Source organism: Triturus cristatus, chromosome 4_2 (assembly GCF_964204655.1).
Source record: "Triturus cristatus chromosome 4_2, aTriCri1.1, whole genome shotgun sequence".
In the NCBI taxonomy this organism is placed as follows: Eukaryota; Metazoa; Chordata; class Amphibia; order Caudata; family Salamandridae; genus Triturus; species Triturus cristatus.
The window spans coordinates 601,877,656-602,831,921 of record NC_140586.1 but is presented as its reverse complement, the minus strand read 5'-3'; the positions used below and the strand labels follow the sequence as shown (position 1 = coordinate 602,831,921).

General features: G+C 45.8%; 3 protein-coding genes across 6 annotated transcripts; 2 read left to right on the top strand and 1 right to left on the bottom strand.

Moving 5' to 3' along the window:
- Positions 1–27,559: 27,559 nt before the first annotated feature.
- On the bottom strand, positions 27,560–459,664 carry LRRIQ3 (leucine rich repeats and IQ motif containing 3). 2 transcript variants are annotated; one of them, XM_085602282.1, is made up of 9 exons: positions 459,558–459,664; positions 342,510–342,804; positions 323,885–324,208; positions 270,250–270,383; positions 192,049–192,193; positions 148,513–148,596; positions 125,383–125,527; positions 74,867–75,584; positions 27,560–29,076 (listed from the first exon to the last, which is right to left on the bottom strand). In XM_085602282.1, exons 2-9 carry the CDS (start codon positions 342,774–342,776, stop codon positions 28,860–28,862), a joined length of 2,034 nt encoding a protein of 677 aa, XP_085458408.1. In that variant the 5' UTR covers positions 342,777–342,804; positions 459,558–459,664; the 3' UTR covers positions 27,560–28,859. The 2 variants fall into 2 exon arrangements, with proteins under 2 accessions (XP_085458408.1, XP_085458407.1); XM_085602281.1 differs by having other exon boundaries at positions 27,561–29,076; positions 192,049–192,196.
- Positions 158,674–165,542, top strand: LOC146834745 (uncharacterized). Its single transcript, XM_085602280.1, has 2 exons — positions 158,674–158,922; positions 160,359–165,542. Exon 2 carries the CDS (start codon positions 161,477–161,479, stop codon positions 164,063–164,065), a length of 2,589 nt encoding a protein of 862 aa, XP_085458406.1. The 5' UTR covers positions 158,674–158,922; positions 160,359–161,476; the 3' UTR covers positions 164,066–165,542.
- A 543-nt stretch (positions 459,665–460,207) lies between the features above and the next one.
- FPGT (fucose-1-phosphate guanylyltransferase) lies at positions 460,208–558,368 on the top strand. Of its 3 annotated transcripts, XM_085602277.1 has the most exons (5): positions 460,213–460,308; positions 478,026–478,193; positions 485,458–485,529; positions 501,646–501,738; positions 556,535–558,368. In XM_085602277.1, the coding sequence occupies exons 1-5, from the start codon at positions 460,233–460,235 to the stop codon at positions 557,968–557,970; spliced, it is 1,845 nt and encodes a 614-aa protein (XP_085458403.1). In that variant the 5' UTR covers positions 460,213–460,232; the 3' UTR covers positions 557,971–558,368. The 3 variants fall into 3 exon arrangements, with proteins under 3 accessions (XP_085458404.1, XP_085458403.1, XP_085458405.1); XM_085602278.1 differs by lacking the exon at positions 485,458–485,529 and having other exon boundaries at positions 460,208–460,308; XM_085602279.1 differs by lacking the exons at positions 478,026–478,193; positions 485,458–485,529 and having other exon boundaries at positions 460,219–460,308.
- Positions 558,369–954,266: the final 395,898 nt, after the last annotated feature.

Below are 954,266 nucleotides of genomic sequence, written 5' to 3'. Positions count from 1 at the left end.
AACCCGTCGGGCCCGATTGATGGGCCCAGTGCTGAAAAGATTCTGCTCTCCTTGGTCCGCATTTTTGATCTGATCCCAGGCCACCCCATTCTCTCTTCCTCTTTCATTTGGACTATGACTTTGACCTACTACCGAGGAACAAAAGGCCGGCACCCTGTCTCAAAAGTACCTGTGGTGAACTGTGTTAAGGAACAGGACTGTGATCAAAGAACAGTGAGTGGTCACACCCTGCCACGTGAAGAAATCGGATTTGAGCTGGACCTTAGTTCCACCGCCGGTGCTCAACAGTGCCAACGAAAGAAGAACAACAATGAGAGCTTACCAGTGATAGCTCTTTATAAACAAGGACACTGGAAAGAAGAACCCATGTCAAAGTTGAAAATCCTCTCCCAACCACCTTATTATATTAACTATCTTCTTATCAAGTTTTCATGATGTTGCATCAATCACTTCCGACTGTACACTGAGAAGTTAAGAAAATGTAACTTTGTATAGTAACATTCATACAACACCAGCCATGTACACAACTATACTGCAACTTTGAATGTACTTCCTCCTCGCCTGCTTCATCAAACTGTATGAGACAATGTACAAATGTGTCAGATTACTCCTGCCTACCCTAAAGACTCTGTATCTTTAAATGTGTGACGAACATTGACGATACTGTAACTGAAAGGCTAACAAAGGCGAATATTGGCCGGACAAGCTGGCGAGATATGTTAAAAGGGAGGACTGTGGAAATTTAGCTCGCAAACTGAACATTATCTGCGCCATCTTGCCCCTCCCCAGCACCACGCGCAGCGAATGCACAGCCGCCATTTTAGGCACCCCACTCTCTCCCCGCTCACTCTCGACCGCCAGCGCTTTCCCCTGGCGCTGCAAGCATCCCCCCCCGCGCGCCGGCCACCCCCGCTCTCTCATACAGGCCATAAACCCTCTCCTTCTGCGCGACCCTGCTACGGAACCACTTCCAACCGACAACCCATACATGGTCATGCCTCTCCTTTGATAACCCCCTTCCTCTGCGCCCCATTGTCTGAACTGGTCCCAGGCCATCACCTAGCCCTGCGGATGCAGTTTACTGCCCCTACTGTAAGGGAAACACCCCACTTCAAAGGGATTACAGTAGATCAAAGCCCCTACCCCCTGAGACCCGGCCAGTTGCACACACCCCCGGGAATTAGCGGAATTCCCTGCTGCGCGATAGCCATCTCCCACTGCGGGTAGGGTGGGAACTTCTACTGTATCTATGTGTGGGATCGGATCTGAGCCGGGGCTTCAGGGGATGTTCTTTCAGGCATCAAGGGAATCTCAAGAATGTACTATGTGTAATAAAGCAATAAACCAGTGTATAAGAGACCAGGTCTCAGAGATGCAGTTAGAGCACCTCGTGACGATACCTTGCTGTCTGATCTGATGTGTTCTGCTCCGACGGAATAAAACTTTGTTTCCTGCCTTCCAGTCTCCGGCGCCTGCCTCTTTTATTGGTAAATCATCGAGTGGTATGAGAGGCGATTACCGCCGGGCAAATACTTGAAAGATTATCGACTGAAACTGCCGCTACCATTTAACAGAAAGAATGTGGTTTCTTTACCGAAAAGTGCATTCCCAGCTGTTGTATTGTGAAAGTGTCCGCGTGGCCTGGTTTCACTTCCGGTGAGAAAGTGGAAGAGTCTGTTTGGATCTAAAGGAGTTCTGTTGTTGGACGGGGCCGGCGCGACATGTCATCAGAAAACGTAGCTAATGGAAAGCGTCCTCCCTGAAGTGTGGAGCAGTGCCATGAGAGGTCAACGAGTGTGCGTTCCACCGCAGTATGACCGTACCGCGTGACCCATGTGCCGCCTCCATGGTACGGGAGGCAGTAGCGGCATCGCAGGTCCTCTTGAAGACCGTTGTAGCACTAATTCTACATTTTGGTACTAGGGCATTTTAACTTTGTTGTTCCTGCCAGATACAAAGAGAAGATCCTGTGTTATTTAATGCCCTCGTTACCTTATTTGTGGGTTGTGGTGCTTGTCACTTTGCAGCCCCACCAGTGCACACGACTGGGAACCCCACCTCGTATGCCATCTGAAGGGCCTCTACCCTTGGATCACTGGTTTCAGTTTCTGGAGTGGCAACATAAACAGTTGCTCCCAAAGGACTAGCCTGAACACTTAGGTGAATAGCCCCTGCACCAGCATTCCACGGAAATTCTTTCCTAGCTCTCCCACATCAACGAGGACGTCATAATAGCACGGCTACACTTGCGACACCGTATGACGTCATCGGAGCCATAAAAGGACCTCGTCGGCGTGCTGATGTCACTTCCACCCATTTTTTCTGTGCCACCGAGGCAAACAGGTCGACCGAGACATTTTCACATGTATAAATAGAATAATAAATATATATATATTCACTGAAAAAACCATAGGTTCCAGGCACGTTATAGTTAGAAATTAGCATTTAAAAAACCTTAGAAATTCACTGAAAAAAACATAGGTTTCAGGGGCGTTATTGTTAGTTGGACATTTCACTTGTACAAAACCATAGAAATTCCCACGTTATAGTTAGTTCAGCTACCTATAACTCGCGTGCCCGCAATGCACTGCTGATGACGTCACATATTACATCACTCATGACATAGTCAGTGACATCACTCATGACATCACTGATGACATCTCAAATGACATCACTGATGACATCATCCAGTGAATGTGTGTTTTTCTGAAAATTAAATATGTTTTATATATGTATATCTCAAGGTCGATGGAAGAATAAATGGGTACATAAGTGTCTAAATGGATGATTTTCTTTTGTAAAATTGATTGTATAACTGACTGATTTGGGCGGTCATAAAGTCACCTTTTCTGTCAGATTCTAGCGACAAGCCCAAAATTGATGTCGCGATAGATGAACAACTATGGGTTGAGCACTTTGTGCAGATTTTTGGCACCGCCCATAATGGGCATGAAACACATAATGTACAGGTTCCAACCATTACTTAGTCCAAAATAACTCCATTCCCGATTGCTTTAGATATAACGCTCGAAGAAGTGGAGTTCGCAGTGATGGCTAGCAAAAATGGAAAGGCTCCAGGCCCCGATGGGTTCCCAATAGATCTTTTTAAATTCAACATGGACTTGTGGATCCCAATTTTGACCAGAGTCCTACGAGCATCCTGTGTTGTAGGGCTTGTGGACTCGTGGTCAAAATCCATTCTTGTTCCCATTTTTTAAAAAGGGGTCCACCAATCCCCTTTCTGTTACCGTCCCATCACTTTGCTGGACTCTCTGGGGAAAGTGGCGGGGCGAGTTATCCTAGAGCGACTCCAGCAGTGGGCGGACGATAACAAGATCATATCAGATATTCAATTTGGGTTTCGAGAAGGACTTGGTACTACTGAACAAGCCCTTAACTTGTCTCTTTTGATGGGCAAGTACGTAAATGCCAAGGGGGGGCTTTATATATGGCATACGTTGATCTGTCGGCAGCTTTCGACTGTGTTAGCCATACTAAGTTATGGTCCACTTTACTGGATATGGGGGTAGACCAATCTCTCGTGAATTTTTTGCGCAAATTATACTCTGATGCCACAGCCAGAGTTAGGTATGGTGTTGGGGGGAACTAACGGCGTCATTTAGGGTAGAGAGAGGGGTTAGGCAGGGCTGTGTCCTGGCCCCCTTTTTGTTTACCCTTTATACAAATGGCCTGGAACTGGATATGGTAAAAGGTTGCCAGGACCTGCCTACAATCGCCCAATACCGGCCTTACTCTACGCCGATGACGCCGTGATTTTAGCTCGCACCACCTTGGAATTACAACGTACTCTGCTGAGATACAGCACTTTTTTGGCCAACCTGGATCTAAAAATTAACATTAAAAAAACTTTTATTATGTCCTAAGGTTCCCGAATTAAGAAAACTAAGCCTATCTTTATTGATAATGTAAATCTTGAGAGCACTAACACATACCCGTACCTGGGAATTCTAATAGATCATAAAGGTTCCTGGAGGCAGGCTATTGAGTCGAGGAAATTGCTTTTTATGAGGGCAACAACCGCGTTAGGTAATTTATCGAGGAGATTGGGAACGAGGCCTCCCATTGAAGTCATCAAGATATATAAAGCTAAATGCGTAGCTATTGCTATATATGGGGCCGGCGTGTGGGGGTATGGAAAGGTCGAAGCCCTACAAAAGGTTGAAAATAGTTTTTAAGGTTTCTTCTCGCTGTTCCTCTGGGCACTGCGACTTATTCGAGCCATTTGGAACTGGGCATGTCTTATTTGACAGACTTAGTTAAAATCCAACCTCTCCTTTTATGGCACCATATTTGGACATCAGAAAAAACTATCTTCTGCCAAGGGTTTATTCAGGACTGTACTTCTCTAGAGAACGTTCATAAGATTGGATGGATAGCTTACATTAAAAACTTTATGTATGACTTGGATATGGCGCAATATTATCATACTCCTATCCTAATCTCGGATCTCTCTAGAAAAGCGTTTAAAAAACATTGCTTGACGCATATAGAATACCTGCGGCTGACCAACGAGGCCAGCAAAATAACAGTCCAACATATGTTATTAATTCAAACAACTTTGTCCACCCAACCCTACTTAACTTTTAATCTTTCTAGCTATGAAAGATTTTTGTTAACTCGGTTTAGATTGGATATTTTACACCGTCTGGTCACTTTTCCAATAACTAACGACTGGGGAAAGATTTTACAATCATGTCCTTGTGATGACGTCTCTGCCCAATCTACAATCCACACAATCCTATTTTGTAAATTTTATTGTGAACCAAGGAAACGTTGGCTTGTACCGATTTTAAAAACTCTGGGTTTTCGAAGGTGTCGCATCGCATTTCTCTCCCTCCAATATTTGGATGAAGAATGCTCTGCTAAAGCTATAGCTAAATTTTTGAAGTTTGTTATCAGACAAAGGCCAAATTTAGACTAAGCTGAGATATGTATTCGTTAGGATTATACTTACTTTAAAAAAAAAAACTTTTTATTGTTCTTAATTGTTTTTATCTCTGTATCTTATCAATTGTGAAAATCGTGATAGTTCTAGATGAATTTTCGTATTCTCTTTACCGGAAGAACATAACTTACATTTTAATGTATTTCATCTGTGTAAATCTTCTTTTAACATGCACTTTTATGGTTTTTTATTTTCCAAATATGTAAAAACCGAATAAAGGACTAATTGAATTTAAAAGTGACTGATTAAGTGTATCTTAGTGAATACATGGGTTAGTGAGTAATGTTTAAATATGTAAATATCTGTATCAGTCTCTCACTTTGTGTATAAGTGGCTGCATGGGTTGATGAGTAGCTACATAAGTGTCTATATGGGTTATTAGTTGGTTTTTGAGTATCAGTATGAGTGTCTGAGTGTCCATATGGTTCGGTGGGGGTATGACTTAGTGCATAGATGCATGAATGAGTGACTCACTGTTTGTATGTGTTGAAGACAGCATGTGTGCAGGACTGTATAGGTGGATGAGTGTGTGTATGGGTGTGTTAGTGAGTGAATGACTGTCTCAATCGTGTCTTTATGAGTAACTACATATGTTGTAAACTAGTATATGTGAGTATTGGTGTATATAAGTGAGTATATGTGAGAGTGAGAGATTGGAAGTGTTCCTGTACAAATAAGTAGGTGTTTCCACAAGTGATTGTTTAAGAGAGTAAGTTTCTGTAGAAGTAAATGTGGTAGTGTGTGTATAACTGTATATGCAAGTAAATGGATGTTTGATACTTTGTTTGCATGTGTGACTATGTGTGTGAGTAACTCTATGGATGAGTGGCAGTGTGTAACAGGATGTATAGGTGTATGAGTACATATGATGATTGAGTACATGTATGAGTGACTGTATAGGGACTCTTGGTGAATGAGTGGTTGTGTGTGTAGATCTTTGAATTACTGAATAGGTGTGTTGTAACTGGAATTGGTATGTCCATTGTTTTGAAAATGTTAGTTTGTATTTTTGAGTGTGTGTATCAAAGGTTATATTAGGGTGTGAGGAGGTCTGCCACTCTATCACAAGGATGATTTCATCAGTGATGTCATTTGAGATGTCATCAGTGATGTCATGAGTGATGTCACTGACCATGTCATAAGTGATGTAACCATGTCATGAGTGAGCATCACTCATGACATCACTGATGACATCATCCTTGTGATAGAGTGGCGGGCGCGCGAGTTATAGTTAGCTGAACTAACTATAACGGGGGAATTTCTATGGTTTTGTACGAGTGAAATGTCCAACTAACTATAATGCCCCTGAAACCTATGTTTTTTTCAGTGAAAATATATATATGGATATATATATATATATATATATATATATATATACTATATACAGTATACAGTATAATTATAATCGAGTGCAAAGGAAAGAATTGGTGACCTCAACTTATACTCTCTCACTTTACCTATATCCTCCTTTATGAAAAATGACTCACGTACTTCCTTGACTGCAGCCCACTGGATGGCATTTTTGATGGGCCCGGGCAGATGCAGGGGATCAACACTCCTGTATCTTTCCTTTCCACCTGGGTTTTGCTTCCTCATTGCCAGTGGTGTGGTATATTCAGTTCATCTATTGTCTTTCCCAGACATTGATGTCTTCTGGCTTCATTCTGGCCACAACAGCCTACTTTCCTTGAACCTCCCACTAGCTAGTTGTCAATTCTACCGGGGTGGCAATTTCATCGTCGACTTAATTGTCTGTTTTACTATTCATGGGGGCATATTCTCAAGGATTTAGCGCCGAGTTATCGGCACTTTATCGCACCCAAAGTGGTGATAAATTTAGCGCCCCATTCACAAGCCGGTGCTAACAGCCGATACCACCAGTTTACCTGAGATAGCAGCCACAAAAAACATCGCGACAGATGACCTCGGCAACTAATGCTAATAAGATGCTGAGTAGGCGTTCCCGTGCAAAAAGCCGCAAAAACACCACTCCGCAGCATTCTCAATAACCAGCCAGATCAGTGATAAGGTCACAAAACAGGCAATAAGGCACGTTAGCAGCAGGAATTTAACACCTGCTCTTACCTGGTGTAAAGTCAGACGACAACCTGCACCATAAAAGGGAGCCCAGCCAGAGCCACACCTGAAGAACAACAGATGCCATGGAGCTACTGATCATGCAGCTCGGACACCCAAGAGGGCCATAACACCCACCGCCACCACACCCAGGACCACCCCCCCGGACCACCACAGAGGCAGCGCAGACAAAGACAGCGGACCTTCAGAAAATGCACCAGCCTCACAGACTTCACACCAGAGAATGTCATTGCCTACTACAGGCTCAAAAGGACAACCATCCCCCGCATCCTGACCATCATTGTCCACAGGCTGACGGTACCAACACAGCGGACAACCAACATCCCACCTCAGACAAAGCTACTGGCTGTGCTTCACTTGTTGGCCTCTGGGACATTTCAACCAACAACTGCCAGAGTCGGAGGAGTCTCACAGCCAGCCCTATCAAAGTTCCTCACACCTGTCCTGGATGCCATCAACAGCTTGGTACCACAGAACCTATACTTCCCCCACACTGCGCAGGAACAGCTGGAGACTAAGCAAGACTTCTATGCCATAGTAGGCTTCCCACACATGTTGAGGGAAATTGACTGCACACATGTCCTACTTGTGCCCCCTGCTGACACTGCACACAATTAACTCAACAGAAAGTACAGAGATTCCATCAATGTGCAGGCAATAGTGGACCACCAGGGACTCTTCACCAATGTCATCGCCAACTACCCAGGCAGTGTACATGATTCCTACATCTTCCGACAGTCCATCACCAACCAGCGCTTTCAGGATGGTACCTACGGAAATGCACTGCTCATTGGTATGTACCAAATGAACACACCACACAACTCAAATCCACAATTATGCAACTCACTACTCTGGGAATGCACGCGTCACAAACTCACATACAACATGCCAAACAACATGACCACCTACCAGACACAATAGCACAACTTACTATGGTAACCTTGGTTAGCCATGTACTCAAGCCATCAACGGCACGGCACCTCAGCCACACAACAGCAAAATGTGTGGAGAGGTGGGAACCAGGCATGTGCGAAGGAGGCAAATGACACACAAATGAGAATGTACACAATGACAAGTGTGGCGTGGATGTGCTGGACAGACTGCAGTATGCAGACCACAGACATGCCCATGTCGACATTCACTGCTAGTGCCAGGAGTGTAGTGACCAGGGGACGCAACCATGTCACCGCAGGCAGCAGGTGAGACCTTGGACATGTAGCTTTGTTGTCCCCCACTCAATACATAAGAGGAGTGGACTGGGCCGGTGTACACAAGTCCAGATTGAGGGTGTGAAAGATTGTCCCGGGGCTCTGGCCGTGGTTCAGTGCTGGAAATGTGCAAAGGAATGTGTCTCTGTTGCAGTGTAAAAGGAACTGTTGATGGACAGAATGCAGAACAATGTCATACATTCACCCCAGTACAGAGATCTGGGCCTAAATCCATCGTTTTTTTGCTCACCATGCCATTCCAGTTTGGACTCTGCCATATGCAAAACAGTCTTGACCCTGTGCCCCATGGGAACAGTCCAGCCCGAACTGCCACGCCAGGTCCTCCCTGGACAGGAAACAAGCATCCTAGGACCGGTTTCGGGGTTTCAACCCTCTTCAGCCAGGATAGCTTGATTCCAGTGACATGGAGAGCACGGGACTCACGTCTGAGCATACCTGTCCCACTCTGGGTGACAAATGCAAAAGGAACTATTGATGAACAGAATGCAGAACAATGTCATACATTCACCCCAGTACAGAGATCTGGGCCTAAATCTATCGATTTTTTTGCTCACCATGCCATTCCAGTTTGGACTCAGCCATATGAAAATCAGTCTTGACCCTGTGCCCCATGGGAACAGTCCAACCCGAACTGCCAGGCCAGGTCCTCCCTGGACTGGAAACAAGCATCCTAGGACCGGTTTCGGGGTTTCACCTCTCTTCAGCCAGGATAGCTTGCTTCCAGTGGCATGGAGAGCATGGGACCCATGTCTGGGCATACCCTTCCCACTTGGGGTGACTAATGCAAAAGGAACTGTTGATGGACAGAATGCAGAACAATGTCATACATTCACCCGAGTACAGAGATCTGGGCCTAAATCCATTGCTTTTTTGCTCACCATGCCATTCCAGTTTGGACTCAGCCATATGCAAATCAGTCTTGACCCTGTGCCCCATGGGAACAGTCCAGCCCGAACTGCCAGGCCAGGTCCTCCCTGGACTGGAAACAAGCACCCTAGGACCGGTTTCGGGGTTTCACTCTTTTCAGCCAGGATAACTTGATTCCAGTGGCATGGAGAGCACGAGACGTACGTCTGAGCATACCCAGACGTGGATCCCTTGCTCACTCTGCCACTGGATTCAAGATAGCCAGGCTGATGAGGGTTATGAACCCGAAACCGGTCCCAGGATGCTTGTTTCCGGTCCAGGGAAGACATGGCTTGGCAGTTCGGGCTGGACTGTTCCCATGAGGCAGAGGGTCAGACTTATTTGCATATGGCCATGTCTGAACTGGGGTGGTGGAGTGAGCTAAAGAATGATGATGGATTAAACCCAGATCAGTTGACTGGGGGTGAGTGTTTGATTTGCTCAAACACTCCTCCATCATCCCCTTTGGTATCGCTTTGTTCAGCCCTAAATTGGCAGGGTATGCCCAGACGTGGGTCCCTTACTCACTCTGCCACTGGATTCAAGATAGCCTGGCTGATGAGGGTTATGAACCTGAAACCGGTCCCAGGATGCTTGTTTCCGGTCCAGGGAAGTCATGGCTTGGCAGTATGGGCTGGACTGTTCCCATGAGGCACAGGGTCAGACTCATTTGCATATGGCCATGTCTGAACTGGGTGGTGGAGTGAGCTAAAGAATGATGATGTATTAAACCCAGATCAGTTGACTGGGGGTGAGTGTTTGATTTGCTCAAATACTCCGTCCATCATCCCCTTTGGTATCGCTTTGTTTGCCCTAAGTTGGCAGGGTATGCCCAGACGTAGGTCCCTTGCTCACTCTGCCACTGGATTCAAGATAACCTGCTTGATGAGGGTTATGAACCCGAAACTGGTCCCAGGATGCTTGTTTCCGGTCAAGGGAAGACATGGCTTGGCAGTTCGGGCTGGACTGTTCCTATGAGGCACAGGGTCAGACTGATTTGCATATGGCCATGTCTGAACTGGGGTGGTGGAATGAGCTAAAGAATGAGGATGGATTCAACCCAGATCAGTTGACTGGAGGTGAGTGTTTGATTTGCTCAAACACTTCATCCATCATCCCCTTTGGTAACGCTTTGTTCGCCCTAAGTTGGCAGGGTATGCCCAGACGTGGGTCCCTTGCTCACTCTGCCACTGGATTCAAGATAGCCTGGCTGATGAGGGTTATGAACCCGAAACCGGTCCCAGGATGCTTGTTTCCGGTCCAGGGAAGACATGGCTTGGCAGTTCGGGCAGGACTGTTCCCATGAGGCACAGGGTCAGACTGATTTGCATATTGCCATGTCTGAACTGGGGTGGTGGAGTGAGCTAAAGAATTATGATGGATTAAACCCAGATTAGTTGACTGGGGGTGAGTGTTTGATTTGCTCAAACACTCCGTCCATCATCCCCTTTGGTATCGCTTTGTTCGCCCTAAGTTGGCAGGGTATGACCAGACGTGGGTCCCTTGCTCACTCTGCCACTGGATTCAAGATAGCCTGGCTGATGAGGGTTATGAACCCGAAACCGGTCCCAGGATGCTTGTTTCCGGTCCAGGGAAGACATGGCTTGGCAGTTCGGGCTGGACTGTTCCCATGAGGCACAGGGTCAAACTGATTTGCATATGGCCATGTCTGAACTGGGGTGGTGGAGTGAGCTAAAGAATGATGATGGATTAAACCCAGATCAGTTGACTGGGGGTGAGTGTTTGATTTGCTCAAACACTCCGTCCATCATCCCCTTTGGTATCGCTCTGTTGCAGTGTGGCTCTCCATTTAGGAGTGTAAGTGGTCCCTGGTAGGACTTAGACACCCACGTATGTGATCTAGTTCAGCTTCCAAGAGGTCGAACTATACCCACACCTGTGCGGGCACCTCTCTCTGGCAGTCTAACACCTGGCCTTGGAATGCAATGTGTGCTTCGGTGAGTTGCTGGGGGTCAGTCGTGGTGGTGAGTGCTTCCTGTTGTGTGGTCTGTGTAGGGGGTGGGGTCTCCTCGATGCAGATCGGCTGCCCTGCTCCTGGAGGTGGGTTGCCTAAGAAGTCCATGAGCTGTTGTAGGGCGTCGGTGTCGAAGGTGTGGAGGTCCTCTTCAGTATCACTGATGGGTTGTCTAGTCTGCTCTGCTGGAGGTGTTATTTGTCCCTCTGCAATGTGAAGGGGAGATGCATTTTGACATTGTGTTGACATGTATGTTGGCGCATTGTTCATGTTTACATACAGACTGTATGACTATGTACATTGGGACTGTTTGGGAGGAGCTGACTATTTGATGCAGGACAGTGGACATATGGACTACATGACGGATTTGTGGTTGTACACGTACATTTTCATCTCACAGTTTCCTGCTACCTCAGATGTGATTGGCCAGTTTCTACTCACAAGCGGACCCAGTTGTGTCCTCTGTTATGCAGTGTAAGTGTGGCACTTTGTACCACATCGTCGTCATTGTGGAGGTGTTGTTATTGCTATGTGTGTGTGCTGCATTGTGGGAAAGTTGCCCCTGCAGCTGTGATTTTGCTGCCCCTTATCCCTTTGAGGCAGTGTGCCTGTGAGTTTTGTGCTTTTACGGTGCTGAGATGTTGGCAACTTGGGCCATTTGTGCTCTTGGACGGTTATTGTACTCTTGTGCATTGTTCGTCTGCAGATGTATTGTTTATGTCAAGGGTTGGTTGTTCATGTGGATGTGTCAGAGTGTGACCACCTCCTTTCCGGGTGTGGTCCACACTCAGCCACCCTCAGTGTCGTGGCGTGCATAAGGTCATGATGATTGTACTGTAGCCATGCTGATCGTCATGTAGTGTCAGTTGCATTGTCAGTGTGGCTCACAAATATGCATCTTTGCTGGGTTTCGCATGTGTGCATGTGTTGGTTGTGAGATTGGTGATGTTTGGGGGGACCTCTTTGGGCACATGGTGGATGGGGGAATACTTGGTGTTTGTGTGTGTGCTGCAGTGTGCCACGGGGATCAGGCACATGATCCAGGGTCATTGTGGGTGTGCAGTGTGCTACACATCGTTATGCATGTGTGCCATTGTGCCCTTCTTCCCCCTGTGCCCCCAGTCCCTGGTCGTTACTCACCCTGTTGATGTTGTGTCAGGTTATATCGAGCTGTGTTCAGACTCCCAACTCCTTGCACCGTCTCCACACTGATGACTGTGGCCACCATTTCCTCCAGCTCCTCCTGTGGCGCAGGACTCCCACCTCCAGTCGCCGTTGCTGCCTTCCTGTTGGCAGCGGGTTTCTGCTTGGTTTGGCTTTTCACATCATGCCAGCTCCTCTTGACCTCCTCGACACTCCGACTGCATTCACGTTGTTCACGATGGAATGCCATATTTCCGTTTGTGTTGCCAATGACACAGTGGAGGTGACGAACCGTTGTTGGCAGTGTTCTGTCACCTCTGTGATGATGATCCGGTTTTCATGCGGACTGTACCCCATCCTCCTCTTCCTCTTCTCCTTGGCCTTCCCCAACCCCGAGGTTCCTTGCTGGAGGTCTGTGGAGCTTGTGGGGTGCGCGTTGACCTCTGCACTCGGTCCGGGTGCATCCATGGTGTTAAACAGTTGAATTTTTTTTCCTTTTTTTTTGTTCTGCTTTGATGGTGCATTTTCCCACATGAGGCGTGGGAATTGCAGGCCTGTCTTTGATTATCGCTGTTTTTTGTATCGCGATTGGCCTCATTGCTGCTTTTTTCACATTCGTGTTTCGCATTTTGCGATGTCACGTTAATTTTAACACAGTCATTTGGCGCGCTATCGTGAGACTATCGCATGATGCGCCGGGTTGCGAATACTACGTTAACACGGCATTGTATTCCAGCGATAGACTGCGATATGCAAAGTTACTTTAAGCTAATTTTGCAATAATTATCACAAGTTCTTGAGAATATCCCCCATGATGTATTCTCGTTTCCACCTCCTGAACAATGACATCCACTGGTCCCACCTCTTTGCTCCACCATGATTCCACAAAGACCATTTGGCATCTGAGTCCTCCCCTTTTTACACATGTTCTTCTGACATCAAATCCTTCTTTTTAAAATACTTGGCTGTCTCTACCCCCTTCTTATCTCTACTCACTACAGATATCCCCACTTTCCATTATAAGATGGGACATATGACTGAGACAGCCCTTCAAAGACCTCCGGAGGGAAGAAGGGCCAGAAAGAAGATTCAAAGTTTGCTTCTAGTGTTAATGGAACCCCAACAGAATTGCACGTCTCCGGCATAGCAGACCACCTCGCAATATGAAAAGAAAATCATACTAATGAAAATTGCCGGCAAGTAATGCAGATGTTTCTCATTTTGGGATGAGCACATATTATTTTTGTTGTGTAGAAATTCAGATTCATTTTTCCAGAGGTTTCTATCAGAGTTTGGTCATAACGCTATGCTGTTAAGTTCTTGCTGTGTTCATGATGGATTTTTTTTTTTGTGCATAAAATAGTCTTCTTCTTTATTGCAGGGTGATCCATGTAATTTGTTCAGCTCAATATCACAAGTTCCCCAAAGCTGACAGCATCATCATAACTTCATCTGCAAACATAACATTCTTATCTGTCTATCTCTAATTTTTGCTGCTTTCATTGTTATTGCAGCTTCAGGCCCAACAGAAAGGCATGAAAGTGGCACTATTCGTCTTTGCTTTAATTGGGGCAGCAGCGGATTTCCCAGAGTGAAAATATTAATTCAATATGGAGACGTTTGCAGGTAGCTTTGATGTCATCTCGGTAAATCTAATAGTAACTCTTGGGTGTTCACATCAAGAGAGAGCACACGTGCTTCTCATACGAAAGCAGGGGCTTCTATACTTTCTGCCGGAAGTTCAGAAAATCAATTAGATCAATTTGCTTTCATTTTGTGAAATCGCAATTTGTGCATACACAGCTTTCCTAAAAATCAGAGCTTCACTCAGAAGTGTTGGGTTTGTCAAAAGACACTCTGGATCAGAAGAAGCAGGCAGTAGCGGCTGCATTTCTAATCTCTGTTTCCTTTGCCTTTCTATCACACAGTTCCTTTACTTCTGTGGGAGCTTGGTTCATCCCTACTGTCTCTGCGTTGTCCTACCCGGATGTGCTTTTCCTCCACTCACTTTCTATCCATTTAATTTCATAAGGCTTTATTCGGAGCTTAGACATAAGTCCATAAAAGCAACAAAGAAAAAAAAGAACAAATACAGTAAACATAACCATAAAAAAATTACAAAACAGATTACATGATTAAAACATTTAAACAGTTAAAAAAGCATACTAGGCCTTGCTTTGATTGCTAGTAGGAGGAAGGTGGCAGTAAAAAAAGCAGACATCAGGATAAGGTTTAAAAAGCAACTTCATAGCATCTTGTATCTTGTGTATTCCTGACTCCATATTTTAACAAGATAGGCTTAAGGTAGGCTTGACGAAAGTTGGTATATAGTTTACACAGTAAAAGAAAGTGCATGGTGCTTTGAACTGATACATTGTCACATGGACGTGGGCCAACCGGGTGTTTTTTAATACACGGGTAGGCCACCAAATGGTGCACTATCCCGAATCTTAGTCTGGTAATTACGTACCGATGGGAGGGTCGGGTGACTAGACTTAGATACGGCTGAAATCCCTCAGTTTCACAGAATCTGCCGTAGAACATACATGTACTTAAGTTACTACTAGTCCTTTCCCGCTTCTGTAACTTAAAATTCATAAAAAACCGACTTCATCACTTCTTTGGGCAAACTGGAAGGGGCGTGACAGTCATCTTTAAGATTGATACCAAAAATCTCAGAATAACAATTTAAGACAAATTTAATCCAGGGAATCTTTAGGTGGCCGTCAATGGAGAGACAATCTCCAATGATTGCTCTATTTAAGGAGGTCTCTTCCTTTGCCCAAATAGAGCGCCACAACATTAAAGGCCTTCTAGTCAATAGGTCTGAAAGATGAAAAATACCTAGTTCTCTGTGAGCCAAATCGTTGGTAGCTGATTTCGGCAAGCACAGGAGCCTTTTAAGGAAGAGGTTTTCCTCCACTTGCAAGTTCCCTGCCTTGATGTGCCCCCACACCCCTGCTCCATAAAGGGCTACCGAGAGACATCTCAATTGAAAGATTTTTAACATATCTTTAATTCTTTTGTCTCCAATTTTGAAACCTGTCCATCAAGCGCTGTAGACCAATAGGGGTCCTAGACAAGATTACAGCGTCGTCCGCATAAAGAAGTACGGGGATGCTGAAATCGCTGATTTTTGGTGCATCAGCCGCAACCTCCTTTAAGACTAAATCTACTTCATTAATAAAAAGAATAAAAAGTAGGGGGGCAAGCACACACCCTTGTCTAATTCCCCGCCTGACCCTAAATTTGGGGGTGCACTCCCCTGCCTGGCCATAACGGACACTAGAGTTTAATTTAACATAGAGTCTCGCTAAAAAATAAACAATAGACTCCGGTGCTCCCATTTCCAGTAATTTGGCCCATAAAATATTGTGGTCTACCATATCAAAGGCACTGCTCAAGTCGGCAAAGCAGAGGTAGAGGGATCCTTTTTTTGCCTATGTGTACTTCCCGATTATTAGGTCAAGGTTGAGGCATTGCTCTAATGTTCCTCTGCCCTTCCTGAAACCATATTGGGAATCGGCCAGGATATTGTGAGACTCCGCCCATTCTTCCAGCCTGACCATAAGTACCCTACTCATAATTTTCACCGAAGAGTCCAAGAGGGAAATTGGGCGGTAATTCTTCGCAACCCCCTTGTCTCCTTTCTTGTAAATTGGTACAATTATGGATTCCTCCCATGTATGGGGGACCCCGTTGCATACGGCAGCATTAAATACCTTTGTAAGCAACGGGCCCCAGATCTCGGGGACTGTTTTGTATACATCAGGTCCCTGGGCCTTCCCACCCCTACTAGATTTAATACTGTCCCATACTTCGGCAGTCGTAATGTCCAAGGGGATGACAGGCCATCTATCATCATAAACTCCCCTGGTTCTAGCCGAGTCAAAAATCAGAGAGAAGTGGGTGACCCAACTCTCCACACTGACATTAGCCGATAGTTCAGGCATCTTGACATCTTTTAAAAAAGGGCTATTAACAGTTGCCCAAAAACGGGAAGAATCAGCGGTATAGGCTGCCTGGTCTAAATTATCCCACGCCTCTTGTCTTAATTCTGCTTTCCTGGACTTAATTGCGGTCTGATAGATACCTCGCAATTCCCTGATCATTCCAATATCTCTCCTCTCTGCTGCCAATGCTATTTTAAGCCTCTTAAGAGCAGCAGAACATGCATGGTCAAACCATCCCCTACAATGAAATTTCCTACCTTTAGGGAGTATAGTGAAGTTGCTGTCTATAATTAGGTTAATATTAATAAAATTATGCACAATATCATTAGTTCCTTCCTCACTTTCTAAAATTGTAACAATTTCCGTAAGGCATTTTGAGACAATGGTATTAGATGAAATATCCGCATTATTACCTTTCCATCTAATGCGGATACCATTAGAACGATGTGGCTCAATATTGGTAATAGTGCATGGAGTGTAAATCTGTCGGTCCTTCCATAATAAAACCTCGGTGGTAATACAATTATGGTCACTAATTAGGTTGTCCACAACCACAGGGGCTGAGCACCGTGAGCTAATACCAGATGATACACAGATGAAATCGATTACTGTATTAGCATTCCTTCCCGTATGAATGGGAATGATTTCGCCTAGGGAATTAACCTGGTTAACCAGTATATCCATGTCATAAGTAGTTAAAATTTTGTTCAAGGAATTACCAGAAGAATTATGAGGGAAGTGACGAACACCATCCCCCCAATGGTCAACAAAGCCACATACCCTTTGATCAACAAAGGGACATACCATTGTATTGAAATCCCCTACCCAAATGATGTCAAAAACAATATCAGATTTGGTTATAATATCTTCTATAGCAGACTCCAAAGCAAGCACAACCTGGTACCTTGAACAATCAAAAATATTATTATAAAAATTAATTAAAAGGATATTTCTACCCAGCTCCTGTTGAAGCCATAGAATCTGGGAGTGTGCACCAACCAAAACAGGTTTCTTAACTTTGATGGGTACTTCTACAGAAATCAGAACCAATAACCCACCCTTTGCCCTGCCCGACGGTGAAGCCACAGCGGGTAAATTGAAAGAAACAAAACCATTGTAATTGATTGGGTCAACACACCAAGTTTCCTGAAGACATACAATATTAAAAGTGTTAATAAACTCTATCCATCCTAGGCAGGTATCCTTTGATAAGAGTCCCACAATATTCCAGCTAGCAATCAAACAGGCACTCTGTTCACAGGGTCTGGATAAAGGTATGGGGCTCATAGGAACAGAGGGGGCAAGATTACAAGATTGATCCACAGCCGGATAGACCCGGTTCTCTCTATCACAGCAACAGGGCTTCCCGCTGGTAGTATCCGAGGGATTAACATTCTCACTGACAACTACTATGTCTAGCACCCTCGGAATAACGTCCCCTCCCGTGCCTCCAACAGCGTCCGCTGGTTTAGACTGAACTGGCACCAGTCAATCATTACAATCCAGCCCGCTCAATGCTTCAAATCGGTTTGACATAGTAATAGTAGATCCAGGAAAGATATTTATGTCTCCTTCTCTTGTCCCAAAATGTGCACTATTAGAACGGGAATTAAGGTGCCTATAAAAATACCCTAAAGGCCGAAGAGATATCCCTTGGTCCCGTGAAGGGGATGATTGTGCTCTTAACAAAGCTGTAGATACAAGATGAGGGCTTCGAAAGTTAACTACAATACAAACACCCCCACAGGTCTTGCGCGAACTCCCAATCCAATCAACTCTTCTTGTACTTAATATATCCTTTGCTAAAACAACTGGGAAGCCGCATTCCCGATGCAGCCAATCCACAGTTTTGTTTTTCAAGGAAGAATGGGTTTCACTATAGTTACGGCCTGTCTCAATAACTGGTGGTACGTTGGTAAGGACTGCCACAAATGGGGCACAAGCTGGGGGCAAATCAGGCCTGGAGGTACCAAACATTTTTACACTAGGTGCTTGCTGATTCTCTACGGCAGATTTACCTGGCAATTTATCTTGTCCTGGAGTCTGCAAGGAGTCTAAAGCATTACTTCTCTCCTCACAGTGTTCTCCATATGAAGTGTTAGGAAGGTTAATCTTAACCGTTGGGTTAGCAACCTTAGAGACCTGTTGGAGAACATGGCTATTTTCTAAGGCCTCATCGTTTACTTTGGTGCCGGTACTGGCATCAAAGTGTGATTCTAACAGGCCTCCAAGTCTGGCCACTTCGTTGGTTACCATATCAAGTTTGTTCAGTAATGGTCTGATTAATAGGTCAAACTTGGCATCAATCATGCTAATTAAATGGTCCAACTGTCTACTATCTATGGTAACTGGAGTACTATCCTGCACTGCAGTGGGGTCACGAACGGAGTTGGTATGTATGAGATCAGCTCTCTTAGATGATCGCATCCCCCCCTTTTTAGGATATACATTCTTATTATGGGTCCGGCTAGAACGTAATACTCTCTGTGATGTTGTAACCGTCGGAGTGACAGTCAATGGATCCGGTATACATAATAAATCCTCAGGAGAGGAGTCAACGGGGGAGTCAACGGGGCTATTTCCTTCTAAAGAGGCAACCACAGTAGTGTCACCAATATCATGGTTAGACTCATTAAGCTCATTGCTTACATCCTGATTAAGAACGGCTGAAGGAGCGGGGGAGTTGATATTTAACGGGGCAAGGTCAACAATATCTGGCCGTCCCAGTGACTTTCTCCGCTCCTGATTTATCTTGTCAACCATTTTCACAAGATAATTATCCATGGTTGATTTTACCGAGATAGGTTTGGCTTTGGACATGTGTAAAACTAACACAGCCCTACTATAGTTTAGACACAAATCATAAACAATTGCCAACCCTTACGTATTAGCAGCTTTCGTGCTGCAATCCTACAACACAACAGTATGTACACAGCCCAGCTAGTACCTCTAGGTGAATCAAAGAGACCACGGCCCCCTCCAGCCCCTTCCTCTCCCGGACTGTCACAGACTGTCCGCCCTTTGTTTGGGCTTCGTCCTGGGCGTCCCGCTCGCGTCCCGCGCAGCGGCGAAGGAAGGGGAATAAATAGGCGTGGTTCGATAGGTCGGTGGGCGGTCAGCAGTGCACCTGAGGCCACGCACGGACTCCTGGTCAATGGAGTCCCGTGCAGCAGCCTAACTTCACCAGCGGCAACACCCGGTTCCTCCCGCGGCTCCTCCAAATGCCACAGCGTCAATCAGCAATCCAAAGCCTCTCACGGCGAAGCGGGACCCGCGCCAGCGGGTTCCGCGAGCTTTTTTCAAGGAGTGTGGGCGGGTGGGCAGGCAGCAGCGCACCTGAGGCCACGCACGGACTCCTGGTCAATGGAGTCCCGTGCAGCAGCCTAACTTCACCAGCGGCCACACGCGGTTCCTCCCGCGGCTCCTCCAAATGCCACAGCGTCAATCAGCAATCCAAAGCCTCTCACGGCGAAGCGGGACCCGCGCCAGCGGGTTCCGCGAGCTTTTTTCAAGGAGTGTGGGCGGGTGGGCGGGCAGCAGCGCACCTGAGGCCACGCACGGACTCCTGGTCAATGGAGTCCCGTGCAGCAGCCTAACTTCACCAGCAGCAACACCCGGTTCCTCCCGCGGCTCCTCCAAATGCCACAGCGTCAATCAGCAATCCAAAGCCTCTCACGGTGAAGCGGGACCCGCGCCAGCGGGTTCCGCGAGCTTTTTTTAAGGAGTGTGGGCCGGTGGGCGGGCAGCAGCGCACCTGAGGCCACGCACGGACTCCTGGTCAATGGAGTCCCGTGCAGCAGCCTAACTTCACCAGCGGCAACACCCGGTTCCTCCCGCGGCTCCTCCAAATGCCACAGCGTCAATCAGCAATCCAAAGCCTCTCACGGCGAAGCGGGACCCCTATCCATTGTCTTGGACAGTAAGTGGTGTACAATTTCCCAGGAGTGAATTTGGAATAACTTGCACCTTTCTAATGGTAGAACAAGAAGGAGTCAGGATCGTTTGGCTATATTCTACTGTGGTGCACTACAGATGATGACGTATGTGCAGGCTTCAATCCTTTACAGAAGGATGGAAATATGGGCATTACAGTTATTAAAGGCTTGATCCAGCATTTCTTGGTCAGTGGAATGTCTCATCTTTCTTTCCATAATCCTGGCCTCACATTGTCATTGGGAAGAACGACTAAAAGATGGTGGCTTGGAGGACTAAGGGCCTTTGAGAATATGGAGGACAGCACACTCTGTCAGAAACGTGGCAGATATCCAAGCCACCAAACTTGCTGTTCCACCACTCTGGAGTTGGAGGAATAGGTGTGTTTCTGTAGGCAGAGGGTAGGTGGCCTCTATTGGTGATAGCCTTTGACCAGCGACCTATTAGATATTGAGTAATCGGTCAAAGGACCGTTCTAGTTAGGGTTGAAGTACCACCATCCTTTTTTTATTCCTGTTCAGAACCACTAAACACAGCCTGGCCTTCCTGATCAGGAAGGCCGCACATGCTGGAGGAGAACTCCATGCATGATAGAAACATTTATTTTTTGTTTTTCAATGACAAAACTCCTTCTCCTGGAGTTTGTTTTTGAAAAGCAGAACGCATTGCTGAGCAGCCACATTAAACATGGCAGCAGCTCAACAAACAGTCAGTGCCTTCAGTAGAGCGGTCACAAGGGCGGCTCTGCTTAATACATAAGGATGCCTGCCTGCCTATCAGAGCTCTCTCAATATATGCACTTCACCAGGGCTGTGGAGTACATCCCTCCACTAATGTGGTGGATTGGAGTACAGCTCGCCTAAATGCCTGAATAGGCCCCTAAATCTCATTAGATGACATACACTGGATAGACCATATGGATTAAGAAGAGAAGCACCTTATCTTAACCTTAGACGTGGCCATTACTGGGGCATTTCGATGCCAAGGCTGTAATGACTAAACACTACAGCTCTAGAACTAGCTAGTTCAGCATTGATGGCTCTGCCAGTGCTTTCATCTGCTTTTGTAGGAATATCGGTTTTGCCAGGCAGACCTCACCACCGCCAATTATCAAAAGAAGAGTATCAGTGATTTCTTCTCTAAGTCACTCCTCAATTGTGACACGAAGAGACAGGGTTTAAGGGCATCCATTTCTCCTGGATGTACACTGTGCACCCAAAGGAAGGACAGTAGGAAGATTTGTTGATACTTGTATTGCAACCAACCTTTGGAGGAAGCTACAGTAGACAATCTCTGCAGACTAGATAATGCAGCTGCTACCAGATAATATTAACAGCCAAGAGGGTCATTTTAGGATTCAGCAGACTGTCCTCCAATTAACCAGGGTAGCATAGGCATGTACTCTGCTGCCCACGCAGACTACAGACTGCCATGTTTAGCTCTCTCTGCCCGCCTTTCAGAGATCGCTGTTCTTTTACAGCTGCCGCCATCATAGCTGCTCCTCTGAAGGTACTGTAAGTTTCTGGAGAAGCTGCCATGCTTCATGCAGCCCCTCAGCAAACTTTTTGTTTATCAAAAACTAACTCCCAAGTGTAAGAGTTTGTTTTTTAAAGGAAAAAAGCAATAACCTTAACACCATGGGAGTTTTCTCTCAGGATACAAGGGTCCTTTTCTTTGCTGTTTGGGATTACCAGCCTTTTACTGGCACTCCGGAGAGGAAAAGGGACATCAGAGCATTCCTCTTCCTAGAGCGGATGTTCTGTGACAATTAGATCGGTGGGCCAAGGTTCAGGGAGTTGTCTGGCTAAGGTTTTTGCGAGAGGAGCCAACGAGGGCTCGGCCAGCAGAACATGGTGGTTCATCCGACACACAGTAAAGCAGCGAACCTGCAGTTGGGTGGACAAGGTACTCCACCACGTTTTTGGCACATTATCCTGCAAGCTAAACACTAAATAACCTCTTAGGTTATTCAGCAACTACAGCAACAAAGCAGGAGGAATACCTGCCTAAAGAGCTAGATCCCTTCTCTTCCCATTTGAAAAGAGTTCTGTTATCCTGTGCTCAGTAGCAGAAACAGGGTGAGTGCAGCATAATATAATGTTATCGCAAACCTCTCACTAAAACAGTCCAAAGCATAGTTAATCAAATTGATAGTCAAGTAATTATCATTTACTTCTATGCCCCACATTTGTAAACAGATCCCTGAGGCAGGATAATTACCCTCAGGCCATTACAAAGGAATATGTGGCCGAGGACTAATGGGTGAAACCCAGGCCTTTATAGTGTAAAAATCATTATATAATTTGTTTATTTTAGGAAGCCACTGCATAGGAAAGACTAACTCCATCCTACAGACTCCATCCCTCTCTGAAGGACCGCTCGAGACTAAAGTGTCTGTTTTAGCCACATAAAATAATAATGATATGACCTCTAGCTGCATTTTCACAAAACAACCAGAACCAATGTCCTTCTTATTTAATCCAGAAACACACTTTTAAGCTGCTTGACTTTAGGACAGACTATACCTAAATGTAGGAAGACTTGTTACATCGTGTTATCCCCCACTGCCTTCCACTTGAGTAAAAAGACAAATTTAAAACTATGTGCTATCGTCAAACCTTTCAAATGTGAATTACCATAATGCTTGAAAAACTCACCTCACTATACATTACGGGGCTATATTTCAGAGCAGGCAGCGCCAGATATATCACACAAATCAAATGCAGGAGGAAAATATATTGAAGCATACAACCTGTGAATACCTAAGACTCCCACCATACCTCCCATGAATAGGAGACGTTACAACGCACGCATTTACAACGCATGCCATTACAACACAGTCATTACAATGACTGCGTAACTAAGCATACCATTACAACGCAAGTCATTAAAACAACTTGCTGTAGGGCAGGCACTGGAGTTTGGCATAGTATAATTTACTATTCCAACTCCAGTCTGTGCAACAGTAGGGAAGGTGTTGGATTTAAAATCCAACACCTTCTACCCCGTACAGCAAGTCGTTATAACGACTTGCATGGAATGGCATGCGATGTAACAACGCGGTCGTTGTAATGACCACGTTGTAATGGCATGCGTTGTATCAATTTTGTTGTAAACAATGTTTAACACAGCCCACTAGCCTCCCTGAGTCAAAAAGAGATTTGAAGAAGATCTTGTGACAAGACGTCTTCAGCACTCAATTAGACAGTGCCACTCCACCCCCAACATGACAGAATTGGGTCCCACTTACTGATTGTAAATACATACATGAGTATTGGCATTCGGTAGGGTCTGGCATTCCATGTAGAGGTTAAAACAGACATGACTATCCAGGGACAGCAGCTGGAGGTTTGACATACATGCATTGCAAAGGAGGAAGAAGGCCTGGTTGTACTCGTTGCATCAGAAAAGTGACTGGGAGTGAGTTTGATCAATGTACAACTTCATTGCTTGGTCTCAAACACAAAGCTTATTTCTGCTTGTGAGCAGAGACATGGGGTTAAAGTCATTCTGCTCCACATAAAAAACAAAGAGCTGACTAAGGGACTGATTATGATCTTGGTGGATGGCATACTCAGTCACAAATGCGATGGATGTCCCGTCCACCGGTTTACAAGTTCCACTGGATTTAATGGACTTGTAATATGGCAGACTGGAAATCTGTCACATTTGTGATGGAGTAACTCTGTCCGCCGTGATCATAATCAGGCCCTAAGACCCAAAGTCTCCCAAACACCGCTCTTCTTAACTGGCTGAACAATCCACACACACAACGTGAGCTTCATTTTGCATGAATCGGCATCCTGGGCGTTTGGGTCAGACTGTTAATGCCAGGGTCAAAACAAGAATTGCTAGGCGTACCTAATAAACTACATATAATTTTTCATCATGGAAGCCTTCCATGGCTGACAGTCATGAAAAAAAACATGCTTAAACTACTCAGCCTGAACCAAAACATACTCCTACAAAAAAGATTTGTGTCATCAACCCCCCACAAAACAGGCTAAAACTCTTTAACACATTGCATTCCGGAAGAGAATGTGTTTCTGCCCTAGGCTCTTTAGGATGGAAGGATTTTTCTCAGCATGATGAATTAAAAAAAAACACACATGACGTGTAAAGTTCCTGCCATGGCGTAGCAAGTGTGATATGGGCCCTACTCCAAGCAAGAGAACAGATCCCTTATCGGGTTTCAAACAACCATAACTAGGATGGGGTGAGCTCCTCGCACCCATGGGCATGGGTGCCGCTCCACTTACTGCACTAGTATTAACTCCTACTTGTCTCTGATTTCCCCTTTCCACCTGCCTTTCCATTTCCTTCCTATATCTATCCTGCTCTTTCACCTCTTCCCCATTCACTCGCTTCCCTTCCTATCCCCTTCCAGTCTCTATCTACACTCCTATCAATCCTTATCTTCGTCCTTCTTTTCTCACATATTCTTTTCTTGTTCTAGCTTTTTATCCCCTTTCCTCTCTCTTTCTCCCAATCCGCTCTCATTCCCTTATTTCTCTATGTTATACCTTTAAATCTGCTCAACCTACATCTAATATTCCTGTAGCTCTGACCCTTTCACCTCTGTATCTTGTGTTCATTTTCTCTCATTATCTGCTTCCTCATGTTCTTTCTAGCACTCTTATTTTTATCCAATTTTTTCTTCTTCCTATCCACTTTTGCACGTTTTGTCGTGTAGTTCCTATAAACCTATATGGGAGCTGTGCATTTAGATAATACATAGACTGTGGTATTGGTGTCCAGACTGATTCCAGACACCCCTACTGGGTATGTTTGCCTATTTACCAGCTAGCTCACAGTGCCACTAGAAACCCCTCTTACAAAGGAGAGAATAGTTCTTGGCAACTATTGAACATGACAACTCTGCCCCATCAGGAATCGTGGAAACAGTTCACCACTTTTCGCTCAGTCACTCGTGCTCACTTTGTCTCAGATAAATGCCCAGAATAAACGGTGGGGACGTTTTCAATAAGCATTTATTGAACCAGCGTCATTCAAGTGTAAAATTAGTGTGCTGAAACAACCTTAAGACAGAAACAGCATAAATGATTATAAGCACCAACAAAGTAAAAGGATGGTAGATTTCTACCATAGTGCTAAAACAATGAATACAGGCAGGTATATAAAATACATGACAGTAATAATGCGTACTCCTACGATGCGACCCTCACTAGATGTACCTAAGTGTACCTAGTATGTCTGTAGGTGTAGAGCCAATAATCCCTCTAGGATAAAGTCAACCCCATTACCTGAAGTGAGAGACTGGAGACCCCGTCTTGATCTCGAGAATGGACACCCCGTGACGGTTGTCGGACCACTACGAACTGGAGTGTCTGCATGCAGGAACACCCGCATCTTGCATCAGTGTGTCAGCATGGAAGTCCTTTTGTCCTTTTTCTTCTCTCTCTGCCTCAGCAAAGATATGGTGTTTATATACCCAAAGCTGTACCGTCAAGGGCTCTACCTTGCTGTGTCATGTCGGACTAGGATGACGGAAGGAATTACCCTTATACATAGCTATTATACAGGAGATGGTTGTCCTGCTGAGATTCCAGGAATTCTCATGCATAATGAATGAGGCTAGTTTTCGGAGAACACCCCATGTAATTTTTGCAGTACCGTAACTAGGTAAAAGGTCAGTCCCAAGAACCGTTATGTAGTGTAATGGCAGGGGAAATATAGGTGAAAGGTTTGGTAACTAGCTGAGCCTATATCACGGTACCTGTAAGAAACATAACAGTACATCTCTCCTTTCTCGATCTCATCCTTACCTCCTTCTCTTTCCTCGCTCTTTCCTTTCAGAATCTTTCACACTTTCCTTTCCCTCCATTTTCCCCTGTGTTCTCAATTGTTTCCAAGTTTTCTTTTCCCGCTTTTCTTCTTCCTTTTCTCCCCCTTTGTTATTGCAGTAGCTTGTCTACTTTTGTCCTTCACTCAATCTGTCTACTCCATTTCTCCCTTCCATCCTCTCTTTAGACTAAATCAACCCTATCCTCTGCTCTCCCTCCTCTATATCTCTTTTCTGCCTCTGCTCACCAACTCTTTTAATTATTTGTTTTTTTCTATCTTATTTAATTTACTCTCCCATCCCTTTTGTTGAATTCCATTTCTTCTCTTCCACACTCACCCTTTTCCAAGTTATGCTGGCACCCTACAGAGCCTCCCCTTCACTAACCCTGAAAAAGTAAGCACAGCCCACATGCAGCAGGCAGTAAAACACTGAATAGGTCTGCTAAATATAATGCATAGAGTGAAAGGCAAAATAGGGGCCCTCAAACCCTGAGTCCCAGGTGCCACTGTACTGGCTGCACTACTGGGGGCCATGGCTCTGCTCTATACATGCCCCAAATAAACAGTAATGTGAGTTGTAAACTTCTGAGGCTGTATCATACATTGTGCCCCGGGGTTGAAACGGGTATGTGCACCTACTTTGTGCTCCCCTTGGCACAATGGTATTACAGAAGGGGCTACAGACGCTTGAGCATTCCCTTCTGCAATGCAAATACTGACACATATAGTGCCAGCACTATCTCAAGAGGGCATTCCCTCATTTGCATGGAGATGTGGCCCCATGCAAATGAAGGAACCACTTTTCCTCTAAGACAGCGGCGTATTAGGAACACAGGCACAGAGGCAAACAAGCCCCTAGGAGTGTGCCACAAAAAGTTGGTGCACTTTTAGTATGCCTCAAAACGGCAGCCCTTTGGGGGTGGGGGGGGGGGGAAGGGGGTCCTATGGAGCCTCAGGAGATCTACCTGCAGGCGGGTGAAGTCCCTCACTGCACCAGCCTGCAGAGGGATCTCTCTCTCCTCTTGAAAGTGCTGGCGGGTTGCTGCCTTCTCTATGAACCACAGAGCGGCTTGAAAGCAGCCACTCCATATTTCACTTGAAGTCACTGCCCAAGGCAGCGCAAGTTCACGGCTGGCCAGGAGGCAGAGCATTCTTTGTAATACAGCGCACTATCCCTGTTTGTGCCCAGTACAGCTTTTGAATGATGCGACGAGGTGCAAACATAGAAAGTGTGCCACATGCATAACACGGCCTCTAGTGCTGTGAAAAGCCCTCTGTTATCCTTCGGGGTAGGGTCTGCCCTACAGAACTGCCCAGCATAAATTACATGGGCAAAATTAATCTGAATCAATGCACATCATTTGAGAAAACATGTCTGAGCCAAGAGCCACTATATTAAGTATAACAGCTTCTACACTCTCGGCTCAGACATGCTCGGCTTTTTTTTATACAAATGATTATGTTATATATAAAATTAATTTAAATATATTTACATATTGAAGCATATTTGTGTAATTATGCTAATTTTGCAATTCGACATTTTGACGCTCATAGAATGATTAGTCCTCCCTGTTAAAATTCGTTTTTAATAGACTACAGTGTTTAGGTAAGCACTAAAATGATTGTTTACCATTAGCCTATACAGTGTACGTAGATGTAAAAAAAAAACGAGTGTAATAAACGAGACAAGGAGATAGTTAATTCAAAGTATACAAGCTGCTAATAAAACTAATTGGAGCCTGGGATGTGTTAATGAAAGTTAGCAGCTGGGCTACAATTACTGCGGTACAGTAGCAGAGAGAAAAGGGGAATACATTATGCACGTTGCCTGTACGCATGGAGCTACCGAGGCAGTACGGAGACTGCATGCTTCGCGCCCCCTGCCCAAATTAAAAGGGGTCAGTTCTTTAATCTCTCCAATGAAGTTTAATACTACACCAAACACTGGACATTGTTACACTTTACATGTGTTTCTTGAATGTATCCTTTTAGTAAAATATACATTGGCGTGATCCACAAGTGAGAGCTCGCAGGGCGTGTACAGGATGATGGCGAGGAGCTAGGTTTCACAAGTGCTGTGACAATAAGAACACGTCTTACACCCTTCCTTTTATATGGGGGCTTCTCCTTGAGTTAAACCATCAACCTCGGCTTCTTTTACTGCTCTTCCAGCAAAGTGAAGTCCAGGTCAAAAGAGAGATATAACACAACAGCAGCCAGGCTTGAAAACCCATGTGTTAGTCTCTTCAAACCTGTTCCAAGGTTGGAGCTAGTCTTCCAACAAAGGGAAAATGGTACAAGATGCTTCTTTCACACAAAGTGGGCAGGACACAGCCCCTGCTTTGATGTTACGTTTTTCATTATGCTAACAGTTTCTTTTTTTAAACGTAATATTTCCTGTTTTACTGGCGATTAAAGGCACATTGTGGTAGGTTTGAGACGGTAATTAAACCTCGGGTACCGATGGAATGATACCTGCCTGTCAACATTCATTACAAAGCACTGGTCGAGGTGGGCCCTCCATTTGAGCATCATATTCATGGCCTTTGCAGGAGTCCTAAGAGGGAACAGAAGAGATCCGACATGAACCATTACACCACAGTGGAGTAGCAGTCTGCCTTTAAAGCACAAACAGTGAGACTGATGTTAAATTAAAGAGCAAAGAGGGGTCACGGTGCTGGTTGTCCTGTGTAATGCCATTTCAGAAGTAATCAGTTACAAAAACATCCCCTTCCACTTTGTTTTTTGTGTAAAAACAGCGAGTTTCCATCAAAGTAAAATCAATCTATGCAGCTTGGACTTCTGCAAATGAACATTTTATAATCCCCAAGCAGATGTTCTTGACTAAAAATTCAGTCACTGAAATATTTGGTATAGGCCTCCTTGTAAACAGTTTGGTCCACTGGAATCTTCTGCATGGCCTCCATGGTGGCTTGGCTGCTGTTCTGGTTTGCCTTCGCAGCCGCCACGTGTGCTCTTGCTTGGAGCAGTCTGTCCTTGGCTTTTCGTGAAACCGCAGCGTCAAGTTCAGCTCTGTCGTCAGCATTGCCTCGCTGGAGCAGTGAGAGCCTGCAAAATCCAAGGAAAACGATTTTCATAATAGTTCTCAACCCTTTTGAATGTTACTTTTGCTGGCAATAGGTTTCATCAGCATCTTTCTATAGTTCTTGATAACTTGGGTCTCCAGTAAATACTAAAAGAACGTGTGCTGGCTCACCTCACAATGTCAGACAGCTCCCCATCCTGCTTCGATTTGAAATCTTAGGTATTCTCTGTCCACCCAGTAAATGATTAATGCGTTTTCATACAGCGTGTGTGTACTTTACCCAAAGGTGTCAGAGCGCTTTACAATAAAACCAAGTACATTGCATAAGGACTTCAGAGTACATGGATTACATATAAAATACAAAACAGATACATGAGTCTAAACACAAAATGAAAATGTTACAGTGGTGTGTATGAAAGATGTGCAATTTACACTAACAGTGTAGATATAAACTGCCAGTATTGGCGGGAAGTGAACACAGATTATTGGCAGGAAGTGAGCGCAAAGAACATAGACATAAAGTAATAATATTATATAGCATAGCAGCATGATCTCGACTGGTTGGCTAGTTCGAAAATACATCCAAACAGCATCCAAGGGCCCCAGCCGCTAGCCCCGTCCCCTCGACCATGCTACACAGGGAGGACCACGCCAGGCTGTAGTCAACATGCCCCAGGCGGGACAACCTTGCTGCTTGTCCCTGCGCGCCAGGCATCAGGGATCCACAGCAGTCCGACCTCTTCACCAAGGGTCAGTTAAGTGCTGCAGGCTGGGGGTGGCAAAGCCACAGAGACGCCTAGCAACTATCTCCTCACCTCCAATCTTGCCGCCCTAGTCTCACCATTCCCCACACCGGACTGGTGGAACAGAGGTGCCATGGGCCGTAATACAGGCAAGGATAATTGGTCCACCAACCTCTGGCAGGATGGTGAAAATACAGATATAATCATGGAGCAGCCACTCCTTGCACCTCAGCTCCATGGGCCCTGATGTTACTGCATCCGCCGCACTAACAATGCCAGGTGCCTCTACTCAAGTCTTATATGCTTTTAACTCCACAGCCTACATGCCCCGGTGTTTTCAATGGTTTTCTTGTTCACCCTTTTATCATCCACTGCTCTCTTGTCCAACTATATGCAGGGGCATAGGAAGGGGGGTGCGGAGGGTGCGGGCCGCCCAGGTGTCTTCACTGAGGGGGGGAGGGACAAAATGGCAAAAATATGTGTTTTTAAAATAAATTAAAAAACGACACTGAAAATAAATATATATTATTATTTAAAACGAGTTTAATAACTTCGCCTGACAAATAATTAACCTCAAGGGGTGGGGGATAACAAGAAACTCTCCGCACCGGGTACCACCTGACCTTGCTACGCCACTGACTGTACAGCATAATCCCATCTCTAAACTCTCTTACCGACGTTTTAGGTAACAAGGTATTCTTCCGGTCTCACTGCCATTCCTCAACTATTCAACTAATCTCACTTCTGGCCCTCTTGCCCGCCACCAAGTCTACATCTTCGTTACAAAAGGGGTAGACCCAAAACAATCACTGGAACCTGGGTTTAGAACTGTACAATAGTGAGTGGTCCCAATGAAATTACATTCAACAGTAGCAATAAAATGGAAATCCACAAACTTAAGGAGAACGTTGTGTAATTAGACAGTGTTATTTAATCACACTGCGCATCAGAAAGTATAATTACAAAACACTTTTTCATACAATAATAACGGTGGTGCCCAGAAGAGGTGGGGAGAAAGAGTTAAAAGGAAAAGTCAGTGATGGTAACGGGGATGTGTGAAGCAAGAATACTGTGCAAATCACTTTTCATAATATACATAGAATAATGGTGCATCATTTTGCCATCAACTTCACAGTTCAATTGTCCATATATTATACAGCCATGTAGACAAGAAGGTAGAGAATCACAGTGACATAGTAACTGTCGACTATACTGGCAAGCTATAGAATGTCGACGTTTCGACTCCAAGGGTTCTTGCGATCCTTACAAAGGGGGGTCTCCCTCAGGACTGTGGTGAGAGGGGAAGAGGGCACCATAAATAACCCCACTCAAGGGGCTGGTTGAGAAGTGTAGGCCTCGTGGGCTCCAGCCACATATGAAGGCGCAAAAGGGGCACTTGGACATTGGACATTGGGATAGTGTCTCTTACAAAATGTACTCTCAAGGGGAAAACCAAAGTCCTCAATTCATGAATTGAACGCATCAATCTGTCACATAATGGGAATGCCTGTTCTTACAAAAATGCTTGCTTCACGATGTCGTATCGCCGGCAGTGCAGAATCACTACTCGAGGGAGACGCTCCGTGCATTCGAATGCGTGGAGCGTCTCCCGCGTGTAGCGATAAGCGATTCTGCACCGCTGGCATTCCCATTATGTGACAAATTTCAGAAGGACTAGGGTGACAAAGAACTGGTGTCAAGATCTTTTGAGTGTGCTGGAGGCAGCCCCTTTGAAATGTAAGTGGGGCAGGGAATAGCCCTGCCTCTCCCCTTCACTACAGGATTGCCCACCCTGTGAACAGTTAGAACCCCTTTTGTTTTACTGTCTGGGAAGAGTACACAAAGGCAACTGTGATGTCAACCATTCACAGTCATGTGACCCAGGACACAGGCTGCAGGCACCAAATTGTTAGGAGAACAAAATGTCAACTTTTTCAAAGTAGCATTTTCAAAATTGTAATTTAAAAATCAACTTTACCATTAAAGAGGATTCTTAATTACAATTTCATAGATACCAAACATGAAATGCCATCTATCCCCAATAAAAACTTAGATCTTATTAAATATAATATGGCAACCTAACGTTATCCTATGGGACAAATAGGCTTCACAGTAGTGGAAAATACTTTTAGGAGTTGTACACTACCAGGATATGTAAAACTTAAAAGTACATGTCCCTCCTTTTAACCCTTTCGCTGCTAGGGCTTTCCCCCCCTTTGCTAAACCTTTGCTTTGGCTATTTGGGGTAGTTTGCGCTTAGGCCCCTGTAACTTTTTGTCCACATAAGGTATCCACGCCAAATTTGCGTCCTTTTCTTCAAACATTCTGAGGATTTTAAAGGTACCCAGTGTTTGTGGATTCCCCTAGAGGGGACCCAGAAATTAGCCAGAATACAGCAATAGTTTGTTTTTTGGGGGGAAAAATTGGGGAAAAGTGCTGCAGAAGAAAGCGTCTGTTTTTTCCACTGCAAATGGTATCAACAAAGGGTTTGTGATGCTGAAATCACCATATTCCCAAGATTCAGGGGCAGGCAGACTTTTGTCAGAAAACCAACATTTCTACATAGTTTGGCCATTTTACTGGGACAACCTCTTTCCAGTTAGCGGTAGAAATGGGTGTGAAAGCAATAATGGATCCCGGAAAGTTATACATTTCAGAAAAGTAGACAAAATGATGACATTAACAAGGGGTCATTTGTGTAGATCCTTCAAGGTTTTCTTATAGAAACTAGCAGTAGCACTAAAAAAATATTGAAATTGAGTTCGAAAAAACAGACGTTTGTGCCAATGTTTTCACCTGTAACTTCTTTTAACTATGGCATATTTTCATAAACCATACTGTTATGTCTGCTAGACCCTTCGGGTTGTGGTGATATATAGGACTTGTAGGTTCACCAAGAACCCAAGGTACCCAGAGCCAATAACTGAGCTGTGCCTTGCAATGGGTTTTCATTGTGTACAGGGTATATAGCAATTCATTTGGTAAAATATAAAGAGTGGAAAATAGGTATCAAGGACATAGGAACAAAATATAGAGTTTAGAAGCAGTAGTTATCTGCACAGCTCCAAAATGTTGGGTACCCATACTAGCATGTGAATTAGAGGACATTTTTCAAAATAACTTCTTTTTTACACATTGTTTTACATTTGAAAGGCAGAAATGCATAAAAAGTCAATGCGTAATAACAGTTGTTCTACACTTCTGTGTTTCCCTAAGTCTCCCGATAAAAATGGTACCTCACTTGTGTGGGTAGGCCTACTCCTGCGACAGGAAACGGCTGAACTCCAACAAGGACATATCACATTTTTCTAGTGAAAACTGACCCTATTTTGGCAATGTGCCTAGTTGTGGATTTTGGACCCTAGCTCAGCCGGCACATGGGGAAACTGAGCAAAGCTGTACATTTTGTAAAACTAGACATCCTGGGAAATCCAGGATGGGGTGACGTATGTGGCTCGCACCAGGTTGTGTTACCCAGAATCCCTTGCAAACCTCAAACTTTGTAAAAAGATTTTTAAAAATCCTCACATTTCTGTAATGGAAAGTTCTGGAATCCACAGGGAGCCACAAACCTCCATCCACCCAACATTCCCCCATGTCTCTGGATAAAAATGGTACCTCACTTGTGTGAGTAGGCCTAGTGCCCATGACAGGAAACTGCCAAAACCTCAACATGGACACATCACATTTTTTCAGTGGAAACTGACCCTTTTTTGCAATGTGCCTAGCTGTGGATTTTAGACCCTACCTCAGCCAGCACCGAGGGAAATGTTAGACCTGGCATCATTGGTGTGGGTTTCCCCTGTATTTTTGATTTTGCCTCCTGTGTTTTTGCTCTGTGTTGGACTTCGTTTTGCTGGTCTAGATGCTTTGGGCACTTCAGTGCCAAAGTGTGAGTGCTCTCTTTGTCAACTGTTGTTATGGGTTGGTGTTTCCATGATTCGTCCAGTTGATTTACTGCTAAGTCCCGAGTACAGTGCACTGTGTGTGCCCAGGGCCTGTAAACTAAATGCTGCTAGTAGGCTTGCAGCACTGATTGTGCCACCTACACAAGCAACCTTGCAACAAGGTCTCAGGCCTGCCTCTGTGTGCAGTCTAGTACTCCCATGTCAACCTGTCAAGTGCACCAACTTGCCAGGCCCTAACCTTCCTATTTCTTAAATGTGAGTCACCCCTAAGGTAGGCTCAAGGTACCCCTGTGGACAGGGTGCAGTGTCTGTGAAAGGTAGGACATGTCCTGATGTGTGTGGCATGTCCTGATAGTGAAATACTGCAAATTTTGTTTTTCACTATTGTACGGCTATCTGTCCAATAGGATAGAAAGAGGAGTTTGCTAACATCTTATGAGCAATACCCCTTGGAACAAGATAGGAAAATAAAGTTCCATATGCCTGAACTCAGAATGTTAAGATGCATCTTTTAGTGAGGGTGATTTTTATATTCTGGGTTTGAAAATACCACTTTTAGAAAGTAGGTATTTTGTTGCCTAACCATCCAGTGTGCCTTGCTAGGTTGTGTATTGACTACCTGGCTTTGGAGTGACAGGGGCTGGGGATGTGCATTCTGTTCAGACAGCCACTTGGGGGGCTGAGGTGTGTCCATGTGATTTTTTCCAGCTAAATATAAGGTTTGCAGGGGATTCTGGGTAGGAAAACATTGGTGAACCCATGCAAGCCACCCATCCCTGTACTCTGCAGAGTGTCTATTTTCAGAAATGTGTGGGTATGGTAGGTTTTCCTAGATGGTCGCGGAGCCCGGGGACAAAAACCCAGGTGATCCCCCTTGCAAAACCAGGTCTTTTTGTGATAGGTAATTTTGATGTCTCCACAATACGTTTTGGGCCCTTGCCTGTCGCGGGTACTTGGCCAACCCACACAAGTAAGGTACTATTTTTATTGGGAGACTTAGGGAAACGCTGGGTGGTAGGAAATTTGTGCCAGCCCAGTGATCCCACAACTTTCCTACAGAGAAATGTGAGAAAATGTGATTTTCTTCAGCAAAATTTGAGGTTTACAGGGGATTCTGGGTGAGAAAACGTTGTGGGGTCCACCCAAGTGATACCTCCCTGGAATCTCCGGGGTGTCTTGTTTTCAGAAATGTCTGGGTTTGGTAGGTTTTCGTAGATGGCCGCTGAGCCCACAACCAGAAACGCTGGTGACTCCCTCGCAAAACCAGGTAATTTTGTGATCGATAATTCTGAAGCCTCTACAGTACATTTTGGGCCATTTCCTGTTGCGGGCAATAAGCCTACCCACACAAGTGAGGTACCATTTTTATTGGGAGAAAGCTAGGTGGTAAGTAATTTGGGACGGCCCAGTGATCGCACAACTTTCCTACACAGAAAAGTGAGGAAAATGTGATTATTTTTTAAAGCTAAATTTGAGGTTTGCAGGGGATTCTGGGTAGGAACATTTTGGAAGATCCAAGCAAGCCACACCTCCCTGGACTCCCTTGGGTGTCTTGTTTTCTGCAATATCTGGGTTTGGTAGGTTTCCCTGGATGGCCGCTGAGCCCGGGACCAAAAACGCAGGTGACCCCCTTGAAAAACCAGTTTGTTTTGCGATAGATAGGTGGGCACCTGTGTTTTTGGTTCCGGGCTTGCAGACATCTAGGGGAACCCAAAAAGCACAGACATTTCTGAAAACTAGCCACTTGTGGAAGTCCAGAGAGGTGTGGCTTGCATTGATACCCCAACATTTTCCTTCCCAGAATCCTCTGCAAACCTCAAATGTAGCAAAAAAGTCACATCTTCCTCTAAACTTTGAGTGGGAAAATTGGGGGATCACTGCAAGGCATACATTTCCTACCACTCAGCATTCCCCTCAATCTCCCGATAAAAATTATACCTTACTTGTGTGGATGGGCCAAGGGCCTATGACATTGAAGGCTCAAAAACTTGTAGAGATTGAGGGTGGCCCAAACTGGGTCCAAAAGGGCAGTTTGTTTATATGCTTTTAGGCTGACGCTACTTTGGGCACCCACACAATTGAGGTATCATTTTTCTCTGGAGATCAAGGGGAATGCTGGATGGTAGGAAATTTGTGGTAGGAAATTTGTGCCTGCGCGGTAATACTATAACTTACCCACACAGAAATGTAAGGAAAATGAAACTTTGTAAGTACATTTGAGGTTTGCAGGGGATTTCTGGGAAAGAAAACATTGGGGGAACCATGCAAGCCACACCGCCAGTCAAGAGTCAGTACGTGCACAACACCATCCACAGACACCACAAGCCAAATGCCAACCACGCACACCATTAGCCAAGCGCCATCCATGCACGTCAGCCATGTGCCATCCACGTACACCGCCAGCCAAATGCCATCAATGCACACCGTCTGTCAAGCACTATCCACGCACACTGCCAGCCAAGCACCACCCACGCACTCTGCCAGCCAAGAGCCATCCCCCCACACCACCAGCCAAGCAGGGCCAGACTGGTAACAGCAAGCAGCCCTGGCAGACTGCTGCTAGAGCGGCCGGGGGGGACATGCTAGTAAACAGCACCGGTCCCGCTTTTGTTACTGGGGGCTGATATTGCAGCACAACTGCAATACTGCCCCCACGGCCAGAAAACTGGCCTCCATCCCTCCATCCCACCGGGGAAACAACCGGTGCCCGTTACGGCCGGCCCGGCCCTGCAGCCAAGCACCATCCATGCACACAGTGAGCCAAGCGCCAGTCCACGTGCACCACCAGCCAAGTTCCACTCCACGCACACCACCAGGCAAGCACCAATCTACACACATATTCCTCAAGTGCAAGTCCACACACACCATTAGCCAAGTGCAGGTCCACACACACTGCCAGCAAAATGCCAGCTAAAGGTCAGTACACGTAGACCGTCAGCCAAACTCCAGTTCACAAGCCCACACAAACTCTCCCTGGTTTCTAGTGGTTTTCTGCCCCCGCTTGGGGGCAGATGAGACAAAAGATGTCACTGAAACAGCCAAAATGTGTGCCTAAAAAAAAGAGGAGCGACCCTTGCCTATGGGGCCTTCTGCCTATTGCCCTAATCTGCCTTCCGGGAGGAAGGAAATACTTTTTTAGGGGTGGGGGCATTAGCATTCCCATCCTCAGCGGCCCCCACCCATACATATACAAAAACAACATATTCCCCGGTGCCCAGTGGGCTTTCTGCCCCCCGGGGGCATATCGGGGGCTACTGGCCCCATTTGCCTTCCAGAGGAGGCAGAAAGACTTTGGACTTTTTTGGGGGGACCCCTGCTACAATAACCAATGTTGGTTTGAAGGAAACTGGGCCTTAAATGAGATCACATGCTTTGGCTGTCAGCAGGCTAGCTCCTACCAGCCACAGGTGTGTGGAATTCCTCCACCCATCCTTGGCCTGCATCGGTGGAGAGGAAGCATTTAGCAGGGGATTCTAGGTACTAGAGTTTTTAGCAAAGGCAGACTGGATTGCACCACACCAAACATGGATATGGAATGAATAAGAATTTCATAGTAGTGTACAAGAGGCTGGATGTCTGTGTATAGGTACAACAGAAGGTCCAGAAGCTTATGTAAAGTCTCTTGGGTAGGTCTCCCTGTGTATGGCACGAGAGTGAGGGGAGCAAATCATGACATCTGCTTATTTTGTGTCCTGTTATGCTTCAGCTATTCCATGTATGTTAGAATCCATTTCTGCCTTCCTGAGCCTTGTTTCAAGTATTCGGTTTCCCCAGTACCATTTCCTTCATCCTCTTTTGTGTGTCTGTTAAAGATACAAAGTTATTGTAACCAGAACGTGCCAGTGATTTCTGACGGTCAGTGCCTCATGGGCATTGACTCACTTAAAGAGCCCCTAAGACATGGGTGGCTCTGAAGACTCTTTGAGAAGAACTGTTCCTTGCCTGATTGTACATTATTGGTGGTTATAGATGGATCATCTTCCACAGAGCATAGCCACTGTCATTTAAGAGAACGAGCCAATTGTTCACCTGCTTTGTGGATTGCTTTTGTATGTGCTAATGCCGTTTCAGTCATGATTATACGGTATAGGTGCTATGTTACTGGCTTGGTCTTCTGAGGGCATTACTAAGCTCCTTTATAGTCTTCGGAACCCACTCCAAACTGCTCCAGTCTACAGCTTCTATTGTATCCTTCTTCTTTTAGGCTTGATGTACTCACTGGTATATGGCAAACCACTCCTCCCAAATTCCAACGTCCTTGCAGAAAGCAAGCGCTCCTTGTTAGTTATTCAAGTCCCATCTCAGCAGGGATCGTGTCAGAACCACAAGTTATAATACACAGTCTTGCTATGTCAAATCCTTTTCATTTATATAAAACCTGCTGGGATCATCCGGGTAGGTGTGGGCTAAAACAACACATTTGTTTCCAAAGTAAATTGTTTTAAGGTATAAAATCAGCAGCAAACAATGTTATAGTCTGAAAACCAAACCTTGCATTCCTAAAACAGTTTAGTAAAAGTAAGAAGAATTTAATAAAAATAATGAAACAAAAATGGTCAAAATTGGATCGAGAGAAATGAAGATATAATTTATATGAATTTTACGTAAACAAAATGATTATGGTGTTATACAAGTCAATGTTCGTCTATTTTTATTACTAAAAGCGGTCTCTGGAGATCACACTTGCACCAAAAATGAAACATCAAAAAGTTATCTGCAAACTGAGGGAAGGGATAGGGTCGGCTATTTTTCAGGCTGGTATTCTCAAATGCTTCCAATATTCTTGGTACTCCTCTGGAGTGACCTTTAGCCACAACTTCAGGGTGAGGCAGACCTCTCTATCCTCTTTCTTGCAACAACCAAGCGCTGCAATTTCCTCGAATATGTTGGATAACTTCTTCCTGGCCGCTCCTAAAACTCAAAAGCATCTTTGGAGGATTCTAGGGTTCAGCAGCAGTACAGAGACTCGCCCACTCTTTTCCAGCAAAGGTTCCAGTAAAGTCTAGGCCGTATGGCCATCTGATGCTTCCATGGATGAGCCACTCTCCTCTGCCATTTCTGTCTCTGGGGATACAGGAGACCAGCCAATCTAACCCATTAGAGCACTACAAGTACAAGCAGGTATCCATCGTCCCTCTCCAGGCAGACAGCAGAATGCAACAAGAGTCCACCACTGCTTCTTTTCCTTATGGTCTCTCCCGAGTAGGTTTTTTCCATCGCCACCTTTGTAATTATTTAGAAATATTCACCCTTCACCACTGAACTTGTTTTTGGATAACTATTAAAGTACATTTGAAGCACCTTTTAGCACTTCTCTAGAACAAACTGCGAAAAAGTGACTTTTAGTCATAAGTGCACCCTCTTTGTGTGAAAAAACCTTCAGCACCTATACAATGTAACCATCACCATGCACCTGCTGTAGGGACATGATAGTGTTGACATTTCATATTTCCAACCTTTATACATTAAACATGCACCCTTGTTGGCTACAAGGAAGACTTAGGGGCAATGTAACTAATGTTTAAAACTAGGCTTTAGCACATTTTTATGGAGTTTTATATAGCGCGAACTTGACCCAAAGGTATCGGGTATCAGAGCGCTTTACATGAGCACCAGTTGCATTACATGAGGACAAATTCATTTTTGTTAGAAACGGGGAGATTAAGTGATTTGCCCAGAATCACAGGATGTTGCGCATTATTGCCGAGACTCGAACCGGTTCCCCAGATTTGAGGTTGACCGCCCTAGCCGTTAGGCCAACTGCTCTCCCCTCATGTCAACATGGTTTCCTTTGACAACTGATATTGCAGTGGTTTGGACTACAGCCAGGCAAGCTGAAATGGTAGGCACAAAGCCAAACTTTTACATACATGTAGGTAATGTAAATATACACTGCTGTCCACATATGACATTTGAACAAGGTGTCACATATGTATTTTCAGCTGCAATATATCGTGGACTTACTTAACAGATAAATCAGCCTATTGGGTTAGCCAATTATACCATGTTTCAGGGTCACAGCATATGTACTGAAAGCCAGCATTCTGGTCTTCTGGAAAATGTAAAAAATCTGGGGGTACCAATGGAAAGAAACATTTTCGACAATATGTATTTAAGTTAATTCATTGGAAATAATATAGATATTGGACAGGTAAGCTTGGGTGTAGTATAAGGGTCAGGGTAATGAGTTCCATTCTGGATCCGGCTAGTTGCAGAGATTCAGAGGACTGTCCCTATACCTTTTGCACACACTCCGCAGTACTGTCTACTGGTAATGTGAAACGTGCGAGGGGCAGGAAAATGTCTAAAAATGTCTGCACTTGACACTAGTCCTTGCCAGGGGTTGCATAGCTACAACCTGGATGGGTCAGAGGGCCCCTAAATTTACTCTGTGTGTAACAATGTGTTAGAATGGTCCTTAGCAGAGGAAGCTTACTTGAGACATGCCAGGTGTGATGAAAAAAGCTCTTTGGAAGAACCAGTATGGTGTGTTTTTAGATCCAGATGTGGTCATAATGTCAATCAATCAATCAATCAATGCATTTATATAGCGCACTACTCACCCGGAGGGTCTCAAGGCGCTAGGGGAGGGGGGTCCGCTACTGCTCGAACAGCCAGGTCTTGAGCTGCTTCCTGAAGGCAAGGTGGTCCTGGGTCAGGCGGAGGTGGGTCGGGAGGGAGTTCCAGGTCTTGGCGGCCAGGTAGGAGAAGGACCTTCCTCCTGTGGTGGCTCTTCGGATGCGGGGGACGGCGGCGAGGGCGTGGCTGGTCGATCGAAGCTGGCGTGTGGGAGCGTAGAAGTTGAGGCGGCTGTTGAGGTATCCTAGGCCTTTGTTGTGTAGGGCTTTGTGTGCGTGGGCGAGGAGACGGAAGGTGATTCTCTTGTTGACCGGGAGCCAGTGCAGATCTCTCAGGTGTCCGGAGATGTGGCTGCGACGGGGGATGTCCAGGATGAGTCGTGCTGAGGCGTTCTGAATCCGCTGGAGTCTCTTCTGGAGTTTGGCGGTGGTTCCGGCGTAGAGGGAGTTGCCGTAGTCCAGACGGCTGGTGACGAGGGCCTGGGTGACCGTCTTCCTGGTCTCGGTGGGGATCCACCGGAAGATCTTACGTAGCATGCGCAGGATGTTGAAGCATGACGAGGAGACGGCGTTGACTTGTCTGGTCATGGAGAGGGAGGAGTCCAGGATGAAGCCCAGGTTGCGTGCGTGGTCTGTTGGTTTGGGTGCGCTGCCCAGGGCGGGGGGCCACCAGGAGTCGTCCCAGGCGGAGGGTGAAGATCCCAGGATGAGGACTTCCATCTTGTCCAAGTTCAGTTTCAGGCAGCTGTTCGTCATCCACTTGGCTACGTCTGTCATCCCTTCGAGTAGGTTGGCTCTGGCGGTGGCGGGGTCGTTGGTGAGGGAGAGGGTCAGCTGGGTGTCGTCGGCGTAGGAGATGATGTTGAGGTTGTGTTGGCGTGCGATGGCTGCGAGGGGGCTCATGTAGGCGTTGAAGAGGGTTGGGCTGAGCGAGGAGCCTTGAGGAACGCCACAGATGACTTTGGTGGCTTCTGATCTGAACGGGGGGAGGCGGACTCTCTGTGTCCATCCGGTGAGGAACGAGAAGATCCATTCCAGTGCCTTCTCCTGGATTCCGACGTTGCTGAGGCGCCGCACTAGGGTACGGTGGCAGACAGTGTCGAAGGCCGCGGAGAGGTCTAGGAGGATGAGGGCCGCTGTTTCTCCGTTGTCGAGCAGGGCTCGGATATCATCGGTGGCTGCGATCAGGGCGGTCTCGGTGCTGTGGTTGGCCCGGAATCCAGACTGCGAGAGGTCGAGGGATCCGTTCGTCTCAAGGAAGGCGGCCAGCTGCTTGTTGACGGTCTTCTCGATGACTTTTGCAGGAAACGGGATCAGCGAGATGGGGCGGTAGTTCTTGAGGTCGGTGGGGTCGGCTGATGGCTTCTTTAGTAGAGCGCTGAGTTCGGCGTGCTTCCAGCTCTCCGGGAAGGTAGCGGTGTCGAAGGAGGTGTTGATGATGTCCCGCAGGTGGGGTGCGATGACAGCGTTGGCCTTGTTGAAGACGTGGTGAGGGCAGGGGTCGGTAGGAGATCCGGAGTGGATGGAGTTCATCGTGCGGATGGTGTCTTCGGTGCTGATCGGGGTCCAGGCGAGGAGGGTGGTGGTGGGGGGCGGTGGTTCAGTCATGGCGTGCATCGGTTGAGTGTTGAAGCTGTTGTGTATGTCCGCGAACTTGTTGTGGAAGTAGGAGGCGAGGGAGTTGCAGAGGTCTTGCGAAGGGGTGATGTCGTTGTTTCCGGCGTTGGGGTTGGAGAGCTCTTTAACGATGTTGAAGAGTTCCTTGCTTTTGTGTGCGTTGTTGTCCAGTCGGTCCTTGAATGCAGTTTTCTTGGTGGCGTGGATCAGTTGGTGGTGTTTTCGGGTGGCGAGCTTGAGGGCAGTCATGTTGTTCGGTGTTGGGTCTCTGCGCCAGGTTTTCTCGAGTGCTCGGCAGTTCTTCTTGGAGCTCTTGAGTACGTCGGTGAACCATGGGGCTTTCTTGCTGCCGGGTCTGCTGGGCGGGGTCTTCAGAGGGGCGAGGTCGTCTGCGCAGTTGCTGATCCACTTCGCGAGGTTGGTGGCCGCCTGGCTTGGGTTCTTTGCGCTGGTGGGAGGGTTCATGCTCAGGGAAGTCGCGAGCTTGTCGGCTGTGATCTTGTTCCAGTTTCTGCGTGCAACCTGTTGCTGGTGGTGGTGGATCGTGGTCCTACTGAAGCTGAAGTGGACGCAGCTGTGGTCCGTCCAGTGGAGTCCGGTGGCGTGGCTGACGGCGATGTCCTTGCTGGATGAGAAGACAGGGTCGAGTGTCTGTCCGGCGTAGTGGGTGGGGGTGGTCACCAGCTGCTTGAGACCGAGGTTGGCGAGGTTGTCCAGCAGGGTGGTGGTGTTGCGGTCGTTGTAGTTCTGCAAGTGGAAGTTGAGGTCCCCGAGGAGGATGTAGTCCGCGGAGAGGAGGGCATGCGGGCTGATGAAGTCGGCGATGTCTTCGCTGAATTGTGTGCGTGGGCCCGGGGGTCTGTAGATGAGGGTGCCTCTGAGGGTGGTCTTGGGGTTGATGTGGATCTGGAAGTGCAGGTGTTCGGCGGGTGCGAGGGTGTCGTCGGTGTTGGTCGTGATGCGATGGTGTTCCTGTGGATGATGGCGATGCCTCCTCCTGTCTGGTTGACGCGGTCCCTCCGGATGATCTTGTAGCCATCCGGGATGGCGATGTCGGGCGCTGAGGAGGCGTTCATCCAGGTTTCTGTGAGGAAGGAGACATCTGGGGCTGTGGTGTCGAGCAGGTTCCGGAGTTCGACGGCGTGCCTGTGGATGGAGCAGGTGTTGAGCAGGATGCACTGGAGGTGGTTGCTGCTAGTGCTCGGGTTGGTCGGTGATGGTGTAGTGCAGGTCCGGGTGCAGGTGAACTTGCAGGAGTGGCAGCAGAAGGGTCCGTGGGTGCGTCTCCGGGTGGCTCGATAGCATCCCGGGATTCGACCAGCGTTGAGTGCGTAGAGTTCGGTGGCGTCATAGGTCCGGCGGGGGCCAGGGGTCCTGGCACTGGGCGCGGTCCAGGCGCGGACGGGCTTACCTTTGGCGCACCTTCGGCGCCCAGTCGGCGCTCCCGCTGCGCGCGTCCGCTGCGCGGTCGCTCTGGGGGCGTCATAAGTAGGGGGACGGGAGGGCGGGTCAGCTGGGTAGGCGGGAGCGGGGCGTCCAATGGGCTGGAGGTGGGTGGGGCCGCAGGGAGTCAGCGGCGGGAAAAAACTGGCGGCCGGGCGGCTCAGCTGTGGCTGGGTCGCTCGGGTGCAGGGTGGGCAGCGGCGACAGGAGCAGGTGGGCGGGAGTCCTCAGCAGTCCTCAGCGGATCGTCAGGTAGTGGCTGGAGAAAGGGGGTGACCTGGCCTACTGAAAGGCGCAGTGGTTACTGTCTTCTGATGGGGAGGAAATAGTTGAGCTGGGTGTCTCATAACCGGGGTATCCTGGCATGTAACATCTATTTGGATTCGTATAGGCGTTTAAGGGGCTGGAAACTCAGTAAAAGTTATGTGGGACCTAATGGAAGCTCTTTATCTATGCCTGAACCATTAACGTCTAAATGCACCATTATTTTGTCTTTTAGTGCTGCTGTATTGTTTAAGTTAAAACTGAAAATTGAGGTTTTTATAACAAAACCTCCAGTTACAGTAGCGGCTTCTACCGGACCTAGGTGGGAGGGACCCATTGGGTTGCTGAAGGACGGAACGAAAAAAGAAAAAAAAAACACATACCTGGAATGGCTGGCCGGCTGCCGCCTCTTCTGCGTCCTCTGTCATCTTCCTGCAGACTCCCGGCCGACAGCAGGAAGCAGATCGGCGCTCAGACTGGAACAGGGAGCCTGTGCATGTTTCTGACCAGGCTGTGTAATATAGCCTGGTAGGAACATGCAAAGTGCGCATGAACTGTTTGGTCGGCCCAAGAGTGCTGGCCAAACAGCTCATGTACACTTTGAGAGTGACAGCAGTCCTCTCCTGCTCTAGCCAGCTCCCGCCCACCCAAGAGCCACTGACAGCTATAGGAAAAATAACATGATAATACCGATAGTAATTATCATGTCATTTTTCCTTTTGTTCAGTGGGGCGACGCTCCTCCGCCTTAGCGGAGGAGCCGCCACTGCGCAGTTATTAGCTAAATATGACATAGACATTGTGGTTGTGAGTGGAGGTAAGAGCGGTAGAACTCACATTAAACAGCAAATCTTAGCGTTTTAAGGCTAGGGTAATAACCTTAACCCTGCTATACCTGAAGTGTTTTTTTGCGATTTCATTTCTAATTTTAATTAAACTAGGCAACTTTCCCATAACATCAAAGCCCTCCTGGTACAGATAACCAATCAAAGTGCCACTGTGAAAAGTAAATTAAGAACCTGGAATTAGAAACTGTCATCAGCTCATAAATCAGTCTCATTCGCCTCCAAGGAGTGCACAATGTACTACTCCGGGAATACACTGCACCACAGGGATAAGAGGAGACAGATAATCAAGTGCTCGGATGTGAAAAGGTGCAGGTGATTTTATTTATATTGTATGGTCCTGCACCCCCATATATGCACCCCCATATAGGGGTATCCTGTGAGTTATTAGACCCTGATCGAAATGTGTTTCCTCTGACAAAGGGAGAGTAGTTATAGCATTAGAGGTACCCACATATGCCAAAGACTGTAGAGGGGGAGAAGGGGTGTAGAAGGAAATGGAATAACAGTCTTCCAGAGAAAACATTGGGTCTAGTTATTTGGAAAACTATAAACCATTTCTGGGACTGGAAATCTGCCCTTGTCAGCGGTTCAATAATCTGTCTAATCGATTTGGAACTTCTTCTTCTTTAATTACCACTGCCCATGTGAATAATGATATTGAATATATTAATAGCCGATTGATTAGAAATAGACTAATATTACAAAATATGCTGGTAAATTATCTAAGAAAAAAGCGATACAGTGGTTTTGAAGAATAAACTGCTGAAGGCAAGACTGAAATTCATACCTACCAGACCTATGTCAGGTGCCAGGAAGGAAGTAAGTCATAATAAAGGTCACAGTGATTGTCATCATCGTCTACAGTTCAAATGTTATTATTTTGACCTACGTAATTAGTACGAGATTTTACTTGCAATCATTTCTGAAGCATGAAGGGCAGAAATGCAGCTGCTGAAATGGTGATATTAAACTAAATTATGTTTAGCTTTCTGGATGCAAGAAATTATTTTCTTTTAACTATTTTTTCTGCACTCTTGACTGTATGATAGTAGGAAAGGTGAAATCCAGGCACATTAAATATTTAAACAAGTTTTTCTTCATATGCCTTTTCAAAACAATCTTGGGAAATTTAGATCGCTCCTTCCCGTTCATGAAGTGCTTTATTACAGCATTACAGCCGGCTGCCGAGGGCTTTACAGGTTGTTAAAGGCCCTTAACCTTAAGTTATAGGCCCGGGTCGCATGTGCTGATGCAGAGAGGACTGCTTTTCGTGTTTAGACCAACTGTTGCCTAGGAATGTTTTTCTCCATTGTTGCATTTTCCCTGCCCTAGGAATCATTGTGTTGAAGGCCCTTAACCTTCGGTTATAGGCCCGAGTCGCATGTGCTGATGCAAAGTGGGCTACTTTTTTTTGGTTCCCTTGGAATTTGTTTATCTTTCTTTTTAGAAACAAACTAACAATTCCTATAACAAAAACGTGATGGCATTGATACACAGAGAAGACTTCCCCTGCACGGTGGGACCACAGATTGACACACATTGTGGACCCTATAAGGGAAAATCAATGGAAAAAACAGGCAAAACTAGAGGCGCAGACGTCATGTGGCATTTTTACAACATGCCATTTCTCCAGTACTGTACAAACGTTATAATTATACACAATTGAAAAGCAACCCAAAGTGTAAATGCACATTAGTTTCTTTCATTCTACATTGGGAAATCCCTTTTCTTTCACCCCCGTCATGCTGAGGGGTGATCTGTTTCACTATAGGTGGAATTACTCTAGCCCTTTGCAGCATTAAACTCTGATTATATTCAGGGTGGGAAAAGGTCGGTTAAGCGTTTGTGAATTCTAACAAACATACACATGGGAGCGTGTTCACAAATTTACAAAGCAAATCATGCCTTGTTTCTGCCACTCCCTCGCCCCTTCCGTTAAGTTTTCTAAAGCTTGTTGTATGCACTAATGATGGAGAATTACACAGTAGTAAAGCCATTGAGGCTTGTCAGGTATCCATTTGTAGCTAACTGCCAGACATAAATTGAGCAATTTAAAGTCATAAATGTAGGCTCATGTCCACAACAGGGTTTGTGAATCAGGCCCCAAGACCACTGTTAGTTGAGTCAAATATGGCTTCTCTCTGAACTGGTTCTAGTGGGAATACTATTTTGTCACCTGTTTTCGACTGAGATGTAATTCTATGTGATATGAATGTATGTTGATATGCCCATTTCCAATAAAACACTGTATTTTTATATGCAATTGTAGGAAATTGGGTTGTTGGTTGACTGGGGTGTGAGCTCTGTTCAAGCAGCAACCACAGTCCTTGTCAGGGTAAGGCACAAGCCAACCCTACATTAACCTGTGCTCAAGCCTCTGGTAGCTTGGCACAGAGCAGACAGGCTTATGTGTAAAGTATTTGTGCAACACTTCAAACAGTAATAAAGTGAAAAACACAACACAAAATGGATCCCATACCAAGTTTGAAAAAAAAGAGTTCTTTTTAATAAATAAAACAAGACTAAAACGACAAATATCCAATTAGGAGAACTGGAGATATTTCATTTGAAAGATTTTCATAAAAATAGCACCAAAAAGTACAAAGTGGCAAATATGTATAACTGGTTGCGCTGGACCGGGACAAAGTCACAAGTTCAGGCTGATCGCGATGAACAGCGGGCCGACTACAGGGACCCAGTTAGGTCCACTGACCAAAGAACCCTAAATCCTGGTTTGTTATATGTTGCGCGGGTCTGAGTCCAAGGCGCATTGAGTGTGAGGTCCTAAATAGACATCGAGGATCCCATTGACCAGGGCTTAACACCATGAGTCAAAGGCGCTTTGAGTATGAGGTCCTAAATAGACATCGAGGATCCCATTGACCAGGGCTTAATATATGAAGTCCGGCACCGAGGATGCATCACACAGTCATGGCGATGCATCAGTTCTAAGAAGCTGCGTGGCTGCGATGTGGAATCCAGTGTCATCGTCAAGGCCGCGGTCCACGAGGGATGTGGGAGCCTGCTCTCTGGATGCATTGTGCATCTGCGGTTCCGATGACGTGACATGCTGCGATGCAGGTCTTTGCGACGATTCTGAACCACACAGCAGTGGCGATGCGTCAGTTCTGCTCGGGGATACACCGCGCATCAGAGGAGATGTGTCAGTTCTGCTGGATCCACAGAGGCTTGCAGAGCAACTTAGGCCTCGACCAAGAGTTATTCAGGAACAGGGTGGCACCACTTGGCAGGATAGACTCACAGATGGCAGAGTCCAGGTGCTGGGGTCGGGGTTGTTGGAGCCTTCAACCACTGAGGCTCAAGACTGGAGGCCAGCCAACTAACCTTTGAAGTTCCTTTGGTGGTCCTGGGTTCAACAGATGCAGGTCCAGTCCATCTCACCCAGCCAAGAGGGCAGAAGGTAGCAGGTCATCACAGTAGGGCAGCAGTCCTTCAGAGCAGCAGTCCAGCAGAGTGGTAGTCCATTCAGCAGCACAGCACTACTTCTTCCTGGCAGAGTACCTACAGGTCCAGAAGTGTGCTAAAGAGTTGGTGTCTGAGGCCCAGTATTGATACCCAGTTATGCCTTTGAAGTGTACAGGTGTCGTGCCCTCCCTGCCTTGGCTCCAGACTAACTACAGTTGGTATGCAGCCCTTTGTGTAGAGGCAGGACACACCCTATTCAGGTGTAAGTGGGGCTGTACCCAACTCCTTCCTCCCATTCTGCCAGTGCTGGCCCATCCAGGCACACCTATGCTCCCTATTGTTTGTGGCTGTCTAGGTGAATACATAAAGCCCGACTTTCAACTACACCCAGTCATGTGATCCAAACACAGACTGCAGTGGTGTTTTCAAATTTGTAATTCAAAATTCGACTCCACCATAACTTAGGATTTTTCATCACAATTCCAAAGACACCAAACATGAACTGGTTACCAGCTCCCATTTGGAAATGTAAACTTTTAAAAAGAAATAAGGTAACTCCAATGCTAGCTTATGGGAGAGCCAGACCTTATAGCAGTGAAAAACACATATTAAAAAAGTAGTTTTGAATCTTGCAAAAAGATGTATTTTGCCAGGTCAAAATGGCAGTTTAAAACTGCACACACAGGCAGAAATGGCAGGCCTTAGACATGTGTAAAGAGCTAAATAGGTGGGTGGCACAATTAGTGCTACTGGCCCACTAGTGCGAACAAAGCAAACACAAGGAAATGATGGACGGAGCGCTGAAACTTTTCTGACACTCACCCCACAGTCACAGATCTAGGTTGAATCCATCATCGTTCTTTAGCTCACTTTGCCACCCCCTGTTCAGACCCAGCCATATGTAAATCAGTCTTGACCATAATCCTCATGGGAATAGTCCAGCCTGAACTTCCAATCCAGGTCTTCCCTGGACCTGAAACAAGCTTCCTGGGACCAGTTTGGGGGTAACATCCCTCATCAGCCAGGCTAGCTTTAATCCAGTGGCAAAGTGAGCAAAGGACACACGTCGGGGTATACCCTGCCAACGTATGGCAAACATGTGTTGCATTTTCACCCTAAGTGGGAAGGTTATGCCCAGACATGGGTCCCTTGCTCGCTACACCACTGGTTTCAAGCTAGCCTGGCTGATGAGGGGTGATGGCACTGGAAGTGCCCTTTAGGGTTACAGAGCAGAGGCCTCTCTTTGTACCCCTTGTTCAAGGCAATCTGCCAGTACCCAGACGTTAAGTCAGACGTGTTGAGGAACTTGGCAGCCCCCAACCGATCTATGAGCTCATCAGCTCTGGGGATGGGGTGCATGTCAGTCTTGGTGACTGCATTGAGCCTCCGGTAATCCACACAGAACCTAAGTTCTGGGGTGGCACCTGGAGGAGCAACCTTGGGAACCAGTACCACTGGGCTGGGGAACGTGTTGACCGCTAAAAGGGTAACATTTACTATTCTCACACCAATCTATACCAATTTGAAGAAGGTGTTGGACTCTAAAGAGGTGACAAATACTATTCCCATATCAATCTAACCCAACTTCAGCATTTCTGAGACTTCCTCCGTAATGCTGGGTCTCACCTTGTCAGACAGCCTGTATATTTTACTCTTCACAAGCATGCTGTCCTCAATATCAATAGCATGAGTGCACAATGGAGTGACTCTTGGGGTAAGGGAGAAGAGTGAGGCAAACTGCCCCAACAACTGGTGGCAGTCTCTCTGCTGTTCCAGGGACAGGGTAAGGGAGAGGTTGACACGCTCCACTGACCCATCCTGCTCTTTGGAATAAAGGAGATCAGGGAGAGGTTCACTCTCCTCCTCCACTCTCTCATTCGTGAGCAGAAGCATGGCTATTTTGGACCTCTCAAAGTGGGGTTGAAGCCATTGACTTTTGAACACCCTTAAAGGGTTTCTGAGAGTCTTGAGGTCCACCAGGTAGGTGACCTAATTCTTGCGTTCCTTCACCTCACAGGGTCCAGACCAGTGGTCTTGCCGGGCCCTGGGCTCCAAAGGCTCCATCACCCACACTTTTTGGTTAGGCTGAAACTCTACCAGAGGGGCGGTGTGGTCATACCACCATTTCATGACCTACTGGCTTGCTTATAGATTCTCCATGGCTTTCTTCCAGAAGCGCTTAATCTGGGTACGGAGTACCAGCATGTAACTGACCACATGCTGGGGGCTATCCTAAGAGCTTGCTCCCAGTCCTCCTTCACCTGACTAAGAGATCCTCTCACAGGATGCCAGTATGGAAGTTCAAAGGGGCTGAAACAAACCCCCTTCTGTGCTACCTCCCTGTAGGCAAACAAATGGCATAGCAAGAGGACGTCCCACTTCCACCTCAAGGGTTCCTATAGATCCATGTTCTTTCCCTCTAGAGTCTGTTGAACCGCTCAAAAAGCCCATTAGCTTGGGGGGTGTTAAGCAGTAGAGAACTTGTAGTTATCTCACACTCATTCCAAATGGACTTCATGTACACCGACATGAAGTTATTACCAAGACCAGACTCCACCTCCTTGGGGAACCCCACATGGGTAAAAATCTCCATCAGTGCCCTGGTCAATACGGGTGTAGTCACCACCCTCAGAGGTATAGTTTCTGTGTACCTGGTGGCATGGTCCACCAAGACCAGGATAAACCTGTTGCCAAGGGCTGTCTTGGGGTCCAGAGGACCAACAATGTCGATGCATACCCATTCAAAGGGAGTGCCAATGACAGGGAATGTCTACAGGGAAGTATTGCGCTTCCCTACTGACTTGGCACTGGCCTGACAGGTAGGCCATGACCAGCAGAACACATCTAAGGCGATCCTCATCCAGAGCCACTAAAAGTGGATGACAAGACTTTCAAAGGTCTTGTCTTGCCCTAGATGACCTGCCAGGGGTACGCAGTGAGCCAGCTTCAGTAGGAAGGCCCTGTAGCGCTCGGGAACCACCAATACAAGGGTTGCAGAAGGCTCAGGAAGCTTAGGCTCACTATACAAGAGACCATTTTCCCAGTAAATTAGGTGATCACCAGAGGTAACGCCAGCCTCCGGGGCTTCAGACTGCCACCAAAGTCCTTCTTGAGCAGGGCACTTCTTCTGCACCTTGCAGAACTCCTCCCTAGTAGAAACCCCTCCTTCTGCCAATTGGTCTGTTCAGGTATGTTTCACAGGGTGGCAATGTCCTCCCCTGTAGGTACTGGGACCACACCCTCGGGCTCAGCGTCCTCCAGGACCATGGGAGTTTCAGGAGAGGGTTTACCACACCCCTTGCCCTTCCTCTTTTTTGGCTGGCACCTGGGCCATTCTTCCAGTCTCAAGGTTCACCTGATTACCCTATTGGGTAGCCATGGACTGTGCGGTCAGGCATTCCGACTCATGGAATCCTAACATCGCCAAGTGTAATCTGATCTCCACCTCCTTCCAGATGGTGTGCTCTAAGTCATTGCGAAGCAGACAGTCCACAGGCATGGATGGACTCACAGCAACGCTCAAGGAACCCAAACCTCCCCCTCTGTCAAAGGGACCTAAAGCCACTGGGTAGTGACTCTCATGGTTGTCGGCTGCAACAACTTGGTGGAATGCACTTAGGTCACTGGATAACATCTGACAGTTGTCATGCTGGCTCCAGTGTCTCTCAGAGCATTTGCCCTTTGCACATTGATAGTGACCCTCTTGCCTGTATTTCCTAGTGTTACTAGGCATGTAAGTTATCTGTGCCATCTTTCCATCACCCAGGGATACTACAGTGACCACCATAATATCTGGGGAAAACTACCCCCAAGCACTACACTAACCAACCCCGGGGTCTGCCCACCAGTGGGGGGCTATGCTGGCTTGGGATATTTGGTATCCCCCTTCTAGTGCCCAATCTGTTGACATTCATTGCACTTAGGGGGTGTCTGCCTTGAAGACTTACTATCAGGGACCCATTTCTTCTTTTGTTCAGGTAGGGATTGGGAGTCCTGACCCTTGGATCTAGTTTAGGGACCTTTAAAGAACTCCTTGTTTTTGTATGTGTCTCCCCCTTTTTCTTCTGGTGGGGACTCCACCCCCTGCTTTGGTGATTACCCCCCAGATGCCTTCTTATAGACCATAGTGCTGAGCCAGTGGTCTGCCTCCTTGGCATGCTCCCTGGGATCAGGAAGCTTGCTAACAATAAGGTGTTGGCGCAGATCTGAAAACCAAAGACTGAACATATGCTCTCTAGTACACACAATCCTCCCAGGACTGCTGGGGCAGCTTCTGGCTGTCCCTAAACTTCTACCTGTACTTATCAGGGTTAAGGTAATGTTTTATCATTAGGGTCGCCTTCATGGGGGACCCAAGAAGGCTTTGCGCCTTAACTGTAAACTAACCCTGGGCGTAGTTCGTGAAGTAGCACTGCGCGTAGCTACGCAAAGTGTACTTCGCACTACGCGAGCTACGCGTAGCACTTCGCGAACTGCGTAGTACCCTGTTCGCACTGTGCAAGATGCCGTTTTCAATGATTGCACAGTGCGGACAAGCATCCGGCACTGTGTAATCATTGAAAACGGCATCTTGCACAGTGCGAGCTGTAGTTTTCTGCTGCTCGAGAAGATTTTTACTCAAGCGGCAGCTTTCTCAACGCAGTCTGGTAGTTTCTCATCGCGAGCAGTCGCGAGCATACGCGACCACTCGCAATGAGAAACCTGACCTCCTTGCGTTGAGAATCTCGCCGGGAGGTTTATTTTCCACGCTCACGATCGCCAACTTGATGTTGCTGATCGCGAACGAGGAAAAAGTCTCGCCGGGATGTCATTTTGCTTGCTCGCGGTTGCCAACTTGACGTTGAGGACCGCGAGCAAGCAAAAAATGAGCGCTGCACTACGCAACGCTACGCTACGCGTGTTTGCACTGTGCTACGTGCAATTCGTGTAGTGCGAAGTAGCGCAAACTTCGCAAACTACGCGAGCGTAGCGTAGTGCTTTGCCCAGGCTTACTGTAAACAGACAGGTCACCTAGCCAAGGACCCTTTCTGCCCTAAAATCAAACCTGCTAGTGTACCTTCTGTGGATGCTAGTGTAGCTTTTGATGGTGATTCCTCAGATGAAGAGGTCCACCTAGCCTTTAACTGGAAGTTGGGGGGGGGGTGGCAAAAATTGAGTTGGAGGTTCCAGAGGGAAGCAAACACTTTCATCACCTACTGGTGAATGAAATCCCAGCCACGGCCCTGGGAGATACCTGTGCCAGTCACACTCCTGTGCATGACAGGTTGGTACTCTCAAACTAGTATATCCCAGGTGGGACTAGGAGAGTAAGTGCTATCCCAGGGGAGATTACTGTTGGACCTGTTGCTTCAGTACCCCTAGAAATAGCTGGGTCCCTTAGTTAGAGAAGGGTGGTAGTCGTTACAGACCTTCCTCTTGACTGTCTCCCTGGAAATGACCACACAATTTAGTCTGTGACCAAACGAGGTTCTGATCCAGTGCCAGAACTCTCCCAAAGATTCTGGAGGTGCTGAACCTGCACCTAGTGCAAGTCAGCCCAAAAAGAAGAGGAAAAGGAGACAGTGTAGGAAAGGTGGGCTACCTTTAGCCAAAGTTCCACTGAGCCAAGGAACTTCTACACCAGTAGGAGACAACTCCAAGGGTGGTACTGGTGCAGCCCCACCTGACCCACAAGAAGTCCTGACTAGTCAGGCAGCTGTTAAGCCTGAGATGGTGGCTCATCAGCTAATAGAAGAAAGAGTGGAAGGAGGGTGTTTACTACAGGATGTAGTAACCCCCCACTCCAAAAGCGTAGAAAGCCAAACTGAACCCAAAGAAGCCTGTGAGTTAGCACCTTCACCTGTCAGTAAAGAGCTCAAGGTCTGGTTCTGGGCACTGACAGCTGTCACTTGCTTCTGCTGAGTGTTAACCTTTATGGCTGCACTGTTCCTGGCATGGTGGTCTGACCCCATGTCAAATAGCAAGTTAGGTTGCCTGACCCTGTTGGTCATGGTGGGGTTACTCAAGCTGTGGGTAACCTCTTTAGGTAAGTTGGGGGTTGTCCTGGATGAGAAAGGGTTAGCAGAGGTAGACACCTCTGACCCCCAGGTAAAGAGCATGGATGAGAAAACTAAAGAAGAAGATGGAGGGCATTTTAAATTGGGTCCTAACACAGTTGAGATTGGTCAGCTTCCCAGAGGGAATGACCTGGACAGGAGGATGTAAGGCAGAGTAGGCCCTGCAACAATCAGCCTGCTCTGTTAATCTTCCTTGTCTGACAAACTAGGAAGACTATCCCAGATTGCGGCTGAGCTTCCTGGCCTGTTGGCTGGTGGGAGGCTTGTGTAGGGGGCTAGGTTCATGTTGCAGTACCCCCCAATTTTTGCATGGTATTTGATGCAACTTTGACTGAAGTGCACCTGGTTCCTGCTAACCAGGTCCCCAGTACCAGTGTCCTTTCCATAAAAATGTTCAATTGCTTCCCAAAATTGGCAATACCGTTAGCCTGAGGTACTAAAGAGGGTCCCTAAGGGCAGCAGCACGAATTTTGCCCCCCTAAGGGGTCCCTCACCAAGCACATGCAGAACTGCCATTGCAGGGTTTGCAGACAAAAGTGAAAACATAACATGTCACACATCCCTGTGTGCCATGCCCCTAACACTGAATGCAATATGTGTAAGTCACCCCTACAGCAAGCCTTATAGCCCTGAGGCAGAGTACTGAATATTACATGAGAGGGCATACCTGCTTGAGCAAGGGAGGGGGGAGGGGCAGAATGTGAGTGTGAGATGTTGGTCTGGCATATGCTGGTCACTAGTTATAGTGGCCACCTTGCACCAGTCCAATTCGACTCTTATGGTAGATAGGTTTAAGACAACCTTTTAAAGAAAGCTATCCTAGTGGTAGCTGTGGAGAGCAGCCTTCAGGCTAAGTCTCTGAGGAATGTAAAACAGCTTGTTTTACCTTATAATCTCTTGAATTACCAAATGAAAGGACACCACACAGGTATATATATCAAATATATATGTATTTATTACTAGACACACTCTACTAATCTCTTTATGAGATTAGAAGCCAGGAACACATTCAAATATCAACGTTTCACAATAAGTTAAGCACAAATATGGCTGGGGCCCTAGGGGCGTACCAGACCATATACTAAAAAAGAGGGTTAGGAAAGTTGACTTGCAAAATGACAAGGCCTAGTGCCTGTAGAATCGCTGGGGCTTCACTACTGCAGTGAAAGCAGGTAAGTAACAGACCTACGGGAGACGCATGCATTGTGTGAACACAGCAGCGGGTTCCCCATTGATTACAATGGAGCAAGTCGCGGTTTGATTTTTAAAGTTTTAGGGTACTTCTAGGAAGTCTACAAGCAAGCCACTTACAAGGTAAGTAATTCGAGGGCCAACACACACTAGGGCACTGGAGTGCACGAGTTACCTCACCCAGGGAAGCCGGGTGCATAGGTGTCTTTTGGTGTCGGGTCGCGTCGCTGTTTTCTATGGAGACCAAAGAAGACTTGCTGCGTGCGGCGACTGAAGAAGTGTCTGGTGGAATCCAAGGGTGGATTTAAGACGCAGATGACCTGAAAATTGAAGGGACAGTGTTCACAGTCACTTGCCAGTGACCGGGGGCCAGGAAGCTGGTTGCCCACGGAAGTCGGGTGATTGCAGGTGATCAAGGGTGTTTTGACTCTTCACTCACGAGGTCCAGGAAGGTTCGACGATGACCAGCAGCTGGAGTCGGAGTGTCCCATGATGTCTGCAGCTGACTGCGGTGTCGGCAACCGGATTGGAGCTAACAAGTCTTGGCAACAGCAAGTCTCATGGAAATTGAAGAAGGTCAGCGTTGCAGACCAGCAAGGTCTGAGGGACTCACCCAGCAAGGGTAAGTGAGGGCAAGCCTGGAGCAATCAGAAGAGCCCTTTGAGTTGATAAGAAAGTCTTCGGGGGACCCACAAGCCAACGGGCAAGGGATCACAATGACACCTCTTGAGGAAATGCTTCACAGGAGCCCACAGTCACTCGGGATGAGGTAGGCCTCTGATTTTCACTGCAAAACCTGCTGGAGGCTTGGGCCACAAACGGTCTAATGCACAAGCTCGTAGAACATTGTGAAGGGGTTGCACTTGACAATAGTGCACGGTACTCGGGTATTGCTGTTCGTCGTCACTCGTGGGGTCCACTCGCCTCAGCTTTGCTGAGGACTCACAATGGCCGTCGAGAAGTCAGAAAATCTACTTCCGGGGCTGCAGGGACTTCGAACTCCAGCAGGAGCAGGAAAGTTTGCGACCGTTGATTAGAGTTTCTGGTGCCTGCCAAGCAGGGGAGTCACTCCTTCACTCCAAGGGCGATTCTTCTGTCTTCCAAAGGTAGTGGAATGTCGAAGGGCCAGGATTCTTCTTTGTAGAGCGTCGTCCAGGGTTATCTGTTTTGCAATGGCAAGGTTTGCTATCTTATACTGAAGATAGGGGAGGGACTAGCTCTATGACCACTCCTCTGGGAGGGTAAGGGTAGGGGGTGGTTCCACCCACTTCCCTTTGTCCAGTTTCAAGCCAGAGCAGGGACAGGTAGCCCCTGAACTGGTTTGAGCTGGCATATACACAGAGGAGCCTACTGCTCCCCCAGTGCAGGACTTCAAAGCACTCTAGAAGTGCACCCACCCAGCCCCAATACACTAAATCATGTCTGGAAGGTGGTGACACCTCCCTGTGACAGGTTGCCAATTGTTGGGCCTCCTCCACTGAGAGTTTCAGTCAGCAGCAGGAGGGCAGCCCAGTGTCTGTGCTGGTGGCATCCATTTTGTGATGCCAGGGCTCTTTCAGATTTCTACCGTGTTACCACATTAGGCACATGTCGTCCCCTCTAGAAGGGTGGGATCATGCTCCCACATCAAGGACTGATGTGGGGGTATGATTCCAAGATGTTTGACACCAAACACGACATGTTTTGATGCAGTGATTCCAAAGTTAGCATTATAATGCACTTAAGAGTATATGGTTTAACCGCATCCACAAACAGCCACAGAGAATAGACTCTGCCAGCTGCAGAGGGGCCCTGCTCATGCAGCGGCACCCCCTCACAGTGTAAACCAAGCACCCTGCCCTCAGGATTGATAGGGCCTGCCATGGGGTGGCTGATAGGTTTATATGTGTGTGTATGGTGAGATATAGAAACCTATACCTCAGTGAGGAGTGCTAACACTACCTCACACAGGCTGCAGTAGCAGGCCTGTGGTGTCAGATTGAGTCTGTTTCCCAGGGGTGGCATAATACATGCTTCAGCCCCTGGTAGGCCCGTGAAGTACCTATGCCCTAGGTCCCTAAGGTACCATATACTAGGGGCTCATAAGGTATCACAGTATCCAATCACTAGTGCATCTAATATGCACACCAAGTCGTTTAGAGAGAACAGAGAGACTGGGGCCCTGATTAGCAGGGACCCAGCTAGACTATAGCCAGAAACCAGTGTATACATCAGAAAAAAAGTGGGGGCAACATAAGTGCAGATTCTACTCTCCTACAGTGAGGTTAGATAGAGTATCCACCAGAAGTAGAATTACCAAAGGTAAGTAACTTTTTCTTCTAATGGCTACTTAAAATCACAGATTCCTCTCACCTTGTGGAAAAATACCAAACTGCCTCCCAAGGTGGTGAGCCTGTGGAATGGTTAAGATAAAAAACATCCTGAAGGACTGAATGGGTGGAATGCCCATCCCATTGACCCTGACTATCGAGGCAGTAGTGCATTATGAATGTTTTAGCTGATACCAACGTAGAGTTCTGACAAGTCGATAACAGGCCCTCCACTGCTTCCTAACCAATGCCGTGCAGCCCTCCACTGCTTCCTAACCAATGCCGTGCAAATCTTAGTACATACGTCTATCCATCTCAATAAGGTCCTTTTTTCTATACTCCGTGCCTTTTTATGCCCCAGAGAGCTCCACAAATAACAGATCATACACCTAATGGCCTTTGGTGCAAGCACTGTAAAAATCAAACTCTCTGTTGGGTCCAAACAATGGAGTCTTTTCTCCGCTGTTGAGGGGTGTGGTGGAGCAAGGAATGTCAGAAGATTGATGGACTGTCCAGCACAAAAAGGAAGCAAAACCTTCTGCAAAATGGCCACTCTAGTCCTCAGCACCAGTTTTCCAGAATAAAGGTGGTGTATGGTGGCAGGACTGAAAGAGGCGAAAGTTCTCACAGGCGACGAGCAGACATTATTGCAATGAAAGAAAGACTTCAAATGTCAGGAGACATAATGAACAGCTGTGTATCAGCTCGAAAGGAGTGCATATGAGAAAAGTGATGACCAAATTAAGATCCCACTGTGGCATCACAAAATGTTTTGGAGGAAACGGAGGAGTTAAGCCTTTAAATAACCTCATTACAACAGATGATTTAAACCAGGTTGAGTGGTCCAACAAATGCAAAAAATGCCAAAGGGGAAGGAAAAAAACCTTTAACAGGGCCCACTGCAGGTTCCTGCTGGGCAAAAGACAAAACAACAATGCATTGGACAGTTTTGCCAGCAAGGGATCTGTATTATGGGTGCTCACACACATGTCCTGGAGCCTGGAGTAAACAGACTCTGTAGATGGACAACTTCAGAAGGGAGATTGAATGCTGTCAGCCATCAATCCTCAATTTCCACATATGAAGGTGAAAATTGTGCAGGCCTGGGTGAAAGACCCTGCCCTGCTTCTATGACAGAAGATTCTCCCGAAGAGGCCTAGTCATCAGAGCCCAGAAGTTCTAAGTACCAGATTGTCCTTGCCCAATCTGGAGCCACTAAGATGACTTGGCAATGGCCGTTTCTAACTATTTTCAGAGCTCAAGGCAGAGGAGGAAAGGCATACAGAATTCCAATTCCCTGCTCTAGCCAGAATGTGTTTCCGAGAGTCAGCCTTCTTGAAAACTCTAGTACCCAAAAGTGATGACACTGCAAGTTCTCAGCAGTGATGAAGAGATCAAGTCAGGGTTCTCCTCATCGCTGGAAAAAAAACATTGTTACCTTTGGTTGTTAATGTCATTTGTGATCCGCTAGGAGTCTCAGACTGAATTTGCCCTGGCATTTAAAGTCACAGTTAGGTGGTGCACGACTACGGAAATTCCCTGATGATTCAGCCAGCTCCAGAAGTGTAGGGCCTCCTGGTACAGGACCGAAAACCCCACACTGCACTGTTTGTTGCAATACAACATGGCGGTGGTGTTATCTGTGAGAAGCTAACTCAGCCTTCCTTTAGTGGATGGTAGGAAGGCATTTAACAGCAAGTGAATGGACCGCAACTCCAACATGTTAATGTGGAGTCAGGTATCTGTGAGAGACCAGAGCTACTTGATTGCTATCTTTTATGTTATTGAATTTATAGAACACTGCAATTAATCCTAGGGTGTCCTAGCACAAAAAATAAAGAACCATACAGCATAATAGACGTAACATATAAGATGGAAGTGCCTCACTGCCATAATATTGTCTTTAACGCCAAAATATTGTCTTTAAGGCATTTCTAAACTAGATGAGAGTGAAAGACAGTCGAAGAATGGTCAGAAGCTTATTCCACAGCAAGGCCACTCTCGCGCAAAAGGCTTGGCTCCAGACTGCACCTTTTTGTATCTCGGCACTACCAATAGTTTAGCCTCTGAGGAACACAGAAGGCGAGATGGAATATAGTAGTAGAACGTCTGCCTTAGGTACAATGAACTGTATTGGTGTGCTGCTTTTTACACTAAACTGAGAGCTTTGAAGGCAGTTCTCATACCAACTGGCAACAAGTGCAGAGTTTTTAATGCCTTTGAGGTACAGGAGAAGCGGGGAACTTCCATGGCCAGAGGAGCTGCCGTGTTTGTACTGTCTGTAGCTTCCTCACAAGACCATTTTCCAGTCCAAGATATAAGGACTTGAAATATTACAGGTGACTCAATATGGTCTTCTGGATCACTACATGGACTCGTTTACACAGAAATGGGAGAATCTTCCTTAGAACCTTAAACAGAAAGAAACAGGTAGCTGTTACATGCTTAAATGTGCAACAAAGGAGAGTTCAGGCTCCAGGTAGGGTCCCAGATTTTGAACTACCTCAGCCATTGCAGGAGAGGCCTGCCATGTATCAGGCCAAAAGTCAGATGGTAGAGGCTCAGGAGAGTGGGAGTGCTTTATCCACAATACCTCCGTCTTATCGAAATTGAATTTCAGCAAGTTGTTCTGCAGCCATTGAGCAACTGCAGACATAACATGATAGAATTGTACCAAGAGGTTGGCACCTTTTCTCCCAAAAGAGAGAAGTATCACCTGCGTAAATCATACATCGCAGTCCAAAAGATTTTATAGGGTGACCAGTAGGCAGATGTAAATATTGAAGAAGGTTGGACTAAGCACCCGCCCCTGAGGAGCACCTTGATTCGGTACCTTATATTCCAATTTATATGGAGGTAGGAATACCACTGGGCTCTGTCCTTTAGATATGACCTGCACCAGCTCAAGGCATTACCGGCACTGCCAATATCCTGCAGCCGCATGAGGACAATGTTGTGTGATACCATATCAAATGCAACGGATAGATATAATAAAACGAAGGCAGCACATTCTGCCTTGTCTGCATGCTTTTGAAGATCATCCACCATGTCTAGCAGGGCCATCTCAGTGCTATGTAGTGGACAAAATCCTGATTGAACATGAACAAGAAACTGTCCTTGAACCAGCCAATCAGAAAGAAGGTAATTAACATGTTTCTCATCTATCTTTCTGTCAAACGGTAGCTGAGATATAGGCGTAATTTTATGACTGGATTTGATTTTTTCAGAATAGCACAACAAAGGCTTATTTCCACTTATCCAGTACAGGCCTAATTTTCAGTGAGTTGTTCGGATCTCAAACAGTGGAGGACCCAGTACCTCTGCAGCAGCTTTCCAATTTACTGGTATTTACAGGGGATCAAGAGGTGACCCCGATTTAAGAGCTAATGTAATTTACGTAAACTAATCTGGGGATATCAGTTCCCACTCTTCTAAGCCTACACTCTCATTCTTGGACATGTTGCTTAGTTATGGCATGCCATCTTCTTGAATATCACCAGCTGTTGAGAAAGTTGTTTCAGCCACCCTAGGGAGTCCTAGGGCCTCAATCAAGGACAGAAAATTCAGAATCACCAATATCTTTTCTTCAAAGAAGTTGGAGATGCTGTCAGCCAAGGAATAAGGGGGAACAAACTCATTTGCAGCACATTGTAGGGTGGAGAGATTGCCAGCAATGCTGAACATTTCCTTCGATGAGTTCTCTGCTTTCATAATTTTATCAAAGTGATAGGCCATTTTAGTAAGAAATTCTTTTTTCTACACTCTTTCAAGTCTAATCTCACATTTTCATACAAATAGAGAGGCAAACTCAACCAATTAATGACTGTAGTGAATTCAAGAAGCCAGTAACTAGATAGCTTCAGGTCCTGGTTGTTATGTTAATTTATTTGCTTTATTATTTTTCTTTATTCTCTTTCTCTCAGAAGTAACGCATCCAAGGCGTTTCACCTTAAAAAAGGCTTCATCAGGGCATAAAATATAAGCCACTCCGGAAAAAACTAAATTTCTCTTCTGTGTATAATCAGGCTTACTGATCTCTTTCACTAGTGCTACAGGTTTTAACACCACAATCTTCCAAGACTTTTAATAGTCAGAGAATATAGGCAGCGTAACGCCCATACATGTGTCATCACATCATCATAGAAGTCAAACCAGTGCAAGTCGCTTTCGTGTTCGAAGGCGCTGTAGTCAGGATATTCTTCCGCGTGTTAGCGGTTTAAAAAATCTTGACTATCACCAGCTATTGAGAAAGTTGTTTCAGCTACCCTAGGGAGTCTTAGGGCCTCAGTCAAGGACAGGAAATACAGACTCACAAATATCTTTTCTTCAAAGATTTTGGAGATGCTGTCAGCCAAGGACTGAGGGTGAACAAACTCATTTGCAGCACATTCTAGGATGGAGAGGTTGCCAACAATGCTGAACATTTCCTTCAATGAGTTCTCTGCATTCATAATTTTATCAAAGTGATAGGCCATTTTAGCAACAATTCTTTTTTCTACACTCTTTCAATTCCAATTTCTATACAAATAGAGAGGCAAACACAACCAATTAATGACTGTAGTGAATTCAAGAAGCCAGTAAATAGATAGTTGCAGGTCCCGGTTGTTATGTCAATTTGTTTTGCTTTATTATTTTTCTTTTTTCTCTTTCTCTCAGAAATAATGCAGCGAGAGCATTTCATCTTTAAAAAAGCCTTCATCAGGGCATGAAATATAAGCCACTCCGGTAGCAACAAAATGTTTCTTCTGTGTATGATCAGGCTTACTGAACTCTTTCACTAGTGCTACAGGATTAAACACCTCAATCTTCCAAGACTTCCAATAGTCCGAGAATATAGGCAGCGTAACGCCCATACACGTGTCATCACATCATCACAGAAGTCAAACCAATGCAAGTTGCTTTCGTGTTCGAAGGCGCTGTAGTCAGAAAATTCTTCCACGCGTTACCGATTTATAATCTCTTGACTATCGCCAGCTATTGAGAAAGTTGTTTCAGCTACACTAGGGAGTCTTAGGGCCTCAGTCAAGGACAGGAAATTCAGAATCACCAATATCTTTTCTTCAAAGAGGTTGGAGATGCTGTCAGCCAAGGACTGAGGGTGAACAAACTCATTTGCAGCACATTCTAGGATGGAGAGGTTGCCAGCAATGCTGAACATTTCCTTCGATGAGTTCTCTTCTTTCATAATTATATCAATGTGATAGGCCATTTTAGCAACAAATTCTTTTTTCTACACTCTTTTCCAATTTCATTTTCGTCTTCGCAGTACAGAAGTAATTAATGCAGCAAATCTGTTCCAACTTCTGAACACCAGTTTAGCCTCTCAGTGTAAAAGTACCATGGTGCAGGACGAGCTTCCTTTAACCAACCTTTTTTGTGGATTGCAAAATAGAGTTCCATCCAGAGAAGACTGTACCCAAGCTGTGTACCTTCCACAGTCGTTGGTGATTAAGTCTGATCTCACCGGTGGACCTGATTTTTTCAATTGCTGAGCCAGGTTAAGGACTGAGTGCATAGTCCATGGGTGTTTTAACTGTGGCTTGCCAGTCAGTTTTGTTTTATTCTTAAGAACGAAAGAAAGCAACAAATGATCAGATCATACCAATGGAAATGCTTCTTTGCAAAATGCGTCCCCTGGATCCAAAAATAAGCTCCAGCATGTGCCCTTTATTGTGAGTGTGGCCATTGCATTTCAAAGTTAGGCCAAGGACAGCATTCCATTAATTAGTTTGTGGGTAAGGGGGATTAAGAAGAGCCTCTGCTCAGATAGTGAAGTCTTCCACTACCGAAAGTTAGTGTACTCTAGTGAAAAGGAGGGCAATGTCTAGAAAGGTATCGGTGACAGCCTCCCCAGGACCCGGGGGGCAGTAACAAAGAATTCCACTTAAAAGTTTGAAAATGGGAGAAGGTACTGTGAACAGCAGGGTTGCTGCCATCTGTAAATCAGGAGCTACCAGCTACTTTATTGTGAATGTATCCCTTACTATAATTGTTACGCCCTGGTGATTGGGCCACTTACCGTGAAGGATATTGAACTCCAATGGGCACAAACAATCTTGTTCAGGCGCACTGACCTCAATAAGCCAGGTTTCTGTTAGGCAGAAACATAATAATCACCTTTTCGGAGCAGGTCATGAATGACCATAGCATGTTTAACTGCAGAGCAAATGTTAATTAAACCATAGCGAATGTCGCTTTTACGAAAATTATTACCTGCTGCTTCCGGGTCACAATTATGATCTACTTGTTTCCTTCCCCAGATATCTACCCTGTGAACATTTATAACCTGCACAAAGCGACCAGGGTTTCCCATGTGTATCTCACCTGGATCTTGTGACTACCTACGAGGACCGAACAGGAAGCCGTCACTATGCACTGTCGGTGGGGAGACAGGCTGGCTTTTGGGGTGCTTCAGCATGTCACAGGCATGACTGCATAGCCGGCTTGCTTAAATAAGGCTTCAGCAGCCCATTCATTATTCCCCTCCAGCTACAACTGGCGAGCTAACCTTTAAAACATTACGCCCAACTCGGATCTTTTAATATTGTGGAAAATAGCAACTGATAGTGCAATGCAATACAAATTACAGGTGTTTAAAATGTTTGGGACACCTTCTACCTTGGCACAGCTCATGAAAACTCACAACAACAGAATTGTAATATTCGGTTTGGATCTTGGTGTGGAGGTGAAACTGAAATGGTTCAGGAGGCACAGATTTGACAGAGGCCTAGAGGCCTCTGAAGATCTGTAGGGCCCGAAGGCGCACCAGACGGAACCTGAAGGGTGGCTAAGATTTGCAACATGGCTTATCTTCAAGTCTGAATCTGTTGTGACGTTGCCAACAGCCCCAGAAATTCAGAGTGCATCAGGATAAACTGTGGAATGGCTCCTTGGCGGGGCACAGGGAATGAGAAAGGGGGCACCTTGATGTCCTTGCCACTTCGTTTTACCCAAACACTTGGACCACAATGATGACCTGTTGCAGGAATGGCCTCGAGGGCGGGAATAGATCTGCACCCTGGATTTGGAGTGGGACTGAGACTTACATGACTTCTTTCAAGAATCTAAAGAAAAAAACTCATTAAGTTAGTCTGGATTCGATGTACCAAGGTGTGGAAAGAGAGGAACTGATGTTAACGTGCCGGAGTTGTGCTTATATATGGCTCCGACCATCATTTCTGGTGCAGGACGAGGTCCAAAAACTGCCACAAGACACCACTTACTGGTGTGAAGAAGGCTGCAATTTAAAAATCTTCAAGATCCAGTGTGGTTCCTGGGGATATTCACAATGTGAGGAATCTGTGGTTAGAAGTATCCATCAGAAAGCCTTACACTGATCTGTACCAACCAAATGGAGAATTTACCAGGAAAGGCAAAATGCCCATAAGAGAGTGAGGGCACTAACCGGGCACTGACTGACTTCAAAAAGGCAAAATAGTGAGAGCCTGTTGCTTTTAATACAATTGAGATAAACCATATGTATTAGTGCTCAGTGTGTTTGCTAATGAAGTTAAATTACTTTTATGGCTTCCCCTCTCCTCAAGTCAAATGCCTGGGTAGTTATATTTAGATTTCTATAGCGAGGTTACCAAATTTCCATTTATATTATTACCATTTACCGCAACCAAATATCACTGATATTGATTTTGGCAGATTCACTACAAGTGTGTTCCTTTTCTTATATTTAGCGAAACCATCCAAAGGGCACCTCAAAACAACTGCTGTTTGGTCAATACCTATGACATCATCTGCATATTGTAACATAGGTAGAGGGTAGCCAAACACTTTAGTTGGAACTATCCTGGTCTCAGAAATGGAAGTACCTATATCTGCTGCATATAGGTTATAAACCAGCAGTGTCAAGGTGCACCCCTGTTTAAGCCCCCTATTGGTTTAAAATTTGCAGGGATATTGTGAAACCTGACTCAAAAAATATTTTGTACTTAAGCACTATCATAAAGTGGATGAATTGCCTCTAACAGAGTGGCAGGGATGCCCGAGGCCTGAAGCTTTTCCCAGAGATGGCCTCATTCCAATCTGTCAAAAGTCACATAGCATTTGCTGAAATATTGCTGCTCTACATAACTACATAACACTCTCAGATGCTGCTCGGCATCATACAACATACACAAAACTTTGCAACTAAGTAGTAGCCAACAGCAGTGGTCCACCTGAAAAATGCTTCTTTGGAAAAGTATAGTCAGTTCAGTTGTACCTACTGCAAAAATGAGAGGTAACCTTAAGGAGTAGCTCGCAGCAGCTACTGGACTGAAAACCTCCGCTCTTGACAACTTCTAAGGAAGATCCCTTGGAAAGACCTTCTCCCAACTATAATTAAGGTAACATATGATGCTATATCCATCTACCCTTCCTCAGGGAACACCTTCATGGAAGAGACACAATCCATCCTAAACTCTCTTAATCACAAACAGATGATGGTTCAGGCATGTACAAGCAGCTCTATACCTTCCTATAACCAGAAGTTCCTTATCTGACTCATGAATCAAACAAACAACTGACAGGACAGCAGCTAAAAATGGATCTCATTTTTTTTACTTGCGCAGCTTCTAAGCAGTATTGGTATACTAGAGGGATTTACAATCTACTATTCTTATACATTGACATTCATCGCACAATTAATGTAAAATTGATTGAGCCCTACCCTTTATTGCGGACCTACTTTCCCTACACTCTTTTCTATTTTCCACCATTTACCTGTTTCAATAGACCTTTCTATAAACCATTCAAACAACTAATCAAGGGGGCATTCCATACATACTAAGTTTTCTCCATTACCTAAAATGACATCCCCATACCAGGGCAACCTCTCTTCAGCTCTCATTATGTGATGGTGAAATAGTTTATCAGCCCATGCCAATTGTGTGAGTCGTGAATCTTATAAAATCTATGATAAGGTTGATAATGACAAATGCAAAAAGAACAGCTGATGGAGTGAATGCTGAACAAATCAAACATTCACCTCAGTCACAGATGTGGTTTAAATCCATTGTTTTTTTGTTCGCCATGCCATTCCAGGTCGAAACCAGCCATATGCAAATCGGTCTTGATCCTCTTCTCCATGGGAACAGTCCAGCCTGAACTGCCAGGCCAGGTCCTCCCTGGATCAGAAACCTGCATCCTGGAACCGGTTTCATGGTATCACCACTCATCAGTCAGACTAGCTTGAATCTGGTGGCATAGCGAGCATGGGACCCACATCTAGGTATACCCTTCCCACTTACAGCAACAAATGCAAAAAGAAAAGATGATGGTTTGAATGCTGAACAAATCAACCATTCACCCCCAATCACAGATGTGGGTTAAATTCATTGTTCTTTTGCTCACCACCCCATTCCAGTTTGGAACCAGCCATATGCAAATCAGTCTTGACCCTGCTCCCCATTGGAACAGTTAAGCCCAAACTGCCAGGCCAGGTCCTCCCTGGAACAGAAACCAGCATCCTGGAACCGGTTTCGGGGTATCAACCCTCATCAGCCAGGCTATCATGAATCTGGTTGCACAGCGAGCACAGGACCCAGGTCTGGGCATGCCCTGCCCACTTAGGGTGACAATGCAAACAGAACAGATGATGGCCGGAAAGCTAATCAAATCAATCATTCATCTCCAGTCACAGATCTGGGTTAAATCCATAATATTTTTGCTCATCACGCCATTCCAGTTTGGAATAAGTCATATGCAAATCAGTCTTGACCCTGCCTTGCATGGGAACTGTCCTGCCCAACCTGGAGACCAGGTCCTCTCTGGAACAGAAACCAGCATCCTGGGAAGGCTGACAATGACGTCACTGTGAAATCTAATACAAACCTTGAAGTCAGCACTACATCGGACATTTAAAAAAATACAAATAAAATAATTGAAAAGACAATCAAAATAAACCACACCTGAGAATATACTCCAATCCAGCATGACAAGGTTGCCCAATACATTTCTTTGATGCTAATATAGTTTGACAAAAGTAAACTTCAGGCCTCCCTAGTGAACACTTTAATCAATATGTGTCTGTTCAGGTAACCTCTTGGGAAGTGAAGACCTTTGTATTCACTACAAAGAATCTCTCTTTGCTCTTCACTAGGGTGGGCAGTGGGCAGAATTGGGGGAATTTGGCAACTTCGAGTTACTCTCATAGCGTGAAGTTCTTGCCAAATTCCACCAATTGCATTGTGGCATATTTTGTTCCAGCCAAGCTCCAAGAATGAGAGCAAGAATTGCTGTCCCCTAGTGACATTTTCCAACGCAGGCGGTCACAGGTGGTTGGGTGCAGTTGCAGTGAGAGGGCTGCTTCTCAAGAAGATTTGTTGCTGCTTGAGTAGATTTTCTACTTGAGCGGCAGCAAAATCAACTCCAACGGCTGCACACTCTCCCACTCCACATGGTGCCATTTGCACTGGTTTTTATGATTTAGGAGCTGGTATGCTACTGGCCCTAAATTGCTTTGCAAGATACATATTTCTGCCTATTGGTGGAACTCCTTGGAATCTCATGGAATTTTATGTAACTCCATGGAATTCCATAGATGAAAACTCCACGAGTTCCACCCACACTGACTCTTCACAAACAACATTGGTTAAGTTTTCAAACCCTTTATTTGATATACTCACTCCTACACAGCCTCAATGACATGTACCCAAACAAAACAGTTGTCTGGTGAATAGTTCCAAAAGGATGAGAGGGTTATGTGGAACTCTGTTATGGTATTTTTAGGACTAACTGGAAATAAAAATCTTAATTGCTGAAGTTCTCAATTTTAGTTGAGACAGATGCGGCCCGTGCAGGTGAGAGGGTTGGGGCCAGGTGGGAGGACATTTCGACAGACGACAAGGGAAAATTATTTATTTAATTTTCCCTCGGGTCGTCCATCGAATCTTCTCCCAACCCGGCCCCACCGCCCCACCACTCTTACCTGCACAGGCGGCTCCTGAGTGAAGATGTTTTTAAAGGGTAAAGGAGCTTAAATGAACAGGTTACTTACCTTCAGTAAGGCTTTTTGATGAATACACTATCTAACAACATATTTCTCACCGTAGAATAGTTCCCAGGCACCAATCTGTTCCCGGAAACGTTTTCATATCAGTCCTTCGAGTACCACTGGGTGGCATCAAGCGGCTCCACGCTTGACTCCACAGTGCCCCGAAAGTGACAGAGCAGATCCACATGTAAGTGCCAATCCTGTCGGCTAATGTCAGTTTCTTCTCATTTTCCCTTTCAGCACCATCAGACAGTGAGCATAAACAATCATTGGTACCAATGTGCTGAATAATAACTTAGGACCTGTGTAAATGTTAAAAAAGGCCACTCCACAGAATGGGGAAGTAGGAGGGTGGTAGAAATCTGCAGTTAGAGTATCCACCAGAAAGAGCATTACTGAAGGTAAGTAACCTTTTCTTCTGATGGATATTTCTAACCACAGATTCCACACCTAAGAATAGATGCCAAAGAAGTACCGCAGATTCCTCACCTTAGAATAGATACCAACGCAGTACCTCCCTAAGTTTGAGGTGCTTTAGAATGGGCTCAGGTCAAAACGTCTTGCAGGACCGAGTGGATAAAATAGCGTTCCTATCAAGTCAGTAGTGTGTCATGAATGTGTGCACTGACAACCATGTCCCAGGCTAGCAGAAGGCAATTGCAGCCACTCTTTGTGCCAAGTAATGGTAGCCGTCTTACCCCTGGTAGAATTAACTCTCATACCTTCCAGAGGCTGCTTCTTGTCCAGTGTGTAGCAGATCTTAATGCTATCTACCTTGACAGGTCCTTTTCTGAATATCATTCCCTTTCTTCACACCGGAGAACTCCACAAAAAGTGAACAGTCTACTCTATGGTCTTTGGTACAATTTATGTAAAAACTTAAAGCCCTTTTGGAGTGCAGTCAATGAAGCATTTATTCCCCTTTTTGAGTGGAGAGTTGCTCAATGTGAAAGGAATTTTTGACTTTTGGCAAGAATGTTGCTTGAGTCCTTAGCACCAACAGTAGTACTGAAAGTGTCTGACGTTCACTCACACAATGATCTGACGTGATAGCAATGAGGGAAACATTCTTTAAAGTCAGGAGACACAGCAAGCAGCTATGCAATGGCTCAAAAGGAGTACACATGAGAAACATCAAGACTAAGTAAAGGTCCCACTGTGGTATCACAAACGGTTAGGGAGGGAACATGTGTGTCAACACTTTAATAAATCTCAACACAACATGTGATTTAAACATGCATGGTTGGTTTGATAAATGTAGAAAGGCTGAAAGGGCTGACAATCTACCTTTAACAGTGCCCACTGGAAGATCTTGTTGGGACAGAGATAAAACTAAGAAGAGAATGTACAAAAGCTTTGCTTATAAGGGGTTAGTCTTGTGGAAACCATACCAGGCCACAAATTTGTCCCAGCGCATGGCATAAATGGATGTGTATGGATACCTGGCAGCAAGGTTGACATCCACCACTTCAGATGCAAGATTAATTGTAGTTAGTTGCTGCCACTCAGTATCCACACATGTAGGTGTGGATTGCCCAAATTTGGGTAGAGGACCTTGACCTGTTGCTGAAACTGGAAGTCCTTTCAAAGGAATATGGCTCTTTACAATGAATGCGTAGTTCACTCATTTCCTTACATTGCAAGTCGTTTCAATGACTTGCTGTAGGGGGCACGCTGGATTTAGGAATAGTATTATTCACTATTCCTAATCCAGTTTGTGCAACAGCAGGGAAGGTGTTGTATTCTAAATCCGACACCAGTGCACCCCCTATAGCAAGTTGTTGAAACGACTTGCGATGTAATGGTACCTGCGGTAACAACGCGGACATTGTAACAACCGCGTTGTAAAGGAACCACGTTGTGGAGGCAGCGTTGTAAACGCTGTTTCCCTTGCAAAGTGATCGGAGGACAGATGCTCATCTACAGATGGTCTGAGTACTACACTCTCCTGGTCCAATTTGGAACCTCTAGGATGATTTGAGCCTGTTTTTTTTTTACACAATATGGGCAAATTTGGGGTAGGGACAGGTAGGTGTTCAGGAGTCCTATGTCCCATTTCAGCTGGAATGCATCTCCTAACAAGTGTTCTTGTGGAAACTCAAGTGTACCAAACGTTTGACAATCAGTGTTCTCGATGGTGGCAAAAAGATCTAGCCAGAGTTCTCACTACGGGTGGAAATAATGTGTACTTGTTTGGGGTGTAGACGTCACTCATGGGCCCCTGGATTCTACCTGCTCAGTTGGTCCGATGAAAAATGGACTGGGAATCAGCCTGAGTAATTACCTGTGTCTGAGATTAAGTCAAATATTCACTCCATCACTTTTTTGTAATTTTCATTGTGGTCCCCTAAGTGTGGTGGGCATGCCCAGACCTGGCTTCCGTGTCAACAGTGCCACTGGGACCAAGCTGCAGCCAACCGAAGAGGGCCAGATAGTCCAAAACCAGTCTTGGGTGGCTTGTGTTCTGTTTCAGAAAGGACCTTTCTTGGCAGTTCAGGCAGACTGTTCCTACAGGACCACAACCAAGGCTATTGTGCATATGACTGTGTGTAATCTGAGGTGGCACAGAGGACAAAAATACAATGGACTGAATGTGATCCTGAAAAATTACTAGTGGCTGAGATTAATTCAAGTATTCCATACATCACTTTTTGTATTTTTAATTGTGATGCCATGAGTGCGATGGGTATGCCTAGTCATGGTTCCCTTGTTACTGCGCCTCAGGGACCAAGCTGTACCTGACTGAAGAGGCCTAACTAGACTGAAAGTGGTCTTGGATTGCTTGTGCTCCAATTCAGAGAGGACCTAGATGGCAATTCAGGCTGGACTCTTCATATTAGAGCAGGACCAAGGCTGGCTTGTATATGGCTGTGTCTAATGTCAGGTGGCATAGTGAGCAAAAACATGAGGGGCTAGAATGCGGTCCCAAGTAATTATCAGTGGCTGAAATTAATTCAAGCAATCCATCCATAATGTTCTTGTATTTTTCATTTTGATGCCCAAAGTGTGACATGTATGCCAATTTGTGGGTCCTGTGCTCACTGTGTCACTGGAAACAAGCTGCACCTGACTGAAAATGCCCAACTAGAATGAAACTGGTCTTGTGTTGCTTGTGGTCCAGTTCAGAGAGGACCTAGTTTGGGAGCTCGGGCTGGACTGTTGGAACAGCTCCAACGCCGATTTGGAAATGGCTGTGTTTAATCTGAGGATGGACTGGAATGTGACCCTGAGTGATTATCAGTTGCTGAGATTAATTCAAGCATTCCATCTATCACTTTTTTGTACCTTTCACAGTTTGTTGGCTCTGGAATACAGGAACCCTGCCAGGTAGTTCACGATCAGGAAAATGCACTGATGCTCCACCCACCTTAAGAGTAGCAGATCCTCATGACACTGACCCCATTCCTCAGTGCTTATTGCAGGACCACATGGTGGTGCTGTTGTCCATCAGAACCTGCACCAGCCTACCTTTGATGGATGACAAGAAGACATTCAGAGATAGATGAATCACCCTCAACTAGAGCAGATTGATGTGGAGCCAGCCCTTCAATGGAGACCAGAGTCCCAGATGTCCACCTCCCCAGATGACCTCTCCAGTACAGCAGGGATGTCCTGGAACAATTGTGTTCAAGCAGCTCAACTGTTTATCTTGAGCCATCTCCTCAGAGACATGGATGGCATTGGCCATACTGCCTTGCTGTTGGGTCCCTTGAACTTCAAATTACATGGCAGATGCTGTATGTGCCACCTGGATAAGCTGATAAGGAGAATGCTAAGAACGCTACAAGCCTCAGAGCCGCTCACACTGTGACCCAGGATTGAGCCCCTAATATCTAGATTATGGTTTGAATGTCCTGGATTCGCTGTGATAAAAGGGAAATCACGGAACTCCACTGTGTCCAGGACTGCTCTAGAGAACGGAAGCCACTGTGAAGCAGTCAGGTGGAACTTTGGCTCGATGGTCTTGATCTCCAAAGATGTTAAGAGGTTTGCCATTCTCCGGAGAGGGTCCACGACGGACAGCGGCGAGCACGCCTTAAACAGCCAGTTGTCGAGGTATGGTAGTATACCTGACCTCCAATGATGGGTATTTCTGACCTCCAAAGATGGGCAATAGCAACCACCATCACATTTGTAAAACCAGAGGGGAGCTGATAAGGCCATAAGGGTGCAGAACAAACTAAAAATACTCATGGCCTACCTTGAACCTTAGAAAACATCTGTGTAACTGCAAGATGGGTATATGAAAAGACGTGTCCTGCAAGCCCAAGGACACCATCCAGTTGTGTTGAATCCATCCATCTACAAGAAGGCATTCAGAGGATGAATTTCCATAGCAGGCTTAATGCCCTTCCTTTTTCAGAATGAGGAAATAGCCAGAATACAATCCGCTAATCTTTTGGAGCCCAGAACCCTTTCAAGGGCACCAACTGAGAGCAGTTCTGAAATCTGCTGTGGTGTGGGAGTAATAGTATGAAGGGCAGAAAGAAACAGCAGAACATAGCCATTTTTAACGTTCTGTAAGACCCATCTGTCAGACATCATGGCGCGCCAACCTGAGAGGAAATGTTGAATCCTGCCCTTCACCAGTTGGGTATGCTCCACTAAAGGCAAACTAAAGTGGTTTGGTGGCTGTTGTAGTAGTGGAAGAGGAATTGGAAGACGGATGCCCTTGCTGGCAGCATGCTGCTTGCAGGACTCATGTCCATGTCCTCGAAAAGACTACGGTGCCAACTGCACATGTTGGAAAGGCTGTCTCTGTCTATATGCTAGCCCTCTGGAAGAGTATCTTAATACTTTGTACTGATGCAGAAACTGTTTGGCAGGGGTGAACAGTGCCAATGAGTGTGCCATGGATCTGCCATCCTTAAAGAACTCCAAGGCAAAGTCTGCTTTTTCATCAGACAGGCATGACCCCTCAAAGGGCTAATACAGGAAGGAGGCCTGCACATCATCAGAGAAACCTGCGGAATGCATCCATGTGTGTTGATGAAGTACAACACTAGTTCTAACTGCCATCCCCAGGCAATCCATAGTATCCAGACCTGTGAAGACAACATACCTGGCAGTGTCCGGTGTATCATTAATTGTTTGCGCCAGGGGCCCTAAGGTCTTTTGGGGCTGCCAGCAACATATTGCTGGCCATGTCCCACAGTGTGGGTGTAAAAGAACCCAGCAAACAAACAGCATTAACTGATCATAATGCTAGAATGGCGTTAGAAAACGTACTTGCCAAAAGCCTAAATCCTCTTGGAATCTCTGTCCAGAGGAGTGGTCGGAAATGAGTAGGGGTTCACCTTGATGGTCAAGGCCTTTTCGAAAAGGTTCTCTGGGGTGGGGTGCTTGGGGAGAAAATCTGGGTCACCAGGCACTAGACTGTGATGTCTGGCCACCTGTCTATTCACAGGTGGGCAAAAACAAGGTTTTGACTAAATCAAAGTCTCAATGAGGGCATTGCTAAAGGGAAGCAAGGGCTTCAAAGTAGATGGTCCGGATTGTAAAATCTCTGTTAGAACATTTGTTTTGGTCTTAATAAAGTGCCTCCGCTGTCCTTCGGGCCGCCACCGCAAATGAGACACTGTCTTCTGTTGGTGGCCCAAGCAGTGAGTCAACCTCTGCTTCAGGCAAGTTGTCAATCCCACTGGCATTATGTAAACCCAGACAGCATGATGACCAGCTGCACTTTTGTGATTTCCTAACATGACACTTGAGCCAAATTCAGTTCGGAGTGCATGATAGTGCAGTTATCACACAATTACGAGACGTGGTCCGAGCCCAGACACCAAAGACAAACCTTGCGTTGGTCTATGGCCAACATCTGATTCCAGCAGTCTCAGCATGGCTTGAAATCTGTTGTTTTGGGAGGGGACGTTGTTACTCAGATCACTGGTAAAATCATTTGAAATGTAATCTGGAAACTGACAAATTTGGGAGAGGAGCTCTGGATCCAGCTCAGAGGGTGCTGAAAGAAAGGAACTAAAATCAGCATATGGGGTGGTGCTTATATGCAGCTCTGCTCCCTCACTTCTGGGGCTTCACAACCCCTCTGATTGAAAGCACTACAGTCTGGCACCTGGGGAGTGTTCTAAAGTGAGTAATTATCCATCAGAAAGTAAAAAACTGTGATGAGCATGGGGTGGCAGGTATTGATCATGGTGGTTTACTTCAACGGGAAGATCACAAGAAATTACATGAATAAGCTAATTTTGATGCTCTGGATGCTTATTTAAGGACCTTTTTTAGAATATGGTTGGAAGACTGGAAGCTATTACTTGTAACATGGGCTGATTCGGGCATGTTGCTGTATGAAAGTGGTGTTGCGTTGGGAATAAAATTCAGTGTGCTCCTACAACTTCCATTCGTTTGTCGACATATGTATCTAACAAAAGGTACATTTTACAACTCAACAGTGCAATTCACTGTGTCTACATCAATGTGTCATACCTGTATTCTTTTAGATCTTTGATCAATAATCTCCGTTCTATTTGCTGTTGTCGTAGTCCCTCCAAATGTCTCTTTTTTTCCAGCGCAGTATCTTCTCTGAATACGGCTCTATCGTGGTTAAGCAGAGTTTTTGTCATTGAAGTATGTTTAGTTCTAAAGACTTGAACAAATTTATTATCCACTTGTTTATGTTTCTTCTGCTCTAAAGACTGGAGGTACCTCTCTTTCATATTTTCAATATGTTGTGAATTACTGAGCTGCAGTTGTAGAAAAGCGTTTTGTAGTTTCAAACCATCTACTTCACGTTGTCTTAAAGCTTCACTCCTTTTCTCCAGTAAAAATCCGTTCACATTGACTTGTGCTTCTTTCTTGGCTGATTGTATAAGGAAAACCTTGTGCATCTTTTCCTCCTGTATTTCATGCCTCTGCCTCGCTGTGTAGGCCTTATCAATTGCATAAAAACCAGAGAATTTTGCGTAGCTGTAGGTTTTCCTAGACAGTTTCTTCTCCGAGCTGTTCTGCCTGCTGTGCAACACACGAGGTTTTTGTTGTGCCATTGAATGAAACAGACTGTCAGCATGGCGTATATCATCAGCTGCCTCCTTATGCGATATTTGCATTGTAGTCGTTGAGTCTGCTTTGTGAAGTATTGACTTGAATCCAGAAAGTCTAAATTTAGTTTTTCCCTTGTCCTCTAAATCAGGTTCATTTGAAGGCTCTAGATCACATAAAAAATACGTCATTAAGTTCAAAACATATACAGTAACTGGAACAGCGTTTTTGATGATGTAATACATTTACGAGTATCTAATAATTTGTGAATATTGTCCAATGTGAAATCATAAAAGCAGGCACAAATAGGAAAAATTCTAAGCCCATCACAGAAAATATTGCTCGAAAATAGGGAAACTAGTAACAGGTAAACAAGAGCTATCAATAGTCCTAGATTTCCTGTGAATTACACTAATGACATCAATCAGACTGTGGTGCAAATTGCACAATGGTACCCAAACTTTATTTTTACCGTTTTTACATTTAGCACGCATTACCGGTTTCGGTCAAAATATTTTTGCACTCACACTTTTCTCTATGTACCATTTGGAAGGAATTAAAGGGACCAAAGTCCTGCCAAGCATCACGCATCAGGAGTTAGACTAACGCATTTCAGTGTGGTGCTCCGAATCACCACCCTGAAATGCGTTGTCACGCATTTGCATAGTGTCTAAGCCTCATGAAGCACTGCCCAAAACTGTCATGTGTGGTAGCTGGCAGCGCACCGCCCATGCCTTGCGCGAGCTGCTTCTGCCGGTTTGGTGTGTGCAGCTGAGCTAAAGCTGCTGCTGGCAGGCAGCTCACTATTTCCCGAGGCGCCGCTCGCAGACAGTCTGACTTCATTGTCAGGCCCAATGGATACTACTGTCACAACGGGGGCGGGGCCGGTCAGATTAAGTTGATTTACCATCAAACATCTTGCGGGGGAGAAGGGAGACGTCACATCCTGCTGCTGAAGGAGGGGAGTTTGTTATTTAATCATGGCGCCATAGCTGCCAAGGTGTCTGATTGCTTACATGTGACATTTTCATAATTTCATTGTAATTATGAGTGACATTTCAACAACTACGAGTGACTTTCACGCAAGTAAAATCAAATAATGAAGATGAGGGAAATATATCAATATCTGAAGTTACACCCATTTGAGCAACGAGAAACTCTAATTAATATCTTAAAACTGCTGCAAAGGACTTGAAATAGAAGGGCAGTAACCAGACACCAGACTGTAGTGCTCAGTAACAGAGGACAGACAGGCACTACTGCAGCTGCTCAGAAATGCCAAGCCTTTTTGTGTGATAAACGAAAAGGATCCCACTTTGGTTTGCAGATGCAGAGAAAAGATGGGAAATACGATGCGGAAAATTGATCACACATTCTCCATTGATCGATGCAAAAGCTGGAATCAGGTGGTACAACCAACCTGATAACTCGTAGAAATGGCGTTTTTTGCACCACAATCGAACACAGACCTCGGACAATGGCAATGTGGGGGCAATGAAGGTAGAGCACACTGGTCAAAGAAGTCCATCCCCATAACCACTTAAGGAAATCAAAGAAGAAAGCTCGCCTGAGACAATATTTGCGTTCCCGAGAAGAAGAAACATTAAAATACAACAATAAATAAAGTGAATTAAACGTGATGTGTGACTTGTACATTAACAGTCACTATGTTTCAGTTCCTCCTCCCTATATATATGCAAATACCCAGCGGGCTGATTCACATAAATATTTAAGAGCCAGGGAAGCAGTATTACAGGACTCAATTTGAGAAAAAGTGGAAAGAGGGCTCATCCCTTCCAACTGTACTAATTGCATACACATTTCTTTTTGAGATGTTTTGCTGGTAATTCACAAATGTCTGTAAGAATACGTACGGGCTACTACTTAAGTACTACTTTGCAACTCCAAAATGTTTTTGTGAAGAGCCCTCCTCCTCCCCCCAATTGCTTGCCAGGTCCTACACAAAAAGAAGGAGTTCCTACTTCGTACTAGGTAAGCGTGAGAGCTCATCCTGGACACTAGCAATTTGTATCCCCACACTGTAACAAATTTGCATTTATTAAATTTTGTGAGGGATAGTCTTCGTCTTCCTCACCTTCAGGATCATGTCCTCTTCTTTTTAGTCTTTTAATACAAAGACATGGACACTTGACATAGGACTTTGGGCATCAGTAGGGATAGGAGCTGAACTCTAGTCAGGAACACATGGACTCAGAAAAATGAAGATTATCTATAAATAATCATAGAATGACCACATTGTCTGTTTTTGTCATCACGCTCTGTGCTACAAGAGGGTACACAGGTACTGCTGTTCTGAAGCCCTCATCCAAGAACAGGACCAGAGATCAGTACACCAAAAATGACAAATCAGTTACAGTGAGAGCTTTCTAAGATATCCAAGGTGATAGAGGTGACAATCTTTTTTGCAGTGCCTGGTTTACTTGTTACTGAAATGTAATTGAGGCTGGGAAGGACTTACAGAGCAATTGAAAAACAATGAATGTATGCCCTTAGTCACACGCCCTCTGACGAAAGGATTTAATTTCTCCCATACACTACAATTGTGGCCAGACAACAGCTTCATTAGATGCATATTGTAGCTCCCTTTAGTCACCTTTCCTTTGCAAATGTAGCTGCTCATTTATTTAGGAAGTCAGGCAAAAACCGCGCAGAGATGCCTGGTAGATGGAATTGGAGCATCTGTAAAATTCTCCAATTAGGGGAGACCAGGGGGTGTGGGATCAGTACCATGCCCCATAAATCGTCTTCACTTTGGCCATCTTCTCTAGCAGAAGTAGCAGAAGTTGGAAGAAAGACACACAAAGCTCCAGCTGACTACCAAAAAGACAGGGTCCTGATGACTGGGAATGAAAACTGTAAGCGCAAGGAACACCAGTCTCGGAGGGAAATATACACACTTATGCTTCCCTTCGTCTGGGTGTCATTAGTTGGAAGACTGGGATAGATATGGTGCCAGTCTAACGAAGTGAAGTGTTAATTGAACTGGCTCTTCTGTGCAGCCTTCCCACCTGCAAAGTATGATGTGGTAAGCAACACCACATTCACTGCTGCCCGAATAAAGACATTTCATTGTCCCATGTTAGATGACATAGGTTTTTGCCACTTGGTCGTCAATCTTGACCAGGACAGTCTGGCCAAGGATGAATGAAGTACAATTTGCAGTGCTGAGAATTATCATAGACAACGCAATACAGCTGAAAGAACAGGGTGATTAGTCCCAAGACTGACCTGCATTATAGGAAAGCAGCTTAATAAACGTTGGGGTAGTGGCTTCCATCTTGATACGAGCTGTGGTTGAGCTCTCACACAGGTAAAGCAAAGTAGCGCTAAGATGGAAATACTGGTTTCTCTTAGGAATCCAGAGCTAATAGTTGGCGGTTCAGCACAAGCATCAAGGCCTTTCTCAGGAAATTGTCTATGAGTACATGATCATCAGCAGAAAAAAACAAAACTAAAGAGACGAAATAAGGTAAAATTCACATAGCAATTCACTTACAAAGAGTGCAATTAAACATTCTAAAAAAAGAAATAGCACACACTCGTTGAGGGGATCGGGTAAAGGAGATGCCACATATCAGTTTCTTTCATGTTCTTGAATATATATGTGTAGGTCTCTAAAGAGTTGTGGTGCTAAAGGGGCTATCATTCGGAGCTATCGGGCATGTATAACATGTATATGCCTGCTTTCAGAAGGCAGTTTAGAAGAAATGCTGGTTTCGGGTGCCTGTACTTCAGTGACAGATAACCCTGGACCAAAGGGTAATATTTAAAAGCCATACATTTTTGATTTGTCAAAAATCTTTGAAATCTACTGTTGGGTAACTGGCTTTCTTTATCTTAAATATGTCACCACTGGGTCAATCAGGTGATGGATATTTTCAGAATGGTTGCACGTTTTATCCTGTCCTGGGTATAGCGGGATAGAAGGACTGCATATTATAGATTGCTGAGGAATGTTTGGTGCCTGCATTTTAATGTATAAGTGTGTTGGGTGTAGAATCTGGCAAAGCTTTGCATAAGTTCTTTGTTAACTTGTGCTGAAACTAGACTCTCCTGTTTACAATCACAAGAAAGGAGCCTTTGACATAGGTCCCGGATTTTGCATCGATTCAGTGACATCCATGGGTGCCACAGCCATGAAGGCCTGAATCCAAGAGAAAGTCAGATTCTGCCATTTGTGGCTCTATTCATAGGTGAAATGTCAAGGCAGGATTCTAAAAAGTCTTCTAACAGAGGACCTCCGAGCATTAGTAGTCAACTTTTTTGAGACGGACCTTCCAGTACAAAGTGTTTACGAGCAGTCAGCACCTTTATGGCCAGTCAGCACCTCCATCATCACACAGGTATAACGCTCCAGGCTTTTGATGAGCAGTTCTTTTCAGGAACAGCTGGTGATCTAGATTCCTTGTCATCTCTTGAATGAGAGGAAGTTTTCCTTATTAAAACCTCTTATGGGGAGCGTAGGCCAGTCTTGGGACAGGCAGGCATATGTGTATGTATTTAGTGGGACATACATAACACAAAACTAGAAGGGAAGCACTAAAAGGTGGGTGGGAGCACTGCGAGGCAATTCAAAATTGTTTACAATTAGAGAGGTGTATGTGGTTTGTGTCAAGCGGTGTGCTTGTTTTATTAGAAGTGATTTGTGTTTAGTTTCTTTATGATATGCGGGAGAGTAAACAGTAGAATATCTTGCTTGTAGTCTTTCTTCCATTTCTACTTTCCCAGTATGGCATGGTCCTTGCCTTTCTGTGGCACTGTCCATCTGCGGTAGTTAATTTGTTAGCCACACACGGGTGGTGTTGCTGAATGTTTTGCAGATGATGGAGCTGGTCTTGAAGATGATGCATGCTTGGTGGTAGAGCCAGCGTAATTCCTTCAGGCTTAAGGTGCAAGGTCAAACGTCTTCAGGGCCTTGATTAAGTTCTTGTCAAGTATGTAAGATGCCTATCATGGTTGTTTCATGTGTACCAATGTGGAGTTAAGGTGGTGATTGAATAGTATGTTGTCTCTGTTCACATGGACTAATGCTTGCACTGCAGTTGTGAAGTTCATTTGCAGTATGAAAGACAGCCCTATTTTCAGGAGAGAAAGCTGGCACCATGATGTCTTGGCCTACATGGCAATGTGTTCAATGAGGAAGAGGTCTGTGTTGTGGGGCAAACAAGGGAATTCTCTTTAGCTATAAGATGGGGAGTGAAGTCAACTAGGTTGTTATCAGATAACAAAGTGTTTATCATCTATTGCGTTGTTCTTCTGGCGAGTAGGAGGAATTGCTTTTTGTCAAATAAAGCTTAAAGCATGTGCTTGAGGCAGGATTTAAGTCACTGAACATCAGGGACTGTGGATATTTTGAGATAAAGTTGTGTGTCATTTGCGGATTGGTGGATCTTAAAGATTTCATCGATTGGTATCAATTTGAAGTGTTCCATAGAGATGGCATTTTCTGCAGGAGTGAGGCAGTTTCTGGGACCTTAGGAGCCATCTGGATAAGGTGTTCAAAGTTTGTGAGGTAGTTACAGAAGCACTGTAGGCCTGCATCAGAGAAGTCCAAGCGTGTTTTGTTGGTGTGGAGAAGTGCTTTGTCGTTAAATGTATCAAAAACTGTAAAGAAGTCAAACAAAATTAGGAAACAGCTCAATTTTGTCATTGATTAGGAGGGTGTTGTTGATGCTGGAAAGGGTAATTGTGTACATGCTGGAGGGATGTTTAAATATTAGTAGTCTTACAGAAGTTTATTCTCGTTGCTCTGCCCTTTAGTTAAATAGAGACAGCTTTCTTGATAATTTTTCAAGTGAAAGCCAGGATGGAATTGGGAAGTTGTTGGTGAGATTATGAGGTTCCAGAGTAGGTTTTTCAGCAGGAAGAAGGTGCCTTGAGAGAGGGAGGAGTTGACAATGTGTGTAAGGGGAATATCCCTGGAAAGGTTTCAAAATAGAAATGGTAGCATTCTATAGATAATAGACTTCACCTCTCTACTTGGACTTAAACTGCTCAGTCAACATGTATCATATTCTGGCCATGGTCCATGAAATTTAGTACCCTCCCTGCCTTTTACAAGTTTCCAGAGGCAGACTTCTATTTGTCCCAATATAAGCAGGCCTCTCTCTTTGGAAGCCACCCTTGACATACTCTGTACATTCTTTCACAAAGAAACAGGAAGTGATCCAAAACCAATTATGGTCATGTCTGCAGTCTGTAAGGTTGTCATTTTCAAACGTTTGCGGCTGTACTACTTCCTATATGTCACTTACTTCTTCCACTTTCTCCGATTTTCAGTTTCACATTAAAACAAGCATTGGCATAGCCAATAGGTCTCGCCTTTGGGACCTTATAAGTGTTGAGCCATGTAACAGTTGATGTTGTTGCACAAAGGATATTGTGCTGCATAACTAAATACTTATAAGGCCCCAAAGACGAGACCTATTGGCTATGCCAATGCTTGTTTTCTCTGTGTTCGTCCAGTTCAACGGGAATAGCTCCCAGAATGCACTGCTTTGTTAAATGACAGTGCATGATTTGAAACAGACTGCCACAGGGCATGGAATCATTCAACAAGTGCTGGCACTCCCACCAGAGCATTGTAAACCATTAAAGGAATGACTGCTAACGGAGCCTTCCATTCTCCACCACATTATCCGTCGATGCACTCACTCCTTCATTTATCCATTCACTCACTCGTCCCTTTACCAGCCATCCATCCGTACACCCATCGGGTCATCTATTAATGCACTGAGTCACTCAGTGCACTTGTGTGCCCATTCATCCATCTATACACGCATTCATTAGTTCATCCATCAGTGCACTCAATCATTCATCCAAACATCGACTTTTTCACGCATTCACCACTCACGTGCTAATAGTGTTGTCAGGGAAAGAGAAAGACTTGTTTCCCAAAGATATTCTCATGACGTCACTGCTCGTTTTTCTATCACATTCACTGAAATCATAAATAGTGAAATGACTGGAATAACACCAATCTCCTCAAGTGCAGTGAGGATTTCCGCACAGAACTTACCACTGCTGCTATATAGGTACCAGGGGTCTGGGGCTGCATTCCTAGGAGGTGAGGTGAGTTTGTATTCATGAGTGAAGTTCGAGGGCTTCCGGGACTGATGATGATGTCACACCTCGAGTTCGGGACCGGGAGATGTCAGAGCGAGGGGGGATCAGTGAGAAGGGCTTGGAGGGAAGTCAAGCCTGGAGGCTGTGGACTGATGGGTATTTCGGAAGGTCCATCGCTGGGGAGGTGCAGGAATCAATGTATTAATGTGCCGGGACGGGCAGTGGGATGGGAAGTGCTTCTACTTGTCAAGAGTGGAATGGCTTTTTTAATCCCGTTACATTCCTGTACAACGGATTTGAAACGGTAGAAAGTGTAAATTGTAAGTATTCTTCGAGCAATTCATACAATTTATATAGGTAATTTCTCCGCAGTGTATAACAGCTGTCGTAACACAGGAAGGAGTGGATTACTGGACAGTATTCGAGAGGAGGAGCAGGGCAGACAGGGAGATTTTGTTGTTGCAGTTTTTATAGCGCTAAATCAACACGGAGGTACCAGAGCGCTTTACTTGAGCACCAGTTACATGACAGAGGAACACATTCATTATTAAGGCACGGGGAGATTTGCCCAAAATCACAGGACGTTTGAGCCTCCTGCCAGACCCGAACCTCTTCCCCGAGCTTCAAGGTCGGGCGCTCTAGCCGTTAAACCACATCCTCTCCCGTATTGGAGATGGTGATGTGGCCCAGTAAAAATCATTTAATTTGTACAACGAAGGAGCGCTGTTTGAGCAAGTTATGAGAATACTGCCTATGATAAAAAGTTTCAGCTATTTTAAATGAAGACTGAGTAAAACCTACATTTTATATTGACTTGAAAGGCATGTGCCTTCCCAGCAGCACCAGAAGCAGAATCCTGTGAATGGAACGCTTATGATGTAACATCACTGTGATGTCACGAGGCGCAGGGCAAAAGCAGGGGGGAAGCCGTCCCCGCAGTAGAGAGGAAAGGAGAGACCACTGTTGAGGAAGGGTGTCGGGTAGGAGGGGATCTTATTTCAGGTTCATTACAGGAGCTTTTGTCATGAAAAAGTTGGATTTACTTAACGAATTCCGCAATACCTTCCGAAGGCTGAAGTTAGAGGCAGAGGGTAGAGGCAGAGGGACAATAATATGGTATTTACTTCAGGAGAATGGGGGCAGTGTGTGAAAGAGTGGGGGCCTCTGATAATCCCACGCCAGGCATCCTGTGAGCCCCCGCCGGGTACATGAAGCTATTTTTGGCTGTAAGTGAAGGTTCGCGTTTTCACATATTTAAGAGGGGGTCCACAATCACCAGCCTCCCGGAGCCTACCCTCGCCCCCTGAGGGCAGCGCCCACTCACTCCTCGCCTTGGCACTGGTTGGCACAAGCATGATGACATCACCTCACCCCCACATTGCTGAGGCTGTATGGGACAGGCACACTTCACGGGTGGTAGGGTTTTCCCTGCGGGGAAAGAAGTGCAACAAAAACAAACAAGCGCGGTCCTAAAAAGCTATCCCCACGCCACGCGAAGACAACAAGCTTGCAAATCACCTCTCCGCAAGCAATGAACACAAAACAAAACAAGTGGACAAACTTCGTGGCAAGCCCTTTGAAAACTGCGAACACAGCAGAACATTTTGCTTTGAACACCAGGCACCTAACCAGATACCAGAAGAACACACGCTGCCTCTCTTTCCTTCTTTCATTTAGTTGCTTCCCTGTGAAAAGGATCCAAAAAAGACAAACGCGCCTCGCCCTGACGAGGAGAGGAGGAGGCAGCAGGGGGAGGGTAAGAGAGGAGGGGGCCTGCGCCGGATTCCCTTGCGGGAGTGAGCAGGAACCATATGTCAAAGCTCGCTCCCGCAAGGGAATCGCCAAACGTGCACGCGTTGCCTTTGAAGGCAATGCAATGCGTGCACATTTTTGGCAGCCAAACTGAATCGATGGCTAAAGGTCTTTTTCCTAAACAGCGCATGCGTGCTGCGTAGGCGAGACCTAAAAAGGACCTGGAACTCTCAGAACCATACATGCAAACAGTCTAGTAACTGTGCTGGTGGGAATCCCTCCTGGTTACTTGCCCTTGGTTTCCTGTGTTTTCCTACTTGATATCTTGTAAACCTTGCCACATCTCCTGAACCACTGAACCATCTCCTGGAAGCCTGCTTCTGCTGGATCCGATCCTCATCTACTCCAGGCTGGGTTTTGTGAATGCCAGGTTTCTTAACAAATCTCTGCTTTGGATACCCTGCCTGCATGTAGGTTTTTACGTTGCATGGGTTTATCGCCAATCAGTGACAGTTCGAGGAGACACCTGTTGCTTTCACGTGATAGTCTAATTGTAAAGCAACACAGTGGCTATATGAAGGAGTCACGCTCACTTCTGGCAACTTCAGCATGATAAAAAAGCTTGACAGTTGCATACAGCTATTGACAGTTGGCCTCATTTAGAGAAAGTGTTTGACCTGACTAAATGGCAGTCTTCCATTCAGAGGTTGAGAAGAATTTGACTGGGGTAAAATATTCTGATGGTTTCGGGAAACCAGTTTTAAGCCCAAAGATATCATCTCAGGGAGTCCTCGGCCTTTGGCTATTAATGGGTAATTGCCTTTTCAAGAGTTTAACCCATCTTTGGGACATGTTTACCTGCAGGGTTTGACACACTTGTTCACGACCCTAATGAGCTTCCATGGGATAGGTGACTTGCTCAAAGAGCTTTTCGCTGAATTAGTACTTGCAACTCCAGTATACTATTTGCTAGACTTTTAACTTCTCTAGATTGCAAGAATCACTTTCACTTCAGTAGAATAAGTCTGCAACCTGGTGGTTATAACACTAGAAATACAAAAAGATGATGGATGGAATTCTGAACAATGTCAAACACTGACCCCCCAGTCACATCTCTGGGTTAAATTCATCGTTTTTTTTGCTCACCATGCCACCACAGTTTGGACTCAGCCATATTCAAATCAGTCTTGACCCTGCTCCCCAGTGGAACAGTCCAGCCCGAACTGTCAGGGTAGGTCCTCCCTGGACTGGAATACAAGCACTCAGGTACTGGTTTCGGAGTATCAGCCCTCATCAGCCAGGCTAGGTTGAATCCAGTGGCACAGAAAGCAGGGTATGTCGACGTCTGGACATACCCTTCCCACTTGGGGCTGCTATAGCAACACAAAAAGATGATGGATGGAATGCTGAACACTGACCTATTCTAGGGAAATGCCCCAAACCTTCTCCAAGTCATCTAGGAAATTAGCACAGGAGTGGACACTCAGTTTAACAGGGAATGCACAATAACATTTTAGGCTCAATAGGCTGGTGTTCATCATGTTATCACTCTTGAATATCCTAAAACATCACACTCATACAGCTGTTTTCTATCAAGACTTTGGATTTTACCTTGCACCAAATAGATTGGGAGACCGGAGTATGTACAAGAATATACAAGTTACCCAGCAAGAATGGTACATTAGGTAATTCAACACCTCCATTCCGTAAAAGGCCCAATCAGTGTTCCTGCTAAGCCATAAAGAAACATACTGTGTGCAGCGGATTCTAGGAGTGTGAATGTCAAATAAATGGCCAACAGTTGCATCACAGTTAGAGGTTCTACTTTTCCTTCACACTGCACGTTTTGTGAAAGAGGTGCACTCCTCATATGCATCCTTTTTGGTATATGTTGTTGGAAATATATGGTCTTTCCTGGGGGTCCAGTGTTCATATTACTGAAGCAGCATTCTCTGTTCTGATTAGAATGTACTTGATAAATATATTGACAGTTTTGGCCCATACATATATTATGTACATTATATCCTAATAACATTTTATATGCTGGATAGATGGCTCAATAATGATGCACACAAGAAGTATGATAGTGGACAAGCACCAAATCTTTTCGAAACATTCCCGATTCTAGTGAGGGCATTATGAAAATGGAAGGGAAAGCACACTATTGTGGTAGGGGATTTTTTTTCTGGATAAGTAAGGGATGCAGATTAAGTAATAAAACTACCTCAGTGTTAGACCAAAAGATATCTCTTGATTAAAAGGGAACACCAGGCAGGATTCAAAGAATATAAGTGAGTGAGCAGTGGGATTAGTCTCCCTCACCCTTAAAACACCCTTAAAACAACGTTCCCTACTATCGCTTAGATTGGAGTGAGAATAGTAAATCTAAGCCCTTAAAAGTGCAACACTTTCCCTGCTTTTGCGTATTTTGCAGTGGGGATGGTAAATATTACCCCAACAAAGTCCTAAAGTTTCTTTACATTTGCCTAAATTTGAGTTAGAATAGTAAATCTGACTTCTTTAAAGCCAAACACTCTTGCTAGTGCTGTTTATTTTGGACTGTTATTTTCTACCATTAGTTTTTCTTTTTTCTTTAATGTTTATTGTATTTCTAAAATAGGAATTGTAATTTTTAATTTAAATGTTATTTTCTATCTTCTTTGATTTTTTAATTAATAAGTGTCATATGGTTTTGTAAATATATGTTTGTTAATTTTAGTTTGTAAGTAATAGTTAATACCTTTAATGTAATTTACTGTAAAATTGTTTAAATAATGTTTTTATATTTTAAAGTATATCAGCACACTTCCCCTGTCAAGTCCATAGGAACATCGATTTTGCAGCCATGTGAAATGTTATTTTACAAGTGGCTGAAACCACTTGTAAAATAAAATTTAACATTGCTGCGGAATATTATATGTATACAGCAGTCCTTCAGTGCATGTCATGCACAAAGCAGGCACAGACACCATCCATTTACGGTGCAAAGTTTTTATTTTTGTTACAGTGTGCAGCCCATGACGCATTTTGGCCACATCCAGTGACCTTGGTCACATGATCGCGCTTCTTCCTCTGTGCATATTTAGAGTGAAAACAACACCATGTGACTGATATCTTTTGAAGGACATGGAGAAAAGACTAACAATTTCAGTTTGTTAACCGCACAAACGCTTGACATGCTAAACTAAATAAGCCAAAATTCATCATGGCCATGCAACATGCATTCAAATTAATATCGAAAAGGAATGAAATAGATGGATGAAAACACATATGGTCTTCAGGTGTAAAAGGTGGATGTGCAAGTCCTTAGGTAATGACTTGGATATTGATATAAATAATCGACAGTGCTTAAAACCTTACAATAATAATTAAAAAGTATTCTCTCATCTTTTAACATATGCATTTTAAATAAGACATTGTTATAATTATTGTTCCCAAATAGTCTCAATTTACAAAGTTATCATTACTTGATATAAACAGTACCAATACTTGATAAAAAATGCTAAATATTGGCAGTTAAAAGATCATACTTAATCATCATAATAACTGTCCTAGAAGGTTAACCATAACATGAATATTATAAAGTGCATAGTGCAATATGATTATAAACATGTACAGACACTTCAAGAGTTTAAGTAGGTTTCAAACTTTATCCTGAACAATACAAATGTATGTAAACATTGTTAATAAAGACACGTCTTCCATTCTTCAGGCCGCCATATGATTCATATTCGAACAACCATGTTGCTATAAGCTAATATCACACTGATTGCCACGACTATTATTGCACTTCGCCCCTTGTTAAAGTGCAGTAGTGATGTCCTAAATAAAGTGCTATCATAGTCTGTCACACAACCCAAACCTTGGGTCCAAGAGACCCTGCTGTTACTGGATGATGTTGAGCGTTTTTAAATGTTGTCACTCACTTTTAAGCACTTCCCTGACTCCCCGTTTTCATTAGGATTTTTTACGAAGTTTCATTTGTTCTTGTCTTTGACCATGAGTCTTTTTAATTGATTTTCTTATCAATTTTATTTTTCACTGTTTATTATGGGTTAAGGAATGGCTCAACTGAGACAAATGTGTATCTCTAAGAGCCTACTCCTACACTTTTATCTGTTGTCCGGTTGAGAGCAGGAGATCCATCAGGTTACCTCTGTTACTCCTTGCTTGGCTTGGAGTTTGAGGTGTTAAAACCCGATTGCTTAGCTTCCTTTAGTACTTCCTGCTGAACAGGGAAACTGCAATGTAAGGCTACAGCAATTTCTTTCCATTGCTACTCCCTCTTTCATAGTATAGAGCGCGGAGTTATAGTTATTGTGTTTGATAGAAAGCAGGTCTGTCTCCCCTTGCGATTATGGTTATTTGCAAAATGAGAACTGGGCACTTCCAGTTCTTCTTTTTGTAATGGGAATGGACATATAAGATCAATCCATAACCGTGCCGGTTACTGTGCATGCTTCCTGATGAATTGAGAGCTTGTGTATTAGGATTTCCTGTGGTTTCCTTGTATGTCTCATGCTGGTATTGGGAATCTATGGTTGACATCTTTTCAGTCTTAAACACCCTGGTTCCCTGTAAGCTAAATGAAGGTCCTGGGGTTTGAGCTATGGGTTCCTGTTTTGATGAGGTTGATGTTGTTCTGCCTATCTTTTTTACTCTCTGATGAGTGCTGAGTCATGGGATGATACCTCAGGGACAACCTATGGGAGTTTGAAAATATTCCTTAATGTATCTTGGGTAATCAGCTTTTTACGGTTTGAATACCAATCAGATGTGATGCTATAGTTTATGGACTGATCTATTTTCTTATAATACATGCCATGTTGGGTCTGAGGTCTAGGATCATATTCTTATATTTGACTTTCAGTTTTTCATTTTGTGGTACTTATCTATTTAGGTGAATTAGCTTTTGATCCATTTTGATTAATTGTCTCCAGCACTGTATTTACCAGAACTTGTCCATTAGCTTCTTATGTTCAACATGATTCATGAATTGATTAGTTTCAATCATATTTTTCTCTCGTTTGGTATAATGTTTTCCCTTATTTTCGTGAAAGCCTGATTGTGCTAATTTTAAATTGGATGTGTGGAGACTTGGTGCTACTTAGATCACCTTGACTTCCTCTTAATTTTATATTGTATTTAGAGGAAGGGTTTTAGGTCAGAGCTGCTCTCGTGGCTATGAGTATTCGTTTCAGATTAAGGAAACCTGTGTTTTAATTTTTGGTTAATCTGTCTCCTTTTTTGCTTCCTACTGGTTTGGAGCTTGACATTCTCTAATTGCCTGCTGGACACAGCTTGTGGTGTATCTGTCAACAGACTTTCTGGTCTCTATAAGTACTCTTTGTTGAGTTTATACTCATGGATTAGCTTTGATAGATCATATTACCCCTTTTACTTTTGCTGGGCCTAGAGGTTGACTTAAATGTGGAATCCGGGTGATGTATTTTCTTCCTTAGTCCTTTTGCTAGGCATGGAAGAGGGGTAAATACGTCATAGTCATTTATATTACTGAGTATTCCCTATCGTTCTGGAAACTGATGGGTTAGTTATTGGTTCCCCTTTTTTTTGGCACGTGTTGGGTTTGGGCTTGAAGTAAAATAAAAACAAATAACTTTCAACACCTAAATATTGTGGTTTTGAATGATGGAGCTCTCTGACTTCTGTGAGTGTCCAAGGTGAGTATGGAATGTGTGGATTCATTTTAGCCCATCAGATTTCTCTTTTGCACTTTGCTGAAATTGTTTTTTAAGGTGTTAGAGGTCTGGTTACCTTAGTCTCATAGATAGACACATTTTATTGTTTCAAGTCATTTAAAACCATGATAATATAAAAGATGCCAAATGATAAAACAATGAAAACACACGAAGACAGAAGATATCGTATTTAGCCCATCATGCCTACTTCTATCCATTTAATACAACATGTAGGCACCTGTTCCTTGAGTCTTTTAAAATGAAGCACAGGAATCTAAATCTAAAACAGAGGAAGAAAAAGTCCTACTTCTTAAAGAATCGAGCCAGTAACATGAGAATCGTTCGAGAGCAGGTGCCGATGGAAAACCCCCTCCAGACATATAATGACTTAGGCCATGAAATATGATGACAGCTGCATTTGAAATGTGTTTAAGGTGCATGCTGCAATGTCTTGTGAACGGTGGATTTGACTCACTCAGATCTCTGCTGTCCCCGAGCGCCCCTTTCTTAAGCCGTTAACTACCACGCACGAAGCGTTTCCTGTGGTTTCACTACCCCAACAACTGGGCAAAGAATAGAGTTCACAGTGAAATCTAGTTGACTATACTAGTGTGCTTCTTGCCATCTTGAATGACCTGTTACTTTTAGGTTGCTTCTATCCTGCCTGCCCAGGGCCAAGGGAATCATAAAAGACAAGTTGGAGTCATGTGCAAGAGAATTTTATTTAAGTTCGCAATCCCAGCCTATTCCTTTCTGGTCAACAAGGCTCTCTTATACTAAAAGTACCAGTGAATAAGGTGCAGATAGCAGTCAGCGTGTGCACAATGAGTTTACCTTTACAAACCCCAGTGATGGCTACTTGGTCAGCAAGGTTCTTTTGTGCTGAAAGAACCAGTTAGTCAGTTGGAGGGAGCAGTCAGTATGAGTTTGATGAAGTGCATAGTACAAATGACATCTGGCATGATGATTTAAACAAGTTCTACTAAGGCGCGGCTACTAGCTAAAGTGTACACCGCACTCAGTTATGAGGAAGGTAAAGTGCAAATGCGACGACACAGGGCAAATTGGTTTTGGCTAGTTCTAGCGGTACAATACTTTGGTAATGTAAGAGGGTCAGCCATGAATTGTGTCGAATAGACTGGGCAAGCCCTCACTCTGCCACTACAGCAGGAGTTTCCACTTTTAGCAGCCTGCAGTGAACAAATTCAGTAGCTTCAGTGCTTCTCTAAAGAATTTCACACATCTGACTGATAGCTTTACGTCAGCTCTACTCAGACATGCATAAATGGCCGTGTTGAATTGTGCTTTTTCCAGGTGGTGGAACAATGGTTTCAGCCAGTTGCACAGGAAGCTTTTTAATGCGAGTAAACACATACTACATGCGGCAAAGATACTTTCTTGTGGTTACACAAACAGCAGTTGTGTTCTAAGCATCCAGTTAAATGCCCAATGTTAGACTTGACATCTTTGGCATGGTTTCCCCTCACATTTTGCCTCTACTGCCTGTATTCTTGATGCTGCGCTGAATTTAGTTTTTTCTGGCTTAGAGGCTTTGGGCAGTTTGCCACTGCTGATCAGTGTCAAAGTGCCAATGCTCTCTGTGTAAATTGTGATTACAATTGGTTCTCTCTGATTGGCATACTTGATTTACTGGTAAGTCCCTAGTAAAGTGCATTGAGTGTGCCAGGGCCTGTAAATTAAATGCTATTAGTGGGTCTGCAGTACTGATTGTGCCACCCACATGAGTTGCCCTGAAAAGGTATCTCAGACCTGCCACTGCAGTGTCTGTGCGCAGTTTTAAACTGCCACGTTGACTTGGCATGTGCACCCACTTGCCAGGCACGTGCACCCACTTGCCAGGCACTAACCTTCTCTTCTCTTACATGTAAGTCACCCCTATGGTAGGCCCAAGGTACCCCCATGGGCAGGGTGCAGTGTATGTGGAAGGTAGGACACGTACTGGTGTGTGCAACATGCCCTGATAGTGAAATACTGCCAATTTCGTTTTTCACTATTGAAAGGCTATCTGCCCCACAGGATAGAATGGGAGATACTTTGTGACATCTAAAAGTATAACTTCTCAGTGGGACAAAATAGAAAAATAAAGTTTAGGCTCTCTGAACTCAGAATTTAATAACACATGTTTTTTAAATTGTGGGTTTGAAAATGCCACTTTTAGAAAGTAGACATTTTCTTGTTTAACCATTCTGTGTGCCTCTGCCTGTTTATGTATTGACTGTCTGGTTTTGGGGTGACAGGGGCTGGGAATGTGCAGTCACTGTAGACAGCTACTGGGAGGGGGGGTTTGAGCTGTGCCTGGGCCATCCTGGATGACTCAGAGCTGAGCTGAATGGGGCATGGCTGCATTTACATTATTGGGAGGAGATTTTCTCGCACCTGAATAGGGCGTGTCTCTCTTGCCCAATGGTGTCTCCACCTCCTTTGCACCAGAGAGGACAGAACTGGTACGGACTCGGATCAGAGACCCTTGCACAAAGAGAACAAAGGCAAAAAAGACAAAATGGGGTATACTTAGTAGACCTTAAAGCCCAAAACTTTAGATCACTACTGGGCTCTAGAGGAACCTTTGACAAGGAGAAGAGCTGAAGAGCTGTGAGGAGGAGTACTGCCCTTTGCTGTGTGCAATGTGGGGTTGGCCTGCAGATGCTGTTTCTGCCAAGGATTGGACAAAAACTGGAAATTTGCTGTGAACATCCTTGAAGAAGATCTCCAAGGCCTGTGTGTGCTGGCCTCCTCAGGGACACAAAGACTTCACCCCAGCTCCCCTGAACCCTCTTGCTGAGAGTTCTGACCTGACAGGAGGTGCCTATTCCAGTTTGGGCCTCTGGAGGTTGTTCCTGCTGTTGGGAGCTGTAAAAACCAGTCTCTGATTCTGTCAGCAATGCCGCTGTGACGCCGCGACCAGCACCGAGGCCCGGAGCACCGCTTGTGAAGTGAATGATGCACTGCTCGGCCTGCGCCACAGCTACAACGCTCTTCGATGCCTGCCAATGCCTGCAGTTATCGGCCATGCCTAACACCAGCGCCCGCACCAACCCTGTCATCGTCAGAGCCTACATCCTGTTATTGAGGTGCCGATAACCGCTGAGCGTGACTTCACAAACTAAGCGACCTCGCATCATTGCCGAAACTGACACCACACCGCCGATGCAACCGTCTTCCCCTGTCCTGTACTCGACATGCAGTTTCCTGATGGACAGGATGCCTCCCCACCCTTATGGCAGCCAGGGAGCCAGCCTCGACCTCGGCACTGACGCCTCACCTCCACAATGCCATGCATAGTCTTAGACTTAGTTTCCAAGGTACTGTTTGTTTGGGTTTCCATGTGAGTCGATGCCCGATGCCGTGCTCCTCACGGTCGGTGCCGTACATTGGATTTATTGCTGTCATGACGTCGCAATAGCCCCAGGTGGGGCGATTTGTTTTCTACAAGCTTTATTTTTGCAATAACTGTTCTAAAGACATATTTTATCATCTGTATGTTGGATGTTTGTCATTTTGGTCTTGTTGAGTTTAGATAAAGATACTTTATTTTTCTAAACTGGTGTGGTGTCCATTTGTGGTGTTATCACGGTATTACTGTGTGTTTTGAGTACAAAAACTTTACATATTGCCTTTGGGGTAAGTCTGTCTGCTTATGTCAATCTACCAAGGGTCTCTATTTAGACAAAGGTACCTACCTCTGCCAACTAGAGCCCCCCATTTCTAACACCCAAATGTATGACCTTTTCAGGGGATTACACCGCATCTCAGCCTCATGAGTTCGTTTTTGAAGTGCAATATTTTCATGAGGCTGGATATTTATAATACTCTACCCTGTTCTTGGTAGAAAGTTCCACATAGGTAGGCATGGGCCTTTCGTGAAAACTCTGGCCTGTCTTCGTCTCCATATTTTATTGTAGCAGTTTTGGCAGTTGACTGCATTCCTAACATAGGGCTCCAACTTTAGTTTTTCTGATCATGCATGCCTTGTCTTATCATTTCATTTGAGGGATCCTGATGGGGCATCCTTAAGCTTCCAATAGTATCCCAGGAACCAGGCTTTCAGCATGTACGATTGTTTACAAATGCTGAATTCCAACTGTTTTTGGGACAACAGAGCAGCATCAGGGAGTTTAAATAGACTTCTATAGCATCTTGTTTGGGCAGGAGCCAGCCATGAGGAAGTATGATCTTTAAATATCATTGAGCCGTACATAAGAGTTGGCATAAATTTGGCATCAATTACTTTGTGAATACTAGTAAGGTCTGAACCGCACATCTTTGGTGTCATGTCTTTTTTAAGTCATTGTCATGGAAAGGGCGAATTCCTTTAGGCTGGAGAGCTGTGTTACAGGAGATCCACGTTGATTGAAATAAATGCCCAGGCATTTAAGGCTCGCCACTTGTCCCAAAGTCATGCTGTTCATAGAAAATTTAGATTTGGTGGCATGGTTGTTTCCAGCTCCTTGTGTCATGATTTTGGTTTTAGCGTGTTGAGTTTGTTAATGGAGCAAGGGTCTCCAAGGATCGCTGAAGCCATACTGCTGTAAGGTTGAATAGCGGTGTATCATCTGGGTACTTGAGGCAGTATATGTGTGAGGCAGCGAATTTAGGAAGAAAAGTGCAGATGGAGGCCAGTGCTTTGTTTATGTCCACCAGATGAAGATTAAGCAGAAGTGGTGCTAAAATGCAGCCATGTTTTACACCTGAGGTGGTCCAAAGTTTATGCATTGTGATTCTGTTGGCCGTGATTTTCATCTTCACCCAATTTCTGGTGTGTAGGCTTCTGATGACTCTCAGTAAATTTTCTTGTGATGCCCCAGTAGGACAACTTCTGCAAAAGTCTTCATCTATCCACCTTATCAAATGCGGTAGCAAAGTCGATGGATGCGACATAAAGCGGGTTTGCCTTTTTGATGGTCGCAGCTTTTATCAAATGCCATAACCTTGCCTAAAACTAGCTTGAGTGATGGGTATTAGGGCATTGGGGTTGGATCATTCCTCTAACACCTTGTTCAGGATTTTTGCGACGCATTTTCCCTCAACATCGACAAGGGCGATGAGCCTAAAGTTGGCTGGATTGTTGCTTGTGTCTTTTTTGTGAAACAGAGTTAGTATGGCTCCTCTCCTATCTGGTACTTCATTACCTCAAATGCAATTCTCGAAAATTAATCGCCTGGAGCAGACTGACAAGTTGCTTACCATCGGTAATGCCTTGTCTGGTAGAGACATGATCTAGCCACAGATTTCTTACCTTTGAACTTCCAGGCATCAGGTTGGATCCAGAAGATCTTTCTTAGCAGTATCCCTGCGCGCCGGTAGGTGGCGCTGGTCAACTCAGTGTGACATTGTTAGCATTGTGTTCATCGTCGTTGTGACGTCCACTCACGCACGCTGATGTCAGTTCTTTTCTTTCCGCGCTAGCCAGCGCAGATCTGTCGAAAAGGGTTTACTCCTTGTCATTTTTGACAGCCTTTTTTCTTACTTTTTGTTGACTTCTTTTGGTTTGCTAGGGATGTCTAGCAAGAAGACCTCAAGGTTCAAGCCGTGCGGCTCCTCTCACTACACCATGTCGGTCACAGACTCCCACTCAGTGTGTCTCTGGTTCCTGGAGCGCGACCAAGACATAAAAATGTGCCCCGATTTCCGGGCCAATGAGCCGAAAGCTTTGAGGGAGCAGTTCCTAAAGCTAATTGCGGCCGGGCAACCAGAACCTCGGAGGTCCCCCCGTCGATCTTGGTCTTGATCCTAGTCTTGGTCGAGAGGAAGGTCAGAGGACAGCTCCGGAGGATCGAAGTACTATTCTTCCAAGTCGTCAGGTAAGAGGCATCACAAAAAACACAAGAAGTCGAAGCGTGCTTTGACTTCACCATGTCCATCGCATGACAAGACGGAAAAACCTCGGCATTTGAGGCCTCGCTCCACTGAGCGGGTGCCTGGGTCAGCTCCACGCATCCCTCCCTTTCCGGGGCCGGGAGCAGCCCCGCCAACTTAAGGAGTTCTATGACACCATGTGAACCATATTTGGGAGGCCTGACCCTGCCAGCGCGCCAACGGGCACCGCAAGCTCAGATGAAGGAGTCCCTGTGGGTTCCACACCACAGACTTCTAGTGGGACAGTTCCTGGATCCAGCCTGATGCCTGGAAGTTTAAAGATAAGGAATCTGCAGATCTATCTATCAGATTTGAATATTCTTGTGGGCAGGCTATTTGGTCCCAGGGCACCTACTGCTCAGAAATAGGCCAGTACGCGTGTGATTGAATGCTTTAGGTCAATAATTCACCCCATTGCACCAGGTTTTCATTGAAGCAGTCCACTTTTTCATCCGACAGTATTGTACAGTTTGGAAATATGGTCCGTCCACAGAGCTGTTGAGGTGTTTTCGCTCGATCTTTTCTGGTCTAGTTTCCAAAATTTTGCACAGTTTTTTTTAATTTCAAGGCCTCAAGGAATTTCATCCATGGTGTATTTTTGTTGTGCCAGGTAATTTCCCATGCTTTTGTTTTGTAGGCCTTCCTTGTCTTCCAGATTTCCTCCACTCTTAGGGAGGTGGCAGGTGGCGCTGTGACTATACTCTTTTTGGGCTGTTTGGGGTGTATGTAAATATTTCCAGTGATGAATAAGAGTGCCTCCTTCCCATGCTCTACAGTTGTAGCTGCTGCTTTCACAACCCTTGCTTAATGCTCCAGAACTTTGTGCATCAGTATGGAGAATCCTCCAGAGAGGTGTCCTTGTTTAGCCGATGGTTTGGCCGCTGACGAAAATTCATTGTGGTCTTGCCAGGCTGTGGTGACCGACTGACAAGTTTCTTGTAGACAGATTTTATTCTTTAAATGCACATGAAAAGAGGGTAGAGGCTATGGAGAACCGCACCTGACAATTGAAAAAAGTGTCCTGAGGTATCATATAGTGCAAGGAACCAAGGAGCACTCCCCTCTATGCTCCTTAACTAGGAACAAGTCCTATTACAACATTAGACACAAAAGGGTTCAGCACTATTTAAAAAATTATAACAATTCAACATTAAGCATTCAAAAACCAGTGAGCACACAAGAAGATGTCCAGATAATCGATGTGAGTTTCTTAAAAGACTTTTCACTTTATTTCACATTTTCATAAGAACTGAAGATCATAGCCGACGCGTTTCATCTCTAAAAAGAGACTCCTTCAGTGCTCCACAAAGTAATAAAGAGGGTATTCACATTGGCATATGTATAATTCATTCCAGATAACTGAGAATCCGGAAGACTTCTCAAACGGTAGACATTGTCAGGGATGGCATGGTAGCCCGTAGCTCATGTTCTCCACGTTTTCAGATTTTATTCTTATATGGATTTTTTCAATCACATGAATGTCATTCAAGCAGGTGTTTAAGCCACGGATGTTTCAAGAACCAATTTGTAAGTTGCTATTGTACATTTGAGTCTTTGTAATCTCGGAATTAATGTTCCTTTGAGTCACTCTGTGATTTTTCAATCTTCAAAAAAAGCTCCTGGACAACCAGCACTCTCTTTTGTTGACTGCATTGTAATTGTGATCAGCTCTACTATAGATTGTGTATTTTGTGGGCCCATGTAACCGAAAAGCACTGATTTACACTAGCGAAACCGCTGGGTATTTTTTGCCAGACGCCAAGGATATTCTGGTTTCAACACTTTACTTATAGTAATTTCCCCATTCTCCCAAAATCTTAGAATTTCTCTCCACTCGCCTAGCTATTTCCACGTTTTGGAAACATATTCTTGTGACCTCCTTGGAACTGTCCTTTTTACCAGAGATAAATGCAATATAGATCAGGACTTTGGACTCCAGTGATACCAGCCCAGGGAGAGCTGGGAGGAGTTTAAGTAGATTAGACCTATTCAGGATATCTTTCTGGCCACAGGAGGTATTTTCGGGATGGAAAATGAGAGTCTCCTCCTGGTTCTCTGCTTCCTGTTGTTCAACTCGTAGCTCGCTGGGGGTTTGTGGGAAGTTAAGAATCGGATTCTGGACCGGAGTCCTGGCCACATAGTATTTAAGGAAAGCACAGTGATTCTGGCATACTGAGGTACGTGCTTGTGCGCCGTAGTGATCCAAAGGTTTGGGTCCAAGCTATCAGTCCAACCCAGGGTACCGGTTTCTGCACTGTTGAAATTGGTCATAGGCTTTATGATCACTAATAGAAACTGGATGGGAGTTACTGGTGGGGTATTTACCAAGAGGCCTACCTGAAGTATGTTCCACTCCCCACTGCCCAAAAAGGGAGGAGGGATAGTTGTGTTGGGCTGACAAAATCATGCTGTCTTTCTCCAGAATGTTTTTGGGGATGAAATTGCCTTCATCATTCATTCGATTGGCTGGGAGGTTGTTATTAATGTTAGCATCCTCTTCTGTGGCTGGTGCTCTTGATCGGGTATGATCTCCTCGGTCTGGGCCCCAATAGTTATTGTTTCTTTTGGGGAACTTAGCAGATAGCTGCTTACCGCCATGCCCCTATCCGTATTTTCCATTGCTCTTGTTGATTCTATACTTGGGGAGAGGGGGGGTTGAGTTACTTCGCGAGAGGGTTGTAAGTCGTTTGCCAGGATACTGTCCGGATCTAGCGAGTTCACCTTCGGGGTGGTTTTGGGTTTTTTCCTTGTGCCCCCGCAAGAATTTCCCGAATATGGGGTAGAGTTGTAATTTTGACTGATATTTTCTTGTTTTCTTGTTTATCTTTTTCAAAATGTTTCTATTCTTCTTTGAGAGCTTGATTGAGAGTGGATCGTCTCCTACAAGATTAGAAGATTTTGTGCTTGAGGTTTCTGCTCAGCTCATTTTGGGCAGACGGGTCACAGCGTTTTCTTCAGCCATCAAGTCCGCAGCCTATCATCATCGAAGGGCATGTCTGGGACAGAGGCTGAAGATATGCAGGCAAGTACCCTGTTGGTAATGGCCATTTTTTCTGAAATGGATCTTGGCCTGCAATTGTTGTTACTTCCTTTGTACTCTGTCAGTAAAGTCGGACATGATTCCGGGCAAGGCCGAGATATTTTCTAGTAGTGAGCAGGGTCAAGAGGTTGTCCACCGACTGCTGTACTTTCATTAGTAGAGTTTAGATTATCTAGCCGGGTCTCAATTTTTTTTAACATAATTTGTCAGGGATCGTAGTGTATCCAGTTTGTCCGCATGCATAATGGCCACCTGACTCATGGTTGTCAGTGTGCTGTTGATGATAGCCCACTAATTCAGATCATTTGCATCAGTGATTTTCTCATTGTTGGTTAGATTTGAAATATTTGAATCCTGGTTGTACTTTTCTGAGTGGAATTTCTCAGTTGGTTAGCCATTTTTAAGTTCCAATGCACCATTATGGGTAGGGGAGCTGGAGTCTGGAAATCTTCTTATGCCCAATTGCTCGTGTGGGCTTCCTATAGAATCCAACTTAGATTGGTTGTTAGGAGGAACATCAAACAGGTCTGTTGCCTTGAAGAGCTCCACATCCTTCATGTAGAGGACCTCCAACTTCGCATGGTGGACTCTGTGTGTAATGAGTGGAGATAAGGGCTTAGGTAATACTAATTTGTAGCTGCGGCTTATCCTCTGTTGAGCGTAGTGGGTGCACTGGCCTCTGTGTCCCAATCAATATGGTCTTGTTCACAGTTAATACTGCAGGTTGTTTTTAATTCCGAGATTACTCGATAAAAGTTGTCCCCGGTGGGATCAGTCCCCTGTGGAGGATGACATGTAAAAACTGGCATTATTGTGATGTCTGGAGACAGGGGCCAGGGAGGTTTTGTAGACTGCCCCTCTGCTGCCCTATTTGTGACTTGGAGGGCGAGTACATGGCTGTGCCCGATGGGATGGAAAGTCGAAGGCTTCCCCTCTTAAGGCCACTGCTAATGGAAACCTCCCTGTTGAAGTGTTGAATCCTTTTGTTTCCTTCCTGAGATATGGGTAGAGGACACAAGTCTTCCTTTGGTTGAGGCACACAATTTCCATCAGCCACTTGGTGGTCATATTCCTCTTGAAAGTGGAGTCCCCCACTAGCCCCCCAGGTTATGTGTGACAGGAGCTACATGCTGATTATGATCTACATCAAGAGATCCAGGGTAAGGAGAGCCACTTTTTAGGGTCAGAAAATGTAGGCCTTTTGGTTTTACAGTATTTTCTTATCCCTACCAGGGGGCTTGCCAGGGTCTCCATGATTTGCTTTTTTTAAAAGGATGTCTCTGTGACCTGATTGTTAGTAGCCGTTTTCTTTTTTCCTCGCAGGTACTGCATGTGGAGCAAGAAAGGTGGAAGTTTTACCAATATTTGTTTGGCAATTTGTTTGTCCTGCTCCCTTTTTTATGCTCCTTGATGGGTTTGAGGCTTAAGGGGGGGTAGGACCTGAGCATTGGAGTTCCACTTGTTTTGCTACTTGGGCTTTTACAGCGGAGTGCCTGATTTTATTTGTGTTGCTTCTTTCTCATGGTTCCTTTTTTTTGTTCCTCATTGGGCCTGGATTTTACTGTGCTACAACCTGGTCTCTTTGGCTTCCACTAGTATTTCAAGCTGAGCCTGGAAGCTTGGACTTTATTTGTTTTGTGGGTTTACTATGGTTTCCATCGTATACTCCTTGCTGGGTATGTGGCTTTAGGTGTTAGAACCTGGCCAGTTTGGTTTCCACCAGGACTTTCAGCTGGCCACAGAGAATGGAGGGGCCGCTAATCTTAGTTTGGGTGGATTTGGATTATGTTGCTTACTGGTCTTGAAGCTTGAGTTGTTCGAACTTGTTCACTTTGGCTTCCACTATTATCTCCAGTTAGACTTAGAAGGTAAGGGTTGTCCAGCATTTGTTTGGTGGGATAACCTGGTTCCCTCTTATGCTTCTGGGCTGAGATAGGGTCTTGAGGTATTAAAAGTGGTTGCTTTGGCTTCCACTTGTAATTCCATTTGGGCATGGAACCTGAATAGTTGAACAGTACCCTGGTTCCCTCTTATGCCTTGTGCTGGTCTTGGGGCCTTAGGTACTAGAATAAGTTGATTTGACTTCCACCAGTACTTCCCGGTGGGTGTGGGAGGTGCAGGACTGGCCATCATTTGTTTTAATGGTTTTATCTTATTTCTCTCTTATGCACCTTGCTGAGTTTTGTGCAGGAGGTTAAAAATGCCCCCCTTCAAGCATTTCTTAGGCATTCTGTTGGAATGTTGAGTTTTTGTTTGTAGAGGTTTTACTGAGCAGAGGGAAAATGACCAAGGTTGCCTTTAGGTTGACTGCCTCTTTGACAGGCAATGGGATAGTTGCTTCATATATCTCTAGTTCACCTTGAAGGAGATAATTCACTGCTGCCGTATGGCATAATTCCCTTGGGGGTGCTTTGGCTGCTTGACCAAGGTTTTCTGATTACTTGCCTCTTTTGGCTTCAAGTCATGAGCTGATCATTTAGAGTTCTTGCCTCTATATTATGTAAGACTGATGGATTTCACTAATCTTTCCTCATGCAAGTGAAAGTTTCTGTCCAAGTATCCCTGTTGGTTTCTTTTTATGGCTTTAAGTATGTAGTGATTTATTGGTCTTTTCGTGGGCTGCAACTCAAATGCCTCCATTGACAGTCCCCTTGGTGATCTATTTTCTGAATGGGTATGAGATAGTGATCTGGTCATGAGATAACTGCTTGAGTATATCCTTAATAAGTAAGTACTAGGAAGAGCAAGGACAGAAAAAGAAATGTACTGATTACGTCCCAAAATACTTCAGTACTATGATTATCCTTCTAATTAACTTTCCTCATCCATGGACTTTGGCTCACCCCCTCACTTCCATCCAATGACCATTACACTTAGTGATAATTACTGTTAAGTAATTGGTGCATTTTGGCACGTTGTGACAGCAACACTCATTACCCATCCGCCTGGTGTGTGGTGACATCAGTGCCCACACCCAAGTTGTCTTAGACCTTCCATAATAAGCTGTATTGGTGGAACCACCATTTAAAAAATGTGCCACTTCATCCACCTTCCCAAATTCGTAAGCATTTCAAGCCACTGTTATAACAATACCTCTACCTCAAATGTTTTTTACCACATGTTCGAAATACAATTTATTCAACCCAATTAATGAAGATTTTCCTAGTAATTTATGAAGGAGAGTCTCAATTTTAGTAAAAAATAGAGAGGTGAGTATTATGCTTCCCATCTTGCTTCAACCCAATAGCAGCAGACAAGATTAAACTAAGAAAACTACAAATCCTATGAGGCTACGAAGAATGTAGCCAATGAGGAGAAGAAATGTAGTGTAAGTACTGGCCAACAGTATAGCAGACCCATGTATAATATCTAACTTGACTGCAAACAGTCCTCTTTTCTTGTGCAAGAGGTCAAAGATAAACATTGAACAAAGGTCAAATTGAAAACACAATAGAAATGGCTAGAGAAAAGGAGAAACACATCTTTGCAAAATTCTATAAAGGTACACCGAAACAGCAGGAAAGGAGATGTACAATTCAGACATCCAGGTGAAACCTGAGCTTAAGAACACATTGTAGATATATGACAGGAAGATGGAGTCTTAGCTAGAAGGTGTATGAGTTGGCATGGCTGTAAGGGTGGGAAATAGAGAAAAACTTACGAGCATTTTGAGGTGGGATAATGCTTGCTTCTGTGTCTTTAATAAAAATTAAGACTTTCCTTCATAAATTACCAGGAAAATCTACATTTTATGGCAAGACCGGAAGCTCCTATTATGCTTCTTTTAAGGCATATTAATCACTTTAGAAGAAGCAGGTTGAAAAGGTGTACAATAGAAAGTGAAAAAACTGAATAATTAGACCAATCAGCCTGTATCAGAATATCCTCCAGACAGGAGCCAGCACAAAAGGCTTTGAAAGCCATGGCTCCTCCGGACAAGTGAGAACCGAAAGAGGAAGTATCAATAAATGCAAGAGACATAACCCAGCGAGAAAGAGTAGGGTGAAGAAACAGGTTTTGAGGGTTTCATGAAAGAAATGAGAAGCTGAGTATCATAGGAGGTTCTGAGATCAACCGAATGATTACACAAGAAGAGGAACAAGGAGCAGTTTTAAGGTCCAGCACCCTTGCTCCTTCCTGAGGATATACATCAAGAGAAAGGGGTGGCTGTTGCTCTAAAGAGAAAAGGGTAGTCAAAGGTTGGAGTACACTACTTTGAGGGGGTCTTCCTTATTAGGCAGTGTTGCCCTCACACATCCATATGGATGTCATTCTTCATCATCGAGCATTTGCTCCTCGTGGGGCTGGCGCTGCAATGAAAACATTTCTCATCCTCCTGGTGTGATCATTACATGTAAAGTCTTAGGGCTGATCCAATGCATATTATTCCTATCTGCCATATCATTTTATTCCAAGTAAATAGGATAGTATACAAAATGATTGACACATTTATGCCCAGTTAATGACAGTACCAATAGGGCTGCAACGGAATACATCATCTTCCTATGGCTATTACTGTATGCAATGCCTATGTCTAAGTCTAAGGAATGACATAATGCATATTACTCCATACTGCAATATCATCCTACTTTAAATAAATACAATTGTGCACAATATGATCAACACATTTATGCCCAGTCTTTGACAGTACCATCATGGCTGCCCAAAAACACATCCACACTCTGGAAGGCGCTTGCACATAATCTCTGACCGGTACCACGTGACCCGCTGCTTAGTCCCGGCCCTGAGACAATGCACTGCACCTGTGACAACCATCCATATAAAATCCCGACCCACCTTCCATACAGGTGACTTTCAGGAAGACAGAGAGAGGGGTAGGTCCACTGTGATCCTTTGCGTACAGGAAAGTGAATACAATCCACAAGCCAGGACCCAACAGGTACGTTGGGATGCTGGTCGTACCATTTCCCTTCTCACAATAACAAACTGAGGACCATTATTTGTATTTTTCAGTTGAAAAAAATACAGTATCTACGCGGTTCCCTGCCTTGACCTAAGGCACTTGCTGTCCTGGTGGATGGAGTAAGAGATATCCCAACCCTTGACAGGGCTGTTCCATTGGGTGCACAAGTGTCTGATATCACAAACGTCTGTCATATATATGTATGTCTCTTTGTTTGTTCATTAACTTTTTTACACATGGTTATGTCACTGTTAAATACTGCCATTGGTGGCGTTCACCACAAATGGAGCAGTCTGTGGCGCTCCAAACACAGCATGATACTGAGCAATGCGATTACCTGCTAAACATTGTCTTTGGGTATTTAAGGTCCTTTCAACTGCATAACCTTGGTTTTTGCCGAATCAACCGCTCTGTTTTTCCCTTTTCTCTTTCTCAACACTCTAGGCTGGATTATGGAAACATGATAGGGTGAGCAATACTTAGATACTATTGACCTTGTGCTTCACCGCTATATATTGTTACATACAACCCAATTCTCACTATATGCAGCTCACCTTGAGTAAGAGTAGGGTATCTATTTATTCTTGGTCTTGAAGAAACTCCACAGACCCATCCTGGACCAACAAGACATGAACATGTTGACCTGAAGTTTTATATATCACATATCAGATGGTCACGCTTCATAACCTTGCGTCGACCAGCTACACTTCATAGTTTTTAACCCTACCAACGGTATCCTTGAATAAACATATCCCGAGTTTTAAACCACTTTCACATTTCACCACAATTTTCCACTACCTCTACACACCCACACGCATCATCACGCCTGAAATAAAAAGATCTCTGTTGAAGAGCCCTCTCGCTGGGCCCATGGGGCATTGCAACAACAGCCACACGAGGAGCAAATGCCCAGTGATGAGGCATGATATCCATATGGCTGTGTGAGGGCAACACTTCCAAATAAGGAGTATACTCCAACCTTTAACTATCCTTTTCTCTTTATAGGAACAGCCACCCCTTTCTGTTCAGAAACTTTGAGACATTGTGCAACACAAAGTTTGGGATAATCATGAAAATATGGATAAAACACAGAAATTAAGTTAGTCTTTGTACATTTGCGAATATTAATAAGTATACCAGTAGGAGTAAATTGATGAGAGGTAAAGGTCTAACATCTGACAGACATTTAATGGAAATAAGGCACAATAACATTGCAAGTTTAGCTGATAATATTTTTAGACCAGTATTATCAGACCATGACAGAACCAAATTTAAAACAACATTCATATTCCACAATGTACTGTATTTTGGAATATGAGGATTACAAAATGTTACTCTCTTCAATAGACGGCAAACAAGCAGATGTTCTCCTACGGCTTTCCCGTTGACATAAGGATGGTTGATAGAAATGGCAGACCTGTAAAGATTTATGGTACGATACGTTTTTACATTACTGGCCTCAACTGCGAGAAAATTAACAATACATACTATATCTGCTAAAAGGGGATTGATGTATTTTCCCATACAACAGTTTGATCAAAGAGTCCAGGCTGATCTATAAGCTTTGGTTCTTCCTGGAGCCCAGGATTTGTCAATATATTCTGAAGTCTCGGGCAAAATGAAATGTGGAGGTTGGGGCAACCTGTTATTTTCCATACTGACAATTCCAGAGAATTGTCTGAAACTAGATTCTGTGGATTGCCTGAAGGGTCAAGAAGAAGGGAGGGGAAGGATGGAAGAAGGAAAGGGAGCTATATTGTCAGTTTCAGGAGAGAAGGTAACCACACTTGAGACTGCAATAAGTGAGCCACTAGAACAAGAGTTGATTTCTGGTGCCTGACCTCATCCAAAACTATGTTTATCATGATAAAAGGCGTATTTCAACAGCTGGGATCCCTCCTGTGAAAAGGCATATCAGGCCAATGCTAAGGGATCTGGGCGCCAACTGAAGAATAGATGGTTGAGTCCGGAGTCAAAAAGTCCATGGGGAACGGGACCCACATGCGAAGGAAAGACTTGAACACTGAGGGATAAAGTTTCCAGTCGCATGAATCTCGAAGGTAACGAGAGTGACAGTCTGCCACCTAATTTTGGACTCCTGGTAAGTGTAGCATCGCGCTACATAAGAACCACAGACACGTCGTGTACTTATCATTAACGATGGGAGCTTTATTATTACAGCTACTACCCACGCTGTCCCTATCCTAACTGCCGTATCCCCTCGTGACTTCTCCTCTTCCCCTCGACCCTCTGGCTCCGCCCTCCCCAGCTACTAGACTGCTGTCTCTATTACATCTCCCCTTTTCTTCATAAAATAACAAAGCAAACAGTGCTCTAGTCCATCTCCTCGATGAGTCTCTTGGGTGGCCGGATCTCACGCCGTGGCCGCAATGGCATGTTTCCGGTGGGCGGACTCGCCACTGGCTCACTTTGCTGACCTCGGTCCCCAGCGTCGGTAGGGTCATGTTCTTCACTTGCTGGTAGGAGAGTCATGTCTATCCCTGGTCCGTTCGTGTCTCGCGGACACCTCTTGAAGTGAGAGACATTTCTAGTTATTCTGCGCTGCTCAGATTCTGCAGTCAGCATGGTGCCCTTCTGGTGGGTGACTACTAATGCTCATCACGGAAACGAGAATCAGACTTTTCCCGCTGCTCCTGTTTGACGAGAACGTGATCACCTTCATACAAGGACGGAGACCTCGCTCTTCTCTTTGCGTCAGCATACGATTTCATTTTGTCCTTGTGATGCTTGTCCATCACTACCATCTCTTGATGGAGGAGGCTTGGTGATACAGCTTGCAAGGCGCCCTCCCAGGTTGGGATGCGATTCCTCATTGGTCGCCCTAGCATGAGGGTGGCAGGGCATTGTCCGGTAGTAGAGTGTGGTGTTGTTCGGAACGCTCTGAGGACTTCCGTCAGAGCTGCCTGTAGTTCCTTCTTCTCGGCGGATGCCTGCTGAAATGTCTTTTTAATCGTGGCCATAAACCTCTCAATGGTGCCATTTGCTTGGGGCCAGAGTGGCGTGATTTTCCGGTGTTTGAAGTCCATGTGCTTCGCAAAGGCACGGAATTCCTGTCCATTGAACGGGGGCCCATTATCTGTTTTGACTTCTCTGGGGACACCCCATGTCGCAAATACCTCGTCCAGCACTTTGAGAGTACAAGAGGCGCTAGTAGATGATATGATTTGAGCTATGGGAAATCGCGAGTATTCATCGATTATGGCAACTACATATTTGCCAGACTGCAGTGGTCCATAAAAGTCCATGGCAATTTCTTGCCATACTCCACTGGGTAAGGTGGTCATCTGTAGCGGTGCTGGTGGATTGCTTTGGCTGGTCAGTTGACAGAGGTGACAGTCCCTCAGCGTGGATTCCACCATCTGATCCAGGAAAGGGAACCAGACACGTTCCCGTAGGGCTCTCTTTGTGGACACCATTCCTCTATGGCCTTCATGAGCCAAGTCGATGACTCCCTGCCGTAGTTGACTGGGGATGACGAGTCGTTGGCCTCTTAAGATGACCCCATCCGTGGTGACCGATAGTTCCTCACAGACGTGCCGGAATGCCTGAATCTCTTTCCGAGTTATCGCATCTGTGTCTTCTTCTTGTGTGGTATGTCTCCATTTATTCGTGCGGATCCGGTGTACCACTATTTGCAGGATGGTGTCCTGAGCGGTGACTTCCCGAATGACATCCATGGGAATGGCCGGTGGCAGTGCTCGGGTAGTCCCGAAGTGAATGTATTCCTCAGCAATCGAGGGGCTCGATTCTGAAGACGGTTGAGGATGACGGGACATGTAGTCAGTCGGGTTCTCCGCCTTCCCCGGTTTATGAATAATTGTGAACGTGTACTCCTGAAGTCGAAGACCCCATCTCTCTATTCTCGGAGGCATTTTGGATTTGGGATTACCGTAGATGGTGAGTAGCGCCTGATGATCCGTGATCAAGGTGAAGTGCTTGCCATATATGAACACGTGCAAGTGTTCGCACGCCCACACTACAGCAAGACTTTCCTTCTCTGGCTGTGAGTACTTCTTCTCAGGATCCGACAGGCTGCGACTGGCATATGCAACGATCCACCTCTGGTCAGAGTCATTATCATATTGGGCCAGGATGGCCCCTAGTCCAACATGGCTGGCATCAACAGTGATCTCTGTCTTCCGTCGTGGATTGAAATAGGAGAGGCTGTCGGCCGACTCCACTGCACGCTTTATCTCCGTGAACGCTCTCTCACACTCAGGTGTCCAGTCAGACGGCTGACCAAGCTTGGTCAGGATCCGAAGAGGGTGACTGATAGTCGCGTAGTCCCGGATGTAGCGGGCACAATAACTGGCCATCCCTAGGAAAGATCTCAAATCATTAACGTCCTGTGGGCTGTTGGTGTTGTTCAATGTCGCAATCTTATCCGGGTCAGGCTTCTTGCCCTCGTCGGAGAAGATATGACCGAAGAACTTCAGAGTGGCCTTGTGAAACTCACATTTTTCTTTGTTCCGCGTCAGATTGGCCTCCAGCAGGGCATGGCAAACGCGATCAAGAGCGATGTCATGCTCAGTCACGTCAGATCCATAGACCAAGATGTCGTCGCTGTAATTCAGCGTGTTCGGAATGTGTTGGATGATCTGGCGGATAGCTTCCTGGAAAATCTCCGCGGCGGACGAGACACCAAAGCTCAGCCGTTTGTACCGGAACAGTCCTAGGTGTGTAGCGAACGTGGTGATGTAGCGAGACTTGACATTCAATTCTAACTGGTGATAACCTTTATTCAGGTCCAACTTTGAAAACACCCTTGCGCCATTCAGAGCAGCGATCATATCGGTCAGGTGCGGCCCAGGGTGTCGCTCTCTTTCAATTGCGGTATTAGGCAAACGCATGTCGACGCACAATCTCACTTTGTTGGGAGTCCCCTTTTTCGGTACGATGACCACCGGCGATACCCACGGCGTCGGGCCATCCGTGCGCTCGATGATGTCCGCTGACAGCAGTTCTTGAAGTTCCTCTTCAACCGCACTCTGAAGATGATAGGGAACCCGTCGTGGGTGCTGCGCAACAGGCTTGACCTGTTCATTGATGTGCAGCCGAACTTGGCAACCTTTCAGCTTGCCTAGACCATGAAAAAGTTCGGGAAACTTAGTGACGTAATCCTGTGTGTTGTTGATTTTGAAAAGAATCTCCACCAGACGAAGCCGTTCCGCCATGGGGAGGCTGAGAAGGCAGTCGGCTTCAGGCCCTTTGATGACGTGAATGACCGCCTGTATGGTGATGGTGCCATGCGTGAGCGTTGTGTGAAACTTGCCCAGACAGGTGAGTGGTTTGTTGGACATCCACGTAAAAACGCGGACCGGTGCAAACGTCAGTGGAGGCTTTGGGACCATTTTGTCATGCTCCGTAACTGGAATGTAGTTCAGCGAGGCACCGCTATCCATGACAAATTTAGTGTTGTGATTCCCCACTTTAATGTCTAGTCGCGGATATTTTTTTAGCTGATCGGGATCTGCAATCATGTTGAGGTATTCCACTGTGTATGTGGAGTCTCGGGAGGATGATGAGCTCGAGTCTCGGGATGGGGATCGGCGTTCCCAACAGGACCTGCGTGATTCCCTGCTAGAATGTGATGAGCCTGGGGACCGCACAAGTTCTCCTTGAACAGCTCGTATGTGATGTTTCCGAGTGTCCGAGCGGGACGACCTCTTCGGTTCACTCCGCTTGTTTCGGTGGTAGTCCCCACACATTGCTTCGAAGTGATTGGACCGCCCACATTTCCTGCACCGTTGGCCCATGGCCGGACAGGTGTCCACATGGGGATAGTCACGTCCACACCGGTAACATCGCTTAGCCCTTTCTGTCTTCCGATCTCTTCGCTTGAGCTCCCTTCTCCCATATTCCGGACGCCGTTGGTGAGACGACGTGCTATGCCTCCAATTGTTCTCCGGTGAATATTTCCTTCTGCCACTCGAGCGTTCTTGAACTCGATGCGCTTGCTCATGGCTGACGTTGTGACCTGTTTCAATGGTGGCAGCGTGTTCCTCCGCTTGATCATAAATGCGGGTCATTTCTTCAATCTCTTCTAATTCATGGGGTTTCCTCAATAACCGTGGCCTAAGTGTCTCTGAGTGACAACCTGTTATAATTTGCGATTTGATGGCAGCGTCCGGCGAGAACGTTTCGAACTCGCAGTATCTCGACAGCCGTCGCAGCCTGGTGATGAATGCACCCATCGCCTCCTCCTTTCCTTGGCGTGCTTGATGGAATGTATGGCGCTCATAATCTACATTTCTTTTGTGAAGGAATTTTTTGTTCAGTGCGTCACGTACTTTGTCATATGTCCCTGTTTCAGCAGGCGGAAGATCCTTTATTATTTTGCTTATTTCTCGGCCTGCGAGGTTGCGGAGAGCAATTAACTTTTCTTTGTCTTCCGTCACCTTGGATCCCTCAACATAGTCTTCAAAGTCCTCTAACCATTCCTGCCACTTGGGGCCCATGCTCCCTCCAGTGGTCACGGTCAGACATTCTGGACCTCGCAGGTGTGATCCTCCCGCAACCAGGGGCGTCCGTTGTGGTGAGGTTGCCATTGCGTCGTCCTCTTTCCGCTCTCTCTATGGGTCTTGTTTCTTGATGGGCTCTCGCCAATGTCTTCTTATCGATGCTTATTTGTTTGTGCTTGCCAATGCTTGCTTGCTCTTGTCAATGCTTGTTTATTTTCCTCTTGCCAATGCTTTGCTTGTTTATTCTTGCCAATGCTTGTTTATTTCTTCATATCAATGCTTGTTTGTTGCACTTGCCAATGCTTGCTTGCTCTCGTCAATGCTTGTTTATTTTCCACTTGCCAATGCTTGTTTATTTCTTCATATCACTGCTTGTTTGTTTGCACTTGCCAATGCTTGCTTGCTCTCATCAATGCTTGATTATTTTCCACTTGACAATGCTTGTTTATGTCCTCTTGCCAATGCTTGTTTGTTGCATTAGCCAATGCTTGCTTACTTGCTCTCGCCAATGCTTGTTTGGGTCTTTCTGCCAATGCTTGTTTAGGCTCCTGGTGCTTGACTTCAAGATGGCTGCTCTCTGAAAATCAAGGGGTCTGTCTCGAAGGCCTGCCTGATTCCAAGATGGCCGCCGTCACTGCAGACACACGAGGCTTCCTCTCGTAACTCATTCAGCCCTCATCATTCTGGACTCACCAGCGGGCATCTTTGGCAGGTGGCACACTTCAAATCCTGCTCCTCCCTCGCAGCGACTGCTCAGGTGAGGTCGGGGTGGGCTCCCGCCTTCGTCTGCAGCCTCCCGCGATCTTCCTCGCGACGGCGTGCCGAAGCTCACGCATCAAGCGTGAGGTTTGCCTGCATCCAGAGAGCTTTCCAGCTCACACTTCAGCGCGCTCAACGACGCTCGCCAGCAGACCCTCAGGGACAGCGTCTCCAGCGCCGGAACACTCCTCGTTCCACTCGTGGGCACAAGACAGGGTCGGGGTGGGCTCCCTGTGGAAATTTAGCTTGCAAACTGAACATTATCTGTGCCATCTTGTCTCTCCCCAGCGCGACACACAGGAAAGCGCACGGCAGCCATTTTAGGCACCCTGGTCTCTCCCTGCTCATTGCCGATCGCCAGCGCGTCCCCCTGGCGCTGCAAGCATCCCCCGCGCGCCGGCCACCCCCGCTCTCTCATACACGGGCCATAAACCCTCTCCTTCTGCGCGACCCTGCCATAGAACCACATCTCACGCCTGACCGACATCCCATACATGGTCATGCATCTCTTTGATAACCCCCTTCCTCTGCGCCCCATTGTCCGAACCGATCCCAGGCCATCACCTAGCCCTGCGGATGCAGTTTATTACCCCTACTGTAAGGGAAACACCCCACATCAAAGGGATTACAGTAGATCAAAGCCCCTACCCCCTGAGACCCGGCCGGTCGCACCGACCCCCGGGAATTGGCGGAATGTCCAGCTGTGTGATAGCCATCTCCTATTGTGGATGGGGTGGGGACTTCCACTGTAGATATGTGTGGGAACGAGCTCGAAGTGGGGATTCCGAGGATGTTCTTTCATGTTCCAAAACAATCTCAAGAATGTGCCATGTATGATAACTCTGCAATAAAGTCATAAACCTGTGTATAAGAGGCGAGGCCTCAGAGATGCAGTTAGAGCACCTCGTGACGATACCTTGCTGTCTGATCTGATGTGTTCTGCTCCGACGGAATAAAAACTTTGTTTCCTGCCTTCCAGTCTCCGGCGCCTGCCTCTTTCATTGGTAAATTATCGAATGGTATGAGAGGCGATTACCGCCGGGCAATACTTGAAGGGTTATCGACTGAAACTGCCGCTACCATTTAACAATTGGCGTCCCAAACGTGGGGCCCATCAGCGACACGTGGATCCAGTGGGAGAGGTCCTGACGACAGAGTGAACGACTGCAACGATCGGGAGAGCTCCTGCCCGATAGACCCTCGTCTGGCAGCCGATCATCCGAACTTCACTGGTTCCGAGCAGACCTCTCTCGAGTGATCTACGGTCCTGACTGGGAACCATCAGGAGTGCCGCGGCAAATACGGAAAGTAGAGGACGATCGGGCGCTGGAGGCGGAAGACGAGAAACTGTCCACGCGGTCCGGGTAAGGTCGTGAAACACGACAAATTGCGAAATAATTGATTGATTATCTGAAATACTAGTATTGCTCATTGATTGTTCTCTTTGAGATATTCGCTGTCTACAAACGGGGAGGAGTAGAAATTCTCTCTCTCTCTCCCTTTGCAGATAGTGAAGGGTAGGTAACGCAGACTTTTGTCCCCGTTGTAACCCGTCGTGCCTATCTTTATCTCCCCACTGATTGATTGTCCGAACATTGATTGTTTTGAAGAATAGTGCTCTTTGAGATATTCTCTGTTTGCAAATAACGTAGAATAGAAATATTCTGTCTAGTCTTTGCAAATAGTGAAGGGTAGGTAACGCAGACTTTTGTCCACGTTGAAACCCGTCGTGCCTATCTCTATCTCCCCATTGATTGATTGATTGATTGATTGTCCGAACACTAGTTGTTCGATATTGGTTCTTTGGAGGTATTCTCTGCTTACAAATAACGAGGAATAGAGATATTCTGTCTAGTCTTTGCAAGCAGTGAAAAGATAGGTAGTGCTGACTTTTGTCCCCGTTGAAACCCGTCATGCCTATCTTCTCCCCACTGATTGGTAGTTGGTTCTGCCCGGACCGCTTATTAGAGTTGGACCATCCGGCTCCACTGGAAGGCACCCCTAATAAGGACATGTTCACTAAATATTGACTAGTCGCCGTAGCTTATAGCAAGCTATGGCATAAATATACAAGGAAGGACCCCGAGAGTCAGTGGCCACTGATGGGATCCTTCGACGACCATAAGATAGAAATGCTAGAAATAGCTGTGCGTAGCAATAAAACGACGCCTACTATGCTTGACAGTATCGGCATGTGGCGCAAAGAAGCAACGCAACGGAAAAAGAGGGAAGAGGTAAAAGCAGAAAAGGAATTACGAAAGGCAGCTCACCTTGCCGCTAGAAAGTTAGAGGAAGAGATAAAGGAGAGAAGGGAAACTAAACTAAGACAGGAGCCCGAAACATCAGGCCAGTACGCTGTTAGGACCCCCTCTATGCTCTACCCTGAGTTGTCCTCTAAGCAACGGACGAATGATGAATTACTATTAGGTCCCCCGATCATTTACATGCCCCCTCCATACGCACCCTCCCAATCGGTAGTGCAACACCCACAACCCCTAAACACAAGCGAAAGCAGTACAGGTGCCTCGGTCCTCACGGCCTCCGCGCCGGCCGAGCCTCTTGTACTGAACACAACGTCGGCAATAACGTTGGATGACCATGAGATGAGAAAGAAAGATTCCACCAGAATGAATCGACTAACAAGGGAGGAACGAGCAGGAATCGACAAGATAGTAGGGACACTGGTGGAGCGAAAGGAAAGTGAGGAGTATATAACAGACGTGTATAACTCATATGCCGACAGCCGCAGACGACACTTTGTTGTGCGACTCTGTTATCACGCCCTGAATACATATGAGGATAGGTACCACGATAAAGGTCCCGAAGGCTTAGCGGCCCTATATAGGAAGGTAGACATTGGGGAAGAAGGAGAGGGCGATGTGACGAACCTCTTCACTCGTACACTCGAGGTCTATCGACACCTTAAAGAACACAGACAGGCCACTAAGGCAGAAACCCCCATAGCAACTAAGCCCCAGGAAGGAAGGACTGATACCATGATGCCCATCAAAGAGGCCGCCCCCTACTGGGTCCCCCCACGAGGTCTGGGAACTCATGACGACATCAACCACCAAGATGCAAAGGGAAGGGTTGTATATAATTGGGTCTACCAGCCATGGGACCGACAAGATATTTTGACCTTTCGAAAAACTCTACCCGACTTAAGAAAGAACCCGACTGCCTTCTACACCGAACTAGGTACAGCCTTAGGCTCAACAATAATGACTTTAGCAGATATCGACTTGTTCTTCGGATTATGTCTGCCGGCTGATGTGTGGAAGCAAATCCGGAAAGTTGACCACGCTGAACCGTTCGGATATACCTGGGTACAACTCGATACCATAGATAAACAGCGAGAACCGGGACAGAAACCCCCGAAAGCCATATTGGAACTCCCAGACAAGATTGTACAGAAATTGAAGACTCTAATCCCAGAAAGAAAGGTAGACTGGTCGATAGTGACGGCTTGTCGCCAGAAACCCCAGGAGGATGTGTCTGAATACTTCTCTCGATTCGAGACTGTGTTTTCCGATTATAGTGGCCAGGACATGACCACTGCAACCGGACATCACCTCTTTGTCCAGAATTATGTGAAGGGTCTGTCACAAGAAGTCTCCCAGAAGCTACAGACCAGCGAGAGTAGTTGGGCAGCCTCTAAACCCGCAGCAATCCTCCAGATGGCCCAATACTACGAAAACCAAAAGAATGAGAACGATAGGGCGTCCGAGAGAAAGAAAAAGGAACTGAAGGAGAGGGTAATGATAGCACAGTTGCAAGGGGTGACCATAGGAAGGGAACCCCCGAAAGGGAATTACCAACCAACCGCCCCTAGAAAGCTACCCCCTAGAGACCATACACCTGCACCCTACAACGGACGGAGAGACTTAGATGGGAACCAATGTGCGTTCTGTAGAGGGTTCGGACACTGGAAATCCCAGTGCCCGGTCCTTCTGGAATTGAACCAAAATAGGGACCCCAGAGACACAGCATATGACCCCAGAAATAGAGGACAGGGACGAGGGTACACGAACGACGCCATCAACGACAGGCCAGGCAGACCAAACACTTTTGATCGCCCCCGACAAAACCAGTGTCAGCAGTCCGACTACGAAAGCACCCATGACTTCGCATAGGACCGCCAGGGACAAGGGAGGGATCCAGTCGAACTCCGTGTTGACCAGCAAGGTCCTTACGTCACTGCTAAGGTCTTGGGCACCAAGTCTCCATTCCTGGTAGATACTGGGGCGACACGTAGTGCGTTATCTAAACGACTGATTCCTAGGGCACCCTTGTCTGGCTCACATGTAACCTCAATAGGCTTCGATGGAACGCCCTCCACTAACCCCTTATCAGCACCAATCTCCTTTGACTTAGAAGATAACGCCACTGACACGACCTTTCTACTCTCCTCCAACACCCCCGATGCTATTATGGGACTTGATTTGCTAAAACATTTTCGGGCTACCATCAGATGCTCCCCAGACGGAGTTCGAGTCATCCTGCACGATAACCCAGATCCATTCAGACCTTGTCACACACGGTGTATGCTCTCTATAACCGATGCTAACCTGTCCCTACTCGACACGTTACCTTCACATCTATGGGCTAAAACCGACTCAGATGTAGGGCGCAATGGGATCGACCCAGTACACATAACCGTCCGACCGGACGCAGTGCTCCCAAAGCTCCCACAGTATCAGATATCGCCCGAAGGCGAGAAGGCATTGGTGGAAATCATTGAGTCCCTAGTCGATGCAGGAGTGGTAGAAGAAGTAGTCAGTAATGTTTGCAACAGCCCTATCCTACCCATTGTAAAAAAGCAAGGCGAGGGGGATGAGAAAGCATACCGCTTTATTGTTGACTTACGAGAAGTTAACAAAGTAGTCATACCTCAGTACCCCGTGGTCTCAGACATCACTACCATCCTCACCCTGATTCCGTCCACTGCCACCACTTTTACCGTTATTGATCTCAAGAACGCATTCTTTTCCATCCCCATCCACCCAGACAGCCGCTACCTGTTCGGCTTCACCTTAAAAGCCCGTTCGTACAGATTCTGTAGGGCACCCCAAGGCTACACTGAGAGTCCCAGCATTTATAGCCAAGCCCTCAAGAGGCAACTAGATGCAGTCCAACTACCCGATGGAGTGGTGTTAATACAGTACGTCGATGACATTCTTTTGGCGGCCGACACCACTCCACTTGCCATCACAGCCACCATTCACCTCCTCCACTTCCTTGCGGAGAACGGTCACAAGGTCTCCAGGAAGAAATTGCAATTCTGCCAACCCCAAGTAACATATCTAGGCCACCTACTATCCAAAGACGGGAGAAAACTTACCCCTGACCGAATTCAGACCATCCTAGAAACCCCTGTTCCCAAAACTCAGAAGCAAGTGAGGTCCCTAGTAGGCCTCACCTCCTTTCGTCGACAATGGTTGCCAAACTTCAGTCTTATCATAAAACCTCTGCTTTCCCTGCTGGCTAAAGATGTCCCCTTCCCCCTCCCCTGGACATCCGAATGCCAATCCTCCTTCAAAGAATTACGAGACGCCCTCTGCTCGGCCCCAGTCCTAGGAACCCCAGACTACACTAAACCTTTCTCCCTCTACACCCACGAAAGGGAGGGATGTGCGTTGTCTGTTCTAACCCAGTCCATAGGCCCTAAACAACGCCCTTGTGCCTACTTCTCTGCCACTCTTGACCCTGTAGCCAGAGCTTTGCCCGCCTGCCTTCGAGCAGTAGCCGCCGCTGCTGTCTCTATCCGGCAAAGTGAGGGGATCGTGCTCTCGAACCCTCTCACAGTATTGGTACCCCATGCGGTTGACACCCTCCTAAACCAAACCAAGACCCAACACCTGACTAGCGCACGACTGACTGGTTACGAACTAACTCTGCTTGCACCCCACATCACATTGAAGCGATGCACCACTCTGAATCCAGCAACTCTACTACCGCTCCCTGACGCTGACCCCAATGCATCCCCTATACATGACTGCGTGACCCTCACCGACGAACAGACCAAGAGTAGGGTTGACCTCCGGGATACTGCCTTCCCGGACCCTGACGGAGAACTGTGGGTGGATGGCTCATGTATCAAGCTCCCCCATGGCACCACCTCAGCTGCCTATGCAGTCACCACAGCCCGAACAGTTGTTGAGACAGCCCGCATCACACAGCGATCCGCACAGGCGGCGGAACTAATTGCCCTCACACGAGCATGCATCCTGGCAGCAGGGACAACCGCAAACATTTACACAGACAGTCAGTACGCCTTCGGGGTAGTTCACCACTTTGGGCTCTTATGGAAAGAGAGGGGATTCTTGACTTCCCACGGCACACCCATCCTGCATGGAGATCTAGTCTCTGCCCTGACCGAAGCAGTCCTCCTCCCCACACGGCTGGCCGTGATCAAATGCCAGGCGCACAAGAAGGTGACAGACATTATAGGACAGGGAAATGCACTAGCTGACATTACTGCCCGAACCACAGCCGAGAATAGGTCCACGACCCGTATGTACGTGACCAGGTCACAAACTGAGAAATGGAAGGATGCTAGGGAAACGATTAGGGATATCCAACTAGCCAGCACACCACACAAATTAACTGAATGGGCCCAGGTGGGATTGAAGGACGATGACGGTTGCTGGCGAACTAAAGACTCGAACAAATGGTTGCTACCCGACTCATACTTGATCCCCATGCTGACCATGGCACACTCCCCCGCACACATAGGGTCTGCCCCCATGATCGAACTCATCTCCAAAGTCTGGCACAACGACAAAATCCCAGACTCAGCCAAACGTCTGGTCCAACAATGCCTAGTATGCCTCCAACACAACCCTGGGAAAGGAACTGCTGTACCCCGGGGAGGGTTTGGGGTTCCCAATCACCCCTTTGAAGTCCTACAAATGGACTATGTCCAGTTAGAAAGGTGCCAAGGTTTTAAGTACGTACTTGTCATTGTGTGTGCCTTCAGCAAGTGGGTGGAGGCCTACCCAACCCACGACAACACCGCTATGACAACTGCAAAAGTACTACTGAAAGAATTCTTCCCCCGATACGGCCTTTGTCGAATTTTGTGGAGCGATAATGGCCCCCACTTTGTAGACGAGGTTATCCAACTCATCCTAAAGGGGCTGGGTGTGAAACAGAAATTCCACGCGGTCTTCCATCCCCAATCTGCAGGCCTGGTTGAGCGACATAATGCCACATTGAAGCTTAAGATAGCAAAAATAGTTGCCACCACAGGACTGAAATGGCCAGACGCTCTCCCGCTAGCATTGCTATCAATGCGTTCCACCCCCACTAAACACCACTTAACCCCCTACGAGGTCGTTTTTGGGCGGCCCATGAACCTTTGGACTGCACCAAAACCAACATCCATCCACGACGTCCCGGACGTCCTCATGTCTGACTATTTGTATAACCTAACTAAAACGTTGTCTGTTATCCATCAGCAGGTGCTGCAAGCCATTCCCGATGTTTCCAGGGGCCCCGGGCACGACATCCAACCCGGCGACTTTGTCTTAGTGCGTAACTTCCAGCGCACCAAGAGTCTGGAGCCCCGGTGGACGGGCCCCCTGCAAGTCCTAATCACCACCCGAACAGCTCTTCGAGTGGAGGGGAAACGCAATTGGCTGCATGCACACCACTGCAAGAAGGTATCACCAACCCTGACGACCACGGACAACATCACCGCCCAAGAAGAACTTCTGGACAGAGACCGACCATCCCTGAGCCGCCGCCCAGATACGGAGACACTTGAGCTAGTGAAATATCCCGATCCCACCGTGCCATCCACGGAAGGGTATAACTTGCGACGAAAGGAGAGAACTTCGGCTAAGCAGACCACAAACTAAGTGGAAAATCTCAGAGCGGTAGCCTAGTCACCTCAAAGGCCACCAGGAGAGAAACTAAACAAAGTCTGTGGTTCTGCCCGCTACCGAGTCTCTTGAAGGTGATGGAAGCACCCGACATGAAGATGATGGAAGCAACCGGACGTCCGAAGATCCACTACAAAAACCCAAAGACTGACAGAATGCACAGCTCAAAGACTATTACACTTTTCATTACCCTTCTCTTTTGCCTTCTCCTCATGGTCACCTTCTGGATCATGGAGGAGAGCACACCCGCTCATAAGACATTGCTGACCACCGTTCAACCTACCACCATGAAAGAACACCATCTGATCTCACTTTCACCCCAACTCCGAGAAAGGCGTAAGGAGTTCTGGAATAACTCTTTTGTGCAGCTGCTCCACCAACACAATCTTGCCGCCAACGCCACTAATTGCTGGATCTGTGGATTGCTACCACATGCTACTGGACACTCTATCCCTTTCATCCCTTCACCTTTTTCTGTCCATGGTTCCTGCCTCGCCTGGCTAATCCTCCTGCAAGAAAGCTACAAGGACAATGCCACTTCCGGCAGAACGATGTCACACTTCTACCATGGGTTCTGGCTGAACAAAACTGGAAGAACTTCTGCCCTCTTCTGCCCTCTGAGATCGAACACTTCCTTTCACATGGACATCCCTGCCAAAGAACGAGTTGAAATGCAAGTGTTCAACAACCCAGCCAGACCCACCTTCTCTTACCTCCGGAAACGGACGGCCGCCACCCTAACAGTGGCCCTGTCCGTCATCAACATCACTGGATTTGTGTGCCTCGAAGGCCTGGGGGCGCAGCTGGTGGGCCACAGCTCCTGCCTCATCACCCGAACATTGGACTCAGTTGATCCACCCTCCTTTGTTGCCTCCCCGAATATGTACTTCGTCTGTGGTACTAAGGCCTACACCTGGCTTCCGAAAGGTTGGGGAGGCACCTGCTACATCGCCTTTGTCCTTCCTCCGACATATGTGGCTCCAGCAAACCATCACCGACAGAAACGTGCCAAAGACATTGTGCAAGCCGACTCCACCGGAGCACAGTTCATGGACGCAGTAAAGGGTCTTGTTCCACTTTGGGGTCCAATGGCAAACAGCCGTGCCATCCGCCACTTAACCCAGGCAGTCGAAACGGCGATTAACATTACGGCTGGCGCCCTCGCCAACAACACCGCCGAGCTCCAGGCCGTCCGCCTAGTGGCCCTTCAGAACCGCCTCGTTCTAGATGTGGTTCTGGCTGATCGTGGAGGAGCATGCCGCATCATTGGGTCCAGCTGTTGTACCTACGTACCGGATAACTCACCCTCAGTCTACAAAGCAATTGAACACCTCCACAGACTTTCCGCAGAGGTTCGTCAGGAGCAAGAAGAATGGTCACTGGGGAGTTGGTTTTGGGACACTATTAGAAATTGGGGATGGAGGCTGTTCTCATTTATCCTAATACCAATTGTGATACTATGTGGATGCTGCTTGGGGATTCAGGGTCTGCCACCTTTATGCTCGCTTTTTATGAACTGCATCTGCCCTAAGACTTTGAACTTTGAAGCGGAACGAATGAAAGCTCTGTATGAGATGGAAGTTCGTAGTATTATGGGGATAGATCCAAACTAGACAAGCTGGCGAGACATGTTAAAAGGGAGGACTGTGGAAATTTAGCTTGCAAACTGAACATTATCTGCGCCATCTTGTCTCTCCCCAGCGCGACACACAGGAAAGCGCACGGCAGCCATTTTAGGCACCCTGGTCTCTCCCTGCTCATTGCCGATCGCCAGCGCGTCCCCCTGGCGCTGCAAGCATCCCCCGCGCGCCGGCCACCCCCGCTCTCTCATACACGGGCCATAAACCCTCTCCTTCTGCGCGACCCTGCCATAGAACCACATCCCACGCCTGACCGACATCCCATACATGGTCATGCATCTCTTTGATAACCCCCTTCCTCTGCGCCCCATTGTCCGAACCGATCCCAGGCCATCACCTAGCCCTGCGGATGCAGTTTATTACCCCTACTGTAAGGGAAACACCCCACATCAAAGGGATTACAGTAGATCAAAGCCCCTACCCCCTGAGACCCGGCCGGTCGCACCCACCCCCGGGAATTGGCGGAATGTCCAGCTGTGTGATAGCCATCTCCTACTGTGGATGGGGTGGGGACTTTCACTGTAGATATGTGTGGGAACGAGCTCGAAGTGGGGATTCCGAGGATGTTCTTTCATGTTCCAAAACAATCTCAAGAATGTGCCATGTATGATAACTCTGCAATAAAGTCATAAACCTGTGTATAAGAGGCGAGGCCTCAGAGATGCAGTTAGAGCACCTCGTGACGATACCTTGCTGTCTGATCTGATGTGTTCTGCTCCGACGGAATAAAAACTTTGTTTCCTGCCTTCCAGTCTCCGGCGCCTGCCTCTTTCATTGGTAAATTATCGAATGGTATGAGAGGCGATTACCGCCGGGCAATACTTGAAGGCTTATCGACTGAAACTGCCGCTACCATTTAACATCCCGACTTCTGCAATCATCAGCGTCCTCCCAGCCACACGTGAATCTCGCTTCGACGTGATCGGCTCTGCACGACCTCTACAGTTCTGTGGTCGGTGGGGCTTGGCTTATCCCACCCTCGTCGCCAGTTGTAGCATCGCGCTACATAAGAACCACAGACACGTCGTGTACTTATCATTAACGATGGGAGCTTTATTATTACAGCTACTACCCACGCTGTCCCTATCCTAACTGCCGTATCCCCTCGTGACTCCTCCTCTTCCCCTCGACCCTCTGGCTCCGCCCTCCCCAGCTACTAGACTGCTGTCTCTATTACAGTAAGTATCCATAAATACGTTTTGTTGAGGAGACAAAATTCCACAAAACTTTTTGTCAGTTCTTCCAAAGGTTTGCCTACTAATTGATTGCTGTACTTGACTGCGGCTATGTTGTCCATGCGAAGAAGGATGGAGCAACAAATCCTGTTTTTTTCCCAAGCTTTTGATTGCAAAAGGGCCTGCAAGCATCTCTAAACAATTGCTGTGCAATCTGGACTCCTCTGGAGACTATGTACCTCCAGTCAAGATTTGTCCACAATGGGCGCCCCAACCTGTCAGCCTTGCATCTGATTGTAATATATGATCTGGAGCTGATGCAAAGATTGCCCTGCCGTTCCAGGCATCTAAATGGTCTATCCACCATTGATGTTCTAGCTGAGAATCCACATCTAAGTTTACGGAGTCTGAATATGCTAGGCCTCTGCGCAAGTGACCCATCTTTAATCTTTGAAGGGTGAGATAATGCAGAGGGCCTGGAACTATTGTTTGAATGGAAGAGGAGAGAAGCCCACTATTCTTGCCAGAGTTCTGAGAGAGATGGCAGACTATCGAAGAGTTTGAATAATTCCTGGTTTTGCATTCTTTATTTTGGCAGAAGGAAGATGAAGAGTTTTGGAAGAAGAATTCATTAATAAACTCAAAATTTTATTTGTTTTGATGGGATTAGCATGGACCTTTCTGTGTTGATAAGTAAACCTAGATCTGAAAGAAGGGAACAGATAGTTTGAATCAGTGACTGTAGAGAAAGAATGCATTGACCTATTAGGAGAATGTTGTTTATGTATATTTTCAGTCTGATGCCTGGAGCTCTGAGGAATGCTAGAACCGGTTTAATAAATTTTGTAAAACACAACGGGGCTGATGAGAGACCAAAGGGAGAGAGGAAAAATGTTAGGTCTGTCCCTGCAATTGGAATTGAAGGAACTTTCTGTGATCTGAGCGAATGGGTATGGATAGATAAGAACCCTGAAGATCTAGCCGGACCATCCAGTCGTGCTGCAGTATGGAATCTCTGAGATGGACAATGGTTTCCATCTTGAAGTGATTGTAAACTACAAATTGATTAAAATATTTGAGGTTGATCACAGGTTTCATTTTTTGTTCTTCTTTTGAACTAATAAGAGGTAACTGAAAAACCCAGATGGGTCAGGAGAAGTGATCTGAATTGCCCGTTTGATTAAAAGAGATTCTATTTCTAAAGAAATTAAGTTGTACATTTCCGTGGAAAATTTGGGAGGAGGAAGAAACACTGTTTCAAAATGAGCTGAGTAAAGTTCTATAGTGTAAACTTTTACTGTATTCAAAACCCAGGGGTCCAAAGTTATCGACTGCCATTTTGGAAAGGAATAAGCAAAGACGGCCTCCTACAGAACGATAGCCAGGAGAAAGACTTACTTGTTTGAGAACTGTATCTGGAACTTTTCTTGCCTCTGCCATGGAAACCTTGGTCTCTTTGTGGGTAGAATTGAGGCATGTATTACTGTGGATTGGCGTCATAGAAACCTGTGGATCCTTGATGTTGGTTGTTACAGCCTGTAAAGCGGCTCCTGCCTCTACTGGTCCTGGCAAAAACAGGTTGAGGGCAAGCCTTTCTGAGAGACTGCTAGGCCTTATCTAGGGAAGTAAACGTAGATATGTATTTACTCAGTTCCTTGATAAAGGAAGAACTGAAAAGGAGGCCTTCTTCTCTAATACCGGAGCCTGTGGCTGCTAGGTTAACAAGTTTTGGATCCAGCTTTACACCTTTTCTTCGCTCATGAGTTATGGCCGAATTGGCGTTACTTAGGCTCTTTGAACCCAAAGGGAGAGGATTTCTGGGTATGTAGGAGAATTGTCCAATCTGTCCGACTCCGCCAAATCAAAAATCCAAGCTAGAGGACCCACAATGTCTAAGAATCTGTCCTGACAGGTAGACAATGCTTTTTCCACGCCTTGGCTGAATTTAGTGAAAAAGGTGAGCATAGACGGGTCTATGGTAGAAATAAAGGATATTTTGGAGGGAATAGAAGAGTCTTCATTTGTTTATCCACAGGCGAATGAAGCCTAGAAGCGATGTATTCGCTCACATGATCTACCGGGAGCCATTCTGTGGACTTAGGGTGGTGAATTAAACTTGGGTCAAACATAGGGGAACCTTCAGTGTCCAAAACCGTAGTGGCAGCAATCCTTAGAAGAAAAGAAAAGCTTGGCTTTTTTTGGAGGAGGACCCCAATATAATTTTTGTCATTCTCAGAATCCATGTCACTCATATCCTCATCTGTGTCAGAAATGTCGGAAATTAGGATAGGAGATGACACCAACTTGATATTCTTGGTTTTTGCCTTACATTTAGAAGTGGTAAAATAACCTTATTGTTAGAATTATTATTACTCCCCTCCTTGGACGGAGGCCTTGGAGGAACAGCATTATCTGCCAAGTGAGGCAGCCTCCCTGTCCACCAGTGGAATATTAACTTTTGGTGTGGGTTTATTGAAAGATGGCATAGTATAAACCCATTGCTCTGCGCTTTCTGCTTTCTCCTGCAGAATGGGCCAAAATTGTCTTTGGCATAAGGTTAATCACTACATGCTCAATACGTTTGGTCACTTTATCCATTGAGGCTGCAACAGCCTGTTCTAAAGAAGACTGTATCAATTCACTCACATTCTCATTAAAAACGGCTTGTTCACCATCATCATAAGGACAGAGAGGAGAGACATTTATTTCCATGACCAAACCAAATGTAGCTGCAAACCAGCAATAGAGGGGTTAATGCAGTGAGCAACCAAGTTCTCTGCAATGGGCAGGCAAAAGAGTGTTTAAAAGAAAAGGCAAACCCTTCTGGGTGAAGAAAAGGGGCATGTTAAGGAGGAAAACGAGTCCAGAGTGAGGCCCCGCCTCGGAGAGGAGAAATACTGTCTCTAAAGCTGCCATAAGGGAAAAGGAACAGCAGACCTCCCCGTAGTGCTAACAAACAAACCACAAAGGCAGCAGGTGAGAGCAGCGCTTCAAACAGAATTCAAGGCTGACAGGAAAAACCATCAACAAAACTCCCACTGCACCACCAAAATTGTGATTGCAGTCCGAGTCGCATAGAGCATGAGGAGAACGGCGCACGCGGCCAATGCGGCAACGTGTCTACAGGGGGTAAAAAGCTGAAAGCAAAACAGTAGCAAGCACAACCGTACTCATTAACTGCAAGGAAATATTATAAGTAATTACTATTTGAAAACAGCATTTAAAAAAGAAAATACAAAGTATAATATTTAACTTGACTGTGAGCAGGAGGAAAAGAGAACTGTTCGCAGTCAACTTTGGTATAATACATGGGTCTGCTATACCGTTGGTCAGTAATTAAACTACGTTTCTTTTCCGAATTGGCTACTTTCTGCATAGCCTCATGGGATTTATAGTTTTCTTAGTTTTATATCGACAACTGCTATTGGATTAAAGTAAGAGTGTAAAGCATAATAGAAGCCTCCGGTCTTGCCATAAAATTGAGTGTTTAAAAACAAATGACATTGATACAACAAATTAAACTGATGTAAAGTCGTATTATGCATGACACAGTGTAACGAGAGAATCCTTGCAGCAGGTGGTATGGTTTCATCTCGGCTACAACAGTTGTGAAAAAGACAGGCTCCGTCTAGAACAATACAAACCTTTTTGCCAAGATTTACTTAATCTCATTGACTGGTTTTTTTCTTCTCTTAGGGGCTTTGACAGAAGCGAGCACACAGGTTGCTGCTGATCCCGAAAGATGGTGTTAGGAATGTCAGTCACAGCTTTCTCACTTTGCTCAACCTGCTAAAAAATACAACTTGCCGTCACTTTACACATCGTTAACAATCACAGAATTACCAACACCCCTTCCTGTTCCTTTTATGATAGTTCCGACACTAATAACTAACAGGAGCTGGCAGCAACTCGGCGTGAAATGGGAGAAATAAATACATACGCAGTCTTAAAGAAAAGGGTTACACGTTTCTAATTGCCACTCTACATCACTTTATGAAACACTGTAGAATACCGAATTATAAACAGAGCCACTGGAATTATGTCATGTATTCTACATAATCCACCATCTGCTGCATCAGTTTCTGATTTCTACAAAAAGCAATTCAAGCTCAAGCAAGTTACTGAAATACAGAAGAACACTTGGTGCCACACTCTGGTGGACCCTTTGCAACTATTAATTGATCATCATTAAGTTGCTGGATGATGTATTCACTTGCTAAACTGGCAATATGTAGGTGTTGCATTATGCTGCTGAATTTGCTTTTCCTTTTCGCATAATTTTGTGAATCTTGCCACATAATCGGGTCTTCCACGCAGAGGCGGTTGACAAGGATAAAGAGAGGGAGGGCGGGTGGAGGGGTTGCCGATGGGGGTCACGTGATGTAGTGCGGGCTGAGGGGTGTTTAATGATAAAAATTATTTTTAAAAAGACTTACCTGGTGCTGCTGACCGCCTCAAGCTTCTCTGTATCTTGTTCCGGGTCCCAGCTCACCCTGGGACAGCATCACGGACTCCCTATTCAATCACAGTTCTGCTCTCAAGCATGACAGCAGCGTGAGTATTGGCCAGAGGGGCTAGTTTAACTCTCCCTCAGAAACAGGGAGTCTGTGCTGTTTTTCTAACCCAGCAGGTGGGGGTGGAGAAAACGAAGTGCCCATGTCAGTTTGGCCACCCTTAGCCCCTGCAGTTCATAAGATTACTGTTTCTTGGTCCAGTCATAGGGATAATAATCCTTTAATGCTTGAATTGGCCCATTGCACTGAAGTACATGGAGGGGAGGAGGTTCTCAAATTATGTCATTAAAAGATCAAGCATGCAGGCTAAAATGGTCAAAGTTGATACCAGAGACGTTTTTAGACAGCTTGTATGCACAGTGTGCAGATGAGACCCCACTCTGTTTGAATATGGGATCACAGGATAAAGCGGTTTTAGATGCCTTTGATAAGCTAACAAAGCATATACTGAATGGCTTAACTATTAATAGCAGGCCCAAGGACATGTAGGAGATAAGGTGGTTTGATGGCATATGCTCTAGGCTCATAGGAATTTAATTATTCCCTTAAGCAATGCACGAGGGATGAGGCAGCGGTTAGGTCTCCTAGGAGGGCATACAAACTCGTAATCCAACAGACGAAGGATACTATTAGGGCCCAGGCATGGGAGGACCTTGATCAGGCAATTGTGTTGACAGACAGCAGAAAGTTTTGAGAGGTGGTGAATAGCCCCCTTTTTTTAAGACATAGCAAATGCCAGAACAGATTATACTATAGCTGCTGACAGATAGGTTCTCCACTTTGAAGGGATGTATAGCGACGATGATGTAGGGGGCTTGACTCACAGTGGGACACTGGTACAGATAGTGTCCCATTGCATTTTAATATTGGAGAGGTACTCAAAGCTATCCTGGCCACATCCAGGGGAAAGCACCGGGCCTGAATAGGGTCCCAGACGATTTGTGTAGATCAGACCCTCTAGCCTGGGCCAGGATACTGACACGAGTATTTAATGCTGCCTGTTCGTGTGATTTCCCCCCTCTTCTTGGTAAATGACCATTATAACACCTATTTTGAAAAAGGGCTCAAAGGATGACCCAGCGTGTTACCGACCAATTTCTTGGATTCAGCTTTAAAAATCATGGGGAAAGTGGTCCTGGACCGTCTATACTCCTGGTTAGATAAGTATGAGTTTATCTCAGACCTCCAATACTGCTTTAGACAAGGTAAAGAGAGACGCTAGATCAGGGCATTAGCCTACATCTATTGGTGCGGAAATACACTATGGCTAAGAAGGGATCCCTGCATATGGCATTTATGGATCTAACATTGGCATTTGACTGTGTCCATTGATTCAAACTATGGTCGATTCTCCTGGAGCTGGGTGTGGAGGTAGATCTAGTGGCTTTTTTACATTTTGCTCATAATAATACAAAGTCTAGGGTGAGATTCCTGGGATGTCAAGAGAGGGGTCAGGCAGAGGTGTATTCTGGCTCCTCGGCTGTTCATTCTGTATATTAACAAGCTGTGGGTTATTCTCTCAGCAACTAGTAAAGACATCCCGACAGTTGGCTCTAAACTTATACCCGCACTTCTATATGCAGATGTCGCGGTGTTGTTTGCCAAGGCAGGTGTAGGCCTCCAAACACTCCTCAATGCTTTTATAGATTTTATGGATTCGCTTGATCTCGCAACCAATTTTTCTAAATTACATACTATGACAAACTGGCACCAAGAAGGCTGTTAGCTGTAAGTTTTTTCTGCAGGGGGCAGAATTAACTAAACCTTTCCTTATCTAGGTGTGTTGTTTGTCAAGAATGGGTCCTGGGTTGCGCAGAAAGCACACAAAAAGAATGTTCTGGCAAGGGCAGTAGGGGCTACTATGGACTTTGCTAAAAGACTTGGGACAAAGTTCGCTCCTACACTGTTAAAGATGTACAGAGAAAAATGTATTCCTATGGCCACCTATGGTTGCAATGTGTGTGGGTATAAGGATGTGAAAGACTTGTAGATGGTGGAAAACATTTTTTCAAGCTCCTCGCTGTCCCCCGTGGCACCATTGCCTTTACGCTGTATGAGGATCTTGGCATTGAATTTTGTTAGACCTGGCACCTTGGCGTGGGTCTCCCTTCCATTTTTGCCTCATATGTTTTTGCTGAAGTTAGATGCTTTGGGCACTGTGCCACTACTATCCAGTGCCACAGTGCAAGTGCTCCCTATCGTAAATTGATGTATGGATTAGTGATTCCATGATTGGCAGGTTTGGTTTACCTGTCAAACCCTAGTACAGTGCACCAGGAGGGCCGAGGGCTGGTAATCCAAATGCTGCTGGTGGGCTTGCAGCACTGGTTGTGCCACCCACAGAAGCAGCCGGTAAAAGTGTGTCTAAGGCTTGCCATTGCGGAGCCTATGTGCAGTATGGTACTGCCATGCTGACTGGGCAAGTGCACCCACTTGCCAGTCCCTAAACCTTCCCTTTTCTTCATATCAGACACCCCTATGGTAGGCCCAAGGACAGGGTGCATTGTAAGTATAAGGTAGGACATGCACTGGTGTGTGTGTGCCATGTCCTAATAGTGAATTACAGCCATTTTCGTTTTTCACTATTTCAAGCCTACCTGTTCCCCATAAGCCAGAATGGGCAGTTTGATTATTACAGCTTATAATCTTAACTGACTCAGGGAACATGGTAGAAATTCGACTTTAGTATGCCTGAACTCAGAATGATGAAATACATCTTTTAGTGAAGTTGGTTTTAACATTCTGTGTTTGAAAATACCACTTTTAGAAAGTAGGTATTTTCTTGTCTAACCATCCAAGCCTGCCTCTGCTAGGTTGTCTATTCCTTGTCTGGAGTTTGAATGACAGGGGCTGGGGGATTCCAGGAGACAGGGTGAGTCAGCACAGGACTGAATAGAGAGATCTGCATGCAGATGGGTGGGAGGAGTTGTACCTGGGACCTGAATAGGGCTGTGCCTTCCTTCCACAATGCTGGCTCCACCTCCTGTGGTGCGTCTGATGTCTCTGCCCTGCACTGTGAAAGGAAAGAAGGAATCATGTAAACAGAGTGCTACAGGACTGACCAGAACTGGTTTGGACTAGACAAAGGCCTCTCTGCCTTCAGAGAACAAAGAGAAACTGTGCAAAAAAGGGAGACCCAGACTCCAGAACTTTAGATCACTTTGGGAAACAAGAAAAAACCTTTGCTGAGGAGAGGATCCAGAGTGACTGAGGAGAGACTATCCCTAAGCTTGAGGGATTGGCCTGCAGTGATTGCCTGACTGCCAAAGAGAGGAGAATGGAACTTTGTGTGTACTTTAATCAACTTGTGAAGGATCTCCAAGGGCTTGAAAAAAAAGCTTGTCTCCTGTTGAAGTCTCAGGGACAACAGACTTCACCAACCAGCTTCCCAAGAGTTCTTTGGAAGTGCCTGCAGTTGTGTTGGGATTTCTGAGGGACTGCGTGTCGCAAGGAGCTGGAAGCGCAACTCACGAGCAAGAACTGTGATGCCGAACTGCCGCTGTCGCTTCACAACATGAAAGCACCTCGCATCGCCGGAGAAGAGGATCGCCATCGCATCAGACGCAGTCGCATCACCAGGAAGCGTGTTGCAGGGCCTGTCGTGGCTTAGAAGAATCATTGAGTCATCGCAGGGCCGCTGATGCGCCTGGCATCGCCGAAGAAGAGGATCTACATCACTTCAGACGCCGCCGCATTGCCGGGAAGCGTGTCGCAGGGCCTGTCACGGCTCATAAGAATCGCTGAGTCACCGCAGGGCCGTCGCATCGTTACCGAAGCGTCTCGCATCGCCGGAGAAGAGGATCGACGTCGCATCAGATGCTGCAGCATCACCGGGAAGCGTGTCGCAGGGCCTGTCGCGGCACAGAAGTATCGTTGAGTCACCACATGGCCGTTGGGTGTGCACACATCGTGTCGCATCAAGAAGAAGATGCCATCTTTGTCGCATTGTACCGGATCTTCATCGCATCACGACGTTGCGGGCTGCATCGCCAAAGAAGCGCAGTAAGAAACCGACGCATCACCTCCCCTCGCAGAGAAGAGCCTACGCATCCCCTATGCAGCAGTAGGGACCTGACGCATCACCGTTCTTGCGTGTAAAGGAACCGACGCATCACCTTCCCTGCAACACTTTTGTTGTATAGCGTTACGCATCCTAAGGTACATTGAGCTCAAAGTGTCGCATTTTAACATCTAAAGAGAACTAAACTAATTCTACCATTTTAAGTACAGTGATGTGGATTTTTGTCGTTTATGGTCTTGTGTTAAATCTATATAAAGAATACTTATTTTAATATACAACTTGTGTGGTGTCCATCTGTAGTGATGTCACTGAGTGTTCACAAATGCTTTACACACTGCCTCTGAGATAAGCCTGTCTGCTCGTGCCAAGCTACCAAGGGGGTGAGCAAGGGTTATTTTAGGAGTGTACCTACCTCTGCCAACTAGAGACCCCCAAATCTAACAGATACATTTCTGATTACACTGCAGTTGTGCCTTTAATACACTGGTTGAGAAGTTGGTCTTTCCAAGTCCCCACCTTCAATCAACTTGTCATAATGGACTGTATGGCTCTTGAGGGGGCCTTGCGTATCCCATGTCTAAGGTATATATCGAAGCAGATGAGATGGCTAGGCTGCTTTGATTTGTACATTAAGCCCAAATCTTTACGGCCAACTGACATTAGGGACATTAGGTACCAGTTTCTGGCCAGGCAGCAGGAGGACAGGGAGGGTATAGAAATTGCTAAGCCCACGGTGAGAATTTACATCACACTTAGCCCAAGCCTACTGGTGCACCCCACCTGTCTCTTGTCAATAACATTCATCACCGCTTTTTGCTAACCAGATTCATACTGAATCCTATTCACTGGCTACTAGCTGTTCCAAAAGGCTTCGCGAAGCACGGGCATTTAAAGCCATGTGACAACTTTGCCAATCAAGACAGTTTGCACTTTACTCTTTTATGTGAATTTTCTGTCACTCTACTGGAAAAATAAATTTTTCTACTTTTAAGCTCATGGCATTTTGTTCAAGCAAGGCCAGCATTATTATATCTACAGATGGTTTCCTCACCCACGGTCTGCTTTGGGGTTGCTAGTTTCTTTTCAGGTGGTACAAGAACCAGGAGAAAGATGCTTTCTGTCTAGCTGAATTTGCACTTTATCTGATGAACTCAACACATACTTTATCCGATGAGTTTTTACAAGCTGAAGTGTCAAGGTATGTATTTTTAATAATATTTTACTCTTTTTGAAAATATGGTTTTAGGAAAACGTATGCGGGTAAATTGTATTTGTTATGTATTTTATCTCCCTTTTTATGTCTCGTTTAAATAACTGTTGATGGTACATTTATTTTATTTTATCTTTCTGCTTTTCTGGCTTTTATTAGCCGAATAAAGAATCTCTGACTGACTGACTGACATGCGCACTTAAAAGTGGAAAAAACACTCCTCCTCCCCCTTCCATAGCCCGGCCCTGCCCCTCCCTGCACACGCTCATCCAGCAGCTGAAAAATAAAACAATAATAAAATATCATTTTATTTTTGAGCTGCTGGCGCTGAGCCAGGGGGGTGATGCTCCTCCGCCATTTCGGAGGAGCCGCCGCTGCTTCCACTGCTGCATAATTCCGGTTGCCCTTGTTATAATCTTTAAATCCGTGGTCCCTATCATCTTGGCCATATTCCTCTTGTGAATGAAGCTCCACAGACACATAAGTATTGCTTTGTTTAATTGTCTGCTGGGAAAATTTTAACAGAAACGAAGCACTTACAGATGTTCAAGCTTTGAGTAATAACATTGTTAACAGTTAAACCCATAGTGATACAAACAATTCTTTATTTACAATAATGTGTTGGAAGGTATTAAAGTTTGCTTATACTGGGGCGCTCTATTCTGCCACAGTCATCCCAACAAGAGAGTGCATTTATCTGTAATCGAATCAGCAAACGAGCATTTAATTGTCATCTCTGGCGAAAAGACACAAAAAAATGTTGTGGAAGTTTTAAGGCAGCTCCTTGACGCATACATTACAGATATCCCTTTGTAGTGTTAAGCATGCATAAACTCTGCTGCCAGTAGGAATAGTCTTCAAAAGACAAACATATCGACTATTTGAAATAATAGCCTCTCAAAAGCTAACCTGATGACGCCTTAGGAAAACAAATGTTCAATATTAAAACATTGAATTCTTAGCAGAGTACACTTATAACTCAGCCTGTCCCCAAAGAAAGGCACATGAGCCTGATTGCGAAGGAAACATTTACAGATGAATTACATGTCAGTTGGTGTACGGCAGTGCTTGGTGAAATATCTTCAACTAAATATTATGACTGTAGATTTCTGGAGGTGACAATATTTAACAAGAATGCATGAGCATATTTAACCCAACAGATTACATGTGAATACATCCACATCACAAGTAATAACACTGCAACAAATATGTAAGACAACTACACAATACAATCCACCAATAAAGAGCACTATTCCCCAGCATCCATGTCTACAGGAAGTGAGATTTTAGGATTACCTCCACAACTATCTTTTAAAGAAAAGGCTACTTGACAAGGAAACGTTATTCTTCAGTATCCATCTCTACAGGAAATATCATTACTGCAAGTTCCAGCATCCATTTATAGAGGAAATGGCATGACTTCCTGCCTTCTGCCTACCTCAATCCACTAGTAGGTCCTTGGGGTGCTCTACTCCCTAGGCATCAGCAGAACAGGACAGATACTGAAAAATACATCTTCTCTTTGGACTACCTAGGACTATAGCCCTCGCTCATTGCATCTCAATAGATAAGAGCTCAATGTGGAACTCATTCAGCACACAACACTGCCAGTCCCAACAATCGCAGACGTAGACCACACAGTTACTCACACAGTATTCAAACAACATATAGACCCAGTGGCCTATGCATCCCACTTTCCACCACACACGCTCAAATTACCAAACACACACTTAAACTACCAAACAAACACTCCAACTCATGCTTATCAATGTACACTCTGCAGTACTCTATGCTCCAGCCGTTATTCCCAATCACAAACTCAAGGCCCTCTTTAGTACAGAAACGTTAATCAACCTCCTATCTTCACACATCCTAGATGCTCCTCTTGCCGCAGACTACAGCATCCAGCATACACTGTCCATAAGAAGGGAGGAGTCCTCACTGTTGTCTATAAGTCCTCCTGGTCCTGCACCATAATTAAGCAAGCAATACTCAACTCTATGGAGTTCATCACATGACACTTTCCACACCTTGCAAAACAATCCACATAATCTGCTAGCCTCTTAGGCGAAAAATTGACTTTATAGATGAATTCTCAGACCTCATCTCCACCTCATTCTAATATGCCGAGACCACTATTCTCAGTGACTTCAACCTATCAGACAACTAAAGCATGAAAAACACAAGAGACACCCTCCTCAACTTTACTAATAATTTGAACATGCTTACATGTTCACCAGTCAGCACACTTGAAGTCCATATAACGGACCGCAATCTCTTGATATAGCTACATGGCCAACCAAATCACCATGCTTAGCATCCAAAGAAAACAGTTAAGATCTGTCCAAAAAAGAACAAAAACCTTGAGATTCTTCAATGATTGATCCATAGACAATATACAGCTCAAATTCATCTCTCACACTTTGACATCTGATGCCCCCACCCTTCAAAACAATGTCAACACATTTCTACAAACCCATTTCTAGGCACTAACTAAAATACCATTCTGCATGCCAAAACATTCTGTCTCAGATAGGAAAGAAAAACACAGGCCCTGATAGATGCACACTAATGAAGTTACTTCACGTAACATGCAGACAACTTATCAACTAAAGTCAAGTTATATACCAAAACCATCAATGAAGTTGGCAACAGAAGCAAAATGTGTTCAAAACAATCAAGCACTGCATTACCCCCCTCCGCACAACAGAATAGCCTATGACTGAAACTCCTATCCCACACTCAATGGGTAAATGCAATGTCATCTACCCCTTCTTCAATGAAAAAATATAGAAGATCCAACTGTATATTGATAACAACAAACCAATGACACTCACTCCTCTGTGATGCATGCCACAATCCACAACGGCCATTGTTCTAATTCCAGTCTCACTAACATCCTCAACTCCCTCAAAGCTACCACCTATGAAGATGATGTATTACCCTCATCTTTCATCCAAGTCGTCTCTAGAGAGGCTCTATTACCCCTACTTATTATCATTAATGCCTCCCTTACTCAAGGCATTTTCCCTGAAGCTCTCACAACATGCCAGATCTTCCCACTCCTGAAGAAACCCACATTCGGCCCTGACAACTATGGCAGCTCCCAAGCCATCACTCATCTACCTTTTACTGGCAAGATCACTGAAAAAGCTGCACATGCTCAATTTCAAGATCATAGCAGCAACAACATTCTCCTGAAATACTAGGAGTACAGCTTTGGATCACACTGCAGCAAGAAGACAGCTACCTTACAAATAAGCCCTTGTGGCCAAACATCCCAATTGGCCCTGCCTCCTGATATTGCTGGACATCCCAAATGTCTTCAACAATGTCAAGCACCCCACCTCATACACACCCTGAAGTCTTGAATGGAATTATGAGAAAGTGTTTCACTGGTTATCTTCCTACCTATCCAACCAACACCAATTTGTTCAGATTAGCGGCAGTAGGTTGCAGAAGATCCTAATCAGCTGCAGAGTTCCCTAATGTTCCATTCTGTCCAATGTCATTTTCAGGAAGACTCTTGGTGCCGTACTCCCAGATAACATCAAAATTCACCAATACACTGACAACTATAATCAAAAGTCAACTCTGCACCAGATATCCAATGCCTCAAACACTGCTTGCACCTCATCCAGACCTGGATATGCAGCACTTATCAGAAGCATACCACACCACGACATAATTTCTGCTGTCTGCCAAGAACAAGAAGCAACAACTATGCCAAACCTGGTTCAACGACATGAAAGAGAATGGGTTTGAAAGTCAACTTTCACTAATGCCATATCGCTCCGATTCATCCTGAACACTATCTCACCCTCAACTAACATGTCACCAAGTAAAAACAGATGGCCTAGTACCAGCTCTGTTTGCTGAAGAATATGAAATCATTCCTCCCAGAAAGCAATACCAGAACTGATGTTCAAGCTCTTGTATTCTTGCATCTAGACCGTGACAATGCAGTGCTCTATGGCCTCCCTAACTCCACACTGGCCCCCCTTAAGGGCATCATACAAGCAGCAGTAAGCCTCATCAATTGCCTGAAGTTATTTGTTCATATCTTCAAAACCATCTACATCATCTATAATGACCTGCACCACTATATAACTGGCTTAGAGGTCACCATCTTTGGTGGCAATAGGCACATCAGCAGTCAGGGCACCATCAGGCTGGAGACGAGGAAGTGCTAAAATGAATACATTGGGCAACAAGGCAACAGCCCTTCTGCATCTATGCACCCAGAATCTAGAACAACATCCATATATCCATCAAGACTGCCCTAATCCTGCTACAAACAGCTGAAGATACAGTAGTATATCATGATGCAGTAACAATCCACTTTTGTTCTTAGACATCAGCTGCTCTTCCAATTACGCATTAACTGTGTTTTTGCCTTGAACCTTGTACAGTGTTCCCCTACCTATCAACTAGGTGTTTTCTATATAATTATCACATACATACAAAAAATGAATGGAAACTGCACATTTTTCAACACAATGAGAATACATGATACCATCTCAGTAACGCAACAGCACACCGATACAACACAGAACTCTAACACAAAAATGTGAAATCGTGTTGTGCTAAGTTGTGTGTTGTTTTCATGCTGTGTTGCTGTGATAGTGTGCTCCACTGAGGTTATATGTTTGCTTGGTTTGGTTGTGTTGTTCCCTGTAACAATTTTGAGTTATTTTCCTTTGTGGCATGTTGTTGCTTGGTGTTGTGCTATGTAGTTACTTTAGACAAATCAACAAAGACTCATTGATGTAATGAAATTTGAGGGGGCACCCTGCAAAATACAAGGAGGGGCTCACCATGCACTGGACCCAGCAAGGAGCTCTCAAATCTGAGGTTCTCAACCCAAGCACAGTGCTGCGGGGGGCCATGAAGCTCGGGCTGCTACGTACCACATGTGCTGCGGTGGGTATTGTTACGCCACTGCAAAGGCTGCCAGATTTCCAGCCAAAAATAGAACATTAATTTAAAGTTACAAAAACAAACAAGGATTGACTACTGTGGTAAAATGTCACTTTCAGCTTTTCAACTATTTAACTCTTAATGCAGCCCAACCCAAAAACATGCGTAGTATTATTAGCACTTTCAGGGCTCACTTTGGGCCACATTTATCAAATATCAATTTTCCATCAGTATTTAAGGAATGCAAAATGGTACGTAAGCGATTACCTAATAGCAATTCTTAAGCCCTTTGCTGCTAGGCATCCCCCCTCCCCCCCTGTGCTGCTAAGCCTTTTTTGAGCTATTTGGGCAAGTTCACACTTAGGTGCCTGTAAGTTTTTGACCACGTTAGGTATCTATGCCAATTTTGCGTCCTTTTTCCCCAACATTGTGGGGATTTTAAAGGTCCCCAGGGTTTTTTTTTTATTCCCCTGGAGGGGACCCGGAAATTAGCCAAAATACAGCTACATTTTGTTTTTTGGGGGAAAAATGGGATTAAAGTGCTCTAGAAGAAAGCATCTGTTTTTTCCCTGCAAATAGTATCAACAAAGGGTTTGTGGTGCTGAAATCACCATCTTCCCAGATTTCAGGGACTGGCAGACTTTTGTCAGAAAACCAAAATCTTTTACACAGTTCTAGCATTTTACTGGGACATAGCCTGTTTTTGTTATTTGTGTGCTTTCAACCTCCTTCCAGCTAGTGGTAAAAATGGGTATGAAAGCACTAATATATCCTGGCCAACGTTTTCACCTGTGACTTCTTTTAAGTGTGACAGATGTTTGAAAGCAATATACCGTTACATCCGCTGGACCCTTCTGGTTGTGGGGTTATATAGGACTTGTAGGTTCACCAGGAACCCGAGGAACCCAGAGCCAATAACGGAGCAGCGTCTTGCAATGGCTTTTTATTGTGTATATATAGCAATTCATTTGGTAAAATATAAAGAGTGAAATGGGAATAAAATATAGAGTTTAGAAACAGTAGCTATTTGCACATCTCTGAAATTGTGGGTTCCCATACAAGCATGTAATTTATAGGACATTTTTCAAAGTGACTTCTTTTTTACACATTGTCTTACATTTGGGAGGCAGAAATACATCACAAGTCCAGGTTGATCTACAATTCTGATTTTCCCTAAGTCTCCCGATAAAAATAGTACCTCACTTCTGTGGGTAGGCCTAGTGCCCATGACAGAAAACGGCCCAATACGCAACCTGGACACACCACATTTTTACAGTGAAGACAGACGCTTTTTTTGCAAATTGCCTAGCTGTGGATTTTGAACCCTAGCTCTGCCGGCACCCAGGGAAACCTAGCAAACCTATACATTTTTTAAAACTAGCCACCCAGAGGAATCCAGGATGGGGTGACTTGAGTGGCTCTCACCAGGTTTTGTTACCCAGAAACCCTTGCAAACCTCAAACTTTGTACAAAACAAACACATTTTCCTCCCATTTCTGTGATGGAAAGTTCTGGAATCTGCTTGGATCCACAAACTTCCACCCACCCCGCATTTCCCAAAGTCTTCAGATAAAAATGGTACCTCACTTGTGTCGGTGGACCAAGTGCCCGCAGCAGAAAAGGCACGAAAACACAACGTGGACACACCACATTTTATCAGTGAAAACGGACCCTTTTCTTACAAAGTGCCTAGCTGTAGATATCAAACCCTGGCTCTTCCAGCACCCAGGGAATCCCTCCAAACCTATAAATTTTTCAAAACTAGACACCCAGAGGAATCCAGGATGGGGTGACTTAAGTGACTCTCCCTAGGTTTTGTTGCCCAGAACACCTTGCAAACCTCAAACTTTGTAAAAAAAAAAAAAAAAAAAACATTTTCCTCACATTTCTGTGATGGAAAGTTCTGGAATCTGCCTTCATACACATAATGACACCCACCCCACATTACCCAAAGTCTTCCAATAAAAATGGTTCCTCACTTGTGTGGGTTGGCCAAGTGCTGTGATAGGAAACGGCCCAAAACGCAACGTGGACACACCACATTTTTATAGCGAAAACTGACCCTTTTTTTGCAAAGCGCCTAACTGTGGATTTTGAACCTTAGCTCTGCCAGCACCTAGGGAAACCTAGCAAATCAATACATTTTTTTAAAACTAGACACCCAGGGGAATCCAGGAGGGGGTGACTTGTCTGGCTCCCACCAGGTTCTGCTACCCAGAATTCCTTGCATACCTCAAACACATTTTCCTTACATTTCTGTGATAGAAAGTTCTGGAATCTGTGTGGATCCACAAAGTTCCACCCATCCCGCATTCCCCAAAGTTTTCGGATAAAAATGATACCTCACTTGTGTGGGTAGGGCTAGTGCCTGCGACAGGAAATGGCCCAAAATGTATTGTGGAGACTTCAAAATGACCTTTCATAAAACAACGTAGTTTTGAATGAGGGGCACCTGTTTTTTTGGCCCCTGGCTCGCGGCCATCTAGGGAAACCTTCCAAACCCACACATTTTTTACAACTAGCCACCCTGGGGAGTCCAGGGAGGTATGGCTTGTGTGGATCCCCAACATTTCCCTACCCAGAATCCACTGGAAACCTCAAATGTAGCTGAAAAAAAATCACTTTTTCCACACATTTCTGTGTGGAATCACCGTGCTGGCACAAATGTCCTACCATCCAGCATTCCCCTTGTTCTCCCGAGGTCCCGAGTCCCAGGTTTACAGACATCTAGGGGAACCTAAAAACCCAGACATTTCTGAAAACAAGACAACATGGGAGTCAAGGGAGGTGCGGCTTGCATTGATCTCCCAACATTTTCCTACCCAGAACCCCCTTCAAGCCTCTAATTTAGCTGAAAAAATAAAATTGTTCTCACATTTCTCTGTTGGAAAGTTGTGGGGTCACTGGCCTGATACAAATTTCCTACCACCCAGCATTCCCCAGGTCTCCCAATAAAAATGGTATCTCACTTGTGTGGGTGGGCCAAGTGCCTGTGGCAGGGGTGGACCCAAAACGTATTGTGGAGACATCAAAATTACCTATCACAAAATGACCTGGTTTTGGAAAGGGTCTCACCTGAGTTGTTGGCCCTGTGCTCGGCGGCCATCTAGGGAAACCTACCAAACCGAGACATCTTTAAAAACTAGAAACCCGGTGGAATCCAGGGAGGTATGGCTTGTGTGAATCCCCCAACGTTTTCCTACCCAGAATCCCCTGCAAACCTCAAATTTAGCTGAAGCAATCTAATTGTTCTCACATTTCTGTGTGGGATAGTTGTGGGATCAGTGGGTTGACATAAATGTCTTACTGCCCAGCATTTCTTCAGGTCTCCCGATAAAAATGGTACCTCGCTTGCGTGGGTGGGCCAAGTGTCCATCGCAGGGAAGTGCCCAAAACATATTGTGGAGATATCATAATTACCCATCACAAAACGACCTGGCTTTGCAAAGGGGCTCACCTGGGCTTTTGGCCCCGCGCTCAGCGGCCATCTAGGGAAACGTACCAAACCCAGACATCTTTAAAAACTAGACACCCAGGGGAGTACAGGGAGGTATGGCTTATGTGGCCCCGCAACGTTTTCCTTTCCAGAATCCCCTGCACACCTCAAATTTAGCTGAAAAAAAATCACATTTTACTCACATTTCTGTGTGAGAAAGTTGTAGGATCACCGGGCTGACACAAATTTCCTACCACCCAGCATTCTTCCAGGTCACCCGATAAAAATGGTACCTCACTCGTTTGGGTGGGTCAAGTACCCGTGACAGGCAAGGGCCCAAAACATATTGTGGAGACTTCAAAATTACCTATCATAAAACTACCTGTTTTTTTGGCTCGGGGCTCGCGGCCATCTAGGGAAACCTACCAAACCCACACATTTCTGAAAACTAGACACCCTAGGGAGTCCAGTGAGGTATGGCTTGCGTGGATCCCCCAACGTTTCCCTACCCAGAATCTACAGCAAACCTCAAATTTAGCTGGACAAATCACTTTTTCCACACATTTTTGCGTGGGATCACAGTGCCGGCACAAATATCATACCACCTAGTGTTCTCCTTGTTCTCCTGAGTAAAATGATACCTCCCCCAAGAGGCAGATGGAGGCAATAGCCCCTGATATGCCCCCAGTGGGGCAGAAAGCCCACTAGGCACCAGAGATTTTATTTTTATACGTAGGGGTGGGGGCTGCCCAGAATGGGCATGCCAATGCCCCCACCCCCCAAACAACGCTACAGTCTTTCCACCCCTCCCCCCCCCCCGGGAGGCAGATGGGGCAATAGCCTCTTATCTTCCCCAAAACTTTGCGCATCTACATGGCTACATGAATTTTTGTGCAGTTTTCAACATCTGCACATGGTTACCACTTACTTGGCGTGGATGGTGATAGCATTTCCTAAATGCACAGTTTGCATTTAGAAGATGCTTGCCAAATGGGCTAATGCAATACCAAATTGCAAATCAGTATTTGTAGTTGCAATTTTAGGCAATACCCAATTTTTGCGATTCAATCAATCAATCAGGGATTTGTTAAGCGCGCTACTCACCCGTGAGGGTCTCAAGGTGCTGGGGGGGGAAGGTGAGGAGAGGATAAGCAGCTCTGGTCAGTCACCTTTACACCATTTAAAATTGAGGCTACAAAGCCTTTTGTACATCTTGAAAGGCTACTTTGCATTCGCAAACAGGCTAAATTACCGATTCGCACTGTTTGCGAATGCAAATTTGTTTGATAAATGTGGCTCTTTAAGTGCTATGACCCACGAGTATAACATTCGGAGAGCAGTGAATTTTTAAATTTCTGAAAAAATAGAGGCGTGTATATGTACAGAGAAGAAATAAACATAGCATCAACAATAAATAGGTTAACAGTCAACTCTCATTCTATGCTAATATTATTCGGGAGGTATTCAAAGAGATGACACATACTAGCCCTTTGATGTCAGGCTAGAACTCTAGACTTGGTATTTGTATGTGTAAAATATAAATAACCCAGCAGAGCAAAGAGCCACCAGTAAACAGAATGTATTTGTGTACACCTTCACCAATCAATAAACCCACTTTTAATCTTTGTTTAGTACCCGGGGGAAATAAATCAACCACCTTCAACGGAGTGCCGAAAGCAGCTGCCTGACCCAGAAAAGGCCAGTGTGCCTGTCTGGCGGTAAGCAACTTTAAACTAATTTGCCAGTGGGGATGAGCTTCTCAAATTAAAGATAAAAATTTTACAGGTTGAAATGAGACTCATAAAACCCAAGCATAAGGTGGATATCACTTACAATAACATACCTCCAATATGGAACAATGAAATTCTTAATGGAGCAAAGCATCACTCTTCTTACAGAAAGATGTGATTAATGAACCTGATCACAAAGACACGTTAGTGTAAATGCAGATCTCTGCATGTGCGTAAGTTGTAAGAAAATAGGTTTATACAGAGAAACTATACATAACTTTTAATTATTGTAGTACTTAACATAGAAGGTCAAGACCCAAGGCACAGGATAGCAGCGTGATTTATAACAATAGTACAGTGATACAAAGTACATACAAGTGCGGGAAAATCAATTTACATTGATCAATGGTTAGAGCGGCAGACCCTGATGCAGAGGTCTGGCCCGGGACCAGGGTTTAATTCCCGCCTCGGCGGGTCTTGGGCTCAATTTCCTCAGACCTGTTAATTCTCGCCTTGGTGCCTATTCTAATCATGGGTCCCACTCTGCAACTCTGGGCAATAGCTTGCTTAATCTCCACAACGGCCCCAAAAGCGCTGGGATGCCTGGCTTCACCTTGGGGGTGCCCAGGAGTGGACATTTCACAGGGAAAAGCCAGGAAGGGTTCCACAGCGGTATGAGTACAGCGCCAGGACACCCTAGGGTAACAGTGCGCTATACAAGTACAACACATTTACATTGTCAGCAGGATTTATAGTAAAGTAATAGAGGTGGGAGAAATATTACCCATTAATGCAATTTATGAATTTTGATCTGTATAGAAATTATTAGCATTGTAAATAAAATAGATGTACACTAATTAATTCATAATATAAAAAAGATCCCTATTAGTTTATGATGATTTTGAATTGTTGGCATACAAATAAGTAAACCATACTTATTTATGCCATTGTATTGTGCATATTTAGCATTATTTCACAAAAGGCGGTTACAATCATTTGCATAGCCCATGTATCGATGTACTCGTTATCTCCTACAAGTATAACTTCCCACGCTGTGGCTTGACATCTAGGGAGATCCAACGGACAGTATTCTTATCTCCAGAGGGATATAGTTACAAAACCTTTGCTATTATTCCCTTATTAGGGACTTATTCAGTTACAGGGTCCATTTTTCCAGTCTCTTGAGATCCCTGCCTATGAGTACTGAACCCCAACTCCAGGAAAGATGAGCGCGCCATCCCTGAACTAAGCAGGCACATGAAAGCATTAAAAGGTTTACATTTCTAGCAGCTCAGCAGGCATTAGATGCAGGCTGCTGTTATCTCATAATAAAATGTGAGGTAATTACTACCTATTCGCATTTCTAAAATTCTGCCTGTTCCAATGTTTTACCTATTTTACCATAGCAGACTTGTTTCATTTATGGTTTAGGCTAGAGGAAAATGAAAACCTACGAAATATATTGCACTGTCATTTTCTTTTGACTTCTCAGAATAAAGCAGAGATGCCATATATTCCTAAATACACAACGGTCATCACCAGATCTGAGTCAGTCTCCAAACTGGTCGATCTTTAGTAACTGTGCCCACAGGAGGACTGGTAAGATCCGGGTCTATTCCCAGCACTGTGGTTCCACATTCTAACTATACAGCTCTCAGGACCAGGGGTAATTCAACCATAGGGCAGGCACTTTAGAACTGTGATTTGTAGACAATACATTCAGCTGATATAAGGGCTTTAAGAAACTGGTGCTTGAGGTCCCCATCGAAGGCTGGGATTAACGGGTCTCATTGGATGTGTACAGCCGGCATTTCGTGTCTTTGATGCATTTCATTTCCAAAGAGAATATTTCAGGACTGAGACTTTTTTAAATCCAGGAGTGTCCAGCCTTATTGTGTTTCTGTTGGAGAGATGGACGTTTTGTGACAGGAATTTCTCTGGGGATTTTGTGACAGGGATTTGCCTTTTTTCAAATTATTCAACTTGTAAAAACGTGTGCATTCTCATTAGCTGGCCTATGTTGCAGGGGAAGCTACCCACTAGGGATGTATGGATAGGCGTGAGACACTGAACCCGTTTTTTAAGCATAGCAGCCGCTTTGAGGGGAGTCAGGAGACATCTAAGCACTTCAGTCAACAGAACATTACCAAAGTTCATGCTTGACATTACTGAGGCCTGGATGGCCGCCATCAGGTCTTGTTTTTGAAGAAATGCCTTTACACCAGGTAAGGGACTTTACTTGAAATTGCATTGCTGCCTATCTCTGATATATGAAGATCACTGGAGATGAGTTCATCCAGATTAAAGACAAGTGCGTTTGGGTCTAAGAACAATATTCATACGTTTTGTCCATCTTCATATTAGCCATGCAGTGTTTAATTTCTTTAGGGGAGGAGGTTAAGATCCTGAGGCTGTTTGATCATTTGATAATGTAGGAGGATAGAGGCTTGAGGGGCTACATAAGGGACTGTTATGGGATTTATGAAAGGATGACCTATTTTATGCATTGTGATCTGTCAGAAAGAAATGTAAACCATTTGAGCACTGTTCTTTCGAAACCTATTCTGTCACTACGGAAATTAAGGGAGGAAATGTGATCAACAGCAGCAAAGGCCACTGAGAAGTTGAAAAGTACCAGGAGGCAGAAATGTACGTCATCACAGAGCTGGAGAGACTATGTATGATTTTGAGAACCAAGGTGTCAATTCAGAAACCAGATTGGAAGTCTTTGAAGGAGTGATTATCACTACTGTAAGCTTCTAGTTGGTTGCAACACACCTTTCCAGACGCATGAAGAGGAAAAGGTGGTGCGATTTTAACAAGAGCCTTCCTACTTTGGACTGGCCTATTGGGCAATCTGCAATTTTGGCACTGCCAGATAGGCCAGCGTTGAGGGAATAGTGTGCAGGCTGATCTTCTGGGCCTGTCACAGCCCACAGCGTTAAAAAAAGAAACAGCCTACAAACTGGCCATTTCAAGCAGACCTGGCTGGCAGTGCCATAGTGCCAGAAAACCCGACACACCAGTGCAACACTGTAGCCTTCTCCAACTATTAAGTAGTTAATGGGTGAAGGCATTCCAGCTGGAGGAGCGTTTTTTCTTTGTGAAATGTATATTTTCGAAGGCAGGTAGGGAGACATGTTTGGCCAAGTACTCCCAGATTGCCATGATTTGTTGGAAAAGTGAATGTCTAAGTTACCGCGCTTAGAACATATGCTGTCGGGTAGGTTGGGTGCTGTTGATTGTTTGGGAAATTTCTTTGGCACTTTCACAAGTGTAGAATCCAGCACAGTATCTAAGTTTGTACCATGTTCTCACTGTTTTGAGTTTGAGAAGGTTAGCAGGTGTGGGGGGTTTGAAATATGAAAATATTGTACTACCTTAATGAAAAATTGGAATGCAAAAGATGGAACAGTGAATGCAAGTAGGAAGAAAGAGAAATAGGCAACAACGTTTCAATCTATGTGTTTTTTCCCTGAAGCTTCACAAGTAATATACAGTTCCTTCTGCCGGTCACAGAGACTATGGTGTTTATAGGTTGTTTTGAAACCCTGTGATACCAAGAGTTGTCAATTGAGCCAAAGTTTGGTATTTGCCTTAAAATCGGAGTAAGCAAGTATAGTGGGGGAGACACAAACCACACCACCCTGATTAGCACCCTGGATAGCATAGGTGTTCATTTATAGGAAATGTCTGAGATTGAAAGTTTCCCCTTTGTGTCAGTTAACATCGAAAGCCTAAAATCAAATTAATATTAAATAAATGATCTTGAAGTTTCCACTGCTATAATTGTGGGCTTTTCCTGTTCCAGGCGACAGTCCCACCCAAACAAATGTGGTATTGTTTTATTTTTGGGAGACACATGGACATGCTAAGCGATGGTATGACTTTTATCACTCGCTACAAATTCCAGAACTTTTTGTCCCAGGAGTAAGAGGCAATTCTGTTTTCTGAAGCAAAGTTTGATGTCTGAAGGGATTCTCTGTAAAAAACGGTGCCTGAAACCGCAAACACTACAACAGACTGGACTCCACCGGATACCTAGCTTTTAGAAATGTAAAACGTTGGTATATCTCTTGAATGTTTCTCCCTAGGAGGCAAAAATAAAAGGCAACCATCAGTACAAAACTATCGTATCCTAATATATATTCCTCACTTTACGGTTCATGTTTTGGGGCCTTTTCGGTCCGGGGTGATAGGACGACCCACACAGTGCCTTTATGTGAAGAAGGGTGGGAACACAAGATGTTAGGACATTTGTTATGTACCATTGAATTACTTTATAACTTGGCTTCCAAATGTAAGTAAGTGTTCACAAAAAACACATTTTAAAAAAATGCTGTTATTTGTTTGTGTGGGTAATCGAAAATGCGAGTAATATAAATAACCCCTATCCCTAAAATTCGATCCTTGGGTACCTTACAAAAATACATAGGGTAAGGAAGCCTGTAGGACACCCCTGGGTCTCTAGATTTCAGAAAACCCATGGACAGTAGGGTTCCCTGGCTGCAGCAAACCCCAGGGCCCAATTACTGTAAACAATACAACATGCCGGCAGCTTAAACGTGAGGTGGTATAGGGTAAAAAGATCACTGAACATGCACACGACTGAGAAGTGCTGCTGAATTAGCACTGAAGTCAGACAGGGAAGATAGCATTGTATAGAAATTCAATAATTCATACCACAGAAACGGCTAATCTCTATCATGCGGCGAAAACCTGGGGTGAGCATTGATGTGTGTGTGTGAGTGGGTAGCACAAATGAAAGGCACGTATGCCAATCTCCACTTAGGCGAGCTTGATTTTTTTGTGCATTGCAATACAATGCTGTTCCAGAATGTCACAGCACGCCAAGAGAAATACTTTATTCATTGTCATTGATACACAATCATAAAATGTCACTGGTCAGCCCACCAAGCACTTATCCATGCCGACCAGCTGTTTGCTTTCCCTGACCAAAGCACAAGGTGTGAGCAGGCTCATGTGCATGACCTGTGAATACTGTACAACACACAGCATACTGATAAAATAATGCAAAAGCATCTTTGGAGCAAAGAGACCCTTCGTTGGTGTAATCTGGCTTTGAAGGGTGCTCTCTTATATTACCGATAACTAATGCAATTGCAACATGTGTGGGAAATCATGTTATGTTAGTTTGGTCGTGAAGTGATGCATGTCACGGTTGCTTACACGCAACATCACGTATATTTGTAAAGCGCATCTTGGTGCAGAATAACATGTTTATTCTTACCCAACTCAATAGTACTCATTTGCTCGACCTCATATGGATAAAAGGCTAAGTGGAACCGCCGGGATTTGAACCTGTGACTATGAGGTCGAACACAGGCCCCTGCAGTCGATGCATTAGCCCTCTGAGCCACCAGGCCTGGTTAAACAGCTATACAATTGCTGATCTCCAGAAGATGTATCCATTTTGCATCGGTATACACATGATACCTGCACTAGCATCCAATATTGACTGAAGACTGACACCATTGCAGCAGTGGTACAGTGCTGCAAATATTCAGTGGATGATAACGGTTGTAAAGAAATATGTGTCCAGTCATGAGCATCGTGCAGGAAAGGGTGCACAACATAAAGCTTCCGAATCAGAACCAGGCAGCCTGCACAGTACGCACTGTAGTGACATACTTCTGCCTATAGTTATTGTTAAACTACACACCTGGCAAAGATATAGGAACTGCCACGTTTGTAAAATGGCCACTGTGATGGATCTAGCCCTCAATAAATATCCAGGGGCCAGGAAAAGCAGTGCAACTATTGCCTTATCAGGGACAGGGGTGACATGGGAGCAGGAAGTTGGTGATGTGAGAGCCCACCTCTGAAATCTGACCCTGCCTAAAATCCACTGTGTGCAAACCAGATCTCTACAACACTTCTTTGGCTGCCAACCCGAAGAGGGTTATTCTTTGTCTGCATATGAACTCTCTATTTTACCTCTGAGCAGAGAGACATGCGTGGTACTGTCATAATTTTTTTTTATTGCGTTTCTCATTTAAACAGAGACAACCCAGATACATTAACACCGTATAAGACAGAGTATAAAAAGGTGTAACAATGTCCTTAAATATGGTTTTCGGGAAGAGAACTTTCAGCATGTAATTCCAGTGGTTCACTGTGTGGGGGAGATAATGCCATCTACATGAGGGTGTCAGGAGGATAGAAAACAATAAGGGAAAGAAAGTTCATGTTAACCCAAACCCTTGTAATTATCTAGTCTCAATTGTTCCAATTCAAGCTCAGCCCATTGTGGTATTAAATTCGGCTATATCTGAACGCGTGGGCCTTTGGGTGATTTCCAAGTAGTAGCTGTGCACCTTTTAGCCAGAGTCAAGGCTGGACCTAAGAATGTAGGAACCATTTTGCCCTTCTGTGTTCGACAATGCAGATCCAACACTCAACACTTCGATCAAACACTGCTATCCTGCCAGTCGTTCGCACAAGTTTATCTGTTACTGAGGTTGAAAAACTCTGTTCCGACAGGAGCAGCTCATGGGATAGAAGTCAGCAAGCCTTTCTCCGCATCTGGAGCCTTGGATGTTCGTGGTACTGACATTATGACAAAACTCCTCCATTTATTCATGTTGAGCCAGTACATTTCACTAGTGATGGATTTGTGTGAGGAGCATGCGTGGTAGCCTTTGACCTGTTCCGTGTTGTGAAGTACAAGATGTGGGCTCAGCTCTCAGCATCCTTGGATCTTCTACGGACTCATCTCTAGCTCTGACCTAGTCATAGACCAGACTGACTAGCCCCACATAAATGCGGACGTTTTCATGATAGCCACTCGGTGAGACGGCCGCCTGACTGCCAACTGTTGTAATTTACCCACATGTTACTCTTGCAAAAACTCTAAGCCTGCATTTCTAAGATGTCATTGTTGCATGCCAAGCAAGCATAATAATATTATGATACTTAACTGTGTTATTTCCTTGCACAGTTTGTTGAGGTCAACAGTAATATACATTATTTTGTTGACTGGTGAACGGTGCCTTGTTTTTGTGATCTGTACGAAAAACAAAGACATTCCATAGTTACATACAGACAGGTCGACTAAAACGTCGTTCTTTCTCACATGGTAAAATATTTGACAGATTATAAACAACTTTTATTAGTAGAAAACTAATCAATGCCACTGCGTTTAAAAGTTTGATATTTTACAATGCTCGTAAGAAGCAATTTTGAGATTTGCTGCTGCGTGGCCATAGTTACATGTCCTTGTGATCAAAACCATTTTTAGTGCTGTTAATATTCACAACACTATATGGGTTTATTTATCGGTGCTGACTGCTTACCGTTAAAACGCACAGACTCCTTTTTCAAGGCTATACACACTCAGTTCTTTTAAGCTGCTAAACGCCACAGTCATGCTCTAGTTCGATGTGCAATATTTACTGTAAAGCCATTATATGTGTTTATTGTATTTATCAAGTGCCTGGTCATACAATAGACAAGCAAATTGGCGCAAAATTGCAGGAAATAGAAAGTAATGAAAAAAGACAAGACATCTGGGACCAGGGTTGGATTGGGATTAAAAATCAGCCCAGGCACGCTAAAAAACGCAGCCCACATTTGCATATTGTCTTTCTGCAAACCTGCTTAGGCGAAATGTTATTTTTTAAAAAGGGGTGGGGTCAAAAAAATGCACAGATTAGTTTACACTGGTGAAACACATGAAAACAAGTGAGGCCACTTCTGCTCAGGCCCCCTGCCCCTGCTCATTATACATACATTAATGGGCCGGCTCAGCGAGAGAAAGGGAGTGACACCTCTGTCCCTTGATAAAAGGGAGGTAACCTGTCTCCAGAAAGGCCACTCGGGCACCCACTGGGCCGCTGGCGGTATCTGAAACCACCCAAATCGACCCTCCAGACAGCTCAAAAAAGCAGCCCACACCTGGAACTGGACACCGGCCCCTCGGGCATTGCCCGAGAGCCCGCGTTACCAACCAACCCTGCTGGGCGCCTCTTTGTCCAGCAGAACCTGGAATTGGATGTCATCAACAAACATCAGAGCAGTGCAACCAGGACTCCTGATGATCGCAAGAAGAAGGCCTACATGCAGGTTGAACAGTAGGGGTGATAAGGAAGAGCTTGAGGCACTACACAGCTGATTTTCTGCAGTTCAGATCTGGATGGTGGCATGCAGAACATTTGGGTGTGGTCCTACAGGACTGATACAAACAACTTTCTACAGCTCTTGAGATGTCAGCCTCTTTCAGCCCCTGACTAAGGATGGCATAATCCACCATCTCAAAAGCCACATACAGGCCAATGTCTAAAATAATATGTCAATTTACTTTGATGATATTTTTCTGATGATGAATAATCTTTCAGCAAATCCCACAACCTAACCCTTTCAGAGTACTCATGCTGGGTCTTGACATTTATTTTCGCTGGAGGTGCAGTTTACTGTTGGTGCTATGTGGCACTGTTGTGGCATGAGCCTTGGATCAATATGATGTCATCAAAGGAAATAATGAAGCAGGTGTATTAATGCACCAACCTGCATGGGTGAGATCAGTTCAGCCTAATTCACCAGTCTAATATACCTCTCAAATGTTTGCAGAAGCTTGGCGGATGAAATGTCAGCATGTGGTTTCATGCACGTCAACACTCAAATTAGCGGGAGACTCTCAATTCATTTTTTGAAAATTTTGTCTATTAAGGTATTGCTGGCTTACTTTGTATTTTTGCTAATTTGAAGTACCCCATAAACATGAATTCTAGCATGGTAATATTTTTTTTACGTAATATTGTGTTGACCTCCGCAAGTCACATTAACTGTAAAACGTCCAGTAGGTCAGTAGGTAGCATGAACAGATGGCTCTGTCAGTGACAGACCCTCGGAACTATAGCAGCAGACTGCAGACCAAGGCAGCAAGATGGCCTTGGTGGGGGATGGAGGCCGGGCGACTATGATGCCCCCACTTACCAAACTCAGGAGTGGTGAGGATTGTATCTCTCAAGAGGCCAGGACAAAATAATATGAAAAACAATTCTTATCAGAAAAAAGTCTTCTGAATAATTAATTTACCCTCAGCAACAGCTGTCGTGTAAGGAGTATCAGAAATCAATAGGAATAGGAATATTACATATCCATCAGAAAGAATATCACTAAGTGCAAGATGAACGCTCATCTGATTTATGTTTCGTCACACAGGTTCCTTAGCAAAAATCACTCCCAAAGAAAATTCATACAAGGAGGTAGGCCCGAGAAAACCTAGTTAATTATTGACCACCATAGTTTGATAGACTGTCCTAACAATTTAGCCAGCACCTTGTTTCTTTCACCTAAATCAAGGCACTTGTCTTCACCATTCCTATCTTAGGGTGACCCGGGAGACAATCGAGGATCTGTGTTCGCTCTTTCATTTACAGGGCAACCTAAATGAGATTTAACTGTTCAAGAATAGTCTTGACCAACTCAGAACCAGAAAATCAAATAAAAAGCAAAGGTGATTAACTGTGATGAATTGGCTTCATTCTAGACCTAGTAATACCCAAAGTATGGCCCTGGGGCTGAATGCGGCCCTCCTGGCCTTTCACGAGGCCCCCTGGTTAGCAGCAGCACTGATCTGCTGTTTTCTTGACTAACATTGAGAAAGAAGTTAAACAGGCAAGCCTTTATTTAAAGGTTAATTAAAGTTAGGAGAAAGGAAGTCACTAGGATTTTCCTGCACTGCTTAACTTTAGAAACACCTTTATTTTCAAAGACATCTTGCAGCAAAAGTGTAAAAATATGTCTCTTCAAAATTCAAAAAGTGTATTTCAATAACATGCAGAACCATTTCACCTTTGTACATATGAGTGCATTGAGAAGTATTTTATTTTAAAAGCAAGTTTTCAAACATGAAGTTACAAACATTCATTCTTCCCCCCACCCTGACAACAATGACAATAGTGAACTAAAATGCAAGTCAGTTGTTAAATGCACTCTTTGGCTGGGTTCCTTTTATATGTGAACAGCATTATAGTTTATTAAAGCAAATACAGAAGAAGGTTTTGTACAATGCACATCCATAAATTCTGTATTTCGAAGTTCTTTTATATATGATAATGAACAACAAGGAGGGAAAGTGAAATAAAACAATTGCCTAGGATCACACAATTGAAAAAACCTTTTGGCTCCTGGGATAATGTTTGTACCCATGTTCTAGAGAAACGTTCGCAGCTCTGGCAGGGTAAATTTGAGGAAGAGCGCCACTGTCTCAGAAAGGTGAGAAAGTAGAGATACTGTAGGAAAGGCATATCTTTTTGAAATATCGAACTCTGTAAAACCTTCCAGTGGTATCATTCAGTACTCTTTTTATTTAAAAAAAGTAGGCTTAAGGAAACTGAGGTCATGTGCAGGTAAGAAGATCTGATCGATTTAATCGAAATCCTATTATTAAATCAGGAAGGAATGCAATTGGCACCCAGAAAGCTGAATTAAAGATCTTGTGTGAATAAAGTTAATATCCATTAATATCAAGTATCCTCCAGTGACAAAGGGACTTTCAGGAAAAGTTGGCTTCCCTTTAAAACCAGACCACTTAACGCAATAATTTGTTGGAGCATCATATATGAAAATTCTGGAGAAAAAATAAAGAATTAAATTGGAAGATATCTTATGGACTGCATCTTTTGGACTACAATATTTAATTGTTTAACCAGTTATTATTATTCCGCTCCTTCCACTGTTTGTTTGATACACTTAACACTTCTGTCGTAACTCCCTTTTATTTTAAGAATCTACAACATTAGCCTGTGACACGAAAAGGAAAGCTCTCATGATAGGTCATCCTCCATTCATGGCCAAACCCAAGGTGATTGGTTAAGTCTCTTGTGGGTCTTTGCTCCCTATCGTGGACTGGGTGCTGCCTGGAGGAGGGCCAGCACTGGAGCGGTGGCTGGGAGAGGTTCCTGCTTGCCGCATTGTGATGTCTGTTGGTGGTAGCGGTGGCCCCCTTGCGGCTGGCCTGGATCTAGTGGAGTAACCATGGATCCAACAGCACCTGCGCCTGGTGCTGACTCGGGTATCGGACTGTGACCGGACAGTGTAGAGCCCTCTGATGGGGTACAACTGCATCACTGAGGTGTCAAGGTGGGAGGGGGCGCCCTGGAGGTCGTTATATAATTGATACACTTCCTCGCTGAGGCCTGTGTTCCTTTCCCCCAGTGCTTCAGACACTGCCCTGCTCATTTGGTGGAGGAGTGGGGAGGTGGAACCCAGGGGAGGCCTATTGCTCCTGGATCCCCTTCAGAACTTGTGTGCTGCTTGCCCTGAGGGTGGCTCTTTCTTGCTCTGCCGGCACTGATTTGATGACCTTACCTGTGGCCCCCCTGGATTCATGTCCTGATTGATAGAATCACTGGGCTGCTCCCTTGGAACTTTGTGTTCTGCTCATCTGGGAGTTTCAGGAGGTCTGTTTCTCGTAAACATTCTGGGGTGACTGAAGCGTCCCTTTCTGCCTCCTGCAGTGACTGCTATCAGCATCAGTGAACATTAGGCAGAAATCTTCACTTGAACTTCTGGCCGAACCTAGAGCTTGTATGTTGCACTCACATTCATGATGGGGTAGGACAGACCCCAGAGGCCTTTGCAGGGTACAACCATCATGCTGTACACTACGCTGAGCCAGAGCACCCAGAGAATTACCAGGCAGGGACAGCAGACACACCTGAGCGTTCACCGGAGTGCTGGGGGGAGCCATTGTCTGCTGCTGTCCTGGAGGCCATAAAGGGGTCAAGAGACGACCTAGAGGGGCAATTGTAGGATTATCCATCTAAGTGATTGTTCTCAATGCAGATTTGCAAAAAATAGCAGATAAAGTTGACAATGTGGAATCCAACATTATTTTGCTTCAGACAGAGGTGCTGCAACTCAAACGGCAGGTGGCATATCTAACTATGGTTACTGGCACCCTTGAGCACCGAGTTGAAGATGCTGAAAGCCGCATGAGGAGGAATAATCTACACCTGCTGGGCTTCCCTGAGAGGGAGGAAGGGCAGTCCACGGAACACTTTCTGGAGTAATGGGTGAAATCCGAACTGAGGCTACCCTCTACTTTAGCCATTGAGATGTTCTGGCAGAGGGCTCTGGCTCTGGTGCCTCCTGTGGGTGCTCCTCTGAGGGCACTCATTGCTCGCTTGTTAAATTACAGAGATATAGATGCGATTGTGCAGGCTCCGGTTCTTCAGTTCAAGAATAAAAACATTGCGATTTACCCCGATTACACTCAGAGAGTGCAGGAGTGCTGTAAAACATTCTTGGAGGACAAGAAATGGCAATGTGCTATGGACCTTAAGTGCATGTTGCTCTTTCCAGTTAAGCTATGTGTCATTGTGGTGTACAATTCACACTCCTTTGAGTGCCCTGAGGATGTCTGGTCATAGCTGGATATGTCGGATACACCAAAGGGGCGACCCCTGAGTAATCACTTGTATAATTACACAAATGTGCAATTTTCAATGTTCACCCCTATAGGGTGTTTACACAATATACAATCTCACATTAAACACCTTCAGGCCACAAGGACTGCAGCCATAGTCTTTGCCCCTAGAGGGTGCAGCACTCCCAGCTGTAGAGCAAATGCTCCAACCTGGGAAGTATTTGAAAACCCTTTAGGGCTTATCCTTTCAGAGTTCAACCCAACTTTGGCTTGGAGGGGATGCTGCCCTGCTCCTGTGGTGGCACTCCCCCCTTCTTTTCCGGTCACAAGGCCCAGGGATGGGGTCCTGGGGCCCCTTCCCACATTCACGGGGGAATGCAATGGCATTCCCTCACGCTAGTCCTCATTGGGGCCCAGTAATGAGGTCCTGGGTCCCTTCCTCCATCAGTGGGGGGAGATGCGACAGCTTCTCCTCGCAGTTCTGATGGGTTGTCAAGGCAAGATTAGTGTATTCTGATTCTTGGAGGAAAAAATTCCAATTCAAAGCAAGTTGATTTAAACGTGAGCTAGTCCTTTATTTGCACTCATACATAGGGGTGGGTATGAGAAAAAACCAAGGGGTGGCACAGCCAACACGTGTTTCGCCCCCTACATGGCCTATAGGCCTGGGGCTTCTTCAGGGCTGTTCATTTTAAGGGTAGGTAAAAAACATTTGGGATATGCGAATGCATATGACATGTTAAGCACAAGAGTTAAAGAGAAAACAGGCCAGTGAGTCAAAATGTAAGAACGTTAATGGGAGAAGAAAACAGAAAGAACAATAAGATACACATTTAGGAGTAATGTTTAACAGCGGAGAATTAGTAGGGAAAAGGATAGTGCGTTTTATAGAAGAAAGCCAAAGGAAAAAAGAAGGGGGGTTTGTTTTAATTATTTGGAGAGGTCACGTGAGGGTTAGTGTGGACGGTACAGTAGGTATCAAGAATAAGTAAGTTAAAGGTACAGTGTGTGACATATTATAGGATACAATACAATATTGTGCATGTCCATATTAGAGAAAGAAGAATCACAGGACGTAATGGAGGTCATCAAGACCAAAGAAGTCAAAGGTTCCATATGCCACAGATCATTCGAGTGTATAAACAGAAACATTGTCATATATCGAGAAAAATACGTTATTTGTATCAATTTACAGGGTAAATGTAATGTGATCCACATACGCGTAACGGTATGAAATTTTCGACAAGTCATAGAGTATGGAACACGAGAGTGAATAAATAACAGTGCCAAAAAAGTATACATTGGTGAAGAACGGCAATGACGAAACGTATATATGACACATTGTGGGCCAACAAAACATTAAAGTTTGGTGTGTAAATAAGTAAAAGTTATATATTTACAGGTTTGTACCGGGTCATGGGCATCAGGGTGATGAGTTGATATTGCGTCGGTAGGGTTTGTCACGAGAGAGAGGATTTAAATTAGTCTTTATAATGGAACTGGTCGTAGCGCATGCAAGGCGAGTATGGTGATATCTCAATTATAGACGAGAAAAGTGAGAAGGCTTAAAGCCAAGTGGTCGTGATTCAGTGATCAGGTAAAATCAGGTGGCGTGGTTGTTGTGTAATAAAATGCTCGAGGTGAGTATCTTGGTTGGTTGTACGCGAGATCGTGAATAGGGTAATCAAGGAGGGAATTTACAGGCGTCTGAATCATTCGAAAGAGTTCATTAACGTGCACTAGGTATTTCATGCGTGAACTTATAAATCGGCCGTCAAAAAGTCGAGGTCGGCAGCACGGCAAATTGTGGTCCCAAACGGGATAGACGTATTTATATTTACGTGGCGCGGTATTGTGAGGGCATATGTAAAAGGTTTAGCGTGCTCTTGAATGATGAAGTTAAGTAGAAACTGATAATACAGTGGTGACAAGACTTGACGTGATTACAGCAAGACGTGATCAGAGAGGCGTTTTCACTGTGCGTGTTTAATTTTAAATTTAAAAGTATAACAAAATACGAGTATTGTGGTCGTGCAGATTTATATTTTACAGTGATGGTATTCGTGACGAGTGAGGTATTTAAGCGTTAGAGGCAAGGAAGGGCAGAGTAGAGCTTACCGGGTATTACTGAAAATGGACGTTTCCACGATGTGCTAGAAAGATATAGTCGGATTCTAAGGGGAGGGGATCAAAAAGGAGAAAAGAAATCCTTAGTTCAAAGAAGGAGGTAAAGCCGACGGGAGTAACTGCTTCGTTGCAATGCTTACCTCAAATCTTGGCTAATGCCCGGTACGAGTGTTCTGTTTCATTCAGTTCTGTTTGTGCGCTTAGCGGAGGCAGCGTAAATAGCGGGGCTCATGGAAGGACATCCGGGTCGGGACCCGGAAGTGGCCTGGTTCGTGCGGGAGCGCCATTTTGGATAGGGAAGGGGACGGGGGAGGTAGATTGGCCGTTTAAATGTCATGTTAGTAGTCAAGGACAAATAAAGTTTCTAGTAAGAAAAATTATAAGGATTTAGTTGAGTTGAAAGGGGCCAATGGATCATTGGCCATTCAAGAAGGTGCGTAGAAATATAAAGCGAAATTCTAGGGGATACCAAGGGTCGGACTGTGGAATGGTTCTGGATATATAGTGTAGATTTTGTACAAAATACTATTCAGACACATTTCCAGGGGAATGAGAGGAAATTCTAGGTTTTAAGATAGGGATGTTAATCATAATGGTTTCACACCCTAGGGAGAAAAAACAATCAGAAAAGGTGGACATTCAGTTAATACAATTAGTCATCTCCCAGCCATACATGCATTTCTGCATCTTTGTTGAGTCCTAGTTCAGTTGTTTTGAAGTTCATGATCAGCTCGCTTTCGCGTCTGCGAAGTCTCAGTTCTCGGTTTCCTCCTCTTTTGGTCTGGTGTACAATTTCCAGTCCATAGAAGATGAAATCCTTTTTGTGTTGATGTTTGTCTGCAAAATGTTCCGTCAGGGGGTGACCGGATGTGTGTTTGTGGATATTACGGTAATGTTCTTGTATCCGGATACGTAGGGGTCGGATTGTACTCCCGATGTATGGTAGGTTGCATGGACAAAGGATCACATAAATGCAAAATTTGCTATTGCAATCAATCCATTCTTTTATTGTGAATTCTTTTCCTTGTGTCATTGGTATCTTTTTGGTTTTGTCGCGGCTCAGTTTACAGACACTACAGTTCTTGCAGGTATGGTATCCTGGCGGTCTGTCTAGAAAGGTGGTAACTTGTTTGCGTTTATCCTCAAATTCTGATTTGCACAGTATGTCTTTTAGGTTCGGGGCACGTCTGAAGGTTATCTCCGGATAGGTTTTGATTTCATCAGCTAGATTTGGAGTGTGTTGTAGCAGGTGCCAGTGTCTTTTCAGGCTTTGCCTGATTTGGTGATGACCAATGCTGTAGTCTGTAATAAATCTTATTGCTGAGTCATTCTTATTTTTTCTTTTACCATCAGTTGTAAACATCTGTTTGCGATCTAACTTTGATACTGTTGTCATGGTGTTTTTAAGTGTGGACTTCTCATATCCTCTTTCGGATAGTCTTGATATGATCTCATTCCCTTTGGTTTCGAAGACTTCATCCTCGCTACAGTTTCTGCGGGTCCTCAGAAGTTCTCCTTTAGGGATATTTTTGATGTTGTGACGTGGGTGGAAGCTGTCAGCTCGCAGGATGGAATTAGCTGCAGTGTCCTTTCTGTAAAGTTTGCTTTGTAACGTATTGTCTTTGACATAAAGAGTAACGTCCAGGAAATTGACCTCCTTTTTGGAGAAAGTGTGAGTCGTTTTGATTCCCCAGGGGTTTTGGTCGAGTTTTTCCAGAAATCTTTTTAGAAGTGTTTCATCTCCTTGCCAGATGCATAAAATGTCATCGATGTATCGTCGCCAGAGTATTATGTGTGAGGTAAAATCGGCGAAGTTATGGTCCCACAGCCAGAATTTTTCCACGTGGCTCATGAAGATACATGCGTACGGCGGCGCGAATTTGGCTCCCATAGCTGTCCCGCGTCTCTGTCTGTATATCTTCCCATTGAAGCTGAAGACATTGTTTTCCAAGCAGAAGTTCAGCATTTCAAGAGTCATTTTGTTGCATTCCAGTAAGTTGGCTGATTGTGTCCATAATGAGAGTTGTGCTGCAGTTAGTCCATCGCGGTGTTCGATGGATGTGTACAGGCTGACAATGTCAATAGAGACTAGTATGAAATCTGGTTCCCACGTTATATCTTGGAGTTTGTTCAGAATGTCTTTTGTGTCTTGGATGAAAGACGGTATTTCTTTCATTAGTCCCTGTAGTTTTCTGTCCACGTACTCTCCTATTCGTGAGCAGGGCGAATTAATTCCTGCTATGATGGGTCTTCCTGGTGGAGGGTAGGTGCCTTTATGTATTTTGGGAAGGAGGTAGAGGGTTGGCATGGTGGGGTACGGTATGTACAGGAATGATTTTTCTGATTGGGATATAAGTCCCAAGGTATACCATTTGTCAAGTCTGGTTTTAATGGATTTGAGGATGTCTGCGGTTGGATCATTCGTGAGAAGTTCGTAAAGTTATAATTTTTCTTACTAGAAACTTTATTTGTCCTTGACTACTAACATGACATTTAAACGGCCAATCTACCTCCCCCGTCCCCTTCCCTATCCAAAATGGCGCTCCCGCACGAACCAGGCCACTTCCGGGTCCCGACCCGGATGTCCTTCCATGAGCCCCGCTATTTACGCTGCCTCCGCTAAGCGCACAAACAGAACTGAATGAAACAGAACACTCGTACCGGGCATTAGCCAAGATTTGAGGTAAGCATTGCAACGAAGCAGTTACTCCCGTCGGCTTTACCTCCTTCTTTGAACTAAGGATTTCTTTTCTCCTTTTTGATCCCCTCCCCTTAGAATCCGACTATATCTTTCTAGCACATCGTGGAAACGTCCATTTTCAGTAATACCCGGTAAGCTCTACTCTGCCCTTCCTTGCCTCTAACGCTTAAATACCTCACTCGTCACGAATACCATCACTGTAAAATATAAATCTGCACGACCACAATACTCGTATTTTGTTATACTTTTAAATTTAAAATTAAACACGCACAGTGAAAACGCCTCTCTGATCACGTCTTGCTGTAATCACGTCAAGTCTTGTCACCACTGTATTATCAGTTTCTACTTAACTTCATCATTCAAGAGCACGCTAAACCTTTTACATATGCCCTCACAATACCGCGCCACGTAAATATAAATACGTCTATCCCGTTTGGGACCACAATTTGCCGTGCTGCCGACCTCGACTTTTTGACGGCCGATTTATAAGTTCACGCATGAAATACCTAGTGCACGTAAATGAACTCTTTCGAATGATTCAGACGCCTGTAAATTCCCTCCTTGATTACCCTATTCACGATCTCGCGTACAACCAACCAAGATACTCACCTCGAGCATTTTATTACACAACAACCACGCCACCTGATTTTACCTGATCACTGAATCACGACCACTTGGCTTTAAGCCTTCTCACTTTTCTCGTCTATAATTGAGATATCACCATACTCGCCTTGCATGCGCTACGACCAGTTCCATTATAAAGACTAATTTAAATCCTCTCTCTCGTGACAAACCCTACCGACGCAATATCAACTCATCACCCTGATGCCCATGACCCGGTACAAACCTGTAAATATATAACTTTTACTTATTTACACACCAAACTTTAATGTTTTGTTGGCCCACAATGTGTCATATATACGTTTCGTCATTGCCGTTCTTCACCAATGTATACTTTTTTGGCACTGTTATTTATTCACTCTCGTGTTCCATACTCTATGACTTGTCGAAAATTTCATACCGTTACGCGTATGTGGATCACATTACATTTACCCTGTAAATTGATACAAATAACGTATTTTTCTCGATATATGACAATGTTTCTGTTTATACACTCGAATGATCTGTGGCATATGGAACCTTTGACTTCTTTGGTCTTGATGACCTCCATTACGTCCTGTGATTCTTCTTTCTCTAATATGGACATGCACAATATTGTATTGTATCCTATAATATGTCACACACTGTACCTTTAACTTACTTATTCTTGATACCTACTGTACCGTCCACACTAACCCTCACGTGACCTCTCCAAATAATTAAAACAAACCCCCCTTCTTTTTTCCTTTGGCTTTCTTCTATAAAACGCACTATCCTTTTCCCTACTAATTCTCCGCTGTTAAACATTACTCCTAAATGTGTATCTTATTGTTCTTTCTGTTTTCTTCTCCCATTAACGTTCTTACATTTTGACTCACTGGCCTGTTTTCTCTTTAACTCTTGTGCTTAACATGTCATATGCATTCGCATATCCCAAATGTTTTTTACCTACCCTTAAAATGAACAGCCCTGAAGAAGCCCCAGGCCTATAGGCCATGTAGGGGGCGAAACACGTGTTGGCTGTGCCACCCCTTGGTTTTTTCTCATACCCACCCCTATGTATGAGTGCAAATAAAGGACTAGCTCACGTTTAAATCAACTTGCTTTGAATTGGAATTTTTTCCTCCAAGAATCAGAATACACTAATCTTGCCTTGACAACCCATCAGAACTTTTGCTAAAACTAGGGGGATAGGGGTTTCCCCCTGTCATTGGGCAAGAACCAGTACCTCTCGACTAACGCTTATTACCTGGCGAGTAAGGGATAGGGGCCTTTCTCCCCTCTTCCGAAGAAAAACTTTACCATAAGGCCATATCCTCGAAAACCGATAAGCTTGAAATTCTGTGAATAGATACTAACAAACACCACCTACCAGGTGACATCGGAAAACTTGTAAAATACATCAAATACAGAACCCATGGCATCGTGCCAAGACCGACGAGCACAACGTTCAACAAGGATTGAGGAAACTTTCTCAACTGAACCTCTAACCAATAGGAGCACAACGTCCAAACCAAACCCTACATCAGCAAGAAATACATTTCAAAACTTGGAACGCGCAGTAAAAAGAGAAACCAGCAAATGGTGGGAAGCAGAATCTTTAAAAAAATACCTTGAAGCAGACCGAATCCCACGGGGGTTAAGAATACTAATCTTTCCCCCTTCAGACTCCACCAACCCTCAATACATGAAGAAATGGGAGGAGAACCTTAAAGAATGTTCTAATAACATGATCAGACAACTCATAGATCATGCAGAAGAGGAATACAATATAGCAAAAACTGAAGTTGACTCATTAAGCAAACACATAGAGGATTCTAACTGGGGAGAACTCATAAAGAAGAACTACGAGATCCTTAATCAAATCATTGACGAATACGAAGAGGATATCATAAAAAGAAAGAATCGTAAATTCAGGAGAGACCAACTTGACTACCAATTCGGAAGAGTGTACACTTTTGCCAAAAAGTACGACACGAAACCACAAGATACTCCAAATACGAACAATTCTGAGCAATACCCAGGAACCACTACTAGCTCTGACATCGACTCACCTGCACCGGCATCGGAAAGTGAAAATCCAAGATGCAAGGTCAATTTTTTAGAGGAAGTACTACGTTACCGACTCGGTATGAAAGCCTCAAACACCACAAATACTACAACCATGGGAGGTTCCCAACAATTTGGACGCCAACAGACACCAACAATCGGCGTAACTACGAGATCCAGAAAAAAGGAGATGGAAAGAAGAACATAATGTCCAGCAACCTAATAAAAAATCTATCCCACATCCAACTGTCCGAAAACGAAACCAGCATACTCAACAAAGGACTCTCATTCTGCCCAACTGCCCAATGGTATTTGACCAAAACACAAATAGATCTCTTCAAATTCATTCGCAAACTAAAACTCAAGGTTTTCTTTGCAGACAGGGACATAAGACAGGAAGCGCCACTCATAGCTACCACTTCGGAACTATCAATCCAAGAACTAGAAAATGTGGATTTACTAACTCACCTGAGCGAGGAAGAAAATGACTCAGATACACTGACCACAACTGCGCTGGAACTAGGAATTGAAACCAACATTTCCATAGACAGCAAATTAACCAAGAAATCTACCTTCCTACCACAACTACCGGCAGGGAACAACATAGATGCCTTTCACTTAGCAGTTACACGTGATCTGGAAAAAGAATACACTAAACACCAACGAAAATTAAAATACCTCCCACATAACACCACTCCAGAAGAGAGGAGAGCGATAAAACAACTAAAAGACAGGAAAGACCTGATTGTGAAAGAGGCTGACAAAGGAGGAAACCCGGTCACAATACACATTGATGACTACATACTAGAAGCAAATCGACAACTTGGGGATAACACCTGTTACGAACTTCTCACGAATGATCCAACCGCAGACATCCTCAAATCCATTAAAACCAGACTTGACAAATGGTATACCTTGGGACTTATATCCCAATCAGAAAAATCATTCCTGTACATACCGTACCCCACCATGCCAACCCTCTACCTCCTTCCCAAAATACATAAAGGCACCTACCCTCCACCAGGAAGACCCATCATAGCAGGAATTAATTCGCCCTGCTCACGAATAGGAGAGTACGTGGACAGAAAACTACAGGGACTAATGAAAGAAATACCGTCTTTCATCCAAGACACAAAAGACATTCTGAACAAACTCCAAGATATAACGTGGGAACCAGATTTCATACTAGTCTCTATTGACATTGTCAGCCTGTACACATCCATCGAACACCGCGATGGACTAACTGCAGCACAACTCTCATTATGGACACAATCAGCCAACTTACTGGAATGCAACAAAATGACTCTTGAAATGCTGAACTTCTGCTTGGAAAACAATGTCTTCAGCTTCAATGGGAAGATATACAGACAGAGACGCGGGACAGCTATGGGAGCCAAATTCGCGCCGCCGTACGCATGTATCTTCATGAGCCACGTGGAAAAATTCTGGCTGTGGGACCATAACTTCGCCGATTTTACCTCACACATAATACTCTGGCGACGATACATCGATGACATTTTATGCATCTGGCAAGGAGATGAAACACTTCTAAAAAGATTTCTGGAAAAACTCGACCAAAACCCCTGGGGAATCAAAACGACTCACACTTTCTCCAAAAAGGAGGTCAATTTCCTGGACGTTACTCTTTATGTCAAAGACAATACGTTACAAAGCAAACTTTACAGAAAGGACACTGCAGCTAATTCCATCCTGCGAGCTGACAGCTTCCACCCACGTCACAACATCAAAAATATCCCTAAAGGAGAACTTCTGAGGACCCGCAGAAACTGTAGCGAGGATGAAGTCTTCGAAACCAAAGGGAATGAGATCATATCAAGACTATCCGAAAGAGGATATGAGAAGTCCACACTTAAAAACACCATGACAACAGTATCAAAGTTAGATCGCAAACAGATGTTTACAACTGATGGTAAAAGAAAAAATAAGAATGACTCAGCAATAAGATTTATTACAGACTACAGCATTGGTCATCACCAAATCAGGCAAAGCCTGAAAAGACACTGGCACCTGCTACAACACACTCCAAATCTAGCTGATGAAATCAAAACCTATCCGGAGATAACCTTCAGACGTGCCCCGAACCTAAAAGACATACTGTGCAAATCAGAATTTGAGGATAAACGCAAACAAGTTACCACCTTTCTAGACAGACCGCCAGGATACCATACCTGCAAGAACTGTAGTGTCTGTAAACTGAGCCGCGACAAAACCAAAAAGATACCAATGACACAAGGAAAAGAATTCACAATAAAAGAATGGATTGATTGCAATAGCAAATTTTGCATTTATGTGATCCTTTGTCCATGCAACCTACCATACATCGGGAGTACAATCCGACCCCTACGTATCCGGATACAAGAACATTACCGTAATATCCACAAACACACATCCGGTCACCCCCTGACGGAACATTTTGCAGACAAACATCAACACAAAAAGGATTTCATCTTCTATGGACTGGAAATTGTACACCAGACCAAAAGAGGAGGAAACCGAGAACTGAGACTTCGCAGACGCGAAAGCGAGCTGATCATGAACTTCAAAACAACTGAACTAGGACTCAACAAAGATGCAGAAATGCATGTATGGCTGGGAGATGACTAATTGTATTAACTGAATGTCCACCTTTTCTGATTGTTTTTTCTCCCTAGGGTGTGAAACCATTATGATTAACATCCCTATCTTAAAACCTAGAATTTCCTCTCATTCCCCTGGAAATGTGTCTGAATAGTATTTTGTACAAAATCTACACTATATATCCAGAACCATTCCACAGTCCGACCCTTGGTATCCCCTAGAATTTCGCTTTATATTTCTACGCACCTTCTTGAATGGCCAATGATCCATTGGCCCCTTTCAACTCAACTAAATCCTTATAATTTTTCTTACTAGAAACTTTATTTGTCCTTGACTACTAACATGACATTTAAACGGCCAATCTACCTCCCCCGTCCCCTTCCCTATCCAAAATGGCGCTCCCGCACGAACCAGGCCACTTCCGGGTCCCGACCCGGATGTCCTTCCATGAGCCCCGCTATTTACGCTGCCTCCGCTAAGCGCACAAACAGAACTGAATGAAACAGAACACTCGTACCGGGCATTAGCCAAGATTTGAGGTAAGCATTGCAACGAAGCAGTTACTCCCGTCGGCTTTACCTCCTTCTTTGAACTAAGGATTTCTTTTCTCCTTTTTGATCCCCTCCCCTTAGAATCCGACTATATCTTTCTAGCACATCGTGGAAACGTCCATTTTCAGTAATACCCGGTAAGCTCTACTCTGCCCTTCCTTGCCTCTAACGCTTAAATACCTCACTCGTCACGAATACCATCACTGTAAAATATAAATCTGCACGACCACAATACTCGTATTTTGTTATACTTTTAAATTTAAAATTAAACACGCACAGTGAAAACGCCTCTCTGATCACGTCTTGCTGTAATCACGTCAAGTCTTGTCACCACTGTATTATCAGTTTCTACTTAACTTCATCATTCAAGAGCACGCTAAACCTTTTACATATGCCCTCACAATACCGCGCCACGTAAATATAAATACGTCTATCCCGTTTGGGACCACAATTTGCCGTGCTGCCGACCTCGACTTTTTGACGGCCGATTTATAAGTTCACGCATGAAATACCTAGTGCACGTTAATGAACTCTTTCGAATGATTCAGACGCCTGTAAATTCCCTCCTTGATTACCCTATTCACGATCTCGCGTACAACCAACCAAGATACTCACCTCGAGCATTTTATTACACAACAACCACGCCACCTGATTTTACCTGATCACTGAATCACGACCACTTGGCTTTAAGCCTTCTCACTTTTCTCGTCTATAATTGAGATATCACCATACTCGCCTTGCATGCGCTACGACCAGTTCCATTATAAAGACTAATTTAAATCCTCTCTCTCGTGACAAACCCTACCGACGCAATATCAACTCATCACCCTGATGCCCATGACCCGGTACAAACCTGTAAATATATAACTTTTACTTATTTACACACCAAACTTTAATGTTTTGTTGGCCCACAATGTGTCATATATACGTTTCGTCATTGCCGTTCTTCACCAATGTATACTTTTTTGGCACTGTTATTTATTCACTCTCGTGTTCCATACTCTATGACTTGTCGAAAATTTCATACCGTTACGCGTATGTGGATCACATTACATTTACCCTGTAAATTGATACAAATAACGTATTTTTCTCGATATATGACAATGTTTCTGTTTATACACTCGAATGATCTGTGGCATATGGAACCTTTGACTTCTTTGGTCTTGATGACCTCCATTACGTCCTGTGATTCTTCTTTCTCTAATATGGACATGCACAATATTGTATTGTATCCTATAATATGTCACACACTGTACCTTTAACTTACTTATTCTTGATACCTACTGTACCGTCCACACTAACCCTCACGTGACCTCTCCAAATAATTAAAACAAACCCCCCTTCTTTTTTCCTTTGGCTTTCTTCTATAAAACGCACTATCCTTTTCCCTACTAATTCTCCGCTGTTAAACATTACTCCTAAATGTGTATCTTATTGTTCTTTCTGTTTTCTTCTCCCATTAACGTTCTTACATTTTGACTCACTGGCCTGTTTTCTCTTTAACTCTTGTGCTTAACATGTCATATGCATTCGCATATCCCAAATGTTTTTTACCTACCCTTAAAATGAACAGCCCTGAAGAAGCCCCAGGCCTATAGGCCATGTAGGGGGCGAAACACGTGTTGGCTGTGCCACCCCTTGGTTTTTTCTCATACCCACCCCTATGTATGAGTGCAAATAAAGGACTAGCTCACGTTTAAATCAACTTGCTTTGAATTGGAATTTTTTCCTCCAAGAATCAGAATACACTAATCTTGCCTTGACAACCCATCAGAACTTTTGCTAAAACTAGGGGGATAGGGGTTTCCCCCTGTCATTGGGCAAGAACCAGTACCTCTCGACTAACGCTTATTACCTGGCGAGTAAGGGATAGGGGCCTTTCTCCCCTCTTCCGAAGAAAAACTTCTCCTCGCAGTGTTTGCCACTTTGGGGTCCAGAGATGGGGTTCTGGGCCCCCGCCCGACATTGTGGAGGTGCGCTTCTTTTCGGTCCCAGGGATGGGGTCCTGGGCCCCTTCCACTCTCATGGGCAAAGTGCGAAAGTGCTTTCCGACCTGCGATCTTCTTGGGGGCAGACTCCGGGCCCTGACCCACTCCGAGGGTAGGGTTAATAATGGTGGTAGAGCCTAATCAACTGGAGCACTTTCTTCAGACCTCCTAGCCTCAAATGTGACACACTTTGCACGGAGCTGGTTTCACTGGCTACCTGCACTAGCCTTTCACTTTGTTTTCCTCTGGGCCACTCCTCCTTCTGAGGCAGAAGCTCAGCCTTTCCCCCAACTGGTCCTCAGGGAGTGTAGGGGGACCAGCTTCCCTGGTTGTGTGGGAGTGCTCCACTGGTCTTAGGGTCAATCAGAGGCATTGTCCTTAGTCCAGATGGCAGTCAGGGGGCTCTTCCTTCCATCTGTCCATGGCGTCCACCTCCAGTCCCAGTGTCCAGTAGAAAAGCACAACGAAGAAAGAGCTCTCCCCCTGCGCAAAACCTTTTACGGCGGTGTGGGAGATTCCACCTGGGATGCACCTCTAGCCTATCCTGAGGTACAACATCACCTCTCTGCCCTGTTCCAACCTTCCAACCTTCCTCCACAGCCTTCTGGGATACTTCAAGATTGCGCCACCCAGCAGTCACTTGCCACATGTGCTCTGGGTGTCTCAGCTCCGCCTCTCACTGACATCACTGCCAGGGCCTGCCCCAGCAAAACTTCAAAGACATTTCCCTCCTTGTTTGGCTCCACGGTCTGGGCTCCATCCCTTTGTTTAGTGATCATGTGACAGCCCTCTTCCTGGCACAGGATGACATCAGGCTAATTGATGCAGGGCAGTCCATCCCACCCCTTCCTCCTCAGGAGCTGCTCTTATAAGGGTTAATTGCTCCCTTTGTGGGGGAAGGCCTTTGTTCCTGCCGCTGGAAAGAAAAATAATTAACCCAGGCCAGCGGGGTGTCAAAAAGCCTGGGCTCTGATCCTGACCTGGGCCAGACAAATATGACATTCCTGGATGACCCACAAGCTGTACAGATATGTTTTTGGACCTTACAGAATTGTTCTCTTTACACAGGTTACACTGTACATCGGTAAAATCCAGGTGTCTTTAGACCAAGGTGAAGCAGAGCTGCACTCTAAGGCAGCATTCCCCATAAGTGTAATATGGAGTGTCACTGCAGACAGGACAGTAAAGCACATGGACATCATAAGGCATGGCCTAGGTCAATAGCCGATCCTGGAGAGTCCCTTCTGGGCCAGGCAACCTGTGTGCAGTTCCTGGGTTGCGCATAACAGGATTCTCCCACGTGCAGACCTCACACGTGTGTGCACACATATCGACATGTAAACAGCCCAATGACCCTTACCCTTGCTGGTCACAGCCCTGTCTTATAAGTCGGACAATTTATTTTACCATGTGCTTTCTGCGGTGAGTCACAGGTTTATAAGGCTCTCCCACAGTGAAAGGTCAAAATTTGAGGTGATCAAAAAGTAAAAAATCTTGGCAGTTTAGATGGTCAGAGCCACCTTCTCACAGTGATTGGTTGCGGGAGTTGGTCTGGAGGCTTCTCAGTAAAAGCTGTACAACTGCGAGCAAGAGCTTTGGCCCAAATGGGGGTTTGGGAGGGGAGGGGAGGATTGCATTGAGAGTATATGGTTAAATGTCATATCACAGTCACTGCAGGAGTGTTGACTTGATTGCAGTAACATGTTTGATCACTATTGATTATTATGTGTGGTGGGGAGGGGAGCTTCTCCTCCATGTTATGGGTTTCCTTTGTGAGGGTCTGGGTAGCAATGGTGCACATCCTGGCACTTTGATTTCTTTGAACATGTGTGTAGTTGTTGTTCAATGCTACTTGTCCGGGGTTGGGGGAGGGAGTCAACTGGGTTGTTTGTTTTACATTTGTATGCGTTCAGTGCCCTCTTGACATGGGGGTACATGGTCAGCTTGCTGGTGTTAGGACATGATGAGTGGCCCAGGAAATTTTAAGTTTCTCTCTTAGAATGTGTGGGGACAGGGATCCTATAATAAGCAGTATAGAGAGTTATCACTTCAGAAAAGGCACAGTGTTAACATAGCATGCCTGCAGGAGGGCCATCTTACAGACACAGAGGCTACAAAACTGGCAAAAAAATGTAGGGGGCAGGTATACTATGCTAACTACTCGTCTTTGTCACAGGGGTACTGGTCTGGTTTTCCCCAGGGGTACCCTTTGCACTAACCTATATGGAGGCCGATGTGAAGGGACGGTACTGATTGCTTCAGGGTAGGCTAGATAGGGTTGAAGTGGTCATTGTTAACTCATAGAGGCCTAACACAGATGAAGAGTCTTTTTATTTAACACTACAGTGACGCATCAGTCCTGCTACCTCTCGGATCACGCCCCAAACACATGTGTGCTTGAATGTGGGGACGGTCCCAGGTGCCCATTCAATTGGAGAGTTCCCCTAGAGGTTTTGCAGGATACTGTGGGCAGGGTAACAATGGTAGGAGCTCTTACAGAATACTTAAAACTTAATTGGTCTTCTACTCAAGTCGGACGACAGAGTGGGAAGCAATGAAAGCAGTGATACAGGGATGGTGTGTGCGCCTATTGTGCAGGGTGAGGCAGGTGTTACAGGCAGAACTTATTCAAATGGAGGGGTCATGGCAGGGATCCAGAAGCTCCCGCCAGATGAAGTGTGAGGGGTGTTGGGGTGGAAATATGGCCCAGCGAATGATTTTGTATGTATGGGATAGACTAGAGAACTATACCTTGAAATCTTATTGCCAGCTACTGTATAGGGAGGGGGACCGTTCTAGGCAACTTCTGGCCTAGATACTCAGCCGAGAAACACTCTACCCTCCTATTGATCATCTTAAAACTTTCCTGGGATGGGACGCTTACACACAGAGCAATCAGACAGCAAGGAAAACAGAACGTAGGACATTTTGGTAACAATACTTATTATGGGACCCAGTATGAGGCCGTATGATGCCGGCTGCAATTTATGATACCAAACATTTGGACATTCAATTCACTATGAATACACAATATGATTTTTAAATTCTAGAAGTACTTCACTATATACTGATCCGAGACCTGATGAAGTTTTAAAGAGTTATGGAATGAAACGCGTTGGCTGGATTTTAATGTTTATACTGAAGGATACTAATAAAGAAGAATTTTGAAAAACTACATTGGATGTGGACTTTTTGCCTTTTGCACCTTCCTATATTGTATAAGTATCTTGATCTGGACAACAGTGGCATTAAACAGCGAGAAGTGGTGGAGGAATTGTGTGCAGGACACTTTACTGGCTAAGATTGGAGTTTGAGTTGCAGCCTTAACAGTCCTCCGCTGGAGTGTTTTGTGTTAGTATGCAGAGTGGTATAGTTGATGCCCTTTGGGGTCACATGGAACAGGATCCGGAGCACAGAGCTGGCTTTCTGGCTGCCCTACTGATTCCGCGTTGGGGGGACGCCGCAGCCTAAGAACTAGATGCAGATTTCATCCACGAAGAGATGCGATCTCACCCTAGAGGAGGACCAAACGGCACTTATCTGTATGCTGGGGGGGAGGTGCCAGGAAGTGATGGCCTCCCAGCCGACTTTTGCCAGGTCATTACCCGAGTCCTCATTCAGCTGCCACTTGAGGAATACCAGGATACCCGTGACACCGGTATGCTGCCCCCGTCTATGCGAGAGGGTTCCATTTCTACTGAAGCCAGGCTCAGAACCGTCAGCTCACAATGATAAACATGGACATGAAGCAGGGTCTAGTTTTACAATATAATGCCCCATGCCCATTCTGTCCACACCTGAAGCCTAAAAGTCTATTAGACCCCTGCCCAGCCATAGATAGACAGGTTATGCTACATTGTTCACACTGCCCTAAGCATCTGCCCTTTTGTAACCTTATATGAATCTCTTCTGTGAAGACCAATAACCCCAGGTCACTGCCTTACTGATAAACAAGTCCCCAAGTCCCTGTCCTCTGCTCACATCTTACCGTACATTGAGGCCATGAAGAAATAAACAGGATGCATCTGCCATCTAGAAGAAGAAGATGGGCTAAGAGTAGAGGTGGGGGCTAAATGCAACTTTGCACCTGATGTTCTAAGACAGCTACATGGCTCGAAATAACTCGTAACCTTTGATACATTTTTTCTACTTTTTGAAACTTCAGCTTTTTTTATTTTCCAGAAAGTGACTTAAATTTTATCGATAAATCCCCCAGCTTTTGGAATTTTCTGAGGTCAAACACCTGCTAATGTTTTGATTCTGCGATCATCACTTCCTCATTTCAACTGTACAAAAGTACTGTCCACTGACCAACTTGTTGATCACCTTGTACATTGTCTTTCACAAAGAGGTGCTCCCAGCTAGCTGATTAATTTATAGATATTTCATTATTAGATAGGGATATACTGTCTTATTGCATTCTGCTATTCAATTTCTCTATCTCTGAATTACCGTGATTTAATTTTAGCTACATTGGTAGTTTTTTACTTTTGCTTAAGGATGTGTCTCTGACACTTGTTACTTACTTGTCTAAATAAAGTGCCACTCCTGACTTGGTTCCTGCTTCTCAGAGTGCATCTTGTTATTTCAGATAACACAGTAAATGTCAGTTCTTGCTTTGTAAAAAAAAAACACACTCTAACACAGGCCCGGCTTTAGGGGGTGAGACCGGTGCGGCCACACTGGGTGCTGACTTGGAGGGGGGGTCACTTACCTCAGGGAGTATGCTGGGTTTAGCAATAAGTTACAATTTAAAGGCACCTGTACCTTGTACCTCCAGATTTTCAGCAGCAATGAAAATCTCACGATAACTCTTGTGATTAATGTTCCTGCTGGAGGGAGAGAGATCAGAGTTTTGTCTAGTGGCAGTTTTGACTCACCATAAAGTAGCACAGAAGGTTTATATGGCTGACTGAAAAGAACAGATCAGTATTTTATGTGGATAGCTGAGTGGATTAGTAAAGCCAGCCTTTACCAGTGCTTGAAAACAAACAAAATGTATTTGAGAGAGGCGCTTTGGAGAAATGAGGGGTACTTTTGCCGGGTGGTAGTGAGGGAATCAGAGGAGGAGACCATATGTGGTGGGAGGGAGTTTGACAAACAACATAGTCACACCCGGTGCCACCAGGGATAAAGCCGGCCCTGCTCTGACATTTGGCGACCAACGAAGGGACGTGCATGAGGATCTTCCGTCACTCGCCAGCTCGTCCTGTCTGAGCAACCAGACACACACAGTTAAGTCAAAGACCTTTTTGTTTTACTCTCTGCTTTGCCTCAGTGTGGAGTCTGAGTCTCGGGTTCGATTGGCCTGTGGGTGTCACACTCCTGTCTGCCCAGTCCCCCATCCTCTCACTGACTGTCACATTGCCACATCGAAATTCCCTCTGTTTAAACACATACAAGCAGGAACCGAGCCAGGACTGGTTGTAGGACTTCTGCTACCTTGAGGTTTGGGGCTTGTGGTTTTTGGGTTTCACATGCAAGATTGAACTTAGTGTTTCAGTATTTTTGCATGTTTCTTCATATAGCATCTCTAAAAAGACAGAGATTGCCTGTCTAACTAGTTAAAGGCAGGAAAAGGAGGACACAGTACACTGTTTCACTCAGCTTTTGCAGGTGTACAATTACCCGCCCAATATAGGGTGACAGGGAAGGTAGGGCACATAGCACTGTACCACTCAGCTTTAGCAGGTGTACAATTACCTGTCCAATATAGGGTGACAGGGACGGGAGGGCACATAGCACTGTGCCACTCAACTTTTGCAGGTGTGCAATTACTTGTCCAATATAGGATGACAGGGAAGGGAAGGCACACAGTATGGTGCCACTCAGCTTTTGCAGATGTAATGGGCTAAAAAACTGGAGGTCCTCTCCTGTCCACGTGGCACAGGGAAAGGGGGGCGCCCAGTACCTTTTCACTAACCGTGGGCAATGAACTCCGCTCCGCTAGCGGAGGCTGCGGAGATTTGGTAACTACGCATTTCATTGAAAACACGGATTTCATGCCAACTACGTTACGTAGCGGAGTTAGCTACTGCACCCACAACCCTTTGACAAAATAACTTCACCTTTACATGCTAAAAAGCATGTAACCAATTCACAAAAGTGAGCTTTGAAAAATATCAGGCAATGAGAGAAGTGATGATTTTGAGGTCACCCCTAACCTAGGGGGAGGGCAAGCAGATGCCTTGAACACAAAGAGCATATCATGCTGAACGATTCGGTGGTGGTCCCATCCTCCTAGGACCACCCCAATCAAAGTTATAGGCAACAATACAATGCCAACCAAAGGCCCAGCAAAGCATTATGGGCGAGATTCTAGAGTTTAGTGAATCGTCCACTAAGCCTTTTGATAAACAGCCTAAATATCAAAATATCAGAACATTTTAGCCATTAAATTAAATATTAACTTTCTTTCAAAAATCCCTCTAGACAAACATTACACAGACTCAACAATTGGCACATTAGACTGTGAATAAAATAAAGCCCCTTTTGAATGGATAGGCTAAGATAAATACTGCGCCTTAAAATACCAGGCAGCCAAACTCACTTCTCTATAATACTTCACTGTAAATTAAGGCAAGCAGAACTGCCCTAAGGACAATTCCGTAGGAGTAGTGAGGGAGGTAGAGACAGGACGGAGATAATTCTGTGCATATTACACAACAGACCTGTTGCCTTCTTCAGCAGTCAAACAGACATACTAACACTAATTACCACACATCAAAGTGATATTCTGTCAATCGCCTGGGATATCTTAGGTATAGACATATTGACAACTCAAGCGGTGAGTGTGTCATTTCTCAGTCTGTCAAGGCTCCTGGTGTATAGTGCTGACCACACACACCTCAGTGCAAAGTCTGCAGCGCCAGATTCTACCTGCCTAGACCCAGTCTTGCCCACACTTCAACAGCCTAGCTCAGTGGGTCCCTCAACTGCTGGAGATTCCTCATACTCCCCTATTTTCCAAACGGAGTAAAAAAATTGGTGGGACGCTCCCACAGGATCTTACTACTTAGAGGGGTCAGTAGAGGAAGATCACCGCTTAGGCATCACATGCAACAACCCTGGGGACCCCTACCCATTTGCAAATGCATTACCACCTACTTGAAGTAGGTGGTAATTGTGAGTGTTCTGCGACCGCAATTGCGGTCCCAAAACATTTGAACGTGGTTTTGAGACTTGCTATTTGGAAGGGAATGCTCTTTTCAAATAGCGAGCATGCAAAAACGGGTCGTACATCTGGCCCTAAGTGTCTACCTACTCACAACAGGGAGGGGATTTGTATTGCATTCATTGTATTGTGCTACTGTTATTTTTGATGCGCTGTTCTCCAATTGTTACATGGTGTCTTCTGATTGACTGAGATTATTAGTGTTTTGGGGTCTTACCGGCATTTCGCGACTGACTTTTCATATGCTGCTATATATCAAATGACTGATCATCAACAGCCTTACTGCAAATGTATTATAAAATGGCACGATGCTATGTTAATAGTCTTCCCGAAGTTTACCCTGTATTTAACGTTACCATACGCCTGTGTGGTACTACTTACCACACTTGCCACCCCCATTGTCTGTCTACTGTTCCCACTATTGCTCTGCTGAGACTAGGATCCTTGGGTATAGTGTACTAGGAGTTTTTCTGTAGAAATGTACTATGACGGTACAAAGGTCAGGTGCCAGTGCTGGGAAACATTACACAGATTAAAGACATACCGATGGCCTCGTCAGGCACAGATCTTTGATGCTCTGCCTCCGCTACAGAACACACACAGTTAGCTAACAGAAGACAGATTTCAAAACTGTGGCTCACGCACAAGAAAGTGAGTGAAACTACACTGAGAGCAACAGAAATATTGGACCAGATGGTGAACAATAGACAGAAGGGAGGAATTAGCGAAAAAAAAGCCTGTTCTTTCCTCCCGATTTCAAGTGCACAGCACTTTGGAGACAAGAAGGAAGGCAAATAGGTGGAATGGAATAGACCTATTTTTCAAAGGGCACTAGATTTAAATACAGGAACAATTTTCTCTCAATTATCACGCTTGGAGCTGGCCACATCAGATTTCCAATTTTTAATGCATAAGGATACACTGGACAATGTGTTTCAGACCACTCAAGGTGACTTGATGGATGCTTATCAAGCTCTTCATGATTCTTATTGCCAGTGCTCACAGGAAGGGGTAGAGGTTCCATCTTGGATAGGACATAACACTTACTGACCCCAAAGATTCGATGACGCACATCCCCTGTCCACAACAACGGCCCTACACTCAATAGTATCATCTTGGAAATGGTTCCTAAAGTGCGACGATGGTGTACATACAAATATGGTTTAATGAAAATTCTGGATAAGAATAGGGAAAATAGGCAGGACCAGAATACGCCTAAAAATACAGGTCCAATACATTTGCCCACAGCAACAGATACAATTGCATCTACAATGTTGTTAGACAAGCTCATAGACCTGCAATTTAAAATCCCTGACTGGCTCCAATGGGTAGGTTCACAACATCAGTTAATAGAATTACTACGCCTTGCATGTGTTTGCGTGACAGAGGACTCATATCAATTTTATACCCTCCATGAGCAATACACTAGCAGATCAGGTGTATTGTTTGGGGTTAGCATGGGAGACCACAATATGCATGATCTATATAATACACCACAGGATAGGCTCTATTTTAATGCTAGCGAAATGTAAATTGGGATTCAGCACAAATAATGCGCAATCTTAGACAGGTCATAGCCCAAATATGAACATTTAGGAAGTTTATTCAAGAACTTAATGGCCACTTATTTTGGTTACAATTAACATCTACTGAGACACCTGGCACTCCTGATAATTCCGTACAATGGGAAAGTCAGACAATGGTTACTGAGTAATGTCCTGTCCAGCAAGGCTTTTGATATTCCGTGTTGAAGGGTTAAAGATTACTGTTTTGGGCTGCCTTTGTATTAACGCTCCTGCCTGGTCACAGAGTCTGGGCATTGAGCCCAGACGTCCAAGCCATGACAGCAGTCCTCACCCAGAAATACCCAATGGGCCGTACGTCCATTGTTTACCACAGTGGCATACTAGATTCTGTAATGAAAGCATACTACCCTTGAGAACAAGTCCTGGCCACTGCAGTATTCTCTGTGGCGAAAAGCACCCGCATAGTCATGGGTACCCCTTTGACACCACACACTAAGCATGCTGTGTTTGCAATAATTGTAAAGGCAAAAAACAAGTAATACTTTAATTAACATCACTGAAAGTTGTTAAGTGCCACATGGTGAACCCAGCAACATTCTTTGCCTGCCCCATTGCCACCACAGATGACGATCCCCATGCTTTTGCTACATATTCACCAGATGAGTCAGGGACAGCAACAGAGGACCCATTGTCAGAACAGTACAATATAATTTGCTGATGGTGCCTCTACAATTGATCAAGAAACAGGGATCAGGTACACAGGGCCGCAGTAGTTAAAGCATGACAAAATGATTCCTCTGATTCCCTAGATATTGTACAGTAGATTACAGTACACTCACACTACTCAGCGCAAGCAGTAGAGTTAGTGGCACTGATTGATGCCTTGAAAAGTGGGACCGGTGAATGCATCATTATTTACTCAGATTCTGCATATGTCACAACAACAACGCACTCCAGCATCCTACGCTGGAGAAGGCGAAGCTTCCTCAAATCAGATAGCACACCTGTCATGCACAGACACCTACTTGGGGAACTAGTTGATGCACTGACCCTACCAGCTTAGGTAGCTGTAGTAAAACGTGCAGCCCATACCAATGGTCAAGATTTTGTCTCCAGAGGCAATGTTCTGGCAGACTGGGAAGCAAAAGACACTGTCAGAGGGCCTCTGCCTGCAGTGCCACCAGAATGTTAGCACACCCCTATCCTGCTCGCCCAAAATGTACCTACAACTGAACAACAGAGTAAAGAATGTGTAAAAGAGGAGATGCCTGACTGTTCATTACCACATACCATTGACCACACAGAGCCATATAATAATGATAATACAGCACACTTACATCTTAGTGAAATACAGGAAAGTAAATTAGATCAAGAGAAAGAGTCATGGAAGAAGAGGGGAGTACAACTAGATTCCTCAGATTTTATCTATAGACAGACTATAACAGGAAAACCTGTCATGCCACAAGCCCTACTACAAGTAGCATTAGACCAGCTACATCTTCCCACACATGTTTCACGAGACAATATATCTACTACTAGAATAAAAAGAGACTGGTTCGTCCCAAATGCCCATTAAATGATCCGACTTTTTGTAAATAAGTGCCTCATTTGCCAACAATACTTGCCTAACCTCACTAAGAACACAGTTGCCGTTACTATTTCAAAGCCCTAAGGGCATTTTAAAGAACTTCATATCGCTTCTGTTGACATGATTGACAGATGCCAAAAAACTACTGCTACCTCATTTAATGTTGGGGCCTACCAGACACGATTCGGTCAGACAACTACAGCCATCTTTCTAATACCATTTTCTCCTACCTTGCCACCTTGCTAGGGATTAAACACAAATTAACATCAGCATACCAACGACAACGCAATGGCGTCTGTGAACACCTGAATGGTCCGCTTAAGAAATAAAATAAGCAAGATAAGTGCCACAATCAGCAAAAACATGGCTTTACTGCCTGCCGAATGCTCTATTTACACTACCAAATACTTAAGGTTCCGACCACCACCTAACCCCCCCATCAGCTTGTCACAGGACGATCAATAAATGTATTGGTCCCAGCAACTAGACCCAAAACTGATACTGAAAGTTCTTCTAAAATTGTTAAAGCTGAAATGTATGAGTGTGAATTTACATGTGCTGTGCAGTTTCTTTCTACTCAGATATCCAAGCGGAAGGAGAACGGCCCCATCAAGCCTTCTCCTTCTGCCTGATATCTGAGTAGACTAGGAACAAAGATCTTTGTCTAGAAATTTGTTTGCCGGTGGAAGGACCCAAAGTTTGAAGGACCCTAAAAAGTTACAGATTCCTCACCTACATCTGTCCGAATTGCTGAAAGGAAAACATGATACATCGGAGCGACATCAGGGTCAACCCTGCACCGCCTCAGACCTGAACAGCCAATAAGAGGAGGGTGTCTTGCTCCCCTTGACTATCCACGAAGAAGACAGTGATTATTTGGAGGTCTATGGGCTCAGCCGCAAAACAAGCTACACAAAAGATACTTACAAAAAGATGTCTATTTACTTTATGTTTCTATATTATTGTCGGAGTGGCACTCACAATGGTTTATTGGTTTGCTGTATTTTCTTACTGCCTGGCTCAAATGAACTGCATTCCTCAAAAGGGTGAAGGTGCCCAAACAACTGTACATCCGGCATCCTTTTCCCCTTCCTCTGCTGACACTCGAGCGATGGTAATGGCACATTTATTAACACAACATGTTCCAATGCCTCTATTGCCTGTAATTGTACCACTAATGTTATAATGTGTCCCCCTCTGTCATACCGTCATCGTAGGGATGCCCCATTGGCCTGGAAGCATAGTGTCCATGATTCTCTACAAGACAAAATATGGTACAATGATATGACAACAGCAGGGAGGCAGAAGACTAAGGAATCCTGTTATGTGTGCTCATACATTCCCTATGCAGCAGGCGCAGAAAGACTGATTTTCCCTAAGGAAGTACCACCACACATTGTAAAGTGTCTACTACACCTGTTCCTCTGCTGAATACCTTGGCAAGTTCAGATTAGTGAGGCCAACATATCTGAGGTGTTCGTAAACACCACAGTATTGGGCCACTCCCCAATAATGCACCAGGTTATCACTAACAATGCCCACTTTAAGGAGGAGATAAGAAAAATGTATGAGATAGAACTTCCTAATATGGATCGTAGGGCAGCCATCATCAGAAAGAATAGCTTACAATACCCCCACCTTCAACAGTATGTAATGCCGCCATACCCCACAGCCCACCATGCCCATGCCAAAATAGAACTGTTCTATGTCTATGGTCACAAATTTATGTCCATGGCAAATAGAGTGTTCCAGGCTACTTGGTATGTAGAGCAGCATCCTTAGGGCCACCTTCGATAGACTTGGATTATGAAAATGGGAATGATTGGGAAGTTGCGGATGAGTGTCAGAAAATAGGGCATCAGGAGGGTGGGAGGTACACTCGAGGTGAGGAGAGAATGTCCAAACCTACAAAGCAACCTTGGATGCAGCAGCACTATATTCAATGTGGACTTGCAATATGGCACCTCCAGCCTGATGGATTTCTACTGGGCATGCGGAGAATGTCTCTATCTCCAACTGCCTCCTCGATGGAATGGTCTATGTACCCTGGTGACCATGTACAAAGTCCCCCTGGTCATCCTTGCAGCCAACATCTCCCACATCCATGCATAGCCAATGACTGGCTCTGTTACCTTATTCACTGACATGGATGGTATGCTGGGTACTTTGGGTCGACAGGTTTGAATGACATACCCAAATCAAATGCTTGATGGACCCAGATCACCCACTGTGAGTTCATGCGGGCCATCAACAGTACTAAGGACGGACTGTATGCTGTACGGGAGGATGGTAATGCAGCACTGTTAATGTTTTAGGCATCTTACTGCAATGGAAGGAGGGGTAGCCATCGAATTGGAAGTTTTTGCTGCACATTCGTGCCTGCCAACAATTAACAGAATGGTTCCATCACCAGCCATTGATGACTTAAACAACATAGAAAATAAAATAATTGCTCAAGGAGGCAGTTCGGGCTGGACTCTTCCCATGGGGAACAGGGTCATGACTGATTTGCATATGGCTGGGTCTGAACTGGATCGGCATGGTGAGCAAACAAACGATGGATTTAGGCCCAGATCTCTGTACTGGGGTGAATGTTTGACATTGTGCAGCATTCTGTCCATTAATCGTTCTTTTTGCATTTGTCACCCCCAGTGGGACGGGCATGCTCAGACGTGGGTCCCGTGTTCTCCATGCCACTGGAGTCAAACAAGCCTGGCTGATGAGGGGTGATGCCGCGAAACCGGTCCTCGGATGCTTGTTTCCACTTCAGGGAGGACTTGGCCTGGCAGTTCGGGTTAGAAATGGGAGTCAAGACTAACTTGCATATGGCAGGGTCTGAACTGGAATGGCATGTGGAGCAAAAAAATTATGGATTTAGACCCTGATCTCTGTACTGGGGTAAATGTTTGACATTGTGCAGCATTCTGTTCATTAATTGTTCTTTTTGCATTTGTTACCCCAAGTGGGACAGGTATGCTCAGACGTGGGTCCTGTGTTCTCTATGCCACTGGAGTCAAGCTACCCTGGCTGATGAGGGGTGATGACCCGAAACCGGTCCCAGGATGCATGTTTCCAGTCCAGGAGGACCTGGCCTGGAAGTTCGGGTTGAACTGTTTCCAAGGGGAACAGGGTCAAGACTGATTTGCATATGGTTGGGTCTGAACTGGAATGGCATGGGGAGCAAGAAAATGATGGATTTAGGCTCAGATCTCCATACTGGGGTGAATGTTTGACATTGTGCAGCATTCTGTCCATCAATTGTTGTTTTTGCATTTGTCACCCCGAAAGGGACAGGTCTGCCCAGACGTTGGTCCCGTGCTCTCCATGATACTGGAGTTAAGCTAGCCTGGCTGATGAGGGGTGATGCCTCGAAACCGGTCCCAGGATGCTTGTTTCCAGTCCAGGGAGGACCTGGCTTTGCAGTTTGGGCAGGACTGTTCCAGGAACAGGGTACAGACTGATTTGCACATGGCTGGTTCTGAAATGGAATAGCATGGGATAAAAAAATAATGGATTTAGGCCCAGATCTCTGTACTACGGTGAATGTTTGACATTGTGCAGCATTCTGTCCATCAATTGTTTCTTTTGAGGAGGTACCATAGCAGACACAGCCACTGATTGGTTGAACTTTAGCTGGATGCCTTCGTGTCTGCCATTCTGAAAATTATGTTGCCGGTTTTCTGTGTGTTGTTGATCCTCTGTTGCGCCATACAGAAGATTTGTCATTGTGCTAAAACTACTGGTAGTAATTTAGTAAGTATGTACTATGCAGAAACTTTAAGCTTCAGAAAGCCTGTGTACAAGAAGAAGGGTACAACAAGGAATGGAGATGATTTAGAGCTCCTAGAAGTTGTAGAGCTCACAACACCTGGACCACACTCACTGCAGTCCACTACTATTACCCAATCCCAGGTTAGCAGCCTCCAACCCACCAACAGTAAATACCAACTAAGGGAAGATATTAATACAAATACACCATCACCTACACTCTACACATTCCTTGTTGACATACCTAAAGAAGAGTATATACAGTGTAGGAAGCAGCAAGAAGGCAATGCTCCTATGTGAATGACACCCCTTGGATGCCTCAACTGGGAGAAGGGCCTACAAAGTATTCTGTAAGAGTTTTGTTCAAGGATGAACAAGAAGAGGGACATGAGCAGGGTTTGTTTTTACCATATATTGCGCTAGGCCCATTCTATTCACACCTGAAATCCAACATTCTCTACGACCCCCACCCACCCATAGACAGGTTATGCTATATTGTTCAAACTGCCCAAAGCATCTGCCCTAATGCAACCTTATATGAATCTCTTCTGTGAAGGCCAATAACCCCAGGTAACTGCCTTACTGATAAACAAGTCCCTGAGTCCCTGTCCTCTGTGCTAACATCTTACTGTAAATTGAGGCCATGAGAGATAAACAGGATTCATCTGCCATCTAGAAGAACAAAATGGGCTAAGAGTAAATGTGGGAGCTAACTGCAACGTCACACCTGATGTTTTGCTAGCTTTTGAAACTAAGATAGCTACATGACTCACAATAACTCGTAACCTTTGATAAATGTTTGTACTTTTTGAAACTTCTGCTTTTATTTACCAGAAAGTGACTTAATTGTTTCGATAAATTGCCCAGCTTTAGTTATTGTCACGATTCGCTCCCTGCACTCTCGTGCCCTGCACCAAGGGTCCTACTTGTGGGACTTTCCACTGTTATAATAAGCTGCTGGACCCTCCCCTTCATGCACATACTGACTTCCAGCCATTTGGACTCTACCTGGAAATGGCCATCCATTCCGAATCCATGGCGGCTTTTGTGGAAGCCAGCCTGCTCATGCTTGAAGCCAGCCTGCTCATGCCTGAAACTCCACTACCTAGAATTCCCTGCTCACTGCTCTGTCTCCACCCCTGCAGGCCAAGGATGGGTGGAGGAATCCAGTTCACCTGTGGCTGGCTGCTGCTAGCCTGCTCACACCTGATGCATATGAGTACTGTGAGCTCTTTTAAACCCCAGCTCCCTTCAGTCCAGTGTTGGTCATTGTAGCTGGGTACCAGTGAGACCGACCCTTGTTTCCAGTGTTTGCTGAGCTTTTGATAGCCTAGTTTCCAGTGCTACCTTGACTCCTGAGCCTTAGCATTCCTTGTTCCTGAGCAGCAGCAGTTTCCCTTGATCCTGAACTAGCACTGCCTGCAGTGCTACCTTGGCTCTTGACCTTTTGCTCAATTCTTGTTCTTGTTCTAGCACAGCCTTCAGTGCTACTTTGTTTTCTTAACTCCTGATCCAGCACTATTCTAGTATACCCTTGTAGCCTTCCCTTCTGTATATCCTTTTCCAGTCCCTGCCTTTCTTCCCATTTGCTTGGTTACAGTTCCTCGTTTGCGGTCTTTCTATTCCTTCTGTCTTGCTTTTATTACCTTTTATGTTTGTTACTTGCTTTCTGACAAGTGTGCCCTGTGATTTCCTTGCTTTCCTGTTAAGCAATCCTCCTTGCTAGCTCCGTGTCTTTTGTGCTTGTGTTTAGTTCTACCCCCTTGCTGTTACTGCCTTGCATGTTCCTGTTTGATTGCCAGGATCTGTGGGCACAGCTGACATCCTAGGTGGTGTTTCTTGTTCACTGTGAGCATTGTCTTTGAGTTGCATTTATAACTGCACCATAGGTATCAGCTCCACAGACCCTGCCTTTGCATGCAAATCCTATATGTGGGTATTTGCAGTCAGTATCTGTAACAGCAATTGTGGATGAGGAACTTACTGAGCTTCAGTCTTACTATGTGGAGCTCCCGAGTACTTTACCCCACATTCCCTTTATTGTTAATGTTGTTTTATATATTTGTCTTGCACATTCGTCCTGTGTGTAGTTATTCTGAATACTAAACCCCTCATGAGTGTCTGTCCTTTCTGAGCCTTAGCCATCTTGTTCCTTTGTGCTGGCTTCCCTGATCACCTGGGCAATTTTTAACACACGCCAGAATAGCAGCCATAGTCAGGGAAATATACCACATACCCTGCTGCCCCGTCACCATCGCTCATGTTATGGGGGTTGTTAGAACTGGGAGGGAGGTGTCACTTGTTTTCATAACTCCATAAAGCCATGGCATCTGATTGAGTCCTATCCCTATTTCCTGCCAGGGCAGGCTGGGTGGAGAAGTTGGGGGTTCTCCTGGAAGATGCACAATGGTGCAGGTCGTCCAGGGGAATACATAACCCGGAGGTCTCGCCAAAGACCTGCTTGATCTGTAATAGGTGAGGGCCAAAAGTCCTTAGGTCCGTAATGAAGAGGAGAACATTGTCTGCATTTAAACCTATTCTGTCAGACAGTTCCGCTGACCTCTCAAAGCCCCATTCTTGGGCATCAACAGTAATCCAGGCAGCCAGCGGCTCCATGGCTAGAGCAAACAGCAAGGGGGACAATGGGCACCCCTGCCTGGTACCCCTGTGGATCCTAAAAGGATCATAAACTGCAGCGGCGACCCAAACAGAGGCTGTTAAATCAGAGTAGAGAAGATGGATGTAGGAAAGGGATGTATGATGTTACAACGCATGCTTTTACAACGCATGCTGTTACAACGAATTTTTTACAACGCAAATGCTGTGACAACGCAAGTCTTTACAACGCAAGTCTTTACATCGACTTGCAGTAGATGGCGTGCTAACATTAAAAAAGGGTAATTTACTATTCTAACTCCAGTCCACGTTGCAGTAGGGAAGGTGTTTGGATAGTAAACTACACTATTTTTAATGTTAGCACGCCATCTAGTGCAAGTCGATGTAAAGACTTGCGTTGTAATGGCATGCGTTGTCACAGCATTTGCGTTGTAACAGTTTCGTTGTAATGGCAGTGCGTTGTAAAAGTTGCGTTGTAATGGTTGTTCACCTAGGAAAGAAACCGCTGGCCTAAATTGATGTTCTGAAGAAGAGCAGACAGGTACTCCCAGCTAACCGAATCAAAGGCTTTATCTATATCAGCGAGCAGCACAGCAGCTGGTCTCTCCAAATGGTCCACCATAGTGAGTGCGTTATAAACTCGTGGAATATTGAGGTGTGTGGCCCTATGTGGCATAAAGCCTGCCTTGTCAAGGTTAATCCAATCTGCCATACATCTCATTAAGTTTCACCTCGATATTGAGTAGAGAAATTGGGCAATAAGATGATAGTCCTCAGGTGGGCGCCCAGGCTTACGAAAGACGACTATTTCTGCGTGCCACCATTCTGGTGGGAGCTGTGATCCCTCTAGTGCCGTATGAATCACCTCTAATAGGTGATTCCCAAGTTGCGGCAAATAGGCATAAAAAACTTGCTAGAAAAGCCATTAGGCCCGAGGCCTGTCCAGTCGGTAGCTCTGTCAGGGCCGTAGACAATTCCTCAATGGTATCCAGCTGCAAGCAGGTGTCATCCGACTGCGGAGTCAGAGCTTGAACAAATTCAAATATTTGGCCAATATCTACTGAAACTCTCTGAGCGTATAGATTCCCATAGTCCACCGCAATGCTCTGTGCAACCCACCCCCAGTGTCCGGCACCACCGGTATCCGAGAGATCGCATTGGCGGCCTGACACAGACTGTGTAGCCTTCAACTGTATTTAATTCCTCACTGATATATGCGGCTCTGCGCTGCCTACCATGCTTGTTTAGCTTCACCAAGGAGAAGCTGCTGATACAGCTGTTGAGTCAGGCATAGTTCACACTGCATCGCCTCGCCTCGCCTCCTCTCCCACAACTGTTCTCTTGCAGAGTAAGCATACGTGCCTCGAGATCTTCCAACTCAGGCGTTCTACGCTTAAGTTCACCCACACAAAAACTAATGTCAACCCCACAAAGTGTGGTTTTAAGGGCCTCCTACACTACTATCTTGGAGGACACTGCGTCTAAATTAATTGAAAAGTATTCCAGAATGGACCGAAAAAGGATCGCTTTATACAACGGGTTCTGCAGCTACCAAAGCGACATACATCAGCGGAATGAAGGGCACTCCGGGCTGACTTGAATCCTCTGGGCCACTGGGAAAGACGAGCCTCTCTGTAGTATGTCTAGGCCTGATACTCTGTGGATGTAGCCGGTAGGAACTAACAGATATTCCAATCTATAAAAGGAACCATGAACCATTGAATAGTATTGTTAGAACTGGGAGTCTCTAGTTGGCTGAGGCAGTCCCCTTAGTCCAAATAGGGACCCTTGCTTCTAGTCAGGGAAAGGAGGGACACCCTCTTTGAAAACCCCCGCTCACCCCCTGGTAGCTTGGCACGAGCAGCCAGGCTTATCTTCAAGGCAATGTGTAAAGTATTTGCAACCGCACTCCCAGTGACACAGTGATAACACCACAAATGGACACCACACTGATGTATAAAAAATAGCGGTATCGGACCAAACGATAAAAATCCATCATATTCGTATTCGTAATATTTCACTTTGCCGGTTATTAGGCCAACAAACACTTGTAGGTTCTTGTGGTATTAATGAGCAGTTCATGATATTCAAAATGCAGTCCTAATGCAATGTTATGCAGTTCATATTGAAGTTTGGATCGTCAGACTAATGCAGTCCGTAATGCAAAAATAATGCAATCCTCAATGCAAGTTATCAGGCAGTTCGTAATGCAGGAATAATGCAATCCTCAATGCACGTAATCAGGCTGTTTGTGATGCAAGTATCACGCAGTCCTTAATGCAAGTAATAAGGCAGTTCGTAATGTGAGAATAATTCAATCCTCAATGCACATAATCAGGCAATTTGCAATGCAGGAATAAAACACTCCTTAATGCATGTAATAAGGTAGGTGGTAATGCACAAATAATACCAGGCCAATCGATGCGATTAGCGTGGGCACCACTGGGCCCCAATCACAGACAACAGTCCTGAACTTCCGAGGGCAGCCCCGGTACTGCCGGGCAGGTCCGGGCCGCTCAAAGACTTAGCGTGTCTAACGCGATTCAGCGAGAGAGAGACGGGAGCACTCCTGTACTCCTCCTGCACCTCCCAGGACACACACGCTTGCGGCTTCCAACCGAAGTCCAAGCCTTACCTGGGGGATGCGTTGCCTCGCTCTCTCTCTCTCCCTCCCCGCTTGTCAGACGACCTGCTGGGTGCTTCCGATGATGACGCAGCTCCGATGCAAGGCGATGCTGTAGCCTGACTGGTTACGGCGCTGCCTTTCTCCGTTGCTGACAATCTTGGGCAGATTCCTCTTGCGAACAGCGATCACGATTACCACACAACTTCCTTAGCTTTACGAAATCCTTCAGCATGTTGCGACTCGGGCCGGCGGTGGCGATCTTGATCCGCAGCCTCAGTTACGATAACGGCTCGGGCCACAAACGGCTACACAGCAGCGTGGACGATGATTCACGCTGCGGTGGCACTGCAGTCATGGGGCACTTTCCATCCAGCACCACGGACCCCACAACAGTCTCAGACTGCACACCCACAAAGCGTCGCTGAGACTCGATTGGGTTTCGGGCTACACAGTCCTGGGGCAATGCTTACGAAGGTCTCAGGCTGCAAAAAGCACATGCACACAGCGCCGCTGAGACACACTTGGATACGTTTATGTTCCTGAGTTTCCACAACAGGGAGCCAGCTCTCCTCGGGCCCTTGGGGACAAGTTACTTCAGGACACAGCACACAGCAAAGTCCTTTCAAGCAGGGGGACACAGCACACTGCAAAGTCCCTTAGCCTCTCCTTGGTTAAATCAGCAAACTGCAGGCCAGCCCCAGAACACACAGCAAGGGTCAGTCCTTTTCTTCAGTCTCTTCAGCTGTTCTTCCTTGGTAGAGGTCCCTCTTGACTACAAAGTAGTTTCAATTGTTTTCAGTCTTGATCAGTCCAACGTTCAGGGGTTTCAGCTCTCATAGTTATACCCCTAAATGTCTTTGAAGTCTTTGTGTTCAGGGGGCACTGATCCCTGTCGAAACCAGTTCTGGGTGTCTCCCTGCCAGTGACACCTTCTTCCTTTGATAGTGGGGGTCGGATTCCTCAATCACTCAGCAGGATGGGGAGCCATTTTTTATGGCAGCAGCCCAGGTCTCTTCACCTCCATGGGCTACTCCTCCCCCTACACTCCAGATGCAGGTCAGCCTGTTGCTGTCTCACCTACTCCTCCCCTGGGTCATGACATTTCCAAGATCCTATCACTTTCAAATCTAGACAGTCAATCCACAACCAGGCAGAGACACACAGAATTGTTAGAACAAAAAAAACACAGCCACTTCTAAAAGCGTGGTTTCTAAACACACAATTCAAAAACCACCTTCATAAAAAGATGTGTTATTAAATTGTGAGTTCAGGCACACTAAACTTCACCTCTCCATCTTAAGCCTTTCGGAAGATAGGCTGACAACATATTAAACAGTCTTCCCTATTTTGTCCTATGGGCAAGATGGCCTTGCAACAGTGAATAACGAAATGGAGAGTATTTCACTGTTAGGACATGGTACACACCTCATGTCCTACCTTTCACAGACACTGCACCCTGCCCAGGGGGGTACCTTTGGCCTACCACAGTATGATGTGCATGGAAAGGGAAGGGTAAGGCCTGGCAAGTGGGTGTACTTGTCAGGACAACATGGCAGTTAGCAAACTGTGCGCAGGCACTGCAGTGGCAGGCCTCAGTTCTCTCTTTATGGCTACTTGTGTGGGTGGCACAATAAGTGCTGCAGGCCCACTAGTAGCATTTGCATTACCAACCCTGGCACACATAGTGCACTTTACTAGGGACTTTACTGATTAGGCAAACATACCAATTATGGACAACAAATTACCATAATACCTTATACAGAGAGCATATGCACTTTAGCACTGATCAGTAGTAGTAAAGTAGTAAAGTGCCCAGAGTCCTAAAACCAACACATACAGGTCAAAAACAATACAAGAGGAAGGCAACATGTTCAGTCCAAAAAGTGCCAAGTCCAACAAGTATGTATATCCCGCTTCAGTCAGATGATATGCCCTCCAGGCATCAAACCAACCAAGCGCGGACACCAGGGAAAGCAACCTGGACCCCAGTCTCCACTTCTCCTCGCCTAGCAGGCCGATAACATAGTCCACAAAATTCCGTCCCTGTGGAGGGGAATATATGGTACCCAGTTTGATTGGTTCCCCATACAATGTACCAATCACTATTGTGTATCTGATCTGCCATAAGCTTCAACTCACACTTGGACTTAAAGGGGAACCTACGATGAATTAGAATGCCCGTACCCCATGAACTTCTTGTGAATTCCCAATGAAATGTTTGTGTATACCCATATTGAGCCAAGCAGGGACTATGAATTCCAAAAGGTGTGTTTCCTGTAGAAGAAGAATGTCTGTCCCATGTCTTTTGGCCTGTTTCAGCACAACTTAAACTTATCAAGAACTCCTAGATACAGTCCATGTAAGAACACAGAAATGCCCTATATGGCCATCAGGGTCAGTGGCTGCCATTAGTATAAACAGTGGGCAAACCCAGGGGCTCCTGCATATGGACTTTGTAGGGTGTGTGTGACAGGATTGCACATAAACTTAACAATGAAAAACCATTCAAACACACCTTCTTCTCCCCTCCCCATACTTCAATGAACAAGAAGTATCGGTTTCAGAAGAAGCCATCTCTGAACCCCAACAGGGGCCTGGGAGGGGATGTTGCCAATGGATCCCAATGACCCTTCTCCAACTGAGTGTCCTTGCAAGAGAAATGGAAACCACATTACTCCAGGGGTGCAGTCTAATAACCATTGCCCATATTACATGAATATCTAACGGATCTGCACAGCAGAAAGTATTGGCGCAGTTGAGAGTCACCAAAGTACACATGGGGTCCATCATACTATCGATCATCTACAAATGTTCATCGGCTTAGTGCTTGCACCTCCAGGACGAGCGGGATAGATTGTGGACTTCTTGGGATGATTGCACCTATCACTCAGGGATGAGTCTAAATCTATGTGTGGTGGAGTGTGGGGCTTCAACAAAACAGACACAACTCAAACTCAGTCATCTTAGGTTTTTTAAATTCTATTTCCTAACTATAATGTCCCCTTAACCTTTGTTTTTTCAGTTACTTTCTAGCTTTTTTTTAACATAATGAAATATTTAATTATCATACGTTAATCCAACTGCTGCTGCACACTGCCATTGGCTATGCATGGCAGAAGATTGGCTCCTGTACTAGGCTAGGCTCTGGAGACAACCCCTTTCATGCAGCCCAACCCATGCTACTCATGGCCTTTAGCCATGTGCAGTGGGGGGAGGACCACAGGTCCCTATGGCCAACCCCTCGCATGCAACCAGCCAAGACCTGTGGCCGACCACCCCAAAGGCAGCCAACCTGTGGGTCTCTGGGTGTGCAAGTGGCTGTGTGGGTCTGTGAGTGGGTGTGTCACTAGCTGATTGAGTGCGTACATGGGTGTGTGAGTGTCTAGTGTGTGTGTGAGTGCCTGTGTGAGCCTGTGAGTGGATGTATGAGTGGTCCTCTGCATTTGTAATTGGGTGTGTGAGTGGCTGTATGAGTGTGTAAATGGGTGTGGTAGTGGTTTCTGGGTCTCTGACTGGGTGTATCAATGACTGGATGAGTGTGTGACAGGCAAGGTGAGTGATTGAATGGGTGTGCTATTGGGTGTATGGATGTGTGTGTGGGTGTGTGAGTGTGTGCATGTGTTTTCTTAATTGGGGTCTGGATCTACTGCGGGTTCACATGAGAGCAGTACTGAGCATTTCTTCCCCAAATGGTGTCCCTCACAGACCCCATATCAGTCCATGGGGTCTGTATATCTATATCCTGACCCGTTATATTCTATTTCTACTTTTCCCCCTCCACCCCCCCCCCCCCCCCCGGGAACCCTGTCCCGATTCACTAAATGACAGCCACAACATTTTTCTCAGATTGCAGACAGCGAATCACAGCATTGCTGTTGGCATGTGAATACGCATCTCTAGATATGTGTAAATCCTTTTTCTTTAATAACTCAAAAACTACTGAACAGATTTATACTAAATTACAAAATGGACTCTCTTCCTGGACCAAGATCCAGGTTTTTGCCGTTCAGAGGTTCAGGCTGTAGACGTGTCTGAAATTCCTTTTGGCAATTGCATGACGAAAACGGTTTTGGACCCCCACTTGACGAATCACTCTGACACTTTCCAGACAGCAGCTGAAGTGACTGGCACACTAGTTCCAAAATGTTCGCCAAAAGGGGGCCAAAGCTATTAGCAAGACAAAAAACACTGTTCCTATATAAACTGGCTACTAACTAAACCTACTGGCAACCGACAAACTATAAAAACCAAAAGGTTAAAGGGAAGTTATAGTTAGATGAAAATGTCAGTTAAAGCATACCATATGAAATGAAAAGAAAACTATCTTAAGTAAGTATAACTTATTAACTCACTCCCTCACCATGCGCACTGTTGTAATCAATGATGTTATTTCAGATGTTGCAGTGATGTTAATAATAATCTCATATAACATGTCGCGAGTGATGTAATATGTGAAGTAATTTGCAGTGAATGGTGAGGGCACTAGTTATAATTACTTTACGGCACAAGTTTTTGTTACTTAAGATAAGTATAAATGGTTAGTTTCACTGATTTTGTTTGTTTAAAACTTTACATTTTAACTGATATTTCACATAACTTTAATGTTCCTTTACCCTTTGCTTTTTTCAATGAACTTCTATGATTTTTTAAAATTTAAAGCAAGATGTCCATCTCCGTGTGTCACATGGTGTTAGACACAGGACCTGACAGGCGCCCACAGCTGACTATGTGATGTAACACAATAAATGGTGTCATTTTGAGTTAGGCAGACCTACTGATTTTGTCAAAGGGTCAGAACACCAAAATAGAAAAAGCAGGCCTACTGGCTTTATCAAGGGGTCAGCACATCAACGTATATAAATCAGAACTCTCGTCTTTGCTAAAAAGCCACCAATAACTATAATCAAATGTATATTTTATAAATTCACTCAAGAAATGTTTAAAAACGAATTGTCATAAATATTTACAATAAAGTAATTTAAAAATAAACATTAACATGTCATTAAGTCTTTTTTAAAAAAAAAAAAAATCAGCCCACAAAGTGCAGCCACAGGACCAAGCACAAGATGTCTAATAGGGCCTGATCACAAATGGTTTAGTGTTTCCACACCGGATTTTTCTGGGTACAGGTACACAGGATCTGAGTCTACCAGCCAGTAAATCCTGCCAGTAAAATCGCATAAGGCTTTGGCTGAACAGCATCCAAACCTCGTCTCCTGCTCACCCTGTCTTTTTTCTATGGCAAGATGGAGCATTCAGTGCTCCATCCCCGCTAGAACTAATCTTCCCCATCCTTCCACTAATCTCCCAACTCCACTCACTCCATCCTTGTCCTACACAAAAGTGTCCGCTCCCATTTACCTCCTGCTAAAAGCAGGTGGTAAATGGGAGAATTAAACTCCGTGGAATTGGTCATTGAGTATGGTTTTATATCTAGTAAATCTGGGTATGTATGAGTATTCCGCTCTCTGTGGATATTAGCACGTAACAGGAATAAACATGTGCAGAGATAATGGTCGAAAGTGGTTGTTCTAGTCATGCGGAAGTTCGCAAGTTTGCTAGTAACTCGAAATTGTGGCCTTATTGTTAAGCAATGTAGAGCTGATTCCAACTGTTTGCCACTGAGTTCACAATATAAAAACCTACCAATTGCATTTGTCAGAGGGGTTACGCTGTGAAACCATTTCCACCCATATTTCACACAAGAGAACAGCAATAAAAGCGTTAACAATGTTTCTATCACTTTGAGCAATGTAACTATTTCTTAGGGCGGCTAACACAACTGCTGCCCTTTCAAATGCCTCTAAAGAAGAACACAGGGTTTGAACCAAGGCTCTCCACTCTGTACTGCTTTTCCAGGGCAATGGTGAGCTCAGACAGAGAGGACTGGGTTAACTTCCCTTGCGCCATCAATCCAGACAAAGACTGTCGCATCTGTCCTTCAAGCTTCAGAAGAAGGGCTTAAAATGATGGGATGTTTACGACTCTTTAATTAAATGAATAAAGTTTGGGTGTTTCCGAAGCTTGGAGATGTAACATTGTAGCGATCACATCCTTTTTTCTACAGTATGATTAAGTGCAGTATCTTTTCAGCTTGCCACAGGGAGTCTAAAATGTCTAAGGCACAGTATTTAAATGTATTTCATATTTACAACTACTACTTTTCCAAGTACCTCATTTTCTTCCTGATTTTTCTCTTCCCGTTGAGCACTGTTGTGCGCACATCTGTTGATGGCGGTCCTTACGTCAGCACGTTTCTCGATCATTGACGTTACACCATCGAACACGCAGTATCTATTGTTTTGCTTTTTGTGACCTCTGCTGTGAAATGAAATAAATCGTATTCATTCTTACAAATTTTGAAACTGATTGATCACATGAATTGCAAAGCTGATTTAAAAGGCAAACAAAAACAAGAAACCCAATCTTTTAAATACAGTTGGCGTTTCCACTTTATAGCAATCCCAATATACAGCCCCAATCAGTGCCATTTAGAGCGTGACCAGGCCATGCTATTACTGACATGAGAATATCATATTTTATCTTTGAACTTAATATTTGGTGTTTAATACTATCCATGCTTCAGCAGAGCAAAGATTACTTGCAAGCCTCCAAGGATTCGTATTGGTGGGTCGCATGCAGCTATTTGCAGGTCATGCATTGATTACCCACTGAGTCACTTCACTAGAGTTGGAAATTCTGACCCCTTGTTATATATTGTTACAGTTCAAAGTTTCATAATATTTAAAAATACCTGAAAACCCAGTTCTTTTTCCACATTTCCTAAACTATCTGCATTTTATCTTGGGACTTGTAGTGTGTAAAGATGCTCTTCTGTCTTTCTAGAAAAGCTGTTAAGGCTTCAAACACTAAGGCCCTCATAACCAGAGGACCAATGATTGCAATGGGGCTGGCAACAGCACTTCCGGCCTCATTGGCATTATTAGTTTACCGGGAACACTACTGCTCAGTGGTAATCAAGTCTGAGACTGCACTTGCTGCAAGTAGTTACGTCTCTGGGTGGAATACTAGGGAAGAGCATGTGGATGTTGACACAGTAAGTCTGATTTATGCACATTATTCTCACAAAACCCATTATTTCTGTTACCTAAATCCTTTGTAAGTCACTGGGAATCCAAATAAAGGAAAATCTGAGAGGGAAATAAAGGGAATTTTTAAGGTCCACTCATTGTGAGGTCCTAAGTGGTACTATGTGAGGCGCTGCCCTATGAAAGGAACAGATCAATCATTCAAAATAAGAGCCCAGATGTATGACTCGCAAAATAGCGTTTGCGACTCTTGCTATCAGGAAGGTGCGTCCCTTCCTAGTAGCGAGACTCACGGCCACGTACTATTGTTTTATGACTGCATTTGTGGCTGCAAAACACTCGCAATTTACCACCTACTTCAAGTAGGTGGCAAACCACTCACAAGGGGAAAGGAGTCCCCTTCCTTTAAGGAAAAAGGGTTGCATTGTTTTTTAAAACTGCTTTATTTAAAAAGCAGTCCCAGACATGGTAGTCTGCTGACCCCAGCAGGCCACCATCCCTGGGAGTGCTAGCCATTCCGAATAGGGTCACAAATTACACTTACCTCATGAATATTGATGAGGCACGCAATTTGCAACCCCATTGGGAATCGCTAACAGTGTCTGTGACACTGTTGTACTTTGCATTTTGCAAATCACGAGGCCGCAAAGCGACGCAATTTGCAAGCCGCAAAATGTTAGGGTCATACATCTGGTCCAAGGTATCTCACTCACGGGTGCTCTGATGTCACTTATAGCCTGTCCTTCTCAGTTGTTTAAAGGGAGGAGAACCAGGGCTGACAGTACAAGAAGCTAGACACGAGGCATGCCTGGCTGAAAACTATTGGGGTTATATAGCCGTTGGCAGATGCAGAATATCAGCCAAAAAGTGGTGGATGTCCTGTGTTCACCTCTATGTACATTTGGGTATATACTCCAAACTGGGTTTTCAGAACATTGGCCTATAGCTTCCTTGATGAATATTTTATTAAACACCTTAATTTGGCATTATACTCAATTTTCAATACGATTTAAAAGTTGTATTAGAATTTAAAAGGTTTAACAAGGTTAACTCACATGCCAAACCGCCACTAGAAATGGGACTAAAGCAACTGTAGTTACTATCTGCTTTTAAGCCAATTGGACAGGCTCTCACTCAAATCAGTAGTTTGCTTTGACAGGACAATGGAACTTCCTCTCACTTGGGAAGATAATGATACATCTGAAACCTGTATTCAACCTGCAACCAGGCAGGGACATTATTTTTCATTACAGATGAAGAAAACTGTCAGGCTATCTTCTGAACAGAACACAGAGTGTTCCGGGTGTTTATGCAGCTCATAAACCCTAACTGAAATATAAAAAATGTTAATCAGAGAAAAAGGAATTCAATCGGGGTTTAGCCAACAGGATCCTTATACATTATCTTTATATACCTGTGGTTATTTCATGCATAAATACGCAGGGCACACTCAGAAAAGTGGATGTTTGTGCATACAGTTTTGTATCACACAACATTTCGAGGTAAGTAATAAGAAGGCAAATAGTTATACCTTATCGAAACTTAGAATTATAATACTTAAAATTTTTATGAAACAAGTAATCAAATCATTAATTGAAATGTAACTCTAAATGTGTTGGTTACATTTTATTTCTTAGTATTTACAACTTCATCATTTTGTTGATCACACATTTATTTAATTAGTCGCAAAAAGACCTTCTATAATTTTTACGTATTTTTCTTGAGTACCAAGACATTTGCTTATGAAAACAGCACAGTACTGAGTTCTCCAAAGGGGCAACAGATGCTAGCTCAAAGTAGGATGTGGTTGCAAGCCAGTGTCAATGAATTTGACACAGAAACCTTGAAGAGGTAGGACAGAGTTGATCACAAACAGGGTAAGTATTGCCTGTAAATAGAGTTGTTTGCCATGGCACCACGGCACCGGTCACATTATTTTTGGTCATACCACTAGTGTTTATATCTCTGTTTGCCATGGCTACGGGATATAATCTGATTACCAAAAAGTTTTTGTTCAATATTTTAGTCAATAAAATCCTTGGGGATCACTGCCAACTCTCAATGAAGTATTTCAAACCTTCTTTTTTAAAGCAAGTTAATTCAGGAAATTAGACTGCTTAAAAAAATTGTTTTCAGTTCTGAAGTCCAAAGACAGATATTATAGTCTGCTAGGCTTTGCATGCCACCAAGAATGTCACTGCGGACTATCAGATGTATTCACAATTTGTGACCTCCCTAATGCACATTTATAAGGCAAGTTGTTCTGTGACCTCTCTTCCGAATCATCTATTATAGATCGGTTGTCAAAATAATTTAGTGTTCACAAAAAGTTGGTAAATGAATTGTGACTACTCTCTTCGACCACATTTTAAGTACATATTGCCCTGAATAAGCAGATGGCAGCATTTTTGGTAAAGAAAGATCTGCAACATACCAGAGATTTCAAAATATAGCATCCAGTTATTCTTAGATTGCAAGAAGTGGATACGACCACAAAGTAGGGCTTGTATACCACCTCCCATGGTCTAAATAGGTAGCAATGTTTACTTATTCAACTTACATCATGGTACATTTCTGAGAGATACTTCCCTAAAATAGGGAGAGCAAATCAGGTGACTACTTTCCACTCTTAAACATATGTGGAAATCATTATACTTATTAAAAATCTTCGGCTACAAAAATTAACTCAAATCATGAATTAGACTTTCAACTAAACTACATGTCATGCAGTGGTTGGGGATCCCTCACATCTACCAATAACAATCTTCAGTTTCTAGACATGTAAGTGAGTCTACCACTCAATTTACACGTGACCCACAAGATCCTGAAACAGAGGGTCCATCAACATCTCACACCAACAGTGGACAGTCTTTTTTAGACGTAGGCCGAAGGCCACAAGACGAAGCAGGAGGAAAAACATTACCAACAAAACCTGTGGCGAAAGGAACACGCAGCCAGAAAGTCTCGTAATTAACATCTCCAAACACAAACTGGCGGAATTTCAAATGAACACTTTACAAAAGGGATCAACATTCGTACCCACATACCATTCTAATCCTCTCTACACTGAAATACGTTTTTTTAAATTCATGCGAACATTAAGATTGAAACATTTCTCCAATAACATTCTAGAACCAACTCAAAGATCACAAGAAAGCACCCTACTAGGATTGCGTAACAAAAGCACATTCATGGCTCCCATCAGCCACAAAGTATTGGATGCATTTGAAACGATTACTTTGAAAGAATTAAGAAAAATTTCCAGTCTAATTAAAATCAAGAACACCAACATTACCCAGAAAGAACAACAAGCATTAAGACAAATCGCAGCAAAAAGCGAAATTACTATTCGCCAGGCAGACAAAGGAGGGGCCATGGTAATTATGGATTCTAATTTTTATGAGAGAAATGTTCAAGAGCACATTCAAGACACCAACATATACATGATGCTACCGTTTTATCCGACCAATGAGTTCATGAAAAATTTACAAATTATCTTAAACAAAGCCACAGATGAAGGTACCATCACGGCAGAAGATAAAAAATACCTCAGCAAAACCAATCCAGCAACATCTTATATCTACATGATCCCTAAGATCCACAAACACGCTACAATTCCTCCATTCAGACCCATTGTTTCGACCATCAATTCCATACATGAACCCATCGGCAGATACCTGGATAAACACTTACAACCACTTGTCCAATCCATGAGTATATACATCAGAGATACCACGGATTTTCTCAATATACTGGAAACCACCCAAGGTAAAATCAACTCAGAAACTATACTATGTACCATAGATGTCAAAGCATTGTACCCATCAATACCACACAACAAAGGCATGGAGGCAGTTGAATCCTTCTTGTTAAATAGTGACAAACCTACCGATCTTAAAATCTTTCTACTGGAACTCATCCATTTCACATTATATCACAGTTACTTTCAATGGGGAAACAACTACTATTTGCAGTGCTCCGGAACATCTATGGGCAATTGTGCCGCACCAACGTATGCGAACCAATTCATGTACAGATTTGAACTGGATCACATTTTAAAGAAAGACGAATGGAAACAACATCTACTTTTGTACAGAAGATACATTGATGATATATTTATATTATGGCAAGGATCTTCTACAGTTCTCCAGAACTTAATTGATGACCTCAACCAAGCTGATGAACACATCGAATTTACATCAACCATTAGCAATAATTGCATTTCCTTTCTGGATGTTACCATAAATAACAACAAAGGAACCCTCATGACATAAGTTCATGTTAAAGCCACAGACCGCAATAATCTACTACATTTTCATAGCTTTCATCAACCCTCCCTCAAAGAACACCTACCATATTCCCAGTTATTGAGATTAAAAAGAATATCTAGCACTGAGCAGCAGTACACAGAAAGTAGAGATGTATGCATTGAGAAGTTTAGAAGATGCAAATATCCGGAGCAAACTTTAAGCAACGCATGCAAAAAAGCAGATAAAATCATACGATCCACGTTGTTAACCATCAAACCGAAAAAATCAACGGACAACAGAAGCGTGTTCATATCCAAATACTCATCCCAGAGTTACAGTATCAAAAAAACGATTTTAAGATATTGGCCTATGTTGGCAACTGAAACAGATTTCAAACACATTTTTGACGCACCTCCAATATTCGCATATCAAAGGTCAAGACACCTCAAACAAATACTCACCACCACTAAGAATCCCACTGAACTTCACTACAAAGGAACCTTCCCATGTCTGAATTGCGGCAACTGCAACTCAATCATACAGGGCAATACGATTCAACATCCCCATAAAGGAAACAACATTAAATTGAAAGTGACGACTACCTGCAACAGTCAAAACGTCATCTACATGTTAAAATGCCCTTGTGGACTAGTATATATTGGTAAAACTGAACGGAAAATGCGAATTAGATTAAACGAACACAAAAGTAACATTCGAACAAAAAATGTCAAATCTCCCATAGCCCACCACTTTCACGTCTTGAATCATAACATCAGTCAACTGCGGTTTTTAATTTTGGAACAAGTACCCATCCTGAAAGGTCAGAACAACACTCAAAATCTGTTGCAAAGAGAGGTGTACTGGATAGATAAAATGGACTCTATCAGCCCAAAAGGACTCAATGAATGGTGTGATCTAAGCTGTTTTTTGTAAAGTATACCCCCGTTGTTCTATTGCATTCTGTATTGCATTTTGCATTGAATTTACAAGCACGCATTAACTTCTGTCACTAAGTTATCAAGGTTCGTGTTATAAATGGTATGCAATGAGATATCACCACTAAACCCCCATTTACACTTACTTACATTGATTTGTAGTTACCCTACCTCACTTTTGCTAATTATTGAATAACATCGGATGCATATTTCCGCAGCATGCTATACTTTTACACACCGACAGGGAGATCGCCTGTACAACACACGGTTCGTTACAACGTGCGGTTTACACTTTCCAGCCCATTTGCACATTTCATTATCAGTCCATTTTTCACAGTTGGTAGTTACCTACCAGTCTGTCAAGCATCACGTCATTAACTTTGGTAAAAAACTCATACTCGAGTTCCCGTGATTGTAATTATGCACTTTATTTAGATGATACCCATAAAAATTATTTTTAAGACTCATTCACTTCATCTTTACTTCCAGTATTAAGCTTCTTCACTTGACTTCACCTTTATAGTACCTCCATACCCATGAACTACGAGTCTTTCTTCTCTGTAGTTCATCACGATCCAGGCGCGTATACTGATTTCACTTCCGTGTCATTCGATGATTTATCTCCAAGTACCGACAACGATAGTTTTCACACACTATTCGGAGAAGACCCGACAGAGGGAATCACGCACAACTTCAGTAAGTTCTTTTCAACCCCAGAATTTTCTTGGGATACACTTGTAACGACACCGGTCGATAGTTCATGATATGCAATCTCTTACAGATACTGGTTATCTTTGAATTCACCAATGCGAATTGATTCTTTGCGAAGCGTCTTGTAAGTACGCTCCCCCACAAGCGTTTTCTGTATTATACACCGGCGTGCACGTTGATAAACACTTACGATCCCTGTATTCGTAATGCATGCTTCTTCATTCACCAACCCTATCGCTAACAATTACGAACACTTACGACATCACTAACATCATTACGTTTGAGTGCTCACGTGATTACAGTGCATGGCTTTGAATTTTGGCACGAACCATCACCACAACTTCCTGCACCATTTAACCATAAAACACGTGATAATATTTTTTAGCTTTTCACATGAGACACGTGCTTAACATTATTTCGTGTACACATTATAAGTTTGTTACAGTGTGCTGATACCTTATCCCCTCATTTACAGCATGGCAGCCCCTGATGAAGGGCTTTCAGGCCCGAAATGCATTGGGCATTAAAAAATCTTGAATGAAGAGTAATTCAATGGATTTCTACGTGCGTTCTATTGAACCATATTGATTAATGATGAACTTTGTGACTAATAAAAAACATTGATACCCAAAAACATTTGAAGCTTTGTTCACAGTTACATAAACCTTTTGATCATCATACCCGAGTGCACATGGGAGACATTCTTTAAGGCTTAAAGAGTGCTATCACAGTCTACGATATCCTCATACTCAGGAGGACTTACCCAAGTGCACCACCTACTGATTTACCTTATCGACCATCTCATCATACCAAGGAGTGCGCTACCCTGTTCATTCAACATTGACTCTACCACTTATTTACCACCCTTGTCATTCTTTGGAGTAGAGTTTTTCTATTCACATATGGCCGATTTAGGATCCTGCTGCAGTGACAGATGACCCTTATGTTGATCTGTTGAAATTAGAGCTTAATAATCTCTTAAACATATCAACAAGTCATCAGGACAGTTTTTAAAAAACAGTTTTTATCCTACGTAATTCAGTTTTAACTGATATTTCAAACTACTTCACACTAGTTCAGCAGCACTAAATGTGCTTCTAGTGGGCTCTTATTTGTGGGTGATATAAAACGATTTTTCTACATCAATTACTGTTTGTAACAACCCAATGTGTCTACTACGCTTGGATATTATTGCATCCTTGTTAAAAATAGCGTGGCCTAGACAACTAAAGGCATTAATAGGCCATGTCTCCTGATTATTATAAAGTAACAAAAATAGTTTTGAAGATCTGTGTTTCCCAAATGTGATGGAAGCCAGACATATTCCATGATATAAATGTATAAAAGTGATGAATGTATGCTTCCTACCCATACAGACAGATAGGTCGTTATAGTTTCGTGACTGATCTCAGGCTCATTCTGTTTACCATGACAATCCAATCAGCCTTTATCTTTATGGACCACTATGAAGTTATTTTTTTGAAGATTCCCTATTGAAACCCCCTACATGTCTAAAAACCACTCATTTATAAGAAAAGAAATGTGCTGTATATCAGCCACAAATGATATGTCCTACATGCCTAACCTACTGCACCACACCTAACCTCCTACAATACACCTAACCTGCCATATCTAAACTATCATAAATAGTAACTGCATCTACAATGCTTAACCTACCTTACGTTACCTACCTAACCTACCTGCATATTGAATAACCTACTATACCTACCTCCCATACTTAACCTATCATATCATTTTCCCACCATAGAATATATTAAAAACCTACATATGATAACTAACTTCTGCACTTACCGAACTAAACATACCAAACATAACTTACTTTACGTCACCTACTGAATCTATCATAAATAACCTATCATGCCTACCATGCCTAACCAATCAAAAAAACATAGCTAACCAATCAAACTAACATCGATAACCAATCAAACTAACATTGCTAACCTATCAAACTAACATTGCTAACCTATCACATCTACTGCCCATTCGAACCAAACCTACCTACAGCCAACTTACCTATATTACCTACTTCCTTACCATACCTACCCTAGCATTTCTGCATACATCGCTAGCTACTATATTTAAGATACTTTACCTAAACTATCATGCCTACCATAACTTCCATATCTATGATACACACAAGACAAGATCCCAATAACCACAATAAAGAGGTGACTTTCACAACTTGGCACAGTGATGAGACAGTTTTTAAAATTTTGGAAAATAACTCACAATATGAGAAATGGGGCATCGATACACAGAAAAGCAATGAAAATCAATATCCAACTTTACTGATCCCGAAGTTAATAATTAATAGCCCTGCCTCAATAGATCCCTCTACAACCATAAGATCTGGAGCCATAGGGCCATTATTTAATCCAGATCTGTCATCCAGGATCAAAGTTACAAGCTGCAACTCAGGTTCTCGAGTTTGCGAGGAGTTAAAGAAAAATACAGCACTTAGTGATGACTGGAGCTGGCTTCTGAAAATACTTACAAAAGGGAAGACTGGAACGAGTGAATGACGCTTAAAAAGTTCGATTAAGGAAATAAAATGTTTTAATATTTGCTCGTGGAACACCAATGGCCCTAAAACCCTAATAGAGGACCAAGAGACAGTAACTTTCTTAAGGGATTTTGATGTTTTAATGTTTCAGGAAACATGGAATATGAAAAAGGAACCCCTTATTGGATATTTTGCCTACGTACATCTGTCTTTGGTCGTGCTTGTGGCGACTTATCAATTCACGTGTCATTGACCTTGAATGCCAAACACTATGAAATCGAATTTTAACTAGCGTGGCTTTTGTGCATTAAATTAGACCTCAAACAACCAATAATACTTAAAAATGTCTACTTAAGTAAAAAAAAATACTGTCAAGACATCACAATTTACTGCACTACGGGAAGTAGTCAACATTTTGTACCATGAATATCCAGCCACTATTCTAATTATCTCAGGAGATTTTAATATGCACTTGTTCATCAAAAACTGCGCTAACAAACCAAGTAGAGCGCTGACACAGATGTGCCGCTCTCAGCTCAATAAACATAATCTTATGATACTACAGGAAGACTCTCAAAATTCCAACAAGAGTGTACCCACATTAAAGAAAGCAGGAAAACTTTCCATTATTGATTACTCCATCATTTTAATGGAGCTGATATCCTCCTTCCGCGATTATCAAGTGATTCCTAGGATAGAAAGTGACCACAATCCACAATCAATCTCCCTGGTATTATCAGTCACCCGAATGCATGAAGCAAGATGTATGGTAACCAGGTCAACGGCCTTTAGCTTGAAAAGGCTTGTGTGGAACTTGAGAATACAGAAGGAAATATGGGAATTTTTAGAACTTGCAATTGCTAAGGCGCTAATTGAGAAAAGTCAAGGGAAGTCTATAGTTGATATTTGGTCCCGTCTGTGTGCTTCACTTTTGGATCGTTTTCCTTCTCCAACTATATCAAAAGAGTCCATCACGAGGCCTAAAAAATCAGGATGGTATACAATCAGACTACTTCACCAAAAAAGAGAACTTAACAAAGCAATAAGTCCCGCATTTAGAAAAATGAATGGAGCCCTAAGAACTTCAGAACTTTGCAAACTAAATATGGCTTAGAAGGTCCTATAAAAATGAAATATGAAAAGCCAAACATACATACTACAAAGGAATATGGACAACTCTGCATTTTTACAGCAAAACAAAAAATCTGAAAGTATTTGGGGGCATAATAAACAATCTTGAAAATCGTAGCAAAAGAGCAAATAGTGCTAATATAGCCGAATCCTGCCGGGGGTCTTTATTTTCCAACCTTTATGGGGCATCCCCAAATATATTGGTTAATAATAATGCGGTTAATCAAAAGTCAAACATGATGAGCAGCGAAGATGGTGGAACACCCAGGAATGATCAGTACTGCATTCAAGCCAAGCCACAAGTCAATGAGATATGGCAACTGGAACAAGTAAAAATGTCAATAAGCAGGATTATATCAATGGTGCACCAGGCCCCAAAGGAATCCCGAATTCAATTTCTAAAGCTAAGAATGATTTTTGGTCAGAGATCTTAACAACTTTGTTTAAAGATGTTATTAAAACTAAAATGGTCCCCGAGTCATGGCAGGGAAGTATAATACAGCCGATTTATAAAAGTGGCCCACAAGACATCCCAGCAAATTACAGATGTGGAGGCAAAAATCTTCTCAAACTGTTTGTTGAATGATCGGGAAGAATGCGCATCAAAAGAAAATCTAATTCCAACATTCCAAACTGGGTTTCGAAAGGGCGAGTCAACGACCACGAACTTGACCTTACTGACTTCATTGGCTGAAAGAGCAAAGTATAGAAAGCAAGAACTATTTATTTGTTTGGTCGCCCTTAATGCCGCTTTGATTCCGTCCCCAGTAATTTACTATGGGTTAAACTGTCTGAATGGAGTATTCCAAATCAATTGCTTGACATGATTAAGTTGCTATTTACCAATACGTGGGTCCAGGTTAAAGTCGGAGACCGTAAATTTACAACTCGCCGATTCAAAACTAAAAGTGGTCTTAAATAGGGTTGCGTTTTGGCACCATGTCTTTTTAATCTTTTTATGGCAGACCTACCGTTATATCTTAAAAATGGAAATGCCCACTCACCTACTCTCTTAGGACAAGATATCAAATATTTACAATATGCAGATGATACCACATTGTTAAGCCACACTGCTAGAGGTCTAAGAAGACTAGTTGATTCATTCAATAATTATATATCCGCTAATGGCCTACAAATGAATACCAAGAAGACAAAAATAATGACGATTGGTGGTACAAAATTAGACAAGAGAGTATGGATGATTAATGGGTTACATTTTGAAACAGTGCAATTTTATAAATACTGGCTATTACATTTGATGATAAATTGTCTTTTAAACAGCATTTTATTAACCAAAAAGCTAAAGTTACAGCCTTGTCTTTCGTTTTTAGAAAGTTGAAAGATACGTTGGCATGTCCAAACTATGAGCATTTACTTAAGGTCATGAAATCAAGGCTGATTCCCTCTTTGGCGTATGGTTCAATGATTTTTCGAGGTAAAGACGCAAAACTCCTTGATAAGCTACAAATAAATGTTATTTTAATCTGTTTTTAGGGTTCCAAGGTATATTGGGCATGCCAATGTCAGACTGGAATTTGGTCTGAAAAGACAAACTCTGATAAGACAATCTGCTTTTTTAAAAACGTTACATTCCTTTTTTGGTTCAGATCAGGGCATCCTTGCGACCATTGCTGGCAGGAGATAACGAGGTATGAGCATGCTAAGGGCTGGAGAATGTCTAACGGAGAATTAAAATAACTTTAAGTTGCCGCCCCTTGAAGATGTAACCAGGAGCAAAGTGTCGTTTAAACAGACACTAAATCGATCAGTTAACTTTCTATTGATTCTCTTAGACAAGGATGAGCTGGCCAAAAAGAGTCACTTCTGGTCAGTTATTAATTCATTCAAAAACCACAATCGTATCTCACAACCCATTTAAAATCATTTGTAAGGGACAGATTCATATTGTTACGGTTTGGGAGATATCCCACAAAGGATGCAATCCCTTCATGGGAACGAATTTGGCCCTCAAACAGCTGTAAGTTATGTGGTAGTTATGAAGAATCATTCATGCATATTGTAACCACTTGCCCTCAGCTGTTAGAAGAGAGGAAAGTCTTATTAAAATCCATCTTTAACAAATTAGGGGAGAGAACATGGCGACAAGCTGTAATAACTTGTCTCTCTGGGAATACGCCTCGCCTGACCTCACAGTTTGTAAAGCTCGTCCTCACTGCAGGAAAAAAGCTACTTTCTTAGTGTGACAACAGACATAAGTTGCATGCCTAGAATATTAATGACTGATTTTTCAGGACATTGTTGTCAATCTTAAAAATGTTAAAGTAAATTTGCAGTCCCATAAAATTGCTCCTGAAGTCATGTGAATGATCATCAAACCGAAGTTTTAAAAGATTTAAATTGTTCGCAGTATTCGGCTATAATCCCAATACTAAATCAATTATTCACTTGTGTGGGCCTGTTCTGATGAGGAAAAATGATCCATTCTAATTATTTGTTTAGAATGTTGTTGGATGTTAGATGCTGCACAATTGCGCCTTAACTACTGCTGCTAGTTGTAAGATTCTACGCAGTTTCACTTTATCTATTGCACCTTAATTTTTGTACGTTTATGTATGTATTTTAAATTTGGGGATAGGGACGTTAGCTCTTTCGAGAACATTTTTACTATCCATTTGGAGTAATGGTTTTTGTGATTGGTGCGAAATATAAATCCATTTTAAAATGTACCCTGATATTATTCACAACAAAATATATGAGATGGGATTTTGTTTTTTAAAGTTATAATATTAGCCTGATCGAATGGGTATATTTAGGTGCTCTTTCATTATTGCTGCTACATGTAAGACATTGCACTAGAGCACTTTACAAATTTACCTTGATATCATTTTAAAACAATGTAGTATATGTGCTTTTTCAGATAAAGATGTGATTCCAGTCAGATCAAATTGGTATATTCAAGTTCCTGTCATAACCCAAAGTGGTTTTAATCTTGCTTGTAATGATTTTAATCAATCAACAAATAAAGCATTTCTCTTTACTGTACACACCTACTAAACCTAAAACACCACACCTAATGTAGCTACCATAGTTATCTATCATAACTTTCATACCAATCTACCATTCCTACAGTACCATGCTTAAATTGACATACTTACCATAACATAGCTACTAAAACATACCTACCTGCCTAGCATACCCACATTTCCATACCCAGCTAGCCAACTGCCATAACTAACCTACCAACTGCACCCAACGTACCACAATAAACCTACCATATGTAATTTACCCTTCCTAACTTACATTCACCTTTATAGTGCATAGATCTTACTCCAGCCCCAAGGTGGCAGTTTTGTGAAAAAGGAACAAGGCATGATTATGGGATCTCTAGCAGCGGCCTATGGTACTGCAGCTTACATTGGGAAGATGTCAATCTTAGCTTCTGCAGGACATGAAAATGCAAATGCTATTGCTTCTTCAAAAAATAAAGGGAGGAGACCTTACCTGAGCTACAGCTTGCCCTGGAAAAAAGTATTCAGGACTAGCAAGTGGCAGGCAATCTCAATTTATGTCTTCTGATGCCGACCTGAATGCTGTGTCTTGGAAAAGAGCATTTTATCACAGCATCATTGGCATGTGGTAGAAAGTATATGCCCCATGTATTCAAATGACACTTTTTTCTGTGCAAATAGCTGGATATTTAACAAGCATTTGCAATGCAATAGGTCTCGCATTTATAGGAGTTTGAGCTATTGGCATTGTAAATGACAATGCTTTTTATTTAAGTTTTGTTTTTTAAAAACATAAATAAAAGGCACTATCATTTAGAATGCCAATAGCTCCAACTCGTATAACTGCGAGACCTATTGCATTGCAAATGCTTGTTAGTGTAGAGGTTCGTGAGACTTTTTGGGTCGCTGGTTTAAGTGAGTTCGCGACCCATCGCTCTGTGTAAGGTAGGCGTATCTCCATTCCTCTGCCCCCGGAGATGGATCAAGTCCTTCTCCCCTCCCTTGTGGGCAATTAACCCCTGGCCCTCCCTCTCTCGTGACCCAAGAGTACTCTTCTGGTTTAAGTGTTTGTGCGGCCATTGTTTAAAGTACTGCCAAGCAAACGCCTTCAAGCCTTTGGACCCGGCGTTGTCCTTGAGCAGTGGACTTTGCGTCCGTCCACCCGCAAGGAAAAATAGTGTAATGCGGCGGGTCATTACCTGTTGACAACTACTTGGGTGGGGAACTAGTTTGGAGGGGTCCTTTTATCTTCTCCTTGCCCCTATTTAGTGTTTTGGAATGGGGGCTGATTCGAGCTGGCTTTTTAATCGGAGGGGGGGGGTGTAGGAGAGGGGGCGGTTGGGTTTGATCTTTCAAAGTTGTTGGTTGGATTTAGTTTGCTCAATAGGGGAGGGAGACTTTGGAGTTAAGTAGGTGGAAGACGGGTAGTTTAATGAAAAGGTGGGGTTGGTCGAGGTTGCTCTGTGGGGCGCAATGGAGATTTAACGTGGTCGGTAAGCAGGTCGTTGGCCGAGGTTCGTTTTGATGGAGAAAGGGGTGGGCGGTTCGAGGTTATTTGTTTGTGGCAAGGGGACGTTGGCCTGAGTTGATTTTCTTAGACTCCTGTTTTGGGGCGAGGTTTTAATTTGGGGAGGGGGGAGGCCAAAGTTGTGTTTACGAAGAGGTGATTTGGATGTGTTTTTGTCGAGATTAGCCTGTGTGTTGGAGTTAGGGAGGGGTTGTTTTATTGGAACGGGTGAGACTTTACTGTGGTCGGAGCATGGAGGAATGGCATAGTTTGAGGTTGGTTTTGGTGGAGCAGGGGGTAGGTGGTTAGGTTCTGTCGAGAGGGGGTGTAGGCGAGGGTTACATTTGGCTGGAGGGCTCGTCGGTTCGCGGGCGCTTTGATGTTCGCAGTGGCCGCGCGGCTCACTGAGAACATCAAAGCGCCCGCGAAATGTAAGTGATCGCGATCGCGATCACACTTCAAAGCGGCCGTGTGGCCCACGAAAGTGAAAGCAAACGAGTGCTTTCAGGCCTCCAAATGGTGCGCGCGCCCGGACGGCGCACATGCACTGTATTTGGAGGCCTGAAAAGCCACTGTTTGCACTTCCAAAACTCGCTTACTATAAGTCTCGCCAGAGCAGCGCTAAAGCGCTGTCTCAAGCGAGACCTAAAAATGGGCAAAACGGTATTGATATTAAAGAGAATGTTCAGGAAAGGCCAGAGGTGACTGGTGAGGTAGTGATTCGTAATGATAAAAATTCTCAAATGAAAATGGTTTCTACCACAAAGCAGTTTTTAAAGTTCTGAATGAGTGTTGAGGTGTCACTAAAGATGTTAAGTCGTGCGTCAATCTATTGTGGCTTCTCAGAACCCAAAACCCTCTTCAAAAAGATGCGAATTCAAAGACACCAAGGTGTTTCACATGATCATGAAAACTGAAAGAAAAATGTTACGACCTGGAAACATGTTTAAAAGAAACGGAGTAATGTCGAGACTGGATTTATGAGACAGTAAAAGAATAGAGTTGTGGTTTTAAGAGAGCATCGGAAGCTGATGGTAAATTACAACAAGCCTTTGCAATGCAATAGGGCTCGCATTTACACGAGTTTAAGCTATTGGCATGGTAAATGATAATGTCTTTTATTTATGTTTTAAAAACAAAAACAAAAATAAAAGGCATTGCCATTTGCAATGTCAATAGCTCAAACTCGCATAAATGCGAGACCTATTGCATTGCAAATGCTTGTTCTTAAGGGTTTGTACAGTCATGTTCAGAAATGGATCAGCGTGCTGCCTGCAGAATAAAGACGTGAACATATGGCCCGTCAGGCACGCGTTTCAAAGTTAATGTTTAATTATTGCCGGATCTGTGCACAGGCAGAACTCAAACATAGATACTTGAAGCCCACCTTTGGGGAACTGCCTGGAATGTAAACCAGATTGCTTTGTGGAATCTAAAATGCTCTATAGCCAATCTTGCTCTTGAAATCGGACACCACCAAAGATTCCAGTATAGTGTTTCGTGGAGGTTGGACACGTGTGCACACACCATCACCTGAAATCACAAGGCTAGTATGCGGCAGCCAGAGACCGCCTCTTCTGTACGGTTTGTGTAAATTGGGAAACCCTGCATACATCAGGGCAGCATCAGTCTACATCCCGGAATAAGAACAGAGCAAGCCCCGGTGCGAAAGAACAGGTGACAAGCTCAGCAAGAGCTCTGTTTACAAGGGTAGGACTGACAGGGTGTTTTCATTTTCACCATCCTAGACTCTGCCACCACTGGACAGCACAATCTGGGCAGTTAGTTATTTAGCATATTTTAATGTTACACAAGAGAACAAACTTTTTATAATTCAGAGAACAGAAAATCATAACGTCTTGAAAAGAAAACAGGTAACACATAGCCAGGTGTACATTTGGGGTTGTTAACAATCACAACAAGCGGCATTGAACGCGAACGCTTTCGCGATCGCTAATTTAAAAAAAAAAAACACACTCGCTAGTGGTGCACGCGCGCGCGCCACAGCGATCCATATGTTTGTCTGGGCACGATAATGAAAACCACATGGGCTTTGGTGCGCGGAACAGACACCAATAGGCCATGGGCGTAGCAATGCGACCGCTTTTGACCTATTGCGTGCTCTGTTTTAAAAAAACACGCACTCAAAGCCCAATAGCGTAACCCAAAAGAAAAAGCACGCGCACGAGCGTGTGCGATTCCAGGGTCCGTTTTCAAACCCCGGACAAAAGGGCTCTCGCAGGGCGCAAGCCCGAAAAACGGCTAAGATTATAAGTGGACTTTATCGTCACAAGATTTTGAGTGAAAGAAACCGGATGAAATGTTGCATGCATGTATTTAAAAACGCAAGATTTTGAAAAATAAAGTAACGAAAGGCCTTAATTGGAATGTCGAATAAAGAGGTCAGTGTTATAAAATGAACGTTTGCAAAATCATGTCATATTAAACCTGTTTTTTGAACCGAAAGAACCACTACCATTTTAAAAATGAAAAACATTTATTATAAACCTGAATACTTTGGAAAAACTTGAAGAAATTCGAATAATTACTGCTTAAACTCAATCTGGGAATATGCCTTATAAAACCTGATACAGGAGAAGCCTCATTACCGTGTAACACTTGGCAGAAATGTGGATGACTTGTCAGTCAGGACAAAATCTATTTATCCTGCTCAGAACGACAACGCAAAGGTGCAGGTTTTTCGAGATGCAAATTTGCTGGTAATTGGAGCTAGAGCATATAATGAGACATTTAAGAGAAAGGTCAAGCAAGGCCAATGTTTTAGAAAGTGCTGCTGATTTAGGTCATTAGAAAACAATCGATCTGATTTTGTGTCTCAAATTAACAACGCACACGGTACAGTGTTGCACAACGGTGTGAAAAACGTGCACTGTGATTGACAACAAGAGACAGACTGTCTACGAGCTGGTTGGAATAGGAAGGTAAAATTGCTGTGTCCCTCATTTGGACATTCGCCGTGATAGATGGTAATTACACTGAGGAAGATACAACTATTGCACTGAACTCACATTCGAGTGACGTTTACCATAATGTTTCAAACGCTCACGCATTTAACACATAAAACACAGTCATCTTCTAAACAGCAATGCCTTACTAGAAAAGACTCTGCACTTGCCGAGCAATGGACCACCAATACTTCAGATCCAAGAAAAACAGTAAAGTTGTTCTTGCATACCCATTCACACACATAAGCCCCAAAGAACTTTATCTTTAGCAAACCCATTGTACATTGACATTAACCTACACAACCATTACGAACGAAGCATTTAGCAACAGACTTCTAAACACACATAACTATCAACAACCAGATCATATCTAATCTTTATTTGCAAGCTAAATTAAAACCAGATCAACATATTTGCTTGAGGTGAAAGAATTCATAAAACCACAAAGGTGTACCTCTGCAATAATACAATCATAATTGGAATTAATCACATTGAAAAACCTCTCATGAATGTAAAACACAATTTAGCATATTTAACCAATGCCCAATCAGTCACTTTATTTTCATTAATAATTCTTTATTGGGCCAAATAGGCCATAAAAGACACAGGGAAAATACAACATTGCGCAATAGACTAAAACAACATCATTAAGAGAGAAAAGGCCACAGTTCAGGCATGGGTATAATCAAAAATCGGTGGTGCAGCAAGATTATTCATCAATAAAGTTTGCAAACAGAGATAAATACATAGGGTACTCATGTAAATGCTTAAGCGTACAAATTATCAATGTTAAAACCAATAAAAACAGAACTAAAACCTATAATCAGATAAAAAAAACAATCACACAAATCAGGAGTACTAAACAAGATAAAAGAATTAATCACAACCTTGAATAATAAATGAGCCCTCCTGGCTCTGATAGCAGCTTTTTTTTAAAGCACGTTCTAAAACAGATGATCGAGGTGTTTAGCAATCACACGTGCTGTAACATTGCACCTGCAATAACCAAGATTTGTTAACAGAGGCTTGTGAAAATGTGTGATTGTGTGTTAATAATAGGCACCAAAACACATAATATGTAAAAAGGATTGTTCGCAGCATGGGCAAAATGTTGCAGAACTCCCCAAATTAAAACAAGCGCTAGCAAAACACAAAAGACGTCATATAGTGTTAGACCTGAACCAAAAAAGCAGAGATCACTCCTAATGAGTTAGTTCAAGCCTAAGATAAAAAAGATGGCTCAGGAAGAGTGAGAAACCTGTAGTAATGTAACACTGTGCTTTTCGTACTCTCCGAAGCAAATCTTCTTTCCTCACAAAACTGGAGATATGAATGCTTAACAAGTAATTTAGCCTCCTTCTTTATGGCTGTGGGTGACAAAAAGAGAGAAGACAACCTTAAGGCCTACAAAGTATTAGATACCTAACTTCACCAGGGAATGGAGTGGCCTTTTTCCAAGGTGAGACAGTCCAAGATAATGTCCCTGCTTAATTTGGCATGGGGATTTACCCAGATACCACTCCAAAGCAACAAAGTTACCAAATTGACTGTATCCTCGATATTTTGCTGATCAAGCTCTACATGGATAATATACCTAGAAGCTGACGGGGGAAGATGAAAAATCCTGCGACAAATGCGATTTCCTCAGTCTGAAGTACAATAGCTTTGTGGTAACCCCAGACCCCTTCCCTGTATACTGCTCCAGGGATAAATTGGGCAATGTACATTTTTAACAAGGGAGACATATTACTTTTGAGTGAGAGACTAGAGAGATTAAAAAAAGCTCCCACTGATTTGCCAAACTTGAACCAACAAGAAATCGCCTGAGAGTGCCAAGGGTCACCTGATTTAAAAGTGATAGCTAAAGTTCTTTACACCCAACAAAGACTGTCCGTTACAAATAAGTCTATTTAAGGTATTTTTACTAGGAACCACAGCCATGATCTGAGATTTGCCGTAATTTGTAGTCAGATCTAAATTCCTTAGAAAAGCCCAAAACGGTTCACAAGTTCACGCAGAGCATTTGCTGTATGGGCTAGCAGAACCGCGTCATCCACATATGATAATGGCGGTACCTGGACTCCAGCAATTCTTGGGGTGTCAATGGGACTTGAAGTCAAATGGTGGCAAAGATTGTTTATATATATTATAAACAGTAAAGGGGCCACTGGAGGGAAGCAAGATGGCAGCCGCATAGACGCATCGCGGCGGAGCTCTCCCAAGGGCTCTAACACCCCCCTTGCTCCCGCTGTCACAGCTGAGATTTACCTGGGGATTTTCGCTTGTGCAAACGGTTGGTGATGTTCTCCCCCATCTTGAGAAGCTGTGGCATGCTGGTTAGATCCCTGGCACAGAGAGAGCGCAGGATCAGGAGATGGTGCCCTGCTGTTCTCGAGCCTGCAGTGCGAAGGTGTTTCGGCGTCCTTGGTCGGTGGGCGGAGCTCATCAAGGGAGTCCCCCGATTGGTGGCTGGCCTCAGTTTTGGAACTGCCTGGGTGGCTGCATGCACAAAAATGCCTCCAAAATCAGTAAAGGTACAGAAAGAGAGGGGAGAAGCGCTGAGTTCATCCAACAGACCTGCTGCTCGCACCTTGGCCAGTAGACAGGACTCGTCCTTTGAGAAACCTGCTGCAGGGTCTGGTAAACCAGCAAATGTCCAAACAGGAAAATACAGGTCTGGAAGCACGTCTGCAGGAAAAAGAAGGAACCAAGCCGCTACCAAAGGTACTAGGGCAGGGGCTGGCAAGGAGGAGGGGACAGCGGGTCTTGCTAACAATGCATTACTTATACCACAATCACAGCCACAACCTGCAATAACTGAATACTTTGTCAGCAAGCTCTCTGGTAACAAGCCAAGTCAGCCCGACATTAGTGAGAAATCAGGTGAATCGGATGTCTGTGCAACTTTGGCTCATGTGGCATTTGAAGTGGAGACCTCGGCAGCGGACATTGATTCAGCCAGCCCAGGCGGGACTCTGCCACTTGAACAGGTACTGAGCTCAGCGGGGGCAGGAGACAGTAAGGAGGGGTGCATCAAGGAGCTTAGTATCGAGCAATGTGGAGCCACAGCAGTAGTGGTGACAGATATCACCCTGGATGAAGTGGATAAATTCTTTTCTTTGACAGATGATTCAGAGTCTGAGGTACCTGACTCATATAATAGTGAACGTAGCGGGACTGATTCCTCAGGATCAGAATCCAGTACGCTGGAAGCACCTGAAACTGCACTTAAGCGCCTGAAGAAACAAAGGGCCAATAAATGCAGTACTGAATCACAGAAAGGGAAAACAAAGAAAATAACTGGTAGTAGCTTGAAATGGGATGGTTGGAACCACTCCGTAAGCACTACCTATGAACGAAACAGGCACAGGTGCCTCTCAGCTAACTGGATCCATGCCCTTAAACTCTGAGCTAAGTTTAATACTGGAATCCATTAAAGAACATCGGGCTGAGACACGGGAAGATAGTAAAAGGGCTAGGCATGCTATAAAAAAACTAGAAGGCACTGTTCGGAAGGTGGGTAAAGCATGTTCAGAGATCGGGGAGTGCCTGAGCCATATCGAGGACAGGACCACGGCCAGGGAGGTAGTGACCACAGGAGTAAAAGAGCAATCAAAGATGCATGAGTCTCAATCAATCATTGTTCAGTGGAAACTGGAGGACATGGAAAACCGACAGCGCAGGAATAACCTTCGGTTTCTTGGGAGAGATGAAGGTGTAGCGGGGGGTGATATCCGCTCGTACATGCTGGATCCCTTGAAAGCATCATTCCCCAAACTTTCAGGATGGGATTTGGCTGTGAAAGTTCAAAGAGTACATAGTTTCTCGATAACCCGAAATTAGTCAGCCCAGGATGGTAGAAACCCAAGGCAGTCATGCGCTATCTTGTATTTTTTGGGAACTTTCTGCTTTGCCAGGCTATTTTTGAGACTGCCCGCCCTGATGCAAGACAGACATACCAGGGTTCATCATTTTTCATTCGCCCTGCTTTCTGCCATATCACGGTCGATCGGTTGTGGCGTCTTCGGCAGGTCATTAAGTCATTCCAGAATGCAGGCCTTGAAGCATATTTATTGGCTCCTGCCAGACTGAAAACTATTGTCAGTGACTCTGTTAAATTCTTCACATCAGAAATTAAGGCAAAGAATATCTGTGTCAGCTTACGACGGGTTGTGGCATTGTATAAATATGGGGATATTAGCTTAGATTTGGTTAGGAATTGATTGAGCCTCTGTAATGTATTGCTATCGTTTCTTAGGTCTTTCCTTATTTGTTTTTTTTTCTTTTTGCTTTGGAGGCACTGTCCCATTGCGGGAGCAAGGGGGTAAACATCTGAGAGGGGAGGGAGCCTGTGGTGCCGACCTCCGGTCTCCATCACACGGACCAGTTTGGTCTGGCTGCTTTCATTAGAAGAGGGGGGAGTGAGAGGGGGTTTGGGGTTTGCCAGGGCAGGGTTGGGGGTTGGGAAGGGGGTGAAGGCTGGTGGTGTGATGGTGTGATATTCAATATACAGCAAGTGGATGTAGATGTAATTGTAAGAGAGATTATGTATATTTTTGTGTCAAAGGAACAAAGGCACTGCAGACCTGGGCATGCCCTGGGAGAAGGGGGGGGGTAATAGTTAGCGGCATACCAGGCCCTGAACGACTAGAATGGGGGAGTGGGGTTTATCTCTTACTTGGGTGTTACTTTTTGGTGGTGTTGATAGCCTCAAAGAGCTATAGCTAGCTTGGGAATTACATCTATTAACATATGCGGGTTAAATGAGAAAGTAAAAAGAAGGCGGGTACAAGAAGAGTTAAGATTTTAGAGAGCACATGTGTATTGTTTACAAGAAACCCGTGTCGCCAGGACAGATAGGGCCTTGCTGAATACTCGGGCTAAAAGCTGTTTGCTGTACGTCACAAGAGACTAAGACAAGAGGGGTTGCGATCCTAGTGAAAGGGGACATTGTTATTCCTGGTCGGAATACTGCAGATAAGCTGGGAAGATGGGCGTTAATGGAATGCAAGGTAGGAAGTGGATCTCTCACACTTTGCACAATTTATGCCCCAGTAGTAGATGACGCCAGTGTGTTTAATTTCCTGGTGGCCGAACTTCCATCATGGCCTGGACCACTTGTTGTTTGTGGGGACTTCAATTTAAATGGCTCAAGGGGAGGGCTATGTAATAATGACTAAAGCTATGTGGGGCGTAAGCCTCAATCATTTAAGTCCCTGGGTTCCCTTTGGAAAGAACTAGGGCTAATAGATGTCTGGGCATCACTGAAAGCACCGGACCCAGGATATACTTACTACTCGGCTACCCATGGTAGCTTAGCCAGGTCGTATTATTTTTTATGTGTCACCCATATTGGTCAAAGGGACACTGCTGGAATTATTCCCTGGAACGGTGTCTGATCACAACCCGGTGATTTTTTTAGTTTCCCATTAAAGGGCTGGCACGTACACCTAGAAAGTGGACATTTGAGAGGGGGTTGTTGCTGGATCCTGATTATGTCAAACATATGAAGTCCTGGATTGTGTTTTTTTAGCTAAATAAAGGTAGTGTGGATGCAGGAATTGTCTGGGATCATTGAAGGCAGGGGTAAGGGGTGAAACTCTTAGTTTTAGTATTTCTAAACAGAAGAATGAGCGTGAACGCAGCAGAGAGCTTTATCAAACGCTAAGTGGTCTTGAAATAGACTTAATTAGTGCTGTTACAAGAGGGAAAGACTCTGCCCCGGTTTTAAACCTGATAGCTATCACTAAGGCACGCCTAAATGAATACTTTGCAGAGAAAACAGCGGGGAAGTATTTGTCTAAAGAGCAGGACCGCTACGAGTATGATGAGCACATTGGGTGGTTTTTGGCAGCAAGGGCACAGCAACAAAGCCTGGTTGGTTGTATTAGTAAAATTAAGAAGCTGTGTGGAAACCTAGCTACAGATACCTCTGAAATTACAGTGGCTTTTAGGGGTTTTTATGTCGATCTCTATAAAGCTCCCTCTGATCATGGATCTTTGCCTTTGGATAATGGCGTGGTAGATCAGGCCGGTAAAATTACAGATGAGGAGAGGCTGATGCTAGGGGGAATAATATTACCAGAGGAGTTACAGAAGACTGCATTTGCCTTACCATTGGGGAAGGCTGTTGGGGTAGATTGCATTCCTTTGGAATTTTATAAGGTATTCTTTACAGAGATACAGCAGGAAATGTTATATCTTATAAATGAAGCTAAAACCGGCAACCTTCCCCCTAGGTCATGGGGTATTGCTAATATAATTATCTTTTTAGGGAAAGGTAAAGGCCCCGTAGCTATGGGCTCATGTAGACCAATCACGCTGCTTAATAGTGATGTGAAGGTATATTCTAAAATCTTTGCCACCCGATTAGCCGGTGTTATACACCAACTGGTGTCTGAGCTGCAACATGGGTTCATCCCTGGCAGAGGTACCACTGATCACGTTCAGAGGGTCATATCCCTATTTGATGCAATGGAAGTTCCGGCCAAACCAATGGAGGTGGCTTTACGGGATGCAGAAAAGGCCTTCGACTGAGTGTTGTGGGCCTTTTTGTGGAAGATTCTGGAAGACAATGGTCTGGGAAGTAATCACATTGATGCAATTTGAGCAATGTATTACAAGCCTATAGCCTATGTGCAAATAATGGGACAAGCATCTGAGCCCTTTTCAATTGAGAGGGGTACGAGACAGAGGTGTCCCATCTCCCCTTTCCTATTTGCATTATTTATTGACCCCTTTCTTAGGAGGTTAGAGGCCTCACTGGATATTGAACCTGTTAGTTTACAGGGCTGGGACACGACAACCCTGGCATATGTGGACGATGTGGCTATAGTCACTAGCGAACCAGATAGAGGTCTGCTGGCGGTTGAGGAGATTGCAGAAAACTTTGGGAGTAGATCTGGGTTTCTGCTGAATAAGGCCAAAACCCAAGTCTTGATAAACAGTTGCATATTTGCCTTGGACAGCAGGATAACGAGTGAAGCAACTTGTCTAGGTATATGCATTACCCCTAAAGTGGGGGCATATAATTGATTTGAACTTGGTCCCCATTTTTGTGAAAGCTAAGGAGGATTTTAAACAGTGGGACGATTTGAGATTGTCTATAATGGGAAGATGTAATTTAGTCAAGATGGTGTTCCTCCCTAAATTGTTATATGTGTTTTGATCTGTCCCTCTGGAATTCAACAGTGAATGGTTAAAGAAAATTAATGGATTGCTAGCAAGCTTTATCTGGGCATATGGGAAAACTAGAAGAGCTAATAAATTCATATGTTTACCCAGAGAAAAAGGGGGGTGGGTGCTTCCTAACTTTAGACTATATTATCTTGCTGCCGCTATGCAGTGCTATAATATATTGTTGACTAGTCAGGCTACAGAGCGCAGCATAGGCAATCATGTACCTTCCATATATGAACTATTGATAGGCAATGCAGCCTATAGATGCTTAATTAAGTTTTTGAGCCAAGCTATTTTAAGCGAACCCGCTTTAAGACGCAGTACGCTGCATATAGAACCTGGGCGGTGGTTCGAAAGACAATTGGGGTAGGCAGATATAGCAGATATACTCACCTGATTCAGAACGACAGCTGTTTTATTCGATGGGGCAACAGTGGTCTAGTTTTAGAGGGGTGAGCAGTTCCTAGTGGAAACAAGGGAGGGGGCAGGCAGGTCTGTCTTCGTAATGCCCTCACACACCCTGAGGGATGTCATGCTTCATCATTTGGGTTATTTGTCCCTCGTCAGGCTGGCGCTGCAATGCCTGACGTGCTCCCGAGACCGGGGCTCTTTTTTGGGGATATTTTGAAAAAGCCGTAAGGTGCGTGCGGGTGTGGGGGCTAGGTAGTGCACGAGTGAAGTGGTTAAAAAGGTTCTGAGCAATCCTACTGAGTATTTCGTGGCATGCTTAGAACGATAGATGAGCAAGTCGCTTCTTAGCAAAATGAGAGCGTTAGGTGAGACTACTGCTTTTCCTACACCACCGGTAAGCAGCGTCCATGTGATCCAAATTGTTGTCTAACTATAGTTTCTGAGTATCCTCCTCGTTGTGTTTGTTTTGTTTGTTTTTTCACAGCAACCGGAGCAACGACGTGCTCTGGTTGATCCCCGTCAGCCTTGACCAGTAAGCCAGGGGTGAGTGTGTCATTATTGATTAATAACCTCTCGTGCTGCCAGTGTCGCTACCTTATTCCGTTGCGCCCGCCACGAACACCCCATCCGTGTTAACTTGCACCTTCCTTCGCTAAGAAATTTCCTCTCGGAGCTACTGCCCCGATGAGGTTCACTGGCTACATTCTTAGTGCCGGGTTTCCACCCTTACTTCGGCCACTCCTCTCTGAATAACTACCCTGACGTTCACTCACAGGCCGACTCCATAGATCTCACTCTATCATTGCTATGAGGTTGGCTTGTCTCCGAGCGCGTAGCTCGATGTTTCCACCGTTACCATGGAAACCCACTCGTTGCCGTTTATCGGGCCATAAGACCACACACAACGGTCCCAATATTGCCGGCACCGACTTTGGTACAACGTTCATTAACCTCGACCTCTATTTTGATACAACAATCAATCACCTCGTCCTCACGGCTATAGATGTCCCCGCACTTTCCCCAAAAACGGATACTCAAACAGGCCATGCTCTCATAAGCACCAGACGTACGCTACTATCCCTATGGAATTCTACCCGTTAGGCACGCACATCAGTCACCTGTTGCTGTGGAATCCCCCATTAGTGTCTCACCTAACGCTCTCATTTTGCTAAGAAGCGACTTGCTCATCTTTCATTCTAAGCATGTCACAAAATAATATTGTGTCACATGACATATGGAGAACACCAACACAATTTGAAGTGTTTATCATCAATGTATGTCTAAGGATCATGTTGCTATTGATAAATGAGCTTCCTATTTTAACTTTAATTATTAATTTTAATTTCCTGGTTGTCTTGTCACCATTTTATTTTTCCCTCCCCCTCTCCACAGGTCTACAAGTATACCCTAGCACTAGCTTACCAGTATACTCCCTACCGCCTCTGGCACTCTCAACCTCACTTGCCAGACGGTAGTGCACACACTACCTTAGTTTGATGGTCCTGACGAAGTGCCAATTGACCCTTTTCGGGCAGCCTGGGCACGAAACATGTTGACCTTTGACACCACATCAACCCTTTAGGAACATTGCTCCAACACAAGGGTACTCTCACTATTTTAACCAGGCTAGAGCTACCTTAAAAATAAACTTCACTCAGTAGGATTGCTCAGAACCTTTTTAACCACTTCACTCGTGCACTACCTAGCCCCCACACCCGCACGCACCTTACGGCTTCTTCAAAAGATCCCCGATAAAGAGCCCCGGTCTCGGGAGCCCGTCAGGCATTGCAGTACCAGCCTGACGAGGGGCAAATGCCCAAATGATGAAGCATGACATCCCTCGGGGTGTGTGAGGGCATTATGAAGACAGACCTGCCTGCTCCCTCCCTTGTTTCCACTAGGAACTGCTCACCCCTCTAAAACTGATCTCCTTTGGGAGCCAGTGAGCAGGACCTCATAATCCCGGCTCCTGTCCCTCCTTTGTTTATAAGCAACAGTGATCTAGTCCGGTTTGGAGATCTCCTTTATGGGAATTTGTTCGCACCCTTCGATGTGATCTGTAGGAAATGTAATGTTGGGCCGCAGGATTATTTTCAGTACTTACAGATCAGGGATTTTTTATTAAAAAGATTGAGGGAATAGCTTGCTTTGATCATATATCCTTGATGGAAGTGATTGTAAAAACAACTCTACCTCTTCCATTTCACAGCTATATGGTTGTTTGTTGGAACTGGTTCCCGATGATCTGGAGAAATACTGTGGGAAATGGTAGGATAAACTTGAGCTGGCTGATTCTGGCTTTCTGGAATCACTGGAGTTGGGTGGGACAATTATGTGTGCGTCAAATGTGCAGTCGAACCACTATAAGATGTTGTTTGAGCTTTATATAATCCCATCAAAATCGCAAAATGTGGGGGTGTGGCAGGGACTAGGTGCCCCAGACGCCAAGCGATGGAGGCGGATTTGGTACATATGTTTTATTCCTGCCCCAGCTTAAAACAGTTTGAATTAGAAATCGGTGGCTTTTTAGGAGAGGTATTAGAAGAATGTAAATTCATGCCGTCACCGCAGCTTATGTTATTGGGTGTGGATAAGACATTGTCGGGTCCTGGGATGGAAATGCTTTTTATTGCAATGACATTCTACAGACTGTGTATCTCCTCATCATGGTTAGATATCTTACCTCCAACATTTCAGCAATGGAAGGGGCGCTTTTTGCACATATATCAATTTTAAGTGGCTCTGTATGCTCGTAAGGGCATGCAGGTGAAAAGGAGGGGAAGGAAGATATGGGGAGTGTTAACGACTTGGCTGGATATGTTTCATTAATAATCTACTTTTAACCCTTTAGTATGCTTATAAAATGAACTGTGTAATGAATTATTGCTGCTACCGCACTTTTGTACATTGTTTATCCTGGTCAGCTTTTTTAGATCCTGCTAACAAACTGGACTGTATAATGAATTAGTGCTGCTACTGCATTTTTGTATAATATTTATTACGGCTAGTTGAATTCCACATGTTAGATATTTATGTAGACTTGCTGATATTGTCTCTGTATTAATGGATAAGAAAAATAATAAAGATCTTTTTTAAATAAAATAAACAGTAAAGGGGCCAATATGCAACCTTGGCGCATTCCTCGTTATAAACAAAACTTGGCCGACATGTTGCCATTCGAGCTAATGTGCACTTTAGTTTTAAGATCGACATGTAAGTAATACAAAAAGTTGACCAAAGGGGCCTCGATCCCTAGTTACAACAACAATTAGCCACAGCTTTGATTTATTCACCGAGTCAAATGCCGTGGACAGGTCCATGAACCCAAGATACAGGGGGCAGTGCTTAGCCACAGTGTATTTGTATATAATTAAACTCAGGTTCAAGCACTGCTCAATTGTTGCTAGTCCACGTCAAAATCCACACTGGAAAGGCAAAAGAATGTTACAGTCTTCAGCCTACTTAACCACGTGATTATATATCGCTCTTCCAATAAGTTTGACTGTGCTGTCACTGTGTAGAAAGTGGCGCCATACGATACCCTTTTTGAAAAATGGGCACTATGCTTGATAAGGGACACGATTCTGGGAGGTTCATATTCAGCAGACTGTTAAAGATGTTCGTGACCAACGGGTCCCATAACTCCACATTACATTTTAAGAGGTCGATTGGGATCCCATCCATCTTTCCCTCCAGTGCACTGATGTATAGCCAGCACCACCTTGGACAATGATAGGTTAAGCAGTAAGAAGCTTGAGAGTTTTGTAGGTAGGGGGATTTCCAATTTGACATTCTCTTCTAGATAGTAAATGGTGGAAAAATGAGAGACCCAGCCCACCCTCGAGATGTTACAACGCTTGCATTCCTTGACCTAATACTCTATACCAGGTGTCTCTAACCTTTTCAATAGTAAGTTCTACTTATGTTCATTGAAAATCATCCTGAGCTACTAATTTTATTAGTGTTGTGACCATCAGATAAGATAACATTAGTGGCCACCCTGTGCAAGTTTACCATCCGCAGTGCACTACACCTTAGTGCAGGAACGACAGCAATATTGTAAATAAGGATTTGTCATTTTGGAATGCTTCTTCCACATTAATACATAACAGCAACAGCTGCAATTTCCCTGGCACCAAATAATACCAAGGTAGTAATATTAGTAATAAGCCTCCCAATACTGTATGATATATCATTTAAATTATGGTTTCTGAAAATACACACTTTTCAATGTTGGTATACATATATTAATTCAACACAGCCTTTATTAGGCCAGGCCGCACACAGGAGAGCTACTCACATATAATTGGGGAGCTACCAGTAGCTCTCGAGCTACTCACTGGAGAAGCCTGCTCTATACTGTTTTCCAAAGAGTACTACTGTTCCCTCTTGTTCCTGCTACTTCTAATGGTTTCCAATCGTTTTTATGCAGGGCTTCCTTCAATGGACCACCAAAATTTCAGCTCAAAGATAAACAGAAAAGTTCTTCGGCATACCCATAGGCACACAGAAGCTCCAAAGACCTTTATCTTGAGTAAACTCATTTCATATTTAGATTAACCAATGCAACCATTACAAACTAAGCATTTAACAGACTTCTGAACACACATAACCATCAACAACCAGATCATATCTGTTAGATTTGGGGGTCTCTAGTTGGCATAGGTAGGTACCTGTGACAAATAGGGACCCTTGCGTCTAGTCAGGGTAGGGGGGTACATTCCTAAAATAACCCCTGCTCACCCCCTTGGTAGCTTGGCCCGAGCAGACAGGCTTATCTCAGAGGCAGTGTGTGAAGAATTTGTGAACACATACAGTAATCAAGTGAAAACACTACAGATGGACACCACACAAGTTTTATATCAAAACTAAGTATTCTTTCTATAGATTTACCACAAGACCATAAACGGCAAAAATCCACAATACTGTTACTTTAAAATGGTAGAATTTGGCTAAGTTCTCTTAAGATGGTAAATGCGACACTCAGAGTTCAATGTACCTTAAGATGCGACACGCAGGACAACAAAAGTGTTGCAAGGACGGTGATGCGTTGAAGATCCGGTGCAAATAAACAAAGATGGCGCTTTCTTCTTGATGCGACATGCTTCCTGGTGATGCGGAGGTGCCTGATGCGACGTTGATCCTCTTCTCCGGCGATGCGAGATGCTTAACATGATGTGAGCCGCGACAGGCCCCGCGACACGCTTCCCAGTGATGCGGCAGCATCTGATGCGACGTCGATCCTCTCCCCTGGCGATGCGAGTTGCTTCCACCACGATGCGAGTCGCGACAGGCCCTGCAACACTCTTACCGGTGATGCAACAGCGTCTGATGCGACGTCGATCCTCTTCTCCGGCGAAGAGCCGCGACAGGCCCTGAAACACGCTTCCCAGAGATGCGGCGGAGTCTGATGCGACGTCGATCCTTTTCTCCGGCAATGACCCGCGACAGGCCCTGCGACACGCTTCCCAGAGATGCGGCGGCGTCTGATGCGACGTTGATCCTCTTCTCCAGCGATGCGAGGCGCTTTGGTGGACCTGCGATGACTCAACGATTCTTCTGCAACACGCTTCCCGGTGATATGGCGGAGTCTGATGCTTCGTTGATCCTCTTCTCCAGCGATGCGAGACGCTTCGTGTTGTGAAGCGGCAGCGGCAGTTCCGCGACACGCTTCTTGTTCTGGAGTCGCCCTTCCAGCTCCTTGCAACAAGCAAGTCCTCAAAAAGTTCAGCACAACTGCAGGCACTTCAAAATAACTCTTGGGGAGCTGGTGGGTGAAGTCTGTTGGCCCTGAGACTTCAGCAGCAAGCTCTTTTCCAAGCCCTTGGGAGATCCTTCACAAGTTGAATGAAAATGCACACAAAGTCCTTTCTTTGGCAGTCAGGCAACCACTGCAGGCCAATCCCCCAAGCAGCACTTCAGCTTAGGGATAGTCTCTCCTCAGTTCCTTCTAGTTCCACTCCTCAGCAAAGGTTTCTTCTTGTTTCCCAAAGTGATCTAAAGTTCTTGAGTTTGGGTCCCAATATTTATACCCAGTTTCTCTTTGCTCTCTGAAGGCAGAGAGGCCTTTGCCTAGTCCAAACAAGTTCTGGTCAGTCCTGGAGCACTTTGTTTACATGACTCCTTCCTTCCTTTCAGAGTGCAGGGCAGAGACATCAGATACACCACAGGAGGTGGAGCCAGCATTGTGGAGGGAAGTCACAGCCCTATTCAGGTCCCAGGTGCAACTCCTCCCACCCATCTAGAAGCAGATCTCTCTATTCAGCCCTGTGCTGACTCACCCTGTCTCTTGGAATCCCCCTGCCCCTGTCACTCAAACTCCAGACAAGGAATACACAGCCTAGCAGAGGCAGGTTTGCTTGGTTAGACAAGAAAATACCTACTTTCTAAAAGTGGTATTTTCAAACACAGAATGTTAAAACCAACTTCACTAAAATATGTATTTTATTATTCTGAGTTAAGGCATACTAAATTCGAAATTCTACCATGTTCCCTGAGTCAGTTAGGATTATAAGATGTACATTCTGGCCAACGGAGAACAGGTAGCCTTGCAATAGTGAAAAACGAAAATGGCTGTAATTCACTATTAGAACATGCACACACACCAGGGCATGTCCTACCTTATACTTACAATGCACCCTGACCTTGGGCCTAACATAGGTGTGTATGATATGAAGAAAAGGGAAGGTTTAGGGACTGGCAAGTGGGTGCACTTGCCCAGGCAGCATGATAGTACTAGAATGCACGCAGGCTCTGCAATGGCAGGCCTTAGACACACTTGTACAGGCTGCTTCTGTGGGTGGCACAACCAGTGCTGCAAGCCCACCAGCAGCATTTGGATTACCAGCCCTGGGCACTCCTGGTGAACTGTACTAGGGTCGGACTGTGAGAAGGTGGCCTGATATATGCTGTCCACTAGTTCTAGTGGGCACCTTATATCAGTCCAAACAACCCCTTATGGTGATAGGTTAAAGACAACCTTATGTGAAAGCTATCCTAGTGGTAGCTATGGAGAGCAGCCTTCAGGCTAAGTCTTGAAGGAATGTAAAGCAGCTTGTTTTACCAGTCTATAATCTCTTGAATGATCAAATGAAAAGACAACCACACCAGGTTTATATTCAAAATATATGTATTTAAGATAAATCACAATCCTCTAGTCTCTTTATGAGACTGGAGTTCTAAGTACTTCAGTTACAAGTGTTTAAGCATCAGTAAAAGCACAAATTTACATTTGGGCCCTAGGGGCGTTCCAAACCATATACTAAAATAGTGGTATAAGAACCCCGACAGAAATAGGCAAGGTGCCTATCACCTCTAGAATCGCTGGGAACCCAAGGAACCACCCAAGGTAGGGACGTCGGGGACCCATGGGAGCCGTATGCAGTGTGGAAACACAACATTGCTTTCTATGGGGAATGTCGCGGTTGGAATTTTAAAGATTAGGGACACTTCAAATCGAACTAGGACCAAACCCTTTTGGACTTACACAGTTCTAGGGCTAGCACCCTCGAGAGTACCGGAGAACTTGAGTTACCTCACCCAGGGAAGCCGGGTGCATAGGTGTCTTTTGGTGTTGGGTCGCGTCGTCGATTCCAATGGAAGCCTGCAAAGAACTGCTGCTGGGAGAAGAGGAGAAGTGTCCGGAGAGATCCAAGCCTGGATCTAGGATGTAAGGAACCTGAAAGCAGAGGGGACAAAGTCTGGGTCACTGGCCAGTGACCTAGGGCAGGATGGACCAATGCCCACAGATGTCGGGTGCTTCAGGTGAGTTGACGGGTGTCTTGACTCTTCAGCGACGAGGTCCAGGAGGCGTCGACGAAGTCCACAAGCCGGATATGAGCTGTCACACGAAGTCTGTCGAGTACTGCGGTGTCGGCGACCAGAAAGGACTCAAGAAGCCTTGGCAACGGCGAGTCTCAAGAAATCAGAGAAAGGACTGCGGTGCAGACCAGCAAGGTCTGATGCACTCACCCAATGAGGGTAAGTAAGAGCAAGTCTGGAGCAACCAGAAAAGCACAAGTAGAAGTGGAGTTGCCTTCATGGGGACCTGCTAGTCAATGGGCTAGTGGTCGCAAAGGAGCCTCGAGCGGTCGCACTTGGAGCTGGCCCACGGGTCACTTGTGGAGTGGAGGCCAACAATCTTCAGTGCAGGAAGTGTTCAAAGCTGGGGCTACTCGGAGCCCAAAGCACAACTTCGAGGATGACCAGGAAGGTGTTGTTGCTGCAAAAGTTCACGGTGTCCAGGGGTCACGGTTCCACGTTACCCACGCTAGCCAAGGGCCTCAGCTTTGCTGTGGACTCAGGGTAGCCTCGGGGAAGTCTGGAAATCCACCTCTGGTGATGCAAAGACTTCGGCATCTGGCGGGAGCTTCAGCAATGCAGACCGGTCAGTTGCTTCTTTGGTGCCTGCCAAGCAGGGGAGTCACTCCTTGACCCCAAGGGAGATTTCTTCCGTCTTCTAGTCGTGATAGAAAGTCGAAGGTCCAGGATATATGGTTCAGAGGTTCGTCCAGGGTAATATAAAGTCCTAGGGACTGGGTTCGGACTAACTCTAAGGCTCCACCTATGGGTGGGCCTGGGGTGGGGTTGGTTATACCCCTTCCCCTTAGTCCAGTTTCGCGCCAGAGCACGGGCTGAGTGCCCCTGCAACCAGTTTGAACTGGGCTATGCACAGGGACATCTTGTGTGCCCCAGGCAGTGTCTCAAAAGCATTCTGTGAATGCACCCACCCTGCCCCAATACACATCAGCCTGTCTGGGGAGGTGGTTACACCTCCCTGTGACAGGAAACCTATTGTCCAGGCCTCCCCTGCCGGAGTTTCCCCCAGCTGCAGGAGGCCAGACCCATGTCTGTGGCAGTGGCATTCATTTTGTGATGCTAGGGCTTTGAAAGAATTTAACCGGGTTTAGCCAGTGTGAACATGTCTCTCCCTCTAGAAGGGTGGAATGCTACCCCCGCCACCAGAACTGGTGGGGGGTAGCATTCCAAAGCATTTGACACCAAACACGACATGTTTTGATGCAGCCATTCCAAAGATGGCATTTAACGTGAGGTTATAATGCGCTTAAGAGTATATGGTATGGCTGTATCACCGAACAGCCATAAGGAAGTATTTCCGAAGGCTGCAGAGAAGCTCAGCTCATGCTTGGGCACCCTCTCACATAAAACCAAGCACTCTGCGTGCAGGATTGTCAAGGCCTGCCATAGGAGTGGCTTATAGGTTTATATGTGTCTGTATAAGGTAGTGATATAGGTAGCCTATACCACAGCAAGGGGTGCAAGCACACCCTTTCCCAGGTTGCAGTAGCAGACCTGTGGTGTAATTTTGGAGTGCTTCCCAGGGGTGGCATAATACATGCTGCAGCCCCTGGTAGGCCTTTGATTTACCTATGCCCTAGGTACATAGTATACCATATACTAGGGGCTTATAAGGCACTCCAGAATCCAATTAGATATGTACCTAATGTACATGGAAACCATTTCAGAGAGGAAGCAGCTAGGCTGTGGTCCTGATTAGCAGGGCCACAGCCAGACTAAAGTCGAAAAACAGTGAAACACCAGCAAAAAGTGGGGGTACCCATGTGAAGCAGATCCAACTCTCCTACACAACCCCCACCCCCAAACGTAGGGACATTAAACTAACCTTGACCAGTTGAGTCTTCATGTTCTAAGTGGAAATACCGAGAGAGTCCACCTGCATTGGCATGGTTACTCCCAGGTCTATGTTCCACTGTAAAGTCCATCCCCTGTAGGGAAATGGACCACCTAAGCAGTTTGGGATTTTCACCCTTCATCTGTTTTAGCCATAAGAGGGGCTTATGGTCTGTCTGAACAAGGAAGTGAGTACCAAACAGGTATGGCCTCAACTTCTTCAGAGCCCAAACCACAGCAAAGGCCTCCCTCTCAATAGCTGACCAACGTTTCTCTCTAGGGGTCAGCCTTCTGCTTATGAAAGCTACTGGCTGATCCTGACCTTCTTCATTCAATTGTGACAGTACAGCCCCAACCCCCAATTCAGATGCATCAGTTTGAACAATGAACTTTTTGGAATTGTCAGGACTCTGCAGAATGGGAGCAGTACACATGGCCTGCTTCAGGTCATCAAATGCCTTTTGACAGCTAGCTGTCCACTGAACCTTTTTGGCCATTTTCTTAGAAGTTAAGTCATTCAAGGGTGTCACTATTGATCCATACCCTTTGACAAATCTCCTTTAGTATCCAATCAGGCCTAAGGAGGCTCTCACCTGAGTCTGGGTAGTTGGAGCAGTCCATTCCATTATGGTCTGGATCTTGCTCTGCAATGGTTCAACCTGGCATTCACCTACAAGGTGGCCCAGGTACACAACCTGACTCTGCCCTATCTGGCACTTAGTAGCCTTGATAGTTAGGCCTGCTTTTTGTAGGGCTTCCAAAACATTCCTTAGGTGGACCAGGTGATCCTCCCAGGTGGAGCTAAAGGCAGCAATATCATCTAGATATGCTGCACTAAAGCCTTCCAGGCCTGTGAGAACTGTATTCACCAACCTTTGGAAAGTGGCAGATGCATTCTTCAAACCAAAGGGCATTACCACAAATTGATAATGCCCACTAGGGGTAGAAAATGCTGTTTTTGGCTTTGCATCATCAGCTAGTCTGATCTGCCAGTAGCCAGCTGTCAAGTCAAATGTGATAAGGTACTTGGCTGAGACCAAAGTATCTATAAGCTCATCTGCCCTTGGTATTGGATGGGATTCGATTCCAATGAAAGCCTGCAAAGAACTGCAGCTGCCGTGAAGAGGAGAAGTGTCCGGAGAGATCCAAGCCTGGATCTAGGATGTAAGGAACCTGAACGCAGAGGGGACAGAGTCTGGGCCACTGGCCAGTGACCTAAGGCAGGATGGACCAATGCTCACAGATGTCGGGTGCTTCAGGTGAATTGACGGGTGTCTTAACTCTTCAGCCACAAAGTCCACGAGCCGGATTCGAGCTGTCCCACGAAGTCTGTCGAGTGCTGCGGTGTCGGCGACCAGAAAGGACCCAACAAGCCTTGGCAACGGCAAGTCTCAGGAAATCAGAGAAAGGACTGCGGTGCAGACCAGCAAGGACTGATGGACTCACCCAGCAAGGGTAAGTAAGAGCAAGTCTGAAGCAACCAGAAAAGCACAAGTAGAAGTGGAGTTGCCTTCGTGGGGACATGCTAGCCAACAGGCTAGTGGTCGCAAAGGAGCCTCGAGCGGTCGCACTTGGAGCTGGCCCACGGGTCACTCGTGGAGTGGAGGCCAACAATCTTCGGTGCAGGAGGTGCTCAAAGCTGGGGCTACTCGGAGCCCAAAGCACAACTTCGAGGATGACCAGGAAGGTGTTGTTGCTGCAAAAGTTCACGGTGTCCAGGGGTCACGGTGCCACGTTACCCACGGGCCTCAGCTTTGCTGTGGACTCAGGGTAGCCTCGGGGAAGTCTGGAAATCCACCTCTGGCAATGCAAAGACTTCGGTGTCCGGCGGGAGCTTCAGCAATGCAGACCGGTCAGTTGCTTCTTTGGTGCCTGCCAAGCAGGGGAGTCACTCCTGGACCCCAAGGGAGATTTCTTCCATCTTCTAGTCGTGATAGAAAGTCGAAGGTCCAGGATATATGGTTCAGAGGTTCATCCAGGGTAATCTAAAGTCCTAGGGACTGGGTTCCTATACTTATACTAAGTTTAAGGGATGGACTAACTCTAAGGTTCCACCTATAGGTGGGCCTGGGGTGGGGGTGGTTACACCCCTTCCCCTTTGTCCAGTTTCACGCCAGAGCAGGGGCTGGGTGCCCCTGCAACCGGTTTGAACTGGGCTATGCACAGGGACACCTTGTGTGCCCCAGGCAGTGTCTCAAAAGCATTCTGTGAATGAACCCACCCTGCCCCAATACACATCAGCCTGTCTGGAGAGGTGGTTACACCTCCTTGTGACAGGAAACCTATTGTCCAGGCCTCCCCTGCCGGAGTTTCCCCCAGCAGCAGGAGGCCAGACCCGTGTCTGTGGCAGTGGCATCCATTTTGTGATGCCAGGGCTTTGAAAGGATTTAACCGGGTTTAGCCAGTGTGAACATGTCTCTCCCTCTAGAAGAGTGGAATGCTACCCCCGCCGCCAGTACTGGCGGGGGGGGGGGGGGTAGTATTCCAAAGCGTTTGACACCAAACACGACATGTTTTGATGCAGCCATTCCAAAGATGGCATTTACCGCGAGGTTATAATGCACTTAAGAGTATATGGTATGGCTATAACACCGAACAGCCATAAGGAAGTATTTCTGAAGGCTGCAGAGGGGCTAAGCTCATGCTTGGGCACCCTCTCACATAAAACCAAGCACTCTGCCTTCAGGATTGTCAAGGCCTGCCATAGGAGTGGCTTATAGGTTTATATGTGTCTGTATAAGGTAGTGATATAGGTAGCCTATACCACAGTAAGGGGTGCAAGCACACCCTTACCCAGGTTGCAGTAGCATACCATATACTAGGGCCTAAAAGCCATTCCAGAATCCAATTAGATATTTACCTAATGTACATGGAAACCATTTCAGAGAGGAAGCAGCTAGGCTGTGGTCCTGATTAGCAGGGCCACAGCCAGACTAAAGTCGAAAAGCAGTGAAACACCAGCAAAAAGTGGGGGAACCCATGTGAAGCACATTCTACTCTCCTACACTGAGAAGGAAACCAAATCAGCCAGTCATGGAATCACTAATCCATACATCAATTTACAATAGGGAGCACTTGCACTGTGGCACTGGACAGCAGTGGCACAGTGCCCAAAGCATCTAACACCAGCAAAATCACATGAGGCAGCAGCAAAAATGGAAGGGAGACCCACGCCAAGGTGCCAGGTCTAACACGTGTCACCTCCAGCTGGAATGTGGGGAGAACTACCCTACCTCCTGGGAGTTCTCATCACTAAGGCAGAAAACTCTGGACAGACCATCAGCGTTGGCGTGTTCTGTACCAGGGCGGTGTTCCACCGTGAAATCCATCCCCTGTAGGGAAATGGACCACCTCAACAGCTTTGGATTCTCATCTGCATCAACCATCTGAGGGGCCTGTGGTCTGTCTGAACCCGGAAGTATGTCCCAAACAGGTAAGGTCTCAGCTTCTTCAGTGCCCAGACCACAGCAAATGCCTCATGCTCAATAGCACTCCACCTCTGTTCCCGTGGAAGTAACCTCCTACTGATGAAGGCTACGGGTTGATCTAGGCCCTCCTCATTCATCTGTCCCAAAACAGCCCCCACACCATGCTATGAAGTGACTGTTTGCACTATGAACTCTCTGGAGAAGTTGGGTGCCAGGAGCACGGGTGCCGTGCACATAGCAGTTTTTAGGGCCTCAAAAGCTTTCTGACAGGTGTCAGTCCAAATCACTCTCATAGGCGGCTTCCTGGAAGTCAGCGTGGTCAAGGGTGCAACAATGTTGCCGTACCCCTTGACAAACCTCCTGGAGTAACCCATGAGTCCTAAAAAGGCTCTCACCTCGGTCTGGGTTTTGGGCGGCTCCCAAGTCAGGATGATTTCAATCTTGGGCTGTAGGGGCACCACCTGGCCGCTCCCAACCTGGTGTCCCAAGTAAACCACGGAACCCTGCCCGATCTGGCACTTACTCACCTTGATCGTGAGGCCTGCCCTCCGCAGCGCCATCAACACTTCCCAGAGGTGGCGCAGATGTTCTTCCCAACTGGCGCTGAACACTGCGATGTCATCCAGGTAGGCAGCACTGAACTCGTCCAGTCCAGCCAACACTTGGTTGACCAACCTCTGAAAGGTGGCAGAGGCATTCTTCATCCCAAAGGGCATAACCCGGAACTGGTAGTGACCATCTGGTGTGTAGAATGCTGACCTTTCTCTTGCACCATCAGTCAAGGCGATCTGCCAGTACCCAGACGTTAAGCCAAACATGCAGAGGTACCGTGCAGCCCCTAGCTGATCTATGAGCTCATCAGCTCTGGGAATGTGGTGCGCGTCAGTCCTGGTGACTGAATTGAGCCCTCAGTAGTCCACACAGAACCGAAGTTCTGGTGTGGCACCCAGTGCGGCAGCCTTTGGGACCAAGACCACTGGGCTGGCCCAAGGACTTTAGAGGACTCAATCACCCCTAACACAGGCATCTTGGAGAGACCTCCTCCTTGATGCAAGCTCTCACCCTGTCAGTCACCCTGTAGGTTTTGTGCCTCACAGGTGTACTATCCCCAGAGTCCACATCATGGACGCACCAATCAGTGACACCGGGAACCAGGGAGAACTGATCAGGAAACTGTACCAGCAACTTGCGGCAGTCATTCTGTTGCTCAGGGGTCAGGGTGGAAGAGAGGTTGACACCATCCACTGACCCATCTTGCTCTGTCGCCGACAGGAGGTCCGGAAGAGGCTCGGTCTCCTCCTCCATTTCACCATCTGTCGCTAAGAGCATGCCCACTTGGGACCTCTCCAAATGGGGCTTCAGGCAGTTGACATGCAGGACCCTCAAGGGGTTCCTGGGAGACCGCAAGTCCACCAAGTAGGTAACCGGACTTTTGCGCTCTACAACCTCATTTGGTCCGGTCCACTTATCCTGGAGCGCGCAGGGCTCCACTGGGGCCATGACCTACACTTTCTGACCAGACTGAAGCTCTACCAGAGTGGCATTCTGGTCGTACTACCGCTTCATCTCCTCTAGGCTGGCTTCCAGATTTGCCTCAGCGAGTTGCCTGAAACGCCTATCCTGGTTTCTGAAGGCCAGCATGTAGCTATAGACATCCTGGGGATGTTTCCTGGGAGATTGCTCCCAGCCTTCCTTTACCAGACTCAGAGGTCCTCTGACTGGGTGTCCATAGAGAAGCTCAAAGAGGCTGAACCCTAGAGATTTCTGTGGCACCTCCCGGTACGCAAAGAGTAGGCACAGTAAGAGGACGTCCCACTTACACCTCATAGGTTCCTCAAGACCCATTACCATGCCTTTCAGGGTTCGGTTGAACATTTCAACTAACCCATTTCCTTGGGGTGGTAAGGAGTGGTAAACTTGTAGGTTACCCCACACTCCTGCCACAGGGACTTCATATACTTGGAAATGAAGTTAGTATCTCGGTCAGACACTACCTCGCGAGGGAATCCCACTCTGGAGAAATTTCCCATCAGTGCTCGTTCCACCGCGGGGCCGTCACTGTCCTCAGTGGTATGACTTCCGGGTACCGGTTGGCATGGTCCACCAAGAACAGGATGAACCTGTTGCCCATGGCTGTCTTGGGGTCCAGTGGACCCACAATGTCAATACCCACCCGTTCAAAGGGGGTGCTGACCACAGGGAATGGCTGGAGAGGAGCCTTGTGCTTCCTCCCACTCTTTCCACTTGCCTGGCAAGTCTGACTTGTCCTGCAGTGAGTGTCTGAACTCCTGCGCATTTGGGGCCAATAAAAGTGGGTGACAAGCCTCTCAAAGGTCTTGTCCTGCCCCAAATGTCCTGACAATGACACATCATGAGCCAGCCCCAGTGGGAAGGCTCTGAAGCGCTTGGGTACCACCAGCACACGGGCTGACCCAGGCTCAGCAACCTTAGGCTCAGAATACAGGAGACCATTCACCCAGTAAACCCAATGTGACCCAGACTGATCACCTGCTGCCTGGTCTGCAGCCTGCTGCCGCAGACCCACGAGAGAAGGACACTTGTTCTGCTCCTCACAGAACTACTCCCTGGAGGGTACTCCTTCTTGCTGCCAATGGGTCAGCTCAAGTAGGTCCCCCAGTTCAGCTACCTGTTCCCCTGAAGACTACAGGCCTTCAGAGTCTGCTCCTTCCTGGACCGTGGGAACTTCGGGGGCCGGTTTCCCGTGCCCCCTGCCTCCTCTCTCTAAGGCAGGTACCTGAGCCCCCCTCTCAGGCTCCAGGTCCTCTTGAGAAGCCCTACTGGCTGCCATGGACCGTGTGGTGACCCACGCCCAGTCAGGCAGACCCAACATTTCTAAATGAGCACTCCGCTCCACCTTCGCCCAAGGTGAGCTCTCCAGATCGTTCCCTAACAAAGAGTCAACAGGCATGGCGGGCCTCACAGCTACCTGAAGAGTACCAGAGACCCCCCCACTTAAAGGGAACCTGAGCCACCTTGCAGTGGCTCTCTTTGTTGCCAGCAGCAACAACTGCATAGAATGCATTGGGGACAACCTGCTCTTGAGATACGAGGTGACACTTGACAGCTGCCACACTGGCTCCTGTATCTCTAAGAGCCTCCACTCTATGGCCATTGATGGTCACCCAATGCCTGTATTTCTTAGTGTTATCAGGCAGCTGGGTCCTGGGGACCACCTCACAGTCTCCTAGAGAGACAAGGGACAACTCTGCTGGCCCCCACCCACCTTGGGCACCCATCTCCTCACCCAGGGCTACACTAGCCATCTGCCGGGTGGCTGCACCAGGGGGTGCTGTCTTCACAAACTGGCGGCACCTGGGATCATTCACTTTATGACCCAGGTCCCCACATTTGTAGCATCTCAGGGGTCCCACTTGAACAGGTCGACCTGTCGGGCCCCTGATGGATTCTGGGGGGGGGGAGGCTGGGAAGCCTTCCCTTAATTCCCTTGAGGACTACTTTGGGGCCTTCTTTGGAACTCTCTCTGCTTACCCTTGTCCCCCCCCACTCTTCTGCTGGGGACTCTGCCCACTCTTGGCTGAATCTTCAATGTGACTCTTGTGGACCCTGGTGCTGATCCAGCGGTCCGCCTCCTCAGCAAGCTTCCTAGGATTAGTCAGCCTACTATCAATCAGGTGCTGGCGTAGCTTTGGAAAACAATTACTGGACAAGTGCTCCCTTGTAATCAAATCAAGGAGCCACTGAAAATCATCAACTTTGCTACCCTTCACCCAACCATCCAATGCTCTGCAGAATAAAGTGACATATTCCACCCAGGTACTGTTCTCTATCGTCTTGCAACCGCTGAACCTCTGTCTATACAATTCAGGAGTTAAACCATACTTGGACATTAATGCGTCTTTCATGTGGGGATCTGAATTATAGACTTCAGAAGGCAAGTCTAACAGTGTATCCCGCCCTTCACTAAGGAACCGCCCCCAAAACCCCGCTCCCCAATCCATCTCAGGTACCCGGTGGGAAGACATGGCTACCTCATAGGCCCAATATCATCATTCTTGAAAAATTCTTTCACCACATCCTTGGGAATATACATTCTAGATTCAACAGGCAATGAAGGTGTGCTGCCACCAGAGGGAGTAATCTCTAAGCTTTTGGCCTTCAATTCTAACTCCCTCAAAACCTTTTCATGTTCAAACTGCATTTTCTTCTCTTCTAGGGTTAACTTCCTAGTTTGCAATTTCAAATTCCAACTGCCTGTTTAACTTGAGCTTGGTCAGCTCTATTTCATGCATCATACACTCTTTCCTGTCCTCCAACTCCTCTGGAGACAGACCTTTGGCAGAAACACTGCAACCTATTGGAGAAGTTACTCTCCTTCCCCCTGGACACACTGGCCCACCCAGATGCTCTTCTTCATTCTCAACCTCTTCCTCATCATCAGATGTATTCCTAGCTGCGACCCAGGCCCTCAGCGCCTTCTGGTACTCATCCTTCTTGGAGAGACCGGTCATTGCAACTTTGAATTTCCTGCAAAAGTGTTTCAGCTGTTTGGTAGTGTAGCATTCCAGTTTCTCCTCTTCCCAAACACAATCAACAGATGCTATGGATGCTGCTTTCTCCATGGTGGCTAAACTTGGCAGTTCTTTGCAAAAATAGAAAGTCCCATAATAAACAATCTACCAAAAGTATGTGGTTGCGTTTTGGTCTGCACTCACTAGTAGTGTTCACCAATCACTGTACATGAGTCACAAATGCAAGTCCAGGATCCTCACCGCTGACCACCAATGTTAGATTTGGGGGTCTCTAGTTGGCATAGGTAGGTACCTCTCACAAATAGGGACCCTTGCGTCTAGTCAGGGTAGGGGGGTACATTCCTAAAATAACCCCTGCTCACCCCCTTGGTAGCTTGACACGAGCAGACAGGCTTATCTCAGAGGCAGTGTGTGAAGCATTTGTGAACACATACAGGGCCCGATTCACAGAACTAATATAAGACAAAATCCTAAACTTACTACATTTGGTATTCACAGAAGGCATTTAGTAGTAGTAAAGTTAGAATTTTGTCTTAAGTCTGTCTTAAGTCTGTCTTAAGTCTGTCCTAAGTCTGTCCTAAGTCTGTCCTAAGTCTGTCCTAAGTCTGTCTTAAGTCTGTCTTTAGTCTGTCTTAAGTCTGTCTTAAGTCTGTCTTAAGTCTGTCCTACTACTTTTGGTATTCACAGAAGGCATTTAGTCGTAGTAAAGTTAGGCTTTTGTCTTAAGTTTGACTTAAGTTTGACTTAAGACAGACTTAAGACAGTCTTAAGACAAACTTATGACAAACTTAGGACAGACTTAAGACAGACTTAAGACAGACTTAAGACAGACTTAAGACAGACTTAAGACAGACTTAAGACAGACTTAAGACAGACTTAAGAGACCTAAGACAAAATCCTAACTTTACTACTACTAAATGCCTTCTGTGAATACCAAAAGTAGTAAGTTTAGGATTTTGTCCTAAGTTAGTTCTGTGAATCGGGCCCACAGTAATCAAGTGGCAACACTACAGATGGGCACCACACAAGTTTTAGATCAAAAATAAGTATTCTTTATATAGATTTAACACAAGACCATAAACAACAAAAATCCACAATACTGTTACTTTAAAATGGTAGAATTTGGCTAAGTTCTCTTAAGATGGTAAATGCGACACTCAGAGTTCAATGTACCTTAAGCTGCGACACGCAGGGCAACGAAAGTGTTGCAAGGACGGTGATGCGATGAAGATCTGGTGCAAATAAACAAGGATGGCGCTTTCTTTTTGATGCGACACGCTTCCTGGTGATGCGGCGGCGACTGACGCAACGTCGATCCTCTTCTCCGGCGATGAGAGATGCTTTACACGATGCGAGCCGTGACAGGCCATGCGACATGCTTCCCTGTGATGCAGCGGCGTCTGATGCAACGCCGATCCTCTTCTCCGGCGATGCGAGGTGCTTCGTGTTGTGAAGCGGCAGCGGCAGTTCCGCGACACGCTTCTTGTTCTTGAGTCGCCCTTCCAGCTCCTTGCGACACGCAAGTCCTCAAAAAGTCCAGCACAACTGCAGGCACTTCAAAAGAACTCTTTGGGAGCTGGTGGGTGAAGTCTGTTGGCCCTGATACTTCAGCAGGAGGCAAGCTCTTTTCCAAACCCTTGGAGATCCTTCACAGGTTGAACGAAAATTCACACATAGTCCTTTCTCCTTTCTTTGGCAGTCAGGCAACCACTGCAGGCCAATCCCCCAAGCTGCACTTCAGCTTAGGGATAGTCTCTCCTCAGTTTCTTCTGGTTCCACTCACTCCTCAGCAAAGGTTTCTTCTTGTTTCCCAAAGTGATCTAAAGTTCTTGGGTTTGGGTCCCAATCTTTATACCCAGTTTCTCTTTGTTCTCTGAAGGCAGAGAGGCCTTTGCCTAGTCCAAACCAGTTCTGGTCAGTCCTGGAGCACTTTGTTTACATGACTCCTTCTTTCCTTTCAGAGTGCAGGGCGGAGACATCAGACACACCACAGGAGGTGGAGCCAGCATTGTGGAGGGAAGGCACAGCCCTATTCATGTCCCAGATGCAACTCCTCCCACCCATCTAGATGCAGATCTCTCTATTCAGCCCTGTGCTCACTCACCCTGTCTCCTGGAATCCCCCAGCCCCTGTCACTCAAACTCCACACAAGGAATACACAGCCTAGCAGAGGTAGGTTTGGATGATTAGACGACAAAATACCTACTTTCTAAAAGTGGTATTTTCAAACACAGAATGTTAAAACCAACTTCACTAAAAGATGTATTTTATCATTCTGAGTTCAGGCATACTAAATTCGAAATTCTACCATGTTCCCTGAGTCAGTTAGGGTTATAAGATGTAATAATCAAACTGCCCATTCTGGCCTATGGAGAACAGGTAGCCTTGCAATAGTGAAAAACGATATGAAGAAAAGGGAAGGTTTAGGGACTGGCAAGTGGGTGCACTTGCCCAGGCAGCATGAGAGTACTAGAATGCACGCAGGCTCTGCAATGGCAGGCCTTAGACGCACTTTTACAGGCTGCTTCTGTGGGTGGCAGAACCAGTGCTGCAAGCCCACCAGCAACATTTGGATTTCCAGCCCTGGGCACTCCAGCTGTGCTGTACTAGGATCTGACAAGTAAACCAAATCAGCCAATCATGGAATCACTAATCCATGCATTCATTTACAATAGGCAGCACTTGCACTGTGGCACTGGACAGCAGTGGCAGAGTGCCTAAAGAATCTAACACCAGCAAAAACCCACGAGGCAACAGCAAAAATGGAAGGGAAACCCACGCCAAGGTGCCAGGTCTAACAATATCCAATCTTTATTTGCAAGCTAAATTACAACCAGAGCAACACATTTGCATGACGTTAAACATCGCATAAAACGACAAACGTGTGCCTTTGCAATAAAAAAAACGTAATTAGAATTAATTTCATTGAAAAACCTCTCATGAACGTGAAACACAACTTATCCTGTTTAAACTATGCCCAATCAATCACTTTAATATAGAGATGGTGCCTTTCTGCATAATCAGTCTTGAGGTCGCTTCTCTATTTCTTACACATCTGCACACCAGCTGTAGATAACTATAGTTCATGCAATATAAAACAGGCTCTTGGCACGCTCGAAGATTCAGATAGTTAAATATAGGTTTCAGCCAAAATCTACCCGACTCAGTTAAAAAAATAAGATGTGTATCTATGTTAATTTTGATAATCAGATAGCCGACTTCCACTTAATACATGCACAGACCTACAAATCAAGCTGAATTTTCACAAACCATTTAGACACCGTCATAATATTTTTATTAGGCATGGGGAAAATTTAAAATACACCGACATAATTGACGTAATTTCATGTTACATTTGCTATGCAAAATTCCATAAATTATACCATTACACCACTTCTTGTAATTATGCACCATTCGCGGTAAAAGTTCACTGCAAACCATACAACTTGCAATAAAAATGTAACACCAATCCACAGGAAAAACAGAACATGAGCGTCTCTGGTTCACAGTGCTCTTCTTTAAATGCAACCCCACGCCAAAAATTGACGAAAAGATGAATTCCGCTCTAAAATATAGCGCAAAATGTTGGATATGTATTTCACACAAATACATGTAATTTCGCATTTTTTTCACCAGTAAAGCACGTTATGAAAATTGCGCACACAAATTTTTAGGTAAAAGAACAAAGGCATTTTTGCAGTAAACTAAGCTTATGGGCACAAATTCCTGAACGCATGACAGAAATTCACAGTCTTAGACATGAATATTAGAACAAATGCCTCCAACAAAACTATAGAGACATGGATAGTATTAAGTTCCAGCAAGTGGTGAGAAGTAGGCAGAAGAAAGTGTGTTTAGCTTCACAAGTTTGTGTATGCCAACATACTTGTACATGTGTGGTCATCCGCTGTTGGAAGGCGGACCTCGGGGGAGCCAAAGAGACCACCCAGAGGGGCCCCCACACTGCACGAAGTAGCCGAGCGCTGCTGAGAAGCCTCCTAGGAGAGGTCCTTCTCCTATAACGTACTAGCACAGTAACACCACCACACAGGACTCGAGGATGTTTATCAAGACGAGCAGTTCTTTATCAGCATCTTAAGAAGTTACGGTTATCGATATGTACAAGGGGGATCGAGGGATCCACAAGAGTCTCAAAGTCTCGGGTAGGGACGGGGTAGCGGGACAGTCTTTAGTAGTAGCTTGGTACGAGAGTACCCTGGGCCCAGTTCTGGATCCTCAAGCTGGAGGGACTCCGGGTCTCGGAGTGGTCGAGCCGCGACGGCGTCAGCAGGGCTCTGGCGATCAGTTCGTGGAGTTCGAGCCGCGACCAGGTCAGCAGGGCTCTTAAGGTGTTTCAGTTCAGCTCGAGCCGCGACGACGTCAGCAGGGCTCCGAGGGAGGTTTCAGCGAGGTTGGGCCGCGACAGCGTCAGCAGGGCCCCGATGTTCCGTGACGTTCCTTGTCTCAACAAGGTGGAGCCGCGACGCAGTCAGCAGGGCTCGTAGTATAGTCTCAATCAAGAGTTCTTCTCCGTAGGGTCAGCCGCGATTCCATCAGCAGGGCTCTTGACTCCGGGATACAACTACTGACCCATTGCGGGGTTGCCCCAGATATAGGTCTGGAGCCCTTTGATGTCCGGACCCTTGCGCCTGGGGGGCGGAGAGGCCGGGCTGGGAGAGGCCAGACGCCCAGCGGGAGAGGCGCCAGGCCCGGGGAGGCCGGAGGACGATCACACCTAGGTGTTGAGGGACGGTGGGGGTCCCATCAAAACTCTCCTCCTCCGGGAGTGGTGAAGTGGCCATGCGCGGCCCCCTGGCCAGATCTTGGTGCCTCGATGTCGGGGCTTCGCTGGGGCCGAGGCCGGAGGGAGCTGGGCTGCGTGGCTGGTGCGTGGAGCAAGTATGGGGGGGACTCCGAAGGGATGAGGGGTCCCCGTGCGGACTGGAAAAGGGGGCCGCTGAGGCGGGTGTAGGAAACCGGGTACAATCCAAAGGGGGCCTCGAAGGGAGGAGGGGTCCCTGGCGGCCTGAAAGGGCGGCCCGTGTAGGCCGGTGCGGGGGGACGAGCGCAATCCAAGAGGGTTAAGACCACACCGCGAGGCCGGGTCCAACAGGCATCCCCCCCAGCTGAAGGCAGGGAGAGTCACCCATTTCCTTGGGGGTTCTCCTCGTCTCCTCGTAGAGGCGGAAGAAGCGGGACAGGCCGTCGGCGTTGGCGTGGTCATTGCCGGGCCGGTGTTCAACAGAGAAGTCCATCCCCTGCAGCGAGATGGACCATCGTAGCAGCTTGGGGTTCTCGCCCCTCATTTGCATTAACCACCGCAAGGGCCGGTGGTCGGTCTGGACCCGGAAGTGGGTGCCAAAGAGGTAGGGCCGGAGCGTTTTGAGGGCCCACACTACAGCGAAGGGCTCCCGCTCGATGGTGCTCCACCGCTGCTTCCGGGGCAGCAGCCGTCGGCTGATGAAGGCCACGGGCCTGTCGAGTCCCTCCGAATCTACCTGGGACAGGACGGCCCCAATTCCATATCAGGGGCCTGTAGCACGGGGGCAGTGCACATCACCGTTTTGAGAGTCTCGAAGGCCGCCTGGCAGCGGGGGGTCCAGTGTACCTTCTTGGGCTGCTTTTTTGACGTGAGCTCTGTGAGGGGGCCGGCAATGCTCCCATAGTCTCTGATGAATCGCCGGTAGTACCCGGTGAGGCCCAGGAAGGCCCGGTCAGCTGTCTGGGTGGTGGGGGGTTCCCACGCTTGGATGGCATCAACTTTCGGTTGGAGGGGAGCCACCTGACCGCTCCCTACTTGATGGCCCAGATAGGTCACCGATCCTTGGCCTATCTGGCATTTGCTGGCCTTGATCGTAAGCCCGGCCCTTTGGAGGGCGGCCAGGACTGCTTTGAGGTGCCCCAGGTGCTCAGCCCAGTGGCTGCTGTATACAGCAATGTCATCTAAATAAGCCGCGCTGAAGGCCTCTAGCCCGGCCAGGACCTTGTTCACTAGTCTCTGGAAGGTGGCCGGGGCGTTCTTCATGCCGAAGGGCATCACCCGAAAGTGGTAGTGCCCATCAGGGGTGGAGAAAGCGGATCTCTCTTGGGCACCGGGGGTGAGCTGGATCTGCCAGTACCCGGCGGTGAGGTCAAAAGTGCTCAGGTAGCGGGCTGCCCCTAAGCGGTCGATGAGCTCTTCGGCCCGGGGAAGAGGATGGGCATCGGTCTTGGTAACAGCGTTCAGGGCCCGGTAGTCCACAAAAAATCGTAGCGCCGGGGGGGTGCCTGGTGCGGCGGCCTTTGGCACCAGGACGACGGGACTGGCCCACGGGCTGTCGGAGGGCTCGATGACCCCGAGGGCCAGCATCTTCGCCACCTCAGCCTGGATGCAGGCCCGCACCCGGTCGGGTACTCTGTAGGCTCTGTGTCGCACGGGGGGACTGTTCCCAGTGTCGACGTCGTGGACACACCATGGAGTCACCCCCGGAGTGAGGGAGAAGAGGGCCGCAAAGGGCTGCAACAACTGCTGACAGTCGTGGTGCTGTTCCGGGGTCAGGGAGGAGGCGAGTTGGACGCCTTCGATGGTCCCGTCGTGGTCGCTGGTCCGCAGGAGGTCGGATAGGGGCTCGGAGTCGCCTTCGCCCCCGTCGTCGGTCGCTAGCAGTAGGCTTAGTTCGGTCCGGGCAAAGTGAGGTTTGAGCCGGTTAGCGTGTAGAACCCGGAGGGGGTTCCGGGGAGACTCCATGTCGATCAGGTAGGTGACAGGGCTCTTCTTTTCCACCACCTTGAAGGGCCCGGTCCATTTGTCCTGGAGGGCGCAGGGGTCAACCGGTGACATGACCCAGACTTGCTGGCCCGGCTCAAACTCGATGGTAGAGGCGTTTTGATCGTACCATCTTTTCATGTCCTCTTGGCTGGCCTCGAGGTTGGCTTCGGCCAGGGCTCGGAACCTTCGTGTCTGGTTTCGTAGGGTCAGGAGGTATCTGTAGACGTCGGGAGGGGCATCTCGGGGCGTCGTCTCCCAGTCCTCCTTGACCAGTCTGAGAGGTCCCCGGACTGGATGCCCGTACAACAATTCGAAAGGGCTGAATCCCAGGGACTTCTGTGGGACCTCCCGATAGGCAAACAGGAGGCACGGCAGCAGGACATCCCATCTCCGCCGTAGGGGTTCTTCCAGGCCCTTGATCATGCCTTTTAAGGTTCTGTTGAACCGCTCGACCAGTCTGTTCCCCTGAGGGTGGTATGGGGTGGTGAACTTGTACGTGACCCCGCACTGCTGCCACAGGGACCGCATGTATTTAGAGATGAAGTTCGTACCTCGGTCGCTCACCACTTCTCGGGGGAACCCCACTCTCGAGAAGATCCCCATTAAGGCCCGGCCCACTACGGGGGCTGTCACAGTTCGAAGCGGGATGGCCTCAGGGTACCTGGTTGCGTGGTCTACGAGGACCAGAATGAAGCGGTGACCCAGGGCGGTCCGGGGGTCCAGGGGCCCTACGATGTCTATTCCGACCCGTTCGAACGGGGTGTTGACTGCTGGAAAGGGCTGGAGAGGGGCTTTGACCCGTCCCCCCATCTTGCCGCTGGCTTGGCAGGTCTGGCAGGACCGGCAGTGGTTGTCCACATCCCTCCGCATCCGGGGCCAGTAGAAGTGGGTCACCAGGCAGCTGTAGGTTTTGTCCTGCCCCAGGTGCCCGGCGAGGGACACATCATGTGCCAGGTTAAGGAGGAACTCCCGGAATCGGAGGGGGACCACCAGCACTCGACTGGCCCCCAGTTCTGCAATCTTCTGCTCGCTGTACAGTAGTCCTTCGGCCCAATAGACCCAGTGGGTTCCGGTCTGGTCACCGTTGGCCTGCGAGGCCGCTTGCTGCCGGACTCCTTCAAGGGAGGGGCAGGTCTTCTGTTCCTGCAAGAACTGTTCTCTGGTGGGGCCCCAGGCGTGGCACCATTGGGCAAGCTCCGGGAGGGCGCCAAGAGAGGAGATTTTGCCCGGGGAGGGTTCCGTGGGCCTGGCATCGGTGCCCGCTTCTTCCTCGCTGGAGGCAGGTGGTGGACGAGCGGGGGGCCAGGGCGGCCATGGACCGGGTGGTGGCGCAGGCCCATTCGGGTAGTCCCAACATTCGGAGATGCTCTCGCCGCTCCACTTGAGCCCAGGGGGAACTCTCTAGGTCGTTCCCCAGGAGGCAGTCCACTGGAGCGTCATCGCGGACAGTCACCTTCAGCATGCCCGTCACCCCTCCCCATTCGAAGGGGATCTGGGCCATCTGGCACATGCTTTCGCTGTTGTCGGCCGTCCGGACGGGGCATAGCACATTTGGCAGGATCTGTTCGGGGGTCACCAGGTGGCAGCGGACAGCGGTGACACTGGCTCCGGTGTCACGGAGGGCTTCGGTCCGTCGTCCATTGATAGTGCCCCACTGTTGGTACTTCTGGGTGTTGCTCGGGATGGGTGTTCGGGGCACCATTTCTCGGCTGCCCAGGCAGACCAGGGACATGGCCGCCGGCTCCCACTCGGTGGATCCCCCGTCGAGGGGTTCTTCCTCTTCCTCCCCTTCTCCCAGGGCGGCAGCCGCCAGTTGTCGGGGTGGGGGCCCGCTGGTCCCACCTCGTCGGTTCATGGGGCAGGCAGGGTCGCTGGCATAGTGTCCTGTTTGTTGGCAGCCTTAGCAGGTTATCGGGGGCCGGGGGCCGGTTTTGGCTGGCGTCGTCCCTCTTCGGGCAAGGCTCGGGGAGGGGTGTTGCTGAGGCGGCCCCCGAGGCGGACTCCGGGGCGGCCCGGCTGGGAGGTCCCAACTCCGGTTCGACCCTCCTCCTCCGCCGCGCTGGCGGGGGGGTCCGGTGGGGTTTTGCTGGTACTCCCCATCGGGTTCCGGGGGACTCGGGTGTTGACCCATCGATCGGCCTCGGCGGCGAGCTTCCGCGGCTCGGTCAGCTTGCTGTCGAGGAGGTGTTGTCTTAGCTCCACGAAGCAGTTGTTGGAGAGGTGTTCCCAAATAATGAGGTCGACCAGCTGCCCATAGGTGGTGACCTTGCTACCCTTGATCCAACCTTCTAGGGCCCTGCTGAAGAAGTCAACATACTCTACCCACGTGGTACCGGGGATTTTCTTGCAGTCTCTGAAACGCTGGCGGTACATTTCCGCGTTTAGTCCGTAGCGGGTGAGCAGGGCCTCCTTCATATGATCGTACGAGGTCATCACCTCTTCCGGGAGCTGGAGCAGGGTGTCTCAGCCCTCGCTAAGGAACCGACCCCATAGGCCGGCACCCCAATCCTTCCGGGGTACCCGATGGGAGGTCATTGCCACCTCGTACGCCTTGAACCACTGCTGGATGTTGTCGTTTTTATAGTACTCCTTGACGACATCCTTGGGAATATGGACCTTGGCTTCGGTGGGCGGCAGAGCGTCTCTATTGCTGGGGGTGCCGGTCTCCCCCTTCTGGGCCTTGTGTTCGAGTTCTTTGAGGCCCCGCTCGTGTTCGAGGGTCAGCCTTTTCTCCTCCAGCTCTCGATGCCGCTTCTTCTCCTCTATCTCCTCTTGTAGCCGTAGCTGTTCCATGGCCAATTTCTTTTCGGCCAGCAGGATTTCGCCATCCAGCCGAAGTCGTGCGAGCTCTAGCTCATGGGTCCGGACATTCTCCCGCTCTCGTATTTCTTCCGCGGAGAGGCCGGTTTCCAGGCTGTTTCTCCCTCCGTTCGCTGTGGTCGGTGCTGGTGGCGTGGCTGCATTCAGGGGCAGGGGACCTTCACTCTGGGAGGGACCCGCCTCGGACTCTATCCAGGTTCTCAGGGCTTTCTGCATCTCTTCCTTGGTACCTAGGAAGGTGGTCGTAACGCCCTTGTCCTTGCAGAACTGTTTTAACTCTTTGTGTGTGTACTCTTCCAATCGTTCTGGTTGGAACTCCATGGTCTCTGTTCGTCTGGATGGATAGCGAGTGGGTTACTTGCTTGTACGATCTGCGTTCGGCTCGGATCCCGTCGCTGGCCACCAAATGTTGGAAGGCGGACCTCGGGGGAGCCAGAGAGACCACCCAGAGGGGCCCCCACACTGCACGAGGTAGCCGAGCGCTGCTGAGAAGCCTCCTAGGAGAGGTCCTTCTCCTATAACGTACTAGCACAGTAACACCACCACACAGGACTCGAGGATGTTTATCAAGACGAGCAGTTCTTTATCAGCATCTTAAGAAGTTACGGTTATCGATATGTACAAGGGGGATCGAGGGATCCACAAGAGTCTCAAAGTCTCGGGTAGGGACGGGGTAGCGGGACAGTCTTTAGTAGTAGCTTGGTACGAGAGTACCCTGGGCCCAGTTCTGGATCCTCAAGCTGGAGGGACTCCGGGTCTCGGAGTGGTCGAGCCGCGACGGCGTCAGCAGGGCTCTGGCGATCAGTTCGTGGAGTTCGAGCCGCGACCAGGTCAGCAGGGCTCTTAAGGTGTTTCAGTTCAGCTCGAGCCGCGACGACGTCAGCAGGGCTCCGAGGGAGGTTTCAGCGAGGTTGGGCCGCGACAGCATCAGCAGGGCCCCGATGTTCCGTGAGGTTCCTTGTCTCAATAAGGTGGAGCCGCGACGCAGTCAGCAGGGCTCGTAGTATAGTCTCAAGCAAGAGTTCTTCTCCGTAGGGTCAGCCGCGATTCCATCAGCAGGGCTCTTGACTCCGGGATACAACTACTGACCCATTGTGGGGTTGCCCCAGATATAGGTCTGGAGCCCTTTGATGTCCGGACCCTTGCGCCTGGGGGGTGGAGAGGCCAGGCTGGGAGAGGCTAGACGCCCAGCGGGAGAGGCGCCAGGCCCGGGGAGGCCGGAGGACGATCACACCTAGGTGTTGAGGGACGGTGGGGGTCCCATCGAAACTCTCCTCCGGGAGTGGTGAAGTGGCCATGCAGGGTCCCCTGGCCAGATCTTGGTGCCTCGATGTCGGGGCTTCGCTGGGGCCGAGGCCGGAGGGAGCTGGGCTGCGTGGCTGGTGCGTGGAGCAAGTATGGGGGGGACCCCGAAGGGATGAGGGGTCCCCGTGCGGCCTGGAAAAGGGGGCCGCTGAGGCGGGTGTAGGAAACCGGGTACAATCCAAAGGGGGCCTCGAAGGGAGGAGGGGTCCCTGGCGGCCTGAAAGGGCAGCCCGTGTAGGCTGGTGCGGGGGAACGAGCGCAATCCAAGAGGGTTAAGACCACACCGCGAGGCCGGGTCAAACATCCGCAAACTCCGATCCAACCCTTCCCTACTCTGGAAGTTGTCAAAGACATACTCCAGCAAATGGTTAGAATAATTCCCCTTTGAGGAAGGGGAGGGATGACCCATTTGGAGAAGATTTAGGGAAAGAGTTTTCTCGATAGAAAAAAGGGGTTCCCCAGGAACAAAAAATAAGAAAAGAAAAAAACAGACATGTACATATTGGGCACCATTTCCTCTGTGCATAAGTCTATGCTATGCAGATTTAAGCAAGCAGTGGGTAAAAAGGTAAGCTGATGAACATGTCAGAAGACATTCCCAGTTATATGCCCTGAATCCCGCCCCTGGCGCAGCTTTCTAGGCATTTTACTGGGATTGTTTGTGAATCCCAAAAAGCAGTGCATCTGGCTTCGTTCATAGAGATATATTAAAGAACGCTGCTTTACTTCATTTTTTATCAGGCTTACTTCAGTCAGGAAGGTTTCAAACGTGTTGTACAACCAACTAACTCACACAACCAAGAACCGCCGGAAAGGGATCACAGAATAAGAAAGTGCTAAAGATGCCATATTAATGGTAGTTGGCGCTATACAAATGCTGTTGACATACAATTCCTTTCACACTTCCCGGAAAAAATACTAAAATCTGTGAGCCCATGAAGCCAAAATACATGCACTTCAGGAAGCCAAGCATATGAACAGAAAATGCTGCACTCGGGTACATTAGCAGGCTAGAATCAGTGAGAAACACACATCTGGTGTGTGCAGATTGTGACACACCAAGACATTGCTAAAAAAAAAACAGTTGTATTTGAAATATTTTTCTTTGAGTTTTAACAAATATATATTTTAAACCGCTTCCTCAAATATACAAATATAGCAAGTATCAATGAATAAAACTATGTGAATCTTTTATTTCTACTTCTGCTTTCTGCTACTACGATTTCTGAAGATGAAATAAATTGTAGAACTAGAAACGAAGAACAAAAAGAACATTGTCCCAAACCCCCAAAGTAAGTGATGTTTCTAGATAAGATCCGAAGTTTGAGAGTGGCCATTTAAGGGGTAGTTTCAAAAGACAAATTATGTTAAGGAAACTGTACTTAAAGTGTAAAAACAGGGTCTGGCACTTGGCTATCTGAGTTCATCAGAACGGAGGCCAGAGAGTACATTCCATGTAAGTACCTTTTAGAAATGCAACATATTAGGAACAAACTTGTTAGTACAGAATAAGCATAAATTATAGGCCTCAACCAGAGACTTATGAAGCGGTAAAGGCGAAATACGCATGCTGCTTCAGTCTACATTTAATGTGACACTAGTTGCATTACTTTTAAAATATGCAAGAGTGCTGAATTAAAATGTGCTCAGAGCCAACACCTGTATATAATTATTGTCTGATCACAATGTCTAAACGAAACGTCCAGTGTCGGACGTCCATAAGATGCACCCAGGGCAATATTTATTTGCAGTTGCGGCTGGCACCGATCGGGGGCTGGTGTGGAGGTTGAGGGGGTGTAAACAATAAAGAGAGAAAAAAAAACTTAGCTACTTGCCTCATCTCTCCTCCGTGTCCCTCATCATCTCTCACGGCCAGAACACAAAGGAGGAAGCACCAGGTTCCCTAGAGCCAATCACAACTCTGCAATGCAGCATTATTATTGGTCTGAACGCCATAGTTTGGCGCTCAGACAGGCAGTGGAGTGGGAGCCTGGGCATGTCCTCCACCCAGGCTGTAATGCAGCCTGGGTGGGGAATATGCAAAGTGACATGAATGCTTAGATGGCCCAAGACAGCCGGACAAATATTCATGCACACTTGGAGTGGGCAAATCACTCCTCCCCATGCTCCTGTGTGAGCAGCCCGGCCCGCCCGCCTGCAAAGCTGCAGCAGCAGGAGAACAAAGAATTATAATAACATTGAGTTATTATTGTTAGAATCCGGGTTCTCTGGTTGGCACAGGTAGGTACTTGTGACAAGCAGGGAACCTTTCCTCTAGTCAGGATAAGGGGGTACACTCCTAAAATAACCCCTGCTCACCCTCTAGGTAGCTTGGCGCGAGCAGACAAGGCTTATCTCAGAGCGTTATAGGTTAAGCATTTGTGAACACATACAGTAACCAAGTGACAACACTACAAATGGACACCACACAGGTTTTATATTAAAAATAAGGATTCTTTATATAGAGTTACCACAAGACCATTAAACGACAAAAATACACAATACTGTTACTTTAGATGGTAGAATTTTGCTTAGTTCTCTTAGGTTCTTAAATGCGACACTTTAAGTCAATGTACCTTTTAGATGCGACACGCAGGGCAACGAAAGTGTTGCAACGATGACGTTTTTGGTGCAAAGAAATAAAGACGTGAAGATCTTCCAGATGCGTTACGCTTCTCCGATGTTGCGAGAAGACTCGACTCGATGCGTCAGCTACAGCGGCGTCACCCTTTATGCGATGCGACGACAGCGGCCTTGGCAGCGGCACTCTTCTCTGACATTTGCGAGACGCTTCCGCTCGATGCGATGTTGCAGCGGCGACACCCCTTTACGTGATGCGACGACAGCAGCTCCGACGTCGGCACGCTTCTCCATCGATGCGAGGCGCTTTTCTTGATGCGGTGCAATGCGACAGCTACGATGGCGACACACTTCTTCCTCGATGCGAGACTCTTCTCTTGATGCGGTGCGATGCGTCAGCTACGATGGCTGCAATGGCGACACGCTTCTTCGGCGTTGTGAGACACTTCTTGGATGATGCGAGACGCTTCCGCTCGATGCGATGCTGCAGCGGCGACACACTTTACGAGATGCGACGACAACAGCTCAGAAGGCGGCACGCTTCTCCTCCTTGCGTCGCGCTTCCAGCTCCTTGCGACACGCAGTCCCTCAGAAGGCCCAACAACAGCAGCAGGCACTTCCAAAGAACTCTGGGGAGCTGGGGGGTGAAGTCTGTTGTTCCTGAGACTTCAGCAGGAGGCAAGTTCTATTCCAAGCCCTTGGAGATCTTTTTAAGCACAAGTTGAAATAAAGTCTTTTGTAGTCTTTCTCCTCTCCTTCAGCAGAAAGGCAACCACTGCAGGCCAATCCCCCAGGTCAGGGACAGTACTCCTCCTTACAGCTTTCCCAGTTCCTTCTCCTCAGGCAGAGGTTCTTCTTGTCAAGCAGGATCTAATTTATTGGGAGCAGGGTCCCAATACTTATAACCCTAATTCCTTTGTTCCTTTGGGGTAGAGGGTCCTTTGCCCAGTCCAAACCAGTTCCTGAGCACTTTGTTGACATGACTCTGACTTTCTATTCAGGGTGCAGGGCAGAGACATCAGCCGCTCCACAGTAGGTGGAGCCAGCATTGTGGTGGCAGAGCACAGCCCTATTCAGAGTCCAGGTGCACTCCTCCCACCCATCTGGATGTCAATCTCTCTATTCACCACCAGGCTACCTAGCCTTGCCCCTCGGGGTTTCCCCAGCCCTGTCACTCACACAAACCAGACAGGCAGATACACATCATAGCAGAGGCTGGCTGAAATGGTTAGGCAAGCAATACCAACTTTCTAAAAGTGGTATTTGCAAACACAGAATCTTAAAATAAACTTTACTAAAAGATGTATTTTATTATTCTGAGTTCAGGCATACTAAACTCGAATTTCTACCATGTTCCCTGGGTCTGTTAGGATCATAGGATGTAACAATTCTAACAGCCCATTCTGGCCTATGGGAACAGGTAGCCTTGCAATAGTGAAAAACGAAAATGGCTGCAATTCACTATTAGGACATGCCACACACATCAGGGCTTGTCCTACCTTATGCTTACAATGCACCCTGCCCTTGGGCCTACCATAGGGGTGACTAATATGAAGTCAAGGGAAGGTTTAGGGACTGGGAAGTGGGTGCACTTGCCCATTCAGCATGACAGTACCAGACTGCACGCAGGTTCTGCAATGGCAGACCTTAGACACATTTTACTAGGCCGCTTCTGTGGGTGGCACAACCAGTGCTGCAAGCCCACCAGCAGCATTTGCATTTACAAGCCCTGGGCACTCCTGGTGCACTTTACTGGGGTCTGACAGTAAACCCAATAAGCCAATCATGAAATCCAACCAACATATACATTTTAAATAGGGAGCACTTGCACTGTGGCACTGGTTGGCAGTGGCACAGTGCTCTGAGCAGCTAACACCAGCAAAACACATGAGGCACAGCGACAAAAAGTGGAAGGGAGACTCACACCAAGGTGCCAGATCTAACAATTATCATTTTATGTTTCCATTATTTCACTGCTGCGCCAACTGTGGATAACTGTTCTCAGCAAACAAGGATAAAGTCACAAGCTCAGGCTGACCGCGATGGAGTGTGAGCCCACAACAGAGACTCACCTAGGCCTACTGACCAAAGTACCTTAAATCCTGGTTAGCAGAGCGATGTGAGGATCTGTGTCAAAGATGCCTCATGCAGCCGAAGTGATGCATCGGTTCTGAGATGCGGCGAGGATCAGTTCTCTCAAGTTGTAAATGCAACACTTTACTCTCCTGGGATGCGTATTCAAACAAAGGGGTTGCAGAGAAGGAGTTGCGTTGGTTCCTTACACTCAGGGGAGTGGATGCGTCGGTTCGTTACTGCTGCGCAGGGGAGTTGATGCTCGCTTCCTTACTGTGTGGGGAGGTGATGCGCCGGTTTCTTACTGCTCTCTGGAACGATGCGACAAGATGGCGCCTCGATGCGATACTCTTCTCCAGTGGCATCTTGCTCACGATGCGACAACATTGATGCAATGCGTGCACGCCCGACGGCCGTGCGGTGACTCGATGATCTTTGGTGCTGCAACAGGCCCTGCGACACGCTACTCCGGTGATGACCTCTGTGGCGGCACGCTTCCCCAGTGATGCGCCGCGCTTCGGCGATGCGATGGCAACGGCTGCGGCGGCGACACGCTTCTCGTCGTTGAGTCGCGCTTCTAGCTCCCAGTGACACGCAGTCTCTCAGAAGCGCCAGCACAACAGCAGGCACTTCAATTCCCGGCAGGGGAATTGAGGGGAAGCTGGTTGGTGAATTCTTGTATCCCTGAGACTTCAAGCTCAAGTTCAAGCCCTTGAAGATTCGTTTTCAAGTTGATTAAAAGCACACTCAGTCCTCTTCTCCTTTATTTGGCAATGAAGCAACCACTGCAGGCCAACTCCCGAACACACAGCACAGGGGTAGTCTCCTCCTTCAGCTTCCTGGTTCTTCTCCTCAGCAAAGGGTTGTGTTGATTCCCAGAAGTGGTCTAAAGTTCTGGGGTCTGAGTCCCCCCTTTTATACACCAAAAATCATTTGTCTCTGAAGGCAGAGAGTGTCTGTAGCTAGTCCAAACCAGTTCTGTGCATCCCTGGAGCACTTCGTTTACAGGACTCCTTCTTTCCTTTGACAGTGTGGGCCAGGGTTATCAGACGCACCACAGGAGGTGGAGGCAGCATTGTGGAAGGCAGGCACAGCCCTATTCAGGCCCAGGTGCTACTCCTCCCACCACTCCTCATGCAGATAGGTCCATTCAGCCTTGTGCTGACTCACCCTGTCTACTGGAGCCCCCCAGCCCCTGTCACTCAGAAACCAGGCATGTAATACACAACCTGGCAGAGGCAGGCTGGATGGTTAGGTAACAAAATACATTCTTTCTAAAAGTGGAATTTTCAAACACAGAATGTTAAAACCAACTTCACTAAAGATATATTTTATCATTCGGAGTTCAGGCATACTAAATTAGTTTTTCTACCATGTTCCCAGGGTCAGTTAGGATTATAAGATGTTATAATCAAACTGTCCATTCTGGCCTATGAGGACAGGTAGCCTTGCAATAGTGAAAAACGAAAATGGCTGTAATTCACTATCAGGCCATGCCACACACATCAGGGCATGTCCTACCTTTTACATACAATGCACCCTGCCGTTGGGCCTACCTTAAGGGTGGCTAACATGTAGAATAGGGAAGGTTTAGGGACTGGCAAGTGGGTGCACTTGCCAAGTCAACATGGCAGTACCAGACTACACACAGGCTCTGCAATGGCAGGCATGAGACACACTTTTCAAGCTGCTCCGGTGGGTGGCACAATCAGTGCTGCAAGCCCTCCAGCAGCATTTGATGTACACGCCCTGGGCACACGCAGTGCACTGTACTAGGGTCTGACAGGTAAATCAAATAGACCAGTCATGGAGTCACTAATCCACACATCAATTTAACGTAGGGAGCACTGAACAGCAGTGGCACAGTGCCCAAAGCATCTAAAACCAGCAAAAACATCAGAGGCAACAGCAAAGAAATGGAAGGGAGACCCACGCCAATGGTGCCAAGTCTAACACGTGTCCCCGCCAGCTGAAATATGGAGAGAACTACCCTACCTCTTGGGAGCTCTCATCACTAAGGCGGAAAAATCTGGACAGACCATCAGCATTGGCTTGTTCTGTACCAGGGCGATGTTCCACCGTGAAGTCCATCCCCTGTCGGGAAATGGACCACCTCAATAGCTTTGGATTCTCACCCCTCATCTGCATCAACCATTTGAGAGGGGCCTGTGGTCTGTCTGAACCCGGAAGTGAGTCCCAAACAAATATGGTCTCAACTTCTTCAGTGCCCAGACCACAGCAAATGCCTCACGCTCAATCGCACTCCACCTCTGTTCCCGTGGAAGTAACCTCCTACTGTTGAAGGCCACAGGTTTGTCTAGGCCCTCCTCAATAATCTGTGAAACAACAGCCCCCACACCATGCTCTGAAGCGTCTGAACAATGAATTCCTTTGAGAAGTAGGGCGCCTGAAGCACAGGTGCAGTGCACATGGCAGTCTTCTGGGCATCAAAACCTTCTGACAGGTGTCAGTCCAGTTCACTTTCTTGGGCTGCTTCCTGGAAGTCAGCTCAGTCAAGGGTGCAACAATGTTGCCATACCCCTTGACAAACCTCCTGTAGTACCCCATGAGTCCTAAAAAGGCTCTCACCTGTGTCTGAGTCTTTGGGGGTTCCCATGCCAGGATGGTATCAATCTTGGGTTGCAGGGGCGCCACCTGGCCGCTCCCTACCTGGTGCCCTAAGTACACCACGGAACCCTGCCCGATCTGGCACTTACTCAACTTGATCGTGAGGCCTGCCTTTCGTAGTGCCATCAACACTTTCCAGAGGTGGCGCAGATATTCTTCCCAACTGGCGCTGAACACTGCAGTGTCATCCAGGTAGGCGGAACTGAAATCCTCCAGTCCAGCCAACACCTGGTTGACCAACCTCTGAAAGGTGGCAGGGGCATTCTTCATCCCAAAGAGCATAACCCGGAATTGGTAGTGCCCATCTGGTGTGGAGAATGGTGACCTCTCTTTGGCCCCATCAGTCAAGGCGATCTGCCAGTACCCAGACGTCAAATCAAACTTGCTGAGCTACCAGGTAGCCCCTAACCGATCAATGAGCTCATCAGCTCTGGGGATGGGGTGCGCGTTAGTCCTGGTGACTGAATTGAGCCCTCTGTAGTCCACACAGAACAGCAGTTCTGGCGTGACACCTGGTGCGGCAGCCTTTGGGACCAAGACCACTGGGCTGGCCCAAGGACTGTTAGAGGACTAAATCACCCCCAACGCAAGTATCTTGGAAACCTCCTACTTGATGCAAGCTCTCACCCTGTCAGTTACTCTGTAAGTTTTGTGCTTAACAGGAGGACTGTCCCCAGTGTAAGGTTGGGCGTAGTGGGCGTAGTGGGGCTACGTGAAGCAGCACGTAGTGTGCCCAAATCTACGCACACTACGCGCTTCGCGTAGCCCCACTACGCACCACCCGCCTCCCGCACGCACTCCTTTTAAAAGATAACATTAATTTATAATAAAGAAAATTAAAAGGCACTTACCTGAAGCACGGCGTCTCCGGGGCTCCCTCTTCCTGGTTTCCAACTTTTCTGACAAATGCGCATGAGCGGACGCCCGCGCATGTGCATTTCTCGCAAGAAATGCGCATGCGCGGGTGTCCGCACATGCGCATTTGTCAGAAAAGTTGGAAACCAGGAAGAGGTAACCCGGAGACGCCGCGCTTCAGGTAAGTGCCTTTTAATTTTCTTTATTATAAATTAATGTTATCTTTTAAAAGGAGGGCGAGCGGGAGGCGGGTGGTGGGCGGCAGGCAGCTACGCTTCGCCCTGGCGTGTGCGTAGGCGCTGCCTGCTTCGCCTAGTTCGAAAACTGCGAAGCAGGCTGCGCTACGTACACTACGTGGGCGAAGCGTAGTTGTCAGCCCAGGGTTACCCCAGTGACCACATCATGGACGCACCAATCAGTGACACTTGGAATCAGGGAGAACAGATCAGAAAACTGTTCCAGTAACTGGTGACAGTCATTCTGTTGCACAGAGGTCAGGGTGGAAGAGAGGTTCACACCATCCTCTGACCCATCTTGCTCTGTTGCAGACAGGAGGTCAGGAAGAGGTATAGGGCACCATTAGGATGGCGGGCAGACTTTGTCTGCCTGCCATCCTGACGTGAAGAAGGACTGCCCGCCATAAGGGCGGGGGCCCCGTGTGGGCAATTAGGATGCGCCCGCCACAGTGGCGGGCGCATTCGCCATATTTAACATTGCGGTGGGAGGTGCTGGAAGCACCGCCCGCCGCAATGCTAAAAATGCATGTCGCACATTCCAATGCACAACGTGACAGGCACCGCACGGTGCCTGCCACGTTGTCTATTGAAATGTACCCCCTATGTGCACCCCCCAACCCCCCTGAGTCCCTGGGGGCAAGCAATTCCCGCATGCCTTTCATTGCCACCACGGAAAGGCATGTTTCCGCGCCTATAGTAATATGGCTGGTGGTGTCTCACAGACACCGCCACCATATTAAACTCTTAAACGCCCAGTCGACTTGTTGACCGGGCGGAAAAGCTGCGGACGGTCTTTCCGTCCGCCACGGTACCGCCCGCCATAGTAATATGGTGGGGGGGAAATGGGTGGCGGGCGGGGACGGATCTCGGGCAGATCACCACCACCATGTGGGCGGTGGCGATCCACCCGACATCCTAATGGGCCCCTCAGTCTCCTCCTCCATTCCAGCATCTGTTGCTAGGAGCATGCCCACTTCGGACCTCTCTAAGTGGGGCTTCAGGCAGTGACATGTAGGACCCGCAAAGGGTTCCTTGGAGAACGCAAGTCCACCAAGTAGGTGACAGGACTCTTGCGCTCCACCACCTCAAATGGTCCAGTCCACTTATCCTGGAGCGCACAGGGCTCCACCGGGGCCATGAACCACACTTTCTGACCAGGCTGAAGCTCAACCAGAGTGGCGTTCAGGTCATACCACTGCTTCATCTCCTCCTGGCTGGCTTCCAGATTCGCCTCAGCGAGTTGTCTGAATCGCCTAGTCTGGTTCCTGAAGGCCAGCACGTAGCTATATACATCCTGGGGAGGTTTCCTGGGAGATTGCTCCCAGCCTTCCTTGACCAAACTCAGAGGTCCTCTCACTGGGTGACCATAGAGAAGTTCAAAGGGGCTGAACCCTATGGACTTCTGTGGCACCTCATGGTAAGCAAAGAGGAGGTATGGTAAGAGGGCGTCCCACTTATGCCTCATAGGTTCCTCAAGAACCATATTCATGCCTTTGAGGGTCAGGTTGAACCTTTCAACCAGCCCATTGCCTTGGGGGTGGTAAGGAGTGGTAAACTTGTATGTTATACCGCACTCCTGCCACAGGGACTTCATATACTTGGAAATGAAGTTTGTACCTCCGTCAAACACCACTTCTCTGGGGAACCCCATGCGGGAGAAAATTCCCATCAGTGCACGTCCCACCACAAGTCTGTAGAGGGATGGCTTCCGGTGGCAAGGTCCACCAAGACCAAGATGAACCTGTTGCCCATGGTTGTCTTGGGAAGAGAGACCCCACAATGTCAATGCCCACCCTTTCACAGGGTGTGCTGACCACAGGGAAGGGCTGGAGAGGAGCCTTGTGCTTCCTCCCACTCTTTCCACTTGCCTGGCAAGTCTGACAGGTCCTGCAATGAGTGCCTGAACTCTTGCACATTTGAGGCCAATTAAAGTGGGTGACAAACCTTTCAAAGGTCATGCCCTGCCCAAAATGTCCTGCTAATGAGCCAGTCCCAGTAGGAAGGCTCTGAAGCACTGGGGTACCATCAGCACACGGGCTGACCCAGGATCAGCAACCTTAGGCTCACTAAACTGGAGACCATTCTCCCAGTAGATCCAATTTGATCCAGACTGATCACCTGCTGCCTGGTTTGCAGCCTGCTGCCGCAAACCCACAAGAGAAGGGCACTTCTGCTCCTTGCAGAACTCTTCCCTGGAGGGTCCTCCTTCCTGCTGCCAATGGGTCAGCTCAGGCAGGTCCCCCAGTTCAGCTACCTGTTCCCCTGTAGGATCCAGGGCATCCCCCTCAGGGTATGCATCCTCCTGGACCGCGCCCCCGCCTCTTCTTTTCAAGGCAGGCACCTGGGCCACTCTTTCAGGCTCCAGGTCCTCTTAAGCACCCTTACTGGCTGCCATAGATCGAGTGGCCACACAGACCCACTCAGGCAAACCCAACATCTCTAAATAAGCCCTTCGCTCCACCTTAGCCCAAGGGGAGCCCTCCAAATCGTTACTCAACAGACATTCAACAGGCATGGCTGGCCTCACAGCTACTTGAAGAGTCCCTGAGACCCCCCCACTCAAAGGGAACCTGAGCGACCTTGCATTGGCTCTCTGTATTGTCAGCAGCAACACTGGGTAAAATGCATTGGGGATTACCTGCTCTTCATAAACCAGCTGACAACTGACAGCTGTCACACTGGCTCCGGTGTCTCTAAGAGATGCCGTGATGGTGTGAGGAGGCTGCTAAGCTCACGGGCTTCGGGCTTGCGCCAGCATGTGGTGGGCCATCTTGGACACACGCTGGTGTCGGCAGGTGAGCAGTGAGGCCTGGCTGCGCAGGGGCGGGCATGACGGGTCGGGGACCAGCGGCCGGGGTGCAGCAGGCGGACAGGTTCGCAGGCAACACCGCTCATGGTGATGGTGTCGGCCTCGCAGCAGGCTGGGAGGTGCTGCCCTGGCAGAGACATTGGACATTCCAGAAGAGAACCACGCCCAGAGCTACGTGCTTTTTATTCACACCCCTATGCTGGCCTGGCTTACGTCGGGCCAGCCCACTACGCACACGCTTACAGAGGGGGATATCACAAGCTACATGTTCGGGATCTTCCCCACTGGCTGAGGTGACATGGTTGCGTCCACTGTCCACTACACTCCATACACCAGCAGTGTATGTGGACATGGATATGTCTGTGGTCTGCATACTGCAGTCTGTCCAGCATATCCCCGCCACACTTGACCTTCTCCTTCATGGGTCACTTGCCTCCGTCACACATGCCTGGTTCCCACCTCTCCCCACATTCTGCTATTGTGTGGCTGAGGTGCCATGCCGTTGATGGCTCATGTACATGGCTAGCCCAGGATGCCGCAGTAAGTTATGCTGTTGTGTCTGGTGGGTGGGCATGTTGTTTGGCATGTTGAATGTGAGTCTGTGACGTGTGCATTCCCAGAGTTGTGAGTTGCATGATTGATGAGTTGGGGATGTGGTGGGTATATTTATTACTTGCCAACATGCAGTATATTTCCATGGGTGCCATCCTGTTAGCGCTGGTTGATGATGGACGGTCGGTAGAAGTAGGAATCATGCACACTGCCTGGGTACTTGGCTATTACATTGGTGGTGATTCCCAGGTGGTCCACTGTTGCCTACACATTGATGGAATGTGTGTGCTTTTTGTTGAGGTAATTGTCTGCAGTGTCACCAGGGGGCACAAGTAGGACATATGTGCAGTCAATTGCCCCCTGACACATGCGGGAAGCCAGCTATGGCGTAGGCGTCTTGCTTAGTCTCCAGCTGTTCATGCACAGTGTGGGGGAGTATGGGTACTGGGGTACCAAGCTGATGATGGCATCCAAGACAGGTGTGATTAACCTTGATTGGGCTGGCTGTGAGACTCCTCTGGCTCTGGCGGTTATTGGTTGGGAGGTCCCAGAGGCCAACATGTGCAGCACAGCCAGCAGCTTTGTCTGAGGTGGGATGTTGGTTGTCAGGCTGACTGCCTGTGGGCAATGGTGGTCAGGATGTATTAGATGGTTGTCCTTTTGAGCCAGTAGTGGGCAATGACATTCCCTGGTGTTGGGTCTGTGAGGTTGGTGCGTTTTCTCGGGTTCCGCTGTCTTGGTCTGCGCTGCTTCTGTGGTGGTCAGGGGGAATACGGGGGGGCGGTCCTGGGTGTGGTGGCGGAGGGTTTTGTCGCCCTGTTGGGGCTCTGTGCTGCATGATCAGTGGCTCCATGGCATCTGTTGGTCTTCAGGTGTGGCTGTGGTCTGGGCTCCCTTGTGTGGTGCCGGTTGTCGTCCAACTTTGCACCAGGTCAGAGCAGGTGTTTATTTCCTGCTGCTAACGCGCCTTATCGCATGTTTTGTGTTCTCATCGCTGATCTGGCTGGTTGTTGAGAATGTTGAGGTGCGGTGTTGTCACGGCTTTTTGCTCGGGAACGCCTACTCTGCATCTCATTAGCGATGGTTGCCGGGGTCATCCGAGGGGGTGTTTTTTGAGGATGCTATCGCCGGAAAACTGGTGATATCGGCTGTTGGCACCAGCTTGTGAATGGTGCGATGACTTTATCACGACTTTGGCTGCGCTAAAGTGCCGCTAACTCGGCGCAAGCTCCTTGAGAATATGCCCCGTAATCCTTTAAAAACAAATATATTCCATAATGTGAGTTAGTTATTACAATTGAGCTGAGGAGTCATTTTCTTATTGCAGGTGACTAGTGAAGATACAACTAGATTGTAATAGGAACATTAGACACAGGCTTTTATAAAGGTATGGAAAGTTCCCAAGAATAACATAAATAAGATCATAATAAAATAACTATTTAACTAGTGAAAATAAAAAGGAATGTGCCAGCCAAACACTATATTTAGAAAGAGGATACACTGAAACTAGCCATTTCACATACAAATACAACCAGGTGAAGTACAACGCATTTCTTACAGCACTCCAGTGAGAGAAATGGATTGTGAAGTCCAGTGACCAATGACAGAATAAATACAGAAGTTATCATATAACAGCAGGAAAGAAATTTTTAACAGATGGAACGAGCTGATTAATTATGACAAATAAAAAATTATACTTTGTTTTTTTTAAAGAAATCTATCTGCGTGTTTGCCACATGGTTTTCTCAGTTATGGGACTGGACAGTGATAAATTATGTCAATTTGTTTTTAATAAATAGCAGACAACAATTATTAATAATCACTGAGCAATGATGTACAGGATGAATGGCATCCAAAGCTTTTTGTACATGGATACTTATGACATAAGAAACAAGAATACATTAGTGTAGCATGCACTGGCAATGTGCATAATACATCAATATATATGTGAATAACATTTGTCTCATTGAACCCGGATAACCAAGCCAGTGATGTAGCTGAATTAATAGCTGCACTTGACCAATGCAAATTAAAGGGGATTAGGGCCTCACACAATTACTGGTTTCAACTGAATCAGAATTGGTAAGGCTTGCCTATCAAAATGGAAGATAATTTAAGAAATGCGTTAATGCGGGTGGGAGTGGCCAAGCAACATGGCTGAAAAGATGCATCCTTGAGGAGCTCCCTCCAGCCCTTAGCCATCTTACACTATCCTGTGCCATAACTGGCTCTTCCAGCCCCTGAAAGATACAGCCTCCTTGTGGGGGCGACGCTGGTGCAATTGGAAGGGCTCGACCAGTGGCTGATCTATGGGGCACATGCATTATTCTAAATACCAGTCACAAAGGGACAGATTCACAGACTCTGCCTCTTTGAGACCAGTATTTTTCAGAATACCACAGTATTTTTGCATTTGGGATGAGTCAACCCAAATGCAAAATCACAATTTAAGTAATCGCAGAATTAGTGATTTCTTAAATTGCAAATGCATTTAGGGAATCGCAAATTGCGATTCCCTAAATGCAATGCATGATGAAAATAAAATGGTGATTCTGCAAATAGGAATCGCAAATAACCATCAATTCAAAGTTGATGGTAATTTGTGAAAACTTTAAAAAATGCACAAAAGTTACTTTTTTAAAGTTCCATGTTGCACACACACATGCCCTTGGGGCATGTGTGTGCGCAACATGTGGTCACATGCTAATTTTAGGTGTGCATCAGGGTGTCCTTTTGGCCCCCTTGCACCCTGGAAATTGCATGTCAATTCCTATGGGCCACTAGGCCCATATAAATGAATGTGAAGCTATTCCTGAATTGTGAATCACAATTTGTAATGAAGGAATACGTAGGAATCGCAAAGAATGTAGCAAAACCTACTTGCTTTGGCAATTGCAATTCCATATTTGTGATTCTTTAATAATCGCAATTATGGAATCGCAATTGCACACAATGATGCATTTGCCCCTTTCTCCCTGGAGGGTTCAAGAGATCGAGCCCCAAGATCACTGGGCTGACCTGTGGGGAGGAGCCCTGTGTGGGGCGGCCAGGCTCAGGGATTGGGAGAGGAGCAGCCTGATCGACATTGCCTGATCTCTGCGGATGCTGCCTCTCCTGATGGCGGGCCCTGGGGCACTGTGCAGGTGATGAGAGGAGTCGGCCTGCCCTGAGGGGAGACACACTTTGAGGCCTGAGCATCCCTTGAGTGGCGAGGGCCAGCGCAGGGTTCCTGCTGGTAGGTCTACCTTCCTAGGGACTTTGGAGGGGGCCCTGCGGCCTGTGAGCCTAAGCCGATGACAGGTGTGCATTGCCACGTGCTCTGGTGAGTTCTCCCCTTTTACGGGCCCCCAGGTGGCAGTTATGAGATGCTCTGTGGGTCTATCGTATCAGGTGCGCAGACTGAAGAACCTCCATGCTTGCAGGTCCTGGGATCCGCAGAAGCGATTGGAAGAGCACAGCTGGCCTGGTGGGGGGGATTCCTAGATGTGCTTTGCTTAGGGATGCCTGCCTGCTTCGACAGGGAAACTAGAGTCTGGCAATTAAGGATTGGAATCCTAGTGCAGACAGTGGTGTGTGATTAGAACAAGGCCTGTTGGTGAGGACATTGCTGATCCTGTGGAACTAGTAAATATATGAATGACTGCATGCAGATATAACCTACAGGATGTGAGTGAAGTGGTTGTCGCCTTGCTAGAGTGGGACTTTATTGTGTTTGTTATCCTGAGCGCCTGTTCTCTGTGTGCATCATGGGCAAAGGAAGACCGCCAACACCCCCTCAAGGAAATACGATGGAGCAATATGCCACTCACACACCCGCTGCATGGCATAGGGTGCGTCATAGGACTTCATGGAGTGACACGGAAGCATCCACGGAGGAGCCTTCCTGGGCTGACCTTATGGTGGCTATTCAGGGCTCTCGGATAGCCTTAGAGGGAAAGATAGAATCACTCTCCATCGAAGTGAACCTCTTGCGCGTTAATTTGCAGAAGATATCTGATAAGCTTAACACAGCAGAGAACACCATTGTGGATCTTCAATCCGAAGTAACGTCCCTTAAGAAGCAGGTGGCTACCCTCACATCAAAGACAGGAGAGTTGGAGACCAGAAATTATGACACGGAGGGAAGATCACGGCTTCCTTGAGCCTGCCATTCAGGGATTGTTTTCGTCAGGGGGCCCCAAGGCCCACAATTCTCTTGTATGAGAGTCATGGGATCTCCATCTTCCCAGATTATACACAAAAAGTACAGGCCACATATAAATCAATTATGGGAGCCAAGAAACTGTTAAGGAGCATGGACCTACGTTATATTCTTTTATGCCCTGCACGCTTAAGAGTATTTGCAGGGGGCAAGTCGCACTTTTTGTTATGGCAAAGGATGTCTGGCGATGGTTGGAGATGTGGGACAAAGTACCAAAAGAGAGACGTGGATCCTGGAGATCGGGGTCCCAAGGTGAGGAGACACTTCAAAATTCAGCTTGGAGGAATCGTTCGGATCCTGTGGTTGGGAGGGGGGCTGAGGTAAATCGAAATCCTGCTAGGTGAATGGCACCGTGGTGCTTGTAGCCCCTAGGTTGAGTATTTTGAGGACTATATTTCCCCTCAACAGTGAACATTGAGATCACAGATGCCACTGCTCAGCCTGAAGAGATCTAGATGTGTGGGCAGGGGGTGAACTGAGGATCTGAGCAAATTATTTTGTACTTTTTATAAATGTTATGGCGCAACACATTTGATACACATGGGTGAATGGGAAAGCTCTCAGATGGGAAGGGAGGGGTCTAGGCTGTAGGTCCTGGCTGTGAGATACAATGTGCGCTAAGACACAGTTTTGTTAGGCAGTGGTTTGTCCAGGGAGAGGGGTGTTACGTGGTTGTTTTTCTTTTCAAGGCCCCAAGTTTCTATGGGGATCTGTTGGTCAATTTCAGAGCGTGCGCAAAAGTCACCTGAAGTGATTCAGCCCTCGGCTGGGAGCTCCTTCTCCTGACTTTGGGAGTCCAGTGGACGAGATTGGGGAGGGGAGGATAATATACCCAAAGACTAATTGAAATAGGATTTCTCACCTGGAATGTCAGAGGTTTGAGAAGTTACACAAAACGATATAGGGTCCATTCATTTCTCCGGCGTCATCAGGTCCGGATAGCCTGTCTGCAGGAGACACACTTAATTGGAGACGAGGTGCATAAATTAGCCAAACAATGGAGGGGTCAACTTTTCAAGGCAACATATTCGTACTATGCAAGGGGGGTTGGCACTCCCGATGGATTCTGGAAATACCTCTAGCAGCTCCAGCAGACTTCTGCTCTAATAGATTTGGAATATTTGTTCCCGCAGTCTATTGGCCGAAATCTCTTTTTCTTGACATGTCTACAATATTGCAAAATTGCTGACAATAATAATAATACTGTTATACCTGGTATCTTTGGCGTGGTTTCCCCTGACTTATTGCCTTCTGATCTCCTGTTTGTTGACTTTTTCTGGCTTTAGTATTCTGGGCACTATACCACTGCTAACCAGTGCTAAAGTGCAAATGCACTGTACTCTAAACACAGTAACGTTGGCTTATCCACAATTGGCAGATTTAATTTACTTGTAAACCCCTAGTAAAGTTCACTATATGATACCAGCGCATATGACCTTTCGGAGGGCTATAAAAACTTTCTTGTTTTAGCTGTTTCTTAGTTTCTGTTTTTAGCCTGTGGTTGTGTTACGTGCTACCTTGTCTCTGCGCCAGGACGCTCCTTGGCTGGAGTATCTGTGCGCACAATAAATAGTCGTAACATAACATAACATAACATAACATAAATTAAATATTACTAGTGGGCCTGCAGCACTGATTGTGCCACCCACTAAGTAGGCTTTTAAACCTGGCTCAGGCCTGCCATTGCAGAGCCTGTGTGTGCAGTTCTAAATTGCCACTTCTACCTGGCAAGTTAACCTACTTGCCTGGCCCAAGCCTTCCTTTTTATTACATGTAGGTCACCACTAAGGTAGGCCCTAGATAGCCCAGTGGGCAGGTTGTAGTGCATGTAATAGGTAGAACATGTACCTTTGAGCTTTACATGTCTTGGTAGTGAATAACTGCTACATTTGTTTTTCACTATTGCAAGGCCTATCTCTCCCATAGGTTCACATGGCGATTGCCTTAAAACATCTTTTAAGTCTAATTTCCCATCGGGAGCAGATAGAAAATTGGAGTTTGGTGTCTGTGGACTCACAATTTAAAACACATTTTGTAGTGAAGTTGTTTTTTTAATTGCAAGTCTAAAAAGGCTACTTTTAGAAAGTTGTCATTTTCTTACTTTGACCATTCTGTGCCTCTGCCAGTCTCTGAATACACATCTGGATTAGGGTAACAGCTGGGTTTTTGTGCATTCTCTCTAGACAGTCAAACAAAGGGAGCTGTGGTGTGACATTTGCAACCTGATGGCCCATCATCTGGCTGATGGGTCTTCACGAGGTAGATTAGGAGGGAGGAGCTGACACTTGCATCAGAGTAGGACTGTGCCTGTCCCCAGAGAAAGAGCTGCATAACCCCTGTAGTGTGTCTGGAGCCAGGGCAGGAAAGGTAGTAGCCTTATGATCTTCAAATGCCTTCTTGATGTCTCCCTACTTCAAAGGAACATTTGGGTTGGACCCCTAACTTTACCATATTAAGACTCTACTGGAACATAGGACATTCTGCCTGAAAGAAGAGCTGCTGTGCTGTTGGAGGGACTGCCACTTTGCTACTTCCTCCGCTGTGTTGGCCTGCTGTCTGCTGATTGCTGTGCTAGAGGAGGGACTGCCACTTTGCAGCTTGCACTGGTGAGTTGGCCTGCTGCCTTCTGCTTCTTGCCTAACAGTGAAAGAGACTGGTCCTGCTCTCTACATCCTTGAACCCAAGATTCTCCAAGGGCTTGCTGAATTCCTTCTTTTTCACTGAAGTCCCAGGGTAACAAAAGGCTTCTTGCAACTCTGTTGGTGCTGCTGGACTCAGCCATCTTTGAGTCCTACCCTTGCCTGAGGTGCCCCCTCCAGTCCTGAGAATCAGAAGTGGATTTACTGCACTACATCCCCTCTAAATCAAGCTTTTGGGCTCTTGCCAATTGAGAAGGGCCCCGTTCACTCTGGAACTGTGTCACCCACTTGCTCGAAGGATCAACCACAAGGAGGCACAAGTTTGTCTCTTTGCACAGCAGGATTGGAGCTTGTGACCATGAGGCCCCCTACCTGTGACACCCAATGGCTCTTTACGCCCCATCACCAGCGACACTCACCGTGCACCTGCCAAACTCTTGCCCTGCAAACAGGACTCTCGGTTCAGCTTGCAAATGTAAAACTTCAGCGGGACCTGTTTGGAACTGTAGCCGACCCGCACTCCATCATGCCTGGCTTAACTTTTCAGATTTGTGTGCCCTCCAATAAGCCTTTAGAGCTATTGACTTCTAAGCACTCATTTTGGATTTCATCTTTAAAAATTCATATCTCGACTTCTACTAATTGGATTTTTGTCATTTTGGTCTTGTTTTGATCAGAATGTCTAACAAACACCATACCTGCCATTTACACTATGTTTTTGGGAAGCTGGGCCTAGATTTTATTTTTGTGGTCAAGAAGGCAAGTTGACCTATTGCAATAAAATGTATGATGGCCCAGATGCTACATCAAAAGGTGCTGTGCCCTGGATCCATTACATCACAGATGTGAAATAAATGTGCATAATAATTTGCTACCTTTCGTGCAAATTTTCTGTGTGTGTCTAATAAATATGTGATCTAATTCCGAAATTAATCAAACACTATTCCAAATTCACAGACTCCGGGACATGAAAAAAGTCAAGTCCCAAGGTGAATTGTCACTTCAGTTAATAATGGGCTGCTTTTGCACTAAAATGTGAAGTCCGAGAAAGGGGAGTGGCCCTTTGAAACGCCCACAGCGTATTGTGCAGGTTTTCCCAAATGCCATGAAATATATTTTCGGCCTGAGGACCCACCTCCATCACTGAACTTACCTGCAATGCCGATGGCGCAGCTGCTTTTCCCACCACTGATGCCACGTAGAGAGTTAACCTGTTGTTCCTAGAACTGTCTGTCTGTTATTTTTACACAATTGTTCATCTCTGGTGTTGATATCTCCTCTACTCCTCTACTCTGCAGCAGAGAGCACTTTCACTGCTGAGGTTTGTTGCTCGTGATGTTCTGGAGAGACATACGGAGGCCCGGCAGTGAACTCTTCATCTTTCCAAACAGCTGGAATACACACACCTGTTGCCTGTGAGATTCAGTTGTCCACATATAAAGGATCTTGACTGAACCTCCGTATTATATGACATTGAGCAAACCCACTGGCGTGGAAGGCTCAGACTATTACTAGTACAAGTTATATTCATGTGGCTGCCTTCTGTGCGGCCCATCAAAGTTCTACATCATGTAGGCAACGGTGAGAGACACAAATCACGCTCCCTTCTGAAACTTGTTCCTGTGGTATTCTGAATCACATAATGCCATTCAGGAGAAGTGTGATTCTATCCTTTGCCATAAAGGCTCTTGCTTTAACTCTTGTTATTTCAGCCTATTGCGGATACTGAACACCAACACCGTGTAAGCAGACTATACCACTATTGTGTTGTTTATTGCATTCCTGAGAACATGCAAATGGCGTTCAGTAGGGGAAGATCCCGTGCCACCTTATCAATAAACGCCCCGCTGTTGCCCTGCTGCAGGAGACACGCCTTTCTATATCAGAGTCGGAAAACTGAAGTGGCACTAGGTGGGCTGGGCTCTTAGTACTAGCTGGTTATATTTGGTAATGGGTTTTCTAGGCACGTCACACTGCTAAGAAGCGCAGGTTAAGGAGACTCTTAAGAGAGCACATTTCCCTGTAGGGTTTTTCATACTTGGATATGCTTTTGTATTTATTCTGTGATGCTAGGAGGAACAATCTATGCACCGAATAATTGAAAGGCTTTCCTATCTAAACTGTCCAGGTTGATTACTGTGTTTGGTTCCACTCCTGATAGTTGGGGATGACTGGCACCTAGTACTGGAATCTCACCTGGATAAGACAGGCCCTGAAGATCAAAGTAATATTAATGTCTTTGTTCTCCTCCACAACGTCATGAGTGACCACGGTTTGGCGATTGATGAACATACATGTTAAGGTTACTTCTTCCTGTACAGATTTTCTTCCAATGGAAGGTTCCCAAGTGCCCATGACCTCCTCCAGGGGCATTCTGGAAGGCGGAATTTCAGATCATTCTTCGAGGTGACTAGATCTGGACTTCGGACTTATGACCCTTCCGCTGTTAAACTGGAGACGGCCAGCAAGTAAATACAGATTTCCAGAAGAGAAAGAACCACTTAGATCCCATGTCTGGACGTATAATTTGGATAATACTAGTTCTAATTTCTCAGACAAGTCCTCTGGGACGCTGTGATAGCCAAGCAGAGAGTGAGAGCAGAACAAATGAGTTGCACACAGTTGGTCAGGTCACACACCATTAGCTATAACAGCAGACCGTCGACTGGCTAGGCCTACAAATGCAGGATGCCAAACTCTCACAGGTTTCCCTCTATATGGCTAAGACAGACACCACCTTTGTGAAAATCAGATGGAGACACTATGAGCAGGAAGAGAAGGTAGTTAGTCTATTGGAAGTGCAAACGCGACAAAGGAAAGGCAACTAGACAATTCCAGCAGTTCGCACCACATAAGGTCCAGTGCTTACTCATTTCATGGAAATTCCAGAAGCTTTCACTTCATTTTATGTGACATTATATAGGTCAAAAGAAGCAGCCTCTACAGTATCCAAAGAACTATTCTTAAGCAGCTTGACAAAACCATAGCTCTTGCAAGAAAGTCGAGCTATGCAGGGTGGCGAAATCTCTATCAATTAAATTTCTGAGGCAACTTCAGACCCTCCTACTCGTAAATCAACTAATGAAGACAGTTTTCCAGTTGAAATTTAAAAATCCAGCAAAGTACTGACAGTATGTATGCTTTATGCAATGTTAAAGGCAGCAGAAGATACTGGGCCACTGGGTCTTGCCTCCACCAAAACAATTATTTCTCTTATACCTAATGAGAGGAAAATCCCAGTTGACTGTGTTAGCTATCGCCCCCCATTTTGCTACTTAATGGGGGCCTTTAAATCCTTGCCAATAGATTGCATAGAATAATATTGCTGTGTTCCATGAATTGCAAGTGGGTTTAGTGCGGTGCCGCTCATCTCAGAACCATTTGAGGACACAGGCACACTTGCTGTGGTTCACTAGGTACATGCCCAAAGATGTCTTGGTCATCTCACTTGACACAAGGAAGGCATTTGAATGGGATGAATAGGGAGATCTCTTACAAGTCTTTGAGAGGTTTGGTCTTTGACAAGGATTTATTTTCATTAGTCTGTTGGTTCTGTAATATTCCATAAGCCCAAATGAATTGCAGAAGTTTCCTGTCAAGGGAAATTCAGACATGACAAGTGATGCAACAGATTTGCCTCTTCCCTCCCTTTTTTGTTTAGAACCCCAGCAAATAAGATATGTGATTGTGAGAGCATTAAGGCCGAGATCAATGAAAACATTTTTATATATACGCTGATGAGATCCTACTTACAGCCATGACACCTGACATTTCCCTGCCATCACCCTCAACCCTGATCTATTGCTTCTTAAATTCCTCTGAATACAAAATCAACGGGAGGAATGTGATGCCGTTAGCCTGAAATGCCTTCTTATCCCTGTTAAGAGCGGCTTAAGAATATGGTTATAGGTACTCTCCCACCCTACTGTTAAAAAACGCAGAATTACTTCACAAGAAAATTCCACTTCTCGCTCTAATGTGGGGAAGGATCCAAGTGGTGTAGATAGTTCTGACCCTTAGATACAACTATGCATCTGGTATGCTACCCTTAACTATCCCTAGAGCCATCGTAGCTAACATGAATATAGAGATCAAACAATGTGTATGGGGTATGGTTCCAGTAAATACAGCAGTGGGTGGTTTACAACAGCCACCCATGGACTATTAGTACATGGCACACCATCTATCACAATTGGTATACTTTCTCCTGGTCAAAGTGCCATATCAATCCTGAGACTGGCTAGAAAGGTTGCTTGAACAACTGGTATTAGTCACCTACTACATTGGACAGAGCAAGTCTTCTCCCTCACTCTAACTGCAGGTTTTGCTGCCAAATTCCCTGCTATCTGATCCACATAGCCATGGTCCTGACATGGTACTTATTGTAGATTACTGAGCTGTCATTTGGGACTGAATGTCTATCACCTATGATCTCCCATTTGCCCCCACTGCTCATCAAACTCTTCTACATGATACGTCTTACATTTCTAATTTTAATAATGACACTTGTATATGGCTCTGGCCAAACTCCGCATCTTAAGGCACTGGAGAAAGGTGATTGTACCAGATATCAGGGAACAGCTTGCCCAATGGGCAAAGGCAGCCACCTACAAAAGAGTAACACAAGTTGCAGATATCAAACCCTTTCCTTTGCCCTGCATCTAGAGCTTTGAATGTTCAACCTACTCCATGAGGTATATACTCTCTAGAAGAGCAACGCTTATTAAGTTGCATGTCCCCTCACACTTGTGGATACAGATAGCCACATAAATGCCTCTTGGTCCTTTGATGATCAAACCTCTTATGCAGGGGCAGCTCCTCCATTAGGGCGGAGGAGCGTCGCCCCACTGCTTTCTCGCCGTGCGAGAAGTAGAAACATAAAATGGTATTTTAAATACCATTTTATGTTTCTGCTTCTCCAGCTGCGAGAAAGTAGAATGGTATGCCTGGTTGGGGGCAGGAGGGTATGCCTGGTTGGGGCGGGCAGGTGGGTTGGGGAGGAGTGGCTTGCCCACTGTTGTAGGCCCTGACGGAGTGGTTGGCCCTCTGGGGCTGACCAAACCAGTCATGCGCACTCTACATTTTCTCTATGTAGGCTGCATGCAACCCACATAGAGAAAATGGCCTCCCTACACGTGCCCAGCTGGGCACCGTCCGCACCAATCACAACGCAGCCATTGCAGCGTTGTGATTGGCTGAGGGGAGGGAGGATGCCTGCTTCTAGTTCTCCTCAAACAGCAGGAAAAAATGGAACCCGGCCAGCAGAGGAGGCGACGCCGAACCCGGTGTGGTACGTTTTTTTGTTGTTTTTTAATAATTAAATCCCCCTGCGCGAACCCCCGCCCGACCCAACCCGTGAGTCGTGCGAGCCGCGACTGCTCTTATGAAGTTTTTCCTCTTGGTGAACTAGGGCTGAACCATGGGAACCATATAAGTAAGTGGAGTGATCTTGGTGCCCCTCATGTTCTCCCGACAACGCTGCATCAATATCAGACTTCCCTACCCTCTTTTATACCCTGAGCCTTTCTTACCCCTCTCCACACAAATATACAATAAACAGCAAATGTATGTTGGAAATAAACACTAGCAACAGAACCCAGTCCCTATTCCACAGAGGCATCCACTTTCATTACTTGAAGGTAATAATACCACTAACTGTATGCAAAAGTTAATGCCCCGAATTATTTGAAAATAAACGTTACATACCCAATTTTCTTTCTTGTTAAATATCCCCGTATCATTCTTTGAATAATCAAAACCGGTGAATTACGGGCATGAATGTGGTTGATCTTTGAAATAATCTCTTTAACCGCCTCTATTTCGTCTTGAAAATTGGTTTCCTGCAGGGAAAAAACCGAGGTTGTAACATGCGTCAAACATGCACTTTTCAGTAAATAATTTGCTATTTAATAGAGGCTTCCCAATTCATAGAGGCCACGATGTCCATCAACCCAAAGCTGGTTAAGCCTCAGCCAATCAGGTGCTAGCCTCTCCTTTAAAGCACTGCTGCCAAACCCAAGAAAAGCACATTCCACATATGAGACTGCTGGGGGACATGTTAGTTCTGTACTGGAGTATCTAAAGGAGTAATTAGGTACTGTCATTTTGAAGTATTATTTATGAATTGTTTTTAGGAACAAAGGTCCCTTAGAAAGGATAAAAAAGTAATCACAATGGATACAACAATATGTTTCATGAATAGTTTTGATGAACAAAATCGAAATTATTTATTTTCAACACATACGACCAACCAAAAGTTATATGTATATAGGAATTACCCCCACCGGAGTAAATTTAAGAAACAAAGTACAAATAAGACAGGTGTCAAATGACAAAACCAAAAACATATCAACACATTCGGGCAAGAAAATCAAGAGACTGTGACTAGCAATTGTATAAAATACACAGGTCACTTTTTGTATGGCAAAAAAACACTACTGCACCCAGAGAAGAAGTGATTTCAACAATAGTTTTAACAGGTCAGAGTGTAAGAATTACACTCTGACCCATCAAACCTATGGTTGAAATCGCTTTTTCTTTTGAAGAACTTAGTCAACATGCTGAGATGAGGTAAACATTAATGTCAGTGTTATTATTTTGCAAGCGACGCCCTTCCTCCACTATGCAGTGGTCCAGCTATGTGATACAGAGAGGGCCAGAAGGTCAAGTCTAGAAATTGCAATAAAACTGTCTCCATGGCAGTGACTGTTGGTCTCTCATTTGCAGTACTAGATTTTGAGCGTTCACACAACAAATCAAACATAATGAACACATGGGAATTTTGAGAGCTCCTTGAAGACAACGGAGCAGCTCAGGCTCAATAATGCCTGGTATAAGGTTTCTGCTCCAACATTCCAATGTTTGTCTTCCTGTCGCTCCTGTTTTTAAGTTCGTATATTCTGTCCTCTGTGGATGAGGTTTTCTAATAGCTTTATAGTTATTCTGCCTAGCACAAGATCGGTTCGTTAAGGCCCTCTACCTCATTTTAGGCCCTTGCCTGTGGCTCAGGCCTATTAACTTTAGCAACAGATATAGCCCTTGGCAGAGGGCTACAATGCTATATTAAAGCATGCTGCATTAAAATGAAGTGCCACTGTCTACCCAGTTTCGTAGTAGGATATCTACAACGTAACAGAAAATATAATACATATGGTGGAAGTCCACAATTTCGAGAGAGCCAGCTTCCCAATATCCAATGCCACCTATCTAAGGAGCAAAATACGTTGTTTTAGTCATAACATTTTTTTAAGAAATGCACTATCCCAATTAGGACGAAGACTAGGAACGTACATACATACAGAACTCCTTAACTTTGAGAGCAGGACTGATCAGAGTTCATGCTTTTTCTACCTTATTTGGCTTTGTAGTTCAGGGAAAACCAGAATTATTAAACATAAATAAGCCGAAATCGCTACATAAGAAAGGGGCTACTAGCCACCAGGTGGCACACTACTGATGCCACAGTGTCATTACGTAAGAGAATGCAGGACAGATTTCACATATCCTGTAGCTAGAGTGAAGCTGTCAAGTTTCCCATTTCCATGATTGTGTATCTCTTCCAGTCAAGGTGCCTTCGTTGACATTCTAGGGCTTGTAGTCCTTTTTATCTCACTATAAAATCATGACTACAAATCCTAAAATGCAAATTAAAAACCTTGACTAGATGAGTTAATCCTGGAAAATGTGATCTATTTCATAGCGGGTGTGCAGGAAAGAATTTCCACTATGCTTGATATATTAGTTAAGACATGTGAAAGTATGAGTTAATATCGGAAGGCATGCAAACACAGCCAACGGTATGCATCATAGAACAGATAATATCAAGCTAGTGTGCTGGCTGCTGGGCGTGGATGCAGGTGTGGTGCATGACTAACACACTGCTCGAGCCCCTCTCTCCATCAGCTGGAGAGCGGGCAGAATGCGAGCTCTCCTTCTGTCACATGGAGTTGGTTACCATACGAGATTTCTGTTCGGGAAAGCTACAGGGGCTCATCCTGGTGATGGCGCAGAGGGAGAGATTTGAGAGGAAAAGAAACCTGTAGCATGCCTGTCACTCCCACTGAAGGAAAATCCATGTATCCCCTCATTGTGGATGTTTCCTATTTTAGTCCTCACTATTGTATGATTCCATGTAAGGGAACGATGGCAGCGATGCACCCATCTGCGTAGTTCCCTGCAGGAAGTTGATTAGATGCTGTATCTGTTTGTAGTATGGGATCTGGAGCCACTGAAGATTGCAGTCACATTCACACTAATTTGCCCTCCTGCCTCCTGTAGTCCCCCAGGGAGGAGTATTAGTCCAAGACATTAGACAGCCATGCGTACTGTGAACTATACTCCTTTCCTGACTTGTCACAGGGTAGGGTGCGGTCAGTGAGGCTTGCTGATCCCGCTGGATTGTTTTTGCAAGTTAGATTTAGGTTTTAGATGTTGGGGTCATCAGAGCATGTGGACATACTTGTGGTTGTATGTTGTCCACCTTCACTTATACATGGTGGATGGGGGTGTGTGGGGGAACAAGCTTCTTCCAGGAAAACACTTGGTCCATATTGGCTCCATTTAATTGCTTGCCCTATATGTCCTGGAATGTATGCGGACTGCACACTCTTAAGAAATGGCACAGCATGTATTCCCATATGAAATGCTTATGTGTGCATGTCATGTGTATCCAGGACCTGAGCTCGAGGGGACAAGGTTATTGAAGAGGTGGAGGTGGCAATGTTTTTACATCAGCTACTCTGCACATGCGAGATGCACTCTTAGCTGGCTGTGCCCGGGTGTCCAGTTCAGTTATGGTTGAGGTAGGCAGAGAAGGCAGATATGTTTTGGTGAAAGGGCTGCTTCATGGTATTGTTATAATGCTGGGCAGCCTATATCTCCTTAAAATTGACCAAGTAGACTTCCTGTCCAACCTGTCCCAGTTGTTGAATAGATGGGCCTGCATACTGTGGGTTCTCGATTTGGACATTAATTGCACTATGGATTCCACCTTCAACAAATCCCACCCCTTGCTCCCGTCCATCCCTGCGAACACAGTAGCTGTTGCATTGATCCATAGAACATATATGGAGAATCCACTATCAAACCAAAAATGAGTATTCCTTTTACTTACTATCTCATGTCTTACATGTCTGACTTGATCGTTTCTCCTCTCGAATATGATACATGTCTATGTCTCATACTGATTTCCTTGGTAATACCTTTTCGGATCACAACCCTATCATGGTAGTGGTGGATTGGGGTAGGACCCTACCACTGTCAGTCCCGACATGGATCCTCAAAATAGATTTACTGCAGGATTCAGCATTTAGGTCCATCCTACATACCATCAACAACTACTTTGAGGTGAGTACAGGGTTTACAGCCTTCCCATTAGTGAAAAGGAATCATATCATGTAGCTAAATTCAGGCGCTGTATCAACGTTAGGGTGGGGAGTTGCAGGCAAGCTTCATTGGTACACTGGGATAGCGTGAGGCTGTTGTATTTACCTGGAAGGTCACTAAAAAAACCCTCTTGGCTATTAGGGAGAAATACACCTCCCATTCTGAAAGACTATGAATGAATGAATGAAATGTGTTTTTGTAAAGCGCAATGGCTACCCTGAGGCGCCCCAGCGCTAAATAGACCTGCGTGTGCGTAAAGGATAGAGGAACCTAGTCTGTAGTGGAAAACAGCAGCGTTTTTAGCCCCTTTCGAAAAGAAAGATGGTTAGATTCTGAACGTAGATGGAGAGGAAGAGAGTTCCAGAGTTTTGACGAGTTGTAAGAGAACAGTCGGCCGCCAGCTCTGGTTCTCTTAATTTTAGGCACCGTGGTCAAAAACAAGGAAGCTGACCTGAGATGTCTAGTGGGAAGGTGGGGGGAGATCAGGGAATGATTTATGGTGGCGCCCGTTTTCCAAAATGCTTGATGAGCAATGCATAGGCTCTTGAAGGAAATTCGTTCCCTAATTGGAAGCCAGTGAAGTTTCCTTAGATCAGATTTTACTGATACATGACGGGGAACCTGCAGGAGCATTCGTGCTGCACAGTTCTGAATGACCTGAAGCTCATTGATCGTGGCCTGGGGGGCCCCCAGATAGAGGGCATTTCCATAGTCCAAACGAGAGAGTATGAGGCCTTGGGTCATGATTTGTCTGGCTTTACAGGGAAGTCGGGAAAGGATTTTTCTGATGAGCCTGAGTATACCGACACAGTTGGCTGAGAGTTTAGCTGCCTGGTGGGAGAAGTTAAGAGACTTGTCCAGCCAGATACCCAGACTCTTAATTGAGTCCTTGGGAATAGGAGTTGGACCAAGGCAAGATGGCCAAAGGGAGTTGTTGATGGTGTTGGGAGAGTTGCCCAAGAGCATCAGCTCTGTCTTGTCCCCATTTAATTTAAGACAGGATGAGGTCATAAAGAAGCCACTGCTTCTAGGCAGTCCCTCAAGTTATTGTTAATCTGTATATGAGTTTGGTTTAGGGCGACTACTAGCTGGGTATCGTCCGCGCAGGTGACAATTTTTATCCCAAAAGGGCGGATGATCGCAGCCAGAGGGGTCATATAAATGTTGAAGAGCATTGGACTTAATGAAGAGCCCTGCGGCACTCCACATCCTAGAGGTTTACAAGGAGAGGTGGCATTACTCTCAAAGACCTGGAAGGAGCGATCAGACAAGAAAGAGTTAAACCATCTGAGAACATGGGTGGAAACTCCCAGATTGGAGAGTCTCTGGAGAAGGATGCTGTGGTTAACAGTGTCAAAAGCAGCACTAAGATCGAGGAGGAAGATGGCGACAGTGCCTCCTTGATCGATAATCCTCCTGGCCTCTTCCTTCACTGCAACCAGAGTGGTCTCAGTCCCATGCAAGGGCCGAAACCCAGTCTGGGAAGGGTTTAACAGATGGTAGGTCTCGAGAAACTCCGTCAGTATCTTATTGACATGTTTCTCTAGAATCTTGCTGAGCCAGGGTAAAAGAGAAATTGGACGATAGTTCTCCCGGTTATTGCTATCTAGGTTAGGTTTTTTAAGAAGGGCTTTCACCATAGCCTGTTTCCAAGGGAGCGGGACTATGCCGGTGGCTAAGGAGGCATTAAGCAGATCCATGATAGTGGGCAGGATAAGTGGACTGACTAACATCAGAGATCGCGGGGGCGCAGGGTCGTTGGGGGAACCAGACTTGATCTGAAGCATCAAGGACTGTAAAGTGGGCTGATCCAGAGGGGGGAGTGTTTCGAGTGTTGCCAGGGGCGACAGCTCTGTCTCAGCATCTTCGACAATGATTGAGGAGGTCTGGATGATAGGAAAGGCGGTGTAAATAGCTTGGATTTTTTTATGGAAAAACTCTGCCAAATCATTGCAACGGAGTTGAGAATTAACAGGGTTGGGGATTTTTTCTGGGAGTTTAAGAAGAGTTTTTGCAATGTGATAAATTTCCCTAGGCTTAGAGGCTGCTTCATTAATCTTAGTTTAAAAAAAAGCAGCTTGTGCGGTTATAATTTTGTTCTTATAAGATTTTATCGCAGCTCTATAAGCAATTTTCCTGGAGGGTGAAAAGTCCAAACGCCATTTCCTCTCTAGTTTTTTACAATGGCGCTTGCTTTCTCGCAGGTCTTGGGAATACCAAGGGGCAGTTTTGGTACTGCGCTTGGGTTTGATGTAGTCTAAGGGGAGTGTAGAATCTAAAGAATTTAGAATCCAATTATTACATTTTTGATTGGCTAGAGTAGGGTCAGAATCGAAAGACGGTCTAGATGACTCAAGGGCCAGAGCCCAATCCGCCCGTGGAAGTTTAGACCAATTTCGTTCTTTCCGAATGACTTTAGATGGAGGAGAAGGACTATGTGCAATAGTCAGACGAAAGGGGATCAAAAGGTGATCTGTCCAGGGTAGCGGGGCGGGGTTTTCCACCAGGAGGTCAGTGCAGTTACTGAAGATGAGATCCAACAGGTGACCCTTGCAATGGGTGGGTTTGATTGCTAATTGCTGGAGTTGTAGCGCAGCAAGGTTCTCGGACAGATCTAAAGCATTATGATCGGTGGTGTTATCAAGGTGAATGTTGAAATCTCCTAAAAGAGTGTATTGAGCTACATACAGAGTCAGCTAATGAAGGGGGTAGGGCATAGAGAAATTGCCCCATAGGCCCCGGTGGGCGGTAAATAAGTGTCCCTGAAAAAGTATTGGTGGCAGAGAAATCAAGAGAGAAAGCTAAGCTTTCACAGTTGGGTAGAGAGTTGGGCAGGCTCCGACAATTATAGCAATCCTTAAAAATAATGGCAAGTCCACCTCCTCTCCTGATGGGGCGGTCTGCCCGTAGGATCAGATATCCCTTGGGTAGTGCATTAATAATATCAGGGTCAGAATCAGAGTGGAGCCAGGTTTCTGTTAAAAATAGGGCATCTGGGGGGGGCGTGGCTTGGACGCCGAGGGAAGATGGCGGACCCTGCCTGAGCTCCGCTTCATCGCGGGACTCGGATCCTGCTCGTACCGTCATTTCGACAGCGGTGCTGCTGTAAGGGACTGCAAGGCTATGGGGACATCGCGGTGAGTCTTTTGACCGCTTCAGCTTCAAGTTTCCATGCGTTGGACGGCTTTTACTAGCATCTGCAGTTTCTCCTCATCAGAGATGCGAGCGGCTGCCATTTTGTTTCGTTTTTTGCGGCACTCGTTTTTTCTCTCTTCAGACTCTGTCGTCTGCCACATTGAGGATGTGTTACCTCCATCTAGTGCCTTTATGATGCCTGAGGTCCATTTTTGGATGTATTACTGCTAATTTTAGCCGTTTTTTACCTCTTCCGGCTGCTGAAGTGCTCTGAACCGCCTCTTCCTTCAAATTTGCAGTGCTTCTCCTCACATGGGCTGTACTTCATGAGGCGCATTTGTGGCTAGTGTTTTTTTTCAGTTTCTGCTGCTTTCCTCAGGTGCTCTTTGTTTATTATTGATGGATTATTTTTATTAAACGCTGGGGTCCACTGTTCTTTTATTACTTGCATCAGTGCTCTGTCCTTGGGGTACTTCCGTCCTGCTCAATCCAAAGCTCTAGTCCATTTCCATTCGCCAATCCCTGAACTGTTTCAGTGCTCCTGCGTGAGTGGCGTACTTACCTCCCTACATTGCAGGTCAGTCACAAATTCTGCTGCCTTGGATTTACTTTCTCGTTTGCTTTTCTGGCTTGACCTTCCTGTTGTTTTGATGATGGCTAGCGACCCTCATTCTTCCAGACCATCGGTTTCCGGCACAAAGCCGAAACGGCACAAAAATGATCCACCTTCACCAATTTTATCTTCACAAAACCCAATCTTGGATACCATTTTGGATGAGGTCCTTGGCCTTCAACCCTTTATGACTGCTACCAATGACAAGCTTAGGCAAATTGAGGACAGATGGATTGTTATAGAAAGTAAAGTTCTTGATCTTGAGCAGCGAGTTAGCGACATTCAAGATATCTCCACAAAGATTCCTCTTCTTGAACAAGAAATTTCGAAATTAAAACTCCATACTGAGGATCTTGAAAATCGCAACCGTAGAAATAACCTACGCCTTTTTGGCCTGCCGGAAAATGTTGAAGGGTCTGACCTGGTCTTATTTCTACAGAAATTTCTTCCAGAGCTTTTGGACCTTCAGTCTCTACCTAATCCTCTCAACATACAAAGAGCGCAGCGCTTGGGTCGGCTTCAGCCATCTGCTAATAAACCTCGTGGTATTATAATGTTGTTCTTGGAGTTCACCGAACTCATGCAAGTTTTGAAAGCAGTCAGATTCAAACGTCGCCTTATTTGGTCAGGTCATAACATTTTCATTTCTCAAGATGTATCAAATGCTACTAATGCCAGACGCAAAGAATTCCTTGCCCTTCGGCCTCAATTGCGACAACTCAACATTCAATATGGAATTCTTCATCCCTGCCTCTGCAAAATCACCTATGAAGGTCGCTCTCGCTCCTTTGAGGATCCGGATAAACTCAAACTTTTTCTTCATAACTTTCCTTCACATGGCATGGATACTGGTTCTTAACTTCATTTACAGTATTGGATTGTTCCTGCTTTCATTGTTTCATTGACTTATTTGTCTTCTAATGTTGATTTTCTGTCCTTCTTTATTCTGATGGGGCTCATAGCCCGTTTCTTATTTCTTCCTCTGCACCTGTTTTCATTGTGGTCCGCGTCCTTCGGTGTCACTACGTTTCCCTGCTCTTAGATCTTCTTTCTTTTTTTCAGATCTGGATGTTCTTCCTTGGTCTGTTTACTTTTCTCTTCTTCTCTCTTTCACACCTCCTCCCTCTTCCTCTTCCTTCTTTCTATTTTTCTTTTCTTTATTCTTCCTCATGCTTCATCTTGTTAGCTAAGTCTGGATTATTTCATAAGTCATGTCTTTCTGTTTTGCTTATTGTAACTTGTCTTTCCTTTTTTCTTTTTGTCAACCCTGCAGTTTTATGGCCCTATGTTCGTACGTTCACCTGTTCCCGGAAATATGGTTAATGTCGTGTCGTGGAATGTTCGTGGTCTGGGTCACCCTGTCAAGCGTCAAAAGGTATTGTCTCATCTAGCTAAACTTAACACCCAGGTTGCTTTTTTACAGGAAACGCATTGCAATGATAAAGAATCACTTAAACTTAAACGTCAATGGGTCAATCAGATTGTTTTCTCTCCTGCCAATGACCGACACGGTGGTGTCGCTATTTTATTTCATAAATCCATTAATGCTCAAATCCTATCATCTGAATGTGATCCGACTGGTCTATGGATATTGGCTGAGGTTATCATTAATAAACGACAACTGACTTTTTTCAATGTTTATGGGCCGGTTAAACCAGACATTGATTTTTGGAACTCTATAAAATTAAAATTATTATCAATTTCCTATTCTAATATTGTGATTGGTGGTGATTTTAATAATTGGTTGGATCCGTTCACCGATAGGCAATCCAAATGCAAGTTCAAACATGACAAATCCCACAAATCCTTTCAGTCAGCCATTTCCTCCCATCCACTTTTCGATACTTGGAAAACATGTAACCCTGATTCCTCAGAATTTACTTTTTTTTCACCTATACATCACACTAGATCTCGTATTGATTATATTCTTATTTCTAAATCTCTACTACCTTGTCTCCAGTCTTCTGAGATTGGATCTATTTTTATTTCTGATCATGCTCCTGTCTCCACCCACATTGACTTATCTCTTACCACTTGCAAACAAGGTAGATGGCGTTTTAACAACTTCCTTCTATCAGATCGCACGTTCATTTCAGAAGCGACCTCTTTTATTAAGGAATTTTTTTCCTTTAATATTTCTTTGGATACCTCCCTACACAACAATTGGGATGCTTTCAAAGCATCTTTCAGAGCTTTTACTATTGCCTACTCCTCAAAGAAGAAAAAATTGCTGCATGCTAAATATAAAGAAACTTTAGCCCACATAAAAGAGTTAGAACATAAGTATTACTCTTCCAAATCCTCCTCATCTCTACAAGAGTTAATCAAAGCTAAATCCACCCTGAATAAGATTGTTACAACGGAGGCCTGTAATACTCTCCTCAAAGTTAAGTCTAAATATCATGGAGGCCAAAATAAAGCCGGAAAAATGTTGGCAAACTATTTAAAAATTAAGTCAGAACGAAAAGCTATTGGCCCAATCCATTCAGAATTGAATGATTCACTCCTTTCATCTCATTCGGATATTATTGCCACATTTCAATCATATTACAAACTCCTATATACAGAAACTACCAAACCCTCTGAAGATGATTTTGTATCTTTTTTCAGTGATATCCCTAAGCCACAAATTTCCCATGATAATTTCCAATCCCTTGAAGAAGATATTTCCTTACGAGAATTATCTAATGCACTTCATTCTATGAAGAAAGCAAAAGCGCCTGGCCCGGATGGTTTTTCAATTGAACTACTTTCTGCTTTCTCCTCAATTTTTGTACCCAAATTATTAGAACTTTTTAATTCTTTTATCTCCAATTCCCAAGCCTGTGGTTCTTTTTTGGAAGCGCTTATCATTGTAATCCCCAAACCTGATAAAATTTGCGTCCCATCTCACTAATTAATTATGATTGTAAAATCTTCGCAAAAATATTGGCTTCTCGCCTAGAGAAAATTATCCCCCTTCTCATCAATCCTGACCAAGTTGGTTTTGTTAAAGGTTGCTTGTCCTCTGATAATGCTAGAATGTTTTCCAATATCCTTGCTCTTAGTACAAAATATCCCTCCCCATTAGCGGCTTTATCCCTGGATGCTGAAAAAGCCTTTGACCGTGTTAATTGGGAATTTCTGCTTCACACCTTAAGATGGTTTGGTTTTGGTCCGAAGTTTATCTCCTATGTTAAGTTGTTATACACCAACCCCAAAGCTTGTATTTTTGTCAATGGTCTCTTTTCCCCTTATTTTACCATTCAAAGAGTTACACGCCAGGGCTGCCCTCTTTCTCCATTACTTTTCCTGTTATGCCTAGAACCTTTTCTGGAACGTATTAGAAATAATCCTCTCATTACTGGTTTCAATCTTAAATCTCAACAAATTAAATTGTCCGCATATGCTGATGATGTTCTTATTTATATGTCTAATCCGGTATCCTCCCTGCCCCCCTTTTTGAAGGAAATTGCCTCATTCGCTAAGGTTTCAGGTTACAAATTGAACTTCTCTAAAACTGAGATTTTACCTCTAAATCCTTCATGCTACAGATATATGTTTGAATCGTCTAATTTCACATGGTGTCCCCAGAAAATAAAATACCTTGGTACATGGTTTACCCCCACCATTCGTGATACACTTGCCCAGAATTTCTCTGCCTTAAAACTTAAAATTACTAATTTGTTAAATCTCTGGTCTCCGTTGTTCCTCTCTTGGTGGGGCAGACTTGATACAATTAAAATGATGATTGTTCCTCAGATTTTGTTTATATTGTCTATGTTACCCTTCAAAATTCCTAAATTTTATTTTTCCCAAATTAATTCGCTATGCACAAGGTTTCTTTGGAATAACAAACATGCACGCATTGCTCTGGCTAAATTGATTCGTCCTAAAAATGAAGGAGGTGTAAGATTCCCGGATTTTAATTTGTATCATAATGCATTTTTAATTTGTCAATTTTTTGCTTTGTCTAGGGATTATCAAGACTCACCTAAACCCTCTTGGGTCAATGTTGAATGTTCCCTGCTTAATGAATTTTCAATACGAGATGTTGTACACATGACTAACTGTACTTTTATTTCCAAATATCCTATTTTGAAACATTCCCAAATGTTGTTACACGCACTTTTCTTTAAAAACCTGAATGTTTATGACTCTTTTCTAGCATCATCACTTTGGTTTAACAAGTTCATTAAATTTCGCCACAAGTCATTCTACTACAAGCAATGGAAAGGAAAGGGCCTTCTCTTTGTACATCAATTAATTGTCAATAATGTAATTCTTTCTTTCCGTCAGCTACAAGTTACCTTCAATCTTCCTGATTCCTGTATTCTGCAATATGACACGCTGGCCCCAATTCTACAGGAGTGTCTGCAGAAATTCTCTTCTTCTCCAACTCCTCCTTCCTCTCTTTCTGTTTCCTCATTATTTCACAACTCTTCCGATACTACTCCTAGTGCCTCCTATATCTATAAATCACTATCTACTCCTTTCTGTACACGAGTCAAATCTAAGGTGGAACTAGAGTGGGAACATGATCTTTCCTTAATTCTGTCTGTATCACAATGGGATAAGTTTTGGCAAAAACTATTCAAGACCTCCAAAGCTGCAAATCTCACACAATCACTCTTTTTTATTTTTAATAGAGTCATTATTACTCCTCTGTTGTTTCATAAATTCAATCACTCCATCCCATCAACTTGTTGGTCTTGCTCCAATGCTGAAGGCTCCTTATTACATTTGTTATTTTATTGTCCTAATCATCAACTTTATAATCCCTATCTACTCTTAACACCTTGTTCTTCTTCCTTTTCTTTCTGTTCTCTCCCTTTCTCTTACTTCTCCTTTCTTTCCCCTGTCTATACCTTTCCTCTTTCTCTTTTCCTCTCTCCTTTTCGATAAAAACTTTCTCTCTTCTATTTAAATAGTATATCCGCTTTATTACCTTTTTAGGAGTTCTATGTTTCTCTGTGGTTTATTATGCTTTGTTTTTTTATTGCCTGTTCTTCGCAAACTTTTAGGTTTTGCTATGTATACTGCTTACATTATGTTTCCTCCTTCCGTAGTATTAGCCTATTGTTTTAGGCACTTTATATATTTGCTGGCATGTTTTACGATTTGCTTACTCCTTCTGCCTAATTTGTATTTGTTTTCTTGTTTGCTTTTACCTTCAATAAAAACTATTTAACTAAAAAAAAAAAAAATAGGGCATCTGGTTTAGTTTCCTCTAAAAACAGCGAGACCTCTGTGCTATGTTTGAGGAGTGATCTACAGTTCAGTAGATACATGCGAACTAGAGTACTTTTAGCCGTAAGATCACTGAGGAGATGGAAGCCACAGTGTGGACAGGCTGATCCTCGATCTACTGGATTGCAGGGAGGCCTTGACTTCAGCACATATACTGTCAAATCCCATTCCAAAGCTAATAAGTCTGGTAGACTTCTGGCGTGTCTCGTACAGCATGAGAAATCAACCACTTCCTTTATAGACATATTTTCGTTCTAGAGTGACAGTGCCCATATACAAAGTGACATACACACCAATTTCTATGATTATTAGAAGAAACTTTATGGCCTTGTTGCGTCATCCGCTCATGAAAATCGCATCTGTTCAAGCTTTTTTATACCGTATACATATGCCTAGAATACTTTTGATCCTTAGTGACACCACGGAATTGCCAATCTCTGACCCTAGCCCAACTCAGAGGACCCCAAGTCTGGGTTGGCCCAGGGAGCTCCACATGCCGAGACAGGAGTCCCTCCATATTGGAAGTTGGCAAAATGGTGCTTCCTGGGATTCCCAGATGCCACACTTCACAGGAAGTGGTCATCAGGTGGGACGGAACCTGGCAGCCCATTTGCTACCAACCGCATCCTACCCTGAGGGCATTTTCTGAGCATATGTAGGGCCCCCCTGGCACCTCAAACTCAGATCTACACTGCACTAGAAGAAGGAGCGAGGAAGGACTGCCCTGCTACACCAGGGAACCAGCAAAGAGAGGCTGCACGGTCATGGACAGCACCTGCTGCACCTGTTGGATAGCAAAAGAGAAAGACTATGTTTGCCCTGTCCTGCTCAAGGAGTAGTCATCTCCAGAGCCCAAATGAAGCCAAGGAACTCCAAAGACCAGCTGGCTGGCCTCCTGTTTGCAGCACATGGATAAAACAGCTGAAGAAGCCTGCTGAGCAAGTTGGTGGCCCAAAGCTTTCAATCTGTCATCAATCCCTGATGCACAAAGTTGACCCAAGTTCGTTGAGCCCGGGTGTGACATCGGAGTGTAGCATGGACCTCCAGAGAATGAGTAATCAACCCAGGAAAAATTGTCCTCTGACTGCAATACTGGGCAACCAACAGTCCAGTGGGGTGACAAATAGCCCAGTGGTGACTGGACTTCTGCCAACACCGAGAGGACTTCAAGAAAAGTCGACCCTGTGACCAGGATCACTTCACACCCTTGGCTGACAGAGGAGTAGTCGCAGCAAGATCCCCATTGACCTCATTACATACACAGCATCCTTGAGCATCTCAGCATCCTTTATCCCTTGCATCAGGACCACTAACCTTGCTGGTCCCCATGAATGGCTTGCCACTGGAGGTAATCATCCAAAGTGACTCTTAGTGACAGCTAGCCCAACGTTTTGCTAAAAGAGTTTGCGTCATATTTGTTGAAGCTGCCAATGCTTGTTTGCGGTTAAGTGAAATGCTCTGATTTACTATACCCTGTAAATTCTATATCTCTGGAAACCTTCGAGGGATCTTTTTCATTGTGGTGTCTATAAAATCATTAATATGCAGTCTATTTTTGTACCCAGGAGGTGCCCCTGAGGTCCTGGAGCCTTGGTGTAGCAGCAGTTGAGCTCTCTCCCTAAAAAAAGAAGAAATCCTGAAGCCTTGGGCTCTTCATGACCGTGCATGGGCCTGTTCACGCCAAGATCTTGCCGTCAGTGCTGCCTACTAATGCAAAGCTCCAGTGAAGCCAACTCTTCGCGTTACAGCGGACGGCATTGATGCCCAGCAACGCAACATCTGCACTTCATGGTACAGCATCGACAGTCCGCAGTGACTGCAAAGCAAATCTACAGCAACAAACGTTCATGGCGCCTGATTAACTCTTTCAGGTGGACTAACCTGGTTCCTGTATCGGGCCCGCGCACCTTCGTGGTCGGCCTGAACTTATGACTTTCAAGCAGTCTCGCATGACCAGTTAGCCGCAAGTAATGCTTTATAGTTTATGGGGCTTTATTTACCTGGATTCTTTAAAATTAGATATCTTCAATTCTATTGATTGGATTTTTGTCATTTTTGGGCTCCAATAATTGATTGCATTTTGCTCTGTTTTTCTAAATAGGTGTGGCATCTTTCTTGTTTTGTGTTATCACTTTATTACTGTCTGAAGTGCTGCATAAATACTTTACACATTCTAAGCTCTAAGTTAAGCATGACTGCTTTTGTGGCAAGCTACCAGAGGGTTGAGCACAGGTTAATTTGGGGTTTGGTTGATTTTCACCCTTTGATTGTGCCTGCTGCTTGAGCTGGGTTTCACTCCCCTCAACCAGTACCCAATATTGTACAATCTCCATCCACTGCTCATCCTCCCAGTCTCTTCTGCAATTCCTAAGAATATCTTTATAGTCTTTTCTCATTTGAATTGTTTTGCATTTATTTCTAGTTATTATTGCCTTAACTAATCTTGCCTTTGCCCTCCTACATTCATTGGTATAACCTAAGTTATTATTATCCTTATTGCATACTTTGTATCTGATTGCTTTCTAAAAGGCACTTTTGTTGATCAAACAGTTCTAAATTAATTGAAATGGCAATGATCACACTAATCGGAACATTCTCATAGGGCTCTAAAGCAGCTAGGAACAAATTATAAATACCTGCTATGGTCTTTTGATAACTAAATAATTGAGCCTATTTTATATTCCTGCAGTTGTTTCAGACTATTAGAGGAGGAGCATGTGCATTATTCTCACTAGAAGTCATATCAAACACAGTCAGTAAACTTAGATTTTTTACCTCCAAATTCCATGACAACAATTTAAAATTGGCTTGATCATGCTATTTATATCACAAGTAGAATTCAGATTGTCTAGTTTGAGTTATTTTTCCCTCTCTGCATTACCGTGGTTCCCATGGTTTAATTAGTCAGAGCTATATCCCTATTTGAGCATCAGCATGTTCCTTATTCTTCCCAGTTCCATTATTGGTCAAGGAAGCCACATTTCAATGGTAGGATGTTGATTTTATAAACTGTATTTTTCAATCAAAATCTAATAGGCCTCATGTAAATTCTCTCTCATGAAACAAACTGTTTAATCCTGATAATGGTTTTGTTATCCTGGTTTCTCTTTTACTACAGTCCATCGACTCAGTTGTGGATTAAGTTTAAAGCGCATACTCGATCCATCTTTAGGCAATGTTTGGGGATCCAATGCAACTATCTCATCTACCAGGGTTTTACTTGCAAGTGTCATACGAATATAATCTGACTGGTTAGTTGATACTGTGTAGCACAATGACGTGGTCATATCTTCAAAGATAACGGATTACAATTAAGCATATGCCTAGTCCAGTGGATCAAGTTTTTAATCAGATCAGGAATTCACTATCTTCTCTAGTTTGTGGGTGGAGTCTTGGTACATTCATCACAAATAAAATAACTGCCTCTAAGTCTATTTTCATCTTCCTTGCAATATATTTCCAGCTATTCATAAGGGATGTGTACTTTTTATATACAGTTCATTACTTTTATCTCTCCAGTCAGAGTTTTTGATTCGGGTACTATTCAATTACGTGATGCAATCACCTGTCCTTCTACAAGCTAGAGAATTTATATTTTTTGCTAGTGTATCCAATCTATCAACAGGCTGATCTTGTTTTTGTCAGCGATTTTCTTTAGGGTCATTATTTTCAGTATTAATACTATATCCCTCCCTTACCCACTCAATGGGAGAACCGTTTTTCAAATGTTATATTTGGGAACAATCCATTGTTTAATGACTGTGTGAAATTGTTTTCTGGTCATAATTACTATTAGGTGACCAGGGAGTGATTATTCAACGCGTGAGTAAATACCTTGATCGTATCTAATAAATTTTTTTAAAGATGTTAACCGTGGTTTTCAGATCAAGAATCTCCCCTAGCACTGATTCTATCTTCCTCTCAAAGTCACCCTTATTGTATGGCTGCTGCACACACAAGCATTATCAATCATACCCAAAGAACATTTCTTATTACCAGGTCTTACAAGACTTGTTAGCACCCAGTGTCTGTTCTGACAAACAACGTTTGGGACTAAGGAAACATGATTAATACGTAGCCCTTCCATATCTATTGTATTATGCCCGCTTCCAACACTGTTATGAATGACTGTTTTTTTAATAAATATTTTTATTTGCATTTTCAACCAACACAAAACAGCTAGCGTGTCACAATTAGTCACAATCACGTCAAAACACCCACATACCACCCATCCCCGGAGACACATCATCCCCCCATTCCATGAACCAGGAAGGCATATGGCCCCTTCATAAGTGTCAATGCCGGGATTTTCTTCCCCAACCCCCCTGTCGTCCCCCAGGTCAGAGACACAGGCCCGGTGGCCCCCCAGTCCAAAGCCCAGTTAAGTTCAAAACCCATGGTAAGCTAGTCAGCTCCCAGGCCACCATCCAATCCATGATATTTTCTCCATTTCCCCCATATCTTACGGAACTTCAGGGGGCACCCTCGTGCTTTGTATGTGACCCTTTCTGCTGCATATACATGTCCATCCCCCTCCTCCATTCTCCTAACTGGGGAGGTAGCGACGCCCTCCACGTGCTTGCCACATCTCTTTTCGCTACCACTAATGCCAGCAGTGCAAAAATAAGCTGTGGGCGGCCCATGTTAACATCGCCAGGTATGCCCAACAATACAAATTTACGATCTGGAGGGAGTGTGTCATCTAATATCTTACTCAGTTCTCCTAATACTTGTACCCAATATGTATGGATGACGGGGCAGTCCCATATTGTATGAGAGAAGTCCCCATGTGTCTGTCTACAAAGCAGGCAGTGTGGTTCACTGGCTCGGCCCATTCGGTGGAGTCGGGCCCTGTCGAAATACACCCTATGTAGTATTTTATATTGAATGAGTCGAAGGTGGGATTTAATCGCCACCTCTCTGTGGTACATCAGGGCCGCCTCCCAGTCCACTGTCTCTAGCGTGCCCAGGTTCTGCTCCCATGCTTCCCTCAATTTCCCCAGTCTATCCGGAATGTTGTTGCTCAAAGTCTTGTATGTTAGAGATACTACCTTATTGGGTATCTGCTCTTGCAATAGGCGTCCCTCTAGCGGGGCGTAGTCTAGCAGGGGAGAGGAGAGCATGCTCTCAGCTATCCAGGCATGTCGCAGTTGCGCGTATTTAAAAATTTGCGTAGGGTGCAGCCCAAACTCTGCTGCCAGTGACCTGAAAGGTTTGAGTTCGCCCTTCGCCACCACATCGCCTAAATTGGAGATTCCGATGGCATCCCATCCTCCAAAGCCCTTTAGTTTGTGGGGTTCCCTCAGCCCAGTGCAGTGCCAGATCGGAGTCTGTTTAGTCGGTTTGTGTGTCCAGCCCATTGTCTTAGTCGCCCTGTCCCAGACTTCCAGCGTTATTTGCGTGGCCAAGAGGAGGTGTCTTCTTCTTCCCCATATAGAAAATGTAAGCATGAACGGTGTGCCATGGTGTCTCTCTCTAGCCTATAGGGGGGGTGATCCGCAGGGACGTGGATCCAGTCATTCACCGGTGCACGATGCTCCGCCCAGTAATAGGCCTCAATGTCAGGCAGGGATATCCCTCCATTATATTGGTTCCGCTGCAGTGTTCCTAGAGCGATACCTGGTTGTTTCCCCAGCCACAGCAGAGAGCGTAATTCCATGTCTATCACCCGGAATGTCTGTCTGGGGAGGGGGAAGTACTCATTGTGGAGGATATACAGAAAGCGGGGCAAGGTGATCATTTTGAACATCGCAGCTCGGCCCAGGACCGTGAGGGGGAGCGCTTTCCATCTCATAGCGTCAGCTGCAAAGTTCGTTATGACCCTCTGAATATTGGTTTGATATGAAAGGTTTCTATCTGTGGTAAGGTAGATCCCCAAATACTTGAATCCCGCCTGTGCTATCTGGAGGGCCCCGGGGAGAAGAGGCCATGTCTCCCTGACCCGTGGGCTATATAGGACCAATTTATGCCAGTTTATAGCATAGCCCGAGAAGGAGCCATACCTGCCCAATAGCTCGAACAGTGCGGGGATCGTGTCATCAAAATATCGTCCGCATAAAGCGAGATCTTTTCTTCCCCAACATCAGTCGCTGCAATTTGAAACCCCCGTATCTCCCCTTTCTGTTGGATCTTGCACGCCACTATTTTGATTGTGAGGGCAAATAGTAAGGGGGACAACGGGCATCCCTGCCGGGTTCCCCTTCTAATGGGGAATTCATCAGACAACAATCCATTCACTTTAACCCGAGCTCGGGGGTCCGCATACAGGAGTCCAACCCATGGTCGATATTTGGGACCAATGCCAAACTTGACTAGAGCCGCCTCCAGAAAGGGCCAGTGTACCGTGTCAAACGCTTTTTCTGCATCTAGGGAGAGGAACATGTGGGAATCGTCACGGTCCTGCACCTTCGTGAGCCTATTGTGGGTCCTCCTCAGGTTCCGTCTAGTCGCCCGGTCTGGTAGGAAGCCCGTCTGATCTTGATGTAGCAAGCCCGATATTACTTGGCATAGGCGGAGGGCCAATACAGTCGCTAGGAGTTTGACCTCTATATTGAGGAGGGAGATTGTGCGGTTGGATGCGCAATCTTCGGGGGGCTTTCCCAGTTTGTGGATGGGGATAATCGTAGCCATCCTAAGATCGAGAGGCAGGATAGCATCCTGGTCCGCGTCTCGAAACAGTGCTAATAGATGCACTGCCAGGAGGTCTGCCCCTTTCTTATAAAATTCCACTGGGAGTCCATTCGGACCTGGGGATTTCCCAGGACGTAATTTAGTTATTGCTTCTTTCAGTTCATCCACCGTTATGTCCGCTTCCAGTCCCTCCCTCTCGTCATTGTCTAAGCTTGGGGCTTGGATAGTGTCTAGATATGCTAAGATCTCCGCCAGAGAGCCCAGGTCCCTGGCCTCATAAACATTAGTAAAATAGGAAGCGAATGTGTGTACTATTTGTGCGTCGTCCTTTTGCATCTGTCTCTGCTGGTCCACTTCGCTTTCTATCCATCGGGCTTCCACTTCCTTGTGGCTGACATGACATCGTTAAAATCACCCCCTTTAATGTGCAGTGTACCTGGTGTCTCCAGTACAATATCCGTCACCCATGAAGAGTCCGTGCCTGTAGCTTCGGAGGGGCAATGACTGACACTATAGTGACCATCCGCCTCCCCCATGTGCCTGTCACTCCCTCGTATGTTCCCTGGGGATCCTTCCACGTCCGTGTCACCCTGAAATGGGGGGATTTTTTAAGCAGAACAGCCACCCCTCGTGAGCCCATTGTGCAGCCCGCATGTGCTAGGACTGTAATTTCTCCTCACCAGGAATCTACAGTTTGTGCCCTTGAGGTGGGTCTCCTGCAAGAGGATCACGTCTAGGTGGACCCATTTTACATATGCGGATACCAGTCCTCTCTTGATTTTGTCTCCTATACCATTTACGTTTCAGGTTAGTACCGTATAGGAGTCAGTCTCCAGCTCATTCGCGGAGGGTCTATGGTCAGTCAATGGGCCCATAAGCATGGATAGTTATGATATGCCTCGAGCGGGGGAAGCAGGTGAGTGTGTTCGTCGCCGTGACCGTGTGACCGCTGTGCAATAAACCAGAACGAAATAGAATAAACCCAACATTAATAACTGTTGTGACCCTCCCATCCCCCACCCCACCTTCCCCCCCAATGTCACATTCCCCACCAGTCGCTGGGGAATTGGCCTTAGGGTGCTGGAGGTCTGTCGCCCTCCCAGTCCCAACTTATGTCACAAGTTCCAACTTTTGCGGCAACCCCAAAAGTCCTCTGAAGGAGAGCATCCCCGAACAGTGAAGGCCCGGGAAAGGATAACGTTGATGCAGAAAAGGAAAAGAAAGAAAACAGACATGTGGAAGGAGAAATCAGCAGAGTGTGAGAGTGACAGAGGGGAAGGACTGCAGAGAGCCCGAGGCTATAACTACTCCAAGCCTCTCGCCTACAACTTTGTGAATGTCTTCTAACAGTCCGTAGGGTTCAACAGATGGAACAGAGTGAAGAAAGAAAGGAAGAGAAAGAGGGGGATGTGTGTCCAGCTTGCATGCTCCAATGTTTCAGTCTATGTCCACGGTCAACCTTGCGGGTCCTTGGTTACGAATGAGAGTCCGGTGGTTCTCCCTGTGAGGCCAAAGCATCCGTCGCTGCGTCCTGTTCCAATGCCAATATCTCAGCTGCCAAGGGGTGCATGGAGGGGCCCTCCTCCTCTCCGGAAGAAGAGTCTGTGCTGTCCGCCTCTGCGTCCGGGCCAAGAGGATTGGGAAGATGCAGTGTGCGTGCGGCAGCCTGCTGAGAGACGAGAGTCCAGTGAACAACCACTATGCCTTCTGAATTTGCCAGTGTCTTTTGAGGGATAGGGAGTGGCCTGTCGGGGTCTCAGCGATCTCCGTGTACCCGGGTACCGCTCGGCCTCCTCTGCCGATGACACATTGCGGCGCAGTGGCACCTCCGGCCGTCCGAGAGCGGGTCGCTCCTCCAGCCAGTGCCACGCCTCCTCCGGGGTTTGAAAAAAATGGGATCTGCCCAGGAACATCACTTTCAACTTTGCGGGGAAAAGTAGCATATATTGGATCTTACGCTCTCTCAGTTTGGCTTTTACGGAGTCAAAAGTATGTCTCTGTTTCTGGACCTCCCTAATGTAGTCGGGGAAGATCATTATGCGCGTATTTTCATGCCGCATCTACCCAAGCTTCCTGGTCTCCCGGAGGATCATATCCCTGTCCAAGAAGTTCAAGAACCGGGCTATGATTGGGCCATCAACGCCCTGTGGGCCCTTTCTATAACAAAGCAGGTAGAGAATTTGTCCTTCGGGAAGGTACGCAGGATCCAGGAGTGAAGAATTTCTGGCATGTTCGTACCCTCAAGTCGCTCTCTAAAGCCCACAAAACGGAGGTTGTTCCGGCGAGCTCTGTTTTCCGCATCATCCACCCTCCACAGTAGGTCTTAATGGGATGATTGAAGCTCCGTCATGCCTTTATGCAGTTCGTGTATCGTATCGTCCGCCTCTCCCAGCCTAGTTTCCAACTTTGTGACCCTATCTGCTAAATTCCAAAGGTCCTGGCGCAGGAGCGTCACCTCTGTGTCCACTGCACCAATTTTTCCTTCAAGTGCTGCCCTGGAGGCATGAATCATCTGAAGGAGCGTGTCCATGTCTGAGCGGCGAGGTGGCCGCTCCTCCGGAGGGTGGGTGATAACCTTCCTATAACGGTCCATTCTGCCCTGTAGTGACGGTTTCAGTTCTCTATCTTTACCCATCTACACTGCTGCTGGGCAAGGGTGCACAGGTGTTTCTCTTATTTAATTGAATACCTCCAGGTTGGTGCTCAGCTCAGTCAGGCCGGCACAGCCAGCTCCGACAAGGATATCCTGTGGCCCCTATTAGTCCCGACCCTGCAGTTTAGTCATCCGGTCCAGACCGGGCGGGTGAGGGGGAGAGGGAGGGGGAGAGGGCACCCCACGTCCGTCTCAGGCACCCACTGCTCCGCAAGGGTCACCACTGCTCGGGGTGTTCCTCAGTCTAGGCTCCCATGCATTTCATCAGCCCCACAGGATATGGCGAGACAGAAGAGGCCGCATATGGCTGTCCCGGGTCCAGGTTCCAATCAGGGTCACCTCTGACCCAGCCCTGACCGTGCCCACAGAAGTTCTTAAGCTTCACCCAGCCTGGCCGCCTGCCCCTCCGCAGGCACTCACCGCAAGTCTGTCCAGTCCCGATGGTCCAGGGACTTCGGCCATCTCCCAGGGCCTCACTCCGCTGCAGATGGGAGCAGGAGGGGGTGAGGGGGGAATGGGGGTGTCGCAGTCCGCGGCACGGGACCAGCTGCTCACCAATGTGCACCTCCAGGCAGTCCACACGGGTCGGTGCACCTCTCAAGGTCGTCCTCCCGGTCGACCCCGCATTCCGGGCCGCAGATATTTCCACTGCGGCCCGGGATGGCACAGGCCCCGCACACGAGGCTTCTCCTACCGGAGGTGGGCCCCTCCGGAAACACGTTATCCCTTCTGCACACGGGGCACTCCAGGTCGTCAGGAACTCCCCACCATCTGCAGGCCTCCGCTGCCTACGTGCCCAGCTGTGTACAAATGCACTCCCGGATGGGGGAGGGGGGGCTCGATCCTCAGCGGAGCCCCGGGTCCTCAGAATCCGCTCTTATGAACTCAACACCGCTCTGACATCAGGCAGCCCCCAGAGAGGGACGGAAGGGCGACACACCTTCTGCACGTCGTTTTGCTGCAGTCACCGCCGCGTGGCCACGGCCTGTAGCCTTCTCAGGCCAAATCGAGTCGCCCTCGGTGCCATCTTGGGATGCGATCTCTCACTGCGATTCAGGACGATATTTGGCCCGTAGTTGCCTGCCAGGACCTCCGTGTCCACTCCTGTCGGCACCGGAGCACTTCTTGGACCCCAGGGAGCAAAAACTGATATTCTCCTGGTCCGCGGGTCATCGGATTCACTGTCGGATAAAGCTTTCAGCTGGAGCTTGGCGAAAGCACCTCTCACTTGGCCATGCTGCTGGCCACATCCCCATGAATGACTGTTTTTAAGATCGAGCCTAGAGTCAGCGTGCAAGCTCTACTCTGGTGAAGATCTGCTGTAGTTCAGTAGGTGAGGAAAGCCCGCCCACTCCCCAGCCCATATTTTCCATTGGCTTGTGTCTTTGTCCTTCGTAAATGCTGCTTCGGATTCGTGTGTAGGCTTGTTAGTCCCTCCTTATTACAGCCATGTCAGCATTTGTATCCTCCCATGGCTACCGGCCCCTTAACTTCGAGTGTTACATGGTACGTGTTATTTAGAATGTGAGCAATATTTTCTTTAATGAGGTTCTCCTACTGCCTTATCTACTCGCCCCTCCCTCACGTTGTCCGTGCCTTCTCACACCATCCGCACTCCCGTTGGCCACGCCTTCTCCCCCCTCCCCCTTCCTGCACTCCCATTGTCCGTGAGTACTCCCCGCCCTCCCTCGCATTGTCCGTGATGACTACCGTTTGCAATGCAATAGGTCTCACGTAAATGCGAGTCCTATTGCATTGCAAATGCTTGTTAGAATAGATATCCTTCCAGTGACTACTCCCCATCCTCTCCCCTTCTGTAATACAACTGCTTCTCATGTAAAGTGCTGCAATGCCTACTTGGGGTAGAGTGCGCGCTATATAAAACTGGAACGGTGGCGAGCTGGAGAGCGCACCTTCACAGGTAGGACCGGTAGCAGGTTTGGGAGCCCCCGCACCCTATTTCATCAAGCCTCCCTCGCTAGGATAACAACAGAGTGCGGGGAATCCTTGCACCCAGTTTTGTCCACAGACGACCATGTCTAGGCCCTTGCTGCCTGACTGACTGACTGACTCCAAGATGGTGGTCCCCATGGGGATGGACACAGGGCTGACAGGCAGCAGTCCATCTTCTCTGTCCGCACCTCAGGGTCACATGATCGTGGCAGCGGCTCCTCCGCACAGGCGCAGACCCTCAGGACAAGCTGAAGATGGCGAGGCAGACGAGAGGTGGGTGAGGGGGAGGTCCTGTATGGGGAGCGGGCACCGAGGGCTGCGAGAGCGGGAGGGGTGACGGAGCCATGCGGGAGTCATCGAGTGAGTGAATGGTTGCGGTGACGGGCAGAGAGTAAGCCGAGGGCTCACAGTGATGTGTACACGGGGCACTAGGTCACCTGTCTATCAGGGTGAGGCATACAGAGGGCATCTCATTTCATCAACGGGGCCTTGAGTTACTTTGTGAGGGTGTCAGTGACCCAGTGAGGGATTATGGTGAGAGGCACACATGGGGTGTCAGGGGGTTACCTGTCACCAGTCATGGGGTCACTGTCATGGGCACAGAAGGGTGTGGGGGTTACTAGGACGTCACATCATTAACGAGGCATGGGGTCACTGGGTGAGGATATCACAGACCATGGTGCGAGTCACACATGGGGTGTCAAGGGGTCACCTGTCACCACTGCATGGAGGTCTCTGTCATAGAGGGGTGTCAAGGGGGTTACCTGTCACAGGTGGGTGGATTGGGGTCATTGAGTGAAGGGTGATGGGTATATAGGGGATGTGAGAGGGGTGGGGCCACTGTTCAATAACTGACTTCCATGAGGTGTGAGGAGGGCATTGGGTCATAGGGTCAGACACTGAGAGGTAGGGCAGGGCTTGGCTTCTGTACAGACTGGCTGCTAGTAGGAGTCGCCTCCTCTAACAGGACTTAAAGAATGTGGCTAAACTCCCTTGAGGGTATCTAGGTGCTTGTCAGTCTGGGGGTGGATAGCTTCAAGCTGGAGCAATGTTGAGGTGTAGAGCGGCATCACACACTGGGCAGTTGGGCTTAGCCTCTGGCAGAACTTGGCAGGGTCTCTGCCAACCACTGAGGGGTCAACAACAAGGCCTGCGGAGCTGTCAGGGTGGACTACGAGGCCTCGTGTCATGCATGCTCCAGACGGTTTGTTTGAGGCATCAGATTCAGCCTGTTCTGGGGATGTGTTTAGTTTGGGTAGTGAGGGCTGACGTTCGGCTGAACTGGTGGGCATTAGGTACGACAGGACAGAGTTGATTCAGGACGGGGCCCTTTTTTGATTGCACTTCTTTGATGTATTTGCTTCAATGATCAGTAAAATAGAATCTGTCAGCAAGAATTATACTGCACCATCAGTCAACTTTGAGGGGAACAGCTCATTTATATACGGGTAGATTCGTGCTGTTGAGGGAGTCCGTGAGTTGTAGCACAACCGGGTGTATATTTGTGCTACCCTAAGGGTTAATTCATGTTTTAAAACTTCTAGATAGTTTTAACTTGAGTAATCTAAACCTTACTTACATGCATACCCAACTGGCCGGTCAAACTGTGCAAAGCAACGTACAATGAAGCGTATTGAAGCCAAAATAAGCCTGAATATTAGGCAGAAGCAAAAAACTTCAAGAGTGATTAAGTCATGGAATTTAATTGCTTTAGATTGATCTCCACCAGCTAGCTGGCATGAGAAATTTAATTTAACCATATTCCGAAGTAAAGAAATGTACATCTTATGTGGGAATGCAAAAACAACAATTGTAGGACAGAATGCAGAACAATGTCATACATTTAACCCAGTACAGAGGTCTGGGCCTAAATCCATCGTTTTTTTGCTCACCATGCCAATCCAGTTTGGTCCCAGCCATATGCAAATCATCTTGACCCTGAGCCCAATGGGAACAGTCCAGCCCGAACTGCCAGGCCAGGTCCTCCCTGGACTGGAAACAAGCATCCTAGGACCGGTTTTGGGCGTTCAGCCCTCATCAGCCAGGATAGCTTGACTCCAGTGGCACGGAGAGCACGGGACCCATGTGTGGGCATAGCCGTCCCACTCTGGGTGACAAATGCAAAAACAATTGAGGGACAGCTATCTGGTTGAAGAGGGGTGAAACCCCAAAACCGGTCCTAGGATGCTTGTTTCTGGTCTAGTGAGGACCTGACTTGGTAGTTCGGGCTGGACTGTTCCCATGAGGCACATGGTCAAGACTGATTTGCATTTGTCCAGGTCTAAACTGGGGTGGCATGGTGAGCAAAAGAATGATGGATTTAACCAAGATCTCTAGACTGGGGGTGAATGTTTTGATTTGTTCTGCATTCCGTCCATCAATTGTGTGTCTTTTGCTTTCTCACCCTAAGTGCGCCGGGTATGCCCAGACGTGGGTCCCGACTCCCGGGCTCACTGTGCCACTGGAATCAAGCTATCCTGGCTGAAGAGGTGTGAAACCTCGAAACCAGTCCTAGGATGCTTGCTTCCGCTCCAGTGAGGACCTGACTTGGCAGTTCGGGCTGGACTGTTCCCATGAGGCACAGGGTCAAGACTGATTTGCATATGGCCAGGTCTAAACTGGGGTGGCAGGGTGAGCAAAAGAATGAAGGATTTAACCCAGATCTCTTGACTGGGGGTGAATGTTTTGATTTGTTCTGCATTCCATCCATCAATTGTGAGTCTTTTGCTTTCTCACCCTAAGTGCGCCGGGTATGCCCAGACGTGGGTCTAGTGCTCACTGTGCCACTGGAATAAAGCTATACTGGCTGATGAGGGCTGAACACCCAGGCTGGGCTGTGGGTAGATGATGCCTTCTTCAGACTGATAATGGAGGGATGGTGGACTGTGGTGGGATGAATTTGTGTGTCGGAAAGACGCAGTAATGAAAATTGTTGCGGGAGATTCATGGTGGGCAGTGGGTGTCTATTTTTCTAGAAGAGGATGAATTCAAGCATTGCATGAAGGTAGACTCCACTAAACTGGTGGAGAACAAGAGCAAGTGGCCTCTTGAAGCTAGTCTCAAACGTGTAAATGCAGGTTAGTTAGGGGCTCTGGAGGGAGGGAACTATTCGTCAGATTAGTAGGCAGATGTGGATGCATCCTAGACTGAGGCAGTGGCGTAGTGGCTGACTAGAGTTTTGTAGTACTTTTTTTCCCTTCACTCTTAGTTGAGAGGTAGAGAAGATTCTTAAGCAGAGAAGATTCAAGTTGGACTTTTCGCTACTAGATTCAGGCTGGACCTTTCACCACTAGATTCAGGCTGGACTGTAGCTGGAGTACTCCATGCTGGTTTTGAACTTGATGAATCACGTTGACCTTGGGGGGTAAGGGTAGGGGTTTGTATTGGCTGTTCTAGGGGTTATCATCCAGTCTTCCACTGTTGGGTAGATTCACAGTGGACGCTGGCAGCATGATGGTTCTGCTGAGTGGAGAGGTGGGAGGCTAAACTGAAGCTGGACTAAAGGTGGCAGATTGAGACTGGTAACTGGATTAATTAAAACACGAGTGTCTGGGTCAATTAAGAGCGATCTGAAGTTGTGTATTTATTTTGAATTTGGATTGAGTCTGATTCCTGGAGTTAGAGTCTGGTTGGACTGAGGCATGAGTTATTTTAGCCTTTGTATCTGGTATGTTCAGGGTGGGAAGAGATACTTAAAAGTTTGTTTTTTGCTTTAATGCAGGTGAATGTGGTCAGACTGAAGTTGCACTATGTAGATTTTGGTTTTGATAAGAAATATATTCATAGCTGTCGGGGAGATGAAAAATGAATCCTCATCTGGAAGAGTTTGATTCTCGATGGTTTGAGAGGAAATCATTTCTTTACTTGGGGTAGATTTAGGCCAGACATACAGCAGATTACAATTAGACTGAGGGCATAATTATGTTGGATGAGGAGTTACAGACTTGAGCTGTCAAAAAAAAGGATGGATCCTGAAAAAAAAAAGGCTGGTTTTGTGCTTGAATGGTTTGTTTAGGGTGTATTGGTGGGAGGAGCAAATGGCAGGGTGGGGTTGATTCTCTTAGGATGGGGGTAGCAAGGTTAGGCTGAAGTATTGCAGATTTATGCTGGACGTTGTGGGTGCCAACAGTTGGCTGGACTGTTTGAATAGTTGGACAGATTGAGGGCAGATGGATGTGTATGTTATCGCTGATGTAGAGAAGAGGTCCATTCTAGCTTGACTCTTGGGGGTTTTGAATACAAACGTATCTGGACAGGCACGTCCAGGCTGAAGAGCAATGGGTGTGACTTTGGGGGGTGCATTCATTGAGTCTATGTTAGGACTGTCGATTAACATTGGACAGTAATGGGTCGGGTCAGGATGGTGTGTTGGCTTGGACTGAGGCTGGTCTTTGAGGGCACATGTAGAGAAAAGCGGTATTCCATCAGATAGTCATACTGCGGGCTAGAAGAATAGATTTAGAGTAAGGAGGACCAACTTGCTGAACCAAGACAGCAGATACCACCACAAATACCACCACCACCAATACCACCACCACCAATACCAATACCACCACCACTACCACCACCAATACCACCATTACCACCAATACCACCACCACCAATACCACCACCACCAATACCCCACCACCAATACCACCACCACCACTACCACCAATACCAGTACGACCACCAATAATACCAGTACCACCACCACCAATTCCACCACCAATACCAATAAAATCAATACCAATACTGCCACCAGCAATAACACCACCAATACCACCAATGTCACCACCATCGCCACCACCAATACCACCACCACCAATACCACCACCTCCGTGTATCTCGCTCACTAGTAATAGCAGGGGCACTATACGAGGCCAGAGCTGCAGCCGGGACCATCCCTCCCTCCCTACATGCCTGCCAATAAGCACAGCCTGCCCTGCACCAGGAGGTGAAGCCAGGGCCCTACTACAGCTGGAGTGTTTTTTGTGAGCCCAAAGATAGCAATGACATGACGCAATGCCACACTGCACACTCAAATCATGGAGACGGCAGGAACTAGCCCCCCCCACCTCCCGCTCTTCCTCCTGAGCCGCGACAGTGTAATCACAGAACGAAAGGCATTGGAGCGCTTTGTTAGTGTTTATAGATCGGATCATATGTAACTCTCACTTCACACTTTGAGTCTGTGTAATTTACAACACTTACACATCCTCTTCACTGCACCATTTATCACTACTTTTAAGACGTCGCAGGCCGGTCTCTTCCTCTGATATTACTATCTAACAAGCGGTCGAGAAGGCCATTTATTGCAATGCAATGCTATAGGTCTTGCATTTGTGAGAGTTTAAGCTATTAGTATTGTAAATGACAGTGCCTTTTATTTGTGTTTTAAAACCCAAAACATAAATAAAAGTCATTGTAATTTACAATGCCATTAGCTCAAACACGTTTGAATGCAAGACTTATTGCTTAAGCCCACTTGGTACATCAAATTTACTAAGGAATATTTTTATTTCCCTTGTTTTAACATTGGGGTTTGTTTTTCCCCTTACTATTTAACAAGTCTTCAACTTCAATAAGGTCATCAATTTCAGTAAATGTGCAATTTTCAGCAGTGTATTTTACTATTGTTTTGGCTTTACCAAATTTCAAACCTGTTTGTTTTCTATCCTATATGGGATTACCACAGATTGGAAAGCGATAATAAACCCCCAAATTCATAATACAGATATTATATAGTCTAATCCCAGTCCAAGTTTGTTTATATCGCACAATTGAATTTTGTCCAAACTACTCAAACCACCACATACACAGTTGTGAGGTTACTTTCCCGTTACAATTACATTCTTGATGGTTAAATCTTGATGTGGTACAGGGAATCCAGTGGGTGGCCGTAGCCTGCTACTTCCGTTCACTGACTAGCACAGACGGACCCAACTTTAGCCCGGGCATATCTAGCACGGCAGGTCGAGGTCGGGTACTATGTATTGCAAACACACAGGTGGAAGGGTGCTAACCTTAGGCCCTTCCAAAACGTCCCAGCAGCAAGGTGGCACATTGGGACTGGAGTAACCTTCAAGATTACGTGACTCCTGGTTAGGAGTCATAAGTAGCCAACGCTTTTCCTGACCAGATGGTCCCCGTCAATATGAAATCCTGGTGGCATACTTTGAAAGGTAACACAATTCATGAAGACGTCCCGTGCGTAATGTAACGTCAGCAACTGTACATCAAGTTAATCCACAAAACATCAGGGACTGAAACTAGGTTAGTCTCAGAGGAACTGAAATTATTACTACTTACAAGCGGTTATGCAGTTGTGTAATGAAAACGTATTGCCTTCTGAGAACCAGCATTTAGAAGAAAGATATGAGAAAAACCACACTAAATGAATACTGCAGTGAACGTGAATGAAAACTGAATACCAGGCAAGTTGAAAATAAAAAATCCAGCTTCCAATAGATGTATGTCCCACTTTGTTGTCTACCCATAAAAATATACCTACAATAAGGAGCATAAAGACTCTTCAGATCCTGTAAGAATACCATATTTGAGCTGTGCCACCTAACAAAAAACTTTTTTGAATCACATTTATGAACACAGTACAACCTGGGAAGTTGTAAAATGTGTTGTTTTTAAAGTGCTGTATTGGTGATCAAGGATGGTGGTGCAATACGATAAGGATTCCTGGCCTTCTGGCCTGATGTGTCGCAAAAGCCTCAATATCCCTGATTCAAGAAGGTGTCTGGATGGGAAGTGGAATCTTGCCTCTCTGTGCCAACATAACAAAAAAGCCCCACCCTGCTTCATTGTGCTAGTGGGGCTACGCCCACGAGGTTCTTCGGCGGCAGGAGAACGCAGTATTGCAACTCCGACTCCAGGGACGGCAGCACCAAACAAAGCCGGATTAACGTGGATAGTGTGCTGAACCCGAGACGCAAGGTGAAGAGAAAAAATGTCAGCCCCAAACTATTCAAAGGTGAGACCCGGCACCAGGTGAAGGAACCATACTGTAAAGAAATTCTCTCTGAGCACGTAGAAGTGAATTAGGTAAATTCTTTATTAATTGCACCAACACAGGCTCCACAAAGTGCAGAGCGCAAGAGACGCAGCCGCTCCGTGAGTCAACAGCTGTTAACTGTCAACATTCCAAGTGGACAGCTGGTGACTGGGAATGCAGCGATACGGTGTCCGAGCGGGGACACACAAGTGCAGATCACAACACATACCCAGGTGGAAGTGCAAAAGGAACCAATCCGAGACACATTGCTGTACCTCCATCGATTGGGGAGTGCTAAAGAAATGTGGAACTGGCAGGGTGGTAGAAGAGCAGAACTGAAGGAAAGAAACATGTAGCAACACAGGTTCACTGGCAGCAGCCTGGGAGTGTGACAAACTACCCAAGTCCGGTATTCCCACCACAACGGAGTTAAACCCTCCTAAGGCACCGCGTTGGGGCTCCTCTGCAATGGCAGAGGAGCATCACCCCACTGCCGGGCTCAGAGCCAGCAAATGTAAATTAAAACGATGTTCTTGCATCGTTTTAATTTACATGTGCCGGATCTTAGCTAGTGCTGTTGGGAGGGGCGGGTCCGAGGTATTGGAGGCGGAGGAGGAGTGCTAGTGCACCCCACACCCTAAGTGTGCATGTGTTTTGTTGGCCGGCTGTCTCAGGCCGACCAAAACACACATGCACACTAAGGTATTCTTCAGCCCAGCTGCATTGAGCAGCTGGCCTGGAGAAACCCCACAGACTCCCCGGTCTGAGCAGGGTATCATTTCTGCCAGCTCAGACCAATCCCAGCACTGCTCTGCATCACGGGGACAAAACAGGGAGTCTATTCCAGGGGCAGCTGGGACCAACAGACAGGAAGAGGAGAGGCGGCATGAGGAGACGGGATGCTGGAGCGGCCAGAGGCAAAAGGTAATTTTTTTATTTTTATATTCATACCCAGAGCTCACAGTGGCATCATGCCCCGCACATATGGCACTGCGTCACAACAGAAAGAGCAACCAGGAGATAGCACCACTTGAAAAATTGCAGGTTTGATCCCGTGATGACAGAAGGGCCTGAAACAAGCTGGGATACGGGCCTCTCCTGAGGAAGCAGTAGCAATCCAGAAAAAACTCCCTAGTTCTTGGGACACCACACCAAATTACAGCAAATTAGAAGCAGAGGTAATGCTAAACATGAGCCCTGAGCAAGCAAACTAATTCATCACTGAGAAGGAAACGAGGCACTACTGTAGAAGTAATCAGAAACCGAAAGCAAGACTGAGCCAATAATTCACGTACTGTTACCCCTTAGAAATGAAGAAAATCCACTAGGATTGCCATATCAGAAACCCTGAACATAGTGGAGGTGAGGGCAGACGCACCCAGTCCACAGTCGAAATATAATGTTAAAAATAATTAAAAGATCACATTGCTAAAGACTTGTTTAGTAAAAAAACGACCTACAAAATAAGCGTTTACTCGGAATAGCAAACTAGTATACATAGAGGAAGGAACATCACCAATGACAGAAACAGTTACTAATGATGAACCCGTAATTCGACAAAAGATGGAATCCCTACTTGAAGAACTCAGAAAAAATTCTGAGGGGCTGAGAGCCAATCTAAAGTGGAAAATATAGGACATGAAAAAAGGCATTTTCAACCTAGGCAAACAAGTTTTTGTTTTCTATGGTAACAGAGAAAACAGAGAAGAGGAGCAGAAATTCAATAAACAAACACCTTTAGTGCTGCAGGAGCCAAGTATAGCTTATGAGGGCCAGCTAGAATATTTTGAGAACTGCTCATGTTGCAATAATATCAGAATATGTGGGTCACCTCATAGAGCAGAAGAGAAAGATATTGAGGGATACATGTGCAACCTGATGCCATAGAAATGGATGAAACACACAGGACAGGAGGCTAACAGGTCAGGCAACTCACTAACTGATATCCTTATGAGGGTACACAGATTCCAATTCAAGCAGGGTATAACGGTGGCAATATTGTATACAAAGGCACCAATATTCAGATATACCAAGATCTGACACTGCAGAAAATACAGTATTTACGTTCAATAACTAAATTTCAATGGGTAAAAAGTTATACTTATGAGTAGGGCCACAACTCGAGATGAACCTTCGAATTGATGGGGAAACAAAGACAAGTATTCACAATGTCAGAAGCAAAAGAAATCCTGCAATTGGAATGCAGACTGGGAACAGGTCTGAGACACCTTTCAAAGGTCCAACACACCCCAGACAACACAAATAAAGGTGAAGAATCATAACAAAACCCACAAAAGGCAGTTGTTTATTCACAAATGACACAGTCAGAGAAAGGAGGACGCTAATTGACAAACTACAAAATGAAGGAGGCCAGCAGGAAACACTGACACAAAGCTGAGGGAAAACTTCAGATGTAGTGGAGGGCTGTACAAAATAGCAAAGACAAGCAGCATCCACAGCAACGTATCAGACCACTAATAAACTTATAATCAGGTATGGGAGGCATAGAAGGGCAGATAAGTTGAATGGTAAGGTTCATGCACTAGGCAGTGGCATATTGCAACACAAAGAAGGGAAGAGGCTTGCTAGAAATGTATGAGATAATTGTTAGGAGTTATGTTTTGATTGCATTCAGTGTTTTAACCATTAGGGCACTTGGGAATAGGGCACAAGGCTGGAAAACTCACCTGAAGGCTCTGGATACTTCAGCACACTCAATAAGTATTGCTGTGGCATTTAGATAACGGCCTACACCTCAGCACATAAATCAACTTAAAAAAAACTGAAGATAGTTAGCCTCATTGTGAGAAACCTGTATGTCACAATCAAATGGCAAATGTCCTGTACTTGCTGAAAAACTGGGAGGTGAAATTTGCCTCATGCAGGAGACTTATCTCCAGGTCACTACTTGCCGTAGGCTGAAAAGCTGCTGGTTTCTGCAGCAGTACTTCTCCTGTGGGCAGGCCAAGAAAGGAGAGGTAACCATACTCAGCATAAAATTCCGACATGAATTGATCAGTGCAGCATCTGACACTCAAGGTAGGAGGCTGTTGATAGAAACTTACAGCTCCTTCTGAACATCAATGCACCAAACAAGTGTCGGAACTCCTTCATCAAAGAAGCAGCCACCGCAGAGCTCATGGAAGGGAAAACAGACATACTCACAGCGGTGATCTGAATTTTTTAATGTAGGGTAGGCCTGGATGGAGTTTGCTGAGTTCTGCGTGACCCAAAAACTCGGCTGCGCTATGCGGAGTTACGCAAGCGGGGAAGTGTGTTATGCAAGAGGCAGACCATACAAATCTTGCAGTGAGGCTGTCAGAAGATTTAAGTTTTGTAGTAAACAGAATGAAGTCACAGTTTGTTCCAAGTCAGCAAACACAGTTTCTGGGTTTTATATTAGACACAGTGGAAGGGGTATTGAGGTTACCAAAAGACAAGCTGAAGTGGATCCGAAAGAAGATATAGAATACTTTTAGGTTAAACAGTGTTTTTCTGAGAATGTTATCCCATATTGTAGGCCTTTTATCCTCTACTACTCAATCAATATTACCGGGCCCTTGCATTTTCGGGCCTTACAGAGATTGGAAACGGAACACTTAAGGGATGGATTGAGGTACGCACAGAATGTTTGTATTTCCTGGGAAGCAAGACAGGAGTTGATGTTGTGGTTGAGAAGTATGGATGCTTAGAATGGGCATGCAATTTTTGGAGTCAGATGCAAGTTTGGAAGGTTGGGGTGCAAGTTGTGAATGCTGAGAACTCGTGATCGATAGATGGAGCAGGAAAATAATTTACATATAAATTGTTTGGAATTATTAGCAGTTTTTTGCAATAAGGTGCTTTGCGGAGCACACTGTAAAACGTTCTGTGGTTTTGAGAATGGACAATGTATCATCTGTGAGATATGTCAACAGACTGGGAGGTCCTCTTTCAAAAAGACTGGCGGATTTAGCAAAGATTTTTGGAAGTTCTGCATGGAGAGCGGCCTGAACTTTCAGATGGAGCACATTCCATGAATGTCAAAGTGGTGGATTGTTTTTCAAGGAATTTTCAGGATTCCAGCAATTGGATGTTGGACAGAAGTGTGTTTAGGGGTTTGGACCAGGTGTGGGGTCCTTTTCAGGTAGACCCTTTTGCAAACAAATTCAATGCTCAAGTGGAGAAATTTTACAGTTGGCATCCAGACCCAGAAACAGCTGGGATGGATGCTTTTCTGCCGGATTGGAGGGGTCTTCAACCTTACACTTTCCCACCTTTTGCCATTGTCGGCAGAGTGACATGGGTGATTCGCAGATGGAAGGAGACTGCGGTGGTGATCACTCCCTTTTGGAGCTCTCAGCCTTGGTATCCAATTATGTTGGAGATGAGTGTGGAGTTTCCAGTGTTGTTGGTGGTATCTCTGGAAATTTTACAAGGTCTTCAGGGAGAGGTACACAGTCTGGTAGGAGCAGGGCAACTTAAATTGTTGGCAGGAAACTTTCCGGAGAGTTTGTAAAAATCCAGGACTTTCACTAGAAGCTTCGAAACTCATTAAGGAGTCATGGGCGCCAGGGACTAGGAAGACATACAGATTGGCTTGGGAAAAGTGGCTCAGATGGTGAGTGGAAAGGGAATTTGAACCTGTTTCAGCTGATATAGTTGACAGAATTATTTGCTAAAGGCATGGCTTAAAGAACAGTGAACTTGTATAGATCTGCTATTTCAGAGGGTCACATTTTAGTGAACTTTTTTTCTGTTGGGCAGGATGTTCTGGTAAAGTGGCTATTAAGAAGCAATAGAATTGCAAAGCAGCCAGGCACTTGATACTAAACCCACTGTGATGTCTCAAAGGTCCTCTATTACCTAGAATTATGGAGTGATAATGGTGATTTGAATCTGAAGGATTTGTCTTTGAAGTTGGTGATGTTGTTGTGCTTGGTATCTTTAGGTAGGGTTTCAGATGTGCGTGTTTTGAGTTGTCTTTTAGATCTTTTATACCAGAAGCAATATGTTTCCATTCGAGACAGAGAACTATAACAAATTCTTAAACAATTTTTTATGCATACTTTGATGAGGGACAGAAGCTGTGTGTGGTACAACGTGTAAAGGAATATGAATGCAGGACAATATTGTTAAGACCTTCTGGAGTAGAACAGTTACTTATTTCTTTCAGCCATCCACATAAGGCTGTTGCGTCACCAACTAGAACAAGATGGGTGAAAGAAATGATGCAGAAATGTGGAGGGGATAGGAGTATGAGTGTGTAAGAGGTGTAGCTGCTTCTAAAGCTTGTATAGTAGGTGGAAGTTTGCAAGACATTTTGTATCGTGTTGATTAGTCTTCTGATTATTTATTCAGACATTTTTACTTTAAACTGATTGAAGGTGCAGCTAGATGTTTGGTAGATAAGCTTTTAAACTTGCATAATATTGGCTCTGGGTCCAGACATAAAATGTAGATGTTCCCCAGCATTGGTGGGCTGAAAAACTGGATTTTATTAAAGACATAGAGGCTAATATTATTGCTCCCAGTTTTTTATCTGTCCCTGATGCTTTTTATTCATTTCAGTACAGGACAAGTTTAAAAGTGGCTGGAATATCTATGGTGTATTTTGTATCAATGGAGTTTGTCAGAAGAAGGAAATGTTTTCCTAAAGAAGGAGTTTATTTTCAAATTAAGGAACATTTTTGGGAGCATATTTACAGTCTAAGTTAGCAGATTATAAAAGAAAGAAGAGGGCAGATTGGTGGGAGGCTTTATTATGTTTGAACATTTTAAGATTCTGAATTTTAGAAGCTTTAAAGATGCTGATGAGGAGTGGAATAAAGGATTTACTGCATAATAATAGCCTCTGTGTCTTTGATTAAAATCCAGATTTCAAGCCAACCAAGACTGTGGAAAATCTACATTATCTTACACACATCAAAATTATGTAATGGGAAATCCCCAAGACTCTGTGTTTGTCTCACAGCAATTTACATACATCTACTGCACAGCACTCATCCCAACCCTGGACTCATCCTGTGATGAGTCTCTCACTCTATTTTGGAAGCCAGAGTGACTGTTATTCTAAAACCTAGGAAAGATGATGCAGCTCCTACTGTCCCAGTGCTGGCTGGCAAGTTGGCCCACTGCTCCTGGAACTAGCAAATCTGGAGCAGTTAAGCTTCATCCCTGGGTAGAACTGTGGGAACAACACTAAAAGGATCAGACACATTCTAGACAACAGCTACAGAAATCGAAAAAGTTCATCCCTCCTCTCGTTAAATGTGGATAAGGCGTTTGACAGAGTCAAATGGTGGTTCTTAGACCACCACTGGATAACCTTAGTTTGGTATGCAGAGACAAGGCTTGAATGCTATGTGGATAGAGTTAATGCACAGGTTAGAGTTAATGGTGCCACATTAAGTGCATTTGAGATCAGGCCAGGGGCAAAGCTTAGTTGTTGCTTCTTCTCTTTGCCCTCAAAATAGAGTTACTAGTGAAAAAGGTCTGTGGTATTAGGAAGATCAAGGGCCTGAATACTGGGCAGGACACCTACAAGCTTTACATTTTTGAAGGTGTTATTCTGAGGGTGTTCACAGACCCAATAAGATTGGTCCCCATCTGGTTGGAGGATATGAATGACTACAATGAGGTATCTGGATTTAAAGAGAATATAAAAAAATTCCCACATCCTCCAGGAGTAGATACAGGGACTGGAGGCACACTTCCACTCCAGATGGATGAGGCAGATTATAGAATATCATGCAATGAGGGTGACTTGTTTGTTAGAGGATCTCATTAAAACTAACACCGCTTTTACAGGGCATATGTAGGGAACAACAATACTGGTATATGGGAGGTTTTTAGGGGCTAGGCAATACAGTGGATATCAAATGGCAGCACTCCTAAGGACACTATAAGTAACGCATACCATACCTGTACTGATGCATGCTAACACGGTTCTTTAATACACAAATAGTGATCAGTGAGTACATTTTGGTGAGTAGACACCCCACAATAGCTGTTCAGGCCAGTGAAGTAAGGAGAACAGGGCATCCAAATAAACCAAAATTTTATAGGGCATCCAGGCTATAATTCCTGGTGGGCTGGGGGCTTTAAGAATCTGAAATGCAGTGGTACTTTACTGGTTAAGTGCTCTCAGGCACTCATATATAGAAAGTACCCTGGTTGGTGAGGAGATACAGGACATGGGAATTGTACTCATTACTTGTCAAAAGGGTCATGTTGGCAGTGCGTGATAAACTGGTACTGATAAAAAGCTTAACCACATTCCTATCACCATTCGCCCCAACAGTCATCAACCCAATATGAATAAGATGAGGTACTCCAGGTAAGTCATATGGCAAAAAGCACAACTCTCCTGAGATCCAAGGATCAAAGATGACAGTGGCCCATCCTGGAAGCACAGATAAAGGAGGGCCCATAACGAGGTCCACTGGATGAACATGATGGACTAGACTGAGGTCCCTGGACTACTGGATGTGGGAACTGCCGCAACTCTACTGAGGATGAAGGTAAAAAAACAGAACCTGACTTTCTAAATAACACCATTCTGCCGACAGGTGTTGCATGGAACTGAGTTCGATGATTGGAACCTTTAGAGTTGGCTGCGTCCTGCCCCTGCCAGGTTCTTCAGTGGATTTTCGGCAGTGGGTACCCACTGAAGATATTTGGAAGTGTTACCTTTATCTATCCTTCGCTTACCTTTAGACCTTCTCTCAATTTTGTATCATATCTACAATGTTGTGCCTCCTAAAGATGTAAGAGGAAACATCGAAATGAGAAAAAAACGTTTGTGGGAGATGGACAGACAGTAGAAAAGACGCTAAAAACTACCAGTTGACACGGCTCATCATAGTGGAGGCTTTGAATCTCGGGGTACCTCAGAAGCTGCAGCAAACCCCCTCAGATATTGAAGCAAAGTGACCTCCGATGAAGCCACTTTCACTTCAGGAGACAAACGTTTGTCCAGGATGGATGGTGACTATACAGCTATATACAGTCTTAAACTGAAGTGAATGGAAAAAAGAGGAGCTGTGAGGTTCACTACAAACTTTAAGGGGTGCACAACCTCTGCTATAGTTCAAACAGTCTCATAAAGGTTGGTTGGAAGATATCAAGTGGGTTACCAATATCTACCCACTAGGAATGCCTGAGCAGCCATCAAATGGGGACACACTCAGTGAGGTCATCCATAGATACTTAGAAAAGGAGACTCTTACTGCTGACTTACTTTTTCCTTAGTACCAAGGCCAAGATAACATACAGTCTGCCAATCTGGATTACCAGAGGCAAGAAAATGTGCAGATATAGCAGTCACTGAGCTGGGAAGAGCCCAAGAAAGAGACATCATCTTGAAGGAAGCAAGCCACCCCCACACGGAACTGAAAGATGGTGCACAAATCATGATTTGTCCAGATTACATTAGAAATACTCAGAGGAAGAGATAGTGATTTTAGGGTATCTCTAAGAAATAACTGACATCCTGGGACATAAACAATTGTCATGGCATCCAGTGAACCTGACGTTTTCTCCTGGGACACAACTGGATGCTCCAGAATCTTTTTGGGAAGTAAGACAGATATTTAGGATTTGATTAATCGAAGCTGAGAGTGGGTAAGCCATGTGTTTTGATGCTGGAACCACAATTGGAGCCTTGCATGTTTTTGCAGCCCTTTTTTAATCTGGGGCTGGTTTTGAATAATTAAATATTGTATAGCTGGAGTGTGTAAAAAATACAGTGCTCAGGGTTCTATCTGTTCCTGCTCCCACCCCTGTTCTGCTTGCAGAAAGGGTGTTAACTGAAAATCAATGGAAACACACAGAGCTGAACATTATTTTATTAATTAGACCTGTTTCCCATTTCTGAGTTTCTTGTGAAATATTTGTTTTCCATACATCTTTGGCCTCAATAAAATGTTTGAAACGTAAAAAGTGTAATATGTTACAGTATAGATATTGTGTGTATTTAGAGCAGATTAATTAAGTCAGGGTGGTTGTTAGCAGTTAGTATTTAGTAGCTTTTGTAAGCAAGATAGTTGTATGAGTTGTTTAAAAAAACAACGTGACACTAGTAGCATAACTCTGACAAAGGGCCAACATTTTGATGCATCCTTAGGAAAGCCTACAGGCAGGCACATCTTTACTTTATGAACACAAAACCCCTATAAATTCAATTATATGTGAATATAACACCAAAATAAAACACGTGAATGGGAAATGGTGATAAGGGAACAAGGCGAAAACTCTGCTGCTCCATAGTTTTTTCCCACAGGCATTTCATCCGCTGCAAAGAGACAAAGTATTTGGGTACAATTCGAGAAAAAACATATAATTCAGGATCGAAAGTCCAATTCTTGGAGCTGCTTTGTCAAAAACAATTACCCCTACCTCCAAATATACCAAAGAACCCTGGTAACGAAATTTCCAGGGGAAAAGTAATAAAGGAAATAAATCCAGGCCGCTTTTAACTTGGGTATCTATATGTATGAGGGACCAAGGCATCAAAACAGTACTCAATTCCTCAACAAAATAGCCAAGAAATTAAAATATTACTTTGCAAGCAAAGAAAATGCATTAAAAACACACAAAAACAAGCTACAAATCATGTTGTATCGACAGTCTAACAGATGGACCAATTGCCAAAACCTAAAAAAACACAAATGGAGCAACGTAACCATGAACAACATGCCATGGTCTTGATAGACAGCCTTTCCAAACAATGACAAACCAAGAACACCCCTGAAAGACAATGACTGAAAGGGGGGACAAAAAGACAGCTTTCTTACTCCTGCTTTTCATTGTACTGTTTTGAGGAACTGCGGTAATTAGATCTTTCAACAGCTAAATCTCTCAGCTGCCAGAGCAAAGAAAAAAGAGCAAGCATTGGTAATGCCAATAGGTCTGGCATATGAATAAAAGTGCCTTTTGTGTCACTGATGTGTGTGGACATTCAATAAGTCATCACTGAGGCACTCTGGCATTCATCTTTGCACTAATGCATCCATTCAATCCATTGACTTATCCATTCGTTCACTCTCTGATGCAACCGCATAAGAACACACACAAACACAACAACATATACAAGATAAATTAACTGAATACAAGAAGAAGAAAAAACATGCTGCTATCTAAATATAGTGGGCACATATTTGCAGGTGTTAGTTTTGCAAAGGTATTGCAACTAGTCTATCATTGTTCTAAAGTTCAAGAAAGGCAACCACATTTAGAACCGATGTGTTGGCCAATTTGGAACAGTAAAAGAATGATACACTTTGTACAACAGCATTCCAATATGATCACCTGGTTTAGAGTAAGTGTCCATGTGGAATGCAGCAAATTGCAGATGAAATGAGCAGCACGCAAGCAACATGTTTACACTCCCTGGAGAGCTGTAGTACCCTTTTAAGAAATATTAAAATATGAAGAGGAGAAGCAAAGAAATGAATAGAAAGCTGTAAAAGGAAAAAAATGAGAACATTCAAAGCTAAAGGACTGGCCAACCAGCCCTGATACTGAAGTGCACTCATTTTTAGGTGGATGTACCTATGTGATCAGAAAATTGTATCATTCAGGGGGTAAAAGAGCCAGCTACTAACCCAGACTGAATTTTTCGCCCAAAATAACTTTCATATCAAGCCAGACCTATGGCATCAGGCATAACATTTCCATCCACATCAATCAAGCCTATAGCTGTTATCGTTGGCTTATCACCATCTCAAAATCTGGCCTACTGTACTGAGCATAATCATTCCTACAAGTCAACCATCAGACACAAAGTCATAAATTGCAAATGTAGACTGTTTACAAAAATACAGTTGGCCAACAGAAGTCGTATCACTTCTCAGATGGCTTAACAAGGATTCTTCCAGTGCCAATCCTCTATACTCATGGTTTGTCAAAGGGGGATAACCATCACCAAAACTCTTGACTACAAGTCTGTAAGACTCAAAGTAACTAAAAACACTATCTGTAGGCTTTCATTCAATTCAAAGTAATGACAATCCACCCTTAAATGCCAATTGACTTTAAACCGTTCCATACTGAGGAGGGTTACAGCAGAGGGATTTCCTTTTTTCATTTTTCAGCCTCAGGAGCTGGGGAAGAGCTTCCCCAGCCACCCAATGGCATATTTTTAAAATGTAATGTAATGACAATCAGCATGCATGGTGCCCTGACATCATTACATTGAAAGTGAAATGAGCCGTTTGGCTCATTTAACTTTCACTGCTTCAGTTCTTGCAGGGCTGTCTGAGCCCACCCCCCCCCCTCCCCAGAGGACCAAAACACAGTGGGAGAGGTATCATTGGAAAGGGGAGAATCTCCAGTTCCAACGGTACTCTTCCCTAGTGGATAGCCACAGGAATCCACCACTAGACACCGGGGAAGGAGGAGCAGCCCCTTGGGCAAGGGCCTTTGCTCCTCCCAAATATATTTATGGACATATTTAGTCTTTCAGCGACCCAGGTGGGCAGAGGGGGTCAATAGCCCCCGATCTGTTCCTTCCCCCCAGGGGGGCAGTAAGCATGCTAGGGTCCCATTTTTGTTTTGTGATCTGTAGGGGTGGGGTCTGCCCAAAATGGGTATGCTAATGCCTCCACACCACCAAACACAATGGGACAGTCTTTTATTATCCCCAATTTGCCCCCCATCAGGAAGAAAGCCCACTAGACACCGGGGATTTTCTTTTTAAATAAAAGAGGGATGGGGGATGGGGGCTGTGCTCACCCAAAATAAATTGAAACTAAACATTTTCTGCAACCCTTCGGGTGCAGGTGAGGTAATCGCCCCCGTTCTACCTCTCCCCCTTTGCAGGGATAAAAGCCTACTACGCACTGGGGATTATTTTTTTCTTAATGTAGAGCTGGGGCAGCCTAGAATGGGCATGCCAATGCCCCCACCCCCAAGAAAAAATGTACACAGTCTTTCTGCCCCCCAGCAGCATATGGGGGACACTAGCCCCTGATCTTCACCCAGCCTGGGGGGGGGGGGCAGAAATTCCACTAGGGACCAGAGATCATTCTTTTTCTTAGTGCAGGAGTGGAGGCTGCCAAGAATGGGCATGCTGATGCCCCCCCCAAACCAAAATAGAAATAGGCACATTCTTCCTGCCTCCCCGGGTGGGCATATCAGGGCAATAGCACCTAATTTGTCCCCCCTAGGGGCGGCAGAAAGCCCCCTAGGCACCAGGGACTATTTTATTCATTGTGCAGGAGTGGGGGCTACTCTGAGGGGGCATACTGATGTCCCACCCCCCCCAAAAAAATGGGCACAGACTTTCCGCCCCCCCCTGGGAGCAGATACGGGCAACAGCCCCTGTTCTGCCGCCATGGAGGGGGGTTAGAAAGCTCACTAGACACCATGGAATATATTTACTTTGTGTATGGGTGGGGACTTCCCAGAATGGGCATACCAGTGCCCCCCCCAAAAAAATGGGTGCAGTTATTACACCCGGTCTGCACCCACGGGTTCAGGCAGAAAGAGCACTAGGCACCAAGGATATGTTTATGGGCATGTCAGGGAGCAGCCCCATAGTCAAGGATCGCTCCCGTGTTTTTTTAAGGCACACATTGCTGTCGTTTTCGCCTCCCGTGGGGGCAGATCAGCAATATTTTTAGGCTCATCTGCCCCCAAGGGAGGCAGAAAACCACTAGATAACAGGGAAAGTTTCTGTGTATGTGTGAACTGGAGTTCAGCTGACGGTCTGTATGTACTGGTGTTTGGATGGGTGATTGTGTGTACTGGCATTTTGCTGGCGGTGTGTATTGAATTGCGCTTAGCTGGGAGTGTGTGTGGACTAGCAATTGGTGGACGTGCGTGTGGACTGGCGCTTGGCTGGCATTGTGCTTTGACTGGCACTTGATTGGTGGTGTGCAAGGATAGCACTTTGCTGGCGCTGTGTATTGGATGGTACTTGGCTGGTAGTGTGCATGTATGGTTCTTAGTTGGCAGTATGTGTAGACTGTGGCTTGATTGGCGGTGTGCTTGCGTGGATCCCCCAGCGATCCCCCAAACTCAAATTTAGCAAAAAAGCTGCATTTTCCTCTTGTATGTGTGAGAAATTTGAAGCACCACCATGTCGACACAAATTTGCCACCACCCAGCGTTCCCCTCGATCTACTGATAAAAATGATTCCTCATTTGCATGGGTGCCCAAAGGGAGGTCAGCCTAAAACATATTGTGAAGGCATCAAAATTATCGATCACAAAACTACCTAGTTTTGCAAGGTGGTCACCTCCTTTTTGGTCCTGGGCTTGGCACCGAGATAGAGAAACCTACCAGACATGTATGAAAACTAGACTCCGAGACCCCTGCAATCCTCAAATCTAGCTAAAACATCACAGAAATGTATGGAACATTTGTTTTTTACACACATTTTGAGGTTTGTAAGGGATTCTGGGTAACAGAACCTGGCGAGAGCCACACAAGTCACCCCATCCTGGATTACACAGGGTGTCTATGTTTCATATATGTACAGGTTTGCAGGTTTTCCTAGGTGTCTGCTCACCTAGGGCTCAAAATCCACAGCTAAGGACATTGCAAAAAAAGTGTCCGTTTTCAGTGGAAGAATGTGATGTGTCCACGTACCGCTTTGGGCAGTTTCCTGTTGCGGGCACTAGGCCTACTCACACAAGTGAGGTACCATTTTTATTGGGAGACATGGGGAAATGCTGGGTGGAAGGAAGTTTTTAGCTTTCTTCACATTCCGGAGCTTTCCATTACAGAAATGTTAGGAAAATAGTTTTTGGGGACAAATTTTGAGTTTTGCAAGGGATTCTGGGTAAAAGAACCTGGTGAGAGCCACACAAGCCACCCCATATTGGATTCCCCTGGGTGTCTAGTTTACAAAAATGTACAGATTTGCTAGGTTTCCCTGGATGCCGGCTGGGCTACGACCCAAAAATCCACAGCTAAGCACATTACAAAAAAAAGGATCACTGTGATGTCCACGTTACATGGATGTTTCTTGTCACGGGCACTAGGCCTACCCACACAGGTGAGGTACCATTTGTATCAGGAGACTTAGGGGAACACAGAATAGTAGAACAAGTGTTGTTACCAATTGTCTTTCTATGCATTTCTGCCTTCCAAATGTTTGACTGTGTGTAAAAAAGAAGTCATTTTGAAAGATGTCCCATCATTCACATGCTAATAAAAGGACCCACAAATTCAGAGATGTGCTAATAACCGCTGCTTCTAAACTCCGTATCTTTTTTCCATATCGGAAATACATAGGTTTCCTCGATACCTAATTTTCACTCTTTATATTTTACCAAACTAATTGCTGTACACCCGGTACACAATGAAAAACCACTGCAAGGTGAAGCTCAGTTACTGGCTCTGGGTACCTAGGGCTCTGGGTGAACGTACACGCCCTATATATCCCCGCAACCAGAAGGGTCCAGTGGACATGATGGTATATGGTGTTCAATTCAATTCCATTCTTTTTTATTTCAACTGTTACTTTCTACAGGAAAACATTGAAGGATCTACAGAAATGAACCCATGCTGAATTCAGAACTTTGTTTACTTTTCAGAAATGTATAGCATTTTAAGTTCCATTATTGGTTTCACACCCATTTCTACCACAAACTGGAAGAAGGTTGAAAGCAGAAGAAGTAGGAAAAATAGGCATTGTCCCAGTAAAATGCCAAAACAGTGTAGAAAAATGTGGTTTTCTGACAAACGTCTGCCTGTTCCTGAAAGCCAGGAAGATGGTGATTTTAGCACTACAAATCCTTCATTGATACCATTTTAAGGAGAAAAAAATGACACTTTCTTCTGCAGCACTTTGTTCCCATTTTTCCCCAAAGAAATAAAATGTTTCTGTATTTTGGATAAATCCACAAAGACTTCAACGTACGCTTTTCACAATAAATATGCCAGGCCTAGTGCCTTTGCCCTACCATTTCACAATAATAAGATCGGACCTATAGACATGATCATTGGCTTGTCACCATACCCAACTCAATCCTGCTGCACTGAGTTAAAACTTTGCTTCAATCCAAAAAGTGTAATGCATGCAGTTTTTTTTAGTGAAAGCACACAAATTCGTCCCAATCAAATCCTGTACTGACGGGGCCAACATGTGGGTGGAGTATAAGCCCTTCTTGCAGTAGAACTTTGAGAGCTCTTTTTTGTCAATCGCATACGGTCGGTGACAGGTTCACATTCAAGCCAGCCCTAAAAAGCCATGTAGGTTAATAACTGCCATCCCAACAGCTGTACTGCTGCCAGAGAAAAAATACATTCAACTATCAAGTTATCTAAGACATTTTAATAGCATTACAATGCTATAAAGGTTCAAGCTCAGGCAGCTGGATAAATAAACAAAATGATCACAGTTGCACGGAAGGCAAGCACTTTTTTCTGGAAGAACATAACTTCTGCCCAATGAAAACATGTACTCCTGGTTTTCAACATGTGGGTGGACCAAAGCCCCTCGCCTGGTGATTCTTAAATAATTGTCTAGTGAATGGTACACTGTTAAGTCGGACCATAACAAGTGAACATGAAGCATTACAGTGAAGTACATGGAACCTTCCTCCATTTTCATAAAAGGAGAAAGAAAGCACCCTCCTATTTTACCTAGTAGTGGGCAAAAATCTTGGAATTTAACTTCTCAGAATTCCATGGAGTTACATAAACCTCAGTGAGATTCATGTGGAAAATATGGAACTTGCGCTGCAATTTAGTGCTGGTAGTGCGAGCAGTACTGAAAAATCTGTTTGAACAGCGCAATGTGTAGCGTTAGAGCACACGGCCATTCGAGTTCATTTTGCTGCTGCCCGAGTGGAAACTCTGTTCAAACAGCAGCAAATCCATTTGAGCGGCAACCCTCTGCAACTGATCACGACTGCCTGCATTAGAAAATCACGCCAGGGAACGCTAAATCATGCTCACACTCACCAGCATGCATTTTCTGAAGCCTCGCAGGAGAAAAATTTTGCCATACAACGATTGGCGGAATATGGCCGGAACTCCATGTTAAACAGTAACGCGGAGTGACCAAAATTCCGCCAATTATGCTGGCGGAAAGGACATTCTGCCCATCCCAAATTTCACCACCAATTAAAAATGAATGTTGCTATCTTTTATTTAGCCAGAAATATTATGTTTTTGTACATCAGAGAACATTATGTCATAGACCATATTGAAATAACAACCGAATGCACAAAATTAGCAGGATACAACTAAACTGAAATATGCTTTTTCTGAATCCATTTTGGTGTACATCAGACTCGCAGCTAGATGCACAAACTGCAGAGTAAGGTTCTTGAGAATCCAAACTGCCAGTCCAAATTACAATATTTGGTAGTTCAGAATGTAAGGTAAATTAACTGAATTATGATGCATGAATAAATAACATCTACTTCGTATAGAAGTACATTCCTGTGCTTAACAGGACAAAACACATAACCGGGTGAAGGAATATCATAAATTTCCAAGTGGCCACTAGTCCTGTATTCTACCATTCTACCAAACATAAAATAAAGAACATATTTGTCATATCTGACTCAGGTCATCCCTCATTTCTACATGTGAAGACTGCTGCCAGGAGTACAATCTTTTAACTTATAAAGCTCAGGATATTTCTTGTTTTGCTCAGGCCCAATCACAGGAGGAACTTCCTCATGATGACAATGCTACTGTCCTCCACGGATTATTGCTACATTGCTTACACCTGCTTTCTAAGGAAGCACCTACAGAAACTTAAAAAGAATTACTATGGTAGGCTCTGTTGAAATTAAAGAGGATCTCACTACACAACGGCATCCTGATGTCAATCTGCCAAAGTCATATTCACAAGCACCAATACATTCAGTCAGGTTCAATCAGATCACATATGGAGGCCAACCGTGATGGAACAGGGCTCCAAATTTGAAACTTCGTGGACACCACAGAATAACAATGTCAAACATCCCTGCCTTCAACAAGAACTGAAGATTGTACTCAAGCTAGCTGTTTTCAAGGAGGACTTCCTTCCAGGAGCTGTCAGAATGGTATTTGTATAGTCAACATTTGGCATGACCTTGCACTGAAGCCCTTTCAGTTTTCAGTGAAAGTATTGTGAAAAGACAGAGGTTTCCCTTATTGACAACTCCTTAAGGATGGTGCTACAGTTTCCTGGTACAGAATCTCTCCTGGTTTATAAGCATTAACAATTCTCTAAATGATCACAGAATGATAAATTAGAAAAAGTTACTGGGTTTCAATTGCATCCTGGTAGATGAAGAAGAACTTGATGGAAAATGATGTAGATTTATACCTCGGACCAGATTAGAGAAGAGAACTACACTGTGATTTAATTGGAACCCTCAATTTTTCTGAGCTGTAGGTAAAGTTTAGGTTAGAGATTTACCACATGTATTTGCAAATGGGGGTGTAAAAATAGTAGAATGGACAAAAGCCTGTTCTGCAGGGACAAAAGGGAATAATGGAGCACTTTCATCTGTTATGCCACTTGTGATTGTCCAGGTTTAAGCATGTTTTTAAGGCAGCACAAGTTAGATACATGTGTACCGCAATGCCACTTTGAAGAGAGTTGGTCACTGAGATAACAGTAGCAGCAGTTTCTAGGTTTAAGGCATAGTATGGCACAGATGCATAAAATATATGCATAAAATGTATCGATATTGCAGGTTAATCTATTGTTCTAGGTGTATTTGTGTAAGGACGGTGATGTGACATAGGGCCACACTGGCAGGGATGAATGTTGGCAGTAGTCTAAACACAAATAACTGACTGGTAATCAAATATTGTGAAGAAATTGTGTCATTTTCATTTCATATATTCAGTGCATGAGAGCCGGCGTAGCATGGTAATGGATATTATTAATGAGGACTGTGTGCTTTATGTATTTATTTATTTTTTTAAATCTAAATAATAACATTTCATGGAAGGACTAATTATAACCTCCAATTGATGGCCCAAACCAAACTTTGTCTTTCTTTACAATGGACGTAAAAAGTACAAGGGTGTTAGAAATGGGGGTCTCTAGTTGGCAGAGGTAAGTAACTTTGTCCAAATAGGGACTCTTGCTTCTCATCAGGGTACGGGGGATACACTTCTAAAATAACCCCTGCTCACCCCCTTGGTAGCTTGGCAGGAGCAGACAGGCTTATCTCAGAGGCAGTGTGTAAAGCATTTGTAAACACATATAGTAATACAGTGAAAACACTACAAATGGACACCACACCAGTTTAGAAAAATAAGTAATCTTTATCTAAACCAAACAAGACCAAAGCGACAAAAATCCGCAATACAGTAATACAAATATGACTTTCAAATGGTAGAAATAGTTCAGTTCAAGGCAAATTGCAGATGAAACGCTTTCCACACAAAGTACCTTAGAGGCGTCGCGCATGCAAACAAAAAGGGCCGCAAGGAAGGTCATGTGTCAGTTCCTTACACTCAGGGAAGGTGATACGTTGGATTCCTTGCTCCAGGGGAGGTGATCAGTCAGTCCCTTACTGCTGTGCAGGGGAGGTGATGCGTTGGTTCCTTACCAGAAAGGAGGTGATGCGTCGGTTTCTTAGTGCGTGGGGAGGTGATGCGGCGGTTTCTTACTGCGTCCCCCAATGATGCGACAGACCTGGCACCTCCATGCAATGCCACGATCCAGGACAATGAGTGAGTTCTTGCAGCCGCACAGCAGGGCTTGCGTTGGGATCGGTGCGGGGATCTCGGACTTTAAAGACTGGTGCACTCGATGTGGCGTGCGGTGATTTCTGGAGCCGCGGCCAGGTGCTGCAAAGGTTTCTTCGGTGATGCGTCGGAACAGGTGCGGATGTGTCACGCTTCTTGATGTTGCATTGCTTTTCCAGCTCCCAACAGCCAGAACAACCTCCAGAGACCCAGAACAGCTACTGGTACCTCTTGGCAGGTCAGAACTCCTAGCAAGGTAGTTCAGGGGAGCTGGTGGTGAAGTCTTTGTGTCCCTGAGACTTCAGAACCGGAGGCATGCTCAGTTTCAAGCCCTTGGAGATCTTCCTGAATCAGGGAAAACAGCAAACAGAAAAGTTATTTCTCCTTTCCTTGGCAGCAAGTAGCCACTGCAGGCCAACCCCAGACACAAAACAGCACAGGGGCAGTATTCCTCCTCTGCTTCTCCGGCTCTTCTCCTTGGCAAAGGTTCTTCTTGATTCCCAGAAGTGATCTAAAAGTCTGGGGTCTGGGCCCCTCTTTTTATACAGTAAATCTCTTTGTTCTCTCCTGGCCCAGGGCTCTGAGCCCAGTCCAAACCAGCTCTGGGTGGCACTTTCCAAGTGCACAACAACCTCCACTGTCAGTGTGAGCCCTGGCTCCAGACACACCACAGGGGGGCGGAGCCATCATTGTGGAAGGCAGGCACAGCCTTATTCAGATGCAAGTGCTACTCCTCCCACCCCTACAAATGCAGACCAGGCCTATTCAGCCTAGCGCTTACTCATCCAGACTCTCTGGGGCCACTGCACATCCCCAGCCACTGTCTCTGCAAAGCCAGACAGTCAATACACATACTAGCAGTGGCACATTGGATGGCTAAGCAAGAAAATACCTACTTTCTAAAAGTGGTATTTTCAAACATAGAATGTAAAAATCACCCTCACCAAAAGATTAATTTCAACATTCTGAGTTCAGGCATACTAAACTTTATTTTCCTATCTGGTTCCCAAGGGCAGTTATGCTTATAAGATGTTATGGGCAAACTCCCCATTCTATCCTATGGGAACAGCCTTACAATAGTGAAAAACTAAATTGGCAGTATTTCACTATCAGGACATGCCATACACATCTTTCAATCGCTTATCCATAGCATCCGTTGTGAGTGTTAATATCGGGTAAGAGTTTTCGATCTAGCATTTCCCATAGGCGGCTCACTTACAGTGTATTCTTTCATTAATTATTTCAGGAATTATAACGTAACTAAATACTTTGTCAACTCGGAATCACTGAATCATTGTATCCATTTCCAGTGCCGTGAGAGCATCGGCCGTTTGTTCATTCCTACGAAAGGTTATACGCACGGGTTTGTTACTTTCTATCTTTAGTCTAACTTTCGGTGTTTGTTCTATGTATCTGAAATATTATCTTGAGGTATTCTCGATGATAGCATTGGCTTACCAGATTTTAAATATATCATTCATGTTGCCTAAATACGAGAAGCAGCTGCGGCGCTTTAAATAGCGTAATTATCACTCTATTGACTTTGATTTGGTCAAGACACAAATTCCTCCGAAATACCCAGCTGAACTACGCCTATTTAATCATTTTGTTGTAGTATGGCTATAGTAGATACAAATTCACCACCTGCAGTAAAATGTTCTCAAGAAGGGTGATAAAGACCCAGGCACTGTTTGATTAATTTTTTCTTATGCGAGTTAACATTTCTTTAGATTGTTTCTCTCTCTGTTAAATAAGGTCACTGCGCATTGTTTATTATTTGTTCTGTTTTTTGTTTACTTTTAGCTTGAATATATATACAGAGTCTATCTATACATAGTGCGGAACCATCGCTATTTTTAGTCTGTTTTTATGAATACGGGCAGCATTTCAATTCATTCACTACAGAATTTTATTCCAGGCACGTTTTTCTCATTAGTATTCTTGTTGAAGTCTTTCTGTACTGTTGTATATCGTTTATTTTTTTTCCCTAGCTGTGAGATATCCTTATATGCATTATATTTATTTATTTACACATCGAATTTATGTACCATCGGTTATATTATCCATCACACTTTTACTGGTTTAAAACTACGATCCAGCCTAGGTAAGCTTAAGATATATTTTGTTTTAGACCCATCAACTTGAAAGCATGTTAACCCTCACCACCTGCAATTAAAAGCCACACTCTGGGATTCCTCTCTGCTCACTATTTATCTTTTTCTCTATTCTATTGTATCGTCTTTTTGGGACACTATTTCTCCTATGTGGTTATTTAATCTTTTCTCCTTTTGCCTTTGATTTTTTTTAGTTAGTATCATTCTATCTAACCTGAGTTCTAGCTCTTTTACTCCTACTCTTATTCTTCTATAGATTTTTTTCTACCTAAATTATATGTTTGGAACTGCTATTGCACGCATAAAAAAATCTTTTATGTATCTAATTTCTTGTTAATCTCTTGTTTTTGACCCTCAACCCACAGTTCTTGCTGTAAAGATAATAGATAATGTGCAGTTTTCTGAAATCTCTTTAAATCTTTTTGAGTTATCATGTTAATTCGAATGTGGTTATCCTCAGGCTATACCATTTGAAGATTGATTAGGTAGTCAATGAACACCACTTTTTGCTGAATTTATAGATGTATAACTGACCTTTTGTTATATTTTAGTGAAATGAATTTATATATTATGGGAGATATACAATTATTTTTATGTCTTTACAGGCCCCTCGGATTACAGAAACTTATAAAATTTACGCCCTGAAGAAGGTGGCACACACATCAAAGGGTGATTGCACCGAAACGCGCGTTGTCGTGCCCTGTTGTTTCTTTTGTTTCTCAAATCGACTCCAACAATGTATACCAACTTACTGTTGAGACGACTTTGTTGACATATTTTGTATGCTGTGGAGATGAATGTGTTGTATAACATTAGGTTGTGAATGGTTGTATTGTATGTATGGTCTGTATGACTGAGACACGTGAGTCTATCCATTCAAATGACCTTTCTGATGGGGCCATTATTGATTTTGTAGACAATTATTTTACATCATACTAAGCAATTTTCTGGTATTTAGTTTCTTTTGTACATATTAACAAAGATACAAATAAATTTTGTCAATCCTAGTTGGTACATCTCTTTTGTGTTCTTCCATATGGTCTAGCCGGAGTGATTTTTTGATATCATGACGATTTAGTCTCTCCATTATTATTTAGAAAGGCAGAGCAAATCTTATTGTATTACTAATATGTCCTATCTTTTACATTCACTGCACCCTGCCCACAGGGGTACCTTGCGCCTACCTTAGGGGTGACTAACATGTAAGAAAAGGGAAGGTTAAGACCTGGCAAGTGGGTCCACTTGCCAAGTCAACATAGCATTACTAGACTACACACAGGCTCTGCAATGGCAGGCCTGAGATACATTTACAGGCTGATTATGTGGGTGGCACAATCTGTACGGCAGGCCCACTAGCAGCATTTGATTTACAGGCCCAGGGCACACACAATGCACTGCACTAGGGACTGACTAGTAAATCAAATCAGCCAATTATGGAAACACCAATCCATACATACAATTACAGGGAGAGCATATGCACTTTAGCACTGATCAGCAGTGGAAAAGTGCCCAGAGTCATAAAACCCACAAAAACTGGTCGGAAACAGAAGGCCACAAAGCAAAAAATCTGGGGATAAATCCACTGTAAAAGTCAGGTCTAACAAAGGGGTTTTTGCATAAGGTTGTGATTTTGCACTTTATATTTTGAAGTCTGTGTTTATGGAAACACTAATTTTGCAGCTGATAAGATTCACTTGGAACCTTACAGGTCATCCTCAGCAAGAACTTTGGCAAAGCAACATAGTGACTACCCAAGGTCCGGTTAGGAGGAGATCTAGAGAGTGAGATAGCACAAAATATATCCTCCCCTTCCTGTTGCCAGGGCGATACATTGTGAAGAATGGCTAATGGGGACACCACATTTTTATATACAAAATAATGATTTGACACATAACTTAACTCAAACTGAGATCCCCTTCTACCAAAATAAGGATTTAAATATTTTTTTAGTTCTACTGTATCATTCGAAATAGCAATCTCAAAAACATTAAATTCAAATACTTACCATTTTTGGAAGAGGTATAAAATTTAAAAATAGGCGAGGGTTTAAAGGTTTAAACGTATCAGTAAGATGACAGTCCTCGATAATCTCTTCATCAGAAATTACATAGTTATCCAAGACTTTAAGTGACAAAATGCTGTTCACAATAATATGTCGGTAGCGTTTCTTCAGGCTTGCTGGGGTATCGAATAAGGTGAGACCGATCAAATTTGGACAGGAAGACAAGGCTTGCACATTCTTCAGTCTTTCGAATCCATTGTTGTGAAGATAAAGTAATTTCAATTCTCTCATTTCAGACCAAAATTCTTGACGCGGAAGCAGATGGATCTGAAACAATAATGACATTGTAAATCTGTGCAAGAATGAATCCAGATCAACAGTATTTAAAGCATGAAAAAACATAACAAGAATAACATCTGCCTAGTACTTAGGTTCCCCATATTTTATATTATGAGCAAAACACCAACTACTTTCTCAAAATAAAACTTTTTGATTATTTTATTTTGTAGAATGGTCTCATATGTTTCACTGACCATATTTTGCTACTAAAGTGTGGTATGGGGGCCATTTCCCTTGCCTACATTAAAGCCCATGGCACTCTTGTTACCTTCTGTAAGGGACATCAAAGAGGCAGGATGGGCACAGGGGCAGCAGATCTGCAGAAGTGACCAGACAGTGGAAAAGCAGACAGTCCAAAGGGTAGAGAGTACCAGACAAAGAAAATAAAAGAATAAGAACTACTGGAAGAGGAGAGCTAGGTGACAGATAGGAAAAGTTAAAAAGATCAATGAATCCTAAAGTGGGAGAGCAGAACAAGGACCAGTTTCAAGGAAAGCCAGGGGCAGAAGGTTTAGCCAAATGATGGGGAATGTAAAATGACAGGTGGCTCAAGGATAGCAGATGTAGTAGTGGAGATGAGTGGCTATTGGAAGATCTAAAAAGGAAAAAGATTAGAGCGAAAGAACTGCTGAGGTGAAGGTGCAGTCGTGGCCCGCACGGCTCGTGGGTGGCCGGCCGGACGGGGGGCAGAGGGGGTTTAGGGGGACACACAGGTCGCAATAAAAATAAAAACACTTACTGCACATCTCTGCTCCTGCTCTCATCTTCCAAGAACAGGAAGCACCCGGCACACAGGCTCCCCTGTACAATAACAACTCTGCAATGGGATTGGTCTGAGCGCCGTAACACGGCGCTCAGTCAGGGGCTGTAGAGGTGGGCATGTTCTCTATGCAGGCTGTAATGCAGCCTGCATGGAGAACAGGGAAAGTGCACATGACTGTTTTGGGCAGCCCAAGAGGGCTGACCAAAGAGTCATTGCGTACTTAGGAGGGTTGTACTCTCCTCCCCTGCTCTTCAGCCCCAGCCCCGCCCGTCACTCAAGCTGCAGCAGCAGGAGGACAAAATAAAATGATAATAACATTACGATAGTATCATTTAATTTTTTCCTTTCTTTTCCTGCTTGAAGGCAGTGGGGCAACGCCCCCCGCCTTAGCGTAGTAGCTGCCACTGTGAAGGGGAATATGTGATAAAAATTATTTGAGGAGGGGGGCGTGGTCGCGCAAGATGGCCAAAAGGACGCCCTCTTAGAGGGATCCCGGCCAATCCTGCATTATCGTACATGAGCCTGTGGCAGCGAACCTTGATCTGCCCATCTTTTTACGGCATCAGAACTCGCCTTGTTCCTGTGCTTTGAATTGTGCCTCAAGGGGCAGCGGCGAGCGGTGGATTGCGGCGGACCCAGGGCCTGCGTTGGTGGCACCGTGGGTCGCCTGGAGGCCATTGTCATAGTATCCCCGGCAATGAGAAATGAGCCTCCCGCATTGGATCAGGGAGGGGGTTGCCGTTGCGGAGCTCACCTGCGGCAGGTGCTCCTGGGTGGATTAGACACTTCTGTGGGGCACACGCAGCCAGTGCCTGGAGTGCTGATGAGAGGCTGTGGCTGCACAGGGTGGAGGGAGTAGAGCAATGCAGCATCGGCCAGCAGCTCCCCTGTCAACACGTCTGGAGAGGGGTTGCCCTTCTCCGGCTGCGTGGGTCATGGCAGCTCGACTCCTGTGAGGCAGAGGGCCCCAATGTACAAAAGGAGGAGCTATCCTTGTTTACTGGAGCCGCAGATTGCACCTGTGCCCCGGGGTACCACTGGAGTGCCCACTCGGTAGTGTGGAGGCGGTGAGTGATCCCCTTTTGAGACGGGCCCTGGGGATTGCTGAAATGTACTGAGTTGGTCTGACCTGCATCGAATAGGACTGTTTGGAGGGCCTTAAAGCTGTGGCTCGGGCCTGGGTTTGGGGGGCCTGTCCCTGATCTTGATGGAGCCTCTGGTAGGGGATGAATGCTCCACCCATTAAAGCCTGGGGGCCCGTGTCTCTCTGTGCTCTGGGGTGATCTGCTGGTGGGGTAAGTGCTTCCCTGCTTCCCTCCTTCCTACAACCCCATTGTTGGGGTGGATTCGTCCTGTGGCGGGTCAAAATGACTGTGTAGGCCCGGTAACTGCATCACCCATGGGCCGCAACAAACAGGCAGGGCAACACAATTGAACAATATACAACTCCGGCTTCCACCTCGCAGCGCAGTGTACCTACTGCGCCCAGTAAAGGAGGGGAGGACACAGACCGAACAATGGGGGAACCCACAAGCGCCGAGTTGTTGGAGATATTCAAGGATCCAGTGTGGCCCTAGAAAACAAGATTGAAACTGTGGCTCTTTAAGCCAATCTCCTATGCACTGATCTTCGTAAGGTATCGGATCAATTACGGCTCGCGGAGGGTTTCATTGAGGAGCTGCAGTCGGAGGTGGCTGCCTTGAAAAAGCAGGTCACCATGGTCACGTCCCGCTCGGGGCCCTGGAGGCGAGAGTGGAGGACGCAGAAGGACAGGCCTGGTGCAACAATGTGTGAATTTTGGGATTCCCGGAGTGGGCAGAGGGGGCCAACCCTGAGCATTTTGTGGAATCCTGGATAAGGGCACTTTTAAGCCCAAGGGACTATCCCCTATGTTCACCATTGAGAGGGTACATTGTGCTCTGGTGGCCCCGCCGAAACCTGGAGCTCCCATGAGAGCTATTATTGCTTGCATTTCAAACTATAAAAAAGGGACAGCATTCTTAAAGTGGCTAGGGACATTGACACAGCCAAATATGAAAACCATGAAATCTCCATTTATACAGACTATACGAATAAGGTTCAAGGTGCGGGAAAGACATTGCTAGAAGTCAAAGCTAAACTATGTTCAACAGACCTCCGTTATATGCTGCTGTACCCTGCTCAATGGAGGGGTGCTGTCGGGGGGCCAAAATCAAACTTTTTTTGATACACAGGAGGATTTTTGGCACTGGTTGGTGGTGTGGGAAAAGGTGCCCAGGGACTGCATGGGCCCCTGGAGGTTGGATGCAGAGAGAGGCATGTTGCCGCAAAGTTCGGCTGGAAGAGGAGAGGGAGGACCTTGAACTGATGCTTATCAATCTGCTGAGAAGATCACTCCTGCGAGGGTGAAAATCCAGCAGGGTGGCTCCATGGCACTGGTTCCTCCAGAGCAGCAGTCTGGGATGTGAGAAAATTCTCTACAGCAAGGGGAAGACACAACACACACAGCCTCTGACACTAAAGGTGCATTATCTTGAGGATTTGGGCCATCATGTATGGCCTGCTTAATTCACTGTTTGTTCCTTTTTCAGGGGTGGCGTCCTTTGTTTTATTGGTATTCCGCTGCTGCTGTTGTTAACGGGGAGAAGGGCGAGCTGATGTGAATTGTGAAATTATCTCTGCAGTCCCTATGAGTAGGCTGCCTGTTGTACATTCTGTATGGGGTTCACATCATTGCACATTCCCCTCATTGGTAGCAGGATTGTTTTTTGCTGGGTGACTTTTCCAAATTCGTGGTAGGCAACAGTTAGGGGGGTGGGATTAGGCTGTAGGTCCTAACAGCGAGACTACGTTTGTATTTGCAGTGTTAAATTATGTTGTTGCGCGGTATGCCCAGGGTAGGAGGAAGTTTTACAGACTCCTCTGTGGGGGTCGACAGTTTCTTCTTAATAAAAAAGTGTGTTCCACGACAGTGCAAAGGATTGCCAATTTGGCGATCCTGGAGTTGGGTATCCTGGGGGAAAGGACTTAGGGCATGATTCTACAATCAATATGTTGATCAACTTCATATAGTTACACGGAATGCCCAAGGGCTCCACAATTATACTAAGTGCTATAGAGTTCATTTTTTCCTCTCAAGCAGTAAGATTTAAAATGCCTATTTACAGGAGACACACCTTAAGATTCTGGAAGTCTGGGAATTACAAAAGAAGTTGAGGGGTCAGGTGTTTTTAGTCTCCTATTCCTCCTATGCCAGGGGAGTGGTCATCTGGCTCGCTCCTGGGGTCCCCTTTATGCTCACCTATAGTGAAGCGGATGTGGAGGGGGAGTATGTGCTGATTCAGGGTACCCTTGATGGAACAGAAATCAAGTTGTTAAATTCACATGCTCCCAATATTGATCACTGGCACTTCTTTGAGGGGTTGCAGGAGGTGTTGTCAGATAGTGTAAGGTCTCCTATTTTATGGGTGGGTGATATTAACTGTATTTTAGATGGAGGGAGGGATCGGTTCCCTCCATGGGATGGTACTAAACCGCTGATGACAGGAGCCCAGGAGAGGGCAATGCACAATTTGGGTCCGTTTGATGCATGGCATGTTACACCCTGACAGTTTAGACCATACATATCGCTCTTGGACCCACAAATACCTATTGTCGGATGGACCGCTTTTTGGTGGTTGGGCTCGATCATTCCTGGGTAGACACCAGGACACATATGATCAGGTTTTTGTCAGACTACTTCCCGGCCTTCCTGGTGTTGGAGAGGGATGGGAGACTGAATGAATGTCGGACATGGCGCATGCCCTCTGATTTACTTACAGACGTCACATGCCGTGAGGATTTGCGAACTGCTATAGACAGTTACACCACTAATAATAGGTAGACCATGGCCAGCAGGCCGGTCGAATCGGAGGCCTGCAGGGGGAATGTATTAGCACTATTTGTGGAGTGCGCAGAAGGCTATAGCTGATTTGAAGACCCGGGAGGACGGGTTGGCAAAAGAGGTGTACAAGGCGGGGCTGTTTCCAGATGCGCTAGCAGTTCACAGGGAGATCCGCTCCCTCTGGAACACACAGTGTAAAACAGGCCTAAAAGACTACTGGTAGTTGTTACATAGGGAGGGAGACAAATTCGGCAAACTCCTAGAATAGATTCTTCGGCGGGAAATGGAGATAACCCCGATTATGTCTATACAGAATACACAGGGGCACATACAAACCAGGTGACAGGATATTCTGCTAACCCTATTGGATCATTTAAAGTTGGTCTGCCAGGCTGACCCACCGGATACTGAGGATAGGATGAACAGGGTCCCTGCTTGGGTGAGGCTCCCCAAGCCACTAGGGGAAATCATTAGAATTGGAGGAGGAACTCACAGCGGAAGAGGTGGGTGTGGCTATTAAGGCATTGAACAGGTCCAAGACCCCTGGTGGTGATGGATTCCCTGTGGAATTCTATCATGCTTATTCCTCGACCATTAGAGAGAAACTGTTGGAGGTTTATTTGGAGACAAGGGAGAGGGGATGTTTGCCACCCACTATGCAAGAAGAGGTGGTGTGTTTGATGCTGAAACCTGGAGGGGACCCAGTGGATCCATCTGTGCATAGGCCCCTGACTATGCTTAACACCAGCCTCAAGGTCTTATGTAAACTGTTGGTGACACGATTGGGTGGGGTGAACCAAGCTTTGGTTAATAAGGACCAATGTGGATTCATGCAGGCAAGTAGTACCATGCATAATCTCAGAAAGCTGACCCATGTTCTGCATGATTCTGAAGAAGATGTGAACGAGAGCCCCGGTCTCCCTGGACCTTGAAAAGGCATTCAACATGGTGGAGTGGGCCTTTTTGAAGGCAGTGCTAAGGGGGTATGGGGTTTGGACCTAAATTATGTGCTTGGATACAACTACTGTACACCGCACCCTCTATAAGCATAAAGTTGGGAGGTGAGCTCTCTGACTCCTGTCCGGTGGAGAAGGGCACTCAACAGGGTTACCCACTCTAGCCCTTACTGTTTGCCTTAGCAATCGAGCACCTTGAGCTGCTGCTGTGCAGGAAGTTGACACCCTCGGGTATTTGGGTGGGGAATACCAACCACGCATCATCGCTATATGCGGACGATGCACTGGTATATGTCCACTCGCCTGGTAAGTCTATCCACTTTTGCTGCGGCTCTTGGGCGTGTTCAGTGAGGTCTCGGGTCTCAAAATGAATGTCCGCAAATTGTTAGTGTTCCCATTAGGAGGATTGATTGGGAAAAAGCTGCATCTGCTGCCAGATGTAGGACTTCAATGGGAACTGGAAGGATTCCGTCATCTGGGAATTTGGGTTACTCATACTGAAGACCAGATCCACAATGTGGTCAGGGTGCTGACTGGCCTGGTGAACTCCATTCAATTTCGAAATAAGCTCTCTTTATCCGTCATGGGTAGGACAGCCATTGCAAAAATGGTTTTCCTTTCGCGATGCTTGTACCTCATGCTGAATTCCCTGTTTCCCTTGCTGGATCCTTTTTCTCATCAGTTGGTGACTCTCTTGTGGGCAGGTAAGTGCAGCACGGTGGCACTTGCAACTCTAAAGACGGACTTTGAAGATGGGGGCTTGGCGGTGCCAGACGTACGATTCTATTGCTATGCAGCTAATTTGCAACACACCACCAGCTGGCTCACAGACACGGATAACTGGGAGAAGCGACTCCTGGGGGTTGATTATGGGGGAGACACCTTGCCACAATTACTGATGTGGGGGGAAGGTCGGAGCACTCTCTTCTGTATTTGGTTACCCATACAGCATCAATTTGGGAAAAGGAGGTACAGAAAGCGATTTGTAGGGCTCCCTTTAGGTGGGAATTGATAGTGTGGGACCTGCCACTTTTTTGAAAAACTGACTCCACCATGTTTATGGAGCAGTGGAGAGAAGGGGGCTGCCTAGAAACGAGTGACCTTTATCCGGGGAACACCTGTATATCGTTTCAAGATGCACAAGACACTTTTGGAGTGGGGCCAGCACATTTCCTCCATTACACCAAGCTGGTGAGTGTGGCAAGAGAGTTATGGAAGGATTTCCCAGTGGCTCCTTGCACCTCAGGAGTCCTTGATGGTCTCATAGGATGGGGGAGGGACACCATCTTATTGCACATTTCTACAAAGCCCCTAGAAGAGATATTCAACCACAACAGTACCTGCGCGGAGAGCATAGGAGAAGGAATTGGGCGGACCCATTTCTGGTTCGGACTGAGATAACTTGTTACATCTTTTCGCACTGTGTCCAGTAACAACAGGTTTAAGCTTCTGCATTTCTTTTTTCTGCACCGTACATATATTAACCTGTACGGCCTTAACAAAATAGATCCAGATAGGGGTGTTGTCTGTGCATGTTGTGTGGTTGTGGGAGCCACTTTCTTTCAATTAGCTTGGGAGTTTGCTCAAGTTCACATGTATTGGGTGCACGTGGCACCACACTTAGCAGCGGCCACAGGACTCACCGTTCCTTTTGGGCATAGTGAAGCAACCAAGGGGACGCAGGATCCCCTATCAGCTAACCCAGCTGTCCTTGTTACTGGTGAAGAGGTAAGAGGCCATTGGCTGGATCGGGTTAAATGCACCACCACTGCCACACTGGTTGAAGGATCTGCTTGAATAGGGGGTGTCAGAGGAACAGCACAGCCGGCTTTCTTGTACTGATGAGGGGGCATCTGAGGCTATAATGCAATGGGCCCAACTGCTGGACATGCTTCATGATGATGATGTTCATCCCATTGAGGAAAAGTCTGGGATAAAGGACTGACCAAAGAGCTGGCTAATTGTGTTTGCTGCTTTTTCAGCAACTAAGTGGGCACTGATGTTTCCTCAGATGACATATTGCTCGAAGTCTTGGTTCATGTATCATTGTCTTGATAGAGTCCCAGACAAATGGACTACTCCACATATGTATATATTCTTGCCTTTTTTGATCATTTATACTATTAGTATATCTCACATGATGGATCCTGTCTAATGCTGTCATGGCACACAGTATGGCTTGTTGCTTTTCTTAAAATCAATAAAATACAGTTTATAAAAAAATCATTTGAGGAGAAAGAGTTTTTCAAGTGCGTGCTTATTCTTTAAGGGAATACTGTTGCATGGAAGAATATATCATATGTCAGACAATTATTTACTACAAGACACGTGGCGAGCTAAGACGTTTAAAAATAAGAGTCCTATCTTTCTCTCTTCTTTCCACTTCAATTTTTCACACACTAATTTCTCTATTTTAGATTCCTTGACAGCATACTGGAGCCAAACAGGGATTGCAGTTCTCTTGTATTCAGACCATTCTTTATCTTTATGATCTCAGGATTTTCCAGACTAAAGGAGCTCAGGGGGCTTACAGTTGTTGCAAGGACCCGGAATACTTTGGATTACTGCTAACTATTTCAGTGTTTCATAAACAATAAGAACTATTTGAAGGAGCATCCCAAACTATATTTCGAAGCCAGTAAAGCTTTCCATAGGAACAGATATGAACCAGCGTTTGAGCTTGAAGGACTATAGCCCTCCTCAAAGAACCTTTGGGCACATTTTATTAGGAATCGTTGTGATGTATGATCACTGTTGACATTTAGTGGTTTCTGATTCTGGTGTTGAGTACAGAATAACACAGAAAGAGTAAGATCAACTCATCTGCTTCACGAGCTGTGGAAACAACCACTGAAGAAAGTGGGACAGGGAGCTTTTTAAGACTGGTGCCTGTGACCCCACATTCCTCAATACCTTAACAGATTTAATCTGAAAGAGAGAGGAAAGAAACCAAGGGAGACAGGATTCAACACTGTTTGCAAACATTCGGGATTTGAATGATGGATGCTACAGCGGGAAGCCTATGTAAAGCCTACATGAGCCCAATACATACACATCTTACGCAGAAGATATCTTGGGCCCAATTCACAAACTGCATTTTGTAGTATGTTAAGTAGTTCTGCAAGAGCACTACTCATGTACTACAAAATGCTATTCATGCTATTGCTGGCTACCACCTCCTCTGCCTTTCCTATCTTTCCTGTGTGATGGTGTCTACCACATGCACAGATATCTCTGCAAACATGGGCATATGCTTTGGCAGTAAAGGTAAGAGGGGCAAAGGAGAGTGGATGGAAATGGGGAATGCTTCTAATTAATAGGAAGGATGTTAGGGAAGTTTAGGAGACGTATATTAAAGCACATGCAAAAAATATGCCCATAAAAGAGTAAGACAATTGATACTGACAAACAAAACTTTTAAATTTACTACAGCCAGAAAAGTGACAAAACTACCATCCAAGCCTTGAAGTAGGTCAAGTACCACAGATGGCCACTCACATGTACATTAACACACTCCCATCGAAAATATTGGAGTCAACAAATACCTATAGAAATCTATTGAAAAATAAGAGAAAATGTATTTTATTTTTTTCTTAAGATCGAAAAAGAAAATGTTAAGCTTTTAAAGGATTCCAGTGTTGTGTTATTACAAGTTTTTTTAATATCCAATATATATTTCTAAGGTAATCCTGTTGAATTTTATAAAAAGGTTTTCAACACATGAAACACACCTTGTAATGCAAGGAATGATTGTTCTGAACTCCAGCCCCATGTGCAGGTGAATCACATTTCAACAAGATCCGATCACATCCAGGCTGACTTCATAAGAATTGAACTTACACACCAAATAACTCTTTCTGACTTCAATATGTTAGTGAACTTTTTTGTTTCTTTACCACTCATTTTGAATAGTAATTCATTGACATTGTTGCAGGCTAGGAGCAGGAGCTTGAGCTTCATTTATCCAGAGCCTGCTCCCAGGCTATCCCTGGCTATGTCACAATACTGGCTGCATTGCATTTATTGGCCACTGGATCTTTCCAAAGGGTCACCTTTGACAACATTGGCATCTCAGAGGCAAGGTAGTCTCGATGCTAGCAACGGTTCAGGCCAGCTGTGCGTTTGTATGAGTGTCTTGTTGAAAGAGTAATAAATCTGAAAATTCAAGAGTTTTTTTTAATCAGGCGTGTAGTTTACAATGTCACCACACAATGCTGGTTGTGAGTCTTGTTGTGTGTTTGCTTTTAATGGTGCTTGCAATGGTGGTAGCTGGGGTACAGGTTGAGTTGAAGGTGGTGGCTGAGGTGGTGGTGACGGAGGTGGTATGTTTGTGGGTGTTGCAATGTGATTGCCATTAGGGTTTGTGAGTGGTGTTGGCCTCAAAGGTTGTGGTGCCTCTGTATGAATCTTTCAACTGCCTTGGCCCTGAAGATTGACATTAGTATTTGTTTGTTAGTGATTCTATCACCTCCACGAACATGATCAAAGCATGTTGCCTTGCACTGTCTTGCCTCAAAGTTTGCCATGTCTTGACTAGGATTTATATTATCCAATGCACTGGTCTGCTTGTCAATCATCTACTTGCACAGTGAGTTACTGTTGGAAAAACGAACCCTCCCACAGGATAGGATTTGGTCATAACAGCTAATTCCTCACCCCTCATCTTGCATGTGTGACCATCTGAAATGGCTTGCAGTTTGTCCATCATGCAGAAGAATGACATCTGAAAGGTTGTGCGGAAGAGACTGATTAAGGGCAGAAAGCTGTTCCTCACCAGGGGTATCCTCTCCCTCAGATGACTGACAGAATACTGGAGATACCCATCATGTTGGTGCCTATACAGAGGGACCTGTAGTTTGAGGGCTGTGAGGAGGTGAGTCTTGCATAGGCAGGACAAGCAGTGGTGGATGCTTGGCGAGTGACTTGCGAATGGCAATCCTCATAAGCAACATTGGAGGCCACAAAAAGGTCCTGTCTGAGGTTTTCTGTGTTATGGCAACAATGTACACCTTCTCCTCTTCCTCCTCCTTCTCCTACTCCTCTTTCTCAACCATAACCTGCTCCTTGGCCTCCTCTTCTTCTTGTGCAGTGCTGGTTGACATAATAGCTGCTTTGAGGGAGATTGGATTTTCCTCCTGGTCTGCCTGACTTCCTACGCTTGTGGATGGTACAACATCATCATCAGGCTCAATGTTCCCAGTACCTGCAAGAGGAAGATAAAGAAAAAGTTGCATAAAATAAAGTTTTATCTTAATTTGTCTACAAACTAACAAAAAAAGTTGAGAAATGCATTCAAAATGAAGTTAGTAGCATGAGAAGTGAAAAAAATATATAAAAGTTCCAGGCATGGGTGCTTCCTTCTGGATGACCTGTTGATGTCAACTGCTGAACCAGTGACCTTGAAGCTGGAGTTTGTAAGGTATCTCCTTATCCAGCAGCAGGAGAGAAGATTAATGTGAAATGTTAAATAAAGATTTATGAATCAATGTATAACATTGGTATTTGGCAGAAATGATGTAAAAGTGGGGAGAAATAAATGAAAGATAAACAACATACCATAATAAAATCAAATTTAAAATAAATGTTACTTTACATCAACAAAAGGAGAGAAAGGAAAATTATGAGATATATTAAAGGAGATCAGCTATTCACAGACTTACCTGGCACCCGATGGCATAGGGCCTAATTGCTGCTGCCAGGATGTCCCCCAATGTCAACTGTGCTGTTGGTCACAATGTGGACACCAGGCGCTGTTGTCTGACAAGAGACATATACATATATATATATATTCACCACCAATTTTATCCCGGGCGAAGGGCGCGCTTTGCAAAGCTGGTGCGTGTGGCGAGGCAGGACCAGCCTCGAATTTCAATTTCTCACCAAAACAAATCACACGCTGCACTCTCCCTGGTGGTAGTTTGTCAAAAACGGTTTATTAGCAAGCCATCATATTACTCCTTTCTCCACCAACGTGTTTCGACCTGCAGGTCTTGATCACAGTATATATATTTATCACCGCTTCAAAGTACAAAGTACAGCACTCATGGAGAATTCGTAACCTGATTTATTAGGTTAGAATGAACACAAAAAGACGGGTTTCGGCGACTGCCTTTTTCAATTTTACACGGCGTCCCGGGACAATGTTATTTAAAACAGTTACTTCACAATGATTGGTCATTTGGCTCCAAGTTACAAAAACATAGACAAGGGACTTGGCAGATGGGAACAAAGACAAATTTCAGCCATCTTTAAACATGCAAATGAAATCATAATGCAAGTTCGTTGTTAATTAAAACATTTCATCAACAACATGAATATGTACATATATACAAATCAACATATAGTTAATTCATTCAGAAACTTCATCCGAGTTATTACGCCCTGTATGGGCTAACACTATTATGTAGTCCCTATTAATGTGGGTGTCAAGGACAGAGAGAACCAAGCTAGCGTATTGCAATCACAATGAAGCCCCAAATGGGCATTCTCTGTCTGACTTGATCTAGTGAGCTTAAAATCAATGAAGCCACAAAAAGGAGACAACCCAACCAGGGCAATTCAAAGACCAAACAAAGATGATACAAGGAGGCTATTTACAAAGGAATTGAGAATGTTAGAGGAGGGCTTAGTATCCTAGTTAGCCACAAAGTTGATGCATAAGCAAGGTTTGCAACAATTCTCATGATACATGATACATATAGATGTACTGACAACCTGTCTTGTGTATTCAATTGGTTAAAGATGTACAGCTAATTCCTCACCACTATTGAGGCCCTGTGGTATTTTAGTTTGTAAATCGATTATGAATCATGACTCCAATCTGCGGAGTTTGAGTAGCCTATCACCTCCTTGTGTACTCATAGGTACATGATCAAGGCAAAAAAAGCGTAACAGGTCCCTGTTACTGCTATGATGACTTTTAAAATGGCGGGCCACTGGGTAGTTAACATCACATGTGGTGATGGCTCGCAGGTGTTCTAAGATCCTGAACTTAGTCGGATGTATGGTGCTCCCGATGTACCTAAGTCCACATGGACAGATTAAACAGTACACTGTGTAGGGAGTATTGCAATTCATACATTTTTCAATTTGCTTAGGGGTCTTAAGACCTGGAACATCATACGTTAGGATCTTATCACTATTTTTACATGCCTTGCACTTTCGGCATGGGTAGAAGCCCTTTACTGGACCTAGACGTAAGTCTTTTCTTTGTGAAGAATGATGGCTCTGAACCAGATGATCTTGTAATGATCTGGCCATCCTGAATGACAATTGCAGTGCTTTTGTCAGATCTTCTCCAATGACCGGATCGGATCTAAGGATATGCCAATTTTTCTTAAGTAGTTGTCTGAGGTCATTGTGGTTACTCGAATAATTGGTGATCATTCTGCAATCCATGTTAGAGGACAGAATGACTTGCTCTTTCTTCTGTTTAGTCACAGAAGGACCACTAATTAATTATATTCTGTCCTTGGTATCTACCTTGCGTCTAGCGCTATGTAGACTGGATTCTGAGTATCCCGCATGCGGAATCTAGCTGTACTTTCTGCTGCTGCTGAATGAAAATTGCATTCTCGAGAACAGTCCCTCTTAATTCTCAACAGCTCACCATATGGAATACTATGAATTAGTTTATCCATATGGCAGCTATCGGAATGCAAGACGGAATTGCGTATGAAGAGTCGTACACAATCTACCATTGGAGACAAACACCCTCAGGTCTAGGAAGTTCACAGACAATTTACTGATTTCACCACTAAACCTGAGGTTCAAATCATTAGTGTTAAGACTTCTAACAAAATCATTGGCTAATTCCATAGTGCCACTAAAGATGATAAAAAGGTCATCTATATAGCGGCACCAGCTAATTAATTTGCTGGTTCACATCTCACTGGCATCCGACCAGGCCACCTGCCTCTCCCACCAGCCTACGAAAAGATTCGCATAACTGGGGGCGAAGCAGGTGCCCATGGCCGCACCTTGTAGTTGTCTGAACAGTTGCTCCTGAAAAAGGAAGATATTGTTGGTTAAACAGTATTCAACAAATTCCAAGATCATCTGATTATGATCTCTGTACTTCAATGAACAACCTTTCAAAAAGTATTCAATCGCTTGAAGACCTTTATCATGTTTGATACTGGTGTACAAACTTGAAATATCTAAAGTGATCATGACAAAATCGGATTCCCAGGTTATGCCCTCAATTCTTTTCAAAAAGTCTTTAGTGTCCTGGATGTAGGAGGTCAGTTCAATCACAAAATTAAATAAGAAGAAATCAATGAATGTGGACATGTTTTCAGTTAGAGATCCCTTCGAGGACACAATTGGACGCCCTGGTCGGTTAACACTGTCCTTATGTAGCTTAGGAAGATTATAAAAAGTCGGGATGACAGGATGTTTACAAGTAAGAAATGCAAATTCATTACTGTCCAACATATCTTTATATTTCACTTATTTAGCAGCTTTTCATAATTCTGAATACTTGCTGAATATTCTTTCATCGAAATCCGTTTGTAATTAATGCCATCATTCAATTGTTTCAATGCTTCCTTAACATAGTACTCGGAAGACAGTAAGACGACATTCCCCCCTTTATCTGAGGGTTTACAAACGATTGTGTGATCTCCTTGTAGACTCTGTATGGCTTTCCTTTGTTGCTGTGTAAGATTATGAGCATCTTGATGGTCTTCTTTGTATCGGAATTGCATAAGGCCTTTGATTACTTGATCCGTGAACAGATCGATGGCATCATGCGGCATCTGAGGGATAAATTTGGAGATTGGTTTAAAAGGGCTCCGGGGGCTTTCTTGATTCATCGGCCCACTATCCGTCTCCTGTGCAATGATCCGACTGTTACTGTCAGCCTGTGTAGAAGTCTGACCCTCCCTTTGTAATTCTTCCAGGATTAACACTGTCTCGAGGTCATGACCGGTCAGTAAATCCATTCCTATATTAGGAGAGGGTGCCATGCTGAGAGTGTTCCTAGGTCCTTGTAATTTGAAGAATTTTCGTAATTTGATTTTTCTGGCAAATTTGAAGAGATCGATTCTAGTTTGAGTGTAATCAATTTACTTGGAAAATTGGGTGTAGGAGAGGAATGAAGAGTTCAAGGAAAATAATATAAATATAAACTTATTTAAAGGGTTGTGTAAGGCTGTGTGTAAGGAGTATGTATGTGATGACTGCAAACCAGTGTCGTTTTTGGCGAAGAGATGCGGATGGCTTCAGGAAATGTTTTAGGGATAGAGCAAGAGTTTAATCTTACCTGCATAATATTAAGGTGGTCTACACCATGCAGCCAATATAGGTGAAGCTAGATTATGGAGAGGACAACCTCCTTGATGGATATGACATTGAGACCGGATCCATGTGCAGCTCCAGGAATACCTTGTGCCAGATGAATCCTGAAGAACTCCTCATTCATCCTCCTCCTCTCATCCTGCCAGTTGTTCTCAATTCCCCCCCCACCCTGCAGGCCTTTTCCCCATGTACTCACAGAGTCAGTGACCTGGTGCCACAAGGCTGCATTATATGTCCCACCAAGGGTGAATAAAGGTAGCCCATGTCGTTTTTTGTGATGTTTTATCGCAAATTTCACTAAATATGTTGTCTTCTCCTCAGTAAAAATCCTCTTCCTCTTGAAATTGGTCTGCATCCTGGAGGCTAAATCTGACTCTTATTGCCAAGGGGGAAAAACAGAGTATTGGGTGTGGCCTGTATTTATGCATATTGAAGTGAATGGGTTCCAGGAGTGTGTGATTTGGAACATGTGTATAGCATTTGCTGATTCCCTTCATTCGGAAGACTTCTTCCCAATGGCAGAGGTCACTGTCTCCACGAAGGAGGTTCAGCTCTGCATATGGAGGGATAAGCTGTATTTACCAAGTAGGTGGAATGTAAAATATGCTCCAAAAGATAATACTAACTTTACAGTCATAAATTCTATTGTAGGCTGGAAGGAGTAGAGACATGAAAGTCTAAACTTAGGTGTAAATCTACACTTGAAAATGGTGAATGCCAAAGAAGTGTCGAGTTACATCTAATAGTAGTAATAAATATATATGTGAGTAAACCTACACCCCTAAATTTAAATTTGAGAACAGGCCTCTTGATGTGCAATATACATATACAATATCAACAACAATGCATCCTCACAATATCATTAACAAGAAGGACATCCTCAAAATATTGTTACTACTATCTCAAACATTAATTTATTTACCAGTATAACAAATTTTGTGAAGATTACCGTATCAAACTATACCCATACGTTTCTGAACTTGTTCAGCTAGAGTTCAACCACAAGCACACAGTAAACAATCATTTATCATGAAATAATTAAAATAAATTGGAACTTATTGGGGTCTCTTCAACATTTATTCTGACCAATCTCTGATTATTCAGGATACAAAGTGTAACTCATTACTTGTTACCTTTGAAACAATCATAAAACATCTAAAAAATTCCAAACACGTAACAAACAGTTTTGTTAATTGCCTTTTTGCAGCTTACATTCCTTTGAAAGTAAGTTGTTTCTAAATAACTTAACGGTGCATAAAATGTTACTCCTAGAAGATGGTGTAGGTGCAGCTCATTAGGAATCATGCATGGCTCATTTTGCAGAAATATGTATAAAAAATGGAACATGTTAGTTTTACTTATAATTAGTACTATTATCAAAAGAAGTTTACAGAACTATCAAGATATTACAAAAAACATCAACATGGTTTTGAGGCTGAAATCATAGCATCCCTTTAGGAAATTCATAATGAATTATGTCATAGGTGGCTGCGTCAAATTAATACATGTTAGTAAGCACCTAAAGAACCTAATAATTTTAATTCAACATAAATATGCTTGCAAAAGTGGGCCCTCTATTCACCAGCTAAAGTGTCACCAGTACAGGTAAGCTGTCTACTGTCTACCTAAAACGCACCTTTTGTGATGCACTGCGTTAAGAAAAAATAACTTAACCTACTGAATAAAATATTTGAATGTTATCTTTAAATATCAGTTTAATATGTGTTATGTAGGTGACAGTTGGCAAAGCTAGTCCAAAGTGTGAACTAGCATTTATGCTTTTTACCACATACGAGACAACAAAATAATAATAATTTTGGATCATGTTTGAGAAAAACAAGGACCATACATGACTTATCCCTTTTGTTGCAATGTGGAGTTTAGAACCTGGGCCTTTGTCTAAAGTGTCACAATGGGTGAAAAACTATGGGTTATTTCGCAACTGTGAGTGATTGCTAGTGGTAAGACTATTTGCAAGCACTTCTCCCATCATCTTTTGTGTTATTGATGCACTGCCCTAAATGGCCAAGGGTTTTGCCCAGATGTGGATCCTTGCTCACTGTGCCAAAGGAGCCAAGCTTTGCCTCACTGATGATGTATAACAAGGTCAAAACTGGTCTGGGGTTTCCAGTGTTCCCTTTTGGAGAGGGCCTCAACTGGAAGTTCAGGATGGACTGTCACATGAGAAGAAGGGTCAATAGTAATTTGCATTAGGCGGACCTTGGTCTAGAGTGGCACAGAGGGCAAAAAACGACGGGTTGGAATGCTACCCAGAGCGATTGCCAGTGGTTAGACTATTTGTATGCATTCCTCCCATCCCCTCTTCTGTGATTGAGCTTAGAAACGGAGCATTATAGCTACTGGCAATCACCCTCATTTGGCCAGAGATGACAAACAATGAAGGGAATGTTGGAATATTACAGTAAAGGACTAATGTACTTTGCAGCTCCCTACCAGATTACAATCTGTAAATTGGGGTAGTACCTGAAAGGGGTGCTGATGAGATCGTTTTTCCAACTCCGCACTCTGTCTAGAGCACAGACTTCGAAAAATTCCATGTAGCGACGTGGAGCAGAGTTTTTCATCTTTTGTGGCTCGCCAATGTTAAGTTGATGAGTGCGAGTAAGGAAAATCCAACGATAGACCTCCCCCTGGTGAGATTTCTCAACGCAGTCGGTCACGGCAGGTCGCTACCACCTGTGTTGATAAACCTGTCGCTCACGGTTAAGGAATCTGCAGCTCGAGCATAACATCTACTCGAGCAGCAGAAAGAAGCTGTGCCCTCTTGTGCTGTTCTTGGTGCGTTTGTGCTGATTTTACAACGCAGGACAAATGCCCGGTGCTAATTATCAGCACTAGCAGCAGACTTACCTCACTCCGCTGCATGTGTAACTCCACTGATATTTTTGGGCACGTCACAGAGTTACGCTATGCCCAGGCCTAGAAACGATGTGACCAAAACATGATTTGTGCCTGTGGTTGCCATTATTTGGCACAAGTACTCATTTTTTGGGACATGACTTTCTTTAGACATTGATTTAAAGCAAAAGGGATAAAGGGAGCAAATGTGGAAAGAAGGAAGAAGAACATAGGAAAACAGTGACAAGGGGAGACAGGAGGGTTCAACCTGCAACAGTTATATAATGGTGGTGGAGAAAAGAGGTTTGAAGTAGAATTCAGTGTAGTATCAGTATTCAGCAACCCCGGCATTCATCAAATCCTTTACTCAGCAGTGGGTTCCCAGGAAAACCGTAGGCCCCTGCACTTATTTCTTTATTGATTAAACACTGTTTGGGACAGGTGAATCCGACACAGGTGCAGAGCCGTATCCAATACATGATTTAACATAGAGTTTAAGACACATTAACACATAATGTCACAAGTGTAAATTCTTAACAGGACTGTTACCTGGTTTCCATGAAGATCCAGTTTGATTAACTGAGTACAAGCAAACAAAGGTTCAATGCTTGTAATGTAGTTGTTGGCCAAGATGCAGATTTTGAGATTGGTGCAATACTGGAGGGACTCCACATCCTTCAAAGATAGCTTGCTCAACAGGACTAGCACAAGGTCTTGTAGATCCTCTGTAGGGTTCTGATTGAGTGTCTGTCCATGTTCCAGAACCATTGCCTTAGAGGAAGGCACCAAGTACTTGCCCTCTGGAGGCTCCTTCATGATTATTCATTAAATGCTTCTGGCACATCTATCAGATAAATACAGAACAGAATCAGAAATAAATCAAAGTATTTTATATGGTGCCCATAGTGAAAAGTTCCCCCGTCGAATACAGATTTGATTGATTAATAATCAGATGTCTGTAAATTAAAAAAAATTAAAAACGAGGCACTTGAGAAAAATTATCAGACATGCGTAAACAGCTAGTTTATTTTAGGTCCCACCGTGTTATTAATTGTAACAGTAAAGCCTTAACATATTTTAGCAAATGAGAATGCCATGCACAATATTTAGCAGCAAAACTGCCATTTGCATACATGCATTTAATTGAAAGACGAAAAACACTTCTGCTTTGCTTGTTGACAATTGGGCATGTTGGCAACATATGACATTGGAAACCACCAGACATGGTGAGCTTGTCTACAAGATAACCAGGGGTGTTGGTCATGGGGACTTCGTAAATGTATTTCTTGGTGTATGGGTAAGACCTGCTGCAGTGTGGGGGATGCCTTCTGGGGTGCCAAAGTTGAGTGTGGGAGACCATGGGGCAGGTTGTTACCACTATCCCGATGCAAGTTATTAGTCCTTGGTGGCCAGGACTCGGGTTTTGGTGTTGAGAGTAGCCAAGAGGAACAGAAGAAAGCTCCCCAGACTGATAACTAATCAGGTTACCACAGTGTAATACTTGTGTGAGATGTTGTTGGTTTGGTATTGGTTGAATCTACTTATTTCATATAATATTACAGTTAAGCACATGCTTCTCCACTAAGGACATGTATTTCGTGAGCATGTATCACCTGAGACTGGTCTTTTTTAATACTGAATTGTTACTTATTAATATGATCTTTACAGCATAGATTAATCCTGAATGCTCATACATGCAAGGTGCTTTGCAGTGTAACACTGGACCTTGAAGGTTATAGAGGAACCGTGATGGAACAGAGAATATAGAAATGGCTTTCAGAACCATACAGGTGGGCACAGGCTGAAGAAAGTACGAGTAGATGCCTTCGTTATAATGCAAAGGGAGTCTCCTGGATGGGATTCGAAATGTCCCCAAAATTGAACTCCAAAACTCCATACCTTCACACGGTCATAAATAATTCATGCATCAAACACCGTATACAATTCTATACCTCAGTAGCGACGACTCACTGAATAAATATGGCAATATCCCAAATCTGGCCTCTGGAAAGTCGCATTATCTTTGTATACCGTTTTTCTGTTGTTTTGTAAATGATTTTGTCAAAAGTTGATGCATGAATTGTCACACATAAAGTGTATTACTGAAGCTGAAAAAAGGATGTATGGGACCTTTAGACCAGGCATCATTGGCATGGTTTCTCCCGTCTTTTTGCTTCTACTGCCTGTATTTTTTAATTTGTTTTTGCTGGTTTTTAAACTCTGACCACTTTACCACTGCTGTTCAGTGCTAAAGTGAAAGAGCCCCATTTGTAAATTGTGATTATGTTTGGTTATCCATGATTGGCATATTTTGATTCACAGTTAAGTCCCTAGCGAAGTGCACTGTTATGTGCAGGGCCTTTAAATCAAATGCTACTAGTGGGCCTGCAGCACTCATTGTGCCACCCACATGAGTAGCCCTGCAAACATGTCTAAGGCATGTCACTGAAGTCTGCAAGTGCAGTTTTAAACTACAATGCCCACCTGGCAAGTGCACCCACTTGCTAGGCCCAAACGTTCCCTTTTACTACATGTAAGGCACTCCTAATATAGGCTAAAGGCAGCCCCAAGTGCAAGATGCAGTGTATTTAAAAGGTAGGACATGTACTGGTGTATTTTACATGTCCTGATAGTGAAATACTGATAATTTCATTTTTTGCTATTGCAAGGACGTTCTCTCCCATAGGTTATCATTAAAACTGCCTTCTTTATTTATGTGCTTTTATATAGCGCAAACTTTACCCGTAGGTGTCAGAACACTTTATAACAGAACCAGTTGCATTACACAAGGACTTCAGAGTACATGAATTACATAAAAGGTACAAAACAGATAAACTCAATACTCAAAAAGAATGGTAGTAAGTACATATGTCTACTACAGATACTTGAGGTCGGAGTTACATGTATGCAAGTTGCAAATTCACTCAGATTTACATTTAAAGAAAAGTTGAAGGGATTAGGTTTGGACAAAAATATATTACATATTTACAGAGCATGATCTTTTTGCCATTGCCGGGGTTCTTGCTGTACTCGTACAGCCAGGGCTTCAGGGTGTTGTTACACTCATGGGTGGTTATCTTGGGCCTGGAGGGATCTCCAAGCTGGCGATGGTTGTAGGGTTAGAAGGCCAGGTGGTTGTGGGCGAAGGCAGCATGCTGAATCCTGGGCTGTTCTTGAGCTCGTGCTGGGCTCCAGTTGTGGAAAGGGGGGGTAGCTCGACGCTGTAGGGCATGAAGGCTCCATAGCCAGTGTAGGGAAGTTTGTGAATGGAGGATAGTTAGTCATTGGTTCGGTGCTGTGGAAGAGAGGCTGGGGTAGTGGGGGCCGGCCAGACTGCGGTGCGCCACTTGATGGTACTGATGGGTTAGATGTTCTCTGTGCCTGTTCTCCCGGTTGCCTCAACACTCCTGGGACCTTGAGAACGGTTTACGGCGTCAGGGCCAGCCCGGGGCCATGGGAGCTGGTAGCTGAGAAGTGCAGGGGTGGGGAGATCATGGCCGTCTCATTCTCTTCATCATGCTTGCCCCCCTCTTGACCACCCCCCCCTGCTCCAGATCACCGACGTGCAGGCGAGCAGAGAGGCTGCGTCGGAGCACCCCCACAGCTTGGTCCCGGCTCAGATTACTATTTTTTCCAGTAAGAGGATGGGCTGTACAGGACAGCAGAACTGGAGGCCGTTTGCAAACATCCAGAGGTTGGTGAAGGAGGGTGGCGGTGGGCTTACTCTGAGGCCAGCTCTCTCCCTCTGACAAGTCGCAGGGGCGGATTGGATAGGGGAAGGCAGTGACTTCCCGGTTCATAAATGTCTGCTTTGCAAGTGGGGACGGGGGGTACTGGGGTGGAAGGGCAGGGAGCCGTCTGCAGGCATGTCTCCTAACACTCACCAGGATTTGTGTTGACAGCGACAGAGCCCGGAACCGGCGGATCTTCCTGGGTTCCCACTTCATTATTTCTCACCTCTGCAAGGTCTTCCCCGCTGTGACCAGCAATCCGTAGCCAGCAATGCTTCGTGGCTCACTGGCCAGGTTGTGGTAACTTGCTGGGGGGTGCTTTTCTGGGGATTTGCGCTGTAAGGCGATCCCTAGCCGGGAGCTCCCCAGCGGGAACTCCTACACGACGGCCATTCTAACACCTTAGAAGTGTAACTTTCAATTGGGAAGAGATAGAGATTTGGAGATTGGTCTCCCTGCAATCCGAATTTAAAAATACATCCTTTAATGAAGTTGTTTTTTAAATTGTGTGTTTGAAAATGGTACTTTTAGAAAGTGGGCATTTTCTTGCTGTACCATTCTGTGCCTCTGCCGGCCTGTGGAACCCACATCTGGTTTAGACTGACAGTTGGGCTGTGCATTCACTTTAGACAGTCAGACATTGGTAGCCGAGGTGTGCCCTGTATATCCTGATTGCCCACCATCAGGCTGATGGGCCTTCCTGAGCTACAGTGGTGGGAGGAGTTGTTACTGACACCTGAAAAGGGTTGTGTTTGTCCTCTCACATGCTGTCTGCACCCCCTGTAGTGTGTGTGTAGCCGGGACAGGGCAAGGCAGAATCTGTGTACTACCAAGACTATCCTTTGAAGAACGCCTAATTCAAAGGCCAAAAGGAGTATGAGCATTGGATGTATAACCCCACATTTTTAGGATACTTCTGGATCAAGATGAGATTCTGTCACGAGGAAGAGCTGGAGAGCTGCCAGAAGGAGTACTGCCACTTTGCTGTGTTGCTTTGCTGGGTTGGCCTGCAGTTGCTGATTCCGTCTTGGAGAGGAAAAGGACTGGACTTTGCTTTGTATCGTGCTTGAGAAGATCTTCCAAGGACTTTTGTGTGCTTGCCTCATATTAAGAAGTCTCAAGCCCATCAAAGATTTCCCCTGCAGTCCCTGGACTCCTCTGCTGAGAGTTCTGACCTGCCAGGTGATGCCAATTCCAGTTCTGGGACCTTGGAAGTGGCCTTTCTGCAGAAAGAAGAAGAAAATCTCCACGGTGACCCTCAACACATGTTTTTCAGGCCGTAAGCTTAGCGTGCGGGTGAAAACCCAATGCATCACTGCACTGCATCCGAAGGATCGCCGCAGCACCTGTTTTTGGCTGGTAGAACAATGCCACGCGGGTGCGCATGACTCAAAGTTCACCGCACCCGAGTCGGGAGCATTGTGTCTCTGACGCCCAACACACATGCCCCGACTGATACAGGCCTGGCTGTGTGGCTGAAACCCATTGCATTGCCGTGCTGTGGTTGAAGAATCGTCGCAGGGCTTGTTCGTGGCTGGGAGCATTGACCACAGTGCATCTGGATTTTTTATTTTTTATTTTATTGAGTTTCACATGGTTAAACAGGTACATTCTCTAAGATAATCAAGCCAAAGTAAATATACTTCAATTATCAAAATTGTTATTGCATGTACTACAACATAGTAACTTGGCTGCCTATATAATCACACCCTCCCACCCATTACCTAAGAATCATGCACAAAACAATAATAAATTGGTTCGTTTTTTTGGTATTTGGTATATGGCTAAAACAGTTCTACCCTCCTAAAACGTCCGACCAGGCGTGTCACTTACAATCATTGTTTTGATCTGAGGACTGGGGTTGCTGCGGTCCAGCTTCGCAAATATAGCCAAAATAGTGCTTTGGGCTCCATCTCTCAGTGCGAGCGGGGGCGTATTGTGCTCAGTGTCTGGTTCCACTACTTTATATGGTGCGCAGGTGTAAGCTATCTAATCTACTTCTCCAAGAGCTTCAGCCATGGGTTCCTCGTCACCAACATTGTTCAGGATCTTCAGTAACACCACCAATGTTTCCCATGCCCTCGCTGCCTCTAGTGCCCTCTCACTTCCCGCTTGTTTTGCTAATTGCAGCATAACTATTCCTTAACACTCCGCCCACTTGATTAGTTCCTTCTTCCATCTTTCTACATTTGGGTGCCTCTTTGCTTTCCGATGCATAGAGATATCTTGTTTAGCTAATAATAGCCCCAAATATAGAAATTTGCTTGTATTTTTATTTGCGGCCATGGGGGGGAATCAATGTAAGAGGCAGGGTCCCATAGCCGGCTCCAATATCCTGTCAGTGACCCTGGTCAATAATGGGACCACTTCAGCTCAATAACTACCAAGTTGCGGGCAATACCAAAGCATATGCCGAAAGTCTGCTCCCTCCCTATTACAGCGTGGGAATGCTGCTGTGTGGGTTTCGAAATATTTGTCCATCTTCGCCAGGGTGAGATATGCTCTATGTAAAACATAAAAGTGCACCAGCTTGAATCTGGCATTTCTAGAACTCTTCCACACCCTTTCCACAAGATAAGCCCAGGCTATCTCCAGAATCTCCTCCCCCAGGTCTTCTCCCCATTTAAGTCACAGTGCGGTCAAGGGCACTAGCATGTCCTGTGGCATACGCCTATATAGACACGTGACCACTTTAAAGGTCCCCGTCGCCATCACTATGTATTGACACCCCATCGATGTCTGCGGTTTAGTGAGTCCCTCCCTCCAGTGTTTTCGGATGGCCGCGGTGAACGCAGAGTGTAATAAAAAGTCCCCTCTAGGCAGGTCATACCGTTCTTGTAAGTCATTGAAAGGAATCATAGTGTTGTCCCCATTTAAGTACCCTATAGTAGTCAATCCCCGCTCCCTCCAGATCGCCAGTCCCTTCCAGGTACCCCAGTGCAGTAATGCATCACACATGGACAGAGGAATTTCAGGCGCACAGGGACATTTAATCTGTGCCCGTTTCAGGTTCTTATTCCAGCATTGCCGTGCTGTTCTCAGATCCCCCGGGACAGTATGGATTCGGATGGGCAACTTCAGAATAATTTGGGACAGTACCCGCAGCCATTGTAACTGAGCTGCCAAGTAATAAGCCTCAAAATCAGGCACTGCCAGGCACCCTTCTAACTTTGATCTCATAAGGACTCCCAGTGCTACCCTCCATCTACCAGTTCCCCATAGGAATCCCGTAACCATTGTTTTAAGTTGAGCAAAGAATCTTGCAGTATCCAGATTGGCAATGTCCCAAAATAGTACATCAGTCTCAGGAGGATCACCATTTTAAGTAAGGCCACTCGTCCAGCCACTGACAGAGGCAGAGATCCCCTGTACTCAAAATTACCTTGCCTCCCCCTGATGGCTCTACCTATATTGCCCTCCAGCAGATCGCCCTGTGTATGGTATATTTGTGTCCCTAGATATGTCAAACACCTGTTTTCCCATTTCACTCAGTCCGTTTCTTGTGGGCCAGCTCTATGTTCGGTTGTCAAGAATAGGCAGGACTTCGCCCAATTTATTTTGAGCCCTGCTACTCTTCCAAGGTCGCGGAGTAGATCCTTCACTCCATGGAGCGCTTCTCTCGAGTTCGCCAAAAATATTAGTAGGTCATCTGCATAGAGAGAGATGTGGTGAGTCTGCCTGTACACATTGAGGTCCTGATAATGTAAGCCTGTCCTGGCCATAGCGCGGGTGGCTCCATGGCCAAGGCCAACAAGAGGGGGGATAGCGGGCACACCTGCCTTGTCCCCCGGCCTACTTTACAGGTATCAGATATTAACCCACCAATTTTAACCCTTGCAGTGGAGTTTTTATATAGCAGGGCTGTCCATTGCCACAAATGTGTCCCCTAATCCAAATCTATGCATTACCTGGAACAAGTAAGGCCATTCAAGTCTCTCAAATGCTTTCTCTATGTCCACTGCGAAGACAGTCGCTACATCTTTCTGATAGGAATCGGCGTCCAAGATCCGCAGGAGGTGCCGTACATTAATAGCTGTGTTCCTGGTTGGAATGAATCCGGATTGATCCTTGTGTATTAGCGTAGTCATATATGGAAGGATGTGGATGGCTAAAATATGACTCAGGATCTTATAATCCATATTAAGCATAGAAAGTGGGCGGTGTATGGATCTGTCCCAGGACGGTTTCCTGGGTTTTTGCAGTGGAATAATGGTTGCCTCCGGAGTTGTTGCAGGCAGTTGTCCCACCTGTTTCGCATCATTATATAGTTCTACCAGTCTAGGGGCCAGCAGCTCAGTGTACGCTAGGTAAAATTCAATCAGCAGACCATCTGTCCCAGGTGTCTTGTTCCTAGCCATGTGTTTAATAGCTCCCCTTAGTACTCCGAGTTTGTTATCCCGACTCAGGGTGTCCGCCTGTTCCTCACCCCGGTGTGGCAGCTTCACTGCACTTACAAACCTATTTATGTTTCTTCTATCAGGGTCAATCTACTCTTATACAAGTCTGCATAATAATCAAGGAACAGATCGTTAATATCCTATTGGCTATAGCATACCTCCTCATTTTGGTCTTTAAGCTCCAAAATTACTGTTCCTCTCCTAGCCGGGTTAGCTAGCCAAGCCAGGAGGGCCCCAGACTTGTCTCTTTCAGTGGGGGCACGAGGGATATATTTCTTAAAATTGAAGTAGCGCAACCGCTCTACCTGTACTGCTACTGCCTCCTTAGCCTCTAGGAGTTCCCCCTGTTTATCAGGCCTCTTGGGGTGTTCACGCTCTACCTCTTGTAGGCGCTGATATGCCTCCTGTATGTCCGGCAAGAGCACTTTATGCACTCCCGCCATCTTTGAAATGCAGCGTCCCCTAATAACTGCTTTAAAAGCATCCCATTCTACTGAGGTAGTCGTCGCTGTGCCAGCATTCTCTTGAAAATATTGGGTAATGCCAGTGCCCACTGCTTCATGGAAAACCTGATCCTCTAAGGCATCAGGGCGCAGGCGTCATGCAGGTATTTTAGGCCTTGTGCAAGACCATTGCACCCTTAGCAGGATCGGGTTATGATCCGATATTGTCCTAGTGAGGTATTCACTACTTTGTTCCCCCTCATGCACATCAGGTGAGCACAAAACAGCATCCATCGAACATGAAGGTCATGCAGAGCAGAGAAAAAGGAATATTCCCGAATCCCTGGGTGCTGCGCTCTCCAAAAGTCCACTAAACCCCATTGTTGCTGCCAGTCATGCCTTGCTTCCGCTATTATATGGATGTGTGCATCAGGGAGGGGAGGGTGGGAGCGAATCAGAGCAACATCAGAGATACAATTGAATTCTCCCCCTAATATTACTGATCCCGTTAATATGGGCGCCAATTTCCCTGAAAGCTGCGAGAAAAAGGCAGGTTGCTCCATGTGGGGAGCATAAACATTCCCCAATACTATATCTTTACCATCTAGTTTCCCGGACACTACAACATATCCGGCTTCTGGGTCTGTGATTTGATTTGTGCATTGAAAGGGTACATCCGCCCTTATCCAAATCAGCACCCCCCTGGCGAATGCCGAGTAATCAGTGTAAAACGCTTGGCCTCGCCATCGGCACAGTAAGGGCCACCCCTTCCTGTGCCTTTATGCGAGTCACCTGGAGCAGCGCTATCTGAACCCCCTATGGACTAAGTATGTGTGTATTTTATGCCGCCGCAACATTAAGTGCATCCCCCGCACATTCCATGAAATACATTTTAAGTCAAATGGGGTACCCATCCTGTTAAGCTAAGCATTCTTCCAGTCATTGTTTCCTTTGTGACATGCCTGTTCCCAACTAACAACCCGTCAAATAAACTAAACCCACAACTCCCCCTCCCCAGGACAGCTACTACACAACTAGTCCCCATCCAAACTGTATCGAAATACACAAAGTCCTCTAGTGGCTACATAGGTGCAAGGGAGCGCGGCTGCCACCAAAGGTGCCCCTACAGTGGCTTCTGCATTAGCCCCAAGCCCATCGGCCCTGGATGGTCAAACCCAACGCCACCCAGGGGCGCACCCAGCCTCCCCGCCCGTTCTACCTGGAGCCCCTCAACCAAAGAGGTGAGAAGAGGAATGTTAAAGTGTGGGGGAATACAGATAAGAGAGGAACGAGAGGGAGGAAGGGAAGGAGTAAGGCAGTATGAGAGAAGAGCAAGAATCCGATTATGCAATCTCATCAGATGTGCCCAGGGTTACTTGTGGCATCTTAACACTACCGCTCTGAGATGTGTCTGAGTCCGATCCACCAGACCCTCTCTCTGACCCGGAGCCTTTCTCTAATGGCGATTTGTGTCCCTGGAACATGGCCGCCACTGTCTGTAGTGGATTTCGGCTTCTTTGGAAGTCCTTGTCTGATCGCCTCCGACGTCTCTTCTCCAACTCCTGTCCACCGGGAGAAGTCGTTTGATGTTGCGTTACAGGTAGGCTATCTGTTTTGTAACTTTCAATCCAATCCCATGCTGCTTTGGGATCATCGCAGAAGTGTGTCAGCCCTTCAAGTATTATCCGTAGACGAGCCGGGAACATCAATGAATATTGAATCCTTTCTTCTCGCAAGGCCCTCTTAACCTCAAGGAAGGAGGTGCGACGCCGCTGAAATTCCAAGGTATAGTCGGGGAACAGCAAAACTTTACTGTTTTCAACCATGAAGGACCCGTCCTACGTATTTTTGCAACAGCATATCCCGGTCTTTAAAAGGGAGCAGTCTAGCTACCACAGGGCATCACTGGTGGTCTAGCAGGAACTCAATGTGCCCTCTCCAAGGTGTAAAATTGGGACAGGCCCTTCGATGCCACCACATCACGTAGCCAACTCTCCAGGTATTGGATCATATTGGTGCCCTCCACTCCTTCCAGCAAACCCAAGATCCTAATATTGTTCCTCCGATTTCGCCCTTCGGCATCTTTGGCTCTTTTTTCTAAAACATGGACTCTGTGGGATATTTCCCTCATCTGTTTAGACAAAGTCAGTTGTGCCGGCACAATCTCTGCCAGTGTTTCACTCTTTCTGCTAGCTTTGTGTGCTCTGCCCTTAAGAGGCCAAGGCCCACCTCCACATTACTTATGTCCTGATGAAGCGTCTCCTTGGTGTCGGCAATAGCCTCCAGAATTTGAGCGAACTGCTGTCGCACAGGGTTTTTCAAGGCTGCCTGAATAGGTTCCTTCTGCGTCTGATCTGGTGCAGTTTCCTCTTGCTCGGGGAACCCCGTATGCTTACCTCTGGGTTTCCCCATCATCGAGTGGTAGTAGTGTCCTCCTTAGGGTTTGGGTCTCCCATCACTAGGCCACGAGGGATCAATTGATGGGGTTTCAGCTCAGCTGTACTCTTCCTACCCCTCAGGGCCAAGCCTGGACACCTTCACGGTATCCAGTCGCGTCCACACTGCCTACGCCAGTTATTCAGACTTCTCCAGTATCTCTATGAGGGACCCACCAGCTCAGTGTGTCAATGCTCTACGACAATGGCTCCCATGGGCAGCGCCTGAGTGCAGACTCTGTTTATCCAGTCGGCACTGTCTCTCCCAGTTAGATTCAAGGAGGACAGCACACCTCTTCAGCACTGTTCCGACCTGCCCAGTGCGGTTCCACAGTAGCCACTCGGTCGGGTTATGGCTCACTAGTCCAGAGATGAACCCCACGCAGGCCGCCATCGTCCCCCCAAGGCTGCTGGTTATCTCAGATCTGCCCTGCATGCCAGCATCTGCCGGAGTGCCTGCTCCAATCTCCCTGTAGTTGGAGGCTACAGACCATTCCAAGATCGAGCAGTTCAAAGGCAGTGTGTCCCGAGAGCAGTGTCGACGGTCACAATCTAGCCCACCTGATGTTTGGAGAGCTGCGTGGTGTTCCTGCCGTTAGAGCTCCAGACCAGGGCCAATTCCATCACCCCTCCAGTTCCAGCGCAGTGCCCAACAATGCCGCATGACTCAGCCGTCTCCCTCCCTTCTTCTGAATGACCTCCTCAATCTGCAGCCTTTCAATGCTCAGACGCGATGCATCTCCCGTGCTGCCAGGCCGCCAAGAGCTCAAGCCGCCATCTTGCAATGCAGTCTCCTCGTTCTTCGTCACCAGAGAAGAAGGATCACACCTTGGGGAATCTCTGGCCGGCAAAATACGTGCCAATGCCCCCTCTGGAGGCAGCCAGCGTAGCGATATCACCAGGAGGACAACCTAAGCCAGTGGGGCGCCTCCATTTAATCAGGGTTGAAATGTTTTCCCAATGTCCCCTGGTGTATAGGCATCCGGTGGGGGGGGAACCACTTCAGTTTTCCTCCATCGAGGGGCCACAAATCGTTCAAGTGCCGATGAGCCCCTCGAGGGCAGTCTGTCAAGAAGCGCCTTCAGACACGCCCGGGCTCACCTGACTGCCGAGTATCAGCGCGGGGCTCCAATGCACAGGTCCGCTTCTTGGAACAATCCACCGCACTCCCGTTCTCAGCTCGGCACTGCACAGCCGCTCGAACCTCCGATGCTGCACGTCCCTCTGCTAGTTCCGCCACTAATCGTTTGTGCACACCCAGTCTTGACTCCTCTCCTCCTCCAGCTAGGCCTCGGGGCTTTAGGGCGCCATCTTGCCTGGATCGTACCTTCGCTACAACCTGTGCTGTTTCACTCGTCTCATCACTCTACGATCTCGGAGGCATCAGGGCATGCTCTGGGACACTTTCAGCGCTCAGGGGTCCCCTCGGCGCACCCCCGGGCTCAGGCGGATACAGTGATAAACAGGATAATTGATCTGGCCAGCTCGGAGCTCTCAGCTCACACGTCCGCCATCGTTGTCTCACAAGCCACGCCCCTCTTCCCCGCATCACACTAGGCTCCACGTTTTCAGTGCATCACCCCTCAGAAAGGACCCGTGTTCGGATTTTGACGCATCGCTTTTCCTCGCAGTAAGGAATCGATGTAACACTCCTCCTGCGTGCAGCAGAACTGATGGCTCCATTTCCGTGAGACTCAAGAACTGATGCATTTCTCCTTTGCTGCTATTTTTCGTCTTGGATTTTGCGCATCAAAGGTACATTGTGCTAAAATCGCCACATCCATAGAGTTCTATGGACAGAAGTACTTAAACCTTTAAAAAGTGATATCTTGAGTTCGGTTTGTTAGAACTTTGTCATTTTGGTCTTGCTTGATTCAGATAAAGAGTGTTTTTTATTTTTCACAACTGGCATGCTGTCCATTTGCAGTGTTTTACTGGGTTACTATGTGTTTTGTAAAAATCCTTTATTCATTTTCTCTGAGATATGTCTGACTGCTCGTTTCAAGCTACCAAGGGGGTGAGCAGAGGTTATCTTGGGTGTGTAATTCCCTTACCATGCCTAGAAGGCAGGGTCCCTACTTGGACAGGGTGCATACTACTTCCAACTGGAGACCCCCATTTCTAACAGGGACATGCACTCTTTACATTTAAATGGCAATACAATTATATTTTTTTAAAAAGTGTTCAGTGTAAATTACATAAGGGGCTCCCCGAAACTTGCATACGATGAAGATGGGCTTGTCTGTGGGCAAAGGGAGTCAAGTGGGACTCTCCAACGAAGATGCTGCCAGACTGGAGGCAGTTACAAACTGTCAGTGATTAGGTGGGGCTTCTGAAGCTGGTAAACAGTAGGTTTTGTTAGGGAAACATATTTTCAGAGCAAGGGGTCTTGGTAGATTATCTTCTGATGTTTTTTTATATGAGTCAATGTTAGACCTGGCATCTTTTGGCATGGCTTCCCCTGTCTTTTTGCTTCTGGCATCCTGCTTTGGATTGCATGCTGGATTTAGTTTTTGCTGGTGTTTGGACTCTGTGCATTTTCCCACGGCTGACCAGTGCTAACGTGTATGTGGTCTGTGTCTAAAATGTAGTGGCATTCGATTTCTCCATGATTGGCATATTTGATTTACTAGTACGTTCCTCGTACAGACCACTCCATTAGCCCAGGGCCTATAAATCAAATGCTACTAGTGGACCTGCAGCACTGACTGTGCCACCCAAATGAGTAGCGCTTCAACTGTGTATCCGGCCTGCCACTGCAGGGTATGTGCGTGCAGTTTTAACTGCCATGCCAATCTGGCAAGCACACCTACTTGCCAGGCCCAGACCATCCTTTTTACTACATGTAACGCACCCTAAGGTAGGCCCTGGGAAGCCCCAGGGGCCGGGTGCTTTGTATTTAAAAGGTGGGACATGAGCTTTTAAGTTTTACATGTGTTGGTAGTGAAAACCTGCTAAATTCACTTTTCACTGCAGCAAGGCCTATCTCTCCCATAGTTTAGCATTGGAGCTGCGCTGTAGCATTTTATACTGGTAACTTCCATTTGGGAGCTGATAGAAAATTAGACTTTGGCGTCTTCGGACTCACAATTTTAAAACACATCTTTTAGGGAAGTTGGTTTTTAAATTGCAGGTCTGAAAATGCCACTTTTAGAACGTTTGCATTTTTTTTTACTTTAGCCATTCTGTACCTCTACCTGTTCCAAGAATACATGGAATCAGGGTGTGATGACAGTTGGGCTTTGTGAACTCACTCTAGACCGGTGATACTCAAAGTACGGCCTGGGGGCCGCCTGTGGCCCTCCTGACCTTCACATGCAGCCCCTGGGTTAACAGCAGCACTGGGCTGCTGTTTACTTCAGAGAGCACTAACATTCAGAAAGTTTTTAAATAAATGGGGAAGCTTTTATTTACAAGTGAACTGAAGTAAAGGAAATTAATCTAGTAAAGTATCCTGCAACATTTAACCAACCACAAAACCCTACTCCCATCCTGCTAGCATCAATATGGCATGCGAGCTCACCACCGAGCATACTTTGTGGGGCCTCAGAAAATGTTTGTGAGTATCTATGCTCTAGATAATCACACACAGAAGGAGCTGAGGTGTGTCCGGAATATCCCAATATATCCCATCACAAGACTGATGGGTCTTCCTGAGCTAGAGTGGTGGGAGGAATTGAGACTTGAAAATTAAATTAAATGAACATTTAATTTATAGAGGGCTCTACTACCCTGGGGAGTCTAGGCGCTATAGGTCTGGGAAACTGATCACAGCCTAAGCAGACAACCTAGAGACGAGAAAGGAACAGAGGTCTAACTGTTGAAAAACCATGTTTTAAGAGCTTTCCAGCAAGAAAACAGTTCAGTCTTTTTCTTAAGATCTGAGGGCATTGAATTCCAAAGCTTAGTAGTGTAGGTTATGAAGCCCCTGCCAGCCCAGTTAGATCTTTGTAATTTGGTTAAATTCCGTGATGACAACGATCTCAGTGGGGTGTACCATTGGAAGCATTGTTTAAGGTACGTGGGCCCCACCTCGTGCATCGCCTTGAAGCGATGCAGAGAACATTGAAGTCTATACGTTTTTTAATGGGAAGCCAGTGGAGCTGGAAGAGGCTCTATGAAACAGATCGGAACTTTGGAATTCCGAGGAGTTGTTGTGCCACAGCATTCTGATTAGAAGTTGCAGTTTTTTTAGGCATCTTTTCTGGATGTTGGTAAACAAGGCATTGCAATAATCAATTTTGGAAATAATCAGAGTGGAAGCTACATTTTTCCATAGATCGCAAGGGATGAACAGAAGAATTTTCCTTAGTGTTTTAAGCATGAAAAAAGACGAAAAATTAATAGCATTGATATGCTCATCAAAAGAAAGATTGCTTTCAAAGGGCAAATCTAGGTTCTTGGCCTTGGAGAGGAGGGAGGGAGGCGCTCTAAAATGCTGTGGCTACCATCTAGGAGACCAAAAAATGTATTTCTGCCAAACAGTAGCACTTCGGTTTTACCAGAGTTCAATTTCAGATAGTTACGGGATATCCAGTTCCCAATCTGGAGCATGCAATCGTGGGATCTGAAAGCGGTGTCATCTGGATCACTGCCCACTGACACCACTATCTGGGTGTTGTCTGTGCAGATCACCACTGCAAAGCCAAAAGATCTATTCAAATCAGCCAGGAGGGTAACATAAAGATCGAAGACGGAAGGGCTCAATGAAGGGCCTTGAGGGAGCACACGTGGTAGAGAAAAAGAGGCAGAGTTAAACTCATCCAGGGCGACAAATTGCTCTCTGTCTGAGAGGAAGGATTTCAGAAGCTGAAGTGTCCAACTCCTGATACCTAGAGAGCAAAGACAGCCTATAAGCCGGCCATGATTAACTGCGTCAAATGCTGCTGAGAGATCCAACAAAATCAGGGCAGCATTCCCACTTGCATCTAGGGTTAGTCTATTCAGAGGCAGTGATAAGAGCAAATTCGGTGCTATGCTGGCCTCTCAAGCCAAATTGGTTATCATCTAGAAGACTGTTGTAACTGATAAAAGCAGAAAGTTTAGTGTTAATGGCCTTTTCTACAATAGTCGCCGGGAAGGGAAGTTGAGAGATGGGGTAATTATTAGGATCATATACCTTAGGCACCTAAGGTAGGTTTCTTTAAAAGGATGGAGGCCTTTTTCCACTCTTTTGGAAAGTAGCCGGTCTCAAACACCAGATTAAAGATGTCTGTAAGGTGCTTGTATACGATATCAAGAGCAAGTAGAAGGATTCTAGGGCGGCAAGTGTCAAGTGGTGAACATGACTTGACCTAACTCGGTAAGGACTGAACATATGCTATAGATAAAGGGGAAAAGGAAGTCAGAACAGCATTCTCTGATGGGGGAATCCCTTTGGACAAGCTAGAGGAGGGAGTAGTGATGTTGTTTTGTCGGGCCATTTTACTGGATGGGATGATTGCATTTGATTCCTGCGCGGCCATAGCATACCGCTCCTTTGGAGGGCAGGAGGATGAAGAGCTGGAAGAGAGCGAGTTGTAGATAGCCTCAACCTTAGTTTTGAAGAACGAGGCTAGGGTGTTACAGACCATTGCTTAGTGGTGTTGTTTTTAGACTCAGGGACCTTAGTTAGTTGTTTTACTAAATCAAAAGGTTCCTTAGAAGAGTACTGAAGTTTAGATGAGAAATAACTAGATTTTGCTTCACAATAATTTCTTTATTGATTGAGATGGGCAGTTTGCACGAGTCTTTATCTAAGGGATCGCAGTTGGTAAATCATTTCCTTTCCGATCTATGGCAGGCTTGTTTTTGCAACCTAGGTTTGTCATCAAACCAGGGCTCGGAGGGAATGGCTCTGTGATTTTTATATGCTTTGCTTGGGGCAGGAAGATTAAGATTGGAGTGCAACCAATGATAATAGTTGTGGATGCAGTATCCAGATCTATGCTCATCTCAGGCACCTGAGTAGGGCTGTCCCTGTCCCCACACAAAGAACTGCATACCCCTCGTAGAGTGTCTGAAGCAAGCGTCAGGAAGGGCAGGGTCTTGTGCACTACAAAGGCCTGTCATTGAAGTCTCCCTTCTTCAAAAGCCAAAATGGCTATCAGTTCCGGACCTCTGACACCATAACACTAGAAACAGAAATACTTATGGACTGAGGGCATTCTGCCAGGAAGGAGAGCTGGTGGACTGACAGGAGGGACTGCATTTTTGCTGATTGTTTTGCTGTGTTGGCCTGCTGTGGGTTGCTACTTGCCTGGGAGTGAGAGGACTGGACTTCACTTTTGTGGCATTCTCACTGTGTTACTCTGTGTGTGTGCACAAATTCTTTACACATTGCCTCTTTAGTTTAGCCTGCCTGATCTGTGCCAAGCTACCCGAGGGTGAGCACATGTAAACCTAGTGTGCACTCCATTTACCCTGACTAAAGTGTGGGTCGCTACTTCGACAGGGTGCAATCCACTACCAACTAGTGACCACATTTCTAACAGTCAACATCCGGGTTGAAACGGAAGTGCTGGCTGGCAGACCTCTGTGGAGTTTGTATTTCTGCATGCTTTGCAGGAGTTAGTTATCATCACCAGCACCATTAGGACCTCTACTGTACTGGATCTTTTATTGGCTAAGGGAGGCTGTCTGTCCACACCGCGACTTCCCATATCTCGCTAAAATAACCATCTAAATGATCCCTTTGCTGAACGTGTGCCTGCTCAGATTATACTTTTAAGTCTGGCGATATATGCAAAAAAGAAGCAGAGAGCTCTGGGTAGTTCTCACGTTTAGGTGGAAAGCAGCTCCAGTATAGAGCACCCTCAACACCAGTGACACTATAAATTTGCTCACCTCAAATGTCTGTTTTTCTATCTTTAACCGCAGGATTAGCACAGTGCCATCCATGCGGAGATAGAAAGGGACAAAGTATTTTGTCATTTCTACAGCAAGGTTTTTAAACATAGGACAAGCACAGTTCTATCCATGCAGAGCCATAAAATGACAAAAGCTTTTTACTACTTCAGGCACAGTATTCCAGCTTTGAATTGGTAAAATACCAACCAAGCCAACCTGAAAGGAATAAAAGCAACACATGACACGTGTTTCGCTCTCATTAGAGCTTCTCAGAGAGGTACAGCTTTGCCCAGACACAAGGGAGAACAGAGTATAAGTCAAAGCAATACCATTTCAGGCTTAGAGTGACACATAAATTAAGCAAAAAAGAAGCAGAGATCTCTGGGTAGGTTTCAAGTTTAGGTGGAAAGCAGCTCCAGTATAGAGCACCCACAACACCAGCAACACTCTAAATGGTCTGTTGTTGTTCCATTTACATTTTTGTTCTGCCCACTAGAGCACACAGCAAGGGGCACATGGTCAACCCACTTCACCTATTGGTTTCCTTCTGTGGGAATGACGTAATTCTGTCCAAGCACAATATTGTCACCCATACAGAAAAAAAGTCCTTTCTATTGCCATGCACTTGTGGGCTAATGTCTTTTTTGCATTTCTTTTTCTTAACTTCTATTTTCTCTCTGAGAGCTCAGCAGATCCACAGACACTGTTGTCAGGCCATCACTGCCACTTCAGTACCATGGATTCCGCACACGCATTGCTAGGGTCATACATTTTATTTCTTGGGTATGCTGTTGTCCCATTAAAAAATACTCTGGTTTCTCAGGACACACCTAAAGCCAGGTAAGGGAGAAGGGATGGCAGCATAGATTGAGGTGTAGGGGCAATCTACTCTTCAAAGTACAGGGCTTTATGTCATAAACAGCTCATCTGTTCAGATTTAGTTCCCAAGTACCATCCAGAAGCCCTGGTTGGAATTATCTAATTAGAGTTCAAATTCCTAATTGTTTTGAGCTGAATATAGGGTAGTGATATTAAAAATATTTGTCCCCTTTAAAAAGTCAAAGAAGGTGAAGAGGGCAGGTCTTCTTGTGCACCTGAGAATATTTGAGCAACCATGTAATATATCTAACTCCTCCCCTGCTCATGAGTAGAATAGTGCAACACAGCTGAGTATGTGAGTAAATGTGCTTCCAGGCGCCACAGCCTCCCCACAATGATCTGCAACAGCGTTTCTTAAACATTTGACTTCTGCGGACCACCAGTGAATCATTAGTAGAATACAGGGACTCCCGCTTAGCCATTATTGGAAGCCAAGGACCCTTGGAAAAAATATCTAACTCCTCCCCTGCTCATGAGTAGAATAGTGTAATACAGCTGAGTATGTGAGTATTATGTGTAACTGTGCTTCTTAGCACCAATGCCTCCTCCACAATGATCTGGGCCAGCCTTTCTTAACCTTTTGACTTCTGTGGACCACCAGTGAATCATTACTAGAATACATGTACTCTCATTTAGCCATTATTGGAACCTGGGGACCCCCAGATTAAGCAATTTCCATGATTTCAACCTCAAAACAATACACACAAATACACAAATGGATACAGAACAAACAAATACTCAAATATTGACTTTAAAAAAAAAAAAATCAAATCAGATATAGACAAAGTTTCCAATTTTTTTATTTTGCTTCTTCATTTGTATATACTTCATTAATTTCAATTAATTATTTTAATATTAGTTAAACGTTGTAAAACATTTGCAGACCCTCTAAGTATGCGTTGCAGCCCACCAGCGGTCCTCGGACCACAGGTTAAGAACCACTGATCTACAACACAATAATGCACAGAAAGATATGATCACCCAACGTGTCTGTCCCCGTTCACACTTAAGAGACAGAGTGAAAAAAATATCCACCATTTTAATACTGATTAACACCTAGCTGCTTGTGCGCATCACAAATCAACTGTGTTTCGCCTTACACATGTAGGTTCTAACAATTTCCTTATTCTTTGGTATAGACTCTGGCTTAACCAAAAATGCCCAAGTTAACATCAACCTGATTTTGCTAGAAGTGTCCAGCCAAGCTTATAAACGTATAAATCTCACATTTTGGAACACACTTGGCAATCTCAAAAGCTACACTGACTTCAACAGAGTTTGACATCTAGAAATCAAAACACCAACTGTGGTTAAATGTCTTAAATAACACCGAGGATTTGTGGGTAGTAAAGTCCTAATGCAGACCTCGCTCCCATTTGCATAGTCCTTCATGAGCATATCTGAACATTAGCACTAGGCAGAATTTTCAATGAGCCAATGCTGACCAGCTGTCAGTAGTGGTAATTTTAATTTCATCTTTCGAATGGAAATGGAAATATTCTCTGCCACTTTATGACTGATGTGTCTCTCTACCTGGCAGCTGGCGCACTGCTGCTGTGCTTCAGATGACCAACTCAGCAGTATTTATGGAAGGCGTGCAACTCTGTGATCCTTTTAAGTAAGTTTGCCCAAACTGTCCTTGCACCTTCCCTTCTTGGGGTCCAGCATGGCTTGGAAAACAAAAGCAGCGATAAACGCATTATTAACTTGCTATTGGCTGGTAAACGACTATTGCAGTGAAACCTTTCTGATGTGAAAACAGCTCTCTCAGTAGTGGTGAGTGGGGAAGGGGGGAGATTGAGAAACTCACTCAGTCCTAGATTTCTCTTGCCATTTAGTATTATAATTAATTAATTAATGCAGGGTGATAGGTAACATTATACAACGAAAATAACGAGCTCCGGGTGAATTACTTATCAGGCAGCCATAGGTCATTTAAGTAGGGTAAAGTGTCTTGTTCTATATAGAAAGTAAAAAAAGGAAGGGCACAGATGCCAACCTGAGGGAACAGAAAAGAGGGATATTTAGAAAAACAATTTGCGAGAATGTAATTTCCTTCATTAAACAGCACTTCAGTGGAGGATGTTTTAAGAGAAAAAAAGCTTAAATGTATTTTACTTAAAACTTTTAACTGTGTTTCTTACGCCTACATTGGGAGTACTAGCAAGTATGAAAGGGTAATCCTCTATGGTCCTAATTCCATGTGCACCATAAAATGGCCCAATATTTCCACACTGCTCTGCAGTTACCGATATTGTGGCTACTGGTTGATCTCCAGAGAGGCTTTGAAATTCTAAATTGTGCCTTGAGGCTATTCTTAGAAACGAGTAAATAAATGGGTAATAAGGCATACAGCACAGGGTTCCTCCAGTAATCCCTCCATTTTTTCACGGAATGTAACCAGAAATTCTACAAATACCAACATGTGGAAACAGGAAAGAAGAATGTTTTGATAAACAGAATTAGGGGACTTTAGTTTGAAGTCTGACTTACATTGAAATGGAGGCAATTTTAGGCAGATGACAGATAAAATGAGAGCCGTACGAAATCGCATGTTTCCAGCCTGAATGGGGAGAGTTTGAATATATGGTATATTTCAGCTGTCTTTTAGTAGCCAAAGTGTCAGAATGAAATTTCTAAGATCAATGGTTTTTAAGCTGTAGTACGGGGACGTCTGGGGGTCTGCGTCGCCTACGTAGGGGATCCGCAGTTGCTTAGAAAATTAAATAATATTAACAGATTAATAAAGTGTATATAAATAAAGAAGCAGCATTTTAAATTTTAAAATGTTCTGTAAATGTGAAGGAATTCGAAATTGGATGTCAAAAATTAAGTTGGTATCCCCAGATTAATTTGTGGGAACAGTCAGTACAAGTACTTCAAACAGAATACAATAAGGATGATAGCTGGCCTCACTTGAATTTAGAAAATATTTGTTTGGGAATGAAATTAAATATGTAACATGCTTGTGTATTTGTTTGATGCATGCTTGTGTCTGTATGTTTTTTTACTGTTTTGTGGTTCATTATTGATATTGCCTAGTAATGTTTTGGGCGAGGGAAATAAGGGGGACTGGATTCCGATAAAGAATCTGTGAGGGTCTCCTGATTCCAGTAATGATTAAGTGGGGGTCCATGGAAGTCACAATGTTAAGAACCACTGTCCTACATAACTGGAATTACTGTGATGTGGTAATCCTGATGGGATGGAGGGTGCTTAGACAAAATATCGAAAAAATTAATATTGTGTGGACAAAATTTCGTGTCAAGAATATCGAGGACAAAAAATATTGTGAAAGTAAGTTTTTACAGGTAAGCAAAGTTTTATTACACACAACTCCACATATAAGTAACTTGACCATATATAGAAAAACAACAAGAACAACAAGGAGAATCCTCCAGCAGATCAACGTGATCCAACAGCAAATAACTACAGATTTGAATGTAGAGGAGAAGAATACAATAGCCAATTTACCAAACATCTCTCTCACCCAAGAAGACTCAGATGTACTTGAACTGGGACTATCCTACCGCCATTAAAGTTAATTTAATTATCCACAGACACGAATAGACCTGTAAAAAATTCACACGTAAATTGAAATTGACCAAAATACATACACTTGGAAAAGGAACCAACAAGAAAGCAACTTAAATCTTGGAGCAGTAGATACTTCTGGATCAACTACTCTTTTAGTATCAGATATAGACCTAATGGAAAATGTACTAGAACTAGAAAGTGAAAGACATTTAAACACTCCACAAGAATCACTACAAACCCGACTGGATAGGGAATTGACTATGTTGGACACTCAATCTGAATGAGCTACACCTTCCGGTCCCAAACATCTACATTTATAACAAAAAAGGCCAAAAATAACATTGATGTATTTAAAGAGAATGTAACAAGAGATCTCAGAGGAATCAATCTCGCATCCAGAAAGAAAAGGAATTTTAGAACAAACATGGCGCAACAAATATTTACAAGCTTGAACAAAATTAAGAGAACCAAGAGCATTATTGAGAATCCCTTGGATAAAGGATTCAACGTTGTATTGTGCGATAAGGAAATGTATCTAAGAGAGGCATGTTCCCAATTAAATGATTTTAAATGTAATAAGTGCATCACTACAGAGGAATGTTCAACAGTGAATGACGCGTTTAGGAACAGATTAAAGTTCTGGAAAGATCAAGAACTTTTAAGATGGGATGAATACAATTTTTTCAAACAAGAACACCCCAAATGTTCGGTATTTTATCTAATACCCAAAATTCATAAAAACGTCGGAACTCTACCAGAGAGGCCTATCATTGCAGTGCATTAACAGCATATTTGAAAACGTATCTAAGTATAAAGATGCTTTTCTGAATCTCATTATTGCTACGCTTCCTTCCTATATATGTGACACTACAGATTTCCTGAGCCGAATATTTGATGTTAAATAGGAGAATGATATGCTTTTAATGACTCTAGATGTATCCACTCTATACACGAGTATTAAACACCAGGATGGTCTGAGGGCTGCCAGATATTATCTGAGAATGAGACCTATAAAATATACAACACATAACAAAATGCTGTTAGAGATGATGGATTGGTGCCTGGATAAAAAAAAAAATATTTTCAACAACAGGCTATTCCAGCGGCTAAGGGATACGGCTATGGTCACCTGCTTCACCCCCCCACCTCCCCCCCAGTTATGTGAATTTGCATATGGGCTGATGAGAGGAGCAGGTGCTCTGTAGCCAGAGGATGGAATGTTGGTCAGACCATATAGCATTATGGCTGAGGTTCATTGATGACCTCTTTGTGCTCTGGAGGGGCATAGAGGAGGAGGCCAACCAATTCATAAATATAATAAATGACAACCGGCTTAACCTGAGGATCACAGGCAAAACAAGCAGCAGTTGGAAACTAGAGTATATCGTAAACCCACGGCAGGGAACACCATTTTGCATGCCAAGCTCTTTTATCTAGCACCCCCTCATTGAGAGCATCCCATTTGAGCAAATGTACAGAGCCAGAAGAGTATGCAGTACAGACATAGATTATGACACAGTAGAAAAACAGATGGTAGACCATTTTAAGCAAAGGGAATATTCAGAGGAGCCTCTAAAGGTAGCATCCAACAGAGCGAGAGCATAGGCAAGAGAAAAAAAGCTCTCTTTGACCCAATCCACACCAAGATAAAAAAGTCTGATACTAAGCACCATGGTTTATTACTACTTACAACATGGACCATCAATGAGTGCGCAATACCTTACAGAAACATTGCCACTTTATAAGGGACTATCCCCTTATTGGATCCCTGGTAACAACTGATCCGCATATGACATTTAGAAAATCAAAGTCTATAAGACATTATCTAGTTAGAAGTGATTCGGAAACGGAACTTGACTAGCACATAAAGAAGGGTTTTTAAAAAGCACAAAATGCAAAGCATACAGGAATGGTAAAACATAACTAAAATCTTAGCCCTTTTCAAGAAAACCATTGGAATTAGAGGATACCCGACATGCAAAACCAGCTTTACAGTGTACATCCTTGAATGCCCATGTGTTTAAAATGGAAAGCCCTGTAGTATAGAAACAAATCTGGGCTGGCAATCCCGCTGTGTTTCTTCTTCCTCCTAATCTTCTTCCAAGCGATTCTGACTCCTCTAGATGCCCAGATAAAACAGCTGATGTCTCTCTGTATTTTACTAAACCACTCTCTCCTAAATTCTAGAGGAATGGAATTAAAAATATAAGTGAATTTTGGGAGAATCATTATCTTCACTATGTTTGAGCGGCCCAGGAAAGGTAATGGGAGCCTTTTCCATGCATTCAGCAATTTTCGCGTTTCTATTAGAACCTTAAGGTTTACTTGGGCTATTTTCTCTATCTCCCCCACTACCTGTATGCCCAAGTACCGTATCTGTTGCTTCACCATAGGATTGTTGCTCTGAGTATTCCACTCCATAATGTCAGTATTCTGTTGGTTTATCTGGTAACCTGATAGTCTCCCAAACTGCTCGAGTGAATTTATTATATTTGGAAGCGAGCCTACTAGGTCATCCGTAAATAGCATTAAATCGTCTGCATAAAGTGCGACCTTTTTAACCCATCCTTTATACTTAAAGGTGGTTATCTGTTGATTAAATCTCAGGGCATTTGCTAGGGGCTCTGTATACAGGTTGAACAACAATGGGGAAAGGGGGCATCACTGTCTAGTACCCCTTCCAATGTTTATCTTATCCGTTAGAGTTCCATTTAGTAATATGCGCGCAGATGGGTTCTTATATAAGGACTTTACTTCCCCTGCAAAGGTGCTTCCCAAGTTATACATTTCAATTGCTTTATGTAGAAAGGTCCAGCTGACCCTGTCAAACGCCTTTGCGGCGTCGAAAGTGATTCCAGACAAGGGGATTTTTTCCTGGGTAGCCACATATATTGCTCTCACCAATTTGTGTGTTAATTCTTGGGTCTGTCTGCCCCTTATAAAGCCTTTCTGATCCTTGTGGATTAAACTACCAGCCGCTTTGCCCAATCTTTTTGCCAATATTTGAGTATAAATCTTGTAATCACTATTTAACATAGATATTGGCCTATAAGGTTCACACCGTTTTGGATCCTTCCCTGGCTTCCATAAAATGCAAGTTGTCACCTATTCCCAAGATTTTGGTAGTTCCTGTCCCTTAACGAATAATTCATTAAATAGCTCGGTTAATCGGGGTACGAGCTCTTCTTTCAGAGATCTGTATAGCTCGTTTGGCAATGCATCAGGGCCTGCTGCTTTTGCTTTTTTTAGCTCGTTTATCACCCCCATTACTTCTTCCTCTAAAAATTTGGAGTTTAATTCCCCTCTATGTTTTCCTGATAGGGTCTGCTTTATCCAGGTCTTAAGATATTCTACTATTTGTTGTTCACTGGCTCGTGTATCCTCTGTATACAGGTTCTTAAATAACTGTTAAATGCCCTTCCAATCGCCGTTTCATCTAAACTGGGTTCTGCTTGGTTTTCCTCCTGAATACATAAGATCTTGTTGCGGCTTTGCACTGTCTTAGTCTTCCATGCTAATAGTTTACCACAGCCTTCCCCATATTGGTAGTGCGCGAGTTTACTTGCCTCCCACTTTTCCTTGATTAAAACTTCTAGTGTGCTAGAGAGCTCTTCCTTTGTCTCATTCATTTCCAGTTTGAATTTTTCTCTATTTTTGTGCCATGCTATCCTCTTCCGATATCCTTTCTAGGGCTGGCTTGAATTCCCTTTTCCAAATTACTGATCTTGTTCTTGGAAGTCTTATGCCTAAAAGCAGCTGCACTAGTTAGTTTCCCCCTCATTACGGCCTTGTAAGCACCCCATCGAACCTGCCATGAGGTCTCATTTGTGTTGCTAAGAAAAAATAATTGGTTTCAATTCTCAGACTTTCAACTATTTTAGGGTCAAAAAGCAGGTTTCCTTCCAAGGTCCATCTGATTGCGTGCTGTGACTTCTGGAGGCATACCTCCATCTGAACCGATGAGTGGTCAGAAAGGTGTGCCGGGAGATGTTCCACCCATTTTACATTGTTACATAATGTCTTATCTACTAAAAAGTATTCGATTCTCGAGGAATGACCTAGTTTTTTATTCTTAAAGGTAAATGTTTGAGATTTTACCCCCTTTTCTCGACAGATATCTACCAATCCTAGATCTTCTAAGTAGAGCTTTAGCCAGCTTATCATTCTGGGCAGAGTGGAGGTGTTCCTCATTGGTAATCTATCTTTTCTAGGATCTATTACCAAGTTAAAATCGCCGCCAATTATAACTTGAGCTGAGATATCTAAAAGATGTGTATACGAGTCCTGCATTGTGACTGTATCATCCATATTTGGGCCATAGTACCCTGCTAATGTGTACATTCTCCCATACATGCGTAATTTTGCTACGGCCCATCTCCATTTCGAATCACTGCTGGATGACTCTATTGTTGCATTTGCTGATCTCTTGAACAGAATACTCACTGCCTTAACACAACAAGCCTGGTCTGTGCATCTATAGGTGCCCACCAAAGCTTGCTTCTTCAATATTTCTTCCCATTCAGCTTTTAGGAGGTGCGTTTCTCGAAGAAATATTATAACACATTTTATGCATTTTAAATATTCTAGTATTTTTTGTCTTCTGCTTCTGACCCTCAAACCATTTACATCCCATCTTATTATGTTAACTCCCATGTCCTATAGTAACGTTTATACCTGTATCTCCTGTTTTTGCACAAGTCGGACCAGCTTTTTAAAAATAAATTCCCCATATGCTCCCACACCCTTTGTGAACTTACTCTTGCACACCCCTTCCCCCCCCCAGTCCTTGCCTACCCATGGAGAACCCTCCCTCTCTCTCTTTGGTGAGACAATCTCACCGGTTTGAGCCCCCTACTCCATTGGCATTCCTTACACTTGTTGTATCTTAATCTTAATTATTGGGGATTCTACTTCTTTAGACTCCTTCAGGTTGTGCGTCTGATTTTTCCACATTATTCTCAGGGACGTAGGGAAACGCATCTGTACTGATGCCCCCAAATATCTCAACTCCTGCATGAAGTGTCCTAATTCCCAATGCCTGTCCTGTGTTGCTTTTGAAATATCAGATCTTATTCTAAAGGTCCAGTTGCTTTTCGTGTGGGATCTGCCTCTTATTGCTTCACCTAGAATTTTCTCCTTTAGGGTATATGTTCTGAAGTTGATTAATATCTTCCTTGGGTTCTTGCTTTGCCTTTTCCAAATGGGTCCCTATGTACCCTCTGTATATATTCTGTCAATACCTTTGTTTCTACCCACGTAAAGAACTCCTTGAGAAGAGTAATCACGAAGCCTTTGATGTCTTCGCCCTCATGCCCCTCCAGTACATTTAGGATTCTAAGGTTGTTACTTCTAGCCTGGTTTTCCAATGACTTAGTTTTTCCCCTGAGGTCCTTCTTATTCCCTTTCAAAGCCCGGATTTGCTCTTTATTGATTTCCACACACTTGCCCAGCTCCTCCACGGTGGCTTCCACTATGTTGATACGATCCATTATGGAGCTGATTCTTATCTCCAACACTTCACAGGCTCCCTGAATTCTGAGCTGGTTCTTTTCCGAGGTAGCAAAATTTGTCCTCATTTCTGTGATCAAAGTCTTGATTAGGCTCTCCATTCCCCTTGCTTCTTACACGCTTTTTGGTCCTTCAAATGAGGTTGCCCACCTGTCTCTGCAGAGCTCTGGGGGGCGGAGGACTTCTTCCCCTCTGGCTTCGGCCGTTTCTAGCCCCTGAAATCTGTTAATGCTGAGCGCTATATCTGCCACTGAGCTGACCTCTGTGATTTTTGGCTTACCTTCTTTCTTTCTCTGTTCTCCAGTATGTGTTATAGTTTCGCTTGGGAGTGTCTGTTTAATTTTGAAATATAAGCAGAGTAAGGGGGTGATTTTCACCTTTGGACCTACTTCTCTTGCCACAGTAGATGCTGGAGTGGACTCCAGAATTTGGGGGTGTAGCCATTTTTTTAACTCTTTCACTATTTTGTGTTGCAGTAGAAATAGGGTTCTGGGTTAGTTCTGTGTTCACTGCTAGACTTGCGATCAGGTTTCTGCTCCTCAGGCAGTATCGTATTCCCCTACTTAGGGTGTGGTCCTGGGACTGTTCCTTTAGAGACACTCTGGCTATTCCTGCCTTCCTCCCCCTACTGCTTTCCGCAGAGTTCAAGATTCGCCTGTGGCTGCCCCCCTCAGCCTGATCACTTACCCGGCTTGCTTGCTCTCTTCCTCGGCACTTCGGTCTGACTGTCCACCCTCTTCTCGGGTCCTCTCTCCTTTGAGTGCTGCAGGTGAACCTGCTGTCGCTGTCGCTCTGTCACTCCCCGCGCTGCTTTCACTGCTACCGGTACCGCTGTCTGTGGTGCTAACCAAAGCTTTCCCCCAGAAGGACAGCCGGGCAGCTGCTTTCCTGTTTGAACGCAGTGCGAACACTGCCTGCGCCCACACTGAATTCACCGGTGTTCCGTGACCTGGAGCCTGCGACAGCTTCACCTTTGCGCCGTCGATATCGCCACTTGCATTTGATTCCAACTGACCCGTTGGGAAGTCGTTTGTGATGCCTTAGAGTGTTATTCAAAGAGCATTAGTTATATCCACCTTACTTGCAAGCTATGACAACTTGGGAAGGAAGTTACTTTCTATACAAGTTTGGTCGTCCAAAATATTTTTTTTTAAGTGAAATTAAAGATATTAAGGTCCGCCGCCAAACAATGGTACTACACGAGACGACTATTGAAAATCCCCAATCCCCAATCTGGATCTCACCAGGAACAACAGAATGTCTAGTAGATGCATTATCAACTCCATTGAGAGCTGGAGGGGTAACAAGATAGGTGCAGCAATAAGAGAGAATCCAATAGTCTATTGGGATCAACTCTTGTTACTGACTAATGGGACACTTCCCAAATGTACTTCCCAAAAGACTCTAGGGAAGGAAGACACAGGAAATAGGGACTTAGAGCAAAAATACAAGGAGACGCAATGAAGAAAGAAGTAACACAGTAGTACTGGTCGCTCATATCAGCAGTAGATAAGGAATTCAGCCTACCCGTAGAGGTCTGTGGGAAAGACCTGCCAACGCTGGATGTTCAGAATCTATGGCAAGTATCACTGTCTACATGCTGGCATATAATCAAGTCTGCACCTTTCAGAAAGAATCATTTGTTCACATTGCATAGGGTTTATTGGGTCCCAACGAAATTGTCCAAATTGAGAAGAGGAGAGGTGAAAAAGTGTCCCAAATGTGGGGTGGAGAGAGCGGGCGATGTCCAAATGTTTCGGCGGTGCCCCCAACTACAAGTCTATTGGAAAAATGTGGGTAAGATCCTCTCAGAAGTAGTACATCAGGAAATAGAGGTAAGCTTGGGGTGAGAAGTGTTAATGATAACAGGGAAAGGCCCAGGTTATGTAAAAAACTGAACAATTTACTCTTCCTCTTGATATTATTGGCTAGATGGGAAATTTGCATTAAATGGATTCACCATAATCTGCCAATTCTAGCAAAATGGCTGGGATCAGTCCTCAGGGCAAATAGACTAGATCGTGTGGGAACACGAACCAAGAGGCAAGAGTTATGGGATGTATGGGAACAACATGGGGAAAATTGAAATATCAGAACAGTAATGCTCAGGAAAACTGAAAAGTCCAATGATTAAGCAAAAAGGCAATAAGAACAAGTGGGAACTGCTGGCACAGCTATTACTCCCAATTGGTAGAGAGAGAAGAGGTGCAGATGGGGGGCCGAGAGGCCAGTGAGATACCCCACATGCACTAAAACCCCCAACCGTAGGTGTATGTCCTGGGACAGGGCGGCACAGGTTTGGATCTGCGTTCCCCCAACTGTAAAAAATTCTGACATCTCATCTCAACCTGGTTATTGCACAATGAGGACAAAAAACAAAAACAAAATTAATTGAATGCCCATGCGCAAAACACTATGCGGTCAGTACAATTTTCCCTGTCCACAAGTGCATATTGCATCAGATCAGAGCTATTGCGAACAAGGACCGTAGGTATCCACTTGCCCGTCATTTTGAAAAGAACCACCAAAGCGATCCTACCAAATTGACATTTAGCTGCCTGGCACATGTCCCCGAGACATAAAGATGGGGTGATAGAGAAGAAGAATTGCGTAGACTAGAAACCTGTTTTATATTGGAATTAGATAGCAAGGAACCTTGTTGCTTTAATGCAGATGAAGAAATGCATACGTTTCTAGGATAGCTGCTCTCTCCCCTCTGCAACTCCCAAGTGACCTTTTTGTACTGATCAAGATTAGAGTGTAAATATAGAATAAGACAGATGACACAAACCTTTATAAATGGTTTATAAGTTTCTTTTGTTTAGTATTTTAATTTTGATTTTGCAGATTTCACTTGGTTCTATGAATTTAAATTGGATATTATGTGTGCATAAGATTGGGCCAGTTTTTAATATCTACCCACTTGGGTTCTCGATGTTGCAAAGTGTAACTAGTATTCGGATACCATGCAAAGAATTGCCTCTCAAAATGGGTATTAGGTCATTTATCCCAATTCGGAGAGTCAACAGAGCACTAATACCAGTATATGAAAAAGACTGGTTTAAATTTGCACTGCATATAGCCTGACAAATAGTCATTTTCCTCAGATAATGCTATTATCGACACTTGCCATTTAATATGGAATGTGAATACCAGACTTGAAATGGCCATAGTTATAATCTGAATAATATCTGTTTTAGAATCATGATGAAGTAGACACATAGTATATGCATGAGCACTTTTCTGTATGCACAATATGGTTAAATGTGCAATAACATACTGTTATGCTCTAAGAATTTGCTGCTATGTTGTTTTAAGAAATTGTAAGAAACTTCATAATCAATTATATGATTGTTTTTGTATAAACTAACATGCTATAAAATGGCGCGCAAAGCGAAACAGTGGAAACACAGCCATACCTTAGTTTGTTTTCACATGTGATAATATAAGTAGTATGAGCAATGGCGCTCAACCGTCATTTTGGCAGCACTAAAGGAGGACGAATATATATATATATATATCTTCAAGGTAAGTTGATGTGGAGTGAAGAACAGCAAATCTATACTTACCTATTTGCACTTGCCTTCTCGATATTTTGTTCCTCTATAATTTTGATGTGCTATTATGATATTCTGCCCACACAGTATTATAGTTTCAGATATTCTGTCAGTGATCCACATGCTGGTCGCCCCTCGTCCGAGGCGGACGAGCACTCTTAGGAAGAGAGGTGCTTGTTTTCTGTTGCTGCACCACTAGAGGGTGTCTGATTTGAGGCTTTGGTCCCTACATGGTGTTCTACCTATCACGTGATAACAGTAAGGCAAGTCAGGGCCTACATGCTGCACCTGAGTTGGCTGTCACTCCTAAACTTAATTGCCCTATTTGTGGTACGAAGCTTGCCTCACTACCAAATTCTGGTTACTTTCTAGTCTGAACTACACCAGAGATTTCTCTTTTGGGGAGTATACCCATGTATAGTCACTAGCAGCCAGAAATAGGCTCCCATCCTGCCTGCTACAGTCACAATTCTGGCACAGGTTCTCAGCACAGTGGCTCTGCCCAACAGTTTGCTCAGAACCTCAAGGTGTGCCATGTCGCCTCAAGAGCTACCCACTGACTTACTAAGATGTTGCCCGTTCCATCTACTTGACCATTCAAGATTACTGGCACACCATCTTTCCAGCATCCCCAAATGGAAGCTCTGAGTTTAATATTTAGAAATGCCCTTTTGAACCAAAGAGGTTGCCTGGGACAAGGAAAGACCAATGCTTCTTCATCTTGCAAGGAAAGGTGTTTTCAAGCTATTCTGCATGCTCATCTTTGCCGCTGCCAGAGCAGCACAAAATGCACATTTCACCCTGTTAATAAATCCGACTACAAAGGGGTCCTATTATGTCAAATGAAGTAAACGCCTGAAGAATGTTTTTTTTTTTACTTTTCTTTTTTATTAAAGACAAGGCATCACAGGTGAAAAAAGCCGACAAGCATGTATGACATTAACTCATCCAATGGTATACCTCCACCCCAATACAGTAAACAAATGTCAGGTTATCAACAATAAACAAGCAATCGAACATGGGACCATCCTACCCTGATTCGTTCCTTCGTCTAGACAACGGCGGTTCACAGATCTCTCCTCTATAACAATTCCATTTAGTCCATTTTTGTGTCCATTTGTTGGGGCAGTCTCTAGATACATTTACTGTGTTTTTCGGTGAACATACAATGGTCCATATCAGTTTCCCACAGCCTCAGCGACGGCTTTTCTTGCGCCCCCCCTGAAGAATTTGTAGACGCATCCCAGACAACATTAAAAGAACTTGCCAGGATATGTTCTCTTCAAGAAAAGAATGAAGAAATCAGAGTTTAATTCATCAAGGCTGGTGTCAGCAAAGTTACCATGAAGGAGAGGAAGGGAAAAGATTGCTAGACATGTTAACACTCTACAAATCTCTAGAACTCTTCAACTCGAGAGCATCACACAGCAAAGTGGTCCTGAATACTCAGATAAACGTCACCACTCGACCTAAGTTGACACATAACCCACTGACAATCAACTGGTGTGGGTACTGTGGCGGTGTGCTCCTGCACCTCAGCAAATGTCCAGTTCGAAGAAAAAAAGCTCCGCCTGCGGAAAGCTAAGCCAATTGCGCAAAATCTAGCACTCCACTCATCAACCCAAATCAGCATCCAGGAAAACAGTGAATGTTGTTACACTCACTCCACCAGAACCATCCGCAGATGATATGGATGACCATGATGAGGGAGAAGGTGTTGTACGTGTGATGTAAGCCATTGAACAAGGCAGAAGCCACTGTCGATCTCAACCAAAATGCATCAATGGCTAGCTAACATCTACTCCTATTAATACTGAAGTGTCATGTAATATCATGTCTAAGTCACATTTTAATCCTCTACAACCACCTCTGACACCTAAGCTCACAAAAGTTAACATGTTTGTTTTTGGAAATATCTCACAACTACCAGTATGTGGCACACTCAACACATAAGTGGCACAAAAAGATCACTTTGTTAAACACGAGTTACAATATTCAGTGCATGCAAAGTCACACAATGAGCATATGTTGGACTTGGCCCTTTTTGGAGGGTTATCCATAACTTTTTGATTTTCCTCCTATTTTTTCCTGACCGGGTTCTGTTGGCTATAGGACTCTGGGTACTTTCCCACTGCTGATCAGTGCTAAAGTGCATATGCTCTCTAGGTAAATTGTGTTTATGGATTGGTGTTTCCATATTGGCTATTTAATTTACTGATAAGTCCCTAGTACTGCGCAGTGTGTGTACCCAGGGCCTGTAAGTCAAATGCTAGTACTGAGCCTGCAGCACTGATTGTACCACCCACATGAGTAGCATGTAAATGTATCTCAGACCTGCCACTGCAGTGTCTGCGCGAGGTTTTGTACTGCCATGTCAACATGGCAGGTGCACCCACTTGCTAGGCCCTAACCTTCCTGTGAGAAGTTGGCCTGGTATATGCTGGTCACTAGTTAAAGTGGCCAACTTGCACCAGTACAATTCGACTCTTATGGTAGATAGGTTTAAGACAACCTTTTAAAGAAAGCTATCCAAGTGGTAGCTGTGGAGAGCAGCCTTCAGGCTAAGTCTCAGAGGAATGTAAAGCAGCTTGTTTTACCTTATAATCTCTTGAATTACCAAATGAAAAGACACCACACAGGTATATATATAAAATATATTACGGCCATTTGACTGGTTGGGTGGATGCTGGACCCGCCTCTGGAAGATACGGAATCTGGTATCTTTCTTTGTCTACATAAGCCTAACTGATTGAATATCACTTGAATTTGATCGACCATCATTTGCTGGTCCGAACCTGGATATGTGCCTTTCCATAGATTTTCTGGATTTAACACAGTGTTTTTGATGTTTTAGATTTAAAATTCATTACGTTACAACTCATCACCGGGGATATCGGCACCAGTGATACAAACATATTATCAAGAACCAACGATTGAGACACCTTTTTCGTCACCCTGATTTATCTATCTCGCCCTGAAGAAGTCCTTTGATGGACGAAACGCGTCGGCTGTTCCGGCTGTTCTGTGAAAACTTTGACCTTTTAAGTGTATAAATTGTTGCAAAATAAAAGTGGAGTTTTTGTAAAAGACACAAACTACTCAAGAATTGGTATATGATTCAATTTACAGTGTTTGAGTGGTGCATTTGGTGTTGGTATTTGTACATATACTTTCCAGTTTTTTTGGAACGACATTGTGCTGGCGGGTGTCGACCAAATTTGCACACTTGCGGTGATTCCATTATATCACCATAACTGATATGGGGTAATTTCCAAGACCGGTGCTGTTCTAGAGGGCCACCGCTAGCTTCGTGTTTGGTTCTATATATATAAAATATATGTATTTATTTCTAGACACACTCTACTAATCTCTTTATGAGATTAGAAGTCAGGAACATATGCACAAATCAATGTTTCACAACAAATTAAGCACTTGTATGGATGGGGCCCTAGGGGCGTACCAGACCATATACTAAAAAAGAGGTATAAGAAGAACGACTTGAGAAGGAAGAAGGCCTATGGTCTTCAGAAGCACTGGGGCATCACTAATCCACCCAAAGCAAGTAAGTTACGGACCCACGGGAGACGCATGCAGTGTGAGAACACAGCCGCGGATCCCAATAGACTTCAATGGAGCAAGTCGCGGTTGGAATTTTAAAGTTTTAGGATACTTCGGGAGAGTCTACAAAAAAGTCACTTACAGGGTAAGTAGTTCTAGAGCCAACACACACCAGAGTACTCGAGTTACCTCACCCAGGGAAGCCGGATGCATGTGTGTCTTTTGGTGTCGGGTCGCGGCGTCGTTTTCAATGGGAGCCAAAGAAGACTTGCTGCTTGTGAAGACAGGAGAAGTGTCCGGTGGAATCCAAGGCTGGATTCTGAAGAAAGAAGACCTGAAAGCAGTAGAGACAGTGTTCAAAGTCACTTGCCAGTGACCCGGGCCAGGAAGCTGGATGCTCACAGAAGTCGGGTGTTTTCAGGTGATCACGGGTGTCTTGACTCTTCAGCCACGAGGTCCAGGAGGCATCGACGATGACCAGGAGCTGGATTCAGAGTGTAACACGAAGTCTGCAGGTTACTGAGGTGTTGGGAACCGGATTTGAGCCAACAAGCCTTGGCAACAGCAAGTCTCGTGGAATGTGAAGAAAGTCCGCGGTGCAGAACAGCAAGGTCTGAGGGACTCACCCAGCGAGGGTAAGTCAGGGCAGGCCTGGAGCAACCAGGAGAGCCCTTTTGTTCTGTGGAAAAGTCTTCAGGGGACCCACAAGCCAACTGGCAAGGGATCGTGAAGACGCCTCGGAAGGATTCACTTCACAGGAGCCCACGGTCATTCGGGATGAGGTAGGCCTCTGATTTTCGGTGGAAATCCTGCTGGAGGCTTGGACCACATGTGGTCCAATGCACAAGTTCATAGAACATCGTGAATGGGTTGCACTCGACAATAGTGCACGGTACCCGGGTATTGCTGTTCCTCGTCACTCATGGGGTCCACTCGCATCAGGTTTGCTGGGGACTCACACTGGCCATCAAGAAGTCAGGAAATCCACTTCCGGGGCTGCAGGGACTTCGGACTCCGGCTGGAGCGGGAAAGTTTGTGACCGTTGATGCAAAGTTTTGGTGCCTGCCTAGCAGGGGAGTCACTCCTTGACTCCAAGGGAGATTCTTCAGTCTTCCAGAAGTAGTGGAACGTCGAAGGTCCAGGATTCTTCTTCAGAGCGTCATCCAGGGATATCTAGTTTGCAATGGCAAGGGTTCCCTAACTTATACTACAAGGAAGGGAGGGACTAGCTCTATGACCACTCCTATGGGAGGGTCATGGGAGTGGGTGGTTACACCCACTTCCCTTTGTCCAGTTTCGCGCCAGAGCAGGGGCTTGTAGCCCCTGAACCGGATTGAGCTAGCATATGTACAGAGGAGCGTACTGCTCCCCCAGTGCAGGACTTCAAAGCACTCTAGGAGTGCACCCACCCAGCCCCAATACACTAAATCCTGTCTGGAAGGTGGTTACACCTCCCTGTGACAGGATGCCTATTGTTGGGCCTCCTCCACTGCGAGTTTCGGTCAGCAGCAGGAGGGCAGCCCAGTGTCTGTGCTGGTGGCATCCATTTCGTGATGCCAGGGCTCTTTCAGGATTCTACCGTGTTTCCACAGTAGGTACATGTCTATCCCTCTAGAAGGGTGGGATCATACTCCCACACCAGTTACTGGTGTGGGGTTATGATTCCAAGGCGTTTCACACCAAACACGACATGTTTTGATGCAGCCATCCCAAAGTTAGCATTTACCGCTAGGTTATATTGCACTTAAGAGTATATGGTTTAACCGCATCCACATTTTTCAATCAAAAAGGAGCTAGAGAGGGGAAACGTGCCAGAACGCCCTCCAAACAACAATAGTTTCAACACAAAAAGTACTGGCAAACTGTAGCAAACATTTATTTTTGTTCTGGAATGGGTGGAGGGAGTGTGCTTTATCACAAACCACCAACGCTCATTATATTATATGGAATCACCCCATCCAGAATGCTACAAACTTAAAAATTGTGTAAGTCAGTAAAGTCAGAATGAAAGAAAAGTGAAGTCAGTCCACAGATAGATAAACTCTACACAAACCCTCGATGATGAAGAGGTGAAAAAATGTGTAAAGAGAGAGAGAGTACCTCACGTGCGCACCACCAGAGGAGGTACTGGTTGGTTCTTACCAGCTTACCCACGTCTATTTCATCATTGGTAACTCTCTCTCAAGTTAAAAGTGTGCATTGTCCAGTGAAAAAAACACATAACACAAGACGGTGTAGTGTGAAAACAAAGAAACACACAAACTGTGCGAACAAAGACAGTAAAAAATGGGGAGGGGTTTTAGACTCTCAAATGATTGTTTATTCTGGTTAGGAGTCTATCCCACTGTTTAAAAACACAGCATGTTGCATACCTTAGTAATGACGGCCAACATGTTTCATTGCCAGTTGATTTGTGGCAAATTCATCAGGGCAAGAAGGGGTCAAGGATCACCTTCTCTGGACACACACCTTTAAAACGGACTGACAAACACAAGAAGACAACACACAGCTTAATTAGTTCAGCGGGAGATATATTCACTGTGCATCCCAGAAATGGTTAGGATTATGAGCTCAGATCCATTACCTAGTTGGAGCTATGGGCCCACATACCAGCCACCAACCAGTCGCAGGGGCGTTCTAACCTCTTTACTTTCGCCTTCCTGCTCTGCAAAGCACGACCGTAGTTAGTGCCTGCACCTGTGAAAAAAGTATATCGATCATATATACCTAACCTAACAAGGCACGATCCCTGATCATTTATTGCTCCTAGAGCTCTCATAGATGCTTCACCTAACGGGTTGAAAGTTCTACTCGACCGCGCATACTGGCGGCGATTCAACCATTTATATCCTGTGCCTCAAGGCGACCCAACTCGTTACTAGATATTCCTATACCCTCGAGCTGGCTTAAAAACAACCCTCCAACTCGTGCCATGCTTACAATAAGCTCGGGTTCTACATACCGCGACATCCACGCAACAATCGAAAATACGGGCAGCCTTCTCACAGTGGCTCGTGTACCCCCAGCTTACCCTGTAACTTTACACCCAGGCGGTAACTCAGCACTGGAACGGGTTACAGCCCGACTGTGTCTGTTTTCAAAACGTCTCTAGCCCCATCTCGCGAGACTCCACGGTTTCCCGGCTCGTGTCAATATGCTCATAGGAAATGCGGCGGCCATCTTAGAGCTGTCTCAGGTCCTATTTACAGATAGTGCAGACCTTAATGAAAAGATATTTCCCAGCCACAGAAGGGTCATTGAGGGTGCGCCTTTTGACTTTCCAGCTCACCCGCATCAAGCGGGTTAAAAACTCATATGCTAAGGACATATTCCTTATAAATACCAATATCGACCATAGGGTGAAAAAAAGAATATCGACCATAGGGTGAAAAACGGGGCAGCCATCTTAACAGTATGTTGGGTATAGGAGGATGTAATCAGCTCAAGTTTCTTTCAATAAAGTGTACTCCAGACTGCAAAACACAGCTCACTCACAGGTTAGAGGACACGATCGGGGGCACCATAATATATTAAAAAAGGCGGCCTCAACAATCAAAAGAGACTTGTCCCACGGGCCCAGAAGAGACCACATAGGAGAAAACATAGACCCCAAATTAATCAATTCAGATCATAAGGCTAGACCTTTTATGTGTTAGGCTACACTTAATATGCCACACGTAGAACGTCAGGGATTGGCGCAGGTAGTGGGGTCATATTTGCATGATGTTATACTAGACTTACAAATGACCACCTATCTGCTCACTTTGTTCCACTCAATTTGGTCATTAAGACCAATAGTATCCCCCTTCTCTGAGTAGATCCAGCGAGCTTCCTTCACAGCCAATCTTTTGTCTATTTCGCAAATGTCGCCAAAAACTTTCTCCAGATTGACCCACTTTAAAGATCTAAAGTGATGTTGCTGGTCTCGATAGTGTTGTACCAAGCGTGTAGTGAGCTTGCCGGCCCTGATCGTGCTCAGATGTTCCTGTATGCGTACCTTGACCTTTCTAGATGTTAGACCAATATAGTGTAAGCCACATGGGCATGTCAGTCTGTATATTACATGGCATGTATTGCAATTGGTAAACTGACGGAGAAACCAGGTTCTCCCACTACCTAGTATAATTTCAGTTGTTTTCTCCATCAGTCCACACACTGAGCAACTACCACAGGGATGATGTCCTGGGGGAAGGCTTACATTCTTCTTACCATGAACAGGTCTCGTGTGCACCAGTCTGTCTTTCAAGTTTTGCGTCCTTTTAAACGCAAATCTGGGCTGGGGCATCTGAAAGTCACTAGTTGATAGCAATGACCAGTGTCGCTTGATTATTTGTCTGATCTTGTTAGACAAAGGGTCAAACGTCAGAACTACTGGCAAGCTCTCCCTTGCTTCCTTTTTCTTCCTCTCAAGCAAGGCCTCCCTAGGTGTATTGTGAGACTTTTGCGAGCTCTAGTGATGATTCTCTTAGGGTAAGCACGTTGTGCCAATTTCATGCTCAAAACTTCTGATTGATGCAGGTAGTCTGTTGTAGAGGAACAATTTTTGCGATATCTCAGAAACTGGCCAACCGGGAGGTTATCCCTTAGAGCTCTAGGGTGGTACGACTGGTAGTGCAATAAGGAGTTTTTGTCAGTAGGCTTATGATGAACGCTGGTGCTGAGTCTATCATTAACCACAATGATGTCAAGGTCAAGGTACGTTGCTGTTTCTCTACTGAACAGCCAGGTGAAATTTAAACAGGTGTCGAGCGAGTTTAGCCATTCCAGAAATTCACAAAGGCGTTGTTGAGTGCCCGTCCAAATACATAGAACATCGTCTATATATCTCTTCCAGAGGCAAATGTGCCCCTGGAAGGGATTGGAAGAATGGTCCAGGTAATGTTCCTCGAATTGGCCGACATAAATACCGCATCCACAAACAGCTACAGAGAATAGACTCTGAGGGCTGCAGAGGGGCCCTGCTCAGGCAGAGGCGCCCCCTCACATGTAAACCAAGCACCGTGCCCTCAGGATTGATAGGGCCTGCCTCAGGGGTGACTGATAGTTTTATATGTGTGTGTAAGGTGATATATAGGAACCTATACCTCAGTGAGGAGTGCTAACACTACCTCACCCAGGCTGCAGTAGCAGGCCTGTGGTGTCAGATTTAGTATGCTTCCCAGGGGTGGCATAATACATGCTTCAGACCCTGGTAGGCCTGTAAAGTACCTATGCCCTTGGTACCTAAGGTACCATTTACTAGGAGCTCATAAGGTACCACAGTATCCAATCACTAGTGCATCTAATATGCACTCCAAATTGTTTAGAGAGAACAGAGAGGCTGGGACCCTGATTAGCAGGGACCCAGCCAGACTATCGCCAGAAACCAATGTAAACATCAGAAAAAAAGTGGGGGCAACATAAGTGCAGATCCTACTCTCCTACACAACCCCCCCCCCCCCAAACGCAGGGACACTAAACTAACCTTGACCAGTTGAGTCTTCGTGTTCTAAGTGGAAATACCTTGAGAGTCCATCTGCATTGGCATGTTGGTTCCCAGGTCTATATTCCACTGTATAGTCCATCCCCTGTAGGGAAATGGACCACCTTAAAAGTTTTGGGTTTTCACCTTTCATCTGTTTAAGCCATAGGAGGGGCTTGTGGTCAGTCTGAACTATGAAGTGAGTGCCAAACAAGTATGGCCTCAGCTTCTTCAGGGCCCACACCACAGCAAAGGCCTCCCTCTCTATAGCTGACCAACGTTTCTCTCTAGGGGTCAGCCTTCTGCTTATAAAAGTTACTGGCTGGTCTTGACCTTCATCATTCAGTTGAGACAGTACAGCTCCCACACCCAGCTCAGAAGCATCTGTTTGGACAATGAACTTTTTGGTGTAGTCTGGACTCTGTAAGAGGGGGGCAGTGCACTTGGCCTGCTTTAGGTCTTCAAATGCCTTTATACAGCTAGCTGTCCACTGAACCTTTTTGGCATTTTCTTTGAGGTAAGATCATTTAAGGGGGTCACTATAGATCCATATCCCTTAACAAACCTCCTATAGTACCCAGTCAGGCCCAAAAAGGCTCAAACCTGTGTCTGGGTGGATGGAGCAACCCATTCCATGATGGTTTGGATTTTGCTCTGTAAAGGTTGAACCTGGCCTCCACCTACAAGGTGGCCCAGGTACACAACCTGACTCTGCCCTATCTGGCACGTAGTGGCCTTGATACTGAGGCCTGCTTTTTGCAGGGCCTCCAAAACATTTTTGAGGTGGACCAGGTGATCCTGCCAGGTGGAACTAAAGACAGCAATATCATCTAGATAAGCTGAACAATAAGTTTCCATACCTGTCAGAACTTTGTTCACCAACTTCTGAAAAGTGGCAGGTGCATTTTTCAAACCAAAGGGCATCACCACAAAGTGGCAGCGCCCACCAGAGGTTGAGAATGCAGTTTTGGCCTTGGCATCCTCAGCTAACCTGATCTGCCAGTAGCCAGCTGTTAGGTCAAATGCACTAAGATACTTGGCTGAGGCCAAAGTATCAATTAGCTCATCTGTCCTTGGTATGGGATAGGCATCAGTCCTAGTGACTGCATTGAGGCCTCTGTAGTCTACACAAAACCTCATTTCTTTCTTACCACCCTGGGTATGAGGTTTAGGCACAAGGACTACTGGACTAGCCCAAGGGCTATCTGAAGGCTCAATCACACCTAGTTCCAACATTTTCTGGACATCAGGTCAGGTTGCCTGTAGATTTTACTCTTGACAGGCAGACTGTCTCCAGTGTCCACCTCATGGGTGCACCAGGAAGTCTGACTAGGGGTCAGGCTAAACATATGTCTAAACTGCTGCAAAACATATCTGCATTCAGTTTGCTGATGATCAGTGAGGCTTGCCAAAGCAACACCATCTACTGACCCATCATCAGGGTTCTGTGAGAGCAGGTCAGGGAGAGGGTCACTCTCCTCCTCCTGTTCCTCATCGGTTGCCATGAGCAAGCCCATGTCAGGCCTGTCAACATATGGTTTCAATCTCTTGACATGGAGCACCCTAAGGGGGCTCCTGGGAGTTTCAAGATTCACCAAGTAGGTGACTTCTCCCTTTTGCTCAACAATGGTATGGGGGCCACTCCACTTGTCTTGGAGAGCTGCTGGGGTCACAGGCTCCAACACCCACACTTTCTGTCCTGGCTGGTATACAGTCAGCACAGCCTTTTGGCCATGCCAAGTTTTTTGTAGTTCTTGGCTGGCCTCCAGGTTTTTAGTTGCCTTCTTTATGTATTCAGCCATCCTGGAGCGGAGACCAAGTACATAGTCCATCACATCCTGTTTGGGAGGTTTGAGAGGTAACTCCCAGCCCTCCTTCACCAAACATAATGGACCTCTTACAGGATGCCCAAACAGAAGTTCAAAAGGGCTGTAGCCAACCCCCTTCTGTGGAACCTCCCTGTATGCAAACAGAAGGCAGGTAAGTAAAAGGTCCCATTTTCGCCTAAGCTTTTCTGGGAGGCCTTTAATCATTCCCTTTAGGGTTTTGTTGAACCTTTCAACTAACCCATTGCATTGTGGGTGATAGGGAGTAGTGAATTTGTAATTTACACCACACTCCTTCCACATTGCTTTTAGATGCCCTGACATGAAGTTGGTACCTCTGTCGGATATAACCTCCTTAGGGAAACCCACTCTGGAGAAAACTCCAATGAGGGCTCTTGCCACCACAGGGGCTGTGGTGGTCCTCAGGGGAATTGTTTCTGGGTACGAGGTGGCATGATCCACTACCACCAGGATAAACCTGTGCCTAGATGCTGTTGGAGGGTCAAGGGGACCAACAATGTCAATCCCTACCCTTTCAAAGGATACCTCCACCACTGGTAGTGGTATCAGGGGGGCCTTTGTTGTGCCACCTGACTTGCCACTGGCTCGGCAAATGACACAGGAGCGACAAAACTCCTTGGTGTCCTCTGACTTATGTGGCCAATGAAAATGTGGAACAAGCTTATCCCAGGTCTGGTTTTGGCCCAAGTGTCTTGCTAAAGGGATGTCATGTGCTAGGGTCAAGAGGAACCCCCTAAACTTCTGAGGTATTACCAACCTCCTGGTGGCTCCAGGGGTAGGATCTCTAGCCTCAGAATATAGGAGTCCCTCATCCCAATAAACCTTATGGGACCCACTAGCACTCCCAGCAGCCCCAGCAGAAGCCTGCTGTCTGAGGGGTTCAAGAGAGGGGCAGCATTGTTGCTCTTTGCTCAGATCTTCCCTAGAAGGCCCCCCTGACCCCAAGAACTCAACCTGATCAGGCTCAAGTCCCTCTGGGCAGTTCCTTCTTCAGGATCTGCTTCTCCTCCCTCAGGAGGGGAATCTGTGATCTGAGACAGAGGGGAAGGCCCTGCCTTAACCCTACTGCTCCTCCTCTTGGGTAGCATCTGGTCCATAGTTTCAGGATCCAGAGCTGGTTCAGCTTTATGCATTTTGGACTGTGGCCCGGTCACAGCAATACCTCTGCAGGTATGCCCAACATCTCAGCATGAGTCCATAACTCTACTTCAGATCATTACCCAATAGACATTCGACAGGGAGGTCTGCACTGACCACTACCTTCTTGAGGCCAGTTACCCCTCCCCAGGAGAAATTCACAACTGCCAGACTATGGTTGGTCCTGACATTGCTTGCATTGGTAACCTGGTACATTTCACCCAGGATGATCTGCCCAGGGTCCACAATATCCTCTGCCACCATGGTGACACTAGCACCTGTGTCCCTGAATGCCAAAGCCTGTTTGCCATTTATTACAGGCTGCTGTTTGTATTTGGTCAGATTACTGGGGCTCACTAGGAAAGACATATCAATGTCTCCATCACAAATCAGCAATGCCTGAGTGGGTACTCTGACTAGGCCAGAGTCCACTTCAGAACCCAGGGTCAACCCTACTACACCCTTATTCTGATTACCACCTCCACCAGTAGCTGTACTAGGGGGAACAGTTGCCTTAGGGGCAGGAGTGGTTGTGGTTTGGTCTTTGGACTTGCTACAGTCAGAAGTCCAGTGCCCTTTCTGTTTACAGAATTTGCACCAGGGCTTCTTTTGGCCTTTCCCTTTGTTGGACTGTGAATCCCCACCAGATGCAGATTTTTGGGGCCCTTGTGAAGACTTCTGGTCTTTTGACTTATCCCCACCTTTCTCAGAGCCTTTAGGATCTTGCTTGTTAGTGTCACCCCCTTGGTTCTGGGTTTTCAGCCCCACCCTGGTTCTGACCCATTTGTCTGCCTTCTTTCCCAATTCTTGGGGAGAGGTCAGATCAGAGTCCACCAAGTATTGATGCAACAACTGGTTTTGGCAATTATTAAGAATCTGTTCTCTCATCATAAGATTAGACAATCCCTTAAAATCAGTAACTCTGCTACCAACCAGTCAACCCTCCAGAGCCTTGGTTGCACAATCTACAAAGTCAGTCCAGTCCTGATTCTGTGCTTTCTGGGTGTCTCTGAACTTCAACCTGTACTGTTCAGTGGTTAAGCCAAACCCATCTATTAATGCACTCTTCAGGACTTCATAATCATCAGCATCCTCTTCTCTAACAGTGAGGGCCTTGTCTCTACCTTTATCAGAAAAGGAGAGCCACAAGATTGCTGCCCACTGTTTCTGGGGGACCTGTTGTATTCTACAGGCCCTCTCCATAGCAGTTATCCATTTGTGGATATCATCCCCACTCTGGTAGGGAGAAACAACCTTGGACAGGTTCCTATGGTCTGGAATGTAATCTCTGACTCTAGGGACACTGTTGCTGCCACCAGGGGGTTCTAACCCCTCTTTTCTAGAAGCTCCCTGGAGCTCAAAGGCTTCTCTATCTAATGCCAACTGCTTGGCCTTGAGGGCAACTCTTGCTTTCTCATACTGTAGCAGTTTGTACATTCTTTCAGAGGCGGTTTCTCTTCTAGGAAGATATAAGTTCCTCTGGTGGACAGATTCTCTGCCAGAGTGATATGAGTGGTCAGATTCCCTAGAAAGGGACCTAGGCCTCTCCTCCACTCTGTCAGTTCTCTTAGGGAGAATTCCTCTGTCCTTTTCAGATCCCTGTGGATCTGGCCCTTCAACCACAGAGTCCGGGTCAACTTGATTTTCATCATCTGACCCAGAGACTATAGCTGACCCACGCCCTGATTCAGACCCCTTAGCTCCTAGAGCTAACTTAAGATCATCTGCAGATCTATCAGGTGTAGTGTGGAGGGACTCTGTCCTATCATCAGGTGCCTTTCAGCACACATGGCTTTCAAGTCAAAGAAAGTCATGTCCTTATACTGAGGCTGGGTGGACCCACTGGCTCCAACCCTTATGGACATTCTAGTGTTGTGCAGTGTTGTACTACCTACACTAGTTTGTGGCCTAATGATTCTAGCTTGAGCTGTGGCAAGGGTGTGCTATCCCTTCACACACAGTTCTAAGTTCAGTAGAACTTGTTGGTACTAAGCTTGACTTTATATGTACCTTGAGTGGTTTTCAGTTAGTAATTCAAATAGAGATTTTCTGGTAAAACAATGGCAAGCTGTAATCCCACACGCTGCCCACCAATGTGAGAAGTTGGCCTGGTATATGCTGGTCACTAGTTAAAGTGGCCACCTTGCACCAGTACAATTCGACTCTTATGGTAGATAGGTTTAAGACAACCTTTTAAAGAAAGCTATCCTAGTGGTAGCTGTGGAGAGCAGCCTTCAGGCTAAGTCTCAGAGGAATGTAAAGCAGCTTGTTTTACCTTATAATCTCTTGAATTACCAAATGAAAAGACACCACACAGGTATATGTATAAAATATAAGTATTTATTTCAAGACACACTCTACTAATCTCTTTATGAGATTAGAAGTCAGGAACATATCCACAAATCAATGTTTCACAACAAATTAAGCACTTGTATGGATGGGGCCCTAGGGGTGTACCAGACCATATACTAAAAAAGAGGTATAAGAAGAACGACTTGAGAAGGGAGAAGGCCTATGGTCTTCAGAAGCACTGGGGCATCACTAATCCACCCAAAGCAAGTAAGTTACGGACCCACGGGAGACGCATGCAGTGTGAGAACACAGCCGCGGATCCCAATAGACTTCAATGGAGCAAGTCGCGGTTGGAATTTTAAAGTTTTAGGATACTTCGGGAGAGTCTACAAAAAAGTCACTTACAGGGTAAGTAGTTCTAGAGCCAACACACACCAGAGTACTCGAGTTACCGCACCCAGGGAAGCCGGATGCATAGGTGTCTTTTGGTGTCGGGTCGCGGCGTCGTTTTCAATGGGAGCCAAAGAAGACTTGCTGCTTGTGAAGACAGGAGAAGTGTCCGGTGGAATCCAAGGCTGGATTCTGAAGAAAGAAGACCTGAAAGCAGTGGAGACAGTGTTCAAAGTCACTTGCCAGTGACCCGGGGCCAGGAAGCTGGATGCTCACAGAAGTCAGGTGTTTTCAGGTGATCACGGGTGTCTTGACTGTTCAGCCACGAGGTCCAGGAGGCGTTGACGATGACCAGGAGCTGGATTCTGAGTGCCCCACGAAGTCTGCAGCTTACAGAGGTGTCGGCAACCGGATTGGATCCACCAAGCCTTGGCAACAGCAAGTCTTGTGGAATGTGAAGAAAGTCAGCGGTGCAGACCAGCAAGGTCTGAGGGACTCACCCAGCGAGGGTAAGTCACGGCCGGCCTGGAGCAACCAGGGGAGCCCTTTTGTTCTGTGGAAAAGTCTTCGGGGGACCCACAAGCCTACCAGCAAGGGATCGCGAAGACTCCTTGAGAGGATTCACTTCACAGGAGCCCACGATCACTTGGGAAGAGGTAGGCCTCTGATTTTCAGTGGAAATCCTGCTGGAGGATTGGACCACACGTGGTCCAATGCACAAGTTCGTAAAACGTCGTGAAGGGGTTGCACTCGACAACAGTGCACGGTACCCAGGTATTGCTGTTCCTCGTCACTCGTGGGGTCCACTCGCCTCAGGTTTGCTGGGGACTCACAATGGCCGTCGAGAAGAAGTGAAATCCACTTCCGGTGCTGCAGGGACTTCAGACGCCAGCGGGAGCAGGAAAGTTTGCGACCGTTGATGCAAAGTTTTGGTGCCTGCAGGGGAGTCACTCCTTGACTCCAAGGGAGATTCTTCAGTCTTCCAGAGGTAGTGGAACGTCGAAGGTCCAGGATTCTTCTTCAGAGCGTTGTCCAGGGATATCTAGTTTGCAATGGCAAGGGTTCCCTAACTTATACTACAAGGAAGGGAGGGATGAGCTCTATGACCACTCCTATGGGAGGGTCAGGGAAGTGTGTGGCTACATCCACTTCCCTTTGTCCAGTTTCATGCCAGAGCAGGGGCTGGTAGCCCCTGAACCGGTTTGAGCTGGCATATGCACAGAGGAGCCTACTGCTCCCCCAGTGCAGGACTTCAAAGCACTCTAGGAGTGCACCCACCCAGCCCTAATACACAAAATCCTGTCTGGCAGGTGGTTACACCTCCCTGTGACAGGATGCCTATCGTTGGTCCTCCTCCACTGCGAGTTTCGGTCAGCAGCAGGAGGACAGCCCAGTGTCTGTGCTGGTGGCATCCATTTTGTGATGCCAGGGCTCTTTCAGGATTCTACTGTGTTTCCTCAGTAGGTACATGTCTATCCCTCTAGAAGGGTGGGATCATACTCCCACACCAGTTACTGGTGTGGGGGTATGATTCCAAGGCGTTTGACACCAAACACAACATGTTTTGATGCAGCCATCCCAAAGTTAGCATTTACCACTAGGTTATAATGCGCTTAAGAGTATATGGTTTAACCGCATCCACAAACAGCTACAGAGAATATACTCTGAGGGCTGCAGAGGTGCCCTGCTCAGGCAGAGGCACCCCCTCACATGTAAACCAAGCACCCTGCCCTCAGGATTGATAGGGCCTGCCTTAGGAATGACTTTATATGTGTGTGTAATGTGAGATATAGGAACCTATACCTCAGTGAGAAGTGCTAACACTACCTCACCCAGGCTGCAGTAGCAGGCCTGTGGTGTCAGATTTAGTCTGCTTCCCAGGGGTGGCATAATACATGCTGCAGACCCTGGTAGGCCTGTGAAGTACCTATGCCCTTGGTACCTAAGGTACCATATACTAGGGGCTCATAAGGTACCACAGTATCCAATCACTAGTGCATCTAATATGCACTCCAAGTTGTTTAGAGAGAACAGAGAGGCTGGGGTCCTGATTAGCAGGGACCCAGCCAGACTACCGCCAGAAACCAGTGTAAACATCAGAAAAAAAGTGGGTGCAACATAAGTGTAGATCCTACTCTCCTACACTTCCCTTTTCTTACAGGTAATACCCCTATGGTATGCCCAAGGTACCCCCAAGAGCAGCGTGCAGTGAATGTGAAAGGTAAGACATGTTCTTGTGTGTGTAACATGTCCTGATAGTGTAATACTGCCAATTTCGGTTTTTACTATTGAAAGCCTATCTGTCTTATTGGATTGAATGGGAGGTACTTTGTAACATCTTACAAGTATAACTTCCCATTGGGACAAGATAGAAGGATAAAGTTTAGGCTATCTGAATTCAGAATTTAATAACACATCTTTTAGTAAAGATGGTTTTAAAATTGTGTGTTGGAAAATGTCACTTTATTATTTAGCCATTCTGTGTGTCTCTGCCTGTTTGTGAAGTGACTGTCTGGTTTTGGAGTGACAGGGGCTGAGGATCTGCATTCACTGTAGACAGCCACTGGTGGAGTTGAGGTGTGTCTGGCCCTTCCTGGATGACTCAGAGCTGAGCTGAATAGGGCTTCGCTGCATTTAGAGTAGTGGGAGGAGTTTTCCTAGCACCTGAATAGGGCCTGTCTCCCTTTCACAATTCTGTCTTCACCCCCTGTGGTCATACTGCACCAGTGAGGACAGAACTGAATTGGACTGGGCTCAGAGACCCTTGCACAAAGAGAACAAAGACAAAATGTGGTATAAGTAGTAGACCTTAAACCTTAGAACTTTAGATCACTTCTGAACTCAATAGGAACCTTTGCCAAGGGGAAGAGCTGAAGAGATGTAAGGAGTAGTACTGCCCCTTTGCTGTGTGGGGTTGGCCTGCAGTTGCTGTTTCTGCCAAGGAAAGGACAAAGACTGGAACTTTGCTGTGAACCTGCATGAAGAAGAATCTCCAAAGGGCTGAGTGTGCTGGCCTCCTTTTCTGAAGTTGAAAGGACACAAAGACTTCACCCCAGCTCCCCTAAACTCTATTGCTGAGAGTTCTGACCTGCCAGGAGGTGCCTATTCCAGTGTTGGGCCTCTGGAGGGTATTCCTGTTGTTATGAGCTGGAAGCAACCCAAGAGAAAAAAGAAAACCAGTCTCCAATGCCATCAGCGATGCAGCTGTGAGGTCACAACCTGCACCGAGGCCAGGTGCACCGCACGTGATGTGCGCGACGCACCACCCAGCCTGCACCGCATCTTCGATGCCTGCAGTTATCGGCATTCCCGATGCCAGAGCTCACACCAACTCCGTCAACGTCAACGCCTGCATCCTGTTATCGCAGTGCCGAAAACCGCCGAGGGTGACTTCACAAACTCGCTGACTTCGCATCATCACCAGAACCGAAGTCGCACCGCCATCGCAACCTACTTCCCCTCTCCTGAACAAGACATGTCGCCTTCTCAAGGACACGACGCCTTGCCACCCCCGTTGCAGCCAGGGAGCCAGCGCCTCATCTCCATGACGCTGTGCATCTTCATAGACTTCTTTTCCAAGGTAGTTTGTTTGAGGGTCAGTGTGACTCCGTGCCCGACACCGCACTCCTCGCGGTCGGCGCCGTCCTTTAGATTTATTGCTGTCACATCGTTGCAATAGCCCCAGGTGGAGCAATTTGTTTTCAACAAGTTTTATTTTTGTAATAACTGTTCTAAAGTCATATTTTATTACCTGCATGTTGGATTTTTGTCGGCTTGATCCTGCTGAGTTTAGATAAAGATACTTTATTTTTCTAAACTGGCGTGGTGTCCATTTGTGGTGTTATCACTGTATTACTGTGTGTTTTGAGTACAAATACTTTACACATTGCCTTTGAGATAAGCGTATCTGCTCGTGCCATGCTACCAAGGGGGTGAGCAGGGGTTATCTAAAGTGTGTATTCCCCTTCCCATTGGGACAAGATAGAAGAATAAAGGTTAGGCTATCTGAATTCAGAATTTATTAACAAATCTTTTAGTAAAGATGGTTTTTAAATTGTGTGTTGGAAAATGCCACTTTTAGAAAGTGCAAAAAGAACAATTGATAGACAGAATGCAGAACAATGTCATACATTCACCCCAGTACAGAGATCTGGGCCTAAATCCATCGTTTTTTTGCTCACCATGCCATTCCAGTTTGGACCCAGCCATATGCAAATCAGTCTTGACCCTGCGGCTAATGGGAGCAGTCCAGCCCGAACTGCCAGGCCAGGTCCTCCCTGGACTGGAAACAAGCATCCTAGGACCGGTTTCGGGGTCTCACCCCTCTTCAGCCAGGATAGCTTGATTCCAGTGGCATGGAGAGCACGGGACCCACGTCTGGGCATACCTGTCCCACTCGGGGTGACAAATGCAAAAAGAACAATTGATGAACAGAATGCAGAACAATGTCATACATTCACCCCAGTACAGAGGTCCGGACCTAAAACCATTGTTTTTTTGCTCACCATGCCATTCCAGTTTGGACCCAGCCATATGCAAATCAGTCTTGACCCTGCGCCCAATGGGAACAGTCCAGCCCGAACAGCCATGCATTCCTAATGCATGAGCTCACACCAACTCCGTCAACGCCAGCCCCTCCATCCCCATGTCACGGCGCCGATAACCACCGAGGGTGACTCCACAAACTCATTGACTTCGCATCATCACCGGAACAGACGCCTCACCGCCGACGCAAAGTTCTTCCCGTCCTGAACTCAACATGTCGCCTGCTCTTGGACACAACGCCTCGCCTCCCCCGTGGCAGCCAGGGAGCCGGCGCCTCACCTCCACCACACTGTGCATCTTCATAGACTTCATTTCCAAGGTACTGTTTGTTTGAGGGTCCGTGTGACTCTGTGTCCAACACCACGCTCTTCGCGGTCGGCGCAGTCTTTTGGATTTATTGCTGTCACAGCGTCGCAATGGCCCTAGGTGAAGCAATTTGTTTTCTTCAAGTTTTATTTTTGCAATAACTGTTCTAAAGTCATATTTTATAACTTGTATGTTGGATTTTTGTCGGTTTGGTCTTGCTGAGTTTAGATAACGATACTTTATTTTTCTAAACTGGTGTGGTGTCAATTTGTGGTGTTATCACTGTATTACTGTGTGTTTTGAGTACAAATACTTTACACATTGCCTTTGGGATAAGCGTATCTGCTCGTGCCAAGCTACCAAGGGGGAGTTATCTAAAGTGTGTATTCCCGTTACCCTGACTAGAAGGAAGGATCCATACTTGGGAAAAGGTGCATACCTCTGCCAATTAGAGACCCCCATTTCTAAAAGCATAATTTTCAGCTTTGTGCCATCCTACAGAAACTGAATCAGTACGGATTGATACTCAACTTCTGTAAGTTCCTGAAGCCTTGCATCCATTTCTTTTGAGTATCGTTTTCTCAGCTGAAGATGTAGCTCAAATAAATCATAAGTTAGGATCTAAAGTCAACACCATCACCAACATCAAAATCTGAGGTCAGAAGCTTCCTCTGGATCATTACATACTGTGGGAGGTTCGTCAACAATTTAACATAACTTACTAGCTCCCTAAGAGAACTGACAAAGTACAGGTCCATATGGAACTGGATTAAAAAACAGAGGAATGCGTTTTGAGGCCACAAAAGATGCACTGTCAGCTGAGACAACCCTAAAATAATTTGATCCATCAAAAGGTTCGGAGATAGTGGAGGATGCCAGTCCCACAGGGTGGGAGCAGTTCCATTCCAAAAGCAACCAGGGAATCATTTGCATATGTAAGCTGAGTACCAACATCCACTGAGCAGACATACTCGAACATTGAAAAGGAAGGAACTGCAATTCATTGGGGGTGCTTCCCTTACTATTTACACACACATTGTTTCCAGGTCAGCACTGACCACAAGTCTTTGATTTCTTTGTTCCAGGGGACATTGTTAATGCCTTCACCACTGTCAGAACCCCTTTCGGAGGGCATGGGACAAGCAGGGGATTACTGGGCCCTACCGTGGGAGTCGAGGCTGTTTACCCCTGATGTCCCAGGGCCCATCCTACTATGCATTCTAGGACAACTGGGCCAGGTACCACATCGCACTTGACTCTCAAGAATAGCATGGTCTGAGCAGTCCAAGGCTCCCTCATGGGAGGGTGGATAAAGGGGAGTGAACAGAGTCTCACAACTCAAAAGGGATGCAGCAGCAGCAATAAATCACTGTCCAGCCAAATACTCCCATTTATTAAAAAAGAGAAGTATTTAATTTCTACTGCTATCAACACAAAGGAAAAATACGACTTTCACAAACAATTACACAGACTTCTTGAGGTCAGGGCTCTATTGTTTCTTTAGGTGACCTCACTACCTCATCACTTTTAGCGATAGCAGGTATTCCCCATTCACTATGGGCAACCTCCAAGGCAAGCCCCACTAGTAGCCTTAGGACCTGTAGGCTTGGAGCATCCAGAATTTCAGAGCGCGCCTCGCTCACTGGCTTTTGGAGCAGTAGCTGAATTGGGTGAGTTTCGCAGCATGCGGCCCCAGCAGGCTGCACCCAGCAGGCCTGGAGTTCCTCACATGCGGTCATGCCACTGAACTGACTGGACGATCTCTGTGGCACCTACTGCAGGATAAGTGTCTGATCCATTACCAGGTGGGAGGGTGGGGGTGTGATGCGTCGATTTTGAAGCAAGCAAGTCCCTCATCTTGAGGACATTAAAAAGTTGCTCAATCACAAAGGAGGGACTCTGGGCTTTTTGGACAGATCCAGCATACATGCCCAAACGTAGTAAAGATACAGAAAATATGCTGTTCCTAATTACGAGACAAGGGAAAACTATGGGAACCGGTTTTGCGTGGTCATGAGATGTAGGAGGATGGGGATTCCTCCTCTTGGAATTTGGGGCCCTCACACACCCGGTTGGGTGTTATGCTTCATTATAGGGCTGCTCCTCCTCAGGTCGGCGCTGCAATACCTGACGGGCTCCCTATGAGGGGCTCTTTGGTGGAGATCTTTTGTTCCAAATTGCCGTTTGGTGCCGTGGGGGTGAGAGGCCTAACCAGTATAGATGAGTGAGTGGAGGTGGGTAACCTGTATGAAGTTAAAACGGGTTTGGAAGTACCAACGAAAACAATTTTAATCAATAGGTCTCCCAACCTGATTAAAAGAAACAAAGGCGCATGTCTGAGGTTATGTCTCAGGTAGGGCGCTCTATTGTGTGGTCAACATGTTTCTCGCCTACCTCTTTTAACCAGCCTAACACATACTATGTGGAGTACCTGATGGAACATGACCAACCTGGTAAAGGAATAAAAAAAAATATTAAGATCTAAGACTAAACAAAACTCTCGTGTCCCCTGTGTGACAAGCTCACAGCACACAGTGGTGAAAAACATGCACAACGTGAGTGCCGTGTGGGTGACTCTCACAGACATTTATCGTGAAAATTACACAGGCATGTATGGTGGAACACCACCATGGTTGCAGAAAGAAATGATGAACTCACCCCTGTCGGGTTTCTCATTTTACTTCATCAATACCCGGCAGTTATCACACAAGGATCTTCCCTGTGTACTGTGTGGGTTGTAGGTTAAAAGAAAAGGAGATTAGAGCACAAAATGTAAGATGTTGTAAGGTACGTGATTATTTATATGGAGCAGTGAGGGAGTTTTTTAAAACTATCAACAGTTAACGAGAAGCAGCCGTTAATATATGTTATGTAAACGGACTCGCCATAATACAGATCATGTGGTGGTCAAATGGACATGAGCTGAGTGCAAAACTTGTTTGCTAAACATCGCTTGTGTCCTGTCAGGATAGGTATTTGTGCAAATGCCACATGTCAGGTTACAATAGTCTAGAAACATTTGGTCTGTGGAGAGGGCACCAAAGATTGTTAGGTGTGGTACAACACCTGCATAGATAATGGGTCCCCGCTAGGTGTAACAAGCACTCGCGCTCACGGAAATCTTTTTTGAGTTCAAGGGCCAACTTTACCACCAAACCCAGGGTACTTGCATGAGCAGTACTTTTGCCCCGAGTGTAGCCTGTATATACTTGGCAGCTTTTAAAAAGAGTTCGATCTTCAATGACTCGAACCCCGACCGCATTAATCTTCTCCTGTGGACGAGGTTTATTGATGATATTGTCATTTTTTTGGTCAGGTGACTTGATGACCTGCGAAGAATTCTGCAACTGGATTAATACCTTGAACCCCTACCTGAGGTTCACCAGTTCTATATCTCACTTTGAGATCCCTTTCCATGACCTCACCATTAAACTTGAAGATGGAAACCTAAGCACAACTATCTGTAGAAAACCTACAGACCGCAATAGCTTGTTGTTGTTTAGTAGCCATCATCCACGAGCATTAAAGGAGAACCTGCATTTTGGTAAATTTTTGATGCTGCGAAGAAATTGTAGCAGCTTAGAGGACTATAAAACGGTGGCAGATCTGCTGGCTAACAATTTGAGCAGATGTGAATACCCACAACGCAACATTGCACTCTCCAAAAAAAGAGCTAGGAATTATAACCGCGAGGCTCTACTCGAACCTAGAGAGAAAGAAAAAACAGACACTCTCACATGTGTAACCACCTATACACCTCATTCCAACAGCATCAGGAACGAGATCAAAAAACATTGGGGTATACAGAAAACAGGGTCCCTGGAGCTTGACATTTCCAGATTTGCATTTAAGGGCACAAAAAATCTCAAAGATATGCTAATACATATGAGACCTAAGCCACAGAAAGTGACTTCACAACGGCAACTGTGGGACTTGCCGCCAGTTCAGAGCCATTTCCCTTGCGGGACCTGCACAGTATGTGCATTTACCGAAGTGACTAAAACAATAACTTTCTCAGACTCCTTCACATAGGAAGTACGCGCTCACATGAACTGCAATACATCCAATTATATCTATATGATTACCTGCCCATGTGACCTCATGTACATAGGTATGACCACCAGACCTGCGAAAACGTGCATCACGGAACACCGCAGTAATTTCCGATGTCATAAACTTAACACGAAAATGTGCACACATGTTAACCTATCGCAGCATTCACCTGACTCCCTACGATGGGTAATACTAGAGGCACATCCCAAGATCAGTAAGGGGGCCCTGTTTATGAAAGAACAGAGATGGGTTTACCATCTGTCAACCAATACACAAGGGTTGAATGAGGAAACTCCTTGGAGTGCACTTAATACTTGACACTCCCAAAGGCCAATAATTCAGAATACCCATTCATTTTACAACATGCACACTAACATCTTAGCATGTATGAGCGAGGGTTAGATAGCCCCTCAACCGTGGAGATCACCATGACTCCTTATGGTACCTTGGAGGTTTATCACATACCAAGTGCACTCTGTTATCATCATACAGTAACCCACAGAAATCATCTTGGAGTCCTGGTACATTTTACCTAAACTTACCATGACTACTTATGACACCTTGGAGGTTAATCACATACTGAGTGCACTCTGTTATCATAATTTTACCTAACCTCTTTAAATATGGCTTGGCTAACGGATTGCAACTTCCTTTTAATTAAATATAGGACAACACGTGAGTTATAGCCACTAGACTTAGTTGGAGCAGAATAGTAACTCCACACCACCAGAGAAGTCCAAACCCACTCCAATATGGCGGTTCCATTGATCAGGATTTCATAATTCTCCTTAATGTTGGGGTTTTGTTAGTTACTCTGCAACACGCAAGCTCATCTAACGTTAGTTTGGTTTTCATTATGCACAGTTTATCGAAACAATTAGAGCTTTTTACACATAGCGGGGACCCTTTATCTATGCAGTTGTTGTACCACACCAAACAATCTTTGGTGCCCCCGCCACAGACCAAATGTTTCTAGACTATTGTACCCTGACATGTGGCATTTACACAAATACCTGTCCTGACAGGACACACACAATGTTTAGCAAACAAGTTTTACACCCAGCTCATGTCCACTTGACCACCACATGATCTGTGCTATGGCGAGTCCATTTACATAACATATATTACCTGCTGCCTCTCGTTAACTGTTGATAGTTTTAAACAACTGCCTCACTGCTCCATATACCTTATCACGTACCTACAACATCTTACATGTTGTGCTCTAATCTCCTTTTCTTTTAACCTACAACCCACACAGTACATAAGGAAATTCCTTGTGTGATACCTGACAGTTATTGATGAAGTAAAATGAGAAACCCGACTGGGGTGTGTTCATCATTTCTTTCTGCAACCATGGTGGTGTTTCACCATGCGTGCCTGTGTAATTTTCACGATAAAAGGCCTGTTAGAGTCACCCACACAGCACTCATGTTGTGTATGTTTTTAGCCATCACCACTGTGTGCTGTGAGCTTGCCACACAGGGGACACAAGAGTTTTGTTTATACTGAAGTCTCAGATCTTAATATTTGTTTTTATTCCTTCACCAGGTTGGTCATGTTCTATCAGGTACTCCACATAGTATGTGTTAGGCTGGTTTAAAGAGGTAGATTACACCATATAACCACCCGTGTGTAGATAGATTAGATTTTATAAGGCCCTGACGAATCATCATCAGATTGATTGACTACTAGGCGAGAAACATGTTGACCACACAATAGAGCGCCCTACCTGAGACATAACCTCAGACATGCGCCTTTGTTTCTTTTAATCAGGTTGGGAGACCTATTGATTACAATTGTTTTCGTTGGTACTTCCAAACCCGTTTTAACTTCCTTCAGGTTACACACCGCCACTCACTCATCTACACTGGTTAGGCCCCTCACCCCCACGGCACCAAATGGCAATTTGGAATAAAAGATCTCCGCCAAAGAGTCCCTCATAGGGAACCTGTCAGGTATTGCAGCGCCGACCTGGCGAGGAGCAGCCCTATGATGAAGCATGACACCCACTCGGGCGTGTGAGGGCCCCAAATTCCAAGAGGAGGAATCCCCATCCTCCTACATCTCATGACCACGCAAAACCGGTTCCCATAGTTTTCCCTTGTCTCGTAATTAGGAACAGCATACTTTCTGTATCATTATTACAAAGTTGCGCCGACTGTGGCCTCCCTTCTTCAGCAAAGCTGTTGGGATCTGGTTGCATGTTTTGTTGCTCCTGTGTGACCCTTCGCAAAGGGAATCCACTCAACATGGCTTCCTCCAATGCTCTCCTCTTCCGCATAGGGCACACTGGTCTTGACAAGCAGGCAGACACTAGTGCTTTAGGCCAGGTGGCCCTGGACTCCCTGGGTGATGTTCTCTCACCCAGCAGGGAGACAAGCAAGCCTGGGCCCCCAGTCCTCTTAACAGGCAGAAGTCTTGAACAGCTTTCCCTCCTCACCTAGCACATCTGGTTTCTTGGCAGATGACATTTTTAGGGTCTCAAACTCCCCTTCTTATAGTCCATTTCCAGACACCAAATATGATTTAGAGTCTGAGTTTTTGAAGTTTATGTTAGGGGTCTGCTTCTTTTGAAGCGGCCACTCCTCTGCCCTCTCTTCCTCTTGAAAGCAGTCTGTTACAGCATAAGCAACTCCAAAGACGATAGCCCCACAATACGGGCTGTGGGAGGGACTAGAGTTACACTTGGATGTCAGCCACAGTGATCTGTACATCAAAAGGTTAGTCCAGGACCCCAGCCCAACTTTTTATGATTCTCTTATCATCTCCATGTCCTGCCCGAGATGTGCCCAGGACCCTTCCCTGTGACCTCTCACTGAACCAAAGAGCACCCTTTGACGTATACAGGGGAAACCTGGCTCTACCCTCTCCAGTGTGTGTCCCACCCAGCTTACAGGAATGCAGCAATATACAAATATGTCTGGGAGGATTCCACCATCTCCTCTCCATGTTTCACCATTCTGGCCTGGGTCTCCTAAAACGTAACCAAGAGTCTGCCATGCATTCTATCATTTGCAGGCATACATACACCCAGTGCACGTATACAGCATACACACGCTGCACAGAATGGGTGCTGCATTGTTCCTGTACTGTACCACTCATAGGCACATATATATACAGAACATGCATTTACCATGCACACATTGCACAGAACTACATCCTTTGTGTATGGCACCATCCGTATGCTGCACAGCACTACAAGCTAAACCGATGTAAGCCAAGGGTGAGTTACGCACACAGCAGCATAACACTAACTGAGGAGGACCTGTTCACTCTTGCAGATCACTACACAGTATGTTGCCACCACCACACTCATGCTGCTGTTGAATGAAGTAGCCTATCACCACGATATGGGTAGCACTTTGGGCACCCGTCCTAGTCCAACAAGATCGCAGTCTGTGAGACAGGCGTATGTCATAGAGCACATGGATGATTAGTGTTTGTCTATTACTAAAAAAATCAGCATTAGGGATCCGGACCTCTGTACAGTTAGGGTGGTCAGGGCAGAGGTGCTCGCAGCTAGTGAGTTATGTCAAATTGTTGATGAAGGGTGCATTACCATGTGGAGGATTTTCTGACCCAAAAGTCACATTCAGAAAAGTGCAAAATAAGCTCCAGGAAAACTTTTCTTCTGTTATTTACCAGTCAAGTACAAAAATCCAAGCCAACTACCTGTCAAGGAACCCTAGGCCAACTGTGTCTGTTGAAGTGTAGTGTGCAGTTGAAGCAGAAGAATATGTCCCACTGATCATCATCATCATCATCATCAGAAATCTTTATTCGGGATATATTCCAAGCCATAAAAGAATACATTATGAAACAATGAATTTCTGATTCACAAACAATAATTATACTAAAACAAAGAAGAATCTACATTCCTGGTGCCATATGACAACATTTTTTTAAAACATCAGTAGATATAAAATGCAATGAAGAAATACAATATGAACTCATTTCACAACAATATTTCTGAGTCTAACGGAAGAGGAGATATATCTATAAACCATCAGACAAATAAATTCATCCTTTAAAAGCTGGAGATAGTGCAAAGCTGCCTGGCATCTTCTTATTTCAAATGTTTTAAAAGTGGTATTAAAAAGGTACGCCTTGGAATGATATAAAGATTGCAAAATAACATAAAGTGCAACGTGCTGTGCTTCGATTTTGAATCACAAGGGCAGACATCCAGTCCAACATCTATATAAACACTTCATGGATATGAAACCAATAGATGTGAGGTTCCAAACCTAAACCTTATTAGGTAAAATAATTTGACATGACTAAAGTAAAAAGAAAGGTAAGGTTCGGTCCCCATTGAGCAAATCAAAAGTGAATGGTCAGAAACCCTTCTTTTTCCCATCTCCTGCATATCTCTTACCAGGTACAAGTACGCCATGTATTCTTTCTTTAACTTACCCCCTGGTGTTTTAGCAATATTTACTGGGTTGTCGAAGTAATCTATCACACCCAGATTCCTCAGCTGGGCTTTGAGAGCCAAGGGATTTTACTTGCCCACTCTAGTTTTAAGCAATATGTGATAATGGCACGATTCAGGACTGTTTCTTCTTTTGCCCAGATATTGTACCACAGTAAGAGAGGTGCTAGTTGTATTCGAAAGGATAAGGGAATCACACCAAGTTCACTATGGCACAAGGTGGCTGGGGTGGCTGGGGTGCTTCGTGGAAGGGTCAGCAAGCGTTTCAAAAACATATTTTCCGCTCGCTGAAGACCTAAAATATTACATGAGCCCCAGACTCTCGCGCCATGTAAAATGTGGCAGCGCACGTGCGAGCCTTATAAATCTCAATTATTGCATTTACAGGGCGTGAGTATAGCTTTTTACTAAATCTAAAAATAGCTTCCAGGCTTTGATTGAAGTCCCTAATCCTTGTCTCCATTAACTGCAACCAAGTGCTTTTTGAGTCAAAAATAACTCCTAAGTAGGAAAAGGTGGGCACATGAATCAATTTCTCACTGCCTATAAAAAATGTCTTTACAGCGGTAGGATGTTTACCCAGCACCATAATCTGAGATTTTGCAACATTAGTCTTGAGGCCAAGATCACACATAAAATTATTAAAACCAATTAAAAGCCGTTGCAACCCCACCCCAGTTTGGGTCATTAAAACACAAATTGTCTGCAATATAACAAAGCCGGTAGTAGCCTATCTGGGGTACATCCATGTGCACATTTATAATTGAAGTTTCCAGATCATTTATGTACAGACAAAATAAAAATGGGGCAAGCACACAGCCCTGACTCCGCAACTCATATTAATTGGAGCAGTAAGTTCCCCGCCTGATCCATAACAGACCCTCCGAGTGACCTTCCAATGCATAGCAGCTATAAAATGCACACTTGATGGTTTTATGCCCATCCCCAACATCTTCTCCCAGAGCATTCCTCTCTGCACCCAGTCAAAGGCAGATGTCAGGTCCATAAACCCTAAATAAAGGGAGCCCGGCTTGGCTAAGGTATATTTGCCTATGACCAGGTGCAGATTAAGGCACTGTTCCACCGTCCCCAGGCCTCTCCTAAATCCATATTGAATGTCAGAGAGCTTACCATTCTCTATTACCCAGGCCTCCAGTCTATCAAGAATTACTCTGCCCATGATCTTACAGGTGCAGTCAATCAAAGATATTAGCCGGTAGCATTTTGGATCAGCCCTATTATCTTTATTAAAGATGGGGACTATTGTCACAGTTCTCCAGGAGTCAGGGGGTCCTTGAGCTGCATAACAGGCTAAAATATTTGTTAATAACGGAAGCCAGAGGGATGTATTGGCCAGGAACAAATATGCGGGTATGCCGTCAGGGCCAGAGGCTTTATTCCTCACTGTCTGACTTAAGGCCCTTTCTACCTCGTCTAATGTCGGAGGTGCCATACTTAAAGCCCCAACATTAATATTAATGCTAAAAACAGGATCACTAGTAGTTTTGTATAAATTTGAGAAATGCTTAACCCAAGTCTCAGGCATAATTGCTGCATCAATTTTGCCCCCATTGTTCGCATTGAAATAATCCTGGTTGACAGTTTGCCCAAAGACTTTAGAGTCTTTGGTCTGACAGGCTATGTACAGTTTTTCCCAAGCTTCCTGTCTAATTTCTAGCTTGCGTTTCTGTATGGCCTGCTTATAGTCAAAGCGTAGCTGTTTTACCTCTGTTGGAATTCGGGGTTTTATTTTCAAAGTCTTAATTATTTTGTTATGTCAACGAGTGCAATCGGCATTAAACCATATTTTATTGTTCCATTTGCTAGATTTAGAGTTCTTGGTTAAAGTAGCATTTACAGTCTGAATTATTGCCATGAAAGATGTTACCATAACTGATGGATTTATAGTATCTTCCAGGCAAGCTAGAACATGAGTCAAGTTTACTGTTATAATTTCATGTAAAACCCGATCAGGATTAATAGTGGACCACTTTCTAAGAAGCCCTTTATTGTTATCATAAATTAATGGGTCTGATCTAATGAGTGAGGATTGCACATCAGTTTCCGTCACCATCTCAAAAGAGATGGAATAGTGATCGCTGTAATGAATTTTGTGAATAGTAAAAACCAGGGAAGGGTATTTAAAATACTCTGAAAAAGCAATAAAATCAATTAGTGTGCCCTGGCCTCTCCCATTATATGTTGACATATCAGTTTCTGATGAATCCGATAGATCCACAGTGAGAAACAAAGAAAATCTGGATAATATTGAACTAATATTCCCACATGGATTATGATTAAAATGGCAACTGCCCACTGTATTCCCAGGTACCAGATGGCAGACCCCCTGTTTTGAAAGAGGGCATAATTTACAGTTGAAATCACCTCCCCACATCACTATGAACTCCGTTTTTATTTCCTCAATATGACTGGACAAAGCGTGTTCCAAGTCTAAGTCAATGCCTGTATTCCTGGCATTAAAATTGTTATGATAGAAATTTACAAGTATCAATATCAAATTTCGCCTGAGGGAAATATTAAAAATCTGAAAATGCGGAGAAACGCAATTGATCTTACCCATCCTGCCATTCATTGTTGTTGAAACCAGTGTTAGTAAGCCACCTTTGGCATGCCCACCCGAGGAGACCGTGGCTGGGGTAAAAATTGAATAAAAACCATTCATATGGACAATGCCACGTGACCATGTCTCCTGAAAGCATACTATATTGTAGTTCTCAATGAAAGCAACCCAATCCTTGACTGCTGGTTTAGTCGACCAACCTGCGATATTCCAAAAAAGGCTATTACAGGTTGCCAAGATGTTCGAACCAGTAGGCACCCTCGCTAGAGTGGACGAGAGTGAAACACTGCCCTCTTCAGGCCCAATGTTATGTGATGCCACCTCAAAATCCAGCTCTCAACACAATAAAGCATTAGATGACATTGATAATACATTACTCTCTGAAAATGCATGGGGCATACAACCAAATGAATCAGAAAATTCGGGAGAAACAGGATCATCAGAGCTGCACATATTAGCATTTGGCATTTCTTCTCTAGAAGTGACATTATGGGATGCCAAGATATTCCCTACAGAGCGGTCACTATCTGTCATGCTCACATCTATTGGCGATGACAGAGCCATCCTCGATTTCTCAATATTAGACAATGTATACAGTGGGTCATGATTTGCCCTGGTCAGGTCCCTACCTGCAAAAAACGGTCAATCTACACAATCCAATAATGAAAAAATATTGAAAGTTGGGATAGCAAAGTCGGATGGTATGTTAGCAGCTATGTGTACGGGGCCCGGGCCTCTTAATGTTTCTGGCTTATAGAAAAACCCCAAGGGAACCGCCTCAATGGGACTTCTCCCATTGCCAACTCAAGAAAGTCTATCCTTATGCGGACAGTGATTCCAGTGATTCCAGCCCGTGTTTTTGCACCGTCCAGACGAGCCGGAGCTCGGCGTGCAAGCGAGGACGGCTCCCAGCTCCCAGCGCCCAGCTGCCGGTTATCGGCTCTCGCCCCTTGGATCCTCGGCCCCCTTGGCCCCCACTGACTTTTCTGCCTCTGTACGACCGTCGGGTCGCGGAGGGGGGCGATTAGCCAAGTGTCAAGTATGGCAGAGTGCAGACTGTAATCAAACCTCACCCCTGGGAGAGCAGCGCACGGAGCTAGCGCCGGAGTAGCGCTGGAGTAGCTGAGGAGCGCGGGGCAAGAGCTCTGAATTCAAGGTGGCAGTAAGTAGGGTGGAGGCAAGCTGAGTAGTAAGCAGAGTGGAGCCCGGGTGGCAGCTTTGGAAAGCGCCTGGGACGCCTGATACTGAGCCAGGAGATTGCCAGAGGGGAAGGAGCCCGCTCACCGAGTTCGAGGAGCTAGAGTCTGAGGGCAGTGCACCATACGGAAGCGGAACTTGGGGTTGATTGTTTCGGACCGGAGCTTGAGCTCTCTCGCTCCCACCTTTTCTGCCAGCTCCCTGCCAGCCGCAAGAGTCGTTGTGTTGTGCCGTGCTTGGAGCAGTGGGCTGGAGAGGAGCGGAGGAAGGCTGGGAGGCTGAAAGGCTGTGGCTGTGGCAGCCTCCAGGGGGCTGGGATACTCGAGGCCCGTGGACCTGAGGACCATAGAGGACCACAGAGGTCCGCAGGGTTCAACAAAGGTGGAGTCGGTGGAGGAGGTAGACGGAGAACAGCGTACAAGTTACAGCGGGCTGTATGGTGAGGCATTTTTACCTACTATCTTACTACCTTACTGCCTCCACTGGCTACTGATCCGCTGGCTCACAGTACAAGCTCACAAAACGTAGACATTTTAACCACGTTTCATCCTCCCCCCCCCCCCCCGAATTGCAGCGAAGCGCACTAAATGCAACCTATTAAGAGGGGAAGACAAGATATTAATTTATGAAAGACACGGCACTAGGAAATTTTATAGCAGCTTCAACCTAAAACCGGTCCGCAGTATCCCGCATAAAAATGCGATCCGGAAGGATAAGACAACAGGAACCTGCTAACCCTGCCAAAAGATCCAGGCGAGCAAACAAGAAGTCTACAAACAAGAGTAGTACTGGAGCACTTATGAGGCCTATAGATGAAGCCCAGCATCTAATCTCCCCGCTCCTTACCAGCCCTGAACCCTCATCAAGTGGAATGACAAGCAGCTTAAGCTGTGACTCCAGATGGCCCAAGTTAACATACCAACCGAAAATGTACACAAAATTCTCATTTTTGAAAGATGCTGGGCCGGTACTGTGCTTAAATAGTGGTAAAGTAACCAACCTCCCGGACCCTCTTCAACCTCTCAATGCATACCAAACGCAACACCAGCTGGCACAGCAGAGGAAGCAATGGCAGCAGGGGTCAGACGGGAGAGACCTCTCAGCTACTGGAAAAAACTGTGACATGGGCATTTGCGATGTAAGCCTCAAAGAGAGAAAAAACGCACAAGCCATAACCAAGGAGGCAAGGACCCAGGTATTCAAGGAAGATAATTACCTGGGACCCGATGACATCGCAGAGGGAGGAATTGAAGGCAGAGAGGGAAAAAAGGGGGAAAGCACTAACAACACCATCCATTACAAACAAGATTTGGATGGACCCTTGTCCAAAATGTTACCATCGCAATTGGGAGGAGAGGCGAAGGCTCCTGGGAATCAGAAGCACAGCCCTGCTGCTCACGGTTCGTTACAGCAACCGGATACGCCGTCGTGGGCTAAAACTGAAGATAACCCTAAGAATAACTGTCCCAATCTGGGTCTTTTCTCTGTACAGGACTCACCGGATGCACTGGATAGACTTGGATTATGTAAGTACCCGGAGGTGTGCAAAGCTAAGACGACCACGTCTAATATGAGCAAAGCAGATAGCACAGACACTTACAATGCGATAAAACAAACAGTGACCGAAATATCATCAACTTCACAAGACGCGCACACTCCACTACTCTGGGCAAAATCTAACACCCAACTCAGCCCTGTCACTCCACACCTTGAGGGTATTATAGAACGACCACCAATATCTCAGGAAATTGAACTAGAAACATCTTATCTTACACCTGAAGAATAGGAGGGATTAGTCGCGTCCTATTCTGCTGCCAACATAGGCGAATCAGAAAGAAGTAATAACAATTCTCCAAAATTCCACATCGGGAAAGATACATCATTGGATAAGAACGACATCTGGCCCTCACTACTGCACACAATGCAAATGTCTGTGAATGCACTGCAGTACCATTCAGACAAGATGGACCTCCAGCTGTCAGTCCTCAACTCACTCTCCGTCTTTGTCGCTGGTATTGATGACAAGCTGGCCGACCTCAACAATTTGATCAGGAGGGCACAGTCAGAGACAAAATTCACCCAGACCAGCTGCTCCTGTATAACAATTGTAGACAAGCTAGCAACATTACCATCGGCACTGGATAATCTCCTTGCTGATATAAGGAAAGCAGTACCTGCCCAACCATTGCAAGGAGAGATCCCCTCCAGCGTTATTGGCCAAGAAACGACCAAGTTAAGCAAATCCCAAAGATGCAAGGCACAGGTTAAGCAAACCGTAAGTGCGGCATCAACATCAGATGGCAACCAGCCTTGCGAGGATGGGGACTCATCCACACTAGTGCCAAACGCCAGTGCATTATCTGAAGGAACAACAGCAGCCCTGATGAGTAATACTGCTCAATCCAGCAACTCTCTGGAAAAACAGGCACCAATAGAGGGGGCACAACTATCCGCTAAACAGCGGAGAAAACAAAGAAGGAAGGGGAGAAACCAAAATCCAATGCAGGCATCGCCTCACAACAAGGACAGAACCGATAGGACCCGGGTCGAACTAAGGGAAGACCAACCAGTGCACATGTGCAGCGAGGGAGGAGACACGGCCCTGGGGCGGGAGAAAAAAGAGAGCCTAAGACAGGAAAATGGACTAGAAACTATTGTACAAACTATTGCCATTGAATTGATTAGTGATGGACTGGGGCAGAAACCAGGAAACAACAGCGGGAGCTCTATAGGGGAACCTCCAATACTAAAAATAACGGACTGTACTCTCAATAAGGTAATGCAAGGCTCAGCTTCACCATCAACTAATGGCTCGAGGGAATTAGCAGGAGAAAAAACAGTCCCACAAAGCAGCATTGGCATGGAGGAGGCGATAATTAATACATCAGTACTGAATATGGAGAAAGCTTCAGTAAGCGATAGCCAGTCACTAGGTTTGACTATGACATCACGGGGACTATCACTGGCAACAGAGACCTCAACAGCGGCAGAACCCATCATGGCTCAACAAACAGGGCGCTCAGACGCTATGACAGCAATCATGTTTCACCCTGAGTATACATCAAGGGGCCAGGTCGACATACTAAACAGGGGTAACATCTTGCGTTTACTGAGGTCCATTAACACTCTTGAGAACATAAGAACCACTGATCTGGAGTCAGTTGAATTTATAGAGTCGCCTGACTGCCCAGGATCAGAGCTAACAAAAACAGTATGGGCCTCACCAGACTTAGCCGAGAGAGTCCTAAAGGAACAAAACAGGTTCAATGAATGGGGCATCAAACTTCAACCATTACCAAAACCTAGGTATCCCGGCCCCCTTTTGGCCGATTTAAAGTACCAAGAAGAAAACCTCGGTCACGATCTTCTGATCCCACGAATTTTCTCAGTTCTGCGAGGGGCACGCAGTAAAACCATAGAGCACAGGGCTAACGGAGAACACAATGTATTGAGGGCACCTGTGGACAGAAGCAGGTCCACATTGGAATGGAGCAGGGTCTCCAGGACAATAAACACCAAAACTGGAAGACCATGACACATTAAGCACAATGAACCCCCACATAAGAACTCATTGAAAATCTGTTCCTGGAACATCAACGGGCTGAGAGACAAGACCTCTGACCCAGAACTGCTAGCCTATCTACAGAAATTTGATATAATTACGCTTCAGGAATCATGGAGCGAACTACCTACGGCTCTGCATGGCTATAATATGCTCCATTTACCGGCAACTAGAAATGCAAAATTTGGTCATAACAAGGGAGGTCTTGTTACATACACTTCCATAAACAGCATTTATGCAATAGAACCCCTACCATACAATCTAGCGCCACCAAATGAAATGCAAGTAAACCGAATCACCCTACAGGGGAAGACATGCAAAGAACATATAATACTTGTACATCTCTACCTACACCCACGTGACACAAATAAAGGGAGCCAACAACTAAAGGAGGAGTTGGTGAAAATTATAACAGGAGAGAAGACAAACAATTGGATAATCACCGGAGACTTCAATTTAAACATGCTGAGGAGACGAGCTAACGACATCTATCCAGAGGAGGACCCATTTGCGTGGGAGGAAATGCCCCAAGACGTAAGCACAGTTGGAAGAACCACTAACACCTCGAAAAATCTACTATCATTTCTAGAGCAACTGGGTGTACGTGCATTAAATGGCAGATTCCCGGGAGATCGCCCGCAAACAGCAACGTTCAATAACACTGCAACAAGGTCAACAATTGACTACACATTCTGCTCTTGCAGCATGTTCACTAAAATAAAAAACTTTTGCATTGGGAGTGAAGATTTTAGCGACCATCTACCCCAGGAAATCACGGTAGAAGAGCCATCACTATGTAAACTGCCCTTAGCAAAAACACTCTGCTCAGAATTTACCAACAATGAGAGAAGAGTAAAATGTAGTACTAAAGACCCTGAAGGTCTACTCTCTCGAGCGAAACAACTCTGGGAAGAAGGGAAGGCAGCCACCCCCGATATAATTGGATGCTGGGAGGCATTCACAAACGCCCTACGTAATAGCTATGGCGCTAGAAAGGGTAACCCTCCAAACGGGAGTAATAAACAACAGCAAAATCCCCGCCCAGGCCCTACTATACGGAATAACATCAAATTAAAAAAGCTAAAAACACGGATAAACTGAGACTGAAGAAAGATCCTTCGGCACTGCAAGAGCTGAGGCAGTTGAAAGAGACTCGGAAAAAAATAATCTGGCAAAATAAAAAGGAAGAAGAAGAAACCCTTTGGGCCAAGCTTCTGTATGACATTAAGAACAACAACAGCGCCCAATTCTGGAAGAAAATTAATGCCCTATCTAATCCTCAAGGACAGTGTATCAGTTCTAACGTCACAGAAGAAGCTTGGACTACTTTCCTTGAACCACATTTTAATAAAAATCAGATCCCCCAAACTGGCTCAAATACTCCTGTTTCCAGCATGGAAACCCAACCGTCCCAGCTGAATCTGATTACAGAAAATGTGCATAACTGTACAATTACAATAACAATCATACAAATTCACAAAAGAATCTTGAAGGGTAGACTTGAAGGAGCTCCTGGTCCTAATGGGATTCCGCCGATATTATTCAAACAAGACCCTGAATTTTGGGCTACTGCCCTAAAACCGGTTTTTGATAGAATTCTGCAGACGTCGATAATACCAACATCATGGAGAGGTTCAATAATCTCTCCTATCTATAAAAAAGGCAACAGGAATGATCCAAGGAGCTACCGATTGGTAGCTCTTTTGGACAATGACGCAAAATATTATGCCGGGGTGCTCCTCCAAGAATTAACAACATGGTCTACAGAAATTAAAGCAATTCCTTACAACCAAACCGGCTTCTGTGGAGACATGGGTACTGTTACCAACATCTCTGCCCTCTCACTAATGATGGACGCTGCACTTCTAATCAAACAACCTTTATACATCTGTTTTATCGACTACAGCTCCGCATTCGACCATATTAACAGAAACATTCTGTGGCAAAAACTCAAAAAGCTAGGTATTCCACCATTGCTATTAACACAATTAATCCTTCTGCACAGTAACACCTGGGTACAAGTAAAGCTGGGGGCAGGAGACCATCTATCAAAAAAGATGAATACAAGCTCTGGATTAAAACAAGGGTGTGTATTAGCCCCGACACTATTCAACTTATTTATGGCCGAGCTCTAAATCAAACTCAATGGAAGCAATGCGCATGCCCCGAAGTTGGGAGGTTGCCAGTTATCTAAAGTCCTATATGCAGATGATTTAGTTCTCATCAGCCGGACACCCATAGGATTACAACGCCTGCTGGACATCACATCCCAATACTCAGAAAACAACAAATTAAGTATCAACCAAGACAAGACAAAAGTCATGTGTGTAAATTACCGAAAAATAAAAACAAAATACAACTGGCATCTGGCAAAAAACAAGCTTGAAGTCGTCCATGATTATAAATATCTGGGGGTTATGATAGACAGCAGAGGCAACTACAAAGCTCAGCTCGATGCAATAAAAAAGAGGGGGTTAATAACAGCAGTAGCTTTAAGAAACTTGAAGAATATAACCGCTGGACCAAGTTACCTCCCACTGACCAAGGTGATTCAGGCAAAATTGATACCATCAATCACCTATGGAAGTGAAGCCATGAGAGGGAGGGATGCGGAAATATTAAATGGCACCATCACAAGAGCACTGAGAATAATTTTTGGATTGCCTGGATTTACCTCTCCGGCACAAATGAGGTTGGAATTTGGGATACAAGGGCAGGAGTTAGCCAGAAAAGGAGCCTTTGTTAAAACCTGGTTCAAGGTGAAAAAAAGGGCGCCCACGAACGCTGAATTTTTACTTGTGGAGAGAAGTGGAAACAACAGGATCTTGCCCAGCCAGACATTACTTGAACTCTGCACTGGACCAGCTGGGGCTACGGCAACTCTGGGCATTGCCCGGGACCATGGCTAGCTTCAAGAAAATTGTAAACAAGATAGTCAAAAAAGAGTCCATTTTACAAGATAAAGCGACCTTGATAAAACGCTCACACAGCTGGCTTACGATACAAACCTATAGGAAAGCGACTCCTCAAGCCTACCTCCTTTCTAACTTCTCTAGAACTATTAAAGAAAAGTTTTTGAAATTTCGGCTAGGTCTATTACCGACGGCATACCATCTGCCTCCTTGGCTGCGCCCTCCTAAACCGGCAATGTGTCGTCTTTGTGGTAAAGGAGAGGAGGACATAGTTCACATCCTAACGATTTGCCGTGAGCTGATGCGAGAACGCCGGTAACTACTTAGGCCTATTTTTAATAAAAACCAATTACGGTCGTGCAGACAAGCGGTGCTTGCAAGCTTCTCTGGTGAAGACATTCAGCTAAGCTGTCGCCTAGTAAAGTTCTTATCTGTAGCTGACCTTCGTTTTAAAAATAAGTGTACTGCAACAGTGTTTTAAGTTTATTACCTCAAGCTTTTTAGCACAAGTAAATGCCCTAAGTAAATCATCAAAAGGTCATCTAAATGGCCACCTCTCATCCTTGTGGCGGCACTATGCACTTTAAACATGTATTTTAATCCTGCACACCATGGCCTGATATCATTCTGCAGTTAAGACTCTGATTAAGGGGGTAATTTTACCCAACAAATTGCTGCTAATATCTCCAATAGAAATGAAGAAATAAGATTATGGGCTACCAATGCAGGGGGAGTGGATATTCTGTGCAATTTTAAAATGTGTGTTTTTTTTATTAACTATTTATCTTTCCATTTTATTTTCATGTTAATAAGAGATGGTTAATTTTTTTTTTTTTTTAATGGTTTTAATTAACTGTACAATAAACATTTTACTTACCTATCCTTAAGCCAGTGGACCAGGGATCTGTCCCTAAAATTAACAACAATACAGTCCCCTGATCGTAGAGCAATCCTTCCTCACTACTGATGTATCTGGAAGCCAGCTGAATGCTGCTTCTGAAGATGAATGCTGCAGCCAGCAATTTGGGCAAACTACAAAGGGCAGGGAAAAATGCTACTGGCAAAGCATTTGACCGAAACAGTCGAAAAGCTTCAGATCCTCATGTCTCTTTACAACATAAGGTATGAGTTGGCTCTGTCACGTGACAACTGCCTTCTCCAAAGCACTCAGTTGGTAATTCCTCAAGCTCTCGCATAAAAAGCACCCAAACAGGCCACCAGTGCATGGGTAAAACAAAGAGCTGACTATGCAGCAAAGGCTGGCTCCTGAGGCTAAATGAGCTGGCTAAGGTAATGGTCAAAGAATATTCACACAGTCAAGCCTATAGTCCTCCAGATGCTCCAGCGCCAGCAATCATGGAAGACATTCCTCCACAGCCATAGGTAAGGGCAAGTGATGATTTCGGACGTTTACCCTCTGGTCATCATCTTTTGAGCATAATTGATGACTATTCAGAATATCCTGAAGTGGAAGTCCCAAACAAAACCTCTGCAGAAGAGGTGCTTCCTAAATTAGAGACAAAACCTTCCACACGTCCGGTCATAACAGAACAGAAAACAGGCAATGGATGTCCATTTCAAGGTCCTACGTTTGCAGAATACTTAGCATCTTTCCACATCTAACATCCTAAAATAACACAAAAATACCCTCAGGTGATAGATGAAGCTGAATGCTTCGGAAGTCAATAACTAAGACCATTTTAATTGTTTTTACCTCTAGCTAAAACAATGAATTGACCATCTGTTTGTTTCGGAATAAATATCCCCAAATCCCCGGACTGTTCCACAGCTATGATCTACCAAAGCTGAGGCCTATTATGTCAAGCATATCTCCATCTACGATTACTGGCATTGACGCACTGTTTGAGGATACACTTGCAACTCAAACCTTAGGATGCTTATTCTGACCTCCTGTACTAAACGGGGAGTTACGTCTAGGGTCACTGAGGACACTGGTGAAAATCGTCACTTGGGAGATGCCAAGTATCTCTGGGGGCAACGGGTGACAAGGAGTGTCCCAGTTGTGCAATAGTTTGACCACTGGAAATTGGGGTGGCAGCGAACCTAAACTACCGGAGTGCCTTGAATTGGATTTACTGTTTGTGTCACTGGCGTATGTCACAGATACTCTAACTTGACCTATTAACTACTTACTACCCGAACATAGGAACTCACAGTTTTAAACAGCCTTGAAAAAGTCTTGTAGATGAAACACGTGTCGGCCGCCTGTTTGGAAATATACTGTGTGTAACACGAAGAAGACTTGGGGAAGAATAAAAGTCAACAATATCTATAAGAAAAACACCCTACTGACTTTTACTGTTGATGTATCATTATCTTAAGAGATCTGTCAGGACTTGTTTGTGTGCTTCAGTACCTTTTTCTTCCTTATCCCCAAATACTGAGTCAGATGTGTCTAGGTCCAATAGTAGGCGAAGTGCCTCCAAACCGACCCATTATGAGTTCTTTCCTGTACAGATGACACCAGTCATGGCCCGCAAAAAGAGAAGGGTGGAGTGGAGCAGCAACTGCTGTAGTGCCAAATGCACCTAAATTTCTATGGGGTACTGTGTAATAGTGAAGGATCGTCACCTTGGTAGCATATTTCGTCATTCTTTCGAGATTTTCCAATGGAGAATGGTGAGACTAAGAGACACAATGGTGACAGAAAAGAAATGAAGAGAAACAGTGTTATGAAACATCTTGTTTTTTAAAACGTTTTGATCGCAAGTTGAAGACTCTAATGTGACAATGTAAATGTATTAAAGAACCTGGACTAATAGGGAGTCAACAGCCAAATTACAATTTGAGAGGGCCTTCGTCACCTTCCAGCTGGTAGAGAACTAAAAAGGTTGTTACATTCCTCTCAATCAAGACACCCTGATCGATAATTCTAACACCACATAAGCTCCCCAGGTAAGCAGGTCTGAACACCTGAGATATTGACTGAAGGCCAATGCGGCTCCTTTTCAGTGCTACTGAGATTTTGGAGTGACTGAATGTTTTGTTTCTCAGACGGATTCTACTTTGTGACATTGGTCTTCTTTTCTTTTACATTTTGGAAGGAACGCAGGTTTGCATCTGTGCACAAAGAGTTTAGGTTTTCCTGTCCCCTACCTTTTGGAACTTTTGGTTTAGTACACCATGATGTCATATTTATAATAAAAGTGCAGTAAACTCATACCAGAGCAGTTCTGGGCCCCACAAGTGTGTACACATTATGCATGTATCATTTGTCCAGGGAAGCCACAACTCTTCAGAGCCATCCCCTTAGCCCAGACCCCGCACAGTTTGGTGAGTAAATGACCTTCATTTTTAAAGCACTTGCATGAAGGCGACATCAGTGCATCAAAGTAACGAGCATTGCCAAAGCCAGTAGGACTGGTATTGGTGTCCAGCCATTTGGCTTTGTCAAGGATTGCTTAGTATTGTTATTGTTTTAGTTGGACTTTATTGTTGGGAAAGTTGTTGGGCCCTTGTCAATCAAAAAAAAAAAGATTGTGTAAAAGCAAACTGTTAGACTTGGCACCATTGGCGTGGGTCTACCTGCCATTTTTTTGCTGTTGCCTCATGTGTTTTTGCTGGTCTACATGCTTTGGGCACTTTGCCACTGCTGTTCAGTGCCATAGTGCAAGTGCTCCCTTTTGTAAATTGTTGTTATGGATTAGTGACTCCATGATTGGTTATTTGAATTACTTGTCAGACCCTAGTACAGTGCGCCATGTATGCCCAGGGCTTGTAAATCAAATGCTGCTGGTGGGCTTGCAGCACTGATTGTGCCACCCACAGAAGCAGCCTGTAAAATGTGTCTCAGACCTGCCATTGCAGAGCCTGTGTGCAGTCTGGGACTGCCATGTCGACTTGGCAAGTGCACACACTTGCCAGTCCCTAAACCTTCCCTTTTCTACATGTTAGTCAACCCTAAGGTAGGCCCAAGATACCCCTGTGGGCAGGGTGCATTGTATGTGAAAGGTAGGACATGCCCTGATATGTATGGCATGTCCTGATAGTGAAATGCTGCCAAATTTGTTTTCCACTTGTGCAAGGCTATCTGTTCCCAAAAGCCAGAATGGGCAGTTCGTTTATAACATCTTATAATAATAACTGGCCCTAGGAATAAGATAGGAAAATAAAGTTTAGTATGCCTGAACTCAGAATGTTAAAGTGCATCTTTTAGTGAGGGTGATTTTTACATTCTGTTTTTGAAAATACCACTTTCAGAAAGTGGGTATTTTCTTGCCTAACCATACAGCGGGCCTCTGCTAGGTTTGTGTATTGCATGTCTAGCTTGTGAGTGACAGGAGGATGGAGGAGGGCTGCGCCTCCGGCAGTCTGATGAGTCACGGCTGGGCTGAATAGACCTGGGTTGAATTTAGAGTAGGGGGAGGAGATTTGCTTTCACCTGCCTGGGAAATCCTTTGCCAAGGAGAAGAACCAGAGAAGCTGAGGAAGATTACTGCCCCTGTGCTGTTTGGGGTTGGCCTGCAGTGGTTAGTTGTTGCCAAGGAAAAGAGAAAAAGGACTTTGATGTTTGCTTTGTCACCTGCTTGAAGAAAAGATCTCCAAAGGCATGAAACTGAGCGTGCTTCCTGTTCTGAAGTCTCAGGGACACAAAGACTTTTCCACCAGCTTCCCTGAATTTCCTTGTGTTGGACAGGCCACACGAAGGGCTTGCGCCCTCCCCGCATGACAGGGCCCAAGCCCCGGCCCCCCAGGCGCGGCCCACGAGAATCACCCGCACCCCGTCTCCCGACGGAACTCCTGCCCTCGGATCTCCCTGTAGCACGGGCCCAAGCCACCACCGGCTCCCTCGGCCGGGTCAAGCCGCCATCTTGGGCCCTGCGCCACGAGGCCGCGTGGCCTCCCCCCGACCCTAACCCTGGGCCTGGCCGGCCCCGACATCCCGGCACCACCATCCACCCAGGAGGTGAGCGGATCACTTGGCAGGTCAATGGGAGGACGAAGTGCCAAGGACTCTCCCCCGCCAGGTGACGATCGCCTCCAGCTCCCCCAGGCACCGGCTCCACCCCCCCGCTGGGTGTCTGGACACCTTCATCCCGGACCCTCCGACCCCCAAGTGCGAGGGTCCGGACATCAAAGGGCACCTGCCCTATAACTGGAGCAGCTGCGGAGCAAGAAGGCAGTTGTATCCTGGAGTCGAGAGACACCGAGAGAACTCAGCCTTGACGGACTACTGGCGCTGCCGTAGCCCTATCTTGTGATCTATCGTCCTGCCTGCTGGCGCTGCCGCGGCCTTCTGCAACATCCATCCTCGTCGGGACCTGCTGGCGCTGCCGCGGCCCGTTGTAACGACCATCTTCACCGGGACCTGCTGGCGCTGCCGCGGACCGTACATCGACCATCTTCTCTGGGACCTGCTGGCGCTGCCGCGGCCCGTGTATCGACCATCTTCACTGGGACCTGCTGGCGCTGCCGCGGCCCGTACCAGCTAGACCACCTAAGCTCGAGGATTGTGAGCTACCCACCACACCACCTCAACTACCAGACTGGTAACCAGACTGTCCCGCTACCCCCTTTTCCCATCTTGAGAGACTTGAATCGAGGGGACCCCTGAGTCCAGACCTCCTTGTACCTTTTCATCGTACCTTAAGAAGTGCTTATAAAGAACGCTAACTCATCTCCTTGTGTGGTATCTGTCTGTGGGGGGGAAGTTATTTGTCTGTACGATCGCTGGAGACGGCTCTCCCCGGAGACCTCTCCCCTTGTCCTCGGCCGACCCTCCCGGTCCGTCTAACATTGGTGGCCAGCGGCGCGATCCGAATCAACGCGTAATCGTACAGAGAGTAGCTCACCCCACGACAAAAACACGATGTCAGCTAAAGATAGCGGTTCCACTGAAAAGTTCCAAATGGATAAGTTGGAAGAGTATAACCACCGCGAACTTAAACAATTCTGCATGGAACTAGGCATTGCTACCACCGGCCTGAGTACCAAAGAGGATTTGAAGCGCGCCCTTGAGTCGTGGGCAGAAACTGGGATCACCGGATCCTCCGACCAAAACAGTGTCGCACCAGAGGGGAACGCCACGGCTCCCGAGGAGAGGGGAACGGGCCTCTCGCAGGAGGAGATCCAGGAAAGAGAAAGGACCAGATTACACGAGTTGGAAATGGCACGACTCAAGATGGACGGTGAACTAAAGTTAGCCGAGCAGAAACTAAATCTAGAGCATCTGCGGCTCCGAGAGGAGCGAGAAGAAAAACAGAGACAGAGAGAGCTTGAGGAAAAAAGAATAACACTCGAACACGAACGCAAACTGGCGGAAATAGAACTTCGGAAACAGAATAAAGAGACGGGGGTGCCTGAGCGACCGCACACCCCAGGGGCAACCGAGAAAAAAGTCCACATCCCCAAGGATGTTGTCCGAGAGTATGTCCGAGAAGACGACATACAGCAGTGGTTCAAAGCCTACGAGATCGCCATGACCTCCCACCGGATCGACCGGAGTGATTGGGGAGCTGGACTATGGGGGAGGTTCGTCAACGAAGGTCGCGATGCCCTGTTGCAGCTCCCAGATCACCAAATGTCGTCCTACGACCACATGAAGGCTGCCCTCCTCACCCGCTACGGCCTCACACCCGAGATGTACCGCCAGAGGTTCAGAGATTGCACCCGGATCCCGGGTACAACTTGGGTGGAGTACGTAAACTATTTCAGCAGAGCCTTCGAGGGGTGGATCAAGGGGAGCCATGTAACGACCTACGAACAACTCTTTAACCTCATGGTATGGGAACACCTGTCGAACAACTGCTTCGTCGAGCTCAGGCAGCACCTCCTCGACAGTAAATTGACCGACCCCCGGCAGCTCGCCGCTGAAGCTGACCGATGGGAGAGTACCCGAGTGGGCCGGAGAGGACCGCACGAGCAGAACCGAAGCAACCAAGGCCAGCACCGTCCTCGGGGAGGAGGAGGAGGCCAGGGGCGAGGGAGAGACACCCTCCCGGCAACACCCGTGGCCAGCACCCCGCCCCCGGCCGGCCGGGGAAACCCCCCGATGCGTCCAGGGTTCCGAGCCAATGTCACGTGCCACCGATGCCAGCGAGTCGGCCATTACGCCAATGACCCGAGCTGCCCGCAGAACCAGACGCCCAAGCCCCGCCAGGTAGCTGCCGCCGCCCTGGGGGAAGAACGACTGTCAGAGGAACAGGAAGAGTATGAGCCGGCCCAGCAAGAGTGGGAACCGGCCGCCATGGTTCTAGCGTGCCTAGGGGGAAAAGACATAGTCCCGCGGGCTCCCCTACCCGCCAACACCAGGAAATACGGTCAGTGGGTGACCATTAATGGGCATCGGGCCGAGGCCTTACGTGACACAGGCGCCAGTGTGACGGCCGTCCGCTGTCACCTGGTGAAACCCGAGCAGATCCTGCCGAACATTCTCTGCCCCGTCCGCTCAGCTGACAATTCCGAAAGTCTGTGTCAAATGGCCTGCGTCCCCTTCGAATGGGGAGGGGTCTCCGGCCTGTTGAAAGTGACGGTCCGGGATGATGCCCCCGTGGACTGCCTCCTGGGGAATGACCTTGAGAGTTCCCAATGGGCCACCGTCGAGAGAAGAGAGCACCTGGGGATGCTGGGCCTCCCGGACTGGGCCTGCGTAACCACCCGGTCCAGGGCAGCCCGTGCCGTTCCCCGACCAGAAGAACCGGAATGGCCAGCACCTCCGCCCCCGGTCGCCCCAGTAGAAGACAACGATGAGGCCAACCCCCCGGAGCCAACGACCGAAGGGGACGCGCACCTCCAGGACGTCCCCGGCCTGGCTCAGTGGCGTCAAGAAGGGGGGCCCACCCAAGAACAGTTCCGCCAGGAGCAAAAGACCTGCCCCTCCCTCGAGGGACTCCGCCAACAAGCCAGCGCCCAGAGCGCAGGGGACTCCACCGGAACTCACTGGGTCTACTGGGAGAACGACCTGCTATACAGCGAACAGAGGATCGCAGAGCTAGGGGCCGGTCGAGTACTGGTGGTACCTCTCCGCTTCAGAAACTTCCTGCTCAATCTGGCCCACGATGTCCCCCTGGCTGGACACCTGGGCCAAGACAAAACTTACAGTCGCCTAGTGACCCACTTTTTCTGGCCGAAGATGCGGAACGACGTCCTGAACCACTGCCGGTCCTGCCCCACGTGCCAGGCCAGCGGGAAGAGTGGCCGTAAGCTGAAGGCCCCTCTACAACCCTTCCCGGTGGTCACCACCCCGTTCGAGAGGGTAGGAATAGACATTGTGGGGCCCCTGGACCCCCGCACGGCACAAGGACATAGGTTCATCCTAGTACTGGTGGATCACGCCACCCGCTACCCCGAGGCGGTGCCTCTACGAACAGTAACAGCTCCGGTGGTTGGCCGGGCCCTAATGGGGATCTTCTCCCGGGTGGGCTTCCCCCGAGAAGTCGTCAGCGACCGAGGCACGAACTTCATCTCCAAATACATGAAGTCCCTCCGGCAACAGTGCGGGGTCACCTACCGATTCACGACCCCCTATCACCCCCAAGGGAACGGACTAGTGGAGCGATTCAACCGCACTCTCAAGGGGATGATTGGGGGATTGGAAGAGCCCCTCCGTCGCCAGTGGGATGTACTACTCCCGTGCCTCCTCTTCGCCTACCGGGAAGTTCCCCAGAAGTCCCTCGGTTTTAGCCCCTTCGAACTCCTGTACGGGCACCCTGTGCGAGGGCCCCTCAGCCTAGTCAAAGAAGGCTGGGAGATGGCCCCCCTAAAGACCCCTCCAGACGTCTTCAAGTACCTCCTGGCCCTACGTAATCAGACCCGGCGCTTCAGGGAGATGGCCAAGGCGAACCTCAAGGCCAGCCAGGGAGACATGAAGAGATGGTATGATCACAATGCCTCCTCCGTCGAGTTCGAACCAGGACAACAAGTGTGGGTGATGTCCCCCACCGAACCATGTGCCTTGCAAGATAAGTGGACGGGGCCCTTCAAGGTGGTCGAGCGCAAAAGCCCCGTCACTTACCTCATCGACATGGGGACCACCCGGAACCCCCTTCGGGTCCTCCACACCAACAGACTCAAACCACACTTTGTGCGCTCAGAACTCAGCCTCCTGATGGCTACAGACAGTGGGGCGGAAGAAGACTCCGAGCCTCTCCCTGATCTCCTGAAGACTCAGGAGAAAGACGGTTCCGTGGACGGGGTCCGGCTCTCCGATGCCCTCACCCCAGAGCAACGCCAGGGCTGCCGGGACCTCCTGCTGCGGTTCGCTTCACTGTTCTCCCTCACTCCCGGGGTCACCCCTTGGTGCTTGCACGACGTAGACACCGGGGACAGTCCCCCTGTCCGGCACCGGGCCTACCGCGTACCAGATCGGGTACGGGCCTGCATACAAGAGGAAGTGGCCAAAATGCTCACGATCGGGGTCATCGAGCCCTCGGACAGTCCCTGGGCCAGTCCAGTTGTATTGGTCCCCAAAGCCGCTGCCCCCGGCACCACACCTGAACTGAGATTCTGCGTCGACTACCGGGGCTTGAACGCTGTCACCCGAACCGACGCTCATCCTATCCCCAGAGCGGATGAATTGATCGACCGACTGGGGGCCGCCCGCTACCTCAGTATCTTCGACCTAACAGCGGGCTACTGGCAGATCGGTCTCACACCCCGAGCTCAAGAACGATCCGCCTTCTCTACCCCCGATGGCCACTACCACTTCAAGGTCATGCCCTTTGGCATGAAGAACGCCCCCGCTACATTTCAACGTCTTGTGAACCAGGTCTTGGCGGGGCTCGAAGAGTTCAGCGCTGCCTACCTGGACGATATCGCTGTATACAGCCGCCACTGGTCCGACCACCTCCTCCACCTCCAGGAGGTCCTACAGGCCCTCCAGCGGGCCGGCCTCACGATTAAGGCCGGCAAATGCCAAATTGGTCAAGGGTCCGTGACCTACCTGGGGCACCAGGTGGGGAGCGGGCTGGTGGCCCCACTGCAACTTAAGATTGCTGCCATCCAGTCCTGGCAGCCCCCCGTCACTCAGACCGAAGTCCGAGCCTTCTTGGGGCTCACCGGCTACTACCGGCGGTTCGTGAGGGACTACGGCAGCATTGTGGGGCCCCTCACGGGTCTCACGTCCAAGAACCAACCAAAGCGGATTAACTGGACCCCCGATTGTCAAGCGGCCTTCGAAAAGCTGAAGGCCGCCCTGTGCACCGCCCCTGTGCTCCAGGCCCCCGATTACAGTCGGGAATTCGTAGTACAGACAGACGCCTCCGACCACGGCATCGGAGCGGTTCTTTCCCAAGTGAACCCCGAGGGTCATGACCAGCCGGTGGCCTTCATCAGCCGACGTCTCCTGGGCCGAGAACAGCGCTGGAGCACCATCGAGAGGGAGGCCTTCGCAGTGGTGTGGGCCCTCAAAAAGCTCCGGCCCTATCTCTTCGGTACCCACTTCCGGGTACAAACCGACCATAGACCCCTGCAGTGGCTGATGCAGATGCGGGGGGAAAACCCCAAACTACTGCGCTGGTCCATCTCCCTGCAGGGAATGGACTTCACCGTGGAGCACCGACCGGGCCAAGACCACGCCAACGCAGATGGCCTGTCCCGCTTCTTCCGCCTCGACGAAGAGAGTCCCCAAGGAGATGGGTGACTCTCCCCGCCTTCAGCTGGGGGGGACGCATGTTGGACAGGCCACACGAAGGGCTTGCGCCCTCCCCGCATGACAGGGCCCAAGCCCCGGCCCCCCAGGCGCGGCCCACGAGAATCACCCGCACCCCGTCTCCCGACGGAACTCCTGCCCTCGGATCTCCCTGTAGCACGGGCCCAAGCCACCACCGGCTCCCTCGGCCGGGTCAAGCCGCCATCTTGGGCCCTGCGCCACGAGGCCGCGTGGCCTCCCCCCGACCCTAACCCTGGGCCTGGCCGGCCCCGACATCCCGGCACCACCATCCACCCAGGAGGTGAGCGGATCACTTGGCAGGTCAATGGGAGGACGAAGTGCCAAGGACTCTCCCCCGCCAGGTGACAATCGCCTCCAGCTCCCCCAGGCACCGGCTCCACCCCCCCGCTGGGTGTCTGGACACCTTCATCCCGGACCCTCCGACCCCCAAGTGCGAGGGTCCGGACATCAAAGGGCACCTGCCCTATAACTGGAGCAGCTGCGGAGCAAGAAGGCAGTTGTATCCTGGAGTCGAGAGACACCGAGAGAACTCAGCCTTGACGGACTACTGGCGCTGCCGTAGCCCTATCTTGTGATCTATCGTCCTGCCTGCTGGCGCTGCCGCGGCCTTCTGCAACATCCATCCTCGTCGGGACCTGCTGGCGCTGCCGCGGCCCGTTGTAACGACCATCTTCACCGGGACCTGCTGGCGCTGCCGCGGACCGTACATCGACCATCTTCTCTGGGACCTGCTGGCGCTGCCGCGGCCCGTGTATCGACCATCTTCACTGGGACCTGCTGGCGCTGCCGCGGCCCGTACCAGCTAGACCACCTAAGCTCGAGGATTGTGAGCTACCCACCACACCACCTCAACTACCAGACTGGTAACCAGACTGTCCCGCTACCCCCTTTTCCCATCTTGAGAGACTTGAATCGAGGGGACCCCTGAGTCCAGACCTCCTTGTACCTTTTCATCGTACCTTAAGAAGTGCTTATAAAGAACGCTAACTCATCTCCTTGTGTGGTATCTGTCTGTGGGGGGGAAGTTATTTGTCTGTACGATCGCTGGAGACGGCTCTCCCCGGAGACCTCTCCCCTTGTCCTCGGCCGACCCTCCCGGTCCGTCTAACACCTTGCAAGGAATTCCAACCTGCAAAGAGGTGCCTGCTGCTGTTTAGGACCTCTAGAGACTGTGTCGCTGAGAGCTGAAAGATCGTTGCAATGAGAAGATGCGTGTCACATCCGCACCGATTCCCGATGCATCTCCGAGCCACGGGGAAGAAGCGTGCTGCATCACACATGGTTCCGAAGCTGCGCTGAGCAAACAGGAAGAAGCGCGCCGCATTCACACTGGGTCCCGAAATATCACCAGGGAAACCGTTGCAGCACCTGCCGTGAGGCTGCAAAAAGAACACGCATCGTACAGCACCATCGCATTGAGCCACGATTTTGTCGCATCGCACCGGATCGTCGCCACGCATTGAGGCGCCATCTTGTCGCATCGTAACCGGAACCCAGTAACAAACAGATGCATCCCCTCCTCTCCAGTAGAAAACAGATGCATCTGCTCCACAGCGCTGCAGTAAGGAACAGATGCATCGCCTCCCCTGAAGCAAGAAACTGACGCATCACCTTCCCTGCGACCCTTTTGTTTGTTTTGCGTGACGCATCTAAGGTACTTTGTGGGAAAAGTGTTGTATTTACAACTTGCATTGAACTGAACTATTTCTACCATTTGAGAAACTTATTTTTTGATACTGTATTGTGGATTTTTCTAAACTGGTGTGGTGTCCATTTGTAGTGTTTTCACTGCATTACTTTAGGTGTTCACAAATGCTTTACACACTCCCTCTGAGATAAGCCTGTCTGCTCGTGCCAAGCTACCAAGGGGGTGAGCAGGGGTTATTTTAGGAGTGTATCCCCCTTACCCTGACTAGAAGCAAGGGTCCCTATTTGGACAAAGGTGCAAACCCTTGCCAACTAGAGACCCCCATTTCTAACACAAACATATTTTTATGGTCTCAAAAAGTATGCTTTGCTTTAGTAGACCCAGGCAATTAAGAGAACTCCTTTGTATGTGGATGTGCTTCTTGTGAACAAGCAGACTGCAGTCATTCACAGTGAAGCCAGCCAATGGCTGGAGTGAGTTGACCAACTAATGCATTACCTCTACGTCCCTCGTCCCAGTCATTACACCTTGAGGTGAGAGACTTCACCTCCAGACAGAAAAAAAACAGGAGGAGAACTCTTGTTAAGTTCTATCAATACCTACAAGTGCTATATATTGGTAGTCTTACCCAGAATGCTCCAGTTTGTTTTTTCTGCCTTAGGACATGAACACAGGAAGCAGAGGAATTAGAGGGTGGAGGGGCACCTGGTGGGCTTGTCGGCCTTCCCTCACCCACACCGGAGAGACCTACCATGCTGAGTGGTGGCGCTGGTCCTTGTCGCTGCTTCCCCTCAAGGAGCAGAGAGGTTTACACTGTTTCAGGGACTTCAGGCTTAATTTAAAGATGCTCCAAAGTAGCCTGTGTCTCAGCTGGGACCCCAGGGGCAATGGCAGGATATTTGCGCATGTGCTGGGAGCACTGTATCGTCTGGGCTATTTCACAGGAGGAGATGGAGAGTGTCTTCTGGCAGGTTACAAATGCAGACCTGACCAAAGGTAAGTGTTTTCTGGCATATTTACTGACCATTCTTCTTTTTTGCTACTGATTTAATTTACTAGCTACTGGGTGAGGCCATGTGTCTCTTATTGGGCAGCTCTAAGATTTTGGCATTTCTGACTAACAGGCTCCTAGGTGACTGGGCAAGCACTCCATTAAGAGGAGGCATGTTTCTCCTTTGAGGTCCACATCCTCTTCTCATTCCCTGGGAGACTCTTCTCTCTCTCCTAAAAGTCATAGAAAAGAGGGAGAGAAGGATGAGAAAGAGAGAATCCACATAATTGTTCTAGAGACCCTGAAGGCTTTCAATTACACCCCTAAAAAGGCTTCTGACAAGAAGGCATGTGCAGAATCTTTTTCTGCATCAGACATTTTGTCAGACAGCAATGATCCTTGTCCTCCTCGGATCGTAAGGTCAAATATATCTCTAAGGAGTTGCTGCAGGAGACTCTGCCTCATGTTAGGGAGAACATGGGGTTTTCTCAGATAGATAGACCTTCCTTCTCATAGCATTCTATTCTACAACAATTTCAGAAGGCACCTAACCCAGGCTTGCCTTTGCACAAGCATGTGTTGGGGGTGATTAAACAGGAGTGGAAAGACCCAGGGAGATTTTCCTTCCCAGATTTATGTCAACTTTTTATCCTCTCAAGGAAATGGATTCAGTACGCCCAGCAGGCCTAAAAGATCATAAACATGTTACTAGATCTGCAGGGCTAGTGACTTAAATAATCTACTTGACCCAAATGTAATGCTCTTGACCCATAAACTGATTTCAAATGATGTGATCCTGAACAACTATTTTCATTCACTGAGCAGCCATTTTCTTCATTATCACATATGAGAGCACCTTAGTCTAGTGGTGCCCACGTCTTGGTCCATTTTGGGACGAGGTACCTGGGACGGCAAAGGCGGCAGCGGGCACCCCGATAACACCCCAGTGCCCGCATTTTGTACTGGGAATAACAAACAATGAAACACGTAAGAATCTCAACAAATTCTTGGACCTGGCATTGGCGCAGGCAAAGCGCAGAATAGCCATGTGTTGGAAGCCCTAGGCGAGCCCCAGCATCCACTTATGGCTTCAGGATCTCCATAGAGCACTTATCACAGAACACAAGACACACTTATCGAGTGCATCTAGACTCACTTCACGAACTAACTCCGCACAATGGCAAAAATACTTGACCACCATTGAAACTAAGCTGTACACAATTAACCCAACCACATCATAGAACACACACTCGCCCTGAGCTTTCAATATAAGCAGATGTGAAACTACTATGCAAACCGTATATCTTCACCGATTACATATACTTGTCCGGTGATGGATGGATAGGCGATGCACACATGCATGCAAAGTCTATGAGGCTCCCTCCTACCTGTCACTCCCTGTCTATTGATACCTAACGACACGTACCCTGGACTTAATCCCGAATACGAGGCAATCGCGTTTGGAAAATCTTAAGTAATTAGTGGCTCCACTGTTGGATATTGAAAGTTTTGTATTTGAGTCAAAAAATGTCAATACTGGTTCAAATTACTGTTTTTGAGTTAAAGCGTGGCACTCCACCACAGGCGTTTCTGTATTCGGTGCTGTAATACCATGCATAATATATTGGACAAAAGCTTTCTTGTATACCTGTTGAAAATTAATAAAGATCACTTGAGAAAAAAAAAATCACATATGAGAGCACCTTCAAATATGTGAGATCAGCATGTCTGCTGTACCAAAAAACTCTTTTGTTTGATTTAATAGACTAAAGGTTTGCTCTTTATATAATACAACTCTAGCCATATATAGGATACACATGACCTCTGACTTGCTTGTTAGTTCATTAACAGCATTGCCATCAGGGCGGGCAGGCATGTTTCATATTTAAAACCTATCACTTTTAATAAATACATAACTAAAGCATGAAGTAGGAGCACACTGGCATTTATAATTAGCAGTTTACATTGAAATGGCCACAAAATGTCCTGATGAAATGCGGTTTTGCTGAAAAAACTATATATATTGTAAAAACAATAATGTTTGGAAATCTAGTTTCTGTAAATATTTGGCATTTGCATATCACCAAGTAAAGTGCTCTGGTTTGATTTGCTATTGTAATTCCTAGTGTATTTTGAAATATGAGTTAAAAAAAAAATAACTGAATTCTTATAGCCTTCTGTTTCACAATGTACGAAGAGAAAGAAAATGTTAATCCATTTTCCAAGCAGCAATTAGTATGTTATGCTATGTTATTTTGAAGGTGATTTGTAGAGCGCACGTTCACCAGGCGGTTTCTTGGAGCTGAGGGAGGACGGCTGCAGTTGCAAAATAGTGAATGAGTCTCAGTTGTATGCCTGGGTGAATAGCCAGGTCTTAAGTAATTTCCTGAACTCAGTGTAGGAATCAGTGGTGCGCAGATTAGAGGGGAGGGTGTTCCAGAACTGGGGTACCAAGTTCGTGTATCTAAGACCTCCATGTTTTTTTCATTTGAAGGTATGGGGGACCAACAAGTTCTTATTTGAGGAGCGTAGGTCGCGAGAGGGAATGTACAGCTGTATGTTTGAGGCGATAAAGGCCGGACCATGTCCTGAAAGTGCTTTATAGATGGTACGCCCAACTTGAATAGGCAGCGTTGGGGTAGAGGAAGCCAATGGACCAAAGATAAGCCTAGCTGCCAGTTGCAGCTGGTGTAACAGGTAGGCCGGTATGCCAGCATACAGGGAGTTTGCGTAATCGATACGCGAGATGACCACGGCAAGAACCACTTGGTCAGGGCTGCGGTGGAAAGGAATCTGCTGATTTTCCAAATTCTTCGGAGATGGAAAAAACACGCAGAGACCACTGAGCTGATCTGGGCCTTCACGGTTAGATCATTACTGATCACAATTCCCAGGCTTTTTACCAAGCTGGCTGGGAGTGGAGGGCTCCCTAATAGCGGTGGCCAGAAGTTGGAATTCCAGGGGTTGGCCAGATCACCAGTAAGGATCAACTCCGTTTTGTCTGGATTTAACTTGAGTTGATTGCTATTCATCCTATCACTAATAAAGTTCATAGTAGATTGGAAGCTGGACACAGATGATACAGAGGTGTCAATGTTAAATACTAGCTGATTGTCGTCAGCGTAATTAAAGACCACAACCTCTCTCTTACGCAGGGGCAGAACCAAGGGGAGAACATACAGATTGAAAAGTAAGGGTGAAAGGGAAGAGCCCTGCAGGACCCCACAGATCAATTATTTGTGTTCTGCCCTGAAGCTAGCAAGGCACACCGATTGAGAGCGGTTGCTGAGAAAGGAAGTAGTCCATTTCAATGACAAGCCCTAAATCCCAGCACAGCCGACACAGTCGATCAGAAGATGGTGATCGACCGTGTCGAAGGTAGCCGACAGATCGAGAAGCACCAGGGCCTGGGTAGTACCCTAATCGGCCCCCCTTCTCAGTTCATCCAGAACTGCCAAAATAACGGACTCGGTGGAATGTTCAGGTCTAAAACCTGCCTGGTGAGAGTCCAGATAGTAAGTCTGCTCTACAAAAGAGCTAATGCAGGTGGCAACATGGGCTTCTAAAACCTTGCTCAGATAGGGTAGCAGGGAAATGGGACGGTAGCTGCCAGGTGATAAAGGGTCTAGGCTGGGTTTCTTAAGAATAGGGACAAGTTCTGCCATCTTAAATAAATCGGGGACAATCCCTTGGGTAAGGGAGTTGTTGAGAAGCCGTAAAGGAGGGTCCGGGCAGCGCGAAAAAAAATTACCGAAGGATATAAGGGGGACAGCTATCCGTGGGAGAGCCAGATCCGACTTTTTGGAGTAAGGCGAAGAAAACATCTTTAGTAATAGGAGGAATGTGATCTAAAAGCACAGAATTCGTGCGAAAGTGAGGGTAGCCGGGGGTATTGAAGATTTGGGGATACTAGCTTTGATGGAGACAATTTTCTCAATAAAAAATGTATTGAGCGAATCACATAGAGATTGTGAATGAACGGGTTTTGCAATGACTCGGTCTAATTTGGAGAGTTAATCCACTATGGAAGAAATGTCCTTAGCTTTATTGGTTGAATTTAATAAATTAGAAGAAAAATATTCTGCCTTAGTTTGAAAGATAGTTATTTTGTAGTCTCTTAGTAGAGACACAAAAACTGATTTTTTATTAGGGCAGTAGTTACGTAGCCATTTACCTTCCGCTTGCCTCAAGGTTAGCTTCTTTGCCTTCAGATCTGCCGAAAACCAGCGTTGGGCATCATGAGGCCTCTTTGTTTTAACTTTCCTCAGTGGTACTAAACTGTCTCTGACCGAGTCCAGCCAGATGTTAATATTTTCCGCTTGGGAATGGGTCGACTCCTCCGGGGCAATAGGGGCAGAGACTGTTAGCAAGGAGCAGAATTCATCAATATCCGCTCGACTCCAATTTCTGGCCATAAAATTGCCTGGCATAGGGGAATTGTTTAGACGGATATTAGGGATAAAAAAAGTAATGAGGTAGTGGTCTGACCATGTACAAGGAAGAACCTGTAGATGGGAGATTTCCAGGTTAGCAGTCCAAACCTGGTCTAAGGTATGCCCTTTAACGTGAGTAGCTACCTTTATGTACTGGATACAATTCATTCCTACTAGAAGTTCAGGAAGTTTGGCAGAGCAGAGACTTTCTCTTGCGTCATTAGGCCAGAAGTTGAAGTCACCAATAATCAGAATTTGAGAATTGTTGACCACCACCTCGGCAATCATGTCACCCAACAGCTGGGGAAATGTGGCATATGGTGTGGGGGGTCTATAAAATAGGGCACAGATAAACAGAGAATGATGGGACTCCGATTTTAGTAGAAGACTATCAACTGAGGGGATACCTAGAGAGACTAATGATGTAGATTTATGTTTCTGCTGGATTATGGCTGCAACCCCTCCTGCTTTAAAAGAGAAACTGACATTTGACCTCTTTCCTTAAACAGACAGCAAAAGTGTCAAGATAAAAACAAGATTTGAAGGCATCTTTATTGATAATTCACCTTTTGATGGAATAGAACACCTGTTTATTTCCAGATTATGTTCACTTGCCAGAATGGACCAGTAGGTGCTAAAAATAGCACAACCTGTTAAAATCTGACTCGTCATTGCGAGTGGACGAGTAGATTTTTCGAGGCCTGTTCCATGTAACATTCATGCAGACTTAGTTGAGGTCAGTTTAGTTGGGAGATCATCAATAGCTGAAGAAAATATTTTAAAGGATTCTTTGGATAAGAAGATGGACTCCTTTCTATAGAAAGTCTTCTCTGGTTCTCAGGTTGCCTTAAAGGCAGGCATGTATGGTGCTTACACGGCGCATTCATTAATTTATGATTTCAAGGCTTTATATCAGTGTATCCAAAATGGAACTGGATACCCTCGTGGGTGAAAGTGCACTTTACAAATATACATTACTGATTGTTTTCAGCTGCTCTAATCTATGGAACGCCAAAAGTGTTTTTATCAGATATTTATTTTGATCTGATTCGAGCCTCTGCTTTGGCCAGTGGTGCTTCGATTGCATCTAGATGGAACTTATACTTAAAAGACTGGAAGGAACATTGACTTAGCACAAAGATTCACTGCTCTTAGGAATCTGTTTGAGGGATCCAAGCTGTTCGGAGCAGAATTGGAGAATAACCTCCACAAATTATTCAAACAGAGGAAGCATTCTTCTTCTTACAAGAAGGACACTACAAAGTCCTTCTGTCAGCCTTCTAGATGACAATCAGTTGATCAAGCAAACAGATTTCAAGGCATCCTCGCTTCATTCCTTCCCAAGACAGAAGCAGCCCTCTGTATCCAAGCATCAGAATTCCTGACTATGCCCATTCCATCCTTTTTACTTCAAATATGAAAGAATAATATCCGGCAGATAGGTTTTCAACATAGTCAGATCGATTTATCACATCATGTTTTGATCTCCAATGTTCAAGGACAATCCCCACACCAATTCCTAGGAATCCAGACAAGAACCATGACTTGTTGAGAGGGGATTGTATCCCATATGAAGAAAAGAGCAATCTGTCCTGTCCTGACAGAACAGAGGGGCCCAGAGGTTTATAGGTTTCCTGGTGAAGAAATCAACAATAATTACTGATTGGCAATAGATCTGAAGAATCTCAACCAATTCATTACAGACATCAACTTCAAAATTAAAACAGTACAGAGAATCTCTCCTTTGATCTCATCTCACAGTTTCATGATTAGGCTCGACCTTATGGATGCTTATCTACACATTCCCAAAGCAAGAAAGGACTGGAAGTTTCTTCGTTTCTTACTAAGGGGTCAGCATTGGCAATTCATGATCAAGTTGACTCCCACAGTCTTTACAAAGATGATGGCTCCACTTGCTGGAAAACTCCAGTATTCCTGTACTTCGACTGGTTGCTCCATGCTCCTTCCATCTCAGAGACACTCAGAGTTATGAGGAACAGAATGCCGCTGATATCCAGGCTGGGCCTTCTTCTCAACATGTCAATTAACTACGTGAAGGGAGATCAAGTTCATATGAGCCATTTTCAGAACGGACTAGGAAACAACCTTCCTTCCAGTAGACCGGATCACATGTCTGCAGAACTTGATCAGGATTCTCCTTGCGCATAAGGAAATTCTAGCCAGACTGCATATAGAAGTCCTGAGTCGTATTGGATCCACTCATTGGACCTCGCTATAACCCTGTCCGCCCAGATCAAATTGGATTTTATATGGTGGTTAAACATGGACAATCCTCAGAAAGGATTATGAATGCATCCTCAAAAACCAATAGTTCTCACAACAGATGCCAGCAGGGTCAATGGTGCACAACCATTATAGACAAGTCATATCAACAGAAGTGGTCCATCGTAAAACAGAAGAAGTCCGAACTGGAGGGAGCTAATGGCAGTCTTCAAAGCTCGCCTGAGATTCATGGGTTACATTCTTCAGAAGGATGTGTTAGTAAGAACAAACATCACGTCTCGGTCACCAAAGTATACATCTATCACCAGGGGAGGTCCTAGTTCTTGAATCAAGTAGCAACAGACATGGGCCTTTCAGCAGAGGCCAACCTGCTGAGTCTATAAGCGGTCTACATTAGGGGAAAAGACAATATCCAGGCGGATCATTTACGAAGGGTCTTTTCTTGTTCAGTTAACCCCACCATAACTCAGAGGATCTTCAAATGGATTGGCAAGAGGTTTAGTGTTCTGCTCTTGGATCTGTTTGCATCCAAGGACAACGCAGTCATCCGAAGATGCTGCTCAAGGTTTCTGGAGAGGGGAGACTGGGGTTTTGGAAGCTCTGCTGCTGAAATGGCACAGAGACTTTTGTTTGGTTTTCTGCCTTTTCCTCTGAAATAAAGAAATTTGGCAAAGATTCAGCAGGAGAAAGAGGATGTAATCCTTATAGTTCCATATTAGCCAAGGTTGTCATGGTTGTCAACCCTAATGAATCTGGAATATGTCTTCCATGGGTGCTTTCTTGGGAACCTATTCCCAACAAGTCATGGCTCCTTTCCCCTTGAAGACTGTTTCTGTTTGTTTGGAGGTTGAGAGGATGACCTTTTTAAGTAAGGGTCTTCCGCCTAGCTTGATGGAGACAGTCCTGAAATCGAATAGACCTATTTTCAAATCCTACCATCGGCATTGGGACAACTTTGACAAGTGGTGTTCTCTGCAAGACTTCTCAGCCTAAGCTGATCAATTTCCACAGTGTTACAATTCTAGGTAGAGGGGTTTCATTTAAATCTTTCCATGACTAAGTCACACTAGTTTGCTATTAAGGCCTTTCAGGAATTCTCCAATCCTTTGAGGAGCATCAATAAATTAATCAGCAGAGTTTTCAGAATTTTTTCTATATTGAGACCTTCCTTGAGATCTTCACCGCCTCTTTGGGTTCTTCCTGTATTACGTCAATCTCTTCAGTTGCCTTCTTTTGAGCCTTTGGAGGAGGTAGACTTGAAATTTTCTCTTACAAAGTGGTCTTTCTGGTTGCTATCACCTTTGCTTGCAGGATTGAGAACAGTTGCCTCTTTTTTGTATCCCTCCTTTATGAGGATTAAGTTATTTTGAGACTGGAGCTTTCTTTTCTACCCAATGTTATTCCTGCCTTTCACAGCTCACAGGAGGTGATTCTTCCTTTAATTGTTCCCTCTACTGAGGAGGGGATTTATTTGCACTTTTTGGATGTTAAAAGAACTCTCTCCATTTATTTCAACATGTCACAACTTTTCTGGATGTCAAGCCACCTGTTTGCGACTTTCAGGCAAGTAGATCGAGGAAGAAAAGTGACAAAAACAACTTTGAGTAGATGGCTGACGGCCACTATTTTGCAGTCGATTCAAGGGTCCTCAGACGGTGGATCAGTTCAGGGAAGATCTACACCAAGCAACGATTCTTCCTAGGCTGAGTTCCAGGAGTTTCCATTCAAGAGATTTGTAGGGCCACCACATGGTCTTTGGATTCTACTTTTGTCAATCAATCAATCGATCAGTGCGGCTACTCACCCGTAAGGGTCTCGAGGCCCTGGGGAGGGTGGCTGTTGGTCGGACTGGGTTGAGGATCATTCGAAGAGCCAGGTCTTAAGTTCCTTCCTGAATTGGGTCAGTGATGCAGATTGCCTGAGGTGAAGGGGCAGGGTGTTCAAGGTCTTGGTGGCGAGGTAGAAGAACGACCTTCCTTTGTTTCTGGTCTTGTGGATCCTGGGGACGGAGGCGATAACGAGTTGAGAGAATTGGAGCTGTCTGGCGGGTACGTGGAATGTGAGGCGGTGGTTCGGGTATGCTGGTCCTCCGTTGTGTAGAGCTTTGTAGGCATGAGTGTGGAGCTTGAAAGTGACTCTCTTGTTGACTGGGAGCCCGTAGAGTTCTGAGGTGTTGCGTGATGTGGCTCTGGTAAGGCATGTCAAGGACCAGTCTGGTTGTGGGAATTTGGACATTCTGTAGTTTCTTGAGCTGTTTCTGGGTGACGTCAGCATAGAGTTGTTGGACTTGGCCCTTTTTGCAGGGTCATCCCTGAATTTTTTGCCTTCCTCCTAGTCTTTTTTCTGACATGGTGTTGGTGGTTTTTAGGACTCTGGGCACTTTAGCACTGCGGTCCAGTGTAAAGTGCATGTGCTCTCTATGGTAAAACGTTGTAATATTGGTCTACACCTGTTTGGCTAACTTAATTTACCTTTCAGTCCCCAGTAAGGTGGTATCTTATATACCCAGGGTCAGTAAATTAAATGCTACTGGAAGGCTTGCAACGCTGATTGCACCACCCACCAAACTAGCCTTTCAAACCTGTCTCAGGCCCCTGCGATTGCAGGGCCTGTGCGTGCAGTGTTACTGCCGCTGTGTCGTGACACCCAAGTGTGTGCCACGTCAGTGACGCCCCTTTTTACTGCATGTCAGTCACCCCTAATGTAGGCCCCAGCTAGCCCTATGGGCAGGGTGCATTGTAGGTGAAAGGTAGGCCATGTACCTTAAGTGTGTGACATGTCCTGGTAGTGACAAACAGCCATTTTGGTTTCTCACTGCTGTGAGGCTGCCCTCTCATAGGAATGCTTTGGGGATTCCCTGATAAGTGTTTCAGTGGTAATTTCTGATATGAGAGGATCAGCATGGTCAAGTATGGTATGTTTGGAATTGTGATAGATTGCGCAGATTTATAATCACTATTTTAGAATTGCCATTTTTAGAAGTTGGCAATTCTGTGTGCTATGTGTATTGCATGTCTGGCTCTGGAGTGACAGAGGCTGGTGAGGTGTGTGTGGCTCAAGGGAGGGCAGGGTGAGTCAGCGCTAGGCTGAATAGGAGATCTGCATTTGGAGTAGTGGGAGGAGTAGACCCCTGACCCTAAATAGGTCTGTGCCTGCCTAGGTGAATGCTGGCTCTGCCCCCCTGTGGTGTCTCTGAGGACCGAGCCCTCATCTGACAAAGGAGGGTGTGAGCATTGTACACAAAGTACTCCAATACCCCCCAGAACCAGTTGAGACTGGTTCCCCCAAGCCCTGTGCCAGGGCAGAACAAAGGGAAAATGTACTAGAAGTACTGGGGCTGTGACCCCATGTGGGTGTGCTTCCTTGTGTTTGCTTGTACGCGCTGGGCCCGAGGAGGAACTTGAATCGGTAGTGGTAGACTGTACACCGTGTACTCATCATTCTTTTCTGCTCGTACTTCAGAGCAATAAAGGTGAGCAAGCTTGGACAGCGCTCCGCCTAATTGCGCTTTAAGAAAGTAATTACCAACAAAAGGGAACACCATCTGGTCCCAATTCAAGCTGCACAGCCACGTCCATAAATGAATTAATCTAATGAATCAAATATCACATTTTAATCTTCTTGTTTATCTGTATTTTACTCCATTGCTTACGCACCTTTAATCCACAATTCTTCAATTTGTTTTACACATTCCACTACCCTGCAAGGGTTTTCATAAAAGCACAGGAGAGCTTGACGTTTTTCCACATATCACGACTTTATTTAAAAATTACACAATGCATTTCAGGATTGCTCCCTTCATCAGGGGTATCTAAAATACAAACATTCATAAACAAGACCATCAGCGTGATTGTTACACTCATAACTAAGTTAACATACTTAGTATTTCTGCATTACTTTGTGTATATTCAACTTGAAAATGCTCTATTCAAAACAACATGTATTAACGCCCAACTTAAATTCTATTCAATTGGTGAATCCTCAACTCGAACAGAAACCTTTTTTAAAACAACCAAACACCTGGTCCCTCTGACCAAAGCGTATCTCTAAAACTAAATGCTAGCTTCCAATTCGTGAATGGCACCTTTTGACCCCATATTAACCATTCAAGCCCCTTTTTTTTAATCCCCCTTCAAAGCAATGATCAAGGAATGTGCTTATCGTGACATGGGTTTAGCTGGGTTCATGTCGTGCACCCAGATTACGCTACTTTCAAGATCACCTGTGGGAAGTTTGGAGGGGTGATAAATAACCGAGCCGGTTTAAATCAGTTGAAGCAGTTACCATCGAGAACGGAATTGTTTGCCTCGGCACTCTATGAATGGGTTAACGCGATGATTTGGAATTAAAGAACCTTTTTTCAAAATGCTTGAAAGCAGCGTAATCTTGGTGCACAACATGAAGTTTTACCCCAGGAGCAACTGCCATGAGGGACTGCCTCCCTGCTGGAGGGCCCTCTGTGCTGGTCTGCCTGAGCCTAGCTTTGGCCCTCTTAAGTTCTTGGACTCCTACCAGGAGAAGAGGAGCGTGTGGGCTCTGCAGCGCTGGGCTGCATCGTCTCTCAAGGGAATTCAGATGTGGGCGTTCCCCCGCATTTCCAGAAGACAGCGGGAACCTACCCCGCATTGCTGCTCTTTGGGAGTGGGAGACCACCCCGCATTCTGGGTTTCTGTTCGCTGGAGCTCACCCCACATTTTTGTGCTCCTTTAATGGCAGGAGCCTACCCCGCACTTCTGCGCTAAAAAAAAGGAAGGAGCGCCGAGAACTGAAGTCAGGCGGTGCCTATCCAAGAGGAAGCCCCACGGCGCAGCGTCGAGTCGGGAGGAGGCGTGGTGACTTCACCCGCAAGGGAATTCTGAGGCGTTGCCGAGTCCTGTGTGCAGCCAGAAGGAGCCGGTGCCTGGCGGGCTCCATTGCCACCTCCGTGTGTACCCAAGGAGAAGAGGGCGTAACCCCGGTGACTACAGGTCACCGATTGCAGCGGATGGCTGCTCCCAGCCTGCAACAGCCTACAAACAAGTGAGGCTCGTTGGGCACCCTGTTAGTGCAGCCTAACTCCACGATCGGAGGAGAGGGGTCCCGGTGACTGGGGACCTAGTGAGGTACATTGTCGGTGCCTGGAGCCAGCAATGACCTGTCTCAGTTAGTGGGGCTGGTGCCGTGAAGCAGTATTGGTGCCAAGTGAGTGCACCAGATGCAGCCCAGTGAACGGGGCTCTCAAGGTACTGCGATGCCAAGGTTATTTTCTACAGCTGCACCGCAAGAACGCGGGCAGCTGCAACGGCGGGGGCATGTTGATGAGAAAGGGGTGAGATGCACCCCCCCGGCCCCCAGTACATGACGCACATTGCTTTCACTGCCACGGCAGCCAGAGGGCCACTTAGGCGGCCCAATAATTACAAGCCCTGACAGTTGGGACAGAGGGCAGTTTGAGCCCCAGAGGAAGGCCAGTTGGCCTGGGGTCATTTTGGGGTACCTGTGTGTACCGGTTGGGTGCAAGGCCCTAAAAGAAGGAATAATGCAGCTATGCCAAAGGTGATGTATGCACCTGGGAGTGTTACTATGATGCGCTCCAGTAATGTGATTTATGCATAATGTGTTTATGCCTAATATTATTACCTAATGTGGTGATGCCTAATGCAAATATCATGCTATGATGTTTTGGCCCAAAGTGATGAAGACATAATGTGTTTATGTTGCAGGTGATAATGCTAAGTACAGTATTGTACCAGTAGTTACTGGTTGTGTTATTTTTGCTACTTGTGCTTTGTGATGGTTCTGACAGTGGCCCAATTGGCCCTGTCATGTATATAATCCCCTGTAAATTATGACCTGGTGCCAGTTGGCACAGTGTATATGTGCGATTATGATTCTAATGTGTTTTGGATTATACAAAGGCTATTTTTTTAAAAACCTTGTGTGGAGTTTCTTTTATAGTATGCCTAGTGTGTTGCTGCTGTGTGTGTGTGTGTGTGGCGCAAACACTTTACACATTGCCTCTGGGATAAGCCTGACTGCTCGTGCCAAGCTACCAAGGGGGTGAGCAGGGGTTATCTTCAGCGTGTAACTCCCTTGCCCTGACTAGGAAGAAGGGTCCCTATTTGGACAAAGGTGCAAACTCTTGCCAACTAGAGACCCCCATTTCTAACATTGGTTGTCAGCGGTGAGGATAGGGCTTGCGTTTGCACAATACTCAGCAACAACTTTTTGCACTACAAACTCTGCATTTAGATAACCACAGGTTTGGGGATTTTTTCTGTTTTTGTTTTCTCCTAAAACGTGTAATATCTGGATTGTATATTCCTGCTTCAGCTCAGACACCTAGGTCTTTTGTGTTGCACTGCGGGTTGTGTACTTTGCCAAGATGGGGTTAATCTATAATGACGCTAACCTATTGTTCTGCTTGGGTTTTCGGAACCCGCTCAGCAGAGCCTCTCTAACCCAAACCAGAACGTTACCCCCTCCCTAGGGCCTATTTACACCTAAATAACCACATATATGTACCACCTAAGGACAGGGAATTCCTACTATATATACCAAGACCTACAAGTCACAGCCTCGCGGTCCCAAACGGACCCAGGACTTCCTGCCCAGACGGCAGCCACAGCCTCGCGGTCCCAAACGGACCCAGGACTTCCTGCCCAGACGGCAGTCACAGCCTCGCGGTCCCAAACGGACCCAGGACTTCCTGCCCAGACGGCAGCCACAGCCTCGCGGTCCCAAACGGACCCAGGACTTCCTGCCCAGACGGCAGCCACAGCCTCGTGGTCCCAAACGGACCCAGGACTTCCTGCCCAGACGGCAGCCACAGCCTCGCGGTCCCAAACGGACCCAGGACTTCCTGCCCAGACGGCAGCCACAGCCTCGCGGTCCCAAACGGACCCAGGACTTCCTGCCCAGACGGCAGCCACAGCCTCGCGGTCCCAAACGGACCCAGGACTTCCTGCCCAGATGGCAGCCTTAGCACGAGTTCATCCTATCATTACCCCGACATACAACAAGGGAATTAACAACAAGGGAATCAGTGTTACTATGTATCAGATCACACAAAGACGGCTAGTTGAGCACAACCTGTTTCCCAGTTCGAGGGGCTCCTTTCTCCCTTATTCAGTTACCACCTACCTGATCAGGATTAACATCTGTTCATGTCAAGTCACAGCTGACTAGAAGAATAGGTTACCCTCTTACACAAGAACACGTAGCACATATTGACTTTATTTAGTTATTACATGCACACTCACGGAACATAATACATATCACATAGCCTGCAAAGAAAAGTGAAAGATTAAGTTGTGCACTCTAATAGTAAGGGGTTGACATCACCTTGGTCGTATGTAGCCTGCACTCAATGGTCATCTAGGTTCCCTTCTCGTCTGCGCCTCGGCTTCGCCTGGAAGTCACACCTCCGCAATCACGGGTTTACTCCCGTCTCCCTCTCCGAGTCACTGGGACCTCTTCCTCATCGGCTACTCTCTTCTCTTTGGAATATCTATTTCTCGGTTTTTCTCCACCTCCAAGTTTGTCATCTGTCTTCCCTGGAATAAGTAGCAGCTTTACTGCTAACGGCCAGGTGCTGCCTATGGACTAGAAGCAAGTGCCAGTATCTGCCTCAAACTTTCACTAATATAGATGTGCATTTCCTCATGGAAAATTCCAGCCCGTAACCTGCCGCCCACCAAATTCTTGTACCTCCCCGTGCCAAGGACACGTTCCCAGCCGGCCGGCCTGATGTAGTGTCTTCGGCATGAAGAAAAATACAATCCTTCGATAAGGGCCGGCCTGAACCGGTTCTCTCCAAGCGAATAACACCTCCTAACTAAAACACTGCCTATGACCTAGAAACATCCCAAGCTGCCAGAGCAGGAGGAAAGATGGAGTCTCTCCCGTTTAAGGCCTACCAGGCCTGAATTCAGCACGGCTCCATGAAATACCCTCACTACAGAACAGATTACCCCTAATGCTAACGAATCTATCCCCTAGGATATGTATGCAAACCCTGATCTATGGGGAAGAACACAGGATCATGTCGGAGTGCCTAATAAATAGGCTCTATACACTACTCTAACTCTTAGACTTGAATGGAAAGAGACTGAAGTCACCTAAATCACCCTTCAACACAATAAGACTGGAAAAATCGAGCAGTACACCTATTGGAGTACACGGAGGAGGAGTTAGTGAGTTTCTGTAGAGAAAGGGGGATACCGATAGAAGGTAACATCCACCGAAAACTGTTCCTCTTTGAAGCAGTCCAGAGGGGAGTAGTCCTCGAGCCCTGGGGAGACATGTCTGATTATCCCTCTGCATAACTGAGTGGTGGTTTTGTAGGAAGGCCAGGAGAGTTTGCGCAGGAAAAAGAAAATGACAGGGCAGGGACGCCAGTAGAGAGGGAGGACTCTATAGATAGGGAGTCCCTTGCTGGGTCCAGTGCCAGGGGCAGTGCCCCATCCCTTTACCTGTCCCCAGAGGACTGGGTAGATAGGAGGGAAGAACGGGAACATTAGCTGGCTTTTCAGAAGCTCAGGTTAGAGCATGCCAAGAAGATAGCGCAGCTGGGTGTGGAGGAGAAAAAGCTAGAGACTGAGAGGGCCTCAGCACAGGAGAGGATGGCGGAGGCAAAGAGTGCCTTCGCCAGGGAGAAACTAGCTCTCGAGGAAAGGTTGTCCTCTGAGAGTAGTTTTAGTAGTCTGGATTCACCATTGAGGGTGGGTGTTAGAACTGGGGGACTATAGTTGGAAATGGTATACACCTCTGACTAAATAGGGACCCTTGCTTCTAAGTCAGGGAAAGGGGATTACACTCCTGGATAACCCCTGCTCACCCCCTTGGTAGCTTGGCTCAAGCAGACAGGCTTATCTCAGAAGCAGTGTGTTAAGCATTTCTGAACACATACATCAATTCAGTGAAAACACTACAGATGGACACCACACAGGTTTTATAAAAATAACTATTCTTTCTATAGACTTATCACAAGACCACAAACGAAAAATATCCACAATACTGTAATCACAATTAATACTTCACGATGGTAGATGTAATTCAAAAATAGGGTATTCACTTAAAAGCAATCTTTAGCAAAAGATAACCCCAACTGGAGTTATCATGACGTCAAGGTCAAAGAAATCCCATAGTACGGCGCCGATCGCGAGGAGCGCGGCGTTGGGCCCGGAGTCAAAACAGACCCACAAAAAAGAAGCAGTACTTTGGAAAAGCGAAAACAAAGACAGCTCACGGCGTCAGGGAGATGTGGCGTCATTGGCGCTGTGCGGCGTCGGTTCCTTGCTTCGGGGGAGGTGATGCGTCAGTGTCCTGGATGCTTGTGCAGGCAGGGGAGGCGTTGGTTCCTTACCGGAGAGGAGGTGATGTCACGATGGCGCCGAAACCACGGGTCCTTACGATGTCACGATGTCGATGGATTCTTGACCACCCACGTCAAAGATCACCTCCGCGATGATGTCGGCTTCAGGGTCGATGCGGCACAGCAGCAGGCGTCAGGCCTACGTCGCAAGTCGGAGTCGCGCTCACGGCTGATGGCAGATGTCACTAGCTGGCGTTGATGTGGCACGGCGGCCGGCGTCGGGTCAATGTTGCAAGTCGGAGCAGCGTTGGCTTTGATGCAGATTAGGGCGTTGCTTGCCAGCGTCAGTCTTGCACATTCCTTCTGTAGCCACTAGAACAGCAAGTTCCAAATGCAGGCAAACAGAAAGGGTGAAGTATTTTGTATCCCTGACACTTCAGACAGGAGGCAAGCTCAAATTCAAGCCATTGTAGAAATATTCTGCAAGATGATGAAAGTTCCTCAAAAGTTCCTTCTCCTTTCCTTGGCAATGAAGAAACCACTGCAGGCCAACCCAGCAAACAGCACACTGGCAGAGGGGCAGTCCAAACTCCTGCACCTTCCTTGGTTCTTCTCCTAGGCAAAGGTTTGTCTTATTTTCCCAGACGTGATCTAAAGTCCTGGGGTCTGGGCCCCAATATTTATACTACTATTCTCCGAGTCCTCTGAAGGCAGAGGGTCCTGTACCTAGTTCAAACCAGTTCTGGGTGCATTCTGCCAGTGTACACCTTCTTCCTTTGTCAGAGAGGGCCAGGGACACTCAGACGCACCACAGAAGGTGGAGCCAGCATTGTGGAAGGCAGGCACAGCCCTATTCAGGCCCAGGTGCTACTCCTCCCACCACTCTATATGCAGATAGGTCTATTCAGCCCTGTGCTGACTCACCCTGTCTCCTGAAGCCCCCTGTCCCTGTCACTCACAAACCAGACATACAATACACAAGCTAGCAGAGGCAGGCTGGATGGTTAGGTAAGAAAATACCTACTTTCTAAAAGTGGTATTTTCAAACACAGAATGTTAAAGCCAACTTCACTAAAAGATGTATTTTAACATTCTGAGTTCCGGAATACTAAACTCGAATTTCTACCATGCTCCCTGGGTCAGTTAGGATTATAAGATGTTATAATCAAACTGCCCATTCTGGCCTATGGGGACAGGTAGCCTTGCAATAGTGAAAAACGAAAATGATTGTAATTCACTATCAGGACATGCCACACCCATCAACATGTCCTACCTTTTACATACAATGCACCCTGCCCTTGGGCCTACCTTAGGGGTGTCTGATATGTAGAAAAGAGAAGGTTTAGGGACTGGTAAGTGGGTGCACTTACCAAGTCGACATGGCACGTCTGCACACAGGTTCTGAAATGGCAGGCCTGAGACACACTTTACAGGCTGCTTCTGTGGGTGGCACAGCCAGTGCTGAAAGCCCACCAGCAGAATTTGATTTACAGGCCCTGGGCACACATGGTGCACAATACTAAGGTCTGACAAGTAAATCAAATAAGCCAATCATGGAGTCACTGACCAAAACATTAATTTACAATAGGGAGCACTTGCACTGTAGCATTGGATAGCAGTGGTACAGTGCCCAAAGCATTTAAACCAGCAAAACATATAAAAAACAGAGGAGGCAATCAGAAAAAGATGGAAGGGAGACTCACGCCAATGGTACCAGGCCTAACAGTGGGGTCCAGTGGTGGCAGCAAAAGTGAGTCCAGTGCAGGAAGTCCCAATCCCAGATCCCAGAGTATGGTGCCTGGTTCCCAGGAAGAGGGGTACACGTTGAGGTTCAGGGGCAATAGAAAACTGTGTCACCAGTCTTGGGGGGGAGTTTGTGGCTGAATGTTGTGATGCACTGAACGTTTGGGTGATGGGTAGCACGGCAAATGATTTTGAAGGGCTGTTCAATCTGGTTGTCAGAGAGCACATGTCCAGTAATTGTTTTCTGGGTTTGCGCCAACACCTGTTGGAGTGTGAGTTCTCTGACCCCAGGGAGCTTGCACGGAAGGCAGACCTCTGGGTGAGTGCCAGAGGGTCTGAAGAGGCATTGGGGAGTGACCCTAAGAGGAGTGGCTCAGGTATCTTCCAGCCCAGAGTGGTGGGAGAGGTTCAGAGTAGCCCAGCTAGGTCCCGGTGTAGTGGGAGGGCTGTAGGGACTCACGTCCTGTCTCCACAGAGAAGGAGTGAGAATGGGATGCGTCCCAAAGTGCCCGAAACTCAGTCTCAGGGCCTAGAGGGTTCCTTAAGAGAACACCAGGTAGGGAGCCTAGGCTGTACTAGCTGTCCATTTGAGGTGATCTCCTAGTGTCAGGAGAACGTGGAGGGTCTGTAAACAGAGCTCCAGCGGTTCTGGTGTCTGGCGGTGCCGCTCCGAAGTGGAGGGTGCAGAAGTCCTGATGGAGGGGTGGGAGGGGGATGCGTTCTCCAGTGGGAGAACAAATGGGTCAAGGGCCAGCTAGAAGGGTTGAGCCTCCTAGGAGTGACCATGGTGACACCACTTCTATCCTGGGGGATCTTCGTGCACTGTCAGGTGGACAGGAGTCGGGAGATCTGTGCCAGGCATACTGTCACACAACACATGAGTTATGGTGTTAAAGATTGCAGGAAACGCTGTTAGCATGAGCTAAAAGCCACTTTGTTCTTGGCAGCCATTTTAGTTAACCATGTGCTCAGCATGTGGTTTCTGCCTCTTCCAGAGCCTTGCACATGCTCAGAAAGACCTGCAGCTGCCAGAATGCACCTGCTCCTAGTATAGGACTGTCAGGCTATTCTTACCGATGTAAGCAGTTTAGTCTCCCCTCCCACTTTGTTGAGCAAGCAAATTTTGTATACCCATATTAGTCAATAACCATGCTTGTATGTGCCAGGACCTCACCTTGGTTTTATGCTGACTATGTAACAAATGCATATATAAGGCCCCTGTTCTCTGTACTCCTTAGACTGTCTCCTACAGTGACCTGAGGGTACTGTGTGACGCAGTCTCCCTCATGTGAGGTTAATAAATGCATTGTTTTTATATTACAGCTTCCGTGCCAATCTCCTCTTTGTTGGGTTAAAGGACCAGGTGTATCAGTGAACCCCTAAAAAGGTTTTTATTTCTACAATGGGTTACCCTCAGGGGGGAGCATGCGTACTCCCAAGGAAGTCCTGGTGCTCTGGGCAGGTGCTCAGCCGCAGGGTTTAGTCCCTGGGTTGGGAGGTCAGGTTCAGGTCCTGCCTGACCTGGAGGGAAGGACGACTGTAAGCAGTGTCCTGAAAGGTTTGTCTTCTAGGGGTACCACTCCAGGTGGGAGGGTGCAGAACTCTGTAAGGGGGTGCAGACGGAGGGAGTCCTCGCCTCTGACCCCGGTTCAACTCGAGGGTTTAGATCCTAGGGTGGTATATCAGTTGCAGGGTCAAGGCCCTGACTGGTGGAAGAAATGTGTGTGAGGTCTGGTTCCAGCATCCTGACAGTTTTTGGTTCTGGGGTGCTTCTCCTGGTAGGAGAGTGCGGGACCCCAGAAGGAGAGGAAAGGGGAGGAGAGCCTCACCCAAGAACTCTGGTGAACCTGAGGGTGCGGACCCTAGGTTAGAGGATCAATGCACTGATGAGAGGAAGAGTGGAGAATGGTTACTATGTGCCAGGGGTTACTGCCCCCACTCTGTGGAATGGCAAGGACCAGAGACATCGGGATGGCCTACGGCCTGGTCCTGGCTGCGGACAACTAGGGAGAACCAGTGGGGTAGCTTAGTTGGTCCTGAGAGCTTTGACAGAGAAAACCACATGGGGTCAGGATGGCGTAGAACTAGAGCGTGCCCCTGCAGTTGCAGGCCCACGTCCGAGTTCTATCGCCCAAAGTAGGGAAACTCATCCCTATTCAGGGTATATCCTGATAAGATACCAAACCTCTCCGTAATGATAGTAATTTCATCTAGGGCCTCTTTGGGGACTGATTTTAAAATTGCCACATCGTCGGCATAAGCTAATTTTTTGGTCTGATGTCCCTTTCGTACATATAGGTTTGATTTTGACTGACTGCAACAACTTCTCCAGCAGTGGGTTGATGTATAGCACAAATAAAATGGGTGAGCTGGGGCACCCCTGTTGTATTCCCCTAGATATTGAGACCTCCCCTGACTCTCTGCCCATTACTTGTATCCTAGCTTTTGAATCGCAATACATCACTCTAATTGCTCTTATAAATCCCTGACCAAACTACTTTAACTCCAAGACCCCCCACAGAAATTCCCATGTTACACGATCAAATGCCTTCTCGGCGTCCAGAAGGATCAAGGCCATCTGGCCCCCCATCTCAGACACAATATCACATAATGAAATTTCTCTTCGGATATGGTCAGTTATTTGTCTCCCTGGTATAAAACCATGTTGCCACGGGGAGACCAGGCGACCAATGACCCTTCCTAACCGAGTAGCCAAGATCTTAGAATATATTTTAATATCCGTATTGATTAAGGAAATTGGTCTATATGACCCTGGGTTGTCTGGAGGTTTCCCCTTTTTTGGAAAGATGATAATACTAGTCTCTTTCCATGACTCCGGAATGTTCCCGCTATATTGAATACCTTTAAACAGATCTAATAAAAGAGGTATTATTGTCATGCCCAGGACTTTATATAGTTCAAGAGGTATTTGGTCAGGGCCTGTGGCATTTCCTGAAGCCAGGCTCTGTACTGCTAATTGAGTCTCATCTTGTATAATCTCAAATTCCAGTTCTTCTTTTAAATCTACATGTAAGACATCTCCCAGCTCCCCTGTTGTCACTATCTGACTAATATCATTTATTGTGACACTTTCCTCCCTACCGCCTTCTTCAGAGTACAGGACTTGATAATAATTTTGAAAAGTTTTAAACTATGTCATCCGGATCTGTATATTCCACTCTCCCCTGTTTATAGCTGAGATTTGATTCTGTACTGACTTTTGCCTAGTGCGAAGAGCTAGTCTCTTCCCGACTGATTCTCCGCTTTCATATAGGTTGTTGGGACTGAAACTCCTCTGCTGATTTTTGTGCCAGCCATCCATTAATCTCTGCCTTAAGGGTCAAGATTTGCAGATGGCTTTGTGCTGTCTCCTTTCCCTGCTTAATTAACAGTGAGTGCTCGTCCTCTGCTACTTTCAATCTATGCATCAGCACCTGATTTTTCTCCCTGCGTATCGCCTGTATTTTGGCAGCATAGCTAATAGTTTCTCCCCTCAAACCTGCCTTAAATGCATCCCAAACAACTATTCTAGAAGTGCTGTACCTGTTGATATCAAAGTAATCAGTTGTCCATTTCCTAATATGCTCAATATATTCCCTATTAACTAATAACTTCTTATCAAAAGTCAATTTTCCCCTTTTTTTTATACAGCCCGGAACTTCCGTCCCCAGAACTAACGGATTATGATCCGATATGACCTTAGGTAGGATTGTTATACTAGCTTTATTGAGGAGATCTATTGAGCAAAAGAAATAATCAATCCTAACGTACTTCCTATGTGGGAATGAGTAATATGTGCTACCTGGATTATGAGATGTATTTTTGACCTGCCACATATCCATTAATCCGTGGCTCTTTAAAAGCGATGTGACTGCCCTATATACCCTTGGTTTCCGCCCTTGGTAGTTTCCTTGACTATTAATACCAGGTTGTGGATCTAGGGTGACATTCAAATCCCCACATAGGATTAGGGGTGTAGGCCACACTGCCAGTTCTACCTCGAGATCCTCGAAGATCTGGGGATCGTCATAATTTGAGCCATAGATTGAGCAAATAGTGAAACCCAGCCCTAGTTCAACTATAGCCCACCTCCCAAGTTTATCAGCTGCTTTACGCTTTGCTTGGCCCAGTGAAGATTTAGCCAAAATGGCTACCCCTCGGATAGTCGAGGTTTGAGATGTAGATACCACTAAGTTATAGCCCTGGATCGTCATCAGATGTCTCTCATCCCAGGGGAGATGGGTCTCTTGCAAATAAATGATATCAAATGAATTTTGCTTTACCAACTCCCCCAATTTACCACTTTTGGTTACATCATTAAGTCCTGACAAATTTATTGAGCAAACATTTATTCTCTCCATCTTAATTTGATTCTGACACTTCCAACAGCTCATTGCACACGTATTAATCCTCTTATTTCAACCATTTTCTGCGAAATGTTACCATTTAAACGAGTCATTTTCTGCATTGTATATATGTCTTTTAATTGACTACATTTTCCATCTTCTTCTCTGGATGTGTTTTTTTTATTTTTTACCCCCACGTCCCTCCACCCCCCCTGCTCCACCCCCCCAGCCCCTCCGAGAGACACTCAGACATGTGTCTGTGTGTGATGAGTGCACCGCACCTACCCAAGAGCCCGTGAACAAACCATACATTTCTTTAGTGTATGCTGTGTAGCTACTATAACCACCCCCCTTCAATACCTTGAATGCACTACCTTCAAAGGAAGCAAAAAGAAAGAAAAAAAAAATTAACACCAAAGAAAGGAAGTGGAGGAAGGAAGGTACCCCCGAAAACCTAAAGCTAAACCTAAAGCTAAAGAAGGCGTCGATTTTCTATATTAGGTCTTTTTCAACCCTCCTTACTCTATTAAGCTGTCCAGGTATTCCTTAGCTTTTATCTCGGACATAAAAAAATGTGTTTGCCCATTCCAAATAACCTTAAGCTTGGCAGGGTTGTTCAAGAAGGCCTGGGTATTTTTGTCTTGGAATGGTTTAATCATCTGCCTCAGTCTCCACCGTCTTTCGACAGTGGTGTGGCAGAAGTCAGGGCGAACAAAATAAAAGACCCCATCCTTAGTGCGTTTGGCCTCAGGTCTTGCCTTTTCAAATACTGCTTGTCGTAGTAGGAAACTGCCGAAGTAAACCAGTATAGGTTGTGGCAATGTCCCTGCTCTTACTGGTTGCTTTTGCACAAAGGGTACCCTATGCGCACGCTGGATCTCTAGTGACCAATTCCAGTCCATGAGCTCCGGGAGCGAATCTTTAAACAAATCAACGACATACCCGAGGGCATCCCCCCCTCCACCCCTCAGGAACATCCAGAACGCGTAGATTGTTCCGCCGTTGGCGGTTTTCATGTTCTTCTTGTTTCCACTGGATATCGACTATTTGTGCCTCCTTTGATTTAGCCATTTCTTGGGTACTTGCCAGATCTGTCTCTGTGGTACAAATTCTTGATTCCAGATCCGTCACCCGCTCCCCAAAAGTACTACATGCCTTGGACAGCTTCCGCACCACCCCCTGCACTTTCCTCATTGCCGCCTGAGCCTTGCGCCCATCCTGTCGGGTCTCCTCGCGGTGAGCAGATATTGCCTGCAAGATAGTCTCTAATGTTGGCGCGGTAGTCTCTCCTCCCTTCTCGATTCAAGAAGCTTTATTCGAGAAATTCTCATAAAAGCAGTACACACAATCATAATTTTTTTTAAACATTATTAAAATCATACATCATAAAATGTACAGACAATCAAAATTCGAAAAGATAGATTTAAGCACAATGCATTAGCACAGTAACCAATATTACGTTCTTTTAATTAAATAGCTGCTAAACAATGACACTCTGCCTAATGGACCATGCCCACCCCAAAAAGTTAGCGGTTGCTACAGTCAATTGGAGACAGGAGCTAGTGCAAATGATTCTCATAGCTACAGAGCTGCTGGGAGCACCTAAATTTGTACAGGCCGGTGCTAACCAAATACGCCGTGGGGCTGCGTAAGCTTTGCAGGAAAACAAGAAGTGCCCAATGGACTCTTTTGTAATTCCACAGGTAGGGCAGGTAGTATCGGTAAAACCCCTCCACCTCCCGGTTAAAGACCTTAAGGGGAGGGCACCTATCCTCAATTGAAAAAAAAGTTTCCTATCCCTTGGGTTAGTTATAATATCCCAGAATAGTTCTAGTGTAGGGAGGGGCTTAACCTCCAAGAAACGACCAGACATAGAACCTGCATCAGATTTTCGCCATGCCTGCTCAAACACGTGGGCCCAATACAGCTCCTTGATTGCTTGCTTGCTAGGAAAGGATGCTTCTAATGGGGTATCCTATAGCATCTTTAACCCAAGCACACATAACAATGTTCTAAGTTTACTCAACCATTGGATCTTATGGGAGACATCGGCCTTGATCACTGCTACAAAGCCCTCGGTATAATGCTTGAGTTCTGGTGTAGTCCAAAGCCGCCTCCAATATAAAATCGGGCGTAACCTTGCCAGGTCACCTACTGCCTTCCTTCCCAAGTCATATCTGAGGGGGATCAGGGGTGTACTTTTAGGGAGACCGGTTAATGACCTAAAAAACTTATTCTCAGACATCTGCATCGAATTGAGGTTACCAAATCCCCACAATTCTGCACCATACAGTGCAGATCCCAGGGTTTTTGCTTCGCACACCTGCAAAACTGGTGCAATAGGTTTTGACTGTGATTTCCTATGCTCAAGCCCAAGGACTCCAGCCACTTGTCTATGCTTTAGAGCAGCCAAGTCAATGTGCTGAGCCCATCTTAAATCATCAGTTATGTAGATACCCAGATAATTGAAGGCTCTGACTGCATCTAGGGGGCGTTGGCTCAAGTACATCTTGGGTCTGACACTACGGTGAGGATTAAAAAACATAAGTTTAGTCTTTGCCACGTTAACTTCCAAACCATTATTCCTACAAAAATCATCAAAAATACAGAGGGCACTTTGCAGACCACTGGGAGTCTTTGACAGGATCAGCGTATCATCGGCGAACATCAAGATCGGTATCTTGATGCCCGTCAACGAGGGTGCGTCCACATTCGCAGATAGCATTCTGGCTACTACCCCATTAATAAATAGTGAAAAGAGCAGCGGGGCCATCGCACACCCTTGTCGCACACCCCGTTCTACCGGAAAATCAGCAGTAGTCTCACCTTGCCTACCCCACTGTATCCTGGCGAAGTTTGCCTCATGTAGCCGCATAGCCATAGTCAGTAGATCATCAGGCAGACCCAGGCTTCTTAATTCAAACCACAGCTTGGACCTAGGCACCAGGTCGAAGGCAGCCCGCAAATCTACAAAAGCAGCGTACAAGCTGCCTCCGCCAAGTACCACAGTCCGCCACTGTACCAGAGAGAATCGAAACACCTGGTCCATCGTGCTAGTGGCCCTCCGAAACCCTGCTTGGAAGGGTGATAGTTCGTTATGCTCATCAACCCATTCCATGAGCCTGTTTACCACCATCCTCCCCACAATCTTTTGTATGGTCGCTATCAAGCTAATTGGCAGATAGTTCCCAGGCAACCCCCTATCGCCCTTCTTAAATATGGGAATGATGATTGCACCCCTCCAACTCATCGGTACCGGTGCTCCTTGAGCAACTGCATTAGCGAGGAGAAGGATGTATCTACCCCATCGTTCCTTATCATTAGTAAAAAGGTCTACCGGGACCCCATCCATTCCAGGGGCTCTAACCGACGATGCTACACTTAATGCCAACAGGACCTCTTTGAGACTAAAAAAGGGCTCTTTGGGATAAACAACCTTAAACCCATCCATCTCCCTGCCAGGATTAGATTCGGCATATTGGGGTTTAAAATATTTGACCCAATCCTCCTCCTGGACATTATTATTAGGGCAGTCGGGCTCACCACCCCTCCCCCATTTAACAATACTCCAGAAAAGCCTGGAGTCCTTGGAGCCGCAGGCTTCCAGTAGGTCTCTCCAGTGCCTCTCATCCCACTCCTTTTTTGCTGCGACTATGCAATCTTTATAATTACTTCTGGCGCCATGAATTTCCGCCAGATCCCTAGATGCCCAGAGCTAGCCTTGCCATCCTGCACTGTGCATTGTACCACTTCACAGTCTTGTTTGGGGCCCTACTATTATTCCTACCTACCTTCTGGAAATGTGACTTAATAGTTAGGAAGAGAGTATCATGAATTGTTGTCGCTTTCTGCGACCCCTGGGTAACAGTAGCAACCTGCTCCAAGGCCTCAATGGCTCTATCCACCTCCATATTTATACTAGCCATAGAGTCTTGATTGGCCAGTACACAAGGCCATTTTAGCCGACGTGTATCATTAGAAGAAACTGGTAGGGGGAGACCTTCCCACTCTGTTCGAACATTCCCACTAGGCAAGGTCCACCATCTATGACAAATGCACAGAGGATCGTGGTCACTTTCCAACCTGTGCATAACCTCCATATCATTAACCTGCTTCCATATTTCCAAACTACACATAGTCTATCCTACTCCTTCTCCGACCATTATCAAAAGTACAAGCCCCCACCCTGTCACTCTTGGTTCTCCCATTCAACGCACGGAGGCCTCTCTCTAGACAGATGGCGTTTAGGCAAATACCATCATCGGACCATCGTTTTATCGGGTCTTGATCTAGTGGAGGGACACCCCAATGCCTATCCTCTTCTGACCCAATACAGTCATCGCCTATATCTAGAGGTTCAAATGTACGGTTTAAATCGCCAGCAATTATGATATTATTAACCAGGGAGTGGGTCTCTAGGAGAACCGCCAAGGAAGCTAAAACTTCTGACTTTCCACCCTTGTTACCCCTGGTATATACATTGTATAAATCGAGGTGCCCTAACGATCCCAAATCAAGATTTATAAGTTGGATATCCTTACTCCCTGTCTCAATAACTCTTATGTTAAAACACAGTGTTTGCCGGACCCAGATCGTCAGACCTCCCATAGGTCGACCCTTTTTGCCCTTAGTAGCTGGTACAGAATAATTCAAATAGCCCTGAAGGAACATGGGTTCACACATCCATGTCTCTTGAAATAGACATATATCAAAACCATTAACAAAGTCAACCCAGTCTTGGGACTCCTGTTTGTGACGCAAGCCCGCAATGTTCCATGACATTAGACTTCCTGCCCCTTCCACACCTTCAGTTGGAGCTTCCCTAACTGGAACAAACAAAGGCGATGACACATTAGAAGCTGTAATTGAGCCTTTTTCGTCATCAGAGCAAGTCTCACCTACCGTCAAAACCTCCTCCCAACAAATATTATCATAATCAGTGATGGGATCGCGGTCAGTGAGGGGGGCAGACTGAACAATTTGTATACTGGAGGTTTCAGTGGATTGTGGCTTCACGTGGGTAACACCCCCAATCGGGCGTGCCCCCATGTCCCACAAGAGCTGTAGTCTTCAATCGCACTCTTCCATACCAGTGAATACATCAAACCTGTTTACTGTCTCCAAGGGTGTGAAAGATCTCAAATGATCCATTCTCCTATTAGTGGTTGTGTTAAATCTAGGAGGTACGGTATTCCACCCAAAGGGGTCAGCAACAGGTACTGGGTATTGTGCTTGCACAAAGTGCCCAGTATTGTACGGTGCTAAGAAATGTGTGTAGGTAGGTGCTTGACCGCTTATGTAGGTTGTAGGGAACACAAGTGATCTGGGATAGAAGTATGTCAGGGCACGAGGGATGATGCAGTTATTGCCATTGCCCGTGGGCCAGTTTAAAATGTAATTGACCACACATGGATCTCTAAAATTAACTACAACTACATCTCCCTCAAGGTCTTTGCTTCTACCACCCAACCATGGGAGTCGCCGAACATGCACTATTTCACCATTGATGTTATTTGTGATTGGTCTGTATATACTGAACCAGTGCATGACTTTATTTTTTAGCTGGGCGTACCCTTCCCTTTTATTGTCTGTCAATATGGGAACCCCCGTCAAGACAACCACATAGGGCACAGCTTCAGGGGGAAGTACAGCTAATGGACCTTTGTTCGTTGGAGCCCTTATATGTCTGGTGCTTCCCCCCTCCTCCCGCGTTTTTCCTGCAAGTACCTTTTCCATTCCCCTCGTGGGTTCGCTTGCAGGAGTTACAGCTGGTTTGTTTGCCTGCAATGGGGGAAATAACCTTTGTTGGTTAGATTTTGCTAAATTAGGAAGTTGTGGTGTAACTTTGGTGGGTTGAGATAAAACTTTAGAGGCTGAACTGGTTGATTGAGCAACCAGAGTTATGGGTGGCACCGCCGTACTCACTGTGGCCCTGGTTGCACCATCCTTGCTACTAATAACAGACTCGATAGGCTCGAGTCGTTTCTCCACCCTCTTTAGCCCCTCAATAATTGGGAGAATAAGAGACCTAATTAGTTGTTCCATGCTATCTGGTGGAACGGTGGGGAATGCTGCTTTCAGTACAGACTCAGCAGAAATGTCAGTAGGTACAATGGTACTAGCTTCCTTATCGATATGTGTAGACTTAAGGGGGACTTCCAAGTTAAGCAAATTGACTAGTGCGGCTACTGACGCCTGATCTTTTCTAATGGCCGGCTTAAAAGGCCTGCCAAAGTCAGTGTGGCTAATCTTGGATTTTTGCTGTTCCGCCCCTTTGCGTCTTCTTTTGCCTGGTGGTGGGCCATATACCTTAAGCGGCATTAATTTATTCGTCTTGTTTCGGACAGATTTTCCCCTACTAGTGGTCGGGTTGACCGAATTAGCAGTTATGCTGATGGGACTAGGAAGGGGAGTGTGACTCAAGGGCTGTTCGATGGAAGAACTAAGTGTAGGTGTGCAATCACGTAGCAGGAGTGGAACACTCTCTAAAGATGTAAGGTCGTCAATAGTACTGAGACTTCCTCCACTGGGGGAGAGGGCATGAAGTGTGAGATCTGTTGGAGCCCTGTGTTTCAGACATTCAACCGAGCGACGGCGCTCCGCCCTACGCTCTTCTAGTGTGGATTCCCTATCTAAATCGATGGGAACCCTTGTAAAGTAATTGTCGAGAGTGCCATTTAACGACCCCCCCGGTTTTTCTAGAATGACATTATCCAGACTCTGGGCCATAGCAACAATGCTATCAAAAGATATATATAGAGGGGAAATGCAATGTAAGAGAATGAGCCCAGTCCGGCCTCACTCGGCCTTGGAGGGCCTAAGAGGGCCCGCCCTTTGCCCGGGCATCACCCCGGTCTACGCCCCGCATGCGACCCGCTCACGCGAGACCACGTGTCGGTTAAATAGGCGGGGGGAGGAGTCGGGAAGAGGAACCAGGTGCAGCAGGTGAGTAGTACGCAAGGCACCCTGGTCCTCGCAGTCCCGAGTATGAAAAGTTCACAATAAAAACACAGTTTCCCCTAAAATCAGCGTGTAGTCCTTAGCAACCGCCGATCACTTCCTTAATAATAGCCCAGCCGATGATGAACAAAGTCCGAAGCATGCGAGCGGCGCCCGCGAAGCGGGGGCCGCGAGGCGTGAAGTGGTTTGCGGGGAAGGAGTCGGGAAGAGGAACCAGGTGCAGCAGGTGAGTAGTACGCAAGGCACCCTGGTCCTCGCAGTCCCGAGTATGGAAGGTTCACAATAAAAACACAATTTCCCCTAAAATCAGCGTGTAGTCCTTAGCAGCCGCCGATCACTTCCTCAATAATAGACCAGACGATGATGAACAAAGTCCAAAGCATGCGAGCGGCTCCCGCGAAGCGGGGGCCGCGAGGCGTGAAGTGGTGAAGTGGTTTGCGGGGAAGGAGTCGGGAAGAGGAACCAGGTGCAGCAGGTGAGTAGTATGCAAGGCACCCTGGTCCTCGCAGTCCCGAGTATGAAAGGTTCACAATAAAAACACAGTTTCCCCTAAAACCAGCGTGTAGTCCTTAGCAGCCGCCGATCACTTCCTCAATGATAGCCTAGTCAATGATGAGCAAAGTCCAAAGCATGCGAGCGGCACCCCAACAAACAGATGCACAGACTCACCGGTCAATCGCTAGTCTCCGATTTCTGAACCTCTGTTTCTGGACCTCTGTTTTTGGCAGGGCCCTCCAAGAACTGGATGAGCTCCGCTGCTGCAGCTCAGCTCTCTACTCCCCACCTTCCTGTGCACTATGCGCGGTCTGGAGGTGCAGTCCTCAGCCGACCTCAGCAGTCCTCAAACGTCAGCCGCGTGTCAGGCGGTCAGGGGGCTAAGAGAAACCTGACCTGCCACGAGTCACGGCCGCAATCCGCCTCAGTCCATCCGCTGCCACAGTCCGCCACAGCCTACCCGACCGCTAATGAAAGCAGGGGGCCAAAGCTGGTACAATGCCGATAGGAGAGCAGGAGCCGTGAGCGAGAACCGCGAGGCGTCTTCCTCGTCCTCGATCGCGGCCGCGGTTGACGTGAAAACACGAACTGGAGTATCTAGTGGTGGGGCCATCCTCCCTTCTCTGCCATTTCTACGTTTACTGGAGTTCCCGTAAGATAGACCGAGGGGGTATGATCCCATATAAGATATCTTTCCCATGTTTTCATTCTCCTCTGGATAGTCCCGGGCTTCCCACCCTCTGAGAGCTCTAACTCTTTGTCACTGTCACTTGCGTCTGGATTGCTGCTATCCGTAACTTCTTCTGACCACCCTCCCCCATCAGAGACAGAGAAAAAATCCAGCTCCTTCTCAGAATCCTTCTCAGGTCTCTTTACCCCACTTAAGCCTTCCTCCTCTGTCTCTGCCTCCACTTGCAGTACTTATGCTACTGACTGAGTTAGCGCTTTAGTAGCAGCAGTGTCAGATTTATCAGCATTGTTAGCTCTCTTAATGGTGTTATTTTCTGCTGTACTATCCTCGGTGGGGAGAGTCCCTGTCTCCACATCACTCAGTCTCACATCGGCTCCCCCCCTCCTCTTCTTACTGGGGGTGCATGCTCGTTTCCCAAATCGGGCTCAGAGGCCCCTCTGAATACCTGTAAGTCTTTTACCTCCTTTAGAGTCTTCACCCCTTTGATCTCAGACATCCCTGCAACCTTGCTGCCATTGCCTCTCAAGAGTTCCACTACTGTAGGGCCAGCCAGTCTTGCCTTTGCCCCTGCCCTCCTTTTCTCCGACAGTGAGCAGATTCCTGTACCGGCTCCTATGCCGGCACCTTCCCCTCTACGCGCGCGCGCCGGTGAGGCAGTCGAGTAATCTGTCTCTACTGCAGCCGTACTTGCCACGGCAGGGGTCTTCAGGGCGAGTCTTGCCTTTGCCTTCGCCGATGCTGCTGCTGATTTTGGGGCCATCTCCGCTATCCCCGCACTCCCCGCAAGCACTCTTGGCCCAGGGTCTGCCGCGAGCTCCTCCAATGCTGCCTCCGCCAGTGCTGATACCGATGTCGAATCCGCCGCCGGGCAGAGAGCCGTCTCCTCTCCGGCGTTACCAATACGTTGAGCCGGAATCACCGAAGCCGCTATACGTAGGGGGGACATCAGAGTCCAATACAAGCTGCCACCAGCTGCACATACCACCCCTGCAGAGTCTGGGAAGTCTGCGGAGTCAGCGAAACACAGGTAAGCTCCGTTTGCATGATTCCGTCCTTATGCCTTACATGTTCATGTCTTTGACAAACCACGTCTCACAGCATACGCCTAATCCACCATCGGGCTCCTGGTGCAGTGCGAGCTACGGCCTCAGTCGGCCGCCATCTTGCCTCTCACAGCGAACCTAATTCTAAGGTGCGCCCAGGCTTACTCATGCCTTTTGGCTGGAAGGGGGTTGTGTGGACTTGTCCCTTTTTGCAGGGTCATCCCTGAACTTTTTGCCTTCCTCCTAGCCTTTTTTCTGACATGGTGTTGGTGGTTTTGAAGACTCTGGGAACTTTAGCACTGCTGTCCAGTGTAAAGTGCATGTGCTCTCTATGGTAACTACGAGAACGGAATTCAGGTGGCGACTTTGCCTGACTAGGGGTGGGGCCTATCCCAGAGGTAGCCCCACGGAAGCAGCGCCAAGTCGAGAGGAGGCACAGTGACTTTATCCGCAAGGGAATCCTGAGGAGTTGCCGAGCCCTTGGTGTGGCCAGAAGGAGCCGGAGCCTGGAGGGCTCCATTGCCGCCTCTGTGTGTGTCCAAGGAGAAGAAGTTGTAACCCCGGTGACTACAGGTCACCGATTGCAGCGGATGGCTGCTCCCGGCCTGCAACAGCCTCTAAACAATTGGTGAGTGAGGCTCGTTGGGCTTGTGATGGCAGCTGCTCTGTGGAAGATGTGGTGCGGGAAGGATCCGTTGGGGCTCCTGAGTGGATGATCTTCAGGTCTTGAGCATGTCCCCTGTTGTGAGCAGGGTCCAGAAGAGCACAGTTGGGGTGCGGCTTAGTGTGTGCGATGATGGCGGCCGGGTCCAGGGTGTTGAAGCGGTCGTAGATTTTCCTGATCTTCTGGTGGAAGAAGGTGCAGAGTTTGTTGCAGAGGTCTTGGGAGGGGGGTAACGTCTGTGGTCTCGCTGTTGGGCCTGGTGAACTCCTTGACAATGGTGAAGAGTTCTTTGCTGTTGTGTGTGTTGGTGTTGATTCTGTCTTGGAGGGCATTTTCTTAGTGGTTTTCAGGAGGAGGTGGTGTGCGTTGACTATGGTTTTGAAGATTGCGTGAGTTTCTGGGGTTGTGTTGTTCCTCCATCTCTTCTCGAGACATCTGCAGGTGCGTCTGGACTCGTGGAGGGCGGGAGACAACCAGCTGGCCTTCTTGGAGTGTTGTTTGCCTGGTCTTTTCTTGGGGGGGGGGGGGCAGGGTGTCGGCGCCGTTGGAGATCCATTACATACATTACACACTTAACAATATACTTGACTATGGTTTGAATTTTGGTGCAGGTGATCTCAAGTCAGTTTCGGAATAAAGTGTTTCCAATTTTTCATAAGGGTATGCATTTAATGTATATTGGTATACCGCAAGTGCAATGACTAGGACGAGGATCATGGTTGTAAAGGTAATGTCTCGATTACTTACTGGTAATATTCCATTACACTTAGTCCTACTTGTCATTGTCACAATCATTACAATACCACGCACCCGCGTTACCTTTGATTAGGCTTAGAAATTTCAGGAGGATTCTGGGTCAAGCTACCAATATATAGCATTCAGAAGGGTGGGAAGAGGTACCAAGAATTCTCCTGTGTTTTTTTTATCTGGGGGTGGAGTCTCAACTGAAGGTGAATGACTGTGACGAGTAGGACTAAGAATAATTAATATTACCGGTGGGTAATCATGGCATTTCAGTATGTTGTATAAAGTGGAATAAAAATTTGAATCACACAATACAGGCCAATGGGTGAAGAGTGTTGGCTGAAAGCCCGGATAAGTAGTTATGTTAAACACATAGTTTTAGAAAAATCTAACTGTCTTGACTAATGCTAGACCTGAAAAGCAGGTCTCTAGTTCACCGAACCATCCATGAGAAGCTTATTCGTACATCGTGTTGCTGTGCATCCAGGGATTTGTAGTCTTAATTTTTTAATAGCCTAATCAGGACTACAAATCTCTGTTTTTTTTTTTTTTTTTTTAAATATTTTATTTGAGAGTTCGTACCGTCAAATACATATTACTAAATGGGTACATAGATACAACAAAAAAAAAAAAGAAAAAAAAAATAATTATAGAACATAGGATTATACCCTCATGCAATGCAAAAACAGACAGAGTGGTAGACAGTGACATACAATACAAATTAGATTAGCATATTAAATATCGATACAGCCAATATATCATTCGTTTGTGGTCAATTTTGCTGTCCTCCATGTAGCCACTGGGGCCCAAAGTCGCTTGCCCAAATCCCTTAACTTTGCTCCCTTTAAGTCATATAGTGCCTCCTCAATATTATGTATACCCAACATTCTACACAACCACATTTGAAAAGTTGGTGCTTCTGTATCCTTCCAGGCTGCGCTAATTAGAATCCTAAGAACTGCTGCAGAGATAAAGACTAAAGCTTCAGCCTCGATACTTATATTTAGTTTCGCGTCACAGCCAATTATTATCAGGGTCGGGGATAGGTTAATTTTAACATCAAGTAGCCCCTCTAAAAACCGTGTTATTTCAATTTTGATTAATTTCAATTTTTCACAGCCATAGAACATGTGTATAAGATCTGCCGTACCTTTTCCACATCTGGGGCAGTTACTGTCTCTCGCTTTCCCCCACGAAAATAGTTTTTCGGGCGTGTAGTATAAATTAAATAGGGTTTTGTAATGTTGGGCTCTGAGGTTCGTGGAGCGTAAGAATCTCTTGTCCATAGCTAGCGCCTTATCAATATCTATTTCAGGATCTCCTAATTTTTTAGCCCATGCAGCTTCGATTTTGTCGATATCATCTGTTATTGCATCATTAAATATTTTATATATATCTCTAATTCTATGGCCCCCTGATTTCAAATACTCAATTAGTTCAAATTTCCCTAGCAAAGTGATACGTGGCCTAATTGATTTAATTCTATTTACAATCTGCATGTATTTAAATTCTTGAAAGCCTAGGACTACAAATCTCTGAATGTAAAGAAAAACCCTGGAATGGATAAGATTATCATGCATGCAACTTGGAGTTCTGAAAAAAATATTACGCTCAAGTGGCTCTATGCGAGTAAAAATAGACCAGGGTTCTCCAAATAAATATTTTGACAAGAAAAGGACAAACGTAGAGAACAGTCCCTATTTCAAACATTGCAAATATCAATATACTTAAAAAGGCATCAAGAAGGCTAAGAATTTTTGAGGAATTTGTTTTTGGATAGACAGAAAACCTTTTTGCAAACAACTGAAATGGAGTATGATGAGTACGATGTGTTCTATCAGAAAAAAGTATCCCCCGCCCCTGTGACGGCTGCGACATTTGCATGAGATGGAAAGGAGTATAGTTTAGGTAAGGTAACAAAAGAAGAACCTGACACCATGACGGAAAATACTTACATGTGAAATTTCTGAGAACATTTGTGTTTAATTTCGCATAGTCGAACTAGAAATTGACTATTGCTGTAAAAAAAATCTTTTGGTTACAATTTGTTCATTGAAACAGAGAAATCAGTATCCTCACCTGCCTCGTCCGCATTAGCTCTGCTGATGCCTACTACCTTTGTGCACGCTTGGTAGGTGTTTCCATTGGTTGCTGTGGAAACCCAACAGGACACAACATGATGTCACATGAAACTGAAATAAGGTTAGCCCTCAGAATAGTTGACTTCATAGTATGTCGTGCACATTTAGTTAATTTAGCAAAAAATACAGTTTGTTTTGCAGTAACCGTAAGGATGTAACTCTATTTGATAATGTAAAGAGTCCCTTCAATTACGTAGCGATGTGAGCAAAGAAGTACAACATAATTGCAGCTGTCTGGACTTGGTTTAAGCAATCTCTAAGCTCAGGGAATTAAAATAAAAAAAAATCACGAAAATAGTAAATTTACGAAAACAATGCGGATCGGGACTTCAGTACAGAAATTGCAAATCTATGTTTATACTTTTCTGGGTTGTAGTTTAGGTTTTCAGGCACCGTGTATAAAATATGTACAATTAGTTTCAAACCAACAAACTTTGGTTTATTTTTTAAAGACGCGTTGAAACGTATATGATTTCTTTCATTACAACATATTTCATTCTAAGATGGCGACCTTTTTTTACGAAGAAATTAAGCACCTGCCGCAGTAACAAGACATAGGTGCCACGTCCTTCTTCTTTGTCTATGGCTAGGAAGTTCGTGGACAGCTGAAAGAATGGCTACATCTTCTGCTGAGATTATGCTCCAAAAAGATACACGGAGGAAGTTAAAGCAGTTTGATAAAATAAGAGGTACAGAAAGAGTGAACATTTTTATGTGCCACTACGAGTGTCTACTCGTTGACGCCAAAATGCTATTTCACGAGGTTCTGGGCGCATTAATTAATTTCCATAAGAAGTTCAATTTATTGGTAGCTGCAACGTCATGGAATGTTCCTCTCTGAGAGAATGAACATCAATGTTTTGCTGCTTTTAACCATTACAGTGGCGTTATTTACGTGCTGCTGTGTAAATAGTGACATTAACCGGTATTTTAGCCCGTCACTTGATACATTCCAGAGATTATGCACTAATTGCCATGTATTTATGCAAATATCAAAATATTTTTTTTGTAGAAAGCGATAAATAGATAAAAGTTACAATATACAACCTGCTAGTCACACAGCGCAGTGCAGCAGCTGCAAATGTTGCGCTGCATGAGAAGGAGAGAGCAGGATGAGAGTGACATATTTACAGAAATATGGCCCTCTCCGTAGCGCCGCTGTAGAAATGTGCTGTCGGGCACCACGCACACACAATTAGTAACACATCCACATCGATCAACACAGTCATTATAGCGTTCTTGGACAGCATGGGTCCAAAAATACTCCCCGGTACATTCGTAGGTCTAAGTCTTGGCAGTGCCATAACTATAACACTTAAACAATCCCCCCTCACCACTATGAGTCAGTACTACAGAGTGTGATCTAGCATAAATCTCGGGGTGCACTAAACATTTCTACATGGCACACATGCCCTGATTACCTGAAATTCAGAAAGGCCATGAAAACTACCCTTTTTAAGTATAGCATACCGTCACATTTCCTTCCGCAATTCCGCAAGCTCCGAGATCCCTCTGGGGGTGATTCAGGGCGCTATATAAGCTAAATAACATAATGTTAGAATCCGGGTTCTCTGGTTGGCACAGGTAGGTACTTGTGACAAGCAGGGAACCTTTCCTCTAGTCAGGGTAAGGGGTTACACTACTAAAACAACCCCTGCTCACCCTCTAGGTAGCTTGGCGCGAGCAGACGAGGCTTATCTCAGAGCGTTATAGGTTAAGCATTTGTGAACACATACAGTAACCAAGTGACAACACTACAAATGGACACCACACAGGTATTTATATTAAAAATAAGGATTCTTTATATAGGATTATCACAAGATAATTAAACGATTAAAAATACACAATACGGTTGCTTAGTTGGTAGAAGATTGCTTAGTTTCTCTTAAGTTCTTAAATGCGACACTTTAAGTCAATGTACCTTAGATGCGACACACAGGGCAACAAAAGTGTTGCAGCGATGCAGATGCGTTGAAGTTCTTGGTGCAAAAGAAATAAAGACGGGATCTTCCAGATGCGTTACGCTTCTCCGATGTTGCGAGAAGGCTCGACTCGATGCGTCAGCTACAGCGGTGTCACCCTTGACGAGATGCGACAACCGCGACCTTGGCAGCGGCACTCTTCTCCGACGTTGCGAGACGCTTCCGCTCGATGTGATGCTGCAGCGGCGACACCCCTTCTGCGAGATGCGACGACAGCGGCTCCGACGGCGGCATGCTTCTCCGTGGATGCGAGGCGCTTTTCTGGATGCGGTGCAATGCGACAACTACGATGGCTGCGATGGCGACACGCTTCCTCCTCGATGCGAGACTCTTCTCTCGATGCGGTGCAATGCGACAGCTACGATGGCTGCGATGGCGACACGCTTCTTCGGCGTTGCGAGACACTTCCGGAATGATGTGAGACGCTTCCTCTCGATGCGATGCTGCAGCGGCGACACTCTCTGCGAGATGCGACGGCAACAGCTCTGACGGCGGCACGCTTCTCTTCCTTGCGTCGCGCTTCCAGCTCCTTGCGACACGCAGTCCCCCAGAAGGCCCAACAACAGCAGCAGGCACTTCCAAAAGACTCTGGGGAGCTGGGGAGCTGGGGGGTGAAGTCCACTGGTCCTGGGACTTCGTTCAGGGGGCAAGCTCAGTTCAAGCCCTTGGAGATCTTTTTAAAGCACAAGTTGAAGCAAAGTCTTTAGTAGTCTTTCTCCTCTCCTTCAGCAGCAAGGCAACCACTGCAGGCCAATCCCCCAGGTCAGGGACTGTACTCCTCCTATAGCAGGGGTCTTCAAAGTGTGGGGCGTGACCCCCAGGGGGGCCGTGAAGTGATGGAAAGGGGTTCGCGCATTCCCGGTCACACTTCTGCCCAGGCACAACAAGGGATTTAGCCCCCCTCCTCCCCCGTAGTGTGTCTCAGCTCGAGCTGCTGTGGGCTCCGCTGGGCTGTCTGCAGTCTTATCTCGTGAGTTTTTCACAGGTCGTTAAGGACCATTTGCAGATTTACATACCTTTTGTAAAGTGGTTACTGAGGCTTAGTTTTTTCTTCTAGTTCCAGTACCCCCTGGGCCCCAACTCTGTCTTTTCCTTACATTTGTATTTTACAGTTACTGCAGTAGTGTGAGAATGCATTTCACGAAAATAAATACAAAGTAGGGTTGCAAGAAGAGAAATACCAGCCATTTGATGTTTAAAGAGCCTGCAAAGGCCTCCTCTTGACACTAAATGGGATTGTAAATAAAATCATATGCATTCATTCGTAATGTGACTTTTCTGTCTTTGTTCCCTTTAATTATCAGTCATGGATCATTGAGGCAGCCCTAGAACACAATTAAACGTGCTTTCTATTTATATTTGCTGTTCCAAGTACGCACAGATGAGTGCTGAAATATACAGCTTTAGGTGACTGCTTATTTTTGTACCGTCTGGGACATCAAAATAATGAGCAGGCAACCCTAACCATAGGACTGGAAGTGTGTTGCAGGATCAGCATATTATTTATTTCCTCCACCCTCGATCCCTGATTAATGTCATAATAGCAATAGTTTAACTTGTATCTTAAACCCTACGCTGCCGTCAATAATATGCTGAGTTACTTCAAGTATTTGGGAATGCGCCCTGCATTCAGAGAACTCACTTCTCATTCTCACACTTCACTTTCACGCTCACCCTGCACTCACAGCGATAGCAATGCACTCACACTGATCACCATGCACTCACATCATTCACCCTCTCACACTGCACTCACAGTGATCACTCTGCAATCACAATGCACTTGCGTTGTTCACCCTGTACCTCAGCCTGCAGTCACACCACTCATCTGCACTCATGTGACACCTCATTCACCTGTCCCCTCACTGCTCAATTTGCAACTTGCTCAAACAAGCCCATCATTAACCATGCATTCATTCGTCCCACTCTGCACTTACATCCGCACCCAAATTCATGGTCACCTCACTCACCCTGCAGTCACTCCTCTTTCCCTACTCTTACACTGTTGCATTGCTCTCCGTGCACTCACATGGGCACACTTCTCATCCACAGAGTGCAGAGGGTTAATGTGCCTGCTACAAAGAACATGTACTACGCAGATCACAGAACTGTGAGTAAACTGAGTAGCACTATAAAAAAAAAATGTTTGTCGGAAAGGTGCTACTGAGAGATGAGGTGTTTTGTTGGTGAGTGGTAGTGAGGGAATTTATGGAGAAGGAGGAAACGGGGATGGGGCACCAAAAAAGACTGTTGCGCCGTGTGTGGCCAGTGCTATGGCCAGCCCTGCCTGGGAGTGTAGGCCCCCTCGCGAAGTTTGGGTCTAGTCGCTCCCATGCTTCTGCCTACTACTATTATTATTTACATTTGTAGTGTGCTGCTATTACCAAAAGGTGTCCTGGGGCTAATAGCCATCTGCTGCCTGAAGGCAAATGAGAAACATACAGATGGAGAAGGAGAACCAGCCAAAGGGGTGACCTACAGAGCATAGAGCCAGGTTTTTATATCTTCCTAAAGGATAAAAGAGTCTTGGTGGAGCGAAGCAAAGGAGGGTGGACGTTCCATAACTGTGTGGCCTGCACCAAAACAGCAAGACAGACAATTCGTGCCTTCCTGAATTAGGGAACAATAAGCAGAGTGGCACAGGCCAAGAGGAGCATACGGGTCCAACCCGTGTGCTCGGTGAGGAGAGATGAGAGGATGAGAAAGGACAGCAAGGGAGTGAGGGAATTTGATTGAAGAGGTCAGGGATGAGGAGAAATGTGAAGTGCCAAAGGGAAGTGCGGACACGCAAGAAGTGAGTGTGAGGGAAAGTTGAGGGCACAGAGGAGGGCTACTTTCAAACTGTGAGAGAAGATAGCTGAGAGATGATCTGTGACCTAAAAAGTAATTTGATGCGACATTGGTGAGGGACAGCAGCGATAGGGGAAGAGAGGGAGTACTGGGGTGGGTGCTGAGCAGTGATTAATTTGTAATTAAACATGTGCCAGGAACCTCACCAGTAGGCCACTGCAACTTTAACCACCCACCCATTGCCTTGCATGTGTGGCCAATGTCAATACCTATGCAACTACCAACCATAACACTGTATAAGTGTGACTATTTCAAGCCCCCAAAGCTATAAGAATGGCATGGATGTCAGGAGTTTATTGTTTTTAATGTATATTAAATTAATAAACAGCTGTTCTGCTCATCTCTAAATTACACAGACAGAGCCATCAAGTGGCATGTGGCAGACGGTCATATTGCCAGTGTGCACAATTAGGTGCCAGTGCGGAGCAACGGAAACCACCTGCTCAAATTAAGCACTGGTGCTGAGGTAACAGGGGAGAGGGACATTGGTTCAAGAAGGTGTGAAAAAACAAAACATAGATGTGAAAGATGAATGGGGGACTGGAGAGGTGTACGATACAAATAGACAACAATTTGAATGGAGAGACTTGAGATGAATGAGAAATGCAGATGGGCACGGGAGGTGACAGGGCCAGAGAGACCATGAGATAAATGCGAGAAACTGTTAGAGATGAGGGCAGTGAAAAGGCAGAATGGCAAGAGGTGATTAAGGGTGAAGTGAGAAGTTGAATGGGGAGAGTTTAGAAGTTGTAAGAAGGGGTGAAAGAAAATGGCCTGCAAAGTGAGAGAGGGATCCAGGATTGGGAGAGGAGAGGAGAGAGGGATGGAAGGGAGGGGTGAGAGGAAAGCGGCATGGGTAAATTGCTTAACTCTGCACAAGACCACCAGGGTTTTAAGGGACCCCTGCTGCTCCCGGCCAGGGCCAGGTGAGCTTCTAATGTAGCAGTTCGTATTCCTGCGGAGTGGAAGGCCCATCACAAAGGTTGACTAGACATCCTTCTGATGTTAATTGCTGTATTTTGGTTATAAACTGGTACTGATGGGGTGAAATCTTTCCTCAGTGTTACTGTGTGCAAAAAAAATCAAAATAATGAAGCAATTCTATTCCAAAATAACGCTGCATCACATAACATTATTTAAATTTTCTTCCCACACGATTTAGTCAAGCCTGTAGTGTAATTTGGTCCTCACCTGCCTCGTAATTCCAGAAGCCCTGCCTACAGGTTTAGAAATGTTTATCAGGAGGGGGTCCTTACGACTGAAAATGTTGACAGGGGGGTCTCGGCACCCAAAAGTTTGAAGACCTCTGTCCTATAGCTTTCCCAGTTCCTTCTCCTCTGGCAGAGGTTCTTCTTGTTTCAGCAGCATCTAATTTCTTGGCAGCAGGGTCCCAATACTTATACCCCTAATTCCTTTGTTCCTCTGGGGTAGAGGGGCCTTTGCCCAGTCCAAACCAGTTCTTGAGCACTCTGTTGACTTGACTCTGCCTTTCTATTCAGGGTGCAGGGCAGAGACATCAGCCGCTCCGCAGGACGTGGAGCCAGCATTGTGGTAGCAGAGCACAACCCTATTCAGAGCCCAGGTGTACTCCTCCCACCCATGTTACTGCCAATCTTCCTATTCACCACCAGGCTACCTAGCCCTGCCCCTCTGGGTTTCCCCAGCCCTGTCACTCACACAACCAGACTGGCAGATACACATCATAGCAGAGGCGGGCTAAAATGGTCAGGCAAGCAAATACCAACTTTCTAAAAGTGGTATTTGCAAACACAGAATATTAAAATAAACGTTACTAAAAGATGTATTTTATTATTCTGAGTTCAGGCATACTAAACTCGAATTTCTACCATGTTCCCTGGGTCTGTTAGGATCATAGGATGTAACAATTCTAACAGCCCATTCTGGCCTATGGAGAACAGGTAGCCTTACAATAGTGAAAAACTAAAATGGCTGTAATTCACTATTAGGACATGCCACACACATCAGGGCTTGTCCTACCTTATGCTTACAATGCACCCTGCCCGTGGGCCGACCATAGGGGTGACAAATATGAAGTTAAGGGAAGGTTTAGGGACTGGCAAGTGTGTGCACTTGCCCAGTCAGCATGACAGTACCAGACTGCACGCAGGTTCTGCAATGGCAGACCTTAGATACACTTTACCATGCTGCTTCTGTGGGTGGCACAACCAGTGCTGCAAGCCCACCAGCAGCATTTGTATTTACAAGCCCTGGCACTCCTGGTGCACTTTACTGGGGTCTGACAGTAAACCAAATAAGCCAATCATGGAATCCAACCAACATATACATTTTAAATAGGGAGCACTTGCACTGTGGCACTGGTTGGCAGTGGCACAGTGCTCTGAGCAGCCAACACCATAAAAACACATGAGGCACAGCGACAAAAAGTGGAAGGGAGACTCACGCCAAGGTGCCAGGTCTAACACATAACATAACACAAGAAAAGGTGAAGCATTTATATATTGATCCACATACTTGATCAGGGTCAATACAACATATCCTCAGCTCATACGCATTTGTCCAATGCTGAGCAGTGTTCTCTGCCATCACCAGACTCTAAGCCCAGCAACCCTACCATTTTAAAACATTGCCAGCATACTCTGGATTGCTTTTGCATTCCGGATGAGGAAACATTTGATACCTTAGTCAGGAGTGTCTCCTCTGGGTCCCCCCTGGAGCCCCTTCCCCACAGAATCTGGAAGGAATACGGGGCTGAGCTCTTTCCCTATTTACGACAGATCTGTGATCTATCCTTGAGTACGGGGGAGGTCCCTAAAAACTGGAAGGAAGCAGTTGTGACCCCTCTTCTAAAAAAAAAACACGCTTGACCCCGGGTGTGTGGCCAACTATCAGCCAATTTATTTATTGCCATATCCTGTTAAAATTCTGGAACGCATCGTCAGTAAGTCTCTATCCCAGTATCTTGAGGAGTATTTGACTTTCGGCCCAAGTACGGTACTGAAACAGGACTTGTTACCGTGCTTGATGATATGAGGATGCGGGCAGACAGTGGCCAGTCAGTGATCTTGGTGCTGTTGGACATGTCAGCGGCTTTTGACACTGCAAACCACGGTATACTGTTGGAGAGACTTAAAGACCAGGGTGTGACCGGTCGCGCCCTTGACTGGCTTTGCTCTTATCTAACAGACAGGATACAGACAGTGTGCCTTCAGCCGTTCTCCGCTAACAAGTTTACCTTACGACAGGGGGTCCCGCAGGGCTCAGGGATTAGTCCTGTGCTCTTTAACATCTATTTGCAGCCTCTCATTCCGCATATTAGATCTTTTGGAGTGGAGGTGGTGAATTACGCGGATGATACCCAGCTCGTGGTTTCCTTGGAAGGGAATGATTCCATTTCCTTGGAAAGATTTCATGAGTGTATGACTAGCACCACGAAGTGGCTTAAGAAGAACTGGTTACAATTTAACAGCTCTAAAACGAAAGTGGTCCTGTGTTCTTCCAGAAGATCTGATCAGCCTGTTTTACCCATCTTTCAGCTGTCCCCTACTGGCGCACCTATTACCCCTTCTAGCACAGTACGCAATCTGGGGGTGATGGTGGATCAGGATCTCCAACTGAATTCTCAGGTTAACAAAACGGTTGGCACTTGCTTCTCACTAATCCGAGTGCTGAGAAAGATCCTCCCTTTCTTGCCTAACTCTGCTAGAACGCAGGTTGTGAGATGCGTAATTCTCAGCAGACTTGATTATTGCAACTCTCTATATCTGGGTGCGCCTAACACCCTTATCGGGAAGCTGTACAGAATACAGGCCAATGCAGCAAACCTCGCTTTAAATAGGCAGAGAGGGACCTCAACCACATTTGCATTGGCTGCCGATCCACCAGCGAATTCAATTCAAAGCTCTATGCACTGTCTTTAGGGCAGCTCATGGAATGGGCCCTAAGAACCTGCAAAGAAAATTCAGCTGGTATTCTCCAACTAGAAACCTTCGTTCTGCTTCTGCATTTCTGAAGAATGTAGTCAGGTTCAGGCGGTCCAGAACAGGTGGCAGATCCTTCTCTGCCGTTGCTTCTTGGCTATGGAACACTCTCCCTTTGGATCTACGTCAGGTCCAAAGTCTTATGGATTTCAGGAAAAAGTTGAAAACGTTTTTATTCCCTAGGCTGGAGTAATTTTTCCCTCTGATATTATCTCTCTTTTCCTCCCTTCCTGTGTCACACCTCGGCTGCCCCTATTAACTTCTGGTGGGGACTCTCCTTTTTAAGCGCCAGGATACCCGTCGGGTGATAGAGCGCTATATAAGCACCTCATTACATTACATTTCTGGGCTCTATACATTAAAAATTGACCTTTTCATTTTTATTTTGGGATTGTAAAAAAAGTTTATCGTCATAGGCTCCATACGTAACACACACAACAATGGGCTCGGTGGGCAGCCCGAGGATTTTCCCCTCTGAATTAATAATGTGTCTGTAGTTGAAATGCATACAACAAGTGCCACTGAAGGGTTTCAGTACAGTATTTGAATAGTTTAAATATTTTATTTGTAAATCAAATGAACTTTATTGTGAGCCATAGATAGGTACTGTTCTATTACTTGATCTAATTTCTTAGCTGCATCAATTTATCACAGCCACTTGGATACTACAGTGACTTTAACTATCTATAATTGCATCAATTCTTTAAAATGATGATGCACATTCCTATAGGAAAAAATAGCTTTTTGTTTCTCATGTTGAAGGCAAGTTTGACAGTATAATTCTGATCCTTGGTAGCGTGCTAATTCTACCATTACGAGTAACTGGTTTGTTATTTTGAGTTGCTAGTACATATGTATTTCAATAATGCAACATTCATTATTAAAATTCTAAAATATTAATTTTATTCCCCCTCTTTGCTATTTCGCAAAGAGTACACTTGCTTACTAATCAGGTCGAAATGGGCATATCGTCTCGTATTTGATTTGAGAGTAATTATCCATTTGATCTATCATATATTATTACAAACGTATTACATATCAGTCATAATAGCAGGAAATGACAGCAGTCCCATCTCTGTGGACAGTTTTTAACATAATGCAACTACCTCTTACGTTAAACAAAATAAATCACTACTAAATAACTATGGGATATGTTGCGTAATAGTTAATTTTCCAAATAAATCTACATTTTTTTCTGTTCCTGTTGAACCTCAGCTATTTCAGACGCTTCATAAAGGCAAAGTGGGCAAAACAATCTTGATTTAACTGAAGGAACGACAACTGTGCACTAAAAAGATTTTTCAGGAAGTAGGTTCTTGTGAATATTAGTTAGTCCAAGGCAAATCTGTACGTTGTACATAGTCTTATTGAAAATTAAATCTAAAAATCCATTGTACTAAGTATGAACTGATATTCTTTGAGAATCTCCCCCAACTTGTTTATACCTGTTTTTACATGAATGATCTTCTTGAAGATGTCTGGAAACAATACACATCAAATAAATTATGTTGTCGACGATGGATAGAAACATGAAATTTCATTCCGGTTAAACATCGAAATCCAGCAATCTATATAACATTCATTAAAATTGTTCTTTCCTTTCCTCTTCGATGTTTTAAACAAGTTCTAACCTTAGTTTCTAACCCTGTTTTAAACGGTGACTCTATGCATCTCAACTGGAGTTCTCTGTGAGCACCTTGTTTGTACGGTAGCACTATGTCAATAGAAAAATATCTCAGCAGATTACTTCTGCCTCTGTGCATTTCATGAGCGTCTAGCCAATGGGTAATGTTTATCATTGGTCAAATTGCTTACTTGTGTCAAGTGATGATTTTTTTAATAACTCAGTGTGTGGTACTTCATATTATTTCCCAAAATCGCTAGGAGTGCATGCCTCACAATTACCACATTTATAGAAATTTACTAAGACATTTTTGGCTGTTCATTTCTACCCATGATAGTACTTCTGACTAGTCTGTCTCACAATGAACTACTCCTTCTTTAGGTAGCTTTATGGTTGGAACTGATGAGACTACTGATATCGGATTAGAGAACATCATTGTTTAAATATAATTGTCCTTATTTTCCTCTCGTTTGTTTAGAGTGGAAAGTAGTCACACATCATTATATTGTGTCTTCCCTCCATCTTTGATACCATCATGTAAGAGGTCTTGCCCAGATTTAAGTTCACCTCTTTCAGCATCTCTATTAAGTACACATCGAGTGTACCATTTTTCTTTAAATCTTTCCAGCATAATCTCTTTTTCCCACTCATAGCTGTCATAGCTGCTACAGTTAAGTTAACCCCACCTCTCAGTATTGTCACGTAAGGGATGCTACATTTGAGTTTATTTTAGTGACTACTGCTGGCATTAAGAAGACAGTCTGTTATTTCTGTCAGTAACCCTTACATCCTAAAATTCAATGGTCACGTTACTGATGGTGCTGGTGAAGTGGAGATAAAACTTATTTTAAAAGAGGTTTTCAGCAAATTGAAAAGGCATATATTTTTTAACCCTATGATGAAGCGCCATCTATGAACTTCAGCTATGCAATTTCAGTTACACATCACAATGCCCCATCCTTAAAACTGAAGATGTTATTCTAAAGAGAACATTATGTCATTGTAAGCAATATCCCTGTGTGTAAATAGTAACAAATGGTTATAGCTTTCATAAAATGGCTACTCACTGTAATGCCATTGATGTGTGCTTTACTGGTGTACAGTGCCATCACATCTTCTTAGGTTTTTATTGTGATCAAGATTTTCATGACCAAAACGTGTTGAGATGTCACTGCTTATGAAGCGGTAAATAAAGAGGATTCTGCATCTAGAGACTTGAAGTGCACATCCCACTCTTTCCATTTACGCAGTGTGAAGCCACAGAATAGGACGGGTACCTTTCCCCCGGGATGTGGTGAGTAAGACTTGTTATCAGGGGCAACTCTTTAGATATGGAGGAGAAGCTTCGGCTAACTTCTGCTACCCAGCAGAGGCAAGAGTGAAAAATAAAATGATAATTAAATTATTTTATTATCATTTTCTTTTTTTCCATTGGCTCTGCTGGGTAGCCAAGTCACAGGGCGGGGCGTGGCCGGGCCAACCTGAGCTTCAGGAGGAGGTGTTTTTGGCACTACTTAGTGCGCATGGCGGTTTGGCCGGCCGTCTTAGGCCAGCCAAACCGTCATGCACACTTAGCATTTCTCCACCTGGCTGTGTTGTACAGCCGGGTGGAGAAAAGCCACAGGCTCCCAGGCACTGTCTGAGCGACTCAGACTAATCCCGGCGCTTCTCTCATGTTAGGAATAGCATTCCCAGCATGAATTAAGCGCTGGGATTGGCATCTGGGAACTTGCGCAGTTTGCACCAGTTCGAGGATCAGGAAAGGAGCAAGAGGGTGTGGACGCAGCGCCAGGCAAGTCGTAATTTATGTAATTTTTCTAATATATATTTTTTAATGTATTTATTCCCCCCCCCCCCTTTACCGCCCTACCACGTCGCAGCCGGAGCAGCTGCATCTGCTTGTAATAACAGATGCATATATGTGGCTGTGAAAAAATTAATGTGACACAATAGCAGATAATATTTAGAGCATCTATGCAAATAAATGCAAACTTCAGCAGTATTACTGTCTGACGGCGTCCTTAGCATTCTGCACGTAAGAACCACCTACCAAAATTGCCATTGCCCTTCGTTGTGACTAACCAGACATTTCACTGCTTTTTTCTTCGGAGCCTTTATCCAAACACAGCACAGAGGGTATCCGGACGTTGAGACTTGCAGATGATCCTAGAATGCAACATAGACTTCGCTAACCCTCTCAGCTTTCCCGGGAAATTGAAATGACTTGAGTGATTTTGCTCCAGCCTTACAGGTCCTCCAGTGCCAAAAAATACTATCATGACATCTGGCTGAAGAGGGATTTGTTTATAAGGTCCTTCAAAGATATTGCTTGTAATTTTAATTCTCATACACACAGGGTGGCCCTTTAGGAACTCCTGCAGATTAATGGCTGATTCTGCCCGACCCATGCCAGTCTCTTAGAAGTGAAACTGCTACTGTCTGAAGAAGTGAAATGCTTTCACGAATGCTTGCAAGTTTATGACTTCATTAGCCTATTTTATGTATCGATTCTTTACTTTCTTGGGATGAATGTTATTTCTCTTCGGCTAACACAATACATATAATCAAAGATTTAAAAAGTTAAACTAATCCCATGGAATATGCCACATGCTAACCTGTACCACATGCTACCCTTTGCCTCTGGGATTTAATGGTCGGAGGCTACCTACTTAGTCCTTTATCTCCTACTAAAGCATTCACTGAAGGAATATGTGTTTGAGCCTATGGTAGCAGGTTCAAATTCTGGCAGGTCCATCCAGCCTAGCATTCCTTAGAGTAAATGTGTGCTCTACAGAAGAGGCAAGCTAGTCATTGAGAATCCCATGCAAGATTTCAGCCCGTTAGTAGAAATCAGGGCAGTACATTATCAATCGGCAGAGTATTCAAAGAGTATCGGAGCTGCATTTTGGTCGTTCTCAAAGGTGATAATGATTTCCTTTCTGGCATGTGTTGTTGTGATTTCATTTCTACTGATCAGATTAAATATGTTGTGCATTTGTGGTGAAGGTTGTATTTTTAACCTATACATGATTTTGTCCTTTAATGTCCCTTGAGCTCTAATTAAGTGTTTGATAGAAATGGACACCCTCCTGCTTCTGGGCAATTAGCAAAATATGAAGGAAAGTTCAGTCATAGAATTTCTCCACTATAGTAGTAAAGCGTGGAGGAACTTCCACCAGTGCAATCTCCTCTGGATCGAGCATTTTCACCAAACATTGGAGGAGTTTCCATTCTCACCATCTCTAAATCAGGCCCTGAGATTCTATGGTGGTAATAACTGTCTGCTAGGGTGCTTAGTGAATTTTCCCTTTGCGGAAGTCTTTGTTGTCAGGGGCACGTGTCATGAGGAAGTTCCTAAAGTGTAATGGTTGGCATGCTGTACAGGCAGGGCTATCAGCTTTGTTCCTGTTCAATATCTTCATCACCTCATTATCCTAGGCTATGAGCATACAGGGAGCTTTTATGTGGGGTGGAACTATAAGGGTTAGTACTCAACTGAGCAGATTGCGTGCCTGTTGTTTTTATGTATGTTAAGATTTTATGTGTGTGGGTATTTGTGTGTTCTTGTGCAGTAACTGCTGTTACGCTATTACATGCAGTGCACTTTGATTGCATGTAAGATTGCTGATAGGGGAGTGTTTTGTTACCGTCCGTACTAAACTGGTTCTCTGTGTGAGGGTAGCTTGAAGTGTTGTCTTTCATGCTGTATCTTCTGATTGATTGTAAGCCAGAAAACAATCACTACTGATGTACATGTGGAACAGGTTTGTTTCATGATCGAAGTTTACACTGCTTCTGTTTATACACTACCTGTTGTGTGTGAAGGAAATATTGTGCTGCTGGCTGTAATGGTTAGGGCCCTAGGTCCTCTTGCAGGACAAACGACCACGCAGCTACATATAGAATGGTACTAGAACTGGCCCAGGGCACATGCACCTGGCCCCTTTTATTAGCAGGGTCACCTGACCGGTGACACCTGTGATGGATGGGTGTGAGGTGAGTGTGGAAACCAGCCCTCAAGGAGTGGCTGGTAGAAACACATTATTGTAGAAACACTAGACCGTGACCAGCCGGTCACTACATCCCTCCCAGACCTTATTGAAAATAGACAATAAGTCCAACCTGTGAGAGAGAACAAAACTCCAAAACAAAAACGCACTCTGTAGGACAGGATGAGTGGACAAGTGCACCTGACTTCACGGCACACATCCGTAGTTTAATCATAGAACTCTGGGCACTAAATGCAATGTGGATAAAGTCCGGATCTCTTGATCAACTGTCCGTGGGGCCTCAGTCCACACTGGCACTGTTGCTCTGTCCCGCCTGGTCTCACAGTGTTGGTGTCTATTTACAAAGTTCACTGTGATGGTGCATCCAGAGCAGTGGTGGAGTCTGCTGTAGAGATTTAATTTAAGATTCCCTGTCTCTGGGGATGGCTAACCTGCAAAGGCAGAGGATGGCAAAGTGGTGGTTTAGAGTCTTCCTTGATGGCTGAGATGCTTCCCGGTACCTTACGGTGGATGAGCTTCAGACTTTCCTTGAGGCATTTTCTGCTGGGCTTTCACGGGACTGTCTGGACTATGTGGTAAGTCTCCCAGGCCACGCAAAGTGGCCACTAGGGAACCACCTGCAAGATCACATACCAGTCACTCGTTCCTCCGCAAGGGTGGTTGTCTCAGGGCCTTTGCTCTTGCCATCAGAACTTAGGGGCAAAGACATCTGCTAGTCTTTGGATATCTGGACTCCGAACGCGACCTCAGTGCTGTCTGGTGCCTGTCATGGAGCTGCTACAGACAGATCTCTCATGTCCAGATTCCCCTCTCACCAGAATTACCTGAGGCCCCTTGCCCCTGATTGCCATGGGCCTCAGTGGATTGCTTGGAGGCTCTTCTCGACCCCCACCCCCAACCGAGGTTGCTGAAGAAGTATAAACAGGACCACAACCAAGTCTCTAGTGCAACCTCAAAGGTGGATAGTACAAATGGTCGAGTATGCTCTCTTCAGCAGGCTTCAGGTTCACTGGATGTAACAGAAGGTCTCTGATTGGCTAGTCTCCCACGACGCCAGGGACACCTGGTTACTCTACAGGCTGTTTTGCAGGCATACAGCTCCACTCAGGTGTTGTGATGCTCCTTAGGTGAGATATGATGCAAGTGGCAATGATGACAAGTTTTACCACTAGACAACCTTTACTGCAGGTGGTGACATCTTGCTCAGAGTGATGATGCTTGCCGCTCTTATTCCTTCCTCCTGCACACCTTTGGTTGTCAGGATCATCCGTGTGACGGGTCAGCCACACACCTCTCTCTCTTCTCCATTACGCTGTGACATTGTGCCGCTCTTCTGCTCTTTCATGACATGGCATCAGGCCACTCTTCTTCTCCTATTTCTTCTTCAAGATGTGGCCTTATGCCATCAAGTCACGCTCTTCTTCCTTTCGACCAGGCCTCTCGATGTGACATGCAATTTCATGGACCTGCCTGGTCACGTCCGATTCCTAGGACTGATTCTCTTCTCCTCTGTCTCCTGACTAAGCCTCTTGCTGTGATGTACTTTTCACAGGGACCTCGTTGTTGTGTCATGTCCTCTCTGTAGGACCTAAATCTTCTTCTCGTGGACCTGAGGGATCTTCTGGGTGCTCACCTCCCTGGTTGGAGAGTCACCTTTCTTCCTGCGCCTCTTGTCTTCACTCGAGGACGCCCTCCTTGCGCCTCGAGACTATGCCATGGTGGCACTTGGTCCTGCCGAAGGGCAGGACCGGCACTGTCAGTCACTCCATTGACATTATCGGTGGGCCAGCGGTGGCTAGTCTGTTCTAGGGGTGGGTGACTGATGCAGCCACGTTCCTTCCCCTTTTCTTTTCTCTGAGGGCTCACTCACTTCCGGATCTGGCACCCAATCTCCCTCTGCAGATGGCCTTTTCCCTCAAGCCAATGCACCTTGAACCTTCTTTGGCAGCTTGTGGCTCGTGCCGCTCTAGGCCTTTTCCTCCTAGACACTGCCTTTCCCTAGGTTTTGCTGCTATGTGTTCAGTTGCCTTTTTTGTATCACTACCTTGGCTGAGTTCACAGTCTCTCCCATTCTTATTCCTTGGCAGCCCACCAGGGGCATGAGGTGCACTCTTAGCAGTCTCTTAATTTACTTAGCACTTTGTTTCCTTCGTACGGCCCACTTGTCTCCTATCTCTTACTGAGGAACAGGGGCCATTGGTTTCACTGAACCTGGCTGTCCTTTACCTGGCTGGGGCAGTTTGAGGCTACTTGAGGCACTCTGGGAGTTTACAGTCTCTTTCTGCGGTGCCTGGGAGCAGTGCACCGTCTCTTCTGCTAGTTTACTGCCTATCGTTACAGTTACACTGTCCTCCTCACTGGGCATGGGTACATGCCACCTGTGCTTCTCTTCCTACTACTTGCTGTGGCATAGGACTCTGGCAGGGCATATACAACAGGTGGTGGGGCAACCACCTCTATTCTCGGGCCGTGGCACCTTCCTTGGTGCTGAAAGCAGTTTCCTTTGCAGAACAAAAATACTGGCTTGGGACTGGTACATTACCCACAAATAACCAGTAGATGGAAAACGATTTATTTCAAGAAATCTCATGACTTTTCATTTCTATCAAGTAACTGGAACGGCAACCTCCATCTTCCAAAGTCAGAAATACATTTTTGCCCTTCGGATGAAGGAGGGCACACATATATGCACTGAAGCCTCATATATAGGAGGATTCTTTCTTGATATAATTATTCAATGATTGGGTTCCAAAGAGCGCAAGGTGTTTTTTCAAGTTACAACACACATGTGGAATTAGAGGACATATTACAACCTTGATGAAGTCCTTATAGGACGAAATGCGTTGGCTGGGCTGAGCATCTATATGTATCCGCAGAAGGAATACTAATTAATCAAGAAGCTTTTCATCACAAACCACGTGACTCCATTGCATGACTAATGACAACTCCCGATGATTTGGGTTGGACTGATGATAATTATTGTGGTCATTAAATTGTGATGCCTTGATGCCATAAATGTTATGAAACCAGTAATTACTTGTAGGAATATTATATGTTTAGATAACAGCCGTTACTGTGTCATCTTTTTCAATAGATTGTCTCCATAGTTAAACTCAAAAGAGCAAGTGTATCTGGGATATTAGAAAAGTGTTGGGCATGCATGGAGGGTGTGGATAGAAGGGTAACAAAGGAAGGCCGATTCACTCTTGAGTTAGTTCAGCTTACTGCCAAGAACTTTGTATTTTACCCTGGAATGTTCAGGATGCCAATCTGGCTATGATGTGTGCTATGACCCAACTGAGTAAATCTGCCTTTGAGAGCTTGAGAGAGGTTTGTAACAGAAACCCCTGCCAAATGTAGTTTACTCCGGCCTAGGAGGAGTAGGTGGAATGTGGACCTTTTAAAGATTGTGTTGTTACTGCTCGGGTCAAAAACCTTAATTGCACTTAAAAAAATAAAATAAAATAAGTTGCCCTTTTTGCATTGTTTTGCTCACTCAACACGCAGCATCCAAAAGCCCAGATAGCTAGGCTGGTGCTGTTGAGCTGCCTGTGTGTTTTAGTCCTTATTACAATTAGTCAGTCTGTCTTTCAGTACCCTCGCCCATCACCCATGTTCTCACATAACATGATAACCGCACCACGGTGTTCATCATGCACAACATGAAAAAGCTTCCCACGTAGGCTAAAAAAACCTTTCCAACTGCAAACTCTCCACAGGGTCGCTCGCTTTCCATGTGGGTAAGTGCTCAGCACGCCATATAAGTTTAGTAAGCAATATACAAGTGCTACAAATAAATACATGTCAGCACATTAAGATTATTCAGTCTAAAGTTACATTTTATAAAGATACTTCAGTGCAGTAAGCACGAGCCACTATGTTTGATGCTAATTTGTAGCAATGCATCAGCTGACGAATATTTTCTTTAATTGAATGACCTCCCGTATGTTTTTCAGTACATAACACAATTCATTTTCCTTCTAGGCAAAGAAGTGCAACCTGGAGAGTTCTGGGACGTTGTTGTTATTACAGCAGTTGACAAAGAACAGGAGCTTGCTTATCAGAAACAGATAGCTGAAAAACTTAATCGAAAAGAATTGCCCCTTGGAGTTCATTATCATGTTTTCGCTGATCCGCCGGGAGCAAAAATTGGTTGGTATTAATTTCGTTGTGTATTTCTGTTTTCTGGCACATTCGCAATTAATTAACGGGGCAGAGTACTTACTGCCTGCCTGTAAAGAAATAAATAGTGAATTGCACGGTAGTTATGACCACGGGAGGCGATTGCTGGATTTGCCACAATCTGTGTCACGAGTTAAACTATACAGAAGAAAGTACATAAAAAAAAGCTTAATTGGTGAGCCTACGAATATGCGCTTTATCCATTCTATCTACCTACCTTTTGAAGATTTCAGAAGCATAGGCAGAGAAGAAATTCCATTTTGATAGCGAGAGAGATAAAGGGAGATTGAAAGTGGCTAAACATATTTAGAGGATTTATGCTTCAGGATTAATGAAAAAGCAGACATATTGCCATTTCATGTTGGCGGATGATATGTGGATCAATCAGAAGCTCAAAAATTGGACTGGACACACTGCTGCACATCCCGAGTGGGCTGAGACCAATATGACTAATAAGGTGCGGGCTGTGAACAGAGGCACTTTTAATAGGTGAGCAGAAATAACTTAAAAGGGTGTAAAGGTGTACCTCACACTGTATGAATGCATTTCATTGAATGTATTGTGAGTGCTGTAAGGTATGCAAGAGATGAGGTTGGGGAGGAAATGGAGCTGAAGAGGGGACGAGGGTAGGTTTTTAACCTTTTCTGAAATGCTAGATCACCTAATTACTAAGTTCTGGGACGAGGGATGTTCAGGAGCTAATATATTTGTATTCTTTTGATAATTTAGGCTGAAGAAAAAGCTACTATAACTGAGAATTTAATTAATTTGACTGAATGCCTGTATGTCACAAATAATTTCCGGCCCGATAAGCATGCATGCAATAACGTTTATTAAATGAAAGCAAGAAAGCGATCATTATTCAGTTGTATGTAACAGGATAAAATGTATTTCTGATATTTTTGTTAACTGCATGAATGGATGAAAAGATATTTGGGTTTAGTTAAGATTCAGCGCTCAAGGAGAAGTGGTTTCCATTTTGTTGGGCACCCCATCACTCTCATTGTGGGGAGAGAGAATGTAGGGAGAAAGAATTTCATCAACATAATTTGTGTGCCTTGTAACCATGGTTGAGTACTTTCAAACACACATCAAGAAACTGCGAGGGGCACCAAAATGGAACAAATCTCTTTTACTTTACCATTGGCAGTTGGGTGTTGGCTTCAGATGGCCTAGTAGGCATTTGTATCAACAACCTCTTCAACAACAAATGTGCAAGAATTCATTTTTAGCAAGTGCAAGAACAGATTGCAGAGCCCAAACACTGAAACCACACAACATTGGTCAGAAAATCCCTGCCCTAGCAACGCTTTCTTTGTCACAAGATAATTGACAGACAGTGGATCACGTGCTCCAACCCAGAGTGTTTTTAATGTCCTCAAGGATCAGCATTGTTGAAGCGATCAGAGGATGTTATTACATCAACAGGCATCGCCTGAACCCTGCTGAATGATCCTCTTAAGGTCTCCTACATCAGTGGTTCTTAACCCTTGGTTAAGGGACACCTGGAGGCAAGTGAAGTCTACTCAGGGGGGTCCGCGACTCCTTAGAAAATTAAATAATATTAACAGATTAATAAAGTGTATATGAATAAAGAAGCAAAATGTACAGTTGAAAATGTTAGAACATTCTGTAAACGTTTTGGAATTTGAAATTGGAGGACAAAAATTAAGTATCCTTTGATAGGTGCTGACTGTGCAAGTGCTTTAAACAGAATATAGTATGATTTAGATTTTTTGTATTTGTTTGTGAATTAAACAAAATATTTCATTGTTTGTTATTAGTTTGATGAATGCACTTTTTGTATTTCTTGTGTATTGTTTTGAGGTTCAAATCATCGAAAATGCTTAGGCCGGGCTGCACGGCTTCCAGTTGGGGTCCCCAGATTCCAATAATGAATCTGTGGGGGTTCCCGGAACCCAAAAATGATTAAATGGGGATCCACAGAAGTAAAAATGTTAAGAGCGGCTGTCCTACATTATATAAACAAAAAAGTCACTTTCTTTAGCTGACTCGATCTCTTATACACTAGGGCCCGATCCTTGTTCTGTCCTGCCACACCCTTTAACTTTTGGTGCTAAAAGGCCCACAGTGAAACTTAAATGTTTCCTAGTGCATTTTCTGGCTCCAAGGCCCTTCAATTTAGCCATGACTAGAAGGTTCTTATTGTATAGCCCCTTTGGAGTGACATTATTTGGATACTTTTAGGGGTATTATTATTTATTCTGCTTTTCTAGCACTTTCTAATTGATATATCATTATTACCTATGGAGTCCTTTCCTCTGGCCATTACATATTTATTTTCAAAACTGTTTAGGTAGTATATGTTGTTGTCGGTGCCCCTTGTCCCCTTTTTGTTATTTAAGCTTTTTGTGGAACGAAACTATAATGTATCAAGTGAAGGCATGCACTTGTCAATTACGCGCAGTCTTGCGCTTCCTTCCTACGTCATAGTATCTACTCCAGTAGTGCCAACCACAATGGTAAAGGTGACCACCTTCACCTCTTGCTCTTCCCAGAACCATAGTAGAGCAAGTTGTGATGCTTGAACAGCTTGTGCTATTGCAGCCAGCTCCCATTGTTTCTTGTAGATAGTTTTTCAAACGTGCTGCCACGTGTTATTCCATCACTTCCTAATATCTGTTTTGATATGTGAAATGGGGGAATAGAAAACACGTTGTTGTTTATTCACTCACACACTCTTACATTGCGCCTTCTCAGATGTTTGATGTACAAGGCAGACAAATAGTTTGTGCATCTCCTTCAGGAATCTTCGTCATTGGGATTTCCTCTCCACGAAAAGCTTCTTAGTCCTGTTTTCTCCTAATAGTTATTCAAATGTCAATTTGTGGTTTCTAACATTGTTTTAATCTGTATATGTCCCTGTGATTTTGTTGGACTTGGCCTATCTTGCAGGGTTATCCTCAAACATTTTGCCTTCCTCCTGTATTTTTTCTGACCTGTTTTTGTTGGCTTTAGGACTCCGGGCACTTTGCCAGTGCTATTCAGTGCTAAAGTGTGCTCTCTTTTTTAAACATGGTATGATTGGTCTACACCTGTTTGGCATATTTAATTTACCTATAATTCCCTTGTACAGTGGTATCCCATATATTTAGGGCCCGTAAATTAACTGCTACTAGTGGGCCTGCAGCGCAGCTTCGGCCACCCACAGAAGAAGAAGCCTTTCAAACCTGCCTCAGTCCTCTGCCACTGCAGAGCCTTAGTGCACAGTTACTGCCACAGTAATTTGGCATTTAAAGTTACTTGCCAAGCCTGAAGCTCTCCTTTTACGACACATAGGTCACCCCTAAGGCAGGCCCTAAGTAGCCCTATGGTCAGGGTGCTGTGTAGTTAAGAGCTAGGACACACGCCTTCATTGTGTGGCATGTCCTGCTAGTGACATACAACCTATTTGGATTCTCACTGCTGTGAGGCCTGCTCCTCTCATAGCTTTGCATTGAGAATTCCCTGATATGTTCTTCAGTGGTAATTTCTGATCTGTATGCAGTAGCGTTGCCATGTTTGGTATGTTTGGAATAGTGGTGATAAACCCTGCTTATTGGCAAAGGTGGCTTTTCATTACTATTTTATAAATGCCACTTTTAGAAAGTGTTTTTTAAACTATGGGGGGTTGAGCCTATACTAGCACCCAATCTAGGCCACAATAGTAGATTTGTAACAAAAAAGTTGTCTGGGTGTGCATTTATGAATTAGAACTTTAAGTAAACCACCTTAACAACTAGAGTGGTTTGGTGTCTTTATTTTACCTTTCACTTAGTGGAGAAGTGTGGCTCACTGGTTAGAGTAGGCAGACCTGGAAGCAGAGGTCAGCCCGGGACCAGGGTTCAATTCCCGGCTCGGCTGGGTCTTGAGTCCATAAATTGTCCATGGACTCGATAATTCTCGCTCCAGTGCATACTCGATTCATGGGTTCACACTCTGCGACTCTGGGCAATAGCTTGCTTAATCTCCACAATGGCCCCTCGCGGCGGGATGCCTGGCTTTCACCTTGTGGATGCCCTGCTGGGTTATCTCACAGGGGAATACCAGGACGGGTTCCCTAAGCAAGCGCTTAGAGACCGGTTGGTGATTTGCGCTATATAAATATCTGTGCATTTACATTTACATTTACTTATTTATTTATTTATTTAATATATTGACCATTTAAATCATGTTAACGAGAAGAACAATAATTTTGGAGATATTCAACAGAACATCAAACAATAATAACAACACAATTGACGTTCGACGATTGAATAACCAAAAATGACAAAACCTGACACAGACTAACAAAAGAAACAATAGACCAATCCTCAATTTAACAGTGAAATAATGGCGGCACAGATTGTATACATTTTCATACTCTAGAAGCCTGCCATGCACAGCTAGCCAATGCAACAACTACAACAGGCGAATTGCCTTGTTTGTACACCGTATAAATCAGTAGGTTGATGATGGTTACAGCTAGCTGGGGTGGGTCGACGCGTTTCAGAACTCCACTTTTCTTTAAGGGTTCTCCTCAGGACCAGGACAGGTCAAACACTAAAATATTATAAAACGAAGAAGAGTTGTGTCAGCTGGGTGTCCCTGTGTTCAACTTTCCCATGAGCTTGTAGAAAAAATCTGTATAACTATTCTTACCATTCGGGGGTAGAAATCACGGATGCTGTGTAGCAATTAATGACGCGGATAGCCGCGTGGTGTAGCCAAAAATCTAAAAAGTAGAGAAAAGTTAGAACATTTACCAAGCTGTAAATTAGAAACAGCTTTAGAGATGGTGCACTACATTAAAACTTCACTGTTGAGCAGTAGCTCATCATTCTAAGCAATATCGAAAGAGAGTGGAACTTGCCTTATGACTGTTTTAGATATTGTCAAACGGTGATTCCCTTGATGAGTTATTTGGCAAAACGATGTGTGGAATGAGGCTTGAAGAGCAGCCTGTAAAATATAAACTGAGGACACAGGCTCTAATTTGACTGTTAAAGACATCAAGTGAAGGCGCCCGGTATTTTGTTTGGGAAGGAACATACCTCACTTAGGGGGGTCATTAGTATAGCGGGCGGATCGCCACCGCCCGTATGGCGGTGGCGATCCGCCCGCTAAAAATCACCGCCCGCTTTCAAATTCCCCCTGCCACATTACCATGGCGGGGGGACCCCGGCGGACGGGGAGGCCGTCCGCCGTTTTTCCTCCGGTATGCAATCCGCCCGATTGCCTACTGGGCGGAAAAGCATTTCATGTGGTGGCGGTGTCTGGTAGACACCGCCATCCTTATTACAATGCAGGCGGGTACGTTGCCGCCACGGAAACGCAGGCGGTGTTTGACATTGGGGGCCCGTAGCGGGCCCCCAGGGATTCTGGGGGTTGGGGGTGCACATGGGGGGTTCCTATGGTACCCTCCTGCAGTTCCATGCACAACATGGCAGGCACCGCACGGTGCCTGCCATGTTGTGCATGGTAGTGCACGACATGCCTTCTTGGCATTGCGGCGGGCGGTGCTGAGAGCATCGCCCACCGCAATGTCAGGAATGCAGGATGTGCCCGCCAGTGTGGCGGGCGCATCCTAATTTCACCTACAGGACCCCCGCACCAATGGCGGGCGGTTCCATTCCACGACAGGATGGCGGGCGGACAAAGTCCGCCCGCCTTCCTAATGACCCTCTTAGTTGGAATTATCATGGGCGGTGCCCTCATCTGTTTCTTAAAATGTTTCTGGTCTAGTACATTTCCAAATTCAATGCACGCGCTGGGGCAGTGCACACGTTCTGTCAATGGAGCCTGCAAAAAGGAATTACATGTATACAAGTGTCCGTTTAAAAAAAAAGATTGGTTTAAGGAAATGTGTGGACGAGACCAAGGCAAAGATGATAACTCACTGAATTCCAGCTGATCGGCAACGTGTTACCTTTGCGGGCAGGGTGTTCTTATGTTTATTTCTAAAAAACATAAAGGGAAACTAAGTATCAGCGTAGGGGGCCCATCTGCCTTGGACAGGTCTACGTACTAAAACCCGCAAATTAGAAAGACAGACTTGCCTAATTTTTGAAAGAAGCTTCCTAACAGCGTCCCTCACCGGCGGTATCTCCACACGAAGAGGCTGTATTGAAGCGCATAATTAAGTAGGCTTCTCATTGAAGTAGTGTCTGTTCCTTGTCTCCCTCTCGGTGATTCTGTTTAATCACGCTCAATACTGTCCACCTCAGATCTTTTTCAGTATGTCGGAGCTCCTAAAAGTGGGCAACGAGTGGTGCATTGGGTACATTCTTTTCAATCCTTGATCGATGTTGCGTTATTCACTGTCTGACCTCTTGTGTGGTTTTTCCAATGTAGATCAGTAAGCAAGGACACATGGCGGCGTAGACCACATTCTTGTTCTTGCAATTTGAAAATTCGGTATGTTTCCATTTGTTAGTTCCATTAATGAATACTGCACCCTTGATTGTTGAGGCACATGCTTGGCATGTCCCACATTTGTGTTGTCCTACTACTGATTGTAAATTCAAAAATGAACGTATAGTGTCTGGTTTCTTTGGGGAAACGTCCGATGCCCCAATGATATGCTGACCAATACTCCTGTTTTTTTTCAATGATAATAGAGGAATTTGAAGATTTTTTATCAGTATCCTTTACCAAATGCCAATTCTGGCAAATGATTTTCTCGAATGAATTGGTATATGGTCCAAATGTAGAGACGCATACTAAACGCGTCAGGGGATTTTTAGGTTGTTTTTCTAGGAGTACTTCCCGTGGTGTGAACCACGCTCTTTTACACGAATGTTTCAGTAATTTGGATGGGTATCCCTTCTCCTTAAATTTTTCAGTCAGCGCTTTCGAATGAATCTCATAATCTTCTTTACGGGTACAATTGCGCCGTATGCGCAGGTACTGCCCATACGGCAGATTGCCTTTGAGACTTTTCGTATGGTGACTTTGGAAGTGGAGGGCCGTGTTTTTATCCGTGGGCTTTGTGTATAAGGCAGTGATCAAACCATCTTCGGTGGGCCGCACCTCCACATCTTATCATTGCACACATTGTTTTGCCAAATAACTCATCAAGGGAATCACTGTTTGACAATATCTAAAGCAGGCTTAAAGCAAGTTCCACTCTCGTTCAATATTGCTTAGAATGACGAGCTACTGTCAAAAGTGACTTTTTAATGTAGTGCACCATCTCTAAAGCTGTTTCTAATTTACAGCTTGGTAAATGTTCTAACTTTTCTCTACTTTTTAGATTTTTGGCTACACCACGCGGCTATCCGTGCCATTAATTGCTACACAGCATCTGTGATTTCTACCCCGAATGGTAAGAACAGATATACACATTTTTTTTACAAGCTCATGGGAAAGTTTAACACAGGGACACCCAGCTGACACAACTTTTCCTCGTTTTATAATATTTTAGTGTTCGACCTGTCCTGGTCCTGAGGAGAACCCTTAAAGAAAAATGGGGTTCTGAAACGCGTCGACCCACCCCAGCTGAGCTGTAACCATCATTAACCTACTGATTTATACGGTGTACAAACAAGGCAATTCGCCTGTTGTAATTGTTGCCTTTGCAAGCTGTGCATGGCAGGCTGCTAGAGTATGAAAATGTATATGTTGGACCTGTCAGCCCTAGGGTGGTCTCCCCATCTATTTTTGATCGTGCCTCATTTTTTCCACCCTCATTTTTATGTTGGACCTAGGTCTCCGGGCGCCTTTTCATTGCCAATCAGTGTTAAGGTGCAGGTGCTCCCTTCTCCCAAGATGGCTGCCACAGGCCCCTGCTACTGCAGAGTGGTCTTTACTAGTAGCACCCTAGCTGCCAGGAGCTGGCTGGAACCCCACAACAATGTTGCGACACCAACCCGCCTATTTTGTCCCATAGGTAGAATGGGGAAGCTCCTGGAATGTGCTGGAACCTTCTAGAAGGGAGGTGGGGTTTTTACTTTTGCCGCCTTGGATAGAGGTTACCTGACCTAGGGATACTTAACAGAGGGAGGGATCTTTTTCTAGTCAGTTGGCCAGTGGGAGTAAAGCAGACCTGGGGAAAATCCACGCAGGAGTTTAGGCGGTAGGGCCTAGCCAGGGACTTATGCCTCTGAAAGTGACAGGACTTAGGTACTGCCTTTTAAGTGAGTGAGGAATCCTGTACAGCCCACTGATCTAGCCCAGTGATAGGAGAACCCAGGGGCCATCTGCTAAGCTTGACTAGGAAGGAACTAGTCACCAACTCAGTCCCTAACCCCAAGGAACAGAACCCCCCAAGGGCGCCAGTGACATCTGCGCCGCAAGAACTGAATGCTGAAACTTCATGCCAGAACTGAATGCTGAAACTTCATGCCAGAGCTGAATGCTGAAACCGATTGCTGAAACTGCATGACAAAACTGAATGCTGAAACTTCACGTTATGATTGAATGCTGGACTGCTGGGGATCAACCAGGTGCTAGCGCTGTGACCGCTGCACTCCCTGACCTGGCCTGGGATCCCCTGTGTCAGTCCCACGCTGAGCGCTGAGCCCGTAGTCAGTCCGCTTAATTTGTCAACCCCACCCCCCCGGCGCGGGGACCAGAAGCGCGTTCACCGCTGCGGCCCAGAGGCCAGCGGTTGCCCTTCAGCTTGTCGGGGCCCGCCGAGAAGCCCGGGGCCCCGTTGCTGCTGTCGCCGTCGCTGCCGGGGTCGTAAGAGGCTGTGGATCGTCCCCCGACGCCGAGCGCATTACCTGTGGGGCCCGAAGCGGCGAAGAACGCCTGCCGCAGTGAAGACTACTCGGATGCCGAGATCAAGGTAACCCCCGGGGGCTGGGAGGTAGCGTGGCCGTGCAGAGGCCTGGGACTCACCCCCCTGCTCCCCGGGAGGCTTGGGAAGGACCCGGTGCGCCCCCTAGCGACCGGGAGCGGCACCGCACCCGGAGACTCGGGATCCCCTCGTTGGGACTCCCTCCGTGCATCAGAGACTCTGTTTCCCCTCCGAGGGATTGCCCCCTCCCAGTCCTTGAGACTGCCGCGTATCAGGAGACCGCCTACTTGAGGCCTGTCAAGTACGAGTAGCGCTATGTTCTTAGGGCCTGCTCCAAAGTGTTTAATGCTTGCTTATTACGAGTAGCCTTGTGTTACGGTCTGCCCAGGAATGCTTAACGCCTGATTATTACGAGTAGTGCTATGTTCTTAGATCCTGCTCAAAAGTGTTTGATGCCTGATTATTACGAGTAGTGCTATGTTCTTAGATCCTGCTCAAAAGTGTTTGATGCTTGAGTATTACGAGTAGTGCTATGTTCTTAGACCCTGCTCAAAAGTGTTTAATGCTCGATTATTACCCGTAGTGTTATGTTCTGAGACCCGGCTCCAAAGTGCTTCATGCTTGCTTATTACGAGTAGCGCTATGTTCCCAGTTATGCTCTCAAGCGCTTAAAGCCTAATTGTGTCAAGTAGCGCTGCGACCCCCAGCTGAAGCGCCAGTGGTGTCACGAGTAGCGGTAAGCCCGCGAAGCGTGCCCTGAGTCGCTACTAGTCCCCAGGGGTGGCGCTAAGGTTCCCAGTTCTACTTCACAGCGCTGATCGTCACCAGACGCTGCGCGAGGTGCCACGGCGGAGCGAAAAGATAGAGGTGGGAGGGGCGCAGCGCCAAGATTAACTGCTGTGTTTACCGCTCCCCCCAGGTTCGCCAGGTAATACTAGTGAAACTATGAAGAAGGGCTCACGAAGCTGATGCTAAAGTATACAGGTGTGGCCTATGGTCTTTTAGTGAATCGCTGGTGAATGTAATGCTGATGTATTCAGGTACTGCCTATGGCACCATCATGAAATGCTGGAGAATCAACTGCTAATGTATTCAAGTAATGCCATTGCCATCTAATGAACTGCTTTTACATCTGACTACTTAGATAAACTTGAGTCATCTGCATAAATCTTACTGTTTGGCGTCCCTTATTGTGTGCATCTCCTGCCTCAGAGGATGTGTGTGTTGTATGGTTGCTTTACACATAAACCTTTGGGTGCGCAGCCGCTCGAGTCACGTTACCCCCTTAGGGCTTGGTGACCCTAGGTCTTACATTGTTGGCAAGCGGTGGGATTAGGACCTGTGACCATACAGCACCCTTCCGTGAAGCGGAGGGCGCCACAATTAAACGTTTATTGTATTGAAGCTCTACACCTGTTATTACTGCACTGATTACATTCCACTGTCCAGACTGAGGGTGTAGAAATCCTGGTTAGCTTGCAACTGTCACCCAGAGTCTTTCTTCCTTAGTATCTACTTTCTTCCTTAGTATCTACGTCCCCACCTGTCACGATGGAGTTCCGGTTAGCTGACCTCGAGGGGTACACTGTAAGGCAACTGAGGGAATTCAGGCAGGGGATGGGGGTGCCTGGGGTGCGGAGGGCCAAAGGACCGGAACTCCGTACCGCCTTAAGGGCATGGGTAGAGGCCCATCCAGAAGGGAGAGAGGATGAGGGACAGGAGGTGCCAGATGCACCTCAGGAGGAGAGCGCCCAGGAAGTCCTAGACATACTAAACGTAGATGTGTCTGAAAATGTGCCCCCAGGGAGACGTTCTGGGGCCAGTAGTAGGACAGGGTCTAGGAGGAGCGCGTCTCCAGAGGAGTATGAGGACAGGAGGGAGGAGAGGCAGTTAAAGTGGGAGCTGGCCAAGTTGGAACAAGAGAGAGAAAGGGAATTGGCCAAATTGGAACAAGAGAGAGAAAACAAGAGATGGGCAATGGAGGAAAAGAAGCTGGCGCACGAGCTTCAGCTGAAGGAGTTGGAGCTGCGCACCCTCCAGTTAAATGCATCCAATAAGGACAATGGTGGCAGCGTACCAAGAGAGTCCCATGAGTCAAAATTTTATTTACCCAAAGAAGTCATTGCCAGCTACACAGTGGGGGACGATATTGCCAAGTGGTTGGAAGCATACGAGGTGGCCTTGACCGCCCATGGGGTTCCCGAGAGCAACTGGGGAGGGGGCTTGTATCGCTATATACCTCCCAATGTCAGGGACACCTTGTTATACTTAGCCAAGGCAGATCAGGTGAGGTATGCCCCCATGAAGGAGGCCTTACTCAAGAAATTTGGTCTCAACCCCGAGAGGTACAGGCAGAAGTTCCGTGGCAGCCATAAGCTGTCCACACAGACGTGGGTGGATTTTTTTGACTATGCCCGTAAGGCATTAGATGGTTGGGTGCGTGGCAGCGAGGTGCAGGACTACCAAGGTGTGTACAATCTTTTTTTACGGGAGCACCTCTTGGATAAGTGCTTTCCGGAGCTGCGCCAACATCTGGTGGACCGCAAGTTAACGGATCCCCGTGAGCTTGCAGAGGAGGCAGATATTTGGGTGAGCACCCGGGTGTCTCACAAGGGCCCCGGGGGAGATGGCTCGAAAGGCGGACAGGGTTTCCCCCAGAAGAAAGAGGGGGGAGATAAAAAGGTGGAGTTCTCAAAAGGCCCCCAAAATAAGTTTGGGAAAGGAGTAGGAACCCCACCCCCGTCCAATTCCCCAAAACCCACTTACCCTGACAGGAGTCAGCAGCCAAGGATTGTGAGGTGCTACGAATGTGGGGAGATTGGACACTACAAAGGAGAACCCAAGTGTCGCAAGCGACCTTCAGCCCCACCGGGCGGGAAGAGCCCCAGGGTAAGTAGTGTAGCGCTTGGGGTGGAGTTGCCCTTAGATAGGGAAGGGGAGTGGACAGGCCTGACCCTGGTTTCACTCGGGGATAGAGAGGTGGTCCCCGTAGTGTCCCTGCCCCCGAACACTGCTAAATATCAGCAGAGGGTGAAAGTTAACGGGGAGGAGGTGGAGGCTCTGAGGGACCCAGGAGCCAGCATGACCACTGTAGTGAGGCGGCTGGTGTCCCCAGACCAAGTAGTCCCCGAGGAGTTCCATCCGGCCGTATTGGCTGACGGCAGTGTGAGTCACTATCCAGTGGCTCGTGTTCCATTTGAGTGGGGAGGAGTCAATGGCCTACTGAGAGTTGCGGTGAGCCCTGCCTTGCCTGTGGGGTGCTTGCTAGGGAACGACCTGGAGCATACCAAGTGGAAAGATGTCGAGTTTCGAGCTCATACCGAGATGCTGGGATTACCAGGGTGGACATGCGTAGTCACGAGGTCCATGGCTGCCCGGCATGGAACTCACCCCGGGTTGGAGCCTGGAATCATGGCCCAACCCAACGCCAAGTGTGGAAGGAAGAAGGTGGTAGAGGAGACGCCCCGTGAGATGGATGGGGAGGCCGCAGAGGTGCCCCCGGAGTCCGCGGAGGTGGATGTCGTTCCCGTGGGGGACTTGCCGACCCTTGCCGACTGGCATGTGGAAGGAGGGCCTACCCGGGAGGAATTTTGTCAGGCACAAAGGGCGTGCCCCACGCTTGAAGGCATGCGGCGACAGGCCGAAGCCTAAGTGGCCAGTCAGGAGGCGGGCGGATATCGTGTATTGGGAGGATGGTCTCCTGTACAGTGAGCCTAAGGTGCCGGTACATGGATCTTCGAGGGCCATAGTGGTCCCCCAATGTTACCGGGCCTTCCTGCTGGAGTTAGCGCACAAGATACCCTTAGCCGGACATCTGGGTCAGGACAAAACCTTTGCGCGGTTGGTCCACATTTTTATTGGCCCAGGATGAGGATCGCCTCAGACACCTTTTGTAAGACCTGCAAGTCTTGTCAGGCAAGTGGCAAGACTGGGACTAAATTGAAGGTCCCGTTAGAACCGCTCCCGGTGGTCGGGACCCCTTTTGAGAGGGTCGGCATAGACATTGTTGGGCCGTGGGACCCTCCGACCGCAGCGGGACACCGGTTCATTCTGGTCTTGGTGGACCACGCCACTCGGTACCCAGAGGCTATTCCTCTGAGGACCATCACTGCACCGGTGGTGGCGCTGGTACTGTTGGGGATTTTTACCCGAGTGGGATTCCCCAAGGTCGTGGTGTCGGACAGGGGCACAAATTTCATGTCGGCCTATATGCAGGCCATGTGGAAGGAGTGTGGAGTGACCTACCGGTTCTCCACTCCTTACCACCCCCAGACTAACGGGCTCGTAGAGCGCTTCAACAAAACCTTGAAGGGAATGATCCGGAGCCTGCCAGAGGGCTTGAGGCGTAAATGGGACGTCCTCCTCCCCTGCTTGTTGTTCTCCTACCGGGAGGTACCGCAGAAGGGAGTCGGGTTCAGCCCGTTTGAGTTGCTCTATGGCCATTCCATTAGGGGTCCCCTCAGTTTAGTGAAGGAGGGGTGGGAGAAGACTTCGCAGAAGCTTCCCTGTGACATTGTCAGCTACATACTGGCATTCCACAGCCAGATGGCCAAGCTGTGGAAGGCGGCCTCAGAGAACCTAGAGGCTAGCCAGACCGTTATGAAGGAGTGGTACGACCGCAACGCTCGGACGGTCGAGTTGGACGTTGGACAGAAGGTGTGGGTCATGGAACCTGGGGAGTTTTGTGCCCTCCAGGATCGGTGGACTGGTCCGTATGACATTGTGGAGCGACGAGGCCAGACCACATACGTAGTGGATCTAAAGACCCCCCGACAGCCCCTGAGGGTATTCCACGTCAACCGCCTGAAGCCGCACCATGAGCGATCAGAGCTTGCTCTCCTTATGGTGACGGATGGGAGCGAAGAGGAAGAGAGTGAAGCTCTTCCTGACCTTCTAGCGGTACAGGAGAAGGATGGCTCGGTAGAAGGTGTAGTCCTTTCCCCATCCTTGACCCCAGAGCAACAGAGGGACTGCCGCCATGTCCTGGGACAGTTCGCCTCGTTGTTCTCCCTCACGCCTGGAATCACTCATCGGTGTACCCATGATGTGGACACAGGGGACAGCCCCCCGGTGAAGAACAAGTCTTACCGGCTCTCTGACCGAGTGAAGGATAGCATCCAGCGTGAGGTAGCCAAGATGTTGGAGCTGGGGGTGATAGAACCTTCCAGTAGCCCGTGGGCTAGTCCGGTGGTGTTGGTGCCGAAAGCGGCCCCACCGGGTACCACACCGGAACTTTGGTTTTGTGTGGACTACAGGGGGTTGAACTCTCTCACGAAGACAGATGCTCACCCCATCCCACGAGCGGACGAGCTGGTGGACCGGCTGGGAGCAGCCCGGTACCTCAGCACCATTGATCTAACATCCGGATATTGGCAGATTGCCATGGCCGATGGAGCAAGGGAGAAGACAGCATTCTCCACCCCCGAGGGCCACTTCCAGTTCCGAGTGATGCCCTTTGGGCTCAAAAATGCTCCGGCCACATTCCAGTGGTTAGTGAATCAGGTACTATCTGGTCTGGAGTCCTTCTCAGTGGCATACCTGGATGACATAGCTGTCTTCAGCCGCACCTGGGAGGACCATCTGCAGCACCTCCAGGAGGTATTGCAGGCGCTGCAACGCGCTGGCCTAACCATTAAAGCCAGCAAGTGCCAGATTGGACAGGGATCTGTCGTGTACGTGGGACACCTGGTGGGCGGAGGTAAGGTGCAACCCCTCCAGGCCAAAATAGAAACCATCTTGGCTTTGGAGCCCCCCAAGACCCAAACAGAGGTCCGAGCTTTCCTCGGCCTCACTGGGTATTACCGCCGGTTTGTCAAGGGATATGGTACCATCGTAACCCCCTTGACAGAATTGACCTCGAAGAAGCAACCTCGCAAGCTGCTTGCCAGGAGGCATTTGACACGCTGAAACATGCAATGTGTACCTCTCCAGTACTCGCAACCCCAGATTTCAGTAAGGAATTCATTGTACAGACAGACGCCTCAGAGCACGGCATAGGTGCGGTGCTCTCGCAACTCAACGCCGAGGGCCAGGATCAACCAGTGGCCTTCATCTCCAGAAGACTCCTCCCTCGGGAACGGCGATGGAGCACCATTGAGAGAGAAGCCTTCGCGGTGGTCTGGGCTCTGAAGAAGTTGAGGCCATACCTCTTTGGAACTCACTTCCTCATTCAGACCGACCACCGGCCCCTTCGCTGGCTCATGCAGATGAGAGGCGAAAACCCCAAGTTGTTGAGGTGGTCCATTTCCCTACAGGGGATGGACTTTCGGGTGGAACATCGGCCCGGAGTTGACCACGCCAATGCTGACGGTCTCTCCAGGTTTTTCCACCTTAGCGATGAGAACTCCCTAGAGGTTGGGTAGCTCTTCCCTCTTTCGGCTGGGGGGGACGCGTGTTGGACCTGTCAGCCCTAGGGTGGTCTCCCCATCTATTTTTGATCGTGCCTCATTTTTTCCACCCTCGTTTTTATGTTGGACCTAGGTCTCCGGGCGCCTTTTCATTGCCAATCAGTGTTAAGGTGCAGGTGCTCCCTTCTCCCAAGATGGCTGCCACAGGCCCCTGCTACTGCGGAGTGGTCTTTACTAGTAGCACCCTAGCTGCCAGGAGCTGGCTGGAACCCCACAACAATGTTGCGACACCAGCCTGCCTATTTTGCCCCATAGGTAGAATGGGGAAGCTCCTGGAATGTGCTGGAACCTTCTAGAAGGGAGGTGGGGTTTTTACTTTTGCCGCCTTGGATAGAGGTCACCTGACCTAGGGATACTTAACAGAGGGAGGGAACTTTTTCTAGTCAGTTGGCCAGTGGGAGTAAAGCAGACCTGGGGAAAATCCACGTAGGAGTTTAGGCGGTAGGGCCTAACCAGGGACTTATGCCTCTGAAAGTGACAGGACTTAGGTACTGCCTTTTAAGTGAGTGAGGGATCCTGTACAGCCCACTGATCTAGCCCAGTGATAGGAGAACCCAGGGGCCATCTGCTAAAATTGACTAGGAAGGAACTAGTCACCAACTCAGTCCCTAACCCCAAGGAACAGAACCCCCCAAGGGCGCCAGTGACATCTGCGCCGCAAGAACTGAATGCTGAAACTTCATGCCAGAACTGAATGCTGAAACGTCATGCCAGAACTGAATGCTGAAACCGATTGCTGAAACTGCATGACAAAACTGAATGCTGAAACTTCACGTTACGATTGAATGCTCTTCTGCTGGGTTTCAACCAGGTGCTAGCGCTGTGACCCCTGCGCTCCCTGACCTGGCCTGGTATCCCCTGTGTCAGTCCCACGCTGAGCCCGTAGTCAGCGCGCTTAATTTGTCAACCCCCCCCCCCCGGCGCGGGGACCAGAAGCGCGTTCACCGCTGCGGCCCAGAGGCCAGAGGTTGCCCTTCAGCGAGTCGGGGACCGCGGAGAAGCCCGGGACCCCGTTGCTGCCGTCGCCGCCGGGGTCGTAAGAGGCTGTGGATCGTCCCCCGACGCCGAGCGCATTACCAGTGGGGCCCGAAGCGGCGAAGAACGCCTGCCGCAGTGAAGACTCCTCGGATGCCGAGATCAAGGTAACCCGGAGACTCGGGATCCCCTCCGTGGGACTCCCTCCGTGCATCAGAGACTCTGTTTCCCCTCCGAGGGATTGCCCCCTCCCCGTCCTTGAGACTGCCGCGTATCAGGAGACCGCCTACATGAGGCCTGTCAAGTACGAGTAGCGCTATGTTCTTAGGGCCTGCTCCAAAGTGTTTAATGCTTACTTATTATGAGTAGCCTTGTGTACTTACGGTCTGCCCAGGAATGCTTAACGCCTGATTATTACGAGTAGTGCTATGTTCTTAGATCCTGCTCAAAAGTGTTTGATGCCTGATTATTACGAGTAGTGCTATGTTCTTAGACCCTGCTCAAAAGTGTTTAATGCTCGATTATTACCCGTAGTGTTATGTTTTGAGACCCGACTCCAAAGTGCTTCATGCTTGCTTATTACGAGTAGCGCTATGTTCCCATTTCTGCTCTCAAGCGCTTAAAGCCTAATTGTGTCAAGTAGCGCTGCGACCCCCAGCTGAAGCGCCAGTGGTGTCATGAGTAGCGGTAAGCCCGCGAAGTTTGCCCTGAGTCGCTACTAGTCCCCAGGGGTGGCGCTAAGGTTCCCAGTTCTACATCACTGTGCTGATCGTCACCAGACGCTGCGCGAGGTGCCACGGCGGAGCGAAACGCTAGAGGTGGGAGGGGCGCAGCGCCAAGATTAACTGCTGTGTTTACCGCTCTCCCCAGGTTCGCCAGGTAACACTAGTGAAACTATGAAGAAGGGCTCACGAAGCTGATGCTAAAGTATACAGGTGTGGCCTATGGTCTTTTAGTGAATCGCTGGTGAATGTAATGCTGATGTATTCAGGTACTGCCTATGGCACCATCATGAAATGCTGGAGAATCAACTGCTAATGTATTCAAGTAATGCCATTGCCATCTAATGAACTGCTTAGATAAACTTGAGTCATTTGCATAAATCCTACTGTGTGGCGTCCCTTATTGTGTGCATCTCCTGCCTCAGAGGATGTGTGTGTTGTATGGTCGCTTTACACATAAGCCTTTGGGTGCCCAGCCGCTCGAGTCACGTTACCCCCTTAGGGCTTGGTGACCCCAGGTCTTACAGTATACAATCTGTGCCGCCATTATTTCACTGTTAAATTGAGGACTGGTCTAATATTTCTTTTGTTAGTCTGTGTCAGGTTTTGTCATTTTTGGTTATTCAATCGTCGAACGTCAATTGTGTTGTTATTATTGTTTGATGTTGTGTTGAATATCTCCAAAATTATTGTTCTTCTCGTTGACATGATTTAAATGGTCAATGTATTATATAACTAAATAAATAAATAAATGAAAGGTGGAATAAAGACACCAAACCACTCTAGTTGTTAAGGAGGTTTGCTTAAAGTTCTAATTCATAAATGCACACCCAGACAACTTTTTTGTTACAAATCTACTTTTAGAAAGTGGGCATTTATATGTGCTTATGACACTTTGTGCTTTGCAGCCTGACTCCAGTCCACGTCTAGGGTAAAGTGCCAGCTGGGCTTCTGCATACTTTCCAGACAGCCATCACACAGTACGGGTTGGGTGTAACAGGGTTGCGTTTGCATTTATCTGCATATTGAATGATCTTCCTGGGCTGAGAGAGTGAGGAGTGTTGACACTTTACATTTTTATACTTTAGATCCTGCCCTCACACAAAGGGCTTGTTTACCCCCTACTGATGTCTGGAGCCAGAGCTGGGATTGAATGGTGATGTGCGATTCTAAAGTTCTTTTGAAGTTACTTCCTTTCAAAGATATTTTGAGTATAAGTACAGGGGCTCTGACCCCATGCTTTTAGACACTGCATTGCTCTACATTCTGCAACTTGCTAGGATTAACTGCTGGGCTTTCAGGAGAAACCACCACTTGAACTTTGCTCTTGTGCTGGCCTGCTAAGTGGGACTGCTTCTTCACCTACTAAGAACCCTGTGTACTGCACTGATGCTTACACTCCTGCTTTGGTGTCCCCAGTGAACTCCCAGGGCTCGGTGGCCCACCCTGTTTTGTTGAAAACTTAGCACATGGTGAGGACTGCATTTGGCAAATATCCACGTGCAGAGAAACCAGCGTGTGTTGAACGCTGTATGCCCTTGTTCTGACGTGTGTGGCAGTAAAACCCTGGGCGTGTGTGGTACAGTCCCCCCTACCGAGGGAGGGATGCGAAGGTCAACCTGTTGAGGAACCCCTTCTTTGAGGCACCCTGTGAGCCGAAGCAGATACCGTCGCTGACCGCTGCAAACCCCCCGAGACGGGCCCCAGAGATGCGGAGAGCTGGGCTGAGGGAAGACGAGTGACCCAGAGCCGTGTCCAAGGCTCCCGCTGTGGTGCTGGTAACAGGGGCCAGATAAGGAAGGTGAGAAGCTCACTGACACCGCCCCACCTCGGAACACCTGAATGCGGGACCCGGCTCCAACTGAGGTATTGTGGAGAGGGCTGGGCCCGAAAGCGTGGTGAGGTCCCCTCTCTATCACGGAAAGTTCTTGTGGCCTTCCCAAAGCTGCGTCGGAGCAGCTCCAGTGTTGAAGGACTTCTTTTGGTTCATTGGTGGCCCTGATTGGAGCCCGAGCCAAGAGCACCCCAATTGCAGGTACTGTGGTCCATGAACAGATATGCACTTGCCTGTGGGCAAGTGCCATGATGTTGGTTGACATGGGGGGAACCCAGCGAGACCTCCCCACTAAATTCTGCACGGTGTGTACCCTACAATGTCTGTGAGTACCTGGGGTGCACAGGATCTTGTCCCAAGGACGGGATGAGACCGCAACAGAGGCCCCTGCTTCGTGGATCCAGGGATTTCCCTCAAAGCACTGTCCCCATAATAGGAATGTAGGTGTTCCGGTAGCCTACGGGTTGAGGTACAATTTACCGAAAAGAGTATAATAGAACCGCAAGGGCGCTCTATCTATGGGTTCCCTGCAGTGGTGGGTTATACTTCGGGATTAATGGTTCTACCTCCACACAATACTGCAGTACCTGCAAAGTATTTATGGTGGTTGTCATGGTGAATCATATGTTTTCTTGCTTTAGTGCTAACATGCTGCTTTTATGCCCTAAATGTATGGATGTATGTTGTTTTGATCCTTGTACCCTCAGGATAACAAGTATTATTTCAGGAGTTGCACTTACATGTACAGTAATGGTGTTTTTCATGATGTTTTGGCGATGTGTGCAACATATAAGTCTTTATCTTATTGCACTAATTGTGATGTTTTTACAGTTGCCTAGTTGGCAAAGTGATTATTGTTTTATGTGATGCAATACAGAAACATATTTTTATATAATATTGTGTGGAGTCTCGTTTGTGTTGTATTTATTGTGCTGTGTGTGTGTGTGGTTTGTTTTGTGCAAACGCTTTACACATTGCCTCTGGAATAAGCCTGACTGCTCTACCAAGAGGTTGAGCAGGGGTTATTTTGGGTATGTAACTCCCTTACCCTGACTTGAGTGGTGTGTTCTGCCTGGCTTAAGTGCATACCTTAGCCAACCAGAAACCCCATTTCTAACAGATATTATGAAGACAACTGTAATCATGCAGGCAGTGTCACAAATGCAGATGCTACTTGACCATGTGTGCTTCTCTAGCACTTCATGTGGTGTTTGAGGCTGAAAATTACAACAGAGAACGGTGTTTTGCTCATGAGAGATGCAGTATTTATTATGCAGTTCTACCTTGTTGCCACAGCCTTATTATTACCTCTGTATTCTTTTTGTGCCCGTCTAAGGAATTACTGAAAAAATGAGTGTGTTTTCACTGTGCGGATAATGATCTCCACAGGTACATGAGAACTAAAAAAAGATCAGTAGCGGAAGCGATTTGCAAAGATTTGTCTTCATTGCACTCCCTCCTCACAGTCAAAAGAGGTGACCAGGAAAAAATCAAAAGACAATCTTCTTTATCCCCCTTCTAACCCTTTTATCCCCCTTTCTCCCCCCAAAGTATTTCCTACTCATGACTCCTGACCATGTATATCCAAGCTGATCAGAGGACATCAATTCTATTTAATAACTCTCTGCCATCAGATTGCACGTAAAAACATTTTACCATCAAAAATCAGCAAAGGCCTTCTTTCCAGTGCTATGGTTAATACAATAAGATGGTAACCACTTGAAAAAGAGATACTGTGGAAACTTTGGGAATTTCTACTTTGCTATTTTTGTAATATATTATTCTCTGTTCTGTGCTCTGAGATGCTGTGCGGTTACATTTTAAAGCTTTGTTTTAATCCAGCTTAATTCAATGGGAACCTTACTCTGAACATTAAACTAGATGTAAGGAAAACAAATTACCATGTACTCCTGTCATTAGTGGACAATAGCAATTGCGATAAGAAAAAGTAGTATTTAACCCAGCACTTGTTACTCATGGACTTCAGCTACAGACTTCATACTGCTTCTGGGCATAAGTTTGCACAGCGAGAACTATGAGGCCAATACCTCCCAAAAACGTTTTCCATGGAGAAACCCCTAAAATACTTTTTATATCCCAAGGAAATTTCTTAGTAATGATCTTTTATATATGTACAAAACATTTAATACTATTTGTGAAATTACTCTTGAAAATGACTTCCCCTGTGCGTTATTTCCAATGAGATTTGAACCGCAATATCTTCTCAAAAATGACCCAATCATCATTCTCAAATAACTAACCTCCTTTTACAGTTGGGTATCTGGGAAGACGAAAGGGATTCTCAGAACTTGATCTGTAGATATGAAAATTGCTTCCATAAAGTAGTATTGCCTGTGGCAGTTAATGTTTCCTATAAAGGGCCTGGAGCCCGCCAATTGCTTACATTTGTTTGTTTCGTTATCATTCTTATTTGCTGCGTCCTAATTGCCCATTGTGTGCCAGTTTTGCTTCCTTTTCTTTCATCGGGAGCATGAACCAAGTACTGATTGCTTAATCTTGATTGGTGTCCTTCCGTTGCTCGTGCTGATTGAGGTACAGTTTTTCGTTCTTCCTTGTCATCCATTTTGCTTCTTCCCTGTCATTAGTGTTGCTTCTTCTATCCTACCCTCAACCCCCAACATTATTTGTGATGCTTCTTCCCTCCCACCCTCCGTTGTCCATGTTGCCTTTTTCCTCCTATTCCCCACTCTCCCCCTGTCTGTGTTGCCCCCGTACCCAGCATAAGAAAAAAGCTCTATGGCGTGGCCAACGCTGACCGCGTCGTATCACTTTTTTTTTTTTCGTTTCCCATTGCCCTTTATCTCCTAGCCTCCCTCCCATTGTCTGTGCTGCCCAGTAGTTGCTGTTCAGTATGGTGTAGTATGCTTTTTCTGCTTAATGTCTAAAAGTAACCTTTATTCTAGACGTTGCTGAACAAGATCACACATATGAGAAACATGAAAATAAAATTATGCCAATTGAGGAGTCCAGTAAAAAGGACCGCTTTTCATCTTTAATTCACTTTTACACTACTTTGGCAAATAAAACATCCTACTAAACGGATAACTACTGCAGTGAAGCCAGTGTATACAACACTCCTTTGTTAGAACAGCAAGAATGTTGCCCATCAAAATCTCCAGGTCTCCTTCAGTCACCACCATGCTGAATTATTTCACCTGTTTTTTAACCATATGGTGTTCAGAACCTGTTTGAACTGAAGCAAGAATTGGTTTACTGAGCACAATTTTTTTTCTGTTGAGTGCTTTTTTATTACAATTTATTGCCTGTCTCAAACTAGTGCTGGTCGCTTTAACGTTCAAGTATCACATCTGCCTGGAAATATTATTCAGTTTTTCGGTTGATTTAGACTTTTGGCTGAATATACTTGAAGGTGATGTTTAAGTGGTGCCATCAACTTGACACTGGTGACCAGTAGTAGCATTTGGTCTTTTCCTTGAGATCTTCTGCGGCCTTGCCTCTGTCACAATTTCTTCTTCCTGATCTACATCAGTGAGTGGAATTTGATGTTAAGGAATGAAGACTTCTGTGTCAAAATCAAATATCAAAGGCAATGGATCTAGCCAATGTGAGAGCTATCGACTGCCTATGCAAGAGCTATTGGCTTTGCCTTTTAGCCATGTTATATAGCAAATGGCTACTGTGCAGCATGGCTAAAACATATTTTTTAGAAGCACTATTACACGGCCGGCACAGGATCAAAGTACTTTTTGTGTAACTTTTAGCAGTGCTGTATCGCAGCCACGCTGCTGTACAACAGGGCTGACAGATATTGGCAAAGCCAACAGCTCTTGCATAGAAACGGCCTATTGGCTTTGCCAATGCTTGGTTTCTCTTGGCAGCATAAGACATGCCTTGCTGCCGCCAACAGCGAGATAGCTACAGAACAATGAGAAATGAACACAGACTCAACACAACTGAACCTAACCTTAAATACAGATGGACAGTACTTTAAATGAAAATATAGAAGTGCAGATACTCACGCTTTAGAGTACCTGTTTGCTCCTTAGAACTGTGGTACTCTCCCATTAAATGTATTGCAGTTGCGATGAGAAGTGCAGGTACTCTCCCTTTCAAATTAAGAAGTGCAGGTATTCAGTACCGGATAGTACCTGCCCATTTTAAGAACTGCAAATTTGCCAAAAGCACAATAGGACCACTGATGGTGCATGATGATTACACCAGAATTGCCGGATTCTGGACAAGACGTCCTGATATATCTTGACGGATGTTTGGAGTTCTGCAGTATTTTCATTTTATTTCATAGCTTCATCATTTATTATGATTTCTAAACTACTCACGGAACTTCTACCAATGATTGTAAAGAATCATTACATCCCACGGATTCCTGGTTGAAAAACAGTGCAATAGCTGACTGCGTCCTCCTCCCACAACCCCTCAACTTTAGTGACCACACAAAGCCTTAGAGCTGTGGCTAAGGCCATACCTTGAGCTAGGGGTCGGGCGCTCGCTCAGCCACAGATTTCACATTGTGGAAAGAATGCTGCACGCTAAAGCGGCAGCAGTCATATAAGGTGCAGTGTATCCGGTTGGCATGTATTGTTTTATGCATTTGTTTCTCGGTCTGTTCGCTTTCCAATTTAGGATGAATGTGAAACTTTAGTTTTTTCCATCAGTGACTCCCCACATAAAAAGTGAATGTACAGTGTTTAAGTTATACTCTGGTGTTGCAAGTTTTGCAATAAATGTTGTTTAATATTTTCCATTTGTGTTTAATTTTTAGGAAATGGAGGATCAACACTTTATGCACTAATGTGTTTGGAACAATTGTATGGTGGACAGTGGGATCATCTTACTATCCTTTTGATTCATGCTGGTAATTGTATATTTCTGCTCACATATATTTATTATTAATGTTCATCTGTCGCAAAACTTGGTTCATTGCTTTCAGCTAAATTCTAAACGTGGACATGAACATTTAGACTACATTTATATACAGCTACACATATAGTGAAATATAGCAGAGAAAAAAAAAATGAAATTAGGCTTTTGGAATAATTATAGCGTTAGTAGATTTAAGGTCATGAAATATTGTTGCCTTAAAATATCCAGTAAATCATGCGAAAATGTTTCCCCAAATGATTTGTTAAGAAGCAGGAGAATAACCCGCTTAATATGTGCAGTACAGTTATTGAAGATTACGAACCGCATATCATCTGCCACTTCCCATATACATATATTAAATACTGACAATAGTGGTGCATTTGAATAATGCTCTCCAAATCCGAGAGATTATAGCTCGAAATGTTACTAATAATGTGTTCTATCACGTTCGAAAATTACCATCTACATTCGGAAGAAATCTGAAGAAAATATTGAAAATTACTATGTTGCGAAAAAAATAATTTAAACTGCAAGATGAATGAAGATGTAATATCACTGTACTTCAGAGCAAAATCTAAAGAAATATCGGCATCAGTAAAAAGATGTGATGTAAAAAACATGAGTTTAATATTAGTGAGAGAGCATGAGGCATTTTAGTTGTAATGGTATTTCAACGTACAATTCTAATTCACTAATCATTATAGATTAGTTATGTTTTATGTGAACATGGAGAAAGGACAGGCTGTGTGTGTGTGTTCTTTCTACAAAATATTGTATTTATTGCATGTGTGTGCTTCCAACATAGCAGTACGGATGGGGACTGTCTTTCTTCACTCTCATTACTGGGCAATAACTTGACTTTCTTTATGCTCTACATTATCATAGGTTGTGCTTCCCTTCAAATCTACTGCAGGCATGAAATATATTGTTCCTTCCTCAATGAAATAACTCTCTTACTGGTTTTTTTCCGTATATCAGTTATTTTACTAGCTCAAGCCATGCTGTGTCCAGTGTCTCTCCACAGTGAAGAATCTGCATGATGTCTTGTAATTGTGGCCTGCTTTGACATATGCTCAGGGAGTCTTGTCATGTTCCCTAATTTCGTTGTTTCCCCATGATGGGCTCACAACCTTGTGTCAGAGGGCTTCTTATAATAGCATTACAGAATATCTAACTGGAGGATTTGGTTGGGGTTGAGAGAGCTTGGGCCCATTAAACATTCCTACTCAACCAGATGGTCTTTTTAGCTGCTTGAGAGATAAGAGGGAGTAAAAATTGCAAGTAAATCTCATTACAGTATAACCAATTTGGTTACATAATAACTACCCCACAGAAAGGATTTGGATAATCAAGTTCAATTGTTAATTCAGCAACAGATTAATATCCATCAACCTTAATATTATCATATAGAATACAGAACAAACAAAATGAGTCCAAATCTCCTAAAGAGATTTATCCTATATAATAACAGCATACAACTAGTTCAATTATAATAATGCAAGTAATAAAGAAATAGATATGGACATTAAATTGCATCAAATTATTCTCAAAGGTAGGCATGAGCAAGCTATCTTTCCCTCTACTGCTTTAAAAGGGAGATCCCTAGACGAAGAAGCATTGAGTAACAAACATTGGCATAGCCAATAGGTCTCGCCTTTGGGACCTTATAAGTGTTTAGTTATCCAGCACAATATCCTTGGTGCAACAACATCAACTGTTGCATGGCTAAACACTTATAAGGTCCAAAAGGCGAGACCTATTGGCTATGCCAATGCTTGTTTCTAGTAGGTATTAGAACTACTGGTAAGTTGCCAAACTAGTACCTGCTGTGGTATATACAACAATGTCCGCTAATTTATTAATTTTGTTATTAATTCAAGCAAGTAAGCAATTATTGTTGTATAATCTGCTCCTGTGATGAAGTTTATGATTAGAAGCAGTAAGGCACTCCAAATGGGCATATTCTTGCCCCAAATATATGATAGTGCAAAATATGAGTTTTGGGGATTTATATTGATAAGTATTTTTAATGAAGTTGTCTGTGGGGTAATGGCAACCTGATGTTCTTCTGAAAAAGATTTAGGGCCTCATGTAGGTAGCCAAATACCGGTCGGTAACAGCCGATTTTCGGTAATTATACCGTTACCGACCGGTATTTTGGCTTTCGAGATGTAGGGGGAGAATTTCTGTATTCGGAATTTACCGAATCGGTAAAATTACCGATTCGGTAAAATTACAGATTCGGTAATTTTACCGATTCGGTAAATTCCGATTACAGAAATGAGATGTAGGGGGACTGTGTGGTGTGTGTGGGGATTCGTTATTTACCACCAACTAATAGTTGGTGGTAAATGACGAATATGTGTGTAAATGCAATATTTTGCCCGTAGATGTGTGCAATGTGGCAGACACACATGCCCTCAGGGCATGTATGTGTGCCACATGTGCACACATGGCCGAATCAGGGGTGCAACGGGGTGTCAATGTGACACCCTGCCACCCTTGCATGTGCTCCCCCATTACCGAATCGGTATTTACCGATTTACCGATTCGGTAATTACCGAATTTTTCTGAATCGGTAATATTTACCGACCAATTACCTACATAGTATTTACCACTTCATAAATACCGAATCGGTATGATTCGGTATTTATGAAGTGGTAAATGCCAGCCCACCTACATAAGGCCCTTAGTGTGCATAATGTACAGTGGAGTTGGGGAATTGTGTAGTTCAGTAAGGTTTGAAGCATTATGGAATGCAAATGTTTTTGATTGGTCTCCCAAGCTCCACAAATATATTCCTTTGTATGTGGATGTCATGAACTGAACACTGCAAAATATATCAGTCTGTTTCCTTTTTATGTCTCGCCTTCACAGCACATATGCTGTCTCTTTGAGACCTTTTGTTTACTCACAGTGGGCTTAGAGGCTGCCCATTGCTTACAGATGGTTGGCTTTATATTGTCACTCTCATTTGTTTCTTATTGGTCAGGTGCTGTAGGCTTCCTGCCTCTGTGTGTTTGCCTCTTCCCTGGAGCATGAACAGCTCATTTTTTAGGAGCTTCTTTTTCTTTGTGTTTAACCACTATCAGGGTGTCTTTTTTCAGCTGGTTGTAGGGGGTAGTAGGGTAGTGGGGTAGTAGAGTGGTAGTGGGGTAGTAGGGTAGTAGAGGGGTAGTGGGGTAGTAGAGGGGTAGTGGGGTAGTAGAGGGGTAGTGGGGTAGTAGGGGCTGTAGGGTAGTAGAGGGGTAGTAGGGTAGTGGGTTAGTAGAGGGGTAGTAGGATCGTGGGGTAGCAGAGGGGTAGTAGAGAGGTAGTAGGGCAGTAGGGAAGTGGGGTAATAGAGGGGTAGTAGGGTAGTGGGGTAGTAGAGGGGTAGTAGGGTAGAGGGATAGTAGAGGGGTGGGGTAGAAGGGTAGAGGTGTAGCGGGGTAGTAGGGGGTAGTGGGGTAGTAGAGGGGTAGTAGAGGGGTAATTGGGTAATGAGGTAGTAGAGGGGTAGTAGGGTAGAGGGGTAGTAAAGGGGTGGGGTAGAGGGGTAATAGATGGGTAGTAGGGTAGTGGGGTAGCAGGGTAGTAGGGTAGTGAGGGGGAGTGGGGTTGTGGGGTAGTAGAGGGCTAGCAGGGGGTAGTGGGGGAGTAGGGTAGTAGGGGTAGTGGGGTAGTAGGGTAGTGGGGTAGTGGAGGGGTAGCAGGGTAGTAGGATAGTGGGGTAGTAGAGGGGTAGTGGGGTAGTAGAGGGGTAATAGAGGGGTAGTGGGGTAGTAGAGGGGTAGTGGGGTAGTAGAGGGGTAGTAAAGGGGTATTGGGCAAGTAGGGTAGTAGAGAGGTAGTAGGGTAGTTGGGTAGTAGAGGGGTAGTAGGGCAGTGGGGTAGTAGAGGGGTAGTAGGGCAGTGGGGTTGTAGAGGGGTAGTAAGATAGTAGGGTAGAGGGTTGGGGTGGTGGGGTAGAGGGGTAGTAGAGGAGTAGAGGGGTAGTGTGGTAGTAGGGGGGAAGTAGGGTAGTGGGGTAGTAATGGGGTAGTAGAGATGTAGTGAGGTAGTAGAGGGGTAGTGGGGTAGTGGGTAGTAGGGTAGTGGGGTAGAAACGAAAACTAGGACTAGGACACCTACTTGGTAATCACGCGCTTTACAAGTCTCTATAACATAACATAACATAACATAAAGTACCAGAATGTAAGCGCAGTTGGCAAAGAATTCCAGGCTTGGCTGAAAATGTCACACGTGACATGAACTGTAAGTGTTGACATTGGCTGGCTGTCGGGCTCCTGGCTGGCTGTCGTGTGGAGCACGGAGGGAACGTTCACTTCTTAAATACATTGAGCAACTGAACCGATAAGCACAATTAACCACAAATACGTTGAAACAAAATAAGGGGGTGTTATTTTAATGTCAGGTCCCTACTGAGCGCACTGTAGATCACGTTGATGTATGAGCCTGAATAAATCTGCAACGGTGCCACAGGAGAGGGAAAATTTACCCCTAAAACCCTCCAATGGTGGACCAAAAGCCCACTCGTACGAACAAAATGCAAGCTGTGCACACGTTTGATGGGTGTAAAATGCGTATTAGCATAAAATATCGATAAACAATCATTGAACAAAGCAGTTGTCAAAACAATGGACCACAGGAAACAGGATTATATTCAGTCTCGCTGTTTATGGAGAGTTAGGAGATCCAACCAGCCAACACGTGTTTCGTCAAAGGGCTAAAACCCCAGACTTCTTCAGGGCTGGTGAAAAAACATACATGAAGTACGTATCACAAGCAAATTCTTTAAATTACATTTCAGACATGTCAGTTCTTAGAAATTCATTTGTGTTTGCTGGGAAAAGGCACCTGTTAAAAAGTGATTGCATCCTGTTAAGGGATCCGGAATAAAAGATTGAAATCAAATTCAGTGAATATGCACAAATAACATATAAGAAGAATAAATTCCCTTATGACTGGAAATCAAAACACTCAATCAGTGAAAACCATAATTATTAGGATTCACGTCTGCAAAACTGGACAAAACACCGAGAAATGGTGTGATATTCGACATGCATAGAGTTGTAGAGTTCTAAAAGAATGTTAAGTGCCGATATGACCAACTGCAAACACATATCCCGATAAGTGAACCATCTATTGTGAATCTATTGTATGTAACAAAGTGAAACTGTGTCTATTCGCGTCACGTGATTAAGGGGTATTAATAATGCCCCACATCTATAAGAAAACATGCAAACGGTTTGTTGAAACCCCTACCGTCTATATGTGTAGCAGGTATATCAGACCTATTGGTCAGGAAGAAAATCAGTAGCCGTAAGGGAACATCAAGCTTTACATGTTCTCAGATTATCAAGTGTGAGACGCATATCAATAACTCTTGAAGGTAAAACCAATTGAGGCTTACCTTGAAAACGGTGATAATTCCGACCCGGTAGGTCTTAACGGATAATGTGAACCGTCTACGTCCTCCAACAAATAAATGGCCATTCAAGTGTTGCCAATACAAGCCGCTTCAAATCTGTAAGGTGCATATAGTAAATATAAACCCCTCTATTGTGAACTACGTAATCCGAATTATATCTATCCAAATGAAGTCCAAATAAGTAAAGGCTCCCCCTTACCTAGGACGAGTACATCCCGAAGTCTTAAGCCTCCATCAACTCGCGTGAATTACTTTCAGTGTTTGCAGCGTGCGCATACCCGGAAGTTCCTTTTAACGTGTGCGTCCGTAAAAACACTAGAAATTGTGCGTCAGTCAAAAAACTAGAACGTGTGCATCAGTCAAGACACTAGATCGTGTATGGTGATAGTGCGCATGCGTAACGTTACGTGCAGCACATCCCGGTTTTTGTCAAGTGGCATAAATTTAAAAGATAATTAGAAGTTACTAGGAATAGACATTTTTTTATAGTTTTTACATGAAAAGTCAAGATGCTCTAACACATACAGGAAAAGTCAAAACTAGGTGTTATATAAGATATAAATTGACAAAACGCCAACATTCCAGAATCATTGTAATTCTTAAAGGCGGAACAGATAAGGCAACGAGATCACATGTCATTACTGTTGACTATGACACAAAGGGTGAAAATAATAGCAGCTGAAATTCCCCATGTTTCTAATAGGAAAAATTCCAAGCCTAAGAGTCATTCACTTAATAGTGTAAGAAAGACACATATGATATTGTCAACACGAAAACAGGATCACGAATTGCATGTAAAGATAAACACACCTATAAAAAGTGATATTACATACAGTCCTGATGAGAATGTCCGCAATTAATTCTAATTCCCTATGAGACAGTATTACGATACCCGGTAAATAATTCTATATGCATGTAATTGAGAACACACCTGGATATTAATATATGGCGTTCTTTTGTTAATTGTAAGAAAATCACAATCCCTTGGGAGGCGTACTAGAATGAAATCCCGTTTGTATTCATTTAGTATTTCAGCTTCCTAGGAAATAGTGCATCTCACTATCGCTGTTAAAACCTAGGTCATGAGTGCGTAAACGCATAATCCAAAAAGCTTCAAGCCTCCTCAAATTCAGCTCCCTATTGCCCCCTCTGGGGTTTTGTTTACAGATATCAATTCCGTAGAACTTAAACTTCTTACTTGCATCTTGTGTGGGACATTCCCAAACATGCAATGCCATGGGGTATCTCGAATCCTTGTGTTTCAGAGCCCTAATGTGTTCCCCAATTCTTTCTTTTAGGCTCCTAATGGTACTGCCCACATATTTGCCCCCACATGTGCATTCCAGTACATAAACCACAAATTTACTGTTGCAGTTTATGTTCACTCTTATGTCATATGTCTTATTGGGGCCTTCAAAATCTTTCTTCCTGTCTTCTGCCCATCTACATGTACCACAACACCCGCATTTGAAAAAGCCAATCGATCTTGCAGTCAACCAAGTGTTTTGGGTTACATTACAAGTGTAGCTAGGACTGAGACGGGTTCTAAGTGTTTGGCCCCTGCGGTAAGTGATCAGTGGTTTATTACGGACAGATTTAGTAAGAGAGGAATCGCTAGTCAGAATATACCAGTGTTTCTTCATGCTCTTAAAGAGAGCCCTGCTGTACGTATCATAGTTGGTGATCAATCTAACCACTGTGTCCGTGCTTTTCACCTCTTTGTCTAGGATAGTATTAATTCGGTCTATGTTCCTAATTCTGCTTTCTGCTCTTTGTATGGTCGATTTGTGATACCCTCTTTGTATAAATCTGGCACCCATATCGTGTAAGCAGGAAACAAAATCTGTGTCATTGCTACAATTGCGTCTGGCCCTGGTAAATTCCCCAAACGGAATGGCATTAATCTGATGTGGTGGATGTGCACTGCTAGCGTGTAGGATTGCATTACACGCGGTGTCTTTCCTATACAATTTGGTATGTAGATTATTATCTTTGATAAAAATCTCAATGTCCAGAAAGGTGATACATGTGTCACTTGAGACCTGTGTAAACTGCATGTATAGGTTATTTGAGTTCAGGTATGTGAAAAATTCCGCCAAGACCTCTGGGGTACCCGTCCAAATCATCAGGCAATCATCAATGTAGCGCCCCCAATAGAGTATGTGATCTTGAAACCTGCCTCCTCCAGGCCCCCATATCCAGTCTTCTTCCAACTTACCCATAAACAAATTAGCAAAGCTAGGAGAAAATTTAGAACCCATGGCGACTCCCTTCTTTTGTCTAAACCATTGGGAATTAAATAGAAAGACATTATTGTTCAGGATGATACGCATCATATCAACCAGCATCTCCGTATGTTTCCATTGAGACGCCGCTCTTCTAAAAAGAAAGGTTTCTAGGGTCTTGATACCCAAATCAAGTTCGATGCTTGTATAAAGCGACACAACATCCATCGTGACTAGGATCATACCTTCCTCCCATCTAAGATCTGATAGTATATTCACAATGTGTTTCGTGTCCCTAATGTACGATGGTAAATTCTTGACTAGTGGGGACAGGAATATATCTACGTATTCCGCGAGTCTCTCCGTAGGTCCTCCAATTCCTGCCACTATGGGTCTACCCGGAGGAAAGGCGAGATGTTTGTGTACCTTAGGAAGTGTGTAGATGCATGGGTAATTAGGTCTGAAAACTTTGAGGTATGTCATTTCTTCTAGGGTAAGCAGACTGTCATTGTACCAATTTGTGAGGTGCTTATTGACCAGTACCGTTAGGGGACCTATCGGGTTATGATGTAGTAGTTCATAACACGTTGTATCACTAAGTTGTGTTAGTAATTCTGCATTGTAGTCACACTTATTCATCACCACTACGTTACCTCCTTTATCCGCCTCTATGATTATCAAATCTCTGTTAGTTGCAAGTTCCTTCAAAGCCACCCGTTCACCTTTAGACAAATTGTCTGAGTATCTCATTTTCTTTTTTTGATTCATCTTATCTTCAAACTTATTGAGGTCGGTAAGAATTAGTTTGTGAAACGTATCGATCGAGTTATCAGCTGTCAGTGTAGGTGTCCACTTTGATTTGGATCGGAGCCCACTAGTAAGTGAGTAATCGGTTTGTACATCTAACTCCTGTAAGAGTATTTCCATACGTTGAGGGGTTTCTTTCGTGTCTGCTAGTGATAAAAGTAATTGTGTATTCAATGCATCTTGTATGCTGAAATTTACATTCTGAGACTCTGTGGGTATATGTACATTTGCTTTATTAGGTACAGGGTTCAATTCAAAAAATCTTTTTAATTTCAGATTTCTAATGAATTTGTACAAATCTACCTTAGTATTACAAACATCACCCTCATTAGTGGGGTTGAAACTTAATCCTTTCTTTAACAGTTCCACCATATCTTCATTTAGTGGTAAGGAAGAAAGGTTCATTACACCAATATCATCTGTTGAATTCGTTATTGTTTCCTGTTCTGTCCTGACCTCAATTTGGTGCGGTAGTCCTCTTTGTCTCCTCTTTTATGCTAATACGCATTTTACACCCATCAAACGTGTGCACAGCTTGCATTAACCACAAATACGTTGTTCCAGGATGTAAATGGAGCAACTGGAATTTCAAAACCGCTCTATGCCAGTCACAAGCTGGTTCGAGTAAAAACCATTTGTAAGTGTTAAATGGAAGGAAATACCGCTAGGGTGACGATCTGACAAGCATAATTTTGCATCGTGGTATTAACTTGTAGTTGAAAAAAATTCAACTCTCCTCCAGGGACTCGTCAAACGGGATATTCTGAATGTTTTTATTCCGAATTTCAACTCTTGAACTTGGAAGCCACTTTAAAACAACTTTGTCGTCTTGTTGAAAACTTTGATGCACTTTATGAAAACAGTACTGTGGAAATAGAACTCTTAAATTGTGCCTCGTCACCGGCCCCAGGTGCTTTACGTTCCAATACGTGTAGTCCTGATTTTCTTTCTGGGTATGTTGTCTTTATAAGGAATTTTATAAAGCGAACATGAAAGCACTTCAAAAGCATAATGCAAACTCACATAATATGAAGCAATTGGTTTGCCTGCAAGTGTCACAGCTCAATTACAAACAATTAACAAGCATTGGCTGCGCGGCCGTGAAAATGACAGGGCCGCGCGGCCGTGAAAATGACAGGGCCGCGCGGCCAGCGAAAGTGAAAGTGATCGCGGACGCGATCAAGCACGGCGGATGTAAGACACATGGCGGCTGGCGCGTGCATGCTCACGTGAACGCAAGCTTGTCGCCAGCCAGCAGCACTTTGAAAACTCACCTGCTAAAGTCTCTCCGAGCAGCACATGCGCGCTGACTCAGCGAGACCTAAAAATGAAAAATAGAAAGGTGTCAGCTGTCAGTATTCAGTAGAATAAGCTCCAACTAAGGGTCAATTAGCTTGAAGCCACTCAAACCAGAAGCAGAGGTCTGTACCTCATGAAGTCCTAAGATGTCTCTCTGACCCTCACTACGTTACAGCAGAATACATTAGTTGCAGTCAAGGTAATTAACATGTTCAGGCCCAGTATATTTCCACAATTCCAACACAAATTGGTTACTGGCAACACCTTTCCTACATCAATAAATTGCTACTTAATTCATCTTTGGCTATTCTTCTCCTCCTTCATGACAACTCACCTCTTTGCTCGTTACCGCAATTCTCCTTGCCAAGATCCATCTACTCATACCTTTCTATCTAATTAAAACAAAACCCTTTTGTGTCTAGCTAATAAGGCTTTGTCCACGCCTGCAGTAGAAACAAAAATACATAAACATTCTACATTGAAGGTTAAATATGAATTACAATGTTCAACTTTAAATAGGAGCTCATACTGAAACAGTTCTTGAGGCCCAAAATTGTTAACTTAATAGTGCGCAGGGTTGCATATACATGCGCATTTCTTCACACATAGCAAATCCAGTTTCTTAACGTATGAATAAATTGCAAAAAGATTACAAAAATGTAATTTTGAATTACACCAACATGAATATTATTTCCTGTTACACGTATAAATGCTTAAACATTACTCTTCACATACACATTATTTCATTAGCTTCGCAATAAGACACATCTAAACTTTAATTTCCTCTAGAATATTAATATGTAAATGTTGCAAAGACCTTTATTAGTCACATTTCTATGCACACAAGTTATAAATCTCATTAGTTTTTACGTGGAGTACTTTAACTATACAATGCCCCCATCTTTTGTTACTAATGTATTCGAGTGCTGACTACACATGAATATGATGCACTCCTACTGTATCTCAGGATGGGATAAAAATTACGCTGCTCTGATGCGTATCAAGACATCATATAATCTCTTAATCTTATCTTTTGATCCTATAAAATAGACCAATCTAAACCTTTGTCGTGGCAATTGATTTTTGTCTGAATTCCTCCAAACGTTTCATCTAATTATAATAATCACTCTACTTCTCCAGCTCTATATCTTCTCTTTTGCGGGATATGCCTTTCTTTGCCTTAAATCTCCGGTACACTTTCACTGTCAACATCCCAACCACTGCACAAAGAGCAATGATCAACAGAGGCTTTAAGGTGGAACCAAATATGTTGCTGATAAAGTTCGCCAACCATCTACTGATAGTACTAAATCAGATTTCATCTGAATCCCAAACACCTGCGGGTGCCAGTCCAGTCAATTACTTTTGGATGTCAGTAATATTCTTTATAGATTTCTGTAAATCGTTTCTTTTATCTGGAATATAAGTCCAAAATTGTTGAACCGTCAACATCCGGCAGATTCTGCCTTCTTTTACGAGCAGAATATCTTCTACAGCAAACGATTCTGCAAAATCATAGTCTAATAGCAACCATTTTAGTTTTTACAAACAATAAAGTGCCAGCAGTACTGGTGGATAACCTATCAACTATAGTAGATAACTTCCTGATTCTAATATCACACTCACATTTGGTATTATTTCGCCAAAAATGTCTCCCACAATTTCTCCAGCACTGGCTCCTCGTTTGGACCTAGCTTTTTCCTTCCAAACTGGATGATCAAACTTTTCTACATGATAGATCTTTGGAAACACTACTCCTAGATAACATGTGCCATGCCATTTATTAGACAATTTAAATTTCTTTCCACAAATAAAATAAACTCCAGGAATTACAGGACCATCATCCAAAAACAGCTTCCAAGATCCTCAGACCTCAAAGGTGTGATCACATTCACTCTTCCCTAGAAAGATAGTATCCTATTCATTTTTATCATTCTGTATGCACAGTTTCTCTTGGTGCTGCCAATCTAATGTCAAAGCTCCAGTATTTCCCGCTGTCTGATGATCCTTTTCTTCTTGTGACCAATTGGGAAAATGTCTCTTTAGTTGCATTAGTCTTTTCTTCTCTATACCTATCTTCTATTTGATTTAAGAATTTATTTTCAATGTCAGTGAGAATACAGGTTAAATGGTTTCTACGTGCATAAGCAGTATCAAACGTTTTAATCGCGACCAAATATCTGCTGACAGTTTCAGTAATTTAATTATATGAATGTCTATTCAAGTGTTTGAATAAAGGAACTTCTGAAAGAACTAAATCATAGTTAGAATACTAATACTGGCAATTAACCTTTCCATAGAAAATGCTCAACAGTAAAGTACAAGTGATACCATATGTCAGTGGTATATGATGGTAAGTAATGTCTTCAACTACTGAAGCAGCTAATGACATGCAAACGTAGTAACCTCTGTCTTCCATCGTATCGACTTACTCATAAAGCAATTTAGTGTAAGGGTTTAATGTGTAATCTCTAGATAAATCTACATGCCAGTGCTGCTCTCTTAATGAGTACAAACCTCAATCTATTTTTTGGGATGATTTCTGCTCTGGTGTATGTTTCTCTTCAACAGCGCTAGTGGAATCTGAATATAATCCTACAAGCAGTATTATTAAACCCAACATTACAATTGTTATTATTACACCTACTCTTTACCTACATCTATGGTTAAAATTACTAGTTTCCATCCTTTTCTGACGCAGACCAAGTGGGTAGAGAAATAGTAGCAACAGAATCTTTTCTGTTGATCTCCACCTGTGCAAACTGTATATCTATATCAGATTTATTTACAAATGTATGTTCAATCTCGTGAGGGTTCCCTAGCTGTACTCCGTGTTCTTCTAGATTGCACACTAATTTTGTTCTTCTTCCACTCTGGCCTATGTAATCTTCTTAAGCAACTCAACAAAGTTCATTCTACATCTTTGAAGGTAAAGAGAATAAGTTCATTAATGAGCATTTCTAATATCGTTATTTTCAGTCCATCAACAAGCACAGGAATTTCCCTTGAATCCCAATAGAGGAAATTCAGCTTCATTCAGTACTAGGTGTATCAAGGCACTCAGTATTTTCAGGTAAAGCAGTTCAAACGTAAGAAGAAAGTTCAGATCAAGCTCTGAAAGCTTCAGAAGAATCTTAACTATTATCCCAGAATTTTCAAAATACGCCCTCAGTGTCATCTGGAGCAAGATAAGTCCACACAGGAGAAGAAAATCCCCGCTGCGGTGCCCTCGATCTCTTGGACCTTCTTAGATCAGGCCCTTGACTTTCGTCTCCACTCAGCTCAGATTCTCGAGATGGTTCAGCTATGGGTTCAAGCGTTCTTTCAGAAGACAACTGCAATCTTCTCCTCAGTTGGATTTCTTAGCCAGCTTTCTTCCAGTCCAACTCGTGGCCCCACAGCACTAGTTCCTTGGTTAGGGGTCGGGATCTGACTCAGTCACCTCAACCGTGTCAGCTTCCTCTGAGTCAGCTTCAGCTTCTGATTTGTGTATGGACCACGCCAACAAGGCTGTAGACATTTCTTTCTCACCTGCTTTTTCACAACAACCCAGTCTCGGGGACTAAGGTCAAGACACTGCTCCTGAAATGTGGTGGGGCTGTAGCAGCTTCAACCTGGTGAGATACAGAACGAACCATGTCAGCCAATCCTTTACCGTAGTCGAGCACCAAATCATCTGTGATGTTTACAAACATATTCACAGGCACAGCTGGCAATTGCATAGCCCTTCCCATGATGGTATCATGGAGCGAGAATCCTGTTCTTCGATCAGGTACACTGTGAAGACTCATCACAAGAGGCAAAGTTTCAGGCCATTTCAGAGACGTCAAAGCACCCACTTTAGCCTACCTTGATTTCATAGTGTTATTGACGTGTTCCACGATTCCTGAAACTTCTGGACTATAACTGCAATGCAGTCTCTGCTCCACCTGCAATGCTGCAGAATGAGTTCCCTTATTAAAAGCTTAGATACCATGAGGCTATCATATTTCCTAGTTGGATAAGCTTCCACCCAACGTGAGAAAATGCATGCCACTACTAAGATGTACGTCAATCAATTGCATACTGGCATTTCAACAAAATCCAACTGCATCCTGTTAGAAGAACCTTCAGATTTCCCTATATGACCCAATCAATCAATCAATCAATTAATCATTTGTAAAGCACACTACATACCCGCGAGGGGGGCGCTACTGATCGAACAGCTAGGTCTTGAGTTTCCTCCTGAAGGTCAGCAGGTCTTGGGTCTGTCGTAGGCTCAGTGGGAGGGTGTTCCATGTCTTGGCGGCAAGGTGGGAGAAGGATCTCCCGCCGGTGGTTGTTCTTCGGATGTGTGGGACAGTGGCGAGTGAGAGGTCAGTGGAGCGTAGCTGGCGGTTGGGGATGTAGAAGGAGAGCCGTCTGTTGAGGTAGGCTAGGCTGGTCTTGTGGAGTGCTTTGTGTGCGTGGATGTGGAGCTTGAAGGATATCCTCTTGTTGACGGGGAGCCAGTGCAGGTTTCTCAAGTGGGGGGTGATGTGGTCGTGTCGTGGTACGTCGAGGATCAGTCGTGCTGAGGCGTTTTGGATGCGTTGTAGTCGTTTGATGAGCTTGGTCGGGGCTCCCGCGTAGAGGGCGTTTCCGTAGTCCAGTCTGCTGCTGATGAGGGCCTGGGTGACTGTCTTTCTTGTATTTGTCGGGATCCATCTGTAGATCTTGCGGAGCATGCAGAGGGTGTTGAAGCAGGAGGAGGAGACGGCGTTGACTTGCTTGGTCATTGAGAGCGTTGAGTCGAGGATGATTCCCAGGTTGCGTGCATGGTCGGTGGGTGTCGGGGCTGCCCCCAGTGCCGTCGGCCACCAGGAGTTGTCCAGGCTGAGGGGTTGGAGCCAAGGATGAGGACCTCCGTCTTGTCCGAGTTCAGCTTCAGGGGGCTGATCTTCATCCAGTTGGCGACGGCCTTCATTCCTTCATGGAGGTTGGCTTTGGCGGTGATGGGGTCCTTGGTGAGGGAGAGGCTCAGTTGAGTGTCGTCTGCGTAGGAGATTATGTTGAGGTTGTGCTGTCGGGCGACGTGTGTGAGCGGGGCCATGTAAATGTTTAACAGTGTCGGGCTGAGGGAGGATCCCTGGGGTATGCCACAGATGAAGGGGCGCAGAGAGATGGGCCGGAAGTTCTTGAGGTCTCTTGGGTCTGCCTCAGATTTTTTGAGTAGGGCGTTTATCTTGGCGTGTTTCCAGCTCTCTGGGAAGGTCGCGGTCTCGAGGGAGAGGTTGATGACGTTGCGCAGGTTGGGTGTGATGGAGCTGCTTGCTTTGTTGAAGACGTGGTGCGGGAATGGGTCTGACGGAGAGCCGGAGTGGATTGTGCTCATGGTCTTGATGGTGTCATCGACGCTCACGCTGGCCCAGGCTAGCAGGGGGTCGTGGTGGATGGTGTGCGGAGGGTCTGCTGTGTTGCTGTCTGTTGGGGCTGTCTGGGTGTTGAAGCTGTCGTGGATGTCTGCTATCTTGCGGTGGAAGAAGGTGGCGAGGGAGTCACACAGGGCTTGCGACGGCAGGATGTCGTTGGTGTTGGAGCTGGGGTTGGAGAGTTCCTTCACGTTGTTGAAGAGCTCCTTGCTATTGTGTGAGGGAGGTCCTCTTGGCCGCCCTGATGAGGTGGTTGTGGTTGCTGATGGCGACCTTGTGTGCTGCGTGGCTGTCCGGAGTTTGTTCTCTGGACCATTCCTTCTCTAGTTTCCAGCAGGCTTGCTTGGAGGCAAGGAGTTCTGGGGTGAACCAGCTGGCCCTTTTGCTGGTGTCTCTGTGGGGGGGTTTCTTCAGCAGGGCAAGGGTGTTGGCGCAGTCCTTGATCCAGCGTCTGAGGCTGTGGGCAGCGTCGTCGGCGTTGGAGGGTTCGGTGGGTGGAAATACAGGAAAAACAAGTGGCACAGAAGGCAAAAAGGGCAGAGAAATTCAGGAAAAACGAGTTTCTCAGAAGGTGAGAGGGCACAGAAATACAGGAAAAACGAGTGGCACAGAAGGCAAAAAGGGCAGAGAAATACAGAAAAAACGAGTGGCACAGAAGGCAAAAAAGGCAGAGAAATACAGGAAAAACGAGTAGCACAGAATGCAAAAAGGGCAGAGAAATACAGGAAAGATGAGTGTCACAGAAGGCAAAAGGGCACAGAAATACAAGAAAAATGAGTGGCACAGAGGCCAAAAAGGGCAGAGAAATACAGGAAAAACGAGTGTCACAGAAGGCAAGAGGGCACAGAAAAACAGAGGCAGCTGAGAAACAGAGGCACGGGGGCAGCGAGGGGTACAGAAGGAAAAACCGGGCAGAGACACGGGGGCAGCGAGGGGTACAGAGGAAAAACCGGGCAGAGACACAGGGGCAGCGAGGTGTACAGAAGGAAAAACTGGGCAGAGACACAGGGACATCAAGGGGAACAGAGGGAGGAAAACGGGCACGGACCACGAACAGGCAGCGGGGGAAGACAGAACAACAGCAGTCATAGACACAACAATGAAATACAGGCAATACAATCAAACAATAGAGCGGAAGATGAACAAACCTATGGCCTACCACTGGCCACCAGGGATGAGGCGCAGGTGGTAGCCTGCGGGTGGTGGAGGGCCTCGAACTTCCTCAGCAGCAGCGGCAGCTGGGGCAGGGACACACAGGCGGTGCAGTGCGGAGGGGGAGCGACCTACCTGGTGTAACAGTAGTCCTTTTCCCCACATTCAGTTGTCGACAAGTCATACATCTATGACACAATGCCTCAGCCATCACTCGCTACTTTGGGTTTAACCAGATTTGTCTAAACAACCTCACCATGGCGTCTCTTCCTACATGCGTTGACCCATATTAGAACATTGGAATGTTGGGAGCTCCATTGAAAACAATGGAGTGCTCCGGGCTTATAATGGCTGGTATAAGCCCGGAGCACCAACATTCCAATGTGTCTTTGTTCACAGCTCTGGCTGTGAACAAAGACTTCAGGGAGCCTGAGGGGATTTCAGTTCCCTCGCGCTCCCTGAAGGCCCTCTAGTGGCAGAATGTTCTAATAGCCTTATAGCCCTTCGTAGCAGGGCTATACCGGCTTTTAAAGTCCCTCTGCTTTGTTAAAGTCCCTCGCCTTCGGCTCGGGCCTTTAACGCTGCAGCAGGCCTTTAACAGCCGGTATAGCCCGCTACGGCGGGCTATAAGGCTATAATAATGCCTCGCCATTGGTGGCAACAAACTATTGGCAGTACTGGTCTCCCATTTCCTGAAATCCAAATGTCATCCTCCCGTTTCACACATCTTGCACTAATCAAACTCTGCTGTCCTTCCTCAGTAACTTCCTCTTGCAATCTCTTCACTTCATCCCATGTATCAGCAATGGTCATCAAAAGGTTGAAATTGGTCGTATTTCTGTATTCACCATTGAAAGTGCAAATATTTAGGGCAAAATAACGTGCAACCTCATCTGCATAACGATTTCCAACTGTAACAACATTTTCTCCCTTACAATGCGCAGAGCATTCGACAAGTGCAATCTGGTTAGGCATTTGTAGAGCCTCTAATAGTTTTCTCACATTTTCTCAATTGCGGATGGGGTACTCTGATGAGGGCACGAATCCCGATTGAGACCATAACTGTCCAAAGTCGTGAACAACACCAAAGCCATACTGGCTATTGGGGAATATTGTCACACTGAGCTGGTTTGAAGCACAGCATGCTCGCATAAGAGCGATCAACGCGGCCTCCTGCGCAGAGAATACTCCTTGAAGCCAGGCAGCTTCCACCACTCCTGTGACAATTTAGACAGCATAGCAAGCCCTCACATTTCCCTCATTGTCCCTTAGATAGGTGCCATCCACAAATAGGGTGTAATCAGACTCGGATAATGGCTTGTACGTTATAGCAAGACGCAGCTTGGTGCACAGTTCAGTGACATCAAGACAGTCATGTTCTACTTCGGTCTCATCTGCATCACAATCAGGTAATGGGAGTAAAGTAGCAGGGTTGAGAACTGAACACATCTTCAGGGTTACAGTCTCAGCAGCCAAGATAGTTTGCTCATACCTAGTGAGCCTACTATTTGTCAAGTGCTGAGTACGTGTTCTGCTCAACAATATTTCAAAAGACTGTGGCACATAAACAGTCAAATAGTTACCCATTACAATGCTCTCGCATCTCTCTCTGCTGACACCGGTTGCCGCAACGGATTTGAAACATCCGGGCAACGCTAACGCTACTAGATCTAAAATAGTTGAGAAATAGGCAACTGGTCTACAGGCACCCCATGATTGTGAGTCAACACTGAGATAGCACGGCTTTCTCTTTCACTCCAGAAATGTGAAAATGCTTTTTTTGTAGTCAGGCATTCCAGTGCAAGAGCGTGACAGAGACTCTCTCTCAACTCCAGGAAAGCATTCATACAATCATTGTCCCAGGGCACTGTATCAGACAAAGTGTAATTGGTGACATCGTTTGTAAATGTAAAGCAACGTAAACCCTCACACATTCTGTTAGGAGTATTGATATTGGGTCACCTGGATCCATACACAGGATTTCTGTCTAGGAGCCATTAAGGCAATCCAGGTTTTATTTATTTATTTATTTATAGAGCGCATTGTCGCCATACAGGAATCCTTGCGCTGGACCTAGACTAGGGTACACTGCTATCCACAGCGGCCAGATCAGTGGATGCTGATTACACGGGAAAGAGCCAGGTTTTATGGCAGTAGTTCAGATTCAGATCTAGAGCTGCTGATAGTTTATTGCGGAGCTGAGCCACTCTGACCATAAAAGCTTGACCACGCTGATGAGATTTGCTGTTGCTGAGTTTAGGTTCCTCCTGGACATATCTTTTTTATATATTTTACAGGGGTATAGGTCCCTTGCCCTCTAGCGCTTTAAAAACTATGCAGAGATTTGAAGGCTATCCTTTGTTTAATCGGCAGCCAGTGAAGTTCCTTCATAGCGCTGGAGTAAGACGATATTCTTTGCCTGTTTAATGCCAACTTTGCAGCTGTTGCTTGAACTCGGCACAATTTATTTACTAGATAATCCGCTATTCCTAACAGCAAAACATTGCAGTAGTGAAGCCTACTTAATATAACACTTCACACAATCAATGTTTTAGCTTGGGAACGCAAACCGTGGCAGGAGTTTCCTTAGACCCCGGAGAAGTGCAAAGCAGGTAGCAGCAACTTTATATACATAGCTCTCCACGGACAGCTTGTTGTCAAAAATGACCTTCAGGTTGTGAACTGTCTCTAAGTCTTAGCTCATCATCACTTGTCAGTGGCCAGAAATTCGAGGAGGGTTTCATGGGGACTCTGTTAGCTAAATAGCACAGAAACTCAGTTGTGTCCCCATTACATTTTAAGGAATTCTTGTCAAGCCATTTGATGCTTTTACAATTGTGGAAGGAGTCTAAAACATAAGTCTTAATGCTTTCTATAGACAGAATCTTTTGTGTGTCATCACATAGTTAGGAAGGCTGATGTTATGGGATTTGATAAGTGTTATTAGAGCTCTCATATAAATATTATAAAGAATTGGGCTCAGTGCAGATCCTTGTGGGAATCCTTTATCAGCAGTTTTAAAACCAGAGCAATAAGTGGGTAGGGAAACTGCTTGGCAATGATCTGACCGGTATGAGCAGCACATCCAATTAGTACTGTGTCACTGACTCCATTCATAGCTTGTCTTGCCAGTAATGTTTCGTGATTCACCTTTTCAAAGGTGGCTGGTAAGTCGGGTAGTATCAGAACCACTGACTGGCTTCTATCCACCCTTATCTGGAGTTCATCCATAGCCAATAACTATGCATCAAATGTTGATGTACACTTTGTGCCTGTCCCTAGCTTCCACCTCAGTTTGAAGTACAGCCTGGTTTATCCACATACATATGCTAACATAGATTATTGGTGTCATGTAGCTGTTGAAGAGGATTGGCTAGTCCAACAAGTTTTGGTGAAGGAATGCATTTGATATTGTTTTTTTTTTTTTAGAGAAAGGGGCTACCTTTAACTTGTTGATTATGGTTTTGTTCAGAAACAATTGAATGGACTGCGAACCTAGAAACCAAACAGCGTTTTATAGGCTCATTGGCTCCTGTGTGGTCCAACAAAATAAGCACTTCCTCATCACCCCCATTTTGAGAGTTAGCTCTTCTCTGATGTTTGAGTGGTGTCTGTTGTTCTGGGTTGTGACTGATAATAACGGAATAGTCCATTCTTCTGTAGATGTTTGGGAAATTGGTGACCCTTCCTTCCAGTATACAGCATGACCTGGCTGTAGACCTGTAGTTGTGTGTTATCTTATGGTTTTCTGCAGCAGTAAATACTATTATGCACACATGCCGACTGTCGCTGGCTCAATGCGGGGTAGGTGGAAGCAGTAGAGGAATACATTATATTTTCATCTGAGGTCTAGAGTGATTTTATCTTTTAGGTGGCTACCAGTAGTGATCAAGTAGTTATGAAGAGTTCATTGTGAAACCTTTTTTTGTGGAAAGAGGCCTAACAGTCTTTGTTTGTTTGAAGTAAGTGTGAAAATGTACATACATACTTAGGACTTCAGGAGGACAGTTATTAAATTGGTGACCACTCAAACAGTTGGTCAAGTTATAATAAGTAATCCTCATTTAGACCCCCTTCTTATCAAGGAGTTTCATTTAATCAACTTTATCCTAGGGAATGTATTGATTACACTAATCTTGGCCATGCTTGATAATTTTTAAAATATGATGATTGGCACAAATATGGATTGTTATTAGTTTTCTTAAATAAGTTCCTAGTGAACCACCGTTTTCTGTACTTCAGTTAATTGCCTCTGATTCCTGATTGGCATATTGATTATCCGCTGTGTTTGTTTACTGTGGTATAGATAAATGTACCACTGATCCCCCATGGGATTGCTCTGAATCAACTTAAAATAGAATTACCTTTGAGATGATATAAGAAAGCACCTGACTCTCTTGAGTGTTTTCCCATGTGGGTATAAGGAAAGTAATATGCGGCAGGTTTAGGAGGGTGATTTTGCACAATCATCTTATCACATTCCTTTTTTTGTGGGCATTGGGTGCTGTACAATGATTTCAATGATGGCAATAATGTGCTGTTTGTTATGTAAGGTGATACACATATGTATCATATGCTTTTGATGGTTTTTGTTCCAAACTGGTATAAAACCTTATATTTCACAGAGACTCATTAAATATTTAAAAATGTCCACAGTTCTATGTGAAATATGGAGTTCATTGTCATAATGCCAACACCCAAACTACTCTGTGAACCTTTACTATTGTGAGGGCTACTAGGATTATGCAGCAAAGTTATTTAAATTATGTAGCAAAAAATAAATAAGCAGCAGAATTCTCTGTATTCTTTTCATCCCTTTGAGGTTGAAGCAACATTTTTGTGATATCTCCTAATTATGCTAATTATCTGGCAAATGAGTAAATTCATAATTATACGGTAAAACCTGCAGCCAGTCGGCCCTCGTTTTATCAATATTTTATTTTTGAAAGAGAATCAAAACCTAAACATTCTCATTCCAAACAGTGTCAAAGTTGCCCTTTGACAAAAATAGCTTTTTCAAGCTAACTACCCCTGAAATAAATATATAATATACAATATACACAATGAGTAACATGTTCCAGTACTGCTTTCAGGACCGAACTGGCCGTAGCGGGCCCTGGGCATTTCCCCAGTGGGCCAGAAGGAAGGGGGCCAGTTTTGAAATGGTGGTGGCCGTTTTTGTTACTGGATGCCGGTTTAGCAAAATCGGCCCCCAGTAACAAATGCGCATGCAGCAGCAGTGTTCCTGCCACTTTACCACTGCTAACCAATGCTAAAGTGCTTTTATTCACACCCCTGAAAGATGTGTAAATTGACTTCGACCCAATTGTCATATTTAATTTACTTATAAGTCACTGATAGAGTAGTATGTCATATACCCAGGGACTTTAAATTGAATGCTACCAGTAGGCCTGCCACACCTATTGTGCTACCCACTTAAGTAGCACCTTAAAACATGACCCCGGCCTTCCACAGTTGTCTGAATACAGTTTAAACTGCCATGTCGACTGGGCATCTAAACCCTCTTGCCAGCTTAAACTCCCCTTTTATTACATATAAGTCACCCCTAAGGTAGGCCTTAGGTCGCCCCTAGGGAAGGGTGCTGTGTAATTAAAAAGTTAGACATATACTTTTAAATTGTACATGTCCTAGTAGTGAAAAACTCCTAAATAAAATGTTTCACGACTGTGAGACCTTCCCTTTCCATAGGATAACATTGGGGATTCCTTATATATATTTAATGAGCTGTGATTTCCAATTGGGAGCAGGTAGCTATGTCTTGTGTGGTGTCTTTGGAATTGAAATTAAAATCCCAATTTAATGGTAAAGTCAGATTTTTATTACAATTTTTCTGCCCTTTACCCATTTGTGCCTGTAGCCTGTCTTGCGTAAATGACGAGGTGTAACTGACAGTTAGACTTTGTGAATCTCTCCCAGGCAGTCACGCAATAGAAGGATTTGGTGTGCCTTAATAGGCCATCTTCTGGCAGGATGAGGGGGCGGGGCTGAGCACAGCCCCACTTGCAACTGAATAGGGAGTGCTCTGTCCTCACACAAAAGACTTATCACCTCCACATCGTCACTGCGGCCAGCTTGAAGCCAGGAGTGTCAGTAAATTGCATGCACTTCAAACTCACAGTCTAGAAGATTCTCTCACCTTCCAGAAGGAGGGCACCAGGGTATTAAAAGGGAACCTCGCACACCAACTCTTCAGTACACTTCTGGAACTGTAGAGGAGGGAGAATAGCCATTATTTATAAGAATACATTTAATTGCCGCTCCACTATAAATCCTCTACCAGATTGCGAAAGCATCTATTTTACCTTGGGCATCTCCCATGTCAGGACCTTCTAAGGGATTTTGGTATATCGGCCTCCAGGTCCTTGGCAAATTCTGTAAGGATCTTCCCGATATTGTAGCCAATCTAGCTATCTTCCGCCCCAATTTTACCCTATTAGGGAATTTTAATCTTCATTTTGATGATATTTTACTCCCTCCCATACTGGAATTAGTAGAGAGACTGGAGACGCTTCAATTTATTCAATCAGTTGAAGGTCCCACCAACTGTAAAGGCCACTTACTGGACCCAATTTTTTCAAATATTCCAAATCTTTTGGTCAAAGAACCTAGTCCAGTTCCTTGGACGGACCATTATCTAATTCATTTTTATGGATAGCACAGGAAGCCACTACTCCGGCTGAGAAAAACAGCAAACCGGTACGCGTTTGATCGAAAGTCTCTACAAAATCCTGGGTGACCATCCTGGAAGATTCCGTTCCCATTCCCGAAACCTACCCAGTCACTGCCAATGAGGATTTAGTTAGCTGGCTAGAGTTGTCACTTGACACTATTCTACCAAAGAAATGGACTCACAATAAAGCAGGATCCAATCAAAATGCTCAGTATACGCTTAAACTCCGGGAGCTCAGACAGTCCAGCAAAAAGTGGGAAAGAAACTAAAGAAAGTATCCCTCTGTAACTAATAAAAGCAAATATAGACAGGCTATAAAGATCTACAAATCTGAAATAAAAGCTGCCAAAGTTCTCTATTATGGAGAGAGAATTACTATGGCGGCAAATTGTCCACACAAAACTTTCCGGATTGCAAAATCTCTCCTAACTCTTCCTCTGCCCCCCATTGCCTTTGTGGACATCCCTCTTCGCTGCAACCAAATTGCAGAATTCTTCTTGGATAAAATACAAAGTATCTACAATTCCTTTCCTCGGGTGATGGTTTCACAAACTTTACTGCCACCTGACGCAACATTCCAAGATGGAGACTGCCTGTTGGAGGTCATCCCCACCCCCAAGTATGACCTCCCTTCATGGGCTTCTTAGTCAACTTAAGTCTGGAGCACCGTCAGACATTTTAACATTTAACCTAACATTTTAAACTTAATTTCCGAAACTGTATCCCCGGGTATTCTAAATGTGATAAATGCGTTGTTGGTATCGGAAATAGTGCCACCTCGATGGAAACAGGCAATGGTGAGAGCACTCCTAAAAAAACCTAACCTAGATCCTGACGTGTTAGCCAACTACCGTCCTATCTCACTACTACCAGGAATTGGTAAATTAGCTGGGAAGCACGTAAACCAGACTCTCTCATCCTTCCTTGAAAATAATAATCGTCTTCATCCCTCACAGACTGGGTTCAGACCACAGCAAGGCACAGAAACTGCACTCCTGACAGTGGTGGAAGAATTTAGAAAACTTTTGGATGGAGGGGGCTGCGCTGCGCTTATTCTGTTAGATCTCAGCGCAGCCTCCGATACGGTGAACCATCATCTGTTAAACCAAAGACTTAGGAAGGCAGGAGTGTCCAAAACAGCGTTAAAATGGCTACAGTCCTTTTTAGAGGACAGATCTTTTGTAGTCTTTGAAGAAGAAATCACCTCTAAGCGAATGCCCCTTAGATGTGGGGTTCCTCAGGGATCTTCCCTGGTCCCTGAGCCTCGCTCTATTTAATGTCTATATATGTTCCCTGGCAGAAGTAGTTACACTTTTTGGCATTCAGATCATCACCTACGCTGATGATACCCAGCTGGTGGTTTCGCTTAATCAACAGGAGGACTCAGGTTTGGGATTAGCCTTATGCCTTGAAAAGGTGTAGAGTTGGATGGACAGCTCTTGTCTAAAATTGAATGGAGCTAAGACTGAGCTGATGCTCTTGGGTAACTCCACCGGGCTGAGTATAGGATCTTTCTGGCCTAGCTGTCTCGGGATTACACCCTCCCCAAAAGACCAAATTAAGAGTTTGGGCGTATGGCTGGACCATAATCTTGATTTTAAAGAGCACGCATGTAAGGTGGCAGCTTGTTGCTTTGGGATATTAAGAATGTAAAGAAAGATCCTTCCCCTTCTACCCTTCATGGCTAGAAGACTGCTGATCCAAGCATTGATCCTATCACGTCTTGATTATGCTAATGTTTTATATCTGGGAGCCCCACTCAGCACCATCAAAAAATTGCAGATAGTGCAAAACTGTGCAGCACGTCTGCTTATGAATTCTTCCAAGCGCCTTTCAGCCAAACCTGCACTTCCATCACTTCACTGGCTGCTCATTCAAGGGAGAGTCCAGTTTAAGGCTTTGTGTATTATACACAAAGCACTCTCAAGTAGAGGCCTTCCCACTATCAGATCCATTATTCAACCTTATCGCTCCAATAGGTCTTTAAGGTCAGATAATAAACAATTGGCGGTAGTTCCAAAAAAAAACACGAAGCGGAGGGCGTCTCTTCTCGTACAATGCCGCCAAACTGTGGAATCTTTTGCCTCTTGGTATCTGCCTTGAACCAAATTACCTGACCTTCCGAAAGCAGTTAAAAACGTATTTGTTTCCCTAATACAGCCCGAAGTTGAAGCTGCACTGCTACTAGTGCTGGGATGCCCCCGGGTAGCCATGCGCTTTAGAAATGCCTCTTCATTCATTCATTCAACTGTGGATACTCTGCTGGGAAGGAGGACTGTTGTGCTGTTGAAAGGACTGCCACTCTGCTGGACTGCTGACCTGCTTCTGCTTTGCTGAATTGTTGCTTTTCTGCCCTCTTGCTTTGGAAAGAATGACTGGACTTGCAACTTGAGCCCAGGACCACCAGAGTGACTCCAAAAGGCTTCTCTGCTTGCCCACTGATCTGAGTCTCAAGGACACAAAAGATTTGCTTCACCTTAGACCCACACCTGAACTCAGCCTGAGTGAGCCCTGACCCTCCAGGTGGTGCACCACCATTCCTGGAGCCTTAGAAGTGGTGCTGAAGCAGACCAGATAGTCAAAATCCAAAACTGGGATCTTAAATATTTTTGGGGCTAAAACTGCTCTGAGAACCAGGAGGATACCGGGACCAACCTGCTCGTTTGTCCCCCCGATGTGCATTGATTTTTATTCCACGCTACTCAGGGTTAAACACAAGTTAAATTAGCAACTTTTTGTGGTTCACCCTACAAGTGATTGTGGCTGTTGCTTGACCAGGGATCACACCCCAGTCAACCGGCAACCCAATTTCCCGCAAGCACCCAGACGCAGATATACACTATCCGTGCGGAAACACACTTAACTAAATGTGTATAAGTGCACTCAATGTGTGACATGCAAAATTCAAGTCCCAATTACATTTCAAAAACATTCTTTATTTTTTCTTCATTTTAGTATCTATAAATGCAGCCCCAATTTTTTTTCTTTCCAATAGTAGAACTTCGTCAGGGTTGTGACAATAAAAACATATAGAAAGTTACAACAAAAATACATCAATGATACTGAGTATATAATTCGACATTGATTGTATATACAAATGTAACCGTCTAATAAGAAAGCGATCTGAGATGGACCGTGATAGAGAAAATCAACTGCAGTGTAAACATGACAAAGAGATTCCTGGAATGGGAATAAGGGTGAGTCTATAGACTGAAGACACATCTTACAGGACTTAACAGTGACATCCCATAGGACCAAATCCACTCCATGTAAATGTAACAAGAGGCAACAGATGTCATAATACAACTGGGCCATGGAGATATGAAAAGAGAGTTTATACTGTTGATGATAACCCACAGAGTACCTGTTACAAATTGGGTCTCTAGTTGGCAGAGGTTTACACCCTGTCCAAGTAGGGACCACAATCCTAGTCAGGGTAAGTCAGGTACACCACCTAAATTAACCTGTGCTCAACATCTGGTAGCTTGGTACAGAGCAGTAACACAGTGAAAACACCACAAAAAGACTCCCCTCCAGAGTAGAAAAATAGAGAATATTTAAATGAGTAAGACGAGACCAAAATTACAAAAATCCAATAAATAGAATTTGAGATATGAATTTTTAAAGAATAAACTGCAATATAGTGCTTAAGAAGAAATAGCAGGCCGGGGTAAATCCAAATTTTCAAGCCAACCACGATGGATGGCAGGCCGGCTACAGGACCTACGCAGGGCCCTCTCAGAAAGTACCTTGGATGGAGCAAGCATTGGCATCGAGAACTCGATGTGTCGTTCGGATTCACGCATTCAGGTCGATGCGTCAAAGTCAAGCCAAAATCGGGTCCACGTCGTTGTCAAACCCCTTATGATGCAATTGCAGCATCGTTGTTGAGCCTCATAGTCTGGACCTCGAATCATTCCTGCTTCGTTGTCGGGCTTCGCAGGCAGGTCCTCGGATCAGCACTGCGTCATCTTCGAACCTCAGAGCCGGGACGTGTGTTGTCGTTGAGCTGTGCAGTGATGTTGTTGGGTCGGCTCAGCATCGAAGGGCACTGCTTCGTAACCGATCAGTACCAAGTCGTTCCTGTGCCGATTTTGTTTTGCAGGAAAACAGGTGCAGAACCCTCTTTCAAGGCCCAGGACTGGTTTGGCACCCCTTTGCAGGGCAGGACTCAAAGATGGCAGAGTGAGCAGATATTCAGGAAGTCTTTGATGGCCCGAGACTTCAAGAACAGAGGGCAAGCCAGGAAGCCCTTTCAGAAACATGAGTTCAAGGCTGTAGTGAACAGGTCCTGTCCTTCTCACTTCCAGGCAAGAAGCAACAGGCAGCAGGCAAACACAGCAAAGTAGGTAGCAAAGTGGCAGTCCTGCCTACAGCATAGCAATAACCAGGCTGAAGGCCAACACAGCAAAACAGTTAGCAGAGTGGCAGTCCCTCCTACACCACAATTGCTCTTCGTACAGGCAATATGTCCTTGGTTCAAGCAAAATTCTGATTTGGTGGTGTCAGAGGTCCAGTACTTATACCCAATAGTGCCTTTTAAGTGGTGGAGACTTCGAAGAGGCCTTTGAAGATCACAAGGTCACTGCCTTTCCTGCCCAGGCTCCAGGCTCACTCCACCTCTTTGTGTGGGGACATGCACAGCTCTATTCAGGTGCATGCATCAGGTCCTCCCTTCCAATCTACCTCAGGAAGGCCCATCAGCCTTGTGTTGGGTCATCAGAATGCAAATGTCACACCCCAGTTCCCTTTGTGTGACTGTCTAGATGGAATGCACAAAGACCACCTGTCACCCAAACCCAGACTTGTGTTCAGAGACTGGTAGAGGCACAGAATGGTTAAAGTAAGAAAATCTCAAGTTTCTAAAAGTAGCATTTTCAGCCTTACAATTTAAAATCCAACTTCACTATAAGATGTGATTTTAAATTGTGAGTCCAGAGACACAAAACTCCAAATTTCGCTCTCTCTTCCCAATTGGAAATGACACGTAAAAGATGTTTTAACGCAATCCCAATGTTAACCCATGGGACAAATAAGCCTAGCATTAGTGAAAAACCAATTTAGCAAGTTTTCAATACCAGGACATGTAAAACTCAGAAGTACACGTCCTTCCTTTTAAATACACTGCACCCTGCTCACAGGGGTGCCTAGAGCCTACCTTAGGGGTGACATATGTAATGAAAGGGAAGATTTGGGACTGGCAAGTAGGTTAACATGCCAGGTCGAAAAGGCAGATTAAACTGCACACAAAGGCCCTGCATTGGCAGGCCTGAGCCATGTTTAACCTTTTCGCTGCGGCGGGAATTCCGCCGCAGCGCTGGGGGGGGGTTTGGGGGCAGCGCGGTGGCGCGGTGCTCATGACGGAACCACTCCGTCATGAGCCGCGGTTGAGCTGTGCTCATGACGGAGTGGTTCCGTCATGACTCCGCCCACTGCGCTAATCGCCCGCACAGGCGGGTAATTAGCGCCGCGTGGGCGGCGCGGCCGCCAACGGCCGCAGCATGACGGAACCACTCCGTCATGAGCACACGGCGACCGTGGCTCATGACGGAGTGGTTCCGTCATGAGTGGGGAAGGGGTTAAAGAGCTACTGAAGTCGGTGGCCCAACTAGTGCTGCAGGCCCAACAGTGGCATTTAATTTACAGGCCCTGGGCGCATATAGTGTACTTGACTAGGGACCTATAAGTAAATTAAGTATGCCAGTTGTGGATAACCCAATGTTACCATGTTTTGAGTACAGAGCAATTGCACTTTAGCACTGATTAGCAGTGATAAAGTGCCCAGAATACTAAAACCAGCAAAAATACAGTCAGCTAAACAGGAGGTCAGAAGGTAAAAAGTCTGGGGAAACCACACCAAGGATGCCAGGTCTAACAGTACCTTTAACACACATGATAGTACACACATGACAAGTACAGCAGAAATAAGATGTGCATTGATAGCAAGCCTTTAGTGTGACAGTGTTCCGTCGCATAAAAAAGAATGGACTACTACCCCCAGAACCACCCACGCATATCAACTAAAAGTTGATTATAGCTCCTAAAGGATGTTTATTGTAAAAAAAAAAGAAAAATCCATGATTTGTCTATGTGCTGGTACATTAAAGATGTTGAGAATACATCCATAAGTCTCGCCCTCATGAGACAATGAGAGGATGACAGCAGCAACAAAGAAATCAATAACAGAGGGCTCCGCAGCTCCTTTTTTCAAAATACATTGCAATGCCCCTTCTCCGTCATGGTCCTTTACAACTGCAACAGAATTGCAAGAATGACTCGATGTCCATTACACAGTGCCATCGGCACAGGAAGTATTCCAATTCCCAAGATGCCTTACCAGGACCATGGAAGGATGTAGACTAACGACGCTCAACATCCTGTGATTTTGGGCAAATCACTTAATCTCCCCGTGCCTAACAAAAATGAATGTGTCCTCATGTAACACAACAGGTGCTCATGTAAAGTGCTCTGATACCAGATTTCAGGTCAAGTTTGTGCAATATAAAACATTTTTAAACGGAAGAGAGAGAGAGAGAGAGGTGTGAACAGTACCGAGGAGAGAGAGAGGCCACAGAAGGTGCAGGGAGAGCTGAGATCTGAAGCCGAGGAGAAGAGAGTGAGCACAAAAAAAAGGGAGAGGGGAAGATGATAGCAGCTTATATTGTAGCGTGTACAGAAAGAGGAAGGGGGGAAGAGGAGAAGAGGAGGATAAGGGGTGAGAGGCATTTAGAAATAAAAGAGAAAAGTAGAAGAGATAAGGAGAAAGTTATAATCGAATGACAGCGCAGCTGAGCCAGCCGTGCTGAAAACCCACGAAGGGGGAAGAAGGAGGGTGAAATCTGCAGTGACCACAAGTGACTTCCCCTTTTTCGAGGCAGTGAGCTGCGCAGCAAAAATGGAACGCCAGGGAAAGACACAACATTTACACAGAAGAAAGAGTGTAATAAAAGAGAAGAATGTTACACCCAATTCATGCAGAATGAGGTCGTCAAGGGAAGAGATGAAGACAGGAGAGAGAGAAACCCGTGAAATAATGTGACCCGAAAGGACAAAACGGGCAAAGAAGGGAAGCACGCATTCAAAAAGGGACCCTAGGGAAGAGAAAACCACACTGTAGATAAAACGTAGAAGGCAATGGTGAAATACAAAGTCAATATATAAAAGAAACACACCGAGGACTCAAAACCTCGAACCACAATTGAGGACTCTAACCCCGAAACCTCGAACCAGAGGACTGTAACCTCGAACCAAAATACACGATAAAATCTAGAACCACATCCAAGGACTCTAACCTTGAAATAAAATACGTAATATAATCTAGAACCACATCCGAGGACTCTAACCTCAAAATAAAATACGTAATACAATCTAGAACCACATCCGAGGACTCTAACCTCAAAGGAACCAAAATACACAATAAAATCTAGAACCACATCCAAAATCTAGAACCACATTCGAGGACTCTAACCTTGAAATAAAATACGTAATATAATCTAGAACCACATCCGAGGACTCTAACCTCGAAATAAAATACATAATACAATCTAGAACCACATCCGAGGACTCTAACCTCGAAGGAACCAAAATACACAATAAAATCTAGAACTATACACAATACAATGAGAAGTATGTATACAGCCGTGACCACGCACAGAGGCACAGAGGGTGCGAATCATGGCAAGACAGACCGCTACAGAGGATCGAGGAGTCGGACAGAGAGAGAGAGCCCAAAGCCCCCACCTCACAACCACATACCAAGGACCAACCGAAGTAACTCAAGGGAAACAATGAAAAACATCCCTGACTCACCCAGTGGTTGGCAGTGGGGAGAGAATGGGAGTCCGTGGACAGTCCGCCGAGTGTCCCCGTTCTGCCGCAGGTATGATCAGTCAGCATGATGGATTTGTGGTCGCCAGCTGTTAACGTGTAATAAGTTACCCTTCTGGTGTGGTCACAAGGCACCGAAACACTGCTTATCTGAGAATAATGAACACATGTGAAATGAAGAAACAAAGTTGAAGTGGCACTTTTATTCATCAAGTCATTAGCACAGCAGAAAATATATTCATCAATTCATTAGTTCTAGAAGGCAAACCCTTAAATGATAAAATTAACCATGAAAGAATTTACAATTTCAAAGTACATTTAAATGCAATGAAAGGGTGAAATTTCATGGTCCTAGGGCACTGAACCAAGGCAGCTTAATTTGAGGGGGTCCTTCTGCATATTTATGACAAAATAGACATGTAAACGACTGAGAAAAATAGCTTTCTGATCTATATGAAAGAAGAACCCTTTTTAAGATTCAATAATGAGCCTGGGAGTCTTAGCAAAGTCTTGGCATTTAAAGACACATTTCTGGAGTGAAGAACAAACTCATGCAATGCAAATATATTTTAAATCAATGGAAATACTTTCAAAATGGAAACTACACTTGACTGCAATGCTAAGAATGCACACGTTAAGTTAGGAGGAACAAACATTATTGCTTTGCAATTGCAATAATGTTTTAGAATAAGGACAATGCAGAGGAGAGAGAAAGAGACAGTTTCAAAGTATAATAAGCAATTAGAGCTGCAGCCAAAGATGCTTAGATAGAGGGCTGAAGGAGACCACACAGGCGTCAGCGACCCAAGGGGTCACTGCAGCGGGGTAGTCCGTCGAATGGACTGAGGAGCAGATCCTTATACTCTTTCAATGATGAACCATTGACCACAAAATGACAACATTAGCAGGTGTCTTTGACCTATAGGACATGACACATTTTGGTCACTTCTCGGAAATATTTAAGAAAACAGAAGTGCCACCCACGCTACAAAAAGTTTCCCAAAAGGTCACAGGATGTTTGACGATGAATCATAATGAAATTGAACATCTATTGACCAGGATTTGTGTCACTTCAGGGAAACTATTGGTTGCATGTCTTAGTTACATTAAAGCTAGAAACAGATACAATAATATGAAAGATGACAGATGGCAAGTGGCCCCAACCATCAGGTATTGCATGATGTCTCTTTTAGCTCAGGAAGTTCCCTATTCTTGCGGTTTTGCTATTCTTGCGGTATCTAAGTGGGTGTAAGAGAAGAAGAGCAGATCGAGGGAGTAGGGGCCCCCGGGGGAGCTGGGCCTCGCTGAGGAGACACTTTGGGGCCTATTCATAGAAAAAGTACAGCTGGGACAGTTTGGTCAACCTAACAGATTCACAGATTCCTTTTATGCTATTTGGTGGGGGCTTTTCAGGGTCTCATGCCTCAGGTGTGGGCAGAATTGGCCTGGGGTAAAAAATAGACCCTGCTACAATAGACACGTTAGACATCGCACAGTGAATGCACGTCAAGATGCATCCCTGCCCCCTTACAATGGGAAACAGGTTTCAAGACGCTCGGAATAACTCACCAGAGCGTGCAAAGCAGGACTGAGTGGGTAACATATAGGTAGTCATCCAAACAAAAGTGCATGAAGGAAGGGTTCCTTCTGCTGGCGTGAGCACTCTTTCATGGGCAACTGAATTGCCGTCTTCAAAACTTAATGCTGTGGTTTAAAAAAACGTTTAAGCAGATAATCAGTGATCTTCAAATGAGTTTATTTTCAATAATGGTTGCATTTAAACTCCATGCAAAGTTAATTCTTGTCAAATTGGGAATATGTCATCCAACTTTATAAACAATGTTAGTAAACCCAATGCATTTCGAGTCCAATCATGACCCTTCATCAGGGGGCTTTGTTGTCGTTACTGCAATTACAAAGAACAAAAAGGCGATTCATCATACAGTCCTGATGTAATTTAAAAAAAACATACTGCTGTTTGGAGCGTGATGGTATAGAACGCGGAATCATGCAAGTCATGCAAAAGATGCAAAATACTTCAACTAGTACAAGCTATAAGATATTAAGATGAAAGAATTAGGTTTGTGCACAAAGCGTAAAAAATGATCGAAAAAGTGAATGTGCGGTGAAACTAGTGCTCAAAAACATGGTACAAAAGGGAGCTGCCTGGTGCTCACGGTCGAAGTTAAACAAAATGTTTGTTCCGGGTTATGGCTTCATACACCAGAAACACATAGGTGACGAATAAGGCGTGCCTGTATTGAACTAACTGTGGCTTTTGAAAGTGATAGCTGTGAACGTTCACGAGTGAACGTGCGGTAAAACTAATGTGCAATAACGCGGTTCGAAAGTGAACTAACAGAGGTTGGTGGTCGGGACATGCCATACGTTACGAGATTTTACACGGTAGTGGCTGATAATTTTCGTTAGAATTGTGCTACGAAAAGTGAGCATGCGGTGAAGCTGAACGGGCAGATACTGGTGATCAAGGCATTGAATAAAGGGTGGTTACAGGTCAAACATAACGTTCGTTCAAAGCTTACCCGGTTAGGCGGTCATAGCTTCATTCATCGGAAACACGTCGGTTGACGCATAAGACGTACCAGTGATTGAACTCACTGAGGCATTCAAAAGTAGAAAGAGATGCCAGTGAACATGCGTAAGTGCAAGCAGTTAGACATTGAAAAGGAGCCATGCGCAGGAAAAAGAAACAGGAAGTTCAACATGCATTGCTTATTGGCTTGTTGTGAGATGATAGCAACATGGTGAATGTTTACGATGAAAACATGAATACACATTATAAACGCTCCTAAATATAAAGAGATGAAAAAATGAAATTGCTAATCATGAAAATAAACATGAAAATAAACAGTTATGTTCAACCAGAATCACAACGTGATAATATTAGCCTTCAAAGATAGAGTTGGAATTAAAGAAAACAGTTAAATTCAATGCGGTCATGAAATGGGAAACAGTGGGCTCCTCACCCGAGGGAATCGGGACAACATATGCAATTTTGGCCATCTATGCCAACTGGGGAAATAGTGAGGTGATACTAGCAGAGAACAACATGGTATTTGTCTAGCAGAGAAATGTCCTCACCAAGGAGTCAAGGGGGCCCCCAAACTCAGCGCAGGCTAAGGGTTGGTTCAATGGCCAAAGTAAAAAGGCCAAGGCAAGCCTGCCTCAATCTATTAAAGAGGGGATACACATGTTATAAGAGGAAACAGGGCCATTTTTCGGGCCACTTTAAGAGAAGCTGAAGTGCTTAGAAGATAACATTTGGTCTGACCTACTGGATGCCGCTGTAACTAATGACAAGAGGAAATTCTGGGCGCTGGTCAGTAAGAGCGATGGGAGGACAGCTAGCCCCGCTGAAACATCCATTCTACCCTATGATTAGGTTGCCCACTTTGGGTGACTGCACTCCCCTACAATCGCCCTTGAGCTTGACCCTGTTTGCAGAGGCTACGGCAATGGTAAGCCACAGTCCATCCCTCCAGTAGTTTTCACCATAGAGGAAGCTGAGCGTGCTGTGGTCTCAATCAAGCCCAGAAAAGCTCAGATTTTGACAAAATCCCTGCTGATGAGTTCAAATTCGACCCTGGGGTGTGGGTTCCCTATAATAATGTGGTTGCCAATGCCATCTCGAAGCAGGGGTGATCTGCCAATCATGGAAGGGGGCAGAGATTGTGCCCATCTTTATAAAAGGGGATCCCAGTCTGCCCTCCAACTACTGCCCTATCCGCCTGATTGACAACCTCCCCCAAAAATTCTGCTAGCAGGTTCCAGGGCAGTAGTTGGATTGGTGCGAGGAAAACCGCATTCCTTCAGGATTACAAGCAGGTTTCAGGTATAAGACCAGTGCGATTGACCAGGCCTTCTGTTTTCTCCTGGTAAAGTGGACGGTGGTGGATCTGTCTAAGGGTGACCTCTACTTGGCATTTATCAACCTCCTGCCTGTGTTTGACCTAGTACCTATGGGAGGTGCTTCAGAGGATGAGGAACACCCCGATCTCCTGCATTTGATTCAGCTGCTCCACGAGGGGAATTATGCACAAGTAAGATGCGGAGCGAAGGGAGAACTAACCAAGGCCTTCCCCGCAGAACAAGTCGCGGGTCAAAGGTGTGTCCTTGCCCCAACCTTTTTCCTCTTATTTATGAACAACTGCATTGCCTACCTCTTAAACTTTGCCAATGACTCACCAACCCTGGCGGGGAAAAAATATACCAACACTTCTTTTTGCGGATGACACTTTGTTGCTGTCCAAAACTTGGAAGGGCCTTCAAAACTTTACTGACAGTTTCAACCAAATCTGCATGATTTTGGTCTTTAAATTAATACGTCCAAAATCAAATATATGATTTATATATACCAGGAGAGGCAGAGTGAATTGAATCATCAAGGTGGGCTCAGAAACATTGGAAAGGATCCAGCAGTTCGATTATCTGGGTATCAGGCTGGACAACACTAGTTCCTGGGACCCGCAGATTACCAAGAGCACCTTAATTGTGAAACATCAAGCTGCAGCCATACACTAAATTGTAAACAAAAACAGCCTGGTCCCCTGCCCATCCAGCAATCAAAATGTACAAAGCACAAGCCAAGGGGGACGCACTATAGGGGGCAGAACTTTGGGCCAATTACCAAATGAGCGCCTTGAGCACAGCAGAAAACAACTTCGTTAGGTGCCTTCTGGGCTTAGGGAAAGGCAACATTTTGATCCCTCTTCGCCTTGACTTGGCGATCAATGAGATTTTGGTGCAGATAGCATTGAGACCTTTATTGTTCTGGGTTCGTATTTGGAGTGCCCAAGAAATGAGCTATCTTAGGGAGGGCCTGGTGGAAGTTATTGGGTCCAACGGGTGGGAAAAGTCAGATGGCTGGGGTTAGTTAAAAGTGCCTGGATCGAGTTGTGGATAGAGAAACTTTGGTCTGAGCTTCAATACATTTGTTGAGTAGACTCTCTTAAAGTTGAAAATCTGGCTCAGGAAAACGTTATTAGCAGTAGGGACTGTTCATCCATGCTAGGCTGCTTAACAAGTGTTTTCCTTCGCCACAAAGCTGTAACTAAGGCAGAGAAATGTATGGATTTTATGTGCCCAGTGCATGCTCGGACCCTCTGTCTTCAGTTTAGGTACGAGACCCTCCCAGTAGCTTCTTTTACTGCAAACTGGGGGAAGCAGAAACGGGAATATGACTGTCCCTTTTACTGTTAAACTGTCCAACAAAGCGACAAGCACCCGTTGTTTTTCTTCCCACTCAATACCAAACCTAGAAGCAAATGGATCATACCTTTGTGTAGATCACTTATCTTGCAAATCTGTGTCTAAGCTCCTAGAATATGCAAAAACGACCCTACCTCTATTGTGGTTGTGGCTTTTTCGAAGTTTTTGAATATAGCCTTGGCAAAATGAGAAATACAACACAGAGGTCATGTAGGGGTGGCTTCTCGCACCCCTGATTTTAAATTTGAATATTTGTGACTGGAATTCCAAAACTAAAGGTTGACTTCAAAATGTCGCCCTGTACATATGAGCACTAATTTTAGCACAGACTGTGTAGTCCTTTGTAAAAAACGAGTCGGCCTAATGCTCGCTTCAAACACATTATTTATTTTTAAATATTTAGATAATGTATCTAACACCGAAGGAGGGACACACACTTTATACTAAAGCAGTAGCATGAATAGAGGATGTACAAAGATGGGTAGGAGGCAGAGAACCAATACATTTGGTCCAGAGTTCAAATGAGGCAACGCAATACTTATGGGAGGAAACTCAAAAATAAGGCGATTAGCAGATGGGTGTTAGTACAAAAGGATTGAAAGTAATCAGACGTAGCAAGACTGGTTGAGATGATAGGTTGTGGATAAGGTTTGAAGAAACGTGTCTTTATTTGCCTCCTAAAAGTAATGAGAGGTATGATCTTTCTAAGGTTAGCAGATACAGAATTCCATGCAGCTACAGCTGATGCAAAGCAGGGTTGTTTCCTCTCTAACTCTGATTTAAATTTGAAAACTTGCAGCAGTAGAGAGTCTTTGGTTCTGAAACCTTTGGATCCATCAGAAACAGCACTAGCACTAGGCCTAGTATAAGCAGTCACGCCCCAAATGACTTATGAATGTTTTTATAATTTATGATGTTTTTAACTGTGTGACTATGTACTATGTGCTTTTACAGTTATTTATTGGTGTTTAATTGTTCTTAACGTTTTATAGTGTTTTAATCATTTTGCCAATGCATCGTTGATGATGAGACTGATGTCTCAAACTATCAATACAATTAAATGGAATGGAACTACACTACAGATTAAAAGAGAGGGCAACACTACTTTGCTGGAAAAAAATCCCCCAGTCTGTTGCAGCTGTATGAAAAAGCACTGGAAATGGGCGATATAGCTACACTACAATTCAAGTCCAGTATGGCCTTTTTCATTCATTAATTTATTTGCTAAAATGAAAGCAAAAATGATCGTTAATTGAATGTTGTTGCTGATAGCTTTTGCAGACAGGATTTAATCTTAGCAAGACCTTCAGCTCCCAATCAAAGAGGCTGAACACTGCCTTGTTCGGTTTACCTGGGAACTCAGACACAGTTGTGGGTGCACTTAGTGTGGAAGAGCATGCTTTTTGGGAGTAGCACCGTAAGTTATAATGAGAGTGATTGTTGGTGAACCGAACAGTGTAAGTACTACAAATAGGCACCAGTGTGTTTCATTAAAGGACAGAGGGAATCTCCGAATTATTTAACACTGCATCAATAAAATACAGTACAATACAATCTTCTTTGCCTAAGTATATAGGAATCACTGCAGTTTCTGATCAAGGTACTTGTAATTTGACACAGTCTGTAGTTTCACCGCTTTAAGGTACCAACCTCTATTCTTGCTGACCCTACCAAAACGCAGCATGTGTGCCTGAGCAAATTTAAAAGCATCTGCATGTACTAATGAAATGCGCAATTCAGACAAGGTAGCCAAGGCACTGAATTTCCATCTGCATATGCTGAAGAAAATAAGGCCTCCAGTTTCTTCTGACTCGCCCAAGACAGCAGTGCAGTCACTCGCGATCCTGATATAGCCTTTGGAAACACCATATTAGCTAAGGTTCCTCAATCGCAACTGGCCCTAATCAAAACTGTCTTTTTATCAGCAGCCAGACAGGTGCATAAATAAAAAAAATACGACTGCATCACATCTATTCTCTGCAATCTTCACTGCTCCACTGGAATATGTTTCAAGCTCTGTCACATGGCCATTCATAAGAACAGCCCATCCTACCAGCATATCTACTAACTGTTTCTGATGGATCCAAAGGTTTCAGAACCAAAGACTCTCTACTGCTGCAAGTTTTCAAATTTAAATCAGAGTTAGAGAGGATACAACCCTGCTTTGCATCAGCTGTAGCTGCATGGAATTCTGTATCTGCTAACCTTAGAAAGATCATACCTCTCATTACTTTTAGGAGGCAAATAAAGACACGTTTCTTCAAACCTTATCCACAACCTATCATCTCAACCAGTCTTGCTACGTCTGATTACTTTCAATCCTTTTGTACTGACACCCATCTGCTAATCGCCTTATTTTTGAGTTTCCTCCCATAAGTATTGCGTTGCCTCATTTGAACTCAGGACCAAATGTATTGGTTCTCTGCCTCCTACCCATCTTTGTACATCCTCTGTTCATGCTACTGCTTTAGTATAAAGTGTGTGTGTCCCTCCTTCGGTGTTAGATACATTATCTAAATATTTAAAAATAAATAATGTGTTTGAAGCGAGCATTAGGCCGACTCGTGTTGTACAAAGGACTACACAGTCTGTGCTAAAATTAGTGCTCATATGTACAGGGCGACATTTTGAAGGCAACCTTTAGTTTTGGAATTCCAGTCACAAATATTCAAATTTAAAATCAGGGGTGCGAGAAGCCACCCCTACATGACCTCTGTGTTGTATTTCTCATTTTTGTATCACACAGTATTTCGCAGAATAGCTTACCCCCAGCTGCCCGTACACGTGTGACTGATAAAGATGACCAGGCGTTTCTGAATGCCCATCAGTAAGAGCTTAGATCGAAGTTTTGCGCGGTCATTGTTGTCAAATACACCAGGGTAGACAGCAAATGCACAATACAGTGGTGAGTACCCCTCCAATATGCTCCCTTTCACCACAGAGACAAGGACAATTTCACTGTGATTAACAGTCATACCCCACTGAGACCCAGTCTGGTGGAATGGTAGCCTCCAGGCTCTGTTAACCAGGTATTAAGCCTGGCCTGGAATGTACCAGCACATATTTTTGCTAACAGGCTCAAAGATTTAGTAAATACACAAGCAGTGAAGAATCATCTATTTTTAAAACAATGATTAATTCAGAGCGCACAGATTTAGTTAATTTGGTTGCTGAGGTGTGGAACATTTTTAATTAATACTGTAGCTATGCATTTGTTGGGATTGTGATGTGTTATGAAGAGCTGGATTGTATAGATGATTTTAATGTATTTATATATAGCTTTATTCTAACAATTTTCAAATGATTAAATGTAATGTTATCATGGTGGTTTTTGATCCTCTTAAATCTTTAAAGTGTCCCATCCCATGGTATATTTATGTAGGTAAACTAAAATGTGAGCACAAAGAGAACATGTGTTAAAAATCCCTCTAACAAAGTGCTAGAAATTCCATTTACTTTATTCCTGTTAGTAGAGCTTGGTGAAGTTACATCACGGTATTTGTGCTGTAGCAAAGTTATTTTATGTTAATCTGCAAATGGACATTTCTGAAGTGTTAGACTTTGGGGTCTCTAGTTGACACAGGTATGCACTTGTGACAAATAGGGACCCTCTCCTCCAGTCAGGGTAAGGGGATACACACCTAAAATAACCCCTGCTCACCCCCTTGGTAGCTTGGCACGAGCAGACAGGCTTAACTCAGAGGTAGTGTGTAAAGCACTTGTGAACACATACAGTAACCAAGAGACAACACTACAGATGGACACCACACAGGTTTTATATCAAAAATAAGTATTCTTTATATAGATTTACCACAAGACCATTAAACAACAAAAACACGCAATACTGTTGCTTTAGACGGTAGACTTTTGCTTAGTTCTCTTAAGTTCTTAAATGCAACACTTTAAGTCAATGTACCTTTTAGATGCGGCACGCAGGGCATCAAAAAGTGTTGCCACGATGTTGATGCGATGAAGTTTTTGGTGCAAAGAAATAAAGACGTGAAGATCTTTCAGATGCGGCATGCTTCTCCGATGTTGCGAGAAGACTCGACTCGATGCTGCAGCGGCGACACCCTTTACACCATGCGACGACAGCGGCCTCTTCTCCGACGTTTGTGAGACGCTTCCGCTCGATGCGATGTTGCAGCGGCGACACCCCTTTACGAGATGCGACGACAACAGTTCCGACGGTGGCACGCTTCTCCTTCTTGAGTCACGCTTCCAGCTCCTTGCGACACGCACTCCCTCAGAAGGCCCAACCACAGCAGCAGGCACTTCCAAAGAACTCTGGGGAGCTGGTGGGTGAAGTCTCTTGTTCCTGAGACTTCAGCAAGAGGCAAGCTCTTTTCCAAAACCTTGGAGATCCTTCACAAGTTGAGCAAAAGTACACACAAAGTTCCTTTCTCCTCTCTTTGGCAATAAGGCAACAACTGCAGGCCAATCCCCCAGGTTCAGGGATAGTTTCCTCCTCGGCTTCTTCTTGTTCCTCCCTCAGCAGAGGTTCTTCTTGTTTTTCCAAAGTGATCTAAATTCTTGGAATCAGGGTCCCAATATTTATACCCAGAAATCCTTTGTCCTCTGAAGGCAGAGGGGCCTTTGCCCAGTCCAAACCAGTTCCTGAGCACTCTGTTTACCAGACTTCTCCTTTCCTTTCAAAGTGTAGGGCAGAAACATTAGACGCCCCACAGGGGGTGGAGCCAGCATTGTGGAAGGCAAGTACAGCCCTGCAGCACTTTGTTGACAGGATTCCTTCTCTTCATTCACTGTGCAGGGCAGAGACATCAGCCACTCCCCAGGAGGTGGAGCCAGCATTGTGGAAGGCAGGCACAGCCCTATTCAGGTCCCAGGTGCAACTCCTCCCACCCATCTGGATGCAGATCTCTCTATTCACCACTGGGACACCTCACCCTGTCTCCTGGAATTCCCCAGCCCTGTCATTCAAAGAAACCAGACAAAGGAATACACAGCCTAGCAGAGGCAGGTTTGAATGGTTAGACAAGAAAATGCCTACTTTCTAAAAGTGGCATTTTCAAACACAGAATGTTAAAACTAACTTTACTAAAAGATGTATTTTATCCTCCTGAGTTCAGGCAAACTAAATTCGAATTTCTACCATGTTCTCTGAGTCAGTTAGGATTATAAGATGTAATAACCAAACTGCCCATTCTGGCCTATGGAGAACAGGTAGCCTTGCAATAGTGAAAAACGAAAATGGCTGTAATTCACTATTAAAGCATGCCACACACACCAGGGAATGTTCTACCTTATCCTTACAATGCACCCTGCCCTTGGGCCTACCATAGAGGTGTCTGATATGAAGAAAAGGGAAGGTTTAGGGACTGGCAAGTGGGTGCACTTGGCCAGTCAGCATGACAGTACCAGACTGCACGCAGGCTCTGCAATGGCAGACCTTAGACATATGTTTACAGGCTGCTTCTGTGGGTGGCACAACCAGTGCTGCAAGCCCACCAGCAGTATTTGGATTACAAGCCCTGGGCACTCCTGGTGCACTGTACTAGGGTCTGACAGGTAAACCAAACCAACCAGTCATGGAATCACAAATTATACATTAATTTACAATAGGGAGCATTTGCACTATGGCACTGGACAGCAGTGGCACAGTGCCCTGGGCAACTAACACCAGCAAAAACATATGAGGCAACAGCGAAAAAATTGAAGGGAGACCCACGCCAACCTGCCAGGTCTAACATGTGTTCCCTCCAGCTGAAATGTGGGGAGAACTACCCTACCTCCTGGGAGTTCTCATCACTAAGGCGGAAAAAACTGGACAGACCATCAGCATTGGCGTGTTCTGTACCAGGTCGATGTTCCACCGTGAAATCCATCCCTTGTAGGGAAATTGACCACCTTAACAGCTTTGGATTCTCACCCCTCATCTGCATCAACCATCTGAGGGTCCTGTGGTCTGTCTGAACCCAGAAGTGATTCCCAAACAGGTAGGGTCTCAGCTTCTTCAGTGCCCAGACCACAACAAAAGCCTCACGCTCAATAGCACTCCACCTCTGTTCCTGTGGAAGTAACCTCCTACTGATGAAGGCTACAGGTTGATCTAGGCCCTCCTCATTCATCTGTGATAGAACAGACCCCACACCATGCTCTGAAGCGTCGGTTTGCACTATGAACTCCTTGGAGAAGTTGGGTGCCAAGAGCACGAGCACTGCGCACATAGCAGTTTTTAAGGCCTCAAAAGCTTCCTGACAGGTGTCAGTCCAAATCACTTTCTTTGGCTGCTTCCTGGAAGTCAGCGCTGTCAAGGGTGCAACAATGTTGCCATACCCCTTGACAAACCTCCTGTAGTAACCCGTGAGGCCTAAAAAGGCTCTCACCTCTGTCTGGGTTTTGGGCGGCTCCCAAGCCAGGATGGTTTCAATCTTGGGCTGTAGGGGCGCCACCTGGCCGCTCCCTACCTGGTGTCCCAAGTACACCTCAGAACCCTGCCCGATCTGGCACTTACTCGCCTTGATCGTGAGGCCTGCCCTCCGCAGCGCCATCAACACTTCCTAGAGGTGGCGCAGATGTTCTTTCCATCTTCCCAACTGGCGCTGAACACTACGATGTCATCCAGGTAGGCGGCACTGAACGAGTCCAGTCCAGCCAATTCCTGGTTGACCAACCTCTGAAAGGTGGCAGGTGCATTCTTTATCCCAAAGGGCATCACCCGGAACTGGTAGTGCCCATCCGGTGTGGAGAATGCAGACCTCTCCTTTGCCCCATCGGTCAAGGTGATGTGCCAGTACCCAAACGTTAATTCAAACTTGCTGAGGTACCATGCAGCCCCTAGCCGATCTATGAGCTCATCAGCTCTGGGGATGGGGTGTGCATCAGTCCTGGTGACTGCATTGAGCCCTCGGTAGTCCACACAGAACCGGAGTTCGGGTGTGGCACCCGGCGCGGCAGCTTTTGGGACCAAGACCACTGGGCTGGCCCAAGGACTGCTAGAGGACTCAATTACCCCTAGCGCAAGCATCTTGGAAACCTCCTCCTTGATACAAGCTCTCACCCTGTCAGTGTCACTCTGTAGGCCTTGTGCCTCACAGGTGTACTGTCCCCAGTGTCCACCTCATGGACGCACCGATCAGTGACACCAGGAACCAGGGAGAACAGATCAGAAAACTGTCCCAGCAACTGGTGGCAGTCATTCTGTTGCTCAGGGGTCAGGGTGGAAGAGAGGTTGACACCATCCACTGACCCATCTTGCTCTCTGGCTGACAGGAGGTCAGGAAGAGGCTCGGTCTCCTCCTCCATCCCAGCATCTGTTGCCAAGAGCATGCCCACTTGGGACCTCTCCAAGTGGGGCTTCAAGCGGTTGACATGCAGGACCCTTAAGGGGTTCCTCGGAGACCACAATTCCACCAAGTAGGTAACGGGACTCTTGCGCTCCACAATCTCAAAGGGGCCGGTCCACTTATCCTGGAGCGCACAGGGCTCCACTGGGGCCATGACCCACACCTTTTGTCCAGGCTGAAGCTCAACCAGAGTGGCATTCTAGCCGTACCACCGCTTCATCTCCTCCTGGCTGGCTTCCACATTCGCCTCAGCGAGTTGTCTGAAATGCCTAGTCTGGTTTCTAAAGGCCAGCATGTAGCTATATACATCCTGGGGAGGATTCCTGGGAGATTGCTCCCAGCCTTCTTTGACCAGACTTAGAGGTCCTCTTATGGGGTGTCCATAGAGAAGCTCAAAGGGACTGAACCCTAGAGATTTCTGTGGCACCTCACGGTAAGCAAAGAGCAGGCATGGTAAGAGGACATCCCACTTACACCTCATAGGTTCCTCAAGACCCATTATCATGCCTTTAAGGGTTCGGTTGAATCTCTCAACCAACCCGTTTCCTTGGGGGTGGTAAGGAGTGGTGAACTTGTAGGTTACACCACACTCCTGCCACAGGGACTTTATATACTTGGAAATGAAGTTGGTTCCCCGGTCAGACACTCTGGAGAAAATTCCCATCAGTGCTCGTCCCACCACGGGGGCCATCACTGTCCTCAGATGTATGGCGTCCGGGTACCGGGTGGCATGGTCCACCAAGACCAGGATGAACCTGTTGCCCATGGCTGTCTTGGGGTCCAGTGGCCCCACAATGTCAATACCCACCCATTCAAACGGGGTGCTGACTACAGGGAAGGGCTGGAGAGGAGCCTTGTGCTTCCTCCCACTCTTACCACTTGTCTGGCATGTCCTGCAGTGAGTGTCTGAACTCCTGCGCATTTGGGGCCAATAAAAATGGGTGACAAGCCTTTCAAAGGTCTTGTCCTGCCCCAAATGTCCTTCCAATGGAACATCATGAGCCAGCCCCAGTAGGAAGGCTCTGAAGCGCTGGGGTACCAGGCTCAGCAACCTTAGGCTCTGTATAAAGGAGGTCATTCTCCCAGTAGATCCAATGTGATCCAGACTGATAACCTGCTGCCTGGTCTGCAGCCTGTTGCCGCAGACCCACAAGAGAAGGGCATTCTTTCTGCTCCTTGCAGAATTTATCCCTGGAGAGTCCTCCTTCTTGATGCCAATGGGTCAGCTCAGGCAGGTCCCCCAGTTCGGCTACCTGTTCCCCTGTAGGCTCCAGCGCATCCCCCTCAGGGTCTGCTCCCTCCTGGACCGTGGGAACTTCGGGGGCCGGTTTCCCACACCCCCTGCCTCTACTCTAGACGGCAGGTACCTGGGCCTCCCTCTCAGGCTCCAGGTCCTCTTGAGCACCTTTACTCGCTGCCATTGACCGGGTGGTCACACACGCCCAGTCAGGCATACCCAACATTTCTAAATGTGCATTCCGCTCCACCTTCGCCCAAGGTGAGCTCTCCAAGTCGTTCCCTAACAAACAGTCAACAGGCATAGCGGGCCTCACAGCGGCCTAAGGAGTACCAGAGACCCCCTCCCCCCCACTCAAATGGAACCTGAGCCACCTTGCAGTGACTCTCTGTGTTGTCAGTGGCAACAACTGGGTAGAATGCTCCCGGGACAACCTGCTCTTGAGACACCAGGTGACACTTGACTGCTGTCACACTGGCTCCTGTATCTCTCAGATACTCCACTCTATGGCCATTGATGGTCACCCACTGCCTGTATTTTTTGGTGTTATCAGGCATCTGGGTCCTGGGGACCACCTCACAGTCTCCTAATGAGACAAGGGACATCTCTGCGGGACCCCACCCACCTTGGGCACCCATCTCCTCACCCAGGGCTACACTAGCCATCTGCCGGGGGGCTGCACCAGTGGGTGCTGGTTTTCCAAACAGGCGGCACTTGGGATCATTGGCAAAATGACCCAGTTCTCCACATTTGTAGCATCTCGGGGGCCCTCTTTGAACAGGTGGACCTGTCGGGCCCCTGACGGTTTCTGGGGGGAAGGCTGAGAACCTTTCTCTTGGTTCCCTTGGGGATTACTTTGGGGCCTCTTATGGAACTCCCTCTGTTTACCCTTGTCCCCCCCACTCTTCTGCTGGGGACCCTGCCCACTCTTGGCTGAGTCTCCTACGTGACCCTTGTGGACCCTGGTACTCACCCAGCGGTCCGCCTCCTCAGCAAGCTTCCTACGATTAGTCAGCCTACTATCAATCATGTGCTGGCGTAGCTCAGGAAAACAGTGACTTGACAAGTGCTCCCATGCAATCAAATCAAGCAGCCCCTGAAAATCATTGACTTTGCTACCCTTCACCCAACCATCCAATGTTCTGCAGAAAAAAGTGACATATTCAACATAGGTACCGTTTGCTATCTTTGTGCAACCCCTGAACCTCTGTCTGTACATCTCAGGGGTTAAACCATATCTAGACATCAATGCATCTTTCATGTGGGGATAGGAATTATAGACATCAGAAGGCAAGTCCAGCAGTGTGTCCCGCCCCTCACTAAGGAACCGCCCCCACAACCCCGCTCCCCAATCCTTCTCAGGGACCCGGTGGGAAGACATGGCTAGCTCATAGGCCTTGAACCACTGCCCAATATCATCATTTAAAAAAAATTCCTTCACCACATCTTTAGGGATATACACTCTAGATTCTACAGGCATTGACTGTGTGCTGCCACCAGAGGGAGTACTCCCTAAGTTCTGGGCTTTCAACTCCAACTCCCTCAAAATCTGTTCATGTTCAAACTGTAGCTTCTTTTCTTCTAGGGCTAACTTCCTACTTTGCATTTCAAATTCTAACTGCCCACTAACTTGAGCTTGGTCAGCTCAATTTCATGCATCCTACACTATTTTCTATCTGCCAACTCCTCTGGAGATAGACTTTTACCAGAAACACTGCTACCGGCAGGGGAGGGGTTCTCCTTCCTCTTGGACCCACTGGCCCATCCAGCTGCTCCTCTGCATTATCATCATCAGTGGCATTCCTTGCTTCTACCCAGGCCCTCAGCGCCTTGTAGAACTCTGCCTTATTTTTGCATCCAGTAGTAGAAACATTAAATTTCTTGCAGAAGAACTTCAGCTGTGTTACTTTGTAGCTTTCCAGTTTCTCTTCTTCCCACTCATTATCAACAGAGACTACAGATTCTGCTCTCTCCATCCTGATTAAACTTGGCAGTTCTCAAAAATATAAAGTTCCAAAAAGAAATCTACCAACAAGTATTGGTTGCGTTATGGTCTGCACTCACTAAGTAGTGTTCACCAATCACTGTACATGAGTCACAAATGCAAGTCCAGAATCCTCACCGCTGACCACCAATGTTAGACTTGGGGGTCTCTAATTGGCACAGGTATGCACTTGTGACAAATAGGGACCCTCTCCTCCAGTCAGGCTAAAGGGGTACACTCCTAATATAATCCCTGCTCACCCCCTTGGTAGCTTGGCACGAGCCGACAGGCTTATCTCAGAGGCAGTGTGTAAAGTACTTGTGAACACATACAGTAACCAAGTGACAACACTACAGATGCACACCACACAGGTTTTATATCAAAAATAAGTATTCTTTATATAGATTTACCACAAGACCATTAAACGACAAAACACGCAATACTGTTACTTTAGATGGTAGAATTTTGCTTAGTTCTCTTAAGTTCTTAAATGCGACACTTTAAGTCAATGTACCTTTTAGATGCGACACGTAGGGCAACGAAAAGTGTTGCAATGATGTTGATGCGATGACGTTTTTGGTGCAAAGAAATAAAGACGTGAAGATCTTCCAGATGCGGCACGCTTCTCCAATGTTGCGAGAAGACTCGACTCGATGCTTCAGCTGCAGCGGCGACACCCTTTACGCGATGCGACGACAGCGGCCTTGGCAGCGACAATCTTCTCCGACGTTTGCGAGACACTTCCGCTCGATGCGATGTTGCAGCGGCGACACCCCTTTACGAGATGCGACGACAACAGTTCCGACGGCGGCACGCTTCTCCTTCTTGAGTTGCGCTTCCAGCTCCTTGCGACACGCAGTCCCTCAGAAGACCCAACAACAGCAGCAGGCACTTCCAAAGAAGTCTGGGAAGCTGGGGGGTGAAGTCTGTTGTTCCTGAGACTTCAGCAGGAGGCAAGCTCTTTTCCAAGCCCTTGGAGATCCTTCACAAGTTGAGCAAAAGTACACACAAAGTTCCTTTCTCCTCTCTTTGGCAGTAAGGCAACCACTGCATGCCAATCCCCCAGGTTCAGGGATAGTTTCCTCCTCAGCTTCTTCTGGTTCCTCCCTCAGCAGAGGTTCTTCTTGTTTTCCCAAAGTGATCTCAATTCTTGGGATCAGGGTCCCAATATTTATACCCAGAAATCCTTTGTCCTCTGAAGGCAGAGGGGCCTTTGCCCAGTCCAAACCAGTTCCTGAGCACTCTGTTTACCAAACTTCTCCTTTCCTTTCAAAGTGTAGGGCAGAAACATTAGACGCCCCACAGGAGGTGGAGCCAGCATTGTGGAAGGCAAGTACAGCCCTGCAGCTCTTTGTTGACAGGATTCCTTCTCTTCATTCACTGTGCAGGGCAGAGACATCAACGCTCCCCAGGAGGTGGAGCCAGCATTGTGGAAGGCAGGCACAGCCCTATTCAGGTCCCAGGTGCAACTCCTCCCACCCATTTGGATGCAGATCTCTCTATTCACCACTGGGACACCTCACCCTGTCTCCTGGAATTCCCCAGCCCTGTCACTCAAAGAAACCAGACAAAGGAATACACAGCCTAGCAGAGGCAGGTTTGAATGGTTAGACAAGAAAATGCCTACTTTCTAAAAGTAAATAACCAAAGAGTAACGCGGTTGCGCACCCATCTGTCGCACTGCGAGAACAGGAATGTATCCTTAACAACAACTTCTCATTTCCTTTTTGAATGGTAATCATCTTGTACGAGGTAAACCAGTAAATGATCCACAGTCTTTATCCATAGTTCATCCATGCTTCTAACATACCAGCGAAGACAGCGTGATTCCAGCATGATTCATTTTAAATTTTCACATATCTCCTGCATGCCCTCCGGGCCTTTAACAGCGACACGTTCAAAAGAATCATAGACAGCAAGTTGACTCAAAAGATGTTTATTGCTTTTCACCCAATGCATTTCGGGCCAACAAGGGCCCTTCGTCAGGGGTCACTGAAATGGATAACAGAAAGACATCTCAGCCATTTGTATAAAGCAAACTCTCTGCATTAAACTCAAATGAAATAATACTGTGCATATAAAAACGAACCCAAATGTCAAGCCTTACTACAATTTAAACCCAAAAAATCCTTACGCTCATCACCTCCCTCCAACCATTCATCCCCTACTGGAACAGAAACAAACCCAGCACGTGAAAACTCATAAATCAACCCACTAACCCAAAACACATTCTCTCGTTCCCTTAACCTACATGGCAATCCTCAATTCAACCCCTCTGTTAAACACACCCTGTTACCTAATCCCCATCCCTTCAATGCACTATACAAATGTAAACGAGTAAATCACCTTAAAAGCGACGAGCGGCAATAACATCGTAACGTGCAGCACCATTCGACAATGTCAGCATACAGTTTGACTCTGACCCTTCCACCGTAGTTTTAACCTCGTGCGTTATAAGAGACAGGTGTGATTCTATCCGGTGACCTAATCTAATTAAAGTTCAAATCTTTAAAGAAACAGCGCCCAAAATGTTGTCATGAAAATGAAACAAAAGCACTCTCCACTCAACACCAACGTTACACGTGCACCATTAACTTAATCCCACCCAAAGCTACTCAAATTGAATTTCAAACCCTCCCAAATCAAAGCCCAAGAAATCAAAACGAATACATCTAATGCACACAGAAATATAACGAAATCAATAAATAAAAGAAAAAATCACAAAATCAATAAATATAACAAAATCAATAAATAAAAGAAATCAATAAATAAAAAAAATCAATAAATAAAAGAAATCAATAAATAAAAGAAATCAATAAATAAAAGAAAAAATCAATCTCTCTATTCACCACTGGGACACCTCACCCTGTCTCCTGGAATTCCCCAGCCCTGTCACTCAAAGAAACCAGACAAAGGAATACGCAGCCTAGCAGAGGCAGGTTTGAATGGTTAGACAAGAAAATGCCTACTTTCTAAAAGTGGCATTTTCAAACACAGAATGTTAAAACCAACTTTACTAAAAGATGTATTTTATCCTCCTGAGTTCAGGCATACTAAATTCGAATTTCTGCCATGTTCTCTGAGTCAGTTAGGATTATAAGATGTAATAACCAAACTGCCCATTCTGGCCTATGGAGAACAGGTAGCCTTGTAATAGTGAAAAACGAAAATGGCTGTATTCACTATTAGAACATGCCACACACACCAGGGCATGTTCTACCTTATCCTTACAATGCACCCTGCCCTTGGGCCTACCATAGGGGTGTCTGACATGAAGGAAAGGGAAGGTTTAGAGACTGGCAAGTGGTTGCACTTGCCCAGTCAGCATGACCGTACCAGACTGCACGCAGGCTCTGCAATGGCAGACCTTAGACAAATGTTTACAGGCTGCTTCTGTGGGTGGCACAACTAGTGCTGCTAGCCCACCAGCAGTATTTGGATTACAAGCCCTGGGCACTCCTGGTGCACTGTACTAGGGTCTGACAGGTAAACCAAACCAACCAATCATGGAATCACAAATTATACATTAATTTACAATAGGTAGCACTTGCACTGTGGCACTGGACAGCACTGGCACAGTACCCTGAGCAACTAACACCAGCAAAAACATATGAGGCAACAGCGAAAAAATGGAAGGGAGACCCACACCAGTGTGCCAGGTCTAACATGAAGTATATGTCAAGCAATAAGTTGAAAATCCCTTTAGACAAAATTCCAGGAAGTAAGTACCACAGTGAGAGATGCACCCCGTCATTCTCTCACACCATAAGTCCACTCGCTAGACCTCTACAGCCAACAAGAGGCTTGCCTTCTAACAACAGTTATGGGAACAGGTAGATCTGCATTGTACCCTTGCAATACCCTAATGTTATGCTTGTGCAAAAACTCCATATCTACTTTAAAAAAAAGTTTTGATGCTAACTTTGCCACAGGTGACACAGAGCCACTTTATCAGTGAAATTAGGTGAAGTAAGGAAGCTTTGACCTTAAGGAAGAGAGAAAGTTTTACAACTTCAGTAGAGTTAGACTTTCTCTTATTCTGAAGGCTCTACCCTTAAGCAGGGCGTTCCACCCGAGATGGGTGAAATTTCAGGAAAAAGGGATTTGTTTCCCCTGGTGTCAGTTAGTGCCGCAGTTAGCCCTGTGTGGTGGTGGGCAAACAATGTACTTTGCTTCACAGTCACTAGTTCAAATCTATCCACTACTTTCCTGTCCATGTTGACAGAAATCTCAGCAAGGGACATCTGGCGGCGAAGAATCCGTTGTATGTTGCTCAGAAGGATGTGAAAAAGGTAAGTAGCTATGGTTAGTGTACTTGTGGCCCTGAGTGGGAATGTCACCCTTTTTCATATCTGCCTGTTGTTTAAATCCTTTGCTAGCTTCGTACAGTACACAGTAGGTAGAGATATAAAACAACTACTGCAATCTTTTTTACTTTGCAGACTTTTACATGTTATACATTTTATAAGGTGTTCTTCTGAAGGTTAATTTAAATGGGAATTTAATTCATTTAAATAACAATGTTGTTAGAAATGGGGGGGGTCTCTAGTTGGCAGTGGCTTACACCCTGTCGAATAGGGACCCTTCCGTAAAGTCATGGTAAGGGGATTACACACCCAAGATAACCCCTGCTCACCCCCTTGATAGCCTGGCACTAGTAATCAGGCCTATCTCAGAGGCAGTGTGTAAAGCATTTGTACATACCACACACAGTAAGACAGTGAAAACACTACAAATGGACACCACACCTGTTAAGAAAAATAACTAATCTTTATGTAAACTAAACAAGACCAAAACAATATCAATCCAACATACAGAACTCAAGATACCACTTTTCAAAAGTTTAAGCAATTCTTTTCATTAAACTGTATGGATGCGGTAATTTTAGCACAAAGTGATGTGCTGTGTCAAAATCCAAGCTGAAACAGAGCCTCAAAGGAGAGAAGTGTTAGAAAACACAGCGTTGCTTCAGGACTGGAGTCCCAGGGGAAGTGAGGCATCAGTTCTGCTGTACGCAGAAATGTTGCAACAATTCTTTACTGCCAGGAGAAGCGATGCGTCCAAATCCGAAGACGGATCTGGTTTGCGAGGTGATGCATTGGAAACTTGGCACACAGGTGCGATTTGTGAGAAAATCCCGGCGCTGTGGATCGATGAAAAACAGGCACTGCGTCTTTTCCACAGCCGCAGACAAGTGATGCATTAATTCCTTCAGCTGCACAGCAGGGCCTGCGTCAAAGTCGGAGGAGGAGTTCTCGGACGTTTAGAAACTTGGTGCTCTAGAATCGGGCTGCGGTGTTTCTACTGGCCACGAGCAGGGCCTGTGCCGATTTTTCAGCCGCACTGTGGTGATGGGTTGGTTTTTCAACTGTATAGCAAGCTTGCAGTGGGAAAAACATCACTGGAAAGGCAATGCGTGGATTTTCAAGTCTGGAAGCAGCAGAACCACCTCCAAGGGCCCAGAACTGGAATTGGCACCACTGGATAGGCCAGAACTCCCAGCAGTGGAGTTCAGAGATGCTGCAGACGAAGTCTTTGATGGCACGCAGACTTCCAACAGGGCACAAACAAACATAAGCCCTTTGGAAAAGCAGGATACAAGAAAGCAAAGCCCAGTTCTTTCACTGCCCACAGAAAGAAGAAGCAACTGCAGGCCAAACTAGCAAAGCAACACACATCAAAGTGGCAGTACTCCTCCTGACAGCTCTCCGGCTCTTCTTCTTGGCAGAGTACTCAGTCCAGAAGTGTTCTAAAGATGTGCGGTTACATGTCCAATACTTATACCCCTTTTGCACTTTGAAATATGCATGCTTCAAAGGAAAGTCTTCGTTGTCCACAAGATCCTGCCTTGCCCTGCCTTGGTTCCAGACACAATACCGGGGGAGTGGGGTGGCGACAGCATTATGAGAGAGCAGGTACAGCCCTATTCAGGTGTCAGTGACAACTCCTCCCACCACTCTAGCTCAGGAAGTCCCATCAGGCTGGTGATGGGTCATCAGGATATGCGAGGCACACCTCAGATCCCTTTGTGTCACTGTCTAGAGTAAATGCGCAAGCAGCCCAACTGTCAGTTTAAACCAGACATTAATTCCACAGGCAGACAGAGGCACAGGATGGTAAAGCAAGAAAATGGCCACTTTCTAAAAGTGGTTACATCAAACGGGCAGCCCTAGTTCCCGAACTTGGGTAAAAAGGTTATGAAAAGCAAACCATAATCAATTAAACAATATGTATTGCAAAAACGTCTTTTACTAAAAAATTGAAATAAAATGACAATAATACGATGTACAAACGGTGCTCATACAGTTACATGACAGATATTATAAAGGTCACAATTAACAGTGTAAACAGAGAAACAATGGCAGAGACAAGTGAATTAATATTGAAACTGGTCCGACAAATCACAAGAACGGAAGTGGCAATGAATGCTTCCTCTTCAATATGTGCCAAATCAAGCGTCAACAGCGTTTCAGCCAGATTAATTTGTTATGGTCATCATCAGGACAGACATAAAAAAATATCTGTGCATCCAATAGAAAGAATCTGAAAATATTGAAAGGTACCATACCCAAGGGGTCTAATTCAATAATATCAGCATAGCACAAGACAGGGAACCCAGTGCCATGCATTTATAGCTGATAAATGATGTGTTAATCAAAGAACCATATTAATCAAGGAGAAACTCAAAAAACAAATATGGAACAAAGAATGAGAAGAAATCAAATGAATGCAATCAGTGTCATCCATGTTAGGAAAACTGTGAGTGGAAAACAGAATGAAATCTACCAGATTCCGTAAGGACATCTAGCATACACATGAGCATCTTTTGTCCATTGTCTTACTGTCGTATTTAAATTTGTTGGTAAAATATGTTTTTGCAATACATATTGTTTGATTAATTATGGGTACCTTTTAATAACCTTTTTCCAATTCTTTTATGGCTTGTGTTCTATGTATATTGTTTCTCGTTTGTTTTCTTCTGTATACATAACAAATGTCGTTTCTTTTTAAGGACTTTTTTGCTTGAACCACTGTTGGTATTATAACACTTTTTAAAAGTGGCAACTTAAAAACCACCTTTACTAAAATATGTATTTATAAACCCTGAGCTCAGGAAGCCCAAACTACAAATCTCTAATTGAAAGTTACACTTGTAAGATGTTACAAGGCAGCTCCAATGCTAAGCTATGGGAGAGCTAGTCCCTGCAAAAGTGAAAAACGAAATTAGCAGTATTCCACTATCAGGACATGTTAAAAGCACCAGAACGTGTCTTACCTTTCACATAAACTGCACCGTGCCCATGGGACTACCTGGGGCCTACCTAAGAGGTGCCTTACATGTAGTAAAAGGTCGACATGGCAGTTTAAAACTGCATGCACAGACACTGCAATGGCAGGTCTGAGACATGTTTACAGGGCTACTCATGTGGTTGGCACAGTCAGTGCTGCAGGCCCACTAGTAGCATTTGATTTACAGTCCCTGGGCACCCACAGTGCAATTTACTACGTGCTTACCAGTAAATCAAATATGCCAATCATGGATACCCAATCACAATTATAATTTACACAGGGAACTTTAGCCCTAATCACTAGTGGTAAAGTGCCCAGAGTAGACAAGCCAGCAAAAACGAAGTCCCGCATTCAGTGAAAAATACAGGAGGTAGAGGCAAAAGACGGGGTAAACCTAACATCTGTGTATTCAGGTATTTTTCTTAAGCACAAACATGTATTGTTTTTAAGCTGAGAATGATTTTGTTCACTCTCTCTTTCTTTAGTGTTGTGACTATTACCTCAACAACAAAAAATTCTGTAAAATTGAGGCATGCTGTGGTAATTTGTCTTTGTAATTACGATTTTGGTAAGGGCAGGTTTAAATGGAGTAAACTGTGCCATTAGACCATCTGTTTGTGTGTATAATAGTTTTACTTTTATTCCATGCTTATATTTTCATGTCTTCACAAGTCATTTTACCTATTCCTCAAGGTGTCTGTGATATAAGCAAAGTATACATACATTCAATGTGAAGCTGAAGGCTTAGCCTTTGTTGAATTATTGTGTTGCCCTCGTTCAGAACACAGAATAAAAATGTAATGTCGTCATAATGGTACTATATATGTTAAATATGAACTTAGTAAGATTTTACAGAGCATTTAGTTTACTACTCATATGCATTTTATTATGCCTTTACTTGTCTTTTACATTGTTTTAAGATTATTTTTCTTTTTAGGTGGATATAGTCAACGGTTACCAAGTGCAAGTGCATTGGGAAAAATATTTACAGCATTGCCAATGGGTTGCCCAATTTTTCAGATGCTGGAACTCAAACTGGCTGCATATATCGATTTTCCAAGATTCATGAGTCCTGGAGTTCTTGTAACTTGTGCAGATGATATTGAACTTTTTAGTACCGGAACCAAAGAGATTATTAAGTTTGATAAGCCTGGCTTTACAGCTTTAGCTCATCCTTCTTCACTGACTATAGGCACAACACATGGAGTGTATGTACTAGAACCATCAGTTTTACCAGAACATCATGAATTAGAGTATAGGGTATGTAGACATTTTCTTCATAAGCCTACAATACAAATGATGCATCAGGCTGGGGCGGTAACTAAAAGGAGAAACTTAGAGTTAAATTCTGTGGAAGGCGATGGTGAAAAGGGTACAGCATGCTCCGAGATTGTGTATACTGATAGTTTGTTTTACATAGATCACAGCACTGCAAAAATATTGCTTGCTTTCTATAAAGAAATTGGTACACTCAGCTGTGAGATAGATGCATACGGTGACTTTCTGCAAGCCCTTGGAACTGAAGCAACGCTGGATTATACAAGGAACACTGTCAATGTTACAAAAAAAGACACACAACTAATTGAAATGAGGGAAAATATATTTTGGCTGTTAAAAGGAACACCACTTAATGTTATTGTTTTAAATAACTCAAAATTCTATCATATTGGGACCACCAAAGAGTACATATTTCATCTTACCCAGGATGACAAGTTGAGAGCAGAGCTTGGCCTACAGTCTAAGATATTTAGTATCTTTTCAACGGAATCGCAGCATTTAGCCAAATCGACTTGTTTCATTCACAGTATACTGGATTCCCGGTCCTCTGTTGGTTCTGGCTCAGTTGTTGAGTATTGTAGATTTGGTCCTGACGTTTCATTGGGGGAAAACTGCATTGTTAGTAGTTCCTGTATAACTATGAAAACAATCATCCCACCAAAATCCTTTGTGTATTCATTGAGTTTGAAGATTGATGGACAATTAATGTATTCAACAATAGCATGTGGGTTAGAAGATGATTTTAAAAAGAATGTAAAATCACTTTCCGAAATACATTCCCTACAATATTGTGGCATCATTCTGCAATATTGCCTGGGTTTATGGGGCCTAAAGGCGTCAGAAAAACTTTTCTCTGACAATAGTACCGGCCTGGGTTTGTGGAATGCCCGTATTTTCCCTGTTTGTCTCTCTTTAGAGGAGTCTGCTGTATTGTCTGTTTCGATGCTTAATGCCGTACACAACAATTGCCAATGTGATATCTCTGACAGAAAGCTACTGTCAATTGCAGAAATGCTGTCCTTCAAAGATGTTGAAGACATGTTACTATTTAGGCACAAACTCTGCGAGGAAATTGGTATACAATGTAAGAGTTGAAGATGTTTGTAAAAATGTCAGACGTCAGATTCTCATTTTAACAAATGACTTCCCTTTTCTGCGTGTTGCACAAAAAACGAGTAGGTTTTATTATTGTAAATAGTTTCTGTAATGTTATGTTAGCTACTTTGTTTTTCTTTATCATGTCTGTGGGGAAGATGGTTCAGAAATCTACTCATCTGAAAACAATTCTCTGGTTCAATTTAGTGACATTCAGTGAACTAACAAACTATGGCAGATTTCTCATTAAAGAGTGTATCCGATTATAAATTGTTGGAGGGATTGAATTTCTTTTTTTGTTTTAAATTAATATCGAAGTTGTATGTACAGATATATGGTATTGCCTGTATTATTTTAAGGCATTATTTTTCTATACAAATAAACACTTTCTTACTGATGGATCATGATGTAATTCACTGTAAAACTACACTAACCACACGCCTGAATGCTGTTGTACTTTGCCGGAGGCTATCTGTAATGTGAAAATTCCTGTATCTCATTGAACTTCATTTCTGTAATTTACCAGTTGTGCAAGAGCCCAGAAAACAAGCAAGGATCCATGTTTACGGTCCTTGACATTTAGCGTTACGTGTATGACTTAAGATATTTGCTTTCATAATGTGATAATTGACACTTTCTGTTACTCGTGATCTTATGTGTGCCTCTTATCTCTAAAAACTCAAACTAATTCTACACGTACGCATAATTGTTGTCCCTGTTTCCTTTGTACCTATTACTCCTTTGAACGTTATTTAAGGGACGCGCCTGCAACCCCTGGCTTGCCACTATCGACCCCTGGCCTGAGGTGGCAAATTCGGTGCCAAGAACACAGGGCAGGTCCACATTCCTTAGTATCGGTGTGAGTGTGTGTCAGTTACATGAACCGAGTGAGATTATAGCCCAGATTTATTATTCCTTAACACAAGGCAACGCTGTACCAAAGATGCTGCGCTACCTTGCGTCTTAGGGGGAAAGAAGCAGTGCATATAGCTACTAAGACATGGTGCGCTGGGGAGAGAAACAATGCACCATATCTACTAAGATATGGTGCATTGTTTCTCTCCCTGTGCATTCCCGCGCTTCTGATAAAAACACTAATTCACTTGTGTAGCTTGGCCTAGCACCAGTGATATAGCAGGCCCCAAAACGCAATGTGGAGACATTATTTCCTGTAAAAACAAGCATTGGCATAGCCAATAGGTCTCGCTTTTGGGACCTTATAAGTATTTAGTTATGTAGCACAATATCCTTGGTGCAATAACATCAACTGTTGCACGGCTAAAAACTTATAAGGTCCCAAAGGCGAGACCTATTGGCTATGCCAATGCTTGGTTTTAGAGGCCTGGTAGGCTGGTAAGAAAGGTGCCAACCAGAGGGGCAAGGTCTAGAGAGAAATAAGATAGGAAGAGAGGTGAGTTATAATGAAATAGCACAAATAGAAAGGTGAAGCACAGAATGACAGGTCAGGTAAACAAAGTAGCGAGGCAGAGAGGCAGGTAGAGCCGGTGGGATGAAAAATAGAAAGATATGCGAAGTAGAGACTAAAGAGGTGCAGATGAGGTAGAGAGATGAGGTTAATACAGAGGAAAGGCGAGGGAGAAGTAGAGCATGGTGAAATAGGGAGAGAGAGACAGAGGTAAGACAGAGAGAGTGAAAGGAAACCGTGAAGGAGATAGAGAGATGAAAGCAAAGGGAGTGATAGATGGAGTGGAAGAGGTAGAGAGAAATAAATAAAATAATGGGAAAGGTGAGGGAAAGAGGACATCAATAAAAAGAGAGACATAGAAAGCCAATAGGTGAGATAAATTGAGAGGCTAGATAGTGTATGAGAGGTGGGGAAGAGAGAGGTGAGGCAGAGAAATTAAAGAGAGAATGGTGAGGTAGAAAGAGGCATGCAAGAGGTAGAGAAAGGTACGGTATAGATGGCAAAAATGATAGAAAGGGTAAGATAAAGAGAGATGAAATTAAGAGGGAGGTGAAGTAAATGGAAGAGAAATGAAGGGGGATGAGATGCAAACAGAGCAACAAGATGCAGAAAGAAGAGAAAGTAGAGAGGGAGAGGCACTTGAGGAGAAGAGAGGTGCAGAGAGGTGACCGAGAGCTAGAGATCTATAAGTAGGATCGGAGAGAGGTGGCAAGTTGAGGTCATGAGCGGTAAGTGCTGTGGGGCACTGAGGTTTATTGAAAGAGAAGTGTGACGTACAGAGAGAGTTTAAAGGTAGAGGAATAGTGTGGTAGTTACGTAGCCATGTATAAACAGACAGGTAAAAAGTGAGTGTTTAGGTAAAGGAATGAGACATGGGGCAGAAAGGTGCGACAGAGAAATAAATGTATTGGGTGATATAGAGAAGTGACATCTAGTCACAGAGAGTGGTAGGTAGAGAAGTAAGTTAGAGAGAAGGGCAGGGATTTAGTCTCTGGTCAGGTAAAGAGAGTTAACTTACAACAAGAGAGGAAGAGGGAGAGATGAAGGAGGTAAATGTGAGTAGAGGTGGTAGGTAGAGAGGCAAAACAAACAGGATCTAAGAGTATGTTAATGGGAGGCAGACAGAAAGTAGAGAGGTAAAGAAGGGTTAGCAAGACAGGGAAATGGATGATAGAGCAAGATGTTGGTGAGGTAGAGAAAGAGGTGGATAGAGAGGTTGAGAATTGTGGGATAGGTAGAGAAAGGACGAGTCAGAAGGGGTAAGGGGAAGATGGTAACACAGAAAGAGAGAGAAGAAGAAAGAGCGAGAGATAGTCTTCTGTTTTGATCACTTTAACAGGGTGGGCCTTAAAAGATGGGGGCCTTCGGCAATTGGCCAAGAAGCCCGCCCATGCCTTAAAACAGGCTTAAAGGTCATTACCTCTAAAGGGGAATTTTACAGAACAAATATATTTTGGGGAAAAAGCCATATGTTGTTATTTCCTTTAAGTTTTCCCAACATTGAATAAAATCAAGTCACTGGCTTAGATGACATTTCACATAGGAGAAAGATATACCTACATAGTGCCAAGACACTTCCCAACCTCCACTCACGGATTGCAAAATACGTCAGTAACGATAAACAGAGAGAATAATTGTGTGCATAGCTGAGGTCAACCTGTCTCCTCCATCTGTGCCCAAATACATCTCTTATGACTCCGAATGCTCTCAGATTTATGCATCTGCCTATTCCTACTATCAAAGGGCCAAGTGACCTGGGACAAGCCAAGGCTAGTGATTCCTCCATTAAATGTATAAGTAGAGATTTCCACAGTGTGTCAGATTTACTATCCCGACACCTCAAGTTCCATGACAGTCTTTCCATAGGAAACAGCTCAGTAGAACAAGCGTGAGAGGAAAAGAGAAAGAAAGAAAGAAAAAGAAAGATTGGAAAGTAGGAAGTGAGCAAGACAGAGGTGGAGAGAATGACAGATAAGAGGAAAGACAGACAGAGAGAAAGAGTCATGAAGAAGAGATACGCAGAGACAAAAGAAATAGAGAGGGAAAGTGAAAAAGGACGAGAGTGAGAGGGGTGAAACGGAAGCTCAGAGAAACAAGCGCGCGCGCTGAAAGTTAAAACAAAAAAAAGGCATGCAGGTTGCAGCGGGAGTGAGAGGTGGAGGGGTGCACCCGCAAGTGGTGTGTGCGCGCTGGGTAGAGCTGTTTTTCAAAGCACATACTCGTGTTTGTGGCACGCCGCTGTGCACTCCCGCAAGCTGTATGCCGCCACAAGTACGAGTATGTGCTTTGAAAAAGAGCTGCATGACGGCCAAAGGTCTCCTATGCGCGCTGCGTAGGCGAGACCTAAAAAATTACTTGATTTGGCAATTGTTGGGGGGGAGGGGGGAGCTTCAGTATTTGGGCCTAGGCTCTGCTGCCATCCAGGGAAACCTACCAAACCCAGGCATTTTTGAAAAGTAGACAAACTGGGGAATTCAGGGTGTTGTACCTTGCATGGATAACACAACTTTTTCTTACTCAAACTTTCCCTAAAATTATGCCATCCTCCACAGTGCCACATGTTCACTTGATCACTTTTTTCTTTGTTTCTATACCTTTGCCGAATTGATGTTTAGAGCATGGTGGAATCCTTGAGTTATGTTCTATGTTGTGTGCTAATAATAACTGGTGAATCTCCGTGGATTTTACGAGTTGGAGCCAGAACCATAACTAACTTTTTAACTGTAGTTTTTTCAGTGAATTTCTTTTTTATACTTTGTTTAATTTTCAACCCCTGCTGCGCACGTTGATTATGCGCAACAGGACTTCTGGTTAGTCCCTACTCCCAACCTGCCGTGGCCACCCAGTTCATGCTGCGCATGTCCTTTGGCTGTGCTCTGTTGAGTTGACAGCACGGCTAGGAACTATAACCAACCCAGTGTGGCTGTTCGGCCCCCCACTGCCTACGGCCTGCCATATACCCATTTTCCGCCATAGACAGCCTTAAGTGCCCAACCACCTTTGGCTGTGGTGTGTGTGCAGCAGAGGTTCGTTGTAGGGGTTGTCTGGCCTTGCACTGAGCTTACTTTGCTAGCTGCTAAATGTTATCTATGCCCCTGCTATGCAGATCTGCTCAAAACGTGACATGATCACCAGTAAATTAATCTGTTAATCTTCTGCTATACTGACAATTCTATTGCAACCCTTTAACTATGCTTCCCGTTTACGGATTGACATAAAACTTAACATACAAACGGAAAACTAATCCTGCCTTCTGCCAAATTGTGTGCAGATTCATCACACATGGCAAAATGTCTTAGAAAATAACCCCCCCCTTATTTAATTGGGAGGAGGTGATGCGTCGGTTTCTTACTGCATGGGGAGGTGATGCATCAGTTTCTTACTGCGTCCCCCAACAATACTACAGACCTGGCCCCTCAATGCAATGCATGACAATCCGGTGCTTGGATTCTTACAGCTGCACAGCAGAGCTTGCGCCGGAATTCGGAGATCGGTGCACCCGATGCAGTGTGTGGTGATTTCTCAGCCCGCGGGCAGGCGCTGCATCGGTTTCTTTGGCGATGCGTCATAAACAGGTATGGATACGTCGTGCTTCTCGTCGTTGCATTGCTTTTCAAGCTCCCAACAGCCAGAACAAACTCAAGAGGCCCAGAACAGCTACAGGCACCTCTTGGCAGCTCCGAACACCCAGCAAGGAAATTCAGGGGAGCTGAGGATGAAGTCTTGTGTTCCTGAGACTACACAACTGGAGGCAAGCTCTTCTTCAAGCCCTTGGAGATCATCCTCAAGCAGGAGGGACAGCACACAGCAAAGTCATTTTCCCTTTCCTTGGCCGAAAGTGGCCACTTCAGGACAACCCCAGACAGCAAACCGCACAGGAGCAGTATTCCTCCTCAGTTTCTCCTGCTCTTCTCCTTGGAAAAGGTTCCCCTTGATTCCCAGAAGTGATCTTTGAAGTCTTTTCTATCCCTGAGACTTCCAACAGGAGGCACGCTCTACTTCAAGCCCTTGGAGAAAACTCTAACAACAGGATGATGGAAGCATAGTCCAGTCCTTTCCCTGCCCAAGACAGAAGTAACCACTGCAGGCCAACCACAACATCACACCGCACAGGGTCAGTTGTCCTCCTCCAGCTTGCCCGGTTCTTCCTGGCAGGTTCCTTAGTTCAGCAGTAATCTAAAATACTGGTGTCTGGGCCACACTATTCATACAGCAAATTCCTTTGTTCTCTTGGTGCAGAGAAGCTCTGTGCTCAGCCAAAACCAGTTCTGTCCTCTCTGGTGCAGCTTCCTGGCAGGAGGTGAAGAAAGCATTGTCCAAGGCAGACAGGTCCTATTCAGGTGCAAGAGAATTCTCCTCCCACCATTCTAAATGCAGACCAGGCCTATTCAGGTGCTAGTGAGCCCCCCCCCCTCCCACTCTGAATGCAGCCCAGGTCTATTCAGCCCCGCCCTGACTCATCCAGGAAAGGCAGGACACACATCAACCCACCCAGTGGCCATCTGAGAGAATGCACAGCCCCAGCCCCTGTCATTCAAAAGCCAGACAGTCAATCTACTAACCAGCAGAGGCACACAGGATGGTTAAGCAAGAAAATACCCACTTTCTAAAAGTGGTATTTTCAAACACACAATATAAAAATCATCTTTACTAAAAGATGCATTTTTATATTCTAAGTTCAGGCATACTAAACCCCAACTTTCCATCTTGTCTCAGTGGTAAGTTAGGCTTATAAGATGTTATAAATAAACTCCCATTCTGTCCTATGGGACAGATGGGCGTTCAAAAGTTAAAAAACAAAATTAGCAGTATTTCACTATCAGGACATGACCCACACATCAGGGCATGCCCATCCTTTCAAATACACTGCACCCTGCCCACAGGGGTACCTTGGGCCTACCTTAGGGGTGACTCACATGTAAGAAAAGGGAAGGTTAGGGCCTGGCAAGTGGGTGCACTTGCCAGGTCGACAGGGCAATACTAAACTGCGCACAGACACTGTAGTGGCAGGTCTGAGTTACATTTACAGGCTGCTCATGTGGGTGGCACAATCAGTGCTGCAGGCCCACTAGCAGCATTTGATTTACACGTCCTGGGCGCACACAGTGCACTGTACTAGGGACTTACCAGTAAATCAAATATGCCAATCATGGAATCACCAATCCATTGACACAATTTACAGGGAGACCATATGCACTTTAGGACTGATCAGCAGTGGTAAAGTGTACAGAGTCAGAAAACAAACAAAAACAGAGTCCAAAACAGGATGGCAAAAAGTCTAGGGATATACCCGCTGAAAAAGCCAGGTCTGACAATTTCAGAATAATGAGTGTAAAAGCGTTAAGGTAACCATTTTGTTCCTGCTTACATTTTCCATGCTTTACTCAATCTTGCATTCCCTATGAGTGTTTTCTTTTTCCACGATGTTGTTACTTTTTTTATAAAGCCAGCATATTACTCCTGTGTCCCCTCCCTCATAACCGATTTCCCATTTTCTAGTTCTACAGCGCTGCGAGGTCATACAAATGGCCATAGCCCCATGAAAATATCATCAGTTCACAGCATACAAAAAAAAAACATTTTCAATGCCCAAAACTCTAACTTTAAAAAATGCGAGACCGATTGCATTGCAAATGCTTGTTATCTTAAGAAGTGAGTGATACTTCCCAAGTGCAGTACCAAGCTCTTTTCATCGACCACTTCACTAGTTTCCGAGGATATCCTATGGACATCAGCTTCTGTGATATTTCAGAATCATTAAAGAAATCTAGTGGAGAGGTGTGGTGCAGCGGCCAGGGCAGCTGACTTCGGAGCAGAGGGTTCACTGATCGATCCCCAGCTCCGGCGGCAGCTCAGCTCAGCGCCGTGTGACTCTGGGCAATAGCTCACTTAATTTCCACGACGGCCCCCAGCGCCTTTAGACCCGTAAGGGTGAGTAGCTGCGCTATATAAAAACGGACTTACATTTAATCCTATTTGTGCATGCAGTTTCTTCTTATCCATCGTAAATAGCGAGTAAGGGAGTAAGTCACATAATGCTCTGGGTTGATGACTGGAATAGAATAACAGGGTATTCCTCTTTGTGGGTTTGCGGTGGAGGGACATGTACAATTCTTCATCGCATGTTTTAACCATCAAATCGAGGAAGGATATCTCAGATTTTCTGTGTCGGAGAGTGAATTTAAGGCCTTTGCAGTTGGCATTGAGCCAATGGAGAAATTCTGTAAGTGTACTCTCCATACCATGACATTTAAACAAAATATCATCGATCTATTGCTTTCATATAATGGTATGGCTGTGAAAAGGGTTGAAGTTGAATAGAATCACTTCAGTATCTAAATCATCCATAAACAGAAAGGCAAAGTTGTGGGAAAAGACAGCCCCCATGGACGTCCCTTTTATTTGTTGATAAATGGCACAGTTGAAGTAGAAGCTGTTCAGTGTCTGTCAGTATGAGTAGTTCAATGATAAATGGCGTAAAGACTTAGTGTGGATGCATTCTTCTCCGAAGGTTTTTTTTTAATGACCTTAATGCCTTCCTTTTGTGGGATATTGATGTATGAGGATTCTATATCCATCCTTCCCTGGAAGGAATCTCTCTCTGGTCAAAGAGGAAGTGTTCAATGTGATTTATAAGATTCACGCTATCTCTGATATAGCAGGCAGTGTTAGAAACAAATTATTTAATTTAAAAAAATATATGTACCTACCGATAAGTTCAAAGATTGAGCCACACCTATAAACTTTGGCTCTACCTGGAGGGGACTCAAGGTTCTTATGTATCTTTGAAACGGTTTAAATTAACGACATCCGAGGGGGTCTTAGTATTGAGGAATAGCAATTCATTCTGGCTAAGGAATCCTTTTGTTTTACCTCTGTTAGTGATATCGGAGATCATACCTGGAGTTCCTCAGTGAGTTCACTATTCAATTTCAAGTAATTTTCATTATTCGCAAGTTGCCTATTAATGTCCGCTTTATATTGATCAATATTTTGCACAACTATCCCACCTCCCTTATCCGATGGTTTAATGAGTACTTCAGGTGGAGTTGAACTATTGGGAGGTGAGAAAGTGGAATCTGGTCAGATCCCAGTATTTTCTGTTGTCGGGGCATTGGGACCATCAGCAAAAATGTTTGTAGTCTGATATTCCTTAAAAATCTGAATATTTCAGTCTGTAGATCAAGGAAATTTGTGTGAATAGTAGGGACAAGCCTTTGCTCTATAATGATATCTCTGTACAAGGTATGTGTTGCCTGCACTGAGTTAATAGGAGTATCCCTTTTTACTGATGCCCCTATTAGTAGTACTTCTGTCTGGTGTGTCTGCCCCCCTGAGTGCCGAACCAGCGTTGACCTCTCCCTCTTCTTGTAGGCGTGGGTTGGCCTTTCACTAAAAAAGTAGGGTTGGTACCACCACTAGAAGAACTTGTGTTCTCTCCTGGATCTGATTTGTCGGCCGAGTCTTCAGCCGTGTCTGTGAATGAAACAATCTTGTTCTATTTATTTAATCTATCCCAGGGCCGCCCAAAACTGGGACTTGAGTAATTCCTGTTAGTGTAGAAATCGTCATTTAAATAAGGATATGTTATTTCTAATCTGTATTTACATATGTCCTTTTTTACTTTGACTTGTTCTAGTGTATTGAATTTGCCAATTATTTTTTCAAGTAATGTTTGGCATCAATTATCAATTCTGAGTCGTTAATTTGTTTTACTAAATCCAAGATCTCTTCAAAACATTTTTTAGAATGATCAACTGCTGTGTCAATTCCCAACACAATCTAATGGTGTGAGGTAGTGGTGCCAATAAAACTGAAGCTTTGCCTGTATTTCTTGTCTTCAGTGAAAACTCCTGGGATGTTTCTGACTTGTAGTTCAAGAGCTATATTATCAGATTTAAGATATTGGGTTAGCATTTTTATCATTAATTGCAACCTTATATATTTCATTTTTCCAATTGCTCTAATAAATTGGAGCTTGCTGAATGAGTAGGATCATTAGCTTCTGAGAAAAGTGATGGTGGTCCTAATATTCTTTTCATATATTCCTCTGTTTACATAGGAGTGTGATCTGACTTACTCTGTAGATTAATTCACGGTGTACAGATAGAGAAGGGAGTAGAAAACAAGGAGAAGAAGAAAAACAACAAGAAAATAAAGAAAAAAGAAAGCATAGCTCCCACTAACAGTAGTAGGATATTCATGAATCCCTTCGAAATCCCTTGATTGTGCACTCATTCTACAAAAAGCAAGGGAAACCCATGGATATATAGAGACCAGGGGTACATGATATTTTAAAGGATCAAGAGTCCCTGCAACCGACAGTTACACAATCAGTAGTTTAATAGGTTTCAACATGACAAAATGTCTATGACAGCAAATAAAACCACATTTATTAACTCATAAAGCAGGTGGTGGGTGGAGTCAAGAGAGACAGAAAACAAAAAAATCATGTTGAAAAACTCAGGCAGTTATGTGTGACGTAACTCAGAAATATTTTCTTTGTCACAATGGGAATATAGTAAAAACAAATCAGCCCTAAACAGTATTATATATAGAGTAAAGGGTCAGTGCCCTTAAGTCGACGTTTTGATCCAATACTAATGTAAGGATCCATTATCAGGAAATTACAATATGATGCCTGAGAGAAAACTGAAATAGTCAATAACACTGTCGAAATACCCAGGGGAGAAAAGGAACGAAAAAGAGAGGCGGGGGAGGGAGGAAAAAAAACAAAGAATTAGTTGCCAACCTATAAAAGGGTCATAATAGTACTATGGAAAAATAGAACTATTAGTGGATGACTGGTCAACATAAAACAATTATTTCCTGAAACCTAATGATAAGTTAATGGCCATCAGGATAAAAGTACTAAGTCCAAAACATATCTGTTAAGGGGTGAGACTTAGTATTGTCACGATAATGGAAGGTAACCAGTGTCCCAAGAGGGTACAGTGGGACCGATTGTACCTAAAAACAATGGCTATGGCATCAAGATGTACATATTGTGCAAGAGCTCTACTGGTTATGGGTACAGCCTGAGAGTATACATAAGGAAAGACTCTACAATCAATCCTATAGGTTGTCTTTCCACTTTAGGAGTTTGTGAGAAGATTGTATGGGAGCTTGCCTAATCTCTCCTTCATAAAGGTCATAACCTTTATGTAGAAAACTTCAGTGCAGGAGTCCAGCTATTTAGTGAACTGTACAACGCTGGCACTGTGGTTTGTGGCACCATTAGAAAGCACCGCTAAGGATTCCCTCAGGAGCTTGTTTACAAGAAGCACAAAAAAGAGCAGAGTAGTGCATTGCAACAAACTGCTCGCTGTGAAGTTCCATGACAGGCGGTAAATATATCTGTTTACCAAAGTTCATGATGGGAGAACAGCTTCCGTTATGGTTTTGTCAATGAACTGAATTTGCGATCTCCTCAGAAGCCGATGACTGTTCCGCAAAACCCCCAAACTGTCGTCAGCAGCAGTCTGAATGAAGAATTGCTACTGAATCCAGCTCGGGGGAAAGGGAAATGGGAAGACAAAGAAGAGAGACTGCCTCAGGTAATGGCCCTTCTTCCATGGTTCTGCAATTAAGCACAAACAATTACTGATGTCCCTAACCTGGATGCTTAACAGGTATTACCTAATTTCTGTCCCTAATTACCTGTTTTACACAGAGAGGTAGCCTCTCTCTAGTGAATTGAAGTTTTTTGATCGATTGGAAGAACTTCCTGTCAATTCACTCTGCGCACATATTGAATTTCTCTTTGTCTCAAACACATTTATATATATTAAATATGGCGCAGTAAGTAAATGTAAAAAATGCTGCTGTACAAAAGGAATTTTTTCTTTTTTAAAGTTCTCCAGAAGTAAGCTCTTCTCTTCTATAATCAGACTCTGTTTCTAATTAGTGAAGTTTTGGAGCCTCAATGTCCTTCTCTAAATTAGCGCTGCATGCAAAACTCATCTGCATGTGGCTTTTCAAGAGTCTTAGTTCATCAAAAGGATATTCCAGAATTGACGGCTAAAAAGCCGGTCAGGCTGCTTATAGATCTCAAAACACTGCTCAAAGACGTGTTGACTGAATATTGACTTTGCGCTACAAAAGATTTAAATATCCTTACTTGAATTCAGGAGATTGCCTCTCTTCACAGAAGCTTACTCCCTCACCATACTCGTGTTCCAAGGCTTTTCTTCATTCTTGGCTGATGCGGAAAACTGTCGACAATTCTGAGGAACGAAGAAATCACACCAAGGTTGACTTAACATTTGAATTTCACAATAATTATTAGCATCTAGGAGCACGTATGCGGAAATTGCTCATACTATCCAAAGAATCCAACATTAAGTTTTAATTCCAGTCAGAGTGGTAGAATGCTGCTGCTTCTGACAGAAAGACGGTTGAAGTGCGCTGATTGGGAATCTCGAGTCAAAACAACTAGACCGAGAACCCAATCAGGAAGTGAACTAATTTCTTTTGTTGCATAGACGAGGCGGAACTCGCGTCTCCCGCAAAATTGCTCGTAAAGCTACCTTCCAAACAGGACTCAGCTTCCGCCAATGTGGGTATTTATTCATGTTCTGTCTTCTTCTCAAATAGACAGAGGAGCTTACAAGGGGGGTCATGACAGTATCCCCCTCCGAGAAGCATCCCTTCATCAAAGAGGGTTTTGTTGTGTCGACCTTGTGAAAGGCCTGAGTTAGTCTTGGAGCATGAACATTACTGTGAGGTTCCCAAGACATTTCTTCTGGACCAAAATTCTTCCAATCGATCAGATAATACAATTTGCCTCTTCTAATTTTGCAGTCTAAAATTTTATTGACCTCCTACTGCTCTACTGAATCCACTAATACTGGTTTTGGTGTCGCAAGAGGGCGTAATTCTGATGGGCTTCTTTTTAAGAGAGACACATGAAATACGGGATGTACTTTTAGGTAAGGGGGCAAGTGCAGTTTTACAGTGACAGGATTTATTGTACGATCCACTGTAAAAGGACCAATAAATCTCGGTTGAAATTTTCGATTTTCTTTTAGCCTTAAATTTTTTGTTGACAGCCAAGCCTTATCTCCAGTCTTAAATACCGGGACCTCCCTTCTTTTCTTATCTGCCTGATTTTTATAAGAACTTTCAGCCTTGACTAAATTTTCATTAGCTTTCACTAGGGTGTCTTGTATCTCTTTTACAAACTCTGCTACCACTGGAACTAACTCTTCTTCTTTTTCGAAGATTAAACTGGGGTGTCCTCCATAGTATAAATAAAAAGGGGAAAAAACAGTAGAGGAATGTTTGGCGTTGTTATAAGCAAACGCCGCTGCCCAAACTAACTGTGACCATTCTAATTTTTGATCCCGCAAATAGAGTCTTAAATATTGCTCTAGATCTTGGTTTACCCTTTCCGTTTGTCCATCAGTCTCTGGATGGAAACTGGTGGAGTAACGGGAGTCAATTCCTAATCTTTTTGTGAAGGCTCTCCAGAAGTCTGAAACAAATTGTGAGTCACGATCAGACACTAAGACCTTTGGAATTCCGTGTAACCTCACTATGTGTTGGGAGAATATCTGTGCTAACTGAGAAGCTCGTGGAATACCCTTCAAGGGAACAAAGTGTGCCATTTTGGAGAACATGTCTACCATAACCAGGATGGTGTTAAACCCTTGACTTGTAGGAAGATCAACAATTAAGTCCATAGAGACTGTATGCCAAGGATGAGGGGGGTAGGCATGGGCATTAAAAGACCTCGTGGAGCGAAGTGATCTGATTTCCCCTCTAAACATCCCTCACAGGTAGAAACATACTGTCTTATCTGGGCTTTCATCTCCGGCCACCAAAAATTCCGCTCCACCAATTCTGTGGTCTTATGAATTCCTTTATGACCAGCAAGCAACTCATCATGACAGGACTTAAGAGCCTTCTCTTGTAAAGCTTTTGTGGGAAGATACAATCTATGGTTCTGATATGGGAGACCTTCTTTAATTACTCTTTCTGGTTGGTCTCTGATCCATTCTCTCATCTCATCTTCCGTCATTGAATCCTTGATCTCTTGCTTTAAGTCTACACTGGAGGTTGTGACTACAATTTTCTCGGCTGGGATTAAATTTCTGTTTTATTTCTTGAGTTTCTGAAATATTTGCACTCATTCTGGACAAGGCGTCCGCTTTGGCATTACTTGTTCCTGGTCTGAAAGTGAGTACAAAATCAAAATCTGCAAAGAACAATGACCAATGTAATTGTCGTGCCGTCAAAGTTTGAGCTGATTTTAAGAATTGTAAGTTTCGGTGATCAGTATAAACTGTGACCTTGTGTTTCGCTCCGAGTAAATAGTGTCTCCACTCCAAAAATGCACACTTGACAGCCAACAACTCCTTGTCAGCTATCGGATAATTACATTCAGGAGGAGTTAGCTTCCTGGAATAATAGGCCACCGGATGTAATTGGCCTGTCTTACAGTGTCGTTGAAATAAAATAAAAAACAGCAAAGTCTGAAGCATCTGCTGCTACAAAAAATGGTTCCTCTATTCTGGGATGTAACAAAATTGGAGCCTGAGTAAAAGATCTCTTCAAAAATTGAAAGGCTTCCTTTGACCAATCTAATTTGACTCCTTTCTTCAGGAGTCGAGTGAGGGGACTCACTTTGAGTGAAAAGTCGGGGATGAACCTCCGATAAAAATTCGAAAATCCAATACAACTCTGGATCTCTTTCACATTTTTTGGTGGCGGCCATTCCTGGACTGCCTTGATCTTGGCGGTATCCATGCTAACTCCTTCAGGAGAAAGAACAAATCCCCGGAACTCCACCTTATCCACATGAAAGGCGCATTTCTCAAGTTTACATAAAGATGATTTTCCAATAGCTTAGTTAAAATGGTTTTCACATGAGAAACATGTTCTTCAACATTATTGGAAAAGATCAATATGTCGTCTATGTAGACTACTGCAATTCTGTCCAAGTATTCTCTGAGCACATCATTAACAAAATGTTGAAATGCTGCTGGGGCAGTACACAACCCGTATGGCATTACTTGATATTCAAAAAGGCCATATCGAGTGCGAAAGGCTGTTTTCCACTCATCTCCTGGGGCTATACGAATTAAATGATATGCCCCTCGCAAATCCAAATTAGTATAGACCTTTGCGTTCTTGACTTTATCTAACAAAACAGAAATCAAAGGTAAGGGGTAACGATTTTTTATGGTCACCCGATTGAGAGCTCTATAATCGATGCAAGTTCTGAGATCTCCATCCTTCTTAGGAATGAAGAATAAAGGGAAGGAGACCGGAGATCGAGAAGGGCGGATGAACCCATTCGCTAGGTACTGATCCAGATAGGTCTTGAGGTATTGATTCTCAGTTTCGGTTAGCGCGTAAATCCTGCTATATGGTAATATGGCTCCTGGCTCAATCTCTATCTTGCAATCGTAGGGACGGTGAGGGGGAAGTCTTTCTGCTTCTTTCTTGTCAAACACCGCAGCTAGTTCTTGATATTCAGATGGAATTTCTTTTGTTTCCAAAGAACAAATGATGGCGGGACGATTAACTAACTCCTTGACCGGTGATTCTTTGTGTTCATGGGTTGGTTCTTTGAAATAATTTCTTTACAATAAGATGAATTCATTTGCACAATTCTTTGATTCCAATCAATGCTGGGATTGTGTTCTGTGAGCCAAGGTAAGCCCAGAATTAACTGGAATTGTGGAGCATCGATGAGATTAAAGGTAATCAATTCTGTGTGTCTGTTCAACCCAGATAAACAAATCAATTCAGTCTTGTGAGTGATGGACCCAGAGGATAAATTGGTTCCATCTACTGCTCGAACGGATTCTAAAATGTGTTTCTTGACGAATCTAATTCCAACTCCAATATTTTATACAACAAAAGTTACCTGTTGCACCAGAGTCTAACATCACTGAGACTCCATGTAACTCCAAGTCTCGGACTTTAACTGTGAATGTTATCACAAGGTGAGGTGCAGATGACTGTAGCGTATTAGCTATTTGCTGGGAATCTGGAGCTGACTTGAAATTCGCTTCCACCTGTGCAACCCCTTCTACAGATGGAGCCGACCTTTTAACAGTTGAGAGGTCTTTGGTTTTTTCGGACACTCTTTTATGAAATTTCCTGCTTGTCCACAATACAAACACAATTGACTAGATCTGCGTCTTTCTTTCGTTAAGGGACCACGAATAGATCCAATCTGCATTGGTTCTTCATTAATTTGTAATTCTGAAGAGCGATGAGTTTCTGTTCTTGCCCGGTCTATTCGAGGCGGAAATGGTCGAACGTCTCCTCTTTTTTCATTATGCCGCTCACTAATCTGGTGGTCTAATTGCAACACCAAATCTATTAGTTCAGACACTTCAGAGGGTCTACCGGGAATCTGAGCCAAAACCTCTTTTAACTCATCTTTTAACCCTCAATAAAAAATTGTAGCTCGTTTGGATTCTGGCCAATTAAGGGTCGATTCCGATCCTGGAAAAACCGGGTACGAACCGTCGGTCGGAGCGTTTTCTCCGTCCGACTCGTACCCGGGAAAAAAACATTACAAACATGGAAGTACGATTCGCACGGAAACGCCATTTCCGTACGAATCGTAAAAAACACCGACCGACGAAAATATACATACAAATGTGATCCGGGAAAGCGCCGACCTGACGTCGGGACGCATGCAGGCTGCGTTTCACGAACCAGGAAGTACGATCCGCACCGACGTCACCCCGCACGGATAAAATTCTCCACCTGCCAAAAACTGCCGGGAAATCAGGACGACGCGCACAAGGAGCACCTGTACACGACAGACAGCCATGGACCCGAACCTATGTGTCATCCCAGCACTCATAGCAGTCCACCTGCTCTACAGGAACCGACGCAGACGCCGCAGAAGGTCAGAACAACACCCAGGGGCAAAGGGGGGGCAGGGGCAGGACACAAAACCCCCCACCCAAGTCACAAATCATACATGCCCTGGACATACCTGACCTTCAGGGCCTGGTCACTTCGAGGGGGTGGGGGCGTGTCCAGCAACGGAAGTGGATGTACACGCGAACCGGCAACACAACAAGTCCGGTACGTACCGTACCCACGCCTTAAGAGCGTGGGTACGAGTCATACCACGCCCACCCCTACGTCACCCCAATAATGGAGGTACGGCCCGTACCCACGTTCCAAAGGCCTGGGTACGGGCCGTACCCCCACCCGTGTATGTACGACGCGTACCAAAACACCCCACCCGTGGATGTACGGACCGTACCCACACCCGCGTACGTATGGAGCGTACCCCCACCCCAACAGTGTATGTACGGACCGTACCCCCACCCGTGTATGCATGGAGCGTACCCAGACCCGCGTATGTTCGGAGTGTACCCCCACCCGTGTATGTACGGACCGTACCCACACCCGCGTACGTATGGAGCGTACCCCCACCCCAACAGTGTATGTACGGACCGTACCCCCACCCGTGTATGCATGGAGGGTACCCAGACCCGCGTATGGTCGGAGCGTACCCCCACCCGTGTATGTACGGACCGTACCCAGACCCGCGTACGTATGGAGCGTACGCCCACCCCAACAGTGTATGTATGGAGCGTACCCCCACCCCAACAGTGTATGTATGGAGCGTACCGCCACCCCAACAGTGTATGTACGGACCGTACCCCCACCCGTGTATGTATGGAGCGTACATGGCCAGACACAGGAGGGCTGGGTGCAGAGTCCCCCCAGCAGTGCACAGACACAGGAGGGGTGGGTGCAGAGTCCTCCCAGCAGTGCCCAGACGTCACCCCGCACGGATAAAATTCTCCACCTGCCAAAAACTGCCGGGAAATCAGAACGACGCGCACAAGGAGCACCTGTACGCGACGGACAGACATGTACCCGAACCTCCCAGCACTCATAGCAGTCCACCTGCTCTACAGGAACCGACGCAGACGCCGCAGAAGGTCAGAACAACACCCAGGGGCAAAGAGGGGGGCAGGGGCAGGACACAAAACCCCCACCCAAGTCACAAATCATACATGCCCTGGACATACCTGACCTTCAGGGCCTGGTCACTTCGAGGGGGTGGGGGCGTGTCCAGCAACGGAAGTGGATGTACACGCGAACCGGCAACACAACAAGTCCGGCACGTACCGTACCCACGCCTTAAGAGCGTGGGTACGAGTCATACCACGCCCACCCGTACGTCACCCCAATAATGGCGGTACGGCCCGTACCCACGTTCCAAAGGCCTGGGTACGGGCCGTACCCCCACCCGTGTATGTACGACGCGTACCAACACCCCACCCGTGGATGTATGGACCGTACCCACACCCGCGTACGTATGGAGCGTACCCCCACCCCAACAGTGTATGTATGGAGCGTACCCCCACCCCAACAGTGTATGTATGGAGCGTACCCCCACCCCAACAGTGTATGTATGGAGCGTACCCCCACCCCAACAGTGTATGTACGAACCATACCCCCACCCGTGTATGCATGGAGCGTACCCAGACCCGCGTATGTTCGGAGCGTACCCCCACCCATGTATGTACGGACCGTACCCACACCCGCATATGTATGGAGCGTACCCCCACCCCAACAGTGTATGTACGGACCGTACCCCCACCCGTGTATGCGTGGAGCGTACCCAGACCCGCGTATGTTCGGAGCGTACCCCCACCCGTGTATGTACGGACCGTACCCACACCCGCGTACAAATGGAGTGTACCCCCCCAACAGTGTATGTATGGACCATACCCCCACCCGTGTATGCATGGAGGGTACCCAGACCCGCGTATGGTCGGAGCGTACCCCCACCCATGTATGTACGGACCGTACCCAGACCCGCGTACGTATGGAGCGTACGCCCACCCCAACAGTGTATGTATGGAGCGTACCCCCACCCCAACAGTGCATGTATGGAGCGTACCCCCACCCCAACAGTGTATGTATGGAGCGTACCCCCACCCCAACAGTGTATGTACGGACCGTACCCCCACCCGTGTATGTATGGAGCGTACATGGCCAGACACAGGAGGGCTGGGTGCAGAGTCCTCCCAGCAGTGCCCAGACGCAGGAGGGGTGGGTGTAGAGTCCCCCTAGCAGTGCCCAGACACAGGAGGGGTGGGTGCCTATCACTCCCAGCAGTGCACAGACAAGGGAGGGGTGTGTGCAGAGTCCTCCCAGCAGTGCCCAGACACAGGAGGGGTGTGTGCAGAGTCCTCCCAGCAGTTCCCAGACGCAGGAGGGGTGGGTGTAGAGTCCCCCCAGCAGTGCCCAGACACAGGAGGGGTGGGTGCAGAGTCCTTCCAGCAGTGCCCAGACACAGGAGGGGTGGGTGCCTATCACTCCTAGCAGTGCACAGACACAGGAGGGGTGGGTGCAGAGTCCTCCCAGCAGTGCCCAGACACAGGAGGGGTGGGTGCCTATCACTCCCAGCAGTGCCCAGACATAGGAGGGGTGGGTGCAGAGGCCCCCAGCAGTGCCCATGGAAAGAAAAAGGGTGGAGTACCCACAGATCCAATGGCCACAATTGTCAGTCAGGTGCACAAAGACCCTGCAGTACATGTAACACATGTGTGCGAGGCTGGGAGTACACACATGCATACTGCCTAAAAGGGAACATGTCCACATGAAGTCATGTCAACAGACTACATACACAAGTACAGTGATCACCAAGGATGCCACGAATGATGCAGGTGGAGACATCGCTCTGCATGCATGGCCAAAGTTGAAGGGGTCCGTCACACAGCCAGCTAATGTAGACACAGCTCAACACAACATATTGGAATCACCCTGCTGGGAAGATGTCAGGGTACACAGAGGAAGGAACACACCTTGGGACAATTTCACCATGCAGTAACTGCTTACATGAACAAAGAAACTTAGCTAACATCTTGTGATGGCACACAGATACCAGGGTCCCCCCTATGACCAGCACACTACTACATTTCCCACACACCCAACACATGATCACCACCCAAAATCATGTAGCAGCCCCACCAACAGCAATACCACAAAAGCAGTAGTGTTCTAAGGAAAAAAAAATGGCTTTATTCAGCATTATCAAAAAATGTTTGTGTGGATAAAGTTTAATATTTACAAAGCTCATAGGGCAGTCCATAAGTCACAGCTGGATGGGGGACACAGTGGGACGCGTGTCCCCTAGCTTTCCTGCACAGTTCAGACCACCCTGTCTTCCACAGGGGGGGGGGGGCATCATGTGGGGGGGGAAGGACCAGGCACCGCAGGGACAGGAGGGGCAAGGGCAGGCGTTGTGGGTGCAGGGACGGAGGACTCCACCACAGGGGGTGGGGCAGCGCCAAAGGAAGTGGTGAGGATGGCGCTGCACACGTCAGCAAGGTCCCCCAGCGTATCCCCTGCACCCGAAGGAACCACAGGCCCCAAGGAGGGGGGGCAGAGAAATGGGTCGCAGCGCCACTGGGGGAGGGTGTGGACAGGGGGGGGCACTCAACTACCCTGACCGGGGACTCCTTTGCCCGCTTGCGGGGTGGTGTCACTGTTGGGCTCAGGGACAGAGCGGCCATGAAGGAATCTTTGCTGGATTCGTGGGCAGGAGAGCTGAGGGGAGTGGATTTGGAGGGAGTGGATTTTGCGTAAAGTGGACTCCCACTCTGGCTGCGTGACTTACGTTTGCCCCCCGACCCAGTGGGTGTGCCTACCTCACCCTGTGTGTGCGTGCCAGGAGGTGTGCGCTTGCCCTGCCCTGCTGGTGTGGTGCCTGTGTCTGGTGGGGTGCGTGCATGCTGACGTCTGGGTGTATGTGGGACAGGCATGGGAGTGGGAAGTGTGGATGGGGGAGGGGTAGGGGGTGGGACGTAGCGCTGCAGGAGACCCACTGCTGCAGTCAGTGTCGAGTCTATGGACCTCAGCAAGTTGCGTTGGTCAGACTGCGCGGCTGAAATGCCCTCCAAGTATGCCTCCATCTGGTTGAGCACTTGGCTGTGGCCATGGAGGACATTAAGCGTCGCCGTCTGACCAACCCGCAACTGCCGCAGGATGTCCACAGACTCGGCATTGGTGGCAGCAGTGGAGACAGGGGCAGGGGGTGCGGTGCCTGGCAAGAAGGAGACACGTGCTGACCGAGCACGGCGGGAAGGGACACGAGCAAGTGGGAGGCCGGTGATCGGAATGGAGGGGGCGGGTAGTGATGGACTGCTGGTGTCAGCTGTGGGACCAGCCACCGCCCCCTCGGAGTGCTCAGCCTCGGACCCGTCTGCGTCATAGTCGGTGGTGGATTGACTGGACAGGTCCTCCGCTGCACTCCCGTCGGCCTCCGTGCCACTCGATGTGCCAGACAACTCTGCACTGCTGGCACTGGTGCTCGCTCCCTCCTCATGGTCCGTGCCAGTGTCTCCCTCGGAGTCCCCCGACGATGCTGTGGGCAAGGTGAAGAGACAGGAAATAATCAGACACCTGTATACATATGTCACATGAGTCAAATCCACATAGGTCACAGTGCATAGCCTGAAAAGCAACATGAGTAACATCTACAATACATATGTAGGCCCTGCAACACACAGTTGGTTGACCCACCATGCCACTGACCAACTATGGAGAGCATGACACAAAAGCAAATAACATGATATGGATTTGGACAGAGGAGCCAGGCACTGGGGACAATCCAGCACAGCATCTGCAGCACACAGCGTTGGCATAAAAAGGGATGAGCAGGAACCATGTCTATTAACTGTAGGCACATGCTGCAAAGGCAATACTTAAAAACATGCCCAACATTAATGGGTCACTGCACCTTGAGTGTATGTCCAGACAAACATCACACACTGGTCAGACCTAGCAAGGAGACTTCAGGTCTAGACATGTAGGCCTTGACCGCACCAACCACCCCCTACATGAGACAATTTTTTGAGACACAGGAAGCACTTACATCTCTTAGTCTGGAATAAAAACACATGGCCTGCAAGAAATCCAGATTGGACACAAAATACCCCTGGTGCGCCGGTACAAATACATCATCTACAAATGGCCATCATCAGATCATTGTACCAAGACACACAGGCACTGGCCCCCGTGAGTATGAACAAGGGACATTTGGTCAGCCTGTACAGTGGACACATGTAGCAGACTTTACGTAAACACAAATGGTGCCAGGGTACAATGGCACAGAGCACAACCTATGCTGTAGACACAGAGATTGTCGACATTTTTGGATTACACACATGATACCTAGGAAAAGATGCCCCAGGGGACAGTAGTGGCCACACTACTCCATGGTCCTGAATGGTAATGACTGCAACACAAGCCACCATCCCTGCACTCTGCATATCTCACACTCATGCACATCATGTCACAGGCCACAAAATAGGACATGCATGCTGTATAGCAATACACTTTAGAGACACACTCCTATGTCTGGACTCAGCATCAGTGACAACTGACATGGACCCCACAAGTACTGAACTGGACAGGGCACAGGCAAGGTCCCAAAACCTGTTACACACCACCCCCACACATGAAGCTGCAAGCATTGGGCACATCGATAAACTGGCAGCCTAGATAACCTTTTGCAAGTGTGACTACACACAGACCAGGGTACACATGCCAAGGAGGGGAAGGGAGGAAGGACAGTACCGCTACACTTTGGGGACCAGGAACTGCACTGCACATGTAAACCCTGGCAGTGCATCCATGCAACTGTGCACTTACAAATGCTGGTGACACACAACAAACACACATGTACCTACCCCCTTCCTGCTGCTGCTTTTCCCGTAAGCCCCTGTCCATGTCAGGGAAGACGACCACCAGCACACGCTTGTGGATGTGGGTCAGACGGCGGCGCCCATGGTTCTTTTGGCTCACAGGTGAGTCCCCCAGCAGGACCCGTGCGATCCTCCGCGTCCAGCACCGGATATCCTGCCAGCGTTTCCTCACCTGGGCTAGGTGCCGCTTCCGACCATCCGTCTGCCTCACGGCGTCCTTCCAGATCTGCTCCTTGGCACAGGCGCCTACCTGTGAGGATGAAAAAGTGAGACAACATCAATACACCTGCGACATGTCACAGAGACACACATTAGAGCAATTTGGCTGGTTTTAAGCTCATTACACCTGTGTCATAGGGACACTTTCCTCTGTGGAAGGCAAAAAGCACTAGGTGGCATTGTAGAGTACACAGGTGGCAAGAGGGGTACGACACAATCAATCATCCAGGCTCACACTGTGCATCACAAGCGACACCAGCATTATGTTCAGCACCTCAATGCAGTCACATGCCACAGGCCACTGAGTCGCCCTCAGCAGAGTACACAGACACACACAGCCACAGGACAATCACCTGCTATTGCCAACTGCAGCTACACACCTCACTCTGCACATGTGCCACTAGACTGGGGGGTGTCACAGGTGTGGGGCTGGCCCATCACCGCAGACACACAGCACTGCTCCCTGCTCACATCAGATGGGCAGGGTATATCCATCCCTCATGCAGCTGGGGTGCTACACTCCACATATGCACTCACCCACATGACAGGGGACTTACACACACACACCAATGTCCAGGGGACAAACACATCATCTCAGCACATGTACACTAAACAAACACACATCTGTGGGTACTGCCACCTGTCACACTGGGGGGACCACAGATTCACATAAGGACTGTAGTAACAACATTCCCAGGAGGATTAGACAGGCAGAATGTGTAATGCCACATGCAGTGATTGTCACAGTACACACAATGCAAGTGAGGAGAGCAGACATGCACCACAGCATGCTCTGGCTGGGAGACATTAGGCATTCCCCCACCCGGGACCCACCCTACAGTACATTGCATGTGTGTTACACCTGGACACAATGGCAGAAGTCACAGTCACAAAAAAGGGGCACAATCTTTGCTAGTGGACTCAGCACTCACCTGAACCCCTGGTCGACCATACAGAATGGGGTACTGTGGGAGGATCACATCCAGCAGGGCTTGGTTCTCCTCCTGGGTGAAAGGCTGGGCCCTCTCCACAGACCTGAACATGGTGCCAGAGGATTCACGAGCAGCAGCAGTGAAGTTGAATCAAAGGATGTGCAGGCAAGTGCTCTCTCATGGGACCTGGCTGCCTTATATCTACCTTGCTGCCCTGTTTCATTCACAGGAGTACAGAGTGATTGGTCACTCACATTTGCATCCTATGTTTCCTCGAATCCCTTTAAACCTACCACAGTCAGTGGCTTTGCTTTTTTTTTTTGGAGCATGATGTCAACTCAACAACCACTTTGCAACAAAGTAGATTCTTTCAAACTGACTTTAGCTGGGCACCTGATGAAAAAAATTCAAACTTTAAACTCGGTCTCCATGACAACCAGCATGCATGTAGGGCTTTATACTTGTCCCTCATGTGTCCCCTATGTAATTTGGACATTCACACACAGGTACGGTGAGTTCCAGGGCCCTAGGGCACCCCAAATGCATAGAAACGGCCCGTACACGCGCGTGTACGGGGCGTATCACTATGGGTACGCATACGCGAGCAAAGCCATAGTGAAACGACCCGTACACGCGCGTGTACGGGGCGTATCACTATGGGTACGCATACGCGAGCAAAGCCATAGTGAAACGGCCCCGTACACGCGTGTGTACGGGGCGTATCACTATGGGTACGCATACGCAAGCAAAGCCATAGTGAAACGGCCTGTACACGCGCGTGTACGAGCCGTTTCACTATGGCTTTGCTCGCGTATGCTTCTGACTTCTGGTGTGTCTCCCATCCACAGGTACTTGCGCATGCTGTCTGCTGGTGGCATTGTTGTGCTCCTGCTATTCCTCATGAACACAGCAACATGTGCTGAATCAGCGTTACATGCACGGACAAGTTTGAAAATCTCCTTCGGGTAAGGGATGCAGCACGGCTTTTTGGGAGTGGTATTTGTTTTGAATGTGTGTGCACTGCTCATGTTTGGTTACTTTGCATACATGTAGAATCACCATGGGGCACATGACCTGGAGCAGAATTCACCTGAATTGATGGTCAGACTTGGTGACAGTCATCTGTAATGGGATTGTGATGGAGCCATCAATGTGTGTAACACTGGCCTCGGAAACATACGGGTTGCACCGGGTTGACATGGTGTGTGAATTCCCCATTAGGGGCTCAATGGTGTATAGCAGGCTCTCCGTGAGCAGCAGGGGGTGTTTAGCTGTAACCCGTCACTTGTGTGCCAGTGCCATGGATTTCCAGCATCTGTGGTGCTAAGGGGGGTGCCAGTGTTGGTCCCACGTGTTCATCCACATGCCCTGTGTATGTGTTGACAGAGTTGCATTAGCATTCCGACACACATGAGTAATAAAGGTGCCTCCAAGGTGCCTCATCTCTGTCAATGGTGGTCTGTTGCCACTGTGCATGCGGCATGTCTGGCATTGTTCTCAGAGATGGTGCATATGAGTCTATGTGTAGAGTAGCAAGATGCAAGCTGTTTGTCAGGGATTAGATTCTGTATTGTGCATGATGTCCATGGCTGTGTAGGTTTTGTGGCATGTCAGTCTCCACGACGGCCACTGTGCCGCATGTGAATCCATTGTGTGTGTGTGTGCCATGTTGAACCAGACATTCCTTCCTTGACATACACCTTTTGCATGCTTCCTTCCTGAGATCCTTGTCTTTGTGTGCTACTTGTGGCATTGTTTCCTTGACATGGCGCATGCTGCTGCAGGCCCTGCTGCAAGGGCACCCAGTGTCCACGCAAACAAGCTGGTGTCCATCATGGATTGCTTGCTGACATGTGCTATGCTGATCAGCAGCATCTGTGCCTCATGAGGCAGCACACTCTGCATTATGCACAAGATCCCCAGTTCCATCCACCTCAAGGCAAGAGGGAGACCATCCCCCAGGTCAACTATGACATCCGTGTCTACTCCTACCCTGCACTCTACGGACATGTGCGTTAGAAATCCCATGATACTTGTCCACATCCAGGGTGCACAGCTCTGCTACTACATCCGGCGACCAGGCCACATCAACGTCCAACAGAGATGGGGGGAGTGGATCACTGCCAGCTGCAGGATGACCTTCTCAATCCACGCACACCCTCAGGATGCAGCCCACACCCACAACACAACCTTGTGGCACTGTGATCCAACACCCAATTGTGCCATCTCCATGCATCCAACCTTGGCTGGCCCACCATTCTCCACATCCACCTGACTCAAGCATGCAGGACATGGTTCTGCCACGTGTCTACACATACCTGGGACTCCCACCCCAGGACACTCCACATGATCCCTGACCTCTGCGCATGACTGTTGCTCTTGTAAATAGGTCTGTGGGCACAGTTGTGCGGGCACCCCCTCAGCTGGTTGGGCCCATCACGGGTGAGTATGGTGCTCCATGTCTGTCTTGGATGGTACGTTGTGACCCATGTGTGTCCTGTGCCAGACTCAGACCCCAGGGTATGGTGGTTCCGAGTTAATTCAGAAATCAGGCATGGTTTGACTTTACAACACACACATGTAGTGGAATAATGCAAAATGACGGCATCATCTTGTGCTTGTGATGAATTTTATTAGTGCTGGGGTACGTGTTTGGGGGAGTGACAAGAGGTGCTTGGCGGGACTGTAGAGTCCAAAGTTCACAGGGGGAGTTGGTGTCCTTGCCATTGACAGTCATCAGAGTCTGTGCCACAGTCTTTGTCAACATTGGTCAGACAGTGACCAGCAAGGCCATGTGGCAGAGAATGTCCTTTGCTGCTGTGCTGCTGTTGGGCCATAGGGCCAGGTGCCAGGCCAGGTGACCTGGGAGATGGTGATGTTCCGCTGACTCACAGTCTTTTGCGTGGACGACCCACCTTCCTGCGGGGACCCTCAGACGCCTGGCTTGACGGTGCAAGGGACGCTCCGTCAGATGAATCCTCCTCCTCCTCCCTCCCTGGGTCTGGTGCTGCTCTACGCCTGGTGGCACAGGGAGGGTTTGCCAGGCTTTGGGCGATCTGACGGAGGGATTGGCTCACGTCCCTGTGCACCGCCAAGTGCTCTGCATGTCTTGCCTCCATCCTGGCATGATGCTCAACCTGCAGGGCCTTCATCTCATTGAGGGTCTCCACTACCTGGGCGATGCCTCTGGAGTCACGCCGGTATGCGTCCAGGATGGTTCTGACTTGTGCCATAGCCGGGTCCTGAGCCAACTGGGCAGGTTCGGGCCTCCGCCGTCCTCCACTCCCACCACCCCTGCCCACTTGCGCCTGGCCTGCCGTTGTGGGCACATCGGGTCTCCGGGACCCCTGAGGGATGGCATTTGCGGTGTCGCCTGCCTCCTCCTGGGTGCCCGGAGAACCTTGTCCCTCCTGGACAGACTGGCTGCGTTGTTGTGTGCGGGCAGGGCTCCTGGGTGTCTCCTGGGATGTGGCAGGAATGGGGGTGGTGGTTGGCACAGGTGTACCTGATGCAGGTGCTGCAGGTGGTTGGACACCAGAGGGGCCAGGTTGGTCTGGGTCATCCACGGAGTGGTGAAAGTCATCGCTGCCGGTGGGGTCCTCTTCACGCAGAGCCTGGTCCTGTGAGTCTTCCCCCCCAGTGTTGGGGGGAGATCGATGACGTTGACCTGTGTGTGAGAGAGACAGTGTTAATTGTGTTACATGCGACATCCATGTTTCATTCTTTTTTGATTTGGCACAGTTCCTCTGGGTGGTTGGATTTGGCTAGCATTCCTCACACAGTGCACTTGTGCATGGGTATGTCCCTTGGCCACAGCTTTCGACACTTTACCTATGTGTGTCACAATCTTAGTTGATGCATATTTTGGGAACGCAGTCAGCAGTGTAGTGAGCGGGCGTAGCAAGCCTTGCAGAGCCGCCTTACGTGTTGCACTGTACGTGGCATAATGTTGTTTTTTCCATGCTATTTGAGAATGCAGGTAGGTAACTTAACAATTTGTGACAGGGTTCTGACAAACACAGTGGGTAGGTATACTGGGTGTAAGGTTCTGTTTGTGCCTGCAGCACGGATGTACTAGTGCACAGATTGACACATGGCCTAGTGTTTATCAAAGGTTGAAGGGGGGGTTAAGGCACTGCCAAACCTTGTCTACATGCACACAGTCCACCTGCTGACGAGCGGACATGACCACACCACCCAAGGGTGATTTGGTCTCCCTCTGTCTCCCTTTCTCCCTCCCTCTGTCAGCCTCCTCCCACTGTCCGTCTCCCTCTATCTCCCTTTCTCCCTCCCTCTATCAGCCTCCTCCCTCTGTCCATCTCCCTTTCTCCCTCCCTCTATCAGCCTCCTCCCTTTGTCCATCTCCCTTTCTCCCTCCCTCTGTCAGCCTCCTCCCTCTGTCCCTCTCCCCTTCGCCCTCCCTCTGTCAGCCTCCTCCCTCCCTCTGTCTGTCTCCCTCTGTCCACCTCTGTCTCTGTCCCTCTCTCTGCCCCTCTTCCTCCCTCTGTGTGTTACCCTCTGTCACCTCAGCCCAGCTTCCTGAGCACACATAGTTTGCAGGTCTTGCAAAGGCCATTGGCTTTTTCATGTGGGTTTGTTTCTTCTCTGCGGGCACCCATTGGGCGGAGTGTCTGAGTCTGCGCTGCTGCTGTGGCGGTGTGTGCTGACACTCTTTCAGTGTGCTGCGTCTTCATTGGCTGCTGTTATGTGCAAATTGTGCCTTCATACCCATGTCTTCCTGCAACGCGGCCACCATTAGCAGGCAAAACAGTACTGTGTGGGGACACACTGTTGGTATGGCTGTGCCCTAAGCCATATGGGCTGAGGGCATTGTTGTGTGCTTCAGAGTTGCTCTATGTTAGTTTTGAGGCCCACCCTCCCGGCATCGGGGACATCCTGTCTTGTGTTGGTGTTTTGTGTGGCCTGTGACTTGGCATGGCCTTGCTTGGGGCATGGCGCATGGAGGCGCTAGTGGCATGTGTGTGTTTTTGGAGTGTGGTTGTGTCCGGTGCTGGCTTTGGGGGGGTTGCGTGCATGATTGGTATTTGGGTTGTATATGGCGTTCCCCCCATGTGAGGTGAGTTGTTTGTGTACTCACCAGGCTCTCGGACTCCTTCTAGTCCGTCTACTGCCAACGGCGCCAGCGTGGCTATCACCTTCTCCTCCCAGGGATGGTAGTGTACTGGTCTGCGGGGCGGCCCTCCTCCAGTGATGTTGGCCTGGTTGTGCTCGTCCGTCATTTTGCGACTGACCGTCCTCCGCAGATCGTACCACCTGGCTTGGCACTCATGCCTGGTCCTTCTGGTTGCCCCAACAGCATTCACGGAATTGACTATCCTCTCCCACATGGCAGTTTTTTCTGATATGCTGGTCCGTCTGACCAATGTTCCAAAGAGCTGTGGCTCGACTCTGATGATTTCGTCGTCAAGGGACTCCAGCTCGTCCTTTGTGAACTTTGGATTCTTGTTGGTGGGCATGGTGTGGGGTGTGGGTGTGGATGGTTGTGGGGGTGGGGGTGTGGATGGGTGTGGGTGTGGATGGTTGTGGGTGTGCAGGTGTGTGTGTGTGAATGTGATGGGGGTGTGTTTGTGATGGTGGTTGTGTGAAGGAGTGCAAGTGTAAGGTGTATTGATGGTTGAAGTATGGTGCAGTGCGTTGTCTCTGGGGTCTGGCAGCAGTGGATCTGTTGCAAAGGATCATGGTTTGTGTGTGTTGGGCCTTTTTATTGGTCCATTTGTGGGTGTGGGTGTGTTTGAACTTTGGGTGGGTGTGTTATAAGGAGTGGTAGTGGTTTGGGCCTCTGTTTATCTGTTTGTCAGTTGCAGGTCAGTGTATAGGATGTATTTGGCCTTGTTGGATATGTTTTGTAGTGTTGTGTGCCTCGGATTGACTGTCCTTGTGTTTTTTTGATTAGTTCTGGTTCAGTAGGAGTGTTTTTAGCCTCTGTACGGTGCGTACATGGGCCATGTTGTTGTACAGTGCTGTCCTTTGCTATGGCTTAGTACGACTCGTACATGCCCGATGTTGGGTGAGGGTGCTGGTGTGTGGGCCTGGGGTAGGGTGCCTACGAACACGGGCAGGGTGTTGGTCTGCACCGTCCATCGGTGGTGGTGTTTCGCACGGTACATACAAGGGGGGCTGGGTGTAGGGTCCGTACATACACGGGTGGGGGTACGGTCCGTACATACACTGGTGGGGTGGGGGTACGGTCCATACATACACTAGTGGGGTGGGGGTACGGTCCGTACATACACTGGTGGGGTGGGGGTACGGTCCGTACATACACGGATGGGGGTTCGGCCCGTACATACACGGGTGGGGTGGGGGTACGGTCCGTACATACACAGGTGGGGTGGGGGTATGGTCCGTACATACACGGGTGGGGGTACGCTCCATTCATACATGGGTGGGGGTTCGGTCCGTACATACACGGGTGGGGTGGGGGTACGGTCCGTACATACACTGGTGGGGTGGGGGTACGGTACGTACATACACGGGTGGGGTGTTGGTACGCTCCATTCATACACAGGTGGGGGTTCGGTCTGTACATACACGGGTGGGGTGGGGGTACGGTCCGTACATACACGGGTGGGGTGGGGGTACGGTCCGTACATACACTGGTGGAGTGGGGGTACGGTCCGTACATACACGGGTGGGGTGTTGGTATGCTCCATTCATACACGGGTGGGGGTACGGTCCGTACATACACTGGTGGGGTGGGGGTACGGTCCGTACATACACGGGTGGGGTGTTGGTATGCTCCATTCATACACGGGTGGGGGTTCGGTCCGTACATACACGTGTGGGGTGGGGGTACGGTCCGTACATACACTGGTGGGGTGGGGGTACGGTCCGTACATACACGGGTGGGGTGTTGGTACGCTCCATTCATACACGGGTGGGGGTTCGGTCCGTACATACACGGGTGGGGTGGGGGTATGGTCCGTACATACACTGGTGGGGTGGGGGTACGGTCCATACATACACGGGTGGGGTGGGGGTATGGTCCGTACATACACGGGCGGGGTGGGGGTACGGTCCGTACATACACTGGTGGGGTGGGGGTACGGTCCGTACATACACGGGTGGGGTGTTGGTACGCTCCATTCATACACGGGTGGGGGTTCGGTCCGTACATACACGGGTGGGGTGGGGGTACGGTCCGTACATACACGGGTGGGGTGGGGGTACGGTCCATACATACACGGGTGGGGTGGGGGTACGGTCTGTACATACACGGGTGGGGTGGGGGTATGGTCCGTACATACACTGGTGGGGTGGGGGTACGGTCTGTACATACACGGGTGGGGTGTTGGTACGCTCCAGTCATACATGGGTGGGGGTTCGGTCCGTACATACACGGGTGGGGTGGGGGTACAGTCCGTACATACACTGGTGGGGTGGGGGTACGGTCCGTACATACACTGGTGGGGTGGGGGTACGGTCCGTACATACACGGGTGGGGTGTTGGTACGCTCCATTCATACACGGGTGGGGGTACGGTCCGTACATACACGGGTGGGGTGGGGGTACGGTCCGTACATACACGGGTGGGGGTTCGGCGCGTACATCCGCGGCCGGGGGGCATTTTTTGCGTACATGCGGCTTCTGTGGTGGGGTGTTCGGCGCATATGCGGGCACGTGTCTCCATGCTTGCTGTGGGAGTTCGGTCCATACGGTGTTTTTTGCATACAGTTGTGAAATCGAAAGGACGGGAGTGATCGTACTTGCGTGGTCGGACTTCATTTTTCCGAATCGTACGGTAAATCGTCCGGGGATGTGTCGGGCACAATTTCCGACCCGAGGACATGTGGGGAAATGTTCCGGATGTGATTCGTATGGAGTTTTTCCCATGCGAATCGTACTTGGCAGTTTGTAGGCTACTTGTACGATTCAGACGGAAAAAAGTCCAGATTCAATTCGGACGGGGATCGGAATCGGCACCTTAGTTTCTACTATTAATTTATTGAAGTGTGCGATGTATCCCACCAAATCTCTGTTGCCTTGCCTCAATTCCAGTAATTCATTATCTGTGGCCTGAGATGCAGATCGGCGATCAAAAATTCTTAAAAATTCAACCTTGAAGTTCTCAAAATTAAACCACAATGGGTCATTCCGGGTTACCAAGGACATCGACCATGCAGCCGCATCACCAGTCAGATAAGGCAGCATGAATGCCACCTTAGATTGATCCTCTGAAAAAATCACTGGTCTACACAAAAAATGCAGTGAACACTGAGTTAGGAATACTTGAGCTTTCTGAGGGTCCCCACTGAATCTTTCTGGGGGTGCCAAAGGAATGATTGCGGAAACTGCGTGTATGACTTGTGTGGCCACTTCTGAAGGGGACTGATTACCTGAAAAAACTTGAGGACCCTTAAAAACGGACTCAGGCGTTACCCCAATAGTTATCTCCTCTAATTTTTGTCTGATCTGAATTGACTCTTGACTTGTTCTTCTAACTTCTGCTCTTAAGGCCTTATTTTCTTCTACAGAGTCATTTAATTGCTTCTGCATCCCATCTAAAATGGTGGCCAAAGCCTTCAAATCTATCCCTTCTGCCATCACAGCTCGGGAGGAGATCTAAATCCTCAATAAAGAGGGAGGTACTTCAATCTGTCAATGAACTGAATTTGCGATCTCCTCAGAAGCTGATGACTGTTCCGCAAATCCCCCAAACTGTCGTCAGCAGCAGTCTGAATGAAGAATTGCTACTGAATCCAGCACAGGGGAAAGGGGAATGGGAAGACAAAGAAGAGAGACTGCCTCAGGTAATGGCCCTTCTTCCGTTGTTCTGCTCAGGGACCTGCAATTAAGCACAAACAATTACTGATGTCCCTAACCTGGAAGCTTAACAGGTATTACCTAATTTCTGTCCCTAATTACCTGTTTTACACTGAGGGGTAGCCTCTCTCTAATGAATTGAAGTTTTTTGATCGATTGGAAGAACTTCCTGTCAATTCACTCTGCGCACATATTGAGTTTCTCTTTGTCACAAACACATTTATATATATTAAATATGGCGCAGTAAGTAAATGTAAAAAATGCTGCTGAACAAAAGGATTTTTTTCTTTTTTAAAGTTGTCCAGAAGTAAGCTCTTCTCTTCTATAATCAGTCACTCAAACGACTCCGTTTCTAATTAGTGAAGTTTTGGAGCTTCAATGTCCTTCTCTAAATTAGCGCTGCATGCCAAACTCATCTACATGTGGCTTTTCAAGAGTCTTAGTTCATTAAAAGGATATTCCAGAATTGACGGCTAAAAAGCCGGTCAGGCTGCTCATAGATTTCAAAACGCTGGTCAAAGACGTGTTGACTGAATATTAACTTCACGCTACGAAAGATTTAAATGTCCTTACTTGAATTCAGGAGATTGCCTCTCTTCACAGAAGCTTACTCCCTCACCATACTCGTGTTCCAAGGCTTTTCTTCATTCTTGGCTGATGCGGAAAACTGTCGACAATTCTGAGGAACGTAGAAATCACACCAAGGGTGACTTAACATTTGAATTTCACAATAATTATTAGCAACTATGAGCACGTATGCGGAAATTGCTAATACTATCCAAAGAATCCAACATTAAGTTTTAATTCCAGTCAGAGCGGTAAAATGCTGCTGCTTCTGACAGAAAGACGGTTGAAGTGCGCCGCGCGTAGCTCGCGCAGGTGCATTATTCCTGATTGGGAATCTCGAGTCAAAACAACTAGACCGAGAACCCAATCAGGAAGTGAACTAATTTCTTTTGTTGCATAGACGAGGCGGAACTTACGTCTTCCACAAAATTGCTCGTAACGCTGCCTTCCAAACAGGACTCAGCTTCCGCCAATGTGGGTATTTATTCATGTTCTGTCTTCTTCTCAAATAGACACAGGAGCTTACAAGGGGGGTCATGACAGGTTTAGGCACAGATAGCAGACATTCACAAGCCCACATGTGTAACTTATTACAATAAGTAAATGGGTGGAGTGGATGAACACAACCAAATTCTTCAACCATTTAATGTGAGTCATAAAACATGCACATGGTACAATAAGCTGGCTACACAGCTGATTCATTTGGCAAGATACAATGTGGATGTTGGCTATCGGCAGACAAACACAGATAGGCTGATGTCCTTCCTTGACTTTTAGTTGTCTGTTATTAAAAGCCTTATTGCAGTAGAAGTAGTAGCCTTTACTTTGTCTGTTGTTCAGGATGTTGTAGGGCTGCAGGATTGGCATTTTGCTGACAGCATTCCTGCAACAGAGCAAATGAGTTGCCGATATCACATATGCAGAGTTTGTGCTCCTCAAGGAAAGAGGCAGGAGAGAAGAAATTATTGTCCCCAGTACCCATCTCAGCCTTGCTTGTGTTTGCCAACTTGCTTCACTTTGTTACCACAAAAGTGATGTTCTGGGAAATTGAAATTGATCACAGATTAGGAGTTACTATCTGCCGCAAATGACTGATCATGGATACATAACCTTCCGGGGGCTATTAAATGAGAAGCGGTGTAGCCTTGGAAATTAGTGCATTTTCTAATCGGAGACTTATTATTTTACAATTTAATTTGAGCCTCCATGTATTTACTGACTCCAATAAAGAGTTTTCTGTGAAAAATGTGATGTGTTCATGTTGCATTCTTGTCCCTTTCCTGTCGCAGGCTCTAGGCCTACCAACACAAGTGAGGTACGTTTTTCATTGGGAGACTGTGCTAGATGGAGGGAACGTTGTGGCTCCCAGCGGATTCCAGAAGTTTCCATCACAGAAATGTGAGGAAAATGTATTTTTTGAGTCAACGTTCGAAGTTTGTAAGGGATTCTGGGCAACACATATTTAATGAGAGCTATGCATGTCAACCCACTCTGGATTCCCCTAGGTAACTAGTTTCAAAATATGTGCAGGTTTGCTAGGTTTCCATCTGTGCCCCCTGAGCTTGGGGTCCAAAATCCACTGCTACGCACATTGAAAAACTGGGTCAATTTTCAGTGGAAGAATTTGATGCATTAGTGTTGCATGTTTTAGCCTGTTTCCTGTTGCAGGCACAAGGTCTACCCACACAAGTGATATGCCTTTTTTTATCAGAAGACATGCGGGAGCATAGATTAGTAGAACATTTGTTATTACCTATTGGATTTCGCTGCATTTTGTTCCTTTCAAATGTTAGCTAGTGTGTAAAAAAGAAGACATTTCGAAAAATTCCCTCTGAATCACACGCTAGCATGGGTATACACAAATTCAGAGATGTACAAATAACCACTGCTCATAAACTCCATATCTTGTACCCATTTCAGAAATAAATTAGTTTTCTTGATACTCATTTTTGACTCGTCATATTTCACCATATGAATTGGCCTATACTTGGTAAACAATGAAAAACCACTGTACGAGGCAGCTCAGCTGTTGGCTCTGGGTACGTCAGACTCTTGGAAAATGTACAAACCCAAACAGAAGGGTCTAGCGGATGTAATGGTATATTGCTTTTGTCAATAAGCCATTGTGACAAAAAGTTGCAGATGAACACGTTCCAAATGCACAATTCTTTCCTACTCAATTTCAACATTCCTTCATTTTAACAGTTCATTTCTTTGGGAAAACCTTGAGGAATCTACACATATGACCCCTTGCTGAATTCAGAATTTTGTCTACTTTTCAGGAATCTGTAGCGTACCTGGATCACCCATGGTTTTCACACTGGTTACCACCACAAACTGGAAGTAGGTTGAAAACACAAAAAATATCAAATGGACTACCCCTTATAAAAATGCCAAAACTGTTTTATATTTTTGAAAGCGGGGAATATGGTGACTTTAGCACAGCAAACCGTTTGTTGATGCCTTTTATAGGGAAAGACTAACACTTTTATTCATAGCACTTTTTTCCAATATTCCCCCAAAAACCCAAGATTTTGCTATATTTTGGCTATTTTCTCTGTCCTCATCAAGGAAATCCACAAACCGAGCATACCATTAGAATCCCTAGAGTGGTGGAAGAAAAGGACGCATATTTGGCATGGGTCCCTTCTTTGGGGGGAGTTATGGAGCTAAGCACCAACTAACCCAAATCGACAAAAAAGGGCTTAGGATTGAGTTGGCGGGTGGGGCAATGGAGCCCCAGCAGTTAAAGGGTTAAATAGAAATCAGCTCTTCTTTCACTACATTTGAAAGTGTTTTGGCAACTTGTTCTTCCTCACTCTTTGATAAAACTTTGGTTTAATAAAAAAAAGTGTTTGCTATGACCTTTTTCTCCAGTAAAGGAAACATTTTTTCAATACTGGCACAACTGCTGAAAAACCTTTGCACTTCAGATACTGTGATATCTTGTCATCTATAAATAATGCACTGCTGGCACTGAACCAGCAGAAGATGAAAATGGTGTTACTGCGTCCTTTGGCATTTGTAACACGATATGCAACCTAGCCCTTTATAAAGAACAGGATTTAAAACCAAGTATAGCGGACAACATTAATAACTTACTCATCAACATGTTGGGGTATCTCAAAAGTGCATGTTGCTGTTTTTTTGATAACTTGCATCTTTGGATAATTTTGTGCTGAGATGAGATTTAGTTCCTGACCTAAAGACATGGCATGTGCTATATTCGGCATCTGATCAGCAGTGTGTGATCTGCTAGTGCTACTGTGCTTCAAATTGTAAATATATGCAGTGAGAAAAGAAATGTATATATGCATATTATATATAATTGTCTGTGAATGTACTAACCCTTTCAACAGAAGTCACTTTCACCTGCTCTTTAGTTCATAGGTGTGCTGCCAATGATCTAATGCAGCAATTCTTAACCTTTTGACCTCCATTGACCCCTACTGAAGTGGAAGCCAGGGACTAAATAATTTCTAGGAATGTGAGCTTCAGAAAGTAAAATACACAAAACGACAGAAACAAGCCAAACAAATACACACATTTTTGCTTTTCTGCTTTAATTCACAAACACAATCTAAATTATATTTTTGATGAAAAGGTTGGAGCTTTTCTGATTTTGGCTTTATTTCTAAAAGACAAAGCTTTTATAGTTACCCCCACTTTTTGCCTGTTGCTAAGCTGTTATTGACTAGTCTGACTGTGATCCTGCTAATCAGTACCCCCGTATATCTGCTTTCTCCCTTAAATTGTTATGTTCAGTAGTTAAATACATCCCAGATTGGATACTGGGGTACCCTTATCAGTCCCTAGTAAATGGTACTAAGGTACCCAGGGCATAGATACCACATAGGTCCCCCATGAGCTGAAGCATGCATTATGCTGCCCATGGGACACCCTTCAAAATGGATCTACAGGCCTGTCATTGCAGCCTGTGTAAGCTGGTGCTAGCACCACTTACTAAAGATATAGGTTTCCTTTATCTAGGGTCACTTCACTTAAAACCTATAAGTCACCCCTATAGACGACCTTTGCAATCCTGAAGGCAGAATGCTTGGTTTTAAGTGTGAGGGTGCCCCTGCATGAGCAGGATACCCCTACAGACTACAGAGTTTATTCTCCCGGGTTGTAAGTGAAGCAGTCGTATACTATATAGAGGGGCACCACATCATTATGAGATGACCATCTCGAAGCTGGCTGCAACAAATTCTCTCATGTTTGGTATCAAACATGTTGGAATTATACCCCCACACCGTAAACGAAGTGGAAGGTATGATTCCAAGCACTGGAAGAGCCCTCCGTTAGGCTCCCAGTTTTCCCAGTATCAGCCTTCTAGACCCGGACAGCACAAAATGATTGCTGCTGACCAGAGACACGATTTTGCCCTCCTGCTGCTGAGCCAAGCTCGAGGAGGGGAAGGCAGAACAATAGGCATCCTGTCACTGGGAGGTGTGACCACCTCCCATACAGGATTTAGGGTACTAGGGCAGTGTGGGTGTGCTTGCCAGTGCCACTCAGTCTCGATGTGGGGCACATTTGGTGTCCACATGCATAGTTCAGTTCAAACCAGCTCCGGGAGCCGTTGGCTCCTGCTCTGGCACAAAACTGGACTAAGGAGATGGGAGTAACATCCCCTGGGAGGGTCCACTGAATTGTCCCAACCATTTCCTTAACGTACTTAAGAGCTAACCTGTGGGTGGTTCCCTAGATTCATCGTGGGACAATATTCAGATCAGGCACCACTTCTTCTTCTACTGTCTGGCCACTCTGGACTTCGTTTGGGCTCCACTTCGTCTACCTTCCAGTTTGCTGCATCGTCTGTGCCTGTGCACCACACAGGAACTTTTCAAGGCCTGTGGGCATCAAACACCTTAAGGAATCTCCCTTGTAGTGAAGGAGTCACTTCCCTGCATTCGCAGGTACCGCAACTAAGTCGACCGGCCTGCTGATCCTGAGGTCCTCCAGACTCCATAAGGTTCTGCAACACAGGTGGTGGTTCTCCACAGCTCTTAAGGCCTGCCCTGCCCTCTTACCAAGTTTGAGGATAGTATTCCTCATGGGGGCTGCAATAACGGAAGCCCTGTGCACTGTGTTAACTTGCAGTTGCAAAGGCTAGTTGACTTCCTTCCAAGAAGATCTTCGGGCTCCAAGTAGCCCCAACCTTGAGCATCTCCAGTGACCAGAATCTTCGGCCACACCTCATTGTTTTGCATCGTGGCCTGCATATTTTGGTGAGCTGCTTGAGGTCCTCTCGCTACTCCAGTGCCTCTGGCCTGTGGGTACATTTGTTTCTGTTGGGCTTCCCTGATTGCTCGGGGCCTGCCCTGACTTCCATGCTTGTGGTGAGTCCCCTGGACCTTGCTGGTCCCGACATTGCACCTTCTTCAACTTCTGCGTTGGTTGCATTTGCCAAGGCTTGTTGGTGTTCTTGCCGGAGACCGACCCCTCAGCACTCAACATCTGATGTGGGACAGCTCGTGCATGGCTCCTGGTCTTCCTCATCATCACCTGGTCCTCACAGCTGTAGTCAAGGTCCTCATCAACTCTCCTGCAACTTCTGACATTTGTGGGCATTCGTCTTCCAAATCTCCTGGTCACTCCTGAGTGACATAGACTCTGTCCCCTCTGCTTGCAGGTACCTCTCATCTAGAATCCACCTTTGGATTCCACCAGACACTTTCTCCTTCTTCAGCAGCGGCACTTTCCTGATGTCCTCCTTTGGGTTGGACTGTGGTTTCCAACACCACTTCACACCTATGCACCCAGCTTCCCTGGTGTATGTAACGTGGGTGCTAGGGTATCCACGGGTGGGGTGGCTCTCCAACTTTCTGTCTTTCACAGGTTTTCGTCAGGGTCCACTGGGAAGGGTCCTTAGTCTTTAAAAATCCAACCGCAACTTATGACGCCTAAAACATCAAATTGCCAACAGTGAGTATATGGTCATGCAACACTGGGACAAAAACAAAAGTTAACAATGACTGTGATGGAGCACAGGGTAGATCCAAGGGGCAGATTGGGTCTAGTCTTGGCTTACCTTCAAATTAATCAATCAGTATTTGTAGCATGCGCTAATCACCCAGCGGGATATCCAGACTTAGAAGAAATTTCTGCAGAAGGTAGAGTCTCAGCGGGGCAATGCAGCTGGCAGTGTCTGAAGATGAATCATTGATAACGGGAGCTGCTGGTCAAGGTCTCAGTGAAGCAGTTGATGAAGGCACGAAAAAGCTCCAAGAGGAATAGCCAAACATTGAGCCCAAGGAGGTTCTCGCAGTCAGTGAGTTGCTGGTCGCATACGCGTAGAGTTGTATGCAGCACGCGACTGTGTTCCCACACTGCACACGCTCTCCGTGGGGTCCTTATCTACTCACCCTGGGTCCCCAGCACTTCTCAGTATATGATTTGGTCCCCCCGGGGTTCACTGTGTATTCTGTGCTATTTACTCTATTTCTTTGCAAAGTATTGTGTATTGTGATTATCTCCGGGTAGGAGATATCTAAACGTGTTAGAGAGTATTATATAATAAATATATATTTTTAGAAATACCTTGTGTGGTGCTTTTTCACTTAATCTATACTATAGGATTGCATTCTCATAAAACAAGCTGCTTTAAACTCCCTCTGGACTAAGCCTGAAGGCTGCTCTGCACAGCTACCTCTTAGATAGCTTTCTAAGGTTGTCTAAGACCTCTTAAATCACCATAAGGGTTGTCTGGACTGGTGCAAGGTGCCCACTTACATTAGTGGACATCATATACCAGGCCAGCTTTCACACATTGGTGTGCAGCGGTTGCGATTCAAAACTGTATTGTTTTACCAGATAAATCTTTGTGTTGATTAATTGAAAAACTATTACTAATACTAGGCACATATAATACAAGCTTAGACTAGTAAGTTCTACTGAGCTTAGGGTTGGGTAAGTCAAGGGTCTAGCTCACCCTTTCTCCACCCTCAGAGTTTAGTTCCCACTAGGTTAGGTAGGTGAAACACCACACCTCACTTTGTATGTCTGCTAAAGGAGATGCCAGTGGCTCTTTGCCTACTACATACAGTGAGCTTTCCTTCCAAGAACTGAAAGCCCTGTGTGCCTCTAGGGAGCTGAAGGCAGGGAAAAGTGCCAACACTCAACACCTCCTGGAGGTGTTACTGTTAGATGACTTAAGGAAAGCCGATGGGTCAGATGAACAGGAAAGAGTGGGTGGGCAGGGGACTGAAGATAGGCAAGGAAAGGGGGGGGGTCTATGATATTGAATCTAAGCCTGACCAGGTGGAGACTGATGACTTCCACCTGGACAACTCAGATCTCCAAGAGGATACTAGAGGTGGTCCAGAGGATGCCCCCTTTGTTCTTCCTGGGAAAGTGCAGAATAGACCAAGGAGGTCTAGATCCTCCTCTGCAGAATCGAATTCCTCAGGACAGTCAGTAGGGACCTCCATTTCTAGTGAGAGGGAGAACTCCTTGGATAGGGAATATGAAATGCTTGAACTTGAGAAAGTTAGGCTTGGGCTCAGGCAAGAGCAGCTGTCCCTTGATAAAGAGTCCCTAGGAGTCCAGGGGGCTAGGAAGAAATTGGGACTAGAGTTCCATGGTGGCAGCAACAGTGTCCCTAGAGTTAGAGAAACATCTCATGACCATAGGAACCTGAGCAAGCTAGTACCTCCCCACCATGTTGGTCATGACATCCACAAATGGATAACTGCTTTAGAAAGGGCCTGTAAAGTTCAAAAGGTCCCTCAAGAGCAGTGGGCAGCTATCTTGTGGCTCTCCTTTGCTGACAAAAGTAGACAAAAGCTCTTCACTGTTAGAGAATAGGATGCTGATAATTACTCAGTTTTGAAGAGTGCTCTCATTGATGGGTTTGGCTTAACCACTGAGCAATACAGGATTAAGTTCAGAGACACCCAGAATGCACAGACCCAGGACTGGGTAGATTTTGTGGATAGTGCCATTAAGGTTCTGGAAGGTTGGCTACATGGCAGTAAAGTGCATGACTACCAATGATTGTACAGTTTGATTATGAGGGAGTAGATCCTTAATAATTGTCAGAACTAGCTTTTGCACCAGTACCTGGTGGACTCCGATCTGACCTCTACCCAAGAATTGGGAAAGAAGGCAGACAAATGGTTTTGCACCAGCGTAGGCAGAAAAAGCAGGGTAATATTGGTGACCAGAAGAAGAAAGGTTCTTCTAAAGATCAAGATAAGGGCAAAGATTTGTTTTTAAAAACTTCCCAAGGGCCCCAAAAACCTGCATCTGGTGACAAAGAGACTTGTGTCTCCCGACCAGATCATACTTGGACATGTGTACCAAGTGACCAATGCTAGCAATGTCAGGACTGACCATTCCTTGGCAGTTGTGAATCTCAGCTAGGGAAAGGGTAACTGAACCTAAGAAATGTGTGGTATCTTTAGACCTACCTGTTGATTGTTTGTTGGGCAATGATTTGGAAACTTCAGCCTGGGGCTGAATTAGAGTTTGGGACTCATGCAGAAATGTTGGGCATCTCTGCAAGTGTGTTTGATGTGAAGAGGGCTCAAGCAAAGCAGCTTACCACTGAACAGGCCCTGGATCCTGGAACAATGGACCAGGTGCCTTCCAAGAGAAGGAGCAGGAAGGGTAAGGCTTTGCTCTCCCCACAGACTTAGAGTGAGGGTCAGTCTCTTGAGGGAGATGATCTTAGCCTCTGTGAAGGTACTGCCTAAGATTAACATGAGGCTGATCAAGATGAGATCTTAGGGGAGGGGGCTTTTACAGAGCAGATTTGAGTTAGGAGCAGCAGATCTGCCCCTCTCTTGACCACTCAGACCACAAGCTGCTGCTGCGGCTACAGGGAATATCAGTGGGTCCCATAGGATCTACTGGGATGAAGGACTTCTTTACTCAGAGGATAGAGACCCCAAGCCTGGTGCCACCAGGAGTTTGGTTATACCCCAGAAGCTTAGAGCTTTCCTATTCACCCTTGCACATAATATGTCCCTGGCAGTGCACTTAGGGCAAAGCAAGACTTGGAACAGGCTTGTCCCTAATTTTCACTGGCCCCATATGTCTGAGGACACTAAGGAGTTTTGTCGCTCCTGTGCCACTTGCCAAGCCAGTGGTAAGTGAGGTGGCACTACAAAGGCCCCCTTAATTCCACTCCCAGTGGTTAGGGTTCCCTTTGAGAGGGTTGAGATTGATATTATTGGTCCCATGAACCCTCCATCCGCATCTGGGCACAGTTACATTCTAGTGGTGGTGAACCATGCCACTGGATACCCAGAAGCTATTCCCCTTAGAACCACTACAGCTCCTGTAGGGCAAAGGGCCTCTTGGGATTTTTTTTCAGAGTGTGCTTCCCTAAGGAGGTCTTAACTGACAGAGGTACAAACGTTATGTCAAGTTATATAACTGTAATGTGGAAAGTGCGTGGAGTGATGTTAGAAACTTGGTTGCTTGGCGCGGAGTGGGTAGGCCAAACTCCAGAGCAATGTGTAAAGCATCTTCGCATTCCACACTCACAGGCGACACCCTGGCCACACTCGTAATCACAGTCACATATAACACTGTGCCAAATGGCACCTGGTAGCAATTTTACAGGGGAATTATTTACAGGGCAGGGCCAATCGGGCCGCTGCTAGAACTATCATAGAGCACAGGGGTAAATGTAAGAGCATCAATAAATGTGTAACAGCCAGTAGCTACTGGCAAATCCATGCACCTAGTAACATCCTATTAGCACAAGGCAGGAACATAAAGCATCATAACTTTAGAATCAGGCATAAATCACCTTTGCCGTAGGCCTGGAATGAAAACATTAGGTTAGGCATAGAAATGCAAAATGCATAATCATATTAGCATTGGCATAAAATGCAACATTAAGCATACCATCACACTATGCATAAAAATAGGCATAGGTCACATTCGGCATAAACATATGGCCTCATCACATTAGCATCGGGCCTAATCACATGGGCAAGTAGGCATCATCAAATACATTATGTCAGACAACTTTCTGCAACTCTTTAAACACCTTCTTTATTGATAAAATTAAACAAATTAAGTCTAGCATTCCTCCTACTCAAAACTTGCTTCCCTCTCCTCCTCACAGAATTAACTCCTGCTCATTATCGCACTTTCCCTTATTAACGGACTGCACTTTCGCTAAGTTTCTCTCCCAAATCAAATCAGGTTCTCCCACTGATTGTTGCCCTCCAGCATTTTGAAAGAAATGTTCACGCTTCTCCCACATCCCGCCCTTAATCTTTTAAATAAATCCCTCCTTCAAGGTACTGTCCCCGTCACCTTCAAAGAGGCCATTGTTTTACCTCTCCTAAAAAAGATGGGCTCAGACCCAGAAATCACCACCAATTTTCGCCCCATCTCTCTTCTCCCCTTTCTGGCCAAGCTATTGGAAGCCTATGTCACTAGCTGCCTTACTGACTTTTTGGAGAAATCCGATTTTCTTGACCCCCACCAAGCGGGTTTCCGTCCGGCACACTCTACTGAGGCAGTCATCCTTACTGTTATGGATACTCTCCGTGGCGAGGCTGACAAGGGCTCTCCACAGGCCCTGGTTTTTCTTGATATTTCGGCTGCTTTTGACACGGTCGACCACCGTCTTTTGGTCGACCGTGTCAGTGAAGCAGGAATTTCTGGCCCGGCCTTATGCTGGATCCCATCCTTTTTGGATAACCGTTCTCAGGCAGTTCGAACCGCCCAGTTCACTGCTCCCAGCATTCTAATCTCTTGCGGTGTTCCACAGGGCTCCTCTCTTTCCCCTCTGTTATTTAATCTTTACCTTCTTCCTCTTGTTCGCTCTCTGCGGGAGCGGAAAGTCTGCGCATTTAACTACGCCGACGATTTTCAACTTATCTTTCCCATTAATAACACCCCTGAATCAGTCCATGCTTTCCAATCCACTATGCTGTTTATCAGCACTTGGATGAACAAGAATCATTTGAAATTGAATCCGGACAAAATAGAAATCATTTTTTTACTGGTGGTATTGCTAAAAATCCCTGGGGCCTGTTCCCTCAAGCACTACCAAAAGTCTGGGGGTGCTTCTAAGCCAAGATCTAACTTTGAAGCCCCAGATTAGCTCTGTGGTATCCACCTGTTTCTACCAACTTCGAAAGATTAAGAAAATCTGCAAATACCTTACCTATGATGCCCGCATCAAAGTAATCATCGCCATGGTTATGTCACATGTCGACTACGCTAATTCATTGTACTTTGGTATCCCCTCAACTTATCTAAAAGACTTCAGCTCATACAAAACCAGGCAGCACGCCTTATCACTCACCAACCCAGGCATCACCACATCACTCCCATCCTGAAGCATCTTCACTGGCTACCTGTCATTCAGCGGTGTGCCTTCAAAATTGGCTGTCTCATCTTTAAATCACTCAACTGTTCTAGTCCAAAATTTGTTAATAACTTGATCACAAAATATGTCCCTGCTCGCCTTCTCCGTTCTTCTTGCAAAAATCTCCTTCTGACTTCCACTTTCAGACTCAAACGCACCGGTGGAGCCAGGTTCTCTACTCTCTCCCTTCTGAAATCCATCTCGCCTCTACTTTGCTCAACTTTAGACACCTTTTAAAGACTTGGCTCTCCCAACAAGCCTTCTAACTTTTCTTTTTGGACCAGACTTCGGCTCTCCCAGCGCCATGAAACCTCCACGGTGTACGTGCGCTCTATAAATTCTAACTGACATGACTTGACATGACATAAGCCTAGATCACCATAGCACGATCTTAGGCATAACCTTAGGCATAGGAACCCCTCATGTATCTTATCAGCATAAACAGAAAAACATTATGCATAACACCAGCAATGTACGCATTAGGGGGGAAGCATTATTCATGAACCATGAGCATGGGCATAAAACAGACTCAGTAGAGCCCACCTGAAGCAATAACCCCCTCCTTAGTTGCACATCTCATCACGCCGTGGTGAGCACATTATACCGAACACCAATAATGTGCATAGGGGCCATCAAGGGACACATCAATACATCTGGGCATCAACCTTAGGCATAAAGTATAAAACATAGTCTGCATCCAAATCATCAGCGTAAGGGCACCAACATAAGTACATTGGGCATCTCATTAGCATAAACACATTAGCATAGGCCATAATCACATGAGCATGTAGGGTTCATCATGGGGCAGCAAACCCGTTATGCAGAAAACCAGCCGTATAGCTACATTACCCGTAACATCAGTAGTGTACCCTAGAAATACCACCAAGGTGCCTATGCCCCTTAGGGACTTGCGCCCTGACAACCTACAAATGGCCCCAGGCCAACTGGCCTTATCCGGGGTTCTGATGTCCTATGTCCCACACAGTCAGGGCTCCAAGGGGGACAGCTTCCAAATGACCCTCAATGTCTGGTATGGCTGTAGCTGCCCGCTTCTGTGGCGCAGCTGGGTAGCAAAGGAAGGACTGGCGCCACAACACACATTGTAGCCCCACTCTGGAGCTCAGCAAAGGAAATGCCCCAAAGTGTTGCAACTGCCCACGGTCTGACGGGGCAGTTGAGCAGAACAAGCACTGGTCGAGTCGGAGTCCCACTTACGGGCTCTGAACCTAGCTTTGCCCCACACACCAGTATTGCAAGAACGTTGCAGCTGCTCGCCACCGCGGTGCAGCTGTGACTTGAAGATCCGTGCTGGCTCTTCCGGTGCCTCGGGCCCCAAGCACCGACAATATGCCTCAGCCAGCCCCCGACCGTCCCAGAACTCAGCCCCACTCAGCGGCTGGCCTCTGTCTACTCCGGTCTCTTCTCTTGGCATGCGGGGCTCTCTCCAGACATGGGAGCCCGCCAACGAGCATGCACGAACTCGACTGACTCCCGCCTTCCCACCGGACTTTCTCCGGTGCTGTTCTCGACTTGCGGGGCTCTCCCCATCACACGAGAGCCCTGCCCGGTGCCTCTCTTCACCCGGGCCACCCCTCGTGGGACCCGGGACGTCTGGATTGCCGCTTGGGGAGGCGGGGTAGGCTCCCGTCCTCCCTTCCGCCCGCACTTCCTCTTCAGTGGGCCGGGACTTCCCTCAGGCAGGTCCTGACAAGGCTCCCGCTGGCGCCAATCCCAGCGTGGATTCCCTGATGTCACGGGGAAGCCCGCGCAGTGCTCCTGGACCCCCGGGCCAGTGTCGGTGATCCTCGGCAGTTCTGAAGTGCGGGTGGGCTCCCGCTAAATGGGTATAAAGATCACGGGGTGGGCACCCGTGGGAGAGCGTGAACACGCGGGGTGGGCCCCCGCTCAGCTCAAAAATATCGCCAATGCGGGGTAGGCTCCTGCAGTCTCTCCAAAGAGGCAGCTCTCCCCGGGCAGCACAAACGCAGTGTAGGCTCCCACTGGTTGAACTATAAAGTGGGGTGGGCTCCCGCTGGTTTGAATAAGCAAAAGGGAACACACACGCAGGGTAGGCACCCGCTGAGTTCAGCCACGCAGGGGACAGACGCTCCTCACCTCTGGCCAATGAAGACAAAGCGCTCATGAGGTGCTAGGGACCTCACAAGTCCAGGGCCCCACAGAAGAAAGCTGTAGCGCTCACCAGGTGCTGGGTTTAGGCAAGTAGGAGAGCACAGTCAATGCTGGGCAAGATCAGCAGGCAGTGGGTAACTCATCATCACAGGACAGCAGTTAATTGGAACAGTCAACCCCCATAATGTGGCACTCCTCCTGGCACAGCAGTCTTCCCTCCAGTAAAGGTTTCTCCCTGGCCCTGTGGACAGCAGAGGGGTACAGGTGGGCTCAGGGGCCAGCACGCAGGCCTTTGTGGCGGTACCTCCTGGCAGAGTGTCCCCTCCAAGTCAAAGTCCATGTACAGCACACCCACATGGAGTCTCAGCTCCTCTATATATACACCCCTCACCCCACCTACTGGAAAAGGCCAGAAGCTTCTAGAAGGCTCTCTGGGGAAACCGGTCCCAACTGTTTTTGGGGGAGGTGTAGAGCACCCTGTCACCTCGAGAACTAGACCGCCAACTCACCTCAGGCAGGCAGGCACAAAGCACACCAAAATGGCGACTGTGGAAAGTGACATTTTCTAAAACAGTGGAAATAAACCTGCGTACACCATTGCGCAGCATTTATTATTTTCCCTTCAGCCACACCACACATACATATTTATTGTGTTTTATTGTAAACCACCAATTTCATGTTAGGAAAAAAACTAGGGGGAAAGCAAAAAAAAGTTCCTGCAAGCAGGGCCAAGTCCAACTAGTGAATTACAAATTCACCGCACCCTACCATCCTCAATGCAATGGGCATGTTGAAAGATTCAACAAGACTCACAAGGGTATGATCATGGGCCTTCCAGAAAAGCTTAGGCGAAAATGTGATGTCCTATTTCCCTGCCTTCTCTTTGCCTACAGAGAGGTTCCTCAGAAGGGGGTTGGCTACAGCCCTTTTGAACTTCTGTTTGGACATCCAGTTAGGGGTTGCTTGTGTCTTGTGAAGGAGAGATAGGAGTTACCTCTCAAACCTACAAAACAGGACATAGTGGACTATACTTGGTCTGCACTCCCGCATGGCTGAGTATATGAAGAAGGCAAGCAAAAACCTGGAGGCCAGCCAAGAACTTCAAAAAGCTTGGCATAACCAAAGGGCTGTCCTAACTGTTTGCCTGCCAGGTCAGAAAGAGTAGGTATTGGAACCTGTGGCCCCAGCAGCTCTCCAGGATAAATGAAGTGGACACCACACTATACTTAAACAAAAGGGTGAGGTCACCTACCTGGTGTACCTTGGCACTCCCAAAAGTCCCCATAGGGTAAATCATGTGAACAGGCTAAAACATTTTGTTGACAGGGCTGGCATGGGCTTGTTCATGGCACCTGATGAGGGTCAGGAGGAAGAGAGTGACCCTCTCCCTGATCTCCTCTCTCAAAACCCTGATGATGGATCAGTTGATGGAGTAGTCTTGGAAGGCAGCCTCACTGATCAACAGCAGATTGATTTCAGGAAAGTCCTGAATCAATTCAGGCATATGTGTTCTCTGGCGCACAGTCAAACCACCTGGTGTACCCATAAAGTGTACACAAGTGAGAGTCTACCTGTTAAGAATAAAATCTACCGGCATCCGGACCATGTCAGAGATTGCATCAGGATAGAGGTCCAAAAGATGCTGGAGTTGGGAGTAATTGAGCCCTCAGATAGCCCGTGGGCTAGCCCAGTAGTCCTTGTACCTAAACCTCACACCAAGGGTGGAAAAAGAGAATGAGGTTTTATGTAGACTACAGAGGTCTTAATGCAGTCACTAGGACTGATGCTCAACCAATTCCTAGGGCAGAGGATACTTTGGCCTCAGCCACATTTTTGAGTACATTTGACCTAACTGCTGGCTACTGGCAAATCAGATTAGCTGAGGATACCAAGCCAAAAACAGCATTTTCAAACCCTAGTGGGCATTATCAATTTATTGTGATGCCTTTTGGTTTGAAGAATGCACCTGCCACATTCCAGAGGTTGCTGAACAAAGTTCCAACAGGTCTGGAAGTTCATAGTGCAGCATATCCAGATGATATTGCTGTCTTTAGCTTCACCTGGGAGGATCACCTTGTCCACCTCGAGAATGTTTCGTAGGCTCTGCAGAAAGCAGTCCTCACTATCAAGGCTACTAAGTGCCAGATAGGGCACAGTAAGGATGTGTACTTGGGCCACCTCGTAGTTGGAGGCCAGAATCAACCACTACAGAGCAAAATCCAGACCATAATGGAGTGGGTTGCTTCAAATACCCAGACTCAGGTCAGAGCTTTCTTAGGCCTGACTGGGTATTACAGGAGATTTGTAAAGGGATATGGGTCCACAGTGACTCCTATAAATGATCTCACTTCAAAGAAAATGCCCTAGAAAGTTCAGTGGACAGTAAGCTGTCAGAAGGCATTTGATAGCCTTAAGCAGGCCATGTGCATGTTAAGGTTTGTGCACAGCAAAGAGCATGTCCCCTCTCATTGCACTAGTGGTCTTAGTAATAGCTCTCTTTTAAACATACTATTGAAAGCCTTTCTTGTTATCTCAGCCCCCTCCCTAGGCTTCTGTGTATGTTGCTTAATGTATTCACAAGTTTGGATTTTTCTGTTTGATTGCACATTGGACCTTGCATTTACCAAGGCTTATTTAGAAAACTCCTCCCTAGGCCATGTGTTACTTCAACTCATTTGCTTAATAACTGAAGCTCTGCACCCCTTTCTAGAACATGGGCAGCAGGTGTTAATTCTATTCATTAGCATAATAACAGAAGCTCTGCATACCGGCATGTGAGAACCACGCCCAGTTCTTTGAACCACACCCAGCTCTTCGAACCACACCCAGTCCTGTCTATAAAAGACAGCCCCTGAGCCTCATCCAGTGCTTGTGCTCGTCTACCTCCTGCTTACCTGAGGACGTATCCTTCGGCGCTGGCATTCCTGCTCTCTCCTGACCTTCATTGGCTTCAACGGGCGTGACTGCTGGCTCTTCCTTCTTCCGGTTTCCGGCTCCTTCCTGCCTCAGTCCCTCTTCTGCCCACTGCAATCAACCTGCAAAAGAGAAAGAGGACAAGGTTAGACTGATCAGTATCCCTTTCCAGCAACAAGTAAGTGCAAAACCTTTTATTACCTGAAAGAACTTTGACGGTGATTTCTGGATTCATGTATAGACAATTTGGAACAAGATAGCTCCCACGAACTTGTGGAAGAATACTTTGTGGAACTTAGTGAAATAAACATTGTTTTACTTGGAACTTTTGAAAATCGAACAGAGGAAATCATTGGCAGCAAGTCCAACAGTAAAGCAAGGACTTGAACTAATTACCTGCGTTATCTTGATGTAAAAGTACAGTATTTGTTTTATAAAAGTCTGGAAATGTGTGAAAAGTGAGTTTACAATGAAGAACTTCGGCTTTAGTTATATTAAGGTGAATGTTAGATGTTGATAACTCTGATAATGATATTCGTTTGATTTTTATAGGAATATAGGAATTTTTACAGTAATAGAAAACACATCCCAGAACAGTAACACATACCAAACCTGGAAGCTAAAGACCAGGATCCAAGAGGTACTTGTAGAAGGGAATTTCTAATAGATTAAGGGTTAGTCAGGAACACATGTAGGGATAGGTTGCACTTATCTGTTCTTTGTTTATATTCCAATAGGCACCCGTTTCTACAGAAATCAGAGAGGGCCGCAGCTTGTAACGGCACTTCAACAGTGGAAACGCAAGAACGGTGTTGTCTCTCTCTTTTTTTATTTTATCCACTTCCCCCCTTCCCTTGAGCTTCTGGTTCTTAGTGCACTGTTTACACTAGTGTGCTGGAACAAGTGGTTTCAGGGTGGGGTCGGACTGTCTTCAACCTCCATCAGAACTGAACAGAAACTCAGGTGAGCTGGGCTTTGACAGAAGCACAAGCCTTTAAAATATTCAGTTCTGTTGGACGATGAACGCCGGGCAAGGAATAGAGGGCATTGACGCCACAGATATGGCGCAGGCCCTAAACGAGGACTTGACCCATAATGAATCTGTGTCTGGCATCTTACAACATATGCAAGTGGAAATAGAGAAATTAAAGTTGGAGAACGCCTCTTTAAAACAGGATTTAAGCAGGTATAAACCTAGGGAATCTCAGTGGAACACAGCTTTTACGCCGTTGTTTAAACCCCCTTCAGAGACAGGGGCGCAATATAGACATACAACTTTCCCTCCCCCAGTTGAGGTTACTGTTAATGTCCCTAATGCTGTGCCTTTAGCAGCACCTGAGCGTTTTCATGGAGATAGTAAGAAATGTCATGTTTTTATCAATCAATGTCAATTACACTTCGTTTGTAAACCACAACAGTTCCCCACAGACGCTACGAAAGTGGCTTTCGTCTTGTCTTATTTGGGTGGTACAGCAGCCAATTGGTCAATTCCTTTTGTGGATAGAGATGATCCCATCCTCCATAATTGGAATCAATTTAAACGTACTATGACCGGCCTTTTTGCAAGACACACTTTTATGCAGGCAAGTGATAATGAGCTTTTAAATCTTAAGCAAGGTAACAAGGATTTATTGACCTATCTCACTAGTTTTAATCGTTTACTCACCGAGACACAGTGGCCAGAAGAAAAGCGTGTCTCCCTTTTTTATAAAGGTTTGAGAGACGAGTTAAAAGACGCATTGGCTCATATGGTTGATTTGCCAGAAGGCTATTCTAACTTTGTAGATTTAGTCGTGAAATTGGAACACAGACTAGGAGAAAGAAAGGGAGATAAATCTAAACTAGAATCACGTTTAACTTTTATTAGACTTGAGAAGAAAGACACAGATAATAAACTCCCTGAACCTGAGCCTATGCAAATAGGAACACTCAGAGGACCACTCACGTCAGAGGAAAAAGAAAGAAGGAGAAAACTTCAATTATGTTTATATTGTGGCAAGGCAGGACATTTTTCCAGAGAATGTCCAGTAAAACCTAAAACTTCACGAAGGGGTACTGCTTCCTCTATCTCCTCAACTGAGTCGAGAAACGATTAAGCTCGACAAGGGGGGAGGTTACTTGGTCGAGTAAGCATCCTACTCAAACCTCTAATTCTGCAGCCTTCATGGTACCACACATACCTAGACATTTCATAATTCAGATCTTTTTAATTGTAACTACCCACGTTAGACATTCTCTCCCTGTCCTACTGGACTCAGGAGCAACAGGAAATTTTGTGGACAATAAGTTAGCTAAAACGTTAGGTCTTCCTATTTGTTTAAAGCCTTGTCCCGAAGCAGTATGTGCAGTGGATGGGTCAGAATTGACCTCAGGATTAATCACAAAACAAACAAGTCCACTTGTCATGGTCTGTCAAAACGGACATACAGAAATGATTAACTTTGATCTAATAGATACCCCTAATTTTGGCATGATTCTCGGGGTACCCTGGTTAACAACTCATAACCCAAGAATTGACTGGGTGAACCGAACAGTTACCTTGGATTCCTTATTCTGTAGAACCAATTGCTATCAAGAAGCAGGTACAGAACAAAGCACGGTAATATACTGTGCTAGTGTTTCACAAGATGAACCAAGTCTCCCTCTTGAATATTCTGACTTTAAAGACGTTTTTGACCCAGTGAAGGCTAGTGTATTGCCCCCACATCGGTCATATGACTGCCGTATAGATCTTATCCCAGGGGCCCCTTTACCTAATAACAGAGTATATGCTTTGACTGACGAAGAGACCAAATATACAAGAACCTATCTAGACGACCTACTGCTGTCTGGGTTCATGCGACATTCCACATCTCCAGTGTCATCTCCACTTTTTTTTTATCCCGAAGCCGGATAAATCTTTGCGTGCGTGTATCGACTATAGAAGATTAAATAAGGCTACAATAAAAAATAAATATCCTCTTCCGCTAATACCTGTGTTGTTGGATCAATTAAGACATTCTACTGTATACACTAAACTTGATCTGCGGGGAGCTTACCACCTGGTCCGAATAAAAGAGAGGGATGAGTGGAAGACAGCTTTTAAAACAAAGTTTGGTCTATTTGAGTACACAGTAATGCCCTTTGGGTTGTGAAAAGCCCCTGCGGCTTTTCAATTCTTTATAAATGAGGTCCTACACGAATTCTTGGACGTTTGTGTCATAGTATACATAGACGACATCCTCATTTACTCTAAGAACCCAGAAGAACATACCCAACATGTTCGTGCAGTATTATCAAAGTTAAAAGAAAATCATCTCTTTGCAAAATTAGAAAAATGTACTTTTAATGTCAGCAAAGTGGACTTTTTAGGATACTGCCTGTCACCTCAAGGAATAACTATGGATGTAAAGAAAATTAGTGCTTTCACTGATTGGCCAGAACCATCATCTGTGAAAGATGTTCAGAAATTTCTGCGTTTCGCCAATTTTTATAGGAGATTTATTTCTCATTTTGCAGACATTGCGGCCCCAATAACCACCTTGTTGCGGAAAGGGCAACGATTTCTTTGGTCTGATGAGGCAGCACACGCCTTTCAACTCCTGAAACAAAAGTTCACTTCAGCCCCAATTCTGACACATCCTGATCCTGACTTGCCATTTTTTGTTGAAGCGGATGCTTCACAAGTAGCTTTAGGAGGAGTTCTCTCTCAACGGAATGCTTTAGATGGCCAATTACATCCTATAGCATTCTATTCCAAAAAGTTATTACCAGCTGAACAAAATTACACTGTGGCTGAAAGAGAACTATTAGCTATCAAAGTAGCCTTTTCGGAGTGGAGGCACCATTTAATGGGAGCTAAGTACCCTGTTACCATCTTTTCTGACCATAAGAACCTACAGTTTTTCGTATCACTAAAAGCACTAACTCCACGGCAGATGCGCTGGTTAAATTTTTTTAGTACTTTTGACTTCGTTATAACCTATAGACCAGGTGCACAACAAATTCAATCTGATGTGCTATCTAGATACGGACATACCTCAGACATGAAACAAGACAAAATAGGAGAACCCATTATTCCTCCCCAAAAGCTTTTGGCACCAGTACAACAGAAGGACTTCATCACAGATCTATATAATGCACGCATGCAAATAGCACCTCAAGATTGGTTAAAGGATTCCCATAACACAATACAACGAGGTTTATTGTATCACGACAACATGCTGTTAGTGCACAACACAGAATTACAAACACAGGTGATAATTTGGCATCACGCCTCACCGTTGGCAGGTCATCCTGGCTGGGTAAAAACTCTGGAAAATGTGCGAAAACACTTTTGGTGGGATAATATGAGTAAGGACATTAAGCAATTTGTCACTACCTGTCCAGTTTGTGCAAGGCATAAATCTTCTCATAAGGCCCCTGACGGTTTGTTAATTCCAATGCCATCACCCAAACAACCTTGGCACACTGTGAGTGTAGACTTTATTGTAGGTTTACCACTAGTAAAATACTTCACAACAGTGTTAGTGATAGTGGATTTTTTGTCTAAAATGGCACATTTTGTATCATTACGGAAATTGCCAACTGCGGCAGAATTTGCAGATATTTTTATAAGAGAAATTGTGCGTTTACATGGTTTGCCAAGTAAAGTGGTGTCAGACCGAGGTAGCCAGTTCAACTCTAGATTTTGGAAAACCATATGCAAAAAACTGAAAATAGATGTGGCTTTATCCACTGCTTTCCATCCGGAAACAGATGGACAAACTGAACGACTGAACCAAACCTTACTTCAAACGCTACGTTGTTTATTGGCTGATTATTCTAGTGAATGGTTGGAAGCTCTCCCAGTAGCGGAGTTTGTTTATAATAATACTGAACATGCAGCTCCACTTTGTTCACCATTCTATTTCATGCAGGGGTATCATCCAAGAGCTATACCCATTTTGTTAGAAGATTCCCTGTTGCCTACAGTCACAGATAGACTAACGTGATTAGGTGACATACAAGACAAGGCCAGGAAACATTTATTAAAGTACAAAGAAAACATGAAAAAACAAGCAGACAAACACAGATCTGAGGCCCCAATGTATAAAATCGGTGACAAAGTATGGCTCTCTACAAAGAACCTAAATATAGAGGGATCCCGAAAGCTGCAACCACGTTTCATTGGACCCTTTAGTGTAAATGCCATAGTAAACCCGGTAACAGTAAAATTGGATTTACCAAAAGAATACCCGGTACATGCTACTTTCCATGTGTCCTTGCTTAAGCCGTACAACTCAAAAACCCGACCTGAACCACCACCTCCACCCATACCAATTAAGGGAAATCTAGAATATGAAGTGAAAAGCATAAAAGACGCAAAAAGAATTCGGGGACGTCTGTTTTATTTAGTAGAATGGAAAGGTTATGACGAAACTGAGAATTCATGGGAACCAGCATCCTATGTACATGCCCCGCGGTTGATTAGACAGTTTTATCTCAAAAATCCAGGGAAACCCCGTCCAGTAGGAGGGCCTTTGAGGAGGGCGACTGTTAGGGTTTGTGCACAGCAAAGAGCATGTCCCCTTTCATTGCACTAGTGGTTTTAGTAATAGCTCTCTTTTAAACATACTATTGAAATCCTTTCTTGTTATCTCAGCCCCCTCCCTAGGCTTCTGTGTATGTTGCTTAATGTATTCACAAGTTTGGATTTTTCTGTTTGATTGCACATTGGACCTTGCATTTACCAAGGCTTATTTAGAAAACCCCTCCCTAGGCCATGTGTTACTTCAACTCATTAGCTTAATAACTGAAGCTCTGCACCCCTTTCTAGAACATGGGCAGCAGGTGTTAATTCTACTCATTAGCATAGTAACAGAAGCTCTGCACACCGGCATGTGAGAACCACACCCAGTTCTTTGAACCACACCCAGCTCTTCGAACCACACCCAGTTCTGTCTATAAAAGACAGCCCCTGAGCCTCATCCAGTGCTTGTGCTCGTCTACCTCCTGCTTACCTGAGGACGTATCCTTCGGCGCTGGCATTCCTGCTCTCTCCTGACCTTCATTGGCTTCAACGGGCATGACTGCTGGCTCTTTCTTCTTCCGGTTTCCGGCTCCTTCCTGCCTCAGTCCCTCTTCTGCCCACTGCAATCAACCTGCAAAAGAGAAAGAGGACAAGGTTAGACTGATCAGTATCTCTTTCCAGCAACAAGTAAGTGCAAAACCTTTTATTACCTGAAAGAACTTTGACGGCGATTTCTGGATTCATGTATAGACAATTTGGAACAAGATAGCTCCCACGAACTTGTGGAAGAATACTTTGTGAAACTTATTGAAATAAACATTGTTTTACTTGGAACTTTTGAAAATCGAACAGAGGAAATCATTGGCAGCAAGGCCAACAGTAAAGCAAGGACTTGAACTAATTACCTGTGTTATCTTGATGTAAAAGTACAGTATTTGTTTTATAAAAGTCTGGAAATGTGTGAAAAGTGGGTTTACAATTAAGAACTTCGGCTTTAGTTATATTAAGGTGAATGTTAGATGTTGATAACTCTGATAATGATATTCGTTTGATTTTTATAGGAATTTAGGAATTTTACAGTAATAGAAAACACATCCCAGAACAGTAACACATACCAAACCTGGAAGCTAAAGACCAGGATCCAAGAGGTACTTGTAGAAGGGAATTTCTAATAGATTAAGGGTTAGTCAGGAACACATGTAGGGATAGGTTGCACTTATCTGTTCTTTGTTTATATTCCAATAGGCACCCGTTTCTACAGAAATCAGAGAGGGCCGCAGCTTGTAACGGCACTTCAACAGTGGAAACGCAAGAACGGTGTTGTCTCTCTCTTTTTTTATTTTATCCACTTCCCCCCTTCCCTTGATCTTCTGGTTCTTAGTGCACTGTTTACACTATTGTGCTGGAACAAGTGGTTTCAGGGTGGGGTCGGACTGTCTTCAACCTCCATCAGAACTGAACAGAAACTCAGGTGAGCTGGGCTTTGACAGTGCAGTGCTCCCATTCTGCAAAGTCCTGACTACTCAAAAATGTTTATTGTGCAAACAGATGCGTCTGAGTTAGGGGTAGGGGCTGTGTTATCACAACTGAATGCAGAGGGCCAGGATCAACCAGTAGCTTTTATCAGCAGAAGGTTGACTCCCAGAGAGAAACGTTGTTCAGCTATTGAGAGGGATGCCTTTGCTGTTGTCTGGGCCCTGAAGAAGTTGAGGTCATACTTGTTTGGTACTCACTTCATTGTTCAGACAGACCATACGCCCCTCTTATGGCTTAAACAGATGAAGGGTGAAAACCCCAAACTTTTGAGGTGGTATATTTCCCTACAGGGGATGGTCTCTACAGTGGAACATAGACCTGGGAGTAACCATGCCAATGCAGATGGACTTTCCAGATATTTCCACTTAGAAAATGTAGACTCAACTGAGCAAGGTTACTCTCATGTCCTTCCGTTTGGTGGGGGTGGAAATTTGTGTAGGAAAGTAGGATCTGCTTTTATGGTTACCCCACTTTTTGCCTGGTGCTAAGCTGTTATTGACTACTCTGACTGGGATCCTGCTAATCAGGACCCCAGTCTATCTGCTTTCTTCCTTAAATGGTTATGTTCAGTAGTTAAATACATCCCATATTGGATACTGAGGTACCCTTATCAGTCCCTAGTATATAGTACTAAGGTACCCAGGGTCTAGGTACCCCAGAGGTCCACCTTGGGCTGAAGCATGCATTATGCCACCCATGGGAAAACATTCAATATTGAAATATAGGCCTGCCATTGCAGCCTGTGTAAGCTGGTGCTAGCACCACTTGATAAAGATTTAGGTTTCCTATATCTAGAGTCACTGAACTTAAAAACTATCAGTCAGTCCTATAGCGGGCATTTGCAATCCTGAAGGCAGGGTGCTTGGTTCTAAGTGTGAGGGTGGCCCTCCATGAGCAGGACACCCCTACAGCCTACGGAGTCCATTCTCCCGGGTTGTAAGTGAAGCAGCCATATACTATACACAGGAGGACTATTTAATTACCCGAAGAACATCTCAGGGCTGCATTAACCAAACCCCTGGGCACCACATCAACTTGCAGTTGCAAAGGCTTGTTTGCTTCCTTCCAAGAAGATCTTCAGCCTCCAAGTAGCCCCAACCTTGAGCATCTCCAGGGACCAGAATCTTCGGCCTCACCACATCATTTTGCATCATGGCCTGTATATTTTGGTGAGCTGCTTGAGGTCCTCTCGCGACTCCAGTGCCTCCGGCCTGTTTCTGTTGGGCTCCCCTGATTGCTCGGGGCCTGCCCTGACTCCCCTGCTTGTGGTGAGTCCACTGGACTTTGCTGGTCCTGACGTTGCACCTTCTTCTTCTTCTATGTTGGTTGCATTTGAACTTGCATTTGTTGTTGGAACTTGTTGGTGCTCTCGCAGGAGACAGACCCCACAGCACTCGACATCCGATGTGGGACAGCTTGTGCATGGCTCCTGGTCTTCCTCAGCATCACCTGGTCCTCACAGTTGCAGAGTCAAGGTCCTTGTCAACTCTCCTGCAACTCCCGACCTTAGTGGGCATTCGTCTTCCAGATCTCCTGTTCACTCCTGAGTGACATAGACTCTGTCCCCTCTGCTTGCAGGTACCTCTCATCTAGAATCCACCTTCTGATTCCACCGGACACTTTCTCCTTTTTCAGCAGTGGCAGTTTCCTGAATTCCTCTATTGGGTTTGACGATGGTTTCCGACATCACTTCACACCTAAGCACCCAGCTTCCCTTGTGTAGGTAACGTTGGTACTAGGGTATCCACAGGTGGGGTGTCTCCAACCTTCTGTCTTCTACATGGTTTCTTCAGGGTCCACTGGGAAGAGTCCTTAATCTTTCAAAATCTGACTGCGACTTACACGTAGAGTTGTGCGGAGCACGTAGTCGTGTTCCCACACTGCATACGCTCTCTGCGGGGTCCCTATCTACTCACCTTGGGTGGTTCCTTGGGTCCCCAGCACTTCTACGTCCCCTCGACCTTGTCTTGACTCAAGTCGTGGTTCTTATACCACTTTCTTAGTATATAGTATGGTCCCCCCCTGGGGTCCACTGTGTATTTTGTGCTATTTCTGTAAAACAAGCTGCTTTACACTCCCCTGGACTAAGCCTGAAGGCTACTCTCCACAGCTACCACTTGGAGAGCTTACTAAGGTTGTCTACGAACTTCTAAGTCACCATAAGGGTTGTCTGGACAGGTGCAAGGTGCCCACTTACATTAGTGGACATCATATACCAGGCCAGCTTTTCACATATAGGCTATGCTGCACCATATTGCTTTTATCTTTTTTGCCTTTAATTCATTCTCTCTTTTTGTCAGAGCTTGCTAGTGCTTCAATTAAGGCCACTAATCATCCATGCTACTCTTTGACATTGTTGTGCTGCTCCTGCTAATCAAGCTAAGGATATCAACTTAATTTTTAGCCTCCAGTTTCAAATTCATTCACATTTACAGAGCATTTAAAAAAATATATTTTTAACTTTCTTATGTGTATATACTTTATCACTTCAGGCCCAGCTTGAGCGCTGATTGTGCCTGGTGCGGCAATCTTTCTTGACACCCCATAATGACCTTTTCCATTGATTTCCTAACTACCACCCACCAACGTTTCCCCTCATCTCTTCAGAGCCCCTCTCTCATATTCATTGAATTTTTGTTTACAGTGCTACAGTTCTCAATATAGGGTGTCTAAATGCTTCACATCACTCACAAACACATTTAATTCATACAAGTGTGTAATCAGTGCATAGGAAATTAGGGCTGCAAGGTGTATGCGTTTCAAATTATCATACTGGCAGCATTGAATGTTTGAAGTGGTTGGCCTTAAGTAACAGAGTCAGAATTTAAAGTGTAATGCAGTGGTTGGGTTTGCTTGCTCTAATAAAAACATATTACTACACAAAGACATTTTTTTAGCACCTAAGAATAAAACAAGCATTTGCAATCAAAAGGTCTTTAGAGGTTCTGTTTCTTTCTTTATTTTAGCAGCGCCGTCCGCTTTAAGTATAGCGGACGCCCATATTTATTATTTTTTTTCGTTTACTAGCGCCCGTGCCTTGCTTTCACATTCATGGTGGCCGCGCCCCTTTCTTTGGAACAAGCCGCGTCTAAAGAAAGGGGCATGGCCGACATTAAAGTGAAACCGTGGTAAGGGGCACATTGACAAAAAAAGCATCTGTTTGTTAAGTTGACAAACATATTTTTTTTTGTAAAGCGCCTATTCCGCGCTTTCACTTAAATAGCGGCTGCGCCCCTTTCTTTAGATGTGGCATGTGTAAAGAAAGGGGCGCGGCCTCCATGAATGTGAAAGCGCTGCATGAGCGCTAGTAAACAAACAAACAAAAAAAAAGAAGTACATGCCCTGCTATACTTAAAGCCGACCGCGCTACTAAAATAAATAGAGAGAAACACGGCCTTTATAGTTTAAGTGGACCACCATTAGTAAATAAGATTAAAGCAGGTGGTGTGTTGCGACGCAGTGGGTGGAATAGGGGCAAATCATTAAACAAAATAGTGCTCACAGCCAAGATAAAGCACACCGTGTAACAAGACAAGTAAAAGATCTAGTTGTTATGGGAGGTAACAAATGCAGACAAGGCGGTACCAAGAATGGACTAACAAGCCTAATAACGACTCGAAAGCCAGCGTTTGCGAAGGACAATGACATAAGCCAATTAAAAATATGGTCGGAGAGTGGATGGGGCTTTAAAGCCATACTCCAGTACTGAATGCCTCGCAGCAGCTCATGTGCTGCTCAAGCTTGATCTAAAAATATTGAGGGAGAAAATAAATATGTTTCTAAACAAAAGCCGTGACTTATAAGTTCTGCTCTTTAATGCTGGTTACTGTGCTTTTTGAGGATGTATAATGAAAGCAAGTAATAAAAACATCTCTATGAGAAAATCTTTTACCCACCTGGCTATCTACATCTATTACAAATCTGTGATCTGCATGTTAAACTTTGTGCTTTGCAGCAGGCACATTTACCCTCTTTGTTTGTGATGAGTCAAAACTTCCACTAGACACAAGGGGTTTTGGTAGAAACGCATGAAATCGAAATAAATACATTTGTAAACACTTTTATAAAAATTGATATTTATTATTAGTAATGCTGACCTTTATTCACATGCTCGTATGACAAAGTAAATAATATAAAACAATCTCAAGAAAGTGAGCTCCTCTAAGTGTATTGAGAAAAGCAACTATGAAATATCTATTTTAATTAAGATAGACCGTCGCTATATTCCCATGGGGTGCTAAAGGGCTCATCGGTGACGAAGAAACAACAGAACATATTCCTCCATTAATCTTGGAGGATACATGTATACACCCCTTACTTCCTCAAGAATTGACCTAAGCTATAAAAGCCATCTCATTATATCACAGTCCTCACTAGGAAATCTTTAATCAACACACCGAAAGTCCCTAGCGGGCAGTATATCTTTTGCCTATTTGGCATTATCAAGCTGAACTCTCTTCCTCCTGACCTGAGATCTATTCCCCCTCCATTGTTTCCTAAAAATCTTAAAACAAATTAATTTCCTTCGTAAGTCTGACACTCTCCTTCAGTTAAAGCTTTATAGCGCCAACAGTCTCTTGGGTGGATTTAGTGCTTAATAAATAGCATTAACGTAGCATAAGATGTCTCTGGTGTTTTTCTATTACGTTGATGTTGGACTTGGCTTTGTCTGCAGAGTTATCCCCAAACCTTTTTGCTTTAACCCTCCTCTTTTCTGAAACCGTTTTTGTTGGCCTGTAGGACTTTGCACACTTTACCACTGCTAACCAGTTCTAAAGTGCATGTGCTCTCTCCTTTCAAAATGGTAAAATTGGCTTACACCCAATTGGCACATTTAATTTACTTGCAAGTCCTTAGTAAAGGGATTCTATCAGTGCCCAGGGCCTGTAAATTAAATGCTACCAGTAGTCATGCAGCACTGATTGTGCCACCCACTTAAGTAGCCTTTTTAAAGAGGTCTCGTGCTTGTCATTGCCGCATGTGTGTGCAGTTTTAAACTGCCATTTCGACTTTGCAAAATAAAGCTTTTGCCAGGCCTAAACCTTCCTTTTAAATGTATTTAGGTTAAGTCACCTTTAGGGTGGGCCCTAAACAGTCCATGGGGAAGGGTGCATTGCTTTGAAAAAGTTGGACGTGTACTTTTAAGTTTTACATGTCCTGGTGGTGAAAAGCTCCTACATTCATTTTTCACTACTGCAAGCCTACCTGTCCTATAGGATGATATTGGAATACCTTAGTGCATTTGATAAGTGATAACGATGGATTTAGGCCCAGATCTCTGTACTGGGGTGAATGTATGACATTGTTCTGCATTCTGTCCATCAACTGTTGATTTTGCATTTGTCACCCGAGAGGGACGAGTATGCCCAGACGTGGGTCCCGTGCTCTCCATGCCACTGGAATCAAACTATCCTGGCTGAAGAGGGGTGAAACCCCGAAACCGGTCCTAGGATGCTCGTTTCCAGTCCAGGGAGGACCTGGCTTGGCAGTTCGGGCTGGACTGTCCCCATGAGGCACAGGGTCAAGACTGATTTGCATATGGCTGGGTTCAAACTGGAATGGCATGGTGAGCAAACAACGATGGATTTAGGCCCAGATCTCTGTACTGGGGTGAATGTATGACATTGTTCTGCATTCTGTCCATCAACTGTCGTTTTAACTTTTGTGTTAGAGCAGATCGGAAGGTCATTTTGGTACCTGAGGAATTCGAGTTTAAAACCCTCTGTAATGGTGGATTTTAAGTCACAATTCTGAAAATGTAACTTTTAGAAAGTTTGCATTTTCTTGTCCTAATCTGCAGCCTGTTCCTGGGACACATGACTATTTCTGTATTCCTCCCAGACAACATTACAATAGAGGGTCTGGGTTGTTGACAGGATGGGCCATCCCTGTCAGGATGAGGGGGCAGAGCTGTCACTTACCACACTTGCAATTCAATGTGGCTGCCTCAACGCACTTACAAAGGACTTCACACTAGACTATTGTGCCCCAGATGGACTGAGACCATGGCAGGGAGGCAGGAACTTCCAGACAACTCTGTAGGGGAAAACGCCAGAAGCTTCTCCCACTTCAAAGTTTGCTTGTGGTATAAAAATGGGACCCTCATACCCACTCTTAAGTACACTCCTGGGCCTGTGGATACTACAGAAGATGGATACCCTGCTGCTTGTGGCCTGCTCTGCTTGCTGATAAGAAAAATTGAACATCCACCCTTCATCCCAGACAGAAGTGACTCCAAGGGTCAGCTGACTGACCTCCTTTTCTGAGCCGCAGGAACATAACAAGCTCCAGATTCCTCCCAGCTGCCTGTACCTTCCTGATCCCTGCTATCCTCTGCTGGAGTAAGTTTTAATCCCTAAGATGTTCCCCTCAGGTTCTGGACCATTTGTGTGGCATCAACTGAGCTCCTCCTTGAAGAAAGGAATAAATGCTGAAGTTTTGGGCTCTTTTCAACAAGATCTTGCTGCTTACGCCAGAGTAAAGCTCCAGTGAACCCAATCGCTGGCAACGTGACAGCTGCACTTTGCGCTACAGCATAAAGAGCCATCGGTGACCGCCAACGCGAATCTCCAGCAACAACCATCCACAACACCTAACAGAATCTTCGCGCTATTGCGACGACCATCCACGAAGCCCAGCCTGCTCTTGTCTCTACAGCGACGACCCTTTGCAACGTTCTCCCTCTTCTTTGAGGCCTTCTTCACTGCGAATGGAACACCTTGCGCTGGATTTTAGAAGGTAATTTCTTCATCAGTACCAATTTGGTCCCTGTATTCAGCCTGCTCTCCATTGCAGTCAGTCTGAACTTGTGACTTTCACCCGGTTTCCCACGACCAGATAACCACGAATGGTGCTTTGTGCTATTAGGCGCTGTACGTACCTTAAATCTTTGAAATTTTGCTTATATCTAGTTCTACGAATTGCATTTTTGTTGTTTTGGTGTCAGAAAATGTATTACATTTTACTCTATTGTTCTAAATTGGTGTGGGATTATTCTTGTGTTTTTTTTCTCTTTATTACTGTGCGAGTGCTGCATAAATACTTTACACATTGCCACTAAGGTAAGCCTGACTGCTTTTGTGCCAAGCTACCAGAGGGTTAAGCACAGGATAATTTAGTGACTTTTTATAGTTTACCCTGACAAGGATTGTGGCTGTTGCTTGAGAAGGGTTTCACCCCCTCAACCAACAACCCAGTTTCTTACAATTGAGAATATCTTTGATGTCACCCTGTTTAAAACTACTTTTGCTTGCATGGAACTGTAGGTGTTGGGACAGGGTAATAAAAAGGCACCACTGCCTCGAGTGCCCCAGCTGCATGGACATCTGTATCCCTGGTAATGATTTTTGGTCATGAGTGAACATGGACCATGCATGTGCTCTATGAGCTAGGTCTGTCTCAGGGGAATACAGTCTGGTTAGATTGGAGGGGCGGATTAAGTGCTGTCCCCTGGCCTTACCTAGAGTTAAGTGACATGAGCAAAGTGGTGGCAGCATTCCCGTTTTATGTTCAGTTGGAACATAAGTGTGAACAGGTCTTTTTACCTGTGTCACAAGAGTAGTACCTAATGGCCCACTTGTATAAAGTTCTGTTGCTGTGATGGAAGTGACCCGCTTGGGGTCAACCAGGTCACTTATGACCACCTCTCAGCCTTCCGTACCAAATGAAGAGTCGGTCAGACAGTGGAGAATCTGAGCCAATAACTCTTTATTCATATACACTCGGATTGGAGCCCCATCTGCACAGTCCATGAGAATGCTACAGAGGGAACTAAAGAACAGCAGCATAGAGATACGTTATGTACATTTCATAGCTGGGCAAAGACACGCCCACAGTGGAATTTTCCACACAGATGCAGCCGGACAGTGGAATACAAAAAAAAAAAGGTTTTGGTTCATGTATCTTACACATCCTAGCAAAATCCAAGGTCGTTTTGCCCTGGGCCCACCCACCAGACAAGTGCGAGAGGGCCTCTATCTAGTAAGAAATCTATACACATGAACAGTTTACTCATTACTGAGACCTAACATTTCCGAAACAAAACTTAGCAAAGGGCATTTCTCAGAAATGAACGAGAGCAGTTTCGAACAGCCTAAAATGGTCCCTATGAAGAAAATGGTGTCGCAAATCTTAACTAAGATATGACATTACGAAGGCATTAGCAGCTGGCCTAATCTAACAGGCCCTCCTTTTAGCATGAACTAAAAACATTTTCTAATAAATGAAAATTATATAGACAATAGTACTATAGCAATATCAACATATCAGAAATCAATGAGACATTAAAAGCATAATGGAAATGGGACGGAATTATGGGCATTTCCTACAATCATCGTTAGAAAGGGGTACAGCAAGGAGGGAGGCATCCTCAATTATGCTTTCATCAATATGCATTAAATCATAGATATCATCCTGCAACATCATAGAGGCATTTGTAACATGAGCTGATATCTTCTGTTTGGGCGTAAAAACAGAGGCACAATAGGAACAACAAAAAGGAAGACATTGAATAAGAATGCAGGAAAACACCAACACTACTATAAGGTAAATCAGTTTCTTAAAAATCCAACCTCAACTACCAAACAGGGACCAACTCCAATTCCCACCTTTCATGCCTTGACATTCTTAATGATGTGCAAAATGTTTTGCGTTATGTTTTTTAATACATTTTCTACCCCCATAACACACTGATCGCCAATTAAAGCGCAACCACCACCAGACTTGGCCAATATAAAATCTATTGCATATCTAGTCTGTTCCGAATACACCTGCATACTTTTCAATTGGGTAGGAATATCTCTCACAGCCGCCACTGTGGTATTGGACAGAATTTGCAATTTACATCCGAAGTATTCTCTGGATTTTTATTCGCTGGCCATAGCCATACCACCCAGGGTAAATATGGACAATCTATACCCAAATGTTATATCACTGCTATGTCTATTTACTTCTAAATCTGCAGCCATCTTTTTTTTGGTTCGATATTTTTACATGGGACACCTAGAGGCAACACCAGTCCAAGTCCCATTGGACAAAAAATAAAACCCAGGATTTGTATATATCGGCTCCTCATAATTTACTGCTGAATACCTGGAATTAATTCCAAGCGTATCTGGATCTGATTTATGCTCTAGGGAAAATGTTTGCTTGTACAATATTGTTCCTGAACAATTCATATACAAAGAAGTATTTGTAAAGTTCACTATGGGGCAACAAGCAGCATAGTAATCAGCTTTTCGGGGTACTGTTATATTTTTATAATGCCAACCCACAAGTGTTATATTCGGCTCTTCCATTTAAAAGTTATCACAATATGTGCTGTTATCACACCCGAGGTAACCCTTCCCCTGTGGTTTTCTGTAATATAAACATGGCCCAGGATAACCAAGTCCAAACATACCCTTCACTTCTGTGAAATCTGGTGGCCGAGTGTATTTGTAATTAACAAGTGACAAAGGATATGCTGTCCGGAGGCTAGCAACAGAACCAATAGGCTAATAGGCACTCCCATTACCGAAAAATCTCTGATGCGCTGCCCCAAACACATTATTTGTGGTAGCCCTCTTTTCTTTTCCCCGGGAAATGGGTCCACTCAGGTCAAGTGTTGGTGTGTCATATACGTCCTCCAAAAACCATAACATCCACTATACTGTTATCACCACCATTAACCCCTTCCATGCTGCGCAGATTCCGCCGCTGTGCTGACGGAATCTTGCGCGGGCGTGGTCATGACGGAACGGTTCCGTCATGAGCACAGCTCAACCGTGGCTCATGACGGAACCGTTCCGTCATGAGCACCGAAGGGGTTAACAGAGCAACAGCACATACAATTTTACTTCTAATGGACCAAATTACACTACGTTGATTTGGAATTATTGGCTGCTCCTCCTCATCGACTGGTCTACCAAAAGGATGCATAATGAGATAAGACAAGGAAACGCAAAGTGACAAAAAAAAAGAGTGTTCCCAGAGTTCGTCAGAGCCTTACTGGTACAGACTCCTATCGTCCATAAATCAGTTGGCGCTCTTGAGCACCAGCGGTGGAGTTTGCTCTGTCCTAAGCTCATGCCGTTCTATCCCACGCCGGCAAAAGCGGTATACTCTCAGGGTATACCTTTTTGCCTAACTAATGTTTAGACAACAAAAACAAAACACATTCAGAATGTTAGAACCTCTTGTCGGTACTGCTGTACAGTACTGGCCTATTTTATACAGTCCATTCCTAATATTTTTTCTCTTTCGGCTTGGTGGTCATCGTTTGAGGACGTAAATTATACCTAGCAGCCCCAGGCATTTTATGATCTGAGAACAGAGACTCTTGGATAGCTCGTATTTCAAGGCTGATTCATAACATCATCATTCGCCTTATCTGTTCTGGTCCATATCATTTGGGCATCACTAAAAGGCACAAATCTAGGCATTTTCTCACATTCGACATCCCCTATTCCTTCCTTGACCCACTGGTCATAAGGCAACGGCAGAGGAACCTTCTTACAATGGGTAGCGTGCACCCTTTTCTTTAGACCTACAACCTTCACAGCCGTTTGGGTGACCAGTAGCACCTGCTCGGGACCTTTCCATCTGGGTTTCAGACTTTTCTTCCTCTGGAAGTTCTTTATTAAAATATAATCTCCAGGCTGGATGTTGTGGTCAGGTCCCTCAGGATTCGGAGCTAGGGAGCCTTGCACCCGTTGGTGAATAGCATGCAGACTTTCTGTTAACTGCCGAAGATAATCAAGCAACACAGGATATTCAATCTTGTGCGGGGGACACCCCAGATATTCGCTGGGCACCCGAAAACCACCTCAAATGGAGACAAACCAGTCCTAGAATGTGCTGAAGTTCTGGTTGACAAAAGAGCTAATAGAAGAGCATTCGGCCAGTGCAACCCTGTTGTCTCTTGGATTTTTGCCAATTTCAATTTGAGCATACCATTGTACTTCTCAACAAGGCCCGCTGAATGCGGGTGGTTGGCAGCATGATATTTCTGTTTAATGTGTAGACCTTCACAAATTAATGTAATCACTTTCCCATTAAAATGAGATCTGTTATCACTCCAGATAATTTGGGGCATTCCAAAACGAGGACAGAACTCTTTGAGGGGTACTTTCGCAGTTGTAATGGCCGTATTATCTTTAGTGTGGTAAGCCTCAACCTATTTACTGAACGTACATATAAACCACTAAAACATACTTCAGATTATTGCATTGTTCCAATTGAATAAAATTCATTTGCAGGACCTTAAACAGAAAAGTAGGTGGTGTAAAATTTTGGGTGGTGTAGGGGTACCCTTCCCTGGATTATGCATCATGCAAATCATACAATGTTTCACCAAATGTGCCGCTGTTTTAGAAATGTTATCATTCTGCCAAACTGGAGCTAACAATTTACAAATGCCTTTTGCACTATTAGGAGCTGGACCGTGCGCCTTAGTATCCACAGGAAGTACATATGCATCAGGTATCATCCATTTCTGTTCCCCAGATTTATCAATCCAACATCCCTCCCCATTTAACTGTGCTTTACTTTCCTGCCACTTCGCTAATTTCTCTATCGTGGCTTTACTCTGTACCTCCTTTACACTTTCAACTGTATTTTCAAACATGGCAATCTCAGGAACCCATCTAGCTGGACCTGCAACAAACATTCTCTTCATTTTACTTCGGGCGGTGTCCTAAGCTACCTTATCTGCAAATGCATTCACTATACCCCCATCATCAATAACCTTTTTGTGGGTGCTACACTTGATTATTGCCAATTTCTTAGGAAGCTTTAGTGCGGATAATAATTGCAATATGAGGTGTCCATGCTGTATTCTAGTGCCATGAGAAGTAAGGAACCCTCTCTCTGCCCACAATTGACGGAAATGATGGGCAACCCCAAATGCATTTTGGCTATCTGTACAGACATTGACAACCAACCCTTCACTCAATTCAGAAGCTCAGGTAAAAGGAACTAGTTCAGCGGCTTGAGCCAACTGATATTGGACTTGTGATGTTTCTACCACTGTACGCAATTTAGTGATAGCATAAGCGGCAGTGGTGGTGCCATCTGGTAATTTGAAACAAGAGCCATCGGCATATAGTTCTCCTTGGGTGTCAGATACGTCTACCCGTCCTTTCATCTCTTCTGTTTGGAAAATACAGTCATGTTTGTCAACTGCATTATTCTCAGAAGGGAGGAGCAGTAACCAGGCTGGGTTCAGAGTGGCACATCTTTTGATCGTAATATGCTTAGCAAACAATGTCAATTCATAACCAGTAAGATGTGCACTAGTAAGGTGCTTTGTCTTTGTTCTATTCAAAACTGTATCCACAGCATGAGGTACCAAAACTGTGAGGTCTGTATCGAGTTCAAGTCCAGCCAATTGCTTGATTGAAGTGGCCACAGACGTGACCGCTCTCAGACAGCTCAAAAGGGCCCTAGCAACAGGGTCAAGCACAGCAGAAAAATAAGTGCAAGGTCTCTGTCTATCCCCAAATTTCTGGGTCAATTCAGAAAGTGCACAGGCAGCCATCTTGTGGACATAGAGCACAAGTGGTTTCCTGTAGTTAGGTGTGCCAAGCACTGGAGTCAAGCAAAGCACAGGTTTTAATTGCTCAGAAGACTGCTGACATTCTGGCATCCAAGGTAAATGTTCATGCACTGCTTTTTGTCTTAATGCAAGCAAAGGTTTGATTAGTAAGGAATAGTTTCGGATTCACTGATAACAGTAGGAAGTAATGCCTATAAAGGCATGTACATCTTTTGGAGTTTGGGGAACAGGCATTTTAAAAATAGTACTAATGCGCTTGGGGGTCATCCTCCTACCCTCCTTTGATAGTAGGTGACCTAAATAGGTAACCGCCTGTCGGCAATACTGAATCTTCGAAAGAGATACCCTATGGCCATGATGTGCCAAATGCAACAGCAATTTCACTGTATTATCCTTTCAACCTTGTTCTGTAGCAGAAGCAATCAACAGATCATCAACATACTGCTCCAGTACATTACCTGGGGAAAGCGAGAGTGAATCTAACTGACTTTTTAATGTCTGAATATAAATACTAGGACTCTCAGTATAACCTTGAGGAGCGCAACAGAATCAAAAACTCCTGCCGGCCAGTGTAAACCCAAATAAATACCTACTATCTGGATGTATACGAATACTAAAAAAGCATTTTTCAAGTCAATAACAGAAAAGAATTTAGCGGTAGATGGAACCATTGTTAAAAGTGTGATGATATCAGGAAACACCGGAAATTGCGGAACCACTATTTCATTGACCTCTCCCAAATCAATCGCAAAAAGATAAACGTCATCAACAGCATCAGAAGAACCAGAGGGAGCCCTTTTAAGGACCAGAAGAATAGGACTAGTACAGATCTTGTCAGGCGTTTCTGTAACCCTTACGTATTAAATCCTGAATAATGTGGAGAAGGAAGTAACACAAGAAGAGAGTGAAGAGGTAATGCTCAAAAGAGCAGAAGAGGTGGATACGTCCTCCTCAAGTTATATTGTCAAAAAACAAAGGGATCTACCCTTATGGGAAAGTGTCCTGGTGAGGAGGTAACCTTGATATTTGTGTGACTATAGGTACCCCTTCCTTCCCGTGTTGAAGGCTCATGGGGCATTATGTGGGCGATATAAGAAACCCATTCATCAATATACCTACTGGGATATAGTATACTGTGCATGTAGAATTTATGTGCACTACTTAGTTACGATTATATGTAAATAACAAAGTTGTTTTGATTTGAGTGTAGAAGGGTTCTCTTCTAGATCCTGATGAGAAGCCAGGGGAGGGCTTCGAAACATGTCGACACAGGAGACACTGCTCATTAAAGCATAGTATTTCCATCTTATTCCCCACTTTTAACGATACCAGCTCAAAGGAACATTAACATTTAGTTTTTTCCACTGAGCCAGGTGTTTTTTTTTATTTTTCACCATTCACTCACTTCTGACCCTTCCACTCACACTCCTACGCCACACATAGTATTGTTTTTAATAACCAGTGCTCCCACGTAGTCGTAGGTTGCAGCATGCCCTGTCCCGCAGCGGGGTTTGAAGACCCCGATGATGAAGCAAGCCACCAAGGGTTCTTTTGGTGGGTGAGGGGTATTTAAACAAAGCTGTGTGCTTTCCACCATTGTAGGAGACACACGTAGTCTGGAGGAACACTTCTATACTTTCCCATAATGGTGGATCCCTTTATTTTTTGACAATATAATCTGGAGAAGGGCCCGTTCTCCTGGCTGCGATATTTTATACTGAAGAATGCGAGGCAAGATGGCATTATCTTTAACTTGTATATAAACTAGTGGTATATGAAATAGACCCACATCAGTATCACCAGTGGCCCATAACGTGGGTGGTACCTGATCAAACTCAGCTAGAGTAGGTGCATCTTGGGACAGACACTGGCTAGTACTCACATTCGGATGCATGGTAATGTAAACACCATCAGTAGAACAATAGATAGTAGCATGTAATTTATTTAATAAATCCAAACCCATCAGATTCTTACCACAATTTGAAGTTAATAGAAATAGGGACTCCACAGTAAAAGTACGAACAGTAAGTGCAAGGGCTCATGAAAGGGGGCTTACAACCGGTACTCCTGAAAAACCCACCGAAACATTATTATGGCCAGACAGGACCGCCCAGTGACCATATGCCGGGAAACAGAACTTTTTGTCGCACCTGTGTCCACCAAAAATTCCTTAGTCGAACCTTGCAAATCCGCTTTGACATAAGGACCACGCTGATCTACAGGTATCTGAACTGGTCCCTCACCCTGTCTCTGGCTGTCCTAGCTATAGCTGTCACAACATCAAAATCATAACCATCATTGTAATACTGTCCTTCCCTTGGGTCATCAAAATCATTTTTATCAGAATGGCCCACAGGAGCTGCACTATTCTGGGGTCTATCGGTCCCATGGCACCTACCACCAGAACCTCATCCTCTAGGGGACAAAACCGTCTGCAAAAGTACAGGACACTGGCTATGCCAATGTCCTTCCTCCTTACAATATGCGCACTGATTCTCTCCCAAAGATGTCGTTGAAGGCTGCCTAGTACGTGGGAGTTGTCGTAAAGGACCTACCCAACCTCTGTGGTACCCCGATATGCCTGCTGCATCAACACCTTTGTCTTCAGGTCCTTATGCTTTTTGTCATTTTTATCTTTTTCCTCCTTACGTAGACCAAGTACTTTCAGACGCCTGCAAAAGGGACATTATTTCAGGAAGGAGGTTATTGACAAACCTATCAACAAACAAATGAACTCCGCCTTCCGTGGACATATCCTGCCCACTGTAATACAAAAACGTATCTTCAAACCTAGTAAAGAAATCAGATACACTCTCATCCTTCTTCTGTCGATAGGCAGTCAATCTATCCCAACTTACCTTCTTAGGCAGAATAAGTGTATGTATATATGTAACAATACGACCAGGCAAGGCAAGTATCTCGGTCCCATCCCCTAATCACATCCCATGATCCGCCCAACTCAGCGACATGATCTTGACTATGTATCTGCCGCCAAATATCAACCGGAACAAGGAGACAAAAGAACATCTTAATATCAGCAAGAGTCATTACAGTAGAAGAAGCAGCCTCTGACAATTCTTTATAATGGCAGTAGGGTTTTTTCTAGGATCGGGCAAAGTAGTCTTAAGAGTTAAAACCTTACTCCTTTTCCATAGAGTATAAACCCATTGCTCCTGGAGGCGAGCAGCCACGGCCGGCCTAGTGACCGTTCCGTGCTGATCCGTCAATCCAGGTACTTCTGGATGATAAATTAGGTGGACTTCACTCATAGGGATCTGAGTTATTTGATTAGGACTCTTTTCATATAATCTGCATCTATAAGAGAGTATAGTGGAAATATTACCAAACACTTGTTTCAGTGCCAGATCAGTAACATGAACGCAGTCTCTGATATCAAATAATATTTGGGGAGCCTCCGTTTCAATATGCGTGTTCCAAAGATCAATCAACGTGGCAGACATATAGGGCATGTTGTTGTATGAAAGGTTCGAAATCATGTACAACCTGCCAAATATCCTCAAGACTATGGATTGCAATACATTGCCTGACTCACTATTGTCCTCTTCTCATCCTCCCCACTTCAGATTACACCAACGGACCTGTCCGTTCCTTGAAACTCGTCAACTCCCTTTCTTCAAAACCACATACAGGTGTGTCAATACCCAAAGACAATGGAGGATAAATAACCAAAACAGGAGTAGTAGATAGGACCGTGGTCAGAGATTTTACCAGGGAAGAAGAAATAGAGGGTATGGAAAGCCAGGCAGCAGATGTAACAGACGTCACTATTGCAGAAGATGGCAAGGGAGAAGAAAGAGTAGGGGGCACAGTATCCGGAGCAGTAGGTATACCAGCCGTAGACATGGGGGCACTTTGGGTACGTGTCTGTAGCTGAGGTGGAACCACAGGATATATCCTTTGCGGGGCATAAGGGGCGGGGTCTGGTATCTAACAGAGCTTCCTTGAAAGTATCCTCTTCCTCCTTGGCCACATAAGACTTATCAATTTGCAACCAAAATCAACTATCTTCACATTCTTTTCCTGTCTCCTGTTTCTCTTTGTCATATGCTACAGCCTTCTGTGTAAGGGTTTGCATCCTCCCTTTCCGTGCATCTCTCTCCATCTTTAATCGCCTTTGCATGGCCTCCTTCGCGCCAAGTTCGAAGAGAGTCAAATATAGACTGTCTTCTACATCTCTTAAACAGCTGTTCCTTGAAAAATCCAATCTTCTGTTCATCAAAAGAGCCTGTCAAAGGCCACTGCAACTCGGCATTGTCCCTCATATATTTATGCCACAATGTACTAAACATAATAGGGCCAAGGTCATGTTTCACATACATCAGGCACAATCTTTACTGGGTGATATAGCCCCGTGTGGTATTGCCGCTCACTCTTGACAGTAATGTTTCAGCTGAATGGCAATTGTTATGGTGCTCAAGGAAGGGAGAACCACCCAATCTCCCACATATGATCCCAGCAGATCTGCGTTACAAACAACACCAAGCCTGAGTACACACATATCAAGTTATCTCATTGGTAATTGTAACATAGGTATTTGTAACACGAATATGCCCCGTTACCTCGCATGCTTTTTTAACACATGCCATTACAACACGGTCATCACAACGACCGCGTTGTAACAACGCATGCCATTACAACGCAAGTAAGAACAACAACTTGCTCTAGGGGGGGTGCTGGATGTTTATAATTTACTATATCATCTCCAGTCTGTGCAACAGTAGGGAAGGTGTTGGATTTTAAATCCAACACCTTCTGACCCCTAGACCAAGTCATCGTTCCAACTTCCGGAGTAATGGCATGTGTTGTAACAACGTGGTTGTTGTAATGACCGCTTTGCAATGGCATGCAGTGAACCGGTTTTGTGATATTACCTTGTAACACTATTCGGATTCTTGTGATCTTCTTTTTTTTTCTTTGATGTTCCAGCCAACATGTGTTTCGTCATCCGCGAATAAGACCCACAACTTCCTCAGCGCTGGAAAGACAATTATGTAAACTAATAATAGTATTGTGTACATGGTCCTTTACATGGTACATGTACTTAGGTGGAAACCCACACTTCAATGTGTATCTATGATACCCAGGAAAAAAACTAAAAATGTGATACGTCATATTCGTGCCCATGTATGACACATAACGTTCGTGTGTATTGGAGTTATATCATTATCACATAACACGTTATTGTGGGACATGGTGCAACTATGAATATCACTGAGAATGCAAGTCAGTGATAAGAACCACAAACTCACTTGTAGGGAATCGAGAAATAGGTGCTCATATCCCTAGTCCTTCACAGTGAAGTAAAAAATGTTTAAGCTATGCACACGAAACGATATAAGATAGTATACCTCCCTTGAAGCGATAATTTGCGGTTAGCCTAAAATAATGATGTAATTGCTCCGTAAGCATTTGTACAGAATTCATATATCATTTTGAGAATGCCATATAGTATTAGCAAAGACAAGTTACTTATACCTCTCAGCCGGTTATACTTCCGTCCCATCCAGTAGGTAGTAAAGGTACAGTCAGTAATATTCCAAACAGTGCATGTCAAGGTGTCCAATTCTGGACATCAGTTAGTTATGTCAATACAGGGTGCCCAGAGGGGTAGACCAAGTCTAAAGTGATTAGTAACTAGCTTCTACTAATATATATATATGACTAAAGAGTGCGAACGTTCACCCCAAAACTAGGTCAATAGAATCCCCAGTCCATTGTATATCTGGTGGACGAAAAGGAACTGTTTCATTATCGGGTGAATGTGAGCCCAGAGCTAAAATAGTTAACGCTAATAATAGGCTGAGCAAGAGTATACAGTGTGGCCAATTGCTTTAACAGAGCTAGATCTTACCTGACACTCACACCGATCCACGTCGTGTTGTTGGGTAAATATTGAGAGGGCATCCAGTATTGCCCGGTAAATTCACTGCAAATATGGCAAAACGCTTAGTAAACTGTCACTGGTTACAGTGTGGTAGTATGTAGCATCCAGAGGACCCCGATCTGAGCTACCAAGTACGGGCGCCTTTTTGCCTCCCCAACGGGCTCCAAATACATCTGTAGCGTGTATGGGGATAAAGGAAACAGGAAGTAATATAGTAAATGCTCAAACACTAGAATGCCTATTCGGGTCTACATGGCCTCTGGATCAGCCATGTTGGAATTCCACGCCAGGTGGGCCGGGAAGAAAAGCATCAGTCACATCATAGTGTATGCAGGAAGTATACCACGGACCAGATAAATGGCAAATTTCAGCCGCCATGTTTTAACATTCACAATTACGTGATATACATGCTAAAATGTAAATGCCGCAAATTCTATATCGGCAGCACTATCAGACCGTTGAAGGAACAGATCAATGAACATGTAAGAGCCATTAAATATCGGGATACCAGATATCCCACGGCCATACAGAATAATGAATGTAATTTTCGTGGTTTACACAAGACATTTACTTTCTGTGATATTGACCACGTGGAAACAGATCCAAGAGGGGGCAACAAGGAACTCAGCCTTAGGCATAGGGAGGCTACTTGGATTATGCGATTACGAGCAGTTGAACTCGGCTTGAACCTGGATAGCTACACTATTTTCTTGGTGATTGATAACTCACTATGTACTGATGTCTGACAACTTGCTGTACTACATGCATATCACATACTGTATTGGTAAGAGTTATTTATGTATCAGATGACAAAATGTCTGAATTATAGACACACCATGCAACTTCTGTGGCAATACCTAATGTGTGATCTTGTTGTGTTGATATTCATCTTCTCATAAGAACACGTATACAACATGTATACAATATGCTGTATTTTATTTTACGTCTTATTGAGGGACGTGATGTAGTATCATATCTTACGGAATGCATGATCAGTTTGGATATCTTTCTCCATTCCCCTAATTTTATGTCGCCGACTGACTATTGTCTGATGTTCATTGTTATATGTACCCTCTTTAGTAATATTCTAGCTCTTATCGACTTATCTTGGTGTACTGCCCCTGCAAACATAAACATGTAGTTTCCAATCGTATTCCTAAAAACTGCTGTACACTGACTTTCAGCCTATGCTACCTTTTAATTTGATCTGTATCAGTGAAACTGCCCCCCACACGGCAATCTGTACATCCCAATCCATTCTTATATCGACTCATAATATTCATATTTCAGCTCTTTTAGCTGACTATATGATTTTGTATGTCTCATTGATGAATACAGGCCCCAGCTAGGCCCGCGGAGTACAAGGGTTCGCTCTCCTGTAACAAAAACTGGAAGGAAGTTGGCACGGAAACTGCAAAGTACAAAGACAGAGTTTATTAACCCTTAAGGGTGGTCCTACAACCTATACAACACTCTTCAGTATTGCATAGGGTAGCACAAAGAACTTGCGTACATGGTCCCCTTTTATACACAAAAGAGGGGTTCATAAGTGGGTGGATACAACATGAAGCGAAATTCATTACCTTTTATGGGCATTTTCGATACAGAATCAATATGTGGGCGGAGTAACTAATTTCCTGAGCCCGCGAAAACATGTTCAAGCAAGGACTAACTGATTACAGATGTGGTCAAGTCTGGGCATGCGCCAGACGGACAAAGGAGATATTTATAGACTGTTACTAGGCAGATTACAAGAACAACTAGCAAAGAGGTAGGACTCTTCTCGTGCTGAGCACGTGGAGACACGACAATACAAAATGGAGTCCGGACATTAGTCAACATAAGACTAGAAACATGTTTCAACTAGAGAGAATTCATGTCTTTAGTGAATGCTTAATCATATCGCTGTTTTAGTTTTCAACAGACGACCCTTTCAGCATTTACTGAAGACATTCGGCTTATTAGGATAATCATCATATATGTCAATTTTCATCATCTCTTCTACCTCTTTAGTTAAATGTTTCTGATAGGTGACATTGGCGATAGCTTTCTTATCAGGAATACAGAATGATACACATAGGGAACAAAGTAAAGGACCACATTGGACACAAATGCAACAAGAAAACAGAATTGCTACAATAATACAAAGACCAGTCAAAACCTTCCACCCCCATGTGGTGATCATTGCCCAAAACCATCCAGACAACGTCCAAGTGCCATTTTCTGTATGGATTTCAGCTGCAATCTTATGTAACCTATTGATAGCATTATAAACTGATGGCGTATGGTCAGGAATAAACACACAACAACTACTTCCGATAATTTTACACGCTCCACCTCGGTCAGCTAACATAACATCTAATACCATACGATTCTGTAATGCAACAATTCTAGTAATTTGCAATTCTTCCGTAAGATTCCCAAGAGCAGCAGCGGTCTGATTTGTCACAGCCACTACAACTCTTGTTAATCTTCGAACTTTCCTACTATTTAGGGCAGCTCCAACAAAGAAAAACAATCCTAAATTAAAATCAATATACTGCTGTAAGCTAGTATCAGTTTGGTCAACGTCATCAATAGATAGAGTACGTTTATACCTATTTACAGTCACATTATTCAACAACTTCAAATCTTTATGATAAGATGCAGGTGCTAAGAATACGGGAGGTAATAAGAATGCTACATAGCATACTCCGGACAAACCGGCCGGTAAACGATAGTAACCCTTATTCCCACATACGAAGTATGTGTTATGGGAAGCTAAGAAAGTACTGTTATTTAACCCGTCCATGTTCAGGATAATGATACAGTCACTAACACCAACAGGAATATAACCCACACTCTGGACACACAGGTCCGCTTGAGCTTGTGCCACTTGAATCACAAAGCGCTCTTGTCCTGTAGTGTCTCTGGTGTTCGTGAAGATGTAGGGAATTGATTCATTGTCTGGTCGATACTCTTCCCATTCCCATATTGTCCCATTCGCTTGTGGATAACCATCCTTATCTTGATGACACTCCCTATTAAGTCTAAAAAGTAATCGTCCCACTGTAGGTTTCCGTGTGGCAAACAGCAAAGTGTACCATGCTCTACAGGAGCCATTATGAGAAAAAGGAAGAGGTGTGAATGGCGTTCCTCCTTTCTTCTGATGAGCTGGCATCATACCACATATCCAACAGTTCGTAGCATTCGTGGCAACGTGTGTATGATGCAACATCTGGATGAAAGTGTTATTCAAATAAGACTGACGATGCTTCAGTTCTTGATACGGAAGTGTATAAAAGTAGTGCTCCTCAGGCACTGGAGTAGTCAAAACAAGCAACTCCCGGGCAGGAGTCACATCCTCAACAAACCGTGTGGTTATACCAACAATAGCTACTGTAATGATAAAACCTGTTGCGCAAAGAATCTTCTACTTCTCCATCTTAGAGTAAAAAAAAGTCAATATCTTCCTGAAACTAAAAGGTTGTCAGAACTCTTCCCCTTAGGCAGCGGTTGATTTCTTCACCAGCGGGCCAAGACGGGTGTCGCTACACTAATGCAGGGCTGATCCCCCCCCCTTGCCACATTGGCTCTCCGTTTCACTAACCTAAGGGCCGTTCTGACAACTTTGGATACAGCAGTCACTTCCTCGGTCTGAGGTGATATCTTCTTCCTCCAGGAATCGCTTGGTCCGGAAAGAGCTCCTCAGTGTCGTTCGGTTCCACAGCACGGCCTTTCTCCGCAGTCAGAATTTCTCGATGGTCGGTCAATACAGCAGGCTCCACCAATCCGGGCGGCACTTTGCGACAGTGCAAGGAATGGATCCAGTTCTTTCGATTGGAAACTCGCACAGCTGTCCTCGTTGCGAGCAAGACTTGCTCAGGACCAACCCATCTCGGCTCCAGACTGTTCGACCTTTCGAAAACCTTCAGCATCACCTGGTCCCCAGGTCGGAGATTATGACATTCACCTGTGGACCGATCAGGGAGCGCTTCTCGAACCTGTTGATGAATAGAAACCAAATTATCCGTTAACTGTGCCAGATAATCATTCATCATTACACAAGGTACATCATGCAGTGACTTAGGTTTTGGTGGACCCCAAATATTCATTGGGCGTCCAAAGACGATCTCATAAGGTGTGAGACCGGTCCGAGAATGCGGTATCGATCTAATTGACAATAATGCCAGCGGTAAAGCATCTGGCCAAGTCAAAGAAGTCGAAGCTTGGATCCTAGCGATCTTAAGCTTCAGAGTACCGTTATATTTCTCTACCAATCCCGCAGACTGAGGGTGAAATACTGCATGGAACTTCTGGGTAATGCCTAGACCCTTCAGGATATACTTTATAACATCTGCTATAAAATGAGGTCCGCTATCACTCCATAGCAATCTGCAAACACCGTATCGAGGGAAGAACTCCTTCAATAGCATTTTGGCTGTAGTCATTGCAGTATTGTCTTTCGTAGGGTATGCCTCAACCCATTTTCTGAAGGCACAAACCACTACTAGAACATACTTCAGATTGTTACAGCGCTCAAGCTGAATGTAATCCATCTGTAAAACCTCAAAGGGCGCAGTAGGTGTTGCAAATCCTCCTGCTGGAGTTTGTGTACCCTTTCCTGGGTTATACCTCAGGCAAATCATGCAAGTCTGCACTACCCTCTTTGCCGTACTAGCGATCTCCGGATGCTCCCAAACTCGTGTGAGTAGTTTAACAATTGCGGAAGCTCCGACATGCGCTAGCCATCTGAACCATAGGTTGTACGAAGGCTGTGGGTAACTTCCATTTATCCATCTGCTTATTTCTCCAACATCCTTCGTCATCTAATTCTCCATCATTGGACCATTGCTCCCGTTCCTTATCGGAAGCGGTCCTCTGTATTTCCAGCACCTCTCTCCTAGCATCGTGCCATCTTTCTGCCTGTGACTTCACAACATACATTGCAGTAGCACCAGGCTGCATCGCAGTCTCTCGTGCCACCCGGTCTGCCAAAGCATTCCCTTCTCCAATTTTATCAACCACTTTCTTATGGGCACTACATTTAATTATAGCAATCTTCTTTGGATATGTTAATGCAGTCAAGAGGTTGTGGACTAACTCCCCGTACATTATCTGTGCTCCATGTGACGTTAGAAACCCTCTCTCCTTCCAGAGTAGGCCGAAATCGTGCGCTACTCTGAAGGCATAGCGGCTATCTGTATAAACATTCACACACAATCCTGCACTGAGCTCACATGCTCGTGTTAATGCTATCAGTTCCGCTGCTTGAGCTGATTTCTGTGGTATGCGTGCTGTCTCCACTATTGTTTGCAGTGTGGTGATTGCATACGCTGCTGAAGTCGTACCATCTGGAAGCTTCAGGCATGATCCGTCCACCCACAGTTCTCCATCTACATCTGTAAATGGCGTATCCTGGAGATCAATACGACCCTTTGTCTGTTCCTCAGTCACAAGAATACAGTTGTGTGCCTTCCGTGCTTCAGACTGAGTTTCCGGAAACGGCAACAATGTGGCCGGGTTTAACGTTACACACCTCTTTAACGTAATATGAGGAGCCAAAAGCGTCAACTCATATCCCGTTAAACGGGCACTGGTCAAATGCTGCGTCTTTGTCTGATTAAGCAGGGCATCAACAGCATGGAGGACTAATACCAACAGTTTGTGAGATAACACAATTCCCTCACTTTGACGTATTGACACAGCTGTCGCCGCAACCGAGCGAAAACAACCAGGCAATGCTCGGGCAACAGGATCAAGTACGGCTGAAAAATATGCACAATGGCGCTGCTTGTCGCCGTGCATCTGCACTAAAACTGATAATGCACATCCATCTTTCTCATGCACATACAGTGAAAAGGGCTTCGTATAGTCAGGGGTCCCTAACACTGGTGCTGAACAAAGGGCCAGTCGCAATTTCTGAAATGCAATTTCACACTCGTTCGACCAGGGAAGAGGAATTGGTGTGTCCTTTGTCAAAAGGGCTAACAATGGTTTAGCTATGTGTGAAAACCCCAATATCCATTGCCTACAAAAAGAAACAAGACCCAAAAATGCACGCACGTCCTTCTGTGTGGAAGGCACTGGCGTGTCCAAAATTGCTTGAATACGATCTGACGTAAGTGCACGCCCCTCCTTAGACAAAAGGTGACCCAAATAAGTCACCTTTGGTCTACAGAATTGCAATTTCTTCTTCGACACCTTGTGATTGTGAGATGCCAAAAAGGAAAGCAAGGATAACGTACTCTTCTCACACAGCTCAGGAGTGTCAGCCGCCAACAAGATGTCATCGACATATTGTATAAGGGCGACACCCTCGGGCAGAACAAAGAAATCCAATTGCCTTTTCAATGCTTGACTGTAAATACTAGGGCTTTCTGTATAGCCCTGAGGGACTCTACAAAATCTATAAGACCTATTATTCAGAGTAAAACCGAAAAGGTATCGGCTATCAGGGTGAATAGGGATCGAAAAGAAGGCATTTTTCAAATCAATAACTGAAAACGTGGTCGCCGTTGGCGGGACCAAAGTGAGTAACGTCGTGATGTCAGAAACCACTGGATACTGAGGTATCACAATCTTGTTCACTTCCCTTAAATCAATGATAAACCGATAAACCCTGGTATCCGTATCTTTCTTCAAAATGGGTAGGATAGGACTGTTACAAACATTTTAGGGAACTTCTTCCACTACTCCCGCCTTAATCAAATCCTGCACAATCTGTATGAGTGCCTCCTCCCCCTCCTGGGAAATACGATACTGAGGGAGGCGTGGTAGCACCACACCCTCCTGGACACTAATGTGGACAGGCGGAATCACCATCTGTCCCACATCAGTATCCGAAGTGGCCCACAAAGAACGAGGGACGGAAGCTAATGCAGTCTCCTCCGCAACCACACACATCCGGTCTGTCATCGGGTGATTATCATTTAATATCACACGTACTCCAGCGGGGGAGCAGCGGATCGTAGCTCTGAAGTGCTTGAGCATATCAAGACCCATAATGTTATCAGGCGTGTTCGGGGCAAGCAGGAACGGACAGGGTGCAGAAAAGGGATCAACATGGAATGCAAGGGGTCGGGAAAGAGGGCTTCGAGAGAGTGTACCATCAAACCCTACCGATGTAACCATGAAGCCAGATGGGGGAGCCCTCGGAAACAATTGTTTGGATAGCGCACTGCGGGTCGCCCCTGTATCAACTAGGAACCGATCAGTAGAACCCAAAACCTTTGCTGAAACATAAGGACCCTTCTGATCAACCGGCACTTCAACTGATTCCAACCCCCATCCAACGCATTCCTATGCATGCCGTGAATCATGGTACCCAGAGCTGTCAATCCCTGACATTTGGTACTGGTGCTGTCGATCAAATACATTGGGTCTATCTCGCTGCTTCGCGTTAGGTTCAAAGCGAGCACGATCATTAGAGTTCCCTCTATAATTAGAAAAGCCCCCTCTTCCTCTCGGCGGTCCCTGACCACGTCCCGGACGAGATGCATACAACACCGGACAATCTCTGGCCCAATGACCCGACTGTTTACAATACGCACATTGATTTCTATTTACATCTGACCGACCCGAAGGGGGACCATAGAATCCTCCCCTACCTCTATCGACACCCCGACGAGGCGGACCATACACTTGCGCTAACATCACCTTTGTTTTCAAATCTTTCGATTTCTTCTCCTGCCCCTTCGCTTCTTGTTCCTGACGCTCATAATACTGAGCCATAGTCAGGAGGGATGCCGGAGACGAAGTGGACCAGGAACTTTCACTCGCTTTTAAACGAACTGCTATTCCCGGTAATAAATTCGCCACATATTTATCCACAAAAAGATGTCTACCCGTATCATCCGTAAGTGACTGACCACTAAAATCGTGAAATGTCTCCTCAAAACGCGTAAAGAAATCTGAGACTGATTCATCAACCTTCTGTTTACACGATGCTAACATATTCCAGTCAATCTTTTTAGGGGGAATAATCGTTTTCAACTTAGTCAAGATAGCAACGGGAAGATCTAAAATAATCTGCGGTGGTTTTTGCGCGGGTTTTCTTTCCCTATCCTCATCCTCAATTTCAGACCACTTAGCCTTAAAAGCGGGAACATCATCCACCTTCCGCACAGATCTCCACATATCCGGTGGTAATATGAGCCCAAAGAACAAATCTATATCTGCTAAAGTCATAGTACAAGAATTCAAGGCCCCTTCGACCTCTTCATAAAAGGCCGCTGGGTTTTTGCGGGGGTCAGGTAAAGCATTCTTCAATGCCATAACATCAGCCCTATGCCAGGGAGTATAGACCCAATTATACACAAAATATCCCTTAGCATCAGCGGAAGTAATATCCGAACTAGTTCCCGCTCCTTTAGGAGGAACATACAAAGGTGCTGCCTCTCGCATCGGTTTAGCATGCACTAGTTCGCTCTTATCTGAGTGGGAGGTAGATGACTGGTCGTCGCCGACACATCGATTCGACTGCTCCTGTTCCCCTGCCTTTTGGCGCGCTCTCTCCTTAAGGTCACTCGCCGCGTCCCGTAATGCAAACAGCCGTCGAACCGCCTCAGGTGCCTTAGAGGGAGAAAAAACACCGTTACGCAATGCTTTAGCATCTAATACCACATCATCAGGCTCAAAAACTTCTGAATATTTTCGAAAGGCAGAAATCACTTCATCAGAAAAGTGTCCCAAAAAATACAACTTCTCTCTATCCTGCCACTTTTCCCAAGAGTCCAACAATTCAGTGAGGGATAACTTGCCCTTAAGTGCACGGAGAGAAATTTTCCGAAGCTCACTCATACGCTCGACTGACAACATAGACCGCGTGTCTACCTTATCCGAAACCAATCCAGACTCCTGCGATCTCGGGGCGGACGCGCCAACATAAGGGGGCGGAGAACGATCTAATAAAGAAAAATCATCTTCAAGATTAGTAAGGACAGGATAAAGTGGCTGGCGGACAGCATATTGACCCGACACTTGCAACCTACGCTCTTTCTCTTGCCTCTCCGCCAGTTCTCTTTCCTCCCGACGCTTCGCTTCCTGTGCTCGCACATGATCATTCTTCCGTTGCTCTTTATCAAACAGCGCTTTCTCACGTTTCTCTCGCTCACGCACTTCCTTCACCCATAACCGTACACATTCAAACATGTCTTGCCGAGCACGCCGTTTACACATACACTGTTCCACATACTCAATCTTACGCATATCAAACGATCCATACAAAGGCCAGCGCAACTCAGGATCCTTTTTGGTGTATTTCCTCCATACTGTGCTGTACATTATAGAAGAAAGACCATGCTTCACATACATATCCCTATTAGGAGTCCCCTCTGGGGGGGCTGGAGCAGATCCCTCAAGGTTTAACCGGTTTCCAAAACAGCAGCACCACTTACGGAGTGCGCTAAAAGCAGGCATGCTCAAAAATAATGCAAAATATGCATTATTATCAAAAATGGCACTTAAACGTTGCGCCGTTCAAATTTACACAGCTCCGGAGAAATATCTCCACATTACCTGCCTATATGTGTTGCAACGCATATATTCTCACAGTAATCAATACAAAGCATGACCGGTCATCACAAAACCAAACTCAAATAGCCAACCCAGGCTTCAAAACTCGGAGCAAGTACCGTACAACGGTTCTTACCAATCAAGAGTATCCAGATTCCAACTGCCAAGCTCCAAAATTCGCCCAAACGGCTGTCACGGCAAAACCGACAGAAGAGGTCTCAGTCGAGGACCGGCGCCACCCAGAAGGTCAGTTCGGAAGGAGAGGAAGAAAACCTCGGGATGCCAGGGCTAAAAAACGCCACTGGCAGTGATCACATCCCCGGCCAAATTCCTCACCTTCGTCACGACCAGTCCTTCGAGCATCCGAGTCGCCGATGAGCCCCACGTGACGGGCGCCAATTGATGAATACAGGCCCCAGCTAGGCCCGCGGAGTACAAGGGTTCGCTCTCCTGTAACAAAAACTGGAAGGAAGTTGGCACGGAAACTGCAAAGTACAAAGACAGAGTTTATTAACCCTTAAGGGTGGTCCTACAACCTATACAACACTCTTCAGTATTGCATAGGGTAGCACAAAGAACTTGCGTACATGGTCCCCTTTTATACACAAAAGAGGGGTTCATAAGTGGGTGGATACAACCTGAAGCGAAATTCATTACCTTTTATGGGCATTTTCGATACAGAATCAATATGTGGGCGGAGTAACTAATTTCCTGAGCCCGCGAAAACATGTTCAAGCAAGGACTAACTGATTACAGATGTGGTCAAGTCTGGGCATGCGCCAGACGGACAAAGGAGCTATTTATAGACTGTTACTAGGCAGATTACAAGAACAACTAGCAAAGAGGTAGGACTCTTCTCGTGCTGAGCACGTGGAGACACGACAATACAAAATGGAGTCCAGACATTAGTCAACATAAGACTAGAAACATGTTTCAACTAGAGAGAATTCATGTCTTTAGTGAATGCTTAATCATATCGCTGTTTTAGTTTTCAACATCATGAGAATATGTAATTGATACACACATCAGGATTTACGTGATAACTAGGGCGATTACAGGCATCTCACTCTCTATCGGTTATAACCCTGGATAGTAACCTGATATAGCAATAATCAGATACTACACACAAATGTTCAAACATGGCAGCTGAATTTTGCCGCGATCCGTGTTATTGGAGATCAGGAAACTAGATCTAAAAGAAGCCACAGAAAACAACTATGAGATTCTAAAGGAGATCATTAGGAAACATCAAGAGGATATAAAGCAGAGAAAGGCACGCAAGCTAAAAAGGGATGAGGTGGATTACAAATAGGGTACAATCTTCACCTTTGCGAAACACTATGACTATTTAGTGGCCAATAATAATAGAGAACCAAGGGAAAAACACTTGGGACACCACCCCTGTCAGTTCCAGTTCCACCTCCTTAAGTACAGTACCTACTAGCGAGGGTGAAGCCGAGTCATTAACGACAGGAAATAACACTAACAGCCGTTTTTTTACGGGAGGTGGTAAGAATAAAAAGAGGGGATCAGGGAGCAGCCAAAACATACGGCAAATATAACAAAAAGACCAGGAAGGGCATGAGAGGAGGCACAGGAAGAAGAAAGGAAAGACATAAAACTGAGATCCATGGACAAAAGGAATTAGAATCAGCCAGGTTAAGGGAGTGGAGGTGATCAATTTAACCAATAGAGTACTTACTAAAGACATGACAACCTTATTGGAAAAAGGTATCAGCTCCTGTCCTAAAGAATATGGGGATATTTGCAATTCCATTATTGGTCTATTTAAATTAGTAAGAAACATAAAATAAAACAAATTCTTCACAAATAACCCTACACCTAATAAAACAGTGAAAACATACCCTGCAGAGTATTTTTCTGATATTTTGACTATACAGAACAGTAGAGCCACAGAATTACATTACTGAGTGGCAATAATATACTTATTGTGGTGATTGGGCCCTCAGGCCCGCATGCAGATAACGGATGGACACAGACACAGGATTACTGGTGCAATCAACTGGCCACGAGCACGTGCGCTCGGCCCCTTTTATTGACAGGGTCACCTGACTCGTGACGCCTGTGGTGGGTGGGTGTTCAGTGTGGGTTACAGTAAAGTGGAACACTAGACTGTATCCAGCCGGATACTACATCCCTCCCAAACTTTAATGAAAGTTCAACCAAAATGAAGTCCGAACCTGTGGGAGTAAACACAAATTACAAATAAAACAGAAGTTGGTGATCAGGACTTCCACGTAGTCTTTTTGCTGATGGTCAACTGCCGGCGAGGGTGTTCTGACAGCCGGGACCACTCCGTCTCCTTGGCACGATGCCCGAGTGCTCTACGGATGTGTTCTTTTGGACTTACACCGTGGAAGTGCGCCTCACAGTCTCTTTCTTGTACCGCCAACGGTGGAAGTGTGGGTGAAATGATGGTGGACCAGTGTTATTCAACTTTCTGCTGTATGCCCTGGTAGAGGTGTTTCCTCCCACTAGTAGTTGTCTTCGTATAGGACTCACCGTTGCAGGATATCCCTCTCACGGATACCCCTCTCTCGTGGGTGTCCCCTCTCACTGGACGACCCGGAGGCCCTTTTGTTGCCAGGCTTCCACTGGACCGGTTGACCGCGCCTGGTCGCTCCAATCGCGTTGGAGGAGTCGCTACGGGTCCTTTTTCCGTGTCCGAAGTTCCACCTAAAAGGGTGCTGTTGGCACTTGGTCCTTCGCGCTCTGCCTCTGTTCTCCTGGGATCTCCAGAGCCAGCTTCAACAGTCCATCTCTCGTCTTGAGATCCGCTGCCACCGGTGTCCCTGAGGCCTCTGCCCCTTGGATGTCCACGGTCCTGTTTCCGTGACGTCCCAGAGGTGGTTGTTACCAACGGACCGGCCTGCTCGTCTCTGTCATTCCCGGGTGACCTTCGGGTTAGCGCATCGACATATACTCCTAGTGGTGCTGATGTTGTGTTCCAGGTACTGCGTCTGGGTGTCCCTGCACCTTCGCACTTCCCTCTTCGGGTACTCCTTCTGGTGTGTGTGTGTTGACCTGTCACGCACGCCTCTGTGCTCTTCTCCTTTCCTCTTCGGGTGTTCTCCTTCTGGTGTGTGCGTGTTGCTCTGTTGCGCACACCTCTGTGCTCTTCTCCTTTCCTCTTCGGGTGTTCTCCTTCTGGTGTGTGCGTGTTGCTCTGTTGCGCACACCTCTGTGCTCTTCTCCTTTCCTCTTCGCGACGTGATCCAGTCTTCCTGCCTTTTGCTCGTCCTTACCAGGCTTCCTCGTGTAGCGTGCACTCTACGCGTTTCCCTCTGGTCTTGTCCCGCCACTAGGACACTGTCTTCTTTTCGCTCTGTGACTGGACCGGTCGTCGCGACCTTCTGTCTCGTAGTTGCTTCTGATTTCGAGTGATGTTGATGTTGCTGGACCTCTTGTCATTCTCCTCCTGGTCCTCTTTGTGAACCTCTCATGGGGTTCTCTTCACTGACGTCCCTTCGGACTTCCTCTTCTCTTCAGCTCTGACCTCTTGGCAGGTCAGTGCACTCTCCGACCTCTTGTAGGTCTGCATCCTCCTTGCGACCAACTGGTGGTCATCGTCGTCCTCCTTGCGACCATCTTGCTGGTCGGCTTCTTCCTCCTTGCGACCATCTTGCTGGTCGGCTTCGTCCTCCGCGCGACCATCTGGGTGTGGTCGGCAACCTTCGCGCGACCATCTGGGTGGTCGGCAACCTTCGCGCGACCATCTGGGTGGTCGGCAACCTTCGCGCGACCATCTGGGTGTGGTCGGCAACCTTCGCGCGACCATCTGGGTGTGGTCGGCAACCTTCGCGCGACCATCTGGGTGTGGTCGGCAACCTTCGCGCGACCATCTGGGTGTGGTCGGCAACCTTCGCGCGACCATCTGGGTGTGGTCGGCAACCTTCGCGCGACCATCTGGGTGTGGTCGGCAACCTTCGCGCGACCATCTGGGTGGCCGGCTTCACGAGGTGCGTCACGGCGTGCGACTACCTGTGTTTGCTGAATTGTCGAGTGCTGGTGCATGCATCTCTTCGTACCGTCGCGGTCCATCCTCAGAGTCGCGTTGCTCCTTGCGCTGTGTGATTTCTTGATGTGGTGGCTTCTTGGCGCCACTGGGGCCACTGGGTGTACTCTCTGCGCGCTCCTCAACCTCCTTTGTCCCTGGAGCAGTGTCCGCTTTTCTTGCACGTCTTCGCCCTTGCCAGGTGCTGAGCTCCTGAATCTTCGTTCGCTTGTCTGGTGTTGCTCCTTTTCTTACTATTGCAGCGACAACCTGTGGCCACCAGGTACCGCTGCGCTCTCGCTCTGTCTCAGCTTCGTGCTTCTGGTGGTCCGCGCCACCGCTCCGTCGACCTGCTCCTGGTCACTCCTCTTGGCGCGCTTGTGTCTTCTTTCTTCTTCCCTTCTTGGAGTTTCAGCACTCCTGGCGCGTTCCGGCACCTTGTCTCTTCATCCTCCCAGGCAGTGTGACGGCTTGGCGCCACCGTGGCATGGCAGCTTTGCTGCACCAATCCCCCGGTCTCCTGTTGCTACTGGGTTTTCTATGGCTTGCTGTAGGCTTGTATGCTTCTTTTCTGCAGTACCAACATTGTCCACTGGGTGGCAGGGGAGCACTTTTCCAGGCACCGACAGTCTTTCCTCTAACTCTCTGGGCTTTTCCTAATTAGCAGCTGGGTCTCCGTGCAGCTTTGACGCTGGGATCAGAGCCTCACTCCTGGGTTCACAGCACAGGACTCATGCAGCCAAAGTGAGTGGTAAGGCATTTCGGTTTTCTCCTCATCTACCCTATGTGTGCTGCTGCTGGTGAGCGTTTGTTCCTCCCGGTGCACCTGTACTTAATTCTGGGCTCAGCAGCCCTCTCTCCTCTCCTGAGTTCTGGTTGGCTCCCGCCTGGGGCACCTCGCGCTTCACCGCGCCGCTGGCCTTCCGCTGCCTGTGCTTTGATCTCCTTGGGGAGGGTGGGGGCTTATTAACTGGGTCCCTCGCGATGCGCCTTTGTCCTGCGATCTGTCCCGCCCCCGCAGCCGGCCTCCTCGTTGCTCGGGCCCTGCGGGGGGGGGGTGTCGGCGCTGGTGCTGCGGGTGGGCTCCTCACTTGCTTTCTGCTTCGTCCGCCCCTTCTCCTTCACGGGCTGTGCAGGGGGGGGGGGGGTGATGGCACTTGTCGGATCGGCCGCGTCGGTCTCCTCGCGCAGCCGGTGATGCCACTGCTCCTTCCCAGTGACGGGGCCGCTCGCTGCTGTTCCCCGCCGCGGCAGCCGCACACGCTTCCTTCTCTGCGCAGGGGCGGGGCTGGGCTGAAGCTGGCGCCGGAGTCTGCTCTCCGCGTTGGTCCGCTCTCCCCCGCTCCCGAGGCCGCTTCTTATGGCACACGCCGGCCGGGGCAGGGGAGGATTAGCGCCATTGCCGCGCAGGGGAGGCGGAACGGGTGTTGGTGATTCACTGGGGGTCTCGGCGGGTCAGTGGCAGGTGCCCGCCGGGCTTCTTGGCTTCCTTTCTCGCCCCCCTTTTCGCGCTCCAGCCCCTTATCCTCCGGGCTCACCTTCGTCCGTCAGATGCGGATCTGGGTCACTCTTCCAGTGACACGGCAGTCTTCCCGCGGGGTGGGCACCCGCTCGGCTGTCTCCGACCCCGGGGCTCTTCACCTGCCCCGTGGTCTATCTTGCGTGTCCGGCGCCGGCTCTCTGGGTCAACCCAGTCGCGGCCGATGCGGGTGGGCACCGCACGGCTCGCTCATCTCTCCCCCCCCCGGCTCCGGATACTACACTTATCGTCTATAAATTGGTATTGAAGGACTTAAACAGACAACTTGAAATCAACCATAAACAGAAGATAGACATAAAGATAACCTGACCAAAAATGAACAGAAGGCCTTAGAGGCACACAAAGAGGTTAGGAACATCGCCAAAAAAGAAGCGGATAACAGGGGCAACATAGTTATCATGAATACAGAAGATTACAGTCAGGAAATCATGACCCAACTGGAAGATACCACATGCTACACCAAACTGAATGAAAACCCCATGGGCCCACTGACTGACCTAATTAACACACATGTGAGAAAATTGATTAATAAAGGCCTGACTGATCAAGACGGGATGATTTTAGCTACTCTTTATGTTATAGCACTCTACACTAGCATCAAAATGGACTTGGGAATTCTGGGAGCCAGAAAATATCTGAATAGAAGACCTGCTAAACAATGGGAACATGTAGAAATGTAACTAACAATGATTGAAAATATTTTGAATAACAATGTATTCTTCTTCGACAAACAATGGTAAAGATAGATACAAGGGGTTGCCATAGGCTTCAGGTTCCCTGCATCTTACGCTAATCTCTTCATGGGATGGTTCAAGGAGAAGTGGATCGGGGGCTCCAAGGGAACCAATTAGTGCAAATCTATCATCTATTGGGGCAGGTACATAGACGGTTGTATGATTTGGTCAGGGACTATGGATAACCTGAAACAATTCTGTGAATATTTGAACTCCAAAGACATGGGCATTAAGTTTACATATAAATACAGTAGAAAGGAAATTGAATTTTTAGATGTGGTCCTATATGTTGATAACAACCAAATACAGAGTAACTTACATTGCAAGTCAACTTCCTGCAATGCCATATTACATGCCTCGAGTGCACACCCAAAACACCAGATGAAGCAATTCCTTATGGGTTACTGGTCAGGGCCAGGAAAAATTGCAGCAATGACAATTATTTCAAATCCTGTATTGAAAATATGAAGCAACGCTTCAGAACGAGGGGTTATAACACACATACTGTCAACAAAGCTGAACGCAAAATATCAACAGTCAAGAGAGCAGACACTCTGAGAGATAGAAAGCTCAACTATGCGACACCTACAAACTTAGACTTATTACAGACTACAATGAAATATCTACAGTTTTGAGAGATAGCATGAGGAGACAGTCATACATACTACATTCTGATAAGGCCCTCAGTAACTATTTCACTGAAGTGCCACTCATTACATAAAGGAGAGGTAAAACCATTAGATCATTACTAAGCCCGGGTTACCCAAAATCCAAACCCAAAGCGAATTGTCTCTCCCACAGATGTAGAGGATTTCACAAATGTGGTAACTGTAGCACATGTAAACTAGCCATGGACAGTACAAAATACTTTAAGGAAACCAATGGTAGACCCTACGAAATTAGACATATGAATAATTGCAATAGCAAACATACATCTGATAAACATGCTAAAATTGGCAGTACTATCAGACCGTTGAATGAACGGATCAATAAACATGTAAGATCCATTAAATATCGGGATACCAAATCCCCATGGCCATACATATTAATGAATGTAATTTTTAGGCTCTATAGAAGACATTTACTTTCTGTGGTATTGACCATGTGGAAACAGATCCAAGAGAGGGCAACAAGGAACTCTGCCTTAGGCGTAGGGAGGCTACTTGGATTATGTAATTACAAGCAGTTGAACTCAGCTTGAACTTGGATCAAGAGCTACACTATTTTCTTGGTGATTGATAACTCACTATGTACTGATATTTAACAACCTGCTGTACTACCTGAGTATCGCATACTGTATAGTCAAGAGCTGTTTATGTATCAGATGACCAAGGGCCATATGTAGGTACCTAAATACCGGTCGGTAACGGCCGAAAATCGGTAAATATCCCGTTACCGACCGGTATTTAGGCAATTGAGATGTAGGTGGCTGGATTTCAGGATTCGGTAATTTACCAAATTGGAATTTTAAGAAATCGGTAAAATACAGATTCGGTAAATTACCGAATCCTGAAATCCTATGTAGGGGGCACTCAAGTGAGTGCATTTTTGGTTTCTGGATTCGTTATTTACCACCAACTACAAGTTGATGGTAAATAACGAATACCTTTTAAAAAGCAATTTTGTGCTTTTTGAAAAGTGCCATGTGGCAGACATACTTGCCCTTAGGGCATGTATGTGCGCCACATGTGCACACATGCACGATTCAGGGGTGCAACAGGGTGTCAATGTGACACCCTGCCACCCATGAATATGCTCCCCCTATTACCGAATCGGTTTTTACCGAATCGGTAATAGTGAATGGCTTCCCATTCCTTCCTATGGGCCTCCAGGCACATAGGAATGAATTGGAAGGGATGCATTATTACCGATTCGGTAAATACCAAATCAGTAATACCGAATATTACCGATTCGGTATTTATGAATCGGTAAATAGAAATTATCTACATATGGCCCCAAATGTCTGTATTATTGACACACCATAGCACTTCTGTGGCAATACCTAATGCACTAAGTAAATGCATGATCTCGATGTGTTGATATCCATCATCTCATAAGAACAAGATTATTACCATCGATATCTTACAGCAGTGAATGCATGAGAGGGAGAGACGAGACCACCTTAGATAAGGTGGTGTCCAAAGGAATACGAATACTATTCAACCTCCCACAGTACACTTCGCCAGCACAACTAAGACTTGAGTTCGGCCTCCACAAACAACAAATAGCACGCAAGGGTGCCTACGCCAAATGTTGGCACAAAATAAAGGGAGCTGAGACAGGCACTTTGAACTCACATCTATGGAAAGAGCTGGAAAGGAATAAAGACTGCCCAGCAATGGTCTATCTCCAGGCAGCAATAAACTCTCTTGCACTACAAGAACTCTGGGTAGCAAATGGGTTTCTACCACAAGCATACCTGGGACAGGGTTTTCATGGGCTGTGAAGGAATCCTTCTTGCAGTTGAGGATGGGAGTTATACCAGCAAAAGAACATCTCCTCCATGGACACGCTCAGAAACTACTACAAACTGCAGACTTTGCGGTGACCAAAAAGAGGATGTTTTACATTTACTATGTAGCTGTAGCATATTGCCATTGATAAAGGGAACAGGATCCCGAAACGCGTCTGGCTGGTCGAAGAAAGGCTGATACTCCGGTCCTGCAACTTGCCTGCTTGCAAGTTCGTCATCTAGCACAAGAGAACTATACATCTGCCGGTTGGCTCTCCCACTGGGGCTACCTGTTTTGTTGGATGTATGTATATGTAAGCAGAACAGATGACGCTGCATCTACCCACATGGGTTTTAATATTGACATTTACAATTGCTAATTTTAACAGACTCACTTGAGATTACAACGCCGGCACTACAAGAACCACAAGGCCAATGAAATGGCCACGCCCACTGGGGCGGGAACTTGGAATTGAAAAGGGTGCCGACAACGCTGTTTTGCATTAGCATATTGCCATTGATAAAGGGAACAGGATCCCGAAACGCGTCTGGCAGGTCGAAAAAAGGCTGATGCTCCGGTCCTGCAACTTGCCTGCTTGCAAGTTCGTCATCTAGCACAATAGAACTATACATCTGCCGGTTGGCTCTCCCACTGGGGCTACCTGTTTTGTTGGATGTATGTATATGTATGTATGTATTCATTAACTTCGAGGCGCGCGTCAGCTTACGCGCACTTTCTTGCCCCTAGAAGAGACCTTTAAAGAGACGTAACAACGATTTATCAAAAGAAACTACAAGTACAGGGATGTGAAACAAGGGCAATAAAGAGCGCGTAAGCTGACACGCGCCTCGACGTTAATAAATAAAGAAAAGGAAATGGAAATCAAAAAACATGATGATATGACAAGGATGATCATGACATACAGTAAAGAAAGCTATAAGATCATGAAAATTCTCCCAAAATATTGGAATGTCCTCATGAAAGATCCTGACATCGGAAAGAAAATAGGGACTAGACCAATGATTACATATGAAAAAGCACCCTCACTAAAAGATAAACTTGTCAGAAGCCATTTCACCAGTGTGAAACCAACCAACTGGCTTAGTAAACAACAGACAGGCTTCATACACTGTAACAAATGCAAACCCTGCACAATTGGCCAAAACATGAAGAAGGTGAAAGACTTCCGAGGAAGAACTTTTTGTATAAATGGGAGAATAACATGTGATACATCCTATGTTGTTTATATGATTGAATGCCTTTGCGGACAGCGATACATATGCAGTACGATTTGTCCTTTGAAAAAAAGAATTCTAGAGCATCTAAGGGCAATTCAGAATGTGGACATGAATTATGCAATCTCTAAACAAATACACACCCAGCATACGACGGACTAGCGTAACATCAAATACTTTGGAATTGCCACAGTCACAAAAAATGAAAGAGGAGGCACTCGCCCATTAGACTTGAATCACGACTAATCGTGAGATTGAGGCACCAAGACCCCGTTTGGCCTCAATGGGGATAAGGAACTATACATTCATCTATAACCGGGTCATCAGACCGGAAAATAAAATGATGGAGAAAATCTATTAGAGCACCAAGCTCAGGGTTAAACAAGAATGAAGGTGGTGAGATGGGACTATAACCTACGAAGGACACAATGAAATATAGACCACTATGCCCTAATAAGAATAGAAGTCACAGAATGGGTTTATCACTAAACCCAACTGGAACAGGCACAGAACCAGTGGGAGTTACAATAACTGTCTAAATATATAATCTTGTCCTACTGCAACATCTTGGAGGAATAGGCACGATGCCAAAACACCCAGTCACACAATAGAACAAGCATTAAAAAAGCAACAGGTCTCTCCTTTCATTAAGTTAAAGCCATTTGCTTTGCTATACAATACCATTAGCAAAGCAAATGGCTTTAACTTAATTAAAGGCGAGACCTATTGAATTTTCAATGCTTGTTTTCCTTTTGGTTCCTATTCTAATCTTATCTCTCACCTCGCTTCAGGTTTCCTTGTTCTTATACGGCCTTGCATCTTTTTCAAATGGATATCCCCGATTGGGTACTGTCCACCCCGCTGACGTGTTGTCTTATTTATCTAAGCATCCATGAGGTCACCCAGGGGTCAGTCCTCATTTCAAACTCTCATTTTTCTTCTGCTCAGCGAGATGTCAGATTTGCATCTTTATCGCCCCTCCTCCTCTCACCCCTTTAAAAAATCTTCTCTGACCAGACCCCACAAAAGAGATGTCTCTTGTGTCCTGTTCCCCTGAGCCCAACTTTCAACAGAATACCCTACAGCTGGAACCCCAGCGACTGCTTGTCCCACCAACAGCAGACCAAGGAGAAGCCAAGAGAGCTCCCAAGACGCAGAGTGGTAGCAAAGGAGGTGTGGGAAGACAAGAACAGAGGAGGGTAGAAAATACGAGAAAGCGAGTAAGAAGACAGATACAGTATAGAGGGAAGCTGGAGGGACGAAAGGAAACGAGAGAAGAGGTGGAGCAAGGACTGGGAAAGATGAAGATAAAAAGGAGAGCCAGGAAAAGCAGTGAAGAAAATAAGGGGGCGAGAAAGAGAATTATAAACCGAGAAGGGTGAGGGGTAAAAACAGGGGGAGAGGGGATGTAAGAGTAGGTGAGGTGAGGGGAGAGAATGGAAGGTGGGGGTGGGGGTGGGGAGGGAGGAGAGCGGGAGGAGTAGGTATGGACACAGCATCGCGAAAAGAGGAAAGAGGGCGGACACTACGGACATAGCACTTGCAATAGAGGTGGGAGGGGTCCACGGAAAGAAAGTGTTACAATCTTAGTATACTTAATGTGAGTTGGTATGTTCCACCCTCCCCCCTCCCGCTAAGAGTATGGTATGACCCTGGGGAGTTCATCTTAGAATGTTCAAGCTTGTCTTATCACTGCTGTGAGAGCGGATGGTCAGAGAATAAAGGTTACAGCTCATCTTACCAGAGTGGAGTTCTTCTTTGAAATATAACACTGGCGACGAACTGCGAAGGGGGCAGCTGGCCATCTCCCCTCTGTATATTCTCTCGGGGCAGAAGATGAATTGAAGAACCACATCAGGAACTGCTTCATTAGACGCCAACTGTGGGTGCTGTACTACGGAAGTCGGGGCAGGAGGCTATTAGTGGCACAACGTATAGGAACTACGGCGGGACCGACTAAAGACACGTACTTTGCGGATGCTGTACGGCGTGTGTAAAGGCAAGCGCAAGTTAAGCTGTGGTTAAGCAGTAGACCAGGTCAGCTTTCGGCACGATCTGGTGGTGTGAACAGTGTCCGGGAGTCATCTGTTCAGCTGAAGTTTGTGGAGTGTAGTCGGACCCTCCCGGATTCCTACGGGAGCCATTGGAGCAGCGGGTGATCCCGTCAGCAATATATTTGCTTGTGCCTGGTCTCAGCTTTGTGTAGGTGCTGTTTTCACCGCAATCTCCCTGAAGTAAATGCTATGTTTGACTTCGCTTCCACATCGTTTAGGAAGTTGCGGCATTCACATTGCTGGTGAAGTGGACCTTTGTTCTATTTGTTTTATTTTTCGCCGCTGTCACGGAGTCATTTGCAGCTTAGGCGCAGCACTGTGGGAGTTTGCTCGCGCGCTCAATTTACCTCAAATCGAAGCGTGCACTCCGCGCAGTCGGACGCCACTTCAGCCACCTTCCAGCGCGTCAAGTGTACAGTACTCTGGACCCACGAGTGATGTGAGTATCTTCCTTGAGAGGAAAGTGTTCCCGGTGTGGAGAGCTTGAGGAGTAGCGCGTCCCGTAGGTGTGTTCTGCAGTGTCTGGTATCCCGGATTAAGCGGATGTCCTGTGAGGCAATTTCCTCTCAGAGGAGCCGGCGCGCCAGCTTCTAAGGACCGTTCCGTTACGAAGGAAGTGCCAGTCAGCTTTGTCCGGCGCTTCAGCCGCCTGTGGGCCGTTCTTCTTGGTTTAAAGCAAATTTTTCTGCGTTTGCAGTGGCGTTCCAGTGGAGTACTTTCTGGTCAACATTGGTACCGGACATCTCCTGCATCTCTGTTGGGGTGAGTTAACGAGGAGAGTTCATGTGACAGGGAAGTGTTACAGGGAACTAGACCTTGTTGGGGGGGGGAGACCCTTGGCACCTTGAGTACTCGAGGGGGACGTGAGTCTAGTGCATCGCGTGTACCCCACTCCAAGGTCTTTCAGGAAAATCTTAGGGGCCACCTTCAAGTCTGCGCCCTTGCAGTGAGTTCAGCTACGTATTTCCTGTCTGTTATACCCTTACGCACGCATTTACCATGGGCACGCCAGACATGAGTCAACCCCCGTCCTTTTTAAATGACTGTGGGGATCCAGAGATTCACTGGAAAGATTGGGCCAAGCTTTTTGAATCGTATTTAATTGCCATGGGTGGTGAAAAGTTTTCAGCCTTAAGGAAACAGCACATTCTTCTGCATAATTTGGGCGTTCACGGGCGCAAAGTATACGAGACCCTTCCTGAACCTGAGTTGGAGGATGAGGATAGCTATGATGTGTTTGATGTGACATTGATGAAACTGGAGTCACACTTTGGGGATAAGATCAACGTGGTGTTGGAGAGACACAAGTTTTTCAGCAGAGTACAAGGGAAGTGTGAATCGATCAGTAACTACATTGCAGCTCTAAGGGGTCTCACTCAGCTGTGTGAGTTTGGGGACCTAAATTACTCACTCATACGTGACCAATTAGTTAGATGCACAAACAATAGCAGGGTACAAGAAAAACGTTTGGCAAAAAATCCCACCTTGAAAGATGCAGTGGCGATTGCTCAATCCATTGAACATACTGCGAAATGTGTAAAAGAAATGAAAGTTAGAGATGATGTAGTAGCATCGGTACAGGTGGAGGAGCAGAGTAAGGATGTGTTTAAGTTATCAGACAAATGGAGCACGAAGGAGGCTCAAGTCCCTAAAACTAACAAAGAAATGCATAATTTAAAATGTTATAGATGTGGAAGCAGTAACCATCTTGCAAACAACCCGATTTGTACAGCCAGAAGTGTCTTATGTAAAAAATGCAACAGGAGAGGACATCTAGCAAGGGTGTGCAGAGACGGGATAAGCAACACCGTGAGTGTGGTTAGTACTGGTGAGGAATCTCATGCCAAGTATATTTTCCAAGTGAGAAGTACTGCTGTGGGTGGGAAACAAAATTATCCAAAATGTATTGTACTGTTCAATAACAGACCACTTGAAGTGTTTGCAGATTCCTGTTCCCCGTTCACGCTTGTAAACGTGCACGGTTTTGAGGAGTCACTGGGCGGGTCCAGAGAAGTATTAGAGACTCCTGATATCACACCTGAAGGGTACACGAGAGATCCCATTCCCCTGGTGGGCATGTTGAACAGTTATATTGATTTCAGAGGGAGGTCCACAAGGGGGAATGTGTACATTGTAGAGCATGGTGCCAATCTTCTTGGGTGGCAACACCAAAGGGAGCTGGGTATCATATTAGATCCCAACAGAGAGAATCAGGTGATTTTGGTTGACAGAGTCAGTGATGAGGAAGGTCTACAGATTATGTTCCCCAAACTTTTTAATGAGGAGCTAGGCAAGTTACGGGATTTCCAGCACAAAATTAAAATCAGACAGGGTGCAAAACCGGTGGTTCACAAAACACGGTCAGTACCTTTCCACCTGAGAGAGACACTCAAGATGGAGCTAGATAAACTGTGTGAAATTGGTGTCATACAACCTATTGAGGCTACAGAGTGGCTTGCGCCCTTAGTTTTGGCATCTAAGGGTAATGGTAAAGGTATTCGCCTATGTGTGGACCTTTGCTCCTTAAATGAAAACATTTGGGTGGAGAGATATCCTCTCCCCAATATAAATGAGATGATAAGTACCATGGGCAAGGCCTGTTTTTTTTCAGTAATCGATTTGTCCAGGGCATACCATCAAGTGGAACTGCATCCTGAGTCGAGACCGTTGACAGCATTCACGTCGCCTTTCAGGGCGTTTATGTTTGTAAGAATGCCGTTCGGACTCGCCTCAGCGGCCTCAGTCTTCCAGAAAATAATGCAGCAGGTGCTAAAGGGTGTTAAGAACACTCTCTGTTTCCAAGACGACATTCTAATGTATGGGGAGACAGAGGAGGTACATGACGCCACCCTCCATGCAGTGTGTCGCAGACTATCTGATGCAGGGTTAACGGTACAGCTAGACAAGTGTAGGATTAAGGTCACGTCTGTGGACTATTTGGGGCACACAATCACCAAAGATGGATTTAGACCCAAGCACAGCTTAATTCAGGCCGTCAGGGATGCCCCGCACCCAACGAATAAGGAGGAGCTTAAATCATTCTTGGGTTTGGTGGAGTACATGTCTAAATTTGTCAGGAACTTTGCTGATTGGTGTGTGGGCCTACGTGAACTTCTGAAGAAGAACACTGCATTTATGTGGGAGGAAGAACACAGTGAAATGGTTGAACGGATTAAACAACGCATCTTGGATTCTCCAGCATTGGGATCCTTTGATCCCAAAAGGAGAACCATTTTAACCACTGACGCATCAAGCAAGGGATTGGGGGCCATGTTATCCCAAAAAGGAGAAGGGGAAGAAAGAGTTATAGCGTTTGCATCCCGCACCTTGAGTGAGCCAGAACGCAACTACTCAGTCGTTGAAAGGGAGGCGTTGACTTGCTTTTGGGCGGTACACCATTTTAATTTTTTTTTGTGGGGAACAAAGTTTACCATTCACACGGACCACAAACCCCTAACCTTTATGTTTTCGCCTAAACAGGCACAAAACATGTCCCCGAGGATAAGTAAGTGGGTTTTAGGGTTAGAAAACTTTTGTTTCAAAATTGAGTACTTACCAGGGCCAGAAAATGTCATTGCAGATTGCCTGTCAAGGTTACCCATAAAGAGTAACCAGAGTGAGGAAGTACTAGATGTACCCATTTGTGCAGTGCATCTACCCTCGTTAACGGATGCAGAATGGGACAAGGGCATGAAGGAAGATAGGGCCATGGATATGTTGAAAGACCTCATTGTTAAGGGGTGGCCAGAGAAGATTTCTGAAGTTCCCGACCAGGTTAAAGACTTCTGGGAGGTGAGATTTGAACTCTCGATCATAGCCGGTCGCTTGCACAGGGGGGAGAAAATTGTTCCACCTGAAGGATTGAGGAACAAGATTATAGACCTGGCCCATGAAGGACATTTGGGCAGGAGCCTCACCAAGAACAAAGTGCAGAGTTGTTTTTGGTTTCCCAGAATGGATTCTGAGGTGGAACACAAGGTGAAAGAGTGTGTCGGCTGTGCGAGAAGCGACAAGAGCAAAATCATTCACAGAGCTCCATTGGCTCCCGTCAACGTGCCAATGATTCCGTGGACTAAACTGGCCATGGACATAGTGGGTCCCATGGACATCTTGGGGCCACAGAAGAGATTTATGTTTGTTTTGGTGGATTACACTTCCCATTGGGTAAACTGTAAGTTCACAGCGTCCACCACAACGAACAATCTTATCACATTCCTTAAGAACATTTTTGTATATGAAGGCATCCCAGCCACCCTGGTAACGGACAATGGGGTGCAATTCGTCTCTGAGACAATGAAAGAGTTCTTGGAGGAACACAATATAAAGCATGAGAGAACTGCTCTCTATTGTCCCAAAGCCAATGGACTGGTAGAAAGGGTGAATTGCATGATCAAGGAACACATACAACTAGCCATCACCAATGGGTTGAATGTGGAGGAATCATTGAAAGAAACCATTTGGGCATATCACACCACGCCCAATGTGGTCACAGGGTTATCTCCATTTGTGTTTCTCAGAGGAAGGGAACCCAGCACCAAAATGAATCCGAGGTGGTTGGGTGGGGGAAAGAGTGTGGTACCAGACTTAAGTCGTATCGAGGGAAGAATGGAGTCTCATCAACAGAAGTACAAGTCTTGGTATGATGGAAAACATGGAGCAAAAGATGTGGAGGTAAAACCTAACTCTCCTGTTTGGGTCAAAAAACCTGGCAAGGTGCAACCAGGAATGAGCAAATTTGGTGTACCTCAAAGGGTGGAAAGCACAAGTAGAAGCGTAGTCCGTTTGGAAAATGGACAAACTTGGAGCAAAGACAGAGTTATAAACACTTCGTGAATTATTGTTTTGTTGTATTCCCTTCAGGGGGAGATGTGTTACAATCTTAGTATACTTATTGTGAGTTGGTATGTTCCACCCTCCCCCCTCCCGCTAAGAGTATGGTATGACCCTGGGGAGTTCATCTTAGAATGTTCAAGCTTGTCTTATCACTGCTGTGAGAGCGGATGGTCAGAGAATAAAGGTTACAGCTCATCTTACCAGAGTGGAGTTCTTCTTTGAAATATTACAGAAAGCCTGCAGAGGGGTGTAGATGTTGTTACCAAGAAGTAGAGAGGGTGGTAGGAAAGGGTGAGACGCGGGAGCAAAAGCGATGGGAAGAGGTATGGAATGAATGAGGCAGAAAGTGAGAAGAAGAGAAGAAAGTGAAGCAAACTCAGATAGGTAGAAGAGTAAAAAGAAGATGGTAAGGATAACCTTTGAAGGCATTGGGAATTATTTATACTATTTCTGGTTTTAGCCAAATCCATTTAACATTTGCGAGCGTTCGGCAACTCCACCGAAAATAACGTTAACAAAGAAGCATTGCCAAATTCAAAAGGACATACTAAGTAATGAAGATCTGATATGTGCCACCGCGGGAACTGGAGGTGTGTAATCCAGCCTCCTGCCCCTGAGAGGCCCATACACAGAGAGTTCTCGTCACTGACAGCTGATGCATGTGTACATCTGCAACAAGCACTGACCTGATCTTTTCCGAGTTCATTCTGAAGCCACAGTGCACCCACCAATTGCAACATTCGGAGGCCCATGCAACCCGGGCGCGGGACATGGAGCAGAGACAAACAGGCGACACAATACCCGGCGGCCGCACAGAGCCTCTAATCTGGTCTTCCAAGAAAGGCGTGTTGAAATATGTCCCATCCTTCCGTGAAGGCAGCTGCATTCTTGACAGGAAATTCCCCAACCCTAGTCACCCACAGACCCAAATCTGGTTCAAGCACCTTGTTTTGGGAAGAATCTTTTCAGCAAACAATGGGTGACGAGCTCCCAAGTCCTCGCATCGCCCCAAACAATCTATTTTCAAGAGACTTTGTTTTTTTTATTAGACGGGGTGTTACACAGTTACGTCACCTAGGTAAAACATCGTTTGGGACCCCGCATCAATCCATGTACAGCAATTTCACACAAATCTCGTAAAACTGTTCGGCAGTTCACCACATGCTTTCAAGTTCTGCCTTTCTCCATTCTGTGGTTGATAACCTGCCACTGAGCTGGCTAGAGGCATTTCCGTTTGTGGTGTGCACTCGGTAAATAGTTATTATTGGAATCAATGTGCAAGTATGCATTTGTTCACCATGGTAGGCGTAGCGGCAGGTATAACTTAGGGATGTCCAGCTATTACGGAGAATATTCAGTTTGACAGCAACTGGAATATTTCAAACCAGCAGCTGAGGGAGACGAAACAATAAACAAAGATGACTCCAGCCCAGGCGCCATCTAAACATTCACCTGTACGTGTATGGCATTTCTCAGTGGTCAAGGGAGGCTGGGAAAAGCAAAGGCCCCCTTCTGCTCAAATATCGGTGGTATTCTGAGCTGTGGTAAATTCCTTCAGAAGGCGAAAGCGGACTTCTTTGACCACAGGCGGAACTGCGTTTATTTGTAAGCTCTCTTCGAGGCTAGAATGCCAGCAGTCACTTTCCTTATCCTCTTCTATGATGGGTGGGGGGGGGGCAAATCCTGTGACTGGCCTGGTGGAGAATGCAGGGGCAGCATCTAGCGAGTGCTGTGTGCGGCGCCGGCCGCCATTGTCAAACTAAAAGCACACTGAATAACGAGGCTGGGCCCGAGGAGGGTGGCAACAGGACCACGCCGAGGCACATTTTAAACAAGCTGTCGGTGTTGTGTGAAAAATAAAGTGCGTAGCAGCTAATGAAGGAGAGTGTGTAACGCCGCAAGTGAGAGATCCAATCCTGGTGGGCGGGGCCAAAAGTGGGCAGGGCAGTAACAAGGAGGGACTAAGAAGCCTCCTTTTCAATCGCAAGCCAGCATTTAGCATGGAGGATGAAGCTCGCGAATGGAAAGGATGGGCAGGGCTTCAAGTCCGCCTCTGAAAACTTTAGAATCCGTATTGATTCCAAGAAACCCTCGCATGGCGAGACAGTGCATGCGCTCTGCTAACACCAGACGAGACCTAAAAAAGAAAAAAACATCGTATAATTTCTGAAACCTAGGAAGAACCACAGGATGAAAAACTCACTAAGAGAGAGAACGTGGAATCAAGTATATGTGACTATTAACATAGAATAATTCCCGGAATTTTTGAATTGGCACTATGACCTTGTCAAATGAACTTTGGTAACTTAGCACTACAAGTCCCATAATACCTCATATTGGGCTAATATGGCTGGTCTATAAATAGAAATAGAGGATGGACACACGAAACTGTGAACAAGACCATTTCTTGGTCGAAGCGCGTAGGTGGTGGTGATGGTGGAAATTGTGCTGAATAAATCTTAACTAAAGAATTCAGAATCGAGGAGTGTGGTGAAATTCTTTTGCTTGAAAATTGATAACAAGGTTAAGTCCAACCTCGACGGCCGGCACCTGCTGTGAAAAGTGCGCGGTGAATTGGGACTGTTTGTTGGTGGATATGGAAGTATATATGCATATATGTATCTATGTATGTATATATATATATAAATGTGTGTGTATGTATATGTATATGTATGTGTATGTATGCATATATATATGTAAATGTATTATATGTATGTATATTTACATATATATACATATGTATATCTATGTAAGTATATGTATGTATATGTATCTATGATTATATGTGTGTATATATGTATTAATGTATGTGTGTGTGTATATATATATATACACACACACACACACACACACACACGCACACCCATATCAATCTATCTAGCCAGTTGGCAAGTGAGGGTGCACGCTGACTCTGTTCTTTATTGCAGAGGATGATGAGGGTGCATATGTATACCTGTGTGGAAGGCACATTTCCACAAGCTTAAACATAGATTGGGGAACGGTTACATTTCTTCTATTAAGGTGACTCGTACTTTAAACTTAAAATCCAAAACTACAATATGCAAACTATGCAAAACTAATGAATGGTATTCAAATAAAGTGGTGCAAAAATGCAGCTAAAAGCTCAGTTGTGTGCATCAAAATGTCCTTGTCTATGCCACAATATTCTGGAGGCTATGCAAATAATTTAGCAGCACTCTTAGGGAAGGAAATATCATAAGGTGATTATCAAGATGAAGATCTCAAGCTGTTCAAGTCAAAGGGGACTAATGCTCTGCCATCATTTGCCATAGTGCAATACATTTTGTTACGGTACTAAAAATAAAGGTAATGTCATTTATAGTAAAAAGAAAAGTTAAAAGCGATCCATTTAGGATGCTTTGTGTTTCAGCTTTTTGTCAGGGTCCTATATGATTCAGAAACATCTCGACCTCGAAGAGTATAAAAATATTTAGTAGCACCATTTGAAAGTGCTGTAATCAGGGCAAATGTTCTTAATTCGTTCACCAGTAACGAATCAATTGCATTTATTGTGTTTCATTCTCTTGACACATGGTATTTTACAATACATAAATTGCCAATATATCTGTGGGTTAATATATCTATATTTGCACAATGTTTTTTTCACATCCGCTATTAACGTTGGCTGTGCACTTTCAAAATATTACCATAACATTTTCATGCTTGGGGTTTTTGTATTAAAACTTGCTGCGAGGTTAATGCTCCATTCCTTACTCTTTTTGTACATAAAATCCACCCTACGTCTGGGGTTCATTTTGCAGGAAAACTTGTTGATGCTGACAAAGAAAATAATTGCTTCCATACAGGTTTTCTTGTTAGATAGAGCAATTAAATCAAGATCCTATCAGCGTTGTCTTGCTATAAAACTGTGCGCTCATGGTGTGAAAGCTGCCCAAATGCCAAGCTAAATAAAACTCTTGATTGCGGTGATAACATCTCTTCACTCATAAATTCGCAAGAGGGAATGGCGAAAAAGTACAAAGCGTGGCACTCTGTCAATCCACATCGCTTAGAAGTTTAAGTGTCTAAACTTCATTCTTTCCATGATTACAGCTTGCATTGTATGTTTTTATGGTATGGCTTGACAGCACAGCTATCATGTGGCAACGACGCGTCAGGGGTAGTAAGCGCTTAATATAAATGCAATTTAAATAAATGCGTCATTAGAAAGGGGCTTTGGCTCCGCCACATGTTGGGTGCCAGGAGTACATGTTTTGACTGGGCAAAAGTTGTGTGCTTTCACAAAAAAGTGCTTGCTCTCCAAACATCTGTGATTATGTTGTTTATTTACTCAGCGCCTGAACTTGAACATTCAGGGGCACACATATGACACTGAAATGGATAAGTAGATACTTTATGTTGTTTTCCTCTGGCAGCAGCACAGATGGGAGGTCAGTAACTGTAGTGACCTGGGGCAGGGCACTAGGACCCTGCAGTGGACCGTGGGGTCCCTAAGGGAACCTGACACCACATCCGGTCAAGGGTGTGGGAGGGGACAGTGCAAGGTGACGGAAAAGCGTGGGCAGACGTGACTGTGGGAACTCAGCACACCAACGAAATAAAGAAGCTTCGATCCTTTACCTGTCTCCCGTGTATCTGTGGGGGGCTCGGGACACGACATCTGGCGACAAATGTGGGATCATCCACCACCCACAGAGAAGAGCCGAAGTGGATCGGATTGTCGTTCCCTGGAAACAGCACGATGAACCAGGAGCCCACTCTGGTCCGCTGGCCAACAGGAGAAACATCGCAGCAGTCAGCGTGATGGTGGAGAAGAAGAAACGGAGCCAGGAGCCCACCCTGGTCCGAGTCGAGCAGCCAAAGAAGCAGCGACGTGGGAGCCCACCCCGGCTGCGTAGAAGCGGTAAGAGCGCTGAGGCTGAATGCAAGAAAGAAAATTAAGCGTCCGCTGGCGAGGCGAGGCGAGGAGCAGGAAAGCATCAGCACCAGAGAGTGTCTGAAAAGAATTAAAGGAGAAAGACGCGCATAGTTCAAACGAACTATCGTGAGAGCGGCGGCCATCTTGAGGACAGGCAGATCGGGCCAATCAGGAGCAAGAAACAAGCGGCGGCCATCTTAAGAGGTCAGGCAAAGCGAGAGATACAAAGAAACCTCGTGAGACTACAGCGGCCATTTTGAAGTCAGGCAAACTACGCCAATAAGAGCAAAGAACAGCACAGTGGCCATTTTGAAGTCAGGCAGCCATTGAAACAGATAGGAAAACACGGAGAGAGAGTAAAAAGAAACAAAAAGAAGAGGAAAAAAGTGAAAATAAAGCAGGATACAGTGAAAACAAAGGGACAAAGAAAGAATTAAAGACCAAGAAAAAAAAAGGGGTAGAAGAGTGCCAAAGAAGGAAAATGAGGGACAATGATGAGAAGCAGAGCACGCAAGCAATATTCTGCAGGCCTCTACCATTTAGCCTATGAGAGCTGCAAGCAGGCATCAGGTGGGAAAAATGGATCAGAAAATTTGAGCGCCACATGAGTGCCACAGACGTCCCAGACAGCAAACAACTACACCTACTTCTGAATCTCGCAGGGGATGAAATAGAAGATCTGCTCTTAACATTCCCCGCTGATCAAACAGCGAACTACAAGAGAGTGATACAGTGTCTCACACAGAAATTTGACCCTCAACGAAACGTTGATTTTGAGAGGTACACATTCAACACTGCATGCCAGCAAGGGGTAGAGAGCCGAGACAATTTTGCAATGAGACAGGAAACTGGTCACATACTGCGAGTCTGACAAATTTGACAATGAGTAAGCAATAAGATTGCGTATTATCGAAGGGTGTCAATCAGTGGATTTCCGAGCACGCATTCTGAAGGAACCAATGACGCTGGAAAAGATATTGACGATGGCTCGCACGGAAGCACAGGCCACAGAGCATGCCAAGCTGATGAAGATGGGAAAAGAGAAGAGAGTGGCGTTTAGCATATCTCATCACTGGGAATTTAAAAAAAAAGAATTCCAGGCGCGGTCCTACCAAAGAAGAGCGAACAAACATGCTACAGATGTGGCCTTGAATTCCCACACGTCGGTGCCTGCCCAGCAATGGGCCAGAAGTGCAGGAAGTGCAACAGGGACAATCACTTTTCAAGCATGTGCATGATCAGGCAATTCAGAAGTGAGAGAGGCAGAACAATGAGACCACGGATGACCAGCAACAGGTACACACAATACATGGAGACGGCTAATCGCAGCTCCTCCGACGAGTCAGAAGAAACGGCAGTGCCTGTGAGGGAGGCGAGACTATATCTAATGTCAGATGCGCCCAAAGAAGCCAAGAGGACAGAGCACATTCATCTCGTAGAGAAGCAGCAAATAAAGAAAACCGCCACTGTGGACATCGGCGTAGGGAGCCACCAAGCCAAGTTCATGCTTGACAGTGGAGCCACATGCAACATCATGTGCAAGAAAATGAGAGTGAAACCACAGCTATCACCATCGACCGTGGATGTGTTCACGTGGGGCTCCAAGAGCCCAGTAGAGAATATGGGAAAATTTACGGAGACTTTAACATACAAAGGCAGGTCCTACCAAGAAGAAATACACGTGCTCAAAGGTGACATCCCAGCACCATGCCTGCTAAGCAATGTGACGGCGCAAGTGATGGGGCTACTAGCAATAACATACCACATGTCAGAAACGGAGAACATCCTACAAGAATACCCAGCTATACTAAAAGGCCTTGGTAGGCTGAAAGGAAAGGGAAACACAAGACATAATTGAACCTGCTGAAGGGCCAACGCCTTGGGTGTCTCCGATTGTGGCAGTTCCAAAGAAGAACACCTCCAAAATCCGCTTCTGCGTAGACATGAGGATCCCAAATACCGCAATCGCAAGGGAACGTCACCCGGGGCACACCTAAACGACATGATCAGCTGTCTCACTGGGGCCTGCCGATTCTCGAAGCTGGACTTGTGCAAAGGGTACCATCAATTAGAACTGGGTCACCAGTCCAGGTACATCACGACATTCTCCACACACCTGGGTCTGTTTAGATGCAAGCGACTAAGCTTCGGAATCTCATCGGCAGCGGAGATATTCCAGGAGACAATACGGCAGGTGATAAGGCTGGTACAAAACAGTCTAAATTACAGTGATGACATATTGGTATTTGGAAAAACAGACAAAGAACATGACACAGCGTTGTGTCAAGTATGCACGCAACTGGAGCAAGCGGGCCTAACATTGAATGGAGACAAATGCGAGCTGGGGAGAGGGGAACTGGTGTTATTCTGACACATTTTCTCCAAACATGGGATGAGGCCAGATCCCAGCAAAGTTGAAACACTGAAGAACGCAAATCCCCCAACGGATGTAGCAGAAGTAATATAATTTCTAGGCCTTGCCAGCTACTGTGCTCGATACATACAGAATTTTGCCACAGTGAGCACACCACTAAGAGAACTGACCAAACAAGGACAGAAGTTCAGCTGGTCTCAGGAATGCAACAAGGCATTCGAAGAAATAAGACAAGCAGTGGTGACTGTGGAACATCTAGCGTACTTTGACCTCCTGCTCTGCACTGAACTGACTGTCGATGCCAGCCCAGTAGGGCTAGGAGCAATACTAGCGCAGCATCTGCCAGGGAGAGATTCACAAAGAAAAATTGTTGCATATGCAAGCAAAAACCTGACAGACATTGAAAACGCATTCTCGCAACCAGAAAAAGAGAGCCTATCAGTGGTATGGACGTGTGAGCACTATCACATCTTCATCTACGGGAAGTCATTCACCCTCATAACTGACCACCAGGCGCTGGTGACAATCTATGGCAGCCCGTCAGCCAAAATGCCACCCAGTATTGAACGCTGGGGCATAAGGCTGATGGACTACGACTTCACGATTGTGCACAAGCCAGGGAAAGAACACAACCCGGCAGGCTACATGTCGAGACACCCATTACCACAGGCACAAGAGACGAAATCGATGGCAGAAGAATACCTCAACTTTGTACTAAAGCAAAACACCCCAGCACCGATAACACATGGTTTTGTAGGTCTGGCTTGACTGTGCAACTGTCACCTGACTTTTGACCTATACCAATATTATTCTACAGTTCTTTGCTTCCACACAAATTCATATTCATTCCCATTCTATTTACTTGTAACATTTGACATTACCTTACAACATTCTTTTAAAGCCAGACCTATTGTCATTGCCATTGCTTGTTTGGGTATTCAGACATCATTGAAGAGCCTCTGCTTACTTGTTAGATTGGGTTTGAAAAACAATATTCTCCCCTCTCATAGTTACCTTAAAGACTTCCAAGATATTCTCTGAAGAAGACGTTTTCCCTCAAAAAATAAAATAGCTCATGCTTTCATTTGTTCTGTAAAAGATTGGTTACTGGTTAACTTGTTGAACCACATCCACTGAACTATTGTTATCTTCAGTCACATTGTTCTCCCTGAGATAGCTGGTGTAGCTGGAGCTTGTAACAGCTTTGCCTGACTTGTTAAAACCCCCCAAAAACATTTCCGAACCCTACCACTATTTGGTTTTGCTGAGGGAGAGCATTTGAGAAAGCTGTGCCCTTTCAAATACGGGCTGTTCCTGTCGCCTCCTTAAAATCCCTAGAAGCCCTGTCGCAACATTTATCTCGGAACCCCTTCATGACTCCACCTTCCGTGCTGCTTTTCAGCACTCCTATTGTGGGGCCACTATCTTGGATTTGGTTCTGAAGGGTAGGCTGTTGAGCTGTTTCCTTAACCTGTAAAAGCCCACCTTCCTGGCTAGCCCCTATGTTCTTTATGGTCAAGGACCCTAAGTCCGGATTAGGCAGGGAGAGCTCTGGGAGATCATAGTCTAAAGAAGGAGAAGAAGTTTCTAATGTTTCCATATAGTTGAATTCAACTTCCACTTTGAAGCTGTTTTTCCTTTTGGTTTGTAAAGATTTAATTAACTTTTGGTTGGTGTAGGAAAAGTGATTTTTTTGTTTGCCTAACTACTGGCCTTTGCTTGTATTGCGACAGTCAAAACCTTTTTGCTGGGAGCCCACCAAAATAGCTACTGGCTTATGTCTTAGCATACTCAGGAGCTCAGGGACAATGTAATTAGTGCATCTAAGTGAATTGAAGTGAACCTAGCCTTTGTCTTACCTGTGCTACTCTGACTGTGTTTCCCAGCTACCCAGGGGCCCTTTGCTATTTCCCGAAGGCAGGCAGCTCCACGTACTCTAAACCACTCAGGTTATTCTTCAATGCCAAGTGACCATGGGTACCAGTGCTGCTATTTTCTGCTCCGATCTTTTCAAACCCATTCTAACAAGTTGGCAAAAACAAGTTTAAGGAGTTGTCTGAGGATCTCCATTTGGCTGAGTTGAAACTAAGAAGAGAGAGTTGGGGCGTGGCCTGACAGAGCATTGTGTAGAACATATCCTGCCTGAGCTCTGGACCCAGAGCCCTACTCACCACCATCATCCGCATCAGGGCTGGCACAGAGTACAGTGATTGCCAGCTTTGCCATCCACTAACATTCGCACCATACCGGGATGCTGTGGAGGCACCAAAGCTGCACCTAGATTCCGCTGATGGCACACTGCCTGGACGACAGGTGTGTGGGCGCCACCATCTTGATTGCAGATCCGAGGAGCAGCAGCCTTGCATTGGGAAGTGTTGGCATGTCATTGCTGATCCGCTAGCACTGCCTAGGAGAACATGTCTGCCTGGGGTTTGGACGCCTGATCCAGGATAGCTCCCCTCGCACCAGAGATGTCGACTAGTATGGCGGGGTGGAGGGCATGCCTGGTAATGACCCTGGTGCCTGATGAGGAGTGGTCACCCTGAGCAGTTGTCCTGGATCTCTGCTTCGCTCACAGCGTTGAGTGCACCGGTGGACCCCTGATCAACCCGGCCTCACCCTCTGCTGCTTTCTACCTCAAGTGGATTAGTGGTGGTTGCTGCCTTGCAGGGCTTAAAGACCCCTGATTGCGGCGCCTGGAGCCTCATGCACCTGTGACAGACTCCACGCTCCCTGGTGAGGAGGAGATGACTCCTGATTGGACACCGCACCATCCAGCTGGCTGCCTTCTGCCACTCCATGCCTAGGTGAGCCTGAGGAATTTACAACTGGGCCCTGAGGTGGTGCTCCTGAGGACATAGCTCGGTGGGGGCACTGGTAACCTCAGTGGATTGCGAGACAGGTGAGCAGGGATCAGGGGTGGAGGATTTTGGCTCTGGCTAGCGAGACTTTACAACTTATTCTCCTGGCCTTCACTTCTGCCTGGAATGCTTCAACATTTGAACTACCTGATGGAACTGCCATAGTTGTGGTGGTCTACATCCCTGGAAGATGATCTCCACCCTTAATAACAAAGGCTTCCTCTGCTGTGTTTTGCTGCATGGTCTACGGGCCCCATTGCTCTAGCTTTTTCCGAACAGGGTGCGGTGGCCGTGGGCACATAAGTGAAATGTGTGACTCCCTCCTCCCCCCTGGGGGACGTTGACATACAAGTTGATGATCGACTACACAGGGGAGATGATAAGGTGATACAGCGCTTCACGACACAGTACACACAGTTGTTCTAGCGTGTTATATTAGTGCAGTGCTAAAAGAAGAAAGGATGTCAACCTTGCATCCACTGTGAGACAAAATACAAACATAAGTCTTCTAGCACCCGCAATATCATATAAATACAGTTTTCTTGTATTCTTCAGTTTTTCTTTTTATTCGATTATTTCTGCCAGCTAACACGTGTTTCATTGCCGTCATACCCAGCTGTAATATCGGCTCGTGTGTGTTTGTAACTTTGCGTACTAGTACGCGAAAATGCAAACACACACGAGCCTATATTACAGCTGGGGACCAGCCAACCCACACACAGGTTGACGGTGATTATACACCTTCCAAGTCTGTACCCGGGCAGGGGAGATGCTATTGTGAATTTTGTCCACTTTCTACTTTATGTCTGAGAGAATACTCATGGATTACAGCAGGAAGTCATAGGGTTACACACGCATTGATGAAACTCGTGTTGGCTGGCAGAAGAAATTGAATAAAAAGAAAAACTGAAGAATGCAAGAAAATTGTGTTTATATGAAGTTGCGTGTGCTAGAAGACTGTTGTTCATACAAGTTAAGGATGCCTGCTGTACCTTCTCTGAGGAACTTGTTCCTTGGTGCTTAATGGCTTCCACCGCCAGGCTCGCTGGCAGGTGCCCCCAACTACATATCGGAGAGACTCACGTTAGTACTCAGTCCAGAATGGGGAGCACCCCTTGTTCTACAAAGTGCCTTGGCATATTTTTCCTCCTTAATATTATTAATATTATTATTTCCACTTATAGAGCGCACAGGTACCAAATGGGGTTCCCTGCAATGAGCCTAGATGGAGATGTCGCTTGGCCCTAAGAAAAGCCAAAAATTAAAATAACCAAGTTTTAATGTACTTGTGAAATAGCAGCAGAGAGGTACAGTGTCTTGAGAATTGCAGTAGGGCATTCCAAAGTTTATGCGAAGGAGCAACTTCCTGCGCGTGCCAGCCGAATTCTGGGCATGCAGCATAAAGCCTGATTCTTGGATCTCAGTCTCCGGCTGTGTTGATAAGGAGACATCAGGTACTGTACATAGTGAGGGCAAAGGCCAGTGATACCACACCTGGATACTTGAACTGCGGTGACATAAACGCTTTGCCAAATCCCTACCCCCCTGCCATGCACCTTGGTAGATCCAACAGGGCATCATCTTGTACTGTAGCTAGAGATGTATGAGTTGCCTCCCTCTGGAGTAAAGCGACCTCATCAGTGGAATCATCTACAGTGGGAGCTGAGTCCTCTTCTGAGACGTCGTCGTTTGTACCTATTACTCAAACCTATATGAATAACTTTCTCCAGGAACTTCGAACAGAGATTGGCTCCCTCTAGTCTGAATTCAAGAAGTGCATACATGAGATTCAGTGGGATGTGGAGGGGTTCGGCGACGTTTCAATGACATGGAACAAACACTGGACTCTTGCATAGAAGACCTTGTGGCCCTGTGGCGTCGGATGGCAACATTGGAAAACCAGCAAATTGACCTCCCGCTGAAGCAAGAAGATACTGAAAACCGCAGTCAGAGAAACAACATTTGTATCAGGAGCATCCCGAAAGGCATGGAGGGTTCAGATATCATGGCATTTTTTTACAGCAGATCTTCTCCATGCTATCTGAGGGGCCCAAGAAGTCTCTCTCCAGGTTTAGGACAGGGCACATTGAGTGGCAGCAATACCTTGTTGACTGGACTTCACTCCTGACATTCTCATGCGAGTGCACTATTTTGTAGAGAAAGAAACAATACTACAGGCCTCTTGAAAGAAGTCAGACCTAGGATACAAGGGGCATACCATCCAGCTGTTCCAGTATCAGGTGGCCACCACCTTGCAGCGGCATAGGGAATTCCAGCAAGTCACCAGCAAGCTTCAAGATCTTGGCATTCGTTATCAGTGGGGACATCCCTTTGCTCTTATCTTTAAGTGGGAGGGCAAATGCATATGAATAATGAGGGAAGCATTGCGCCTCCTGAACATATCGCCAACTTCTGAGGGGGCCATTCCATCCTCTCCCGGGCTCTCCTACTCACCTGGCCCTGCACCCCGCATGGACTACTGTGTCTCCAAAGAATGCTCCCAAGCTCAACTGGGATCTTATGTCTTGTGAAGCCAAGAGTGACATTATTCAGCACCTTTGCAACATGGAGAAGCCTCCTGCCCCTCCTCCTTCGCAATCAGAGTCAAACTGAAATGCTCACTAGGGATGTGCTTAGGGGGCATGTCCCCGAGGGGCAGACGCATCACCGAATCTCTCGTGTTCCAAAGGAGGACCCGGCTAGATCCTGCTTAGACTACGTGTTGCATGGCCTGAACTGCTCTTTCTTACCTCGCTTAGAGCTCCCCTATAGACACTGACCCACAGTGGGTGATACAATGGCATATTGGTGGCTCTGACACTCAAAGGTCCTGGGGTCTGGACGTCCATGGGCGTGCAGCTGCCATCGACCCATCCCACAGACCCAGACGTTCGGCGCCCCTGCATGGCTGTCACTGTTTGGTGTTGGCTCTACCCAGTTTTGGGAGAATTGTTTTGGCCCGGTTGACCTTTGACTCTTGTTCGCCTTCACGCAGTTTATATCTCTCCTAGGTTATCGGCCATCCCTGCGGACCACTCTCTCGACTTTGTTATACCTACAACAGGATACACATCATAAATTCCCCTGATACTCTGTGGATGGCCTAGCCCTCCCTTTTTGCTCCTCGGGCCTCCCACCCCTTCTCTACATTCATTGTCTCTCCCCTCCATGGGGACACTCTACATATCTGATTTATGGGCATACTTCTCAATCCACACCTCTGACCACTGACTCGGGGGTCAAAATCCTTACCCTCAATGTGCAAGGGCTTAACGCGCCAAACAAAAGAAAACAAGTATGGTGATATCTACTTCAGCAGAACGCTGATGTTATTTTCCTCCAAGAGACACACCTTCTCTGGCAAGATACTCCACGCATGACACACCCTGCATATTACTTCCGCTATTGGGCAAATGCCTCTACCAAGACAGCTGGTGGTGTGATCTTTTGCAAGGCCACTTTCTGTCCTGGGGTCTCGTGAGTGGTTCTGGATGGGGAGGATCGCTAATTAAAATTAGCAGTACAATGTGGTCCATACACCCTCGCTCTTTTAAATGTCTATGTGCCTAATCAGGCTCAATATGCTTATCTCAGGGACTTGCTCAAAGATTAGTTATCATGGAAGCGGGGGAAATGTGGTTTTTGGGGTAGATCTTAATTTTGTATGGGATCCTGGCCTCTATCGTAGCGATGCATCCTTTCAGGGAATGGGTGCTATGTCTCCAGCCCTTAAACAAGACATCATTGACATGGGCTTGGTCGATGCCTGGGAACACTACCAGCCCGACATCCGGGATATTTCTTTTTTCACATCTTCACCAGGCTTATTCTCGCACTGATTACCTCTTTCTCACTCCATCCTTATTGCGCAATCTAGACACTGCCCTGATATCGAATATTTCAATATCCGACCACTCAAATTTGGAGCTTGTTTGGTCTAAACTGAGAGGAAAGAATATGTCTCACCTGTGGTGGCACCTTCCTTTGCCGTTACTGCGTGATCCAGTGGATGCAGAGGACACCAGACAAGCAATAGCAAACTTTTGCGAACTTAACTCACATCCTAATATCTTGGTGCATGCCCTATGGGATGGATTCAAGGCTACCATTCGAGGAGCCAATACCACTATATCTATCTATTGATCGGACAAGAGAGGCCAGGCTGGTCGAGATGGGCCTTGCAGCTGACATTAAGAAGCTGGAATGCCTTGAGCACTCTGCCCCATTCAGGTGCAATAAGCGGAGTCTAGCATTGTTGAGGGGCCATTTACAGGCACTTCATACTAACAAGGCGGAATGCCACTCAAAGATACTAGCGGGGAGATAATGTGGGAACCCTCCTGGCATGACAGCTTCAGCAACAGTGAACCTGCACTCATATTCCTGGGCTTCGGACTGCAAATGGCACTTGGGCAACCTTTAGAAGTGGCCAAACAGCATACATTCCATGACTTTTACCACAGCCTTTACAATGACGAGGACACCCTCTCAGAGGGCCACTGATAGCTATCTTGCGGGATGCAGGTGGGATGCTTTGGATCAGGTACACTCGGAGGCACTTGAGGCTCCTATCTTTGTTGAGCAGCTTCAACTCGCTCTGAAGGCCCTTCCCCTGGGCAAGACCCCGGGCCCGATGGTCTCCCTGTAGTTTTTTATCATAAATTGTTACATCAATTGCAGGAGCATTTACTTGCACTGTTTAACACTTTCACAGACGTTTCGGGCCATACTCCCACCATGTCGGAATCAGAGATCATGTTGATACTGAAACCAGGACCCCTCCTCTTGTGCCTCTTATCGCCCCATTGCATTTTTAAATACCGATGTCAAGCTCTACTCTAAAATCTTAGCAAATAGACTGGAAACTTATCTTCCAGGTCTTATTGACCCGGACCAGGCAGGCTTTATTCGTAATAGACAGAGGGTGGATAACCTTCACCAACTGGTGCACATGGAGCAGGAAGAACCAGCAGACATAATTATTTCCGGCTGGCCTCTCTGCTCGTTTTTAATTCTGACCCAGTGACACATGAATAAAGCGTACCATGGAGACAGTTTTAATTCACATATTTCTCACTCATGCCCTGCTTTCCCTCACCACTTTGTGCTCATTAGTAAGGTATTTAATATACCTCTGAAAAGATCCCTGAGCGCATCTCTCTAGAGAGGGGTTTGGAGCCCACATCATGACTAGGCATCATGGTGTGAAGAGTTGTCCTATGATGAAGCATGCCATCTTTGGTGGGTGAGGGAATACCCCAATTTTGAGTGACACCAATCTCTTCTTCCCTGGCTTTCCCTACCTATGAGACCCAGGAATTCTTTTTGTGGTTAATATTAAGTCTTGGGAAGATAATTCTTGCTGGTCTCTAAATCTCTTTTGTCCCCTCTTTGTGTGTTCTGATTGTTATTCGACAATTAGAAGACTTTGTGGGCATACCCTTTGGGGGGAAAGCGCATATAGTCGCCCTGTACGCAGATGACCTTATATTGCTTCTCACCCAGCTTGAGTCCTCTCTCTAGGCATTAGTACAGGCATTGACCACATTTGAGAGGGTTTCGGGCTTCAAAATTAACATGGTTCAATCCCAAGCCTTGAACCTAAACATCCGCCCACTTCCTTATCAGCGATACAATCTCTTTGATAGTTGGGCCTCAATCTGACGCTCTCCCTAGCCACATGGACGACAGGTAATTGGCCAGAATATAGGAAAGCAGTCCTGGAAGACCTTTGCAGTTGGAAGCCACTTCAGGTTTCCTAACTTGGTGGCCTAAACGCAGTAAAGATGTCCCTCCTCCCTCCTCCCCAATATCCTTTATCTCTTCCAGACCCTGCCAACTCTGATCCCTCAAGATGAGATTTTGCACCTCAGCACGATATACATTCCTTCATCTGGGGGGGTAAACGGCTTCGCTTCTCCTACTCGATATTGATGCTACCCTGGAACAAGGGGGGGTCTGGGATGCCCTAACCTTCTCGAGTAATATTGGGTGGCTCACTTACGATTTATTTCTGAGTGAGTTGTGAGGTAAAGTGACAAGCACTGGTTCCACATGAACTGCGCCATGCTTGTCGACCCCTTTGGCATCTGGCATGGCTCTCTAATCAAGCGGGGCCACGTAGTGCTTATATAGCCATCCCTATTTTTTTTTTTTTGCAGAGTTTTATATAGCGCAAACTTGACCCGAATCCAATCGGGTATCAGAGCGCTTTACATAGCACCAGTTACGTTACATGAGGACACACATTCATTAGGTCTCGCCTAGCATTGCAGCGCAAATGCGCTGCCATCGCTTTGAGAGGCATGCAGTATATACTGTAGTGTGGAAGCTTTGTGGAAGCTCCACCCACTCTCTGCCCATTGGCTTTTGTCTTAAATGCTGCCTTCCGATTGGTATGAGGCATGTTAGTCCCTCCTCATTCTTCATTTGTATCCTTCCATGGCTATCGGCCTCTTTAGTCCTAACACTATTTTCTTCCCTGTCTCCCCACCCCATTGCCCCCTCCCTCAGTCTGTGACTTTTCAACCTCCCCTGCCTCCCCCCCCCCCACTCTCGTTCGTGTTTTCTTGCCTGCTGGCACTTCCGTTTTCATCTTTATTATTGCCACCTTGAAATATGCGCGTTCAAGATGCGTGCTGTACAAAAACTTCTCTTGTTTAATGAACTAGATTTTAATGTTACTCTAAATATAATAAGACTCTAGGCAACATTTGGGGTATGCATGGCAACTGACGCCTCTTAGTTCACAAATGGCATTGTTGTCGGGCAGGAGGAGTGACAGTGTTTTAACTCATGCTTAAAACAAGCACTTTTAATAACTTCCTCTCAATTCAGTGCTATAATCTTGTGTACTGAGGTGACGCGCTAAAGAAATGCACTTTTTTGAGTTCTGAAGAGACATTATCGGACATTTACATCATGTTTACTGTATGATTAACATGCCGATCAATTTCACGTCTCGCCCACTGGCTCGTATACGCTTGGCTCTTCTCCGGCTGGCTCTACCTGCTAATTAATATATTGGCTTGCACACCTCTAACAAAGAGAGATGAATGGATACATGACAGTGAGCCCGGTAGATGGTAGAAAGATAGACTGGTGCAGGCAAACAGACAAAGTCAGTCTCCATTGCCTCACGTCAGAATCATCACTTTCAATAACCTGGATATCTGCCGGCAACTCCCGCATGCCCCAACCCCATCCCCCTCACCTATTCTTAGCAGAAGCGGCAGATTCTGAGCTGTGCCCTGCTGGTGCAGAGGAGCATGGCAGAGTCTGTAGAAAGCGCTAGGATCCTTAGCCTCTCCGGGCGGGCACCTAAGCCTTCCGGGTGCCTTCACACTCAGGATAAATGAATACATTTTGTTCTGTGCTTTAGTCGCCCCACTGTGAGCACTGTCTGGTAGATGAACCTCTGTGTTAATAAACACATTCAAAGAGGTGGTTGGGTTCAAGCAAACAACAGCCACAATACCGTACGTTTTGAACGTGTAGTTAAATAACTGCTCATCGAGTACCTCATTGGCTGATCATTCCATGGCACTACCAAAACTACATTTGGACACATTTGCTCAACTGTAAAAGACTCCCTTCTATGGGTCATTTAACAACTCGGGGCTTTGGGGTTAGGTAACCTACTTTGGATGCTGTGTAAAAGAGTAAATACAAAAATTAATGCAATGAAACTAAGCAACCAGTACTGTCTAAAACACTGTGAAAACTGACACGCATTCTGGCATTTTGTTTAGTTAATGTCGATTTCCTCATAGATGCGAGTAAAGTACTCTTAATATCTTAATTAAATCTGCACTCTTTCAACTAATTGCACCGGGTGACCTTTGACAACTAGGCAATGAATACATTTTCATGTACCTCCGAAGCCCCCCTGCCCCAGTCCCGTTGGCAAACTTCATTGCCTCCCAGTGTTTTGGCGATAACCAAGACGCAGGATAGTGAGTCAAATAGTCCCGAAAAATTAAAGAGAAGCCGGGATTCAGATTCACATGCTCGGATCCCGATCGCGTTGTTTAGTCTGTAAGCGCTACTTTTATTAATGAGTTTCGCATTATTAAAGCACCACGGTGTGCATGTGTGGCGACACTTCACCCATGAGGTACATGCCAAGCAATTGTTGACACAATCCACACTGCGTCTTTTTCAATATATTTATTACAAAGTGCAGGACCTTTCCAAGGGATTTTGCACACTACATAAATTCACTCCAAAAATAAAACGTGTAGGTAAAAAATAAATTGTCATTTACAACGTCAATAGCTCCAACTCACAAATGCGAGACCTATTTGCATTGCAAATGCTTGTTTTTTGTTAGGCATGGGGAGATTAAGTGATTTGCCCAGAATCACAGGATGTTCAGCGTCATTACCGAGACTCAAACCCAGTTCCCCAGGTCCGAGGTCGAGCACCCTAGCCGTTAGGCCAACTCCTCTCCCCTATGAAAACTGTCTTGGAAATAAGGGATATGTTAGCTTTGAAACAAGGTTTTACTACCTTCCCCTCGCCCAATACCCCTCCGGGACGGAACCCGGAATTTACCCCAGCCTTACAACCACACTCCTTTCATCATTGGAGGGAAGGGGACTATTACACCCTTAGAGATCTGTTTGAGGGCGAATCCTTTAAAATGTTCATCCAGTGCCGGCAGGAATTTCGTCTTCCTCTATCCACTAAGTTACAGTATATTCAACTGCGCCATTGGGCTCCCTCTCTGCCCAACACAAGGAAGACATGCACCAGTTCAGTGCCTTTGAGACCTTGGTCTAGTCGTTTGATGAAACTCAGGGGCTGATCTCTCACATATACCAAGTTCTTCAGCATTCCTCCCCTCCCAACCCACATCCTTATAAAACACAATGGCATGGACAGGATGGTGAGGATATAACCACAAAACAATGGGAGCAACTTTGGAGAGATATCCCTCGAGTACACAAATGCATACCACAATGTGAAGCAGCATACAAGTTAATGGCACACTGGTATCTCACACCCAAGCGCCTATACTTTATTTTCCCTGCCTCCTCGCCACTCTGCTGGTGTTGTGCAACAGTTACGTGGGACTTTATACACATATGGTGGACCTACCCCAATATCGCAATCTTTCAAAAATAAATTCTTAGTTATTTAAAGGAGACGTGGGATTTCTTCGCCCAGAGTCTTATTCGACTATCATTCTAGGTGTCCAGCCCCCACTCTTGCAAGCCATGTCTCATGCAGAATGGCAATGAATTAGCCACATGTTGGGGACTGCCATGCAAATAACAGCCCTGCATTGGAAAAAACCTCATGCTCCTCCAATGGCTCATTGGTTTACACGGATGTGGCTGGTCCTCGCAAGAAATGATGTTTCATAGGATCACCCACAAGGAAAAGAAATTCACCCACATTTGTCCGCCCGCGTACTTTATTTCTTGAGATTGGAACCCTCAGGCTTCACACCTCTTAGGCTTAAGTCTCTCAAGCTTTTTGGTTGAATCTCTATTCCTTGTCTGAACAGCTTGTCTCTGCCACCCTGCCTTAAACTCTCCCCTTATAGGTCCCCATTAGTTAGCCTCCCGCAACAGATGACGATCTTTAACCTACATGCTAACTTCCCCTTTCTATGTGCGTTTTTATTTTCCCTTTATGTTGTATTGTTGAATGTTTTCTTTTTCATTATTTCTGTTCATATTGGCTTGATTGTTCGCAAGGTCCTTGAGGCCCTTGGCGATCCTATAATAATAAGGGGGATGCAAAACAGCTATATTGTGATGGGTGACCTTAGTGGAGCATTACAATGGAACATTGCAACCTTGATGTAACTAAAGAACAATGCTTATTCATTGTGGTACTTGTATATGGAAACTGTTAATAAAGAGATATAAAAAAAAGAAGGGAGAGTTACTAAAGTGTAAGCTTCAGCAATTTCTGATGGAGAAGCAACTTATAAATAGTAGAACTTATGGGTAACAACTATGTGAGGAATGAGAAGTTATTGGGAGGTTGTTAGCCTGGCGCATTATACCACAAGAAGCTCAAAATGCCATAGATAAAATCCGGGATCCATCAACTAGCACTTTGCTACGGAGGCCCCTTTAACTGAGGAATTATTCTGTCAGCATTTTGCAACCATCTACACAGCTAGCCAACTCCTAAGTAAGAAAAATATTTTGGGTTTCTTAGAATTTGCCGCCTGAAGTTGTCAAGTGAAGCAGCTTAAAATCTTGTTCGCCCTATAACATTATTAGACATAGAGGCTGTAGTTAGAGCTTTGACCTGAGGGAAGGCTTCAGGGTTTCCATCAGATTGATACCAGATTCTTATCTCTGAAGTAAAAGGTTCCATGATGGCCATGTTTAATAATATATTGACGGGTGTCCTTATTGTCTCTTCCTTTCGTAAAGGTCTCCTCACTAGTTTCCTCAAGAAAGACAAAGATCCGTAAGACTTCAACTCATTTAATCCAAAAACACTACCTAATGCAAATGATAAGATCTTTATGAAAACACTAGCAGCTAGGATGGAAGTGGTTATGGCTTTTTTAATTAGGAAAGATATGACTGGGTTTATTCTAGGGCCTCAACTGTATTATAATGCACATTATCTAACCAAAGCAATTGATTATTTCAACTATAGCAAGATTAATGTCCTGTTTATAGATGGTGAGAAGTTTTTTACTGTGTGAGCTGGATTTATATGTTTCAGGTAATGGAGGTAATGATCCCAGCTCATAAGGTCAATAGCGGCAATTTATGAGGGTTTATCTGCTGCAATATCTTTAAATGGTGAGGTATTGGACCCTTTTCAAATTTCCAGGGGTACCGGGCAGGGCTGCCATCTATCATCAATTCTATTTTACCTGTTTTCTGAGCCCCTGGCCTGTTTTCTACATCAGAGTAATCAATCAAACAGTACTTTTTAAGCCCGACTACTCACCCATGAGGGTCTCAAGGCCCTGGGGGGGGGGGGCGGGGGCTGCAGATACGATTGGGCGCTAAGGTTCTGTCAAAAAGCCAGGTTTTGAGATCCTTCCTTAATTGGGCCAGCCACGGGGATGGCCTGAGGTGGAGAGGCAGGGTGTTCCAGGTTTTGACGCAAGGTAGGAGAAGGATCTTCCTCCGTATCCACAGTATGGGGGCCAGGGCCAGTTGGCAGAGCAGAGGTGTCTGGTAGGTACACGGAATGAGAGACGGTGGTTCAGGTATGCTGGTCCGGCGTCATGCAGGGCTTTGTGGGTGTGTGTGAAGAGCTTGAAGGTGACTCTTTTGTTGACTGGGAGCCAGTGGAGTTCTCGTAGGTGTTCGCTGATGTGGCTGCCACAGGGGTTGTTGAGGATCAGTCTGGCTGTGGCATTTTGAATGTTCTGTAGTTTCTTGAGGAGTTCCTGGGTGACGCCTGTGTACAATACGTTGCCGTAGTCGAGTGTGCTGCTGATGAGTGTGTGGGCAACTGTCTTTTTGGCCTCAGTGGGGAAGGTTCTGAAGGTCTTTTGAAGCACCCAAAGAATGTTTAAGCATGATGAGGAGATGGCATTGATCTGGTGGTTCATAGTGAGGAAGGATTCCAGTATGATTCTGAAGTTTCGTGCGTGTTCCGTGGGGGGATCCTAACATGGCAGGCCACCAGGAGTCTTCCGAAGCAGAGATGTTGGTCTCCAGGGAAGTGAAAGTGGCAGTCCCGGGGATATCAAAGCTTATATTATATGCGGAGGAACTTGGGTTATATCTGACACCTGAGAGGAGAGTGTTTCAAAGATATGATTGCTATATTTTAAAATTCTCAAGGTTTTCTGGTTACCTGGTCACTATTTCCAAGACTGAGATTCCTCTTTTCAATATGGATGCTGCAGTTTTACCCCAAGATTTGCATAATATTTATCACCAAAAGCCAGTTAGGTATTTGGGTATAAGGGTCTCTGAGAGATTTGAAGATTTATGTGAATGAAACTACCCAGCCTGCTAAAATTCAAAATATATTAGATCGGTGGGGGAGAGTGCTGATTTCTCTAATCAGGAGAGTGGCATTAGTTTATATGCATATTTTGCCCCTGCTAAACTTTTTCTGTACTTCATTTCCCTGTGTATTACATAATACATTTTAAAGGAGCTGAATGCACTGACCAGTGCTATTTATTTGTTTTTAAAACAGAGTAACACAAGAATCAGCATGAAGAAGTTGTTGGTGCCAAAGGAGGAATATCCCTCCCATATTGTAAAGCGTATTATTTTGCTGCTCATTTGATAAATAGTGCTATGCACGCCGTTGTGGCTAAAAGCTAGACTTTTGAAACTCTTTTCTTTTGGCCATGTGCGATGGAGCTTTATTTCGCCTACATCCTATTTTTCCCTTGGAAAATAATCCAAAAAAGATGAAGATATTGCACGCTTCTGGCCTTTAAAGCTAAACAGAAACAATTATTTCAATGGCTACGGATCCCCAGCATTCATGCAGAGACTCCAGTTAAATTTGTGTGTCCTAACTAATTGGAAGACGTGGATGCTAGATTAAAGAAGTGTAATTTGTGGAAAATCGGGAACTGGATAGTCAACAAAGCTTTGATTCCTTGGGAAGACGTTCAACCATGTCTCCCAATACCCTGGACACAAAATAGTTTGGTATATCTCCAGATTACATCCCTTTTGAGGAAACACCAAACTTTGCTAATTGAATCAACCAGGTAGCTAGTTTTCAATCTACTGGAGGGTATAGAAACAGACAACAAGTATAGTGGCTGAGTTCACCAGGTTCTAATTTTAAGGACCATACAAAGTAAATGGATACAAGAAAATAAGGTGAATTTTATTCAGGAACAATGGTTTCAAGCTTATGTTCTTAGTTCTAAAGGTTTATAAGGTCATAACTTTCGAAAAATGCAATTGTATGCTCAATGGATGGAATGCAATACCCCTATATTGTTACATAAGTGGAATGTAAATATCCCCTAGGTTTTCGGAGCTTGGTAGCTGACGCTGAATCCATATTATTTGGGAATGTATTACTATAGAGTGAACATTTTTGGGAGGGGGTTTTGAAGTGTATGGGGGTTTTATTTGGAGGAAAACATATTGGATAGACTCAAATGCAGTTTTATTGGGCTGTTCTAAGAATTGCGGTCTCAGTCCAGCTCCGGCACGCTGTTGGTGGTTCATCACAATGTTAGTGGTAAGATCAATAATTGTAGCACTTTGGAAATCAATTGAATCACCTAAGCTACAAGCATGGTTTGAGAAAATGAATAATGTATACTCTACGAAGTTGGTGTATGTACAGCGTGTGGAAAAGGAAGACGTTTGTATAAAGTTTGGAAGTATTACGTTCCATTTATTATGAGATGAAGTGCTGGGAAAATAAGATTTTGAAAGTTGAGATAGGATTGATTGAAGTAGGTCTCTGTCGCACATAATTGAAATAATGCACTTTAACAATGTTTGTTTACATCATTTAATTTAGATTGTGGCTAGTATTTTTTACCTGGAATTAATTTGTAGAAGAATGATTGTTGGTGGTGATGGTAGGCTTCTTGTGTAAATATTTATTGTGATATTTATCTTTAATTTTATTGTGAAATATATTTGCACTTCACACTTTGGACTTGCACAGTTGGCATCTAGATATTATGTTTCAGGATCTGAATATATTAAGTTGTTTTTTGATTCCTTAATTCTTATGATCTTTTGTGCTGTAATGTATTTTATGCTGGAAGAAACCAAAATAAAAAATAAAATAAAAAAAAGAGCCTCCGCAAACAGAGCATTTCTTTTCACATGCAGCACTCGGTTGCAGAAACAGCAAAACGATTTGTTTTGATGGACCCTTTCCAGACCTTTAAATGATTAACTGTCAAGCAAGGTTCTCTGGGGGCATGCAGTCATAGAGGCCACTAAGCTTTCCTAAAAGGAGAAATTTACGGGCCTCTGGCAACCAGTGTTAATGAGACCTAGGAGGTTAGTTAGGGTTTGGTGAACACACAAGACCCCCAGTAAACCAGCCATTCTTAAGAGTTCCTGGAACCGTCTTTTCCCACAGTGGAACCTCAGCTGGCTCCACCTTTGGAAACAATCCGCTGGCAGCCAATGACCACCGGAAGCCATCCAAGTTTAGGGCTTATCATTACCATACGAGTGAGCTGGTTGGATGCACATCTGCCATACTCAGTACGCAGCCGCGGCTGTTGCAGATAAGAGCGGTGGGGTGGTGGTGCCAGGTGAGGGGGGATTTTAAGAAAAGACTAAGAGGGAAATTTAAATAAATAATACATTTTCCCTCGTGGTCGTCTCGCGAAATCCCCCCTCACCTGGCCTCACCGCTCTGACCTGCAGCAGCTGCAGCTGTTACTATGACCCTACAGGTCCTCCACATAACAATGGGAATCACCTAAACCTCCTTGACAATCTGGATTAATGTGGTAGAGAAGCTAAGGCCTATGTCAGGAAAGCTGGCTGGGGTGAGATAAGGTACTGTGTAACCTAGTTGTTACAGTTGTAATAAAGTGTGCATGTCTAGCCAAGCTTCTATGATAAGGAACACTTTTACACATATATTAAATACTTTTCAAATGATTAAAGTAACCAGAAAATACAAAGTACTTGAAACACAATACACAAATGCAATACAGAAATGATACAATGATTTGCATTCTCACAATGAAAACAGTAGTCTGCTGTAGACACTGTAGTCAGTTGAAGCAGGTAAGAGTACTGCACAGTAATGAAGAGGGCCCCTATCTAAACACTCTCATTAAGGATGCACCGCTGTGGGAGTTGTTAATTCCATACCCCAGAGTTAACAATATAGGGGGTCCTCTTAACAAGAATTACGGGCTGAGCCCTGAAAATCTCCTGAGTTTAAGGAATTACCATGGAAATGGGCCATTCCATGACCAATTTCCCTGGTAATTCCTCCGTATACCCAATATTTTCCCCTGGAGTTTTGAGCTGCTTTTAGCAGCCCAAATCTCTCAGGGAAACAAAGGTGGACTTCAGTAGGTTCACAGACCCTATAATTCGTAGCCAGTTCCTGGTTCCTAAGGGAATTATGGGTCTCTCATAATCAGTGTCTCTGTATAATATTTGCGAAGCTGTAATGGTCGTGCAGTTCTTACGTTCCCAAAATTCAGTACACAACTGGAACAGTAAAGACACAGATCGAGTGCAATATTTATCTAGCAACCCCTCTACCAGAAAGAGTTACTTTGCTTCCCTATAGTATTGATTAATGTTTGAAAAAATCTAAAGCGTTCAGAGAGAGTAAATGCAATAGCAATTTATGCTTTGGATGGTATCAGAAAAGGAAGCAGAGACCGTCTCAGATTTGGAGCAGGTTTAATGGCACCAGGGAAGTACACAAAGGACTAGCCGCTCAAGAGCACACAAAGTATAAAGAAGACCCCGAAGGGTCTTTATAACTCACTAGCGGTGAGGTCCAACCGAGTGCTGTACCGCCATACTGAGCAAGGCCAAAAGGAACAGAGCAAGCCAAGAGTACCTCTGCAGGACCGTCAGGCTTAGTCTTAACCAGGAGGATGTGGGTAGGCTGCAGCTCAACACTCTGTATACACTAATTGCATAGGGTCCAAGAACATACATATCTGAAAAATGTTAAGTGAGCTCCTGGGCAGCTTCAGCTTAAATTTCCAAAGCCAGCTGTTGGGCAGATATTCATGGCCAATCATTGTCCAATGCATCCATGAAAGTCAAATGCCCAGCTAGTCGAGCTAGTTGTGTTTCCCTTTTCAGAGAGACAGTTGAGGAAGTTACTGCCCTACCCACCAGAGGCACAGCAGGGTCCCTGCCTTCATGCAGAGACCCCCGGGACTACTCCAGTGTTGGACTAGGTGTGGTGCATTGAGAGAGGCCTGAGAATAAAGCATGAATAAGAACAGGAAGCAGGAGATGTGGGTTTCTTCTAAGGGCAACACTAATCCTCCATTTTGCAAATGCCACTCACACTCAAGTAAATGTTAGTGATCAGTTACAGGTTCCGGTGCACTAGCAATATTTGTGAAGCCTTACAATACGACTCATTCTACGTACTCATTATGATTCTCACAAAGAGTTACAGTAGTGATGACTGTATAGTGTTCATGAGCATTATGTTCTTTCCAAAACATTAAAATAATCATAAAAAGTACCCTATCTGCCCCTAGCCTCTGAACTTTCATTTACACGAGAGTCACAGACAACTCACATAGATGCCACCAGGCACCCAAAAAACTGTAATCAGCTGCCTCTTCCCAGCTCTGATCCTAAAGGGGCTGCACCACTGAGACTGGCATGGTGGTGGTAATAGCAATGAAGTGTCCATCTTCCGAGGTCTCACAAAACGGGACACAAGGCCCCACAAACTGCTGCCAGAAAGAGGTAGAACTTCGGACCAACAAGGAAATGGATGATATCCACAGCTTCATATGTGAAGGAGGGTTCCTTACATATTCAGATTTCATCTTCTATCCGTTTCATGTCCATAGAGTCAAACAACTGTTAAGATGTGATTTACATCGCTGAGATGAAGGCATATACCGCAGAAACCTAGTTAGGATTTTTTTAAACCTCTTTGTGTGATTTACACTGAAGACTCAACCGATAAAATAATATCTTCCTTACTGTTTTAGTTTCATTTTTAAATCTTTACAAACTTTCTCTTGATATTGGTCCTTAATATGTTTTAGGTCACTTAAGTCAATTAAGATCAGAATATTAGAAGGACTCTACTCCTGCTGTGCCAAGTGAAGCATGTCAGGATTTTCATGACTCCTCTGCATACTGAGATTGGAGGCAACCCTGCATGTGCATCTTCCAATCAGAACTCGTCTGTATCCAGGGCGTGCTGGCACTAGCAGGGACGAGGACTAACAACGCAGAGCCCATTTTGCGGTCTGTCTCTGTGCCTTGCTCCAACAACGCTATCACAGTGAACATGAACCGATGGATTTTACTTTTGTTTTGCTTTTAATCCCGTGTCTGTGTAGGGCAAGGGTGAGGACTTTGAGCAATCTGAAATGTTAATTTTACTTGACCCGAGCACTGCATGTGATACTATAGGTCAACATGTTACGCGCCTGCCTTTGAAACTGGGCGTCCTGGGGAGTCCTTCAGAGGCCCAATACATTTAAATCTAACCACAGCCAGCAAATCAGAATAGGCTCTTTCTCTTCAACAGTGAAACATATCTCAGGCGTGGCCCCACTGTCATCTCCATTGTTTGCTATTTATGTACATGAGATTGTTTAATAGGTTATTTCTCTGTACCAAAAACGCAATTTGGCGTTTCAGCGCGCACAATGTAATTCGTTTTATTTATTTACTTGACTCCATTCGGCTGTATGCCGGAGTTTACAACTCTCCCTACCACCGCCCACATCACTCCTTCGACGAGCCGCCACTAATGCTGCTTATGGATACCTCCGCTTTAGTCCTACCTCTGTACCAAAAAAGAATTCCTTATGTGGCCTGCTATGTCTGAACCAGTAAAGTCTGAATAAAAGAAGTCCCCAACCATCATCGTGTTAAACCTTCTGGGTCTTTGATTCTCATGTTATAAATCCATAATTCTTGCTCTATTTTTTATGTTTCTCCACCTGATGCGGACAACGTTTATTTCATCCTAATCTGTGAATCCTTGCAAAAATATAGCTGCTTGTGGCATGTGTCCTGTGTAAGTGATATTCTCCCCTTTCCCGAAGTTGCATGGCAGAATATCAACCAAATAATATTGTGGGTCAAAAATATAATTGCCGGGGGGCGTGGCTAGCAGCCAACAGCAATGGCCGCAGCCTAGGAAAGCTCCGCGCTCACTAGTTCTCGCCCCGTAAATCCTGCCAGTAATCCGCTTCCACGGCGACGAATAACGCGTGCACCGACCACCGGGAGGCATCGGCGGCAATCGGGCACTGTCTCGGGGCTGTCGGGGCTGCCTCAGGGACCACATCAGCGGGGCCGAGGGTGCGGCCTGCTTCCCAGGACGGCGACCGGGGACTGGAGTAGAAGAACGCGGCCGGAGAGGAGGCGCCCGGCGCGGGATCACTCAAGAGACGGAGGCGGCCCGCCGGTTGATGCAGCGGGGCTTTGACCCGATGAAATAAGGGGCGCTGGCCCTCGGTGCCTCTCGGGAGGCTGTACAGATGTGGACCCGGGCCTCGTGACAGTGAGAACTCCCTAGGGAGACGCCTGGCGGCAGGGCGAGGAGCGTGGACAGCAGAGGGGGCGAGGCAATCAGGAAAGGCAGCATTGTGAGACTGGGGTGCTCCGGAGAGGGGAGAACATGGGAGCCCCGGGCTGTGAAGTGAGGGTGCCACTGAAGAGAAGGTGGACCGGTTCCCTGGGCGCTGGGGTCGCGGCCCGAGATCACGGCGTACCCCTGGGTGCGGGCTAGTCTGGCCCCGACGGAGAAGGCGGTGTGAAACCCGGGCCTGAATGTCGACACACCGGCCGCTGGTGTCGAGGGGGAGTGCTCTGGGGCGCACATCAGCTGGTGAAAAGCGACATAAGGAGCAAAGGTGACTAAGCTCGCGCCGGGGCCCCACCCCTCATAGCCCTACCAGGTTGTGCAAGAGACACAGATCGGAAAGACACACCGCGGCGGTGCTCCCCAGTCCAATTCTACAACACGGACAGTGAAGAGCAGGCGTATCCCGGACAACGACTCCCTGCACAAACGGCGGCGAGGGAAGGAGGGAAAACCGAAAGGCCGAGCGCTGACCTTTTCGGCGCAGTCTGGCAGTGGCGACTACCGACTTCCCTAACGACTGCCCTCTACGCCGCACGACGGGGTAAGAACCATGGGGGGGAAAAGGCCAACGTGGATCGCAAGCAGGGAAATTGGACAAATATGCTTACCGCGTAGAGAGGTTGCGGACCCCAGAGACTCACGGGAAGGGTGAGGATGGAGCGCAGGCCGATCAGCCTAAGGAGATCACCTTACTTGATGTAATGCGCACACTGACTCAAATGCAAACTTCGATAGGTACGATCTCCACAGACATTACACTGCTAAGGGCTGACGTGTCCAAAATTAATGTCAGGCTGAAAGAGGTGGAGGACACGACGGCGAACCTGTCCACGGAGACAACGCTGCTACAAACCAAAGTGAGGTCTCTGGAAAGGGTGCAGAAACAACTGGAGGCGAAACTGGATGACCAAGTAGGGCGCTCCCGTCGCAAGAATATCCACTTAGTGGGAGTGCCGGAGACCATACCCGGTCCGGCATTGGACTTTTTTGTGGAAAATCTAGTTAAGACTAGACTCCAACCCAGAGGTCTGTCAGGGTTTTTCTCAGTGGAGCATGCGCACAGGGTGCCAGGAGGAGCGCACAAACCAGGAGCCCCACCAAGACCTATACTAGCCAGAATTTTCAATTTCCGCGACCGGGACGCCATTTTACAGACAGCGCGGGTCGCTCCCCCGCTCCAAGTGGAGAATAGCATAGTGGAGATATACCCAGACTACACAGCGCTAGTCACCAAGCAACAGAGAGACTTCTTGGACGTGAAGAAAGAACTCAGGAGGAGAGAACTGAAACATGCAATGCTCTCCCCCGCAAAGCTCAGGGTAGAGGCAGAGGGCAAGACGTGGTTCTTCATGTCACCGGGGGAGGTGACAGAATGGCTAGAGGGTTGCCGGAAATCCACAGGACGCAATGGAGCGGCGCAGAGACCTGGGCAATCCACGGACAGAGTGGAGGACTCAGACTTACCGCAAAAGGGGGCGACCGGAGGAATATGAAAACATGCCATACGGACGGCGCCACTGGGTCAAGCAGAACAGCGGCAGTGGCACAACGACCGGTGCTGCGACCGGGAGGCGGCCGTGGGGGTTGGACTTGGGCTTCCTCTTCGGAGACTCTCACCGGCACTGTGCCGAGCTACCTTCCAAAGCTGAGGACGGTACCATACTGATAGAAGCTATGAAAGTGGCTCGCACGGCCAGAACATGGGTCATCATTACAGCCGTGGACATACTGAACTTCTGAGGGGGAGATTAGGACAGGGTGCAACCGGCATCTACCCCCTGGCACGCAAGTACAAAGTTCTGGGGAGAAAGCACTCTGCTCAGTTGGGGTGGTGGGTAGTTTGGAATCCGCCGGGCAGGGAAGCAGGGAGGAGGGTGGGGGGTAAGGGGTGTTTACAGGGGGTTTTGTTACGAAAAGTTCATCTGCATACCACAAGCCAAAGCGACATCTACATAAATTCTCTTTCCTACGTGCATTGTACAATACGCATACAAGACAACTTAGAATATGGGGCTGGACATGGAACAGTCATTAAATGAGACTGACAACCCGCATATCACAGACCACACCTGTACTTACAAGCACCTCACGGTCCTGTCATGGAACGTCAACGGGTTGGGGGACAAGATAAAACGGGGGCTGGTATTACAATACATTAAAAGGAAGGGGCCGGCGGTGGCGCTATTACAAGAATCGCACTTGGTAGGTTCCGCGTGTCAAGCCTTGGACAGATGGGGGTATAAAATGGGAGTACATTCGGAGTTCACCTCCGGTTCCAGGGGTGTGGGAATACTGATCCATAAGCGGTGCCCATTGGTAATAAAACAGACCTGGACCGACGCGCAGGGCAGATTCGCGGCGTTGGCGGCCCAATGGGAAGGGAGAAGGTACAACTTTGTGTCGGTATATAACCCAGCAGCTCCAGTTCAAAACTGAAAGACTTCATAGACACAATCGGCCTAACGGATGCCTGGAGAGCAAAATTCCCACATGATAAGCAATACACATTCCACTCAGGAGTACATAACAGTGAGTCGAGAATAGATCACGTATTTACCCAGATGCTAGGGGTGGAACAGATAGCAGAAGTGGCGCACTTACCCAGAGGAATATCGGACCACTCCCCGATACTGATAACCTGCTCCTCAGGTGTCCCAGACAGGCGTAGGCTCTTCCCGATTTACCCATATTATTTAACAGTTAAAGAGATAAAGAAAAAACTGGTCACCGCCACAAAACAATACTTTACTGAGAATGAGCGCACGGTGCAGTCACCAGCGACGCTCTGGGAAGCCTATAAAACGGTCCTGCGGGGCCAGGCCATATCCTCCGTATCACACCACAAGAAGCGACAACGCCAACAACTCCATTCGTTGGAAGACAATTTGCAAAGGGCAGAGGCGGAACATGCAGCCGACATTACGGCGGCAACCACGCACGGGCTGCAGCTAGCACAACAAGAGTACAAGACATTTGTATGGGAGGAAGCGAAATCTAGAATTCAGACTACAAAGCACACAGTATATGAACAGGGTGACAAAGCAGGTAAACTGCTGGCATGGTTAGACAAGAAAGATAAAGCATATAGGTGGATAGCGGAGCTCGCCACGCAGAATGGCATGACAATCACAGACCCCAAGGCCATAGTAGAGGAACTGGCGGCACACTATGAACGTATCTATACGCCAACAGCCACAGCCACCGTAGAAGACAACAGAGCCTTCCTGCATGACATCCAGATGCCAACGTTGGCTCAGACGGCAGTGGACGCACTTGAGGCGGACATTACACAGGAAGAAACGACTCAGGCGATACTCGCGCTCCACACTGGTAAAGCGTTGGGACCTAATGGGATCCCGGTAGAGCTCTTCAGGCACATGGCTACGGTCCTAACGCCCCAACTATTGAACATGTACAACGATAGCTTAGAGAAGGGGGAACTTCCCAGGGACCAGCGCCTGGCAACGATAGTAGCGATACACAAGCCGGGCAAACCGACAAACAGTTGCATGTCATACAGGCCCATATCCCTGATCAACGCAGAAGCCAAGATACTGGCCAAGGTGCTTGCGATGCGGCTGCAGCCCTATTTAGGGGAGGTGGTTTACCCAGATCAATCGGGGTTTATGCCTCACCGGAACACGGCACAAAACCTGAGACGAGTGTATAATGTGGTGGCACGCAGGTCCCTGATTGAGGAGGACGCTATAATTCTTTCCTTGGACGCACAAATGGCGTTCGATATGGTGGAGTGGCCATTCTTATTCGCGGGGTCCTTCACCATTTGGGTTTTGGTCCCAACTTCATAAAATGGGTGGAACGGCTCAATACGAAACCAATGGCACAGGTGGTGGCCAATGGGAGAATCTCAGACACCTTTCCACTGGCAAAAGGGACGCGGCAGGGATGTCCATTGTCGCCGCTCCTATTCGCACTCGTGCTGGGGCCCCTGGCGGCAAGGATACAGCAAGACCAAGTGATCCATGGGCTCAAATGGGCTCCGGGATGGGAGGACCGAATATCGCTCTACGCGGACGACATACTCCTTTATCTGGCCTCGCCGACCCGCTCCCTCACTTGCCTCATGGATATCTGTGCGGCGTTCGGCCGGGTCTCAGGATACACAATAAACTGGACGAAATCGCATATTTATGTACTCTCAGGCGTTCAGCCTCGCCTCCCGTGTAATTGCGCTGCCAAGATAGTGCCGGAGGGGTTCAAATATCTGGGTATCCATATCACAGCGCAGGAAGCCCACTTCATAGCTGAAAATCTTAAGACACCTCTGGAGCGGTTCCGCAGAGATGTGCAGTGCTGGCGTGCATTGCCGCTCACCCTCTTAGGCAGGGCGGCCCTCTTTAAAATGATGGCACTCCCGAGGTTTCTATACGCCCTGCAAAATACGCCATTTCCGATCGCCCCAGCATATTTCAGGGACATAAATACCAAACTAAACAAGCTGCTGTGGGATGGTAAGGCGACGTGTATAGCGTTGCACAAATTAGTGAAGGGCTGGTATGATGGAGGAATAGTGCTCCCCAACATTAAGGTATACTACTGGGCCGCACACCTGGCGGTAATCAACCAATGGCTTCACGCTGCTCAGGAAGACCCGGCCTATCGTATAGATAGGCATCTGTTGTGTGTAGACAATCTTATGGGAGTACTTTACAACAGGAATCAACATAAACATCTCATAGGCCCCACAGCTCATACACTTAAGATCTGGCATGAAGTACAGAGGAATATGGGGTGGGAAGGAGTCATCACACAGGCGACACCACTCTGGGACACAGATAAGCTGGGAAGGCTAAAGAACTCGAAGGGATTCAGGCAATGGGACCTGATCGGTATCTCGAGGGTGGGGGATGTGTGGAAAAAGGGGGAGACCATCCCGTTCACGCAGCTGCAACAGAGCTATGGGTTGGCTGATACGGAAATGTTTAGATACTTACAAATGCGGCATGCTCTAACAGCAATAATACCGCACGGAAGGAAACTGCCAGAATGCTCGCCCCTCGAAGACAGGCTCCTTACTGACCATATGACAAACAAAACAATCTCACTCTCATACAAAAAAATCATAAACAACCAACCAGACCCGACACAAACCCTAAAAGCTAGATGGGAGACTGACGTGGGTGAGTTGGATGAGGCGGACTGGCAGGAAGCATTAGCATCACCAAGAGAAGTAGCGATCTCAGCTAGATTTCAATTAATTCAACTGAAGATACTACATCGTACCTACTACACCAGGACGCTACTGCATAAATTGCACAGAGCTAATACACCGCCGTGTATTAGACAATGTGGGGAGCCTGGCACGTTCTGGCACATATTATGGCAATGCATAGCAATCCAGAACTACTGGAAAGCAATAGTGCGCACAATCGCGCAGGTCACTGGTATAACACTGGCTCCTGAACCAAGGGGTTGCATATTAAACGTCTGGGAGGGTGTGGACCTCACGCAGACAGTGAAAACATGGGTAGCACTAGGGATGGCCTTAGCAAAAAGAGACATTGCGCAGCAATGGGGAGCCCGGCAAGTCCCGACACTCCGAAAGTGGTGCAATGGAATGGACGAACTAATGGTAACCGAAAAATCAGTCTACATACACAGAGGCTGCCCCCAAAAATGGACTAAGATATGGGGAAAATGGAATGAATATCGGGGCAACATCTGCGAGCCCCCACAGGAAGAAGCCCTATCGGATAATTCCGACTAGCCGGGGTGTGTATTAAGAGCGCTGATGGAGGGTGTTTGGATGTGGTTACAGAGGCGGGTGCAAAGGGACTGGGGAAACTGGAAGGGGTCATTATTGTACGACACAGGCTGATAAGAGACGGATGTAAAGTACACTGTATAAAACGATATGGTATTGCAGAAATGGTTGGAAATGAAAATGTTAATAAAAAGAGTTTAAAAAAAAAAATATATATATATATATATAATTGCCATAATATTAGCAAGTAAAATATCAACATTTTAGATATATAAAGTACAAACATGTTGATTAACAAAATATTGTAGCCTGAAATATCAACATTAGTCTAGTAAGTAGACATATTTCATTTAAAGTAATTTAACCCCTTCGCCGCGGCAGGAATTCCGCCGCGGCGCTGGGGGGGTTTGGGGGCAGTTGCGGTGCCGCCGTGCTCGTGACGGAACCACTCCGTCATGAGTCACGGGCGAGCTGTGCTCATGACGGAGTGGTTCCGTCTCGACTCCTCCCACTGAGCTAATCGCCCGCACAGGCGGGGAATTAGCGCCGCGTGGGCGAAGCGGCCGCCAACGGCCGCAGCATGACGGAGCCACTCCGTCATGAGCACAGCGCACCCGTGGCTCATGACGGAGTGGTTCCGTCATGAGCACGTAACGGGTTAAAATCGAAAATAAATTGCACATTAAAAAAATTACAGAACAAAAAAATGACCATTCAATTACTCACTTTAAAAAATAAATACACTTTAAAATAATTGTATATATTAGTATAAAATCCTTTTAAATGATAATTTACAATAAATGTATTTAACAAAATTATTTGAAATAAACCTATATTATTAGTTTATACTAAACAGAACAATATGTATGCATATATTTTACTATTTTATATGTGTTAAACTGTCATATTTTTTGGAAATATTAAAACACATAAGAAATATAAAATATTTTAAAATGGAAAAAATAAAATATTTCAACAAATATACTTTTGAATGGAAGATGCTCTCAATATCTTAATATAAGTTGCAGTGATATGAAGTGACCTGACTTTTTCAAAACTATTAAAAACAGAAACTAATAAAAACAATTCAAATACACTATTCTAACTACAACCCCACACACATTAGTAAAAGTGCATACAAACCTAAAAAACATTTGGGAAAGTGCATACTTTAGGGACGGTCAGATGTACTATTCCATCTCCAGCCTAGCCCACATTGGGGAAGGTGTATGGATTGGGAACGTCAGATTTTTTCATTTGAACTATAATCTAACATTGGGGAAAGTGCATACATTGATGGGTCATAATTACTATTTTAAATCCAGTCCAACAAACTTGGTGGAAAGTACATATATTGGGAAAAGTACAGACTTATTAATCTAAGCCAAGTCCAACAAACAGTGGGGCAAATGCATATGGAGAGGGAAGCAGATTTACTATTCTATCTTAAGTTTAACAAACATTGAGGAAAGTGCATGGAAAGAGGGTTGGGGGCAGAAATACTGTTCTAAATCTGATGATAACGGTAATACAGTTGGAGTAGTCAATCAATCAAACAGGGGTTTGTAAAGCACGGCTACTTACCTGTTAGGGTCTCAAGGCACTGGGGGGCAGGGAGCTGCTGATCCCTCTGGGCGCTAAGGTTTAGTCAAAGATCCAGGTCTTGAGATCCTTCCTGAATTGGGTCAGCAACGGGAATTGCCCGAGGTGGAGAGGCAGGGCATACCAGGTGTTGGCGGTGAGGTAGGAAAAGGATCTTCCTCCGGTTCTTGTCATGTGGATCTGTAGGACTGTGGCCCGGGCCAGTTAGGCGGAGCGAAGGTGTCTTGTGGGTACGTGGCATGAGAGATGGTTCAGATATGCTAGTCTTGTGCTGTGGAAGGCTTTGCAGGCATGTGTGAGGAGCTTGAAAGTGATTATTTTGTTAACTGGGAGCCATTGGAGTTCTTAAAGGTGTTCGGTGATGTGACTACGGCAGGGGAGGTTGAGGACCAGACTGGCTGCGGCATTTTGAACGTTCTGTAGTTTTCAGCTGAATTTCTGGGTGACGCTGGTGTACAGTGGGTTGTCATAGTCAAGTCTGCTGATGATGAGTGCGTGGGTGACCAGCTTCCTGGACTCAGTGGGGATCCATCTGAATGTCTTACAAAGTAGGGTCCCAGGATGAGAACTTCAGTCTTGTCTGAGTTGAGTTTGAGGCAACTTTCTTTCATTCAGGTGGCAACAGCCTTCATCCCTCTGTGAAGTTGTTTCTGGCAGATGTGGGTTCGTCAGCTGGGCGTCAGCGTAAGAGTAGTGAAGTAGTGACTTCAGTGGTTGACCCTGAGCAGGTTTTTGTGAGTCCAGGATCAGTGATCTCTGGAAAAGAGAATTCAATTTATCAGAACAAATCCGACAAACAGGAAAACACTGTTCTAAAAGGTCCAGATGCTGGGGACAGTTGTTCGTAAACATTAAACATGAGAAATGGTTTTGTTCATGAAGACTTACTTTCTTTAAATCACTCTGCTTCATGAATGGAACATCAGGATATTCTTTTGAGCATAATGATGTGGAAGAATTAATTGAGCCCCCTCCTTCTAAGGGCTGGTCACAAATGTCTGGTTGTAATGATAGGGAGGGTTTATATTTTGTTCCTCAGGTATTAACCTTTCTTTCCTGTTCTAAACCTATCTTCTTCCATTCAATCATTTCTGTTGGAGAAATTGAACTTAAGGTAGTCTCACTGATTTTAGAATCTGTTTGTTGGACCTGTCAGCCTTAGGGCGGTCTCCCCCTACATTTTTGCCCTTTTGCCTCCCACTTTGACCGTATATTTTTGTTGGATTTAGGACTCTGGGCGCCTTAATACTGCTAAAAGTTCTAAGGTGCAGGTGATCTCCCCTAAAAACATGGTGACCCTGGCATATCTGCCACAGGCCCCTGCTACCGCAGTGAGGCCTACCCCTCCATAGGCTAACATTGGGAACCCACCCTATGGGATAACTTCTGACTGGGACCTAACAGGTATGTCATGTTTGGTATAGTTGGAATCAAAGCGGGGAACCCTTTCTAGTGATATATGGGGTTTGGGCACTACTGCTTTAGAAATCCCACTTTTAGAAAGTGGACGTTTTCCTGCCTGCACTTAGTTTGTGCACTGCAGACTCCCCCCTCCCATCTGCATGCTGATAGCCTTCCTGAGCTGTGAGGAGGGAGGGGTGATTCACACCTTTACACTTGAATAGGCTGGGCCCGGCTGCCCCACAATAGGCTTAACAAGCCTGCCTTTGTCACTGTAGACAGCCAGGAGCCAGGTCAGGGAAGGCAGGGAACACCCCAGAAACCCCTAGACCCTTCCAGAAGCTTCTACCCCCTTCTAGTGACTGGGCACCAGGGTATAAAAGGGAGCGTCCTGGCCACATATCTTTGTTACACTACTGGAACAAGTGAAGACTGCTGCACCAGGAGGATTGCCACTTTTGCTGAGGCTGACTGCTCCCAGGAACTGCTGCCCCAACTTGCTGAGCTGCCCTGCTGCCTGCTGATCTTTCCCTGCCAGAGGGAACCTAAAAAAAAAAAACCAGAGTGACTCCATTGCTTCCTAACTGGTTCCTTGGTTACTGGGGAACACAAGAACACCACAAACTGCAAGGACTGTGCCTGCACGCTGTGTGTGCAAAACTGCACCTGACTTCCCTCCTGCCCTTGCTGTGTGGACATAAGAAGCTTTTCCCAAGGATCATCTGTTCATTGCGGTGTGCGCGTGTTTCGCTCCCAGTGTGGTGGTAGGAGCCCGTGTTGCCAAATGGGGCTTCCTCCTTGACCTCCTCTGCCCGTGGTCGTGAGGAGTCTGAGAAGCCCTGTGTCCGCATGCACCACCGCCGGCCCGAGATCTACAGAAGCGCTGTGTATGCAACATTTCGCCACCGCCGGTCCGGGAGCCTAAATGCGCCGTGTGCCCACCACCCTGTGACTCGTAAGTGTTGGGGAGGAAAGCACTGGGAGCCAAAGTTCACCGCCACCAGCCCGGGAGCCTCTGGAACACTATGCAAATTCCCCCTGCTGACGTAGGAGGAGAGCCGCGCTGGGATTGGTGCCAGTGTGGAAGTTGCCCAACAATGAGGAGTGTCATCAGGGAAGCCACGCTGAGGCCGAAGAAGCGTGAGGAATCCAGACCCGTCCCCGTGACTAGCTGACTGCCGGCGAAGGAGAACGAGAGACCGTGCCCACCCCTAGGTAACTGCACAGGAGCATCCAGGGAGTGGGTAGCGTTACCATCTGGGGCGGGGGTGCCAGTTTTCGGAAGATCGCTCGCGGCCTGCCGCCTCTGGGGAACACAGACAGGGGTTTGAACGCCCAAGTACACGGACGTATCCTAAGAGGATCTGGGGCATATTACTCTGTTGTGGAGCACACACTGACAACGAGGGCAACACCTTAATGAACAGCAAGACCAGGGGCTCGGTAACATAGCTGCGACCTGCCAAAATGCATGAGAGGCCCCGCGCAGGGTTAGGGATATCACCAAAGTACTCCTAGAAGGAGTTCCAACAAATATAACACTGTTATGCTGGCAGCCCTTCTTTTAATATTACTGCATGCCCTGATCTCGGCCAAGTGGAACTCTGGGGCCGTGGACTTATCCACGTGACTCGTGAGACTAACTATTTTCTCTTTTTGCGATACCAGGACCTTCCACCCCCTAACAAACTTTGTACTGCAATTGTGCATGGTAAATTCTTGCCGTTTCTGTGACTTTGCCCTGATAATATTGCTAGAGGAATACCGAAACCCCACATTGGTTTTTGAAAAGAACATTACAAGAGAACATTCAGAGAAGAGCCTTAATTTTGGATTTTGGAGTTTTGTCGTTTTTGGTTTTGCCTACGATTTAGATGAAGATGCTTTTATTTTTATAAATAACTGGTGTGGTGTCCTTTTTGTGGGAGTCTCCCTGGATTGTTGTGGGCGTGTTGCACAACTACTTTACTCATTGTCTCCTGAGTTTAGCCTACCCGCTCTGCGCCAAGCTACCATAGGGTGGTCTAGGGTATTTTGAGACCTACCTTGTCAGAAGCGGTGGTCCCTACTTGGACTAGGGTGCATACCCCTGCCAACTAGAGACCCCATTTCTAAAACTGTTCCATTCACTGTAACCCAATTTGAGGGTCCTTCCGATTCTCACTTTCCAGTCCCAGGATAAGTGAGTGTAGAAGATGAAAATGAGGGGCTTTTGATGTAAGGTCTTTTGATTACTGTTTCAACTTCCATTCAGACTTCTAGGAGGTAATCAACATGCTTATAACCGTCAACAGGGTTTATTTGATACTTGGTTTCAGATGAAGGACCTTTCCCTTACAAGTTGTTGTCCTCCAATATATTGCACTTTTTACAGCAAGTTTTTGATTTGAATTTGTCACCTTCAACTATGAGACTGCAGTGGGGCTATTTATTAAATACCTTTGTTCCCCTTGGGCAGCATTGTCAGAGGATGCAGAATGGGCTTCAGGACTATTTAAGGGATTGGACTCTTTGAGACCAGAATTAAAAACTTGGGATTTATATTTAGGTGTAAGTATTCTTAAAGGTGCCCCATTTAAAAACTTTCACATCTTGTGTTTGAGTAGCATTAACATTAGCTAGTTGTTTGGGGAAGAATTTAGTGCTCAGATGTGAGTACTTCCTTTATTTAGGAATATTTGATTATATGATGGTGCTTTAATTCAATCCTAACATGATTTCTAATTAAAACCGAGCATTAGATAGGAATCAAGAAATGTTCCATCCTGTTTTGCATTCTGTTCCAGAAGAAGATAATCTCAGTCACGCAAAATTAGATGTGGTAAGTCCCATGCCAATTTATCTTCATATGTCCCAGTTTCAGAAATGTGATTCTTAGTGTGTGGATTTGGGTGTGGCCAGTAGAGGTTGTAAGTTCTCTTTATTAGCACTTGCCATACAGCCAAGGAAGTAATCATTTTGTCCTATTCATTATCAAATGTACAGTTCACTATACATATTCAGCACAGGAAACTAGAGGTATGGCTGCTTCCTGTGCAGAATGGAGTGGTGTCTCAATTGTGGGGTTTTGTGCAGCACCATGTGCTAATCTATCTACATTTGTGAAACATAAGCTGAAGTTAGCTCAAAACAAAGAACTGTTGTTTGGTTCTTTTATTGGGAAACACACCCTTCCTCACATTTCAAAGTCATAAGAGGTAGTGCTAAAGCCACCCTATGTTCTTTCAACTATCCCTGTCCAGTCCAATATTCCTAATGCCTTCTAAGTGGCTAGCAGTTAACACCTATTGGCCTTTCCCGGGGTCAGACGTAAGTCATTGCACTCGGAGTCAGAGCTGTCAACTCTCCCAGCCATGAATAAGTATTCCAGCTCTGGAGTTGTGATGAGGGACAGAACCAGTTTTAAGTCAGGTCTTGCTCAGTCAGTATAAGGTACATGTATACAAAGTTACTTAAGTACACCATTAAGCCCGATTTGAAAAACTAAGCATTTTTCAAGCCCTTCCCTAAGTGAAAGTGGAAAATAAGGATTTTAATCCCACCAGAGCCTAAAATGTCTAGCCTGGCCTACATATTGAAATAGCTATTGTGTTTTATTTTGCTGTGAGCGCACACTATGTAGAGTGCCCTACCTTTATGTAATATCACCTTGCCCTTTTACACTGTGGCACTTCATGCATGACTTATGAATATGTATTTTTCCACCCATGCTTTACTGTAGTGCATTTAAACTGCACCTTATACAGAGAACAGAAGTGCTCCTGAGCAGTAACATATTTTTGTCATACATGTGGGTGGTCTAACTACACAATGCAACCAACATATGACATTTAACTTGTCATTTACAAGGAAGCTAAATAGGTCAATTAGGGAGTTCTACTGGACAATTTTATAGCGGAAGCAGATGCACTTAACTACTGTTTTGCATTGGTAAATTGAACAAAGCCTGCAAATCCAGACATGCAAAAATTGGGAGACAACAACACAAATGCGGCCATTTCTCAGAACCTTGTTCAGAGATCTGAGGTTGACACACATTCTCATCTCACAGTTTATTTTGTGATAATACAATTGACAATAACCACAGTGATAATTCTTTCAGCTCAATCACCCTATCAAAACACAATTTATTCAACAACTCACTCAACTAATGACTGGTGCTCAGCTGTTCCATCATACATTTTCCTTTTAACTTGATGGCATGTTAAAAACCACAAAACGTCCCCAATCCTTCTTGGAGATATCATCTTTCCTCTCCAAAACCTTTTTCAGATCATCATCATTATTCGCACCCATATCCTCCAACTATAGGACTTGTTGGGCACAACCAGGCTGTAGAACAACACATATACTTCACCTCTGGAAGCAACTGTAGTTTCGAGGAAAAAGTCCAAATCAATCTTAGAACCATTATACCCATCCTGGTTGATATCTGATGGCTGCAATTCATATCCCAATGCACCTTGTAATAATACAGAATATCTCATCTGTGATACCATCATAGCCTCCACCATAAAATGCTTAACAGGAATCTTGGGCAGAGGCACACCTTTCTCATTTACACTAACACACAAAACATGTTTTGGGAGATTATTAGTCATTCTTGTTAAGATTCATCCGCAATGGCATTGCAACATGTGCAACATGCCCCAGTGTGTCACACTTTGCAGATCCATTCCCTGCCACAGACAATGTGTAAAGAAGTTAATGTGAAACCTTGACCCACACAATTCAATTCAATTACTTTATTTGGATAAAAACATATCCATAAAAGGACAGACTGATACAATAATACATCAAAAAACACACAAATTCATGATAGTCATATTAAGATAATGTAAAATTGATATCCATTGCAAAAAAATTAAAATGCAGTTTATACATTATTCATCGTATTACGTGCACGAACAGCAGTTTTTGAAATGCCCCCATGCACAATGTTAACTCATCATCTCCTAAATTAAGAAGAGCCCTGTATTCATCTCTGTGATTCATGTATGAGTGCCTTTTAACAAAAGGAAGTAAAAACAATTTGCTGTATTGCATATAATACTTACAAAAAAATAAGAAATGTCATGTGGTTTAGCCTGAAAGTCCATCGCATGGACATGGAACAAAATCAAGATTGGTTTGGAAGCCAAGTGGGAAACATAATAAATACTTCACAGTGCCTGCTCTTAGGCGAAAAAGGAGACCACGCTCACAGCGGCCCATGGATTTAGTCAGGTAGTTAGCCATCTGTTGTTCATTCTCGGTGGTCATAAAAGAGGCTACACTAGATTTGATAGATTCCCTATCGAGTCTAACCTTTCTAGATTACCTATATAGAGCCGCCTGGAGGTGTTTTTTATTTACAGTATCTAACTCATAAGGGCTATCAAAGATGTGTCCATAATTGATCGTGCATAAACCAGTTCTCACCTCAGCTAGCCAAGGGATATACATGCCTTTTTCACAGTTGATCAATAATAATAATAGGGTAACCCATTATCATGCAGAACCTGGAGAATATTGACAATAAACAGACAATGGTTCTGCCATATAGAAAGAGATTTCTTCAAAAAAATCTATAACTAATTCCTCTCAAAGGTGGAAAAATTAAATTGATACCTAACAAACTGACCAAAAACATGGACATCAACTCAAAAATACCAGACACTCAATTCCAATAGAAAACCTTGTGTGCATATATTGTAATTCATATACCGTATGTGTTAAAGACATACTATTAGTGATATCTGACAGGACAATATACATTAGACATTACATATCCGTCGGTTAGCAGCACGCCGCACTCCGTAGAGGGGTTCGAAGACCCCTATGATGAAGCATGACACCACGGGCCCTTTTGGTGTGTGAGGGGTATTTTAAGAAACACTGTGTGCCTCCTACCATTGCGGGATACACATCACCCGCAAGACCATACGTCTTTTCACACTTTTTGATTTCTTGTGGGTGGATTTCATTTGTTTAATAACTGTTCAATTGTACCCACATTGTTCCGAAAACTAAGTTGGGAAGGATGCAGTATTGAACTTTCCTCTCCCCAGATTTCAATCTTATTATGCTGAACCCTTTATAATATTTTCAGCGTGGTGTCTACCAGGGAAATAGGTCTGCAACAGCCTGTCTGGGAGAGGTCGCCCTTATAAGAAATGTAAACAATAATACCAGTTGTCCATGTGCTTGGTAGCAGGGAACAGACTACATTTTTAAAAACGTTAAGCAGAAGTGGGGTCCAAATATTAGGTTTCTGTTTAATGAGGTCCATTATTTAACTGTTGCTTCAATGTTTGGGACTACATATAACGCGCGCCGTGAGGCTTTTAACTTTAAGGCTTTAAGGCTATAAGGCTTTGTTTTGCACATTACTTTTTAACCTTTATAATAACTGTGATTTTAACTGTGTTTAAACTTTCATACCTCTGGGCTCATTCAATCTGCTCTGGGTCTGCTGTTCCCGGTCCGTCACGGCTTTTTAGTGCCGATTGAACGAAGGGATGCGACTCCTCCCCCAAGCAATCTCCTCACTTCCTGCCTCCGGGTATTTCGGGCAGATGGGGCCCCGACGCGCAGCAGTGAGTAGAGCGCGCCGTGAGGCTTTTAACTTTAAGGCTTTGTTTTGCACATTACTTTTTAACCTTTATAATAACTGTGATTTTAACTGTGTTTAAACTTTCATACCTCTGGGCTCCATCATTCTGCTCTGGGTCCGCTGTCCCCGGTCCGTCACTGCTTTTTAGTGCCGATTGAACGGAGGGATGCGACTCCTCCCCCAAGCAATCTCCTCACTTCCTGCTTCCGGGTATTTAGGGCAGATGGGGCCCCGGACGCGCAGTGGGCGCGCTGCTGGTGCACCAAAGGCAAGCCCGTCTGTGCCCGTCCGTGACCAGAACGCGCCTGGCGCCAGCCACGCTGCCGGTCGGGGGAGTGAGGAGGACATACCCTGGTCTCGAGATGAGCTATTGCTCTTAAAAGGCACGGCCTGTTCTGAGTCACACCAGATTGACCTTACAACAACCACACTGGCACACAGTTGCCGCTCATATGGTCAGGCGCTGAAGGGCACTGCAGGGGCGCAGGAGAAGAGCAGCACTGAGATAGCTACTCCTCAGGGCACAGCGCTTAAGCACACTGATACAATCAGGGCATGTTTAATTAACTGCAGGTCCCTCCCCAAACATGCTAATGAGGTTTGGTTAGTTTTAGCGGAGACCACCTGGAACACCATGTTTTTAACTGAAACCTGGCTTAATGCGGACTCTGTGGCAGCAATTGCCCTTGCCATCCTGCCGGGTTTAAAAATGTGTTACACTAATAGAGAGGGCAATAAAAGAGGGGGCGGGGTGGCCGTTCTTTTCAAAGACTAATGGGAGTTAATTTCTTCTGCCCCCTCTACATGCAGGTCAAAGAAGGCCTCAATTTCTGCCTTCAAATCAACCCCATATCATCTTTCTCTGGCATGCTCATTTATAGACCGCCTGATTGCGCAGTAAATGTATGTCAGGATCTTTGCAATCACATTGCTCAAAAATCGCTAGGACATGTCAATTTTACGGCCCTCAGCGATATTATTTGCACGTGAATCATTCAAACTGTGCTCACGCAGCTCAGCTAGTCTCTTCCTTAGCAGGGGCCAACCTCATACAATTAGTCTCCTCCCCGACGCATAAAGCAGGCCACACCCTGGACCTAGTTTTTTTGAATATTTCTTCTATAGGGACTGATACATCTTATCATCTGGTGTGGTCGGATCATTACCTGGTTCCTTTTTCGGTCACTCTGCCTAAACCTAACCTGGACAAGGGCAAGCGTACTATTATAAAAAGAAACTGGAATATTCTGACCGCTGTATCTCTCAGCCCAATCCTACAGGATAACTATCCATTTCTATCTTTAGACCCCAATGCAGATGCCATTGCCATGCATCAATGGGTCTCCACTGCTGTGGAGTCTGTTGCTCCGGCTAGAATGGTGAAAACTCGCAGACAGTCCCCATCTGCTCCATGGTTCTCTGATTCTCTTAGAGAAGCTAAAAGAAGGTGCAAACGACTAGAATGCCAGTGGAGAATAAGCTACTGTGACCTAGCTGAAGGAACCTTTAAAAATACACTGAAAGATCTACACAAGTCGCTAAAAATAGCCAGGAGGGATTATTTGGCCTCAAGTATTTACAAGGCAGATCACTCTACTAAGGAGGTTTTTAAGGTGGTTCAGTCCTTTTTTAAGCCCAAAGCAATTGAGACTGAAGTACAACCGTCTGCAGCTCTATGTGAAAAAATTGCAAGCTTCTTTGATAATAAAATCTCAAAGGTTTATGACTCCTCAGCACCTGAGGCAACGGTGAAATCAGACACGCCATTGGGAGTTACGGAGGTTTCTCCGTTCACAAACTTCATACCAATTTTGCATCAAGATGCATTAGCCGAATTGCAAAAATGTAGATCTGGCGCGCCGGATGATCCGTGTCCTTCTAAACTTTGGAAAATGCTGGCCCCCTCGCTCACTGGTGCGCTATCTCATATCTGGAACTCCTCCCTTGAAACTGGTGTGTTCCCAGATAAGTGGAAACACGCTACCCTTCTCCCTCTGAGAAAAAAAAACAAATGGTGACCCTGAAGATCTCAACAATCTCAGGCTAATCTCTCTGCTGCCCGACCCGGGAAAAATGTTAGGGAAGCTGGTCCAGCGCCAACTGACTAACTTTATTGAGAATAATGCTTCTCTGCATGATACACAGTCTGGTTTCCAGGCGGGCTTCAGCACGGAGACCGCTCTCCTAAAGGTGGCCGAGTCAGTGAGATGGTCGTTAGATTCAGGGGCATCAGCTTTGCTGGTGCTCCTGGATCTGTCTGCAGCATTCAACACTGTCTATCATGCCCTGCTGGTTCAGAGACTTCAAGATACGGGCTTTAGGGGGAAGGTGTTGGCCTGGTTGAAAGCATATCCGAGCGGTCGCACCCAGAGAGTTGCCTTGCAACCATTTGAATCCAAACCTAAATATCTCTGGTGTGGCGTCCCGCAAGGCTCAGCGCTGAGCCCTTTATTTTTCAATGCCAGTGGAGTTTTCGTAGGTGTTGGCTGATGTGTTCGTGCCGGGGAATGCTGAGGACGAGTCTGGCTGCGGTGTTCTGTATTGTCTGGAGTTTGCGGAGTAGGGACTTATTGATGCCGGCATAGAGTGTATTTCCATAGTCCAACCTGCTGGCGATGACTGCGTAGGTGACTGTTTTCCTTGACTCAGGGGGGGATCCATTTGAAGGTCTTGCGAAGTATGCAGAGGGTGTTGAAGCAGCTGGATGTGACGGTGTTGATCTGTTGGTTTGTGGTGAGTGCTGAGTTGAGAACGAAGCCGAGGTTCTCGGCGTGGTCTAAGGGGGTTGTTGGGTTTCCGAGGACGGCCGGCCACCAGGTGTTGGCCCAAGCTGAAGGGGTGGTTCCAAGGATGAGGACTTCTGTTTTCTCTGCGTTGAGTTTGAGGCAGCTGTTGGTCATCCATACTGCGACGTCTTGCATTCCGTTCTGGAATTTGAGTTTGGCGGTGGTGGGGTCTCGGGTAAAGGAGAGGATGAGCTGGGTGTCGTCAGCGTAGGATATGATGTTGAGGTCCTGTTGTCGGACGATGGCTGCGAGGGGAGCCATTTAGATGTTGAAGAGAGTCAGGTTTAGTGATGACCCCTGTGGGACTCTGCATGTGATTTCTGTGGGATTGGAGAGGAAGGGTGGTAGTCTGATTCTCTAGCTTCTTCCGGTGAGGAACGATCAGATCCAGTCCAGGGCTCTTCATTGTATGCCGGCTTCATGTAGTCTGGCGACTAGTGTGCGGTAGGAGACAGTGTTGAAAGCTGCTGACAGGTCGAGTAGGATGAGGACTGCTGAGTGACCTTGGTCGAGGAGGGTGAGGATATCATCTGTGGCTGCGAGTTGGGTGGTCTTGGTGCTGTGGCTGCTACGGAATCCGTATTGGGATGGGTTGAGGATGGCGTTCTCTTTGATGAATCATGTCAGTTGCCTGTTGACCATTTTCTCTGCCACTTTGGCTGCAAAGGGGAGGAGCTAGATGGGCCGGTAGTTCTTGAGGTTGGTGGAGTTGGCTGTGGGTTTTTTGAGTAGGGGCCTGACTTCTGCACGCTTCCAGTCATCTGGGAATGTGCCTGTTTTGAAGGTGGTGTTGGTGGTGCGTTGCAGTTGTGTGCGATGGCGGCTGCGGCTCTTTGGTAGATGTGAGGAGGGCAGGGGTCAGTGGGGGCTCCCGAGTGGATGCCTTTCATGGTCGATGTGGTGTCTTCAGTCGTGATCGGTGTCCAGTTGGAGATGGTGAGTTGGCTGGTGCCCTTGGGGTGTGGGGGGGGCAGCTGTGGCATCTGGAGGATGGTCGACAAAGTTGTCGTAGAGGGTTTTAATCTTGAGGTGGAACTAGTTCCCAAGCTTGTCGCAGAGGTCTTGGGAAGTGGTGACACTGAAAAGTTCCCTGGAGTTGGCGAGGATTTTGTTTTGGATGAAGTTTGTCTTGGTGGTTCTGATTTGGTTGTGGTAGTCCTTCATGGCGTCTTTGTAGGTGGAGTAGTTTTTGGATGTCTTGGTGTTTCTCCAGTTCTTCTCCAGGTGTCTGCAGGTGCGCCTGGCTTCTTGGAGAGCGGTGGTGTACCAGGCCGTCTTCCTGGGTCGCTGTTTGCCGGGGTTATGTAGTGGGGCGAGCTCATCTGCACAGTTGGAGTTCTCTGGCTGCGATGTTTGCGTTGGAAATCCAGGTGTGGCTGTCTCGGGTGAGGGTGGAGTTCAGTTGCTCGTCGGTGACCTTGCTCCAGTTCCTTCGTGGTGTGTGTGGGGCCGTTTTGGGCACCTTGGATTTGTTGACGGTGAAGTGTACGCAGTGGTGGTTGGTCCATGGTGGTTGCGTTGTGTGGCTGAAGTGGACGCTGTTTCCTGTTGCGAAGATAGGGTCGAGGGTGTGTCCGGCTCTATGGGTCAGAGTGGTGACGAGTTGCTCAAGTCCGATGTTGGTGAGGTTGTCCAGGAGAACGGTGGAGTTGGGGTCACTGGGGTTGTCGAGGTGGAAGTTCAGGTCTCCAATGAGTATGTAGTTTGTTGATGCAATGACGTGGGGTGCGATGAAGTCAGTGATGGTGGTGACGAAGGGTGTCCGGGGGCCGGGGGGTCTGTAGATGAGGGTTCCTTGGAGTGTGGCGTTGGGGGTGGTCTGGATCTGGAAGTGCAGGTGTTCGGCGGCGGTAAAGTTTTCGCCGGAGTTGGTGAGGCAGAGGCTGCTCTTGTGGGTGATGCAAGGCCCTCTCCTGGGTGGTTGGGGTGGTCCTTCCTCTGGATCTTGTATCCATTCTGGATGGGGATGTTGATGTCAGGGGTGGAGGAGGCGTTGGTACAGGTCTCCGTGAGGAAGGCGATGTCGTGCGAGAGGGAGTCGAGAAGGTTCCAGATTTCCGTGGCATGCTTGTGTACGGATCGTACGTTATGGAGGATGCATCTTAGTGTGTCGCCGTTGCTGGCATCGGTGGTATTGGAGGCCAGGGTTGTGGTGAGGTCTTGTTTGGTGAGGCCTGTTGGCAGTCTCTGAGTCATCCGGGGTTGAGTGCGAGGAGGGTTGTAATGTCGTAGCGTTGGATGATTGGAGATCCAGGGATACTGCTGCTGGCAGCGGTCGGATCGTGGACGGGCGCAGACGGGCTTGCCTTAGGCATGCCTTTGGCGCGCCAGCGGCGCACCTGCTGCGCGAGTCGCGCAGTAGCTGCCTTTAAGTAGGGAAGGGGAGGGACGATCAGCTGGAAGGCGGGAACGAGCGAGGGGAGGGAGGATGGGCCACAGAGGCAGCAGCGGCTAACAGTGGGACACGAAGGAATACCATGCAGGCACAGAATAAGCAAGTACAGTGGAGGCAAAAAGAAACAGTAGTTACCAACAATAAGAGCAATACAAAAGGACGCTTACACAGTGGACACAGAGGAGCAGGGTCAGCAGCCTTTAACAGTGGGGGCACAAAGCGGCTAACAGTGGGGACACAAAGGAATACCAGGCGGGCAAAGAATAAGCAAGTACAGTGGGGGCAAAAAGAAACAGTAGTTACCAACAATAAGAGCAATACAAAAGGACGCTTACACAGCAGGCACAGAGGGGCAGGGGCAGCAGCAGCTAACAGTGGGGGCACAAAGCGGCTAACAGTGGGGACACGAAGGAATACCAGGTGGGCACTTAATAAACAGTGAGGTCAAAAGGAACAACCAGTTACCAACAATAAAAGCAAAAAGAAACAAACAGTTACCAAAAATAAAGCAATACAAGAGGACGGTCACACAGTGGGTACAGAGGAACAGGCAGCAGCCTTGAACCCCTCGTGGGTGGAGGTTGGGGCTCAGAACAGAGTCAACGACGTAGAGCTGCGGGGGAAGAGCAGGCCAGTGACCAAGGTCAGAGGTCCACTGTGTTAGACTGGGTCAAAGTCAAAGTTTCAGGCTGACCGTGATGGAGCCCCGTGCAGCTACACCTTGCTGTAGGTCTTGGTCACAGTTTCTACCTTCTGGCTTAGAAACGTTTCTGGAGATTTTCTTCCCGGGGTCCCTAGAAGCTCTCAGCCAGTCCAGATTCAGTGAGGGTTCACCAGCTTGCCTTGCGACGAGCTCCCGGTCAAAGTTATGGATGTCCGACCTCCAGAACTTTCCAGCTGGACGAACCAGAGATCCAGGCTGGCTCACGGTTGAAGGTGGGCAGCTTGAATCTCATGGTTGGTCCCAGTCACCTTTCCTACGCTCGGACTTGGAAACTTTTACAGAGCTTTTTCTTCAGTGGTCCCTCAATGCTCTTCAAAACGCTGGCATGGGTGAGGGTTCACAGGCTTGGGTTTTCGCTTACCCCCGGTCAAGCTCTGGAAGTCGGACCTCCAGAGATTTTCAGCAGAACGAACCTGGCTCGCAGTTGAGGGTCGCCGGCTGGCCAGGTCGAGTTGCTACAAACTTCTACAAAACCTCTGGAACTTCTTCCTGAAGTTCCCCAAAGGGTCCAAAACTTCCTCCAAGAGTCTGGAAGCTCCAAGATGGTCCTTGAAATTTTGGGACTTGAGTTCCCACAATCCACCTGGACAAAATCCTTCCAAATCCACTGGTAGTACTACAGGCTGAGGACTCTTGGTGGTGATGTTTCAGGTGCGCTCTGTTAGCCTGTAGCTTGCAGGGAGTCCACTCTTTAGTCATTTTGAAGCAAGGTAGATCCACAGGGCTGTAGTACAGATTCTGCAGGATGCTCAATCTTCAGTGTGCAGGGCCTGGTAGGTGCCAATCAAACTCCTCAGCATGGACCCTTCTTCTGTTCTATGTTCTAAGCAGCACACCTGAGAGTATCTGCCCCTTGCAGACACTTATTCCAAGTTCTCTGGGTCAAGCAGGAGGGCACTCCTGTCCAATAAGGTGCAGGGCAACACCCAAGGGTGTGACCACATCCTCCAAAGTGTAACACTATTTTCTCCAAAATTCATAATGGCAGATATTCCAGCAGGGATTAAAGAGCTGGCTAAACACAATCTCGTTACAGTTAACCTCCATGGTCTCTCCCTCTTGCCTCTGCCTATTTGTTCCTTAATCTCTAGATCTGGCTGGGTTCGAAGAGGAGAGGTGTTAATTGAAACAGAGTACTTCTGCCTGTCTCCTCCTTTCATTCAAGAATATGGTTTACAATCCCTCCCCCTGCTCTATGTAGTGGAGCCCTACCATCCCAGAAGACCTGTATAACTCCAGGGGCTATTTATTACCACATCAAAGGAGCCTGGCTAATGCACTTAACTCTGACCAATCAGGACAGACCACTGGAAGGCTGAATGTTGGCTTACAGACAAGAAAGTATTATAACTTCTTGTCTGTATCCCTTTTGAAGAAATTCAACAATACCATATTGTTGGATTTATCAATACCATTCTAGAAAGTCTTTGAATGGCATTTTTATGATTCTGCTACCGTGAATTATTAGTCAATAACTTCCTGCCATGTTAAGCTATGTGACAGGGGATTTGCAATGGGAAAAGGGACTTGGGCCATTTTTCCATCACCAGATCTAATAAAAACATATTGTATAAGGACCCTGCCTATATCTAAATGACCCCACACCCCTTGGATGGAGACCTTAGGGGTTCTGAATATGTAAAAAAATTGCAGATCCTCACTCCACAGTGCTCCTAGCTCAAAAGTCGATTTTGGGAAGCACATTACAACACAACAATGTGGGTACTGAAATGTAACATTTCACTAAACCCAGGGCTTATAAAACTCATTTTATAATGGTCCTCCTTGTAAATACTTGAACCGCCCCCCCCCCCATCCCCAACCACCACCACCCCTGGGACACACAGGGGAAGCCCTTGGGGTACCCAATATTCCCAAACATTTTAGTTGACTTTTTTGTAAGTACCCCAAACACTAAATTCACATTTGGACACAATTTGCATTTTAAAAGCAGTCCTGCAACACAGGGCTGCTTCTAAACTGATCTCAGGCTTCAGCAGTGCACCCATGCAAATGCAGAAAGGGCTGCTCGCCTTTGAACTGCCTTGCCCTATTATATAATAGGGACTTAAAGGTAGTTTCAATCCCCCTGCCCTATTATGTACTAGGGCCCTCACAGTGGAGGTCATGCCAATTATAGGGGTACCCTAACCCATGGCATATCCTAGTGTATGTGTTTTCACTGTATTCTAAGTGTCTCTTTCAGCATAGCACTGGCCCCGGGCCTGGTTAGGCAGAGCCCAGGGTCAGTCAGAGTCAGTAACCACCAGTACCAGTCTGCAAAAAAGTTGGGGGGTGCACAGGACACAAGGATGACTTTGCAGCAACCACCATTTGAGAAAAGCAAGCAGCAACAGATTGAGAACAAATGAAGAAAGTTCTGTTTCATTGACCTTTCTCTAGAATAAGTGATCCTACCAAAAATGTGTGTGTGTTTGTTTTACGCATTAAATTGCATTCTACTATAACATAATTTTACCTGTAGAGATGCCCCAAGCATCAGGGAAAAGCATCACCCGCAAATAAAATTTGTCCTCATAAAGGCTTTCATAATTCATGAACTGCAGCCAAAACTATTCTCTTGAATACCAAGGACAGTGAGACCCTAGAGGTGTCAATGACTTTTTCTGCTTAACAGATGGTTGTTGTGTAGTGTATCTTTCTTGTCACATTCGCATGAATCAATCATTAAAATAACTATTGTTTAGGAAAAAGAGATACATATCTCTTCATGGATAGTTGATTATGGATCTGTGTACATAAATATTCTGTGAACAATTAATAGGCGTTTTAATTTAAATGCACTTCCTAGAATCATGCGTCCCCATTGTACAGTAGCTTTATGCGCTACATTCTGAAATACTGAAATATGTCAATCATGAAGAATCGTTGGGCGCCCTTGCATGCCGTAAGAAACGATTACATCATGCCCCTTAAAACTGCAAATCATTTACTGTAGAACATACTGGTGCCACTATCTCATTATTGTTATACAGTTTATCTTTCCTACTTCGGTTTTTAGACTAAATCCTGTTTGGACATCACCTACAACGTTGGTCTCTTTGGATGAGAAGGGAGGTCTCCTGAGAGTGTCGTGTTCAGTGTAATTTCACCTTGTTGCCTTTGAGAGTTCTTGATGTTTTTTTACTGGATCTATCAAGCACACTCTTCACAGTTTGTTACACACTCCTGGCACACAGGTTTGACAACATTCTCACAAACCTGCTTTATAGGAAAGGTAATGTACACACCATGCAGACGGACGAATACAAAGCCTGCAGGTTTTTTTTCTCTGCACTGTAATTCATCTCAGCGGAAGAAAGTGCTATTCCCATATGGTCTCCTCAATCCATTATTTAGATCCATATGCAGAAACAGTTCTGACTCAATCTGTTTATCGCCTGGTTAATGATTGACAAAAACAGCTAATAACACCTTTAGAGCTATGAACTTTGTAGAAAGTACTGGGTTGTAAATAACTCCTGCATCAATAGCAATAGAGACACACGTGCGAATAACACTAGTATTAATTACAGCACAACACATCTCAGAAAAAACACTAGAGGCAGAACGACCAGAAGTGGTGTACCCTGCACATTAAGGCTGGGACACAGTGGAAAGTAAAAGCCGGGACCTTCCGGTGCAAGAACCCCTAAAACTATGGCGAAGACTGCTTGTGATATGTGGCTGCTAGGCCCATAAAATGACAACGGGCAAGAATGAAAATACCTGGAATGTCACATAAATCACAAGGTGATGGCAGAACAGCGCATCCAAAACGCCTCCACACGACTGATCCTCGACGTACCCCGCCGCAGCCACATCACCCCCCACCTGAAAGACCTGCACTGGCACCCCGTCAAAAAGAGGATCACCTTCAAACTCCTCACCCACGCACACAAAGCACTCCACAACGCCGGATCAGCCTACCTGAACGCCAGACTCAACTTCTACACCCCCACATGCCAGCTCCGCTCAGCAAACCTCGCCCTCACGGCTGTCCCCCGCATCCAACGAAAGACCACCGGCAGAAGATCATTCTCCTACCTCGCCGCCAAGACCTGGAACACCCTCCCCACCCACCTACGGCAGACCCAGGACCTGCTCACCTTCAGAAGACACCTCAAGACCTGGCTCTTCGAGCAGTAGCGGCCCCCCCTCAGCGCCTCAAGACCCTCACGGGTATGTAGTGCGCTTTACAAATTCAGTGATTGATTGATTAATTGAACCGTGAACATGGGCCTCCCAACTCTAGCTCTCATGATCACTAAATACATGAGTGACTGTAGCAGAGTGGGCTCATACTGTTAAAACTCTGTTGGACCTCTGATGTTTGTAGCTCTGCTGTGATTTGTAACCTCCAGTGCCCACCTTTTAAAATGATCAGCTGCAAAGGGCAATTGGAGTTAAGGGGCTATGAGCAGGTGGCACATGATGCATGCAACACACATGTGCACATGAGTACTATGTGCCTCGGTCTTGCATCTGACAACAGGTAACACTGTGGCTGATAAGGCCCAGTTTAAACTGTGATGATTTAATTAGAGTCTGAGTTGAACTACACTCTCTCTCTTAGGTAAATGTATAATGTAAATGTATAATGTTGAGTGTTTGTTGTTATATTTTGTGCCCTTTCTTTGTAAATTGACTTTTAACTGTGACTTCAGATTGGGGCATGATACAATGATCAGAGTTGCTGCCATGTATTTATTGAGACCAGAATCCAGATGCGAGGTAATTTTTGACATACCTGGTATCATTAACATATTTTGTGATATAGCACATTTTTCTAAGCCAGTACAAGATATGACCTTTGAGCTTTTTGACTGAGTGAGTTAATTCCTTGGAAGTCCTTGGGAGTCAGCTTTGAATACTCTTGGTCTCGCACACAGTCACGGTGAATGGGGAGTACAGACAAGGAGAGTTGTCAATCGTGGAGGATCTTTTTTTTAATTATTTTAAGTTATTTTTACTAAAATGATATCAAGTAAACAGTACAGAAACAGCAGAGAAGGAAACAATATTAACAGCTCATAGTATGGTTAAGGACAACGGGGGCTTTGCGGTATGTAAATAGAGATATGGTTTCAAGGAAGCACATTGGTTTATTATATACTGTGATGTTCATGCAGTAGTTTCATAGTAGCCTGGTTACTAAAGATGTTTGAGGCCTCCAATGCTTCTTGGAAGGCGTAGTTTTTTTTAGAGCTATTCTCAGTGTTTTGGTTTACCACAGAAAGTTATTGAGTATAAGCAGGGCTTTAAATGGGATGAAAAAACTGGGGGGGTCTCTAAAAACAGGGTGTGGCCAATGTAATTAAGGGCTTGGCTTAGAAACGCATAAGCTAAAAATCTGTGCTTAGCATAGCCGCCCAACTTGTATTTTGCGGTTTCTGTTATTGCATCCAGATATATGGTACAACAAGTAACATAGTACCTACAACAAGGCAGGACTATTGGCTTTGTCAATGATGTTAGTTGCATAAGACAAATAAGCAGCAACTTTGGCTTGTTGTATATAATATTGAAAAAGCTTCCACTTAAAGGCCACACCACGACAATGTTGCTGCTCCTGAGTTTCAAAAAGAGGAGGGAGATCCAGAGAGAAAATGACTCTTTAAAGGATTTCCCTTACCCTACAACGCTCACCCGGCATGACGTCGTGCTGTAACTTCTCCACTAGTGAGAAGTGAGCAGTGTGAGCAGCGCACACGATGCGCCTGCTGTCACAGCAGTCGGAAAAAAATAGAACGCCTGTGGCAGGGCACAAAACAGAGCCCGATAGAGTTCGAGGCCCCCTTTAAAAAACTGCTGGTACTCAGACCCGGTGAGACCCGGCCCACTTAAAGCCCTGAGTATAAGAGCTATCTTCATGAAGAAGCTGTCCGACAAATGAATTGGTAGCATGCTGATTAGAAAGTTCATGAGAGAAGGAATCATCGCTTCAATACCACCCCACCAGGTGATGAATTTGGTCAATTATTTATCTAGTATATCTAATAGTTTGGTTAAGGTAATACTTTCGTTGTGGGAAAAAGGGGGTGGTGATGGACAGAGTTTCTGAATGATGCAGAATACTCTTACCAAGTCAAGAGATCATGGTTTTAATCCATCACCGTTTTTTTGCTCACTGCACCATCCCAGCTCAGAACCTGGCTACATGCAAATTAGTCTGTACCTGTCCCAGTGCATGATGGGAACAGGGCAAACCAAACTACCAAGCCAATTCTTATACTGGGAAGGAAACAAGCTTCCGGGGACCGGTTTCTGGCATCACAGCCTTCGTCGGCCCGGCTTGCCTGAATCCTGATGGTGCAATGAGCAAGGGACTCACGTCTGAGCATACCCTCCCACACAGAGTGTGGATAAAAACGATTTGGGAAAAAGGGGGTGGTGATGGACAGAGTTTCTGAATGATGCAGAATACTCTTACCAAGTCAAGAGATCATGGTTTTAATCCATCACCGTTTTTTTGCTCACTGCACCATCCCAGCTCAGAACCTGGCTACATGCAAATTAGTCTGTACCTGTGGACAAAGGATTCCCTGGCCATGGCCCCCAATTATTGAAATGTTGCAATGGACGTTCAAGGCCAGAACCTCATTGTGGATGATCTTGTGGAGCAGTGCAAGGTAAGTATAAGTATAAGTATGAAGATGCTTATTAAGCGCTCGAATGCCAATGGCGTCTTGGCGCTGGAGTGTGTAAGTAGGGCGAAATGATGGGCTGATAGCTGTTCAAGGTTAAACAGCAGGGATTTCAGGGCTTTGCTGAAAGAGGAGAGATTTGGCTGAAGTCGCAAGGCCACTGGTAGTTTGTTCCGTAGTTGGATTGCACAGCTGGAAAATGAGCGGCCACCCCATCTGGCCCGTCTATGTCTGGAGGTACAAATAAGGCCAAGATTGGCCGATCAAAGGTCTCGCGGGGGAGTATAGAGCCTGAACCTGTCCTGACAGTCCACAGAGCCCCCGCCGTATCGTGCCTTGTGCACCAGGCAGAGTGCCTTAAACTTGATTCTCTGCTGAACAGGGAGCCAATATAATGACCTTCTTCCCTTGGAGGTAGGGTGACCCTTTGGACGCTTTAAAATAAGACGGATAGCAGCGTTCTGCAATGATTGAATTTTACTGACCTGATGCTTATCAATGCCTAGGAACATCGCACTACAATAATCTAGTCTGGACATGAAGAGGGCGGCCATTACCGTCTTCTGAAGTGCCCGGGGAATGAAGGGAAGGATTTTAGGCAGGGTCTTGAGCAGGAAAAAGCAAGCTGAAGTTAAACTGTTCACCTGAGCTGACATGTTCAGTTTATCATCAAAAATCACCCCGAGGTTCCTGACCTTTCTTTCAGGTAGAGAACATTCCCCCGCCTCTAGTGGCCACCACAGATCGCTCCATATTGGTGGTCCGTTCCCAAATTCAATAACTTCTGTTTTCTCCGTATTGATCTTTAGGAAACTCTGACTCATCCACTCCATGACGTCCTTCAGACATGCATGGAATCTTGCCGCTGTTAGCTCCGGTCTATCGGATACAGATATCACCAATTTCCTCGCTACCCTGGCCAACGGCCTCACATAAACATTAAACAGAGTAGGGGACAAAGCTGAGCCTAGTGGGACGCCGCAGGGCAGATTGAAATTGCCCGATTGTAGACCCTCCCAGTACAGACTTTGTTTTCTGATGCGGCTGACAAATCAAGGAGAACAAGGATTGCCCTCCCTCCCCCATCAACTGCAGCCCGAATCCCCTCTGCTGCAGTGATTAGGGCAGACTCACTGAAGTGTTTTGGACGAAAGCCGTGTTGAGACAGATCAAGCAGGCTGTTACTGTCCAAATACTCAGTTAATGTTGTGTTAATTGATTTTCAATGACCTGCGCTACTAATGGCAGGCCCGAAATTGGCCGATAGTTTTTTAATTCGGTGGGCTCCAAAGTGGCTTTCTTAAGGATCGGCCTGACACTGGCAGTTTTCTAGGCTATAGGGTAAATCCCAGATGCCAGAACTTGATTAATCAAGGAGGTAAGAGTATGACTAATCAGCCAGATGCATGATCGGTGGGGGGCAAGGGTCAAAGGCTGGGCCAGATTTGATAGATTTTAAAATATCTATTACCACCTCCTCAGATAGTGGGCCAGAACTAGTTAGGCTACATAACACAGTCTCCTCACCCCGGGAGAGCTGCTTTGTGCCTGATGAAAAATTTAGATTTGATGAGTTGGCCAGGTTGTCATATATTGGCTGCACCTTATTATGGAAAAAACTGCCAACTGATTACAGACGTCCTGATCGGGTTTAAACAGGCTACCCCGCTGGGGTTTGGCCAAAAAGAACACAGATTTAAAGAGTTCTTTAGCAGAGTTCCCCGCATCCTGGATTTTCAGAGTGAAGTATCCTCTCTTAGTTGTCAGAATGGCCTCTTTATATTTATTCAAGGCCCCATTATAGGCGTCTTTACTGACCCTACTATAATCCACTCTCCAGAGACGCTCGTACCTTCTGCATTCAACTTTTAATCGTTTGAGCTCCGGGCCATACCACGGTGCACCTGAAGGGCGCCTGTTAAGGGTGGCGGTGTGCTCAGGAGCGACACAGTTGACCGCTCCCTGGATCAATTCATTAAACTGAGCTGCTGCCACCTCGTTGTTTTTATCTAGAGTTGGAGGGAAATGATCAAGAGCGGCCGTTAGGCCGGTAGTTGTTATCTTATTCCATCGCCGAAACGTAACCTTGGTGGGTTTGTGAGGAGTACCCCTCCCAATTGTCCTAGCCCTGACCTCAAAGAATACTGCTTTGCGGTCGGTCCATCTACTCAACCAAGAGAGATATCAGGATGGTTGGAAAACAATCCATCTATAGTATGACCTCCATTATGTGTAGGTTCAGATACTAACTGATGAAAGCCATATGCTGCCATGAAGTCTAAGAGTCTGACAGTATCAGCATTAGTGCCCAGCTCCAAGTGATAGTTAAAATCACCAAGTATTGTATAAAATTCGGAGTCAGTACAGGATTCCATGTAGGACAGAAGGGCCGGTGGAAAAGCGGCTCTAGAACCCGGCGGCCGATAGACCAGCAGGCCTTGAAATACGGTCACATCTTTAAGCCTGATGCAAAATTGCATTGCTTCGGTGTGTAGGTCCGCCACAACCTTCACCTGGACCTTCAGGGCTTCCTTATAGATAATGGCTATGCCGCTGCCTCTACTGTCTGTTCTGTCTTGATGCAGTAGTGCGTAGCCTGATGGCAGAGCCACGTTTCAATCAGGAACTGAGGTTGCGTCCGTCCAGGTCTTGGTTAAGAAAACCATGTCGGGGTTATGTGTGTTTAAGAGCATTTCAAGTTCGTATTTGTGTTTCACGACTGAGCGTGCATTTAGGAGAATGCCCATCAGCCTATTTACTGAAGTCAGCTCCGGTCTTATGGCCGGAACTTGATCATCGCCGATGCGGGAAATGACAGGTGGCCGAAAACCCTCTCCGTTACCCCTTTCGGTATCGCAAGCTGTCCCGCCCTTCCTCCCACTACTCATATCAGCATTCACGCCCATTGAAAAATGACAGTGTGTGCAAAAGAGCATTCCCATCTCACCATCAAAGTTAAAAATGGCGCAGTCCCTACAGCCCTGCTCCCGGAGCTTCAACAGCATCTCTGGTGTATAGCATACGTGCCTGACATGACCAGGGGTCCTGGCCATGGCACGTTCCGGGCGCTGACGGGTGCAGACGGGCTTGCCTTTGGCGCGCCATTGGCGTGCCCGCTGCGCGCACGCGCCAGCGTGAGTTTTAAGGGATTTGTCAGGGTAGAACTAGAACACTAACCCAATGGAAGCGGGCCCGATCACACGGACGGGCACCGCAAATTGGGTATTTCCAGGTATTACATGGGAGAAAGTGTTTGAGAAACAGTTAAAAAAAACATACAAGTTAAAAATCGCACAGTGGAACACTCTCGCAGCCCGAGTTACAGCATTTCAACAGCAATCAAGCGCCAGCATCACACACGATGCGTGCTCGCGCCAGCGTGAGTTTTAAGGTACTGCAAAGAAGAGAGAAAGGCCATTCCCTTTTCTGTCATCCTAATTGCTAGGTGCCCAGAATTGCCACTTCAGAAAGTATCAAAGTGGTAGCCAGGCAATCAAAGTGGGAGCAGCAAAGTGATCATGTCTCCATTCCATGGAAAAATTAGTCTGACTTCATATTTTTCTTCTCTTGAATGAGAGGACATGTTGCTGTGAAACTCATTTGGTTATGTCTGGTCAAGGGAAATCATATCTCTCGGTGTAGATATATGTAAATACATTTTATATGCATGGTATGTTAGGCCTGGCAGGTCTTTTTCAGCGGGCCTCATGGGTACATCAATAGGAATATGCTTCATATGATTTAATTAATAGTAAAATATGTTGTCAAGGTCCTTATGTCTGTATTTTAATTGTAAAATACCTTGATGAAGCCAGTAAACATTTTACCTGTGAAAAGCCACATGTTTTACAGTTGACTGGTAGAGGGGTATTGCTGGTGTTAGAGTTAGGGCACGTCAGTGTGCAAATTGTCACATGGTGAGTCAAAGATAATGGAAACAAATTGCATTAAAGAGTTAGTTGCCAACTTTGACATTTAACATTTCTCTAGGGTGCATGATGTGCACTCTCGATAGACTTGATGGCTAATTTAAGAGAGGCACTGGTTTGTAATTCCACCTCATATACTACAAATATTTTAATTTTTATTGATAGTATTTAGTTGTGTGTGCATTAAAGTACTTTTCTTATTTAAGGGAATAATTGTGGCTGGACAATGGCTTATTGAGTGTTTTTATGTTTTCATGACTTTCGAGTTTCTAGCGCACAACACCTCTCTGAGTCAGACTTTGACTGCTCTTCCTCGTTTCCCTGGGAGTCTGTGCCAAAATGGGTTCTTGGTTCCCAATATGAGGGTCCACAGTATGGAGGTCCCAGACCACTACAGCTGAAAGACTACCACTTGCACAATTGGGAATCAGAAACAAGTTCCATAACTCTTGTAATGTGCCCAACCAGATTTTTCACATTGCTTCATTCAGCTCAGGTGAAATCCATCAAAAATCATATACACATTCATAACACTGCTCCTCTAGCCACAGTGTGGATCCACAGGCCTATTTCCATTCGTCCCTCTATGGGAAAACTCTTTAATCTCTGGACACTTCCCAACTTCCTTCTTGAATGAAAGTGCTTGTTGAGGAACTTCTAGTGTGGCTTTTGCCCACAATGTGTCACAGAAACTTTACTCCTGAAATTCACAGACAAGATAATCACCAGAAAGGACAAAGGCCATGCCTACACATTATTACTTATACACCTATCTGTGGCATTCAATACAATTGATTTTTGAATGCTCTTGACTGGCTAGCAACCCATTCTAAAATACAGGAGTGGGAGACCATGTATATTGGGGGTTGAGGAGCGGTAGTCGGTTGAGCTCCAGTGAATTGAAAATACGCCCTGAGGCCAACCACTGCTGTTCTCGGTGCAAGGACTGGTCAAAATCTATGAACAGCTTAGGAGCTCTGGGTGGACTGGATTCATATCTTGTGTTCAACCCACGCTATGCATGAAAGTCTGTGAGTAGCATGGGTTGATCAAACGGTGGGTTTGTTGCAGGACCATGGTAGGTCTAGCTTCCAACCTATGCTGCACACAGGTGGAGGCCCCAAAAGTCACTGCTATCTGTTATGTCCACTGGCCTTTGCCCATAGGCTATTGTCATGTAGTTCCTAGGAATCCCCAGGACACGAGCGTTTTGGATGACCTAAACTGAGGGCTTGGTGTCCAAACCGCTTCCGGACACCCCCACAGGATATGTCAGCCATTAGACCAGCTAGCTTTACAGTGTGGCTACCCCCACAACCTTTATCTTACAGTGGTGTAGGTAGTCTCTGGCAACTACTGAACATGGCAACCCTGATTCCTCAGAGATCTTGGAAAATATTAGAGTACGTTTCGCTCAGACACTCGTGCTTGCATTCTCTCCGAAAATACACAGGATGGCGATTAGGACGTTTCAATAAGTATTTATTGGTACAGCGATAGCCTTGTATAAAGCATATGTGCTGCGTCAATCAGGAGACAAAAGCATGTAAAAGAGATTGCAAGTACCAAGATAGTAAATAGTAGATACATTTCTACCATAGTGCTAATAAAATGAACATATGCAGTTCATATAAAAACAGTAGCACTTGCATATTCCTAAAATGCTCTCCCTAAGTAATTTGCCTAAATGTCCCTATCCTAGATCTGTATGTGTAGCATGTATATGCATACATGTATGTATGTAGCCAAGAAACCCCTAGGGAAGAACCAGCCCCCTCACCTGATCGTAGAGAATGAAGGACCCCATCTCTGCTTCGAGGATGACAGCCCGCAAGGGATATCAGACCACTGCTTGTCAAAGATTCAACATGCGGGACCCTGTGTCAGCTTGGAAGGAATTCTCCTCTAATTTGCAGGGGGGAATAAGGGTCTATATACTAGAGTGGTCACTCCAGGGTTTCTTCTAGAATCAATATGTTTTGAAAACAATCATAAATGTTTTGAAAACAATCATATATGTTTTTCCAAACAAATGCGAGCATGCACAGCTGGCTGTTGGCCATGGATGAAAAAAGTGGTGACCCTTATACAGAATAGTTATACTATGCCTGAGGACATGTTTATGTACGTCAGGTACAGGGATTATGATAGAGTACTGAGAGCCTGGTGTCGAAGAGACAGGAGCAAGCTACTAGGTAAAGGGTCATCTGTTTAGAATAGTTACTGTCATGTGAATGGGACAAATGTATGTAAAAAGGGGTATACATGACAGGACTAGCCTAAAAGATGTGACACTATAGTTGTAGCGTCTAGCTACAGGCTCTGACCAAATCCTGAAAGTACATTATTTTATGACTCTCGTTTGTTTAACTAAAGCCATTGCTATTGTCAGAAACCCTGCCAAGACCACAACTTGAAAACTACATGGAGAGATGTTCACTGGATGGTCAAGGAAATTTGAGAGGAAGATTTTAGCATATAGATGGGTGTACCAGAAGTATCTATGAGAAGGACAGGACAGAAGCTTAAGGCTGGAGTATGTTTGAAGCAGAGTGCAATCTGCATACTGGACAGGTAATGCCTGTGGAGAGCAAAAACTAGAAAGACAACATATATGCAGAGCAACAGAGAATGAGAATGCATATAGGATACGACAAAGCAAAACAACAATACACACTCTATGAAATTATGTCTGTATCAGAAACAAATCACAAGAGAGCAAGGAAAAGTTAATCTCACAAAGTCTTGGAAGACACCCAGCAGCTCCTATAGATGAACTCATGGGTACTTTCTGGTAATAATTACTAAAGTAATAATGAAAACATAACTAAAATGTGAATATCTAGGAAAGGTAGAAGACCAACTACAGTAAGGATTGATAGTATGTAGCTATAACAAGGAACTCTGGAATAAAGTGCATGTACTCACCAGGAAAACAAACAGAAAAAAGTCCAGAAAGCATATGTCTGGGTCAGAAATTCTTTTGACCATTATAATAAGACATGTTTAATCTCCAGGGCCTGATCTTGACAGTCTTTGAGGATGGAATTATCTACATGGACCATAATACATCTGAATGATAGTGTGTAAACCAGGACTGGAGCGAGATGTGGAACAAGGCATGCAGTTTGTCAAAGAGTATTCTGTGGTAAACCATGGTGAAGACAAGGCACAACAGACCCCTTGTGAGGGCCACCTAACGGCAAGATGGTAGACTCCTGTGAGTTGTAAAACAATGAATATACAAACTCTGTGTGTATAGTCTTTCATAGAAAGCAGATAGAAATAGTTTAATTATTTGACCAATGCAGTGAGCTGTATCAAAATCTTTTTTATGTGTTAATGGGATTATATGCATTTGATTTCTAAGAGAAAAACATATAAAGAGTAAGCTACTGGGTACCAGAAAAAGAAAACTTAACTTTTGTATTAATATTGTTTTTAATTTGTTGGTAGTATAACATACTGTGCTCCTGAGAAAATTACAATTTCTCTAGTGAATCTTTAGCTTTTGTCACATAATGGTCATCTTCAACGAGAACTATAACAGGCATCTGTGTTTCCACAAATCAATTTGATCTGGACCTCGATGACACTTCTGCATCACAGAACCATTTAAACTTATCACAACGAAAAGCAGATTCCCTGTACCAAAACAAACAAGAAAGTGTACTACAGTAGACTGGTGTAAACAAAGAAAAGCCATCATCACCCACAATATGGAGTTGCATTCTTAATAATGTTTTCCACCTCTAAAACATGTTTCATTCAATATCTGTTCCTTGAATTGAAGGGATCCATTTATGTTTCTGCAGAAAATGAAATAAGCAAAACAAATATAAAAAGTTGAACAACACCCATAAGAAAATATGCATTTTGAAATAGAACTATTTAAAATACATCATAGTGTTCCTAGTACTAAAAGTGTTGCATTCTCACCTCTAGTAAATAAATAAAACCAGTGTACAATAGGTGAAGAACAATAGATATCTCTGCACCCCTGCCTCTGTCCAGGATTGAGACTAATTGGTACTGCACACAGTTGGAGGCTGTCTGCAGCAGTGCTTGACTGTCCCCTGGGTTAGGGTGGGATGTGTCCGCAATCTTGTGGACAATTAAACACTTCACATTTCCTCAGATTATGTACAGCATATGTTTTTTTTTAATATAAATTATCCCCGACCTATTTTTGCAAACTGGACTTTAAATGAAGTTAGCCTGAAGAACCATATTAGATAATTATGACAGACAAAGTCCAGGTCCTGTGGCTAACGCCTACTATGCACATTCAGATACTGTGTGCAGTGGGATATGACCTACTCCTCAGTTAGGAAGAAGACCTTGGTCAGGTGGGAATTGAAGAGTTTATACTTTTTGATATCTTGTTGGCTGATTTTGCAAGCATATATCTTATAGTTGGTGTTTTAAGCAACTCAAGGTCCATAAACTGTAATGTGCAAAATAATTATTTATTCCAGAACAACCTTGTGATGTTCATCTGTGCCAGGTCTCATTGACAAGTTCCAAAGTAAACATAGCATAAAACCTTCTGACCTAGGTAACATTATACTATACTTAAAGATACAACAAATCATTTCCCTTTAAAATCGAAAAGAAATGAAAACACAAGACAATAGTCTGAGTCATGCCACACAGAGACAACAGATACACAAAGCTCATATTAAACCGATAAGGCTAACATGCCGAAGAGAACTGTTAATACATACAAATAAATAATGTATCCACAGACATAATCCTCCACCCAACCAAGGGAATACCTCAGTCTCTGGTGAACAACACATCTGAGTATGCGAGGAACAACTTCAGACAAACCCAAACTGGAACTGCTGTCTCCCCAAGCTCAGGTTGATGGCAGAGCAACAGTTGACATAGAAATTGGTTTTGTGATACCAACATTCCATCTTGCAATGGCATATTATTCCAAGTCTGACATAAATGTCCACATACTACAATATCATTGCTCCTCATCCCTCCTTTCACAAACACTTCCCTTTTGATGTTGATTAGACAGAATATCTGAACCAAAAATGTCATGTGACAAAATATTGTGTCAATAATAGGACAAAAATAATGTGAAGGTAAGTTTTTATAGGTAAGTAAAGTTTTACTTTATGCAACTCCAAATATATGTACCTTGACCAAATATAAATCTTCAAGAAATTTCGATGTGGGGTTAAGAATAGTAAAGCTGTTCTTATCTATTTGCACTTACCTTCTCGATATTTTGGTCTTTGATATGTTTGACATGATATTCTGTCCACATTATGGGGCATATTTACAATAGAAGTGGCAGAGCATGGTGTTAGCCTTCTTGGCTTAATGCTGCACACCGCCACTTCTGAAATACAGGGCTGCACCGTATTTTTTTTTATTTTTTTTAAAGAATTTTATTGTTTTGTAAAACAGTGAAAACAGTAGGACATGGAAACGGACCTTGTATACATATCCCTAGAAAGAGCACCACCCCATTGCACAGTCCCTCAACCAACCCAAGTTCCAATGCAGTTCGAAAGACTCTGGTTCCCCACCCCCCCACCGCCCCGCAGGTCTCCTTAACCATCCGAGTCAGAGGAGTCCTCATCCGAAAGAGGCGGCGGCTCGCATATTTCACCCCTGTACTTGTTCCATGCCCCCCAGACCTTGGCCCACTTGCGGGGGCATCCCCGTCTAATGAATACAGAATGCTCTGCAAACATGGCTGCGTCCATTTCCTTGCGCCACGTGGACAGCAGCGGCACCTCCTCTGCACCCCATTTTTGGGCTATATTTCTTTTGGCCGTCATGATGCCCAGCGTCACCCAACCCTGCGTCTGACGATTAAGGTCATTGGGCTCCCACACATTTACCAAGCAGCGTCTGGGTTCCGGCAGCAGCGATATCCCACACGCCTGTGACATTGTACGCAGCACTCGTTTCCAAAAGTCTTGAATGATTGGGCAGTCCCAGATAGTGTGATAAAAGGTTCCCTCCTCCCCACAACCCCGCAAGCAGAAGGGATGTGGCGCCCTGCCCAGCTTGTGTAGTAAGCATCTGGTGTAGTAGGAGCGATGCAATATACGAAGTTGCACCAGTCGCAGCCTCGAGGGTATACCCGCCTCGCACGGCGAGGCCAGTGCCTCACGCCACTCTGGGTCATCAAGATCGCCGAGCTCGTTAGCCCACCGCTCCCGCAGGGTCCCCATAGGGTCCGGTAGATTGTTGCCCAGCTTGCGGTACGTGAAGGAAGTGGCCTTCTTTGGCATATATTCCGTCAGCAACCTGTCCTCCAGCGGGGACGCCTCCGGAACCTTCGCTCCAGGAGCCAGCTGCGTCATTAAGGCATGCCTCATCTGGAGGTATCGGAACCATTCCGAGGGGGCCAGCTCGTACTGCTGCTGCAGGCTCGCGAACCGGACAACCTCCCCCTTGTGCCACACATCGCCTATCGTCGATATTCCAATGGTATCCCAAGCGTCGAAGCCCTTGCTGTCTCTCAGACGTCCCAGCTTCTTGGCATCCCACAGAGGTGTTAGCTGAGTCAGGACTCCTCGCCATCCCAACTTGGCCTGAGCAGCATGCCAGATGGATATAGTCTGCCGCAAAGGGCCGATCATCCTCGAGGCCAGTCGGGTGTCATACAGTGGGGACAGCATACCCCTCTCACCCAGTACGTCCCTATCCGCCTTGAATGCCGGGTCAGATTGAGGCGCGTGGAGCCATTGGTTAATCACCTTCAGTTGCGCCGCCCAGTAATAAAGCTGGATATCTGGGAGTGCAATTCCCCCATCATACCACCCGCAAACCAGCTTAGACTGCGCTATGCGCGCCGGCTTGTTGCCCCAGAGCAGGCTGGACACCTGTGCCGCTATCGCACGGAAGTAGGCCGGAGGCACCTGGAATGGGGTATTCTCCAGTACATAGAGAAACCTCGGCAGAGCCATCATCTTGAAGAGCGCCGCTCTTCCGACCAGGGTCAGGGGCAGCGCTCCCCAGTACTGCACGTCCCGCTTAAGGCGGTCTATCTGAGGGCTTAGATTGCGCTTGAAGAATTCCGGCTGATCCAGCGCAATGTGTATTCCCAGGTATTTGAAAGACCCCTCTGCCACCCGGAGTGGGCAACTCGGCGGTAGCCGCGGGAGTGGGCCCCTTAGTACCAGGAGGACCGACTTCGACCAGTTGATCGTGTACCCAGACGCCCGGCCAAAAATCTCACAGATGTTCAATAGCGTCAAGATGGAACGCCTCGGGGAGGACAAATAGAGTAGTATGTCATCCGCGTAGAGGGAGACGCGGTCCTCCCAGTCGGCAGACCACCGGAGGCCCCGCATCATGGGCTCCCAGCGGATCCAAGCCGCCAACGGCTCAAGCACTAGGGCGAAAAGCAGAGGTGACAGAGGGCAGCCCTGTCTCGTGCCACGTGTCAATGGGAAGTCCTCCGACATGTGTCCGTTGGCCGTGACATGGGCTAGAGGTTTAGTATAGAGGAGCTGGACCCAGGCACAAAATTTCGGTCCGAACCCCAGATGCTGGAGTACCGCGAAAAGAAAGGGCCACTCCACCATGTCGAACGCCATTCGTGCGTCAAGGGAGAGAATAACAGCCGGTTCCTGCAACCGCTCCACTCGGGCCAGCACCCCATGCAGCCGCCTCAGATTGTGAGACGTACTCCTGCCAGGCATAAAACCGGATTGATCCGGGTGTACAATGTCAGATAAGTGAGGTGTGAGCCGGGCGGCCAACACCTTCGCGAGGATCTTTGCCTCCGCGTTGATCAGTGAAATGGGACGGTATGAGGTGCATCGGTCCATCGGCTTACCCGGCTTCGGAATTACCACAATGGTGGCCGTCCGCTGGTCCTCAGGGAGTTCCCCCACCTCAAGGCTATGCGTGAACATATTCAGCAGGTGTGGCGTTAACGTCTCGGAGAGTCGCTGGTAAAGCTCGATTGGGATGCCGTTCGGTCCGAGCGCCTTACCAGGCTGCAGCGAGCCGATAGCCGCCTGGAGCTCCTCCACCGTGAGCTCAGCCTCGAGCGTCTCTCGAGCCTCAGGGGAGAGCTTGGGCATCTGCAGGTCTTTGACGTAAGTCAGTGCCATCTCCACCGTCATGGACGAGCTGGAGGAGTAGACTTCACGGAAGTGCTCCGCCAGAGTGCGCACTATTACTCGTGGGTCTGTTACTGTCAGTCCCTCATCAGTGCTCAGCTGCGAAATCCCCCTGGCGCCGTCATCGCGCCTGTCAAGCCACGCCAGTAACCTACCAGTTTTGTCCCCCACATCATAAACTGTATGCCTCGAAGCCTCAAGGCGCTGCCGGACTCGCTCTGTGAGGTGCTCTTTGTATTTCGTCTGAGCCACATACAGGTCATGCGAGGTTGCACGGGAGGGAGCCGCGGCCTGGCGGGCCTCCGCCGCCCGGAGCTCGGTCTCAAGCGATTGTAGTTCAGCTACCTGTTCGCGCTTGTGTTCCGAAACGGCGGCCATCGCCCGGCCCCGCACCACCGTTTTGTACGCCTCCCAGAGAATCGCAGGGGAGTCGACCGAAGTTGCATTTTCCTGGAAGTAGAATTTCGTCGCTTGCACTATGGATTTACTGATCTTTGGCAGGCGAATGTAGCTAGGGCGTAGCGGATAAACGCGACGGCGCAGTAGGTGATAACTGGCGTATTGCAAGAGGATCGGGGAGTGATCAGAGATGCCTCTGGGTTGAATGTTTATACTGTCAACATTCTGGAGACAACCGGGGGAACCTAGAAAGTAATCAATGCGGGTGAGACTGTCATGCACCCCGGAGTGATACGTGTAGTGCTGTGCCGTCGGATGATGCAGCCGCCATATGTCCGTTAATCCGATCGCCGTCGCGAAGCCCGCGAGGCGAGACACTCCCCCAATCTTTCCCCTAGGTGGAGACCGGTCAGTGAGGTCGTCCATCACCGCATTAAAGTCGCCACCCAATAATACCTCCCCCCCGGTAGCGAGAGCAGGAATTCACTGAGTGCCGGGAGCGCCGAAGCATGCAGTCCGGGCGGGATATAGACAGACACTATGTTGATGGGCCGGCCCTCCCATTGTACGTGCGCTGCGGCGAAGCGCCCAGCCCCGTCTGTGTGTACACTAAGCACGATCAAGGGGGACCGACGCCTCAGCAGGATACCAACCCCCCGGGACCCAGAGGTGAATTCAGAGTGCGCCACCATCTTATACCCCCATCTGTCAAGCGCTTTAGTTGTGGAGCCAGTGAGGTGGGTCTCCTGGAGCAAGGCCACCGTCGGGGAACATCTTTTGAGACTATGCAGGACCAGGCCCCGCTTAATTTTATCTCCCAAGCCCCGTACATTCCATGTGAGTAAAGAGAGGGGTGGCGCCGGAGTCAGAGCGCTGGCAGGAGGTGGGTCACGCTGCATCTCAGACATTACGGTGGTTGGGCAAAGTGACGGAGCATGGTGCGGATAACGTGGCGTGATGCATGTGTCATGCAGTGAAAGTGCGGTGAGTTTAGGTCAAAGGCCCGTGTCCTACAGAACCTCAACAGAAAAACAAAACTACAAAACATTCCCCACTCCCCCCCCCCCCCTCCCTGCCTCCCTGCCACACGGACTCAGAACTGCCCGCCACCCCAACTCAGCAGAGTGCTCCATTCCCAAAACCCCAACCAGTACTTGCGCTGTAAGGAGCGTGGGGTCCGAGGAAGACCAAGACATCCCCTGTCCCCAGGTCCCATCGTTCACACCCTCTGGCAATAGGACGTAGGTCAGTCCAGCATCGGTGGGCACCAGATATGAGTCTCCGGCTTCACGCCGCCGCTGCGGCATCAGCCGTTGGGTTCCCCCTCAGTCTCCTCTGCGCGCCGGTCGCGGCCCTCAGAGTCCTCCTCACTCCCCATGCGTCTCGTCCTGCGGGCCGAGCGTCCACCACCCGCAGCCGGGCGCCAGCCCTCCAGCCAGTCGTGGGCCTCCTCCGGTGTGTTGAAAAATACAGTTTTGCCATCCGCCACTACACGGAGTCGCGCCGGGAAGAGCATAGCGTAGGGAAGTTCCCGGGCCCTCAGCTTCTTTTTGATCTCCAGGAAACTTCGGCGCTGAGCCGCCACCACCGCCGTATAGTCCGGGAAGAAGGACACCGTGGAGTTCTGGAGACGGATGGGCGGCGCCACCCGCGCCGCCTGAAGAATGGCATCCCTGTCGCGGAAATTGAACAGGCGGGCCAAGACGGGCCGCGGGGGTGCACCCACTCGCGGTCGGCCGCCGGGCACCCTGTGGGCGCGTTCCACCGAGAAAAAGGTAGACAGGCCCCTGGGTTGCAACTTGGACTTGATCAAGTCTTCAATGTAGAGGTCCAAGGCTGGGTGCCCTTCGCTTTCGGGGATCCCTGTAATGCGCACGTTGTTGCGGCGAGAACGCCCCTCTTGATCGTCCAGCCTGGCCGCCATGCGCTTGTTGTCCGTCTCCAGCTGGGACACCTTTTGTAGGAGATAACTCGAGTCTTTTGCCAGGGTCTCTGTCACCTGCTCAACATCCGCAACCCTGGCGGACATTTTCTGGAAGTCTGCTCGGAGAAGAGACACGTCCGTGGAGATTGACCCCACCGTCGTCTGTACTTGTGTCAAGGCAGCCATGATGTCTTCCAGCGTTACTTTAGGCGTCTCTTTGTCCGTCGCCATCTTCTCGGTGCGCCCGCCACGGTCAGGCGGCGCGGAGGAGTCCTTGGTATAGGCAAATTTATCAAGTTTGCCCTGTGAATTCCCTTTGAGCCCCTTCCCGCTCATGGTCGCAGCCGGCGGCCCTCTCCCTCCCGCTCGCCACTGACGAGCCGGTGAAATGGACCTCTTTGACTGGGCAACGTCCAACTCAGGCAGCACTACGAAGCGCCCAGGTCTCGGCGAAGTCCGGCATCAGGCGGGCGCACAGCCCTTATTTCTCCCCTCCGATCACAGTAAATAGCAGGCGTCCCGGGGTATCGCACAGGTGCCAGGCAGCAGTGCCAGGCGTCGCGCTGCAGGCAGCCAGGGCGAGCAGCACCTCCTCTCCGCTACACTCGTTGAGCCTCGCAGCCGGGGACGGACCAGGATCACCGGGCCCGATTAGCACCTCTCCGCAGGGCCACTCGCTGCGGTATAGCACTGTCTTCACCCCTCCACTCAGGCAACGGTTGGTCAGTGGCTGCAGACTCCCCGCCTCCGCCTCAGAGACGGCCGCTCTCCGTCTTGGGCGCCTCCGTCACTCAAGGCCCCGGCTTTCAGCGCCGATGCAGGCCGCAGCTCACCGGGTCTCGTTGTGTACGCTCTGGGCGTCCGGGCAACTCCGGATCGGATCAGTCGGGGCCGCGTCGTCTTCGCCTGTGATAGCAGGGCAGCCCGAGTCCTCACCAGCGCCCAGAGTCGCGCTGCAGTCAGCCAGGATGGGCAGCACCTCGGCTCCACTCCGCCGGCCCTTCCTCGCAGCAGGGGCCGACCAGGATCGGTGTGCTCGATTGTGCCGCTTCCGCAGGGCCACCCCCTGCAATGTCGCTCAGGCCTCGCCCAGCCGCTCAGGCAACGGTCCGCCCGGGGCCGCAAACACGCAAACATGCCGCCTCCGCCCCCGAGACAGCCGTGCTCCGACCGGGGCACCTCCGTCACTCGAGGCCCCGGCTTTCAGTGCTGGTGTAGGCCGCGGATCTCCGGGCCTCGCTGTTCGCGCTCTGGGTGCCCGAGAAACTTCGGGGTCGGATCATTCGGCGCCGCTTCGGTTCCGCCGTCGGTACGAGGACCTTGGAGCCGGATCGCTGCACGGATGCTACACGGATGTCAGGGGAGTCGATCTCACCCTCGGAGCCCAACTAGGCTGCGGCCATCTTGCTCGGCTGCAAGCCACGCCCTGTCGGCTGCACCGTATTTAAGAATTTTGTGCAGCCCTGCATGTCCACCTGGGCTTGCGCTAAATTTGGCTAAATTTAGCTGCCTCGCGCCAACGCAGGCACCCTTGCACTATAGTGCAAGGGTGCCTGCATTGCGAGGAATGATTGTTTATGTGCAGGAAGGTGTTCCTTCCTTCACATAAACATAATAATCTGCAATGGCGTTTTGAAAGTTCACAAGATGTTGCAACATAGAAGTCACATAGACGAAATATAGAGGTTGCAAAACATATTTTAGTTTAAATTATTGTTTACGTGCAGGAAGGGACACCTTCCTGCACATAAACAATCAATGGCGTTTTGCTGTTTCTATGTGTGCTTCATAACGCAGCACACATGGAAACAGCAAAAACAAGGAGAAAATAAACATTTCTGCTCGTTGCACCAGGGTAAGAACATGTTTTCCCTGGTCTTAATTTTGCAACGACAAAATCAATGGGTGTTGCTGTGGAACTGCCACAACAACACCCATTGCCAACCCATTTCACGCTAAGTATAGCGTGAAAAGGTGCCTTATTTACAAGGCCGCATTAAGCCTTGTAAATAAGGCGAAGCTCATATCACCACCACAACGTCATAAATAGTGATGTTGTGGTGGCAAGAGGAGCTTGTAAATAACCCCCTGTAATTTTTTTTCCAATATTCTGTCAGTGATCCTCTTTTGATAAAGAGCAAACAGTCTTTAATTCCATAATTTCACAATTTCTAGTTGGAGCCAATCTCCATCCATTCTATTTACTTACTAAAACTTCGAAGGCATCTTAAATTTAGAAAAACCACCACACACTTGACCAGACTTAACTTTTGCCCATCATATTTGGCAACTCTTCTTGAAGATAGCATCTTATTCAAATTATATTCACTCCTAGCACCCTCAATTTTTCATAGCCACCTTAGAGTCAATTTGGAACAAGTTGACCTGCCTCTCATCACATTCTGTATATCGTAACAGCGATTTATTACAAGGCCTTGTAAATCTCCATAGCTACTATCCAGTCTTCCCTGGAAACAATACTTCCAAAACCCTTCATGATATCCCCAACATTTGCTACCACTTCTGCCTCGATTTCCTAATCACCTCCAGAAATATCTGGCAAGCAAATCAGGAATTGAGCAACATAATTCTTCTGTCCAGGGACATATTCTGTTTTATAATTGTAAGATTGCAACTGAGCTTTTAGTCTTGCAAGCCTGGTCAACCAATTGCTCACCCCTCTAACTTGAAAACCTTAAGCAATGAGTTATGATCAGTTATTAAAATGACATATAGACCTCAAATATAGGTTTCAGAACTATTCAGAGGCCTGCTTGATCATTGAGGATTCACCTCTGTGCTAGACAAGGAGCAGGAAGCAAAAGCTACCCATTACGTACATGTGACAGAACAGCTCCTAGGCCCAAAGCACTAGCATCCTCAGTAGCAATGGTTTTCAAACTAATATCAGATGGAGACAACACAAATGGTCCAGCAATAGCTGCTTCACTTCATCAAATGTTCTTTGTTGATTGTCACCCAACATACCCATTATTCCCTTCCTCAAAAGAATTCTCAAGTACTCGGTATCATCTGCAAAAACCAACATAGACTTAGCGTAATATTGAACAAGGCCAATGAAGAACCTACATTTATTTTTGTCACCTGGAACATCAGCATTGACTGTTGTACTTGCTAATGTGATTATCTAATCTACATTTAAAATACTTAGCTGACTCCATCTTGTATAGTTTAGAAAAATGAGAGCCACCCAAATGTTCATGTAAACATGGGTATCAAGTATAACTTTGAACAGGCCTTCATGTGGGACTCACTTATAGAGACATATGGTATAATAGGTAATTCCTGTATTGAATCAATCAAAACAGAGTGTATATCAATAGGATGGAAACATTCCGTCATGTAGTAGTTACCAAAAGAAACAATAGATAATAGGTACACTAGTAGTATTTCCTATTCAATTCAGCCAAATTTAATTTTTATTTTCAACAGTAGTAGATAAATGCACAGGCAGTAAAAGTGATTGGTGATTTTTTTTTTAACTCGAGTCCTCCAGTGAATAAAAATATAAGCGAAGCAAATAAGAGAAGTGATACATTTTGCAAGCTTAAAATGGTATATTGGGATACATATGAAGACAGCCACTGATGGTAAAAGACAATTAACAGCACTGGGTTAATACCCGGTGTATAGTTAGGTCTGAGATCTGTCTTTTAGATGGTCTCAACGGTGTTTCAACCTTGTGTAGGAGATGATGGTCTAACCAGGACTGGGAGTAACCTGGGGAACTGGAGAATACTCGTTATTAATGCAAAGAATTGAAAGGTTGGAAATAAAGAATGAAGTGTGGGAACAAAATAGCATTCTGGTTGAGAGTAGTTTCAATGCCTGCATGCAGAAGGAAAGCTGGGCCAAAAATCAGAGCATGGTAGCCTCAACACAGGTCTTCTGTAGAGATACACAGAATAACATGCTATAAGGAACAAGAGATACGCTGGGGCGGGGGAAGAGGAATGGGGGGTTAGACTGTTTATTTTAGTTTGATTTGCAGAATGTACCTCAGAGGACCTCTGCCTGGATGTTGCCGGAAGTGCACCCACACTTGTGAATATTTTTCACTGTGTATGATACCTATGAATGGCTCCATACAAGACTACCGGAGGGGAGGTAGCCCTAACCATTAGATGAATCAATTAACACATGTGTTATTGTGTAACCATGTCTTGTTGCATTTGAGACCTGGTCTTGTTTTGTAAACAATAAAAAATCTGTTTAACAGAAAAAATAAGGAAGAAGGAATCTCGTCAGTAGTGAGTGGAAACAGATGCACTACTTACCAATGAATAAATATTGTGTAGATAGTGCACTAGTCTGCATCCACCAGAGGGGATGTGGGATAGTATCTACAATCAGTAAGCAGGAGCAGTGATATTAGCCCTGTTGACGCCCATGGTAAGTATAAGGGCCATTACGTCAATGTCAGGTGATCTTTTCTGTGATGGTAGAGATGCGGCTCTCGGAGTGAGTAGTATGTTAACCTCCTCAGAGTGCCGCTGGAGGGACGCAGAGCACTGAATATCGTCGGGCGAGTTCCTACCTGTGTGGAAGGAAGGACAGCGATAACATTAACATTGGATAAAGAGTTAGAGACCTCTACACATACCTATCCAGCAGGTACCAGATATCCTAAACGGTTAAGCCCTCATTGACTAGGCTCTTTTTAAACGTTATTTAACTCTCCAGTGTTATGTCATCAATCAAGGCCTTTCTATGCTGTCAGTAGACCGTACAACCCCGCACGACCTCCTCAAGTACATTGCGCTCTTCCAGCTGCTCCCCGACCCAGTTGGCCATGCATTGAATTATTCCGGCATCTGTTTTCCACCAGTGCGGCACCATTATTTATTTATCTAATGTGGGTAAGCCTCAATACACTATCTCTTTACCCAATGCTAATTTTCACTCTGCTGCCTTGACACTAATCGCAGGACTTCCTTCCACACTGGTAGGGACTTACCCGGTGATATCTAGTGCTCCATGCCCCTCTAAAGGCATTCTGACTCAGGAGGTTAAAATGCTATTCACTCCAAGAGACGCATTTCTACCATCATGGAAAGATCACCTGGCATTGACGTAATGCCCCTTATACTTACCTATGGCATCCAGATGGCTAATATCACTGCCCCTGCTTTCTTATTGCAGCTACTATCCCACATACCCTCTAATGGATACATACCAGATCAGTATCCACACACCATTTATCCAACGGTAAATATTGTATCTGTTTCCACTCGCTATTGAAGGGATCCTTTCTTACTTATACCACATTATTCTGTGTATCCCTTCACAAGGCCTGAGTTGAGGCTTTCACGGTCTCACGTTTGGCCTAACTTTCCTTCTGTACTCATGCCTTGAGACTACTCTCAACCAGTATGCTTCTCTGTCACTCTACTTAATTTTTTATTTCCAACCTTTATATTCATTGTATTAATTACACACATTCTCAAGTTCCTCCGGTTACGCCCAGTCCTGATAAGACCCTTATATCCTGTGTATGGTTGAAATGCCGTTGACACCTAAAAGATAGACCTCAGATATAATTGTACACCGAGTACTGCCCCTAGTGCTGCTAATTGTATTTTACCATCACTGGCTGTCTTCATATGTATACCAATATACCGTTTTAAAATCAAACAAATTATCACTTCTCTCATTTGCTTCGGTTATGGTTTTTTCACTTGGGGCTCAATTTTAGAAAAAATAATTCGCCATTCACTTTAACTGTCTGTGCTTTTACATGCTATTTTTGGAAATAAAAATTCAATTCGGCTGAACTAAATATGAAATAATACTGGTTCGCTTATTATTCATTGTTTCTCTCGGTAACTAATACATGACGGAATGTTTCCGTCTTATTGATATACTCTTTGTTTTGATTGATTCAATACAGGAATTAACTGGTATACCATATGTCTCTATAAGTGAGTTCCATATGAACACCTCTCCCACGTTATCCATCTTGTGTAGCTCACATGCCCGCACCACAATAGTATACAAGCACACATCAGGTTTAACATTAGAAATCATAAAGTGGTATTTGGCAAAGATCAACTTTCCTGTGCTGTGAGAATTATTACTGCAACAACACAAAGTAATGGATTGAATGCTTGAATTAATCTCAGCAACAGGCAGTCATTCTGAGCTGCATTCTCTACATCCTTTTTTGCCCATTATACCACTCTGAACAAATGCCCACCTTTATGCCAGCCACCACCAACTCTGCTCCTCATGAGAACTGTCTGTTTCAAACTGCCAGGTGAGGCCCCCTCCAGAAGGGACTGCAAATAATCCCAGACCAGTTTCAACATTCTTAGGTCTCATCGGTAAGGCATTGCTTGAGTTTTATGGTAAAATGAGCAAGGGACCCACGTCTGAGTATACCCATCGCACTTTTGTCGTAAACTGCAACAACAACAAGGTGATGGATGAAATTCTTGAATTAATCTCAGCCACTGGGAATCGCACTGGGCTTGAATTGCATGTGCTCCAGTTCATGGAGGACCTGGTCTGGCAGTTAGGGCTGGACTGTCTTGAAGGACCTCGTCTGGCAGTTAGGGCTGGACTGTTCCTATTGCAGCAGGATCAAGGCTGATTTGCATACAGCTGAGCCTAATTTGAGGTGGGATTTTGAGTAAAAGAACAATGAGCTGTGATGTGGCTTGAGTAATTAGCAAATGGCCATCCCACCCATCTCTTTTGTGTATACTTCAGTGTGACGCCTTAAGTGCTGTCATATGCCAACACATAGGTTTCATATTCACTTTCCCACTTGAACCAACCTGCATATTGCTGGCAAGCCCCAACTAGGGTGATACCGGTTTTGGTTTGCATGTGATCTGGTTCAGGGAGGACCTAGCCAAGCTGTTTGAGCTGGGCTCTTCCTATTAGACCAGGATCAAGGCTGAGTTGCATATAGCTGGGTCTTATCTGAGGTGGAGTTATGGACAAAAGAATGATGGACTTGGATGTAGCCTGAGTAAGTACTTGTGGCTGAGATTAATTCAAGCATCAGATCCATCACTTTCTTTTACTTCAGTGAGAATAGGGAGGATGCCTACAATGTTCTTTTCTCTGACTTGTAGCTGAAACCATGGTAGGAAGAATGTTTCTTTACCAACAAAAGAACCCAGATCATTGATAGCCCTGGAGGAGGGTTGAGAGTTCTTTTTGGGCAGTTATGGGACACTTATTCCCAATCTGAAACTGCCATAATAAGTGTATCCTACACTAGTATTGACTGAGTAATTATCTTGATACCAGCGACCATGTGTTGTGTTTTGGACCCTCACACACCTTATTGGTGTTATGATTCATCATTGGTTCTCATCCTGATCCCTATAAATCAGGACTGCGTGTACTGTATTCCAGGGATCACTTTTGATATCTATCCTAACGGAATCTACTATAATGAAGATAAAAATTCCTAAAAGTCTACAAGGTATCCCTTTATTATGTTGCCTGTCATACGGTCAGAAACCTATCATATGGGTTTTGAATCAAGAGTAATGTATTGTATCACCTTAATCACTAGCTGAGATGTTTCAGCTCTACATGGTTAGGCCACTGTGTGTCCGGGGCTTTCATCAGGACCTTCATGTTATTGGCCCGTAATGTGTATTCCTAAGCATCAATCCCTATTCAGTCAAAGTCGAGGTAAACACAAACAACATTTAACAATGAGCAAATGCACCAGGCCTTCTTGCCGGTGTTATCTGTTGAGGTACCTAATAATGCCCGTATCAGTATAATTTTAATACCCCACAGAAACAGGCGGGGGCACACCCCTATAGTCAATCTCACTCCAAAGGTGCTGTGTTGCCAGTGGTATGTAATCCATCCCCTGCTTTGAGCATCAGAGACAGGGAAAACTGTAAGACATGCGGTAGCCCAGGCTGGCTTATGGTATCCTTTCAGTCAAAATTAATGCGTTGCTCTCAATCAATCTACTGCCTAAGAATGTTTATTGAACTGCACCTCCACAATAGGCCAGGCATCGGCCTAACACTTTCTGCTGAGATCACATATCCTAGATACTGCACCTCATGTTCCAAGAATTTGCATTTCCTTTTCTGAAGTGTTAGGCCTGAAGCAGATAGTGTGCCTAAAATCAGTTTCAGAATGGCATTATGTTGTTCAAATGACTCTCCAAAAACCAAGTTGTCATGTTGGAAATATCTGAAATTATTTACGTCAGAAAGAATGGGTGTCATCAATCTCTGAAGAACACTAGCTGCTGAGGCTAATCCAAAAAGAAATCATGTGAATCGATAAACCCCTTAGATAGTCACAAACATAGTCAAAACCTTTGATTTCCATGAAAATTCGATCTGATGGTAAGCAGTTTTAAAATCTAATTTTAAAAATTACCACCAGTCAAAATCAAGATAATTTTGTTTATATTCGGAAGAAGAAAACAGTACTGTCAATAGTGTTGATACTGTCAATAAGGCTTTGAAGTTCTACACAGAACCTCAAACTTCCTTCCATTTTTTTCCGATGAATATAGGGAAAGCCATTCGGCTGATTCTACTTTCTCTACAACTCCATTTGTAACCATCTGGCTCAAAAAGACTTTCACTTCACTTTGAAAGGTCTTATGAAATCTTCTGGCCTTGTGCCTCAGAGGGGAAAGTCAATTTGTAACACAATGGGCCTCATCACGATGTTGGTCGGACACAGTTGTTGAAAGGAACTGCCCTTCCTCAGGTTTGCGGCTTCGACGCAGTATTTTGATGTGACCGCCCATAGGACAGTCACAAACCTCCATTCCTCAATGGAAGTTTGGGTGGTGGCGAAAAAGGCACTCAGTACAAGCTTCTATTGAGGAATGGATGTTTTGAAACATGGATATTGAGGGGGCACCATATGTGCCCCCAAGGACCCATTGCGGAGGGCCAGGGACCCTTCTAGGGTCCCCCAAAGTCTGTTTCTGACAGCCAAACCATGTCGGAAAGGCCGATATGGATTGGCTTTCGGAAACCAACATCATAACCCTGACGGCAGAGCCGAGCATGGCTCTGCCATCATTATAGGGATTACTATTCTGCTCCGATCTGGGAAACAGCCTTTACAATGAGGTTTTTACCATGTTGTGCCTTTACTTTATATTTTTTACCACTCATGTTTCTACAACATGTATGCCTTTACATAGCATCTCTTTACCACTCATTTAAGGTAAGTTCAGGGTGTGGGGGGTACATTGTTAATATATATAAACAATGAGTGGGAAAGGCCTATATTGTAAAAGCATATGCGTTCTAAAAACAATGAGGGGTGGAAAATGTGATGTAAAGCCATGTGAATTATTCCCCTGCGTTGTTCCGTCATACAACCCTCCGAACTGATGGGCTCACACAGCCCGTCGGAAGAGGAACGTAATCTCGCTGCTGTTTTCGTTCCAACCACCATCATCGAAATACAGCAGTCGGAGGGAAACCCAGGATGTGAGGCGGAGAGCCTCCGCAGGTCAGAGGCTTTCTGCCTGACATCCTAATTGGGCCCTAAGTTCTGAACATAATATTTAGCGAAAACTAATCTTCACACACCTATCCCAGTTCTCCAAAACTTTTTCCAACCTTGCATCTTCCACCACCATCACCCAATCAGTTGCTATAGGTTTTATAATTCTTTGCAGATCATATTTATGTAACCAACCTAAGATAGCTAGACTAGTCTTAGTCACTTAGACTTTCATTTTGACTTTAAAATTCTAAAATTGGATTTCTGGCCACATGTATGCCACCACATTATGTTATATAGTTATTAATAGGGTTGAACATAGTCATTTTTCTCCACACCACATTCACTACATGCTGCATTTCCTTAATTGCAGCAACTTCTATAGTTTTCAGAACGTCATTCTTTGCATTTCCTTCATGCATTTTCAGATTGTTTAACCACCTTGGCAATTGTGATACCTTTCCTTAAGGATGGAGTACCCGAGGTCCCCAAATGCTCCTACAGTTTTGTACTTGCGCATTGCACAATGAGTTTGTCTTTATGATGAGGTGGATAACAAACTAAAGGACATGAATCCATCTTTAAATCTTCATGCACATGCATTAGTGTTGCTTCAACATTGATGTGGAGAGATCAGCAATTTGAAGAAATCTAAATTGTGTGTGATAAATTATTTTTAGATATAGGGCAATTTCATTTATCAGAGAGGTAAACAACAGGCCACGCTCTCCTGGAAAATGCGAGATCAGTGCTCTCACTCACAGACTATGGAGAAGGAGCTGAGGTTGTGCTGCAACTCGCACTCACGGTTGACTAGAGTTGTTTTTGCTCAGTTGTTGAGTACATTTAAGGGTCCTCTTAGATAGAACATCAAAGTGCTAGCCTAACACAGAAAATATAGCATTCAAATCTTCAATTAATTTTGTAAGTGATCCAGGGAAGTAAACTTACTGGCAATCCTCTCGAATATTTTGCTTTGGGTGTGTCCATCTCTATACCATTGGTGTTGTCCTTGGTGCTGCAGGCCAAATCTTTGCCAGAGTCTGTAATGTTCAATTGAAGACTCAATTTAGGAACAACCCCATGATGCTCCTCTATCCTATCCAGCAGTAGTCGTTGCCAGGTTCCAAAGTAAACACAGCATGGAACCCAATGGCATATTTAATATTCTGCTGTACTCAAACATACAACATTCTGTCAATTGTATTTGAATTTTTTTTTATGTGATTGGGTGATGAAGATCTTGAAATCTTTTGTTCTCCATCTAGAAAAGAGTGATGTTAGCTGAATTTACAAGTTACAAGCTCAGCACTGTGAAAAGGAGCTTGTGAAAAGAAAACACAGAAGTAGGGCAAATGAGCTAATCATTTCTGAGCTACAGACTTGGGTAGATAAGAGGAAAAAGTACTGCAAAACAAATGTAAAGATTGAATTTAGTGACAAACTTGCAAATAGGCAATAAGTTATGAGGTTGCGCTGCTGTTTGCATATGTAAATGTTGCCATCTTATTGAGCTCATAAGTTTTGTAAAAGTCAAAAGTTTGGAAGACAAACAAAAAACAAGTTGGAGGATGGAATGCTTGAAATAATTTCAGCTACTGGCAATCCCTCATGCCGCATCTGCATCCATCAATCAACAAGCAACCAGTTCTGGGTTCCTTGTGTTCTGGTTCAGGGAAGACCTTGCATGGCAGTTCGGGCTGGACTGCTCCAGTTGGAGTAGAACTAAGACTGATTTGCATATGGCTGGGTCAAAACGTAGGTGGAAGGGTGACTGAAAAACAGTTGATTGTGATGCGGCCCGAGTGATTGCAAGCGGCTGAGAATAATTCAAGCATTCCATCTATCATCTTGTTGCTGCTGCACAATTCTGGTAAGGCCACAGCAAAAAGTCTATTTCAATATAAGGCATCCCTGTGAAAAAAAAAAATACAAAGATAGATAGATATATATAAGGGTGAGGGTGAATACTAAAAGGCAGAGGAAAGTCACTTGACTGATTTATTTATTTATTTATGGTATTTATAAAGCGTAACATCATCCCCAAGGGGATATCTCGGCACTAGACCTCATTTACACAAACTCTACACAATACAGAGGCCATTAAGGTGGAAACAGCCAAGTCTTTAACACCTTATCAAAAGTTAACAGATCCGAAGTCAGGCAAATATTGAGAGGCAGGGTATTCCAGTAAGAATCTGCCAAAAAGTTAAAGGAGTGGCCCCCAAATCTTGTTTCTTGATTCACCTTCTATGTAACAGGGCCTGTTTAGAAGCGTGGAGGGCACGTTGGTTTATAAAAAGAAACTCGGTCACAGAAATCTGAGAGACCGGAGTCTAGGCTCGGGTGGAACTCGTGGAGTTTCACTCTGCAGAATTCCGTGGAGCTCCCGAATAATTCTGTGGGATTCCGCGGAGTTCCGCAAGTGGGCACTGAGAACACATTAGATATCATTCAGAAATATATATCTATCATTTTATTTATATTCGGAAGGTGGCAGTAGAGTTCGAAAGTACTTTTAGGATTCAGTACAATCACTTTTTCCACTTTCCTGACTTTATCGACGGCAGCGAAGAGGGGCAGGCACACATCCCTGAATAATTAAAGGGAAAGAAATAACATGCTCAAGTAGGAAAGCAGTCTAATGTTTCAGCATTTACACTGTGCAACAAGGAACAGGTGTAGATGTACTGAACAAATTTGTGATTGGAGGGGGATGTTGAATCATGTAGCACAAGGAAGCAAGCAAACGAATTGTGCAGAAAATTTGTGTGCACAGGCGGTGAGCCAGGGAGTCTCGAAACAGGAAGGGAGGGATGAGCAGCAGACAAAATAAACAGAGTTTACCTAGAAAAGCGAAAATAAGTGGGTCGTATTAGATGAAAAGGTGGGTGCATCAGGGACACGAAATGACTGAGTGGTGTTTTTTGCATTCAATATTCCGGTTTGTGTCCGACCGCCTAAATAAAAATGAACAAGCATTGGCATAGCCAATAAGTCTTGCCTTTGGGACATTATAAGTATTTAGCCATGCAACAGTTGATGTTGCACCAAGAATATTGTACTGCATAATTAAATACTTATAAGGTCCCAAAGGCGAGACCTATTGGCTATGCCAATGTTTGTTTAGGTACAGGTGCAAGGAGGAGGAGCCTGAATGCCCACAAGTTTGTTTCCATTTTCAGATACGCAGTTTTGATACAAATGGTATCCTTATTAGTTGCTTGTTAATTAGGGTGCCTAATTGCAGCTGCCATGCGGCTCCAGAGTTTTCAACTTCACCGGTAAATGCTCACGCTGTTTAAGTCGCAGCTGAGTCAGAATGTGAAGCAGTGCCAGGCCGCTTTCCTTCTTTAACTCCGAGAGTTTCCGTAGCTGGAAAAGAGGGATGATGGAGGATCAGCGGTGCCTGCGCTTGAAGGAAGGTGGGACATTTTACACGTGAAAGAAAGATGGTTGGTTTTGTGGAATGCATCAGCTGTTACTCATTGCTGTGATTAATGGATGCCCCGTTGTCTGCGCATTACAATTTCAGCCATTACTCTCAGAAATTCATTTTATGCAAAATATTTTGTCTTCTTTTAATCAAGCCTTCCCACGAGGGTATGAGAATGGAAATGGCCGTGGCATTGCCAATCAGCGCAATTATAAATAGTTCTGAGAGTGGTTTCCTTACAATCTTTAGGAGGTGTTTCAGGAGCAGGACCCACTGAGAAGTGAGGGTTGTTTAACAGCACATTCTATTTTTTGTGCAGCCTTTTAGCACGACCGCGCACAACAGCGGATAACAGCAGCGGGCAGCCGAAGCACTTAATAAAGAATTCACAAAAGCATGTCTGTTATAGATTAATAAACTCCCTAAAATATTTGTTAATGTTAGTTTAAAAATATTTGTACTCTCACACATGCCCATGCCCACATATGTAGTGTCCTGCGAGACACGTTCTAGTGTCCCGCAGGAAGTTGCACTACCAGCCACTCCCTTGAGGGCTGGACACACTGCACCCCACACCCATCCATCACGGGTGTCACGAGTGACGTGGCCCGGCAAATAAAAAGGCCCGGGTGCACGTGCTCGTGGCGCGTTATCGTACCTAACCACGCAGTGTCAGTCTCGGTCATTTACTAGTATGTGGGCCTGAGGCCCAACACTACACTGGCGACGAGGCGGGCAACTGATCACGCGTACCCGCGGATCGGCACACTCGTCATTCGTGGGGGAACAAAAGGAACGTGCCTGAGAAGCGGCACCCCACGGCAATGCCCACAGCCCCCAACAACTGCTGTGGTGATCAGGCGCGGCGCCTCTCTCTGCAGCCGTGACTGAATCTGGCCATGCCACACACACACCTCCGGATGTCTGAGGCTGAATACGATGAACGTGCGATCGCGGCGTAGGAGAAAACCAAGCAACCTTGCCCGTTCCCTCGCCCGCACAGCCAGCGGCCACCCAACAGGGTCGAACTGTCCTAGCCGGTCGGTGGGCGTCCCGTCGAAAAGATGGGCCAGGAGGAAGCACGAACTACTACCTAAAGGCGAGAGTCCGGCGGGCCCCCCCCCCCCCTCAAACATGAAGGTAACCAGGCCGTTTCAGCAGACCAAGGTCCAAGGATAGCACAGCAAACAGCCCGCAGCGGCTAGAGAGCCTGCGACCCTGCTACCACACAGCGCCTGCCGTGCCCCGCAGCTCCATTTGCACCCCCCTGCCAGGACTGCGATCTCCAGCGCGCCGGTAGCCTCCACAGAGCGGGGCTCGGGCAGTGCTGGACTGCTGCCTGTCGCCTCGCCGGCACCGGGGCATTGAGGCGGATGCACCCGCCTGACAAGAATACAGCATGGAATTGCTCGTTGACAAGAGGGAAGCACACACAGCAGCACGACGCCCCACCGGCCAGCACGAGCAATAAGGCCGTCCCACTGCCGCCAGCCAGCTCCCCCAGGACAAGTCCCAACACCTGGTGACACCAGCAGCGCTGTCTCAGTGTTCCCCGCAAAGAGCTCCAAAGTCCTGGAGTAAGAGAAACCGCCCATGGTGAGAAGCATGCAGCGCCGCCCAGTTTGACACCCAAAACCCTGGCCAGCAACCCCCTGCCTCTCCCTGCAGCAAACAGCTCCACCTACCTCCACAGACGACCTACAGCCCACAGGATGGCCTCACCGCATCGCTGGCAGGTAGGAGCAACACAGGCCTCAGCTTAAGGAACAGACGTCAGGACCGGCACAAACAGAGTGCGGCGCTGACACCCGGTGGCCACCTGTGGTACTGCAGCTACCGTAACCCAGAACACAAGGGGGAAACAGCCTGCAGTGCAATCAACAGGACGATAAATGCACCAAGGCAGGGGGGATCCAAGCCCACGCACCCACCGAGCTGCTGCAACCAGGAACAAGGCGGAGCTACGGCAAATTCCCAGAACCCAACACGAGGAGCGGAGGCAGCTCACTTCACCCTGGGGCCAAGTGCACTACACGGTGTTCCCAGCTCCCATGTTGTGGCCATCGACAGCTATGAACAGAGAGATAGACATACTGCCTACCCAGAGCGGATAGCCAGTGCACACCGTGACCGTCCACCCTGGAACCACCAGAGGCCGGAGAAGAGGCCCTGACACCCCGCTACCCTACAGGAAATAACGAGATCAGCGAGAGGACATTGCCAAGTGAGCCAAGCTGGAGGATCCACGCCGGCATATCATAAGAGTGGTCCAGCGCACTGACCGCCCACCATGACCAACGTCAGCAGATCAGCGTCAAGGGTGGCTACACTGCACCATACAGACCAGCAGTGCTAGAGCACAGCACTGTGTCCTGCCAACCAGCCGGCAACAGCAGCCAACAGGTCCAAGAGCATACACTGCCAACATCAGGGAGACCGCCTGCTCCCCCCAGTGGCTGAGACGGGCGGCACCAGGCACAGTAACAAGTGCCTTCCGAGAAGAATGCTCACAAAGAGGCCCTCCATACCCCGCAAACAAGAACAGCCAGGACGCCTTTGAAGACAGCGAAGCCTCCAGGTAGCTGCCGCACTCAAGAGGCCCTAAAGCGTCCCAAGACGCACCAGTGCAAACAGGCATCATATAGGCATAAACACTGCCTGCCACCTCTGCAATGTACAAGGAGAGAGAGACAAACCCCGCAAAGAGCTGCAAGAAATTCAGAGCTACGCACGGACAGCCACCACCAACAAGAGTGGACGACCAGCCAGAGCAGCGACATCTCAAGGTCGCTGTACCCGCTAATAGCTGAAGAGGAGCTTGTGCAGAGCGAGCATCACATGTGGCCGCCCTACGCCACTGCCGGAGGAGAGATCGCATCACTTGCCCCTCCTAGTACACAGACCGAACTGCAAGCTACGCTACAAGCACACGAAGTGCCAGAAGAAAGCGTCCAGACAGAGGACAAAGCACGTGGTCCGAAGCGCGCAGAAGACCACACCAGTGAATCCGACAACACGGGCAGGCGCCCGGGAGATAGAAGCATCTCCGCAGCAAAACACAGCTGAATGCGGCACAGAAAACGACCACGTCCCCACTGCACCAGCGAAGCCCCGCAGTGGGCTGAAAGCAACACAGGGTCCTCCTCAATACAGCCTCAAGATGGAGTCGGCGGTGACCCACAACAGGGAAGAGAGGAGTCACACCCGCAGCGGCCCGAAAGCGTCACAGTGTCCGTGACACAGTGTCCTCCTCAACACAGCCTCAAGATGGAGTCGGCGGTGACCCACGACAGGCAAGGAAGGAGTCGCACACTCCACGTGGCGGCCGCCACAGCAATAGGCACTCCAACACCACGCGACTGGACATCACGTCGCCCAGCAAGCAAGGAGCGCGCCGGAGCGAAGGCAGAAGCCGGCGCCATGACAGCGCCGCCTCGAGGTCCAAGCACAACGCCCTCGAAGAACGGAGAGTGACAGCCTGTCACCCTGGAAAACCGGAAGACACAGGTGGGCTGAACAGGCCAGAAAAGGGAGAAGACCAAGGACTCACAGCAAGCCGAGAGCTCACCCTGACACATCCGACAGCCACCAAGGCGGACCACCGCCCCTGGATGCAGCCTCACAGGAGAACCGAATGTAAGCCGCAGCAGTCGCGAACCGCGTCTCTCCACAACGCTTCCCCAGGTGAACGGCCACTCCCCAAGTGTCGGCAGTCCAAGTCAAGTGGCATCCTAGCTCCAGTCCGCAGATGCCACGAGTAAAGATCTGCTCCGAGTGTCCGTCCTCACACCGCCTCAAGATGGAGTCGGCAGTGGCCTCAAGCCAGGCAAGAGAGGATCAACACACTCTACGTGTTAAACCGCCACGGACACTCAACATCAGCAAGGTGGAGGCACGTGGCTGCCCAGGTCCATTCTGACACCCGAACCCTCTCAGCAAGCCACCACCACCTGTCATTCCGACTCACCACATGGCTGGTAGCCATCACCACGCCAGCCATCAACACGTGCGTCAGATACCACTCCCCGAGTACCGATGGACTGGAGTCCGAAACCGTTGCCACACAAGCCGACTACTTGAAATCATAAGCCACCTGTGAACCTGGCCTACACCGGAACAGCGACAGCAAGTGCAAGTCTTGACCACGACTCATCCACCCGTGAGGGTTGTGCGTGCGACCAAGCAACGGCTCCTTGGCGGTCCTGCAGCTGCCCCCAGACGGCACACAAGCAGCGGCTCCAGCACAGCCTTCCTACAGTCCCGCAGCAACCCCGACGACGGGCCTCCCCAGGCAGGAGAGCGAGGAGAGACATTGCCCCACCGACAGGGTACCGGTCACCGCCAATTGGTTCAAAAGGGACAGTCGGTCCAGCAACTCCTCCGTGAACTCTCACGTGTGACTCCATCCATGGGCGCGACGCAAGCCCCGAAAAGAACTGTTAGATCTCATCACAGACTGTCACCGACGTCAGCCAAGAGGAAGCCATGCCAGACATGTCCCTGTCAGCGAACGGACGGTAAGCAGCGGACGTCTCCAAGTCAGCAGTCGTGTCCTCAGTCATTCAGGTTAAAGTACGGGTGTCTGCTAAAGAAGGTCCTGCTGCTAGCCAAGTTCACCAGCCCATGTCTGAGGTCGTCCTGCCACCTGACTCGAGAAGCTGATGGACCCTGTGGTATTTAGGTAACCGTTTGTTTTCTTCCCCACAGGTTGGACTGACACTTTGTTTGTCCTTCAATAAAGTTGGGGAGGAATGTAGTGTCCTGCGAGACACGTTCCAGTGTCCCGCAGGAAGTTGCACTTCCAGCCACTCCCTTGAGGGCTGGACACACTGAACCCCACACCCATCCATCACGGGTGTCACGAGTGACGTGGCCCCGCAAATAAAAAGGCCCGGGTGCACGTGCTCGTGGCGAGTTATCGTACCTAACCACGCAGTGTCAGTCTCGGTCATTTACTAGTATGTGGGCCTGAGGCCCAACACTACAACATATTGCTTTACCTGCGTACAACCACTGAACCTGGGTCTCTTTTTAAATGTGAATTTCAGAACTTTAAAAGCGCAGCATTAGAGTGTACCTGCCCTCGATTGTGGAAAACCCTTGTTATTGATTTATGGAAAAATAAGCTACAAAACATCATATCACCGATATTATCTATGAAACTGCAAATTCACCTCCCATACTTGATTTTAACTATTGGTGCTATTGGTGCAGTAGCAGGGAGAGATCACGTGATCAAATATTACAACAATTTTAACAGGAAGCAAAACCTATTTCAGCAGATGTCTCAGTTGTGCCAAGTAGCCTTTGACCCGCTACGGGGGAAAAACAATTAATGCTGAAACAAGCATCAGCTGCTTTCAAGCACACTCATGCGGGAGTGAGCAGCGGCCAATTGACACGCACGCCGCTGCTCACAAGGTGGATGCCGCCACAAGCACGAGTGTGCTTCAAAATGAGCAGACCGATGGCTAAAGGCCCTCCTTGTGCAGCGCATGAAAGCTGCCGAGGCGAGACCTAAAAATGATTTAATTAACAGAGAAATCCGAAGCACAGATTTTGCCTCTGTCAGAAGAGGGGAAAGGAAGGGGAACCCCATGTGTAGAAAGAATGGTCAACATGACTTTAATTTTAGACATTCAAACGTACGTTTTGAGTACTTCAAATAATGACTCAGGCTTTACCTGCTGCTTGCTGATCTTATTCTTCGGTACGAACTGGGAAGGCGCGGTGCCTAGCCATGACTGCTGGCCTGGATTGCACACGTGTGCTTCGGAAAACAGGAAGGGAATGCCGCTGCCCGCGTCCCACGCAGTGGGACATCGGCAGGGCAGCTCTCTAGTGGCCGCCCGTCGCAGCCTTCCCCCTCCCCCTTCTTCTGCCTCGCGCGCGAGGCCACGCCCAGGGAGGAGATCTCCCAATGAGTGTGTAGGTGGAGGCGGGCCGTTAGGGGGGGCGAGGCTAGCCCCCCCTACTTAGGCGTCCCTCTCGCCCAGTTCCTCCTCTGCTTCCTGCACGCCGCTCCTGCCCGGACACGCGTATTGCCTGCCGTCTGCACCACGCTACTTCGATCGAGGCCCCCCTCAGCGTCGTCGTGCTCTTCGGGATACCATCAACTTTCGGTGAGTCTTGCTAACCTCTCCCACCCCGGCCCTGTCCCTGGGCATGACCAGGTGGACGGGGCCTTGTGGCCCGGGAGGCCATGGGTGTGGGGGGCGCAAGCAGTGCCCCGTGTCCCTGCGGGGCGATGCGGGTGTTGCTGGGGGGGCATCTTCGTGGTGCGACTGCGGGGTGGCAGGGTAACGGGAGGTCCAGTATCGGACCGGGCGGAGGGTTGCGAGTCGTAGCGGCCAGGTGCGTTTCCCGTCCCATCATACGGGTTGGTAACCACCGCCCCCCCCCCTCCCCTCCACTCCGCCCGGCCATCTTGCCTTGGGGTCCATCGCGTTAGAATGGCACCCGGGCCGGGAGGGTATGCGTGACACGGCGCAAGTCGGGCCACTGCCGGGCAACAGGAAGCATCGAGGGTAGAGTGGGGGGGCTTCTCCGTCAGGGATTGTGTAAGCACTCCGATACGGGGGTCTGAGTCGCGCTATGTAACAATGCGCAACACAAATAAGAATGCTCCCTTGTCCCGCGAAATATACACGGGCCATCGAATGATGTGGCGCGTTAGCAGACCGCGGGGGGTTGTGAGTCTGTTTGGACGTTGCGTCCCATCCTGTGATTCTGGGCAATAACTTGACCCTTTCCCGTGCCTGAATGTGTAATGTAAATACGGGGATCGTGTAAAGCGCTCCAATATCCCGGGCGCAGGGAAACAGGTTCGTGCATTCGGGGTCGCGGCCACATTACGGTGGGCAGGGAAGCGCTTCAACACCTCCGGGTTGAGTTCGCGCCATAATAGATATGCAAATATTTGCCCCCGCTTTACGGTACTCATGCAAGCGCTCCAATATCTCCGGGTTAAGTTTGCGGCATAATAAATATGCTTACATTTGCCCCGCTTGTCGGTGCTCAGTTCAGCGCTCAGTACCTTCGGGTCGAGTCCGCGCCTAATAAATATGCAACATTTGCCCCCGGTTTACGGTGCTCATGCAAGCCCTCCAATATTCCGGGCCAAGTTCGCGGCATAATAAATATGCTAACATTTGCCCCGCTTTCGTTGCTCAGTTTAGCGCTCAATACCGCGCTCCAATAGTCCGGGCAAGTTCGCGGCGTAATAAATATGCTAACATTTGCCCCGCTTTCCGGTGCTCAGTTCAGCGCTCAATACCTTCGGGTCGAGTCCGCGCCTAAGAAATATGCAAACATTTGCCCCCGGTTTACGGTGCTCATGCAAGCGCTCCGATATTCCGGGTCAAGTTCGCGGCACAATAAATATGATAACATTTGCCCCGCTTTTCGTTGCTCAGTTCAGCGCTCAATACCTTCGGGTCGAGCACGCGCCAGATAAAGATGGAGACATTTTCCCCCGCTTTACGGTGCTCGTGTAAAGCGCCCCAATACCTTCGGGTTGAGTTCGCGCTATATAAATACCAATCAATTTTGTCCTGCTAGCGCGCAAATTCCTACCGCCCCCTGCATCCTCTCCTGATGTGCAGTACACCCACGGTAGGTCCGCGCGTCCTTGCTGCCCACCTCTCCCCGTCAGCTCCTGCGAACCGATGCTGCTTCGGGGCCCCCCCCTGACACGTGTGTTTGCGTCTGCTGCCGCCTAGATACTGTTCTCTTTATGCTGCTGTTCCTGGACCCCCTGACTTGTGTGTTCGAGTCTGCAGTCGCCAAAAGACTGTTCTCTTCATGCCGGGTGTATTAGGTGGAAAAGGCTTCCCCGGTGGCGTCAACGCACCGAGGCTGCCGGGCAGCGCCCCTCGCATTCACCCGATAGTTAAGGAACGGGTCTTTCGATGGCTGACATGCATGGCGGGCACATTACTAATTCGCGCGCTTGCACACACAGCTGCCCCAAATACGCAGACACCTCGGAGGCGCGTGCACAGTTCCCAAACATGTACTACTGCCCTGCGCACACAGTACTAGCACACACTGCTGCCCCCAATATATAGACTCCACTAATACGCGCGCACTGTGATGGTATATTGCTGCCAGCCTCACACATTATTGCACAGTTGCAGGCGGTAATAATTGTATTTATAAAGCACTTGGGGCGATACGGGTATTCGTCTTTTGCCCATTAAGCACCAGCCATGTCCGGCCCGAGACCGCGCGCTGCTTTCGCTCCACTCCTGAGCTCCGCTGATGTTTACAACGTTATTGATACATAGTTGAGGTAGCAGAGAACGTGCCTGACACATCATAAAGGCGCAACATATGTGCTGTGTTCGATACACTCCGATCCTCCAGAGTTCAAGCACAAGGTTTTCCTGGCTGTGTAGGCATTTACGTTGATTACCTGGCCCTTCACAGATGCTGTTATCATTGTGCCTTAAGAGGGAAGATTTCCAACTTGGGTGGACACAGGCAACGCGGCGCATGAGTGTGTCGGGTTACCAGCTGTCTGGTTATGGGTATATTTAGTGCATTGCTTCTCCCATCGTTCTAACTCCGCTCCTTTCCCCATCTACAGATCCGGTGAGGGACAGCCCGCAAACGTAGGGCCAGGAACCAAGGAGAAGGCGCAAGGGGAACGCGCGCTAGCTGTGATTTCGGAGTAGCCCACCCGCAATGGAGAATATCGGGACACCGGGTCCACTGTTCTCCCAAGAGACGCCGGTCGAGGAGACGCAGTCGAGCGCACCACAAGAAGGGGTGTGGGCACACTTTATGGCGTTCGCCCGTGAGAAGGGCACGGCGTGGGCCCAAGGTTTCCTTGAGGGTCGCAGGGTGGTCGTAACCCCCCCCATCCGAGGGCGTCCAAGGCCTTTCGGGGTCAGAGCCCTGGAGGTCCATCAGGGTGCGTAAGCCCACATCTAAAGACATGCCCGAGGCCCTGCCGGCCAGGAAACGACAAGCGACCGCACCACGTACCGTCCTCCCGGCAGTCGCAACTCCACCGGTGCACGACTCTGCCACAGGAATCACTGACATGGCCCAGATGGGCAAAGCCATGGACCACATGCTTAGCCTCATGTCCGTCTTTCAGAGCCGCTTGGACGCATTAGCTGCACCGCCACAGTTGCCCACAGCGTCGGGGCCCGCACCAGCCCAGGCACCCGTGCTCCAAGTCTGGGCCGGGCAGAGTACGACCGTGGAACAGCGTAATGGTGAGCCTGGGGGAGCCCCGGGGTTCTCACCTCCAGGGAACACAGGTCCCACCGCAAGTACTGCAGCGAGTACATCAACGGCTAGCGCGTTGGCTTCCCCACCACCCCCACCGGCGGCTGCTACGCCCACCACCCCTGTTGCTGCTGAGTCTACGCCCACCGTGGCATCGGGGTGTGCTGTGTCAGGAGGGGAGGGCATGGGCCAGGTTCCTAAACCCCTTGTCACCCAAGCGCCATTGGCATCAGGCCGCTGCTCCCTGGCATGGTTGGTACCGCAGGCCGCTAAAGAAGGGATATGGAGGCGAGAGTATATAGACATTCTAACATTACTTATGCACGGGTCGGCAGGGGTAGACACGAGAAAGATGGGGCGTAAGGAAGAGGAAAGGGTCAGATATCAGCGATGGCCGGACAAGACGATCGAAAATTGGACGTCTGCATTTAATATATTGGCAGCTGTAGTAGTGCAAAAATTTCCGGAACAGAGCGAGGCCCTAATGCAGTATGCCAGCACGATCCAAGAAGAGGCGAGGCTCTCTGGGGGGTTGGGTTGGTTCTATTACGACCAGGATTTCAGAAAAAGAATGGCCATATGCCCGGACCTGGGGTGGGATCAGAAGGAGATTCAACTTTGGGTAGAACACATGTGCCGACCCACTCGGGATAAGAAGGATCAGGCATATAAGGGGCAAGGGGAGGCAGTCGACAGAAAGAGGGATCAGTTTCCCAGGCGCCCCTTTAAGTAGCCTTTTCGGGGTGGCAGGGGGCGGGGGCAGGGCAAGCGCTTCAATTCAGGCACATGCCGCCTTTACAACGGGGGAAACTGCACCTGGGGGAGGTCATGCAAATTCGCACACAGCTGCAGCAAGTGCGGCGCACAACACCCTGCTACTGCTTGCCCCCCCAGCCAGGGCGCACCACAGCCTGCTGCACCCAACAGGACAGACTCCCAACGGCAATGAGACCACACATGTACCACCCCCCCGTCATTCCTCCCCACCAACTCCACCGCCCCCTGCGTTCCTGGGTTCACCGCAAAGCGCCCCAGCCCCGCGAAGAGTCCTTCCCCCATCATCCTGGAAAATATCCTCCCGCTAATTAGGCGTTATCCACTGGTGCAGGACGGGGCCTTACTGGCGGGTGGGTTCATTGATGGTTTTAGGATTCCCTACAAGGGGCCGCTGGAGTCCAGGGATGCTCAGAACCTGAAGTCAGCTAGGGACATGCCCGGGGTGGTGGACCAAAAGGTACGAAAGGAGTTGTCAGCAGGAAGGGTAGCTGGGCCGTTTAGTAGCCCGCCCATGGACCATTTCCTGGTGTCACCGCTGGGAGTGGTACCGAAAAAACAACAGGGCGCCTACCGCTTAATTCACCACCTATCGTACCCCGAGGGAAATTCTGTGAACCACTGGCTGGATGAGGGGATTTGTTCCGTGGCATACTGCTCCCTGGACATGGCCATTGACATGGTCAGGAGAGTAGGGAAGGGGGCGTGGTTGGCAAAGGCGGACATTGAATCCGCGTTCCGCCTGCTGCCGGTGCATCCAGCTAGTCAGCATCTGCTAGGCTTCAAGTGGGCGGGACAGTTCTTCTATGATCGCTGCATGCCGATGGGTTGTGCTGTCTCCTGCGCCTACTTCGAAGCCTTCAGCTCGTTCCTTCAGTGGGCCTTGGGGGTCCTTCACGGGATCACGCAGGTGACCCACTACCTGGATGACTTCCTATTCTTCGGTCCGGGTGGGACAGACGAGTGTGCGGTAGGCTTGAGTCGCTTTGAGGAGCTGGCAGAGTTTCTAGGAGTTCCCCTTGCCCCGGGTAAGACCGAGGGGCCGGCGCAAGTCTTGACCTTTTTAGGCGTGGAGCTCGATACGGTAAAAGGCGAGTCAAGGCTCCCCGCCGATAAGGTACTGGGCTTGTTGCAGGACATCCAGGCGCTGTTGGGCAAGGACAAAGCGACCCTAGGGGCTGTCCAGAGCTTGATTGGCAAATTGAACTTTGCAGCAAGAGTGATTCCAGCGGGTAGGGTATTCTCAAGGAGGCTGGCAGGGGCCACGGCAAATGTAACTCAGAAGCACCATTTTGTACGTTTGACCGCCGGCTTGAAGGCTGATCTCGCAATGTGGGCAGAATTCCTCATTGGTTTTAATGGGACGGTGATTTGGAGGGCCCCGTGGATAGCCAGCCAGGAGCTTTGCTTGTTTTCTGATGCGTCTGGAAGGGAAGGTTTTGGGGTGATCCTGGGGGAAGAGTGGTGCGCTATGAGGTGGCCCAATGCGTGGCGTAGAAAGAAGGTGACACAGAACATTGCGGTGTTGGAACTCTTTCCAATTCTTGTAGCGCTGCATCTCTGGCGGGCCACACTGCGCAACATGAAGGTGGTCTTCTGGTCAGACAACATGGCGGTGGTGCACGCCATCAACGGCCTTACTGCCTCGTGCCCGCTAGTCCTGAGTCTGCTGAGGGAGTTAGTCAAAGAGGGTCTGCGCAGCAACATTGAGTTTAGGGCGCGGCACATCGCGGGTGTACGGAATGTGGCAGCTGATGCTCTTTCTCGCTTTCAGTGGCTCCGGTTCCGAGAGGCCTGGCCGCGGGCAAGGGCGGAGATGACACCATTCCCGGCCCACCTGTGGCGCTTGCTTCAGTGGGGGAAAGACTGAGGAAGATGGAGGAGAGGTCCCTGGCGCCAGCGACGCGGCGGAAGTACGACTCACAGTTAGCAACGTTCAGAGCAGTAGTGGAGGCGCTGGGTTGCTTAGCCTTGGGGACAGAGGATCAGGTAGAGGCCTTTGTGGTGTGGGCCAAGGAGAACGGCAGATCACACTCATGGATTTGTGGTCACCTGGCAGCCGTGCGCCATGACGCCAGGTTAGATGGGAGTGTCGACCCAACGGGGTCATCCAAGATTAGGGCGGCCCTGAAGGGCTGGGCCAGGGAGGAGGTTAGACAACCTGACACCAGGGCACCCATTGAATTCATGGACCTTCAGCTCCTCCTGGACACGGTACCCCTGATTACTTTCTCCCCGTTCGAAGCTAGGCTGTTTTCAACGGCATTCTGCCTGGCATTCTTTGGCGCATTTAGGGTTAGCGAGCTAGTGGCAAAATCTAAGGCTGACCTGTCTGACACAGCGCTGGGGATTGCGGATGTGGCCCTCAATGTATCGCTGGAGCTCCGGATTCGCAGATCCAAGACAGACCAGGTGGGGAGGGGGAAGACAGTTGTTCTACAGACCCTAGGGGACAACAGGTACTGCCCGGTTCACATGGTCAGGGAATACCTGGCCTTACGCCCAGCGTCCCCGGGTCCCTTCCTGATTCATGCAGATGGATCCCCCCTCACCAAGTTTCAGTTCGACCGTATTCTGGGTGTCACCCTGTCCAAGGCTGGCCTATCGGGGAGTGGGCGCAGATTCTCCTCGCACTCCTTCAGAATTGGCGCTGCCACTTCAGCGGCAAAAGCCGGCCTGGGCCCAGAGGGGGTAAAAGGGGTGGGGCGTTGGGAGTCCGATTGTTTTAAGAGGTATGTTCGCCCTTGATGCTGTATGTGCAGCTCCGACTCTTCCCGCCCTGGGTTTGTTCCTTTTGGATGAACGTATCTAATTTTGTGTGTAATAAAGATACAACTACCTAAAAGCTGCTTCATCGTTTCATTGACAGGTCACCAGGTTTGGTTGATGGGACACTCCTACATCACGAGGCTGGAACGCTGGGCAACACACAGGAACTGGTCGCAGAATTTTGCTAACACACAGTTCGTGTGGTTGGGCTCCCCGGGGATGAAATGGAGTGAAGCCCGGGGCATAATTGAACAGCGTCTGGCTGTTGTGGGGGTTCAGCCCTCGATTATTATCTTACACCTAGGGGGTAATGACCTGGTTTCCAGGGGAAGGAGGGCCCTGCTCATGTCCATGCAAACTGACTTGCCAGCCATTAGCCAGGCTGGGGGGTCATGCGAACTCTGGTGGTCGGAAATTGTACCCCGCAGGACTTGGAGGGGGGCCAGGTCCCCGGCAGCAGTAGAGCGGTCACGTAGAAGGGTCAATAGGTCCATGCAAAAATTCATGGAGCGCAGGGGCATGGGCTTCATCAGACATACATTGATCCAAGAGAAGGTTGAGGGGTACTACGAGAAGGATGGGGTGCACTTGTCCAGGGTAGGTATGGACATGTTCCTGCTCGACGTGCAAGAGGCGCTAGCTAGCAAAGGACATCAGTAACACCTATGGAGGGAAGGGGGGGCTCTGGCAGCGACGGTAGCCTCCCCAGAGCTGTGGCGGAGTTACAGGGCGATCTGGAGGCAGACGGGTACAGTAAGGGTACCTCTGCGACAGGCGGTACAGTAAGGGTACCCCTGTCCGGCACAGTAAGGGTGCCCGAGCCAAGGTCCAGGAGCCGAAGGGGGTTCTGGGAAGACCGCGACGGCGCCCCGTTAGTCCTTCGGGCGGTTGGGGGGCCTGACCAACCGGGGGTGTGCCACAACACGCTCCGCCCCTGTCAGAAGGGGCGGGAGTAGGAGACAGATCACGTGACCCAGTGGATGATCTGAAAATAAATGTGTGCCGCACTGCCGGGCATCGACCCACCGTGCGTGCTGGCTCACCAGGCGGGCGGAGCAGCGAGGGGCTGCTTGCCCTGGATCGCCCGTAAGATAACCCATTTATCGTCATACTTATGTTGTATGAAATAAACCTGCAGCAGTTCTTCACCAACAATGAAAGTGTCAGTGTAATCCTTGGGTGACGTCTGTGCATGCGTGTTGAATGAAGCGGATGACGGTGTGGTCACTATGCCGATGCCCGCGTCCCACGCAGTGGGACATCAGCAGGGCAGCTCTCTAGTGGCCGCCCGTCGCAGCCTTCCCCCTCCCCCTTCTTCTGCCTCGCGCGCGAGGCCACGCCCAGGGAGGAGATCTCCCAATGAGTGTGTAGGTGGAGGCGGGCCGTTAGGGGGGGCGAGGCTAGCCCCCCTACTTAGGCGTCCCTCTCGCCCAGTTCCTCCTCTGCTTCCTGCGCGCCGCTCCTGCCCGGACACGCGTATTTCCACCCTTTCCGCTTACCCTGCGTGGCAGAGACAGCGCGTTATTGGAATGTTTTAATGTTTTTCTTTTGCGTTGCAGGCGGAGTTACAGGGCGATCTGGAGGCAGACGGGTACAGTAAGGGTACCTCTGCGACAGGCGGTACAGTAAGGGTACCCCTGTCCGGCACAGTAAGGGTGCCCGAGCCAAGGTCCAGGAGCCGAAGGGTGTTCTGGGAAGACCGCGACGGCGCCCCGTTAGTCCTTCGGGCGGTTGGGGGGCCTGACCAACCGGGGGTGTTCCACAACACGCTCCGCCCCTGTCAGAAGGGGCGGGAGTAGGAGACAGATCACGTGACCCAGTGGATGATCTGAAAATAAATATGTGCCGCACTGCCGGGCATCGACCCACCGTGCGTGCTGGCTCACCAGGCGGGCGGAGCAGCGGGGGGCTGCTTGCCCTGGATCGCCCGTAAGATAACCCATTTATCGTCATACTTATGTTGTATGAAATAAACCTGCAGCAGTTCTTCACCCACAATGAAAGTGTCAGTGTAATCCTTGGGTGACGTCTGTGCATGCGTGTTGAATGAAGCGGAGGACGGTGTGGTCACTAGGTAGCCTTCCTGCTCCCTGGCTGCTGGCCGGGATTGAACACGTGTGCCCTGAAGGAGAAGAAGGGAAGGCAGCCTTTCTGCTCCCCTGTTTGGATACAAGAGTGTCTTGCAAGTGAGCTGCATGTGCTAGAGCAAGCTCTTGCAGACTTGACTTTAAAAAGTTGCTTGGAAAGCAATAACAGACATTATGGTCTGCTGACCCCAGCAGGCCACCATCCCTGTGATTGTGGCCAATCATATTGGGTCAAAATTTGTGATCTACCTCATGAATATTGATGAGGGAGGTCAAATTGCGACCAAGTACGATTCAGTATTTTGAGAACCGACGTATTATTTTAGTGCATTCAAAACAAGAAAAAAAACAATTATGAATTGATGTTTGTTGCAATTTACGCTTTCTTATTTGTAATCTTTGTACTTGCGGACCTATTATAACAGACTGACTGTTGAGAAAATTATGGAAGGGCTTTTTTGTACTTTTCACATATATTCACCGCCGAGTTTTCATATAAGCAACAACGGATTCCTAATTACATCACTGTAAAAACTTTAATCCACAGGACATTGTCACTGCATGAAGCTGAGCTCTACGAGGGGATCTATTGACGGAAGCAGGGTTTTTCCTATAAATCTTTCATTGTGCCTAAATCTCTAATCCCGTGCTGCTGCTGCCTCATTCTCCACGTGTTCCACGAAGAGTGAATTCAGTGGCAGGCAGCAAGGTAATCCATACTGCAAATACCATTGTTGTACCGCATGACACCGAAATAGCAATGTGTGCACCTCGTCCCATAATCCCTGCTCCTAATAAAGACTGGGCAAACACCTGCTTCCTTCACTGTTTTCATATCGTGAATGCATTTTGTTCTAAATACATTCTGTTTGATATTTAATCTGACAGATTCTACTGTTACTGAAACTCTGTAAAAGCCGGCTGGGGCCAGTAAAGAGCTGTCTGTTTCTTTTGCCATATCGCTTGTCCTCCATATATGATGGTGAAATCCTTAGGGTAATCTTTTAAACATATTTGTTCACATGCATCTGCATCCTAAGAAAACCAGGACATGTTACAAGGCGGAGTGCACGAATCCAATCCATGAGAAGATGGTTTGAGAGGTCTTAATTTCAAGATATTGTTTTTTAAAAAAAAACGAATGACAAAATCTAAGAGCAAATGCAATTCCCGTGGGCTCATGGAGAAACATTTTAGGGATTGTACTTGCAGTTCTTTACTGATGATGTTTCATAGGGTGAAAAGTCTACTTATTTATAGTTTCATAGTTTGTTTTGGTTACAGAAAAAACGCACACTTGTTCACAGAAAACACATTGAAAATTCAACGTTTAACATTTGACAACATACTCTTTGTAAATAAAATCCATTGGCCCTATCTTCATATAATCTTAAATCCATTACAACCGAAGATAAAGTATTAAAATCAATTTGAACTATCTTTACATGACGTTAAATTGATCCTAGCATAGATGCTATTTTGCAATGATTCAGTACCAATGCTTTCTGATATTAAACCATGAAAGACCCCACTATGCAATAAAATGTGATAGACACTCGAACTATAACATAAAGAAAAAAAATCATGATTAAAATTAAATCTCCTAATTATATTTAAAAGTAGTAGCTGCCATAACTTAAAACATATTTACAAATATGCATTTCCTATAATAAATGATCTAACAAAAATGATGACTTAAATCGATATCACAGCAGCACTTATGTATATCATACATGACAAATTGGCCGAATATGCATGCACTGCTACTCTGCTCGTAGAAGTCAAAGTCTGTTTTACGCTCCTCTTAACAGTCTGTTTGATGATTCAATCACCATTTCTGATTATTTCCCTCTTTGAAGCTTTCAAGATATTTGCAATCTAAGAAATTCAATAACACACCTGCAGAGGCAGAATGTAAATCTTTCAGAACACTAACGAATTCTGCCATACAATTAAAAACAATATGTAATGTAATTTAGTTTTAAGTAAAAGCACTCCAATGCCCTTGTGACATGTTCGTGCTATACAAAACTGCATACAAAATATAAATTTCATTTACTGTTATTCAGTTCCAAAGTTCAATGGTTGAATAGGCACTAAACTACAATCATCCATGAATTGCTGTCCACATTGGACCTTCTATTCTACCAAAGTCATGTGTAGGATCATTCAATTACACTGACCCCCAACAATGGATGAAATCTTAGAAATTATGGCTTGCTTAATTGGTTACAAAGATCAAACCGCTTTAAATCCATTAAATCCATTAAATAGCAACAGCTCTGACAAAGGGCCATATGTACAAATCTTTTTTAGAGGTCGCAAAAGGGCCGATTAAAACAATTGGACCATTTGCAACCGCCAAAAAGCATTTTTAAATGTACCAAAGCTAATTGCAATTAGGTAACTTGTTACTGAATCACAATTTGAGTTAGCGATTCAGTGTTTGGAAGTGGCATGTTTAGGGTGTCCTTCCAAATGCCGATTAGCAGTGGAATATATGAATGTTTTGTGACTAAATTATGGCCCTAAAACATACATTTTTCACTGATTGTTAAAAGGCAGTGTTAACCATTAGTAAATGGGACGGGGTCTCTTTTCCCCTATTGAGAATGAGAACTGCCAACTCTTAAGTGGTCCTACAGACCACTGCCAACTCTTAAACAATGAAACAAACATTTCATTATTTATTTCTGAGACACATCCTCTTTTCCTTTAAAAGAAATGAGCTGCATAAAAAACTACTTTATTTAAAAGCAATCACATACATGGTGGTTGGCTCACCCCAGCAGGCCCCAATCTCTGTGATGTCTATTATTCCTAAAGAGTCTCAAACTGTGACCTATCTCATAAATATTCCTGATGTAGGTCGATTTGTGACCCACTAAGAATCGCTAATTTAGCCTTGTGAATTTTCTTTCATTAGGAATTACAAGTTCCTAATTGCGATTCAGTAAGAACTCCTAATTTTTTTAACATCTGGCCCAGAGTTCTCAGTCTTAAATTAATCGACTTTCTAGCTAAGCCTACTGTGTCAATACCCAATTACGTATATTTAAATACCATATTAACATTCACATCTTTCAAATATCATAAACTGTATTTTCTCCTTTTGAGAAAGTCATACTTTTTTTGATATCAATAGATATAATTGGAGTAATAACAGCTTAAAAATTACAGCCTACTCTGCGATTGAATTTGTGTATGTAGCATAAGAGCAATGTCATCCCCATAATGCATGGCTGGAAGAGTCAAATCAGGAGGTGAATGTTAGGTTACATAGATTATGATCTAACTCCGCAAAATAGTGTTTGAACAATATTAGTACCAAATCAAAACCTTGTTTAACACCTCTTCAAGAATGAATATTAAATGTACAGCTCTTACTTTCCTCTATAGTTAGAAAAAAGTACATGGATTGCATCCCATATTTTACCTGTTTGTTCCACTAAAATGCCTATTTGCTTAATCAAAAGTAGACAATTTCAGCTAAAGTGCAAAATAGACAAACTACGTATTTCATTGCCAACTTACGACAATAGATGGTAATATCAGACAGATGTGGGGGGTGTCGCTGATTGAGATTGGGGTAATGATTAAGATGTCTTAAGCCGCCATCATAATAAGCACTTCAGTTAGCACTTTGCTACCATGATTAAGTATAAGCAAAAGTTTATCTTTGGAGGGGGTATTTCTTTCACTTTTTTTTAAATATTGGCACAAATAATGCCTCATTTCAAGTAACAGGCATATTCCCAGTAATATACCTGCTTTACAGACTGTCTTCAAAATTATTGCCTACCACTCAGGATACCATTTTAGTGCCGCACTAGACCACGCCTAAGGATCTGTTGATTTTGAAGTTTTAGAGTAATTACTTTTATCAACCCACCCAACCATACCTCTCTTCCAATGGGATTAGAAATTTCTTTTTGCAATATATCCTGATTGTCTCCAGCAAACGTTTGGAATTTTAGGACAAGTCTAGCTGTGAACAATATTACCCTTAACTATCAAGGTCCAGGATGATTTCATGTTATTTCCTTTTTGGAGTTAGAAAATCTGTTCGCATCTGCTGTATCAATTAACTCCTTTTTAGGTCTCGCCTTGCTATCGCGTAAGCGATTGCAAAGCGAGACTATAGAATACGGGTTTCAAAAGTGCTCCCAAAAAGCGGATTGCCTTGCTAGCACGCGCACAATCACGCGCATCGTGCCGCCATGCAATCCGCTTTTTGGGAGCACTTCAAAGGGTCCGCTCCCCCGCCCCCAAGCGCGCGCACGCGCCACGCTCCGCTGGGCTTGTTCTTTTTTTTTTTAAACTTCAAGCGCGAGGCGCGTGTGCGGCCAATGCTTGTTTATCTCTGTCGCCCCCTGCTCACCTCCATGAGCTACGTCGTCCAGAAATCCTGTTGATCCTTCTACAGCTAAAGTTGCATGCCGCCCGAGTACAGCAGCTCTACTCCCAACAACCGGCTCTACCGTTACTCTAGTTTTCCCTCCCCTAGCAGTTTTGGGAGGCATGTCGGCGTCCAGAGCTTACGAGGAATCACCACACACAGCTGTGTTCCGGACTAATGAGCCGCCCTTCTCCTGCAGCACTGTTGTTCTCTTCGATGCTACAAAGTTTCCCTTTTTTTTTCTTCCTTGATCCGAAAACACACTACCCTCGGACTTCCGAGCCCTCCTTTTAAACCATTACGGTACGAAATGCTCCGCCGAGTTCAGCGCTGACTTCTCCAGTACCGCTGCCATTCACGAACACCGCCGTAAGTAATTGTGCTTTTTTTCCCCCTTGCTTGCGTCCAGCGTTTTTCCACTAAGCAGAAACTATTCTCCCAGCATTTTTCTGCGTTCCATGAGGCTTTTTTTTAAACCTTCTTAAGCCATGCATAATCCTCCATTGTTTCCAGCTAAATTTCTCTCCCGCTAACTATATCGAAAGAGGGAAGGGGGAAAGACACCGGGAGCCCGCTACTCACTTGTCCGCAATGAACGCAATCTTGCCCGTCAAAGATTTCACAATTTTCAAAGCAATATCCACATGTCCAGTATTTACCTGGCCTTTTCCCTGTTAAATTTTGACATTTTTGGTCTGCAACATTTATCTAGTGTACAAACTTTATTACAACTGATGTCTACCAGGTGCAGTAAAATCCCCACGCTTCTTGTTTGTTTTAATTACTTTTAAGAAAAATGCCCGTCCGCTTCAGGGACACCATGCTTTCTTTTACCTTTTATTCATTTATTTTTTTAATAAACTTGCATGCTGAGCGCGGCGCCCGCTTTAGGGACACCGCGCCCAGTTTCTTATATTTTTTAAAAACTTTACTAGTGAGCGCGGCGCTCACTTCAGAGACACCGCGCTGTCTCCCTCTTTTTTTTTTTTTACTTTACTGTTGAGCACGGCTCCCGCTTCAGGGACACTGCACTCGTGCTCTGCATTACAATAGGTCTCGCTTTTGGCGAAGTTTGACCTATTGGTATTGTAAATGACAATTCCTTTTAATATTATAAAAGGCATTGCCATTTACAATGCCAATAGCTCAAAATCTCGCAGTTGCGAGACCTATTGCATTGTAAATGCTTGTTTATAGAAGTTCTCCTTGTGTTTTGCTCACCCTTCCTGGTTGAACTATCTATAATTTTTGTCCACAAATGTGATCCTGCTTTTTTACTTGTTTTAATATGTCTTTATTGGCAGTTGAATATCACAAACATTTATGCATGGTGTGATAACAGAACATAGTACAGTATCTAATCCCTTGCAATAAGGCCATACCTGGCCTGCTTAATAATACAGATGTGATTGAGCTGTTTCTGCTTTATTATTTGTGTCTAAATTGTGTCGCGGCTGCCTTGAGTTGGCTTACTCCAATGACAATACAGATATAAGAAGCACAACCATCGCAAGCAAACAGAGGTGTGCATGTATAGGTCGAGCCAGGGGGAGGGGAAGGGAAAGTCCAGTTCTAGCTGGACAATGCCCTGCAGGTCCACCAGACGCCCATGCCCACTGTAAGGACATACGGCGGATGTAGAAGTTCAGGGTAGTTTCTCGTCGGACTTGGCCTGCACTACAGATAGGTAACGTTCCCAGTCGGGTTGTGTGGTCGGGCTGCTGCGACCCACTCCTAGTTTGGGCATCACATCCCGCTCAGCTAGTATTCTAGAGCATAAGTCAGAGAGCCATCGCTGTATAGGGGGCCAGGGGAGACTACCAACTCAAGGCTATCTTCCGCTTGGCGCGAATTAGAGCCAGATCCACAAATTTATTAGAAGGTTGACGTTCAGCAGTTAGAGTTGTAAGCCCCAACAGACAGTGTAGCACATTCTTCATCAAGTAGGAACCCAGCACCTCTGAAATATGTGTGATTACCTCGGCCCAAATTATGCTGATGACTGGACAATCCCACACCATGTGTATAAGTCCGCTGTGCAACGAGGGCAGGCATCTCCCGCACCTAGATACATTTGCGGAATCCTTTTGGGAGTGAGATAAGTGTGGTACAGGTAATTAAATTGGGTGTACTTAAGTCATGCATTAGTAGAGACAGTTTTAACCATTCCTATGCACTGTGCCAAATGCCCAATTGCAAGTGTTGTGTCCAGCGCTGTCTCCCAATATGTCTTGAGAGTCTGTATCGGCCTGTGACTGTTCATGCGCAAAGAGCTATTAGGCAAGTGATGCCTGGCTGGCCCCTCTGTGCTTTAGTAATGTTTGCAAAAAATTAGATCGCTTGCTCATTTTGTGTCTTTTGTCAAACCTGGTACAGGTGCTGTGTGAGGAAAACATAAATCAGGAAGGAGCCCAGTGGGATACCCTAATGATCTAGATAGAACCAGATCATTGAAAATATTACCCAATGTGGTTAAGCTCAGCTTCATCCACTGGGACACTTCCTGTCGCAGGCAAAGTACAGTGAACCAGGCATCATTGAGAGGGGTAAGTCTTATGCGTAAGGTGTACAGGTGTGGCAGTTGGTAGCGTAGATATCCCAGCAGGTCCTGGCCACCTGCGGACGCCCCATTGGATTCACTTGTTCCACCGGCGCCGTATTCCGCCCTCGAACTGGCCAATTCCTTTTCAGCAATGGGTTCTATCCGTCTTCTACATAGTTAGGTGAGTGACTGCCCGCATGAGCTTTCCCTTGAATCACGACTCCTTTTAATACGGCACTTATGTATTCCTCTTATCCTTCCAGCTACCACAGCCCCAGTCCTTAACCCTCAGATCCCTCCTCCCCTGCACTCGCCATCCAGGTGAGTTCTCATTGCACCCATCAGTTCTCCTAGACCCCTGTTTACTGCTTACCACATTGGCAATTCTCCACTCCGGAGCTTAAGCACTTCAACCTGGCTATCTTTCAGAATTCACCACCTACCTCACTACTTTTCAATTACCGCGGAGCGATATACATGTGGCATGCTTCTCATCCGGTTTAATTCACGCTTTAAACTCACTAAGACTATCTCTCTGGTATCTCTACCACGCACCTCTCGCTCCTTCACTACGGTTTGTAATAAACGGACTTCACATTTCAATTATTCTATCTCTGCGCCTTGTGCACAAGTTCCCCTGTCACCTGATGGGTTCACTCTGTCCTCCCCCGGTCTTCCATCACCGATCTTCTAGTTATGTGAACTCTCCATTTTCCCATTCTCCCTAACGCCTTGCTTCACATGTAATATTACATGTTCTCTGTTTATTCATGTACCCTCACCGCAACTTGTTTTTTAACCACACTATCTTACAGTTTATCTCAACCTTAGGAGGCTATGTGTCAATATTCTCTCACTTCTTTTAATCATGCCAATGTTTTTGCTTACTGCCGCTCCTTCGCCCCCACTCGTTTTTTCAATTCCTTTCACAGGCAGTGTGTTTTCAGGCTTGTTATAACTCTTGTCCTGATGATGATCTATGTATCTTGTTATAGATCGAAACGTCGTCGACTCTTTAAACAGCATGCACGTTAAACTCATATGTTAAAACTAGTGCATTACTGTTTACTTCTTAAAAGCTTGCCCCTATTATCTGCATTGGCGATAAGCTTGTTTGTTTTGCCTGAAAAAATGTCTACATATATGTGATTGTCTTTATGTTTTGTTTGTCGAAGGATACAGGACTGTGTCCCACTCTATAACGCCCTGGTTGATTCCGAATTATCACGGCTAAAATATTAAATCTGTATGTCCGGCTGGACATCTTTACTTAATATAGCACTGATTCTGGTCTATTTTCATTGCTTGCTTACTTATATATGTTTGAAGGACCAATTGATTTCCATAAATAGTAACTACCCAAGGTCTTTCCTACCTTGCGAGTTCCCTTGTTTAAAATAAACACACCTGTGTAAGGATGTCACCATCTTCCCTGGGAACTTCCGCCTCAGAGCCCAGCAACCATCGTAACACCTCAGGAGAAGACGTCCCCCTGAACCTGTGCCCCAGCTCTGACATATCCGATCTAGCCAGCCAACGTGTCAGCCACTGCAGCTGGGCTGCCACATAGTAGTACTCATAGTTTTGGGCCTTAACCCACCTTTTGACAGCGGGCATACAGTTTGGATACCGCTAATCAGCGCCTACCCTTGCCCCACGTCAGTGCAATCAAAAGAGAATGGAGCCCTAAAACGACCCCTTTCACTGGTATGGTGGAAAATAAATCTAACAGTCTAGGGAGAACTAACATTTTGGAGATGGCTTTGCGGCCCCATAGGAAATAGCGGGAGCATCTAAAAGGGGATGGTGCTCCTTACCACTTTCAGTGCCCTCCCTATATTACCACCCACTAGATCTTTGTCTGCGTGGTACACTCTAACCCCCAGGTATTTAAAGGTGTCGCAACTCGGGTTGATATATTAAAACCTGTCTTTACTCTGGCAATAGGTGGGTTATAAAGCAGCAAAACTCAGGCCAAAAACCACAGTCCCACACTAAGTCTACAGAGGACAACCTCTGTAGACGCTTCTCATCCGGTTTAATTCACGCTTTAAACTCACTAAGACTATCTCTCTGGTATCTCTACCACGCACCTCTCGCTCCTTCACTACGGTTTGTAATAAACGGACTTCACATTTCAATTATTCTATCTCTGCGCCTTGTGCACAAGTTCCCCTGTCACCTGATGGGTTCACTCTGTCCTCCCCCGGTCTTCCATCACCGATCTTCTAGTTATGTGAACTCTCCATTTTCCCATTCTCCCTAACGCCTTGCTTCACATGTAATATTACATGTTCTCTGTTTATTCATGTACCCTCACCGCAACTTGTTTTATAACCACACTATCTTACAGTTTATCTCAACCTTAGGAGGCTATGTGTCAATATTCTCTCACTTCTTTTAATCATGCCAATGTTTTTGCTTACTGTCGCTCCTTCGCCCCCACTCGTTTTTTCAATTCCTTTCACAGGCAGTGTGTTTTCAGGCTTGTTATAACTCTTGTCCTGATGATGATCTATGTATCTTGTTATAGATCGAAACGTCGTCGACTCTTTAAACAGCATGCACGTTAAACTCATATGTTAAAACTAGTGCATTACTGTTTAATTCTAAAAAGCTTGCCCCTATTATCTGCATTGGCGATAAGCTTGTTTGTTTTGCCTGAAAAAATGTCTACATATATGTGATTGTCTTTATGTTTTGTTTGTCGAAGGATACAGGACTGTGTCCCACTCTATAATGCCCTGGTTGATTCCGAATTATCACGGCTAAAATATTAAATCTGTATGTCCGGCTGGACATCTTTACTTAATATAGCACTGATTCTGGTCTATTTTCATTGCTTGCTTACTTATATATGTTTGAAGGACCAATTGATTTCCATAAATAGTAACTACCCAAGGTCTTTCCTACCTTGCGAGTTCCCTTGTTTAAAATAAACACACCTGTGTAAGGATGTCACCATCTTCCCTGGGAACTTCCGCCTCAGAGCCCAGCAACCATCGTAACACCTCAGGAGAAGACGTCCCCCTGAACCTGTGCCCCAGCTCTGACATATCCGATCTAGCCAGCCAACGTGTCAGCCACTGCAGCTGGGCTGCCACATAGTAGTACTCATAGTTTTGGGCCTTAACCCACCTTTTGACAGCGGGCATACAGTTTGGATACCGCTAATCAGCGCCTACCCTTGCCCCACGTCAGTGCAATCAAAAGAGAATGGAGCCCTAAAACGACCCCTTTCACTGGTATGGTGGAAAATAAATCTAACAGTCTAGGGAGAACTAACATTTTGGAGATGGCTTTGCGGCCCCATAGGAAATAGCGGGAGCATCTAAAAGGGGATGGTGCTCCTTACCACTTTCAGTGCCCTCCCTATATTACCACCCACTAGATCTTTGTCTGCGTGGTACACTCTAACCCCCAGGTATTTAAAGGTGTCGCAACTCGGGTTGATATATTAAAACCTGTCTTTACTCTGGCAATAGGTGGGTTATAAAGCAGCAAAACTCAGGCCAAAAACCACAGTCCCACACTAAGTCTACAGAGGACAACCTTCAAATAAGCTCATCCTGGAGTGTTGTGCCCCTTTTCTATATCAAGTTAAGTGACCCAAGCCTTAGTTTTGGAGGTCCTCGCCCAGGCAATTAACATGAAAAGGCGGCAAAGATTTAGAAAGGTGTTCCTCCCTCAAATGAAACCGTTTTCGTGGAATGTTGAGGCACAGGTATCAATCAGTTAATTAACACCAACCCCAGGATCTTATAGTCTGTATTTAGTCCATATTTAAAAGCGACAGAAAGCGATAAGATCTCAGCACAGATGATCTCTTTCCGGTTCGAGAAGGACCACCAGCACCACCTCCCTCAGGTATTCCCATTGAGTACATGATTCATAGGCCTGGAGAAGTCGTGGGGTGAGCTGCGATGTGAAGGCAATGTAGAACTCTACAGGCCAGCCATCCATTCCCGGGGTCTTACCATGTTCCATTTGATAAATCACCTGAGAGATTTCATCTCCTGAAAGTGGGGTGTTCAATTTTGTATGGTGAGATGTCTGCTTTGGTGCTATCTGCAGTGCATTGAGGAACATCCGAATCGCTGAGGCATCATCCATTACCAGTGCCACGTACAATGTGCCATAATAAGAACGGAAAGTGAAGTTAATCTCTTTCTGAGAGTTGAATACAGTGCCTGCCTTATCTCATTTAGCTGTGTTGGGCACTCTGGGGAAGTCAGAGTGGACAAGCCAGGCCAGGAGTCTGCCTGCTTTGTCATTCTCTGCATGTTTCCTGGCCATGTATTCCCTGTAGTTGTCGGCATCCAAGTTGAAGAAAGCAGAATTGTACGTGAGCCTCGCTTGTACAACAGGATTGCTCTATGGGCAATAATAATTTGTGTTCTCTTTTCTCTGCCTCCAAATGATGCCGCACCCACCTCAATACCAATTTGGCGCCCGCTTTAGGGACACCGCGCCCAGTTTCTTATATTTTTTAAAAACTTTACTAGTGAGCGCGGCGCCCACTTCAGAGACACCGCGCTGTCTCCCTCTTTTCTTTTTTTTACTTTACTGTTGAGCACGGCTCCCGCTTCAGGGACACTGCACTCGTGCTCTGCATTACAATAGGTCTCGCTTTTGGCGAAGTTTGACCTATTGGTATTGTAAATGACAATTCCTTTTAATATTATAAAAGGCATTGCCATTTACAATGCCAATAGCTCAAAATCTCGCAGTTGCGAGACCTATTGCATTGTAAATGCTTGTTTATAGAAGTTCTCCTTGTGTTTTGCTCACACTTCCTGGTTGAACTATCTATAATTTTTGTCCACAAATGTGATCCTGCTTTTTTACTTGTTTTAATATGTCTTTATTGGCAGTTGAATATCACAAACATTTATGCATGGTGTGATAACAGAACATAGTACAGTATCTAATCCCTTGCAATAAGGCCATACCTGGCCTGCTTAATAATACAGATGTGATTGAGCTGTTTCTGCTTTATTATTTGTGTCTAAATTGTGTCGCGGCTGCCTTGAGTTGGCTTACTCCAATGACAATACAGATATAAGAAGCACAACCATCGCAAGCAAACAGAGGTGTGCATGTATAGGTCGAGCCAGGGGGAGGGGAAGGGAAAGTCCAGTTCTAGCTGGACAATGCCCTGCAGGTCCACCAGACGCCCATGCCCACTGTAAGGACATACGGCGGATGTAGAAGTTCAGGGTAGTTTCTCGTCGGACTTGGCCTGCACTACAGATAGGTAACGTTCCCAGTCGGGTTGTGTGGTCGGGCTGCTGCGACCCACTCCTAGTTTGGGCATCACATCCCGCTCAGCTAGTATTCTAGAGCATAAGTCAGAGAGCCATCGCTGTATAGGGGGCCAGGGGAGACTACCAACTCAAGGCTATCTTCCGCTTGGCGCGAATTAGAGCCAGATCCACAAATTTATTAGAAGGTTTACGTTCAGCAGTTAGAGTTGTAAGCCCCAACAGACAGTGTAGCACATTCTTCATCAAGTAGGAACCCAGCACCTCTGAAATATGTGTGATTACCTCGGCCCAAATTATGCTGATGACTGGACAATCCCACACCATGTGTATAAGTCCGCTGTGCAACGGGGGCAGGCATCTCCCGCACCCAGATACATTTGCGGAATCCTTTTGGGAGTGAGATAAGTGTGGTACAGGTAATTAAATTGGGTGTACTTAAGTCATGCATTAGTAGAGACAGTTTTAACCATTCCTATGCACTGTGCCAAATGCCCAATTGCAAGTGTTGTGTCCAGCGCTGTCTCCCAATATGTCTTGAGAGTCTGTATCGGCCTGTGACTGTTCATGCGCAAAGAGCTATTAGGCAAGTGATGCCTGGCTGGCCCCTCTGTGCTTTAGTAATGTTTGCAAAAAATTAGATCGCTGGCTCATTTTGTGTCGTATGTCAAACCTGGTGCAGGTGCTGTGTGAGGAAAACATAAATCAGGAAGGAGCCCAGTGGGATACCCTAATGATCTAGATAGAACCAGATCATTGAAAATATTACCCAATGTGGTTAAGCTCAGCTTCATCCACTGGGACACTTCCTGTCGCAGGCAAAGTACAGTGAACCAGGCATCACTGAGAGGGGTAAGTCTTATGCGTAAGGTGTACAGGTGTGGCAGTTGGTAGCGTAGATGTCCCAGCAGGTCCTGGCCACCTGCGGACGCCCCATTGGATTCACTTGTTCCACCGGCGCCGTATTCCGCCCTCGAACTGGCCAATTCCTTTTCAGCAATGGGTTCTATCCGTCTTCTACATAGTTAGGTGAGTGACTGCCCGCATGAGCTTTCCCTTGAATCACGACTCCTTTTAATACGGCACTTATGTATTCCTCTTATCCTTCCAGCTACCACAGCCCCAGTCCTTAACCCTCAGATCCCTCCTCCCCTGCACTCGCCATCCAGGTGAGTTCTCATTGCACCCATCAGTTCTCCTAGACCCCCGTTTACTGCTTACCACATTGGCAATTCTCCACTCCGGAGCTTAAGCACTTCAACCTGGCTATCTTTCAGAATTCACCACCTACCTCACTACTTTTCAATTACCGCGGAGCGATATACATGTGGCATGCTTCTCATCCGGTTTAATTCACGCTTTAAACTCACTAAGACTATCTCTCTGGTATCTCTACCACGCACCTCTCGCTCCTTCACTACGGTTTGTAATAAACGGACTTCACATTTCAATTATTCTATCTCTGCGCCTTGTGCACAAGTTCCCCTGTCACCTGATGGGTTCACTCTGTCCTCCCCCGGTCTTCCATCACCGATCTTCTAGTTATGTGAACTCTCCATTTTCCCATTCTCCCTAACGCCTTGCTTCACATGTAATATTACATGTTCTCTGTTTATTCATGTACCCTCACCGCAACTTGTTTTTTAACCACACTATCTTACAGTTTATCTCAACCTTAGGAGGCTATGTGTCAATATTCTCTCACTTCTTTTAATCATGCCAATGTTTTTTCTTACTGCCGCTCCTTCGCCCCCACTCGTTTTTTCAATTCCTTTCACAGGCAGTGTGTTTTCAGGCTTGTTATAACTCTTGTCCTGATGATGATCTATGTATCTTGTTATAGATCGAAACGTCGTCGACTCTTTAAACAGCATGCACGTTAAACTCATATGTTAAAACTAGTGCATTACTGTTTACTTCTTAAAAGCTTGCCCCTATTATCTGCATTGGCGATAAGCTTGTTTGTTTTGCCTGAAAAAATGTCTACATATATGTGATTGTCTTTATGTTTTGTTTGTCGAAGGATACAGGACTGTGTCCCACTCTATAACGCCCTGGTTGATTCCGAATTATCACGGCTAAAATATTAAATCTGTATGTCCGGCTGGACATCTTTACTTAATATAGCACTGATTCTGGTCTATTTTCATTGCTTGCTTACTTATATATGTTTGAAGGACCAATTGATTTCCATAAATAGTAACTACCCAAGGTCTTTCCTACCTTGCGAGTTCCCTTGTTTAAAATAAACACACCTGTGTAAGGATGTCACCATCTTCCCTGGGAACTTCCGCCTCAGAGCCCAGCAACCATCGTAACACCTCAGGAGAAGACGTTCCCCTGAACCTGTGCCCCAGCTCTGACATACCCGATCTAGCCAGCCAACGTGTCAGCCACTGCAGCTGGGCTGCCACATAGTAGTACTCATAGTTTTGGGCCTTAACCCACCTTTTGACAGCGGGCATACAGTTTGGATACCGCTAATCAGCGCCTACCCTTGCCCCACGTCAGTGCAATCAAAAGAGAATGGAGCCCTAAAACGACCCCTTTCACTGGTATGGTGGAAAATAAATCTAACAGTCTAGGGAGAACTAACATTTTGGAGATGGCTTTGCGGCCCCATAGGAAATAGCGGGAGCATCTAAAAGGGGATGGTGCTCCTTACCACTTTCAGTGCCCTCCCTATATTACCACCCACTAGATCTTTGTCTGCGTGGTACACTCTAACCCCCAGGTATTTAAAGGTGTCGCAACTCGGGTTGATATATTAAAACCTGTCTTTACTCTGGCAATAGGTGGGTTATAAAGCAGCAAAACTCAGGCCAAAAACCACAGTCCCACACTAAGTCTACAGAGGACAACCTTCAAATAAGCTCATCCTGGAGTGTTGAGCCCCTTTTCTATATCAAGTTAAGTGACCCAAGCCTTAGTTTTGGAGGTTCTCGCCCAGGCAATTAACATGAAAAGGCGGCAAAGATTTAGAAAGGTGTTCCTCCCTCAAATGAAACCGTTTTCGTGGAATGTTGAGGCACAGGTATCAATCAGTTAATTAACACCAACCCCAGGATCTTATAGTCTGTATTTAGTCCATATTTAAAAGCGACAGAAAGCGATAAGATCTCAGCACAGATGATCTCTTTCCGGTTCGAGAAGGACCACCAGCACCACCTCCCTCAGGTATTCCCATTGAGTACATGATTCATAGGCCTGGAGAAGTCGTGGGGTGAGCTGCGATGTGAAGGCAATGTAGAACTCTACAGGCCAGCCATCCATTCCTGGGGTCTTACCATGTTCCATTTGATAAATCACCTGAGAGATTTCATCTCCTGAAAGTGGGGTGTTCAATTTTGTATGGTGAGATGTCTGCTTTGGTGCTATCTGCAGTGCATTGAGGAACATCCGAATTGCTGAGGCATCATCCATTACCAGTGCCACGTACAATGTGCCATAATAAGAACGGAAAGTGAAGTTAATCGCTTTCTGAGAGTTGAATACAGTGCCTGCCTTATCTCATTTAGCTGTGTTGGGCACTCTGGGGAAGTCAGAGTGGACAAGCCAGGCCAGGAGTCTGCCTGCTTTGTCATTCTCTGCATGTTTCCTGGCCATGTATTCCCTGTAGTTGTCGGCATCCAAGTTGAAGAAAGCAGAATTGTACGTGAGCCTCGCTTGTACAACAGGATTGCTCTATGGGCAATAATAATTTGTGTTCTCTTTTCTCTGCCTCCAAATGATGCCGCACCCACCTCAATACCAATTTGGAGCCACAGACTGTTTTGATAGACAGACCCCTGAGGACCACTTTCAATGTGTCCCACTCAATCCGGACATCAGAGGAAGTACCTTTCTTCTCTGCAAAATACAAGTCTAGATGTTCAGAGAGAGTTGCTCGAAATGCTGCGTCTTGTAGGGCCTCTGCAGGTAAGCACAATGTCAGTATGTTCAGCCGCCTTCGACCCTAAGACAATGAGAGCTGGAGCGGGTTGTGGTCAGAGGAGGTTTGCCCAATGTATTCACCCCGTAAGACTCTGAAAAGTGCATTGGGGCTACAATAGAAAATATTGATTCTGGTGTAGATGTCATGTAAACTTGAGTAATAGGAGTATTTCCTACTCATTGGATGTAAGTAGCTCCAGGCCTCCTTCTCGTGGGTATGGGACACCCACCGCTGTAGATGTTTCCTTAAGGAGATGGACTGTGCGCAAGGAAGTGGTAAATGGGAGCAGTCTAACAGTACGTCAGGGACACAATTGTAATCACCTCTTCAGTAGCATGGAGCTAGTGTGTCAGTCTTTAAGGTTTATGATTTAAAGAAGAGTTAGGGGCAGACCATGATATTAGGGAGACAGGGAACCCATTCAGTAATCCCTTCACTACTACATACCTCCCCTTTGGGTCGGTTTTAGTATGCGATACAGAGAGGGGCACCCCTGGGGCAAGCCATATACAATCTCGGCTGGCATAGCTGGAGTACGTAGTTCCTACCACTGTACCACACCAGTGTCTGTGCACCCCATCCACAGCAGAAGAAGAAAGATGGGTCTCCTGAAGGAGGGCTACATGCACCATCCGCCTCCTTAGGTACTGATAAATGAGATACCTCTTGACATTAATGGCCATGACCCTGACATTCCAAGTCACAAGCTGGTATTGTACCCCAGCCAAATGATCATTGATTGGCATGGCTAATAATTAACATGGACCATCCTCTTACCCACACTCTCCCAGCCCAACCTCCCACCCCACACCCAAGCACACTTAAGAAAAGAACACAAAGATACATAAAACAAAGAAAAATGACTTCAACTTCCTAACAACCCCTCCCAGGCCAGTGCACCAAAAGGCACCTGGCCAACTGCACTAAAACGCAGAAAGACAAGTTCACATAACAGTTAGAGAAAGTACCCATAGTATAATTGAGGGTGTAGGGTGGCATAGCAGCAGTATGTAATTCTGGAAAGAGGCCCACATGACCAGTCCATCAATGGTCAGGGATCCCCACAGGTGATCCAGTAGTAAAATGGAAGTACATACAATACCTCCAACAAGCGCGCCTCCTGCTCGGGGGGGCTGACATCACTTTACAAGGCTGGTAACCTGGCAGCCCCCGGACATGTGCAACTCAAAGCAAGTCCTCAGACAACATGCAGGTGAAAAATGGTCCCCCCTTCAGCAAAGAATCTGCAAGGCTAGGTCAGTATCTGATGCAATGTGGTCCTGCTGTTCCACTTCAATCAGGCTATGCCATCCTGCCAAGGCTACTGCCTAGGCCCTCTCCCTGACTGCCTGTTCCTACATGGGGCCGTACTCCAAACCCGTCTCAGAGCCACAAATGCCTTTGCATCTGCCAGCCTCCAGTTTGCCAGTTTCCTCCCCTCAGTGGCTGGTGCAGTAACACAATGGCTTTCGAGCCAAGACCATGCTTCACTCGTAGTTGCACAGAAGGTAGTGTGGCCGTCGTGCATGATCTTTAAAGTGGCTGGAACTGCAAGGCATATTTAATGTCCAGGGTTGAAAGTTGCCGCTTCACCTCCAGAAAGGAGGCCCGGTACCTTTGGACATCAGTGATATAGTCAGGGAAAGTGTTCACATGAGAAGTGTTAACCAGCAAGGGCCCCTTTTCCAATTCCACTGGTATTACATGAGCTCCAGCTCTGTAGTTAAAAAGGCAGGCAGCTACCAGTCTCGGAGGGGCACCGGGAGGGGATGTCTTGCTTGGCACCCTATCGATCTGCTCTACAGAGAAGAGGTTTAATAGCTTACCCCCGAGAACAGTCTGCTTGAGCCTCTCCTCGAAACAGAGCCCAATGCTAGTTCCCTCAGCCCGCTCTGGCAGCCCCACAATCCTTATGTTATTACAGTGGGAGTGGCTTTCATGATCTTCGACCCGCTTCTTGAGATAGCATACCTCCTCTTGAGTGGGCTTAATATGAGAGTCCGCTTCAGCGACCACCATTTGTACAGCAGCCAGAGTAGACTCCGAGTCTTCCACCTGGTCTTTCAGCTTCTTGTGGTCATCGAACATGAGGTCCATATTAATTCCCAAGCCATCTTTTTGGGGTTCCAGGGAGGATTTAATGTTCAGCACTGCTTGCAGGATTTCTTAAAAGTTTCAAGAGTGTTCCAACAGCGTGTGTTCTAGTGTGGCAACAGGAGGATGCAGGGTCCCTCCATCAGAGCTTCTGCCCCAGCACCAGATGTGGCCACAATGGGCTTGTCTTACTTGGGGCGAACCATGAGGTCAACCTGAGGGGCAGGCGCACCCACGGTTGAACACCTTTGGGCACACAGCCCCACACTGAGGCTTGCAATCAATGTCACAGTAAAGACCCCCGAGCAGCGAGGTAGGCAGATGGCCAAGCAAAGGTGTGCGGAGGGGCTGTGAAACAGGGCACAGACTGCAATGAGGATAATGATGGGGAAGAGGATCCCCTCTGCAGAAAGTTTCAAGGGGTAGTTCACGATAGCCTGGGAAGGAGCGGGAGGAGTTCTGTTGCTCCTCACCCTGAGTTCTCTGCAGGCAGCATTGGCAATTGGAGGGGCACAAGGCTACAGTGGAGGGAGCACCTGGACATACAGTCCCCGCGTGGGGCACCCAGACTGGTTCGCTGTGTAGACATGATGGGAGGAGGGGGAGGCTTAACACAGGGCCAAAGTTTGAAGCATCCCCCCACCTCCTCCAGTGCTGCAGAAGGCTGTGGCCCAGTTCATCCAGCAATTGGAGAGGTCCCATGCCTCCTGGATTCCCCAGATAGAGGCCTCAAGCAGCAGAGCGAGCTCCGCTGCAGCACGCAGCAGTCCTGTGTGGCCTCAAGGGGAAGGGACTTTAGGTGTGATGGGGCTGCTCTTCCGCTCCCACCAATTTCTCTACACAACGGTCCGCAGGAGCAGACATGATGTAGAAGGTAAGCGGTAGGGGTTTGTGACGGGGGACTTGAAGGCTGCATCAAGCAAGACAGGTTAGGTGGGTGCAGTCGCTTGGAGTGCTGCCAGTCTGGTCATCAATTCTGCTACAGGTAGGCCACGCCCAGCACCACCCGATTCTGCTGCCCACGCTGCCATCTATTCACAGCAGAGCTGCTTGTTGGCCCCAGTCTGGCTCCTGGGGGCTTCAGTGACTTCTTTGCACCATCTAAATGGGTTCCAAATGACAGCGCAGTCCAGCGCCGGGCCACTCTGTCAATGAAAGCTGAGGAGCCTGATCAACTTGTGGGCTCCACCCACATCTGAGCGCTCCCCTCAGTAACAGATCCAGGCCTCATCCCGATCAGGCCAAGTGCCACACCCATCGGAGATCCACGTGGCACCCATACCGTCTCCCCATAGTCATTGTGGGCTCAATACCAGCAAGGCCGGCGTCACCAGGGGTTGGAGATTCTGCAGGATGATGCACAATGGCTTGGGCTCACAGAGCTCAGTTTATTAAGACTCATGCAGTCGCCATCTTGGCCACACCCCCATCCTGTTTTTTTACTTGAGGGATCAATTTAGTTTACAATTGGGAGCTTGCTAATTCATAATGTTGTTTATAGGTTGGCTCATTTTTCTACACAGAAACCCACTAACAGCTGTTAAGAATACTTGGCAATTCATAGCCTCCAGTTGATTTAACTATGATCCACACCATACTGCTTTATGCAACACAGCATCTGTTATATTGCTGATTGTTTATAGATACATTTGTTCTGCATAATTTTCTGAGCACAAAGGCCACACCCACTGTGTTCAATTAATCCCAAAAATGTAATGAATTATACAAAATGCTCTTTCACAATTAAATAACCAATTAAAGTGGAGCAATTTACCTTCTTATTCTGATCATAAAAATAACCTTCCTCACAATGAAAACAACAAAACTATTACACTAAATTTATAGAATTCCAGTACAAGAAATGGAAAGAATGAATACAACAGTTTGACCATAAAATCCTCCGATGGTGTTAGGGCAATATACCCAGTCACAAATTTATTTCAGCAGTCTAATTAACACATTTACATTTTCCCAAGTTATAGCCTAGTTGCAAAACATTTTATCATGAAAGAAATAAACAAGGCAATCAATATTCGTGCTCTCATTGAGCATGCTCAACTCTCACCACATTTGAGGTATATACTTCAAAATTAGCAATTGTACAGGCACATTATCCGCATGTCTTGCAGAACCAAAATTTCTAAACTTTTCACAAAGCTGAAGAAACTCAGATTATTCTCCGAGTTCCATAAACTATTGAGCTCTCATACATTACATAATAAGAATCATATTTTCATTTCTGCTCCAACTTGATAAAACTTGCCTCGGTCATATCTACCAATTAGAGATAGTGAGATTATGAACTGGGTTGGGCCGTACTCTCCAAACCCGGGCCATACTCTCCGGCTCAGGCCGGATGAAGTGTAATCAATGGGCCTTAATGCAAATTGTATTCAAAAAAACATTAGGAATGTGTGATACATGGTAGAGGAGATCATGAAAATCAGTTTGAGCAGGGAAAAGGGTTAGGCCAGACCCTACATCATATCCCAGAAGGGTATGCTCCTTTGCAACATGGTACATGCAGTCCACAATTTGCACACCCCTCAGTGCTGACTGTAGAGCCAACACCAAAGTCAACATTAAGGGGAGGGCATCATTGCATTCCTGCCCATTGATTAGACTTCATCCAGCCTGACCCGAGCCGGAGAGTACGGCCCTATTGCGGACATAAAGATAGGACTCGTAAATGACCTCTGTGAATATAAAAAAGTCATAAACTTAGACTTTTGTCTCAGATTGCCGTTGTGAATAGGGCCCAAAATATCGTGCTTCTGTTTAAATTACTTTTACTGTTACTTGAGGGAGGAGGAGTAAAAGGACAACAAATAGAACTTTAGGATATATATTGTCATTAATTTGATTATTGTTATTAATATCTGAACCTCTCTATGTGCACTCACCTACATTTCTCACAGGGCAGATTGCTTTATTGCATTATTATCTTTATTGTCTTTAGCGACAGGACACCTCAATGGAGGTAGCTGCGTACTCTATAAATAGCTTTGATTGATTATGCCAAGCATATGTAGCAAATGTAAGCCGCTGGATGACTCCCTACAATTATTTAGCTCTGTATGAGTAACAGTCTGGGGAGGGTTATTCTCAAGAACGTGTTATAATTATCGCAAAATTTGCTTAACGGAACTTTGTACATCGTAGTCTATCGCGGGAAAATAACGCAGTGTTAACGTTGTATTCTCAACACGGCGGCCCCATGCAATAATCTCACGATAACATACCAAATGACTGCGTTAAAACGAACGCAAGGCCGAAAAAACACAAACTCGAAAAAAGTGGCGATGTGGCCAATCGCGTTAAAAAATCAGCAATAACCAGCGACAGGCCTGCAATTCCCACGCGTCATGTGGGAAAATGCACTATAAAAGAAGAACAAAAAAAAGACAAAAGAAGATAAACTGCGTAGCACCATGGATGCACCTGGACCGAGTGCAGAGGACAACGCGAACCCCACAAGCCCCACAGATGACCAGCAAGGAACCCCGGGCTCAGGGCAGTCCATGGAGAAGAGGAAGACGGGGTTCAGTCCGCGGAAAACAGGATCATCGTTACAGAGGAGATAGGACACTACCAACAACTGTTCGGCACTGCAAACGTGTCATTGAGAACACAAACGGAAATATGGCAGTCCATTGTGAACAACGTAAATACAGTCGGCGTGTCGAGGAGGTCAATGGAGGAGGTCAAGAGGCGCTGGCATGATGTGCAAAGCCAAACCAAACAGAAACTCGCTGCCAACAGGAAAGCAGCACAGGTGACTGGAGGTGGGAGTCCTGCGCCACAGGAGGAGCTGGAGGAGCTGGAGGAAATGGTGGCCAGTCATCAGTGTGGAGAAGGTGGCAGAAGTTGGGGGTCTGGACACAGCTCGATATGACCTGACCCAACAGCAACAGGGTGAGTAACGATCAGGGACTGGGGGAACAGGGGGAGATGGGCACAATGGCACACATGCACAACCATGTGTAGCACACTGCACACCCACAATGAGTGTGGAACATGTCCCTGATACCCTTGGCACGCTGCTGCACACATAGAAACACCAAGTAGGCCCCCCTCCACTATGTGCACAAAGGGGTCCCCCTCCCTATCACCAATCACACAACCCAGCCATGCACATGTGCCAAATCCACCTAAGCAGCGGCTTTGTGAGCCACACTGACAATGCAACTGACACTGCATGACCAATAGCATAGCTGCAGTCAAAATACATGCCCTGGTGCACGCCACAACACTGAGTCGGCCCAGTGTGGATCACATCCTCCAATGAGCAGGTCACACTCTGACACATCCACATACACATGCAACCCAAAACTGCAGACAAACAATGCACACGAGTACAAAAACCGTTCAAAAGCACACATGACTCAAGTCGCCAACATCTCTGCACCGTAGAAGCACACAAGTCAAAGGCACACCTCCTCAAAGGAATAAGGGGCCGCTAAATTAAAGCTGCAGGGGTGACTCTCCCACAATGCAGCACACACACATAGCAATCACAGCATATCAACATTGACGACAATGTGGTACAAGGTGCAACACATACACTGCAGAACAGAGGACACAACTGGGTCTGCTTGTGCGTAGAAACTGGCCAATCACATCTGCCTTGGGGGAAACTGTGAGGTGACAATGTGCGATTACAACCTCACATCCGTCATGTAGTCCAAATGTCCACTGTCTCCCATCAAATAGCCAGCTCCTCAAAAACAGTCACAATGTACATTGTCATGCAGTCTGTATGTAATAATAATAATAATCCACATTTGTAAAGCGCGAACAATCAACCGTAAGGGTCTCTAGGTGCTGGGGGCCATCGGGAAGATTAAGCAAGGTATTGCCCAGAGTCACATGGTGCTGGGCTAATCTGCCACCGGCGCCGGGGATCGAACTGTGATCCCCAGCTTCCGGAGTCAGTTGCCCTGGCCACGGCGCCACACCTCTTCCAGCGTGTAAACATCTACAATGCGTCAACATACATGGGACACACTGTTAACCTACAACCTCCCTTTACATTGCAGAGGGAAAATCAACACCTCCTGCAGAGCAGACCAGACATCTCTTCAGTGATGATGAAGAGGACACCCTGGATATTTTCTCAGACACCCTCCAACAGCTCATGGACAGCCTCTGCACCCCACCCCCAGGAGCAGTGCAGGGCAGCTGCATCGAGGTGACCCCACCCCCTGCACAGACCACACAGCAGGAAGCACCCAATACCATGGCTGGCTCCCAACACCTCACCCAAGAACACATGTCGTTCCAACGCCATGTGTTAGACTGCCAGAAGGAGCTGGCTGAACATGTGCGTCAGGGGTTCGAAATCATGGCAGCCAAACTCGATGCCATACGTGGGTGCATAAGTCCCATCAGGGACCACTTACAGTCCCTCACAGAAACACACAGTCTGTTCCATGCCCTACAACAATCCTTGGCTGACCTCACTGGAGCCATTAATCCGATACAAGAACCGTCTAGTCAGACAGGATCCAGCGACGACAGCACAGAGTTGACACAGATACGGAGGGCAATGGAGAACATGCAGCAGATGCAGGCAGGAAGAATGGCTGTATGGCTGAACACCAGCGAGATGTAGCTGGGATCTACCATGCCCTGAAGATCCTCATCTTGCCATTGCTGCCACAGAGCCTGTCCCAGATGACTGCTGCAGGAACTTCGACACACACATCTCTGCCCGCTGATGTGTCAGTGGCACACAGTGATGCAGACATACCACCTCCGCCCCCTGATGTGTCTGTGGCACACAGTGATGCAGCCATATCACCACCACACACTCCTGGAACACCTGAAACTGAAGACATATCAGAGGACGAGGATGTGGATGGTAATGACTCTGTTTCAAAAAGGAGGTTGTAGTATTCTTCCCCGCCATGTGGCCTGTTCCTGCTTGGTTCAGCCCTCTGCATCATGCCCTGGAACAACACCTTTCACTGTCCCCCCAAGTACTCTGCGACATTCACCTGGACCCCGACATGGACTGCCATATCTGCACTGGTTACCGATGACACAGCAATCAGGTTGCGGACTGTACTCTTCCTCTTCCCACTCACTTGTCATTCCCCCAAGGACTCTGGTTGGCACTCCACTGTGCAACCATGTAATATAGGGTGTGCATGGCCATGTACTGCTCAAGATCCAACACTCCACAGAATGTGAATAAAACATTCCATATCACACAGATTTGTCATGTCTATGTTCAGTCAAGAATAAAAGTATGGCTGAATGTAGGGACCTTGATTGCACAAAAAGGTACACCCTGGGAAATGACATCAATGCACGTGTGTGACCATGACACACATGGCCAATCATATGTATGTGAAGGTGTGAACTAGCTGTGGCCTCATTGCTCATTAACAACAACCTTGCAACCCCCCAACATAGCCCCACGTCCATGTATTAAGTAGGGCTGTGTGTGAAAATGTCAAAGTCAGTAGCAGGACCAAAGTAGTGCCCCCATTACATGTGACAACAGTAAATCTCCCCGCATACCACACACACTAAACTGTGTGGACACAGCCTGTTTGGATGGATCACATTGGTCCACATGGCAAGAAGTTGGACACCATCCTCACATTGCTGAAGACACGTAAGTGCACACGTCTACCAGCAACTTTCCCAAACACAATGTCTGGCTCACAGAGATGTAGGTGCCAATGGGGACTCACCCCTAAGTGAAATGCGTCAGTCAGTCCCTCTGTGTATGGACAATGCTCATTGAGGCACACAATTTGGCATTCTAATCAACACTCATCACAGTTGAACACTAGTGAAGTTGTGTACACTTTATTAGCATGTGCGTGTCAGTACGGGCAAGACAAGGGGCACAACATGCAGACCAATGCATCATCTACTAAAAGGCAGCATAGGAACATGTAGAGGTGCAAGACATGGGGATGCAAACATGGACAGAAATCATCACAGATGGCAACGGTCTCAGCCCACCTTGCTTTGCTGGACAAGTCATGTGATATTTGGCGTACGCTCATTGCACCGTGTCAGGGGACACCACTCACAGCCCATGGGATCTGCATAGTCCTGTACCACCGGACTGCGCTGACTGTCTACTCTGCTGACAGTGAGCAGGCGACAGAGTCCAAAGGGGTCATGTGTAGAACTACATTGCCATGTGTGTACACTCCCTCCAGCAGGGTGTCAGATTGAGGAATGGTGCCATGCGCCACTGTCCACTCACCTTGCACAGGTGTGTGTCAACCCACAGTGTTGCACATACATGCATTCTGAGTCCAGGCAAATGCTGCCATGTCCACTGTGATGGTGGGATATGTGACCATTTCTCCAAGATGAAAAAGGGTGTTGGGACCTGTGCTATGGGTTACAATCAGTTGTGGCTGCAGGAACGTAGTTACTTGTCCATGAGAGTGAGCGCAGCTTCATAGCCAATCAGTTCCAAGAGGACGTCGTTGTCGGCTTCAACGAACACGAGGGCAAGCCAATCCATTGGCTGGTCCAGACAGATGTGCTCCGTCCACGCAGTTTCACCAATCCACATTACAGCCCAATAGGGGAGCGCCTCGATGGGGTCACTGCACACAATGAATTGTGCAATCTCCCATGCCCAACTGCCAGCACCTACACCAAGGATCAAGGCATCCCATGAACGGGTATCACGGTTACACTCCTGGTTGTGGGCCAACAGGTGGCGCACACACTAGTCATAATCCAGTTCAGCTACCGTTGTGTTGGATAGGCAGACATCCATGCGCCACTCGAATATGCATGATCAACAGTGGAACCAGGGCTGGACGCAGGTGACGTACGCAAGTTGGAAGCTCAAACGGTAATTGATACGCAGCACTGCCAATGGCAGTGGCCCCAACAGATGCAGCATTCCGTCATGGTACAGTTCCACGTGACACGTGTTGAGCATGTGCCAGGGATGTCCTGCCATGAAGTTGTTGGGTCTCGGAGAACTGGCACTCTTCTGACCTGCGGCTGTTGTGTGGATGATATGCCACAGCTCGGAGAAATGAGTCGTATGGGTGTGCAAAGTTTGGACGTATGGGTTTTGCTGTGCTTAAGTGTCAAGGGCATTCCATGCTGGAGTATCTCGGGCAAGGTCTTCAGTGTGTGGGGTGTGGATACATTGTTCTTTCATTAGAGCTGTCTGGAGTGTGGGAGTCGTCATCTGCTATGGTGTATCTTTCAGGGGGTGACCGCCCCATGCACTGGCAAGGTCGTAGTTGGGGGTGTCCGTCCGCCTTCTGTATTGGGACAAAGGAGCTTTCATCCCTAATGTTAGTCTGACTACTGCTTGCATTCTGGAAATGTGATGTGGCTTTGGCTTTGGCTTTTCAGATGGTGCTTGGCCTTAGGCTTATGGTGCACCAACAGCGATACACACACAACAGTTGGCATGTATCAGCCAGGACCCCGAGCGGCCATGTGCTCCTTGTACAATCCCTTCCTGCGTGGCCGCCCTCCCTGTGCATGCAACAGGGCGACGTTGGTTGAGGTCCGTGTGGCGCCGATACTGCAACAGAGGCACACGCATCAGTTGGTTTCCTGTCCAGACCAGTAATGAACCACGCACAGGGCCCAGGGATGATTCTCTCTCTTTCTCTCTGTCCCTCTCTTCCTTTCACTGTCTCTCTCTTAATCTGTTTCTCTCTCTTTCCTTCTCCCTCTCTCCCCCTTTCTCTCTCTTTCTCTCTCCCTTTCTCTCTCTCTCTCTCTCTGTCCTTTGATGAGCGCATGGCATACCTTCTTGTCTTGAATTTTGTCTTGAAGGCTGTGACTTACAGGATGTCCATGGGAGACCCGCCATGACTCTTCCAAATAGTAGTATTGAGTTACATTTTAATGAATTATTCTTTCTGAGAACTTCAAAGGTGAATGGATGATTTACCTTTGCCTGTCCACAGATGAATTTTAATTGTTGTTATTGTGCGGCTTCAGGCGAATTGTTTGGTTCAAGAATTTGTAAAGTTGATGTGAACTATCTTTTTCGGGGGGGCCGGGGTAGGGCCCAGGGAGGGGTGGTTCCTGGGGGTGGTGGCGGTGTGTGTTATGGTCCTCATGGGTGTCAGAGCACCCTGATCAGTGGCTCCATGGCATCTGTTGTTCTTCAGGTGTGGCTGTGTGCTGGGCTCCCTTTGATGGTGCAGCTTGTCGTCCGTCTTAACACCAGGTAGGAGCAGGTGTTAAATCCCTGCTGCTAACGCGCCTTATCTAATGTTTTGTGATCTTATCGCAGACCTGGCTGGTTGTTGAGAATGTTGCGAAGTGGTGTTGTCGGGGTTTTTTGCACGGGATCGCGTACTCTGCATCTCATTAGCGTTAGTTGCCGGTGTCATTCGCGGCATTGTTTTTTGCGGCTACTAGCGTAGGAAAATTGGTGATATCAGCTGTTAGCACTAGATTGTGAATGGTGCGATGATTTTATCACCACTTTGGCTGCGATAAAGTGCCGCTAACTAGGAAATAAGTCCTTGAGTATTTTCTGTGCCTTGTCAATTTGTCAATAGAAGCTAACATTTAGACCTGGTTCTCTTCCAGCTTTAATTATTGTTGTAAAATGACCGTTTTTTGTGTGGTCCTCCATTGTTCATTTTTATGGGACTCACCTGCTGGTAGTGTACTCTGACAGAGTTAACAAGTGATGTGGCCCCTAAAACATTGAAATTGGCACCTTTAACTTTCCTTTAAGGCCATTATATATGGTGCAGAATACACCCACATCATTAAAAGCCAAATAGCACTTGTGAACTGCATGACGTGTTGTGCCATGCACTACAATGGCAGAGAAAGCTTCACTTAAGGTCTGACCTGTGTACCCTGACAGCAGCAGTTGAACCCTGATGTCCAGACCTGTCACAATCATTCTTTAGACATAGAAAAACGTTTTTTAAAATATTAAATACCTTCCCTAAGCTTGCTACCCCCAAGGTAGGATGCGTACTATTTAAAAGTAGAACATGTGTGACATTAGAAATGGCCTTGGCTAGGGAGTGCCCAGGTATCACCTCCACCCATAGCTGGTGCCAGGCATAAATGTGGCATTCTCAAGAACCCTCCTCAGAGCACTTTCTTGACAATCAAAATAATGGTGGGGGACTGGACCTGCTTTCTGTGAACTGACCGGAGGCCTGAAATACTAGACTTTCTCTCCCTTGTACCCAGGACAAAGTAGTGGGATCCAAGGATCAGTTGGCTTACTTCCTGTGTAACTACATGGACACATGAAGCTGCAAGAGTTGCAACTGGATCTTTGCCTGGAACCCTGAGAGTCTCGAACTGCCTTCTCCTGAGGTCTTGGGAGCCTTAGGAGTGTAGTCCTGTGGTTGTTGGGACACCAGAAGAAAGTTTGGAAACATTTGAAACTTTTGCTCCAGAGGTCAAGAACATCAGGAGGACCTGTCACAAAAATATCTGACCAGTAGTTCAACAGCATTAGATTGAATTTCACCTTTGTCCCTCTTAAGACTTCCAGCACCTCTGAAAAAACGACAAAGTCCAATTGTGTGATGGGACTCAGAAAATGTTCCGCGAGAACTCTCCAAAGCTCCAGTGCTCCCAACCTCCTTCAAGTATTTAGCCTGCGGTTCTACGGCGACAGCAGCTACAATTTCAACAGTGGCCCACTCAGTCCATTTCTTCATTGGGGCTTAGAAGAGATTTCAACTTTTTTATATTGAAAAGTGTCAGAGCCCCTTTTTGCGTTGGGACTTTTTAAAACTTTTCGACTTCAACACTTTCACCATTACCAATCCACTTGTAGCCAACCAGGGCTCCATTGAATCAGCCGCAGATCATGCCTAGGTTCTGGCCTACAGATTCCATAGACTATCCTTGGCACTTTGTTCTTAATGGTGCTATTTTCACCTAAATCTTTTGAAAATCATCTTAATTTTCCCTTATTTGATTTGTTTTTGTTTTAGTCTAATTTTACTCATAAAAGATGTCTCTTTATTTTAAAACTGGTTGTGTAGTTTTATTGTGTGAGTTTTTCTACTGTGTATGCACTGCATTCATATTTACACTTTGCCTTAAGTCTGACTGCTTAGTGTCATGTTACCAGGGATTGAGCACAGGTTTTTATTTAATTTGTGTGACATCTATCAGGTTTTGGCCTTATCCTTTGAGGTGGACACTTGTTCACCCCAATTAATAATCTACTTTATCACAACTACCTTTTTATTTTTCATACAGCGTTGAAACTACATCATTAATATATATTTCTTTGAACCTTTTATGTATTGTTTGCTGATGAGTCTCTTCACACATGTTGTTTGACTCCTCGATGATTGCTCTTATTTTAGTATTATCAATATTAAAGATGTCCTTTCACATAATGTTTCTTTATTTATTAGAAAATGTACAGAGTCGTCATTGTACATATCGTCTAACAACATTTCTTATTGTGAAATGGAGCAGAATCATTGGAGAAAAATAATCTAGAGATTTTTACAGGTTTAAATTTGCTAAGCCATGAGGGGGGTGTTTTATCTTGTTCTGCAATTTTATTGACACTTCATTTGTTTTATAGTCTGATATTAGAAGACCTAATTGATTACTAATAGTGGATAGCAAATTGTCAGAGTTTGAGGTATTAATTTGGGTGAAGGTGTGAACCCTACCAAACTATTAAACACAGTCTAGTTGGGTCAGAATACAGTTCTGAGATCATCTCTGCTGAACCCCTGGTAGCTAGTGCACAAACATTAGCTATCCCCAGAGGATTGCTTGTTAAGTTCAAGCAGTACCAACAGTTTCGAAATGTTGAACACTACACAGTGAAACTCCCAAGAGAACCTGGAAAAAGGGAATCTTCACTTAGCAAAAAGACACCAACATCATCAAAACTGGATAAGGAGAACGGGGTCATGGATTCTTAAATTTGAAGGCAAAAAGTGCTTACAAAAAGTAAAGTTCCCTGAAAGGCAACAGCTCACAGTTGACCGTTACCTAGTGCAGTTTTTAGCCAGCCATGATAGAGCTGATTTCAGATATACCAAGCGGGTCATCCCAGTCAAAGATAGCTTTGGACTTAGTCTCTGAAATGGTAGCCAAATTGTTCCAGTGTGGTAATGTTAAAGGCTGTGGCTGGTGAGGGCCCTGAAAAATCAGATGCCATTGTTGAAGTCTTGCTGATGCCATTGGTTTTGGCATTAAAAGTTCAGAGCTGGACAAAGCTGATTTTATAGCTGCTGAGAGTACTTTGCCTGTCAGATAGATCTGCCACCTTATCCTGGTCCAAGTTTTTATCTCCAGAGTGTCATACGGTTGCTACGAATCAAGCATGACGGTGTATCTGGACAACCGAACCATCAGAATATGGGGAAGGATTCCACATGTATCATCATCTTGGCCTAATTCCTAACTAGCTCACAGTATGTTATCTGGACCAGTAACCTTGCAGGGTACCAAATGGTATTGCAAACCTCCGAATATTACCACTTTAATTCCCCAAGGGAATTGTGGAAATAGAGCAACTATTTTGTTGTTACTTAGGCATGCCCAAAGGAAGACACAAAAAAGATACAAATTAGTTTCAAGGATTTATTGAAGCAATTGTATTCTAGTGTAAAAAGCATCAGCTGCAATTATTAGTATGATGAAACAAAGGATGATAATCAGCATTATGTGAATGGTGAAAAAGATAAACAGTTCAACCATTTTAACATTACAGTGTGATTATGATTATATGTATATATTCCTGTCCAATACCTCCCTACACTTTGAGAGCATAGTGGGAGGACCCTCTACCAGATCTCATGGGACAACCCAACCCCCATACCTGTGTATGATGTATTAGGAATCCACTCTGGTGTACAGCGGGCTACCCTTCTTCAGTGGAATGAAGGCTAGGGTCAGCGGGCACAGCGTTCCAGAATAATTTTAGCTAAAGTGCTCCTCTGCCTAAATTACCTCAGAGGCGGTTTATTTAACACAAGCACTGTTCCCTATCACACTGTGTCAAAGGTGCAACTATGATGTAATTGTTTGTTTTGCTGCTTAAAGCTGTCTCCAACTGGACAACTAAATACAAGGGCATCATGTATAGTGTTCCTCAGCCTTGGACAGAACATGTTTACTAAGAAATGTGCTGCCTGCAGAATCATTTCTAAGTAAGTGTTGGACTTGGCCCTTTTTGCAGGGTCATCCCTGAACTTTTGCCTTTTTCCTATATTTTTTCTGACCTGTTGTTGGCTGTTTGATTACGCTGGGCACTTTACCACTGCTAATCAGCGCTAACGTATATATGTTCTCCCTATGGTAAATTCGTGTATGATTTGTGATTCCATAATTGGTTGGTTTGGTTTACCTGTCAGACTCTAGTACAGTGCACCAGGAGTGCCCAGGGCTTGTAATCCAAATGCTGCTGGTGGGCTTGCAGCACTGGTTGTGCCACCCACAGAAGCAGCCTGTAAAAATGTGTCTAAGGTCTTCCATTGCAGAGCCTGCGTGCAGTCTGGTACTGTCATGCTGACTGGGCAAGTGCACCCACTTGCCAGTCCCTAAACCTTCCCTTTTCTTTATATCAGACACCCCTATGGTAGGCCCAAGGGCACGGTGCATTGTAAGGATAAGGTAGGACATGCTCTGGTGTGTGTGGCATGTTCTAATAGTGAATTACAGCCATTTTAGTTTTTCACTATTGCAAGGCTACCTGTTCTCCATAGGCCAGAATGGGCAGTTTGGTTATTACATCTTATAATCCTAACTGACTCATGGTAGAACGTGGTAGAAATTCAAATTTAGTATGCCTGAACTCAGAATGATAAAATACATCTTTTAGTGAAGTTGGTTTTAACATTCTGTATTTTCTTGTCTAACCATTCAAACCTACCTCTGCTAGGCTGTGTATTCCCTGTCTGGAGTTTGAGTGACAGGGCTGAGGAAGTCCGCCCAGTGGTGAATAGAGAGATCTGCATCTAGATGGGAGGGAGGAGTTGCACCTGGGACCTGAATAGGACAGTGCCTGCCCCCCACAGTGCTGGCTCCACCCCCTATGGTGCGTCTGATGTCTCTGCCCTGCACTGTGAAAGGAGAGAAGGAATCATGTCAACAAAGTGCTCAAGGGCTGTGCTTTCCCTCCACAATGCTGGCTTCACCTCCTGTGGTGCGTCTGATGTTTCTGCCCTGCACTGTGAAAGGAAACAGTGCTCCAGAACTGGTTTGGACTGGGCAAAGGCCCCTCTGCCCTCAGAGGACAAAGGATTTTGGGGTATAAGTATTGGGATCCTGATCCCAAGAATTTAGATCACTTTGGGAAACAAGAAGAAACTCTGCTGAGGAGAGGAACCAGAAGTAGCTGAGGAGGAAACTATCCCTGAAACTGGGGGATTGGCCTGCAGTGGTTGCCTACTACCAAAGAGAGGAGAAAGGAACTTTGTGTGTACTTTTGCTCAACTTGTGAAAGATCTCCAAGGGCTTGGAAAAGAGCTTGCCTCCTGCTGAAGTCTCCGGAACAACAGACTTCACCCCCCAGCTCCCCAGAGTTCTTTGGAAGTGCCTGCTGCTGTTGTTGGGCCTTCTGTGGGACTGCGTGTCGCAAGGAGCTGGAAGCGCGACTCAAGAAGGAGAAGCGTGCCGCCATCAGAGCTGTTGTCGTCGCATCTCGTAAAGTGTGTCGCCGCTGCAGCATCGCCTCGAGCGGAAGCATCTCGCATCATTCAGGTAGTGAATCGCAACGCCGAAGAAGCGTGTTGCCATCGCAGCCATCATAGCTGACGCATTGCACCGCATCAAGAGAAGAGTCTCGCATCGAGGAAGAAGCGTGGTGTCGCCATCGCAGCCATCGTAGTTGTCGCATTGCACCGCATCAGGAATAGCGCCTCGCATCCGCGGAGAAGCGTGCCGCCGTCGGAGCTGCTGTCGTCGCATCGCGTAAAGGGGTGTCGCCGTTGCAACATCGAATCAAGCCAAAGCGTCTCGCAAACGTCGGAGAAGAGTGTCGCTGCCAAGGCTGCTGTTGTCGCATCACGTAAAGTATGTCGCCGCTGCAGCTGAAGCATCGAATTGAGTCTTCTCGCAACATCGGAGAAGTGTAACGCATCTGGAAGATCTTCACGTCTTTATTTCTTTGCACCAAAAACTTCATTGCATCAACATCGTTGCAACACTTTTGTTGCCCTGCATGTCTCATCTAAAAGGTACATTGACTTAAAGTGTCGCATTTAAGAACTTAAGAGAACTAAGCAAAATCCTACCATCTAAAGTAACAGTATTGTTTATTTTTGTCGTTTAATGGTCTTGTGGTAAATCTATATAAAGAATACTTATTTTTGATATAAAGCCTGTGTGGTGTCCATTTGTAGTGTTGTCACTTGGTTACTGTATGTGTTCACAAATGCTTTACACACTGCCTCTGAGATAAGCCTGTCTGCTCGTGCCAAGCTACCAAAGGGTGAGCAGGGGTTATTTTAGGAGTGTACCCCCTTACCCTGACTAGAGGCGAGGGTCCATTTGTCACAAGTGCATACCTGTGCCAACTAGAGACCCCCAAGTTAAACAGTAAGTTATAGTGTAAGTGCAAGGCATGTAAAAAGCAGAAAGTCGCTCTTTAAAAATAGATGTCAAGTTTAAAATGTGTAATTAGAATGGATACTTTTGCCCGGCCTTGTTGCACCTCACAATGCCCACTCCTTGGCCAAAGGGAGACTCTTGCTTCAAACTTAAAAAATGTAAAGCTAGTCATCAAAAAAGAAAATCAAACTTAAAATCTAAGCCTAATGAGTATAAAATGAATATAAAATACACTTTAATAATAAAAGTCAATGCAAACTTTAATGCATAACAATGCCAATAAAAAGCAATTATGAAAATTAATAAAATGTCAATTTGAATAAAAACAAGGTGCCAAATTAAAACTTAGGAGGTTCCTGTAATGTTTTCCATTTTCAGAGAGTCAATATGATCCAAGAAAGACGATGTGTTCACGTTGGCCTGGACTGAAAATTCCAAAGAATAAATATTGTCATATCCAGCCTAATCAGCAGCCGCTGATGGCGCACCAGATGGCAGTGTAGCCATAGAAGAGGAGCCAGGATCCAAGAATCCGGGAGCTGAAGCAACCAAGAATGGCTCATAATAAACATCCTGTACCAACAGTAGTCTCATAAGACAACCCTGAAGATGAACCCTTAACAGATGCATTTACAGATCATGGAAGAGGCATGGCTATCACTTTCAGAAACATTCAATATAGTAGTAATTGAGACACTGCTAGCTGATTGGGTAGAAATTATTGTCTTTAGAATTAAACTCTCGGCTACTGATTTTTGGAAAGGTGCTTTGATTTACTGTCCTCTGGGAGAAAAGAGAGACTTCAGTCACCTCCTAGCAAAACAAATTGCTCCTCATATTCTGGCTTCCAAGCACTTTGTACTCTTTGGGGATTTTCATTTCCATGCTGAAAAGCCTCAAAATGGTGAGGTAGCACAGCTTTTCGCTGATATGGAGAGGTTAGGCCTAACTCAGATTGTGGTTGGTTCCACCCACTCGGCAGGCCATATCCTAGACCTGAACTTTACAAATTCCCTTGAGTGTAGTTGGGAATCCCCTTTACCAGTTCTTTGGATGGATCATTACCTGATAAACTTCCATATCATGAAGGTAAATGTGCCTGTTCTACCCAAGAAAGAGACCAGACAGGCTAAGAGGCAAATGAAATGCAACACCATTTATTCCTCCTGTGCTTTTGAGTGATTCAAACATGAACGCTGCCCTGGGCAATTTTCATGACTCTCTCACTCGGGGTTTTGATGTAATCACCCATCTCAAAATGTCATCAGCTACCTCCAAAGGCAACTAGAAAAATCATCTGTTTTGAAACTAGAAAAATCTAAGTGTAAAAAGCTTGAAAGGCGATGGCATAAGGTTGAAACCCTCCCAGATAAAGAAGCACTAAAACTGCTGTTTATGAGCTACCATCATGATATCAAAACTGCAAAGGGAAAATCAAGCAAGTAGAAACTCTACAAAGGCTTTCTTCAAAACACTTCACGATTTTATTAAACTGGGTGCTTGTGTGTGTGATATTCCGGCTTCTCAAGAAGTTTGCAGTACTTTAGACAATTTCTTTGAGGAAAAATAAATACAATCTATGCAAACTTTCCTGTCACCTGGAGCCAGTCTGAAAGCACTCCTGATTTTAATCGTCCCTCTGCTACGGACACTTTTCACCTGGAGTGTTTCTTGCCACACACAATGGAGCAGACCCTGGGGCTGCTCGAATTTGCCAAATCAGGATCCCCACTGGACCTGTGTCCAAATAGCGTTATGGTGAACATTTCCAACTTAATGGCTCCTTTCAATATTTCCCTCTTTAACCTCCCCATGGACCTAGCTTCAGTCACCACTGCATTGAAACCTGCTCTGGTCTCTCCCATCTTAAAGAAGCCAAATGCAGACTCAGGTATTCGATCAATGGTGGCACCCCCATTAGAGCAGAGGGGTACCACCCCCTTTCTGCCAGTGCAGCAAAAGTGAAAATGAAATGGTAATAAAATGAATTACTGTTTTGTTTTTCTTTGCTCCCAGTCCGAGCAGTGTTTAGGGGCGGGGCATTGCTGCTGACTGGCAGCAGGGGAGTTGTGCTCACGCCACCAGTTTACACTGCGCAAGTCACTTTGGCCGATGTCTTGTGACGACCAGCCTGACATACACAGTGTAAGCCTAACCACCTAGCTGTCTCAGACAGCTGGGTGGAGAGCAGGCACAGGCCTCCTGTGCCTGTTGGAGCGTTGAGGCATCCCGCTCCAGTCAATCCTGGAATGCTATCATGGTGCTCATCTGCAGTATGAGAGCAACATCAAGATTTGCAGAAGGGGGATGCCTGAGGCTCCACAAGGTGCCGTCGCGCTGAGAAAGAAGACTGAAGAAGAATACGGAGGAGAGCGGAACACGGGTAAGAACATTTTATATATTTTTTTAAATCTTTTTGACCCCCAGTAGGTTCGGCTTTTAGTCACCTCAACGCCCATCCATTGTTGAGGGTCAATGCGTGCCACTGTATTCCATCTAATCACCGGCCCATTTCCCTACTCCCTCTCCTTGGCAAAGTTCAGGAGAACATCACAAACAATCAGCTCTCTGCATTCTTGAAAAAGCACAGGCTCCTCGATGCCTCCCTGTCTGGCTTTAGAGCATGCCACAGTACAGAGACAGCACTAGTCACTGTCACTGACACTATTTGACTGTCCCTGGATGCAGGCACCCCTGCGATGCTAGTACTCTTAGATCTGACAGCTGCCTTCGATTTTACATGGGATTCTCATTCACAGGCTGCACGACATTGGGGTTAATGGCAAGGTGCTCAAATGGCTGATCGACTTTCTAAAAGATCGTTTCCAATCTATTTCTCTAAGCCCCTCTGAATCTCATATTATGCATGTTGCTAAAAGGGTACCATGGAATCCACACTTAGCCCTACATTATTTTACATTTATGTTACATTTATTTGAGGCAATTCCATATGCAGATGACACACAATTGGTCATCTCCTTTGGTCAGGACTTATAAGGGGTCTAATCTCACTTTTGTGAATGTATGAGGAAGATAGCTCTCTGGATGTCTAGTGACTGTCTTCAATTGAATGGAGAAACAACTGAGATACTCCTATTTGGTAAAGCTCAGGATTTATGGAAGTTGGATGGGTGACCTTCTGAATTTGGGCCAGCATCATCCCCAAAGCGAGTAGGAAAAACATGGGAGTAAACTTGGATCTCACTCTCTCTATCTATCAGACCCTATCTGCTATTTGTGGAACCTGCTTCGCCACCATGTGATTACTAAAAACTTTTTCCTGTGCTCCATCCAAATTCCAGTGCAAGCCTTTATCACATATCATTTGGACTAAGGCAATGCTTTATTGGCTGCTGCAAATCAGACTTTGCTGTCCAAACTACAAGTGGTACAGAAAACGGCAGCAAGATTATTTTGCAGTCTTCCAGCTACATCCTCTTCTGCTCTGATTCTGAACTCTTTGCACTAGCTATCTAATAGGAAAAGGCTCATCTTTAAGACATGCTGTCTTACACATAAGTCACTAAATGGGAATGCTCTATTTTACCTGCAAAATAAGCTCAGATAGCAAAACCTGACCAGACAGTTAAGATCTATGATTAAAGCCTTATTGCAAATTCAGCAAATTTTCACAGACAGATATTGTGGGAGACCTTTTTCCTAACTCGCTCCCTTCCACTGGAGCAAACTACCTTTGCATGTTTGACAATGCTCGGAATTTCTAAAGTTAAAAATACATTTAAAAACATGGCTATTTTACTCGATTGGTCTAGTTCAATTGATGTTGCTTGCCTGTGCTAGCTTAGCACCGAAATATTCTTCGGGGATGATTCATTTTGCGCTATTTGTTTTTCTTTTCAAAACATTTGAATTGGGTTTTTCAATGGTACAATAGCAATGGAAATTACAGCCTTATGCATCAGAGTGCCATTACGTAGAAAAGGCCGCTGTAGGCCATAGGCGTAACATGTTATTCAGGTCTATGCATTAAACAACAGGCAGTGATAAGAAGCAAGTCTCAGAGCTTTAAATTACCCTCTTGTGATAAGTGATGCATTGTGGTATCTCACCCTAGAGAGAAGCTAAACCGTGTACTTAGAATGAACATCGGATGGGGTGGTAAGAAGGGGGGGTGGGTGTGGTTCTAGTTTTGTCATGGTAGTAGGAAGCATGGGTCTAGGCACAGGGAACTGCACAATAAATCTCTGGATGTTAGACAGTAGTGTGAATAATGGGGGCCAGGGGACGGCAGTCCTCATGGGAGGGGTTAGTGAAATCGACTGGGGGAGGCGCCCACCTTGGTACCACTAGCAGGTGCTGTAACTGCGAGGGATCAGCATGTTTGTCAGTTGTTTGCCAGAAGTGCGTAAGCAAGATGGCCCATTGTGGGAAGATGGGTCGTCTGCACATCCAACACACTTCTTCATACCTAGGTGCTTCCTCCTCTGCAGCACGCCATTTACACACTGACCCAGTCCATGCCTTCACTGGGGGACCCGCTAGTGCTCATCAGTATAGTGTGATTGCTCGCTTGGCTCAGAACAGGTCTAGGGCATAAAAGCGCGCTTGAACCTTGTGCTGCTTCCGGCGCTTGAAAATGCCTAGCGAGCTGGCTTCCCAAGTGTATATGTCGGGTGCCCCAGTAACGGTGGTGAGCCGAGCATAACTGTAACAGGTACAAATGACATGTTAGGTGTGTGGCATCACAGGCAAGCAAAGTGTGACTCCGTCATTTCGAGCTATTTTAAATGTAGTTAACATAACAAGCACTGTATCATGTATTCACGACACAGCAGGACATGTGGTCGTTCCATCACCATTTGGCCTTGTGGTGGAATATCCACTGTGGATCAGCAAAAATAGGGCCAAAATTACAACAATCAGAAATAACACTAAAGGTATGGCTCCAAATATACTGGAAACCAAAGAGTGTATAAAGGGCATAAAGAAACAAAGCTAGCGGAATCCATCTAGGACAGCACTGGATTTTTCGTTACCCCATCATATTTGTAGGTGATGTTTTAAATTCACCCCAATCGTGCACTCTCGATTAGCACCCGCCAGCACAGTGCTGTTCCAGTCCCTGGAGTCATACGTGAAAAAACAGCACGAGATGCACCACCCAAAAGTTACAGTACAGTATAATTTAAATCAGTCCATATCCTTTGTGTATAAAGGGCAGATTTACTCCAAATATAATCTGGAATGTGCTGACGAAGCCAGATCCAATCACTTAAGAAAAGTGTACCACTCCCACAGAATTTGAAGCATTAAATATGCAGTGCACATGTTCACCACAATGTAGTGGGGGATTTGTGCATAGTAGCAATTACATTTCAGAGGAAGACCTCGAAACTTGAAGATCAAACGTCTCTCTGGCAGATGTTAAAGCAAAATCCTTTTGAAACAATAAGACTTTCAGTTGACTTAACTTATCAAAGTTCACTTTAAAAAAATAGCAATTAAAGGCCATATAGTAATTTCTTTGACTGTATGTGCGGTGGGAATAATACATTATTACAACAGGTCACAACACTGGAAGCCCTCACCACATATGGCACTCCTGGTTTCAGCCACAGCAACCTTGGTTGTTCGCAATCAAATAATTTCCATTTGAAAGTACCTTGAAAACCAGCCTAATCAAGGTGGCAGGGACACACTTAAGACTGTATGCCGAATTACCCTTGGACACCATGAAGCACTACCTCTTTACAGACTAATGAATGGCCAAAAGAAGTATCACATTCGTTTCTGCTTAGAATACTTCAGTTTCTCCATTCTGACACCTGCAATCAAAAGGCAAAATTGAGGTTTCATGAACAAATCTCTCCCACAGCGCCTTGTGTCTGCCTACTTGAAAGTCTTTCAAACAAGATGTCACATGAAATGTTGAAATTAGTAGCGAAATGAAGCTATGGTTTAACCATATGGCTGATTGAGTTTCCACTACAGTGAAGGGCAATATTTCTAAATGCTCTATACGTAGAATAATGGAAATCACGTCTTTTTTGTAATGATCTTTAGCGAGAATGTTAATTTATAAGGCAAAAATATATCAATTGCATTCAGGTATTTCCATGGCACATGATTTGAATTTAAAATCTGCAATGTGCAACTCAATTGCATAATCTATCTTAGCTGACTTTGTCTTTGCTGGAGAAGGGACATGTCAATTTGTATTATATCGAACCCAGATGACACTATATTATTCAGAGAATAAATATGAGTTGACAATATGGTCATGCCATTATCCACAACAGCTAAAGCTTTTATCAAATTTGCCTCAGAATATCAGCAGTTTCCTGCTAAGAAGCATTCCAAAGTTCATTATATATGGCGTTTAGCATGTAGTGATGTATGCCCCAAAAAGAAATCTTGTAATTCCATGTCATCAAAAAGGAAAGATAAGTGTTCCTGAACTGCATGTATGGTCAAATGTTGTAATCATTGCTGGCACAACTCCCCTACTTTTAGGTAGTTACTACTCCTGAATCATGTGTTTGCAAGTATTGGGGGTCTGGTCTGCTTGCTTCAAAATCATTTACAGTGTTTAAAAAACATGCTTGACAACCATTACTGTCTGTTGGCCACACTAACCACCTATACGAAGCTGAAAGTGTAGATTATATCTACAGTTCTGTATCATGTTGTTGAGTTGTTCCTCTGTGTAATTTACAAGGTGTTGCTAATTGTCAACACATGCAAAAGAGGGAATGTTAAGTGTGTTTGTGTCTTTAATTTTAGCCAAACCCACGCATGTCATTTGCTGTATAGTTTTGTTCTGGAAAATCATTTGACTAGTATTAGACAAGCTCTAAACAAAGCCTCATCGCTATAGACATGCCAAGTTCGTGTTTCTCAAATTGATTTTAATTCATTGTTGTCTTTCCAAAAGGCATAACCTTATTTTGACAGTTGGGAAATTAATGAATCTGAATATATTAATTTTGTTTGGGTCAGCATATTGTTCTTCGCAGGAGAAGGGGTATGTTTGTAATATTAAGATACTGGGTATAACCAGAGAAATGTGCAAACTTTTGCAGGTATGTTTTTGAACTACCCACTGTTGGAGTCAGGAAATGTTCCCATTGTGTGTAATTAAAAACTGCCTATGGAGTACTAGCTCTCTGTAAATATTGGTGTGCACAATACTGATAACAAAGCATTTCACTATAATTTTCAGAATCCAGGTACAAATCCCCATTTTCAAATACTGCATAAGATTCTAGTTCAGAAAACAGGGATTTAACAGTCAAAACATCCCAATCCTCAGACATACTACAAGGAGTCATGACATCATTCCTGCTTACTTTAAATACATAAGGAACTTATAATGTTTCTGTAGGACCGAACATATCAAATTGCACCTTATCCCAAACAATTATATAAAAAGGAAATGCAGACGTTTTTACAAGGGATAGGTCTCTTCACACTTATGTGAAGAAGAATTAGGCTTTAGTACCTCAGTTACTAAGTTCAACAGCAGAGGATTCTAGGATAGAATGTCCGTTTAGTAGGAAAAAGAAAACTGTCACTAATCCAATTCAAATTAAGAGGAAAAACAGCTAAATGACAAACCATATGTAGGCCCATGGTGGAATCAAATAAGTATGTTTCAGCCAGAAAGCAAATGCACGTATCCCATGCAGATAAGTGCGTGATGAATCGGTGGGAAAGTCATCAATGTCGGAAAAGTAGCCTGAGGCAGTCTGTGCAAAAACAGGGACCTCACATGGTGCAATAGAACTGGTAGACATCTCCAAAGGTGGATCATCATAAACAACTTCGTTATTAGGAATGGTAGTCACAGATTATTAATTTACAAATGGTGAGTTAACGGTGTTGGTAGCAGTAACGGGAAGTAGTAGAACTTCAGTACCATCCCCAGTCGGGGAGTAGCAATTTCTGTATTATGTAATGCTTGTACAGGTATTTTCTGTCTGATGGTGAGAGGTGGAAGGTGACTACCCAGGAGCCCTCATAGCCTACTGTGTAGGACTGGCCCCATGGTGTGGTTTGATGTTGCCAATGGACTCAAATCTTTTATTTCTACAACTAGTAAACAGTGGCAACATCACAGTTCTGGTACCTGCAATGCCAAGGACTGGCACTGGTGCTTTGTAGGAAGAGCCAAACCCCTTTTTCTCCATACTTTTCTCACAAATTAGATCCACAAGTTTCGGAAGTTGCTGGTTGCTTCTTCACTTATTCAGTGGCAGAATGTTTGGTTTGTTCATTTGAACACTCATCTCAGAAATCTTTTAGTTCCTGTTAGACAGCGAAACGTTAATTAATGTTGAAAGGCACATCTGCCGCCACTATGCCAGGAAAATCTAGATCTGGAATGTACATCCGGACACTAAACAGGACTTCAGAGGAGTCCGGCAACCCAAGGATCTTCCAGGCAGATTATTTAAAGCTCTTTGGACGCCATCTAGGGGATGGATCCAACTATGACCTGAACCTAATATCCTAGCTGTTAAAGATTGTGTTAAGTCATGGGTTTTCCCTCTCCTCTATCAAATTTCCATCATGATGATAAGGGGAAGAATAATGCACAGTCACACCCAGGGTTCCCATGGTATCCAAGTATGCCTTTAAGGCAAACGCTGGTGCCTGGTCTGAGTTGAATGCAGCAATTGCTTATGTCTTAATAAAGACTTGCAAATCTTTTATAACAGTTTGAGCATCAGCTGATCACTGTGACCACACCCATAGAAATCTAGAACATGAGTAGACTGCCAATAGAATGAATTTAAGTGATCCTTCCAAATTTAGAGGTCCGCAGTGATCAAGATAGACTCAATTTAGTAGTAGTTTTTAAAAAACTAAGTTAGGTGTCTGTGGCGGGCGTGCTGTGGTGTAGCTTTTAATTCGCTGACAAATGTCATAGCTTAGGACATATGGTTTTGTCTGTTTGCAGAGACCATGCCACCAATAGCGCTTATTTAGCAAGAAAACTGTAGCCACTACTTTGGCATGGGTAGAAGCTACCCTCCCATGAGTACCTATGATTAATTCTAGTCTGCGGTCTTGGTTTGATATCACTCGATCCCCCAATACAGGAATACAAGCAAAAGGTATGTTTGGGCAATCAAAAGATAAGATTATTTTGCTGTATATTTTTTAGATAAAGGTGTGCCAGTGCGTGAAGCATTGACAGCAACCAAGATGTCTCCATCCACTCTCGTATAAGAACGAGTATCTGCAGCTACTACAGCAGTCTGAAATGCTGCTTTTGCGGCCTCATCAGCCAATGAATTTCCAGCAACCATTATCCCAACATGCTAGTGAATCAATTTATGAATTATATGAGCCTATGGCACTCATTCTTTGTTGCCACCTTTTACCAAAACAATTTATGCTTGATAGCATTCCCTTTCGTGTCTCTGAATCCATTCAAGTGCCAATAATGTAAGTGCTCATTGAAGGACTGGTCACAGTAAGACAAATCACACACTATGAGTATGGGAAATTCAGGATCGATATTTTCTAGTGCCAGAATTAGAGCTTTGATGTCAGCCAGTTGAGCGGTACAGTCTACTAGAGATTGAGTGAAGGTTTTTTGAGGTTGGAATTCTCCATTCCTCATGACTCTGCACACTGCGTTCATAAAATGGTTTAATCCATTGTGCATATTTTGGAATGCATGTTCTTCCAAATTTGAGCAATCCCAAAAGAGACTGTAGCTTTTTATGGTGTTTGGTGGTTGTAGGAGTGCACATTTGTCTAAAAAATGTGAAGCTAAGCTTTTGCCTTCATTTGATAACCCGTATCTGAAGAACAGGACACTGAGATAGGCAATATTTGTTCTTTTGAAGTTGAATTTGTAGCCTTCTTCAGCAATACCCAAACCTATACAATATACTTTGTCCATATGTGTGTTTAAGTCATCCTCCTTAAGATATATGGATCAATTGCTTGGAAAATTAATACTACTCGGGCAGAGAACAGACCACAGCTTTTCTGCTTTCACAAGGTATGTTTTGGCAGAAAAAGTCATTTAAAATGTCCAAAGTGGTTTTGTATTTTTTTGCGCACTATGTTGTTCATCAGCGCTGCACTGTGTGGCAAAAGTGCATGTATGACTGTTTAGATGTCTGTAGTCTAAGATTAAGCTATATGAATTCTTTCTCTATTGGAAACAAAGGATTGTTTACTGGTGAGATTCAAGGCTTATAGCCAACTCGATAGTCTAGTTGTGTCAGGATTTCTTTAACCAGGCATTTAGCTTCATGCTAAATATGGTATTGTAGTTGCAAATCTTTACCTCAGCCCACATGATTGCAGTATAATGTATTGGGTTTGTGCAGGGGCCCACTCGTGGCATGCACTTATTTGACAGCTTCAGACACAAGAACAGAGAAATATGGTATCAATATATCTTCAAAGCAAACACAATATGTTGATGGATGGAGCGCTGAAACAGACATTCACCCCCAGTCACTATTAGATCTGGGTTGATTCCATCATCGTTCTTTTGCTCACTTCGCCACCCCAGTTCAGACCCAGCCATATGCAAATCAGTCTTGACCCTGTTCCTCATGGGACTAGTCCAGCCCAAACTGCCAAGCCAGGTCTTCCCTTGACCGGAATCAAACATCCTGGGACCAGTTATGGGGTAACACCCCTCATTAGCCAGGCTTGCTTGAATCCAGTGGCTAAGTGAGCAAGGGGTCCATGTCTGGGCATACCCTGCCAACTTAGGACTAACAAAGAAAGCACAATAAGATGATGGACGGAGCGCTGAAACTCACCCCCATTTCCGGCAAAACAGTTATTGCTGGTGTATCAAGTGGCACATTCATCTACCGGGGGAACTATCCCTATTGGTAGGCACATTGTGAGAATTCTATGTTTATCATGGGATCCCATGTAGCGAAACACTGCTTCAAGCAGATTTGTGTTTTGTGCAATCCAGAATGGAATTTCCTTATTCTGATGGGAACTGTTAGACCTGGCACCATTGGCGTGTGTCTCCCTTCCATTTTTTGCTGTTGCCTCATGTGTTTTTGCTGTTTATAGATGCTTTGGGCACATTGCCACTGCTGTTCAGTGCCACAGTGCAAGTGCTCCCCATGGTAAATTGATGTATGGATTAGTGACTCCATGATTGGCTTGATTGGTTTACTTGTCAGACCCTAGTACAGTGCACTTCGTGTGCTCAGGGCTTGTAACCAATGCTGCTGGTGGGCTTGCAGCACTGAATGTGCCACCCACCGGAGCAGCTTGTAAAGTGTGTCTCAGGCCTGCCATTGTAGAGCCTGTGTGCAGTCTGGTACTGCCATGCTGACTGGGCAAGTGCACCCACCTGTCAATCCCTAAACCTTCCCTTTTATACATATTAGTCACCCCTATGGTAAGCCCAAGGGCAGGGTGCATTGTAGGTAAAAGGTAGGACATGTCCTGATGTGTGTGGCATGTCCTGATAGTGAATTACAGCCATTTTTGTTTTTCTCTATTGCAAGGCTACCTGTTCTCCATAGAACAGAATGAGGAGTTTGATTATTACATCTTATAATCCTAACTGACTCAAGGAACATGGTAGAAATTCGAGTTTAGTATGCCTGAACTCAGAATGATAAAATACATCTTTTAGTGAAGTTGGTTTTAACATTCTGAGTTTGAAAATACCACTTTTATAAAGTAGGTATTTTCTTGTCTAACCATCCAAACCTGCCTCTGCTAGGCTGTGTATTCCTTGTCTGGAGTTTGAATGACAGGGGCTGGGGGACTCGAGGAGACAGGGTGAGTCAGCACAAGGCTGAATAGAGAGATCTGCATCTATATGGGTGGGAGGAGTTGCACCTGGGACCTGAATAGGGCTGGGCCTTCGATCCACAATGCTGGCTCCACCTCCTGTGGTGTGTCTGATGTCCCTGCCCTGCACTGTAAAAGGAAAGTAGGAGGCATGTCAACAAAGTGCTCCAGGACTGACCAAAACTGGTTTGGACTAGGCAAAGGCCTCTCTGCCTTCAGAGAACAAAGAGAAAAGTAGTATAAACATTGGGACCCAGACCCAAGAACTTTAGATCACTTCTGGGAATCAAGACAAAACTTTGCTGAGGAGAAGAACCAGGAAGCTGAAGGAGGAGACTACCCCTGTGCTGTGTGTTTGGGGGTTGGCCTGCAGTGGTTGCTTCATTACCAAAGAGAGGAGAAAAGGACTAAGTGTGCTTTCTATCAACTTGAAGAAGAATCTCCAAGGGCTTGAACTAGAGCTTACCTCCTGCCTGGAATCTCAGGGATACAAGACTTCACCAACCAGCTCCCCCTGAATTCCCTTGCTGGGAATTGAAATGCCTGCTGTTGTGCTGGGCCTTCTGAGAGACTGCGTGTCGCTGGGAGCTGGAAGCGCGACGCAACAACGAGAAGCATGTTGCCGCTGCAGCCACTGTCATTGCATCACTGAGGAAGCGAGCCGCCGCTGCCGCTGTCATCATCGCATCGCCGAAACACGGTGCATCGCCGGGGCAGCGGGACGCTGCCACCGATGTCATCATTGCATTACCGGAGAAGTGCGTCGCAGGGCCTGTCGCGGGTCCAAAGATCATCGAGTCGTCGCACGGCTGTCGGGCATGCACGCATCACACCAACGTTGTCGAATCGCAGCAGGACACAGTTTTGTCGCATCGCACGGGAGAAGAGTATCGCATCAAGGTGCCAGCGTGTCGCATCACACCGAAGAGCAGTAAGAAACCGATACATCAACTCCCCACACAGTAAGGAAGCGAGCATCAACTCCCCTGCACAGCAGTAAGGAACCAATGCATCCACTCCCCTGCGTGTAAGGAACCGACTCATTACCTTCCCTGCGACCCTTTTGTTTTCTTTGCGTTATGCATCTAAGGTACATTGAGAGTAAAGTGTCGCATTTACAACTTGAGAGAACTGAGCTATTTTATAACATTTGAGAGACTATTTTTGAGTACAGTATTGTGGATTTTTGTCATTTGGTCTTGTGTTAAGTCTATATAAAAATACTTATTTTTATAATACAACCTGTGTGGTGTCCATTTGTAGTGTTGTCACTGTATTACTGTATGTGGTCACAAATGCTTTATACACTGCCTCTGAGATAAGCCTGCCTGCTCATGCCAAGCTACCAAGGGGGTGAGCAGGGGTTAGTTTAGAAGTGTAGCCTCTTACCCTGACTAGACGCAAGGGTCCCTATTTGTCACAGGTACCTACCTATGCCAACTAGAGTCCCCCAAATCTAACAGGAGCCTTTCCCATAATTGAGTTGATGGTAACTGGGCTAATTGCAGGCACTTCTAAATGTGGTTGTGAAGTGTGAACAGCCCTCACTGGGGATGCTGTTATTGTTTGCATAACAAACTATGTTAAATGTCTGTGAAGTCTAACAAGACCTGTGTATAGAGCACAGACCTCTACAGCCTTTAGTGCTCCTAATGTTTGATATGGTGTGTAGTCGGCTAGGACTGGCCAGGTTGCTCTCTCATTGCTGATGGGACCCAGTCTTACATTGTTTAGTGGATCTGGGAGGGCACCTTGGATCCAATTTGAATATTCCTGAAATGTTAGTGGAATTTCTAAATCTTCATAAGCTCTGTATCGTCATGTGGCTAGGTTAGGCCCGGAGGAAACACTGCCATCTTTACCTGCTCATGTTTCTTAGTTTGCCTTCTTTTCCACACAACGACTTTTGACACACATTTGCTTGCGTGACGGTGCAGTATTCATTTCTCTGTAACCACATTGCTTACAATTCCATTTCATAAGTACACTATCACGACACTTTGAGCATTTAGTACAAGGGCTTAACACACATTTTGCTAATGTTGTTTGTTAGTCATCCATGAGGCGACATGGCTAGCACAAGAGAATAAACAAATGTCAGCCTGGCTGAAGCCTCGACACAAAAGCATGTTTTCTTTTATTGTAAATACGCATGCATTTCTGTATTCAAATCGGAGGAGCACTCTGTTGTTATTGTGAGGTCGCTGTGTCGGAGTCTAAGCCTAGGTGATTCCTGTTTACTCTATGCATACAATGACACCCAACTACGAAAAGGCTTTTCACTCAAGTACTACTACAAGTTAGATGTGCTACATGAACTGTTTGGTCACATTCCTGGAGTGAGGTATAGACTAACAACATATTCAGAATTCAAGTTAGGGTTAGTTCTAGCTGCACATGAGGGTCTTGCATCTGCACATGTAAGGGTGGCTGCTACAATTTCCTTATTGTAGCAAAGCGATTGGTGGCAAGGTCTCAATAAACAGACCAAGGACTTTGTCCTCAAATGTAGCATCTGCGAGCAGATGAAGGGTTCCACTGTGGTATGCCCACTACAGACACTTCTACTGATTTCTAATAAGCCTGTGGCTTAAGTCTACCTGGACCACTGCAGCCCTTTGTCATAAGATGAGGCTTACAAGTATATCTTGGTTTCAGTGGATTCCTGCTCTCAATTCCTGTGGTTATGGCCACAGTGGTTGGCTGATGCCTGAATTGTTATAAAGGATCTGTGAGTCTTTATTGGGACATATGCAGTTGGCACACTACTTTCTGACCATGGTCCAGTGTTTGCCTCCAGGGCTTACAATGATTCCATAGGAAAATTGAGTAAGAGCCTGTGGTATTTTTTCCCGTACCATCCTGAGGGAAATTTGGTTGTGGAGAGAAAAAAACTAGACTTAAAGCAGTCTTTAACAGCTAGGGTATTAGGCTTAGGTCACAGTTGGGTCCATCTTCTGTAAGTGGAGTACAGAGGGCACTGAACAATCTGCCTAAAAAATCCCTGGGTGGCCGGATTCCCTATGAGAGTATGTTTGGGATATATATGTGGGTCCCATACATTAACAGTCCCATTACAGTGGCTGCTGAAACACCATTTACCATACACAAATGTCCGGCTGTTTTACAGGAACTGAACAGTTTCCAGAATTAACAAAGCAACGTCCAAGTAAAACGCACCGCCACTAGTGAAATGAAGGAAGTACCCGCAGCTCCTGGTTGGATCTTGAAGATTGGGGAGCTGGTCAGGGAGAAAATTATGGACAAGAAAGAATTTGTGCCATCCTGCCTGTACCTGTCCTGACCATTGTAGGTACCAGAACTGTACGTCTTCTACCTCTTGCCGGCTGCAGAAACAAGAGTTTCATCTCTACTGATCTGATCAAACCACACTATGTGGACGATTCTCAACAGTAGGCCGCATGGCCTCCTGGGTAGTTACCTGCCTCCTCTCACTACCATAAGGGAAGTTCGGATGGAAACTTTAATTACTGATGCAGCATCCTCTCCCCAACAGGAGATAGCAGGAACCAACAATGAAGTATCCCTTCTATCTGTTACTACAACAACAACTGTACAATAGACTAGTACACAAACACAGATTTCAATTCTGAATCCTGAAACAAATGCTGTTTACGTAAATGCACCACAGATCGAGTCATCTCCCAGTTCTACAAAACCTGAAGAGCTGCCAAAAATAGATCAGACTGCCTCTGGCTACTTCATCAACTTTGAAGACTTTTCCTCGGATTCATCTGATCCAATAGCATCCCCACCTCTACCGTTTTGGATGAAACTGCGTGTTTTCTATCTTTGGCTGAAAAAACACACTTTGTTCCTCCATGGCTACACCTTTAGATTACAATTGCATTACATTTCCTGGTCCTTTTGATTGGATTTGTGACAGTCTTTTTCCCCCTTTTAAATGGACACTAGCTCCCAGAATGCTCTGCTGTAAAACTGGTGAATTTGGTTGTAACACCACGATCCCTATCACACAAAGCACAAAGAGACCTTTCCCTGATGTCAAGCACCGTTCCTGGGTAACACTGAGGGCTTTAAGATCAGTAGGCCTGACCTGTTTTATGTGCAGATAGAACACTAAGGGGTGGTGACAACTTAAAGTGTTGTGAGGTTGCCCCTTGATTGGCTAAAAACCTCAACATTGTCTTAGGTGAAACAAAAACCACGTCAAAAATGTTTCTTGTATGCAATATACAATGAAATACGTAAGGTTTCTCAGCAGGAAGCTGCTGAAAGACTGCACAAGTTTGACAGAGGATATTTAGAAAAGGCTTTAGCAGTAGTTGATAATGGTATGACAACCTTGTCTTATAGGATGTTCTCCCTGGGTAACAGTGTTGTCAGCAATAGAGAGTACACAACATGACATGTCTGCATTACAACAATGGCAGTCGCAACCCAGATCCTTTCTGCTATTGAGTTGGATACTTCAGAAACCTAATTCTGGCCATGTACCATGGTGACATATTAATACCTCAAGCTTGTTTTCACCATACCAACATATGAAACAGCAAATACTCATGGCACGCAAAGATGCAACATATCTAGAGAAGTTACATTTTACTCTTGCTGAAAAGCCTTCCGTGGATTGGATATTCCACGGGTTCATTACTCTGCCGATTTCAACATTCTGCTTCCAATACTGACTACAACACAATCAAGTGGACAGATATGAAGCATTAGTGGAAGGGTATGTCCATATTTATTGGGAACCACCTTTTAAATTCTGTTGTCGTAATAAGGAAACTGAGGTTTTTCCTCAGTGGTTCTGGCTTTGAGAATGCTTTAACCCCTTCAGTGCCCGCATCTTTCCCCGCCCTGTGCCGGCCGTTGCATTAGCGGGCGGGGTCTATGACGAGCTGGACTCGTCATGGGCACAGCGCAACCGCGGCCCATGACGAGTCCAGCTCGTCATGGGCACTGAAGGGGTTAAGTGGTTCCTTAGTCTGCAAGTACGTTTTGCTCCATGGGGCTTGTGACGCGTCTGTGGCAAACTTATTTTGCTACTGGAAAGGTTCCCCAGCGGCTATGACTCATCAGCTTTCAGACTGCTCTCTAATGGGAGTTGTTTGATGTTGAACGATCAAGGTTGCTGCTGTATGATGAGACCGGGTACAGCCTATCTTGTCATAATTTCTTCCATTGTCACTTGTTGTACACAAGTACTGTTTCCCCCTGCCCATACAGTTTGGAGGCGATGCTTTGGCCTTTGATAAAGCTTTCGAACGTGCACCTTGATGCCCTCAGCAGACTAAACGTCTTACTGTTTCAGAAAGATGTGGCCTTAACATCTGTAACGGATGCGTTTGATCTTCAAGTTGCAAGGTCCTATTCAGAGGTACTCAGCACTAATTTCCCACAACATTTGGGAGAATTGGTGCACTGCATTTTTAACATGCCTCATACTGCAGGGGTAGCCCACTTTTTTTAAAGCATTGGCTCTGGTTTGGGTAGCACCTACCAGACAGTCTTCAGAGTCATTCCATCATTCAATTACTCCATGCTCGGAAGCATCATAGGAGGTCTTCCGCTGGTCCTGTTCCTGATTGTCGGGACTGTGTTTTTTTCCTGCTCCACAATGAGTATCCCATTTCAAGATCGAAGGGTACTGGCACTACCGCATGTGCTCCTGTGCCATGAATGCATGGTACAATCTTTCAACGCACCCTTGCTTCAGGAATTGAATGAGCATTCGTTCTTATCCTTTCGGCCTGTGTGGCTTTACTGCGCGCAGCTTGTATTTCGCTGTCTGCAGTGCACTTTTGAGTGTATCTTAGACGTGTGCCTAGGAAAGCAATCGGTTCGACCTCTGGACATGGAAGTACTGGTGGACCCTTTAAAGCTCCATTTGTTTTTATCTCCTTTGCATTTGCTGTAGCTCTTGAACACTTTCTACAAGCCTTTCAGGGATGCTTCTGCTCCTGGTGAGTTGTATCTTGGCTCTGCAGATTTTTCATTGGCTGTGGTCACTCCTACAGCGGCTGCTGTGAGGGTAGGATGGGAACATGTTTGCTCCCAGCAGTTGCTGGGAACAGACATTTTTGTCTACCTTTCGGACCACATGAACAATTGGCTATTCCATTTGGTGGGAACATTTAATATGACCAGTTTTTAACATCCAAAATAATTTTTTAATTTGCTTTTTTTTTGCTGTTATATTTTTAATGATGGCTTTCAGTTTGCTTTGGTTTCAAACTGTATGATTGTCTTTTTAATTATATTAGCATCTTTTATATGAATATATATTCCATTGCATTGCTCTGGATGGCATTCTTATTATAATCAGATAGCTTGAGTCGACTCATGTCCGTGAAGTGGGTGTCATGTGGCTAGGTTAGACCTGGGAAGATACACTGCCATCTTTATATGCACACGCTTCTTAGGTTGCTTTCTTTTCTACACAATGACTTTTGACACTCCTTTCCTTGCGTGACAGTGCAGATTAGCTTTTCTGAAACCACGTTGCTTACAATTCCACTTTGTAAGTTCATTATCATGACACCTTGAACATTTAGCACTAGGCCTGAACACACATTCTGCAAATGTTGTTGTTCGTTATTTGTCCATGAGGCGACATGGCTATCACAATGTCAGCCTGGCTGAAGCCTTGTCACACAGAAGCATGGTTACTTTTACTGAAAAAATGCATGCATTTCTGTGTTCAAATCAGAGAAGCATTCTGCTGTTATTATTAGGTTGCTGTGTCGATTTCTCAACCCAGGTGATTCCTGTTTAACCTCTGTAAGGAGGGATGTCCAACTTGTGACCAAGATGGAGCCTGCATCCATTTACCTTCAGGTAATTGGGAGTTAGATCATCCCGAGGAGATTCTTGGCATAACACCCACCCTAGAAACTTTGGTTAGGGAACGCATAGTAGGAGTACAGTATGCACAATACTTATATGGCAGCATACCCTCCTCCTCAATGTATGCACAACAAAAAACATCCCATATGGCACTAAGCTAACAGTAGCACCGTCCCCCACACTGCATGCTGACCTCACCATCACCCTTTACAAAAATGGCATTATCCTGATCCAAGCCTCAGCCAATAACTTGGACAAATTTGCCGACCTGTTCACCCTCCTTCATAACCACGCACATGACGCAGGCAGGGGAACCATGTCACGTCCCGACAAGCCCTCATCTAGCCTACCCAAGGTAGCTAACCACTCACAAACTCCCCAAAGGTCTTCCAACACAGACCCCCTACACCGCTTCTCCAACTCTAAGTCCACTTGACCTCACTGAAACTGAAATACTGGCCATCCTCCGAGATCATAACCCCACCACAGCTACCCCTCTTCCCTTTGACGGGAATTCTGAACATCCCATCCGCTTGGTCACTATCAACCCCAACAGGCCAGCCACCGTCCACAACAGAGCTGTGATCATGAGCAATCTAGCACCTGTCCACCAGTCTGCCCAGACTCCCGAAATCCCACCAAAATCCTCCCTGTCAGGTCTCTTAATCAACTGCCGATCGGCAGCTAAGCATGCTGCTGACATTGCTGATCTCATCCTTTGCAAAAAACTCGACTTAGCAATCCCAACAGAATCATGGCTCAATGATTCCTCATCCCCATACCTGGACCTCCTAGTCCCCCCTAACTACAACATCGCAAGACTGGATAGATAATCTAACAAGAAAGGAGGAGGCATCGCCTGCATCTACAGCTCCAACCTCCGCGTCACCGAACTTCTGGTGGACTCTACCGAATCCTGCGAATACCTCGCTCTCGCTATTTACAACAACTCCACCCTACTATGTAATCTTCACATCTTTTACCACCCCCCAGGTACGAACGACTCTTTCACCGACCACCTCATGGAAATCATCTCAGCTAAGATTCCCACCAACTCCAAAGATATCTTCTTAGGCGATTTTAACCTACACTGGAACGATCCCAAGGACCCACATGTCAACGCCATCAAAGACCTCCTGGCAGATCAAGCCCTGACCCAGGCCTGCTCACTACCTACTCATTCAAAAGGGGCAACCCTTGACTGGATCATCTCCAAAGAATCAACTGTCCAGCTCATCTCTATTGACCCATGCGACTGGTCTGACCACCACGCCATCACCTTCCATCTACCTGGCATCATCAAGACAAAAGCACCGCAACCAACGATTCCTAAACGCTGGATCAGAGACACCAAGAACTTGGACCAAAATGAACTGGTGGCCCGCTGTAAATCCAATCTCCCACCCCCTTCACATCTCTCATCAGTCAGTGACCTCAACGATCACTACTCTGCGAGCATCTCAAACATCCTGGACGATCTAGCCCCACTAAAACTGAAAAGAACCCAAATCAAAGACAGAAACCCCTGGTTCACGGGTTCCCTTAACAACGAGAGGAGAGCCCTCCGGCAAGCTGAAAGAGCCTGGAGGCAACACCCCTCTACTGCACACCTACAACTCCTCCGCCAGGCCAGAAATACCTACAACAGGAACATTCTCAACTCAAAAAAAGACTTCTTCAGAACCGAACTTGAGAAAGCTAAGAACAGAGCCCACAAGCTCTTCGAATTGGTCAAACACCAATCTAACAAACTGGCCAAATCTTCTAAAGAAACCCCCAGATCTCTTATATCCTCTGAAGAATTCTCCTCTTTCTTCACTGACAAAATCTTGGCCCTTGGAAAGGAACTCAACACCATCACATACCCCCAACCCCTACCTGACCTGTCTCCTCCCACATCGACACTCCCACAGGCCCCTCCCAAAAATCACGCTCACTGATCCATCTTCAAAGACTATGATGAAGACTCCATCTCCAAAATCCTCTCTACCTTAAAACCGAACAACCATTTCAATGACCCGCTCCCTGCCAACTGCCTTACGGTCGTCGCCCAATCCATTATTCCCAGCTGGACTTCAATAATCAATGCCTCCCTTCAGCAGGGAATGATGCCAGACTCTCTAAAAGCCGGCCAAGTCCTCCCCATCCTGAAAAAGCCATCGCTGGACCCAGCCTCCCCAGACAACTTCAGGCCCATCTCCAACATCCCCCTCTTAGCCAAAGTGTTGGAGAAATGTGTGCAACAGCAGCTAAGTCACCACATCAACAACTTCCACCTCCTTGATGACTTTCAATCCGGATTTAGACCTGGGCACAGCACAGAAACCACCATGCTTCACATAGTCGATGATGCCCTCCAAGCCCTCGACCAAGGCAAAACTTGTCTCCTAATCCTCCTGGACCTATCCTCGGCCTTCGACACAGTCAACCATGAAAAATTACTCGAACGCCTCAAACTCAGAATGGGATTAGATGGCACTGTTCTAGATTGGTTTAGTTCCTTCCTCCATAACCGGTCACAGAGATTCCTGATTGTTGGCAACCTTTCATCACCATCGCCGGTCACAGTTGGAGTCCCTCAAGGATCAACCCTGTCCCCCACCCTCTTCAACCTCTACCTAGAACCGCTTACCGAAGTATTGCGCGCAGCTAATATCTCCTATCATATGTATGCCGATGACACCCAGATCTACATCAAAACCTCTTCTCTCGAAGAGATTATCTCCCTGAACGAAGCCCTGATACTCACTGTACAATGGCTCGCATCCAACCAACTCAAACTCAATGCAAAGAAAACAGAATTTCTCCTGATCTCCCCTCCCAATGCCAACTTAGAGATTCAATCATGGATCAAGGCTATTACAGCCTTAAATTGCCCACCGACCATTGTGAATTCGGCTAAATCCCTGGGCATTACCCTTGACACAAACCTTAACATGAGGGACCACATAAATTCTATGGCTAAAACAGCCAGATTCCATCTGAGCTACCTTAGGAAATTGAAACCCTTCCTTGATGCCCCCGACCTAAAAATGGCAGTTCAAGCACTCGTCATCTCTAGACTGGAATATGGCTGCTCAACCCTCTCGGGCTTACCCAAGATCTCCCTGGCACCTCTAAAAGCCTGCCTCAACGCGGCTGCCAGACTACTGACTGGCACACGGAAATACGATCATATTTCCCCACACCTGAAAGCTCTCAACTGGCTTCCCTTGGAGGCAAGAATACAGCTCAAACTAGCATGCATCACGCACAAAGCTTTACACTCTAACTCCCCCGCATATCTGACACAGAAACTCATGATCTCCGGAGGAACCAGAAACTCCAGATCCGCCAGGGATTTCCTGCTCCAACCTGCACGTTTTCGGGAAAAAAAAACGTACAATCGGGCCTTCTCAGGGGCTGCTCCACGAATATGGAACTCTCTCCCACCCCACATCAGAAGAATCCCCTCACTGTCTCACTTCAAAAAGGATGCCAAAATCTTCCTTATGGGCAAATTTCTCATCTAACACTACCTCAACTACTTCTTTGGCATAGCCTATGATGGCCCACTACCTCCCCCCTAACTACCGGGTCTCCCGAAACACCAGAATCTTGGGACCTGGTCAGAATTATTGAAAATGTACTCTGTAAATATGGTTTGTCGCTCTTTGTAATCGGTTATGTAAAATGTAAATACATGCTTCGTGTATATATATTCCTGCACTATACTGCTACTTGAGCTGTAACTGGTCGACTCTAAATCTGTCTGTATATTGCTTTGCTCCCCTGTAGAGCGCTCTGATACCCTAACGGGTCAAGTTCGCGCTCTATAAAACACATAAATAAATAAATAAAAATATATGCACTGTTTTAGGACCATGGTGGAGTTGTTTATCCTTTTCACTGTTCTTAATCTGCTAATCCTGTTTATCTGCTTCTGTCTATTAATCATTGTAGTGCACATATTTTATACAAGAATCAAAATGGTTCAATACATATTGAAACACCCCTTTGTGTGTTTCTTGTGTACTTTTCTGAGTATGCAGGAGTGACTGAGTGAAAAGGTTCTAGATCTTTTACCAGGATTCCATGAGGAGTCAGGGTTGTTACGTTCTGAGGTTGCCCAAATTATTTTTTACCTTACCAGGTTTAGGGGTACTTATGGTGATACTGTAAACTAGCAGGTCTATCTGCGAAAATATCCTGAGGGAGTGGATAGACTCAGTCTATGTTGTCTAACAAATGAACAGTGTATTCTGAGAAAGTGGAAACCATACAACAGTATTGGACTGGTATGGCAGCTGCTGGTAGTGTGTGAAATGTTTATGTATTGGTATCTGCTTTCGGAAAAGTAACCCATGAATAGAATAATCTGATTTATACACTTCGTGGGCCTCTACCACTAAGAGAACATCTCCCCCTGTAACATGAAGCCCTTAATGTTGTAACATTTGTGATACAACATGTCTACAATTAAGTATATTAACTACTGGTACTTGCACCTTATTTAGTGAATGGAAGTCAGAGAAGGGAAAAACTATAGTGGGGTGATCCTACAGACAGAAAGAAATAGGGGTTTCCTATTTAGCTGAGGAGGTTAAATCCCGAACACCACAAACATCTCCGTATAAGGTGAATAGGGCCTTGGGCACACATAAGAATTACTCAGGAGACTCATGAAATAAGTATCTGACATAGAATGTTGGTGGCGCATTGTCATACGGTTCCTACGAATTAAGTTGAACTGTGTATCTGAACAACATAACCATCATAATATAGGGAATGATTCCTCACAAATCATTAGAGTATGTTAGCCTAATTCCTACCTAACCCACAGTGCGCCATTTGGACCTCTAACCTTACAGGGTACCAGATAGTATCTGCAATTTCAGAACATGACTACACTAATTCCCCAAGGTAATACCCTTTCATGGTTACTCAGTCATGCCCAAAGGGAGACACAAACAATTTACAAAATGTTTTTCAAACATTTATTGAAGCAATTGTCTTCTTGTGTAAAAAGTGTGAGCTGTAATTATTAGTAGGATGAAATAAAGCATGGTAACCAGCATTACAAGAATGGTGAAAAAGATAAACAGTTCAACCATTATAACATTACAGTGTGATTATAATCATGGGCCTGATTTAGATCTTGGTGGATGGGTTACTCCATTACAACAGTGCCGGATATCCTGTGGGATTTATATTTCGGCAGATGGAATATGCATCCCCGTTGTGGCGGAGTAACGCATCCGCCAAGTTCTAAATCAGGCCTTTAATATATATACTCCTATCCTATTCCTACCTATACTATTTAGAGCATAGTGAGAGTACCCTCATCCAGATCTCTTGGGACAACCCTACCGCCTGTACCTGTGTATGATGTATCAGGAATCCAGTCTGGTGTACAGCAGGCTACCCTTCTTCATTGGGATGAAGGCTAGAGTCAGCGGGCATAGTGTTCCAGGATAATTTTAGCCGAAGTGCTCCTCTGCCTAAATTAGCTAAGAGGCAGTTTATAAAACAAAAGCAGTTTTTCCAATTGCACTGTGTCAAAGTGCAGCTATGATCTAGGGGCCCGATTCACAGAACAAACTTAAGACTAAATCCTAAACTTAGTACCATTCTGGTATTCACAGAATGCACCTAGTACTTCTGGTATTCACAGAATGAACTTACTACTTTTGCTATTCACAGAATGAACTTAGTACTTTTGCTATTCACAGAATGGATTTACGACTCCTAAACTTACGTCCGCACTCGGGCCGGAAATTCCGGCCCGGAGGCGGAGCTTCCGGCCCGGAGGCGGGGCTTCCGGGCCGGAGGCGGAGCTTCCGGGCCGGAGGTGGAGATTTCAGCCATAGCTAAATCGGCCGGAATCCCCACCTCCGGGCCGGAAGCCCCGCCTCCGGGCCGGAAGCCCCGCCTCCGGGCCGGAAGCTCCGCCTCCGGGCCGGAATTTCCGGCCCGAGTGCGGACGTAAGTTTAGGAGTCGTAAATCCATTCTGTGAATAGCAAAAGTACTAAGTTCATTCTGTGAATAGCAAAAGTAGTAAGTTCATTCTGTGAATACCAGAAGTACTAAGTGCATTCTGTGAATACCAGAATGGTACTAAGTTTAGGATTTAGTCTTAAGTTTGTTCTGTGAATCGGGCCCTAGTTGTTTGTCTTGCGACTCAGAGCTGTCTCCGACCGGACAACTAAATACAAGGGCATTGTGTACAGCGTTCCTCAGCCTTGTACACAATGTACTAAATACATGATAATATGCTTACTAAGAAATGTGCTGCATGCAGAATAATTTTAAGTAAGTTATTATGTGAATGCAACGCATGTAAAAAGCAAAAAGTCACAGTTTAAAAAAGATGTCACGTTTGAAACATGTAACTAAAATAGAGACGTATGCTTGGGCGTTGTTGTACCTCACAGCAGGAGTTAGCCTCTTTTCTGGAAGACAAAATGCTGCATCAGGGTTTCATGAGGCCAAATACCTTTACCGTGAGAACCTGCTTAGCCTATTTTCAGTACTGCAAAAATGTTATCAGCTGGATGAACTGTTTTTTCTTGCCTGTCTTGGGTGCAGACTTATTAGGTAAGCCTGCACACTTTGACCTCATCCCCAAAGGTGGAAAGAAAGTCTTAGTCTCACTTTTCTCCAGCTTCTAGGAAAGTTCCCTCTGAGCTGTCTTTTAGTCCTTAGCTCCTAGGGGCAGGCAGGTTTCTATCCCCCAGTTTTCTCTCTAACCAAGTCTACTTAAGGGCCAGTCCTCTGTGGTCAGCTGGGTCTTTTTGTAGTTACGAGTCCTTCGGCTATTCATCTCTGCAGCAGGTATACAGGTTACCAACCGCTTGCACATTTGAGCACAGTTATAATTCTTGGGTGTGAGCAGAGCTCATTTGTCCTTAAGCCCTTGAGTGAGTCATCTTTCATTGGGAATCAGGGGGTTCTGAGCCTTTTTGTATTCGAGTAGGGCCTTCATCTTCAGGTGGATTCTTTCCCAGACCTGAAATGTTCTGCAGGGTTGATGGTGCTTAAGGTGCCAAATATATCCTATCCACGAGCCACTAATAGGAAGCCTACCCAACCCTAAGTATTTTCTCTGTTGCCCCACCTCTTTTTGCAGCTCTTCCTCTTTGCCATACTGTAAAATTCCCAAGATATCACTGTTTCAATATGACAGAACCCTTCTGCCCTCAGACAGGAATGTCTACAACTCCCTGGCGACTCCCCTTATAGATGGAGCTCTCCTTCCACCTAACATACTGTTTGTTTCCCCAATTGTGGGTGTCTTTTAGGGTCCTGAGAATTAATAGGAAAATTGCTCCCTGGCATCTCCAAATCAAACTAATAAGTGCTATAACTGTCCTTTATCCTGCAAACGTTTCCTGTCCACTCCCAGATAATTAATCCCTACTAAGTGGTAAGCAGTTAACATCTCTCTATCCTTTCTGCGCTCAGAGGCAGGCCATTGGCTCTTGAGCCAGGGATATCAACTATCCTCGACAGGAATCATTCCAGCTCTGGAGGTGTAATTTAAGCAGAACTGGTTCAGGCATCCTAAGGTACATTTTTATATTAAATTATTTTTCTACTTAGGTTGTCAAAAATCTGATTTCACTGTTCGGTCAGATATTGAAAATTCCCTAAGAAATAACTTTGAAGGACTAATATACACAGAGAAACTTCTTTTGGGCTTTCAGTCACTGTGAGGGTGCACTTTTTAAGCATGAATTGTACCATATTTTTGCCCATGAACCAATAAGATCAGTTTTTCTTCATGGGAAAGGCAAGTAATGTGTTACTACAGTGACTTTAAAGGGCATCCCAGCCAGAACACAGTGGTGCTCCTGATGGGCATATATTTTTGTCATACATACCATAGCCACCTATGACATTGAACCTTCTATGCCATAGGTAGATGTTAGGCACCATGTACAATAGAGGTGTAACAAAGGTAATTAGGCCAATACGGGAATTGCAGTTTTTAGGGGGAAGACCATGCACTTTTCTGTAATTACTCACACAAATCATTAACATGCACTACCAATGACTCAAATAAAGGTGTGTGGGTTCTTATGCCATATTGCTGGGTTTCATATAGTCTTTCCAAAATGATGAATATTATCATGATGGTCTTTGAGGAGACAAGAGAAAGAGAATAGGTCATGACCCCTCATTTGAAGAGAATGATGATTATTGTTAACATAATCACTCACATTTTTGCAAGGTCCAGTCAACTCTTGATTGTTAGAAAAATATGCCCCCAAATTATCTTGTGTAAATAATGGTAATTTATAAGAGGCATTAATGTCACATTGATGCCATTCAAAAACTTAATAGAGGAAGACATTGAAGCATATTGCTCAGATAATAAATGGGACAGACTATCAGAAACACTCTCATCCAATTCAGCAGTCAACACTGAATCTCTGCAAAACAATGAGGAGCTGCAGAGGGAAAAGACCCAAGTCGCCCTCCTCTCAATCAATATGCATACAAACAGGACTGGGTCTAAGAAGGTATAGTCACACTAGACTGTGGTTCAAATCCCTATAGCTTAGGTTATTTTGTACTCCTCCCCTTTCTCACACTGAGGTAGCCACCAACAGCCGTTCACCTTCAATTTTGTAATTTTTTAATTTTTTGAAAGACCAGCTAATTAAAAAGGTTTTACTTAAGGCAATCCCCACTAATGACCTTCTTAGTGAAAGAACCCCACATTGATTATACCAAATATTTTTACAATCCTTTGAAAAAAATGTGAGAGAAACAAGATGACACCTCTCGTGCGCAACACCAATTGAGCTTGCTGATTGGTACTCACCAGCTCTGTCCACTTTTATCATCATCGGTTGTCATCTTGTCCCAAAAAATAATAAATAATAGATCCAGTGTCCACAAAGTTAAACCCAAAGTGTGAAGGTATATAGTACAAACATCACATACCAAAATGCGACTGAAAAGTGAAGTTAAAAAATGAAGTGGATGCACTTTCTATAGGACCAACTTTATTCCTCCTTATATGTGCACTCAATTCAAAACCTAAAAAGGTTGCTTACTGTGCATACCCTAGTATTATGCCAACATGTTTCATCGCCAAATTACTTGTAGTGATTTCTTCAGGGCGAATACAATCGCTTGGCACCGATAGGGGACACCTCTTAGCGTTTCAATCGGGGACTGCCAAAAGTAAAAACACACACAACACACATAATTCTCACTAGATTGCCGCTTTATCTCTCATGAATCTATTTATATCTCACGCTCAAGTTCACTATTTACCCTTATTGAGCCATGGATCCATGTACCAGCTCACTTATTATAGGTCACACCACGAGCTCCATTTGTGATTCCTCGCAGTTCATCCGCACTCAGCTGTAATGCAGATCTGAAAATGATGGGTTTTTTTTATTAGTCCCTGTGACCCACCTCGTATTGTCTACCTAGCACTCGCTACACAGAGTTCTAACTAGGCTACGAAGGAGCTCCCACACTTCATTGTAGTTGTATGTGGTTATATTGCATAGTTCTGAGCAGCTGTTCTATGCTCATCACCAGTAATGGGAATAAATATCATTTAACCGGGTCTCCGTCATCTCTTTGGTTAGTTACCGAGACTCACCATACTATTTAGTAACACGACCTTCTTAGCAATTCCGGAGATCGAGAAAGAGTTTACAGACTCTAAAGCTGTTTTAAAAAAACACATACCACCCTCCTTTTAAGTCGTCTCCTTACCACCCAAGGCCTCACGGAGCTCTGTTTCTCCACCGGTTAGTGGCATTCACTCTCCGCCTCTATTTTGAATCTTTCGCGGGACGACGACAACGTCCCCGCGTCATCCCCGTGGGTGCCATCTTGGATAGGGGTGAATTCCATAACTCGCTACACGCAAGTCGGTGATTTATAGTATATTTTTTCTTACTCTTCGTTATATTCTTACTGAAGTGGTGTTTCCATGACCCACCCATAGTATGATGTATATATCCGATATTCCTCACATGAAAGGCAAGCCTGATAACTATTCCCGTATATTAGTATATATCACCTTACTTCATAGACAATATTACCGTCGCCTAAGGGCGCCATCTTAAAAAAGGAGATGTTATTGAGCCCAGTTCACTTTATATAGGATTACCAAATACACAGACCTATTATGTTGGTACACAACGCTTATCCTCTTAGTCGACGTCCCCACCTCCTATGGGCATAGTCCTAAAAGGAAGGGAAGAGAGAGAAAAAGGGGGGGAGAAGTGGTAAAGCACACACCCCACATATTTCTCATATCACTCCATCTATGCTGAATTTATGATGGATCCATCAATGACTCTCCATTGTTCTCTGATTTTATTTTATTGTCTCATTATACGGGAACAGTCATCTTACAAGCAAATAAGGCTCAAACCATCTCTTGCTTACACAAGCAGCGCCCCGCCAAAGGGGGAAAGAAAGGAACTCTGTGGCTAATATTTTGCCTTGTTCCATTCAATTTGATCGTTTAACCCATTTTGGTCGCACTTTTCCTGATAAATCCATCGTGCTTCCTTTGAGGTCTCTGCATTTTGGGGGTTACCTATTATTCTCTCAAGTACCACCCACGTAAAGGTATGTTTAGTTTCGTGGCAATGTTGCACCAGTTTAGTAGTTAATTTACCTGCTCTGATCGTACATCTTGTTTCTCTCACATTTTTTTCAAAGGATTGTAAAAATATTTGGTATAATTAATGTGGGGTTCTTTCACTAAGAAGGACATTAGTGGGGATTGCCTTAAGTAAAACCTCTTTAATTAGCTGGTCTTTCAAAAAATTAAAAAATTACAAAATTGAAGGTGAACGGCTGTTGGTGGCTACCTCAGTGTGAGAAAGGGGAGGAGTACAAAATACCCTAAGATATAGGGATTTGAACCACAGTCTAGTGTGACTATACCTTCTTAGACCCAGTCCTGTTTGTATGAATATGGATTGAGAGGAGGGCGACTTGGGTCTTTTCCCTCTGCAGCTCCTCATTGTTTTGCATATTTAGAACGGCGGATCAGCCGTGAGAGCTTTTATCATAAAAATTATTGAAACCAGCGTCCTTTTTGAGACACACACACACGTTCTAGTTCCTGTTTTGGGTACCTGTTGGGACTTAGATTAGGAGCATTATCTAGAGCCAAATGGATAGGAACTGTTTAGCCTTTTCTGACGAGCAAATAGCAGCGATATTATCAGGTCCTTCGCTATTTCCTGACGCCCCTCTATTGAATGTGACATCAGTTAGGGAAGAGTGGGAAAAACTCAGTACAATTAAGAAAAAACAAGTAAGGATAGCTCTCCATGGGGCGTTAATGACTGAATATTTGAGAGCAGGGGCAGCCCCGGCAAGTCTTCTGGTGAGGATAGAACCAAAAATCTTCCTTGAAGACAAAACCTTTAGATTGGATTGGAGCTACATAGCCAACAAATGTACACGGGATTGGCTTATCCTGATAATTAACACTGCCAAACGATTGAGTGAAGAATTACTCAAAGAAATTCTGGATCTAGAAGAAAGCATTAGGCGAGACACCACTCTTGTTGACACCAAGGAGCAGCTTCTAAGAATCCAGGAAGATCTGAGTGATTATAAAAACTATATGATCAATCAAAAAATTAAGGGTTTGAAACGGAATCTTGATAGTTTTTCCCATGAGTGGGCATTTCCGTATGTAGACGATAAGCATTACGATCTTGCATTAGAACAACAATTCAGGGGTGGCAGAGGAAGAGGTGGTAGACAACAAAACAAGCGCACACCTAACAACCGGACGTTTGACAACACCTCCAGTGAAGAGGAAGAGTTAGGCCCCCAGAATAACCCTGCTAGAGTAAGGTTTAACCAACAGGAGAAGAGCAACGAAGATCTAGGTGCTCTCTTACGTTCTTTTTTAGGACAGAGCCACAGGGGCAACAGAGGAGGAGGTCAGGGTGGCAGAGGCCGGGGGAGGGGCAATCAAAGTCAACAATGGCAAACCCACTCCCCGAGGATAACACGAAGTCGGGGACGGAACCAGGTATGAATGGAAACAATATCGTAGTGAATTTGTCAGACCATGTACTTACCCTTAATGAAGAAAGGGTTCTAAATAAAGGGTTGGGTTTTGTCCCCACCCCCACACATGACCCCTTTAAGTGCAGGGTTGAGTTTCACGAAACCTTGCGGAGAGTGAAACTTAAAAAATTCTTTGTGAACAATCCACAAGACCCTACACCCATGTTCAATACTACCTTAAAAAAGCCCTCTAATTTTTGCCCGCTAAATACAATGGTTGGTCCGGAAGTGATGGTATTCGAAAACAAGGTATTACAGGATATTTTGTTGTTTGAACAAGAAGGCACAGCGCGGAAATATAATAACATGAGCAGGGATGATTGGGAGGCAGTGAGAAGCCTACAGAATAATCAGCTATTGACGATTAAGAATGCCGACAAAGGGGGAGCAGTGGTCGTTATGAATACCATCGACTACGACACTGAAGTGATGAGATTGTTGGGCGTTCGTAACAACTATCGCCCACTTAAACAGGACCCCCTTGGTGAACTCTTAGAGATCATCAAGAAGATGGTAGGCGTTGCGAAAGAAAAGAAGTGGATCACGACTAAGGAGGCGGAGTTCTTGGTTAGTGAAAGGCCAAGGACTCCGACCTTCTATATTCTACCTAAGATCCACAAGCCGCAGCGCCCCCCTCCGGGTCGACCGATTGTGTCAGGGATCCAATTGGTGTTGGAACCACTCTCACAGTTCGCCGATTTCTTTTTGAGGGAGTCTGTTATTAATCAAAAATCCTTTGTGAAAGATACCACTGAAATCCTTAACATCCTAGAGGATTTCCACTTTAACCCAAGTTGTGAATTGCTAGTCACCATTGATATAGAGTCACTCTATAAGTGCATACCGCAGGATGCTGCGCTGGTGGCAGCAGCGCATGCTCTCAATGGACAAGAGTGGTTCTATGATGCCCCACAGTCCTTCGTGTTACAGTGCATAGAACTTGCAATTACACTGAATTATTTTTGTTATAAAAACAGCATATACCTACAAACTACGGGCACGTCAATGGGCGCGACAATGGCGCCGAGCCTGGCCTGTATTTATGTGGGCCAGTTCGAGGAGCACGTCCTATATCACCAGTATAATCCCTTCCAGAGTAAGATTCGTCTCTGGAAGAGATATATAGACGACGTGCTCTGCATCTGGTCAGGACAAGAAGATGGGCTACTGGAGTTCCTGAACTGGCTTAACCATCAGGATGCCAGCCTTAGGTTTACATGGAATTACAGTAACCAGATGGCAATATACCTTGACTTGGATATCTATGTAGATGGGGACACACTATGTTCCCGCGTACATCAGAAACCTACGGACAGGAACTCACTTTTGTCTTACAACTCTTTTCATCCCAGAGCCCTAAAAGATAATCTCCCTGTAGGGCAGTTCCTCCGGTACCGAAGGAACTGTTCCTCCACTGAAGTATTCCTTGATCAATCAGAAGGATTGTGTACTAAGCTTGAGATGAGGCATTATCCTCGCAAAATTATCAGACAGGCCAGAAAAAGAGCGATTAACACACCGAGAAGTGTACTGCTCCAGAAAAATGAAAAAACGAAAAATGACTGTTTGCCCGTGGTCATGACGTTCGATCCTTTAGCAACGCGGATCCGTCAGTCTATACGCAAACATTGGGCACTATTGTCAACTAAAGACTTCACTATGCCTCCCCCCAGGTTTGCCTTTAAAAGATCCAGCAATTTAAGGGACAAACTTGTACATACACAGGTAGAAGTACCACAAAAGCCAATAGAGTCAACAATCCCTCCTGGGCATTTTCCGTGTGGATCATGCTCTGTGTGTGGACTTACCAAGAAGACACTAAGTATCACTTTGAACTCAGGAAAGATCTGGTATCTGAGATGTTTCAGTAATTGTAACACCGTGAACGTGGTATATATATTGACTTGCCAATGTGGCCTTCAATATATAGGTCTCACGTCGCGGAAGGTGAAGGTTAGAATGCAGGAACATCTGAGTACGATCAGAGCAGGTAAATTAACTACTAAACTGGTGCAACATTGCCACGAAACTAAACATACCTTTACCTGGGTGGTACTTGAGAGAATAATAGGTAACCCCCAAAATGCAGAGGATTTGCTGGCCTCAAAGGAAGCACGATGGATTTATCAGGAAAAGTGCGACCAAAATGGGTTAAACCATCAAATTGAATGGAACAAGGCAAAATATTAGCCACAGAGTTCCTTTCTTTCCCCCTTTGGTGGGGCGCTGCTGGTGTAAGCAAGAGATGGTTTGAGCCTTATTTGCTTGTAAGATGACTGTTCCCGTATAATGAGACAATAAAATAATATCAGAGAACAATGGAGAGTCATTGATGGATCCATCATAAATTTAGCATAGATGGAGTGATATGAGAAATATGTGGGGTGTGTGCTTTACCACTTCTCCCCCCCCTTTTTCTCTCTCTTCCCTCCCTTTTAGGACTATGCCCATAGGAGGTGGGGACGTCGACTAAGAGGATAAGCGTGTACCAACATAATAGGTCTGTGTATTTGGTAATCCTATATAAAATGAACTGGGCTCATTAACATCTCCTTTTTTAAGATGGCGCCCTTAGGCGACGGTAATATTGTCTATGAAGTAAGGTGATATATACTAATATACGGGAATAGTTATCAGGCTTGCCTTTCATGTGAGGAATTTCGGATATATACATCATACTATGGGTGGGTCGTGGAAACACCACTTCAGTAAGAACATAACGAAGAGTAAGAAAAACTATACTATAAATCACCGACTTGCATGTAGGGAGTTATGGAATTCATCCCTATTCAAGATGGCGCCCACGGGGATGATGCGGGGACGTTGTCGTCGTCCCGGGAAAGATTCAAAATAGAGGCGGAGAGTGAATGCCACTAACCGGTGGAGAAACAGAGCTCCGTGAGGCCTTGGGTGGTAAGGAGACCACTTAAAAGGAGGGTGGTATGTGTTTTTTTTAAAACAGCTTTAGAGTCTGTAAACTCTTTCTCGATCTCCGGAATTGCTAAGAAGGTTGTGTTACTAAAAGGAGTATGGGGAGTCTCGGTAACTAACCAAAGAGATGACGGAGACCCGGTTAAATGATATTTATTCCCATTAATTGTGATTAGCATAGAACAGCTGCTCAGAACTATGCAATATAACCACATACAACTACAATGAGGTGTGGAAGCTCCTTCGTAGCCTAGTTAGAACTCTGTGTAGCGAGTGCTAGGTAGACAATACGAGGTGGGTCACAGGGACTAATTAAAAAAAACATTATTTTCAGATCTGCATTACAGCTGAGTGCGGATGAACTGCGAGGAATCACAAATGGAGCTCGTGGTGTGACCTATAATAAGTGAGCTGGTACATGGGTCCATGGCTCAATAAGGGTAAATAGTGAACTTGAGCGTGAGATATAAATTGATCCATGAGAGATAAAGCGGCAATCTAGTGAGAATTATGTGTGTTGTGTGTGTTTTTACTTTTGGCAGTCCCTGATTGAAAGGCTAAGAGGTGTCCCCTATCGGTGCCAAGCGACTGTATTTGCCCTGAAGAAATCGCTACAAGTAATTTGGCGATGAAACATGTTGGCATAATACTAGGGTATGCACAGTAAGCAACCTTTTTAAGTTTTGAATTGAGTGCACATATAAGGAGGAATAAAGTTGGTCCTATAGAAAGTGCATCCACTTCATTTTTTAACTTCACTTTTCAGTCGCATTTTGGTATGTGATGTTTGCACTATATACCTTCACACTTTGGGTTTAACTTTGTGGACACTGGATCAATTATTTATTATTTTTTGGGACAAGATGACAACCGATGATGATAAAAGTGGGCAGAGCTGGTGAGTACCAATCAGCAAGCTCAATTGGTGTCGTGCACGTGAGGTGTCATAAAAATATTTGGTATAATTAATGTGGGGTTCTTTCACTAAGAAGGTCATTAGTGGGGATTGCCTTAAGTAAAACCTTTTTAATTAGCTGGTCTTTCAAACAATTAAAAAATTACAAAATTGAAGGTGAACGGCTGTTGGTGGCTACCTCAGTGTGAGAAAGTGGAGGAGTACAAAATACCCTAAGACAGGGGTACTCACAAACTTTCTCTCGGGGGCCAAATTTACAGTGTGGTTTGTGGCCGAGGGCCGCACCGGTGGGGGCGGGGTCAGTGGTGGAGGGGGTCGGGGCTAGAGCAACAAAAAAAACTGACCATGAGGTTGAACACTCTCTCCATGTCTCCCTCTCTCTCTCCCTGTCTCCCTCTCTCTCCCTGTCTCCCTCTCTCTCTCCCTCTCTCTCTCCCTGTCTCCCTCTCTCTCTCCCTGTCTCCCTCTCTCTCTCCCTGTCTCCCTCTTTCTGTCTCGCTGTCTCCCTCTGTGTACCTCTGTCTCCCTCCTTCTCTGTCTCCCTCCCCCTCTGTCTCCCTCCCTCTCTCCCTCCCTCTGTCTCCCTCCCTCTCAGTCTCTCTCTCTCTCTGTCTCCCTCCCTCTCGCTGTCTCCCTCTCTCTCTTTCCCTCTGTTCCCTCTCTCTGTCTCCCCCCCTCTGTCTCGCTCCCTGTCTCCCTCCCTCCCTCTCCCTCCGTCTTCTACATCTCTCTGCCGCTCTCTGTCTGAGAACTCCTTGTCCTTGTGACGAAAATTAAACATGCACCCATTCTAAAACCCGCCAAGTTCTACAGGCCATGCTGACCTGTCAGTGGTAACTGGCTGAAGATTAGATTCTGTGTGCTGATTTTTGGCGTCATCGGTGATCTTTGGCAGTTGCCAGCCCAAAAATACAAGCTCCCTGAATATGGGCCAAACGTACTTTAAAAATATTTTACTGTCATTTATTTTTGTAAAATGGAAAACAAGCACAGTCCAGCAACATCAGTGGACAATTAAACTATGCTTCATTTCTCATGTTTATTCACATCTTTGCTTGGAGCAGTATGTGGCAAGACGGAATATCTATTTACAATCATTTAACCACCTGTGTGGCAGCAATAGAGATCAGGGGAAAGAAGGTGAGACAGCAGGCCCAGGAGAGGAAACAAACTGGTTGGTGGGTACAGGACCTGGCAGAAGACCGGTGGATCCTGGGCAGGTGCTAGAGAAAGATGGCTGCTCGGTCAAGTTATCAAGGCACCAGTGACTGGTGGGGGCATGGCGGCCGGTAGACTCAAGTGACTAGGTTTCCTGGAGGAGGTAGGGTAGAAATCTGTGTTTTGTCTTAGTGAGTTTGTTTAGAGCAGACTGTAAGGAAATGGACCAGATGCAACCGTTTTGTAAGCGCAAACAGTGCCTTTTTAATTAAGACCAGCATTTTCAACACTATAAGGTTCGTACAGTTCCACCCAATTCATCTTTCATGAGAATGGTGCCTGGCAGAGGAGGTTCCCTCGGCCATCTTGTCTCCCCCCCTCCCAATTCCATGTCTGCCATATGATCACCACGTGGTGACGTCAGCCTGTTCCACGTTGGCAAGAGTTGGTGTCAGCGCTCTTGGTTCTTTTTCAGTTCACAGCTTTCCACCTGGTAGTCGCCAGCATAGCTGTAAACCAGTGCTAATAAAGACAATGCGGCCCTTCACAGACACAAAACACCCCAATTGCTGGTGCACCAGAAATGGAGGGATGCATGCTGGGTGGAGACTAAAAAACGAGGCTCCCGTGTTTGCTTCTCTCTGTTTGTTTGGCTCAGTGTGGTCCATGGCGCCGGAGAAACTACAATGCCTACCCCGATGTTTGTTTGCGTCACGATTTCTGCATTCCATCGGATTTAGGACGATCCCTGCCTTCCACACTACAGTGTGAGCATTCCCACATGGCGGCTGGAGTTAGCGGTCCTTTCAGCAGATAAACACAAGACTGGGTGGGAGATCGTTAGCAGTGTGCGCCCACTTGTTAAACCGCTCTCCATTCTTTATCCTCTCATTCATTTACCGTATTCACACAGCAGGGTCGGGCCGACCTATAGGACAGTCAGGCACTGGTCTGACACGTCAGTGTATGGACTGTGTTTTTGGCTGCTTGTAACTTTTCTACCTTGCTGTGTTTACACTGGTATGGTCGGTATTTTAATGTTCTACAAAAATTGGAAGCATCACGTAAACCAGGTTTTTATCCCCGTTAGCTCTAAACTGCTGCATTCTGCACCACTATCCTCTATGCAGGCGGGCAACACCCATTGGACTCACAGGGCTTCAGCCCCCCCCACCCCTCCCCCCCGTCGTGTGTGGCAGCCCGGGATGAGACCGCTTCCCGGGCAGACACAAAGCCGTGCCCGAGCACTTCACAGGTCTTTAAAAGACCATTTGCATGTTAATGAGGCCTCGCTGTTGTTTCACCCCTTCTAAGAGCCCCTGCAGCTCCACTCTGCCTATGGCTTGAAAAAGATTCAGCCCCCCCCCCCCCCAAATCAGCTCCATTCTGCCTATAGCTTAAAGATTCAAGCCCCCCCTCCCCCCGGAAATTTTTCTAAGCCCCCCCCACTCCCGCCGAAATTTGGCTCTAGTTGCGCCTCTGCTTGCAAGGCACTGGTTTTGCGCATGCTTCTTTCATCTCTTACCCAGTGAATGCGGCCCCCGAGGAACAACAACAGGCGGAATTGCAGTTGATTCCCAACTGTCTGTTGTTTTACACGAGGGCCACATGGAAAGGGCTGGCGGGCCGCAACTGGCCCGCGGGCCGTACTTTGAGTACCGCTGCCCTAAGATATAGGGATTTGAACCACAGTCTAGTGTGACTATACCTTCTTAGACCCAGTCCTGTTTGTATGAATAACACTAAATCTCTAACAGTGTTGCTAGTATGTCGTAATAATTATATTAGTGCACGCCGTATGAATTGGCTAGAATAGGGCAATGATGAAATTCCAAGAGAACAATATACCTTCTCACTGTTCTTCTATTGTATCACTCTAATGTTTGGAGTGCTACGGACTTTCCTAATGTTTGTCCACAGCTGCTGAGCTTCAGGAAGGAAGTGGAGTGGAAAATAGTAAGGTCTTAGGTCATAGTAAAACATGAAATAACAAGTTTCAAGTCAACAGAACATACCTTTTAATCACCACTATGGACATAGCTCACTAATCAGCTCCTACTTATCCTATAATTCTGTAGGTTCCTCTGCTCCCTGCTCACAGACAGCAGACACAGAAGCAAAGTTGATCAAAGTATTCTGAAATCTATAAGCAGAGATACGATAATAAAAATAGTTAAATTGACAAAGGTTTGATAATGGCAGACAGAGCTATGTTATCATGGGTGAAGGATTGCCTGACAATCACCTCATACCACATGGCTAAGTGATTACCATAATATTGGCATAAATACATTCACCATCTAACCATGAGTACTGCAAATAAGCAAAAAGAGAAATACACATCACAAGATCACACAAAGTATCATGGGAGTGCAACAGGCTTTTGTGTTGGTGTTTTGCACCCTGGGCAATTTGATATTAAAGGAGAGGTCATAGACACTTATGCTGCCCCTTCTGTTATATAGATGACTTTGGTGCACTTTTTGCACCAACACTAGTCCAGTGAGCTGTGAGGAAGTCTGAACCTATACATTATTAAAGTCATATTAAAGAATGGATGCAGGGGTAAAGGAGGTATTGAGAGGAGCATTGATTGTGTGTCACATATAAGGGGTGGTGCAGTCAGTGCAAATTCTGAGAGTGATCCTTAGGAGGTGACAATGGAGGGTCAGTAGGTGGGTCCAATCACACTCTATAGTTGATTGCGCTGACATCTCTGCCACTTTCTTGAAAATGACCAGCTTGTGCATGTTGTAGCCCCAGATGATTGCTCTATTTGTTTTGCTGGCTTCAGAACTCTGTGCACTTTACACCTGCCAACCAGCTCTGTGCACTTTGTACTTGCCAACCAGTAGTAAAATGTAATTGCTACAATTTTAAACATGGTTTAATTGGCATACTCCTAACTGGTTTATCTAACCTGCCTACAAATACCTAGTGTATGATATAAAAAAAGTACCCAGGGACTAGAAATGATATGCTACTCATGGACTGCAGCCCCTATTGTGCCAACCACTACAGTGGTAGTGCAAACATGGTTTCAGGCCTACCATTGTAGGTAGCATGACGGCCTGTCAAGATAAGCCCTTTTGGGAGGTCAGAACCTTTCTTTTAAATATTATTATGGGTATCTGTTTGGCTCAAAAGGAGGTAACATTTTCAAGGTTAAGATTGTGAGACTGTCTAGCATTGAATTATGCACTAAGGATTCCATGGATATGTTATATCAGAAAGGTTTGTTCTTAGTTGGGTCTGATGGAAGTATTTAATAATCCAGATTCTATTAACACTTCCACTATAGCTTTTGTAAAGGATCTGTTTTTATCCCTTTGGGGATCAAAGATCATTGAATATCCGAAATCGACAGTGGGAGCTCATATGGTTATTTTGATTCCAAAGACGATCAAATCATATCTATAGTCTGTAATTAATTTGTATCTTAGATTCTATCCAACCCGTTTTTAGTTAAACACTGTACACTTTTTACTCACTTTTCCCAAATGTGGTTCTTGGTTTGTGGAAGATCTTTGTTGTCCCTGTGATAATTGGTCCTCCCCTCCGCATGATACATTTCATATTCCTTTACAAATTTTTCACTGTCGCCCAGGAAACTTTACCTGTTAACGATATTACACACTTTAAACATGGGGATCTGTAGACCCGCACTTTTCAATGTTCAACAACTGTTCTCTCATGTGGTTTGTCTGTCTGTAAAAAACTTTAGACAGAATGCTCGGAGATATGCTCTAGAACCCTACGATTGATTACATGCTCTGAATTGTTATTTTTAATGTCTTTACCTATCAATGATGACCTGTTCTATATTTTGACTGATAGACTATATAATTTTGCATGCATATTTCTTGTATTTTTATGGCCTTATTAAGCTGTATACAGTATTGATGATGATGATGATGATATTAGTAAGTCTCTCATATGGAGGCCTTGCAGCCCACAAGGCAGGGTGCGAGGCATTTGAAAGTAGGACATGCAGAAATTAAATGTTAAAGTGTCCTTACAGGAACTAGCATCCAAAAGCTATTTTCACTTTAGGAATGCTGGCTAGTCTATAATACTGGGAAGCAATAATAAATATTAAGTCTGCTATCTCATGACAGGGACCATCTAGAAACATGATTCGACCACTCCTTGCAATATTTACCAAAAGCCCAACTTTATGGTGAAGTCTGATAAATATTACAGAAACGTATCTCATATAAAGTTATCTTTTTCCTGCCTAGACCTCCTTAAGGCTAATGTGCATGAGCCTTCCAACTGTCACCCAGCTGGTGAAGGACCCTATTGAGATGTGAAAATTCCTTCTAGAGTGGAAACGAAGGCCTTAGGATGTGGAGATGTTTTGTTCCTCTGGCAGAATGATCATTTGGGCTATACCCAGGAACTTAATTTTCTTCAAAGTACCCTCCGTCAAAAGCAAATGCCAGATAGTACCTTGGCAGACCGCTTCTATTGTCCTTCAAGTCAGTCAGGCATCAAACCTAGTGGGGGGAACAGCTGCTCCAGGAACTGGTTTGAGTGACCATAGAGGTCATTACAATGGCCACACCTCTTGGTGTGCACATAGCTTCTGCATAAGGAGGGAAGGGTTTAATCATTTTGAATTTTTGGAGAGATGGGCACTTTGTGATTGTTTGCAGTAGTGCAAGTAGAAACTGCTGCTAAAGTAGCTATAGTTCTGGTCAAATTACTATCAAAAGCCTGTCAGCTGATTACAAATAGTCACAGAATATAGGGATCAATTGCGCTTTAAATGCAGCCAGAAAAGCATGAATCAAATGTCAAGCATAATGTGCAGAAAATGTAAAAGGTAAATTGTAGTCGCTTTTAAAATGCAGCCAGAAAACACTGACGAAAAAAACCCAAAGTTATTGTCAACTAGTAAAGAGTTAACATTGCAGTCACACACACTGCTGGTGTGAAATGTCAAGATTAAGCCTCAAAATGAAGGGTTAACACTCTAAATATTCCAAATGAAGGGTTAACACTCTAAATACCCAAGCGCGCGCAAGCAGACTAAGTGATAACCAGTTTTTTGAACACTTAGCTCTTGCACATGATGTCCTTGGATCCTTGGAATGTCCTTGTTGTCTTGAGCGATCCGGCTCGAAGACATGGAGGAAATCCTTGCAGACAGCTCCAGTTACTGAAGAAGAGGCTCTGGTGAGTTCCTTTCAGGCAGGGATGAGGAAAGGCTCTGGGGAATTCCCTCCCGGAGTCAGGAAGCAAAAAGCCAAGCAATGCTTAACAGATGGATGTGCCTATTTGTAGCTAATTCCTGGGCGTGTCTGGGGTGTAACACAAGGTGTGTAATTATGACTCATTGCCACCTGTTTACGCTGAGAAGCTGCAGTTGCCTAGAGACATAATTGCAATATCAACAGACTCAGTGTATTTAAATACCATGACTCACGTTTTCAGAACCCCAGTTCTCCATAAGCATTGGCAAAGTTCAAAGTTGTAAACAATGTAAACACACATTGGCACAAGCAATAAACAAGGCAATAAACAAGCATAGGCAAAATCAATAAACAAGCCTAGGCAAAATCATCACAAAATAAAACACAATAATATAAAATGCAGTTCTATAAACAAACAGCAACATGACTAATTCGACCACCATATGGGTGTTGACAGATAACACGGGGTATACTGTTCCTTGTGAGATGGGGATTCCTGACACCCTAACATCAGGCCAACTGAAGATTCTGAATTATGGCCTATGCTTTTGCCCCTCAGTAGGACCAGGCTTTGTGAATCTAAGGATAGAAATTTACAAGTTTATTAGGAAGTTGAAACTACGTAAGCACTTTACTTTGAAGAACCCCACAGTGACTACCAGCATCAGTCTTCCAGAATCTGACTCTATGCATTTCTCTACTGTGGATATCCCTTCCATATTAGAAGTTAACAACTTGGATATGTCAGGAGAAACAAGTGGCCCCACATTGGCACAAGATGAAATCGATATTCCCCTATTAAACCCAATTGGGTTCGTAACAGAACACACCATAGATAGTGGATTCAAACCAGGGAGCAAATGTATACCTCAGCTGTAAACTGGAAACTTAGTTGAAACCTTTAATGAATTATTAACAGATGATATCAACAAATTGAGGTTGGCCGAGCATCGAAGATTTCAGAGCAACTTTACAGTGCAGGATTGATGTGAGTTAAACCCATTGAGAAGCAACAAATCCATTATTTTGAAATGTTTGGACATAGGTGGCAATGTCGTTGTCATGAACATCAATCAATATACCAGAAGCAGGGCACGGCAATGGGGGCAGCATTTGCCTCCACTAATGCCAATATATATATATATATGGGTTGGTGGGAGAAAGAACTTGCATGGGATGAATGTAATGCGCTCCACACAAGTAAGATCGTGATGTGGGTATGCTTTATTGATGATTTATTCATCTTATGAGGTGGAGATTAGGCATTGTTGAGTGAGTATGTTGAAGATTTCAGCATCAATCCTTTCAGTATACAGCTGACTGTCAAATGGAGTGCGTATGAGATTGATGTCTTGGATGTGAATTTACGAGTATTGGGGGAATCCATCCAGACCAATGTTTTTCAGAAGAAGACTGCAATTCTATTCTACACAGGAACTGTGGTCATCCGTGCTCCCTGAAAAGGAGTATACCCTACAGTCAGCTATTGAGGGCGCATAGGATTTGCTCAACTGATGAAGTATTTGAGATCGTATCCAGAACGATGATTGCCAGGTTTTCTAGAAGTGGGTATCCAGCACAAGCTCTCGGTGAAGCCAAACAGAGGGTTCTAACTATGAACAGGGAACAGCTGTTGTTCACGAAACCCTGTGTCAAATCCACAACTGCACCAGGGGACACATATACAGAGGACCAGGAGACACGCTTCTTTATGGGCTACAACATGGAACATGGGTCCATTAGTTCCCTTATTAAACGTAACTGGCACAACCTGCAACATAATGAACATTTGAAACACACTATAGGTCAACATTCGAGGACCACATATCGCAAAGCACCTTCATGGGGTGATATGTTGACAAGGTCCATGTTCTACCAGGAACCGGACTGGCTCACAAATTGGAAAAATGGGTTCAGGAAATGTGCGATTTGCAAGGCTTACAAATTTAGGAAAAACAGTGCAAACTACAAGACTTTGAAGGCAGTCTATGTCAAATCCGGGAAAAGATCACGGGGATATTTTCAAGAACGTGTGAAAACTACCACAAAAGTAGCTGAACGCAACTCTTCACATCGCAGTCTATCACGGGAAAATAACACCGTGGTAACGTGGTATTCCCAAGCTGGCAGAACCATGCGATAGGCCACGATAACGCATCAAATGTCCGCGATAAAGTCAACGTGACATGCAAAACTACGAAACACGAACGCCCAAAAAGTTGCGATGAGGCCAATCGCGATACAAAAACCAGCGAAAAACAGCCACAGGCCTGCAAATCCCACGCGTTATGTGGAAAAATGCACTATAAAAGTAACGGGAAAAAAAGGGAGAAAAAAAGTAACTGCGGAGCACCATGGATGCACCCGGACCCAGTGCAGAGGCCAACGTGAACCCCACAAGCCCCACAGACCACCAGCAAGGAACCTCGTGGTCTTGGAAGGCCAAGGAGAAGAGGAAGAGGCAGACGGGGTGCAGTCTACAGGAAAACCAGATCGGCGGCACGGAGGTGACAGAACACCACCATCCACTAAACGACAATATGACAAACTTGAATGCAGTCGGAGTGTCGATAAGGCCTATGGAGGAGGTCAAGAGGCGCTGGCATGATGTGAGAAGCCAAACTAAGTACAAACCCTCTGCCAACAGGAAGGCAGCAACGGCGACAGGAGGTGGGAGTTCTGAGCCACAGGAGGAGCTGAAGGAAATGGAGGCCACAGTCATCAGGGTGGAGACAGTGCAAGGAGTCGGGTGTCCGGACACAGCTCGATTGGAACTGACACAACATCAACCGGGTGAGTAACGACCAGGGACTGGAGGGACGGGGGGACATGGGCACAATGGCACATATGCACGATGATGTGTAGCACACTGCACAACCAGAATGACCCTGGATCATGTCCCTGATCCCCGTGGCACACCGCACACACACACATAGCAATAACAGCACATCCCACGACAATGTGGAACAAAGTGCAACACCGACACTGCAGAACAGAGGACACAACTGGGGCCGCCTATGCAGAGAAACAGGCCAATCACATCTAACATACCAGGAAACTGCGAGATGGAAACGTACGTGTACAACCTCACCTACGTCATGTAGATCAAATGTCCACTGTCCCGCATCAAATGTATACTTCCTGCAATGAACCACACCCAGAGCCCATGAATCATCATACACACCCCCATGAAGGACCTATGTATGACGGCCCAGTCCACTTCTCCCACGCATTGAGTGGGTGATGACAAAGCTGCATGTCCAAGGTCTTATCCGCTGCCCGAGGTAACATGGTTAAGCCCGCTGTACACAGCACAATGTAATGTTGTAGTCCCAGGGACCCTCATGCATACATCATGGCCACAGGGACAGACTGAGATAGTTTGTGGAACTGGCTACGGGCACGTGTGCCCGGATCCTTTATTGGCAGGGACACATGTACAGTGATGCCTGTGCTGGATGGGTGTGGGGTGAGAGTAAGCCATGCAAAAACAACATTTAATGGACAGAATGCAGAACAATGTCATACATTCACCCCAGTACAGAGATCTGGGCCTAAATCCATCATTTCTTTTGCTCACCATGCCATTCCAGTTTAAACCCAGCCATATGCAAATCAGTCTTGACCCTGTGCCTCATGGGAACAGTCCAGTCCGAACTCCAAAGCCAGGTCCTCCCTGGACTGGAAACAAGCATCCTAGGACCGGTTTCGGGGTTTCACTCCTCTTCAGCCAGGATAGCTTGATTCCAGTGGCATGGAGAGCACGGGACTCACGTCTGAGCATACCCGTCCCACTCAGGGTAACAAATGCAAAAACAACAATTGATGGACAGAATGCAGAACAATGTCATACATTCACCCCGTTCAGAGATCTGGGCCTAAATCCATCGTTTATTTGCTCACCATGCCATTCCAGTTTAAACCCAGCCATATGCAAATCAGTCTTGACCCTGTGCCTCATGGGAACAGTCCAGCCCGAACTGCAAAGCCAGGTCCTCTCTGGACTGGAAACAAGCATCCTAGGACCGGTTTCGGGGTTTCATCCCTCTTCAGCCAGGATAGCTTGATTCCAGTGGCATGGAGAGCACGGGACTCACGTCTGAGCTACCCGTCCCACTCGGGGTGACAAATGCAAAAACAACAATTGATGGACAGAATGCAGAACAATGTCATACATTCACCCCAGTACAGAGATCCGGGCCTAAATCCATTGTTTTTTTGCTCTTTAGTCAAGCTATCCTGGCTGAAGAGCCGTGAAACCCCGAAACCGGTCCTAGGATGCTTGATTCCGGTCCAGGGAAGACATGGCTTGGCAGTTCAGGCTGGACTGTTCCCATGAGGCACAGGGTCAAGACTGCTTTGCATATGGCCATGTCTGAACTGGGGTGGCATGGTGAGCAAAATAACGATGGATTAAACCCAGATCTGTGACTGGGGGTGAATGTTTTGCCAATGTGCAACATTCCGTCCATCCTCTTGTGTGTTTTGCTGTTCGCCCTATGTGGGAAGGGTATGCCCAGACGTGGATCCCGTGCTCACTACGCCTCTGGAGTCAAGCTATCTTGGCAGAAGAGGGGTGAAACCCCGAAACCAGGTCCTAGGATGCTTGATTCCGGTCCAGGGAAGACATGGCTTTGCAGTTCAGGCTGGACTGTTCCCTTGAGGCACAGGGTCAAGACTGATTTGCATATGGCCATGTCTTAACTGGGGTGGCGTGGTGAGCAAAATAACGATGGATTTAATCCCAGATCTGTGACTGGGGGTGAATGTTTTGCCAATGTGCAACATTCCGTCCATCATCTTGTGTGTTTTGCTGTTCGCCCTATGTGGTGCTGGCAACAACTTGTACAGCCAACACTATGGAAACAGACACAGAAAACACGAGCATTACAGAGACAAGCGCGGAGCATCATGGTGGCAGCCGGAGCAAGTATAAAGGTCACCCAATATGCAAACAGAAGTGTCCGTAAGTTGCAATGCACTGATGTTGGAGCACTAGAGCTGAGCTTGCTCATGTGAATAAAATATCTAGGATTGTTACCCTTCTGGAAACACCTGATATAGCTGCAGTGGGGTGTGTTCCACCTGCATCATCTTCCTCATCATCGTGCCAGTTCTCCCACACTGCCTGATATGACATTGCTGCGTGACTTCTCCACAGCACACAACTCAATTAGAAATGGTCCATGAGTCGTGGTGCTCTGAGTCAGTGGGAACTGGAGTGCAGAGCAGGGTATCAGGCAGATGATGGCATCCACAACAGATGTGACCAACTCTGATAGTCTGGCAACAAGACACTTTCGACTCTGGCAGTTTTCATCTTGAGGTGGCCCTGGCGGTGGTGGTGTGTGCCTCCTGCGGTGATGCGACGTCTGGTCAGTTCAGGACTCAAATAGATATGTGAGCCCTGGTGGCCCGCAGTTGAGGCCAGATGCAGCGGGCAGCACAGGGCCACAGACACATTGCGTTGATGACAGAAGGCCACCGTCTCAGAGGCGATCCAATATCTCAGCAGACAGGGTCCCTGATTTGTGCTGCACAGAGTTAGTGGCCCCGGATGCACTGCGGGCGGCACAGGCACACCCGCAAGGAACGGTGATTTGTGATGCACTGAGATAGGGGCACATGAAGTGCTGAGCGGGTCCTCATCGATGTCCAAGGTGGATCTGGCAGAGTCTTGCGGGGGACAGTGAAAGGTGTCCTTCAGGGCATGATGCAGAGCGCAGAAGCCGGCCAGAAGCCGCAAATTGAGGAGTGGAATGCTACAGCCTCATTTTTGCCACAAAGTCCGTATCACTGACATGATGATGAAGACAACCCCCAGTCCACAGACTCAGTCACCACCAAAGTTCAAACAGAAAGTGTCCATGGATGTCAGGGAACAGACAGTGGCCGTGGAGCTGAAAAGGGATGCAGTCTGCGATGAGGCCAGTGCAATGATTTGCAATCTGCCATGAATAAATCAAGACTGAGTTCCCAATGTGTGACCTACTGGACTGCGGTGTAGGCCGGCGGCAGTTGGCCGCATGGGCCCACAGCCACGTGTCGTTGGGATGCTATGCACAGAGTTGCTGCCACCTGATCGAAGGGTGTACAGTGAAGTAAGGCTGCCATGTGTGTATGGCCTCGGACATCATGTAATCAAGACACAGTTCCATATGTGTGACCAACTTCACCGCAGTGTCAAGCCCGAGGCAGCGGTCAGCAGGGGCACCCAGGCACATGTTGTTGGCCCGCGATGCACAGAGTTAGTGACACCAGAGCAATTGTCGGCAGTGTTCGATCACCTCCGTAATGATGATCATTGTCTCTTCTGAATTGAACCACATCTTCCTCTTACACCTCTCCCTGCGTGCAATGATATTAACTCTGGTATACATGGATCAAGACTCAGTTCCAAGTGTGTGACCTATTCGGACTCAGTGTAGGCCGAAGGCAGTAGTCAGCAAGGGACCACAGACAGGTGTAGTTTGAATGCTATGCACGGAGTTGGTGGCCCCACATAGAAGGGAGAACACAGATATTACTCAGCCATGATGTGTGTACTCTGCCATTGCATAATCAAGACTCAGTTCCAAATGTGTGACCTACTTGACCATAGTGTAGGCCGGAGGCAGCAGTACAGTACATCAACTAGAAAGGAGTAAAGCAGGCATGTGTCACGGAGGCTGTGATGGTCTGAGGAGCCTACCAATGTCGTGGGCCTCGGGCTTGGAGCTTGCGCCGGAACGTGGTGGGCCCTACTTGACACATGACTGTGTCAGCAGGTGAGCAGTGTGGCCTGGCTGCGCAGGGGCGGGCCTGACGGGTTCGGGGTCTAGCAGGCACACAGGTTCGCATGCAACTCCACTCTTGATGAAGGAGTCGGCCTCGTGGCAGTTTGAGAGGCACCGCCCTGGCAGAGATGTTGGGCATTCTAGAAGAGAACCACGCCTAGGGCTACGTGCTTTTTATTCAAACCCCTACGCTGGCCTGTCGTACGCTGGGCCAGCCTACTCCCCTCATGCTTACGGAGGGGAACGTAACAGGCTACATTTCCTCAAACTCCCCCACTGGCTGGGGTGACATGTTTGCATCCACTGTCCACTACACTGCATACACTGGCAGTGTATGTCTGTGTGGATATGGGTGTGTTCTGCATACTACGGTCTGTCCAGCAAATCTCTGCTACACTTGGCATTGTGTACTTACCCATTCATGGTTCACTTGCCTCCTTCACACATGCCTGGTTCCCACCTCTCCTCACATTCCACTATTGTGTGGCTTAGGTGCCATGATGTTGATGGCCCATGTTCACGGCTAGCCCAGGTTAACTTAGTAAGTTGTGCTGTCGTATCTGGTGGGTGGGCATGTTGTTTTGCATGTTGTATGTGAGTTTGTGACGTATGCATTGCCACAGTTGTGATTTGCGTGGTTGTTGAGTTGAGATGTGTGGGGTGTTCATTTGGTACTTGCCAAGGGGCTGTGCATTTCCATTGGTGCCATCCTGGAAGCGCTGGTTGATGATGGACTGCCGGATGATGAAGGAATAATGCACACTGCCTGGGTAGTTGGTGACAACGTTGATGGAGATTCCACGGTGTTCCGATGTTGCCTGCACATTGATGGAATGCGTGTGCTTTCTGTTGTGGTAATTGTGTGCAGTGTCACCAGGGGGCACAAGTAGGACATGTGTGCCGTCGAATGCCCCAACATGTGCGTGCATCCAGCTATGGCGTATGGTCCTTGCTTGGTCTCCAGCTGTTCCTGCGCATTATGGTGGACGTATAGGTACTGGGGTACCAAGCTGATGATGGCATCTAGGACAGGTGTGAGGGACTTGGATGTGGCTGGCTGTGAGACTCCTCCGACTCTGGCGGTTGTTGGCTGGGAGGTACCAGAGGCCAACAGGTGCAGCACAGCCAGAAGCGTTGTCTGGGGTGGGATGTTGGTTGTCCGCTGTGTTGGTGCCATGAGCCTGTTGGGCGGTGATGGTCAGGATGCGTAGGATGGTTGTCCTTTTTAGCCTGTAGTTGGCAATGACATTGTCAGGTGTCAGGTCTGTGAGGCTGGTGCGTTTCCTGGGATTCTGCCGTCTTTGTACGCACAACCTCTGTGGTGGTCCGGTCCGGGGAGAGTTCAGGGGGGGTTGCAGTCCTGGGTGTGGTGGCTGTGGGTGTTGGGGCCCTTTTTTGGCCTCTGAGCTACATGATCAGTGGCTCCATGGCGTCTGCTGGTCTTCATGTGTGGCTGTGATCTGGGCTTCCTTTTCTGTTGCCGGTTGACGTCCGACTTTGTACCAGGTCAGAGCAGGTGTTAGAGTCCTGCTGCTAACGTGCCTTATCACATGTTTTGTGTTCTTATCGCCGATGTGGCTGGTCATTGAGAATGTTGGGGTGTGGTGTTGTTGTGGGTTTTTGCTCGGGAACACCTACTCTGCATCTCATTAGCGATAGTTACCGTGGTCATCTGTGGTGATGTTTTCGCCGGAAATTTGGTGATCTCAGCTGTTGGCACCAGCTTGTGAATGGGGCGGTAATATTTGAGAATATACCCCCATATGTGAAACAGAGTTTGTGGTTTATGTCTTGTAGCATGGTCGTGGAATGCGTTATGTGGCCAGCACCATCAATAGACTCAGACTATGGATTTTACAGCATATCGGGGCCATAAAGCACCAGGATCGGGCTTACCCCATGGCGAAGCATTTTGGGAAGTGCACCTAGGCAATTTAACATCTTTTATTTTTTTTTAATTTTAGTCCTTATATGTGACAAAGGCGGGAGCCATGATCTAGAAGGTTGTCTGAGAAACTGGGCGCCTCATGGCCTTCATGATGTAGGTCTCCGTTAAGTATTCTTCTTCAACTAATAGTCGAGGAGGGATCAGCAGTAGCCACCACTACCCTCGTCAACCTATTGAGCTTTGTCTTAATCCTTGGACTTAATTGCAGTATAACCAAGTTATTTTGTGATCCCAATCCTCTAAAGATAGTGCAAGTGCTTAGATGATGGGAAAAACCATAGAAAAAGGAGCCCACATTTTTTCTATCTTGAGTGAGCCAGATTGACAATCAAGTCTGGCAACGTGTCTGGAGAAGCTTAGCCAACCCGTACAGGGAGGTGGTAATTCGGAGAACCATTTTGTACAAATTTCTCTCCGTCCAATAGCTATTAATGTAAAGAGTACTTGAGATCTAGTTCTTCCCAAAGATGACTTGTCTTCGTTTAGAACCGCCAAAATAAGGTAAGCTTACCTCAATGTTGGCCCCCAAACGTTTATTCAATACTTCAGCTACATCTTGCCAGAAGGACTGGATGGCTGGACACTACCAAAAGAGGTGTGCATCATCTACGTTCTCAAGTTTGCACTTCGGGCAGCATCTCTTCTTGTTTCCACCCATATTCACCAGTTTCTTGGGGGACCAGTAGACCCTGTATAGTGTAAATAGGTGGTTCCTCCTCAGTGGTGCAGACTTTACTGATGACCAAAGTGTAGTTACAGATACTTGCCATAAGTGTAGAATGTTGCAGCCTGGCATATCCAGCTTCCAGATCTCTTCCGGTAGTGTCAGATGGCCATCTTGCCCTTGTATCAGGGCCCAGTACCACTTTGAGACTTCTTTTCTATGACTGGTTATTTTGTAGTTCCTTCCCAATTTCAGTTTCGATCCCCGGATTCGCCCGAGTTCGCGACCAACTTGTCAAGGTTTTATTCCAAACTCCCAGGATCGGTGCGTTGCTCAAATGGGTCCACCTCTCAATTGCTCCACCCTCTGATGCTATAACAGCGCAGAGGATAAGAATGATTAAGCGAGGGAAGGAAAGGATGGGGACAGCGGGGAGGGAGACCTACAAGTGAAAACAAGACACAATTACAAACTTATTCTATCTCCAGCAGTCCTAAACTATTAACGCAAAACAATATACTATGCAGTATCTACCTGTAAAGAAAAATACAACTGGCGTTCTTGAAATCAGGCTCTTGCTGAGGAGATCGCATGTGCAGGCTCCTTTTCATGTAACATAACAGAGAAAAAACACCCAAGGTAAATATTTAGATAATGCAATGCCACACACACACACACACACTACTCATACATACTCTGTACCCACCACTATCACTGTAGTACTTGTATCACAGAGGGGGTTTAGCCTATCTCACACCAAGCCCCTGCTAGAAGAAAAAGAAAAAGCACCAAGGCACATACGGTATTTGCAGGGTAAACGTAAACGTAAATAAACTTATGCAAACATGGCATTATCCGCATGCCAAGCGTTTCCTTCTTGAGGTTAACGTTTTTGGAATTAACATCTCCCACAAACATTCCACTGCTGTTTCAACACAGCATATTCGTTTCACTTTTCACACCGGTATGACTCTTAAGAATTTGAATGTTCAGCACACCCATAAACCGATCTTGTTGGATAAATCACGTCCCCCTCCAGCATGAGGACCAAAGTTAAGCATGTGCCCCAATTGTCTCTTTACACCACATTAATTAGACCAAATGTCTTGCATGTTCATCAATTGTTCCTCCGCATGGCGAAGTGCAGCATAGATATGCCCCCTCAAGAGTGGTGACACCATCACCCTTACCGCCCTTCAATGCCGCTTCTCGAGACGTCTGTGTGTTCCAAGGCGTTGATCCTCGTATCAGCGAGCTTGCCGGGATTCTGAATTCGCAGCACTGACTGCTGCCTCCGCCCCTCCTAAATGGCTTCTGGGTAGGCGCGTCATCGGCCTGCGCGCGCGCCTACCCAGAAGCAATGCCTGGGAGTTGTAGTTTTCATACTGGCGGTATAGCCGGTGTTGTCGTCGCGCATCATGCTCTCCGTACCTGTTTCGACGAGCATGACACAACTTGCCAATTGATGGTACTTAACTCTAGATAGGTTATAGTTTGTACTTTGGCATAAAAAAAACCATGGTGCCAAGAAACCTTGCTCGGCAAGTTCGCCCCACTTTAGTAGTCCCGCATTTAGTATTGGGGTCGCCAGACTATCCTTCAACCAGAGCAGGGTCCCTGGGGATCTCCAAATAGGAGGCATACTACTATAATATGGGATTTCTATTGATTTGAGTCCCTACTTTGCATTCTGCAATTAAAGTCTTGAATTAGATTTTTTTAAATAATTTGGGATGGCTGAATTTGAACAGGAAGTATTTGCCTTCCTATGCTATGTCTCTTATTAAGGTTCTATCGCATTGGCATATCGTGGACGTCCATCAGAAGACATTTAGCATTTTTCAAGAAGAAGGCCCAATAGTAAAGCTGGAAGTCAGGACGTGCTATTCCACCCTCTATCTTTTTCTTCCTAAGTTTTTTCCATGAGATTCTTACACTATTGCTCCTCCATGAAGCTACTAAGTTGACCATGTAATTTTTCAAACCAAGCTTTTTTAAAGTGTTGAGGGAGAGCGTTAAAAATAAAAGTGAATTTTGGATGAATCATCATTTTGACTAGGTTAGCCCTTCCTAAAATAGAAATTGGGAGGGAAGCCCAGCTTTGCAAGCGTTTTTTGATCTCATTCATGAGTCTGTTAAAATTGATGTATGTCATTTTGTCCAAGTCTTTTGTCACTCCGATTCCTGGGTATCTAATTTCTGTTTTATCTAGATGATTAAGTTGTTTGAGAGTGGGTCCATTCCATGTCAAAATAGTCTCTATTTTATCTTCATTGACTAAGTACCCCGAGATTTTCACAAAGTTTTCTGCTACTTCCATAATTGCCGGCAATGAGACCTCAAGGTTGCTTGCGTAAACTATTAGATTGTCCACGCATAGAGCTTCTTTTTTATACCTACCCAAATAACAAAATGGGGGGATTCTTTGCTCTGCTCTAATTTTCCTCGCAAAGGGCTCTATATACAGATTAAATAGTAGAGGTGAGAGAGGGCAGCCTTGGCGTGTACCTCTATTTTTACAAAAACTTGGGAGTTAATGAGCCATTGACCAATATTTGTGCTGTTGGAGCAGAATATATACTTTGGATTGCTAATAGAAAATTGGCTCCTAAACCATTTTGTTCCATAACTTCATATAGATAAGGCCAACTAACTCTATTGAAGGCCTTGGTGGTGTCTACCATTATTATAGATAGGGGGACTCTTGTTACAGTGGTCGCATCTATTGCGCACACCAAATCCTGAGTTAAGTCTGAGAGCTCTCTTCAATTCATAAAGCCCTTCTGGTTTACATGTATAATTTCTCCCAACACCTTGTCCAACCTTTTAGCGAGAAAAACTGTGTGTAGATTTTATAATTTGCGTTGAGCACGGATATTGGTCTGTAGGATTCGCATTTTTTAAGGTTTAAGTATCAGGGTTATTACTGCCTTATTCCATGTAGGAAGGGGTGTGCGTGATGCTTATATATATTATTCAATAAGTTAACGAGGAAGGGGGTAAGTTCCTCCTTCAGAACGTTATACACTTCATTGGGTAAACTATCAGGACCTGGAACTTTCCCGTTTTTTAAGCTTTTAATGGTGTTGTTTCTTTCCGGAATGGTGATCTCCATATTGAGGGGTGCCTGCTGATCTATAAACAGGCAAGGGAGTTTATCCTGTTGTAACCCTTCTCTAATTTCTGATTGTGTGGCTGTCGTATCATCAGTATATAGATCTATGCCTCCACAATTGTTAAATCTTCGGTACATCGTTTTTTTTGTATTGTTCACCACTTCCTTAATTTCATTCCAGACCTAATCTTGTCTCACCTACCAAGCTACCATCTTCACGCACCCTTCGCCATATTCATAATGTGCCAACTTACTAGCCTCCCATCTCTTTTGCACGTTCCCTTCAAGGTAGTCTAATAAAGTCTCTATTGCCTCTCTCAGTTTATTTTGTAATGCCTCAGTTGTGGAATCTCGTGTATGTGAACTATTTATCATCCTATTATCTTTTCCTGTATTTCTTTAATAGTCATTTCATATTCCCTTAATTTGTTCTTCCCTTCTTTTTTATGCTGCAGAGCTCATTAATTTTTGGAAAGTGCTGACTTTGCTCCCAGAGACCAGGAAACTGATGCAGGCTGCCGCTCGACGATCGGGTCGCAGCGCTGGGGTGGCGAGCAGGCACTGGGGAACCGTATCTGCCGCTGCCGTTTGTTCCCCCCCACAAATCAACGGGGAGCACAAGATAATGCGAGATTGGTGCCAGGAATCAAGCCGGAGACTTAGACGCACTAGAGAGTGGACCCAGAGATCAGCACAGCCAAGGTAAGTGCGAGTGGTGAGTTGGAGATGCGAACGATTGCAGCTGGCGTGCTTGGCTAGCCGTCATGTTCCCCGTGGATTTATTATTTCAGCTAGGCAATTTAACATTTTTGCAATATTATAATATAAAGCTTATCAAGGTTCACCCAAGTAGAGGAAACAGGGAATTGGAACTACGCCGATGTGATTCGAAGATGATTATTCTCTTGGGTACACCGGATATTAATAGAAAGAAACAGAAAAGCATATAGGACCAAACTGGCACCAAAAGGGAACACTTGTAACAACCAACCAGCACCCAGGATTGTGGCAGTGTGCCTGCAAACTGCTTGTATGCCAGTTTAACCTACTCAAGAAATAGGACGTTTGTGTCATGTGCTATATGCATAAGCATTGAATAGAATATGATATTATGCTAGAATAATTGTCAGTAGTGGTTGGAACAACGTTCCGGCGCTGGTACAACAAGATTTGATTGGAGCACTTTAAAAATGACCATCATATAATGTCTGTGATCAATGCACCTTGAAAAGGTAAAAAGAATAATTGTAAAAATGGTGTGAAATATACAACTGCATGCAGTTCCTAGTGACTCCAAAATGGCTGACGTCTAGTGACATGATGGGGAGTTATGCAGTCTATACGCTGTGGGCAGGAAATGAGCCTGCAGTGCGTGATGATTTTTAAACACAGTAGTTGTGGGTTATGGGGTTCCTCGGTTGAAGGTGTAAGCTGAAACGTGTAGGCATCCTGTAAAGAGTGTTGCTACATATCGACTCATTGGAATAAAATTTTGAATCAGCAATGAAACCATGTATGGCACCTTTTTGGGCGTGATGGGAATTAGGCAGCTGGATTTATGGAGGTAATGATTTCTGAGAAGCATTATATATATATATATATATATATATATATATATATATATATACCACCGTTTCAAAGTCAAAGAAAAGAAAATTACGTAAACGGAAAAACCGACGGAGCAGGCATGGAATTGCGATCAGGGAAAAAGAAGAAGGAGCAATCCCAGCGCAAGGGGTGGAAGAAGTAGCACCAACAGTGATAAACTTAACGGACTTGATTCTGACAGACGAAGAAACAAGAATTTTGTCACTTGGATTCTCCTTCTGTAAGCGTACTAACTTCAATTACACGCAAACACGTATTGATTTTTTTAAGTTCGTGAGGAAATGACCAATCCAAAGATGAACAAAAAGGTGATTAGTGAACATCCAGGTAATTTAGAGGTTGGTGATATGCAGGTGCTATTTGATTGCCATCAGCTAATAAGAGAAGGGGAAGGTGCTAATGTGGTAGAACAGATTAGTCAGACAGATGAGCTATTCTGTTTGGATGTATTTGATAGCTCAGCCACTAATTTTAGACCAAAATCTACCTTTACACCTAATACTCCCAAAGATGCGTTAGACTTGTTTTCTGACTTAGTGATCAAGGATTTAAAAGAAATATCAGTAAATTCAAGCAAAGATTTTTTGAAAACCGAAACAACTTTTGATAAAAAGTATCAATCGGTGATGACCAAAATCCAAAATAGACAGGATATAGTAGTAAGGCAGGCCGATAAAGGGGGTAACCTTGTACTATGGTCCTTGGAGGCTTACAATCGTGAAGCAACCAGCTGAGAGATAAGTCTTGTTACGCATTGGTCCCACAAAGCAATCTGGTTGAAGTCAAAATGAAGTATGAAAAGGACCTGGCCAGATGGCGAGGGATTGGTCTAATTAACCAATCAGAATACTCCTTTTTGTAGGAGGATAAACCAATGGTACCGATTTTATACTTAATACCAAAGATCCACAAGCATAAGGAAAGACCGCCAGGGAGACCGATAATCTCCGCTATAGGGAGTCTTTTTGAACCCACTTCAAGATATCTGGATTCATTCCTACAAACACATGTGAGAGCCTTACCAGCTTACATTCAAGACTCCAGGGATTTTTTGATTAAATTGGAAGATGTGAAATGGCAAGATTCTTATATCCTCATTACACTAGATGTCGTGAGCCTCTATACGAGCATTGCTCATGAGGATGGGTTAAGGGCAATGAGGCACTTCCTTAATTCGAGACCGATCAACCTCTACCAACATACCAATATGTTGTTGGAGATGTGTAGATTGTGTCTCAATAACAATCATTTTTTATTTGGAGGTGACACTTATAAACAGTTGAAAGGCACGGCAATGGGCACCTGTTTCGCCCCCAGCTATGCTAATTTGCATATGGGCTGGTGGGAGGAACAGGTGCTCAAAGTTGAGTACAGTAGTGAATGGAGTGATCATGTCATCAAATGGATCCGATTCATTGATGATTTATTCGTCATATGGAACGGATCCAGAGAATCAGCCCAACAATTCATTGACAGTATTAATGTAAACAACTTAAATTTGAAATTCACTGAACAAATAAGTACAGAAAGTGTGACTTACCTCGATTTAGAAGTATATATCGCACAACAATCGATCCAAACATGTACATACAGAAAAACAACCGCTGGCAATTCAATTTTGCACGCGGCTAGTTTCCATCCTACTAAACTAAAGATGAGTATCCCTTATGCGGAGAATCTAAGAATGAAGCGTAACTGTAGTGAAGTGAATGCTCTGAATAAAGCCCAGGGAGCTCTCACACACAGGTTTCTGCAAAGAGGATACAAATTGGAAACATTAAATGAAGCAAAAGAAAAAGTAGACGGTTTGGAAAGAAGTGCGTTATTGAAACCTGATAAAAAGAAAGTCGAAGAAAAAAAGAAGCACACCCAGAGTGAAATCCGTATGATAACAGGTTTCAGTGCATACCAGACTAGGGTGAGAGACAGTCTGAGTAGACACTGGTACCTTGTCAAACAGGATCCGATTTTACAGGGGACAATATCCAGAAGGCTGTTAATGACATTTAACCGGGCCAGGTCAATGAGAGATGATTTGTTCAAGATTAATCTGGAGATTAAGAAAGGAGGTGGTTGGCTGAAAGTGAGTCCGGGCTTTCATAAATGTTTTAAATGTAAGGCCTGTAAATATGGTAAAAATACACAACAGGTAGCCTCCCCTCTCCTTAATAGCCCCTGGAAATTGAGAAAACCTTTGAACTGCAAAAGTGATTTTGTTGTCTACATTTTAAAATGCTCTTGCCCTAAGATGTATGTGGGAAGTACCATTCACATGGTTCATGTACGTATCCTGCAACATCTTAGGGCAATCGGAAATATTGACAAAAACTATGTAGTAGCACGTCATATGAATGAATTCCATAAAGGTAATACTAGTGAACTAGTGTACTTTGCTATTGATCAGATCCCTATAGACCAAAGAGGAGGAGATAGAGAAAGAAAATTACGGAAATTGGAGTCTAAATACATATTGATGTTCAATACGAAAAGTCCAAATGGCATGAATGTTGAGGAAGATCTCCATGTGCTTCTGACATAGAAGTATCCATTAAGAGTGATTGTAGCTTTTTTTAGCTTTAATTTTATAAATTTTAAATTGTTTTTGAGTCACAGATGAATAGACAAATCTTCTTTACACATCATTTGTAATTAGTTGCTGGTATAAAGAGAATTTTATCATTTTGTGTTATCAGTAATGACAAGAGAGGACACACCAAACAATTGAATTATAAACTGTTTTAGGGCTAAGTACTGTAATGCACTTGCACCTTATTATAGTTGCGGTTTTGCACACAGTAGGCACTGGCACTTTATTGAGCATTATTTTGCACGAGGATTGCACTGAATAAAGCACTAGCACTTTATAATATTTATTGTAAAGAAGACAGTTTAATACAAAGGGTGTGTACCATAAAAAAGTCATCTCATATTTATATTTTTCTTTTCTCTTTCCGGCTTTATTCATAATAAGGTCTGAACAGTGGATTGACAGGAAATAGCCACTACGTTGTACCTGATTGAAACAATGACTGATGAGTATCTGATGATAATGATGGGGCACTTGCCCGGGAATTTCTTATCAATTTTTGAAAAAAAACACTTCTCTTTTGAAAAATATGAGTATGAATCATAATATATTGTATTGCTGTATAAACATTTTTAAGCACTTATGTTTGAGATAACCTCGCTCCCGGTCTCCCCTCTGAGAACAACTGTTTTTTGATATGATTGTAATATTTAATGAATTATGGGTTTTAAAATCCTTGAATGAAAAAGAATTTTAGGATTTTAATGTATCAAGAGAGGAGGGAGCTTGGCACTATGCTATAAACAAAAATACTATGTTAAATGTATCAGCATTACAGAAAACAAACGATAGTCTGTTTTCAGTGGTTACTAATGAAGTGGTCATGTGACTCTGGGACTTGTATTTAAATGAAACTGATTTGTGATGTTAAATTGTGTGAGCAAGGCAGTTGTGCCGAAACGCGTAGCAAGAAGATGAATAAAACCCTAGCCGGATGGCTAAAAGCATCTCCTGTGTCGGTGTCCGATTTTATGGAAGTCGGGTTTGGTTGTGATATATATATATATATATATATATATATATATATAAATATATATATATATATATATATATATATATTATCTACTGGCGGTCGCCAGTAGATAGTTATAGTTAGGACCGAGTTCCCATAGGAAATCAGAAAATTCTATTTTGAATAACTTTGGCTCCGGTTTACTTATCTTCGTGAAATTTTCAAAACCAATGGGGCACTCCGCTCAGCTCCTACCTTGAAAGTCTCGGGGTGATTCGTCAAGCGGGGGCTGAGAAAAAAGGGGGGTCCCAAAACGCGTTTTCCCCATGAATTTTCCCATAGGACCTTTAGCCGAAGGTACAGCCCAAACGGCTGAACAGAATTACTTGAAATTTGGCAAAGAGGTAGTCCTCAGGTCAGGCATGTGCCTTTTGCTTAAATGGTGTAAATCCGTTCAGTAGTTCCTGAGAAAATCAAAAGTAAAATCACATATATATCTGGGCCGAGCCTAACCACACATCTCATCGTGAGATCTGATTGGCTGTCAGCACTTCATCCAAGAAGTGTTGGCAGCCATCTTGGGACCAATATACATGATAGCACCTCATTAAAAAGCATTGCAGTTAATAGAAGGTTTTAAGACTTTAGTTACACTATAAATCATTTGTTGATGGTACCATACTCATTTTAGGAATTGTCGTGTGTTCTAAGGTGATTTTACAATGTGAAAAAGCCTTCTGCTGTGATATCATGAATCATGTTTGAGAGAAAACTATTTTCTCATACTTTTCCCACAGAGGTGTGGAAGGTGATCTATAAGCTAACTGAGAGCATATTTTCTGTAAATTCACATTATCTTTCTCAGTCATGTGAGAATGAAGTCTGACATTCTCAGTAAAACATGTACATCCAACAAGGGCAGAGACTGTCAGTTGATTCCTTTGTGTTCTACTGCAGCTTCCCAGAGTGTTCTAAAGAACAACTAGAGCGCTAACAGTCCTACTTATGACAAACGTATGGCACACCTGAAGCCATCTTGGTTGGAATAAAGTGGAAATTCTTAAAACATTTAATTTAAAAAGGAACAAAATGAGGGGGTTCATTTTGCCATAGAAAGTATGATTAGTGCTGCAGAAAGAAACATTAGGGCACATTTTGAGTGACTTCTCAAATCATCTTCTATTTCATAAAACAATTCTGACATGCAGACTGAAACATGCACTTTCAATACCAGCAGCAGACTTCCCTGGTGAGCAGTAGCTTTACTACAGTGATCTAATAAGCAACTAGAGTGCTAACATTTTGAATTTATGGCAAATTTGTGACACATCTGAATGCCTTCTTGATGGAATCAAAGTAAAAAACTGAAAGTATTTCCTACTGAGGGGACTGTAGTAAATGAGGAAATTAGGAAACATCATAACAGATAAGTCTCCTAAAATGGCCACCAGAGACAAAAGAGCCCAAATGTAGCTCAAATATCACCCAGATGTAGCCCAAGTATAGCCCAATGACAGAATGTCCCAGAGTGTTCTAACGAACAACTAGAGCGCTAACAGTCTTACTTATGACAAAAGTATGGCACACCTGAAGCCATCTTGATTGGAATAAAGTGGTAACACTTAAAACATTTAATTTACAAAGGAACAAAATGAGAGGGTTCATTTTGCCATAGAAATTATGATTAGTTCTGCAGAAAGAAAAATTAGGGCACATTTTGACTTCTCAAATCCTCTTCTATTTCATAAACAAATTCTGACATGCAGACTGAAACATGCACTTTGAATACCAGCAGCAGACTTCCCTGGTGAACAGTAGTTTTACTACAGTGATCTAATGAGCAACTAGAGTGCTAACATTCAGAATTTATGGCAAATGTGTGAATGCCTTCTTGATGGAACCAAAATAAAAAACTGAAAGTATTCCCACTGAGGAGACTGCAGTAAATGAGGAAATTAGGAAACTCCATAACAAATAAATCTCCCAAGATGGCCACCAGAGACAAAAGAGCCCAAATGTAGCCCAAATATCACCCAGATGTAGCCCAAGTATAGCCTAATGACAGAATGTCCCAGAGTGTTCTCAAGAACAACTAGAGCGCTTACTGTCTTACTTATGACAAAAGTATGGCACACCTGAAGCCATCTTGATTGGAATAAACTGGTAACAATTAAAACATTTAATTTAAAAAGGAACACAATGAAGGGGTTAATTTTGCCATAGAAATTATGATTAGTGCTGAAGAAAGAAAAATTAGGGCACATTTTGAGTGACTTCTCAAATCCTCTTCTATTTCATTAAAAAATTCTGATATGCAGACTGAAACATGCACTTTTAATACCAGCAGCAGACTTTCGTGGTGAGCAGTAGCTTTACTACAGTGATCTAATGAGCAACTAGAGTGCTAACATTCAGAATTTATGGCAAATGTGTGACATATCTGAATACCTTCTTGATGGAATCAAAGTAAAAAACTGAAAGCATTTCCTACTGAGGAGACTGCAGTAAATGAGGAAATTAGGAAACTTCATAACAAATAAATCTCCCAAGATGGCCACCAGACACAAAAGAGCCTAAATGCAGCACAAATATCACCCAGATGTAGCCCACATGTAGCCCAATGAAAGAAGTGTGCAAAACACTTATTTTTTGTGTATTTGCAGTTTTATATAGTGCAGGCTTGTCAGGTATTGGAATGCTTTACATGAGCATTGGTTACATCACACAAGATCAAATTCATTTTGGTTGTAGACATAGGGAGATTAAGTGATTTGACCACAATCACAGAATGTTGAGCTGAAGCAGAAACTCCAACCTGGTTCCCCAGTTGCAAAGTCTGCAGCTCTGGAAGTAACACCACATCCTCTCGCCAAGGTGCAACATTTAATCAAGTGGTCAACTGGATAAAAAAACATACAGATTACAAATAATTTAAAAGTTCTTTGTCGCTATTTGAAAACTCAGAAAATATGTCCTCATTTTAGTTTTTTAGAGCAGTAACCATAATTTTGATGCAAATAAGACCCTCTCATATATGTAATTTCTAAAGGAAATACTCTAGGTATTACAGTTTTGATTACATCAAGATGACGTCAGGCGTTCCACACTTTTGTAATAAATATAGAATGTTAGCAATCTAGTTGTTCATTGGGATACTGTTGAGAGGCAGAGGCCAGGGGCACGGACTCTGAAAATTGAAGGCAGGTAGGAGAGTGCAGAGGCAACAATTTGACCACACTGGGCAGGCAGGAAGGGCAGTGGCAGCACAACAGACTATGGAGGGCAGTGGAAAGGGGGGCAGGGGCAACAAACCAACAATACAGGACTGGCAAGAGAGGCTGTGGCAATATAATAGACCATTGTGGGCAGAAGGAAGAGGCAGTGGTAGTACAACCATACATGCCAACAGACCCGTTTCAGCCAGGAAACGTAAAATGTTTTTAAGCTCAAATGGGCTTTATTTGATCTGCCTCCTGTCTACAATCTCCTCTTTTTCAATGTAACTCAAAGGGGAAAATCAATACCCCAGTTTTCTTTCAAAATCTCCCTCTTACCAAGTTCAAAATGTTTGCAAGTGTGGTACATTGAATCATGGTAGGCAGGAGGAATTGGGGTAGGGACGGACTCGGATAACAGAGGACAGGAGGGACATGGAGAGGTGCACCAAACTGACCCTACAGGGCAGGCATCAGGGTTTGCAGCAGCACAATACACCACACAGCGCATGCGGGACGGGAGTGCAGCACAACAATCCATAGAAAGCAATAGGGAGGGGACAGGACCATGCACATGGACAACAGAGAACAGATGGGAAAGAGGCAATTGTAGCTAGCTGACCATAATGGACAGACAGGAGAGAACGCTGCAGCATAACAGACCATAAAGGGCAGGAGGGACGGATCAGGGGCATTACAATGGAACAGACAAGCCAGGAGGGAGGGAATAGGGGGTCTACACATGGAAACAGAGGGCTGGGGGCAAGGTGGCAGGGCAGGAGCAACAAGGTGACCATGGAGGTCAGGCAGGATGGGCACTAGAAACAAGACACACCATGGAGAGCAACAATGAGACTATGGTGGCATACACACAGACCATGGAGGGAAGGTGGGAGGCGGTCAGGGGCAGCTAGCTGACCACACAGGGAAGGTGGGAGGGGCCATGGCAGCACAGAAGATCATGCATGGCAAGCGGGAGGGTTAGTGGCAGCACAATGGCTATGATGGGCAAGAAGGAGGGTGCAGGGGCATGCACAAAGGACCATGGAGGATAGAAGGGAGGGTCAGGACCTGGGCACAGACAAGAGAGTTCAGGGGAAGGGGCCTCACAACAGACCGCACGGGGCAGGCAGGAGGAGCAGTTGCAGCACAACAGATCAGGGAGGGCAGAAGGGTGTGGCAGTAAAATGGACCATGGAGGACAGGAGGAAGGGGATAGGGGCATGGCATGTGGACAGGCAGGGTGGAGGTGGCAGGGACAGGTTACAGTCATTTGACAATGCTAGGCAGGTGGGAGGGGAGTGGCAGCTCAACAGAACACTCAGAGTAGATAGGAGTGGCAGGTCCATGGAACATAGTGGGCAAAAAGGATGGAGCAGGGGCATGCACAAAGACATCGGAGGGCAGGGGGAAGGAGAATAGGGGCAGCAAGCTAAGCACAGAGGCTACGCAGGAGGTCAATGATGGGCCATAGAATTGGGCAATAGAGGGCAGGAGGAGTGGACTGGTACATCATGCTAAATGGAGGGCAGTGGCAGCACATCAGACCATGCATGGCAGGAGGGAGGAGGCTAGTCCATGGATTCAGACAACAGAGGATAGGGAGGATGTGGATGGGGCAGCAAGCTAACTGTTCAGAGAAGGTGGGTATTAGGAACTTTATTGTTTTAAAATGTGTGTCTGTGCGAACTACTTAAAATATGAACAAGTACAAGTATGCAGCATAATCTCACTTTTATTCAGGAAGAAGAGGACATTTGTGACTGTGACTCCGGGCTCACTTGGCAGAAACACCCCCTGACCCTCCACCCCATCGCAAAATGTAATGCCGGTGAAAAGGGTAGGTGGACGCAGTGTTATATAGAACATAGTCCTGAGAGCACGATTGAAAATGAAAACTAGATGTAGTATATGGTATATACTATGCACCAAAAAGTGTGATATAAGATGAACCGGGGCGTGAAATATAATATGCAATACATTGTGCGCAATGACAGATGCATTGGAGAGCGCGAGATAGCACAGGCACTAGCGCGTGCTATGCGATATGCGCCTTGGAGTGTAATATGCACAGGGCAGTGTTGTGTAACATAACTAGTCTCTAAAGTTGTAATATAAAATATGTGCTGGGGAGTGTAACGTTGCATATGCGCTGTGACAAAGATATGGATCACAGATTGTAATATGTATGGCATAGCGCTGTGCATTATAACATACACATCGAGGAAGGCACGTTAGATGGGGCAATATAACCCGTGCGAAGGCAAGTGTGGCTTGACATATTCACGGGGTGGTGTTACAGTGCACATGGGCTAGAGAGTGTCATAGCATACGCACTAGCTGGTGGAATACAACACAGAGGTGTGAGGCAATCGGCGGGCACAGCATTGGGCTCAGCCAGGAGCACGCTGTGACTCTCAAGTGAGGTTCGTCTCCTTTCCAGAGAGTAAAATAAAAAGTATTACACATCCGGCGGTGGATGTGTTTTTTATTAACCGTGAGGGGGGTTTCTTGCATAGTTTGGTCAAATTTATTTCGAATCCCCTTTGAATGGCTAGGTGTGCGTGTATATTAAATGTGCCTGTCAATAGCTACCCATGTTTGTATAAATAAGCGACAAGGGTGTCTACTTGGAGAGTACCCACCGGCAGGGGCGCCGGGATTAGGCACGGTAGGTCGTCAGACACGTCAGAGCTTCACTAGCGGTGTAAATACATTCAATGTGGATTCATTCTATGCATAGTCGCCTTTTAATGAATATCACGCAAATCGTCATGGTGATAGGTACATACAGTTTGTCCAGCATGTCCTAGGTGTTTCTATAAATATATATATTTTTAAAATAATAAAAAACAAAGGCCGGCCCCGGGGAATGGGGTCCCCGGAGCCATAAGTGGCCTGAGGAGGGGGGCAACGCAGCCCCCTCCTAAAGAATTTAAGTAAAGAAAAAGGCCATGACCCGGGGGTGGGGTTCCCCGGGGCCGATTAAGGCCTTGGAGGGCCAAATTAATTTTTTTCAACAAAAAAATTTAGGGTGCAGGCCCTGGGGGATGGGGTCCCCAGGGCCAGTAAATTAGAAAAAGAAGGGGGGCCACACAGCCCTCCTTCTTAAAAAAATAAAATAAATAAAAGACTGGCAGCGCACTGGAGGCCACGCCCCCTCCTTGCAGCACTCTGCAAACGCGCCCCCTGGCCAGTTGTAAGTTTGGGAAATTAATTCCCCTTCAATACTGAGGGTCCCTGAGGGCCAACTAGCCCAACAGGTATCTCCAGTGTGCGCCAGGGAGCTGCGTTGCAGACAGGTGTTCTGAGGCCACGCCCCTTTTTACACCTCTATGCAACGCAGCTCTGTGGCGCTTACTGGAGGTACCTAGTGGGCTAGTTTGACCCTAGGGACCCTTAGAATTCAAGGGGACTTAATCTCTCAACTTAGAACGGCCATAGGGCGCGTTTACACAGTGGTGAAGGGAGGGGACGGGGCCTGAGGTGACATGTGCAAACACGCCCTGTGGCGCGTTTTAAGTTGGGGAAATAATTCCCTTTCAATCCTGAGGGACCCTGGGGGCCAACTAGCCCACCAGGTGCTTCCAGTAAGTGCCACTGCTCTGCGTTGCAGAGAGGTGGTGCAGGCCGTGCCCCTTTTTACACCTCTCTGCAATGGCGCTTACTGGACGTACCTAGTGGGCTATTTTGCCCCTAGGGATCCTCAGGATTCAAGGGGACTTAATCTCCCAACTTAAAAAACGGCCACAGGGCATGTTTACACAGTGGGGAAGGAAGGAGACGGGGCCTGAGGTGACGTGCGCAAACACGCCCTATGGTGCGTTTTAAGTTGGGGAAATAATTCCCCTTCAATCCTGAGGGCCCCTGGGGGCTAACTAGCCCACCAGGTGCTTCCAGTAAGCGCCACTGAGCTGCGTTGCAGAGAGGTGGTCCAGGCCGTGCCACTTTTTACACCTCTCTGCAACGCAGCTCTGTGGCGCATACTGGAGGTACCTAGTGGGCTAGTTGGACCCTAGGGACCCTCAGGATTCAAATTAACTTAATCTCCCAACTAAAAACGGCCACAGGGCATGTTTACACAGTGGTGAAGGGAGGGGACGGGGCCTGAGTTAACGTGTGCAAACAAGCCCTGTGGCGCGTTTTAAGTTGGGGAAATAATTCCCCTTCAATCCTGAGTGCCCCTGGGGGCTAACTAGCCCACCAGTTGCTTCCAGTAAGCGCCACTGAGCTGCGTTGCAGAGAGGTGGTCCAGGCCGTGCCACTTTTTACACCTCTCTGCAACGCAGCTCTGTGGCGCATACTGGAGGTACCTAGTGGGCTAGTTGGACCCTACGGACCCTCAGGATTCAAGGGGACTTAATCTCCCAACTTAAAACGGCCACAGGGCGTGTTTACACAGTGGGGAAGTGAGGGGACGGGGCCTGAGGTGACGTGTGCAAACACGCCCTGTGGCGCATTTTAAGAGGTAGTTTTAATCCCCTGCCCTATTATATACTAAGGGCTTACAGAGGAGGTCATGCTGATCACAGGGGGACCCCAACGCATAGTGTTCCCTAGTGTATGTAGGTGTTTGCACTGTATTCTGAGTGTGTTTTAACATAGCACTGGCTCTAGGACTGGTTAGTCAGACTCAGTTACCACCAGTATCCGTCTGAAGAAGTTGAGGGTACAGGATGATTTTGCAACAAGGCTTCTTTCTGCTCTTCTGTTTGTTCTTTCTGCACGTTATCCTTCTTCCTTCACTTTTCTTCGTCTTTGAGGACTTCTGTTGCTTCTTTCTGCATTTCTTTTTTTTCTTTCTGTGCTTTTTTTCTTCTTTCTTCACATGTCCTATCTCTGTAGGCATAGTTAGAAATTAGCATTTAAAAAACCTTTGAAATTCACTGAAAAACCATAGGTTTCAGACACGTTATAGTTAGGAATTAGCATTTAAAAAACCTTAGAAATTCACTGAAAAAACCATAGGTTTCAGGGGCGTTATAGTTAGCTGGACTTTTCACTCGTACAAAACCATTGAAATTCCCCCGTTATAGTTAGTTCAGCTAACTATAACTTGCGCGCCCGCAATGCACTGCTGATGACGTCACATATTACATCACTCATGACATGGTCAGTGACATCACTCATGACATCACTGATGACATCTCAAATGACATCACTAATGACATCACTCATGACATCATCCTTGTGATAGTGTGGCAGACCTCCTCTTCCCCTAATATAACCTTTGATACACACATTCAAAAATAGAAACTACAATGTTCAAAACAATGGACATACCAATACCAGTTACAACAACCTATTCAGTAATTCTAAGATCCACATACACATCCACTCATTCACCAACAGTCCTATGCAGTCACTCATACATGTACTCACTCATCATATGTACTCACACACCTATACATCCTGTTACACAACACCACTCATCCATAGAGTTACTCACACACATAGTCACTCATGCTAATAAAGAATCAAACATTCATTTACTTGCATATACAGTTATACACACACCACCACACTTACTTCTACAGAAACTTACACATACTTAGTCTTTTAAACAATCACTTATAGAAACACATACTTATTCATACAGGAACTCTTTCAATCGCTCACTCTCACATATACTCACTTATATACACCAGTAGTCACATATACTAGTTTAAAACATATGTAGTTACTCATAAAGACACCATTGAGACAGTCTATCACCCACTAACACACCCATGCACACACTCATCCACCCATACAGTCCTGCACACATGCTGTCTTCAACACATACAAACAGTGAGTCACTCATTCATGCACCTATGCACTACGTAATACCCCCCACCGAACCATACAGACACTCAGACACTCATACTGATACTCAAAAAACTAACTAATAACCTATATAGACACTCATGTAGCTACTCACCAACCCATGCAGCCACTTATACACAAAGTGAGAGACTGATACAGATATTTACACATTTAAACATTACTCACTAAGCCATGTATTCACTAGGATACACTTAATCAGTCAGTTATACAATCAATTTTTCAAAAACAAATCATCCATTTAGACACTTATATACCCATTTATTCTTCCATCGACCTTGAGATAGGCATATATAAAACATATGTAATTTTCAGAAAAAGACACATTCACTGGATGATGTCATCAGTGATGTCATTTGAGATGTCATCAGTGATTTCATGAGTGATGTCACTGACCATGTCATGAGTGATGTAATATGTGACGTCATCAGCAGTGCATTGCGGGCACGTGAGTTAAAGTTAGCTGAACTAACTACAACGGGGGAATTTCAATGGTTTTGTACGAGTGAAAAGTCCAGCTAACTATAACGCCCCTGAAACCTATGGTTTTTTCAGTGAATTTCCAAGGTTTTTTAAATGTTAATTCCTAACTATAACGTGTCTGAAACCCATGGTTTTTTCAGTGAATAGATAGATAGATAGATAGATAGATAGATAGATAGATAGATAGATAGATAGATAGATAGATAGATAGATAGATAGATAGATAGATAGATAGATAGATAGATAGATAGATAGATAGATAGATAGATAGATAGATAGATAGATAGATAGATAGATAGATAGATAGATAGATAGATAGATAGATAGATAGAATCCAACAAAGTGCCCACAGGCTCAGGAACGCACTTGACAAAGAGCCCACCATCCGGTTTTGTAATTTCATCTCACATCACTTTATGTTAATGCCTGACGTGTTTCGTGGCACACTGCCACTTAATTATAGGCTGCTTCATTAAACAAACATCACACGTGCAACTTCCCTTTTATAACATTTCCGGCATGCTAATTAATTATCGGCCCCCGTGGGCCTCGCTGAGTGTGTGTTAGTTCCTCAAGCATGCTGGGACTTGTGGTCCTGGGAAGGAGCTTCATCTTACCCCCACTGGGTTTCTTGTCAGTTCGTCCTCCTTAAAAGCAATTATTAATATCCTTTTGGTATGGTCTGGAATGCAGGCGCGAGTTGTATTGCCATGGCTCTTTGTGCTGCAACACGTAAATAGATAATCTAACAAAGTGCCCACAGGCTCTGGAACGCACTCGACAAAGAGTCCACTATTCGGTTTTGTAATTTCATCTCGCACATTTATTCCAAAGGCCGTGGAGCCTCGAAACTCATAAGGCAAAGAAATCTTACCAGCACACGAAGGCAAGCTGATTGTGAATGCCAGATGGCAGGCGCACTGTCGAGTGCTTTCCTCACAGCTTCAAGGCATTTGTTGGAACATAAAATTACAAGACGGCCCGCCGTGGAGGAAATGCACCACCTCGTAAAGGAGAGGGGCTAAGGTGGGAATTGTCTCCATGCTGATTTTCAGCGCAGCACACTGAAGTGAAAAAAGCATTGCCTAAGTGAACAGTTCCTACTTAAGGAGAGTGGTGTTGTTTTAATAAATGAATAGCGCATTGAACCCACGATGGGGATTTAATGATGTTTTTTACCCAACTATGGACTTCTGGTCCCTGCATGCAGCAGTATAACGACATGCACTAAGCGCGGCCCACTGAGGGTCATTAACACAATTGGTAAGGTAATAGGTAATTTTTTTATTTGTACATGAATAATTAAAACCTTCACAAAACAAGTAGAGCATGGCAAAAAATTACTTAAAATTGATTTTATGCGGCTTTCTAAGATTTGAAAATTTGCTTAATGTCAGTTTAAGTGGTTGCCTCGATGTCTGGTGCCCGTGGTGCGTCTTTAGATGTTTCAAACTACCATCAAGGAACAGTTCGGGCTGTCTTTTATTAATCCGCCTTCAACATACTTTTGTGTCTTTTTGCTACTATTCAAAAAACTTTGTGACTAGACAGTTTAATTTTGTTTTAGTTGGATTACAACACAGTTTAACTTCCTGCCTGCATGTTCGAACACCGTGTAATTTGAAGGATGGATGTCACAGATTATACCTAAAATCCTTTAATTTAGAGCAGATGCAAACAACATGAATAAGGTCTTTCTTGCCAGCTACGCACAAGCGACACGGCTGTGGGCAGTTTTTTCTTTCCCAAGGCGGAAAATGAGGGGCAGCTGGAATTACTCCAAGGCGTAATTTTAAAAATAAATGTTGCCTTTAAATTAATTCCAATGTTAAGGTATGCTTGAGGTAGCAGTGTTCCGTAATCGCTGAGCATGATCCAGCCATGCGCTCTTTTGGTTAATGCCTCCTTATCCTCAATGGAGGAAATGATTCATGCTGATTTTTTTGCAATTTTTTTAAAAGACAAAAGATCAGTGGAGGTGCCCCAAAGGTTTGACGGTCCCAAGGCTTGAAGCAAACAAAATAAATAATCTCTGGCAGAGGATTTTCGTTGTCAGAGCAACTCTTCCCATAGATTGGAGTTTAAAGAATCAAGCTCGGCGCTGCGAATCTTGTGCCAGCTAGTGACATACGTGCTCCGTCTTTCCAGGCCAAATTCTAACCTAATTTGCGCTGGAGAAACGTATCTTGGCAGGTTAAAGATTACCCTGTATGAATTAGCCATCACTATGTCCAATAGTGCCGCATCTGAGGGCCATTAACACAATTGGACATGCGGAATAATTGAAATAGGAGGGTTGTCACTGCGCCACTCTTGAACAAAAGACTTTGAGACAGAGGCCGTGGAGCCTCAAAATGCGTAAGGCAAAGAAATCTTACCGGGACACGAAGGCAAGCTGATCGTGAATGCCGGATGGCAGGCGCACTGTTGAGTGCTTTCCGCACAGCTTCAGGGCATTTGTTGGAACATAAAATTACATGGCGGCCCCGCTGTGGAGGAAATGCACCACCTCGTAAAAGAGAGGGGCTGAGGTGGGAACCGTCTCCATGCCGATTTTGAGCACAGCACGCCAAAGTGAAAAATGCATAACGCATACTTCCTCTCTTATACAATCACTAATACAAGTATACACTCCTCCATACAGCCACACTCACAATAACTGACTCTCACATATAGATATTTATCTACTCCAGCTCTCACATACACTGCCTTTTACTTTTGTACTTAATTGGACATCTACCACTGAGACATCCAGTCACTCACCAACACATCCATACATACACTCACTCACCCATACAAATGTTTCCACATGCACTCTTAAAGTCATACACCTAGTCAAATAACCACTCACATATCTATGCACAGAGTCAGGTACCCCCCATCCAGCCACACACACTCAGTCTCCCATACAATTACTCAGGCAACTAATCAATAACCCATAGAGACACCCGTGGAGCTACTGGCCAACTAATGCAGCAGGTTATACAACAACAGACAGACTAATACAGACATTCAAACAGTTTAGTCACTAGCCCATGTATTCAGTACGACACATTTAATCACTCAATTAAACAGTAAGTCACACACCTACTAAATCCTCCATCCAAACACTTATACATCCACTCATTCTTCAATACAGCTTGGTATATATATAATACATATAAAGAAAAACACACTCACTGGATGATGTCATCAGTGATGTCATTTGAGATGTTATCAGTGATGTCACTGACCATGTCATGAATGATGTAATATGTGACGTCATCAGCAGTGCATTGCGGGGGCGCGAGTTATAGTTAGCTCAACTAACTATAACGGCGGAATTTCTATGGTTTTGTATGAGTGAAATGTCCAACTAACTATAACGTCCCTGAAACCTATGGTTTTTTCAAAGAATTTCAAAGGTTTGTTAAATGCTAATTTGTAACTATAACGTCCCTGAAACCTATGGTTTTTTTAGTGAATTTCAAAGGTTTTTTATATGCTAATTTGTAATTATTTTCTTCTTTAAACCTATAATTTTTTCAGTGATTTTAAATTATCACTTCATTGTCACTATCCCCAGTTTTCCAGCAATAGCTTCCAAAAAAAAAATTGTCACAAATGAGAACAACAACTAACAGTACTAATATACAGAGTAGACGTCCCCATGCAAAAATTAACACAAAAGCACCAGCTCCCGATATTTTCAATGAGCAGCCAAATCGGGAGTGCGATCCAAAAACAGGGAATAAGCCACGTTTGCAGTGGGTATCTAACATCTGCATTTTACTGGTGTAAACCAGGACGACCACCTACAATGTGAAAGTTATCGCAGCCCAGAATCACATCTGAAGCGCAACATATGTCGTAGAGTTATTGATCACGCAGCTCAAACACCCATGAAGGCCACAACACTCACTGCCACCAGCCTCAGGACGTCCCCCCCGGACCACCCCCCTCCCTACTACCACCGAGGCATTGCAGAACAGGACAGCGGACCTTCCAAAAATGGCATGGTCCCTCAGTCACACAATACTTGAATGTTGGCAGATATGGCAAGCAAATATGTGTGAAGGAGCAACTCATCCATCAATAATAATAATGCACACAATACCAAGTGTAGCGGTGATGTGCTGGACAGACCTCACTATACAGATCATAAACCTCTACATCAGTAGATATACTGCTGGTGCTTGTAGTGTGGACAGTGGACACAACCATGTTCCTCAGACAGTAGGGAAGATCTCGGTCATGTACCTGTGTCGTCGTCCCCTGTAAGCAGAAGCGCAGTGGGCTGGTCCAACGTACGCCACTCCAGTGTAGGAGTATGAATAAATAAGCCGGGGCACTGGGCATGGTTCACTTGTGAACTGTGAAGACCAACGAGTGTGCCAGAGCGGCAGGCCTCACCCTGCCACGTGGCTGCTGCTATGACCGCGGGCCTCCTCGACACAGGCCCCCTGCGAACACAGCGGCACAGCACCGCAGACTTATGTCTGTACAGACTACTGCCCTTGATCTACACTGCGGACAGCAGGGATGAAAATTCAGATGGAGTGGCGATTGCAGATGACGCAGTCCAGTAGGCAAGACACATTGCTCCCAGTGCGGCCCACTCGGAACACGCATCATCGCAGGCTGCGTACACTCTGAGCGCCAGAGGTACCACTAACTCAGTGCACCACAAGTCAAAACCACGTAGACTTATTAAGGCAGAATTTATTAGACAAAAGACATAGCTACCAGTGCAGCCAGCCCGAACCACGCATCATTGCAAGAGTCCAGTAGGCAACTAACTACAGCGTCCCTGAAACCTACACAATGTCCTTTTAGTATCTTTGCTTCAAGAACTTCTTTTATATCAGTTATAGCTTTACTACAATGACCAAATTCATCTTGCAAGTCTAAATGAACACTAAATCGCAGTCTACAGAACTGTACTCTATGTCTTCCAATTTTGTCAGGAGGAAGTGACAAAAAACATCCCTTGATGTCTGAGCTGGCTACTGCCATCGATCTACACTTTGGGAAGGAGGGCTCACAGTTCAGATCAAGTCGCGATTGCAGATGACGCAGTCCAGTAGGCAAGAGACATTGCTCCCAATGCCACTGGCCTGCACCAAGCATCATCGCTGGCTGCACACACGCTGAATGCTTCTGATGCTTCTACCTCAGTGGAGCACAACTCATGCATCTTTTCTGATACAATATTTTGAGTATAATTTCACATCTGCTGTCCTACCTCAGTTTATCACAAATCATGAACCCTTTACGATAGAATCTTTTCTCTATGATTTCATATCTGGTACCCGTTCCTTACTGCAGCACAAATCATTGACCCTTTATGATTGAATCTCTGTGTCTGATCCAATGATTACTGTTGCACTTGTTGTCAGCACCAACCATTCCCGGAGGGTTGGCTTACAATCACCCCACATGCATCCACCACAGATGTCACTGGACATGTGACCCTGGTAATAAATATGAGTCGAGCGCACGTGCCCGTACCCAGTTCCACTATCTATCTGTGTCCGTTTGTTCATTATGTATGAAACATGCTGCCCCTAGGCACTACCACATTACATAGTGCTCTGAACAGCGTATGCAACCATCTTACCTTTGACAGTGGGGGAAAACGTTAGTTATGTAACTTTGTCTCGGTCATTGTACAAGTACGTAGAGACTGCATCATTAGAATACTGCAAGCAGTGTATAGTGAATTTATAAGTGTGTGAGGGTCATCACAGTGATTGCATAAGTACATATGTTGGCACAGCCTAACTCCGACAATGAGCTTGTCTCTAATTGGCTGCCCTCCATGTGCCAAAAACTGAAACTTCAACTTTCCATGGCCCTGTATTGCTACAGCTGCAACACTCCACTGAATGTGCAATAAACATTCATATCCACACAGATATCTCATGTCCACCATCTTTCTTGTGTGGAACTATGGATGAATATAGTGTCAATAATTCCCCGTACCTTTGGCTTTTGCAACCCGGGTGACTGTAGCACTCCAACACGGACACCCGCCACAGCCACTCCCTCATGGCTGGTATACACCCACACCACACCCATCCAGCAAAGGCGTTACAGGACACGTGACCCTGCTAATATAAAAGACCGGGCACATGTGCACTATGCCATTTTACAGTTTAGAATACATGGCCTCTCTTCTCACTGAGTTAGTAGCACCGCAACCACTGAGCGGGTGCACAACCTGTGATGATGATAGGTGCACTAGTATGTCCTCTACCATGGCCATATCAAGACTCAGTACCCAATGTGAGACCTATTACTATCCAGAACGGAGGTGCATGATGTGGAGGGTGCCGTGACCACGAAAAGGTGAGCAGTGAGGCCTGGGTGCACAGCGGTGGGCAGATACCTATGGGCCGTGGGAGTGCATGTGGTGCAGCAGTCTGGATGCAGAAAAGCTGCACAGCGATTTAGGCATATGCAGTCGTATATACCCTGCCATTACCCTTTCTTATTTCATTTTGAAAAAGTTTTCCAATAGCAGGACAGTTTTTACAGTCGGCCAAATGTCAGTCGCTCTTTTTTTTAAAGAGGTAATGTATGTTGGGATCGTCGAAGCATGCAGACACGAGTATGAAATTCCTCTCACAGCTCGTGGCTGCCTTGCATCGCTTTGCAAATGTTATGTTTTGAATGTGAGAAGGTTAAGAGGTAGAAGTTAACAGGGGTTCAGTCTTTCTTGCCTTATACTTGCTGCTTACAAAACATTTCCTGAGGATTAAACCACATCAAGAGAATTACCGTCTCTGTCTTTTCATTCCTGCATACTGGTCTTTCCAACAATTACTAATTCTGTACTATCTTTTAGATGTGGGTGCTTGAGGGTGCACTATGTCCCGACACGTGGTTGGAGACACACTGGTGACACAAAGGTGAGCTGCGAAGATTTTCTCCAGTGTCACTCTCTCACTCTTTCTCTCTCTCTCTCTCTCTCTTCCTCTCTCCTTTGATGGACGCATGACGCACAATCTTATCTTGCTTTTTATCTAACAGACTCTGATTCACAAATTGACGCCCCCCCCCAACACCACCAGAGCTGAACCCGTGTAGAACCTGCGATGATGCGTGGCCATCCTGGCAATCAACACCCATTCTGAATTGCGAGCTCAGTTGACAGCGTGTACTGAGGCTGAGAAGGATCCTTCGGCGCGTAGTCGACTCTCTTCGACACACGCCAGTGGCAGAAGGTGAGCAGAGAGGCTTGTTTGCGCAGCAGAGGGCACTCGCCTTCGGCCAGTGGGAGGAGATGGGGTGCAGCAGCCTGGCTGTGCAGGGGCAGCTTCAGATAGTGGGAGTGCATGGGGTGCAGCAGCCTGGGTGCGCAGCGACTGTTATACACCTCTGGGCAGTGCAAGTGTATGGGCTACAGTAGACTGGGGACCATAATATCAAAAACGGCGATAACATTATCACCACTTTAGCAGCAGGAATCTGCCGGTAAAGCGGCGATAAGTGGCTTGATAATATGCGCTTGAGAATTCCCATAGAAGCCCAGGTTCTGGTGTGACCTTTCCAATGGTTTATTTTGGAGAAGGTGGTAGTTAACAGAAGAGGAGGTGATATTAACCCCTTCCCTGCTCATGACGGAACCACTCCGTCATGAGCCACGGGTGCCGTGTGCTCATGACGGAGTGGTTCCGTCATGCTGCGGCCGTTGGCGGCCGCTCCGCCCACGCGGCGCTAATTCCCCGCCTGTGTGGGCGATTAGCGCCGTGGGCGGAGTCATGACGGAACCACTCCGTCATGAGCACAGCTCAACCTTGCCTCATGACGGAGTGGTTCCGTCATGAGCACGGAGCCACCGCAGTGCCCCCAACCCTCCCCCCCCAGCGCCGCAGCGGAATTCCCGCCACGGCGAAGGGGTTAATAGAAAAAGGAAACAAAGAGAACAGTGGTATATGTGTCATTTGAACACAGTGGATGGGGTATTAAATTCAAAAGAAGATTGGATGAGTATAATTGCCACATAAGTTTAATTTGGAGATATAGCGGTCTTAATTCGATTGTTTTTGTACAAAAAAATGTTGGGGGGTTTTTAAAATAATTTTCTTTGGTGTAAACACAGTATCTGCAATAATGTTTGAAAATGGATGTATAAGACAAAGATTGACAATTGTTGTTATGATTCTATTCATTTCTGCCTATAACCTAATATGTGGACAGAAAGGATGGGGCTTGTTATAGGACAGTTGCTGTTACAATCGAATTTTAGAAACATATGAATGAAATATAATTGGATGGGTGAAGTTGTTCTGGAAATTGTGCTAGTAACATAATATTGCGATTGAATGTTAGAAATTATGATAAATGATATCGCCTAAGTCGAAGTTGCTGAAGTGGGGTAGTGAATATAGTGTCCATACATTGTGTACACCTCTGTAAAGGAACGTTGAATGTGATTTGACACACATTGTGACATCATGTAATATGATATGAGGTTCCTGAGATTAGGTCACTACGTGAATAATAAAGTTGGCCGTTATTTGAATCAATAAAGTTAAGTGGTAGGTAGCGAATCACAAGATATAAATCGAAAAACATTGTTGCATTAAGCAACATCATACGATGCCCCTTGGATTTGGTAACCACGGGTATTATAAAGCGAGTCGAAGAGTACATAGATTAAGTTTAGTGAAAGGGAGCTATTCAAAGGGCAAATAGTGGCGAATAATTTGAGGATGCGTGTTTGATACAACGGGAGAGTTCTCCCAGCGCATATATATACTTGTCGTGCCGATACAGGAGCGACACACGTATACGCCCTAGTTTTAAGCAATCCATACAAACAGGGCGGTATTAATATAAAGTCTCCAAAAAAACTACAAAATAAGAATTAAGGTAACTTTGCGCCGGAAGGAGGGTTTTTCTTTAAACAAACAAAGTATGCACACTCCGTTGATTGGCAGAATCACGTGGTTTTTAGCACGTGCAGATTCCAACCAATGATGAACAGGCTGTGGTTCAACAAATAGGCAGACGTGGTAAGGGGAAAAAAAATTTGGGATTCTAGGGCTGGGTGTAGTTCGCAAAGGAGCACTTCGCGAAGCTACGCAAAGTGAAGTTCGCACTACGCGAGCTACGCGTAGCACTTCGCGAACTGCGTAGTACCTTGTTCGCACTGTGCCAGATGTCGTTTTCAATGATTGCACAGTGCAGTCAAGCAACCAGCACTGTGCAATCATTGAAAATGGCATCTTGCACAGTGCGAGCTGTAGTTTTCTGCTGCTCGAGTAGATTTTTACTCGAGCTTCAGCTTTCTCAATGCGAACTGGTAGTTTCTCATCGCGAGCGGTCGCGAGCATACGCGACCACTCGCAATGAGAAACCTGACCTCCTCGCATTGGGAATCTCGCCGGGAGGTTTTTTTTCCATGCTCGCGATCGCCAACTTGAAGTTGCTGATCGCGAACAAGGAAAAAGTCTCGCCGGGATGTCATTTTGCTTGCTCGCGGTCGCCAACTTGACGTTGAGGACCACGAGCAAGCAAAAAATGACCGCAGCACTACGCAACACTATGCTACGCGTGTTCGCACTGCGCTACGTGCAGTTCGCGTAGTGCGAAGTAGCGCGAACTTCGCAAACTACGCGAGCGTAGCGTAGTGCTTTGCCCAGCCTTAGGGAAGACATTGCTGGGGCACTTCCGCATTAACGCTGAACAACATATTTTTTAAGGTAAAAAGATGGCGTGAGCTCTTGGAGGGTGAAATAGTAGACCCAGGTGGGATAACTATAGTCGGGTACCTTCATAGGTGTCGAGGGAATTTGGAGATAGTGAACTACGCTAAAGCATATTTATGTTATATTCTTTATTAGGTGGCGTGAGAGAAGGGAGGATCGTAACGGACCCCCACCGCCATTCGCAAAGTAAAAAGCGAGCGACTCACTGTTTCCCTCAAAAAAAAAAAAAAAAGCCAAGAGTGCGATGGGATTATAACGGTAGGCATTTATTTAAAAGGGAGGTAACGAGGTGCATAGTAACATTAAGGCTACAAAGGGGTAAAATCATGTTGCTTACATTACAGTATAGAGGACATCGTAACCCTGCATATCCCGCATTAGAACAGTCAGCATTTTAATGCGTGGTAGAATACGCTAACATGGAGCATTAAATGTGCGATAACAGACATTGAACGCAAAGGTGAGGATAAAATTATATGTATTTTTAGAGTTAGAAATAAAATAATCAAACCAATATTAGCCAAAAAGATAGTACGCACAATGGGCTATAATGTAAAATGCAGAGACAGATGAAAATACACCATAAGTAACTATGTTGATATATCTGAATGGTGTTTAGGACCAGGATTAATGGCTTAGATATGTGACATTCTATTAACAACAGCCCCGGTTTTTAAGCATTGATAATTTAGATTCAAATGAGTAGGGGCTTGTAATATAAATGTGGGAACTGGTAATAATATGATGAACATACCCGAATGATCTAGAATAAAACATACTGTAGATACAAAAAGGGATAGAATGTGACATAATAGATACAAAAGAAGTAACATTATACTACAATTTGAGCTGATGATAATATTGCCAGTTGTACATAAATTAAGTTCATTAAATATATTTATCCTCCAATAGGATTTAACATAATCGACAACAACTTAAGCCTATGAATTGTCTTGAAAAAGATGGTTGGATAAGAAATTCCATCGAAACTCGTCGACGCAATCAAAAGCACAATCCAAGGGATCATCACAGCTTTTGGAGATATAATTGTGTTAAATATATCACAAACTGTGTACAAAGATTGATGGTTTATTAGGATGTGCAATATATGACAAAGTGCATTGTCTCTGGGGGTTCTTTCTGTTATACGGGCTCATAACAGGTTGTTATTAATTGTGGATGAATTTACAATTTTGTAATAATGTGGTTTTTGTGTTTTTAATATTTTTTGAGTGTGATTTGATGATATATTTTTACTGTGATACATGTATGTCTTTTTCTTTTAAAAATACAATAAATGTGATATAAATTGGTACATCCAATTGTTTGATGTAATTGTGCGATACGGTGCAATCATTGTTAGTGATTGAGGGAATTGTTATTCTAAACTTGTGAACGACATCAAACCTGGGCTTCTATGGGAATGCACAAGGGCATAATAACAAGCCCCTTATTGCCGCTTTTGCAGAAGTTTCCTGCCATTAAAGCGGCGATAATGTTATCGCCACTCTTGATAATATGGCCCTGGGTGCGCAGCGGCTGTTAGACACCTCTGGGCAGTGGAAGTGGATGGGGTGCAGCAGCCTGGGTGTGCAGAGCCAAAACAGAGAATTACGCATGTGCACTTGCATATAGTCTGCAATTACTAATTCTATACTATCTTTCAGATAACTAAACTTGAGGATGTAGTATTTCCCGGCACATGATTGGAGACACACCGGTGACATAAAGGTGAGCTGCAAAGATTTTTTCCAGTGTCAACACTCCCTCTCCATCTCTTCCTTTCTCTCTCTCTCACACTTTCTCTCTTTCTCTGTCTTCTCCTCTCTCTCTAATTCTTTCTTTCTCTCACTTCCTCTCTCTCTCTTCCTCTATCTCACACTGTTTGTCTCTTTTCCTCTCTCTCACACTGTTTCTTTCTCTCTTCCTTGTATCTCACTCTTTCTTTCTTTCTTTCTTTCTTAATATTTCTCTTCCTCTCTCATACTCTTTGGCTCTCTCTCTTCCTCTCTCTCACTCTTTCTCCCTCTCTCTTCCTCTCTCTCTCTCTCTTCCTCTCTCTCACACTGTTTCACTCTTTCTCTATTCCTCTCTCTCACTCTTTCTCTCTCTCTCTCTCACACTGTTTCTTTCTTCCTTGTATCTCTCTCTTTCTCTCTCTCACTCTTTCTCTCTTTCTCTGTCTTCCTCTCTGTCTTACTCTTTCTTTGTGTCTTCCTCTCTTTCTCTTTCGCTCTCTCTCTTCCTCCCTCTCTCATTCTTTCTCTCGCTTCCTTTCTCTCACACTGTTTCTCTCTTACTATCGTCCTTGTATCTTACTCTCCCTCTCTTTCTCTCTCCTTTGCTGGACACATAACGCACCATCTTATTTTTCTTTTTGTCTTGCATGCTGTGATTCACAAATTGTTGAGGGATGACACGCCATGGCTGTACATAGTTTAATTTGTTGTCGTTTTCTTTTAATAAAATATTTTACACCCATAGTTTTATTTGTTGTTGTTTTGTTTAAATAAAATGTTTTATACGTAAATCAATACATGACTAAGATTCTTATTTGTCCATCCTCACAAGCATCTTTTTTTATTAAAGCTGCAACACCAGCCGATTTCTAAGACTCCACATTTAAAAACGTTCGTGTCACATTTGTTTGTGGGGGGTGAGCGGGGATGGTGGACAAGCAGCTGCTGCTGGGGGATGTCGGAGTACTGTTGGGTGTCTGAACTGCATCATCGTTGCCTCCATTGCATCTCTTCTTAGAGACCTGCAAACCGGCGACCTGGCTCGTAAAACTGCAGACCCGAGAAGTCACACCGCAAGAGCTGAAAGCCCAAAAGTGGTTCGCAGAGGGAGACTTGCGGGCCCAAGAAGGTTGTTGATGGTATGCTAGTGATGTGGGAAGAGGGTGCATTACCTGCTGATGTGGGGAGAGGCAGCTTGAAAGGGGTATCTCTCACAAACAGAGCTCCGGTATGTTTTCAGAAATGCCTCGGACAGATGCCAGCTGACGGACTGAATCACAAAATGGCTTTTCAATGCCCATATAGTAAGACTTATGAACAGTTCGTACCCAGACTCACAGAGGGACAACTGCAGCCCGTCTGCTCAACTCACAGAGGCAGAACTACGAGCTGTCCGTTCCCAAACGAACAGCAGCGTAGAAGCTCGCAGAGAACCAGGCACAGCAGCGTACTAGCTCGCAAAGGTAGACAGATGCGAGCCGACGAACTGGCTTCTAAAGGCATACCCCCGAAGTGGCGATGTTGGGCACAGGGAGCGTGAAAGGCTTATCTTCCTACTAGTGTCCTGGAGTGGAAGTCGTGCTGCCTGGCGCTCACCTGTTTCTCCTTTATTGTTAATAAATGTTAAACCTTCACTGCGTCCAAATCATCATTACACAGACCTCCGCTATATTAAATTGCCCTTAGAATCTTTCTTATATATAGTGCTAACACTTCCTGGTTTCAAGTGTTAGCAGCCAATTAGAAGACACTTCCTGCTTTGAAGAGTTAGCAGCCAATCGGAGGCAAGCTCGTGCTCGGGAGTAAGTCACCAACCAGATATATTTTTCCCTTTAATATCTCAAATACTACTGAACGGATTTACACTATTTCAACAAAACCGCGCTTTCAGGACCATGACCTTTCTCCCTACCAAATTTGGCATAATTCCTTTCAGCAGTTTGATCTGTTGCCTTGTCTAAAGTTTCCTATGGAAAATCTATTGAGAAAACACGTTTTCATCCCTCCCTTTTTTCTCAGCCCCCCCCTTCACCAAACACCCCTAAACTTTCAAGATAGGAGCTGATCGAAAAAGAGAAACTTTTTGGAACATTTCGTAAAGAATCGTCAAACCACACCAAAGTTATAAGCAGATGGAGAGCTCCAGGAGGGGGGCCGCGCAACCCCCCTCCCAACATGAGTGAAGCCCCGAGACTACGAAGACCCCAGCGGGCACCCGCAGCCCCAGTGAGCCTGCGTTATTATTTTTTAAGGATGCCTCCGGGACCTAGCCCACCCCGGGGTCTCATTAAAATAAAACACGGAAACCCGCGACCCCAGCACGAATTATTCCGATTTAAAAAAAAAAAAAAAAAGGCCTAAGGAGTCAGGGTGTTTCTACCCTGCCCCCTTCTCTTGTTTTCTACCTTTGTTTCTCTATTTTCGAATGACTCGCTTCTACCGAGCCACAAGATGGCTGCCAACACTTCCTGGTTTGGAGTGTTGGCAGCCAATCACAGTGAAGTTCGTGCAGGGGACTTAGGCTCCCTTCAGATATCGAACCTTTTATTTTTCTGATTTCTCAGCAACTACTGAACGGAATTACACCATTTAAAAAAAAGGTCGCTTTCTGATCCACTTTGTGCCAATTTGGGGTAAAGTTTCCTATGGGAAATTGATTTTTCATTCTTATTTTTTGAATTTCTCAAAAACTACTGAACAGATTTACACCATTTAGCACGTTACCACTGCACGTCTATGCTGTGGCAGCCATTAAGTAGGTCCTGGGAGGGAAGAAGAGTGATATAACTTCCTATACAGATGGGTGATGTTAAAGCCAGTGATATCACTTCCTGTTTGGAAATCCAGTGATGTCCCTTCCTGTACAGATGGATGATGGAAGTCCCTTAATTGTTAAGAGGAAATTTGTTGCATATCCTTCACTAGGCATGCGCTTTTTCTCCAATAGCGATCTAGGTACACAATTTATGCACCAATGGAATTAAAGTGGTAGTGAATATGTTAACATTTGATATTAGACTGAACTTGAGTTCAACAGGAAATACGTGTTTTAGGATTTTCGAACACTATTTTATGTATCTTCTCAGAGGTGGATTCACTGACTACTGTTATTATTCAGTGGATGTAAGGCCTGTTGAAAGAAAACACTCCTTTCTCCTCTGTATTTCTCTTCTTTGTGAGATTTTCTGTACAAGAACAAAATACCGAATCATTACAATCCATCTACCAAATATAGTGTGACTTGCATAATTTCACATCTTTCGTAAATATCAGGCTATGAATGAGTCCTTTTCTCATAATGTGCTTTTGCATGTTTAAACATGCAGTTTTCCGTAAGTGCACATAGCTTTTAACAACTATTAAACATGTTTAAACAAGAAATTTAAATGAGAGGGAGACTCCACCATCACTCTACTTCATCTCCGTTATTTACAACAGAACAACTCAGTTGCTGCTACCTCTTACTCTTCTCTCATCCATTTCTATTCCAAGGAATTAGTTCCAGCTACCCACCCACAATATTTTATTTTCTCCGCCCATAGTCCTTACATCAAATCAGTTGCGTGCTGATGAGCAAGTGGGAAAGAATGGCCCATGGCTTCTTTTCACCCATCAACACCCCCCACCAGCCCAAACCCGGAGTTGTGGGATCAGGTCTTCATCTATCCTGGTAATATATATTGTTGTTCCTCCTGTTCCACTCTTATTGAATATATACCATCTCCTCCCTATCCGGTACTAGTATCTCACCATAGGAAGTTTTCCCAAACTTCAGAAACCTGTCATTTATTTTATACATCATTTATTTGGATTCTGTCATTTCATGCATGTCATCCAGCATTAAATAGTCGGGACTGTGCTCTTTTTTCAATGCTGCAATATTCCAATCTTTGACACCAGCAATGAAGTGGTTAATCACTGATTCATGAGAAAAGCTACAGGGGAAAGGTATGTTGTATCATGCAGGATCCTTAACCTAACATTAAGATCAGTTATCCTATCTAACTCTGCTCTCATAATATTCCATGTTTGACTTTAGGACTGATGCACTTTTTTTAAGTTGGAAAAAAAATTATTTTTATTGATTTAATATAAAACAACTCAGTAAATTACAGAAATAGGAAATACAATCTGAACTGTATAGTTAATTTAAGGTAATATGGTAAAGTGGGAGAAGAAAAAAGGAAAGAAAGGGAAAAGGGTAGGAAATTACATTCATGTAATATTGATTTCAACATAACCACTGATATACTTATTACCTACTGTATTGCGTAATAAAATAATTATGCATAAAAAATACATAATGTTGATATAGGAAACAAATATATAAACAACCAAAATGAGATCATGGAGGTTTAGGTACTTCTTCAACTCGGGGATTATGGACTTGTGATGAATTAGCAGATACATCCAGAAAATGAGTAATGGGTGACCATAGGTATTCTCATTTCATTTCAAGGGAGATAGGGTAGACATACGCTCTATCTAGCCTGTGGTTATAGCAAACCCCATACCACCAGGCTTGATAAGTGATATTGGTAGCACTCTTCCAGGCCCTAGTAATTTGTTGGAAAGCAACTGCAAGGAATATGGAAATTGATCGAATGTGACTCCCATTCAGAAGATACACTACCTAGAAATATATTAACAAAAGTGAAAGGGATTTGTGTGCGAAAGATATTGTTGATTTGTCTCCAAACTTGTTTCCAGAAACTGTGAACATGGAGGCAAACAAATAGCATGTGATGTAAGTCATCTGGGGAAGTGTTACAGGACCAGCACAAGGGGGAAAGAGCAGGGTTTATTTTATGTAAAGAAACAGGAGTGAATAAAAGTCTGTTATAAATGTAAAATAAAGTTTGGGTAGTATTAGCAGCCCTGGAAGACCTCCTAATTTTAATACAGACCTTATTTCAGGTAGAAATAGAGAACGACATTTGGAGATCAGTTTTCCATGAGAGTTCAATCTCTGTTTTATCTTGAATAACTGGAGGGGAGGATAAATGTTTATAAATTTGAGATGCAGATGGGGGAAGAGATAAAGCGGAAAGGATGGTAGGAGGCAAAGACGATAAGGTAGTGCTAAGTGTTACGGTTTTGCAAGTTGATTGAATCAGTGAGACTAGAGACATATATTTAGATGCACACAAAGTAGGTAAAGAGAATTGCACTTGAGCAACTGTAAAAGGTATACACGCAGTATCCTGATAAAGTTGATGTACCCAGTGAGATCCTTTCATATGCCAATCTTTCCAAAAAATAACTCTCTTATTGATTTAAGATGATTATTGTACCTTAGTGAAGATTGCAAAAAGCGATCTTTAGGAGAAAGATGACTGGTAAGTAAAGGTTGGAGAATTCTGCAACTGTTTTTAAAAATGGGAAGTGATATTGACAAAGAACGATGTGAAAAAGATACAAACTCTAGGAAGGAGAAAGGTTGAAAAAAGTTTCTTTCGATGGTAGTCTATAATGCCAATGATGAATCTACATTTTCCTCTTGGAGTAATAGAGAAGTTTGTTTAAGAAAGAACGTGGTATGATAGGTTTGGAAATCTGGGAAAATGACATCACCCAACTGTTTTGGCCATTTAAGTTTATGTAAAGACATACGAGGTTTCTTATTACTCCATAGAAGATTCAATAAAATAAAATAAATGATCTTCAAATGTGATTTTGGAATATTTACAGGAATATTAGAGAGATAAAAAGTACCATAGGAACGAACATCATTTTGATCGTGTCAAGGCGGTCCCACCAAGATAAAAACATGGGGCCCGATTCACAGAACTAACTTAAGACAAAATCCTAAACTTACTACCATTTTGGTATTCACAGAAGGCACTTACTCATTTTGGTATTCACAGAAGGCACTTACTCATTTCGGTATTCACAGAAGTTAGGAGTCCTAACTTTAGGACTCCTAAATGCCTTCTGTGAATACCGAAAGTCTTAAAATTAGGATTTTTCTCAGTTTAGTAGTAGTATAGTTAGGACTCCTAACTTTAGGACTCCTAAATGCCTTCTGTGAATACCGAAAGTCTTAAAATTAGGATTTTTCTCAATTTAGTAGTCCTAAGTTTAGGACTCCTAACTTTAGGACTCCTAAATGCCTTCTGTGAATACCGAAAGCCTTAAAATTAGGATTTTTCTCAGTTTAGGAGTCCTAAGATTAGGACTCCTAACTTTACAACTACTAAACTGAGAAAAATCCTAATTTTAAGGCTTTCGGTATTCACAGAAGGCATTTAGGAGTCCTAAATTTAGGATTACTAAATTGAGAAAAATCCTAATTTTAATGCTTTCGGTATTCACATAAGGCATTTAGGAGTCCTAAAGTTAGGAGTCCTAACTATACTACTACTAAACTGAGAAAAATCCTAATTTGAAGACTTTCGGTATTCACAGAAGGCATTTAGGAGTCCTAAAGTTAGGAGTCCTAAACTTAGGACTACTAAATTGAGAAAAATCCTAATTTTAAGACTTTCGGTATTCACAGAAGGCAGTTAGGAGTCCTAAAGTTAGGAGTCCTAACTATACTACTACTAAACTGAGAACAATCCTAATTTTAAGACTTTCGGTATTCACAGAAGGCATTTAGGAGTCCTAAAGTTAGGACTCCTAACTTCTGTGAATACCGAAATGAGTAAGTGCCTTCTGTGAATACCAAAATGAGTAAGTGCCTTCTGTGAATACCAAAATGGTAGTAAGTTTAGGATTTTGTCTTAAGTTAGTTCTGTGAATCGGGCCCATGGGGTTCCATGTGGACGTGACATTTTTCAAGAGTGACTGTAACTCTTTTAAATGTATTACCATGGACTCTTGAATGGAAGATTTGAATCATAAACCCAAGTATTTAATTTTATCTGGGGTCGAACGAAAACCTGAGGAGACATAGTCCACGGAAAAGCATGATTGATTTAGTGGGAGGATTTCACATTTGTCGCTGTTTTATAACTAGACACAGAGGCAAAGCACTGGACTTCAGGTAAAAAGGGTGGCAAAGAGGTCTGTGGTTGCGATAAAAAGAGAAAACCATCATCTGCATAGACAGAAAGTTTCAATTGTTTAGTTCCGTATTTAAAGCCTGTGATCTGAGAATTTGAACGAATCTTAATTAAAGAGGGTTCGAGAGCAAGTATGAAGAGAAGAGGTGAGAGAGGACAACCTTGTCGACCCCACGGTATGGGAAAAGGAAGAAGAGATAAGAAAGTTAACTAAGGGGGAGGAAAGAGGAGAAGCATATAATAAGGAAATATAATTTATGAAATTAGGACCAAAACCAAACCAAGACAAAATGGAGAAAATGAATGACCAATCGACTCGGTCGATGGCTTTCTCAGCATCCAAAGATATGGCCGCTAAGGAATCTTTCCATGATTTAGCCATGGTAAGAACGTTAAAGAAAAACCTAGAGTTGTCTAAGAGAAGTCTATCCTTAATAAAACCACATTGTTCTCGACCAATTAATAAGGGTAAAAACTTCTCTAAGCATAAGGCCAGGATTTTAACGAAGATTTTATAATCCAAATTAATTAAAGAAATGGGTCTAAAGTTTAATCTTTACCCACCTTGGGAAGAAGGCATATCAGGGCTTCTTGAAATGAACCACTGGACTTTTTGGAAGAAATAAAGAAGTGAAATAATTGATGTAATTTAGGAATAAGAGTTTGAGAGAAATAAGAGTAAAAAAAATTCAATCGTAAAACCATCAGGACCCGGGGCATTACCGCATTTAATAGAGCGAATAGCTGAAAGGATATCTAGTTCTCGGAGATCATCCTCAAATACTGAAACATCTAACTCAGAAGATGAAGGTGGATTAATAGGGGATAAGTATTGAAGTATATCACATTGAGGTATCGAGGAATCAGGAGTATAAAGAGTTTGAAAAAATGGAGTGAACTCTGATAGAATATCTTCATTTTCATAAACTAATTGATTGTTAGAAGAAAGAATAGAGCTAATTTTGGTGTGCTCTTTTTTAATTTTAAGATAATTGGCTAAAACCTTCCCTGCTTTATTTTGACCCCCATAATATTTGGCTGAGGATTTGATCAAAAAGAAGTTTCACTTTCAGTAGATAGTTGTTGAATTCGAATTTGGATCTGATTAGTTCATCCAGGCAGGATTTAGAATTCGTATGGAAAAAGGAAAGTTCTAGTTGATTAATGCGTGCCGTAAGGGCTTGCATGGAGAGAAGAGAGGACTTCTTTCATTGGGACACAAAGGAAATAATAACATTTCTAGAGACTGCTGTAAAGGTATCCCAAATAATCTGTGGAGACAAGTGTGGAGTTTCGTTGTCAAGAAAGAAAGTGGTGATAAAAACTTCAAATTGTTGGGTAAATTTGGAGTCTAAGAGGAGAGAGTTATTGAATCTCCATCTTCGTGTACCCTGAAAAGGAGGAAGCAGATCCAAATCTAAGGTAACAGGGGCACGATCAGAAATTTATATAGAACCAATGTCAGAGTGGATGATATGTGTGTAAGAGCTTTAGAAGTGAAAAGATAATCTAAGCGAGATTGGGGAAAATGTACTGGTGAAAAGAAAGAATATTCTCGAAGTGTTGGAGAACATAGCAGCCAAGCATCTACTAGTGATCTTTGGTGAATAGTGGATGTGAATTGAGAGTGCATAGGAGAAGGAATGAATTTGGATTGAGAATTGCGGTCAATAAAAGGGTCTCTGACCAAATTACAATCCCCACCAACTAACAAATATTTATCTTGAAGGGACATCAGTTTAGATAGTACTGAAGGCCAAAAAGCAACCTCTGGGGCAGTAGGCGCATACAGATTGAAAACAGCCAAGGTGATATTATTCAATACTAATGAAACAGAAACCCATCTACCCATATCATTAGTATCCTGTGAAAAAATGTGTAAGTCAAGATATTTATGGCACATAATGGCTACACCATTACGGTTACCTGTGCCCAGAGAGGCGAAAACATGACCAACCCATTGTCGTTGAAGTTTAGGAATTTCTTTTTCTAAAACATGAATCTCTTGTAATAAGGCTATGTCACATTTTAGATTAGATAAATGAGAGAGTACCCGTTGACGTTTTATAGGAGAATACAAACCCTTAACATTCCATGAGGCAACCTTCAAAGCCATTTACATTAATCGATAAAACATAAAATGAGTGTAATAATAATTAAAACAACTAAATATGAACAATATAATATAAGTAATAATATTTTAGCAACAAATTTGCAGAAACCATACCAGCTAAGATGAATAGCATAGAGGAGGAAATGAGTGGTCCTGAAAAATGAAAAGATAAGAAGAGAAACAAAAATAAGTTAGCAAGGGAGGAGAGGATATAAAGAAAGTGGAGATAAAGGGAAAAACCATTAGTGAAAAGATAATGTTGTTCAAAAAAGGACAGAGAAAATAGAGAAAGGAAACAAGATGAAGGTGGTGAAGCTACATGAGGAAAATGGCACAACTAACCAGGCAACCCAGGGCGGACCAGGGAGGGATTACACCATCCAAGTAGACCATGGATAACAGAAAAAATCCATGAAGGAAATACCGCACCTAATAAAAAAGAAAAACATAACAGGTAAGTATAACATAGGGAGAATCAGGAAACTTAAGTAAATGAGAACAAGGACAACATAGTTTGAACAACAGAACACAATAGAATCAATAACAGCACAAGATTAAACAATAGCGTGCCTGGACACATCCAATTCTTCTTCTCTGCACTGCTCCTAGAATCGTTGTAGTAAAGGATCTTGATAGGTTGTAGTTATTTTTTTATATGTCACTTTGAAGAGACAGGGATGAAAGTGACCAAATCTGGCATTGAGAGTACGAAGTGCTGGCCTCATATCTAGGAATTTCTTTCTTCGATCCGCTGTTTCTTTGGCCTAATCTTGCACAAAAAAGAGATTAGAGCCTTGCCATGTAATACGACCTTTGAGTTTAGCCGCTTGTAAGATCTTCATTAAATCTGTGTATTCTAATAAGTATATAGTTACTCCTCGAGGTTTGGCTGAAGAGGCCGCCAAGGTTGAGTATGACCCATACGATGTGCTCTTTGAATGTTCAACGCAGGGGAGGAAGGCATACCAAGAATCTGTGGAAGGAACGATTTGAAAAATGAGATGGCATCAGATCCTTCCAAGCCTTCTACCAGACCATAAATGCGCAAGTTATTATGCCTGTTACGGTTCTCCAAATTTTCCATGTGTTATTTGAGAAATGAAATCTCCGACTTCATTGAAGGAACTTAGTTCACCACAACCTGAACAGAGTTGACTTGTTGCTCAATCTGCATAACGCTATTCTCCATAGTAGACCACTTGTCATCCAAAGCTTGGAGCCTTTTATTTGTTTCCTCCATGTAAGGCTGAAGTACTTGTATCTCCTCAAGACGCACATACATAGAACTTGGTGGAGGGGATACAGTAGGTGAAGGAGGATCCTTTTTAATGAGTTTTCCAGAAGACAATACAGCAGAAGTGGTCAATTTAGGAGTAAGCTTGTTAGTAGGGAGTGGAATATTAGATGCAGGCACCAATGTGTCCTTATTAGAGAGTGATGAATTGGTGTCAGAGCTCTCCATAGTCATTGACAGGACAGAGTAAGGGTTGTGGTCCGCCACAAATGAGAGTGGTAATGAAGAACTGGTACCACGACGAGTAGATTTTGTTCTCCCTATAAAATGATGAGTGAGGTTTGAAAACACTGAGAGTAGCAAGGCAACGCGTAAGGTAATGTGTCGTAGCAGCCAAAAAACAATCGTTGTTGAGATAACAGCAAGAAATCCCTTGAAAGTGAAAAAGGTGAAGACTAATAAATTAGACCATATTCGTTAGTCATAATGAACTCAGGTTAGATATAGCCCATTCCTGCATGGCGTGATACACTGACGAAATATAATGATAAACGTCAAAAATCCATGTGAGGAAAAAGTGCACTGTCTGAAACAACTTGGTCTCTTCCAAAACCGTTAATATTAGTCGAGAACGCCATCGCAACGGTTGACTCTGCATCTGGGCTGAAAGCCAAAACTCGTTTAGCCCAGGCAAAGGCGATATCTTCAGCCGCCAGAGCTGACCAGACTGCAAATCGACCTGGTCTTAATTCAAGTTTCGAGAGCTCTGAAGAAGAGCCGCCCGAGTCGCGTTTGGAAGGGGGGGGTTCTTGCTGCACAGAAGCAAATGGGTGGGCCAACTAGTATGGAGAAGGAACAGGTAGTCCAGTCTACAGCAGGGGCCAACAAGGACGAGATGAAAAGCCCTAAAGACTTTCCTTTATTCTCCAAAAAAGCATCTCAGTTGGCTTGATCCAGCGAAAAGGCCAGGATGAACATTTCACAATCAACAAACTTTTAGCAAATGGGTTCACATACACATTCAAGTCTCCTGACCTTTTTCACTGGGTGGTCAAGTTTTATTTCACTTTGATCTTGATTAGTCAATGCCTAACTAATCTTCACAGATCAACACTCTTCCTTTGGTCAATGGACCATTAGTTGAGTAGTTGATGGTGATATTAACAATTAACAAACTAACTTACAAATCCTAATGAAATAACCACAGACTCTGGGTAAGATTTAATGGATTTTATCTAAATCTCAGTCAGAAGTGAACGCTCATTTGTACAAATTCACAGTGCAAGCTCCATCAATGTTCATGGGAGAGAAAATTCATTTATCATTTACATTAGGCCTGGGCAAAAATTTCGTTCCGTTCGCGGAAATTGCGATAATTTGACATTTTTGCGTTCCGCGGAGAGCGCGAAAATGTCAAAAATTCCGGTTTCCGCAGCTTGGCGATAATTTGTTTCTTGCTCGCGCTGTAAAATAATACATTCTCGCGCGCGCGCGATCGCCTTACCTGAATCCCTGCGTTCGCCGACAAGTTTTCTTGATCCGGTCGCGTTCTCCATGAGATGTTGTATTGTTTTTAGCCATTTGCGCTGTCTCGCGACAGTTCGCGCCCGCAGTGACGTCATGCGTCGCGCGATCACGTCTTTCTTCTCGCGATCATGCACCGCGAGAACAACTCAAAACAAGATGGACGCGCCCGCAAGCAACCACATGGGTAAGTTGGCGACCCGCAACCCTGCAGAAAATCTCGCGAACATGCCGGAAAAAAACTTCCGCATCTTCGCGATATTTCTGCTTGTTTGCGATAATTTTAAACATTCTCGCGATAATTTGCGAAGGTTAATTCCGCAAATTCCGCCCACCCCTAATTTACATTCAATTCACAGACTCATTCAACAATTCAATGCATTGAGAGTGGATAGATGAAGAGGCAAAATACATAATAAATCATACATTTGCCAAAGATATTCACATTTAAGCCAGAATAATAATTACCCAGTGGTGAAACGGGAAACCCAACCCTCTGGCCAAAGGACTGGTGGAGGTCTCCTGATTAATAATCAGGAGACAAAGACAATAGGACAGGATAAGGGTAGGATAATACTTACTAAAACGTCTCTAGAACCCCGACGCACCCGAGCACGTCCCTCTCTTACTCTCTCTCCCTCCTCAATATTCTTCTGCAATCTTCAATCTAATCAGGTTATTTTTCAGGAATGAATCTTCCCAGTCTGTTCTCTTCTTCCAGCAGCAGCTCTCACCCACACCTCTCTCAGCAAGTAAGCAGCAATCTCCAGCAGCACTAACTCTTAATCTTTCGGACACCTTAAATATAGTCTTCATTTCTGCATGTCCCACCCTTACAAGTTGCAAATATCAGTGGATCATGGACTATGATTGGACAAGGGCAGTGGAGTTGTCATTACCTCATGATGTCATACTCAATTTCTTAACTAATTCTTTGTTTAGCAAAACCCTTCCCCTTTAGCCCATTTATTATTCTGCCTTATTATTTTCCCATGCGTTCGTTGTATTAATTTAAACAATTCTTCAATAGGATTCTACAGTCGATGAACGCGTTCACACAGTGACTTGTTCATGGCTCCTGGCAGCCTGTCAACGATCTGGTCAGCAGGTCACACTTTTATCACACTGCGCATGTCCCAAGAGGCGTACATATTCACCGCCATCTTTTCCATTGGTTTAGCATAGTAGGCCCAAACATACACTATTAATAAAGGAAACATCAACAGATGTTAATTTCTCAAATGTGTGATTGTCACTGTTCACCACCCACTTCTACTCTCTCCCATGTTAAATTCTCTTTTTTAAGCAAAATCATTAGTAGCAACAGCTTCTTTTAAAATTCTAGCAAGCATATGTCAGGCACGCAGTGCCTCAAGACCTACAGTTAGTAACTCTTGCGCATGCACGAGAGTTTTCCCTCTCAAACGGGTTAGTCACATGGTTATTTACGTAGTTCTTGCACATGGTTATTTACGTAGTTCTTGTTTGCACATGGGCAAAAGCATTTTATCGTTTCCATGCAGGATTCGGTCGCGTTGCAAATTATTCTTTGCTATTTAAGTGTGCTTAAAGCTCTTTTCCCCATATGTGAATGTCGTGCGCATGTTATTTTTCATTTCTTTTCCATTCCAGTGATTAGTACTTGTTAATGAGAGATTGATCCGAGCAAGATTCATTGTCTTGAATCCTTGCTCCGTCAGGCTCCCCCCAAATTTACAGCAAAATTGCACCGATTAATGGAGGCAGGACCAGAAGACGTGCCTAGCAGTCCCTCACAGACCTCATCTTTATCACCACAAGCTCAAGTACTTGGGCAGGCTTTCTCTACAGCTGCTCTGGCAGTACAAGAGTCTGGCCAAACCTTGGAGGGTCAGGCTACACCTTTAACCCAACTCCTTTTGGGTCACAGACCCAGCCAGCCCAGTCATCTCCAGAAGATACAATAGTACCGCAATCAGAGGCTCAGACACAGCCTCAGCTCCAGTCCCAGAATCTCCGGGTCAGCCCCCTGGGGCGCAAAAGGAAGATGGGAAAGTACAACAAGACATTTCAGAATCTTCGATAGAAGGAGCTATTACTCAACAGATCGATATTAAGATCATGCTGAATCTTATCTTGGAAGAGATAAGAGAAATGAAGTGATCCCAAGAGAATGAGATAGCCTCCCTCCACCTGCGTCTTGGGAAAATCAAAGAGGCAGTGGCTTGTTTTCCTGCAAAAATTCAAGAAGCAGAATCAAGGATCACCCTGTTGGAGAATCAAATGAGTACTATGCTTTTGAGAGTAAACGAAGCTACCAAAGAAAAAAGATTTTTAGAGAATAAACTCGAGGAACTTGAAAATCACTCTCTACGGTCGAACTTACGAATAGTAGGAGTCCCCAAGGGGAGTGAGGGATCCCAAACACTTCAATGGGTTGAGTCGTTTATTGAGCAGAAGGTTTTGCCTGAACTCACTGGAGATCTCACAATTTCAAGGGCTCATAGAGTCCCCTCACACCCTCTGCCCAATTCAAAGATCCCACGTACCATCCTGATTAACTTTGCTGACTATCGTATTAAAAAGAAGATTCTGGCCAAGGCAATACAGCAGTGACAATTTTCTATGAATGAAATCTCGAAATGTCACATATTTTCTGATATGTCAGCTGTAGCTGCATGCAGGTGCAAAGAGTTTGTTAAAATGTTATATCTCTTTGAAGCTCAATAGCCCAGAAATCCAAGCTTTGTGTCCTTGTGAGGGGGAAATTCCATATGTTTTCCAATATTGAGGAAGCTCAGGATTTGCTGAAAGAGATTTCTTCTCCTGATTGAAAAATTGTAAATAGCGCATTGTTAAAGGCTTTTATTGCCGGGGGTAGAGGGTCAGCCAGGCTGTAGCTCCATGACACCCAACAGTGAAATAGGGGTGTGAGATGTGGGTAGCGGGGTTTTCCACATTTCCCAGAAGTAGGGTTGTCTGGGGGGTGGGTGGTAGTGGGGGGGGTCTTGCAGTAAAAAGAGCAATAGAAAGTGGGGCAAGGAAAACAGGGGTCTGATTCCAAAGGATTATAACCACAATATAAGGTTCAGTAATGGTTAGTAAACGTTGTATTATGTAGGTAAATGTTAATTGGGGGTTAAACAAACAAAAATATGGAGGGCTCATAAGATAGTTGGCCTGTTTTATGCTGCAAGTTTTAGTTCTTCAAGAAACCCACCTTAAAACAAATTCACCTAAGCTCTTTATAAATGCTTTCTTTGCATCAGCTGGGCTGGCCAAGAATGGAGTAGCCATCTACTTCTGTAGAAGTTTGGCATGGGAGTTTGTTCAAGTCCAAGGAGACCCTCATGGAAGATGGTTGTGGGTCATAGTTACATTAAACAGGACAACATTACATTTTGGGAATTATTATGGCCCAATCATGGACGATCCCTTAGCGTTAACGAATGTTAGTGAACTACTAATGGGGGCACCTGGTCAGATCATTGTAGGAAGGGATTCTAACTTTATCCAAGACTTGAAAAAAGATACTTCTAACAAAAACAAGAAGCGATTGAAGCCTTAAACGAAATAAGTCCTAGATGTGATAAAACAGGAGTACCAGCTGATAGATTTATGGCGTAAAGCCAACCTGACATCATGCGAATGTACATGCTACTCCCGTCAATTTCAAACAGCTTCTCGTACTGACTTTTTTTTAACATCTCAGTCATTGAATCACGTAGATGCAGAAATTGGGGCTAATTCATTCTCAGACCACTCCTTTTTTAAATTGGAGCTGGAAATTGAAGAAGGAAAGAGGATGAGATCTAGGTGGCAGATGAATCGTCTCCTCCTCCTAAATCTTCAATGGGTAGCTGACTTTAGAGAATGGATAATTGCTTATTTCAGGATTAATGGTGGGACGGCAGAACCATTTTCAATTTGGGGGGGTTTAAGGCGGCTTTACATGGGCAAATAATTGCCTTTTCGGCCGCTCCGTCCAAAGCACGTCGTATTAAAATAGCTGAACTCCAGCAGGCAGTCGACAGTGCCTTGAATCAGAAAAATCCCCCTCTACAGAGAGATGGGGCAGCAGCGAATCAGATTGAAATGGCTAAAAAGGCACTCAGGGATTTTATTTTAATAGAAGAGATAAATAACTCCCATACTTTCCAACAACGAGTATACGACGAAGGCCAAATGGTTGGTAAATTGTTAGCTGGGTTAACTAAGACTAGGCAGGAAGCGGCCTTAATTACAGAGGTCACAGACCCCAAAACTAGAGTTGTAGTAACGGACAGGGACAGAATCGCTCAAGTCTTTATGGAGCATTATCAACAGCTCTATGCTACAAAATATGCGGTTGGGCAAGATTTAATTCTGAAATATTTTGAGAGCGTAAATCTTCAGAGTTTGTCGAATTTCCTTGTGGAACAGATTCAACTCAATATATCAAGCACAGAAATGTTGGCAGCATTGAATTCTATCGCGGGTGCAAAAGCCTGTGGAAATGACGGGCTGCCGATTGAATTTTATAAGGCATTCGCTAAGGAATTGGTACCCTTCTTGACAAGGCTTTTTAATTATATTAAGATAGGTGGTGCTGTCCCCTCAATCTTCAAAGAAGCGATTATTGTGAGTTTTGTGAAAAAGGGTAAAAATTCCAAGGACGTTAACTTCTATAGAACAATTAGCCTTCTCAATGCCGACTACAAAGTTCTAATGAAAATTTGGGCCCAATGTTTCATTCCCTTAGCACAGCAAGTGATTCATAGAGATCAGTCTGGGTTTGTAGCCAGAATGTCGATGTCCTTTATTGCTGGGTTTTTAATTCAGACTCAATTTTTTTAACAATAACGGTACTCCAGCTCTCATTATGATTGTGGACGCCGAAAAGGCGTTTGACCTGGTTAATTGGGATGCACTTTTTTATGGTCTGGGCAGGTTTGGGGTCCCTTTACAGGTCATAGAAATGCTTAGGAATATTTACCAGGGGGCCCAGGCCCAGGTGGTAATTAATGCAATCAATCGCGGGACTAGACAAGCATGTCCGCTGTCACCCCTATTGTTTACCTTCTTTATTCCACCCTTGGCTTAAAGAATCTGCGACAATGAGGAAATTAGAACGCCAATTCCGGGTATGGCAAAATTGAAGTTGTTTGCAGATGATATTATCTTATATCCTTGTCCTCAGAGCCTGAATCTAGATCGGGTATTAATAGAATTTAGTCAATTTGAGTTGATGGGGGGTTATAAAATAAATCAAAATAAAACAGTTATTTTAACTATAAATACTGACTGCAATTTTCTTCCCTTACATCTTAAACATCAAGCCCTTAAACCGTAACCTATACGCTATTTGGGGATATTTATTTCTAACCAATATGGGCAGCTGTTTAAATTGAACTATGAAGTTATGCGGGACAAAATTAAAACACTGCTGGATAATTGGTTACTTTTACCTTTAACCTTGATAGGTCGTGTAGCCCTCATCAAAATGTCCATACTCTCTTTACTTGTTTTTCTTTTTATAAATGTACCCTTTAAAATCAATACTAGCTATTTCAAAGAGCTAATATCTATGTTTAGAGAGTGTGTCTGGTGCAAGAAGGCATCAAGGGTTAAACTCTCAGCACTACAACTAAATATTAATCAGGGTAGGTTAGCTTTGCTGAAAACCCGAACATATTACGAAGCGGCTATCTTAGATCTAACAGCTCATTTCGGTTGTTGGAATTAAATGGTTTATTAGATCATTTCTTTGGGGACAAAATGGTACAGGAATCTGGTTCACAGATCCTGATTTTCTTAAAAACATCTAAACTCTCAAAGAGGACTAGATACAAGACTCTGCAGGAAAATTCCTATAGATTACAGTCTTTTTCAAGCAAGCCGGCTCTTCTGAATTCCACTATTTAAAACTAGGTGAAAACAAAAGTGTGAAAATTGGAAGGAATGTGGTTTAGAAGAGCTGGGGTGTTTTTTAATGAATAAAAGAGTAATTTCCTGGCAAGAGGTCCAGAATAGATGAGGTGAACGGAACAAGCCAGCCCTTTTTGACTATTTACAGATTATATATTTCTTAAACAGATACAATCTTTCATCTGACTGGGGGCCGACGCAGACACAACTGAACCGGTAGTATGGCCAAAGCAGACATAGAGAGGGCCCTGGACCCCGTCCTCAGGACACAGAAAGAAAGAAGCTGCTCACCATGATGAGAGCGGGAGGAAAGGATTTGTGTGCTGGTTTCTGCTCAGCACGGAATTAAATGAGAGGAGCTAGCCAGTGCCCCGGGGGCCTTGGGAACCCACCGCAGCCTCCACTGTGCCCAAAGCATCGTGGTGTACCAAATAGGATGAGGGCATCCCTTTTTTAAACGGAAAATACATGAGGCAAAACTACACAGTGAAAGTAAGCTAATTGGCTGGGGGCACTATTTAAATATTAACTGCTCCACGGAGGGAGCTCCCCATAATGCCACCACGAACTTAACCCTCAGTGTTGTGGGGGGCAGCAGCCCCCCGCCCCAGTAACATTTATGAAAACTATCCCTATGTCTCAAGGAATATGAAAAAGATGACCTGAGGTGATTTTCTTTTCCATGTGATGGGCATCTTTCAAGTCATGATTACTTATCTTATAATGTGGTGACCCCTTGACAAAGCCAATAGGCTTGCCTTATATATTGGTGTGGGGACTACCTTACAAAGCTAATGGTACTTTTTTATTTAAAATGATATTCCTCTATACTGTGATGTTCTATCAGATATAGGTTGACAGTAATGTGATTTTGGTGAGGACCCAGTAGGGGGTCAAATGCAATTTCAGAATGTGTGCATGGGTATGTCCATCTGCTTTATGTATATGCTTGTAAAGTAGTGTTTAGTATTTCGTAGGGTGTTTGTAATAAATGTACTTTAACTTTTGAAAGAAAAAGCACTGACTGGACAATCATTTATTGAGTGTTTTTATTGCGTGACAGTGAATTTTGATTAATAGGCCACACCACTTCCGCTGAGTAGGTGTTGCACTACTCTGCTTTGCTACAGTGAGAGAGTCAAGCGCTACACTGGGGTGTTTAGTTCCCAGTTCGAGCATTCGAGACCTGTTGTAACTTCTCTTGTGAGCTTAAAGCCATCCCCTTGCTATCCATATGTTTGCTTTAGTGTCCTTTAAAAATCCTTTCTTGCTAGTGGTCAGTCCTGCCTCTTTGTCCCTCCTTATTCTCTTTCATTCCTCCCAAGCAGCAGGGACTAAATATTGAATCATTACGCTTTAGTTGTATATATGTTCTTTTGGGGACAAATATTTTCTTGGTTTCCTGCTCATCGCCATAGCTGCTTCAATGTTATTATCTTTTCAGTGCGCTGAGCTCAGGCTTTCTGTTAACAGGCATGGGAAGGCTCTACGGTCTCATATCTGCTCCCCATGCCTTTTGATTTTGAGCATGATTGAAAACAAGCCTTTTATTTAATCAGTATGTATATTTGAAGAGTTTTAAAAACACAAGGACATTTTAGCGTTTCTTCCTCTACAACAGCATACTCACTCACAGCCAGTCACCGTTTGGAGCAGCCGTGGAATGTATCAGGTCTGATGCCCTGTGTGTTTCTCGATTTAACCCAGAAAACCTCCCCTCCTTCAGTGCCCCACTCCCCACCATCTAGAAGTACTTGTCTGTGAACAGCGGAGCTGGAATGTTACTTCCGACTCATCACCAGCTTTAATTGTTTTCGGAGTGCACATGATAATATGCCTAGGCTGCATCAGGGAACAGATCCCTTCTGAAAACAAGCATTTATAATGCAATAGGTCTCGCATTTATGAGAGTTTGAACAATTGGCATTGCAATGACAATACCTTTTATTCATGTGTTTTTAAAACAAATAAATAAAAGGCATTGTCATTTGCACTGCCAATAGCTTAAACTCTAGCAAATGCGAGACCTTTTGCATTGCAAACGTGTGCTATAAAAATTTTAAAAAGCGTTAGGAGAGCGTATGCTGCCTGCAACAGCAGACAGGACAAAGCTGTTTGAGAAAATAGTGCTCGGAGGCTGTAATTGAAGTCTATCGAGCAGCAACACAAGTAACAGAGGGGTGTCACCATGGAAGGTTACAAAATGAGAAATGGTGGTACTAAAGAGGGACTGCTAAGCCTTTTGACCAATGAAAAGCCACAGTTTACAGTGAACAATGACACAAACCAATAAAAAAGGTGGGCAGAGAGTGGGCGGAGCTTCAAGTCATTACCTCAAAACAACATGCCTCGCAAAGCAGCGCATGCACTGCCCAGGCTTGACCTAAAAATACAACTCTTCTCTTGGAGAATCAAACCCTCGATGAGGGGGTGCTTAAGGAGTCAAGGTTTGCCCCAACTCTTGGCGACCCAAAATTAATTCATACCTTCGGGGTTGTGCATTCAGCAGTGCTACTAAAGCCCATGGTTTATTTCTAGGGATAAAAAACCATAACTTAGATGCAATAATAATCTGTCCCAGCCTGAATCAACATTTTGTGAAAACGAACACAACTATGCGACGTTTCCCTGCCTGCCAGACTGTTATTATCATCAGTGTTCAACAAACGCGCCCTTAAATTGGAAGAAATATAGCACATTTGAGAAAGAAATATAGTTGTCTGGCTTCCCATGTGCATCATGAAACAGGCCACCCTTTCTGCTGCCAAATGTCTTGATCCCCCAATATAGTGCCATGCCAGGGTTCAGGCCGGTCACCAAACAAAACGCTTGAGTGGCAAGATCAGCAGATACATAAAATAAGGGCATATTGTCAATATTTTCCTATCTATTTAATTCAAGCTATTGTAAACGGGAGAATGATATGGTTCTGTATAATATGCTTATTGATGTTATTTATATTGTGATTTTTCCTTTTTTTTTTACTTTTATTTATTGAGATTTTCACTGCAGTGCAGAGTTACAATGTTATCAATCAGCGAGGTATCAGTTCTCTAAGATCTCAGAAACCATTGAAACAAAAGAAAGAATCAAAACTAACCAGCAAAACCGATACAGAGCCCTTCTCAAGGGAATAAATAAATACAACATTTTGTTCTCATTATTATGGTACTTGTCTGTATCAATCAACAAAAATTTGTCACATATTACATTTATAGTCCCATAGTCCGGCAATAGATCCTTAATTAATTCAAAGAGGGATGCCCAGTGTTCCCAACCTGGTCCCCATCCTTCAAGGCCGCTCTGCTATTTCAATAAAAAATATCTCAACCTGTATGAACGTATGCCCCCGCTCCCCGGTGGGTGTTATACATCCATTACACAAAAGAGCTTCATCATATTCTCATCCCACATGTCACCAACAGCCTCAGGGGATATCTCGAGAGGGGAATTTCTACGCATACATTTTAATCTACATCGAACGGATGTGCCAATAAATAGTCCCTCAGTGGTTGCCATATATTTGTTGGTCGCAAAACAGGCAGTTGCAATGTGGTGTATATGTCGCTGGTAGTATCACCGTATATCAAGACACTGATCCAGGCCTTCACTGTTGCGACCTGGGATCCTCCCCAGTGCAATGAAACCTGCCTATTTGCAATAAGCAAGGCAATGGCAGTGAACTTCCTCCCTCCCTTCTGCAATGGCTTGACATAACCCAGTAAGGCCTTTAGTGGTGCAGGGTGTATGGTATGCTCTATCATCAAGGACAGCAGCCAAAACACCTCCCCCAGTATGTGAATATGGGTCCACAGTTCCAGGCCAAATGTCAAAAGCCTGCCTGATCCATGGCACATCTCTTGCATATGTGTGGTGTGGTTGGATCCATTTTGGCAAGTAGGTGCGGTGTAATGTATGCTCTGTGTAGATATTTAAAATGTAGCAATTTATGGCAATGATTATTTGACACATAGCTTGTTCGTTCACAGCAATATAGCCATACCTGGTCCGTCAGTGGAAATCCTAAGTCTTTTTCCCATGCTTTCCGCGCTTTCGATCCGGCCATTGGCCGAAGTCCCAGAGATGTGTGGTAGAGTTATGACACTAAAAATGCACCCCATGTGTTGCTGTGATGGTTAATGTGAGCGGTGGGAAATCCGCCGGCTCTCTTGCTGAGGACAGGAGTCCCCCATTCAAGGAGCAGCGCACCCTGCGTAGAATAAATGTGTTCATATATGATGCATCTCTCTTTAATGTTAGCTCTTCCATGGTGCGCAGCTGTGAGTCCCTAAAAAAGTTACCCACATTCTGCAGACCATATTATGCCAAAGTGCGTTTAGTAAGCATTTCGGTCATAGGGGGCAGCCAAGGGATATCAGCCAGTGGTATATAAGGGGAGTATAGGAACTCTGGGTGCAGGTAGCTCTGCAATTTGGACCATGCTCAACACACGGGTGCCGATTCCGTTCGGCTAAAATCATTTCCCGTACGACTCGTATCCGTATTTTTTAACGTACGAGTCGTACAAGTCCCGTACAAACTGCGAAGTACGATTCGTACCGTAAAAATACATCCGAATTGCATCGGGAAAAGTCTATGAGACGTCCCCGGACAGATTTACGTACGAGTTGTAAAACTGAAGTCCGAGAGCACATGTCCGATCCGTACCGACGTCCCGAATACACAAGCGTATGGAAAACATCCCGTATGGAGCGAACTTTGTACGACCCCTACCCCGGGTACACTTGGGCCCAGGGTACGAGTTGTACGGCCCCCCCACCCCACCCGCGAATGTCCGCGCCGTACCCACCACCCCAGCACCCACGTATGTACGCGCCATACCCCAGCACCCGTGTATGTACGCACCGTACCCCCCCACCCCAGCACACGCGCATGTATGCGCCGTACCCCAGCACCCGCGTATGTACGCACCGTACCCCCCACCCCAGCACCCGCACATGTATGCACCGTACCCCAGCACACGCGTATGTAAGCGTCGTACCCCCTACCCCAGCACCCGCGTATGTGCGCCCCGTACCCCCCACCCCAGCACCAGCGTATGTACGCACCATACCCCAGCACCAGCGTATATACACGCCGTACCCCCCCACCCCAGCACCCACACAAGTACGTGCCGTACCCCAACACCTGCGTATGTACGCGCCATACCCCCACCCCAGCACCCGCGCATGTACGCGCCGTACCCCACCACACGCGTATGTAAGTGCCGTAACCCCCCACCCCAGCACCCGCGTATGTACGCCCCGTACTCCCCACCCCAGCACCCGCGTATGTACGCGCCGTACACCAGCACCCGCGTATGTACGCGCCGTATACCAGCACCCACGTATGTACGCGCCGTACCCCCCCCACACCAGCACCCGTGCATGTACGCGCCGTACCCCAGCACACGCGTATGTAAGCACCGTACCCCCCACCCCAGCACCCGCGTATGTACGCCCCGTACCCCCCACCCCAGCCCCGTACTTGGACGCACCGTACCCCAACACCGTACCCCAGCATCGCATATGTATGAATCGTACAACACCATTGCATATGTGATCACTGTACAACAACATAGCTATGGACGCACCTTACATACGCGAAAATGACTCGTACTGAACCAGGACACTGTAAAACAGCACAAGGAGGGTCAATTCGACTCGCACAACACCACAAAACACGTCTACAGGACAAAAAACAACTAAAAGAGTGACCTGGCACATCCAAACAGGCAAACAGAGGCCCAAACTCACAACCACCTCTCATAACACACCCACCAAAAGTTCAAACCCAGCCACACCCACAAGTGGACCAAAAAAAAGTGCCCACAATCACAAACCATGAGCCTTTGCAACAGACCCTGCTGACAGACATCACACACAAACAACTGCCCCCATACACCTTAACTTACACACCTTCACACAACCTCCTTCACACAGACCCCCTCTACACATACACACACACCTACACATTCACACCCACACACCCACAACCATCCACACCCACACCCCACACCATGCCCACAGACAAGAATCCAAAGTTCACTAGGGAGGAGCTGGACATCCTTGTCAACAAAGTCATCAGAGTCGAGCCACAGCTCTTTGGAACATTGGTCAGACAGACCAGCATATCCCAAAAAACTAGCCTGTGGCAGAGGATCGTCGATCGGGTGAATGCTTTTGCGCCCATCAGAAGGACCAGGAATGAATGTCAAGCCAGGTGGTACGATCTGCGGAGGGCAGTCAAGCGCAAAATGAACGAGGACTACGCCCAGAGTAACATCACAGGAGGTGGGCTGCCCCGCAGACCGGTACATTACCATCCCTGGGAGGAGAAGGTGATGGCCCTGCTTCCGCCGGTGGGAGTACACGGAGTCGAAGGAGTTCGAGAGCCTGGTGAGTACACAAACAACTTACGTAACATGGGGGGAATGGCATCCACACCCCAACTACAACAAATGCACTCACCTACCCCCAAGCCCTCACCTGACACAACCACACTCTAAACAACGCTCATGCCACTAACATGAGTATGCCCCATTCACAAAGCAAGGCCATGCCATGTCCCAGCCTACACAAACCACAAACCCAAGACAGGATGTCCGGGATGCTGGGAGGGTGGGGATCACTAAACATATTGTACAACTCAGAAACAGACACCATTGCCCTCAGCCCATATGGCCCAGGTACATACCCATGCACCATGCGCATTGCACAGGGACTGGTAAAGTACTGACAAGGTGGCTGACACTTGGCCCTGCTGTAGGCAGCACAAGGCCCTCCTGTGACAACTGCAAACTCTAACACAAACACAACAATCTCAGAAATCTAGGACAGGAACTCACACTCACTGACATGGCAGCATGCGCCATGGTGGGACAGATACATCACCTGGGAGACCCACTGCCAAATCACACCACACCCACCAGCAGGCACCGTCAATCAATCAACAATCGATCATGGTACTTGTAAGGCGCGCTACTTACCTGTGAGGGTCTCAAGGCGCTGAGGGGGGGGGGTTCCACCACTGCTCGAAGAGCCAGGTCTTGAGGAGTCTCCTGAAGGCAAGTAGGTCTTGGGTCAGTCGTAGGTGGGTTGGGAGGGTCTTCCAGGTCTTGGTGGCGAGGTAGGAGAAGGATCTGCTGTAGGGGGGCATATGTTGGATGCGGGAGATAGCTGCGAGGGCGAGGATGCCGGAGCAGAGCTGGCGGGTGGGGGTGTAGAAGCTGAGTCTGATGTGCAGGTAGGCTTGTCTGGCGGTGTGGAGTGCCTTGTGTGCGTGGGTGGGGAGCTTACAGGTGATCCTCCTGTCGATGTGGAGCCAGTGCAGGTCTCTCAGGAGGGGGTGATGTGGCTGTGGCAGGGGGCGTTGATGATCAGTTGTGCCGAGGCATTTCCAAAGCGTTGTAGCTGCCGTTGGTGTGTGGATGGGAGTCCTGCGTAGAGTGCAGTGGCGTAGTCCAGTCAGGTGCTGACGAGGGCCTGTGTCACTGTTCTACTTGTTTAGGTCGGGATCCACCAGTAGATCCGGCGGAGCGTGCGTAGGGTGTCGTAGCAGGAGGAGGAGACGCCGTTGACCTGCTTGGACATGGAGAGGGAGGATGCGAGGATCAATCCTAGGTTGCGTGCGTGTTTGGTGGGTGTCGGTGATGTCCCCAGAGCGATCGGCCACCAGGAGTCATCCCAGGCTGAGGGTGTGGGTCCGAGGATGAGAACCTCCGTCTTGTCCGAGTTCTGTTTCAGATGGCCGCTCCGCATCCAGTCGGCGATGGCCCTCAGACCCTCGTGGATGTTTGTCTTGGCGGTGTGAGTGTCCTTGGTGAGGGAGAGGATGAGCTGGGTGTCGTCGGCGTAGGAGTTGTGTTTGAGGTTGTGGTGGCGGGCCACTTGTGTGAGGGGGGCCATGTGGATGTTGAACAGCGTCGGGCTGAGGGATGATCACTCACCCCTTACACAAGCACACACCCCCGGGGCAGCCAATGGAGTCACACACTCTCACAATGGATATGTGACACAACAAGATCAAGCCACAGGCAAAAAAGCATCCAAGGCCAAATGCGACATGTCAAAGACCCTGGAAAACATTTCAATCAGTCCCCTGCAACATATCCATCCACAAGTGAACATTGATGTGAATTCTAGGCACATACAACTACCTTGAGGAACTGTGGCAACTAGAACATGTATGAAACATGGATGTCGCATGAAACAGCATTAACATTGTCTCTCTCTCACACACAGGGCAACGTCATTGATCTCCCCCCAACACTGGGGGGGAACAATCACAGGCCCAGGCTTGGCAGGAAGATGATCCCACCGGCAGCGACGACTCTCAGCACTCTGTGGATGACCCCAACCAACCTGGACCCTCTCGTGCCCAAGCCCCTGCAGCACCTGCATCAGGTACATCTGTGCCAACCACCACCCCCATTCTTGCCACATCCCAGGAGACACCCAGGAGCCCTGCCCGCACAGAACAACTGAGCCAGTCTGACCTGGAGGGACAAGGTTCTTCGGCCACCCAGGAGGAGGCAGACAACTCTGCAAATGCCATCCCTCAGGGGTCCCGTAGACCCGATGTGCCCACAACGGCAGGCCAGGCTCGTGTGGGCAGGGGTGGTGGGAGTGGAGGCAGGCGGAGGCGCGAACCTGACCAGCCAGCTGAGGGAACCGGTATGTCACACATACGCCACATCTTGGACACATACCGGCGTGACACCAGGGGCATCAACCAGGTAGTGGCGACCCTCAACGAGATTAAGAACCAGCAGGCCGAGCAACACGCCAGTCAACAACAACACCAAGGACGGATGGAGGCAAGACTGGCTGAGCTCCTGGCGGTGCAAACGGACATAAGCCGTTCACTCCGTCGGATCGCCGACAACATGGCCAACCCTCCCTGTGCCCCCAGGCGAAGAACACCACCAGCCACAGGGAGGGAGGAGGAATCGTCCGACGGAGCATCACAAACATCGTCAAGGCCTGCATCTGAGGGTCCCCCGAGGAAAGTGGGTCATCCACGGAAAAGACCGTGAGAGGTAGCGGACCATCCACATCTCCCAGGTCACCTGGCCTGGCACCTGGCCCTCATGCGCAACAGCAGCACCTCATCCAATGACATTCGCTGCCACATTGACTTGCTGGTCACAGTCTGACCAATGATGACCAACACTGTGGTCTGGACTCTGATGACTCCAGATGACAAGGATCCCATCTCCCCCTGTGAACTTTGGATTCCATGCACACTGTATAGCACCTATTTGTCCACACTAAACAGGCCCCCCACCGAGAATAAATCTTAATTTCTTCAATTACATGTTGCATTCATTTTGCATGAGTACACAACCTACGTGTGGGGAAATGTCAAACTATGCCTGAGTGTTGAACTAACTCCAGCCATCCATACCCTGGAATCTGAGTCTGGTACAGGACACACATGGGTCACAATGTATCATACAATACAGACATGGAGCACAATACTCACCCGTGATGGCCTCAAGCTGCTGAGGGGGGGCATGCAATACTGTGCGGACAGACCAATTGGGAAGAGTATCATGAAGGCGTAGAGGTCATGGCTCATGTGGATGTTGCCGGGGAGGGAGTAGCAGGTATGTCTTGCCAGGTGGGAGAACTATGTCCTGCATGCTGGAGTACGGTGGATGTGAAGAATGGTGGCCAGGGCAAGGTTGGATGCACGGAGTTGGCACAATGGGGTCTCGGATGACAGACGGCCAAGGTTGGTTTGGGGTCTGGGGTTGTGGCCTGCCTCCTGAGTGTGGGTGAGGAGTCTGAAGGTCATCCTGCAGCACACAGTGATCCATTGCAGCTATCTCTGGTGGACAGTGATGTGGCTGGGGCACAGGATGTTGAAGCTGAGGTGTGCACATGCAGCCTGGATGTGGACAAGTTTCCCGGGAGTTTGGATGTACTTGCTCTGAAGAGGGTGGGGCAGTAGTTGACACGGCTGGTGTCGTGGGCCTGGGGGATGGTCTGTCTTTCCTTGGAGTTTATCTATCTGTGGATCATGTGCATCATGCAGAGGGTGTTGCACCCTGAGGTACAGATGCTGGTGATTAGCATGGCAAATGTGAGTGACGAATCCATGATGCACACCATCTTGTGTGCGTGGGCACTGGGTTCATGTGCAGGGCTCTTGCGGGTGGGACACAAGCAGTTGACCCAGCTGTAAGGGGACAATACTCAGATGATTACCTCAGTCCTGTACAAGTCCAGCCTCAGGTGGCTGATGTTCAGCCATTCATCAATGGATCTCATGCCTTCTTGAATATTGGAACTGGCAATGGCTGCGTCTTTGGGGAGGGTGAGGATCAACTGGATGTCAATGGCATACGAGCTGATAAGGAGGTGCTGTGCGCATGTGATGCCGGAGAGGGGGACCTGGACACATTGAAGATTGACACGCTGAGAGATGATACCTGGGTCAAGTGCCAGATGATGCCACTATACTACATGCTGAAGGCTTGAGTCCCACTCCCATGGCCTTGCTGGTGTACGGAGCCGGTGGGGAGTAGGAGGGACATGACCTGGTTGGTGTGACATGGCCTGGAAGGCGGGGCAGCGCTGTGTAGGCAGTTGGAGTTGCACACTCATCATGCAAAGGTGTCGTGTGTGCGCCTGGGGTATGCCTGAGAGCAGGCAGTAGCTTTTCGGATGGACAATGCTTGGAGGGTGGCTGCAACATCAGACTGTAGTGTGATGTGGGTCATGTAAGGACATGAGGGTCGTGCAATGTGCACGTTGCATGCGCTGACGGTCCAGCCTTTGGCACCACGTGGCCGCAACAGTGGCACAGACAAGCTGATGACAGCGAAATGAATGGGTGGAGGGAGGAAGGGAGGAGCATCTTTGAGGTATGTGTGTTGCCGTATCTGGAGACTTTGTGGGCCCTTGCTGCAGGGGCCACAGCAGCAGGCGGCATGTCCTGGAAACTATGCCACAAGTTGCACACAAAGACAAGGATGTCAGAAAGGACAACTGCAACAGGCGTATGTAAAGGAAGGAGTGTCCAGTTTCCCATGGCACACCCAGAGACAATGGATGCACAATCACCAAAGAAGACTGACACAGGATCAGGAAACTAAAAGCCGAGCTGCGCACAGGATACACACCCTCCGCAGGTGTTGATGGCCCGTTGTGGTCACCAACATGCCCAAATACATACACAACCATGGACATCATGCACAATAGAGATTCTAATCCCTGAAGAACTGCATGCATGTTGCTAAACTACACATAGACTCATATGCACAATCTTTGACAACTATGCCAGAGATGCCGCATGCAAAGTGTCAAGAGACCTGCATTGACAGAGATGAGGCACCTTGGAGGGTGAGGAACACCTTTATTACTCAGGTTCACACCTAGGGAAATGCATCAATATGAACAGACTCACAGGTCATTTGGCTGAACATGTGGGACCTACACTGGACACCCCCTTCACAACACAGATGCTGTAAATCCATTGAACTGGCACACAAGTGAAGGGGTGAGCCAAACACCCCCTGCTGCACACGGAGGCGCTGCAATTCCCCATTGATTCTCTCATGGGGATGTCCCACACTATGTCCACCCGTAGCATCCCGTATGTTTCAGAGGGAAGTTGTACACACATTGATGCCTTCATCAGAATCCACAGTCCCATTACAGATGACTGTTACGAAGGGTGACTATCAATTCAGGGGAGTCATGCAACATGTCATGTGCCCCATGGTGAGTCGACATGTATGTATAGTAACACAACATGCACAGGAGCAGTGCCCACACATTCCAAACACCTACCAACACCAAAATGCCTTGCAGCAATCTTTAACCAAAAAGACTTTTCACCATGTCCGTGCATGGGACGCTGATTCAGCACACGTTGCAATACTCATGAGGAATAGCGGGAGGCCAAGGATGACACGAGCAGACAGCATGCGAAACTACCTGGGGATGACAGAAGTCAGGGAAAAGATTGTCATCCGCATGCATGGTCATTTACTCTACAGGAATAAGTGTGTCACCATGCTATATTAAAATTGAGTGTCTAAGCTAAAAGGTGTGGAAGGACATCATCACTCGAGTGACACATCTGAACACACCTCTAAGTCACTTAGCATACAGTCAGCTGGACACACACATTGCAACACATGCCTTACAAGGCTCCAAGCATGCACACTCAGACCCATGGACTCAACATTATGAGAAGAAGTTGCGTATGAGCTGACTCCGGATGTCGTCGTCCTCCTCCTCCTCATCCTCACTTGCCTCGTGACCAAGCCCTTCATCCTCCACGGGTGGATGTTCCTGCTCATCCCGATCCAGGATGAGCGGCACAGCCTTCTCCACTGCCATGTTGTGCAGCATGCAGCACACGAGGAAGAGTTTGCAGACCTTCACCGGTGCATATGGGAGGGACCTGCCTGTCTTGTGAAGGCACCGGAATTGGCTCTTCAGGAGGGCAAACGTCCTCTCGATCACTCGCCTGGTCTGCCCATGTGTGTTGTTGTAACGGTGATCTGCAGCTGTTCTGGGGTTGCGGAGAGGCGTCATCAGCCATGGCATGTTGGAATAGCCAGAGTCCCCTACATGGAAACATCATGTAAAGAAGTGGGTCAGGAGATGCCGTAAGATACAAAGATAGCACTAAACAAAGGACAAACAGAGTATACCCACCAACATGACATGCTCGTTCGTTGTGCAGCCGCAGCATCATTTCTGGCACCCTGCTACGCCTCATGATGTAGGCATCGTGTGCTGACCCTGGAAAACAGACATGGGAAATCAGCATGTTAGCAAGACACACCACAAGGGCATTTATAGAGTGGTAATGTTTACGGTTGCGATAGGCGACCTCCTGTGCCTGTAGTGGTACCAAAGCCACATGTGTCCCATCAATGGACCCAATGACATGGGGCATCCCTCCCAGGGCACAGAACTCACCCTTGACACCTGTCAACTGCTCACGAGTCGGAAAATGGATAAATTCATCCAGGTGCTCCAACATGGCTTCTAAAACATCATGCAGGACACGGCTGAACATGGTCTGTGACATGCCACCCACATCAGCTATGGTGAATTGAAACGTACCGGTGGCAAAAAAATGTAGGGCTGCCATCACCTTCATCTTGGGGGTCAGCGCAGTAGGATACCTGTGTCGCAGTTGGAGGTGTGGTTCCAGCTCTGCAGTCAAGTTCTCAATCAACTGTTGCGAGAAGCTGTAACATCTTATGCAGTCACGTTCCCTCATGGCACCCAAGTCTGGCATTGGTCAGGGGAGAGGCGGTGCCCTGCAGAAAATTGGAAGGAATAACGAAGAGTGAGTACATAACAACATCAATGTCAATGAACTGAGCACATGCTCAACTGCTACTACACATCTGCTAAATACAGAGTCTGGTCTGTGCAATACATCCAGGACACGTATGCCAGCCAGGTGATACTCCTACGAAAAGCCAGCTACACCCGTTGATTGTCAAATTCTACATGACATGACCCGAAACTACCTGTGGGCCAGTGTAAGTGAACAGCCAGAGACATCACAGGAGTGACATACATCCACATATCTGCATTTGAAGGATGTCATCTCATACAGACAGCTGGTGGCAAACTAGACGCACAGGTCACATGTCATTGAAAATGTACAGATCACACACATTGCGATGAAGGTGTACACGTGAAAAACGAAAACACAGACATGGATATGGCGCAGATATGTCCTCATGTCAAAAAACCATCTTCGAAGCATCCAGACACACGTAACGTGTGAATCCACATGTGGCATGGTGTGCGTATATGTGTACCATGCCCATCTACACACAGACACATGTTGGATGCAGCAACAGCAGATGCAGTTGACGGAACACCAACAGCAAGCTCATGGGAACACATGACACACACAGGAAATAGTCACATCGGGGCACGCTGGTACTTAGATGTCAGGTGTTAGTGTCCCTGTCCCTGGCATCAGGGGACAGTTGCGGGTGTTGGTGAATGTGCCATACCAGTGATGCAGTGCTTGACACGTTTGTACTACATGCACACATGTGCAAAGTGAGAAGGGGAAGTGTGCCACATACTGCCCCATCACACATGACATGTGTACACAGGTCATCACACATCTATTGTGCCAAAACATGAGGAGACATGTGCCATATCACTGCCTGACACACCTAGGCCCTGCACATGAAGGACTGCAATGACAATGACTTGATGTACAGCCGTGCACGAGTCTGACACCTCCATTCCTTTCGTGTGCGCCTCCTATCACCAGTGTAAGCTGTGAAACGCCCCGTACACACGCTCTGAGGGCGTGTGAACGGTCCGTATCATTATATTGGTGTTGCCGCCGGAGTACGGGTGTGTGTACGGACTGTACACACGTACGTGTACGACCAGTGTGTACACCTACGTGTATACACGACCGTAGTACACGTACGTGTACACACTGGTCGTGTACGACCGTACTAGTCATACATGTACGTGTACGACCGTAGTAAACGTACGTGTACACACTAGTCGTACACACGCGTCAAACGCACTGTGCAACTGGTGCCATAGGGGTACATGTGAAACGCACCGTACCTGTGTGTGGATTGCTAAATTACATAGGGACACATGATGGACTAGTATTAGGGCCTAAATGCATGCTGGTTGTCATGGATACCGAGTTTCCAGTTCAAATTTTTCCATCAGGTGGCCTGTAAAAGTCAGTTGGCAACTAAATACAATGTTGCAAAGTGGTTGTTGACTTCACATGATGCTCAAATTTTGAACCATACAAAGGCACTCACTGGTGTATGTTTAAAGGGATTGGAGGAAACGTAGGATGCAAATGAGTCTGACCAATCACTCTGTACTCCTGCAAATGAAACAGCCCAGCAAGGCAGATATAAGTCCCATGAGAGGGCACTTGCCTGCACAACCTTTCAGTTGACACCACTGCTGCTGCCTGTGCTTCCTCTGGCACCATGTCAAGATCTGTGGAGAGGGCCCAGTCTTTCAAACAAGAGGAGAATGAGGCATTGCTAGATGTCATCCTCCCACAGTACCCCAGCCTGTATGGGAGACCAGGGGAGCAGGTGAGTGCTGACTCTACTATCTTTGACTGTGCACTTTTTTTGTGACTGTCACTTCTGACATTTTGTCCAGGTGTGACAGACATGCAATGTTGTTTAGAGTGGGTCCCAGGGGTGGGAATAGCTTATGTCTCTCATGCAGAGCATTATGTAGTTCATGTGTGCACTCCTCACTTGCATTATGTTTACTGTGACATTCACTGCATAGTGCATGGCACATTCAGCCTGCCCAATCCTTTGGGCCATTTTTGTTCTATAGTCCTGAGGTGATTCAGTGCCCCCCCCGGTGTGACAGGTGACTGTACCCACAGATGTGTGTGAGTTGAGTGGAGCTGTGGTGAGAGTGGTGAGAGTGTCCAAATGATGTGTACGCCCCCTGGACATTGATGTGTGTGAATGTTCCTTGTCATGTGGGTGAGTGTCTATGTGGAGTGTTGCACCACAGCCTCATGGAGGAGGCAACAGCTCCACCCATCTGATGTGAGAAGTAAGCCATGCAGAGTGTCTGACTTGCTGAGCTAGCACCACACCTGTGACACCCCACAGGCAAGTGGCACATGTGCAGAGTGAGGTTTGTATCCGCTGTTGCCAATGGCAGGTGATTGATCTGTGCCTGTGTGTGTCTGTGTACTCTGCTGAGGTTGTGTCAGTGGCCTGGGGCATGTAACTGCTTGGAGGTGCTGTCCATCAGCCTGGTGTTGCATGTGATGCACAGTGTGTGCCATGATCAGGGAGTGTGTTTCACCCCTCATGCCACCTGTGTACTTTCAATGCCATGTAGTGCATTGGGGCTTCCACAGAGGCTAATGTCCCTATGACAAAGGTGCTATTTGTTGGCAGCATACTATGCCCTTTTCAACATATCAAAGATGTTCAAATGTGTGTCTCTGTGACATGGAGCAGGTGCAGTGATGTTGTCTCACTTTGTCATCCTCACAGGTAACTGCCTACGAGAAGGGGAAGATCTGGAAGTGGGCCGTCAGGGCCGTGAGATCGGTGGAGGGTCGCAGTCGGCGCCGAGCCCAAGTGAGGAAATGCTGGCAGGACATCCGGTGCTGGACCCGGAGGATCACCCGGTGCCAGCTGAAGGATTCACCTCCACGCAAGCACGGCTGGCACCGACGCCTGACCCACCAGATGAAGTGTGTCCTTGTGGCGGTCTTCCCTGACTTGGATAGGCGGTTACAGGAGTTGCAGCAGCAGGAAGGGGGTAGGTACATGTGTGTTTGTTGTGTGTCACCAGCTTTTGGAAGTGCTCAGTCGCCTGGATACACTGCGAGGGTTAATATGTGCAGTGCATATCCTGTTCCCCAAAGTCAACCGGTGCTGTTCTTCCTCCCTTCCCCTCCTTGACATGTGTTCCCTGGTCTGTGTGTAATCACTATTGCACATGGTCATCTAGGCTGCCTGTTAATCCAAGTGCACATTGCTTTCTGCATCATGTGGAGGGGGTCTGAGACATATGTTGTTACCTTGCCTGTGCCCTGTCCTGTTCAGTCATTTGGGGGTCCATATTAGTTGGCACTGATGCTGAGTCTCAACATAGAAGTGTGAGTTTTCAAATGAACAGACTTGCAGCATGCATCACCGATGTTGTGGCCTCAGACATGATGTGCAGGAGTGGGAGATATGCAAAGTGCCGGGACGGTTGCTCATGTTACAGTCAGATCATTCCAGGACCATGGAGCAGTGTGCCCACTACAGTCCCCTAAGACACCCTTGCCTCGGAATCATGTGTGTCATCCAACACTGTGCCCATTCTCTGTGTGTTCAGCATAGGTTGGCCTCTGTGGCATTGTTCCCTGGCCTCATTTGTATTTATCTAAAGTGTGCTACATGTGCCCATTGTACAGGCTGAACCCATTTGGCTTGTGCATCCTCACGCTGGGCAGTGCCTGTGTGTCTATGTACAACTATCTGTTGATGGTTGTTTGTCACAAATATGTGTTGGCAGCCTCACGAGGTGATGTGGAGTACATTTAGGAATTCTTGATGCACATTTTAGTAAACCCAGATTAAGAGGTATAACTTCTTGAGCTGTCTCAATCACATTGTCTCAGGTATGGGGGGTTTGTGCGGGCAAGGCCTACATGTCCAAACCTTATGTCTCCTTGCCAGGTCTGACCTGTGTGTGATAATTGTCTGGACAGACACTCAACATGTAGTGACCCAGTCATGTTGTGCAGGGTTTAATGTTTGTGCTTTGCAGCATGTGTCAAAATGTAAAATACATGGTTCATGCTCATCCATTTTTGCCACCAGTGTGTGGTCGAGATGCTACGTAGTTTGGTCTGTGTGTGCTGACATCTGTGTGGACATTCTTGGTTCCCATGAGGGTGTCTGCTCAGTGCAGGTGCTCCTTATCCCGACACAATTGCAGGCCCATTAGCTAATGCATTGTTCTGTGTTTGGACATGTGTGCCACTCCACATGACAGGCAGTGGGTCAGATGTGTTGCCAACTGTGTCATCATGGTACGGATGGCCATGTGAAAGGTGGCATGATTCAAGTTGTTAGTCAAGAAGTATTGTACCTTGGCACTCACTACACTTGTCAACATGTCTCAATTTTTCATATGCTTGACTTTGATGTTTTGTTGTGAAGGACAATAATGTGCCTGCATGACAGATGTCTCCCAAGGAAGTGCAAAAGAAAGTACCTTTACACTTTCCAGGGACACGCTGGCACATTTTAAAGAAAGGCACAGTTCGATTACCACTTGTTTTCTGATTATACATATCCATGTTCCCACAGTGTGTTTGCATTTGGGTAAGTCCTTGGTTGTTGCTGATACCAACTTACGAGTGTCAAGTCATCCAGACCACCGTGGTGCCATGTGTATGTGTACTTACTGATACCCCATTTCTTCTTTACAGTGGCTTATTTGAATTCGGCTGGCAGCTCATACAATGACTGTGAAAATGTAGTTTTGTGTGAACCTCCTTGTGTGACTTCTGTTATACAGGCACATGTGTGTTCTGTTCACAAAGTGGCACATTCACACATTCTAAACATGTACATTGTGTAAAGTGTTGTGTGTCCCAAGGGATCGCAATGTTTTTCGTTTGGGTTTCAAAAGTACTCACAGGTCTCTGAGTGTGGGGACACCTTCAGCATTGAGGTCTGTTATTTGACCTTGGGTGCACCAATACTGCTTCGTTCACAGTGAACAAGAGGTGGCATGCCTTCATATTCTTGCTGTGTTCAACTGTTCCCAGACAATAGCTTCTCAGTATAATTCGATATCAAGTTATTTGCTGTTGTGTCATAATCTCCATTATTTCCAAGTGGCATGGTGGGTCAACCAACTGGGGAGTGTAGGGTTACATATGTGCGGAGTATTCTAGATGTTACTCATGATGCATTTCCTGATATGCACCGTGACATTTTTTGTTTGGACTCATGTGTCAGATGTATACAGGTGACTGATTATTTTCTGTATCTTCACCTTGCCCACAGCATCATCGGAGGACACCGAGGGAGACGCCTGCACGGACCTGGAGGAGGGATCCAGCACCGCTGCCACCACTGCTGGCGAGTCTGCGGGAGCAAGTGGCACGGAGGGCGAGGGGAGTCAGGCGGAGGACCTGTCTAGTGGCAACACTGACTACGACGCTGACGGGTCCGAGGCTGAACTCCTCGAGGAGGCGGAGGCTGCTACAACACCTGGCAGCAGCACTACATCTGTCACCGCCCCCTCCATTCCCATCACCGCCCACCCAGTTGCTCTGATCCCTTCTGTCCGTGCAAGGCACCACCGTATCTCCTTCGTGCCAGGCACCGCACCCCCTGCCCCTGTCCCCCCTGCTGCCCTCACTGCAGAGTCTGAGGAAATTCTGCGGCAAGTTGCAGGTTGGCCAGACATCGATGCTGAATGTCCTCCATGGCCACACCAGACTGATGACACAGATGGTGTCGTACATGGAGGGCATGTCATCAGCGATGTCTGACCAACGGATGTTGCTGAGGTGCATGGACTCTTCACTGACGGCAGCAGTGAGTCTCCTGCAGTGCTTCGTCCCCCCCTACCCCTGTACCATCCACACTTCCCACTCCCATGCCTGTCCCAAGCACACCCGGACATTCCCAAGCACGCACCCCACCAGACACAGGCAGCACACCAACACGTAAGGGCAAGCGCACACCTCCTGGCACGCACACCCACTGGGTCTGGGGCACACAGGCATACACGCAGCCACAGTCCGAGTCCGCATGCCGCACTACCCAGTCCCTCCAATGGCACTCCCCTCGGCTCCCCTACCACACAATCTGACAAGGAGGCCTACTTGGCTGTGCTGGGCCTCAGCCCCTCTGGCTCACCAGCCTGCAAACGGGATCGGCACTCCACGGGTAGGGGAGTTGAGTCTCCCCCGTCCACCCCCTCCCCCAGTAGCGCTGCACCCCATCCCTCCGACCCCCCCCTCCTTTGAGCCTGTGGTTTCTTCGGGTGCAGGGGATACGCTGGACGACCTAGCAGCAGTGTGCAGCGCCGAGCTCACCTCCACCTTTTCCGCTGCCCCACCCCCTGTGGTGGAGGCGTCCGTCCCTGCACCCACCACATCTACCCTTACACCTCCTTTCCCTGCGGTGCCTGGTCCTTCCCCACATGATGCCCCCCCCCCAGTCGACGAACCTGAGGGTTCTAATGTGCAGGCAAGCTAGGGGAGACGCGTGCCATGTGTCCCCCCCAAGGACTTCTGATCTGGACTGGCCATGTGCCTTTGTAAATAGTGTCCTTTTATAATTTTGATTTTAATGCTGAGTAAAGCATTTTCTTTTCACTTTGACCACTATTGCATTTCAAGTATTGATGTGGGTGCTGATGCTCCAGGAGTTGGGGTTGTGGTAATGTGTTATGTTTCAGGGAAATGTTGTAGTCTGATGCTCATGGGGTGGACCATGGTATCTGCGTGCCATCACAAGGTCTCTGCAAAGAATCTTTGGTTGTGTGTGCTATTTGTGTTTGGAGACTTTGTCCCAAGGAGTGTTCCTTCCTCTGTGGCACCTGACATCTTCCCTGCAGGGAGTTGCACAATTGTTGTGCTGACCTCTGTCTACATTTCCTTTGTTGGTGACGGATCCCTTCAACTATGGCCATGCCTGCTCAGCAATGACTCCGGCTGCATCGTCTGTGCCATCCTTGCTAGTCATTGTACTTGTGTATTGAGTATGTTGTAATGCCTTAATGGTGAAATTCTCCATTTTCCGCACTATGCATGTGTGTTATCCCAGCCTAGCACACAATTTGTACTTGTTCTGCAGGGTATTTGGGCACCTGGCTGACAATTGTGGGCATTGTATCTGTGGGAACTCCACCCTATTCCTTCCAGAGAGGCAACATCTTGGTGGCTGTCCCAGCACCTGTACATTCCTATCAGTCCTGGGATGTGCGTGACAGTGTGTGTTCCCTTTGGCTCTCTTAGTTTAGTAGGCATTGACATGACTATACAGTCTTGTGGCATGATCTCTGTGTGTGTATTGTGCTGTATCCGCCAGGGGTGGGTATGCATGTGTCATTTGTCCTCACACCCACATGTGGTGTGTCATGCAGTGGGGAAAGACATCCATCCTCATGGGAGTGGGACACTGCTGTCAGTGATGTGTTGTTATGGCACTATCAACATAGTCGAACATTAGGGATGCGTACATACACCCATGGAGTTGTGGTCATCTGATCATGATGTACACACCCCCATGTCTCTGTCCACTGCTGGTATTCCTCTGCACCCACCCCTCACATGTCTCTGTCCACTGCTGGGAGTGATAGGCACCCACCCCTCACATGTCTCTGTCCACTGCTGGGAGTGATAGGCACCCACCCCTCACATGTCTCTGTCCACTGCTGGGAGTGATAGGCACCCACCCCCATGTCTCTGTCCACTGCTGGGAGTGATAGGCACCCACCCCCATGTCTCTGTCCACTGCTGGGAGTGATAGGCACCCACCCCTCACATGTCTCTGTCCACTGCTGGGAGTGATAGGCACCCACCCCCATGTCTCTGTCCACTGCTGGGAGTGATAGGCACCCACCCCCATGTCTCGGTCCACTGCTGGGAGTGATAGGCACCCACCCCCATGTCTCTGTCCACTGCTGGGAGTGATAGGCACCCACCCCTCACATGTCTCTGTCCACTGCTGGTATTCCTCTGCACCCACCCCTCACATGTCTCTGTCCACTGCTGGGAGTGATAGGCACCCACCCCTCAAGTGTCTCTGTCCACTGCTGGGAGTGATAGGCACCCACACCCATGTCCCTGTCCACTGCTGGGAGTGATAGGCACCCACCCCCATGTCTCTGTCCACTGCTGGGAGTGATAGGCACCCACCCCTCACATGTCTCTGTCCACTGCTGGGAGTGAGAGGCACCCACCCACATCTCTCTGTCCACTGCTGGGAGTGATAGGCACCCACCCCCATGTCTCTGTCCACTGCTGGGAGTGATAGGCACCCACCCCTCACATGTCTCTGTCCACTGCTGGGAGTGATAGGCACCCACCCCTCACATGTCTCTGTCCACTGCTGGGAGTGATAGGCACCCACCCCTCACATGTCTCTGTCCACTGCTGGTATTCTTCTGCACCCACCCCTCACATGTCTCTGTCCACTGCTGGGAGTGATAGGCACCCGCCCCTCACATGTCTCTGTCCACTGCTGGGAGTGATAGGCACCCACCCCCATGTCTCTGTCCACTGCTGGGAGTGATAGGCACCCAGCCCTCACATGTCTCTGCCCGCTGCTGGGAGTGATAGGCACCCACCCCTCACATGTCTCTGTCCACTGCTGGAAGTGATAGGCACCCACCCCTCACATGTCTCTGTCCACTGCTGGGAGTGATAGGCACCCACCCCCATGTCTCTGTCCACTGCTGGGAGTGATAGGCACCCACCCCTATGTCTCTGTCCACTGCTGGGAGTGATAGGCACCCACACCTCACATGTCTCTGTCCACTGCTGGGAGTGATAGGCACCCACCCCTCACATGTCTCTGTCCACTGCTGGGAGTGATAGGTACCCACCCCTCACATGTCTCTGTCCACTGCTGGGAGTGATAGGCACCCACCCCCATGTCTCTGTCCACTGCTGGGAGTGATAGGCACCCACCCCCATGTATCTGTCCACTGCTGGGAGTGATAGGCACCCACCCCTCACATGTCTCTGCCTTCTGCTGGGAGTGATAGACACCCACCCCTCACATATCTCTGTCCACTGCTGGGAGTGATAGGCACCCACCCCTCAAATGTCTCTGTCCACTGCTGGGAGTGATAGGCACCCACCCCCATGTCTCTGTCCACTGCTGGGAGTGATAGGCACCCACCCCCATGTCTGTGTCCACTGCTGGGAGTGATAGGCACCCACCCCTCACATGTATCTGTCCACTGCTGGTATTCCTCTGCACCCACCCCTCACATGTCTATGTCCACTGCTGGGAATGATAGGCACCCACCCCTCACATGTCTCTGTCCACTGCTGGGAGTGATAGGCACCCACCCCCATGTCTCTGTCCACTGCTGGGAGTGATATGCACCCACCCCCATGTCTCTGTCCACTGCTGGGAGTGATAGGCACCCACCCCTCACATGTCTCTGTCCACTGCTGGTATTCCTCTGCACCCACCCCTCACATGTCTCTGTCCACTGCTGGGAGTGATAGGCACCCACCCCTCACATGTCTCCGTCTACTGCTGCGAGTGATAGGCACCCACCCCCATGTCTCTGTCCACTGCTGGGAGTGATAGGCACCCATCCCCATGTCTCTGTCCACTGCTGGGAGTGATAGGCACCCACCCCTCACATGTGTCTGTCCACTGCTGGTATTCCTCTGCACCCACCCCTCACATGTCTCTGTCCACTGCTGGGTGTGATAGGCACCCACACCTCACATGTCTTTGTCCACTGCTGGGACTCCTAGGCAGACTGACACCCACCCACTCACCCGCATCCTTGGTGCTGTACACTGCTGTCCTGGCCATGAACACACCCCAATATACTGGTTATATGCTGCACCAGGCCCTAAGCCAACATTCGTGGTGTGTGTACGCCTTGTATCACAAATGTACTGGTGCCCTAGGGGTACAGGTGATGCGGTCCGTACCCCTGCATTCATAGGTTGGGTACGGTCCGTACCACACGTTCCCCTACATCACCACTACAATGGTGGTACAGCCCGTACCCACGCCCTCAGAGCGTGTGTACGGCCTGTACCACGCGTACCCATACATCACCACTACAATGGTGGTACGGGCCGTACCCACGCCCTCAGAGCGTGTGTACGGCCCGTACCACGTCTACCCCTACATCACCACCACAATTGTGGTACGGGCCATACACACGCCCTCAAAGCGTGTGTATGGCCCGTACCACCATTGTAGTGGTGATGTAGGTGTACACGCCATACCCACGCCCTCAGAGCATGTGTACGGCCCGTACCACGTATACCCCTACATCACCACTGTAATGGTGGTACGGGCCGTACCCATGCCCTCAGAGCGTGTGTACGGCCCGTACCACGCGTACCCCTACATCACCACTACAATGGTGGTACGGGCCGTACCCACGCCCTCAGAGCGTGTGTACGGCCCATACCACCATTGTAGTGGTGATGTAGGTGTATGCGCCGTACCCACGCTCTCAGAGCGTGTGTACGGCCCGTACCACGCGTACCCCTACATCACCACTACAATGGTGGTACGGGCCATACCCACGCCCTCAGAGCGTGTGTACGGCCTGTACCACCATTGTAGTGGTGATGTAGGTGTACGCGCCGTACCCACACCCTCAGAGCGTGTGTACGGCCCGTACCACGCGTACCCCTACATCACCACTACAATGGTGGTACGGGCCGTACCCACGCCCTGAGAGCGTGCGTACGGCCCGTACCACGCATACCCCTACATCACCACTACAATGGTGGTACGGGCCATACCCACACCCTCAAAGCGTGGGTACGGTCCGTACCACCATTGTAGTGGTGATGTAGGGGTTACGCGTGGTATGGGCCGTACACACGCTCTGAGGGCGTGGGTACGGCCCGTACCACCATTGTAGTGGTGACGGGTACGCGTACGCGGGGATTGGTGGACACGCCCCCTGAAGTGACCAGACCCTGGAGGTAATGTATGGACAGTATATGGTATTTTTAAAATTAGGTAGAGGTTATGTTTCCTGCCTCTCGCCCCCTCTTGGCCCCTGGGTGTTGTGCTGACCTGCGGCGTGCGCGGCGGTTTTGGGGCACCAGGTCGTAGGCATGGAGGGCCGGGATGACACGTACTATGGGGTCCATGGCTGTCCGTCACGTACCGCTGCTCCTTCTTCGCGTCGTCCTCAATTTCCCAGGAGTTTTTGGCTGCCGTAAAAAATCATTCGTGCAGAGTGACCGTGAGAAATCGCAGGACGGACCCTGGGAGGGTTTGGTTCGTAGTCAACGCAATCCTCCTGGTAGTACAGGAAAACGGGACTGCAATCCTCCCGGTAGTACAGGAAAACAGGACTGCCAAAGACTACATTACCCATGCAACCCCCCTGTCTCTCAACAGAAGGAGTTCCGGGAGCCAGCGGAAGTAGGCGGGGTTGACCTCGGAAGTTGCTTCCAGGACCCAAGAAAGGCGGCGGTCACGGAGAGCTGGGGTGGCAGAACAGCGGTAGAGAAGACGGAGAACGGCGCGACGAGCAACAGAGAGAAGGCGGACCTGGTGCGACGATAGCAGAAGGTGAGGACAAGAACCAGGACACTTGGCGGGAAGGCGGCGATGTCGTAGACCCGGAAGAGCAGTGGTGTGAGGAGTGGTTGTGTCCGACGGAGGATGCTGGAGAGCGGCCGCAACTCTGGGGAGTTGCGGCGGAGCCTGTGAGTACAACCGTCCCCATGGATCCAGGGGGGGCGAAGGGAGAAAGGGGGGGGTCGCCTGAAAAGGAAAGGGTGTTGCATGCAGAAATATCTCCCTAGCCTCAGATTGCGTAGAACGTGGCTTGCCCATAGAGAAGAACGACCTCAGCGCACCCCTACGCCTATCCTGGTGTTATTGGTTTCTTGAAGGCGAAGAAACCTGCTAGATCTCGAACCCAATAGGGTCACGGTTATTTCTGTTGCCTTTTTATTTCTTTTGGTGTTATTTACGTCCACCTCCCCTCACAACGCTTACGAAAGAGAACCAGAGAAAGAACACTTCCGGGTGTGGTGGCGGTCATATTCAAACTACCCAAAAGAGTGTAACCAGCTCATAACTGACGGCTCCTTCTCTCTTTCCTCCTATGAGCCTCCGGGACGACATCGATACGAGCGGCAAAGAGGAGTCCGACACCTCAGGTTCAACATCACCTTTGGGTCCAGCTCTGGGAGCAACAGGAGGAGAACTAAAGAGAACTGTGTTTTCGCGACCTATCATTTCAACTAAGGAAAATAAAAATCTGTCATTTGGAAAATATATACAGCCTCCTCGTCTGCATATCAAACCTGCCCTCCCACAAGTGGTGTCAGAAGTGGGATTGAAAGGCGTCATGGAGGCTGCCTTAGCCAAGATGGCAGAAAACCAGGAGCATCTAGGGAAAGTAATGGAACGCTTCCTGACAGTCGTGGAAGAAGACCGGGGCAAGTTACAACAAGTACTTACCGGTCAGAATCAAACTTATGGGGCAGCTATGGACAAAATTACAGAGGTACTTGGACACCAGAGAGGTCCTACCACCCTTCCCTCGGTGGTTTTACAACGCTACGTAGCAGGAGAAGATCCTGACTATTTCTTTACCAATTTTGAATGAATGGCGACTGCGGCTTCATGGCCAGTCGATAAGTGGGGCCAATACCCGGGTCCCCTCCTGTCAGGAGACCTACAGGCCGCCTACCAGGCCGCGACTGTACAGGGGGTGGTTCCCTACTCTGACATCAAACGCTGTATTATGGAACGGCTGGGAGTGGATGATGAGACCTATCGGCGGAAACTACGACAAATGAGGGAGGGACCCTAAGAAACCCCCGAGCCTTATATTTTAGGGTAAAAGATATGGCCGATCGGTGGTTGAAACCAGCCACCACAGAGAAGGAGGGGATTATGGCGAAAATATACTTAGAACAATATTTGTCCTCTCTTCACCCTCCTATCCAAAAATGGGTGCGACAACAGGCCAACCTCACCCTTGAAACAGCAGTGGAAATCGCCAGGGCCTTTAACAGGGCCCAGGAAGTTCAGAGGGGACGCGAGGAAGCCACCGGGAAACCCACGGCTCATGGGGCCCAACGTCCTCTGCATCCTCAGTTGGTAAAAAAACCGAACCCCATAACCATAGTTCCTGGAGGATTGGTCCCTCGGGCCCCGACAATCCGTCCCCAGTGTTTCCAGTGTGGAGGTATGGGACACATCACCTGGTTTTGTCCCCTGAAAGAGGAACCAATGGAAATAGGGATGGCTCGTAATTATTACTGCTCTCCCTTCGAAAAAGGAAAAGCCTCCTATCGATGCAATGTATCCGTGAACGGTCAATCAATGACTGCCCTAGCTGATACGGGGTGCTTACACAGCGTAATACGTCCTCAAGAACTGGGGAACCGAATCGGCCCCATTGACGGAACTGTATCCATTTGTTGTGTTCACGGGGATACCAAGCCGTACCCAACAGCCCGAGTACAAATTCAACATCCCTACGATTCAGGAACCACTCTAACTGTGGGGGTTGATACCACGCTTACCAGAACAAGCAATACTAGGGAATGATTACCATAAACTGCCTCAGTTATTACACGGGGCCCGTTCCCAGGAGGAAGAGTGGTGGTCCTCTGCCCCTTTTTCTCAAGACGCTGATAAGGAGTGGCCACCCTCCAAAGAGAGGAAAAGTAAAAAACAACGGAGAGCCGAAAAATCCAGAAGCCCCTTGGCATTACCCGTTCTTCTGGAGGAGAATCCATGGGAAGACGATAGAAACTTCCATGCCGCACAGCAAGAGGATCCGGTATTACAGGAAGCCTGGAACCAAGCCTTAGACCAGGAAGATCCACAATGCGTAGGTCCTTATTTCTTTAAGAAACAGGGTTTACTATATAGAAAGGGATCCCCCAACCAGAAGGCCCAGTTTTTGATTCCAGCTCCTTTCAAAGAAAAAGTACTATTCCTTGCCCACAGCCACCTATTAGGGGGTCATTTTGGGGCGGAGAAAACGGAGAAAATGATAACGGAGCAGTTCTACTGGCCAGGGATCTATCAACAGGTCAAGAAATACTGTAGAGAGTGTACAGTGTGTCAAAAGAACAGTAGATACCATCCTCCCCGAGCTCCACTTCGGCCCCTCCCTATAATAGATGAGCCTTTCCACCGCATCGGCATGGACATCATAGGACCTTTGTTACCCTCCCGCAGTGGCTGTCGGTATGTTCTTGTCTTAGTAGACTACGCCACTCGATTCCCAGAAGCCCTACCATTACGTCGACCCGATGCCTCTAATATCTCGAAAGCCATGATCACAGTCTTCTCTAGGGTGGGTTTCCCCAAAGAAATATGGACTTGATGAGGCAGGTCTGCTCCCAGTTAGGGGTCAAACAGATAAGAACAGCGGCGTACCATCCACAAACTGATGGTTTAGTGGAAAGGTACAATGCCACCATTAAGACCACACTTAAGAAATTGTTGGCTCTTGAAACAAGAAAATGGGAAGATATGTTACCTCTGGCCTTGTTCACCATTAGGTGTAAAGAACAAAAAAGCACCGGTTATTCGCCTTTTGAGTTGTTATATGGCCATAAACCCCGTACCTTCCTAGACAAGGCCCAAGAAGGGTGGGAACAAGAAAAAGACAATTCTAAACCTCTTTTCGAGTATGTATCTCCCTACGTACTCATTTAAGCCAGATCAGGGCTATAGTTCGGAACAACTTAGAAGACGCCCAAAGGGCACAAAAAGGCCAATACGATAAAAGGACCAAAGAGAGGACGTTTCAAGTGGGTGACTTAGTTTACTCATGATGGCCTCCTCTGATCAAAAACTGTTAGGACAATGGCAGGGTCCCTACTGAATAGTGGAAAAGGTAACCCCTGTAACTTACCGTCTTGAACTCGATCCCGTTAGACATACGACCCAAATATACCATGTTAATGCGTTAAAAAAATGGGAGGGTCCTTTGCCTGTCTCAATGTGTATAGCGGGTGTACAGTCTCCATTGTTTGACCAGTGCATCGACCCCGACCTACCTCTTGCCTTACGGGATGACCTTACACGAGTCTTACAACCCCTGAAAGATACTTTTTCTACCACTCCTGGCCGAACTACCCTTATAGAGCACGCCCTAAAAACTCCCCAAGGAAAACGGGTTCGCCTGAAACCTTATCGCATTCCTGAAGCCCGTCGTCAAGTCATAAAAGAAGAGGTACAAAAGATGCTACACATGGACATCATTGAACCGTCCATAAGTGAGTGGAATTCACCTATTGTCCTCGTGCCGAAACCGGACGGATCGGTGCGATTTTGTATCGACTTCAGAGAAATCAATAAAATATCGGAGTTTGACATGTACCCCCTGCCCAGAGTAGATGAGATGGTGGAACGAATTGGTAAAGCGAAATATATCAGCACTTTGGATTTATGCAAAGGCTATTGGCAGGTCCCCCTTAGAGAACAGGATAGGGAGAAAACGGCGTTTTCCACCCCGGAAGGATTATATCAATTCAAGGTGTTACCCTTTGGACTACATGGGGCACCGGCAACCTTCCAGCGAGCAATGAATATAGCCTTACAGCCCCATGAGTCCTATGCAGGTGCATACATAGATGATATAATCATATATAGCAACACGTGGGAACAACACCTATCACACCTCTTTCAGGTGATCCAAACCTTAGGACAATACGGTCTTAAAATAAATCCCGCCAAAAGTCATCTCGCAGCCCAGACTGTTCAGTACCTGGGGTATCTATTAGGGGAGGGGGTTATCAGACCACAATCCACTAAATTAGCTGCCATCTCCCAAATATCCCTACCCAAAACCAAGAAAGATCTTCCAGCCTTCCTAGGGTTGTTAGGATACTATCGCCGATTTATACCTCAGTTTTCCCACCTGGCAGCCCCTTTAACTAATTTACTCCAGAAAAAGGTAAAAACCGAAGAGGTGTTACAAAATCCGCCTCCTGATGTTCTACGTGCCTTCAAGGCCTTGAAAACTACACTTACTTCTGAAACCGTGTTGATCAGTCCGGATTATTCGCTCCCCTTCATCCTTCAAACAGACGCCTCGGACCAGGGATTAGGGGCCGAAATGTCTCCCTAGCCTCAGATTGCGTAGAACGTGGCTTGCCCATAGAGAAGAACGACCTCAGCGCACCCCTACGCCTATCCTGGTGTTATTGGTTTCTCGAAGGCGAAGAAACCTACTAGATCTCGAACCCAATAGGGTCACGGTTATTTCTGTTGCCTTTTTATTTCTTTTGGTGTTATTTACGTCCACCTCCCCTCACAACCCTTACGAAAGAGAACCAGAGAGAGAACACTTCCGGGTGTGGTGGCGGTCATATTCAAACTACCCAAAAGAGTGTAACCAGCTCATAACTGACGGCTCCTTCTCTCTTTCCTCCTATGAGCCTCCGGGACGACATCGATATGAGCGGCGAAGAGGAGTCCGACACCTCAGGTTCAACATCACCTTTGGGTCCAGCTCTGGGAGCAACAGGAGGAGAACTAAAGAGAACTGTGTTTTCACGACCTATCATTTCAACTAAGGAAAATAAAAATCTGTCATTTGGAAAATATATACAGCCTCCTCGTCTGCATATCAAACCTGCCCTCCCACAGTGACGTAGGCACGAATCGTACTTGCTGGTCCGTAGAACGCTGCCTGACTCCGTCCGGACGTCACGTACGCAATGTCCCGGATCGGAATTGTGGGTATTTTTTCGCTGCACGTAGTTTTTCACAATTCGTACGGAAATGGTATTTCTGTACGAATCGTACTTGCTGGTTTGTAAGGAGGATTTCCCGGGTACGAGTCGTATGGAGAATACGCTCTGTACGACCATTCATACCCGGGTTTTACCCGATCGGAATCGGCACCACAGTAGGCAGAGTTTGAATTTTAGCTGGGTATCTAGGTAAGCCCTGTGGCAGTATAACGGAGAGCGAGTTCGGGTGAGTCTTGTAGCACTCCGGTTTCAAATATTGCAGTCTGGCATCCATATGGTACCAATAATATGTAAAGTGTATTTGGGCTATCAAATAGTATAAATAAAAATCTGGGACCTCAAATCCCCTGCGTTGGTACGGCATAAGCAGTGTGTTCCATCCTATACATGGCTGCTTGCCTGCCCATATAAGTCGAATAAGTAGGCCACACAGTGTTTCAAAAAACTTTGCTGTTAGGGCGATGGGGATATTTAGAAAGAGATATAGAAAACGAGGGAGCACCACCATTTTAATGACGGCAATTCTGCCAGCATTCAAGAGTGGAAGTTTGAACCATTTCTTAATTTGCGTTGTGAGGTTATCATTCACTGGTCTGTAATTGAGATGGATCACCTCCAGAGCACTGCAGAGTAAGAAAATACATAAATACTTCGGGGGTTCGGTGCAGCAGTGCAATAGAAATTCTATATCGAAATGGGTGGTAGCTTGCATCAACGGGAAGACCTCCGATTTACTCCAGTTGATGGTTAGCCCAGGGTATACTCCGAACCGCATCATCTCCTGTAACAGCGGGGGTAGGTTAATGACCGGCTCCCTTACGAACAACATCATGCTATCAGCATAAAAAGAGGCCAAAAGTGGTCCCTGGTGAAATCTCAATCCGCGGTGGATGTGCCTCGCCTTGATATGTCGTGCAAGGGGGTCCATAGCAAGAATGAAAAGCAGGGGTGATAGTGGGCATCCTTGTCGGATGCCCCGTGAACTGAGTGGTTATATTCCATCACTTACTTTAAGGCAGGCCATCAGGTTAGCATATAGCAATCAAATTAAACCGGAAAAGCCAGCTGGGATTCCCAGTTTCTGCAAAACTGCATACAAAAATGACCATTTTAGTGAGTCAAATACCTTTTCGGCATCCAATAAAATTGCTACAGCTGGGAGAGAAGGATCCAGCTGGTTTATGACCGCAAAGATATGGATCGATTAGGTACAAATCCCACTTGAAAGGGGCATTTGATCTTATATATAAATAAAGATAGATGGGTGGCCAGGATTTTGTCCAAGATGTTGTAGTGTTGGTTAAGTAATGACAATGGACTATATGATGTGCAGTTTTGGGATGCCTTCCTGGCTTAAGCAAGAGCGTAATTATAGCTATTCGCATAGTGGCGGGGAGCGATCGCTCTTGCAAGGCCTCCGCGTACACATCTAATAGTCGAGAAGCCAATAGGGTCTTGTAGGTTTTTGTAGAACTCACCCGTTAATCCGTCCAAGCCGGTGGCTCGGCTACCGGCTAGGCTGTCAATAGCTTGCTTAATTTCGTCCTCATCTATGGGTGCAGCAAGGAATTGGCATTGTTCATCGTCTATCCAGACCATGGCCACCTCCTCTAGGTAGTCTGCAAGGGCCTCCCCCAATGGGTGGGGGTCATGTAAAATGTAAAGTTTGGTATAATAAAACAAGAATGCTGAAATGATCTCCTCCCCCCTCAGCAGTTTTGTTCCATCATCTAAAGTGAAGTTGTGTAATATACTTGATTGGTGTTGGGGGTGAAGTAATCTGGCCAGTGTCCTTTCCAGTCCCTCACCTTCACAGTATGCCTGTGCTCTAGTGTACATGCCCAGACAGTGTGCCCCACGTGCCGCTAATTCAATGGATTGTCGCTCATTCATTAAGCATAGGGAGGGGGGTCGGCAGTCCATGCATCTATGTCCATGTCCCAGAGTCTCCCCTCCACAGTCTTGAGCTCCCTACATATACCCACAGCACTCCCGCCTATTTGACGACACACACCCCTCTAATATAGGTGTTAAACTGCTCCCATTGTGTGGATTGTCATTCCACTGTACCTCCCCAACCTCGCAACAATCAATCAATTAATCAAGCATTTGTAGAGCGCACTACTCACCTGTGATGGTCTCAAGGCGCTAAGGGAGGGGGGGGGGGTTGCTACTGCTCGAACATCCAGGTCTTGAGAAGTCTTCTGAAGGTCAGCAGGTCCTGGGTCAGTCACAGGTGGATGGGGAGGGTGTTCCATGTCTTGGCAGCGAGGTGGGAGAATAATCTGCCGCCAGTGGTCGTTCGGTGGATGCGTGGAACAGACGACCACATCTAACAATGCCTCTGAGGGGAACCTCCAGGAAGCATGGGGATGTGCCACACTGGGTACGTTTAGTGTCAGGAGGACAGGTGAGTGATCTGATAGTGTATGCGGCAGATAGTCGACTGAGAGGACCGCTAGCAGTAGTCGGGCGTGAGATACCAGTGATCTATTCTCGAACACGAGCCATGCAGCACTGAATAAAATGAGTAATCTCACATTGTAGGGTGCTGAGCCCTATAGGGGTCCCTGAGAAGAGAGGACTATAACAGTGAGGTGGGCGCTTGCACAGCATGCGATTTGGTGATGTGCCCTGTACTCGTCGTGCCCATTGCAGGATCTATGGTAAGGCTAAAGTCTCCCCCCATTGGTATGTTATCGATATCAAATATCAAATCGATATCAAATCATGCAATATGTGTGGCTACTCTGGGAAAGAACTCAGTAGCGTCCACATTCGGGGCATATATATTAAACAATAGAAGCGGGTCATTTCCCATCACACCCGCCACCAGGAGATACCTACCCTCTTCACCAGCCACCACTTTTTGAATTCAGAAAGAGAGCGTTTTATGAACCAGAATGCATATGCCATGTGAATATGTACTATAGATGGCAAAGAATCAATTGGCACCCTATGCTGTTGCAAATCGGTGTGAGGGGAGCGGTGCATAGTGAGTCTCTTTTAGGAAAGCCACCTGAATGGTATGTTTGGTCATATATGCCAGACTTGGCACCCTGTTCAGGGGTTAGAGAGCCCTCTAACGTTCCATGACAGGCATTTCAGTCGCTAACCCTCTTGTTTCATGCCTAGCTGGGATATATATATGGCATAGCGCACCATATACAACTACGCGAATGTGTGATATGCTTATGACCATTTAACCATATCATCATTGCCCTGCACTCTAACATATGATAACATACAGTTTTCAAAGAACCAGATACAAATAAACCAGCTCCCGATGAATCCCTTCAAATTCCCTAAAAATTGAAACTTCTAGCCAAACAAAACAGGAAATAACTCCCTAGGGGGGGTAAGCAACACTCCCAGGAGTCCACCTATTAAAACCGAATGAGTGGAATGAGTGGAAGCCCATCAGTGTCCACCCGGCCCAGTTTCCTCGGCACTGGTAAATTCACTAAGTAAAAGTCTATGAGTCTGCCGATTACGATTATGATCCCATTTTCTCCTTGCACTCGAGACTTTTTCCTGTTTTGGGGTTGTTTCCAGTACTTTGTGGCCTCTTCTGGTGACTCGAAAATGTGTGCCTTTCATTCACTTGAATACGTAGTTGTTGCAGATAAAGCATGGCATGGCACACGTTTGCCATTTGCAATGTTTGTTTAATGTCCCTATACTTTCGGCGCGTTTCTTGTACCGTCGGTGTAAAGTCTGGGAATAGCGCCAGGTCAGAGCCTTGATATGTGATTGACACCCGTTCTCAGGCGAGTCAAAGCGCAACATCACGATCCTGGTAGTTGAGGAGTCTTGCTATTATTAATCTCCGAGGTGCTCCTGGTGCCGGGCGCGGCCCAAGTGTTCTGTGTGCTCTCTCCACTGCAAACGTTCCTGAAAAATCTTGTCTGACGAATACATCCTTCAGGACTGCCTCAACAAAGCTGGCCATAGGACCAGTGTTCGTGGACTCGGCCACGCCGGCAATATGTATGTTATTGTGGCACGAGCATGCCTCCAAATCTTCAGCTTTGGAGGCCACTGTTTTGAATAAGCGCTCAGCTCTCTCCAATCTCATGTTGGTAGAAGGTTGTGAATCCTCCAGGTTCGATACCCGCTGTTCCACTTCGCCAATGCGGGTTCCGTGCTGCTCAAGTTGCCCATATATGTCATCTAGTCGGGTTGTGAGTGGATGTAAGCGTGTGTTAATGGCTTTAAATCCAGCCCACAGTTCGGCCATTATGGCAGCTGTGCCATCCAGCGTAGTGGCTTCAGCTCCCGTTCCCTCAGATTCTTCTTGCCTGGGGTTCTTCGTGGCATCAAAAGACAGCTGGTACTGTTGTGGGTCCGTACGTCCCATCACTAAGTGCGGCTACTTGCAGCAGTATCTGCCCAGGGAATATACGTCACTCCACAAGCTTCGTAGTAGAGTCCAGTGATATGGTTCCAGGGCCCTCAAGCCAAAGGGCTGCGCAACGCAAGTGGGAAGTGAAGTCCATCAATGGCTATCTATATGGGGCCATCTGTCCCCATAAATATGGCATCCAAGGGGAGAGAATGCCGCATACAACACAATTGTCCATGTAGCGCTGTGCTCTGTAGTTTACCCCCTTCCTTTTGAGTCTTCAGAGGGGGGTCGCAGTGCAGATCACTGCACGTTATTTGAGCCCCATATGAACTCCATACACGATTCATCTTCCAGCGCATTTCGTTAGCGGTCCCCTTGCCTTGCATGCTTGTGATTGTTTGCCACTCATGTCGAGCCCCCCGAGGATGGTGGGGGGGTCACGGGGCAGATTGTTACATGTAGTTTTGGCCGAGCAGGAGTTCTGTGCACTGGCCTGTCTCCCAGCGCTTTGTCACCGGCGATCCCCCCTGTCTTGTGTACTCACAAGTAATCACTGCTGCTGCCCTTTTTAGGTCTCGCCTGGCGAACGCAACACGAAGCGCTGCTGTCCGCCAGCCAGATCTATTGTTGCTGACTTGCCTCGGAAGTGGGACAGGAGATGGTCACGCGCAGGCTTTTGGCGGATTTGAGTTGGTGTACGCGCACGTGAACACGCACGCCCACACACGCGATGTGCACATCTCCTGTCCCCTTTCCGAGGCAAGTTGGAGCGGCCCGCTGCAAGACTGGGCTGCTCAGAATGCCAAAAGGACACTGTGCCTCGATCAGGCACCAACAATAGCCCACACAGAGCCCCCCAGCCCTTCTTCACTCACCGGGCTGCTCTTCTGTGGGGGGGGCTCCTCCTCGCAGCTGCAGCACTTCTCTTGCGGGGGTTCCCTGCACTCCTGGGAGCCCTGCGCTGCCGTGGGCAGCCTCGGCCACTGCACTCTTCACCCGGGCCCCCTCCTGGGACCCGGGGCTTCTCTCCAGTCCGGCCGCCACCGCGGGGCTCTCCCTTCAGCATGGGAGCCCCGCGTTAGCACAGCACGCCGGTTTCTGTTTTGCCGGAGCAGGCCCCGCCCACTTCCTGGCCAAGGGCGCCTGACTTCTGGCTTGTTTATGTCAGATCCTCTAAGGGTGGCGTGCACATCTATCTGGATCCGTTTTTGTGTCTGAGCCCTCAAGAGTCACTTGTCAAGGCTTGTTATATTACTGGGGACGACTAGGGCTTACACCCACCGAAGAACCCAGCGCGTTGACGAGATTTGCATTGTTGTATTGTCAAGAAAGTGGTGAGACCCGTGTATGGTGCTTAACATAAGTTATGCCGGACTGAGAAGACCGAGCGGGGGAGTTTTTGACTGAATTTGAGGTGAAATCGAAACTTTGTCTCGCTGTTTGGCCGCAGTTTGCTGTTTGGTGCACACGCTGCCGTTAAGCGCATGAGCAACGCATTTAAAGGAAAGCTTTCCGTGAGGCTGATTCCAGCAAGCAGGCATAGTTAGACGCGCGGAGTTGAGCGCGAGTAGTTGCCGAGTCTACACAGAGATGCGCTCACGATGCGTGCGCACAAGTGAACGGAAGGGAATGAAGCATGCATGTTTAATGTGCCGACGAAAGAGAATAGACTGGGAATCACAGTCTAACACCAACGCACAGGACGTACAAAAGAATGAGGAACTTCACGCTGTGTTTCCAGCTCTGAGGCATCGCAGTGTCACTTGAGTGTGTTACTCGAGACATACCATAGTGCTGTTATCAGTGTGCTACATCAGCACAATTAAAAAACAAGCATTTGCAATGCAATAGGTCTTGCATTTACGCGAGTTTGAGCTATTGACATTGCAAATGACAATGCCTTTTATTTTTGTTTTCGTTTTTAAAACATAAATAAAAGGCATTGTCATTTGCAATGTCAATAGCTCAAACTCGCATAAATGCGAGACCTATTGCATTGCAAATGCTTGTTCAAGTCTGCCTTGGTGGTCTGCAGCATTGCCGGCTGTCCCGCTTGCAGCAACATTGTGGCCCCCGGGGGAAGTGAAGGTCGCAGACCAGTCTTCCCCCGGGGTATTCGCGCAATAGCGGAAGGACAAGGTGGGGGTGGGATTAAAGGGGTTAAAGGAAGGGGTGGGATTTGGAGGGCATATAAGGTGTCAGGAGAGGAGATCCGGCCTCTTCCTGACACCTGAGCACCACCGGGAGGTTTAGAAAGTTTGTCCACCCGCCCACCCTACAGGTTTTCAACGACGGGCTGAGGGTGGTTTTTTGGGTCTGAGAGTGCCAGATTAGGGCAGGTTGCAGAGCAGAGGCGTTACGGTACTTTGGAGGGGTGGGGAGTCACATATGGGTGGGTCCACCCCTCGGGGGGTGGGAGAACGGTACACAGGTGACTGATAGCGGGGCGCGGGAGGCAATGAGCAATGAAGACAAAGTCAACAGAGTATGCTTGGAGGGCAAGTGAAGGTGAGAATGGGGAAAGGAAGGAGGTTATCGAGTGAATGGGGAAGAGTCAAACAGGTGAGATGGTTTTGAGAAGGCAGAATGAAGAATGCGTGGGTATGGGATGGGAACGTATATTTCTTGCATTGATGTACTGTTAATAAAATTTAGATGATTGCAACCTTGTCCTAATAAAATGGCCTTTTACGCTTCAAGAAACAGAGTGGAGTGTAGTCATTGCGCGATGATCCTGGCAGGTCCCAGTGGTCCGCGGGCCCTCCGGAGCTGGAGGCCGTGCTCGCCATAGCTCAGTGTGCCCGAGGCACCGCCTTCAGGCTCACCCGAGACCCCTGTCATCCCGGGGCCTCCGAGGTCCACGTCATGCCTCAGGGAATGCAAGCCACAGCGATGTCATCCTTGGGCCGATCAAGTCTATTAGTGGAACCATCTGTGTCCCCGCAAATGCAGCATCCACTCCTTTCACCGTGCCCTTTCAAGAGAGGCGATGAAGCGGCAGGCGGCTGATACCGTAGCGGGCGGCTCCGGAGTTTCGGAGTCAGGTGACCATCTTGGTCGACGGCTTGGCCACGCCCCATATATTGTGATTTTCTAATGCAGTATGTGTAATATGTAAAAAAAAAAAGTAACTTTGATTCATTGCTTTAAATAAATATTGATTTTCGTTTTAGTCTAACCAACACACTTTCCTTTGGAGATAGCTTTCTCTTTGTTTACTTGTCAGGGAATTTCAAAGTAGGAAACTGTGGTTAGTACAGGCTACCAGGTTTATTTATGTATTTGTTAGTATTTCTATAGTGCAGACCTAACCACATGGTGACTGCAGCACGCGACAGAAAACCAGAAGTAAAACTGACACCGGAAATAGATTAAGAAGGGGAAGATGCAAACCTCTTCAGGGTATTAAGAGTGAAACTGAGGTACTCCGGGAAGATATTGGAATTTTTTAAACCAAAAGGAATTCTTGTGGTTTAAATCCCTTTTAATCGTAAAATTCTCAGTCTCTTCCTGGAGTACATCAGTTTCACTGTAATATCCTGAATTGGTTTGCATCTTCCCCTCGTTATTTTATTTCCTTTCTTTATTTTATTTCTGTTTTTCTGTGAAGCGCTCCCGTGACCATGTCACCATGGCTAGTTATGACCTAGCTGGGGCCTAGAGAGGCCGTAAAGAGCTCAAAACATTTCTGATGTTGGGGTCTACATCATTTAAATCCTTAAGTGGTAGCAGGCAGTATGTATTAGGATCAAATACTAAACCATTATTTAAAGCAGTTCTGTGAAATGTTTTCATATGTATGTATATCTAAGTTGTGCAAACCTAGCTGTAAAGCAACACGGGGCTGTATAAAAAAGAAATAATGAGTGTGGCATAAAGATGCAAGCTAGGACAAAAGAATACTTCTCTTCATAAGTGTCTGCTGAAAGGTTCATGTCATTACTTTGGAGGGTCTTCTGCTGTTTTCTGATGTGGAAGAGTGAGTGAAGTAGATTGTTGATGTTTTTATTGGAATGTAGGTCCAGATCTTTGGTGAGTAGCATAAGAAGTGTTGTTTATTTCCTTTTTGTTATATCAAACCTAGTGATGTCTGGTTTCATGTGTAGCATTCACCACTAGAGAGAGTGATGGTGTCTGCCAAGAAGCGTGGTGTGGTTGAAGAGGGAGAAGTGGTAGGGGATTGTAAGGTGCCTGAAGAGAAGGGGTGACTTGGTATCACTTATAGGTTCCCCAGCATCTTGCTACCATGTGGAAGAAACTCTTTATGTGTGTGAAGTGGAATTCTGGGATGCCATGAAGATGGTGTTGCAATATTCTACGGGAAAGAGGATCATCCCATTAAAGTGACAACTGACAGTTGGGCAGAAGAAGAACAATTCAGCATTCTTGTAAGCCTTGATCACTACCACAACTCTTGCAAATAACATTTACGTTTGGCACAAACAAATATTATATAACTTTCTAATTGTCAGTAACATAACAAGTGCATTTATTCTGTAAGTTACTTAGAAAACACAGAACTAAGGAAAGAGTGCATCATGATAAGTAATGTAAAAGGAGGTGAGAGCTCTGGAACAGTACGTTGGAGTAGTAGAATTTGATAGGGCTAGGCTGTGACTACAATAGTCAGAACAGTTTCAGCAGCAAATGGAATTTGAATAACTTATGGATTAATAGCAATAAGTGAGGATCAGGGGACATTAAAGTTACCTAAATTCAAGATGAGTTGGGAGGATAAAAGAGGTGGTGTTTTGTTGCAATCAGGTTGAACATGGGGTAACCCATTTTGCAGAAGATCAGCTGGAAGACTCAGACTCTGCTGCAGGAGAGCATAATGAAGCCTGCTTGGAAGTTATTCACTTACAGGAAGTTGATACTGGTTTATAGGCGAATCCCATATATCCACTATGAATCAACAGGGACGTTGAAGTCAAGTACTCTTGCTTTATGATGAGACATAGTAGTGGTGTTTTGTGCACAGTAAAATAACCCCCCCACTTCCTCCTGCATTGCAGAGGTATTTCAGGTCCAGAAGATGTCCCAGCTCTGTCCTTGTGATTAGCATCAAGTTATTTTTAGTTTCGCCTAGGCCACACTTGAGTTGTCTGTGAGAGACATGATGCATTCAGGATATGAGCTTTAAAAGCTCTGCCCATTTTCAAGGACTGCCCCTGTTACATGTATTGTTACTCAGAGCTTGTGAGCACTATTTCTTTCTTTAAAGTGGAGCATTCGAGACCAGTGCTCGTGGTTTACAGAGCTCTGTTGTAAACAGGTCTGTAAATCTTGCTCTTATCTTGCCACATTTGCTGTGCATTCAAAGACTGAGGTCTGTTTTGGCTGCAGCTGCCTCCTCCTCCTTCCTGCTTTTGAAACGCACAGCCTGGAGTCACGGTCCCTGCCTTCCTATGGCTGCTGCTGCCTCCGTCTCAGAGCTCAACAAGCATTTGCAATGCGATAAGTCTCGCATTTGCGAGAGTTTGAGCTATTAGCCATGCAATGCCTTTTATTTATGTGTTTTGAAAACCTAAAAGTGTTGCTTGAAGATGCACAGTGGAGAGGTGTGGTGTAGCCGCCAGGGCAGCTGACTTCGGAGCACAGGGTTCACGGTTCGATCCCCAGCTCCGGCGGCAGCTCAGCTCAGCACCATGGGACTCTGGGCAATAGCTCACTTAATTTCCACAATGGCCCCCAGCGCCTTGAGACCCGTAAGGGTGAGTAGTTTGCGCTTTACAAATACGGATTTTACTTTGTACTTATAGTCCTTGCTTACGAGAATCAAGGCTGGAAGTAACTGTGCCTCTTTTACTGCCAGCCTTGCTTCTTGTAAGCAAGGACTATAAGTACAAAGTGCCTGTTTACGCACCCCTTTCAGGTTTTCAAAACACATAAATTAAAAGCATTGTCATTTACAATGCTAATAGCTCAAACTCTTGCATTGCAAATGCTTGTTCTGTAAGTAATAATGGGCTTTTATTGTTAAGTTGGGCAAGATGTTGCAAGCTGAGTAGAGAATTCTTTGCAATTCTTAGCATTTAATACAGGACTATCAAATGATTAAGTTCTAAGATATAGAGAATTATATTTTGTTATTAAAGTTATCATGATTATGAGAATGTGCATGGCTACCTGCCATGTTATGTAGCCTGAATAGACATTATTTAATTGATCTATAAAACTTTTTGATGCTCTTTAGTGGAAATCTATGGGACACTATGATAGTCAAATGGTACGATTGGTAACGGTGTTATCACAATTGAAAATTGGAGAGTTCCTAAAATAATTTTTCTTCAGATACTTAGGAGGATGAGGTATTGTTTAGGGGATAAAATGAATAACAACATAATTTTTTTTTAATGTTTTGTTTTTTGCTTTGCTGTTTTTGAATTATGGATTACTGCAAACACACTATCAATGTAAGTACTGTGATGATGATCTATGATAGAAATCTGAAGAACAACTGATTATAATGATGTATGTAAAGAAAAATCTTTCTACAATAAGTTTGCAGTGATTGATCAAAAAATGTTTTTATTATGTTAGTTGTTTTCTATTTATTTCAATTTCTGTGAGGTATGTTCTAAGGTGAACTCTGAGATATAGGCCCCAGAGGTATCTGTTTAGATTTTGTCCAGCAAAAAGTGGTCATTATCATATGTTCATGAGATAAAAATTGACATTTTTATATTAAACAAATGTGTTCTTATCTAACAGCCCTAAAGAAGCGATGGTGCCACAAAGCACATGTTGACTGTGGCTCTGATTTGTATAGTGTGAACAATAAACAATTTTTTTGGAGCAGCTACTAGAGAAGTGGAATTTCTCAGACTGTGGACAATTACTTAAATACATTTATAAATTGATGTGGTGATCCCCGGCACAGATAACAGGCCTGTTTCATTTAAAATTATACCACCCTGTATTGTGACGTTCTATCTGGTATAGGTGGAGGTACTTTGATTTTGGTGAGGACCCAGTAGAGATAAAGTGTGATTTCAGAATGTCACCATGGATAATTTCATCTGCCTGATAATGTTACTTTTCTTTTTTCAAAGAAAAAGTTCTGATTGACCAGCCATTTATTGAATTTTTTTTTGCATGCCAGTAAATAGTGAATAATATTCCACACCACCTTCCCTGAGTAGGCCTTGGATTGCTCTGCTTCGCTACCCTGAGAGAGTCAAGCACTAAAATGGGAAGCTTGGTTCCCAGTGGGGAGACAACTGTGTACCTATTACTTGTGCAGACTTCACATCCTTCACAACTAATAACCCAATTTCTTACAATAGCATTCCCTCATGTTCCTTCCGTGTTAGCAAGTAATGAACGATAGGGGACATCATCAAGAAGATGCATGAGTAACCTAGCCTACATTTTATAGTGTGTGTCAGTTGGACATGACTTCCTCTCTTCATTTGTAGAATGTTACATTTTTGCCTGAGCTCTAGAAATATTTTTATTGAGCTGTTTTTAAGCATATCATCTAATTATTATTGTATGTTGTGTTCTGTTTATATTGACCAACTAATTTCTTCCCCCTCTTAATATCTGTGTTCCACCTTTCTTCTTTTTAAGGAATTACATTTTATAATATAATGATAGGATTATTTTTAATGTGATGTCCCTGTTTCGTGAGCAACTATTTCATCAAAATATATCCTCAAAATACAATTAAGAATAAACTCTTTGTGCATCAAAACTTTATCCTTATGTCAGTGTGCCGTGGCAAGATATGTGCCTCCTGTTAAATCGGTGCAAAAACAGCTTCTATGTTGGTTTTTGTGAAGAATTGGATGGGACAGCACTCCAGCAGTTCCCACAGTGCATTCAGGATTAGAAATGCTACCTGCCATTGGCCCTGCCACAACGCCACAGTTCACGATTGAGTAGCCACTATATACTCTTGGTGACATGGGAGTTCCAAGCAACTCCCTTTGTGACATATCCTTGAGAGTCTCTATTCTATTCAGAAGGGGCACATCCCAATTATATAAGTAACACTATGGGGTCGATTCCGATCCGGGACGGACAGCTCTCCGAGAGCTGCTCGTAGCCTTACCTTGCGACCGACTCGTACCCGGAGCCGGTCCGTCGGGCGATGAAGTACGATGCACATAACTGACAAAAATCCGACCGACACATAGGCTGTGATTCAAGCTTCATTCTCCGTCCGAGCCGTACCTCCGAACGCCGAACCGAGTCGCCCGGAAGCAGTATCCACAGCAGTTTCTGGCCGGACAAGTACGATGTGCAAATCATACGCGCCGGACGGGTCGCCACGTACGGCATGTCACAGTATCCGGAAAAGAAGCATATCAGGTACGATTCACGCCAGAACTCAATCCACAGCTACGAGACGGACCAGCTTGCAACGGGTACGAGACGGAGCAACAAGCAGCATGTACGAGACGAACACATCATGAATCCCATCGCGCAGGTCATACCAGTACTGTACATCTATGACCGGATCAGGAACCGACGAGGACGGCGCAGACGGTAAGTCAGACACCCACCACACAAACAAACGACACGTACCCGCAAAATGTCACACACACACAGGGGATGCATATCCTGGCCACTAGCAACAGGCCACCATAGGGGTTGCATGGCCAGCACCACTACCACCCCTACTCATAGGGCTTATGTTGCCCATCAATACTGCCACCCCCACCCATAGGGCTTATGTTGCCCATCACTACTGCCACCCCCACCCATAGGGCTTATGTTGCCCATCACTACTGCCACCCCCACCCATAGGGGACCTGTTGCCCATCACTACTGCCACACCCACCCATAGGGGACCTGTTGCCCAGCACTCCTACCAACCCCACCCATAGGGCTTATGTTCCCCATCACTACTGCCACCCCCACTCATAGGACTTATGTTGCCCATCACTACTGCCACCCCCACCCATAGGGGACCTGTTGCCCATTACTCCTGCCATCCCCACCCATAGGGGACCTGTTGCCCAGCACTCCTACCACCCCCACCCATAGGGTTATGTTGCCCATCACTACTGCCACCCGCACCCATAGGGTGTAGACTGTAGGTGTCAGGTCACAAACTCCCATTCCATGCCAGCAATGGGACCTAACAACCAGGATGAATGTGCAGAATGATGTGATATGACTCACAGGGACGGCAGGGAAATTCACAAAAACAACATCCGGACAATGGCCCACAACAGCAATACCAATGCACTGGTGTAGATGCACAAACACAAACAGGCAACCTCACACTGCACATCTGACAAAACATGTGTGTGTGTGTGTCTCAGTATCCACAGGCAACTACACAACACATGAGGGGGGCTGAACCACAGTGAGACAGATGTGGACACAGTGCCATACAAAAGTAAACCATCAATGGTCCCCCTTAGTGGGCAATCAGGCATTGTGAGATGAGAGGGAGCACAACAGACACATGTGACACACGCTGGAATGAACAGCAACTAACACAGCAAGAGACTGACGCACAACAGCACTATCCCCAGGGACCATACATTGGGGTGACACAAGCATGCATGATACATCCACTGTGCTGACAAAGGTAGATGTCATACAAACAGACATGTGTCCTGTGCCACAAACGTATATCACACCTAAACAAACACAAATCACTCAGCATGGCCCGTCATCCATGGACAAACGGGAGATAGGGTCCCATCCATGCAAACATTTACATCAGTCAACCCTCAACACCACACACCCTGAACTGAACCAATGTGCATCTGTGAAGCCCACATGGACAGGTGACATTGCACATGCACCCATGACAAACACAGTAATGTTGGGAGGAACTAAGGTGCATAGACTCATCACACAAGGACAGTTTACAACCCTGGTGAATGACAGACATACTACACAGTGTGCGGTACATGGCCATGACGTCAAAGCTCCTGTAACCTTCGGAATACCTGCCACAGTCCCAGGACAATGCAGAAGCCACGGAGAACCACAAGGCACACATGCTGACACCTGCAAACATTGCAGCCCTGAACCGGACAAGTGGGAGCAGTCACACACACATACACATGTCGCAATCACTGAAAGGTACCACCTAGGGCCAACTACATGATATTGCGAACAAACAAGTGCCTTGGGGACCCCTGACTGTATCCCATCTGCGTCTGACCACATCTTCACCACTCAGAACTGACAAATCCCAATGATGAAACACCAATTAACAGTAGTGTGTCATGCACCCCCACATCTGGTAGCCCATGGCAAAGTTGTGGGATGAGCACAGTACAACTCAGCAAGCATCAACAACAGGAACATATCAAGGGCACACTGCCTGTGTATGAAGAGGGATGTGGACACACACACACATGCTCACACAACACACACCATTGGCCCAGGCAATGTCAGAGAACAACACACTTACTTGATGGGACTCAACTCCTGTGGAAGCTCAGCTGTGCCAAACATAGTCCCAGCAGGTCTCAGTCATGTCAGCAGAACACTTGGTCAGTCAGCCATCAGTTACCACACAATAAAGGCTCTGGTCACAACAGCCTGTGTACGGGAGTGTCCCTTAAGTCATCTGCACATACTCAATACATATGTCCAGCATGTTGCACAGAGGACCCAGTTGCTCCTACACCAATGATGCCCACACTTACATGTCCAGTGGAGATGCGCCCACAGTCAGGGAAATAGACAAATTGGATAATGGGAAGCACATCATATGTGCATGTGTGCAAGCCACAGATGTGACCATGCAAATGAAATGTTTACAGAGATGTCCACAAATTGTTATTCATGACACACCCAGTTAGCTGCAAAGGATGATATGGATAACGACCAGAATAGGATACATATCTCATGGACCACATGGAGTACCTCACATCAACACCTCAGTATTCAACATTGTAAATCCAGCATTACAACTGCAATGTCATGCTAAACATCATCAACATAATGTACAGCTAAATCAAATTCACAAGGATAAAGAAAAATGCTTTATTCAGCAATTATAAAATGCAAAGTCCTTTCAAAACAAAGGCCAATGGCCAGTCCATATCCAAGTGACAAAAAGTTAACTTGAGTGACAACTGTCACACGTTGCTTGCCTGCACTAGTAAGTACAGGGGACATCCCCTCGGAGGGGCATACATGCGGGCAGGCCAGGCACCGCAGGGACAGGATCAGGGCGCAGCAGAAGGAGGCAGTGAAGGGGTGGTGAATGCAGGAGAGTTACTGGCAACTGCAGTGGAGCTGACTGAAGTAGTGGGTGCAGTCACAACTGTGGGGCACAAGTCAGATGGGGTGGGTGCCGGCATAACTGCAGTGGGCAGGTCAGATGGAGTGGACTGGGTCCCCACTGCAGTGCTCAAGTCAGACGGGGTGGTCGTGGACTCCACTACAGTGCCTAACTCAATGGGCGCGGAATGGTGTTCGGGTGAGGTCGGCAGGACAGAGGGGGGGGCATGGTCCCCACATCAGTGGCACAAACTGTCTGACCGAGGGTGGAAGAGCAAGTGGTGGGGGGAGTGCCTCAGCATTTTGGGGATGGTATATCTGTGGGTGGGGGAACCTGGGGCAGGGTGTGGCGGGGGAACCCGTGGAGTGGTGGCCTGGGGGATGGAGGATGGAGACTTCATCGTGGAGCTGTGGGCAGGGGTGGGGTCTTGCTCTGCCGGCTCCGGGGGGACTTGCAGGTGGGGGGCTCAGTCTGACTGCACCTGGGGGAGGGTGTCTGGGTGTGAGGGGCACTCCCCTCTGTGTGTGGGGACTTCCTCTTCCATTGTAAGGTGGATCTGCTGGGTCGGTGGGGGAGAGGCCAAGGTCACAGAGGAAGAGCTTCTGTGGAGATGGGGTTGCAGGTGAGGCAAGGGAAGGGGGCTGGGAGGGAGAGGTATCGGAGGACTGTGGAGTGGTTGTGGATGACTGTGTGTGTGTCTGCAAACCATCCCCTGTGAGTGTGGTATCAGTCCCCTGCGCTTGCTTGTGTGCACGTCTAGCCCTTGGTTTGGGTGTTTGTGTGCTGCCTGTGTCTGTGGGTTTGTGAGAATGTACAGGTGTGTGTGTGCTTGGGACAGGTAGGGTGCTAGGAATCGTGGGTGGTGCAGGGGTAGGAGGGGTGCGGGACTGTTGGAGGAGGGACACTGCTGCCATCAGGGAGGAGACCACAAACTAATTGGTCCTCTGTAGGGCAGACATGCCAGATGAAATGTCCTCCATGAACGACACCAGTTTTGTCAACAGACTGGTGTGTGCATGGAGGACACTCAGCATTGATGTCTGCCCTACATGGATCTGTTGAAGCAAGTCCACAGACTCCTCACTCAGGGCAGCAGGGGACACAGGGACAGGAGGTGGGGTGCCTGGCACAAAGGAGACATGCTCCCGAACACGGGAGCCTCCACGGACCTCTGGGATGGGAGTCGATGGGAGGGTGGTGATGGTGGTAGAGGGGGCGGTGGCGGGGACAGCCTCACTAGCTGGGGTTTGGTTGCTGCTGACACCCGCCTCCACAAGGGAGTCCTGCCCAGCAGCACACACCTCAGTACATTGTGTATTGTCATGATGTATCATGTGATATTTTGCTTGGTCAGAGCCACATGGGTGGATGAATCAACAATCTTCCTTTGTTCATCTCTGTTCTGCAGGGCACCAGCTGTCCATAGACTGTTCCCAGAACTTGATACCATGCAGGAACGCAACTGCATCCGACGGTACCGCTTCACCAGGCTACTGATTGAGGAGTTGGTGGAGCAGTTGGCGCCACATCTGCTACCTGGCCGGACATACCCTACAGCACTGACCCCTGAGGTGAAGGTGATGGCAGCCCTGCGCTTCTTTGCTACTGGTATCTTCCAGTACACTGTGGCTACTGCTGGTGGTATGTCGCAAACTATGTTCAGTCATGTGCTACGCGATGTCTTGGAGGGGATGTTGCATTTCCTTGACCTGTACATCAAGTTTCCTAGCCCAGGTCAACTCACTGAAATAAAGGATGCTTTTTATACACTGGGGTGGATGCCGAACGTCATCGGATCTATTGATGGTACACATGTGGCCCTAATACCACCACAGGCATATGAGCAGGCATACCGTAACAGGGAACATTTCCACTCCATCAATGCTCTGGTGGTATGTCTTGCACACATGTGTATCACACATGTGTGTGCATGTTTCCCCGGTTCTGCGCACGATGCCTACATCATGAGGAGAAGTCGCATTGCAACGCTGATGTCACAGATGCCAGACCAGCGTGCCTGGCTTGTCGGTGTGTACTGACTGTTTACCATTGTGTGTGTTTGGCAATGATGTATTCCACCCTCCTTCAAAACTCTGCAAATTGTTCAATTGTTTGTGTGTAGGTGACTCCGGATACCCCAACATGCCGTGGTTGTTGACACCCCTCAGGAACCCTGTGCCGCCAGCCGAGATGCACTACAATGAGGCACATGGTCGGAGAAGGAGGGTGATCGAGCAGACATTTGATCTCCTGAAAAGCCGCTTCCTCTGCCTGGACAAGACCGGAGGGGTCCTTCATATGAGCCTGCAAAGGTGTGCAAAAAGATCCTTGTATGCTACATGCTACACAACATGGCAGTGCGGAAGAAGTTGCCTCTCATCCAGGATGATGATGACCTACCTCTGCCACCTGTGGAGGATCCAGACCTGAGCCACGATGCCAGTGATGATGATGATGAGGGTGACGTCCGCACACAGCTCATCAACAACGTCTTCACCTGAATGTGAGTTTACAGGGTTGTCATGTCAATGTATTGAGTTAGCCTGAAATGTGTTCGGGCTGCTCTGTCGCTGTTTGAGGGTGTCAGTGTGCCACTTGACTGGATGCGTGCAGTGATGTGTCCATTCAGGTGGTCTGTACTCCACAAGAGTGTCAAACTGCTAACTTGTTTCTGTGTAGGTTTCTTTTGACATGTTCTGTGCATGTGTATTGCATTTCGCTCCTGTTCTGCTATGCTTTTGATTGTGTCTTGTGTCTGTCCCTCCCAGGGTACGTTGCCTGTTGTTTGGTCAACACTGACCCCCAACACCCAGAATCCAACACCAGTGTGGAAGCTGTCAATTCCCATCAAGTGATGTGCCACACACCCCTGGGCTTCAATTCTCCGACACTTTATGACTGTGTGTCCACTGTAACGTACAATTACCTTGCTACTATTATGGAATAAACATGTTGCTGATGTGTAATGAACCTGTGCAACGCTTTGTTAGGTGCGTTGTCTGTCTTCCCACATCTGACTGACATTTGCTTACATCACCTATGGACTTGTTACCACTGACTGTGGATAGGTGTTGTGTCTGTGCATACCAATGTATTTCAGGTCAATATCATTGTGTGGGATGAGTTACATGATCATGGTGAGTATGTGTTGTGGTGCCATAGTGGTGTGTCTCCCTCACATGAGTCACATCACCATGACTCACATAACGGTGGTCACATTGTTGTAGTATTTGGCATGCACTGTGTTGGTTAGCAGATCAACATCTCCAGGTCACATGACAAGTTGGAATCACAACAGAGGCAAGTATGGTGTACTGGTGAGTTTATTTACAAACATGTGTGAGGATAGTGCACAGGATGGTGGGTGCTGTACATTGGGTTTTGAATCCAAAGTTCACAGTAGAGTTGTAAGTGTTGGTAGCTGAAATGTCCAGAGTAAAGTCCACAGTCATCTGCTACATTGGACCAACATGAACCCTCCATGTCATGTAGGCGAGTTGTGTCAGATACGACAAGGTGAACGGGTTGCACACAAAGAACATTGTCCAGAACAGGTTTAGAGGCCCTGGGGGATGTGCAGGGGCATCAGCGTCTCACTTGTCCTTCTTCTTCTTCTTCTGGGGGGGATCCTCAGGTGCAGGCGTCTGCGGTGCAGGGGACTCTCCCCCAGAGTCATCCTCCCTCCCTGTGGCACTGGCAGATGGTGTGGCAACAGATGTTGTGGCCACACAGGGAGGTGTGGACATGTTTGTGCTGATCTGGCGGAGGCATAGGAGTATGTCCTGATGCACTGCAGTAAGTGCATCTCACTTTGCCTCCATGCGGGCATGGTGGGCAGCCTGCTCCTGTTGAATGTCCTTGAGGATCCCCACTACCTAGCCAAATCCTCCGGTGCTAACCTGGTACGCATCAATGATGTGTGTCAGTTGGGGGTCATCATGCGGTCCAGAACCCTCTGCAAGGCGCGCCCTCTGCCTACCACCCCTCCCAGCACCCCTATCCACATGGGCAGGACCTGCGGCAGCATGCACAGGTGACACTGGAACCCCTTGGGAATTGTTGCTGGTGGTGTTGTCCGTAGCTTCCTGGGGGTCCTGTGTCCCTGTGCTGTTGGTGTTCTGTGGCCTTGGTCTGTCCATGTTGGTGGGGTTGCCCTGTCTGTTTCCAGATGCTGGAGGCGTGGGTACAGGAGGTGCAGATGTTGGTACTGCTGGTGCTGCATGATCACTCACACCGGAGGTGCCAGGTTGTTCGTCGTCATCCGAAGAGGACAGAGACGGATCCACACCAGAGAGCCGAGGGTCCACCAGAGTCTGGGACAGGGACTCCTCTTCATTTGGTGCTGTGTCCCCAGCACCACCTGTGTTTTGAAGAGACACACAATGTAATCTATGTTTCTGCAGGCATCAATGGTTCACATACATGACATTTTCTACTGTATGTCCGGATTCGTGCCTGTACACTGCTTTGTCCAAGGTTGTCACGGACAGAGATTGATATTGTTGTGGCACATTACCCAGCCAAAATGAAACATTTCAATGTGCATGTCGAAGTGTGTGCATGTATGAACAACAACAAGAGGACACTGTTCCTATAACAGGGTGCAAAAAGTCACCCATGTTTTGGGGTGCAAAAGTCACCCATATAAAATTAGGGAAGAGAAAAGGAAATCCTAGGGATGAAGAGTCCATAGAAAAGGAGAAAGGAAAATTCATTCTTTGTCCTTTAGTGCCCTCACACACCCCAAGGGGTGTCATGCTTCATCATCGGGCAATTGCTCCTCGTAGGGCCGGCGCTGCAATTCCCTACGGGTCCCCCGAAGGGTCACTTTGTCGGAGATCTTTTCAGGACTGCCGGATGGTGCATGAGGGTGTGTGAAGGAGGGGGTCTTCTGAGGGTAAGAGAGATGCGTGCAAAGTGCTACAAAAAATCATAAATAATAAAGGGTAAACTTGCAGCTTAGTTGTAGACATTTTACCCTTTGTAGTAAAAATATATCGCCCCAAAGGCACACTATGCCTAGGTGTCAGAGGTCATGGGTCAACATGTTTCGCGCCTGGATCGCCATAAAGGTCGGTGGCGCTTCTTCAGGACCAAAATCATAAAAAGTGTAGTGCACGTGAACCAATATACATCACATTAAAATACCCTCTTTTTTCTTCTTGAGTCAGGGCAGTGCAGAAATCTGTATACTCTCATTGTGGCTACAGCTGTGTGGTAGAGACTGCTCCTGACCGTGCCTAGGAAAAAGAAAACGGAATCAACCACAGATGTGGGCATCAATACATATTGATGCATTCATAATGTGCTAGCACTGTGTGCACATCGATTAGACAAAGGAAAAGAACAGAACAGACACACAAGACCGATTAATTGTTGGTGCTCCAATGAGCCACAATCATGTATGGTATCATAGGTACTGTGACGAGACCTTACTCCGTGCATAAGCTATTTTAGCCAAAAAGTACCATGCTCGGGTAATGGTGCCGCCAATCTAATATTGCTGAGTTGATAACACACAACTATCTATTGTAAAGGGAGTGCTTACCTAGCACTGTAAAAATGTAAATCCCCTTGGCAAGAGCAATGGATGCCCGCATATAACCGGGCTGTAGAGACAAACAAAGACATTTTGTCGTCAAATCAAAATACTCAATGCACTGAGCAGTTGCTCAGAATCTTACAACACATTTAAAAAGCTTTTATAAATGATTCACTTACAATTTCACAAGGGTGTTCCCTCCTCTGAACCTACCCCGTCCATGCGTATGCCGAAAATGCGCTCTTCGTGACCAGGCGCGATATTAATGAGGTGGCGGGATCAGGTGTCTGGGCGGATTCCCTTTCCGGGGTGTGCTCTAGGCTTCCAAAACACGGGGGTGCATGCGCGAGTGCACGGATGAAATGCGCATGTGCATGAGGGGAGAACTACTCCCCAGTATCTAAATACCGGCTCTCGAGTTAACAATGCGTTGATGGGGCAAAATTTAGGCGACAGGTGCTGCCGACAAGAATTCCCACAGTAAAAGACGGTAATGCGTTGTAGGGCTAACTCACGCTAAACGAACCCATATAAAGATTCTATTACTGAGCAAAATCCCATCCCGTATGAAATTCAGGGCGAGTCTGTGTTGTAGATAGTAGGTAAATTAATCAATGAAGTTGGTATTTTCTGTTGAATGAAAATAATGGGGCTATATCTAGGGTCACCAGGACACTGCGTACACCGGTGCCCCCCACCCCATAAATCAACCTAACAATTAAGTCAAAAGGAGGGCTGGAACTTTAGCCATAACAGGTGTTTTAGGGCGAAGTCCGGCCACCTTATACTGTTAATATGATAATGTCTTGTGTGTCTAAGAAAGGTAAAAAGAGGAAAGAAGCAATAGTATGGTCCCTCGGCTGAGCCGCCGTGCATTATCTGTATCAAAAAGGAGAAGAGGGGGGACCTAGGAGCTAATGAAGGTCCAGTGTCCATGCTCCTAATGCTTATATGAACAACAACAAGAGGACACTGTTCCTATAACAGGGTGCAAAAAGTCACCCATGTTTTGGGGTGCAAAAGTCACCCATATAAAATTAGGGAAGAGAAAAGGAAATCCTAGGGATGAAGAGTCCATAGAAAAGGAGAAAGGAAAATTCATTCTTTGTCCTTTAGTGCCCTCACACACCCCAAGGGGTGTCATGCTTCATCATCGGGCAATTGCTCCTCGTAGGGCCGGCGCTGCAATTCCCTACGGGTCCCCCGAAGGGTCACTTTGTCGGAGATCTTTTCAGGACTGCCGGATGGTGCATGAGGGTGTGTGAAGGAGGGGGTCTTCTGAGGGTAAGAGAGATGCGTGCAAAGTGCTACAAAAAATCATAAATAATAAAGGGTAAACTTGCAGCTTAGTTGTAGACATTTTACCCTTTGTAGTAAAAATATATCGCCCCAAAGGCACACTATGCCTAGGTGTCAGAGGTCATGGGTCAACATGTTTCGCGCCTGGATCGCCATAAATGTCGGTGGCGCTTCTTCAGGACCAAAATCATAAAAAGTGTAGTGCACGTGAACCAATATACATCACATTAAAATACCCTCTTTTTTCTTCTTGAGTCAGGGCAGTGCAGAAATCTGTATACTCTCATTGTGGCTACAGCTGTGTGGTAGAGACTGCTCCTGACCGTGCCTAGGAAAAAGAAAACGGAATCAACCACAGATGTGGGCATCAATACATATTGATGCATTCATAATGTGCTAGCACTGTGTGCACATCGATTAGACAAAGGAAAAGAACAGAACAGACACACAAGACCGATTAATTGTTGGTGCTCCAATGAGCCACAATCATGTATGGTATCATAGGTACTGTGACGAGACCTTACTCCGTGCATAAGCTATTTTAGCCAAAAAGTACCATGCTCGGGTAACGGTGCCGCCAATCTAATATTGCTGAGTTGATAACACACAACTATCTATTGTAAAGGGAGTGCTTACCTAGCACTGTAAAAATGTAAATCCCCTTGGCAAGAGCAATGGATGCCCGCATATAACCGGGCTGTAGAGACAAACAAAGACATTTTGTCGTCAAATCAAAATACTCAATGCACTGAGCAGTTGCTCAGAATCTTACAACACATTTAAAAAGCTTTTATAAATGATTCACTTACAATTTCACAAGGGTGTTCCCTCCTCTGAACCTACCCCGTCCATGCGTATGCCGAAAATGCGCTCTTCGTGACCAGGCGCGATATTAATGAGGTGGCGGGATCAGGTGTCTGGGCGGATTCCCTTTCCGGGGTGTGCTCTAGGCTTCCAAAACACGGGGGTGCATGCGCGAGTGCACGGATGAAATGATCATGTGCATGAGGGGAGAACTACTCCCCAGTATCTAAATACCGGCTCTCGAGTTAACAATGCGTTGATGGGACAAAACTTAGGCGACAGGTGCTGCCGACAAGAATTCCCACAGTAAAAGACGGCAATGCGTTGTAGGGCTAACTCACGCTAAACGAACCCATATAAAGATTCTATTACTGAGCAAAATCCCATCCCGTATGAAATTCAGGGCGAGTCTGTGTTGTAGATAGTAGGTAAATTAATCAATGAAGTTGGTATTTTCTGTTGAATGAAAATAATGGGGCTATATCTAGGGTCACCAGGACACTGCGTACACCGGTGCCCCCCACCCCATAAATCAACCTAACAATTAAGTCAAAAGGAGGGCTGGAACTTTAGCCATAACAGGTGTTTTAGGGCGAAGTCCGGCCACCCGATACTGTTAATATGATAATGTCTCGTGTGTCTAAGAAAGGTAAAAAGAGGAAAGAAGCAATAGTATGGTCCCTCGGCTGAGCCGCCGTGCATTATCTGTATCAAAAAGGAGAAGAGGGGGGACCTAGGAGCTAATGAAGGTCCAGTGTCCATGCTCCTAATGCTTATATGAACAACAACAAGAGGACACTGTTCCTATAACAGGGTGCAAAAAGTCACCCATGTTTTGGGGTGCAAAAGTCACCCATATAAAATTAGGGAAGAGAAAAGGAAATCCTAGGGATGAAGAGTCCATAGAAAAGGAGAAAGGAAAATTCATTCTTTGTCCTTTAGTGCCCTCACACACCCCAAGGGGTGTCATGCTTCATCATCGGGCAATTGCTCCTCGTAGGGCCGGCGCTGCAATTCCCTACGGGTCCCCCGAAGGGTCACTTTGTCGGAGATCTTTTCAGGACTGCCGGATGGTGCATGAGGGTGTGTGAAGGAGGGGGTCTTCTGAGGGTAAGAGAGATGCGTGCAAAGTGCTACAAAAAATCATAAATAATAAAGGGTAAACTTGCAGCTTGGTTGTAGACATTTTACCCTTTGTAGTAAAAATATATCGCCCCAAAGGCACACTATGCCTAGGTGTCAGAGGTCATGGGTCAACATGTTTCGCGCCTGGATCGCCATAAAGGTCGGTGGCGCTTCTTCAGGACCAAAATCATAAAAAGTGTAGTGCACGTGAACCAAAATACATCACATTAAAATACCCTCTTTTTTCTTCTTGAGTCAGGGCAGTGCAGAAATCTGTATACTCTCATTGTGGCTACAGCTGTGTGGTAGAGACTGCTCCTGACCGTGCCTAGGAAAAAGAAAACGGAATCAACCACAGATGTGGGCATCAATACATATTGATGCATTCATAATGTGCTAGCACTGTGTGCACATCGATTAGACAAAGGAAAAGAACAGAACAGACACACAAGACCGATTAATTGTTGGTGCTCCAATGAGCCACAATCATGTATGGTATCATAGGTACTGTGACGAGACCTTACTCCGTGCATAAGCTATTTTAGCCAAAAAGTACCATGCTCGGGTAACGGTGCCGCCAATCTAATATTGCTGAGTTGATAACACACAACTATCTATTGTAAAGGGAGTGCTTACCTAGCACTGTAAAAATGTAAATCCCCTTGGCAAGAGCAATGGATGCCCGCATATAACCGGGCTGTAGAGACAAACAAAGACATTTTGTCGTCAAATCAAAATACTCAATGCACTGAGCAGTTGCTCAGAATCTTACAACACATTTAAAAAGCTTTTATAAATGATTCACTTACAATTTCACAAGGGTGTTCCCTCCTCTGAACCTACCCCGTCCATGCGTATGCCGAAAATGCGCTCTTCGTGACCAGGCGCGATATTAATGAGGTGGCGGGATCAGGTGTCTGGGCGGATTCCCTTTCCGGGGTGTGCTCTAGGCTTCCAAAACACGGGGGTGCATGCGCGAGTGCACGGATGAAATGCGCATGTGCATGAGGGGAGAACTACTCCCCAGTATCTAAATACCGGCTCTCGAGTTAACAATTCGTTGATGGGGCAAAACTTAGGCGACAGGTGCTGCCGACAAGAATTCCCACAGTAAAAGACGGTAATGCGTTGTAGGGCTAACTCACGCTAAACGAACCCATATAAAGATTCTATTACTGAGCAAAATCCCATCCCGTATGAAATTCAGGGCGAGTCTGTGTTGTAGATAGTAGGTAAATTAATCAATGAAGTTGGTATTTTCTGTTGAATGAAAATAATGGGGCTATATCTAGGGTCACCAGGACACTGCGTACACCGGTGCCCCCCACCCCATAAATCAACCTAACAATTAAGTCAAAAGGAGGGCTGGAACTTTAGCCATAACAGGTGTTTTAGGGCGAAGTCCGGCCACCTTATACTGTTAATATGATAATGGCTCGTGTGTCTAAGAAAGGTAAAAAGAGGAAAGAAGCAATAGTATGGTCCCTCGGCTGAGCCGCCGTGCATTATCTGTATCAAAAAGGAGAAGAGGGGGGACCTAGGAGCTAATGAAGGTCCAGTGTCCATGCTCCTAATGCTTATATGAACAACAACAAGAGGACACTGTTCCTATAACAGGGTGCAAAAAGTCACCCATGTTTTGGGGTGCAAAAGTCACCCATATAAAATTAGGGAAGAGAAAAGGAAATCCTAGGGATGAAGAGTCCATAGAAAAGGAGAAAGGAAAATTCATTCTTTGTCCTTTAGTGCCCTCACACACCCCAAGGGGTGTCATGCTTCATCATCGGGCAATTGCTCCTCGTAGGGCCGGCGCTGCAATTCCCTAAGGGTCCCCCGAAGGGTCACTTTGTCGGAGATCTTTTCAGGACTGCCGGATGGTGCATGAGGGTGTGTGAAGGAGGGGGTCTTCTGAGGGTAAGAGAGATGCGTGCAAAGTGCTACAAAAAATCATAAATAATAAAGGGTAAACTTGCAGCTTGGTTGTAGACATTTTACCCTTTGTAGTAAAAATATATCGCCCCAAAGGCACACTATGCCTAGGTGTCAGAGGGCATGGGTCAACATGTTTCGCGCCTGGATCGCCATAAAGGTCGGTGGTGCTTCTTCAGGACCAAAATCATAAAAAGTGTAGTGCACGTGAACCAAAATACATCACATTAAAATACCCTCTTTTTTCTTCTTGAGTCAGGGCAGTGCAGAAATCTGTATACTCTCATTGTGGCTACAGCTGTGTGGTAGAGACTGCTCCTGACCGTGCCTAGGAAAAAGAAAACGGAATCAACCACAGATGTGGGCATCAATACATATTGATGCATTCATAATGTGCTAGCACTGTGTGCACATCGATTAGACAAAGGAAAAGAACAGAACAGACACACAAGACCGATTAATTGTTGGTGCTCCAATGAGCCACAATCATGTATGGTATCATAGGTACTGTGACGAGACCTTACTCCGTGCATAAGCTATTTTAGCCAAAAAGTACCATGCTCGGGTAACGGTGCCGCCAATCTAATATTGCTGAGTTGATAACACACAACTATCTATTGTAAAGGGAGTGCTTACCTAGCACTGTAAAAATGTAAATCCCCTTGGCAAGAGCAATGGATGCCCGCATATAACCGGGCTGTAGAGACAAACAAAGACATTTTGTCGTCAAATCAAAATACTCAATGCACTGAGCAGTTGCTCAGAATCTTACAGCACATTTAAAAAGCTTTTATAAATGATTCACTTACAATTTCACAAGGGTGTTCCCTCCTCTGAACCTACCCCGTCCATGCGTATGCCGAAAATGCGCTCTTCGTGACCAGGCGCGATATTAATGAGGTGGCGGGATCAGGTGTCTGGGCGGATTCCCTTTCCGGGGTGTGCTCTAGGCTTCCAAAACACGGGGGTGCATGCGCGAGTGCACGGATGAAATGCGCATGTGCATGAGGGGAGAACTACTCCCCAGTATCTAAATACCGGCTCTCGAGTTAACAATGCGTTGATGGGGCAAAACTTAGGCGACAGGTGCTGCCGACAAGAATTCCCACAGTAAAAGACGGTAATGCGTTGTAGGGCTAACTCACGCTAAACGAACCCATATAAAGATTCTAATACTGAGCAAAATCCCATCCCGTATGAAATTCAGGGCGAGTCTGTGTTGTAGATAGTAGGTAAATTAATCAATGAAGTTGGTATTTTCTGTTGAATGAAAATAATGGGGCTATATCTAGGGTCACCAGGACACTGCGTACACCGGTGCCCCCCACCCCATAAATCAACCTAACAATTAAGTCAAAAGGAGGGCTGGAACTTTAGCCATAACAGGTGTTTTAGGGCGAAGTCCGGCCACCTTATACTGTTAATATGATAATGTCTCGTGTGTCTAAGAAAGGTAAAAAGAGGAAAGAAGCAATAGTATGGTCCCTCGGCTGAGCCGCCGTGCATTATCTGTATCAAAAAGGAGAAGAGGGGGGACCTAGGAGCTAATGAAGGTCCAGTGTCCATGCTCCTAATGCTTATATGAACAACAACAAGAGGACACTGTTCCTATAACAGGGTGCAAAAAGTCACCCATGTTTTGGGGTGCAAAAGTCACCCATATAAAATTAGGGAAGAGAAAAGGAAATCCTAGGGATGAAGAGTCCATAGAAAAGGAGAAAGGAAAATTCATTCTTTGTCCTTTAGTGCCCTCACACACCCCAAGGGGTGTCATGCTTCATCATCGGGCAATTGCTCCTCGTAGGGCCGGCGCTGCAATTCCCTACGGGTCCCCCGAAGGGTCACTTTGTCGGAGATCTTTTCAGGACTGCCGGATGGTGCATGAGGGTGTGTGAAGGAGGGGGTCTTCTGAGGGTAAGAGAGATGCGTGCAAAGTGCTACAAAAAATCATAAATAATAAAGGGTAAACTTGCAGCTTAGTTGTAGACATTTTACCCTTTGTAGTAAAAATATATCGCCCCAAAGGCACACTATGCCTAGGTGTCAGAGGTCATGGGTCAACATGTTTCGCGCCTGGATCGCCATAAAGGTCGATGGCGCTTCTTCAGGACCAAAATCATAAAAAGTGTAGTGCACGTGAACCAATATACATCACATTAAAATACCCTCTTTTTTCTTCTTGAGTCAGGGCAGTGCAGAAATCTGTATACTCTCATTGTGGCTACAGCTGTGTGGTAGAGACTGCTCCTGACCGTGCCTAGGAAAAAGAAAACGGAATCAACCACAGATGTGGGCATCAATACATATTGATGCATTCATAATGTGCTAGCACTGTGTGCACATCGATTAGACAAAGGAAAAGAACAGAACAGACACACAAGACCGATTAATTGTTGGTGCTCCAATGAGCCACAATCATGTATGGTATCATAGGTACTGTGACGAGACCTTACTAAGTGCATAAGCTATTTTAGCCAAAAAGTACCATGCTCGGGTAACGGTGCTGCCAATCTAATATTGCTGAGTTGATAACACACAACTATCTATTGTAAAGGAAGTGCTTACCTAGCACTGTAAAAATGTAAATCCCCTTGGCAAGAGCAATGGATGCCCGCATATAACCGGGCTGTAGAGACAAACAAAGACATTTTGTCGTCAAATCAAAATACTCAATGCACTGAGCAGTTGCTCAGAATCTTACAACACATTTAAAAAGCTTTTATAAATGATTCACTTACAATTTCACAAGGGTGTTCCCTCCTCTGAACCTACCCCGTCCATGCGTATGCCGAAAATGCGCTCTTCGTGACCAGGCGCGATATTAATGAGGTGGCGGGATCAGGTGTCTGGGCGGATTCCCTTTCTGGGGTGTGCTCTAGGCTTCCAAAACACGGGGGTGCATGCGCGAGTGCACGGATGAAATGCGCATGTGCATGAGGGGAGAACTACTCCCCAATATCTAAATACCGGCTCTGGAGTTAACAATGCGTTGATGGGGCAAAACTTAGGCGACAGGTGCTGCCGACAAGAATTCCCACAGTAAAAGACGGTAATGCATTGTAGGGCTAACTCACGCTAAACGAACCCATATAAAGATTCTATTACTGAGCAAAATCCCATCCCGTATGAAATTCAGGGCGAGTCTGTGTTGTAGATAGTAGGTAAATTAATCAATGAAGTTGGTATTTTCTGTTGAATGAAAATAATGGGGCTATATCTAGGGTCACCAGGACACTGCGTACACCGGTGCCCCCCACCCCATAAATCAACCTAACAATTAAGTCAAAAGGAGGGCTGGAACTTTAGCCATAACAGGTGTTTTAGGGCGAAGTCCGGCCACCTTATACTGTTAATATGATAATGTCTCGTGTGTCTAAGAAAGGTAAAAAGAGGAAAGAAGCAATAGTATGGTCCCTCGGCTGAGCCGCCGTGTATTATCTGTATCAAAAAGGAGAAGAGGGGGGACCTAGGAGCTAATGAAGGTCCAGTGTCCATGCTCCTAATGCTTATATGAACAACAACAAGAGGACACTGTTCCTATAACAGGGTGCAAAAAGTCACCCATGTTTTGGGGTGCAAAAGTCACCCATATAAAATTAGGGAAGAGAAAAGGAAATCCTAGGGATGAAGAGTCCATAGAAAAGGAGAAAGGAAAATTCATTCTTTGTCCTTTAGTGCCCTCACACACCCCAAGGGGTGTCATGCTTCATCATCGGGCAATTGCTCCTCGTAGGGCCGGCGCTGCAATTCCCTACGGGTCCCCCGAAGGGTCACTTTGTCGGAGATCTTTTCAGGACTGCCGGATGGTGCATGAGGGTGTGTGAAGGAGGGGGTCTTCTGAGGGTAAGAGAGATGCGTGCAAAGTGCTACAAAAAATCATAAATAATAAAGGGTAAACTTGCAGCTTAGTTGTAGACATTTTACCCTTTGTAGTAAAAATATATCGCCCCAAAGGCACACTATGCCTAGGTGTCAGAGGTCATGGGTCAACATGTTTCGCGCTTGGATCGCCATAAAGGTCGGTGGCGCTTCTTCAGGACCAAAATCATAAAAAGTGTAGTGCACGTGAACCAATATACATCACATTAAAATACCCTCTTTTTTCTTCTTGAGTCAGGGCAGTGCAGAAATCTGTATACTCTCATTGTGGCTACAGCTGTGTGGTAGAGACTGCTCCTGACCGTGCCTAGGAAAAAGAAAACGGAATCAACCACAGATGTGGGCATCAATACATATTGATGCATTCATAATGTGCTAGCACTGTGTGCACATCGATTAGACAAAGGAAAAGAACAGAACAGACACACAAGACCGATTAATTGTTGGTGCTCCAATGAGCCACAATCATGTATGGTATCATAGGTACTGTGACGAGACCTTACTCCGTGCATAAGCTATTTTAGCCAAAAAGTACCATGCTCGGGTAACGGTGCCGCCAATCTAATATTGCTGAGTTGATAACACACAACTATCTATTGTAAAGGGAGTGCTTACCTGGCACTGTAAAAATGTAAATCCCCTTGGCAAGAGCAATGGATGCCCGCATATAACCGGGCTGTAGAGACAAACAAAGACATTTTGTCGTCAAATCAAAAGGCACGGTCAGGAGCAGTCTCTACCACACAGCTGTAGCCACAATGAGAGTATACAGATTTCTGCACTGCCCTGACTCAAGAAGAAAAAAGAGGGTATTTTAATGTGATGTATATTGGTTCACGTACACTACACTTTTTATGATTTTGGTCCTGAAGAAGCGCCACCGACCTTTATGGCGATCCAGGCGCGAAACATGTTGACCCATGACCTCTGACACCTAGGCATAGTGTGCCTTTGGGGCGATATATTTTTACTACAAAGGGTAAAATGTCTACAACTAAGCTGCAAGTTTACCCTTTATTATTTATGATTTTTTGTAGCACTTTGCACGCATCTCTCTTACCCTCAGAAGACCCCCTCCTTCACACACCCTCATGCACCATCCGGCAGTCCTGAAAAGATCTCCGACAAAGTGACCCTTCGGGGGACCCGTAGGGAATTGCAGCGCCGGCCCTACGAGGAGCAATTGCCCGATGATGAAGCATGACACCCCTTGGGGTGTGTGAGGGCACTAAAGGACAAAGAATGAATTTTCCTTTCTCCTTTTCTATGGACTCTTCATCCCTAGGATTTCCTTTTCTCTTCCCTAATTTTATATGGGTGACTTTTGCACCCCAAAACATGGGTGACTTTTTGCACCCTGTTATAGGAACAGTGTCCTCTTGTTGTTGTTCATATAAGCATTAGGAGCATGGACACTGGACCTTCATTAGCTCCTAGGTCCCCCCTCTTCTCCTTTTTGATACAGAAGTGTGTGCATGCCCAGCTCATGTATAGATTTGTCTGTACATGACCATTACTACTCAAGGGCCCATTGCTGACACAGGTGTGTCATCCCTGTACACATGGGAGCTTTAACAAGGACATACGTGCAATTCCACTGACGAGATGTTGTAAGATTGGAGCATGTGTGGTAGCAGATTTTGCTAGTCTTTGTGTGCCACATTGGTGTATTGCTATGACATGGTCACAGTCCGGTATGCCTGGGATCTCTTTGGAGAAAGTGTTTTTTACAGTGTTCCTAGTTCCCATCTCATTTCATACAAGTGATGATGTCACCATCGTTAATAAGTCTGGTGCTGAATTTTGTGCGTGCATAAGTGATTTGACTTGTCAATGTTCTCCATGGTGACATGGATTGGGCAAGGTAGCACTCTGGCCGGTGGTTTGTGTGTTGCAGTTTGTCTGCTGTGAGTAGCATGTCTCCTCCAATGCAGTCCAGGTTAGACCTTGTGTCTACAGTGTCTATGTCAGTGAGTGGTGTGTTGTGTGAAGGATGCATATGTTGCAGCACGATGTAGGAGTGGAATGCAGCTCATAACAGCCCCGAGGGTGAATGAGACCATGCAATGTTGTCAGCTATATTGGTGTGTCCATTCCATTCACTGTCAGATGTCCCCTGTCAATGATGTATATGTGAGTTCCTGTGTGTTTTGTGCAATGTACCATATATGGCTCTCCACACTTGTCATCTGCAAGACACACCTCCCCAGCCAGGCCAGGGGGCACCTCTGGACACTGCATCCCCAGACAATGAGTTTGAACATAAGGTTGCAATTACTGTGTGTACGACCGTGTTTTGTTTGGCCAGTGGATATGTGTGATTTTCAGCCACATCATTTCTCAGGCCCACGTGTCAGACATATTGCCCGAGCATCATCTTTGTGAGTGACTGGTATCACGTGTGCAATGTGTTTTAGCATAGAAGGTGTATGTATGGCCAGCATCAGTGTTATTTGTTTACAAGTCAGGGGCTCCTTCTCCCCCAGGCCAGTTAACTCATCATGAAGCGTGCCAACATTGCAGTGGGTGCAGGTTAACTTTCAGGATGTCAGTCAGTGCAGTCCTGGTGTTTGTTGTTGCCCAGTTCCCAGCATGGCCTTGTGCTCCCCACAACAGAACCCAGTGTCAGACATTTCGTCAGTCCATTCCCACTCCCTGTGAGGCGGCCATGGTTCAGTGTGAGCTTGATGGGCCATATGGGTGGGTGGGGAATGTCTGTAACTGTAACTCCCATCATGCTCTTGGCTACACCCTCCTTCCCAGCATGCCCATACTTCCTTCCTTTTGACTCTGCTTCCCTGTGAGGGGGTGTGACAACAATGGTAAATGGCTGACTGTGCAGTCCTGGTGTTTGTTGGTGCCCAGTTCCCAGCATGGCCTTGTGCTCCCCACAACAGAGCCCAGTGTCAGACATTTTGTCAGTCCATTCCCACTCCCTGTGAGGCGACCATGGTTCAGTGTGAGCTTGATGGGCCATATGGGTGGGTGGGGAATGTCTGTGACTGCAACTCCCATCATGCTCTTGGCTACACCCCCCTTCCCAGCATGCCCATACTTCCTTCCTTTTGACTTCGCTTCCCTGTGAGGGGGTGTGACAGCAATGGTAAGATGGCTGACTGTGCAGTACTGGGGTTTGTTGGTGCCCAGTTCCCAACATGGCCTTGTGCTCCCCACAACAGAGCCCAGGGTCAGACATATTGTCAGTCCATTTCCACTCCTTGTGAGTCGAGCATGGTTCAGTGTGAGCTTGATGGGCCATGTGGGTGGGTGGGGAATGTCTATGACTGCAACTCCCATCATGCTCTTGGCTTCACCCCCCTTCCCAGCATGCCCATACTTCCTTCCTTTTGACTCTGCTTCCCTTGTGAGGGGGTGTGACAGCATTCCAGCAATGGCAATATGGCTAACTGTGCAGTCCTTGTGTTTGTTTGGCTACAAGTCCAAAGAGAGCCCCTGTGCTTCACACAGCAGCACCCAGTATGGTGTATCTTTGACTGTTATTTCACTACGGTGTGAATCAATGCATTATACCCGGTGAGTTGTGTGGAGTTTGTGTTGAGGGGTGTGTGTGTCTCCACATGCTGGTAAGTATGGTCAGAGCTGTCAGTCCTCCTTCCAACCCAGCCAGACATCCCACCATGAAACGTGCTTCCATTGGAGGGCGTGCAAGTTGTCTTTCAGGAAGTCAATCAGTGGTGTCCTGCTTCTGATTGGCGCACAACCCTTACCAGGGCCTTGTGCTCGCCACAGCAGGACACAGTGTCAGCCATCTTGTCATTCATTTTCCACTCCCTGTGATGTGGGCATGGTTCAGAGAGGTCTTAATGGGGCAATTTTGAGGGGGAGCATTATCTGTGACTACAAACCCCATCATGCTTTTGGATACACTCACTTCACCTGCATACCCACTATTCCTTCCTGTCAGTCAGCTGCACTGTGAGTTAGTGTGTTTGTGGCGGCAAACTGTCTGACAGTGTTTATTTGGCTTTGTGCCACTGCCTTGCTCTATTTGTTTGTAGGTTGGTACATGTCATGACACAGTTCCAAGTCACTATGAGATGGCAGGTATTGTGTTTGTCTGACTAGCATACACATCTTGGGATAATTATCTATTGGTTACTGTGGCTTTGCTAATGGTGCATGGTTTCACTGTCCCCTTGCCACACAATATTGAGTATGTTGGTTGCATACTCACCAGGCTCTGGTATGTCTGGTAGACCATGGATGCTCTCTGGTGGTAGGATGTCCCGCACCATCTCCTCCCAGGTCTTGAAGTATACTGGTTTGGCAGGAGGGCCACCGCCAGTTCGCTGACTCAAGGCGTGATCTTTCTTGATGAGTTTCTTGACCCTCCTGCGCACGTCATACCACCTATTTTGGATATCGTCCTTTGTGCGCAACGTTGGTGCTTGTGCATTCACCTTGTCCACAATCCTCGCCCACATCTTTGTTTTCTGTGACATGGGGGACCTTTGGGCCAATGTACCAAACAAATGTGGCTCTACTCTGATGATCTTGTCTACCAGCACTTCTAACTCACTATCTGCGAACTTTGGGTTCTTCTTTGGGGGCATGGTGATGGGTGGTGGTGGTGAGTGATGTGTGTGATGTGTGTGTGAGGGTGCAAGTGAGGGTGGGTTAGTGTTGGTTTTGCTAGCTGTATGTGTGGGTGCTTTTCGTGAGGTGCTAATGGTGTGAAAGTTGTGCCCTACATAATGGCTCTGGCACTGACCTTTTGCCCAGTTATATGCCGAATAAATGTCGTGTTGTTTTCTCCGAAAACTAGCCTAATTTATTATGCATTAGGATTCTTAGTATCACACAGCAGGATTACCATTTTCTGTATAATAACTCTGTACAAAAGTCACCACTATCATCATCATTGAACGACAGGCCCACAGTACCATTACACATCTTGGTAGACCCCCTGAGGGTACCTTTTGGGTATATAAGCACCACATCTTCGATGGGCAAACCATAGGAGAAACTTCCATGCTGACACGAGACATTGAAGTCCCTGCATGCAGAAACTCCAGCACTAAGTGGTCTGACATCCTTTGAGGGGTGTCCAACTCGAGACCAAAACCAAGACTGGATCTTTCATTCTCTCCCATCAGGTAATGGGGTTGGCTCTTTCCTAGGGGGATTCTTGGCTCCACACCTACATACATGCTAGGTACACTTAGGTAAACTTGGCTAGGGTCCGCATTTTAGGAGTATGCTTGATTATTGCTATGCATATTGTCACTGTTTTAGCACCATGGTAGAATTCTACCTTTTATTTACTCTGTTAGTGCTTGCAATCATATATATCTGTTTCTGTCTAATGGTTGTCGCAGCACACGTATTTTCTATTAGAATGACGCTGGTTTAATAAATCTGTATATCTCTCTGAGAAGTGAGCATGAATGATTGAATGAAAAGTACTGTACTATTTCCACAAGCCCTGAAGGATGAAGGATTGTCATGTTCGATAGTTGCCCGAAACTATTCGCTCCTTGGTATGGTTATGGGGCTTGTAGTGGCACTGTAAACTAGCTGGTCTGAAGGCTAACATATCCTTTGGGGGTATCTGGAATCAGCCTGGACATCAATCCCTTAGTTTATGTTGTCTAAACGTACAGATCCTATTCAGATTTATGGGAACAACACCACAGGAAGGAAGGGAGAAAGGAAAGAGAGAGAGAGGGATTCATTATTCCAGATCCACAGAATTTAGAGCACCTCGTTGCTAATCCTTCCCTAAATGCTCTAACCGGAATGAATTGTAAACCGATCAAGGCTCAATAAACACATATGAAAAAGACACAGATAAACGTGTATCAGTTGTTTTAAATCGCAGACAAGAATCCCCAATATTCAGTTAAACTCGGTTTGCAAAAAGTGTTCTTCAGTTGCCAAAGTCCACTATGCCTTTCGTTTTCGTCCACTAATAACACGTACCCTGTCTCGCCTTCTTCAACCTCCTGCCAGCCAACATAAATGAAACCTCACAGTTCTTAAAAT

What these genes read in the sequence shown, in the direction of transcription:
- LOC146834745 (XM_085602280.1), top strand. Translation starts at nt 161,477, where the DNA reads ATGCAAGGTCAATTTTTTAGAGGAAGTACTACGTTACCGACTCGGTAT.
- LRRIQ3 (XM_085602281.1), bottom strand. Translation starts at nt 342,776, where the DNA reads ATGAAGGAGCCTCCAGAGGGCAAGTACTTGGTGCCTTCCTCTAAGGCA. An exon ending in AAGTAAATCTTGGCAAAAAG is followed by an intron (nt 75,585 to 125,382) that starts GTTTGTATTGTT and finishes TATGTGATCTAG; the next exon opens with AGCCTTCAAATGAACCTGAT. An exon ending in AAAGATCTAAAAGAATACAG is followed by an intron (nt 29,077 to 74,866) that starts GTATGACACATT and finishes TGGATTTTGCAG; the next exon opens with GCTCTCACTGCTCCAGCGAG.
- FPGT (XM_085602277.1), top strand. Translation starts at nt 460,233, where the DNA reads ATGGCTACATCTTCTGCTGAGATTATGCTCCAAAAAGATACACGGAGG. An exon ending in TCCGCCGGGAGCAAAAATTG is followed by an intron (nt 478,194 to 485,457) that starts GTTGGTATTAAT and finishes TCTACTTTTTAG; the next exon opens with ATTTTTGGCTACACCACGCG. An exon ending in TGTGATTTCTACCCCGAATG is followed by an intron (nt 485,530 to 501,645) that starts GTAAGAACAGAT and finishes TTTAATTTTTAG; the next exon opens with GAAATGGAGGATCAACACTT.